The sequence below is a fragment of the Ambystoma mexicanum genome, chromosome 7p (assembly GCF_040938575.1).
Source record: "Ambystoma mexicanum isolate Mex_15411 chromosome 7p, UKY_AmexF1_1, whole genome shotgun sequence".
Classification (NCBI taxonomy): Eukaryota; Metazoa; Chordata; class Amphibia; order Caudata; family Ambystomatidae; genus Ambystoma; species Ambystoma mexicanum.
The window spans coordinates 464,624,246-465,441,822 of NC_090939.1; the positions used below are offsets into that span (position 1 = coordinate 464,624,246).

The following is an 817,577-nucleotide window of genomic DNA, read 5'->3' on the forward strand; positions in this document are numbered from 1 at the left end:
ACTGTGCATTGCGCTCAGTTTCTGTGTTTGCTTATCTAATCCTTGGGTCTGGGGAAAATAAATCCTTGTCGGATTAAAAAAAACCTTCATTTACTATGGTACTAACTACTTCCTTGTTTCCTTTGAGTGTTTCCTTCATCTTTCCGATTAATGTTATGTTTGTTGCCCTCCTGCCAATTTTTACCAACAGTTAGTTAGATACCTGTAGGCATATTCTAACTGTGCATTTGTTCCTACAGCTCATTTGTGTTGTTGTTGTTATATCCTGTTTCCTTCATCTTTTCCATTAATGTTATGTTTGTTGCCTTCCTGCTGATTTTTAACAACAGTTAGATACCTGTAGGCGGATTCTACCTGTGCATTTGTTCCCAACGATCTGTGATATTCATTTCTTTGTGTCATTCTTACATCCTCTTGGGTAGTTAGATACCTGTTGGCGTATTCCAACTGTTTGTAGTCTTTCACATAATTTTTTTTTATAATTTTGAAGTACACATTATTTTGTCGATTTTGGCTTTAAGAACATTAAATGCGCATTTGTAAGATTAGCTGGCAATCTCTGCTTTAGAGTAATGGTGCTATCATTACATTCGAACCATCCACAATTCTTTTTAATGTATGCAGTGTAGTGACCTGCATTGGTTGTAGCTCCTGCATGGTAGATTATAGCTACTGTTGTAAAGGTTTTCTTTCCAAGTGACACTTGACCGTGTGTGAATCCAGTCAGTTTGCAGTTGTTTTTGGTGCCATCTGCATTATGACATAGAAGCATTAGTATTATGTAGGCACTATGTGATTGTATCAGTAAGGTGGAGGGATTGTCTGAATTGCAAATAGTACATAATCTGCCATGGTTTGCATTTTGTACAAGTTGCTGAAATGGAATGCTCTCACAATTTGGTATGGAAACATACACAAATCGCTCATTTGGGATTTCTTCCTGTATAACTTTGCTACAGAGAGTGCATGTATGTTTCCACATGTACGAAATCTGGAAGATTTCATTCACAGGTATGCTTTTGTTTTCCGATACTAATAGTGTGTACATTAAAAATTCTTGTGGATCTTCTTGTGAGTTCATAGTGAATCTCACCATTCCAGCACAGTAGTCCAATTGTTGCCTTACTCCATGAACACTGTGGGCCTCATTACACGGTAGGCGGAGGACCAAGGTGCTGTTCGCACCTTGGTCCATGCCGGTAAAATACTGGCACCGCCTTTGTGGAAAGGGGAATTACCGCCCTATTCCAAGGTTCGCGGGGCGGTAATTCCCTCTTCCCCCATTGCCCTTCCCCATTCCCATTTTTGTCACATAGGGCATATTGGGAATGGGGAAGGTGCTAATTACGGTACCGCAAATTGCGGTACCGTAATTAGCACCCTGGTCCCTTTGCGGGTTGGTTTTTAACACCTGCTAAACAGCAGGCGTTAAAGTACGTACCCGCAAAGGGACCTCGTAGTAAGGCGGTAAGGGTTAACGGTCACCAGTACCATTACCGGTGACCGTTAACCCTTACCGCCTTCTGTGTAATGAGGCTCTGTATGTGTTGTCAGGATTGCTTGTTGCATTTCTATGCAGCACTAACATTTGCAAACACAATTGGTCTGTACTGTGGAGGTAAATATTGTTAACAATTGGTGGCAATTGAAATAGAATATTCATTGGTACATTTGCATAGCAACTTACCCCACTTTCATTTGCAAATTTGAATGGTCCAGCAAGTTCTGTATCTGAGTGCATTTTTCTGAATTTCTGTTGCTTCTTTGCCGACGTCCCTGGTTTACATTCCCTAGTAGGTTCTTCTATGTTTGCGGTAATTGATGAAACTTTAGCTTCTTTTCTTTTCTTTCCGGAATTTGCTGTTGGATTCTGTTGCATTTCTGTTTCATTTAGTTTTCTATTACCACGTTTTACTTTATCTGGAACAGGGTATAGTTTCAGATGAGGGGTGTACAGTGAACGCAATCTATTGTATTCTAGAATACAAGGAATATCAGCTTTGACTTTACTTGCATCAAAGTTCATTAGCAATAGACCCTCAAGTGTACGGAAGTGTGATAATGCTACGTAGCTCATGCCTTCCTTAAAGACTGTGTTTCCTATATCTATCTATGCTTTGTCTAGGGTAAGACCTTGGGATTTATGAATGGTAACTGCATATGCAAGAGTTAGAGAAAATTGCTCTCTACGTACATACATGTCTTTGAAGAGAAGGAATCGAGCAATTGAGCACCATATCCTTTTCACTTCTGATGGTTTATCAAAGCGAATATTGACAAACTAAATGTTGCTATCACGTGGGTATGATTGAAAGCCAACAACTGTGCCCAGTGCTCCATTAACTAGCCCTTGCTCTACGTCAAGGTTACGTTTAAGCATTACTCCACAATTTAAGGATAATTTCAATATTTTTTCCAACCCAGCTTTGTTGGAGATTGAATTTTCTAAACTATTTAGTCTTGGTGTGGCTTGCTCACACATGGGTACTGTCATACCATGTACGTCTAGTTTGTCTGTGGCGCTAATTTCCAGTATTGGTTGCATTTCTTTACTTAACATTGTTTCATTGAATTTGAAACAGCTTGCAAGAGTTGACATTAAGGCCATACAATTGACATTTTTGTGCGCTATTTGTTCCATAACATCAGTTGCACATGCATTGTCGCCATAAAGTGCATGTATGTGCCGGTTTTTCAATACAACTTGTGCTTCTTGCGATAATACCCCAACTCTAAAACTTTTTAAGATGTTGGCATAAGTGAGATCTGCAGATTGCCGCATGTTCTCAGTTAATTCTCTATATTGGAAATGTTGCCAAAGGTTAACATTGCCTATGCTACCAACAGTTTTCCGGCAGAGTTTGTGGCCTAACGTTTGAAAAATCGGTTCACCTTTCACTGGTGTCAATTGTAGAAGATCTCTGAAAACGATAATGTGTTTCCCTGCAAAGAGTTCTTCGTTGTTACTTTTAAGTACTTCTTGCAATCTGAGATGAATCAAAGCCAACATTAGGTTGGAGACCATGCTCACTTCATCTACTAGTAGCATTTTCATTTGTTTAAATACTCTGCGTAATTCCATTGCAGCTTCTGCAGAAAGTTTGTAGTAGTCTAATTTATTTTGATGCTCTACTGGAAGCAGTAGTCATCGGTGTAAAGTGACACCGCCTATGTTGTAGGCAGCTAGACCTGTGGGGGCCGTAACAACAGCTGACAGTTTGTTGTTTGTCAATTGTTGAAGGAACTTGCTGATGATTTTGATTAAGAATGTTTTCCCTGATCCAGCTTCACCACTTGCGTACAGCAGTATAGGTTTGTAATTTTGGCAGGTACATTCTTTATTTTCGTGTTGTACACCATGTACAATTTGTTTTGTTATGTCTTCAAAAATGGTGCGCTGATCATTGTTAAGTTTTGCTTGTTGCACAGTTAATGTGGTGTTTTCTACTTCTGCCTTAGCTACTTCAGCCTCATTTGCTATTAGTGGTTGTCCTAGTGGTTCTTGACTTCCTGTTACAGAAGGTTGACTACTGTCGGAAGAGTCTTGATCTAGTTGGGCCTGAAGTTCTTCTTCCTGTTGCTGCTCATTGTGTAACATTGTTTGTTTTGTACTGCGTAAAGTTCACATCAGTAATAGCGCTTTCATTTGCCTTGAAAGCATCTTCATAGCAGTCATAGTTATCTAGTATGTCTATCTCTTTTCTCCATGGTTTGAAAAGTTGTAACAGAGACATGTAATATAGTTCTTTCTGTTGAGGACTTTTTAATGACAATTTTACATGATTAATTAAGCTTTGTTTGGTTAATTTCACTAAGCTCCCTTCACAATCGGTCACTCTATATCTACGTTTACTTTCATCAGGTTTTACATTATTTTTGTATACAAAGTTTTGAGCTATGTGGTATAGACACATGCTTTCCAGAGTGCTACTCCTGTTTGGATAGTATGTGTCCAGTAAATTGTTTTTCAGAATGTCTTGGCTGTTGGGATCATTTCTGGCAATTGTTTCTATGTCCTCATATGATTTTAGCACTCTTTTTCTAGATTTTGCAGGACCAAGACTAAGCCATACTATGTTGTCTGATTTTCCATACAAAGCAGTACCAGTTAAACGATCTGCTGCTTCATAGGTGCCACATTCTCCATGAGAGAGCATTTTTATGCCTAGGCTGTACAATTTCTGTGATAATGTTTTGTCTGATGCTAGGTCATCCGAGAGGTCTTGAAGCTCTGTTTTTTCTGCTTTTGTTACGTAGGCTGTAACATATCGTGCAACAGCAGTGGAATTGTCTGCAATGTACTGCACATCTGTTTGCATTCCATAAGAGGGCAATGATTGCATTGTAACCATTGATATATTTTGATTCTTCCCTTCTTTTTATGTAATACGTGTTCTTAGGTGATTTACCTTTAACATTATGTCGAACTGAAGACATGAAGTTGTTTACTTCACCTGTTTCTGTAAATGGTCTAGGGTAACAAAAGCCACATTTGGTGTAGTATTTATCTATGTTTTTGTATTTGCGAAAACAATATTTGCCACATTTGTGTCTTTGAAATTGTAAAATCTGCCCATGCAGCACACTATGTGTCTGCTCAGAAGGGATTTCACAAGTGACGTATTTTTGGATAAACTGCAATACAGTGCTGTCACTGTCATGACCAAATGTCGGTGCACCTTTGATCCATAACAGCATGTGAATATGTGGTGCTCCTCTCGCTTGATATTCTTTTCTCCAAAAGAAGTGCTGCACTTCTCCAAGGGGAGGAACAGTTTTATTGCAAATAAAGTGTAGCATGGCAATGAAACGATGATGGAAATATCTTGACACATTAACTGGATCTAGAGAGCAAATTTCTCCAGGTGTTAATATATCTATGTTGTTTTTGTTGCTGTTTGCTATGCGTAGGAATTTATGTAAATCTTCCCATGCATATTCGGCACAACTTAGCGTAACAAACCAAGTCGGTGGTCCTAGGTTTCTGATCATACAACGCACGTCTCTATGCCGTCGGAAGCAGTATTCCTTTGTACCACGCATGTTTGCAAACAAATTTGTTATACTTGATTGTAAAACCTCATCTTTTTCCTGTACTTTTTGTATTAACTGCGTAGCTGACATATTTTGAAAGTGGGTACCAGATTTAAGAATGTGTGCAACTCCGTAACATAGTGTTGCTAATTCACTTTCATAGAGTAGGTGGAATATGTATTCCACATTTTGTATAAATCTGGGATCTTGCGAATACATTCGTAATGAACAGTATTCTGATGCCCCAATCTGAGTGGGTCTATCATCGCATCTTCCAACTTTGCCAGTAGGAAATAGCAGTGGAAAAGCACGTGCTTCTTTACTTTTTTCCCATATACTGATTGGTGACCCTTTGGTTTGTCGCATTTGGTAAGTTTCTAGTGCATCATCTATGCTTTCATTGGAATGCAATGGATGAATTGTGTAATGGTCCAAAAGAGTGGATACTGTAGCAGGATCCAGAAGTTCGAATTGTCCAGTTTCTGATGGCTCTTGAATTATTTCAGTTGTTTCCCTTAAGCTTTCATCAATATTTATTTCCTTGTAGTACTCATTATTGTCCTTTAGATATTGCAATGCTTGTCTAACTTTGTGTAAGTCCACTAATTGTTGCCAAATTTTTTTTGTCCTTTGTTGGTACTCCATTTACCAAGACCATTAAAGAATGCTCTATTGAATGTTCCACTCCTAGAGTGTGTACATTTTATGTTAGATCTAATGGCAAATAAACTACTTTGCCACAAATGCCTTTTACCAATTCAGAGGAAGGTAATTTTGCTGTTTTTGGATGAAGGCGTATAATTGCTTGAAATAGGTGAACTGTTTGAATTATAATGCTCCCATACAAATTGAGCTGCTGCAGGATTTTCGGTAATGGAAACAATTCCAAATTATTTGTAATAGCACGTGAAGGAGTGTGGTTGTTGTCTAATTTTGTAGTACAGTAACTGCAACATATTGGGCATTCAGTTAGTTCATATTTGTTTTCTGCTAAAAGGAAGAGAGCTAATTCAAACCATTTAGAATCTTCATTGTCTTCTATTTTGTATGCTATGTCCACATTTTTTCTGTTCCTTTTGTAAAACGTTCTGCGGCAACACACACACACACATGGTTTGGTACTTCAGTCGATGACCTTTTAAATTTTACTATTTCTTTTCTGTATGTGTGTTGTAGAAGGTTGCTATATGCAGAATTGTTGCTACTATGTTCTAAAACTGTTGCATTTTGTAAGCGGTTCTCACTTCCAAAATACTTTCTCTGAATACGGTCAATTTATTCTTGTAAGTATTTGGGTGTACCATGCAGAAGAGTGGTATTTAAGTTGCCTAATTCTGAAGCTGGACTTTTTGCATAGTATATTTTATACACTAGATTTCTTACATTGGAATGATGTATTGATATCCTTTTGATATCATGGAAGGTGCTTTTGCAAATAGGCCCAGAAATGCAGGCTAATGAATGTCCTTTTAGTCCTGTATATTTCCGCACTGGACAAATATCCATATTTTTCAGCACTTTCCTTTTACTTTTCTCTTTACCTTTTACATATTGACTAAGGAACTGACGTAAAGATTTGAACGCTTTGTTTGGAATGGTACACATTGATGTGCACAGCCATTTGTATACTGCACGATGTAGTTCTGCTGAATCGAGAGGTAATTCTGAGTTTTCAGGGAATACATTTGTAAGCAGTCTTTCTTGTTCCATGGTGGTAGTATTGATTTTCTCATACCCTCGTCCACTGCTATGGATGGCAATTTTGTTTGTTTGATTTTATTTGTATGCTTCTTCATTGAAATATAGTTCTGTGGTTGTTGTGTGACTCCATTTTGTTCACATTCCGTTTATTGCTCAGTTTCTTTTGTAGTTTAGTACTTAGTTTTGTTAGTGCTTTCATCCTATTCAACACTAATATAAACAACTTCCTTTTGAGAAGGTTTGCACTGTCCACGAGACCTTGTAGGATTAACTTTATACAGTAGGTTTTAAGGGGTGAGGATGATTTCGGTCCTCTTCTTAGTAGATTCTGAAGGACTCTGTAACGAAACATTTTTGATAAAATACTTTTTTTACTATGCGTTCTTGTTACACTATCAGGATTATTAGGAGCATTGTTAGCTGTACTGGTAGTCATTTGTTTGACAACATTTTTGTGTTTTGTGACACATTTTGATGGAGGAGGTAAAGTTTCAGTCTTGAGACTTCCTTTGGCTTGCTAACCAACTGCATTAGCTGGTTTGTTCTAACATTCTCTACAAACTCTACAACAGGTGTATGCTTACATTGGGCACTTTTATTTTTATTTGCTCTACTTTTGCGTCCCTTTCTACGGAGTTGCTTTTTGGTAGGCATTCTTTGGTATCTGTTAAAAAAAAAGGTATACTTTGGTCTGTTGTCCAACATCTGTGTGCTGTGTGCATGTGTGCATGAGTCTGATTGGGAAGGTCTTTGTCATGGTGTGTCGATGTGCATTGGACTCGTGCAATGATTTGGTAAGGCTACTTTATTGTTTCTATACTACTACAATGTGCTTCAGATGAGAGTACAAAGTGGCCTACTTGTGACAAAAACCATTATTAATTAACAAAATGCCATAAACTTGCAACAGCAACTTCTTTTCTAAATCTAACCTTCTAAGGATTACGTATGTTATTTGAGTTCCAAACACACAGGGATTTGTGAGCCATTCTGCCTGTTATTCTTTGTTCAATAAATGGATATTTGTAGGTAGAATGGTTTAGAAATCAATGTTTGCTTTGGTGCCCAAAATAAACAAATAACCCACACAGCCTCTTTGAGGAGTAGTTACAATATAAAGGTAGTACTGTACTTACGTTTTTTCGCAAAATAGCCAGGTTTTTTCGGATATGTCGTCTGCAGTGTAGATGCTGTTGATTCTCACGAGAGTAGTCTTCACTGCGGTGCAAAAAAACAAAATCAATGACTTAGTGTGTTTAAAGCAGTGATGATACTGCACACATTAATTGTGCTTCTTTCGTCACAGCATTCTACTTTCATATTTCAACCCAGTGCATGTGTGCATTTCACTTCACTGTGTGCAGTCTCTCCATGGCATTTGCAATATGGTACTTGAAAGTCCTTCAAAATTGCTAACAATTTAAAGTTTATGGGAAAGCCTGTTTTTTACATGGTGTACTATGTATAGGCGAGAGGTTTGTAAGCGATAGGGCACAGCAGTAGATGGGGAAACATTTTCTACTTGCAAATTAAAAGCACAATGCCGAAAAATCAGAGGGAGCTGTCACCACAGCAATCGGGAGCGTTTACTTTTCTCATACGATTACATTGCAAGTAGCATTGCTGTAGCCCATACACAGTACACAACTCCGACATTTTCACATACAAAATTGAGTTCCGCCCTAAATAGGTATGCTTGCAACGTATGTGTAGGTTATGCGGAAGACAGTAAGCAGTCGTGCCGTTTGTCAATCATAAATCGGACATCTTGCACTTAAAAGGGGGAACATTGGTATGTATTGCCTGTGCACATTTAGCGCCATTATTTGTCTAAATTAAATCATAAGGGTTGCACATGTTCTCTGATTACAATATACATACCTGTATTATATACTCATGCATGTGCGCATGCATGGAGCTGTACATAGAAATTCGCGAAACGTGCACAGTAGCTTATGAAGTAGGTGCTTTGCAATGATATGCGACTTCCATTCACAATCATCGACAGTCATTTTGAAGTGCGCAATGTTGATGACGGAGTTAGAATTAGCGATGTTCAATGTGATTGGTGGATGGTTGTGTGACTGCTTAGTCATGTCCAATGAGGGACTCGACTTGCTACCGCTGTGGAAAGGGTGGAAGGACTGGGTAAGCTGTACTGGTAGTCAAGAGTTACATGCCGCACGTAAGCAACGCTTGTCTGCAGGTAGGGCGTGTCACATACAGGTTTCTACAGCAAATCCTGTATGGAAAGGGGACTGTAGGCATCAGCCAATCTGATATTCACATTACTCTTTTGTGTGGAAAGACTTTGCGTACAGTGAAGATGGCAGAGGTGTAGAGGGTCAGGGTTTTGGTGATTGGAGACATTTTTGTGCATGGATTACAACACCATGCGGAGAGTAGGCATGTGGCACACCATTTCGATGTCAGAGGAGTAGAGGTGGTGTGGAGCGCTGACACTGATGGCAATGCTGCAGCAATTCTGCAAGTTTGCAGAGACATGCGTACAATGACCACTCCTCATGTGGCAATTTTGCACTACGGTGCTTCTCATTTGGGATACGTGAGTTCACGTACTTTGTTGCCCGATTTGGCACATTTGGTTGAAGCACTCATGACCATCTTCCCAACAACGAAAGTAATTTTTTCTGCTTTGCTGCCTAAAATGAAATGGGACAACAATTCTGTTTTCTGTCCAGACCAAAGTATTGGAAGGTGTATCATCAATCGCGGCATGCGTGCATTCATGATACGAGCTGGTATGTTTTTCTGCAGCCACGATAACATTGCTTCAAGCAATGCGGATTATTTCGAAGCAGATGGTTTTGCGCTATCTTCTTTGGGAAATGCAATGTTCTTTTGGAACGTAAGGCTTGCTTTAGAGAAGGTTCTGTAATGGTTGTAGGAGTAAAGCAAGGACAAAAATACAAAAAAATAAATGAAATAACAGATGTCTGTACGGTATCTGGCCAAAAATTTTAAAAAACGGCTCTTTTCAGATCCCATTTTAAAGGGGAAAAAGGGGAATGACACTTCAATGTACCGTCGTCACGCTCTGATCCTGTACATGTCCGCGAACATGGCGGTACTTCACAGCCAGCGCGTATCACCAACGGGGATACAGGGGTAGAGACGCATGCAAATGAGAATGAATGGAGCTAGGGATTGGTCCATAAAGTTCAGTAGGTGTGTTCTGAACTGCGCACTTCAGTAAGGCAATCTTCTCCATGACAGGAGACAACACAGCCATGGCTTTCCATGCTCAAAAACAGATTATCTGGATTTTGGGAGACAGATGGATACATTGGTTGAAGGTGCACGCAGAAAGCTGCAGTTTATCTGCAGATCTCGGATTTCCTCATGTGGAGGTGCACTGGCATGGCGTGCGTGGCATGAGGTGGCTGGACTTGGTACCTCTCTGTGTTACTTTACTGACAGAGGGTCCTCCAGATATACTTATAATTCACTGCGGAGGAAACAGTTTGGGCCATGTCTCTGGAATTTCTTTGCAATTTGCAATGAAGGAAGGACTTGCGAAGCTCATGGACATGTTTCCAAATTGTCACATACTTTTTTCCCGTATTGCACAAAGACAAATATGGCTGCGTTCTTCTGCTTTTGGTCCACAAATGGAGAAAGCGATACGCAATGTGAATAAGGCTGTTTGTGCCTTTTTAAGAGATGTTGGCATGTCCTCCTTCCACAATGAAAACATTTTGTTTCTGTCATGATGCCTACCCCCGGAGCACGAGGCCAGGCCCAGCACCCCCGGGAGCAGGCATCACGCCCCCGGGTAAAATCCTAGCTGCCCTTTATAGGGGCTCTTTGGACTCTGTCCTGGCGCCGTTGCCGCCAGGCTCATGTTGGACATCAGTCCTGGCACCATAGGCGCCAGGCTCATAAGGGGGAAGTGTTTGGTGCACTTACCTGAAGCAGACCATGCTGCATACTCACCTGATGCAGACCATGCTGCATGAAGAACCAAGCCAAATGAGGATTAGGAGGGACTATTTTTCTGAAGGAAATATTTTGTTACTTGGGTGGGGCTGTGGAAGAATACTCACCTGGAACTTCTTCCAAGGCTATTTAAGCCACGCCCGGACAGCCACACGTGCTTCGCGTTGTTCTGCATCCCAGCAGCTGAACGCACACCGTGTCAGCTCCTGCACCTGGACTCCAGCCACGCCCGCCTCGAACCTGGAACACCTGTAAGGAAAGAAGAGAAGAGAAAGGTGAAAACCAAGAACTTTACCTTCTTACCTGCATCCGGAATCTTCACGCCAGCATTCCTGAAGGAAGACTTCCATTTAAAAGCACCGCGTTGCTCGCTGCAGCGCCGCGCTTCACTCACCTGTTCCCGAGACGCCGCCCGGCTCCATCGCGGCTCTCAGCACCGGTCGCCACATCCCTGCACCTAGGGGAGAGAAGAAGAGACAAAAGGTGAGCAAGGGAACACAAGAGGAAAGCCGAATTTTCAGCCATATTACTTACCGGCTTTTCTTGGTGAACCATTCCACATCTCGGGTCGGCGCCGCATCTTTGGCAGGTACCGCACCCCGGCCCCTATGGGGAAAGGACAAAAGACATTACTGGGGAATTATAAAGACATTTAGAGGGGTCGCCCTCAGCACTAACTCACCTGATTTTACCACTGGCAATTTAACCCCTCAACGCATCGCCTTCGTTCTGCACCTGAAATAAAGGACAGATCACAGGTTAGGAAAAAACAACATAAAAGGAGGCTCACACTTGAACTTTTGCATCTTCATACTTACAGCGTATCGCTCAGAAAAGTCAAGTGGATTTGCCAGCGCCATTCTGAAAACCAGTGAAGTAACTGGACGAACGCGCGCCCCTGCACCAGAAGCAGGATGGAGAGTTCATCATTCCAAACCATAAGGTGTGCTTAAACCGGGGGTTTTGGAGGAAGTCAGAGAAGAACGAAGGGGGAAAGGGGGGAGCAAGCACACTATTCAGCAGACAGTTAATCCCCTTTCTCATCTGCAGAAGGATATTCCTACAGGCCAGACAAGCAAGATTTGGGGGTCCTGTTCAATCGGTGGTCCGAATTCTGCGCATCACGCTTGAAGAGGCCACAGCAACCCAGACCAGACCAGCGCTTCCGTGGGAGCCAGGTGAGCGTTACAGAACGCGAAGCCTTCCTACAAATTCCCACCCAGGCGCTATGGAAACTTCTGAGACTGACCAGTTGGCCCTACTACTTGGGGAATTACGGGCCGAAGTACACGCCGCTCGTCAAGAGACTAATGCTCTCAGGAGGGAAGTGATTGTAACAAAGGAAAGAGCTGATGACCTGGCTAGACAGCTTTTGCAAGGTCAAGCTGGACAAACTCCTTTACCCGGTTCTGGAGGGAACCCGCTCCTGTGCTTTCCAGTAACCCGGTGCAGATCAATCTACCTGGACACATGCCGTTGGCCCCACCCGAACGCTTTGCTGGGGACCCCAAACGATTCGCCATATTCATGAATCAGTGTCGTTTGCATTTCCTGTGCAGAACTGGGGCCTTCCCTAATGACCAGACCAAGGTAGCCTTTGTATTGTCATATCTCAGCGGCAGTGCTGCCGATTGGTCAGTTCCACTGGTAACTCAAGATGACCCGATTCTTCGTGATTTTCAAGGATTTCAAGCAAGCATGGAAAGGTTATTTGCTCGTCACTCCCAGGGGCAGGCTCTAGATGACGAACTTCTATCTCTGCGACAGGGCAATCAAGACCTCCTTTCCTACATTGCAACCTTTAATAGACTAATTGTGGAAACTGGGTGGCCAGAGGATAAAAGAATCACGTTATTTTATCGAGGTCTACGCGGAGAACTTAAAGATGTCCTGGCCCAAGTTGTAAATCCGCCCCAAGAATGCTCAGAATATATAGACTTAGTGGTCCAATTGGATCACAGACTGCAAAACAGAAAAGAAGATCGGTCCAGGTTTGAGACCCGGGTGTTAGTCAAGACCCACGCTAACCTCAAGGGGGCTGAAGCCTCTGAGCCAATGCAAATCGGAGGAGTTAAAGGACCTTTAACTCAAAAGGAACGTGAAAGAAGACGGCAGGTGCACTTATGTCTTTATTGTGGTTCCTCTGGACACTTTCTACGAGATTGCCCGGCAAGGCCGCCCAGGAAGGTGGTAGGAGCCGCTGATAAAATCCATGAAACCTCTGTATCGGGAAACGACCCTGCCCGACAAGCGTAGGGGTCTGCTTGCCGAGCTTGAAAACGAACTCTCAGACCTCGCATTTCATTGTGCCAATGGTCCTCGTAGATCCGGAACAGCCTAAGCGGTTGCATGCAATAAAGGGATACATCGATAGTGGGGCTATAGGAAACTACGTGGATCGTGAATTGGACTCCAGGATTAACCTCCCTCTGCGTCCTAAAACCAGCAAAGATGTCATCACCACAGTTGATGGTACCGAAATTGCCTCCGGACCGGTAACACATTCCACAGCTGAGGTGACACTTGTAGGTCCGGACAGCCATCGGGAGGCAGTTGTGTTTGATGTAATCAAGGCTCCACAGTTTCAGGTTATTCTCGGAATCCCTTGGTTAGAGACACATAATCCTCGAATTGATTGGCGAGCAAAGAGAATAACCTTTCCGGAGTGTGCACGAACCTGCTACCCAGAAAATCTGAAGATCAGTCTAGCATCAGTAACCTCTGTCTCCATGCAACTACCTCCGGAATATCAAGACTTTCAGGACGTCTTCCAAAAGGAACAGGCCAACACGTTACCTCCTCACAGATCGTACGATTGCCAAATCGATCTGGTGCCCAGTGCACAACCCCCTTGTAGCAGGATTTATGCCCTTACTGAGCCGGAGAATCTGCATTTGAGACAATATTTAGACCAACACCTAGCCAATGGTTTCATTCGCCCGTCAAAGTCTCCGGCATCCTCAGCTTTGTTCTTCGTGCCAAAAAAAGAAGACGACCTTAGAACTTGTATCGATTACGGCGCATTGAACCAGATAACTGTTAAAAAACGTTATCCTCTGCCTTTGATCCCTGAACTCCTTGACCAGGTGAAGGACGCTTGCATATACACCAAGTTAGATCTCCGGGGGGCTTATCATCTGGTACGAGTAAAAGAAGGTGACGAATGGAAAACGGCCTTCCATACAAAATATGGACTATTCGAATACCAGGTGATGCCTTTCGTGTTGTGCAACGCGCCTGCTGCCTTCCAATTCTTCATGAACGATGTCCTTCGGGAACTCATCGATGTCTGTGTTGTCGTGTATATCGATGACATTCTGGTGTGCTCCTCTTCGGAATCAGATCACAGAAAACATGTCAGGGCCGTCCTTGAGAAATTGCGCCAGCACAAACTGTTTGCAAAACTGGAAAAATGCGCTTTCCATACCACCGAGGTTGAGTTTCTTGGATTCATCCTGACACCTTAAGGGATCCGAATGGACTCACAGAAAGTGGATGCCATCCTCAAATGGCCATCACCTAGTTCGGTGAAAGGTGTCCAAAGCATGCTTGGTTTTGCCAATTTTTATCGCAGGTTTATCCCGGAATTTTTACGGGTGGTGCAACCCATCACTGCACTCTTGCGGAAGATTAAACGTTTTGAATGGACCGAAGAAGCTGAACAGGCCTTTCAGGAATTAAAAGCTAAATTTACGTCCGCACCTATTTTGAAACACCCGCAACCTGATCTCCCTTATATAGTCGAAACCGACACATCCAGCTTAGCCATGGGAGCTGTCCTGTCTCAGAGAGACCCCGAAACCAACCAACTGCACCCCGTAGCATTTTGGTCCAGAAAGTTTTCGCCGCCGGAGATAAATTATGCAATCACCGATAAGGAATTATTAGCCATTAAGTCCGCCTTTAAGGCTTGGCGGCATTATCTTCTTGGCGCCAGGCATACCATCACCGTGATCACTGATCACCAAAATTTACAATATTTAAAAACTGCCAAGGCTCAGTCTTCACGACAGCTCCGATGGGCTTTATTCTTTGCTGAGTTTGATTTTGTAATCACTTACCGTCCCGGCTGTAAGAATGGCAAAGCGGACGCGCTATCTCGAATTGGAATGGGAGAAATGGTCACAAACTCAGAACCTGTGACGATAATTCCCGAACAAAGAATCTTGGGGATAACCACTTTACAAACCCTTGAAGACATTCAAGCACGGGTAAAACTATTCCTGGACTCTTCAGCCTTGCAGGATTGGATCAAAAAGGGGTCTGACTTTTCAATCAACGATGGCTTACCTTACTTCCAAGGACGTTTATTTTTGCCAGAAAAAAAAATTGCAAGAACTGGTTATTTCCCGTCATCACGATACTCTGATGGAAGGACATCCTGGCATTGCCAAAACAGAGGAAAAAATTAAACGACAATTCTGGTGGCCGTCCTGGCGAAAGGATATTAAATCTTTCGTGATGTCCTGTGGAGTTTGCGCCCAAAACAAAGGTCAAAAAACAAAACCCGCTGGTCTTCTTCAACCCTTAGACATTCCACCAGCACCTTGGCACACCTTGTCACTAGATTTTATCACGGACCTGCCCTCTTGTAATGGATACAATACTATTCTGGTTGTGGTGGATTTATTTTCCAAGATGGCCCATGTTATTCCGTTGAAAGGATTACCTTCAGCTTTTGTTCTTGCCAAGTAATTCCTCGAAAAATATCATCCGTCTGCATGGATTCCCGTCCATACTAATCTCTGATCGGGGAAGCCAGTTTATTTCTCATTTTTGGAAAAAGTGTTGTCAACTGGCACAAATCGACGTAAGACTCTCAACCAGCCACCACCCACAGACTGATGGTCAGACGGAGAGAACGAACCAGACCCATGAACAATATCTACGATGTATGTTGCACCAATCGGAGGGTAATTGGAAGGATATTTTATGGGTGGCTGAATAAGCATACAATAACTCAATACACTCTGGAACTGGTCAGAGCCCCTTTTATACCCTATATGGACATCACCCTCGTACTTCAGACTTGGACTCACCTTTGAGCCTCGAAATGCCCGCAGTGGACCATTTGCATTCTACGATTACTCAAGCCTTCAAGGATGCTACTGCACACTTACAACATGCGAAAGGGAAATACAAAAAGAATGCGGATCTGCATCGAAAGGAGGCGCCTCCATACCAAATAGGGGATCAAGTATGGTTGGCTGCCAAACACTTATCGCTCAAGGGACCTCGGACTTTTAATCCAAGGTATCTAGGCCCTTACTCGATCAAAGCTATAATTAACCCAGTGGCAGTCAAGCTAGATCTACCAGCTAACATGCGGATTCACCCCGTTTTTCATGTGTCGCTTTTGAAACCAGTGCAACCAGGAACCAGATTAATAAAGCCACCAGAACCAATCCAGATAGATGGGGAGCCTGAATTCGAGGTGAAGAACATTTTGGACTCTAAGATCTTGAAATCAAAACTTTACTATCTAATTGATTGGAAGGGGTACGGGCCTCAGGAAAGATCTTGGGAACCCAGCGACCACGTACATGCACCTCGGCTAGTAAAAAGGTTCCATCGGAATTTCCCGAACAAACCGAAACCTCCTGAGGGAACGACCTTGGGAGGGGCTTTGGGGGGGGAGTGCTGTCATGATGCCTACCCCCGGAGCACCAGGCCAGGCCCAGCACCCCCGGGAGCAGGCATCACGCCCCCGGGTAAAAGCCCAGCTGCCCTTTATAGGGGCTCTTTGGACTCTGTCCTGGCGCCGTTGCCGCCAGGCTCATGTTGGACATCAGTCCTGGCACCATAGGCGCCAGGCTCATAAGGGGGAAGTGTTTGGTGCACTTACCTGAAGCAGACCATGCTGCATACTCACCTGATGCAGACCATGCTGCATGAAGAACCAGGCCAAATGAGGCTTAGGAGGGACTATTTTTCTGAAGGAACTATTTTGTTACTTGGGTGGGGCTGTGGAAGAATACTCACCTGGAACTTCTTCCAAGGCTATTTAAGCCACGCCCGGACAGCCACACGTGCTTCGCGTTGTTCTGCATCCCAGCAGCTGAACGCTCACCGTGTCAGCTCCTGCACCTGGACTCCAGCCACGCCCGCCTCGAACCTGGAACACCTGTAAGGAAAGAAGAGAAGAGAAAGGTGAAAACCAAGAACTTTACCTTCTTACCTGCATCCGGAATCTTCACGCCAGCATTCCTGAAGGAAGACTTCCATTTAAAAGCACTGTGTTGCTCGCTGCAGCGCAGCGCTTCACTCACCTGTTCCCGAGACGCCGCCCGGCTCCATCGCGGCTCTCAGCACCGGTCGCCACATCCCTGCACCTAGGGGAGAGAAGAAGAGACAAAAGGTGAGCAAGGGAACACAAGAGGAAAGCCGAATTTTCAGCCTTATTACTTACCGGCTTTTCTTGGTGAACCATTCCACATCTCGGGTCGGCGCCGCATCTTTGACAGGTACCGCACCCCGGCCCCTATGAGGAAAGGACAAAAGACATTACTGGGGAATTATAAAGACATTTAGAGGGGTCGCCCTCAGCACTAACTCACCTGATTTTACCACTGGCAATTTAACCCCTCAACACATCGCCTTCGTTCTGCACCTGAAATAAAGGACAGATCACAGGTTAGGAAAAAACAACATAAAAGGAGGCTCACACTTGAACTTTTGCATCTTCATACTTACGGCGTATCGCTCAGAAAAGTCAAGTGGATTTGCCAGTGCCATTCTGAAAACCAGTGAAGTAACTGGACGAACGCGTGCCCCTGCACCAGAAGCAGGATGGAGAGTTCATCCTTCCAAACCATAAGGTGAGCTTAAACCAGGGGTTTTGGAGGAAGTCAGAGAAGAACGAAGGGGGAAAGGGGGGAGCAAGCACACTATTCAGCAGACAGTTAATCCCCTTTCTCATCTGCAGAAGGATATTCCTACGGGCCAGACAAGCAAGATTTGGGGGTCCTGTTCAATCGGTGGTCCGAATTCTGCGCATCACGCTTGAAGAGGCCACAGCAACCCAGACCAGACCAGCACCTCCGTGGGAGCCAGGTGAGCGTTACAGATTCGCAGCTCTTTCATTTTCCGCAGAGATGGAGTCCACCTCACATATGCTGGCAATCAGATTTTTCTTCGCAATGTACAAAATGCATTGCGACCTCTTCTGAATTCACACTAACCTATCTGACAATCAGTTTTCTCCAATCCACAGTGTTGGACCCACACAACACACCACTGAAAGGCTCTTTTCAGAGCCACCACTTACTACCAGAGTCCACTTCATTGTCTTTTCTTTGCTTACACCCTACCTTTTTCCCCTACGACTGTCCGTGAACTTTTCCACCACTCCGCAGAGGTTTACAACCGTCACTTCATAGTTCTATCTTTAAACTGAGAAAGGCAGCTCTGAAAAGAGCCTTTGCAGTAATTTTTGTTGTTTTCACGTTTATTGCTTCACAGCACACGACACACTAGGAGAAGAGGCCAAAGGAGGGTAAGGAAGGGATACCAGCCACGGGGATAAGAAAGGGCAAGTGAACAGAGAAAGATATAGGGTGAGCTTTATTTAGGTAAGGAGCAGATCTTGTAACGCTCACCTGATTCTCGCAGAGGCGCCGGTCTTGACTGGGCGACTACCGTAGCTTCAAAGGTGATGTGTAGCACCCGGTTGGCTCTTTGGGCTGGACCTCTGTGCACTGTATGCCTGACGTGTAGAGTAAGATGTCTGCAGATAGAAAATATGGGGTTAATGAACTGGGGTTATTGGGGTGTCCCTATCTCTTTCCTCTTCTCCTCTCCTGTAGACCCCCAAAGGTTAACGCTCTCACCTTAGGTAAGTGAATGCCGAGCTCTCCATCTGCCTCGGGGCAGGGTGCTGTAACCAGTTTCTTCACTGGATAGGTAGCGCAGGCCTCTTGACTTCAGAGGACTGCTGTCCGTCGTTTACTGCACGAACGGTAAGTTTCGAGTCATTCAAATGTCTTTAAAGTCTTTAGTAATGATGTCTCTTGTTTTGCAGGGTTTCGGCGATGGCGGATGACGGGCTGAAGTGAGTTGAAGATGGAGCCCGTGTGATGAATAGAAGCGCCTGGAAGCACATAAGTAAGCGCTTGTTGCCTGCTTCACTATGCGCTCTAACTGTCTTTTTATTTTGCAGGTACGAGTTCGGAGCGGCTGCAGGGTGCCGGAATACCCACTGGATTAGATGTGGAAAGGAGTAATGGCACGTGAGTATTAAAGTTCCCCAATGTCTTTAAACGCACCTTGTTTTGTCTTTCAGATGCGGGATGCAGCGCCGAAGGCCTCCGGAGCGTGCGAAGAGTTGGTAAACTTGCCTTTCAGATGCCGGAATGCTAACCTGTTCTTTCTTGTCTTTATAGGTGTTGCTGAAGACTGGATTCAGGATGGTAAGCCTTTGCCTTTCAGATGCCGGAATGCTAACCTGTTCTTTCTTGTCTTTATAGGTGTTGCTGAAGACTGGATTCAGGATGGTAAGCCTTTTTCCTTAGGCCCAGGACCGGATGCAGAAGACACGATGAGCGTTCTGCTGCAGAGGTTGCAGAATAACGCAAAGCAAGATTCATCCACCGGGTGTGGTTTAAATAGCCTCCTGTAGTGCTTAGGTGTCTCCTTCCACAGCCACGCCTAAGTAAGAAAAGAGTTCCTGGTAAGAAAAGAGTTCCTGCCTTCCAGAAGAGTTCCAGTGTTCTGAATCTAGGGAGTGGCTCCAGCCCCACCCAACAGGAAAAGTAGTTCCAAACAGAAGAGGATCAGAGGCTCAACTGGCAGGCAAGTAAGCAGCATGGTCTGCTGAAGGTAAGTCCACCCAAGCATTATGAGCCCGGCGCTTCCAGCGCTGGGACTGGGCATATTTATGAGCCTGGTGCCACTGGCGCCAGGACTGGGTCCAAAAGGTCCCAATTGGGACTGGTTGGCACTCGGAACCTGGGTTATGGATCTGCTTCCAAGGGAGTTGGGAAAACCCTGACCTTTTGGAAGCAGAGATCATGACAGTACCCCCCTCAAGGCCCCTCCCAAACCGGGCTTCTCCGGGGGTTTTGGCTTGTCAGGAAATGTTCGGTGAAATCTTTTGATTAGGCGAGGAGCGTGGACATATTCAGCAGGTTCCCAGGATCTCTCTTGGGGGCCGTAGCCTTTCCAGTCAATTAGGTAGAATAGTTTAGATTTGGAGATCTTGGAGTCCAGAATGCTTTTGACTTCAAACTCGAGTTCTCCATCCACTAGGATAGGTTTTGGAGATTTGGTTAGTCGGGTTTGAGGTTGCACGGGTTTTAATAGAGAGACGTGGAAGACCGGATGTATCTTCATGTGCGGGGGCAAGTCCAACTTGACCGCTACTGGGTTTACTATGGTAGTGATGGAATAGGGACCAAGGTATCTTGGGTTGAATGTGCGTGGCCCTTTTAGAGATAGATATTTGGTGGATAACCAGACTTGATCCCCTACTTGATAGTGAGGGGCTTCCTTCCGATGTTGATCTGCTCCTTTCTTGTATTGTTCTTTAGCCCTTTGAAGGTGAGAAACAGCTTCCTTAAAGGCTTGGGTGATTGTAGAATGCAGGTAGTCTACTGCTGGTGTTTCAAGATCTTGGAGGGGATCCAACTCCGAGGTTCGAGGGTGACTGCCGTACAAAAGAAAAAATGGGGTTTTCCCAGTTCCCGAATGGACAGAGTTATTGTAGGCATACTCGGCTATCCAAAGGATATCTTTCCAAGTTTTTTCAGTTTGTTGCAGCATGCAGCGTAAATACTGTTCCAGAATTTGATTGGTCCTCTCGGTTTGTCCGTCGGTCTGAGGGTGGTGACTGGTCGATAGTCTCACATCAATTTGAGCCGACCGACAGCAACTTCGCCAAAAATGAGAAATAAATTGACTACCCCGATCCGAAATTAGAACCGAAGGAAAACCGTGCAGTCGGACGATGTTTTCGAGAAATTCTCGGGCCAGAGTTGCTGCTGTTGGCAAGCCTTTGAGCGGAATGAAATGCGCCATCTTGGAGAATAAGTCCACGATTACTAGAATCGTATTGTATCCGGAGCATGGAGGTAGATCGGTGATGAAGTCCATAGAAAGCGTATGCCAAGGGCGAGGTGGGATGTCAATAGGGCGTAAGAGGCCTGCTGGTCTTTCCTTTTGACTCTTGTTTTGGGCGCATACTCCACAGGACATTATAAAGTCTCTGATATCTTTTTTCCAAGACGGCCACCAGAAGTAGCGCTTGATCTTTTCTGAGGTCTTGGCTATACCGGGATGACCTTCCATTAAAGAGTCGTGATAACAAGAGATTACTTTTTTCTGTAAATCTGTGCTGGGTAGGTATAATCGTTCTTGGAAATACAATAAGTTGTCCTTTACTGCAAAGTCCTTTCCCTGCAGATGCCAATTCTGTATGTCTGCTGGAGTTACAAGTTGCCTGGCTTTATCCTTAACTTCCTCTATGGATTCTGTGGCGATTACACCCAGAATTCTTTGTTCGGGAATGATTGGTACAGGTTTAGGGTTGACCAAGTGTTCTTCCACTCCCATCCGAGAAAGGGCATCGGCTTTACCGTTCTTTGTACCAGGTCGATAGGTAATTATGAAGTCAAACTCGGCAAAGAATAATGCCCAACGGAGTTGTCTAGAGGATTGGGCTTTTGCGGTCTTCAAATATTGCAGGTTTCGGTGATCCGTAATCACAGTAACGGTGTGTCGGGCCCCCAGCATATAATGCCGCCAAGCCTTAAAGGCAGACTTGATAGCCAGAAGTTCCTTGTCAGTAATCGTGTAATTGATTTCAGGAGGCGAGAATTTTCGGGACCAAAATGCCACGGGATGCAACTGATTGGTTACCGGGTCCTTTTGTGATAGAACTGCCCCCATGGCAAGGCTTGAAGCATCAGTTTCCACGATGTAGGGGAGTTCGGGGCGAGGGTGTTTTAAGATTGGTGCAGAGATAAATTTAGTCTTCAAATCCTGGAAAGCTTGTTCCGCCTCGGTAGACCATTCAAAACGTTTGTTTTTCTTTAACAAGGCAGTGATGGGCTGGACTATTCGAGAGAATTCGGGGATAAACCTGCGGTAAAAGTTAGCGAAGCCTAACATGCTTTGCACACCTTTTACGGAGGATGGTGATGGCCATTTGAGAACTGCATCGACCTTCTTTGAATCCATACGCACTCCGCCAGGTGATAATATGAATCCCAAGAATTCAACTTCAGTCACGTTGAAAACACATTTTTCCAACTTAGCGAAAAGTTTGTGTTGACGCAATCTTTCGAGGACCATTTTCACGTGTTTCCGATGTTCAGATTCCGATGAAGAATAAACGAGGATGTCGTCAATGTAAACAACAACACATACATCTATGAGCTCTCTGAGGACATCGTTCATAAAATATTGAAAGGCGGCCGGGGCATTGCAAAGTCCGAAGGGCATGACCTGATATTCAAATAGCCCATACTTGGTGCGGAAGGCCGTCTTCCATTCATCGCCCTCTTTTACTCGTACCAAGTGGTAAGCTCCTCTAAGATCCAGCTTTGTATATATGCATGCTTTTCTGACTTGGTCCAGGAGTTCAGGGATCAAAGGTAACGGATATCTATTCTTAACGGTGATCTGGTTCAGGGAGCGATAATCGATACAAGTTCTAAGGTCTCCTTCCTTTTTTGGAACGAAGAACAAAGCTGAAGAAGCAGGGGACTTGGAAGGACGAATAAACCCATTTGCCAGGTATTGATCCAGGTATTGTCGAAGGTGAAGGTTCTCAGGCTCGGTGAGGGCATAAATTCTACTACAAGGAGGAGTAGATCCAGGTATCAGGTCTATCTGGCAGTCATAAGACCTATGAGGAGGTAGAGAGTTAGCCTGATCCTTCCGGAAAACATCTTGGTATTCTAGGTATTCGGGAGGTAACTGGGGAGTCTCTGAAGAAATTGCGGCCAGTGCAACACCAGGTGGAGGGTGACAAGTAGAGACACATTCTGGAAACTGGACCGTTCTTGCTCGCCAATCGATCAGAGGATTGTGTTTCTCTAACCAAGGTATTCCTAGAATAATCTGAAACTGAGGGGCCTTGATCACATCGAACACGATCTTCTCATGGTGTCCATCTTGACTTACTAGCGTCACCTCTTGAGTGGTATGCGTTACTGGCCCGGAGGCTATCTCCGTACCATCCACCGTAGTAATGACGTCCTTTACAGCCTTGGGACAAAGAGTTAGATTCATCCTCAAAACCATTTCATGATCCACATAATTGCCGATGGCACCGCTGTCGACGTAAGCTTCAATTGCATGTAATCGATCCGGATTATCAGGGCTAATGAGGACCATAGGTATCACGAAATGCGAGGTCACGGAACTGGTTTTCACGCTCGGCAAGAGGACCTCTATTCTTGTCGAGCGAGGTCGTTTCCCTGCTAAGAGTTTGTAACTTTGTCAACTGCAGCTCCTACTGCCTTCTTGGCAGGTTTCACCGGACAGTCTCGAAGAAAGTGCCCTGAGTTTCCGCAATATAGGCATAATTGCAACTGTTTCCTCCTTTCCCGCTCCCTTTGTTTTAGAGGACCTTTCAGACCCCCTATTTGCATGGGTTCCCCGGAGTCTACTCCTTTGGAAGGAGTTGGCGGTTTGGAAAATACTCGAGCATCAAACTTGGAACTATCGGCCTTCCTGTTCTGCAGCCTGTGATCTATTTGAACGACCAAGTCTATATAATCCGAACAGTCTTGTGGGGGATTCACTACTTGGGCTAAAACGTCTTTGAGCTCTCCACGTAGACCTCTATAAAACAGCGTAATCCTTTTGTCCTCAGGCCATTGAGTTTCCACTATTAGTCTATTGAAAGATGCAATATAAGCCAAAAGGTCTTGATTACCCTGTTGCAACGAAAGAAGCTCATTGTCCAAGGCCTGCCCCTGTGAATGTCTTGCGAACAGTTTTTCCATACTAAGCTGAAAGGCTTGAAAATCATGGAGAACCGGATCATCTTGATTAACTAGAGGGATCGACCAGTCTGCCGCATTGCCACTAAGGTACGAAAGTACAAAAGCTACTTTTGCTTGATCAGTTGGAAAGGCTGCTGGCCGGCATAAGAAGTGCAACCGGCACTGATTGATAAATACTGCAAACCTCTTTGGGTCACCAGAAAATCGTTCGGGCGGAGCCAGAGGTACATTGCCAGGTAGGTTGATCTGCACTGGATTCATAGAGGATGTTGAAGGAAGATTTGCCCCTGATGCGGGTAACGGGGTCTGTCCGGCTTGTGACTGTAGCACTTGTCTAGCAAGATTGTCTGTTCTCTCCTTGGAAATAATTAGTTCCCTTCTTAGAGCATTCGTTTCCTGACGAGCTGCATGCACTTCTGCCCTTAGTTCCCCAAGTAACCGGGCTAGGGGGTCAGTATCCGAGGTTTCCATAGCGCCTGGGCGAGAGTTTTGCGGTAGGCTTTGCGTTCTGTAACGCTCACCTGATTCTCGCAGAGGCGCCGGTCTTGACTGGGCGACTACCGTATCTTCAAAGGTGATGTGTAGCACCCGGTTGGCTCTTTGGGCTGGACCTCTGTGCACTGTATGCCTGACGTGTAGAGTAAGATGTCTGCAGATAGAAAATATGGGGTTAATGAACTGGGGTTATTGGGGTGTCCCTATCTCTTTCCTCTCCTGTAGACCCCCAAAGGTTAACGCTCTTACCTTAGGTAAGTGAATGCCGAGCTCTCCATCTGACTCGGGGCAGGGTGCTGTAACCAGTTTCTTCACTGGATAGGTAGCGCAGGCCTCTTGACTTCAGAGGACTGCTGTCCGTCGTTTACTGCACGAACGGTAAGTTTCGAGTCATTCAAATGTCTTTAAAGTCTTTAGTAATGATGTCTCTTGTTTTGCAGGGTTCCGGCGATGGCGGATGACGGGCTGAAGTGAGTTGAAGATGGAGCCCGTGTGATGAATAGAAGCGCCTGGAAGCACGTAAGTAAGCGCTTGTTGCCTGCTTCACTATGCGCTCTAACTGTCTTTTTATTTTGCAGGTACGAGTTCGGAGCGGCTGCAGGGTGCCGGAATACCCACTGGATTAGATGTGGAAAGGAGTAATGGCACGTGAGTATTAAAGTTCCCCAATGTCTTTAAACGCACCTTGTTTTGTCTTTCAGATGCGGGATGCAGCGCCGAAGGCCTCCGGAGCGTGCGAAGAGTTGGTAAACTTGCCTTTCAGATGCCGGAATGCTAACCTGTTCTTTCTTGTCTTTATAGGTGTTGCTGAAGACTGGATTCAGGATGGTAAGCCTTTGCCTTTCAGATGCCGGAATGCTAACCTGTTCTTTCTTGTCTTTATAGGTGTTGCTGAAGACTGGATTCAGGATGGTAAGCCTTTTTCCTTAGGCCCAGGACCGGATGCAGAAGACACGATGAGCGTTCTGCTGCAGAGGTTGCAGAATAACGCAAAGCAAGATTCATCCACCGGGTGTGGTTTAAATAGCCTCCTGTAGTGCTTAGGTGTCTCCTTCCACAGCCACGCCTAAGTAAGAAAAGAGTTCCTGGTAAGAAAAGAGTTCCTGCCTTCCAGAAGAGTTCCAGTGTTCTGAATCTAGGGAGTGGCTCCAGCCCCACCCAACAGGAAAAGTAGTTCCAAACAGAAGAGGATCAGAGGCTCAACTGGCAGGCAAGTAAGCAGCATGGTCTGCTGAAGGTAAGTCCACCCAAGCATTATGAGCCCGGCGCTTCCAGCGCTGGGACTGGGCATATTTATGAGCCTGGTGCCACTGGCGCCAGGACTGGGTCCAAAAGGTCCCAATTGGGACTGGTTGGCACTCGGAACCTGGGTTATGGATCTGCTTCCAAGGGAGTTGGGAAAACCCTGACCTTTTGGAAGCAGAGATCATGACAGATCTTCTGGTGCTCCGCGACCGTAGCCTGAAAAGCACTTAAAAAACGATACACTAATAATTACACACTATTGTCACCTTTGAAAGGTAAGGGTCAACAGCATTGCGAATGGCTTGTGAGGCAGCTGGAGGGAGGCGCTCCCCCACAGGAGTGTCTCTTGTGCTGGGAGGATCGGACACAGAGGATGCTGTGGAGGAACTCAAGCGACTACGCTCTTCACATGGCACCACCTTGCGAATGTCCGCAGTGTGGAACGAAGTGAGGTGTCGCTTCATGGTTGACGTACCAAAGCTGTACGAACCAACTCTCCCGCGACTCAGCACCACCTCGCACTGGTTACACTTCACCAGGTTCGCATGTGCTTTTGGTACGTTCTCATAAACGGAAAACAACTGCCACACCCACAACTCCCGGCGAGTGCTCCTACTGCTGAGTTCCTCCACTTCATTCTGTTCCTCTTCTTCTTCCTCACTCTCTACATCCTCACCCATATATCTCTCTGCAGGCTCTTGGGGAGGTGGTGGTGGCGGGTTTGGGGGTGGTGCAGAGGCTAATGAACCAACAGCAGCCATGGAACCCATACCGATTAGTTTCCTTTTGGTCACTACAGCAGTAAAGGCACTACACCTCAATCTGCTATAGCTAGAAGGAGAATGAAGATGCGCTCGGGGATGTGGCCATTTGTAGGGGTGGAGGGGTGTGCCTCGTGACCGTCTTCATCACTGCAAAGCGGTACAAAATTTTTACACATCAAGTCCTCAGGTCAACTATTGTCTGGGATATGTGAAATTATATTTTTACACTCTACAATACTTTGCCTTGTGTCTACAATTTCTTTTGGACTGTTGCGGAAGCACACAAACTGCACAAATTAGTCCACACCCTCAGCGTGGGTGCAGTCACATGATGACGTCCTGAACACATCCGCGCCAGAAATGATAGTCCGCTGGATAGCAAATGCAGAGTACCAAACATGCGCATGCGCGCAAGTGTCCTACGGACAGTGTTCGGGTTCTCAAGCAATTTCAAAGTGCGACACAAGTGAGACAGTCAGTTAGGGACAGGCGCGATGTTCGCTATACCTAAGGTTGTACTGCGCATGTGCATACATGATATGTTCACTGTACGGACAGTTCCAGTGTCCTTAGGACAACTCCATTTTGTTTGCCTACGAACTTGCCAGCCACCGCGCCTGTTCTACGGATGCCACCATTTTGGCTGCGCCTGATAAGTACAGGTATACTGGCCTTCACCCACTCCCATTTTGCTTATTTACAGCCATCCCGGACATCTGGTGTGCTCTACGAACATGTTTCATCTCGTTTACAAGGATAGGGCGAGGTATAATGTTCTTAGGACGCCCCTTTCTGTTTATGTACGCACAACTTCAACAGATGGTGTGGTCAAACTTCAAGTCCATCTTACTTGACAATATCAAGCAAAGGTGTACTGCCTTTACAGCACCCTCATTCCATTCCTTACGGATAAGTCGAACAGGCGCGCTGTTCGCGAACATTTGACCTCTTTTTAAAAAAAAAAATGTCTTCACTCTCTTTCACTACAACTACTGTACAAAAACATTCCAAACACACACACACACACACACACTTCAGTCCAAAGAAATAGCGGGGAAGCGGACACTGACACAAATATGGGGGAATTAGGATTCAACACGGGCTAGTTATGAGGAGAAGATTTGTGAGGGGAAGATGGGATGAATATTTAATCAAAACGTCTATTTTCATCTTCAAGGTTTGGGGATGGTTCACTAGGGAATGGAGAAGCGGGGCAGGTACAGGTGGGGCAATGGTAACAAACTTTTCCTCTCACACAGTCCTCCGCAAACTCCCGTAAACTTTTAAAATTCTCGTTCAATATGTCAATTTTCTGCTCAATCCTTTTTATCCTATCTTCTTCTATTTCGTTTGTTGCCTTTTCTTCTTTTCTTTCCTGGTCTGTTAAAAAACAAAATATACATATGTTAAATTCTTATAAAATACTGGTCATTATTTTGCATATGCAGAGCAATGTGTACCATTATTGTCACTGTCTTCAGACATTTCCCCATGCGGAAAATACTCCTCCAGCCACTCCAAAGTACTAGCCATTTCTGAGTTAAAAGAACAGAAAGAAATTATTATTTCTGCACCACATACCAAATAAAACACACACATACAAAAAAATGTACTCCACTCACTCTTCTGATGTAATGTCCCTTCTTCCTACTGCGTCCGTCCACTGTCGTTCCAGGCTGCCGACTTTCTGTGAAGTGATTACGATGGAGGCATCCTTTATATTTTAATGGTACCATTCATTTCATTCTACATGCTTATGTGCCTTTTCTTTTCACATCTTCAGGTTTCCATATTTACTTATTATTACTTACAATATATTTATGTTCTTTTTTCTAAGTTGTACACTTTTTGTGTAAGACAATAGTACATTTTCAGATACCCCCCGCCTCTTTGGGTAATGTTGATCCTGTCTGCCCCCTCCGCAAACAGGCGCCCAGTCCATCCCTTTCTATTATCAATAGGGAGGGGGTTCTGTATGCTCTATGTTAAATCTATATCAAGTACGTACATTATGCTACATATCTCCCAAAATCACATCACCACAGTGTGCATTCCACACAACACCTTCTTTGACACACGGTCATGATTAAGTTCCCATTCCAAAATCCTGTACAATTCACTACAAAAAATCTTTGTTGAGGGGACGTTATGGTTAAGTTGCCCTACCAAAAATCTGTGCACTTCACGAAAAAAATAATTTCCACCTCCCCTTTCTGGTTCAAATTAAAAAATAGCAGGCCTCAAACACACAATTAATTTGTCTACAGGAAGATAAACTTTCTCATGATGCTGTTTCTTTCTTCCTTACTTCAGTTTCCCTGTATGTGCCTCTCATTTATAGGCATTGGGTCTTCATATGTATTGTTTGTACTAGCACAAGTGTGTATTAAGTCATGATTTATTAGCTGTTATCACATGTTTAACATTACACAATCACCCCTGACAGCTTGCTCCCAACATAACACAAAGCACCCCTTGTAGGTAGGGACTTTGCCTCAACATTCTTTTGACATGTAATGTCATTCGTGATGTCATCAATGATGTTTGTGATGTCATCAATGATGTTTGTGATGTCATCTTTGATGTCCTGGGAGTTAGTTTTTGCAATGCGCGTAGATGGTGTGAGTTATGGTTGCTTAGCTTACCATAATGGGGGAATGAGCAGTGTTTTTTGGTTTCGCTGTGAAGTATAACATTCCTTTAACAAAGTTTTTTTACTGAATGTACATATATATATATATATGGCAGGGAAAGAAAACAAAGGGACTAACCATGTGACGTCGTCAGTGATGTCATCAGTGACATTTGAGATGACATCTTTCATGGTCTGGGTGTTAGTGGTAGCAGTGCACAGGGGCGGTGGCAGGCTTGGGGGCTTAGGTTACCATAACTGTTGAATTTCAAATATATATATGAGACCATTTTACATATTTCCTTTTGCACACTGAATTGTCTTTTGTAGGATTAATGATAGATGCTTTTCTTACTCTAGGGTACTATTAAACACTTGACTCATGTGGTAGGCGGAGCAATAATACACAAGACTCGGGCATAGGTTTATACCTATGCTGATCTTTATTGTGCTCACTTTCTCAGGTTGTGTTTGAATAAATGCCTACAGGATCTATCGAAAAAAGGCAACTAATAAGGAACAGTTTGTACTAAGCAGTAAATTGGTGTGGTCAACACAAAGTGGGGCTCTTGAAAATGTCTAGCATAGAGGTGTTTCAATTCCCAGATATTGAGAGGTATATCATATTCTTTCAGTCTCTCTTCTTGAGACACTTTAATCTACAAAGTCTTTCAATGGTAGGGCCAATCTCCAATCCCAATACCTGTTCTTAATCAGCCATTCACCTCCAGGCTACCCCATTCTAAGCAACAGAAAAGGTCCAAGAATTGGCCCAACATATAAAAGTTCACAAACCTATGCTTTAGAAATCCGTCCCTACTCCAATGCAATTAGTCATATGTACCTCAAGGTAGCCTTTTGAAGCACATAATATGTCTGGTCTTTGCCCTCTGGCCCTTGCTCTCCCTTTGATCTTTCAAGACTTTCCTCTCCCCGTGCTTGTGACCTTCCCTTGCTTCAGGATTCCCTGGAGGTCTCTCCAAGACCATGATTCACTGTAGGATTCTTCACTGGTGCCAATTGGACCTATTTTCAGTGTAAGGTTTCTTGGGGGCCAGGGGGTTCGCTTGAAGCAGTACTCCGCTGCCCCCAGGTAAGACTCTCTTTCCCCATAGCTCTCAACTCACCCGCTTTTGGCGGGTGTCACCCGCCTTGGAAGCAGATGAATCACCCGCCAAGTCCCTCAGGCACCCATTCACTTCTATGGGCCTCTCACCCGCCAAATAGAAAATCGGGTGTTTTCACCCGCCTACGAGACAAACAAAGGTTGGGAGCTATGTTTCCCTCTCTTCTTAAACTGTCTTTCTTAAGTGATCTCAGCCTCTAAGACTTTCTTACCACTGTATCTGGTGACACAATGCCAGGAAAGAAGGCTTGCAATCTTCGTATTGCGGCGTGTTTCACTAGAGCTGATGCCCAATCGAGGAAAACCAATAATCGCCAAAGAGCTACTCGTGTGTGTTTGGATAATGTCCCCACATCCCACAAGGACCCTAATCAGTCAGAACAAGAATGGGCAAAACGTACAGTATGTTTCCCGCCATGTAACATTTCTGTGTTGGTGGCTAAGTCCTCTGATCAGGTGATTGAGGGAGTACCGGCACACCTGCAAGCTAATGGCTCTGCTTCCCTACCAACCATCGACGATAACTTGCTACTTAGGTTAGGCTACAGAGTCATATGGGTGTCTTCGCCTGTACCATGAACCAAAGCCATAACTAATATTATAGGCTTCGATCCATCAAAAACCCAGGATTTGGAAAAAATTGCTGATGGTCTAACAGACACGCTTAACGATACCACCGCCTCCAGCATTACTAGTCTAAATCAGACAGACATTCTGTGATTTAACACTGTCACTGTTTTGCTAAAAGCTGTTCTTTCCACCTGCACCGAGATACTTAAAATACATATTGTGATAGAAAAGAAAGTGGATTTACTGTTAACTAATAGCCCCTGTCATCTCACCTTAATGTAAGAATGAGGTTTGAGGTGTGTGGGCCTGGAACATCGATTGTTGAGGCCGTGGAAGTTACTCCATCCTCCCCCTCACGGGCACAAGATGCTGGAGGGGACTGCCGAACCTTTGAATGACCCTTTCGCTTTAACTGCTAAGCGGAAAGGGAGGAAATAAAAAAGTAATCTTGAAACTTTCACGGTCATCAAGGATATAGGACTTGCCTAAAGAAAACTCTGGTTCCTTGGCAATTACCACGGATTCAAATGTGAATCATGTTACACCTGCTCAGTCTTTCAACATTGTTGAAGATCTAAATCCGACCAGAAGGAATAAGAAAGGATGCCGCTGAGCCAAAAAGAATGGGTAATTTTGAAAAATTGGCTACATCAAACCACTGACCCATCTAAGGAGAGCGAGTCCATGATTTCCATTGACTCTCCCACGATATTCTCCTTTTCTCATGTTTATGAAATTATCCCCAATTTTGAGGAGGAAGACATTTTTTCTTCGGATGCCTTAAAGCTGTGTCACAAACTAGATTTGATAGTCTTACGAATACGAACTCGTTCCAGGGGAACAATACAACCTTCTTCCCCGTGAACCAGCTAGAGGAGGCAAAGAAACAAACTGGCCGGTTAATGAAGCAAAAGGGAACCAAAAACAGTAGTGCTGCCAAGGATTAGCCAGCTGCAAAGAAACAAATTGGGGTTAACAGATAAACAAAGGAAAAGAAGCCGAAAGGCACAGGGCACAGTAATGGACATACATATACAGACTGAACCAAGCAGAGTTCCAGAAAATGGGAACCAACGGAGGAGGAAACTAGTCCCGAACAGAACAAAGCCGCAAACTAGAGACGGTGGTGTCCTAGGTGGCACAAGAAAGCAAGAGGGAAGAGACAGGTATTTTCAGACAGGAAGTGTAGGTCCCAGGGAAATCCTTGGGTAATTCCAATAGCCAAGAAACCAAGTCCAGTCCAAAATTAAATCCAGGAATGTTTTACAGGAAATTCAAATGCATACTTGCCAACCCTACTGATTTAGGCAATAGGCTTCTGCTTTTTAAGCAAGCAGTCCTACCGCATACAGATTTGGGTCATAGATCCTACTGCTTTTTACAGTGGGAGGTAATTCATGTGTCTGTAAGGCAATTCATCTATCTGCGGTGGGGGGTAAGTCATACATTTGAATAGATGGGCTCAGATCAATCCAGTGACCTGAGACCTGAATGCCTCTGCCCTGCACTCTTGCCAGTACAGACCTTAGGTGAACCACCAGTGAAGGCAAGTGGCAGAGCGTACCACCATAACACATCATCTGCCTATCAGAATGCGGTGGTTATCAGTGTCCATGTTGTTCAACGTTCAACCTGCACTTCAGGAATAAATATGTATGTACTCAGGCTGCTGCTATATAGCAGTGGCAAACATTGCCTACTGTGTGATAATTTTCTGTGAAGTTAGGTAATTGAATTTGTTGTTAACTTATCATTCACAATTATAAATTTTAACCATTTGAGCATCTTTCCATGTTGTGCTGTTTGATGGTTTGTGGATTTTAAAATGATCCAGTGCCATGTCTAAGAAAAAACAGAAGAAACAGTACACAATAGTTCCATAGCGCCAAGAAATCCAGGTAAAGCAGAGGCTCGAGACACAAAGAATCCAGGAACCAGTCAGTAGAAGCACACCAAACGGCCAAACACTGCAGAACAGTTGTGAAGCAATGTTGGCTGTTCGCCGCCTTTAAACTGCTGAAAGACATACACGAGACTCCCATGCATCATGTGACCAATGGGCGAGTCACGTGCTGCTGTGAGCAGCCCAGACGTGTACCGCGAGAACTACGTTGCTTTGCTGCGAGGCACAGGAGAGCTGCTAATGAAGTCTTCCGGGATGTTGTGAGTTGCAGGAGTAGCCTATTGATGGCATACCCTGGGATGGCGAGACGAGAGATCATGACGGCTGACTGCTGCAGGCCGAGACCGAGGAAGCAGTGAGTAGCGGCAGCGCCGCAGCAAGGTAAGCCGTCTGCGGGTAAGAGCCTGGGGGTGCGCAACAGATAGCTTCCGCATTACCCTAAACTTGCTGGGCAAAATGGTCTTCTACAGTTTGCACCGGATTCAGATAACCTATACAATAAGGGGATTCGATTGTAAAAATATCAGAATTGTTTACAACCACGGAGAGTCTGTTTTTGAATGGGAATAACGTCCTTGATTTGCTTCATTGGCATTGGATCCCGGTGTTGTATGGTATCCTTAAGCCCCATAGCAGCGTGAGGCAGGCAGTGTTCGGCAATCTTCGGAGCCACGTTCACTTGGCTACCCCGCCCTCCCACAGATGGCTAGAGCCATACAAATAGCCTATACATGTGAAAATAAAGCTGATAGCCCGCCCTCCAACAGCTCTGTTTCGGCGATTGGCCAGTTATGTCTTTGTAGCTCCGCCCCTGCCCATTCCTGTCATCTCTAGGGGATGCAGAATATCATACAATGCAAAGAGCACAACGAAATGTTAGCTGTTAACAGTTCAAAGGATTAGGAACATGCTTCTGGACTCACTTTGTGTCTTCCAAGCCAAATCTACTATCGGATCATCAAGCACTACCCGTTTCCCAGTTTCTTTAAAGCACCCTTTGAAAATGTGGCACCCTTTGAAAATGTGTTCACACATATAACGCCCAACAGCTTGATATCCTAAAACGTAAAGTGTGTTTTCATGTCCTTAGTTGAATGTTCTTAAAACCATATATAACAACACGCTGGAGGTTTGTGACAAATCTCCAAACCTAAGTGAGTTTTTACGCCTCTTTTATTGTGTTTCTTAAAGCACTGAAAATAAAGTAGATACATAGATATTTTGCCTTTTGCATTTTATAGTTTTCCATTCAGGATGTGGAAAATAAAGGTACACTGATATTATTGTGGCCCAACATGCTGGTGCTGTAAGTATCTACATGTTGTCATGATGCTTTACTATGCAAATTGTGCATTTTGCAAGTAAACTCTATAGGACAGTATTATTGTAGGTCTTGACACCCAAAACTTCAATATTAGTTCCAAGTAAAGCGTGGAAGAAAGTGGCCGTGCCCAAATTGCCGAGTGGGTTAAAATCCCTGCTTCGCTGATTAGCGTAAGTGGGTGATCCTGAGCAAATAATGTAATCTCACACTGGTCATCATTACAAGTCCGGGGGTAACCCTGCCGGTGCTACTGGCAGATTGCAGCGGGACTTGCAATATTTAGCGGCACCTGGCTTGCCGGAAACACCTGTTCTGGTAAATGGTAAATCCCCATAGGACTCAATGGGGATGACAGGAGCACCGGCACTGTTAATAATGGTGCCGGTGCTTCTGTGAATGTCTGCAGGCATGTGCCATCAGACCTGCCAGGTCTGACTGGTAGGTGGGAAGGCACCATTCCGCAAACTCGTGGTGTGTCGGTCCAGTAAGAAAGGTGCCGTTAGGCTTACTGGCACCATTGTTACTGGACCGGCACACTCGTAATGAAGCCCACTGACTTCAACTACAAATATTGGAGTGCTCACAAGTGATTACGTTTACACCCTTACTATAGGACAGTTTTAATAAGTATAGGGAAACATTATTGTACCCTGGTGCTCCTCTGCTAGTGGCTCCAATACTCTCCCATAGAATTGCATTATTGCTGCACTGGCCCTCCGCCACTCTCGTATAACTTGATTTGACTGGCAGACATAGTCTCACCATCCAGTCAGTGCACCAGAGATTCTAGGGTGTCCGGTCAAAGGATCGAATGCAATAGGGTCGAGTCAATAGGACCTAAAACAAAAGGGTTGATTTTTTTTTTTTTTTTTTTTTGAGTATATATATTTTTTTGGGTTTCCGTATAGGGGAAAAAAGGTGATTTTTACACCAAAAACAGGTTTGGGAGGAAACCCCCTCCAAAAAAGAAGAAAAATTTGACCCTTTTTGTTTTCGGTCCTTTTGATTCAATCCTTTGACCTATAACCAGATTCTAGTATAGCGGACTAACTGTGGTAGAACCAACATTAAATTTTCTCCCCTGTTCCTCCCAGCCACTGAAGTTGCTTGATCCGTCCAGCGTACAGCCCCACACTCTATGTCCTGTTATGCTATGATATTGAGCCTCTAAGAGTTGGACCAGACATTGGGAGCAAAGGTGCCAGGAATAGCCCTTCAAGAAAACCAGTGCGCAGGAACTAGAACATTACGTTTGCACGTAATACCTTTTACTTGAACTCTGCAAGCTAGTCTTGGAGGAAAGATGGGGGCACCAAGCAAGCTCTGCAACAACACAATCTACTGTCAAACGTCCACATCCAGGTCAATGGAAGAGTTGTATTTAGCTCAGTTTGTACATGTGTATTTATAAACCAGATATGAACCTATCGCTTTATGTTAACAGGACTCTGCGGCTGTATAGCCCTGCAGCATAGCTGCTAGGTTCTTCCCAGCCGTGTGTGCTGTATACTTTGCTAGTAAGCAACAAGGACAGCACCTTAGCAGAGAATCGGGCATGGCGGCAGGGCCTTTCAACTCTTTCAAATGAAAGCAACAGCCCCCACATTACCACTCAGCAGTGTAACAACACAGCAATATATTCCTTTATATGTTGCTCACTTTCTGGGTCTTACAGTGTATGCTTTGCAGTGCTCACCTTACAAGCTGCTGCTGAAGCCCGTCCTGCCGTCACTTCCTTTGAGGAAAACAGAAATATTATCACCCACTTTCAACATGTTTCCTCCACGTCAGCCACTTTATTATTAAGAAGGATCATTCACAACTATTCAGTGGTCATACAGTGTTTCAGCTCCCTGCTGACTCATGATAATTGGTGGCTATTAACCTTATCTTTAGCTCCATTATAATTTATGCCCTCCAGCCCACAGGAGCCTGAGACTGCTTTCTGCTCTAAGCAAGGGGAGCCCCCAACAATGTTCAAATGGTGCACCACACATCTTCACCCAGGCCTGCAGAAAATATTCCATTATGTTTAGAGAAGACATTTTATCAGACCTATGTGCACCACTACATCGAAACAATTTTCCCCTGGCAAATCATGGCCCATACCACACGTTACGGTGTTGAATACTATGCACAAGTATCAGAGGTGCAGAGTTCATACACTTTCAAGAACAGTACAAACAGTTTTGATAGTGGGGGTGCAAGATATCATGGCCTGAACGAACCTACAGTAATTCACATCCTCTGCCTCGTTGGAGTTAATTCACACTAACACAAGTGGTTATCCTGTTTTTATATTTACTCAGGTTCCAACCAATGTATAGGCACCATCTATCCCCTTCCTGGAAACCCCCATACCTTTTCATTGTTGGGGGTGCATGATATAATGGCCTGAATGCACCTATGGTAATTCACATACCCTGTTTTTCTGGGGTTAATTCGCACTGACACAAGTAGCCATCCTGTTTTATATTTACTCAGGTCCCAACGAATGTAGATGCACCAGCTAGCCCCCCCTGCACATTCCCAATACCTTTGATTGTGGGGGGTGCAACATATCATGGCCTGAACGTACTTAGGGTAATTTGCATCCCCTGTGTCAACGGGGTTGACTCCCAATGACACAAGTGGTCATCCTGTTTTATATTTACTCAGGTCCCTAACAGTTTATCAGCAGCATCTATCTCCTCCCTGGACAAGCCCATATCTTTTCATTGTGGGGTGCATGATTTCATGGCCTGAATGCACCTATGGTAATTCACATACCCTGGTTTTCTGGGGTTAACTCACACTGACACAAGTAGTCAGACCAAATGATGTAAGGACATCATCTAGCCCCTCCCTGTATACCTCCATACCGTTTGATTGTGGGGGGTGCAAGATATCATGGCCTGATTACACCTATGGTAATTTGCATCCCCTGCCTCACTGGTGTTAGCTCACACTAACCCAAGTGGTCATCCTGTTTTATATTTACCCGGGTCCCAACCGAAGTATAGGCATCATCTATCTGCTCCCTGGACACCGCCATAACATTTCATTATGGGGGTGCAAGATATCGTGGCCTGATTGCACCTATGGTAATTTGCATCCCCTAATTCTCTTGCGGTAATTCACACTAACGCAAGTGATTGTCCTGTTTTATATTTACTCAGGCCCCAACCAATGTATCAGCACCATCTATCTCCTCCATGGGCACCCCCATACCTTTTCATTGTGGGGGTGCATGATATCATGGCCTGAACGCACCTATGGTAATTCACATACCCTGGTTTTCTGGGGTTAACTCACACTGACACAAGTGGTCATCCTGTTTTATGTTTACTCTGGTCCCAAATGATGTAGGGGCACCATCTAGCACCTCCCTGGATACCTCCATACCATTTGATTGTTGGGGGTGCAATATATCATGGCCTGAACGCACCTATGGTAATTTGCATCCCCTGCCTCCCTCGGGTTAACTCGCGCTAACACAAGTGGTCAAACTCTTTTATGTTTAATCTGGTCCCAACCAATGTAGAGTCACCATCTCACCCCTCCCTGGACACCCCATACCTTTTTGATTGTGGGGTTGCAAGATATCATGGCCTGGACACATCTACAGTAATTTGCATCCCCTGTCTCCGGTTAACTCACAATGACACAAGTGGTCATCCTGTTTTATATTTACTTAGGTCCCAGCTACTGTATCAGCACCATCTAACCCCTCCCTGGACACCCCCATACCTCTTCATTGTGTGGTTGCATGATATCATGGCCTGAACGCACTTACAGTAATTCACAAACCCTATTTTCCTGGGGTTACCTCACACTGACACAAGAAGTCATCCTGTTTTATGTTTACTCTGGTCCTAACCAATGTAGAGACACCATCTAGCCCCTCCCGGGAACACCCCATACCTTTTGATTGTGGGGGGTGCAAGATATTGTAGCCTGAACAGACCTATGGTAATTTGCATCCCCTACCTCCCTGGGGTTAACGCACACTAACACAAGTGTTCATCCTGTTTTATGTTTAATCTGGTACCAACCAATGAAGAGGCACTGTCTAGCCCCTCCGGGACACCCCAAACCCCTTGATTGTGGAGGGTGCAAGATATCGTGGCCTGATTGCACCTATGGTAATTTGCATCCCCTAATTCTCTTGCAGTAATTCACACTAACACACGTGATCGTCCTGTTTTACTCAGGTCCCAACCAATGTATCAGCACCATCTATCTTCTCCCTGGACACCCCCATATCTTTTCATTGTGGGGGTGCATGATATATTGGACTGAACGCACCTCACCTACAGTAATTCGCATCCCCTGCCTCTCTGGGGTTAACTCACACTAACGCAAGTGGTCATCCTATTTTATGTTTAAACTGGTCCCAACCGAAGTATAGGCATCATTTATCTCCTCCCTGGACACCCCCATACCTCTTCATTGTGGGGTTGCATGATATCATGGACTGAACACACACATGGTAATTCACATAGCCTGTTTTTCTGGGGTTGGCTCAGACTGACAAAAGAAGTCATCCTGTTTTTATGTTTACTCTGGTCCTAACCGATGTAAGGGCACCATCTAGTCCCTCCCTGGACACACTATACCTTTTTGATTGTGAGAGTGCAATATATCATGGCCTGAACGCAACAATGGTAATTTGCATCCCCTGCCTTCCTGTGGTTAATTTACACTGACAAAAGGGGTCATCCTGTTTTGTGTTTACTCTGGTCCTAACCAATGTAAAGGCACCATCTAGCCCCTCCCTGGACCACCCATACCTTTTCATTGTGGGGGTGCATAATATCATGGCCTGAACACGCCTATGGTAATTTGCATCCCCTGTCTCCCTTGGTTTAACTCACAGTGACACAAGTAGCAATCCTGTTTTATGTTTAATCTAATCCGAACCAATCTACAGGCACCATCTAACCCCTCCCTGGACACCCCCATACTTTTTGATTGTAGGGGGTGCAATATATCATGGCCTGAATGGACCTATTGTAATTCGCATCCCCTGCCTTCCTGTGGTTAACTCGCATTGAGACAAGTGGTCATCCTGTTTTATATTTACTCAGGTCCCAACCGATATAAATGCATCATCTATCTGCTTCCTTGACACCCCCATTGTGGGGTTGCATGATATCATGGCTTGAACGCACTTATGGTTATTGACATACCCTGTTCTTCTGGGCTTAACTCACACTGACAAAAGTGGTCATCCTGTTTTATGTTTACTCTGGTCCCAAATGATGTAAGGGCACCATCTAGCCCCTCCCTGGATACCTCCATACCTTTTGATTGAGGGGAGGGGGTGCAATATATTATGGCCTGAATGGACCTATGGTAATTCGCATCCCCTGCCTCCCTGGGGTTAACTCACACTAACACAAGTGGTCAACCTGTTTTATGTTTAATCTGGTCCCAACCAATGTAGAGTCACCATCTAGCCCCACCCTGGACACCCCGTACCTTTGATTGTGGGGATGCAAGATATCATGGCCTGACACACCTACGGTCGGTCATTCACATCCCCTGTCTCCCTGGGGTTAACTCACAATGACACACGTGGTCATCCTGTTTTATGTAGAGTCACCATCTAGCCCCTGCCGGGACACCCCCATACTTTCTGATTGTGGGGGTTGCAAGAAATCATGGCCTGATTGCACCTATGGTAATTTGCATCTCCTAATTCTCATGGGGTAATTTACACTAACACAAGTGGTCATCCTGTTTTTAGATTTACTCAGGTCCCAACCAATGTATCAGCACCATCTATCTCCTCCCTGGACACCCGCGTACATTTTCATTGTGGGGGTGCATGATTTCATGGCCTGAACACACCTATGGTAATTCACATACCCTGTTTTTCTGGGGTTTACTCACACCAACACAAGTGGTCATCCTGTTTTATATTTAATCGGGTCTCAACTAATGTACCAGCACCATATATCTTCTTCCTGGATACCCCCATACCTTTTCATTGTGGGGGTGCATGATATCATGGCCTGAACAGACATATGGTAATTTGCATCCCCTATTTTTCAGGGAGTAATTCACACTAACACAAGGGGTCATCCTATTTTAGATTTAATCTGGTTCCCCTTCAGCGATGTATATGCATCCTCTAGCCCCTTCCTAGATGCCTCAAAACCTTTTGATCAGTGAGGTGCACAGAAGGTTGAACCAAGTGCTGAAATCTGTGGATGACTTGCGTGCACTCTGTGTGGGAGTGGTAACCAGTACTCCAGAGGGAGCTGTGATTGTGAGTATATGTGAGATGGAGTGGTAGTGTTGTGGTGTGCATGATGTACAAGAGAGGTAGGTGAAGAGTCTAGATGTCGAAGGAATAGAGAGGGTTAAAGTGGAAATGAGAGGTGAGGGATTAGGGAGTGGTAGAGAACGCAAAGGATATATAGGAGTTGTAGAGGGGCATATCAAGTGGTGGAGACTGTCATAGGTGAAGGAGGGGAGTCTGAGAGATAAGAGTGAGGAATGTGAGAAAATAAATTGCACAGAGGAGGAACGAGGTGGAAGGAGATAGGGAAAAGAGAGAGAGGCAGAGGAGAGAATAGAATGTATGGGTAGTAAGAGAAGGTGGGAGGGTAGGAGGGTAAGACTTGAGAGAGGTAGAAGACAAAGGTTGAGAGTAAGATCATGGAACAGAGTGAAAGAATGAGAGGGAGAGAGTACAGCTACCCAGTTATATTTTTATGCAAAATCCATTTCAGTGGGTTGCTTTTCTCCCGCAGATTCCTCATCAGATAGATATCCAGTGCAGTGCCAGCTGTTCGCACATTTTTCCATATGGGGTGTTAGTGCACCTCGAGTCGGCCGTCCATCCCTCTTGACTCGCTGTGGTGGTTATCTCCAGATGTGACGTCGGTCACCCGACATATACCGCGTCACTATGCCCCTGTCCCTCAGTTCCTTTTTTGCACGCGCTCAGCACGCTGCTCATCAGTACAACTCAAAAATATTCTTTTCAACCTACGAGTTTTCATCTTATTTAACGCGGTTTCAACATTATGTCACTCCCAAGGTGTCAGGCTTCAAGCGGTGCAGGGACTGTCGTTCCAAGATGTCAATTACCGACCCACACAGTGTCTGCGTGTGGTGCCTCGGCATCGGTCACGTCAATGAGGACTGCAGTCCTTGCATGAAGATGAACCTGAAATCACTGCGGAAGAGGGGTACAAAACATACGTTAGGTTGATCCCCGTCAAAGTCTCTGGCCTGCTTCACTGCCTGGTCGTCGGAGCTCAAGACAGAGGGGCCCACTCCGGCAAAGGATATTAGGCACCATAAAGAGACCAGAAAGCAATCACATTTGCGCTGTCATTCCTCATCCTCACCTTCCCATCAAAAAGAAATGGTGTCATTGATGAAAGTAATATTCTGGTTCCTCTGACGTATGTGTTAAGTCGGCTTCAGGGCCTACATCTAGGACTGAGTGGGAGGTTTTTATAGAGTAAATTCTCGTCATGTTTAAGAAAGCAGCTGCAGGTAGGGGTGACTCCTCGAAGCAGCACACTTCATTGGCTCCAGTGGTGCCCACCCCCAAGGAAACCGTGTCGGCATTTGAGCCCTCGGGCTCGGCGCCGACTGCTGGCAAGGCGTTGACGCAGCTATCAGTGCCATCTGGTGTGGAAGGGTCGATGTCTGACTGATCGTACACGCCAGAGTGCCGATTTCTTTCGGCACTATGGCTTTGATTTTCGATGACGATGATGTCCATGAGTGGTTTGACGTTGATCTCACAAATTCATGCAATGGAGACGCATATATTTTCTCAGATGTGGCTGATTTGATGGCGTGGCAGAGGGGCTTTGAGATGCAAGTGGCTTGGACACTTCCTCTGATGTGGAGACTCAGCAAGCCCACCCTTATGGTCATGCAAGTGCAAGTGTCGTTCCACAGTGGACGGGGGAGTGGATGCACTAGGTTGCTGTGCCCCAGCCAGAACTCGGTCAGGATATGATCTGACTGACATTTTGGATGAGGGAGCCCCTACAGAAAAAGCCATGCCTTTCAATATGGCCATTGCTGACCCCATCACCACCTTGTGGCAGAAGTCTTGTACCACAGCACCTGTGAATTCTTTCTTCATGAAGAAGTACAAGCCGGCAAGAGGGGACCCAATATACCTCTCCTTCCCATCCTAAGCCTGAGGGCTGGTCCTACAAGCAGCCACCATTAATACTAGACCATCAATGTCAACTTCCATTCTCCCTATGGACAAGGAAGGTAAGGTGTGTCAGTCCCTTCGCTGTGGCCAAACAGTGCTTGCCCCCCTTGATGGAAGTACCAGTCCAGGGGTGCCTGAGGGGCTAATGAAAAGAGCGCTGTGACCGGTGAGTTTCAGAGAATGTGAGAAGCCCACTGCGTGTATGAAAGTTGCTGAGTTATATTGTATTGGAGTGGTCTCATGCGATCAGCACGGTCTCGAAAGCCTCTGATCAAAGCAGAAGAACGAACCGAAATGAATGCAATGTTAGAAGTGGATTTTGTACAAACAATATATGGGAGTGGTCACGTCTGAAGGAAGTATACGTATTCAAAAGTCTCTGATCAATTAAGGATACTAAGAAAGTAATATGAACTGTTAATGCTATGAGAACAAGAATGAAAGCTGTGAACGAACAGCCGAGGGGAGCCAGTGAAGTGTGAGCAAAATGCTGAACGAACAAAAGTAAGCTGAACAAGTGGAAGTAAAGGCTGCAAATGAAAGCGAATAAAGTGGAATTTGGAAAAGAGAGCCAAGGAAGTGCCAAGAAAGAGAAATCATTAATCTATGAACTTGTGAGCGTCTGACTTGGTCATGAACCGCCAAACCAATCTAAGCCAAGGTGGCAGAAAGCTGGGGCAAGGGTAACTGGTTGTGTGACCGCTAATGGGTGGGCCGTGCGGCCTGTCAACTGCACCTAGACCAGGAGCCCTTTGAAGTCCAGGACTGGTGAAGACACCCCTCAAACAAGATAAATCTGAACATTGTGAGGTTGTTTTGTGAACCAGTGCTTGAAACCTGGGGAAGGGAACCCTAAGCTCCTTTTGAACTGTGTATACTGAAACTTGGGGCCTCATTACGACCCTGGCGCTAATGGTTTAACGGCGCCGTAAAGAGCGTCGGCGCCGTTAAACCATTAGCGCCTGATTACAAGGTCCCTTAGCGTGTTGGAGGCTTTAACGCCTGCTTTTTGCAGGCATTAAAATCCAACCCGCTAAGGGACCTTAGAGCTAATTACGGCAACTGTAATTTACGGTGCCGTAATTAGTGCCTTCCCCATCCCCATTATGCCCTACGGGGCAAAATGGGAATGGGGAAGGGCAAATGGTGAATGGGGAATTACCGCCCCCGCCAACCTTGTGATGGGGGCGGTAATTCCGCCATCCACCATGCCGGAGACCGGCATGGACCATGGTGTTAATAGCACTATGGTCCAGCGCCTGGGTCGTAATGAGGCCCCAGTGTTCTTGAAACTTGGGTAAGAGAAACCCAAGTCCTGACGGAACATTTGAAACCCATAATTGTTGGAATTGTATCCTGAACTTGGGCAAGGGTACTAGAGACATCCCAGACCTTGTGTTGAACACTATTGAGTTAGAATAACCCTACACTACATTTTTGTATTAGACGTGAGGACAAGCATAGGTTTTGACACAGGTAGACTTTTGATTTGGACATAAGAACATATACTTTCCTTAGTTTCTTTAGGTAGGGAAATCCCCACCATAGCTATAGGGCAAGTTAAGATGTACACCCATGCTGATACTTAATAAAGATTTTATTGTTGAATTCACAATCTGTTCTGTCATCTTTAGATACCATGCCTGTCTCACAGCGCTCCCTCCCCCTTTGCAGGGAAGCGATGCAGCTGTGCTTCTGGCTGTTGGAGAATCAGATCTTGGTCTCGACAGTGCATCTGGCGAGGATGGAGACTGGATTAGCGGATGCTCTCAGAAGGCAGACCACAGTCTCACACGAGTGGGAAGTGTGCAAGGAGGTCTTAGAGGAGATCTTTGCTCAGTGGGGTACCCCGAAGGTGGACTTGTTTACCACGGAGTCCAACAAGAAGTGCAAACAGTTTTGCTTGAAGGAATTCCTGGTGAGGGGCGCACTGGGGGATGCGTTCCGTCATTCCGTGAGTTCTCAGGAAGTTGATAAGGTTTCAAGCAACTATGATATTGATCGCCCCAGAATGGGCGAGGAGAACATGGTACACGGACCTTCTTGATTTGACCATCTGCACACCTCTCCGGGTGTCTTGTTGGCCGGACCTCTTATCCGAGTCATAAGGGCGGGTACTACACCTGAACCCCGAATCCCTCAATCTACATGTGTGGCTTTTGCGAGGATGAGATATGATGACTAGGACTTTTCGGAGGAGTTACTTAAGGTGCTGCTGGCTGCAAGCAGACCCTCCACAAGATCGATGTACGCGTGCAGATGGAGAAGATTCAAGGCCTGGTGCAGGGAACACGGATGGATCTTAGCTCTTGCCCCACCGCTGTAATGATGGAGTTCCTTCTGTCATTGGCCTCGTCAGGCCTTCAAGTTGCAAAAGTCAAAGGATACTTGGTGACTTTGTCTGTATTCAAAAGAACTCCGGATCAAGGGTTTTTCTTTACGATCCCAGTCATGGCCCAATTCCGGAAAGGTCTTGTAAATAAGTTTCTGCCTATTTTGTTGTCACAGACTGGAACCTTAACTTAGTTCTCACATTCCTTATGGTGGCTCCTTTTTGAGCCTTTGCATTCTTGCTCCATTTGCTTGCTTTCTCTGAAGACTGCCTTTTTGCTGGACAATATGTCAGCCAGACAGGTCAGTGAGCTGCAGGGCCTATCGTGCAAGCCAGCATATCTCTGCTTTTTTAGGGAGATGGTTTCTTTTAAGGTACAACAGGGATTTTTACCCAAGGTTGTGTCAGAGTTTCATCTGTCCCATGCTATCGACCTCCCAGTTTTCTATACGCCCCCTCATCCACCCAAGGAGGATGAGCGGTTTCATAGACTAGACCGGAAAAGGGCTCTTGGCATCTATGTCGCGAGAACGGCAGAGTTTAGAAAAATTGACCTACTATTTGTAGCCTTCTCGTTGGCAAGAAAGGGTTTGGCTGACTCCAAACAATCAGTCTCTAGGTGGATTACGCTTTGCATTTCAGAACGCTATCTCAATGCGGGAAAGGAATGACCTTCGGGCATCAGCACCCACTGCTGCCTCTTCAGCTCTACAAAGGGGTGTGCCAGTGATAGACATCTGCCAAGCGGTGACTTGGTCTTCACTGCATACCTTCACCAAACATTGCTGCCTAGATGTAGCCCCTGGAGCTGACGCTCGCTTTGGGAGAGCAGTTTTGCAGAGTTTCCTGGTGTGAGGACTTTCATCCCGCCTCCTAATACATACTGCTTGGTAAGTCTATCCGATGAGGAATCTGTGAAAGAAAAGCAATCCATTGAAGGAGAAATGACTTACCGGTAATGTTCTATAAATTCTTCTCACGCAGATTCCTCATCACCCTCCCATCCAACCCCCGCTGTAAAAGCTCCTGCAGTTTGATGAATACCTTCATTACTGAAAGAATGAGGCTAGCTTCCTTTTCAAGGGCTGTCTTATAACTTCTTTGTGTTTTATGAAATATTTTATGGTTCTGTTCTTCACCTAAAAAAACAAAAACAACCTCACTGGGTGAATCTTTTCATTGAGTTGTGGATGTTTTCAGCTGAATTATAAGATTCCTCCTCCACAGCAGCTGTGCTCAGGGGGGAAAAAGGTGAGGATCTGAGGTACGGGGATGTAGTGACGTGGTATAAGTACAGCGACTGACATCACGTCTGGAGTCGACGACTGCCGCATCGAGTCAAGAGGGTTCGAAGGCTGGGTTAAGGTACACTACGCCCCCTGTCGAAAGGTTTTGGAGCAACTGACACTGGAATCTGATGAGGAGTCTGCAGGAGAAGAATCCATAGAAAGAGTATTACCGGAAAGTAAAGTATTTATTTGGATTGGTAGAGCGCACTATAGCCCAGAGGCATCGAGGCGCTGTTAAAAGTGAATGTAAGAGGGCTTGATTACGGGTTACAAAGAGAGCAGCCCAAGAGTTACAACAATCAACAATTGGTTACAGACGGTAATAAACATGACAACATCAGGCAAATGCTGTTCCCGGTGTTGCATCATGCTTGAGAGTCAAGCTAAACAGTCGTGTACCAGGTACAGGCTCCTTCAGAGTCAGACAAATGACCTGGTTTTGATTACTTTGCGGAAGGCCAAGTGAGAGTCAATCAGCTTAATTTGGGATTGTAGGGCATTCCAATGAGAAGCAGCCACGGAGGGGAAGCTAGTACTGCCTGCACGCACTCTACAGGTTTTAGACATAGAAATCCTATTGGCGTAGGCCATCCTGGTGGGCCTGGCTGAAGTGGTCTTTGCTATTCTTTGGACCAACTAGGGAGGCGCCAAGTCATGGAGGTATTTATGCGTGAGGGCAAGAGTTTTGAAAACAATTCTCTCTTTAACTGTGAGCCAATGAACCAGTTTACGAACTTCGGGGATGTGGTAACTTTTGGAGATCCCACTGGCGGCCCTAAGGGCGTTATTTTGTACCAATTGCAGTTTAGCAATATTCTTGCTCAAGGCCCCTACAAAGTGGACGTTGTAGTAATCCAGTCTTGATCCAGTTCTTGCCCTAGCAATGGTAAGGCAGTTCAGTTGGGAAAGGAACGGCCTGGCTCCATTGAGCAGTTTAGAGTAGTACGCTGAGGATGAGGCAACATCATTCACCTGTCTGTTCATGTTAAGATTAAAGTATCTGCAAGCCATCATTGCCCCATATACATCTATGATAATCTGCATCTCCTTATGCAAAAGGGTACCCACTTATACAGTAGGTTGGCCTCTTTTCAATGTATCTGATTGCCAAAAGATGGTCTGAACTATGCTGCAACCACCATACCATCAAATTTGCACATATACATCTATCAAATTCATATGCCAAATATATTCCTTATTGTTCTACACCACCCCAATCTGGGATTACTTATATTCTTATCCAGAAAACTCCACCCCCTCTTAATTCATACTTGTCAAGCACCTCCTTTCACACCTCCTTTTCATTCAAAATATTTCTCCCTGAAGGCTCCCCATTCATACTCGATAACATTTTCGTTATTATATAACATAGCTATGAGTCTTTCTATTTCAAAGATGTCTTTCCCATTCAGTGCCCGTTCTCTTGGTAGGTAGACATCTCTTTTCCAGTAAGTTGCTAAGCACACCCTCGCTGCCAGCAGCAAGACATGTGTCCCATCATATGTGGAAGATTCCTCCATTCCTCATCACTTAAGACCAAACAGCACTTACAGTGGACTTCTCTCTGGAGATACCTTCTAGTTCTTGAATCCAGCCTAGAACCTATTTCCAATAGGCCTGGGCTCTCTTACCGGACCACTACATGTTCCAGAAACAAGCTAAATCCCTACAGTTCCTCCAACACATTGTTTTATTGCTGGAATACAAGATAGCATGGCTCCATACGCAAACGTGATAATCCACATCCCCTACTCTCTAGGGGTTTATCCACAGTTACACCTCGACTAGCCTGTTTCATTGAGACCCAATGGATGTTAAGTACTAAGCTGACTGCTGTCTGCCTCCCCCACACATTCCCACATCTTTTGGTATTTTGGGGTTCCAAGATCTCAGACCCATGCACGGAAAAGATAATCGATATCTTCTCGCACAAAAGGCGTTAACCCATAGAAAGACACCATGTGAGCCTGTTACATATGTATTTAAGCCCTAGGGGAGGGTCCAAACTCTCCTACCCCCTTCCTGAATCCCTTTACCTTTTTATTTTGCGGATGCAAGATACCCTAGCCCCATACACAACTATGATCCGCATTTCCTGCCTTTTAGGGGTTGACCCACAGACAGACAACAGGGTAGCCTGTTTTATATAGATTGGAATCTCAATATATGTTTCTGAATCATGTAGCACTCCCATGAATTACCCCCAGCCTATTATTGTTGTGGTTCAAGATATTATAGGTTCCTAGCAAAGCCTTACTCTCATTAGTGATTGGACCATGTCATGCAAGGCAAAAGAAAGCAATGGAATAATGCATGCAGACCTCACCCCCTTACACATACAACACCTTTGATACCTCAGTCATACTTTGTCCATGGGTGCCACGATAGGAGTTAATAGCATATAATGGGGTAATGGGTTAGTCATCTTTAGTAATTGGGACACAAACAAGGTGGTGGATCGACAGAACACCTGCCAAATAAGTCAGGTGTTAAGGGTATGTATTGTAGACGTCAGGATGGATATGGGGTAAATGGGCATGAGTACTGGGGTTGTTCTCATTCGATCAGATTTTGTCTCACATCCTGGTAATGGGGGTAGAGCAGGAGCTCTATGTCATTGTGCACAGAAGCACCCACCTCAGAAGAATATTCCCATAACATTATTAGAGGAGTTGATCAACATGAGTACCCAATACCTGCCCCCACAGGGATAGGTGTGGATGGGAAATGCAACAGGATCTCGGGACCTTCAAGTCAAGGCCCCACTGTGCAACTCGCAGAGGGATCGTTCAGTTTGTGCAAAATTTCCAAGGTCTCCAGATTGGGTCAGTGAGCTACGCCCCTTCTGGAGCTTCAGACGATGTCTGAATGAAGCCACTTGTATCTTGGGCTCCTGCATGACATAAACATCCAAAAGGGGATCTCAGAATGTAGAGCCACTAAAAGAGTCTTGGATAACAAGCTGCCTGTGTGTGTAGATGAAACAGATGGTGCAACCAGGGCAATAATGCTGTGGAAAACGAGGAAAAATAAATGGCCTAAGAAGACCCCAAAATAAATGTGGTGACATCACTTCTGGTGAAATTGCAATTTAGCAAGAAATGTCTGGTCTGTTCCAGCAGAGGGACGTGACTGATTTTAAGAGCATCATGTATGACCTGAATGATGGCAGTTTTCAGTGCTGAAACTAGATTGTTAATCACAAGAGGCTGTGTTAGTTAATCAAATCGTGGAGTTGGTTGGAAACTGGCTACTGAAGGATTTCTCCAATGAATAGGAGGCTAAAAATCGGACAGTAGCTTACAAGATTGTCAGGGTTCAAGGTACTTTTTTTTTTTTTGTTTTTAGGAGGGAGGATGAGTCATGGATTAGGGTCCTTTTGAAAGATACCTTGTGTGAGTGAAGTATTTACTATTTTGAGGAGGGAGAATAAGGGCATTCCCCTTGATCTTTTAGGATGTGTGACAATCCTGCAGATGGCGTAACTTCTCCCCAGCGGGGAGCCCCTTTCTATGAAGCCAGGGAGGTGTGACCTCTAACCTGTAGTCCCCCTGGGTGTGGTAACATGCAGTGAGGATCTCATGGGGAGGGACTGCTTTCTAGGGATAAGGATGCTAGTCTGAGATACGGCCCCTTTATCTCCCACCCCCTTGGGCTGCTACCAATACCCCAGTTCACTGGATGTATGATAAAGTCTGAAACAATATGTTATTGTAACATTCCAGACATATCTATTAAGATAAATGCATAGATGAAGAAAAGCCAGAAAACACAACAGTCAAGCGGGAAGAACGCTCCAACAGCTGTAAGCAATTGGACCGATGTTACGCTGGGGCTGTCCCAGCTACTTAACCTAAACAGCAAAGAAGGATATTATTCTCGCCACCCGATGATGAGAGTGGAAGCAAGTGATCTTTTTTGCAGTGTGGCCCATCCGTCTGGAGCCCGAGCGACCGCAGTTTGCAAAGAGGAGGAGAACCTGGCGAGCAAGAGGGCCGCCGGCGAGCCTGCGAAGCTGAATGTGGGCTCTGGGGGACTGCAGAGGTGAGCAGCGGGATACCCGAAAAGGCTCTTGCATGTCGGTGTGAGGCCAGCATACTCAAAGTGGAGAGAAGCAACGGTGGTGGCGTGACCTGTAATGGGTGAATCATTAGGTCCAACAATTGTGCCGAAACCGCAATAACATGTAGCTGCTAAGGTGGCAGTAGTGGGAAGGAGAAAGACTAAGATGGTGGTGTGAACAATGTTCAAAGACCTTGGCCGTCTGTCCAGCTGTGCGGGCTGCACTCCTAAGTGGTTTCTTTAGGTAGATGATGGATTATATCTTATTGACACAAAATATGCTCGAGTGAACTGTTTGTCTTTCATATAGTTGAATTTTATTTAAATTATTTTGCACTTAGTACGTAAATGCTATGCAGATGCTTAGTGGGAAGGCCAATGCATTTCGGAATGAGATCCTTCATCGGGGCCTGTATAACGTCAGTAGTTATTCAAAACAATGAATAAATGAAACAATTCACAACCGCACAAAAATATAACCAAAAGGAAAAAAGATCCATATTTAAACAGTCCAGGATTCGCCCAGATTATGCCAACCACATTAATTCAATCACCAGTTCAATAGGCATTTCATAATGTTAAAATCAATCAGTATGTGTACAAAATCAGATGTGCCACCATGTGACCCACAAGTGCACAATTCGTGATAGTATAGAAAACATACACACGAATATGAAGTAGGTTGGGATTGGAGCAATAGCCGTTGCATTTCAGAAAAACAAAAAAAAAGAGAAAAACAAAAGGTAGAGAGATGTAACTCAATCCTCAATTAGAAGTTGGAAATAAGTGAAAAGACTATAAACTCGCACTCACCTTATATCCCTCAAGAAAAAGTCAAGCTTGCAAAATAGCTGAGCGTTCGCTAACTGAAATCGCGTACGTTCAGATGAAAATAACCAGATTCCCAAGAACATCTGTTGGAGTAAATACGGGATCTATCAGACTCCTTCTCAAATCAAGTAGTAGCACTTATTATCTCGATAAGGGCTCCGGCTTACCTGGTGCTGCGAGTAGACTCGCCTCAGTTCTCAGTGAAACCGCGTGAACGCGCGTTTCACAGTGAGTATATTTGTTGTCATACGTAACCTTGGAAACAAATCGGGTTTCCTGCAGAGGAATCCCGGACTAAGGCGGTGGCCATCTTGGAATGGTGTTACTACAGCGTTATCAATACAGAAACTTGCATAACCATCCGCTTATTCATCGTCAGAGCCCTCATTTATATGCACAGGTAACAGAAAATAACCAATCTTTAAAATATAACTCAAATCTAGATGGGTACTAACTAGAAGTTAACTTGTGTAACATCGCTCATTTATCCGTTATAGAACGGCAATCTTTTGTTAAGAACTCCTCTTAACGTCAGGCGGCCTAGTATCTGCATAATAAAATGATAGGGGTGAGCAAAAACACTTAGCGCGGGTATGGGTAAAAAATATGAGCCGTAATCTCATTCAATGTGAGTCCGCATCGTCAGATGCTGCACTACTGTCAGCGTCCACAGACAGCAAAAACCCATACCAAAGGTAAAGCCAGTGCTTGAAACGTATAGAAAGGGTGAGTGTGGTGAACGCATTGTCTCTATCATATTGCCAAAATTAAGGACGTGAGCGTCATAATCCTATGCTGATCTAAATGGCTCAAGGAACACAGAAAAAATACATTCACGGAAACGGTACTTTACGTAATAATCCTTAAATTAATAACCCGGATCAGTCCCTGCATGGGACACTTGCTCGACAAGGTCGGCCCCTTATCTGCGTCCAAAAAAACACACAATCTCCCATACTACATTTCTAATGATACCTGATAGACAGGGTATGTCTCAGTACAAATCAGGTAATAGAATACATGGAATATATATGTTAATTTACCAGATGAATCTCTTTCCACTGTTATTATAGTTCCCAAGAGGCATATCTAAAGTATGATGCCCTGTATAGCCATAGTGTCCTCTAATACATAATGGCCATGAGGCCAAACACTCACACCCTTAGTCGGATACAATCATAATATACAGTTGGGTATTCACCACCTGCAAAAAATCGCAATTACATCAAGGTAGGGAGTGGGTGTATGATAATCTGGCGTATTAACCTGGACGTGGAATACCTTCAAGGTGAAGAAACATGATCATAAACATTCAAAAAAGGAAACATTTTCATAAAAAACAACTCAAATCTAACTCCTCGTTAATCCCATCGGGAGCTACTGCGTCCAATTTGTCTATCCAAAATGCCTCTTGTTGTGCTCTCCATTTCTTCATATCTTTATTGTGTTTCTTGGTAGATAGCACCTCCAGTACTGCAAACCTCAGTTGTGAGAGGGAGTGTCCATTAGCTTTAAGATGTCTCGCTATGGCTGAGGTCATGTTACCATTGCGGATACATGACTTGTGTTCGTTGATGCTTATCCGTACTTTGCGTGCTGTTTCTCCTACATAGTAGACGCCACAGGGGCATCCAATAGCGTAGACAACATTTTCTGATAAACGGGTCGCATGGTACCTCAGTTTGATTTTTGCTCCAGTTTGGGATGCATTATGGTGTTACCTTTCATTACATTGTAACAGTTGCTGCCACTCATGCACGGGTAGGTGCCCGGGTGCTTATCTGGTCTTCTACTAGAGTCCGTACTTCTTGTGTTCACGAGCATATTACGTAGATTGTTACTCCTTTTATAGGCAAACACAGGTGGTTGGGGGAACAGATCTTTAATCCGAGCATCACTCGTCAAAACATTCCACCTATTTCGAATTATTTCTTTGATTTTGTTGCTCTGTATAGCGTATGTCGTGATGAAAACTAATTCTGGATTGGTCCTTTCTTTCCTTTTTGTCAACAGTTGTTCTCTCGTCAATGTTGCTGTCTTTTCACGTGCCGTTTGCAGATCTGTTTCCGGATAGCCTTTTTCTTTTAATCTTTCTTTAAGTTGTTCCAATTGTCTTTCGCAATCTTCTGCATTGCTGACAATTCTTTTAATTCTCAACATTTGTCCAAAAGGTAAATTGCGAAGCATATTCGGAGGGTGAAAACTCATACGGTGAAGCAGATTATTACGATACTTTTTTTTCGTATACATCGTCGTGTCAATCTTATTCCCATTAATCACTGTCTGTACATCTAGGTAGTGGATGTTAGGGTCACCAATTTCAAGAGTGAATTGGAGACGTGAGTCTATACTGTTAAGGTATCCTAAGAACATTACCAACTCCTCCTTGTTTCCCGACCAAATCCCAAAAATGTTGTCGATATATCGAATCCAAGTTTTCAAATATGGTTTCCATCTCTCATTTTCAAGGATATTTTGACTTTCAAATACATACATAAAGCAATTGGCGTAAGCTGGCGCCATGGTTACCCCCATTGCAGTTCCAGATATCTGTCTATAGTGTTTATGATCATACTCAAAACAAGAATGTGTGGCAATAAACTGTAATAGAAGCATCAGAAACTCTTTATTTGCTCCAATATGTTCCGTTTGAAGTAGAAGATTTTGAACTGCCTCTTGGCCTAGGTCATGGGGTATGCTTGTGTATAGACTTACTACATCAATCATAAAAAGGATATCTTGTTCCTCTAATTGGATCTGGTTGAGTATTTGTAAGAAGTGGGTGGTATCTTTAACAAAGGTGGGAGTTTTTTGTATGATAGGTTGCAAAAAGAAGTCTATATATGTTCCCAAAGGTTGCAAAAGGCTCTCTGTTGGCGCCACGATTGGTCTTTCTGGAGGTTTTTCCATCCTTTTGTGTATCTTCGGCAAAGTGTAAAGATGAGGCATTTTAGGGTATGCTGTAAATAAGTATGATCTGGTTTTTTCCGTGATCCAATGGTTTTCCAATGCTTCATCTAAGAGTGATTCAAGTTCCTTTCTTATTTCTGGAGTAGGATCATGTGTCAGGACTTCATATGTATTAACATCCGCTAGTTGTCTGAGACATTTGTTGTGATAGTCTTCAGTATTCTGTATCACTATGGCACCGCCCTTATCTGCCGGTCTGATTGTGATCGAATGGTGGTGTGCCCTGTCGTGGGTGGACAAAGCAGCCCAACAACTATGCCGAGACCTTCAAGCAGAACAGTTGGCTGCAGAGAAGAGTAAATCGTGGAAGTAAAGTGATAGAAGAAGTGGACCCACGACCCCTGGCAAAACCAGTGAAGAGGTTCCACGGAGAAGATAATGGGAACCAAGATGAGTCTGGGAGGAGGCCGGAGGAGTTGAGACTGTGAAGTATCTTGAGAAAGTAGTTGATGATTTTTGTCTGCAAATCCCTAGGCAGTTCCACAAATGTGTGGTCCTGGAAAGTCAAGAACACCCCAGGGATCATCTTACTCGTCCCATTGGGGTCCAATTTATATAGAAGAACGTAGAAGATATTGACATTTCCAAAAGCGAATTACAAGAGCTGATTGAAAAAAAAAAAAAGAGAACATTGAGGAACTAGCTAGGAGAAGGGAGTCATTCCCGTAGCCCTTCTGAGAACTTTTCGTGGAGCTGGTTTGGTTGCTGGAACTCGTTTGCTGAACTTTCAAGAACTTTTGTTTAGAAAGACTTTCATATCCAGGAGAAGGGAGCTATTCTCCTAGGCTCAAAAATTGCTTGAACTTTAGTTATTTGTTGTAGCGACAGGGAAAGATACAGGTTTTGGCCAAGACAGAAATGTATTAATTGGACACTACGGACACCCTGACAGACCTCAGTTTAGTTTCTATAAGTAGGGAAACCGCCTATATTATAGGGATAGATAGGCTTTGTCTTTGGTTAATAAAAGTCTATAGCAATCACTATGGCACCACTTGGTCTGTCTCGTCATTCCTTGCCGCCACAAATGACAGGGCGGATCATCTTTGTATGCCATGTGGTTGGTTTAAGTGGCATGAGGGCGACGGGAGTGAAGGTGGTCCTGCATTTTGTTATGAGCTGTGGGGTTAAGAGCCGGGGGAAGTACGAGTTTTGGGTATTGATCAATTGTCATATGTTATCCTGATGAAAAGGTTGTTCATAGCGTTACACTTTTTTTTAGAGTCGGGGATTAAAGGGTCAGGAAGTTGGTTGATGAGTTTTTGACTGCTGTGAAGAGCGCTTTACTCTTGTTGGTGGTGGACAAAATAGTTGATGAGTAATAAGCAGTTTTGGCTTTGATGATGAGAGACGGGTAAGTAGTGCATAAACCTTGAAGTTGAGGAGGGCTTTATTCCTCTGTTTTACAGCAGTGTTTTTTGAGTGACTGGATAGTACGGTTGTTGTTAGCTATTTCTTCTGTGTACCAGGACATGGTGAGTTTATCCCTGATGTGAAGCAGTTTAAAGGGGTCATGCGCATCACCAATTCCATTATAGTTCTTTGAGAGTTAATAAGGGACTGTCAGCATTGGAGGGTGGTGGAGTTAGAGTTGCTAGTTTGTGTCTGGTGCTTCCAAGGGGAAGTCCTCAATGGTGAAACTCAGACATGGTCGTTCTACAACGACCCTCGTTGGATGGGACATTAGAAGTAAGGAGGAGGAGGATGGCAGCGTGGTCTGTCCAGTCATGTGTGATAGGGTTAAGGCTGTGTAAAGGAAGGATGCTGAGAATACAAGGTCGAGTATATATCCTATGATGTCCGTGGGGTTTAGCATTCATTGTTATATATCCAGGGGATTCATAAGGGGGAGCTTAGAGTCACTAGTGATGTTAGTGGATCCACTACCTGGATGACTGAAGTCACCAAGGAAGATGTTTGCGATTTATGCTGAGGTGATGGCGTCAGAAGTGTTTTAGAGGAATGACTCACACCTGGGAGGTGTGTGATAAATCAGATGAAAGATAATTATATCTATATGCGGTACTAGAAGGTAGCAAGAGAGAAGCAATGGGGATTTCATGACTGTTTAACTGAGCATGGTATAGGTTGAGTCTGATTGTGGATAACTGGCACACCTCTCCTTACCTTATCTGTGCGGTTAACATTTAGAATGCTGTCATCGGGTGAGATGAGAACATCAAAGACATTGGTAGCGGGAGTGCCAAGTTTTAGCGATAAACATTGCATTGAGTTTGTTTGCGGTGGTGAGGTTAGTGATGTCAACAGCCTGGTGGATGGACTGGTGTGAATTCATAAGCATTATGTGGTGAGAGAGCCAGGATAGTGCAGATGATATCCTAAAGAGGGAAAGAGAATGTGGCTGAGATTGAGATGGTTTGCGGTTCAATGGCGCGGCAAGCGTTTATGAGTTTGTGTCCTCATGAGTTTGGGAATGGTCTGCCTGTTGGGAAAGTAGGGGTTTCTCGGCTTTATGTGCAAGTTGACACTTTTTTGGCTTCTCCTTGTCAACCTTTTGATTCGGTCACCTTGTGTCAAACACCTCTCGACAGTCTGTGGCCTTGCCGCATTGCATTCATTCATAAAAGTTCACCTTTATGGGGTTTTATTCCTATCTCACCTTCTGTGCCAGTGTTTCACACTTATGCCCTTTTCCGGTAGTTTATTTTCACACGGGCACTTTAATTGTTCTTCAAGGTTTGCTTTGTTCATAAAGTTTTTAAGGCACTCGGTATTGAAGATATCTAATTTAGGGGCTTCATTCAGTTAAGTATTCAATGTACTTCTGTTATGTATGATTTCACCTTTTCATTCAGTTCAGTGTTTAAAATGCATTTGTGAGGCTTAAATTGAAGTTTCTATTCAGTTCTGTAATTACAATGCATTTGTTCTGCTCAATTGTAAGTGTTCATGCAGTTCGGTATTTATAATGTACTCATTATATGTAGTTTCAAGTTGCTGCTTGTTTCGGTATTCAATATGCATATGTTGTATTTGTTTCAAAGACCATTAACAATTCTGGTCTGTTCGGAGCGCCCCGGTGCCCGAGTGTTCCTTCTGACACTCACTGGCTGATGGCAGCTCCCTCTAACGGCCCTCGCAGCTTCTCACTAGACGTGAGGCCGGCAGGCCTTCTGATGCAAGCCATTCTCGCCTGCCGGGCAGTTTTCCCTGCTCTCGTAGGCTTCTTACCTGATGCAGACAGTGTTCTCTCTCTCTCTCCAGGCTTCTCCCACAGCCCCTGCTGCTCGCACTATGCATTAGAGGCTTCCACACCTGTGCCACGACACAGCCCACTTGCCTTGGGCCACACAAGTTCTACAGGGTCTCTGCCGGCGACCTGGCTATGCGCTGGTCCCACCACAGCTGCCTCCATACATAAGGGTTTTTCAGCTGGTCTCTCCCACGCAGCTTCCCTGTTGTGCTTCTCTGACACTCATTTTATACACCTGCAACCAGTTAACAGGTTGGAGGTGTGTCTTTATTTAGGTTTGCCTGACCATGATTAAAGGGACATGCTTGACACTCTGCAGGCATCTTCTTCGTCCCAATACCAGTGTGGTAAAAGGAAGGTATAGTGTTTACTACTGTCTCCTCTTCCTCGTCCCAGAACATTTTACAGTCAAATGTGGGTAAATGAGGGGAGCAGTCTTGTAGTGGCCCATAAAGGTTGGGGGAGGGTTAGGTAGGTCATTAATAGGGAAAGGGGGATACCATGTCCCTCCTAGGGGTACCCCAATTTTACAGCCTCCCCTTTTCCCCATCCTCCTGCTGCCTCTAGACTGGTGAAATCTTTTATCATTTTCGTTGTCAACGAGATAGGGGTAACACTATCCCATGATTGCATTTGGGATAGGGGATTCTTTGAGAGAATGGAGTGTGGAATAACGTGCCTCACCTGAGGTCATCTCATCTCCAATTCTATGTGAGGACGCCCTCAGGTTTCTCACAGTACCTAATAAAGCTGATACACCCAGCCATCATATGACAGCGGGTCTGCCACTTATGTGCTTGTCAGAGTCTGTACACCGAGCTATCACGTGTCAGCGAGTATGTCTACTCTGTGCCTGACACATGTTATACACACAGACATCACATATCAGCGCATCTGTTGGCTATGTGTCAATCACACTTTATACACAGAGCCATCCCATGCAAGTGAGTCGGTCTATGATGTGCCTGTCACAGGTGATATACAGAACAATCACAGGTCACTGACAATGTGTGCCTATCACGGGAGATACACAGAGCCCTCATATGTCAATGAATATGCCGCCTCTCTGCCTGTCACATTTTCTACACAGAGCCATCTTATGCGAGTGAGTCTGTCAGTTAAGTGCCTATCACACATTATACACAAAGCCATCTCATGTCAGCAAGTCAACTCCAAGAGACACCAACTCTGGAGTACCACAAGGATCATCCCTATCCCCACTGCTCTTCAATATCTACCTGACTCCACTAATCGGGCTCATTAAAAAACACGGATTTACATGCTACAAGTATGCAGACGACACACAAATCATCTACAAAATGGAAAACGCACAAGAAGAAAACACAATGTTTGAAGGCTGTCTACAAGGACTCTATGAATGGATGAACACAAACAGCCTAACACTCAACCCAGGCAAAACAGAAATAATGGTTGTACCCAAAAACCTAGAAAACGAGCACTACATCCCATGGCCCACAGAACTAGGAACTGTACCAACGCCGTCAACAACAGTAAGAGTCCTGATGGACAACAAACTAACACTAGAACCACAAGTAAACACAATAATCCAAAAATGTTTCTTCCTCCTGCACACAGTAAAACTGATCCTACCTTTCCTCTCCTTTACCCATAAAACACATTCCATCAACTCCCTCATGTCCAGAATAGACTATGCCAACAGCCTATACCTAGGAATGCCAGAACGCCTACTAAAGAAACTGCAACGAATCCAAAACACAGTGGCCAGACTCCAGCTCAAACTACCACGAAGAGACCACATCAACCCAGCGCTAAAAATGCTACATTGGCTACCCATCAAACAACAAATAAGGTTTAAAACAATGTGCATAACGCACAAGCTATCCACGGCCAAGGAGCAGAATTCCTACAAAAGAAAATAACCATCTACCAATGGGCAAAGACGGCTCAGATCAAGCCACAACATTCGCCTAGAACCGAAGACCTACAAAAAAAGCGAACTTGTGGGGTAGGTAGTCTTTCACCCACCCGGCAGCAAAAACTTGAAACTGCCCCAAAAGACATACGCAATACAAGGGATCACCTAAAAATCAGAAAACTGCGTAAAACTTGGCTCTTCACCTCAGAATCAGAAAGGAATGACTAGAAAAAACAAAGACTCCACTGGAAACAGAGCACAACCTAAATAGCATACATAGAAGGAACAAGCAAGGGAATGAGCCCAAAAAGAACCACTCCCTCAATATCGCATTCTAGTCACTACCCCATAATTGTAACCCCAGCTGCAGGCGGGGGAGCATTCACCAATCACGGGTACCCCCAGGAGGTGTAGTGCACCCAGACATCAGAGGGTGGGGATCACGCACAAGAAACCCGGGGATACAACCAAACCTCCAATCCCTTAGCCATCTCCAACCTGGCTGCGGGGGAGGCCTGCACAACCTCATGCCCACAAACCACTAGATAATTAGAGTAAAGCCACCACCACGCGCAATACAAGGCGAACAAACCCCTACAAATCACTCAACACACAGCATGGACAGAGACAATGAGCACAGAAGTCCAAAGCAACAAGGTAAGAATAACCCTGATTAACCCAACCGTAAAAACCTCAAGTTCTGCATACTCTTCTCAAACGCAAAGCAAACACAACCACCTCTCCGCATAGCAATCCGCACGCGCTTCACCACACTGCAATGACAAACAAACCTCACATAGCCCTGCACAACAGCACACCGGAATCTACCATGCTGTTAATTGCACCCAAGCTCAGCCGAAAAGTGCAAACCAAACTGAAGCTGTCAACAAGACCTCACAACCCTCGCCCCACCTTTTCCAGATATACACTACTAACCAGTCCACTTCCCCACCCCCCACTATTACCTTTCAGATCCACCAGAGCGGCAGGGGACCACCTCAGTGGTGATGGTGCACGGTACAAAACATCTTTAACATTAACATAAAATGAAACCCAATCTTCATCCGTGACTACATGTGTTAAGACGGCTACCTGAGTAGAGATCTGGGATTAGCGTGAAAAGACTGAATTAAAAAGTTGAGTCCCAAAAGTCTGATTTCTCCCTGACCCATTTGTTTGCATATATATATTATATATATATACATGTACATGTGGGGGGAGACCCCCAAAGCCCCCCCACCTTACCCCTATACATTTTTATTAACTTCACCTCCCCTCATATTATATATAGCAAACAAATAGGGGTCACACCTTTGGCACTCAGACTTTTTGCCCACAGTCATTTTGGACGAAACCGAGATCTGGTTATTAATCAGCTGCCACGTTTGTCGCCAGTCTTTGTCCGTGACGGCTTTTAACATTGTCTTGGAGCCAGACTGTAACATTTGAGCCTTGTGAAGTGACAGCCAGTTCATATACATTTGCTTCCACTTTCTAAGCCGTTCAGGTATTTCATTACTCTTGGAAAGTTTGATTACCCGGAGGTCCTTCCGCAAAGGGTTTTTTTTTTTTTTTTTTAGGACTATCAGCTTGTCATAAGTGTTTGGGCAAGAAAATGCAATTTAGTTGTTCCTCTATTGTCACTGACCCTAAAATCCCAGAGGAGTGGAGTATCATTTATCTCCCTTGGGCTAGTCTTTAATTGCCTAGTACATATTGTCAGGAGTTCACCTAGATAGGTGATCCCTTCCCAGAGCGATGTCCACATTCGGCCACCAGGTTATATTTATTTGTTAAAAACCCATAGCCCATGTCATTTCCAGTAACGCATGGTCACTTTGGCCCCTGGATTTCACCTCAAAGGTTTTTACTGTATTTACCCCGTTCCTTGAAACAAATAAATAATCCAAAACTCTTGAGTGATTCCCATTGGACGAAGTGGGCTTACTTGGAATGTCACTAGCGGTTTGGCCATTAAGCATGTAAAAATCCCTATTCATTGCATTACACCATGTTTCCAATCTCCCGTGTCCCTTGTTCACCAAGCTACCACCATCATGGTGAACGTACCATTTTTATCAATACAAGAAATGTTCAAGTCCCCACAAATCGAATAGGTTATTAAATCTGATAGTATAAGTATCAATAATTTCTGTCAAAGAGTCCACCAATACATCTGAAGCAACGGCCTTAGGATTCCAGTACACATTGAAAATCAGGTACCAGCTTGTCATTTTCGAAGACTCCTGAGTGATTTTACAAAGCTTAAGTGCCACCTAATAACTCAAAAGGAAAGGAAGGGAATGGGGAAGGTGATGACATATTGAATGGACACAAAGTAGAGGAGAATGTAACTTCACTCCCCTCCTGCACATGCTCATATGAGTACCTGTGCATTCAGAATTAAGGACACACAGCTAATTTTTCTCCAACATGTCCAGAGTCCCCCACCACAGCAGCTGGTCCACTCCAGCAGTCGTTGGTAAAAGTGAATTGTCTTTGTTTAATGTCATTAATCTTTGACCTCAGCAATTTCATTCCTACGCATACCCTTGCTTTTATTTTCGAGTATGATCCCATGGGTCCAGGCTTTGGCATTTCTTTGTCCTGTAGACTGTAGTGTGTGTCTATGGGGAGGCATAACTAAACAGAACCCAAAGGCATACAAAGAAATGCCAGGACTGGCGTTCTTAAACCCTCCATGGGAGTATGTACCATACTCGAGGGGCAGTTCACCCGATTGACACACTCCCCAACACTGGACAGACCACTAACTTATTGACTAGCTCTTAACAAACAAATCAGTAAAGCGAAAATTATGGCACGACCCCTGCCCACTAGAGCAAAAAAAAATAGAACTCCGGACAACCTCCTGCCTTTACTGATGCCAACCATTAATGCTCTTCCTGAGAACCTGCATCCAGAACACCTAGTAGAAAGCTACAATAATGCTATGAAAAAAGCACTAGACATTGCCCCTCTAAAACTGCAAAAAAGTAAACGACAAGCTCACCTAAACGCCTGGTTCACTCCCCACTTGAACTAAGAACACAAAAAAGGAAACTAGAAACTAAATGGTGCCACACCCAGACTGAAGAGAACAAACTCAAACTCTTCGCAATAACTACAAAAAAGAAATCCTACACACACAAAAAAAAGCTATTCGATGAAAGAATCTGCAAGTCCAGTTCTAACACTAGGGAATTATTTGCTATTATCCGAAGGGAGCTGGAATCCCCTACACCCCCACCCGATAACATAAGTAAAGTCAAACAATGGTGCACCAGTGTCCAAAATGCCCTAACAATGTGTGTAAAATTGCCTTAGAAAAAAAAGACTCCCTAACCACCAACGAGTCACCTCCTAGCATTCATGCTAGAATAACAAACTCGCCAGGCCCAGATCTTTTCAGATTCACCAAAATCTCCATCCTAGAAACAAAGTATTATTGCATCACTCAAACCATTCATTTGTAAAGGCGATAACTTCCCATCCTAGCTAATTAAGGACGCTGCCAGGGACCTAGCCCCCTTCATATCCAAATTGGTTAACGCATCCTTCTCCTCCAACACCATCCCAAGAAATCTAAAAGAGTCCTGGGTTCTGCCTCTCCTTAAGAAGCAAACTCTAGACCCCGCTATTCCCACTAACTACAGGCCCATCACCACGGTACCGTTCCTGCTAAAGATAATAGACAGAGTAGCATACCTACAAATTCAGCAATATCTTGAAACTCACAAACTCCTAGGTGCCCACCAATCTGGATTCAGACCGCAGCACAGTACTGATTGCCTTAATTGATCTTAAAACACAGATCAACGAGCTCAACAACAAAGGAAATACCGCTATGCTACTCCTCCTCGATCTGTCGGCGGCCTTTGACCTAGTGGACCATACGGTCCTGTGCGAACACCTGGCTTCGGGCAGCCCACTTCTCAAAGGAGGCCATAACCTGGATCCAATCATTCATGGACAATCGCACTATGAGAGTCTTCTCCTCACTAGCTTCAGCTGACCCCATCAAAATAACTTGCGGTGTACCCCAAGGTTCCTGCGTCTCCCCAACGCTATACAACCTCTTTACCAAGCCCCTATTTGACAAATTGGACAGTCTGGGTGTCACATACACTAATTACGCTGATGACACTCAGATCCTCATACCCCTTTCGGGCAACTTTGACTCCGATACGGCCTTGGTAAACAAAATATACCTCATCATTCAGGCATGGTTGGCCACGCGTGGCCTATGCCTGAATGATGATAAAACTGAAATCCTGTTCCTCAGTTCCGATGCCTACCTAAAAAAAAAAAACTCCACTCCAACCACACGGCATTCAATATTGATGGCAATACTATTACAATTGCCAAAACAGTGAAAACACTAGGCTTTCACCTTGATTCAGCATTGACACTAAAGAAAAAGTGAACTCATTAGCCTCCTCCACCGCTTACACGTGCAAGCTCATCAGGGCAAGTAGAGCATTCCTCACCCAAGCCAGCTGCATCATCATCGCTAACGCCCTAATACTCTCCAAACTTGACTATTGTAATGCCTTGTATTTGGGAGCCAATAAATACATCACCGACAAACTTCAAACATTGCAGAACAACGCCCTCAGAACAGCCCTAAACCTACCCTCCAAGGAGCACATCTCCAACAAACGAAGAGAACACAAATGGCTCAAAAATCTGTGACCGAATCTCACTTAAAACAGCATCACTCACCTTCAAATCCCTAAATAACGCAGCCCCCCCTATCTCGCAGCCAGAATAGTAAAAAAACCTTCCACACGCCCCACCAGAATGGTCAACTCCTACTGCCTACACGTACCTAAATTTAGACACAAAAAAACAGGCAGCAGCAGCTTCCCAGTCAAGGCAGCCCACCACTGGAATGCTCTCCCACTCAACATCAGAACAGACCAATCCTACTACAGCTTTAGGTGGAACACTCTCACCTGGCTGCGCTCCAACGACCCCTATGACTAACCTTGCCTCTATTACACTAACAGATCCTATCTAATCTGATTTGTATATATTCCTTAACTGATTTGCCTGCTGACCCGATATATGTAAATCATCCTCTAATTTGGTTCGCCGAAATGTAATGTTTTTATACTCGTATTGCCTTACTCTGTAACTAAGCTTTTAAGTATTCATATTTTCCTGTTCTCTGTCGCGCCCTGTTACCTTTGGGATTGGTGCACCATACAAATTAATAAACAAACTAACAATAAATAGTCTGTCGTTAGCACAGCAGGGTTTGGTTAAACTATCCGAAGGGCAGTTCAAGAGACCAATTTGTTTCTACCCCAACCCCTCAGTGGTGATTTCTGTTATGTTAAGTCTGTCCATTCACTGACCATTTGTGTCTAAAGCTCACCAGGAGCTATGCTATTCCTGATGCAGAAACACTCCACCTCTTCAAGGACTTTGCTCATGAATCAATGAGCCAAACAAACATTGCATATCTGTACCAATAGTTGTATGAAAGGGGCTTCCCTCTACCATACCTAAATGAGTTGCCTCTGCTAAAATTTAGAAAGAAAACGATGCCTTGTGCAAGAATATAGGTATGGGAACTCTTTCCAGAACATCCTCTACCCGAGCCTTCTGCTCACTTCTGCACTAAAACAAGCCCTGCCGGAGCAAACCTGCAAAATAATGTACTCTGACAGGTCACTGCAGCTGTCAGTCAGCCTCCCAGGGTACGTGATGACCGCAGGTAAAGCTTTGCAATCACAGTTGACCTAGGTATTCTCTGAAAAATCCACCCACCCCACTGGGCTTCATGTGTTCTACCTACAGCGTTCCAAAATCCAAATCCTAACCCACATTTTCTAGAACTGGAGTTGGAATAGTATATTATATCCTCCTAGAATATTCAAGGAGAAAAGGACACACATATCTATCCTATCTATCAATGTATTTTTGTACAGCACCGCTCGCCCAAAGGCCTCTCCAGTGTTTTTAATTTAGTCTTCCTACTTCATATTAAAGAACGTTTTTAAATGTGGCTTTAATATGCCCCCAGTGTGTCAAGTCCCCCATGGGCACCAGTGAGAGAACACTTGATACGGTGCCTCTGCTATCTGCAGGGATGAATGCTCTATCACCTGTCTCTCAACTGACCAACGAGACTGACCACTGCTTACCACTAAGAAGCCCCAAGAGGAAACACTTGAAAGAAAAAATATATTATGTCCTATCCCCCTGACTCATCAGTTTACATAATGAAGGTATTCCCAGACAGATGACTACAAAAATTACTTTTTATTTTCCTTTAATACCTGATTCAGATATATGCCCCTGCCTCCCTTGCCTCTACTTGGGTTTTCTGCCTCAGAGATGGCTATGATCATCTGGGGTCAGACCGTGATCCAGTTTTGAAGTATAAGAGCTGGAGTGCTGTGCTGTTGGGGACGTTCCATGCTCATCACACATCCCACATGTTGGCCCATACTCTTGCGGACCCCTTGAGGTTTAGAAAGTGGGAATATGAGAAAAAACATGCCATATCTGGTACAAGCCATATCTGGTACTGTGGAAGGTCCCGAGATGCATGTGATTTTTCTTGAAGGGCAGTATGCAGGGGTTGACAGGCCGCTCTCATCCAAGGTAGTCGCGGTAACACTGCACACTGCATGAGGATCAGCTTCCTTTTTTCAGGAAGACACATCATTTTGTTTAAACTTTTTCAATTGGTATCAAACCCCATATGTTATGTTATTTTGCATTTATATAGCGCCTTATATACCATTGGTATGGTCTGAAGGCGCTGGTAGGTTGAACGCTGAACCGAAGTTCCGATCAGTAGAGGGAGTAGGGAGTGTGCAGCTTGAGCGTGTAATAGCTTCTTCTTAGCGATGGGTGTGGTGATTGAGGGGTCAGGAATATGTGTTAGTTCTGGCAGGATTTATCCAGACCGGATGTGGCTGCGTTAGGCCTTAGGAGCACGCTTGGCTGGGGGTGTGAAACCAGCAGTATTTACATAATGATGTGGAGTATGTGGCAGTTGTAGGTATGAGAACAGTTATACCAAATGGTGTCATAGTATCTCTGTGTTCTAGTTGAGTGGTGGTGTAAAGGAGAGAGTAAGCGTATGGTGGGTTATGTGATCATTCGAACGTTTTCAGCATTCCACCTATCCTTTGTACTTCACAACATCCGTTCCATGCACCCAATCCACTCCATGCACCCAGTCTGTTCCCAACATTTCAGACCGCTCCACACACTCATGCATTCCAGTTTGCTCTGTGCGATCTAGTCCGTCCCGCGCACTCCAGACTGCCCCGCGCTCACGAGTCTGGACCACGCAAGCCCAACATCGTCATCCGTTCTACGCAACTCGTCTGCTCTACGTGGCACATCGGTTTGTTCCAGGCACTCCTTTGCTCGTGGTACTGCACTCCTTCGCTCCAGGCACTAGTTCGCTCCAGGCACTCCATTGCCTTATGCCCTTACACGCACTACGCACCCGTCCCCTCTACGCACCCGTCCCCTCTACGCACCCGTCCCCTCTACGCACCCGTCCCCTCTACGCACCCGTCCCCTCTACGCACCCGTCCCCTCTACGCACCCGTCCGCTCCCCGCACTCACCCGCTCCCCGCACTCATCAGCTCTATGCATCTATGCATCCGTTCACCGTGCTCGTCTGCTCCCTGTGCTCAACTGCTTTATGTACTCATCACTCTCCGGGCATTTAACAGCAATATCCCATTCTACATATTCATCTCTACACTCACCCGCTTTACACACTCATCCGCTCTACACGCTCATCCGCTCTACACACTCCTCTTCCCAGCGTTCTACACATTCTTTCGCAGTCACTCGGTCTACACACTCATCTGCTCTATGCACTTCTGCATTCTACGCACAACTCTGTACTTACACACTCATCCGCTCTACACACTCATCCGTTCAACATATTCATCCGTTCTATACACTCCTCATATCTACACACTAATCCGATCTACACACTCATCTGCTCACCGCATTCATCCGCTCAGTGCATTCATCCGTTTCACATGTTCCGTCGGTTCTAACGATTTCATTCACTCCATTCATTCGTCATGCATTATATCCATTTCATTGATTTAAATCTGTTTTTGTACGAACTGTTCTTAATATTCACTTCACTGCTTTGCTCTACTTTACTTGTTCTATTCTGTTTGTCTTTCCAGTTTATATTAGTGGTTATTAGATGTCGATTTCTCACATCTGGTAGTTTGTTGTGTTGGTGTCATTGAGGTGCTTTTATTCTGTTTGGGTCATTTCTCGTACGGGTCGGTTCTAGGGGAAGAGCCAGGTTTTCAGCAGTTTGTGGAAAGACATTAGATCCTCAGTAAGGCGGATGTGGTGTGGGAGTGAGTTCCACAGTGTGGGGGCCAAGGCTGAGAATGATGATCCGCCTAACCTGACTGAGTTTGTTTTAGGGATGACTAAGAGGCCGGCGGAGCTTGATCTTAGAGGGTGATAGGGTTTTAGCTTGTTTTGAAGATATTGAGGTCCGGTTTTATGCACTGCTCGATGGGAGATACATAAGGTTTTGAAGGTCACCCTTCGGGCGACTGGAAGCCAGTGCAGAGTCTTAAGGGCCAGGGAGATGTGGTCTCTAGGGCCGAGTGCAAGTAGCAGTTTGGCTGCGGCGTTTTGTGCCCTTTTGAAGTTTATTCAGTTGTTATGCGTGGAGTCCGAGGTAGAGGGGGTTTGCGTAGTCGAGTCTTGATATAACAATTGATTGGACTGCAGAGAGTCTGTTGGGAAAGGAGAGATATGGAAAGATGCGCCTAAAGGTTTTAAGGTGGTAGTGGCATGACTTTGAGACGTTGTTGACTTGGCGCGAGAGTGTTGGGTCAGAGTCAAGCCTGCATCCAAGGTTTATCAGAAACTATAACCAGGAAATCTTCCCTCTGTCCTAAAAGAAGCCACCATGCCAACCAACGCCAAGTTCCCAGCATAAGCAGAGCCAATGCTGGCGGCATTGGCTTCCCACACTTAGCACCCAAGCTCTGGAACGACCTCCCCACCTCTCTGAGCTGAACCCTCTCTGTACTCCTTTCATAAATCCCTCAAAACCACACTTTTCACATAACCTGTATCCTCTTGTATCCTCGCCCTCCCCCCACTGTACCTCAACGTTTTGATGTCTGTACTGCCAGCTTATTTAACTAATTATGCGCCTGTAAAGCAAACTGCCTTGTAATTATCAGCCTTTTTTTGTAACCAGCCTAATGTTTTATATTCAACAGCGCCACGATGCCCACGGGCTGTTGTGCGCTTTAAAAATGCAAATAAATAAACTCTCAACCACTCTATTTTCCACTATGTTATTAGCCTGATCTTCATTTATCAATAGGCATAGTTCACTCAATTAATCTTCCTTTTGTTCATGTGAGCTTACATTTAATTATTTGGATAATTTTTGCTGATTTTCCTTCAGCACCAATTCTTTCAACATCAGCTGCTCATTCATCTTGGTACAAACGTTTAAAAGAATGTTGACGGTAGTTAAATCAATTTTTCCATTTAAACTGAGCGTACTATCTACCTCTAAATCCGAACCACACCAAGATTCATTATCTTCATCTAACGTTATCGCTCACCAATTTTTCTAAAACCGGCGTGATAGATGCATTAGTCCAATTACATTATTCATATCAGCCAAAGTCTCCAAACTTCTCTCATGATTCCTTCTTTCCTCATTACTGACCAGCCCCATAGAGTCTACGATATTCGTGCTGCATATTTGATAGAGTTCTATCCTCCTTACTTGGGTGGCATGAAGGCTGACCCATTGAATGGCACTGAAAATCCTTAGAGATTTAGAAGGGAATTATTATCTATTACTGTACTGTTCCCCGAGTGTTGGGCTAACTCTTTGTTAAAGTCTTCCTTCCCTTCCTTCTTTTTAGTTAGGTAATCCGAAATTTTAGTTTGTCCCAAATTTGTCCGCCATTTTCCCCCATTACTTTTGCATTTGACCTAGTAGTTGGTTTTACCATAGCCCCATTGGGAGTAGTTTTGTTAACTATTTCTTCTACCTTTCTGTGATCTTAATTTGGGAGCCATTCTATTCTTAGAGGGAGGTTACTACTAACTTACTATTTACAATTTATATCAGTTTCTCAGCCACAAAATCCAGATAACCTTTAGCTACATAGCTTTTATTAGAAATAACATAGATCAGACTGGGAACAGAGCATATCTTTATACATTTCCAACCAGGTTCTCGCTATGAAGTTCAGAGTGCAATATAAACCATTAATGGTGTAAAACAGTATAAAGTGCAAGCAGTATAGTTCCCAATATGAGAGTGCAAATACAGAATGTGTCCCTTCAATTTGGCAATTTGTAGTGCCAAAAACGTACTTCTCAATAGAAGGTGCAAAATATGCAATGTAAGTCTTCATAAGTGTAAACAGTATAATGTGGAGGCGAAACAGTACTCATTAGAAAAATACCAGTACGGAATATGAGCCTTCAGTTTATGAATCTAAAGTGTCCATGATGCTCTTCTCAATATTAAGAGCTAAATTGCACTATAAACCATCTATAATGTGATCAATACAGAGTTCAAGTAATGTCAGTCTCAAAAAGTGCAAATGTTAATGTTAAAACACATTTGTACCGCACACTATCACCACTGGAGTTGTCCCGCGGCGCTCTGGCGGCTCTGAAAGAGGAAATGAAAGGTGGTTAGTGGGAAATAGCTGGAAAAGTGCAAGAGAGCAGTGATGTGCTGTTGGCGGCCTCCGTGCGGTGGGTCCGTTGGCTGGCCCTGGGGTGTTTTGCGGCCGGTAGTCGTGTACTGTTGTGCGAGTCTGTGTGTTTTTGTTTTGTTGTTGCGGTTTGTTGTGCTGTAGGTTTGTGATTGTGTTTGGCTTAGAGTTTGAGAGTTTGAGATGCAGAGGGGGAAATTGTTAGTTCAATTGGTTAGTTGCCATCTTTATCCTGAATTGAGGTGCTGGGCTTCTGTAATTTCCCCAGGTGGTGTTCGGGAGCACCCCTCTGCCTCTGTCTAGATCTTGGTCCGTCTGGCCCGCGAGCTCCCTTTCACATCTGGCCCCCTCCTCCCCCAGTCTTCCCTTCCCACTCATACGGCTAGCGCACTTGCCCATGTCCACAGCTCATATATTGTGGTGATTTCCAATATCCCGATAATTCCACTATACTGTGGTACCCAGTGGCAACTTACGGACGAGTGCAGTTGTTTGGTGGGAAATTGATTCCGTCTCAGTTTGGGTGTCGCCTGTGTTCCCTCTAACCGGCGTTCTTCGTTCAGGTGCCGTGGGAGCTTCTTCACATCGGGAGATGTCCACCGTCTGTACTGAGGGTTGTCCGGGTCCAGTTCATTCATCCCTTCCGATTCGGTTTTCAGTTCGAGTCGGTGGTGTTGAAGAGCCAGGTTTTTAGTAATTTCTTAAGTTTTAGGTGATTTTTGGTGTTTATATCTTTTGGGATGTTCCAGGTTTTTGCGGCTAAGTGGTAAAAGGAAGTGCCTCCCAGTTTCTTCTTGAGGTATGGTTTAGGTTCCAGGTGGATTTCGTTGCTTGACCCGAGGGATCTTGTTGGTTTGTAGATTGTCATTTTCTTTTGTAGGAATTCTGCTCCCTGTCCACTGATTGCCCTGTGCGTTATGCACATTGTTTTGAAGGTGATGCGATGCTTTATTGGGAGCCAGTGTAGTGTTTTTAGGTCAGGGGTGAGGTGTTCTCTTGATAGTTTGAGGAGTAGTCTGGCTGCTGCATTTTGGATCTGTTGTAGTTTCTTCAGGAGGTATTCTGGAATTCCGAGGTAGTGGCCATGTGCATAGTCGATACTTGACATGATGAGGGCGACGATAGTGAGTGTTTTGTGCATGAAGGAGAGGAAAGGTAGGATTCTTCTTGCCGTGTGGAGGAGCAAGAAACATTTGACTGTTGCATTTAATTGTGGTTCTAAGGTTAGGGTGTTGTCCATCAGGACTACCAGATGTTTTACTACCTTAGATGGTGATGGTGCGGTTCCCATTTCCGTTGCCCACAGGATGGTGATTTCGTTCTCTTGGTCTTTGGATATGAACATGATTTCTGTCTTTCCTAGCTTGATTTTCAGGTTGTTGGAGCCATCCAGTTGAAGACTTCTTTTAGACACTTGGTTAGGGTTGAATGATCAGCTTGGGTGTCATTGATTTTGTAGATGATTTGGATATCATCTGCGTAGTTGTAGAATGTGATGATGTACTTTTTGAAGATTCGGATAACCGGAGTTTGGTAGATGTTGGAAGTACAGTAGCCCTTCTAAGGACAGAAACCAGAGACTTAGGTCCAGACTACCTAGTATCTATGAACCGGTAGGAAACCACCAGAATAACGCCAACAGACGCACTACTACCCAACGTAAAAATCTGTACCACCCATCCAAACAATCCAACTACACCAATGATCAAACCCCCACCATAAATTGCGCAACTCTGGACACCCGATCACTCAAAATCTCTCAAACTAGCAAACCTAATAGTTCTATAACATTACTAGGATCCCTCCTCAATGCGAGATCAATGGTGGCCCATGCCACAGAAATTGCGGACATCCTAAATAAGGACAACCTGGATCTATTAGCCATAACTGAGACGTGGCTTCACAAGGCGGCAGGTCCAACACTGATGCTAGCAGTGCCCGATAACTACCAAATTCTCAGAGCAGACAGGCCTAATGCCAGAGGCGGCGGACTAGCCATCATCTGCAAATCTACCCTTCCCATCAGACAGGCCACATCAGTCTCCTACCCATCCTGGAAGTGCTTGCAGCCAAAATGCCCCTCTCTAACAATCGCACGCTCTCAATCCTTTTAATATACAGACCCCCAGAGCCCCTAGGCACCTTTTTGAAGATGAATTAACTAGTCTTATAGCCATCAACACTAAAGACCATTCCCAAACCTTACTACTGGGAGACTTTAACATTGGCTTCAATGAAACTGACAATAAACATGCAGAGTCAGTTGCAGCCCTGCTCAAGGACCATGGCCTTGTCCAAAAAGTCCTCTCCCCTACCCACATCAAAGGAAGGACCCTCAATTGGGTGTCGGAACTGAACTGCAACATCAAGATCACCGATATTGCTCCACAAACATGGACGGACCACTACTTAATAACCTTCTCCGCCACTCTGGATATCCTCAGCCCCAAAATCAACAACATGGTTCCCCCTCTCCTGACCAGAAGCAAGAAGGACATGACTGTTGAAAACATTATCCCCCTCCTCCTTCCAGCCATATCTGGTTTGGAAAGTTACAAACCAGACACCTTGGTAAATACTTTCAATAATGCTATGACCAAAGCACTAGACGCAGTCGCTCCAGCCAAACTACATAAAGCTAAACAGGAAGCCCATTTAAATGCCTGGTTCACGCCCCATCTCAAATACCTAAGACTACAAAAAAGAAAGCTCCAATCTATCTGGCGCCACTCCCCCACTGAATACAACAAAAATAGCCTAACCGAATTTGCCAAACTGTACAAAAAAAAAATTATCAGAACCAAGAAGAACACCTTTAATGACAAGATTGCAAAAGCTAATTCCAATACTAAAGAGCTCTTCACCATCCGCTGTGAGATGGAATCCCCCATTCAACCCATAGACAACGCCCCTAAAAACAAAGCTTTGTGCACAAATATACACAACGCCCTTGCTAATAAAATTTCCTTGCTACATTGTAAAATTGCTAAAAAAAAGGCCTCTCTTCCACCCCTGCACCCTCAAATACCCAAATCCCAGGAGAATAAGAGTAATGCACCATTTAGATTCAAATCTATCTCCATAATTGACACAGAAAAAATAATACTCGCCCTCAAACCCTCAAACGGTAAGGGCGACCTCTGTCCTGCACAACTAATAAAGGACGCAGCTAGGGATCTAGCTCCCTTCATTTCCAAGCTTATAAACTCTTCCTTTAAATCCAACACGGTACCCATCAACGTTAAAGAATCATGGGTCTTCCCACTATTGAAAAAACATACTCTTGATCCCACCATCCCCACCAACTACAGACCTATCACCACAGTGCCTTTCCTATTAAAAATCCTAGACCGAGCTGCCTACATACAAATCCAGTATTACCTGGAGGCCAACCACCTGCTTGGCTCACAGCAATCTGGTTTCCGCCCACTCCACGGCACTGAAACAGCTCTGTTAGACCTCAAGACTTAAATTGAGGAACTTAGGGACAACAGGAAAACAGCCTTGCTCCTCCTACTGGACTTGTCGGATGCATTTGACCTGGTGGACCATGCAGTCTTATGTAACCACCTTGAATCTGCTGCCAACTTCACCGGAGATGCTATAGCATGGTCCAATCCTTCTAAGTAAATCGCACCATGCGAGTCTTCTCCTCCACTACCAACTCAGCTGACTCCATCAAAATAACCTGCAGTGTTCCACAAAGGATCCTGTGTCTCCCCCGCCATGTATAATATCTTCACCAAGACTTTGTTTGACAAGTTGGACGGTTTGGGTGTCATCTACACGAACTACGCAGATGACACCCAGATCCTTATACCCCTTTCGGGCGACTACGAGACAGACTTAGCCTCGGTGAACAAGATATACACCATCATTCAGGCATGGATGGCTGCACACGGCCTCTGCCTGAATGACGATAAAACATAACTACTAATCTTAGGCTCTGAAGTAAACATCCAAAAACTATGCCCAAACTACACATCCTTCAGCATTGATAACCCTATCAAGGTGATGTCTGTGGTAAAAACCCTTGGATTCTATCTGGACTCCTCCCTTACCCTCAAGAAACAGGTCAACTCCTTCGCCTCCTCCACCACCTACACCTGCAAACTTATCAGTGCAGCTAGACCATATCTCTCCAGTACTAGCTGTATCACTCTAGCCAATAACCTTGTCATGTCTAGGTTAGATTACTGTAATGCCCTGTACTCTGGAATCAACAAATATATCACCGATAAACTTCAAAGACTACAGAACAACGCCTTAAGAGCAGCACTAAATATCCCGTACAGAGAGCACATCACTAATTTCAGGAAAGAGGTCAACTGGTTAAAAATAACAGATAAAATCCTACTTAAAATAGTATCCCTCACATCTAAATGTCTAAATAACCTAGCCCCTCCGTATCTCATGAAAAAAATCAACAGGAAAATGTCCTTGCGACCCACAAGATCGGCTAACGCCTCTAAACTAGAGACTCCAAAGTTTTTAAACGCTCCACCGCGGGAGGATCCAGCTTTCCTGTCAAAGCTGCTCACTGCTGGAACAAACTACCACTTGAACTCAGAACGGAACAACCATACCCGAAGTTCAGGCACAAGATAATCAATTGGTTGCGTGCCAATGACCTATAACTTTTACCCTACCTCCTACCTAGCCACGACCTACCTTTGCCTGGACACCCCAAGACATGCCCTCTGGGTACTTGCTTGTATATTTTCCTGTATATATCTGCTTTTTGCCCTTGTTTTATATATATATATATATTTGATTGTACATAGTCTTACTCATATTTGCTCTCTCTTTCTTTCCACTGTATTGTACATACTCATGCCAAACTTTGTAACAAGCTTAAGTCTTCATGTAAACTGTTGCGCCCGGCTACCCACGGGTTTGGCGCGCATTAACAAATAAACAATCAAACATACAGTGGTGATAGTGAGGATCCTTGTGGCACTCCACAGTCGTTAACTTTTGGAGCGGGTTTGAAGGGTTTAATCCATACGGTTTCTGTTCTGTTTGCTGGGAATGACAGATGAGTCCAGAGTAGTGGCGTCTGTTAGTCATGACACCTTAACCAAAAGACTAGAAGACATAGGCCTAACTGTCGAAGGCTGCAGAGAGGTCGAGTAGAATGAGGGCTAAGGTTGTGTTAGAGTCTGCGTTGGTTTTTAGGTCGTCCCAGATGGATACTAGTGCTGTTTCTGTTCCTCTTGCGGGTCTGAAACCGACTTGAACTTGGTCCAGCAGGTGGTGTTTTTCTACGTCTTATTGGGTTTGTTTAAATACGTAGGTTTCCAGGTAGGGAATGTTTGAAATTGGCCTGTAGTTGGAGGTCTTCTGTGTCGCCACTTGTGTTTTTCAGTGATATATGCTGATTTGAAGATCTTTGGTACAGTTCCTGTTGCTAGAGAAAGGTCCATAAAGTTTCTGTATTATTCTGCTGGTGTTCTTGTGCGAGGATTGATTTGTAGATGTCCGGGGCACAGGGATCCATGGGTGATCCAGCTTTCCTGCTGTGTTTTACCAGCAATGCAAATGCCTCTGCTGATATTTCAGGAAAGTTTGAGTTTGTGCTGAGGTTCTTTGATGGGTTCGCTTTGCAGTATGTTGTGGTCGGTTGGTATGTTTTGTATGGATTGCCGTATGTTTTCTTTTTTTAAGTGGTCTGCCAGGTCGTTGCATAGTTTCTCTGAGGGTGTTGGGGTGTTGTCGCAGCCTGGTGGGTTTCTCATCTCTTTAATGATGTTAAACATTTCTTTTTGTGTGTTAGTGGCATTAGTGATTCTGTCATCATAATGCCTTTTCTTCACTTTTTGAATTTCCTTCTTGTATGCGCGGATTTGTCTCTGGAACAGTTTTTGTCTGGCTTGTATTCTTTTCTCCATTCCAGTTCCATCTTTTTGTTTTCCTTTTTCATGGTGCTTAATAGTGGGGTGAACCATTTTGCCATTGCTCTTTTTTTTGATGGTTGTTAGGAAAGATTTCTTAACTGTGGGTAATTTTCCTTTCATGTGGCAACCCCTAAACTTTTTGCTGTTGTTTTCACCATGATCTAGACTTTGCCAGGGATGTGCAGCCTTCTGCCGCACTCCTCTGGGCTTTCGCTCCATTCTTACGGGGAAACTGACATGCCCTTAAGACAGTCAGTACCGGGAAACGCTATTTTCCGTAGTTTCTTTATCATGTTGCAGCTTTCGTGCAACATGACACAAGAGGGCACTGTAAGCTAAGTTACTGCTCTCTTGGGTCCCTAGTCTTCTACAGGCCCTAGATACTCTGTTTGGATTGTAAATGATTGGTGCAAGTGAATCACGGACGGGAATGGTGGCAGCGATCGTTTCTTGTGTTTTTGAGCTCCTTTTGGCGTTGTAAGCGCGTTTCTCGCGCTTAGCCCAAAATGGTGGCCTGGCTCCCAAAATGGCCAGACCAAGAGGCTCCTTTGTCCTGTCCGCTGACCGTCTTGCCCCCTTCACCTTCCCCAGGTCGAGCTGACCCAGGGCCTTCCTTATTTGGGCATGTACTTTCCCACGAAACACCGATGCTTTCGCGGGCTTCTACAGGCCTTGTGTGTGCCTCCAGGATGTGGGCTGGGATGTCTGGTCCCAATACACATCCTGGGTGCCAAAGAGTCTAGTCTAGTGTGGTGTGAATGCCTGGGACCACCGTGGTCCGTGATAGGTCCACGTATGGTGTGAGTGTTTGATGAGCGGATCTCCCATTCAGTCCCCTCCGTTTTGGCGCGAAGGGAACCGTGGATAAGAGGGGGCTGGAAACGCCACTACCATGTCGATCTCCTGAGTTCTCAGGAACAAGGGAATACAGGAGCCAAGTATCCTGCAACCACGAGGCTGAATCGAGGAATCGCTGGTGACCCGCTGAAGGACTGCTCCTCTGCACTGCTGTCGCTTTGTGAAACCCTTTCTACCTCTGATCGAACCAGAAGGCCTGTACTGGTACTTCGACTCTTGGAATAGCGGGGACAGCTATTCTCGGCATCTTCACCATCTCCTGCACGTAAGCCTTCGGCAGTGTCTCTGGGCCATCCAGCAGACTGACCAGCCTACCCAGGACTCTTGTTCTGTAACCGCCGCCAGGTTGTGTTGTATTTCGAGTCCTTGTCACTCTCACTCGATTCGTACACTTGGCATTCCCAGGTCTGAAGTGAGTAGTGTACATTTGGCTGGGATACACACGGCCGCTCCATTGCCCTGCTGTGGTAACAAACTGTGCGGGTTCACTTCGTTTGGGACATCTTTAACTCAACTCTGCTGCTGCAGAATCTACACGACGACGAGACGTCCCCTGCTCCTATCTGAACCTGCCAGCACTGAAACTGACGCGGAGAAGCCCGGGTCTGCTTGCATCGGGGACTGGTGAGTAGCATAGCTAGGAACTGGTCGCCCTCCTGCAGGAGCCCATAGCTTTTCCCCGCTGTGTCAAACAGCATGCCTTTCCGTACTCGCGCTCTGCTTCTGCCCACAGTGGAGGCTGCGCTTGAGTCGCGGAACTCTATTCCTCTTAATTTGTGCACCAAACTGAACTGCCTGATTCCCTCGAAGAGCCTCCCCTTTTTGCCCGTTGGCACCAGTGTGTGCAGGTACTTTTGAGCACAAGGGTCCACTCTTCGTAGGGCTTGGACTTCCTTTTAGTTAGGTGCCTCTGAAAGCGGACTGGGTCTAATCATTATTTCGCACTGCATGTTTTCCTCCCCTTCTAGGTGGACTACACATTTCGTGCATCTAACGCTTTAGACTTGTTTGTATTTGTATATATATTGTATTGGTTTGGTATGTGTTGGTTTACTAGAGTTTTATTGTGATTTCTCGCTACGGTCATTGTTGCAAAGGCCTTGGAATAAATGTGTATATATTTTTAATATAACACCTGTTTGGAGTAATTTGTAAGTGTCCTTGCTTTGTGTGCTCATTGCGGGCTTTCAGTCACCCTCACCCCTGAGACCTAGTCTTGACCGCCTCGATCGCTACCCTGATTGGTCTGGCTTGTCCAGAGGTTACCCTGTTCCAAGTAATTAGGTTGGCCTTCTGAACCTCTGCGCCTCCAGGACAGAGTTCAGAAATCCGTCTTAACAATGGGGTGAATGGTTTTTCTGGGGCGATCTTGTCAATTGCGTCTGCGATCCATTTGTGTAGTAGCTCCGCTTTCCTGTCTAGGTGAGTTAGCTGTAGTTCTGTAGTTAACGGTTTGGTTAATTCCAGTTGTTCGAATAGGTTGCTTTCATTGACGTGTTTCCAGTTTCTTTTTGAGGTGGTTGTGAGTTTAGGGGGTTGGATGCAGACTTGAGTAGGCAGAGTGATCACAAATGGGATGATGAGATGGTCGCTCCACAGTATTTGTATCAGCGGTGCCGTGGTGATGAGTTTTTCCTCCGCGAAGATTGCGTCGAGGGTGTGTCCTGCCGAGTGTTGCCCCTTTGACTAGTTGTCGTAGTTTCATGGTAGTGAGTTCAGTCAGTGAGTTTAGGGAGTTGGCTTGACTGTCTTCAAACCAGATGTTGAAGTCCCCCAGGATGATTAGGTGTTCGTGGTTGATGGCTATGTTGGTGGTGCTGTTGGTGGTGGCTTCTATGAAGTTGTCGAAGGTTGCATCATATGTCGGTGGTCTGTACACCAGGATGAATGGCACGTTGGTTTTTGGGCTTGCTGGTCGGTGTATTACCATGGTTTCACAGTTTGGGATGTTGTGCGGTTCATCTGTTTATTTTCAGGTGTCCTTTGAATGCTATTGCATTGCCTCCTCCTTTTTGGATTTTCCTGTTTATTTGGAGGCATTTGAAGTTGGGTGCAAGGCAACTTTGGAGTGATTTTGTAGTTGTCGTCCAGCCATGTTGTCATTGAGTAGGTCGAAGATCTCTGAGTGTTTTGACATGGATCTTGCGTTTATAAGATTGCGGTGGAGTTTGGGGGTGTCGTTTGGGTTGGACTTTCTTGTCGAGTTAGTCTTCTGATCGGTGTTGGGGTTTCCTTCCTGGTCGAACTCTTACTGAGGTTGGGTTTTGGGGTGTCAGCGTCTTCAAAAAGTTCTTCTAGGTTCTGTCTTGGGTTTTTGTTTTCACCGGGTTTGTCTTCCATGAGTTGTGGTTGTCGATTGGAAGTTCTTCTTGCTTTGGTGATGAAAGGTGCTATCGCATCGGCGGTACGTTTGTTTCTTGTGTAATTCATCCTTCTTCTGCGCTATTGTGTGTGGTAGTTTGATGTTGCGGCTTCTAGCGTTGGGTTGGTTTGCTCTGTGACCCATGGTCAGCGAGGTAAGGAGTTAAGTAGAGGGATTTGGGGGGGGAGATGTTCTGTAGTTGTGGTTCTTTGTTGCTGTTCAAGTGTTTGTTGCTTCTATTTTTCTTTCTCTCGGGATGGGTCGTTTGCGCGGCATTTTAAGAGGTTGTTTAGTCTTTGTTTGCTGATGTCCAGTTGGTTCTGCTTAGGTCTGGTTGTCTTGTGGCGTGGTAATGTGCGTGGAGGGCTGTCCGCTAACAGTTAAGTCTCTGTCTGTAGGTGGTATTTCCAGATGATGTTGTCGGCTCGTTCAGTTGCCTCTAGAGAGGGCTAAGGGAGGTGGATTAGGGGTTATATCATTAGGTGTTCTCAGTGGCTCTCTTTAGTGTTTGTATCCTTATACGTGGTTCACTGCAGTGAGGGTTTAAGGAGGATATCAGCGGGGTTTGGCAGACCTGAATATCGTGCTATACAATCTAGAACTGGAACCCCTTCTAAGCTTGAGAGACCTGTATAGAGGGAGAGAGACCTATCAATGTAATCTAGATATCACACAATCCAATTTGGACAGAGACCCCTGCTAAATTTGAGAGACCTGTATAGTGGGAGAGAGGCCTATTAATGCAATCTAGATATCTTAATGTGCAATTTGGAGATAGAACCCCTACTAGATTTGCAAATGCAGAATGAGATGGTATGCGGAATGACACGTGTAAACAAATCGGTTCTCAATTTAAAGTGCAGGGTGCATTAAAAATAATGAATGATGTAAACAGTATAATGTGCAAACGATGCTATTTCTCAATTTAAAATACCAAATGCTGTCTGAACCATCAATGGTATAGACAGTTTACAATGCAATCAAAAGTCCCAAAATATAAATGTAAAATGTACTGTTGACTAACAACCAATTTTAAAAGGCCAAGCACCGTCCACTCTTATATTTTCAGTAATATTATAATAATCCTGCTACATGTGTTCGCACGGTGCATAAGATATTATGTTAGGTTTGCAGCCCAGCCAGCAGGTCTTTATCGCACTGGCAAGTCAGAGAGTCCCAGTTAATCGTGGTAATTCAAACAAGGCTCACTTTCGACATACCAGCCTCTAAGAATAGGTGCCCCAATGAGCTCACTTCCTTCACCGCCACAAAGACCGCACAGGGCACGCCCGACAGCTTAAGGAGCTGCCCAAGTCCGACTCCCCACTGCCCCCCAGGTGCCGTCCACTAGCTCCGCAGGATTGAGTAAATAGACAACCAACTCACTGGAAGATAGGTTCGCCTGTTTTTTTTTATTTTTTAGATGTTATAGGTAGAAGCCGTTTCTGTTTAAGACTTACGGTGGTATGAACAGTTCCTGTGCCAATCCCGAGCCAAATGATTTCTCCATGCCCAGCCAAACAGCATTGCAGCGCCACTTTCGCTGCTGTGGGCTTATCGCCGCAAGGGGGAAGGAGTTCACTTTTTATACTTACCGCAGCGGTAATGGCCGTTACCACGCACTTAAAGAGACACCTGCAGAGAAATTATAAATTACTCACCGTAGTGACTAACACACTTCTATGTCCCAAGAAGCACACCAACATGTATTTTCCTAGCCCCAATTCACACATACACACAGACATGGTTAACTCCTGTGTCAGTGTTGCCAGGACAGAAAGAAAAAATAAGCTGAATTCCCCTTCAAAACAAGCTGAAAACTAGCTGACTCCCGAACAAATAAGCTGAAACGACAAGCACTTCTTTGTGAGTAAACTCTCCTCTGGTCAGTCACCCTTCTGGTCTTGGGCAACCTGGTTGATCGCTCTCCTCAGTTTCTTGGTTCATATCGTCCATCAGCCCTCTGGTCAATGGCTCCCTAATGAGTTGCTCCTCTAGTCCATCACTCCTTAAATTTTGATGTAATCATAAAATAATCGGGTGGTTACCAAGGATACTTTTTGGCAAAATAGAGAAAGAATAGCCATGCAGAATGTTTACAAAGCGTTTACTTGTAGTCCCCAAGTGAGCTAGCCAGGTGCTATAGCAGTACTGGTGAAAGGACTCGGTCATCTGGTTCACCCTAGAGTTGGCCTGTCAGTGTACTGAGAAAGAAGGAAAATTAAAACTACAGGAAAAATAACAACAAATGAACAAATGCACACACAAGAAGACGGAATCATACCCAACCAGTAGAATAAGAATTGTCAATGTTCTTTGTTGTGTAGGCAGGCTGTGCTGAACCACCTCTCCCTGTGCTGCACTCCCATTGGTTGCTGAGTGTTTTCTTCCAGCCAATCAGGGACCGGCAGGCTTCAGCCGGCCCTCTCAGTAAGGCCCATTGGCTGGAACTGGTTTCTTTCATCTGCTTCTCACTGGGAGTGAGGTCCTGTTTCCACCCTCCTGGCCATCTGTTGTTCTCCTACACATGTGGAGTTTGTGCCTGGCTGCTGACCATTCCATTAGGTAGGTGCACTTTCTGTGCATTACTGCACCTCCAGGGGAATTATTGAACCTGAAAAATCAAAATTTGGAGGGAAAAAAAAGAATAAAAAGAAAAATAGAGGAAATTTGCATAATGTTGGAAAGGACTGTTTTATTTGGCATTTTCATTGTGCAGCCATTTTTTGAGCTTTTTAATACCTGGAGCTGTGTTGCTATTTTGAAAGCACAAGTTTTTTCCTTCTATTGCTGCTTATTTGACTGTTTTTGGCCCTTCCAAGATGGCTGCCGTGGTTTTCTTTGTTGGGTAGGCAGGCTGTGCTGAACCACCTCTCCCTGTGCAGCACTCCCATTGGTTGCTGAGGGTTTACTTCCATCCAATCAAGGACCGACAGGCTTCAGCCGGCCCTCTCAGCAAAGGCCCACTTCCAAGGCCCCTGTCTGCTACATGTCTGCTTCCGGAACGTTAATTGTGGTCCTCCCTGCACCTTAACCGCAATGATGCTGCCACCTCACTCCTCTAAGAAATCTGGACTGCCTTGACTTTGCCACCTCCAGAACTATGGGTTAGTTCCCTCCTTATGGGCTCACTTCTACTGCCTTTGACTATCACTGTTCTTTCTGCTTGTTACTTCAATGTTGACATCCTGCTGCGCAGTGCTTCCTAAAACCCTTTGCTAAAATCCGATTCCAACATTGAAAAAGTCAAATCTTGCTGTTTTTGCTTTGTGCTAAAAAGTCAAATCTTGCTGTTTTTGCTTTGTGCTAAAAAGACAAATCTTGCTGCCCATTGCGAAATTCTCTGTATTTTGCTTGTATACTGTTTCTTCTCTGTAACTTGCCAGCCCAGTGACCTCACCACTCTCTTTTGTCCCACACCTACCTGCCTTAGCCCCCCTAGTATCTCCATCCTCTCCTCACTTCCACCCTAATGGCGCTTTCTGTTTCTCCTATCTTCTCCAGCTGCTTCTCCATTGACTATCCTTCCCTTCTCACTAAGTCTGGTAGGAAGAAGTTCAAAAAGGATATCTTGGCCTCTAACCCTGGTCTTCCTATCGCCGACACCTACTCCAATGCTTCCGCCAGACAGACCCTTACAGACATCGTCTTTGTCGTTCCTTCGCCAGATCTATGGACTCCTCATATGGACTCTGTGCTCTGCCCTATCTCCTCCACTCCCATTAATGGTGGCACTCTCTGGGAAGTTCTCATGGCTTCCTTCGACTCCTCTAAAGTCATCATTAATGTCTACCTAAATGGCACGGTCATGGTCCAAGGCCCTCAGGCCAATCTCCTCCTCTTTGATAGGCGCTTCCCTTGCCTCATCAATTTCCTCATCTCCTGCTGTCCCCTCCCCCCTTGGCTACCTTGCCCTCTTTCTCCTCCTCCTCTGCCCCTCCTAGGGCTCTTTCTCCTCCGCAGGGCGTACCTCTGATCTGTACCCCTCCCCGGAAGGTCTTTAAGGCTGGCAACCTTCTTCATATTGCCACTCTCAACTCTCGCTCTGCCGTCAAACACTCTTCTGACATCTGCCACCTCCTTGAAGAACTACACCTTGATGTCCTTGGTCTTTCTGAGACATGGTTCACGGCCAGCTCTGTCACGAGCTTTGACACTCTCCTCCCTGATGGCTACAAGATCCTCTCAGTACCCAGATCCTCCCGGTCCGGTGGGGTGGTAGCGCTGATTTTTCCTGAGTGGATTCCTGCCTCTATCATTCCCACTCAGACCTACTCCTCTTTTGAATGCCTTGTCTGTAGACTTTCTCTTTCGCCTACCCATTCTCTTACAGTGGCTACCATCTACCGGCCTCCTGGTCAAATCACCTAATTTCTCTCTGAGTGGGCAGACCTCTCCTCCTCCCCCCTACTGGCCGCTACCACTCAACTTCTCCTCCTCGGTGACCTAAATATACATTTAGACTCTCCTTGCTCCTCCTCCTGTAGTCTTCCGTGACCTCTGCGACTCCCTCTCCCTGTCCATCCTCCCCTCTGGCCCGACTCACTCTGCAGGGCACACACTCGATGTCTTGATCTCCTCTGACCTCCCCTCTCCATCCCTCTGACCACTCCTCTCTCCTGGAGCGATCACTCCCTGCTCTCATCTCATCTCTCCCTTTCCCCCCAAGCCAAGCCTACCCCAACACTGCCACCTACCTCCTTGGACATCCGGCCCATGAAGCGTGTGTCAGTTGAGGCTTTCGCCGCCACTTTCTCTCTCCCCGCTTCCCCTCCACCTTTTGGCTGTCTCACATCCTGACACAACCCTATCTCTACTCTACTCTTCAATTTCTGATACGCTTGATGCTCTTGCCCCTGTCATGAGGATCCGTTTCAAGTCCAAAGCCAAGTGCAATTCCTGGTATGACTCTGACCTAGCTACACTTAAACGTAAGTTAAGTGTAAGCTGAGAGGAAATAGAGGACTTACTGTTCATCCTCTGACAAACTTGCCTGTCGCCTGCTACAAAGGCAATACCGACTCTCTGTCCTCACCAAGAAGAGAGTCCACATTAAAGCTCGTGTCTCTGCGGTATCTAACAACTCGGCTGAACTCTTTAAAATCTGCAAGGAGCTGGCCAACCCTGCTGCAGTCTCTACCCCTCCTGTTGCCTCCCAGGCTCTTTGCAATGCCCTTGCCTCTCACTTCATTTAAAAAACCCAGGACATCCTGTCCACCCTCTCCATTCACACCCTTCCTCTTCCCTCTCCATCTGTGCTTGCTGACCCTCCTTTAGCCACCCTCCCACTATCCTTCTCGTCCTTTCCTCTTTTCACCCCTGACGAGGTTGCTAGACAAGTCTGATCTATGAAAGCCTCTTCAAAACAGGTTCATCCTGTTCCTCTGAAACCATCAAGGACCACATTGACACCCTTGCTCCGGCCCTTGCTGATTTTTGCAACCACTCCTTTGCCTCTGGATCCTTCCCCTCCACTCTGAAGCACCCCTTTGTGCATTCTCTTCTCAAGAAACCCACAGCTGATCCTTCTTGCCCAGCTAACGATCGCCCAATTTCCATTACACCCTTTCTTGGCAAACTCCTGGAAAAGTTGGCCATCTCTCAGCTTAACCTTCATTCCAATTCTGTTGGTTGTCTCCATGACCACCAGTCTGGCTTCAGTGCTGCCAGAAGCACGGAAACTGCTCTCCTGAACATCCGTGAAGATCTGCTCTCCAACCTTGACTCTAACATTCCCTCTGTCCTCATCCTTCTCGATCTCTCTTCTGCCTTCGACAAGGTCAACCATACCATCCTGCTCGACCGTCTCTGTGAAAACCTGGGTATCACTGATCAGGCTCTGGCCTGGCTGACCTCTTTCCTCTCAGATCGACCCCCCCCAGGTCCAACTTGGGTCCTTGCTTTCATCTATCTTCCTCTCTACCTGTGGTGTTCCCCAGGGGTCTAACCTCTCGCCCTGGCTTTTCAACCAATACCTGCCAACTCCCGCCCACTGCATTGCCATTTTCTGCTAAATTTCCAGTGCTACGCTGACGACACTTAACTCATTTTCAGGCTGCCCTCTGCCACCTCCTCTCCCATCTCTGATTGCCTAACTGCCATTCAAGATTGGTGTGCCGCCAATGATCTTTGTCTCAATGCCAGCAAGACGGAGATACTCCTCATCGGCACACCTTCACCATCCTTTCCCCTCACTCTCTGGCCGGCCTCCTTTGGCCCTCCTCCTACCCCCACCTGCGAGGCTAAGAACCTCGGGGTCATCTTTGACTCCACCCTTTCCTTCTCCGCCCACATCTCTGAGGTCTCTAAAAAGTCAAATTTCCGACTGCACCTCCTCAGAGGTACTCTGCCTTTCCTCTCCTTCCCCCAGAAGCTCATGGTATCCCAAGCTCTGGTTCTCTCTAGCTTGGACTATTGTAACAGCCTCTTTCTAAATCTACCTGCCTCTACTCTCCGCCCTCTGCAACTAATCCAGAACAGGACTGCAAGACTTGTCCTTGGCCTCAAGCCCTGGGATCGTATCTCTCCAGCTCTGAAATCTCTCCACTGGCTCCCAGTGGATGCAAGGATTAAATTCAAAACCCTCTGCATTGTCCACAAGGCTTTCTGGGGCCTGGGCCCAAAATACCTTCAGCTATCCCTCCGCAAATACCTCCCCTCTCGAGCTCTTCGCTCCTCTACTGCCAACTCCCTCGGGGTCAGTCGTTTTTCTAAGAAACAAGCTGAGGGTAGATCTGTCTTTGGCTGGGGCCTCCCTCTGGAACAGCCTCCCTGCTACTCCAAAACTTGAGGAGAACATCTCTGGTTCTGGAAGCACCTCAAGACCTTCCTCTTTTCTTCTGCCTTTGCCCCTCCTCTCCCTTGCTGATCTGTTCTCTCTTGGCACCATGCACCTGGCACGCTCTGTCCTTCGGGCCCAGGTACCTGCTCATCCTGCCACCCTCCCGCACAGCCTCCGGGCCACCCCTTGCACTGGGGTCTGTATCTGTACCCATACAGTGCCCCCCCCTTTTTCTTCTGGTACTTATCAGACCTACCCTGTTGCTGCCTTAAACCTAGCACTTGCAAATTGCTGGCTGCATGACCACTGTTTGTAGCCTTTATTATTTATTTGTTATTTGTTATTTATCTGTTTCTCCTCTGCTTGGCACTTTCCACTTCTCCCCCTTCCATGCACTTTTCCCCTGCCCCCTCTCCTCTGCACTTGCGCGTTCTCAATGTCACTGGCCCCAGTAAGATCGCTGTTTTGTTCACCCCTGTTCCCCTTCCTTGCCTTGTCGCGCTCTGAAACACTTGTGTACGAGCGCGATAGAAATAAAATATCAATCAAAAAAATGCAAGTCTTTTTTATTTTTTTTATTTTTAGAATATGCCGTTCGTACACTTGTATGCCTGGACAACCTAGTATGACAGATATTTCCTTTTTGTACCCTGTACTGGCATTTTACACAAGCACACTGTAAAATATCCAGGTACAGCTATTTATATGGCTCTTGTATGGTCAGATGTTTCCATGAAATGCCCAAGTGTAGCCCATGGTTACATAAGTAAGCACAGGTTCTACTGTCATATGCCCTGTTACGTCACAAGCTCAGGCTTTGGCATCATGTCTCTGGTACTGGTTCACATGCTAGTGAACACTTTATATCCCTGGGTGCTGTCATAATGTAGCTACATCCCATATATGCCTATGTAAAGCTGCCACCACCTTGGCCTCCTCAGCTTAAAATGGAACTTTTATTTTTAGTGTAGGTTATTATAAGCCAAAAGTATTGCATTAGAGTACAGATGGGAAAAAATGGCATATGAGGGACACACAGCTTGTAGGTTTTGTTTGGTTAGTAGCCCACCCATTGCCATGCTAATCCGTATGGCCATTCCCAGCCAGTTCCTGCCCAAAACCCTTTCTCATGGGAACTCTTTGAGCTCCATTTAATCAAGCCTTAATGTCAAACTTGTTTTTTAAACAATTTTTATTAGTTTATTCAAACAAACAATACAAACCAAACTTGCAGTGTATATATAACAACATTTCTATAATATTTTGTTTAGTAATGTTCACTGCTCCCCTTATCCCTCCCCCCATTCCGAGCCTACTACTTCTCGCATTCTGTTCCTACATCCTATAGTAGGGTCTCCTCTTCTACGAGTTCCGTTGGGTCTTGCATTGATCCAAACAACTCTGCTATAATAATTTCCAGGCCATCAGGGTCTCTGCCTCCTCCTCCCTCCCCCCCCGACACTGCTCGCTTCTAGCCATACCATGGTTTCAGCCTCCGCCCATTTCTGCAAATCGTGGCCTGTGGCATGTCTTCCACCACAAAGCAATTCTCCTCTTTGCGAGCGCATATGCCAGGTCCTTTAGTTTGCTCACATGCTGTTCCCGTGGTCTAGAAGAACCCCCCCCCAACAAACAGGCCCACACTGTATCCACCACAATTTTCACCCCTCTTTCCGCTAGCTTTTGTGCCACTTCGCTCCAGAAGCGCTCAATGACCGGGCATGACCAAAACCTATGCACCATGCCCGCATTCTCTTCATCGCACTTAGGGCATGCTTGCCGTCCTGCATTTTTAAACCTCGATATCCTCTGGGGTATCATATGTGCCCTATGTGTGATATACAACTGTATCTGTTTTAATCTCGCATTCCTCAAGACCTTCTTGTGATACCCTTGGGCTCGTTCCCACAACCCATCTTCCATTGGGGTTCCCACTTCCGCCTTCCAGTCTAGTCTCAATTGTACTACTTCCTTACCAACTTTAGACATCATCATCTCGTATAATCTGGATATCTCATCATGCCCCTCCTTCGCTAGATCATATATCGTGTCTATGGTAGCATCAGGTTCTTCCGCCAGTACCACTTCAGGCCATGTTCTCTTAATTCTCTACACCATTCTATGATACGTGATATACTGGCCCGTGTGTAACCCAGTTTCTCCAGCATGGGGTCTGGCATGGATTCACATGCTCATGAATATTCCCCGTCGTCAGGCTGGGAATCCTCGGTAAAGAAAAAAAAAAACAGTATCAGTTTCGTTTCTGATCTGTCTTTCGTAGTAGTAACCAATCACTGATCTCTGCGTCATACTGACCACAGCCAATGACTGCCCTCTACCTAAGCCTCTGGCAGCCATCTTCAGATTTTTACCGCACGTTCAAGTGTTGGGATCCTCGTGCTATTGCTCTCGAGCTTTAGTGCTATTTTTCACGTTTTTTTCTTAAAAACTTTGTTTTTTCGGTCAAAAAGAGCCTCAAGCTCCACCGACTCTTCATCCGTGTCGGATTCATCTACGCCCCTCAAGGGTGAATATTTCGTCGAGCTACGCTTTTGGAGGACTCCAGAAGTTTCTCAGGCCCATCTCAGACATGGCCCAGGAGAAGGGAAGCTCGACGCCCGGAAAGCTGTTCAGGGTCTGCTCTGGATGCCAGCTGCAGAATGTCTTTAAGGAGGACGAACACTCCTTTTGTTTTTACTGCCTACATGAGGACAAGACGCACGTGGAGAAGCGGTCCTCTCCGTTCCTCTACTGGACGATATTTGGGATGAGGGCCTCGCCCTCCTCAAGAACCCATCCACGACGCCGGCTAGAAGGGATTGGTACGAGAAGAAGTACCGGGTCCTGGACACGGCCCCCTTGTGCCTCCGGGCACAGCCGACCCCGGACTCCGTCGTCTCTGCGGCGGCCAGGAAGAAAGCGGGGGTGGGGGGGTTGCGGCCTCCACATCGACTTCCCCGCCGGACGGCGAGGGAAAGAAATTGGATACGATGGGGCGCAGGGTCATCTCGTCTGCAGCGACGACGATTAAGGCGGCCAACGCCTTGGCTATCGTAGCCCGCTACAACAGGGAGCTGTGGTACAAACTGGCCCCCCTGCTGGACTTCCTACCGGACGACAAGAGGGCGGATGCCCTAGAGATCTTGCAGGAAGGTGAGGTGGCGTCGGACCACGCCATTACGATTGCTACGGACCACGCCATTACGATTGCGACGGACATCGCCGACACTGGATTTCGCCAGTTGGGCAACGGCGTGTGCCTTAGGCGGCGTGGATGGCTCAAGGCTACTGACTTCCGTCAAGACGTGCAGACCAGAGTCTTGGACATGCCGTTCGATGGAAACAACCTGTTTGGGAAAACAGTGGACGATTCCCTTCAAGCCATCAAAGCAGACAGGGAGACGGCCCGAGCTCTCGGGGTTCTCCAGCAACGGCGGCCGCCCTTTCGGAGAGGCGGAGGCAAGGGCGCCGCCAAAGGTTCCGGCGGCGGATTTTTCACCTACCGTCAAGCGGCCCGTTCGTCGTCGCAGGAAGCTTACAGGGGACGAGGCAAGTCAGGCGGACCCCGCCGTCGTCGCCAAGGAGGTGAAGGCGGCAAAGCCTCGTCGAAGCAGGACTGAACCGGCCGTGGGGTCGGGCCCCCACCCAAGCACCCCGGTGGGAGGCCGGCTGGCGAGCTTCGTCAGCGTGTGGGAGTCCATCTCCACCGACCGTTGGGTGCTGGACGCCTTAGCCCGGGGCCACGCGCTCGAGTTTCAAAGAAAGTGCCCGCGCATCCCCCCTGTGGCCAGGAAAGAACTTCACGTCCCTCAACTTCTCTTAGAGGTAAAAACGATGCTCAGGAAGGGCGCCATCGAACTCGTCCCAAAGAGGCTTCGGGGCTCCGGAGTTTACTCAAGATACTTCCTCGTGAAGAAGAAGACGGGAGGATGGCGTCCCATCCTGGACCTACGACGACTGAACAAATTCATCAAGGCACAGAAGTTCCGGATGGTCACCCTCCAACACGTCCTGGGTCAGCTGGAGGAGGGCGATTTCCTGTCGTTGTTGGATTTGGAGGATGCCTACTTCCATATTCCCATCCTAAAGGGACACCGAAAGTTTCTCAGGTTCGTGGTCCAAGGGCGTCACTATCAGTTCAGAGCCCTTCCCTTCGGACTAAGGTCGGCACCCAGGGTGTTCACCAAGTGCCTCGCACCGGTGGCGGCGCAGCTGCGCCGAGAGGGGATCCACGTCTACCCCTACCTGGACGACTGGCTCATCCGAGCCAAGACGAGGGAGCTCGCCGTGGAGCACACGGCAAGGACCGTCCAACTTCTCACGGACCTGGGATTCTCCGTAAACTACGCCAAGTCCCACCTGGTGCCCGCGCAAGACGCACTGTTTCTGGGAGCGAAGCTCGACACAGTGTCGCTTCTGGCCTCCCCGTCGGAGGAGAGGACGAGGGCCATTCTGGGCAAGGTGCAACGGATGCTGGTTGCGGACGCGGCCAAAGTGAGGTCCATCAAGTCCCTCCTCGGAATGATGTCTTCTTGCTCATCCCCGTGTGCAGGCTCCGGATGCGCCCGTTGCAGGAGTTCCTGGACGCGCGCTGGATCCAGACGACGGGCAGCTTCGAGGAGAGTATCTCACTCGACGAGAGTTTCCGACGAGCGATCCGGTGGTGGGGCGCCCGCATGCATCTGACGGCGGGCATGGACTTCCAGACCCCCAGCCACCAGGAGACAGTGACCACGGATGCCTCCCTGGAAGGGTGGGGAGCGCACACCAAAAATCTGCACGCGAGATGCCTTTGGCTCCTGATGGAGAAATCCCTCCATATCAACGTCCTGGAGCTCCGTGCATTGTTTTGGGCCCTCAGGTCCTTCCTTCCGTCCCTCAAGGGCAAGGTGGTGAGGATCTTCACCGACAACACCACCACCATGTTCTACATCAGGAAACAGGGCGGAACCAGGTCCCCAGCCCTGTCCAGGGAGGCCCAGGATCTGTGGCATTGGGCCATCGCCCAAGGGATGTTTCTGGTGCCGTTTCATCTGGCAGGGATAAAAAACACCATTGCCGACTCACTCAGCAGGGAGCTGCGCTCGTGCCACGAGTGGGAACTACGACAGGATCTAGTGGACCGCCTCTTCCGACGGTGGGGCACACCCCAGATCGATCTGTTCGCGACGGCGACGAACTCCAAGTGCCGGAGATTCGCCAACAGGTTTCCCCAGTCGAGGAGCATGGGCGATGCTTTCTCGTTCCCCTGGGAGGGCCTGTTCCTATACGCGTTCCCTCCATTGCCATTGCTGATCCGGCTCATCAACCAGCTCAAGAGGTCCCGGTGCAGGATGATCCTCGTCGCACCTGCATGGCCGAGGCAGATATGGTTCCCGGACCTTCTGGATTTGTCAGCGTCGCCGTCAATCAAGCTGCCATTGGACGCGGATCTGCTCTCCAGGGAAGGAGGCGCCATCCTCCATCACGACCCTAAGTCGCTGAACTTGCAGGCCTGGCTCCTGCAGCGTTAGCGTTTGGAGGATACGACATACCGGCCGACTGCAGAGAGGTTCTTGCAAAGGCCAGGGCATCCTCAACTCTTAAATGCTACGGACACAAATGGAAGAGGTTCTCTGTCTGGTTCCACGCACAGAAGATTAACCCTCTGCGGATTACGGCTCCCCAAGTACTGCCGTACCTACTGACGCTGGCCAAAGCTGGACTGGCGCACGCGTCCATCAAGATTCATCTTGCTGCGATCTCCCGATACACCAGAACCACGGGGCGGACGTCCTTGTGGTCTCATCGTCTGGTGAAAGAGTTCATGAAGGGACTGTTCAGATCGTTCCCGCCGGTGAAGGCTCCGGCCCCGGCGTGGGAGCTCAACGTGGTGCTGACCAAGCTCATGGGACCTCCGTTCGAGCCTCTGCACTCGGCCCCGTTGAAGTTCTTGTCGTGGAAAACAGCGTTTCTTGTGGCCATCACCTCCGCACGACGGGTGGGAGAGATCCAGGCCCTTTCCTGCAAGGCCCCGTACTTGACTTTTCACGACACGAGGGTAGTGCTCAGGACGCACCCCTCCTTCATGCCCAAGGTGCCGTTGGACTTCCACCTCAACGAACCCTTGGTGTTGCCTGTTTTCTTCCCGTCGCCTTCGTCGCCGGCTGAGAGGACTCTGCACTCGCTGGATGTGGCTAGAGCGCTGAAGTTCTACGTGGACCGCACGAAGGGTTTTCGGAAGACGTCACAACTCTTTGTGAACTTTGGACCTGTCAATCAGGGGAAGGCTCTCTCGAAGGCTTCCATTTCCAGATGGCTCTCCGGCTGTATCATGTACTGTCATCGGTTGGCAAACCGACCCCTGCCTGGCCGTCCGAGAGCCCATTCCACCAGAGCGATCGCAGCTACCACGGCGTTCCTATCTGGTGTGCCCTTGCTGGACATCTGCAGGGCTGCTACGTGGAGGTCGACGCACACCTTCACGAAATTCTACTGCGTCGATCGGGATTCCAGGGAGGAGTCCAGGGTCGGCAAAGCAGTGCTGCGCAACCTGTTCGCCTAAGGTGAGCCTGGTGAGGAGGTAAGATTTGCTTAATGTTGAGTTTGATGTAATGCTTAATGTTGAGCCTTTGCCACCTCCCGTGGTTGTGCATGTGTGTACTGCTATGTATTCTTTATTCATGAGCATGTGAATCCATGCCAGACCCCATGCTGGAGAAGGAACAAGTTACTTACCTGTAACTGTTGTTCTCCAGCATGGGTCTGGCATGGATTCACATGCGAACCCTCCCGCCTACCCCTCTGCGGCTCTTCACTTGGTCATACTGCCACTTCACGTGCTACCAAATCTGAAGATGGCTGCCAGAGGCGGGGCTTAGGTAGAGGGCAGTCATTGGCTGTGGTCAGTATGACACAGAGATCAGTGATTGGTTACTACTACGAAAGACAGATAAGAAACGAAACTGATACTGTTTTTTTTTTCTTTACCGAGGATTCCCAGCCTGATGACGGGGAATATTCATGAGCATGTGAATCCATGCCAGACCCATGCTGGAGAACAACAGTTACAGGTAAGTAACTTGTTCCTTCCTCTGCCAGCACCTCAAAATCTATGATAGTCACCTCTTGCCAAATATCACCCATTGTTGCTAACCCAACCGGTTCCCAGTGGTTTCTGATTATCATCCTTAGTTGCTTATCTCCCCCTGCCAGTGCAACTAGTGGTACTTGCGGGGAACATGGGGATGGGTTCTCCATCATCTGGCATGCCCTACGCCACATCCTCCACCCAAGTATCATCAACTTGGGACGCCCTTCCATTTCTGTCTTGGGCAACCACATCATTTCTTTCAAGTGAAATGGGGCACAATCTTGTCCAAACAGCCTAGATTCAGAGGTCACTTCATCTGAGAGCCATTTAGCAACATATTGCAGTTGGCTCGCTACATAATAAACTTCATAATTGGGCAGTTTTATGCCCCCTTTCTCATGGAAATTCTGAAGTTTCCAGAGGGCCACTCTGTTCTGCGAGCCATGCCACAGAAAATCCCTGCACATACTGTCCAGATAAGTGAAGAATTTCTTAGGTATCCAGTGCGGGATGTTCTCAAAGTAATGCAGGAGCCTAGGCAGAACCACCATCTTCAGCATCGCCCCACGCCCCATCATTGCTAAAGGCAGCTTTACCCAGAACCTAATGCAGTTTTCGATTTTCTTGATAGCTACCTCTGTGTTGAACCTATGCTCCTCTCCCACCGTGTAGTATATGTCTATCCCTAGATAGCGAAACGTGCCTACCACTCATGGTATCTGTAGTACCGGTAGTTATTCCAAGGGGATCCCTTTATATCCGCCTAATGGAAACATGCTAGACTTCTGAGGGTTCACCGCTATCCCAGATATCTCCGCATATCTTTCCATTACTTCCAGTATATATTGGAGGTTTTCCTCTGGGTGTTGTAGATACAACAGCACATCATCTGCATATAGGGATATCAGATGTCGTTCACCCCCGACAGCGATGCCTATCGTATAGTATTGTATTGTTGCCTCAAGTAGATCGCTAAGGGTTCTAGAGCCAGTATATACAGCATAGGGGACCATGGGCAACCTTGTCTGGTGCCCCTACAAAGTTGCCACCTCTCCGATATCACTGCTCCAGTTTTAACTCTAGCCAGTGGTTCGCTATATAACATCTTGGCCCACTGCAAATATCCAGGACCTATCCCATAACCAGCCAGGGCCGCCAGCAGCCATGGCCATTTCACTGAATCAAAGGCCTTTATTGCGTCCAATGACACAATTGCTAGTTCACCTTCATTTTCGTTTCTGTATTCAATGACTCTGTGGAGCCTTCTAAGGTTATTGGTTATGTTTCTATTGGGGACATAGCCTGTCTGTTCAGGATGTATTAATTTGCCTATGACTCTCCTCAATCTATTTGCCATGACAGCCGTCAGTATTTTACTGTCTTGGTTCAACATCGATAGGGGTCTGTATGAACTGTAGCTATGCCTGGGCTTATTTGGTTTGGGTAGCGGTATTATAACCACTTCTCTGAGTGACTCAGGTAGCCTGCCCCGCTCATATGCCTAGTTCAGCATATCCAACAGCGGGGGGAAGCACCTCTCCCTTGAATGTTTTGTAGAATTCACTTGGGAGTCCGTCAGCCCCCGGAGTCTTACTAGTGGGCAATTGTCTCACCACCTCCTCTAGCTCCTCCAAAGTGATCGGTTCATCTAGTTCCCCTCTCTCCTCAGCACTAATCTGTGGCAATCCTATGTCCTCCAATGTTTCCCCTATCGTCGTGCGATTATCCTCCCCATCATCTCCATATAGCCGCCCGTAGTAGTCTACGAACTCCTGGTTGACTCCCTCTTGGGTATCAACCACCTTCCCGTCTTCTCTTATTATCGTCCTGATCATGGGTCTAGGGGTTTCACTCTTATATAGCCATGCCAAGATCCTCCTAGGCTTATCCCCTCCCGCATGCTGTCTCTCTATATATTTTTTGTAGTTGAGGTTACACAGTCTCTCCCAGTGCCCAGCACACTTCTGCTGGAGCCTGAGTATCCCTTCGGCGTCGTCTTTAGTATTATTTCCTCCCTTCTGTGCCCTTTGCAGTTCGCTTTCTCTGCTTCCCGCAGATCAGCCAGGATCCCTCCTTGCAGTCCTTTGGATTTTGACATAGCTACTCCCCTCATCACTACTTTCAAGGCCTCCCACAGTGTGCCTGCCGAGTCTACGCTGCCAGTATTTGTCTCAAAATAATTAACAATCTCCTCCCTCATATCCTCCCTAAAGTGGGGGTCCCTTAGCGCTTCCGCTCTGAGGCGCCATGTCGGTATCCTCGCCCTCGGGGGACGATATTGCCATCCTAGGATCAAAGGCGAGTGGTCCGAGAGGACCCTCGCTCTGTATTCAATGTACGTGGTCTCTGCCACTATCTCAGGTATAAGAAAAACATAATCTAGTCTCGTATTTAATTGCTGCGGGGCAGAATAGTGCGAATAATGCCTCTAGGGGGTGTTGCGCCCTCCATACATCTTCAAACCCAAAGTCATTTAGTAGTGTTTCCCGTCTGATCTGTCCACTTTAGGGTTTAGTACACAGTTGAAGTCTCTCCCCCTCCCCCCCCAGATCACCGCACTCCACACACACATGCTGAGGTTATTACACAATGTTTTAAAATATGCCGCTGTATTCTGGTTTGGGGCGTACGTATTCACCACACTTATCGCCCTATTTTCCACCAACCCTCTCATTATAACCATCTTCCCCCATCTGCCTCAACCAGCATCTAAAATGGGACGTGTGGCGCCACCCAGATAATCACTCCCCTGGCATATGCCGAATATGACGAACCCACCACAGTCCCCGTCCATTTCTTCCCAACCATCTCCAACTTATCTCGCGTCAGATGCGTCTCTTGCAGTAGAGCAATGCCTAGGTAGGTATAGCATGTCCTTATTCCTCTTCAAGTAACTATTGAGCCCCCTGATGTTCCAGGTAACTACTTTAAGATCCCCCATGGCATGGCTGAATCCCTCTCCTCCCTTCGCCTGTCTGGTCTAAATCCATTTGCTTGACTCGTCTGTGTAGGCTAGTACCCCAACTTAAACTCCCCACTGAAAACACAACAAACCCATTCCGTCTCGCTCTCCCTTCCGCTTCCTCTGCTCGGTTCTCCAGGTTAGCCACCTGCTGCTTTAATATGTGGACCTCCTTCGCATTATTTGTACTAGTTTCTGTATTGGTTTTCACCGCACTCTCCAGTCCACTTGTTATTTCTGCCAGCGCCCTGACGTCTTGTCGCAGCAGGGTGACTTCTATTCCCACTGCATCAATCTTGTTCTCGAGGGCCGTTCGTAGGTCCGCCATTTCTATCCCCCATGTGTTCCTCATCTCTGTTATTGCTGCAAGGACCTGTTGATTTTCTCCCCCTGGAGTACCGTCTGAGGAGACTGTCGCTGAGCCTAGTACCGGGCGGGGCAGTGGGAGTTTGTGGCGTCTTGGCAAAGGCCTCCATTGTGGGTTGTTTACTTTTGGCCCTAAGTCCTTTAACCGACATGATGCAACCCTGTCTGCGTGTCCGGTTCTGATCCCCTCTTGTCGTACCAGTTCTGTTCCCCTGCAGTTCTACGGCGACACCAGAACAATCCGGGCCCGGGCACGTTCCCCTCAGAGAGCCGCAGTATATGGCAGCATGCGCTGCCCTCCGATTTCAGGTGGGTTGTGTTCTCCCATGTACCTTCACTGTCTGTTGCAGATTATACTCTTTCAGGTCACCTGCTATATCGCCACCTGCACCACAGCCTACTCGGGGATCCAGTTCACCCTGGTGCATGTTTATTACATCCTCACACGCTCCGATGTCCGTAGCACCGCCGCAGGGATGTCATATTCTACCTCTTTGCTGTGTGTCACTTCTTAGGGGGGCTATATGTGATCTTGTCCCTCTCCTCGGGAGAGCCTGTTTCTGCCCACCTCCAGAGGGGGAGGGGGGCTTGTGACCCTCTTCTCACCCCCCCTCTGTTTGTTAGTGTTTAGCCACTTCCTCAACTGGCTTACCTTAGGTCTTTGTAGGGGTGCAGGCTGCCCTCTGCAGCAACAGTATTGCTGAGTCTCCCCAAGCGCAGTACTGGGGTCTGGTTGCCTTCATTTAATGGCCTTGTGATGTGCAGGGTCCCCCATCTTACATTATTTAATGTTGCGCAACCAGCCCGTAACGAAGCGGCACAGGAAGAACCAGTATAGAAAAACACAACACAGCTCTCTGCATTTACCGTGTTGCACTTAAGGGTATGTCAGTGAGGTTACATATCTTCCGCCCGTTGATTACTGGTTAAACGCATGTCTCAATCGGCAGCGTGCTTTTCGGTGCCCAGCACTCAGCCTACGGTTGCGGACCGCAAGCCCCCTCCATTCCACTAGCCCTGCGGGCGTTACTGCCGGCAGCCGCACACGTCCGCGGTTGTATTTCTGTGAGCGGCAGCTGGCCACAATGCGCTCCTCTTGCAGCGCCTATCACACGGTCTGCACTCTCCCCGGGGTGCGGCTCCCTCCGTCTTTCTGTGCCTGAGGTCAGCTTGGTTATAACCTAGCCTCCGCACGTCGTCTCTCTGCAATGATCAATCGTAGCTCCAGCAACCCGTTCCACATACGCGCCTGCTGCTTTCACGGGTCCCTTTGTTCTATAGCGGCCGCCATCTTGTTATTATCTGGCCGCATTCGATCCGTGATAAATCTCCCGTTCTCCTGGGCCAACTCGCTTGTTGGTGGATGCTTCCTTGTCCAATCACCTTCTTAAGTCCATAATGTCGTTTTCGTGCAGCAGTCTGTTGTCTGGTAGCACACGCTACTGAGGATCGATCGCCGGATCACGGAGCATGATGGAGTCACAGCCTACTCCATGGCTGCCAGGCCACGCCCCCTCTTAATGTCAAACTTTGCACTCCAAGTGCATGCCAGTGTTTTTTTCAAAGCAGTCTTCTCTGAGTTAATGACTTCATTTGAGCTGTAAACGCTAGTGTAGTATTTCTGCTTTCAGTGTAATATATATATATATTTCTGAGGCTTGTGGAATCTGCTTAGATCACATGCTGTGCATAGGCCGACATCTAGTGGAACTTGCAGAGTATTACAGTTTGTTTTTTGAAACTCGAAAAAGGGCGTCGACACAGGGCGTGCCAGTAATACTATCCCTATTGTGAAGCCCACTGTACCCATGATCCCTCACGCGTCTAGGACCCTCAGATTGTTTTTTTCCGCCATACTGGTTGGAAGCATTTCGCAGAGTTCCCTGGCCTTAGCCATATTTTGCTAAATATTGTTAAATTTACCCATTTCCCACCCCAACAAAGAATTCGACCGTCGACAGCTGCATGACGGATTTGGGCCTCGGAAGGCCTCTGGCCTCAGCCCGGGCCTTGGACGGCCGCTGGCCTCAGCCCTGCAAGTAGGGAGAGCGGGGGGTGGACATACTCTACACTCTTTTGGTATATAGGTACATTCTTATATATTCCTACACTTACAAGCCCGCTGCCACAAGGTGCTTATGGAGCGTACCCCTTTCCAATTCTGCCCCAAGTGCAACCGCAAGTTACCGTGGGTCGACCGGCACGCCACGTGCAATCTCTGCTTGCCGAGGGACCACCCCGAGGCGAGCTGCGCGTGTAGTAGGTTTAAACCCAAAACACTTAAGGACCGTTCGATCAAGCGTTGGGCCCACCACGCCAGGCGTCAAGAGGCCATGGCAGCGGAGGGCGCCTTCAGCGATGGCAGCGACGCCGTGCTTTCGGACGGCGAGGGCATTATGACGTCGAAAGACAGCCGAGCGCAAGTCCCCGACCTCAGAAGGCGTCCGGCAGGGCGGCTATGGGGAAGACCCCCGGCGACACAAGCGCTTCCCACAACATCCTTGCCTCTCTACAGTGACAGGCTAATTAAACATTTCTTGAAAGGCCTTTTTCGTGCCTTTCCACCGAGCAAAAGGATTCCACCTTTATGGCGTCTGAACCTGGTCTTGGCAGGACTTGGGAAACCTCCATTCGAACCCATGTCAACAACCCGCATCAAGTTTCTAACTTGGAAGGTGGCCTTTTTAGTGGCCATTACTTCTTCTAGACTGGTTTCTGAGCTCCAAGCCTTGGTTATTGATCCTCCCTATCTTCGGTTTATGAGGGACAAAGTGCTTCCCTCCACACAACCGCATTTAATTCCTAAAGTAACATCTGAGAGTTTCATAAAAATGCTACTATCGCTCTTCACACTTTTTTTTTTCCAAATGCCCCGTCTCCAGCAGAAAAGATACTGCACTCGCTGGATGTCAAAAGGGCGTTCAAATATTACTTGGATTGCACAGTCATTTAGATCCTCTAAACAACTCTTCGTGGCCTTTGGTCTATCCAACAAAGGGAAATCCATATCGAAACAGGCCATCTCAAGATGGCATCTACAATACCCTTCTGCCACGTAAAGGCCAACAGGCCGTTCCAATCAACCCCAAGAGCGCACTCCACGAGAGCCACGGCTGCCTCTGTGGCTCTTTGGTCTGGGGTACCCATCAGAGACATTTGCCAAGGGGCAACATGGGCGGTGCCGCACACATTCACCAGGCACTACTGCTTACACCAGCAACACGCTGAGGATGTGCAGATGGGACGGGGAGTCCTTCAACGACTGTTCCAGTGAGATAAACCCCACCGATTCCGGGGTTGTTCCTGTTCTCTACCTTTCAGTTGTATGCTGTTTTGCATTCAGGTTCACATCTTCATTATATCTAACTTGTGTTTGCCTGGTTTACACCTCCAAGCATGTATACTGCTACAAAATATATTCAGAGCATGTGAATCCATGAAAGATCCAATGCTGGAGAAGGGAGTAGTTTCTTACCTGTAACTCCATTTCTCCAGTGTTGGTAACTTTCATGGATTCACATTCGCCCTCCAGCCTCCCCCCTCGGGCAAACATCCTTTAAAGGACATCCTCCATCTGGAGTGGTTAAGATCTGTGGGGAAGCTGCTGGGGCAGAGCTATACACTCGACGTCACATTGGTGCTGCCAAAAGCACCCACAACGATGTTGATGGGACACTCAAGGTGTCAGTAATTTTCCTATGGAAAAAGCGTTAAGTTAAAGTTACTGGGGTTTCCCAGCCTGACGACGGGGAATATTCGCAGCATGTGAATCCATGAAACATACCAAGGCTGGAGAAATGGAGTTACAGATAAACTACTCCCTTCTCCGTTGATCAATGAGATTGATCTGTAGGACTCACAAAGCTCTGGGGATTTGGACGGTTTGGGGAGAACAACAATATTGGCTTTTCTTGGGTCTGAGGGGGAGAACACCCCGTTCTCCCACTGTCTTCCTGATCTTTTTCCATGTCTCCACCAGGAATCTGTCAGGACCCGTTGTTTTCCCGGGATATAGCTGGGCAATTGGTGTGGCAATTTTTGGCCTCCGTTATGTCAGCCCCCAACTGTAACTGCTGGACCTCCAACAGATGCGGGTGCCTCAGGTCATCCAGTATCGTGGCATCTCGTGGGGTACCAAGGCTGTTATAGAGTTCTGCATAGTGGTCTGCTAAGGCCTCGGCAATCGCTTGGCCAGTCCTTACAAACTCCTTTTGAACGTTCTCATTTCCCAGACTTGTCGATGTCCTTCATCTCTTTTTTTTAGCCATGCGAGCATTTTCCCAGCTTTGTCGCCGGATTCATAAATACAGCTATGCATCTCCCAGTGGGCCTGTTTGGCATTGTCCATGGAAACATTACGCAGCATCTCCCTAGCTGAGAGGAGAGACCGATGCGCCTCTGGAGAGCCAGAGAGAAAATGCTCCTCCTCCCATCTGTTTAGTTCACCCTCCACTTCTATTACTCACTGAGTCTGTTCCTTTTGCTTGGCCAAGATCCAGGAGATCATTTCCCCACAGAGGACCGTTTTTTTGGGCCTTCCACAACATCCCTGGGTTGTCCATTGACCCATTGTTAATGTTAAAATAGTCAGTGGTTTTTACCTGGATGTGGTTCACAAAGTCTGGAAACCCCAAATAAAATCCATTCAAACACCAAGCCGGGTTCGACATTGCTTTATTGGTATGGACTTCAATCATTAGCAGTGAGTGGTTTGAGATACCACGGGTGAGCTAATATGCGGCTGACGCCTTATATGCGTCCTGCCATGGAAGGAAAAAATATTCTAGTTGCGAGAGGGAGGCACGGCCCCGGAGTGATGCGAATATCCACGTTTGTTTGTTTATTTTATTTATAAAGCGCACCTGACCCAAGGGTAATTGGGCGCTGTTAGGACAATAAGGTTACAAAGAGCAGTCACAGTAAAATAACAACAGTATGAAATATACATATTATACATTTTATACAATCAGAGCGTTAAAAGGTCAAGGCAAAAGTACAGGGCAACATGTCTAAGCAAAATGTGCAGACCATCGGAGGTCACTGGTATTTACAGCTATGGCGATTATATTTTGTTGAGTAGCCAAGTGATAACATGGTTTCTGAATTTGTTAAAATCTTGAATCATTTGAATATTCTGAGGGAGGGAGTTCCATAGCTGGGCGGCTAATACCGGGAAACTCGTGCCACTGGCTCTTTTTAGATAAAGGTCTATTGGATGATCTGGTGGTTCTGTTGGGCACTTTCCATGTGAACTTGTCTGTGAGATGGGGGGGGGGCTTGGTGGTTAAGCGCTTTATGAGTGAGGCAGATCGTTTTTAGGTCAATTTTATCATGTATAGAGAGCCATTTGTGTTGCTTTCTAGTTTCTGATATTTGCTCTCTATTGGGAATGTTTAACGCTACTCTAAGCGCCAGTGCTCCAGATAACATTTTGAGGTGGGAGTATTTTACGCTTGATTTTTCAAATTAGAGCCTAAATGCAATTTCAAGAGAGTAAAAATGAGTTTTCTCCTCTGCAAGAGAGTAAAACTTATCCAACACATACGTTATGGGTATGAACACATTTGAAAAGGGTGCATGCTTTGTGTTGCTCGCTTAGCTGTCACAGATATGGTCTTTCAGTTGGAAATTCACCATCATGCATAAGGCGGCTATGCTGCTGACAAAAGAAATGCTACAGTGCCATCTAGTGGTGGAAAGTATGTTTTTTTAATGAATAATTCAAAGCGTACACGGTACGCAGTACAAAATTAAATGATCCGTATTTGCCATATTTACATGCGTAAAAAAAAAAGATACTCGCGTTAACTGGTAGGCTGCCAAGCGCGTTATTTTGCATAATCTGTAGTTTGTTTAGAATGGCTTTATTGGCACCAAGGTAGAGACTGTTACAATAATCCAATTTAGATTGTATGAGCGCTCTTGCCAATGTCAGGCAGCTGGTGGGGGAGAGAAAAGGTCTGCACGCTCTAATCAGTTTGCCAGTGTATGCAGTAGCAGATGAGGTCATGTTCATCTGTTTGGTTAGGTTAGATTGTGCATCAAGGTAAAAGCCTAAAGTTTTTACATGTTTGGCTACGGGTATGTTGTTCCCATCGATGAGGATACTTGTATAGCAAAGACTAGGTTTGAGCAGGTTGTTAGGAGAGCCGACTAGGAGTAACTCTGTCTTATCATTCAGGCAGAGGCCATGTGTGGCCATCCATGCCTGAATGATGGTGTAGACTTCGTTAATCCGTGCGACATCTGTTTCATAAGTTCCTGATAGGGTAAGGAGTATCTGAGTGTCATCAGCATAGTTTGTGTAGGTGACACCCAGACGGTCCAATTTGTCGAATAGTGGTTTTGTAAAAATATTATATAAAGTGGGCGAGACACATGATCCATGGGGGACTCCGTAGGTAATGGGAATGGGATCAGCAGCTGCCGAAGGTGAGAATACACGCATTGTTCTATTTGCAAGGAAAGATTGGATGCAGGAGACTGCAGAGCTGGAGAAATGAGCCGCTGATAAGTGGTCGCAGAGTATGGCATTGTCCACCAGATCAAAAGCCGCTGAAAGGTCCAGAAGGAGTAAGATAGCCATCTTTCCATTATCTTTCAATTCATCGATCTGGCTCTTAAGATCAACAAGGGCCGTTTCTGTGCCATGTTGAGGTCTGAATCCAGATTGACGGGTTCCGAGTAATTTGTGAGTTTCAAGATAGTCTTGTATTTGCAAATAGGCAATTCTGTCCAATATTTTCAGTAAAAAGGGGACTGTGGATTACAATTGTGTTTGTAACTTGGAACATGCATCCACTAAGAGAAGGTATTGGGAATATGCTAGACAAGGTTTTCCACATTAAACTCCTTTCTGTTATAAAGTACTATGAGGAATCTCTGCAAAGATTTATTATGCGTTTTTGAAGATTTGACACCTTGCCCACTATGATGGTTATTAGAGCCTGGAAATAATTCCACTTGAAACCAGAAGTTGCCGAATCCTTGCCTTGTTGAATTAGAAACAGCTCACCATTTGTTGACTCTGTGTAACCACTTTGTTAGATCTCGTAAGGAGGGTTATTTAACATTTTCTAGCTCTCCCATCAACATACAAGTTATACAACTTCATCAGTTTTGGCCCCATCTGTATTCTGGCAATTGACTGGCTTTGTCAACTGCAGCATTTCCTGTATGGCAACGTGTTGAATCTTTAAGCTGTTGAAGGCATATTAGCAAGTACTTGAATACCCTACTTCGGAGTCTCAGATTTGGTTATTACAAGTCAGAGGGGGTCATTACGAGTGAGGCGGTAAGGGGTTAACGGTGCCGGTAAAGGTGCTGCAGCTGTCAACCCCTTACCGCCTCATTACGAGTTCTGCTCGCGGGACCCGCTAAGGATGCCTGGTAAAACCAGGCGTCCTTAGCGGGTCACGCAAGCAGACCAGCATGCTAACAAACGGCCCCTTATTAATAGTCCCGTTGTTAGCATGCTCCCCATTGGCCCTATGGGGGCTCGACTGGGATGTACCGGGTCCCGGTTCCTTGAATGAGGAATTACCGGGCCCTGCAAGGTCGGAACGGCCCGGTAATTCCTCATTCAAGGAACCCGGACCTGGTACCCAGTAAGGGGGTAGCCATGCCGCTAATGGTGGCATGGCTACCTCCTAACTCATAATGACCCCCAGAGTTTTAATGGTTGGAATTACTCTTTTCTCCCCCTTTTTGGCTACTCGGAAAATAGCAATGCAAACCATTGCAATGCTATTTCTTCTAAGTGCATGGTTAATTGTTGAAGATTTCAGTTTTAAACATTGATGGATTTTTTAATATTGATGATATGTATTATGACATTTTGTATATTTTAACTATTTGTAATACATGTGTGAAAGATAACATTGATGATAACTAAATTTCTGATGCTTGTTAATCTGCTTAGAATCACATGCTGTGCATAGGTCCGACATCCAGTGGTCACTGCGGAGTATTGCATTTTGTTTTTCGTAGTCGAAAAGGGACGTCGACAAGGCGTGTCTGAAATACTATCCCTATAGTGACGTGTGTTGTACCCACAATCCTTCACGCGTCGAGGTCCCTCAGATTGTTTTTTTCCGCCCAGCTACTGGTCGCCTTTACGCGGAGCTCCTCGAGAGACATTGCAGATTCCATCTCCTCGACCTTTGGTCGTTTTTTTCCTGTTAAAGATTAATATATCGATCCCTCCCTCGACGCAGTTGTGAAGCTGTCTCCGCCGAGCAAGATCTTCGACGGAGGGGACGAGCGGAGGAGATCCTTCGGCGTTGCCGAACACGTGGCCTGGCCTCGCAGGCCAAATACAGTAGGGAGAGTGGGGTCGTGGGACATCTCTGATTCTTTTTCTGAGAATGCCTTTCCTTTTCCCCTTCCTTTCCCTTGGGGTAGTTATCACGGTTTATTGCCTCGGCTATGGAGAGGACACCCTTTAGGTTTTGCCCACTTTGTAAGGGCAAGTTTACTTGGAAGGACAAGTATTCACGGTGTAACCGCTGCTTGCCCCTCGATCACAAAGAGGAGGGTTGCTCGGCTTGTCGGCTTCTAAAGCCAAAGACTCTAAAAGACCATAGGGTCAAGAGGTGGGCGGCCTACGCTATGTCGAAGGCCGGGGTCTTCACCCGCCGCTGCGACCACCGACAGTGACGAGGAACGTGATAACACGACCTCCGCTACGGAAGTCGTACACCCCTCTAAGGAGCGCTCGCGCTCTTCGTCGTCTGTCCCCGGCCCCGACGGGCTCGGCTCACGCCCTGCTTATGGGGATGAACACCCCGGCGACACTGACGCACACGATACAACACATAAACACACAACCCATGGCTCTTCTTCGTCGAAGACGAAGAAAGCATCAGCGCCCAAGGAGACGCAGGTTACACCGGCGGCCTCCTCGGACCGTTCGGGTTCGAAGCCCCTCTCGCAACCGCAGCCGCGACCAGCGACTGGGCTTTCGGCAAATAAGGGCGCCGCCCCCAAACCATCGGCCGGCGCGCACCAGCAGAGAGCGCACGCCACCGTAGAACGTTCGACACCCGTAACGTCGAAAGCACAGCCCTCCGCTGACAAACGAGTCACGGAGAGCTTGGCGAGGATCGTCGTAGCCGACGCCCAGAAGCGTACGCCGAAGGACACGTCGAGCGCTACGCAAAGGTCGAAAGACACGCCGAAAAAGCCTGCAGAAAAACAGGGACTACCCCCTTCAGTCGGGGGGACCCCCAGCACACCGGAAGGCTTTTCGGAGGGTGACGGGACACTTTCCTCGACGTTGTGGGAGAGGTCGAGCCGTTTTCAGCAAGATAACACTATTTTTCCCCCGCTAGACCGCTCAGGGGTACCCCATGAAACCATGGAAAGGCTCCATCTCTGCATGGAGAGAATGGAGAGGTTTATGAACACCCAGAACCCTCTCACTCCCAAGAGAACAAGAGAAGGGCCTCAGGAGGACCCCAGGGCCAAATACCCGAGGCAGGACACAGCCTTAGACTTCCAGAATGTGTATGACCTCACGGGTGAGGAATACTTAGAAGAGGAGGATGATTTTGTGGACAATGAAGAGGGACAGAACCAAGAGGAAGGTCTGGAAGACAGCCCAGACATGGTAGGAGAAGGCTTCGGAGAAAATCCAGAAGAAGGACCTTCTCATCCCTGGCAATCCCCATCAGTATATTCGGACACTGATGTCCTGAACCTAAATCCTCCTGACAATTCACCAGTTAGAAACACGTCTCCCATTGACGATCAGCCCACATTCAATGCCCTGTTGCGCAGAGCAGCAGCACATTTCGAACTGGACACTGGGGAGATCTCTCCGGAAATAGACTTTGTAGAAAGAGTAATTAAGGAGAAACCCCCAATCAGCCAGACCATTCCCCTCCTCGCTTCAGTGAAGAGAAGAATCATCCCTTCGCTATCCACACCCGCACTAATCAGAGGAGTTAATCCAAGGATTGAAAAACTTTTCACTCCTTCCCCCTCAGACCCGCTGTACATCAGGGGACATTCCATTCCGGATTCCCTTGTAGTAACGAATACAAGGAAGAGGGCAGGGGTGCCGCTGTCCACCAGTGAGGCACCACCTGACAAGGAGGGCAAGAGGTTATATGCCATTGCTAAAAGAGTCACATCCTCGGCTGCCTTTTCGGCAAGAATTGCGAACAACAATTCTTTGCTAGCCAGCTACCCGGACGCGCAGTGGGCCAAACTGCGCAAGGACGCCGAAGAAGCGCCGGAACCACTACGTACACGCCTGCTATCTACTATTGGTGAAGGAACCCAGGTCAACCAGAGTATTGTAAAGAACTCTCTGGATGCTGCTGAGACAGCGGGACGTTCCCTGGTTCAGGGAATACTCCTAAAACGCCATGTATGGCTGCGCAACTCAGGGTTCAAACCGGAGACACAGGCGTCTTTAATAAATAAACCTGTTGAAGACTCTAACCTCTTCGGGAAAGCGGTGGATGAGGCTCTGGAAATGGCTAAAAAAGAGTTTGATACTATCAAAACTCTTGACCAGATCTCTAAGCCCACTACCAGACGCGGCTATGGCAACAAACGCTTTTTTCGTAGCCAACGCCAACAACAGAGTCAGCAGCAACAGTACCCTGCCACCAGTTACCAGGCCAATAGTGGGCAGTACAGCCAAAGAGGCCAGCGCAGGGGCAAAGGGAGAGGTCGGGGGTCCGCCCCCAGAGGCTCCCAAGCCCCCAACAACAACAAGTGACGCGAAGATTCGCGCCCCTCCCATGCAACACCGGTCGGGGGCCGGATAACATCCTTTCTTCCAGCATGGGAGGGAATAACGTCAGACCGCTGGGTACTTTCCACCGTAGCCCACGGATACTGCATCGAATTCAACAGTTCCCCAACATACAGACCCCCGAGGGGACGACGCATGACACCGGAACACCTTGCTATCCTTCTCCAAGAAGTACAACAGCTGCTGGAAAAAGGAGCCATAGAGGTCGTACCTCTATCTCAGGTAACGGAAGGTATTTATTCAGTGTACTTCCTCGTACCCAAAAAGGATCTAACCATGCGCCCTGTATTAGATCTGCGCCCAGCGAACAAGTTTATCAAACCCCAGAAGTTTCGTATGGTGACCTTACAGGAAGTGATCCCATTGCTAAATCAGGGAGATTACATGACAACATTGGACATGAAAGATGCATACTTTCATATTTTAATGTTACCAGCGCACAGAAGATACCTCAGGTTCATGATAGAGGGCAAACACTACCAGTTCAGAGTGCTACCCTTCGGCATAGCATCGGCACCAAGGGTATTCACGAAAGTACTGGCAGTGGCAGCGGCCCACCTGCGCAGGTTGTCCATCCCAGTTTACCCTTACCTCGACGACTGGCTCATAACAGGGGATTCTTACGAAACATGCCTCTCCAATACCCAAAAGACGGTAGACCTTTTATTCCAGTTGGGCTTCTCCATCAACGAAAAGAAGTCCAGCTTAGACCCCAGCCAAGTCAAGCAATTCCTAGGGGCTCTAATTCAAACAAAGGACGGCCTCGTCTTCCCCTCCAACGAGAGGGTCCAAAACATGCTGTTTCAGATCCCTCAATATGTGATCGGTCGAGAGGTGACGGTACGCAAAGCAATGCTCTTGCTAGGCATGATGGCGTCGTGTATTTATTTGGTACCTCACGCGTGCCTGCGCATGCGCCCTATGCAAGAGTGGCTCAACAGCCAGTGGTGTCAGGCCAGCGGATTATGGGAAGATCCAGTGGTGGTCTCGCAGGCCTTGGTTCTCTCGCTACGATGGTGGACAAAGGAAAACCTGGAAAAAGGGAAACCCTTTGCCACACTCGCGCCGCAAGCCACTCTAACCACGGACGCATCCCTAACAGGATTGGGGGCTCACCTATCGCATCAGACTGCTCACGGAGTGTGGACTCCGAACGTAGCATCCAAACATATAAATCTACTGGAGCTACTAGCTGTGTTCAAGGCGCTAAAAGCCTTCCAGGAACACCTACAAGGCAAAACTGTGTTGGTCCTTACAGACAGCACCACAGCCATGTACTACATCAACAAGCAGGGGGGCACCCACTCTCCAGGGCTGTCCAAACTGGCCCAGAATATATGGAAGTGGGCTCTCAAACAAAACATGTTCCTACTGTCAGAACATGTACCAGGGGAACTCAATCTGCTGGCAGACAAACTCAGCAGAGATTTCCCCCTGCCCGAAGAGTACGAATGGCGACTGCACGAAGACATCGTCTTCGACGTCTTCACACAATGGGGATTCCCAGAAATAGACCTATTCGCAACCCTGGAGAACTCACAATGCCTAAGTTACGCCTCCAGGTACCCTCAGAACCAATCCAAGGGGAACGGTCTGTCGATGCAATGGTCAGGGTAATTTGTTTACGCTTTTTCCCCCCCCCCCCGACTCCCCTTCTCAACAAGGTGGTGCACAAGATGCACCAGGAACAAGTAACCATGATACTGGTGGCCCCAATGTGGGCCCGACAGCCGTGGTTCGCTCACTTGATGGAGATGTCTCTATCTCCCCCAGTGAAACTCCCCTGCCCGTACAACATGCTGTCACAAGACAAGGGCAGGACTCTGCATCCATGCCCCCAGAACATGAACTTAGCAGCTTGGCTCCTGAGATCATAGAATTCGGACATCTACTGCTCCCGCAGAGATGTATGGACATTCTCAGGGAAGCCAGAAAACCTAACACTCGCCACTGCTACTCTAGCAAGTGGAAGAGATCTGTCATCTGGTGCAGAGGGAAAAGCATCAACCCAATTGACTGCTCTCCCACACATATTGTTCTATACCTGACCCACTTATTGGATTCAGGTCTAGTGTTCAATTCCATTAAAGTCCACCTAGCGGCACTTTCTGCATACACCACTTCCCAACTCAAGGTGTCGTGGTGGAAGATCCCTGTTATAAAGGCCTTCATGGAGGGAATAAAGAGAATACACCCCCCGATAGCTGACCAGCTCCCGGATGGGACCTTAACGTGGTACTTACCAGACTCATGGGCTCACCTTTCGAACCCATGCACAAAGCATCTCTTAAAGACCTCACTCTTAAGCCTGCTTTTTTAATAGCTATCATCTCCATCAGGAGGGTAAGTGAACTACAGGCTCTTTCTGTTCTAGACCCCTTCGTTACAGTTCACAGAGATAAGGTGGTTCTACGCACGCACCCAAGGTTTGCTCCAAAGTTCATATCGAAATTCCACGTAAACCAGTCTATAGAACTGCCAACGTTCTTTCAAAATCCTTCCAACTTGGGAGAAAAAACTCTGCACACACTAGATGTGTGCAGAGCGGTCATGTTCTACATGGAAAGAACCAGACCACTGAGGAAGACTAATCAGTTCTTCGTCTCGGTGGCAGCAGGAAGAGAAGGAGATGCAGTTTCAAAGTCCACTATATCTAGATGGATTGTACAATGCATCACTCTCTGTTACACTCTTGCTAAGAGAGAACTGCCCTTTAGGCCAAGAGCACACTCTACTCGAGGCACGGGGGCGTCCATAGCATTCATTGCAAATGTTCCCCTTGAGTCCATCTGCAAAGCGGCTACCTGGAGTTCTGTGCACACCTTTACAAAACACTACTGTCTAGATGCACACTCGAGATCTGACTCCCAGGTGGGTCAGGCAGTATTAAGACATCTTTTCTCTACTGTTCCTTCTCATAACCCACCGCCAACTCCGGGTACTGCTCGCTAGTCTATGCACAGCATGTGATTCTAAGCAGATTAACAAGCATCAGAAGACAATGCATTACTTACCGTAAAAGCATTTCTGATGATTGTATCTGCTTAGATTCACATGCGCCCACCCTTCCTCCCCGCTCGGATGGAAGGAACATAGACTTCCTTTTATATCTCTCTTTTCTGTACTCACTCACGCCTAGAAGGCTCCCTCAGGGCAGAAAAATACAAACAGAGGGACCTCGACGCGTGAAGGATTGTGGGTACAACACACGTCACTATAGGGATAGTATTTCAGACACGCCTTGTCGACGTCCCTTTTCGACTACGAAAAACAAAATGCAATACTCCGCAGTGACCACTGGATGTCAGACCTATGCACAGCATGTGAATCTAAGCAGATACAATCATCAGAAATGCTTTTACGGTAAGTAATGCATTGTCATATACATAAAACATTACCAGTAAGAATGGTGTCCATAGCTGAGCAGGTTTATGCTGGGCAGTGTGGCAGGTCAGAAGAACACCACAGACTCTGACTTTCCAGCTCACTGATGATTTGTATTAACTGTAAGGAATAAAGGGGCGTGGCTTGATGGCTACGTGAGAGGACGTTCCTTGGAGGAGCTCCCGATGATCCGATCTTGATCCTGGGAAGAAGTGATGGTTTTCGGCGGACTTTCTAGCCCACGGTGCACCCAAGGGTGCATGAAAGTGGGGGGCACATGGTGAGTGCCCTCCCCACCAGCGAGACTGCATATCCACAGAGCTAGACTTCGAAGAAGGTGGCGGTCGCGCAGTGGAAGGGCAGCACCCAAGATGGCCGCCCGTGGACAAAGGGCCATAAATAGTCCGTTGAGCTGAGGAAGACAAAGCTGGCCGGAGCGTGGGCGAGCCCAACCAGATAGACGCGTTGCATGCGCCTCTGACTGGTGGCAAGAACATAAGTGCGAGCCCCCACTGAGGAGGCCCTGGATCGTGGCGGGCCAGCAGAGTGAACCCGAGTCCAGCGGAACCTTGCTGAGAAGAGGCCGGTGAGCGAACCCCACAAGGCGCTCCGCAGCGCCGAAGACACAGCTGGGCGCGTGGGCCCAACCGACGCAGCAGGATGTCCTCCAAGGTGGTGTGACCCCGGATCAAACAGCCCACGATGGAGGCCCAAGGTGGTGCGACCCCGGATGAAACAGCCCACGATGGAGGCCTACGCTAGGTCACCCTCTGGCGCGGAAGGGGGCAAGAGCAAAGAAGCCCCCGCGGCGGCGACGGACCCACCGGGTACTATCTAGGAGGTGCTGGCAGCAATTGCCGACTTGAAGGTGGCTTGGGAGACGAAGTTGGGCCTGGCCATGAAAGAGCTGCAGGAGGGCCTAGACCATAAGATCGGAGCGGTCCGAGAAGAGGTGAACCTGTTGCGCCAGGACGTGCGAACGATCGCGGAGCGCACTGGGGAACTGGAGAAGGAGTTGGCCCCGACCACGGAGGCGTGCAATGCACACGCTAAGGCGCTTCATGCCCTCGTGCAACGAGTGGGCAATTTGGAGGACAGAGCAGAGCAAGCAGAGGGGCGCGCCAGGCTCAACAACATTCGCATAGTGGGTGTCCCGGAGGGAATGCAAGGATCGAACCCCACGGATTACGTTGAAACCATGCTCTTGCAGGAGATCACAAGCAGGGAGCTGACCCAGGGGTTCGCGGTCGAAAGGGCACATAGGGCCCTGACCAGGAGACCGGCCCCAGGAGCCGCCCCGCGGCCGCTGATTGCGAAGATCTTGAACTATCGTGACCGCAAAAAGATTCTCGAATTTTTCCGGAAAGGAGGTACGATAGAAAGGGGGTCAGTGAAAATAACGGCGTATCCGGATTATACGCTGCTCGTACAGCGGAGCCTAATTAACTTTGGAACGGTGGGGGGGCGTGGCTTGGTAGCCATGTGAAAGGACGTGCCTGAACGGGAGCTCCCGCTGATCCGTACATAATCCGACTGATGCCGCGCAAGGACCGCTGTGATTTGGCGAAAATTGGAAGACTGTGTACATGAAGTCCGGCTGCACGCGAGGACACATTTTATATGGGTTCGTAGTGCGCACGGATACTTAAGAGCCGAATGAAGCACTGGCGGCCAGACCTCGACGGACGACAAAATGGCCCGCCGCCGCTTGACGAGGGGACAAAGGAGCGGTAGATTGGGACCACAACATACGTGCGCCCTCTCAGCGGTACGAAGGGGGCAGCGCGACCCTGCCCATCTGGGGGGAGCGCCGGACAACAGCGGTGCCTGAGACTGCTGGGCGAGCTGAGACTCTCAACAGAGTCGTGGTGTATGGGCACAGTGCCTCCCTGGCTTGGACCGGAGCGCGACCGGAGGGACGCTCCTGACTGGAGATATGTCGAACAAGCCTCTGAGGGCGAAGAATAAACAGCCCACGCTCGACGAATACGCCAAGACGTCGCCCGGCCTGGAGGGTGCCAGGAGCAGGGATAAGGCTCAGACCAAGGAGATGGCCGCCGGTGGTGCGAACCAGGAGGTTCTCGCTGCGATCGCGGATCTGAAGGCGACGTGGGAGACCAGGCTCCAACTTGCTGTGGCCGAATTGAAAACCGCGTTGGAACTACAGGTTGGGGCGGAGCAGGAGGACGTGAACCTCCTGAGGCAGCATGTGCGGGCCCTGGCTGAGCGCGCGGAAACTTTGGAAAAGGAGATGGGCCCTATTGTGGCGGACTGCACTGCACATAAGCGCGATATCCATGCCCTGGTGCAGCGGGTGGGCAACTTGGAAAGTAGGGCTGAAGAGGCGGAAGGACGCGCCCGGAGAAACAACGTTCGCATCGTGGGCCTGCCGGAGGGGGCTGAGGGCCAGAATCCCACGGAGTTTATTGAGAACTTGCTGCTGCAGGAGATCACTGGGGGAGCCCTGTCGCAGGGGTTTGCAGTGGAGAGGGCGCACAGGGCCTTGAGTAGAAGACCACCGCCGGGGAACCCACCTAGGCCTGTGATCGCCAAGATCCTCAATTATCGGGATCGGGAAAGGATCCTAGAGCACTTTCGTAAAGGGGGCACCATACGGCGAGGAGAGGCGACCATTACTGCTTACCCCGATTACATCTTGCAAGTGCAGCGCAGTCGCATGAACTTTGGGGCGGTGAAGAGGCGATTGCGGGCAGCAGGGTACAAGTATATGTTGCTTTACCCGGCCAGATTGAAGGTTTTCTTCAAGACTAAGATGCTGTTCTTTGACACTCCGGAGGAGGCCATGGAATGGCTCGATGCACAAAACTGTCCTCAGGAGCCAGATGAGCGGACGGCGGATGGAACGGGAAGAGATAATTGATGCTGCGGGCCCGGTTGGGCTATGAACATTGGGACTGGAATATAGTCGGTATGACTCTGTTTGGTAGTGTATGCGTTAGGACTTTGAAACATGGTTCGTGTGCGCGGATACGGAAGTGCGGGAGGGGAGCCTCCGGGGGCTGGTCTTTGTACCCCAGTTTGAGTTTAGTTTAGTCACTGTGTGTGGGGTGACACCCTGTCGGGTTCTCTACTTGGGTTCCAGAGAGAACCGAACACAGGGATGCCTGAGATCCAGGGATGGAGCTGGGCAGTTGGTTGGGTTAAGGGGGTTAGGGGGGTGGGGCGGGTCAGTTTTTATATGAGCCTGGGGGAGAAACTGGGGATGAGGGCCCTTGCGGTAGGAGGGAGGCGAGGGGTTCTGGGAGAGGGATGGGAGCTACTGATGCGTCATGGGGGACCTTAGGATACTAACGTGGAACGTTAGAGGTCTTAACAGTTACCTTAAGCGCAACAAGGTCATGTTGTATCTAAAAAGACAAAGGATAGACATCGCCCTGTTACAGGAGACACATCTGACACGGGATAAGCTGGAACTGGTGAGGAGAAAGTGGAGAGGGACTGTAGTTGGATCCACATATTCTGCCTATGCTAGAGGTGTGCTGATTTGGGTTGCACCACATGTCCCGTTTAAGCTACTTGGGGAGGTTGTGGAGTCTGATGGGAGGCTGGTCATGGTAAGGGGGCTTGTGGAAAATAAAGTAGTGTGCGTTATAAATACCTATGCCCCCAACCGTGACACGGCGACATACTTCAGGACACTGACCACTAGACTGGGTGAGGGGATGGGGGGTCCTGTGATTTGGGGAGGGGACTTTAATTGTATACTAGACCCCAAGGAGGACAGGTCAGACGACAGGGTGGACAGGCCCAGCCCGGCGGCTAGGGTACTGCAGGCGCTGCTGGTAGACCTTGGCCTGGCAGACGTGTGGAGGACGAGACACCCTGGCGTGAGGCAATATTCACATTACTCGGCCCCGCACCAGTTACACACAAGGCTGGATTACTTTTTCGCCACTCCGGACATTGTCGCGGAGTGTGACCAGATAGACTACAGGGCGAGAGTCCTTTCGGACCACTCGCCCCTGGTCATGCGTTGGCAGCTTTGTCCCCCACGTGCGCGTATTCCAACATGGCGCCTCAGGGCGGAAGCGCTCAGGGATCCAGTCTTCAGAGAAGAAGTGCGGGAGGAGATTGTTGCTTATTTTGAAACGAACACAGGCAGCGTCAAGTCGGCTGGTACTTTGTGGGAGGCCTTTAAGGTTGTAATGAGGGGGGTTGCCATTGCTAAATCCAAAGGATTAATGGGAGGAGTCCTGGCAGATCTGCGTAGAGCCGAGACTGAGTTGGAGAGAGAGCTGGGGGAGGGGGGGACGGACATGGATGAGGTCATTAAACTGCAACAGAGGTGCGCAGAACATTGGGACAGGCTTTGTAACCTGAATTACAGGAAGTACATTGAGAGGTTGCATGCCGGGGGAGACAAGACGGGCAGACTTCTTGCTTGGCTATATAAGAGCGAGACCCCAAGATCCCCGATCCGATCAGTTATCACTGAAAAGGGAGTGGAGCAGAACACGCAGGAAGGGGTGAATGGAGCATTCGCAGAATATTATCAATCATTATATGAGGATCGAGAGGGGGGAAGCCGGGAGGATATAGAGGTAGTACTTGAAGACATAGGCCTGCCCAAGATAAGTGACGAAGAGCGAGAGGAAATGGATGCTAAGATCACTCTGGATGAGCTGCAGGAGATTGTGCGGCAGCTGCCCACTTGTAAGGCCCCAGGTGCAGACGGGTTCCCCAGTGAATTTTATAAAGCGTATGGGGGGGAGGTGCTCCCGCCCATGCTGGAGATGTTTAACGAAGCGTTCGAGGTGGGGCGGCTACCAGAATCGCTCAGGGAGGCGATTATAGTACCGCTCCCCAAACCCAACAAACCGGGGCACGACTGTGGCTCCTACCGGCCCCTGTCGATGTTGAACCAGGACAGCAAGATCCTGACAGCGGTCCTGGCGGCCAGAATGCGGAGGGTAATAGGCAAGCTGATCCATCCTGACCAGACGGGCTATGTCCCGAACAGGAATATTACCCACAATCACAGGCGCCTTCACAGGGTGGTGGAAAAGGGGGGCAGTGATGACGGTGAAATGGCAATAGTGGCGCTGGACGCGGTTAAAGCGTTCGACTCCGTCCGATGGCCATGGCTCCTGGCGGCTTTGGGGCAGTTCGGACTGGGACCATGCTACATGAGGTGGGCCGAGCTATTATATAGTGCGCCTCTGGCTAGGGTCCGTACGGGTGCAGTAGTGTCAGACAGATGGCAGTTAGGCAGAGGTACCAGGCAGGGATGTCCTTGGTCCCCAATGTTGTACATACTGGCCCTCGAACCCTTAGCAGTTTACCTCCGGCAGCAGTATGATCCGGTGGGCATAGAGGTGGGAGGAGAGTGCCATCTTATATCCCTGTATGCAGACGATATGCTGTTATACCTGAAACACCCGGAAGAGAACTTGCAGTATATCTTGGAGGTATTGGAGAGGTATGCCTGGTTGTCCGGCATAGCGGTTAACCCTCAGAAATCCGTATTATTCCCGCTGGGCAGTTATGTGGGGATACCGGCGGAGAGGTTGCCGGTGCTGCGGATTCCGTGGGCAACAAGCTCCTTCCGGTACTTGGGCATTGACGTGTATCACACGACTGAGGAAGAACACAAGTATAATACTGAACTAGCTGTGGGAAAGATTGAGAGGTGCATGAGGTTCTGGGAAAGATTGCCTTTAGCAATGATGGGTCGCGGAGCCATGCTTAAAATGGTGGTGTTGCCCAGGCTCCTGCATTACTTTAATAACATCCCGTATATGATACCTAGGAAGTTTTTCGCCAGGTTGCATAGCGTGTGTAGGAATTTCCTGTGGCACGGCACGCGCAACAGGGTCGCATTATGGAAATTGCAGAACTCTTACGAGAAAGGTGGCGTGAAGCTGCCGAACTTTGAGGCTTATTATATCGCGGCGCAACTGCAATATGTGGCCAGGTGGCTTTCAGATGAAGAGACCCCCGAACATAGGCTGCTAGGGGAAGACTGTTCCCCCTTCTATCTGCGGGAGGTGATTTGGGTGACTGGCTCATGGATGAGAGAGCGTCCTAAGATGCTGGCCCTTGGCAGGAACATATGGCGGCGTGCCTGTGGGATGATGGGTGAGCCCGCGCCGTGTATGTCGCAGTTCCCTCTGATCGCCCTGGCAAAGGAGGACGGGCAGCTGAGAACTATTATCCGGACGTATTGGGAGTCAGTGGGATTGATTACAATGGGCGACATCTGGCAGGAGGGGACCCTGATGGAGTTCGATGAACTGGAGGTAGGGTCGGGACTACACAGGGGTCAATATGTAACATATCACAGGGTGGTCCGGAGCACGTGGCCCGAAACTACTTTGGCCGATGAACCGGATGCCACGCTGGAGACGATGTATGACGCATCAGAGGGCGGACACGAGGTCTCTAGGTTGTACGAGATGTTGATGACAAAGGTTGGGAAGGATTTAGGGCACCTGAGACTGGAGTGGGATGCAGAGGTGGGGGCCCCGATGTCGGATGGGATGTGGGAGCGCGCCCTGGGGTACCATAAAAAGGTATCGAGGAACACCAGGTTCAAGCAGATACAGCTCTATATTACGCACAGGGCATATATGACCCCCCTTAGAATTTCCAAATTCCTAGGTAGTGGGCGCCAGGCGTGCCCCAAGTGTAACGAAGAGAATGCGGACATGATACATATGTTCTGGGCGTGCCCAGTGATTGCAACTTACTGGGGTGAAGTGGCGCAGAGGCTGGCAGGAAGGGGTATCACACTTAAGGTGGATTCGGCGTGGGCTTGTCTGCTGGGAGGGTATCCCAGGGCGCGTAAGCTTCGACATGTGGATAAACTTAAAGATCTGGCCTATGTGCTTGCCAAACGTAGGATAGCCATGGAGTGGAAGAAATGTCACAAGCCGCGAGTGGAGGTCTATTGGCGGGATCTCCAAAAATGGGCGGATGCTGAAACGACAGTGTGGCAAGATGGCAGTATGGCAGGCGAAGGGGAAGAAATAGGCTCTCTCATGGCATGGAAGTTGTTGTTAGCTGAGCTGTTTTATGCGGGATCGGCCTCGGCTGGACTTGAGAGCGATGAGGCCCCACCGCACGGAACGGACACTGATGGCGAACACTCTACAGGCTCATAGGGGGGTGGGATGGGGATTGCAGTGCCTTACTTTTTGTTTGTTTGGTTTTGTTGTTTGAAGTGTTTTATTTATGTTTCGTTGTAATGTTGTTTGGTTGAGATAAAATAAAAATATATTTAAAAAAAAACTTTGGAACGGTGAAAAGGAGGCTTAGAGAAGCAGGCCACCGCTACATGTTGCTCTACCCCGCCAGGTTAAAGGTGTTTTATAAGAATAGAACCCTCTTCTTTGAGACGCCGACCGAAGCGATGGAGTGGTTGGATATGCAAGGTCGACCTCAGGAATCGGATGCCCAGACAGAAGCGGCTGGAGATAAGTAGCATGTTGCAGAGGTGCCCGTGAGGCCATAGTAACGACATTGGGACTGGAATATAGTAAGATATTGTGCTTGTGGGGAGGAAGTCATGGTATCTGCCGGCGGGTCCCGTTGAATGCACTTCTCCTAAATGGACGATTGGGAGCTCCTGGGGAGCACCCTCTGCACCCAATAGTAGTACTTAGTCAGGTCACTGTTAGATTGGTGACACCCCGCGGGGTCCTCGTCCACGAGACGGGTCCAGACGTGGGTAGGCCTGAGATCCAGGGATGGAGCTGGGCTATTGTTGGGGGTTGGCGGGGAAGAGGGAGGGGGAGAGTTGTGTGCAGTGGTGCGAAGTTGGGGAAGGGGAGAGGGGGGGTATTGTTTGTGAATAAAAGGGAGAGAGCCAGGGAACGAACTAACATGGGGAGCATTATGGGAAGGGATGGGATGGAGATAGTCCAACCGAATGGCATCGGGTAATCTCAGAATTGTGACCTGGAATGTACAGGGCCTTAACAGCTACCTGAAACGTAACAAAGTGATGTTGTACTTAAAGAGGATGCGCGTAGACATAGCCCTGCTGCAAGAGACCCACCTCACTAGGGAAAGGCTGGAGGTGGTCAGGAGGAAATGGAAGGGCAATGTTGTGGGGGCAGCATACATGTGCCGTTTCGGATGCTTGATTCTACGGTAGACCCGGAGGGTAGAATGGTGGTGGTAACGGGTCTCCTGGAAAACAGAGAAGTGCACATCATAAATTTGTACGCCCCCAATAACGACACAGCGGCTTACTTTACGACCCTCTACGGTAGAATTGGCCCCCTGGCAGGGGGTACGGTAGTGTGGGGGGGGAGACTTTAACTGTACCGTGGATCCCAGAATGGGCAGGTCCAAGGACAGGGCAGGGAAAACGGCACCGGCGGCTAAAGCGCTGGGTACCTTACTGAAAGACCTAGGCCTAGAGGGTGCGTGGAGAAGGCTGCATCCCACGGATAGGCAGTACTCACACTACGCAGCGCCACATGATTTGCACACAAGGTTAGATTACATGTTTGTAACAGCCGAGATAGTGAGAGACATAGAAGGAGCGGAATTCAAGGCCCGAGTACTATCTGACCACTCGCCCTTGGTGGTAGACTGGAGACATCAGCCCCCAAGACCGCGGATCCCTACATGGAGACTCAGGACCGAGGCTCTGCAGGACGAGGAGTTTCGGGAGGGCCTGAGGGATGCCATCGAAGAATACTTTGATATAAATACGGGAAGCGTAGACTCTGTGGGTACACTGTGGGAAGCGTTTAAGGTGGTGGTACGCGGGGTAGCCATTTCCCAAGCTAAGAGGCTACAGGGGGGCGTCGAAAGGGAACTCCAGGAGGTGGAAAGGGAGCCAGAGGATCTCGCGCGTTGCGAGAGCACCGCTCATGATAACAGAACCAAAGTAAAGGAGCTACAGTTGTCCTGCAGCGCACTCTGGGATAGACTATGCAGACTCAATTACAGGAAATACACGGAGAGGATACACGCAGGGGGCGACAAGCCGGGCAGGCTGCTGGCCTGGCTGTATAAGAGTGAGACCCCCTGCTCTGTGATCAGTGAGATTAAGGATGAGAGAGATTGCATATGCAACACCCAGAAAGAGGTAAATGAGGAATTCCTTAAGTTTTACAGACACTTGTATGAGGACACGGGGGAGGATATGTGTCAAGACATACTGGACACATTGGAGGACATAGAGCTGCCCACCTTGGACGATATAGAACGTGCCGAGTTAGACGCACCTGTCACCTCGGATGAGCTGGAGGTAGTGATTCGGAACTTGCCCACTTGCAAGGCGCCTGGTTCGGATGGGCTGCCCAGCGAGTTCTACAAAACATACAAGCAAGAGTTGCTTCAGCCACTGCTTGCCACTTTCAACGAGGCCAATGAGCAGGGGGAACTCCCATTGTCCCTCCGCGAGGCTGTAATCATCCCACTCTTGAAACCAGGCAAGCCGGCCGTGGAGTGCGGGTCTTACAAACCGTTGTCCATGCTTAACCAGGACAGCAAAATACTCACGGCTGTGCTGGCTAATAGACTGAAGAAGGTGATTAAGAAACTGATACACGCAGATCAGAAGGGATATGTTCCAGGCAGGAACATCACTGATAACCACAGGAGGCTACACCATGTTATAGACCAAACTGAGGGGGACACGGGCGAGTTGGCTATAGTGTCGTTAGACGCGGTCAAGGCCTTCGACTCGGTACGATGGCCCTGGCTGAAAGCGGTCCTGAAGGGGTACGGAATGGGACCTGGATACCTCAGATGGGTCCAGTTGTTTTATAGCACCCGGATGGCGAGAGTCAAAACAGGGTCCACAGTCTCAGATTCTTGGCAGCTTTGCAGGGGGGCCAGACAGGGATGCCCCTGGTCACCCATGCTATACATACTGGCATTAGAGCCTCTGGCAATAGGTCTGCGACAACAATATGGGGAGGTGGCCATGAGCACTGTCAGTGGAGAGCAATTGATATCATTATATGCGGATGATATGCTCCTTTATTTGCGTTATCCAGAAGAAAACCTGCAGTATGTGCTGGAGGTGATAGAACGGTACGCCATCCTCTCGGGCATATCGGTGAACCCTGGAAAGTCTAGTCTGTTGCCTTTGGGCAGATATAGGAATGTCCCGGTACAGAGGCTGCCGGTCCTGCCAATACCATGGCAGCCCGTGACATTTAGGCATTTGGGACTATAATATTTACCACAAGGTCGACGCAGAACGCAAGCATAATACGGAAAAGGCGATGGAGGGGATCAAGAACAGCATGGTATTCTGGACTAGATTGCCTCTGACGATGATGGGGAGGGCGGCCTTGCACAAGATGGTGGTCCTGCCTAGACTCTTGCACTTTTTTGTGAACGTCCTGTTTTTGATACCTAGGAGCCTATTCGTGAAACTTCATAGCGTGTGTAGGGGTTTCGTGTGGGGCAGCTCTAGGAATAGGGTTGCTATGTGGAAGCTCCAGAACCCATGTGACAGGGGGGGGGGATAGGCCTGCCTAATTTTGAACTCTATTACCTGGCGGGGCAGCTGCAGTACGTGGACAGGTGGCTTTCAGCTGAAGACTCGGCGGAAGCTAGGCTTCTGCATGGAGACACAGCCCCATACTTTCTGATGGAAGTGGTGTGGTTGCGCAGAGACAAACTGGTGGGCAAGGGGCGGCTACTGAGGCTGGGCTGGGAGATCTGGCATAGGACATGGAAGATTGGGGGGGACTCGGAGCCGTACTCTCAGCAGGCCCCTTTGGCGGCACTGTGCGGGAGCGACTCTCAACTACTTGAATCGGTCCGTAGATACTGGGAACAGGTAGGCCTGGCCACCCTCAGGGACATATGGCAGGAAGGGGAGGCAGTGGACTTTCAGAGGTTGCAGGAAGAGACGGGGGTACATGGTGGCCAATATATAACCTACACTAGGCTTGTGAAAAAGACTAGAGAAAGATGGCCTGAGACAGTGCTAGCGGAAGACCCTGATGCCTCCCTGGAAACCATTTATGATGTATCGGAGGGTGGGCACGAAATATCGAGGATATACGAGCTCCTGCGAGTAAGGGCAGGGAAGGAGTTGCTTCATTTGAGACAAGATTGGGAGGAGGAGGTGGGAGGACCCATGACGGACGGGCAATGGGAACGGGCCCAGAGGTACCACAAAAAGGTGTCCCGAAACGCAAGATTCCAACAGCTTCAATTGTACGTTACCCACAGGGCTTACTTAACCCCCGGGAAGATTGCAAAGTTTGGGGGACCAGCTACGCAGCAATGCCCCAGGTGTGGGGAGGTGAATGCAGGACTGCTACACATGTTTTGGGCTTGCCCAGAAGTGCACAGATTTTGGGACGAGGTCAAGACGAAACTGGCGGGTGGGGCGGTGGTGCTGGATGTGGAATCGGCCTGGTCATGCATGCTTGGGCTCTTCCCTAGACCCCGGCATTCAAAACACATAAGCAAGATGAAGGACCTGGCTTGTGTTTTGGCCAAGCGCAGGATTGCCATGGGCTGGAAGGCGGCCCACAGACCTAGGGTGGAGCTATGGTGGACGGACCTCTTGAGGTGGGCGGAAGCTGAATCTGTAGTCTGGTTCGAAGCGGTCACCAGGGGGGGCGAGGAGGAAGTAGGGCCCTTGCTGGCCTGGCGGCAATTGGTGGCCTCTATAGCAAACCCTCACCAGGGTAACAACGGAACATCGGACCCGGATGATGACTGCCTAAGTACTGTGCTACCCAATGATGCTCCCGTAAATGACATGCGAGAACTGGCTCTAGTTTAAAGGGGGGGGGGGCGGAGTTTGGGAGTTCGAATGAAAATGTGCTGGACTATGATGCTTTCTATGTTTTGAAACAGTTGTAGTGTGTTTGTTTGATTTCTAAATAAAATAAAAATATTTTTTTTAAAAAACTAACAAAAAAAACTAAGGAATAAATGCCCATCTTTCCCTACACTAAGGATTTTTCCTACCGAACAGAACTACTTGTTAGTCTTCGGTGAGCGTCCAAATCGGAATCAGTCCACTGTCCTAACTAATATGTTCTAACACTATCACTATCGTAACAGGCCAGGAGAATTACTCCCTTCTCCTGTAAACTGGTTGTTCACCAAGTTCAGTTCAGTAACGTATTCTCAAGTAGTTCTTGGTAACTACTTTTATTAAGTCGCATAGTTCCAATGCTGGGTTCTTCAGGTTTTCAACCTTCTCCTTCACTTGGTTACTTTTTAATTCCTTCTTAGTTTCTTCTTGCTTTATTACATTTGTATTTATCAATTTCCTTTCATAAGGTAGCTTTATCTAACACGTAGATCTTTTCCCTTGGGTTCTTAATCTTTATTTCAGTCTTTGGTTTCACTTTGGGCTTGGCCCTTACTCTCTGTTTCAATCTGGTCCTCCGGTTTTCCCCTTTCACAGCGTTTCCTATTCTGCAATATCTCAGGTTTTCTCTTTGACATCTTGGAGTGTAAACCATCCAGTAAGGATTATCATTCAATGTTAACGCTATATCGTGTGGTCCAGTAATGATTCCTTTTCACTTCATTCAAATTCAATACTTTATCTCCACTGGGACAAGTATGAGCATTCCAGTAATGATCTTCAGTCCCTCTTCCGGGTCTCCCGCTCTCCCTGTTTCCTGTCGTATTCAGGGATAATGTAACCAGGATTCTCGACTGTTTGGGACCTTCTCTTCCAGTTGTCAGGTTGGCCTCTTGTAACTCCTCGGGTTTCATATACAATCTCCCCGGTCTCTCGTTTGACGGTTTGTTCCGTGTTGAATTAAAGGAAGTGGTATCTGCGTTGTTCACTGATCCACTGGTCCACCTCTGTTCAATTGCGGTCACACCACCACTTTGCTTTGCTTGGGATGAGGACTCCTCGCGTCCACCTCGGCTTCTTTCCCTGTCCCGATTCCCGCGCATCTAACGTTTCACTAGGGTTTCTCTTTGGGATAGGACGTTGCATGTGCAGCTTTCCTTCAGCATACGTCTGCGCGCAAGTCCAGAACTCACTGGTTCTTCCTCTGTCTCCTCCCAGTCTCTGCTTCCTTGTTATATTACGTTGCCATGGGACTTATCTGGCGCAATGCTATGCTCTGTAATCCTCCAGACCCTTTTCCTCATCTCAGTACAATATTGTGTTTCCTTCCAAGGAATAATCGGTGTCTTAATGACAATAATGTATTTTGGTATGTTCTTCATGCCTTTCTTCACTAGATGTTTTTGGAGATATATTATTGGTGGTTCTATGTCATTTCATCGACGGTCAGAATTTTGATGTTTTTTTAAAAATTAATATCTTACTGAAAAAAACTCATCGAAATTGATTTATTTGTATTTTTGGAGAGTTCTCCCCCCAAACACCCATCCCCTATTGTTTTTGTTTAACTATTCCCGACCCCACCACCCCTTATATACACTTTCCCAACCCCCCCAGTCCCCCTATATTTTCGATTCGTTTTTTTGGTAAAAAATATTCGTAAAATTCCAACTGTCGATGAAAGGAAATTATACCATTATGTTTCTTCGGAAATCCTGCCTCTATCCCTAGGGGAGGGTGTTGAAGAGCAGCTTCACCTCCCAAGCCTTACCGGAAAAGGCTTCCCCTTGGGGAGAAGTGACAGATTTGTGTGATTCGTCACAGCAGGTTGTGCTAATGATTACATAATGGTGTCCAAGCTATACAGCTATACAGCTTGGACACCATTATGATCTTTAGATGAGGTATAAAGGAATCTACAAGTACATTGTGGCTTGCTAAAGGAACACGTTTCAAGAAATCTGAAGCATTTTGAGGGCTCCAATTGTAGAAGCTGTAGAAATTTAACCCTAAACTCACTATCTAGGCGATCATATTTTCTTGCAATATGAGAGAGAATGGCGGCCATTACCGGCATATGGGGTGGAGTGGGGGGACGAGAGAGGGAGGGAGAGGGAGAGAGAGGGGATGAAAGAGAGAGCGTGAACGAGAGAGCGAGAACGAGAGAATGAGAGAACAAATGAGAGGGAACATAAACCAGAATGTGAGACTGCTCATTTATCAGTTTACCCTAAATGCAGCTCACGTCCTTCTTTGTTCAAAACTATTTCTCCTGTTCCTCATAGCATCAAGTCGAACCTGTTTGTAAACCCTGCTTACTGAATATACAGTAGTTGTCATAAATTGGAGTCGCCCAGGACCTGTACAAATATTTACCAATATGGGTACTTTTTTGTGACCTGCTTCTCAAGATACTCTTTTTCATTTAATGAACGTAGTCATTGGCTCTGCAACGATTTCCTCACTGTCCGAATAGCGCAGCCATCGGTTACCTCTGAATGAAAGCACTTAGATGTTTTTCACTAGTGCTGTGTCTCTTGCAACATTTGATTGCGGTCTCCTTCATTCACTCACAAAATGTAGATGCACTTACTGATACACTTTATGATACTGATATATGTTCGTTTTGTGGCAATGCTTTTTGTCTGTATATATTATAAAGAATGTATGAGAGATTTGAATAGAAAATGTCCTGCTTCAACATCACATAATCTGTTAGCTAACACTTTTTAAGCATCATCCTGTTTTTCAAACCAGTTTTTAAGCTGTAGGATGCTGTGCTTTCCCTTCCACAGTGCAGTGCTCGCAGGCCCTTATTTAAAGTAAGCAGAGTATGTATGTTATTTACATGATTCTTGGCACCATCTTGTGAGATTCCACTCTTGTTTTAATTCAAAGTTTCTCAATGAGACCGTGTTTGCACGCAAGAAAAGGCACAATATCTAATACTGTGATGTAGGAGCCCTATTGAATTTTCGAAGTCCCAGAAAAGAATATATATATCTTGGATGTCAATTATCACCTGACCTTACAAGTGGAGTCATAGTGCCAAGAAGTGGTGAAGAGAGGAATCCAGAGAACAGCTGTGCGGCAGTTGAGGTGGAGAGCCGCAGTGAGGAGGAAAACATACATTAGGGCATCAGAAATACATGGCAGATCAAACCGAGCAAACTGAACTGGCATACCATTGAAGCACGGAGAGGCACCCACATGATATGATAGGTTATTTAAAACGTGCTTAATACCCACAGGTTTCTAAGTGTGTACCCGGGATCGAACCTGTGGTGCTCCGTGTCGTCTTGCTTCCAAGGCGTGCACTTTGCCCCTGAGGTATCCTCCAGAGACTGAGGTATCCTGCTGAAACCTGTAAGGCTTTTCAGACGGTGAGCAGCCCCACAGATGAAGATACAAGTGAGGCAAACCCTAGCTCACAAGCAAAGTTGCAGAAGAAAAGCTGTTACCTAAACCCCACGCTCATCACAGGTGACCCCGACTGGGAGTGCATTGAATGAGCTTTAAGAGAGAAATTACAAACTAATGCCATCGGGCTGAGAGAAACAAGAAGAAGTAAGTATTCAGTTCGATGGAAATGGAGGCTACAAACAGACGCTGATGGTGAGTTACACATTGGGAGTTGTCTAACACACCAAAAGCATAGTGCAGTAGCCCTGTCATGGCTAAGAGAACCCAAGATGAATTGCATACTAAGAGTTGCGATTCTAGCACCATCACTGACATGTCAAGTCAAGGGATAACTGTGTGACAGTTGTTGATTGAAAGTTTCAGGAACAGCGCGTTTTAATGCAGAGAAGCAGCAGACAACTGTGTTTTGGTTGTTGAGGTACCCACACAGAGTGCCATAGAGTAACAAATGAGCGGACAGCCCAAAAAAGTTGCAGACTGTAAATGGTGACAGTCACCCTTCCTTTGAAGCAAACTAATTACAAAGTCAACGGTGTGGTGATGTTGACACGCATGATTAAACCTATGACAGGTGATGACTGAAAAGACTCCACTACTTCGAGAAGATGCATAGATCGAACATAGCAACCTTGAAAGCCAATAGTTGTGCAGCCAAAGGCGCCACCTGATACCGATAAATGGGTCTTTCTATTTTTCTAAATTGACGTCTCCATTTAGAAAACATTACTTTACGAATGGCAAACTACTCCTGTGAGTTTGAACGTAGGAACTTATTTGCGGTATGTTGGGTTGTACTGCTTTCTCGTTGCCATTACTTATGCTTGGAGAATGAATTATGTAGCTACCATTTTCTCGCATTTGTCTTGCACTTTATTCAACAGGCAAAAGTCTTAGCTCCCACTCTCCATTCCCATCGTTTTTTGTGCCTAAAACAGGTTTGATTTTAGATTTAATTCTGAAGATACATTTCAACACACCTAGAGCTGCATTTATATGATAATTCATTGTATCCCAAGTTAGGATTTGTAGAGAGGAACCCAGAAGGTAATAAAAAGTTGCTTCATTTATTTTTTTCAAGACACACTCTTGTCTACATTTATATGTTTCTGAGAGATGAACAACCTGATTATACTTTTGCGCTTTTTCTGTGTGTTCATATTTATATTCTAGCATATTTAACCAGAATTTCATCAAATTGTAAAGGCACCAAGATGCTTTAAACATTTCCCAATTCCATGAAGCTTGATGAATAATTCTAGTTCTCCAAGTGAGCCGTTATATTTGCAGGTCATCTCAGCCACCCATCATACTAGCCTCTTGCTGGCTGTTCTGTTGAATGTGATTTTGAAAGTTTGCAAAGAAAAAGCAGTAATGTTGTTGGCACTACAGCATTGGGTAGTCGCTTGTTTGGAGAAAGAAGAATGAGGTGTGAGCATGTGAGGTAGTGACTTTTTTTTAATGGCATTAACCAGGTTTTTCATAAAGGAGACGTTATTTCTGTACTGACAAAGGGTGCAAAATGTCATAACTACATACATGCCCCATTCCGTTTAGTAAATTCTAGTCCTGAGTTTAACTTTGCTTTCTGGAACTTGTAGGCCTGGTTTTACCATTATAAAACCAGGACTGCAAGTCCCATAATGCAAAGTTAAAACCAGGACTGGACTAGAACCGCCCGAATGGGGCTTGTTGGCATGTAGATAATATATAGCGTGTTTGTCTGGACCCCCCAAAATCCACACACACAGTTGTACATGCATAAAATACAATCTGATATTCTCCATTTGTTTTGGCTGTTTGTTCATGACTTTGGTGTACTATCCAATCATCATTTTATAGTGCTGTGCTTGAATCAATACAATACATGTTATACATTTTTTAAATGGGCTGTGCAAATGAGAACTCACACAATCACATTTTTCCTACAGGAGTATTTTTGTCTTGATCGGGACAATGGGATGCAAGTGTTGCACCCTTCCGGGATGGTGTTCGAAGGCGACCGTGCACACAATCATTCTGGCAACAGCATACATTGGCTTGGTCTCTAGTCGTATTCTCTTGGTGAAGTACTCTGCCAATGAAGGTCAGTAAATTTCGAGGACGATTGCAGAAAAATGCTTTTCACAGGGGAAAAGTTGTGGGGTTTTTTTGGTGTTTAAAAAAAAAAACTGTATTTTTATCATTTATTTTCACATCAAACTCCTCCTCCAGCCCCCTCACCTCAATTCCCTGTCTCCTCCCTTACCCTCCCTATCCGCTGTTTATACATAGAACGTAGAGAATACAGAGTTAGTCCTCGAACAGCACCAACAAACATGATTGCATAGAGCGTGGTTCTTGCAAGGCAAACATTTCTACCATGTACTTAACTTTTACTTTACTTTATTCGTAATGCGCATCCATAAACCCATGGGCGTGAGGGAGCAGACAAGACATACAAAACAGATAGACAAGTAAGGACTAGACTAAGCGGAGAATCAGCGTTCCAGCACGAAAAGAGGAGTAAACCTATTTACCGGAACAGGAAGGTCTTGAGCTCTCTCTTAAACAAGGGAAAGGATGAGTGATCTCTGTGTTGGGGGGAGGGAGTTCCATATAAGCAGGGCAGCACTAAAAAAGGCGCCTAACTGGACCTTCTTAGTTTTACATTTCGGCAAGAAGAGGTCATTTTGATTACTGGATCTCAGACTTCTGTAATTAGGTTTATCCCTAATGTGATCTTGAAGGTAGGATGGCATGGTCCCCAGTCTGCACTTAAATGTGATCACTAATAGCCTAAAAGGGATACATTTATTTACTTCCTCCCAATACTGCACCAGCCCCGGGCGAGTCCACCATATGTTTCCAATCTCCCATTTGGCCACACTCCCTCCAGCATTTATCCGAAATGGAGGGTTTCATTTTCTTAAATGTAGCAGGTGTATAGTGCCACTGCACCATCAATGTGTACCAGAACTCTCTAATCTGGATTGACCTTGTAAGTTTAGGTATTACTTTCCATAACGCTTCCCATTCAATGTTCAATATCTCTTCCCCCAGTGTTGAAACGTACCCACTTGAGGTAATCGACTATCTTCCATCTTTAGAAGCAATATTCTGGAGAAGAACATTGAGGTTGCCAAATTCCTTGCTAGTAGTACTTATAAGATATGAATTGGGAATTATATCCTTAAAAGCAAGAGCTGACTGGAGAATTCTTTCTTTATTTCGTAAGATCCTGTGCCCCACCTTGGGATCCCCTTTTGTTGATCTAAACTAAATCTTGCAGAATTATAATTGCACTTGGTTGATCTCGATTGTGGAAAGATGTATGGTTACCTTAGCAGAAATTGAATGCACAATTCAAGGTCTGGTGCACACTTCTGTGCGGGTGAAACTATCATTGTTTAACTATGATTGGATTAAAACAATTGATGCCTTGCACTCATATCCTTCCATGAGCCATTTATACACTGACTACAAAAATCAAGGAACTATAGCACCCTTTCTAAGTATTTATCCGGATCGAGTAACGAGGGCTATATTGCTACGATTTCATTGGAGTTTAATACTAACAAGACGGATCGTAGCAAAGTATGGTCAGATCTCAAAAGAAAATGTAATGTGTAGATTCTGTTGTGAAAAAAGGCTCTTGTGAAACTTTAAGACACTGCTTGACTGAATGTAAATCTTTGTCGTATAACCGTAAACTATATTTTGATAGATTATTACCATCAAATCAGATTACTGACAATGAACAACTTTTGAACATATGTCTAGCAGGTGAACATATGTCTAGCAGGGAGAAGTACTTCTGTAGTAGTGGCAGTGGTAGGGTTTATACAATCTTTGGAACCTTCAGCAAATCCCTACTTAGCTATCTAGTGGCCTTGTTGTTGGAGATAATCTGTGATGAACTCGTGCACTGATTTGTGTTATGGTAAATTCCGATAAATAATTAACAAATAATATAGATTGATAAAATGAAGACTGAACTGAATTGTTTCATTTGTCTATTTTAGCTGTATGGTGAGATGGAGATTTTTACTATTGTTGAGATGTGATTGCAAAATAAGTAATTTCAGAATGTGCACTGTATTAAAGGTTGAATGTCTTAACCAATAATAATAAATAGTGTTAATTGTCATTGATACTTATATCTCATGGGCGCTTTTACATTTATATCACTCATCTGCATTTATAGATTTGAAATGAGAGCTTTATTTCCCAGGTTAGATGTAACGAATTTCTCAATGTTAACTCCCTTACTGCGGCTGCCTTTACTAGCGGAGAAAGAATCCACTGCCTCACTTGAAAGTATTGAAATCTCCTGGACTCCCGCAATCCCATCTCCTGTTTACATTGTGTAAATGATTTGGGGGATTCACCCTGAAACGGGGGATTGGAATTTTGTCGGATTTTTTTTTTACCACCGTATCCCAGACTGCCTCCACTCTACTAGTCATTGCACTCACGTGTATGTTGGTAGGTCAATCCTATTTTGGCAGCCACAGAGCCCCCTGTAGCCATCTTTTCCCCCGCACCCCTCACAACCAATCCTTGATGACCTTTATCCGAGCTGCCTGATATGTCAAAAAGTTAGGGAGGCCTAGCCCACCCTACTTAGTTGGGACTATGAACTTATCAAAAGATAACCTTGTTTTGTTTTTCTCCATATAAATGCAGATATTGCTGGAGCGTATATTGCTGGAGCTTGAACATTTTCACAGAGTTTATCCTACTCGACCAATAAATAGTGAGAGGGCCCCATTTCAATAGTTGTGTTTCGATTTCTTTTAATGAGGAGGGGTAGTTTGCTGCATACAGCCCTTTGATTGCGGGAGTAATATTCACCCCAGCAATTTGAATCCACTCCACTGCCCAGCTTAATTGTACATGTGACTTTAAAGACTACATTTCTGTGGGAAATGAGGATAAATTCAGGATTTCATACTTTTTGTTTATTTTTAGGCCTGCCACTTTGCCAAGTTTGGCAAGTTTCTGTAAAGTGTTAATGGGATTTGTTACCATGATTATGATTGTGCATACGCCATAATTTTATGCAGGATACCCCCAAATTCAATACCCTTTATTCCCTCTGTTTGCCTAACCCTCGCTAGTAGAGGTTCTAGGTGTAGTTCATATAGTAGAGGTGAAAGGGGACACCCTTGCTTGGTCCGTCGTTGTAGGTAAATGGGGGGAGATAGTTAGCCATTTATTAATATTCTTGCGCTCAGATTTCAGTATTTGTCCTTAACCATGTGTATACATTTTGGGCCGAACCCCAATTTTGCCATATGCAAAAAGAAACGACCATTCAACCCGGTCAAATGCTTTTTCCGCGTCTATGGAGACGAGGATTGCCGGCGTCTGCTTCTTCTCTATCTTCTCTAAAATGTGGCACACCCTGCGGATATTATCGTGTGTTTGCCTTTGCTTTATAAATCCTGTTTGATCTGGGTGTATCAATATGGGTCATATATTTTCTAGCCTATTGGCCAACACCTTAGTATAGATCTTGGTATCTATGTTAATTCGGGCAATAGGGTGATATGAACCACAGTTGGTTAAATCCTTTCCTGGTTTTGGGAAGATCGATATTTTTGCTTCTTCCATTGTGGGGGAGATGGTGCCTGAGCCCTCAAATGTGTTGTAGAATCTTGTTAATATGGGAGTCAAAATTGTACTCTAAGTTTAATAAAACTTCGCCGGCTATCCGTTGGGACCTGGTGCTTTTATTTATTGGGAGATCTTGAATTACCCAGAGTACCTCGTCCTGTGTAATCACCATACCAAGCCTTTGCCTTTCAGCTTGTTTGAGCCGGGGAAGAGTAACCGTCTCTAAATATTCCTATTGAGAACGTACCTCTGGGCTTTGAGACTTGTATAGTTCTGAATAGAACAAATGAAATTGTGCGATAATATAACATTTATTTTGTAAGGCCTGTGGTTAGGGTCTTGGACTTCTGCTGTATTAGAACTCTGAGTTCTTATTCTATTTTTAACTTGTGCTACACAATTCTCAAGATAAGATTTGGAAGTGGGAGTATTCTACTCCCTTTTTTTGAAAGTAGGAAGTAAAATGATTTTCAGGGATTAAAAATGTAAGTCCAATATCCAGAGTATTTCATAATCGAGTAAAAATCTGTTTTAACTGAAATGTTTTAGTATTTCTTTGCAGCTAGTTATTCATGCACGTTAAAAGATGCATGTAGTTCAAATAGTAGTTTCTTCCTGTGGTGGTACGTGCACTATTGGTCCAAACCTATTCATGGAGCTGTGAGGGTGAAAGCAGTGCTGCAAGATTCTACATGTCTTTTTCCCCTTTTTTGTTGGAAGTGTTTTTACTCGTCATTTGTTTTTGCCAATCTTTAGGGAGTAAAAGTGGCTGTTCAACTGTAGGTCTGCTGTTACATGCCAGAACAGTTTGTCATTGGTCTTTCTTTGATTTAGTTGGATCCTTTTTTTAAAACCTTTTCATTTTTCTGCTTCATTTACATAATGAAAACTGGTAAAGAGCTCTGCGAAATGTCTGGCAGTTGAGGTTCATTACTAGTATAACCATTCACCAATACAGTAAAACCTATGCATGCCACAACATTTCAGTTTTATCTGCTGAGTAACCTTGCTTCACGTTACCTGCTAAAAACGGAAAATAGTGTTTACATTGTGGGTTTAAAAATATGATATTCATTGTCTGCAAAATGTGATGAACAGACATCATACTTTCATATATTTTGACAAGTGATTATTCGCTATTGAGTTTTTTTCAATCCAAAAGTGTCCTCAATCTTACCCCACCAAATTACCTGCACTGGACCATTGAGTGATTTCCAGCATTAAACTAGGGTTATTCTGGTGCAATGTGCCCAGATGATTGGTAGGTACCATCACTTTCTGCATACCCAATGCTAATTACCTACCCCTCCACAATTTCACCAAGAAGAAAAACCTGCTGGGATTATTTTATGCAAGCGTTGTGGGGACAGGTGCCACCTAAAACCTACGTTATAGGCCCATTCCTTAAATGTAGTGTAAAGGAATGACCTGTGGGCCTACTCCCCAATGTGATCCCATGAAACCGGTCTAATTTCTTCCTCTGATCTATTCATATAGTTTAATTTCTCTTCCCGGTCTACCCTGTGCAACAGTTTGTAGAGCTTTGAGACTCCACTCTGACCGATAATGTTCAGATGGATTTTCCGAACTAGCCCTGTCTGAGGGTTCTGAGAGGCCATCCTAGTTGATGAACAGGGTTATTGACACCTAGGTCTAGCCAAACTCTCCAGGCAGTATAGACACAGCAGTAAGGCAGACTTATGAGCTAGAGTGATGGTGTAGTACAGTTAACTCAACATCGAGCCCTCAAATACCTCAATCAAAACGGCAGTAAACTTAAATTCGAATGGATTGTGTCCTCCAAAGTATTCCTCATCTTAGATGTGTTCCATCTAGCTTTAGCTGCTTTTCGGAAAAAAATGTCGTCGAGTCGATGGTCCCTCGAAGGCCTCCGTCAAGGGTGACGTCATTGGGTATACAAGTAGCACGCGTGGCACCCGTTGGCTACAGTTCTGTTTTTCCACAGTACGTGTTGCTTCGGAGACTCGGCGCGCCTCGAGTAGTTCTGTGACGCAGTAATATTGAAGAAGATATTCGATATGTCCTCATCATCGACCCCGACAACTACTACCCTGCGATCGGGATTCAAAAAGTGTAAATCTTGCGGTTCGAAAAAGTCCATCACGGATCCGCACAGGGAATGTCTGTGATGTCTCGGGGAAGGCCACGACATGGAGGCCTATACAAAGTGTCAGGCGATGACTGGGAAGGCCTTGCGAGAGAGGAAGGGAAAACTGCAGGTAGGTCGTAAACCCGACCGAAAAGCCTCTAGCATTAGTTGAGGTCCCGTGAGGAGAAATCTCATTGACACGAAAGGCATCGGTCTAGGTCCCGAAGCGATTCTCATCGCTCTTCGTCTTTGACGAAAAAGTCCAAGAAAAGACGCCACCGTTCCCCTTCCACCTTGTCCTCGGACGAATCCCCAAAAAGGATGAAATGCCCCACAAACCATTCTTCCTCCGAAGAGTGGGAAGCATTCAGGGTGAAAATGATGGAGGTGTTGGGAAAAGCTAAGCCTTGCTCCACGCCTTCTTCGGAAGCCGGCCGGGAGCGGTGTCGTTCCAACACTCGCACGTCCTCGAGCCTGGGTGATCGAAGGAGTAAGGATCGAGAACCTTCCAGAACGCTGAGCGAAAAAGACAGTTCGAGCCGAGTTGACCACTCAAGGTCACCCGCTCCGTCAACGACCACTATTTCGTCAACGCCATCAACGTCTTTGTCGACTCAGAAGCCCTCGGCGCCAAATGTTCCAAAGGCTCCAGTTCAGCCAACTCAGCCAGAAGCTGTAAAAATAACAGCAAAAGAGAAGGCTGCAAAGGCTGTAATGCCTTCAGGTTCCACTGATAAATCTCTCCCAGAAAAGGTTTTTAAACCTCTTCCAAGGAAAGAATTTTTCAAATCCTTGACTTCAATATTTGAAGAACAGGAGAGATCTGATGAGGAGTATGTTCCTTTTGGACTGGAATATGGCACACAAAATGTCCCAGAATGCCTGATTTTCGAGGAAAGCAGGATGAGGGACCTGGTGGAAACCTTACTTAATGCAAGTGTGATTGATACTTCGCCTGAAAAAGATTTTGGCAGGCCAGAACCAGGGGAACATGCCAGTCCCTCATACCGTCAACTAATGACAAAGATGGTTGATTATTTAGGATGGGCTAGACCACCAACTCAATTCATCCAGGATGATCTGACCGATATATTGGCTCATGGTCCCACCGAAGATCCAATCCTACCCTTCCATGTAGTCTTGCAAAATAGGGTGGGCAAATATTGGGAGACTCCGGATTCTATTCCTCTGGTGAATAAATCCCTTACTTCAAAATACCGCCCTTCCAGTAGCGACCCCGGATATCTGTCTAAACACACCACTCCCGAGAGTCTGGTGGTCCAGGCAGCCACAGCTTTAAATAAGGTGGCGTACCCTTCTATCCCTCCGGATAGGGACGACAAGCGTGTGGATGGTTGGGCACGCAAGGTATTTTCAACTGGGAGTATGGCGTTAAAATCGGCCAACTTCACATGTGCCTTGGCAAAATGTTCGTACACTGTGGGAGTGCATTGCAATGGCGGCAGAGCACATACCAATAGGGGATGAAAGGGAAGGATTCCTAGCCATTGTTAAAGATGGAAAGGAGGCCATGCAGGAATCCCTTCAATCTGGATTGGACACTTCAGATAGTGTGAGCAGGTCCATGGGCACTAGCACAGTAATGCGCAGATTTGCATCATTACGGAAGTCGTGTTTCGCACCAGACGTGCAAAACCGTCTTCTGAACATGCCTTTTGATGGGTCTCACCTTTTTGGCAACAAGGTTGACAAGAGCCTTGAGAGGTTGCAGACCTCAAAAGCAGCTGCCAAGTCTTTAGGAGCTGCTATTAGACAACCTCAGCATTTTGTGCATCAAGACAATCTTGGAGGGGATGATTCTATCGTTACTACTCCTCATATGGAAAGGTGAGAGGAATGGCCAGTCAAAGGGGCCAGAGAAGGGCCCCTCGCGGTGGACGAGGAAAATGTGCAAAGTCAGCTCCAGCTGTAGCCTCTTTGCCATCAGCGGCCACAGCAACCGCCACAAAACCACTTTGAGGAGTTACATCACAAGACACCAGTGGGAGGCAGGCTGTCACAGCATCTGCAAGAATGGCGAGCCATTACTTCAGATCGTTGGGCCCTAGAAATAATATCCCAAAGTTACTGCCTTCCTTTTCTAACGCAACCTCAAAGCAATCCATCTGTCTTTCAGCTTGTTTAACTACCTCTTCCGCCTCTTCTACTGCTTTTAGGTGTGCTTTTTTGTGCGCCGTGGTCCAGGAGATAATCTCTCCGCGGAGCACTGGTTTGTAGGCCTCCCAGAGTGTTATGGGGCATTCCATCGACCCTACGTTCAGCTCAAAGTATTTTTTGCTTGTAGTTTGCATGCATTCAGTTAGCTTTGGAAAGCCCAGATTGTAGCTGTTCAAGCCTGCGAGCCTTGCTCCCAATAAAGGTCCCAGGACAACAGCGATGATCAGAGTGTGACTGGTGCCTTTACTATGCTTAGAACAGATCCCTACTGAACCACACAACTGCATGGTGAACGGCCGCAAAGACAGGAAGTAAAGACAGACCACCATGGGTAAAGACTGGGCAAAGAGCACCACAACTCGGAGCAAAATGGAGCACTATACAACCTCTGCCCAAGCCCCCCCCCCCCCCCAGGAACAGATCAAACCAAGCGATGCATTGGGAACGGAAGGCAACATTTCCCTAAAGAATGTTATGAATGGGCCACTGTGGTGATGGGTCTGTGATTGTGCTTCTTTCTGTGACCAGCCTGCAGTCTCTTCCTTTGTCCAGGAGGGGCAGTGGAATCGCCTGCCTCCTGCGCTTCCCTGTCTCCTGGTCTGCTTTCCCCCTGGCCAGCGGTTTCATACTCCGTCCGGATAATGACTTGGAATGTGCAGTTCACGCTGTTGGGCAACTTGGGTTGCCTGTGGATGTCCCTTCGCAGTGGTTACTCAGGCTACTGCTTTATAGGGATCAGAACCCCCCAACCCCCCTGTGTGTCGTAGATTTCATTACGCCCGGCAGTATCATTACTTTTAGTGCCTCCTCTAACAGGACTCTGGAGTCCTTCCCAGCTGTGGCCCACCCTCCGATGTATTGCGCTGAAGCTCGTCTGTCGAGCGTATGTGCTTTATTTATCCCACAAGGGATGTAGGTGTTCCAGCTGAGTCTCCCCCCCTCTGTATGCCCCACATTTATTTTCCTGTTGTCGGTAGGTTGGATGGGCACTGGGTGTGCAGGTATTCAGAATTGGATTCCGATGTCCTGATGTGTCTGGTGGGGTTCACCTCACGGGATGGTCCAGGGGTCCAGGCTACGCACTGTGTTGGGATTTCCTTCAGCCCGCACGTCAGGATATGTTATGGTCCTTTCCTCTTCCTCATTTTCGTCGGGGTGTTGTGGCGAGAGAGGGAGTGGTAGGCCGTTTTAGACTCCCCAACTGGAGTCTGCCTCTGTCATCGCTACCAACTGTTATGCCTCGTTGTGGAGCGCAGATTGTGTCTCCTCTTCTTGCCTCTGTGTGGACACCAGCATATGCGAGCAGAGCCCCTGTCAGCAGCCAGTTCACTTTTGGGCTACACAGCGGCTCTGGTCACAGAGGCGGGTCGTTTGGTGTCTGGCACAGCTCAGTCCCAAGCCTCAGACGCCGCTCCTCCTTTTGGTCCATCTTGGGCTGCCCTCTGCCGGCAACTGCTTCCGAATTTCTGCGGCATGTATCTTCCAATCTGGATTGCGCTTTAGCCTCACACTTTTGCAACTTTTCTGCAGTGGGTTTCGCTTGCCTGTATCTGTCAGTTTGGTGAAAATGCCATTCAAATTAAAGGATATTATCAGGATGTTGCTGGCCGCCCCGGAAGCACTGAGGAATCGCATCCTCATCATGTGCTCGCTGGCCAGGCCCCCCCACATTCACAATATTGACACTCGCATGGTATTCAGAAAGGCTCTCAAAAATTGGCTTTTCTCTCCCTCCTCTTGAAACCATCCCTCACTCTGCAATCTCAATAGGCGCACAGAAAGGCTGACCCAAACACAATACTCCTACCCTACCCTCCAATACCCCAAGGATGCCGACATCGTTCATAGAGGCACACCGTAACAAACAATCCTCCTCTCCTCACCCTCACCCCCACCCCTCCGAGCACCTCTCCCACTGCTCAGACTTTCATTCCAGGGAGACCACGAATAGCGAGACCAGCCAATCGCACTGGACCAAGAAAAAGAACACTGCAGTCCAACTCCAGCCAAGCCCATGGTACGTATACTTTAACCACGTCTGTGGACACAGGGCACAGGCACGGCCACCCATCCATGCACCCTCGAATGCAGCTATGGCTGTGCTATTCCGGTCTAGCAGCACACATTGCCATCCACACTGAAACCCTTGACGTACCTCAACACCTCTGCCATTAGTATACAGCGACAACTAAATAAATTCGGCCTAGCTGGGCACACAACAAATCTTCAATACTAGACCTCTATCCTAAACCATCAACCACACTCACCCATGTGCCTGATCTCTGGGCAGCTTACTGGAGCCTAGCCGGCCCACCTAAGTCCTAACCCGGCAGAAAAGCACACTATTGTCTTTTAATTTAAACTCTTAGAACCTCCTGCACATCACTGCGGTCACCAAGGGCGTGTCAACCACAAAGCAAAACCAGCTGGCGGACTCCCCATGTAGAGGACATTGTGCATACAAATTAAAATCTACCTAACAGTGCGCTACAGTAAAACTACAAAGGAATCTTGCAAAGGACTCAAAACAAAGCTAACTGTTGGGGGGGGGGGGGTGTCCATTGATGTCAATGGAGGAAAAGCTGCAAAAAGAAAATTTTTCATAGTAGATCCTAGGGGCTGCTTTCCTAGTTCCAAGAGGGGGTGGGGGTGGGATGGGGTTTTACGTGTGTGTTTGTGTGTGAGATAGTGTGATAAATCTGGGCTGTTGACTACTGTTGACATTGGGCCCATACCTATCTGAATAACCATGCCTTTATTGTGTCAATAAATCAGTGGAATTGAGGAGTACCCAGCCATTGAATCTACTAATCTCACTCACAAAAAAGGAGATTTGTCATGGGAGAGGTGTTCGCCATTTGTTCCAGCCCTACCCTTGAGTTGCTGTTGGGACTCCAATCGAAAACTCATTGAGAAAACCTTTCTTGGGACCTTTCAAAAACTTCTTGGCCCAGATGAACAAATGTTTTGAGCTGCCAGGGTGAAGGGGCCCCTTTTGGAATTTTAATTGCAAAAGTAAGGTATGTGTAGGAAAGCCTAGGGACCTCATTTTGTTTTTATAGCAGTGATGCTTCGAGACACTATTTCCTGGATATCGCAACTGTCATGGCAGATGAAAAAGCGGGAGAGTATTTTTTTATCTTAATATATCCTAATGGGATTGAGTGGTTTTTAACTCTCACAGACCAGGGCAGTGTCTCACTTTTATTATTATTATTATTATTATTATTATTATTATTATTATTATTATAATATTTATTGAGCACAGACCTAGCAGAGCGCTTTACAGAGATATAGTATAACAGAATGCTTTTCAGAGGTAGCAGAACAGATATACAGCACAACGGGTGGGATACAGTGAGACATGGCGGAGGGGTACAGCTGTACCGGGTGGCGTTGATGAGAGGGGAAGGCGGCGTCTAGCAAGTTAGGTGGCGCTAGGGGCAATGTGATGTCCTAGGTGTTGAGAAGGAGAGACTCCTTGAAGAGATTGGTTTGGAGTTCTTTTTTGAATTGTAGGAGTGTCGGGGCAAGTCTGATGCTGAGGGGGAGGAGGTTCCATAGTCTTCGGGCATAGGCATAGAAGGCTTGTTTTCTGGTCCTTTCCGTTTTGCAGTGGGGGATTTTGAGTCTACACGCATCCTGGCTTCTACTGGTGCACTGTCCGCCGGAGATGCTGAGTTTCTCTGCGAGATAGCTTTGTGGCTTGAGGGCGACTGCCTTATAGATGATGCAGCAAGACTTGAAGGTGATTTGTGCGTGCAGTGGGAGCCAGTGAAGGTTGATGAGGGCCGGGGTGATGTGGTCGTATCTGCGTAGACCCATGTTGAGGTGTGCAGGCACATGGTAGGACGTCGGGAGGCCTTCGAGGGGGGCATTGCCACCATCCAAGTGGGCTAGGAACAGTGCTTGAATAGCGGTTTAAAGCTGTCCGGAGGAAGGGATTGCTACAGAAGGGAGAGCATGATACCAAGCTGTCAGTTTGATTAGCTATGTGTGTTTTGAAGGAGAGGTGTTTGTCTACGTGGAACCTGAGGGACTTTGCTCAGGAGGTGAGCTTGGGTGTGAAGCCCCCAAGGTTAATGGTTGATAGCCTGGTGTTATAACTGGGTGTTCGGTGTTGTTGGTGAGGAGTAGGAGTTCGGCCTTGGAGGGGTTGAGCTGCAAGTATGCACTGGACATCTAATACTGATCAGTGAGAGGCATGATTTGAGCCTGTGGATGTCCTGGATGGAGTCGTTCTTGAGATCGAGCTGTGCGTTGTCACCAGCGGCTCCATGTTTAGATTGAAGATCATTGGGTAGAGGATGGAGCCCTGCCGGACTCCACAGGTGACTGGCAGCACTGGCGATCTAGAGGAGTCGATCTGAGGTTGGCGAGGTAGGACTAGTACGAGCACAGGACAAGGTGCCTGATCCCGATGCGCTGATATAGGGTGTCCGTGAACGCCTGGTGGTCTATTGTGTCGAAAGTGGCCAAGAGGCACCAGGAGTCAAGGATGGCCGTCATCAAGGATGTTGAGGGCGTCGTCGACCTCCTGTATAGTTGCCGTCTCTGTGCTACATCTGGGCATGAACCCGGAATGGTAGGTTTGGAGGAGATGGTTGGTGTCGCAGTTTTGCTGCAGTTTCTTGTCTACCGCTCGCTCGATTGTCATACCTAGGATGGGGAAGATGGGTGATGGGGCAAAAGTTACATAGGTTTCCAGGATCCACATTGGGTTTCTTTAGTAGTGGGAGGATTTGTCCTGTCTATGGGGCCAGTGGGAAGGTGTCTTGAGTTGTTGATGATCTCCAGTTAGAGAAGGAGAGCTTCTGCGGGTAGCGTCTTGAGGATGGATTCTGGGAGGATGTCGTCTGTATACGATGTGGCTTTGAGGGCGGCCAGGGTTTCTACCAGGTCCTCTGTAGAGAGTGTCTTGAATGTTGTGTGCGAGGTGGGTCTGTGGATGGAGAGCTGTTGTCTATGTGCTGTCGAATCTTGCTGATTTTGTCGCAGAAGGTGTGGATGGCGGTGGATTTTTCAATGGAGTGTGGTATGGCAGGGTTAAGTAGCGGGTTGACACAGTGCTTGACCGCTTTGAAGAGGACTCTGCTTTTGTTGTCTCCTTTTGCTATGGTGTTCTGATAGTAGGAGGCCTTGGCTGTGTTGAATAGTTGTTGGCGGGTTGTTCGAAGTTCCATGAGGAGCGCCAGGTAGGATGTGGTCCTGGAGTGGTGCCAGTTTTTCCTCTCGTTTCCTGATGACTCTTTTGCTGAGGTTGAGTTCTTGCGTGTGCTAGGGTGCTGAAGGTTTCGGTTTGCAGATGCTATTTTAGAGGCGCATGCCCGTCGGTGGAGGCTGAGACAGTGGTGTTGAGTGCTTCCAGTAGAGGGTCACAGTTTGGTTGGTGGTGTTCGGTTCATGTGAAGTGGTGGTTGGCAAGGTCTTCCGTGAGGCTTCCACTGGGAAGTTCTTGAATGCCCTGAAAGTTTGTTTGATGTGTTTCAGCTGGGAGCGCTTGAAGGCATATTTACTCTGCAGTGTAGCCATATTGTGGGAAGATTCAGAGATATGTAGGTACATTAATTTAGAGAAACTTGCAGAGAAACTCAAGACCCTTCAAATCTAGCCACATCCTGCACTGCAGCACCTCATAGGCATTAAATGCTACCTTATGGTGACTGCCGCTGACCTGTCAGCCCTTGGATATCATCCCTCCTCTGCAATCTAAGCCAATGGCTCAATCGTGAGGGACACAAATCAGGGGTACTAGGGGAACCCCTGACAAGCCCCTTGTTTTTTAGGTTTGGTCAGAAAAGGCCCTATTTTGATTCTAGTAAATGGGGTTTGGTAGTTAACTCTAATAAGACTGGTAAAGTATGGGTCGAATCTGAACGAGGCAAACGTTTTGAAGATGAACTGCAATTCAACCTCATAACAGGCTTTGCTAGCATCTAGGACCATGAAGGAGTCCACAGAATTACAGCACATTTCGAATAGATTAATGATTCTTCTAATATTATCAGGGGTGGTCTAGTCAATAAGTGGCCAGCTTTCTGGGTACAGGCAATCCTGTTCTGATAACTCGGAAGGCAAGCTGAGTGAATGTCTTGCCGATGTTCCTAATCCAGAGTGTGTAAGTTGGAGTATCTCTACCTTCTTTAGCTCGCTTTACATCAGCCAAGTTGGAAATGTGATTCCTTGGCCTTGCCACCTTGAGCTTGTATGCCATCACCTATTGGCTTTATTCCGCTTGGTGTAATACACCCATTTAGTTTATAGAAGGACGTTATGACAGTTTTTCTGAAGTCCAACTAAGGGCTTAGTAAAACCATTCAACTGAGACTGTACCAGACTCCACTGTTAGTATAAGGCTGGACCGCCTGAGTTCATGGCAGTGTAGACCGAGCAACCAGGCTTATCTTAGGAGGGATAGCGTGCTGTCGAATCAGTACAAATAAATTGCATTATGCATATGGTCCAAAGAAACTCTAACACACTATGTATTATAAAAGGGTTTATTATATATGAAAGCAAACCAAGAGATTCATGGCTAAGTAAGTACCATCACATTATATATCCCTACAATTATAAAGACACAACACTATGCTTTAAATACACAGATCAAAGCACATACCTTATTTAGGACACCTAACAGTATTTTGAACACCTAACAGTATTTCTAAGTCAGACCTTTGTGTACACATTCAGTATAGGACATGCCTATTCTTGGGGAGTAAAACCATAAATCACTTTCAGATTACTTTACAGTAATGCGCGGGTAGTAGACCCTGTCAGTTATGTAGTGACACTCAAAAAAGAAATCATATAGTCAACCAACTTGCAAATCTACTTTACTGAATCGTGGAACACAGATTCAAGGAACAGTATATACTCTGCTACTTTTGTGATAATACACAGTTATACAAGGGAGCAAGACCTTTTTGGTGTAATATACAATTACAGCTGGTTTTCAGCTCAGTGGAACACCGGCTAGGATAAGAACTCTTTACACTAATTTTGGATGCACCAGGCAGACCAAGGTTAGATACACCTAAAGGAACACTTTTCAGGAATGGCACACAGCTATTCCAGGCAGGTAAGACCTAATGTTGTAATATTCTGTTAAAGTTGCTTTTTAAGATCAGTGGAACAGAGATTGAGATGAGCAATAACTCTTTAACTTGTTTTAGGATGGCACACATCTAACACAATGTAAGTAAAACCTGTATTCTTTTTAAAGGGGCTATCAGCAACTTAAAGGTAAGTATAATCTTAGGCAGAATTATTCTGGACAGCAAGTCGGGGAAGCAAGATCCAATTGGGGACACTCCTACATTTATCCTAACCGGAATAGTTAAGTGAAACCAACAGCATTACTTTTGGGGAACCGGCACAACCAATTCACAGGTGAGTAACTTAACCTTCAGAATAGTGCAACACAAATTCAAGGTAAGTAAAAACGTGTGTAACTGTTAACTCTGAGTTACAGTTACCAACCAACTTCTTTTACAAGTAAGTCACCTTTTAACACTTTTTATTCTTTTCAAGGCAGAACCCTTTTCTTATCAAGTCCTTCCCTTATAATCTAGCATGAGGTCACTCAGAGGCAGTAGAGAGACCCTTGTGGTCTAGGGGCCAGCTGTAGGCAGGGTGAGATAGGGTTCAGTTGCAGGCAAAGTCAGAGTTGCAGAGGAAGACTGTTCAAACAAGTATTTCCCTTTAAAGTTAGTTGAGGGTCCCGGGACATCGGAGAAGACACCCTAGGAGGATTCCGCAGTGGGCCTGGGTTCGCTGGATGAGTGGCTTCCCAATCAGAAAACACCCCAAAGCTATTCAGAAATCACAAAGGCTTAAGGTAGGTAAAATACCCCAGCCAACACAGTACCTCAGCACAGAAGAGGAGTTGCAGCAGGGAGACTTAAGGATATGCAGCCAAAAACCCGATGGTCGATGGATTCCTTTGTCATGAAGACAGAGAAAAAAAGACTTTGGAAGGACATTTGCAGCAGGGATCACGGAAGAAAGCTCCAGGCAAGAGTTTCCCCAAGACTGTATGCGGATCTGTGGATTTGGCGCCTTTTCAGACGCAGAGAAGGAGACAGAATATTGCTGGTCAGATTCTCGTTGTTTGCCAGGTCAAGCACTCTGATGAGGGGAGTTTCTCAGACCTGAATCGGCCTCTGGAGATCCAGCAGGATACTCATGAAGTTTCAGCGAGATTCGGAATTTGGCAGACTGTGAACTGCACAATGTGTCGAGGTACCAGGGTATTGGGATATTGCAGCTCCGCGAGGTCGCAGCACGACGTGGGGTGGCTCAACATTCTTGAGTCTAGTGGGTCTCACCAGGCTCTGGGTCAGGGTCGTTGTTTTCGGAGTGCCCAGGTTGATTGGAAGGAAAGGCTATAGCAGGCTCTGGTTACACAGCAGGCTCTCCGGTCGCTGAAAATAGTCTCAGCTGTGGTTTCTTCATCTTCCTCTTTGGTTTTGGTTCCAGTAGTCAACTACCTCATGAGCTTCCATGATCTGACTTTTATGCAGCCAATCAAACAGCAATGCACAAACTGGTGGGGGTGGGGTTTGGCGTCCTTTCAAGACAGCCAGCCTTCTAGTTTGAACTGGATTTTCGCAATCAGGCTGGAAGACAAAGGGCTGCAGAGTATTGGACTCCTCCCGTGCTTCCTGCCTCCACAGACACTCTGGAGACGGTGCAGGGAATCCACAGGATTCCTGCCCAAAGATAAAGTTAACACAAAGGAATTTCCCAAAGTGGATGTCAAGAGAATGCACAAGAAAGGACATGGAATGCTGAAATGGCAAAAAAAGAAGATTGGCCATTTTGGTAAAATGAGCACACATGGGTACATTAACCGGTGCTGTGGAAACAGCCTGCGGTAAAGGTGAACCGAATCAATAGAAAGGTTCACTGCAACCAGCCATTAAAAGTGTGTCCGTGTAACATAAATGTTTCATTTAAAATGAGAAAGGGGGATACTCAGTATCTCCCCCGCACTCCACATAGGGTGGCGGGGGGCTGGTCTCACCTAATAAAATGTAAAAGGGATCCAAAGATCCTTTCAACCCTTGGGAACTGTAGTTCTCACAAGGTTAACCAGAGAAAGTTAAAAGGGGAGCTCCTAGGGCAAACCAGCAACAATAGGCACTTATTGTCAAAAAGTTGTCAAAGAGGATAACTTTTAAAAGACACTATGGAGAGTCCATGGAGAGTCTTAAAAATTACACCCATAAAGAGTACAAGACTATGTGAGTGTGGAAAAATATTCCCCCTCACTGATGTATAGGGAAAAATAATCTACCAGTCCCGCAAAAAGTTCTGGGGTCGACACAGGTCAGGAAGATTTATCATTAATATGAAAATCTTACCTAACGGGATTGGGCAGTTTGGGTCTGTACCTTTGCTCTGGCCTTCCTCACAATCCTCAAGTGCCTTCACTGGCCTCTTTTGTTTGTCCCTAGTGTTAGATTTGAGATGTATCTTCAATGCCTCCCTCGCTTTAACTAATAAGATCCCCTCTCGAAACCACTCGCTTTTTTTTTCTTCATTTATTTTATTAGTTTTAGCAATACAAAACATTCTGTAGCACTGCCTCATGCATTGTCTGCAATAATCACATCAAAATGCTTCATCAACTTCGCCCCTCCCTGCCCACCCACTTCCCTCCCTCCCTCATTGCCTGTAAACCCCTTCTTCTCTCACCACTATAATGCTTGCGTAATTGGGACCCAACTACCCTTCGGTGGGAATCTTTCATCTCTGCTCCGTTCGTGGCTTCCCCGGTTTTTACTACGACTTCCCATTCGGTGACTCCCGTTGTGATCTCTGCCACGCTGCCCACCTCCATACAGCAGTTTCAGCCAATGTCCACTCTCTCAAGTCACGCCACCGCTTTTCAACATCCCGTCCCCTTGGGGCTTTCCATGCTGTGGAAATCCTGCTTTTGGCAAGGTTATACGCTAGATCCTTTTGCTCCTTTGGGACGCTGAAAGCAGCCCAACGGGCATGCCCTCTGGACAATAACATCCAGTTGCACCCCTCCCCTCCTCATTCTCCCTGCCACCTCCTGCCAGTATTGTCCCACCACTGGGCACGCCCAGAACATATGTAGTATCCCTGCATCCTCCGCCTTGCACCTGGGGCACCCCTTCTCCTTTGTTCCCGAAAACCTAGAAATCCTCTGAGGTGTCATATATGCTCTGTGATATCTGTAGTTGTATGAGATTCAATCTCGAGTCTGTGACACCCTTTTATGGTATCTCCGGATCTCCCTCCAATTTGCATCTGTGAAGGGTTCTCCAAAGTCTTCTTCCCATTTGCCCTAATCACCAATGGGGAAGGGGCCGATTCGTCAATAGGGAATCGTATATCCGTGATAATGTGTGCCCCCCCCCCCCCGATATGTCATACAGGGTGTCCACTATGGAATGCTTCTCTTGTAGTTCGCTGTGCGCAGGCCACCGACTTGTAATTGCCCCTTTAATTCTACTGTGTAATCAATATTGACCTGTATGCAGTCCTGTATGATCTGCCAGCTCCACAAAGGGTATAAAGGATGTATCTTGTAATAAGTCCCCTATTGTAACCACCCCATGCGATTCCCAATTCGCTCATATCCCCAGCCCATCTCTGCTGTGGACGCTGTCACTGAGACCAGGGGGATCGGTACTGAGAACGGGTCAGTGAGCCCTAGCACATGTGTACCCCTAGAGACAATAACTGGGACCATTGGCCTCCTTGGGGCTTCTTGATCCATACTAGTTCCCTCAAGTAGTAACGTGCCCTGGTGGGCTGCAACATTAATGTACTAGGAGTTGGATCATCAGTGAGCCAGTCCACCACGGATTGCAGCTGCCCCGCCATGTAATCTAGCTCAAAATGCAAGGTCCTGATACCTCCTTCCTCATGTGGGCTGTGTAGTGTCTATAATGCTATCCTGTTCCTCAAGTTCAACCACAGGAAGCCTCTACAGATGTCATCCAGCGTCTTGAAGGATTTGGGTATGTAGAACGGAACATTTACAACAAAATGCAGCAATCTTGGCAGTAGCACCATTTTCAGCAGGGGCGCCCTCCCCATTAGCGAAAGGGGCAGTTTAGCCCAGAACTTCATTGAACTTTTGATGCCCACTAGGGCTTTCAAGGTATTATGCGTATGTTCCTTCTCTGGATCATGTTATACGTTGACCCCTATGTATCTGAACGTGAGCACCTTCCATTGCAGGGCAAGGACCGGCAGTGCCCCTTGTTCCATCTTGTGCAATCCTGCTAACGTGAACAGAGCTGACTTGTATGTACATATTGTGATGCCTGACAGTTTTGCCAACTGAGGCAAGGCCTCCAATAACAGTTTTAGCATGTCTTCAGGGTTTTGAATGCATAATGGCGTATCATCAGCATACAATGATACCAGATACCTGGTCTCATCTGTATCCATACCTGCCTCTATGTATTCGACCCTAAGGTACTCCGCTATTGGTTCCATGGTCCGGATTTAGAGCAACGGGGATAGTGGGCAGCCCTGTCTTGTTCCCCATGTACAATTAACGTGCAATTAAAATCACCACCCCATATGATGTTACTATCTCTATAAGGGGTATCTGGTCTTTGCATAGAATTCCATTGCATCTAATGGTATTCCATCTACATTTTTCCATCTAAAAAATGTCCATCTGATCCTATTTTTGGTGAGTAAAGCGTTAATTTTTGTTCAGGTGCATTTTAAAGGGTAATAGCCCCCCCAAAAAGAAAATGAAAAAAAACGCATTAGATGGAATGGCATTCAATGCAAAGACCATAAACCCCTATAAGGGCCTAGCCGATGGTATAGTGATCTGAAGAACCTGGCTGCACTAGGGTTTTGGGCAAACGTGTTGACCAGACAGATATCCACATGTTCGAGAAGGCCCTGAACTATCACCATCCTGCCTTCATTATTGGTTTTAATGTGGATGACCGCAAAATGCAACGTGGGTGCTATCCAGATCAGAACGCCTCTGCCGTAAGTGGAATATGAAGAGCCAAATACCCACCCCCTCCATTTATTAGCCAACAGTGTTAGATTTTCAGCCGTTAGGTGGGTTTCCTGCAACAGGGCAATATCAATTTTGCACCACTACTTCTCTTGACCTAAGCGTTCAGCCCCCCCTACATTCCATGTAAGTACATTGACAGTTCCAGCCATAGGTTGGTGTCCCCTTCCAACAGGCCCCCTGCTTCCGCTTTTATCCTAGCAAAAGGTCCTTCTTGTTCCCTCGTAGTGATCCAATCGAAATTACAGTGCTACTCTCCTACCTCAACTTGCATGCAGGAATAACCCCATCCCATTTAACATCCCCATCTTCCCCAACAAAAAATAACAGCCCAGCATCCTTGTCTTTGCTCGGGCAACTCTGCTTCTCGCATATACACCCAATGGGCATACAGGAGGTTGTGGTGGCTTCAGCCGTAGGTCTGGACTCCCTCGTGTGATGTCAGGTGTCGACCATTAGTATCCCACCCTTCAGCAAAGGCATAGATTCCTCACATCTCTTCTAAGAAGGAAGTATCCTCTTCTCTGGGCCCGCTCGTCTCCCGATGCCTTTTGTGCTTAGAGAGTCGTCTTGTCAGCGTCAGTTGCAAAACAGCAATCAATTCTTCGGGCCTATCTGAACTACAGTTATAACATGCTTTACTTGCGTCCGTCGGGTGCATCACCGACCTCCTCATCGCCGGGGCCATCCATGTCTGCGCCTCCTCCCATGGGGCGGGGGATTCTGGCCAAAAAACAAGGCCCTGTTCTTATGTATAACCTTCAGGCGTGCTGGATATATCAACCTGTATTTCAGTCCGGCTGACCGGAGCCTAGCTTTTGACTCAATGAATTGTGCCTGGTTCTTCTGCACCTGGAAGGTATAGTCGGAGTAGACCGCTAGGTCAGCCGATGCCCTCTTCAGTGCCCCTCCCTGTCTGGAGCATGCTAATAATTTTCAAAGGTCCCGAACTATAAAGACAGGGAAAAATATCAGTCTCCGGGGCGCCTTGTCGTGGGGCTCCTGGTCAGCGCCCTGTGTGCCCTCTTGATTGTGAGTAAGGTACCAGGGCCCAATTTCCTGGAGTAGCATATTCTCAATGTATGTCGTAGGGTCCGAGCCCTCCTCTACTTCCGGCAGGCCTACTATGCAAATATTGTTTCTGCTGGCCCGACCCTCGGCTTCTTCCACTCTGTTTTCCAACAGATTGACCTTCTGCTGCAAGACATTGACATGCATCACCTCGATCTCCCCTGTGTTCTCCTTCACCTGGGTTTCGAGAGTGGGAGTGCGCTCTGCCAGATTACGCACATCCTGGCGCAGCAACCGAACGTCTATTCGCACTGCTGCAATCTGCGTCCCCAATGAGGTCTTTAAATCCGCTATGGCTTGCATCACTTAGCTGTGTAGGTCCATGGCTTCACTCCCTTTTGCCTGCGTGGGGTCCATGCTTCCTTCGGGGGGCTGTTGCACGGCCGTAGAATAGCTGTCCAGTGTTCATTGGGCCACTTTCGATTTGGCCACTTTGGGAGGCATCCGATCTACCAGTGTCCGCAATATCGAGCCTCAACAGTTGTTCGCCCCGGGATCTGCTGTATGTTTTCTAGGTCTTATTCTTTAGTGGTCGTAGTTGCAAGTACCAGAGTGCCCCAACTCCAAGCCAGTATTCTACGTGCTGAGGCGGTACCCTCAACAGAGGGAGGAGGGGATAATATCCTCGCACATGTGTCTGTGGCTTTCGGTTTGCCCCTACTTGTTTGGCCTCTGTACCCCAGTTAGCTTGCCCAGTGCCAAGGTGCTTTTTCAGAGCATCCCTGGTGTGGCTTCCAGCATTGAACAGTCCATAATCCCTACAGTTCCACACCTTCTGGGGCCACAGGACCCAGGGGCACTCTCTCCAAGTCACCACCCAGCCCGGGTCCGCTTTATTCCCTGCAGCTTTTCTCTTGCCTTCAGGCAGGCACCAAGTGCATCAGCGGTGGGGGTGGGGTGGGGTGTCTGTGCAGCTAAGCCCCACCAGCTCTACAATATGTCACGGGGATGGGGAAAGAGGGGGGTGCAGTCTCCAACTTTCACCGCCCGCCCCGGTTCACCCGTGTGTGCACCCGCTTCACTCTCCCCATTTAAAGGTCAGTCCGCTCTTGGGGTCGTGCGTGCCCCCAGCCTTCTCACCTTCGCGGTATCTGGGTCCCGCCGGTACCTCAATGCGCCCGATGGGACCTGCAGTCACTCTGTACCGCACAGCTCTTCGGGTATGGGTTATGCCATACAGTCACGGTCCTCCTCTCCAGCTGGTTCTCCACTGCGATTTACACGGTGACCCCCATCCCTCATCTCCAAGTCCTCTGTTTACACCCACTGGGCTGCACCCAGCGCCGTCATCCCTCGCAGCTTCGCCTCCTCTTCACTTGATTCTGCTGGACCTGCTCTGCAATCTGAGGCTCACTAGCCCCGCAGCCAGCTTCCACAGAGCGCGGCCGCCATCTTTTGTTCGGACGCAGCCGGTGGGCCGTTTCAGCCGTGCTTCGCTGCAACGGCCAAGGCTCCGCTCCCCTTCTCACAGCTGGGCACTCCTGATAGGTTCATATATCATCCTACTTATTTTCAAACAATTTTGTGATGGATAGCCTTGCTTCCTAGTCGGATCATGAAGGATCAGGCGTAAGCAGTCATTGTAGTCGACCTACTCCATGGCTGCAAGCCACACCCCCTGCTCCCAAAACCACTTAGTTTTCCTTACCCCTCCCATTCCTAAAGCAATGTTTTTGTTAAAATGTTTAAATCGCAGAGGCAATTTCTCGCCCAACTTCTGGGTCCTGTAACACTCACTCAGCCCCCAATGAGAGTGATGGTTTGTACTAAAGCAGTACACTCTAAGTGACACACATATTGGGAGGGATCAGAAAGGGCATTGTCTTATTTCGATCTAGGATGAAATGTTATTGAGGTCAGAGACCAGCATCCTCTCAATTCGAGAGTAAACCTCACCCCAATCACAAATGATTGACACCCCTGAGGTGACAGAGCCACCATGCTCTTTTAAAACCAGGTCTCTGGCAAGTGCAGCAACATTTAAGTCATTTGAGAAGACAGAGATTTATTTTTTGGGTCTCCGACTGAATTGGTCTTCCCAGAAGAAGGTGTTGTCCTCAATAAAAGTAGACACTTAAGAGAGACAACTGCTGAGAAATGTGGGGTGTACATGGATAATAGTCATGAGGTGGACAAAGTGCTCTTAATCAAAAAATACTTCCCATCAGGATCTCTGAGAAGATACAGCTTAATAATGTTTTTAAAATTATTTTTATTAGCATTTGTTTGATCATAACATAAACAAGCCCACCCCTACCCCCACTCCCACCCCCTCCTTTGCCCCTCCCCCCCGGACAGCTGCGCATCTTTCGATTTCATCCATTCCTCACTCCATAATATACCAAGTCCAATCCTCAAAACAAGTCTAATGAACACTTTTTTTTGCCCACACCAGTTCACTCGATAGGCTTTGTGGAGGAAGTCCAATACCAAGTCGCAATCCTCCTTAAACTTCCTCTGATCTCCTTGAACCACATAAGTCACCCAATCTAATCAGAAATGGTGCCAAATCTTCGCCAGCCATTCGTTCTCTGGGGGCGAATGCCTATTTCCATTTCTGGGCAGTAAGCGACAACGCTGACATAATAAGAATCATATATGCCTTTCTTTGAGATTTCGACAATAAAATGTCCAATGCATCACCAAGATTGCGTCCATGAAGTCTCTACGTATTTGAGGCCCAAATAGAACTTTAATTGCCACATTACCACTATTCCAAAATGGTTTCAAAATTGGACAGTCACACCATATGTGCCCCCATGTCCCAATATCTTCACAACCCCGCCTACATTTCCCAGACGCTTTTGGGTCAAATTTATGCAACTTCTCAGGTGTCAAATGCCATTGCACCATTACGTTGACGCACATCTCTAGGATCTGAAGTGCTCTCAAGAGGTTTGGACTCCCCTGCCACAACTCCTGCCGTTGCTCCTCTGAAATAAGGGTGGTTGCTTAAGACTTGTTCCCATTGTTCATGTACCCACAGTGCAAATGGGTTGGGGGTTCCATAAACAGCCTATATAGTGCCCCTACCATATGGCGGTCACACAAATTTGTAATCTTCAAGGTCCCTTATTGTCACCTGTTTATTTCCCAAATCATCTAACCAGTGTCTCAATTGTGAATATTTAAACTGTTCCTTTTCGGGTATAGCAAATACTTGTCTACAGTGTTGGAATGTCTTCATCTCCTGCACAATTCCGTGTCCTTATTGTTATGGTGGTGCCAGGTGGGAGCCCTCTCCTCATGGTGCGGGCGTCCTCGCGGCCATTTTGGAGTCAGCTTGATCAATTTGATGCCTCTAGCTGTTAAGATAGTGGTTACCCTTTTTCTTCTTTTTAAAATAACTGCAAGGGCAAACAAGTGTGTGTCCTAATCAGTGTTTATGCCCTGAGCACAGGTGGGTTTTCTGAAGGAATGCAATTGCAACTCCCATATCCTGCAAGCATTTCAGAACGGTTCTTCTTTTAATTAAAAACTTAAACATTCATGGTAATGATTTATGTAACAACCATTAGGCTGGACTCAAGACCCTATTGCTGTGAATATAACATCTGGCCTGCAAGATTCCCAGTCCAGCCACAATAACTACCACAAACCATACATTCACCATCAAGAACCTTGTTTATTCTTCATAACCAAGCACCCTATCTACTCGCCCCACAAATGTTTCATAGCTCAATGTTGAGATGAACTTTCAGAATCAACCCTGGGGCTGGATTCCGAGGGGCCAACCCATTAGCATGAATAGAAAAGACACTAAAGTGTAGCCAATCAAGGTAGTGTGACGAAGCAGTAAGTCTTCAACTCGGGAGGGGTGTGAGTGATCTAGGGCTACACACACCACCAATAATTCCAGTTAGACAGCACAGAATAAAAATATACTAACATTTTCTAGGCTTTTAAGATATTCTCTAAGCAAGCAATTCTCCTCCTTCCTGGCCTCTACCACTCAACTCCTCCTCCTCGGTGACCTACATATACATTTAGGCTCTCCTTGCTCCTCCTCTGTACTCTTCCGTGATCTCTGCGACTCCTCCCTGTCCATCCTCCCCTCTGGCCCGACTCACTCTGCAGGGCTCACACTTGATGTCTTGATCTCCTCTGAGCTCCCCCTCTCCAACCCTCTGACCACTCCTCTCTCCTGGAGCGATCACTCCCTCCTCTCATCTCTCCCTCTCTTCCCCTCCAAGCCAAGCCTACCCCAACACTACCAACTACCTTCTTGGACATCCGGCCCATGAAGCGTGTCAGTTGAGGCTTTTGCCGCCACGTTCTCTCCCCCCTCCACCTTTGGCTGTCTCACATCCTGACACAGCCCTGTCTCTGCTCTACTCTTCAATTTCTGATACGCTTGATGCTCTTGCCCCTGTCATGAGGATCCGTTTAAAGTCCAAAGCCAAGTGCAATTGCTAGTATGACTCTGACCTAGCTACACTTAAACGTAAGTGTAGGGCAGCTGAGAGGAAATGGAGGACATCCTGTTCATCCTCTGACAAACTGGCCTGTCGCCTGCTACAAAGGCAATACCGAATCTCTGTCCCCACCAAGAAGAGAGTCCACATTCAAGCTCGTGTCTCTGCGGCATCCAACAACTCGGCCAAACTCTTTAAAATCTGCAAGGAGCTGGCCAACCCTGCTGCAGTCTCTACCCCTCCTGTTGCCTCCCAGGCTCTTTGCAATGCCCTTGCCTCTCACTTCATTTAAAAAACTCAGGACATCCTCTCCATCTGTGCTTGCTGACCCTCCTTTAGCCACCCTCCCACCATCCTTCTCGTCCTTTTCACCCCTGACGAGGTCACTAGACAAGTCCGATCTATGAAAGCCTTGTCAAAACAGGTTGATCCCTGTTCCTCTAAAACCATCAAGGACCACATTGACACCCTCGCTCCGGCCCTTGCTGATTTTTGCAACCACTCCTTTGCCTCTGGATCCTTCCCCTCCACTCTGAAGCACTCCTTTGTGCATCCTCTTCTCAAGAAACCCACAGCTGATCCTTCTTGTCCAGCTAACTATCGCCTAATTTCCATTACTCCCTTTCTTGGCAAACGCCTGGAAAAGTTGGCAAACTCTCAGTTTAACTTTCATTCCAATTCTGTTGGCTGTCTCCATGACCACCAGTCTGGCTTCAGAGCTGCCAGAAGCACGGAAACTTGTCTCCTGAACATCCGTGAAGATCTGCTCTCCAACCTTGACTCTAACATTCCCTCTGTCCTCATCTTCCTCAGTCTCTCATCTGCCTTCGACACGGTCAACCATACCATCCTACTCAACCGTCTCAGTGAAAACCTGGGTATCACTGATCAGGCTCTGGCCTGGCTGACCTCTTTCCTCTCAGATCGACCCTCCCAGGTCCAACTTGGGTCCTTCCTTTCATCTATTTTCCTCTCTACCTGTGGTGTTCCCCAGGGGTCTAATTTCTCACCCTGGCTATTCAACCAATACCTGGCAACTCTCGCCCACTGCATTGCCACTTTCCGCTCAAATTTCCAGTGCTACGCTGACGAAACTCAACTCATTTTCAGGCTGCCCTCTGCCACCTCCTCTCCCATCTCTGATTGCCTAACTGCCATTCAAGATTGGTGTTCCGCCAATGATCTTTGTCTGAATGCCAGCAAGACGGAGATCCTCCTCATCGCCACACCTTCACCATCCTTTTCCCATCGCTCTCTGGCCGGCCTCCCTTGGCCATCCTCCTACCCCCACCTGCGAGGCTAAGAACCTTGGGGTCATCTTTGACTCCACCCTTTCCTTCTCCGCCCACATCTCTGAGGTCTCTAAAAAGTCAAATTTCCGACTGCACCTCCTTAGAGGTACTCTGCTTTTCCTCTCCTTCCCCCAGAAGCTCATGGTATTCCAAGCTCTGGTTCTCTCTAGCTTGGACTATTGTAACAGCCTCTTTCTAAATCTACCTGCCTATACTCTCTGCCCTCTGCAACAAATCCAGAACAGGACTGCAAGACTTGTCCTTGGCTTCAAGCCCTGTGATTGTATCTCTCCAGCTCTGAAATCTCTCCACTGGCTCCCAGTGGATGAAAGGATTAAATTCAAAACCCTCTGCATTGTCCACAAGGATTTCCGGGGCCCGGGTCCAAAATACCTTCACCTATCCCTCCACAAATACCTCCCCTCTCGAGCTCTTCGCTCCTCTACCTCCAACTCCCTCAGGGTCAGTCGTTTTTCAAAGAAACGAGCTGGGGGTAGATCTGTCTTCGGCTGGGGCCTCCCTCCCGAATAGCCTCCCTGCCACTCTAAAACTTGAGGAGAACCATCTCCGGTTCTGGAAGCACCTCAACACCTTCCTCTTTTCTTCTGCCTTCGCTCCCTCTATCCCTTGCTGATCTGTTCTCTCTTGGCACTGTGCACCTGACCACCCTCTGTCCTTCGGGCCCAGGTACCAGCTCACCCTGCCACCCTCCCGCCCTTCCTCTGGGCCACCCCTTGCACTGGGGTCTGTATCTGTACCCATACAGCCCCCCCTTTTACTGCCTGCATTTATCAGACCTACCCTGTCTGCTGCCTTAAACCTAGCACTTGCAAATTGCTGGCTGCATTATCACTGTTTGTTGCCTTTATTATTTATGTATTGTTATTTATCTGTTTCTCCTCTGCTTCGCACTTTCCACTTCTCCCTCCTTCCATGCACTTTTCCCCCTCCCACTCTCCAATGCACTTGCGCGTTCTCAATGTCACTGGGCCTAGTAAGATCGCTGTTTTGTTCTCCCCTGTTCCCCTCCCTTGCCTTGTCGCGCTCTGAAACACTTGTGTACGAGCGCGATAGAAATTTAAATATCAGTCAGTCAATCAATAAATTGAACATTGAAGTAAGTATTATCGCACAAGTACTGTCCTGTACATTCACCATTGGGGGTTTCTACCAACAGAACACATACTTTTCTTTTAGAAACATTTACCTAATTGTAGCAGAAGTAACACTCAATTGAGTATTGAAGGAGGTGAGAAATCAAAAATATTTCACTACCAGTAAACACAAGTAAGTAATTTAGGTATAACGCATACAGATGAACCTAAGAGTCCTTAGCTCTTAGAAAGTCCAACAGTGATGGGGAATGAGGCCTAATGCCCAAAAGGGACCAGTTAAACAAAATACACTGTTCAGCTGGGTTTACTTTTTGTTTGCCACAATAGCTACCCCGAAAGATTACTGGCTGAAGGGAAGTGTTACAAAGTTAAGGAAAGTTCAGAAAGGTTTCCCGCCCAGTCCCACCAGGCCCTAGAGGCGGGTCCTTCATTAAAATGTCACTGATCTTAGTCATAGTAAGGAGAGCTAGGTTGATCGCTTTACTCTCCTGCAACCACACAGTTGTGGCAGGAATAGGTAGTTTAACATACCGCTACACCCTTACTGAAGTTCTTCCAAGGACCAATTCAGGGGTTCCTCGATCCGCTGCACTCTCTCATTGCTTTAATGTAATGTGTCCGGTCCTGAGAGGTCCAGGGTTAGCGGATGCAGAGGTACTTTTCAGCCCCCGGATTGGGTCTGGCTAGTATGTGGTTCAGGTAAAACGTTTGTGAAGACTGAACACCTTGGCGTGAAGAGATGCAGACTCCCATGGGATTGTCGACCGCCAGGACAGAGGCTTGGATTCGGCAGGTGTCCCCAGACCCTGGTGGCGACAGGCGATCTTCGTAGGACGAACAAAGGAGCGTTTCCCTGCATGGCATCTCTTCAGTGTAGGTTGCTGAAACTGCAGGAGCAGACATATTGTTGTACAAGTTAAAGATCCACCAGGTTATAAGGATGTGCTCAGAACGGCAGCAAGGTAGCGCAGGAGAGAGCTGGTCAGGTCGACCGGGTAGTCCAGGGACATTTCTGAAGGCTCAGTAGGCATTGATCCTCGAGAAGGAATCTGGACAGGTTGTTCCCACCAGTCCAGGGGTTGAAGCACAGACAAGGGTCATCTTGAGTTCAGGACACAGGCACAGGGGTTAACCATGACATCGCTGGCGGTAATGCTGTTCAGCTGCAACAGTCATCCTCCGGTCTTCTGCAGGCTGCACTTCTTTGTAGGGGTATTGGCTTCAGCACTGACTTCCTGAATGGCTGAAGAAGTCCTCCTTTTATCCAGGATTTTGACTGCAGTTGCCGCCAGTTCGAAAAATGTTAAGCGTCTGTGTCATTCCAACTGCCTGGGCCTGTCCCATCATGGACAGCCACTTGCCAAACATTCCACCCAGGAACATACACTGTATATCGGATGTGAACTGGGAAAATTCATTCCCAGCTCCCAGATCTTTCTCTCTTTCTGAAAGGGCATTCCACATGAAGCAATTCCATACTTGAGGGCAAGAAGGCCAAAGTATGAAATCGCGGAAGGACAGGCCAACATCTTGTGCCACGACGTTTTAGATTCTCTGGTGCTCTTGATCCAGTATGAGGTAAAATGCAAAAGTGCATGAGTTTAAAAGACACGGTTGAAAAATATCCACTGTCACCAGCCCATTCTGTACACATTGCATTTGTAACCAGACAGTTACAAAAGAAAGTCTGCACTACACTTAAAGTAACGCGTGCAGCTTTAAAAATATTATCAATCCACTATGGGAGACTTGGTCTCCCAGTACTAATAGTCTTAAGGACTGATTAGTTTCCCCGTAAGAGTGAGCAAAAAGCAAGGGAAGACAAGCTGTGGGTTTTACTTGCTTCCAAATATTCAGGGCTGCAGCAAACAATAGCAAAAAGAAAGGATGTGCCATCAAAGACTATGGGATGGAAGCAGCAAAATATAATCTTTACTAACAATAGGGACCAAACAACGCTATCCAACATGAGAATCATTGGCACGTACATGAGATATAATGCAATGGTAAACATTATTGCTCACCCTATCCCAGTGTGCCTTGTGCACAAATATAAATGTACATAAATGCCTCCCAACTCATACAGTACTTCACTACTCAACTGCCCACATCAACCCCTTGCCTTTTAAAATAAACCTAATGTATATACAGCTGCTCCTGGCAATAAAGGGCTGATCATTTGCCACATCTCAGTACATTAATCCGTCCCCAAACTTGGCAAGGAATACATGAGCCCATCTGTTGCCTTTTGACCCCTTTAAAAGTGAAGTTTTTGTCCATCTTGTCTAACGTCTCCAGCCACTACCACTCCACCCTTCTTCCTATTTAGCCTCGTCCCTAGCCTAGTTCAGCCTCTAAATGGTTTCTTTGACCCAGAGAGGGCGCTTAGGATGTGGATTGCTCTACTGAATCCCTTGGGATGTCATGATGTAAAAGTGGCAAATATACTTTTATCAGGGAAATTGTCCAGGGCTGGATATTGTGTGAACAAGAGCACAAGGGATTTCCCATTGGTATTTAATGTCATGGCCCCTAATCCAAGTGGTCAGTGTGAGGTCTTGGGACACTTTGATACTGGCATCTCTAAAGAGAATCTCGTTCGACTGGCAGACTATACCCATGATTCTTTCATTTGGAAAAAGTGGATGTGCGTTAGGATGTCTGGAATAAGGGTCCTTTTTTAGACCTAGTAGACAAAGGTATTCCTGCCAGCATCATTTTTGCATCATCTGGGATGCTAATTATACTACGGAACACATTTTGTGTGAAGCTGTCCATATCCGAATCCTGGACTTGCTTTTGTATTTCTTGAACCTGGGATTATATAACACCTTTTACCTATTTTTTTTCTTCATTTCTTTCTATTGGTTTTACAACATACTATACTTTCCCCAACCATCTCCCCCACCCGCTGTCCCCTTTCCCCCTCCCCAAAACCTCATTCCCCTCTCCCATACCCCCACATATCCTAGATGCCTCTTCAATCTTGTGAGGTACTTTTGTGCGGTTTCATTCAGTTTAGGTCCAAATGTCTCAGGCCCTGGGGGCACAACTGGGTTCTGATATCGTCTTTAAAAAATGTCAAGACTCCCACCCCCACCTCCCAGTCTCTTGCGAATCTAGGCACGTTCTACTTTGCGGAGCCAGTCCTGTGTGGTGGGAACTCCTGCTCCTTTCCATCTTTGGGCTATTAGTCATTGCTGTAAGGGTTAGTGCTATTTGTGCCTTGATCCACCCCCTGGTTTCTCCCTACTCTGCCCCCCCAACCCTAGCAAAATCAGGACCAGAGAACTTTCACCTTCCTCCCCAAAGGCCTATCCCATTGCTTCCCGCACTGCCTTCCCAAACGGTCCAATTTTAGGACATTTCCACGATATATGGGAACAAGTGCCTGTTCACCCACATCCTCTCCAACATCCCCGCCAAGTTTCGGGGTAGATCTTATGGTGGCGGGCTGGGGTGTAGTGCCAACCGCACAGTATCTTGTCCACCCTGAACCCTTTCTTACATTCTACGAACAATCTGATGGTTGGGCCTTGGTACATGTCTCAAATCATTCTACATCCCCCTTCCCGTCATTGGGTAAAGGCCCCTCTTTCCTTTCCTGGGGTGAAGTCCAGGTTGTCGAAGAAAGGAGTAAGGCTGCCCTTATTTTCCCCATGTTATTCCTATGGGTAAGCTTTACTGATCTTAGTTGCCTCCTCCTCGTCTCAGTGTTGGCTGGAAATGGGCTGGGGGATATAGGGGGAGATTGGCGATACCCCATAAAGGCGAAGGGAGAGTAGGTTGCAGTATTTTTGGGACTGGGGGAATACCATGTCTCACCCTTTGGTATCCTCCTCCAAATCCCTGGTGACCCTCCACTCAGCTGATCCTCCCTCACTTATCCCCCGCCAGGATTGCGATCCAAAATTGATGGCCCTATGCTGGACACCTGAATGGAAGATCCCCAGGGAGTGGTTGGGAGAATACAATCTGGTTTCTCACAGTAGGGAAACGCCTCGAGTGCAGGGACAGAGAGGCATTTCCCCACCCCCGTTTATTTTAATGAAAGTCTTTGACCAAATCCATGAATCCCTTGTGTCCGAGTCTCATTCCTAGCTCCTCACAACAGGCATTCCTCACTTCGACCCAACCACTCACCCTTGGCCCCTTTCCTCCCCACCACACCCCATCTGGTCACACATGCATTCCAGTTTTGCCCACCTATGGGGCACACAGCGGTTCGTGTACGATCAAGTTGGCTGCCTGGAGAGTGGCTTCTGTGCTTAAAAGCCTAGCCAACATTCTAATGTACCATGCAGCTCTCGCTATTGACTACTCACTGAGCATTGAAGCAAAATACTTCTACACCCTTCCACAGAAACTCTGCTTTAATTGTCCTGTGCTTGAGCGCACACCCCACCTACGAAGTGCATACATGACTTGCTGCCAAAGTTCCCCAAATAGACTCCTAAAATCCTGAGAATGCGGCGCACAATGTCAAGGTGCTCAGGGTTGAATGTGTTAAGTAATTTGCTGTTCAGCTGGTAAACATTCTCCCTTTCCTCTCAAGTACTATAAGCTGTTCTGCATATATTTTGGGTTTGTTATGTTACTAGGATGTATACCGTGCACCATTGCCATTGCCAATGCCATCTGTGAGAAAGGCATGGTATCAAGTAGTAAATACAGGGAGTATGGCTAGTTTTCGAAACCTTTATTTAAAGATTTAGGTGGGTTGGTAGAATTCCTAACTGGCCCTAACTCTAAAATGGGAGTAGTTTCGACCATAAAATACATAATAAATGTGTCCATGTCAGTATGGTCAAAAGTGTAAAGGCCTATACTAAGAATACTTGACCTTGCCCTCCTTCTTTGAATAACAATTGTGTTAAGGGAACTACAAAATGAAAATAGTTACAAAAGGAAATGGCAGAATGGCTTCAGCACAACTCCCTTCTCCAGGTTCATCCCCACAGGGTCTAGAGACTTTCTTTTTTTTTTAACTTCGTTTATTTTAAATCAAGGCAGGATGGCAAAAATACAAAACATGACATATCAAAAGCAATGCGTATTCAAGTTCTTCGATCCCCAGTCCTTATTCCCCCCCTCGGGTATCCTCCTTCCCTCCTCCCTCTGGCCTCTCTCACCCTTATGTTCGGAGGCCGAATTTTCAGTCTGGGTTGTCCGGTTCGCCCCCTAGGGTTTATGTCTTCTGCCGGATCCACTTGATGTTTCAAGATCCATCGGGCCCTGGTCGGTTTGTAGGTCTGGGCGGGGAAGCGCTGGTCGTATTCCAGCACTGGGCTCCAGACATTCTGAAAGCGGTGGAGCGTGCCCGCCTGTGCTGCCGTGACCTTCACCGCGATCAGAATGTCCCAGAGTTTAGACCAGCATTGGGCTATGTGAGGTCCTTCTGGTGATTTCCAGGTCCTAGCCAACACCGTTTTCCCCGCCAGAAGGCAGTGTGTCAATAGTTTAGACTTGGACGCGGAGCGCGGGTAGATCGTCGGGATCGGGGCCCCCAGCAGGACTGGTTCAGGTTCTAGAAGGATCGCCTTCCCTGTAATTTGTGCGATGGTCTCTAGGCATGTCCTCCAGAACTGTCGTATCTTTGGGCAAGTCCACCACATATGAAAGAAAGAGCCTGGGTGACCACATCCCCTCCAGCAGGCAGGATCCACTTGCGGGTTCATGTGGTGGAGTCGAAGGGGTGGGTAATACCATCGTAGGAGCACCTTGTACGCACATTCCCTGTTGGTAACGCACGTGGAGGAGGTGTGCGTTCTGTTCCAGATGTCCACCCAGGTTTGGTCCTCGACCGGATGGCCCAGGTCCGCCTCCCATTGAGCCATGCTGCGGGTCTTTGTGGACAGGAAGTCTCTTGAGAAGCGCCTATATAGGGTGGATACCCTGCCTCGGGTTGGAAGATCCCCCAGTGTTAGCTCCGGGGCGGTGGGCAGACGAGTTGCTGCCTGCAGAGTCTGGGGGTGCGAGCACCAGTGGCGCAGCTGAATATAGGTAAATCTGTCCCTTTCCCGGAGTTGGAACTTCTCCTTACATTGGGCGAAGGTGAGGGGTGTCTCTCCCATATATAGCTGGTCTATAGTCTCCAGCCCGCCCTCTATCCAATTCCGGAAATTGCGAAGGTCTGTTCCGGGTGAGAAGGATGGGTTATAGAAGACCGGGGAGCGTGGGCTCGGTCCTCTGGGCACTCCCTTCTGCTTTAAAGCCCAGTCCCAAGATCTAAGGGTGTGTTTGGTTGACAGGAGGTCGCCTCCCCAGTGTGTTCTAAGGGGGGGCGAAATGTGTGGCAGGAATCACAAGGGTAAAGGTGTTTGTGATTGTTCCAGCTCTACCCACCTGGGGCGGTTTGTTACGGTCTGCCATGCCTGAAATTGTGCTAGTTGTGCTGCCACACTGTAGGCCCTCAAGTCCGGGACCCCCAGACCTCCTTGCTTAGAGCCCCCCAGCATCGTTTTGAGAGGAATTCTCGCTCTCTTACTTTTCCAGATGAATTTCAGCATCTTCCTTTGGATGTCCTTAAGGGTTGGTGTGGGGATCGCTACTGGGAGTGAGGCGCAGGTGTATAGGAACCTCGGTAGTAGGTTCATCTTGCATGCTGTGATGCGCCCCAACAGTGAGATCTCTTGGGTCTCCCACCGTTTCAAGTCACCTTCCAGTTCTTTCAGCACCCGGGGGAAGTTGGCTTTGTATGTGTCTCCTTGGCAATCCGGGATGCGGACCCCTAAGTAGGGGATGGCCTTCTTCACCCATGTCATCAGGCATATCGTCTCCAGTGGCTCCCGTTCTGCTGGAGTGAGCCCGATGCCCATGGCCGAGGATTTATCAAAGTTTATAGTGAAGCCAGAGACCTCACCATAGATGGTAAGTTCTCGTATTGCCTGTCTCAATGATGATTGGGCTTCCGAGATCGTGAGTAGGACATCGTCCGCATATAGGGCGATTTTATGTTGGTTGGGGCCAACCTTTAGCCCTGTAATACGATCGTTTCCCCTAATCCTTTGGGCCAGAGGCTCCATGGTGAGAGCGAAGAGTAGGGGTGATAGCGGGCAGCCCTGCCGGGTTCCGCATGATAGGGGGATCGGAGCTGAGCTGTGCCCATTAATTCTTAGACTCGTACTCGGGCTCTTATAGTTGGCCAACACCATTGACTGAAAGGTTGGCCCGAAGCCGAAGGCCTCTAGGGTGAGTTTCATAAAGGGCCAATCAACTCGATCAAATGCCTTAGCTGCGTCCAGAGCCACTAAGACCAGCTTTTGGGAGTTCCGAGAGGCGAGGTCCACCAGGTTCAAGGCTCTACGTATGTTGTCTCCCTCGGATCGATGGAGGATGAAGCCTGCTTGGTCGGGATGAATGATCTTCGGGAGCACGCGGTTCAGGCGGTTTGCCAGGATCTTTGAGTATATATTGGCATCAATGTTTAAGAGTGCTATCGGTCTGTAGGAGGCTAGACTCCTTGGGTCCTTTCCCGGTTTGGGCAGGAGGATGGTGGTTGATTCCTGCATCGATGGGGTGACCGCGCCTGTGTCCCTGAAGGAGTTGAACAGGTTCACCAGGTGGGGGGTCAGTTGTGGCCTGAAAAGTTTATAGAATCTGGTCGAGAAGCCGTCTCGGCCTGGGGCTCGTGTTTTAAGCGACTTGATGGCCTCCTCGACCTCCTCTCCCGTGATGAGCTCCTCTAATTCGTCTCTCATCGTGTTGGCGAGACGGGGAACCGCTGCCTTCCGTAGATATTCCACCTGTTGCGGTCGGTCACGAGGGGTTGCCTTCATGATTTGGGTCAGGTAGTCTGTTGCAAGCTGTTGTTTTTCGGGCTCCGAGTATCGAGTGACCCCCTCCGGATCCCATAGGCCTGCGATCGTGTTGATGCGTCTCCGTTTGGCTAGTTTGGCCACCAGGAACCTATTCGCTTTGTTGCCCTTTGCGTAGTAAGATTGTTTAGCTTTCGCCATCTTTAGGGCGGTTTGTTCCGCGTAGTAGGCTTCAAGCTTCTTCCTCGCCATTCGCATGATCCGTTGTGTCTTAGGGGACCAGCCTTTTTCCTTGTGGATTGCCTCTGCCTCCCTTAGCTCGTCCTCCAAAGCAATTCGAGTCTTGCCTCTGTTCCGGTGGTAGGCCGCCCCCTGAGCAATGAGAGAGCCCCTGATCACTGCCTTCATGGCGTCCCAGTTATTTGCCAGTGAGGTGTCTGAGGCAGGATTTTCGTCAAAGAAGTTTTTAATCCCTGTCGCGATCTTGTCTCTCGTAGCCATGTCATTGAGGATCGGGTCATACAGAGACCATTTGCGTGGGCTATTGAAATTGGGGTCCTGAACCCGGAGTTCCAAGAACACTGGAGCGTGGTCAGACATGGCCCTTGTGCCGATGGAGACCTCTTTGACTGAGGGGAAGGTGTGTGGGGAGATCAGAAATAAATCAATCCTTGAGAAAGTGCGGTGAACAAATGAGTAGAAGGAGTAGTCTCTTTCGTCGGGGTGAAACACCCGCCATGAGTCTATTATCTCCAGAGATCTGAACAACCGGAGGAGGCTGAGAGCTTGGGCGAAATCGCTCGGATTCGGGGGGTGTGACCTGTCCTTAGTGGGGTCGGGGACCCCATTGAAGCCCCCTCCGACGATTGTTTGGCCCTCCACAAAGCTAGCGAGGGTCGTGCCCAAGGAGTCGTAGAAGAGTGATTGTCCCGAGTTAGGGGCATATACTGAGATGAGGGTGTATAGGTCTCCAAACAGGAGGCATTTAACTGCTGTGTATCGGCCTTCCGGGTATGTTTTTGTTTCCAGGATTTGTGGGTTCAAGTCTTTTCTAAAGAGAATCGCCGTACCCCCTTTTTTGCTTGAACCGGAGGCCAAAAATTGAAGCGGGAACGATTGAGAGCGAAGCCGGATCACATCCGCCGGCAACAAGTGGGTCTCTTGGAGCATGGCTATCGCGGCGTTTTCATCCTGGAGCTTTAATAAAATTGCCTTTCGTTTGGTAGGGGAGTTCAGTCTGTTAACATTTAGGGAGAGGATTCGTAGAACCTGGTGGTCCAGAGGTGTCCCATTCTCTACCCCTTGAATTGGTGGGGTCAGGGTCGATGATTCAGCTGCCATGTTTGTCACAAGATCTTGTAGTACCATCCTGCACTTGAGGTTTTAACACGAAGCCCCAACGGGGGGCTGCAACTTTAACTGGTGAGTAGACCAACATTGTAGGTATGGGTCCACCCTTGGCCAACGGGGCCGATTGTGCCATCGTGTATCGAGTACCGTGGGTGTCCAAGGAACGAAAGTTGGAAAGTGTCCTTGGAGTGGGTATGAACCGTGGGCATGGTCCGCCGTCTCCGCCCTCGTAGGTCGTCAGATGAAGCGTTATGTGGCGGATCCGAATTTAGGCCAAGTCTGAGGAGGCCAGGGAGGGGTATAACTGGAACCCGGAGGTACGGGGGGGCGCCATTGTTCATTTCTTTTTGTTGATCCGCAGGGTTGATGACCATGGTGTACGTTTAGGTTTCGGGGAGGAAAGCGGTCCAGGGGCCTCAGCACCTTCCGGGGTTGGTTGGAGGGTTCCTGGGGCGAAGATGGATGCATGATCCTCTCCGCGTCCTCCAAGTGGCTAATGCGGCGTAAAGTGCCTTTGTATGTGAATTGTAGCGCCGCCGGAAACAGCCATCTGTATCGGACTTGTTGCTCCTGGAGGAACAGTGCCAGGGGTCGAAGTGCTCTTCTTTTCTGAAGGGTGAGTGGTGAGAGGTCCTGATATATTTGGAGTGGCGTACTCTGAAATGTAATTTCCTCCCCTTGGCGGCTGATCGCCGAGATCGCTTCCTTGGTTGTGAAGAAGTGGACCCTTGTGATGACATCTGGGGGGGGTCGGAGACTGCCCCGCGACGTGGGCGAAGTCTGTGGGTGCGATCTAGCAAGAGCTGAGATTTATCCAGGTCTGGGAGGAGGGCCTCGAAGAAGCGCCCCACGTAGTCCGCTAACTTGTTGTCGGGGACAGAGGTCGGGACCCCCCGGATGCGGAGATTGTTGCGGCGCGCCCTGTTTTCCAGGTCCTCCTGCTTAAACTCCAGGATCTCGCATTTCTGATGCAGGGAGTCAATGGCTTTTCGCATTTCCCCTAGAGTGGTGGTGTGATCCCGGGAGTGGTCTTCGATTTCTCCGAGCCTCTGTTCGGCCTCTGTGACCCTTTGGTCCGTCTGTTCAATTTTGGTGGTGAGTTCCGATAGGCATGAGCGGAATTCCGACTTGATGTCCGCCATGAAAGCTATTAGGTCCCCTTTGGTGGCGAGAGATCCCCCGTCCTCTTGTTGTTTCTGCGGAGTGAGTTTGGGAGGCTCCTGCTTCCTGCTTTTGTCTAGCGTAGTGAGCATGGTGGAGATATCTGCTCCTTTGCCAACCTTTTCTTGCCTAGACATGATGATCGTGTTTGGCGGTCTTGGCTGAAAAGGTTGCGGCGAGGCCAAAGCTGTGACTGGATGGGTGGGCTGGGGCGCCCCAGGAAGCACCGAGAGGTATGTGAAAAGAATGCCCACGAAGATGGACTTCTCTGGGCGGGTTCCAGGGCTTATCTTGTGGCCTCCATGTTACCCCTGTCGGCCCGGCCGAGGGCCGCCCCCGATGGAGTTCTCGTCTGTTTGCCGGGTAACCTCCGTCTGCCGCTTCTCTTCGGTCCCCCTGAGGTCCGTCGCCATCAGGTTCGCAGTGTATTGCTGAGTTCCGGCGCGGCCGCCATCTTGGTTCCTTCGAATGGCGGCGGGGGAGCGGTGCAGTCGCTAAGTTCTAGGCGAACACAGCGGCGTTCGAAGATCATTGTAAGCCAGGTTGTGCCTCATCGGTTCCGATCACCATAGATGTCATTGGCGACTTGGATACTCGGTCGGAACCGCTTGAATTTGCCGGCGGCGGCGGACATCCCACGGGCGGCCTCAAGGGAGCGACCACATCGATGGCCCTCCAGGCCACGCCCCCTCGGTCTAGAGACTTTCTTAATAAACAAAGGATAGGTGGATGGTACAGGTTCAACCCCACGGGGTCTAGAGACTCTTTCAATTCTTTGACCTCTCTTTCAATCTTCCTTCAATTCATAATCCACACTCACTTGTGACACCAATACTTCTTGCTACTCCTAATTCTCTTCCTCTTTGATCTGGCCTATTCAAAAGTTCATGTGTAACACCAATTCCTCTTGGCATCTCTTTTCTCCCAGTGCCTCTTGGCACTTGTAGTTCTTACTCTCTTTTGTCTTTTCCAAAGTTCATATTCAACACCAATACCTCTTGGTATTTTTTTTCCACCTATGTTTCTTGGTAATTGTAGTTCTTCTATTTTTACGTTTGCCCTCTTGGTATATTTCACAAATCACATCTTCTCTTGCAGCACCAATGCCTCTTGATACTTGTGGTTCTCATTCTCTTTCACTTGCCTTCTTGGCCTTTTCCAAAGTGCTTTATATTTTACTTTTGCCCTCTCGTCGTAGTTTTACTTTTATTTAACTTTCTTTCCTTTGATCTTTGCTTGCAATATCTTTCAAAAGGTCATAACATTTCAGAGACTTACGAATGTGCGACTCTCGCAGGACCACTATGCTGCTCTGTATCCTTTTCTTTTAACAATTGCTCCCTACATTTGCGTTTTATCGGCACACGTACAACCTTCAACTTTCAAATCACAGTCACTTTCCCTTTAACATCAACCATACTCTTTTTCTGCTCGATAACTCACTGGTTCTGTGTTTTTTTCTCTTTTCCTTGCAGCTGAAGGCCATTACCAACACCTCCTCTGCTCCTCCCCAACTCTGCTGTTCACCCGGGAGGTTCGCGAGCCGGGTCCCGGCACCTTGATGGTTTCTTTCCTCCGGTCGCTCGGCTCTGCCTTTCGAACACTCGTGGCTTCACAAAAGCTTGGAAATCTTGCCTGGCTTTTTCTCGATCCCCTCACTTGCTGGTCAGCCCGTTGGCCTTCCAACTCCCACAACCTAGTTTGCATCTGCCTCAGAAGAACTGTTCCTTCCCGTACCCAGCCCCACTCATTGTGTGCGCCACCTTTTATTTTCACAGGGAGACTTAATAAGTGCCAGGTGTACATTAGAGTTTATGAGACGGTGAGGAATCTATTCAAGGTACTTGTGAAATAGAACTCTGCGCCCTATGTCTTGATTTTGGCACTTGGTATATGAGGTCGCATTGACCCGGGTAACGATGGAGTCCTTGATTCCTCTACTCGATTAGGAAGGGGCAATTGCTGAAAAAAGTTACCCTTCGGGTGTACTCATGCGCCCAATGGTCTGAATATTTCTGAAATAATGTTTTCTTCCACACCGTATCAATTTTTGAGAAACGTAATGTCCTATGTTGATGACACGTGTTTCGACATCTGCAACGTCTTTCTCAAATCAGGACTTCAAAAATTAGTATGAAATGTATATTTATGTTTGAACATTTCCAATAAACCAATTAGTTACAAAAATATATAAATTATAGAAAAATAAAATAAGATTGTACCATGTTATTTGGTAAGTAGACAAATGAAATATCGCAATACCATGTTAATTGTTAACTAAAACAAGTATTAGTGCCTACATTGTATAATGAACAAAATTAGAAAAAACAACATGGCCATGTTTAAAGGAGGGGGAGACAATTTAACTAAAGCAGAAAGAACGGCACTGCAGAAATTGAAACTGAACGAAAATTTGACTATTAAAGCTGCGGATAAGGGAGGTAAAATTGTTGTCATGAATAGAGAAGATTATGTAACAATGGCTACGAATCGCCTCAATACTCCTTTATGCTACCAAAAACTTATAGGAATCCTAAACACGGAATTTTGTTAGAACTAAAAGATGCAATTACAAACTGGCATAGACAAGGATTAATCACAGATGAGGAGAGATCATTTCTGGACATGCAACAACCAACTTTACCGACAATATACTTCTTACCGAAGATCCACAAGGAGTTTGACCAAATACCAGAGGGGAGACCCATTGTTAGTGGAATTAACTGGGCAACAATGAACATGGCAGAGTAAATTGACAACATTTTGAGCCTTCTGGTCAACACAACAAAGGCATACCTTAAGGACACTACTTCAGCAATCAAAAAATTGACTTCAATCAAATGGGAATCTGACTACATATTAGCCACTTGGGATGTAAAGTCATTATATACCTCTATCAGATAATACACAGCAATGGAAACGCTTGATTACACTTTTTCTAAAGAATCAGCATCCAAATTTCAATCTGTCAGAATGCTCAAGGAAATGGTACTATTAACCTTGCAAAACAATGTGTTCATGTTTAATGGAGACTTTTATCGACAAACCAGAGGAGTTGCGATGTGGGTTAAATTTGCCCCCTCACTCGCCAATCTGATGATGGCAATGTATGAGGATCAACATGTGTACAAAGATGAAGCATATCAAACAAATGTGATACTTTGGACTCGATGTATAGATGACGTTCTTTTAGTACGGAAAGAAGAAAATGTTGACTTGGAACAATTCAGAACAAGAGCAAATATCAACTTAATGGGAAGAGAATTTATTGGAAATTCAAGCAAAGCACAAATAGATTTCTTGGACCTCAATTTTTACGTGAAAGAAAACAAATTGATGACCAGAACCTTCAGAAAAACGACAGAGGCAAACTCAACCTTATATGCAACCAGTTGTCACCATAACTCAGTTATTCGGAACATTCCAAGTGGAGAATATGTTAGAGCCTGTCGTAACTGTTCAGAAAAAGAGACCTTTGAGGAAGAATGTGATTTACTGTCAAGGAGGTTTAAAGACAGAGCATATGGGGCCCGTACTTTCAGTAAGGCTCAAAGGAAAGCTAAAAGCTTGAACAGAACAGAGACTTTAACTTCAAAAATGCAAACCAACCACCAAACGGAAGAAGTCAGCTTCATTACAACATATTGCAGAAATAACGGAATTTTGAGGAATATTCTCAAGAAGAACTGGTATCTTCTACAACTGGATCCACATGTCAGAAACTACATCAAAGCCATCCCACCGATTATATTCAAAGGAGCAAGAACTATTAAGAACATTTTAAGTCCATCTTTGCTGCCAGAATTTAAAACAGACAACACAACAACTTGGTTACCAAGACAAATAAAGGGCTTTACGAAATGTGGGACTTGCACAATGTGCAAACAAGCAAAGAACAGTACACAAACTTTTGAAGACAAATATGGCATTAAGCATACCATTTCCGAACATATTCATTGTAGAACAAAATATGTCATGTACGTCATAATCTGTGAATGTCAGAAGATCTACATAGGAAGTACCATAAGAGAACTTAGAATGCGGATAAGAGAACATTTATCATCCATAGGAAACCAATATTCTACTTCGCCATTGGCACAACATTGGCAAAAGGAACACCAACGCAAGGACAAAAAAACTCTAAAATGTGTAGGTCTGAAGAGAGTAACCCTAGGACCAAGGGGACGAAATCAGGAACCTAAACTGTGACAGGAAGAAGCGAAAATGATCTGTAGATTTCGTACAGTCGAAAGAGGTTTAAATTCGGATAATGAGATGTACTCTTTTCTGTAGATTGTCTTTGATGTTTATATCTGCACATTTGCTTTAAAACTGATTGAATACTTTCATGGCATGAAAGATCGCTTCTCAATGAAAGCACATGAACAAATGGTAATTTTTCATGGGTCCCGAAAAAATAATAAAAAATGAGCCCAACAAAGTAAGCAGACATCCATAAGGGAACGTGCCTCGAATATACTTAGGTGACCATGAAATATTTACAGATAATTGGAACTGTATTTCTCACACAAAGATAATTACACAATATGAGAGGGAGGAATACGTAATTTTCAGAAAAGAATAGTGGTAATAAACGTGTAATTTATACCCCGAATAATATTTCCTAATATTTGAAATAAGACCTTTAGCATCTACAATTAATGATATAAATAACACCACAAGCAAACTAAATGGTTTTTGTTGCCGTGCTTCAATAAACGAAGCAAATTGGGACAAGTAAACACATCACTTTCTAACATACGGAGATCAGCCCATAACATGGCGGCCGAAATAGAAAGAGCAGAAGGACTTATGTTACCTAGCAACGTAAGCCCATAAACAAACTGTAATCAGGCGGACAGAGTAATACGAGGACAGGAAGGCACAACACGCAGACGACGAAGGTACGTTCTATAACAATACTAGCCCACCAGCACTCCTAGAAATAGAATAGCAACACAAGGCACGTGGACCCTCATGGAATCTGCTCACGCATTGAGATGTGACACACAGTTAAGCCCCGCGGCGAACAACGAACAGAAGCACCACACTGAGAGCAAATAGACATGCGAGACGAAAGTAAGCCTCGCGGTGCATAACAAATATAAACAAGGCTTCTGCCACGTATGGAATGTGGCAAACCATGGCAGAAAAGTTAAATAATAATTTTGCCCGTGCGAAGCCATAGTTAAGAGAGAATAAGAACACACACACAATAATGTTCAATATCAACAAGCGCATTACGCAGGCCAATTACACAGGCACACTATACAAGAGTCAACCAAGTAAAAATGTTCATTTCAAACACAAACGAACGTGCACTTAGGGAATTATGACAATATTGTTGATTTTTAATGTTGAAATACAGACTCATTGACTGAGAGAGTGTAAATGTATTTATTAATAGGACAGGGATTATCCCATGACTGGAAGAAAAGACTGTGAGGATATTTTCAAGCCATAATAACTATCCGGTACGGATTTAATGGAGAGGAAACAAGCCATTATGATAAAGATGACAAAGGGGTTCTAGGTTTTTGTACTATACTTATGAATGGTAATGTAATTGTATTTTCTTCTTTTTCTTTCTTTTCTTTGTCTTTCCACAAACCTCCTACCCCTCTCCCCCTCCTTTAAACATGGCCATGTTGTTTTTTCTAATTTTGTTCATTATACAATATATGCACTAATACTTGTTTTGCTTAACAACTAACATGGTATTGCGATATTTCGTTTGTCTACTTACCAAATAACATGGTAATGATTGTGCTAATTGCAACCAACTATGGTACAATCTTATTTTATTTTTCTATAATTTATATATTTTTGTAAGTAATTGGTTTATTGGGAATGGTCAAACATAAATATACATTTTATACTAATTTTTGAAGCCCTGATTTGAGAAAGACGTTGCAGATGTCGAAACACGTGTCATCAACATAGGGCATTAAATGTCTCAAAAATTGATACCGTGTGGAAGAAAACATTATTTCAGAAATATTCAGACCATTGGGCGCATGAGTACAAATGACATTGCACTGTGTTACAAATACCATATCATATCATATCATATCATACAAGAGGCTTATTTGTGCTCCAAGTGGGTCTTTCTCCATTTATGCTGTTTGCGAATTGAGCTTTGGCCCCATATTGCATTTTATTACAAAAGCTAAATAAAATATATAAGCCAATACAATAGGTCATCAGAGGCAGATCTTTTGTACTGCAATTGGTGAAAATAAAAATACATTGGATGGCAAGGGGTTTAGAATGTGGAGACTGAACAGCCTTCGCTTTACTTTTCCACTTGGCCATTCATGGTGCATTATTATTTTTCTTTATTCAAAATGTCTTGCTCTCAACTCTTTTTTTCATAGAAAGAGGACTTAAACAGTTATAAAAAGCAAATAGAAAAATATGATTGGTTTAATTTCATACAAATATAATGAAGAACCTTTTGTGCTTTAAATTCATGCAAACATTTTAAATAAAGTCACTTGGGTTTAAGTAGTGAATAAAGAATAACCCAAACGTCCCTAGTCCTCAACATTTGGGTCTCTTTCACTCTCTTAAAATTCTATACTGCAGTTTACAAACTACTGAAAAGTCATTTAAACTATCAGATTATTTTGTGTACAGGATGAACCTGTGCCATAACTCATGTCCGATACGTATACAGCATATCTCGGCATCTCCTTTCCTATGGCGCTGGCGGTTGTCATGGCACTTAGGCATACGCCATGCACTTAGGTGTTGTATCGCAGCTGCCGTGCTCTTGCGTCGGGTATCAACATCATCACCATGGTTAACCGATGCAGGGCGCAATGTCAGCATGCCGCATCCTCAACCCGAGGACCATAAAGAACAGCCTCAAAATGGTGCTGGCGCTTCTGATTGAAGTAAGTACCCACGCATCCTGGTTTCCATACTGCTAGACTTGAACGTCTCTTGACCCTGTTTCTGCACTACTGACTGCTTTGGATTCCGATTTGGTCCTTCTGTTTTTTCTGATTACCTGGTAACAAACGGTTGCTGTTTATTGGCCTGTCTTTTGTATTGCCCTATGTTTATCGTGGTTTCTTGCTCTTTGAGTCTGTGGGATTATGGACAATAGTTCAATAGTTTTTTGCTGAACCCTGGAGAGCTGTGTTGTGCACTGGACTAAGGATGCTCTGCTGTTTAGACTAAATTCTGTGCATGATCTCATCGTTGGTGCGTCTTTGTGCCACCCGGGGGTAGGTCGCTACTAACCATATTAATTCCCTCTGTGTTCCCTTTTTTCCAGGTTGGTTGCTACTAAGCATATTAATTCCCCTCCTTCCTTTTTTTCCGTGCTCGTCTTTCCTGTGGATTGCCCTGGAACTGCTACTCTGGTCACTCAACAGTCACAGGCCGTCCCGCTCCTTAGGAACTATATGCATCCTTTAGTTTGGCAGCCCAGTTAGTTCATGTTTCTTCGCTCTTTTTATCTAGAGCGAGAACAGAGCCTTTTTTGCCACCAGACGACCTCTTGAGATACCGTCTGAGCCCCAAGCTTCATCTGGTTAGTGCTGACCTTATTCCTTGCATTACAAATGTACAATAGAGTGTCGGTGTTGAGACCTATCCCCGTTTCCACAGCCTGGCGCGTATCTGGTGGTATTGTCTGCTCTTTCATTTAAAGTACGCCTTTGTATTTATTTAAATGAACAGAGGGGTGTATCAAAAGGAAGGTCACCCTCATTGAGGAGACCCTGACTATTAGGCTTAGGTTTGCAAGAGTACCGTAGGTCCATCATCTTCATTCTTTGGCGATTACTGACAGAAACAGAAGCCTATGATGGATGCGGCTGACACACTTGCCACTCTTATGCAGCTAGTATATGACCTGCGTAATGACATGACTGCCACTCATGAAGCAATATATCCCCAGATGGAGTCTTTAGAGTATGTATCTCAACCTCAGCCACAGGTAGATGGCCAGGCAGGAGCCACCGCACCAGGCCCAGAATATCCCATATCCAGACAAAATCCAGTACCAATGTTGTCTACCACCGGAGAGTTTCAATGGCGACCCAAAGGCATATCGAGCCTTTATAAACCAATGCAAATTGCATTTTCTGTGATATCCTGCATCATTTTCTGACTCCACCATGAAGGCAGCTTTTGTCCTTTCATGCCTGGGAGGTACTGCCGGGCCTTGGCTAATCCAGTACTAGAAACTAACAGCTATGTACTCTGATTGTGATGCCTTAATCACTGCAATGAATTTTGTCTTTGATACTCGTTACAAGACACAAGCTACAGATTTAGACTGTCTTAACCTTCAGCAGCGTGATACACCATTGCTTTCATACTTTGCCAGATTTTACCAGTTAGCTGCTGAACCGGTTGGCCGGAGGACAAAAAGGCAGCTGTCTTCTATAAGGTACTGTCGGATATTCTTGATACAAACTCTTAGACCTGGTTCTGCAAATCGATGCTCGAAAGGCAGAGAGAAAGGGCAAAAGGAGGCCACTATCTCGCTCAGCCGCAAAGTCTGATTCAGTTCTTTGAATACCACGCACACTGAGCCTATACAAATGGGGGCTGTCCGTGGTCCTCTGTCAACTACTGAAAGAAAATATTGGCGTAAGGCGAACCTCAGCATGTATTGTCGTTCAGCAGATTTATTGCACAATTGCGCAAAAAAAGGCATTCCGAAAACAGGGAAACTCTAAAACTCGGCTGTAGAAGGAGTCCCTCAGCGGAGTGGTGGTCCCTTGGACTACCAAACCTTACCTACCTTATGTCCGGAATATCTATCTATTTTGTTCCTTTTGCCTAATGAAGTATCTTTACAAGCCTGTGTGCCATGATAGACTCAGGTACTACGGGTAATTACATGGATCCACTATGCCTGACAAGCAAGACTGCCATTCATTAAAAAAATAAAAATAAAAATTCTTGGCTTACCTTGGTTACAGACACACAATCCACAGATCAATTGGGAAAAACATGAAATCGCATTTCCGTCTGAGTACTGTGATGTACATTGCATGGATCCTGATGCCTTAACAAGGCGCACCCCTTGTAAAGCCATTCTTGAGACTACCTTTTATTAGAGTTATTACCTCAAAACCAGATGTTGGTATACCCAGCGTATGTCAATCATTCGTAGATGTTTTTGATAAAGGGAAGGCCAGAACAACTACCTCCCCATCGAGCCAATGATTACCCCATAGAACTAGTTCCTGTATCTAAAATCCCCAGTGGTCGAATATATTCATCTACCATCAATGAAGACGAGGTATCAAAGGAATATTTAGAGAAGGGACTAGCAACCGGCTTCATACGTCATTCAAAATCGCAGCTGCCTCTCCTTTGTTCTTTGTACCAAAAAAGGAGGGTGACTTGAGAGCCTGTATAAACTACAGAGCTCAACGCCATCCCCATCAAGAACCAGTACACGTTGCACTCATTGCCATACCTGTTAGACCAGTTGGATTCTTCTGTGATATTCACAAAGCTGGATCTACGTGGGACATACAACCTGATTTGCATATGAGATGGAGATAAGTGGAAAACCGCATTTAAAACAAGTTACGTGCTGTTTGAATATCTTGTAATTCCTCTTGGGCTTTGTAACGCCCCTGCAACATTTCAGTATTTCATGAATGTCTTCTTCCAGGACATGTTGGACTAGTATGTTCTTGTCTATTTAGATGACCTCTTGATTTACTTACCTTCCTATGACCAGCATTTGGTACATTTCCACTCTGTTTTACAGAGACTGCAAGAACACCACCTTTTCGCCATAGCCGAGAAATGTGTTTTTAACACAACTTAGGTTGAGTTTTTGGGGTATGACCTAACTGACAAAGGGGTCAAAATGCCTCTGTCAAAGGTAAAGGCCGTATTGAACTGGCCTGTCCTGAATTCGGTAAAATCTTTGCAATCATTCCTTGGTTTTGCCAATTTCTATAGAAGATTTGTGCATTTGTTTTCTTCTGTCGCCTCAGCTTTGACTGAACTCACCAGTACCAAACTACAGTTCAAGTGGAACGCAGCCGCACAGAAGGCATTTGAAACCCTTAAACTCGCTTTTACATCTGCACCAGTACTGCAACATCCTGACCCTCAACAGCTGTTTCTAGTAGAAGCAGACTCAAGTGTGGCACTTGGAGCAGTCTTGTCTCAAAGGTGTCCCGGTACTGGCAAAACTCATCCTGTTGCATTCTATTCCCGCAAACTCTCTCCCCTGAGAAGAATTATACAGTCACAGAATGTGAACTCTTGGCCATTATGGATGTATTCACTGAGTGGAGGCATCACCTGTTGGGTGCCCGTCATTCAATCACTGTATACACCGACCATCTTAATCTTTTGGTTCTCAAAACAGTCAAATGCGTGACTGTTTGGCAAACACATTGGCACTCTTTCTTTTCCTTGTTTGACTTCACCATCACTTATCGACCGGCTCTGCTGCATTCCAAGGTGGATCCTCTTTCTCGATTGGGTGAACCTTTGCCTTCTGGGAACGAGGAACAACCACTTCTACTACATCACCAAGTAGCCTCTGGTTTTTCCCCACAAGCAATCCTTAGAGTTGATACAATGATGGGTTTCTCAGAATCCTGCTGAGTTATTGGACTTGAACGCCAACGTGATTAATGGCTTACCCTGAATTTAGGAGAAGATCTACATACCCACGGAAGAAACATGTCTAAGTGCTTTTCAATGGTGTCATGACTCCCTCATTGCTGCCCATCCTGGGACAAATAAAACTATGCAACTCTTAAGTAGATGATGCTAGTGGCCCTCTGTCACGTGATGTGATGGAGTCTATTTCCATATGCGCTATATGTGCACAATGTAAAAATAGCAACTGTAAACCCATGGTTTTGTTACATTTTCGTCCAGTCCCTCATAAGCCTTGGCATATGTTATCCATGTACTTCATAGTAGAGCTCCCCCGATACGGAAACTTGACACCATATGGGTATTCATTGATTACTTCACCAAAATCACCATCTTCGTCCCCTGTTACAGTATTCCGTCTGCCCAAGTCTTGGATGATCACGTTCTTAAGAACGTTGTTTGTTTCTTTGGTCTGCCTTCTATTGTTTCAGATAGAGGTACTCAGTTTATGTCCCATTTCTGGAAGGCTCTGACTACATCTTTCAATATTGAAGACTGGTATTCGAGTGCCTACCATCCCCAAACCAACGGGAAGACTGAAAGATTGAATGCTGCTCTCGGGCAGTATCTTCCCTGCCTTTTTCTACAACACCAGGACAACTGGTTGTGGGTTTCGTTTACCGCCAAATTTGCCTATAACAATTCAGTAGACTCTTCTACCTGTTCTCCTTTTTATCTATCTCAAGGTAAAACGTGATTTAGAACGGGTGGATTGGATCGAAACCGTAGCTGTGGTGAGAAGCTCCACCCCACGCAACGCATTCTTGACAGCAGAAAAAAAAATGTAGGCTCTCTCCCTCGCTACCTAGAAAAGTACCCTGACCCAAGAATAAGGTCTAACTTTTTGCGGGTAATACTTAATCTTCTCCCCACTGGTGAACTCCTGGCTATCCTTAAAACAGGAGGGAAACACATTCAAACTATGCAAAATGTGTGTCAACCCAAGAATATAGTCCCTCCACCACATTTTAATGGAGTGCGAAGGTACCTGGGCTTTGAGGCTGGCTAAGTTGAGAAGATTCACTGATAGGGAGGAGGGAATTGTATCAGAACACCTCTGGGAGAGAATGAAGAGGACAAGAATTTCAGCTAACTGGTAGTAGAAATATTGGAAAAGTTGAATCTACTTAGCTAGAGCAGAAGGGAAGTGGTCACTGGATGGGTAAGTATGTGTGGGGAATGTGTAGTTAAGCTATTTTCCTAGGAAAACAGAGCACCTGGCGTACCCCGGTATCACACAGTGATTTCAAAAACCAGGGCTATTATTTTTATTGTTTTTATTGAAAGTTTTATGTGGAAAGATGTTATCAACTTTTGTTTATTCTTCTTCCCTTTTCCTTATATACAAATGTATGATTAAGAATTGTAAAGGTTCTAATGAAAGTGTTTGTTTTTGAACCATATACAATTTAAAAAAAAAAAAAAAAAGGTAGGAGGGGGTCCCAGCACTGTAAATCCAAGTTGGCTGATATTTTGACCAGCGAGTCGAGACGGGACTCCTCAGAAGAAGTCAAAGCGCTCCAGGTCCCGCAGTGGTTCGTGCCACTCGTCTTCATTGCGGCGGTCCAGGAAGCGACGTCACCATTAGCCTTCTTCGTCCTCTTCGGACGCTGCTGCTGCGAAGAAGGTGACCTGCCCCACCAAATCCTCAACCCCGGAGGAGTGGGATGCTTTCCTGGTGCAGATTTTGAAGATCTTTCAATTCCAAGGCACATTCCGTCCGCACCTTCTGACGAAGCCGGCAGGGAACAGTCTCGGCCATATACTTGTGCACCTTCAGGCCCAGGTGGTTGCGTGATAAACAGGAGCCCTGTTCAGACAAGGCATTGGGTGTTTACCAGAGACGTGCCAGGTCGTGGTCTTCATCTCTGGCGAATCCGCCGAAACCTGTGAAATCCTCGACGCCCTTGAAGGTGTCGACGCCATAGGCGCCATGCCCGTTGGGTGCGCTTCTCGGGTTTTTGCCCCGGTCAGGCCCTCGAAGCAGTCAGCGCCATTGTCGCCATCAATGGCATCAACGCCATCTGGGCTGAATTTACCAATGGAGATCCTTGTGACTGTGGACCCTCAGAGGAAGGCTATTTTTAAGTCTGTGAAGGCTATTACAGAGAAGAAGTGTATTCCTCTCCAAGGAAGGACTTCTTTAAGTCTCTCCAGGACATTTATGAGGACGAAGAAAGGTCTGAGGAGGATGTTGGGCCTTTTGGTGTTCCATATGGGACCGCTGGTGTTCCGGAGTGTCTCATTTCTGAAGAGAGTCGGATGGAGGATCTGTGTCAGTCCTTGCATGATACCAGTGGCCTTGACACTTCCCCCTGAGATGGAATTTGGTAGGCCGGATCCGGGGGATCATGCCGACTCCTCTTGTCGGAGATTGATGTTGAGAGTTGTGGAGTACCTGGAATGGGCCAGTGCAGTTTGATCAAGATGATCGTACGGATATTCTGGATCAGGGTCCGTCCACTGACCCAGTGTTGCCATTTCATTCGGCATTGCAAAAGAGAGTGGCTGCTACCATGAACACCCTGAAGAGTATTCTGGCTGTGAACAAGTCGTTGACAAAGAAATGCTGCCCATCCTGTAGCGACCCCAGCTATCTTTTCACACACCCCACTCCGGAGAGTTTGGTGGTTCAGGCGGCTATGGCCACCTCGAAGCACGCAGCGTACTGTACCATCCCTCCTGATAGGGACGATAAACGCATGGATGGATGGGCATGCAAGGTATTTTCTGCGGGGACTATGGTGTTGAAGTCGGCTACCTCCACCTGTGTCTTAGCAAAGTTTTTGCACCCTCTGTGGAATTGCGTTTCTTTAGCGGCTGAGCATATTCCCAAAGGGGAGGAAAGGGATGGCTTTCTAGCTATTGTGAAGGATGGCAATGATGTCATGTGTGAATCCCTCAGTCTGGGCAGGACACTGTGGATAGCGTCAGCAGGTCCATGGCCACGAGCACTGTGATGCACAGATTTGCGTGGTTGCGGAAATCGGGGTTTGCACCAGATGTGCATGCTCGTCTTCTCAACATGCCCTTTGACTGGTTGCATATGTTTGGCAGCAAGGCTGATGAGTGCCTTGAGAGGTTGTTGACCTCCAAAGCAGCTGCCAAATCTTTTGGCTCAGCGGTTCGACAACCTCCGACTTTTCGTCCTAGGGGACAGCAATGGAGGGGTTCCTTTTGCTACTACTCCTCATTTGGAAGGGCGAGAGGGATGGCCAGTCAGAGGGGTCAACAAAAGTTTCCACGTGGTGGACGAGTTAGAGGTGCCAATGCCTCTCAAGCAGCAGCCTCTCTACAATCAGGCACTGCCCCAGCCGCTTCAAAACCGCTCTGGGGCCTTGTCTCATTGTTCACCGGTAGGGGGCAGGCCGTCACAGCATGTTATGTTATCTATATTTGTAGAGCGCACGGTCCCCAAAGGCATGCTGGCGCTAGAAGCATCTAGAAGAGTGGTGAGCCATTACTATGGATGCCTGGGCTCTGGAAACAATAGCCCACGGTTACTGCCTTTTCTACGACGGCCTTACGACAATCCACCTGGTAAGCACTCTTTGAGGGTTTCCGGATCCGCTGCTTGTGCAGGAGATTTTGATCTTGCTAGAGAAAGGCACTATAGAACCAGTGCCTGTGGCAGGGAGGAACAAGGGTTGGTATTCCCTGTATTTTTTGATTGCCAAGAAGGATGGAGGACTGAGACTCATTTTGGAAGTTCCTCAGGAAGGACAAGTTCAAGATGGTCACTCTTTCTCAGACTCTTCAGGCCCTCTAACTTCAGGCTTGGTTGGTGTCATTGGACCTGCAGGATGCTTATTTTCATGTGCCGATTGTAAAGATCGGTAGGGGGTGTCTGTACTTCTGCTCTCTATATGGTAGAGGAGAGGCACAGAGGACCCCAGCCAAGATTCTCTATTATTGGTAACGTAGTCGAGCAATCAAGGCCTAGCTTCTCAGGAGGTGATGCAGGCTGGTTCTTAAGTACAGTGTAGTCACCGAACCCCCACAAAGGAATGTCCACACACTGTATTACTGAAAACAGTAATATTCAAAGGTATGCACTTTGTACTTGGAAGTCAATAATGATAAATACATACACGTCTAGAGTGGTACCACTAATGTTATCGAATCTCATTAAAGTGCATCAACTGTGCGGTTAAAATGTCACACAGATTAATAACGAGGAAACCAGCAATAGAGATGGGCAGGAACGTAAGATGGTTGAAACAATAGGCAGAATGCTGACCCCTACCACTAGGCACAGTTCTGTGTGGAGATCCCCCCCTCCCCACCTGGGCAACCTGTAAATAAAGATATATAGCACAAGCCAGTCCATATAATGTTCGATAGTCTTACGTCTTCCTATTAAGGTTTTACCCCCCCCCAATGTACCTGGTGGAGTAGAGTTCTCCGACGATGCACCGACCGATCCGTCTTGAGTGCCTCCCTTTCAGGCGGGAGCCACGGATCATCGAGAGGTGTCGGAACTTGGCGTTCGGTGTCGGGGAATCTACGGCCCTTCTTGAGTGCCCTCCCTTTAAGGCAGGAGTCACGGGTTGTCGAAAGTCCGATGGTGAACAGGGTGAACTATGGCAGGGAAGTGGCAGCTTCGTTCCTAGCGGTGCTCGTCGACGACAGAGCGTTGCCGTCCTGCAAGGAAAAGGCGTGCCGGGCACCTCGGTGACAATAGTTCTGGACCGCAAAGAGATGATGAAGAACTGGGGCCCAGCAAGGGCGTCGAGTCGTCGGCGTCTCTGCGGTCTGTAGGTGGCGGGAAACCCACCGGTGGATGCTCCTCGGCGCGTCGACGGTCGAGCCTTCTCCAGCGGGAGACAAGCGGATTACGATGCACACGAGAGCGTCCGATGATCAATGAAGTTCTTAAGCAAACGGGAGCACGGCGGCTCCGGTCGGCAACGGCGGTCGTCGACAGTGGCGGACAACAGTCCGAGTGCTTCTCCTTGGAGTTCCGCAGCAGTCCCTGTGTCGGGTCGGCAGCCTGTCGTAGGTCTGTCTACCAGGGAGCGTTGGCAAAGTTCAGCTGTGCACGATGGTCCCTCACAGCTCGGGAAGAGGGCGCCTTACCAAGTCCTCTCTGGGTCAGACCTTGGAGGCACAGCAGCTTTCAGATTGTGAAGGAGAGCAACAGCAATTCTTATCGTCCAGCTGGGCTTCAAGGTCAAGCGTCAGTTAATCCAGTTACTCGTCGTAGTGGGCTTCAGCTTCTGAACACGATTCCTAGCAGTGAGAGGTCCCCAGATATACTGTTGATCTCCCATTCATTCCGTTGGGTCACACTCAAGCATCCAATCACGACTACGGGCATTCATGCAGGCAGGCAGCCAATCAGGCACACAAGGTATTCAGGCCATTCACTTCTCTCCAGACACTCACAACAAGTTATGTGTATTGGGACAAGCACCGAGCCATTCAACACTCCAAGCTGCATTCATACCGGTTTCGGGCAGGGTTGTCTCAGTCATTGTGTCAACCACCAGATACTAGACACCCACACACAGAATGCATATTCGTCACAAACTCTATTCACCCAGGTCCCACCCACAGGAGGTACCCACAACATACATCACCGAGAAGGCTCCAGCTAGTCTGGCCAGGCCTTCACAACACCATATATGGCACTTCCATCCAACAGCCAGTCAGGGGGTAAGGGACAGAGTCAGGGCTTCCCAGGACTTTGGGAAAACAAGGTAATGGGTAATAGAAAGCAAGAGGCCACCGGGGCCATCTTGTTTTCCATCCGGAATCAACTGATCCCAATGGCAGGGCCGGGGTATCCCAAAATGGAGGATACTCCGTGTACCTGTCAAATTCAGCATGGAGCTGCTACCAGCCCATACCCTGCTCTGTTGGCCACCCACAGGTGCCCAAAACATACACTAGGGGCACAGGGTTGTACCCCCCACCCATGGGTGCAATAAGGGTATCCCACAGGTCCGTTCACCAAACCAAAAGAGAGCTGCACCGCCAGGAGTCCCACATGAACTCCTGCGTGGAAAACACGACAGAACACACGATGAAAAGCAGACAAGGATACAGATGCCCTGTCCCTCCGATGCATTTCCAGCATCACACCGATCCATCTCAAGCACAGAAAATACCTGAGGTTCGCAGTTGGCGGATCGCACTATCAGTTTCGGGTCCTGCCATTCGGGTTGACCTCTGCCTCGTGGGTCTTCACCATGCTCATGGTGGTGGTGGCACGTATCTCGGGAGAGGGAGGGATTCATGCCTACCCCTACCTGGACGATTGGCTGATCAGGGAGCATTCTCCCAAACAAGCCTAGGATCATCTAAGCGTCACCTGCCACTCTCTTCACAAACTGGGCTTCGCCCTCATTTTCAAGTAGTCGCATTTGACACCTTCCCAACAGCTCCACTACATCAGGGCTGCGTTGGACACGTTTTTGGGGATGTGATTTTCCACCGAAGGTGAGGGCTCAACACATTGTTCAGATGGTCTCCAAGTTTCACCAAGCCCAGAGTCTTCCGGCTTTTGAATTCTTAAGGTTGCAAGTCCTCGTGGCATCCTGCATTTTGCTTGTGCCAGAGGCCCGGCTGAGATTGCGATCCCTTCAGTGGGTTCTACGGACTTAGTGGTCCCAGTGCTCAGGCAAGATGTCGGATCTCCTTGATGGTCCCGTCAAGGTCTCTTAGGATCTTCTGTGGTGGGCCAGCGAGGAAAATCTCATGAAGGGGGAGCCTTTTTGGCAACCGAGGCCGGAGGTAACATTAGTGCGGACGCTTCCCCCACGGGTTGAGGGGGCTCATGCCAACGATCTGACCATCAGCGGTCGTTGGTCTCCATCGGAGACCAAACTACACATCAGTCTTTTGGCGCGGCGCTGAGAGCAGTCAGGCTAGCACTGAAGGCTTTCCTGCCATCTGTACGGGGAAAGAATGTCCTGATAATGATTGACAACATGGTGGCCATGCATTACTTCAACAAGAGAGGGTGTGTAGGGTCACTCACTCTGTGAAGGGAGGCAATGCAGTTCTGGCTCTGGGGCAATTCAAAAAGGAATCTCCCTAGCAGCAGTTCATGTGGCCGGAAAGGAGAACAGGGTGGCGGATGCTCTGAGTAGACAGAGCACAGTCTCCCATGAGTGGGAACTAGCTCAGGAAGTCCTTCAGGAGATATTCGCCCTTTGGGGAACCCCGCATGTGGACCTGTTCACTACCGGTGCCAACCGGAAGTGTGAAAGGTACTGCTCGAGGGAATTTCCCCTGAGAGGAGATCAAGGAGATGCGTTTGACGTGGATTGGTTGTTCCTAGTTCTGTACGCGTTTCCTCCGATTCCTGTCATTCCTCAAGTTCTCGGGAGGTTACGACGGTTCAGGTCCTGCATGATTCTCATGGCTCTGGATTGGGCCAGGGAATTGTGGTACCTGGACCTTCTAGACATGTCCATCTGTCCTCCGATACGTCTTCCCCAAAGAGAGCATCTTCTCTTGCTAGAGGAAGGTCGGGTTTTCCATCCAGAAGTCAAGACACTCAACCTTCACGCATGGTTTCTGAACTGTTGAGATATAAGGATTGGGATCTCTCAGATGTGATGGAGGCGCTGCTTTCGGCCAGACGGCCAGCAACAAAGTCCCTGTACGTTGCCGTTGGCGCGTAGGTTTTGCAACTGGTGCAGAGGAAAGAATGTTGATCCTTTTCAATGCTCCATTCCTGAGGTTCTCTCCTACTTACTTTCTTTGGCCCACAGGGGTCTTCAGGTGGGGAACCATAAAATGTTACCTGGCAGCGCTTTCTGTCTTTAAGCGCTCATCTGAGGAATGCTCCCATTTTATATTTTAAGATTCCACAGATCACTCTGAAAGGGCTCACGAATGTGGTCCTGCCGTCGCCTTTTCAGGTGCCTGTCTGGGACCTTAATTTGGTCTTAAAGTTTCTGTTGGGTGCTCCGTTTGAACCTTTGCACTCTTGTCCATTGCGATTGTTGACATTTAAGACTGTTTTCTTGGTTGCAGTTACCTCTGCTCGGAGAGTGAGCGAGTTGCAGGCACTTTTTTCCAAGCCACCCTTTACTTTGTTCCACACGGACAGGGTTGTATTGAGAGTACGTCCGTCCTTCCTACTTAAGGTAGTGTCAGAATTGCATTTAAGTCAGAAGGTGGTGCTCCCTGCCTTCTATCCTCGTCTGCATCCCAGTCAAGGATGAGAAGAGACTTCATAGGTTGGATCTTCAGAGGGCATTGAGCCTTTATCTTTCTAGAATGTCCAGGGTCAGAGTGCATGACCAGCTCTTTGTGGGGTATACTGGACACTGATTGGGCCAGGCTGTTTATAAACAGACCTTGTCTAGGTGGATCATCTTCACTATTTCAGAATGCTACAAGTTGGCTGACAAGGACCCTCCTGAGGGCTTGCAAGCCCATTCCTCCAGGGGCATGGCTACATTGACAGCCCTGCAGAGGGGTGCACCGGTAAAGAACATCTGTGATGCTGCAATGTGGTCTTCCATACATGTTTTTTAAGCATTATTCCCTGGATACTTCCCATGCTCAGGATGTCGCCTTTGGTAAGGCAGTGCTTTACTCTGCCATTTAATTGGTTATGTCTAAATTATTCTCCCTCTTCCACTCATGGATACTGCTTTGGTAGTCTGTCATAGATTAGAAATACGTTGGAGGACACAGTCCATTCAAAGAACAAGTTACTTGCCAACTGGTAACGTTCTTTCAACTGGATGTTCCTCCAACATTTTCCTCATCGCCCTCCCAGCCTACCCCTCTCGAGAATTTCCCATGCCATTACAGCTTTCGTTCCAGCGAGGCTAACTGCAGTCAATGCTGTATTATGGACACGTGTCCCACACGTTGTGAGGTGGAAAAAACATGAACTGAGGCTACGGGCGCCATAGACTCGACGCAGGGCGCCCTCTGGTGAAATTTTTTCCAAAGCAGCACGGCTGTGGACATTATATGTCATAGATGAGGAATACGTTGGAGGAACATTCAGTCGAAAGAAAGTTACCATTTGGTAAGTAACTTGTTCCTCTTTGCATTTCCTTTCCTACGGCGCTGGCGGTTGCCAGGGCGCTTAAGCAGACGCCATTTATGTAGGCGTCGTATCTCAACTGCCCCGCTCTCGAGTCCGGTAACAACTATTTCTCCAGCATTGGATCTTTCATAGATTCAGATGCTTGAATATTCCCCGTCGTCAGACTGGGAATCCTCTGTGATAAAAATTAATTAATAAAAACTTTTCATATACATCCATTCTCCCCTTGAGAATGCATGAAATTACTCCATTGTGGCCTATGAGCCATTCTGTTGTGTAGTCCCTCCACCGCACATTGGTCCTTTATGGCCCCAACCAATGAGGTGGCAGGGCTTAAGCTCTGCCCCCGGCAACCTCTTCAAATTTTTCACCACAGTCTAACAGACATAGGGAATCTTCAAGCTCTCTGAGCTCTTCAATTCTTTTTCTACTTTTGTGTGGAATATATTGTTTAGGGGCTTTGGTTGGTCTCAGGCGGTTTTTGAGACAAATATCTCTTGTTTTTGACCAAAAATCGTTCAGAGACTGCATGAGATGCAAGAAGAAGTTAGTCTACATGAAAGACCCCTGTGAACATTGCATTTACTGCTTGTATCCACATGACATTCAGAAATGCGATATTTGCAAGACTTTTTCCAACAAGACTCTTCAAGACAGGCACAGAAGACTTCTTTTACATCTGGAAGCCAGGGATGAATCTTCGGAGGAAGAGTGTCAGAACAGCTCCTGTCCACTCCAGCATTCCATCTGAGAGGCAAACTTCGAAGAGAAGGGCCTCTTCAGTGGAAAGGAGTTCCTCTCCCATTGCCAAAAGTAAGAGGAAGCTGGAGTTAATACCCTTTCTACCTCCACTGGACTCTTCGAGCCAGAAAAAGTCACATTCGTCAGCCAAATCTACCTCCAAAGGTAACTAGGAGTTTGCAAAAAGCCAGTGGGGTGCGGGGGGGCATTCGTTGATGGGGGAAACAGTCCACGAGTGATGTGAAAGATAAAGGCCTGTCGTCGGCCACACCGTCGACGAAACCCTCATCGACGACGATTACACATAAGAGATCGTCTATGGCAAGATCCTCGTCATCGGATTTATCGTCCACAAAACAGATCATGGATGAGTCAAAGGGAGAAGAGCATGCCGTCTGATCCCTTAGAACCAGAAACCCGTTGGAGAGACACGTCTCCAACTCCAGGCACATCAAGAAGTTCACCTCATAGGAGTAGGTCTCAGAAGAGGGCACGATCACCTGAGCCTCCTCGACGGTCTAGGAGAGGACTCGCAGTGCTTCACCGACAAGGGTCCCATCACCGCCATCATTGCATAGACCTCAATCTCTGGATAGGGATCCCAAAATGGTGCCATCCTCCGTTTCAGTCTCGGATTGGCAAGAGGATCCTTTTAGAGAATTCTCAGATCCAGAAGAAGGCGAAATTACACAGGATCCTGACGGAGCCAGTGAGTGGGACGAGTATATCGTCGAGGAGCCCAGGAGGAGAGATTCCCCAGCAGATGCTTCACCGCCGGATGATCTGGTTTCTTTCCACACCATAATCGGCAAGGCTGCAGAATTGTTCAAAATTCAGGTTACACAGAGGAAAAGAAATCCGTGCTTTATGAGCACAGGGACAAAAGCAAGACCACGATTACCACCATTCCTCTCCTCGACACCATCTGGGAGTCTGGATCCAAGATCTTATATACGCCCTTGTCTACCCCGGCTCTGGTGTCCAGACCAGAGAAGAAATATATAAAGCGCCCGAGTCTGCTCTGCTTTGCTTGAGAGGTCGTACAAAATCAGACTGTGTTATCACAGTCTGAGCTAGGAAGAAGCTTGCCAATCCCGCTTCGCCGCTGTCGGCACCACCGGACAAGGACGGACGTAAGCTAGAAGCCATGGGCAGGAAGGTATCAGCTTCGGTGTCACTTAACATCAGAGCGGGTAACATGATGGCCATGACTGCGAGATATGATAGCGAGCTTTGGCTACCCCTGTCCAAATTGGCTAAGTAGTTACCACCAGAGCTTCAGGAAGAGGCTAGATCGATAATCGCTGATGGTGAAGCAACCTCTGAACATATGATCGACGCAGCGGTTGATGTGGCCGAATCAGGCTTTAGACAGATGGCCAATGGCACAGTACTCAGAAGGCAGGCCTGGATGAAGGCTACTAATTTCAGGCCTGAAGTCCAAGCACAGATATTGGACATGCCCTTTGATGGACAAGAGGTCTTCGGGAAGAAAATAGATGACCACATGAAGGGAATCAAATCGGACACGGGCCGAGCCATCAGTTCTTTAAAGGACAAGGATAAGGACCGTCGGTCTTTTCGCCCCTTTAGGAGCTCATCTTCTAAATACCGAGGGTACGGCCGCTCCTCTTATGGTCAGAAGGCGCAAGGTAGCACGTACCAAGAGAAGAAGTATCAATCCTCCAACAGATAATCCCATAGAGGCAGGCGTGGCTCCACCCAGGGGAAGTCACAAGGCACACAAAACTGACTATCCGATTTGGTCCCCTCAACCTCACACCCCGGTGGGGCGGAAGGGTAAGCCAGTTCTTCAACACTGGCAGTCAATTACATCGGACAAATGGGTGTTGCAGGTGATCAGAGAGGGTCACACTTTAGAATTTCTAGACCAACCTCCTTCCCTGCCTCCATTTTCGCACAGGGTGCACATGTTAAAACAGGCCGTGTCTGAAGTTCAAAATCTGCTCCAGAAAGCAGCGGTAGAGCCGGTGGCGTACCCCCCAGAGGGGAAAATGTTTCTACTCCTGCTTCTTCCTCATCAGAAAGAAAAACGGTCAATGGAGACCTATCTTGGACCTGAGGGCACTCAACAAATATATCAAACGCATAACATTCAAGATGGTAGCATTGCAAGGAGTGCCCCCTTGGTTGAACAAGAACGACTTCTTTTCAACTTTAGACTTGGAGGACGCTTACTTCCATATATCGATCCATCCAGCTCACAGACAGTTCCTCAGTTTCACGATTGGAGAGCTTCATTTTCAGTTCCGAGTGCTCCCGTTTGGGCTGAAATCGGCACCAAGAGTTTTCACAAAATGCTTGGCACCAGTAGCTGCAAAGCTCAGGAGGACAGGAATGGAAGTCTTCCCATATTTGGATGACTGGTTGATAAAAGCATGTTCCGCCGCCAGGGCTCGCTCAGCAGTTTTAAGGATGATCCACCTCCTAAAAGGGTTATGTTTCTTCATAAATAACAAGAACTCCTGCCCCGTTCCCAGCAGGACAGCTCTTTTACTGGGCGCCAAATTCGATACCAGCATTCCCAGGGTGAGGCCATCGGCAGAAAGGGTAGCAGCAACTCTATGCTCAACCTTCCTGGAGAAACAGACCACATTGGTACGTTCGTACGAATCCCTTCTGGGCATTGTGTCCTTGTGCATATTCCTCATACCAAATTGCAGTCTTCGCATGAGACCGGTTCTGGAGGCCCTGGACCACCAATGGAAACAAGCTCTCGGATGTTGGGAAGATGTCGTCCAGATTCCATCTACGTTACGCAAGGCTCTTCGATGGTGCAATATTCCGTAGAATCTTCAAGGGATGCCGTTTCAGACGCCAACATCGACCCTTCTGCTGACGACTGACGCGTCATTATCAGGTTGGGGCGCTCACCTTCCGGACCTCCAAACCAAAGGCACTTGGTCGGCGCAAAAGTCCCAACTCCACATCAATGTGTTAGAGCTCAGGGCCATAAGGTGGGCGCTGAAGGCTTTACTGCCGGTGGTAGCTGGACAGGTACTCAGTCCAGACAGACAACACGACCTCGATGCATTACACAAACAAGCAGGGAGTCACAAGGTCAGAGATCCTGTTGCAAGAAGCCCAAAGGCTATGGGTATGGGCCTTGCACCATGGGGTGCAGATCAAGGCAGAACATCTTCCGGGAGTGGACAATGTCCTAGCGGACAAGCTAAGCAGGGAATACACGTCATTGCATGAGTGGGAGCTGGACGAAAAGGAAATCCAGCAGATTTTGCCCTGTGGGGCCATCCGCAGATCGACCTCTTGCCACCAAGGACAACAAGAGGTGCTGAAGGTTTGCCTCGAGGTACCCGGAGTATCAATCACTGGGAGATGCGTTCTCAGTGGCTTGGACAGGAAGGTTCCTCTATGCCTCCCCCCCATCCCGCTCATTGCGAGGGTACTTCGCAGGTTGAAGGAACAGAATTGTTCAATGATCCCAATTGGGCCGGATTGGGTGCGACAAGTCTGGTACTCTACTCTGAAGCATCTCTCCCGGCGGCCCCCGATTTGCCTCAAGGGGCATCAATATCTGTTGACGCAACAGAACTGCAAGGTCCTCCACCACGACCCTGGGAGCATGGTTCCTGAGCAGCGTAGACTGATAATCTTAAGATACCATCAGAATGTTGGGATATCGTCAGGGCCGCGAGAGCCCCGTCGACACGAGTCACCTACACTAGGAAATGGACTAGATTTTCCAAGTGGTGCGAGAGAGCTGCCCTCGATCCTCTCACCGTTTCGGTTGACCAAGTTCTACCATATTTACTGTGCCTAGCTAAGACAGGGCTTTCATTGTCCTCCATCAAGGTCCCTCTGTAAGCCATAGCAGCGTACACAACAAATCCGGAGGTGCAATCCTTCCTCTCTTTGCCGGCGGTTAAAGTCTTTCTGAAAGGGCTGATGCGTACTTCTCCTCCTACGCCCACGCCAATTCCGAACTGGAGCCTGAATACCGTCTTGACATCCCTCGTGGAACCTCCCTTCGAACCCATACACAGATGCGACGTAAATCTTGGAAAACAGCCTTTTTGATAGCCATCACATCAGCCAGAAGGATCAGTGAGTTGCAAGCTTTGTCTTCTGAACCTCTGTTTACTTTGTTCCACAACGACCGTGTCATTTTAAGGCCACATCCTAAGTTCCTTCCCAAGGTACTGTCGGAAATGACACTCACTGAGCGCATTGTTTTGCCAACCTTTTTTCTGGAATCACACTTCTGAAGCAGAAAGAGCATTACTCTCTGTACGTTGCGAGAGTACTGAAGTTTTACCTGCAGAGAACCAAGGAGTTCCGCTCCTCAAACCGACTGTTCATTGCTTTCTCTGGCCCTACCAAGGGACAGCATATCTCTAAACAAGGTCTGGCACGCTGGGTTTCGTCCTGCATCACCCACTGCCATCAGATAAAAGGCGACCCTCTAAGTAGACCGCCGCCAGTGCACTCCACCAGAGGGAGGGCGGCTCCAACAGCATTCCACGCAGGGGCGGCCTTGAAGGACATATGCAGAGCCGCCACGTGGAGCACTCTGCACACGTTCGCTAAACACTACTGCCTGGCTGAAGATTCCAACAAAGAAACTGCAGTTGGACAGGCAGTGCTCCACCATCTCTTTGCATAAGGTAGGACCAGCCTCCTTTTCCTACCTTTCCCCGAGTATGTAACCTTTGTGTTGCGGCATAAAGGTTTGATCAGAAACCTGTATTTATGCATATATGTATATGATGGGGCATGTTTTAACTGCTTGGTATTCTATTCAAGCATCTGAATCTATGAAAGATCCAATGCTGAGAAGTTTTAGTTACTTCCCTGTAACTGTATTTCTCCAGCATTGGTATCTTTCATAGATTCACATGCGCCTCCCGCCTCCCCTGAAAGGCTTCTCCTATGCTCAGCATCCATCGTACTGTAGTCTCTACGGTTCAAAATCTGAAGATGGCTGCCGGGGCGGAGTTTAAGCCCTGCCACCTCATTGGTTGGGGCCATAAAGGACCAATGTGCGGTGGAGGGACTACACAATAGAATGGCGCATAGGCCACAATGGAGTAATTGCATGCATTCTCAAGGGGAGAATGGATGTATATGGAAAAATGTTATTAATGAATTTTTATCACTGAGGATTCCCAGTCTGTCGACGGGGAATATTCAAGCATCTGAATCTATGAAAGATACCAATGCTGGAAAAACACAGTTACAGGTAAGTAACTAAAACATCACCATGGTAACCCGACGCAAGGCGCAACGTCAGCACGCCACTTCTTCATCCCAAGGACCATAAAGAACAGCCTCACAATGGTGCCAGCGCCTCTGATTGAAGTAAGTACCTGTGCATCCTGGTTTCCATACCTCTTTTCTTGAACTTCTCTTGACCCTGTTTCTGCACTACCGCCTGCTTTGGATTCCGATTTGGTTTGTCTGTTTTTTGATTACCTGGTAACAAACGGTTGATGTTTATTGGACTGCCCTTTGGATTGCCCTATTTTTATCGTGGTTTCTTGCTCTCTGAGTCTGTGGGATTATGGATTGCTGAACCCTGGAGGGCTTTGTTGTGCACTGGGCTAAGGATGCTCTGGTGTTTTGACTAAATAATGTGCACCATCCAGTTTTTAGTGCATCGTCATGCCGCCTGGGGGTAGGTCCCTACTAACCATATTAATTCCCTCCTTCTTCCTGGTTTTCCGTGCTCGTCTTTACTGTGGATTGCTCTGAAACTGCTACTCTAGTCACTCAAAAGTCACAGGCCTTCATTCTGTCTATTTAGGTAAGGGATACACTCCTTAGGAACTATATGCAAACTTCGTAAGGCGGCCCAGTTAGTTCATGCTTCTTACACTATCTAGAGTGCGAACAGAGCCTGTTTTGCCACCAGACAACCTCTAGAAATAGCGGCTGAGCCCAAGCTTAATCTGGTTAGTGCTGACCTTATTCCTTGCATTACATATGTACAATAGTGTCGGTATTGAGACCTATCCTTGTTACAACAGCCTGGCGCGTACCTGATGCTATTTTCTGCTCTTTCATTTGAACTGCACCTTTGTTTTTATATATTTAAATGAACAGAGGGGTGTATCAAAAGGAAGGTCATCCTCATTGAGGAGACCCTGCGTTTTTGGCTTGAGTTTGCAAGAGTACTGAATAGAACGGTAAGGTCATCCTCTTCTTCCTTTGGTGTGTACGGACAACAAGTTATATACTTTTAATTCCAATTCTTTTTAAAACATTTGTTTTTACTTCCTGTGACAAATCACAGGTTTCTTGAAAGGGGGGGTAGAGGTGGGCACTACTTTTTATTTTCGTTAAAACCTTCCAATGTATTTACTTCTTCTTTGTGGTTGATATGTTTTTGTGCGTACTAGGAGCTACCAGATCAAAAAAAGAGCCCTATGACCAAAGAGCCTTAATGAACACTGCAACCGAAAAAAATCAGGTGGAGACCATCTAATTATCACTGGTGCTCACAAATTGCTCCAACTGGAGCTGTATTCATTTGTTCCACTACTTCTAAGGATGTGCTTTGCAATCTATAGTTCTCCTTTTTCTTAAGTTATTTTGAAAAGGAATAGCGATTCTTCCGATGGGTATGTGAAAACGCTGTACTTCAATTACATTTTTCAAAACGTGTTTATTCACACGATTGCTGAGGCAAAAAGACCCAATGGTCTATGAAGAACACTATTGTGCCAATGCATTTCGGTTCCAAGCACCACCGTCAGGGCTATATGTTCACAATGTACAAAACAAACATTTACAAAAACAACATATTTTAATAGACCCAGCTGTATGTCAATTCATTTTTTACCCAAAATGTTCCCAAACAATTTGAAGAGTACATACCAACGTTGTTTACAATGGTCCAATTAGCATAGAAAAGAAGAGAGAAAATGTATTCTAATGAGTTATTCCTACGTGTTGATACTTGGTAAATGCATGGTACAGATGTTAATAAGGTCATTCTCGTACCTTTGTCCGTACGGGGGGCTTTAAGTGTGTATTTTCACCTTTGGTATCTCTTAAAGAGCGTGAAGCCTGAAACGTATATGTATATTAGAGTTCTCTCACATTAAAATCTGCTGGACACAAGCCCCAGTTACTGCCCATCATCCCTTTTACCTCCTTCTTTCTCCGCTCCTTAACCAGCTCCACAAACCCCTACGTGAAACTGCGCGAGGTTCCTCAGCTTTATATGTTGTCATGATGACCCGCCAGGTGCCGCCCGTCAGCTGCGAGCAGCTGCATGAGTTGCGCCTTTCGAGGGTGGAGGAAACAGACGAGGTTGCTATCATATTCGGTCCAGGGACAATTCTGATAGTGTAAGTGCATAGAAGAAAGTAAGGGGAGGAGATAGGAAAAGGGAGAAAGGGAGAGGAGGAGAGAACAGAGAGTAAGCAGTCCAAAAGAGTGGAGAAGCAAGAGGGGAGAGCGAATACAAATGCAGAAGTCCGTAGTAACACAATGTTGCAAGCCAGGATACAAGATGAAGATGGGAGTAAAAGATGCAAAGGAAGTCCAGCATGAGAGTTGAGAAAGGGTGACGCACCGTGAATGAATCAAGTCCATAAAAGTAAAATCCAGCATTGGACACAAGACGGTGATGGTGAAACCAGAATGTATCAGGACAGACTCCTGCAGAAGTAGGCTGGAGGAGGTAGAGGTGCTCATGACCACATTCCGTTTCTGAGCAGTGGACCGAGATGTGTTCCAACTTCAACTATGTCCTCCCACTGGTCTCCTAAAAGAAATTATCTTTGTATGTTGGCAGACAAACCTGTGTACCCCAGTTTCCGGCACCCCTTCCCTCAGCGCTAGACCGTTTGTGGCCACGCTAACATATGCTGTGAAAACTGCTTTGCTGCATGCAAGTTAAGATTCCGTTTGCTACTAATAACATTCTGACAGACACACTCCTTGTTGGCAATAGTACCACGCACCAGGCAGACAGGAATCTGTGTACAACTTGCTCAGTTACTCAGTTTTACTAATTGAGTAGCACATCTGAGATTGTGATCACTTCTGGTCTCCCTGCACAACTACTGTTCCTCAGATATTGTATCTTGTAGAACAAGACATTCTCAGGCACACCTCTTTTGATTTGTGAATGTAATATAGAATATGGCATTCTACTTCTAACAACAGAAAAGGACTTGACTCAAAAGTAAAAATTAAGAAGCTAATCAAAATGCAGAATGTTTTGTGGTTTCTCTCCCCATAAGCTCCAAAAGGGTTCCTTGCCGCCCCACACAATGATTAAGCACCACCTTTAACTTCTCATCTGGTCTATGTGTTTCCAGGTTTGTCCCTGGTAGCTTTTTGTAACTGTTTATTTTCAGGATTAATTAGCAGAGTAGAGGAGTAAGTGCGACTGACGGGAAGAAGACCGAGGGAACGGAGGCTGAGTGTGTGAGAGAGAGATGGGTGGAGAGTAGTGGGGATTGGAAAGTAGTTGGAGTTGAGAGTAGGAGTAAGGAGTAGATGTGCGATAGAATAACAGAGCAGAAGCAGAGAAAATAATGAATGGGCGGAAGCATAGGAAGCGAGTAGAAGAATGCAAAGAATATCAGAATAAGGAATTAAGAGTGTGAGCAGGAGAAGAGTAAGTTGAGATCTAGGTGGGTGGAAAGCACAAATACCTGTTTCAAAGTCCAGCAGTGCTTGTGGGAGACCATGTTAGGATCCACCTTAAAGACCCCAGAGGAAGTCGGACATATTAGGCTTTTGCTTTTTAGGTCCTCCTCATTAGCCAGTCAGACTTCAGGTGGTAGGGGTTACTGATCTCCCAGTGACCAACTTGAGGATTAAGGAAGCCTGGGCTAGGGAGGGAGAAGCCCAGGGGCAGATGTGAGAGAGAGAGAGAGCAATGGTCCTTAGGTGAACCCCCTATAAAATAACAATAAAAACCCTTGAACCTTCTTTAAATGTTGGTGTTTTTTGTAGCCATCTGTGACGCCATTTCATTGTAGACTTACAGCCATGGGAGGGTAGGTTCAACTGAAAAGGTGCTGGGCCCTAGGTAGTGTGGGTTTTGCTAAAGTCCACACTTGGATATGTGTGCGAGTATGTGGGAGAGGGAAGGTCAGCGAGGGAACAGTGACGTGTTACTTCCCCTCAATGCTTTTGAAGATGTACTGTATGATGACTTTTAGGTTGCGTCAATATATTTACTGTAGATAAAACATACATAAAATAAAAGTTAAACTGTGTGTCACAGCACCAAATACTGTAGGCTTAATGAGTCCAAAACGGTAGTACTTTTTCACTTTTGTCAGGTGTGAACAGCTGGGGAGAGGTAAGTGAGGGGTGGGCAGCTTGAGCTGAACACCCCTTTTGACCAAGGTGGTGAATCTGTGATTCATCGGGCAGTGCAATGTAGATAATTTCTTTCGGTGCTGGATGTAATGCATTCCAATCTGCCCCGTGCATTCAAAATGTACGTAAAAAAACAGGATATGAATAAAAATGAATACATCACAAACCTTGCACCCATTCGCTGGCACTTACGGCCAGTACTTATTTCCTGCACACAAACACCACAATATGCCAAAACAATTAATAAATACTAAATAAATGCCAAGGGTGTAACATTTATAATTTACAGAATGCATCAAAAGTAACAACCGTGGGTTGATCGAATCTTGAGACCTACTTGATGAAGCTTGCACCAAGTTTCAACTCTGGTGCCTTATCTAGCAGGGTTACTCCGGGTAGGCTTTCAACCCCACAGACACTGAAGCTATAGAACGTAATGGGCATCTGAAGGACTGTCCTTGGAAAGAAGCCTATGTCACACTCTCCAGCTCCCTTGCGTTGTGCTTTTGGCCAGAGCCAGAACATGAATGTGTAGGCGCTATCGCCCCGGCTGAATGGCAAGGAGGCAACTATTAGTAACATGATGAAAAGCTCCTCAAAAGGCTGTGTACGAAAAGTATGGTAGATCCATTGGGGGCACACCAATGTTGACATGTGGGGATGATGTGGCCGATGCAACGGATATAAAAGAACAAACACACATACAAACCCGTCCGACAGGTACATTATTTGTCTAAATGTATTTTTCATTCTTCAAGTATGAAGATTTACATTTCCTTCACCTTATTTGACTGTAAGTTTTCTGGTAATAAAATGTTATAAGTGCTCTTTTTAATTTGTTTTTGTCAAAACCCCTTTTTGGTATCCATTTATACCTTGAATCCTTCTGTGTTTTAGAGAACAAATATGATTATCTTCCAGCCACAGTCAATTTGTGCGCAGAAGCAGTGAAGCTCCTCGTTTGTATGGCCCTGTCCGTCTGGGCAATCATAAGAGGTAATTTGCATATAGTCTTTACTGTTGGTCATCTAACCTTAGTATTTTCTATAGTTTGTTAAAGTAGCTTTTTATGTCTATTGAACTGTTGATAAATTGCCTTCCAAGAAGCTGCTTACTGTTCAAATAATGATTCATCACGACTGATTTGCGAAAATGTTACTCTCTCCAGTTGTTGCTATAGCAAACTCACCCACTCTTTAAGTAGGCAGGTGCTCCTTGTCAGGGTGCCAGTCCATTTCAAAAGTAGATTTCAAGGCAACCCTCAGACTGGCTGAGGGGTCCGCACTGGCTACCCATGCAGAAAGAAGGGTAGCACACAATCTATTTCTGCACGGCCGTAGTATGAACATGGGTTCCTATGTGTGGCTCAATAGTGCTATGCTGTGCTGGACAGACCATTGGAAAGCCTTTGGTCCGGTGCAGAACAGTGCATGCTTAGGGCTGTGAGGTCTGCTCCTCTTGGGTCTCCTGTGGCTTACAGAGATAACAGTACTCAGGTAGAGGTGATTAGCATTGCTCTCCCCGTTTCCACAGGAGCTGCGAGCTGCTGTGAAGTGAGTGACCAAGCTGCTGACAAGTTTGTTAAGAAAATAACGTGTCTGTGTTTATTTGTGAGCGTAATTGTGTGAAGGCAGGAGTAGGGCGTGGAATGGGACTGTTCTAGGGGCTGTGGGAGTGACATGGGGAAGGAAGTTCTGGGGACAATGAGGTTGACCTGCAGTGACCAACATGAGAAATGCAGGGGGCTGTAGGTCCCAGCATGGGACATTTATAGGGTGGAATTGGGCCATTCTGTGGCACTTAGTGTAATTAGTCATTTCAGGGTAAATATGGTAGGATTGTATACAATGAGGGACTTGCAGTAAATGAAGGGGTAGTTTTATGCTTTATTATACAGTTTTAGGGCTACGAGATAATGTGCATTTCTTGGTAAATTAGTGACATGGGGCATTCTCTACAGGCAATGAGGCTCTTGGGAAGTGGACATGATATGGGCAGTTCTAGAGGCAATAACTAATTCAGGGGCAATTAGTCCAATTGGGCGAATCCGGGTTTAGTAGGACATGACTTTTGGGTTATTCTAAGCACAATGAGTGATGTAGGGAAAATCGGGGGAGAGGGGATTGTGACACTTCTTGGGGCAATTCTTATGCCACTTTGACGGCATGCTTAATTTTGGCCTCACAGACATGCTAATATTGAAGCTGGCATCACATTTTCTCTGTACACTACAGATATGCCAACATCATCCACACAAAATTGCAGTGCCTTGTTGGTCCAGTTGCACACCTCATCATGCCTGCATAATGTTTTTACTGGGAAATAAAAAATCGTGGCGGTCAACAGTGGCTGAATAGCAAGAAACAGTAAGGCACTTTTCTTTTAACCCATGCTTTGCTCCAAGCAGATGTTTTGTCTGACGGATCAGCCTATAGATTCTCCAATAATTGGCAATATGCATTCATCCATTGAGATATCTACATGAAATGTAATATTAAGGCTCACGAAAATTATCATGTAGTTAAAATTGTGCTCTCAAATGCTCGATCAGTCGTTAAACATGCCACTGAGATCCATGATTTGATGATAGAAGATGATCTGCAAGACCGCCGTATTATCTACTTATAATAAAAGGCCAGATGTATGTTTGCCCGATGCTATCCTGTGCAGTAGAGAAGACCCACACGCACGGAATGCTTTGCTAGATGGAGCGATTGCCTTAGGATATACAGTGGTCCAATTTGCACAGCTTCACCTGTTGTCACCGCTAGAGCGAGCTGTAGGCTTAAGATATATGGTGTTCCTACTGTGTCAATGAAAACCTGCACTTTGGCCCGTGTACTCGGGCCTGTACACTAGTATTAAATAAACTGCTACCCAAAGGGTTTATGAGTCACTCTAAAAACTGTAGAAATAAAAAGGGAGGGGTGGGGCTATTGCTTTCTCAGATTTTGAAGAAACCTTAGTGCAAACTCAGTCATGTTCCGCTTTAAAACATTTGTCTATTACATTCCCCGCGGGAGTGGATTTTTTTAAAAACATTTTTTACATTCTTTACAGTCCTTTACCATCCTCCTAAATATTAATCTTTGATTCTAACTCCATTTCAGTCCCTATGTGAGGAACTTCAAACTTTGTATTCTTATGGGTGATTGTAGTCTACATCTAGATAGATTTGATTTTAGTGCAAGAATGTTTTAATATTTTAGACATTTTGTGCTTTAAACAACGTGCAACTCGCCCAACTCATTCAGCAGGGCTTTCATTGGACTTAGGGCCTCATTACACGTAGTGCGGTAAGGGTTTACCGGTACCGGTAAACCCTTACCGCCTTACTACGAGGTCCCTTTGCGGGTTGGTACTTTAACGCCTGCTTTTTAGCAGGTGTTAAAAACCAACCCGCAAAGGGACCAGGGTGCTAATTACGGTACTGCAATTTGCGGCACCGTAATTGGCGCCTTCCCCATTCCCATAGAGCCCTATGGGGCAAAAATGGGAATGGGGAAGGGCAATGGGGGAAGGGGGAATTACTGCCCCGCCAACCTTGGAATAGGGCGGTAATTCCCCTTTCCTCCAAGGCGGTGCCGGTATTTTACCGGCATGGACCAAGGTGCTAACAGCACCTTGGTCCACCGCCTACCGTGTAATGAGGCCCTTAGTCTTAGACTTTAACATTGATCTTATTAACATGTCAAGTCACACCAGTAGTCTTGTCAGACCGTGCGCTGGTTTCATTTTTTTGTAGTTTGGGGAATAAGCAAAGCTCTCAGATTACAGTGCTGAATGTTAAATGCTCCCAAGTTGCCTGCATGTAATCTACATTTTATACAGCCAAACAATTTAACATAATTTTACGGTTCCTTTCCGGCCGTTAATTTAAAGCAAGCCCCAGAGAGGCTGCTCAATCAGTTATACAATAAGGTGCTGAGTTGCCTCAGCTCCCTGCCACCTTTATAAAAGAAAAGCACAGTAAGGCCCAGTAACAAGCTAATAAGAACTGGTTAAACTTATGCAGATTTTTTTTTAAAAAAAAGAAGTGGTGTCGGAGTGAACTGGTTTGCATATGCTCTGGTACGCAAATGTGTTTTAGATTTTACTGTATGATTATCCACTCCACTGATACTGTATGACTCGGCCACTGTATGATTCTCAGCGCTGGCCCATCTTCTACGCTGGCCCATTTGTCTGCCTTTGCAACCACCTCCAGCTACGCAGACTCCTCAATCCGCCTGTCTCCTCCAGCAGTGTGCCTGCCTCTGTCTGAATCCTCCACTGACTATCTCCTGCCTCCGTTCCCTGCTTCTGTCCACCTTGCTACCACCGGCAACTCCAACTAGACGTGAGCAGAGGACCTCCACAACTGCTTCTGAGTGATACCCGGCTCTCTATCCTTTGCCAACCAGTCCACCTCCTCCAGCGCCCCCTCACTGTTTATCTCTGCTCCTAGCCCATATTGTGCTTGCTATCTATACCTCACAGAAGAGTGACAGCTGCAGACTTCCTACCTGGTATTCCTTTCTGAACCTTTGTCTGCCACCATCTGGCCACTTCCACCCATCATACTGCCCACCATCTCCCGGCCTGTGCTGCCTACTTTGGTCCCTGTTCGCACCATCCTAAAGGATCAACTGCGGCGTCGCCCGGCCCCACTCTGACAGCGAACCTCCCACCACCTCTTCCATCTGATCCCACCCTGACCCCTATCGCCTGCCACCCCCAAGGCCCTCCACTCCCAGTATCTATTCCTGTCCTGCCTCCTGTGGTCGCTCACCCATTCCCCTCAGCGCCTCGGTTCATCTAATCCCACCACCTGGTTTTGGGCTGCCTGCCACCTTCTAGGCCTTCCACTCCCAGTATCACTCCCTTTCCTGCCTCCTGTGGCCGCTCACCCTTTCCGCTCTGCGGCCTCCTGCTGCCTACATTGACACTTAATCTTTCCATCCTAAAGGATCAACTACCTCTAACTTCTCCTCTTGCTCTGCTACTCCTTGCTGCTCTGTTCCTAGTTTCTCTTGCTCTGCTACTCCTTGCTGCTCTGTTCCTAGTTTCTTTCCCCCATCCTGTTTGACTTCTCCCCTTTACACCTTCTCTCTCTCCTCCTTTCTTCTTCCTCTACTCTCACCTCCCCTTCTTTTCCTCTTTATTCCTTCATCAGACCACTCTCATCCCCTCTGTTAGGCGTCCTGCCGAAACTCTTTCTCACCGTCCTCGATACTCTCCCCCCCCCCTCATTCCCTCTCCCCATTATCCCTTCCCGTTCCACATCTACCCTCTGTCACCGTCCTAATCTTCTCTACCCCCCCACTGCTCAACCTTCCAGACTCATGAACATTGCTCTCTGGAACGCCAGATCCCTCTGAAATAAGACCGCTGCAGTTTTGGACATGTTCTTTCGTCTCAACCTTCATTTCCTATGTCTAACTGAAACCTGGATCCCCCCTCACAACACTACTGTCCCTGCTTCTCTAACCACTTCCTCTTCATCCTTTATCATATCTCGCTCTACTGGTCGTGGCAGAGGTATTGGCCTCCTCTTTCACCCTAAATACCTCTCCTCTACCTCCTCACCATCTCTTCCTTCTTTCCCTTCCTTCGAATTCCTTTACAAATCCTTTTCTCTCCTCACCTCATCTCCTTTCTAATCATCTATCGCCCCCCTAGCGCTCTTTCTTCCTTCTACGACGACCTCAATCACCTCCTTTCACTCATCTCTCCCTCCCCCTCTCCTCTAACAGTACTCGGCGCCTTTAATCTTCACCTCCCTTCTCCCCCTCATTCCTCACCCCTTTTCTCCATCCTGGACTCCTACTTCCTTTCCCCTCTTCCTTCCTCTGGCTCCACTCTTGACCTTAACTTCAACTCTTCCTCTCCCTCTTCTACCGTCTCTACACTACCTATCTATCTCTCTGATCATGCTTAACTCTACTTCACCCTTACTCCCCTTCCCCATCCTTCTCCTATGCCCTCGTCTTCCATCTTTTCCCGACGCGACCTTCGCAACTTTGATCCCTCCCTCTTTCTCGACACTTGCTCTTCTTCTCTCCCCTCTCTCCAAGATTTCTCTTCACTTTCGGCCAATGATGCACTTTCCACTCTTTCCTCTTCCATCTCCTCCTCTCTTGATCTTGTTTACCCCCTTTCCTTCTTCCGTCCAACCCGGAAACCCTCTCAACCATGGCTCTCTCCTCAACTTCTCTCCATGCGTCGTCTCCTCCGACATCTCGAGAGACTCTGGCTCAAATCTCCTTCGCTTTCCAACCAAACCTCATATTTCTCTTACCACTCTCTTTATGACTCTTGTCTCTCCTCGGCTAAACGTTCCTACTACTCTAACCTTCTCCACTCCCAAGCCTCTCACCCTCGCTGCATCTTCCAAACCCTCTCTCGTCTTTTATCCTCTCCTACCCCAGATCCTTCAGCCTCTTCCACCATTTCTCCCTCTGACTTTGCAAACTTCTCCCCCAAGATTCTTGCCCTTCGGCAAAAAATCAATTGCTCTTCTTACTCCCCACCCCCTCTCCCCCTCAACCTGCGTGTCTGACTTCTCGTCTGTCTCCCCCTCTGACGTGTCGATCCGCCTCTCCAAAGCCCACCCCTCGTCTGCTCCAACCGACCCTCTCCGTCCGCCGTTCCTCACCATCCCAGCCTCTGGAATATGGCGTACCCCAAGGCTCGGTGCTTGGCCCTTTCCTTTTCTCACTCTACACCTCCCTCCTTGGCCCTGTTATCTCCTCATTCGGTATTTCTCACTATTTCTATGTTGATGACACTCAGCTCTTCCTTTCCTTCTCTTCCTTCTCTACCGACCTCCACCTTAAACTCTCTTCCTGTCTTGCTGCCATTAAAAACAGGATGCCTTCCCGCGTTCTTTCCCTCAATACTGATAACACTGAAGTCTTATTCTTCCCCTCCAACTCTCTTCCCCGCTCCCTCTCCTCCACCTTTCATTCACTTTCCTCCCTCTAATCTCCCCATCTCTGCCCACGATGGCAACTTAGGCATTCACTTTGACTCCTCTCTCTCTCCTTTTCCCATCATATCTCTCTCACCTCTCGTGCCTGTCGCTACCACCTCTTTAATATTCGCAAAGTCTGCCCCTCCCTCACTTTCCATGCTACTAAACCTTTAATCCCCTCCCTTATCTTCTCTCGCCTCTTCTACTGCTCCTCCTTACTATTTGGACTACTTACTTCTCATCTCACCCCCTTCAAATCTATCTACCATTCTGCCGTACGTACCCTCTGTCTCCTTACCTCCCGTGACTCCATTTCTGCTTCCCTTGACTGGCTTCCCTTTCACTCTCAACTTAAATTTAATTTCCTCTGCTTAGTCTTTAAATATCTCCTTGGTCTGGCTCCCTCTTATCTCTCCTCCCTCCTCTCTTTCTACACTCCCTCCCGCTCCCTTCGTTCTGCTGACCACTTCATTCTCATTGTACCTCCATCCCCTTGTGCCCCCTCCCGTTTCTGCTCCTTCCAGCTCCTAGCCCCCCTGCACTGGAACTACTTACCTCTCTCAATCCGCTCTATACCTACCTTCTCCTCCTTCCGCACCTCCCTTAAATCTCTCCTTCTCCATCCCCCGCCATGAAACCCTCCCCCTTCTTGCTCTCCCTCCTTCCTTTATCTTTTCCCCATGATCATCTCCCCCCTCCCACCCCATTCTCGCCCTTATAACCCCCTTCTGTTTCCCTCCCCCTCCTCCCCCCCCTCTCAGTTCTACTGCCCTACCCTCCCTCTTCCCTTAAGTTTAATTGCTCTACTTACTGTTTTGTTGGTCCGATTCATAATTGTAAATTGCTTCTACTGTTATGATATATGTATTCAGTTGTTAAAATTGAACAGCGTTTTGGACTAAAGCGCTATATAAACATAATAAATACAAAATACAAATGATATGATATGATATGGCATTTATAACGCACCAATGCACAAGTGCTTCAAGGCGCGACGAGGCAAGGGAGGGGAACAGAGGGAGGACAGACAACGATCCTACTAGGCCAGGTGTCAATCAGATCGCGCAAGTGCGTGGGAAGGGGGCAGGGACAGTGAAGTACAAGATGATAACAATAAGTAACGGCCAGCATGTGGCAAGTGCAACGGTAAGTGCGGACAGCAGGGGCTGGTAGGGGGACTGTAGGGATACAGAAACAGTCCCCAAGTGCAGGGTTTGCCAGGTGGGCAGTGCAGGTGTGAGACAATGGCAAGGGAGGGACTTGGGCCCGAGATCAGATGGTGTCCAGGTAGCCAGTGTGGATCAGGGTTCAGCCAGGAGGTCAGCAGAGCTGAGGAGGAGAGAAAGCAGAAGCAAAGAGAAAGGTTTTGAGGTGCTTCCAGAACCGGAGATGGTTCGCCGCAAGTTTAAGGGAGGCTGTTCCAGAGGGAGGCACCAGCCGAAGAAAGAGATCTACCACCAACTCATTGCTTGGAGAAGCAATTGACCCCGAGGGAGTTGGAGGCGGATGAGTGGAGAGCTCGAGAAGGAAGGTATTTAGGAAGGGAGAGTCCCCGGGCCCCAGAAGGCCTTGTGGACGATGCAGATAGTTTTGAACTTAATCCTCGCAGTCACTGGGAGCCAGGGCAGAGATTTCAGTCCTGGAGAGGTACGATCCCTGAGCTTGAGGCCAAGGACAAGTCTCGCAGTCCTGTTTTGGATAAGTTGCAGAGAGCGGAGAGTAGAAGCAGGTAGATTTAAAAAGAGGCTGTTGCAATAGTCCAGCCTAGAAAGAACCAGTGCTCTGGAGACAGTGAGCTTCTGGGGGAAGGAGAGGAAAGGAAGAATCCCTCGGAGGAGGTGCAGCTGGTAGTGTGATTTTTTTAGAGACATCAGAGATGTGAGGAGAGCGTGGAGTCGAAGATGACCCCAAGGTTTTTAGCCTTGTAGGTGGGAGCTGGAAGAGGGCCAAGAGAGGCCGGCCAGAGAGCTACAGGCAGGGTCGGACTGGGACAAGAAATAGGCCCGGACAACAAAAAAAAAGTGGCCCACCCCTCGCCTCAAAAAAGTGGCCCACCCCTCGCCTCAAAAAAAGTGGCCCCTTTCGGGATACCAATGCCCCTATGCCCTCGACAAAGACACTGTGGGGTGCTTCCGAACTGCACACAGTCAGCAACAAAGGCTAGCTATCATCCGGGGTCAGACTGGGCCATGCAATTGTCTCAGGCACCAAAGAAAAAGTGTCCTGCAGTTGCAAATGGCTTTTCATTCCTTTTGTGATACTGTTTGAATAGTACCCAGGTGGAGCTTTTTGATAAGTGGCATGCAAATTGTATATTTTAAAGAATATTTATTCAGCAAGCAACACTGGTCAAAACTACTAGTCGTGAATTAACTCATCAAACTGGCCCACATGGGCCAATAAGGGTCCCACTTTGGACAAAAAAACGGTCCCACACCAGCATTTTGTGTTTTTGGTTGGCCCTGTGCCTATTGTCCTACAAGCCAGTCCGAGGCTGCTCCCAGCTCAACTGACTTTTCAGTACTGACACTTTTTCCCTCATCTTTTCCCCCAGTTGCAACCCCTCCTCACAGAAAAAAAGTCATGTTTTACCATGGGCAAGGCCACAATCCATCTCTATCAAGGAAGCCTAAATGCTTTGAGAGCAATGTAGCAGCATGCAATACTCTTTACCTAACTATTCATGCCAATGAACAGGTACAGCCAGCTTCCAAAACCGATACGGTTACATTTCGCTCATGCCCACATTGCCCAACAAATACAACCAGCTCTGATGCCCAAGGGGCCGTACAGCATGACTGGTACAGCCTGCTCCCAGCTATGGTAAAGCCAGCTCAAACACAATAGGCTCCTGATCATTCTCTGTGAACGTTGCTGCACCCATTTAGTAACAGGTAGAGGAGCAAATTCCCACATATGTCAGGCAATAGATAGCGCAAGGTTATGAAACGGGTATTTGTAAATCAAACCACATCTGGTAGGGATGTCATGTAGGGGTTGCCAGGGCTCTGCCTGGTGACCCCTGAAGCCTCCCTTGCTACCCCTGTGGTCTCCCCTTCTACCCCTAATTTAATATTGGGGCTCCTGGGCTGTGGTCAGCACCATGTGGCTCTGTGTTTTCTTAAGTGGCAAGTTTTCTGATAGCTATGGCCGGTAAGATAGCTCAGTGGGTTCAGCGCTCACTGCTGCAATGTGCGTGTGCTCTGCAGGTTGCAGGTTCAGCTCCCAGAGAGGTCAACTCAGCCTTTTATCCTGCTGAGGTTGAGTGAGTACCAACACAGGTTGAGTGACTTTGTAGGTATATTTGGTCTATATGAAGCTCTTACAAGTAAGTGCTATATAATAACACATTATCATTTGGCCTTGGACATCTGCTTGCATTCACAGTAATTTGGTAAATTGGCCCATATGCGCTGATATACTGGTATGGAACACGCTGCACCTACTAAGGCACGTAGGTGGATAACACACACCAGAAGATACCCAAACCAAATGCACACATACAGCAGACAAAGATTTGACACACACACACACACACACACACACAAACACAGGTGCCTCCATAATGCATCACAAACAAATACTCAGAACACATACTCCGTCTCTGCACACCTACACCACGACACACCATCCACAACATAGATACACACGAAACACACACATACACATTACACGCTTGATTGTTACACTAACAAAACACATGTTTGCATGTCTCATCTACATAACCATAGACCAACTCACAGAGACATCCAAGATACACATTCTCTGCAGAGACATACACAGGCAGACACACACACACACATATATACTGCGCCAACCAACCACATACAGAGATGAGCAACAAAAACTATATATTCACACATAATCACGCACAGTACATATGTGGTGCACCCAACACAATCATGAACGTCCAGTAACACACACGCGATACTTACTGCACGTCCACCAGATATATACCCTCTCAAACATATACAAGGTGAACTCGGGCAGCCAGATGCACGAGACGCAACTAAACATACCCCCCCAAACCGCAGCACACAGCTCCGAGCCTATCAACATTGTAATGATGTCCTCATGCGTTTAAATATTGACACTATTTATTTGCACATTCCATTGAAATGCAGTTGAGATCAGATGGGGCATCATTTTTGTGTGGGGTGGCCGTGGAGGGGTCACAGGCGGGATATGGCCATTTTATAACTAAATATGAGTGCAAAACGATGGCCCTGACTTGCAAAGGAAGGCAATTTCAAAGCTATGCATAGAATCACTCGCACGCACTTCCATCGCTCCAGGACGTCATTATGGCGGGTGTAGGTGTGTGCAATGTAAATGTTTATAAATGTGTACATTTGTCACAGTGACCCCAGACGATCACAACAGAACGAACAGAGGGCAGACGGCACAGTGATTGTAATAAGTAGGAAAGTCACCAAGGAAATGAGTGCCATAAAGTTGTTCCTTTATAGTTAAGAGTTTTGCCGGGACTGTCCCGTAATCGGGTGCTCTGCTCGGTCCCCCTTTCTCAAGATTATTTTTTTCACTGCATTGTTCCCGGTTTTTGGTAGTAGGTCTTAGCTGGCAGGCAGAAATGCACAATCTCAAACAGTAGGAATGTGACATTTTAAGAATTAAGATTGTGATTGTAATTATTTATAAAGCGCTTAAACACAAGTGTAGTGCTTCAAAGCTAGTGGTAATTTGTGATAAAATAATTATAATGTGTGTTTATTCCACCAATAACACTTGAACCTCCTTCTGCTCCAACCACTATTGAAATGTAGTGCGTTGACAGCCACTTTCAAGCGCTATTCCTACTTTTATGTTAGTTGCCCTGTCCCGGTCTGTTACTTTTTAAATCTGGTCACCCTAGAGAGAGAGAGAGAGAGAGAGAGAGAGAGAGAGAGAGAGAGAGAGAATGTGACTTCATCAAGGAGATTTGATCGACTCCAAATCCATCGAATATTTTGTTCTTTTAAGCCATATTTCAGCAAATATATGCAGTTGGGAGACCCCCGGAGCCCCACCTTGCCCCCACCTCAATTATTACCCTTAACCCCTCTCCCCAGATATGTTTACAGGCAGGTCACAGAGTCGTAAAAAAACGCACTCATTTTGAAATACCGCTGCGATGCTTTAACATTCAAATTTGGTAAAACCAAAAAGCGGTCCTAAGGTTACTGCCTTTTCTGGCTTACACATTTTCTGAATTTTACCTTTTGCAGTCAAGCAGAGAAGAAACGCGAAAAGCAGTACATTCTTGTAACGTAGTCTCCTCACTCTGACCGATCATTCATTACAGAGGGCGCCCACATGTAATGCACACACGTGCCCTCTCCTACAAATGAGCCATTTGCCCTAAACATAACTTAAACCGTTCCCATCTGTAGGCCACTGGGTTGCTTTTACCACCTAGCCACATTTCACCTCCTCGCTGCGGAAACGGCTAAAATCCCAGCTCATCCAGACCCTGCGCTCTTGTTCATAGTAGCACCTAATACTAGTTTTTGTGGTCTCTGCGCCATCCAAGCACTTGAATGTGTACTGTGCATCTTAAACAAATAAATGCATGGGCTTTTCTAAAATAAAACAAAGTGAAGGGTAAAGGGGTGGGTCAAGTCATTGAGACAAATAGGAAGCAGGAATGAAGTGGTGCGATTCCGTGCTTGCCCCCTCCCCCATTCGTTTCCTGTAAAGTGTGCTAGTAATGAATTCATTATGACTTGACCAGGTCATCTGCCCTGACAATATTCCATTCATGGATCCCAGCACTGCTGGTTTGTATGGCCAGTGTTCCACACTCCCTCTTTTCTGGAATTCGTATAGCCTCCATACTTCACATGGCAGGCAGTACAGCAGGTGCCTAGTGTCACTGGCGTTAAAACAAAACAAAAGAAAAATCAACCAAAAAAAAAACCACAGTGATGAATGAAGCGAAATGCTCAGGGAGCGGACCCGGCCATTTGCGGCCTAATCTGCGTGAAGGAATCGGCTACTGTCGACGAATGATGCCCTGCTCAAGAGAGATGGGAGGCGAAACGTGGGTTATGTCACTTATGTGAGATTCTGGCAGGAAAGTGGGGGAAAAAAACGCAGCCGACGCAAAATGGCCATGGTTTAAAGTTGACAGCTTTACTCAACGCTGCCTGGAAGTATTTTATTTTTGTTCTCATTTGAATTTCTGAAGATTTAATGCACTGCACAGCAGTACACGAGTTTTATGTACTCAGATGAAATGCTTGTTTCCGTGAAATGACTGTGAAATGGATTGTTCAACTAATTCATACAGCTGGTAAAATAGCTCAGTAGGTTGAGCTCTCGTTCGTGCAATCTGTTTGATTCACAGGTTCAAATCCCGGCAAGGTCGACTCGGGCTTTCTTCCTGAGTAACATCTTCTATTGGGTAATATAAATGTATGTAACATTTGTTCTATGTAAAGCGCTTTGGGTAAAAGCGCTATGTAAATAAAAAAAGTTATTATAATGTACTTGTGTCTCAGGGAGGTTTGCCGTCAGGCCAGAGGTTAGCCGTTGTGCTTTGTTCTGTTCTAATGATTTACACATGGTTCTTTTTATGTCAAAGCAGGTAGAGAGAGTTTTTTTTTTCTGGAAACTTCTAGAAGCTTTGTATATCTAAAATAAAGAACTTGGGGACAGATTGTAAAATGTAAACATGAATAGAGGGGGAATTTGCACCCAGTCTTAATAATTAGTACCCAGAACTGTTGAATCATTAGAACTCGCATTCCTCTACAGAACCCGGCAGCTCCCGTTCTGCAGCCTGTCAGGCTATTAAAAAGGGGGAAAACATGTGCCAACCAGGCTTTGTCTCGGGAGGATAGCTCAGGGGCAATGCGCTCACCTTGGAAGCAAGACGACACAGAGCAACACAAGTTCGATTCCCCCGGTCCGCGCTTAGAAACCTTCGGGTATTAAGAGCGTTATAAATAACCTATCATATCATATCAGGCTTGGCTCCACCCCAAAAAGGACGGGCCAGCTCAAACTGCAGGGTCCCAGCCAAATTCAGTTGAAAAGATTCGATGGATTTGGCTTCGACCAAATCTCCTGCCAGTAAACCTTTGGCTGGCTGCTCGGATTTGGGTGAAGTATTCGAAAAAAAAAAAATTTCTAATGCCCCTCCAAAACTGGAAAGATTGGGAAAGATCCATTAAAAAATGTTAAAGTAGTACCTGCAGTGATATTAATGATACATATGGTGATCCATTCTTGTATCACTTCACACAGCAGACCTGCATGCAGCCCCCCCCCCCGCCCCACCCCAGGCACACTCACATGGCATGGCATGGCAGGGAAAGCCCCTGAAAAGACATTCCACTCCTTACCTCAGTTGGCTGGCTGTTGGCGGGTTGCCTGCTGCTGTCTGTGTGGCCGGCATTGGCACTGGGCACTCCACTTCTGCTGGCCGGCCGCCTCAGTGCTGCCTTGTGGTCCTCCTGTCCTGTGTGGGCTGTGGGCACTGGCACTGTCGTCGCTCGTCGGTCTCGAGAGTCGAGGTCCACTGCAGACGGTGTGTGCTTCAGTGCTTGTGTTGTGGGGCACTGGGGCTCATATAGCAGCAGCCCAGCCACTCCAGCAGCATAATGTATGAATGCATTTGGCGGCAAATTGGGCAGGCATTCGTCCACGGCGCCGGCGGCCCCGGGGCCCAGCCCAGCCCCCAGGCACACAAGTTGAAGACAGTTGCTAACTTGCTTTCAACTTTGCAAAGAAGTGTTACTCACTGCAGCAAAGTTGAAAGCGAGTGTGAAATCAATGTGGAGTGTCGGTCACTGTGTTTACAGTGCTGGGCTCGGCGCCTCGGCCCCAGCTCAGCAGAGCCCGCAGGCAGGCTGCACCCCCCAGGGTCAGGAGGTCTCGGAGGGGGGGAGGGAGGCAGGTGTTACAATTGCTCTGGTCGGTGTACCGTGTTTGCAATTGCTAAGTTCAGCCTGCCTCCCTCTCACAGTACAGATTCACAACTGTCGTTCTCTCTCTCTGTGGGCTGTGGCCGCCGCAGGCCAGAGGCTCGTGAGCTGACGGCAGGCGCACCGGCCCCCTGCAGTGGCACTGGCGGGCGCCCAGCAGGCCCACCGACGCGACACCGGCCCGTGAATTATGCACATGCATCTGCATCTGCATGCATCATAAATTATGATGCATGCATGATGCAGATGCAATCATCAAAGCAAGGTAACATCTAGTGACTACTAGTGTTACCTTGCTATGATGATTGTGCAGAGCAGCCGGTGCCGCTGGCGCGCGGCACCTCCCCTTCGCCCCTCCTGGCTGGCTCCTGCCTCCCGCCTCCATGCCCTGCTCCTCACTCACACCAGGGCACTGGCAGGCGAGGCGACTCACTCCCCCCCGCCCCCGGCCATCCCCATCTGACTTGGCCGCGCGCGGGCCGCGTCGCTGCGAATACTCGCGGCTCGGCGCACTGTCTGCAGCGCACACACGCAAAAAAAAAGACATTATTTTTTTTTTTTTTAAAACCGGCCCAGAGGTGCCTGCCGGAAAACCGGCCCCAGGGAACCCCAAAGTCGTTCGGCCACGGGCCGAAAGACCGAAAGGGCCAGTCCGACCCTGGCTACAGGGAAGGAGGGAGCGGGTATGCCGATGAGGAGAATCTCGGTCTTACTGGCATTAAGGCAGAGATCATTGGCGGCATACCACTCCTGGATAGCAGACAGTCAGAGATGAGGGAAGGAGAGTAGGAGGCCGAGGGTAGCCTGAAAATGAGCTGGGTGTCATCCACATAGCACTGAAAGTTGGGGCAGAGTGTGGCGATGCGGTGGGCAAGGAGTGCCAGGTATTGGTTGAACAGCCAGGGAGGAGAGGTTAAAACCCTGGGGGACACCACAGGTGGAGAAAAAGATAGCGGAGAGGAAGGACCCAAGCTGGACCTGGGAGGGTCGGTCAGAGAGGAAAGAAGTCAGCCACACCAGAGCCTGACCAGTGGTACCCAGGTTATCACGGAGACGTTTGAGCAGGATGGCATGATTGACCGTGTCAAGGCAGAAGAGAGATCAAGCAAGATGAGGATGCAAAGGGTGTTGGAGTCAAGGTTGGAGAGCAGGTCTTCACGGATGTTCAGGAGAGCAGTTTCCGTGCTTCTGGCAGCTCTGAAGCCAGACCGATGGTCATGAAGACAACCAACAGATTCAATGTGGAGATTAAGCTGGGAGATGGCCAGCTTCTCCAGGAGCTTTCCCAAGAAGGGGGTGATGGAGATTGGGCGATAGTTACCCGGGCAGGAGGGGTCGGCAGTGCGTTTCTTAAGAAGAGTGGAAGGGAACCCCTATTTTTGAGCACCAGATGCATTCTTTCCAGGAAGGGAGGGGGAGGATTTTTGAGTCATGTGCTAAGAACTGCATGAGCTTTGACATTTACAAATTCATTCAGCTAATGCACCTTATATTTAAATAACTGTCTTCTATTAATGCCCCCTTCACCCATGGTCTTTTGTGGTGCCTAGAAATAGTAACAGAAGTGTTGGCCAAAAACAATTAACAGAAGTCAGCCTAATTCTAAAGCGCTTCGAAATTAAGAAAGGCGCTAGCTTCTTTCCAACATTAGCTATATAAAAAAGCTTTACTACAAGCAAAGAAAGTCTATTTCTCAGAGAATTTCAATGGCCCATTAGAGTATGGCCGAATTATTTAATTTTTATGAGGCCTTGACTACGGTCTCAGAAGCATCAAATAAAATCATTCCTGCCCAATCATGCTGTGATGAATTGGCATCTTTCTTTCAAACTATGATTGACAAGCTTTGCAAGATCATTGCAACCAAATCTGGAACCTTTGACAGTATAGAGGATAGAGACTTCATCCATAGAGCTTTTATTTTAAGTGCTTTGACCTTATATCAAGGACAGACATAATATTAATTTGCATTTATATAGCATTACAAATCCTCAGGCACCTGAGCGCTTATTATTACCCAAGTGTGTGGTGCTCATTTATTGACCTTGAATGGCTGAGTTGACCCTGCCGGAATTCGAACCTACGTCGGCAGGCTTTGCGCAGAAGTCAAAGCGAGCGCTCTACTCGCTGTGCTATCTGACCGGCTAAAAGATTACAAGAATTAAAAGCAACAGGGTCATCCTTAGATATGATACGATGGGTTATTTATAACGCATTTAATACCCAGAGGTTTCCAAGCACGGACTCAGGGATCGAACCAGTATTGCTCCGTGTCGTCTTGCTTCCAAGGCGAGCACGTTGGCCCTGAGCTATCCTCCCTAGACAAAATGATCCTACACTCCAATTCATGAAAGAGCATATTCCCTCTTTGAAGACTTGGCTAAGATTTTTAATGCCTCCTAACCTGTGTGGATAGATGCGTCTTTGTATATTTAACCTTCCCATCCTAAGCACAATCATAGAAGGGGATGCAACTGTATCTTGAAAGGGGCTCGGCTCTGGCCAGAGTACGATCTGGCTTCCACCCTGTCCACAGCACTGAGAAAACAGTGCTGTTTGTCTGGGGAAAGTTTGTAGAGCTTAGAGACAGTGGCACGCCAGCTTCACTGATTCTTTTGGATCTGGTGCCAGCGTTTAATGGAATGACCACAATATTGTTATTCAACGCCTTATCCTCGTGTCAGGAGGATAGCTCAGAGGCATCGCGCTCGCCTGGGAAGTAAGATGATGTGGAGAAACACAGGTTCGATCTCCAGGTCTGTGCCAATAAATCAATAAAAAAAGAAGAAAAAAAAAAAGGAACTGACTGAAACATATTCGGATCAGCATTAGCTTGGCTCGAATCCTTCATGAGTGGCAGGAAGCAGAGACTCCAGCTGGGAAATTTCATCTCAGCAGTTCTCTCCCCTGGGGGGGGTTCGACAAGGATCGGCATTGTTTCCTCTTTTAACACCTATATTTACCCCTTGCTTGAGATTGTAGGAAGGTGGGGTCTTGAATGTCTGCTGTTCACAGAATCTTCTAATTACAAAAGCTTTTACTTAACTTGGGAGGAAAAAAACACTGGTACCTTCTGAACCTTTTATGGTCCATGTGTTTAATGTGTGCTCTCAGTGACTATTAAACTACCTATTTCATATAAATTAATAATTTCTAATTAGGTATGGTCAACATATCTGGTGTTCCAACCATTGACCAGCATGATTCACACACTTTGTAAATAGGCATATACATTTGTCTTTCATTTTTCTTTTATCTCAAGAGACATTTAGACAACACATATTTACTCTTCATTGTAGAATCTGCCATGACGCTGGTCACTGTGTCCGAAATGCATTGGCCTATAGATTCTGCCACTTGAACAATGGTTGATGAACACCACCAATAAAGGTGTTCAACAGAAGCTAGCATTGAGGATTTGAGTATGCATGTATCAAGAGTGCAGTAACATTGGCTGCAAGGGTGTTATGAAATGATGGTGGTGTTCCACCCGCTTGTGTATTTTATTTTATTTATTGTGCAATTGGTTTACAAAACCTTACACAAAACATATCAGTAACAAATTACTTTTAACTCCAATTTTAACAATTCATCTTAAAACCACATAAAATCATCACATATTAAACACTGCTTAGTTATACAGTTTAAATTATCAAATTAACTTAAAATCGTACAACTAAAACATACAGTACAATTTTCCTTATCTACTAAGATCTTTATCAATTCATCGGCTCACTGCCTTTCCATCTAATGAACTTTATAGTTCACAGGCATTGATATAAAGCTTTGCATAGTAAGAATAATGATAAAAATTGGTTCCATAAACATTTCCACGGTTGATTTCTCAGGTCTCTCACATACTGCTCAAAATTAATCAAACATGGGGCTACATGGGCTTCACATTTTATAACCACACGTTTAATCGACTGTACACCGTGACCGCAATAACTGCACTTTTCACTATCAAAGTTTATTTTCTTCCATCAAAGGCATTTCTCTCAGGTCAATAACATATTCAATCTTAAAATGGTGTTCCCAAACTGCCGGGATGGATAGCGAGTTAAATACGGTCCATGCACCCCCAGCCTCTTGTGAAATTTTCCTAACTCAGGAATACGTTTATAACTTTATAATGCAGCACGCGTATGGCACCAATCAATAAGCCAAAGACGCGTCTTAAAAGTAGCCAGATTCTCAAAAACCTGATTACTATCTAAACCCCACAGTTCCAATTTTGCTGCTCACGTAACCATGTGTAGATTTAAAGTAGTCTGCTTTCTTGCTGCAAAAAGCTCGGAGTCCTTCGGGGGACTCATAAATGTGTTGCATTGCGCAGAATTCTTTTCCATATTACATGTATATTTAAAGCCACTAGACCTAATCCAAACCGAATCACAGCCATCATTAAGCACTCTCGTGTGCACCCCCTTCTAAAGAAGCCCTCGGCCGATCCTTCTTCTCCGGCTAACTGTCGCCCAATCTCCATCACTCCTTTCCTGGGCAAACTCTTAGAAAAGCTGGCCATCTCCCAGCTTAATCTACATACTGAATCTGTTGGTTGCCTCCATGGCCACCAGTCTGGCTTCAGAGCTGCCAAAAGCATGGAAACTGCTCTCCTGAACACCCTTGAAGACTTGCTCTCCAATCTTGACTCTATTCTCCCTACTGTCCTCATTCTCCTCAATCTATCCTCTGCTTTTGACACGTTCAACCATGCCATCCTGCTCAATCGCCTCTGCGACAACCTTGGTATTACTCTGACCTTGTTGGCCTCCTTTCTCACCTACTGACCCTCTCCGGTCCAACGCGGTCTTTCCTCTCTTCTATCTCTTTCTCTATCTCTACTTGTGGTGTTCCCCAGGGGTCTTACCTCTCTGCCTGGCTCTTCAACCACTACCTGGCATCTCTTGCCCACTGCATCGCTACTTTCTGCTCCAATTTCCTATGTTATGCGGATGACACTCGGCTCTCTTTCAGGCTCCCCTCAGCCACCTCTGCTTCTTCTCTCATACCAGACTGTCTGGCCGCAATTCAGGAATTGTGTGCCGCCAATGATCTATGCCTTAATGCCAGTAAGACTGAGATCCTCCTCATTGGATCTCTCTTTTTCTCTTTCTCTTTTTCTCTTTCTCTCTTTCTCTCTCTTTTTCTCTCTTTTTCTCTCTCTTTCTCTCTCTTTCTCTCTCTTTCTCTCTCTTTCTCTCTCTTTCTCTCTCTTTCTCTCTCTTTCTCTCTCTTTCTCTCTCTTTCTCTCTCTTTCTCTCTCTTTCTCTCTCTTTCTCTCTCTTTTTTTCTCTTTCTTCTCTCTCCCCCCGATCCTCCAAGATCTCTTCCTACGAGGCTAAGAACCTTGATGTCATCTTCGACTCCACCCTCTCCTTCTCCCCTCACATCTGACATCTCTAAGAAGTCAAAGTATCTCTCCAGCTCTGAAATCTCTTCACTGGCTCCCCGTGGCTGCAAGGATCAAGTTGAAGACCCTCTGCGTCGTCCACAAGGCTTTCCGGTGCCTGGAACTGCTCTGCCTCCAACTTTCTCTTCCAAAACATCTTCCTTCTTTAGCTCTCTGCTCATCCACCTCCAACTCTCTGAGGGTCAGACGCTTCTCCAAGCAGAGATTTGTGGGAAGATCTATCTCCTCGGCTGGGGTCTCCCTCTGGATAAAGCCTCCCTGCCTCTCTCAAACTTGAGCAGAACTACCTCTGGTTCCGGAAGCAAGTCAAGACCTTTTATTTTTGCTTCTGTTTTCTCTCTTCCTCTACCCTGCTGATGCACCCGATTGCTCTGCGCACTGGTCACCTGGTCACCCTCTGAACTCTGGCCCAGGCTGCTGCATGTCCAGTTGGCCTTGGACTGCCTTCGGGGCTCCCCAGCACTTCAGGGTCTGTATCTGCAACCGTACAGTCCCTTATCTCTGCATTTATAAGCCACCCGCTGGATGCATTTGTGAGTTAACTGCACTTCCCTCTTCCCCGCACTTGCGCGATCTGAATGACAGAAGGCTTAGTAAGATAGTTAGTTATTTTGTACTCCCTTTGTTCCCCCTCTTTATCTTGTTGCGCCTAGAAACATGCGTGTGCAGGCGCTTTATAAATGCCACAGGGGGCTTGACTTCGGAAAGCAACAGGGTGTTTTTCCAGAAAAGTCCCTCTAAGTGAAATCCTCTTCTAGAATCAGATGGTGAATTTCAAGTGCATTTGTAATTGCCGAAACAAACATTATAAAATGTTAAAATAGTCAAGAGGGAAAATTTCCCAAATCGACGATTAAAATCTTTCATTTGAGTGATTAGAGGTTTGGCCTTTTCATGTATGTTATTTAGTAGGGCGGTCCTACAGGAAGTTGCACAGATTTTAAAACCAAGATACTTAAAATCATTTACTAACTCCACCTGCTTTCAAGCCAGCCACCAACAACCTCAATTCTATGACAAGACCGCAGGCAAGCATTATGCTTCAACTTCTTTAATTACTGCTAACCACAGCTTTTTAAATCTTTCCTTCGTTTCAACATATATATATATGTGTATATATATGTGTGTGTGTATATATATATATCTTGTATAAATATATATATATATCTTGTATAAATAACAGAAAAAATGAAAACATCATAGCCTTAACCTGGCTAAACTACTTCCCCCACCCTCGCCCCCCCATGAGGAGGCTCCTCTGCATGGGAGTCCAATAGCCTCTCTTCCACTGTCCAATCAGGCAACCCCTTCTACTATAAGTCACTGCTTCCCTGGGTCCCTTCCTCTTCTTTTTTGCTGCACCACAGATAAGTGACATCCATTATTAACAGTGCCTAGCTATACTGTTTTACCTGTACAGAATGTCATAATATTATGTCTATATACCATATTTAAGCGCGCGCATACTTATTGGCAGTTTTAATTACGTTTGTGGCTGAAGAATAGGCATAATTTCGCAGACGTAGCAGTGCATTAGCAAGCGAGTTTTGACATTCCGAGCGGCTGGCAGCCGAGCCCGCGAATGATCTCACTCGCATTGGGGCTTGGCCTGTCAGCCGCAAGCGAGTACAGCCAAGGAAGAGGCGTTCGCCGGCGACTCGTAATACGCGGTAAGCCCCACTCCCTTTAGAAACAAGGGAAGCATGCGCATTACAAGATTCCTCTCAGGAGAGTGAGTTGTTACGGAGAAGCTAACGGTCAACACTACGCTCTCATTTACTCCCGAACACGCAAACCTAACTAATTTCTTAGTGGTTCGTTTGCACAGATCAGAGGCATTTCCAAAACATCGAAATATTTAAAAAAAATAAATAAATGTTTGCCATCAGCAAAAGAGGAGCTACAGGACTCGAACTGATAGCAATCCTCAGTGAGGCACAAGCCTACAGCATATAACCATGGCATATAGCATGGATAATGAGACTTGGAGTGAAGGGAGTGACAGAGAACCAGAATAGGAGGGAGAATACATAAGAGAAGAGATGGACCTCTCCTATAGTTTCAAGAAAGTACTAGGCGACTCATTGGTTCAAGCCGTAGCACTAGGAGTTAAGCCTCTACAAGACAGGCTATTAGTCCTGGAAGAAATACTGGGCAAAAACGCTGGCACGCTCGACAACCCCAGTGAGGGAACCTCCACACAAGAGCCTCTGACACAAGGTGAGAAGGGGAGAAAAGTGGCCCGGAAGAGGAAACACTCTTCTACTCCCCTGGGCACGGATACGGGGAAGACTAAGCCCCTAGAGGTGGCTGACGCTTTTAATAGGCTTAAAAGTGCCTTTCTTACAAAAGCAGCCATGCCCAACCTCATACCCCCTACCCGAGGGGTGAAAAATATAGGGGATGCCACATCATCCACAGACACTCAGAACAGGAGCAGGAGGGGGATGATGATCAGAGCATAAGCAAAGAGAGCGTAGTCTCGCAAAAGAAGAGTACAAGCGAGCCCAAAGCCAGCGTTGTGGAGACCCCTCTAGATGAAGAAGACATGTCAGACATGTTCGAACCAGACACCATTAGACCCCCCAGATCTACGGACTGGACCCCATCACCAAGAGTAGCTCTGTACATGTCCCAGAAAAAGCCCATGGAAAAAGATACTAGATTCACACTCGGAGCTGAGTGTCCGAGACCAGATACACCCGAGCTCGATGCAAAGATGCTAACCTTCATAATGAAGGCAGGGAAAGACTCCAGGAGATGCCTGGATTGGCCATGGAAGATGTGCCAAGATAAACTGTTAGACCTGGCCGGCCCCAGAGGGAAAATAATGGGCTAAAGACACACTGGAACCAGTGGACCCACTCATATTAGCAGGATGGGCACAAAGAGCAGTCTGCATGCTAGGCAACGCAAACTGCGCAATATCTTCAGAGCGACGCAAATCTATGTTGCTGAAGATTGATAACAAACTAGGAGACCTGGCGTCTTACGAGGCCAGGGAGAGCGCCCAAGGACTTCTGTTCGGAGACACATTTGTCAAAGAAATGAACAGATTTGTCGGAACATACATAGCGCTAGAAAAAGCGCAGGCCTCCATTAGGAAAGTATTCCCAGGGAGAGTTTTTGCAGGGGCGGGTCGATATAGAGGCCGCTCGACAGGCCGCTTCAAGAACAGAAGATCTCAAGGCCCCAGAGCCCAGTATTGGGAGACCCGTCAACAAGACGCCTTTTTCCCTAACAGAGGACGAGGTTCTCGGGGACGTCGAGGACGCGGATATTATCGACACCAAAACAATAACACAGGTGAGAGAATGCGCAACGACCTATCCTCCAGTAGGGGGCAGAACGAGGCTTTATTGGCACAACTGGCTCGGATGCATGGGTCCTTCAGACCATACAAGGCTTCATTCTATAGTTCCTAGACCATCCAGAACAGGAACGTCCCCCTCAGAGAATTCAAATGACACAGGCAGAAGAAGCGTTATTAGATGCAGAGATCCAGTAACTAGCGCAGAAGAACGCGATAGAGAGGGCGACAAGAAGCGAACAATCCTTTCTGAGCAATATGTTTCTAGTCCATCGCAAGGACAAAGTTCGTCCAGTAATCAATCTGAAAGAACTCAACAGCTGGTTAGCATACAAACATTTCAAGATGGAAGGAATCCATCTACTAGGAGACTTGCTCAGAAAGGGAGATTGGCTTGCGCGTCTAGATCTGAAAGATGCATATATCACAGTACCGATAGCACCCCAATGTTGCCCCTTCCTAAGTTTCATGTGGAGAGACGAACTATGGCAGTTCAGAAGCCTACCGTTCTGTCTAGCGTCGGCACCATGGGCATTCACCAAGCTCATGAGGCCCGTAGCGACAGCACTCAGAGAGCAAGGGTTTCAGATGATTGTCTACTTGGACGATATCCTATTTATGGCCGAAGACCGAGATCGCTTACAGAAGCAAGTTCAATGGGCAATAGAACTAATTTCCAGTCTGGGTTTTCTAGTGAACAGAGACAAATCGGAGCTTACGTCGACCAAGCGACTAGAGTTCTTGGGTTTCACTATAGATACGAAGAAAGCTACCTTGGAATTGCCAGTCCCAAAAATGAGATCGATCAAGAAAGATCTGAAAGCAGCACTCAAGAAACCGCTGATCTCGCTTCGGTATCTAGCCAGGATAGTAGGTCTTTGGCAGCATCCATTCAAGCGATATTTCCCGGCCCGTTACACTATCGGCTCTGAGACTGAAGATCAAATACCTAAGGAAAGGCTGGAGATACCATCAACTAGTCCCCCTATACGAGGAAAGCAAATCAGAACTCACCTGGTGGCTCCACAATATGGAAGCCTTGAATGGCCGCACCATTTTCGGAGACGTGCCAGAATTAGTTATAGAGTCAGACGCCAGCAGGTCCGGATGGGGGGGGGGCACGATCGGCGAGATAGAAACAAGCGGAAAATGATTGCAAAAAGAGTTAGCTACATATCAATTGCCTAGAGTTGCTAGCAGGGTCATTTGCAGTAAACACGTTCACCAGAGACAAAGCACACTGCAGCATCCTTCTAAAGATGGACAATATATCTGCAGTAAGGTATATAAACAAGTTGGGGGGCACCAGATCCAAGATGTTAGCAGAATTAGTGAAGGATTTCTGGCACGACTGCCTAGAGAGGAAGATAAGTCAAAGCAGAGTATCTCCCAGGGGCCCTGAACTCAATGGCGGACTGGAACTATCGACACCTAGTAGATTACAGGGACTGGAAGCTACACAGGACTATCTTCGAGAAACTAGAGGAAAAATGGGGTCCCTTGCACATAGACCTGTTCGCCTCGAGGCTGAACGCGCAGCTGACGAATTACTTCAGCTGGAAGCTGGACCCGGAAGCCCAAGGAACAGATGCATTCCTGCATCATTGGGGGTCGCAGAGGCATGCCTTTACCCCCTTCGCGATGCTGGCGAGGGTACTAGCAAAGGTGCGCAGAGACAGAGCACAGATAGTGATGCCAGAGTGGAAGTCGCAAGCCTGGTTTCCAGTTCTGATGGAACTTTCTACGGATTTTCCACAGAAGATTGCATACAGACAAGACATGCTGACCGATCCAGCAGGAGCCCCACACCCTCTGATGGAGGACCGGACCTTAACCCTGATAGCGTGCAAAATTTCAGGCATAGATGGCGCTTGCTAGGCCTTTCAGAAGACGCTACAAGTCTTATCAATCTATCGTGGGCCCCATCTACGATCAGGAGCTATAATTCTGTGTGGCAAGCCTGGGATTTATCGTGCAGGGGGAGGAGTATATCTCCCATTTCAGCACCTGTAGTTCAAGTAGTAAACCTTCTAGCTAGCCTCCCTTCTGCAGGGAGAGCTTTCAGGACTGTTGGAGTATATATAATCAGCAATCTCCGCAGGACACGAGCTAGCGGACGGAGCTCCAGTAGGGGAACACCCCGCTGTGTCAGGAATGCTATAAGGTGTAAAGCTGAGCAAACCCCCTACGCCTAGGTACTCCTCACTGTGGGATGTCCAAAAGGTCCTACATCTGTTCGAGCAGTGGCCGAGAAACGGCTTACTGTCAGACAAACAACTCTCAGGCAAATAAGCTACACTTCTCTGCCTAGTGTCTTGTAGAAGAGTTTCAGATATTAAAGCCCTAGAGAAAGACAGAAAAATGTACTATCCGGAAGGGATAGCGTTTACCATAGCGCAGTGTACAAAGACTAATTCTAGAGTGATCTCATATCCATACTTTCCAAACAACGAGAAATGATGTGTGGCAGAATGTATAAAGTGTTATGAGGCAGCTATAGCAGCGATTAGACCTAGGGGAGTAAGCCAGTTGCTTATAGCGCGCATAAAACCATACAAAGCAGTTAACTCAGCTACCATTGCTAGATGGGTAAAAGAGGTGATGGAGTTAGCAGGTATAGACACGACAAGATTTGGAGCACACTCTACCAGAGGTGCCATGGCTTCGCAAGCTTTTGCAGTCGGAGTTCCGCTGCAGGAGATCATGAAGGCAGCAGACTGGTCGAGCAATTCAGTTTTTAAAACTTTTTACTTCAAACCAGTATCCAATATAGCAGCTGCAGTTGTAGAAAGCTTTGAACAAGCATAATGCTCGCCTCCGGTCTTGTCATAGAATAAAGATTGCCCAAGCGTCTAGCACAGTAAGTCTTGATTCTATTAAATACACGGAGGCGAGCATTATCCCGCCCTATGGGAATACGGCTGTAAGAGTCAGGATATGGACTGTAATAAATGTCCCAGCAATTTATAGAAATGCTTGATTATGACAAGTGAAGAATCGTATTCCCCTCCCTAACGTGCACATTTCTCTTTCTGCATAGGAGAAGAGCAAAAGAATCACAGAGAATAGAATGTACGAGAGCAGCAGAACAGCAGAGTTAGAATATGGAGAAGATCCTACCAAGGATAGAAAGGAAAGATTCAGTTAGATTATGCGAGAGTTCAGTTGGATTTCAGACATTTGTTCAGTTAAAGAGTGAGCCACAAAAGAAGAGGAAGGGACCCAGGGAAGCAGTGACTTATAGTAGAAGGGGTTGCCTGATTGGACAGTGGAAGAGAGGCTATTGGACTACCATGCAGAGGAGCCTCATGGGGGAAGTAGTTTAGCCTGGTTAAGGCTATGATGTTTTCATTTTTTCTGTTATTCATACAAGTTATTAAAAAAATATATATATATATATTGAAAGATTTAAAAAGCTGTGGTTAGCAGTAATTAAAGAAGTTGAAGCATAATGCTCGCCTCCGTGTCTTTAATAGAATCAAGACTTCCTGCGCTAGTCGCATGGGCAATCTTTATTCTACTTACACCTTGCTGAGATCGTTAAGATCTGATTTGATTATTTTTTTAAAATTATACATTTATATTCTGCACATGACGGAATAAACCATATAGCGGCGTAGTTGAAACAGGCATTAATGTAAAGCATAGTCCAGCTCAAAGGGTGAAGAAAACCAGAACAGGAGGATAGACAGAGGAGGCCTATTTAAACAGAAAAGTCTTCAGGGCCTTACAAAACTGGAATAGTGATTCAGGAGTCCTTATTTCTAAAGGAAGTGAATTCCATAATTTTGGGCCAAAGTTAGCAAATCTTCTGTCTCCCCTAGATATATACACTGAATGGGGGATAGACAAAAGATGACAATCACTAGATAGCAAGTGTCTTATGGGCTGATATGGTTGAATCAATTCCTTTAAGTATGCAGGGGCAAAGCCATTAATGCCCTTAAAAACAAGGCAAGCTACCTTGAATCTAATGCAGTCTTCTACTGCCAGCCAGCGTAGAGTGCTACGATATAGTGAGACGTGCAGTTCTACCTAGCTTAAAGATCGATCTTACTGCTGCATTTTGTACTTTTTGAAGTCTTTCAATTTAAGTGGGATACCGAGCAACTGGCTGTTGCAGTAGTCCAGGTGCACATTGGCCAGGGTCTCCACCACCAAGGAATGATCCTCCTTGGGGATATAAGGTAACACCCGTCGAAGGAGCCTCCAAACATAATGCACTGCCTGAACCTTTGCTGCAACCTGGCCCTTGCTGCCCAAGTTATCCTGCCAAATGCAGCCCAGAATCTTAGCCCTAGAGACAAATTTCAGATTCATCCCCAGAAGGGTTGGAATAGGCATCCTTTTGGCCGCTGATTAAATGTGTTTGGGTCCAAACAAAACAAGTTCGTTTTGGCTGTATTTAATTGATGTTGATTGTTGGACATCCAACTGCTCACCTCGTACAGACACTGCCCCAGTCTACTGAATGCTTTTTCAAAATTAACAATCCTGATTTAGATCCGAGTGTCGTCTGCGTAGGAATGAAACTTAGTCCCATGACGTCTCGGGATCTCCAACAGGGGACGAATATACAAATTAAACAGTAATGGTACTAGGTATGATCCCTGGCGGACTCCACAGATTAAACTACTGGCGTCTGACAGAAAACCACCCAATCTCACCTGCTGGTAACATTCTGTCAAAAATGATCTGAACCAGTCTATAACATGTTCAGTATTTGTTGACATTAATCAGCAAATCGTTACTGGAACAATACTAATTAAAAGCATTTAGCAGATGCTGATGGCCTACTCTGGTACAATCTAATAAAACAATGTTGTTAGCGTGAGTTATCCAAAATGTCCTGAATCCGCTGACCATTGGAGCAACAAAAGAGACCTTCGCCAAGGATGAGCTCAAATCTGATAAATATAAATGAAATAACAACAGTGCCAAAATACATCCCTGGCGAAGACCTCTAGAGGTAAGGATTTCACACGAAAGGTCACCACCTCCGTTAACGGGACCTTCAATGCAGTATCAGTGTGCAAATGTTTCAGTACGGTCAGCAGCCCTGCATGGGCAGCCCCAGCCTTCTAATTTCCCCCAAAGATTGTCCTGATTAACTCGGTCGAGGGCTAGGAACAAATCTATGGTTGCCACGTGGGCCTCTGACACAGACTTCGCCCAAGATGAACGCTGCACTGAGACCATCACTCAACCGGCCAGAGGGGTGCCTACCCCGGATCTAAATCCTACCTGATTAACCTTAAAGAACCCACTGCCCATAATTGCATTTCTTTCAAAATCAAAGGTTACAGGTTTTTAGAATCAACATCTAGAAGGGTGATTGGTCTATAATTAAATGCATCATCACAATTTCCCTTCTTAAAAATAGGTAATATATGAGCAAGTTTCCAGGGGCAGGTGTTTGCCTCCTAAGAATGATGGAATCAAATAACCTGCATAAACTGAAAGCCCACAATTCTGTATTTTTTTCTTCAATGTCCGATTACATTAACCGTTGGTCCGGGAGCCCTGGAGTTGATGCTTTTCCTAAAAAGAACAACGTCACTCTGATTATAGGTGAGGCACCAATCCTTCAGGTCACTGAATCTCCTATTAGGGGTATTGGAAGCCTCATATAAATTTAGGACGTCAGTTACCCAATCCTGCTCAGCAATACGGGTAGTCTGCGTCTGGATTTGAAAATTATCCCCATCATTTACAACTTTCCAATAATTAATTTCTGCTTTATTGATGATAGTTTAGTTTAACATAATTTCACCCTTTTTTCGATACAACAATGAGCAGAGGGATGTTATCTTATTTTTATGTTTTTGCTTAAACTTACTTATTAGTTCAACTCTGTTCCCCTTCTGGGTGAGTCTGTTTGCCCCACCTGACACTATATTCTTAATAATCTCTTTGATTCTTGAATTTATTTATAATAGTGCCTGGGACATAATGGACTCAAATAGGGGGTAGGTTTCTGTTGGCGAAGCAAGTTTCTTATAAAAGTGGGACAATGCTTAAATGCACGACAACTCATATCAGTTCTCCCTTTATTCTCAATCAGACTTTCCTCTATGTGGGTATTACACTTATCTATGTTCTGGGCGGACCAAAAAAGTCTGTTCTTGCCCCTATTAACCTTTACTGCTGGCATGTAAAGTCAGGAATCTCCCTGTTAAAGGAAAGAACAATTAACTGATTGCAAAATTATTGAATAATCAAAGTCTGTGACGTTGGCCTGTCACACTTACCCAGGAAATGTGGAAAATGATAATGAGGATGATAATTTAGAGTCTAACTCTAATGTTGTTGAAGAGTCAGGAGAGTCTCAGGAAGAAAGCCCCTCCTTACCTCAACCGGCCCTTTTGCCTCAACCTTTAGCCACAGGGACATCACTGAGTCCAGAATGTGTGTCTCTTGAAAAAAAATGAGACTTGAGTTCGAGTTCAAAAGATTACAGATCCAAGATGAAATCAAACTAAGGGAAATGGAAGTGCAACATGCTCTTGTAATGAAGAAATTGTCTCTTTAAAATGTTTCTGTCCCAGAGTCTTCTAGGTCTTCCAGTCCAAAGAGACCTTGCACGCCGAAAGAAGCAGCGAGTATGGTATGTATGATGTGAAACTTTATATTTTGGATTGGTTGAGTGCTTTTGAATAGAACTATGGGAATCAGGGAATCAGTTGATTCCTTGGCTTTTGTCTACGCTCCCCCAGGTTGCAACTGATGCAGTAATAGAGGTGGGGAAACTTGAAAGATTGGAGTATGAAAATGTGAAGCTAGCTTTGATAGCTAGATTTGGGAAAACTCCTTCCCAGCAATTTAAGAGGTTTAGGACCCTCAAAAAGACTGGTACCCCTTGGGCTAGCTGGGTATGTGAATGTTTGCAAAACTTAGATGGTTAGGTTAAAGGTTACAGAGTGAACTCTTTTGAAGGAATGAGAAATCTGTTTTTGTTGAAATCTATTTTTGATGTCTGCTCTCCTGAGCTGAGACAGCACTTGGCTGACTCTAAAGAAATTGATCCAAAGAGGTTAGTAAAGGTTGCTGACTTTTGGGTTGCCAACAGGGCTACTCACAAGGATTCTGGGGCCACTCATAAAAAGGATGAGGGGAAGCAGCACAAGAAAGATGACGTAGAGAATTTTAAAACCTCCCATCCAAAAGAGGGCCACAAACATAAAAAGGGTAAGTCATTTGGGAAACCAGGTCAGTCTAGTGAAACCTCTGGTGCCAAACCAGAGGGAGGTCAGCAGAAGCCCTCACTTGTCAAACATTTGGAACATGTTATGCTTGTGGGTCAACTGACCATGTGCAAGGGGATCCCAGATGCAAGGGTAAACTTTCAGGGGTCCAGACTGCCTCCTTAGCCTTCATCCCTGAGGCAGTAGTACATATGGCAAGTGGAAACTTTCAACTATTGGCTGAAGACCCCATTGGAGTCTGTTAGTGTTTCTTTAGTGTCCCTGGGAACAGCAGAATGTAGATGTGTATAACTCTATACCAGATAACACAAATGAATACTACAAGGACATTGTACTTGTAAATGGTCAGGAGACCCCTGCCATTAGAGACTCAGGGGCCAGCATCACAGTGGTGGATGAAACCTTTTTCAAACCTGAGGATGTTGCTAAGGCACCCAAATGCCCCACTAAGCTTGCTGGAGGCCCTACCCAGATGATTCCAATACTTCCAGCTCTCATACAGTGCAACAATATGACTGTAAGAATACCTGTCGGTGTACAAAGTGAGATGCTTGGGAGAGTCCTGCTGGGGAATGACTTAAAAACTCTTGGAGTAGCACCCTCAGGCCTCCCAGTAAAAGGAAGCAGGAGCAGACTAGGAAGGCCTGAGAGCTCACTTTAAATGAGACTCGGTGGGTTGTTATAGAAGAACCTATAACACCCAGTTCACAGGAAAAGCCAACTTCTATTTCCAGGAAGAAAGAGACAAAGGGGAAACCCAATGTCTCGGGAAACAAGAAAGATAGCACTTCTGTGCATCAATCCAGGACATCCCTGAGAGGACAGTCCGAAGTCACACCTGTGACTACTCCACCAGCTGAGGCTGAGTGTGAGATCCAACCAGAAGAGGTTGAGTCAGCTACTGGTGACAGAGCTGGAAGAAGACCTCCCCCCTGTTGGAGATCTGGATCCTAAAGACCATCCTGAGCTGCAGTCTTTACTGGCAGAAGGGTAAGAGCCAGGGAAGCACAGGTTATACTGGGAGGATGGCCTCCTCTACAGTGAACCTATTGAGTCTACCCCAGGAGACTACAGAATACTTGTAGTGCCCCAGGAGGTGAGACCTCAGTTTCTACAGTTAGCCCATGAGATTCCTTTGGCTGATCACTTAAGCTTCAAGACGACCAAGGAAAGGATCTCTCTTTATTTCTACTGGCCTAAGATGGGGTTTGATGTAGATAAATTCTGTAGAAGCTGTCACACTTGCCAGACATCTGGCAAGAATGGAGCCAAGAATGTGGCACCTTTTGGTGCCTCCTGTCAGTGGTGGGAGTCCCTTTTGAGAGGGTAGGAATCAACATTGTTGGTCCCTTAGACCCTCCAATATCTTCAGGCAACCAATTTATATTGGTTGTGGTAGACCATGCTACCAGGTATCCTGAATCCATACTTATGAGGACTGTTACTGCTCAGGCAGCGGCTAAGGCCCTACTTGGTATTTTTACCAGAGTAGGTTTTCCTCGGGGATCCAACTTTATGTCCCACTACAAGCAAGCCATGTTGAAAAACTGTGGAGTGACCTACACGTTCTCAACAGCCTACCATCTTTAAACCAATGGGTTGGTAGAGAGGTTTAACAGAACTATGAAGAGCATGATAGGTGCTTTAGAAGTACCCCTTAGAAGAAAGTGGGACCTTCTACTGCTATGCCTTCTCTGAAGTCCCTCAGGAAGGGGTTGGATTCAGTCCCTTTGAGCTTCTCTATGGTCATCAGGTTAGAGGTCCATTGGCCCTAATCAAGGAGGGGTTGGAGAGTGCTCCTTCCCACAAGCCAGTGAGAGTCACTAACTATGTGTTAGGTCTCCAAAGGAGAATGACGCACATGCTGACAGAAGCTACAGATAACTTGAAAGCAGGTCAGGCTCTGGTGAAGCATTGGCATGACCAGAAGGCCAACATGGTTGAGTTTGCTCAAGACCAGCTGGTTCTAGTTATGGTACCTACAAGGCAGAGGGCCTTACATGGCAAAAGGATTGGACCCTTCAAGGTTGGGGGAAAACTTGGAGAGGTCAATTATTTGGTGTACTTAGGCAACCCTAAGGTGGCCCCCAGGTTCTTTCACACCTATGTCTCTAGACCAGAACGGGGAGCTTTGCTTCTAGCCTCTGCTCAAGAGGAGGATGAGAGTGTGCCTCTACCTTTATATGGGAAGATAGGAGTTAATCTCTTCTGATCAGACACTGAAACCGGAGGAGTGCATGGCTCTGTTAAATCAGTTTGCCCCTCTGTTTTCACTACAAGTCCATGGGCTAGTCCAGTTGTGCTAGTACCAAAGGCAGGATCCAAGGAGTTGAGATTCTGTGTGGACTATAGAGCCCTTAATGCAGTCACTACGACTGATGCCCATCTTTTAACTAGGACAGATGAGCAAGTGGACAAACATGGTTCAGCTAAGTACCTCGGTACATTTGACTTAACCTCAGGCTATTGGCAAATAGCTCTGAAAGACCATGCCAACTGTATTTTCAACCCCAGGAGGCCTCTACCAGTTTAAGGTTATGCCCTTTGGACTAAAGAATGCACCTGCTACATTCTAAAGGATGGTGAAACATGTTCTGAATGGGATGGAGGACTTCTGCGTGGCATACATGGATGACATGGCAGTATTCAGCCCAACATATTGAAAACCTAGGATATGTACTGCAGGCTCTTGAGCAGGCTAATCTGACCATAAAGGCAAGTAAATGTCAAATTGGTCAGAGTAAAGCGGTCTACCTTGGACATGAAGTAGGAGGAGGTGCAATAAGGCCATTACCTAGCGAAGTACACGCTGTACAAGGCTGGGCCACTCCTACTACTCAAACCCAGGTGAGAGCCTTTCTAGGTCTCACAGGTTACTATAGGAACTTCATTGAGATCTATGGGAGCAGAGCTTCTCCCTTGAATGTGATCTCCTCACCCAAAGTCCCCAAGAAAGTCAGGTGGAATGAAGAGTGCACTAAGACATTTGAAGGATTTAAAGACCTTTGTCAAGCTCCAGTCTTAAGAGCTCCTGACTACAGCCAATCCTTTATTGTACAGACAGATGCTTCCAATACAGGTATAGGTTCAGTTCTGAGTCAGCTGGATGAGAAAGGCAGGGAATACCCAATCTGCTTAATCAGTAGGAAACTGAAGGCACCGGAGACAAGGTGGGCAACCATAGAATGTGAATGTTTTGCCATTGTGTGGTCTTTGAAGAAGTTTAGTCCATACTTGTATGGATCTACTTTTGTGATTCAAACAGACCCCCAACCCTTGAGATGGTTAATGCAGATGAAGGGGGCAAATCCTAAATTGTTAAGATGGTCAATCAGCCTACAGGGGTTTGATTTTACCATTGAACACAGGTCAGGGTGTAATCACCAAAATGCTGATGGTCTCTCCAGAAAGTATGACTGACTGGAGTAAGGGGATTCATCCAGGGGTGGATTAAATTCTACTTTCCCTTATTCTGGGGTGGGAGGTGTTAGGGAGAATTCTCAGAAACGTGCTAATTCCCCCCACCTTGGAGACCCCCAGCAACTTTGCTGGATTTTGAGGACTATTTTTTTTACCTGGAGAGAGCGAGACCCTTTTCCCCACTCTCATGTATTTTAATGTGATTTTGAATTCTGTGTTTCTTTTGATTGTGGAGGCTGACAAACTCCATAGGCATCATCTTTTACATTGTGTCACAGAGCACCTTCAGTGCAGTGGCACAGGGAAGTCTTTCATATTTCCCAAAGGTTTAAATACCTTCTCTTGGATAAACTATAGTTTCCAAGAGCAGTAAAGTGAAATTGACTTTACTTACATTTGTAACTTTCTAGACCCAGCACACACTATCTTACAATAGGTGCTGCAGGTGTTACCTAGTATCCCCTTTGTCGCTCATGTAACATTCTTTGTTACGCTTTTCTCACTGAATGGCTGGTGGCAGTGGTTTTGTTTTAACAACCGTGGTGTGCCTTTAGCGCAGGCTACGTTTGCAGCTGCAGTAAAGCACCCAATGGTGCCATTTTTGTCAAAATGGCCCGGTCTTCTTTTTTCAACATTTCTTTGTGGAAAGGTCCTTCTTGAGATTTATTCTGTGCGCCAAACCAGGTTTGGTCCCATTGTTTTTGCCTTTGGCGGGATTCAGGAGTGAAGCCCGCCTCTGGCTTCAGGGTGTCTGGGGTAGGCAAGAAATGAGGGATGTGCCCGAAACTCCCTGTGCTTAGTGTCCTCCGAGACCCAAATGCACTCTGTGGTGATTGGCCGGCTAGCTGTTAGGCAAGGAGAGCCACCCTGCTGGGTGACTGACAGCTAGGCTGGAATGAATGGGAGAGAACTGAATAAAAGGCGAGGCTTTTGGCTTGGAAGGCAGAGTCGACCACTGGACGAAGGAACCAAAGCACTTGAAGAGAACCCCTGCTGCAACTCCTGAAACTTTGGTTTGCCCGGTGAAGCCCTGCTGCTGTGCTGAAACTCCAGATTCGTATCAACCGAGAAACCCCTGCAAGGACGACTTTTCCCCTTGAGTTGGTGGGACCAATCAACTCCAAAGTAAGCCACCTGGACATCCATCTCAGAGCTGGTTGAATTTCCACAGAGTTGCTGCTGGAAGCCGTATAGCCAGGGAGAGGAACACCAGATTGTGTGCGTTGCTTTTATGCTGGCCTAGAGCTCCAGGAAGATCCTCCGGACTCCCAGGAAGTAGGACTGACAGAGCCTGAGCCCCCTAAACAGAGTGCAGGTCCCCAGAAGCAAGGAAAGTCCATCTCCACAGCCAGGTACTGCAGTGTTGCTATTTGCAGTAGACGCGAGGAGCTGAAACACTGAACAGCCACTGATTTGAAGATTGGCAGTTGTGAGCGGTGACCGTTCCATTGCAGTGCAGGAGTCCCCAGGAGTCCTCCCTCTTTTCCCCATGACTGATGCCCAGGAACAGTGAGATCTGCAGAGCTGCACAGGAACAGAAGTCAACCGCTGCACTTTTTCTTCAATACAAAGGTACTGTAAAATGTCTGAGAGAACTTACCTCTTACTATAGAGTTGCTTGCATCTTCTACTACTCACAAGTCTAATCAGCTTGTGGCCCTACATTTGATACTTCTTTTCTTCAAAGATCTCTAAAACGCTGTGCAAAGACTTTCTACTTACCTGCAAAGAAGTGCTTCAGCTCAGATAGACTTTTGCCTATTGACTTTGGGTTAGCCTCTTTCACTGAATGACTCTTATTGGGGGATATGAGAGTATTTGCCTGCTTAAGAATATTTGTGGTCTCTTGTTTGTTCTAAATAACCCTTTCCTTTGACTTAGTACTATATGATTCTGAATGCAACAGTGATATATTAATGTCCCCAGCCCCCTAGCAATTGAAGTCACCCGAGGGTGTAGGTAGTGTCTGTAGGCCATCCCAAAAGGGGATCTACCGATTTAGAGATATTAAGAGTGTGTATTTCATGAAGTGTATTTGAGTGTTACTGTTATATTGCTCACTTCTAAAGAAGGCTTATTCTAACTGACTGATAAATTAATAATTGTTTGTTCAAGAAACCTTGTGTGTAAGAGTTTATTTGAATACTTGTCACTGTGAATCTCTGTGCAACTCCCCTACAGCTCACATTGACCCCTCTTGAGATAAGCGTGGCTTCTCAACACGCTACCAAAACTGTGTAGTACAAGCTTATACCAAAGGTTGGGTTTCCTATACCTGCGGTCAGAGTTATGTGTAGTGCACCCAAAGGGTACTGCATACAAACTTTGCCCAACACCCACTGAATCATTCCTAGCCTAGAGGCCAGCTTGGGAAAATATGCAAAAGTCACAGTGATCCAACCACAAATATTCCAAAGCGACTATAAAATCAATACACAAAACTTGAAGTTTGCGTTCCCAAGTGTGCTGGTATTTATTCGGGTGATTGGCATTCCCTGTAAGAACGAACAAATTCCAACTTTTTAAAAAACTTGACAATCTTTTCCCACATGCTTTCGTTTTTTGTGGAAGGATATTTTTTACTTAGATCTACAATTGTTTATATCATCACCGATATTATCTAAGTTATCAGAATTGAAGTCCCCGGCCAATACATTGTGTGCCCAATTATCTTGCCCCAGCCAAGACAGAAAAATTTGCTCCAACATATTGAGTAAATCCGTTTGTTGTACGTCTTGGCAACTACAATAAATATTAGTAATGAGAACTTTGAATCCATTATTTTTTTTTAGCAACACATAGGCTGCGAGAATACAATACAATTTTGCATTTCATATTTGCATGTCATGTACACAAGTGGAGTCAATTGCTAACAGGCCACCTTTGGCCCTACCTTTGACTCCCCTGATCGTTTTTTGTTGTCAAATGGAATACCCGTTTAAAACATCATCATCTGTTAATGTTTCCTGCATCAGAATCCTGTCATATTCACACAATTTAGCTCAAATGTCCTTATTCAAATATACAAATGTAAAACCGCTCGAATTCCAACTGCATATACTAGAAGCCTGCTCTCGTTTTCACTTCAGACGCACCGATACATTTCAAAGATCCTAACAACTAGGACCAATCATCCATCCTTCCTTGCTCCCACACCGTTCCCTTGGGCACTAACACAGTCCGGGAGGGTGTTGGGCCTGTTGTACTGGAAATAGTTCAAGGGTGAGATACTTTTTTGTAATTCACAGAACTCCTAACGCTACATAGTGTTTTTCCAAATGTGTATATATATTAAACTTGTTAGTAAAAAACACACGAGGGTGGAGAGTTGTAACACTACAAAAAACTCTCCAACAACGTGTCAGACACGGTCCCTTGCACACATGACCATACCAAAATCTAGTGAAAAAGTAGTCTTGATTTAGTTTAAAAAGACACGTAACCAACAACAATGCAAGTTAGCTTTATCTGGGTGGACACAAAATAACTGGTCCCTCCCCATGGCATACAGGTCTAAAAAACACTCACCCCTTTAGGGTGGAAGCCACACGTACCGCTTGTTCATCAAGCTTCCTCAGGCTGATTAACATCCACATTCGTGAAAAACACCATTTTAAATGAAAACGGCAACAAATGCGGCTCGAGCGTTAGGCTCCTCCCCTTCCTCTCGTTTTTCTAGGTCATGTGATAACATTGTCATATTACCAACAGTGTAAATAGTACCTCCATGTTGGACTGACTAGTTTGCCTAATAGGCAAGTGGTGTTATATATGAAATAATTTAATCTTGCGGTCAAATATGTAATTTGACTCAGAGGCGAGGAAATGAGCCCAAAGTTCAAAAAGCTGCGCTTTAAATTCCCTATTTTAAAAAAACTTTTTTGTAACATGTACATTTTATAGATGGTATTCAGCGCTAATGCGCTATCTTATAACATGGTTATTGTTTATCTAACTTGATAAACATCTAACCATTACGCTCCAAGCTTTGGAGTGTTATTGAGGCCATGGATCATAGCGCAGCGCGGACATCTCAGCCCATTAAAAATAACGTACATTTGTATGCACCTTTGTATTTCCATTGGTTAACTCGGTGCCATTTGGTAGAAATTCACACATTTTTCCAAAGTGCAATAGTCTTTCTAAAGTGCAAATGCAATGACAAGTTAAATAAAAAGCTTGTAAAATGCACTCTAATCAAAAAAGACATGTTAGTAAGCAGCAGCATATGCATGAGATTCAAAACATCATAATCTTAGTAAAGTGCAAATGCTTTGACCGGTTGATGAAAAATACAGTCATATCCATCAAATTACGATTTAAAGCAGCACAATCCATATTAAAAAGTGCCAGTGCGGTAGTGAAGTATTTTTTATAAGGAACAGTATATTAAACCTGTGTTATCTCAATTCATCAACAGACCGTAGAATGTATTCTCTGATGACAGGAGAAGGCACAATAAATGCTTCTACATCCATTCTACTATCATCGTAATAATCTATCAATGCCATGTCCTTTCGAAGAGATCATTGAGGCTTGGCACATCATGCAGAATGGAAAGGATGGTGCTACGATTTATGATGATCTTCCTGGGAGAAGTCCGCCACCATAATTAAACAAGGTTTTATTTTCCATAACAGTTAAAATCTATTTTGTCTTGTTGTATGCTCCGAGTATTTAGATTAGGTCCATTATCCAGTAAAGTCCTCGACAGCCCAGATGAATTAAGCAACGATGTAGCAGGCATATCCTTTTAAGTTGTAAACTACTGAAACTTGTTCAGTCCCTCAGGAAGTCAATACCCTAATGTTCCCTGTCTGGATGTCAATCTGACAAACAATGGTCACACCCCTGATGTTCTGTGGGCTGAAGAATTTCCAATCTGGCTCCATCTGTGAACTTCCAGACACCAGAGGACATTCCTTTGGCACGAGAAATTGGAGCCAAACCAGATTGGTCATTTCCTAAATTGCCAGAAGCCTCGCTGTCTGTTCCATCATGCAAGTTCAGTGAGCGGATGAACTTGAATGAGAATCTCTGATATATTTTCTGTGACTTTTTTTTCGGCTTCTTCGGTACTTTATCATTGGCCTTTTTTCTTGCCTTTATTCCACTTTTTTCCGTTCTCCTGAACTGGTGTGGAAGGGGGAGCAGGACTAACCACAAACACCAACTCCACCTCATTACATATAATAGCTCCCACTCGTTCAAATTCTTCAAGAAACTCCACTGTTGGCGGAGTATGTAGTGTATGAAGCTAGGAGATGGCTCGAGGTGGCAACTTCAACTGACTGTCCTCACCTCTTCGCTCACCTTTATTCCTGATTGCCAGAACTTGGGTTAGTATTTGGGTTAGTATTTCCTCCGTTGCGTTCAGTCTGGAGGAGTTCACATTGACTGCATCTTTAATCGTATCATAACCTTTAAGATGAATCACATTTTCCTGAATATCTTTCAGTTTCAAGGAGTTTTCGTTATCTTCATCTTTGACCAAATCATAAACCTTTATGAGGGAATTTAGGACTGTTTATTGCAGCTAATGTGGGGAGACCCATTTCCAATCTCGACTGATGGGTATATTCTATGGAACCCGACATGATCCAAGAGTTTATCAAGTCATTTTCCCGTTCTGGCGCAGGAGAATTAAACACGGTAGGGGTGTTAGATAATGCCTCCGTAGAGCCATGCTGTTGATTTACACCCTGCTCCCTCCAACTACCACTGCAGCAGGTGGTGTGAGCGGTCAGAAATGTGAGGCGGACAACCTTTGGCTGATATCTCAAAATATGTCATTTTATTAAATTATAAGTTTCAACAAACGCCTCACTTTCCCTACCTTGACAAGGATTTCCCTGTGTGAGAAACCTAGGGGTATTCTCCCATGTAAACCCCAAGAACCCTCTATTCAGGTGGCATGTGGAGGGCCATCGCTTTTAGATCCTAACCCAGGGGGGTGGACAAGCGAGGGAGGATCACCTGGGTAAGGGAGTCCAGAGTTGTTTACATGGTAGTACCCCAGGCGAGATGCGGTATACTCAAGGGACAATAAGAGGGGAGAAAGAAGTCCCAGAAGCCTTTGTGGGGTTTGCTGACCCTCTTATCCTTGATCCAGGTCTCATTGCTCCATATTCAACCCATTATTCATGGTCCAAGTAGGAGGAAGAAAAGGGTTAGCTACTTGAGATCGGGTGAGAAGAAAGATCAAGTACAACAGAGACAGGACTGTGATATAATATCCAATCATCTGTTATCCATCTAGACCACAGGGTATACTATCAGGACCCATGCTTGTAAAATAAAACATCAGAGAGATGGAATACACTGCCACAAGGGGAAGCTATCTTATTAAATAAAACAAGGCTAGAGAATATGAGAATATTCCTATCTCCGCTGTCAATCTCCTAATAGCATTTCAGAAAATAGAAGTAACCATCAATCCCAATTCAACTCCCCCCTCCCCATTTCCAACTAATACTGGGAAGAAGAAGAGGCAACCGAGAGTAGTGAGGATTACCTGCAAGAAATACCTTGAGAAACAGAAGGAAGACTACCACCTATTACCGTTAGGTTGTCCATTAATAGTCAGGCAGGGTCAGGCATTTAACACTGACTACTCACACCTGACTCCACTTGACTGCTGTTAAGTATAAAAGGTGTGGTTTTGCACAATCAAGTGAGAAAGCTGTGATTCCTAATAGTCGTGTCTCCAGGGAGCCAAAGCGAGGCAGCTCGTGTCCTGCTGGCAGTGTGCGAAAAAGTGCTTGTTTACTTGAGATGTGTGCCGGTCCCAAGGTGGTGTGAGGGACATCTGGTGAGACCCTGACCTCAATCCCATATGCTCGAGACCGCTCGCCAGCGCATACTACCCAGTGAGTTTAAAGTCTGTGAGCGGGAGAAACTTGGGAGCGTGCGGCTAGCTGGAGCGGAAAGGGAGAGACATATTTTTGCAAGCAGCATGAAGCGTAAAGCAAGAGAGTAAATGGAAAGTGAATAGAAAGCAAGAGAAAGGCGCTAGGCAAGCGTAAAGAAAGCAAAAGGCTTGAAAGTGAGTAAGAAGGGTGCGAGTGACCCGAAAGGAAAGGTGCAAGTGAGCACCGAAGAGCGAAATTAGTGTTCAAGAGGCACATTAAGGAAAAGAACGGGTGCACGAAAGTAAAGAAGTAAATGTGCAAGAGGCACAGTGAAGGGAAAGTAAATCAAAGGAAGGGAAGGTGCCAGGGGCACGACAAGGTGAAAGAAGAGAAAGATTGAGAAGGTGCAAGTGTGTTTCAGAAAATTGGAAGATAACCAGGGATGCCGGAAGCACCTGAAGATGAAAGGATAGAAGAAAAGCAAGTACGGGAAATACAGGGAGGGGCCAAAGATCAGAGTGGTTGCGTTTTGGAGGAGCAAAGAATCTAGTGTTTTGGAAAGTCTCCGATTTTACCCCTGCAGAAGGTTGTGTGTTAACGGTAGCATATCCTGGCAAGTTGAATTTTCTGTTAAGAACTGAAGGGGACTGAGCTTTGGGGAAGGGAACCCTAAGAGGCCTAACAAAGATGAATACTTATTTGGTGAAACAGAGAGACATAAGCTTGGGGAAGGGAACCTTGAGAAGGCGGATAAAAACTGTTATATTTTTGTTTTGTTTGAAACTTGGAAGGATTGAAGCATGGAGAAGGGAATCCCCAGGAACTAAAGACACTGGGAGTTGTTTGAACAGAGTGCAAGAACTTTGTGGAGAAGAGCTAACAAACAACCTCTTTTTCATTGTGCTGAACTTTGATGATACTGACCAAGCCACACCTGGTGAGAAGAGCACCAGAATCCAGCCTTGATGTATATTTTTTTAATCACTATTTTTCTTTAGACTTCCTACCACATTTTTATCAAAGAGTGAGGGCAAGCATAGGTTTAGACAGATCCAGATTTTTGTTTTGTACATCAGTTGAGAGAACCATCCCTTTAGAGTTGGGGTCAGTTGGTTATTGCACCAACCCCAGCATTATAGTAAATGCAGGTTTTTAAACTATAAACATTGAGTCTGTGTCTCCATTGATACCATGCCTGTCTCACACCTGCCTATCACATACTAAATGAAACACTCTAACAAAGGATATCTGGCCCTCACACTTAAACATAAAATACACAACAACACATAGCAATAATGGTATTTCCAATGTATTTTCAATCTCTTTGTAACCCGAGTGAACTCCCCTTCCCCAAGTTTCAGGTTAAATTCAGTTCCAACATTCAACATAAAGAAACGAGGAAATCCAGGTTTGCAACAAAGTTCCAACTCAGTTCTTGACTCCTTCACTTTGTCAAAAGAAAGTTCTGTTAACCAATGTTCAACAAACAGAATGCTTTCTCTTCCTGCTTGAGTAATATTTTCAACTTCATCAAATAGCATCTATGAGGTTCTGGTCACAATGTTTTGCCACAATTTAAGAATGTCAAAGAAGAAATACAGTTCCTTGCCAGATTCAAAGAAACACAACTTCTAGCAAGGTCAAAAACACAGCTTCTTGTTAGCACTTCTCAATTCTTTCTTCATAGCATTATGAATCACAGTTTGACAGTGCCACTGCTGCTACCTGGATAACTCTCATACCAGGTTAACTTCTGCAAGGATTCACCATGCAGGTATACTCGCCTGCCCCACAATGTTCCACATTCAATTGTGCTTCTGAAGTTTTAAATCTACTGACAACCAAACATTTTATCACAGCTTCAACAATCTGCAACTTTGTGATTATCAACTTCCCAGAAAAGACAATGTTCACATCAGTGTTCCTTAACACCTTTCAGAAGGGCAGCCTCTTTGCCACTCTTATCTTTCTGCCACATCAACAACCAAAATTGCCCTTAAGGATGTACTTCTACATTTTTCCTTGTGGCTTTAGCAATGTGAGCTATATCAATTCTTAGGGAACAATTACCATCTGCATACTTCACCTTTTTTTTACCACCTTGCATTCGCATTTTCACTCTCTGCCCACCAAAGCAGCTTACTTGTATGTCTGTGTTAGTCTATTTTGACTGAAGACAATACTTGTGCAACTCTGGCTAGAGCAATAATTGTATCCTTCTTGCACCATTCTTCACTTTGGAAAATGTTTTTTTGGCTTGGCCAATATTTATTTCACTCTTGGCTTGGGAAATGCTTATTCCCTCAAACTCACAATTCAATGTTCAGTCACATAACTTCAGTGCTACATCATCTTCAACAGCTTCACGATTGACGCTTTGGTTAACCTTTACCCCAGAATCACTTTTTAAATGCACACGACCAGTCTCATCTGTTTTCAGAACTTTCAAGTTTCAAGTAACGTGGTTCAGAGTGTGTTTCTCTTACGTGATTGTTGTAGAAGTTCAATAATACGGGAGTGCTACTTTTGTAACCTCCCATTGTCCCACAATCAACAGTCGGTTTATTGCTGCTTTCACTCGTACGCAAGTGATTCGGCTTCGCTATAGTTGCCTCCCTTTGTTCGCGCATGGGATCAGAACGCTCGGTAATACTCACTGGCTTCTGTCTTGTTCCCTTTGCATGCTGCAGGATCTGAACTGCTTTGGGCTTTGTTTAGACATACCCTTCCTCAGTGAAGGTGTCTTCGTCCCCACCACACAGTCATGGACCTCCTCTGGATCCTGAGACCCAAGGCTGTACGCCAACACTCTGCCTCAGTCTCTGGCACACTTCTTGCTGTGCAATCTCTGCAATCAGGTTCACATGGGGAAAAGCAGTCTTCTTTCACGCCTTCCACTGCGCAACCTCTGCAATTCAGATTTAGGGGGAACAGGACCCTCTCAGGGAAGGAAGCTGCAGTCTGCTTTGCAAAGTTCTTGCGTCCCTTCTTTCCACCAACCTCTGCTTGGGTTGCCAGCAACTGCTGCTGTGACTCTTTTAGCTCCAGCTCCAGCTCCATCTAATGGCTTGCACCGGAGGGGTCCTTTTAAACCTCTCTGCTTCCCTCAGGTGTGGGTCATTATGCTTAAAAAGCTGACTACTCCTGCAACATTGCTCTTTAGCCCTCTTCCTCGCCGCAGTACTTGGTGGGATTATGGCAAGAGATTACTTGAAAAGGAGACAGTAGTTCATCTAAGCCATTATTCATAGGTTTCCCGTCAATGTACATCTGGGAGTAAGGGTGAATATAATCTTAGAAGTCTAAAATGGTCGTCCCTTCCTTGGGGTATTTAAAGATGTCACACCAGCTTTACGCACATGCACAGGCTTAATGTGTGGTTCAGATACATCACGATGACCATAAGCCATTACATGTCTTGTTAGCTGTTAAAAGTTTCTTCCCTTTTAAAGATAAATACCATGTCTCATTTTACGGGATCTCCTCGGGCCTGGTCTCCTCCCTGGTGATCCTTCCACAGTACACCACCCCCAAGGTCCAGATCAGGAAGCGTCTGCCTTTCCCATGCCACCTGGGTGGAGACTAATCATCTGCCTTTGCCTGGCCACCTGTATGGAGACTTTAGGCAGGGTTTTAGTGAGGGATCTGCAGGATTCATCACGGTGGTTGCTCCAAAGCGGCACTACCCGGGGCTGGTAAATTATCGTATTCACTCCTGGCGGCTTTAACAGAGGAGTGAACATGAAGAGGTTCTGAGGGGATATCAGTTTCGCTCTCACTTCTTCCATGATGGAAGTAATCTGTTATATTCTTCCTGATGTTTGTAGAAGTTCATGTGAAATACAGCCCTGGGAGCTCTGCTACCGGGGGTCCTTACTACTGCAAGGGTTGAACCACATACCTTTGGGACTCGAGCCGCAGACCAGGCCGTAATCGACAGAATGTCAAAAGGGAAACAAACGCCTTCAATTTCTGAGGAAGAAAGTGACATTTGCAAGTTCACAGGGTCGGCTTCACCCCTACGCCGTACATTCTCCAGCATGGGATCTTACATGGATTTACATGCTATGAATACTCCCCATCGTAAGGCTGGGAATCCTTGGTAAAATAAAGCAGTTACGCTTTAAGCTAAAAACGGCATTGTCAATTGTAAAGTCTATTGCTGTTTCTGTGGGTCTTACTTCCCCAATCAATTACTCTTGTCCTTCTTAGCTCCACCCCTGGTAGCCATCTTCAGATTTTTACTGCACGCGTTTGTGTCGGGAGTCCTTGATTTTCGCTCCTCGACTTTCAATTTTGCCTATTTTTGATAGTTTTTCTTCACATTTGTCTTCAGTCTGTCTGTTTGACTTGTCAGCAGCAGGGATCCATTGCCGGTATTGATCCCCCCTCCTTCATATTGCTATGTCGTGTAAGGCCGTGAATCCGGTTTTGAGCCTAGCCGTGAATCAGGTTTTGTGCCTATTCCACGTGCCATGTTGGAGGCCGAGATGAAGAGCCTCTTCAAGACCTGTTCCAGATGTCATCAGAACAATGTCTTCATCATAGACGGCCACCAAAAGTGTATTTATTGCCTGCACCTGGAACACGATGTGGATGGATGCCCCATCTGCCAGTCTTGCTCCAATAAGATGAAGATGGATCGCCATCAGCTGCTGGTGTCATGGCTGGAGGAAGGTAAGGCCTCTGACTCGGCATCTGTGCGCAGTCATGCCTCTGCCAGGGCTAGCTAGCCAAAAGAGTGTCCTCCCTCTGGCAAGAGGTTGAGATCCTTTTGAGGACTCTTCCAAGGGGAAGGTAACTAAAAAGTTGAAGTCGACGCAGGTTCTTACTGTCTTGTCCATGAGCACCACAGCATCTGTCATCTGGATTGGTGACTGGCACGATGGGAACCCTGTCTTCAGAAGGCTGGAGATCGTCCACTCATCACAGTCGTCGAAGCAGCGTTCATAGTCATCTGCAGCGTCCTCGTCAACGACCCCAATTCCATTGTGTAAAGCATTATCAATTAAGATCGATGACACTGTTGGCCAGGCTGGCACTACCGGCTTTTGTCACATGTACAGACTGGTCGACGACTGCAGGCACCATCTCTGTGGTCACGACAGCTATCTCAAGAGTAGCATTGCCTCTGACAGTGCTGGCTGCGTAAGTTCCATCGCCACTGCCTTATCCGGGTTTGCCTGTGCTGGGCACCTTCCAGAGTGGTTTCCGCACTGAGAGGGAGGCACCACCATATCTCTTTTCTGCCTACCACATCCCTGTGTGGCCTCACAGGGTCGTGTGTCCAGCCCCCGTCTCCATTCCTTCCATGCTATCGGAGGAGGAAGAGGTCATTGAAGACCCACACCCTATGGAGGGTGGTGTTGTCCTGCTTCCACAGCCAGCTCAGTGGCCTGTGCAACCGCTTCAGCCTACTCACCCTACGAGCGCTTGGCCCCTATCCATTGCCAAGAGATTTCTTTGGACATTTTGTCAATTCTCCACACCCAGTTCTCAAATTCAGCATCGACTACCGCCTGTGGCTTCTGGTCCTCCTGTGGTTCCGGGCCAAGTTCCTGTAGCAAGTCCACCAAAACCGTCTTGTCCCCACCCAGTGGTACCTCCTTTAGTGCCTGCGATCCTGCAGCCGCCTCCTATTCCACAGCCCTCTATTGTCGAGGAGTTGGTCCCGACAGGAACAGGCACTAGTATGGACACCAACCAGAATACAGGTAGTACCCAGGGTACCGATGAGTTTGAGAACTGCATCCCTGCAGATGGTGAGCCGCCAGATGTAGACCTACCATATAGGTTCCCTGATATGGCTCCTAAATGCCTCGGAGGTCATCTGACGCCCGACTCCATACTCTCGACTGCTGCGAGGAAGAGGTTCTCTAATATATCGTCCCCATGCTCAGTCCCTCCTGACCTGGAGGGAAGGTATCTTGAGGTGGCGGAAAAGCGCCCTAGCCATCCTTGCACGCTACAACATAGAGCTCTGCTACAAGTTGGGACCCATCCTCGATTTCCTGCCAGACGAAAAAGCAGAGGCCATGGGCATCTTTCAGGAAGGGGGGGGGGGTGTGGCATCTGACCATGCAATTGCCGTCGCCCTTGACATTGCCGACTTTGGTTTCAGGCAGATGGGCAACTGGGTCGCCCAACGCCGTCAAGGTGGTCTGCGTCACAAACTTCAGGTAGGACATCCAAGGAGATTTCCTGGCACGCTAGATCTGGAGGATACATATTTCCACATCCCTATTCACCCATAAAATCGGAGGTTCCTAAGGCTTGTTGTCCAAGGAACACATTACCAATTCAAGGTGCTACACTTCGCCCTCCAATCAGCCCGAGGGTGTTCACCAAGCGCATAGCCGCAGGGGCAGCGTTCCTTCGTCGGAAGGGACTGTATGTCTATCCCTACCTAGATGATTGGCTGGTCCGGTCTCACTCTCACACCCAGGCGACGCAGCATACATCGGAGGAGGTCCAGACTCTAACCTCTCTGGGCCATTGCTCGGCAGATGTTTCTAGTCCTGTTACTCAGCGGGCATTCAAAACACTATTGCAGACCCTCTGAGCAGGGAGCTGCGGTCCTACCACTAGTAGGAGCTCCAGCAGGCTCGGGTGTCTTGGATCTTCATCAAATGGGGCCAGCCTCATATCGACTGTTCGCTACGGCAACCAACACCAAGTGCCAGCGGTTTGACAGAAGGTTCCCTCAAGCAAGCAGTCTGGGGGATGACTTCTCGTTTCCATGGGAAGGGTGATTCCTGTACTCATACCCGCCAATACGGTTGCTGCTACGTGTGATCAACACACTGAAGATGATGCTCATTGCACCGGCATGGCCCAAGCATCTATTGTACTGAGATCTCCTCCACCTTTCGGTGGCGCAAGCATGCAGGCTGCATCCTATACCAGACCTGCTTGCCAGTGAAGGAGGATCCATCCTGCACCATGATCTAGCGTCTCTGAGTCTGAGTCTAGTGGCCTGGCTCCTGCAGTCCTTAAATTTGGATACTACTTACACTTAGAAGATACTGCTATGTCCCGTCTCCTTTCCTCCATCCTTTATGGGAATCCTTTACTAGGGACGGGAACTGAACCTTTTTCACCAGAAAAATAGCACTTCCCTGTAAATGTATGTGTGCTTGGGGATGCGGCCTTGGGAGCATGCACTCCCCTAACCCTGCCACCACACCCCAGTCCTCTTTTCCTCGTCGACGGGACCGGACCACTTTCACCAGTGCTCCTGGGTTAGACCTCAAGCCTCGTAATTCCATGCGCTTTCCCCAATCTTTTTTCTAATATTCAGGTTTTGGTAACACTGTCCACCGGTGCCCTAGTCTGTCCCCGGCACATGCTGACCGCGGCTGGCTTCAGCCGGTGCCTGTTGTACAACGATTCATTTCCAACTTTGGATCCACATGCGCTCTGCCTCCGGTGCCTTGGGGAAGACCACAGATGGGAAGGCTGCTCAGCGTGCAACACTCACGCCCTGGTCCAGATCATTAAGGAATACATACACAGGAAGACCATGAAGGTAAGCGTATGACTGAGGCGCAGGGCGGGCGCAGAGCTGATGCATTCAGACATGTAGGCCAAGCCCAGGCCCTGGCCCTCTTGGATCACAACCCTGGGGAGGACGCGCAAGGATCGATCACCTGAGTGGGGGGAATCTGAGGTTGCCTTCATGGGAATATCCCAGGCGAGATGCTGTATTCAGACAGGGTGATAGAAGAGGTTGAGGAAGTAAGTCACGGACACTTTCATCGGATACATTGATTCCTGTCACCCTAATCCAGGTCTCATGTTCCCTAATTCCAATCTCGTCATCTATGACCGAAGGAGGAGGAAAAGAAAGAGTCAATTGCCCAAGGTGGGGAAGGAAGAATAATAAATCCAAACTAAGATATTAATATCCATTCATCCTCTACCAATTTAGATCACAGGGAATACCATCAAGACACATGTCTATATAATCAGCCATCAGGAATATGGAAGGGGGGCAACCATCCCCTTAAGGGAAAACTAGGCTAGAGGATTTCCCTATATCCATTGTCGATTTCCTGATAGAGTAGCAGGAAATGGATCTGTCCTCCAAAACCCTTCCATCACCCCCTCCCCATTTTCAATCAATATTGGGGCGAGGAAGAGGCAACCGGGAGAAGTAAAGATTACCCAGCGAAACAACATGAAGAAAGTAAGGGAAACCTACTTTAGAAAGAACTCCAGTTGTCCCACTAATAGCCAGGCAGGGTCAGACATTTAATAGTTACCATTCACACGTGACTCCATTTGACTGTTTTTTTCAACTACAAAAGGTGTAGTTTTTCACAAAGAGCAGTGCAAGCTGGGGATGCTGCCCAGAGCCGAGAAGCTAAGGTGCAGCGAGCAGCAGGAGAGGAAGCCAGGAGGAGGACGGTATTCAGAGACGCTGGCCTGATGTTTGAAAGGGGCTGCAGCGTGGCTAGGGATCCGTGCCGCCAAGGAGCCAGAGTATGGCAGCCTGTACCCTGCTGGTGGCGTTGGGCAGAGCGCTAGTTCCCTTGGGACGTGTGCTGGTCCCAAGGTTGTCAGAGGAAGGAGCAAAAGAGAACAAGAAGCAGTGCAGGAAGCACCTGGAGGTGAAAGCTTTTAAAAAAAGGACTAGGATAGAGAGGCATTTTTCCAACCCTTTTTATTTTAATAAATATCTTCCTGTGAAAAACATGACAACCTTGTGTCCGGCTCACATTTCTGACCCCTCACACCGGACTCTAGTCTCCACCAATCCAAGCCAGCCTTCTTTAATACAGCAAAAACCACACAAGCAAAGGACCGTGAGTCCATAGTAATTGCTGCACAACTGCCACCAGTTTGTGTATATGATTTATTCCTGAAAAGGTGCATTCCAGGTTTTGGCATAGACGAAATACACATTTTGAACACAAGTGAGGATTTTAAACTATTGATGGTGTCCGCCACAAGCGTTTATCACTGCAAAATCAAAAGCCCATCAATGCGCGCCACAAGCACACTATCAGGGTTTGGTACTGTGTGCATTGTGATGAGTCTGATGATGTCCTCACTTCTTTCCCAGGGGTGGCTTCTCATGGGGCCAGGGGACGGCAGCCACTAGCTGATCCTGACCCATGTGATCCTCCTTATGCGAGGGAGGATCACATGGGGCTAGGCCACCCTCACGGGGAGAAGTTGACATAATCGGACGAGACATGATATCCCTCTTCCCCTTATGGGGATGTTCCCTCCATTTCTCATGCCTTAATGGCACGCTGTGGTAAACCCTTTCTACAGACTACAAGACCTCCTAATGACCTTTTTCAATACTACATGAATAAGCTACCAAGAACTGTCTATCAATCCCATATGCATAGAAATACTGGGACGAGGAGACTGAACAGAGTAATGAAGATCAAGGAGTCTGAGAAGCACATCACACGCTCTAGTGTTTGCAAACCTGTGATAGATGTCGTGAAAACCGAAGACTGCAGATGCTGGTTCACCATATCGGAGCCGCAACAAGAAGGGGGAAGTCTCCCTGACGGCGGCGGGAGCCGAGCAGCAGTACCTAAAGCTGCCTGAATACGGAGAAGGGCTCCACAGTAAGGCGTGTGCTCCGAGGGATGTGGGAGCAGCTGAGCCAAGCCAACGAGCCCGTCAAAGGAAAGCTGGACTCTTGAGTGCTGCAAAACATTTACCCCGGAAGAGCTGGAGAATGCCAAGCAAAGTCAGTGAGTCCCAAGAGAGAAACTGGGACACGAGGGTTCTCGTGAAACATTATCAAGGATACACAAAAGCAAGCAAAGGAATGAAAGGGCATTTGATGTCTTCAGAATATTAACTAAGTGAATCCCATGAGAAAAGACCTGGCAGGAGAGTATACCAGGCAAAGTCAAGTTTGCAAGTGGGTAAAGGAGCCATATAAGAAAGTCCTGGCAAGGGAGTATACCCGGCAAAGCCAAGTATAAGTTGTTTTGTTGACCAGAGAACCCCCCCACCCCCAAGGAAGACTCGTACCTGTAGGAGTTTGAGTGTTGTAAAGAGGCCTGGGGAAGGGAGGCAGCTCCCCGGGAATTAACTGTGACACCAAGATGAGGAGTTATCCTCTTGGGCTACAAAGAACTTTAGTTGTGTAATTGATTTATTTTGTTGGTGAACAGAAACCTGGGGAAGGGAGCCATCACTTGGAACTGTGAACGTTTATGTTGGAGTTCCATTTGATCTTGGACATTTGTGCACTTTCAAGCCCAAAGACATTATCCTTATCACATTCGAGTTACTTGTAGAGTGTGGAGGCTAGGATAGGATTTCAGACACATTTTGCTTTGGACATCTTGACAGGGGCCAGACCCTTCATTTTTTGGTTGAGGTAGGGAAATACCACTAAGGGTAGTGACACTAGGTATTTGTTAAAGTTTCAAGTCAAACTATGAGCTCTGTCCGTATATCATTCCTGGCTCCTCACAGCATGCACACTTTATAAGACACAGATGCGTATCAACTTCCTTGTGCTGCACAGGCCCTTTGTGGGTCCTTTTTGTGGCCTGTCCTCAAATGGTTGTGCCATCTTGACAATGCAGCCCAAGTCCCCACTTCTTTTTTTCAAAAGTATCTTTATTGGCATTTCTAATAATTATGCAACTTCTCTCCACGCCCTCCCACCTCACCCTGTGCTCCCCATAACGGCAACAAAATCAGTAAACAAATGGACATGTGGTTGGATCTTCCAGATCAAACTTTCCAATGGATTGTGTCCTCCAACGTATTCCACATCTTTGACATGTAATGTCCACAGCTGTGCTACTTCGGAAATTTTTCGGCGGAGGGCGTCCTGCGCCGATTTGTGTCGGGTCGATGTGCCTCGAAGGCCTCTGTCGTGGGCGACGTCACCAGAGGTTATAAATAGGACGCACGCCGCACATAGCCTCAGTTCTGTTTTGCTGCAAACGTTTTTGCTTCAAGAACTTGGCGCGCCTTGTGTATTCTTCGTGAATAAGTCTTCATCTACCCCTCCGACTTCGCGGTCTGGCTTTAAGACTTGCCGGGACTGTAAGTCTAAGATGTCAATTACGGACCCACATCGCATTTGTTTGTGGTGTCGGGGTGAGAGTCATGACACAGACGACTGTTCGAAATGCCAGTCCATGACTGCTAAGGCCTTGCAGGAGCATAAGGGGCCGCTACAGGTAGGTTGGGGTACTAAACAAAGTAAGTCCCGAAAAGCTGCGAAAGGGATGTCCACTGACGATTCGAGGGGGTGACTCACCTCGTCGGAAGAAGTCCCGGGATCTTGATCCCGGAGTGGGTCCCGTCACTTGTCCTCTTCGTCTCGGCACTCCCGGAAGCGTCGCCACCGGTCGCCTTCCCTGTCCTCGTCGGATGATGGCGCAGCGAGGAAAGTGGCTTGTCCCACTAAACCTTCGACTCCTGATCAACGGGAGGCCTATAGGGAGCAAATGCTGGCTATTTTTCAATCCCAGGGCAAAGTTCCATCTGTGCCTTTGGAAAAAGGCCAGCAGGGAACAGTCTCAGTCCGATGCTCGCACGCCTTCGGGCCCGGGTCCTCGGCACGATAAACATCGGGAACCGTTGAGGTTCAGGTTGCTCCCCAGAGACGTGCTAAGCCCAGGTCTCTGTCTTCGTCCCCGCTGAAACCGCAGAAGTCTGGTAAGGGCTTGAGGTCGGTGCTTTGCCTTCACTCCAGCCCTCAGTGCCGTCGGCGCCATTGTTACCGTTGACGCCGAAGCAGTCAGCGCCTTCGGGGCCATTTGGCCAGAATTTGCTGATGGAGGTCCCTGATACTGTGAATCATCCAAGGAAGGCTAAATCCAAGTTGGTGAAGCCTGTTGGGAACTCCAGACCCACTTCTGTCCCTAGGCAAGAGTTCTTTCTTCCTCGGGATGATATCTATGAGGATGAGGAGAGGTCAGATTTGGAGTTTGACCCTGTTGAGCCGGATGTGGCTCCTGTATTTTCCGGGGACAGTCAGTTGGAGGAGTTACGTCAATCATTACATGATGCCAGTGGCTCAGACACATCTCCTGAGGTGGAGTTTGACAGTCCTGAGCCTGGGGCTCATCCTGAATCCTCTTATATGAGAATGAGAATGCATGCCCAGAATCTTCCGGCTTTCGTATTCTTAAGGTCGCCCAGCCTCATGGCATCCTGCATTTTTCTGGTGCCAGAGGCCAGACTGAGAAGGAGATCCCTGCAATGGGTGCTCAAGATGCAGTTGTCCCAATTCTCAGGCAAGATGTCGGATTCCGTTCAGGTTCCACTCTCGGTCTCGCAGGATCTCCTGTGGTGGGCCAGCTAAGGGAATCTGATGAAGGGGGAGCCATTTTGGCAACCTTAGCTGGAGGCGACGGTGGTGACGGATGCCTTACTCATTGGATGGGGGGCCTCATGCCGACGATCTGACTGCCAGCAGCAAACTCCACATCAACTTGTTGGAGCTGAGAGCCATCAGGCTGGCCCTGAAGGCTTTTCTGCCGTCTGCGCGGGGGAAGAGTGTCCTGATCATGACGGACAACACAGTGGCCATGCATTACCTCAGCAAAAAGGGGGGGTGGGCTCAATCCCGTTGTGCAGAGAGGCATCGCAGCTCTGGTTCTGGGCAATCCAGCAAGGAATTTCACTCTCTGCAGTTCATCTGGAGCAGGCAGAGCACAATCTCTCACAGGTGGGAGCTGGCTCAGGAAGTCCTTCTTGAGATCTTCGCCCTTTGGGGAACCCCACAAGTGGATCTGTTCGCGACCAGTGCAAACCAGAAGTGTGAGAGATTCTGCTCAAGGGAATTTCCTCTGAGAGGAGCATTAGGGGACGCATTCGTTGTGGATTGGCCATTCCCGCTTCTGTACGCGTTTCCTCCGGTCCCTGTGATTCCTCAAGTGTTAAGGAGGTTGCGGAGGTTCGGATCCCACATGATCCTCATTGCTCTGGATTGGGCCAGGAGAGCGCGGTACCCAGACCTTCTAGAAATGTCCATCTGTCCTCCACGCTGTCTTCTCTACCGAGAGGATGTTCTCTCGCACGAGTGGGGTCGAGTTCTCCATCCAGACGTCAAGACTCTCAACCTTCACGCTTGGTTTCTGAAAGGTTGAGATATAAGGATTGGGACCTCCCGGATGACGTGATGGAGGTGTTGCTTTCGACCAGGCGGCCAGCAACCAAATCCCTGTACCGTTGGTGCAAGTTTTGCAACTGGTGCAGAGGACACGATGTCGATCCTTTTCAGTGTTCCATTCCCATGGGTCTGTCTTTCTTGCTTTCTTTGGCACACAGGGGTCTTTAAGTAGGTACCATTAAAGGTTACCTGGCGGCGCTGTCTATCTTCAAGCGCTCGTCTGAAGAACAATCCTTTGATTTCCCAATTTCTAAAAGGGCTCACTAATGTGTTCCTGCCGTCCCCGTTACAGGTGCCGTTATGGGGTCTGAATTTGGTCTTGAAATTCCCAATGGGTGCTCCATTTGAACCTTTGCACTATTGTCCTTTGAGACTGTTGTCTTTCAAGATGGTTTTCTTGGTTGCAGTTACATCCGCTCGCAGAGTGAGTGAATTGCCTTTCTACCTAAGGTAGTGTCTGAGTTTCATTTAAGCCAGAAAGTGGTTCTTCCAGCTTTCTATCCTCCTGCTCATCCTGGTAAGGAAGAGGAGCGACTCCATAGGTTGGACCCTATTTCTAGGATGTCCAGGGTCAGAGTGGATGATCAACTCTTTGTGGGGTACGCTGGACACCGATTGGGCGAGGCGGTTACCAAACAGACCTTGTCCAGGTGGATTATCCTCACCATTACTGAATGTTACTGATTGGCAGGCAACAACACTCCTGAGGTGTTGCGAACTCACTCCACTAGGGGCGTCGCTACTTCCACAGCCCTGCAGCGGGGAGTTCCTATTATGAATGTTTGTGACGCAGCGACATGGGCTTCTATCCACACCTTTGTCAAACATGACTCCCTGGATACGCTCCATGGTCAAGATATGGCCTTTGGTAAAGCAGTTCTTTATTCTGCCATCTGATTGGGTATTCTAAATTCTTCTCCCTCCTCCATTTTCTGGTACTGCTTTGGGAGTCTGTCAAAGATGTGGAATACGTTAGTGGACACAATCCATTCGAAGAACAAGTTACTTACCAACTGGTAACGTTCTTTCGACTGGATGTTCCTCCAACGTATTCCACATTGCCCTCCCTGCCCCCTCTGGAGAATGTCCTATGCTATTGCAGCTTGCGTTCCCTCAAGGCTATGTGCAGTCCAGCAGGCATTGTGTACGAGCAGGTCACACGTTATGAAGGAAATAACATAAACTGAGGCTACGGGCGCCATGCGTCCTATTTAGAACCTCCGGTGACGTCGCCCTCGACAGAGGCCTTCGAGGGACATCGACCCATTGTCATCGATGCAGGACGCCCTCTGCTGAAACATTTCCGAAGTAGCACAGCTGTGGACATTAAATGTCAAAGATGTGGAATACGTTGGAGGAACATCCAGTCGAAAGAACGTTACCAGTTGGTAAGTAACTTGTCCGATGGCTGTTCACATGACCGAGGGTGCCATAAGTGATGGTGCCAAGAATTTAGAACCACTGAGACCTCTTGACCATCCCATCGAAAGACTATACAAGGCCCAGAAAGATGCACAGGGCACTCGAGCCCCTGGAAGTGCCTACAAATTGCGCCTTCCTACATCCCTTTTTAAAAAGTTCTCAACAAGCGCCATCTCTAAAACCTCTCATGAGATCGCACATCTACCAGTGCACCCCAGCTAAAGTATGCCCCTGTCACAATGCTACAAATAGGACTGTTTTTACTTCAGTCATCTCCTTCTGTATGTTTTTGGCACAATAACATGTAAAGCTTTTAGGGAAAATCAAAGTTCTTATTAAGGGAAGTGCACATGTGTATTTACATTATTTTATTTGAGTATGCCTACCACACTACTGCATTGAAAGCCACTTCAACACTTGAGGAACCATAGGTCTGGGGTTTGGGGAAGTTTAGGAGTGGTGTGGAGAAGGAACGCATGGTGGAAAAGAGGTTGAAATTACAGATCCAAGCCCCCTCGTCAACCTGCAAAATGTACAGATTCCTGACATTTGAAGAGAGGTTCACATGCCCATACTCATCATTGCCCCTTACTCCTTCCCCACACCCTACCATGCCCTACACCCAATATTTTGTATTTTGTTTCAATAAGAAACATGCACAATTCTTAAACAACTAGCTAATCTTGAAGACTTCATGATCTTCAGAACACCCCATTCAAAGGGTGAGCCTTAATTTTCTTCCGGGAGATAATGCAATCCATTTCTGAGAGAGGAACAAGATTGAAAACGTGCCGTAGGATTGCGATCACGATGGCAATTCTGCAATCTATCAAATGAGCTTTATTGGTTCTTGCCACCAAGAGTCATGGAAGTTGGAAGATATCTGGTGTCTGGTAGGGAAGTATTTGAGGTGAACATAGGAACATAATTGGAGCATTGATGGGCAGCCAAAATAGTGATTCATTGCAGGTTTGTGGTAAGGAAAAGCTGGAAAGTTAAGGTGAATCTTGTTAAATTATTTTCGATATGTTTGCGTTTAGCCATCAGAGGTGGGAAGGATGGAAGGGGGAGAAGGGGTTTGGCGTACTCTGGCCTGGATTGTATAAATGATTTTATCAATGAAGTATGGCTGGGCAACACATTTTGAAAACAAATTGTATTATTGTAACCTTACATGTTTAAGCATTTTCTTTACATGTTTTGCTTGCCCTTTTTTTCTTTTTACTCTTAATTTCAGATGGCCGTTCATACAGGGAATTTAAGTGCTCGTCAAGGAAGGAACTATGGAACTATATGAAATGGTCTGTCCCTGCCTTTCTTTATTTCCTGGACAACCTAATCTTCTTCTATATACTGTCCTACCTTCAGCCTGTAAGTTCTTTTAATTTACAAAAGTTATTTTCGGGCATGTCATGTTCATTCCTCTTCTAGTAATGTATCTTTTAGTAATGTAATGTGTGCTTGAGGCCAATAATGACGTCTCCTGCTGGGTCGGTGATCATTTTGTTTGTTCCTTTGTCAATCATCCTGTTTGATTTAAAGGTTACACATTGATTCTACGTGCCTATAATATGTATCTGATGTTTGCGCCCCACGTGCTACTCTGGCTTAATTTAAGGATAAGGGACCAAATGCAGTGTAAGAATCCCTTGCCTTACTTTCTTCCAAAAAGACAGCCCTCGTTTCCTTTAAAAAATGTATTTTTATCATAAACGTAACATTTGTTCTATTATTATGATGATCATCATCGGTCACAAATGTCTGCTTCTAAAACTATATTTTCATGTGTTTATATTCTGGATAGGGCCTATCCATGCTGCAGTTTAAAGGCAGTGGAGATCGCTTTCAACCTTTCTTAGGAGGGTTTGTCAATGATCCCCAAATGAAGTTCCATCTGTCAATCTCTTTGAACACTTTGTTTCACAGCTTGGAAGATGACTATTTTTGTCTTTCTGTGGAGTCAAATTTTAATAAGTGTGATCTACTTGCACTGACTGGTGCAGATCATGGAAATAGCCCAGTGTGGCCTTAAAATCGCCCTGTACCACCTGCAATGATCCATCACTGATTCCAAGTGTAAGGGTGCAGAAGGAGGAGACAGACACACAAATGGCGTTGTTGATATAATTAGTAAAGAAAAAAAGAGAACCTACCTTTCCCTAACTCGGAGAGGGGTTTCCCTGCCTCAACTAAAATACTAAGGTTTCAGTCAGGATGTTAGTGTAAATCAATCATCCACTGTCCTGAGTCAAAAAGCCTACTTCTGTCCCTTAAACTTAAAACTAAACTATGTAATGTTCTTGGTCCAGGAAAATCACTCCCTGGACGATATAGCACATCTCTGGTTGCAAGTTCTTAACCAGGGGGAATTACTCTCTTCCCCCGTTTCCAGTATTTTACAAAAGAAAGAAAAGGATTCTTGATCCTCCAACCCTCTGCTTCATAAAGTTCAAAATGTCTTTATACCAGGGGGAGTCACTCCCTGCCCCTGGAACACTGGGTGGATCCTCCTTGTGAGTTCAACTGCCAGCAGAATGAATCCCTTTCCCTGGCCTTTCTTGGCCATGCTTCCCAGTTCAGAACACTGGGGGCAATATCTCCCTTCCCTTGGCCTTTCTCGGGCTGTAGTTTTGGCAGACCTGGTTTACTCTCCTGCCAGGTACTGCCACGAGGAAGATGGCTTTGGATGAATCTTCTTTCGTGATCCACAGATCTGATTATCTCTATATTCTATATCGTGCAGACCGGGTTCAGTCTCCTGCCGGGTACTTCCACGAAGAACATTACTTGTCGGGGTTTTCTTCTGTACATTGAAGTCCCAAACCCTTGTTACTTCTGTTCTTGCACTCTCTCTGTAGCCCCTACCAACCGCCCTGACCACCCATGTATCTCTCTGGTCTCTGCTGGTGTCGGTCAGTGGTTTACGGTGTCTTCTGACCTCTACTTAAGGTCTTTTGTCACTTTTCTGGTTCCCTTGTCTGCTGCAACAACTCTGCAGCAGTTGCTTCCTCGCGGGCTGTCTGCCTTTTCTTGCCAGCACGATCCAGGCAGTTTGCTTTCCTGAACCCCTGATGTTCCAGGTTTACAGCTGCTCTGCCCACATTGGACCAGGTAGAGATGCCTGAGCCTCCTTGCTTGCGTCTCGGTCAGCAGCGTTGCCCTCCACAACAACAATCCTCTCGCTATCGGGTCCTCATGGGAGGGTCTGACAAAAAGGCAAGTCCTTCCTCTCTTTATGTTGAATGAGCAATGACAGCTAGAATGCTCATTCAAGTTCTTAGGAGGACTCTTCATTGTTCAGCACCTCCTCCATGTCTCAGTACCTGTCAAGGAGATATTCATTAAGTCATCCCTACTCTTCCTGTCTCAGTAACTGTAGGGTATTCAGTCTTCCCTATATACATGGAAGTGTGGGATGAGAAGGTGTGCCTCATGGACTGAGGGAAGGTAAAGGAAGTGGGTGGAGGTTGAGGCATGTTGTACTGCGTTCTCCCTATATGGTTGCCCTTGTCATTATAGGGGAAGTCTGTCCCCATGAGATCCTCCTGTTGAGTGCCAACCCCAGGCGGACTATCGGGCCTCATGGGAAGGAGCTCCCCCTCGGGGAGAAGTTACGACATCTACAAAAGGTTTGAACCATTTGTTGGATGGAATATAATTTATTCGATGGCTCTTTTGAATGTGTAGATGTCATATTGCACCTGTGTATAAATAAGCTAGTGAAGTTGATGTTGTGGCCTGGCCATATTCACCCTACGTCCGGGCTCTTTTCATCTGAGTACCCTGCTTCCTGATGGTGGGAACAAAATCTGCTTTTCATTGTTTTTCATCAGATCAGTGGCTGCCATCTCATATGCATGCCTCTGCAGCTGTAGAATGCAGGGATGTGATATGGTGGACTGAGTTTGTAGGTTTATATGTATATGGCTGGCTTATGCAAACATAACCAGGATGGGTGAACACCCATAGGATCTAAGGGTTAAAGGTAGAAATTATACATAACAACTCAATAAGAATACCAGGGTCGGATAGTTCAACACCGGGATTGGTGGGTGTTGTCCACACACCCAGGCTCTTGGTTTAAACACAAACCAATCCTTTTCTTAATCTCTGTCCCTCTGGGGCGCCCTATCTAATCCATCACGGAATTCAAAAGATGACCATCCTAAATTCTAACCCAAACCTGGCAAGACCTCAAAGGGGCACATCTGCTTCCTCGGGTTCTGTGATCCTGATTCTCCCCAGCCCTTTTTAAACCCAAGGAGCCTTGGCTGTCATTCTAACTTTTTACTATTGATTTGATCTTTTCCTAGAACGAACTGTGTCAGGTGTCTGGATTGGTCTGAACGGCTAAATTCCCCAATTCCACAATAAGTAAGGGTTGGTTATGATTTTTTAATTATCAGATTAGGCCCCTTACTCCCTTCCATGAACCCATTAGGAATGCACAAGAAAACCTTACTCTGCATCCAACACTGTCCGCACCAGCTTCTAATTTGTACAACTCTGCCCTGATGTTTCGCTGTGTTCCAAAGGTTGCAGGCTAAGAGATGCATCTTTGCTAAGTCACTGTGAGTAAACAAGCGACTAATTCTCAAAAGTTCTCTACTCTCTAGTTACAGTATTGCATCGGCTGATCACATATTGTTCGCAGATTGGCTCCACATTATGAGTGCTGCAGTCTCAAAGCCTGTTGTCCTTGTGGATGTCTCTCACTTGGTTTCTTCATGGCCTTTGGGGGAAAAGGGCGGGGATCATTATCCGCATGAGTTGGGGGAAGACACCAGGTAATCCTAGTCTATCAACCCTTTGGAGGGGGCACTTGGGTAAACGACAAAAAAGGATAGGAAGTTGCTCGAGCTCACCACATAAGTTTCCCTTTTTTGTATCCTGCTTCTTCTGTTGGGCAAGCCTTTTTCTTCAGGTCATTAGTTCTTGAGATGCTTTTGTATTGATTTCTCCCCACTGATGGATGGGATTCTACTTCCGGATGTCTGAGGTGCCCTATAGGGGTTAATCTTCCCCAACCAATTAAAAACTGGTGGAGATCTGCACCCAATACCACATCCTCAGCAATACAAGTTATTACCATGGCCTGCGACCTGTGATGTATTCAGGCTTTGGAGTGAATGGCTGAATCCCTGTGATTCCTGGAGGTGCTGACATTCTGCTCAGGTGACCTCTCAACCAGTTGAATTTGGTTACTCCTGATAACAGGTTGTTAGCTGCCCGAGTCTAGGCGATCTAGCGTTTTACATGATTGATTAATATGGACAGGTATTTGGAGCTTTGGGGCATGGAGGTTTGTGCTAACATAGGATATTTGATCTCATGCTACCTCTGTACAATGGGTTCTAGGCACCCAATAGGCATTGGTGCCTTCTTTTTGTTCTGCTGATCAATATGTCCAGGTGTACTGCGGGAATAACTTTTGCTAAGGCTAAAGGATGAGACCATGTTCATGCGTATATTTGGCAAGAATGTTGTCATGGTGTTTTCCAAGGTTGTAGCGGTTACTCCCCCATTTGGTTTGCCATTAGTCAGTGTGGGTGGGGTTGGGGCTTCTTGTCTTGATTGATGGTGTCTTCATACCCTCGGGTCTGGTGCGCAATACAAATGAATAAACTAAACTAAACTTTATGGGGCAATTTGCCCATCTTTTGGTTAGGTTCTTATGTAATAGATGTTGTGAGGAATGAGGCTATCTGGTCCCTGCAGCCATGCATACCGTACTCCAGGGTGTGAAAATAGAGCTGTCTCACTGGCTGTTGGAGGTGAGGTGACAGTGAATTTATTAATAGTACAAGATTCAACAACTTTATAGTTTTCTCACAATTTTCTTTGTTGCCTTTTACAATGTGCCCAAGATAAGCTGGTGGCAGCAGTTATTTCTTTACTGTTTTTGTAACATTTTACTTGTGCACTTTTGCATTTACCGCATATGGCTATTAAAGGTGACTAGCACCCTAAAATGGCCGTGCCACGAGGTTTTACTCTTGTTCTTTGGCCATATCGTTCTTTGGCCTATTTCCTGCCTTCTCGGATCCGGAAATTCCTTATATGGAAATCCCTTTCCCATGGCGGTTACTGTGCGTGGCCATGGGAAGAGGCTGGGGCTGTCTAAACCCAATCCACACCCCTCCTGTCAACATCTGTTATCGGCCAGATATGGTCAGTGACTATTCCTGAATGAATAGCCACTGCCGGTTTGAATGGTGAAGTTCCTTTCCATTTGTGCACTTTGGCATGATCCCAGCCCAAATCCTGGATAAAATGAGGGCTCCTGCTGCTATTCAAAGGATCATCGTTGGAGCAGAGACCTCTTTGAAGAAGTGCAGCCTGCTAATGACCCGTAGAAGACTCCTGAAGCTGACCAGCATCGACTCCAGTGTTATACCAGTGAAACCTTGTGTTCTGATGCTTGTTAATCTGCTTAGAATCACCTTCTGTGCATATGGTCCGACATCCAGTGGTAACCGCATAGTATTGCATCTTGTCTTTCGGGGACCGAAAGGGGACTTCGGCATAGGCGTGTCTGTAACACTATCCCTATTGTGACGTGTGTAGTACCCAAAATCCCTAACGCGCCAAGGTCCCTCAGATTGTTTTTTTCCGCCCAGATAACTGGTCGCCCTACAGCGGAGCTCTTACTAGAGACATTGTTTATCTTTACCGAATTTTCGGTTTATGCCCCATTAAGTCACTTCGCCTAATAAGAACATCTTCGACGAAGACTACGGAGGAATAGTCTACGGCTGTGGTCTCGGCGCCTAAGATCCGGCGGCCAGATTTCCACGTGGTCGGGCCCTCTGGCCGACCTATACAGTAGGGAGAGTGGGTTCAGGGTGGCCATATTGTTATTATGGCTTTCCTCCTTTCCACTTCTTTCCTTTTGGTGTCGTCATCCTTCCCTTTTGCTATGGAAAGGACTCCTTTTAGATTCTGCCCTAAGTGTAGGGTCGGATATCCTTGGAAAGACAAGCACAGGACGTGTAACGCCTGTCTCCCCCTAGAGCACGACGAAAAGCAGTGTTCGGCGTGCAAGCTCCTTAAGCCTAAAACCCTTAAGGATCGCCGTGTAAAGCGGCGGGCCACGTACGGCATGTCATGCGTGGAGCCTCCCTCCCCTACCGCAACACCAGCCGAAAGTGACGGGGGTACTTCGGATGACCAAACGTCCAATGCGGATGTTATAGACCTTGAGGTGGACACTTCTAGGTCCGCCACGTCCGTCCCCGACCCTTCCAGGCTCTAGACTGGTCTTGCTACAGGGACTACACCCGGCGACAAGGGCGTACATAAACATCACACTAAACGCACAACCCCTATGCCATCTTCGACGCCTTCGTCGAAAAAGGCGAAAGCGCCAACGGGTCCGTCAAATTTCGATGGTTCCCTCGGATCGTGTAGATCCAAAGCCTTCCCCGCATCCGCAACAGTGCATGACGACTGGGCAAACGAAAATTAATAAGGGTGCTACTCCCCAATCTACACGGGCTGAAGTTTTGGAGTCCGAAACTTCAACGATTTCCAAGGCCTCAATAGGCCCGAAAGTTACGACTAGGCCTCTACCCGGCATTCCGACCGCTGGGTCTTCTGGTGCCGTGGACGGCGTTTCGGCTACCGCTATATCATCGGAGGCTTTGTCTCATGACGATTCGTTACTATCCGGAAGAGCATCGGTAGGATCGCAGCGGCGGTGGGCCTTATCCCGGTCCCGCAGAAAGTGATGGGCCAGGCCGTGGAAAATTTTTCGACTGACTTGGCCCACGATTCCGATGACTCATACGTGGATAGTCAAGAGCCTCTCTCGGACACCCTGAGAAGTTCATCTCGACGCCAAAGGGTGGAGAACGTGGTTTCTCCCCACCTAGGCCCTTTTGGGTCCTCAAAATGGACTTATGGAAAGTTTGAGGGATGTATGGATCGGCTGGAGCAGATTATCAGTTCTGCTGACCAGCCTCTGCCGAAAAAGGCTCGGGTAGACCCTAACCTTCAAATACAAGATGTTCAACCTCAGGTTTGCCAACAGGAAGACGTGGCACAAATGGACACATACAGGGACATCTATACTGAAGAAGAGGAATCCTCTTTTCTCGAAAATTATGAAGATCAACAGGAGACGACGGAGAACTGGGAGGAAACCCAGCAAGGAGAACAGGATCCTTGGTCACATCAAGATCAGGACTCTGATATTCTGTGCATCGTTTCTCCTCCTTCCACCCCGGCTCGCTAGGCCTCCCCTGTGGATGACCAAATGGCTTTCAACACCATGTTGAAAAAAGCAGCAGAATTCTTCAAAATTGCCACTCAAGAGGCATTGCCTGAGCAGGATTTTGTGGAGGACATTATTAAGGAAAAACCTCCGGCAAGTCAATCCATTCCCCTCCTTAACTCTGTTAAGAGGCGGATAGCTCCATCTTTAGTCGCACCTGCCCAGGCAAGGGCTGTGAACCCGAGAGTCGAAAAATTATTTCGGCCTTCTCTTCCGACTCTCTATATATCAAGGGGCATGCCATCCCGGACTCACTGGTGGTGACCACTACTCGTAAGAGGGTAGGGGTACCCCTTACCACTGGAGAATCACCTCCGGACAAGGAATCTAAAAGATTGTATGCCCTAGGCAAACGTGTCACATCAGCAGCTGCATATACCATTTGGGTTGCTAATAACACTACGCTATTAGCAAGCTATGCTGATGCCCAATGGAACCTGCTCCAAGAAGGCCTTCAGGAGGTCCCGGAACTGGCCAGGACCAAGCTTCTCGCCATTGTTGCGGAAGGAAAACTGGTTAATCATAATGTGGTTAAAAACATCCTGGATACTACGGAAACATCTGGCAGATGCCTTGCACAAGGGACTCTTCTGAAGAGACACGCATGGCTGTGTACATTGGGGTTTAGACCTGAAACTCAGGCCTCCCTCATTAATATGCCCATCGAAGAGTCAAACCTCTTTGGGAAAGCAGTTGTTGAAGCATTGGAGACAGCCAAGAAGCAGCATGAGACCTTAACGTCTCTGCAACAAATTACACAAAAACCCTCTTCCCAGAGGGGTAATAACTCTCTGCGGTCCTTTTGAGGACAAGCTCGTGTCGGTCAAAACTACGGCACGGGCAGCTTCAACAATAACCAAACATCTGGAAGCCCCTTTTACTACCCCTCAAGTGGTCAGAAACGCGGCAAAGGTAGATGCCCAGGCCCCAATCCTAGAGGAGCCACAGCCTCGGGTCAGAAATGACCCCCAAGTCCAGGTCCCCTCCCATGCCTCCCCGGTCGGGGGGGGCGATTAATATCTTTCCTCAAGGCATGGGAGGGGATAACTTCCGACCAGTGGGTCTTAAAGACGGTCGCCCACGGTTATTGCGTGGAATTCTTCCGACCTCCACAGTTCAGACCGCAGCGCTCACAGCGCCTTTCACCGGACCATCTAAACATCCTGATTCAAGAGGTGGAAGCACTGCTGGGAAAGGACGCCATAGAAGCCGTCCCTATTCTTCAGGTAAACAAGGGTATTTTATTCAGTGTACTTCCTTGTACCCAAAAAGGATCTCAGCATGCGTCCTGTTCTAGATCTGCGCCGAGCAAACAAGTTCATAAAACCCCAGAAGTTTTGCATGGTAACACTACAAGAAGTGATCCCATTGCTGAAACGGGGGGACTTCATGGCAACATTGGAAATGAAAGATTCATACTTTCATATTTCAATGTTGCCAGCGCACAGAAAATACCTAAGGTTCATGATCCAGGACAAACACTACCAGTTCAAAGTACTCCCCTTCGGCATCGCCTCTGCACCAAGGGTGTTTACCAAAGTCCTGGCAGTGGCAGCAGCACACCTGCGCAGACTATCAGTTCCAGTTTACCCTTACCTCGACGACTGGCTCATTACGGGGGACTCGTTAGACGCTTGTTTTTCGAACACCCAAACAGCAGATTTTCAGCCTGGGCTTTTCAATCAACGAAAAGAAGTCCAGCCTAGTCCCCAGCCAAGTAAAACAATGTCTGGGGGCACTAATTCGGACGGAAGACTGTCTTGTCTTCCCATCCAGCGAGAGGGTTCAGAACATGCTCTCCGATTCCTCAATATGTAGGCAGTCAAGAAGTGACGGTATGGAAAGCCATGCGGTTGCTAGGGATGATGGCGTCATGTATATACTTGGTTCCCCATGTGTGGCTGCGCATCTGTCCCATGCAAGAGTGGCTCAACAGCCAGTGGTGTCAGGCCAGGGGACAATGGGAAGATCTAGTAGTTGTCTCGCCAGCCCGCGTTCTCTCTCTGCAGTGGTGGTTGAGGGAAAACCTCCTGAAGGGGAAAACCTTAACCACCCCTGCAGTGGAAGCCACTCTCACGAAAGACGCATGTCTCACGGGGTGGGGGGGTTCACCTGCTTCAGCAGACAGCACACGGAGTGTGGTCCCCTCAAGTAGCGTCCAACCATATAAACTTACTGGAGCTATTAGCAGTGTTCAAAGCATTGAAAGCCTTTCAGGTACAACTGCAAGAGAAGACAGTGCTGATCTTAACCGACGACACTACAGCAATGTATTACCTGAACAAACAGGGGGGCACTCACTCTCAAGGGCTATCCAAGCTGTCCCAAAACATTTGGATATGGGCTCTCGAACACGAGATGTTTTTGTTGTCCCAACATGTTGGGAACTCAATCTTCTAGCAGATGTACTCAGCAGACATTTCCTCTGCCAGAAGAATACGAATGGCGACTGCACGAAGACTAGAGATCGACCTGTTTGGTACTCAGGAGAACGCCCAATGCCAAGACTACGCCTCCAGGTACCCCCAGAACCGGTCCAAGGGAAACGGTCTCTGGATAACTTGGTCGGGAAAATCTGTCTACGCTTTTCCCCCGCGACTCCCCTTCTCAACAAGATGGTGCACAAGATGCACCAGGAACCAGTTACCATGATACTAGTGGCCCCCATGTGGGCCCGCCAACCTTGGTTCGCTCACCTGATGGAAATGTCCCTCTCCCCACCAGTCAAGCTGCCCTACCCGTACAACATGTTGTCTCAGGACAGGAGGGAAACCCTACACCCGTGCCCTCAAACCCTGAATTTAGCAGCCTGGCTCCTGAGATCATAGAGTTTGGACACCTGCAACTCCCTCAGAGGTGCATGGACATACTCAGGGAAGCGAGGAAACCTAATACACGTTATTGCTATGCTAGCAAGTGGAAACGTTTCATCATCTGGTGCAATTCCAAGGGTGTCAATCCTATTGATTGCTCACTCTCACACATTGTGTTGTATCTAACCCCCCTGTTGGACTCTGGGTTAGTCTTTAATTCCCTAAAGTTACATCTGGCTGCTTTGTTAGCCTACACCACACCACATCACAGCACAATGTATCGTGGTGGAAGATACCGGTGATTAAAGCCTTTATGGAAGGAGTTAAGAGGATTTATCCTCCCATCTCTCACCCAGCCCCTGGATGGGATCTGAATGTGGTTTTAACCAGGCTCATGAGAGCTCCCTTCGAGCCTATGCATAAGTCAAGTCTGAAAGACCTGACTTATAAAACAGCCTTTCTAGCAGCTATCACTTCTATCTGAAGGGTTAGCGAACTACAGGCTCTTTCTGTTTTAGACCCCTTTGTTACAGTCCACAAAGATAAGGTAGTTCTGCGCACACATCCCAGCTTTGCGCCTAAATTTATTTCGATGTTCCATGTGAACCAGTCAATCGAACTACCCACTTTCTTCCAGAACCTACTAACCTGGCCGACAGAAGCCTTCACTCACTAGACATGCGCAGGGCAGTCATGTTTTACCTGGAGAAAACTAAACCACTAAGAAAGACTAAACAATTCTTTGTTTCAGTGGCAGCTGGTAGAGAAGGGGATCCTGTCTCTAAATCAGCTATCTCAAGTTGGATTGTCAAATGCATCACACTATGTTACACTCTTGCGAAGAGAGAACTGCCCATCAAGCCTAGAGCACATTCTACTCGAGGCACTGGGGCATCCATAGCATTCATTGCAAATGTTCCTCTTGAGTCAATTTGCAAAGCGGCAACCTGGACTTCTGTACACACCTTTACAAAACACTATTGCCTAAACACTCTAGGTCCGATTCTCAAGTGGGACAAGCAGTACTAAGACATCTTTTCTCTACTGGTTCTTCTCACAACCCACCTCCAACTCCGGGTACTGCTCGCTAGTCTATGCACAGCATGTGATTCTAAGCAGATTAACAAGCATCAGAAGACATGCATTACTTACCGTAATAGCATTTCTGATGATTGTATCTGCTTAGTTTCACATGCGCCCTCCCTACTGCACCGCTCGGGGTGGAAGGAACATAGACTTCTTACTACTTTCTCTCTTTATGTAATCACTCGCTATAGCCTTGGGCTCCCTCATTGCAGAAAAAATACAATCGGAGGGACCTCGGCGTGTGAGGGATATTAGGTACTACACACGTCACGGTAGGGATAGTGTTACAGACAAGCCTATGCCGACGTCCCCTTTCGATCCCGAAAGACGAGATGCAATACTCCGCAGTTACCACTGGATGTCGGACCATATGCACAGCATGTGAATCTAAGCAGATACAATCATCAGAAATGCTATTACGGTAAGTAATGCATGTCTTAGGCAAGATTCTGGACAGTACCCTTTGGGAGACTACACCAACCTTGTCCTCCTGGCAATAGGTAACTCAATCTTTTGTATAAGTCTGTACTACACAGATTGGTAGTGTGGCTGAGCAGCCAGGCTTATCTCAGGAGGGGTCAGTGTGAACAGTAGGGTTTTTACACAGAGATTCACAGTGACAAGTATTCAAATATACTCTTACACTCAAGTTTCGGGCATCTCCTTCACTTCCTGCTAGATACGCTGGAGCCAGAGGTGGGCTTAACTAGTGAATCCCGCCAAAGACAAAACGGACAAAGGGACCTAACCTGGTTTGGCATGCAGAGTAAATCTCAGGAAGGACCTTTCCAACAAGAAATGGCGAAAAAAGAAGACCGGGGCCATTTTGACAAAAGGGGCACCCATGGGTGCTTTACTGCAGCTGCAATTGCAGCCCGCGGTAAAAACACACAATGGTAGGAAAATGTAAACCACTGCTGCCAGCCATTAATTGTAGAACGTGTAACATAAAAATGTTACATGAGAAACTGGACAAGCGGTATACTAAATAACCCCTCCATCACCCTATTGTAACATAGTGTGTGCTGGGTCTAGAAATTTACAAAATGTAAGTAAACTCAATTTAATTTCACTGCTCTTGGAAACAGTAGTTTCACCAAGAGAAGGTATGTAAACCTTTGGGAAATCCAAGATACTTCCCTGTGCCACTGCACTGAAGGTGCTGTGTGTCACAATGTAAAGATGATGCCTATGGAGTTTGTCAGACTCAAGTCAAAGAAACAGTGTACAGATCATTAAAAAATACATGAGAGAGTGGGAAAAAGGTCTCTCTCTCAAGGTTAGAAATCTAAAAGTCCTACCGTCCAGCAAAAGTACTGGGGCTCTCAAAGGGAGAAGGGATTTAGCACATTTCTGAGAATTCTCCCTAACACTGTGCTTGCATGTCATCTTAAAACGACCCTTGCCGGTGCTTCGATCCCTGGACCGATGGGAACAACCAGTCTCGACCTCTGCTTGAGGATCCGTTCCGTCTGACATTTCAGAAGTGTCCCTGGACCAACTAGTGGACTGCTCAGCTCTCCCTTGGTCTACCTCACTGCAGCCATCACTGTTCCAAGTGCATTCCTGGAACTGCGAGGATCTGCAGCTTATAGAACAAGACTCCTGCATGTTAAGCCTTCTTGCATGAATGGATGTTGTGCTGGCCCTTCTCCTGTGTTTGTTCTTTGAAGCTCTCCTGTCGCCGCTTGATCGTGACGACTCCTGTTGCAACACTCGCCCTTCAATCCCTGGAGGTGTCATGTAGTGGTGTTCTATCCCGCAGAAGTCTTCATCTTCCTCAATTTGGGTGTTATACTGGAAGCTGTCTGGAACCGATTCTTGAATACCACGACCAATTTGAAATTAAATTTGGATGTTGAAAATGGCCTCTGTACCCCCTGACTGCCGCGCCTTCCTCGATGGGATGAAGCACAGAAGATTTTGTCCCCAAAGGATTCCAAAACAATAGTAGTGATCTCTGGAAGAATCTGACTAGGGAGGTGTGGGGGTACGTTTACATACCTATTTCTTTCCACCCCCTCCCCCTGTTCTTCACAGGGTTACATGGGCGTAACGTCCTGTCCCTTAATCACTCTTTCCTGACTTTTGGTCAGTGGAGACCTGGTCTAGGACCCCTTAGTAGGACTACCCTCAGGACTGGATTTGAGCGATTCTGATTTCCTGAACTTTAACTTTTTGACTGTAATTATAACCTCTGACAGTGCCAGTCTCTTTACAAACCCACTTGAAACGTTTGGACCTAGTAACTTTTGGGCACAAAGCCACAAACTATTGTAGGGCTGAACTTTATAAGAGTTAGGGAAGAAGTTTTGTGATTATTTAAATGTGTCTTTTCTTATTAAATGCATCTGAGTACTTGCCTGTGATTCACTGGTCATTGAATTAAATGTTATTCTATTTCCCCTAAGGGTTAATTTATATATTGGTGTTATTAGTGTTGGTGTGACAATATTTGACTGAACATTGTATTTGATTAGTGTGTATTTTAAAGGCCTAATAAACTGTTGCATGTTATACCTCCCTGTCTAATTGAATTATTGATGTTGCTCTGTGTGGACTCATTGTAGCCCTAGACCACTCTCACATCCTTCTGAGACCAAGCCTTGCTGCTCTGCTACCTTTCCTGATTGGGTTTGACTAAACTCAAACTCTGTGCCTCCTTGCCTCCCAAGCCCCCCCCCCCCTCACCTCTCAGGACCCTAGGGCTCATTTTGAAAATCCATCTTAAAAGTCGTAAACAGCTAATTTTGCAGCACCTTCACCAGGACTCCATTTAGGCTCATGAGCAGTCTTTCACCAAGTATCCTTGGAAGTAGCATGGGAATGGAAACACCAAGCAAAATCCTGGGCTGTCTGGCTTTATTCAAGGATTGATTACCCCCCTTAAACTAAGGACAGTATTCATATTGTTGAAAATGTTTAAGTACAACCCAAGGCCTCAGTAAATATGAGGTTGTATGCAAAGATAACTTTCTACTTCGTAGATGGGTTCTAGATGCTGGCAGCACCAAGAGCAAAGGACTTGGGGTGGGGGGCGGGGGGATGCAATATTGTACGGGTACATCTACTATACTGCATGCTGACCTGCAGGGTCCAAATTAATATAAAGCCCGGGTAGGAGAGTATACCAGGCACAGTTGAATTTACAAGTGTGTAAAGCAAGTCCAGTTTGCACGTGTATCAAGTAAAGCACATGGGATAGCCCTGGCAGGTGAGTATACCAGGCAAAGTCAAGTTGGCAAGCGTGTAAAGCAACTTAAATGAAGTCCTGGTAGGAGAAGACACCAGGCAAAGCCAAGACTGTGAGAAAACGTTACATTAAAGAGGAGAAGAAACCCGGCAGGGGAGTACATCAAATATCCTATGAAATTGAGACTAACCACCAAGTTGTTAAATATGCAAGTTATTTTTTCGTTAATCAGAGAATTGCAAGGAGTCTAAAGTATTGTGAAGAGAAAACCTGGGAAAGGGAGCAACCCCTGGAACTGTTTCCATTGGTAACCTTTGTGGAGTTAGTTTTTCCTTTTTGAAAATGTGTGTACTTTCAAGGCCAAAGACATTCTTTTTACCCTACAGTTTCTTTTGGAATGTGAGGGCAGGAATAGTATTTCGGGCACAGGACACTTTTGCTTTAGACATCTTGACAACGGACAGACCCTTCGTTTTGGTTGAGGTAGGGACAGTGAGGCATTTTCCAAACCCCTTTTATTTTGAATAAATACGTATAGCCAAAAGTATGAGATCTTGGTGTCTGCGTCTCATTTCTGGCTCCTCACAAGTCGTTCATTAGTTGTCTATCCTGGCCCAAATTATGGCGCAGGCCAAAATGGCACAATCTGGTAGGATTGAAACAGTCTTTGATGACGCAATATCATGAGATCATAGCTTATTGCGACGAATCACAGGAATCTGTCACTTCTCCCCAAAGGGGAGCCTTTCCCTGTTCGGCAAGGGAGGTGAGCCTGCTCCGCAATACCCTCCCTAGTGCTAAAGACGAGCAGGACCTGACTGGGAGAGACTCCCCCTTTTGGGGACAAGGACTCCCGTTCTGGTGAAGAACTCCCTAGGGGCCATACCAGTGGTAGACTTCTACAACAATTCAGGAAAAGGAAATCTGAAGAACATTCTAAAATGTGGTATTATAATCAAGAAATACTGGTTATCCCTTTAAGAGAAAGACAAAATCAACACTGACAAGACTGAAGTCGTATTCTTCCCCTCCAACTCTCTTCCCCCTCCCTCTCCTCCACCTTTCATTCACTTTCCTCCTTCTAATCTCCCTATCTCTGTCCACACTCGTAACTTAGGCATTCGCTTTGACTCCTCTCTCTCTCTCTCTCTCTCTCTCTGTCTCTGTCTCTGTCTCTCTCTCTGTCTCTCTCTCTGTCTCTCTCTCTCTCTCTCCCACCATATCTCTCTCACCTCTCGTGCCTGTCGCTACCACCTCTTTAATATTCGCAAAGTCCGCCCCTCTCACTTTCCATGCTACTAAACTTTTAATCTCCTCCCTTATCTTCTCTCGCCTCTTCTACTGCTCCTCCTTACTCTTTGGACTACCTACTTCTCATCTCGCTCCCCTCAAATCTATCTACCATTCTGCCGTCCGTAACCCTCTGTCTCCTTACCTCACATGACTCCATCTCTGCTTCCCTTTCACTCCCAACTTAAATTTCATTTTCTCTGCTTAGTCTTTAAATCTTTCCCTGGTCTTGCTCCCCCTTATCTCTCCTCCCTCCTCTCTTTCTACACTCCCTCCCGCTCCCTTCATTCTGCTGACCACTTCCTTCTCACTGTTGCTCCATCCCCTTGTGCCCCCTCCCTTTTCCGCTCCTTCCAGCTCCTATGCCCCCTGCACTGGAACTCCTTACCTCTCTCAATCCGTTCTATTCCTACCTTCTCCTCATTCCGCACATCCCTTAAATCTCTCCTCCATTCACCGCCATGAAACCCCTTCCCCCTTCTTGCTCCCCCTCCTTCCTTTATCTTCTCCCCTTGATCATCTCCCTCCCCTGCCTCCCACTCTCACCCTTTTTCCCCCTTCCGTTTCCCTCTTCCTTCTCCTCCTGTCCCCTCCCTCTCCATCTCAGTTCTGCTGCATTACTCTCCCTCTTCCCTTCAGTTTGATTGCTCTAGTTACTGTTTTGTTGGACTGATTCATAATTTGTAATTTGCTTCCACTGTTATGTTATATGTATCAAGTTGTTTAAAATGTTCAGCGTTTTGGAGTAAAGCGCTATATAAACTAAATAAATACAAATACAGGGAAAACTAGTTGGAGGAACACAGAATCAGCAGACAGGAATAAAGGACTATAACGGTGTTCCTGGGAAGGCCCACAGCAGCACAATAAAGGAAATAGGGGGAGACTCGGAGGAGAGGGAGAAGGCCTGCAAGTCCTATTCCAGAAGGGAACCTGAAGGGCAAATGTGACGCACAGCGTCTGCCAGAGAAGCAGAGGTGGGGATACGGAAATAGGTGGTGGCATGATGGATAAGCAGAGTTGGGCTGGTAGGTCTGTAAAAGACGTGCAGACCATTACAGTGCCGACAAAAGAAGAGCTGGGAAAACCATGGCTGAAAGCACATAGAATACACAAAGCCAAACTGACACAGGACCAGGAGGTTCCCAAAGAGTCAAGAACCCTAGTGACGCTACCCGGTACACTACAGGGAAATGGGAAGGCAGGAGACCCATTGAAAGGGGTCTGACAGTTATTATACGAATGCTCATACTCGTCCCAGTCACAAGTTGTCAAGATTGATTGAAGATAAAGGGAATCATTAATGGGACACTTCTACTTGTCGCAGTATTAAGATACTGACCTTGAGTCAAAGTAAAAGCCCTCAGACATTGTATACTATTTATTTATTACATTTGGTTGTACGCCCAAACCCTGGGGTGTCACGGCATAAATGTAAGTATACTTAGTCTTAGTCGTTACATGTTAACAGATTTGCAGGCTTACAGTCTTATTGCTTACACCAAATGTACTTAGTAACATGGTAGAATAGCTTAACAATGGTGCAGATTAAAGTTACATCTAGGAAGCATTGTGAAAAGAGAGATGGCAAACATTGGATAACATTGCCCTGTCAGGGGAAAAAGGACAAATTCAGGTACGGGAGATAAGGAAGGTCCTAAGGACCAGAAGAGTAAACCAAAGCAAGAGAGAAGTGCACGTTTGAAAAGTGTGATAACAGAACTGTATGACTTAACAAGAGTAGTTGCCCAGAACTGCTTGAGAATGACCAAGTGAGTGGAATTGAGAAAAACATCAACCTACAGCAGAACTGAGTTATTATCCTGATTTTTGTTCTTTTAATAGTGGTAGGATCGGAGAAGGTTAGTTTGGAGAGTGGACTTAGGCTGACAACAGATGAGCACATTAGTTAGTTTGGTTAGGTAGGGACGCCTTATAGTATAAGGAAAGTTAGGCCTTTTCCTTTGGATTTAATAAAATACTCGGTGAAATGGCTAACCAGAGTCTGTGTCCTCCTCCTGACCAACCAAATTATACTGTTTACAATGTAGCTGTCATGATCTCTGCTTCCAAAAGGTCAGGGTTTTCCCAACTCCCTTGGAAGCAGATCCATAACCCAGGTTCCGAGTGCCAACCAGTCCCAATTGGGACCTTTTGGACCCAGTCCTGGCGCCAGTGGCACCAGGCTCATAAATATGCCCAGTCCCAGCGCTGGAAGCGCCGGGCTCATAATGCTTGGGTGGACTTACCTGCAGCAGACCATGCTGCTTACTTGCCTGCCAGTTGAGCCTCTGATCCTCTTCTGTTTGGAACTACTTTTCCTGTTGGGTGGGGCAGGAGCCACTCCCTAGATTCAGAACACTGGAACTCTTCTGGAAAGCAGGAACTCTTTTCTTACCTAGGCGTGGCTGTGGAAGGAGACACCTAAGCACTACAGGAGGCTATTTAAACCACACCCGATGGATGAATCTTGCTTTGCGTTATTCTGCATCCTCTGCAGCAGAACGCTCATCGTGTCTTCTGCATCTGATCCTGGGCCTAAGGAAAAAGGCTTACCATCCTGAATCCAGTCTTCAGCAACACCTATAAAGACAAGAAAGAACAGGTTAGCATTACGGTCTTCAGTGACAGCTCTTCACTTACCTGGTCCATCGGCTGTCACCAACGCCTCGCGCTGCATTCCGGCATCTGAAAGACAAAAGCTTACCAACTCTTCGCACGCTCCGGAGGCCTTCGGCGCTGCATCCCGCATCTGAAAGACAAAACAAGGTGCGTTTAAAGACATTGGGGAACTTTAATACTCACGTGCCATTACTCCTTTCCACATCTAACCCAGTGGGTATTCCGGCACCCTGCAGCCGCTCCGAACTTGTACCTGCAAAATAAAAAGACAGTTAGAGCGCATCGTGAAGCAGGCAACAAGCGCTTACTTACGTGCTTCCAGGCGCTTCTATTCATCACACGGGCTCCATCTTCAACTCACTTCAGCCCGTCATCCGCCATCGCCGGAACCCTGCAAAACAAGAGACATCATTACTAAAGACTTTAAAGACATTAGAATTACTCGAAACTTACCGTTCGTGCAGTAAACGACGGACAGCAGTCCTCTGAAGTCAAGAGGCCTGCTCCCCTTATCCAGTGAAGAAACTGGTTACAGCACCCTGCCCCGAGGCAGATGGAGAGCACAGCGTTCACTTACCTAAGACATCTTGCCCTTCGAGTCAGACATACAGTGCACAGAGGTCCAGCCCAAAGAGCCAGCCGTGTGTTACACATCACCTTTGAAGATACGGTATACGCCCAGTCAAGACCGGCGCCTCTACGGGAATCAGGTGAGCGTTACAGTAGCTGACCTGAGATTCCATTATTAAAATGGGCTGAAAAATAGAGCCTTAACGTTTTAACTGTAGAAGAAACCCTGGTGTTCTAATCGGTCCTAGGTCTGTAAACCGCATGTGAAAGGGCAATGTTGCAGAATGCCCACCCGCTAAAGGAAGCCCCCATGCAAAGTCCCCCTTTCGTCTGCCCCTCCTTATCCTTGTCCATTTCAAGGGAGGGGTTGTAAACCTACTCCTTCAGCGTGACCCCACAGCTCCCACCTCTCAACTATGAGAATGGAATGTGCTGAATGGAGCAGGAAAAGGCTCCATCTTAGAGATTGAGCCAGTTGTTATTCGTCCACGTTTCTATCATATTAGAGTATGCAGACATATGGTCCCATGGGATGTGGCAGGCAGTGCTGGGTCCATTGTACATTCTCTAGCTTTATACCTAAAATGCTAGGGTGCATTTTCTTGTCCTGCTTGGTTCCAAAGGTTTCCCAAACGGTTGCCAATATAGTAAGATCCTAACTAATTACGTGTGCGAGTGGCCTCATTACAGAAACTTTGTGCAATTTTCCACAGTATTAAAATGGGTATTCTTTCATGCATATTCTTTCAATGTGTTTTTGGGCCAGGCTACGTTGCTGCTAGTGCTAATACCATGCCTTATTAGTATTGTGACAAATATTGTAAAAATGCTTTGAATTAATGTTTTTACACCCTGGCAACTTTTGCTTTAGCGCTAATGTACCTTTTCATCATTAACATACAGTACTCATGAGAGCACTTTCAAATGCAAATGCTGGAGAACATAAAGATATCTTGCCAAGCTTTAACCTAATAATATCTCCTTTTTCTTTTATGCAGGCACTGGCTGTATTGTTCTCAAACTTTGTTATTATAACCACAGCACTTCTCTTCAGAATAGTCCTAAAGTAAGTGCAGCTGCTATTGCCTTAAACGTTGATCTTTTGTTCTGTTTTATTACTGTATCCTTGGAATGTCTCCACACCATATCAAAAGATCGAGTAAACAAATGCTACATCCCAGTTTATGAACTGAAGTAGAAATCTGTAAAGATCAATCTTTTTTTTGAAAAGTTGTTTCATATTTTCTCAATTGTATACCATCTCAAATAGTATATCCATAGTCATGTTGAATTTTTTTATCAACCATTTACTAAATATCGTTAAAAACAGAACTTAGGACCTGATCACAAGTTTTCCAGTATTTCTTCTGTAAATAATACAAAATGGTACCACATTTTCCACAAGCAGTAAGCTTGATGGAGGTAAAATTTGAAAGGCAGAAAGCTGCTGCATTGTATTACCGAAACTTTGTTTGCCTTAGTATAAGTTTTAGGTAGCTTGCTGTTGTTTTTCAGGAAGGAAGCTTTTCCATATTGCTGCTAGTTTATTTCTTGTCAAATAGCATTTTGTCAACCTTTACCAATAAGTGGTGCTGGACATCTGGTCATTATTGTGTTTTACATTTCTGCTGCGAGAAAAAGCACTTGCTTTCAGGTTTTTGTTGTAAAACCTGATGCATAGTATCAACAGGGAACTAGATTACCCAGGTTCCCCAGCCCACCATTTTCCTAAACGTCAGACGCTTCAGCGCCAGCGCTTTGGAGGCAAGCCAGGTTTCACCAGTCCTCGCTGTTACTCGGCTGCAAGGCATCACCTCGCCTTTCAGACTCTACATCAGAGTACGACAGTAAGTATGTGCTTCATCAGACTGGAATCTATATCCCTGACGACACTCCGCCCAAGCCGTTTGGCACTTATTGACCGGTTCAAAAAGAACCATCTTAGATAGTCACACGGCAAACACTTCAGGGAAAGGAGCCTTAAGTGGACCCTCACCTGCCAATATTCCACATGAGGAGCTAGTCCCTCCACTCAATAGGAAGGAAAGAGACCCTCCTGCACAGGAGGAAAGGGCGGTAAGACCTTTGCTAGCTTGTACCTCAGACGCCTCTGACAACATAGTGTCTATATCGCCAGGTAAAGCAGTCCAACTTGCCAATAGCCCTCCACTCACCCAGGAAGAGGCATTTATCTCCCCAATTAACCAGGAAGAGACAAATGTCTCCCCAATCATCCAGGATGAGGGATTTGACCCTCCATCTACCCAGGAAGAGACAACTGTCTCCTCAATCATCCAGGAAGAGGCGTTTGACCCCCCCCCACCCCCCCCTATCCACCCAGGAAGAGACAATTATCTCCCCACTTGGGAAGAGGCAACTCCTAATAAACTCGCAATCGCCCTTATCAATACCCACTCCCTGGTAAGACATGTACACGACATCCATGATTACATAGTGCATAGCCAAATAGATCTCCTCTGTGTGACAGAGACCTGGCTTCAGGACAACAGTGGCCCTTTTATCTCTCAAGCCTCTTCCCCAGGCCATACATTCTATAGCACGGATCGCATAGAAGGGCGGGGAGGCGGGGTGGCCATCATAGCTAAATCTAAGCTAGGCCTATTCCTCGCCACAATTTCCTATACTGACTGTTAGGGAGAGTTCTCAGAAATGTGTTAATTCCCTTCTACCTTAGAGACCCCCAGCTCTTTTTACTGGACTTTAGGACTTTTTATCTCTCATGTAATTTTAATGTGATTTATTCTCTCTGTTTCTTTTGACTTTGGAGTCTGACAAACTCCATAGGCATCATCTTTACATTGTGACACACAGCAGCTTCAGTGCAATGGCACAGGGACGTCTCTTAGATTTCCCAAAGGTTTAAATACCTTCTACTGGTGAAACTACTGTTTCCAAGAGCAGTGAAGTGAAAATGACTTTACTTACATTTTGTAACTTTCTAGACCCAGCACACACCATCTTACCGTAGGGTTCTGGAGGGGTTAGTTAGTATCCCCTTTGTCTAGTTTTTCATGTAACAGTTTTATGTTACCCTTTCTACAATGAATGGCTGGTGGCAGTGGTTTACTTTTTACTACCATTGTGTGTTTTTACCGTGGACTGCATTCGCAGAAACAGTAAGGCACCCATAGGTGCCCCTTTTGTCAAAATGGACCTGGTCTTCTTTCTTTGCCATTTCTTGTCGGAAAGGTCCTTTTTGAGATGTACTCTGCGCGCCAAACCAGGTTTGGTCCCTTGGTTCATTTTGTTTTTGGCGGGATTCACGAGTGAAGCCCGCCTCTGACTCCAGTATGTCTGGCAGGGGCAGGAACTGAGGGAGGTGCCCGAAACTCCCTGTGCTTAATCCCCTTAGTTGCAGGAATGCACCCAAAGGTGATTGGCCGGCTGACTGTCCGAAAAGGACAGCCACCCTGCTGTGTGGTTGACCGCTAGGCTGGAATGAATGGGAGAAACCTGCATAAAAGGCGAGTCAACCACTGGACGAAGGAATCCTAAGAAGAGCTTGGAAGAGGCGCCTGCTGCAACTCCTGGACCGTTGGTTTGCCCGGTGAAGCCCTGCTGCTGTGCTGAAGCTCTGAATTGGCCTCGACTAGAGAAGCCCTGCAAGGACGACGTCTCCTTTTGAGTTGGTGGGACCAATCAACTCCAAAGTAGGCCTGTCTGGACATCCTCTCAAAGCTGGTTGTATTTCCACTGCTGCTGGAACCGAAGTGCCAGGGAGAGGAACACCATATTGTGTGCTTTGCTTTTAAGTCAGACCCGAGCGCTAGGAAGTTCCTCCGGACTTCGCTGATGCAGGACTGACGAAGCCTGAGCAACCTCAACAAAGTGCTGGACTCCAGAAGTAAGGAAAGTCTGAAGTGGTAACAGAGAACCGCAGTGTTGTGATTTGCTGTCAGACGCGAGGAGCTGAAACACAGAAGAACCGGTGAATCGAAGTTTGCCCATTGCTGCCACTGACCTTCCCATTACAGAGCAGGAGTCCCCAGATGTCCTCCCTCTTGTCCCTACGACTGAGGCGCAGGAACAACAGGATCTGCAGAGCTGCACAGGGACAGAAGCCAGCTGCAACCCTTTCTTCTAATCAGAGGTACTGTAAAGTCTAAGAGAACTTCTCTTGTTGTGTAGCCTTACTTGTTCTCAGTTGAGACCTGTCTTTGTTACCTTGCAGAGTTGCTAATGTTTTGCCCCTCACAAGCCTCCCAGCGTGTGGCCCTTCAAGTGTTCCATTTTCTACAAACATTTCTAAAAACATTGTTTAATACTTTTTACCTACCTGTAAAGAAAATGTTCAGCTCCCATTGACATTGTGCAATTAACATTGGCTGTCCTGGCTCCCTGAGAGACTCCTCTTTACCTCTGACTTTGTGCTTTGGCCTTTCCCCCAGGAAAGGGTTAATTTACTCTGCATTGGAAGGTTTTTAAAAGTACTTACCTGTTCATGAATTATTTGTTAACCTTCGTTTTATTCCTCTATTCTATCATTTACACCAAACTCAGTATTGCTCCAAATGTACCAGTGATAAATCAATGTCCACAGTGTCCTAGCTATTTAAGTCTCTTGAGGGTGTACGAAGTGTCTGTGTGCCATCCCCAATGGGTGCATCTGATTTGGAGAAACAGAGTGTGTGTGTTTGAAGTGTATTATAAGTGTTACCTATATATTGCTCCCTTTTGTAGAAGGCTTATACAAATGACTCTGAAATCAATTAATTGTTTTATCAAGAAACCTTGAGTGTACGTGTTTATTTGAATAACTGCTACTGTGAAACTCTGTGTCACAGCATTACTGATCACATTGACCCCTCTTAAAATGAGCCTGGCCGCTCAGCCACAGTACCAACCTGTGTAGTTCAGACTTATACCAAAGGTTGGGTCAATATTTCCAAGAGGTCAGGGTTATTGTAGTGCACACAAAGGGTACTGCATACAATCTTGCTTAACACGGACTGTGAGATCCTGCATCTCAAAATGACCCCCTGTCATCATCATTGTACAAATATTATACTGGTCTATCGTCCTCCCCGCGATATGCCAGACTTCAATGAAGAAATATTTAGCCTAATTATCAACTTTAGTAGCCCAAACTCATCTACTATTCTACTGGGTGATTTTAATCGATGGAAGGGATACTTGGGTGACAAGGAGGCAGTACTCCTAAAAACTACGTTGACGGACAGTTATCACGAAATCATAAATAATGACCCTACTTAAGGGAACTGCCATATCTTGGACTCGGTAATCACCAGGAATATTACAACAAAAGATATTAGTACAACGCCATTCATCTGTTCAGATCATTCCATCGTCAGTTTCATTATTCACCTCACAGAGCCAATTGTCAGAACCACAAAATACTTTGAAATCAGTCAAAGGTTGACATTTAGAAAAAAAGTGAGCCCCACTGATTGAAGCTATCATGGCCAAATCAAAGCCAACCGACCATGTCGATTGCCTGTTGAATAACTTTACTGCTACATTCACAGAAATCCTGGCCAGAATAGCTACCATACAAACAAAATGAGTCAGAGAGAACCCCAGACATCAATTGGTTTATGCCAGAATTGGATGAGATGAAGAAAAAGAGGGCATTAGAACTTATTTGGATCAAACCCCCTTCGACTCCACCAGGGAGGACTGGAGAAAATTGGACAAATCATACAGCGCTTTAATCGTGAAAACCAAGATTTTTTTATAATACTCAGATGGAGCAATCCTCCAGTTCCACGAGAAAATTCTTCACCATCCTTAAATCAATGGAAAAACCTAAATCCTCAGATCTCCCCATCACCATTACGGATCAAGATTGTGCTCGTATAGCGCTAGCATTTGAGCTCTGTGTTGCTAATATTTTGTCCTTTGCCTTTGAGATTTTCTCTTCAATCATGACACCAGGAGCTCCCAGCAGTGGGTCAGAGAACACTAACTCCAACCCGGGTTTCTCCTTTTCCCTAATCTCTCTGACAGGGATGACCTCATTGTTGTCTGCTATGAACCCTACCTCTTGCCCATTAAACCTTTTACCCTCCAAACTCATACTGGAAAATCAAAATCTATTCACACCCTTCCAAACTCAGTTTTTTAATGCCCATTTCAGAGATCAACAGGTCCCTGCAGAAATTAAGAAAGTATCCATTGCGCCAATCCCCAAGAAATTGAACCTGGACCACACTGACCCTAGCAATCTCAGGCCAATAACAAACAGCCAGTTTCTCCTAAAAACTTTAGACAAGGCTGCCACAATACAACTTCAGGCATTTACAGAGAACAACATAACTGGCAATCCGGCTTTTGACCTGCTTGTAGCACTGAGAGCGCATTAGTGGATCTTCAAACCCTGATGCTGGATATTTTTGAAAGCGCGAAAGCTGGGATGTTGATCCTATTGGATCCATCGGTGGCATTCGATCTCGTCGATCACGAACACCTTCTGGCACGATTACAACAGCAGAGGGCTTGCTCGGAGAAGGCAATTATCTGGGTCAGGGCATTCCTTTCCAACCGAGAATCACATATACAATGGGGATCAGCCAATTCCCTGGTCTCTTCAATCAAATTTGGCCTCCGCCAAGGTGCCTCAATATCGCCACTTCTTTTCAATCTGTATATGCGTTGCTCTGCACCCTGTAAGAAGAGCTTTTTTACCAGCTACGCCAATGACACGCAGCTAGTCATCGAGCTAAGTGGTGATAACCAGCTAGACCTAAAAACACTAGAAACCATCTACAACGCCATTGAGTGTTGGATGTCCTTTAATTGGCTTTGCTTGAATGGTAATAAGATTGAGCTACTGATTTTTGGCTCCTCTCGGGCTCGTGCCAAATTAGATCCCACATATGCCAACTTTATGTTGCATGCCAACAAAATCCCGACTCAATCCAAAGTGAAAACTCAAGGGGTGGTCCTAGAAGCCTCCCTGAATTCAGACGCCCAGGCACAAAACCACCGTAAAATATGCAAATACCACTAAGGCTTCTTCGGACCATACAGCCTTTCATTAACAAAAAACTCAGTGACGATTTGCCCATGCTATGATTTTATCACGACTAGACTATTGTAACACATTGTTGTGCGGAGCCTCAAAGTCTGTCAGACCATCCAAAATGACGATGTTCGCATTGCCATGACTATGGCTAGAAGAGCTCATATCTCCAATGCCAGGAGAGAGCTACATTGGTTACCAATGCAGCAACGTATTGTTTTCAAAATGGGTCTAATATTCCACCGTACCCTCTATGGAAAAGCACTGGAGTACCTTAAAATAAATCGATTTTCCAACCTCTCTTTACTACGGGAAATAAGAATTAAAAAGAGCCCAGAGGCCTAGGTAGGTCTTTCCAGGCATTGGCCCCCCCTAGTATTCCTTACTGCCGTCCCTTAGCGAAACCTCCAGTTTGAGTCACTTCAGAAAATACTTTGAAGTCCCACCTCTTCAGCTAAATTCCTTTGATGCTATGACTTAAATCGTCTCAGCAAGGGCACATTTGTTGTGCTTGTCTCTTGCCCACTCACTTGTTATTTTTGTGTTTGTGTAAGCGCCCCGATGTCCGTGGGCTTTCGGCGCTATAAATAAATACAATACAAATAAAGCATGCATTAACTTAAGGGGCTGCATGAATATAGGTTGCACTAAGATGTTGTTGGAAGAGCCAGGTCGTCCGTTCTTGCCTAATCTGAAGGAGACTTTGAGCCATCTGGATTGCCACCAGGATGGTGCTCCAGAGGACCAGAGCATGAAATAGATATTTTCCTAGTATTCTCCCTGCACGCTAGTCTAGTTTACAATATGGTTGCAAGCAAGTCTAGTTTCCAATATGGTGATGATCTTACTGTGAGAGGACTTGGTCTCCACATGATGATTTTAGTTTGGCAGTATGGGGAGGTGATGAGAGCAGTACGGAGTCACAAAAGGAAAGCAGAAAGGTAAGCGAAGACTAAAACAGCAGGAAATGCTGTACGGGAGGGAAGATGCAAGCAACAGGAAAACAGGGCCCAGGAATCCGGGCAGCCGGGAGAAGGACCCCAAGCGGGAGCAGAAGGCACGCAGAAAAGGGAAACTCAGCATTTTACCCAAAAAGGAGAAGACTTGGTTGCAATGTGCAGCTCTGCTGAGACCGGATGAAAAGAAACCGAGGAGCGCCATCTTGGGAAAAGACTAGAGCGGTGAACAACGTTCTAGCAAAAGCGTGGCAGCAAATTAATGGCACAGACTCCAATGCTTCCATAGCCTCCAGGAGGGGCGAGCAGTGACGGGAAGGATGTTACGCCGGGGCGGTCCCCACTATTTAAATTGAACAGCAAAGTAAGACTTTGTTCTTCATCTTCCACTCACTTGGCCGGCTTTGGCCCATGCGGTTCTGGCAAGCTGGAAGTTGTGATAACGACCAGAGGCAGAACCAGACGACCACGGAGGCTGCATTGAAGCCTGGAGAGCTGGTGCAGGACTTCGGGAGACTGTGGCGAGACTCGTCTCCAAGGCTGAGAAGATAGATGGCAGGACGCCTGAGAGGTGTTTTAAGAGTCGGTTGGAAACGGGCATGATAAACTGGTGCCACGACGTGTAGAGTGTGGGCCGTTCGGTCTGACTATGGTGCCGAGACCTCATACCACAGCCTAGTGCAGAACCACATAGGGGAGTATCCGGAGAGAGCAAGAGACTGTGGAGGAGACGTAACCTGTCACGGCAAGGGTTCTCCACAAGAACTCGAGGTGGAGAGAGGCGAGACGAGGAGAACTACTTAGGGAAGGATTTGAACTAAGAAGTGTGGACCCGCAACTCCTGGCGAAACCGGTAAAGAGTTCCACTGGAAAAGGTAATGGAACACGTACATGTACGGGAAGGGGCCAGGGAAGATACGAGACTGTAAACCATAATCATAAAGAAATGGAGAAAGCTGTATACCATTTTGTCATGCAGTTCCCAGGCCAGTTCCACAAAGTGTGTTGCTGGAGAGTCGAGACGTACTCGAGGAACAGATTCATTGTCCCAGTGGAGTTGGATCAAGATTTGTACAGAAATTAGAGACTTAAAACCTCCCTAAGGAAGCTACAAACCTTTTGACATTGGGGAACCATCTAGGAGAAGGGAGTCATTTTATTAGCCCCACAAGAACTATGTGACTGTTTATTCTGTTTGGCTATGGAAAACCCAGAACGTTTGTGGAATCTTTGTTTTGAATAGCCCGATAGACTTTTGGACACTTTACATCCAGGAGAAGGGAGCCATTCTCCTGGATTATGAACAGTAGCTGGAATTTGTGTTTTTTTTGTTGTAGTGATAGGTGTAGGAGACTGGGACATTTCCTTTTTGTTTTGACTTCCTGACGCGCACCCAAATTTCTTTAATTTAGGTCAGGAAATCCCCTTAGAGTTAGGGATAGATGGATTTGGTTTATCATTTAATAAGTCTATAGCAACCACTATGGCACCACTTGTCATTGTTGTTTGAATTGTTTCAAGGCTTGAACAAAGGCAACAAAGGCGAGCAATATCTTTTGGGCCCTTGACCTTTAGGTACAACTCTGAATCATCTCCATATTGGTGTATTGCGATATTGGGCTCATCTAAGAGTGAGCGCTGCAATTACATCTAGAGGTTAAAGATAACTGTGGAGAGAATGGAACCCTGAGCGACTCCACTGAAAATGGGGCAGCTTTAGCACCTGAGATTGCCCACCTGAACAGCTTGGTGTCTGCGCGATAGGTTGGATGTGAAACATTAAAGGAGGGTGCTAGAGAAGCCCATCCTGTGTGCAAGGAGCGTGAGTAGTGTTGGTCGGTCGACCGTTTCGAATGGGGCTGAAGAGGACTGGAAGCCTCAAGCCTCCTTTATTAATTGTTGTCAAACACCTGGATCGTTGAACCTGATTAGCAACTACATTCTCATTGACTTTCCCAATAACCGGAAGGCTCGTGATTGGCCAATAGTTTGCTAGGACTTCTTGGCCGAGGTGTGTTTTTTTTTTTTTTTAGAAGTGGGCATTTATAAGCCTAACTTCTACAATGTCCGCTAATGGAAGTATTGACTACCCTAAGAACCACCATCCGGAAATGTGTGTAAGAGGTCAGTTTTAAAGATGCAAGCATGTACAAGAGGTCCTCAGTGAGAGTGTAGAGAAGTCGGTCCAAGGTTGAATGCCCCACAGCTGAGCTATCGAGGGGGTCAGAGGGTTTGGAGCATGCTGGTGTTGGATCTTGTTGAACTTTTTGGTAGCCTCATACTTCTTAGATTCTTGTAACTCTGGGTCTGGTGTCCATTGTAAGCCGTGTTTGACTACTGCAAAAAGGGCTTTGCTCCTATTAGAGGCTGCCATAATACTGGTGGAGTAATAACTAGCGCTGACTTTGGATATCATGTTCCGCCATTTGGAAGATATTTCCTCGAGGGATAGAAGGTTCTACAGTTTGTGTGCTATGCATCCACATTTCTCAAGAGCTTGAATGGATCCTTTGTTGATAGAGAGCTATTGAGTGTAAGAGGGTGAATGGTTTGGGGCTCCCCAATTTTTTAGAGCAAAAGTATCTGCCGAGTCCCTTGAGGTTTGCCTAACGTATTTGAACAGACATGACATTTGCAGAGGTCAGGAAGTTGAAGAAACTCTTACCCATTGCCTCTACTGTGAAGATGCTGAAGGAGCAATGTGCCAATATGGGGTCATTTATCCTGAGACAAAGACAACAGGGTAAATTATGGCTCAAAGAGCCAGGATGGCAACTGCCTTCCCAAACCGTAGGGAATAACTGGTACACAGGAAACGGTATGCTGGGGAAAAAATTCATCAACTTGCCGGTAAGGGCAAGACCAAACAATTAGTGATATTTCTGTGGACCGTGGTCCTGTCCTCTTGGACACAGGGTGTGAAGCTGGTCTGGTGCGGGGATGAAAGTGAGGGCAACCAGCACAAATATGCAAAAGTGCGAGAGGGGAATTCAATCTCGCATTTTTAAATCTAGGCAGCTGGCAATCAAAACTGCGAAGATTGAGGCATTGGAATAGTCATGTAACTTTATTTTAACACTAATGACTAGAGAGTTCCTTGCAAAAAGGGTGGTTGTCCAAGGGGGTGATTACCAAAGTACCGAATAATCGATAAAAAAATGCACTGTCCCACTTGGTGTGGGATGGGAAAACCAATACTTTTTGGGTTTTCTCTCAATTTCATGCAGTGACCCCTATTGGTCTTGGGGGTATCATAAAATGTTGTGGTGGAGCCACAACAGGTAAGGTCGACCGGTTTCGATGGTTCATGACTGATTACCGACCATCTTCTTCAGGACAAGATCAATCTTCATGTGCTATTGAATAGTGTCTGTCCTCTTAGTAGGGCAGCGATGACAGGCTGCAAAGTGGATCCTTGTGCTGAAATTGTGACAGAATGAAGTCTCATTGACAATCACAATGGCGCTGAACGGTTAGGAGCCATAACAGTGCATGCAAGTTTCCTTCAACAATGAAATCTGCTCAGTAGGCTGTTGCTAAATCCATGTAAAGGGTTTCACATTTCATCCAAATCCCTGCTATTTTGCTTGAAGAATGTCATCCGCAAGAACATCAGTTATTCCCTGCTTGCGCTGCGGGGTGTATGGTCCTGCACAGTGTAGCGCAGCGTCGCTCCAGCAATATCAGACGCCGCCGCGCCCTCGAGGTCTCCTTGATGTCATAGTAACACCCAGCGCGAGGCTGAACCATCAGCTTCTGTCAGGCCGCGAGCTCCAGGGAACCTCCGCCAGGCAGGTCCAGCGGGGAACTCAACCCAGCAAGGAGACCCCGAGGGCGCGGCGGCGTCTGATATTGCTGGAGCGACGCTGCGCTACACTGTACTAAGAGGACAGACACTATTCAATAGCACATGAAGATTGATCTTGTCCTGAAGAAGATGGTCGGTAATCAGTCATGAACCATCGAAACCGGTCGACCTTACCTGTTGTGGCTCCACCACAACATTTTATGATACCCCCAAGACCAATAGGGGTCACTGCATGAAATTGAGAGAAAACCCAAAAAGTATTGGTTTTCCCATCCCACACCAAGTGGGACAGTGCATTTTTTTATCGATTATTCGGTACTTTGGTAATCACCCCCTTGGACAACCACCCTTTTTGCAAGGAACTCTCTAGTCATTAGTGTTAAAATAAAGTTACATGACTATTCCAATGCCTCAATCTTCGCAGTTTTGATTGCCAGCTGCCTAGATTTAAAAATGCGAGATTGAATTCCCCTCTCGCACTTTTGCATATTTGTGCTGGTTGCCCTCACTTTCATCCCCGCACCAGACCAGCTTCACACCCTGTGTCCAAGAGGACAGGACCACGGTCCACAGAAATATCACTAATTGTTTGGTCTTGCCCTTACCGGCAAGTTGATGAATTTTTTCCCCAGCATACCGTCATTTATCCTGACCCATGTTGGCTGCCCAGGAGGGTGCTTTGGAGAATGGGATATATGCATCGTCTTCCCAGTCGAGCGCAATGGTGTCTTCACATCTTAGGATCGAGCAAGAGGATAAGATGAGGTCTAGGTTATTACCCCTGATGTGTGCGAGTGCTAATATGTGTTGAGTTCTGTCAAGCAATTCTACCATGGACAGGAATCCGTATCTGGTATATATTTAGTTGCTTGGATCCCAATGAGCTTGAAGTCTCCAAGGAAGATTTTGGTCACGTGAGCAACTGAAGCTTTGGAAAGTAAGTCCACCACATCATCTGGGAAGGTACCACACGTGTTTGGCGTTCTGTAGGTGAGGTGCAAAGTGACTAAGACTTGTGTGTAGAGTGTATTGGCAAGTGAGTTTCTTTTGAATCTAAATTGGTGATTGATTGTACAAGGCCACATAATTTTGTGGATGACTGAATGCCAGTTAGTTTTGTGGATGACTTGACAATTCTCCCCCAGTATTCCTTGACCTGTGACCATGTTGCATGGTGTCTCTCCATGAGACGAGGACATCAAAGAGGTGGGAGGAGTGTGGTTTGAGGCAGGTTTGAGGCAATGAATATGGTATCAAGGTTATTGGTGATGGTCAAGTCCTAAATGTCTGCTACGTGTAGGATGGCTGAGTGGATGTCAATCAGCAACACCGCGTATATGGTGGTGTGGTGGTGGTGGTGGTGGGAGTACAAGTGGTAATTGGAAAAGGTTGGCCGGATTGGATGTGCAGTGTGGACAAGTGTGTGTGCCTGGAGAGTGTGGGGATGAGCTGGGTTTGTGAGAGACACCTTGTGGTCTTACTAGTAGCGAGTTGTAGAAGTTCCAGCTTTTGGGCCTGCAATGCGTGTACAGGCACAAACTGATGCCATCCTGGTATTTGTATGTTCTTTGATGAGGACCCTGGATGATGATACCTGTGGAAGACTGCTAAAATGAAGCCTTGGGTGGGTGTGGTCAGCAGTGGAAGGCAGGCAGAAGGCTGGAAGAGTGAAGTTATGTGACCTGCTCTCACTCCATCTGTTGCTGGAGGCTTGTTAGGCAAGATTGTATGCAGTACCCTTTAGGTCCACTACAATAACTTTGACCTCCTGGCAATAAGGACCCACCCTTTGGTATAAGTCTGAACCACACAGGTTTGACAGTGTGGTCGAGCAGCCAGGCTTATCTCAAGAGGGGACAATGTGAGCAGTAATGTTGTGAGAGAGTTTCACAGTAGAAGGTATTCAAATAAACACTTACACTCAAGGTTTCTTGATAAAACAATTATTAATTAATTTCACAATCGGTTATATAAGCCTTCTTCAGAAAGGGAGCAAAACATGTAACGCTTAAATATACTTCAAGACACACACTCTTAATTTCTCTAAATCGGATGACTCACATTGGGGATGGTATTGGGGATGGCACAGATATTCCCGACACTCTCAGATGACTTAAATAGCTAGGACACTGAACATTGATTTATCACTTATTACATTTAGAGCAATACTGAGTTTGGTAGAAAAGATAGACTAGATGATAAAACCAAGGTTAACAAATAGATCATAAACGGGCAAGTACTTTTTGACACCTTCCAATGCAGAGTAAATTAACCCTTTCCTGGGGGAAATCCCAAAGCACAGAGTCTGAGGTCTCTCGTGGAGCCAGGACAGCCAATGTTAACTGCAAAGTGTCAAGGGGAGCTGAAGATCTTCTTTGCAGGTAGGTAAAAAGTCACGCACAATGTTTTTAGAAATGTTTGTAGAAAAATGGACCACTTGAAGGCCCACAAGCAGGGAGGCTTGTGAGGGGCAAAGCTTTAACAACTCTGCAAGGTAACCAAGACAAAGCAAGTAAGGCTACACAACAAGAGGTAAGTTCTCTTAGACTTTACAGTACCTCTGTTTAGAAGAAATGGTCCCGGCTGGCTTCTATTCCTGTACAGCTCTGCAGGTCCTGTGGTTCCTGAGCCTCAGTTGTGGGGACAAGAGGGAGGACGTCTGGGGACTCCTGCTCTGCAATGGGAAGGACAGTGGCAGCAATGGGCAAACTTCAATACTCCTCGCGTCTGACAGCAGATGGCAACACTGCGGTTCTCGGATACCACTTCAGACTTTCCTTGCTTCCGGGGTCCAGCACTCTGTTTAGGTGGCTCAGGCTTGGTCAGTCCTGCGTCAGGGAAGTCCGGAGGATCTTCCTAGTGCTCTGGTTTGACTTAAGAGCAACACACGCAATCTGGTGTTCCTCTCTCTGGTTCTATGGTTCCAGCAGCAGCGGAAATGCAACCAGCTTCGAGAGGATGTCCAGACAGGCTTACTTTGATTCCTTCGTCCAGTGGTCGACTCTGCCTTCCAAGCCAAAAAGCCTTGCCTTTTTATGCAGGTTTCTCCCAATCATTCCAGCCTGGCTGCCAATCACACAGCGGGGGGGGGGGGGGGGGGCTGTCCTTACCGGACAGCCAGCCGGCCAATCACCTTTTGGGTGCATTCCTGTAACCAAGGGTATTATGCACAGGGTGTTTCGGGCACCTCCCTCACTTCCTGCTCCTGCCAGACATATTGGAGCCAGAGGCGGGCTTAACTTGTTAATCTCACCAAAGACAAAAAGAACTAAGGGACAAAACCTGGTTTGGCACGTAGAGTAAATCTTAAGAAGGACCTTTGCGATAAGAAATGGTAAAAAAAGAAGACCGGGCCGTTTTGACGAAATGGGCACCCATGGGTGCCTTACTGTGGCTGCGAATGCAGCCCGCAGTAAAAACACACAATGGTAGTAAAAAGTAAACCACTGCCATAAGCCATTAACTGTAGGAAGGGTAACATAACATTGTTACATGAGAAACTAGACAAAGGGGATACTAAGTAACACCTCCAGCACTCTATGATAAGATGGTGTGTGCTGGGTCTAGAAAGTTGCAAAATGTAAGTAAAGTTAATTTCACTTCACTGCTCTTGGAAACAGTAGTTTATCCAAGAGAAGGTATTTAAACATTTGGGAAATATGAAGGTGTTTTGTGTCAGTGTAAAAGATGATGCCTTTGGAGTTTGCCATTTAGTATCCCCTTTGTCTAGTTTCTCATGTAACATTTTTATGTTACCATTTCTACAATTAATTACTGGTGGCAGTGGTTTATTTTTTCCTACCATTGTGTGTTCCTACCCCGAGCTGCAATTGCAGCTGCAGTAAAGCCAACCATGGGCGCCCATTTTGTCAAAATGGCCCCAGGTTTCTTTTTTCGCCATTTCTTGTTGGAAAGGTCCTTCTTGAGATTTACTCTGCGTGCCAAACCACGTTTGGTCCCTTAGTTCTTTTTGTCTTTGGCGGGGTTCACTGCTGAAGCTCGCTTCTGGCTCCAGCGTGTCTGGCAGGGGGCACGAATCGACAGAGGTTCCCGAAACTCCCTGTGCTTCATCCTCTTGGTTACAGGAATGCGCCCAAAGGTGATTGGCTGGCTGGCTGTCCTTGGAGGACAGCCTCCCTGCTGTGTGAGTGACGGCTAGGCTGCAAATGAATCGGTGAAACCTGCATAAAAGGTGAGGTATTTTTCTTGGAAGGCAGAGTCGACCATTGAATGAAGGAATCCGAAGAAGAACTTGGAAGAGACGCTTGCTGAAACTCCTGGAACGTTGGTTTTCCTGGTGAAGCCCTGCTGAAGCTCTGAATTCACCTCGACTAGAGAAGCCCTGCAAGGATGACTTCTCCCTTTGGGTTGATGTGACTAATGAACCCCAAACCGAACTCGTCTGGACAGCCTCTCGCAGCTGGCTGTACTTCAATTGCTGCTGCAGGAACCGATTGCCAGGGAGAGGAACACCAGGCTCGAGTGTATTGTTTTTTTAAGTCAAACCCGAGCTACAGGAAGATCCTCTGGACTCCCATGACTCCCATGAAGGACGACTGACCAAGCCTGAGCCACCTCAACAGAGTGCTAGACCCCAGGTGCGAGGAAAGCCCATAAGGTATCAGAGAACCGTGGTGGTGCTATTCGCGAGAAGCTGAAACTGCGAAGTGCAACTGATCTGAAGTTTGCCCAATGCTACCGCCGACCTTCAAATCGTAGTGTAGGAGTCCCCAGACGTCCTCCCTCTTGTCCCCACGACTGAGGCCCAGGAACAACAGGATCTGGCATACTACAAATGGAACAGAAGCCAGCTGGAACCAGTTTCTTCAGACCTAAGGTACTGTAAACCAGGGGTACTTACCTCTTGTCGTGTAGCCTTGCTAGCTCTCAATTGAGACTTGCCTTGGTTGTCTTTTGCAGAGTTGCTTGCAGCTTTGCCCCTTACAAGCCTCCCAGCTTGTGGCCCAACAGTGATTTTATTTTCTACAAAGATTTCTAAAACATTGTGCAAGACTTTTTACTTACCTTCAAGAAGAACTTCAGCTCCCCTAGACTTTGTTCAATTAACATTGGCTGTCCTAGCTCCCTGAGAGTCTCTTCTATCCTCATATCGTGCTTTAACTATCCCTCACAAAAGTCACACATTCTATAACTTATGTAGCTGGCAAGAGGTTAATTTACTTTTCATTGGGGGATTCAAAGGTACTTGCCTGCTTAAGAATATTTGTTAACCATCGTTTTATTCCCTAACCTTTTCCTTTTGACGCCCAAACTCAGTATTGTTCTAAATGTGCCAGTGATATCAATGTCCACAGTGCCCTAGTTATTTAAGTCTCATCGGGGTGTAGGAAGTGTCTGTGTGCCATCCCAAAGGGGTATCTACAGATTTATTGAAACTGAGAGTGTGTAGTTATTGAAGTATATTTTTGTGTTACATGATTGCTCCCTTCTAAAGAATGCTTATTCAACTGACTGTTAAATTAATAAATAATTGTTTAATCAAGAAACCTTGAGTGTAAGAGTTTATTTGATTGCTTGTCACTGTGAATCTCTGTGTAAAACCCTACAGCTCACATTGACCCCTCTTGAGATAAGCCTGGCTGCTCAATTACTCTACCATCTTGTGTAGTACATGCTTATACCAAAGGTTGGGTTAACTATTGCCAAGAGGACAAGGCTGGTGTAGTCTCCCACAGGGTACTGCATACAATCTTGCCCAACATTATCCTTGTACTCAACATGTGACTGGGAGTGGTGCATGTATCATGGTTTAACTATAGTTTAAAACTGTTAGGTGCCATATTCCCAGGTGCTGTACACTTGTATTCCAACTTCACAGCAAATGACAATTGCCATGGCATCTAGGGCAAAGACCCAATCAGCAAATTGCAAGTTCCGTGCAACAATGAAGCAGCACTTTCTCACACGTGGTGACATCATCGCGTTCCGCCATTCCAGGCATGAGCAACCCGGAAGCCTGTGATGCCCCATTAATGAAACACTGCCGATGGAGCAGGATGGTGCTTCTCAGTCTTGTTCCTGTGCAAGCGAGTAGCTGGTTTTGATGCCCTGGTTTGGCCCTGCTCTTCAGCTATTTTGGGATTTTCCCTTGGATTTTGGCCTTCTATTTGGTCTTCCAAATTTGGTGTTCTTTTCTTGAACTCTTGCATCTATTTACAATCCGGCTCCGACTGGATAGTGCCTGGAAGAAACATTGCACTGGGATAGCATTCTGGATATACATTGTACTCTCCTGTATATTGTGTGGGCACCAAGGAAAAACTCAAGACTCCCTTAATCTTTGCCCTCGTGCTGCCTGGGTAGATCCCTGCTTCCCTTCCATTTTGACTTTGGGAGACCGTATTTCATTTATTTCTTTTATTTATTTGCATTTTTAAAGCGCTCACACAGCCCGCGGGCATCGAGGCGCTGTTACAAGAATGTTTTCAGTTGCGTAATTGTTTTTTTGTTTGTCTTAGTTGCGTATTTATAACGCGCTTAAATACTCAGAGGTTTCTAAGCGCGGACTCGGGGATCGAACCTGTTGCTTCCTGTCGTCTTGCTTCCAAGGCAAACACGGTGCCGCTGAGCTATTCTGGGTCTTTACTTACCATCCTATGGAATGCGTGTTTGGGTATCAAAAATGCCTTTCCCTCCTAACAACACTCATAACTTCGCCCAGGTGCAGAGTGCGGCATAAAGTGTGGTTTGCCATGGATGCTGAGGTGCAGACAGTTCACTGGACATCTATTTGGAAGCGGATCCTTCCCCCCAACCACTTCATAAACAGCTCCTAACGCGATGGCGTGGTGTGCGACAGTGTGGTTTGACGTGGTTAGCCGCTGGGAGCCAAGGAGCCAAGATGACAAACTGACTTGTACAGATCTTACTTTTCCTTATTTTTCACTTTTTGTTTTCTTTTCTCTATTCTCGCGGCTCTGGCTCCCCGCGCTCTGTCTCATATTCATGTGATAAAGTGATTGACGAACACTGAGCAGTGACTGTGGGTTGGGCTGATATTTTGAGTTGATCAGTTTGTATTTTCTGCTGCCTCATTTCCAAATGAAGCAGTAACATTGAATATACTCTTAACAGCTACCACCCTAAAAAATACCATATCTGAGTTTTTCCCAGTACGGAAGACCCGTAGTTTGAATGTTGTCAACTGGATTGAAATCGCCAAGCTCTCTCACTCCTAGAAGGACGATGAAAACCTAAATAAAGTTTATGCATCTACCCCCAAGGCGTGGGTTGGGGAGGTGGAAGGTCTTATGGATCGCCATACCACACCCTACATGTCGTTTGAGCTAAATGCCAGTCCAGGCTGGACCCAACAGAGATATCAAAATCTAAAATAAATCCAGGAAAGGGAGAGACGACAATGTAATGTCTCCAAGGATTCCCTGAGGAGTAATGCGAGTGCGTACACTACTCCTACGCTGTCGGCACTGAATTTTGTACTAACCTCTCTGCCGAAGGTTTTTGAATCGCTGAGAAGTGAAGTTCATCAGCACACAGGAATCCTCTTGGAACTTACTAAAGACATGGAGGAAAGTGAAAGCACGCTTGTGGGCTTAAAATCCGGAATAAATTCCATTCATTGACGCCTGGTACAGATCAAATTAGACTCAAAGCAACAGTCGGAAAAACTAACGATTTTGCAGGAGAACTGGGACGAAGTGAATGCCGAATAAGGTTCTTTAAATGAGCTCCTGAAAGACACAAGACTAGAAGGTCAAAGCAAATATCAGAAACACGGCATACAAGGAATGGATACAGCAACCCAAGAAGACTGTTCACTTCATGGACGACAATCCCTTGTCAGTGTCAACCATGAAGGAATTTGTGCGATTGGCACAGATATCTGAGGAAGATTATCAAAAGGACCTAAAAACAGGTTCCCAGTCATTAAGGGAACAAGGGCAGGAGATAAAAATAAGAGTCAAGTTCCAAGCCAAATGGGAAAACAAAGAAGCAGAAAAGACAGTAGAGAGTCAATTGCCGGGGGAACTGGCGGGAACACAGGCACAGGGAAAAAAAAAAACATCAAAGAAACAAAAAGACCAGGAAGTCTGAAGCAACACATTTAGTTCGAAAGATCAAGTTAACTCAGCCCTCCTGAGAAAGATCTATCCAAATAAAGGGCAAAGGAGTTGAAGTTTGATAAACTGCAGAAAAATCAGATAAAAGAACCAGACCGACAAAAAAAAAGCAAAGTAGCAATCGGCTCCTAAAATCAGTGTTGGAATCAGAGCCTAGGCCAATAACTGTGGGTGTCCAAACAGAAACACAAGTGGAACCACGCAGGTTTGTGGCGATCTTCTTGAGATGAAAAAACTGTAATCATATCCTCTAAGGAAGATACTTTGATCTCTGGAATTCAGGGTCATGACTCCATGGAGTCGGTCTCAAATACACCCGCTGGCACAAATCTCAAAATAGATAACGAGAAAGACAAATCCACCGGGAATGAACAACATAAAGCGTGTTTAATCATCCCAAATTCCTTAGAGCAAAGTAAGAGTAACGATGCTCATATCGCCCAAAGTGCAGTTACATCACTAAAGCAAGGTCCTGTACAGTGCAAATGCTCTGCCAACCAGACAGGTCACCATCCAACATATCAAGAAAGAAGACTGCTGTGAATTCGGCAGAGGTTGGTGCCTAAGCTGTGGATGAAACAAGTAGTAGAGACAAGAACAAGGCCTAAGCCCATGAATCGCAGCACGATTTTATCCATATTTAAAGGTGCTCCAGACCGTTTCTACCTTTCCATGGTTGATATTGAGTACATTGGCTTTCCACACGCTAAATGCACAGATATTGTGTAAATCAGCGTAAAATCAAGGTTGGGTGTCAGTGCCAGGAAGCTACAGAGGGAATATAAACAAAGACTCTATGACCAGAGATAGTGTCCGGATTCAAGTCCACCTACCCCTTCTCCTCACCTGTCTCCTCCGAGGCACGTACACTAGGTTCGGTATCAACTTTGCCTGGCTTCTTTATAGTCCTTGGAACCCTGACCTTCGGTGTTCTGGTCTTCTTTTCGTGAAGATAAGGTCTGGTCCCTCCGGAGGCCACCTTGACAGAAGAGTGAACCTATCACCGGGGAACCCCAGGGGGCCAGCCTCAGTCTAGGGAAAAAGCCCGAAGGCGGAAAAAAACCATAGTTCCTAGATGGGTTCTTTGGATGGTATGGTTCAATGATGTCCGAGTTGAAGGAGTAGTCAACGTGTGAGATGGCAGGAGCTCAAGAGACCGGGAATCAGGACACGGAGCAAGGGTATCAGACCCTGAAAGTAGGGTATGGGGAAGGTATAGAAAAGTAACGGGATACTGTGATTAGAAGAAAAGAGAAGAAAAGAGAAGGAAAGAGAAGGAAAGAAAAGGAAATAAAAGGACTGCCGAGAGAAGGCGCAGTCTAGAATAGTACTAACCCCTGAATCCGACGAGATGGAAGGGAACCATTCGCCGGTAGGTATCCGCTGCAGGGGACGTAAAGGTAGGAAAGGGACAAAGGCTCTAGAAAACTCGGAGGCGACCGGTACAACAACCGGCACAGCGCTTCCGTGAGAGCGGAAGAAACAACCAGTCATAAGGGCTGAAGGAACAGCAAGTCACGTAAGAAAGCTCCTGCCTCCGGACGCGGAATACAGTGCGCGAGCACCTTCGCGGCCGGAGAGCGAGGGTGAAGTTTAAGGTAAGGAAAAAATAGAGGAGCGGAAGGGTACCGCAGCTGTAGTAACCGCGGAGAAAGTGAGTGCAGAGTAGACCGTAGCGAACACGGGATAAAGGGAAGGTAAGGCAATAGGAGTAATGAGAGGGAATTAGGGAGTATTAAGGAGTAGGAGAAATACACAGGAAGGCAATAATCCGAGGTAGGCGCGATGAGAGCGTGAAATAACAGATACAACGCACCGAAAAGTGGGCGGAGCCGGATATATATAGGCTCCATTGACCTGTTGGGCGCCATGTTGGATGAGGACTAGACCGTTCACCGTCTGAACCGCCATCGATACCAATGCTTTCAATCTTGGTTCCTGACAGATAGACCAACAAATGGGATAGAGCCCCTCCAATCAGACGCCAAAGCAACTGTTTGGGCCCTAATGCCTGATATCTTAACGCAAATCTTTTCAGAAACTGGGGTTCCCTGAGAAATCTCTCTAGCCAAACAAAATGTGAAATTACTGGGGTGGAACACGAGGGGCTCTAGCTGCTTTAAAAACAAATAATTTTTAGCCAGTCTGATATAATCGCTCTCCAGGAGACATGGTTAAAATCGAGCTTCAAGGTGGATGGCCTCTCAGTATATCAACAGCTGGCCACAGGTGAGGGGGTGGGCAAACCATCAGGAGGGTTACTGGATAGCATGTAGAAATTCAGTTTTTGGCTGGTGCAATGCAACAAGGGGCATTCTTGTGGTGAAAGTAGGGGGACGGGTCATAAAGTGTGGATAATGGTTCACATGTACTGAAACACCTCCTGTTCTACACTGTATGACTTTCGGCATTCACTATCAGACCTACTATTAAGTATTTGTGTTCGTTTTCCTTCCTACGGTATCATTTTACTGGGGGATTTGAACTCAAAATGCATTTGAATTGGTGGGTTGCGGGTGGAACTAAGTAAGGAAATGACTCCCAATGGGAGGAACTGGTATAGGTTCCTGACAGAATGGAACTTATTTCTGGCAAATGGGAACATTGAGGGGGATGTTCTATCTGAACCCACTTGGAAGAGATATGAGTGTTGTTCAGCAATAGACTATCTCTTTTTTTCAAAGGATCTGTTCGAACAGTGTAAGCACTTCTGTGAAAAATGGGAACCCAAGTGATCATGAAATGCAAGAATGTATTTTATCGCAACCTATTGAAAATTGGGGGGCATCATATCCAGATGTAATATGTGTAAGCAATGGAAAGAACACAGTGGTGAAATGTATAAGAGGGGTAAGGGATCTTATCCATAGTCTGAATTACATCACTAATCCCTTCAGTAACAAAGATCTGACCAAAATCTGTAGCCCGGAAAGCTTTTTTAAAGTTCCTGTGGGATTTCAATCCCCTGAGCTGGGTGGGAAATCAAACCACCTCTAAGCATAGTCATCGCTTTGATGAAAGAACCGGTGAAAAATTGGGAATTGAGGAAAGCTATGAGGAACCTCAAATCAAATAAAGTGGATGAGCAAGTGTATTGGAGGGAAGTAAAAACACTGAGAAACGGGTACATAAATTGGTCTAGATCCAATCGATATTTGCGCATGAAACAGGATGATGAATTGATGTTAAGGGCTATGGCTCAGACCAACTCACAAAATTTCTGTTCTGTGATAAACTCCACAGAGGTGTAGAACAGAGTATTACACAAAGTGGGGTAATTCAGGAAAAGGTATGGATGGACCATTTTCTAAAACTCTATGGGACAATGGAGGGCCCGCAGCTCCCCCACACCCACTAAGGTAGTGACCTGCAAGTTGAACGTCACGCAAGAGGGGATAGAAGAACTGATTAAAAAATCTTCTGCTTCTCGGGCCGCGGGCCCAAATGGTCTGAGTAATCAAATCCTAAAATCTGATGCTGGTCTTTGTTCCCGCTTACTGGCTGTGTTATTTGAGAAGGTAGTGAGCAGTAAACATCTTCCAGAGTCCTGGAGGAGTGCTATCATCATACTGATCTATAAAAAGGGGAATTAATTGGAGCCAACCAACTACTGACCGATCTCCCTCCTAGAAGCAGATGGAAAGATCTTTGCAGGTTTGGTCCTAAAAGAGCTGGAGAAATGGGCAGTACTGAAGGGTATCCTATCAAAACACCTGGTGGGTTTTCGCAGGGGTCTTTCAACCTCACTAAATGGCTTGGTAATAAGCACAGTGTGTAGTGGGTCAAGCCTAAAGGGTGGCCCAACGCTTTACAGGGCTTGGATTGATTCAACCCAAGCTTTCAACACTGTCAATAGAGAACACCTGTGGGGTGAACTGAGGAGTTGGGGCTTACCTGAAAACCTGCTAGCCATAATAGTGGAACTACATAATGATTCCAAACTCCAAATAAGACTTGATAAAACAGGGAGATTGTCCAGACACATTAAGACTGAGAAGAGGGGTCAGGCGGGGATGTATCATTGCCCCCTTTCTCTTTAACCTTTATCAATCAAACCTGGCAAAGAACTTAGATGGGTCCGCGTTGTCAAGTCCCAAGATTGCGAAAGTTAGAATTAACTGGATTGCCTACGCAGACAACATCGTGCTACTTAATTATACTGAGATTGGCCTGCAACGTATGTCAAATGCACTTGATGGATATGCAAGGTCGAATGGCTTGGGAATTAATCCTTTTAAGTCAAAATTTGTGATATTTAACAGACCACTTAAAACTACTCGCCCCTTCTCATGGCGCTTGGGTGACCAAACCATACTGATTGCAAAAGAAGTAACATACTTGGCTTCAGTAGTTAGCTCCTTCCCAACCATCTAATAGCAATCTTGGAGGGGAAATAATTCAATTCAGATCTCAAATGAAGAAAATGTATAAATAAGTTCTGTAAATTCTCCCTGATGCCGGCCATTAAATATTACATTGTCAAGGTCATCCCGTCACTGCTATTTGGTTTAGATGCAAATCCACACTCAAAACTAATGGATTGGGATAGACCAGAGGTTAAACTGTGGAAACGCGTATTGCATCTTCCTTATTGTGTTCCTATTGCCAGTTTGAGATTTGAAATCGACCTTCAGTCTATGAAATCGATGGAATGGCGATGGGTATCCTTGTACAGGCTGATCTTAGTTCCCTCCCAAATCTTCAGTATACTATGATGTTGGCTATGATTTAGTGGGATGCTCCAATCGCTTTTTGAATGACCTAAAGGCTCTGGAAACTCTCACAAAGTGTGATCACTTGGAAACGGATTTGATCCAAATTCCTGGGAAAGTGAAAGAGCTAATAAAAAGGGGTGATTGGATCAGGACGATAGCATCAATGCGGTCCTCACTGGGCTAGCACCGGCCTATTTGAGTGATAAAATCCAGCCATACTGCCCTCTGAGACAATTACGTTCTCTAGACCAGCGCCTTCTACAGATTCCAAGGGCTAGAACCAAAACTTGGGATGAGCGAAGGTTCTCTCTTTTTGGCTCTCGAATGTGAAATGAGCTTCCCTGGAATCTCTAACTCCTTGAGTCCCTGACAATTTTCAGAATTTTTTTAAAAACAAACATCTGTTTGCATGGTGTAGGCCTCTCTCAGCTAAATTGAACTATGTAACACTGCGATGATTCATGTAAGTATCACTGCTGCGCCTAGATGCACTTGTTCTTGGTCCCCTCTTGGGTATGCGCGTTACAAATGTGCAAATCAAATCTCCACTGTGTCTCCATCATTATCGAGTGTGGGCAAACCACGAGCGTGTTTGGCCACATATTTGAGGTGGTTTCTGAACCCTTCCAGTAGGTCTTGAGATTTTACCTCAATCTCCTACCCACACTAGAAATCTTACATATTAGACACAAAGAAGAGTTTGGGGACAACATTTCCCCCTTATGTGACGGCACTAGCCCACAGACGCTGAGACATCTCCTGAGTGAATGCCCTGGAACATTAGAAAGGAGGCTGAGCAGATTGTCACGATTTGTTGCCAAGGATTCGTGGTCATCATCTGTCCCCTTCTGGAAGAGGCTAGATTCAGGTCATAAAACTCTCTTGACAATGGGAACAGTAAAACTGTTGAGAGCTAAATCTGACCGATCCTCAACCGTGAACCTGGTGAATGAGCGTAATCTTACTATACTTCTACTGTAACCCCAGCTGTTCGCCTGTCAAAATGAATCCACAAAACTGGGGGGGGGTGTCTTCTCAATTAAATGCTGTCTAATATTGGTTCATGGTATGTGTTATGTACTATAGGTGGGTGGTGGGTTGTGGCAGGAACTTCTTATATGGGGGCTGTGGGGCTGGCTGGGCACTCGGGCGGTCCTCAAGCGGGTCCCTATGAAAGGGCGAAGGGGTGGACGGGGGTGAATACCAGCGTGTTTGGGTTGCTGGTGGGGGAGAGTGGGGTGGGGCAGACAGCGGCTTGTGACCTTCTTGCATGTGTGGCCATGGTCTCACCCCATTGGCGGATCCGGAGAAACGGGAGGACGGAGCATTCAGGATGGTGTCTGATGATTTGGGGAGGAAGAGCTGAAGCGAGGTGCGCCCCGTGACAGCATTATGTGTGTGAAGAGGGACATGGCTAGCGGGGTATGATGTGGAATGTCTGGGGCTTGAACTGTCAGGCTAAGACTTGCAGGGTATTGTTATATATAAAGAGACACAGTTAATGTCACCTTCTTACAGGAGGCACAACTTGTCACCTGTAAGAAGTGCAATTTGGTCGGGTTTGGGGGGTGTCCTCAGTACATTTTCTTTCTACTCCAACTACTCGAGAGGGGTTTTCATGCCTATACACAGCTCAGGCTTTGGTTCTTGGAGATGGCCTGTGACAAGGAGGGAAGGCTGCTGTTGGTCACAGGGCTTATTAAAGTGCAGGTGATAACACTGGTGAAGTATTAGGGCCACAATACAGATTCTGTGGAAACCCTGGAGTTTGTAGACCGTCAATTGACCCAGGCCTTGTGTGGAGTCATAGTGTGAGCAGTGACTTTAATACATTGATGGATCCGGAACTTGACAGAACAGCGGTGCCCACTGGGTCATCTCAAAGGCCACTGGTCGACTGAGGGATATGTGCTGGACTTGGGAACTCAGGAACGTGTGGCGGGAAGGGCATGGCACGAATAGGGTTACACCTTCCATTCATCAGAGCATCAATCAGCCTCTCTGCTGAATTATTTGTTGGTCTCTGAGGCAGCGGCGGGATGGATTAGAGGAGTGTCGATATTGTCTCGCACCCTGTCTAATCATGTGCCAGTGCTCTTGGAGCTTTATATCCCCATGAAGATGTATTGTAAACCAATGTGGGTATTTAAGCAGGAGGCTTTGACCGATACGGTGGTCCGCGAGGCCCTCACACAGGTTGTAGAAAACATTTTACAGGAAAATGTAGGCTTCATTGACTCCCATTTGGTGTTATGAGAACCCTTCAAGTGTGTGGTGCGAGGAAAATGCTTATCGAGGGAATCGGTACTCAAGGTCCTTAGGAAGGAGCTGGCTGACAATGGTGCTTAGGTGGATTCAGATGAAGCTAGATAGGGTGGGCGATCCTATTGAACTACAGACGGTTAGAGATGAGTTGAGGAAATTTCAGAATGCAGCACACTGGGAGCTGAAGTTTGTCTAGAAAGACTGGTGTCTGGCAGTATGGGGAGGAGCAAAGTCCCGGTAAATTACTAGCATGTGTGGCTAGCTCAGACATTGGTGGCACGCATCCTGCGGTACTCAAGGATGCACAACTCCCAAGTATACTGATGAGGATATCGCGCAAGTAGTTTGGGAACTTTACACAGGTTTAAACTCCTCACAAGCGCAGGATTCTCAGCTAAAGGTTGATAATTACCTGGATCAGGTGGCACTCTATGGGTGAAGCCCAGAGGAAAGGGAATAGTTGTGTTGACATGTTACTTTGCAAGATATATTGGGGCAATTACGGAGCTGCCGTCGGGCAGGGCCCCTGGGCCTGACGGCCTTACGGCAAATTTCTGTAATCGTTCTGTGACAGTCTTAGCCCCACATCTCTTGGAAGGGAAGCTGCCTGAGTCTATGCAGGAGGCTGTGGAGGTTATATTGTTGTACCTGGGAAGGTGGCAGACTAGTGCTCTTCATACCGTCCAATATCCCTTATTAACATAGACAACAAGAACCTGACCAAGCTGTTGGCTTCATGGTTGGCTCAGCTGATGAGTAAATTGATTTGGTTGGATCAGTCTGGCATTATCCCTGGTCATTCCACCTCTTACTCTTATGGGGTGCATTGTATGTTTGGGTTACTGTCAGCGGCACCTTACGAGGACTCTGTGGTGGCTGTGCAGTTGGATGCTGAAAAGGCTTTTGATGCAGTAGAATGGCCCTTTGTTTGCAGTGTTGTGAAGAATGGGGTTGGGTTCATTTCTCTGGTTTCCCTACTTTACTCCCAGCCTACTGCCAAGATTCGGGTGAATGGTCAGCATACACATCCAGTTCCCTTGGAGCGGGGGACACGCCAGGGTTGTCCCCTCTCACCACTATTGTTTGCCTTGGCGATTGAACCATTGGCAGAACTGCTCAGGGACAAGCATATGCTTAGGGGCGTGCAGCTGTGTAGTCATAAGTTGGTGGTATCCTTGTATGCTGACGATATGGTGCTTTATGTAAGGGACCCGAAGACCAACCTGTTGCCGATCATGGGGGATGTGGTGGATTTTGGGAGCTACCCTGGTTTAAATGGGAACCGTACGAAATCTGTGCCGTTTCTGCTTAATGCTGACACGAAGCAGTACGCAGTACGCGGATGGATTGAACTTTCAGTGGCACATGGAGTAAACTCAATATTTAGGTGTAGATATAGCCAGATCTCCAGAGGTTCTGCACCAACGTAACTACGGCAGAGTTTTGGAGCGGGCCAGAGTGGAGACCAGGGGATGGATGAGATTGTCCCTCAACCTTTATGGGAGCATATCAATGGCCAAAATGGTTCTGCTGCCCCGGTTCGTATACCAATTTTTGAATGTGATGCTTGGGTTACACAAGTCTTATTTTGAGGAGATGAAGAAGGTCATGTCTTTCTTTATGTGGGCAGGTAAAGGGCAGGGTTGGCATTGCCGGATTTTTAACCGTTTTATGAAGCGGCACAGGCAACCTTTTTGGCATACTGGTATGCTAAGGGTACGGGTAGGAGGCATGTTGAAATCAAAAGGGCCCTGGCAGCCCTGGCTCTTTTGTGGGCAGTAATATTGGTAGCTCCGGATGACCCATCTAGTCCACGGAATATGGTAGAGCTGACGTGCAGACCCTGGGTTCGAAATAATGGGTGGGATATGTTCTTTACTCCCCCAGTTTGCCAGTTACACATATCCCAACTGTCCCGATGACGAGTGAATGAAGTTTTGTACACTGTATGGGGAAGCTGGGCATTATGCAATTCTGGGATTTGTTCCCTGAGGGACAGTTTATTTCCATGGAACAGTTTAAGGGAAAGGGGAATGTCATACCTTTTGGATTTATTTTTGTATTATCGATTGAGGGACTCCTGAAAGCGAAGTTTTTGACTTTTCCATTGCAACCCGAGGTGGCTAGTGTTTACTGGTGTCTACTGATAGGTTTAGTGTACACCAGTAAGTTGGTGTCTAATCTGTATGGTAATATATTGGATGGCAGGGTGCACTGTGTGTATTCAGCCTGGGTAACTGGGAGGGGGCACTCAGTGGGGTATCAGTGACAAAGAGTTGAAATACTGCTGCACCCAAACTAGGAGGATAGCCATAAATGGTCTGTTCAAACTGATACAATTTAAATACATTCATACGTTTTTTTATACTCCGGCGATGCTGCACAAATTCTTTCTGCAGAAAGTGGATGAATGTGTTCGATGTGCTGCCTCGCTGGCGCACTTTCTGCACGTGGCATGGAGTGTCTGCCTATGGTGAGGTTTTGGGAGGAGGTATTTAACGTGCTTAGTGAAATTATCAGGGAACGGTGTAACCAAATCTGAAGGTGGCCTTGTTGGGATATACGAAGGGTGTAGCTGGACACGTGAGGAGGCGGGCGGGCTTGCTGCTGTTATTTGCCAAACGGTGTGGGGTAGGAACAAGCAGCTCAGTGTTGAACACTGACATTCTGTACTGTAACTCAATGGAGATAGAATATGGGACAATGGTACACCCTAGTGCCAAAACAGGATATTTGTGGGCTGGATAAACTGTACCTTATTCGACAGGCAAAAGGGGGTACCCCAGATTGAAGGAAGAGACAATTGAAAGCGTGAGTGCAAGCATATGAATGGGGAGTTAAGTATGCTACAAGGGTGGTTTTGACCGGACTAAGGATGTAACGCACTTGAACCTGTTGTGGCTCCGGTTGGGAAGTCTGGAATTGGAGCAGGAGTGAATAATACTTGTATATAGGCCACATACCTGTGGAAGGATATTGTATTTTGGAAGGTGGGGGGCTGGTAGAGCGCTGTTTCTTCAACTGAGAGGGTGGTGGGAGGGTCTTTCAAGTTAGTTTTAAAAAGACACCACAAGACACCACAAGAAAACACTTACAATGAAAATATACACTTTATAAGGTCGCACAAGATATATTTGATAGGAAAAATGAGCTTATACATAGTAGAACATAGAGTAGATAAACAGTAAATGGGCAGTTAAGTCCTAACTAATTCCTTACACTAAAATGTAAGCACTATACCTATAGGCTTTCCGGAGAGAAGTTAAAAAAGGACTACCAGACAACATTAGACAGTAATTACTATCAAGTTCAGGATCTAAGGGTATCACACAGAACGTAGCACAAGTGCCATACTAGACTCTAAGTAAATGTGAAATACATAATACATATGCATACAATATAATTATGGTACTTCGAGGTACAGCACAGGGGAGCACAATGTCCAACACAGCAGGGAGGGCTGCCCTAGTTTGGCATATCTTTTAGTTAGTCACTACGTTGAGAAGGGCACATTACACACCAAGGAGGGCAACGGTAGTAGCACAGTAAAACCTTGTATATTCTTAAACCGGTGTGTAATGCACAGATTTAAAAATACATATTGAATCGGGAAAGGTCACTAAAAATCTAGGGCTTAGTCAAGAATCCCAGGGTCCCTTTGCAGGGGGACCTCGAAAAAGGCCACAGTCTCGTAAGTACCTTCTAATGTCACTTGTGGCAGTTCTAGTATTGAGAAAAGTTACCCATAGAAAACAGGACAAAGTCTGTAGGCTGACCTGCGGTTCTGGGATTCTTTCCTGTGATTGGGAAAACTACAAAGAAGAACATAACTTGGACTTAATGCTGGTACCAGTTCCCAGTTCTAAGGAAAGATTTTCTTTTTGCAGATTTCACTCTATTGACATCAAGGAACCTCCTCCCTCACCAACATTTTCATATTGTTTGATTGCCGTTTTGAAGGCAAGTAAAGCCTTTCGCTTTATATTCCTTTCTAGGCTCATCTGTTTTGGGGGCACTTGTCATTTAGTCACTAATGCTGCCAGTGCAGGGGAGCCCTGTCTTCGTGGTATTCAAACCTTTTCATGCTGAGGCCCCCCTTCAGTAAAAATATTGTTGCTGCATCCCCCTAGCCCCCAAACACCATATCTGCTTATTTTCCATTTAAAAGTAGTCACAGGGCTCCCTTTTGGAAGAGCCCTCCACCCCACCGGACATCCCTCAGGCCCCCCTAAGGGGAGACAGCCCCACAGTTTGAAGAGATACACAAGTGGGTTTGCCCTGATGTCTGAAGTTATGGGGTCTACTTATAAAGTGTGGTAGACCTAGAGTTATTCTATCATGTCACATACATGCATATATACTCTGTTTGTAATAGTCCTCATGAAATTGAGAATGTAGACCCCAATAGATTAAATGGTACAGTTCATTTTAATTATGGTGTACATGCATTTATTAGTCATGCATTTCTGAAGGATTTATTTACTTTGATGGGTAGATCCAGTATATCAAAAGGATATTTGTTATAAACATTCACAAAACCTTTGCATTACTGAATTGGCAACTGGAAAGAGTCATAACAAAGGTAAAACAAAGTAGTGCTTTGAGGTAATTTTGTGACCACCACCTATAGTGACGGTTGGTTGTCTGTAGCCAGGCTGAAGGGTGACCTAACATGTGGTCGACGTCTAGATTTGAATCATGAAGTTGGGTCAAATTAGGAGGACCGGGTAGGACTAAATGAAGTGCTGGTCCTTAGACGTTTCGGCAGGATGCCTTCATCTGGGGCCTGGAACAGGTCTCACTAGAAAAGAGTTGAGGGGACTCTATTAGTGCCTAGAATGTAGTTTGGGAGCTATAAGACATGACAATTAAAAATTCCTTGATTGTGGGACACCACAGGCAAAGTTGATTAAAAACAAGGGTAGCACGGGACTGACCTGAGGGGTAGTAGAATTACTGGGCGGAACCTTGAATCGCTGGTTCTCGGATGTGAAAACGGATTTAGAATGGTCCTGGTTTGAGGTGTGCAGCCTAAAGCTGCTGCACGCTGTAGAAAGTAAAGAAATTGCAAAAAATGGCAGAGTGTACTGTTTGCTCCTTAAATTTCTGGTATGAGATTGCTTAATACACAGGTGGTGAGGAGAATTAACAAGTTTGTGAATGCTCACCTTGCCCAATGTGCTCTTGAGGGGAGTCACTGGAGGCTTGTGCTGGTGGTAGGAATTGCGCCTACTAAAAGCAATGAGGGCTGGGCGCAGAGTGGGCGCTTAATACCCCATGGAGGCAGCCGATGGCTGTAGTCCTATGAAATGAATGCACACAGGCACATAAGTATGTAATCTGCTGCCCACGGGGGGGGGCGGGGGTGAAAGGGGCCTAGTGGAGGAGGCTGGGTCTTAAATTACCTGGAAAGAATGTCCGGGACCAGTAGAAGGATTTTTGCGTGGCCGCGGAGACGACTGCTGAGGCGCTTCGGGTGAGCATTCACAAACTTTTTAATTCACCTCACCACCTGTGTTTTAAGCAATCTCATACAATACATTTAAGGAGCAAACGGTACACTCTGCCATTTTTTGCAATTTCTTTACTTCCTACAGCCTGCAGCAGCAGCTTTAGGCTGCACGCCTAAAACCAGGACCATTATAAATCCGGTTTCACATCCGAGAACCAGCAATTCAAGGTTCTGCCCAGTAATTCTACTACCCCCCCAGGTCAGTCACGTGCTACCCTTATTTTTAATCTACTTTGCCTGTGGTGTCCCACAATCAAGGAATTTTTAATTGTCATGTTTTAGCTCCCAAACTACATTCTAGGCACTAATAGAGTCCCCTCAACTCTTTCCTAGGGAGACCTATTCCAGGCCCAAGATGAAGGCATGCTGCCGAAACGTCTAAAGACCAGCGCTTCATTTAGTCATATCCGGTCCTCCTAATTTGACCCAACTTCATGATTCAAATCTAGACGTCGACCACATGTTAGGTCTCCCTTCAGCCTGGCTACAGATAACCAACCGTTATACCATCTATTGCTTTCTGTTTGGTTGAATTTTTTGAAAATGTTCTACTTGTCACTATAGGTGGTGGTCACAAAATTACCTCAAAGTACTACTTTGTTTTACCTTTTTTATGACTCTTTCCAGTTGCCAATTCAGTAATGCAAAGGTTTTGTGAATGTTTATAACAAATATCCTTTTGATATACTGAATCTACCCATCAAAGTAAATAAATCCTTCAGAAATGCATGACTAATAAATGCATGTACAGCATAATTAAAAAGAAACTGTACCCTTTAATCTATTGGTGTCTACATTCTCAATTTCATGAGGACTATTACACACATATATATGCATGTATGTGACATGATAGAATAACTCAAGGTCTACCACACTTTATAAGTAGACCCCATAACTTCAGACGTCAGGGCAAACCCACTCGTGTATCTCGTACTACTAGCCCTCTGCTCTGATGCCTTCAGGGCCATCCCTCCAGTTACAACCACAGTTTGAAGAGTGCAGCAGGGGTACTTGGTATCCCTTTTCCTTTTTCTTTTAGTAACATTTGTTTCTTTCTGGATATCTCCAAGACCGGCTGGTGGCAAGAGATATTTTTAGACCGTGTTTTTCATTTTTTAACACATGCCCTTTTGCATTTTACTGAATGCTTTTTTGAGTATCATATACTCAAAATGCCTATGTCACATGTTTTTTAACCATGTTCTTTGGCATTCTTTTCCTTCAGCCTTTTTCCTGCCTTGTCAGGTTAGGAAATACCATATAAGAAAAGCCCTTTCCCGGGCAAAGTATCAGCTTTTCCATACAAAGCGGCTCTGTGTGCATCTGGCCACATGTGTCGACTGGAGACTGTCTTACACCATGTCCTGAGGATTTTGTGTCGTTGTGGGACTTGTGGAGGTCTGCATCGGAGGGTGCCTGGGTTGTTCAGCTATCCAGCATCAAGAACTGTCAGTTTGGTACTGCCCCTTAGCTGGAACTGCCTCTGCACCGGCGACCCATGGACCCTCTTCAACAGAACTAAAGCTAGAAGCAAGAGGGCCCATCAAATGTAGGAATCCTAGTGATGGTTCCTAGTAGAATATGAGTAAGGTGGATAAGCCTGCATAGCTGTTTCCACTCACTCCCTCCCTCCATAGAGTAGAACGGTCACAAACTCCTGACCCCACGTCTTCTAGGCATGTGAGATTGTAAGAGGACACCGAATCTTCGGTTCTTACCTTTTTTTTTCTGCATCCTAGTAACATTGTTACTCAACTGTAAAGACGTTTAAAGACTCCTGACTCTCTAGAAAGGTTTCTTCTTGGGACTTTTTAGGGCAGTAGGCCCACTCACCTTAGAAGGGAAGAACCTCTGAAGTGAGAGTGACCTTGTTTTATAGTCAGTGTTTCAATTGCTTTCTCAATACTTACCTTGAAAATCAAACTATTTTTAATTTACTTAGCTGTTTCATGTACTTTACTGCTATTGTCATATGTTTCTTGCTGAATCATTGTTTTTTGTTGAACATTTTATTTTAGTTTAAACATTATACTAAGTGATATACAGCAATGAAATTACAACTACACAGCAATGAAATTACAACTACACATTATATACCTCTTACTCTTGTGCAATCCCATAACATATGCTCTAGCGTTCCATACTCTAGTATGCAAGCCCAACAATCCGAATTATCACTCATGCTTCTCTTCTCTAATCGCTCCGGTGTTCAGAAGACCCAGTTCAAGCTTACTGAATTATTGTTAACTGTTACAAAAGTAAAGTGTCTGTGCGCGCTAGTGGCAATACCCATTGTGAATGTTTATACGTGTATAACAGTAGTTTGTTAGTAACACATACATGTTATATTTATTGCATAGTGTATTCAGGCCTAATACATAGTGTGTTTTTATACTTTACGGTTTAACTTAAGAAAATATGGGAGTGTTGTGATGTTACAATGAGACACACAGAGCACTCACATTACTAAAGTTCAAGCCTTACTGCTCAGCTTCCTTCCTTAATTAAGTTTGGCTAGAACTAATTTGTCTTTTTCCTGTTAACTATAATAGGGTAGCCTCACGGAACCCACCCTCTGAGCTTGTGCTGAAGATGCATCGTACCACTGGGTAGACACAGGGAAGTTTAAGGTCTGTTGTTGTTAGTGACTTCAATAGTTTCAGCCCTTATTCGTTGCACACTTTAATTTCTCTTACAACCCATGACTAACCAAAGTACAACACATTCCACACCAGGCTTCTCAAAGCGGCTGCTTTGGTCCAAAAAGTACTACCACACTTGTTTGCTGGGCCCCTGAAAATGGAGTTTCTGTTTGTAAGGTGGACCTGGGGAGTGTAGCCCTATCCGACGTCCCTCTTTCTCCCCCTTTCCACTCCCTCCTTTCTTCCCCCTCACCTCTTTCGCTCCCCTGATTTCTCTCTCTCTCCCTTTCCCTTGCTCTCGCACTTCCCCCCTCTCTCTTGCTTTGTCCCTCTCGTGCCGTGCTCTTGCTTTCCCTCCCTCTCCCACCTTTCTCCCGTCCCCTCTCTTGCCTTTCTCGCTCTCCCTTTCGCACCATTTCCCTCTCCCTCTTACTCTCTCACACTTCCTCTCTTGCTCTCATGCTTTCCCTCCCTCTTGCACCTTTTCCCTTCTTCTCCCTCTCTTGCACTCTTTTCCTCCCTCTCCTCTATTGCTCTTGCACTTTTTCCCTCTCCCTCTCTTGCTTTCACTGTCCCTCTCCCTCTCTTGCGCATGCTCTCACAATCTTTCCCTCCCTCTCCTTCTCCCTTGCTCTCGCACTCTTTCCCCCCCTCTCTCTCTCTCTCCTGGACCTCTCTCTCCATTCTCTCCACTCCTATTATGGCATCTCTCTCCTTTGTTGTAGCACCACAATCTCCTATTTCGCTTATACTGTGTCTGCCTTGGACCAACTTTGTCCTCTGCTCTCACTTTAGAACAAGAGGACAGGGGAGAAAAATATCTGTTAGGCAGGGGACTTCGTCATAGCCCCATAAAGGTGTAGCCCTAAAATATCCTTTTCAGATTGTCATAACCCTGATTTTCGGTAAGCATATTTTTCCTGTGCATTTAGCGATGGGTTCAGCATTGAAGGCAATAGGTTGGTTAGATAATAATTAAATAATTATTAATTTAGCATTTATATAGAGCAACAAACCCTCAGGTATCTGAGCGCTGTTTATTACCCATGGTGTGCAGTGCTCATTTATCGACCTCAGAAGGATGAAAGGCTGAGTTTGGCCCTGCCGGGATTTGAACCTGCGTCAGTAGGCTCTGCACAGATGTCAAAGCGAGTGCTCTACTCACTGTGCTATCGGAACGGCTTGTCGGTCAGTAAGTTGATTTGAATGGCTTACAAACGTCAGAAATGTTGTTTTCTAGTGTCCGGGGTCTCATTGTAGCATACATACCCTTCAGTGATTATCTGTGAAGCTCCTCTATCCATAAAGTGATGGAACTGTGTCACACTGAGTCCCAGATCTTGAAGCCTTATTGTGCCCTTTAAACATTACCTGGACAAATCGCTTGCAGGAATGATGCATGTCAAAGCTTTCTCCTCAGATCATTCTTAGACTTCTGCGAAATACCTGGAATGCGTACTTCCGGTCCTCTATTTTAGTGAAGATTCCCATGTCTGGGTACCACTGTGGTACTTGTTTGTGAGGTTTCATTTATTGCCTTTAAGAGATGATCTTGCAGTTCATTTAGCCTTAAAAGCCTGCTGGCTAGGCTAATTTAGGACTCCATTGTTACAATAAACATATGTATGTGTATACATGGGGTACTCGAGCAGGATGCTGCAAAGGAGAGATCCCTGGGAATGGGCATTGGATTGTATTTCTTCGTGGGCTTTCAGTTGTATCGGCCACGCACGCTATGGCATCCCGACGTTCCACATTGGAATGCCATTGCGTGCTCCCCTCTGAAATGACAGTTGGCAGTTGTATAACAGACATTCTTGCACTGCTCCTGTTGTGACTAGACCCGCATGGGGTCTTGTATCCTAATAAACCTATATCTTACCTTCTATGTGGTTGGTGCTTATTGATTACCACATATATTAGTGGCAACGAGGATCCGGAGAAGGGAAGACCCTTTGCGGCATCCAGCTGAAGAAGGTTACGGTGCCTGGTGTCATCACCGGTGAGTGGATGGTTGGGTCCTGGCCACGTGACGCCAGTGACCGGTCAGCTGTGGCATAGTCACCTTATTGGATACCAGGGGAACTGGCTGGTGAGTTGCAGGCTTTCACCCACTACTGTGCTTGTTGGAGTGTGAGGTGTATGTGCCCGTCACCTCCGTGGGGGAGTGTGTTGCATGTGGAGTCGCCTCCATGCCATCTGGGTGAGGTGTGGCTCCTGCTAGGACAGCGGAGCATTCTGGGCCCAAATCGGAGTCCAGTGGTGGGCACTCTTTGTTGCGAGCTGTCCCCGCAACCATTCCAGCTGAAAATGTGGCAGCTGGTGGCGGAGCATGGCTGCTGCCTTTGTTCCATAACCAAGCTGCACTTCAGCAGTTTACTGCAAAATGGCTTCGCTGGCTCCTTTGAGCACCACTGCCTCGCTTCAAAATGGCCTTTAGCAGCTACAAAAGGATGGCTGCACTGTTTTTCCAAGCACCATTGGGCAAGTTGGAACCGGGAGCACACCAAGAAAAGGCTGCCAGGGTGTGTTCTGGTGTGTACTATAGAAGCTGAGTGAAAAAGCGGCGCTGCTTTGCTGCTAGCCCAAAGTTTCCCATTGAAAAAGGGAAATATTTTACATTTAAAATGAAGCCACTTGGATGCTCTTTTCATCTGTTCTACAATACTCTGCTTTTATCAGTGAGGCCCTGCACATCCACATCTATATTCAGATTGTGCTCCTGCAGATGAGAGCCTTATTCCTGAATGGCAGGCTGTGTCAGACCAAGTCTGGGAAATCAACAGAAGCTTTACTTTCAACCGCACAGGAAAAGCTTGACGTTTGGGCTACAAAATGTAAAAACTCACTGCTTCAAAAGAAACCCTAGCTCTATGGGCATATGTCAATTTCAGTGGACCTGTGTCTTAAACAGATTGCTGTATAAGTGAAACTGACTAGGGCTGCAAAACAATGTTTGGAATCAAGATATGGGAGAAAACCCAAATTTGAAGGGGAAATCCCAGCCACATTCACCATGTGTCAAAATGTGTTTTTGCAAACCAAGAAAAATGCCTGTCAGGGGGGGGTGTTGTGTGAAAACCTAGATGGGATGTTTGGTTTCAACAGACATGATTCTGATGCAGAAAAATAAAATAACTAAGGCCTTGGCTGCATTGTGGAACAAGCCAAACAGGTTTTCTGCTTGGGGGGGGGGGGTTTCTAGCAACAGGAGAGCCCCACCCTAGATTCTGGGACACCTACCTGTTAACTGCCGCCCTTGAAAACTTTGAATGGACCAAGAGAAAGAAATATCACAGGCTCGTCAGCCTTCTGTCTGGGCTTCAGCTTGAGACAATAGATCTGGGACACCTACGTGCGACTTTTGAAAGTGACAACCACCAGTCACTCAAGCTGGGGAAACTCAAGGGCAGCCCTGGGCTGAACAGACATTTGATGGTAGCCTGAAGAAAAAAAAATGGTTCCAGTGGAGGACAAAGGCTGCCCATTTTGTCTCTAAAGACTAGTTTATTAATAAAACTTTGAGACTTTTATCTCTGCAATTGGACAACACAGAAATGCGAAACTTTCACAATCTAGATGCAATTTTGATGGCTGTAATTCAAGACATGATAGCCTTCAGTGGCAAATAAGGGACAGAAACGGCAGAGAATTGGATATTCTGAGGAAAGTGTATATGGTGGCACTTTGAAATTCAAGATTAACATGCCTTATGATAATATGTACACATGTATAAAGTTATAGAATTTCAGGTATGACATTTCTCACTGAAAAGGATGAAAAATTATTAGACAGACAAAACAAAGTCCTGCAAACATGAGAATTGGACTGCCATGCTCTGCGTAAAATGTTACCTGCCTATGTAATTTGTAGGCTTTGCATCTCATAAAACACAACCCCCTAAACTGAATCTCCACCTTGAGTAGGCGACTAACCTAGGCGGACCTATCCGGTTCTTGGGGGTAGGTCTAGATCAGTCCTGCCCAACAATAAACCCGGTGATGTCATCCGCTTTTATATAAAGGGTGGGAGCTCACAGGGACAGACGCTCTCTCTTGAAATTCCAGCGCCTGCATAGCCAGACATTCCAGATCCATCTTTGCAAGATTCCAGACTCTCCTGCAAGGCCAAAGCATAGCTGATCCTATCCCAGCAAGGCCAATTATCCAGAAAACCCCCCAAAAATCCCAATAGGGAAAAGCTGTGGTACCATTGGGGAGCATCCTGTGACCAGACCGGCCTTTTGCTCACTACCTGCATGCCCGCTGTACCCTTGCCATCCAGGACCAGACTTGCCCAGCTGCTTGCTGTTAGGAGTGTCTCCCGCTATCCTGTGACGAGAGCTTTTGAGTCCAGAACCGGTTGACTGCCCAAATCCCCAAACTCAAGTGCAGATTGTATTTCCCAATCCCATAGCCGCACATAGCCTACCCCATCTCGATACTTTGTCTTTGTTCTACTTTTTAAGTAATCCTATCCATACCCTGATTCTATGTGAAGACCGGAGGCTCACATTATGCTTCTCTTTCTTTTATTATAACATATGAAAGAAGCTCAGCAGCAAGTATTTTATGCACCTGACTGTGAGCACATAGCATGCATAACAAAGGTGCAGTAAAATATCAACAAAAATATCAATAAAGTACCAAACAATACCAAAGTTCAGTCTATATCTGTTTCTGACGGAAGAAAAAACTCAAATTCCCAGGAGACACCATAGTTCACCAAAGGTCACCAACATGTGACACCAGTCCACCAATAGGTACAAAGCTGCCCTCATAAACCGTCTTGAACATGATGTAACTTCCTCTTTTTTTGCTGCTCGCAGCAAGAGATAAGTACATTCTTGTTCTAAGACTGTATTTACAGCGTGATTGCTTTTATATATTTCTGCTTCTACAAATGGTGTTTGTGTTTTTGACCCGCGGCCACTAGAGGGAGCTTTATAAAGCTCTGGTCCCTTTCTGTTTTCTGGCGCTCGCGAGCGCATTTCCATTATATTTCATTGCGGATTTGCGATTGCGAGCGTCAGAAGCTTCAGCAGTCTTCTCCCTCAATATTCTTCATTGTTTACCTGATTAAAAGAAAAGAAAAATTAAAGGAGAAGAGAAAATTAATAACAGGATAGACACGAGAAGTCTGAAGACTGGGATCAGTCGCACAATATCCTGTTACAGTGGCTAGAGGGAAGGCGTCCTATGTCCACAGAAGAAAATAGAAATTAAGAGGATGTACATTTTTTTTTTTAAGAGTGAGAAAGGTGCTTTATAAATTAGAAATTATGGCAGCTCAGTATTCCCCCTCAGGCAGACCAGGATTGGTCTGAGTTTGAGGAGGATACTTACAGATCGATGAAGTGGCAATGGCAAATAGCCTAAAAAAGGTATTAGGATCCTCTGTAGAGACCAGCATCAAGACGGCCGTATCAGAGATGCTTCTACCGATTCAGCAGCGCCTGGACAGCATGGAGGAGCACCTACAAGAGACATCCCCGGCAGGGAGAAAAAAAGACACAAAAGAGAAAGCACCTTTCGTATGGGGATGTATTCTTGCTAGTTTGAGTAAAAACTCTGACTCCCCCCACCCCCAGAGCCAGTCAGAACCAGCCACTGCTGGCGTCTCTGATGTCTTCTCCAGGCTGAAAAAGGCCTTTCTGAACAGGAAGAAAACCCCTTCCCTTGATGGACCCTCTTACCCCGAGGAAGATAACAGGGGTACTAGACCCTCGCGCCCGGAGGGATACAGACGGGGCACGGATGACAAACAAGTCAAAGGAGTACATGATATCGACGATCGGTCTCCTACCTCCTCAGATGAGGATGTTCAGAGCATAGAGTCACGACCCTCAAAACTTCGGGGATTGTGGCAGCCCCCATCCCCAAGATATATATATATATATATATAAGAAGTCAACCGGGAAACAGTCTCTTTCTAGGGGGATGTTTACGCCGGACGATCTAGTGCATCCGAATGGGCACCGTTGTCGAGAACAATTGAGTATATCAAGACCAGGCTGCGTAAGCCTCTGGATAAAGAGGTTAGAGCCAGACTCGGAGCGGAATGCCCTCGCCCAGAGATTCTATGGAAGGTGGCTCTAACTCCAGAGCTAGACTCCAAAATGACCACTTTCCTGGGCAAAAATTTAAAAGATCCAAGAAAGGGTATTGCCCGTGCCTGGAGGTCCTGCCAGGACAGAGACCTGGACGTCACCGGTCCCCTGGCTTAATTGATGGACCTAGCTGAAGCAGCCATCGACACAAGCGACCGCATTGACCTGGTAATTCTTTCTGGCTGGGCCCAAAGAGCAATTTGTCTGCTGGGGAACGCCAGCTGTGCCATATCAGTTGAACGCCAGAATGGCATCCTGTTCAAGATTGACGCTAGGCTGAGTGAACTAGCGGACACCAAGTCGGGTCCCGCAGCCCAAGGTCTGCTTTTCTGCAATACCTTTATGAAGGAGATGTCAAAATTCGTCAGCACTTTTACCACCTTGGACAAGGCTCAAGCCTCCATCAAAAGAGTTTTTTCTTCCAAAATGTTCTCAAGGGCCGGACGAGGTCGAAGTCGCTCTTCCGGCCAGTACTCTTTTGATAGAAGACCTCAGCAGTCCAGGGACCAACACAATGCCTGGCAAGATTGCTCGGACACCTTCTTTCCATCAAGAGGGTGAGGAAGAGGTTGCAGTTGGAGAAGAGCCGCCAGATACCCGGCCCAGCAACAACCCACAGGTCAGTGTACTTATAGCAGCACCAGCGCTGCATGCGCCCATAGGAGGGAGACTAGCTCTCTTTGCGTGTGCATGGGACTCCTTATCAGGAGATGCTTGGGTTCCGGGACGCAGCTCACGTTCTGCGCCTAAAATTCTTCATGCAGCCCTTTCATGCCTGTTGCCCCCACCCCCCTGATAGTAATGTCCGTAGCGGATGAGATGGTGCTAGACAGCAAAATGAAATACAAAGCTTATACCTGAAACAGGCAATTCGTCCCTGCTCAAGCCAGGGCGGCTTCTACAGCCCCATATTTTTAGTCCGCAGGAAGCAGAAAGTATGCCCAGTGATAAATCTAAAGGCTCTCAACAATTTCATTGTCTACCGCCATTTCAAGATGCAAGGCCTCCATGCTCAGGGACTTCTTGAGACCAAACGATTGGTTTATGCGCCTAGACCTGAAGGACGCTCACCTCGCGGTGCCCATACATCAGGCCCACGTAGGCTATCTGAGGTTTTCCTAGAAACATCGAGACAGGGAGTTCACGAGTTTACCATTCGGGCTTTCTTCAAGACCCTGGACTTTTACCAAGCTTCTGAGGTCCGTAGTGGCTCATCTAAGAGAACAAGGCGTCAGGTTAATAATTTACCTGAACGACATTATTTTCATGGCTCAATCTCAATCACTGGTAGAAGAGCAGACCAGATTGGCCATAGACCTGCTACACAATCTAGGTTTCCTTATAAACTGGGAGAAATCGATCCTTTGTCCATCTAGGAATCTAGAGTTTCGAGGGTTCATGGTGGATACCCAGATCTCTCAGCTTTGTTTCCCGGCGGACAAGATACACTCCACCCGACAGGAGATTCGCAGACTGCTACAAAGGAACCTCATATTTCTACGAGAACTAGCGAGAGTAATAGGTCTCCTCTCTCTTCCATCCAAGCAATATTTCTCAGTCCTCTTCACTACCGAGAACTGCAGAGGCTGAAAGGTCAACATTTAAGGCACAGCCTCTTTTACTCCCAGCGTCTGACACTTTTGCCACTGGCGAGAACGGAGCTCAACTGGTGGCTCACTCACATGGAAGCCTGGAACGGCAGAGCCATCTTCGGATCTGTTAAGCGACTTCAATTCAGCACTCCAACTAAGTCAATGCCGAGTCTGGGATGCCCAAGGGAAAGCCCTTAATTATATATTTTTATGACAAGCTCATAGATCTGGATGATAAACCCTTGTATAACGCCCCTCTCTTTGAATCACCCTGACCTCACTGAGCCAAGAAGTAGGTTTGTTTTGCAAATTAAAAGATTTATTTGAAAATTAAACAATATATATATCACCCTTTTATAATAAATTAATATTTGATTTCACACTTATGAATATGACAGTGATCAACAATGGATAATATTACACTAGTACACTTTTGTAATCACTTAGGAGTTGGTATAGAAAGGATAAGGTAGCTGAGAATGCTTTTATGGTTTCAAGGAAAAACAATGATGGAAAGAATGCAGCACAGAAATAAACTGATATGGTTTCAACAAGAGAGAATATAATCACTTTTCCCCTTGTAGCAATTCACTCCCCCCCTATGCAGTATAAAGAGATGGAAGGAGAGCACACAATTTTCAGGAATACCATCAAATGCAATACCAATTCATTTCCCCCCTAGCAAGCTTAGAGCACAGGGATGATTTTCAAACACAGGCAAAAATACTTTAAATGTGATTTGCAAAGAAGTGAAAATATGCTAAAAATGTTAATTCCCTATAGGAGATTCAGTGTAGGGGACAGCTACTTTGAATGAGTTCCGGTCAACACTAGCAATGATTCATGAGGGATTATCAGGTTGAAAACGAATTTCAGCAATACAAAGCAAAAGCAGCTATTTTTTTTTACAAGTGGTGCAATGAGCTAGTTGCAATTCGTGGCACTTTTTCCGAATGCGTCGAGCGCGATTACGGAAAAACTATAAGGAATAGAAAGTCGGTTTAAATGAACGTTAAATCTCGTTCCTAGCACCTATGGTTCAAAAGATACGGACGATTTTGTGGAGGTAGATTTTCAGAAATGAAATAATGATTCAGAATGGCAAATGACACTTTCACAGCTTTAAAATCACAGAATGGACACATGATTTTTATGATGCAGTTCTAGGTAGGCTGAATTGGATGGGATAAGCTTATTTTAAACTAATAGATGACTATGCACAGTTCTGGCTGTGTACTCACACTATAAATTTGAAATAGGCCGTCAAGATCTGGTCAACAGGTTTAGCTGCGGTTCTCTCTGCTCTGCTGGTCTGGATCTCTGGTACTGGCAAAAGTTCTTGGCACTGCACAGCGGTCTGGTCTGGGTCTCTCTGGATACAGCACTGCTTTCTGGGTTCTGGCACAGGGTTCTAGCCAGAATCAAACAGCTTGCCCAGCTGTTGAATAGTTTGGTTAGGTTGCTGGATTCTGAGGCCTGCTGAGAAGGATTCAGCTTTTGGACTAGGCCTCTCTGCTGCAAGTTCTGAAGTCTGGATTCTAAGTTCTGGTTCTGGAGTCTTCTGGATATTGTCTGGTCCGGCAAAATGCTTCGCAAGAAATCAGTTTGAAGTGGAAAGTGAATGTCCCTACCTGGGTTTCAATGACTCCTTTTATGTCTTTTGAAAATGGGTGTGTGCGTGGGCATAACTAAGCCTGCCCCTCACAACTTATCATTGGCCAAGTTCTCCTCTCTCCCTTGATTGGGGAAGGACATGGAGTGTCATCAGGCATCAATTTTATGGCATACAGAAAGAACACTACCCTTGTCACTTTGCACACAAATCTATTTTTGATCCAAATGCATATTTATCTATGTACAATTTTTCTAATATTATATGTCCAGTTAACATATTTGCTGTAGCACCAAACCATCCAATCCCTGTCTTTGTAAGATTTTGTGTCCACTTCTGACAGAATTCTGCCCTTTTCATCCAGAACACAACCTCTAAACTTTTCCAGAATTTACACAAATGTGCGCAAGGAATATGGGCGTCAGATGATGAAGCGTCAGATTTTTAACATACAGACATTCGGAGTAACACCCTATTTTCAGCTACTACCCCCCCAGAATATACCACAGAGTCCTAACACCTCTTAAAATGTGCACAGAAAAATCACAGGAATTATATTATTTATATAATTTTGACAGTTATGTACTATGAATTAAAATTATGCTCTGGCCCAGATGGGTGTGGTTTAGGTTCCAAAGCACATGGGGGAATTTCTGTCTGTCCCCGCCTCCAGCTCAGGTGGCTCCCAGAGGCAGCGCCCCTCCCATTTCCTTCCAAGAGGAAGCCATTTACGACCCCTGAGTTAGCATTTGCATGAGCCAAGGAAAGTTCATTGTTCTGGTTCCCTTAGTCCCCTCCCCTGATTCAATCAGAGAGGTGTGATCTCCTTTTTGTGGGGGCAGCAGAATGCAGCCAGGCCTGTGAACAGTAGGTGTTAAGAATTATCATTAACCAGCAAGGCTTTGAAGTTTCTAGCTAACTCAGGTTCCTTGTCAGCTCCTGAAAGACAGGCCTCCTGTCAGAGTTTGGACCGCTAGCGCCGGTTAGTGTCGAGCGCCGGTACTGCACCCATTTTTGGGAGCTGTCTTGAATTAATACATTTCAAAAAAAGGGATTTTACTTGATAGCATATGATCCTTGCTTAACATGGCATTGCTGTGGATCTGCAGTAGAGTAAAGTAGAACACTCAACCAGAGTTGGATTTTTGTTTGGTGGTTTTGTGCCCATGATTTTAGCAATTTTTGACATTAATAAAAACAGATTTTTAACAGCACCATATTCCTTTGCACCGATTTCGCTCATGGCGCTTCTGGCCCATCACGCTCGCACTGGTGGGTGGCAGGTCAGGCGACCATTTTGGTGTGCACAGAACTGCGCGGTTTTCCTGGATTCTGGCGCAAATGTGGGCTTTTCAGCCATCTTGGATTTTCTAAGCCCACAGCACCAAATGTTTAAGCATAATAGCTCAAACGTGGGTCAAGACACCTGACAGATCTACCCCAGATATAGTAATTGAGTCAGATGTCAGTCGCTCTGGTTGGGGAGCGAGATGCGACTCAGTATCCACAGTTGGAACTTGGTCAACCCAGGAACTGGAAATGCATATAAACTGCCTAGAGCTCCTCGCGGGCTATTTCGCGGTGCGCTCCTTTGCCGGTGACAGAGCGAGTTGTATCTTGCTGAAAATGGACAACAGTTCCGCAGTAAGATACATCAATCATCTCGGTGGCACGAAATCACGGCCTCTGGCGGAACTAGCCTTTTGGCATTTCTGTCTAGAACACTGGATCTCTGTCACAGTGCAGGATCTCCCGGGTCTCACAAACGTGGCAGCGAATTGGCACTCCCACCATTTGATCGATTACAGCGACTGGAGGCTCAACAGAGACATCTTTCTCTACCTCCAACAAGTTTGGGGCCCTATGTCCAAGGATCTCTTTGCCTCCCGCCTCAACACTGTTACCAGTGTTTTACAGATGGAGACCAGATCCAGCAGCGACTGCGACAGACTCGTTCCTGCAGCACTGGACCCAGGGGATCCAATATGCCTTTCCCCCCTTTACCATGATAGCGAGGACCCTGGCGAAGGCCCATCAGGAGCGAACAAAGCTGGTCCTCATAGCCCCGGTCTCGACCTCTGACCTGGTATCCAGTTCTTCTGGAACTTTCTACGGATTCTCCAATCCTTCTACCTCACTTTCTGGATCTCCTACTGGATCCGTCAGGTCACCGTCACCCCTTCTCAGTGGGTCGCTGATCCTAGCAGCCTGGAGGATTTCAGGTCAAGGTGGAGAGTTCGAGGTATGTCACTCAAGGCCATCAGTCTCATCGAGGAGATCTGGGCCCCTGCTACCCGCAAACAGTACTCCAACTCTTGGAGCGCCTGGGGACCTGGTGCCAGGATTGAGGGTTTCATCCAGTTTCAGTGCCTATAGACGAGATCCTCAATTTTCTAGCCTCTTGGTTGAGAGGGGTCTCGCCTACAGGACGGTCAACGCTTAGCGCTCGGCAATTTCCGCCGGCCACAACCTCGTTCAAGGAGTCCCAGCAGGGGAACATCACCTCGTTTGCAGGTTACTCAAGGGTGTTAGGCTTACGGTGCCGCCTCTGTCCCGCTATAACAAGCTTTGGGACGTCAATGAGGTACTCAATCCTTTTCTTTCATGGCCGCCTAATGAGTTATCACGTAGTGCCCTCTCCGGTAAACCTACTACGCTGCTCTGCTTGGTCTCCTGCAGGAGGGTTTTGGACGTCCGAGCTCTCGACCTAGCAGGCAGGACCTTTTCTCCTGACGGTATAGTGTTTCACATACACAGGAGGACGAAATGCAACTCGAGGGTGATATCTTACCTCGCCTACAGAGAGCAGCCCAAGCTTTGCCTGGTCAGATGTTTGAAGGTCTACGAAGAGGTAACCGCTCCCCTTAGAACCTCTCCGAATGGGCAATTATTGATAGCCTTGTGCAGGCCTCACAAAGCGGTTTCTGCCCCAACATTGGCACGCTGGGGGCGTTGGACTATGACACAAGCAGGAATAGATACTCTTCACTTCGGCGCCCACTCCGTGAGAGGGGCCATGGCTTCCAAAGCTTTTCAGGTTGGAGTCCCTTTCGAGGACATTATGAGGATGGCCGATTGGGCAGGTGAGTCAGTTTTTAAGCAATTCTACCTGAAACCGGTAGAACAGCCTGCATCAATTGTATGAAGTAAGCTTTAAACTAGCATACTGTGAGCCTCCGGTCTTGACATACAAGAAAGATTTTCCATAATATCTTACTAGAAAGTTTTAATTTTATTAAAGACACAGAGACGAGCATTATCCCGTCAGGCGAGAGAACTAGCGGCACACACCTCGTTTGAGAGCGATTATCGTTTGCATTGTGGGGGGATTGTTGGCAAAATGTTTCCTTTTTTTCATGTTATGTGTACTCTTCAAATACCACACTGATTTCTCTCCCACCCCCACTAGGGGAACTAGGGTTTTCACACACATAAAGTAATTTTAGTTGTTTGTTTCTTCCATGACAACTCCTACAGACAAGTCCGGCTGATCTCTGGCTCGACCCCTTTTCTCCTTCCACAATATGGATTCTGTCACAATTTCGCTCTACTGGTTTACTGGCAGCCAAGTTTGCAGCCTCGAAAGAGGACGTTACATCATGTTCAGGACTGTTTATGAGGGCAGCTGTGTAAAGATTGGTGGACTGGTGTCACATGTTGGTGACCTTTGGTGAACTATGTTGTGTCTCCTGGGAAATGGAGTTTTTTTTCTTCCTTCAGAGACAGTTATAGACTGAACTTTGGTTTTGTTTGGTACTTTATTGATATTTTTGTTATTTTACTGCACCTTTGTTATGCATACTATGTGCTCGCAGTCATGCGCATAAAATACTTGCTGAGCTTCTTTCATATGTTATAATAAAAGAAAGAGAAGCATAATGCTCGCCTTCGTGTCTTTAACATAATTAATACTTTCTAGTAAGTTATTATGGAAAATCTTCATTGCTTGTTAAAACTGTTAGAATTCTCTGTGCATCTTGTCATTGATCTCCAAGCGTTAGCGCCACTTTTCTATTAATTTCTGTCTTGCATAGATCATAGGTCCTTAGTCATATTTGGAATAATCAAATTAATTCCCACAAAGTTGAACGCGGGGTGAAAAGATTGACGTCGCGAATCAATCTTGGAACGTACCATGTCTTTCTTTAACCATATAGTCTAGATAATTTAGTTTAAGTAAAACTTGCCTTTCCTTTTTAAAACAGATTTGCTTTATTTTACCTTAACCGAACCTCATTCCACCTTGAAAATCTCATCCAATTCTTCAGCTATAGCCACTCTTTCACTTCTATATTGTCCCTATGATGTGTATGTATCACCCAGCCTAACAACTGCATTCCGATTCTGTGTATTTCACCCGTTTTAAAAAAAAAAAATGTTAACATTCAAAACTGCAAATGTGTAAATTGCAACTTTTAAACGTGTGAATTGGGCTGCACTGTGTTTTCATTTCAAGTTGCTTTTTGAACTGTATGCCTTTTGTGATACCTTACCTATAGTTGCTAGTGATATTACATCCCTGATTCTGTGATAAAACATATGTATATCATTATTTAACCACACACATAATTATTTGTCAAATTCCGAGTGTCAATTTATGCCATTGTAAAGGGTTTTAAAATCTGTTTTTGCCTCTTATTTTGTGAGGGAAGGTCGGATTTTGATTCTGTTTGCTGGCCCATATTCCTGATTCCCTGCTGCTAATTGGGGTTTGAGGGAACATTGCAGGGGGAAACCTTAACTCTGGTGCTATCTATCCTAATTGAAAAAGTGCTCCTATTCATTTGTGCTTTGGATATATTCTTGTAGAAGGTGACCCAAGTGTATTTCAGTGGTTTTCATTGTAATTATCACCCCATTGGTGATTGCTGCCCAATATAAAAATGGTGTGATTTTCTTTGAAATTTAAATGAATAAATATTGTGTTACCACCCATGGGTCTGGTTTATGGTCCATTGTGACCCGGGGCATTTGTAAAAGGGGGTGCGAGACGGGTTGGTATGAACTCAATTTGAATTTGTAGAAAATCAAGAAAAAGCATCATCATTGCACGCTACATCTAAGGCTAAGTGTGAAGGTCCTGGTCCGGTGTGTGACGCCCGGTTGGAATCCTTTACAGGATGGCGATGGGTTGTATGGGAAGGCAATGAGGAAATTGGAGGCTCAGTATGGTAAACGGGTAAATGTGTTGTAAAGGTATGAATTCTTTTCGAGGAAGCAAGAAATTGGTGACTCTGTGGATGCGCTTGTGGCTGCCTTAAGAGGGTGTTTGGCTTTGTGGGAATTCACAGGGTGGAGGATGAATACATCCGTGATCAACTAATGATGCACACATCTAATCCCTAAATCCAAGAACGGTTATGGCAGACGAAAAACCTGCCATTACAGGAGGCGTTAACAATCGCGAAGGGTATGGAGTTTACAAGCAAGTGTTTGAAGGCGGTAAACGTCTAAACATTTTTAAGGAAAATGTTAATGTTGTGAAGGACAATGGGGGAATAAAGCAGTCTTTTCAGTGAGGAGGAAAAAGTGTGTGCAATAAAAAAAGTGTAATAGAACAAGGGGCAGTCAAAATGCCCAGCAGGGTAGCCGAAAGGCACATTTTCCCAGATGTGAGTTTGAAATGAATGCTTGGAACCTGAAAGAGTGCCCAGCAGTGAGAGGGAAATGCAGAAAGTGCACCAGATCGGGGCATTTTGCCAGATTTTTCAAATCTAATCGAATGTCCGAGGTTGAGACTTGTGTGAAGTGGGTGCTAGAGGAAAAGAATGGTCTAATAAGATTGTACACATTGTGGAATAAGTGGGATATGACGAAGGAAATACACTCCCTCAAGTGGAAATCGTGGTGGCTGGGTGCCCAGTTAAAGGTGTTAGCCGACTCGGGGGTCACCATGCACAATTATTTCTGAGGCAAAATACAAGGAGATTTGAGGTGGCAAGAGTCACACGTTGCATATGTCTGACAACCAACCCAAGGCATATGGTGGGAAAATCAACATGCACAGTTTTATTTGGTGCAAATTGGCATATGGTGAAAAACACATACATGTTAAGGTGTACATGGCGAAAAAAAGGGATTGCTTATTGGGGTGGAAGCACCACGGAAAGCTGGGTTTGGACCTACAACATGTAAAAGAAATGCAAGTAAAACCTATTGGCAAAGATAAGTAGGACAAATTCATGGAGGAGGTAGGTAGGAACTTTAGTAGGGTGTTCCGCAAAGGGATTGGTAAACTGCACGGATACTGTCACAAGATTCAGTTGGTGGAGGGTGCCCAGCTCTTTGAACATGAGGTGATAAATCTGCCATGTAGGATCAGGGAAAGGGTGAGGTTGGAATTGCAAGCTCTGTTTGAACAGGGGGTCCTTATACCTATTGAATGTAGTGTTTTTCTCTTTCTACTGTCTTATCTGCCTCTCTGCTGCTTGCATCCTTCTGTCAGCAGTGGCTAGCATGCCCTTCACCTTGCAGTCTCGTATTCTCCCCTTTATGCTCGGAGCCTACTTATTCATCTACTACGCATGAGGTTTTGTTCTGCCACCATTCTATGAAATCGAGCCACTACCAACATAGCGCTCTATCCTGCAAATCAGGGTGTGTTGTGCCTCATGGCTTTTTCCCCATTTCGGGCTGTCTCCGGGCGGCACGCCACAAGTCCATGTCTAGCTACCTGTCTAAAGGCATTGTGGCGACTCCATGGAACAGACCTAATCTCTTTGATAACAAAGCAAGTTCCAGGGCCCACACAGAAGAACGCAATATCAGACCTTCAGGTGAGAGTGAAGGGCAGGGTTTTGAGAGCTATTCCTAGCGTAAGGTTTTTCCAGGACGATATTGTGGCGGGTGGTAAAACAGAGTTGGAACATGATGCAAGGCGGAGTGAGGTGCTGCAAAGGTTTGTGGTGGCAGGTATGACTGAAGAAAGACAAATGCCAGTTTAAGGTACATCAAGTATCATCCTTAGGTCACAGTCTGTTTGGAAGACGTTTGGAACTCGTCTGAAGATGGTTGATGCATAGATGGTTGGTGAATAGCACAGGGGCAACGTGCTGGTCTTGAAAGCAAGACCACACAGAGCAAAAGAGGTTTGAATCCCAGATCCAAGCTTAGAAACCGAACTCTGGTATTAAGCGCGTTTTTAAAGAAACAATTAAATTAAATAAATCTTGGAGATTAGAACTGCTGCTAATAAACATGAGTTGAAATCCTTCTTAGGCTTAATCACATTTTATGCCCAGTTTGTAAATAACCTTTCGGCTAAGTGTTCCATATTGAGAGATTTGTTGAAAGAAAGGGCGGAATTTTTGTTGGGAGAAAAGGAAGAGAGGGTATTAAAAATGGAGGAGGTGGTGGCATATGTGCCCATATTACATAGGTTTGATCATTTGGCAGAAGCGACCATTACTGTGGACGCTTGTACCTGTGGTCTTAAGTCAGTACAGAAAGGGTATGTAGGTACCGGTGGCATTCACATTCCGCGCTCTCACAGCGACAGAGGCTAGGTACTCTGCCATTGAGTGAGAGAGTTTTGTATGCTACTGGGCTTCAAACTACTTCAAAACATATGTATGGGGAATTCTCTGTCATTAAAAGTGATCAAAGAATTGTCAGATGGTTGTCTGCTTTTCAGGGTTTTAACTTTGTGGTCAAATTTGTCCCGGGATGTTGCATTCCTGTCGCTGACTGCTTATGAATGTGTCCCAAAGTGGGTTCAAGGGAAGTAGAGGTGATAAGCGATGAATGGATTTTGCAGGTGATCAACACGGTTGATGGTGCATTTTCCAAAGAGACCTGGTTGAAGATGGTTGACAATGATAGGGAATTGAAAGAGGCTATGTCTTGGACTGAGCATGGGTGGCGTCATTGGGAGGAGGTCAGTTCACCCTTCTACAAGATCAGGGACGAGTTAAGCAGTTTCATGTGGGGGTCTGGCTAGAGGAGAAAGATTGCCCCACCCCCCGAACCCTCTACTGCACTTCGGAGAGAATTGGTTAAGCGTGCGCATAGTGGGCATCTGGATAAGAGCTTGACGAAACATAGGTTGAAGGCAAAATTTGGTGGCCTGGTTTGGAGGAAGTGGGTGCTTGCCTTCCATGTGTGGGGAGCAATACATCTCTAAAAACACAGAAGATTGAGATTGGCAATGTGGATGTCCCAAAACGCACATGGGAGAAAAGTGGGCATTGACTTCATGGGACCCATGAGCATGTTGGGACAGGAGAACAGATTTTGCATTGTAATGGTTGATTATGCGTCAAGGTGGTTCGAGGTAGGGTTTGTTGAAAGGCTGTTCGCTAGGGAAGGCTATCCCAAGGTTGTTATTTCCGACAATGGGGTTTAGTTGCTCTCTCGGGAGATGCAGGAATTCTTTGAAGGGAATGGCATCCAAAATTACTGCACTGCCTTGCCACAATCCCAAGGCCAATGGGCTTGTTGAGTGAACCAATGGCATCATCAAGGAGACTATTCACTTGGCATTTACCAATGGCCTGATTGGACGAAAGTGTTCAGGAAGTGATTAGGGCTTTCAGAGACACACCACACTTATTGACTGAGATATCACCCTTCAAGAAGATGAGGGGCAGGAAAATGCACTCGAGTTATTTCCTCATTGGCTGGTGATAGACAAACAATGTGCCAATGAGCAACTGACTGGCGGTTAGGTGGTGGTGGTGGTGGTGGCGGTGGTGAGGGTGTGTGGTCTGGTGAGAGTGAAGAAGCTTTTTAGTGTACCAAAAGGGTGCTGCCGTTAATTTGATCCCATTTAGGTGGTGAGAGTTGGAAAAAGACATATCGTGACTCGTGATGGGAGAAGATGTAGTAAAGACTGTTGCCATTGTACGCCATCCTATTGCTAAGGAGAGGTTTTCTGCTGAGGGATGCAGTGATGTTTTCAGTGAGTGTGAAGACAAATGGTACAGAGGTGACGATGCCAAGGGTAACTATGAGAGGTCCAGTGATGAAGTGCATTCTTTGCCACGCATCAGTGTTTCAGATGGAATTCGTGAGGATTCTCAGGAAGGGGCACAAGAGGGCCATGAGGGGAGGTTGGAGCAGGAGGGCATGGGAATATGTATTGAAGGTACCACTGATCAGTTGAGAAGGAGACTAGTCAAATTTGATGACTATGTAACCTAGTTTCTGAGGCTTGTGGAATCTGCTTAGATCACATGCTGTGCATAGGCCGACATCTAGTGGAAGCTGCGGAGTATTACAGTTTGTTTTTCGAAACTCGAAAATGGGCGTCGACACAGGCGTGCCAGTAATACTATCCCTAGTGTGACGTCCACTGTACCCAAGATCCCTCACGCGTCTGGGATCCTCAGATTGTTTTTTTCCGCCATACTGGTCGGAAGCATCTTGCGGAGTCCCCTGGCCTTAGCCATACTTTTGCTATTATTGCAATTTAAAATTATTTATTGACATCCTTCCCCACCCCAACGTCGACCATCGACTCGACGACGGCTGGAGAAGACATTGACCGTCGGCTGCTGCACGACGGATCTGGGCCTCGGAAGGCCGCTGGCCTCGGCCCGGGCCTAGTAGGCCGCTGGCCTCGGCCCTGCAAGTAGGGAGAGTGGGGGGTGGTACATACTCTTCACTCTTGGTATATAGGTACACCTTATATATTTCCTACACTTAACAGCCCGCTGCCTCAAGGTGCGTATGGAGGGTACCCCTTTCCAATTCTGCCCCAAGTGCAACCGCAAATACCCTTGGGTCGACAGGCACGCCACGTGCAATCTCAGCTTGCCGAGGGACCACCCCGAAGCGAACTGCAGAGCGTGTAGTAGGTTTAAACCTAAAACACTTAAGGACCGTTCGACAAAGCGTTGGGCCCACCACGCCAGGCAGGCAGCCATGGCAGCGGAGGGCGCCTTCAGCGATGGCAGCGACGCCGTACTTTCGGACGGCGAGGGCATTACGGCGTCGAAAGACTGCCGAGCGCAGGTCCCCGACCTCAGAAGGTTGTCCGGCAGGGCGGCTATGGGGAAGACCCCCGGCGACGCAAGCGCTACACCTACACACACTAAGCACACTAAGTCCAACCGAACTTCGACGACGTCGACTTCTCGGAAAGAGGCACGGATAGAACGGTCCGACTCGGTGTCCTCTGGGCGCTCTCGATCGAGATCGCCTCATGACGCAAGGCAATCATCCACTCTTGCCAAGAGTGCCTCGCTCCCTAGATTAACGGAAGTTCGATCGTCGGAAGACGAAGACGACTTCCACCCCCAGGCCGCGCTCCAAGACGAGAGCGCAGTTAACACCAGCGAGGCCCCACGCTCAAAACAAGATACCTCTCCCGACCCTCGGCGCCAGGCGTCGAAAGTCTCTGGGGCCTCCAAGGGGCAGGGAAAACATTTTTCCACGCACGGGGAGGGAGGGAAACAGCGGAAAGCTCAGCCTTCCACTCCTGTAAGACCATCCTTCCACCCCAAGCAGACAGATAAACATAAATCTACTGGGACATCAACATCCAGCAAGGGTACCCTTGATAAGTCCTCTAAGTTGCCTACTAAAGTCATACCCTGTTCCAAAGAATGGTCCAGTGAGGACATAGACAGGGTCATGTCAAGGATGTCTTCCTTAGCGGATTTTTATGACAAAAACCCAGAACATTTCCTTTCGTATGACCCTCAAGGGGCCACACCCTCAGGCTCCTCTGATCCTATCCCCCTAAGTAAAAAGGCCCGGGTCGAAAGACCTGACCCCTTCGAGGTGCAGCCTTACTCTACTCCATACTCTACTCCACACCCCAGATACCAAGGACAACCTTTCCCTGAAGGGGACCAGGAGTTTTCAATTATGGAGGAACGAACCGGGTCTGAATACTATGCGGAGGATGAGGACCTGGAGGAGGTAGAAGATGAGCAGGAAATTTACAGAGTAGATTCCCCGGTAGAGAGCGAAGCCCCAGTTACCGACTCGCCAGTTGATAACCAACCCCTCCTTAATGAAGTTCTTGCTCGCGCAGCAGAACATTTTCACATCGACACCCACGGTGTACAGGAGGAAAGGGACTTCGCAGAAGAGTTGGTGGGAGAGAGGAGGCCGGTCGCTCAGACCATCCCTATCCTTAAATCCATCCAACGTAGAATAGATCCATCCCTGGTGAATCCTAACCTCACCAGAGCCGTCGACCCCAGAGTCGAAAAACATTTTCGGGCAGCCCAGTCTGACCCTCTTTATATAAGAGGTCATCTGAAACCAGACTCCCTAGTGGTTACCAACACTCGGAAGAGGGCTGGGACACCCTTATCGTCGTCAGAAGCTCCTCCCGACAAGGAGAGCAAAAGACTGTACGGGTTTGGCAGGAAGGTAGCCTCAACGTCCGGCTACCAAGCAAGGATTGCAAACTCCACCACCCTGTTGGCAAGTTACAACTGCCATCAATGGGAAGAGGTTGCGGCGCTCATAGCCTCTGCTCCTGAACCGTTAAAGGGCCAGTTGGCTCGGATCTCGGCAGAAGGGAGAGCCGTGTCTGGTTGCATTTTAAAAGCAACTTTCGACGCTGCAGACAACGCAGGAAGATTGATAGCAGAAGCAACTGTTATCAAGAGACATGCGTGGTTACGGCAGTCGGGGTTCAAAACAGAAACACAGGCTTCATTAATAGACAAGCCGGTGGAACCAGATCTATTGTTTGGGAAAGCGGTCGAAGACGCACTTAAAAATGCCAAGGACGAGTACGAGACTCTCAAATCCCATGGCCAGCTTACCAACAAACCCCCGAACCAGAGGGGGAACAGTAATTTTCGTCGCCCACGCGGCCAAAATTCACAAAGAGGCAACTATGCCCAAGGACAGGGTACACAATGGAACAACAACCAGCAGTCTACCCAAAGTTACAGCAAAGGTAACAAGAGGTCGTGGAAGAGGCAGAGGCAGCCCCAACAAGGGAGGTGGCACGCCTCCGCCAAAGCAGTGACGCTCAGTTCAGGGTCCCTTCTCACGCAACCCCAGTAGGGGGACGCATTTCCAACTTCACCCAGGCTTGGGAAGGGATCACCTCAGACAGATGGGTGCTGTCAACAGTGTCCACAGGATATTGTATAGAATTACTGCAGCGTCCCCGGAACCACCCTCCACGACAAAGAATACACTCCTTAGAACATCAGAAGATCCTTCTCGAGGAGATCGCCATTCTGCTAGAAAAGGACGCGATAGAACTCGTCCCAGGACACCAGGTAAACAAGGGTATCTATTCAACTTACTTCCTTGTGCCAAAGAAAGATTTGACAATGCGCCCAGTGTTGGACCTACGGCCTGCCAACAAGTATGTCAAGCCCCAAAAATTCCGTATGACCACGCTACAAGAGGTAATCCCCCTCCTAAAAAGAGGGGACTACATGGCAACCTTGGATATGAAAGATGCTTATTTTCATATTTCCATGCTCCCGGCGCACAAAAAATACTTGCGCTTCAAAGTGGACAGTCGCCACTACCAATTCAAGGTACTGCCCTTCGGGATAGCTTCAGCACCAAGGGTATTCACCAAGGTACTGGCGGTGGCAGCTGCACACCTACACAGGGAGGCAATCCCAGTGTACCCTTATCTGGACGACTGGCTCATAACGGGGGAAACCCCAAGAATTTGCATGTCAAACATTCAGAGGACTATCGACCTCCTCCACGAGTTAGGCTTCTCTATCAACGAGAAGAAGTCAAGTCTGGTGCCAAGCACCTCAAAACAGTTCCTAGGAGCAATCCTAGATACTCAGAAAGGGTTGACCTTCCCCTCGGAAGAGAGAATTCGGAATATACTACTGCAAATTCCACATTATCAGTCAGGTCAACAAATAACGGTACGCAAAGCAATGCGGTTACTGGGCATGATGGCGTCATGCATTTACCTGGTCCCCCACGCGCGTCTGCGCATGCATCCCATGCAGGAATGGTTGGCGAAACAGTGGTCTCAGGCAAGTGGTCAGTGGGACGATCTAGTGGTCGTTTCGCCAACACTCGTACAGAGCTTACACTGGTGGACAAAAGAGAATCTCGCAAGGGGAAAACCCTTTTACGATCCCGAGGTACAAGCAGTGGTAACTACAGATGCTTGCCTGACGGGGTGGGGAGCTCACCATCTCCACCACACAGCTCCGGGTCTCTGGTCTCACTCAGTAGCCAAGAACCACATCAACCTGCTAGAGCTTCTGGCAGTATTCCGAGTGCTTCGGGCGTTCGAGCCCCATCTACTAAACTTGTCGGTGCAGATCCGGACGGACAGCACGACAGCCATGTTCTATCTGAACAAACAAGGAGGGACTCGTTCGCCAAATCTGTCCAAGCTTGCCCAGAAAATCTGGATATGGGCACTCAGACGGAACATCTTCCTATCAGCACAACATGTTCCAGGGGAGCTCAATTCCCTAGCGGATGCCCTAAGCAGAGACTCCCTTCCAGAAGAACACGAATGGGTCCTTCACAGAGAGATCGTAGAAGATCTCTTCTCTCAGTGGGGTTTCCCCACTATAGATCTATTCGCCACAAGCGAAAACAAACAATGCCCAGGATTTGCATCCAGGTTCCCCCAGCCAGACTCCCAAGGGAACGCCCTGTGGATGAACTGGTCAGGGATGTTTGCGTACGCTTTTCCACCAACTCCTCTCATCAGAAAGGTGGTGTACAAGATGAACAAAGAATCGATGACGCACATCCTAGTTGCTCCCATGTGGGCGAGACAACCATGGTTTCCACACCTACGCAGGATGGCGCTGTGCGAGCCCATCAAACTCCCAGCCTGGTACAACCTACTGTCCCAGCAACAAGGTCTAACAGTGCACCAGGAACCCAACTCAATGAACCTGGCAGCATGGCTCCTGAGGTCATAGAGTTTGGCCATCTCAATTTACCACAGAGGTGTATGGACATCCTAAAAGAATCCAGGAAACCAAACACAAGGCACTGTTACTTTGACAAGTGGAAAAGATTCGTTATTTGGTGCCAGAATAAACAGATCAACCCAGTTGATTGCACTCCTTCCAACGTGGTAACATACATGCTCCACCTGCTGGACGCAGGGTTGGTTTTTAACTCTCTGAAAGTACACCTGGCAGCCCTCTCGGCTTACACCACATCCCATAACAAAGTATCGTGGTGGAAAGTACCAGTAGTTAAAGCCTTCATGGAAGGAGTAAAGAGACTTCACCCTCATATTTCGAACCCACCGCCAGGATGGGACCTCAATGTGGTGCTAGCTAAGCTCATGGGCCCCCCCCTTTCGAACCCATGCATAAAAGTAGTCTCAAAATCCTGACTTATAAAACGGCCTTCTTAGTAGCCATTACCTCCATAAGAAGGGTCAGTGAAATTCAGGCTCTGTCAGTGCAGGATCCTTTCTTTATTATCCACAAAGACAAACTGGTTTTACGCACACACCCTAGGTTTTCACCTAAATTCATATCTAAATTCCATGTAAACCAGTCCATCGAGCTTCCGGCTTTCTTCCAGAACCCGCAAAGCTCGGCTGAGGTGAAACTACACACCCTTGATGTGCGTAGGGCGGTCCTCTACTATGTGAATAAGACCAGACCGCTAAGAAAAACAGATCAACTGTTTGTCTCCGTAGCTACAGGCAGAGAGGGGGATCGCGTCTCTAAAGGCGCGATCTCGAAGTGGATTATCAACTGTATACAGCTGTGTTACTCTCTTTCTGGAAAAACTCTGCCTTTTACGCCAAGGGCCCATTCTACTAGAGGCATTGGTGCCACTCTGGCTTTCATTGCAAATGTTCCCCTCGACACCATTTGCAAAGCAGCTACTTGGAGCTCTATTCACACTTTTACTCAGCATTACTGCATTGACACTCATTCCAAGACAGATACACAAGTGGGACAAGCGGTTCTAAGACACCTGTTTGCTCATGACCCTTCTCACATCCCACCTCCTTCTTCGGGTACTGCTCGCTAATCTATGCACAGCATGTGATCTAAGCAGATTCCACAAGCCTCAGAAGGGATACATTACTCACCGTAATCGTATTTCTGATGCTTGTATCTGCTTAGATTCACATGCGACCCACCCTTCCTCCCCTCCGAGAGAAGGCGCATGATTGCTTGTAGTCTTACCTTTCTGTCTATCTGCTTGGATTATCTGTACTCACGCTACTCCTCATGCTTCCTCATGTCAGGAAAAAAAATACAATCTGAGGATCCCAGACGCGTGAGGGATCTTGGGTACAGTGGACGTCACACTAGGGATAGTATTACTGGCACGCCTGTGTCGACGCCCATTTTCGAGTTTCGAAAAAGAAACTGTAATACTCCGCAGCTTCCACTAGATGTCGGCCTATGCACAGCATGTGAATCTAAGCAGATACAAGCATCAGAAATACGATTACGGTGAGTAATGTATCCCTTACTTGACTCTGCTTTTATTGGTTTGCATTCTCTTACACCTACACCATACCACTGGTGTAGTCATGTGTTGCACATGCTAATGTTTTACTTTGTATACCCCTTTACCATGTTTTTTTCTCTCCTTAGATATCACCTACTATGTGTAAGAGGAAGCATACGTTTCATCGGCTGCGCATGCAATGGCATCCCAACGTTCCACATTGGAATGTCATTACATCCTCCCCTCTGAAATGACAGTTGGCAGTTGTATAACTGACATTTTTGCGCTGCTACTGTTGTCACTAGACCCCCACAGGGTCTTGTATCCTAATAAACCTATATCTTACCTTCTATGTGGTTGGTGTTTATTGATTACACTTTCCATTTGCCAAGGGAGGTGAATTGAAAACAAGCAACTGTGCTCAGCAGACTAATCAAAATAAAGGGGGGCTTAACCATGCAGTGGCTCAGTAAGCCTCAGAAAATGCTGAAGGACCAATCCAGGCAGCAACATGAAATCCTTGCCAGAAAAGGGTTTTCTGCCCAATCTAGTAAGCACATTTCATACGTGCTCCTTAAAGGCCTTTTATGGTTTCAATATCTCCTGCCAAATGGAACTAAATGTCTGTAATTTTAAATGCATGTCACCAATTGGATGATCTCGAATGTGCCTCGCCACTTACTACAAATACCTTTTGGTAAATGCTATTTACTTGATGTGTGTTCCTTTGCAGTCTCGTAATTGGGCAAGCTTTGTTTTGCAATTTCCTTCTCATATAAGCATTGGTTTTACAGTGTGCCACCACCTTACATTCAATCCCTTCAATATAGAAGTGCCAGCTGTCTTTACTGTTAATAAAGGTTCTTCAACACACTGTCCATTTTGGAATGCCTCCCTGCAGTACTCGGGCAGAAACATCTAGGCAACTTTCTGGCTTGTCGTAATCTCCTAACAAGTTGTGAATGACAGAAATTGTGTTGATAAGAGCATGGAAACCACTATAAAATAATGAAACCTTTTCTTTTGTCTCCAACAATTGTACAGACGACGCCTTTCATGGGTGCAGTGGGCCTCTCTGATGATTTTATTCCTGTCCATCGTGGCCATAAATGCAGAGACTGGGAACATTAAACCTGATGCATCGGCCCCTGATCTTCATCGGCATATTCTTCCAAGCCCCTCCAAGGGCTGCCTTTACATGACCAAAGCTGTTAGCACAAATGGAGAAACAGGAAGTTTGGTACCAGACCCTGTGACAGAGACTAACTGGAACACATGGGCCCTAAAAAAGTTCAGTATGGGTTTTGGCCATTTCCTAATAATAATACAGTGTTTTATTTCGGCGCTAGCCAACATCTACAGTGAAAAGATATTAAAAGAAGGGGACCAACTTAAAGAAAATATATTTATACAGAACAGCAAATTGTATGTTTTTGGTGTTTTATTCAATGGACTGATCCTGGGTCTTCATTCTGAGAATCGTAATCAAATACAATCATGTGGATTTTTTTATGGACACAATCATTTTTCTGTTGCTCTTATTTTCATAATGGCATTTTCAGGTTTATCTGTGGCCTTCATTTTGAAGTTCCGTGACAATATGTTTCATGTTCTCACAGCGCAATTAGCTACTGTAATTATTACATCATCATCTATTTTTGTCTTGGACTTCAAGCCATCGTTGGAGTTCTTTTTGGAAGCTCCAGTTGTCCTCCTCGCTATATTCATTTATAATGCCAGCAAGCTTCCAGATTCCAATTGTATTCCACTGGAAGAAAAGGTTAAATCCCTGGATGGAGGCGTTTGGGAGCGCTCTTGCGGGGTAAGTACATAACTGTTGTAACATTTGTTTTTCTTTGGATCACCACTAAATTGCACATTTCTGACAACTAAACTAGACACACACTTTACACTCATACATGCCACACTGCCATATGCATGATTTGCAGATGTTCTGGAGAAATATAATTTCAAAGCCAGAAAATGTTTAACTCAGTTGTCGGAATAACATGTACTCATTCATGATTTGCACCTAATATCAAATAATTGTTGGATACTATGTCATTATCGCATCATTATAATGGCATGTAATTTGATTGCGTCACAAGGAGAACCATACCCAAGTAATTCACAGAAGTACTGCTACGTTCTGTCCCCATGCCTCCCTACCTTTGGCTGGCTCACTCTGCTTAGCAGACAATTTAAAAAGATGCTGAGGACTCGGGTGCGGGGAACAGCTCCGGACGTGTCCGGCCCTTGCATGCTCCTCGGCTCCCAATCACCAGTTCCTTTCTCTGCAAGGTCGAGTAAGCTGAACTCACTGCAGCTCATGTCTGCTGACGCCAAAATAAATATTTTTCTGACGCGCACCGACTGTTTTCTTTGGAGCTTTTCTGCAGGTTTGCCTATGCCCCATTTCTGGGACCACACTCCCTGCCACTCTTGTGGTGATCTCCATCGTCTTTGCTTGACCTTCCTAGGGCCATACCAAGAGTGACCGCTTTGCAATCATTGCAGCACACTTTTCCTTAGGTAGCTTGCATTGAGAGTAATGTGCTAGGTGAGCTTTTTGTTTGTCCTGATGCCCATTGTTTCCAAGACTTCATTAAAGGTAAGGCTTGGCACCTCTTCAGTCAGGCTCCCTGCAAGTGTAACCAGTTCCCTAAGGCCCAATCCGTCAGGTTCAGTTAAAGCAGGGGTTGCCTCGATGTCCAGCATTCGCGGTCTACTACTGACTCTGCTAAGAGATTTCCTCTGGCTGCGCTAGCTTCTGGACACGGATCCTCTGAGGGGCTAGGTGGGCCTACAAAGCCCTTGAGGTCCAGCGAAGGGAGCATTTCTGATGGGCAACAACCTATCCAAGCCCATCTTAGTTTTTCATCTGTCGCCAGTCTCCATTGGGCCCTCCGGTTCAGAGCTAGACTTCCCCCTAACGGTTATGGCTTTGCATCACATTTAACTCCTGCATGTTTTGGTCAAAAAGATGGCCCATCAGCATTCAAGGGAAGCGATCCCAGTGTGACAACACTTTTAGCAGCCCAAGCCCCTGAATGTGGGCACTGAGCTCTTGGCAGCAAACCCTCTGGAAACAACAGTCTCTTGCACCTCACGTGGCCCAGTAGGCGGTGACAGGGGAGACTTAACTGGGACCCATGTGGTGTTAGTTCAATGGTCCTCAGGAGCGACCTCTCAGACGTGGCTCTGACAGGCTCTATGCCCATGTTCTATACATTTCTTAAACAACGTCTTTCCCTCGCAGGCCTATTCCCATGGCAAAACAAGTACATTCCTTCATGGAAAAAGAGACCTCTTTCACGGTTAAGCTTATGCAGATCATGGCTACTCCTACCATGAAGGAGTTCTTCTGGGACATGAAGGACGTGATCCCACAAGCACAATCCCACAAGCACCACAAGGCATGCCGTCCTCTTCTATCTCTGTATTGGTGGCCACAGCTAATGAACTATGCAAATGATGCTATTGTGTCCACAAGCCCCTGGGTTACCCAGACTGTGCTGATAGTCCTACTGTTCCACAGGTGCCTCTGGTAGTGACATCCCACCCAGCCCCCCTTTCCCACATGCTGGGGAAGGGGAACCCACACCCCAACCAGGGTTTTGAGAGGGTCATGTGGGCAATGGCGTTTTTGGGCCTGCCAGTTCCAGCCCTGGCTCCCTGGTTGGCTTTAGTGCGCCAGAGCAAGCTTTTGAGGACAGGGGTCCCCATGCAACATGATGTGATTTGGGAGGCCAAAAAGGCATGAAGTAGGCCCAATTTTATGGTAGCTAAAGCCAAGCGTCTGGAGGCCAAATACAGACTTTGAATGGATTGTGTCCTCCCACATATTCCTCATTATTGATATTCAATATCCAGCTTCAGCTGCTTCTGATTCTTTTTTTTCACCAAGGGCGCTATGCGTCCATGCAGTCGACTTCAGGCCCTCCGTCTAGAGGATGTCATCGAAGACATATATAGCATGCCCCACACCAGTTGGCTTCAGTTCTGTTTTTCCAAGTAAGTTTACGCTTCGAAGAACTACACTGCACTTCAGTTTCCTTTGCGAAATATACAAAAATGTCTTCGCCTTCGACACCGTCTACCCCAAAAACCGGTTTTAAGAAGTGTCAAGACTGCGGTTCCAAGATGTCGCTACACAATCTGCATCGAGTATGCTTGTGGTGTCTCGGTGTTGAGCACAAGACTTCGGCATGCTTGAAATGTCAATCGATGACCGGAAAAGCTCTGAGGGAGCGCAGGGGGAAATTTGCGGTAGGTAGAAATGCTAAGAAATCCTCCTAGAGTACGCCATCAAAGAAACCACCTTCTGACGATGCGAGAGGTGACTCTCCTCGAAGAAAGAAGGCAAAAAGGTCCAGGTCAAGGAGTGGCTCCCACCACTCCTAGTTATCGTCAAGGAAGTCGAAGAAGAGGCACCAAGTCGCCCACTTAGACGTCCTCCTCTGACTCCTCTGCTGAGAAAGCTAAATCCTGTCCCACTAAGGTCTCCACTCCTGCTGAATGGTAAGCATTCGGGTTCAAAATGCTCAAAAGCTTTGAAAAACAAAAACCCTTGACCTGTCATGCTCCTACTGCGCCTTCTAAAGCTGGTAAGGAAAGGGCTCGAGCCAAATCCTGCATGCCTTCGAGCCCCGGACGAAGGCCAGATCCGTGTTAAGAGCCGTTGAGGCCTCAACACAATGAAAAATCATCAAAGGATCCTTTGAGTCACAAGTTGGAAAATAAGTTGAGGTTGTTGACGCCAGCTACACCATCGACACCAGCCAGCCCATCGACATCAATGGCTCCATCGATGCCATTGAAGTTTAAAACATCTTCATCGAAGAAATCGCCGACTCCTCGAGCTCGAAATCTTTGAAACCTTAGACACCCTTACTAGAGAACTTTCCCTCCTTTATCAAGAAGGGATTGCTTGTCCTACGTTTATGAGGACAATGAGCCATCTGATAATGATGCGCCACTTGGGTTACAGTATGGTACCCCAAATGTTCCTGATAGTTTTATATCACAGGAATATAGGCTAAAGGACCTTTATGAAAATGTGCAAACAGCCAGTGGAGTGGACACTTTACCAGAATTAGAATTTGATAAGCCTGAGTCTGATGAACATACAGATGTCTCATACAGGCAATTGATGTCTAAGGTAGTAGATTACCTGGGATTGAGCAGACCTGCCCTCCCCTTCGAGCAGGATGATCTAACCGACATCATTGATAAAGGTCTGCAAAAGGATCTGATGTTACCTTTCCACATTGTCCTTCAGAAACGGGTGAGTGCCTATTGGGATACGCTGGAGTCAAGTCTGGCAGTAAACAAGAACTTGACAAGAAAATACCACCCATCGAGTAGTGACCCCAACTACTTATCAAATCACCCCAGCCCCGAATGTCTCGTGGTGCAGGCAGCAACCGCAACCTCAAAATAAGCAGCGTATCCAACTTTCCAACCGGATAGGGATGACAAAAGGGTAGATGCATGGGCAAGAAAAGTATGTTCTGCGAGGAGCATTGCTCTTAAATCAGCCAACTCCATATGTGCCTTAGCAAAGTGTTCATACATTCTATGGGACTGCATTTCTATGGCGGCTGAGCGCATTCCCGAATGGGAAGGAAGTGACGGTTTCGTGGCCATTGTTAGGGACAGCAAGGAAGCCATGTGTGAATCTCTTCAGTCCAGTCTGGATTCTGCTGACCGCATCAGCAGAGCCAAGGCGGCAAGCACTGTAATTCGCAGATTTGCGTGGTTAAAGAAATCTTGATTTGCCCTGGGCGTGGAGTCTAGACTCCTTAACATGCCTTTTGACGGGTTTCATCTTTTTGGCAGCAAGGCTGACGAAAGCCTTGAGAAGCTGCAGACCTTGAAGGCGGCAGGCGAATCTTTGGGTGCCGCTATTAGGCAGCCTCAGCCTTTTCGTCCCGGTGGCCCTTCTTAGAGGGGTAGATCCTTTCGCTACTACTTCTCCATTGGAAGAGCGAGAGGAATGGCTGGTCAAAGAGGCCAAAGAAGATTCCCTCATGGGAGAGGTGCAAAGCCTGCTCAAGCAGGGGCATCTTTACCAACAGCCACTGTTTCAGCCACCTCAAAACCTCAGAGGTCTTGAGTCGCGACACCCCAGTGGGAGGCAGACTGTCTGAGCATCTGCAAGAATGGCGAGACATTACTTCGGTTGCTTGGGAATTAGAAACCACAGCCAAAGGTTACTGCCTTCCCTTTGTTCAAAGACCTCAACCATCCACCGGGCAGCCATTCTTTGAAGGTTCCAGATCCACTCCTTGTGCAGGAAATTGTGAACCTGCTAGAGAAAGGTGCTATAGAGCTGGTACCTGTAGCGGAGAGAGACAAAGGATGGTACTCACCATATTTCCTAATCCCCAAGAAGGATGGAGGAAAGAGACCCATCTTGGACATGAGATACTTGAACAAGTTCCTTAGGGAAGGACAGGTTCAAAATGTCACACTTTCTCAGATCCTTCAGGCCCTCCGACTCCAGGATTGGACGGTGTCATTGGACCTTCATGATGCTTATTTTCATCTGCCAATTCATCTCAAGCACAGGAAGTACCAGCGTTTTCGCCGTTGGCGGTTCTCATCAATTTCGAGTTCTGCCATTCGGGCTGACCTCTGCCCTGAGGGTTTTCACCAGACTGATGGCGCTGGTGGCAGCGAGTCTCAGGATAGGGGAGATTCACGTCAGGGTGGGTTCTCCCCAACAAGTCCCGGATCATCTCAACGTCACCTGCCACTCTCTTCACAGACTGGGATTCTCCCTCAATTACAAGAAGTCCCATATGACACCATCTCAAAAGCTCCAGTTCATTGGGGCCGTATTGGATACATCCTTGGGGAAAGAGCTTGCCACCCGATGTGTGAGGGCTCAAGACATTCTGCAGATGGTCTCCCAGTTTGAGTACCCCGCGTCTCCCGGCCTTTGACTTTTTTTTTTTAACTTTGGTTTTATTAGTAGTTTTTAGAAGGAAAAAACAAACGGCAACGCTGGGAGCGTTGTTATCATCACTTTTAACATTGTCATAAAACCCCCAGGTTCCCTCCCCCCCCTCCCCCCCCACCCCAACTCCTCCCCTCCCCCCAGATCAGAGTCACTTCGCAAGTCGGACAGCTGGGGCTGTCATCGTAGTTCATTGTACGTTGCCACAGAGGTATGCTATGCTCTCACGTCCAAATTGGCTGGATGGGATCCGCTGTCTCCCGGGTCCTGGGCTACTCCTACATCCTTGGTTGAAGCATTCCAAACCTACCCCCCGCCAACTCGCCAGAGTGTTCTCATGTTGTCAGTGGGGGTCCCAACCCCATGCCCCATAGACCCCATACCAGTTAACCTGAAAGGAGCCCAGTTCATTATTTACCATGGCCGTCAGTTTATCCATTAAGAACATGTTTTTGAGTTTCTTAAGCCAGTCTTCTTTGGATGGGGTCTCTGGGCTCTTCCACCTTTGTGCAAGGGCCACTCTACCCGCCCGTAACATCGTCTCCCACATTCTTGGGTACCTATACAGTTCAGTGTCCTCCGGGGGGAGGCCCAGCAACATCGTTAGGGGGTTGAGTGGGATTTGTTCCTCGGTGACCTCGGCCATCCACCCCCGTACTTTCTCCCAGAACTCCTGCGCCTTGGGGCAGGACCACCACATGTGCCCCCTCGACCCCACTTGGCCACAGCCCCTTGGACACCTGGGGGACACTCCCGAAAACATCCTGGACAGTTTCAACGGGTCCCTGTGCCAACCCTGTAAGATTTTGAAGTTGTGTTCCATGTCCGATGTAAATAGGTTCCCATGGAATGCTATCTTAAAGACTTTGGACCACGCCTCCTCTGTAAGTGGTTCTCCCGCCAGGTCATCCCAAAACCCTCGGAACCCTCTTCTCCCCTCCAAGTTAACGGTGTTCAGTATTCGGTACATTTTGGAGACCGCCCCCTTCCTTGATGTGGCCGTGTCCAGAAATTTTTCGAAGGGGGTCAGCTGTCTCCGAAGGTTCTGGCCCCATGATTGGTCGCAAAGGATGCCTTTCAGGCGTAGATATTCAAAGATTGAAAGGGACTCCCGCCCCAGTGCGTCTCGCAGGGCCTCGTATTCGAGGAACTCGCCCTCTTTGAACAGTTGTCCCGCCCATTCCAGACCCCCGTCCGACCAGGACTGGGCACTCCTGAAACCTCTGCTGCCTAGTTTGAGAGGGTGGCCCCAAAGCGATGACATTGGAGAGGGCCATGTCGTGAGGTATGAGGTTGTGGGTCCCTCTTTCCAGAGTGTCCAAAGTATTCCCAGGGTTGGGTGGGCTTTCAGTTTGCTAGGGATGAGTCTGCGCGGCAGCCACAGGAGGTCGCGCACTTTCAGAGGGTGGGCATCCATATCCTCAAGGTATGACCAGTAGGTGCCCATCCCCTCCTTCATGTGCTCCAGCAAGACCCGCAGCTGGGCTGCCCGGTAGTAAAGGAGGAAATCCGGTAGCCCGAACCCGCCCTCCTCTCTGGGTAGTGTTAGAGTGGCCTTTCCTGTCCTCGGGGCCCGCCCTTGCCATATAAACTCGCGGATTGCTTTTTGTAGATCGCGGAGCAGCTGGGTGGGGACCTCCGTTGGGAGTGCGGTGAATAAGTATAGTATTCTCGGCAGAACGTTCATCTTTATCGCTGTCATGCGCCCATACCAGGACAGAATCATCCCACCCCATCTCCTCAGATCTGACGTAACCCCCGCCAAGGTAGGCCCATAGTTCACCGGGGCCAGTCTCGAGAGATCTCTGGTCAGGGTTACCCCCAGGTACCTGATGGAGTCCTTCCCCACCGCAATCCCCGCACACCTGTCCCGGGGGTCCAACCTCGGGTCCTGGACCCTCATGGGTAGGAGCTTTGATTTTGCTGCATTTATTTTTAGTCCCGAGAACTGCCCGAAGGCTGTCATCAGCCGCAGTAGGGGGGGGAGCGAGGAGCTGGGCTCCACCAAGTATGCTAGGATGTCGTCAGCGAACAGGGAGAGCTTGAACTCTACTTCTCCCCTTTTGATCCCTTTGATGTCGGGGTGGGCCCGGACCGCTATGGCCAGAGGTTCCATCGTCAAGACGTATATTAACGGAGAGAGTGGGCACCCCTGTCGTGTTCCCCTCGTGAGGGGGAATGGGTCAGAGAGTTCCCCATTCACCTGCACTCTCGCTGTTGGGGCTTCATAGAGGGCAGAGACCCAGGTCCTGACGTGAGGCCCGAAGCCCATTCGACGGAGGAGGAGTTGCATGTACCTCCACTCGACCCTGTCGAATGCCTTCTCGGAGTCCAAGGAAAGCAAACTAGCCTCTAGGTCTGATTCCTGGGCATAGTGGATTAGGTCAATAGTCTTCCTGATATTATCTGAGCCCTGCCTGCCCTTCACGAACCCCACTTGATCCCCGTGTATTAATTTGGGCATTATCCCCTCTAACCGTGTACCCATCACCTTGGCTAGGATCTTTACATCTATGTTTAAGAGGGAGATCGGGCGGTAGGAGGAGCAGTCAGTGGGGTCCTTTCCTTCCTTGGGCAGTACCACTATGATGGCTCTCATCATCGTTTCCGGCAGGGTGCCCCCCTCCAGTACTGCATTGAACACCCTCGCCAGGTGTGTGGCCAAAATCGACCGGAACCTCTTATAGAAGAGTACTGAGAACCCATCTTCCCCCGGGGACGTTCCCGCCTTCATCCCACCGATTGCATTCTCCACCTCCTCCTCTGTGACCCCTCCCTCTAGACCTCCTGCCATTTCGCCTGTCAAGGACGGGATCTGAATGGAGTCCAGGAACTCCTCAATCTGAGTGTCCTCCCCGGCATATTCTGAAGAATATAGTTGTTCATAGTAGCGTCGGAAGGCCGCTCCTATGACTGGGGTGCTATGGTCTAGTGAGCCCTGTTCGTTTCTGATCGCCCTCACCATTCTGCTTCGCTGGACCTCTCTGAGTTTCCAGGCCAGGATTTTATCGGCTCTATCCCCCTTCTCATAGTATTTTTGTTTCACTAGCTGGAGGTTGCGCTCAGTTTTATGCAACAAGAGATCTTTCAATTGGAGTTTGTAATTTTCTAGGGCCGTGATCTGTTCCATAGCCAAGGGTGCCTCCGGGGGGCCTCCCGGCTGGATCTGTGCGATCTTTTCCCTAAGGGATTTTTCTTGGGCCTCCCTTTCCCTTTTTTTCTGAGCCCCCATTCTTATGAGAACCCCGCGTAAGGTCGCCTTGAAGGCGTCCCACAGCACGTGCGCACCCACCTCGCCATTGTCGTTCAGCTTAAAGTATTCCACAATGGCGTCCTGCACTTCCTGCACCAGGACGTCGTCCTTCAGCAGGGAGTCGTTGCATTTCCATCGCCCTTTTCTGCCACCTCGCCATTCCCCTATAATGGTGGTACGGACCAGGTCATGGTCGGACCAGGGGACCGGGTCTACCTCATAGCCAGAGACATATGGGCGCAGGGACTCGTCTACCAGGATGTAGTCTATACGGGAGTATGATGTGTGGATTGCAGAATAGTATGTGAAGGAGGGGTGTTCTGTCCTAGGGGTCGGGATGGTGTCCACTAGGCCCAGCTCTGTGTTCGCCCTTTGGAAGGAGCGGGCCATCATTTCGTCTGCAGCCCTGGTGGGTTGGGATTCCAAGCGTTTCCTATCAATTTTCGGGTCCAGGACCATGTTAAAGTCCCCCCCCACCACCATTGGCCCGCGTACGAATAGTTTCAGTCTGTCCTTCACTCCCTCCCAAAATTGCGCCTGGCCTTCATTGGGGCTGTACACAACTGCAAGTGTTAAAGGGGAGCCCCGCAGGGAGCCCCTCGTCAGCAGGAATCGTCCCTCTGGGTCTTTCAGTGAGGCTTCTACTTCAAAGCCAATGTCCCTCGCTAGCACTATGGCCACCCCCCTTTTCTTGGTCTTGTGGGAGGCGCTGAGGACTTCTCCAACCCCCCCCCCTCGTAGCTTTGGTTCTTTCCCCTTTGCCCAGTGCGTCTCCTGAAGGAAAAGCACGTCTAGTTTAGCCCTCCTGAATTCCCTGCAGACCAGGGATCTTTTGGTGGGGGTGTTCAGTCCCCTCACATTGAGGGAGCCCACGCCCAGGGTAGGCAGATCCTCAGCCATTTTCTAAGAATAACCAGCTACCGGATAGCTGACTCGTGGCACTTTCCTTGTCCGGCTCATTTCGTGTTATCCTCTGATCTCCCATTTCCCTTCCCCCCCCCCTCCCCCCCAGGTGGTCCTGTAACCTTTCCCCAACTGACCCCTGGTCCCCCCTGTGAACGTAACAATATCAACAAACCCCCTACCCCCCTCCCCCCACCCCGGCGTCCAGCCAAATAGTTCTACCATTGTTGGTAACTGGCCGGACCACCAGCCTACCGCCTCCTGCTGGGTGAATATCCAAATTAGAGCCTCCATGAGCCCCCCCTACCCCCTCTCCCTCCCCTCAATGTAACTCTCATACTTGCTGTTCCGGGAGGGTCCACAAACGTTCGGACCCCATGGTCCTGGAGCCCGGCCTGTCTGCAGGCCGGAACAGATGGTGAGTCCCCGTGGTGAATTCTTTACACAGTTCCCCCGAGGCTGATGACGCCTGCCGTGAGATGCCTCAGCTCCCTTCCTCGCCCGGGTCCGACAGTCCCGCTCCACCCTGGCCGGGATCCGTGTCATTCCTGTCCGTCGATGGGGATGGAGGGTTCAATTTTTTGAATTTCCGTGGGCCAGTCTTTTTTCTCCTCTCTCCTCGTGACCGGCGCGCTCTGGCTTCATCCGCGGCGAACCCGGAGGGTTCCCTTCGCGGGGTCGGGTCCGTTGTATATTCCTGTATTGCTCCCCTTATATCTTCCTCTGTGATCAGGTTCACTCGTTGGCCTTCGTATTCGAACATGAGGGAGAAGGGGAACCCCCATCTGTAGCGTACCCCCTTTGTTTTCAGCATCTGGGTCAGTGGGCGGCACATCCTCCGTTTGGCCAGCGTGTATGATGAGAGGTCCTGGAAGATGGCCACCTGAGCGTTGTTATAGGTTATCTCCCTAGATTTCCTGGCCTCCTCCAGGACCTTCGCTTTTTCAGTGTAGTAGTGGAAGCGGACCAGAATTGACCGGGGGCCCCCAGCTCTTCCCCCCGCTCTATGGATCCGATCAAACGTCGGTTCGGTTGTCATCTCATCCGAGAAGAGGAGGGTAATGATGTCCTTCACCACCCTGGTTAAGTCTCTTTCCGTCTCCCCCTCCGACTCCGGCACCCCGAAAATCCTGAGGTTGTTCCTCCGCTCTCTATTTTCAAAGTCGTCCATTTGTCTTCCCCTCTCCTCATCTCTCTTTTCCAGGGCCGTTAGTCTCAGGGCCGTGTCCAGCTCCTGGGTCGCTGCTGAGGACTGGTTGGACTCTAGTTGTGACAGTCTATCCTCGACTTTGTCCACTCTGCGGTCCATGTTTTCCATTTTTTGGGCGATGTCTGCCCGCATGTCCCTGATCTCCTGCAAGACCGAGGCAAAGCCCTTTTCCATGGTGAGGGTGGGCAGGGGTGGGGTCTCGGAATGAGACATGCCGGCCCGTTGGTCTGGGTCGCTGTTCTCCCTGCTGGTGCCTTGGTAGCGGTACTCCTGGAGGGTATGGCGCCAACTCATTCGGTCCTCCTGCTTCTCCCCTCCGCTGATGCGTCCCTAGGGGTAAGGGACAGAGCCCGGTCGGGGAACGCGCTCTCTCGCCTTCTGGTGTGGCCCTCTGTGGGGGGCCTCTCGTGGGCGGGCACTCGCCCCACCGACCTCCGGTGGGGGCCTCACACCCCCTCCCCCCCTTGTGGCCTCTGTCTTTGGAGGTAGTTCTTAGGGTGGGGGGGAGCGGCTATGGTCGTCCAATCGCGGTTTGTTGGGGGGCTCTCAGGCGCGACTCCTTCAGCGAGAGCCCCCAGGCGGGCACTCGCCCTGGGGTTGAGCCCAGGGGCCTCCACCTAAGAGAGTGATGGGCTCGAGGGTACTCTCTTCCAATAGATTTGTGTCCCCCCGCGTCTTCCTGACTTTTTTTTTTTTTTTTTTTTTTTTCCGGGGGGGCTCGCGAGGGGGGGGCGGGGCCGACTCGCCCCTCCGAGCCCACCGATGCGTCCCGCAGCTGGTCCCCCGGGGTCCTTGAGGGTTGCGTGGGGGCTGTGATGGGCTTCCCCCACCTACCTCGGCGCCGAGTTCGGGAGCGCGGGCAGGCCGCCTCTCCCTACGCGGGTCGCGGCCCGCGTTTCTCCCAACTCCTCAGCGGGGGACTCCCCCTCCGCGACGGCTCCTCGGCAGGGTGCCGCGGGGGTGTCGCCGGCGGGTCTTCTGCCGGGGCGCCGGCGCGCTCCGTGTTCGGGGGAGTGAGGGGATCGCGCGCGCCTCCGAATGCAGGCCGCCGCTTCCCCTCTCGATGGGTGTGATGCTGCCTGGAGCTCCCCGGGGCTCCTCCCCTCGGGCCGCGGAGCTCGTTCTCGGGCCCCCGGGGGTCCCCGGATGCCGCTCCTTCGCCTCGGGGGGCACTCGAGGTTCACGGGCCCCGTGAGCCGTAGATCTCTCGTGGGGGGGTCACGGGGGGGGGGGCTCAATCCCTCTTCGTGTCCCAGTTACGGCGGGAGCGGCGTGTTCAGGCTGCCATTGCCTGTGCGCCCCCTGGTGGCCTCTCGCCTTTGACTTTTTGAGGTTGCTCGGCCTCATGGCAGCCTGCATTTATCTGGTGCCAGAGGCTCGCCTGAGAATGAGATCCCTTCAATGGGGTCTCAGGACACAATGGTCTCAATTCTTGGGCAACATGTTAGACGTAATTCAGTTTCCAAGCAGGGTCACACAGTATCTCCTGTGGTGCGCCTGCAAGGACAACATTATGAAGGAAGAACCTTGTTGGCAACCATGGCCAGAGATCACAGTAGTGATGGACGCCTCACTCTTGGGGTGGGGACCCCATGCCAATAATCTGAAAATCAGCAGCCGTTGGTCTCCATCAGAGTCCAAACTACACATCAATCATTTGGAGCTGAGGGCAATCAGACTTGTGCTGAAGGCTTTTCTGCCCTCTGTTCGAGGAAAGAATGTCCTGAAAATGAAGGACAACACAATGGCCATGTACTACCTCAGCAACATTGGCGGTGTAGGGTCACTACCACTGTGCAGATAGGCAATGCAGCTCTGGTACTGGGCAATTCAAGAAGGAATCTCCCTGTCGGCTGTTCACCTAGCCAGAGAGGAGAACATGGCGGCAGATGCTCTGAGCAGGCAGAGCACAGTCTCCCGCGAGTGGGAACTAGCTCAGGAAGTCCTTCAAGAGATCATCACCCTTGAATAACCCCTCAAGTGGACATGTTCGTGGCCAGTGTCAACAGGAAGTGTGAACTGTACTGTTCCAGGGAATTTCCCCCAAGAGGAGCTCTAGGAGATGCGTTTGTGGTGGACTGGGAGTTTCTACTCCTATATGCGTTTCCTCCAGTCCCCGTCATTCCTCACGTGATTGGGAGGTTGAGAAAGTTTGGGAAACACATGATCCTAATTGTCCCGGATTGGGCCAGGAGGACGTGGCACCGGGACCTTCTGGACATGTCCATCTTCCACAAAGAGAGGACCTTCTTTTGTGAAAGTAGGGTCGGGTTCTCCGTCCAGAGGTGAAGACACTCAGCCTTCACGCCATGGTTTCTGAGAGGCTGAGATACAAAGATTGGGACCTCCCGGATGATGTAATGGTGATTTTGCTTTTGGCTAGAAGGCTAGCAACAAAGTCTGTGTACCACGCCATTGGAAATGTTTTTGCAGCTGATGCAGGGACAAGAATGTAGACCCTTTACTATACAAAACACCAGAGGTGTTATCCTTACTACTGTACCTAGCCAATCTGGGACTCCAGGTTGGAATAATTAAAGGCTATTTGGCAGCGCTATCCATCTTTAAGCGCTCGAAGAAACTGAAGAAACTTCATATTTTAAGATACCACTGGTGATACCATTTCTGAAGGGACTCACCAATGTGTTCCCGCCATCTCCTTTTCAGGTTCCCGTTTGGGTCCTTAATTTGGTGTTAAAATGTCTTGTGTGCACCATTTGAACCACTACATTCATGTCCATTAATGTTACTAACGTTCAAGATCATTTTGTTGGTAGCACTAACTTCGCCCGCAGAGTGAGTTAGTTGCAGGTACTATCATCTAAACCACCATTTGCAGTATTTCACAAGGACAGGGTCATCCTGAGGGTTAAGCCTTCCTTTTTGCCGAAGAGCATTTCAGATTTTCATGTAGGACAAAAAATTGTGTTACCCACTTTCTATCCTCGACCTCATCCTGGCAAGGAGGAAAAGCGGTTGCACAGATTAGATCCACACGGAGGTCTAAGCTTCTACATATCTAGATTGTCCGAACTTCGTCTGGATGATCAACTCTTTATAGGTTCTACAGGTCACAACTGGTCAGGCTGTAACAAAGCAGACCTTATCAAGATGGATTATTCTAACAATTTCAGAATGCAATTTCAGAATCAGGCTGGCGGGCAAAGATCCTTCGGACGGTTTGAGGGCCCATTCCACCAGGGGCATGGCTACCTCTTCAGCTCTGCGAAGAGGTGTTCCTATTAAAAACATTTGTGAGGCAGCTACGTGGTCCACAATACACACTGTCACAAAGCCATTACTGCCTTGATTATTCTTTAAGTTAGGATACAAGCTTTTGAAAAGCTGTCCTTCATTCTGTTCATGGAAACCATTGCTAAATTCTTACTCCCTCCACCAAAACAAACACTGCTTTGGGAGTCTATCAAAGATGAGGAATATGTGGGAGGACACAATCTATTCGAAGAACAAGTTACTTACCCCTGGTAACGTTCTTTTGACTGTATGTTCCTCCCACGTATTCCTCATCGCCCTCCCAGCCTACCCCGCAGTGGAATTTCCCATGCTATTGCAGCTTTTGCTCCTTCAAATTCGTGTTGATGTGGGTAGTTCTAGTGAAAGAAAAAAACAGAACTGAAGCCAACGGGCAGTGCGCATGCTATATATGCCTTTGATGACATAATCCTTGAGACATGGATGCACAAAATAATTTTTCCGTTGCAGCTCAAGTTGGATATTGAATATTAAAGATGAGGAATACGTGGGAGGAACATCCAGTCGAAAGAACGGCACCAGGGGTAAGTAACTTGTTCTTCTAGAGGACAAATGTGCCCCAGTTCATGGTGTTGGTGGCAGCTCTGGCTCAGACTAAACACTCATCAGCAGCATCCTCTTCAGTCCTTCTAGTGAGGGAGGAGAAACTCTTTGATTCCATTGGCAAGAAAATCAATGCCAACGCCTCGCTACATCTTCACTGGGCCAACACTGTTCCCATCCTTGTGGCATGCAACGCCTGGTTATGGCCCCTTAGAGTCTTCTTTTATTTCTCTGGATTCCTGTGCTCTTTCTTGCCTGTCCAGTCTGCGCCTTGAGGCCTGTGGGCGATTAGGCGCATTAAGAAGAATACAAATAAATAAATGGCGCAATGTAGCTGCGTTTATGGAATGGTTCCCAGAAGAAAAGGAGGAACTGTTTGTGACTGATGTGGCCGATGCCGTGTCTTTGACAGGCGACATGCTAGAAGCAGCAGCTAGCCATGTCAACATGGCCTCTGAGGGCATGTGCATAAGAGCTGATATCTGGTGTCTGAATTGGGTGAGGACCACAAAGATGTTCCAGGATTCTCTGGATAAGTTACTCAGCCATCCCTTTAATGCCACCCAACTGTTCCACATCACAAATGATGATGTCCACTCTAAGGAAAAGGCAGACAAATCCTTGACTGCAATCTCTAAGCCCATGTCCATGGCATCTTCTGCCACTGTGCACAAACAGGACAGGAGCAGGCTCTGCCCAAGGCTTTAGGGGGTTCCAACAACACTCCCAGGATAGTAAAGAGCAGCGATACTGTTATTCAGGACCATGACCCACAAGCTGGCCAGGAAAAAGGGGTTCTCTCTCTCCCCATCCCATTCGACCTCTGACTCCAAGGCAAAACAAGCGCAATTTCAGATGACCCACCTCACCCCAGTGGGAGGTTGGGTGACTCTGTACCACATTCAATGGAGGCAGATCACCCACAGTACTTGGACCCTCTGTGATTGCGGGAGGATACTGGCTCTCTCTCTCTCCTGTCTTTCCCTCTAGCACTCCCACCATCGGTCTCTGTCTTTCTTTTCTTAGAGGCAGTGATTAACCTTCTGCTGGACTTCAGAATAGTGCAAATGGTCCCCAGGTCAGTGAAAGGTCTTGGGTTCTATTAAGTCGTTGGGGTTGATAAGGAAGAAGGATGCAGGCTGATTCTCAACCTATCCCAATTCAACCTCTACTTTCCTCCTGAGAAATTACACCCACACACATTCTGCCTTCTCTTCAGAAGGGAATCTGGATCTGCACAGTGCACCTGCAGGACGTCTGTGCACAATTTCCCATTGGCCTCATTGCAAGTACCTGTGGTTCTCCATTGGCTCCACTACAGGGTACTCTTCTCCCAAGTGTTGGATGCCACCATTCCCACCCTATAAGTGGAGATATCTCACATATATCCTTACCTAGATGACCTGCTAGCGAGGGCCCTGCCTACCACCTAAGGTGTTGGAGGTCATAGGGACGGGACTGGAAATGGTTTTCTCTCTAGACTTGTCCACCAACTGGAGGAAGTTGAACATCTTGCTATTCCAATGCCTTGCCTTCATAGGCTACATGTGGGATACACTTCTCGAGAAGGCCTGCCCTACGGACGACAGGATGAAGGATATGCCCCAGCTATGCAACAAATTCAGGATTTTCCGCGTCCCTGTTGATGCTGATGTTGCAGACGCTCCTATGCCTCAGGTCCTCGCGTGTTCTTGTAGACCAATTCGCCAAGCTCTGCATTATGTGGACATAGTTAGAATTGGCCCGCCATTGGTACCTGAATGTTTACCCCCAATCAGCCTTGATGCTGTGACAAATGTGGTCAATTCGTCCCTTCTCCCCAGAGGGGAGCCAACCCCCTGTGAGGCTAGAGAGGTGAACTTGCTCTGCAAAACCCTGCCTAGAGGTTTGGGCAAGCAGGACCTCACTGGGAGCAACTGTTTATGACTTTATGCCACCGAACAGTTACACTTCTATAATTTATTTTCCTTTACCTCAAGATAATGGTGGTTTCTGTTTGGTAAATGAGGAACACACACCCTTTTGTTGTGATGTGTACTTAAGCCAAGAGAAGTGTGTACGAGAAATTTCCTTCGCTGGGCAGAGAGTGTGTCCGACGCAGAGACACACCTCTGTTGAAGGGGCGTCCTGGCTGGGCAGGGTCAAGTCCAAATTCAGAGACATGATGAGGAGGGAAGCAAGCCGCAGGCTAGCCGGACATAAGAACGCTGGCATCCCGTCCGACTGAGCAACCAGAATCGGAGGCAGCAGTGGCAACAGGGAAACCCTTGTTTCCTATGGTGGTGCGACCGCAAAGAAGCAGTGGTTGGCCGGGGGCCTTGCAACAGATGCTGAGACCAGACCGGTGGGGAAGGAACGAATCCCCAAGCTCCATGTACAATGGACGGCAGCGATCAAGGAATGCCCCCGGCAGAGAAGCAAACGCTTATTCGGGTAAAGTACTGTCCAGAGGAACGGACATTGTATTTTAAGTTTGCGACGAGGCCAGAGGAGCCTGAAATTCCCAAACAAACATACACCCGGTATAAAGCAGAGGAATGATTGGAGGAATACTTTGAAGTAAGAGAGTATAAGAGGTCACGGGAGTCTGAGCATCCCAAACAAACAAAACCCTGGTGGGATGCTGGGGAAGGAAATCATAAATACAGTCAGTCAAGAGAAACCGAGAGGTTAAGAAAGCCTGAGGGACTGAATGGAGCAAACGCTCCACACACATAACGGAAGACAGGGAATATAAACTTGTTGTATATAACTTAGAAGAACCTCCAAGATTAAAGGGGCTTGAGAAACAGAGTGGCAAGCACTCTGGTAAATCTGAAAGACCGCAACATATCTCCTTTTTATACCAATTGGGGAAAACGAGGGCATGAGAGCTGCAGACCGCGAATGAGGCAAGTGCCTTATGTGAATCGAGTTGAAGTAAATGAGAACATTTTTGTATCCAAGTTGGTTAAGGTAGCAGGATTACAAAAGCTTGAACAAATCTGTGCAAGCAAGTCCCTACCCCAGTCTTGAATCTGATAAGGAACGCACCTCGGAATACTTGAACTTTATTTGGAACTGTTGAGAAACCTCCAATGGTGGGCCAGGCAGACGCCTAATATGAGACTGTGTCCTGGTCTTATTATTATTATTATTATAGTTATCGGTCGCCTCCTTTCTGTTTATTTTTCTAAATGGTAGGGCTAGTTTACAGTTCGGATTCGGACAAAAGACTTTTATGTTGGACTTTGACGTGCACCCTTGTTTTTAGTTTCAAAGATAGGCAAATTTCCTCCTAGAAACAGGGCAACATAGGTGTTTTCTTTTTATTTAAATAAAAACATGTTCAATCATGGCATTAAGTCATCTGACTCCGTCTTCTAGCTCGCCGCAAGGCCTATTTCAGCAGCAATCTGGGGGGACCTTGACTGGTGGTCACAGAAAACCAATCTCTCCATGGGCACCTCCTTTCACACCCCAGATGCTTTCAGGTTGATCATGACAGATGCATCTTTTAGGCACGGGAACTACACCCGGTCATCTGAAATTAATCAGCCTTTCCTCTACTCCGAATAGGACACCACAAATCAACTTGCTAGATTTGAAAGCAGTATGGCTGGTTCTTCAAGCCGTTCTGCCTTATGGTACAGGCCATTGACTGCTGGGCCTCTCAGAAAATATAACGGCAGTATCGTATGTAAATAAGATAGGGGGAAGGAACCCGATATCCACCCCTGGGTAGGCTAGCCATGAGGCTATGGGACTGGGCCATTCAGAATATCCTGTATATGCAGGCCAGCAACTTGGATGGGTCTCTCACTGTTCAGGCGGATGATCTGAACAGGCTGAGCAACTTCCCTCATGAATGGGAGCTCATCAAGCAAATCTTAGCAGAGATTGTCAGATCACATGGCTGGCCCTTGATTAGACCTGTTTGCCTTGGAATGGAATGCCCAGTGTCCATTCTGTGCATCTCTGGGGTTAGCAGAGGGAGCCTAGGGGTCAGCTGTTGAAGGTCTGCTCTCCCATTCTTCTGGTGAGCAAGGTCATCCACAGATCCAGGGTGGGCCTTGCACTGCAGAATGCTTTTAATAGTCCCATACTGGCTCAAGAGATTTTGTTTTTCAGATCTTCTGAAGTTGACAATCCATCCTCTGCAGATTATTTTGATTGAGAACTTTATCAGCCGACCGGAGGGGAAGCTTATTTATCCTTCTCCTCGCTCTCATCATGGCTTTTTGGTTCCTGGGGACCTAGTCTATGGGAAATGTGTGCTCTTGGAGACGTGCATGGCAATTCCAGTAAACAATGTCAGTAAATTGATGATTGTGTCATTAGGCACAGTATAGGGTTACTAACACACTTTCGACAGCACTGGATCTTTTGTCTTTCATCTCCAGCCTTGCCTCTTCAAGATTAAATCTAAACTCCTGGAGTATGTACTTGTCTGCCATCAGGGCATACCTTAATTCAAGACCCTCCCTCCAGAACCAAATTGTCAAGAGGCATTTCAACAGACTCGCCAGGCTTTACCCGCGTGTACGTCAACCCTAGGCCCAAGTTGGATCTTAACTTGTTTCTGGTCATCCCTAATGCAAAACCTTCCACGCCTATGGACTCAGTGGACTTAAGGTTCCTTTTTCAGAAGACAGCATTTCTTATCACACTCTGGCACATTTGGGATTGAAAGCTCTCACTTTTCATCCAGTTTTTCAAGGACAAGTTTGTGTTGCTTACGCAGCCCTCCTTACGCTCGAAGGTTGTGGCTGACTACTACCCATAGCACTAATGGAGCAAAGCCCAAGTCAATAAGTCTCGGGATAGCCCTTCTCTGAAGGACCTTCATTCCCCTCTGGTCGGGGCCAAAGCGGCGTTTCTGGCATTTCTGGCATTTCTGTGGCATGTCTCTCTTGCAGACCTTACAGGGCTACTACATGGTCCATGCCTTACGGGTTCTGCAGACACTTCTCTGTGGACTTTAGCTCCAGGGCAGGTTTGGTCAAATGGTTTTGAGGAACCTCTATGGTGACCCCCTCACAGGAGATGGTTTTGTGGTTGTCATGGTTTGTCTGGCAATACTTTTTCTGCCACCCTCTCTTCATCAAGATGCTTTGGTAGTCTCGTAAAAATATGGAAAAAAGGGGACTGGATGTAGGAGTAAAAGTTACTCACTGCAGTGATATCGTACCCCTAGTCTATAGTCCTCTTTCCTCTTCCAGTCCTCTGCCGTCTCTGCTAAAAAGGTACCCCTTAGCTTTTAATTATTGCCGTGAAAGGTACTAGAAATTGGGAGCTACGGAGCATGCAAGGGAGGGGCCAGTGCATGGGTGCATCCTTGCAGTCACCCTCTGAATCTTTTAAAATTATCTGCTGTACAAAGTGCTTGAGTTCCATCCACCTAGGGACAACATCACTAGGATTACAGTCGTCACTAGAGAGATTTTTATTTATTTCATCAAGCTTCAGCTCGGCCATACAATGTCCACAGTTTCAAACACTAATGGTCTACTCATTTGTATTCTACAATACAAAGGTTTTTGGAATGTTTTGTTGAAAATGTGATTGTCATGTGCCCTGTTGTGTCCTACCAATGATTGAACATTTAAACCTCTACAATAGGGCAAACATGTTAGTGCACAGCACTGTCATTGTAATTTGATTTAATTTTAACATTTGTAATAGCCAAGGGATCATGAGCCGACACGAAAACCATTTTGAACATTTCTAGTCATTTTATTTTCTCATTAAAGGAATGCGTGGATGGCTAGACCCAGTTTATAGGGTTGTTCTGTGCAACACATGATTTGTGTTTCCACATGGTTTTTCACTTCCTTCAGGCCTATGCTCCTTAGTCCGTCCCTCTTTCTCCTATCTCTGGGTTGCCTTACTAAATGAGTTAGTTAGCATATTGGTCCTCCTGAATTTAAACCGCCAGGCATCAACGACTGGTACCCTAGGTCATCTGACTGGTTCAGGCATCGATAAATCTGGAGTAGATGGACCCCAGGCATCTTCAATGTTCCCTCCCCCTAGTCTGCAAAGTTTCAACTTAGAGCTGGGAGAGAATTCCTCTTGCCGGGTTTTGTCTGCGTTCGCATCTTGCCCTTTTCTGGTCTGGTGTGTTAGGGCCCTCAGAATGCATAGAAACCCACTACATAGTCCCCATATTGCACCATTCATTTAGAAAGAGGAATTGGGTATTCTGCAAAAAAGGATTTCTCAAGCCCATTTTCAAGTTACACAGTGAACTGTATGACAAACTCTGGGGAAACCATAAGACTAGGAGGATATCTTTTGGTGAGCAGGAGGCTCAGGGAACATTGCAATCCCCCGCACCAGCCTCTGACTGAATTCTAGGGCTCCTCCTCTAGTCACTAGTTTCTGTTTGGTTTCTTGCTCTTTCTCCACCAGCATAGGAACCCCCTTTAGGTATTATGCATCCTTCTTCCCACATATCCCTTCTCTTCTTTCCTCCTTCTGGACTTCTGCCTCTCGCTTCTCATATGTTTATAGCCGCCATTTCTCTGTCTTCTCATTCCCTCTTCTTCCTCTATCTGTGGGCCCTCTTCTTCCTTCCCCTTTCATATGGGTGCTTCTGTACTTCCTCTCTACCCTCATTGGGTGTTTTTCTCCACCTCTATTCTCTCCCCTCTTGCTAGATAATTCTTCTTCACTGCCCGTTCTCTCTGGCTCCACTCTGATCACTCCTTTCTCTCTCATCCACTTCACTCCCTTTGTGGTTGTTCTTCCTCTGTTTAAAACTGTAATTGGGTTTATGAAGAGGAAATCTGCGGCAGCTTTAGTCTCTGGGACATGTGAGCTGATTGATGTGGAGGTGAACCAACTCAATTTTGCTCATGTGCATTTGCATGTCATGAGCGAATACCGCAGCTCTGCATACCACTTGAATAAGAAGGAAATCATCTTGAGAGGGGCATTGCTAGCGCCCATGTAAACAAGCAGCCCTTCCACGGAGCTGCTGCATGATCCTGTGGTAGATCCTTTGCAAAACACCAAAATTTGCCGTAAATTTCAGGATATGATGGCCAAATAATCTGAGAACAACATACGTGAAAGAAGTACAACAGCGGGCGAAGTGAGCCGAGAACGAGCGGTCCAAAAAGTGCAGCCGTGCCTCCCAAGATGGCGGCTGGGTCCCGTGCGAACTGTTAGCGCGACTCCCAGCCGGCAGACACGGGCGAGGATGACTCCTTGGTGGCCCAAGCAGTAAGAGTAGTGATCTTCAGCAGGTGGGAGTAGCCTGGAAGACGGGGGACCACAGACTGTACAGCTGCCGTAGCCGACACTCCCCGGCTGAGGGTAAAGCGCGAGACCACCGGAGAGCCCTAGTGACACAAGGGTAAGTGGCAAAGGAAGGAAAGGACCATGAGCGGAAGGGCAGACGCCGGAGGAGTGATCCATACCGCAGACTTCCCCAAGGCCGGGAGAGAGCCTGATATGGCGCGCAAAGACCCGAAAGCAGCATAAGGTCCTGCAGCACCCGGTGGCAGCTGGGGAGACTCCCCAGCACGCTGCAGCAAGAGAGCCCCCGCTGCTGACGAGTGTGACAGGAGGCAGACGAGTTAGGGAAAATAGCGTATTAGAAACAGTTGGCAGTATAACCTCCGGGACCAACGATAAGGAGCAGATTGGTTTACGATGGGGAGTGCCTGACTCTGACAAGGCAATCGGCAGCATTGATCACAGAGGGCCACCTAGACACTGAATACTGGATACTGCTCCCCGTGGATATGAGATAGGGACCCTGATTAATATCAGTGAAAACTGCTGGGGAACGTGTGCACTGGGTGCTGTTGAGACACAACAGGAAGAAAGGAAGATTATCCGTGGTCATTTGGCATGAGAAACATACTGCACAAGAGGGGAACAAAGTAACCTGGCCCTTTTGCTGACACAACGCTCCAGAGGCCCCAAGGGAAACGTCTGGGCCTCAAAGCGGAGATGGCAGTGGGAGTAAAAAGCTGCGGCACCACCACTACCAGTCAACATAGGCAGAACTCGACCACTGATGGCAGACAAGAACCGCAAAGCAAAGGGCAAGCAGACAGTCATGGAAACCTATATTACAGCGCGACAGACAGACCAGTGGGAAGCAGCTGGACTGTCGCAGGTGGCAGCACAGCAAGAAGGCCTGATACTGGCTGCAATTGTCGCACTGAAGGTAGCGATGGAATACAAAATAGATGCAGTGATAGTAGATGTATGTCTGCTGCGACAGGATGTGCGCAACCTGGCTGATAGGATGGGCACCGCAGAGCAGCAAGTCCAGGAGAACATAGAAAACATTACAAGTTCCCAGTCCCACGTGGCAGACCTGCTCGATCGGGTGAAGACACCCGAACACAGAGCGGATGACACAGAGGGGAGAGCCCGCAGGAACAACATACGGATACTCAGACTACCATAAGGAGAAGAGGGCAGGGACCCTACAGCCTATATTGAAAGCTTTGTTACAGGAGGTGGGCCCGGGGGAATCGACCCACGGTTTCACTGTGAAAATAGCGCTTAAGGCACATATGAGGAGACCTCTACTGGGTGCACCTCCAAGGCCCATGATAGCAAAGATCCTAAATTGCAAAGCTAAGGAAAAGATCTTCGCCTTTTCTAGGGAGGGTGGAGCCATCACTAGAGGATCGGCGAAATTAACAATTTATCCTCATTAAACTGCATTGGTTCAGTGACGAAGGACATAGTTTGGCCCTACCAAAGAACGCCTGAGGCTAGCACATCTACGGTATATGCTGGTTTACCCCGCCAAGCTGAAGATATTACATAATGGGAAGTCACACTTCTCCAGCATTGGATCTTTCATAGATTCAGATGCTTGAATATTCCCTGTCGTCAGACCGGGAATCCTCAGTGATTTAAATAATTATTAAAATGTTTTAAATATATACATTATTTCCTTACAAATATGAATGTAGATTGCCCATTATGGTCTATGAGCCATTCACCTGTGTAGTCCCTCCACCTCACTTTGGTCCTTTATGGCCCCAACCAATGGGGTGGCAGGGCTTAAGCTCCACCCCAGTCAGCCATCTTCAGATTTTTCACTGCAGTCTAACAGACAGAGGTAATCCTCCAGCTCTCTGAGCTTTTCGAAATCTTTCTCTTTGTTAGATATATTATATTCTCAGAAAACACCCTATTGTGATCTCCTGATCAAGTTCTATCTGCTCTGTGTTTCTGTGCTCAGAAAACATTTGTTCTCACCTTACATTTGACGAGTGAAATTCTCCTCAAACTATGGCTGAACATCAAACTGCCAAAAAGCCTTCCCTGTTGAGGGACTGCACGAGGTGCATACAGAAGCTTGTCTACATGAAGGATCCTCATGAGCAATACATCTACTGCCTATACCCTCATGAAATCAATAAATGTGACATTTGCAGGACTTTCTCCAATAAAACCATGCAGGACAGACGCAGAAGACTTCTTTTGCATTTAGAAGTCAACGGTCTATGTTCTGAAGAAGAATCTCTCAAGACAGCTCCTGTTCATTCTAGCAAACCATCTGTGAGGCAAACTTCAAAAAGAAGGGCCTCTTCAGTGGAAAGGAGTACCTCTCCCTCTCATAAAAATAAGAGGACGGTGGAATTAATTTCTCTCACACACCTTTTGGGCTCTGGAGAACACAAACGGCATCCTGAAGAAAAAACCACCTCCAAAGGTAAGGAAGCAATCGTCGACGAAGGAATCCCATCACTCGTCCACGGAGCTCTCATCCACAAAGCTCTCGTCGACGGGTAAGGACATTCGCCCATCGAAGAAGTCATCGTCCACGAAGCCACCGTCGACGAAGCATGCGACGGCGCCGTCGACGGCACCATGAATTAGTTTGTCTACGGAAATAACAAAACCCAAAACACCCTCCATAGATGCAACTGTTCTGCCATCCAATGAAAGCAGTCTTACCAAACCAATGGGAACGGTGCCTCCTGTATCAGAGACTCATGAACCAATTGGAGCACAACTATCTCCTTTAAGAGAAATGACAGAACTCCCTGACCTCATTCTTCAGGAGTTTACGGACACAGAATTCGTTGGTGAGCAACCTTTTCTCACCCCCAAGGAACACGGCCCTCCCTGGCATCCAACTACGGAGGAACCAGCTGATCCTTATGATCCAACTCTCATGGAGTCGATGCAAAGGATCATTGATGAATTTAACAGATGTCAAAGGGAAAATAACAGGTCATACATAGCGAAGGAGGTAAGATCTTCATAGAGGGACATCTCGCCTCAACATAGCACACCAAGAGACTCTTCTTCCAGGAGCAGACCACATAAAAGAACATTCATTTGAGCCCCCTCGCAGATCCAGGAGCAGGACGCTCAGTGCTTCACGGACAAGGGTCCCGTCTCCGAGATCATCGCCTAGACCAAGATCGCCTGTTCGAGATCCGACAATTGTGCCATCGACTGCAGCGGTCTCAGACTGGCAAGAGGACCCTTTCAGGGATTTCTCAGGCCCTGAGAAAGGGGAGATTACGCATGAGCCTGACACTCATGCGAATAGGACGTTTACATTGTTGAAAAACCTAGAAAGAAAGACTCCACCACCGGACGATTTGGTCTAGTTTCATACCATAATCTGAAACGCTGCAGACCTATTCAGATTACAAGTCACATCAGAAGAGAAAAAAGTCAGTGCTTTATGAGCACAGGGACACACGTAGAAGAACAGTCACTACCATTCCTCTTCTTAATACCATATGGGACTCTGGATCTAAGATATTGACTACGCCCTTATCCACTCCTGCTCTGGTTTCAAGACCTAAAAAGAAATAAAAAGCTCCTGACACAGCACCACTTTGTCCAAGGGGACATACTAAGCCAGATTCTGTCATCACGGCAGCCAGAAAGAGGTTGGCCAATCCCGCATCGCCCATATCAACCCCTCCAGACAAGGAAGGGCGTAAATTAGAGGCCATGGGCAGGAAGGTATCCTCGTCAGTCTCTCTTACCATCAGAGCAGGCAATGCAGTAGCCGGGACAGCTCGGTTTGACCGCGAGCTATGGCTTCGTAACACTTACCAGTGGATCTCCAGGAAAAAGCCAGAACAATCATAGCGGACGGAGAGGCTACTCCGATCATATGATCAACGCAGCAGTAGATGTGGCTGAATCAGGTCTCAGACAAATGGCCCACGGTACTGGACTGAGGGGACAAGCCTGGATGAAAGCTACGAATTTCAGACTGGAGGTCCAAGCACAAATATTGGACATGCCCTTTGAAGGGCAAGACTTATTTTGGAAAAAGATTTATGACCACCTCAAGGTCTATTTTATAATGTCTATACTAAATACCACTCCTATGAATGTCCTATACTTTTTGGTCTGGATGGTTTACAATCATTGCAAATCAACTTGTACGATTGTCACATATGCGTATATATTCAAACAATCTTGCAGCCTTGGAAGAAGAGCATTGTTGCTCGAAACACGTGTCGGCTGTTCTTGATGTGTATTCATAGATGTGACATGACATTTTTATCCTGGAAAACGGCTTTCTTGATAGCCATCACATCAGCCAGGAGGATCAGTGAGTTGCAAGCCGTATCATCAGAACCTCCTTTTACCTTGTTCCATAAAGACCGCGTCATTCTGAGAACACGCCCTAAATTCCTTCCTAAGGTCTTTTCAAAGATGACACTCATGGAGCGCATTGTCCTCGCAACTGTCTTCCAGAATCACACCTTTGATGCAGAGAGAACTTTACATTCTCTTGATGTGGCAAGGGTTCTAAAGTTTTACTTACTGAGAACAAAGGCGTTCCACTCCTCCAACAGATTGTTCCTTGCTTTTTCTGGCCGCACTAAAGGTCAGCATATCTCAAACCAAAGTCTGGCACGTTGGGTTCTCAGTGTATCGCCCACTGTCATCAGTCTCACCAAGCCTCCTTCGGCTCACTCCATCGAGGGAGAGCAGCTTCAGTAGCGTTTCACGCAGGGGTTGCATTGAAAGGCATATGCAGAGCCGCTACACAGAGCACTGTGCACACGTTCGCCAAGCATTACTGCCTGACACAAGATACCAACAAAGAATCTGCAGTTTGCAAGGCAGTCCTCCGTCACCTCTTTGCATAAGGTAGGTTCAGCCTTCTCTCCCGCCTTTCTCTGGGTATGTAACCTTTGTGTTGCTGTATGGTACAGGCTCACAGAAATGTTTTCTGCATATCCGTGTATATATGATGGGGCATGTTTTAACTGCTTGGTATTCTATTCAAGCATCTGAATCTATGAAAGATCCAATGCTGGAGAAGTCTTAGTTACTTACCTGTAACTGTATTTCTCCAGCTTTGGTATCTTTCATAGATTCACATGCGCCTACCTGCCTCCCTGAGAGGCTGCTCCTACGCTCAGCATCCATCATACTGTAGTCTCTAGTGTCAAAATCTGAAGATGGCTGACTGCGGCGAAGCTTAAGCCCTGCCACTTCATTGGTTGGGGCCATAAAGGACCAAAATGAGGTGGAGGGACTACACAAGTGAATGGCTCATAGAACATAATGGGCAATCTACATTCATATTTCTATGGAAATAATGTATATATTAAGAAAATGTTAATAACAATTTAAATCACCTAGGATTCCCGGTCTGACGACTGGGAATATTCAAGCATGTGAATCTGTGAAAGATACCAATCCTGGACAAATACAGTTACAGGACTCAACTAAGACTTCCTCGAGAGCACTGAGGAGGCACACAAGTGGATGGACGGTTTAGGGGTCCCGAAGCTACCAGGGAGGCCCGTGAGAGCATGGCGCAAGGCAGGGATGTGGAACATGAACTGAACCTGCTGTTTGACTGAGGCATTAAGGAGCAATGGCATGAGATTATCACAGTGGACAATGTGGAGGCGACAGAGCTAAGACACTGAAGTAGAACATGAGTGCCCAGATGGCTGAAGCGCGTGGTGTCGGCTGCGCGCCCCAGTTGTTGTACCCAGATGTCAGTTTTGAGACATCAAGCTGCTGCTCGTTATCCAAGGAGGGAATGGGGGATGCAGGAGAAGCGGTTCGGCCCGTGCAGGAGTATCAATGTGGGATCACTGTTAGGGGTGGTGGGAGGATGTTTGGGTACATTGTTGAGGTTTGGGGGTCCACTTCAAGGGACAAATGCAGGAGTGTGCACCGCGGGATGAATGCTCGAATCTCTTCCAATTGGGGTATGGAAATGGAGGACATAAATAATGATGGCGGGGAAACTTGGTGAAAGAGGCCTGTGGGACAAGGGAGTCGGGAACAATAAATGAATATGGCACTTGGGGTTAAGATAATGACCTGGAATGTACGCGGACTGAATAGCTACATGAAACGACTAAGGGCACATACATATCTGAGGAGAAAAGGAGTGGGCATAGTGTTGTCTTAGTAAACGCACCTCACTAGGGAAAAACACACCCTGGCAAAGAAATGGGGACGAATGTTGGTGGGCTCACCGTACTCTTCATATGCCATGGGGGTGGTGATCTGGGTGGCGTCCTCGGTTCCTTTTTTTTTTTTAAACTTTTATTTTTATTCAGCTTGGTAGCACAGGTACAGGTGAGCAACAACAGAGCATATAAATCAAAACAACTTAAAACATCACAGATTCGTACAATAAGTCGAAAGACTCGTCTTGCGCACAAGGGAGGGTACATAGCAGGATGGTACAACCCCCGGTGGGGGGCAATTCAAGAGACAACTGGAGAGTAACGAGAAGAGGTGGCTGGGGATGTAGGACCTGTGTCAGTGTCAGGGGGGGACATAAATGAGCGGAACTTCAACCAGATGTCTCTGGGTCTAGAGCAGGCGGGCTGTTGTACCGCCCATGATTCCTCCGTGTCGGAGGCCCACGTAACTGCTCTGAGCCACTGTGTGTGAGTAGGGGCGGTAGGCCGAAGCCAGCAAAGTAGTATAGCACGCACAGCCAGAAGCATACAGAGGCCAGCCAGTTTCCTAGAATCCCGTTGAAGCTCGGGGAAGTCGTGGAATAGGCATTTCATTGGGGTTGGGGAGATAGGGTGATCCAGAATAGACGAGATTGTGGAGCAAACTGCACTCCAGAATTGGGTGAGGCGGGGGCATGACCAGATCATGTGGATATAGTCGGCGTCATCATGGCCACATCTAGGGCACCTGGGGGAGGAGTTGTTAGAAATACGGTGTAGCCTGGTCGGGGTGTAGTGGTATCTGTGGAGTAATTTAAATTGAATTAACTTGAATCGGGAGTTGAGGGAGACCCGGTGGATACGTGAGCACATATGGGACCAACGATCGTCGGTCATTTCCAATCCGAGGTCAGACTCCCAAACGCGCTTTAATTTAGAAAAAGAAGGGGGTGATCTGGATTGGATCAAGGTGTATAGTCTGGAAATTTTGCCCCTCATAGGGAAAGGTGAGGACAGTTCAGTGATCGCCAGCTCATCAGGCGGCAATGCTGGGAAGCATGTGTACTTATGTTTGAGGACTCTACGGAGGGATGAGTATTGGAGCCATACAGAAGGCCTCTGTCTGCGGGACGGTGGGAGGTCAGGCCATTCTATGAAATTACCACCTTCGAATATGTCTCGGAGCAATTCAAATCCCGCCTCAGCCCATGTGCGAACAACCGATGGGGGACCTGTGGGATCCCTGGGACAAAGTTCCAGATCGGGAAGTTGCCATGGAAGGGATGGGTGATGCCCAACATTTGCCACGTTTTGGATAAAGCCAGGGACGTGCATCTCACCGGATCTAGTGAGCCCGATTCCATTGGCATGGGTGTGATCACCAGTGATCGGATGTCGCAGTCACTAACCGATAATTCTTCTAGTCTGACATGGGGAGGGGGGTCAGATATATTGAACCAATGCGCAATGTGTTGAAGTTGAGCCGCCAGCCAGTACTTGAGGAAGTCAGGTGCGCCAAAGCCACCGACTTCCATCGGGGAGGCAAGGGTCTTGAATTTAAGGCGAACCGGCCCCGAGTGCCAAAGGAAAGTATTGAGGGTTCGTGTCAGTGCCTGAAAAAACTCGACTCCCGGCCATAGCGGGACATTAGAGAATTTATACAATAGCTGGGGGAGTACCACCATCTTCAGTATTCCTACCCTACCTGCCAGTGAAATCGGGAGTTTGTTCCAACCCTGAATTTTCAGCATAAGATTTGTGAGGTATACTTGATAATTCTCCTCGAGAACCCGATCAATGTGACGTGACACCACTATACCTAAATAGGTAAACTCAGATTGGGCCCACGTGAATCCAAGGGTATCAGGAAGGGGGAGTGTGCTGGGAGTGAGCGGGAAAAGAGTAGATTTAGCGCAGTTCACCGTCAGGCCAGAGATACGGCCAAAGAGAACTGCATCCTCTAGTATTGGGGCCAGATTGATTTCAGGGGAGCGAATGAAGAGGAGAGCATCATCAGCATATAGGGAGACTATATCAGAGAAACCGGTGGTGCGTAGGCCTCTGAGAATGAAATTGGCGAAGCATATCCGCGAACGGCTCCATTGCCACAGCAAAGATTAATGGAGAAAGGGGACAGCCTTGTCTAGTACCCCTAGCTATTTGGAAGAGGGTGGAGCACCGGTCCTCGGTGCGGACTCTGGCAACAGGATTTGAATATAGTAGCCTGACCCAGGAAAGAAAGGTGGGGCCGAATTTGCATTTGTTGAGTACCCGCCAGAGATACCTCCATGAGACTGAATCAAAAGCTTTTTGCATATCGAGCGTGGCGGTCACTGCTTGGACATCAGAGCTCACTCTGCTTATAATATTGAAAAGGCGCCTGAAGTTCAAGGAGGTAGAGCGTCCCGGAATAAACCCCGCCTGATCTGGATGAATAATATGCGGCATGAAGGGAACCAGTCGTATAGCAAGTAACTTTGCATAAATCTTGACGTCGCAATTGATTAATGAGAGTGGGCGGTAAGAGCCGCATTTAGTGGGGGATTTACCAGGTTTTAGCAGGACGGTTATGGTGGCTTCGCGGAGCGTGGGAGGGAACTGACCCACTTCCACCGATTCCTCCCAAAGCGCAACCAGACGAGGGAGTAAAAGAGATTTGAACTGCTTATAGAACTCAACGGGTATACCGTCCGAGAATTCCAAGGAGGTAAATGGGTTCTCAAGGGCTCCGATGGTATCGGGGGAGAGAGCCGATAGGGGAAGCTTGTCAAGAAAGGTGTCGATCTCTGCTATAGTGCCATTGTCCGCGTTAGCATACAAGGATTGATAGAAGGAGAGGAATTCGGAATTGATATCCCCAGGGGAGGTGGCCAGAGAACCGTCAGGCCTCTCCATTCCTGGAATGGGTGGGGCACCGAACTCACGGCGGAGAAGCCTAGCCAGGAGACGGGATGGGCGTTCACCCTCACCATATTTCCTCGCTAGCCCAGGGTTATCGAGAAATCTCTGCTCCCGGTCCGCAAGAGCGCCGAAGGTATCTAGCTCCGTGGCGATCAACGCCAGGGTCTCAGGAGTTTGATTTAGTGTATATTGGGCTTCCAACTCAGATAGGGTGGCTTCACTCTCGGCTATCTCCCTACGGATGGTTCTAAGGATGCCATTTTCTTTAGAGAGAGCAATGCCTCTAATGTAGGCCTTGAAGGCCTCCCAGAGGGTGGCCTGTGATGAGACGGAGTCGGTATTGGTCTCAAAGAACTCCTCGATCGCTGACTCCAACTCTGAACTGAAGACCGGGTCGAGGAGGGAAAGTGGTTTCATCCTCCAGTGTCTAGTACGGTCGTGATCCGGGCCCCAGCACAGGGTGATCGTCACTGGTGAATGATCGGAAAGAGTCCTGGGGAGGATCGACAAGCCCGAGACACAACTTATGAGTATATCAGACACTAACCATCTATCAATGCGGGAGAAGGAATCATGCACTGAGGAATAAAAGGAGTAGGCGCGGGAGTCGGGGTAAAGGAGCCTCCATGCATCAAACAGGGCCAGGCGAGGAAGTGAAGAGAGTGTAGTATATGCAGCCCTAGTGAGTTAACGGGGACGAGAGCCAGATCTATCGAGATCCACATCAAATATTGTGTTAAAATCGCCTCCCCAGAGAATCGGTACCAACGGGAAGCCATCTAGGAGAGACGTAAGGTGTGTATAAAATTCAGGATCGTCGATATTGGGACCATAGATATTTAGCAGGACCACTTCCCTATTCTGCAAGGTGCCATGGAGTAAGACGTATCTGCCCAGGGGGTCTATTGTCGTGGCTATGGGGTTGAATCTAATGCTCTTGTGAATAAGGGTCATAACCCCCCGGCTTTGTGTGGAGTAGGAGGTATAGTATCTCTGTGGTCCCCATGCTTTAGCAAACCTTTCACAATACTCGGTAACCGCATGTGTCTCCTGAAGAAACAGGATCTTAGTTCCATGCCGTTCAGCCTGAAGCTGTAGAAGTCTCATTTTCTTGTAGTTACCCAGCCCCCGCACGTTCCAACTCATGAATGTCAGGGTTTCTTCACTCGACACTCCCACAGTAGACACAGAGGAATACAGGCGGATGGAACAGCACCCCCCATAATCGGTCCCTATTGTAGTCAGATCTGTGATGGCGTTGAGACCATGGTACTCTAAATTACCAAGCCTTTTTTAACGTAAACTCCCCTACCCCTCACCCCACCCACATCCCTCCCCCAATCAGAGGGATGAACACCCCAAATCCAACCAACCAAATCCAAAACAATGGCATCAACGCCTGGGGGGGCCTGTAAGTCGGCCTGGTGGCGGTGCTCCGTACCATGAGGCAATTTTAGGATAAACTCAATGCCTGACAGTGATAGCAAGACTCATCCGGGGATGGTCCTGCGGGGGGGAGAGGGTAGGCATGACCAACTGTAATGAACCAATGTAACGAGATTATAAGGAGTAACCATCTGATCCACTTGATCGAGGTGATGTATGTGTTCAGTCACAAATATTAGGAACGAGGGATTATCACAGAGTTTCCTGGACAATTGAAAGGGCAAAGGATGTATGTGGTGAATAACCAGGACGCATCGACGGAGAGGAGCCAATGCCGTCAACCGCCCAACAGCTAGAACACACTGTATCATAACCCAACCCAGCAGTTGAATCGCATAGAGAGAAAACAAAGACATAAACATTCTCCATCCCAATGCGGACAAGACCGGATAGGCGACATCCCCCTCGGCCCGTGCGCCTTCGTAGATGCCACAACTGGGAATGACAGAATGTCACAAGTCTAACTGAGTTCTGGGCTAGGGCCCAATGGTATCGCCTCCACAATGAGAGCCTGTTGTGGTAGGCCAATGTCACAGTGTGTGGATCAATGTAACAAAATATAAAGCAACGACAGAGAGTGTTGCGGGTACGGGTCAGCCGGGGAAGTGTTCATCTATGAACTTAGAGGCCTCCTCCGGTAGCGTGAAGAAGTATACTCTGTTTGCATGTTCGATTCTCAGTTTGGCGGGATATAACATAGCATATTTGACCTGGAGCTCGCGCAGTCTTCTCTTCACCGCCAGGAAGGACTTACGCTCACGCTGGACCGCCATTGAGAAGTCCGGATACAGGTGAATTCTGGCTGCGCCCAGCAAAAGGTCTCCCTTGATTCTCGCCGCCCTGAGGAGGGCATCTCGGTCGCGAAAATTTAGAACTCTAGCTATGATGGGGCGAGGAGGAGCGCCAGGCCTGGGCTTCGCTGTAAGTGCACGGTGGGCTCTCTCGATTGCAAATTGTGAGGAGAGTTTTGGGGAATCAAGGAGTCGGAGCAGCATGCTCTCCACGTAGTCCTCCATGGGTTCTTGTATGCCATCCTCCGGAACCCCAATTATGCGGAGATTGTTGCGCCTCGAGCGAGACTCGAGATCCTCCTTCTTCTTCTCCACCTCTGTCACGCGGGTGGATAGCGTGGAGATCTCAGCCCGGAGGGACCCCAGACCGTCCTCAGCGGTGCTCACCCGCGATTCAATCTCGGTCACACGACCATCTGTCCTCTCCATATGTGCCTTAATGGAGGATATCGTACCATTCATGTCGTCTAACTTGCTATGGATCGTGGTGAACCCCTCACGGATGTATTCCATCATTTTCTGAGATTCGGATGGTTCCGGTTCATGTGAAGTGGCTGGTTCTTGTGTAGGTGTCTCCGCACCACATCCCCCCGGAGGCTTCGTAAACATATTGATGGAAGATTGTTTTTTCCCCGTCCGTGTCGACATGATGCCGGCTCAAGGTGGGCTCAAAACCGGTGGGCCAGAACGGGGGGTGAGTAGGGCGCCAAGGGAGGGCACCCGGATCGACCCGGGCCGCAGCCGACCAGCAACACGAGCAGGGGCGACTCAGGGGCGACTCAAATCCAGATGGGGGGGACCAATCTATGCTGGAGTGCCGGTTCTGGGTCAGGAGGGCCTCCCAGGACAGCTAATAGGTGTAGTAGCGGATGAACCCCAAGTAGACCTCAGAGATCCTGTAGAGGCCAGGGCTAAGGAGACAATAACTAATAGGAGAAACAGGAGAAGTCTCTGGTGGCCGCAGCGATGAGGCGGGACAGGGGTATGCCACCGTGCGCGGCTGCAAGGCGGGTCCGCCGGGGGGCAAGCTCAGGAGCGGCAGAGCACCAGCCCTTAGGATACCAGGATAAAAGAGGAATGGCGTTTCCGCCACCAGACAGGGCCAAGCGTAGCGTCCGGAATCATGGGGAGGAGTTCAGCGTAGGTAATGAAATGCTGCAGGGCCCAACGTGCTTCAGGGGCACCCACACGTCACCCAAGGCCGCCGGGAATATGGAGCTCCGGAGGGGTTGTCAACGGGATGCGTGAAGCGGAGACCAGGGGACCGGGGGGGAACTCACCGCCCGGAGCCCGAAGTGGAGGCTCGGTCCAAGTCGGCACGCCGCCTAGGATGGGGCAGCGGAGCGAAACGCTCTCTCGAATCCCAGGAAGGTCCAGGGGACAAGCCGCAACGCCGATCAGCCACTCTCCCGTAAGACAGGAGAGAGCGGCCGCGTAGGGCGGGAAGGATGCCCCTCCCCCACAGAAGGCCGCAAGCCACGGGACACGGCCGCGATCCTCCGGAACCCAGAACGGGGTCGGAGGAAGCACTCGCTCCCGCCTCACCCGCGGCGGTCCGCAGCTCCGCAGTAAAGGAGGTCCGGGGGACGGGACGTGACCCGTAGATGCCCAGTCGCAACAGCCTTCACCTCCGTCGGCTGGTTGTTTAAATCGCCGAGGCAAAACAGGAGATTTCTGCAAAAAAGGCGCCTCTCGGCTCGGAGCTGATCAGTAGGCGGCCATCTTCCTTGCGCGCAACAGCTCCCCCCTCGGTTCCTTTTAACATTTTGTGGACAAGGAGTGATGCAGAGGGTAGGATGGTCTTGGTGTATGGCTTCGTGGAAAGCCGAGAGGTATGTATAGTTAACACTTATGTGCCCATCCACAATGCGGGAACCTTCTTTAACACCCTGTCTCCATGCCTGGCCGCATATCGGGGAGCAATGTGCATCTCGGGGGGGTGGGGGTTTTTAATTGCACAATGAACCCCATCTTAGATCGATCATATGGGAAATCTAAGAAACCGGCCCCCCCAGCTAAAACCCTGGCAAACTGTGCGACCGCTCCAGCTAATCCAGAATAGAGCAGCAAGACGTATCCTTGGCCTCAAGCCCAGGGACTGCATCTCTCCTGCCCTACGAAGTCTCCACTGGCTCCCGGTCGCAGCATGGATTAAATCAAATCCCTCTACGTCATCCACAAGGCTGTCTGGGGCCGGGCCCCACTCTATCTGCAACTCTTTCTGACCAAATACTCCCCCCCCCCCCCCCCCTCTAGACACATGCGTTCCTTTGACACTGTTGGGCAAGATTGTATGCAGTACCCTTTGGGTTCACTACAATAACCTTGACATCCTGGTAATAGGGATCCAACCTTTGGTGTAAGTCTGAATGTCTGAATTACACAGGCTGGTAGTGTGGCTGAGCAGCCAGGCTTATCTCAAGAGGGGTCAATGTGAGCAGTAATGTTGTGACACAGAGTTTCACAGTATCAGTTATTCAAATAAACACTTATACTCAAGGTTTCTTGATAAAACAATTATTAATTTATTTCACAGTCAGTTGTGTAAGCCTTCTTCAGAAGGAAGCAATATATATAACACTTATAATACACTTCAAATGCATTCTGTTTCCCTAAATCAGATGACACTCATTGGTGATGGCACACAGACGCTTCCTACACCCTCAGGTGACTTAAATAGCTAGGACACTGTGGACATTGATTTATTACTAGTACATTTAGAGCAGTACTGAGTTTGGTGCAAAAGATGGAATAGAGGAATAAAAACAAAGGTTAACAAATAATTCACAAACAGGTAAGTACTTTTAAAACCTTTTAATGTCAAATAAGTTTAACCCTTTCGTGGGGTAAAAGATAAAGCATAGAGTCAAAGGTAAGAAGAGTCTCTCAGGGAGCCAGGACAGCCGTTGTTAATTGCACAATGTGAAGGGGAGCTGAAGATCTTCTTTGCAGGTAGGTAAAACGTCTTGCTCAATGTTTTAGAAATGTTTGTAGAAAATAGAACACTTGAAGGGCCACACGCTGGGATGCTTGTGAGGGGCAAAGCTTTAGCAACTCTGCAAGGTAACCAAGACAGGTCTCAAATGAGAGCAGGCAAGGCTACACAACAAGAGGTAAGTTCTCTTAGACTTTACAGTACCTCTGGTTAGAAGAAATGGTTCCAGATGGCTTCTGTTCCTGTACAGCTCTGCAGATCCTGCTGGTCCTGAGCCTCAGTCGTGGGGACAAGAGGGAGGACGTCTGGGGACTCCTGCTCTGCAATGGGAAGGTCAGCGGCAGCAATGGGCAAACTTCAATTCACTGGTCCTTTTGTGTTTCAGCTCCTCGCGTCTGACAGAAAATGGCAACACTGCAGTTCTCGGATACCACTTCAGACTTCCCTTGCTTCTGGGGTCCTGCACTCTGTTGAGGTGGCTCAGGCTTGGTCAGTCCTGCATCAGGGAAGTACGGAGGATCTTCCTAGTGCTCGGGTCCGACTTAAAAGCAGCACACACAATCTGGTGTTCCTCTCCCTTGCACTTCAGTTCCAGCAGCAGTGAAAATACAGCCAGCTCCAAGAGGATGTCCTGACAGGCTTACTTTGGAGTTGATTGGTCCCAGCAACCCAAAGCGAAAAGTTGTCCTTGCAGGGCTTCTCTAGTCAAGGCGAATTCTGAGCTTCAGCACAGCAGCAGGGCTTCACCTGGCAAACGGTCCAGGAGTTGCAGCAGACGTCTCTTCCAAGTTCTTCGGATTCCTTCGTCCAGTGGTCGACTCTGCCTTCCAAGCCAAAAAGCCTCGCCTTTTATGCAAGTTTCTCCCATTCATTCCAGCCTAGCTGTCAATCACACAGCAGGCTAATCACCTTTGGGTGCATTCCTGTAACCAAGGGGATTAAGCACAGGGAGTTTCGGGCACCTCCCTCATTTCCTACCCCTGCCAGACATAGTGGAGCCAGAGGCGGGCTTCACTTGTGAATCCCGCCAAAGACAAAACTAACCAAGGGAGTAAACCTGGTTTGGCGCATAGAGTAAATCTCAAGAAGGACCTTTCCAACAAGAAATGGTGAAAAAGACCAGGGCTATTTTGACGAAATGGGTGCCTTACTGTGGCTGCCACCAGCCATTAATTGTAGAAAGAGTAACATAAAAATGTTACATGCAAAACTAGACAAAGGGGATACTAAGTAACCCCTCCAGCACCCTATGGTAAGATAGTGGGTGCTGGGTCTAGAAAGTTAAAAAATGTAAGTAAAGTCAATTTCACTTCAATGCTCTTGGAAACAGTAGTTTCACCAAGAAAAGGTATTTAAAATTTTGAGAAATCGAAGAGACTTCCCCGTGCCACTGCACTGAAGGTGCTGTGTGTCACAATGTAAAGATGATGCCTATGGAGTTTGTCAGACTCCAAAGTTAAAAGAAACACAGAGAATAAATCACACTAAAATTACATGAGAGATAAAAAGTCCTAAAGTCCAGCAAAAAGAGCAGGGGTTCTCTAAGGTAGAAGGGAATTAACACATTTCTGAGAATTCTCCCTAGCAGGCACTAACTCCTTGCGTGTGAAGCGGTTTGCTAAACAGAGAGAAGTTGGTTGATCGCTTTCCTGTGCAGGCTCCCTTCTTTGGAATAGTCTCCCCCTCCCTCTTAGTCTTGAGCAGGACTTCTTCAAGTTTCGGAAAAGCCCCAAGACCTTCCGCTTCACCTCTTTCTTCACTCCTTCTCTCCCCTGCTAATCGCACACAAGCTTGACTGAAGTGCTTGGCCCTTATCCATCCTCGGGGCCCTGACCTCCCACTTCTTATCATCTCAGCTGCTGTCAATCCTCTGCACTTGCTTTGGCTCACCCTTCCCCTTGGAGGTTGCGCTTACCTTTTCTCCATAACACTTCACCTGCTGCTCATCACGAGCGCCACAGCACCTATCCCATACCCCTCTCCCCTCTGCACTTGCATTTTCTGAACACTCATAAGTCATAGTAGGTTCGTCTTCCCCTCCCCACTTATCTTCTTTTGGTTTATTTAATTAACTTTTTTATTATTGTTGTAATTACATTTTGTATCATATCCTTTTCCCTCCCTGTTGCCCTGTGGGTGCTTTGAAACAGTATTTGCTTCCTGTAGAAGCGCCTAACAAATGAATAATACAGTTAATAGATCTATCGCTAGAGGATTTTTGGAGGTCGGAACATGGGCACTCACGGGGATACTTGCATTGCTTGGCCCCACGTGGTGTATTCACACGCATAGATTACCTCTTCACCGGGTGGGAAACACTGGGAGAGTTTGAGCGCTCTGAGTTCTTGCCAAGGGTCCTCTCAGACCATGCTCCCCTGATAGTAGAGTGGCAAGGTTTTTCGTATCGACCGCCTATTCCAGTATAGAGGTTAAGAGCAGAAGCGTTACTTGATGGGTTCCGAGATCTGCTATCAGATAGTATAGTGAATTTCTTTGAAGATCGAGCGTGTAGCGTGGACAGTGTGGTCATACAACGGGAGGCCTTTTACAAATGTAATGAGGGGAGAATGAATGAGTGGCGTCAGGAGAGACCTCTCGAACACGGAACGACAAATTGCTGAGGCAGAACATAAGCAGGCGGCTGGAAGGGACGGAGATGGAACATTGACAGAACTTAAACTGCAGTGCATAGCACAATGGGAGACGCTAGGCAAATTTGGCTATGCGGAGTACACTGAGAAACTACACAGGGAAGGGGATTAGCCAGGAAGGCATGCTGGCGTGGCAATGCCGCAAAGAGGAAAAAAGGGAAATGATCTGCACAATTAAAGATGGCCGGGGGGGGTTTGCCTAGGACACAAACAGGGGTGAACACAGTGTTTGCCAGATTATGAGTCTTTATACCAACTGGAGTGTAACGCAGACCGCTCAGAGGTAGAGGAGGCATTTTCAGAACTAACCCTGCCGAGCTTGACGTCGGAACAGGCGGAGTTGCTGGACGCATCGATGAAAGTAAAAGAAATACAAGAGGTTATTAAGGTGCTGCCTACGGGGAGAACGCCTGGGGAGGATGGGCTACCAGGGGAATATTATAGAGAATATGCAAATACACTGTTTTGCTTTATCTTGGCCTCGTGGGGAGACTTCGTACTTACGCGCCCCGACCCTTGCAAAATCAGTTATTGGACTCATGGTTCGTTATAGGCCCTTTATTCACTCATAATATACATAAAGAAAAACAAACATATAGTCAATTATACATAAACAAAGAAAAAGCGCATCACCGTTAGGATAGTTGTAGAAGACACCTTCATCTCGGCCACCACGACACTGCTTAGTCCCACAGCAGGTAGGCAAAGAGATCACTCATACTAACGGGGTCTGGAGTGGCGCGTCCTCCCTCTCAGCGAGACTGCATCACCCGTGATCCCAATTCTAACTGACTTCCTCTTCTCCTTATGGGGGTACTTTTGATCCCTGCCTCGTGGATTACCAGACTGCCCTTGGCCGAAGAGCAGACAATAAGCGTGAGGAGCAAAGAGTGGAATATTACAGCTAGAAGCGTAAAAAACCCAACTTCTCTCCTTGCTCTCGTTCCCAGTACCCCTTATCACTTCACCTGCAGAGCGCTCCGACTCCCTTTCTGGCTTGTCCTTCGACAGACAATACAACTATTGTCCCCGGCTTGGTCATCTAACATTAATATGTTGCCTTGTCTTTGTTGCAGAAATATATGTTTACTTGCCGAGCCCACGAAAACGTAGGCTTTCATTGCTGTTTCATTGCGGTAAATGGAAGTGAATGTCCAAGATGGCTGCGCATCAGCGCTATGTTTTTGGCTCATTTTCGCACACGCACTACATACACTAGCGCCCAAGTTGTTAGAGATGTATGAGGAAGCGTATGAGGAAGGGAAATTGCTGCAGAGCTTAAGAGAATCTATAATGTTCCTTTTTTGAAACCAGGGAAGGCTCCTTTCGAATGTAGATCTTATAAAACCCTTTCCATGATTACGACTGACTGCTGCTTTGGTGCAACGATTAAAAGAGGTGATGGGCAAAATCATGCATCCAGATCAGACAGGATATGTCCTGGGTAGGAATACCTCCTGGACTTGACGGAGATTACGGTCATGACGCCTACCCCCAGGCAGCTGGACCAAGCCCATCCGCCCCGGAAGCAGGCATCCGGACATCTGTTTAAACCTCATAAGCCCCGGCTAGGCGCCAAGCTCATAGTCATCACTTACCTCAGGCAGACCATGCTGCGTATGCATCCAGGCCAACGTGAGACCTGGAGGGACTATTTTTCCACAAGGACTACTTTTCACTCAGGTGTGGTTCTAGGGACTTCTTACCTGGGGCTACTTTCAAAGTTATTTAAACCACGCCCGATCATCAACACACGCGTTGCGTTATTCTGCATTTAGCAGCGTAACGCTCACCGTGTCTGCAAACCTGCATCCAGCCTTGTGCCACGCCCGCCTCGAACAAGGAGCCCCTAGGAGAGAAAGGAAAATAGAAGAAGAGGTTAGATTACAGACTCTAATCTGATTCCTCACCTGATTTCGGACCCTGCATCACTCCGAGCCTGAAGGGACATTCTTCCGGCACGTGTCGCATCCCAGCTGCAGCGCCGCTCCATTTTCACCAGCCCACAGCATCTCCGACTCGGTGCTGCCTCCGTCACATTTTCGGTGATTTTCAACACCTGGGGAAAAGACAAGAAAAAGCAAGGTGAGCCTAAAGAGACTAAAAGGCAATCACTTATATTACAAGACTTACCTGACTATCACCGGTGGCTTCATCCTTCAATACGCAGCAACTGGGGAAAAAAGGAAAAGACAGTGAGCTAATCTCACGCACCTTTACAGGATAGTTTGGGTAATACAGACTCTTACCTGAACGCCGCCAGCAACCTTCAGACAGAATTTGCCGCCGCAAATCAATTGGGGAGTGCAAGAGTGAACTTTGGACATTTTGAACTCTTTAAAAACTTGGCAAACTCCGGACTCAATAATCGTCCAGAACCCCAGCACCTAAAACTAGTGAAGTAACTGGTATCTACGTGCCCCTGCATGCCACGCAGGATGGAGAGCTCACCAATCAAAAACATAAGGTGAGGACACTGACCGGGAATATCGGAGGTGGCAAGTGGGGAGAACGGGAGCAGGGAGGGGGGTCTGCATTCACACCCACAGGGCTAAATACCTTTCTCCATCTACAGGAGAATATTTCTACGAGTCAAGCTTACAAGACTGAGGGGGTCCGCCCAGACGGTCATCTTTGCCCTACGCTTCACGCTGGTGGAGGCTGCAGTTGTCCGGGTTCGATCTACACCCCTGTGGGAACCAGGTGAGCGTAACAGAACGTGAAGCCGACCTAAAAAAAAACAAAACACCCGGGCGTTATGGAAACCTCTGATACTGACCAACTAGCCCAACTGTTAGGGGAACTTAGGGCAAAGGTGCACTCTGCACGTCAAGAGACTAATGCCCTCAGGAGGGAACTTATTTTGTCAAAGGAACGCACTGATGATCTTGCTAGACAACTGCTGCAAAGCCAAGCCGGCCAAACGCCACTACCTGGACTCGGAGGGATTCCAACTCCTGTCTCTTCGAGCAATCTTGTGCAAGAAGTTCTCCCAGGGACCATTCCTTTAGCTCCACCCGAACGTTTTGCTGGGGACCCGAAAAGGTTCGCCGTGTTCATGAACCAGTGCCGCTTGCACTTCCTATGCAGACCGGGAGCCTTCCCAAACGACCAAGCCAAAGTAGCCTTTGTACTGTCGTACCTTAGTGGCAGCGCAGTAGATTGGTCAATCCCGCTGGTCAACCAGGATGACCCTCTTCTTCGGGATTTTCAAGGTTTTCAATTGAGTATGGAAAAGCTATTTGACAGGCATTCGCAGGGTCAGGTCCTGGATAACAAACTTTTATCCCTACGACAAGGCACTCAGGATCTGTTAACCTATATCGCAACCTTCAACAGGTTAGTGGTAGAAACCGGCTGGCCAGAGGAGAAAAGAATTACTTTATTTCATCGTGGGCTTCGGGGTGAACTCAAAGATGTTTTGGCCCAAGTGGTGAATCCACCCCAGGATTGCACAGAATATATAGACTTAGTAGTCCAGTTAGACCACCGACTCCAGAATCGAACGGCTGATCGAGCTAAATTCGAGAATCGAGTTCTCGTTAAACCACATGTTACCTCCAAAGGAACTGACGCATCAGAACCCATGCAGATCGAGGGGGTTAAGGGACCCTTAACGCAAAAAGAGAGAGAAAGAAGACGACAAATGCAATTGTGCCTTTATTGTGGGGCTTCAGGACATTTTCTAAGAGATTGCCCAATTAAACCATCCAAGAAAGTAGCCGGAGTAGCTGTTAGAAATCAAACGGAGCCTGAATCGGGAAACGACCACGCCCGACAAGCGTAGAGGTCCGCTTGCCGAGCTTGAAGAAGGACACTCAGACCTCGCATCTAATCATACCAATGGTCCTCATTGATCCTAGACTCCCATCACGTATGCACGCAGCAAGGGCATATATCGATAGCGGGCCATAGGAAACTATATGGACCATAAATTGGCTTCTAGGATGAATCTATCTCTCTGCAAAAAGACCGCTCCGGATGTCGTCGCCACAGTCGATGGAGCTGAAATTGCCTCAGGGCCTGTAACTCATTCCACTAGAGCGATGACATTGCTGGGTCAGGACGGGCATAGAGAGACTATTGTGTTTGACTTAATCAAAGCCCCACAGTTCCAAATAATACTGGGGATACCTTGGTTAGAAGCACATAATCCTTGTATTGATTGGCGAGAGACGAGAATAACCTTCCCGGATTGTGCACACACCTGCTACCTGAAAAAACCCTGAACAAAGGCCTGGCCACAGCCACTACTCCAGTCGTACAGTTACCTCAGGAATACCAAGAATTCCAGGATGTTTTCCAAAAAGAACAGGCAAATACCTTACCGCCACACAGATCATACGATTGTCAAATCGACCTCATCCCCGGTGCACAACCCCCATGAGCAGAATCTACGCCCTCACGGAACCCGAAAATCTGCACCTACAACAATATCTAGACCAATACCTTGCTAATGGTTTCATTCGACCATCCAAGTGCCCTGTTTCCTCAGCTTTGTTCTTCGTACCGAAAAAGGAAGGTGACCTTAGAACATGTATAGACTACTGCGCATTAAACACAGATTACTGTAAAGAACCGATACCCATTACCTTTGATCCGGAGTTACTAGACCAGGTAAAGGATGCTTGCATTTACACTAAATTAGATCTCAGAGGGGCATATCATTTGGTACGTCTAAAGAAGGGCGACGAATGGAAAACTGCCTTCCGCACCAAATACGGATTGTTCGAATATCAGGTGATGCCCTTCGGGTTGTGCAATGCACCAGCAGCCTTCCAGTATTTTATGAACGATGTCCTTTGTGAACTCATCGACGTTTGTGTTGTCGTTTACATTGACGACATTCTAGTGTACTCTTCCTCAGAATCAGATCATGTTGAGCACGTTCGAGCAGTCCTTCAGAAACTACGTCAGCACAAGTTATTTGCAAAACTGGAAAAATGCGTTTTAAATACCACAGAAGTAGAATTCCTAGGATTTATCTTGATTCCAAAAGGAGTCCGAATGGACTCTCAAAGTGGATGCAATCCTCAAATGGCCATCACCCAATTCAATTAAAGGAGTGCAAAGCATGCTCGGATTTGCTAATTTCTACCACAGATTTATTCCAGACTTCTCACAGGTTGGACACCCCATCACAGCACTTTTGCGAAAAAACAAACGCTTTTTGTGGACCGAAGAGGCTGAAAGAGCCTTCCAAGAGTTGAAGTCGAAATTCACATCAGCACCTGTCTTGAAGCATCCATGTCCCAAACTTCCATACATAGTCGAAACAGATGCGTCCAGTTTAGCCATGGGTGCTGTCCTGTCCCAGAAGGATCCCGAAACCGGTCAACTTCATCCTGTAGCCTTTTGGTCCAGTAAGTTTTCGGCCCCCGAATTAAACTATGCGGTTACCGATAAAGAATTGCTAGCCATCACATCCGCCTTCAAAGCTTGGAGACATTACCTTCTCGGTACTAGGCACACCATCACAGTAATCACTGACCACAGGAACCTGCAGTATTTAAAAACAGCAAAGGCCCAATCATCCCGTCAACTCCGATGGGCGCTATTCTTCGCCGAATTCGATTTCGTGATTACTTATCAACCTGGTTGCAAGAATGGTAAGGCAGATGCCTTATCCCTAATAGGAATGGGAGAAGCATTTTCGAACCCAGAACCAGTACCTATAATTCCAGGACAAAGAATCCTCAGCGTAACTACTTTACAGACTTTGGAAGATATTCATTTAAAGATTCAACAACTTTTCGATTCAACAGCCCTGCAGGACTGGAACAAAAGAGGCCCAGATTATTCAGTCATCAATGAGTTACCCTACTATCGAGGGCGTCTGTTTTTACAACACAAGGAACTGCAAGAACTGGTAATCTCCAATTACCATGATGCTTTGATGGAAGGACACCCAGGTATTGCCAAGACTGAAGCTAAAATTAAAAGACAATTCTGATGGCCCACCTGGCGAAAGGACATAGTCATTTGTGTTGTCTTGTGGGATCTGCGCCCAAAACAAAAGCCAGAAGAAGAAACCAGCCCGTCTTTTACAGCCTTTGGATATTCCGCCTACATCTTGGCACCCTTTGTCCCTAGACTTTATTACAGACCTACCTCCATGTAATGGGTTTAACACCATTCTAGTAGTTGTTGACCTTTTTTCCAAGATGTCTCACTTTATTCCTTTAAAGGGATTACCTTCCGCTTCAGCTTTGGCCAAGGAATTCCTTGAAAACATCGTTCGAGTACATGGATTTCCTTTTGTATTGGTGTCAGATGGAGGTAGTCAATTCATTTCGCAATTCTGGAAGAAATGTTGCCAACTAGCGCAAATCGACGTGAGGTTATCTACTAGTCACTATCCCCAGACTGATGGTCAGACGGAAAGGACCAACCAGACTCTGGAACAATACCTACGTTGCTTGTTACATCAGACCGAGGGCAATTGGAAGGATATATTATGGATTGCCGAATACGCATACAATAACTCAGTACATTTAAGAACCGGACAAAGCCCCTTTTATACTATTTATGGTCATCATCCTCGAACCTCAGAACTTGATTCACCCCAACACTTGGAAATGCCGGCAGTGACCCATCTGCATTCTACTATTACTCAAGCCTTTAAGGAAGCAACAGAACATTTGAAAAAAGCAAAGGAGAAATACAAGAAGAATGGCGATCAGCATAGGAGTGACACTCCCCATTATCAGATCGGAGATCAAGTTTGGCTGGCAACCAGACACATACCCCTAAAATGGACTCAAACTTTTAATACTAGATATTTGGGGCCTTACACCATTAAAAAAAATTATCAACCCGGTAGCAGTTAAATTAGAATTGCCCTCTAGCATGAGGATCCATCCCGTCTTCCATGTTTCACTTCTAAAACCAGTTCAACCCGGAACAAGATTAGCCAAGCCACCGGACCCCATCCTAATAGATGGAGAACTTGAATTCGAGGTAAAAGATATCCTGGACTCTAAGATGGTTAAATCTAAACTTTTTTATTTAATCAATTGGAAAGGTTACGTACCACAGGAAAGGTCATGGGAACCCAGTGACCACGTCCATGCACCTCGATTAGTGAAGAAATTCCATCCGAACTTCCCAGACAAACCAGGGCCCAGAGGAAGAACAACCTTAGGGGGGGCATTGGCGGAGGGGGAGTGCTGTCAGGACGCCTAGCTCCGGGCAGCTGGACCAAGCCCATCCGCCCCGGAAGCAGGCATCCGGACATCTGTTTAAACCTCAGAAGCCCCGACTAGGGGCTATCTGGGCTCATTCCTGGCGCCTTAGGCACCAGGCTCATAGTCATCACTTAACTCAGGCAGACCATGCTGCACATGCATCCAGGCCAACGTGAGACCTGGAGGGACTATTTCCATAAGGACTACTTTTCACTCGGGTGTGGTTCTAGGGACTTCTTACCTGGGACTATTTTCAAAGCTATTTAAACCACGCCCGATCATCAACACACGCTTTGCGTTATTCTGCATTTAGCAGCGTAACGCTCACCATGTCTGCAAACCTGCATCCAGCCTTCTGCCACGCCCGCCTCGAACTCGGGAGCCCCTAGGAGAGAACGGAAAATAGAAGAAGAGGTTAGATTACAGACTGTAATTTGATTCCTCACCTGATTTCGGATCCTGCATCACTCCGAGCCTGAAGGGACATTCTTCCGGCACGCGTCGCATCCCAGCTGCAGCGCTGCTCCATTTTCACCAGCCCACAGCATCTCCGACTCGGCGCTGCCTCCGTCACTTTTTCGGTGATTTTCAACACCTGGGGAAAAGACAAGAAAAAGCAAGGTGAGCCTAAAGAGACTAAAAGACAATCACTTATATTACACAACTTACCTGACTATCACCGGAGGCTTCATCCTTCAATACGCCGCATCTAGGAAAAACAGGGGAGTGCAAGAGTGAACTTTGGAAATTTTGAACTCTTTAAAAACTTGGCAAACTCCGGACTCAATAATCGTCCAGAACTCCAGCACCTAAAACCAGTGAAGTAACTGGTATGTACGCGCCCCTGCATGCCACGCAGGATGGAGAGCTCACCAATCAAAAACATAAGGTGAGGACACTGACCGGGAATATCGGAGGTGGCAAGTGGGGAGAACGGGAGCAGGGAGGGGGGTCTGCATTCACACCCATGGGGCTAAATACCTTTCTCCATCTACAGGAGAATATTTCTACGAGTCAAGCTTACAAGACTGAGGATGTCCGTCCAGACGGTCATCTTTGCCCTACGCTTCACGCTGGTGGAGGCCGCAGTTGTCCGAGTTCGATCTACGCCCCTGTGGGAACCAGGTGAGCGCAACAATTACCCCATACAATCAATTGCGCAGGTGGCATGCAGGAGGAATGTGCAGTGGTTTACCTGCACGCTAATAAAGCATTTGATTCTGTCGAGTGGGATTGTTTGTACGCTATGCTACAACGCTTTGGCTTGGCACCGGCCTTTCTGAAATGGGTACAAGTGGTCTATGCGGCACCAAGGGCTAGGGTAAAGACGGGAAAACATCTCCGGTAGTTGGGAGCTCAAAAAGGTTACAAGACCGGGATGTCCCCTGTCTCCATGTTATTCATCCTGGCCTTGGAGCCGGTGGGATAGGTTTTACGCTCGGAACATAGAGATGCAGGTTTAGCAGTAAGAGGGGTGAGGCATGTTATATCGCTATATGCAGATGATATGCTGCTTTATTTAAGCAGGTCGGAGGACAATTGTCCCTGCACATTAGACATGATGGATAGGTACACAGAACTCTCAGGGATCCGGATTAGCAGGGAGAAGTTGTTTGCTACCGCTGGGGGTCCTGAGGGCCTTGAATGAAAATCAGCTCCCAGACCTAGGCATAAAATGGACAATTCGATAATTCAGATATTTGGGAATTGATATCTGGTATGACCTCACAGACTCACATACGCAGAACATGCAGAAGGTGTGGAAGGGTCTCGAAAAGAGCATACTATTTTGGAAAGAGCTACCTTTATCAATAACAGGCAATGCAGAGCTGATGAAAATCGTGGCACTGCCGATGATATTGTATCACCTGGCAAATTCCATACAACGTATCTGTGACATTTTTCTGCAGGATAGATTGTACCGTCCGGGAGATTCTGTGGGTGGGTAGTGATGCAGAATAGCATTGTGGACTCTGCAGGGCAGTCATGCGAAGGGAGGGATACGTGCACCCAACTTTGAAGCATACTACTTAGCTGGGCAGCTAGACTTTACTATTGGATGGATAGTGGACGAGCCTACAGTAAATGCGCAGCTGCTACAGCCATGGATCAAACCCCCTCTACCTGAAAGAAATATTATGGGTGGATGACAGGAGTTTAAAAAATATGCGACATTTGGTACCCCACCAGGAGGAGGATGTGGAAGAGGTCTTGGCAATTGATAAGGGTAAAAGAAGACTGCTATTCCCCACACATCCCACTGGCAGGGTTGGTGAATAGGCTTCTGGGAATGAGGAAGGCAATTACAATTCATTGGGAAGAAAAAGGGGTATCCACGGTGGGCAACTTACTGGAGGAAGGGCGATTACGCGAGTTTGCGACTTTTAAGGTAGGACAACAATATCCTCACAAGACAGTTTTAACATACATGATAATGGTGGGAGTAATTGTGAGGAGATGGCCTGAAGTTCAGACTGGGATAGAGGCGGATGGCACACTAGCAACCATGTGTAATGCTACGGAGGGAGGTCATACAGTATCTAGATTATACGACTTATTGATGGGAAAGTGGGGGCTAGTGCCAACAAGGACTAGGATGAGATGGGAAGGAGACCTGGGCAGAGACTTCACAGATGCGGAGTGGAGTAATGTACACCTTTACACAAAACGGGTGTCTAGAAATGCAAGATTTAAGTTGATCCAATTGTATGTAACGCACCGCACTTGTATGACACCGCATAGTATATCTCAGATCCTAGGGGCGGGAAAACAGAACTGCCCTACGTGCTCGGCTGGTGAAGCAGGGATGCTCCACATGTTCTGTATGCCCTGTTATACAAGCATTCTGGATGGAGATCGCGGATAGTGAGGGAGGGGGTAGACTTGAGAGGATGGCCCCCCTGAGACATGCTTGTTAGGGATGTTGCCGAGGGGTAAGAGAAGGGGAAGACAAGATAGATAGACAGCACACCTGACCAGGATGAAATATCTAATCTGTATTTTGGCTAAAAGACTGATCGCCATGGCCTTGAAACAAACTAGGGGACCAAGCATAGACACATGGTGGGGAGATTTACAAAGATGGCCGATTGCCGAGACAGTGGTGTGCCACAGAGTGTTGGAAAGGGGCCAAAGAGAAAGGAGTGAGGATCTACAGGCGTGGAACATGCTTATCCAGAATATGTTTACGGGAGAGGGACCAAGCAAGGCCATTGTGGAGGAAAGTCGGGAGATAGGGGGAGAACCGGTCATGCCATAAACATAAGGTAATAGAAGGGCTGATAGCTGAAGAACGAAATATATAATGCGATGCGGATTAATAAGAGATGGACCAGAAGGCTAAGACATGGCCAGACCCTCGGAGCCTTAATTGTACTGCATAATTGGACTGGTGGGGATTGACAATGACTTCCGCACTCTGGAGTGAAACTGTTGCATAAGCCAGGAGGACTAAGTGATATGAACAATTCCGAGCCCATACTCCATGGATGTACACAAAAGTATACTGGATGCTTGTTCCCTTGAATGGGGGCTGGCGGGGCGGGGATTTGGGGATTTGGGGATTTGGGGATTGTTTTGTATGTGCACTAAAACAGTAAAACTAAACAATACATTTTTTTTTAAAAAGAAGGAAATTGCCTTCTTTTAGTAAGGGGGGCCTCTTCTCCTGGTTGACTTCATGGCTGCCTCATCCATGCTTTCTGTGATTGTGCGTCTCTGTCTGAGGGGGCTCCCTACTTTGCTGGAGTGATCGCGTGTGCCCTGATCTGTGCACTGTGATGGCTCATGTTACCTGAAAATCTTGCTCACAAACTATTATTTTGGTGTATGGTATGCTTGGAGTTTGTCACATTACTCATAAAACTCGTTGAAGGGCTTGCAAAAACCTTCTCTGCGCTACATTTGCTAAATATAAAAATGCTCGGCACATGACCCCTGTTCCCCATACTCTTGTTTTCTGGCGTAAACCCAATCCCCATCCTTACCATAGTTTGGCCCACCGTTTTTGATTCCATGTACTAAGTTTTAATAAAAACCGACATGCCTGTGAAACATACAAAATTTCAGTTCCCTCTCCCTGTGCAGATCAGAGCTCAAAAGGGGTGGTTCCCATTGTATTGTTTTGGTGCGGTTACACAGAAGGAAAATAAGTAGCCACTGTTTAAAATTCCACTCGTTGGGAACACCCATTTGGCCACAATTTTCTAAATTCCTTTTAAATACTGTTGGGTGATATAAGTGCATTTGTGCATATCATTTCAAAAATTCAAACATTTAATTGGTAGTACATCGAACACTGTTAAACAAGCACATTCTCCTTCTGCAGCCTCTCACTTGCAAAAGCTGCTTAAAAAAATGTTCTTACATTGTTGGTCACCTCACACATAAGCTGCACAATTAGCCATTTTGAATAATAATCCATAAGCATATTCAAGTATTTGAGCGTCATCAGGCATAACAGGAAAAGGCCCAGCAAAGTCAATTCTAATCTTCTGCTATGGCCCTGCATGGCAAGTTTACTTGCACCATTCAACTTAACCTTGCTGTGGTAAATTTAGCCCCGAATTGGCATTCCACATAAGCTCTCATCATTTGCTATCACCATCTGTTTTAGGCCACCAAAAGTCCTCAAGCAACTTTCGTTTATGCTGACGTTCCCCTGTTGTGCCAGCCTGACAAGCCTGTGACAGATATCCTGCGGTGACACAATTATTTTTCACCACTAAACCTCTCTGCTCACTAAGCCTTTCACGAACTTCACAGAGAACGTGCACTTATCCAAGCACGGTGTATGGGTTTAGAGGTCATGCGCCCTGCAGCATCTCTCCACTTTATCCAAAGTAGTATCCTTCATCTATGCCTCCTCCCACCCTTTGGCAGAGCGGCTGATTTGTCCGCCCATAACACATCAGCAAACTCCTGTCACCCATCCATGCAACCTCACATTCATCTTCACAATTATCAATCACAAGGTTAAGAAGCATATTCAAAAGCAAATTTGCTTCCACATTATTTCTGTCAGGCACGTATTTGACTTTGCCTACACTGAAACATTTGTAGCTTTGCTACGGACTTAAGAAACCTATAGGGCAATTTATCAAACCCTGGCAAAGGTACACTATGCAGGAGTTTAAGATCAGCCACACATCTGCATCTACTGCTCTCCCCCACCTCTTATCCCTCTTTCATTTGGCCTGCGGAATGCACATTCGAAGGGATTGTGTCCTCCGACGTATTCCTTATCTATGATATTTGTATCTCCAGCTTGCTGGCCTCGGAAGAATTTTTCCCAGTAGAGGGCGCTGTGCGTCGACGTCCATCGAGTAGGTGTTCCTCGACAGCCACCGTATCGACGCCGACGTCATCATGCCTATAAATGGCCACGCGCAGCGTCCGTTGCTCAGTTCTGTTTTTCCGCGCTTCGTGTGCCTCGGAATACCTTTGCTCAGTTCGTCAGTCGAAATATATTCATATTTCCTCGAGAAAACCGACTCATACTCAATAGCTTACTCCTCCGACCCGACGACTCCTCGGTCCGGTTTCAAAAAATGCCGAGACTGTGGGAAGAAAATGTCATTGATGGATCCTCACAGGATCTGTTTGTGGTGTGTGGGAATCGAACACCAGTGTTCGGAGTGTGGGGAATGCCTATCCATGACGGCGAAAGCCTTGAAGGAGCGTAAGGGGAAGCTCGAGAGAGGTAAGTCAGTTATAACTTCCTAGAAAGTTTCCGCGGTAGAGTCGAGAAATTCGTCTCCTCCCCGTCGAAAGCATTCTCGGTCTAGGTCTCGAAGTGGCTCCCACCACTCGTCGAGGTCTAGACACTCGAAGAAGAGACGTAGAAGATCTCCTTTGTCGTTGTCTTCTAGTTCCCCTGAAAGAGTAAATTGTCCCACAAAACACAGCTCTCAGGCTGAGTGGGAGGAATTCAGAAAAAAGATGCTAAGCGTCTTCGAGAAAGTGGCCTCGACCCCCTCGAAGTCAGCTGAGGGTGATACCCCGGGTGAAAAGCCCAAAAAAATCTAAACGCCGCGAGTCGAAGCACCCGGCGAAAGAGTCGACCCGAAAGCGCCATGAGCCATCGGGAAGTAAAGCATCTTCGACGCCATCGTCGAAAGCCCCTTCGAAGCATAGATCGGCGCCATCGACGCCGTTATCGAAGGGTTCTTCGACGCATCCGTCGATCGAGTCGATGGCGGCATTGACGCCGATAAAAACCCACGGCTACTCCACAGCCAACAGTTACACCGAGAGCCTCCGACACGACGTCGAGGACGTCGTCGACATCCTTGAGCAGGATTCTGATCCTCTCGAGTTCTTCGAGGCCTCTTCCAGTTTTCTCAGCGCCTTCGAGGATTTTTACATCGGCATCGACGACATCGACCTTTTCAAGGCCACTGATGATGGCTCCCTCTGCTTTAGAGATGGGTTTTATACCATTTCACAGGCCAGAGCATCCTCCCTTAACTTCAATTTATGAGGAAAGGGAAGATTCTGATCAAAAAAGGCCTTTTGGACTGCAGAGGACCGCATCACCTGAACCAGAGACCTTTGCCTCTGAGGAAAGAAGGTTGAAAGACCTTCAGGATGCATTACAGGAAGCAAGTGGCCTAGACACTTCCCCAGAAGTGGAATTTGTCAAACCAGACCCAGGGGAACATGCTGAAACCCCTTATAGAACCCTAATGTCAAGAATTATGGAGTTCATGGGTTGGTCTGCGCCTTCACCTGTTTTTCAACAGAATGACCTCACAGATATTCTGGATAAAGGTCCACAGGAGTATCCTGTGGTTCCCTTTCATTCTGCTTTACAAAGAAAGATTTTAACTAACTGGGAAACTCCTGAAGTTGTCCCTGCGGTTAACAAGAAGTTGTCAGCGAAATATAGGGTATCTGCTGCTGACCCTGAATACCTACCTAAGCACCCTACTCAGGAGAGTCTGGTGGTCCAGGCTGCAACTTCATCTTCATCAGGCAGTACATCTGCATACCCCACTGCTCCACAGGATAGGGATGATAAAAAATATGATGCCATGGCTAAGAAAGTCTTCTCGGCCTGTAGCATGGCTTTAAAATCTGTTAATGCGACTTGTACGCTCACTAGGTTCAGCCACACTCTTTGGGAGTGTGCTTCATCAGCGGCTGACTGCCTCCAGGAAGGAGAAGAAAGGGACGCATTTTTAAATATCAACAGAGATGATAAAGATGCAATGTGAGAGTCCCTTCAAACTGGCATTGATTCTGCGGACAGTATCAGCAGGGCCATGGCGGCAAGTACCACAATCCGCAGGCATGCGTGGTTGAGAAAGTCCGGCTTTGCTTCTGACGTACAGGCCAGACTTTTAAATATGCCCTTTGACGGCTCTTCCCTGTTTGGTAAAAAGGCGGATGACAGTTTGGAAAAACTGCAAACATCTAAAGCAGCAGCCAAGTCACTAGGAGCTGCAATCCGCCAAACAAATTTTCGTCCTTCAGGATCCTCTTGGAGAGGAAGATCCTTTCGCTATTATTGCTTATATGGAAGAGGCAGAGGACGGCCGGCTCAAAGAGGCCAAGGAAAATTTACCCGTGGTGGACGGGGTAAAGGAAAGAAAGCCGCAGGAGCGGCTTTACCTTCGGCAACTGCATAAGCCGCTCCCAAACCACTCTGAGGTCTCCCATCACAAGACACCTGTAGGGGGGCAGGTTAACTCACCATCTGACGGAATGGCAGGCTATTACGTCAGATGCTTGGGCATTGGAGACAGTTGCCCAAGGTTACTGCCTGCCTTTTCTATGCATCCCTCAGAGCCATCCACCGGGGAACAGCTCTCTGAAAGTGCCGGATCCGCTCCTCTTGCAGGAAATTGTAGACCTGCTAGAGAAAGGTGCCATAGAACCGGTACCTGTAGCGGACAGGAACAAGGGCTGGTACCCCCCCCCCCTACTTTCTCATACCAAAGAAAGACGGAGGACTGAGACCCATCCTGGACTTACGAGAATTGAACAAGTTCCTCAGGAAGGACAAGTTCAAGATGGTCACTCTCTCTCAGATCCTTCAGGCCCTCCAGCTTCAGGACTGGTTGGTATCTCTGGACCTTCAGGATGCTTATTTCCATGTGCCAATCCATCCCAAGCACAGGAAGTACCTGAGGTTCGCAATTGGCAACTCTCATTATCAATTTCGAGTTCTGCCATTTGGGCTGACCTCCGCCCCGAGGGTCTTCACCATGCTAATGTCGGTTGTGGCTGCAAGTCTAAGGAGGGAAGGGATTCACGTCTACCCCTACCTGGACGATTGGTTGATCAGAGCAGTTTCTTCGGAACAAGCTCAGATCCAACTAGATTGTCTGCCACTTCCTTCACAAGCTGGGCTTCTCCCTCAATTTAAAGAAGTCACAGATGATACCATCACAGAGACTCCAGTTCATTGGAGCAGTCCTGGACACGTCCCTGGGAAAAGCCTCGCCACCAGAGGTGAGGGCTCAAGATATTCTGCAGATGGTCACCAGGTTTCAAAATGCCCAACGTCTCCCAGCCTACGACTTTTTGAGGTTGCTAGGCCTCATGGCATCCTGCATATCCCTTGTGCCAGAGGCCCGTCTGAGAATGAGATCCCTTCAGTGGGCACTGAGGACTCAGTGGTCACAATTCTCAGGGAGGATGACAGATCTCCTCCGGATTCCGGACAAGGTAGCCCACGACCTTCAATGGTGGGCCTCTCCAGAGAACATCTTGAAAGGAGAACTGTTTTGGCAACCATGGCCGGAGATGACAGTAGTCACAGACGCCTCACTCACGGGGTGGGGAGCCCATGCCAACGACTTGACCATCATCTGTTGTTGGTCTCCATCGGAGTCCAGACTACACATCAACCTGTTGGAGCTGAGAGCCATCAGACTGGCACTGAAGGCTTTTCTGCCGTCTGTACGGGGAGAAACGTCTTGATAATGACAGACAATACAGTGGCCATGCACTACCTAAACAAAAGAGGAGGCGTAGGGTCACTGCCTCTGTGCAGAGAGGCGATGCAGCTCTGATTTTGGGCAGTTCAGGAAGGAATCTCTCTATCGGCAATTCACCTAGCCGGAGAGAAGAACTTGACAGCGGACGCTCTGAGCAGGCAGAACACAGTCTCCCACGAGTGGGAGATAGCTCAGGAAGTCCTTCAAGAGATCTTCGCCCTTTGGGGAACCCCTCAAGTGGATCTGTTCGCCACCAGTATCAACAGGAAGTGCGACAGATTTTGCTCAAGGGAATTTCCCCCGAGAGGAGCTCCAGGAGACGCGTTCGTAGTGGACTGGGAGTTCCCACTTCTGTACGCGTTTCCTCCGGTCCCTGTCATTCCTCAAATGATCAGGAGGTTGAGAAGGTTTCAAAAGACCATGATCCTAATTGCCCCGGATTGGGCCAGGAGAACGTGGTACCTGGACCTTCTGGACATGTCCATCCATCCATCCTCCAATTTGTCTACCGTACAGAGAGGATCTTCTCTCGCAGAAGGGAGGTCAGGTTCTCCATCCAGCCATCAAGACCCTCAACCTTCACGCTTGGTATCTGAAAGGTTGAGGTACAAGGATTGGGACCTTCCAGATGACGTCATGGAGGTGTTGCTTTCGGCCAGAAGGCCAGCAACTAAAACTCTATACCGCTGCCGTTGGAATAAATTTTGCAGCTGGTGCAGAGAAAAGAATATCGAACCCTTTTCATGTGGTACACCTGCGGTGTTATCCTTCTTACTTTATTTGTCAAATTCAGGCTTTCAAGTTGGCACTATTAAGGGCTATCTTGCACCGCTATCGATCTTTAAGCGCACTGCAGAGGAGCCATTGTATTTCAAAATTCCATTGCTAATACAATACCTGAAAGGTCTAACTAATGTTTACCCTCCAAGACCATTCCAAGTTCCCTTATGGGACTTAAATCTAGTTTTAAACTTCCTAAAGGGTGCTCCTTTTGAACCACTCCACTCTTGTTCATTGAAGTTTCTCACCCTCAAAACTGTTTTATTGGTAGCATTAACATCTGCTAGAAGGGTTAGCGAGATACAAGCCCTATCTTGTAAACCTCCTCATACAATTTTTCACAAGGACAAAGTCGTTCTACAGGTGAAGCCGAACTTCCTCCCAAAGGTAGTTTCTGAATTTCACATTACTCAGAAGATTACTTTACCTTCATTCTATCCTCCTCCCCATCCGGGGAACGAGGAAGAGAGACTACACAGGCTGGACCCTAAGCGAGCCTTGAGTTTTTATATCAGTAGACTTGCTAAAATTAGACAAGCAGACCAACTCTTTGTAGGTTACGCAGGACATAAATTGGGATTACCAATAACCAAGCAAACCATCTCCAGATGGATTATTTTAGCCATTCTGGAATGCTACAAACTAGCAGGGAAAGAGCCCCCTCAAAATCTAAGGGCTCATTCGACCAGGGGTATCGCAGCCTCCTCAGTTCTTCAAAGAGGGGTACCAATTAGAGACATATGTGCGGCTGCCACATGGTCGTCCCCACATATCTTTACCAAATTTTATAGCCTGGATTCCTCCTCTAGTCAAGAGACTAGATTTGGCAAAGCTGTGTTACACTCTGTTCATTCTTAAAGAGTAATATGGCATCTCTTACTCCCACCTCCAATCACATACCACTGCTATGGGAGTCTATCATAGATAAGGAATATGTCGGAGGACACAATCCCTTCGAAGAACAAGTTACTTCTTACCTGGTAACGTTCTTTCGATGGGATGTTCCTCCGACGTATTCCTTATCGCCCCTCCCATCCATCCCTGCAGTAACATTTCCCTTGTGGTTGCAGCTTACGCTCCTTCAAGGGTAGTAACCATTCATGCATTAACTACCTTACTCTACAAAATGGAACTGAGCAACGGACGCTGCGCGTGGCCATTTATAGGCATGATGACGTCAGCATTGATACAGTGGCTGTCGAGGAACACCTACTCGACGGACGTCGACGCACAGCGCCCTCTACTGGGAAAAAAATTTCCGAGGACAGCAAGCTGGAGATACAAATATCATAGATAAGGAATACGTCGGAGGAACATCCCATCGAAAGAACGTTACCAGGTAAGAAGTAACTTGTTCTTCTCTCTGCAACCAGTCGTCCTACATCGCTGATGACTTCGAATCTTATCACCCTTAACTTGAACTTCTTGCTTCCCTAGTTACCTGGATCTCCCCTCATGACTCTGCTACGCCAGCAGCTCTCCACGCTGACTCTACTACGTTCTGCCACTCTCCCAGACCTGTTGGGAGGGTGGCTGTGTGGGTTTCCTTATCAATACAGCCCTCAACACTGCCCCTCTATCCCTGTTTGACATAGCCTCTTCTTATTTTGAAAATGCCACTATTCAACTCCTCGCTTCTATTCCTCTCACCTTTCTGGCTCTCTGTCGACCCACCTTATCCTCTTCACTTCTTATCTGATCTGAATCTTCTCCTTGAGGCACTTCGTACCAACATCCCTATTTTCATGCTGCAGGCTTTAATTTGATTTCATTTGTTTATTTGTATGGCACTCAAGACCTGCAAAAGGCAGCCGAGCATTTCCATCAACAAAAAGAAAAAAGACCCTGGGTAATATCGATTTTGCAAAAGTTGATTCTGAAAAAAAGCTCACGACATATTAAAAGAAACTTACAAACAATAAGGTGTTCAATTTGTGTTGAAACACAAGGAGATTTTGAATCCAGTGTGCCTCTGCTGGATGGGTATTCCACAGTTTGCCTGCCTGAACACAAACCATCTGCAGCCACCCTCCTTCAACTTAACTCCCTCCTATTGGACCAATCCCTCTACGACCAGCCTTCCTTCTTTTGTGGGAACTCTCTTGACCTTGTATTTCTCCCCAATTCACTCTCCTCTGACATTTCCATTGTCCCCTCTCCCTCTCATTGTTCACTTTAACTCCATTAACACTTTTAACGACTCTGATATCGGTCTCCTTCTTGAAGACTTTGACCTTGATGTTCATGCTCTCATTGAGACGTGGTTCACTGCCAGCTCTGTCACTGCTTTTGACACACTCCTCCCTGAGGGCTGCAAGATCCTCTTTAAGCCCAGGCCTAACCGGTCTGGAGGCTGATTGGCTTTAATCTTCCCTGAATGGCTCACTGCTACTATCATTCCCACCCCGACCTACTCTTCCTTTGAATGCCTCGTCTGCAGGCTTGGTGTCTCTCCAACACTCTCACCACCATCTACAGGACCCATGGTCCTGTCTCCCTCTTCCTCTCAGAGTGGTCTGACCTCACCTCTTCTCTTCTTGCTTCCAACTCCAAGCTTCTCTTTCTCAGAGACTTCAATATTCACCTGGACTATCCTGATTCGGCCACTTGACTATTCTGCAGCCTCTGTGACTTTCTTTCTCTCACCATTTATCTCTCCGGTCCGATGCACTCAGCTGGGCATACCTTGGATGCTCTTATCTCCGCAGACATCCCCATCTCCAACCCGCTCACTACACCTCTATGCTGGTCTGACCATGCTCTCCTGTTCTCACCTTGATCTCCCGGCTATGCCGCTGCCTGCACTGCCAGTCTCCTCCTCCGTCATTCGACGGATGAAGCGAGTGTCCGTTGCTGCTTTTGCTTCCACTTTCATAACCCCTCCCACTCCTGCCATGGACTCCCACATTGACTCTGCCCTTGCTAATCTTCACCTATATCACCAACACCCTAGACATCCTTGCCCCTGTCATGAGGATCTGCATGAAGCCTGCCTCCAAGCCCAACACTTTGTATGACTCCGACCTAGCCTCTCTGAATCGCAAGTGCATAGTTGCTGAGCAGAAGTGGCTGGCATTAGGCACATCCTCTGACAGACTGACCTGCCGCCTACTCCAAAGGCAATGCAGACTCTCCATCCGCTCGAAGAAGGGGGCCCATATCCACACCTGCATCTCTGGGGCCACTAACAGGTGAAACTGTTTAAAATCTGCAAGGAACTCCCCAATCCTACTGCAGTCTACACTTCTCCCCTGCCATCCCTGATCCTCTGTACTTCACTGGCCTCCCACCTCTTACCCGAAACTCAGGACATCCTGTCCTCACTCTCCTCTATGCCCCTCTCTCCTCCATCCCAAGCTCTATGCCCTCTCTTGTCCCCTCTCGCACCTTCCCTCCTACTCTTCTCTTTATTTCCCACAGCACCGGCTGAGGTCTCTAGACAGGTCCTCTCTATGAAAGTCTCCTCCAAACAGATGCTCCCCTGCTCCTCTATAACTATCATGCCTCAACATTGCCTCCCTTGCACCAGCTTTGGCCGATTTTTGTAATCACTCCTTTGCCACTGGCTCCTTCCCTCTACCCCCAAGCACTCCCTTTTACATCCTCTCCTCAAAAAGCCCTCTGCCGACTCTTCCTGCCTGGCTAACTACCGGCCTATCTCCATTACCCCCTTTCTAGGCAAACTCCTGGAGAAGCTTGTCATCTCCCAACAGATCCAACACTCTGAATCTGTGGGTTGTCTCCATGATAACCAGCCTGGCTTCAGAGCAGCCGGAGGCACGGAAACTGCTCTATGGAACACCCATGAAAACTTGCTCTCAAATCTCGACTCCAACTCTCCATCCGTTCTTATCCTTCTGGATCTCTTCTATGCCTTCGACACAGTCAATAATGACACCCTGACAAATCTGCGCCATGACACCCTTGGCATCACGGGCCTGGCACTGGACTGCTTTACCTCATTCCTCTCCGTCCGTCCTTCCCAGCTTCGACTGGGCCCTTATCTCTCCCCTATCACTCTCTCCACATGCAGTGTCTCTCAAGGCTCTATCCTCTCGCCGTGGCTCTTCAACATCTACCTTGCCCCCCTGATCTCCTCCTTCTCTCCTCACTTCCAGTGTTATGCAAATGACACACAGCTCTTCTTCAAGCGTCCCTCTTCCTTCTCCCCCATCTCTGACTGTCTGACTGCTATTTAGGGATGGTGTGCCGCCAGTGATCTCTGTCTTAACACCAGTAAGACTGAGATGTTTGTCATTGGGACCGCAGATCTCTCCTTCCCTCCTACCTTCTGTGCGTCTGCTACCCTCACATTATTGTGCGACAAAAAACCTTGGTATCATCTTTGATTCCTCTCTCTCTCCTTCTCTCCTCACATAGCTGACCTTGCCAAGAAGGCCCACTATCAGCTGCACCTCCCCAAAGGCAGTCTCCCTTGCCTCACCTTACCCCAGAAACTCAATGTCTCCACAGCTCTGGTCCTCTCTAGGCTTGACTACTACAACAGCCTCTTTCTCAGTCTTCCTTTAACCTCCCTTCGCCCCCTTCAACTAATCCAGAATAGGACTGCAAGAGTTATCCTTGGCCTCAAGCCCACGGACCGCATCTCTGCAGCCCTAGAATCTCCCCACTAGCTCCAAGTTGCTGCTAGGATAAAGTTCAAGACCCTCTGCATCATCCACAAGGATTTCTGGGGCCTGGGACGCGCTACATCCAACTCTCTCCCCAAATACCTCCTGCTAGAGCCCTATGGTCTTCTATCTCCAAATCTGCAGATCAGATGTTTCTCTAAGCAGAGAGTGAAAGTGAAGGGGGGGGAGGAATACATCTCTCTCCTCCGAAGGAGCATCCCTCTGGAATGGTCTCCCTGACCCTCAGGCTTGAGCCGGATCACCTTAAGTTCCAGAAGCCCCTGGAGACCCCCACTTCTCTTCTTCCTTCCCTCTTCCCCTTCCCTGCTAACCCTCCTGTCTGCTGCAGTGACTGGCTGCATGGTTCCCGCTGAGTTCTACAGGGCACCAGGCCCCCCCGCCCATTCCACCCTTCTCACACTTAGCATGTGTGATCCTGCACCCCATGCAATCCCTGGCACTTGCCTCTTGGCCGCCCTTAGCACTCGCCTAGCCTCTGTGGCACTCCTTCTCCCCCCTCCTCATTCCCAACTTTTCACTTGCACTCTCTCCTCTTACCCTACACTTCCCTTCCCACCCTCTCACTTCACATTTCTTGTTACTGCACTTGCCCGATCCGAATGTCACAAGCCCTAGTAGGACCGTGTACTGTTATCTTTCTCTCTTGCCCCCCCCACCACCCATTTTTATCTTGCGGTGCCTTGAAACACTATTAGTTGTATAGACTCCTTACAAGTATCTAATGAATAAATAAATGAAAGTAAATAAACGGTTCCAACAGAAATACACGGACAAGATATAACAAATTACCCAAAACAGAACCATGAGCACCTGCACTGATGCACCAGTCGTTTTTGATTTTCGCAACATGCATGTTACAACCCCCTTCCCCCGACACAGCCAGTGGCGTTACATGTTTAATAATGGGGATAGAAGTTACAGCGCTATCATTTACCCTTGGTATATTAATAGGCCTCCCTCCCTGACATCATACCCTCTCTTATATCATCCCTGGCATATACTCTCATCTAAAGGGTAGCCATTCTTGTTTCATCTCGCAGCCCTTTTCAATGTACTTGCATGTCAAAGATTCTATTAACAAAAAAAATCTCTTGCTGTGCTAATCCACTGCTGCTTCCAGCAATCACAATCCTAGCCACCAATAGTAGGTTACATGTCATGTGGTTCGTGGGGATTTATTGTTCACCCTCCCAATCCAGCCAGAATAGGGCCACTAAGGGCTACATGGGCCTTTAGATACCATCCAGGGATCGTATCCATGAGAACTACCCTCTAATATGCCTGAATATGCTATCAGGACCACCTCATGTGCCAATAAGTCCCCTGGGAGCTGCAAGCACTCCAACAGTGTGGGTCTACATTTGGGTACATCTGTGTCAACCTTGTCAGGAGTATATGCCACCTATGCAGTAGTTTGATGGTGTGCAACCTGTGTTGTGAGTATATGGAGATTGTCTTCATTGAGCGGCACATCGTCAGCCAGGTCTCCTCTTCCAGTTCCAAACCCAGATCCCACTCCCATTGTCCTTTGATTTTTAGATCTTCGAAGGATTTGGCCTGCTGAATTGCGAGGTATAACTTCTATATTTTCACTCCTTCCCTTACCAATGGCATTTCAAAAGTAGTTGGTTGTGGTCCTTTTTTATATCCCTCCCTCTCTCTGTGTTGGTTTACTGTTCCTGGCCAATCTGGTACGAATACCCACGAATTGCATTTATTTTACTTGGACTGTTGTATATCTGCCGCCGAAACGCATACGGAGCAAGGGGGAATTCATGAGATAGTTCCAAGGCTGACAACTTTGGACTCTTGGGAGACACTGTCAGCACTTACCTACTGGACTTACCCAGTTTCACCTCTACAGCGTCGGCAAAAAGTGTCTTTTTGTGAAAAGGAAAAGTGTGCTCTTTGCGACGACTGTTAATAGCGACCTCTGTTCACACCAGAGTATGAAATATAGAATGTTTATGTGAACCTTCTGGTAGGATCATTGTCAGTTGGATTACCTGGTGACATAACGCTTGCAGAACTCCTATTCAATGGGTAGATGCAAACTCTGTCTGCATTCTATATTCTATGTGTGTTCTCTGTGATTCATGCAACAGCGAACCTCTCTCGTTAAAATGTAAGGGTTATAATTTGTGCTTTGTGAATTATTGTCTATGAATTTTAACTGTCATATTTTGGTAACCATATCCAATTAGATATTGTTTTTTTATGTTTGTGTAATATGTGTACCCTTTCACAGTAGTTCTTTTTCACTATGAATTTTTTGGTAAACTGGATTTAATTTAGACGCAATTTCACCTTTAGGGGTGGTGTTATATATTTTCTTAATCCTACATTGTTATTTGTGAAAATCAACTCCACTTTTCAAATACAATTAATTGAACCTACTCCTCATCTATGTGTTTCTTTTCGGACAACTTTTGGATTTTTTGATTCATCTGATCAGTGATACCGGGGATCCCCAATTAGGTCTTGATTAATATGACCAACATGGGTAAGACCCCATGGTAGCAGTACTTCCCTCTTGTTTGCCTTGCCAATCTGGGCTAGCCTTCCCCACCTATGATGTGTTGTAAGCAGTCAAAATTACAAATACGGGACTAAGACCAACCCAACGCTTCCGCACGGGTCAGCCATGGAAAAACAATGGTGGCTCAGGAGGTTCAGTGTTTGAGTTTGTGATTTGAGGCTTTTCTTCTTGGCCCCACAGGTAAGTTCCATGGTTGTTGGGGGTTGCAAACCATGAATCAGTGCCTGGTGGCCTAGTGCTTTTAGGTTGTGCGTGCTCACCATGGCTATTTTGCAGCAACTCCTGACTTCTCTGCTTGCCACGCATATGTGGCGCTGTTTCTCCTCTCTCTCCCCACCCCGTAGGGGTTTGGGGGTGATGCTGGTGGTCTGGTCAAGATCTGCTGGCAGGCCTCTTACCACCGACGGATGGGGTTCTTCTCCCTTGTTTATAAGGCCAGTGTACTGGCTTTGTCACTTATCCTGCCCACTGTCTGCCTGAGAGTAAGACTGGCAGGACCCCCATACTCACCCCAACCCGACCATTTAAACATCCTAAGTGTTATCCAGTACAGAGAGAAAAGTTAATGCACAAGAGGGTGGGGCATCAAAGCTAATCCCACAGGATTCTGGCCAAAGACTCTGCCAGAGAGTCTCTCTAAATCAGACCCTGGCTGTTAGACAGACCATCCCTGTACCATACCTGAACTCCCTGAGAGAACAACTGATTGGTAACTAGAAGATCCCAAAGAAACAGGAAATTCGGGACTGCATCTGCCAGGATGCATCACGTTTAGATCTCTAAAACCCTGAGTGGATTCAGGAATATCTACTAGGAATTCAGATAAAGATATGCTGTGCAAAAATAACTAGCACATTCAGAGGCACCACTTACAGTGTTGCGGATATTTGAAGCAGAATGCCCAACTCATTTCAACCCACCCCCACTTACCAGCTGTAGGGCTTGGAAAGGAGAATGCCTTTCCATCTCCCCTGCAGCTGAAGAATTCAAAGAGAGATGTTTCCTTCCCCTTTCCAAAAGGAAAAACGATTTTTCACTGATAAGAAACTTACTAAACGCTTTCCTGTCCCTGTGAATGACATTTCAAACACCATAAAACACCCAAAATGTTTTTAAGGTAACCGCCAGGTGGGAAATGATGAGCAGAGCTGCAGACTGAAACTAGCTCCTGCATTGATACCGAAGTGAAAGAAATCTAAAATGGCAGCACGCCTTTTAAAGACTTAATTCCCAAAAGCTTGGATTATGAACCCCATTACCCAATCAATTCAGAAGTTTGCCACAGCCAGTGGTAGGACAGTGATGTCTCTAAAACACAGGCTAAGAATTAGACAGATTCTCTGGGCTGGCTGCTGAGGAGAGGAGTTTGTTGAGGAAGCTGGAGAGCCCCAGCGAAGGGCAACCATGTGAGCCCAGAAGAGAGGTGTGTTCAGTGAGGTGGAGGAGAGCTTTGAGACCAAAAGACAGAAACCCAAAGACCCTTGATCCAAGGTGGAGGGCGGAGTGACTTTTATCCCTGGAAGAGGGGAGGTCTAACAGAAGGGCTAGCACTTGGTCCTGAAAGAACCGAGTAAACCACAGACAAAACCCAGTGCAGTTCTTTGCTTTTTTGGCTTCTAAAGCAAAATACACCTTCTCTGCTTGTACCCAACTGGCCTCATGGTCCATAACCATTTGCAGATTTCCCATTCATTACAAAAAAAAGCCTTTCTCCACAAAAATGTTAGTTATGAATATGTTTAAGATCTTCACATTCTGAATCACTATTGATAGAGACCAATAGGTCAGACACTATTGCCTTTTTGCTGCCCTTGAATTTAAAGATTATTAACGTGAGTCTGTCTCGCTCCTTAAGTATACACTTGGAACCCGCTAACCCCATTAAAAACATTAGTCAACCGAACCCAAGGTTTCACTGAAGTAGTTACTAAATGATTTTCTTCTTGGTTTGTAGAATGATGTGCCTTGTAGGAACGTATCCATGGCATTTCTAAAGTGTGAACCTAACTAGAAAGCAAGTAGGGTGAGCATAGGAGCTACTATGGGTGGAGGGAGCATGGCCAGTGGGAGCTCTAGTGGTGGAGAGGTAGAGTATATTTTAGTGATTCCACAACTGGTAAGATGTTCTTTTAACAGTAGGGTCTTCAGGCCCTTCCTAAAATGTAAGATGGGGGAAGCCAGTCCTATCTACATTACAACCTTTTCCCCAAGACCGGATCTATAGCAGCATGATGCCTGTTTAGCCTCTGGATATTGTCCACCTCCCAGCCAAATAGAGTGGTGTTTTGGTTTTGACTGCTTTGAAGGTAATTCAAACTGTCTTAAATATATGCTCTCTCAGGGGTATCCAGAGCGGCTCTTTAAGCTGTTGGTAATACAGTACAATTTTCTTACATCTGTAATAAGGCATGCTGCAGTGCTTCAAGGCTTTCAGAGGGCCAAAGGAGGCATCTGGGACTTGCCTCCATCTATGTGGGACAAGTGCTTGGACATCTGTTCTAAAACTCTGGGCAGGAATTAACATTTTGACAGTGTGGAATTGCTCAAGTTGGTACCATGCTGCTTAGCTTTTCTTGGTGATGTGCATTTTGATTGTGAGGTCTGTGATGAATCCCAGAAACCCTGGCCTGGAACCCTTCTCATGTGGCCTTCCTGACTCCAACCCTGGGGGTGGTGTTCTGCAGGAGGATCACATGAGAGGGGAACTGGGTCAGAATAACTGGGAGAACCCCTTTAACAACTTTTCTAGAAACCCTAAAATCTTAATCTCCTATTGTAGAGTTGAAACCTGTGAAGAAAAGGGTAATCGAACATTGGCGACTTCAAGTCCCACAATGCCCTAAGTACGGGGACGAGGAAGAGGGATTCAGAGGTACTAAACTGCAAAGCGTTGTCTCGTGGTTCTTATGACCCACACCTGAGCTTGACTTTTGAATATATAAGGCCCTGTCAGGTGCTGGCCATTATAACAAGAAGGCAGAGAGGCAGAAGAAGTTGCAGGCCGTCGTTGCAGGAGTGGAAAACCGAAGACGCCGGAGCAGCTGCTGTATCTGAAGCAGGTGCTGGTTCTGAGAGGGTCTTTGTTTTTGCAGATCGAAAGTGCAGAGGTTGCGCAGCAGGAAGCGCTGTTTTGGAACTTTTTCCCTGTGGAGAGAGACTCTCCTGATTGCATGTCCTGTTCCGGTGGCCGGCGGCACTGGAGTACTTTAGGGGCGAGAATAGCACTTTTACCGACGCAAACTGCGGGAAAAGGACCAAAAGTAGTCCATCATGCAGAAGAAGCAGATTTGCATCCAGCAGTGGATCGAGCGGATGCATATACGGAATCTGGTGAGTATACTGTGGCTAGGCAATCCCGGAACGCTCCGTAGTCGACCACTTGCTATTTTTCCTTATGTTGAATACCGAACTAATGAGAGAATCTGATTTGCGTTAGAACAACATTGACAAAGGACAATAAAGGAAAGCTTACAATTACTATGATCCAAACCAAGAATATTGTCAAAGCTGAGCAAGCACAATATTGAACAAAAATAGAAAAACACATTACTTAAGTCAAGAAAGGGCAATATTGAAACAAGCTACTCAAAACCACCTATGCCAAAGTAAAAAGAGGGCAATACTAAAACAAGCTACTCAAAACCACCAATGCCAAAGTAAAAAGAGGACAATACTGAAACAAGTTAACCATAACCACCATTGCCAAAGCCAAGAGAGGGCAATACTGAAGTCAGCTAATTGTAACCATTATTGCCAGAGAAAAGAAGAGTCAATAGTTGGAGATATCAACAAGCATGGCCTAAGCCAAGGAGGGGCCAGTGTAACACAATCTTTCTCTGCAGTTGTTTGATATAGAGTTGGAAAACAAGAGCGGCAGGAGATGAGCTCTCCTAATAGAAAATATCCAGGAGAGGAGAATAATCTGCATTGCCTGTGTCAAATACAACAGTGGAACAAACCGCACTAATGTGTCTCGTGTTTTCTCAGAAGTTGTATATTTTGATGTTGTTGAAGGTCAAAGACTTTTCCAAAGGTTTGAAGTAAACCTCGACTTGTAGTAGTGTTGGGAGTGTTTGTCCTGGCAGGCGAGTATAACAGGATAGGGACCTTTTAGTGGTATTCCTTGCAGGTTAGTACACCAGGAAGAAATCATTGAAGTACTGCATTGTGGTTGAAAGTTATGAAGAAGTGGCAAGAACACTAACGTGTTTAATGAATTGTAATGGAATCATCCTGACAAAAACATTGTTGTTGATACAGAAGAGTTGTGAAAGTACATTTGTTTCCTTAAGAAGCAACTGTGTTGTTTATACTTAAAGAGATCAAGACTTTAATCTGATTGAACTTTTGCTAAAAGTCGAAGTGAACGACTTTTGGAGTAAGACTGACTTTATGATCAAAACTGGGTTACAAAAATGACCTTTATTTATTTGAAGATTTGATTGAAATTCCTGCCTTGAATCTGGGCAAGAGGATCCAACCCAGGTTACAAGGATACACAGTTATTAGGATTAAGTTGAATACGACTGTTATTTCTGTTGCATTTGAATTGCTATTTGAGTTTTATGTATGTATAAGTGTGAAGGACAGATTATTTTTATTAGAGTGTTTTCCTTAGTTATTTTGACAGGCAGGGAAATCCTGTTTATGGTAGGGATAGTGAGGTGTTTGTCACACCCTTATTAAGTTAATAAAAAGGCTACTTGTGAAAAACCAAGGTGTCTGCCTCACATTTCTGACCCCTCACAGATTTTGCATTGGATGAGAGCTCAGGCGTGAATCCATCAACCTTCATATCATTCACTCAGTTCTGACTATGCCTGTTGGCGCTTACTAGCAGAATTATATTTGGTCTTAGAAACACTTGTGTACAGGCACGTTATAAATTACTTAGATCATATCATTATATTTTTAGGCTGTGTCTAGGAGCCATAATGGTGTATCACCACATTCAGCAAATCCTGTTTCCATAAACTGGTTTAAATCATGATTGCCAGCCTACCCACTAGTCCATATAAAACGCAATTGAAATCTTCCCTGAATTTGCTGCTTTTCCCAACTCTCCCATGGACGAAGGAAGCACTTTGCAGTTTGGGAGCATGTACATTTGTTGGGCATGTTTTCCCACCATTTAGCACCCCTTCTATTAATGTGTGCCTTCCCTCTGGATTGTAAATTGTCTTACAAAGGTACCCTCCTAACTTCCACATTGTATGATCTGAAATGGCATTTATAACGCGCCTATACACAAGTGTTTCAAGGCGCGACAAGGCCAGGTAGGGGAAACAGAGGGAAGACAGACAGCGATCCTACTAGGCCAGGCGACATTGAGATCGCGCAAGTGCAAGGGGAAGGGGAAGGGGAAGGGGAAAGGGGACGGGCAGTGCAGTACATAGGATAACGGTAAAAGAAATAAAGACAATATTTAAAAGTGCAACCAGCTGGTAGCAAGTGCAAGGGTAAGAGCAGACATCAGGGGTCAAGTGTGAGTAGGGGCTGTAGGGATACAGAAACAGTCCCCAAGTGCAAGGGTTGCCATGGGGCAGTGCAGGTGTGCAACTGGCGGGGAGGGGACCTGGGCCCGAGATCAAAGGGTAGCCAGGAAACCAGACCAGATTCAGATTAAGCCAGAGATGGTTCTCTTCAAGTTTCAGAGAGGCAAGGAGGCTATTTCAGAGGGAGGCCCCAGCAGAAGAATGACATTGACCACCAGCTTGCTGCTTGGAGAAGCGAATGACCCTGAGGGAGTTGGAGGCAGATGAGCGAAGAGTTCGAGAGGGCAGATATTTAGGAAGACAGAGTTGAAGGTATTGAGGTCCCAGGCCCCAGAAGGCCTTGTGGACAATGCAGAGGGTTTTGAACTTAATCCTCGCCGCCACTAGGAGCCAGTGAAGAGATTTCAGTCCTGGAGAGATACGATCCCTGGGCTTGAGGCCAAGGACAAGTCTTGGAGTCCTGTTTTGGATGAGTTGCAGAGGGCAGAGAGTAGAGGCAGGCAGATTTAGAAAGAGGTTGTTGCAATAGTCCAGCCTAGAGAGAACCAGAGCTCTGGAGACAGTGAGTTTCTGGGGGAAGGAGCGGAAAGAAAGGATACCTCTGAGGAGGTGCAGCTGGTAGTGTGACTTTTTAGAGACATCAGAGATGTGAGGAGAGAAGGAAAGTGTGGAGTCGAAGATGGCCCTGAGGTTTTTAGCCTCACAGGTGCAGATCAGGCAGAGTATTAGGCAGAGTCACGAGTGAGCCGAGTGGACTCAGAAATCATGAGTCAGGCTTTTGGGAATTAAGGGCTTTTATTACTGTCAAGCTCAAGCCAAGATGTCCAGTATTTTCCAATCGAGGTTTCTGAATAAAATATTCAGGGATGGAACAACCAAGGCAGGCTTCCCTTGCGCGTCAAACAAGACTAGGTTAGAGTGTAACTTAAGTGTGGTGACACCGCCTATAGGGATCTTGGGGTATTGTTATCTTCAAGAGCTTTGGCGATCGTATTCCCATGGGGAAGTAGTCATAAAGAAACATAAATTAATGTCTAGTACAGAGATCAGTATGGTTGTCTTGCTTGTACTCCATCTTGGACTGCCCCGGTCTCTCCCAAGAAATGCGCAAGTCAGTAAAGAGAAGGCCAGTCTCTTAAAAGTTTCTCTGTTTTGCTCTCATTCAAGCATAGTGCAACATCAACTGAAGAACCATTATGTTTGGCTTCCAGTTTTAGAGCTTTTTCCAACATGTCCAGGCAGCTTTGAAATCTCTTTAATTACAAAGACTGTGCCCAAGGCTTCTGGGCTAGAGGTGACTTTGTTTGGGCCACTGTTCTCCATCCCGATCTCTGGGCTTTCTCCCAGGGGTCACCTTTACCTGGGAGTGTCTAACATATGCTCCATGCTCCTTTGTGATGCTGCACCAATTGGTTCATTTGCCCACCACAAGTACCTGCCCTGAACCAGTCGGTCTGATTGGAACCTGCCTAATAACTAGAGATTAGGGATGGGGAGAAACCGATCGCCATCCTCCTCAGGTGTGATGCATGTTTCTCCCTCTCTGTCACTATGCTTCTCCAGCTGAAAACTAGAGGTTGGTTTGGCCCAGCATGCCAACCTTCCCTTTAGGAGCTTCCTTCACAGATGGTAACCCTCTAACAAACAACATTCTCTTAGGTGGCACACTTCCTCTTCCAACTCAAAGTTGTGCTCCCAGCTTCCAACTTTCTTCCTTCTCAATATGCCTCTAGGGTGCCGCTTTCCAAACACTCCTCTCTAGCTCCTACTTGAGCACCCTACATCTGGAAACTTCCCTGGGTTCCCTTCATATGCCAATTCCCCTTCGCTAAAGGTGCATTCTAAGGCAACTTCCAGCACCCAAGTAGAAAGGGGTTGGTTTGGTTCTGGATTGGCTCATGTGGTATGGTCCAGTAAATCTGTGAGGTCTGAGCCTAAGTTTATTTTAGGGCCAGCTGACATTTTGGATTTCTAACTGTGGCTAACCGAGAAATGCCTCCACACCTTCCCCATCAAAGCTGTGGTGTGTTTTATTATTTCTTTACAGTGGCCCCTGGTTTGTTTGCCAGTGTCTACAACAGGTGTCGGTAATGTGGCAAATCTCAGGATGTCTTCCCTGCTTTCCTAGGGGGAGCCCCTTTCCATGAGGCCAGGGAGGTGAGGCCGCTACCCAAAAGTCCCCCCGCGGGCGGTAATTGCCGGTTGGATCTCCTGGAAGGGACTAATCCCCTCCCTTCCCTCCTTATGTGAAGCATGTTTATAAACAGGGACGAAGATCACAAAAAACCAAGTGGTCCAGACAAGGGGAGACCAGCCAACAAATACTGAGAATTAAAAAGAAAGAATAACTTGGTAAGCAGTCAGTCCCTCCCTGGAGGAACCACAAGTCCGAGGGACGTTCGGCTTGGAGTAGGGGAGAGAATGGTTTCCGGAACGTAAGAGTTACTGCTGAGACTTCCCTAGTCTGTGTGTTGACAGACGAGATAACCGGATAAGCGATGTTAGAGCAAGTCACCTGACCACCCGGTGGGCGTAGAGAAAGCCTCCAGGTGTTTAGCCTACTTGGCTGCAGAGCTGCCGCAGCGTGTGCAGGACCTGCGACCGCAGGGGAGCGAACAAAACAGCAGAGGAACACCATGCTCATACCCAAGAGCCAACAAGAATTCTAAAGGTACAACGAACGTTGGGGAGGGCACGGAAAGCCAGAGAAACAGGGTCCTGGGCCCGTATAAAAGCCGGAGAGGCCCTGGAAGCCCAGGAATAAGGGTCTGGAACCCACTATTCAGAGAGGATGCCACTGACTTTCTCCTTCATCACAGTGTCTGGCAGGTTAGTGAACTGTCCTGTTACACTAAGAAGGCCAAGGGAATAGCCATACCCCTGCATTGTGAATTCCTAGGAAGGCCAAGGGAAGAGCCATACCCCCTGGCATTGTGAATTGTGAAAGCCTGAGAAGGCCAAGGGAAGAACCATACCCCCTGTCATTGTGAATTGTGAAACCCTAAGAAGGTCAAGGGAAGAGCCATACCCCCTGGCATTGGGACTTGTGAAAGCCTCAGAAGGCCAAGAGAGGAGCCATACTCGCTGGCTTGTGAAAGCCTGAGAAAGATTAAGGGAAGAGGCATTGTGATTTGTGCAAGTCAAAAAGAAACCAGGGGAAGGGAGTCCATTCCGCTAGTGTTTGTAAACACTGCCATAGAACACCAAGAGAAGGAAGGCACTCTTGGTGACCAGGATTCAAGTTGGAACTTTTGCTTTATTTGGGAATAGAGACTTCTTATTTGCAAATCTGGAACTTTGTGTGCTACACTTGAAAAGAACTATAAAGTGTGGAAAGTAGTCTTTCTCAAGAAATAGTCCTGAGAAACTAATGGCATGGTTTTCCGTTATGCAGAAGACGGGACCAATCTTCTGTGTTAAGGAGACTCAGCAGACCCTTTTGTTTAGTTAGAAGTTTTAAGGAATGGAAATATGTTCTACACAGTACGATGGACATTTGATTTTGGACTTCCTGACACATACATAGTTTAAGTTGAGGCAGGGAAACCCTCTCTTAGGAATAGGACAAGATAGGGTTTTTCTTTGGTTTGGTTAAAAAATAAAATTGTATAGCTAAGACTATATCTCTCCTGTCTTTCTCCTGCTTCTAGATTAACTTATGTGATGAGTACACCGTGAAAATGCAGTACGGGTGTTCTAGGGATTCTTCTTTTCCTCCTCTGGGCCAAGCATCCATGACCACCTTCTTGCCCATTCCAAGACTCAAACCCATCATAAAACCACATCCCTTCTCTTGTAAAGTCTTTTCGGCAACTTATCCAGTGGAGCATTTCTTTTCCTCTCCTTTCCCATCTTCTCTTTTCCCTTCAACTTCCCTCTCATTTCCCATTTACTCCCCTCCTTTGTAGCTGGTAGCGCAGCATGGAGAGACGGCAAATGTACATATTGGATTAAAGTTGGAAGGTGGTGCTGTCTGGGTGGATTGGAGGCAGTATGAGTGGTTGGGTTCTGCCTGTAAGAGGTGATTGGGAATGCATGTATACATTATGGCAGGGTGCAGATAGAGTGGTGCTGTGCTTGTGAGAATTTTGGGGTGGATTAAGAGTAATGAAATGCCTGTGGATGGAGCATTGGAATGTATCTGTAGTGGTAAGTGGGTAAATGTCCCCCACACTGACAATTGGTAACAAAAAGGCACTGCGTTATTCGTCTGTTCTAATATTTTTGTTTCTTAGCATTGGGAAGAGATATTTAGCTCTTAATGAAGCATATAATTGGAGAAATAGAAGAAAATGTTGATAGTTTTCTTCACATAACTCACAGAATGTATATTTCCTTCCTTTCTTCATTTTTTTCAGAAAAACTTCAGAGGTATGATCCCAATGCAGAATTCTAAAAAGCAGCAGTCTAATCTCACTATCCTCTATCAAGGATAAGGATTGCTCTTACTCAAAGCTCAATTTCCTATTGAGTTATCTAGTCGCTATACCTGGAGATGGCACGGCTGCTAGTTTCATCATAAAACTGGTCCATGAATGCTCTTTTAATTGCTGCCATAATAATGTGCCATCAGTTTGCTGTAACTTTTCATAGCCCCAACAGTGACCCGTATCCAAATCTTTTGCCAGACTCTGTTTATATCTGAACCAGAGATTATTTTAGTCCTGTCGAGACAATAAGCATAGGTCAGCACTGGTCCATAATCTGCTCCAATAAAGTTAGGGGCCTTGGTTTAGCTCCATAAATAATTCCCTCCACCCCTAGTACAAGCAAAAGTGTATGTTTGATGTGCTCATTGGGCGGTTAATTAATGGTTGCTTAATTTTTGTTTTAAGTAGCTGAAGTTCACTTCCCTTCAGATGTATCAAATTATTATTCTCCCAAAAGTAAGCACCATAGAGTGCTGCAGATTGTGCCTTAGCACAATAAACTTCGAGTGCTTCAGTAACAGCTTTTCCCCTAAAGCGTTGGGAAAACATTTTAAGAACACCTGCATACCTAAATGAAGTTGGTTCACTTTATGGTTGGTCTGTCGCCCCTTGTCCTCAATACGTACATCTAAATCATAATAATTGACTCTTTCCAATGTAGAGTGTTAGGGAGAATTCTCTGTAAAGGCTAATTTCCCAAACCTAGTGAGTCCCCCAGCAGCTTTGCTGGATTTTTGGGGTTTAGATTATTCTCCTCCTAAGAGTGAGACTCTTTTACTCCCACTCTTAGACATGATTTGAGGTGTTCCTTTATCTTTCAATGTGTTTTATGGGCTATGGGGTCTTTTACTCCATAGGGTCTCATGTGTTTTTGATGCGGGTTACACAGCACCCTCCGTGCCGTAACCCAGGGGTGTCGTAGTGACCCCCCAGCATAGACTCCATACCCTGGGACTGACTACTGTCTCCCCGGGCATGTAAAGTCACCATTGGCTTTACTAGTCCCAAATTATGAACAGAAACCCGTACAAACCATCATATTGTGGACGTACTGGTCGGGGCAATTCGATTGCCCCGGGGTCTGTTGTTCGAGGGGGCACGTCTCCGTCCCCCCTGATCGAGTTTTGGCTGGTGGCAGTGGATACTACTTTTTATATTCGACCGCGAATATATCTCTATGGGATTTTCCCATTGTTCGAGGCTACCAACTTTAATTATTTAATTCTTATAGCCTCGAACATATCGCCGGTTTATAAGATTAATTCACCGGTTGGTATTTTTTGCCAGAACTCGATTCTAAAATGGCGTTTGTGTTCTCTTCTGTGACTCCAACCCAAGTCGAGCCCTTTGTTCCACTTTTTGGCGGGCTTCTCCACAGAAGCCTCCAAAAGTGGTGCCACTCTGTCTGGGTACCACAGGGGGTGTGGGAGGGGGTTTAGGCACCCTGGACTGAGTTAGCTTGGTAACTCAAGTCGCACTCTTGTGTGATTGGCCCAAGTGGTGAGCCGGCCGGCTCACCACTTAGCATGTTTGATTGACAGCTAGGCTGAGTGAATGGGGGTGTGCTGCATAAAAGCAGGGCTTTGGGGACTGGAACTTCAGAAGTCGCCACAGGACCTAAGAATCCGAGGAGGGAGAAGCTGAGCCGACCTGCAACAACGACACCACCGGTGGAGCCCTGCTGAACCGTCTCACCACTTTTCCCGATGACAGAGGAGATCTCCAGTCCGGAGAGTCTTCTACCTTTGACTGGTGGGGATAACCAGTTTTGCCTTCTTTTCACCTTCCTGGAGCATCCCGGCAACCGGAATACCACGGTTTACCACTACCGCGAAGAGAAGGGTAGTACCTTTTAACCGGAGAACTCCGCGGCTGGTTTCTTACCTGGCAGTGCAATGACCTTCATCTTTCCTCCACGGCGAGACCTCTTCTTCCTCTGGACGAAACACCGACTTGCACCTGCTGCCAGGAACAACTGCCCCCGCTGGAGCTTCCTTCACACTTAAGGTACTGTGTCCCGCCTGGCTTCCCTTGCGACAGATCGTTCGGGGTGACAGTAAAGCCACGACTTTCTAACCTGGGCTAGCCTGGGACAACCTAGCTAACTTTTCCTGACTTTAATTTCATCCTTTTTGGGCAAACTATCTACAAGACTCTTTGGGCATAACCCCACTGTGTGAACCTGGACCCCTTCTGCTTGTTCTCTCCAAGAGTGGGCCTTGCAATTGACTTCCTTGCTCTCCAGTAGAACTCTGCCTATCCTGCCTTACTGTGGTTCTTTGTAAAAGTATTGAAACTTGTGTGCTTCCTTAACTCTGCTTTTTTTCCCTCCCTTTCTTTACAACTTATTAGAGTGCCATCTTATGTTAAGCGCTCACCTCTGTCTGAAAATAAGTGGTGGTTCTCACTAAGACTTGTCTAATAAGTGAATAGGGTTGTATATATATCATAGTTACTGTGTGCTGAATTTACTTACCTCGTTTTTGCTAGTGTAAATCACAAGTGTGTTGTGTTTTTAAATAAATAATTATATACTTTTACACCAAAGCTCTGGTCAGTGTTTGCGTTACTGTGTCTCTGTACCTATTGTGTATACTCTGCATTCTGCCTAACTCTTCTTGAGGGAAGTCTGACTGCTCAGCCACAGCTACCAATTGAATCTGTGTGGTACAGACTGCTACTAAGTGGGTTTACTGCCAGTAGTCTTAAATCATTTGCAGTGGTCCCTAAGGGAACTGCACAGGTTTCTGCCTAGCATAGAGTCTCTTAAATGTAACTTTATAGCATTCATCTGCTTTTTAGCCCAGATTGAATATTTTCTGAAATATTAATTTGAAGTCCCACCAGTGTTAAACATGGTTAAAGTGTGTTTTTCACTTTTTGGGATCTTACTAATAAGTACTGCTTTGTCAGCAAAAAGCAGAATGTCAATTGGGCCATCTCCAAGATATGGAGCTTTCATGCTTGAGGAGCTCACAATATTTGTCAACTTATTAATATACTGAGAAAATGCAGCACTGTCTAACACCTCTAGTGACATGGATGGTCGATGTAGTTTCACTCCCTATATACTATGGCATGCTTTTCATGGTAACCTTCTCTTGTTTCTAGGGTTGTCTTAGCACCGCACAGGTTATCTTGAAATGAATTCTATAGTGGCGTTAGTCTTGGTATATAGTATGCAAGGCGTGAATGATTTTCTTCAGGAGGAATTTAATTGGCACAGTTTCCACTATGAACAAGGAAGGGGAGCAGTAATACATTTTATTCAAGGGAGCTTTAGTTACAGCGTAGCTGGGCAAGATCTGTAGTATAAGTGTAGATGGATTTAACATTTCTCAAGAAGCTGGTTTAGTCTTGATGTGTGTATGTCCATTGTGAGGAGCCAGGAATGAGACGCAGACACAGAGAGCTCATAGTGTTGGCTATAAACTTTTATTCAAAATAAAAGCGGTTGGAAAATGCCTTGCTGTCCGTATTCTAGGAGGCGTTTCCCTACCTCAACCAAAACTAAGGGTCTGTCTGTTGTCAAGATGTCCAAAGCAAAAAATGTTCTGTGTCCGTGTGAAAAGGAGAATGTCTTTGGCCTTGAAAGTGCACAATTATTCAAAAAGGAAAAACGTAACTTCAACACAAAGGTTCCCAGTGGATACAGTTCACAGTTCCAGGGGATTTCTCCCTTCCCCAGGTTTTCTCTTCACAATACTTTAAACTACTAAGGGAGTGAGTCTTCCTTGAAATTCTTTGTTTAACAAAAAAACAACTTGTATATTGAACAACGTGTCTGTTAGTCTCAATTTCATAGGATGCCTGGTGTACTCTCCTGCCAGGTTTCTTCTCCTCTTTAATGTAACATTTTCTCACAGTCTTGGCTTTGCCTGCCGTCTCTTCCTACCAGGACTTCCTCATGTAAGTCACTTTACACTCTTGCCAACTTGACTTTGCCTCATATAGTCTCCGGCTTGGGCTTTCTCATGTGCTTCACTTAATTTATGTGCAAACTTAACTTGACTCACACACTTTTAAATGTCTGTGCCCGATATACTCTCCTGCCAGGACTTTACACATTTGCAAACTGTTATATTTCTCGCATTTATTCTATTAGTGTGTTTCTGATAATATCAGGTTTTATATTCCCTCTCATTTATTCTAGTTTCCTTTACCTTTCTTTGGCAGTGCTGCAGAAATGCTCTGGTGTGCCAGTTCTCCACTGCAGGACTCTCCTGCTTCTTGTGGCTTTCTGCGGTTCCTCTTTGGTAAACGGTAAGCAGCATGGTGTCCCGTCTCCACCTTGCAGGTTTGCCGGCTTCGTCCGGCAGCTTCCACATCTGCTTGCCTCCTGAGTCTCTGTCCGTCTTTGGGCGCGTTGATGCTGCTCCCAGCTTTCCGTGGCCATGAGGAAGTCTCTTCTCTCCTTCCTCCTGCGGTCTCCACACAGCGAACCAGCTCTCTCAATCCTCTGTCTTCTCCCTGAACCGGCTGGCTTCACAGACTTCTTGGCTCAGCGGTCAATCGGTCAACACTGAGAGGGCAAAACTTCCCCCATCAGCGTGTCTCCCCTGTCAGCTGGTTAGAGTTTGAAAATGTTCCGTCATCTATTATGCGCTCTCAACCACTAGAGCACATCTTGTGCTTCTCGCCTTTGCTGGTTCTCATTACTCCATTCAGCTTTCTTGTTGCAGTACTTTCACCTGCATGGAAATGGCAGTCAGTTCTTGGTAATGTGAGAAACCAGAAGGTGTCTCATCCACTAGTCCCTGGGGATCTTTCTCTCTCTCAGGTGGCCAGGGACAGCCATTGCCTTTGGATCCACACCCTGGGGGTGGACCAGTGCGGGTGGATCACCTGGGTGAGGGTTCCTCAGGAAGTGGGGGTGAGGCGGCCATTGGTGAGGCACGGTATTCCCCCCCCTTTCCGTACCCATGCCCTATCCTATTTTATAGGATCCTCCAACATCCCAACTCCCCCCATTACCCTTTCTACACAAACACTGGGCCGAGCAAGAGGGTACTGAGAGTAAAGAGACTAACCCTTAAATGTCAAATGGCTTGTGTCCTCCAACGTATTCCACATCTTTGACATGTAATGTCCACAGCTGTGCTGCTTCGGAAATTTTTTCAGGAGAGGGCATCCTGCATCAGTTGCGTTGGGTCGATGTCCCTCGAAGGCCTCCGTCGAGGGTGACGTCACCGGATGTTGTAAATAGGGACGCACAGCGCCCGTTGACTCAGTTCAGTTTTTTCCGCAAATGTGTTTGCTTCAAGAACTCGGCGCCCCTCGTGTGATCTTCTTGGAAGAAAATGTCTTCATCTTCTACCCCTCTGACTCCCACGGTCCAGGTTTATGACTTGCCGGGACTGTAAATCCAAAATGTCGATTACGGACCCGCACTGCATCTGCTTGTGGTGTCTGGGCGAAAGTCATGATACCGACGACTGCTCGAAGTGCCAGTCGTTGACTGCCAAGGCCTTGCTGGAGCGTAAGGGGAAGTTGCAGGTAGGTCGGGTTTCTAAACCTAGAAAATCCCAAAAAGCTATGGGTATTTCCACTGACAGGTCGAGGGGTGACTCTCCTCGTCAGAAGGAGTCCCGGGGATCTCTATCCCGGAGTGGTTCCCGCCACTCGTCCTCGTCTCAGCACTCCTGGAAGCGGTGTAACCGGTCGCCTTCCCCATCCTCGTCGGATGATGGCTCAGCGAGGAAAGTGGCTTGTCCCACTAAATCCTTGACTCCTGAGGAATGGGAGGCCTTCAAGGAGCAAATGCTGGCGATTTTTCAATCCCAGGGCACAGTTCCTTCAGCGCCTTCGAAAGAAGGTGGCAGGGAACAGTATCGGTCTAATGCTCGCACGCCTTCAGGCCTGGGCACTCGGTGCAATAAACATCGGGAACTGCCAAGGTCCCGTTCGGACAAGGCTCCGGTAGATCGCCAGAGACGTGCCAGATCCAGGTCTCGGTCTTCATCCCCAGTGAAACCACTGAGGTCGGAGCTGTGTCTGTCGAGTGCGACTGTCGAGGCTTTGCCTTCGATCCAACCCTCAGAGCCTTCGGCGCCATTGTCAATGCCGAAACCATCGGCGCCCTCGACGCCTTTGGGGCAGCTTGGCTGGAATTTGACGGTGGAGGCCCCTGGTAATGTGGATCCTCCGAGAAAGGCTTTATCCAAGACTGTGAGGCCTGTTGTGGACTCCAGGGCCGCTCCTGTCCCTAGGAAAGGAGTTCTTTCATTCTCTGCATAATATTTATGAGGAATGCGGAGAAGTCGGATTTGTAGTTTAAGCCTGTTGAACCTCATGAGGCTCCTGACTTGGTTTTTCTGGTGACAGTCAGGTGGATGAGCTGCGTCAGTCGTTGCATGATGCCAGTGGCCTTGACACATCTCCTGAGGTGGAGTTTGATAGGTCACAGCCTCGGGCTCATGCTGAATCCTCCTATAGGAGGTTGATGTCTAAGGGTTACTGATTATCTCGGGTGGTCTGGTCCTCCGGTTGCATTTGATCAGGATGACCTGACTGATATTTTGGATCAGGGTCCGTCCACTGACCCCCAGTGTTGCCTTTTTATTTGGCATTGCAAAAAGAGTGGTGGCTTCTTGGCAGTCCCCGGAGACTCTTCCGGTGGTCAAGAAGTCGTTGATTAAGAAATACCACCCATCCACTCACCCCACTCCCGAGAGTTTGGTGGTTCAGGCGGCTATGGCCACCTCGAGGCAGGCGGCGTACCCTACCATCCCTCCTGATAGGGACGACAAGCGCTTCGACGGTTGGGCACGCAAGGCATTTTCTGCTGAGAGTATGGCACTGAAGTCTACCAACTCCACTTGTGCCATGGCAAGATTTTCACACACTCTGTGGAATTTCTCTCTAGCGGCTGAGCATATTCCCGGGGGGGAAGAAAGGGATGGGTTCCTTGCCCATGTGCAGGATGGTAAGGATGCCATCTGTGAATCTCTTCAGTCTGGGTTTGACACGGACGATAGTGTTAGCCGGTCCATGGCTGCGAACACTGTGATGGGCAGGTTTGCGTGGTTGCGGAATTCTGGTTTTGCTCTGTTGTACAAGCCCATCTTCTGAACATGTCCTTTGATGGCTCTCATTTGTTTGGCAGCAAGGCTGACGAGAACCTTGAGAGGTTGCAGACCTCCAAAGCTGCTGCTAAATCTTTGGGTGCAGCTGTGCGTCAACCTCTGCCTTTTTGTCCTACGGGACAACAGTGGAGGGGGAGATCCTTTCGTTGCTACTCCTTTTGTGGTAGAACGAGAGCAGCCGCTAATCAAAGGGGTCAACGTAAAGGTACCAGTGGTGGTCTAGGTGCTAGAGGTGCCAAAGCCGCTCAGGCAGCTGCCTCTTTGCCTTCAGGCGCTGCCGCTCCAAAACAGCTATGTGGCCATGTTCCATTGGTCGCTGGTTGGGGCAGACTGTGTCAGCATCTCAAAGAATTAAGAGCTATTACTTCGAATGCGTGGGTTCTGGATATAATAGCCCATAGCTACTGCCTTCCCTTCTTAAAGCGGCCTCACGACAATCCACTGGGGAATCTCTCTTTGAAGCTCCCGGATCCCCTCCTTGTGCAGGAAATCTTGACCCTGAAAGGCGCTAGTGAACTGGTGCCTATGGCGGAGAGGAACAAGGGATGGTATTCCCCATATTTTTTTATTCCAAAGAAAGACTGGGGACTGAGACCTATCTTGGACTTGCATTGGTTGAACAAGCTCTCCAGGAAGGACAGGTTCAAGATAGTTAATCTTTCTCAGGTCCTTCAGGCCCTTCGACTTCAGGATTGGTTGGCGTCTCTGGACCTACAGGATGCTTATTTTCATATGCCGATTCATCTCAAGCACAGAAAGTACCTGAGGTTTGCAGCTGGCAACTCGCACTTTCAGTTTCGGGTCCTGCCATTCGGATTGATCTCCGCCCGAGGGTCTTCACCAAGCTAATGGTGGTGGTGGCAGTGTATCTCAGGAGAGGGGGCTTCACGTCTACCCCTACCTGGATGACTGGCTGATCCGAGCGCGCTCTCCCAAACAAGCCTTGGATCATCTCAGCCTCACCTGCCGCTCCCTTCATAAACTGGGCTTCTCCCTAAATTTCAAGAAGTCGCATCAGACACCTTGCCAACAGCTCCAGTACATCGGGGTTGTGTTGGACACGTCCTTGGCGAAGTGCTCGCCTCCCAAGGTGAGCGCTCATCACATTGTACAGATGGTCAACAAATTTCAACATGCCAGAGTCTTCCGGCTTTTGAATTCTTAAGGTTGCTCGGCCCCATGGCATCCTGCATTTTTCTGGTGCCACAGGCCAGACTGAGGATGAGATCCCTTCAATGGGTTCTCAAGATGGAGTGGTCGCAATTCTCAGGCAAGATGTCAGATCCCGTTCAGATTCCTCCCTCGGTCTCACAGGATCTTCTGTGGTGGGTCTGCGAAGAGAATCCGATGAAGGGAGAGCCGGTTTGGCAACCATGGCCGGAGGTGACGGTGGTGACAATCTGATGAAGGGGGAGCCAGTTTGGCAAGCATTGCCGAAAGTGACTATGGTGACGGACGCTTCCCTCACAGGATGGGGAGCTCATGCCAACGAGCTGACCGCCAGTGGTCGTTGGTCTTAGTCGGAGTCCAAACTCCACATAAACCTTTTGGAGCTGAGGGCCATCAGGCTGGCCCTGAAGGCTTTTCTGCCGTCTGCACGAGGGCAGTGTCCTGATCATGACGGACAATACAGTGGCCATGCATTACCTCAACAAAAAAGGGGGGTGTAGGGTCACTCATGCTGTGCAGAGAGTCGATAAAGCTCTGGTTCTGGGTGATACAGCAAGGAGCCTCACTCTCGGCAGTTCATCTAGCCGGAGAGGAGAATGCGACGGTGGACGCTCTGAGCAGGTAGAGCGTGGTCTCCCACGAATGGGAGTTGGCTCAGGAAGTCATTCAAGAGATCTTCACCCTTTGTGGAACCCCTCAAATGGATCTGTTTGTGACCAGTGCCAACCGGAAGTGCGAGAGATTTTGCTCAAGGGAATTTCCTCCGAGAGGAGCCTTGGGGGATGCATTTGTCGTGGATTGGTCATTCCCACTTCTGTACGCATTTCCTCCGTTCCCCATCATTCCTCAGGTGCTAAGGAGGTTGAGGAGGTTCAGAACCCACATGATCCTCATTGCTCTGGATTGGGCCAGGAGAGCGTGGTACCCGGACCTTCTAGAAATGTCCATATGCCCTCCATGCCGTCTTCCCCACAAAGAGGATTTTCTCTAGCGAGAGGGGGGTCGGGTTCTCCATCCAGAGGTCAAGCCACTCAACCTTCACGCTTGGTTTTTGAAAGGTTGAGATATAAGTATTGGGACCTCCCGGATGACGTGATGGAGGTACTGATTTCGGCCAGGCGACTGTCAACCAAATCCCTGTGCGTTGGCGTAAATTTTGCGACTGGTTCAGAGGAAACCATGTCAATCCTTTTCCCTTCCCATGGTTCTTTCTTTCTTTGGCCAACCGGTGTCCTCAAGTGAGTACTGTTAAAGGTTACCTGGCAGCGCAGTCCATTTTCAAGCGATCGTCTGAAGGATGTTCTAATTTATTTTAAGATTCCTTTGATTTCCCAATTCCTAAAAGGACCCACAAATGTGTTCTCGGCGTCCCCATTTCAGGTGCCAGTTTGTGATCTGAATTTGGTCTTGAAATTCTTGATGGGTGCTGCATTTGAACCGCTGCATTCTTGTCCTTTGAGACTGTTGTCTTTCAAGACGGTTTTCTTGGTTGCAGTTACATCTGCTCACAGAGTGATTGAATTGCAGTCACTTCATCTGAGCCACCCTTTAGTGTGTTCCATAAGGATAGGGTTGTACTGAGGGTACGTCCGTCCTTCCTACTTAAAGTAGTGTCTTGAGTTTCATCTGAGCCAGAAAGTGGCTGCTTTCTAGCCTCCTCCCCCCCTCATCCTGGTAAGGAAGAGGAGAGACTTCATAGGTTGGACTCTAGGAGCCCTTTGAGCTTTTATATCTCTAGGATGTCCAGGGTCAGAGTGGACAACCAGCTTTTTGTGGGATACACTGAACACCGATTGGGCCAGGCTGTTACTAAACAGATCTTGTCCAGGTGGATTATCCTCACCATTCTCCAGCATGGGGTCTGGCATGGATTCACATGCTCATGAATATTCCCCGTCGTCAGGCTGGGAATCCTCGGTAAAGAAAAAATCAGTACCAGTTTCGTTTCTGATCTGTCTTTCTTAGTAGTAACCAATCACTGATCTCTGGGTCATACTGCCCCCAGCCAATGACTGCCCTCTCCCTAAGCCCCTCCCCTGGCAGCCATCCTCCGATTTTTACCGCACGTTCAAGTGTTGGGAGTCCTCGTGCTTTAGCTCTCGAGCTTTTACTGCGATTTCACGCTTTTTCAGGAAAGTTTCTCATTTTTTCGGTTTAATCGAGCCTCAAGCTCCACCGTTTCCACTTCCGATAACGGGGACCCATTTCGGAATTCTTCTACGCCCCTCAAGGGTGAAGTTTTCGTCGAGTTAGGCTTCTCGGAGGTTCCAGAAGATCTGAGGCCTACCTCGATGGACATGGCCCAGGATAAAGGAAGCTTGACTCCCGGATCCAAGCTGTTCAGGAGCTGCCCGGGATGCGAATTGCAAAATGTTTTCAAGGAGGACGAGCATTCGAGATGTCTCTACTGCTTTCATGAGGACAAAACGCACGTGGAGAAGCACTGTGCGTTCTGCAAGAACCTGTCGGAACTGACCAAGCAAGATCGTCATTCCCGCCTGGCTGGAGAAGGGCACAGCAGGTGAGAAGGCGAAGAACAAGTCTGAGCGGTCTTCTAAGTCCTGTGAGGGCGCCCCGGCGACGGGGGCCCAGCAGAAGGCCAAGCACCACGAGTCCACGAGCACTGGGAGCGCCGAAAGGTCGGGCTCTTCGGCTGCCAAGCAGGGTGCGACTTCCCCTGCACGATCAACCACGAGCCAGCGCTCTGGTTCGGGGAAGAGGAAGTCTGAGAACCCAGGTAAGCTTCTGGAGAGGCCCCGGTCGATCTCGAAGGGAGCCGAGGGGGAGCGAGGCGATGACCCTCCCCCAAAGCGAAGGCCCAGGATGCACCTAAGGTGGTGAGGGCCCTGATCCACCCGGCAAATGCCTCTATCGAGGTTGTCGCAGCGGCCCTGGCGAAGCCGGCAGAGACTACGCCAGTGGAGGCAGCTTCGGAGCCCAGTGTTTCCCTGCCATCGCGGAGGGAATCCTCTTTCCAGCCCATCGTTAAGACCCCCGTGAATACCCCGGTGGAAAAAGAGGGGGGGGGGCGGTGGCCATTACGGACTCGGATTCAGCCTCCGAGGAGGATCTGGTGGAAACCGTGAAAGGCCTCAACGAGAGGTTCGAGAAGGTTCGATCCCAGGGGAAGGTTCCTGCTGATGTGATCACAGATAGCGACAATGGCGACGAGGGCCCAGTGGAGCAGCCATCCCGCCCTTTGCAGCCATTGCCCGAGCCCCAGGATAGCTCAGCGGCCATTTTGTTGGCGATCCAATCCTTATGTACTGAGAATAGGACGAGGTTACCACGGACCCCGAAGGAGGATCCAGAACCAGGACCGTCGGGAAGCCCTCCGAACAAGCGGAGGAGAGTTCACCCCGCACCGCCCTTTGTGCCCATGAGGCCTGTGGACCCATCATCCCCCTCGCCGGACCCTCGGGATGATACGGCGACGGATACAGCGACGGGGACGGACGACGATGATACAACGGACATTCCTTCATCATCACCCCCCCCCCCCCTCGGGCCTCTCCGCCTGGTGAAATTGGCTCTTTCCACGCCATTATAGCCAGGGCATCCGAGCTCTTCCTGCTCTGCCCTGAGGAACAGAAAAAGGAAGGCTTTCTTTACCAACGACGGGAGGCCAAGAGAAAGACGGTCCTCACGGTACCCTTACTCGATGACATCTGGGACGAGGGGCTGGCTATCCTGAAGAACCCTTCCACGACACCCGCCAAAAGGGACAGGTACGAGAAGAAGTACCGGGTCCCCGATGCCGCCCTCTTGTGCCTCAGGGCCCAGCCTACGCCGGACTCGGTTATCTCGGCAGCGGCCAAGAAGAAAGCAGCGGGTGCGGCGGCTACAACTTCCACTTCCCCGCCTGACAGCGAGGGCAAGAAGTTGGACTCCATGGGACGACGAGTCATCTCGTCGGCGGCGATGACGATTAAGGCCCGTTAGCTTTGGTTCAAGATAGCTCCCCTGCTAGACTTCCTACCGGACGACAAGAGGGCGGAGGCCCTAGAGATTCTGCAGGAAGGTGAAGTGGCGTCGGATCACGCCATAACGGTGGCAACGGACATTGCCGATACCGGATTTCGCCAGCTGGGCAACAGGGTTTGCCTTCGACAACGAGGATGGCTCAAGGCGACGGACTTTCGCCAGGACGTCCAGACCAGAGTGTTGGACATGCCGTTCGACGGCAACAACCTGTTTGGGGAGACGGTGGATGAGTCCCTCCAGGCCATCAAGACCGACAGAGACAGCCCGAGCCCTAGGAGTCCTTCAGCAACGGCGGCCCTTTTGGAGCTCCGGAGGCAGACGGGGAGCCTCCAAGGGATCCATCGGTGGCTCTTCTACGTACCGCCAGGGGGCCCGCTCCTCGTCCCAGGATGCCTACAGAGGCCGCGGCAAGCAAGGAGGGTCTCGCCGTCGTCAAGGAGGCCAAGGCGGCAAGGCCACTTCCAAGCAGGACTGAACCGGCCGTAGCGTCGGGCCCCCACCGAAGCACCCCGGTGGGAGGCCGGCTGACGAAGTTCATCAGCGTGTGGGAGTCCATCTCCACCGACCGTTGAGTGCTGGACACCCTGGCCCGCGGACACTTACTAGAATTCCAAAAGAAGTGTCCTCGCATTCCTCCCGTGGCCAGGAAGGAGAATCACATCCATCAACTGCTGTTGGAGGTAAGGGTGATGCTCAAGAAAGGTGCCATCGAGCTTGTCCCCAAGAGGCTCCGGGGCTCCGGAGTATACTCAAGGTACTTCCTCGTCAGAAAGAAGACGGGCGGTTGGCGCCCCATCCTGGGCCTGCGTCGGTTAAACAAGTACATCAAGGCACAGAAATTCAGGATGGTCACCCTCCAGCACGTGCTGGGACAGCTGGAGGAGGGCGACTTCCTATCGTCGTTGGACCTGGAGGATGCTTACTTCCACATTCCCATTCTAAAAGCACACAGAGTTCCTCAGATTCATAGTCTAGGGGCGTCACTACCAATTCAGAGCCCTGCCGTTCGGATTAAAGTCGACACCCAGGATGTTCAAGTGCCTCTCACCAGTGGCGGCACGGCTGTGCCTGCAGGGGATCCACGTCTACCCCACCTGGACGACTGGCTAATCCGTGCAAGGTCAAGAGAACTCGTCTGCCTGCTCACGGAACTGGGATTCGCCATCAACTACCCCAAATCCAACCTGGTTCTATCGCAGGTGGCACCGTTTCTGGGAGCGGAGCTCGATACAGTGGAGCGATTGGCATCTCCGTCGAAAGCAAGGACGAAGGCCATTTTGGGCAAGGTGCAGCGCCTGTTAGCCACGGATGTGGCCAGGGTGAGGTCCATCAAGTCCCTCCTCGGGATGATGTCCTCATGCATCTACCTTGTGCCCCTTTGCAGACTTCGGATGCGTCCGCTACAAGAGTTCGTCGCCCGCTGGATTCAAGCAGCGGGCAGCTTCGAAGACAGGATCCCGCTCGACGAGGAGTTCCGTCGGGCGATTCTATGGTGGGGTACCCGTGCGCACCTCACGGCAGGCACAGAGTTTCAGACCCCGGCGTATCAGGAGACGGTGACGACGGCCGCCTCCCTGGAGGGATGGGGGGGCCACACCAGAGATCTCCATGCAAGAGGCCTCTGGCTCCCAGAGGAGAGGTCTCTCCACATCAACATCCTGGAGCTACGAGCAGTGTTTATGGGCGATCAAATCGTTCCTTCCGTCCCTCAAGGACAAAGTGGTGTGGATCTTCACCGACAACACCACCACGATGTTCTACATCTGGAAGCAGGGAGGCACCAGATCCCCAGCCCTATCCAAGGAGGCCCAGGATCTGTGGCACTGGGCCGTCACCCAGGGGATGTTTCTGGTTCCCTTCCACCTGGCAGGAATAAAAAACACCATCGCCGACTCACTCAGCAGGGAGCTGCGCTCGTGCCACGAGTGGGAACTACGCCAGGACCTGGTGGATCGGCACTTTCAACGATGGGGCAAACCCCAGATCGACCTGTTTGCGACGGCGACGTACTCCAAGTGCCAGAGGTTCGCCAGCAGGTTCACACAGCTGAGGAGCATGGGCGATGCTTTCTCATTCCCTTGGGACGGCCTGTTCCTGTACGCGTTCCCTCCGTTGCCGTTGCTGCTCCGTCTCATCAACCAGCTCAAGAGGCCCAGGTGCCGGATGATCTTCGTCGCACCGGCGTGGCCGAGACAGATCTGGTTCCCGGACCTTCTGGACTTGTCAGCGTCCCCACCTATCAAGCTGGCGACGGACACGGATCTTCTCTCCAGAGAAGGATGTGCCATTCTTCATCACGACCCGGAGTTGCTGAACTTGCAGGCTTGGCTCCTGCGGCACTAGAGTTTGGAGGATACGATATCCTGGCTGACTGCAGAGAGGTTCTTGCAAAAGCCAGGGCGTCCTCAACTCTCAAGTGCTATGGACATAAGTGGAAGAGGTCCTCTGTCTGGTGCTGTGCACAGAAGATTAACGCTCTGCGGGTTACGGCCCCTCAAGTATTGCCGTACCTAATGTCGCTGGCAAAAGCTGGACTGGCTCACGCCTCCATCAAGATACATCTGGCTGCCATCTCCCGATACACCAGAACTACAGGACGGGCGTCCTTGTGGTCTCATCGCTTGGTGAAGGACTTTATGAAGGGACTTTTCCGATCGTTCCCGCCGGTGAAGGCCCCTGCCCCGTCGTGGGAGCTCAACGTGGTGCTGACCAGGTTCATGGGGGCCCCATTCGAGCCTATGCATTCGGCGCCGTTGAAGTTCCTGTCGTGGAAGACAGCATTTCTCGTGGCCATCACCTCCGCACGACAAGTGGGAGAGATCCAGGCCCTATCTTGCAACCTCCATACTTGACCTTTCACGACACGAGGGTGGTGCTGAGGACGCACCCCTCCTTTATGCCCAAGGTGCCGTCGGACTTCCACCTCAACGAGCTCTTGGTGTTGCCAGTTTTCTTCCCGTCGCCTTTGTCGCAGGCCGAGGGGACTCTGCACTCGCTGGACGTAGCTAGAGCGTTGAAGTTCTACGTGGACCGCACAAAGAGTTTTTGGAAGACATCACAGCTGTTTGTGAACTTTGGACCTGTGAATCAAGGGAAGGCTCTCTCTCGAAGGCTTCCATTTCCAGATGGCTCTCCGGCTGCATCATGCACTGTCGCCGGTTGGCAAAACGACCGCTGCCCGGCCCTCGGAGAGCCCATTCGACCAGAGCGATCGCTGCTACCACGGCGTTCCTGTCTGGTGTGCCCCTGCTGGACATCTGCAGGGGTGCTACGTGGAGGTCGACGCACACCTTCACAAGATTGTACTGCGTCGATCGGGACTCCAGGGAGTCCAGGGTCGGCCAAGCAGTGCTGCGCAACCTGTTCGCTTCAGGTGAGCCTGGTGAGGAGGGTAAGAGGTGCTTAATGTTGAGTTGTTCTATTGCTTAATGTTGAGCCTGTTGCCACCTCCCGTGGTTGTGCATGTGTATACTGCTATGTATTCTTATATTCATGCGCATGAGAATCCATGCCAGACCCCATGCTGGAGAAGGAACAAGTTACTTACCTGTAACTGTTGTTCTCCAGCATGGGTCTGGCATGGATTCACATGCGAACCCTCCCTCCTTCCCCTCTGTGGCTCTTCACTTGGTCATACTGCCACTTTATGTGCTAACAAATCTGAGGATGGCAGCCAGGTGAGGGGCTTAGGGAGAGGGCAGTCATTGGCTGGGGGCAGTATGACCCTGAGATCAGTGATTGGTTACTACTAAGAAAGACAGATCAGAAACGAAACTGATACTGATTTTTTCTTTACCGAGGATTCCCAGCCTGATGATGGGGAATATTCATGAGCATGTGAATCCATGCCAGACCCATGCTGGAGAACAACAGTTACAGGTAAGTAACTTGTTCCTTACTGAATGTTACAGATTGGCGGGCAACGACCCTCCGGAAGGGTTGAGAGCTCACTCCACTAGGGGCCTGGCTACATCCACAGCCCTGCAGCGTGGAGTTCCTATTAAGAATATTTGTGACGCAGCAACATGGTCTTCCATCCACACCTTTGTCAAGCATTACTCTCTGGATACGCTCCATGGTCAGGATATGGCCTTTGCTAAAGCAGTGCTTTATTCTGCCATCTGCTTGGGTATTCTAAATTCTTCTCCCTCCTCCATTCACTGATACTGCTTTGGGAGTCTGTCAAAGATGTGGAATACGTTAGAGGACACAGTCCGTTCAAAGAACAAGTTACTTGCCAACTGGTAACGTTCTTTTGACTGGATGTTCCCCCAATGTATTCCTCTTCGCCCTCGCAGCCGACCCCTCTGAAGAATTTCCTATGCTATTGCAGCTTGCGTTCCCGCAAGGTTATGTGCAGTCAAGCAGTCCATGTGTAGGAGCATGTTACACGTTATGGAGGAAAAAACTTAAACTGAGGCTACGGGCGCTGTGCGTCCTATTTATAACATCCGCTGACGTCCCCCTCGATGGAGGCCTTTGAGGGACATCGACCCGACGCCACTGACGCAGTACGCTCTCTGCCGAAAATAAAATTCCGAAGCAGCACAGCTGTGGGCAACACATGTCAAAGATGTGGAATATGTTGGAGGAACATCCAGTCGAAAGAACGTTACTAGTTGGTAAGTTACTTGTTCATCTCATTGGACATGTACAGCTAATTGGGTCAGGTAAAGTGAGGCATTTGACTTTAATCACATACATATGATACCCATTAGCTCTCCCCACATGGATGAAAGGTGGAACATAGAGATACACTCTGAGCAAGGTGGAACATGAGAAGGAGCAGAACTTTTGTGGCAAAGGCAAACCTGTTGGAGCAGAACGACCGATCGAGGGACTAGAGAAAAGGGTAAGGAAACCGTGAAGGAGGCTCAGAGAAAACCAAATCGCAGACAAGAAGATATGATATGATATGATATGATATGGCATTTGTAACGCGCCTATACACAAGTGTTTCAAGGCGTGATGAGGCAGGGAGGGGGAACAAGGAGAAGACAGACAACGATCCTACTAGGCCAGGTGTCATTTAGATCGCACAAGTGCAGGAAGAAACCTGCTTTGTGTTTCAAGGACTCCAGCAACCCTCCCCCATGAATGACAGACTTGGGGAGGCGAGGCCAAGCCTGTGGTACTAACCTTGACTTGTGAATCAAAGCCGCAGAGACCAGAAAGGAACACGCACATCCGGTGAGTTAGTGAAAGACCTGAAAGGCCAGTTTGTGTCAAGTAAAGAATGACGCTGCAGCAGTGTATCTCACAAGTGAAGGTTGCACTCATGCTGATGAGACGTGAAAGAAAGCTAACCAGTGATGAACTTTTAAGTGGCTGATAACTGTGAAGCCAGTGATACAGCGTAGCGGAGTGGTCCGGCAAAAGAAAGTAGCCCACTTGAAAGTCTCTGCGAAATGTGAAATGTTTTGTTATAAAGCGGCAAAGTAAATTAACTCTGAAATGCATAATGGTCAAGATTAACCCCGGCAAAAGGGGAAGTGAAAAGGTGAATGCATTGAAGAAAATGATCTTTTGAACTTTTGTACTTATGCTATTGAATAAACAAGACCGAGACACACTGGGGTAAACAACATAAGAGTGGGAGCTGAAGAGAAAGTCGAAGTGGTCCTCTGGAGGCCTATGGTAAAAGCCTCACACATTCGAAAGTCTTCGAAGTTAATGAATGGTCCGAGCCCGACTGAGGGAGACCGAAAGTGTGATAAGTTAGGGGAAGGGAACCCTTAACGAATGTGAATTTTGGGGAAGGGAACCCCTGCAAGTGCTGTGATTGAGAGGTCCGAACCCGGCAGAGGGAGATCTGCGTTGAATCAAGTGCTTTTTGTTGAATTGTAAAAACTTTTGTAATGCTGGAATAAGTGACTTTAACATGGAAGGCCAGGCGGACCTTGATCCACATTTTGAACTGCCTTTGTTTTGAGAACCTGAGTCAGAGTATTGGCCTGTCTATGGGGGCCACCTTACTCTGTGCTGTCCAACGTGGGGAGAAGAGCTGACTTAGCCATCTTCATCCTTTGTTATAACACTACTTTTCCTTTGCATACATATTCCCCTTTACACACTTTTTGTATATGAAATAGGGCAGGCATTAGGTTTTATTAGTGTAGGCCATTTTGATTTGCCAAAGACTGACTAGGACTGTGTTTTCATTATTTGATGGTAGAGACTATTCCCATCACAGCTTTAGGGTGAATCAGGAGTTTTTCCAAACCCCGAAAATTGATAAATGTTTTGAAACTTGTACCTCTTGTGTCAGTGTCATACTTGTGATGCCATGCCTCCCTAACAATAACTTGTGTATAGAACATGGCAAGGTATTCTCAGTAGCGTCCATGGGTGGTTGAATGGAGCCATGACAATACGCCAAGCCAGGTCCCCGTGAATCGTAGAATGACTCAGCGATTCATTCGCTACAGCGGCAGACTGCGAGCAGGTCCTGTACCCTGACATGTTTTTTGGCCGCGGGACCATTTGAAAGAATAGAACAACTAGACTTGTTTGCAAGTGAAACTTCTCCTCCAGCCGAGAGGATCAGACAGAGATTAGCCCTTGTGGCTCATACAACTTCCAATAACAGAACCTTTGGAATTAATACACCCATAGCACAAACCTCATACAGTACAGACCCCCGTCTTGATGAAGGCCGTATACCAGATGTGGCCCACTAAGCCCACCTAGAAACGGCTGAAACACTGTGGTGTAGACGCACTATCCCCAACTGCAGTACACTCATGCTGCTATACACAATGAAAATGACTTGTTTTTGTCGAAATGTTGAAGTGATGTTGTAAATGTCCAATTGTTTATATGTTTGCCATTTTCATGCGAACCCCTTGACAAATGGAATTTGAATTTGAGTTTGTCTTGCACACACAAAATGGTTTTCCTACCGAAAAACCTTTGATTCCGTGTGATGTAAATATTTTCTGTACTTTAGGTCAATGACCTCCCTTTTCTCTTGTTGCTAACTCTGAAACGTCCATTTTATTTTGAACTGTACTAACATTAGATAAAAAATAAGATTGATTCTACAACAGAGTTTGGAAATGTTTATTCTTCTTTGATGCAGAGGGTGATTGAAAAACAGGAGTATTCTGTTAGCACCTATTTCTCTTGGACCTATTCAATTGTAATCATTGTTCCCTACTAACCCTCCTGGGTAGAATAGGCTCCCAACCAGGAGCCCTAACTTTTGAATCTAATATGCCATTAAGGCATGGGGAATGGAAGTGGTATCTCTAAAAGGAAAAGGAGAATACCATGTCACTCCTGTTCACGTCAACCCCCCCTCCCCCCCACGAGGGTCACCTCCCCCCCAGGAGCAGGATCAGGGGATGGCTGCCGTCCCCTGGCCACATGAGGAGACTCTTCCCCCGGGAAGGAGTTATTGCATCATCCGATTCATCCCACCATCCTCTTTACTTTTTCATTTTTACAAGGAAAATGTTTTAGCAGGACAACTTGTAAGTTGCATTGGTCTTTGGGTCCTTAGAAATTCACAAACCAGGTTGGGAATCCCAGGCCATCTAGTAGGAGGAGGAGGATATTACTTCAAAAAGCCATACAACTTCTTTGCTTATACTGAACATCAGCATCCCTTGGCCAGTCAAATGCAGCCTGTTTGCACAACCACAGTTGCTTGTTTTCTGACAAGATAGGACTGAAATCCGTTTTGTAATACTTTCATGCCACTTCACATCTGCAGTTAATCGCTGCCGTCTTCCCTTTAATTTGTCTGTTATTTAAGTAGGGGGCCTCGCTTCATTTTGCAGCTCAACTCCAAAAAACATACTTTTCTATTTTTCAGCTGTTTTATGTTCTTCTCTCACCTTCATTACACACTGCACATTGCAAGGTTCCTGGTCATAACTTGTTCAGTGTGCAGCATCTCTTTTCAGTAAATCAAAAAAAGTATTGTTCCATGGAGATGCGCTGTCACAAATGTTAACTGAAGGAACAATCAAATTGCGATGTACAGTCCTTAGTTTATTCACAGTTGACTGTTTCAAATTGTACAAAGTTAACCAATCTATGCCTGCCACCACGTGTTTCAACCACCTTGGGTCTTTTTCAAGGCAGAACTTTTAACAGAGCACACTGGATTATTGCCCAATATAAATCATATTGCCTGAAACAATCAATGACAAACAAGTAATTCATCAAATCCATTGTATAAAGCAAAGGAAGGGAAGGAATAGACATCACAACACAAAGTATACATGAAAAATCAGACATGAAGGAAAAATAAAGAAAGGAGAAGAGAAAAGACAAAATCTCTGTTAGCAATACATAACGTAAGTGGCATCAACATTTTTCAACTGTTGAAATTTCTCTAAAGCCTCTAATTAGCAAACTAGACTTCATGCCTTCATATGTGTCAAACACTGTTGGTAAGTGATTTAAAAATGTAATATCAATATCTCACCTAGAAAACGATTAACACTAATTAATCTATTCTCTTAGGATAGTCGGCTCTAGATAGTTGTGGGTTGTGTAACTTGGAAACAATTCTGATATAAATAACATCACACTGTAGTGCTGTTAACCATCTCTTGAAGACTGAAATTCTACCAAAAGAAGCCAATGGTTCCCAATGCAAGAGGTACTCAATGTATATTTGCCAATCAACTATCAACCATTAATGTTGTCAGATCCTTTTTGTGATATAACCTTTCTCTTGATATTGAATTTCGTTCAATCAGATGTTATGTTGTTATGTTATAACATTTGTATAGCGCCAAAAGCCCTAGGGCATCCAGGCGCTCACTTAAAACAAGAAACAAAAGGACAGAGGCATCTATGTAAAAGCTTACATGAACAATGTCGTTTTCAGAGATTTCCTGAAGGCTAGATGGTCTGTTTCTTCCATAAGTATTTGTGGCAGATCGTTCCACGCATATGCGGCCAAAACTGGGAAGACACATCCATTGCCATGTGTTCTCATGACCCTGGCCACTTTCAAGAGGTGGGCTGAGGTGGATCGAAGGTCTATGGTAGGCTTATGTATGGAGACTTTTTCCTTCAGATAACTAGGTGCTGATCCATAAATGCACTTATGGCATAACGTCCGAAGTTTAAAAGAGATCCTGGCTGATGTAGGCAGCCAGTGCAATTCCTTCCTGGCAGAGGTAGTAGGTTCATTGCGTTTCGCAAATGGTTGCATTTTGCATTTTGTATTTTTTGCAATCTGGAGATGTCTTCCTTACTGGCGCCACCCAATAAGGCATTGCAGTAGTCCACTCGTGGAAGAATGACGGCCCTAACCAATTTTACTCGATTGTCTTTAGAGATTAATGGAGCCACCTGCCTTAGCACTCTCGTAATATTAAGTATTTTTTACAACAGCATCTACTTGGGCACTTGCATTCAAGGTGGCTTCTAAATATGTGCCTAAAGTCTTTACCTTGTTAACTACTGCTATCTGGCTGCCCTCTACGTGAAAACTGGCAAAAGGAGAGGCTAGATTCTCCATGGATTTCTTAGATCCATATATCATTAATTCCGTTTTACCGGCATTTAAACACAGCCAGTTTGTAGTCATCCAGTTTAAGACTTGGTAGATCTCACTGAGCTTGTCTTGGTCCTCCTAGTGATCGCCTGCCAACACCAAGGACAACTGGAAGTCATCGGCATAGTTCATAAAGAAAAAGCCCAGTCTTTCCAGCTCTCTACATAAGGGCACTATATAGCTGTTAAAAAGCAGGGGGGGATAAACGCCACCCTGGGGGACACCATACATGAGGGTCTCCACCTCAGACGCAGAGTCTCCTCAGTACACCCTAGATTTTCTGTCTTCCAAGAAGGACTTGACCCAGTTAACCGCCTAGTCGGCAAGCCAAGGTGATGGATGGCCTGCCTAGTTATTTTGGACTTCATGGGTGCAACTTTGTCCAGCAGGGTTGTCATCTCCCTTTTGTATTGTTCTACAAGTGTATCAGGGTGATCTGAGGCACCTGTTTTCAGCATAAGGGCGTCCATACGTCTAGATAGGTCATCCACAGTGAGATCCTTATAGTTTCTCTGCACAACCTTGCACACTGGTTTATGTATAGTCTTAGAAAGAGAGGGGAGTTATATTTTGCCTGACATAACTGAATGGTCTGACCATATGCAGGGGATGGTCGTAATCTCAGTAAGTGCTATGTTACAGCTGGCCATCCAATCCAGGATGTTCCCTTTAAAATGCGTCGGATCATTGTTGTGTACCCGAAAGTTATTGTTAAACAATTTTTTCAATTCCTTTGCCTTTTTGTCCTTGGCATTACCTTTCCAAAGGTTTAAGTCTCCTACTAATATTATAGTGGAGTTCGCCTTATGCATTACATGAAGGGCATTAATAAGATGTTCATTAAAATCATCATGAGCTCCTGGTGGCCTATAAAGTTAGGATTGGGAATAATTTTAGTATGTAGAATGTCCCAACCCTCACATTCAATTTTAATCTCATGCATTTTTAGATATTTATTTTTGTATTTGGTTAAATAAACCTTTACAAAACAATCTTCATATTCACATTTTACATATTAAAATTACAATTTATACAATTCTCATTAAAAGTCTCATTAAACAACTTTACATCTTGTTATAATTCACAATTATCGATTGTAATCAGGTATCCATTATACACTATTAAAAGAAGTTGGTATCTTTCTATAATATTAATCAATTTCATTTTGATTTTCAAAGCGACTAAGTTCTTTTTCTACTATCTTTAAAAAGTTTCCTAAAGCTAAAATGAATGGGTAAGGTAACACCATACAGGAGTCTATTCCATAAAGATTCAGTGCAATCAGCAAATTCAATATTAACAAATGTTAACAAATAAAATGTCTGTGATTTTGTAAAATGGCAGCATTCCAACATTCCAAGTGTTTTAAGGTTTCATTTGGTTCTTGGCAGTTGGGGAAATCTGCATTGCATTGATTGCACACATAATATAATAATAATACTTTATTGTGATACAATCCAGGAATTGGATTTTACACAACTCATACATTTTTATACACATTTCAGAACAAGCAAATCAATATCAACTCATTACATTCTATTTAGAAAATATACATAAAATACATAGTCACATAACAGCAACCTAAATAGTAGGAAAAATTGCACAGTCGTGAGTGAGTGACCTATAGTAAGTAAATAAGAATAATGTAGATAAAATCCTTACTGGAGCAAGGGCTTTATCTGATTCCATACCCTAAAGAGAGCTAGCTGTAGACTTAAGGCAACTGGGTTCAGGCATCCATACCAGAAAACTTCATCTTTTATCACCTCATAATTATGAACCCATTTTTCATAAGCGTTCATATATATCGAACCAAGTTTTGAGCAAAGTGTTAAGACGTGCCGAGTTGTTTCAAGTACTCCAGATACCTGACAAATTCTACAGGTCCTGGACTCTCGGGGAATTTTTAACCTTGGCCCAATGATCGTGAGAACCGGTAGCTGGTTCGTTCTCAATTGCAAGAGAAATCGTCTAACTTCAGGCGCCGGGAATAATAATAGGTACATTTGGGGTCTTAGATATCTGTGGGTGGCATGGGAGACTGCCTCATAGCATTTAAGTGTAATTAGGTGCTCTGTGTTCATACACCAGTCCCACTTATTTAACTTATCTTGGAATGATCTTTTCTGGTGCTTAAATGGTAAATATTTTAGCTTTTCATGAGGCCAGTCAATCTCCACAAACAATGATTCATTCAAATCTTTATATGAGTCACCCCTAGGATGTTTTTCAAGGTCATAACTTTGTCCTGCCAACTTAAGCAATTTACATCGAGGATTTGCTAAGGCTTTCAGGTAGAAGGAACCTCGTGCTCGCAGTGCCATCCCTCTCAGGGAGATCAGTCCCAGTTCCAATCTCAGGTATTGCACTGAGCAAAAGGGTCCCAAGCCAAAGACACTGCGCCAATAATGGCCCTCTAGTGTATTTAACCACGTCAAGTCTTGCATTGCTAAGGCCTTTAAGCCATATAGTACTGCAGGGACAAAGCACTGCTGGTACAGCTTCAAAATACCAGCCATACTAAAACCCGCAGTCCCCTTAGCAAATCTGCAGGCCTGGAGGGTGAGCAATTTAGCTCTCCTTTTTTTATTTCTAATAATGGCTTCATAATCTGATAGCGCCTTGAAGTCCAGCCCCAAATATGGGTATTGCTCCACCACAGCAATAGTTCCCAGATTGGTATCAACGCCAGACCGCCTTGGCCTTTTTCTTGCAATAGCCATTATTTTTGTTTTTTCAAGGTTTGACCAATCCCAGTTGTCCTGAGTAAACCTGAAGTTCATTAAGTAGGTTCTTAATACCGGATAGAGTACGGTCAAATAGGATCAGGTCGTCTGCATATAGCATTCCCGTAATAGGAGTTTCCTTCAATTTCGGTGGACAATTTGATTTAGATGCCAAGCGGTCTAGTAGGTCTGCTATATATAGGTTATATAGCATGGGTGCTGTTACGCATCCCTGCTTGACTCCTATATTGGTGCAGATCTCCTCTGATACCTCCCCCCTGTCGTTAAGGCGGACCCTTGTGGAGGTGTTACTATGCAGGGCTATCAAGATGTTTAATATCCACCTAGGGCACTCCATTTCTTTTAGCTTAAGCCACAATATGTCCCGCCCCATCAGGTCGAAAGCACTGGTGAAGTCTACAAAGGCCATATATAATGTGGCATCTTTACAGCTCATGGTATTATTAATCAGCTGATCTAACACCCTGATGTTATGGGTAGTACCTGCCCCTGGCCTAAAGCCTGTTTGTGCATAGTGCAAGATCTGTCTTTCCATGACCCAATTTTCAATCTCTTTAAGGACCAAGGTGTTAAAGATTTTACTACTAACATCGAGCATAGAGAGTTGACGGTAGTTGGCAGGTAAAAATCTCTCCCCCTTTTTATAGACTGGTAATAATACAGACTTCTTCCAAGAGGAAGGGATTTGGCAGGTTCTGCAGATCCTAGAATAGAGTGTGAGTAATATCTGCACCCAGTTATGAGGGTCCTGCTTCAATACCGCATTTGCCAGGCCATTTGGTCCTGGGGCGTTTGAGGTTTTTAGATTTAAAATCGTCTGTTTTATGCACCTATAACTAAGGGGGAGTGGCCAACTAGAAACCCCTGTACTACTTTGTGTGTTGGTCGTGTAATCTCTATGAAATTTATTGGAGATATATTCAACCCATTTTTCACCCGAAATAGGATTCGAGACGTTCAGCTTTTGTTCTCCCCCCGCACGTGTCAGTATTTGCCAAATCCTACGGCTATTTTTGCTACATAGGGCTTCAGTAAACTTTTGCCGTTGGCTTCTCATTTGGTGCTAGCGAAATCTTTTTAGCCAGCTACGATATTTGTGTTTTATCTCTAATACCTCAAGGTTATTCACCACACCATTAACAATTTTATGTGCTCTTATTTCTCTTAAGGCTCGATGCATGAGGCGTTTCTGGTCTCTAATGTTTGCATCAAATATTTGCGTACCACCATTTTTCCAGATCATCCCCGGGGTAGAGTTAGCTTTGAAGAGTGAGTGTGTTAGGTGGGTGATCCAGCTTTCAATTTCCTCTGGGCTCTTATTCCACATTAATTGCTTAATGGTCTTATCGCTAGGGAATGTAATGGTAGACATTTTTTCAATGGATCTTTTGGTCCATCAAATTTTATTGCCCGCTTGGTTAGTTGTCAGCTCTCTGCAGGCGTCCACCTTAGTGCTATCCCCCCCACCCTCCATACATAGTGTGAGGGTTCCATGGTCACTAAAATCGTTCAACTTGATGTTTAGTTGCAAAACGTATGGGAGGAGACACTCTGACACGGCCATGTAGTCAAGGACTGCAGATTTTTCCCCCACTGACCAAGAATCTTTCCCTGGTATGTCCCCCCTTACGCGGCCATTTAGTATAGTCAGATTCCATTCTCTAAGGATATCAAGCCAGAGTCTCCCTTTGTTATTACTCTTGGGCCGGGACATATCACACATATTCTGGACGAATCTGTAAGGCCCACACCCTTCCAGATCCAGGCATTTCGCATTCAAATCTCCACAAAGTATGGTAGCTGACTTATTATCCCCCGTACACCAGGCGCTCAACAAGGTGTCCAATATATCCCCAATAGGTTCTGTATTCTGCTCACCTGGGGGATCGTAAACATTAATTATCAGAACCTCATTAAAGCCTACTCAACCTACTGGCGGATTTATTTGAATCGCCAGGACATTTCCTCCAGTGCTATCTTGGTAGATCAGTTTAGGGTTATATGAGGACTTAACACAGGTTAACAGTCCCCCCTTTGGTCTTCCTCTATCTCCTTTTACTGCCATACATTTGAAGGTTACATAGCCATCAAATTCTATGGCAAACGTTACCCAGGATTCTTGCAGTACAAATATATCAGCCGATAGTAGGGCATAGCGAGACAATCCCTCTCTTATCCAGTGGCTATGTCCCCTTGTGTTCCAACTAATGATAGTAGAGGTTCATTCTCTTTTCTTCTGGGCAAACATTCCTTGTAACCACACCCACCCTTGTTCGTCACTAACTTTTTGTGCCGCTTTTGTTGTCGTTGGTACAGCAACACTAGAAGTACATGCGCAAGAGCATTTTTGGCACTTATCTTCTCTTGAGACAGATGTTATAGATACGTCTAGTTCATATCCCAAGTGTTCCAAAGACGACCGATTTGCCCTTATCATAGTGGCTGTCTCAGGTAAGCAGCAATGGACTGCTGTAACTTTTACTCCTTTCAAGCGCGAAGGTTCAACAAAATCAACATCGCTGGTATTCAGTATTCTTAATGATGGTATTTTTGCAAAGAGGGCGAACAGAGCGGATCTATTTAATTGGGTACCCGTTTTTCCTCCTTCAATAGGCGCTATGGTCACATTTTTGATGTCCAGTTTTTCAGTTCTCGTAGCACCCCTTCCACCCGGACGGGGGGTTTTGGAAGGAATATTTTGGGGGGCCTCAGGTTCCTGTCTAGGTAAGGATACTGGGTTTTGAGTAGCCGTGTCTGTTTCAGAGCAATTTGACAACTGGGCTTCCAGATGCTGGCTAGGTTGCCCCGGTTGCTCATCTATTAGCCAGCTGGTTAAAGTGCCCACTGTTTGGGCTGATCTTCTTTTCCTTCTTGCCGCCCGTTTCCGTTGTTTTTTAGATAGATTTTTAGCTGGTGGTCTAGGGGTAGAATTTCGTGGAGGGGGGGGGATTGGCGGATTTATCCTCGCTTCTCTTTGCCTGTCTTTTCTGTTTTCTAGAGGGTTGGGCTCTGTTTTCCGGTACACCCTCGCCTGAAAGAGAGGGTCCCAGTTCCTCTTCGATCGAGGTTTCCTTATCTAAGGATGGCGCTGGCATAGCCCTATCCCGTCCTTTCTCCGAGATGGCAGTGGGCGGGATCTCCCTCAGGTCGATACAGGGGATAATAGGTGTTTTAGTCGATGCACTCAGCAATTTGTAGAGTGCACCACTCTCCCCTGTGCTTTTTGATCTTCGTGAATCGTACCACAGAGTTTTAGCAGTATTTTAATGGCGAAGTTGAGAGTAGCGTTTCCAGTTTGTGATGTATCATGGGTACTGTAGTCTGGCTGTACCTGATCATGTAAGGAATTTCTGGATTCAAAGGCCATGTTTGGGCTGGCCGATAATCGCGGTACCTTTGGGGAAGGTGTAAAATTCGTAGTTGGTAAGGAGGGGGGGGGTCTGTTTGGGAGGCCGAGGACACGAGAATAGGATGATCCTCGTCCCCTAAAAGGGTTTTTATAGATTCCTCCATTGTCGGGATCACAGACCCTTTTTCCTCAAGAGTATCGGGTATCATGTCACTAGCTACAGGAGACACTGGCGCCTTTTCATCCATTTCTTTCCCCTCTTGTGTACCCACCCGCTCCTGAAGGGCATAACATAGCTGTAGAAGAGAGTCATTATCAAGGTCTAGCGGGCGGTAGCTGCCTTCTCCTTCTATTTGTGAGGCATTCCCTTTTTTGGACCCAGTCGCAGGCCCTCCCTCTGTAATTTTACAGGGAAAGTAAGCATCCAGAGGGCCCTTTTGGTGGGCCGTCACTTTTCCTCCTGGGGCGTTGTTTTCCCCGTTTTCTCCCATGGGGTTTTTGTCCATATCTACTGAGGTTCCTTTGTTTGACCGTAACCCATATGGTTTCCTTCCCCTTACAGATGCCGTTTTATTTCGGCTAATTGCCTTTCCTGGCATCCTTGCGTTTTTTCTGTTTTATCCGAACTGAAGCAGGGAGGATAAATAGGGGAAGGGAGTAAGTGTATATATAAGGTGTTCTGATAGCTCTAAGCTTGGTGTGTCACTGGGTTACGGTAATCCCATTAGGGTGTCCGTGCCAAAAGATTATCAGTGCAATGGCCTCAGACTATAATTTACCCAGGTGGCAATTTATTGGGGATTATCCAGGCGTAAACTGGAGTCAGTGCAGACGAACCATGAGAGATAGATGTTCGTGAGCACTACTCCCTGTCTCCCTTCCAGCCTCGCAGCCGCCCCAGGTACCAAAAATCGGGGGCAAAATGCCGAAAATTAGTGCAGAGGTCAGCTCTGACCAGCTCTTACCAGACCTTAAGATGGGTGCTGCTGCTGGTGGGCTATCCTCACTGCCCTCACTAGCATGGGACGTTACGCCATGCTCAGCCCTCGAAGCCCAAATCTGCCGCCCAGTCCGACAGCGGCTTCAGGCACCCGGCACCCGGCGTTAGTCCACGGCGTTGCCACGTTTTCCCCACAGTATCTCTGCAGTCCTCTTGGGGCACCAGGGGCTGGCGCAGGCGTTTGTGATTCCGGAATCGCGGGCTCACACTCTCGCGATTAGAGGAAGGGACCTTTGCCACTCGTCCGTGCGCGTCAAGCCGCACCAGGTTCACGCTCACGTCAGGAGAGCAAACGAGAGCAAACGAACTGGCCGCTTCCGACACGTCCGATTGCACACATAATGACATACCTGCCCAGACACTGACAACGTTCTTTGGTGTGGCATTGTTTCATTTTAAAACGCATATACAAACCTCTATTAACAGAACTGAGAAATATGATAACATATAGATTGCATGGCAAACGTTTCCTCAAATATTTTGCATATTGTAAGTAAGATGAAAAAGATTTTAGTTGATCCATTGTACGAATCCAGTAATCCTCGAACCATTTCTTTTTGACAAAGGCAGGTTGAATGCAAAGATCATTATGAGTTACATTAAGTCTGTCTAATATCGCATTCATCTGAGTTTCAAACCTCTTAACTGTATCCACTGATTTGTTTTCCATTGCATTTTGCAGATCTTTGTATAAGCAATTTTTGGGTGGATTTAGAAATTTTGCATAGTTTGATAGCAAGCGCCATACTACCCTACAGGATAATGAGAAGAGACTAAACTCGTGTCTGATCAAGTAATTCGGAATTTAGATCTTCTTTGCAGATAATGCCCACACCACCACCCAGCCCATCTTTACAATGTTTACCATGTATTTAAATGCAAAACTTTCATGCTGCGGTCACAATGTCCTATATTAAAAGTCAGATTTATTTAGTTTAATACCTGATGTTTATGTGCAAAACTCATGCTTTTCAAGTACTTCTCTTGTGTGTGTTAACCACCGAAGTTCACAAGGTTATATTGGTGATAGAGAAGTGCAGGCTATATTCATGTATAACTTACAAAGTTATTGTTAATTAACTATAGGTAATTACCCGTCCAAATCCGATTTTGAAGTGTTGTACTACAAATGATTGGAGAGGACCTGCTGTCTGATCTGTTCCTGTGAGAAGATGCAATACAAAATACAACACTCGTATTATACTACGAGATAAGGATGTTCATACTGTATAAAAAGTGGATTTAAGTCATGTGTTTTGTACCTTGAATGTTTTGACCGTAAGGTTCACTTAAACCTCTTCAAATCTTGCTGTTGACGCAGATCCCAAACAATTGGTGTGATTTTCAGAATACCCAAGGTCAGATAAAGATGTGTAAGTTTCATTTAGCTGATTCATTTGGTTCACAAATAATCTCATATCATAGCTTTGAATGGCGTGATAAAGTTATTTTGGGGGATGTTACCATATATGTCTTGAGGTGTCACATACGACTATGTAGCCATTCCGTGTTTTACTTGCACCTGTGGATATCCTGTTTGGCATTCACCCGAGCCCCATACGTTTGTCTTACATTACTTACAATTTCCAAAACATGTGTGCCACAAATTGTTCAATTTTCGATGTTCCTGTGTGCGTAAAGCAAATCCATATAGGGCACATGTGTAACTTGTTGAGTCATTCACAAAAACAACTTGGTAAATGTCTCTATGTAAATAAATCCGGATGCATTACCTTATATTAGACGAAAATCCATTTCCAATCAATGCCGCCGTACCATTCTTTACTTGGAAAAATATATAACTGCGTTTCCCCTCGCCACCAAGTCCTCGCAAAGTGAGGTCTTGTCACTAATTTATACAGACTAGAGTGTATCACGTGATTTTGGCGGTCATGTGATTCAAAACATATTACGAGTGAAAATGAAACTATCTGATTGTTCTTTTACATGAGGCAATGTATGCCCACGAGCTAAAATATCATGTAGATGTCACAATTTCATTGCAAAATGGTAACTTTAATTTTTGCATCCATATAAGACCAAATCACGTGATTTGTCCGGTCACGTGATTCACATTGTGGCATGAACGGAATACTGAACGAAATCTAGGAGTTTGTTCAAGTGGGACGAGGAATGTCTGTATATCAAATAAAGAACATCTACTATAAAGTAATGTTAATAGAGAGCGTGGACACAGGGATGAATACCAATACCTCTTGTAATCGAGTCAGGTGACCGATGTCGGTCATGTGACCTCTTTCTGTGCTGGTCTCATAATATCCATTGGTTATGTTAGCCAAACGATTGTTAAATGTAATATTATGTGTTCTTGTGCTGTGTATTTAATCAAATTGTGGGATGTATTTACCCACTTTGCTATACTATGCGGCCTCACTCTGCTATCTATGGTGAGAGAAACAGCAAAATGGCGGCAAAACCCTTGTGCGTGCCAAAACCTCCAAAACCGTGTTTTTTCAACACACAAAAAGATGGCTGCACAACCTGCATCCATGGTGCATGTGTGGTGGAACAGGGCACACGCTGCAGAAAAAGTGCCAGCGGGCTCCATGACAAGTAAACATCGTGTACAGTGGGAGAAGCAGCTGTTTGCAATTGAAATTCCAAAATTTGCCTGTAAATAACATTCACTTTGCTGCTGAAGCCTCAAAATGCCTGTACATAACACTTCGAGGGGATTGGGTCCTCCGACGTATTCCATATCTATGACATGTAATCACCACAGCTGTGCTGCTTCGGAAACTTTTTTCGGCGTCTGCGTCTTGCGTCGATGACGTCGATGCGCCGTCATCGAGGACCTCCTCCGACGTCATCCGATGTGATGAGTAGGACGCACGACGCCCGTAGCCTCAGTTCCGTTTTTTCCGCGAACGTGTTGCTTCGTGAATCTCGGTTAACGCCTCGACTCTTTGGAGTTCTGTTCTTCGAACCTGTTCGTTTTTGTGAAAATCCTTCGTGTGAAGATGTCTTCTACTTCGTCTTCGAGCCCGCGTCTGGGTTTCAAGAAGTGCTAGGAGTGTGGGTCCAAGATGTCGGTGACGGACTCGCACGACGCCTGCCTCTGGTGCCTCGGGGAGGCCCACGACACGGATGACTGTATCGACTGCCAGTCGCTCACGTCCAAAGCCTTACGCGAACGTAAGAAGAAGTTGTCGGTAGGTCGGGTGTCCAAGCCCCGGAAGTCGAAGTCTGCGGGGCTTTCGACGGATGATTCGAGGGGTGACTCTCCGCGTCATCGTCGGAAGTCTCGTGGGTCTCCTTCTAGGAGTCGGTCTCGCCACTCCTCAGCCTCTTCGAGGCATTCTCGGAAGTGCCGACACCGGTCGTCTTCCAGGTCCTCTTCGGAGGACTCTGCCCGGCACGTCGCTTACCCCACCAGCGACGCCAGAGGAATGGGCTTCCTTCGGGAAGAAAATGCTGGCGATTCTTGAGTCGCAGGGTACTAAGCCGTCCGCGCCCCCGAGTGGGGTCGGTCGTGAGAGGTCGAGAGACACCGCTCGCAAGAGTGGTCGGCACGAGTCACGGGAGAGGTCCCGTTCGGACAAGGAGACTCGTTCTCAACGTACCCGTTCCAGGTCCCGGTCCTCGACGCGTTCGAGACCGTGTGCACCTGTGAGGTCTTCGAGGAAGACATCGATGTCTGAGGCGTCGAGGGCGTCGACAGGCTTTCTCGAGGCTCTGGCTTCGAGGAAGTCGTCGAAGCCGTCGACGCTCAGGTCGTCGAAGGACACGCTCGGGGCTCCGGCTTCGAGGGCTGTGTCGACGCCGCCGATGCTGGCGGCGCTGCATCTGACGTCGACGCCGATTTCCTCGATGTCGATCCTCTCTGCGCCGATGCCTGTTCTCTCGCTGCCGGCGCCGATTCGCTCGACGCCTTTCGTGTCGGAGGTACCCCGTGGCAACGCAGGGGTACCAGAGGTGGACGACAGGATACCCGTGGTGCCAAGGCCGCTCGGACAGTTGCCTCTTTGCCCTCAGGTAACGCCGCAGGCGCTCCCACTCAGTCATGAGGCCATGTCCCATGGTTCGCCTGTTGGGGGAAGGCTGGCGCAGCATCTTGTAGAGTGGCAAGCCATTACTTCAGATGTGTGGGTTCTGGAGATCATAACCCACGGCTACTGTCTTCCCTTTCGGCACAGGCCTCCCGACAATCCACCGGGGAACCTCTCTTTGCGGAGTCCGGATCCGCTCCTTGCGCAGGAAATTCAAGCCCTGCTGGAGAAAGGCGCCATAGAACTGGTGCCTGTAGCGGAGAGGAACAAGAGATGGTATTCCCCTTATTTTTTGATTTCGAAGAAAGACGGGGGATTGAGACCCATCATGGACTTGCGCGGTTTGAACAAACTCCTCAGGAAGGACAAGTTCAAGATGGTTACTCTCTCTCAAGTCCTTCAGGCCCTTCAGCTTCAGGACTGGTTGGTGTCACTCGACCTCAAGGATGCTTACTTCCATGTGCCGATCCATCCCAAGCACAAGAAGTACCTGAGGTTCGCGGTTGGCGACTCGCACTTTCAGTTTCGGGTCCTGCCGTTCGGATTGACCTCCGCCCCGAGGGTTTTCACCAAGCTCATGGTGGTGGTGGCAGCGCATCTCAGGCAAGGGGGGATTCACGTCTACCCCTACCTGGACGATTGGTTGATCAGGGGGAGCTCTCCCGAGCAAGTCCTGGATCATCTGTCCGTCACCTGCCACTCCCTTCACAGGCTGGGCTTCTCCCTCAATTTAAAGAAGTCCCATTTGACGCCAACACAGCGGCTCCAGTACATCGGAGCAGTGCTAGACACTTCCCTGGGGCAGTGTTTTCCTCCCCAGGTGAGGGCTCTTCACATTCAGCAGATGGTGCACAAGTTTCAGCATGCCCAGACGCTCCCAGCGTTCGAGTTCTTGAGGTTGCTCCGCCTCATGGCATCCTGCATTCTTCTGGTGCCAGAGGCTCGCCTGCGGAAGAGATCTTTGCAGTGGGCACTCAAGACGCAATGGTCGCAGTCCTCCGGCAGGATGTCGGACCCGGTTCAGGTGCCGCCCTCAGTCGGCCGGGACCTTCTGTGGTGGGCCGTCGAAGGCAACTTGATGAACGGGGCTCCATTTTGGCTTCCCTGGCCGGAGGTGACGATCGTGACGGATGCATCCCTCACGGGATGGGGAGCTCATGCCAACGGGCTGACAGTCAGCGGTCGTTGGTCTCCGTCGGAGTCCAGACTCCATATGAATCTGTTGGAGCTGAGGGCCGTCATCAACAACGACGTCATCGACAACACAGTGGCCATGCACTACCTCAACAAAAAGGGGGGGCAGGGTCACTTCCTCTGTGCAGGGAGGCGATGCAGCTCGAGTTCTGGGCCATCCAGCAGGAAGTTTCGATCTCGGCAGTTCATCTGGCCGGAGACGAAAACGTGACGGCGGACGCTCTGAGCAGGCGGAGCGCGATCTCTCACGAGTGGGAGTTGGCTCAGGAGATTCTCCTGGAGATCTTCGCCCTTTGGGGGACCCCTCAAGTGGATCTCTTCGCCACCAGTGTCAACCGGAAGTGCGAAAGGTTTTGCTCGCGAGAATTTCCTCCAAAAGGAGCCTTAGGAGATACGTTCGTGGTGGAGTGGTCATTCCCGCTGCTGTACGTGTTTCCTCCAGTCCCCGTCATCCCGCAAGTGCTGCGAAGGGTTACGGAAGTTCGGTTCCCGGATGATCCTCATTGCTCCGGCGTGGGCTCGGAGGGCGTGGTACCCGGACCTTCTCGACTTGTCCATCTGCCCTCCACGTCGTCTTCCCTACCGAGACGATCTGCTCTCACGGGAGGGGGGGGTCAGGTTCTCCATCCAGAGGTCAGATCCCTCAACCTTCACGCTTGGCTTCTGAAAGGTTGAGGTATAAGAATTGGGACCTCCCGGAAGAAGTGATGGAGGTGTTGCTTTCGGCCCGAATGCCAGCAACAAAGTCTCTGTACCGTTGCCGTTGGCGTAAGTTCTGCGACTGGTGCAGAGTTCAGAATGTGGATCCTTTTGCATGTGACATCCCCATGGTTCTGTCCTTTTTACTTTCTTTGGCCCACAGGGGCTTGCAAGTGGGTACCATTAAAGGTTACCTGGCGGCGCTGTCCATCTTTAAGCGCTCCTCTGAAGAGTGTTCTTTCTTTAAAATCCCTTTAATTTCGCAGTTTCTGAAAGGGCTCACTAATGTGTTCCCTCCGTCACCTTTCCTGGTGCCCGGTTGGGATTTAAACCTTGTTCTTAAGTTTCTTATGGGTGCTCGGTTTGAGCCTTTACATTCTTGCCCTTTGAGGCTGTTAACTCTGAAAACTGTGTTTTTTAGTTGCAGTTACTTCCGCTCGCAGAGTGAGTGAGTTACAGGCACTTTCAGTTAAGCCACCCTTCACTGTATTTCGCAAGGACAGGGTTGTCCTTAGAGTTCGTCCTTCTTTTCTTCCGAAGGTAGTGACGGAATTTCATTTGGCCCAGAAGGTTGTTCTTCCGACATTCGATCCTCTTCCGCATCCTGGTAAGGAAGAGGAGAGGCTCCATAGGCTTGATCCTAGGAGAGCTTTAAGCTTTTATGTTTCACGCATGTCCCGGGTCAGAGTGGACGATCAACTCTTTATTGGTTACGCTGGAAAGCGTTTGGGGCAAGCTGTGACGAAACAGACTTTGTCTCGCTGGATTATTTTGGCCATCTCGGAGTGTTACCACTTGGCGGGTAAGGACCCACCGGCTGGCTTGCAGGCCCATTCTACCAGGGGTATGGCTGCATCTACTGCCCTGCAGAGGGGTGTTCCTATTCGCAACATCTGTGATGCAGCCACCTGGGCTTCAGTACATACATTTGTACGTCACTATTCCCTCGATTCCATCCGAGGACAGGATCTGGCCTTTGGCAAGGCGGTCCTTTGCTTTGCTATTTGATTGGCTATTCTAAATTTTGATTCTAAATTCTTTCCCTCCTCCTTGCTCTGGTACTGCTTTGGGAGTCTGTCATAGATATGGAATACGTCGGAGGACCCAATCCCCTCGAAGAACAAGTTACTTTCTTACCTGGTAACGTTCTTTCGATGGGATGGTCCGACGATGTATTCCATATCGCTCCCGCCCTGCCTTCCCCGCTGCAGAATTTCTTTTGCGATTGCAGCTTACGTTCCGCAAGGCTTTGTGTCTGACTGGCAGTTGACTAATGTCACACGTTCTGGGGGAAAAAACTACAACTGAGGCTACGGGCGTCGTGCGTCCTACTTATCACATCGGATGACGTCGGAGGAGGTCCTCGACGATGGCGCATCGACGTCATCGACGCAGGACGCAGACGCCGAAAAAAGTTTCCGAAGCAGCACAGCTGTGGTGATTACATGTCATAGATATGGAATACGTCGTCGGACCATCCCATCGAAAGAACGTTACCAGGTAAGAAAGTAACTTGTTCTTTCCAACACTCAAAATCTTGGTTGGTGCTAAAATTCAGTTAATCTAATGAAGCACTGTGAATTTACAAAGTCCTGAAATGTTAAGAGCAAAACATTTTCTCAGCAAAACTGGATTGCCTGTGAATGACAATTCCTGTCAAAAATCTGTGTGCAGCCACACTGGGCTACCTGTGAGTGACAGCCCCTGTCAAATGGGCTCTCCTGATTAAACTTTAAAGTTGTCTAAAACTAAAGATCTGCCGGATTAGCAAATCTAAAAGAGCTGTTGCTGAAAGGAACACAGGTCTCAGTTGTTTTGATCCCATAGGTTTAAACCTAAGAATGTAATTTATCTATTCATCTGATGCAACAAGTTTGTTTTATGCTGGATTTCAAGTCAAGAAATTAAAAATAACCTTAGGCTAGCTGGGACTGCAAGAGGTTGAAAACAGGTTTCCACCCAAGGGGGAGGGCATTGATCTCAGCAGATGCTCACTGACGCATGATAATTGTGGGGTAGGCCAGACTTTTGTCTGCTACCAAGGACTGAGCAATGACAGATTCTCCAGGCCAGGAAATTGACGCGTGAAGAGGTCGTAAACTAGGCTTAAAGAAGGAAATCCCAAAGTTGGGGGCTGCTCCTTGCCTCCAGAGACAGACAAAAGGCTGACCATTTGCTGCTAAGAATATGTAATGAACATTTTTTAGAGACTTATACATTCGCTATCAGAAGTGGTGAATAATATAAAAAGGGCATATTTGTTAATCTAATTTTTGGCCTTACATTTCAAAACGTGGTGGAACTGTGTAGCATATTCTGAACAGGAATGGCAATGTATGTGGTTTTATGGGAACTGTATTTATGCTAGAATTGTTAAAATTTGCACACACATTCCTATGGTAAACATGTATATGCGTGGAAATTTGGAGAAAGTTTGGAAAATGTGTTCATGGTGAAATGGGCAAAATGCTGCAAAAAGGTCTCACAGCTGTGGGATTTTGATGAACAGGTACTCTATAAAATATGTAATCCTTGTATGTGATTTTCGTAGAGGTTACACGTGTATACATATGTATTTAGAACAAAATTAGATTTTGATACTAGTGGCTAGGGGAGGTTTCTAAGGATTGTAAAAACTAAAGCATAAACTTGACATCTGTCTTTAATCCAATCACTCGGATGCAAGGTGGAGATGAGGCTCTGATCCAATCCCAGTTCACAGGGGCGAGTTTAGTTAAACCGGCCATACACCCATTTTTGTGATGTAATTTGAAAGTATAGAGCCATCTGACAACACATGCAAGCTCTCTTCTGATTCCAGCACTCAACATCCAGCCTTTAACATCCTTCCGGATGTAGATGCCAATCACCAGGCCAAGCAATAGCTGAACCATTTTCAGCTAGTCCTCAATCCTCAATTAATCCTCAACTAATCCTTACAACCCAGTGAAGCACTGTGGTGTGGGGAAGCATCATGAAACTATCTGGCTTGCTACCATAACGCTTGCCTGATGAACTCACCATCCCGCTGATCTAAAATATCCAGAAACAAGAAGGGCAGATCCCGTGCAGTTCCGGTGACCGGCCTAGCTGATCCTAGCTGATGTGCTGTCCTTCCCTGATAGACCTGTTCCATTAACCAGAATCTTGACAGGCCAAAAATCTTAAATCCCAGTGGATTGTGAGTATTAACAGGACGCTAGAGAACTATTGTATACCTTGCCTTATCTTGTTCCAGCGTAATATCTGAACTACCCTTACTTTCATAACCAGTGACAGTGTCAAAATCTTTAGTGCTATCTTATTCTGTCTATTTGCTAAAGCGTCATTTTCATAGTCATTTTTATTTGTGTAACTCTGATCCAAAAATCTCACTTCGAGTGTTTGGACTAGTTCCGCCGGTGATGGCACTGGGGCTCTGTTACTGAAGTCATGAATCAGTCTCCGAGCTTACTTCGTCCCAACCTGGTTGTCTAGCCTGCATGCTCTAGTCTTGAGTAAAAGCATAATCCATAATTTTTGGTTTTAAACTGAAGCACTTGTCCAAATTCGTGTCTTTTATTTTCGAAAAACACCTCCCACTAAAACCTCCATAACCCCCTCAGTTTTAAAGATAGAAACAAAATTTCAACTCACACTAATACCTAACATCCTTGGCTACATCCACAACCCAAAACACTGTAGCTGACCTATTTTTATCAAAAATTGCATAGTAAAAGTTTGCCGCAAATTTACATTTTGAAAGTTTTACACGTGTGAATTGTCTTTAAATTATTTCCCACTTTGCCTTTGAGATTCCAATTGTTTTCTTTTGATTAAATCATTGATTTTGATTGCTTGCATCTGTTCGAAGCGGCTCCCGTAGAAATTTATAACAATTTAAGCATTTTTGACCACATTTAGTGTTTTTGCTCAGCCAGTTTCAAAGCCATCCTGACAGTTGAAAAGTCAAATCCGTTTTTCTCTTGTGTTTAGGCAGGGAAGGTGGGGGTGATAATCTGTTTGGTATGTATTATTCCCGAGGACCTGCTCTCTCCTCACATCTATTTAAATTGCCTATTGGTGGGTCGAGGGGTGTCGCAGGGGGAACCTCTGACCACAGTGCTATCTGTTCCAAACCAATCCAAAAGTATTCTTTTCTTTGCTGCATTCTTTTTGTGTTCATTACCTAATTCCCAGTGCATTAAAGATATTATTCATTGTCCTTGTCACCCCTTGGTGATTGTTGTTACCTATTAAAAATATATTGTGTTTTAAATTCTCAATCCATAAATAAATATTTACCGTTACAAACTAGCCTGATTCCTGGTTCAGTGTGACCGGGGGGGGGGTATTTTGAGAAGGGTGTGATATGAGTGGTATATCATTCAGAATATTGAACTTTTAGACAAAAATCAATAAGGGTTTCCTTTGCGCACTACATGCTGGGCGAGACTTGGGTGTGTGCCTGATTGAAATCCATTACAATATCAAAGTAACAATTTTACTGTTTCATTCAAAATCAGACTTCCATGTGACCTAGACTGGTCACGAGATCAATAAGAAGCATGGTTAGCGCTCCCTAATTGTGCTGTAGATATGGTGAGGATAAACTGTCAGAAATAAGCCTCCACAAATATTCTGCTAGTATTTATCTTGGTATTCATGTGGAACCTTAGCCATTTGTATTGAAATTTTGGATCGTCTTGTTTAAATGCGAGCATGCAATGATCCAATGGTCTGAGACGGGATATCTTTTCATTGGGAACCATGGCTATTGTCTCATCAGAAAAATTAATTAACTGACAGATATTGTAGGATATACATCGCTATTGTTGTTGTGGTGACATATTGGATTCACTACTTGCGATAATCGTTACACAAATGCTCGTCTCACCAAAAGTGGAATCTCAGGGGGGCAACCCCTTAAGTTGTACTTCTTACAGAAAGACATTTAACTCATGCTCTTTGTTCAGTCTGAGTGTTGTGCATCTTTGCAAATTATTTGGGCTTCAAGTTGTCGTAAATATAATTGGCGGTCACCTCCTCTGGTGTGCACACGTGCTTGCTGTAAGCCAGCAAAACAAATGTCCTTTTTGTTCTTCGTTTGGTGTTGGGTCTGCCAGTGTACTGCAAGGGGTAGCTTTGGGTCCTGGCTGTGCTGATATGACAAATGTTCACATATTCTTATACGTAGATCTCGTATTGTGCTGCCGACGTAAACCTTATGACACACACATACTATGGCATATACAACATATTTTGATTTACAGTTAATGAAATCACGGATATGTATGGTCAACATACCAGAAACTTAACAGTAATCCATCCAAACAGACAGTTTCTGAACTGAAAGCACTTATTCAAGACTGGCACTCACAGGGCATGCTCACTGAGGATGAGAAAGCCTATTTGTTCATTCAATACCCGGTTATTCCGACCATGTATTTTTTGCCAAAGATCAATAAAAGTTACCAAACACTACCCGATGTTCAACTGATTATGAGTGGACTCGGCTGGGCAAGAGAAGGCCTTTCATAATATATAGACACTGCAATTAAAGACCTTGTCCCGTTACTACCATACATCATCCAACACTATTTAGCATTGGACACTATAGATTTTGTTTTTCGTGAGCACTTGACATCATATACCAAACATATTGATATGGTTAAATAATTCCTCAACTTCACCTTGAACCACAATCAATTTTTATTTAATCGACAATACTATCTTCAGACGAAAGGTGTTGCCATGGGTGGCAAATATGCGCCATCTCTGGCCAACCTTTTTATGGTTTTTTTTTAAATATCTTATCTACAATACACATGAATTTGAGACAGAATCATAATTTGGAAGCGTTATATAGACAATGTTCTAGTTGTATGTAATGGAACATCAGAACGCTTTACCCGTTTCACACAATACCTTAAACAAAATACGTTTAGCATTGAATTTTCTGGTTGTATTAGCAATTGTATGCTTGAATTCTTTGATCTGAGGATTGATGTAATCAATGATAACCTGCAAATAAGAACCTACAGAAAAACAGCAGCAGTCAATGCCACTTTACATGCTAGTGGCTGCCTCCAAAGGTCTGTTATCAATAACATCCCTGTGGTATAATTTCATTGCGCATAAAGAAATTGCAGTTCTCAGGCTGTATATGAGCAGGAGTGTGAACTGATTGAGCGTAGGTTCAAGCAACGAGGATATACATCTCAGTAGATTCGGAAAGCCATGCATAAAACAAATCTACTTACGAGAGATGCCATCTTGAATCAAACAAGTTCACGGCAAGCACAATCCTCCAAGGAGGCTGACTTCATCACTAAATATTTTCAAGACAGTGATTGCCTCTGTAGGCTATTATACAAACACTGGCATTTCTTAAAATTGGATCCAGACCTATCTGACTACATTAATGATAGACATAGGCTTATTTTTACTAAAAATGTTACTTTGAAAAATAAACTCAGTCCTTCTTTCCTTGAACCTAGGCTTGACCAACTAACAAGCACCATTTGGCTGAAAAGCACACTTGTAGGTTTTCACTAAATGTGGAACATGTCATGATGGTTTGACCATATTAAACAAAATCAGTGCATCTCTATTACTAATCTCAGGTAAATAAACTTAGTTATTCCTACGTCCCGTCCCCTTTCCTCCATACTTATGGGACATTCCTCCGTCCTGTGGGACGTGACTGGAGCACTTTGTAAAAAGCATCACATTTTTCAAAAATGTGTCCTTCCTCTTTTTACGCGGGTTACCGCACGCGACCGTAACCCCGCCCTCCTTGGGTCTGCCCAGCACATCGCCCATCAGTCCTTTTCTCCGCTCGATCGGGACTGGACACACTTGCATCTTCGGAAGATTTTTTCCTTCCAGTGTCGTCCTCTCCTGCTCCGGTTTAGCGGTCACGAGTCCGTCTATGCAGTTTCAGTTAGATTTTCCTACTTGTTCTTGTCAGCGACGCTTCGCTAGGGCGGACCCGCATCCTCTTTATTTAGAGTTTGTGTCCGGACCACCGGTGGAACTTGTGCTTTTACTGTGACTCCCTTTCGGTCCTGGCGCTTCAATGTCGTTTGGAGCGGTGGGAGGAGGTGTTCCAGCGCGCTCCCCATTGCATTTTCATACTTTCATCGAAGAAAAGAAGAAACGCCCGGTGAGTTCTTTACTTTTTAGAGCACCCCGGCTGGGGGACTCCTTTCTGGGGTCTTTCCGGTCCGGGGGGGAGCGTCAAAAGCTCTATTTACAGGGTTTGCCCTTGGGTGCCTTTGGCTTAAAAAGTGTACCTGAGTTTTCTCCGAGGGTCTCCGTAAGGGGCCTATTGACACCGCATTACTATCCGAGGTCCCTCCTGTGGGGGCTATTTGTGAGCCCAACTCTACTGTGGCGGCGGGTACCGGAGCTTGCTTCGAGGTCTCTCTGGCTGGAGCTTCCCGTAAAAACACTGGGGTATGCCCTGAGGCCTCAGTTGAGGCTGTTAATACCAAACAAAAGTTCGGGGCCTGTGGTGACAGGGCTTTAAAGGATAGTTCCGGGACTTTTTTTTTATTGTCCCTACGGTTCGGCCATGTGTTTTTAAGCATAAATCGGTAGATCGTAGAAAACTTTCCTATGGACCATACCCGACTTTTCGTCCATTAACGCACTCGAAATCAGCCGCCATTTTCTGATAATCCTATCACTTGCCGCATCGCCCTGGCTCACCTGCTTTTGCGGCACTAAATCAAATCCCCCGCCCCTGAAACAGACTTTATCAAAACATTCATATTCCCCGCCTCTATCCGTGACGTGACTGAGCTGCGTAGGCAAACGCGCCCAGGCGTCTTCTACGCGACTCCACACAGAACCCGGAAATCAACACAGATGAGCTCACACAACACAGCGCGCCACAATCGGGAATATGAAACTGTACTTTTAAATTAAACTTCAAGATTGTAAATTTGGTAAAGTACATTTATTTGACATCAAATGTTTTGAGAATATTCAGCGATTTTCATTTTTATTTGCTCACGTTCCAAAAAGTTTGTTTTGAGGCACGCGATGTTCCTTTGCTGTACACAGGGTCTTAGATCATCTCACAATACAGCGCCACAATTCGGAATATGAAACTGTGGTTTAAAAGCAAACGGCAAGATTGTACATTTGGCAAAGTACATTTATTCGACATCAAATGTTTAGAGAGTATTCTGCGATTTGCATTTTTCTTTGCTCTCGATCCAAAATAGTTCGTCTTGAGGCAAGCGATGTTCGTGTGCAGTACACAGGGTGTTGGTTTACGATTAAAATAAGCTCTTCGGTCGCACTGATAATCGCATGGCTGTTCCAACAACGAGGCACTAGGCCACCACAACGGTCTGTATGTTGCATCTAGCCGTTAGTACCGCGTAAGGGCATACTTGTACTTGGCGATCGTCCCATAAAATGGTCAGGGTGCTAACGTTGTTCACGCGGAGAAGCAACTGGCGGTTGAAAAAGCCATCCGCCGGTGTCTGGTACTCGTGACACATGCAGTAATGCATGATGTACCTGTTTGAAAAACATAAAAAATGAAATTAGTCTCACCATCAGATCTTTATTAAAATTATTCATTTTATTTATTAGGTCGGGAAATTATTTCATAGCTAGGACAGTGCAACTGGGTATTATACATCAAGGGGTGGCTGTAGGATACTGAGACAGTCCCCCAGTGCAGGGGTTGACGGGGAGGCAGTGCAGGTGGAGAGTGGAAGGGCCCAGGACCGAGGTTGCAGACAGTGGACCAGTTGTAGCAGGGGAGAGGGAGAGAGAAAGCAGAAGCAAAGAGGAAGGTTTTGAGGTGCTTCCGTAAAAGGAGATGGTTCTCCTCAAGATAGTGGCGGTACAAAACAATATGCCACATAGAACGAACAAGTACAACTTAACCCGTCTTTAAAGCTACTGTATAGTAATTAAATTGCGGTATAAACTCATCTAAAGAGTTACTTACATTATATTTGCATGTTCCATTGTGTCTGTGCGTAGGGCAGCCCCGAAATACCACTCCTTCTATGCCGATGTTATTTCTTCTAATGAACGAACATGAAATGGCTTCATTATCGTTTCTTACGTTATTGCCCCACACCCCCAAAAAGAAGTCTTTCGGGATGGTCCCGGCCTATCAAGGTCAAATAACAATACAACCTTATACTGAGTCGTGGGCCATTCCGGCACCCGAGCAAAAAATCAAAGCAGCTGACCTTCACTTTGAACGAGCGCACATTCCTATTTAGCAACATTCAGTGTAAGGCCATCTCACAGGACTTGAAATTTACACTCCATTTTTGCATTTTGTCTGCGTGCTTTGCAGCCCCAGAGAACCATAAATATGGAGACATTCTATATTTTTTGAAAAATGATTTATAATACTGTTTGGTTTAATTTTATGCGCAGATGAACAAGGTTGGATAAACACATTGCATGTACACTGAGCAATCACTTTAATTTACACATTACATAGATACACATATTCAATGGGCCTGCGACATGAGGAGACTCGAGAGAACAGACAATCAAATTACAATCATTTAAACCGTGATGTGTATTTCTCAATGAGCTCTTCTTTAGGTGGACATGGAACAGAGGCAATGTTGGGTGGCAATGCAGTTGTGCCCTGCACAGGTTCGTTCACAACTCCATTTATGTGCCTATCTAGGACGTCAACAATAAGTCTCTCAATAAACTCATATTGCATATCCTCAAACACTGGTTTGATCACCCATTGTTTACTTCTTTTAGTGAAGGCCTTATTGTAGCGAAGCGTCCCTAAAGTTCTGGTCGTCCTACCTTGTTGACGTCCAACATTATGGTTATGTGCCAAGACCGCTAGAAGAGTCCGATTTATCATGCCCTCCATGCCAAAATGCAATCGTTTTGGCCTGTACTTTAGGCACATATTGTGGAACACCTCCAAATCTCCTGTGTGGCAGAATTCCGTGAGTCCCCTCAAATCTCTTGTTATAGTTTTATCAAATACAATCTTTTCAATGGCTTTGTGAGTGGGTGATGAAGGAATCAACCACTTCTTCTTCCGTGCCTCCTCTGTGGACAAATGGCCATGTTCACAATTGTGGAAATGTTGGTTTGTGTTCCAACGGTGAACGTTTGTGCAGTGTAGCATTACTGACCGCCATTTTTCCAGTAGAATTTCCAACGACCCTCCACATGTTTTTGAGCTCCACCAAAGATGGTTGCTGATTGACTTGGACCACTGTGAAATACCTTGCGTTTCTTTTTTTTTACCTGCAGCAGACATTTTTTTATTGATTGTTTTTGCAAGATGCCAAACGTCAAATTGGTGATTTATATTTTTGTACTCTTCTCTCATTGTCTTGCCAATTGAAACGTGTCTGTCCGTGGCTATCAGGTCGATCACCATTCCCCGCGATTGTAGTTCTTGCAATGATGCTACAAAGCCAACTTTCTCCATGGCCACTGAGGATGTACTTTGTGACACCTGCACGACCACCGAACTCACAATTTTCTTACTTTCCATGTCCTGAAAGTGGTAGGTGCAGTACTTGGCTGAAAATCCTGGGCTGTCGCACTGTCCATCACCGGCTAGCCTGAACCGTTTGCCCGCGAATGTACTATCAATAGACATTTTTTCCATTCTCCAAGCTTCGCTAATGGCTGGAAATAGATAATCGGTTTGGTATTTGTAGAACTGAGTTTTCGCAATGAAATGGATTCCCACAAACTGAAAGAAAGACTCTAACTTTTTAAAACTTGAACCACTAAAAAGTGCAGCCGCTGCACAAAGTAGATTGCCTGCTGGCAGTTGCCCCAGCATGGGTTGTGCAGACCATGAGAAAGGATGATATTTTGTACAGGTGGCATGTATTTTAAGGTTAGTGCCTCGAATTGCACGAGTCACATTAATCAATGGCTCCCCACATACTTCCCCACCAACCGAATGCCCACATTTCATCCGAATAATAATATCAATCAAACAACTATCGAATACAATGAATTTGGCCTCTTTCCTTATACTGTCACTCTGCATCCCAGCTGGTTCGGCCTGTAACGTTGAGGACATGTCACTCACATGAAAGGTAGAATCTCTGATATCGTCTTCCGCTATGTTCAGTGATATTGATGGTGTTTCATTGTCGTCCACTTCATTCTCTTCCATTGCAACATCTGTTCCTTCTCCGGCGATGGGTGAATAAAACAATTTCTTCAACTTTCTCGCGGTCTTAGTTTTTGCGGGTGTGGATTCTGTGAATTGATCTCCGACTGCATCCGAACTACCAGGAGGACATTCACTATCAATGGCTGGTGGTGGTATAGCTCCGTTGTCAATCACTTCATATTCTTCCCATTGGCACGATGCATCTCCAGTCTCAAGTCCCTGCCAAAAGGTTTGACAAGCAACATCTCTCGTTCGCTTCACTGTCTGTGTAGATCTAGTTTGTACACCCACTCGCAACTATAGGACAGATTGGAAAAGGGATGTTGAGTTTAAACACAACTTACAGTATTGAACTAATAACAGTGAAAAACAACATATTATAGTGACCAGGACACTAACCTTCTTTTGCTTTCTTTTCTTTGAAACTTTCTTGCCTCGAACTTCAACATCCGGACGCTGTTGCTCCGACTCGTGTGTGCATGTCTCCACTTCCTCTTGCGCTGCAACGACTATATTTTCATGATAAGCACATCCATCACGCACTGACGCTCCATCGACTCCCTGAAACATAGAACTTTTATTAGTATGTATAATAATATTGAAAACACAAAATGTACTTGGGGACCAATACCCACGTACATCTCAATAGCAAAACACGAATGAACGCTTTGTGTAGAGCATTCAAACGACAATTATTCACGCATAGTTGATCTAGTTAGATGGAACTGTCAAGATCCATACCTCGGGCTCCTCATAGACTTCCATTGATGATATTATTGAAGATGATGCTTCAGTAACTCCCTGAAACAGATTAATTGCATTAGTATGGCTTTCTATTTTGTTAAAAAGAACATAAACTTTGTGCAGGCGTCAACAGCTCATCTAAATAGACCTGCACAAATGATCAGTTGTCTAAAATAAATAATGGATATGTAAATATGATTCGATTTGCTCGATCGTTGGAAGTGTCACCACCCAGAGATCTGCATCAACTACTAGGGGTGATGTTCTTGTAGAAGAAGCTCCGTCATCTCCCTGAAACATAGTACTTGCGTTAATAAAGAAGGAAGTATAGCGGATGTAATCACGTCATATGATTTCGCTTGATCGAACTGTCAGTATCCATACCTCGAAATGCATAAGAACATCAAGGGACGATGTAACTGCGGTGCACACTTCTGCAAGCTGTTGCGCCGACCCGTAACTGCATGCTCCCCCTTCTTCTTGGACTAATGCTCCATCGACTCCCTGAAACATAGGACTTTCATTAGTAATGAACACAATATTGAAAAAAGAAGACACATAGGAGGGCGACGACAGAAGGACATATCAATGGCTAAAAACGAAAGAAACATTGTGGGTAACAATCACGCTACAAGAATGCAAGATCTGATGATCTCCATCGATGGAACTGTCCGGAAACGTACCTCGAGCATCTGAGTGACATCAACGGTTGTCGTCAATACGTTGGACTCCTCAACATCTCCCTGAAAGACAGTACTTGCATTATTTTGGATAACAATAATTATAACTGAAAACAAAGACTAGAGGACGAGTACAAGGGTGTACCATTAGGTAAAATAATTACACGATAAATTAAAAATATTGATTTACATGCCTAAAACAAGTCAATGGCAGAATAGCCAAGTACGATTACCCGATAGGCGCTTGAAGTGGCTGATGACTGCAATAACGACACGGATGGAGAATCTTCCGCCTTCATATTGAGTGGATACATAAATGGGGAAATTATTGTTAGCTAATGCTACACACTACCGCAAGGCCGAGAGATAAATACATAAACTTGACTCACCAGTGGAGGGATGTGGACGAATAGAGTGGGAATAGCGGTTGAGAGCAATTTTCGCCTCGCTCGCGGTGTGTTCTTCTTTATTAGCAATGATGTGGAGTACATGTCTGAGCTAAAGTGCCTGCTGCAGATGCGGTATCGATCACCCCTCTTGTCCGCAAAGACTTCTAGGACTCTACTTTCAAGCTCAGACGGTGGATATCCGCAATATCGGACCCATTCTCTTATCTGATCTATTGTCTTAGGGAAAACATGCATTATAGTACCTTCAGATTTATTATGGGTCTTCGAAGGGCAACCGCCAATGGAACAGGCAGGCATTGTGGAAAGTTCTGAAAAGTAAAGATCAACAATTCTCTATGAATACCAATGTAAACTCAGAACATGTGACTAGTTCATTGCATGTACTGTCTTGAACGAAAAGAAATTGGACGCAAAATGATTATGGTACATGGCCTTACCTTGACGAACAAACAGTTAGATGCAGGGATCAGAGTAGTTTCTTGTCGTAGAACAGGGAGCAGTTCACAGGTTGCAAACTGACGAGTTTCCTCGAAGTGGTCACGGAAGTTCACAGAGACGAAGAGCAGATAACCAGCACCTTCACGGGTTGACTAGCAAAGCGCAAAGAAGTTCTCATTAGAAATATGAAGTGGGTTATAAAGAATTCGAAACAGGGGTGTGTTTGTGAATGAATGACGTGTATATGTCGTGGCATTATGCGGTTTGCAGAGGGGCGTCCAGCGTGAGGGGGGATGCTTGGCAGGAGACACAGGGTCTGGAGGTAGACATGGGAACAAAAACACATGCTCTATAGACCACTTTGAAGTGTACATGGTCTTTGGCACCTCTTGGCCTTTATCGCTCCCTGACAGCTCCACTTGCCAGCACAAGTACCCCGGTGCGAACTGCCTTTGATAGGGCGGGGGGGTGGATTGGGGCGGTGGTCGTGCAGACAAGACTCGTTTGCCGCAGGGCCTCACCAAGGAGAGGCCATCTAACTGCATGTAAGAGGCAGGCTGCAGGATCTAGTACATGGAAGGCAGGGGGGTGAGTTTATAAATACCTCACCCTCCCAGGAGAATATATGGGTGCAGTTCACCCTGGAGACCCTGGATGCCTAGGCAGTTAGTCAGCAGCAGGCTGGCCTGTGGTGGCAAGGCAGCACGGGCCAGAGGGGGTCATCTCTGTACCCGGTGCCCAAAAGGATGATTTATTATGATCAACCATATTGATTATTTACTTATAACCATGTTTTGTATCAATAAAATCCAACGGCCTTTTATTGCCAACGCTTGAACAAAGTGGTGTGGTAAGTATTTTTGGGGGAGGAGGCAAGGCCGGGCGGCTTCATGCCAACCCGCAAAATAACATATGTATGTCTGCTGCATATGGGTTCAACGGTTATGTGGATTGAAGGTGGGCGGCCAGCGTGAGGGAGGATGCTGGCCGGAGACATGTGGTGTGACAAGACAAGGCACAGGAAGACTATTCAATGGAGACACACTAGATTCATTTAAAAAATCAAAACAACCATTGTTAAAATATATGTTGGGTTTTATTTTAGATCTTAATTTCAATAGAACATAAATAATAAACATTACACATTGTAAAGTTCCGGTTGCAGCACATCCAGGGAAAATCCGCGGTATTGTCCACTGTCGCTGGGGAAATGTTGTCTAATGGCAAGTACCGCACAGGCAGGTATTACTCTCCGAACGCGGTGTCCGAGCCTCCCGTGAAGCCACCAAGTGAAGCAACGATAGGCCACCAGCCTGTACCACCTGTGAAAATGAAAGATGCAAACTGTATTAAAATGACACAACTTTCTTATCACTGTCGATTCAGGTAAAAAATGTCATTCTGCTTTGAAAAAAATTCTATCTAGAAAATGCACAATATGGAACCAATTTACATGCGTTCGAATGATATGTAGATGTAATTTTATATGTGGGAGACGACCATGAAATAGTAGTGGCATCACTGACATCACAACTAGAGTATACTTACTCGTTACTCGGATTACGCGGACGAACAGTGCCGCGAAGTTCGTGCATAAGCACCATCATCATCCTCAACACGGTCCGTGAGAGGCAGGCTTCCCTGAACTCTGGCAGCTCGGTGATGCATTGCGGACTTGGCTCGCCTTCCGAAATGTAGGCCAAGCACCCGGAATTTTCACGGCAGCAGCAGTTCTCCTCCTCAGTTGGCATTAGCTCGCACCGATTGCATGTGCACCAGGTGGAGACGCCGTCCATGCGACATGGTCCAGGCTCTTCATCCGTTGACTGGTCCTCCCAACTGCCGTCCGAATCCCCATCGTTTTCGCGTGCTTGCCTTTCCAGTAGTTCTTCCTCGGTGTACTCGGGCTCGTACATATACGGCATTATTGTAGCCATTGTGTGGTAAAGAAAGTAAAATAATTTACAGAGATGGTACAGGTGTTCACAAGGCCTAGAAGCGGCGAAGGTAGCTGACCAGAGCACAGAAACGAGTCACAGAATACTCAAAGTAACACAGCGAGAGTAATGGAATCGAAAATCTGCTGCTGTGTGTTGTGAAACGGTGTGTTTATACTTATTGAGGAAAGAGGCGTCCTGCCATTTCCATGGCGACACTTCATTAGCTGAGGCGCAGCGATTGTTGACACGAAACGTGCTTTGGCGTTGGGAAATGGGCGGTACGCGTCTGCTGATGTCAGGCTCAGGGTCGGGGGATTTGATTTAGTGCCGCAAAAGCAGGTGAGCCAGGGCGATGCGGCAAGTGATAGGATTATCAGAAAATGGCGGCTGATTTCGAGTGCGTTAATGGACGAAAAGTCGGGTATGGTCCATAGGAAAGTTTTCTACGATCTACCGATTTATGCTTAAAAACACATGGCCGAACCGTAGGGACAATAAAAAAAAAGTCCCGGAACTATCCTTTAAATACCGGGCTTGGGTCCAAGGCGCCTCGTTTGGTGGCTAGGGTGACCAGCAGTTCTGAGAGGCCCGTTAAAGTTTTGTCGGTGAGGTGTGTTCCTCATCGCTCCCGTTCAAGCGGTGACACCAGACCTGTTGAAGGGGAAGAGAGTGAGGTCTTGGACCGTAATTCCTCAGTTACCGGCAGTACTGAGGTCCTTCCGTTGAAGGCTTCTCTGGCTGATAGCATGTCTCAAAAACATTCTAGGCCTCGCAGCACCGGTTCGGCCGAGGTTCCTTGTATTAAGGCTAAAATGAAGACCCCTGAGCCACCTGTGGAGACCCCTGTCTCACTTCAACATATGTCGCAGTCCTCTTCAAGTGCTGACAAAATGGCGGCCGCTCCCGCCAAGTCTATGGCGGCCATTTTGGATACCTCCCTTACAAATACGCCATCGGCCCTAAGTGTGGGGAGTGGGTTTTCAGGTGAACATCGTTTTCCTTTTGCACATTCTTTCCGTCCAGTTTATGACTGGAATGCTTGGATGCCCCTTCTGCACAGTGTCTCGCTTCCTGCTGCATCGGCGCCCTTGATTTATGTGGACTCCAGTGGAGAAGGGCCCTCTTAGCACCCCTCTCCCTTGCGTCCCTGGAATTACTCCGCTCATGAGAGGTCTCCTCCAGTTGCACCTAAATCATCGGCGGACGACGTCTTTTTCGGCAAGTTTCAAAGACTAATGCATTCCAACCCCATGAAGGAGTATTTTCGAGGCTTGTTTAGGGATATATGCCCGCCTGCACCGACGGTCGCAGCTGCGGCACCTGTGGTTCCGCCGGCGCTGCCTTTACCGGCTGGAGCTCCCCCCACTTTTCCTCCCTTGCCTCTGTTGTCCCCATTGGACAAGTCTACAGTGGTGCCTGATGCAACTCAGCCTGAACCGGATCTGCTGGATAACGCACAAGGATCAGGACAGCGATGACCAGCCCCGCCCTGTCAGAGCCTTTCACGTCCGGGTGCTGGACATGTGTTTATTGGATGTTCCAGTACCCAAGGCACCCGCTCCGCAGGATGGCGTGCTTTCGGTGGCGTTCACCTTGCTCCTTCGGAGCGTACCGGCTTGTTCGTGCAGGAGGACGTTTTGGTCGAGGTCCGTAAAGTTTTGGAAAAAACCACACTCTGGACTGTTGTCAACAAGAAGATTGACACGCGTTATAGGTTCCATGCTTCAGAAGAGGTGGTTTTAGCTTTGTCAGCCCCCTCCTCCACAGTAGTGGCTGCGGCCACATCACAATCCAGGCCTGCTGTATCGTCTTCCGCAACAGCTATACAGGTTCTGGCTAAAGAGGACAGGCTTCTTGACTCTTTGGGAAGGAGGATTTTCGCTAATTCAGCTCTGCAGTTACGTCAAGCGAATACAGACCTGGTGTTAGCGGGGGGGCGAATATGAAAATGTGGCAAGGTCTGTCGGAATTTGAATTTATTCCCGCCGAAAAGCTAGAGGATTAAAGAGCGGGTTTGTCAGATGCTAGGGTCCTGGTGCAGGACATGCTGGAGGCCGCGGCGCATCATGTCAACCCCTCAGCCCGCGGCCTCATGCTTGGCGTGGACACCTCTCGTCAGGCTTGGCAGCATGCCACCAAGTTCTCTAAGGAGGTGCAGGAAATGTTTTTGAACCTGCCCTTTGATGGCAAGTAGCTTTTTCATTCCTCAACGGACGTTGAACTGACCAAAACTAAGGATAGCACTCAGACCGCCAAGTTTTTGTCAGTCCTGGTGAAACCGCCTTTCAGGGCACAGAGAACATCCTCACAGCCTCGGCCTTCCTCTGGTTTTCGGGGTTTTCTGGACCGATGGGGTTGATACCCCATTGGGAAATTCCCACTGAAGGCAGCAACTGAGCTGTTTTTTCTCCTGTTTCCCCGCCTCTTCTTCAGGTTCAGGTGGCGCTGCCACCGAAAAACCAGCTAAATGAAGTTTCTCTGCGCTCGCACGAGACCCCGGTGGGAGGACGCATTGCGTCTCATTGGGAGGCGTGGCAGACCATCACAGAGGACCGGTGGGTCTTGTCGGTTGCTCGGGCGGGCTTCCGCTTCCCCCTTCCGCCTACCCCACTCATCAATCCTCCCTTCCAGCAGTGGTGGTCGCCCTCCCTCAGAGCCGAGATTCAGAAGTTGCTGGATCTCAGTGCGGTGGAACACGTTCCCGAGGGCTTCTATTCCCGGCTGTTTACGGTGCCCAAATCCAACCAGGTTGGTCTGCGCAACATCCTAGACCTTTCGCAGTTCAATCTCTCTCTACCCCAAGAGAAATTCAAGATGATCATGCCCTGTCAGATAAAGTCCTCTTTGCAGAAGGGCGATTGGCTCAGCGTGGTGGACCTCCAGGATGCGTATATGCACATCCACATCTGGAATCCACATCGGAGATAACTACGGTTTTCTGTAGGAGAGGAGCACTTCTGGTTCCGAGTGCTCCCTTTTGGCCTCAGCTTGGCACTGCATGTCTTTACGAAGATGATGTTGGTTATCGCAGCTTGTCTTCGGCTTCAGGGTATCCACGTGTATCCGTATTTGGATGATTGGCTGCTGAGAAGTCCTTGTCCTTTGAAAGCCTTGAGCACCCTTCAGTATTTCCTCCAGCTCCTGTTCCACCTTGGGCTGTCGGTGAACTGGGGAAATCCTCCATGACAGTCTCTCAGGACCTGATTTTCCTGGGCTTTCATTGGAACATGATTGACTGCAGAGTATACCTGACCGGGGACAGAATGGCGGATCTGTTGGCCACGTGTCGGGTCTTTGTGCAGTCGGGGAGCATGCCGGCCTGGTGGTTCCAGAGGCTTCTGGGCCTCATGGCCTTGTGTGTTTTGGCTCTTCCTCTTGCTCGGCTCAAGATGAGCCGGATGCAGATGGCTCTTTGGAATTCTTGGTGTCAAGCTGTAAATCCGGACTCCAAAATGATATTGATTCCAGCGTTCATGAGCGGAACTTTTGTGGTGGTCGTCTCTCTGCAATCTGTTGGTGGGCATGGCTTTTCAGGACCCGCTGGTGACAGTCACAACGGACTCTTCCCTTCTGGGGTGGGGTGTGACGTTGGACCTTCTGGTCGCCCCAAGACAAGCTCCTTCATAAAAATCACCTGGAGCTTCTGGCGATCTTCTTGGCACTCAAGGTGTTCAGGCCGGCCATTGTCAACCAAGTGGTCCGTTTCTGCATGGACAATGTGATGTCCATGTTTTACATCAACAAGCAGGGGGGTACCAAGTCCCCTCCTCCTGTGGATCTTGCCATTCAGATTTGGGAATGGGCGGTGCAGCATGGCATCTGGCTGGTGGCTGTACACATCCCGGGCCAGCTGAATGTTACTGCGGATGCTCTCAGCCGACGAACGATGGTCAGCTACGAATGGGAGTTGAAAGTGGAAGTCCTCTTACAAATCTTCCACTGTTGGGGCACTCCAGAAGTGGACCTCTTCGCATCATCGGCCAGCAGGAAACTTCCTCTGTATGCCTCCAGAAACTGACTGGGAGTCTCCTCTCTGGGGGATGCTCTCGAGATTCCCTGGCACAATATGAGGGCGTATGCTTTTTTGCCTCTACCTCTGATTCATCGGACAATCTGCAAACTGAGGAACACAGTGAACTGTTCTCTTCTGCTGATAGCTCTGTGGTGGCTGACCAGGTTATGGTTTTCAGAGCTTCAGCATCTGTTGGTGTGTGTACCGATCAGGCTTCCGTTGGTTCCCAACCTGCTTCACCAGAGAGATCGGCAGCTGTGGCACCCCTCAGCACAATCGTTCAGTTCAGATCTTTAAAACATCTCAACCTGTCTGCTGATAACATGCACATTATTCAGGCAGCCAGGAAGCCCTCAACGAGATCTCAATACAGGAGCAAATGGCTTTGATTCTGCCACTGGTGCTTAGCCAAACAATTGGACCCAATGTGGCTACGATCGACACTGTGCTGTCCTTCGTCTCTCACCTAGCAGAGTCGGGCATTCATGTTCTCTCATGCAGGACTTATCTTTCGGCTGTTGCCGCCTACTTATCCACGGACCAGTGCTCTTTTTCACTATCAAATCCAGTGGTTAAAAGGCACTTTGCGGGTCTAATGCGTCTTTACCCTCCTGTTCGCAAACCGCATCCGACGTGGGATCTGAACGTGGTCCTTACGGCATTGTATCATAAGCCCTTCGAACCAATGGCTACAGTAGATCTTTAGCACTTTTCGTTGAAAGTGTCCTTCTTGGTCGCCGTGACTTCGGCAAGACGTGTGAGTGAGCTCCAGACCTAGTCGGTGGAGCATCCCTTCTTGGTCTATCACAAGGATAAGGTTGTCCTGAGGATGAATCCTTCTTTCCTGCCAAAAGTGATTTTCATCTAAATCAGTCAATCTCCTTGCCCGTCTTCTTCCCAAACCCGGCTTCGGAAGCCGAAAGGGTTTTGCATTGCCTAGATGTTAGAAGAGCTCTTAAGTTCTATCTGGACAGAATATCTGAATTTAGGATTTCTTCTCAACTATTGGTGACCTTTGGTAATCCGCAGGGTAACAAGGCCTCCAAAGCGACTATCTCCAGATGGGTTGCTGCCTGTATTATGGAGTCTTACACTGTTCAGGGCCTCCAACCTCCTAAAGGGATTCACGCACACCTGGTACGGGGCAAGGCAGCTGCTGTTGCCTTTCAAAAGTATGTCCACTTCCATCAGCATTTTGTAAACACTGCTGTTTGGATCTGAGCTCCAGAGCTGATGCTCAGTTTGGCCAAGCTTTGCTTAAAAACCTTTTTCAGTAAGGAGTTTCCATCCACCTGTAATTTCTGTGAGGAGTGCTTGGGGATCTCCCATAAGTATGGAGGAAAGGGGAGGGGATGTAGGAGTATAATAAGTTTACTTATCTTAGTGACCACCTTACTCCTAGACCATAGTCCCCTTTCCTCCATACGTCCGCCTGCCATCCCTCTGTTATTCCTTAAAAGCGATTGAAAAGGACTGAAAGGCGATGCGCTGGGCGGAGCTAAGGAGTGCGGGGTTACAGCCGCGTGCGGTACACCACGTAAATTAGAGAGGAAGGACACATTTTTGAAAAATGTGATGCTTTTTACAAAGTGCTCCGGACCCCTCCCACAGGACGGAGGAATGTCCCATAAGTATGGAGGAAAGGGGACTATGGACTAGGAGTAAGGTGGTCACTACGGTGAGTAACCTTATTAAGCTTACTCTCACAGCTCCATATTATCTTGGAGTCTGTGTGTAATTGGTCTGATATTGAACACCCACTTCTTAAAAATTAAAAGGTTTTCATTTTCTTTATAAACAATTCAATGGTATATCAAACATCCAGGTACAATAAGAATAATGTGAACAATTCACTAATATACACAGTGCAGATGTGACAAAACAGCAAAAAAAGAAGGGAAATTACTCAAATTCACAAATAATAATGCTGAAGACATCCGTAAATGTCTAATTCATAAATGTGAGTTTTGAAAACTTACAAAACACACAATGTTTGTGACATTAAGTAAAACAAGTAGTTCTAACAAATGAACATTACACATATAGTCCAAATAATTAAGCAATCTAGTAATGTATTTTATGCACAATATATGCAGAATGGTCAGGGACCGGTTATTTTTACGGTAATTCAACCTGACAAGAAGGTGCCATGGATCCACCTATTAACCTAGGAGACTTAATGAATCACACTCCTAGTGATCATACTTATATTATCTTTCAGGGTCTTCAAATGCAAGATATCTCTGCCTTGCCAACGTGAAAGTTCCTAACTAGTAGGAAATGAAAAGTATATGGGGGACCCCTGCTTGACTCCTGGTCCCATAAAGCATCACGTTTCGGCAGTCACCAAAAATGTATTTACAGCCACCTTCTTCAGGGCATCAAATTAGGGATCCTGTATCACAAAAGGAACAAAGGAAAATGAGTTTGGAAGTGGGGACTCTCAGACAGTGCTTATTCTTATTTGGCCCTGTGAAACACATCTAGTGTTCTCGAGCCCTGGCATCCATTTTACCTGCAGGTGTTCTAATCTCGAGAACCGGATAGGAACATCAGTGCGCTTCAGATCCGTTGGGTTAGATGATCATGTGGTGATTGGAATAAATGTGGGTCCTGTGTAATGGCCCGCAATCTGGGATTTCATTAACTGAAAATTAAATTGTTTTATATCCCATTGTATGTGTGTCATGGGGTTTACGTCTGCAGCACAATGCGAGAACTATGTATAAGAATACGTGAACATTTGTCACATCTGCACAGCCAGGACCCAAAGCTACCCCTTGCAGTACACTGGCAGACCCAACACCAAATGGTGAACAAAAAGGACATTTGTTTTGTTGGCTTACAGCAAGCACGTGTTCATACCAGAGGAGGTGACCGCCAAATATATTTGTGACAACTTGAAGCCCAAATAATTTACAAATTAAGATGGACAACACTCGGACTGAACAAAGAGCATGAGTTAAATGTCTTTTTTGTAAGGAGTACAACTTAAGGGGTTGCCCCTCTGAGGTTCCACTTTTAGTGAGACCATCATTTGTATAGGATTATCGCAAGTAATGAATCCAATATGTCACCACAACAACAGCGATGTATATCCTACAATATCTGTCAGTTAATACATTTTTCTGATGAGACAATAGCCATGGTTCCCAATGAAAAGGTAACCTGTCTCAGACCATTGGATCATTGCATGCTCGCATTTAAATAAGACGAGCCAAAATTTCAATACAAATGGCGAAGGTTCCACATTAATACCAAGATAAATACTACTAGAACATTTGCGGAGGCTTATTGCTGGCAGCTTATCCTCACAATGTCTACAGCACAATTAGGGTGCACTATCCCTGCTTCATACTGACCATGTGACCAGTCTAGGTCACATGGAAGTCTGATTTTTAATTAGACGGTAAAAGTGTTACTTTGATATGATTACATATACAGTACAAGAACACATAATATAACATTTAACGATTGTTTGGCTATCTTAACCAATGGATATTATGAGACGAGCACGGAAAGAGGTCATGTGACAGACATCGGTCACCTGACTCGATTACAAGAGGTAGAGCTATTCATCCCTGTGTCCACGCTCTCTATTAAGATTACTATATAATAATAGATGTTCTTTATTTGGTATTTGGAACTCCTAGATTTCATTCAGTATTCCATTTGTGCTATAATGTGAATAACGTGACCGGACAAATCACATGATTTGATCTTGTCTGGATGCAAAAATTTAAGTTACATTTTGCGGTGAAATGAGGGCATCTACCTGATGTTTTAGCTCCTGCCGTACTTCGCCTCATGTAAAAGAACAATCAGATTGTTTAATTTTCACTTTCATTTGTAACATGTTTTGAATCACATGACCGCCAAAATCATGTGATGCACTCTAGTCTGTATAAAGTAGCGACAAGACCTCACTTTGCGAGGACTTGGTGGCGAGTGGAAACGTGGTTATATATTTTTCCAAGTCAAGAATGGCACGGCGGCATTGATCGTAAATGGATTTTCATCTAATATAATGTAATGCATATGGATTTGTTTGCATAGTGATATATGCCAAGTTGTTTTTGTGAATCACTCAACAAGTTACATATGTTACCTATATGTATTTGCTTTACACACACAGGAACAAATCGAACAATTTGTGGCACACATTTTGGAAATTTACATGCAAGAAGACAAATGAACGTATGGGGCTCGGAATGCCAATCCGAGTGTACAAGTAAAACACAGAACGGCTACATAGTCGCATGGGACACCTCAAGACAGATATGGTAACATCCCCCAAAAGAACTTTATCACATCATTTATACCTATGATATGAGATTCTTTGTGAACCAAATGAATCGGCTAAATGAACCTTACACAACTTTATCTGACCTTAGGCATTTTGAAAATGACACCAATTGTTTGGGATCTGCGTCGACAGCAAGATTTGAAAAGGTTTACGTGAACCTTATTGTCAAAACATTCAAGGTACAATACACATGACTTAAATCCACTATATATTTTTAGGATGTGCATCCTTATCTCATAGTATAATATCAGTGTTCCTTTTCGTATTGCATCTTCTCACAGAAACAGATCAGACAGCAGGTCCTCTCCAGTCATTTGTAGTACAACTCTTCAAAATCGGATTCGGTCGGGTAATTACCTATAGTTAATTAACAACTTGATAAGCTCTGCCTTAATATAGCCTGCACTTCTGTATCACCAATATAACTTTGTGCACTTCAGTGGTCAACACACACAAGAGAAGTACTCGAAAAGCATTGGTTTTGCTCATAACCATCAGGTATTAAACTAAATAAATAGGACATTGTGACTGCAGCATGAAACTTTTGCATTTACATATGTGGTATCTGATTGAATGAAACTCAATATCAAGACAAAGGTTCTATCACAAAAAGGATCTGACAACTTTAATGGTTGAGAGTTGATTGGCAAATATAGATCGGGTACCTCTTGTATTGGGAACCTGTCAGGAATTCAGCTCGACACACATGGCGGAAATGGAGAATGAGTTATTCAAGATACCAACAATGGAACTCAAGATGGCGGCTCATCAGCGCTATTACCACACGACGATTACCGTTCTAGTTGTTTCCCAACATGGCGACCGCGTCTGCCCATTCTATATCTTCCTCTCTATGGTTGGGCCAGACGCGTCGCTTCTGTTCGCTTCACCTCGCTTCGCGCTGGTGCTTTTTCTAACTTTCTGCAAATACTACCGCTGAGGTTTTCTAAGCCTCTCTTCCTCTCTTTTGCACTCTGCGCACTTTGTCTGAGTTCCGTCTCAACTTATTCTACTTTTCCTTACCTTACTTTTTCCCCGTTTCTCCTCTTGCCTTCGTTCCCCGTGCACTCGTGTGCGGTTCATTTCTACTCTACTTCCTTTCTCGCTTCCTTCCTTACTTTTCTCCTTGCCTACTACATAGAGCTCGACCGGACTTCCTTCCACGTTGCTGCTCGAGTTCCTTTTCGCCGAGCGGATTCCTGAACCGTTCCGTCCACAAGCCTGCTGCACTCGACTTCCTCTACATTGCTGCTCGACCCTTCTTCCCGAGCGGATTCCTGGAATCGTTCCTCCTTCAGCCTGCAGAACTTACCATTCTTCCACAGCTACTCGGAAGACACCATCCTCTACGAGACACAATTGGGTTTTCTTCCCCACGAGGGTTTCCCAAGGGTACTGCCCCCGGAGTGCACTGAGTCCAGTTCTCTGGCCTCTGAACACTTTGGGGGAATTACCTCTATACCTCAGAGCTGTTCTGCTGTTTCCGGACATTCGTGAGTACCTAATTGTAACAGAACCATTGGCTTGTTTTGGTTGAGTTTCAGTCTTCAAGAGGTGGTTGTTAACAGCACTACAGTGTGTATGATATTTATATCAATTGTTTCCAAGTTACATAAACTACGAGGATCTAGAGCGGTCTATCCTGACAGAATAGATGAATAAGTGTTAATCGTTTTCTAGGTGAGATATCGATATAAAATTTTACTCACTTACCAACAGTGTTTGACATATAAGAAGGCATGAATTCTGGTTTGCTAATTGGAGGCTTTTGAGAAATGTCAACTGTTGAAAAATGTTGATGCCACTTACGTTACATAGTATTACAAACAGAGATTTTTCTTTTCTCCTTTCTTTATTTTTCCTGTATGCTTTGTGTTGTGAAAATGTCTATTCCTTCCCTTCCCTTGCTTTATACAATGGATTCATGCAATATGATTTATATTGGGCAATAATCCAGTTTTTTCTGTTAAAAGTTAAAATTTATGACAGCGCATCTCCATGGAACAATATTCCTTTTTGGATTGTCTATAATTAGGTTGGGGTAACCTACTAGTTCCATTGGATTGCAGCAGTCAACATTTTTATTGACTTTCTTTTTTGACTCTACTGCCAGAGTGGCATTTACCTGGCACCCCATATTTACAGTTTCTCTCTTTTCAGTAGTTTACACACCCCTTGAAAAATCTGCATCGAATCATACTCCTTAGTCGTGTCCCGTTGCCTGCATATTAGGGGATTTTTGGCTCATGGGGAGATGTGCAGAGCCATTTTTTGCAGCAGTAACAAAATATGAATGGCAGAGCAGTGTGTCAGTATAGTTAAAACAAAAAAAGAGAAAACACAGGAAAGGTACAGAAATCTGGAATTCCAATGGCGTTACTGTAGCTTTAGGTGCCTGCATGAACTTTCTACAAATGGCCAGAGAGACCACACTGCATGAAAAACACTCTGGTGCTTGGGAGCCATACGGTCTCAAGAGCCAATCAAGGCTTGAATTTGCTGGCAGGGGGGAGAGTCAAAAGGTGGGACTGGGAGGGAGCAAGAGCGGGAGAAGGCACAACCAGGAGACGATCAGTAAAGTTAAATAAGAAAGAAAGATAAAATACAGGAAAAGCACGACCTGTAGAGGATAAGTAAAGCTAAATAAAAGAAAGAGATAAAACACGGTAAAGGTACATACAGCTATAATTCCAATGTATTACAATCTGACCTCTGTTCCGCCCCCGTACAGAAATGTCAGTGACACCGGTAGGTTGGGGGTCAGATTCAGATGATTGCTGGTTCAGAGCCTATATCCCTGCTGCGCTACCCCTAAGGCAATGTAGTATTTCAGCTTGTTTTAGAGACTTGGGGGTAAGAGTCGGACAAGACACATAATCCATAGAAACAGACTGGTACAGTTTTCATACTAGGATAGAGAAGCGTGTGAAATATAAAGCAGGGTCGCAATTGAGTTGCACATTTAGGGTTTGAAGTATCAAGTGATACGGATTCCTCACTACCCCTGCCTAAAGTCTCCTCCCAGGTGGCCAATGAAAGGCAGGCGCTCCCTGACCTTGGCTGTGGTGTACTGCGGGAGGATCACCTGGGAGGAGACGAGGCTCAGGGTGGTGAAAGGATCCAGTGGGATGAGGCACGGTATTCTCCTTTGAAAGGGTGTAGCCTTTCTTGTATACCAAAACATGTCTTACTGCCATTGTAAGGTCTTCAAACCCAATGTTTAAAGATATGGGTAAAGTGGGTGCAAAATCTTTAACCACTTTAGGTAAGGAGGAACCTGTTATGCAACTTAGAATGCAGGGAGAGGGCCACCCCCCTTTCATTGTGAAAATAATCCTGGTGGTCTAGTGCCCCTCCAACCCCACCAAAATCTCCTTTTTATTATTTTTTTTTTAATTATTTTTTGCCCCCTTCCCTTGGGGCAGATGATCACCCATCTGCCCCCATGTGGATCAATACATGTGGCCCCATGCTTTGGGGGCTGGGGAGGATGTCACAAACAGATCCATGCTGGTCTACTGGCATTGCTGGGCGCGGATTGAATGCTCTGGGCCCGATCCACATGCAGGAATGCTTCAAAAATAGTGCTGCCAATCGAGGGGGAGAAAGGTGGAGCTTCGCTTTTCATTTTCACCACGGCAGCTGAAAATGGCTGCCACGGTGAAAATGACTTCATTTCATGTCGGCGTGCATTACGCATGCCCATGTGACACTGAAAGAAATCCAACTCCCAGGACGTGGGGCAGAACCTCCTCCTCACATAGCCCGGGGGTTGGATTTCAGTTTTGTGTGAAACGAAGTGCCAAAAAGGACGAGCTAGCTCGTCCTTGGCAACACAAACGTAATGTCAAGGATGAGATAGCTCGTCCTTGGCACTTAAGGGGTTAAAGAAAGGTAGATACATTGCCTGTCTGAAAGAATTAAAAGGTCATTGGTATCAATCTTGTATTTGCTGCAGAATTATGAAGAGTTGTTTAAAACTAAAGAAGTAATTCCAAAATGGCCACCGCAAGGGGGAGGACGTGTTCGTCACGGCTCATCCCTCGCCCCAGTCTAAAGGGGTATAATAAAGCGGTTCTTGTACCCCGACCTTTGCAAATGGAAGCAGTGAGAGCCCCCCATTGTGGCAGCGGGGGAGAGCGTGGCTTTTGTTGTGAGGCAACAACACGCAGCGGCACAGGAGACGGTCGCGAGACAGAAGGAGGAGTGGGGTGCGGTTGCTGCTCTGAACGGCTGACACTGTTGAGTTGGCTGCATGGGCGCAGAAGTGTCTTGTGTGCCCCAGCGGATTTTACGGTGGCAGATGGTGGGCGCATGCCAGGAGGCTGTTATGTCAACAATTTTAGTGAGTGCAGGAGCGGCCATGATACACAACTGCTGGCTGGTGAGGCGGGCGGTTGGCCGCATGACTTTCTGGATCAGCTTGGATCCCTCCATCGGGTTGTGGAGTATGGGTGGGGGCTGCGTCCTCCCAGAGATATTCTGTATGGTGGCCCTGAGGGGGCATTAGTGGATTGGATTAAGGGTGACGCCTACCCTCCTGACTCAACGGTGCATTTGGTGCCCAAAGATAATGCGAAGGAAGGCTTGAGGTGGATGGTGTGGGGTCCTGCTATAATCAAGGGGGCCGCCAAATTGGGAATCCCGTAACCCGCAGACTGCAGGTGAGGAGGATCCTGGGGACCCGGAACTGCCTTGGCGTTGTATTGAAAGAAGCGGCACTCGGGAGAGGGGTCCATGCTTGCATAGGCAGAAGACACTGTAAGCTTATTAGAAGGTGGGCCGGTATCCCAGTGTGATCTGCAAATGAGTCGAGGGTGACAGCTACTCTGAGTTGAGGAGGTGCCTCTCAGATGAATGTCTAATGCCAAGTGAGATTGCTGCATAGTGTGGTGAGTATTTTTATTTATTCATTTATTTTATTTTTTACACACCCAGACCCTCGGGTGTCACGTCGTGGTTATAAAACAGCTTAGCGATTAATAAAAATCAACATTACATTAGTTACATTACATCATTAGTGGACAGTTGGTGCATACAATTTACAAATATTCACAACAATATATAGTGGAACGGAATCCTATCTTTAGGTGCTAATATTGGTTGAATAACCATATTTTTAACAGTTTCTTATAAACCGTGAAGGAGGATTCTTTTTTTATATTAATGGGTAGGGTGGTGAAACTGCTACCCCCCGCTCTGGTGGTTTTGAAGCGAGGGGGGTCCAGGAGGAATTTGTCATTAGATTTTAGTGATCTTCTGTCAACTTTGGGGTGTAGAGTATTGTTGAGATAGGTCCTTTTCTGGTCAAGCATTTGTATGTGATGCATAATGTTTTGAAGATAATTCTGGCTTTGATGGGGAGCCAGTGGGCGTCTTTCCTATTCTTGAAGATATGGTCCGATTTTTTTATGCCTAGAGCTGCCCTCAAAACTTTATTTTGCAAGAGTTGCATTTTGGCTAGATTAGTGTTGGAGGTGCCTAGTAGTAATAAATTGCAGTAATCCAATTTCGATAGGACCAGTGCTCTGGCTAGGGTGAGGCAGTTAGCTGGGATTAGAAATTGTCGACTGAGAGCAATTCGTTTGGAGGTGTAAGCCATGGAAGAGGTGAGCGTGTTGATCTGTTTAGTTATGGTCAGGCTGGCGTCAATGTACACGCCCAGTGTTTTGACTTGCTTCAGCACAGCAATATTGGTACCATCAATATTGATGGTTCCCCGTTGAGAGAACTGTGAAAGAGGCAAGATAGTGTAGAGCGCTGGCTCTATCTATGAGAGATTTCTTCTAGCTCAATGCAAGGACATTATCTAATTTAGAGTTGCTGGCACCATCAATGTAGATATGACGTGGACCGGACCCGACTGTGTGCAATAAGCCAACTGTGAATGGGAGAACCCCACTCCGTGACTTCGGAGGGTTGTACCCTTACATTATCTGTATCTTACAAAATCTGTAAGTTGCTGGTCGGACTGACAACCCCACCCTTAGTTTTGGAAAGCAGCACCGTTACACCATGGAGGAGGTAGAGAAAGAAGACGTTATAAGGGCAGCCCGGCACATCCTACATCGAACGCTTGGGCGGCTGAGGGTGCAATCACAAGGTGTTGGCAAACGGAGGGGCAGGGAACTCCAGGTGTGGCTCATTCTCCACAACTGCTATCACCTGATGAGGAAACTCCAGAACAATGGGGTACGATGGCGATTACTAAAGAAGAATTGATGCAATGTTTAGCAGATCACCAGCAACGCCTCAAGGAATCCTTTCAGGAGCAGCTTGGCTCACTAAAAACTGACATAACAAGTGCTGTTCAGGAAATAAAAGGTGAAATCTGAAAGTTAGAAGAGCGAGTAGATACGAAAGAGTGATCCTTGCAGGAGCTGGGCGACGGTTCTCGGAAAAATTATGTAGCAATAGAATGACTGGCACGGATGTCGCACAATTTAGAACTTCAGTGCGAAGAACTTGAACAGGTGAAGGCGCTCAAACATTCTTTTCAAGAATGTTCCGGAAGAAATGGCAGACAAAGATCTCAAGCAATCCATAGAAACCTTTTGCGCTGAATTGCTCCTGGAGATCCCTTCGGATGAGATTCACTACTTAAATAGGATCCACAGAGTGGGACTGATGAGAAAAGAGATGGGGGCCCGACCAACGAACGTTTTAGCAGCCTTCACGTCTTAAGGACAGAAGAAATTCTGAGGGCAGCACGAGCAGGCACTTCTTTGACCATCAATAGCTTGGAAGTACAGCTCTTCCAAGACTTGGCATATTTTACTCTACTTAAAAGGAGGTTGATGGGACCAGTCACCAGAATGCTCAATCCGGAATAGGTGCGATATAGGTGGACGTACCTGTTTGATTTGCTATTTTCTTGGAAGGGCAGGCAGATTGGAGTGACAACGTGCAAAGAAGGCTTAGATGTGGTGGCACCGGAGAGCAGCGAGCAGACCGGGACACAGGATGAAGTGAGTCGAAATACCCAGCATAGGCGGCTATGGGTCCATGGTGAAACGAGACAATAGAAAAGCACGTGCCCCCGAGAGGTTGGCCGAAGCCGAAGGACACGCTACGCACTGAGGTGTGATTGCGAGGGTACCAGGTATATTGGTGAGTGGGGGCTGGGATGTTAAATTCAGAATTGTAAGGGGGGGAACTAGGGTAGTTGTTGGGGGTGGGACAAGGAAGGAGGTTGGTGTAAGGGGTCTGATTGGGTTCTAAGGGAGAGGGTTATTTTATCTCTCCACAATTGCTGGGATCAAGGTAGTTTACCGGTACATGGTCAGGGACTCTCCCTGTTGCTGTCACTAGGACTCATGAACCGGCCTGGGTCATTGCATTGGGTAGGGCGAGTGGGTTGGGGTGTAAAAGGGAGGGCAAGCTGCTGGTCATGTCAAGAGAGGTGGGTCGTGGTGGCGGGCAAGAAAGCAGTAGATTGTGGCCCACACATGGATTATCTACATTGTCGGAGGTAAAAGTCAAGCAAACATGGGACTTTCCAAAAGGAGTCTGGGGTAAGGGGCGGAAGGAAAGGGAGGAAATTTCAACAAATGTTTTTTTTTCATGGATTTTAAAATCACCTCTCATAATATTAGAGGGTTGAATTCACTGGTAAAGCGTAGTAAACTGGAGCATTTTTTGAGGGGTGAGAAACCAGACTTTCTCGCGCTGCAAGAAACCCATATATGAGGGAAAGATGGACTGCAAATTCAGATAAGGGGGTATCCTCCGGCGTTCCAGGCTAATGTGAATGACTAAAAAACAGGTGTTTTAATAGCGTTTAGAAACAATCCCGATATGGTGATTTTGGGTGTCAGAGGATAATCTAGGAAGATATCTATCTATTAAGTTTCGTATTAAGACAGAGATATTTACTGCAGCAACGGTGTATGCACCTAACTCCAGACAGGATGGTTTTCTTAGGGCCACTTTGGCGGCACTTGAAACCATTACAGAGTGGTATGTTATATTAACACGTGATTTAAAAATTGCTTGGGATGCAGAGATGGATCGAAGTTGTGTAGGGTATGTGCCACGGGGCACACTGTCCCAACAAAAACAAAAATTCAAACATTTGGGGTTGGTAGATGTGTTTGTAGTGGTAATGAAGCAGGATTCACGTTCTATTCGCCTGTTCATAGATCCCAATCGCATATATACTATATCTGGGTGTCCTCCCGACTGGCGGGACGAATTCGTGAAGTATCCCTGGTAGACATGTCCCTGGCGCTCGTAGACATTGACGAAGGGGGTGGAGTGTGTGTGTGGAAAATGAGCTAAAACAAGATGGCGCCGATGCACGGTCATTTTGGACATTCACTTCCATGATCACAATGAAAGCCTTTGTTTCGTGGGCTCAGTGAGTAAACATGCATTTCTGCATCAGAGGCAAGGTCACATACTGATGTTAAATGAACTAACTATGGAGAATAGTTGTATTGTCCACTGAAGGACGAGCCAGAAAGGGAGTCTGAGCACTCCGCGGGTGCAGTGATTAGGGGTACTGGGAACGAAGGCAAGGTAGGGAAGCTGGATTTTTCCACTCTTTGCTCCTTATGCTTGGGGTCTGCTCTTCGGCCGAGTAGCAGTCATAACCAAGAGAGGCGGGGACTCCTCCATAAAGAAGGCCAGATTAAATTTGTCCCCCCCCGGGTGATGCAGTCTCACTGAGAGGGAGGAGGCTCTGCTCCAGACCCCGTTAGCACGAGTGATCTCTCTGCCCACCTGCTCTGGGACTAAGCAGTGTTGAGGTTGCCGAGATGAAGGTGTCTTCTGCAATTATTATAACGGGAATGCATTTTCTTTATGTTTATGTATAAATTATTATGTTATGTGTTATTTATGTGTGTATGTATACGGTGTGAATAAAGGGCCTATAACGAGCCCTTTTCTTCTTCATAACTATTTGTGTAAGTGTGATTTCTTGCCTGTCGGAGTCCAATAACTTGTTTTGTTGGGGCCTGGGGGAATGCAAGTTTGAGATCCCTCCATGTGGCCAAGCAAAAGCAAACCAGGGGGCTGTGGCAGTGGGTATTACCAGAATGGATCCTAGTGGATGCAGTATTTTCAGCTAAGAGAGGGGAGAATATTCAGATCAGAGAGAATGAGAAGGAGGATACCTCCCCGACTATATGATGGGTCGCCTTCAAAGCGATAATGAGGGGGGGAATTAATTGCATGTAATGCCCTGAGGGCTAAATTGATTCGGCAGTTAGAGGAGGATTTAGAGGCTCAACTTACAGATATTATGCCAAAAATGAGTAACTCTCCAATGCAGGACATGCTGAAAACGAATAGAAAGGTTTGCGGGCAGCTCTAAATATTAATGGCTACAAAGGCAGAGAGGACCCTTCTTAGGGCCAAACAATGTTATTACGTTAAGGGGAATAGAGCGGGGAGGTTGTTAGCACGTCAGTGGAGACAGAGGGTGGCCGCCCCCAAACGATCCTAAAAATTAGGGAAGGGGAAGGTGAGGATGTGGCTTATATGGAGGGAATTATAGGGTGTGTTGAAGGCTTCTATGGAGCATTGTATTCTTCATTAAGGCCTCGGAATGAACCGCAGACTTCCTATTTGGCTGGTGTAACTCTTCCGATGCTGTCTAGAAAACACGGAAGATTTAGAGAAGAATATCACAGAGGAGAAAGTTAGTATAGCTATTGGCAAACTCCCCTTAAATAAGGCGCTGGGTCCCAATGGCTTGGCTGCCATTTGCTATAAGAAATATCAGAAAGCCCTCATCCCCTACTTAACGCAATTTATATAATTCCTTTGACAGAACCGGGCACATTACAACCTCAATGGATCAGGCCAAATTGGTGATATTCCCGAAACCGGGCAAAGACCCAACATAGTGCAGGTCTTACCATCCAATAGCGCTAATCAATATTGATGCTAAAATATATACTAAGATCTTAGCCTTACGTTTGGAGTATAGACTTCAAATTTTAATAGCACCAGATCAGGCGGATTTCATTAGGCAGCAACAAACTTTTGACAATATAAAAAGGGTCTGTCGTTTAATAGAAAAGATAGAGAGGCGTGAGATTCCTGCGGTTCTTCTTGCTTTATATGCCGAAAAGGTATTTTACTGGATGGAATGGTAGTTTCTTTTTCGAATAATGACAAGAATGGGGTTCGGGGAACGCTACCTCCGAAATTAACACACATAAAATAGGAGATATTAAATCTCTCATTTTCTAGGGGAAAAAGGAAAGGGAGATATGGGGTGCACCCAATTCCAATGGGCTGAAGACAAAATCATATATTTGGGAATTAACGTTTCAAAGTCTATGGCAATGATATACGAGGTAAATTATACCCTGTTACTCCGCACACTCAAAACCGACTTGTGATGATGGAATCTGCTACATATTTCGTAGATGCAGAGTATGGCCTTGATTAAAATGGTGACCCTCACACGTTTTCTTTACTATTTTCAAGCACTGCCAGTGTCCCTTATCCAGGAACTTTTTTAAGTCACTCAGTCGTCTACGATCTACATTTATTTGGCATAATAAAAGACAGTGGGTGGCCCTGCAAACTCAAACGGCCCGAGGATTAGGGGAGGAATTGCCGTTCCCAATTTTAGACGGTACTATTGGGCGGCCCGATTGCGGGTGCTGAAACAATGGCTCTCATCCAAAATGTTTTCTTCACATTCATACAGAACACAACCATCCTAGTTCCTGGTGCATACTGCACTACTCTGACCGCAGGAGTCTCATGTTCTCTTTAAGTCAGTAGGGAGCATGGATGCACTTCTTTTACTTTTTTATTCTAAACTACATGGCCAACAGATTTTTTTTTCTTCCTTATTTCTATAAACAGTTCTTTAGGCAGGGTACCTTCCCTCCTGTATCCTTGAATTATCACAACCATCTAGATATTTCTTTAACCAGAGACAAACGTTTACCCCAACCTGTCAAACCTTTAGCCCAACCCTTTTCAAACAATACCATACAAGACATGACAATACACTGATGCAATTACCTGTGTTCACCAACCCATCCATGATTTTTTTTCGTTTGGCTCTTCTTCCGAATCTGCTATGTCCACCATCTCGGAGTCTCTGTGTGCTCTGGCCAGCTCTCCTCTCTGATGCAATTGTCCCTAATGGGTCCACAGGGATCACAGGGCAGCAGGAGTCCGATGTCGCAGGCACCAGACCTGTCGTGGAAAAAAAAGGCCACTGACTATTACGGTGGATTGGTGAACAATTAGTAAAAACCAAGAAACCGGACAAAAACAAACCAACAACAGTACGAGACTTTGATGCAAGCGAGAACCCCCCTCCCTCCATGCACTGTTCCCTTATACCCAAAGGAATGCATGCATTTCAATGGGAGGGGAGATCCATACAGGGCAAGGAATCCTACTGAGACAATGTTTGAAGCAGGGACCAAATCCCCTCTATCCAAGTCTTTGGTACAGCTGCATAGGACTGCTATCAGGAAGGACAACATAAAGCGATACGTTTAGTGGAACTGAATATACTCCTCAAAGGTTCACACAGGGTCTCAGGCAAGCAAGCACACTTACAGTATGATGACGTCCGTCTACATAAGAAAGCGGAAGCCTAAAACATGCTTATTATGTGCCAAATGTGAAACCGGTACGAAGTGGGAGATGTGGAGGTGAGCATAGCTACACGCTAGACACATTGTTCAGTTCAAGGACATGTTCAGTAAAGCCTCACCTTGCACAGGCAAGTTGTTTAAATCTGGCAGTTCGCAGCACCTACCCAATATCCTAATGCTAGGGGATTACATAAAGTTCAATTAGACTCCGCCCCACTCCCCCAGAAGTGTTGCTGCATGATGGAAAGTTTTTTATTTCCTTGAAAATTCTGTACATTTCGTTTTGTGGTTTAGTTGCTGATTGGATTCTTTGGGCGTAGAGTGTGTTCTTAGTTTTTTAAACTGTTGCTTTGTAAGGGTGGATTTGTTGGTGGTAATTAATTCTGTCCTGCTGATTGTAGTTTTTCCTCCACATTTATTCTAGTTTACGTTTGTTTTCTTTAATCCTCTCAGTTCTACTTTTGAACCATCTATCTGTTACTTGTTTCTCGGTTGGTTTGAAGGTTTTGAAAGGTGGCAGTTGGTCTAATGCATTTGTGATGCCCGTGTGAACGGTATCTTCTGTGACATCTGGCATCATTTCATTCAGTTTGAGTATGTCTGGCTTGGTGTTTTCCAGCCGTTGTATTAGGTTTTCTATTTTGAGTTGTTTCCAGTTCCTTTTGGTTGTTTTCTGTTTGTGGGTGGTGTTGAGCTGGGATGTTGAAAGGAATCCTGTGGTGGTCTCTCCAGGTGATTGGTACCAGTGGGGTGGTAGTGGAGAGTCCATCCCTGCAGAAAATTGCATCAAGAGTGTGTCCTGCTCTAAGAGTGGGTCCGTGCACCATTTGTTTGAGGTAGAGGATTTCCAGGTGATCATTGATTGAGCTTGTTGCATTTTTGTTTTATCTCTCAAACCAGATGTTGAAATTCTCCCAATATGATGATGGTTTCCTGCTTTATACTTAAATTGGCTATGGCATTGGTGAAATTCTGGTTAATGTTCGGAGTTCTATAGATAAGAAGAGTACGTTGAATTGGTCTTTGAGTTTGAGGTTGTGACTGACAGGGATTATGCACAGTCTTCTATCTCAATTGAGGGTAAAGATGTGGAGGTGATGTGCTTTTTTGTGCCACAGCGATGCTTTCTCTGTTAATTTTGTAGTCATTTGTAGTTGCTTGGATGGCTTCATGAGCAGTTATTTTGTAGCTCTCTGATGGCAATGTTTCAGTGAGGAAGAGGGTGTCAATGCCACCTTCACTTAGTAGGTTGTGTAGTTCCGTTTCATGCATTGACAAAGACCATGCGTTGAGCAGGCTACAGTAAAGTGTGTACTTTTTGGTTGGTTCGTTGTTGGGTGTTTTCTTTTTGGCGGTGTGGAGGCAGTGGTTAGCCTGGGTTGTCTGTCTTCCAGTTGAGTGTTGGTAGGTGTTTTCACAAGTTTTTAGCATGATCATCTCTCTTGTTGAGAAGTTGCAGTAGGTTGCACGTGGTGTCTCTCTGTTTTGTTGCTGTTCGGGTTTCTGTTGTTTGAATATTGCGTGTGGATGGATGGACCGTGTGTTCTATGCTGTCACTGAAGTTGTCTTCTGTAGTCTGTTTGGTTGTTGATCTGGTTGGTTTGTAGTTGGAGAGGTAACAAGTGATTTTGGAGGTTTTGCTCTTTTTCTTTTGTCAGGTGTTTTAAATACTTCAATGTGAGTTGGTGGTGATTAAGGGGTGTAATGAGATCTGGTTGGTAGTTTCTGGTGTTTGATGATAATGAGGTGTCACTTTCTTTTCTTGCTCTGTATTCCATTCTTGTCAGTTTTCCTCTTTTTTAGCAGAGCTTTGTTTTGGCTGTGGAGTGTCGGGGTAAGCAGCAATAAGCAGTATGCCACAGATTCTTAATTAGGTTTGGTAAAATATCTGCGCAGTGCACTCAATGTGGAAAGACTGTATGTCAAGCTGGCATTGGGGCCAGTTAGCCTATTGCAGTCGTAACACAAAGGAGAAGTGTTTAAGATGGCTGTTCTTGGTGGTGAAAACTGATAGTGGCCAAATTGGTGGAGTGGAAGTTTGCTAATGGAAGATTGATAGTGCTCAAAATCTCACATTATCACAATCTCGGTGGCAAGTTTTAAAAATAGAACTGATAGTGGCAAATCTTGATAATAGCAAAAGTGGTTGTGGGCTGGTCTCACACTATCAATCTCATGTTATCACAATATCTGTGAAAAAGTATATAAGCAAAAACTGCTGGTGATGGCAAAATCTATTAAGGTCAAGAATGGTAGTGGTACAATTCTAACAGTAAAACTGATATTGGCAAAATTTAGTAATAGTCAGATTGGTAGTGGCAACATCTATGTTAGCAGCTGCTGTGACGGACTACTTGGTTACCTGAACGTTTGCTCATGTGCCTTTCCGGCTATCCCCCAAAGCAGCACTGCGAGCGCTGCTCTTGCTGCCTGGCCGCTTCCTCAAGGGGGCGGAGCTTAGCCGCAACACGTGACGTATCATGTGACTTTTACCGACCTGAAATTGCCGGCCCAGCCACCCTTGCGGCGTTAAGCCCTGGAGGCAGTAAGGGCTGGAGCTGCTGTTTTGCTGTGACCTGTGACTGTGCCCATGCAATAGCCCTGTGAGTATCATAGACTGTGGCTATAAATTTCTACTCCTTTTGTGTGAACTCTAATCAGTACTCAGAGAGGGGGGAGAGACGGACTCTGGCAGCTCCTCAAGCTGTCGGGCGTTCCTTACCCTGATACTGAGTGCAGCCTCAGTCGTCTCTTGATTTCCTGGAATGATTAGCCAGCCTATGACTTTTAATATAACACTCTAGGGGCCTATTTTTGGATACATTTCTTACTTTGAGTTTAACAATATATTTGAGGTACTGTTACGTGTCTTTTTGCCGCTCTCCTTATTCAGTGCATTTTAAGAATTACTGTTTGTTACTTCACTGTTCCTAGTATTTGTGACCTCTTCTCTTTGTGATATTTATTCTAACATTAATTTATAACCTCTAGCATCAAAGCATTCTCTGAGTCACCTTCCTGTCTTTCTTCCAGTTTTCCGCCTTTTACCCCTCCAGGCACTCTCCTTGCTTGGATGACACGCAAGGGACTCAGGAGCCAGGCCACTATGGAGGCTTCTTTTGACTCTACCCTTCCTCCTGAGGGGGCTCCTGTCCCTACTTTGTTAGACTCTACCCCATCTATGAACCCTGTTACCACCCCTCCGGGTAAGCCACAACATACATTAGTAGAGAACCCCCTGGCCAGCTCTCTACAAAAAAAGTGTGGCCCAAGCTGAAATCCATTCAAACGATGGGTCTGCTGTACTCAATCTGATGGGTATCGTTCCTCGTACCCCAGTTAATAATAGCTGCATCTTTTTCGGAAAACAAGATATCTCCATAAATGCACAGGAAGAACGTTTAGCAGCTACTATAGCTCTGAATTTGGAGGAAGCTGGCTCCCGATCTAGGGAACGGGAGGGTATGGAGCATTCGAATAATAGTATGGTGAACAATATACACCCAACCCCCGTTCACTTACAACCTAGGTTGCCACTGCCTATACCAATGATGGATGCCCCTGTCGGGAACTCTATAGAACCTCCTGTTCTATCTAAAGAGGTGATTGTTCTGCAACCCCCCCCCCCATTGGAGGACTATAGGAACCCGGGTGGTCCTTCTGTCAAGTTAATACCCGAGCTACCCTCCTCTTATGGGGAGGCTAATTACACTTCCTCTATTCATGTTAATCTTTCTGCTAACTCTGTACCTGCTCCTCTTACCTCGACAGTGAAACCCACTGTTTTCAAAACTCCACTCAAAAAATCTTTTCTTCATACACCCAAAACAAAACCTACTATGGGTAAACCTATTCAAGGGAAAAAAAACTCCCATTTCTTTGGTAAAAGGACTGCTACTAGTACTCTCATTAAACCTTCACTTTCAGTCCTAATAGTGGCTTCCTTGGATCTTACACATCTTGAGAATGTAGCAAAGAAATTGGAGACTGAAGATCTTGCTGATAACGATATCGATGATATTAGTATTATAGCATGTGCAGACAAGGCAATAGCTGAGAGTCACTTGGAATTTAATTCCATAAATACTAATAATGTAACCCAGCAAACTTGTGATGCCTCCTATTTGGGTTCCCCTTCAGAACTCACACATTTTATTGATGAGTACACAGAAGCAAAAATGGCTTAGTGAAAGGGGCTTACTCCCAGATATACAAAAGGATCATGTGTGTGAGTTGTTCGTACATCTTACCCTTAAAGAGGCAGATGATAGAATAAAATTAACTCAACCTACATTATCTGCACTCAATATGGTTCTCAGTTAGTTTGTGAGTCTGTATGATAACATTTGGTCAGAGGTTAGATCTCACTCTCTCCTCCTCTCTGAAATCTATACTAGGCTAGAAGGTCTAGATAGATTTTGAAGAGTTGGTTAAAATTATTAATGAAGATAACCCCTCAATAATAAAACAATGCCCAGATTCTACTCCTCATAGGCAACCTTATATGGAAGGGCCTCTGGTTAATAAAGTCCCTAATGTGGAGAAAGACAGTACTCCGGGGGTCCTTTTTAATATACTTCAAGTCAATACTGTCCCTCCTTGCTCGGACAGAGGCTCTGTTGACCAATCTTCTCTAATCCCCCCATCGATCCCTGAGGGCGTTTTAGTGTATCCTCCCCTGGATGCTAAACTTTGTGTCACTCCCATAAAAGTGATTACTAATTCTTTAGTGGAAAAAGCCCAAGAGGGGTCGACTCCTAATCTCCCTGACTCCACTCCTCAGGGACCCTATGGTAAATCTGTTACATCGGAAGTGGCTGTACCACCTAAAGGAGACACTGCTGCCCCCCTTCCCATTTCTATATTAGACCTTCCCTTGGAGAAGCCTCTTGACTGTATCGATCTCACTAAGGAAACGGCACCCTTAAAGGGTTTGGTTCATATAGGTAATAAAAAACATATCCAACAAATAAAGAAAACTAAAAATCAGAAGAACTTGGAAAAGAAAAACATGTATTCTTTCTCTAACAAATTCTTTAAAAATCTGTTCATGGCATATGCTCCTTTGGGTGTTACAACTTCTTCCCCCCCGAAGGGGGTTCAGACTCGTGGGGAATCAGCGATAACTGATACTGCTACCTTTAATGCGGTTGTTGTCAATGTCGGCTCCACCTCTGTTCCGACCATTTCGGCTGTTTCCGGTCAGCCCAACGCTGTTCCTGGGAATTCTATGTCAAAGGATATTATTCCCCCTGAGGAGGTGGGCAATATAATCCAGGGGGAGGAAACTCATTATATATGCCAACCTAAAATAATTATTCAACCAGAGCCTTTAAATAACATTGCTCCAGTTATTATGAATACACAAATCACAGGTAATCCATCGCCACTTGATTTGATTGTAGACCCTTTAATTACTACGGGTAACTCCCAAACTGGTTTAGACCCTACCTTCTCTGAGCCCACTTCCATTCCGGTTACGACGAATCTTGTCAATCTTGACATGGTGAAACAACTATTTCAGGAGTTTGTGAGCTCAAACTCTCTTACTGGGGTGGATTTTAATTTGACTTCAGGCTTATCTCAGGTTAGGGTTCCCATAACAACTTTTCCTCCCACAGATGGTCACCTACTCTGCCATTCTGATGTCATTCGACCAGCACAGTCTATAATGGGAGAGCATCTTATGGGATTTAGACCAGTGGAGGGTCTTTATGTTCCCAACTCTTCTAACTTTGCTCACCCAAAGCTCTCAAGTGGCTGTGTAGGTCTTCCCACTGGACCCGAACCTACCCAACCTACCCAAAACAGGAATTCTCCTAATCTGCATGAAAGATTTCGCTGTAGGACCCCACGTTACCCAAAATAGGACTATATTAAGGGGCGCTAGGGGTTTTGACCTGAGTCAATTTACAAAAAGTATTACTGACTCTTTACCTCAATCTACTGAGGTTAAAGAGTCTATCGAAATTATGCAGCTTATTAGTTTATGGGGTCAAGATATGCCTATTTGTCTTAATCGTGGAAATATTTTAAAAATCTTCCACCAACTTCTCCAGCATTGGATCTTTCATGGATTCACATGCTTAGAATATTCCCCGTAGTCAGGCTGGGAATCCTCAGTAAATTATATAGACCTTTTCCATAGGAAAATTTTCAACACTTTTGTGTCCTATCTACGTCGTTTTGGGCCGCGTAGTGGGATTACCTCGAGTATCTGCTATTTTTGCTAGGTTGTGCGTTTTTTTCTTCGATTTCCTTCGAAAATGTCTGGAAAGGCATTGTTTCGTCCGTGTGCTACTTGCGGTCTTAAGAAAATGTATGAAGGTGATGGGCATATGGACTGTATTTACTGTCTTCACCCTCATCATTCAGCTGACACGTGTGAGATCGGTCAAGGCTTCTCCCAGAAGACCCTGAAGGACCGAAACAGACGCCTGGTGACTTGGCTCCATGACGGGGCGGGTGCGTACCCTGCATCGGAGGTAGGCTCTACAGCCTCGAGATCTAAATCTCCGGTACCCCCTCGTCGCTCTGCGTCGGCAGAGCCCCCGACAAACCGCGTTCATCGGAAAAACACCCCTCTGATAAACATCCAAACATCCTGCGAGGGACTCTTCGTCAAAGAAAACGTCCTCTTCTTCCTCCTCATCAAGAAAGGAGAAGAAATTGAAATCCTCCTCGGGAGACTGCCATGGCTCTACCTAGAGTCGAGTGTCGTCGACCCACAAGCCGAGTTCAAAACCGGCGAGTGCGCCACAAGGCTCTGAGCCAAAAACGTTGTCGTCGTCGACGGTCAGATCGTCAACGTCTTCTTTGCCATCTGTGCCTGCTCTTCCCGCGATCACTTCGGCGGGTCAAACAGCGGTTATGGAGATGTTGTCGACGGTGGCACCTTCGGTGGGTTGGCTGCCGGAAGTTTTCGACCCAATCTTGCCTGAGGCCTTGTTGCAGCCAGAAGCGGCCCTTTCCATCTCATCGGCGGAGGATGACCGTGGTCCGATCGTACAGCCGACTGATCTGGGGTTACGTGCAATCAGTTCGGGGGAACTCCCGAGTGGGAGTGCCATCCCAACGGCCTCTTCCTTGCTGAATCCCCAGTCTCTATTGTCCCTGGAGGTGTTGAACACATTGCAGAAGCTGTTACAGCGTCTGGACACGCAGTTGCCTCACACTGGTGTCCCGACGGTACTGCAGGCTACGCCGGTCGTCGCCGAACCAGGCCCGGCTCCGCGCTTGACGACCAGAATACCTACAACTTGCCTGGTGGAGGAGGATTGTTCTCGCCCACACTCGGAGGAGGGAGAACTGCCGGAGTCGGAGTCAGAGCGTGAAGGGTCCCTTTCAGACATCTCATTATCCCCCTCAAGGGACCCCACATGGGAGTCGGATGCAGAGATGGAACCTCCAAAGAGCCCTGCGCAACCATCTCCGCCGGATGACATCGGGGCCTTCCATGCAATGATGGGAAAAGCGTGTGGGGAATTTGGCCTGGCGCCGGAAGAAGTGAAGAAAGATTGCTTTCTCTTCGATCATATGGGCAAGAGAAGAAAATCGATGTTTGCCATCCCAATTTTGGACCATGTCTGGCAAAAGGGGTTGAGGACAATGTGTCATCCTTTCTCGAAACCGGCGATAAAAGGACGGTTAGAAAAGAAATTCAAGGCTCCGGAGTCAACCCCCAAATGGTTCACATCTCAACCTTCGCCAGATTTGGTGGTGTCCGTTGCTGCGGCCAGAAAAGCGAGGTCGCAACACAAATGCACGACCCCGCCGGACAACGACGCCAGGAGACAAGATGCATTTGGGAAGAAGGTATTGTCAGTCGGTGCGACTACAGTGAAAGCAGCCAACTCCCTGGCCATTATGGCACGGTATGATAGGGAGATGTGGCATCGTTTGGCTCCGATCTTAGACCATCTTCCAGAGGAACACAGGAAGTCCGCTATGCTACTAGTACGTGAAGGGGAAGAGACTTCCAATCACTCCATAAATATCGCTGTCGACCTGGCGGAGGCCGGTTTTGAACAAATTAATAACGGCGTAGTGTTAAGGAGGCAAGCCTGGCTTAAGTGCACAACTTTTAGACCAGATGTGCAATACAAGGTGCTGGACATGCCTTGCGAAGGAGAACTGTTTGGCGAGAAAGTTGATGAAGCCTTGAAGGGCATGAAAGAAGACGCTGACACTGCTCGGTCACTCGGAGCCCTCCAAAGTGGCAGAAATGTTCGTTATGCTACAGAAAGGGGCTATAGAACTGGTCCCGGTGGCCGAAAGAGGAAAGGGAGTGTACTCCCGTTACTTCGTGGTCAAGAAACCCAATGGAAAATGGCATCCCATTCTAGATCTACGGGCTCTCAACAAACTGCTAAAGAATCTAAACTTCAAAATGCTTACTCTGCAAGAGGTTATCCGATCGATACAACCGGGAGATTTTTTGTCGTTGCTAGACCTTCAAAACACGTACTTTCATATCCCGTTGCGTCGACGACACAAAAGATTTCTGCGGTTTGTCGTCGGGCGAACCCACTATCAGTTCAAGGTCCTCCCATTCGGACTAAAATCGTCTCCCAGGACCTTCACGAAATGTTTGGCACGAGTGGCAGCCTGATTACGGAAAGAAGGTCATCATGTGTACCCATATCTGGACGATTGGTTAGTAAGGGGCTTATCTCCGGAAAGGGCACGGGAAAGTTTGAATGCCACCATGTCCCTCCTACAGCCTTGCGCTTCGCAATAAACTTCGAAAAGTCCTCCTTATCGCCATCAAGGACTTTGGTCTTTCTGGGGGCGGAGTTCCAGACGCAGTCAGGATTGGTAAAACCATCCGTCGAAAGAGTTCTGAAACTACGACACAAGGCATCGAAATGGAAAGTCAACACCAGAGTGTCAGTGAGAAGGTACATGTCCCTGCTGGGGACCATGGCGTCCTGTATACCATTGATCAACAATTGTCGTCTCTTCATGAGGCATTCAGGAATTCTTGACGGATCGATGGGCACAGAGTCAAGGTCGTTGGTCAGACAAATTGACCATCAACAGCAGCCTCGTGCAAGCACTTCAGTGGTGGAGAATCTCCAAAAATCTAACAAGAGGGATGCCCTTACTGGAACCTGGGTTCCAGATGACGGTGGTGACAGATGCTTCTCTGACTGGATGAGGAGCTCATCTGGATTCCCTTCAGGTTCAAGGTCGGTGGTCATCGGAGGGGGTCCAGCCTTCACATCAACATGCTGGAGTTACGGGCAGTGCGTTGGGCCCTGAAGTCCTTTCTGCCACGCATAAAAGGATCCGTTGTATGGATAATGACAGACAACACAACAGCAATGTTTTACCTGAGAAAGCAGGGGGGTACTCGCTCCAGGACTGTCGACCGAAGCCCAGGAGATCTGGCATTGGGCCCTCCGCCACAGGATATATCTATTGGCGTTCACTTACCAGGAGTAAAAAACGTGCAAGCAGACTCTCTCAGCAGAGAGATGAATTGACTACACGAATGGGAATTGAACGACCAGCAACTACACCGTGTCTTCGAAAAGTGGGGTCGTCCGGCTCTAGATCTCTTCGCGACGAGAGAGAACAGGAAGTGCTCACAATACGCGAGCAGGTGGCCACAACAAGACTCACTGGGGGAAGCGTTCTCCTTCCCGTGGACGGACAAGTTTTTGTATGCGTTCCCCCCGTTTCCACTCATACGTCGGACTCTGCAATGGATTCACAGATATCCATGTCGGGTGATCCTGGTGGACCCGTACTGGGCGAGACAAGTGTGGTTCTCCGATCTACTCCATCTTTCAGCAGCGGAGCCCATGAGGTTCCAGAGGATCCCGAACCTTCTGTCTCAGGACAAAGGGGCGGTTTGGTACCACGACCCGGACAGCCTCAGTCTGACAGCCTGGCTCCTGATTTCTCTGAGTTTGGTACGTTAGCAATTCCACCGGACTGTCGTCGCATTTTGCAAGCTGCAAGGGCGCCGTCCACGAACGCTTTGTATACGTACAAATGGAAGAGATTCTGTATTTGGTGCGGGGATCAGCCAGGTTTACGTCCACTTCACATCACACCGGAGCAGCTTCTACCATACTTCCTACTCCTGGCTCAAAAAGGTTTGTCTTTTTTCATCGATAAAAGTGCATCTGGCGGCCATTTCGAGATTTACTCGGAAGAGACATTCAACTCCATTATTTAGGGACCGGTTGATTAAACATTTCATGAAAGGATTGTTCCGAACTTTTCCTCCTAAGAAGAAGTTTCCTCCGATCTGGAGTCTTAACCTGGTTCTAGCAGCACTAATGAAGGCTCCTTTTGAGCCAATGTCATCATCGTCATTGAAATTCCTATCATGGAAACTGGCCTTTCTGGTGGCTATTACTTCGGCTAGACTTCTGTCAGAAATACAAGTGTTAGTGATCGATCCACCATATTTGAGGTTTTTCAAGAATAAAGTCGTGTTGGCTACTAATCCTCATTTCATTCCTAAAGTCCCTACCATGTTCCATAAGCACTCTACCGACGTTTTTCCCAACACCTTTGTCTGCTGCGGAGAGGACTCTCCATACGTTGGACGTGAGAAGGGCTCTGAAATTTTACCTCCATCGCACTCAAAATCTCAGGGACACAAGACAGCTATTTGTGGCCTATGGCCCTTCGGCTAAAGGTAAAGCAATCTCAAAACAAGGACTGTCCCGCTGGGTGTCATCTACCATTTCTTTTTGCCGCTCAAAAGCTGGGAAACCGCTGGAAAGACGTCCACGAGCCCATTCGACGAGATCTGCTTCGTCGTCGGTGGCATTGTGGTCCGGGATTCCACTGGGAGATATGTCAGGCGGCTTCCTGGCCGGTACCACATACGTTTACCCGGCATTATTGCCTCGAACAACAACATGCTGAGGATACACAGATGGGTCGTGCAGTCCTACGGCACCTGTTTCAATAAGGTAGGCCCCAGTAAAGGGGGTATATCTTTCGGCTAATTTACTTTAAAGTGTTGTTTTTTAGCTGTTCATGTACTATAATTTAAAGTCTAGCCAGGGCGAATATGCATTCATGGTTATAATGTTATTGGTTTGCATACACACCTCCATCTATGGGGGATACTGCTGTACAATATATTCTAAGCATGTGAATCCATGAAAGATCCAATGCTGGAGAAGGGAATAGTTTCTTACCTGTAACTCCATTTCTCCAGCATTGGTATCTTTCATGGATTCACATGCGCCCGCCGGCCTCCCCTGGCATGCAAACCAGATGTCCCCCCATGCTACTTTGGGGGTCGAAATCTGAGGGAGCCGCGGGGCGGGACTACTTATACCTCTACGTCCTAGTGGCGCAGGCGTACGCGGCCCAAAAAGGCATAGATTGGACACAAAAGTGTCGATTTTTCCTATGGATAAGGTCTATATAATTTACCGAGGATTCCCAGCCTGACGACAGGGAATATTCTAAGCATGTGAATCCATGAAAGATACCAATGCTGGAGAAATGGAGTTACAGGTAAGAAACTAGCCCCTTCCTTCACTCTCACTTATCTCTAGTTACGACATGGAAAGGATTTTCTTTCCTACTCAAGGACGTGTAGATATGAGTAACATTATTCTGAAATCTAGAGTGGTACTAGAACTTCTAATGGGACAAAGGGAAGGTTTCATGCAGCTTGGCTTTGAAGCAAATTTGCTACAACCCAATCAGCATTCTGGAAAAAATGGTGGGTGTGAAAAATATTGGGGAAACCTGACTATGGTTTATTACCCGGAAAGAGTCTCACAGCCTCAACTGAGGCAATGTACGCCCATATTTAATGGGAATGCTAGAAACTGGGCCCAGGTCACCTCAGGTTTGTGGAAATGAGCACTCTTTTGATTGCCCTGGTACTCTTATCAATATTAAGGTCCCGAATGAATTTATTTTTCTTTGCTGGAATTCCAGGGGAAATTCTCATCTGTTCACGAATACTGAAACAGTACTTATGATTACTGCCTCAGATTACTTTTTCTTACAAGAAACTTGGTTACTCTCTCCTCCCGTTGTTGATGGATTTGATATTCATTCCCAAAATGCTAAACCTAGTTTAGGAGGGAGGGCCTCTGGGGGTCTCCTCATTGGATTCAGGGCTTCTCTTGGTTTCAGGAATAAGGTTCTCCCGGATACTCCATTTGGTGTTTTAGCTATGGAGGCCTCGTCCCTGGGTCAACTGGTTAATCTCCTCTTGATCAATGTATACTGGCACAAAGGCATGGCTGCCCTTGAGCCTTTTTTAGAATGTTTAACGGATATGGTACTTTCATGGAGATCCCTACATCCCAGGGGGAAATTGATCTTGGCTGACGATTTTGACTCTGACTGTTCCATTTCTTCCGAGGCCAACTATGACAACATGGGTTTGGCTTTGGAGGATGACAATCAGCAAGGCCAGAAATATGTTTGGGGTAGACTTTGGAATCTCACTTTGGACTCGGTAGGCCTAACCTGCCTTAACGGGTCTTTTGACGCTTCTCTTCCACTCTGCCCTACATGGCATAGAGGTCTTTCATCGACCACCATTGACTGTCTATGTGGATCACTCTCTGTCCCTTCTCTCCTCTGAGGTGAAGGTCTCCTTTAACCCTTGGAGTGACCACGGGTCACTGCTGGTTACATTCTCTTCTCCTTTCCCCATGAAGCCTCTGCCCGCAGGGGGGCCATGCCATCTCAAAATCGTGGGACATGGGTCAGGGGTACGTTGGTCTCCTGACAATATTAATCTACTTAATTATAAATTGATTTACTCATTTAATCACACTTCTCTCTCCTGGAAACACGCAGTATTTAATACCTTATACTTTGATAGTTTTCTTAATGCTTTGCACAGCAGCATCTCTGGTTCACTAAGGAAGGGTATTCCTAAGAAATCCCATGCCCATAGGTTCGATCAGGAGTTGTGTAACACGAAAGTTTTGGGCAATTGCCAACTGTATTGAATTTTACGTGAAGATAACCAAAGCCATGTCTGTTTTCCAAAGCTAGGTTAGCAACCTATTCTTTGGAACAAAACCACTGTGGTTGAGGGCACAGTTATTAATCACAGAAGAAGATTCTGCTGTAGGTTTTAACAGCCACAGTAGCAAGGCTGTGTAGGAGGACAGGAAAGGATAGAGTTAGATTCTAAATATCCCTTCCTACTGACCTCTTCTGTCCCTGTGTAGCGCTGATGTACCTCCTACAAAAAGGGGAAAGAATAAGAAGAAACACTATCTACTTCTAGGTGTTATACAACATTCAGCCTTGCGTAAATACGCCCTGCAACCACTCTCTTCCCCTATGTGTTTGTATGGGAAGAGACAAGTACCAGAAATGAAAACAGTGCTTAAATGATGAGGTGTACATCCATCCACTGGATTGTATACAAGTTTAATTGTCCAGGGATTGTTTGTAAAGACCCCATCCACTGTCATTTTAAAAGGAATGTCACAAAGTCAGGTTGCAAGCACTCTGAGTTTGTGTTTAGACCAACATCAAAAGACAAAAGATACAACACTCTCCACTTTGCATTCTTCTAGATCTTCCTATTGCTATAGCAGGTGGAGGGTGGTAAAAAATTGCTCATGTATAGAGGGTAAATTGGTGTCTATCAATAGTAGCAATCACTGTCTACCGGTTTCAGCGGCTCATGTTCATTATGGTCGGGAAAGTGGGTAACAAATACTTTACCACCTCCTCAGTGTGGCGGGGCTGACACAGACGGGTGACCTGAGTGTTCTCTAGGTTTACTAGGCTTTATTGTCAAAGCTAATAAATCAAGGGCCCCCGGTCCTAACGGCTTAACAAATAACACACTTAAAGCGGAACCTGAAATTTAGGCTAAACTCTTTTCTCTTATTCCAAGATGTAGTTAATTCCGGTAATGTTCCATCTAGCTGGTAGACCGCCCATATTGTTCCCATCTTTAAGAGAGGTCTACGGACATTGGTCAAGAATTATATACCAATCTCTCTTATTGATGCGGACTGCAAGCTTTTCGCTGCTATGCTCCTCTCGCACCTTAATGTTTGGATTAAGGAAAATTAATATTCTCCCAAAGCAACAAACAGGCTTTAGGGTTGGACACTCAACTAATCTTAATGGATTTATTCTAACTGCCCTTCAAAGTATAACATGGGGAAAATATGGTGGCTCTCTGTATGTGGCTTCAATCGACCTATCAAATGCTTTTGATTTGATTTAGTAATTAGGTCGGGACTCTGGGGAAAAACTAACTAAATGGGGGATTCCGGCAGGTCTACTCACTTTAATTATGGCAATGTATGAGAATTCGGGGGTCCATATTGGATCGATCTCAAAGGTACCCTCTCTAGAAGGATAAGGACTCGTATTGGGGTTAGACAAGGCTGCTCGCTAGCTCCATGCCTTTTTATCCTGTACATGGCAGACGTTGGGGAATTCCTTGAAAGTACAGGCATGGTAAATGCACAATTGGGGGATCTCGGGCTCTCATGGCTGGCTTATGCCGATGATTTTCTTCTTTTTGATCACACCAAAGTCGGTTTACAGAGGCTTATCTGTAAATTTGAAGAATATGCCTTAACTAATGGGTTAAAAATTAACCCAAGTAAAACTCGAACTATGGTCTTCTCTAGAGGGAGAGAGGGTAATAAAAAAAATATGGAAAATTGGTGGTGAAAATATCATTAGAGCACACAAAATTGTCTATTTGGGATTCCTCATTCTGGCCCAACCATCGGCCATTGAATTAAGACGTTCTCTTAGACACAAAATACTTCCGCTTATTTCTCAATCTATTAAGCTGGATAGTAAATACTGCATGTTCTCCTTCAAACCTGTAGTGGATTTCTTCAAGGGAAAGGTGATTGCAAAACTAATATACGGAATGGAACTGCATTATCTTGTTCTTCTGACCTTTTGGGACACCCTTGAGGGTATCTTTTGGAGAAAAGTTATGAAGCTGCTTAATTGTGTTCCAATAGTTGCCATAAGGAATGAATTGGGTCTAGTCTCTCTGCGAGCTAGAATTCTATGGAGAGTTCTCACACTTTTTTCTCTGCTTTGCTCTCTCCGAAACAGGATACCCTTTATGTTGATGTTGGTAAAATGCTCTTCTCACGGGGATCACCAGACCAAAACTTATTTCTTTCGAGATTTAGTGTCCTCTGTGACAAGACTCTATCAGACCTTTCCACTGACAGGGATACCCTATTAACTAACCCCAACAAAGTCAAAGAATGTCTTTTCACTAACGATTGGAGTAATACGCTGGAAAAATTGCATTCTTACCCATCTCTCAGTGATTTGCAATTTGACCATAAGAAAAGAGGCTGCCTGTCTTTTATCTTAACTGAATTTCCCAACCGCTATTTCCGTTCACTTCTTCTCAAACTCAGATGGAATCTCCTACCTACTAAAGAAGTTCTCTATAGAAGGAAGGAGATTAGTGATTTGGACCTTTTATGTCGATTTTGTCACAGCCCCGGGGTAATTGAATCTACATGCCATCTTTTTTTAGAATGTACTGCTCTGAAAGGACTTGGAGATATTTACTTAGGCAGATTCAATACCCTGGGTCTTTTGGGGGCAGGGAATGTTATTTGGTCCCAGTCTCTTTCAATTTCTAAAATTAAAGACGGTCTCGCTGTGGCGGGTTTTATTAAGTCTCTTGATCTCTATCCCCTTTCCATTTGACCAATTTGTTTGATGAATTCCACTTTTATATGTACCAAGTCTATCATGTATGTATACAAACCTTGGGAATTTTAACTGATATTGCTGCTAAATTTGTTCTTTTTATGTAAAGGGACATTTCTTTTTCTTCCCTTCTAACCACCAAATTTGTGTCGAAAATTTTTATGTGCACTGAATTTTTTAAATGACTTTTATATGTTACTTACTGATAGAAGAAGGATATGTGGATCTGTATGTGTTTATTTTATTATCTTGGTAATTAAATAAATATGCAACGTAACAGTAATGTATGATTCCTTTTTCTTTTGCTTCTTCTTTTTCTGTATTTAACGAATTTGTAAAGGTTTCTTTTGTAAACCGTACACAATAAATAAAGAAAATAAAAAAATAATGGCAAGACTGATGGTGGCAAAAGTCTAATAATGGTAAAAGTGATGGTGGCAAAATCTGATAATGGCAGAAATAACTATGGTCAGGTTTCACATTAGCATAATCTCATGTAATCACAAATCCTGGTGGAAAAATGTAATCTTACCAAAACTGATAGTGGCAAACTCTAATAGCAAGAACTCAGTGTCAAAAATCTAATGATGGTGGAGCTGGGAGTGACATTTAACCAAATAAAAGCGGATGGTAGAAAAATCTAATATTAGCATGAACTGCTAGTGGTTAAATCAAAGTATAGCAAAACTGATAACAGCAAAACTAATAGCAATCCTGACAGTCAGTGTTCCAGATAAGATTTTGAGGTGGGAGTATTGTACTCCCTATTTTTAAACTTTAAGAGTAAATGTGATTTTAAGAGTAAAAATGACTTTTCTCCTTTGCAAGAGAGTAACATGTATGAGGCATCCAGCCGAGGTGTGCAAACACTGTGTAAAATCCCAGCCAATTACATAGTAAAGCAAGCATGAATTGTATTGTGTGTTTTGAGGTTCGATAGCAGAATTGTATTTTGATGTTTAATGAAAGTCCTCTTTACCTGGAACTATAACTACCTAATGGCATGCTATTGTCATGATACAAGAGTGGAGAGAGGCTAGGGCTCCATGCTAAATTCTATATCTAATCTCATGGTTAAATGGTTATTTAAATGGCACTTTTGGCAAAGCGCTGTACATAGAACATATTTATCACAATTAAATGAAAAGCTGAGTTGGCCTTGCCAGGATTCAAACCTGCAACCTACAGATCACAGCAAGTGCTCAACCAGCTGAGCTATCTTAGTGGCTAACATCCTTCAGAGGTCAGTCAACTGAGTATCGACTGAGGTATAATAATCACAGTGCCTAGATGTTGGATGAAGCGCTACATAAAGTTAAATACCTATCTGGATTATCACAGTGACCAGGTCTGCTTAGTTTCTATTTCAATTACAAATGTAACTTTCCTTTTGAACAGCGCTTGCACTTACTGGATAGTCAGATTTTGGATGTTTTAATTGTTTTGAAGATTTGAGAGGCTAGAACACGTGTGATTGGTGTAATCACTCACCCTTGAACAAAGACTCTGCTGTCACTGACCATTTATAGCAATGTACCCCATTGATTGCAAGGTTGAATGGATGTAAACTAGACCGTGCATAATCATCATTTTACACACTGTTTTTATAATTAGAGTGTAAATTCAATTATAAGTGTAAAAATGTTCTGCCTCCGCATGATTATGCACAAGCATAGGAACTCTGAAAAATACAACGTGCTATACTGGTTTGCTTTCCCTGGGGAAAAAAAGCATAATTTGTTACAAAATATCAATTCTCAATTGCAACTTAGTTTTCCAACGTATTAATTTTACAATCCTAAAATGCTAGGAAAATAAATATGCACAGTGATTCGGTTTGCTCCACGAGCATCAACAAAGCAGAAGCTGAATGTAAAGAAACCATTCCTTTTTATCACAATGTGCAGTTTCTTTTTTTGAAAGGCTTCAGAGAAATGCATTCTGTTTCAGAGGCGTTTATCAATGGCTTGCACTTAACATCCATGTAGATAAAAATCAAAAGAAGGGTTTTGGTTTCTGTCAAGCAACCTGACGTTTGCACTGCCCTCTGCTCTAAACTTGTGTTTAAATGTACACAGGAAAATAATAAAGCTGTCGTAGTTACAAGATTTTCATACATAAAAAGGCCAGGTATGCACCTTATCTGGAGGCCTGCTGACAGTGTCAAAATCTAGTAATCGCAGAACTGATAGTGGTTAGGTTTCACATTGGCGCAATATCACGTCATCACAAATACTGGTGACAAAATGTAATAGCAAAATGGATAGTGGCAAAATCTAAGTTCTCCAGCATGGGGTCTGGCATGGATTCACATGCTCATATTCCCCGTCGTCAGGCCGGGAATCCTCGGTATAGAAAAAAATCAGTATCCGTTTCATTTCTGATCTGTCTTTCTTAGTAGCAACCAATCACTGGTCTCTGGGCCATACTACCCCCAGTCAATGACTGCCCTCTCCCTAAGCCCCGCCTCTGGCAGCCATCCTCATATTTTTACTGCACGTTCAAGTGTTGGGAGTCCTCGTGCTGTAGCTCTCGAGCTTTTGCTGCGTTTTCGTGCTTTTTCAGGAGATTTTTCTCATTTTTCGGTTAAATAGAGCCTCAAGCTCTGCCGTTTCTACATCCGATCAACGGGGATCCATTTCGGAGTTTTCTACGCCCCTCAAGGGTGAAGATTTTGTTGGGTTACGCTTTTGGAGGATTCCAGAAGTTCCGAGGCCTACCCCGGACATGGCCCAGGAGAAAGGAAGCTCGACGCCCGGGAAGCTGTTCATGACCTGCCCTGGATGCCAGCTTCAGAATGTTTTCAAGGAATTCGAGCATTCGTTATGCCTCTACTGTCTCCATGAGGACAAGACGCACACGGAGAAGGACTGTGCGTTTTGTGGGAACATGTCGGAGCGGACCATGAAGGATCGCCACCTCCGTCTCGCCAACTGGCTGGAAGGGAAGAGCCCGTCAGGCGAGAAGAAGAAAAAGAAGTCTGAGTGGTCTTCTAAGTCCTGTGAGGGCGCCCCGGCGACGGGGGCCCAACAAAAGGCCAAGCACCGCGAGTCCGCGGGCACCGGGAGCGCCGGTCGGGCTCCTTGGCTGCCAGGCAGGGCGCATCCTCCCCGGCGCCATCAACCACGAGCCAACGCTCTGGCTCGGGTAAGAGGAAGTCCGAGAGCCCGGCGAAGCCTCTGGAGAGGCCCCGGTCGATCGCGAAGATTCCGGCATAGGGGGAGCGAGGCTCGGACCCTCCCCCCAAGGTGAAGGCCCCAGACGTACAGAAGGTGATGATGGCCTTAATTCACCCTGCTAAGACCTCGATTGAGGATGTCGCAGCGGCCCTGGCTCAGCCAGTGGAGGCGACCTCAGGACCCAGAGTCTCCCTGCCACTGCGGAGGGAGTCGTCTTTCAGGCCCATTGAGAAGACCCCCACGAAGTCCTCGTCGGAAAAGGTGGGGGAGGGGCAGGTGGCCATCGTGGATACGGACATGACCTCTGAAGAAGAGCTCATTGAAGTTGTGGAAGAGGCCCAGCCCATCGGGAGGGATTCCCGACGAGGGCGACGACGAGAGCGACGGTGTCGCCGACGAGGTTCCTCTAGAGCCCTCGCGCCCGTCGTTCCCAGTGCCGCAGGACACTTCAGCGGCCATTTTGTCAGCGATTCAGTCCTTATGCTCAGAGATAAGGACAAGGTTGCCCCTCCCCCCGACTGAGGTACCTGAGCCAGACCCGACGGGGGAACCGGAGCCGGGACCTTCGGAAAGTCCACCGCATAAGAGGAGGACGCATCCTACGCCACCTCTCCCACCTCTGCTTCCTGCTCTGCCCTCCCCCCGGTCTACTACCCACGGGCATGATATAGGCACGGACACGGCTACGACAGGTACAGATGATGGAGGCGACGACGGGACGTGTCCCCCGTTGCCCCTTGCTCGGGCATCCCCGCCCGACGAAATTGGATCCTTTCATGCCATGATTTCCGGGGCATCCAAGCTCTTCCAGCTCTGCCCAGAAGAGAAGAAGGAAGGGTTCCTTTACCAACGGCGCAAGGCTAAAAGGAAGACTGTCCTCGCCGTACCACTTCTTGATGACATCTGGGATGAGGGGCATGCCCTCCTCAAGAACCCTGCCACGGTGCCGGCAAAGAGGGACCGGTACGAGAAGAAGTACCGGGTCCCCTACGCTGCCCCCTTGTGCCTTTGGGCGCAACCTCCCCCGGATTCGGTCATCTCGGCGACGGCAAAGAAGAAAGCTGGGGGGGCATCGGCCTCGACATCAACGTCCCCGCCGGACGGCGAGGGCAGGAAGCTGGACACGATAGGACGACGGGTCATCTCATCCGCAGCAACGACTATCAAGGCGGCCAACACCCTGGCTATCGTAGCCCGCTACGACAGGGAGTTGTGGTTCAAAATCGCCCCTCTGTTGGACTTCCTTCCGGACGCCGAGAGGCCCTTGAAATCCTACAGGAAGGTGAGATTGCTTCGGACCACGCCATCACGGTGGCAATGGACATCGCCGACACCGGTTTCCGTCAGTTGGGCAACAGCGTTTACCTGAGACGACGAGGATGGCTCAAGGCGACAGATTTCCGCCAGGACGTACAAACCAAGGTTTTGGACATGCCCTTCGACAGGAACAACCTGTTTGGGAAGGTGGTTGATGAGTCCCTTCAGGCCATCAAGACAGACACAGAGACTGCCCGGGCACTGGGAGTGCTCCAACAACGACGGCCGTCCTTTCGGAGCTCCGGAGGCAGTCAAGGTGCCTCCAAGGGATCCGGCAGTGGCTCCTCCACGATCTTCGTCCCAGGAAGCCTACAGGGGATGCTGCAAGTCAGGTGGTGCCCATCGTCGTCGGTCAAGGAGGCAAGGCGGCCTCCAAACAAGATTGAACCGACCGTGGGGTCGGGCCCCCGCCGAAGCACCCCGGTGGGAGGCCGGCTGGCGAGGTTCATCAGCGTGTGGGAGTCCATCTCCACCGATCGTTGGGTGCTGAATGCCCTGGCCCAAGGGCACGGCCTTGAGTTTCAGAAGTGCCCTCGCTTTCCACCCGTAGCCAGGAAGGAAAATCACGTCCCTCAACTACTGTTGGAAGTAAGGGCAATGCTCAAGAAGGGTGCCATCGAGCTTGTCCCAAAGAGGCTTCGGGGCTCCGGAGTTTACTCAAGGTACTTCCTCGTAAAAAAGAAGACGGGAGGATGGTGCCTCATTCTGGACCTGCGACGACTGAAGAAGTACATCAAGGCACAGAACTTCTGGATGGTCACCTTCCAGCACGTGCTGGGACAGCTGGAGGAGGGCGATTTCCTGTGGTCGTTGGACTTGGAGGATGCGTACTTCCACATCCCATATGATACATATGTTCTGGGCATGCCTGGAAATTGGGAAATTCTGGGGAGAAGTAGCCCACCGCTTAACCGAGAATGGGGTCGCGCTAGATGTGGAATCCGTATGGGCATGCATGGTAGGCGGTTTTCCTAGACTGCGCAAACTGAAACTACATGCTTGCCAAGTGCAGAATTGCCATGGGCTGGAAAGCAAACAATAGGCCAAAAGCAGAGGTCTGGTGGCACGACCTCCTGAAATGGCCAGAGGTGGAAACAGCGGTATGGAACGAAGCGGCCAATAAGGGGGGAGATGAGGAAAAGAAATTCTGATGGCCTGGAGACACTTAGTGGCCACACCGTCTATGTCCACCCAGGCCTGCCTAAGTGAACATGATTCCTCCAGGAGTATAGAGGGGCGGTATCCCAAGAGGCAACAACCGCAGAAGGCGAAGTGGTGTAGGCTCGAGTTAAGGGGGGGGGTAATAGGGAGGCAGGGGATGTTCTATGATTTTGTACATGATGCTTGAAGTTATATGACATGCACAGTTGGGTTTGTTTGTTGATTGGTTGTTATAAAAACTAATCAAAATTGATTGTTCTATCAGAGGTCTGAGCCCGGCAGAAGGGGACCTTTGTGAAAATTTTATTGAAAGTCAGAGAAAGTAATTTTAAACGTGGAAGGCCAGGTGGTCCTTCCTCGATCCACGGTTTTGAACTGTGTTGAAAGCCGAGCCAGAGTGTGTCATCCTGCCTACGAGGTTCAATTTACCCCGTGAGGCCTAATGTGGGGGGGAGAACTGGTTCAACCACATTATCATTTCAACACAGACTTTTCCTTTTGCATACATTTTATCCTTTTTACACTTTTTGTACAAGAGATAGGACAGGCATTAGGTTTTTGTTAGCATAAGCCATTTTGATTTGACAAGACTCCACTAGGACTGTTTTGTTTATCGTTTGATGGTCCAGACTCCTCCCATCTTAGTTATAGGGCAACATTTTCAATAAAGGTTTTACAAATTGGATCTATTGTGTCAGTGTCAATACTTTTGATATAATGCCTTCCCTACAGAGGCAGCTGGCAGGGATTCCACAGTAGGAACAGACTGATACGGTTCTGGTGCAACCGGACAGCACCTTGGCAATAGGAGAGGCCAGGGATGGCTGGAGTGCCGCTAATGTGCTAGAAACAGCAGCAGCTGGCATATTGGAATGATTTGGTTGGATATATAGATACTGGTATTTAGGAGGGGAACCGCACTTAAATGGGTGGCTTCCGGACGTGGGGGGGCGGGGTGGGGGGAGGTAGCCTCTGATTGGGTGACCAAGTTGGACCTCCACCTTCTAAATATACTCTTGGTGACTCAATGATGGGTGAAATGAGTGTGGGATTGTTGAGATTCCGAGGTTGGGCTGAGGAAGGTGGGGGCATGGCGGGGGGGCAGTGAGAGCTGGTGGGGAGTGTAATGGTAACGGCTGTCTCGACTTAGGTATAAGAATTTTAAAGTTATATGTTTAAGGTGGGCGACAGATGCACCAGGTTTGTAGGATGTATCTGTTGAGTGTTTGTTGGGATAGAGGGAATGGTTCTCCCCGCCACCTTTCTCTTTTGTTGGTTTCACGCTACACAGATGGAACATTCACTGCGTTGAATGTTCATTCACACACCCCATATCATTTGCTTTGCATACCACTGATTGAATGAGTATACAGGAGAACTGCAAGGTGGACTGTGATTGAATGAGTATACAGGAGAACTGCAAGGTGGACTGTCTGTCTTGGAATGTAAATGGGCTCTGCGATGAGATTAAGCGGGGGACAGTGTTGCAGGCTTTAAATAGATACAAACCCACCTTTGTGTATTTTCAAGAGATGCACTTGATGGGAACAGAGTGTGTGTGTTTTTTAAGAGGTTGAATGACCGGTTAAATATGCACACTGTCTTTACTAGGGGTGCACAGGCAATTATGGTATTGATCTGTAAACAGGTGAGCTTTACAGTATCTTTAGTGCTCCGGGACACCGGTGGGAGGTATATATTGGTGGTTGGTTCCCCCGAAGGAGAAGCTTTGGGGCTGCTTTGCGTGTGTATGCCCCGCCACCATGAACACCAAATCTCCTTTTTGACCCTCACAAGTTGTTTGTACAACATCAAGTAGACCGATGGTTGGTAGGCGGGGACTTCAATGATGTAATGGATAACAATCTGACTGCTTTCCTACCCCGCAGAATTCACCCGGGACCCGCACAAAGCTTTGTTAGTTTGCAAATGCATATGGACTGGTTGATGTGTGGCGCGCATTGCACCCACAAGACCTGGGCTACTCCTTTAACTCTGGAGCACATCTCTCTTTATCGAGAATAAACTACTACTTTGTGCCGGGATCAGACTCCCACAAGGTAAGGGAGGCGCATCTGCTGCAGAGAGGGAATCTCTGACCACTCCCCCCTGCTGATAACTATGGGAGAGACACGGAAGGGGGAGGGCCTTTCTTGTAGGTTAAATTTGTGGTACACTGTAGCACACACTGGGATGGGGTACACTGATTTGGAGGAGATCCCTCTCCCGCAGGAAGTGGAGCATCAGGTAAGGGTCTTGGAGGCAGATGTTACTAAGGTGGAAGTGGCTGAGGCGAAAATGTTGCTACAGTCGGGAAAGGCTACTGGTCCCAATGGGTCCTAGACAAATGGTGGAAAGGTCTCACCGAGGAAATAGTTGACCCTATGCTGTCAATGTTCCATTGTAGTAAGGTGAAGGGAATGCTGTCCCAAGATTTGCCCCAAGCAATTCTGGTGGTTCTACCAAAGAGGAACAAACCCCTGATTGAATGTGCTTCTTACTGCCCCATCTCGCTCCTCAGTATGGAATCTAAGATCTTCGCTAAGGTTTTGGCTGCAAGACTGAATACATTTTTACTGGATCTGATCCATCCAGATCAAAATGGGTTTTTGCCACATAGGGCAACACGTATGAATATCGGGAGATTACATGTGGCCCTGTATAGGGTGAGGAACATTCAGGACCCGCTGGCAATAGTGGCCATGGATTTCAAATCTGCATTTGATTCTGTTTACTGGGAGTTTGTTTGCGCAGTGATGGAGAGTATGGGATTTGGACCACGGTTTTTGCAAAGGGCTATATTGCTGTAGAGCAACCCTGCGGCCACTGTTCGGGTCAATGGTAAAACATCCAAACCCTTCACGCTAGAGAGGGCAACACGGCAAGGCTGCCCTCTGTCTCCATCGCTCTTTATTCTGGCAGTTGAACCCATGGTGATATGGCTCCGTGGAGATCCTCTCATGAAATATATGCAATGACTTACTGTTGTATGTGGGAGAACCCTGCAGGTCGATACACAAAATTATGGAGGTTTTACAGATATATGGACAACACAGTGGTCTCCTGGTTAACTGGAACAAATCTATTTTATTCCATGTGCAAGGGGGACCTTTGGCAGTCCCGGATGACTGCCCTTTCAGAGTGATGATCGGTGCATTCAGGTATCTGGGCATTCAAATCTGTCGGGACTCCTTGACCTTTCTGGAATGCAACCTCTGGCCTGTGGTAGACTGGTTCATAGCAGACACTAAATTTTGGCCGGCCTTTCCGATATCTTTGATATCCTTGATGGGCATTGTGGCCATGTTAAAGATGTCTTTGCCTAGATTTTTATATGTGCTACACAACACTCGGTCAAGGTCCCGCAACAGACATTCCGAATGATAGAAGGGGCCTTGAGGAGGCTGCTATGGGGGGGATTCACACATTGTGTAATCTGTATAGTTCAGTATGGAGGTTAGGAATAGACTTCCAGAATTATGAAAATATTATTGGGCCTCACAACTGGCAGGGGCCAATGAGTGGCTATTGGGGGATCTGACAAGCCACATACCCGACTGGAGCGGGACGGGATGACTGGCAGAGTGTTACATGGGAAGGTGAAGGTGACAATTTCACAACAAGTGGTGAAGATAAGTAAAATAGTCACAAAACAAACCGGGTGGGAAGCAATAGCGACCCTGAAGGCCCCAATATGGAATAACCGGGATATACCAGAGCTGATGAAACAGCCCTTCTCGGGCCGTTGGCATGAGGAAAACATGACAGTTGTGTGGAATGTGCTGGTGGAGGGCCGTTTACGGTAATTTCAAGAGTTACAACACATTGCCCATTTGTCTGTTTCAATATATCTGGTTCAGACAAGCTACGTGGTCGCAGTTCGAGGGAATGATGAGGGTGCGGAACAAACCCCGTTGGAGGCTAACATACACACGGATCTCCTCACTAGCATGGCTATCTTGGCCCTGTACCAAGTACTTGTTAGCTACATAACACGTAGGAAAGCACAGGGGCAACGTGCTGGTCTTGGAAGCAAGACCACGCACAGCAACAGAGGTGTGAACACTGGATCTGCACTTAGTAACTGAACTCGGATATGATATTAGGTCGTTATAAAAAAAAAAACAAATCTCTGGCAAAGATGAGAAACAGACTTTCGACCACTGGAGGTGGAGGAGTGGCAAGAGGCCTTAATGGCCCAAAGAGAGTAAAGTACTGGCTCATACAATTAAAAATCCTGTACAGGACATATTATACCAGAGAATGCTTATTTAAATGCAAATGAGCAACAAACCCTCACTCTTTACGATGCTCTACCGAAGTGGGGACATGACATATATATTGTACAAAACTCAGTTTCTGGTCTGGGGTGCTGCACAGGGTGTCCGCAGTGGTTTCCTGACAGATTCAGTCAGATCCGAAACTGATTCTTTCTGCTGGGAGTGTGGTGAGATGAGGTGGAATCACAGTATGACAAATTGCTTATTGCTAATGCCCCAATGGTGGCTAAGAGATTTTTAAAAAAAAATATTTAATTAGTTATTAACAAACAATACAAACCAAACTTGCAGGGCATACAATAACCTTTCAATTATACATCGCTTGATTTTGTTCACTGCTTCCCATAACCCACCCCCCATTACGAGCCCATTTCCTCTAATGCTCTATTCCACATCTTGCGCCAGGGTGTTCTCTGCCATGGATTCCATTGGGTCTGGCATTGACCCAAATAATTCTGCTATTAATGATTTCCATGCCATCCTCCTCCCCGCCTACATTGCTAGTTGCCTGCCATACCATAGTTTCAGCCTCTGCCCATTTCTGCAAATCCTTCCACCACACCTCCACTCGTGGTTTATGGCATGTCTTCCATCCCATAGCGATCCTCCGAGGGGATTGGGTCCTCCGACGTATTCCATATCTATGACCGGTAATGTCCACAGCTGTGCTGCTTCGGAAAATCTTCGGCGTCTGAGTCCTGCGTCGATGACGTCGATGCGCCGTCCCGAGGACCTCCTCCGACAACCGACGTCACCTGATGTGATAAGTAGGACGTACGACGCCCATAGCCTCAGTTCCGTTTTTTCCGCGAACATGTTCGCTTCGTGAATCGCGGTACGCCTCGACTCTTTGGAGTTTGCTGTTTTCTTCTCGGTTCGTTGAACCTGTTCGGTTTTTTGTGAAGACCTGTTTGTGGCGATGTCTACTTCGTCTTCAGCCCCGCGTCCGGACTTCAAGAAATGCGGGCACTGTGGGTCCAAGATGTTGGTCACGGACTCGCACGACGCCTGCCTCTGGTGCCTCGGGGAGGCCCACGATACGGACGACTGTGTTGACTGCCAGTCGCTCACGGCAAAGGCCTTGCGGGAACGCAAGAAGAAGCTGTCGGTAGGTCGGGTGTCTAAGCCCCGGAAGTCGAGGTCTGCAGGGCTTTTGACGTATGACTCTAGGGGCGACTCTTCACTTCGTCGGAGGTCCAGTGGGTCTCCTTCTAGGAGTCGGTCTCGCCACTCCTCCGCCTCTTCGAGGCATTCCCGGAAGCGCCGGCATCGGTCGCCTTCCCCGTCCTCTTCCGAGGACTCCGCCCATCGGCAGGTCGCTTATCCCTCCATGCAAGCGACACCGGAGGAATGGGCTTCCTTCGGGAAGCAGATGGTAGCGATTCTTGAATCGCAGGGCATCGGTCCGTCCGCACCTCCGAGTGGGGTCGGTCGGCACTGGTCGAGAGACACTGCTCGTATGCCTTCGGGCTCGGGTGGTCGGCACGGCTCGCGGGAGAGGTCACGCTCGGACAAGGGTAGCCGTTCTCGCCATGCCCGTTCCAGGTCCCGGTCCTTGACGTGCTCGAAACCGCGTGATCCTGTGCCGTCTTCAAAGAAGACTTTGAGGCCTGTGGCGCCGAGGTCGTCGATGATTTCTCTCGAGGCTCCGCCTCCGAGGGGGTCGTCGATGCTGTCGGCACCTAGGTCGTCGATAGACACGCTCGGAGCTCTAGCTTCAAGGCCTGTGTCGACACCGTCGATGCTGGCGGCGCTGCAGCTGACGCCGATTCACTCGACGCCGTTTGTCGACGCCGGCGCCGACTTGTTCGGCGCCCTCGACGCTTTTCGAGGCGGTGGTATCGGAGGGGCCCCGTGGCACAGGGTTAGCCCCTAGAAAGGCTCTGGCTAAAGTCAGGCACTGCTTTGGTCTCCAGATGTCTTCCTCTCCCCGCCTGGAGTACATTTCAGAGGGTGATGAAGGCTCTGATGACAGCTTGGTTCGGTTACGGTACCAGATGAGCTTATCTCGGGCAATAGCCAGTTTGAAGACCTGAGGCAGTCACTGCATGATGCCAGTGGACTGGACACCTCTCCGGAGGTGGAGTTTTGTAGGCCGGAGCCTGGCACTCATGCCGATTCTTCATATCGGCGCCTTATGTCTTGGGTCACTGAGTACTTGGGTTGGTCAGCTCCCCCAGGGGAGTTCGTTCAGGATGATCTCACGGACATTCTTGATCTTGGTCCCCCCACTGACCCGGTTTTGGCGTTTCATATGGCTCTGCAGAGAAGGGTGGCGGCAGCTTGGACTGCTCCGGAGAGTCTCCCGGCAGTGGGCAAGTCTTTGTCGCGAAAATACCGTCCAGACAGTAGCGACCCCTGCTACTTGTCCAGGCACCCCACTCCGGAGAGTTTGGTGGTGCAGGCGGCTACGGCCCCGGCGAAGCAGGCGTCGTATCCTACCATCCCTCCAGATAGGGACGACAAATGTTTTAACGGCTGGGCGAAGAAAGTGTTTTCTTCAGGGGGTATGGCGCTTCAGGCGGCCAACTCCATATGTGCCTTGTCTCGTTTCACACACACTCTGTGGAACTGTGTTGCATTAGCGGCTGAACGTATTCCCGAAGGGGACAAATGGGATGGTTTCCTTGCTATGGTTCAGGATGGCAAGGATGCCATGTGTGAGGCCGTTCAGTCGGGTTTGGACATGGCAGATTGTGTCAGCCGGACCATGGCGGCGAGCACCGTAATACGCAGGTTTGCGTGGTTGCGGAAGTCTGGGTTCGCTCCTGATGTGCAGTCCTGGCTCCTCAACATGCCCTTTGACGGTGAACATCTTTTTGGCAGCAAGGCTGACGAGAGCCTTGAGAGGTTGCAGACCTCCAAAGCTGCAGCGAAGTCGTTGGGCGCTGCAGTTCGCCAACCTCCGCCTTTTCATCCTAGGGGACAGCAATGGAGGGGGGGGTTCCTTTCGCTATTACTCGTCCTTCAGTAAAGCGAGAGGAGCTAGCAGTCAGAGGCCACCGTAAGAGTGCCAGAGGTGGAGACAAGGGTACTCGAGGTGCCAAGGCCGCTCAGGCAGTTGCCTCTTTGCCCTCAGGCAACGCCGCAGCCGCTACCACTCCGTCATGAGGCCAGGTTCCATGGTTCGCCGGTTGGGGGAAGGCTGGCGCAGCATCTTGTAGAGTGGCGAGCCATTACTTCAGATGTGTGGGTTCTGGAGATGATAACCCACGGCTACTGTCTTCCTTTTCGGCAGAGGCATCACGACAATCCACCTGGGAACCTCTCTTTGAAGAGTCCGGATCCGCTCCTTGCGCAGGAAATTCAAGCCCTGCTGGAGAAAGGTGCCATAGAACTGGTGCCTGTAGCGGAGAGGAACAAGGGATGGTATTCCCCTTATTTTTTGATTTCGAAGAAAGACGGGGGATTGAGACCCATCATGGACTTGCGCGTTTTGAACAAACTCCTCAGGAAGGACAAGTTTAAGATGGTTACTCTCTCAAGTCCTCCAGGCCCTTCAACTTCAGGACTGGTTGGTGTGTCTCGACCTCAAGGATGCTTACTTCCATGTGCCTATCCATCCCAAGCACAAGAAGTTCCTGAGGTTCGCGGTTGGCGACTCACACTTTCAGTTTCGGGTCCTGCCGTTCGGATTGACCTCCGCCCGAGGGTTTTCACCAAGCTCATGGTGGTGGTGGCAGCGCATCTCAGGAAAGGGGGGATTCACGTTTACCCCTACCTGAGGATTGGTTGATCAGGGTGAGCTATCACGAGCAAGTCCTGGATCATCTGTCCGTCACCTGCCACTCCCTTCACAGGCTGGGCTTCTCCCTCAATTTAAAGAAGTCCCATTTGACACCAACGCAGTGGCTCCAGTACATCGGAGCAGTGCTCGATACATCCCTGGGTCAGTGTTTTCCTCCCCAGGTGAGGGCTCTTCACATTCAGCAGATGGTGCACAAGTTTCAACTTGCCCAGAATCTCCCAGCGTCCGAGTTCTTGAGACTGCGCGGCCTCATGGCATCCTGCATTCTTCTGGTGCCAGAGGCTCGTCTGCGGATGAGATCTTTGCAGTGGGCACTCAAGCTCCAGTGGTCTCAGTCCTCCGGCAGGCTGTCGGACCCTGTTCAGGTGCTGCCCTCGGTCACCCAGGACCTTCTGTCGTGGGCCGTCGAAGGCAATCTGATGAAGGGGGCCCCATTTTGGCTGCCCTGGCCGAAGGTGACGATCGTGACGGACGCATCCCTCACGGGATGGGGAGCTCATGCCAACGAGTTGACAGCGGTCGTTGGTCTCCATCGGAGTCCAGACTCCATATCAATCTGTTGGAGCTGAGGGCCGTCAGGCTTGCCCTGAAGGCTTTTCTGCCGACTGCGAGGAAAGAGTGTCCTGATTCTAACGGACAACACAGTGGCCATGCACTACCTCAACAAAAAGGGGCAGGGTCACTTCCTCTGTGCAGGGAGGCGATGCAGCTCTGGTTCTGGGCCATCCAGCAGGAAGTCTCGATCTCGGCTGGTCATCTGGCTGGAGATGACAACGAGACGGTGGACGCTCTGAGCAGGCAGATCACGACCTCTCACGAGTGGGAGCTGCCTCAGGAGATTCTCCTGGAGATCTTCGCCCTTTGGGGGACCCCTCAAGTAGATCTCTTCGCCTCCAGTGTCAACCAGAAGTGCAAAAGGTTTTGCTTGCGGGAATTTCCTCCAAAAGGAGCCTTGGGAGACGCATTCGTGGTGGAGTGGTCATTCCCACTGCTGTACGCGTTTCCTCCAGTCCCCGTCATCCCGCAAGTACTGGGGAGGTTACGCAGGTTTGGTTCCCGGATGATCCTCATTGCTCCAGCGTGGGCCCGGAGGACGTGGTACCCGGACCTTCTCGACTTGTCCATCTGCCCTCCACGTCGTCTTCCCTACCGAGACGATCTGCTCTCAGGGGAGGGGGGTCAGGTTCTCCATCCAGAGGTCAGATCCCTCAACCTTTAGCTTGGCTTCTGAAAGGTTGAGGTATAAGGATTGGGACCTCCCTGAAGACGTGATGGAAGTGTTGCTCTCGGCCAGGCGGCCGGCAACAAAGTCTCTGTACCGTTGCCGTTGGAGAAAGTTCTGCGACTGGTGCAGAGTTAAGAATGTGGATCCTTTTGAATGTGACATTTCCATGGATCTGTCTTTTTTGCTTTCTTTGGCCCACAGGGGCTTGCAAGTGGGGACCATTAAAGGTTACCTGGTGGCGCTGTCCATATTTAAGCACTCGTCTGAAGAGTGTTCCTATTTTAAGATTCCTTTAATTTCTCAGTTTTTGAAAGAGCTCACTAATGTTTTCCCTCTGTCGCCTTTTCTGGTGCCCGGTTGGGATTTGAACCTTGTTCTTAAGTTTCTTATGGGTGCTCCCTTTGAGCCTTTACATTCTTGCCCTTTGAGGCTGTTGACTCTGAAAACTGTGTTTTTGGTTGCGGTTACTTCCGCTCGCAGAGTGAGTGAGTTACAGGCACTTTCAATTAAGCCACCCTTCACTCTGTTTCACAAGGACAGGGTTGTCCTTGGAGTTCGTCCTTCCTTTCTTCCGAAGGTGGTTTCGGAATTTCATTTGAGCCAGAAGGTTGTTCTTCCGGCGTTCTATCCTCCTCCACATCCTGGTAAGGAAGAGGAGAGGCTCCATAGGCTTGATCCTATGAGTGCGTTGAGCTTTTATAGTTTGCACATGTCCCGGGTTAGAGTGGACGATCAACTTTTCATTGGTTACACTGGAAAGCGTCTGGGACAAGCTGTGACGAAACAGACTTTGTCTCGTTGGATTATTTTAGCTATCTCCGAGTGTTACCGCTTGGCGGGTAAGGACCCTCCGGCTGGCTTGCAGGCCCATTCTACCAGGGGAATGGCTGCTTCTAGTGCCCTGCGGAGGGGTGTTCTATTCGTCACATCTGTGGTGCAGCCACCTGGGCTTCAGTACATACTTTTCTACGTCACTACTCCCTCGATTCCATCAGAGGGCAGGATCTGGCCTTTGGCAAGGCAGTCCTATATTCCGCAATTTGATTGGGCATGCTAAATTTGTGTTCTAAATTATTTTCCCACCTCCTTGCTTGGTACTGCTTTGGGAGTCTGTCCTAGATATGGAATACGTCAGAGGACCCAATCCCCTCAAAGAACAAGTTACTTTCTTACCTGGTAAGGTTCTTTCGATGGGACGGTCCGACGACGTATTCCATATCGCTCCCTCCCTACCTTCCCCGCTGCAGAATTTCTTTTGCGATTGCAGCTTGCGTTCCACAAGGCCTTGTGTGTCTGACTGTCAGAAAACTGGTGGCACACGTTCTGTGGGAAAAAACTATAACTGAGGCTATGGGCGTTGTGCGTCCTACTTATCACATCGGGTGACGTCGGCCGTCGGAGGAGGTCCTCGGGGACGGCGCATCAACGTCATCGATGCAGGCGCCAAAGATTTTCCGAAGCAGCACAGCTGTGGACATTACCTGTCATAGATATGGAATACGTCGTCGGACCATCCCATCGAAAGAACGTTACCAGGTAAGAAAGTAACTTGTTCTTCTCTTTGCAAGTGCATATGCCAGGTCCTTTAGTTTACTCACATGCTTAAGATTCTTTGGCCTAGGGAACCCCCATAACAAGCAGGCCCACACTTTGTCCACCACGATCGTAATACCTCTTTCTGCAAGCTTGTGTGCCACTTTGCTCCAGAAGCGCTCAATGACCGGGCATGACCAAAACATATGCATCATACCCACATTCTCTTCATCGCACTTAGGGCATGCTTGCCGTCCTGAATTCTTAAACCTAGATATCCTTTGGGGTGTCATATACGCTCTATGCGTGATATACAGCTGTATTTGCTTAAGTCTAGTGTTCCTCGACACCTTCTTATGATACCCCTGGGCTCGTTCCCACATCCCATCGTCCATCGGGGCTCCCACTTCACCTTCCCATTCTTGTCTCAACTGTACTGCTTCCTTCCCCACCTTGGACATCACCATCTCGTATATTCTAGATATCTCGTGCCCCCCTCTGCTATGTCATATATTAAGTCTATAGTAGCATCTGGTTCTTCCTCCAGTACCAATTCAGGCCAAGTTTTCTTAATTCTCTGCACCAGTCTATGGTACGTGATATACTGGCCTGTATGCAACCCGGTTACCTCCCTCAACGTCTCGAAGTCTATTATAGCCCCCTCTTGCCATATATCTCCCATGGTCGCTATCCCAACTGGTTCCCAATGGCTTCTGATTATCACCCCTAATTGCTTTTCTCCTCCCGCTAGTGCAACCAATGGCACGCGTGGAGCACGGGGACGGGTTCTCCATCATTTGGCAGGCCCTATGCCACATCCTCCACCCAAGCACCATCATGGTGGCTAAGAGAGATATTGCTGTGTTATGGGGTGCGTGAGAGGTGCCCATGTTGTCTAAATGGGTATTGTACATCGATAATTGCTTGGTCACGGAAGAACAAATATATAAGTCCCGAGGTTGTCTGCATACATTTGGTAAGATCTGGGCTGCGCAGTGCTGAGTGACCCTGAGAAGATGTGGGCTACTTTCACAAAGGGGTGCCATGAGTTTTACGTGGGATGGTGATGGGGGAACAACTTGTTGGATAACTGTGAGCGTAAAATTGTATGCAATGCAGGGAATTTGCCCCGATGAGTCGATTTCACAAATGCGGTGTAGTGATTATGGTTCATTAATCGTTTATCAAATAAAATAGAGCTTTAAAAAAAAGTTGACCATCCAGCAACCCCCCTCTGATCTTTTAACCATGCTCTTTGAAATGTTGCAGGATTCTCTAAACAACTGAGAGGCCGAAAATGTGCTGTTGAAGATCTGACCCCATAGAACCCCCGACTCCCCATCTTCAACAAAGGGATAATCACTGTTGCTTAGTGGTCCCTGAAGTTCATTTCTTGCTTGTATTTTAATGTATGTCTTCTTCCCCCATTCCACCTGTCATTCATGCTGCCTCCTTTTCTCTGACTCTTTCACTCTGAAAGGACCATTTGATTGGATGGGCATGTTGTAAGAAACCAAAAATATGTAAATTGTTTGGAAATTAGTGACAAGTGATGGATACATGATCAAAGCGTATATGTGGGAGAAATTCACTTTGTGAAAGTGACGTTGCTGGAATTCCCATTCAGGGTCTTTTTTGATAGACTAGTTGTTGCCATGTGTGCCTTGTAGCACTCCTGAAATGTTTGTTGCTAGGGTTTGGCTATTAAGTATACATGCTATTAGGGCCTTATAGCCTTTGTGTAGGAAGTGGTGGACCAAGGCTACAGCTTGAGTGGGCTAATGTAGTACAGAAAAGAAACTGCAAAGTGATAGATTTCTACACAAATGCACACCTCTCCCCTAGTGCATTATTTTGGATACCAAGGTAGCGTGAAGCACCACCTTTCAGCAAAAACTAAAGTGCTGAAATTAAGAGGACGCCTGTCCCTTTATTGAGGTTAATCTTATTATCTCTGTTTGACCTTGTAGACTTTGGGCTTTTTTTCTTTAGGCTATCATGAGCTTTTCTTCATGTCTTACCAGTTTATTTTCATGAGTGTTGCATTCACTCACAATACTTATGCAGGTCAATTTCAAATTATCCTAGTATTGTATGCAAAGTGACGATAATCAACTACTAGCCCACAAACAGGACATATGTAGCTTCTTTTAGGGTCAACCTGGAGTGGTTACACCGTAGAAGCAGCATTGTTTTAGAAGCAGTACAGCTTAACTGAAGATGGTAAACGGCCCTTAAAAACAATAATGCAGGGGATTCCAAGATGGCCGCCGGGGCGATGAGACGCATCTGAGTCGCTCTCCGCCCGGGCCGCCGAAAATAAGCACAAGACAAGCAGTATAATCGAGCAGAGCAGTCGGAACACCCTCCCCACATCCTCGAGCCCCCACCGGCGAGATCATCACGATGCCGGGTCTCCAAACACAGCCAGACGGGAACGGGGAATGGACTGCCCCTCCCCCATCGAGAGGGATCTAGGAGTTGCCAGCAGTCGGAGATGGGTGAAGAGGCCCATAGAGGAGGTAGTGCCCAGTAAACAGAACAGAGGGGGCCGGCAAATCCCCCCTTCCCCCCGGACGAAGAACCGAAAAATCCCAAGCCTCAGAGCGGTGGAGGCGCGGGCTGAGCGGGGCTGCCCCTCCCCCAATGGCGGCAATCCGAACTGTCCCGAGGGACTTTACCGACTGCCTTCAGGCACAGGCATCCAGGAGGAAAACCTTAGACAACCTGCGTGGAGCCATCCCGCCGACAGCACTCACCAGCAACCCCGTGATGAAGTGAAGCTACGGAGTAACGCCAACGCGGACAATAGTGCCAAAGGTCTACCGCTCCGACTGACCGAGCGGGGGCCACTCTGAAAGTCCAGCACATCTGTGCACCCGTGGAAACGAAGTCTGATGAAGGAGGAGTCCGAGGCAAGATCCCGGGACACGGACAAGCGAGAGGAGCGGCGCACACAACCATGTAGGGACCCCCCAATATACTCCCACAAACTCCAACCGGAGGGAGACACCCCAGGGGAGATGAGCCCGGCACGCGGTGCCCCCGCAGGTAAGCGGCACTAAGAAGGGGGAAGGAGAGGCAACACACCGGAAAGATCTGAGAAGAGGGGTTGGACCCCCCCACCCCACGTGAGGCCGTAGGAAGCCGGGTCACTGTGAAGCAGGTCCCGCACCAGGGGGACGCTAAGAACAACAGGCAGGCGGAAAGGAAAAAGAGAGAGTACCCACCCCCCCCCCCCCCAGGCCACTACATGACAGCCGGCAATCGGCCAACCCACAAACCTAAAGCTGCAACCAAATAAGGGGGGCCCCCACATCGCTACAAAAGCACATACAGAGGAACCCCAGAGGAGGGGAAAGGGAGAATAAGGGGAACACCCCCGTGGGGAACCCAGCCAAGCAAAAGCGGGAAGAGGAGACCCGGAGCAGGCCTGCAATTACAAGCCTACAGGAAGAGGGCCACAACGAGGGGTACGCGAAGAACTGTACATATATGCCCAGATCCAACCCTGGACAACATCCCACTTGTAGCTCAAGAGAATAAAGCTGTGGAGCGACAATCTGACAACTCCCAGACCACAGGATATTGTTAAAGAGCCCAAGAGCACCCCAGGAAAGACTATAGACCTGTCAAGAGCTAAAGGGAAAGGCAACGCCACACAACAGACCCCTCAGACCACGAAACAAGACGCAAATATCCTGCAAATGTGATCGACAGACAACTCATCGCAATCTAGAGGAAAGACCCAGGAAGACCCCCCAGGGAGAGGGCGACACCCCTACTCACCACCAACAACTACCCTCGAGAGAGGACATGCAAAAGTTGGTTTCAGGACTTACAAGAAAAATTCATGTCAACGGTACAGGAACAATTCACAACTATGAAAAATGACATGAAGCAGGCGGTTCAGGACCTGAAAGTAGATATGGCCAAATTGGAGGAGAGAACGGGTATAATTGAAAGATCAATCCAGAGTTTCGAAGAGGAACCACAGCAGGTCAGCGAAACACAAGAACACTTGGTGAGACTCACCTATAACCTGGAAATTCAATGCGAAGACCTGGAGAACATCTCCAGACGGTCCAACATACGCATTAAAAACATGGCGGAATCCGTCCTTGACAAGGACCTTAAGATGGCAGTGAAGGAAGTGTTTAGAGATGTCCTGGACGCTCAAGAGACGGAAGTAATTGGGGTGGACAGAGTGCACAGAGTAGGACCGAAGAGATCTGGGGCACCGGGAGAAAGACCACGGGACGTCCTGGTAGCTCTCTCCTCATACCCTCAAAAAGAGCAGATCCTGAGGAGGGCAAGAGAAATGGGGCATATCAGAATGAACGGACAAGAAATACAATATCAGGATTTAGCTCTGGTAACGCTGCAAAAAAGAAGAGCGATGGCCCCACTGGTCAAGGCATTGGTGGCGAAACAAATCTGCTACAAATGGGCCTTCCCATTTGGGCTGTTGTTCACATGGGAGGGGAAACAGAGAAGAGCGACCACGTGGGAAGAAGGCTTCAATATAATGGGACTCCAGGAAGATGAAGAGGAAACAGATGATCCGAAATTAAGTGGAGAACAAAGGAGAAAACCGAGAGGCTGGGAAACAATCAAACAGAGGAGGACAAACACAGGGAGGGAGAGCCGCAAGAAGCTGCCATGAAAGAAACCAAGAGGTGAGGATCGACGAGGGCAAAATCGCAGTGGCAGCCAAACAAGAATCCCGCAAGGGGTGGGGTGGAGGGGAATAAACTGCAACGAGATAAACAGACGGCGGCCCGGGATAGACCCACCGGCTTGGAATCTGGTAAGGACAGATGAAAATGTGGGGTTTAGGATCCCCTGCAAAAAGATCCCCCGAGGGTAAGGAGGGCAGGGAGCGATGGGCGCAACGCCCTAGCATCAGTAGGAACCCTCGCCCTACTCTGGGGCAAGTTGTTCGGTTTATGGTTATTTGTTGGGTGGAATGTTATGGGGAAGGGGAGGGGGGCAGGGGCATGAACAAAGGTGAATGCTGTAAGGAAGGGGATCCAAGGACAAGGTACGTGAACATAACATGGGGAAGATACGCATTTTAACATACAACATCAGGAGCATGAACCATCCAACGAAACAGGTAAAACTGGAGAAGCAGCTCAAAAGGGAAAGAGCAGATCTACTGCTGTTCCAAGAAACTCGTATCAGAAAGAGGGACAAACAGAAAACTTCCATAAGGGGGTACAAAATATGGGCACAAGGAAATTCAACCGAAAAGAGAGCGGGTGTGCTGATAGCGATAAGGGAAGGGGGGATGCCAAGCTGGAGGACTACAAACGGATAACGAAGGAAGGTATGCATTTGCCAATGTGGTGATAGGACACTGCATCACCCTGGCGTCAGTTTATGCTCCCAATGTGGGGCAAGATGGCTTCCTTAGAGATATGTTATGGAAACTGGAAGGCTTCGCAAGGGGGGAGGTGATCCTCGGAGGTGATCTCAATATGGCGTGGAACCTACAATTAGACAGAAGCACAGGGAGCATGCATGGTCAAGGGGCACCATCAAAACGTCTCAAACAGATGGACCAGATGGCCCTGAACGATGTGTGGAGGGAACTGAAGGTGGAGCAGAGGGGGATATACATATTTCTCACATGTTCATAACTCCATGTCAAGAATAGATTACTTCTGGGCATCAGTGGGGCTCATGGGTATGATACAGGGGCTGGATCTGGGAGCCATTTCACTATCGGACCATGCACCGCTGTGGCTCGAGATGAATCTCCCGGGGAAAACTAATGGGCTTTGGAGGTAGAGGCTACCCTTGGAGTTAATCCAAGACCCGATAACAGGGGAATCCATAAGGGAAATGGTAGAAGAATACTTCACATAAAACGACACGGGGGAAGTCTCTATGGGAACAGTCTGGGAGGCGTTTAAAGCAGAAATCCATGGGAAGATGATGGCGCTGAAGATTACGAAGGAGAAACAGAGGTACATTTGGGAAAAGGAACTGGTAACAACAATAGCAGACATACAAGAGAGAATCTTGAGCCACCCCACTAGGGCATTAAAGAAACCATTGAAACACACACAGGGCCAATTAGAGATGCTGCGCATAAAAGGAGCAGGAAGGAAATTACTCTACCTAAGACAAAGATATTATATAAAGGCAAATAAAGCAGACAGACTGTTAGCAAGACAACTCCACGCAAAACAGAAAGAAACAACGATCAAGAGCATACGAAACACGAAAGGGGAGTTACTGACGCACACACAAGACATGGGGGAGGCATTTAGAGAATACTACCAGAAGCTTTACTCCACAGACCTTCCGGATGGAGAAGCACAGGACACATTCTTAAAGTCCCTACCCATCCCACAAATATCAGAGGAAGATAGACTGGCCCTGGAAAGCCCAATAAGGGAAAAGGAAGTAAAAAAAGCAATAACTGAACTCCCGGTAAATAAAGCACCTGGTCCCGATGGCTTCACAGCCCCATTCTATAAAAAGTATGCAAAATTGCTAATCCCAGTTCTAACCAGGCTTCTAAACTCATTCAAAGATAGCGTCAATGTGATTCCCACAATGAACGAGGCGAAGGTGCTAGTCTTTCACAAAACAGGGAAAGACCCGACATACCCCGCGTCATATATATATACCAATTTCCCTGATAAATATAGACGCAAAAATATATACAAAGATCCTCGCCGCAAGGCTATCCCCGCTTCTTCCCAAATTAATCAACCTAGATCAATCAGGCTTTATCCCGGGTAGTCAAACCCATGACAATATCAGGAGGATCGTTCACTTAGTGGAAAAAATAGGCATAACACACACCCCGGCGATATTACTTTCAGTAGATGGCGAGAAGGCTTTCGACCGGGTGGAATGGTCAATGCTATTCAAAATCTTAAAGCATGGGATTCGGGGAGCAATATATAGCAAGAATTAGAGCGAACTATAACTCCACAACGAGCAGAATCGCCATCAACGGGAGGTCACAGAAAGGGTAATAATATCAAGGGGAACAAAGCAGGGTTGCCCACTCTCTCCACTCCTGTACGCAATCTTTCTAGAACCCCTGCTAATGAAAATAAGGGAGTCCACTCACATTAAACGGATCGAAATGGTAGGAACGCAACACAAGGTAATAGCATACCCGGATGATATGCTAATAGCCCTAGAAGACCCAGGGAGAACACTAGCGCCAGCTGTAAGGGAGCTAGAAGAATACGGAGCTATTTCCGGCCTTACGATGAATAGGAAAAAATCGGAAATCCTAATACAGGCGGGAGATTGGGAAATAATAGAAAGGGAAGCAAATTTACTGGACCTAAAGATTGTAGAAGAGGGCATCAAGTACCTGGGGATAATACTAATACACAAGGTAGGGCAGCTGTATGGGAAAAACTACCCGCAGCTTCTCACAAACATAAGCAGAGACTTGGAAAGATGGAACACACTGCTGATATCTTGGTGGGGGAGAATTCAATCGGTCAAGATGACCATCCTCCCGAAGCTACTGTACTACTTCCAGGCTCTCCTGGTGGGGGTCCCCAGAACCTTCTTTAAAATACTATTGAAGGTGATATCATCCTTTGTATGGAAAAGGAAAACCCAGAGAGTAGCCAGGGCGATCCTCACTGCACCCACCAAGGCGGTTGGGGGGGTTGGCGCTTCCCCATTTCCAGAAATATTACCACACGGCGCAACTTAAGGTGCTTCGGGAATGGATGGGGGAAAATCTGCAGCCAATTTGGGCAAAATAAGATAGGGCAGTAGCTAGAACCAGGCTTGTGGAACTACTCTGGAAACAGAGACATCATAGACACCCCAACATAGGGATAAGTGAAATTATGAAGACCACAATGGAGGCATGGGACAGCCAAACACGTAAAGGTATAACGACCACTGCGCTAGGCCCTTTCACACCCATCTGTCGGAATCCCCAATTTCCACCAGGGATGGAGCAAGGGGAATATGGAAGATGGGAGGAGGCCGGAATTACGAAAATAGGGGAAATGTTCACAGACCATGAAATCAGGTCACATGAGTCCTGCTACCCACTTTCATCACTCTCCAAACGTGATAAATATAGATACGACCAACTCAAACACTGGCTAAAATCCCTGGAAATAGCCAAAGCAGCAACTAGAAACCTCACACCGTTCGAGAAATATGTCATCTCCAACACAGGGGCGAAGAAATGGGTATCAACGCTTTACTCCTTCATAAACTCTCAGGAGGAAGAAGTCAAATGGACATACATGATCAAGTGGGGCAGAACTTTGGGGGAGGAACCAACAAAAAAACTATGGGTGGACCTATGGACACATATCCCCAAGATGACTCGCTCAGCACAAACAAGAGAAATGTGGATCAAAATAGTAACCCAATGGCACTATACCCCAGAAAGGCTACATACAATGTTCCCCAAAACATCAAATCAATGCTGGAGAGGATGTAATGAGGTGGGAACGTGGAAACATACGTGGTGGAACTGCAAAGGGATTAAACCTTTTTGGGAAGAGGTGAAGGGAGAGATGGGGAAGATGTTTCCAAATGGGAGGAGTATGGCTGTGTGGAATAAGAGATGAAATAGCTAGGAAATACAAAAAGACACAATGGAGAAGCTTCATGAGATTGCTCATAGCGGCATGGTCCACAATTGCCCAGAATTGGAAAAAGAAAGATACCCCACTGACATTCACATGGCTACAAAAGGTATGGGCCGAACTGGCTATGGAGAAAGTCACCCACACAATCCAAGGAACGAGGGACATGCTTGCAAAGGAATGGGGAAGGGTCCAAGAATATCTTCAGTCTGACTTTATGGAACAGTGGTGCCCCCATAACATCAAAGTAACGGATATCTTCAGCGCATAATGGGTTCCCCGAAAGACGGACACACACGCCCCAAGGTGAGGGTGGGGAGAGTTGGGGGGGGGGGGGTACGAGTTGCAACTGTTTGATGTTATGTTGATATATGGAAAATTAATAAAGAACATTTTTTAAAAAAAAAAAATGCAGGATAAGCTGGGAAGTATTGTTGAGAAGAAAGCTGCATATGGGACATATTTCTTATTGGCACTCGAGTCAGGGATTGTCTTGCACTGACGGTGGCAGAAACAGGTTAGCCAGAGCACTCCAACTCATGCTGTATCTAGATGCTACTTAAATTTCTCGGGGGCATTTCCTAAAAACCTTTAGTTTGTGAAATGATCATGGCATGAAATTACACTATGGCTAACCACAGAATCATGTTTTACTGTTTGCAGTGCTGAACTGTTTGCCTGTTTTTTCAAGCTATTTTGATATTAACCTCCTAATTTGTGTTGAGAGGCTAATGAGGTCCTACCAATGTTGTCACTGCAGCACTTCCTGACAAGGTCTACCTGTACTTTAAGAAAAGGAAAATCGAGCTAATCTACCAAGTCATTCTTCATCAATGTACTATGGAGGGGTATGTTTCATGGAAAACGATTCCTGCTCCGTTAGTGTTGCTTCTTTTGTTTTTTCGGTTGGTGATGGGATCTTGGGCTACGGTTGTGGTACTTTAAAATTCTGCTATGTTAAGTATTATTTATAAAGTAACTGACTAGAGGTCAAACTGTACTTTTGATTTCAATTACACAATGTTCAAAACATGAACTACAACTGACTGTTCAAATCCTAAAAGCCTGACCCCTGTTTGCCCTGTTGTCAGTATAAGAACTAATGGCGTTTTTTCAAGGACAGTCATGACCCAAACTAATATACTTGATTATTCAAGAATGATAGAAATTCCTTGAGAAACGCAAAGTGTACACAAACTAAATAAATAGTACTGTTCATTTGTGGAGTAAGTATAATCAAAATGCATCTACCTCATTCATAATTCAGTTCAAGAGGTCTCAGTAGTTCATTCTATGTAGTGCTTGCCAAAGAATTAACATTGATGGAATCAATCCATCTTTAAATACGACAAAGCTATTGCTCAAACATTTTATATATACACCATCAATTAAATAAAAAACCTACCTAGAAAAACTTGATTAGAGTAATTTTCATGTGGCAGAATTTAAATTTCCAATTAATATAAATCATTGTCTGATTGGAATCGTTCTCCTAGTTTGTAAGGTGAAATTCACTGAACTTGAAGTAATATGTGGGGACCTTCCCCAAAGGATAATTGACAGTGAACCTCCATGCTGCAATTACAATGGGAGGTTTTCTCTCTTTTTAGGATGTACCAGTAAGTTGCAAGGCTATGAACTTATGAAAAACTCTTCTGCTGAGCAGATAATAATGTTAAATAAATCTAGTTTTGGAAATTACCTTTAAGGTGAGGTGTAGACTTGTATTTTATTCTTCTATAGTGCGAACTTGGCATTAATGCATAGGAGCACTGCACAATTTCACATATGAAATATAAACATGATTCAAACATAAATACAAATCTAAGAAAATGCACACATTGGGCCTCATTACGGGTCTGGCATGTTGCTGCCAGACCAGTAAATATTTACCAGCGCCTGACTTGCCGGTAACACTGTGGTATTACAACCCCAGCAGTCCGCAAAGTCAGGCGCCAGTGAATAGTAATTCCCCATTCCCATAGAGTCCAATTGGACTCTATGGGAATGGGGAACACAGAAGCACCGGCACCGTTCTTAACAGTGTCGATGCTTCCATGACAGTCTGCCTACCATGGCCGCTGTGTCTGGCAGGGTCAGACCTGCCGGGCACGGCGACTCCGGCAGGCAGACCTGTAGTATGCCAGTCCGGAAACAACGGTGCCGGTAAGCTTACCAGCACTGTTGTTTCCGGACCGGCATGCTTCTAATGAAGCCGATTCCATTTAAACCCCTACCAGTATTGCCTAGGTGCAGAATAAGAATAATCTTGTTTAAGAAAACAGCTTTCCACAACCAGGTTTTCAAGGTTTTTTTCTAAACTCCAAGTAGTGTGTAGACAGGCGGAAGTCCCTAACGCATTCCCAGCGGATACTGCTGCTCCTCATGAAAATGATCTTTTCATAGAAATAGTAGACTTGGAAGTCAGGCTTTTCCTTCGAAGTCTGTAAGTAATGTTTAGCTTCTCAGCCAAACATCATTTTTTGACAATGGACTGCTTTGTAAGTAATGCAAAACAGCTTAAAGACAATCCTGGCTTCAAGAGGAAGCCCGATCGGGCCTCAGCATTAAAGACCGCTTTTAAAAGAGCCAGGGCAGAATGTGGCAAGCCAGAGAGAATAGAGTTAGCCATAGTCAATGTGGGATAGAACTAAAGATTTCACTAAGGTGTAAAACTGGGAAGATGAAACAAGATTTCTCTGACCGCAAAGCAAAACATTTGAGAATTAGCTGATTTTACTAAATTATTGATATGTGGTATCAAGGTAAGTCGAGATTCTAAAGTAAAGCCCAAAGATTTAACCAGCTGAGAAAATCCTGATTGTGAGCCTGGGAATTTAGGCCTCTAGGTACCAATTCAGAAAGACTGGCTGATTACTAGCATGATAAAATTCTGTTTTGGACTGATTCATTTGAAAAAGATATTTCGGCATCCAACTTTCGATCTCTGCAAGACATTTGCATATAGATGACAATTCTCAGATGTGTTATAGTTGTGTGTCATTGGCATACTGATGCATATCTATGCCAAATGTATCTATCAGGTTGCCCAATGATTACATATAGTGATGAAATGGGACTGGCGAAAGGATTGACCGTGAGGAACACCATATGGAGTACTAAACGGTTCTGAGTGATTTTTATTTTTAATTTTTATTTTATTGGATATTTTATTGGACATTTGTATGGCGCCTATACACAAGTGTTTCCAGGCGCCACAAGACAAGAAGGGGGAGGGGGACCATGGGATATGATACAAAAAACAGCAACAAGAAAAAAGAGACGATTATATTGGCCTTGTGACAATCCTACCATGGAAGTGCTTGAGGAAAAGTGTCAAGGGGTTATGGGGTAGAGTGAGAAGTGCAAAAGTGGGGGGACCGCCAACGGGGGGGGGTGCTGTACAGGCCAAGATGGCAAGTGCCAGGGGAGAAAGGCTGCCGGGGAGGCAAAGTGCCGTGGGCAGGTGGACTGGGTAGGGATAGTCTGGGAAAGGGAGCCCAAGGGCAAGTGCTGGCAAAGGATGCTGGGAAGCACTGGTAGAGGAGTGGTCTGGTCCCTGTATGACTCACAGGGGAGCAGGCCCCAGTCGCAGCCGCAGGTGGAGGGTTTAGCAAGGGAGGGGAAGATGGAGAAAAGGAAGGTCTTGAGAAGTTTCTAGAATTTAAGAAGATCCGGCTCAAGTCTGATGGGGGAGAGTGAGGCTGTTCCAGAGGGAGGCACCAGCCGAAGAGAGGGATCTACCTCCCACTCGCTGCTTGGAGAAACGTCTGACCTGCAGAGAGTTGGTCCCAGAGGATGATCAAAGTATTCTGGCTGGGCGGTATTTAGGGATGGAAAGCTGGATGTAGAGAGGTCCCAGGCCCCAGACAGCCGTGTGGATGATGCAGAGGGTTTTGAATTTGATCCTTGCAGTCACTGCGAGGAGCCAGTGGGGAGACTGTCGGGCTGGAGAGATGCGGTCCCTGGGCTTGAGGCCAAGGATAAGTCTTGCAGCCCTATTCTGGATTAGTTGGAGGGGGTGAACGGAGTAAAGAGGAAGGTTGAGGAAGAGGCTGTTGCAGTAATCAAGTTTAGAGAGAACCAGGGCTCTGCAGACACTGAGCTTCTGGGGGAAAGTGAGGAAAGGTAGAGTTCCCCTGAGGAGATGGATCTGAAAGTTGGACTTCTTGACAAGGTCTGAGATGTGTGGAGAGAAGGAAAGAGAAGAGAGGAGTCAAAGATGATCCCAAGGTTTTTTGCCTCCTAAGTGGCAGATAGGATGGGACCCAAGGAGTCTGGCCAGAGAGTAGGGGTGTGGGGGAGGGCTGTACATTTCACAGAGAAGACATATCTGTTTGTATATCAGTCTAGTCCCACCACTAGGGCAGTTCACCACCAAAATGCTATTCAATTCTCCTCTGTACAGTACCAACAACAACCGCTTACAAACATCTACCACTCATTCTTTTGGCCTGCCCCATAGTCTCCCAAGCCACTGGCCCGTCAAGGTGCCAGGGCTACTATCGTGAAGGCAGCAGGGCCAATGAGGGACACAATCATTGTCTATTCTCAACTCTCTTCCTTCATCTCTAACCACTCCCTCCTTCCCTCCACCCAATCCGGCTTCCGCCCACTGCACTCCACAGAAATTGCCCTCACTTAACTCTCTTCTCTGCACGCTACTCAAAGCACGCCTCCATTCTTATTCTCCTTGAACTTTCCACTGCTTTTGACACTGTCGACCATCCTCTTCTCCTCAACTCCCTCTCATCATTTGGCTTCATGGGCAACGTTCTTAATTCGCTCTCCTCTTATCTTTCTAACCACAAATTTTCTATCTCCTGGGGTGGCTCCTCCTCCCCCACTTTTCCCCTCAACCACGGCGTTCCCCAAGGTTCTGTCCTCGGCCCCTTTCTTTTCTCTCTCTACACCTTATTCTTAGCTCCTATTATCTTCTCTTTTGGTATCTCGCACCATTTCTATGCGGATGACACCAAGCTTTTCCTCTCCTTCTTCTCTCCTGACATTCACGATTAACTCTCTTCTTGCTTTTCTGCTATTAAATCCTGGATGTCCTCACACTTCCTTACTCTGAATACTGACAAAAATGAACTCCTTTTCTTCCCGGCTAACACTGTTTCGAGGGGATTGGGTCCTCCGACGTATTCCATAGCTATGACAGTAATCACCACAGCTGTGCTGCTTCGGAAAATCTTTCGACGTCTGCGTCCTGCGTCGATGACGTCGATACGCTGTCCTCGAGGGCCTCTGTCGAGCCAACGTCACCGGATGTTATAAGTAGGACGCACGACGCCCGTAGCCTCAGTTCCGTTTTTTCCGTGAATGTGTTTGCTTCAGAGATCTCGGCGCGCCTCGATTTTACTGAATCCTGTTCTTTCGGTTCTTCGAACCTGTTTCTTCATTGCTATCGTATTATGTCTTCGGCTTCTTCCACCCCGCGGTCCGGGTTTAAGAAGTATCTGGTGTGCGGGTCCAAGATGTCACTGACGGATACGCACGATGATTGCCTCTGGTGCCTCGGGGAGGACCATGATACGGACAACTGTGCAGACTGCCAATCGCTCACATTGAAGGCCTTGCGGGAGCGTAAGAAGAAGCTGTCGGTCGGTAAGGTGGCCAAGCCCCGGAAGTCGCGTTCCACTGGTCTTTCGACGGACGATTCGAGGGGCGACTCTCCGCATCGTTGTCGTGAGTCTGGGGGTTCTCGGTCTGGCAGTCGGTCCCGCCATTCCTCTTCCTCTTCGAGGCACTCCAGGAAGCGCCGTCACAGGTCGCCTTCCCCGTCCTCTTCTGAGGACTCCGCCTGTCAGCAGGTTGCTTGTCCCAACAAGCATTCCACTCCTGAGGAATGGGATTCCTTCCGAAAGGAGAAGTTGGTGATTTTTCAATCACCAATGTACACCTTCGGGCTCGAGCAGTGGTCGCGACCACCAGGCGCCTTCGAGGTCCCGGTCGGACAAGGATGGTCGCTCTAGACATGCCCGTTCCAGGTCCCAGTCCTCGACGTCCTCGACGCCCACGAGACCGCGAGAACCTGTGAAGTCTTTGAGGAAGACATCGACGCCGGCGGCGCCGAGGTCGTCGACGGACTCTCTCGAGGCCCCGCCTCCGAGGAAGTAGTCGACGCCATCAGCGCCCAGGCTGTTGAGATACACGCTCGGGGCTCCGCCCTCGAGGCCTGTGTCGACGCCGTCGAAGCTGTCAGCGCCGCGCTCGACGCTGATTCCGTCATGGCCTTGTCAGAGGTACCCTGTGGCACGGTGGCACCCCCCAGAAAGGCGCTGGCCAAGGCTAAACATGTCTTTGTGCCTTTTTCTGTACCCTCATATATTATTTCTGAGGTGGATGAGGGGTCTGAGTAAGGTGAAGTTCCTGCAGAGGTTCTTGATGACATTGTTTCTGGTCATAGTCAACTTCAGGACCTGCGTCAGTCACTGCACGACGCCAGTGGTCTAGACACCTCTCCGGGGGTGAAGTTTGGTCAGCTGGAGCCTGGCACGCATGCCGCATCCTCATACCTGTGCCTCATGTCGAGGGTCACAGATTACCTGGGGTGCTCTGCCCCCCCCTTGGGATTTTCAGCAGGATGACCTGACTGATATCTTGGACCAAGGTCATCCAACTGACCTGGTGCTGCCATTCCATATGGCCTTGAAGAGAAGGGTGGCTGTGGCTTGGTCTTCTCCGGAGAGTCTCCCGGCAGTGAGCAGGTCCTTGCCGAAGAAATATCGCCCAGCCAGTGGTGACCCCTGCTACTTGACCACGCACCCTACTCCGGAGAGTTTGGTGGTGCAGGCGGCTACGGCCCCAGCAAAGCAGGCATTGTACCCTACCATCCCACATGATGGGGACGATGCACGTTTTGACGGCTGGGCGAAGAAGGTATTTTCTTCTGGGGGTATGGCGCTTCAGGCTGCCAACTCCGTTTGTGCCTTGTCTCGTTTCACGCACACTCTGTGGAACTGTATTTCCCTAGCGATTGATCATAATCCCAAAGGGGAGGAACGGGATGGTTTCCTTGCTATCATTCAGGATGGCAAGGATGCAATGTGTGAATCCGTTCAGTCCGGTCTGGACATGGTTGATTGCGTCAGCCGGTCCATGGCGGCGAGCACCGTAATACGCAGGTTTGCGTGGTTGCGGAAGTCGGGTTTTGCTCCTGATGTGCAAGCCCGGCTCCTCAACATGCCCTTTGATGGTGACCATCTTTTTGGCAGCAAGGCTGACGAGAGTCTTGAGAGGTTGCAGACCTCCAAAGCTGCAGCGAAGTCGTTGGGCACTGCAGTTCGCCAACCTCTGCCTTTTCGTCCTAGGGGACAGCAATGGAGGGGAGGTTCCTTTCGATATTACTCGTCCTTTAGTAAATCGAGAGGAGCTGCAAGTCAAAGGGGCAACCGTAGGAGTGCCAGAGTTGGAAAACAAGGTACTCGAGGTGCAAGCAGTTGCCTCTTTGCCCTCAGGCACTGCCACAGCCGCTTCAGCTCAGTCATGAGGCCCATGCTTCTGCGGTTGGGGGAAGGCTTGTGCAGCATCTTGTAGAATGGCGTGCCATTACTTCAAATGTGTGGGTTCTGGAGATCATAGCCCATGGCTACTGTCTTCCTTTCCGGCAGAGGTCTCACGACAATCCACCAGGGAACCTCTTTGAAGAGTGCGGATCCGCTCCTTGCGCAGGAAATTCAATCCCTGCTGGAGAAAGACACCATAGAACTGGTGCCTGTAGCGGAGAGGTACAAGGGATGGTATTCCCCTTATTTTTTGATTTTGAAGAAAGACAGAGGATTGAGACCCATCATGGACTTGCGCGGGTTGAACAAGCTCCTCAGGAAGGACAAGTTCAAGATGGTTACTCTTTCTCAAGTCCTCCAGGCCCTTCAACTTCAGGACTGGTTGGTGTCTCTCGACCTCAAGGACGCTTATTTTCATGTGCCAATCCATCCCAAGCACAAGAAGTACCTGTTTCGGGTCCTGCCGTTCGGATTGACCTCCGCCCGAAGGTTTTCACCAAGCTCATGGTGGTGGTGGCAGCGTATCTCAGGAAAGGGGGGATTAGAGTCTACCCCTACCTGGACGATTGGTTGATCAGGGCGCACTCTCCTGAGCAAGTCCTGGATCATCTGTCCGTCACCTGCCACTCCCTTCACAAGCTGGGCTTCTCCCTCAACTTAAATTCATCCCACTTGACGCCAACACAGCGGCTCCAGTACATCGGAGCAGTGCTCGACCCGTCCCTGGGGCAGTGTTTTCCTCCCCAGGTGAGGGCTCAACACATTCAGCAAATGTTGCACACGTTTCAGCATGGACGAGAAAAAGAGAAATAAGTGGGCACCACAGGGTAAATATTATTATTTGTCGTCTTCAGTCTGTATTTGTATTTTAAATTTTAGCAAAGCAATATCTAAACACTTGCGGGAGCAGGCTGAGAAGGGTCTGGAGTCACTCTGACCCAAGAAAACAAGTGAAGCAATAGACTAGATGGGAAACCTAGTCACACAACCGCTCTCCGTTTGTACCCAGTCTGGGTAATTATATTCGAAAAAATAATTCCAAATAGTTTTAGTTTGGTTCTTCTTAATTTGAGAATTGTTCATAGAAAAATGAGTTCCAAGACTTTGTTTATGTAATATATATACTTTTATCAAAAAAATCAAAAGAATGATCACTAATCAAATCTTAGTGAGGACGCAGCTGACATGTTGCATTATGCAAGTAGACTTAAAATGCCAATGCATTTCGGAGTAAAAAACTCCATCAGGGCAAGTCTGTACTTTTAGGAAACAATAACACCAACAAAATTGCATACAATGTATATAAAGCAAGAGATACATAATGATATGTAATGGTAGCATAATGATCATAAAGCGCATAGAAGAATAATGGTTACATACCCCAATGGAAGAATTCGAGTCAAGGTGTAATATGTAAAAACAGAAAAAATAAAGTAAATAGAAATCAGTGCAGATTCGCGTTTACAATCATTCAATTAATGGCATGAGCTCATAGGTGGAAGAAAATTACCTCGCTTAAAGAATGGAGTCAGGCGCGTTAAAACAGGAAAGAAACAGTATCAGACGTATGTTTTCGCAAAGAACACGATCGGATGCTGGAGGGAATCCAGTGTGCGATCTGTAAAAGCGAAATCTACTTCAGTGGGTGCGGTTGTAAAGAGTAAGTACACGGAGTGCAAGAAGCCACAACCGAAGCGGTTACCTGAGTTCAAAGAATAGTGTCAGCGGTGGACGCAGCGAGCCGTGGTGCATCGCTGACTGAAATCGTTGCTAGGGAAACAGTAAGTGAAATAGGCACGTGACCGCAACCCGCTGGGCGAACCCGCGCGATGCGAAATGTGATTCAAGTGGCAGCATAGTGCCGTTGGGGGCAACAATGGTGTAAGAAAAACCATTGCGGGGGCTGTAGGGGCTGAGTCATGAATAATAAAAAGGAAAAAATAAAAAATAAAAATTGTGCATAACATAGACATAGAAAAAATACTCTCATCATATGTAAACATCCACATTATAAATCAAACATAACCTATATAAGGCAAGTGTAATCGAACTCCATCGTATTCCAAAAGTGTTATACAGAACTGTATCATCTTGAAATGAAAAAAATATATCAAAGCGTTCATTAAAAGTGCTATACCTAATGTATCAAGACTAATAGATGTATACAATAACATAATGAACATTCAAAACAGCATAAACAATGTATACGACCGATCTGCAGGTGGTGGTGCCAGGTGGTACCACCTTGGGTCCCAGTCGAATGACCAGGAGAAGCAGACTGGTTGGGGTGAATCATAATGTATCATATTTGTGAAATAAAACAAGCAAATAGAACAAAAATCATAACCACGTGTATCTATGCTTATTGGCATATGAATCAGACAAAAAGTCTGAAAAGTCTGAAATCGGTGGCATAGAAAAGTACCACCTTGGGTCCTAGTCATGTGACCAGGAGAAACAGACTTGTTGTGTTAGAACCTATGTCATGTTCAGAGAATGAAGAGACACATTCACATCAAAACAAATGCATTTCAATGGTAACAGATTGACTGCAAGTTGAAGCATTAAAGATAGCAATGATAGTTAATCTCATCATTGAGACCATTGGGATACAAACTCCCAAGTTTATCGATCCAAAAAGTTTCTCTCTGGTTGAGGCGAAGACTCAAATCTTCATGTGGATTGATCTTGGTTAGTACTTCCAAAATCAGGAACCTGATTTGTGCCAAACCATGTCGCTTCTCACTCCAATGTCTGGCCACTGCTGAATTGGGATTTGAATTCCGGATGCACGAGCGGTGCTCATTCCAACGTACTTTAGCAGCTCTCGTGGATTGGCCGACATAATATTTACCACATGGGCACTTAATTCCATATATTATGTTCACACTGTCACAAGTGCCGAAAGATTCCTCTTAAGTCTTTCGGCACTTGTGACAGTGTGAACATAATATATGGAATTAAGTGCCCATGTGGTAAATATTATGTCGGAAAGTTGTCGGATTTTCATTTGAGCCAGAAGGTCATTCTTCCAGCATTTTATCCTCCTCCGCATCCTGGTAAGGACGAGGAGAGGCTCCATAGGTTAGATCCTAGGAGAGCTTTAAGTTTCTACATTTCACGCATGTCCAGGGTCAGAGTGGACGATCAGCTCTTTATTGGTTACGCTGGAAGGCGTTTGGGACAAGCTGTGACTAAGCAGACTTTGTCTAGATGGATTATCTTGGCAATTTCTGAGTGTTACCGCCTGGTGGGTAAGGAGCCTGCGGTAGGCTTACAGGCCCATTCGACTAGGGGTATGGCTGTCTCTACTGCTCTGCAGAGGAGTGTTCCTATTTGTAACATCTGTGAAGCAGCTACTTGGGCTTCAGTTCATACTTTTGTACGTCACTACTCCCTAGATTCTTCCCATGGGCAGGATCTGGCCTTTGGCAAGGCGGTCCTTTACTCTTCAATTTGATTGGACATTCTAAATTTGTATATTGGAAATTCTTTTCCCACCTCCTTACGTTGGTACTGCTCTGGGAGTCTGTCATAGATATGGAATACATCGGAGGACCCAATCCCCTCGAAGAACAAGTTACTCTCTCACCTGGTAATGTACTTTCGATGGGATGGTCCGACGACGTATTCCATATCGCTCCCTCCCTGCCTTCTCCACTACAGAATTTCTTATGCGATTGCACCTTACGTTTCCAGAAGGCAGAAGATTGGTGCCACGCGTTCTGGGAAAAAACTACTACTGAGGCTACGGGCGTCATGCGTCCTACTTATAACAGCTGTGGTGATTACTGTCATAGATATGGAATACATCGTTGGACCATCCCATCGAAAGAACGTTACCAGGTTAAGAGAGTAAGTTGTTCTCCTCCTCCCTCCCCTCCCCCTTTCATTCTCTTTTCCCCCTCCCAGTTCTCCTTCTCTCCCCATGCCTGTAATCTTGGTCTCCATATCAACCCTCACCACTCTCTATCTCACCTAATTTCTCTCGCTGCTAAATCCTGTCGCTGTCACCTCTACAACATTTGTAAAATTCGACCCCTCCTTACCTTTCACGCCACTAAACTTTTAATTATCTCCCTCATCTTCTCCAGACTCTTCTACTGTTCCTCCCTTCTCTTTGGACTCCCCTCCTCATCTCTCCCCTCTTAAATCCATATACCGCTCTGCCATCCGCTCCCTTGGCCTTCTCTCACCTCTTGATTCCCTCTCCTCCTCTCTCACCTCTCTAGGTTGCCTCTCTTTTCACTCCCACCTCAAGTTCAAGTTCCTCTGTCTTGTTTTCGAATCCTTCCATGGTTTTCCCCCCCACGTACCTCTCCTCCCTTCTTTCTTTCTACACCCCTTCTCATTCGCTACGCTCTGCTAATCTTTTCCTACTCTCTCCTTCTCCTCCACCCTGGGCCCCCTCCCGCTCCTTCCAACTCCTTGCTCCCTTCCACTGGAACCGCCTCCCCCTTCACGTCCACTCTTCTCCCTCCTACCCTTCCTTTCTCTCTTCCCTAATATCATATCTTCCACTCACCTCCCTAACACCCCACGTTTTCTTTCCTCCTCCCTACCCCTCTACTCTCACCTCTTACTCTTGCTCTTCTTTACCCTCTCCTTCCCACCTACCTCCTTTCCCCCTGCTCTCTTCTAGTCTCACTTTTTCCTCTCTTCTTCCGCTCACATTCCCTCTTTCCCCCGCTCTTATCTCTTCTAACATCTACTTCTCCCTTGCACACCTCTGCCCCTCCCTTGACTCTCCTCAACTCTGCAATATTGTAAATTGTTCTTTATACTGTTTTCAGGTTGTGGTTCAATTGTCATCTTATCAGTGGTCGAAATGAGCGGGAGCGGTAGGAGCGATGTCCTCTACTTTTTTAAATTACGTTTTACAGCTCCTATACTTTTATTTTAAACAGAAACTGTTCCGGAATGGTTTCGTTTTAAAATAAAAGTGTAGGAAGACATTGCAGCTTACACTTTCAGTGCACTGCACTGAACGTTCCCTTAAACAGCAGATGCAAGTGTTTGGGGGTTTGTATTGTGTGTGTCGTGGTGATGGGGTTTGCGGAGAGTGGGTGCAGGCCAGCAGGGAACATAGTTCCACTACTTCTTTTCGTACACTTCGACCACTGCATCTTATGCTTGCTGTATGCTACTTGTTCTCATGTAAAGCACTTTGGAGTAAAGGGCTATATAAATTCAATAAAATACAAATAAAATACAAGACACATATGCTTTAGAACGCAATGAGCCGCATTTATTGCATCGTCATATGTGACAAGACACCATAAATGAATGACACCATACAACCTGTTAGGTCATAATTACATATTTGGGAGTGGTAGTGGCCATCACCCCGCCCCCACCCCCATGCCTGGGAACGGACCTGAGGGAAATATGTGACACCGTAAACTGACCAGACACCCAGTCCCATTCCCCCTTGCGCATACCGGTGATGACCGCTCAATGAGCGGCTGGCTTGACACCTCGCCGTTCCACGCCGCACCTTGGACCATAACATAAATCAGCAAGAAATCTTCTTTACAATGACCCCAATTATTGAGCACATAACTAAACTCAATGCAATGTGTCTAAACTACTGCCGCAGTCATACTGGCCTACCGGTCACAGGCAACCCCTCCCTCACCTGCACAGTGCTCGTTCTTATGACGTGCGACCGTCTGTGGCCTGTCGCTGTGACCTCCATTACATTGCCTAATCTTCTATATTAACTAGGCTCCCTAGCCACATTCTTACATTTAGGCCCACGGCAGCAGCCAGCAGGAATATGTGAATCTGCTCCAACGTTGAGACGCCCCACTGGGGTCCCTCGCCTAGTTATGCGGACCTACAATTCCCATCTCACAATGCATCCCCACAGGTTTCCGTGGCATAAGCCAACTGGGGTTTGACTTGCACGCTCCTGTCCGATATGGACGTCCCTCTATAATCCCCCATACCCTTTGTGCAGCACACAAATAGCACCTTTCCCTGATGCCCCACAGCCCTCTATACAGATAGAATGCTCCAGTGTACTATGGCCAATCACTGCGCGCCGGTTTAGCTGGGGGGCCGTCCCCCCGGCATCGGGTGTCATCTATAGGAAAAGACAGGATGAGAGTTAAATACATGCACTTATCGGTATAAATTGAGGGCCTGGAAACTATATACCATTTAAACATGTGATAAGGCCCTTCCCGGTCCACCTCGAGAGGGCCGAGCAACTATACATAATGCAAACATTTGAATTGGGTACCTGGAGTACCAGGGGTCCGTTCCCCCACGCAACCAGTTGATATCTAGGGGAAAAGACAGGATGAGTGAATAAATGCCACATGTCAAAATAAATTACTGCACAGTCGGACCCGACCAATCCGACATTGAAAATGAATGCCTCGCCGAGACAAGCACCCCACAAATCCCATAGCCGTTATCTGACATATGGTGCGGGGGCACTCCCTTGTGTCCATACCACTGGCGTGCCCACTCAGGGCCTGCGCTGCTTCCCTTACAGTGACCCATTACATCCGAGACACACCTCTTTGCGGAACCGCCCCCCTGTGCAACAAGGTTACGCCCACTCGTCATCTGAGCAAGGGGGTGGCTCTCCACCACGCACCCCTTGGGAACGATACCCAGGGGCCCCCAGCCCATGACCTGCATCTTGTGCCTCCTCTCCTGAATCCTGAGCAACCTCACACACGTCTAGCTCCGGACACTTCACCCAGAAGTGGCAACAGCTCCCCAGCCGCACTGCCGGCCCACCACAGCCACATCTACCATAGGCCTAACATCACAGTGCCCGGCAAGAGTACCCCCCTATAAGCCAACTACATGGAAAACCGCAGGTGTGGGCTAAACCTTAACTCGCCCCCCCCTTTGTTCAGCTACCCCTAGCCTCAACAAATAGGGCGTACCCCATTCCCCTCGGGACGATCACCGGAGGACCTAGAAATCCGAAATCCACTGCAGTTGCATGACAAACCTCACCCCTAAAACCCTGCTGTTTGTCCCTTACATACCATCAGGGCTTAGCCCCTTATGTCCCATGCCCCCTGGGTCCAGTATGCCTGCTGATCCAAGACCAGTGTGCAGTGCCCCCAGACGCAACTCCTTCCTCCCACGCGGTCTCCGACCAAAGACACTGGCCTAACCGCCAAAACATTTCCACACCACCTGTTAGCCCCATGATCGCCTGCCAAGGGCCAGGCTTTTCTAAACTGCCACCAAACAACCCAAATCGAACCGTGTACCTGTTATTATAACACTGTGCTACGCATCGCGCGCACACCATCCCCTCAACACAGCAGGAACACTTCAGATATCCCTTTTTTCACGTTGCCAGGGACCAAGGCTAGTCTGTCTGGCGCCACTCTCATACTGGTCAAACCGGGGCCCTTAAACCATATAATGAGCCAACATACTGCCTTGACATGACTACTAGCTTAGCACCCACGCACAGCGAGGACAACTGCCTGGAAGTGCTGGTAAGACCCACCTCCCCAGCCCCACCAACTGTGCATCCCAGAAGCCTCCCCATGCCATGCAATGGCAACCTCACTGTCCTCACACCAACGACTGGTGTGCCAGGCTACTCCACTGTGCCCTGGGGGGTCCAGGGCCCCAGGCCCCACCCGACCTCCCCCACACTGTGTGCTCCCATACACCTACGTGGTCAACTGCCAGGGAGCGCTGGAAAACCACCTTTTTAACCCGCACTGACCAATGAAACGCCCCAGGAGCCCACTATGCCATCCAATGGTAACCTCACTGGCCCAACACCAACCACTGGAGTGCCAGGGTGCTCCTCGCCTGTGCACTGTGGGGGAAGAGGGTCCTGTATAACTTGGCACTTGCAGCCACTCCTTTTCCAGTCTTCTTCCTCCCTGCGCTTCTACAAGGCCAGCTGCCAGGGAGCGCTGAAAAACTACTTCCCTTTCCTGCACCAACCACAGAGCGTCACAGTAGCCCACAAAGCCAAGTCTATGGCACCTACACTGACCACTGGTGTGCCAAGCTACTCCAGGAACTGCTGTGCCCCATGCTGTCCCCGGGAGGATAGCTTAACGGCAACGTGCGTGCATTGGAAGCAAGATGACACGAAGCAACACATGTTCAATCCCCGGGTCCGCACTTAGAAACCTCTGGGTGTTTAAGCGTGTTATAAATACGTAACTAAGACAAACAAAAACCCCACAATTACGCAACTAAAAAAACAAACAATTCCTGTAACAGCGCCTCGATGCCCACGGGCTGTGTGAGCTCTTTAAAAATGCAAAATAAAAAAAAATAAAAAATCTCATCCCTGTTGATGGTGTACTCTGGAAGTTTTCCTGAGCGACTTATGCCCTGAAGCCCCCTTGTCGTCCGATAGTGACCAGGCACTGTTGCACAACAACCACTGGTGCACTCGACTAACCATCCAAACAACTCTGCCACTCCTTATAGGGATGGGGTGTTCCGTAGTGGTGTTCTTGCGTGCCCTCTGCCCCATTGACACGCCCTCTGCCCCTTAAAAGTGCGGCCATCGGAGCCTCTTTACACGGTGTCCCATGGTGAATTCGGTGGCCTCACCCCGCCACTGGTGCGCCATAACAACCCAACAGCACCTCTGGAGCACCCACTGTGATCCACACTAGGGAGAGCCAGTATGACACCTCCCACTCACACCACCAACCCTGGAAACCGTTGTGGGCTACCACCTGCCATGGACCTTGACACCCTCGCCCACATAAGGTGAAACGCCATAAATTGCACCACAAATTGAATAATTTGCCCATTCCTTTTTTTTAATTTAGTTTTCTTTTGTTTAAAGTCGCGTCTGTCTGTATAAAAGATACTCCTCCAAGTATTTTCAGGCCAATGTCCAGGATGCGAAATTAAGATTCAGTGAGCAGGAGCTAAAATCAGGTCCTGGGTGTCGGGCATCACCCAGTAGGCAGGAGCTACCGTTGGGGAACCATGAGCAAAAACTCAGCTCACTGCAAATCTAACTTGCACACGAGATGCACACTGTAACTTTTTGTCCGTTTTGTATGTTTCATTATGTTTAAATGTGTACCAGAAGTGTGCTAATTCTTCATTATTAGCATTTTCAGATAATCAAAGTTAATGTAATTTATATTTGCTGTTTGTAAGGCACCAGAGACAACCGTAGCTCCTGCTAGCTGTTGATTTCAAGCTAACCAGGCTCTCCTATGCTAGAAGCAGGAGCTAAATGGCTCCCAGCTCCCCTCATTTTCAAACCCTGAATGTGTGGACTTGCACCTGTTGTCATTTGTAAACAGATGTTCTAACCATTAAGCTAGTTTCTCCCCGTGCAAAACCATACTACTGCGAGCTTCGGATCCTGGCAAACCTCTACCAGATTACTGAGGCTTAACCTCCCTTTGCGAGGATGATTATCCATGATTTAAGAAGCCTTGGGGGATTGGAAGGCACCACTTCACAAAACCGAATATGTAACCATGTTAATGTTTAAACTTATCCCGAAAATATGCAGCGGTTCTTCAATTCAGCCCTTGTTACTGCCACAAGGAAAAAAGAGAAAACGCCTGACATACGTACGGCGAAATAACCTTAAACACGAAGCATTGGTGGGTAAAGTAGTAACTCCCTTTCATAGAGATGTTGAATGAGGCAAAGGCGCTTGGCCCATGTTATACATATTCATTGCTTAATCTGGATTTCATTGCCGCAAACCGAACTCAGCAGGAGGCCGCCGCAATGCGTGTTGAACACCTAAATCATGTGTGCACACCTATCTCAGGCTACCCACTCGAAACTCTTTTCCTCACCACCCAGTTCGACGTTTGCCTCTTTGTTTCGAAACCATCGGTGCCCCCACACGCTTTTCTTGTCCACAGAAACTCAGAACCCTTTTCGTTTCCCATGCTGCTATAACAACTCTTCCTCCCATTACCCACTGCTAAACAGAAACACACAGCTCTTCAACAACCTATGTCCGCACCCGAAGCGGACCATTCCCTACATGGTCTGGCAACTACAAACTCTGGACACGAGAAGGGGGCGTGGCCATGCCCCTCATTTATGGCCCCTTCCCCATCAGCCATGTAACATGCCCATTAAATGAGACAGAATACCAAAACGGTCCCCCCCCCACCACCCTCTTTTGTAGTGTGCGGGGTCGGCCGATGGCCGTCACACATGCATACAGCCACACGCACCCATGCATGCAGAGACCTCACGCCGGAGACGTGTGATGGCTCCGGTCTCCGGCGCGAACTGCCGGGCACAGCCTTTATTTTTGCAACGCGCATGCGCGAGCTCCGTAGAGGCTCGCGCATGCGTATCTCATGTACGCAGTACACAACATCCCTCCTTTTCCCCGGAAACAAACAATTAACAAGTAACTGCAGAAACAACAACAATTAACACCTGACTGCCGAAGTACAACCGTGGTTCCGTCTTCGGATTTGCACCGACACTTTCCCAGCCTATGGTGCCGGGTCCATGATAAAGTCTCGAAACCTCTGGGGAAGTCGTCGTCCAGCCCTGCTCGGGTATCGTGGTGCAGCGTCATCAGGAGCCTCCGATGTCTTGTGATCTGCCGTTGGGATAGCTTCCTCCATCCGTGTCTCTGCCCCTTGTTCCGGGACCTGTTCTGCTGTTGTGTTGCCACCAGCGGCCTTGATGCGCTTGAAAAACGACACATTTCTGGTGACGGTTCCTCTGGCATTGGCTGCGGTGACCATTGTACCTTTCACGTGTGTTACACCCAGTGGTTGAGTCTCGTAAGTTGTCGACAGCTTTCCCTCTGCTCTTCTGTTTCGTACCAACACGGTATCTCCAACTGCAATCTGTTTTTCCGGCAGTCTTCTCCACGCTGTTTCATTCTCGTTTCTCCATGACCTTTCTAGTAGTACTTGGTCATTGTCGATCACTCCTGGTTGTCTCCCCTCTGATTCAGGTATGCGCATGAACCGCTCTACTTCTCCATTGGCTCTTGGCCATAGTGGGGTGACTTTTCGGTGTTTTATCCCCCTCTCTTCGCAGTATCGAGCAACCGATTGTCCTTAAAAAGGTGACCCATTGTCAGAACATAGCTCGATGGGAAAACCGTGGGTAGCAAATATCTTGTCCATGGCCAGGGTGGTGTGGTCGGTGGCTTGGGATTCGACCAGTTCCACCTCTGGATATCGGGACCATTGGTCAGTTATTACTAGGAAATGTAGTCCCCTTCCGGTAGAGCCAAAATCAGCATGTACTGTCCCCCAGGGCAACTCACTCCTTGCCATGGTCTGAATCGGGGGTCCCTTCTCCGCCGGGCTCGTGGCTTGGCACGGGATGCATGCCCTTGCAAACTCTTCCACTCTCTTTTCCAATTCGGGGAACCAGACTTTGAGTCTGAGACGAGCCTTCATTCTGGTCATCCCCTGGTGTCCGTTGTGTGCCAGCTGAAGGACCTTCGGGACGAGTGACCTAGGGATCACAATTCGGTGCCCTCTCAGCAGGAGACCATCGGCAGATACCGACAGCTCATGTCGTGCACCCCAGAGCAATTGCAAGTCTCTTTGTGTTCCCGCATTTCTTTGGGCATTGTTCAAAAGTAGCTCCCGCCATGCTCCCGAGGCTACCGCACCCTTTACTCTCAGAAATGCCTCATCCGAGTTCGATTCGTTGGCAATTTCTTGTCTTGTCAAAGCAATGGGAAGTGCAGACTCGACGACCATGTGAATGATGTCCACAAAGTTTGCAACTTCCGTAGTGTCTCTGGCTCGTCCTGCGCCGGGATGACGAGACAAATAGTCTGCAGGGTTGTGCGTACCCGGGCGGTATACCAGCTTCACCCCGTACTCCATGAGGGAAAGCATCCACCTCTCTATCCGAGGTGGCGGTTTGGAAGAGGCGCCTGCCAGAATGGGAATTAGGGGCTTGTGGTCCGTCACCACCAAAACAGGCTTCCCTAGGATGTATAATCTGAAATGTTTGCAGCCCCATAGTATTGCGAGTGCTTCGCGTTCAATTTGAGAATATCTTCTCTCTGTGTCCGCGAGTGCCTTGCTGGCGTATGCAACTGGTCGCATGGATCCCTGTTGATCCGCCTGCACGAGAACCGCCCCGAGTCCCACTGGACTGGCATCCACTATGATTTCAGACTGCCGGGCCAGGTTGAAATATGCCATGGTATCTTGTTCAGACAGAGCATCCTTGATGGCCGTGAATGCTCTCTGTTCCTTTCCAGCCCACGTCCATGCTACTTCATTCCTAGTGAGTGCTCTCAGGGGTTCAGAGAGGGACGCTAAATCTCGAATAAAATGCCCACAGTAGTTTACCATCCCTAAAAAACTGCGGACTTCTGCCGGGGACGTGGGAGGTGACGCCTCTCGAATGTCTCTCACCTTCTCAGGATCTGGGGATATGCCTCCCGCATGGAAGACAAATCCAAAAAACTCCAGGCTGTCCTTCAGGAATTCGCACTTTTCTTGGTGCAGTGTCAGGCCGAGGCTGTGGAAAGGTGTTTTCCAGCCGCTTGATATGTTCTGCTTCGGACTTGGCAAAGACTAGGATATCGTCGGACATGTTTATTACTCCTTTTAGTCCGGACAGAGCCCCCCTGATAGCATTTTGGACGATTTCTGCCGCCGAGGATATTCCAAAACTGAGTCTTTTATATCGATACAGTCCCTCGTGTGTTGTAAAGGTCGTAATATATCTAGACTCCGGGTGAAGCTCCAACTGGTGGTAACCCGCTCTCAGGTCTAGTTTCGAAAAGAATTTCGCGCCCTGAAGTTCCCCAACAATGTCGTCCAAAGTGGGAGTGAGATGACGTTCTCTTTTTATGGCCATATTAGGAAGTCTCATGTCTACGCAAATGCGTACAGCCCCAGGCTGTTTGGGCTTTGGGGCCACTACAATTGGGGAGACCCACGGGGTGGGCCCTTCCACCTTTTCAATGATATCTCGTTCCACTAAGTCTTGCAGCTCCTTTACCACCTGAGCCCTCAGATGAAACGGTATGCGACGATGTTTCAGCGCCGTCGGTCTGACAGACTCATCAATGTGAAGCCTTATTGGCTCAACCTTCAGTTTCCCTATGCCCCTGAAGAGTCCTTCAAAACGTGTCGGCAGGCTGTCCAGATCCGTATGATATACAGCAAAAGTGAAATGAACCAGGTCTAGTGCTTCAGATGCTGCGCAGCTTAAAAGAGAGTGCGGACTTACACTGGTTACAAAAAACCTCGCTTTGATGCTGTTCTGGCCATGGGTCACTGGGGCTACGAATACCTCTTGGATGGGTAGGGGAGTATCTTCACCAAAAGCGTATATCTGAGCCTTGGAGGGCGACAGGGTTGGTGGGCCTGCCAGTGCGTTGTGATGTCTGTCTGCCAGTACGCAGACTGAGGCTCCCGTGTCGATGAGGACTGGAGTGGGAATCTCTCCAATGTCTACAGTACATATGGGTCTTCTTCGAGTTCCAGGACCATTTGCGATGCTGCAAATAAAGAAAATTTCTTCCTCCTCTTCGGCAATGTGTAGGTTGTGCACGTCCTGTTCAAGGGACGATATGCCCCTCACAGTGCGAGTGCCACCTCTACCGGCCCTCTCAGGTCCTCTGCTTGCTGCCACGGGCATGGCGGCCCTACACATCCTGGCATAATGCCCAGGTATCCCGCACCTGCCGCATGTTCGTGATTTGGCTGAACATTCACCTCTGTGTGGGAGGTCATATCCGCAGTAGGAGCACGACTGAGGGGTACCTGATGTCGTGGGTCCTTCTCCCCTCTTCAGTGTCCATCTGGCCTTCCCAGGTGCGAAACGTCCGACTGCAAGTGCCTCCTCCTCATTCTTGGGATGCGTGGCTGCGTCCATTTTCGATCCTCTGGCCTCTGCCAGCTCATACGCTCTTCCCATGTCCAGGATCTGCCGGAGGGTCAGCCCTGGTTCCCTCAGGACTTGCCTCCTAAGATTTCCTGAGCAGCATCCTTGCAGCAGTTGGTTGCGGACCATTTCCTCTTCGTTGACCCACCTGCAGGAGCTCGCTAGGTGTCTCAAACGGGCACAAAACTGGTCCAGTGACTCTTCGCTCCGTTGTTTTTCCGCCCCCATGACAAACCTGTCAAAGTCAACATTCGCTAAGGGTAGGAAGTGATCCCGAAGTGCTTGTTTGACAGCGTCATACGTCGCCACTGGAATGTCGAGGGAGTCATATATTTTCTGGACTTCAGTTCCTGCGGAGTACATCATGATGGCGATCTTTGCCTCGTCTTCGGTCTCACCCGAGGCTCTGAACATCATTTCCAGTCTTTTGACCCATATGAGCCATTTTGGGCCAAGTTTCGATGGAGGCCCCGTGGTGTCAAATTCAGGCATGGGAGCCAGAGTGGTGCGCACTCTGCGTGGTATTGGGGCAACGGTGCCCTCATCATCTGTTTCTTCACCCATCACAATAGGTACTCACAGTATTGTCTTTGCAGGTTGATGGATGGTCCGACTCCCAACTGTGGCAGTCTTCCTGTTGGCTCTTCTGCCACTTCTTGTGTCACAGCCCTGCACCAGCTGGGCTGTGGAGTGTCCAGAAATTGCTGCAACTGCTTGCAACGGGCAGATGGCGCACGAGCACCCGAAGCGGGCCGCAACCACTGCGTATGTCGTCGTGAACAAGCACTCAAAATGGCCGACGGCTGTTAGAGTGGGTCCGCGACTGCGGAGTTATGTTCCGTTTCGCCGACGTCGTCGGAAAAACAGGAAGAACAGCTCCGATCCCGCCTCGTCGCCAATTTTGTAGTGTGCGGAGTCGGCCGATGGCCGTCACACATGCATACAGCCACACGCACCCATGCATGCAGAGACCTCACGCCGGAGACGTGTGATGGCTCCGGTCTCCGGTGCGAACTGCCGGACACCGCCTTTATTCTTGCAACGCGCATGCGCGAGCTCCGTAGAGGCTCGCGCATGCGTATCTCGTGTATGCAGTACACAACACCCTCCAGTGCTCCTCATCAGCTAACGCACCCGATCACAACTGCACAATTCAACAGTTAACTAGCGAGCCGAAATACATGATTACTCTCTTTGACTCCCCAAAGATGTTTACACGGTTCTGCATCCTCTAACTGGACGAGCTAGTCCCGCTGAGTACTTGGCACACCAGGCTCAGACTAAGAGAAAGCAGAAAAAAACGGACCAACCAACTTGATTTAGTTGCCCATTTCCATGCAAAAGGTTCATATCGTAAAAAGAGCAACTGTACGCTTGGGAAACATCCCATTAATCCTGGCATCCACTTTCCAATCCCGTGGATCACCGATAGCAGTTTCAAAACTAGCATTGTCTCCAAACCAAGCGAAGCGCGTTAGTTTTCTGTACTTGTAAAAGATTTTTTTCCCCACTGTGCGCCTACAGCAAACCTGCCAGTAACGCCCTTTCCCATCTTCTAAACCCAGCCAAACATTACCAAAAAACAAAGCTCTACATGCGTTGCTGAACATTTTTTTTAAAGATATGCGTTGTATTCTGTGATTAATCTTGATTTTTCAATTGTGTTTCATTTAGCGATTTGAAATGAAGAATTGTAAATGTGTAAGATGAAAAATGTTAACAATTTCACAAAAAAATCTCTGCATTTCTCACTATGCTAGGAGGCAAAGGGCCAGTGATTGTAACCCCCCTTTGGCTTGACTGCACCACCTCGTTACTGAGAAACAATCCTGATGTCTAAGCCATCGCACCACCAGCAATGAACCGCTAGCTGTGTACCGCCTCAAACTAAGTAAACCTTGCTGCCTCTGCAGCTCCACTGGTCTCGGGCAACGAGAGATGGAGAGCGCCTCTAGCTCCCTCTCGTTATACCCTGCCTGAGAGCCCCTAGTTGCATGCTCGAGGCAGCCGGTCAAATATGACGTCCTAATGCCACTCGCTCAGCACCCGAACAACCCTTTCACCTTGCAAACTTGTGCCACTCATTTTTTTAGCCTGCCGCCACGCTTCCCATGTCCCACCCCATCAAGGTGCCAGGGTTATTGTCTTAAATGCCTGGCAAATATCACCCTGAAAAAAGTGGCTTTAGCCATTGACATCAATGCAGTACGTTTGATATCATCCGGCAACTGCTAGATTTACAGTTAAGGTTGATAGGTGTCCTAATGGATTGAGGTATTTTTTTCCGAATTGCTAACATTTTCTCTGAGAAAAGCGAAGCACATTTTTGACATATCTCAATAGAGGCGTTGGTTGGTTTGTTTGGAAGGGGATTCTTCCTTCCTTTCAGCAAAGCAGACTGGGCTTTCAGTTGATTAGCCACTGTCTCAGTAGCTGAGTTGAAATATATTTTGGTTTCCTTAATCATAAGTCTATACTCAAGACACACCTGTTTCAGCATATTTAGATTCTTTGCAGAGGTAAAAAAAAAAGGCCATTTCCGTTCACAGTGGTGAATTGATTGTCTTTTCAAATTTAACACCACCGAGAACCAAGGTGCTGAAGGTTTATATCTCAATGTTTTCCTCTGAATGGGAGAAATCGCATCAACGCATTCTTTTAAATCCTCATGAAACTTTCTAAACACATCTATATTGTCAGCCCTCACGATTATGATGTTCACTTTTTCATCGATCGAAGCAAGAGATGCCCGATTGATTAGCTTCAGGTCACGTTTTAAAATAATATCTTCATTTTCTTGACCTTGAGAGGAAAGTTTGGTTGTAAAAGAGAAAGCCAGCAAAAGATGGTTACGACCAATCTACGTTCACAAGCTCAATGTCTAACTTGCTTTCCAAAGTGCTAATGATCCGGTCTAAAATATTTCCCTTTCTGCGTGTAGGAGACGTACAATTCTGCTGGAAATCGTACATTTAAAAAAAGACACCACTGGGTTATAATAGTATTTCTGATGTTTGTTAATCTGCTTAGAATCACATGCTGTGCATAGGTCCGACATCCAGTGGTCACTGCGGAGTATTGCATTTTGTTTTTTTGTAGTCGAAAAAGGGGACGTCGACAAGGCGTGTCTGAAACACTATCCCTATAGTGACGTGCGTTGTACCCACAATCCCTCACGCGTCGAGGTCCCTCAGATTGTTTTTTTCCGCCCAGCTTCTGGTCGCCTTCACGCGGAGCTCCTCGAGAGACATTGCAACTCCTCGACCTTTGGTCGTTTTTTCTCATAATATTAATAATCCCTCCCTCGACGCAGTTGTAAGCTGTTCTCCGCCGAGCAAGATCTTCGACGGAGGGTCGAGCGGAGGAAATCCTTCGGCGCTGCCGAACACGTGGCCTGGCCTCGCAGGCCATATACAGTAGGGAGAGTGGGGTCGTGGGACATCTCTGGGTCTTTTCTGAGAATGCCTTTCCCTTTCCCCTTCCTTTCCCTTGGGGTGCTTATCGCGATTTATTGCCTCGGCTATGGAGAGGACACCCTTTAGGTTTTGCCCGCTTTGCAAAGGCAAATTTACTTGGAAGGACAAGCATTCACGGTGTAACCGCTGCTTGCCCCTCGATCACAAAGAGGAAGGTTGCGCGGCTTGTCGGCTTCTTAAGCCTAAAACTCTAAAAGACCGTAGGGTTAAAAGGTGGGCGGCCTACGCGATGTCGAAGGCCGAAGGTTCACCTGCTGCTGCTACCACCGACAGTGACGAGGAACGCGATAACACGACCTCCGCTACGGAAGTCGAAACCCCCTCTAAGGAGCGCTTGCGCGCTTCGTCGTCTGTCCCCGGCCCCGACGGGCTCGGCTCACGCCCTGCTTATGGGGATGAACACCCCGGCGACACTGACGCACACAAAGACTCACATAAGCACACAACCCACGGCTCTTCTTCGTCTAAGACGAAAAGAGCTTCGGCGCCCAAGGAGACGCAGGTTCCACCGGCGGCCTCCTCGGACCGTTCGGGTTCGAAGCCCCTCTCGCAACCACAGCTGCGACCAGCGACTGGGCTTTCGGCAAATAAGGGCGCCGCCCCCAAACCATCGGCCGGCGCGCATCAACAGAAGGCGCATACCGCCGTAGAGCGTTCGACACCCATAGCGTTGAAAACGCAAGCTTCCGCCGACAAACGAGTCGCCGAAAGCTTGGCGAGGATCGCTGTAGCCGACGCCCAGAAGCGTACGCCGAAGAACACGTCGAGCGCTACGCATAAGTCGAAAGACATGCCGAAAAAGCCCGAAGAAAGGCAGGGACTACCCCCTTCAGTCGGGGGGTCACCCAGCACACCTGAAGGTTTTTCTTTGGGCGACGGGACACTTTCCTCGACGCTTTGGGAGAGGTCGAGCCGTTTCCAGCTAGATGACTCTATTTTTCCCCCGCCAGACCGCTCTGGGGTACCCCATGAAACCATGGAAAGACTCCACCTCTGTATGGAGAGGATGGAAAGGTTTATGAATACCCAGACCTCTCAAACTCCCAAGAGGACTAGAGAAGGGCCTCAGGAGAACCCCAGGGCCAAAAATCTGAGGCTAGTCGATCCCCAGGTGGACACAGCCTCAGACTTCCATAACATATATGACCTCACTGGGGAGGAACAATACTTGGAGGAGGATGATGATTTCATGGACGATGAAGGACAGAACCAGGAGGAATGTCTGGAAGACAGGCCAGACATTATAGAAGAAGGCTTCAGAGAAGACACTGAAGAAGGACCTTCGCACCCCTGGCAATCCCCATCAGTATATTCCGACACTGATGTCCTAAACCTAAATCCTCCTGACAATTCACCGGTTAGGAACACGTCTCCAATTGACGATCAGCCCACTTTCAATGCATTGTTGCACAGAGCAGCAGCACATTTCGAACTGGACACTGGGGAGCTCTCTCCAGAATTAGACTTTGTGGAAAAAGTAATTAAAGAGAAACCCCCGGTCAGCCAGACCATTCCCCTCCTAGCTTCAGTGAAGAGAAGAATCATCCCTTCGCTGGCCACTCCCGCATTGATCAGAGGGGTCAATCCGAGAATTGAAAAACTTTTCACTCCTTCTCCCTCAGACCCGCTCTACATTAGGGGACATTCCATTCCGGATTCCCTAGTAGTATCTAATACTAGAAAGAGGGCAGGGGTACCACTTTCCACCAGTGAGGCACCCCCTGACAAGGAGGGCAAAAGGCTATATGCCCTTGCAAAAAGAGTAACTTCCTCGGCTGCCTTCTCAGCAAGAATTGCGAACAACAATTCTTTGCTTGCTAGCTATGCAGACGCGCAGTGGGCCAAACTGCGCAAGGACGCTGAGGAAGCACCGGAGCCTTTACGTACACGCCTACTTTCAACTATTGGCGAAGGAACCCAGGTGAACCAGAGCATTGTAAAAAAACTCTCTGGACGCGGCAGAAACAGCGGGACGTTCCCTGGTGCAGGGAATACTCCTAAAACGCCATGTATGGCTGCGCAACTCAGGGTTTAAACCGGAGACACAGGCGTCTTTAATAAATAAACCTGTGGAAGACTCTAACCTCTTTGGAAAAGCGGTGGATGAAGCTCTAGAGATGGCTAAAAAAGAGTTCGATACCATCAAGACTCTTGACCAAATCTCTAAGCCCACTAGCAGACGCGGCTATGGCAACAAACGCTTTTTTTGTGGCCAACGCCAACAACAAAGTCAGCATCAACAATACCCTGCCACCAATTACCAGACCAATAGTGGGCAGTACAGCCAAAGAGGCCAACGCCGGGGTAAAGGGAGAGGTCGGGGATCCACCCCCAGAGGCTCCCAAGCCCCCAACAACTCCAAGTGACGCGAAGATTTGCGTCCCCTCCCATGCAACACCGGTCGGGGGCCGGATAACATCCTTTCTTCCTGCATGGGAGGAGATAACGTCAGACCGTTGGGTACTTTCCACCGTAGCCCACGGATACTGTATCGAATTCAACAGTTCCCCATCCTACAGACCCCCGAGGGGACGTCGCATGACACCGGAACATCTTGCCATCCTTCTCCAAGAAGTACAACAACTGCTGGAAAAAGGAGCCATAGAGGTCGTGCCTCTATCTCAGGTAACGGAAGGTATTTATTCAGTGTACTTCCTTGTACCCGAAAAGGATCTAACCATGCGCCCTGTATTAGATCTGCGCCCAGCGAACAAGTTTATCAAACCCCAAAAGTTTTGTATGGTAACCTTACAGGAAGTGATCCCACTGCTTTCTCAGGGAGATTACATGACAACATTGGACATGAAAGATGCATACTTTCATATTTTAATGTTGCCAGCGCACAGAAAATACCTCAGGTTCATGATAGAGGGCAAACACTACCAGTTCAAAGTGCTACCCTTCAGCATAGCATCAGCACCAAGGGTATTCACGAAGGTGCTGGCAGTGGCAGCGGCCCACCTGCGCAGGTTGTCCATCCCAGTTTACCCTTACCTCGACGACTGGCTCATAACAGGGGATTCTTACGAAACATGCTTCTCCAATACCCAAAAGACGGTAGACCTTTTGTTCAAGTTGGGCTTCTCCATCAACGAAAAGAAGTCCAGTTTAGACCCCAGTCAAATCAAGCAATTCCTAGGGGCTCTAATTCAAACAAAGGACGGCCTCGTCTTCCCCTCCAAAGAGAGGGTCCAAAACATGCTGTTTCAAATCCCTCAATATGTGACCGGTCGAGAGGTGACGGTACGCAAAGCAATGCGCCTGCTAGGAATGATGGCGTCGTGTATTTATTTGGTACCTCACGCGCGCCTGCGCATGCGCCCAATGCAAGAGTGGCTCAACAGCCAGTGGTGTCAGGCCAGCGGACTATGGGAGGATCTAGTTGTGGTCTCGCAAGCCTTGGTTCTCTCGCTACGGTGGTGGACAATGGAAAACATGGAAAAAGGGAAACCCTTTGCCACACCCGCGGCGGAAGCCACTCTAACCACAGACGCATCCCTCACAGGATGGGGGGCGCACCTATCCCATCAGACTGCTCACGGAGTGTGGACTCCGAACGTAGCATCCAAACACATAAATCTTCTGGAGCTACTAGCTGTGTTCAAGGCGCTAAGAGCCTTCCAGAAACACCTACAAGGCAAAACAGTAATGGTCCTTACAGACAGCACCACAGCCATGTACTACATCAACAAGCAAGGGGGCACCCACTCTCCAGGCCTGTCCAAGCTGGCCCAGAATATATGGAAGTGGGCTCTCAAACAGGACATGTTCCTACTATCACTACATGTACCCGGGGAACTCAATCTGCTGGCAGACAGTCTCAGCAGAGATTTCCCCCTGCCCGAAGAGTACGAATGGCGCCTGTACGAAGACAGGGTCTTCGACGTCTTCACACAATGGGGATTCCCAGAAATAGACCTGTTCGCAACCCTGGAAAACTCACAATGCCTAAGTTACGCCTCCAGGTACCCCCAGAACCAATCCAAGGGGAACGGTCTGTCGATGCAATGGTCAGGGAAATTTGTTTACGCTTTTCCCCCGACTCCCCTTCTCAACAGAGTGGTGCACAAGATGCACCAGGAACAAGTGACCATGATACTAGTGGCCCCAATGTGGGCACGACAACCATGGTTCGCTCACTTGATGGAGATGTCTCTATCCCCCCCAGTAAAACTCCCCTGCCCGTACAACATGCTGTCACAAGACAAGGGCAGGACTCTGCATCCATGCCCCCAGAACATGAACTTAGCAGCTTGGCTCCTGAGATCATAGAGTTCGGACATCTACAACTCCCGCAAAGATGCATGGACATCCTCAGGGAAGCCAGAAAACCGAACACTCGCCACTGCTATTCTAGCAAGTGGAAAAGATTTGTCATCTGGTGCAGGAGTAAAAGCATCAACCGTATTGACTGCTCTCCCACACATGTGGTCCTATACCTGACCGACCTATTTGATTCAGGTCTAGTGTTTAACTCCATTAAAGTCCACCTAGCGGCACTTTCTGCATACACCACTTCCCAACTCAAAGTGTCGTGGTGGAGGATCCCTGTTATAAAGGCCTTCATGGAGGGAGTAAAGAGAATACACCCCCCGATAGCTGACCCAGCTCCCGGATGGGACCTTAATGTGGTACTTACCAGACTCATGGGCTCTCCATTCGAACCCATGCACAAAGCATCTCTTAAAGACCTCACTCTTAAGACTGCTTTTTTAATAGCTATCACCTCCATCAGGAGAGTAAGTGAACTTCAGGCTCTTTCTATTCTAGACCCCTTCGTTACAGTTCACAAAGATAAAGTGGTTCTACGCACTCACCCTAGGTTTGCTCCGAAATTTATTTCTAAATTCCACGTAAACCAATCTATAGAACTACCAACGTTCTTTCAAAATCCTTCCAATTTGGGAGAAAGGACTCTGCACACACTAGATGTACGCAGAGCGGTCATGTTCTACATGAAAAGAACCAGACCACTGAGGAAGACTAATCAGTTCTTTGTCTCGGTGGCAGCAGGAAGAGAAGGAGATGCGGTTTCAAAATCCACTATTTCTAGATGGATTGTTCAATGCATCACTCTCTGCTATACTCTTGCTAAGAGAGAACTGCCCTTTAGGCCAAGAGCACACTCTACTCGAGGCACGGGGGCATCCATAGCATTCATTGCAAATGTTCCCCTTGAGTCCATCTGCAAAGCGGCTACCTGGAGTTCTGTGCACACCTTTACAAAACACTACTGTCTAGATACACACTCTAGATCTGACTCCCAGGTGGGACAGGCAGTATTACGACACCTTTTCTCTACTGTTCCTTCTCATAACCCACCGCCAACTCTGGGTACTGCTCGCTAGTCTATGCACAGCATGTGATTCTAAGCAGATTAACAAACATCAGAAGAGAATGCATTACTTACCGTAAAAGCATTTCTGATGGTTGTATCTGCTTAGATTCACATGCGCCCACCCTTCCTCCCCGCTCGGATGGAAGGAACATAGACTTCCTTTATATATCTCTCTCTTTTCTGTACTCACTCACGTCTAGAAGGCTCCCTCAGGGCAGAAAAATACAAACAGAGGGACCTCGACGCGTGAGGGATTGTGGGTACAACGCACGTCACTATAGGGATAGTGTTTCAGACACGCCTTGTCGACGTCCCCTTTTTCGACTACGAAAAACAAAATGCAATACTCCGCAGTGACCACTGGATGTCGGACCTATGCACAGCATGTGAATCTAAGCAGATACAACCATCAGAAATGCTTTTACGGTAAGTAATGCATTCTCGTATTTACCCCAAGGGACATTGAAATCCCCTGCGAAAAAGCAGCAAGGTCAAAAAACACAAGAGGTAGTAGCAAGTTTCACAAATTGTGACATAAGGCATTCATTATTGCTTGATGGATGATGGATCACATAAATATGTAGTGTTACTGATACATGCTAGAGCAATTTAAGGCCAAAACTCTCAAATGACGCCAACAGATCAATATTCACTCCGGAACAGTTCAAGTGATTCTGAAAAATAATGGCAACCCCTCCCCCCGTTTTTGCGTCTATGCCCTTATGAAAGACGTTCTAGCCTTGTGGTACCAACAAGTCCAAAATGTGCCCTGGATGCCACGTTTCAGTAATAAACATAACATCAGCTTGATGAGCCACAATGGAGTCTGCAATCGCAGCTGCATGTGCAAAGGCTGATCGCATATTGATTAGTAAACATTTGATCTGAGTATTTTGTATGGCAGCTGTCGGTCCTCTCACGGGTAGCAAATCAACTTTGTTGGCAGAATATTGTGCTCTGTTCTTATTTGTCTTTGTAAGGGGAAATGGTGTACCGGGATAAGGCACAGGTTTAGCAAATATTGGTGCAAAGCATACTGACTGAACCAGCACACAATGTGTCCCTAGACGCTCTCTGGGGCAAAGGCGCTCAACATCAGAAGCTCCTTTAATTACAGTAGCATGCCCCCAGTCTTCCCGCAGTGGGACACTTTTGCAATTTTTCGATTATTGGAGTCCCCCCTCACCCCCCAATTTATAACACTTTAGAGGAAACGATACGAATAAGGCAGTAGATAGTCGGTTTATCTTTAGACTCACTTCTGTCAGTATATTAGAGCACTCTACCACTATACAGAGAAGAGATGGTAAATGATTCTGGTAGGTAAGGTGAAAACAAGTAGGCCAACATAAAAAAAGAGAATTCCTTCTGTCCCGCAAATCCGCATTATCACGCTCGTGTGGCTCTTCGACGTCTTTCTTCTTGCTGACAGATTTTATCCATCAGCAGTGATTAGTGAAAACCAAGGCTTGAGCCTCACAACCCCATTCTCTCGGGTTGGGTGTGTAGTCGTGGGTTGGATTTCTTGATGGTCTGTGTGGACTTGGCACAGTAAGGCTAGTTTCACAGGGTCTTCACTGTGATGAGCCTTGGGTAGTAGTCGAAAGGGTTTGCAGTGGTGGCAGTGAGTATTCTGATGAGAGAGTTCGGGTTCTGATCCAGCCCTTGGCAGAAATTCTTGCTCAGCTTCGCTAGATGTTCGTCCAACATCTTGATGTCCAGTTCTCTGTGAAGGTCAGCTATCCTTGTGAAGAGTGGCACTGCAGATGCCATCCGCAGGGCCTTGTTCTGAACTATCTGAAGACTGTTTCCAGTGTCGCTACTGGCAGGCTGTGCGCAGCGCTTTGCGCCTGTTCAAAAGTTTTATGCTCGAGTGTAAGGGTGATGGTGGGACGCTAATCGGCCTAACCACGTGAGGAGAACTCTGGGAAATGAAGTGTAGCAGTAACAAAGTTCTGTGTCCTTTCAGCCACACTACTAATAAAGTGCTCCGTGCAAACAAGAATAATCTAATGCCATCTAAAATACATCCTCGAGAGATTGAGCAAGATTAACATGTCGCGTTCAGTAATACCTACACAAGGCACATTAAAACAATACAAATGGGGTTTGACTCTATCTATTATGGGCGGAGTTCCCTGCGGATTGTGTCCTCATTTCTCATGCGGGGTTTAACTGTATCCCTCTAAGGGCTGTGGTGGCAGCATGGTCTGGGGGGCGCAGGGGTGCAAACGATCTTGCCCTGCTTATTCACAACCTAGAGGTAGGCTCATACGACCTCTATTGCAGGACTTGGGTTTTGCACAATATCGACCAGCGCTAATGTATTTGTTGTGGGTGGACTTACCCCATGTGGGTTGGTCCTTGCTTATCTGAAAATATCACTCCACCTTCGGAAACGACTACAAAGCTTACATCGTTAAAATGAGCTTAGGCTTTCTTTCTATACATTGTTGTTATTGTTATTTTACATGACTTATGCTCTGTGATTCCCCTCAGCTGCTATTCTTCTTCTGAGACTCTATGCAATTTGTGCCTCAATGAGTCATAATTGGTATGTATTTTTGTACTATTTTTATGGATTGTTTTGTATGTGTACTTATTAATGACCTGTGAATGGAATCCTTTTTTATTTGCTATTTTTGTGAGGCTTTTTAAGAGTATGAGTTTTACGGTATTTTAGCGGTATGTGTTTGACTTACTCTGTATTGATGTTATGGACTGTATTTTAACTGATTTGTTTCTACATGGTGTACTGTTTTTATGGATTGTTTTTCACATATAAATAAACATGATGATGCGAGCGTTCAAAATACCCTGAACAATCCAAGCGCAATTAAACAAAATTATATGGTAATAGTATGATAGTGACACGTCTGTTCCACAAGGAAATTGGTGCATGACCCCATTGCTCACATGCTTGTGGTACACATGTAGTCTAGCTTGACCTTCGTGAATTAATGTTAAAAGAAATATACATTAAACTGAAGCAAAGAGATAGTCTTGATCTCTACTCTGATGAGCGTCCAAACTAAACGATAACACTACGACACTCGGTCAAAAGCAAAGAACTGTAAAAGGACGAATGTGGTGTCTTTGGTCTCGCTTATAAATAATAAGGCGAAATTGAATTACATAATACAAATGCTAAGTCATTGAATAATTATTAACAATCTGGACAAGGATTCTATTGATTGACGCCGTAAACAATTAATAAAAAACGAATCATTGTTTATATTCAAGTTAGGTGAGAAAACATTGAAATTCGATGCAGAAAAAGTTTAAAATGATTTATTACAAAAAAGCAACCTGTTTTGAGTGTTAGTTTGGGTAACGTGTGCCTTGTCTGAAAGGTATAGTGATGCCACCAGGGTGGAGTCCTGCCTAGAGTCCACATGTGTTTGTGTTTGGTTATTTTCAGTGTCTGCATTGTCTCATGATTTTTATTTTGTCTGTGCACGAAATGTGCTGCCTTGGGGATTGGATGAGCATGCCCTGTGAAGGATGTTTAAGGTAGTGTTCTTCTCTAGGGTTGGTTTGCTTAGTAGAATGTGGACTGGTAGTTGTGCAAGACATTTGGGTTACACCGCCATGGAAGGGGTCCAGTATCGTGGCCTTTAATGCCTGACTAGTTTCAGCAGGCAGATGTCTTTTCAGTTGCTGTTCGTGGAGCTCACTGAGGGACTTAAACCCAGGCTATTTCTTGAGGGTGGCCAGAGTCGAGGTAGTGAGGTGTGGATGGCTATAGCCCTGAGTGGAGATCCTGATCCTGGGCAGACGCTGGGTGAGGCCACCCCCCCCTGGTGGATGCAGAGTGACTGGGCAATGCTATGCGGACCAGATCTTGGAAGCTGGTGAGGTGTACGTGGGGTGAGCTGCCCTGCATCTCATGGACGTGGTTTGGGGTGTGCCTGTTAAAGGGTCCGCCCGCTGCTGAGGCTGGTGTGTCACCAGATATGAGTGCGGTTTGCATCACTGCAGGACTGCTTGTTGAACCCAGCGTAGGGACAGGTGCTGGGGGCCTGTTGGGTGTCTGTGTCACTGTGCCAGTATCTTGTGGCGTGGAGGAGACACTGTCTGGGCTGAGATCCAGAGACCCTGACCACAACGTGAGCTGATATCACAGCTGCACAGGCAGCCAGGAGTGAGCTACAGAGAGACTGCTTGCGCTTGGATTGGACTGGAGAGGGGCATTTGGGTGCGCTGTGAAGTGTTTGGGGATACATCTGGAAAATGGTGAAAGGGACGCAAAAATTGGAGCAGTGCATGGGAGTCGAGGCTCCCAGGCAGACGGCACAGGCTACATGGGAGAGCTCCCAGTCGGGCCCACCCAAGGATTTGGTTACCATGGGGCAGCTTTTGGTGCGATTCCCGGACTCCAGAGTCTAGTTGGAAGGCAAAGTGCAAAGCGTGACGATTGAAATCTCGCAGACATTGGGAAAGGGGGAGAGAGGGTCACTGAAGCGGTGGGCGAGGATGCAGTCACGTCGATGGAAGCTAGATTGGATTAGCTTGCAGCAGCCATGAGGGCGCTTGAGATCAGGGCAGAAGATGCTGAAGGCCGCTCTGGGAGGAGCAACATCTGAATTTTTGGGATAGCTGAAGGAGAGGAGGGCCTCAGAATGGACCTGTACTTGGAACTATTCTCAGATGTTTTGAAGATCAGAGGGCTCTCCATGTGGGTCACATTTGAGAGGGCGCATAGGGTGCCAGGTAGAAGGGCCACGGTCTGAGCTCCGCTGTTGCCCATACTGGTGAAGCTATTGAACTATAGAGATAGGGATGCGACTTCTCCACGATACACAAAGGTCATCGAGCTACAATCTGCTGGGGTATGCGAATACTGGTCTTCCCGGACTTCGCCCTCGAGGTGCAGAAACAACGGAAGTGTTATGAAGGTGTGAGGAGAAGACTTTGTGACCTTGGCCTGAAATACATGCTGTTCTATCCTGGGGAAATGAGCGTGCTGCACTTCTTCTAACGACCAACTGAGGTGTGGGACTGGTTGGATTCCGAATATGGGGACGAGGCTCAATCGCAGCATGTGAGTGGTCATGGTCCTGGACGGAATGGGGGTGATGGGGCATTGCCCGCAGAAGAGAAAATCCAGCCGCGGGGATGGGCTCTGGTAAAGTGTATGTAACAGAAGATGGCACATTGGAATTGAAGGGGGGGGGGGTCTCTGGCGCAGGACCCCGTCTGGGACTGCACTATATATATGTTGGATGCTGGTACTCAGGGTTTGACACGGGCAGGGCACACTGGCTGAGAATAGTGTCAAGGTACATTGCTTGTGATTACTTTTTCCTTTGCTCTTCTTTGGGGAGGATGTTTTCATTTTGTGGTTGTTTGTGAGCAAAATAAAGGGTGTGCAACTTGCAGGGGCATGGAAGGCCTGGACTCAAGGCTATAGGTGGTGCGTGGGGGCCTTGCTGATTGAATTGAAATGGGGGGGGGACTTGCTGGGCTGAACATCTGGTGCACCGCGAGGTGTTCTACTTTTACTATCTGGGTGAGTGTCCGGAGCAGAATGGCGCAGCCGACCGCAGTGTTCTACCTTCGCCCATTCCTCTGACTGGTTTGGTCGGCCATGGGTGCTGAAGGTGAACCTAAAGTTAAGGATGGGTGGCTTTTGGGGGAAGTCTGGAGTGGAGGGTGCATCCAATGTTGGGGGGTTGCAGGCGCAGGGTGTGGGGATAATGTTCCAAGGGATTTTGGGGAGGTAGAGGTTGAGCGTGTATGTTTTTTTCTGGGAAGAGGAGTTTCTTGGAGCCAACTCTATAGTGGGTGGATCAGACTGTCGCATTTCGGGTGGAATGGATGGGGTGAAGGTAATTACTGGAAATTTTATTTGCATGTTGAACTGCGCACTGGATGTTGCCAGTGCCACGGTTAGACAGCTAGGTACGGTGACAAGATCACTGTCGTGGATATTTGAAAAGCTTTGTTTTAGACGTCTGGAGGGTGTTACATGGAAATGAGCACAGCTATTCATATTTCTCAGCGGTTCATGGGTCCTACTCGCAAATTGACTATATGTTGGTGGGTGAGAAGTTTGATAGGATCTCACCAGCTGAATACTTGGACAGGACACTGTCGGTTATTTTCCCCATTTTGGTGGGGCTGGTCAAGAGTGGCACTGTTCTGCATGTACCCAAGTGGAAGTTCAATAATCGTATGCTGGTGGGTAATGCGTTTCGGTCAGCACTTGGGGATGACATTATTAGTTCTTGGAGGATAATTGCGGCACCACATCTTGTAGATTCACTAAGTGGGAGGCTTTAAAGGTTTTCATTAGGGGCATATGTATTTTGGCAAGTGTAGGGGTGTTTAGGGTTCTCATACAGGAAGTTGGGGATCTTGAGTTGAAAGTGGTGAGGCTGGAGCAGGAATTGGCAGGGGGAGCTGTTGGATGGGGTGCTTGCTGACACAAAGTGGGAATTGCTTGTGGTGAGGTAGCGTGTGGAAGCTTGTTGTTATGCTGGGTACCTAACCCAACAACATTCAGAGGGGGACAAGGCAGGCAGGCTGTTGGCCTGGTTGGCTAGGAAGGAAGGTGGGAGTCGGCTCTGTGAGGAATAAGGGATTCAAGGGGAGGGGCCCTGGTCACAGATGGGGAAGGAATGTGGTCAGTGTTCAGGATTTGTATACGTCTTTATAGAAGTAGAGGGTGGGGTTTAATGCTCAGCATGCAGCGAGATGGATTGCTGAGGTTGGCCTCACTACTTTGCACGTGGAACAGCGAGAACGGCTGGGCGAGGACCTGGAGGAGCATGCAGTGGTCAGGGCAATTAATTAATTGGGTCGAGGTAAGACACCTGGGATGGATGGGTTGACGGTGGAAGTGTATAGAATATATGTTGAGATCCTGGCACCTAGGTTGCTGAAGGTGTATCTGGAAGCTAAGGAAATGGGAGAACTCCCTGGACCCATGCTGGAGGTGTTGGGTATTACTCTGCCCAAAGAGGGAAGGGACCCTGTTGAGTGTGCGTCATACCACCCATTATCCATGATTAATGTGGATGTGAAAATGATGTGCAAAATTCTGGCAGGCCGCTTAACACTCTATATGCGGTGCCTAGTTCACCCAGACCAAACTGGGTTTATCCCGGATAGGTTCACTATTAACAACTTGGGATGCCTTTTGTTGATCCTGGACAAGCACAAACAGTCTGTAGATAGGCTAGTGGTAGTCAGCCTAGACTCCTACAATGCGTTTGATTCTGTCTCTTGGGAGTTTCAGTGGATGGTGTTGGAGAAGATGGGGTTGGAGCCTGATTTATTGAATGGGTGAAGTTACTGAATAAGGGCTCGACCTCCAGAGTTCAGGTTAACGGAATGATCTCCACTTCATGGCCAGTACAGTGTGGAACAAGGCAAGGGTGCCCGTTTCCCCCTGCTGATCTTCACTCTGGTGATAGAACCCCTGGGTGAGGTGTATAGTAATAAGCACATGGACACTGACTTAAGGATGGGTGGGGGGGTGGATAACGCACTGTATCTCCATGTTTGCTGATAATGTTTTGCTGTATGTGCGGTATCTAGAGACAAATCTGCAGCAGGCCATGGCCACAGTGAAAGAATTTGGAGAATTCTCAGGGTTGGTTATTAATAAATCCAAGTCAGCTGTTTATACATTGCCTATTGATACTGATGGGGTACTGGAGCATTTTGGAATGGAAACCCCGGCGGACAGTTTGAAATATCTGGGTATGTAAGTTAGTGCTGACTGGGAGTGGATGTAGTCTTGTAACGTGTGGATGTAGTCTTGTAACGTGTGGATGTATTCTCGTAATGTGGTGAGGCTGATTGAGGTGTTTGACAGGCTTACAGATTTTTGGATTGCATTTCCTATATCGTTGATGGGACGGTTGGCATTGTCAGAAATGATAATGCTGCCCCGGCCCTTATTTGTTCCAAGTAATGCTGATGATCCTGAAAGCTGGCTACGCTCACTACTCATGACACTAGCCATGTTATTATAGAAGGGAGGACCCTGAGCATAGCTTTTAGTAGATTACAACTAACTGCAGGTAAGGGAGGCATAAGAGCGCCAGATTTCAGAGCATATTACTGGGCAGCCACTTTGCGACATATGATCGATTGGTTTGTTCACCCGTATAGAGATCATATCACTGCATGGATTATAAAAGAATCAGCGCTGCATCAAGTCTTGGCATTACTGAGGGGACGGGTCAGGGAGCTTGGTGGTATTTTTACTCCGGTGAGTACAATCATTCGGGTGTGATGGAATCCCAGCAAGGGTATGGGACAGAGGTTCCCTTTTTTACCTGTTATGTTTCTAGGTTGTGGCAGACTACGATGAAGGGGATATATGAGGGGGGGCAGGGCGTCTATTGGTTGAGTGGGATGGGACGGTACCAATGATGACTTATTTGTAGAGGATAGGGCTATTACCTATGAGGAGTTTAGGGGACACACCCGGAAATACGTTTGGATTTCCTGGAATTTGCAAGTCTAATGGCTGGGGTGTGGGAAGCCTGGGATGGATTTCTGCAAAAGCGGCACGTTCTTGGAGTGAACGGTGCACTGTTGCCAATATCCGAAGAGCGAGATAGGGAGAGGCTTCAGAGTTATACACGGCATATAGAGCAGAATGCAACGCCAAGTCTGGGGATCTGAGACTCAAATGGGAATCGGATATAGGGGAACCACTCGCTAATAGTGAGTGAGGTAGAACTCTTGAATATGGAAAGACAGTTTCCAGGAATGTTCGGTTCCAGTGGATTGAATATAAAATAGTGCATCATGGCTATATTACACTGGCAAGAGTGGTTAAGATGGTTGCCACGGCAGATCCAGCGTGCTGGAGATGCTGGAGGGAAGTGGGGCCTTCTTGCACATGTGGTGGGGGTGTAATCAGATGGGGAGGTTGTGAGAGATGGTCTGTTCAGAATTATTCTGCTTCATTGTATCTCGGTTAAACACTGCTTGTTGGGACTGTTACTTGGAGGGAAGGGAAGCCTGGGTAGAGCAGTTACTAAAGTCCTGGAGTTGGGCTAGTTCTCTCTATGCGGGTGATCGCCATGGCATGGAAAGCACAGGGACGGCCTTTGATTGGAGGTTGGGGCAGGGCAATGTGCTAATGGGTAAGGGCCTAAATGGACTTGGCAAATGAGGTACCGCCTGCGGTTGATACCGAAGTGCGATACACTGTATGGCATGAGGTCAGGGACAAGATGGAGGAATGCTCAGATCTGAAGCCACCTGGATGGGTAGGCCAAGTGGATAACACTGATTGCTTAGTTGGGCTGGGGTGAGGGTAGCAGGCTGCGAGGACAGAGCTCAGACTAAGGGTGGGGTAGGACCATGTATGGTTATTGGGTTGCCTCTGGAAATGTTACTATAGCCTTGCAGAATGTTCCACTCGATATGTATGCACTGGAATGTGACTCTGTTACCTCTGTTCGGAGAAAGGTTCAGTAATTTGTTTGGTTGCCTTGTATGAGAACTACGTTTTTTTTGTAATAATGTTTTGTATGTTTAAAAATATAAATAAAAACGTTCAACATTTCAAAAAAAATGTTTGGCCAAGTGTTGCACTGCATCCTTACAATGCTTCTCAGACTTCTGTGGTGCACTCACCTTCCCATCCCATGCACCCCCTAATTCCTTATCCATGCTGCACACACATCTCTGCCCCACCTCACTTCTCTTACTTCTCCGCTTATGCATCCCCCACTCCTTCTGTAACTGCACTCTCACCCCCTTCCTTTCATGCACTCACTATAGACTCCCTCCACCTTTCCTATCCAGCTTATCTTCCTACCCATTCTCCACCTCTTCCTATTGTGTCCCTCCCATTCTCCACAAAATCCAAACTTGCTGACATACATTCACTAATCTCATCTATCCTCCTCGCCCACCCTGAAGTAATCCTTTCTTTCCTTTACTTCTTCCAACTACTCTTACACTTAGGCTCCATAATGCTCAATCTGTATTTAATAAACCCTCATTCATTACTGATCACTTTGACTCTGACATTGTTCCTCTGGCAACCACGGATACCGCAGAAGTGGATCGTTCCACTTGACTCCACTACTCTTGCTGCCTTTCACACTGGCTCTGTTGCCTTGTGACACTAGTCGCACCTTAACAAATGTGGTGTCAACTCCCCTAATCTCGACCTCCTCCTTGACTACATTCCCACTGAAGCCCCAGTAGCACTTGAGGAGGACTTCATCCTCTTTCCAGCCCACCAACGTGAACTCGAATCCTCTCATTTTGAATCACTCACTTGCCTCCCTTAACAACCTTTCTGCTCACTCCAAGGGAATTCTAGTTGAAGTCCGGTCCTACCTTATCTCTTGTGCTACTCTGTAGGCCACCTCTATAAAACAGGCCTTCTCAGACTTTAACATGGCTCTCTGCTCTCCCCTTTGACCACCACCATACCTCACATACTTTCACTACTTCAACCCTTGTCCTCCCCTGGATCCCTCATCAGATCCACTTCTCAACACGGTCATGCAATACCATCTTCAAAAGTGCTGCAAGGACCTGATACCCCGATCCCTCCCTTTCCTCGCCCATAAAAAAAGCCAGATGGTTCTACTTCAAAAATCTATTCTTGTTTTCTCTAAACACTTCTTATTTCATTTTCTCACTTGTCATACAATCTACATCTGGGTATAAACACTTAGCATGTGATATCACTTTGTCCATTTGCAACATTTCCGGGTCCAGCACAAATGGCAACTAACAGTCCCCCATCCATAGGTGGATACCGGCATCACCCTCACTCTTTCCCCAATCCCACTTGTTCAATGATCAATAATAATAGTCTGTCCTGCTGGGAACCATACGGTGGTCGTACATCCAAGCCCTACCTCCAACTTGTCCCAGATCTCATGCCATACTTTATACCGCAACTCGGTTCCTCCGGCTGGAAACACTTGGTCCCTCATATCCATTTCAGCACTCACCCATTTGCACATTGCCCTGCGCCTATCTCCTATCTTGGGTCCACCCTGAGCCTTCCACATCATCACAATCGCCTGCTTAGCTAGCAATAGCCCAATGCCACGGCTTTGACCACCAATTTTGGTATTACCCAAATTGACCTTATTTATAATTGACCTTTTGTCCTATTTGACCTAATTATAGTGGTCCTATTTGACCTTCTGCACAATTGACCGTTATATTATTTTAGTTATTTTATATATGTATTGGGTTGATTTTGGATTATAAATAATATGAGGGGATTGGGTGGGGGGGAAGCAAGGAGTTTTGGATTGGGTGGGGGAGTGCGGGTAGGTTTCCAACTGCATTTATGTCCTAATTGACCTTTTAAATGGGGTCAATTCTCCCGTGGTCAATTGTGAAAAGGTCAATTGGTATACATCGCCATTTTTCCCTGTCTGCCCTTCCCTCGAGGCAATAGCCATAACAAGCAATGTTTAACCGTTATTTGAACTCTCACCGCTAGCAATCTAAGCAATTATGAACAGTCTCCCAAAAGCCTACCACCCAGTCACATCCCCATCCCATGTGTAAAAAAAAGTCCCAATTTCTCTCCTACATCTCCAACAATTCGGGTATGCTCCAGCAGCCATTTTAGCCACTCGGACTGGGGTAATGAATGCTTGCTGCACTATTCTGAATTGTATCCATTGAAATCAAACATTTCTGTATTCAAGTATCCTATTCCACTCGCCATCTGAGAGCTGCCCCCCCCCCACAATCTGTTTGCTTTTTAAGTCTCAACTCTCCTGCCTTAGTGCCAAATTCATCCCTATTTGCTGCACAGATATCCGAGACACACTCACCCCTGCCCTTCCACTAGTTGCAAAAGGGTTGCGTTCATCCCATGGATGTGCGGTTTCTCAGGGAAACCAACCCAAGCTTCTCTCACTCCAGCCATCAAGTTGGCGAACTCCAAGAAGTTCAGGCGGGCTGACGGGTGGGCACTCTAAAACTCTACATATATGAGGGCCTGGTCACCCACATACAAATCCTCAATGACCCCACCTGCCCAAGTCATCTAATCGATTCCCCTTTCTTTCCAGCCATTACTTGTTTCAATTTACTACAACCTAAGGGCACAACCGGCATAAAGGAAAACCTCTGTCCCACACTCATGGTTGCCTTCTACCATACCCGAATGGCAGTACTCACTGGAGTTGGGAGACTCCCAAATTCCCTCTCCCGACCCCCAAGCAGTTCCAGGACCCGGTACGGTTCCGACTCCTTCATAATTCAGACTATATTGCGACCCCTTTGCGGTTGAACAAACCAGTCTATCATGTGCTGTAGAATCAATGCCCAATAAAATGCTCAAAATCCGTCGCTCCAATACCCCCTTCACCTGCCAGCAATTTTAAAGTTCACAGAGCTATCCTCGGACTCCCCATAGCCCCTTTCCATAGCAACCTAGATAGCGTTCCATGAAGCCATCGAAAACAGGCAGTCTTCAGAACCCATCAAAGAAATGGGAAACTTGATCCAAAATTCAGTGTGCCTCTGGAAAACCTTAATTAACTCTCATATTTCTGAACATACATCCACTCCCAGTCAGCACTAATCATTATCCACAGATATTTAAATCCCATGACCGACTTCTCCATCCCATATTGTGCCAAATCCCTGCTAGCTTCAGCAGCCAACACATAAATGGCTGACTTAGACTTGTTAACAATCAATCCCGATAGCACTCGTAACTCTTCAACAGTGTTTATAGCCTGATCTAGATTCGCCATAGGATGCTGCATGTACAATAGCAAATCGTCCCCATGCATGGATATGCAGTGTCTGGTTCTGCCCAATAGTAGACCGGTATTATCATGGATTTTTGGATACACCCTACACAGGGTCTCAATGACCTGCGTGAATATCAACCAGGAGAGCAGGCACCCCTGCCGTGTCCCCTGTTTCCCCCACCGTGGGGAAGAAATGACCCTGTTAACCCATACCCTCGAGGTCGAGCCTCCATACCACAGCTTTACCCATTACATAAAGCAGAACCAGAGACCCATTCTCTCTAAAGACAATCCACTGAAACTCCCAGAAGACAGGGTTGAAGGACTTGTAGGAGTTCAGACTGATTACTGATAGCCTCTCCTCAGTTTGCTTATCCAGGATCAAAAGTAACCTTCGTAGATTATTCATTGTAGACCCTGGGATAAATCCAGTCTGATCAGAGTGAACCAGACTCTGCATGAGTGGAGTCAAACGACTCACCAGCACCTTACACATATATTTAAAATCCACATTAATTATGGACAAAGGTCAATATAAGGCACTCCCATCAGGATCCCTCCCCTCCTTCGGCACGGTTATTGCCAGTGCGTGTCTAGCATGCATTCTGGGAATCCCCCGCTCGGCCGGGCCTTAAGAAAAACTTCAAGTAGCTTAGGTGTCAGGATTCCACATACTCACTATAACTTCCACTGTGATCCCATCCGTCCCAGTTGCTCTTGTTACCTCCTGCTCATCCAACTCCCTATCCAAACATTCCTGCTGCTGATCATCCAATACTGTCGGATCAGTCTCATCTATCCATCAAGCTGCCAGTCGGGCATTAAACCCTTCTCATATAAAGTGGTGTAGAAATCTCTGAACTCCGCACAAATCCCTTCCATGTCCGTAATGACCGTACCCTCTGGACCACGAATGCCCTCATATAGACGCTGCCCCCTTCCTTCCCAACTAACCAAGCCAACAGCTTTTCCACTTTCTCCCACTCAGAGTGATGTCAGGTCAGATATCCGTCATAATTATGTTTGTCCAATAGCTCCCTCGCGTCATTTAGCGCCCCCCCCCTCTCAGCCACCAGCACACTTGCTTGCACATACCCCTCGCCAGTTCCTGGTCCAGTCCCGCCACCTTAATGTCAAGATTCTTAACTTCACGACTAAGGACCCTACCGACCCCACAACCGTGAATATACATATCCCTCTGATAAAGACCTTCAATGCTTCCCACTCAAAAGACCTGCTTGAAGTGGTTCCCCAATTATCCTCCAGGAACGGACTAATGCTAGCTCCCATTGAAGCCATGAATCCAACGTCAACGAACATCCGATTATCAAACTTCTACTTGGGTATAAGCGGACGAACATCTCTTTTTAAGCAGCTCTACCAGAATGGGCGAATGGTCTGACAATGTCCTATCCAGAGACTACACGCACGAGACCCAAAGGCATAGTCCATTCATGAGTAAAATCCATGAACCATGGAGAAATAAGCGTAACTGCACTCGTCCCCCTGTAACGCCCTCCACGCATCCTTAAAACGAGGTCCGAAACCACTGGTGCTAGGGATCTTGTTAGTGTACCCAACTGATCTGGCTTTGTCCCCTTACTCAGAATCCAACCAATCCCATACTTCTTTCAGGTGTTGAAAGAGGTGTGAGCGCCCATCTACCAAAACTCTCTGTTTTGCAGGAAAGAACATCATATACTTCATGTGATTACTGTGATAGCCTTCTCTTTGGCCTCCCTTTTTTCTCCAGGCCTGATAAAGTTTTCATCTTGGCCACCCATGCCTTCTACAATCTTCCCTTCTCTTCTCCCACCCCCAAACACTACCTTTGTGCCGGTTAGCTGTTAATAAAAAACCCACCAATGTTAATTCCTACTGCTAGTCTTCAAACCCCTTAATGAGTTTGCATTCCCTCTATGAGCACAAGCTCCCGTTTCTCTCCTCCATATTTTCTTTGCTATAGTTCTCTCCTTCAATCTCCACCCCAACCACTCTGCACTTCCCTTCTCTATTGCCCTTCTCTTCTTGCCAGGCAACACTGGATTTCCTTTTCTCCCCATGTTACAGATACACTACTATTCACAACTTCAAATCTGTACTTTTTCTCCTAAACCATGAAGGAACATGCTCTACTTACTCCAGTTGTATTATCCTTGACATTCTCTGACATAGCCGCCTCAGTTTCACTTGACTACTTCAATCACTACGTGTGCAACACATACTCTTGTAGGCGTTTGAGGCTACGGATAGAAAGCTTGACTTAAAAAAAATAAAAACTTTGCCCGCGGTATACTTGGTGAACTGGCAAAGTATAAAAAAGACATTTTGTTCACCCCTTCCCTGACTGCCCTGCACTTAACTCTACTGCACATACTACTTTGTATATAGTATGTTTGCTTGGAATACTGTCTTTGTCAGTCCACCACAGTTGCTCATTACCTTTTCCACTAATGTACACCACCCAATTCAGGAATGCTATATTGACGGTTGTTTGCTTTGAGTCTGTACCTTCAAAAAATAAATACAAAAATACAAATCCTTGCCGTCCAGCACCCCATTGCCATTTAAAATATGCTACCATTAGCCCAACCTCCCACCTCTAAAAGGGGCTTCACCTGGGGTTAGAGCAGCACATAGCTCATAACAGCACCAGAGGCACTCATTCCATCTGCCTGAGGCTGCATGCAGAGGTCAGAAGACCTTTAAGAAGCATACATGATCTATCCATGACCTGCTCAAGTGGTCAGTGCCCCCCAAAAACGCCATCTTTGAAGGTCTTCCCACCTCCAAAAGTGGTTTCAACTGGGCTGTGAGCAACACAGATCTCATAAAAACATGACCAAGGCATTTGTTCCATATGCCAGAGGTTGCCTGCAGCGGCAGCCTATCCCCTCCGTCTCCCCACCGGCTCCTGCTGCTAATCTGAGCATGGCACCCTCCATCCAGGGTGCGCCCCTAAGCCTCCTGTACCACCATCAAGCGACAAACAGGGTGGCCGGGCGAGGAGTCGATCTCCATGCCTGCTCTGCTCTGTAGCTGCAGGCTGGTGGTCCTGCCTCCCCTACCTGCCATTGGATGCTCCTTACCACTTTAGTACTTAACGCCTTGCTTTGGGCTGACTCTGCCCTGGGTGACCCAGCAAATGACAACCCGCTAAGGGCCAACCCTCAAGCCTTTCCCCCCAACCTCATTGGCTCTTCGCAATTGAGCTATTGCTTTGCTGTGTCCTACTATTTGCTTAAGAGTATCAGTTATGTCTTTACTCAGCCCCACCCTCATCATGCACTCCTTTTACTATCCCTTCCTTTCGTTTCTACTTCCCTTTTCATTCTCGCCTGCCGAAAACCATTTCAACTCTCTTCCTATGCCCATCATCTCTTTTCCTCGCCACCACCCCTCTTCTCGCTCACCTACTCACTTTATTCACAAAACCCCCAACCCCAAGTTCTCCTACTTTCAATTACATTATCTCCACAATCACTGCTCCTTAAGCCATTCATATTCTTTCTATCAGCCACCTGGTCCCGCTAGTCAATGTATTGACAACCTCTCCCAACTAATTAACTCCCTTCCTCCCTGTCAGGACCTCATTGTCACCTCCCCTCTCTCTCCACTCCTCTATCCACTGACCTTAGCACTCTCCTCCTTAACCACTGGCTTTCTTCTGTCCACTGTCTGCCCACCCATTCCAATGGTAACTCCATTGACCTTATTCTCATCTCCTCTCCACTCTCTGCGCCCAATATCTTCACCGCTCCTTCTCCCTCGGATCATTTCATCGTCTTTGCCTCAACTTCCACTCCAATCTCTCCATCTACCACTTCAATTAACAAACACAAGTTTGTTAATCCTCCACCATATTCCCCATCTACCTTTCTGACCTACACCAGTCTCTCTCCTCCAATGCAAAATTCACTGTTCCATCCACTGATAAGGCCTTCAATAACTTTAATGCTGCTCTTAACGCTCCCTTCTCCTCTCACTTCCCTCTTACTACATTCACTCCTAAACCCTTTCCTCCACGTCGTTGGATTACACCTACCATCCGCAACCTGAAAACAACGAGGAAAAACCTTTGCACTTTGCAAAGATCTAGACACTCCTTAGATCTCCAAATGTACCAAATTGCTCTTGAAATCTACTCCTCTGCTTTCGACTCTGCAAACGTGACTTCTATCTCTTATTTCATCTTAGTTATCTCAACGTAGGCGCCGCCAAAAATCTCTCTACTCCATCCTCGCACCTCCTAAAACCTCCATCTCCTCTATTCTTTCTGCTAACAATCTGCTCTTTACTTTGCTTAAACATTTTCCAACATTCGAAAATACCCTTGCAAACCTTCTATCCCACCACTTGCTCCCACCACTTGCTCCCTTTTCTCCACCACCTTTACCCTCCTCTCCTGCGACGATACTATCCTCTTCCCCCACTAACACATAGTGAAACTCATAGCTCCCAGTGTTGCTCCATATCTGATTTCCCTATTCAACTCCTCTCTTGACAGTGCCACTTTTCCATCATCCTACAAGTCAGCTACCATCATTCCTATATCCCTATCCTTAAGAAACCTGGTCCAGATCCTAACTGTCCTGCCAACATTTGTCCCGTCTCTTCTACATCACTATTCCAAAATCCTTGAGTATGTAGTTTTCAACAGACTCAGTGTTCCTTGACATGCACATCCTCTGGGATCCTCTTCAATCTGGTTTCCATCCTCTGCACTCTGAGTCTGCTTTCCTCAATGTCAGCAACTACATCTCCTCTGCTTGTCATGCTGACCGTCCATCTATTCTTATTATTCTTGACCTCCCAGCTGCCTTTGATAATGTCAACCATTATGGCTGTCTCTCAACACTATCTCTCTTAGACATCAGGGGAAATACCCTCACTTGGTTTGCTTCATAACTCGCCCCAAACACTTCAAGGTGTCCTGGAACAGCCTTGTTTCCCGCTCCCCCCTAACTGTTGGTGTTCCCCAAGGGTCCGTCCTGGGTCCACTTCTCTTCACTCTTTATACCTTTACTCGTGCACCTTGACCTCCTATGGCTGCTCCTATAAACTCTTTGCTGATGACAGTTCTTCTCCTTTCCCTCCTTATCTGACGAGATACAGTGAAAAATGTCTGTCTTTCAGCCAGCAAATACTGGATGGCATCTCACTTGCTCATGCTCAACTCCACTAAGACTTACATTCTCTACTTCCCATCCAAACAGGCTATATATATTCCTTTCGCTCCCTTCTGTTTTTCTCTCCTGACTACCTTACGTACTCAACAGCTGCTCGCAACATTGATGTTTTCTTAAACCCATCTCACAACTGCTTGCTTTTCACCTCCAAATCTGCAACCGCTGCCAGACTTTATCTCCTCAACGTCAGAAAAGACATCTTCCCATCAGCAACTCATCTCCTCTTTAGTACTCTCTCGATCTGACTACTGTGCTAGTCTACTCTATGGCCTCCCCAACTATGCTTTTCCACCTCTTGACCAAGTCCTCAACTTTGCTGTCTGTACACACTTCAACGTTCCTCGCTTCACCTCCACCTCCCCAATTTTCTATGAGAAAGGGGATGAACTATAAACTAATTCTCATCTTCAAAACTATACACAAACCTGCCCCACCCTACCTATCGGCCCATCTCGCTCCCTATACTCCCCCTCACTCCCTGTGATCATCCTCTGTTCACCTCTCATGCCCCTTGCGCTCCCGCTCGTTTCCACTCTTGTTCTCTGTGCTCCCTTACTCTGAATGATCTTGATCTTCCTCTCCCTCTCTGTACTACTTCGACTGTATTTAAATCGAACCTCCTAGGTCTTCTCCTTTCTGAAGAAACACTTGCATAGCATTCAACGCCACCAAATCTCATTGTCCTCCTCCCCCCCTATCTCTGTATGCCAATCCCACGAGACGTATCACTCACCCCTTCATCCTAAAATGTAGCACTTCCTCCACTATCCCGATCCTATATCATGCTCTACTGTCCTTGTCTCTGGTTCATGTTTCTACCTTTCCTGCATCATCTGGTCTTACATCCACATCCTCTGACCCATTCTGAAGGATACTGGTCCTCTACTCTGTAGATCAATGTTACGTTTTGAAAGCATTTTATTGTTGTGCCAAAAATGCATTGTTTTCTCTGTAATTTTCATTAAATAAAATAAAGGTGTTCTGTGTGTCTCCCATCCCCCATGTATTGGTTGAAATACACAGACCGCTATCTTCAGACGCAGCTTTGGGAGATCCTTGGTTGTAGCGTATTACAGGATACTAGCCCTATTAATATATACCCTCAAAGCCTCGCAGCAGTGTTTGTCCAGGCCAAGTAACTTCGGTTTGGTGTTTTGAATAACAGCACAAGTCTGACACGCATGAAACACCATTTCAGCGACCGAGCAACACCCTCTTCCTACTGGTATATGTGAAGTACAGGGCAATTGCTCGTCCAGCCCTGGCTCTGACCCATGAGGTGGCCACACTGTGAGTCATTACATGTGACCGCCTCTGGCCTGCATGTGGGTCAGCACACCATGTGAGCACCGGATGGCAGCACTATTTAGACTAGAGGTAGGGAGCCAAAGGTTTCATGGGTAGAGGTGATCCATGGGGTCTGGCTCCCCACCCTCAATCCCAAAGCCCATATCTGCCATCCTGACGCCTCAACTTCCACAACCACCCAATACCTGGCTTCTTCCTTCTTGCCCTCACAGCACGCATCCATACCTGATGTACTGCCTCTCTGCACCCATAACAGGAAACCTACACTTGGCTCCCAATTGTAGACTATCACTTTAAATGATTAGTCAAAATCTATCACACACTGTATAAAATATGATCTAATCCCAGACTGCCCTTTACACTCTTGACCACGCATCCTCTTATCTCTTGCTGATCTAAATGTGTATCAATATACGGCTTTAAGGAGCTAAAATAATGCTCATTTTCATAAAGGTGATTTAAAAGTACCTAAGTGAGAATATAAACCATACTGACAAATATAGAAAATCTTATATTAAGTGAAATGAATGATTATAGATTCATTTTCACCATCCTGAATGGAACAGCTGTTTGGTTGCACAGTATGCAATTTTTCAGGTATCAGACCATGCATACTCTTTACAATGCAATTGCTGGCAAGAACAAAGTACTCGGTGCAAGTAGATGATAACATGCAGTTCTTTTAACTGTCACTGGGTGGCAGAGCCACTTTAATGTACACTGTGAATGTAACCAAGGATGAGGCGAAGATTGGCTCGACTTCATGTGGGCCTTTCTTTCACAAAGGCATTCGGGCTATGCTGGTGCCAGGAATTTTCCTCTGACCAGGCTTGAGCCAGCCCTGGTTCCCCCACCTCGAATTTAGACATCTCCGCTGTCTGTATCTCTGGCTTTCTTGCAGCCTTGTAATAACAAAGATCCTGCCCTTCCATCTGAGCTTAATCCCTTCTTATTAGGCTGTCTGCCCATCGCCTAGGGATGGTGGTTTTGAGTTTGTTACAGCCCGTTTTAAGATACAGGAACAGGAGTACATTTCATTTTTTTTCTCCAGAGAATCGCTGGACACTTGTGGATGGCTGTAAAGATGTCTTTGAATCTGAAAGATGTCCCCACTTTTCAAAGCGTTGCTATAAAGGTGGTCATGGGCCTCATGACCAGACATTTAACTGTAGAGGAGAAGGTGCACAGTAGCTCAAAAATACTTTTTTCATACCAAAACGAAGGTTTTTATACTCCAAAGCAAAATGTTCAATTCCCTATTCAGTTTGGGATAGCAACATCAGTATATTATTTTTTAAACGCATGTTTTCTTGTTTTTTTGTACAGAAATATAAACATTGTTAACATCCTCCCTCCAACTCCCCCGTCCCTCTCCCCTCACCCCTCGGGTGGTGGTGTTCGGGTCTTCTTGCTTCGGAGCGAGTACATTTATAGAATGTCCAGGATTTGTATGTTGTGTGGGCACCATTGGAGCATGTAGGCACTTTGCAGGTAGGCCAAGATATTGCCCTTGTCCATCCGGGAGGCCTCCAGCGTTCCTTGAAGCTTTTAGGTCATCCATTCCAGAGACACAACTCGCCATACTTTTTTAAGCCAGTCGAAGATCGAGGGCAGGGTTTTTTGTTTCCATTGTTGGGCAATCGTGAGCCATGCTGCTATGATCGGTGTCATCACCCCCCTCTGTTGTGCTTTTGAATAGTCCTTTTGGTTTGGTTCCCACATTCCTGCCAGCCATGCCTTCTCCTGCAGGTCATCTGGCCTTAGCATCATTTTACCAAATTGGGCTTTAACTTCTCCCCAGAATTGTTGCAGGATTGGGCAGCTCCCCCAAATGTGTCTCCAGTCTCCTTTTGCGTGACATCCTCTCCAGCATTTAGCGCTAGTGGCTGGATACATTGTGTGAGTCTTTCTGGAGCGTAGTGCTTTTGCAATAATACTTTCTGCCACATCTCTCTCATTTGAATGGAGTGCGTTAGCTTAGGAGTTTCGTTCCATGTACCCATTGGTGTCTTGTGGTCGTTCCCAATGTTTTCTCCCATCTTTTCATATAGGGCCATTGAATGTCTTCTCCTTGGTCATTCAGGCATTTGTAAAGATTGGAGACTGTTCTTCTGGAGCCTGTATCTGCCGTCATGTAGACTTCAAATGAAGTTAGTTGTCTGGTGGCCGCTACTTTGTTGGGGTCTGGGGGGAGATCCAGGGCTTCAGTTGGGTGTATTTAAATTCTTCTGTGGCCTTTATCCCCACTGTTTGGCTGCATTTTTGGTATGTCATTACGTCTTGTCCCCTGTGCAAATCTCTTAACTTGGTGCAGCCTGCTTGTGACCAGCTCTGGTATGAGATCTGCTCCAGTCCGGTTTGAAAGTCGGGATGAAAGGAAATGGGCACATCGTTAGGGCTCCCCTTTTGGTCGCCACGTCGCATGCTTCCGTCCCTGCCCCCACTACCTCACTTATTTTGCAATTCGGATGTCTGTAGCATTTTGGTAGTCGCAGTAGATTGGAGAGGGGGGATCTTGCCCCTGCCTGATCCTGCTTTGCCCAAATATGTTGGGGAGACTGAGCCACCCACTCCTTTATAACTCTCAATTGTGCTGCTTCATAGTACCTTCGAAAGTGTGGTAGCGCTAGCCCCCCTTGATCTTTCCGTGCAGTTAAGGTTGACATGGGCATTCTGGGTGATTTATGCTGCCATATGAAGGTTGTCACCAACTTGTTCATGGCCCTGAAAAACAATCTCAGTATTTTTACCGGGAGTGTTTAGAAATAGTTTTGGTAGGACTGACATTTTTATGACTGTCATTCTTCCCCCACCAGGAGATGTTGTGAGGATTCCATTTCTCTAAGTCGGCTTTCAATTTCGCTACAAGGTTTAGGTAATTTGCTTTGTATATCTGTCCAATTGAGGGTGTTAATGTAATTCCTATATACTTGATGCCTTCTGAAGCTTTGTTCAGTTGAGTAGCTTGGGCCAGTTTGTCTATTTTTGGTGGGTCCTCTGTCGAGTTCAGAATTTCAGATTTTTGCTTATTGGTCTTAAGGCCGGAGATAGCTCCAAATTGGTCTTATTTTTGCAGGAGCGCTGGGAGGGAGAGTTCTGGGTCCGTTAGTGCTATCAGAATGTCATCGGCGAAGGCCATGGTTTTATGCTCCTCCCCTCCCATCATTATGCCCTTCACTTGGTGCGCCTCTCGAATCCGAATCAGGAGCGGTTCCAAAAATAATGCGTATAGCAGGGGTGGGAGTGGGCAACCCTGCTTAGTGCCTCTGGTCAGGGGTACCTTCCTTGTTAGGGTGCTATTCACTGAGATCCGTAGCGAGGGGGTTTTGTAATTTCCTTTGATCATTTGCATAAAGTTCAGTCCGAAGCCCATGCCCTCCAATGTGTAGAACAATTGAGTCCATTCTACTCTATCGAGCGCTTTCTCTGCATCCAGCGACACAAGGATGGCGGGGGGTGCGGGTGTGTTCTACATTTTCTATGAGATGACTTACCCTCCAGGTGTTGTCTGCGGTTTGCCTCGTGGGGATAAATCCTGATTGGTCCGGGCCAATGAGTGTCGGGAAAAGTCGAGTGAGTCTTTCCGTCAAAATATTCGTGTAGAGCTTAGCGTCCAGGTTGATTAGGGCTATTGGGTGGTATGAAACTGGTAGAGTTGGGTCCTATCAAGGTTTGGGGAAGATGATCAGTTTTGTTCGTTCATGGAGTCTGTGATGTACCCTTGTGCCCTAAAGCTGTTGTATAGATTTGTCAGTTTTGGGGCTAGCACCTCCCTGTACTTTTTGTAGAAGGCCTCTGGGTAGCCGTCTGGGCCCGGTGCTTTTTTTTGGGGAGGTTTTTGATTGCCTGTTGAACTTCCTCTTGTATGTCCCTTTCAACACCCTTTTGTCTGCATCTGAGATCTGGGGGAAGAGTGAGATTCTCTAAGTGGACCTTCTGTTTGTCTTCCTTAGGTGCATCTGACTGGTATGGGGTCTGATAGTAAGCTCTCATTATTTCTCCCATTTCCTAATTAGTTGTTTTCTTCTGACCATTGTTATCCCTTAGTGTTAGTATGGTAGTCTTGCGTCACTTTTGACGCTAATATAATACTAGTGTTTCAAACTTAAAAGCGCCAATTCTGCTTTCTTGTTTTGAATCAGTCCCAATTGCCCTTTGCGCTCCTTTTATTTCCCTTCCAATTCTTCCTCCCATCTTGTTAGTTGCTTATCCCTTTGTTTTCATTGCTATCAGGTCACCCCTTAGTACTTCCTTAAAGGCATCCCCTACTATGATGAGGGGGGGGGGGGGTTGCGCCTCTGTCATTTTCGGAAATGTATTGCTCTATCTTTCCCTTTATTGTTTCTGCCAGGAGGTTGTCTTGAAGGATGTCTAATGGGAATCTCCCTGACCAGACCCCTCCCCCTGTCCTGTTAATGTTCCCCCTCCCTACCCCAACTTCCCCTTCCCTCTGAGGAGGGGCTGGGTACCCAGGAGGGCTCGGACAAAGTGTCCCTCACGCCTAGCCCCCTATCAGCCTCAGGGTCAATTTGTGGGGGGTCCTAAACCCCACTAAGAATTCCAACATCGCCCTTCCACCTACTCCCCTAGGCCTTGAGTTATGTTATTCCAGGTGGTTTCCCACCCCCTTGCCATGAATTCATGGGTTCCATGCCTTGCGTTCTTACTTGTGAATTGTCGAGGAGTAGGTGATCTTCATTTTCTCCTTCCTCCTCTGTTCTTACTCGCAACCGTTTTCCAATTCCATTCCAGCTTGTTGAGGACTTAAGCTTTCCCTTGTGCTTGATCGTCTCCATCGTCCTGATGCAAGCCTAAAATTTGTTCATCTTCCTCACATGAAGTGATTCAGTGCTGCCTCCCATCCCATGTTTAAAGGAGTCCGAAAGGAAAGGTCCCTTTGTGTCGCACTTGGTTGGTCATTAGGTGTTGAACTACTGGGCCCCTTTTTTCCTTCTCTTCAGGAGTGTGGATTGGGCAAGGTCCTGATATGGTTGTACTTCCTGACCATTTATTGCAGCAGGCCTGCCTTTCTTATTTTTTATAATATTTGCTCCTTTTGGGAGTAGGGCGATATTGTTGCCAGCACGTCTCTTGGGCGTGCAACCATGTTAGGATGGTCCCACTCGGTGACGTCTATCGCTCTGGACGAGAGTTTCCATATCTTCTGCTAGGATTTCTGCAAAGAGTTGGAGAACCATTTCTGATAGGTCTTCATCCGCAACTGTTTCTGATAGATTTTTGATTCTGATATCTGACCTTCTCGATCTGTTTTCCAAGTCTTCGCATTGGAGTTTGAGGTTGTTGGAGATGCAACTAGTTGTTCCAGCACCTTATCCGATTTTTTTCAGTGTTGGATTTTTTCAGTGTCGTCCTCTATTTGTTGCGCTACTTTTTCTATCGAGTCCGTCCTCCCTTCCAGTTTCGTGATGTCCATCTTTACCTCCTCCTTATAGTGTCTGAAATTGTTCCTGGAAAGAGAGCAAAAATTGGTTCTGGAATTCTTTGAAGCAGTTTTGCATGTCCGTTTTAGTCATGGTATTGTCTCCCATGAAGCATCACCCCATCACGTTGTGTTGTCCGCACTCTGGAGCTGTTTTAGGCTTTTGGCCTGTTTCCCTTGGGGGGAGGATTGGGCTGGAGTTGTGGTTTTCAGTCTGGATTGTGACATCAATGCTATTGCTGCAGCACTTGATTGGCTCCTATCATCTGAGTTATGCACCAAGTTGTGTGGTATCCGATGTACTGAGGGGTTGTGAATAGGTCTCTCTTCGCTTTTTGGCTCTGAGCGTCTGCGGCGTGAGATTGCAGGACCCGCTCTTCTCCTCTTCGGTTTGGCTGGGTTTGTCCAGTTAAATTGGAGGTTAGATCTTCTCCTTGCGGTCTGGCGTCTGGGGAGGGGCTGCTGTTGCTTTGAACGCCCCAGCCCGGTACAAATTTATGGGTGCTATGCCTTGGCGGGCGGTGGAGATGCTTTGTTTGTTGACCCGGTTCTGTTGTGATCTTACACTATGTTTATTGGACTTGTTGGGTCCGTGACCGGGTTCCCCCTTTTTGTTAGCCTATTATGCCTTTTCTTTCGCCCCCAAGATTTATGCCCCTGTGCTACCTTGCATATTTCTGGGGTGTTGGGGCCCTTTCATTCAGCGAGTAACGTTGCCCTCGGTGTGCTTATGAAGTCCCACCTTTGGTGATTCGTTCGTGTGATGGGGTGTTGGCTAGTGCACCCTCAATCGCTTCCGCCACTGTCCCAGGCCTTGGTGCGTTCCTGCTGATGAAGGGGACTCTATCATTTGGCCTATACTGTGTTGTGGGCCAATGATGTTCTCTTTGTTCCACTTGTCAGTCTGCCCATTGCGCCACACTCACTGTTCTGAGCTATCCAGTCTGGGAGCTACATGCTGGTTATTCATGTGACCATATACTGAATATTTCTGGGGCGTTGCTCTTGGGGGGGGGGGGGGGGGGTGTAATTTTTATTGTCCGGCGTTATCTAGGTATGCTGTTGTTGAGTGTGCAGCTATGCACCGCGTTGAAGCTTTGGGATGTTTACGCCTGTCCCTTGCCCTGCGTCCGATGCCCTCCGGGACCTGTGCTTATACTTCGCTGGGTGCAAGGAGTTTTGCTGGTCTTGTCACACCGGACCGTTACGATAATCTGGTTGTGGCGGATTCTGTGTCCCTTTAATGTTTATGAAGCCGCCCCCCGACTGGGACTCCTTTTTCGGGGGCGCAATGCCTCTGTGCTTGATGGAACCCCGGTGGGAGGGGTTGCTTGCACGGGTCTCCTGCGCACCTTTCCAGAAGTTCCCCACTCCCTTGGGGGTTCCCTCCTGATCTGTTTTTTGTGCTCCTTGGGGGGGGGGGGGACCGCTCCTCAGATGATTGCTGGCCAACTGTGCGTCCCTTCCTTCCTCCCGATGTTGCGCGCCACTTACCGCACTGCCAGGCCTTCTCCTTTTCCCCAGCGCTGCGTCGCGGGCCAGCAGTTATGGACATTCGGGCGCAGGTGGCGCTCGGATGCTGTTTCCTTTGTGCGTTCTGGCTCCCCCTGCCATGGGGGAGGTCTCCAGGTGTGCGGTTCCTCACGGGAGACGGTCTCTATCTCTCTAACAGAGCCTCGGCTTCTCTGCTGCGGCTCTGGACTCTGTTTGCCTTTTCCGATTGGGGGACTGCTGAAATGCAATGCTTAATTGGCGCACCCTGGCGGGGAGAGACACCTACGCACGTCCTCCTCTTCCGGCCGCCATCTTGGAATCATCAGTATATTATTTAACTTGACATTTCCCCTAAAATTCACCTTGCAAACTACCAATCCGGAATTTACTTCTGAAAAATTTAACATTTCTAACGTGAATTTGGGTCCTCCACCAAAAAGAGGCTGTTCACTTTTTTTTCTTATCAGAAAAATTCTCTTATGGAATATTGGGAAATGTACTGCACCTAATGGCACTGATAAAGGTCCATAATTTGACAGGAATGTACTGCATCGGAATATGACTTTTTTTCTATGTATGGTCTTATAAAGACCACTAAATCAACGAAAATAATCAAAATAAACCTGAATTTCAGTAGCTGGAAACAAGATTCTCGTAATTGGACAAATCCACTCAGGTTAAAACTGCATGAAAACGAACAAGGCAAACAACTGATGCATATACTATGTCGTTTAGATTTAACTTGCGTTGCAAACAAATGTTGCAAATAAGCGAGATTTTAAGCATTTTCATCAAAGCAAGTTCCACACTTTAATTGTTCCAATCCTGACATGTCAATCATTTGTATTGTGTTCGAAGTATACAACAGGAGTGTATTAATTAGCCCATTGCAAAATAGCTCCTGGATGGTTGAACGTGGTTTGGTTTTGCCAGTTAACATAATGATTTTCCATTTAATAAGGAAATTAATGCAAAGGTACCTTGTCGCATAAAGGAGATGGCTAATTTTCTGTATTTTCTATATGTTTGGGCCTTTTAGTCATTTCTTTGCGATTAGTATTCTGTACTTTCTTACATGCTTCCTCCGTTTTAAAAACTGTTGCAAAGAAGGTCAATTTGAATGAAAATTCTGCTTTGTCATTTGTAGGATGGAGAGGAACTTCAAAAGCTTACTAAATCGGACACGGACACAGAAACTGATGAAGACGCTCTATAGCACATACCTGAAGAACTGAAGAGTTTGGGATGTACTTTTTTCAAATGTAAAGACTTTACAATTGAATCTTCAAGAATTTTTGGTAGATTTTAATGTATGACTGAAAGTTGCCCTTCCAAAGATCAGTTTTATTCACTCTCTTCCTCCTACTACAGTTTTTATTTTGTTTACCAAAAGCCTGTGTCGGATTTCAAAAGTGAAATAAACTCAGATATATTTAAACACCTCTGGATTTCCACAAAGAGAGCTTGTTGTGAAGCGCAATTCTTCACTAGGCAATTATACTTATTTCTTCTTTGACCATTGGCCTTTGAAAAAATCCTATACCAGGGAACTTGAGCTCTTATAGTAAGTAAAACAGGTTTATCAGTTTAATTTTCATACTACAGGTAAAGTATAATATAATGAGGAGATAAACTATGTGTATTCATGTGTTCCTTTATGGCTGGCTCTATCCTAATCTAACCTTATGGAAACTGTTGCCACTTCCTGCTGGGCCCTGAAACTGGCCCTTTCAAATGTAGATTCAGTGCTTAATTTGAGTGAGTTATTTTCAGGTGTGTGCACCTCTACACATTTTGCAGCACTTATTTGGTGCAGAAATTGCTTTCTCTGCCATCAAGAAGTGATGAGGAAATGGGGAGCTTGGGCTGCTGCTAAACTGCCTACCCTCGCATTCTACCTCACAGCCAATGCTTGCGACTCCCATTTCCATAATTCTACATCTGAATAAGGTTGGGAATCCGACGTCGTGCAACAGGGGTCCTGGTTAAAGAGGTTCTCTGTAATTCATGCATTTCCGACATACCCCTTTTCGGTCTCTTCATGGAGTACAATAGTTTGGCTAAAGAGAATGTTCCAGCATTGTCTTTGGGAGTGATTACAAATGACAGTGAGCCTTGACACAGGAGAGGGGTACCCGACTACAAGAGTTATTTAAGGCTGTGTGGTTATCAATGGGATATGTGTATGACACCATTAAGGTGCACATCAGTGGAGGAGTCAACTTTAATATTTGCTTACTTACATATCGGCCCGTTGCCTTGAACGTACTCAGCATTTTGTACACATTGGCCAACTCCCTTAAACAAATACCTTCTATGATATCTCGGCTGAGCTCTTTAAAATCTGCAAGGAGCTTGCCAACCCTGCTGCAGTCTCTACCTCTCCTGTCCCCTCCCAGGCCCTCTGCACTGCACTGGCCTCCCACTTCATCTCTAAAACTCAGGACATCCTGTCCTCACTCTCCTCCTATCACCCCCCCCCCCTCTCTTCCCTGCTCCTCCTCTGGCCCTTCTGCAGCCACCCCTCCTCCCTCCTTCTCTGCCTTTCCCCTTTTTTCTGCTGACGAGATTTCCAGACAAGTCCGATCTTTGAAAGTCTCGTCTAAACATATCGACTCCCTGGCTCCTGCCCTGGCTGACTTTTGCAACCACTCCTTCGCCTCTGGAGTCTTCCCATCCCCCCTCAAGCACTCCCTTGTGCACCCTCTCCTTAAGAAACCCTCTGCCGACCCCTCCTGTCCGGCTAACTATCGCCCAATCTCCATCACTCCCTTCCTGGGCAAGCTCCTGGAGAAACTGGCCATCTCCCAGCTTAACCTCCATGCTGAAGCTGTTGACAGTCTCCATGACCATCAATCTGGCTTCAGAGCGGCCAGAAGCACGGAAACTGCTCTCCTGAACATCCGTGAGGATCTGCTCTTAAACCTCAACTCCAACACTCCGTGTGTTCTCATTCTGCTCGATCTCTCTTCTGCCTTTGACACTGTCAACCATGCCATCCTGCTCAACCGTCTCCGTGATAACCTGGGTATCACTGGTCAGGCTCTGGCGTGGCTGACCTCTTTCCTTTCCAATCGACCCTCCCAGGTCCAACTTGGGTCCTTCCTCTCTCACATCTTTTTCTCCACCTGTGGTGTTCCCCAGGGATCTAATCTTTCTCCCTGGCTGTTCAACCAGTATCTGGCACTCCTTGCCCACCGCATCGCCGCCCTTGCCCCAACTTTCAGTGCTATGCGGATGATACCCAGCTCATTTTCAGGTTACCCTCCTCCTCTCCCTCCCTCATCTCTGACTGTCTGTCTGCTATCCAGGATTGGTGTGCTGCCAATGACCTCTGCCATAATGCTAGTAAGACTGAGATCCTACTCATTGGCACACCCACTCCCTCCTTCCCTGCAGCTCTCTGGCCGGCCTCTCTTGGCCCTCTTCCTGCTCCTACCTGCAAGGCAAAAAACCTCGTGGTCATCTTCGACTCTACACTCTCCTTCTCTCCTCATATATCTGACGTCTCTAAGAAGTCACATTACCAGCTGCACCTCCTCAGAGGTATTCTTCCCTTCCTCTCCTTCCCCCAGAAGCTCAGTGTCTCCCGAGCCCTGGTTCTCTCGAAGCTGGACTACTGTAACAGCCTCTATCTTAATCTGCCTGCCTCCACTCTCCGCCCTCTGCAACTCATCCAGAACAGAACTGCGAGACTTGTCCTTGGCCTCAAGCCCAGGGACCGTATCTCTCCAGGACTGAAATCTCTACACTGGCTCCCAGTGGCTGCGAGGATTAAGTTCAAAACCCTCTGCATTGTCCACAAGGCCTTCTGGGGCCTGGGGCCTAAATACCTTCAACTCTCTCTTCCTAAATATCTGCCTTCCCGAGCCCTACGCTCATCCGTCTCCAACTCCCTCAGGGTCAGTCGCTTCTCGAAGCAACGAGCTGGGGGTAGATCTCTCTCCGTGGCAGGTGCCTCCCTCTGGAACAGCCTTCCTGCCTCCCTGAAACTTGAGGAGAACCATCTCCGGTTCCGGAAGCACCTCAAAACCTTCCTCTTCGCTTCTGCTTTCTCTCTCCCTCTCCCCTGCTAAATTCTTCACCAAAACTGCACTGATCCTGCAACTGGGCCACTCTCACCGACCTCGGTCCTGGACCCAGTCACTCTTCACTTGCACTGCCTCCCTGGCAACCCCTGCACTGCGGGACTGTCTCTGTATCACTGCAGCCCCCCCACCCCCTCCCCAGCACTTGTCTGCACTTACCTTGCACTTGCCACCAGCTGGCCCTATTTATTTATTTTATTTCTATTCTACTATTTGTATTGCACTCCCCCTCCCCCTTCCCCTTGCATTTTTCCCTTCCCCCTACCCCTGCATTTGCGCGGTCTGAATGACACCTGGCCTAGTAGGATCGTTGTCTGTCTTCCCTTTGTTTCCCCCTCCCTGCCTTGTCGCGCCTTGAAACACTTGTGTATAGGCGCGTTACAAATGCCATATCATATCATATCATATATCATAATGGTGCCATTCAATGTTCCCTCTAATTATTTTTCGCTATGTGCGAAACTGGTTGGCTGTTGTGCACACATTATTTTCCTTGTGCGCAACTGACTAATGAGGTAAGACACTTTGTGAGCTACTGTCGCAGAAGAGAGTTTGGAAAGTAATTTCCTGTTGCCTGCAATTCTTTACAAATCTTACAACACCTTTTCCAAACACGTAGGCAAAAATAAAATATGTGAAATGTGATTACACAGAAAACTCATCAACCAGTCATAGACTTCAACATCTGCCACAGTACCTTGCAAACGTACTTTGGTGCAGAGAAAAATGTATGTTTTATGCCACTGGAAAATCACTCGTGTATTACAAAACACAAATATCTCTGGTCATAACTGATGTGGCTGTCAAGAAATTCAGACAGAATACAACATTTGCCGATGGATTAATGGCAATTAAAATCAATGTGTCAAAAAACATGCTGATAGGCGTGCAAGAGCCACTTTAATGAAGTAATTCAAGGTCCAGGAGAACAGGCTTCTAATAATGTGTGTAAGGATAATTGCATCAGAATAACTGCACCTCAGAATATGATCAAAAATTCCTGTGCTTCTACTTACTATCCACATTACATTCTCCTGCGCATAGTGATAACACCAGCCTTACAGCTGAGACACATATGCACCATCCATTCTTACAGCTGAAAAAAAGGAAAAACGAGAAACAATGAACATATGATTGCTTCAACCCACTAAGCTGCACTGATATTTTTTTTAATTAGTGACCACTAGAGCAGTGGCATAGGAAGGAACACTAATAATATTAATGCCTGCTCTCAAGAGGAATTTTAAGGGGAAAGAACATCTTTTAATAAGTAGAAATAATCCCTAATGGCAAAGCTAATTACTTTTTTACTCCCTGAAAAATCATTTGACTCCAAATAGGGAGCAAAATCGGATTAGAGCCATGCATGCATCCCTGACATAGGAAGTGAAATGACAGGGCACATCATAAAGTGTATAGTTTTGCCCACCCTTGCACACCACAGTCTAAATAAAATTAAAAACAAGCCTTATTGAGGTTTAATATGGAGCCCTGTTGAAGAAAATCACATATATGCCTTTTAAGTTAATCGCGTCAGTTCATCAGAGATACAACTGGTCGAGTGCCTTCTGTAACTATGGACCCCTATTCTGTAATTCTTTGTGATCTGTTAAATAAGATGCAAGGAGATGCTATACATACAGAACACATGGTTATATTAAAAAGCCCTCCGCAGCTGAGCATAGAAAGAAAAAGAAGGTGCTGTTGTCTAGACGGGTACTAGAATTTCCTATCTGTTAGCAAACAAGCAAAACATTTCCTTCAGTGTACTGCCGAAACGTTGGACTTCATTTTTGAAATGTGCTGATTTGTTCATCACCCGCAAGGAGTGATGACCTGTGCTCTTCCACCCATACCCTTCCCCAGGCCCTGCGCTACCCTACAATACTAGTTGATAGAGCACTGTAAAAAGTGAGTGATTGTAGCAGTAAACACTCACTGGGATATTTGCTGACCCACAATACTTTGCAAGTAAGGCATATTTAATGCCTCAACATATTATGTGCATTTTAAGAATGTCATGGCTCTGCATGTGCACAATTCTTTTGCAGTGCATACAAGATTGTTTGCAACATACCCCACCCTTATATCATTGTGCAGGATTACACAAATGCTCAGTGAAACAGTTTTTGTATAGAAGCGAGTTACCATACAACGTGTGAAGGTCTATTCCCAAAGGAACTCTGAACACTTGGAAACGATGCAGATTGTTCGAAAAGCATTCTCCTGTCTGAATATCCGGTGCCCTGATTCGATGAGCGAGAAATCCCAGGCACAGTCCATAACCATTATCCCTTGTTGGCTGAGTAAAGGGTATTGCAATGTTGCTCTCCACTTATAAATTAATGTTAGTAATGCTAAAGTAGGAGACGGTGGGCATCACATTTGTCTTCTCAAAGAGGGAAAATTAATATTTGAGTTTTATAATGTGTTAGCTTGCAAGGGGGCCGCTTCAAAGCACTTGTGTGACATATGTACAAAGAAGAGGAAATAAGGGATAAGGGTACAAATCCAAGTAGCCTACTTACAGTCAGTTTCCGATATTTGAGCTGGTAGTTTGATTATATAGTGTGGGTGACCCTTTTGGTAAGGCACAATCAGTAACAGAAATTCTGGCACGTGAACGTTATTCATGTTACTACAAACATAAAACAAGTGGATGTAGGAACATGTCTACTAACCTTTCGCAGAGCCAAGAGAGGAAGAGTGAACATTGTCTAGTAGTATATTAATGTGTTATGGGGCAGATGTTAGTCATAAGGTAAGTGTGGTAGAGTCAGGTTTAGGAGTCATGGGTGGGGAGGGAACATTTGGTTAGAACGTGCAGGCCTAGCTTGGTTAGATTCTTCTGTTCATGGAGCCAGTTTTTCATATTCGTTTTTAACATCATGTGTGTATTTTACTGTAAGGGGTTTTAGGCGTCCCTTGCATAGAGTGTGATGCAAATGAGTAGAATATCAAGATTAATTGCTTACTTTAAGAGAGAAAAAAAATGTCAGGTAATTGCTGCTGCTTGTGCCTTTATCAAATCTTTTTGATTAGGTGAGAATTGTCTGTGCGCGGCTAAAAATCTTCTGAGAGCGGCACCCCGAAGGAAGCACACATGCTCACAGCTTAGAGGGAACATTGGTGCCATTAGTTGTAATTGATTTGTTGGTATTTAATTAGTATATTGCTCTGTAACAGGACACTAGAATATATATGGTGCTCCAATTCTTAACATGGATCCTAATCAATTGGTTAACACTGTCCACCAGAATTCATCAGTAAAATGGGGTGAGGCTTTGATGACTAGAATGACTATTGGTGCAATACCCTCATCCACCAGGGCTGTTTAGATTAACCTCAAGCTGAGTGCTGGGGACTCTGATCTTTATTTGTTTTGGTGCTGAAACCCCAATGAAGAGCCCACACAGACACCTTTGAGGCAGGATTGCATAGTTTCCCACAAGAAAACGAGCATTCTAAAAGGCTTTTATCAAAAATGTTTTCCATACCACCCCTAATGTTAAGCCTTGAACTCTGAAATCGACGGTCCATTACAAGAGAGCATACTGCAACAGCAGATCACCCTAAGCGCCTGTGACGAAGCTCCCATACGTTCTGAGCTGCTTTAATGTAATTCCATGAAACACATTGTGAGCGCTTTGGGGGCATTTTAAATTGACCTGCTAGCAACAGCATGTGCTCTCATGTGGGATGAACTGCCGGATAGAAACCCACACTATATTCTCCCTCGGGTACTCTTTCCTCCACATTATTAAGCACTGGTGAACCACCACCCCACCCTCCCCCAACAGTGTTCAAGACATCCACATTGTGGGGTTTTCTAATACCACCCAAAGGTATCTCAATGGCTATGTCACCACCACTTAATCTCTTCCTTGCAGTAGTTAATTTGTCATTCTGTCAAACTCGCTGATCTGAGCCAAAAACCCACCAGAGCCCAGATTTAGTAGAGTATTCATGCCACTGCCTGAAAGAAATCCGGATAATCAGTGAGCAATACAAATACAGCATAAGAATATCTGCGGTTCTATGCAGATCTCTCTTCTCATATCTAAAAAGAGATGTGGACCCCCTGGAGTTTAGGAAGATTAAATAAATCCTTGTCTTGGTACATAGTTGTGTGATGAATCCAATGGAGTCTTTACAGATTTCCCGGTGGTGACGACCTCCCATGTGGCCAGGGGACGGCAGCCGCTACCTGATCCTGACCCTGGGGGCGGCTAGATGTGGGAGGATCACATGGGAGGAGACAACATCCAGGGAGATGTCATGGCTTCAATGGATGAGACATTGTAGCCCCCATTTGCTCATGAAGAAAACCCCTTGATATCCAGTACCCTAATGGCCTACTGCCATGCATTTATACTCCCTTTAGGGAAAATGGAGAAACCTTTTCCCAAAACCCTTGGGCCAAACTTCCATCCCTGGTCTAAAAAGTAAAAGCTCCAAGAATATCTTTTTTCAGTTCTAATTCCCCTCCATATAGAACTGGCTTATCATATGGAAACATTGGAAGTCGTTTCCCAAATAATCTGCCTCAGTTAACATCAATGGACTCCAATTCCCACAAACACCCAAGTACTGGGACGAGGAGGAAGAAGGGAACGATGCAGTGCAGAAGGTGCCTCAAGCTCAATGAGCGTGCTAGTTGTATTTTTAGAATGTACCTGTGCACAGGACATTTAAAGATCGGAAACAAACTCTAGGAGGCTGCATTTTGGGACAAGTCATTACACTTCCTTGCGAGGCGTGTAAACGGGTATACCAGAGGACCAAGGTGTGTGCTACACCGTCACTGTTCAGCAGAGTTCCCAGGCCCAACGAACCCTGCTCTGGTAATGATGGAGGACTCAGCCAAGGGCAAGCTAGAACTGTCCTTTATTTTCCATAACAGACAGGGATCATACAAGAAAACAAATTTCCAGCAATCACAGCTCCTGGGCTCGTGTCAGGAGTTTTTGTTAGCAAATGTCGTTACAACTTAGAACCATTCCCCAAAAACCTATAAGCCCAAATTATTGGGTGGCTGGGGTGGTGGTGCCTATAGAAGGCACCTATAGGTGTTAGCTAACTGGTCCTTTTATGTCAGGTGGTCTCGCCTGAGACTTCCCCAAAAACTATCTATTACATCGGTGCCGGGTCGCAAGACTACCATTTGGCCCTTGCCCCTTGCCCTCCACCCTAGGATTTGTGTTCCCTGATTGGCTGGAGCAGATCTCCTCAGGCCTGGGACCCTGCTCTGTCCTCAGCGATTAATGTACCTTCTCAGGGTGGTGAGAAAGAGTGTGTTCCCATTGTTGCCACTGGTATATCCGCTTAGCCTGAGGGAGTGCCTGCAGGTTGCAACGTTGTTAGACAACGCATGTATCAGTTCTTGTCTGCTTTGCTGGGAACTGCTCCTCTTCCTATCCAATGGCTATTGTTCGGCTCGGCTGCATCACGTGGTGAGGACCGCAAAACTGAGCATTTTGATCTGCAATTAATGAGGATTTTTTCTTTTATTTTGCAGGTGGCTCCTTGCCCCTGGAGTCCAGAATCTTGCACCAGTCCTTGTCCTTGGCTGTGATCACTGGTCCCTTTGCTTCATGCTGCAGAGTCTGCATGTCTTTGTTCCTTGTTCTGAGGCCTGTGGCTTTGTGCGCTTTCACTACAGTTGTTATATGGTTTCTCTATGTTTATATATGTTATTCTATTGCTTTCTCTTGAGGTTAGTAATGTTCGGTTCTTCCAGGTTCCTTATGTGGCCCTGAAGTTCCATATGGTTAGTTGCAATAAGCGGCTGCAGCCTTGTTTTGTGTGACTCTTGCTCTCTTGCGTTTCTGCATTTGGCTAAAGAAAGAAAATAAGGAAGACTTTGGACAGTATGTGAATGTGTCTGTCCTCTATCTATAGAGCTGTGTATGCATGTTCTATGTGTGTGCATCTGTGTGTCCGTGTAACTTCGTGCAGGAATGCGAGTTTGCTTTGTGGCTAACGTTACTATGTCGTGGTGTCTCTGATGACGTGAGTACAGCTGGATACTTATCGTTAGTCAACCTGGTCCAGAGTTGAGGCACCTGTTCCCGCAAAGACGTCAGCTGGATAGGGTTTGAATGGTTGTCTGAGAGAAATCTGCTCACATATGTAGAGATTACTGGCCCTTCTTGGGGCTGGCCAAACAGTAACTGGCATCTCTCGTTTCTTAGTCTTTGGGCTGCCATGCATATAGGGGTCACGAGGGGCATTCCAGGGACCCTCTTTTCAGTCCACCCTCTGGTCGACCTGTCGACCACATCACCAAATCTATTCACTGTAGCTCTTGGCAGCCATATCTTCGTTACTCCTCCAAGATGGCCATAGTAATGTGCATGGTCATCCAAACTCCATGTCATGTAACGGCAGTCTCCTTCTGGGTTGCACCACACCCACTTAGCCCAATATTTCTTGTAGTTGCAGGGATCATTGAATATGATCATGTCAGTCGAGAACAGTGGACACTCCTTTATCTTTGTCCTTATTGTATTTCGAGGGTCTATCTTCATTGTCTACTAATATTTTCATCCCTACTCTTTTCTCTGTCGTCTTCTTGCATTGTTATGCATATACCTATCACACATAATGTCAATAATATTAGTATCAGTGCTGCTAATAGTACATTTAGTCCATCCTCCATCAATGTCACATCCATGAGAATATATAGGACAGCCAGCTTTCATCTTTTCTCCAGCATGGGGTCTGACATGGATTCACATGCTCATGAATATTCCCCGTCGTCAGGCTGGGAATCCTCGGTAAAGAAAAAATCAGTATCCGTTTCGTTTCTGATCTGTCTTTCGTAGTAGTAAGCAATCACTGATCTCTGCGTCATACTGACCACAGCCAATGACTGCCCTCTACCTAAGCCCCGCCTCTGGCAGCCATCTTCAGATTTTTACCGCACGTTCAAGTGTTGGGAGTCCTCGTGCTTAGCTCTCAAGCTTTTACTGCGTGTTTCGCGCTTTTTCAGATGAATTTTCACATTTTTTTCGGTTAATCGAGCCTCAAGCTCCACCGTTTCTACTCCCGTTAACGGCTACCTGTTACGGGATTTTCCTACGCCCCTCAAGGGTGAAGATGGAGGATTCCAGAAGATTTGCGGCCTACTTCGAGATGGCCCAGGACGCGAGTTTGTCTCCCGGACCCAAGCTGTTTCGCAGCTGCCCTGGATGCGGGCTGCAGAATGTGTTTAAGGAAGACGAACATTCGCAATGCCTCTACTGTCTTCATGGGGACAAGACTAATGTAGAGAAGGACTGCCAGTTCTGCAAGAACTTGTCGGAGCGGACCATGAGGGACCGTCGATCCCATCTCGCCAGCTGGCTGGAGAAGGGCTCAACGGGTCAGAAGAAGAAAGGGTCCGAGCGGGCTTCTAAGTCCTGTGCGGGCGCCCCGGCGACGGGGACCCAACACCAGGCCAAGCGCCGCGGGTCAGCTGGCTCTGGGAGCGCCGAAAGGTCGGGCTCTTCGGTCACCAGGCAGGGCGCACCTTCCCTGGCACCGTCAACCACGAGCCAACGCTCCGGTTCGGGGAAGAGGAAGTCCGAGACCCCGGGTAAGCTTCGGGAGAAGCCCCGTCCGATCTCGGAAGAGGGGGAGCGAGGCATCGCCCCTCCCCCGAAGGAGAAGGCCCGGGACGCACCTAAGGTGGTGAAGGCCCCTACCCAGCAGGCAAAGTCCTCTATCGAGGCGATCACGGTGACTCTGGCCAAGCCGGCAGAGACCCCGCCAGCGGAGACTGCCTCCGGGACTAGAGTTTCCCTGCCGCCAAGGAGGGAATCCTCTTTTCAGCCCATCGTCGTGGCCACCATGATGGAAGAAGCGAGGGGGGGCACGGTAGCCTCCTAGAGCTTGGAGTCAGCCTCGGAGGAAGAACTGACCGAGGCCGTGAGGAACCTCGAAGTCCAATTCGAGAAGGTTCGATCCCATAAGGAAGATCCTCGGGAAATAACCGAGGAAGACGACGATGGCGAGGAAGAGCAGCCTTCCCTTCCGGTGCAGCCGGAACCTAGGCCTCAGGATGGCTCGGCGGCCATTTTGTCTGTAATCCAGTCCTTATGCTCTGAGATAAGAACGAGATTCCCACGGCCCAGGCCGGAGGACCCGCAACCTGGCCCGTCGGGAAGTCCTCAGAACAAACGACGGAGGACCCAACCCTCTCCTCCGCTCGCCCCCGTAAGGCCTACAGTTCCCTCCTCATCCTCCCACGAGTCGGGAGATGACGGTGCGATGGGCTCGACGACGGGTTCTGAGGGCGACGACGACAAACGGGTCTCCCGTCGCACGGGCCTCGCCGCTCGACGAGATTGGCTCATTCCACGCCATGCTCGCCAGGGCGTCCGAATTGTTCCAGCTCTGCCCGGAGGAGCAGAAAAAGGAAGGTTTCCTCTATCAGCACCGGGAGGCCAAGAGGAAGACTGTCATCGCGGTGCCTCTAATCGATAACATCTGGGAGGAGGGCCTGTCGGTTCTCAAGAACCCCTCCACGGCACCAGCCAAACGGGACCGGTACGAGAAGAAGTACCGGGTCCCCGAAACCGCTCCCCTGTGCCTCAGGGCCCAGCCAACGCCAGACTCGGTCGTCTCGGCGGTGAAGAAGAAAGCGGCGGGGTCAGGAGCCTCGACGTTGAATTCCCCGCTGACGGCGAGGGAAAGAAATTGGACGCCATGGGGCGGCGGGTCATTTCGTCGGCGACGACGATCAAAGCGGCCAACGCCATGGCGATCGTGGCCCGTTACGACAGGGAGCTCTGGTTTAAGCTGGCCCCCATATTGGACTTCCTACCGGACGACAAGAGGTCCGAGGCCCTGGAAATTCTTCAAGAAGGCGAGGTGGCGTCGGACCACGCCATAACGGTGGCAACCGATATTGCCGATACCGGGTTCCGCCAGCTGGGCAACGGTGTTTGCCTACGACGACGGGGTTGGCTCCAGGCGACCGACTTCCGTCAGGACGTCCAGACCAGGGTATTGGACATGCCGTTCGACGGCAGCAACTTGTTCGGGAAGGCGGTGGACGAATCCCTCCAAGCCATAAAAACGGACACGGAGACGGCCCGCGCCCTACGAGCCCTTCAGCAACGACGGCCCTTTCGGAGCTCCGGAGGCAGACAGGGTGCCTCCAAGGGATCCAGCGTTGGCTCGTCGTCTTACCGCCAGGCGGCACGCTCCTCATCTCAGGAGGCCTACAGGGGTCGCGGCAAGCAGGGAGCGCCTCGCCGCCGTCGGCAAGGTGGCCAGGGCAAGGCCACCACCTCCAAGCAGGACTGTACCGGCCGTGGTCTTGTCCCCCCACCGAAGCACCCCGGTGGGAGGCCGGCTGACGAATTTCGTCGGCGTGTGGAAGTCCATCTCCACCGACCGTTGGGTGCTGGATACCCTGGCAAGAGGACACTCTATTGAATTCCTGAAGAAGTGCCCTCACGTTCCACCTGTGGCCAGGAAGGAAAATCACGTCCCGCAACTGCTGTTGGAAGTACGGGCGATGCTCAGGAAAGGCGCCATCGAGCTTGTCCCGAAGAGGCTCCGGGGTGTACTCAAGGTACTTCCTCGTCAGGAAGAAGACGGGCGGCTGGCGCCGCATCCTGGACCTTCGTCGTTTGAACAAATACATCAGGTCACAAAAGTTCAGGATGGTCACCCTCCAGCACGTACTGGGACAGCTGGAGGAAGGTGACTTTCTATCGTCGTTGGACCTGGAGGATGCATACTTCCACGTTCCCATCCTCAAAAGTCACCGAAAGTTCCTCAGGTTCGTCGTCCAGGGACGCCACTACCAATTCAGAGCACTTCGGTTCGGATTGAAGTCGGCCCCCAGGGTCTTTACCAAGTGCCTAGCACCTGTGGCGGCACGGCTGCGCCTGCAGGGGATTCACGTCTACCCCTACCTGGACAACTGGCTAATCCGCTCAAGGATGAGGGAACTTGCCGTCAAACACACTGCGAGGACCGTCCAGCTACTCACAGACCTGGGATTCGCCATAAACTACCCAAAGTCCCACCTGGTGCCGTCGCAGGTGGCCCTGTTTCTGGGAGCGAAGCTCGATACAGTGAGGCGCCTGGCGGCCCCGTCGGAAGAATGGACGAAGACCATTCTAGGCAAAGTGCAGTGCCTGCTAGCCACGGACGTGGCCAGGGTGAGGTCCATCAAGTCCCTCCTGGGGATGATGTCCTCTTGCATCTACCTGGTGCGCCTCTGCAGACTACGGATGCGCCCTCTTCAAGAATTTCTCGACGCCCGTTTGATGCAGGGGACGGGCACCTTCGAAGACAGGGTCCCCCTCAACGAGGTGTTCCGGCGGGCGATTCAGTGGTGGGCCGTTCGAGCGCACCTCACGGCGGGCAAGGACTTTCAGACGCCGGCGTACCAGGAGACGGTGACGACGGATGCCTCCCTGGAAGGCTGGGGCGCCCACACCGGAGATCTCCACGCAAGAGGCCTCTGGCTCCCGGAGGAGAGGCTCCTGCACATCAACGTCCTGGAACTCCGAGCCGTGTTCTGGGCACCCAAATCGTTCCTCCCGTCGCTCAAGGGCAAGGTGGTGCGGATCTTCACGGGCAACACCGCGAAAATGTTTTACATACGGAAGCAGGGAGGCACCAGATCCCCAGCCCTATCGAAGGAGGCACGGGATCTGTGGCACTGGGCGGTCGCCCAGGGGATGTTCCTGGTTCCCTTCCACCTGGCAGGAGAAAGAAACACCATCGCCGACTCGCTCAGCAGGGAGCTGCACGCATGTCACGAGTGGGAACTGCGCCAGGATCAGGTGGATCAACTCTTCCGACGATGGCGCAGACCCCAAATCAACCTGTTCGCAACAGCGACGAACTCGAAGTGCAAGAGGTTCGCCAGCAGGTTTCCCCAGCCGAGAAGCATGGGCGATGCGTTCTCGTTCCCCTGGGACGGCCTATACCTGTATGCGTTCCCTCCGTTGCCGCTTCGACTCATAACCAGCTCAAGAGGTCCCGGTGCAGGATGATCCTCGTCGCACCAGCGTGGCCGAGGCAGATCTGGTTCCCGGACCTTCTGGACTCGTCACAGTCCCCTCCCATCAAGCTGTCGGTGGACGCGGACCTTCTGTCCAGAGAAGGAGGCGCCATCTTCCACCATGACCCGGCGTCGCTGAACCTGCAGGCTTGGCTCCTGCAGCGCTAGAGTTTGGAGGCTACGATATACCGGCCGATTGCAGAGAGGTTCTTGCAAAGGCCAGGGCGTCCTCGACTCTCAAATGCTACGGTCATAAGTGGAAGAGGTTCTCTATCTGGTGCCGAGCACAGAAGATCAACCCCCTACGGGTTACGGCCCCTCAAGTGCTGCCGTACCTGCTATCGCTGGCAAAGGCTGGGCTAGCCCATGCCTCAATTAAGATTCATCTTGCGGCGATCTCCAGATATACCAGAACCACAGGACGGACGTTCCTGTGGTCCCATCGACTGGTAAAAGAGTTTATGAAAGGACTGTTCCGGTCGTTCCCGCCGGTGAAGGCCCCGGCCCCGGCGTGGGAACTTAACGTGGTGCTGACCAGGCTCATGGGGCCCCCATTCGAGCCGATGCACTCCGTACCGATGAAGTTTGTGTCATGGAAGACTGCATTCCGGTGGCCATTATCTCCGCACGACGAGTGGGAGAGATCCAGGCCCTATCCTGCAAAGCACCATACTTGACTTTCCATGCCTCGAGGGTGGTGCTTAGGACGCACCCCTCCTTTATGCCCAAGGTGCCGTCGGACTTCCATCTTAACGAGCCCCTGGTGTTACCTGTTTTCTTCCCGTCTCCTTCGTTGCCGGCCGAGAGGACTTTGCACTCGCTGGATGTGGCTAGAGCGCTGAAGTTCTACGTGGACCGCACAAAGAGTTTCCGGAGGACATCACAGCTGTTCGTGAACTTTGGACCTGTGAATCAAGGGAAGGCTCTCTCGAAGTCTTCTATTTCCAGATGGCTCTCCGGCTGCATCATGCACTGTCACCGGTTGGCTAACCGACCGCTGCCAGGCCGTCCGAGAGCCCATTCGACCAGAGCGATCGCTGCTACTACGGCGTTCTTATCTGGTGTGCCCCTGCTGGACATCTGCAGGGCTGCTACGTGGAGGTCGACGCACACCTTCACGAGATTCTACTGCGTCGATCGGGATTCCAGGGAGGAGTCCAGGGTCGGCCAAGCAGTACTGCGCAACCTGTTCGCTTAAGATGAGCCTGGTGAGGAGGTAAGAGATGCTTAATGTTGAGTTTTTTGTATTGCTTAATGTGGAGCCTTTTGCCACCCCCGTGGTTGTGCATGTGTGTACTGCTATTTATTCTTATATTCATGAGCATGTGAATCCATGCCAGACCCCATGCTGGAGAAGGAACAAGTTACTTACCTATAACTGTTGTTCTCCAGCATGGGTCTGGCATGGATTCACATGCGAACCCTCCCGCCTACCCCTCTGCGGCTCTTCACTTGGTCATACTGCCACTTCACGTGCTACCAAATCTGAAGATGGCTGCCAGAGGTGGGGCTTAGGTAGAGGGCAGTCATTGTCTGTGGTCAGTATGACGCAGAGATCAGTGATTGGTTACTACTACGAAAGACAGATCAGAAACGAAACTGATTTGTGGGGAGTGACAAACTTTTGGACTTGAAAGGCGCTGGTTGGATTTGATAATCCAGTACTTGTTCGTAGGCAGTTTGCACAAAAAATAGATGGTCCAGGTTGTTGGTGTTTCAAACATGAGGTTTTTAGGTTTATTTCTTGTTGTAATCAGCACCAATGAAAGACATCATTGGATGTAAAGGTAAGCCGATCCACGACTCCACACACCAGCACTGCCGAACCCGGCCAAGCACGGCTAACCAGCCCTCTGGCACCCACACTTAGGAGGACCAGCCCATTCCACCTGGAAGCTCAACCCTCAAACCCAATTGGCCTTGAAAAAGACTTAGGTTGAAACGCGCGTCGGCTGTGTAACATATCATCATGTTATGAATATTACCTTTACATCCAAAGATGTCTTTCATTATCAAATCCAACCAGCGCCTTTCAAGTCCAAAAGTTTGTCACTCCCCACAAATCTTCTAGACAGTAGGAACCTCGGAGTTGGTTTCTTGACAAACTATGAATCTGGCTGCAGGTCTAACTCAATTAACAACCGAATAAAGGGTGCGCAGGAGAGAGGGAGTCCCGCCAAAAACTCCACTCATGCCAAAAACAGAAACGAAACTGATACTGATTTTTTCTTTACCGAGGATTCCCAGCCTGACGACGGGGAATATTCATGAGCATGTGAATCCATGCCAGACCCATGCTGGAGAACAACAGTTACAGGTAAGTAACTTGTTCCTTCCTGTACCTTTGGCTTCCTCCTCCATCTTGGCATGCATTTTAGATAATCTCGTAATCGCTTCAGTTAGTGTTCCATTTGCTTTGTCATTTGTTGGCACAAACGTGCAGCAGGAAGACTTGATCTTGGTGCAAACTCTTCCATTGCTGTGAGCAAGTCTAGAACATATCTATTCTGGAGGTCCATCAAGCTTACTGCTCAGTGCTCTTCTTTATGGTGCTGAAGCCATTGACAGTTGAATTTATTGTCTGCATAAACTCCCACCTTGTAATCTGGTGCAATTTTGCATTTGTGTATGTCTGTACTGCTGGAACTACTGGGACAAAGAAAATTTCTGTCCTACTGAACAGTCGACGCTCAGGTGGTATGTTGTCCAGAGATGCTTCCGATGCTGACGACATGTAGTTCTCTCTCTTTACCCCACTGACCTCTTCTTTCTTCTGGTATTGTCCATGTTAGGGAAGCCTTCTGTTTTTATATCTTTTTGTGGGACCTCTAGTGCTGGCGTATTGATGTGCACTAGTGAGCATACACCTCTCCAGTTGGGTTGCAGTTTTTCATACTCCTTAGATCCGCACGCCCAATAATGATCCTTTAATACTGCCGTCTCAACCTTCATGTTTGGACCGTTCCATGTCTGCTTGCAGTTGTTGTTTTCTCCAACTTTTACTGCTCCATCATTCTGGAAATATAATGCTGCTTTCTTTAGTGGTATTATGGGCATTGGTTCAGCTTCATTTTTCACCCAGGTCAGTAACTTTGCACTTGCATCCCTTTCCTTTAGGCATTTGTCATTCTCTCCCTGTACCCTGTTTACTGGAACTGTTAGGAGCGTGTGCGCCTTGCTTCCTACTACACCTTCTTTCCATCCTTCAGCTTTGTACACTTGGCCGTACACAACCATCTGTGGTCGTTCCCAGCATCCTGGTTCTCCTCCTATTTCCTTTGGTCCCTTCTTAGGACATGCTAATTCCTCCAGTGTTACTGTTTTTGTCTCTGCTGTTTGTGGGCTGTCAGTTATGTATTGTATAGCCTGGTCTTTCTTCCAATAATTGTCCATCATGTCAAGCGTCTTGATGTTGGTATCTTCGTATGGGAATGTTGTCTTGGACATCCATCTCAATGTTGCGGTTCTTCCTTGGAATCTTTCTTGGGTAGTACACATGTACAGGTACATAAGGCATTGTGCTCTTGATGCTGGTATTTCAGTTGCCAATAATGTTCTGGAGGCACTCATGGCATAGTGGGTAAGAGAGCAGACATAGCAGCTCTACCCCGTGGTTTGTTTGCCTACTTTAGTCATGTGCTTCTATCACATGTTATTAGATACTCCCATGTCTACATCAACCCCACGCCTACCTCTTCTTACAGTGCTTCCCTCTCGACCAGTCATGGTAGTTCCTCCTGCCGACGTTGGGGTTGTTAGTAGGGGTTACAGCTCTTTTACTTGTAATATACGATATTCGCCCAAAGATGAGGGCAAAAATACCACACGAAAATAAGACACAGGACACAATAAGCATTCTTTTAATAATATCACCCATTACTTACTCCTCTTCTCTATCTTGTGTATTTTTTAAGATGTTTGTTGATCACCTGCAATGTGCTAGACAAGGTGTTATTGTTCTTAGTATTTTATTAATTCAAGCTCCATGAACTTGATGTTGGGTCATTGCAAGGAGAAATAATTGTCCCAAACTGTGCATATTCGAGGATCACAAAGTACTGCAGACACAGAATGGTTTCCTCTATTCAATGGAGGGTACGTTTTTGCTAGATATGCCAGAAAAACATGCAAAAATACATTAGGATGGCATCTCCTTTTTGGCTGATGGATCTCCTAACAAATTGTACAAATTGGCCTTGGAAAGTCTCAGGATGAGGATCAAGGGGAAGTGGAAAGAAAAATAATAAAACAGTGTGCCCTCACTCTGGATGTGTAGGAAGTCCGTTCCCTATCTCTTTTGTTCTGTAGCGAGTAATCATAGGTTTGGGCCCGCTGGGCTAAGATGTTCTGAGGTGATCATTTCTCTCTTTTGTTTGTGGATTGTTGGCCCTTTCATTGTTGGTGCTAGGAAAGGCCTCTGCTTGACAGGGCTTGATGTCACCAAGGTCATTCCAAGCCTTCTTATATTGCAATTTTACTGCACGATCTGTGACCTGCTCTACAGTATATGGTCCTGTAAACCAGGGCTTGTACCACCGACGCGTAAAATCTCTTCAAAGCACCTGGTCTCTGGGATAAAGCTGTGAAGGTTTCAGAAGTTCTTTGTTTGCTTCTGGGTTGTTTTCTTCTCTTGCTTCAAGCCTCTCCCATTGTCCCTGCAGTTGGTGAGAAATAAGATGCACTAGCCATCAAGGAAGCAGTGTATTTGTACATTTCTTGGCCAAATACATGAGAAATGTTTTCTGCATCTACTAACGCCCTACTGGGAGGAGCCAGGGGAAGTCTCATGCGCCATCCGATTACCACCTCATGTTTGGTTAAATGGTGGTCGGACTCTGCTTTATTGCGCAAACGATGCAAACCGCTTTTGTTGAGCATCTTTTTTTATTTTGGCAATGCCTTCCTTGAGCAGCCTGTTGAGGCACTCACACACCTGTTTGCTTGCGGGTGATAAGCACAAGAGAATTTGTATTCCCACTAAGGTTGTGATGTGGTGAAATCTCATTGGCGATGCGACGACCATTATCAGACCCAGGGACCTCGCACATGCCCCATCGTGGGAAAATCTCATGAACTAGGAATGTTGCAGCTCTAATGGCATCATGATGGGAACAGGGACCGCCTTCGATCCATCAGGAAAATGGGCATACAACCACTATCGTGTAGCGGTATCCCTGACATACTTGGAGCACGTCATATATTCTGCCACATGTTCCCCCAAATTTGAACAGAACCAATACTCTCCAATATGAGCAGTAAGCACCTCCTTTTGAAAACATTTTTTTGAATTAGTTTTCAACAAAATAACTTATAGACTTTGCTTATAACATCAAGTGATACATCATCTTCCATGTCTGTTCAAACCCCCCACCCGTGCCACCCCCTCCCTCCTCAACTTATTCCACTTGCTATGACGCTTATTCTGTGCTAAAGACTGTACTGCGCTTTTTTCCAGCTTTTACTCCACCGATTCTGTTGGTGCGCGTGCCTGCGTCTGGGTGTTCCACTGTGCAGGGGCTATCAGTTCTGGTATCAAATGTTTCCAGACCGCTAAATCTATGTTTTGTTCTGCCTGACTCCAAAGGGATGCTTCTTTCACACCGCGGTTTCTGCCATTGCCCATATCTGGATGCCCCCCAACCACACCTTTATCGATGGACTGTCGCATGCCTTCCGCCCCATTGCTATCCTACATTTAGCCAGAATATGTGCTAGGTCTCTCAGTTTACTAAAATGTTTAGCATGCGTTGGCCTTGGAAACTTCCCTAGCAAGCATGCTGTAGTGGAAATCGAATCTGTTGTCAAGCTGACCTTAGCCAGAGTCTAGGCCACTTCCCCCAATACTGACGTATCTTCGTACAGGCCCAGAACATATGCACCAGGTCTGCATCGACCAGTCATCATTTCAGGCAAGAGTGATCTGTTGCTTTGCTGAATTTTGTGATGTTCTTTGGAGTTAAGTATGCTCAGTGGGTGACATATAATTGGATCAGCTGTAGTTTGACATTTCTGGACACCTTTTGGTGATACCCCATGGCTCTTCCCCAGGCTGCATCTGGCAGCTGCCTGTGCAAGTCTTCTTCCCAGCTGTGTCTAATCTGCGTTAGCTTGTAATCCGGCCTTGCCGTTAGTACCTCATATAGTCTTGACACTGCGTGTCCCCCTTCGGAGATGTCCTAGAGTGTTTCTATCTGTTCATCTTCCAGCAGTACCCTTTTTACTGCCGGCCATTTCAACTTCATACTATGGAGAAGTGAGCCGCAGATTATATGTTGCCCTTCCTGTACTCCTGAATCTGCAGCTACAGCACAGAAAGTCCTTGGTTGCCCTTCCCTTAATTTATCAATTTACGTCGTCACCACTCTGGGCTTCCAATATTTCCAGAAGATTCAACCTAAGTTGTGTATCGTCGCTCTTTAGTGTTACCAGTGGGATCTGGGGTGAGTAAGGTGTGTCTTTACCCAGAAAGCGGTAGGCTCTTTGCCACATCATCTTGCCTAGCTTCAGCAGTAGTGGGGGACTGGGATCTTGTGGTGCTGTGGTCCACACCTTCTCCAGCATGGGGTCTGGCATGGATTCACATGCTCATGAATATTCCCTGTCGTCAGGACGGGAATCCTCGGTAAAGAAAAAATCAGTATCATTTTCGTTTCTGATCTGTCTTTCTTAGTAGTAACCAATCACTGATCTCTGGGTCATACTGCCCCCAGCCAATGACTGCCCTCTCCCTAAGCCCCTCCCCTGGCAGCCATCTTCAGATTTTTACCGCACGCTCAAGTGTTGGGAGTACTTGTGTTTAGCTCTCAAGCTTTTGCTGCGTTTTCGCGCTTTTTCAAAGAGAATTGCTCATTTTTCGGTCAAATAGAGCCTCAAGCTCCACCGTCTCTACATCTGATTAACGGGGATCCATGTCGGATTTTTATACGCCCCTCAAGGGTGAAGATTTCGTCGAGTTACGCTTCTTGGAGGAGTCCAGGAGTTCCTGCGGCCTACCCAAATATGGCCCAGGAGAAAGGAAGCTCGACGCCCGGAAAGCTGTTCAGGGTTTGCCCTGGATGCTAGCTGCAGAATGTGTTCAAGGAGGACGAGCACTCGAAATGTCTCTACTGCCTTCATGAGGACAAAACGCACGTGGAGAAGGACTGTGTGTTTTGCAGGAACATGTCGGAACGGACCATTAGGGACCGACACCTTCGTCTCTCCAACTGGCTGGAAGGAAAGAGCCCATCAATTGAGAAGAAGAAGAAGTCCGAGCGGTCTTCTAAGTCCTGTGAGAGCGCCCCGGCGACGGGGGCCCAACAGAAGGCAAAGCACCGCAAGTCCGCGGGCACCAGGAGCACCGAACGGTCGGGCTCCTCGGCTACCAGGCAGGGCGCATCCTCCCCAGCGCCATCAACCACGAGCCAACGCTCGGGGAAGAGGAAGGCGAGAACCCAGCAAAGCTTCTGGAGAGCCCCCGGTCGAGCTCTAAGGATCCGGCCGAGGGGGAGCGAGGCGGTGACCCTCACCCCAAGGTGAAGGCCACAGGCCCACATAAGGTGGCGAAGGCCTTGATTCACCCGGCCAAAGCCTCTATCAAGGAAGTCGCGGCTGCCCTGGTGCAGCCTGTGGAGGCTACACCAGTGGAGGTGACCTCGGGGCCCAGAGTCTCCCTGCCTCCACGGAGGGAAGCCTCTTTCAGACCCATCGAAAAGACCCCTGTGAAGACCCCGACGGAAAAAGAGGGTGGGGCGGTGGCCATTGTGGACACGGACACAGCATCCGAGGAGGAGCTGGTAGAAGTCTTAGAGGGCCTCGACGAGAGAGTCGAAGAGGCCCGTTCCCACGGGAGGGATCCCGACGAAGGCAAGGACGAGAGCGACGGCGGCACCGGCGAGGGTCCTAGTCACCCGTTGCTTCTGGAGCCGCAGGACAACTCGGTGGCCATTTTGTTGGCAATACAATCGTTATGTTCGGAGATAAGGACGAGATTGCCCTTGCCACCGACAGAGGAACCGGAACCAGGCTCAGCAGAGGAGCCAGAGCCAGGCCCGGCGGGAAGCCCCCCGAACAAGAGAAGACGGATCCATCCAGCCCCACCTTTTCAGCCCTCGCGGCCTACTCAACCTTTGCCCACATCCCCCGTCCCTGTGGATGACACAGGAACGGACACGGCCACGACGGGTACTGATGACGATGGCGTTGATGACGGGACGGAGCTCCCATCGCCCCCAGTCCGGGCCTCCCCGCCCGACGAGATCGCATCTTTCCATGCAATGATCGCCAGGGCATCCAAGCTTTTTCAGCTCTGCCCCGAAGAGAAGAAGGAAGGTTTCCTTTACCAACGGCGCGAGGCCAAGAGGAAAACAGTCCTCGCCATGCCTCTGCTGGATGACATCTGGGACGAGGGCGTCACCCTTCTCAAGAACCCGTCTACGACGCCTGCCAAGAGGGATCGGTACGAGAAGAAGTACTGGGTCACCGACACGGCCCCTTTGTGCACAACCGACCCCTGACTCGGTCATCTCAGCGGCGGCCAAGAAGAAAGCGGGGGGGGGGGCATCGGCCTCAACGTCAACTTCCCTGCCGGACGGCGAAGGAAAGAAGCTGGATGCAATGGGACGACGAGTTATCTCGTCAGCGGCAACAACGATTAAGGCGGCCAACGCCCTCGCGATCGTGGCCCGCTACGACAGGGAGTTATGGTACAAGATCGCCCCCCTGTTGGACTTCCTACCGGACGACGAGAGGGCTGAGGCCCTGGAGATCTTGCAAGAAGGCGAGGTGGTGTCGGACCACGCCATTACGGTGGCAACGAACATTGCCGACACCGGTTTCCGCCAGCTAGGCAACGGCGTTTGCTTCAAACGACGGGGGTGGCTCAAGGCGACGGATTTCCGCCAGGACGTACAGGCCAAAGTTTTGGACATGCCGTTCGACGGGAACAATCTGTTTGGGAAAACAGTGGATGAGTCCCTCCAAGCCATCAAGGCGGACACGGAGACAGCTAAGGCCTTAGGCGTTCTCCGGCAACGAAGGCTGTCCTTTCGGCGCGCCGGAGGCAAGCAGGGTGCCTCGAAGGGATTCGGCAGTGGCCCGCTCCTCGACGCAGGAAGCCTATAGAGGACGAGGCAAGTCGGGTGGACCCCGCCATCGTCGCTAGGGAGGCCAAGGCGGCAAGGCGTCCTCCAAGCAAGAATGAAACGACCGTGGTGTCTTTTCTCCACAGAAGCACCCCGGTGGGAGGCCGGCTGGCAAAGTTTGTCAGCGTGTGGGAGTCCATCTCCACCGACCGTTGGGTGCTGGATGCCCTGGCCCAGGAGCACGCCCTTGAATTTCTAAGAAAGTGCCCCCGCATTCCACCCGTGGCCAGGAAGGAAAATCACGTCCCTCAACTGCTATTGGAGGTAAGGGCGATGCTCAAAAAAGGTGCCATCGAGCTCGTCCCGAAGAGGCTCCGGGGCTCCGGAGTATACTCAAGGCACTTCCTCGTGAAAAAGAAGACAGGAGGATGGCGCCCCATCCTGGACCTGCGACGACTGAACAAGTACATCAAGGTACAGAAGTTCCGGGTGGTCACCCTCCAGCACATGCTGGGACAGCTGGAGGAGGCCGTTTTCCTGTCGTTGGATTTGGAGGATGCATACTTCCACATCCCCATTCTAAAAGGACACCGAAAGTTCCTCAGGTTCGTGGTCCAAGGACAGCACTACCAGTTCAAGGCCCTCCCGTTCGGATTGAAGTCGGCACCCATGGTGTTCACCAAGTGCCTCGCACCAGTGGCGGCGCGGCTGCGCCTGCAGGGGATCCACATCTACCCCTACCTGGATTACTGGCTCATCCGAGCAAGGACAAGGGAGCTCACCGTAGAACACACAGTGAAGACCGTCCAGCTGCTTAGGGACCTGGGATTCTCCATCAACTTTCCCAAATCCCACCTGGTCCCATCGCAAGTCACACTTTCTGGGAGCCAAGCTTGACACAGTGGCGCGTCTGGCCTCGCCGTTGGAGGAAAGGACGAAGGCCATCCTGGGCAAGGTGCAGCGTCTGCTGGCCACAGACGTGGCCAGGGTGAGGTCCATAAAGTCCCTCTCGGGATGATGTCGTCCTGCATATATCTCGTGCGCCTGTGCAGGCTTCGGATGCGCCCTCTGCAAGAGTTCCTCGACGCCCGCTGGATCCAAGCGACGGGCAGCTTCGAGGACAGGATCCTGCTCAACAAGACCTTCCGATGAGCGATCCGGTGGTGGGGCACCCGCGCTCATCTGACGGCGGGCACAGACTTTCAGACCCCATCTCATCAGATAACGGTAATGACGGATGCCTCCCTTGAAGGGGGGGGGGAGTGCACACCGGAGAACTTCACGCGAGAGGCCTTTGGCTCCCGGAGGAGAAGCCGCTCCACATCAACATCCTGGAGCTCCGTGCAGTGTTCTGGGCCCTTAGGTCCTTTCTCCCGTCCCTAAAGGGTGGTGAGAATCTTCACCGACAACACCACCACAATGTTCTACATCCGGAAGCAGGGAGGGCTCAGATCCCCAGCCCTCTCCAAGGAAGCCCAGGATCTGTGGCCTTGGGCCGTCGCCCAACGGATGTTTCTGGTGCCATTTCATCTGGCAGGGATAAACAACACCATCACCGACTCACTCAGCAGGGAGCTGCGCTCATGCCACGAGTGGGAACTACGTCAGGATCAAGTGGATCGACTCTTCCGATGATGGGGAAAACCGCAGATCGACCTGTTCGCGACGGTGATGAACTCCAAGTGCCAGAGGTTCGCCAGCAGGTTTCCCCAGCCGAGGAGCATGGACAATGCTTTCTCGTTCCCCTGGGACGGCCTTTTCCTATATGCGTTCCCTCCGTTGCCGTTGCTGCTCCGACTCGTCAACCAGCTCAAGAGGTCCTGGTGCAGGATGATCCTCATTGCACAGGCGTGGCCGAGGCAGATCTGGTTCCCGGACCTTCTGGACTTGTCAGCGGCCCCACCAGTCAAGCTGCCGACAGATGCGGATCTTCTCTCCAGAGAAGGAGGCGCCATACTTCATCACGACCCGGAGTCGCTGAACTTGCAGGCCTGGCTCCTGCAGCACTAGAGTTTGGAGGATACGATATCCTGGCTGACTGCAGAGAGGTTCTTGCAAAGGCCAGGGCGTCCTCAACAAGTGCTACGGACATAAGTGGAAGAGGTTCTCTGTCTGGTGCCGTGCACAGAAGATTAACCCTCCACGGATTACGGCCCCTCAAGTGCTGCCGTACCTACTGTCGCTGGCCAAGGCTGGACTGGCTCACGCCTCCATCAAGATGCATCTGGCTGCGATCTCCCGATACACCAGAACCACAGGACTGGGGTGAAGGAATTTATGAAGGGACTGTTCCGATCGTTCCCACCGGTGAAGGCCCCTACCCCGGCGTGGGAGCTCAACGTGGTGCTGACCAGGCTCATGGAGGCGCCATTCGAGCCCCTGCATTCGGCACCGTTGAAGTTCCTGTCGTGGAAGACTGCGTTTCTTGTGGCCGTCGCTTCCGCACGACGAGTGGGAGAGATCCAGGCCCTATCCTGCAAGCCTCCATACTTGACTTTTCACGACACGAGGGTGGTGCTGAGGATGCGCTCCTCCTTTATGCCCAAGGTGCCGTCGGACCTCTACCTCAATGAGCCCTTGGTGTTACCTGTTTTCTTTCCGTCGCCAGCCAAGAGGACTTTGCACTCGCTGGATGTGGCTAAAGCGCTGAAGTTCTACGTGGACCGCACAAAGAGTTTTCGGAAGACATCACAGCTATTTGTGAACTTTGGACTAGTGAACCAAGGGAAGGCTCTCTCGAAGGCTTCCATTTCCAGATGGCTCTCCGGCTGCATCATGCACTGTCATCGGTTGGCAAACCGACCGTTGCCTGGCCGTCCGAGAGCCCATTCGACCAGAGCGATCGTTGCTACTACGGCGTTCCTGTCTGGTGTGCCCCTGCTGGACATCTGCAGGGCTGCTACGTGGAGTTCGACTCACACCTTCACGAGATTCTACTGCGTCTATCGGGACTCCAGGGAGGAGTCCAGGGTCGGCCAAGCAGTACTGCGCAACCTGTTCGCCTGAAGGTGGGCCTTGTGAGGAGGTAAGAGTTGCTTAATGTTGAGTTTATGTAATGCTTAATGTTGAGCCTTTTGCCACCTCCCGTGGTTGTGCATGTGTGTACTTCTATGTATTCTTGTGCCAGACCCCATGCTGGAGAAGGAACAAGTTACTTACCTGTAACTGTTGTTCTCCAGCATGGGTCTGGCGTGGATTCACATGCAAACTCTCCCTCCTACCCCTCTGCGGCTCTTCACTTGGTCATACTGCCACTTTACGTGCTACCAAATCTGAAGATGGCTGCCAGGGGAGGGGCTAAGGGAGAGGGCAGTCATTGGCTGGGGGCAGTATGACCCAGAGATCAGTGATTGGTTACTACTAAGAAAGACAGATCAGAAACAAAACTGATACTGATTTTTTCTTTACCAAGGATTCCCGGCCTGAAGACAGGGAATATTCATTAGCATGTGAATCCATGCCAGACCGATGCTGGAGAACAACAGTTACAGGTAAATAACTTGTTCCATCTCTTTCAAAAAGAATGGGGCGCATGCCGGTTGTAGCAACCCAGTGTCTTGAATCTGGTCATCCGACAACCAATGCGTGACAAATTGGCGTTGGCACGCTACGAAATACCCCTCAAAATCTGGCACTTTTATCCCTCCCTGTTCGTTTGGTCTCTGGAGTTTCTCCAACGACATTCTACATCTAGAGTTCTGCCATAGGAATCTTCGGTAGATAGTGTTTAGCGTCCTAAAGAAAGCCTCAGGAATATTATATGGAACATTTGTAAAATAATGGAGCAGCCAAGGTAGCACCACCATCTTCAACAACGCAGCCCTTCCCATTAAGGAAAGTGGCAGCTTGGCCCAAAATTGTGTGAACTTCTCCATTTTATTTACTTTCTTTCGCGTGTTTTGTACATGTTCTACTTTCGGGTCATGGAAAATGTCTACTCGGGTATCTGAATGTGTCCATTTCCCATTTGATCGCTAACTCCGGCAACACACTTCAGGCTCTAACCTTATACCCTGAAAGGGGGAACAAACATGACTTCTGTGCATTTATTGTAATACCTGAAAGGTCTGCATAGCGCTCAAGCACATCCAGTATATATTACAAGTTAGTCTCTGGGTGTTGTAGTTAAAGAGGCATATCATCTGCATACATGGAGATCAAGTGTGTGCTGTCCTGTATTTTGATTGCTGCCTCGTGATATTCTCTCCGTAAATACACTGCTAACGGCTCTACGGCTAATATAAATAGCATGGGAGACCATGGACAACCCTGCCTGGTGCCCTTGCTTAACCCCCGTTGTTCCGATATAGTGGTGCCTGTCTTAACTCTAGCAACTGGGTTGCCGTATAGCAGCTTCACCCATTTAATATATGTAGGGCCCATACCGAAACCCCTCAACACCGCCAGTAGCCATGGACATCTGACGGAGTCAAATGCCTTGACAACGTTGAGCGAGGCTACTTCCATGAGCCGAGTGCTTCCCTGTGTGTGGTCAATGACATGGCGCAATGGTCTTAAATTACATGCAATATTCCTGTTCGGGACATAACCTGACTGATTTGGGTGTACGATTTTGTGGATTACTGCCTTCAACCCGTCTGCCATCAGAGCTGTCAGTATCTTCCCCTCTTGATTGAGCAACGATGGGGATCTGTAAGAACTGCATTCGGTTTCAGGTTTGTTAGGCTTCAATAATGGGACAATAATTGACTCCCCTAACGACAACGGCAGCATTTCGTTTAGCATTGCCAAAAACAAGGGCGTGACCTCGGCTATGAATTCTTTGTAGAATTCACTAGGTAGTCAGTCTGCCCGCACCTGGAGCTTTACCCGTCGGTAACCCTCTTATAATGTGTGCCAACTCCTCTATGGTTATCGGGGCTTCCAACTTGTCTACCTCTTCTGCATCTAGCTTTTGCAGCAAGCACCTCCTTGCCCATATGGGTAGGATGGTGTATCTGTATCAGTGCAGTGTGTAATAGTGAGAATGGCATTACCACTTTCCCTGTGTTGTTTTGCCACCAAAAGGGATCTGTCAGAGATACTGTACATCCCCTCATAATTCTTTCTCTTTCCTGGGTGCAGCTCCCTGCAATTCTATAATCTGTGTCACTGGTAATGTATTAAACCCTTCTTTTAATATCATTGTTCGTACATAGTTGCATGCTGGGGACGAACCATCCATTTCTAAAATGTTCCCAAAATAAGCGGCATGTTTTGCTTCTGCGTCCGCTGCCTCGCCCCTAGAGCTGGGGTCCCCCCTCATGTGGGCCTGGCACTTCACCACTGCTATGCGCAGTGGGAATTGGAGTGCCTCTTTTAGTCTTTCCAATAGGAGTTTGTGCTGCACCGGTGACCCATCAACACACCTGAAGCCTCTCCACAGCCAACGTGACAGCCCAGAATGCACTGTTGATGTCACATAGGCTGAATCTGAATATACTGTCACTTACATGTTTTTGCTATTTTCCAATGCCAATATTAAAGCTACTACCTCTGCAGCCTGTGCAAATAAAATGTGACAGCAAATGTGCGCTTGTCACCATCTCGCTTGTCCCATCTGCCTTTATTCTCACTACTGGTGTCCCAGTGTCTTTCCCTTGTCGCCCTAGTCAATTGTTGATGACCCGTCAATGTACAGTATGTCCCCCCCCCCCTCAAGTGCATTCTCCTGTACTTTTGGAATGTCGTCATGGTTTTCTATGTTGGCGGTACACATAGTCCTCATCCTCTATGGGTTTGGCAACAGAAGTCGCTGGGTTGACAAGTCAGCACCTCACTATCTTGAGGGCTGTGTTTGAAAGTAACACCTCACACCCAAAGCTCTCTGTGTGGTCAATATACTTTTGGGTCTTTCTAGTATTACTTAGAGAGCATGCTCCACATAAAGAATGGTGCTGCATTCCATGGTAATACTTGCTGACTTGTCTACCGCGAATGCAGCAGCAGCCAGTGCCTGTTTGCACATGTAGTGTCCTCTCATCACTCAATCTAACTTCCCACTGTAATATACTAGCGGCTTGTGCCCCATGCTTGTCTTTTGTGTCAGTTGTGCAGTTATAACTACTCTATTAGAGTGCGAGAATAAGAGAAATTCATCTTGATAGTATGGGATCCCTAATACTGGAGCTAAGCATATTGCTTCTTTCAGCTCCTCAAATGCCTTGGTCATTTCTTTTGTCACCTGTAAGGGTCCCTCCCCTCTCTGTGCCTCCTTCAGTGCACTTAATAAGGGCCTAGTGTATGTGCTGTAGTCAAACACCCATGCTCTGCAATAATTATAGCCCTAGGAACTGCTGCATTTGTCTTATTGTTGTGGGCTTTGCTGTCTTGCATATTGCCTCTGCACTTTCAGTTGTCACTCTTCGCCCGTCTTGTGATATCAGTTTTCCAATGTATAACCCATCTTTCTGGCAATATTGTAATATGGCCTTGTCTACCTTATACCCTTTTTCTGCAAGCACAGCCAACATGTGTACGGAGTCATCTGTACACTGTGCCTCTGTTTTGCTGCAAATTAATATGTCATCTATGTACTGTATAACGATGCTCTCTAATTACATTTCCTAAGTCCATTTGAAGGCCCCTGTTAAATATTGAAAGTGATTTGCAGTACCTTTGAGGAAGTCTAGTGTGTTTCCGCTTCTTATTTCTATATAGGAACTAAGTTATGTCTTGTGAATCTGGGTGTAGTGGCATAGAGAAGAAAGCATTCTTCAAATCTATAACCCTAAAGTGGGTAGCTTCCATAGGAATGCTACACAAAATTGTTGCTGGATTCTGAACTAAAGGAAATTCTGCCTCGACAATGTGGTTCAGAGGGCGTAAGTCCTGTATAAAATGCCATGACTCCCTGTTGCCTGTTTAACAGGGTACACTGCCGTGTTGCACTGTGATTCTGATGGTATTAAGATGCCTTGCTTCACTAGTGCTGCAATTGTCTCATAGATAACCTCGTCTGCCTTCCTTAGCAGTGGATCTTGCCTAGCTTGTGGTAAAATTGCTCCTGGCTCCAGTTTTATTTTCACTGCTCCTATCCCTTTCAGAAGCCCCACATCATAGGAGAAAGTCTTGTCACCTACCGTCACCCCTATGAGTGTAATCGATAGGATGGAACACATCACGTCGGTCTGTGGGCTGTCCTATTGAGGATATAATGACATTCTGTTCCCTGCTAATGGGTTGCCCGCACCACCACGATAGTCCCCCCCCCGCCCCCCCCAGTTTCTGAATAGGAGTGATCCCCATAGAGTCTGTGCATGCTAGTGTCCCATCAGTTTGTGGTGCTGTGTATGGTGGTTGTGTTATTATGTGCCTGTGGTATCTGGGGTGTCTTTGAATACTGTTGCTCTGGCGCCTGCATTTGTCGTGTCTGTGTCATGGGTTGGTGTGTCTGCGGGTATGTGTTTGGTGCATGTCCTTGCCGTTGCGTCTAGTCCTGTGTATAATACTCGGTCTGTTCCCCTTGATATGTTGGCTGATATTGCATTCGCCCATTCTGTTGCATCCCCCTCTGCTCCTGCACACTCTAGAGATGTGCCCTACCTGTCTGCACGCTCAGCACTGGGGTGGTTCTCTCATTTGTCTCTTGAACTCTTCAGGGCCTTGTTGCACTGGTTGCCCATATCCGCGATACCCTCCTGAAAACCCCTCTTGGCTTTGTTGTATTTGATGCCCATATTCACATCCCCTAGGTGGCCCCCCTCTTCCTCAGAACCCATGCTGCGCATCCCCTCACCCCATGAACCCTCCTTCTGCGGGCGGCAGTGTGTAATGTGTCTGTGGTGCGCTCTGCCCTCCCGTGCTTATTAACATTGCTCCTTCCATGGCGTATTTGGACCGTTTCTTCTGCACTAACCTTTCCTCCCCCTGCTTTGTTTCCTCGCCTTTTCTTCACACTTTCTTGCATTAACCTGCATTAATGTACTATTGGAAGATGAATTTCTGACCATGGCTTTGCCTTCATCCCCACCAATTTCTTTAGTTGCTTTTGCACCTGCTCTGGTAACCCTTGACATAGTATATAATAAAGTAATGCCACAGTCTTCAGACTGTCATGCATATAGGGGTCACAAGGGGCATTGCAGGGACCCTCTCTTCAGGTGTGTGGAACCTGGAAGCATGAACCGGTGTGGCTGAGCCAAGGGGCTTGGCAGCAAAGAGGCAGAGGAATGTTGCCTGAGCAGGACGTGCCACAGAGATGCCAGGCACTAAGATTCCTGGGCATTCAGCAGTCGAATAAAGCAACATTTCACTTACCGGGACCTGAAGGAAGTCAGGTGTGCGCCAGTGGAGCTGTGAGGTGAACCAGATCAAAGTGGCAGCAGTCCAGTGTGGAAAGCATAAGCCCAAATGGGGCCAAAGACGCCACAGAGCTGGCGAGTCAACCCAAGCTAAGTGGGGACCACAGGGTGTTTTGGCGACCCTGCCAAATACAATTTGTACAATTGAATGTCACAGAAACCTGCAAACTAACAAGGCATATTGCAAATACAAACCCCAGCCATATATGAGAGTATGGAATGCAGAGATGGGGGAAACCCAGAGTGAATGTTGAAAGAACTAGATCGACAAGAACGTGGAAGATTATATACAATTGGTTGAAGTAAAAGAGAAACTGTTACCTATGGAAATAAGAAGTCTTGGCAGACGAGTAAACCCGGCTGCATGAGAAGTTCTGCCACGGGTGTACACCAGGCAATCACAAGTGCCTACAAAGTCCTGGCAGTTGCAAATTTATACGAAGTGCCAAGGAAGGACTGTGTTTGTTCAACATTGAAGACACTTTTGAAAGAAGGAACTACAAGGCTAAGTAGCTTTGTAGTGAACAGGATCGTTGTGGGCTAAGAAATGCACAAAGAACTGTTAGACCAAGAAACATTGACATAGTGAACTGTCAGACCAAGAATCATTGATGTTAAAGAAGACTCCAGGGGAAGGGAATAAACCTCTTGTTGCTCTTGGTGATTTTTGTGTTGAAGAATTAATTACACTGAGATCGAATCCAGGAGAAGGGAATCCCCCTCCCCCTGGGAACTAAAATCCTTCTAGTTAACCTTGCAACATCGTTGTGTTGCAGAAACATTTTAATTGAGCAGAATCCAAAGGAAGGGAATCACCCTCTGTTGTTTTGTTTGTTTATTTATAGAGCACGCCATACCCAGAGGTATCTGGGCGCTTTACAAGAATATGCAGTTTCTTAGTTACAGGTAAGGTCATGTTAAAAGGAGCATACAGTGAATTATTTACAATACATAGGAGCAATGCGAAAAACAGTAATATGATACATGGAGGGAACATACACAAGGAGGATACAGTGGTATGATACATAAGACGAAAAAGTTCAAGACATCATATATAGGATATAAAGAGAAATATACAGAAAGGTAATGTACAACAGACTAGAGACGGTGCAGGTGGAGCTGTGCACAGTCCTAGATGTGGACGACTAAAGCGACTACTGGGGTAGATCAGAGTTTGATATTTTTCTTGAACTTGCAGAAGAATTGGTCCGCTCTTAAGGAGGCAGGTAGTGAGTTCCAGAGTTGAGCAGCCAGGACCAGGAAACTACTACTACCTGCTTTTTTTAGTTTGAACCTGAGGACTCTTAGGCAACCAGAGTTCGATGTTCTGGTCGGTTGAGTGGGGTTGTTTTTGGTAAATGTATCGATGAGACATTGTGGGGCTGTATTATCGAGGCATTTGTGCGTCAACGAGAGAGTTTTAAGATGTATTCCATTCCTAATGGAGAGCCAGTTGTTTCATCTGAAAGCTGAGATGTGTTGTCTTCTGGAGATGCCCAAGGCAGTTCTGAGAGCATTATTGTGCAGAATCTGTAGTTTGTTCATGATGTATTTGTTGGCACCTAGGTATAATGCATCACAATAGTCAATTTTAGACAGTACTAGAGCTCTGGTAAGTGTGGTGCAACTTTCGGTAGAGAACCAAGGTACTTTTTGCCTTGGAGAACTTTACTGTTGGAGCGGTTCAATTTTTCATTTATGAACTCTTTTTGCAATCATCAGGTTAAAAACATTTCCCTTTTCACCTTCTTATTTGGTTTGTAGTGTGAGGGTCAGGATAGAACATTTGGACACAAGGACAGTTTTTCTTTTGACATCCTGACAGACAGATCCTTAGTTGTTTGTTTTAGGTAGGGAAATTCCTTTTAGAGCAGGGTCAGAGAGGCCTTTTCCCAACCCGTTTTATATTAATATTAATAAAAGTCATTAACCAAAAACATGGCAACTTTGTGTCCTACTTTTATTCCTGACCCTTCACAATTTACCAAACTGCTCCTTCTGCCTTCTCCCACTCTCTTCACCTCACAAAATCCTATCAGGCCATCTGTCAACATGCTTCACTCTAATACGTGATTATAGGTGTTAATCTGCCTACACCCTCCCAAGTTGAGTGATGCCCCAAGATACAGCTATACCTTCTACGGGGATAAGTGCTGTACTGCAATCACCTCAGCTGGTCAATGAAACTGACCACAGGGAGTGATGTCACTGTCAAACGGGAGAAAGGAGAAGAGTAACACTCAGGATGCCCGGAACTGCATCACAAAGGAACAGACGTGAGTGAAAGACTAACTAATGCTGCTTGTAGCCCGCTAAACACCCCACTTCCTTTTTTTTTATTTTTTAAAAGCATCCAAAGTGGCAGCAGTGGGGATTTCATCCACCAACATGCTTTATTACACACTTTCTATGGCCTATCTGGCCCATCAGGGACACCTGAATCTTAGGTGCTGCAAGTGGAAAGTAGGGTAACATTTCAGTTCTATGTTTTCCTTAAGTAGTGTGAAAGAAAATTAGCCACACAGTATAATTTTGTAGATTAGTAAGGAACACAGATAGTCTTGCATTCGGAATGCAATACACAAACCAGCAGCATGTTCCCTACTAAACCGAAGGCCTAACCCCCTAAATAGCCTTTCGTAGGAAAATACATGCGGATGAAAAAGGAAACTTTATCCACGTGGCTTTGGATGGTCATGGGAAGGTGCCATTGGGCACTTCAGGAGCGAGTTCCTCCTTCCATTTCTCCACTAGTCTCTCATCATTCTCTGATGCACCTGCTGGAACTGACCACATGATGGGAGCCTTCTAAAAGTGTCCAGACTTGGTAGCAACATTGGGGCAACTTGCTGGCCTACTCCCATCCCCGGACAGTCAGTAGTTTTCCCCGATCCACCCATTATTTGCACTGTTTATTTTATAATTTGAGTCCAGGTCCTGCAATGCTTGCTTATGAGCTCAAATATCCTGCGAACGTACCACAGATGCTAACGACGGCGGAATCAAAGTGCTATTTGTTTGTATTAGTTCGAATCTATATTAACAGAATGTCCACATTAAACACCAAAAAAGTAAACCCAAACAGCGTAATACTTAAGCCGGTAAAGGAAAGAAATACAAAAGGATGGAAAGGGATTGCGTTTCTACATTACTCTCTTTTATACTGTATAAAGTCACCTGGAGGTCAAGGATGCCTGGGTTGGAGAGGAGGTTCTGAGGTGCTAAACAAGACGAGAGAGGGGTCGACCCTAGCACCCACACAAATATTAATCAAAACCTTTGAACTGCCTCTCAGAGTTGGAATTATTTTTGTGCCATTTGTGACCTTTAGTGTTGTTAGAGTGGGACCCTTTTGTCCCTGATAAGTCTGCCTACGAGGGAACACTGACAAGACCACTCCTGGGTAACGGCCAGTACCAAACTCTGGGACAGAGAAGTCTGTCAGATGGAGTAAAGATGGAGTTTTTAAGCCTCAATCCAGTACCACAAGGATTAGAAGACTCCTCACACCACATCATCTGTCACACATCCTCTCACACCAATCCATTTGCGTGAGAAAAACACCATCCTGGACACGGAACCCAAGAACATTTTATTTGACGAAATATGAGAGGCCTGGAAGAACACTTGTAACACAAGGCAAGCACGGGCTAGTTGGAATGATTGGAGAAGTACTGAAAATAGCCCCACCTCCTGCAGTGGTGAAAGCACTCTTTCTAGAACAAAAAGATAGCAGTAGCAACCTGGAGTCCCATTCGTTGTGACTCCGGTTCCGCTCCAAATCCTATGGAGAACTTTAAAAGGGCCCTAGTGGATTGGCAGCTCCCGATCAGTTATCATCCCCAGGAGACGGCAGCGCTGCAAGGCGTAATTGCTGAGAAACATGGACAAGTAGCAATACTCGTGATCATGCACAAAAGCTTGGCACCATATAAGACCTATTTGTGTGCTTTATTTTTGAGAGGGCTGTAGAAACAGCAGGATGGCGATGCAACTGTTCTACCAAGTACATCACCCAACTATTGATTGATGGGATAAACCCAAGAAGTCTTCCAAGCTATAATCCTGTTTGGGAGAACCCCCATATGAGGATTTGAAGAGAGGCATGCTCAAAAGTTTAGGACCACATCCAAGAGCATTTTTGGTTCCACCTTCACCATTGAAATGTTGGCAGCCCAAAAACCAGGGAATAAAAAACAATCCAAACGACAAAATAATCACTGCACCTCTTTGCAATGGAAAACAATATTTATTACATTCAAAAAGGGTTTCAGACGGTCCAGTAGAACCTAATTGACACTGAGCACATTTTATCTCCAGACTTTACATCTTTTATAGCCAAAAATACACAAATTAACCATTCTATACATAAGAAGTACTGCATAATCCCACCACCCTCACTGGCTACCACCTAAACCTATAGAACATGCTAATCCCCCCCCATATAGTCCCTTGGCCAATTGGCCACAACTATGCTACCCCCATTCCCCTAGACACGTCGTCCCCTACTTCACTGACGAACCCAAGTATCTGATTGGTGGGTTCTTATCAATAGGTTCGTAAATTTGGGTACATCACTTGATGTGCACTCTCCTGTTCCAGACACAATCAAAGTAACTTGGCAATGCCAACCCTGCTTTTGATGAGACAATAGGCTTCCTCATTAACCCAGACCCCACGGTGAACACGGGCTGCACCCCTGACCTTGTCCCAAATCACAAGACGTTCCAGACACAGCTTCCCTCATATCTTATCCCAACTGCTGCTGCCCAGGGATGACGTGACCAAGGCACTGCTCTTCAGTCTAAATTTTGAGGATTTGTTTGCTAATGTTTTGTGTCTAGGTGTACTTCATAACGGGTGACCGCCCTGGGGTGAGGGCTGTAGAGTTCTAAATCTTTGCCTGGCTCATTGACAATTCAGAGCCTCGTACCCTATTCTCATGAATTTGTACTTCAAAGGGCACATCCCTTCCTGCTCTTCTATCAACTAACATTCCTTTCCCAACACCTTCAGGCCCCACAATTGGATACAATTAGTGCTTATCTGCACACCGTGGGTGCCTCTGACCTCAGCTTCTCTCCTGGGGAACGGGAAATGGATTTGTTTTTGGAACTGAACTACCAGGGCTGCAGCTCCACACCAAGGTCTGTGTTCTCTTCTGTTCGTGTGCTAGACCTTAATATAAAAGGGGTGGCATTTCTGCCAAGTTAACACACCAACCTTGCTTCTACCACACTGCCTTGCTGACTCCATCTTCCACTTATTTAAATCCTTCCTAAACATCTCACTATCCTACGTCACTATAATACATCAACTAAATACCTGGCCAATATTACTGTCCTATCTAAGACCTCTACAATCACAGCATTAATACATGTGTTGCTCTTTCTGTGTTGCTATATGTGAGTATTCAATATGTTTCAGATCCTACTAAGACAATGTACGCGCTGACTATGTAGCAAACTTCACTCTGCTCCTCCAATGTTGCATACTAATAGGTTTTCCTCAACGAGCACCTGTTTGCCTGGCTGGGATGCTGTGTGTGCATCTGTTTGGGCCAGACCCCTAATTAGCTCAGCCTAAACCAGGTCCACCACCTGAGGAACGAGTACATGTTTTGTACATAAAACAAGGCTTATTGTACAAATTATCCAGGGAGCAGTTAGATGGTACTGTAGGACCAAACTAACCCAAGTCTCAACAAATCACTTCAAAGTATACATTTTTATATAGTTTACCAACAGTTAAACACTCCCAGATATTTCATATTTTCTCAATTCACCCTTTCTCATTGGTCATCGACAATCTTTACTACCATCTTCAGATCATGTTCAAAGTCTGCCTTTGCTCCGTGGTAGGTCGTGACATCGTAGTACAATGAAACATTCACATATAACATAATTCATTACTTAGTAATAACTGGACTAGAGCCCTTTAACCTTAAGTGTGATTGCACATGGTCCGCTTGGATATCTTAGCAATACGAGGAATGGCTGGACAAACGGGTTCTTTTTGAAATACCAATTGCGATCTCATCTGCCCTAGCCTCCTGCCTCCTCTTCAGACATTCTAATTTATGCAACCACTACTCCAACACGTACAAACTCTAGTTTCACCCTGCGAAAACAATAGAATACCGGACACCCTTGCGTCGGGCCCCATATTTATTGCTGGCCCAAAGAAATGGTTAAACCCCTCTGCGCGACTTCTCAATGCAATTGGCAAGATTACATCTGTTCATTGTGGAACTGTTAAACCATAACCCTACGTCCTGTTCAATGGCTGACCTACGGGGTGACTCATTCTTACTCTGTCAACCCTAATCCTGCCAAACCAGAATCTCCCTGTTGCCTAAAATTCACTGTGCAACCTCTAACTGCATAGTTCGAATAAGCTCACAAAACCCCACTACATGCAGATTTTTTTAAACTCCTTTTATATGTTCCGTCCGTGTGTATGTCTTATTACTATTATTCCTCCTTTACCTAGGCCTCCCTCCACATGCGCATTGAAACCCTCCTCCTCGTCTCCCAATTCCCACATACTTCAAAACACCCAGTGTGTAGATCGTGTTCATGTTACATTTGGGGTTTTAACATTGTATCTTTCTACTGATGTGTAAAACTAATATGTATCTGTGTACGAGCTGTGTGCAGCTCTGCTGGTTGCTGGCTGAGGATCAAGTTGGTCTACACTTCTTACCTTGTTGGAAGCGTGATTACTTTAAACGCTGCACCTGGCACGGTACGCCTGCGGTGTGCGAGCTGTGTGCAGTTCTGCGTGAGGATCATTTGTTTATAGCCCTTTTCTCGCATGTTGGGCACTGCTCTATGTTAGTACTTATCCTGTAGTGCCAACCTTTGCTTAAACTTGATCCTTAAATGCATGAACAAAACAAATATTTTAAACATCCTAAACATTTATGATTTACGAAGCGGGCCGCCCCGTTCAACTGCCGCTCATTAATCCGACCCTGATCTTAGACCAAGAAATGTTGTTGGCAGTTACTCTTCCATTGCTCTTATCGCTGATGGAAAGCACTTCGGCGGTTGGAACCTTAAAAGAAGTTGACCACTTGCCGGTGCTATCTTTGGATATAATGTCTACTTCCTGCGAGGCTTATCGCATTCGAGCCTGACTCAATCCTATGATGGCCACATTACTAATGTGTTTCCTGTTACCTAAGAATCCTAGTCCCAGGAGGATAGCTCACCGGCAGCGTGCTCGACTTGGAAACAAGACGACACGGAGCAACACAGGTTCGATCCCTGGGTCCGCGCTTAGAAACCTCTGGGTATTAAGCGCGTTATAAATAACCTATCATATCATATTTACAACCCGTGGGACTTGTCTGAATGTCCGATGGTATCTCTGGCACTGAAACCAAAGTTAACTCGCCATGTGAAGATGAAGATTCAATAAACATGCAGAGTACGCACCCGGATATTGAAATAGGTGCACTTCGGGAGTCTGCCTCTACATTTTCATCATTTGATTCGACTCCTGCATATGTGCCGCATCGGAGACTATATGTGGCTTCTAAACATCGTAACGGCAGCACTGACCCATCAATTTCTGAAGCTTTGACAAAGATTATTTTTTTAAACAGTTTTTATTGGTTTTCCAACATATAACAATATAGCACAATGAACCTTTGTACAACATAACTTACACATACTGTTTCATGTTTCAATTTTCTCCCATCCCAACCCATAACTCCCACCTGCCCCTGGCCTACAACACACCTTGCCCTTCCCCCCCCTGCTCCTCCAAGCCTTTTCCACCCTTATTCCTCCCCTACAGGACTATTTCTCTCAAGACTATCCTTGTCAGATACGGATAGTGCAGCTGCTAATTGTCTCCAGGCAACCAATGTTTCAGCCTCTGCTTCCCAACCTCCACCCATCGACTCTTGCCATACCCTTGTTTCCGCATTCACCCATTTCTTTAGATCTTGCCACCGGACATGTGCTGACGGTCTCATCCGTGCTTTCCCGCTCATTGCTATTCTGCATTTGGCCAATACATATGCTATGATTTTCTAATACTTACAGTCAACTTTAATTTAGAATGTTGGACCGCCAAGGGTTCTGGTCATCACACGGATCAGGTCTAACCAAGGACAGCTGGACTACTTGGGCGGAACAGGATCAGATGGGCGGTTCTGGTCACCAGACTGCACTGGACTGCACAGGTTACTGGAGATCAGTGGGATGGTGAGTTTGCAGCAGGCATTCATTTAGTAGCAGCAAGCCAGACTGGATCAGAATGCTTCGCTTAGGTTTTGGGGATTTTTAGAGTTTGAGGCCTAGCTGAAAAAGGAGGTCGGCAATGCTGAGGCCTTAGCTTTGTAAAGAAATCTGGAATCGAGAACAGGGATGGTGAAATCAGGAACAGCGTGCCACGCAGAAAATCAGGAAGAAGTCAGATATCGGTGTCCGTGTGTGCTGTGAGGTTCCCTTATTTATCATGCCAAATGACATCACTAAAATATATGGCAGGGGCAGACTTACTGTACACCCCTAATGCTAGGATTGGGCAAGAGCAAAATCTCCGCCTTGCTTTTCGCTGATTGGATCACAGACAAGGATGTCATGTTTTATGGTGTTACTTTTACAATGTCCAGAAACCTCCCCTAGCCACTGGAGCCACAATCTAACTTTCCCACAAATACATATTTATGCATTTAGAACCTCTGAGAAAATCAGATACACTAGTTACATATTTTGCGGGTCACATTTCAATCCAGCTCCCAAGTCTGTAGGACCTGGTTTAGTCTTCCTGCTACATTTTGGCAATTTTAACCCTGAAGGATTTGGCCTAACATTTCCCAATTTTATACATAGATGCGTTTAGTTAATACTTTTCGCGCATTCTTTCTAACTTCTGTTCCTTGTGCAGTAGTAAGTCCTACCAAGTCTTCCAATGAATAGCATACAATTAGATTTAGAATTCTGCACTTTTCACATTCATTCTCATTCTAGCTGCCAAGTTAAATGCCTTGAAAGTTCAGTTGCAAAATAGGCATTTTAAACACCAAATGTCACTTGTCAGTTTTTTTTCTTTTTCCCAAGTGTAAGCACATGTCAAACCCTTTGAAGTAGAATGAGGGGCCTCTCCCTTGTGAGTGCAGCTTCCTGTCCCTCCTACTGGAAGGGCGAGTGTCTTAGCCTGCTATTGTCTTAAAAAAAAAGGTAGCTGTCGCTCCTCTCTAGAAAGAACATGGCATGATAACCTGTTCTGAGATGAGAGTTTGCAGCACACGCTTTTTGCTCACTGTACCTTTCACAGATGGGAAATATCCATTTGCATATCAGCCTTTGTCCTGCCCAGATGGGCAGTCCAGCACCGAAATGCTATGGCAATTCCTCTCTGAAAAAGAGTACCACCAGCAACCCCATACACGTGTTTCAGCCTTGTTGGGCCTCATCAGTGAGGTGAAGCTTTGCCTCTCTGAGCACAGTGAGCAGGGAGTCCACTCTTGGTGGCCCCCAGGTAACTCAGGGTGACCAACCCCAAGTTCCTTTCAAATATTTCAAAAAAAGGTAGCAGGCGCTCCTCTCCAGAAAGAACATGGCATGATAACCTGTTCTGAGATGAGAGTTTGCAGCACACGCTTTTTGCTCACTGTATCTTTCACAGATGGGAAATATCCATTTGCATATCAGTCTTTGTCCTGCCCTATTGTCTTAGCCTGGGGAAAAGATGAATGTATAATGCCGACTGGGAAACCCCATTGTCCTGGGTATTCAAGGCCGCCAGCTAGCAATTAGCCTTTTCCTGTTCCAGCAGTTGAGGTGTCAGCCTTTCACAGTGCTAGCAGCTTGCAAAGCAGGTTTTTATTTTACATAGTTTACCAACTCAGACTGGGTTTAACTTTGAGTTTCACCTTTTAAATCTTTACTTTAAACCTATAGAATGAAAACAGTTTAGAGGTGGATTTTTAACAGTAGCAAATTCTTTTACATTTCTTAATTTTTTTTTTTTTTTTTTTGTTTAATTGTATAAAACAATTTTTACAAAATTGAAGAGGGGAAAGAGGAAAGGAGAGATAGAGAGGTCCCCCCATTAACTGATCCAGATTCCCTGCAAAAACTAAGACAATCTTTGTCCAGAGCCCCATGCATCTCAAAGTTCCCCGAAAGGCTCTGTCAGATCAATTCTTTTTCGAATCTAGTTCAAATTCAAAATTCGAGATCTAGAATTCAAAGTCAGAGACTGTGTCCGTGTCCCCCCCGGAGCAGTTAGTGTGAGGACACCCAGCTGGTAACCCTACACACGTACTCCCATCAGGAAAGCAGTTTAATCTCTCGAAAGAAGCCCACCACCGCAATCGCCCAAGTGGTCTTCACCCCACTAAGAAGCCGACACCACCATTCTTCTTCTTCATAGACATGTAGGTTTTTGAACAAATGCCCCAGATGTCTCAAGCGAGGGCCTGTGAGACCTAAGCAGTTAAGCAGGAGATGCCTTATGGTTTCTGCCATCTCTAGCTTCCTGCAGAATCTGCAAACTTCATCGGATGCCAACTTTCTGCGGAATAGGACTTCCCTTGTGTGTAGGATGTTCAAACGGATTCTTAAGAAGTTAACCCTGAAACTGGGATCCGGCCCTTTTATCAAATAAGGCTTAAGTTCGTTCACTTTAGTCAACTGTGGAGGCAAATCTGTGAACAATTTTGATGCGGCTGCTTTTTCTAAGGTATCGATTCAGTCTTGCTGTAATAGACGCAGTTTGAACTTGGAAGGGTTGTGTATTAATTCATTTTTACAGCTTCCAGCGCCCTCTAGGATTGCGTCGATCTTTGCCGCCCATTTTGTTAACGTTTTGCATGTTCCCGACTGAATTTCTTGCTGAATTTCTTGCATAATCAGTGGGGGGCTTGGAAGTAGAGACTTTCGAAATAGCATGACTTCGTTACGGATCACAATGGAGGTCAGGGATTGTAAAGAAAGTTCCCTTCTTAATAGCACAATTGGTAGCGAGTCGGGGAGATTTAGAACCTTTCTCCAATAGAATCCTTCCAGTTTGGACCAAAAGGAAATTGGAAGGTTCGGTAAAGCTTCTACCCCGTAAGTGAGCGTTGGAATTACTTTAGACTTATAGAAAGTCACCACTGGCGCCATAGTAAATTTTCCATATTTTTTCAGTATTGCTCGGGATTGTGAAACGAGCAGTCTTGCTTTGGACATGATGTTTTCCTGCATCGCTGTTTCCTTACTATTCTTGTTGATGATAACGCCCAGGTATTTGAAGCTGTCCACCAGTTCGATTTTAGTGTTGTTTATCACCCATGTGAATTTCTCCAACTTCCTTTCCTTTCTACCCAGAATCATGATCTTAGTTTTTTCCAAATTCATCAAAAGATTATTTTCCTTCAGGTAGGAGTCGAGGTTGTTTATCTGCCTCTGGAGGCCAATCGGGGTTACGTCGAAGAGTATTATGTCGTCCGCATATAGTAGGCGTGAGATTTTGCTTGATCCCAGTGTAGGAGGGAACATCCGGACTCTGGCTTCATACTCTTTAAAATCGGCCATGTATGCATTGTACAGAGCGGGGGCTAAAGGGCATCCCTGCTTTACCCCTCTTACCGTTTTCATCCAGGAGGATAGGAGGCCTTGGTTGTTCAACCGGACACATACTGAGGTGTCCGTATACAAGGCCTTTATGGGCTCCAGTATCCTTGGGGGACAGGCGTGAAGTTGTAGTTTTGCCCAAAGACGTTGCCTGTCTACCCGATCGAATGCCTGCACCAGGTCGATAAATGCCATGTATATCTTCGGACTGCCCTCGAACACTTTGGCTTTTAGTATGCTCACCGCCAAGATGTTAACCGTAGTTCCGACGTTTTTCACGAAACCCGCCTGGAGGGGGTCCGACAGGCCAGTAACGGAGATCCAGTTGCCAAAGTTATCCAGGACTAAGGCACCGAAAAGTTTTCCTATGGAATCTAGTAACCCGATGGGGCGATAATGTGCAGGATTATCTTTAGCTCCCTTTTTAAAAATGGGAACCAGGATCGCTTTTTTCCATGATGCAGGAATGGACGAGAGGCTTACACAGTTTGAAAATACCTCCTTGATGAAAGGTGCCCAGAAATCCAATTTATCTTTTATATCAAAATTGGTTATTCCATCCGGTCCTGCCGCCCTGGAACCATTTAGATGTCTTAATTTCATTTTGATTGTGGACAGATCCAGAGGGATTTCCCATCGTTCCCCAGAACTAGGGGCTTCGCTCTCTTTATCCTTATCCGGAATTCCATAAAGATTTTCAAAGTGGGATGTCCATGTCTTTTCACCAATCGAGTTTTGCAGTGCCTGATTTACTAATTTAGAATTGCCCTTGATTAGTGACCAGAAATCACGTGCCTTGTGACCACTGATAGCGCGCAGCATGTTTTCCGCGTCTGCCTGGGTCCTATTTGCTTTTGTTGACTTAAGCCAAGCTTTGTAATTTTTTAATGCCATGATAGCTTCGTACTTCTTACTTAAGGACGTTGATTTAGCTGCCTCCCGTTGCAATTTTCTGACCCCCTTTCTTCGGGCTACTAGCTGTTCATTATATGTGTGGAGTGGAGCCTTGTTTCCCTGTTTCGACACTCCTTTTTTCCGTTGGTATACTTGCAGCAGGGGGGAGTATTCGATCCGACTTGCCGGGCATAAATGCTCAACCATTTTGCGTGCCTTGTATTGGGTGGTTATATTGGTAATATCCACTTCAGACAGTCTCAACCTGTTCCCGCTCTGATTTACTACCAGGTTCTGAGCGTCATAGACCGCCTCTCTTCTCCGTGAGTACCACGAGAAGGTAAGCAAGTTGTGATCACTATGCTGCGTCCTGGTGATTACAAAGGATGTAAGCAGCGGCAGTAGGCTCCTCGAAACTTGAATGTAGTCTATTATTGCTGATTGATCCACTCTCTCCCATGATGGAATTATTTTGAGCTCCTTCACTTCTTTTTGCTTGAGGATGTGCATCTCTCTTGCTTTTAAAAGATTGTGCCACCTGTTATTTCTACTTTGGAGCATCGTAGAGTGAAGAGTTAGGTCGATATTCAGGTCTCCTGCAATGATCACGTCACTGGAATTGGATGTTATCAAGAAATCATCAATTAGAGTCTCGATTTGAGCTATGAAGTAGTCATTAGTCACTCGCTTTGGGTTCCAGTAGGCGTTGATCAAGAGGATCTCGGTACTTTGGTTAAGCTCCAAGGACCCTTCCGTCCTTTCCCACTCCAAGAGCGTCGCCAGAATGAATTCCGAAGCCAAAAGTGTCTTTGACAGTGACAAGCCTGAGCCCACTCTTATGGCGGTAATAAGCCCAGATCTTGGTCTACCTCTCTCACTTCTCTGGGCAGGTGAGTGTGCCATTTGAAAACCGTCCAGCGTGGGAGGCTCAATTAGCCATGTTTCCTGCAAGCATAGGGCATCGAAACTCCCAAAGTTGACGTCTGATGTAACAGTTAAGTGGGCGAATCCTCTGGTATTCCACGATCCCAATTTCAGTGCCCCCTCCGGGGGTTCCAGGGGAACCGATGCCTTCATGAAAGAAACACTAGATAGGCTCTCTAGTGGCTACTGCCTGTTGACTAGGGGATTCGAGGGGTCCAGGTTGTATCTCAATCCCTCCGCTATAGGGTCAATTTTTTCAAATAAACTTCTGCCATGATTCGTTGTCGCGTCTATGTGTTCCACACGTTGAAAGGTTCTGTGTGTCGAGTGAGGTGCCGGAGAGAGTCCCCTCTCTGTACTCAATCTCCTTTTCACATCCCGACGAGTATTCCAAATATTAGATTCTCGCCGAGGCCTGTTTTCAACATATTTACTGACAGCTTGTTCCCTGGTAGGAGTCTTGAGAGGCCGCAGGCCTCGAGCAGGTTCCTGCTGTCTAGGTCGAAAATAAGACTGCTCCAGCAGGGACAACTTCAACGTTTTGCCCTCCACCGCATATGACAGGTCGAAACCAAGATTGTAAAATTCTGCTCTTGCTTTCCAGATTTGGTCTTGGATATAGATCGATCCTATGTGTAGGAACGAACTGTCTTTTCTTCCGTTAGGATTCGGTTCCAAGATTTTTATGTCTTTTGTGACGTCGATGTTAGACAACCGACTCTCCTGGAACAGTTTGAATAGAGCCTTACGGTTCAGTGTCCAGCTATCCAGTCTTTCAAGTGTTCTTTGCTATTTGAAAGTTCTTGTCGTCATTTTCCTTTGCCTTGGCGAGGGAGAACGATTAGTTCAAGAGGCTCCAGCAGCTCGCCGCCTTGTTGATCCCGACAGTGCATGAACCTTGGTTCTATAGCGGCATTTGGAGTTGTCCATAGGAGGGCTCTTGTTCTTTTTTCTGTCCTGTTGGACCCAAGGGTTTTTTACCCCGGGAGAGCGTGATCTTTGCTGTGGGTCTCGGGAGTGATCTTCATCTTGATTTCTCCCAAGGGACCCCTTACCCAGCGCTTGTCTCAGCTTCCTACTAGGACTTTTCTGTGACAGAGAGGTTTTTTCTAATGCTCGCGGCGAGGACGAGGGAGAGTCAAGGAGCAGGGCTTTTGATTTCGGTTCATCCGATTCTCTGTTGTCGCGACTTTCAGGTTTTTTTCTTTTTTGATTCGGCGCTAGCAGAGTTTCTGGTTCTGATTCCTCAACCGTGTATGTACTCATATTCATTAGGTCAATAGAGTTACAGGAATCCTCTCGTGACCTCTCTAGGCTCTGTATAGCCCGGTGCGACTTGTCCGGGGGTTTTAGTTTGAAGACTTGGCGATTTTGTGTAGGTGGAGTTGGTTTACCTTGGTTATTTAGACCTCTACTCTCTGCTTTGTCTTTTTGTGCGGGTTGTTGAGGGGGCTTGTGTCTTGCAGCCTTTTTGCCCTTGCAGACCGGTTCACTTTGGCATTTATGTTGAAATATTTCAAAGGTGGACGGGATTTTCATTTTGGCGAAGTCTATTGGTTTCGTAGTTGTTTGAATCGCTGCTTAACAGTAGCAAATTCTTTTACATTTCTTAAATAATCAAGCCTTTACACAATAATATACTTTAAATAGGCGATTTACCCCCTTCAGTCAAGAAAAAGCCCATTTTACTCTTCCTTTAAATTTGGTTTTCATCTCCAGCAAATACACATTTTAGTCAGCTCTAGTCCTTCCCTTGAGTGCTGGAATTGTTTGCACCATGGATAAATGTATCGAGCATTTCTTTAGAGTCTTTCTCTGGACAGCTGATTCTTTAGATACTGTTGCAAAGAAATAGCCGCGCTTTCCCCGTGGAAAATGAAAAAAGTCCCTGGGTTGCTTTTTCAAAGACACTTTTGGTAGGAGCTGTCATTCAAATGAGGCCCAGTTCCTCTGAGACTCAAGACTGATCCTGGGCATTGCAGGGCCCGTTAATCACAGTGGTTCAGTAGAAATGATGGATTTAGTGCCAAAACAACACTTTTTAAGGTTGAAAAGATGACATTTTAAAGATGCATTTTGGGTTTTCAGCACAATGATGCTGCCTCTTTCCTTTACCCCATGTAAAATTTTGCAGAGCACACTGGCATATGCCTGCAGTGAGTACTCTGTTCCACTCCACCTGAAATGTGTGTTGGCAGGGCGGTGCATCAATTTTCTAGTTGTTACAAAGCACAGTTTCGAGATAGATCGTGGCGCGCATAGGGTCAGTGCAGCCATTTTGTGCTGTTTCCTGCACCAATGCAGTAAAGTGAGGTAGCTAGGCACAGCTGAGTGGGTCAAAATATCCCACAACACTAGGTCTTTGAGTTTGCTTGCATGTTTAGCTCTGCCAGGCCTAGGGAACCCTCCCATAAGGCATGCCCAGGGGGAGCTCACATTTAGGTTAATCTCCACTTCTGCCATAATTTGGGCCACCTCCCTCCAAACTATCCTATTTCAGGGCATGGCCAAAACATATGTACCATTTCTGCATCCACTTCCCCACATTTCAGACATGTCTGTATACCTCGTTTGGACAATCTTTCCCCATCTTCGACATCAACAACTCATATATACGGGAGACCTTGTGGCCTCCATCAGACATCATAAAATGTTTCTGGCTGTTGGGCCAGCACCGCTTCTGGCTACATATCCTTTATAATCCTCACTAGCCGGGAATATGTGATATACTGTCCCTGATGTAATCCTGTGTCTTCCACCAAACTCCCTGGGCTTTCCGTCTAACCACACTTCCCCCACCGTTGCTATGCCCACCGGTTCCCACTTCCTTCTGATGTTCAGCCTGATTTGTTCTTCTACGCCTTTCAGCGCCACTAGCGGTATCTGTGGGGAACACAGGTCGGATTATTTATCAATTGGCAAGCTCTATGCCACGTTTTCCCTCCCAGACCCAGCAATCTGCCCTCTCCTTTTATCTGTTGTTTCAGTAACCACATTCTTTCGTTCAAGAAATAAGGGGTGCTTTCGGCACTCAACAGCTTAGACTCAAGTGTTTGTTCTTCTGATAGACACCTCGCTACATATTGCAGATGGTTAGCTAGATCGTATACTTCAAAGTTTGGCAATCTAATGCCTCCTTGCTCATATGAATTTTGTAGCTTCCGCAATGCTATTATATTCCTTGAATTATGCCAGATGAACCCCATACATATGCTCTGTAGTTTTGAGAAGAACCGTTGGGTATTGCGTGTGGGATGTTTGCAAAGTAAACATGAAAATGGTTACCCTTTAAATGTGCTCCAGCGCCCATCGATATGAAATCCTTAAAATGGAAAAAATCACATGACTTCAATTGGAAATTGTTATTACTCAATTTATCTTGAAAACGTTGCCCTATGGTGATTACACGTGTTTCGACGTATCCAACGTCTTTTTCAAATCAGGGCTACATAATTCATAAATGATAAATTAATTTACAAGTCAGATATTGTAATAGACAAAAAAGCACAAATTAAGTGATCAACAAAATGAAATAAAATAGCCATTGGTGTGAAACACAATAATTACGAATCATTGTACATTCAGTCAAAGTACAAAGAGAAAGTAGAAAGATATTTGAGAACAAATGGCCATGTTCGGGAGGGGGAGAGGGGTAGGAGGTTTGTGGGAATTAGAGAAAGATCACAAAAAAGAAAAGAAAAAACAAACATGTTAATGCAAAAATAGGTGAGATTCATGGGTCAATCAAGTGTAATTGATTCTAATCATATACAAGAAATGATTAAATATCTTACCTATTGTTAACCGTGAATGTATATATAATAGTCAGCTTTCATGTACGGTCATGGGATAATCCCAGCTGCGTGGGGGGAAAAAAATACCCATCTACAGTCAGTCCGATGATCATTTCATGATGTAACTTAAAAAGGTTTGTAATGCAGAAACTCATTAAAGCCGTCTCTGAGTTTTCCATGTCCAACTTCGTCTATGGGTGCTAATAAACATAACATATGGTGGGGGTGTCTCCTTCTTTAATTTAAAACACGGGAAACAACGCTGATCTCTATGTTGTTCTACAATTAATTGACCGAGATTGTATTGTTCGGTTGACTCGCCTTTCTGTTCATGTGCGTGGAATAGAGGTTCACATAAGAATCATGACATGATTTTGAAACAATACTGTTTCGTCAAATACGGAAGGTATGTTTGGTAAGGACAAAAACCACGAGGGTCCGCATGTCTGTATTACATATCCTATGCCTGAGGGGGCTGCTCTTGCTGTTAGACTCACCTAAGTTATTCTGTTATTTCTTTCCGTCCGCGTTCCGGCGTGTCCGCCCTGACCCTGTCTGTTGCATAAACTGGTTTCTAGGCAACCAGTCCTACTACTGTTTCTAGCTTTGGGTGCCATCTTTTGGGCTAAAGTCCTAGTCTCCCAATGTTACTTACGTACTCCGTCCTCGTTCCGGCGTGTCCGCCCTGGCCCAGTCCTACTACTGTTTCTAGCTTTGGGTGCCATCTTTTGGGCTAAAGTCCTAGTATCCCAATGTTACTTATGTACTCTCGTTCTTTCTGATATCGATTGTCAGTGTTTCCATTCATGTCGGTTGTACTAAAATTACCAAATGAAATATGGAAATATAAATGTTCCTGATTCTAAGAGTCATTTTAGTAAAAAATATGTAATATATTGTGTCATGTACAAAAAACACACTCGTACTGATGCAGTTATCGGCCTGGCTTGTTTAACGTGATGGTCAGTGTACGAGAAGTGTGATACATTGATTAATGGTTAATAAAAGTAAAAACGAGACTCCTTGTGTTTCATATTATCATGCAATACTATCGAGCAAATGTAAATCTGACTTCCACAAATATTAGTTAAAACATGGCATCCTTAACATTGTGAATATCCTGTTTGTTAAGAGTAAGTAAAAGTGTCCTATTGTCGTTATGTACTAACTCTTCTGGGACCTTGGGTTCCAGATTCAAGCAATGTTGATGGTTATCAAATCAGACGGTACAAGAAAAGCAACAGAAATAATTCACAAAAACGGGTGCGTTTTTTATTACCCCAACAGCCTATTCCGCATTCTCAGAATATAGGAGGAGGGGTCAGCGGGGGAGTGGCCGACACGGGCAATCTAGACGCTCTAGAAGATTTCAGGCGTTTAACAAGAGCAGGAGCGAAAGAGGCAGCAAGAAAGAACCAGCAAACGACCTAGTTCTTAATTTGTCTGATCATCATCTAAAAATGGAAGACATTACTTTGTTGAATAAAGGTTTTTCTTTCGCCCCTTCCACCAATTTGGACCCAATAAATGTACACATAGATTTGTTCAAGTTCATTAGGAAATTGAAACTTAAGAAGTTTTTTGCAACGCAAGTCTCAATGTTCCAGGCTAAAGAACCAGATATTGAAGACAGTGATAACACAATCAAAGATATAAGAGATATTCACCTTTTGAGCACACTACAGGATACAATAGAACGACCCATTCATGATACATTATATGATCTGAAGATACAACAAACCAGCATTCAAACAAGGGACCTAAAAGTGAGATCTAAGTTCACCCCAAACTTAACCCCAGATAACCTTGTGGACACTTTTTACCAAGCCGTTACCAAAGATCTCAATGACCACATGGACAGAAACACAAAAAAGAAAAAGAGCAACAGAAATGGCATCAAACATGATTATGACAATTTGACCAGAGCAGAAAGAATAGCACTTTTGGACCTGAAACGAAATCAAAATTTGACCATTAAATCGGCGGACAAAGGAGGTAAAATTGTGGTTATGAACCGGCAAGATTATGTAACAATGGCTATGAACCACCTTAACACCCCCTTATGTTACAACAAACTTGAGGGAAATCCTAAACAGGGCATTTCTACTGAACTAAGGGAGGCTATCACTAATTGGTACAGACAAGGCCTTATAACAGATGAAGAGAAAAGTTTTCTGGATATGCAACAACCAACGTTACCAACAATATATTTTTTACCCAAAATTCATAAGACTTTTGAGAGAATACCAGAAGGAAGACCAATTTTAAGTGGAATTAACTGGGCAACCATGAACATGGCTGAGTTTATTGACAGTATACTCAGTCCGCTGGTCAACCGAACGAAAGCGTATTTGAGGGATACCACTTCTGTAATCAACAAATTAGCTCTGATTAAATGGGAACCTGATTACGTCCTAGCCACTTGGGATGTGAAGTCATTATACACATCAATTAAACATGAAACGGCAATTGAAACAATAGACTACACATTTTCTACACAGACCGCATCTAAATTCCAATCGGTCAATATGCTTAAGGAAATGGTACTTTTGACTTTGCAAAATAATGTATTCATCTTCAATGGGGAATTCTATCGACAAACAAGAGGTGTGGCGATGGGAGTGAAATTTGCCCCTGCCCTCGCCAATCTGACTATGGCAATGTACGAGGATAAGCATATCTACAATGATGCAGCATATCAAAAACATGTGATCCTGTGGGTTCGATATATAGATGATGTTCTATTGATATGGCAAGGAGAATCTGTTGATTTAGAAAAATTCATGAACAGAGCCAATAACAACCAGATGGGGATAGAATTTACTGGAAATTACAGCAAATCATCAATAGATTTTCTAGATCTGAACATTTATGTGAAAAAAGATCAATTGATGACCAAAACTTACAGGAAAGAAACAGAGGCCAACTCAACTTTATTCGCAACCAGCTGTCATCAGAACTCTGTTATTAAGAATATTCCAAGTGGTGAATACGTCAGGGCCCGCCGCAATTGCTCAGAACAAGAGGTATTTGAACAAGAATGCCACTTGCTGTCAAAAAGATTCAAGGTTAGGGGATATGGCTCCAAGACTATTTTGAAGGCACAGATACAAGCCATAGTACTGAATAGGAAAGAGACTCTAATCACGAAACCCAAAATTAATACTAGAGAGGAAGAAGTCAGCTTCATCACAACATTCTGTAAAAACAATGGAATTTTGAGGAGTATCCTCAAAAAACATTGGCATCTCTTACATTTGGATCCACATGTCAGAAACTATATTAAAAATGACCCACTGATCATCTATAAACGGGCGAGAACCATCAAGAATATACTGAGCCCATCTCTACTTCCAGAACTAAGACCAGAGGGTACTACTACTTGGTTACCGAAACAAACGAAGGGATTCAGGAAATGTGGGACCTGCACGATGTGCAAACATGCGATGGACAATTTGACAAGTTTTGAAGACCAACATGGCACTAAACTTAACATTGTTGAACATATCAATTGCCGAACCAAACATGTTGTATACACCATCATTTGTGGATGCAATAAGATCTACATAGGGAGCACCATCAGAGAACTGAGAACAAGGATTAGAGAACATTTTTCATCCATTGGGAATCCTAATACAAATTCGCCGTTGGCTCAACACTGGCAAAAGGAACATCAATGTGACACCAAAAAAACTTTAAAATTTGCCGGACTCAAGAGAGTGAACTTGGGACCAAGAGGAGGGAACCATGAGCTGAAATTGCGACAAGAGGAAGCCAAATTGATCTGCAAATTCCGTACTGTGGAAAGAGGTCTCAATTCAGACAATGAAATGTATTCCTTTCTATAACCATCAACATTGCTTGAATCTGGAACCCAAGGTCCCAGAAGAGTTAGTACATAACGACAATAGGACACTTTTACTTACTCTTAACAAACAGGATATTCACAATGTTAAGGATGCCATGTTTTAACTAATATTTGTGGAAGTCAGATTTACATTTGCTCGATAGTATTGCATGATAATATGAAACACAAGGAGTCTCGTTTTTACTTTTATTAACCATTAATCAATGTATCACACTTCTCGTACACTGACCATCACGTTAAACAAGCCAGGCCGATAACTGCATCAGTACGAGTGTGTTTTTTGTACATGACACAATATATTACATATTTTTTACTAAAATGACTCTTAGAATCAGGAACATTTATATTTCCATATTTCATTTGGTAATTTTAGTACAACCGACATGAATGGAAACACTGACAATCGATATCAGAAAGAACGAGAGTACATAAGTAACATTGGGATACTAGGACTTTAGCCCAAAAGATGGCACCCAAAGCTAGAAACAGTAGTAGGACTGGGCCAGGGCGGACACGCCGGAACGAGGACGGAGTACGTAAGTAACATTGGGAGACTAGGACTTTAGCCCAAAAGATGGCACCCAAAGCTAGAAACAGTAGTAGGACTGGTTGCCTAGAAACCAGTTTATACAACAGACAGGGTCAGGGCGGACACGCCGGAACGCGGACGGAAAGAAATAACAGAATAACTTAGGTGAGTCTAACAGCAAGAGCAGCCCCCTCAGGCATAGGATATGTAATACAGACATGCGGACCCTCGTGGTTTTTGTCCTTACCAAACATACCTTCCGTATTTGACGAAACAGTATTGTTTCAAAATCATGTCATGATTCTTATGTGAACCTCTATTCCACGCACATGAACAGAAAGGCGAGTCAACCGAACAATACAATCTCGGTCAATTAATTGTAGAACAACATAGAGATCAGCGTTGTTTCCCGTGTTTTAAATTAAAGAAGGAGACACCCCCACCATATGTTATGTTTATTAGCACCCATAGACGAAGTTGGACATGGAAAACTCAGAGACGGCTTTAATGAGTTTCTGCATTCCAAACCTTTTTAAGTTACATCATGAAATGATCATCGGACTGACTGTAGATGGGTATTTTTTTCCCCCCAGGCAGCTGGGATTATCCCATGACCGTACATGAAAGCTGACTATTATATATACATTCACGGTTAACAATAGGTAAGATATTTAATCATTTCTTGTATATGATTAGAATCAATTACACTTGATTGACCCATGAATCTCACCTATTTTTGCATTAACATGTTTGTTTTTTCTTTTCTTTTTTGTGATCTTTCTCTAATTCCCACAAACCTCCTACCCCTCTCCCCCTCCCGAACATGGCCATTTGTTCTCAAATATCTTTCTACTTTCTCTTTGTACTTTGTCTGAATGTACAATGATTCGTAATTATTGTGTTTCACACCAATGGCTATTCTATTTCATTTTGTTGATCACTTAATTTGTGCTTTTTTGTCTATTACAATATCTGACTTGTAAATTAATTTATCATTTATGAATTATGTAGCCCTGATTTGAAAAAGACGTTGGATACGTCGAAACACGTGTAATCACCATAGGGCAACGTTTTCAAGATAAATTGAGTAATAACAATTTCCAATTGAAGTCATGTGATTTTTTCCATTTTAAGCATTTCATATCGATGGGCGCTGGAGCACATTTAAAGGGTAACCATTTTCATGTTTGCCTTTTTTCTATGGAGTAGAGGAATCCAAGACTCCTGGGTTACCCTAGCTCCATGCGACCTTTTCAAATTAAAGTACTGCACAACCAAAAGGGCGCAGAGTTCTAACTGAGAAGTACCTTAAACAGATTCCTCACACCATTTCGATGTTTGCAAAGTAATCTAATAGCCTGGGAAGCACCACCATCTTTAATAATGCTGCTCTCCCCATCATAGTTTATGGTAGTTTTGCACAAAATGTCATACTTTTTTCTATTTTATCCAATGCCTTTTCAGTATTCTGCCTGTGTTCTTCTTCAGTATTGTGATATACATCGATACCCAGATATCTAAACGTCACGGTTTCCCACATTACCGGTAGTACCGGCAGTTTGTGTTTAGGCGTTCCTGCATACCTCCCCAGGGGGAATATACTTGACTTTTGTGGGTTAACTATTATACCTGATAACCTTGCATATCGTGCCATGACCTCCAGAATGTGTTGTAGGTTCTCTTCTGGGTATTGCAGGTACAATAGCATATCATCCGCATATAGTGATATCAAGTGTTGCGTTTGTTTGGTGCTGATTCCAACTTCCCCATATTGCTGCCTCAGATATTCCGCTATGGGTTCCAACGCTAGGATAAAAAGCATTGGGGACCACGGGCATCCCTGTCCGGTGCCCTTACTCAGCTGCCATTGTTCTGAAATACTAGAGCCCGTTCTCACACGCACAACCGGCTCACTGTACAATAATCGCACCCATCTCAGGTGTATGGGCCCAACCCCTTATTCCTCCAGAACCGCCAGTAGCCAGGGCTATTTGACCGAGTGAAACGCTTTCACTGTGTCGAGTGAAATTATTGCCACCTCTTGCGAGCCCCCTGGGTGTGACCTATGAAATGATGGAGTCTCCGCAAATTGTTGGTTATATTCCTATTTGGGACATAACCCGTTTGGTCTGAGTGTATACGTTTGCTTATGAGTGGTCTTAACCTGTTAACTATCACTGCCGTCAGGATCTTACTGTCCTGATTGAGCAGTGAGAGCTGCCTATAGGACCTGCATTCTGTGTCTGGTTTATTGGGTTTAAGGAGCCGAACAATAATTGCCTCCTGTAGAGTCTCAGGCAGTGTGCCTGTACTAAGCAGCTCGGTAAGCATCGCTAGCAGTGGGGGGAGTATTTCCGTCTTATAAGATTTATAAACATTTGCTGGGGAGTCCGCCTGCACCTGGGGCCTTGCTGGTGGGCAATAGCTTTATTACTTGCTCTAGCTCCTCTGATGTTATCGGGCCTTCTAGGGTTTCTCTTTCTGCTTCCCCGTGTTTGGGGATTGAGATCTCTGTTAATGTTTCCCGTATGTCTATCTCTTCCCCTTCAATGGAATCTGCATATAGTCGCTTGTAGTATTCCAAAAAGCATTTGTTTACTCCTTCTTGGGTTTCTCGTATCTGACCATCCTCCCCTTTTCATCGCTCTAATAGTCTGCCTAGAGGTCTCGCTTTTGTATATCCACCTTCTGCATGCTGCCTCTCAACATATTTCCTATAGCTTAGGTTGCCTAGCTTCTCCCAGTGATCTCTGCATTCTTGTTGTAATTGGATTATGGGCTTGGCCTCTGGGGATCTCGTGCCCTCCCGCATCATCGTTTCTAACTTCCGTTCTGTGTTTTGTAGTTCGCGTGTTATGCCACCTTGCAACCCCTTAGATTTAGTCATTGCCACTCCCCTCACTACTACCTTAAATGCCTCCCATAATGTCCCAGCCGAGTCTACACTGCCTGTGTTGTTTTTAGAATACTCTTCTATCTCCCTTCTCAAGTCCTCTCTGTCGGGATTCTGGCTCTAGGTGGCAGGATCTGTCATGCTACCACCAGCGGGGCATGATCTGAAAGCACCATAGCTTTGTATTCTGCTTGTGTCGCTTCCTTTAATAAATCTGTTTCAATGAAGATATAACTTCTTTTATATTGGCTGTTAGAGCACACACTGAACATTTGCCGCATTTAAAGTGGCCCACCACTGGAGGTAAATTCCACAGAGTGGATTGAGTGTGGATGATTTTATCCCTTGGTGCTCTATACATATGGACCAATTTGTCCCTTAAATTGGGCATACGTCTAAAAGCAAAACGTGGTTTGTTGATGGTAAACTCTTCAGTGTTAATTGTGCTCCAATGTTTCAATATGCACCTACGTAAGTTATTACTTATGGGGGATAATGTTGATACACATGCTATCTTATTTTCCTTCACTCTAGGTTGTTTTCCAGTTCCATTGATTAATGTAGATGTGTAGAACATTAATGTCTGAAAGAATGAATTGTGAACATGTTGCTTTTTAGGCAAATGTACCGTATTTTTAAATGTGTTTTCTATAAATATTAAAATATGTATATTTTTGAGAATCCATGGTGCTCTGCCTAAAGTTATGTTAAAGTGGTGGAGATAAGAATGTCAGGGGGTGCTCTAGCACTAACATAGGACAGAAAGGAGGGAAGCTGTTTTGTGGGAATTTGTACACATTGCATTTATTTGTCCTCACCCACACAGCCCCTAAAAAGAGGACACCAGAGCTCTAGTTAGCTGAGGTGTCTTGATTTGGGGCATACACATTGTTAATACATACTTTTTTATTTTTCACCAACCCCCTCATCAATACCATCCTACCGTCTTTGTCTATGGAGGACTGTAGTAGCTTAAACAGGACATGGTGCAGTATCCATGTTATGAACCCTCTGGCGTACGCTGAGTAGGTTGCTCCCAGGATTGTCCCTTTCCATTTCCTTATCACATTCTGCTTTTCTTTGGTCAGGTGAGTTTCTTGCAACAATGCTATATCTCTTTTTTATTGTTTCAAGTACATCATAACCCTATTTCATTTAATATAGTTATTGAGCCCCCTCACATTCCAGGTTGCTATCCGCATTTCACCCATCTTCTCTTGTTCTGCACCCTCCCATCCCAGCTCCCACCCTCCTCCTCTCGCTTCCTGGTTCGTGTCTGTAGGCCTGTCCTTCTATAACAACCCCCCGAACCCCTTAAACTAACACCAACAATTGCCCAGCTCCAAAACTGAATCTCAAGCATCCCTGCTTCTCCCACTTTACTTGGCAAATTGCCAGTACTTCGAGCGTGGCAGGTGGGTACTGTGCTACCAGTATCACAACTAACTAACCTACTGGGGGTAAGAGTGATTTCTGCGCTGCTCATTTAACGCAGTGTGCGTTGCTCTCACATTCTGTTAATAGTCCTAGGTCTCAAAGCATGCTTATCTAATAGTCCAAGTGTGACTATTGCCCCCGCTCTTGTTACTTCCCCCTTCATTTGGGGTATACATTAGGGTCCCCATCGCCATATCCCTTATCACTTTCCTCATCCTTCCGGTTCTGCTGCTCTGCTGGCATGTTCTGAGCATCCAACCAACTATTAACATCTTCTGGGGTTTCAAAAAACAGGGCCCGGTCTTTGTACAGCACCTTCATCTTTGCCGGATACAGTAGCAGAAACTATAGTTGGGCTGCATGCAGTCTGCTTTTCACCACCCTGTAGTTCATCCATTGCTTTTGTACTAGAAAGGTGTAGTCCGGGTATGCTGTGATGGTTGCAGATGCTTTATTGATGGTGCCGCCTTTCCGAAAATGTTCCAGTATTTTCTCCCTGTCCTTGTAATTCAATATCTTGGCTATTATTGGCCTCGGCGGGGCACCGGGTTGTGGTCTCCTCGTCAGTTCTCTGGGTGCCCTTTCCACTGTGAATCCCTTGGTGAGCGTGCCGGCTCCTATTTCTTGCAGGAACATGGCCTCTATGTAGTTGGTCAGGTTCTGCCCTTCCTCACCTTCAGGAGCCCAATGATCCGCCCATTGTTTTGCCTGACACGGCCTTCTGCTTCCTCCGCTCTGTTTTCCAGGTTATGTACTTGCTGGTTCAAGATGGTGATGTCCGAGGTGTTGTCCTTGCAACTGCTGGTATTGGCCTTCATCTCTTTTTCAAGTGCCCTGGTGCACTCTGACAGTGCCCTGACGTCTTGCCTTAGGAGATTCATGTCAATATGCATTGCATCTACTTTGAACTCTAGGGACGCTTTCAGTTCCGCTATAGCCACCAATATTTGCTTGTCCATTCATCCATGTGCATCTCCTTAATTTGGTTCTTCCGGCTGCAAATTTGTTCCTTCCATTGCTTGAGCGGGTTTGGTAAACGTTTCCAGGGATGTCTGCTTCACATTATTATTATTTGCCTTAGACAACATCACTATTGCCTTCTCTCTGGTGCTCTTTTTTCTTCCTGGCATCCGTGGTGGTGTTGGCTGCTGGCGCCGTATCCGGTGGGGAAGCTGCCTCCTGGCGGTTTTATGCAGGGCCTTGTCAGATGACTCCTACACAGTGTCTTGTACTCCGTGCCTAGACTGGTCTCCCAGTTGTTATGCCAGTCTCCTTTATGGTTGCAACTGGAGGCCTGTTTATGCTCTTTACTTGTCTTGCTCCGCCTTGCTGCCTCTCACTGTTCTCTTTCCCTCGTTGTAGCCCGAGGCATACTGCAGTACCATCCCCACTTGCGCTGTTCTCCCATAGCCGCCCTCTCCTGCATAACTGGGGCTGGCAAGCCCGCACAGAAAGTGCTTCCTGAGCTGCTGCTATTGCCAGAGCACCCTGTTGAGCCCAAGTTAGGAGCTCGCAAGGAGCCCAGGTGGCCACCCCAGAGTCAGCGGAAATTATGTTGCGTTGTGGAGCGTGTGTGCCAAGAGTTGAACGAAACACTGCATACAGTTTTTTTTCAAGGAGCACGCAGAGTGTACATGTGATTGGGTTTGCTCAGATCACCATAGAGGTTGCTCTAGTGTGCACACAGATTGCGCGTGGCCAGGGGATGCCGGAAATCAAGTGGTGAATGCCTGTTCAGGGACCCGAAGTGGGCCTTGCAACGTCTGGCCAGCCTCTGCCTCCCAGCCTCTATGATTGAAATATGGGCTTGCATGCAGCCCCCAGCAAGGGGGCGAGGTCAGACTTCTAGGCTGATGTGAAAGCTGCAGGTCATCCCGACATAGGCTTTGGACTACTGCAGTCGAAGACAAAGTCCTGCAAGATGTGACGTTTAGGAGTACCAGCCGCTGTGTGTTGTGTGAAAACCATGTGTTGTCATCCACGTGTTTATATTATCAGTTGCTGCAATGCAGTGCACTCCAGGTAACTCTTGTATCCAGTATAAGGATTTAAACAAACTTTCTTTTAGTTACTTTTCTTGCAGCCTTTGTAGACTGCTTGTGTTCCGTTTCTCCAGAGTGCTGCTCGATCAGAGCTGGGAAAGGAGCAAGCAAACGGTAGACTAATGCCGTATGTCTTGCATAAAGGGTGAAATACCCAATGCAGCACTTGTCCGTGCAGCCGTGGTGGAGGTGATTACATGTTGCAGCGCTGGGAGCTCAAGTCATTGCTGCACGATAAGCAGTAATGGGTTACTGGGTACTCCAGGAGTGCTCGTGTTGTGATTCCACGAAAGCCAGATGGAAGTTTTATTGAGGTTCATGAAGCGTATGCTTCCGTACCGTGATATGTCACAATTTAGCTGCTGAGTACTTGTGTTCTCTGCTTCATTTGTAAGCTCCTCCATGTCAGTTACCTCTGCAGCGTACAGTTGTCCTGGTTGTTACCATCTTGCAGACCTTTTTCTCTGTGCCGGGTCTGCTTTGCTTGGAAGACTGAGCTTTGCATTATTCCATCCGCACCGCGCTTATCAGCTGCATTCTTTGTTCTACCATGTCGGCTTTGCTTTGCAACCCCATGGTTGCCACACTCTTCCGATCCTCCCTCGTAGAATTGAATCTGCTGTACATTCAGGTCAATCCTCCTGTTAAATTAACAGCGCTGCACTATTCAGCTATTCTCTTTGTTCTCCAACAGAGAGCATTTTGTTACGTCGATCTCAGGGAGCACTCCAACTTCGCCGCCTCCGCACGCTCTCCCTCTTGCATGATTCTAGTCGGACCTTGTACCACTGCATGCCTGTCAACTTCATCATGATGTTGCTTTAGATCCACGTTTCTTAGTTCGCTTTGGAGAGCCTATTTTCGACGAATCATCTCCGGATCAACAGGAGCACACAGAATGCACGTCCTAGTCCATGGCCATGTAGCCACACACCCCCTTGACAGAGATTAACCAAGTCTTATGTGTGTTGGTTTCACTTTACCAAGGGATAAAAACTGAAAATAAGTCACATTTGGTTATGTTAGAATCACTCCTGTTTAAATTTGAAAATGTTAAGCTCCATGCTACTGCTAAGCATTTTCTTTCTCATTACGAGCAGGTTCCTGAGCCAGTGGGACAGGTGAACAAGGTTATTCCCGCTCATCAGGGGGATTTGGCTTCTGCTACTCAGGAAGCGACTACTGGCGGGTTGATGAGGGACCACTCACAGCTCGGAGTTATTTCACTGGCTTTGCCTTCTGGTTCCAGGTTGTTTAATGAGGCCACTAATATTATTAGAACGGAATTGATGGGAAATTCTGTGAATCATTCCCCTCACACCCTTCTGTAAGGAAGGCATGGTTTCAGCAATAAGATGGGCACAATTGACCACAGCTCAAAAAGGGTGTTTATTGAACTTCAAAAAGGTTTGAAAAATGCCTATCTAATCCTAAATCTACAGATGTGAGAAAGCTACGACCATCAAATAATAACACAGTCCTCGTAGTGTCTTTTCAAAATAAAATGCCCTAAACTTATTAACCCTTTTGCCAATCCTTACCCCTAAATGCAAATAGTGTGAGAAGTAATGTTTAAAAAAGTGTTCACAAAATGATATGTCAGGATGTTCAGGCTGTTGGCCTCCCTTCCCCACTATTTCAGCACAGGAAAAGACAGTACACTTGAACTTAGCACAGTCTCTGACTTCTCTAGCACGAGGATACAGTTCAATCATTAGCATCAGGGCCTTCCGTGCCCAAGTCTCTCTTCCTTTCAAAGTGTCTTCACTCCGAGGGCCTGAGGCGACAAAGAACGATAAGTTATTTTCCTTTTTCAGATTATCACAAGTACTCAAGTTCTTAGGCGATTCGCTATTCACCTTGAATCCCTCCGGGTTCAAATCCTTTCACCTCAATGTTTGTACATTATTTAGGCATCTAATTCCTCGTAGGGTATTCTTTCTTGGGTGACTCGCGGTTCACCCCGGATTCCACTCACTCGGACTCAGATCTCAGATCCCCCTCGGTCGGGCTCAGATTCCTTTTAACACGATGTTCATAACTTTACACAAACTTCTCTCGGATCTCCCTCCGCCCGGCTCGGACCAACTTCCTGAATAAGACCACCCTATTTTTTTTATTTAAAAACAATTATTAATGAAAGAGGTGATACATTTGTGTGCGCATATTCAGACTTTAGTATATAACTGTGTGATTTGGGGCTCTCAGCCAGAGATCTTGTCGACAATCTGACAAAGGTAAAACAAATCCTCTTTAGACAAGACTGAGCTTCAACAATTAATTCCCTCCATTCTTATGAGTCGCTACAACATCGGAGACTTGATTTTAAACCAGCTGGTGTAATGTCCCCCTATCTTACTGTTCCTCCCCATTAATCTACTAGATCTTTGTTTATTAGATTCAGATGGAATTTGATTCTAACTAGGGAGGTATTAATTTGCTATAGCATGGTATATGTCAGTATCAGGTCTTGCCTTAAGTGGCTTGTCATCCTCTTCTGGCTTAGGCTTCTTGAGTTTACTTTCCTTCGGAGCAAAGAGGTAAGGCCTGTCGCCCCATGTCACCACTGCGCCCACCCAATGTAGAATCTGGGTAGCACAGTGGCCAACCCGGAGAGCTAGGTCTAGGAAAACAAAACTTCCAATGGGAAAAATCTGATGCTCCCACAAAGTGCAGGCCAAAATAGCTGGTTCAAGAGTAAAGACTTATTTCCCTGTACAGGTAGGGCGAGAGTGCGGCTGAAGATGGCAAAGCTCAGAACGGTTCAGTGTTCAATGTAGGTAAAGAGTTGCAGCGTTTCCCCGGTAGCTGTAAACAGCAGGTAGATAAGGTGCCCCGCAAGGTGCGCAAGCAACACCGGGGAATACTGAGCGGACACTCCTGCACGAAATGCAGAAGAAGCAGAATACAGAAAAGAGAGGGGGACATAGCAAGCAGAGAGAAGTCCAGGAAGAGAGGGAGAAGGAGAGCCCGGCCAGAATCGGCTCGGAGAACTGGAAAGCAACACTGCTCCCGAAAGGAGCAGCAGCGTGGGCACACAGGAGAGCAGATTTAAAGTGTAGCTGAAAAGCAGATCGAAGGTAGCCAAACTAGCATTTCGCAATGGAATAGAGCAGTTGCAACGCTTACCTGTTCATTTCTGCGTTATATGCCGGTCGGCTTATTCCTGGTTGTGCTCGCGTGATGTTGTGCATGGCCATTTGGGATGGGCAGAAACGTCTCCAACATTGCCACACGGACGTGTGCTGCAACAGTTTCCAGGGACGCGGTAAACCACGCGAGAGCATAACATCATGCCCCCTCCTATGCCCTGCACCCTCGGTTTTCCAGGGATGTGTCTGGTGGAACTGGCAGATCAATCGAGGGGCTTGGATGTTGGAATGTGGTTCCTGTCAGAGGCGGAATAGCCCTCCTAGTCCACCAGGTACTGGAGATCCCCCCCCAATGAAAGCATGAATCACATATCCCACTGAACTCTAATTCCTTTTCACAATCCGGTATGGGGGGTACAACCCATTTCTTATCTTTCCCTACAAAGGGTTTTAGCAGTGAGGTGTAAAAAACGGAATGTATACAATTCCAGGAGTTGGGCAGACAGAGTCTGTAGACAACAGGATTAATGGCCTTCATGACCGAGAAGGGTCCAAAGTATCGAGGTGAGAACTTCCCTGGCTTCAGCCGACGAGGTAGGTACTTAGCCGATAACCGGACCAGATCACCCTTCCTGCATGCTTTGTCCTGTCTTCTTCTCTGATCGGCAAAGACCTTGCTTTGTGTCTGAGCTTGCTATAGGGCTTGACTGGTCCTTTGTTGGATCTCCTGGAGATTCTTGATGTTTTCCTTGACTGTAGGTACCGTGGTAACCAAAGAAGGCATGTTGGGAATCCAAACTGGGTGAAAACCATAGGAGCAGAAGAACAGACTCTCACAGAATGCTGAGTGAACCATGTTGTTATAAGATAATTCTGCCAATGGTGGTAGCGTGGTCCAGTTGTCCTATGTATAGTTGGCATAACATCTAAGGTACTGCTCCAGGGTCTGGTTCAGGTGTTTGTTCGGTCTGTCCGTTCGTTTCAGGGTGATGCCCTGAAGACATAGCCCTGGAGATTCCAAGATGCTTACACAAGGCTTGTTAGGGAGAATTATCATTTCATGGCTAATTTCCCTTACCTAGTGAGTCCCTCAGCAGCTTTGCTGGATCTCTGGAGTTATTTCTTTCCACTTGGTAAGAGTGTGAGCTTTTCCCCCACTCTTACCCATGTTTTGCTATGTGTCTTTTACCTGTTTTTATGAATGTGGGCTCTGGAGTACACCACTTTAGTGGCCCCCTTCTTTTGTGTGTTACACAGTACCTTCGGTGCAGTGACACAGGGATGTCATTCAGACTTCCCACCGACTCCATTTCTGAGGATGACTACTGTCCCCCAGAAAAGAGTAAAGTTGCCATTAACTTTACTTAGTCAATTTAACCACAGATCCAATACACCCCATCTTACATGGAGTACTGGAAGGGTTAACTCTTCGCCCTTTTTATCTGTATCTCCTAGAGCATTATTTCGCTCTTTTAACATTTAGAATTGGCTGGTGGCAGTGGTATCTACCCTAAACATTTCTACCGCGGTTATCTTATATAAACGTGGTAGTATTGTAGGCTATTGTATTAGCCTCGAACTTAAACCTGCTTGACCAAATACTTTTTCTTTTTGCTCCGGTGCGGTTTATTCACCATTTCTTTTTGTTAATCGCCTTCTTGTGTTTTACCTTGCGCGGCAAACCAGGTTTGCCTTCTTTGTTCACTGTCTTTTGGTGGGCTTCTGCCAAGAAGCCCTCCTCTAGGCACAGAGTCTTCTTCCCTTGAGCCTGGTGGGGATAACCAGCTCATCTTCTTCAGTCAGAGGAATCCCTTCGTGGTCGAAATCGCTGCACACTGCTGTAGTGGTCCGGATAGCCACCTGAAGAGCCTCTCCTGTTTTTAAGGAGCGCACCTTTTATTCATCGTCGCTGCATCCGGCCTCATCCCTGTGTGGTGCAGACCCCCCTCATCGTCCTTATTCTTGCCGAAGCTCCAGGAATCGTTGGTCTGCAGGAAACTACCAGGAACAACTGCCGTGGCACCAGCTTCATCCTTTGAGAAAGGTACTGTGTCCTGCTTGAGAAATTTGGGTGAATCCCTCTTTCTCTTCCTTAAGGCTTGTCCTTACTTTTCCCTCCTTCTTATAACTTTTGCTTCCGAACATTGACAATATCAAAGTACTCTTGGCTACGTTGAATCGTGAACTGTCCGACTGTGTGATCCTCGACAACAGGCACCCGGTGTCACTTGACCCTGGCTCTGGGTCTTTGACTCTTGAATTCCTGTCTATGAATGTTCTTCAATTCTGTCTGCCTAACTATAATATTGCCTATGATTTTTGCCTCCAACTCCCTCTGGGTATCTCGGGTGCTAAGTGTGTTTTTGCCCCGGTAGCATTTCTTGTCACGGATACGCGTTTATTTAGTAGACCGAACTGTTAAAAAGTGATCGCAATCATATTCACGCTAACATGTCTTGTTTCAAAACACCGGTCCGTTCAAACACAGGGTACTTACCTTGAGTCATACCGTACAAAGTGAATTGGTTAGTTGTAGTGTATTTTACGTGTGGTTTTCAATTTAATAGAAGTGTTGTGTTTGTAACAAATAGTTAAAAAAAAAATAAATGCACTTATATTCTTCTACCTGAAACCTTGAGTCAGTGTTTGCTTGAGTCATAGTAATTGTGGTCCCTTTGTGTAGTCTCTGCTACTGCTCATATACTCTTGAGATAAGCCTGGCTGCTCCGCTGCTTCTACCACTTTAACATAGTAGTACAGGCTTGTACCAAAAGTAAAACATGTATTGCCACCTGTAGTCTTAATTGAGTGTAGTGGTCCCTAAGGGCACTGCAAAGGATTCTGCCTAACAAGGCTCCCCAGAACCTGGACTGTACACCACGATTGGTTTCTGGTAAACCATGTAGACGAAATATGTTCTGCAAAAACACTGTTTTGCAGTTGCGAGTTTACGTAGGCTAGAGAAATTAGCTTACTTGGCGAAAGTCTATCGTGACCATTATGATGGAACAACCTTGGGAAGGTTGTAAATCCACAATAAAGTCAGTTGAGATCTTTTGCCAAGGGCGTGTGGGGAGCGAAGGAGAACAAAGAAGGCCAGCAGGAACACAACGTGTGGGTTTGTTTTGTGCACATATCGTGCAGTCCTTAACATGATTTTTTACATCGGTTACTATTGGAAGGCCACCAGAAGTACCGTTGGACCAGGTTGATGATGGATTTCTGTCTGCGATGTCCTCCAACCAGAGAGTTGTGTCCTAGTTCCAACACCTTCTTTTGTAGCCCTGTTGTTGGTACGTAGATCTTATCTTTGTAGTAGAACAAGCCGTCTCTTTGTATGAGCTGGTTATGTATCGTAAGAGCTGGAGGATTGTTATGGGCCCCGTCTTGAAATTGCTGGATCCAGCTATTCACAACATGAATGAAAACGGTCTTGGGGAACATCTTTCCCCGTAGGGGTCCTTGTTTGTCCACCAGACCGTTTCGGGATAACAGATCCGCAGCCACATTTTTAGGACCCGAAGATAAATTAACCTTAGATCATAGTGGGGAAAAAAATGTGCCCACCTCATCTGCCGGCTGTTCTGGCACTCCAATTTCTGCAGCGACATCAAATTACGGTGATCCGTTCTTATCTCAATGGGGTAGGAAGCCCCCAAAAGCAGATTTCTCCACTCCTTGCAGGCAAGCTTGATTGCAAGCAGCTCTTTCTCCAAGACAGAATAATTTACCTCTGCAGGTGATAAGGTCTTGGAGTAGTAGGCTAGTGGGTGTTCCTTACCGGTAGCCAGTAGTTGTTTCAACACCGCCCCTATGGCTGCGTCAGAGGCATCAGTTTCCAGGATAAAGGCCTTCTGGTGGTCTGGTTGCCTTAAAATGGGAGCCGTGGTGAATTGCTTCTTAAGGGCACAAAATGCTTCATCACAGTTTTGGTTCCACACATAAGGGTTGCCTTTCTTGAGCGGTTGGGTGAGTGGTACCACACAAGCAGATAAGTTTGCAATAAACTTCCTATAGAAATTTGTCATCCCCAAAAAGCGATGTAACTGCTTAACGGACCATGGGGCAGACCTCTGTAGAATCGCCTGGGTCTTCCTGGGGTCCATGGTCACTCCTTGATCCGAAAGTCTGTAACCCAAATAGGGTACTGAAGGGACTTCAAACATACATTTCTCGAGTTTCACCTGTAGATGTTATTTTTGAAGGCGTTCCAGGACTTCTTGTACATGTTGGGTGTGTTCCTCAGGGTTGACAGAAAACACCAGTATGTCGTCCAAATAGACAACTACCGTCTGCATCAATAGATCAGAAGAAATCCTGTCCATGTACCTCTGGAATACCGCAGGGGCGTTTGCCAAACCAAAGGGCATCACTTGATATTGGGGTATTGTACAAAATTACCTACTTCCAAAAGTTCGACCCCCAATTTTCTGCATATATATATGTGGGGGGGGGGTAAAGTGAATAAAAAATTTATAGGGGTAAGGTGGGGGTGTGTGGGGGCTCCCCCCACATATATATTTGCAGAAAATTGAAAAAACAAAACAAAAAAAATCCCAGACTTTTGGGGGTCGAACTTTTCAGTTTGGTAAAATCACATAGATCTGAAATTGGTAATGCCCAATTAGGGTGTTCTAAAGGCGGTCTTCCACTCGTTGCCGGCTTTAATCATTATGAGATGATAGGCACCACAAAGATCCAGTTTGGTGAACATCTTGGCGTTCTAAACAGCTTCCAGGATTTTTGTGTAACGCTCACCTGGTATCCACAGGGACGTCACTCAGCCTGTTCTGACCTCTTACGACTTCAAACCCTTCCCTGTAGTCTACTCGACTGGAGACTGGGCCTGAAACACAGGATTCGTAGAGTTTAACTCCCCATTGTCTCTGTGTGCTTGAAACCTTCTTCCCCGGGGTCCAACCCTTCCCTTTGATCCACAGCTCACCTTGTTTTCTTGGAAAGTGTGCTCTCAGTCCTACTTTCAGCGCAGGGGCACGTTGATTGATGCGGGCTCGTTGCTGCCTAGTTACTTCACTGGCAAGAGTCTGACAGGAAAGTATAATGAGTCTTTAAAACAATTCTTTAACTTCGTTCCTTTCCTTCCTTAGATGGTGGCCGGCGTCCGGGGATGGCGACGTGCTGCTGAGATGAGTAGCGCTGAAGGTGAGTGAGAGCGCGATGCGACCCTTTCGTATTTGTATTGAACTGAGTTCTTTTTCTATGTCTTTTAGGTGCCGCGATGTTTTCAGCGTGGATGCCGGTTATGAAGAAGAAATGCGGTGAGTAAGCACGGTATGCTGCGCCTCTAGATGTTTCCACGCTAACCTGGAGTGTCTTTTCCCTCTTGCAGATGGATGAGAAGTTCCGGAGACAGAGTTCCCCCAGAGAGGCTGGGATTCAGGTAAGCGTTTGAAGCTCATACAGTCTTTAAAAATAAGTGAAGATTTGCTGAATGCTTACTAATGCCTTTTTTTCTGTTCTTTTCCCTTTTCCTTAGGAAGCGGCGTGCCGGGATGGGAATGACAACGCCGAAGATTCCCGCAGAGCACAAGGAGCGATGAATGATCGGCAGAAGCGCCGCAAGGTAAGTCTGTTCCTAACAATGTTCTTGTTCTTGCAGGAGCTGAGCGCAGATGAAAGATGCAGGCCTACTTGAGACCGATCCGAACACGGTGAGTGTCACGCTGCAGGTGCAGAAAACGCAAAGCATGTTTCTCAGCCTGGGCGTGGCTTAAATAGTCTCTGGGTATCCCAGGTGTCTCTGGGCTGAACCACACCCAAAAGACTAGACTGCACATGCAGTTCTGGGAACCGAAATATGTGGGGCATCCATCTTGTCCCCATCAATACACTCCAAGTCCAATCCCCAATGTTATCCTATAGGAGTGAGTGAGTCTGGTGCCACAAGCGCCAAGTCTGACTCCAAGTTGGTCTTTGGAGGGATGGAGAGGCCCATGAGAGCCATGTAGGTGATCATGGCCTGGCTCCAGCCTGACATCTTGGAGGGCTGGGGACATGAGGGGCATGAATCATGACAGCTTGATATCAGGGGTAGCAGATATTTGTCCTGCACTGTGATCTTGTTAAGGCTGTGGTAGTCCAAGCAGGGTCCTCCTTGGGGACAAAAAACAAGGAAGCACCCCCTGGGGACTTGGACTCTGTTATAAGACCATTGTGCAGGTGTTTGTCCAATTTTTTTCTTAGGACTATTTGTTCAGAGGGAGACCAGAGAAACATATGACTGAAAGGAACCACCATCCCAGGCAGCAGATCTAGAGCAGTCATCTACCCTGTGTGGTGGCAGGACCTTCTCGATGTCGATATCAAAGACCCTCTGGAATTTGGTTTGTAGCGTTGTTGCCACGGTGGTCTTCCTGTATGTCCACGTGGCAGCTAATATGGTCCTTCCTTTGTCCTGACCCTCAAGACAAGAATCTGTAGAATATTCAGATCCCAAAAACAGGGTCTGGACTGACCAGTTGATGATGGGGATATGCTTGACCAGCCAAGGCATCCCTAGTATCACAGGTTAGTGAGCCGTTTGTATGAGATCGAAAGCAAGAACCTCCTTGTGTTGGGAGATAGACATCTCCAACAGGACTGTGTGTTCTTCTATAGGTCCTCCACTCAGTGGCAGACCATCAACCCCCTCCACGGGTACGACACAAGATTTCCTCTTTGTGGGGGATCTGCATGCGATGAGCCCAACCTGAGTCCATGAACACTCCTGCAGCCCCCAAATGTACGCATTTTGTCCACAGGTCCAAAAGTTATATAGAAGAGCAGCCATACCTACAGCCAGGCCAGTGATGCGAAGTGTGCAGCAGCAGTTACCATTTGTTCCAACAGGCACTGTGCCCATTGCCCTTAAAACAGTGACAAATGGGCGAGTGTCTGTATTTTAACAGGTTATTCTGGCTCTTTGAGCCACGTCCGATGCTGCAAGTGATTTTCCACACAGTTCCACATTCTTGATTTATTAGTGCCTCCCCTTCTTCTGAGAATCCCCTCATTCCTCAAGTTCTGCAACTCTTCACCCCTTGCTCCCATCGATTTTTAGAAAAAATAGCCCCTTCCAAAGTCAATCTATTTGAACACACCTTATATTTTCCTGCTCTGTACTATCAGCAACTGAACAGTCTTCGTTTGGCACGATTGATGCCGTAATTGACTGCTCTTTAAACTGCCATTGAACCCTGCACAGGGCCAGGTGAACTAGATATGGCGTATCTGCTACCTCTACATCATTTGGGATAAACACCCTAGGGATGCCAGAAGCATGGGGGATGAGAGAGCAGATGTAGCAATAGCCTACAGATCTCTCCCCACCTTCCTCATATGGCTATACCATATGTTACCCTCTGCAAAACCACGTGCATTCGTTGTGGGGTCTAGTTCATCACCCTCATTATCAAAAAGATAATTATCAACATTTCTTTTTTCTCTTGACATTATCTCCTCAGATTCCACAAAAATAGACAAACTTGGAATGCAGGGTACGGTACTGAAGCCACTAGGAGCCTGCTTTGCAGCAGGAGGACCACTACTCTTATTCCCTCCCACATAGGACTTATCCCCACTAGATGTTTGGGTTTTAGGAGAGGAAGGTTTTGGTTTACCCGACTGTGATTGCTTCTGGTACTCCTCAGCTTTCTGAGAGGTCCCCTTTTCTTTGTCCTTGTCCTTCCCACTGGAGTCCTTAGGGGACACCCAGTGGGAGACCCACTTGTCAGCCAGCCTGGCCAGCTTAAAGGGATCTAAAAGGTTCTGGTCAGCAACATACTGACACAGCTCTGGTGAACAGGCTTCAGAAAAATGCTCCAAAAACAAAAGCTGGGACAATTCAACAAAAGTTGTCACCTTGTAACCATCAATCCACCCCATCATGTTCATATGTGAAGCACTCACCCAGTCAACCCAAGACACATTCTCTCTTTTCCTAAATTCCCTGAACCTCTTAAGGTATTGGGTAGGTGTCTTGCCAAACTTGACAATCAAATCAGACTTCATGCACTCATACTGACCCCTTTCTTCCACACTCAGTTTCAGAATACAGTCATATCCAGTCTGAGGCACTCTGCTTAACAAACACTTAGCCCAATCTCTTTTGTCAACATCGTGGATTCCACAAGCCATTTCAAACGCTTCAATCCACTGGAGGATATCAGAACCCTCCAAATGCACACCAACCAAATCTTTCATAAACTTGATGGCTGGTGACCTGACACACTCAACTGGTTTTGCTGAAGTCTCCACACTAGCTTTCTCAAGCTGGATTTTCTGCCATTAAGTGTCCTTGTTTTTGAGTTTCACTTGCTGTGCCAACTCCTCTTTCTTAAGTTCAGCTTCAGTTTCCAACTTTCGATATTGAAAGGCCAATTTCATCCTTAATAATTCAAGTTCCAAGGAATTCCCTGAAGAAACATTGCTGAGGTTCAGAATAGAGGCAGTAGGACCCACGGCACTCCCAGAAACAGATTCATTAACAACCCCCAGGGGCAGGGGCCTCAATGGTTGCATCCCTCCCCTTCATTAAGAACTTCACAATCAATTTGGTAGTCCACCGGGGCAGCTATCCACTCTGCCTAGACTTATCCTCAAAGTCTAACTCCCTGGCTTCACAAGCACTCTTGAGAGCCTCTAAGCTCATCCTAGTCAATTTACCATTTGCAATAGATTCCATTGTTTGTAATGTAGTTACCTAGTACACAACTAAACCTCAGTTTAACAAAGTGTAGATATTTTGTAAGTGGCAAGGTTACACACTGATTCTTAAAACCATAAGCATCCCACAGCAGCCACGAGTGTAAAGACTGGAGGAGGTATCTGTACTCCTGCTCTCTATATAGCACAGTAGAGGCACAGAGAACCCCAGCCACGATTCTCTGTTGGGTAGCGAAGGTTGAGCAATCAAGGCTTCAGCCTTCAGGATGTGATGCAGGCTAGTTCTTAAGTGCAGTGTAGTCCCCAAGCACCCACAAAGGAATGTCCACACACTGTTAGTGAAAATACAGTTCTTTATATAAATAAGATTCAAGCTATGTACACAATTCACAATAACAAACTTTGTGCTCAAGATAATCCAAAATGGTAAATACATACAGTCTCTATGTGGTACAGCAATTACCCTTTGATTCCATTAAAATGCATTAACTGTACTCAGTTCAAATGCCATACAAATCAGTTAATAAAGTGAACCAACAATAGACATAGGAGGAAAGCAGGTTGGTTAAAACAATAGGCAGAATACTGGGCCCCTACCACTAGGCACAGTTCTGTATGAGGATTCCCCCCATGTGGGCAACCTGTAGATAAAGATATAACACAAGCCCAGTCCATATATTGTTTGAGTCTTATTTCCCTCTAAAAAGGTTCTACCGCCCCAGTGTACCTGGAATAGCAGAGTTCGACATCCGGTCGTCAACAGATCCTTTTTGAGCGGCTTCCTTTAAGGCAGGAGCCACGGATCGTCGAGATCCCACAAGGAAATGGTGAACAAAAGGCATCGAGGCAGCAGCTTCGCTCCTGGCGGTGCACGTTGACAATCAGTTGTGGACGTCCTGCAAAGGTGAGGCGTGCAGTGCACCTCGACGACGATAGTTCGTTGCCGCGAAGAGTCTATGAAGAACTTTGGCCCAGCAATGGGGTTGAGTCGTCGTCGTCTCTGCGGTCTTCAGGTGGTGGGAAACCCACCGGCGGATTCTCCTCGGCACATCAACGGCCTTGACTTTCTCCGGCGGGACAAAGCGTTCGTCAGTGATAAGCGAGGGAGTCCTTCGTGCAAAGTGTTCTTGTGCAAAGGAGCACTGTGGCTCCAGCCGGCGACGGGCTTCAATATCTGGGTGCTTCGCTTTGTGATTCCGCGGCGGTTCCCCATCTCCGGTCGGCCGCCTTTCATGGACTGACATCTAGGGCTCTTCAGCGAAGGTCAGCTGTTGAACGATGGTCCCTCGTAGCTAAGGGAGAGATCTCCTAGCCAGGTCCTCTCTTGGATCAGGTTTTTGAAGTCACAGCAGAACAGTCTTCAGGCAAATGACAGCAGCAGCAATTCTTCTTGTTCCTGTGGGCTTCAAGGTTAAGCATCAAGTGTCAACTTCAGCTTCTGAACAATTTCCAATAGTGAGAGGTCCCCAGATATACTGTTTGGTTTCTCATTCACTCTGCTGGGTCAAACTCAGGCAACCAATCACTCAGAAGGACATTCTTGCAGGCAGGCAGCCAATCAGGCTCACAGTGCATTCAGGCCATTCTCCTCCCACCAGACACTCACAACAAGGAATGTGTATTGGGACAGGTACCCAGCCATTCAGCCATCCACAATGCATTCATGCCATTTTGGGCAGGGCTGTCTCATTCATTGTGTTACATACCAGAAACCAGACACCCATAACAAGAAGTGCATATTGGTCACACACTCCATTCACCCAGGTCCCATCCCCTGGGCGTACCCACAACATACAGTCACTGGGAAGGCTCCAGCCAGTTTGGCCTGGACTTCCCCACAATACCATATATGGAACTTCCACCCAACAGCCAGTCAGGGGGAAGGAACAGAGTCAGGGCTTCCCAGGACTTTGAAAATAACAAGGTAACAGGCAATAGAAAGCAAGAGGCCACAGGGGCTATCTTGTCTCCTATCAGGAATCAACTGATTCCAATGGCAGGGCATGGGTATCCCAAAATGGAGTATATTCTGAGCACCTGTCAAATTCAGCGTGGAGCTGCCACCAGCCCATACATTGCTCTGTGGGCCACACACAGGTGCCCATAAACATACACATGGGGTACAGGGTTGTACCCCCACTCATGGGTGCCATAAGGGTATCCCAAGGGTCTGTAAACCAAACCAAAAAGAGGAAGAACCGCACCCCCATAGGTCCCATGTGAACTCCTGCGCGGAAAACGTGACAGAACATACATGATAAAGCAAGGACAAGGATACAGAGGCCCTGTCCCTCCAATGCATTTCCAGCATCACACTGCCTTATCTGCGGCATTATTCCCATTGAATTAGTGCGGTTAGTATAGGCAGCTCATTTAACTGAACCTATCCCTGCTGGCAAAGTTAACGCATAAATAAATCAGGATAGCAGTGCAACATGCTGGACAGGGGTACCGTTTGACCGCCTAAACCCTCTTCTCGGCCATCTTGATAACCTAGGATGGACGGTGGAGGTGACATACGCGGAGTACTCCCCATCTACAAGACCCACGACAGCTGCACCCGTATGCCTCTCACCTGGCTCCTGGTTGATGGTTGAAGACCCATCAACAAAAATCACCTCACCCCCCCATCCAGGATATCTTCTTTCACATTCACTCTCTTCATATGTGGCGCAATCATGAACAGTATCTTCAGGCTGCCCCGGCTCAGCTACACATGTTGCAGGATTTACTAGGTGACGCTGTCATGATGCCTGCCCCCGGAAGACCAGACCAGGCCCAGCAGCCCCGGAAGCAGGCATCATGCCACTTGGAGCATGCCCAAAAGCCCCAGTTAGGGGCTGTTTGGGTGCAGTCCTGCCGCCTATGGCGCCAGGCTCGTAAAGATAAAGTCAGTCCTGGCGCCATGGGCGCCAGGCTCATTACTGATAACTTACCTGAAGCAGACCATGCTGCATACTTACCTGAGGCAGACCATGCTGCATGAAGACTCAAGCCAAATGAGGCTTAGGAGGGACTATTTTACTGAAGGGACTATTTTGTTACTTGGGTGGTGCTGTGGAAGAATACTTACCTGGATCTTCTTCCAAGGCTATTTAAACCACGCCCAGACAGCCACACGTGCTTCGCGTTATTCTGCTTGCTGCAGCGTAACGCTCACCGTGTTTTCAGCAGCTCCAGTCTTCAGCCACGCCCGCTTCAGTCCTGGGACTCCTGAAACAAGAAGAAAAGAAGGATAAAGGTTAGAACAGGAGTTTTTACTTTAATCCTTACCTGAATCCTGATCCATTTCGCCACAGAGCTGAAAGACAGAAGTCTTTGAAGCATCGCTTCGCATTCCTACGGCGCCGCGCTGAACTCACCTGCTTGGCGGTACTTCAGCATTCCATCACGCTCTCTCCATCTCACGGCCGCCCTCTGACACCTAAGGAGACAAAGACAGCAAGGTGAGCAAGGGGACTCTCTAAGGCTATACAAGCTACTCCCAAGGACTTACGTGATTTACCACGGGGGGTACTCAGCTCATCTCGGGTCGGCGCAGTCAACTCTGCTTCATCGCCGTACCCCGGCCCCTAAGGGGAAAACCACAATAGACTTACCTGAATCTTACCAATTGCCATTTGGAAATCTTCGAGTGGATTAATCGGCAACCTGCAAGGAATCGGACAGAGTGAAGATCAGACATTTGAACTCATATGAACAATTGGACTTTAGAGTCAATACTGGAACTCACCAATTCCTCTACGCCAGTGAAGTAACTGGTCATCAACGCGCCCCTGCGGTCGACGCAGGATGGAGAGCTCATCCTTCCAAACCATCAGGTGAAACTAAGGAGGGGACATCAAGAGTGATCTGTGGGAAGACAACGGGAGTGGGGAAGGTGGGTTGACACTCAATTCCACGGGTGGTTATTTCCTCTTCTCCTTTGCAGAAGAATATTCCTGCGAGCCAGACAAACTAGGCTGAGCGGGCCAGTCCAGTCAGTCATCTCGGCGCTACACGTCACGCTGGTGGAAACAACAGCGGCCCAGTTCCGGTCGATGCCCCCGTGGGAACCAGGTGAGCGTAATAGACACTGCACGGGATGAATCGAGGCATTTGAGAAAATGACCCCATACTCTGAAAGTCTCTGAGTCGGTAATGTGGACTTCTACTTTTCTAAAATCGCAAAAACTGCATGTTCCACGTACAATGTCACTGGGCAACCCATAGTAATGTTGAAAAAAATTTGAATCGCAAATGCCGCTGCCGCTAGAGTCTGCTTCCAAGGGAACTGTCCCTGCATCACTGGGTCTAGGAGTCCGCTGTAGTATGCTAAAGGTATGTGGCCTAGCAATGTTTACTGGGTCAGGACTGCTGTCGTCAGCTGCCCATTCCAATGTGAAAAAATATCAAATGGCTTCTTCATTACTGATCGCAGCCTTGAGTTCCCAAAAACAAGTCCCAATTTCCTCAGACCACTCTATCAGACCTTTCACCTTCTCTGCTCACTTGAGTCCTTGCAATAAGGGTGTCACTTAACTAGAGTCATCAAAGATCCATGATCTACAATAGTTAACGAGCCCGAAAAACTGCTGCATCTGTTTCACTGTTACTGGCTGAGGCATATTCTGAACTGCAGGGGGTCTCTCCAGCATTACCTTTCTTCCTGCAGGCGATATTACTTGCCCCAAATATACTACATCTGTCTGGCAGTATTGCTGTTTTTCTTTGTCCAATTTTTACCCCTTCTCCGCAAGCATGGTGAGGAGCATTATTGAGTCTCCTTAACACTGCTCCTCTAAAGTACTACAAACAAATAGATTGGCCACATACTTAATTGCAGTACTGGACACATGTAAATTCCCCAGATCCATTTGAACCACCCTGTAAAAGATACTCAGAAATCCGCACTACCCCTGGGGCAACCTCGTGTGCTCAAATCTCAGACCACGATACGTAAACGCTGTGAGGTACTGAGAATCAGTGTGTAAGGGAACAGGGAAAAATTCATTATTAAATCAATCACTGTGAAGTGGGTCGACCCAGTAGGTTTGTTGCAGAGAATGGTGGCAGGATTCGGTACTATTGGAAATTCCGTCTCAATTTTATTGAGGGGTTGCAAATCCTGGACCATTCTACAACTGGACGTCTTCGCTGACTTCACAGGGTAGAAAGCCGTATTGCATGGGGGACACAGAAGGTTGGATTATGTCTTGCTTTAATAGCACCATAAAGGTCTCATGAATGCCTTTGTCTGCCTCCCTAGACATTGGGCCTCATTCCGAGTGCGGCAGTAAGGGGTTAACGGCACCGGTAAGGATGCTGGTGCCGTTAACCCCCTACCGCTTCATTCCGAGGTCCCTTAGTGGGTGCCACTAGGGCCAGCTGGTTTTACCAGCCGCCTTAAGCGAAACCCCTTAAGGGACCAGGGAGCTAATAACTTATAAGCTTATTAGCTCCTTCCCCATGCCCATTGAGCCCTATGGGGGCTCGAATGGGAATGGTTTTCGGAATGGGGACTTACCGGGTCCGCAAAGGTTGGAATGTCCCTTTAAGTCCCCATTCCGACACCAGGGACCCGGACACGGGTTTGGAGGCAGCCATGGTGCTAGTTGCACCATGGCTGCCTCCAAACTCGTAATGACCCCCATTGGGTACTGCTTAACCCGCAGTAATATCGCACCAGTTTCGATTTTATCCTCACCGCTCCAACACTCAGCAGCCCACCTCATGAGGATTGCTGGTCCACAAATGGTCTGGCACCTTTCTCAAATCCTCCTTCCAATATGACAATGTATTTTTAACGATCAGCATGGTTTGTAGTACTTACCTTTGCTCTATCGCTATCTGGCAAGGCACTCCAATTTCTAAGACCATCTCTCCTGTGTCTTCAGTGTCTTCGAACAATTTCTCATTGGACATGTCCCTCAGCGACAAGGTCAGATTGATTCACAGAATTGTGCACTACTCTCTTCCTTCATCACCTGTGCCTGAGAGAACCACCCTGTTCTTCCTGATCACTACAGCCTCTAAGAGAATCGGAACAGCAGTGACTGGTGTTCCTTCTTGCGGCACATCAGGCCAAAATAAAAACTCAATCGGTACCCGCCAAGGTTGATTTCTGATCCTCGGGACCCAACTCAACAAAACTATTACCCCATAAACAAACTATGCTGAATATATGAGAAACCCTCTAATCGCACTCTAGCTATAATAGTCCTGAAAACGTGCTGCTTCCCTTACCTGATCCAACCCTGGGGTTGAGCATACTATACCCATCTCTGTGAAAGCAATCAACATCTGTAACGTACTCACAAGTTCCCTGCCCATAAGATTTGCCGGGGTGTCCGTACAATACAACAAAGTGACTGATGCATTTGGAGTACCTACCTTAATACAAAGATCTTCAATATAATTAACTGTAAGGAACTCATGGTGGCAACAGTAAAGACAGACACAAGTGATCGCAGTTCAGGGGTGTTTATTAAACTGTAAGCAGGTTGGAAACATGCCTAAGCTAAAACTAAATCTAAGATGGAAGCAAGCGTCGACCATCAAATGAAAATAAGGCAGTGCTAGTGGCGGCGTGTCAAATAAAAAGGGCCTATACGAAGAAACCTATTGCCAAACCATACAACTAATAGAAAAAAGGGTGTGGGATAGTTCTCAAGAAAAGAAAGAAGTGTTCACAAATGTGTTAGGATGCGGTAGCTTTGGTCTCCCTTCTACATGTTTTAAGCACAGGCAGGGCTGGACTGGGAACCAAAAGTGGCCCTGGAATTTTTTTTCAAAGTGGCCCCACATTTTGCCGAAGGAGCGAGCAGAGCTCGTGAGGCCAACTCTTCAATGAGGGGATTACGAGTATCCCCCAAGAAAATGTTGAATAAAATTAGTCAAAATGAGTGCAAAAACCACGATAAATACCATACGCTCTGTCATGCAGTTTCTGGAAGAGTTGACTGCGATGAGTGGTTCAGACCTGTGCTAGAGGGGTACCTGATGCAGTGCAGCATTAGTGGGACGTCCATCGCAGTTATTTGTCGCCACAACATTTCACCTTTGCCTATCAACTTCCTATTTTGGTAGAAGTAGCCCCTTTTTATGGCCCATGTGGACCAGTGATGAGTTACTTCACCATGCGGCTAGAAGTTTTGACCAGTGTTGCTAAATAAATATTCTTTAAATGCACAATTTGCATCACATTTCATCAAAAACCTTCCCCTTGGGTCCTACTCAAACACAAGGAATGAATTGCCATTTGCAACTGTGGGCCACGTTTTTATGCCCCAGACCGACACTGCATGCGCATTATCCCATTCGATAATGGCACCTCATGAGGTCTTTAAGGCTATTAGCACTTTGTGCCACCCCCAAAAAAGTAAATGCTAGGTCAGCTGTGAGGTAGCGTCGGAATTAAGATTTTTTGTAATGTGGCCAGTAACAGAGGGTATTAACTGTATTCCCAGGATTCTGATTGATTTAGAGGAGGTAATACTAACTTATATTTATAAATTGCCTTATTTTCCTTCTCTTGGGTATACAGTCTGCTTTATTACATGTTACAAGACAATGTTTGTGCAGAAGAAATCATGAAGGAGCGACAGAGACATCTTATTGTCTATCATGTTAATAATAATGCCTACGCGTTGAGTTTACGTGAACATTATTTGTAGGCAGCTTTATGCCTTTTCTGAGAGCAGAGGCTGACATGATGGGACGTGAATCACACGGCATTGCACCACTCCTAGTGTCACACAAGAGATGGCCTGCTTAGCAAAGAAGATGATTTGCACATGACCTCAATTGCACTCGTTCTGAAAAAAAGCTCCTCTCTGTTGCCATCGTTATTTAATGCTCGATCGTAGCTTTATAAGCACTGTACCGCTTCCTAAATATCACGTCTGATCGCTTCTGCGAATACGTGAACTGGAAACTGGAAGGCAATGCCCCTGCTGCAGTGTAATACGTGTGTATTGACACTAATCCACTGTATATATATAGATAGATCAAGAGAGAGCGGCGCTATTGCTGTATCTGGAAAACAGAAGGAGAGCCACTATGTGCACAGTCAGTGAAAAGCCTCACAACTGTACATTCAGCTTTGCTAAATTCCCAATGTACATGGGATGTGACATGGGAATTGTGGATGCATTCAGTCAAGATGATCAAATCCGAGTCCTGTGAGAAGTGCATAACAGCAGGGAACTCTTTGGTGAAGTCCATCGACCTCACAACTCCACCCGGCACTAATGATGCTGCGTCCTGTAGCCTAATCATGAAACTTTGACAAGAAGGACATCTTCATTATGTGAACTCGCCACATTCATTCACTAGTTACACAGCCCTAAAACAGAAATGAATTGTCACTCAAGCCGCATCATTTGATAAAGTGCTCATTCGCATGCTGCAACGTGCGAACGCAGTGTGAAACAATGCATTTATTATACATATGATAAATGCATTTTTAACACCGTTCACATCATGGCACTGACAGAGCCAACGGCGGTCCTCCCGGTGGGCGTGGGCCGCTTCCCTCTGTTGGTTTTCTGGTTTGTTAAGTAAAGTGCTATGTCTCTGTGGTAGTGTGCTATCGTTTAGAAGGATAGCACATACATATCATTTAAACTTGAAAACCAACACTGAGGGGCAGGGCAGCAGCCCACCAGTGCATTGCTTCTTCGGCAGCACCAGAGGTGTTGCTAGGGGGGGCTATAGCCCCTGGTTTTTTGGTTGTAGCCCCGGATAGAATCTCAGGAGCTACAGCCAAAAGGCTAGCTAGCCCCCAGTCCCTACAGTTCCAACATTAGCGTAGCCCCGGGTCTTTGCCAGACCTAGCAACACCCCTGGGCAGCACCAGTCACCACAGTGTCTCTATGCCATTCGCCCAATGTGGGTTGGTAGTGCCGGTGGTGGAAGGGTCATGCCTCGTGCACAGACTCCCACCATCTCAGTGTGGCGAAGTGCTCAGGGGAGCGTGGTGGCTCCAACATGGTGTAAATGGTGCCACTGCCAAAAGAGATTATACGGTTTCAGACCAGCACAACATATGGGGTCAGTTCAAATTATACGTTGCCTTCAGCAGGATGAAAGGCAGAGTCACCCATTTCAACTCTGGAACATGTGACCTGCAGAACACAGACCTTAGCTGCAAGACACCCCCAAAGTCCCTCCAGCACCAGTGCAAGCAAAAAGATGCAGGCGTTGACAGAGTCCTGTTCCTTCAGGAGCAGGAGGCCTGCGGTTCAACAAGGACAATGGTAAAAATGTTGGGAATTCTCTGTAATATATTACTGATTGTCTGAGCCTTCAGCTCAGATTCGGAACAGCACCAGTAGAAGACTGGTGTCCGAGCCTGTCTGGATTGAGGGACACGGACACAGGGAAGGGGGAGGGCAGTTAATTGGCCACCATTGGTCTGAGCTAATTAGATGGTAATTAAAAAAAAGATCTTTGGAAAAGGCCACTTTAATGGCTCTTTGGAGGTCAAGGACATACTGCCACTAGTGGCTGTATTTCCACTTAAAGCGCAAATAATTTCTCAGCTAATGTGCTGCCACCATGTCACATATGAGTTCCTGCCTCCCGTGTCTGACCTCCCCATGGGTCTGTGCAATGAAAAGGGACTGCCATTCAGGGAGACAGCGCTGTCCCTCACTAGGGATGAAGCAGAAGCGCACAATCCTGCTGCTGTGTGCGCAGCCGGTGACAAACTGGTGACCTACAGAAGAGGAGGAATGGGGCTTGGAGCGGGGTCTCGGAGCATGAGTAAGGCATACCCCCTCGCTGAGGTGAGCGCGTATGTGGCTGTGGTTAACTGCTTGCTAGATAAACACATATTAGGCAGCCACCGCCAGTCATCCCCATGGAGGCTTTCAATCCTGCTATTTACTTTTTTTTTTTAAAGTACACCCACATTTAAACATTTAACATTAACATTTAACATCACTAGACTATCGCCCCCGTCCCGCCCAGCGTCCCCTCCAGCCAGGGCCAGCCCAGCAGCAGCCAGCCATTAACAGTACACTACACACTAACCCCCACTCCGCCCCCGCCTACCGGAACTACCGCCACCACCAAGCAATCCTTTGTGTCAATGTTAAAGCAAGATGTGAACAAATGCATTTATTATACGTCGATACGTATAATAAATACATTTTTTCACACCCCCGTTCCGGAACCGGCACCAACTCCATGTCACATCCATTCTCACCTGGTCGTTCATCGCTCATCGTCGGAATTCGGAAAGCAGCCAGGCCTGGCTGCTGCTGCCTACCCAGACTGCAGCCAGTGCACGCTGCACCTGCGCAATGTAGAACAGTCTTAACTTTTGCCACGTGCGGTTCTCGGGGGCGGCGCCCCTCACCGACACACGGGCACGAGCCAGAGTCAGCATCAGCAGCAGCCCAGCCCTGCAGAAAAGAAATGCGCATCCGACCAGTGCAGCCAATTCAATGCGATCTACCCGGGCTGACAAGATCGTTTTTAGGCCTTCTAATTCTGTATCCTTGCGCCATGCGCCAAAGAGGCCCTATCCCCCGAGGCCTACCGGGGGATATCCCGGTGTCCCGGTGGGGCAGTCCAGCCCTGAGCACAGGGTAAAGTGGGATCTTGGAGTACAGTACAGTGTCAAGCTTCCACAGCACGAGACGACAGTTCCACTTGCAGCTTTCAGGACCGTCGATGGCCAAGTCTTGTTTCTCTTGAAAGTCTCCTTGCCTCGAGGGCCTGATGTATTCAAGTAACAAAACAAAAGTTCCTTCAACAAAATGAAAGTTTGTTTCCTGATTTCGCTTAGGGGGAGGGTTCTTCACCCCTGGGTCCCCCTTTTCTGGGTGCTGACCCCTCTTTACATTCAGCCTCCCTCCACCAGGTTCACTATGGCTTTTCCAGCATTCACTAATCTTAATGTCTTTTTAAACCGTTCCAGTGGACATTTCTCGTCTGCGTTCACCTTTGTCAACACACAGTTTCTTGGGACTTTTTCACTCTTGCGTCCTTCACATTTACCTTAATTGTTCACGGGTTTCCCTTCCCTTGCTTTCTCATATGGTGGGATTCACTTCCCTTGCTTTCGTTATAGTTCTTAGGTCAAAGGCTTTCAACTGTACCAGGATTTCTCTTGACCTCCTGTATTACCATTTTGACCTATCCTGGTGGCTTTTCTATGGCCTTCTGGTATCTGTCGTTTCACTCACAGGGGGATCGACCAGAGTTTCCCGGAGCAACATCTGCATGTTGCTGGTCCCCTTCTGCAGCTTGTCTCCCCTTTACAATTTTTATAGTTCTTTGCCACTTTGTGACTTTCATTCACCACAGCCCGGTTCTTATCGGCTCTCCCCTCAACTCACCGCCTGTGATGAACCGCTTGGCTTTTCTCTTTACTGGAGTCAAAGCCTGTATCGCGGAAGCAGGAGTCTCCCTTGCTCTGGCTTATCAACGTCGAAATATGCTCTGTGTACCTTTGACATCTGGTACAGCACACTTGTCTATTGTCCTTGGTCTTACGATTCCTTCTGTGGAGGGTTCGCAGGGTTTTGTCAAAAAGGGCAAGGTCATGTCTCCCCTTGTAACCCTCTTGAAATTCGCTGTCTTTCTCCTCCTCTTGAACTGCCAGATCTGGATAGCTGCCTCGTTGTGCGGTCTGCCTTGCTCATACTGTGCTCTCTTGCTCCACCTTTTATCCCAGTGGGGAAGGGGAAGGGCCAACAGGTGTGTGTGATTCTCGTCAATTGCCTGACTTTGCCTGACACTTGTATTGGGACATGTCAGGTAAACGGCTCTGGTGTTAGTCTGTTGTGCAAAAGTGTTCATGTTGGGAAAGGAGGGGCAGTATTTTCAAATGTCCTACGTGGTAGGATGGGGAAGAGGTATTGAAGGAAGAGGCATACCACATCTCACCCGTCGGTGTCCCACTCCCACTCCCTGAGGAACCCCCATCCAGGTGATCCTCCCTCACTGGTGCACCCCCAGGAACTGGATCCAATAGCAATGGCCATGGCCTGGCCACCTGGATGATAGCTCCCCGGGGACTAGCTAGGGGACACCTTCAGGTTTCTCACAGAACCGACAGAATATCCCCAGAGAATCTCTTTGTCCCCATCGTTCTGCCTGACAAGGGGATCTCACCTTCCTTAATGCAGGATTTATTAGCCCCTGTGTCGACCATGAATGAGAATGTTTGGTCACCTACCTGCACACCTATCCGGGGTTCCTCTTCCGAGTCGGTGGTATCGGACAGGACTGGACACATCAGAGATCCCTGTGGGCTGTCCTACTCCACTTGCTCCGGTATAATCACTAACCGTTCCTTGGGGGTAAAGAATTCTTGTGCCTTGTCTGCACTGATGCTTGTGCTGGCATGGTCAATGGGATCCCAAAGGTCTGTGCAGCCCCAGTTACTGGGTTCTGCTCAACCCGTGCCTGCTGCAAATGCACACAGAGCCTGGGGCATATGGCAGGTCGGAGATTGCATCTGCTGAGCTCCCATGTTAAAATACTGCGGCAGCTCATGACAATCCCGTGACACGTGCCCCAACCTTCCACACGACCAACACTGAATCACATCGAACCCTCCATAACTGTCTCTCATCAGCCCTTCAAACTGAGGACCCATTCCTCCGAACCCACCAAATGACCCGCTCCTTCACAGAAATCCTCCCCTACCCCTGGGAAACAATCTCATTGGCCTTGGACCGGAATACAGAACATCCATCTCAAACCCTTACAAAGAGATCAATTTATAGTTGAACAGATTTAGTACAAAAGTCAACCAGGGAAACAACTAACTAATGTTCAGTAATTTCAGTCTTTGCGGCCACAATGGAAGTATAAATCGTCCATCAGGAAGGATAGTGTATATGGGCAAATCCGGATGTCATTGCGCTTAGGATCTGCAGTATAAATCACTAATTGTAAATAACGGGAAGGTGCAGTTCTGGTTAGCATAGGCCTTACCCTAAACCTAAATCATTTTAAACAATATAAACATAAGTTAACCAGAGCTCTGTGCTAACCCATTGGATTCCACTACTAAGAATCAATTTGAGATTTCAATGACACTGTTTTTGCATACATTCAATGACGAAATCAATCCTGAAATGAAAATAAATACAGTAAGTTTATCCTTAAACAGCCCACACGTGTTTTTCGATCTCCATTAGTGGAATCCAATCAGTTAGCGCAGAGCTCTGGTTAACGTATGCTTATATTGTTTATCAGGAAGGATAGTACCTGACACAAATCAGTGAGGAAGCCATAGTGGTCTTGCTGCAATGATTATGTAACGCACTCTAGTGCTACAAATTCCCATAACTTTCTTATCCAATCATGAAAGGTGTAGACCTCCTCACATTTCCAGCATTGAGCAATCAAAAGTAGAGCAGAAAGGAGCAAAATAGCATCTGCCTTCCTAACTGCTTTTCCCTGAGGTGCTTCCTCTGGGTCCCGTAACCCCAGGGGGGAGACACCCAGAGTGTTTCAGGAAGTGTTATGCTGTGCCTGCTCATTTCCTTTCTGGCATGGAGAACGTTGGATGCGTGTACATTTCTCCTAACTGCTGCATGTGCCTTTAAGAGGGCTGAACTTAAAAACACTTCCGCTTCGTGAAGCGTTTTGTGAAGTGTTTCAGGAAGTATTCTGCTGTGCGTGCTCATTTCCTTTCTGCCACGGAGAACGTTGGATGCATGACAATTTCTCATAACTGCTGCCTAGTACCTGTGCCTTTAAGAGGGCGGACCTTAAAAACACTTTCTCTATGCAAAGCGTTTCACGAAGTGCTTCAGGAAGTTTTCTGCTGTGCCTGCACATTTCCTTTCTGCCACGGAGAACGTTGGATGCGTGTACATTTCTCTTAACTGCTGCCTGGTACCTGTGCCTTTAAGAGGGCTGAACTTAAAAACACTTCCTCTACGTGAAGCGTTTTGCGAAGTGTTTCAGAAAGTGTTTTGCTGTGTTCAGCGGTGCAAGTAAGCCTCAGCATATTTCAGTGCATGCTCATTTTAGATCAATTTGATGTTTTTGTAAAGCTTGGAACAGCATCATCGTGTCACTGTGCTACGTTGTCTTGTACGTTTTGAGCCACACAGTGACTGTGTTCTGAGTTCCGAATTCTGCTTGTAATCACCTGTTGGGGGTGACTACGGGCACATTTTGCCTTTGAGCCCTAGTGCGATGCTGTTCCACAGATTGCACACACCCTCCTGGTGTTTACAGAGACTTGCTAGGGTGGCTGATTCTGCCTTTGAGCCTTAGCGTGACATCGTCCTGGCCCCGTAGTGCTGCTCTTGGTATTTCTAAATGTTATGCTGGTTCACTTGTAGGCAAATACCAAGGTGCATTGAACTTCACTTCAGGTCAAAGAAGAGTGGTGTACAGTCTATCTACTTGTACTTGATTGATTCACTGCACTTTATTTCTTTGCCTGACCCAGTTTTGATATTTGCATTTACCCCGTGTGTGTCTCTAAGCGTAGCACTCCTGGCAAAAGAACACTATGCTCAAAACTCACTAAGACAATGTATAATTTACAAAGTTCAATATTTAAGGAGGATTTGAAGGCTCCTGAAATGGATCATCATTCCTTGACTAACAACTGTTGTACTACGGCTTCTGCAAATGTCTGGTTTACAAAGTCACAAAATTAACACACACATGGTTACAAACACTATTGACGAAAATCAGGCATCATGTTTGCCAACATTACCTTCCATTTTCGGCAACTGAGACCAAATTAGTTTGCCTGTTATTCCCTTTCATTTGGTGAAAAACACCTTAAACTTCAACTTGGAATTCACTGTATCCACTTCAACAATGAAACGCCAAACCAATAACTTGGTGCAAAAAAGAAAACCTAGATGTCGTAGCCTAAATGCCTTGGAAAACTTTTCTTGGGCTGCGAGCCCTATTCGACTAAACCAAAAGGATAAATAGGAAATAAATTAACTTCATGCACGTGACATCTTGGCTAATGAAATTCATGATAATTTTGTTCAATCTCTTGACCTTACTCAAGATGCTGGACCTAATGGACAAGAAAACGGTCTAGACGCTCCCTTTTTGACAACTACACCAACACGTACCAAATCAAATAAAGATACAGGAGCTGGAGAGGGAAGCGTGCCTGTTAACCCTTGTATCTGCGATAAATCTGCTGAAAAAACTACAAAGATACCCATAGATTGCAAGATCCCACTCTTTCAGTCTTAAGCTTTGTGCTCAATTCATTAGTAAATGTTTTTGAATTACTGAAAGAGGAAGTCCATACCTACTCTGGCATCATAATGGAACTTACTAAGGAGGTGAGCTGTTGTGATTCCAGACTAGTCACGCTGAATAGAGCTATGCATGTCTAATTTAAAGAAATTGCGATGCAAGTGTCACAGAACGATAAGACTCAGACAGACTCTACCAAGAACATTGCCAACAAATTTGGCCAGTTTAAAAAAAGCAATGAGCTAGTGTAGTCGGATATTAAAGCAACCCTCAAAGCACTAAAATTAACGGATGCAGTTGAAGAAGAACAACTGAGATCTTCCACCGGTAAGACCTTTGTTGGGGTCAATACCCCATTATCTGCCTCGACATTAGAAGAATATATGAGACTAGTCCAGCTTGCTGATGATTCAGACCAAAACCTGTCCCCTTCCCTGAGCCATGCTCTCAATCCTCTTGATTTTGGAAGCAACACTTTACCCTCAAACAAATCTTCTCCTTTAAATGAGGTAGACAAGACTGATACGCCATTTCTATCTAATGAAGGGGCTGAGGCTCATAATCCACAAAATAAAGCTCTAATAAATATAGGAAAATCTAAGAGGAAATCAAAAAAGAATGCACATGCAAAGATTGTTGAGGTTTTTTATCCAGCTCAATCCTCAAAAAGTTAGCAAAGTAGAATACAAAAAAAAGTTGGAAAAGGGAATTCCTTCAAAGCCCTAGAAAACGTAACCAAAATGAATGAAAAGAGGGCTAAGACTTCAAAAGGATCGAGATCCGATGTCATAGAGGCGCCCTTGAAACCTAATGATGAAGTTCGATGGCCTAATACATACACATTACCATCTGTTCCTGAATTAACATCTCCCGTGGCGATAAAGAAAACAACAACAGAGTTTCAAACTGAAGATTTTTCAAAGAATGAAAATATTCCAGTAAAAGTACTGAAATTAGCTCCAATTTTTTTTTAAAGAAAATCCATTCAAAATCAATGGTCAAAAGTGAACAGACTAACATCAACGCTGAGTTAAAGCTACAGTCGGCACAGCTGACGGATGCATGTGGGAACAATTCAACCTCTTCACAATCTCAGTCCATGCTGACATTACACGTGAGGCTGTTCCTATTAGCAAACCATTTGCTGCTCCCAAGGTCAGGCTTCAACAAATCATTGAAAAAATGCCAGAAAGTGTTAAATCGCTTTCATATTTTATCTTATACAAAATGAATACCTGATCTGTATCTTTTTTCATCTAATGATATAGATCGGTTATCTTTTCCATATGAGAAATCACCACACATTGTGAAACTAATTTTAAAAACAACTGAAGGTGTCCAAGCCCTCCTTTCATGTGCTTCAGAGCTCAAAAACATAGGAGTGGAGGTCTTTACTAACATTCCTCCGCTGACTCAATTAAATCTACATTCAGTGATTACTGGCCCTGTTACTGATTTTAAGAGATCATCAACGTTTGGTCAACAAGTGTCAGAAATGGAAGCAATTTGATCTCAAGGAATAAGTGCAGTTCATGCAAACAAGGAAAATTCCAAATTATTGACTCTACTTCCGGACATCATATCACAGGTCTTCCAAAATTTGAATGTCACAGATGTCCAACTCTAGGCTAGTGATATTACTAAACTAGTGAGTTGAAATACACAAGCTCCTTTGTCATTTCAGCACAAAGTTATCTGTGAAACTATTTTCAGAGTTTGACTTTTTTTTTTCAAGAAACTTGCCTTAAAACTGAACTATATTTGGATGGTTTCACTGTTGTTTCTCAGCATGCAGCCAGTTCTAATCAGGGGCAACCGTCTTTCGGGTCTTTTGACAGCCGTTCGAAATACGATTGGTCACAATGTCCAATGTATAAGCAGTGATATTCAAGGTCATCTGGTGATAAGGTGCAACATTAGATGGGGGGTGACATCGAAAGGTCTGCAAGTGCAATTGATAAATGTTTATTGGAATCCAGTATCTCATGATTTACCTTAGTTTCTTGAAGACCTCTCCCTCATCCTTACCAAGCTCAATATACGATTCTCAGATGATCTAATATTGATTGCCGGTGATTTGAATGCATGTTGTTCCCCAATAACAAGGCTTTCTTCAAAATCTTTGGTTAGTAATGCCAATGGTGAATTATGGGAGCAGTTGTTTACAAACTGGAATCTAAACAAACTGGAATCTAAACATTGTGAATGGTAATATTGACTCTGATTGTCCCCCAGCTGCGACTTGGTTGGATGGTAAAAGTTTGCCCATAATAGATTACAAAATAGTTTCTCCCGACCTATTCTACCACTGTAAGTGGTTTAGGGTTGTTCCCTTGCAGCAGAGTGATCACAATTCATTACAGGTCGCCTTTTCCTTGAAAAAGTATGAAATTGAAAACCCCTATGTTTCCAAATTACAGACCACCTCAAAAGGGAATCGTATTGTTTGCTTTGCGAATAGGGGTCAGAAGTTAAATGCAAAGTTGCAACATTTAGGCATGCGAGGTCCAACTGACAAATTAGAATTGTTAAGTGCTCCAGGCACTTTTGTCGAATTTATTTGGGATCTGAATCCACCACAATTTAAAAAGGATGTTTTATCAATAACCCATGTACACACTTTCGATCAGAGAACCCATATTCATAAAAAAACACCTCAATAAAAAACTGAGTTTTATAAGCAAATAAACTTGAGTCAAATACTTATATCATTGAAAAGTCCAAATTCCAAAACACCTATAAATATTATTCCCGAGGGCATCGACAGCTGCGTAACATCAATGATGGGCAAAGCATATTAAAAACGCTTTTACCTTCACAAATAATTGTTTTTGGGGCCCTAATTAACAACCAATATGCAACTCAAAGTTCTCGTAAAACCTGCATCTTATCTGCAACTGTCTGGGAGACTTATTTTACAGAACAAATGGCTAAGCGTACTCCTCAGTCTCACATAGACTATACTATCAAACGGAACATGCATATAGATGAAAACGAGATCCTGAATTTAATTGTGTTAGCTTCTAAATCTTGTGCTGCCGGTCCCAATGGCTTTACTAATCAGATGTTATGATCTAACCCTCATAACTGGTCTGTAATACTAACTAAACTGTTTAAGAAGATTGTGCTGACTAAAGTAATACACATATCCTGGAAGCAGGCCATAGTAATCCCTATTCATAAAAAGGGTGACAAATTGGACCCAGTAAATTATCGCCTGATTGCTTTGATGGACTGTGATAGCAAGATTACTTCTTGTTTGGTCCTACATGATCTACAAAAAGGGGCTACCAGTTAACTAATACCATCTAAATTTCAAGTAGGGTTTCGAAAAGGCCTTTCACAACTATATTAAATGGGCTGACTCTAAATCTTGCAAGCTCAAAGTCAAACAAAGCTATCAGTCCCAACATACATCGCCCTAATTGATTTATCAAAGTTAACAGGTCAAAAGGTTTAAATTAAAATCATGAAATGTACCTGATGGGTTGTTGCAAATACTCATTGCCCTTCACGATCATACATCCGTTAAAGTTAGATTGAATCCACTAGGCAACCTTTCTTCAACTACACCCACCGACAATCGTGTTAGGCACGGATGTATACTTGCAACCCTACTATATCTTGCTGATTTGGTTCCTTTGCTGCAAAACTACACCTTTGCTTCTCCTTCTATATGAAAATGTAAAATCCATCTATTAGCTTAAGCTGATGATATAGCCCTTATTGACAACACTCCTATAGGGCTAAAACATTTCATCTCAGCAATGAAGGTATATATGCTAAGAATAACGATTAATTAATTAATCCTACAAAATCGAACATAATTATGTTCGGGAAACCAACTAACAGGATCCGTAAACAACACTGGAGCATGGACCAGCACGATACCCCGATCGTAAAAAAGTTAAATATCTGGGCCTTACTCTTAGAACCAATCAGTCACTGCAGGAATTAACATTAGACCTGGAGAGCAAAATACACAAATATATGTGCCAGTTAAAAAAAACTCTTAAGCTCATATCATAGATTCTCCTTGATGCCTTTAATAAAATTATACAAAGGCAAACTTATTCCTGCCCTTCTATGTGGGATGTAATGTACTCCCAGTGCCCGTAACATCAACTGGGATTGTCTCGAGGGTCGATTATGGAAAACAACTTTATCCTTACCTCAGTTTCTACCCAGTCTCTACCCATCTCAAGGCTGAGATATGAACTTGGTTTACTTTCTATCCACTCTCATTTTTATTGGAAAGTGCTGGCTCTCTATAGACTGATTCTCATCCCTCCTGAACACTCCTGAACACTTCTTGTATGTGGATATTCTCGATTACATGTAAGAATAGCTACCTTTCTAATATACAAGACGATGCTGAAAAGATATTAGAACAATGTGAATGCATTTGCCAGGCTCTTATAAAAAAAAAACCTGACAAGGTTAAACGTGCATTAATGCGTTCCGATTCAATCAAAACAAGAACTGTGATCAGTAACTTGAAAAAAACAAAAAATGTCAGTTTGTGTGAAAAATCTAGTTCCTATGATCTCCCTTACATTAGAAGATTCCCATGTGGCATAAGGAGTTATTCTGTTTTTGTTTAAACTTGATAAAAACAAATGGGACTAATCGAATTTGGCATAAATTAGAACGCTCTGCCAGTGAATGTACCCTGTGTGGAGAAGGGTTTCTTCAGGACATGAGACATGTATTGGTATCATGTACATCTACTTTGACACTCAGGGAAAAATACTTCACATGTTTTGTTCGCAACATAGCTTGGATCTCTACTCAAGACTTCTGGCATAGGCTTTCAGCAGGAAAGGAGATCTCATTGTCCATCGCATTACTAAAACTCTTGAACGAATTGAATTTTATAAAAATATCTCTGTAAATGAAAGTGTTGCAAGGATTGCATGTAACATTTTTTTTTGGTGTTCTGAATTCGTTCTTGATAGTATGCATTTCTTGTTCTGTTCTTAACTGTTTATTCTTATTGTGTTAAGTGCTGTTTTGTACTCTTGTTTGTATTTTTTCCTTTTTCTATTTTCGAAATACAAGAATGAATTGATAATTGTAATTCAAAATGATGAAGTGTGTAAAAAGTCCTTTTTTGTGACTAAATGCAAAATAAAAAAATAAAAAAAGACACACCCAGAGAAGCTAGCAGCAGGATACCAAACATCCTCTTAAGGTACTCTTGTACCTTCCTCCAACATGTTTGTATTTTGGAGCAGTTCCACCAGATGTGAAGCCATCCACCCCTTTCACCGCAACCCCTTCAGCAGATGTGTGATGTCTGGGGGAATATCTCAGGCAATTTTACTGGGGTCTAATGCCATTGTACCACCATCTTATACCACATTTCCCTGATTTGGATGGCACAAGTCTGTTGGGGGATATTTCTCCAGAGCCAAATCCAGTGCTCCCTTGGACTATCCTGACCAAGAGCTGTCTCCCATGTATTCATGTATAGCCTGCCTATCTCTGGTTTCCCGTCTATTACTAGCTTGTATAGAGACTTTACCAAAGGGATGAAATCCCTGATGCTGCTCTTTTTCACCCAAATGAAAGGACTGCTTACACCCCTCAAAGTATCTAATTATAGGTCCCTCGAGGAGGTCGCTTAGTTTGCGGAATCCTGCCTCCCACCATTGTTCAATGCTGTCCAATCCTGGGGAGAACTGAGGGTTTCTGAACAAGGGGGTGAACAGTGAAGGAAATGTAGTAATACTGTATCCCATATGTCCCCTACTGCCTGCAATGCCTGACTCATATCCTGGGTCTATCTAGCTTGGGGAGCCATAAAACCTTGTTTAATGGCAGGCCTACTATTGCTCTACTCATCCTAGCCCAGATTATTCTGAAGTCTTTGCTGGACCACTCCCTAATGATATGAATGTGGGTGACTTCACAGTACGCAGTGAGATTTGCTAGGACAACTCCCTTGTTATTCCTAGGGTCCATTAAGACTTTCCGGGTCCCACAGTCTCTTACCGCTCCATATAAACCCGAAGGATAAATGAGTTAGCGCTTTAAAGAAGGTATTGGGAATCGGGATTGGGAAGGCCTGGAAGTAGTACAGCTCTCTCGGAAGGATTGCCAACTTAATAGAGGTGATCCTCCCTAGCCAAGAGATAGGGAGCGGCTCCCATCTGTGGAGATGTTCTTTAATTTGTTACCTAGCATAGCCGGGAAACTTGCCACATATAACTTCTAAACTGTTTTAGTGAGCGTTACTCCGAGGTATTTAATACCCTCGACCGCCCATATGAAGGGTGAACTAGACATGGCCACCTATCCTCTCCTTGTAGGGTCAGGTTAAAGATCTCTGATTTGTCCAGATTAATCTTCAAATGTGCCACCTCTTTAAATGCCGCAAGTTCCTTCTGTACTGCTGCAAGAGACCTAACCGAATTGTTTGACGAATGCTAACACTTTGTTTTTCTCTCCTCCAAAGGGGATTTCACCAATTTCCTCTGTCTCCCACAGCCATATCACAAATAGTTTGAGAAAGACAGCGAAGAGGATGGGGACAGAGGGCAGCCCTGCTTAGTACCTCTATGTAGCCAGATCTTGCCTTAGAAGGCCTCATTAACCAATAAATGAAGGAGTCTGAAGGAGTAATATAGTTACCCTGCACCATATGAAGAAATAGCTCCCCAGATGACATGTGAAAGAGGGTGGCAAAGTGGAAGGACCACTCCTCAGTCAAATGTCTTCTCATTATCTAAAGAGAGAAGAGCCGCTGGAGTGCCCAATCCTTCTGCTTTTTCAATAAGATGAACCCCCCCCTTCTCAAATTGTCAAAGGTTTGGTGGCCCTTCATGAACCCAAATTGGTCCACTCTGATCAGTAGATGGAGAAGGGGGTTGAATCTGTTAGCCAACACTTTTGTATACATTGCTGCATCAATGTTAAATAAGATGATCAAGCAATACAAACCACATTAGGCCGGGTCTTTATTCGATTTAAAAATTAGAGCTACTTTTCACTCTTCCATTGAGGAGGTGATCTTCTGTGTGGAGAGGAAATTACTAAACAGGCTATTCAATTTGGGGGCCAGGAAGTTCCCAAACGTTTTGTAGAAAGGGGCAGCAACCCGTCCTGTGGATTTGCTAGTTGGAAGGTTTTTAATGACCGCACGCACCACTTCCTTTGTCATTTCCACTTCTAATTTCACCCTATATTCATGGTCGATCTGCTGTATAGGTAGACTTTTCAAGTAAACACTTTGAGGTAGAGCTGGGGGTGATTCACATGTGTAAAGAGCCTTATAGTACCTAGTGAACTCGCTGATAATTTCCTATGTGCATATGATCCTTTTCCCCCTCCATTGAACAAAGCCTTGAATATCTTAGATCCAAGCCTCCAGCATGGATCTCCTCTCTGGTGAGAGTCAATATTGGGATAAGGAGTATAATCACTCCATAATCATATGGGGTGGGTGACAGCAGACCTCTTGGTACACAGGCTCTCACCCACCCCAATGCCACTTTAGCAACTCAAGAACATACTCCTAAAGGACCCAACCATTCGAATAGAGGTAAACTATCTGATAGAACAATAATTCACGACCAACATCCCCCCAGCCTTATCCTGAAACACTATATGGGACATGTTCAAAGCGGTCCTAAGAGGCAAACTGAGGTCAAAGGCCTAGAAAGGACTTGAAAGTCAATCATCTCCCTGACAGCCCTAAGAAAGCTTTACGGGCAAAACAGGAAGCCCATTTAGTGGACCATGCTGCTCATGCAATCTCGGTAACTAGGCAGAAGTACTACAGCCAAGGCAACAAGGCTAATAGGCTAGTAGCTTCAAGCTAAAAGTCCTCAGGGCTAGTAATAGGACCACTAGGCTCATGGACATATACAAGGTGCTGCGGTATGGCGAGGTAAAGAAATGCAAAGCCGCACATCATTTTTTCTCCAAGTTAATGGCTGATCCCTCACGGGATGAAGCCGCAAAGAACACTTATATCGAGAGAGCCACGCTCCCTCCAATATTCGACCGGGACTCCCTTGACCTGCCAATTTCCAAAAAGGAAATCGAGGAAGCCATTACTTCTCTCTCCATAAACAAATGTCCAGGCCCAGTTGGCTTTAAAATTCAATTGTATAAAACTTTCGAAAGCCTACTATGCTCCCCCCTGACCAACCTCTATAACTCCTTCCTGAGCTCCAACTCAGTCCCCCAAACAATGGCGGAATCTTTAATTGTCTTGCTTCTCAAACCAGTCAAGCCAGATTCCAGCTGCAATTCCTACCAACTGATAGCTTTGTTAAACACTGATTCTAAAATGTTCAGGAAGATCCTCACTACCAGGCTCCCGTGGGTTCTTCTTTCTCTCATACATCCCGCCCAGTCGGCATTCATACTCAATAAGTCCACACACAATAATATCCGCAGAGCACTAGATGTAATCGAGCTGGGAAAAATAAATACACAAAAATGTCATGATCCATGCCTCTGACCCCCTCAGGTATAACAGCCCCCTGGCAGCAGTGGGGCTAAAGCACTTCACACTGGCCCCAAGGGCCTTAAAACTCCATCAGAAACATACATGGAGTCAGTCCTGGTGCCTTTGGCGCCAGGCTCTTCATCAGGAATAAAGCAATACCAGTTTTGGACCTTAATCCAACATGGAAGCCTATTAGACAGCTCAGTTCTTTAGAACCAAGCCATGCGGTCTAGTGTTTTGGGTGTGGCTGGGCCTGGAACTACTTGGCCTGGAACTAGTTTACCTGGGCTATTTAAACCACACATGCTTCATGTTATTCTGCACTCCTTCAACGTAACGCTCACCGTGTCCAGCTCCTGCTCATCTGCTTCTCTGGCGGCCCGATCCTTTAGCCCTAGATCCGGATTTCATTAATAACCTGGAAGAACAAGAACAGCATTAGCGAGCAAGAACACTTACCTTTGAAGTAACCAGCCTTGAATCCATCCTGCGCTTTGGTTACCTCGCCCATCTCCGGAGTTCGCTGCAACCTGATATGATATGGCATTTGTAACGCACCTATACACAAGTGTTTCAAGGCACGACGAGGCGGGGGGAGAAACAAGGGGAAGACAGACAACGATCCTACTAGGCCAGGTATCATTCAGACCGCGCAAGTGCAGGGGTAGGGAAAGGGAAAAAGTGGAAGGGGAGGGGGAAGTGCAGTACAAGTAAGTAGAATAAAAATAAATAAATAAATAGGGCCAGCTGGTGGCAAGTGCAAGGTAGGTGCAGGCAAGTGCTGGGAAGGGGGGGCTGTAGGGATACAGAGACAGTCCCGCAGTGCAGGGGATGCGATGCCAGGGAGGCAGTGCAAGTGGAGAGTGGCTGGGCCCAGGACCGAGGTTGGTGAGAGTGGCCCAGTTGCAGATTCAGTGCAATTTCAGTGTAGAATTTAGCAGGGGAGAGGGACAGAGAAGGCAGAGGCAAAGAGGAAGGTTTTGAGGTGCTTCCGGAACCGGAGATGGTTCTCCTCAAGTTTCAGGGAGGCAGGACGGCTGTTCCAGAGGGAGGCCCCTGCCGTGGAGAGAGATCTACCCCCAGCTCGTTGCTTTGAGAAGCGGCTGACCCTGAGGGAGTTGGAGACGGATGAGCGAAGGGCTCGGGAAGGAAGATATTTAGGGAGAGAGAGTTGAAGGTATTATGGCCCCAGGCCCCAGAAGGCCTTGTGGATAATGCAGAGGGTTTTGAACTTAATCCTCGCAGCCACTGGGAGCCAGTGTAGAGATTTCAGTCCTGGAGAGATACGGTCCCTAGGCTTGAGGCCAAGGACAAGTCTCGCAGTTCTGTTCTGGATGAGTTGCAGAGGGCGGAGAGTACAGCCAGGCAGATTAAGATAGAGGCTGTTACAGTAGTCCAGCTTCGAGAGAACCAGGGCTCGGGAGACAGTGAGCTTCTGGGGGAAGGAGAGGAAGGGAAGAATACCTCTGAGGAGGTGCAGCTGGTAGTGTGACTTCTTAGAGACGTCAGATATGTGAGGAGAGAAGGAGAGTGTAGAGTCGAAGATGACCCCGAGGTTTTTAGCCTTGCAGGTAGGAGCAGGAAGAGGGCCAAGAGAGGCCGGCCAGAGAGCTGCAGGGAAGGAGGGAGTGGGTGTGCCAATGAGTAGAATCTCAGTCTTACTGGCATTAAGGCAGAGGTCATTGGCGGCACACCATACCTGGATAGCAGACAGACAGTCAGAGATGAGGGAAGGAGAGGAGAAGGCCGAGGGTAGCCTGAAAATGAGCGGGGTGTCGTCCGCATAGCACTGAAAGTTGGGGCAGAGGGCGGCAATGCAGTGAGCAAGGAGTGACAGGTACTGGTTGAAAAGCCAGGGAGAGAGATTAGATCCCTGGGGAACACCACAGGTGGAGAAGAAGACGTCAGAGAGGAAGGACCCAAGTTGGACCTGGGAGGGTCGATTGGAAAGGAAAGAAGTCAGCCACGCCAGAGCCTGACCAGTGATACCCAGGTTATCACGGAGACGGTTGAGCAGGATGGCATGGTTGACAGTATCAAAGGCAGAAGAGAGATCGAGCAAAATGAGAACACAAGGAGTGTTAGAATCAAGGTTGGAGAGTAAGTCTTCACGGATGTTCAGGAGAGCAGTTTCCGTGCTTCTGGCAGCCCTGAAGCCAGACTGATGGTCATGAAGGCTACCAACAGATTCAGCATGGAGGTTAAGCTGGGAGATGGCCAGTTTCTCCAGGAGCTTGCCCAGGAAGGGAGTGATGGAGATTGGGCGATAGTTAGCCGGGCAGGAGGGTCGGAAGAGGGTTTCTTAAGAAGAGGGTGCACAAGAGAGTGCTTGAGGGGGGATGGGAAGACTCCAGAGGCGAAGGAGTGGTTGCAAAAGTCAGCCAGGGCGGGAGCCTGGGAGTTGATGTGGTCCTTGATAGTTTCGGAGGAACAGGGGTGAACCTGTTTAGACGAGACTTTCATAGATCGGACTTGTCTGGAGACCTTGTCAGCAGAAAAAAGGGGAAAGGCAGAGAAGGAGGGAGGAGGGGTGGCTGCAGAAGGCCCAGAGGAAGAGCAGGGAAGACAGAGGGGGAGGTGATAGGAGGAGAGTGAGGACAGGATGTCCTGAGTTTTAGAGATGAAGTGAGAGGCCAGTGCCGTGCAGAGGGCCTGGGAGGGGACAGGAGAGGTAGAGATTGCAGCAGGGTTGGCAAGCTCCTTGCAGATTTTAAAGAGTTCAGCCGAGTTGTTAGATGCCGCAGAGATGCGGGCTTGGATAAGTGCTCTCTTCTTGATGAGAACGGAGAGACGGTATTGCCTTTGGAGCAGGCGGCAGGCCAGCTTGTCAGAGGATGAACACAAAGCACGCCATTTCCTCTCTGCCACCCTGCACTTGCGTTTAAGGGTGACGAGATCCGAGTCAGACCAGGAGTTATATTTGGCTTTGGGCTTCAGGCGGATTCTCATGACAGGGGCAAGGATATCAAGAGTTTCAGATATAGCAGAGTGGAGCATGGAGAGGGCTGTGTCAGGGTGGGAGTCAGCCGAAGGGGGAGGGGGGGGCGAGAAGGTGGCAGTGAAAGCCTCAACTGACACGCGCTTCATGGGTCGGATGGCCGAGAAGGTGGGTGGCGATGATAAGGGTGGCTTTGCCTGAGAGGTAGGGAGGGTGAGGTGGGAGGATAGGAGAAAGTGATCACTCCAGGAGAGAGGAATGGAGAGAGGGACGGAGAGGGAAAGGTCAGAAGAGATCAGAGCATCAAGAGTGTGCCCTGCAGAATGAGTAGGCCCAGACGGGAGAATAGAGAGTGAGAGAGAGTCGCAGAGGTCACGAAAGAGTTCAGTGGGGGGACAGGAGGCATCCAGGTGGATGTTGAAGTCACCAAGAAAGAGGAGTTGAGTGGTAGCGGACAAGAGTGAGGAGGAGAGGTCAGCCCACTCAGAGAGGAAGGGGGAAATTTGACCAGGTGGCCGATAGATGGTGGTAGCCACAGTAAGGGAATGGCTGGGAGAGAGAGAGAGTCGGCAGACGAGACATTCGAAAGAGGAGTAGGTCTGCGTAGGAATGACAGTGGCAGGAATCCACTCAGGGAAGATAAGGGCAACACCCCCCCAGCACGGTTAGGCCTGGGAACGGAGAGGATCATGTAACCATCAGGTAGGAGTGTGTCAAAGCTAGTGACAGAGCTGGCTGTGAACCATGTCTCAGTGAGACCGAGGACGTCAAGGTCCCGTTCCTCGAGAAGGCGACAGATATCAGAGGAATGCTTGATGGCAGAGCGAGAGTTAAGAGTGGCAATGTGGAGGCGGTTGCCAACCTTGAAGGCCTTCCGGGGAGGGGCACAGATCAGAGGTACGCCCTGCGGAGGTGTAGAAGAAGGAGATGAAGAAGGAGCATGAGAGGGGGCAGGGAGGGAGGGTAGAGGCAAGGTAGACGAGGACAGAGGAGGGGGGACAGCAGGAGAGGAAAGGAAGTTGATGAGGCGTGGGCAGCGTCTATCAAAGAGGTGAAGGTTGGCCTGGGGGCCTTGGACCAAGACGGTCCCATTAGCGTAGACATTAATGATGGCCTTAGAGGAGTGGAAGGAGGCCAAGAGGACATCCCAACGGGTGCCACCATTAATGGGAGAAGAGGAAAAAGGAGAGAGCACGGAGGACATATGAAGGGTCCATAGGTCAGGCGAAGGCACGAAAAAGAGGATGTCAGTGAGAGTTTCCTTAGAGCAGGCACTAGTGTAGGTGTCAGCAATAGGGAGGCCTGGGTTGGAGACCAGGATGTCCTTTTTAAACTTTTTCCTACCAGATGTAGTGAGGAGAGCAGGATAGTCAATAGAGAAGCAATTAGAGAAGATAGGCGAGATAGAGAGCACCATGGAGTAGGAGGGGGTGGGGGGGAGGACAGACGATGCGAGAGCACGCAGACAGGAAGAGAGTGGCAAGCACAAGTTACCACATTTCAGAACAAACAACAGTATGCAAATTTGGTACACAGTGGTGGGGCCACCTAAGTTAGAGAGTCCTGCGGGGGGAGAAAAACCCTGGTTTACCACATTTTCAGAACAAACAACGGTATGCGAATTTGGTACACAGTGGTGGGGCCACCTAAATTAGAGAGTCCTGCGGGGGGAGAAAACCATGGTTTACCACAACTGTGACACAGTGAGGTGAGGACAACAAGCAATTGGAATGGCCAGGTGTAGGTGGGGTGGGCGAGGACGGGGATAGCAATTACTGGCGCCAAGCATCCCCTGCGGACACCTGCAGACACACAGGGAGCCTTAACTGTAGGAGTCACCCTTGGCCTAGGGGCCCTTAGCCGCAGGGGGCTGCCGGGCAGAGGGCTGCCCAGGAGGGGGGGGTTATAGGAAGAGGGAGGAGAGGAAGTTGAGGGGGGGTGTGGGCGGGCAGGGAGGAGGACCAGGAAGTGGGAGGGGGGAGCAGGAACAGACAACCCGCTCAGAGCGCGGATGAAAACAACAAAAACAAAAGGTGCCGAATTCTACTCACAGGAGCCCGATGGGCCAGGAAGGCATCCAAGGCCTGCAGTTCCCTCAAGGGCTGCCGGTGACCGCTCTCCCACGCTCAGCTGGACAAAGAAGCGAGCAGGGGGAGCGGGCGTCGAGTAGCCCAGAGGGAAGGCAGCCACACAGCCAATCAGAGGGGGGGGTGGGTGGTCAGGGAGGCGGGAGCACGAGGAGGACCAGGAAGTGGGAGGGGGGGAGCAGGAACAGACAACACGCTCAGAGCGCGGATGAAAACAACAAAAACAAAAGGTGCCGAATTCTACTCACGGGGGCCCGATGGGCCAGGAAGGCATCCAAGGCCTGCAGTTCCCTCAAGGGCTGCCGGCGACCGCTCTCCCACGCTCAGCTGGACAAAGAAGCGAGCAGGGGGAGCAGGGGGAGCGGGCGTCGAGTAGCCCAGAGGGAAGGCAGCCACACAGCCAATCAGAGGGGGGGGGGTGGGCTTGCAGGGAGGCGGGAGCACGAGGAGGACCAGGAAGTGGGAGGGGGGGAGCAGGAACAGACAACGCGCTCAGAGCGCGGATGAAAACAACAAAAACAAAAGGTGCCGAATTCTACTCACGGGGGCCCGATGGGCCAGGAAGGCATCCAAGGCCTGTAGTTCCCTCAAGGGCTGCCGGCGACCGCTCTCCCACGCTCAGCTGGACAAAAAAGGTAACGAAACAAGGACAGCTTTAATAACAATTCTTACCTGGTCAAGCAGCGAGTCCTTCCTGGCAGCACCCTGCGTTTCTCTTACCCCGCCCATCTCTGGGTTTCACCGCAACCTGCAAGGCAGAAGGAACAAGGTCAGCATTAACAAAGCATTTACCTGGGCAAGCAGCGCTTCGATTGCTCATCACTCCGGAACATCACCGCAACCTGTGCAAAGAAGAGAAGAGAACACAAGTTAGCAATTAATACCAATAAACAGCGCAGCACTCCTCGCATCAATAACTCACTGTGGTCTTCACCATCAGTGCGGCAACTCTGAGATCGCAACCATCCCTGTGAAAACAAAAAGAGACATTGTTAGGGAACAGTGTAGCGGAGCAAGACGCTGGGAAGATAGAGAAAACGGAGGGAAAGAAAGAGACAGAATACAGACGGAAAAGACATTATAACTTACCTGGAAAACAGCAAGCAGAGTTGGAGTCACAGCCGGTCTGGACCCGACATAAGGGCACATGGACCAGTGAAGCAACTAGGTCCACGGAACTCCCGCACCAACCACGTGCCCCTGCACAGAGACGCAGGATGGAGAGTTCAATGCACAAAAACCTAAGGTGAGCAATAACCCCAAGGGAGGGGATTTGGACCAGGCGGAGGTGGGAGTCTACCCATCACAGAACCAGTATCGTAACCCTCCATTCTCCTGTTATAGGCGCTACCCAACGTGTGGCACATAACCAAGCAGAGAGGGGTCCGGGATAGCGCTTAGACATCCATCCAGTATCGTGTGGCACCCCCGTGGATACCAGGTGAGTGTAACAGAACGCGAAGCCTCAATTAAAATATCCACCTGGGCGTCATGGAAACATCAGAGCCTGACCAACTAGCCCAGTTACTGGGTCTATGGGCCAAGGTGCAATCCGCCCGGCAAGAAACCAACACCCTTAGGAGGGAGTTGATTGTCACCAAGGACCGCACCGATGAATTAGCCAGACAATTGCTCCAAACACAGGCTGGGCAGGCTCCATTGCCAGGGAGTATTCCGTCGGTTCCAGCCACATCTGTCAATCCACTGCAGGTGGTCCTCCCTGAAGCAGTTCCTTTGGCCCCACCAGAACGTTTTACGGGGGACCTAAGAAAATATGCAGTATTCATGAACCAGTGCCGCCTCAATTTTTTTCTTTGTAGACCCGGAGCCTTTCCTAACGATCAGTCACGGGTTGCCTTCATTCTGTCATATCTGAGTGGCAGTGCTGTGGATTGGTCCATACTGTTAGTAATCCAGGATGACCCACTCCTGCGGGATTTCAGGGGGTTTCAACAGGAGATAGAGAAGCTGTTCGCCCGACATACCCAGGGCCAAGCTCTGGATAACCAACTTCTGTCCCTCTGCTAAGGCAGCCAAGATTTGTTAACATATATCGCCACTTTTAACAGACTTATCGTTGAAACTGGGTGGCCTGAGGAGAAACGAACAATGTTATTCCATTGAGAATTACGGGGGGAATTGAAAGACATTCTAGCTCAGGTGGTAAACCCGCCAAAAGACTGTGCAGAGTTCATCAACCTAGTGGTGCAGCTAGACCACAGGCTGCAAGATCGAAGGACAGATCGAGCCAGAACGGAGAATCGGTCTGTTTATGTACGCTCAAAGGAGAACAGTCTGCGTTCATCAGAAAACACTTCGGAACCCATGCAAAATGGGGGGCATGGAGCCTGTTAACCAAGGGGCTGAAAGAGACAAAAGGAGACAACAGCAATTATGCCTGTACTGCGGGAAATCAGGTCACTTCCTCAGATAACGCCCCATAAAACCCCCTAGGAGAAAAGTTGGAGCTACAGAGAAAGAAGGAGGAGAACAAGAGTCGGAAAACTTCCAGGCCCGGCAAGTGTAGAGGTCTATTTGTCGAGCGAAGTAAAAGAGCCACACACCTCACACCTTGCCCTGCCTGTGATTTTGATCAATCACGAACAACCATCTCAGATGCATGCTGTGGAGGCATACATAGACAGCGGAACCGTTGGTAGCTACATAGTCCAAGGCCTGGGAACAAGGATGGGGCTTCCCCTCTGCCAGGAAACGACAACTCAGAAGGTCACCACTGTCGACGGCACAGAGATATCTTCTGGTCCTGTAACTCAACGCACAGCAGAATTGACCCTTCTGTTCCAAGACGGGCATCGGGAAGCCATTGCCTTCGACCTTATCAGGGCCCCTCAGTTCCGGGTGATTCTAGGGATGCCGTGGTTGGTGGCTCACAATCCTAACATCGACTGGCGAGCCAAGAAATTAGCCTTCTCCAATGAGTGTGCTCATGCGTGCTACCAAGTGGAAATGCCATTGTCTGACCCAGATACACCTGTCCAAGATAAAGAGGCATTGGTACTAGGTGTAACAAGTACACTACCAAGCGAATACCACGATTTCCAAGACGTTTTCCAAAAAGAAGAGGCTAATACCTTACCCCTTCACATGCCATATGACTGTCAGATCGACCTCATACCTGGTGCACACATCCCGTTTAGTCGAATTTATGCACTCACCGACCTTGAAAATCTCCACTTGAAATCATATCTGGGCCTATACCTGGCAAATGGTTTTATCCTCTACCCCTTATCTCAGAACACGCTGGACCAAGTCAAGGATGCCCAAATTTACACCAAATTGGACCTCAGGGGGGCATACCATCTCATGCGTGTAAAGAAGGGAGACAAATGGAAGACCGCCTTTCATACTAAGTATGGGCTGTACGAATATCAGGTGATGGCCTTTGGGCTTTGCAACGCTCCCGACGCATTCCAGTACTTCATGAACGATGTACTACGGGAATTGATCGACGTATGTGCCCTAGTTTACATCGACAACATCTTGGTGTACTCCTCTTCTAAACAGGACCATGTCAGACACGTTCGCTCCATCCTTGCAAAACTCTTACAGCACCAGCTATACAGCAAACTTGAAAAATGCTCCTTCCATGTCACCGAAGTCGAGTTCCTTGGTTTTGTCCTCACTCCCAGAGGCGTCCGGATGGATATGCACAAAGTAGACGCCATCCTTAGCTGGCCATCACCGTCTTCAGTCAAAGGTGTCCAAAGTATTCTCGGCTTTGCGAACTTTTATCGCCGATTCATCCCGGGTTTCTCCCAGACTGTGCACCCGATCACTTCTTTATTACGAAAAAACAACAAACTATTCCAATGGACAGAAGAGGTGGAGAAGGCCTTCCAGGAACTCATGAAAAGATTTGCCTCAGCCCCGGTGCTACGTCACCCCCGCCCAGATCTCCCATATGTAGTGGAAACAGATGCCTCCAGCATGGCAATGGGGGCTGTTCTTTTCCAAAGGGATCCCGAAACATGCCAGTTACATCCCGTGGCCTTTTGGTCATGAAAATTTACTACACCTGAGCTTAACTATGCAATAACAGACAAGGAACTCCTAGCGATCAAGGCAGCCTTTAAGGCCTGGTGGCATTACCTCCTAGGGGCCAGACATACCATCACAGTAATCACCGACCATCGCAATCTACAATACCTGAAGGCGGCAAAGGTTCAATCATCCCGTCAACTGCGATGGGCTTTATTCTTCGCAGAATTTGATTACATAATCACGTACCGACCTGGAGTCCAGAATGGAAAAGCCAAAGTCCTATCCCGCATGGGTATTGATGAGAATGCATATTCAACCCCAGTGTCACAACCCTCACCCAAAACCCCCTCTGGCAAACCCATTGGCCAGGTGGAGTCAGGACTCGGCCTCTAGAGCCTGGCATCCTCTTCAAAAGCCCTCATGGGCCCAGTCCTGGCGCCTATGGCGCCAGGCTCATACACCATGAACAACAATGTGCTAGGGAACTACTTTATTGTATTGTCAGCCAACATGGAGGCCTCCACATAGCTTGGTTCCTAAGAACCAAGCTATGCGGTCTAGTGTTTTGGGTGTGGCAGGCCTGGAACTACTTTCCCTGGTACTACTTTACCTGGGCTATATAAACCACACCCTGGCTGCAGAACATGCCTCGTCTTACTTTGCAGCTTGCAACGTCACTCTCACCGTGTCCAGCTATTCCCTCAAACCTCGGAGAAGCAGAACCTCCAAGGAGACAAAAGGAACATCATTAGCAGCAGCATCTTACCTGCATTCTTCATCTTTAAACACTCGCAGCTACTGAGAACAGCTTCCTCGAATCTGCACGCCTCCCGGACAGAACGACCTGAAAGAGGAAGATAGAGGCAACATTAAAGAAAGCTGTAGAGACATTTACAAATTACAAACTGCTCAAAAGGCTTACCTGGCTGGTCGCCTCTCGGCTGGCACCACTCCGGACATTCCACTTGCGCTGAAGAACACCGCGACCTACAAGGAAGGAAAACACAGGTTAGCAAAGGCAAGACTTTGCAGCGCTGCACATAGCGCTTACTTACCGCATCATAGCGCTCTTAATGCCCCATCATTTACCAGCGGGGCTCAACCAAGCCAGTTCGCTGCGCTGAAGCTCTGCATATCTAAGGGAGAAAAAGAGACATTTTGAACAAAGAAAGGCATGCAGGATAGCAACAAAACTAAAGAAGAGCAATAAGACCTACCTGAACAATATCAAACGGGCCGGCGTCAGTGAAGTAACTGGACCGCACTCGTCCATGAAAGACAACGTGCCCCTGCAAAGAAGGTAGGACGGAGAGCATGCCTAATTCTACAACAAGGTGAGGAGAGGGCGCAAGAGGGACTGAAAGCATACAGGGGTGGAGGGAGGATACTTACCCCAGTCGGTCAGTCTTGAACACAGTCCTCCTGTATTTTCAGGCAGAACCTTCCCCACAGACCACATCAGGGCAAAGCTGAGAAGCATACCAGTGAGTAACCCAGCTGGGTGGCGTCCCTGTGGATACCAGGTGAGCGTAACACCCAGACCTGGTGGCCATTATTCCAGGTGACAAAATACTAGGACTTACAACAACGTTATCTCTGGACGAACTCCAAAAGGAAAGTAAATTCGGCTCCTAATGAAAACCTAGGCTCTACATGACTGGACCACTCAAGGTGAATATTACACAACAAAGAACCAACTCCCAAATTTCAGAGGGCGTTTATATCTACCGAATAAGGCACTACAAGAACAAGTCATTACTGGTTATCATGACCCCCTGATAGAAGGACATCCAGGAATTGCCAAGACCCTAGCCAAGGTGAAAAGAAATTATTGGTGGCCGACCTGGCAAAAGGACATTACGCAGTTTATTCTGTCATGTGGCATTTGGGCACAGAATAAATCCAAGAAACAAAGACCTGCGGGCCTTCTTCAATCCCTGGAAATTCCACCTGCACCTTGGTCCACACTCTCCCTCGATTTCATCACAGATCTGCCTCCCTGTCAAGGGTTCAACACTATCCTAGTGGTTGTTGACCTATTCTCTAAAATTGCCCATTTCATTCCGCTTATGGGTCTACCAAACACATCCAGTCTGGCAAAGGTGTTTTTAAAGAAAAAAATCGTACGATGACATGGTTCCTCTCCATCCTGATTTCTGACCAAGGGAGTCAGTTTGTGTCTAACTTCTGGAGGAACAGTTGTGCAATTCCCCAAATCGATATTTGTCTGTCCACTAGTCACCATCCCCAAACTGATGGCCAAACGGAGCGGACGAATCAGACACTAGAGCAATACCTACGGTGCATGTTACATCAAGTGGAAGAAAGCTGGAAGGATGTGCTGTGGATAGCCGAATATGCCTACAACAACTCGCTACACACCAGTACCGGACAGAGTCCATTCTATACCGTATATGGAAGGCACCCACATACTTTCTAATTAGATACCCCCATGGCCTTGGAAATGCCCGCGGTGAAGACTTTACATATGACCATCACTCAAGCCTTCAAAAAGGCAGCAGAACACTTGAACCAAGCCAAAGAAAGACAGAAAAGATTCTCCGATCAACACCGAAGATAAGCCCCAGACTACAAAGTCGGAGATGAAGTCTGATTGGCGTCTCGGCACGTGCCCATAAGAAGAACTCAAAGATTTCGTTCAAAATATCTAGGGCCCTATACCATCAAGGCTATTATAAATCCTGTGGCAGTAAAACTAGCTTTACCACCAAATATGCAGATCCATCTCGTATTCCACGTGTCACTCTTAAAACCTCTTCAGCCTGGAACTCGGGTCAAAACACCACCAAATCCGGTACTGGTTAACGGAGAACCCAAATTTGAAGTCAAGGACATCCTAGATTCTAAACTCACCAGGTCCAAGTTACATTACTTAGCGGACTGGAAGGGATACGGCCCTCAGGACAGGACATGGGAGCCTAGCGAGCACGTCCATGCGCCACGCTTGGTAAGACGATTTCATCTGAACCATCCGACCAAACCAGGGCCAGATGGGAGAAATACCTTGAGAGGGGCCTTAGGGGGGAGTGCTGTCACGATCCATGCCCCTGACCCCCTCAGGTATAACAGCCCCCTGGCAGCAGTGTGGCTAAAGCCCTCCACACTGGCCACAAGGGCCTTAAAACTCCATCAGAAACATACATGGAGTCAGACCTGGGGCCTTTTGCGCCAGTATCATTATCAGGAATAAAGCAATACCAGTTTTGGACCTTAATCCAACACAGAGGCCTATTACACAGCTCAGTTCTTTAGAACCAAGCCATGCGGTCTGGTGTTTTGGGTGTGGCTGGGCCTGGAATTACTTTACCTGGGCTATTTAAACTACCCCAAACAGCAGAATATGCGTCGCGTTATTCTGCATTCCTGCAGCGTAATGCTCACCCTGTCCAGCTCCTGCTCATCTGCTTCTCAGGTGGCCCGATCCTGAAGCCCTAGATCTGGATTCCATTAATAACCTGGAAGAACAAGAACAGCATTAGCGAGCAAGAACACTTACCTGTGAAGTAAACAGCCTTGAATTCATCCTGCACTTCGCTTACCTCGCCCATCTTCGGAGTTTGCCGCAACATGCAAAGGTAAAGAAACCAGGACAGCATAAATAACAATTCTTACCTGGGCAAGCAGGTTGTCCTGGTAGCACCCTGCGCTTCTCTTACCTCACCCATCTCTGGGTTTCACCGCAACCTGCAAGGGAGAAGAAACAAGGTCCGCATTAACAAAGCACTTACCAGGGCAAGCAGCTCTTCGATCGCTCATCACTCCGGAACATCACCGCAACCTGTACAAAGAAGAGAACACAGGTTAACAATTAATACAATAAACAGCGCAGCGCTCCGTGCATCAATAACTCACTGTGGTCTTCGCCATCGGCGCGGCAACTCCGAGATCGCAACCATCCCTGTGAAAACAAAAATAGACATTGTTAGGGAACAGCGTAGTGGAGCAAGATGCCGAGGAGACAGAGAAAATGGAGGGAAAGAAAGAGACAGAATAAAGACATAAAATACATTATAACTCACCTGGAAGACAGCAAGCAGAGTCAGAGTCACAGCCGGTCTGGACCCGACATAAGGGCACATAGACCGGTGAAGCAACTAGGTCCACGGAACGCCCGCAACAACCACGTGCCCCTGCACAGAGACGCAGGACAGAGAGTTCAACGCACAAAAACCTAAGGTAAGCAATAACCCCAAGGGAGGGGATTTTGACCAGAGAGAGGTGGGAGTCCACCCATCACAAAACCAGTATCTTAACCCTCCATTCTCCTGTTATAGGCGCTACCCAACGTCTGACACAAAGCCAAGCAGAGAGGAGTCCGGGATAGCGCTTAGACCTCCATCCAGTATCGTGTGGTGCCCCTGTGGATACCAGGTGAGCGTAACAGAAATCCTCTCTGGTCACGCTTGATGCAAACAAATCATGCTACCGGCTGGACAGGGGCTTTCCGGAAAAGATCCTGCTGACCTATGGGATCAGTCCCAACTTTACATCATGGATCACTGCAACCTTAGCCGCCCCATGCACTAGAATTAGGATAAACAACCACACTACTTAAAAAGAGGCACCCGTCAGGGATGTCCACTTTCTCCCATACTGCTTGCCTTGGCGATGGGACCTTTGGCCCGTAATATCAAGGCAAGTGTACACTTACAGGGTTTCACAGTCTGCCCCTGCCCTCCAAAAAAAGCACTATGTGGGGACAAAGTCCTCCTGTTACTCAGCAACATTGAGGAATTCCCTTCCCACTGAGATTCCCAAACTCAAAGCCTTCAGACGACCTCAGGTTACAACATAAACTTCAACAAGTTCCTTGGACTTAACGTCTCTGAAAAAGCAGACACGATCCGCTGCTTGGAGGCTGGGTTCCCCCTGAACTGATCTCAAAATCCCTAGAGTATCTAGGGGTTATCATCGCCCAAGATGCAGAAACCCTTACAATCTTAACATCCTCCCCTACTCAAACATCTCGCTGTAGACCTCAACCACTGTTTCCCCCTGGAAGTATCCTGGTTTGGCTGGATACACTCGATAAAGATGAATATCCTCCCCAGACTGCTATACCTCTTCATCAGCCTTCCTACCCAGATCAGCAAACGCTCGCTCATGTGTATTCAAATGTATCTATTCAACTATATCTGAGGGGAGAAACACCCTAGGGTGTCCGAAAGATTCTGTTTCACTCCACAGCATTGGACGGCCTTGGGGTCCCCAACTTGTGGCATTACTTCTTAGCAGCCCGCCTGTCAGACATAGAGAAATGGAGGATCGCATACACTCGCTCGGGTTGGCCTTACCGTGAGCAGTCTCTTACCCACTTCCCTCTGGGCTCTCTCCCATTCATAAGCAAGCAGTCTCATACACTGGGTGGACCTCTCCTTAACTCAAACCTTGCAACCCTATCACAGGCACACAGGCTCTGGGGCAGGACTCCTGGCTTGGGCCTCCTCTCCCCAATCCTGAGGAAAGCAGACTTCTTACCGGGGCTACAACCCAACATGTTATGCCGCTGGTTCAATGGAGGATTGGGCCTCCTTCAGGACTTCTACGATCTGGACCACCAACTTTTTGCGAAGACTTTAAGGCAATATTCTCCCCAACCAAAAGAGAGGCTGCAGAGGCTCTTCCACTCTTTCTCCCCCTTCTCTACTGACCTCTACCTACAACTCTCTTCCTGCCTTACTGCCATTAAGAACTGGATGTCTTCCCGCTTTCTCTCTCTCAATACAGACAAGACAGAAGTGCTTTTCTTTCCCTCTAACTCTCTTCCCCCTCCCTCTCCTCCTCCTTTCATTCACTTCTCTCCCTCCAACCTTCCTATCTCTCTTCAAGCTCGTAACTTAGGTGTCCTCTTTGACTCCTCCCTCTCCTTCTCCCAGCACTGTGATGCTGGAAATGCATTGGAGGGACAGGGCCTCCCTGTCCTTGTCCTGTAGTCCTTTTTCATATTGTGTTCTGTGTTGTTTTCTGCCCAGGAGTCCATGCGGGACTCCTGGCGGTGCAGCTCTACCTAGTTTTGGTTTGGTGTACAGACCCATGGGATACCCTTATGGCACCCATGGGTGGGGGTGCAACCCTGTGACCCTAGTGTATGTTTTTGGGCACCTGTGTGTGACCCACAGAGCAGGGCATAGGCTGGTGGCAGCTCCATGCTGAATTTGACAGGTGCTCTGGGTGTCCTCCATTTTGGGATACCCAGGCCCTGCCATTGGGATCAGTTGATTCCTGATAGGAAACAAGATGGCCCCTGTGGCCTCTTGCTTTCTATTGCCTGTTACCTTGTTTTCCCAAAGTCCTGGGAAGCCCTGACTCTATCCCTTCCTCCTGACTGGCTGTTGGGTGGAAGTTCCATATATGGTGTTGTTGTGAAGGCCCAGCTAGACTGACTGGAGCCTTCCCAGTGACTGTATGTTGTGGGTACCTCCTGTGGGTGGGACCTGGGTGAATGGAGTGTGTGACCAATATACACTCCTTGTTGTGGTTGTCTGGTTTCTGGCATGAGAGACAAAGACTGAGACAGCCCTGCCCGAAACTGGCCTGAATGCAGTGTGTAGTGTTGAATGGCTGGGTACTTGTCCCAATCCACATTCCTTGTTGTGAGTGTCTGAAAGGGAGGAGTGTGGCCTGAATGCACTGTGTGCCTGATTGGCTGACTGACTGCATGAATGCCCTTCTGTATGATTGGCTGCTGAGTGTGTGCCAGCAGTGTGGATGAGAGACAGAATAGTATATCTGGGGACCTCTCACCACTGGTAATTGTTCAGAAGCGTTCTGGAGCTGAGTCTCCACTCTAAGAGTAACTGGAACTGCTGATCCTCGACGCCCAGCTGGAAGAAGAAGACTTGCTGCTGCATTTGCTTCGACCGATCCGAAGGCTGCCGAAATCGTCGAAGACTGACCCGAGAGAGGACCTGGTAAGGCGCCCTCTTCCCGTGCTCCGAGGGACCATCGAGCACCGCTCCATCTTCGCCGAAGCGCCCTGGAAGTCAGACCCTCGAAAGGCTGCCGACCCGAGACGGGACCGCCGAGGAGATCGAAGTGAAGCACCCGGACATCGCCGCTGTCGAAGTCCATTGCAGTCGACCAGGGTTCGCAGGTTTGTGTAACCGCTGGAGGCCCGTCGAAGTTGTGTTGCCCAGCCGTGGGAACCACTTGACGCCGTGCCGCCGACGACCGGAGCCGCCCGCTCCTTTGCCTAAGAACATTCGAATCGAAGGACTCCCTCGCCCGCATCGTCGACCGCTTTATCCTGCCGGAGAAAGTCGAGGACGACCAACGCGCCGAGGAGAAACCTGCCGGTGGGTTTCCCGCCACCCGAAGACCACAAAGACTCGAACGACTCGACGCCCTTGCTGGGCCCCCGTCTCCACAATCTTTGCGATCCAGAACAATTGTCATCGAGGTGCCCCGCACGCCTCTTCCTTGCAGGACGCCGACGCTGACGAGCACCGCTCGGACGAAGCTGCCGCCTCATCGACGCCGTTCACCCGTGTTCTCCGTCGGACGTTCGACGACCTGTGTCTCCCGCTTTAAAGGGCAGGCACTCAAGAAGGGTTGTCGATTCCCCGACGCCGAACGCCGAGTTCCTCGACGGACGTTCGACGCCCCGTGTCTCCCACTTGAAAGGGAAGGCATTCAAGAAGGGCCGTCGATTCCCCGCCGCCGAACGCCGAGTTCCTCGACGCCTCTCGACGATCCGTGACTCCCGCTTGAAAGGGGGTCGCTCAAGAAGAATCTGTCGACGCCTCTTCGAAGAACTCGACTCCACCAGGTACATTGGGGGGGTAAAAACATTATAGGAGGGAATAAGACTTGCAGAATAATATATGGACTGGGTTTGTGTTATATCTTTATTTTACAGGTTGCCCAGGTGGGGGGATCTCCACACAGAACTGTGTCTAGTGGTAGGGGCCAGTATTCTGCCTATTGCTCAACCATCTTATTTTCTCTCCTCTCTCTATTGCTGGTTTCACTCTATTGATCTGTGTGACATTGTTACAGTATTGTTGATGCACTTTAATGAGATCTAATACAAAGGGTGGTACCACTTTAGAATTGTATATATTTGCCATTGTTGATTTTCCTAAGTACAAAGTGAGTTATTATGATAAGTGTACATAACCTTGAATATTGATTATATAAAGACTGTGTTCTAACCAATACAGTGTGTGGACATTCCTTTGTGGGGGCTTGGGGACTACACTGTACTTAAGAAGCAGCCTGCATCACCTCCTGAGAAGCTAGGCCTTGATTGCTCGACCATAGCTACCGAATAGAGAATCTAGGCTGGGGTCCTCTGTGCCTCCCCTCTACCATATAGAGAGCAGAAGTACAGACCACCCCCTACCAGTCTTTACAGCTGGTGGCAGCGGTGGGATGCTTATGGTTTTAAGAATCAGTGTATAACCGTGCCACTTACAAAATATCTGCACTTTATTAAATTAAGGTTTAGTTGTGTACAAGATAACTGCATTACAAACAATGGAGTCTATTGCAAATGGCAAATTGACTCGGATGAGCTTGGAGGCTCTCCAGAGTGCTTGTGAAGCCAGGGAGTTAGACTTTGTGGATAAGTCTAGCGCTGAGCTGATAGCTGCCCTGGTGGACTACCAGACTGATGGTGAAACTCTTGATGAGGGGGGGAATGCAACCAATGAGGACTCTGCCCCTGGGGTTTCTGCTGAATCTGTTTCTGGGAATGCCGCCATTCCTGCTGCCTCTCAAACCCCAGCAATTCCTTGGAGCTTGAGTTATTAAGGATGAAATTGGCCTTTGAATACCGCAAGTTGGAAATAGATGCTGAACTTAAGAAAGAGGAGTTGGCTCAACAAGTGGAGCTCAAGAATAAGGACCTTGAACTCAAGAGCCAGGACACTGAATGTCAGAGAATCCAGCTAGAGAAAGCTAGAGTGGAGACTTCAGCTAAAACCAGTGAGAGTGTCAGGTCCCCAGCCACCAAGTTTATGAAAGATTTGGTTGGTGTATTTGTGGAGGGTTCAGATATCCTCCAATGGATTGAAGCGTTTGAAATGGCTTGTGCGATTCATGATGTTAATAAAAGAGATTGGGCTAAGTGTTTGTTAAGCAGAGTGCCTCAAACTGGATATGACTGTATTCTGAAGCTGAGTGTGGAAGAAAGGGGTCAGTATGAGTGTATGAAGTCTGCTTTGATTGCCAAGTTTGGCAAGACACCTACCCAATACCTTAAAAGGTTCAGGGATTTTAAGAAAAGAGAGAATGTGTCTTGGGTTGACTGGGTGAGTGCTGCGCACATGAACATGATGGGGTGGATTGATGGATACAAGGTTAAGACTTTTGTTGAATTGTCCCACCTCTTGTTTTTTGAGCATTTTTCTGAAGCCTGTTCACCAGAGCTGCGTCAGTATGTGGCTGACCAGAACAGTTTGGACCCCTTTAAGCTGGCTAGGTTGGCTGACAAGTGGGTCTCCCACCGGGTGTCCCCTAAGGACTCCAGTGGGAAGGACAAGGACAAAGAAAAGGGGGCCTCTCAGAAAGCTGATGAGTCCCAAAAGCAGTCACAGTCGGGTAAACCTAAACCTTCCTCTCCCAAGACCCAAAAATCTAGTGGGGATAAGTCATCTGTGGGTGGGAATAAGAGTAGTGGTCCACCTGCTGCAAAGCAGGCTCCCAGTGGTTCCAGTACCGTACCCCGCTCTCCTGGCACTTGTTGGGACTGTGGGGCTCTGGATCACAGAAGGGGTGACTCCAAGTGTAAAGGTAAGGCACTTGGAGTACAGGCTGTCAGCCTGACCTACCCTTACCCCGTGTCTGAGGTGGAGGCCACTGTCCTCCCCTCCTCTACCGGGATCACATTTGGTGCTCCAGTAGAGATTTCCTTAGTGTCCCTTGGGGCCTGGGACCAGTATGCAGAAGTACTGGTGACTATCCCACAGAACACCCGTAGGTTTTTGAGAAGTGTCCTCTTGAATGGCCAGCCTTCTACTGGTTTGAGAGACACTGGGGCAAGCATGACAGTGGTGGACAGGACCCTGCTCAAGCCAGAGGACTATGTAGGTGCTCCTCTGAGAACCACCAGGTTAGTTGGTGGGCCTCCCAAATTATCGCCTGTAGCCTCAGTCACACTCATGATTGGAGACAAGACAGCAAAGCTTCCTGTCCTGGTTCAGGACAATGTCCCTGCTAACATTCTGTTAGGAAATGATCTAGTAGAGTTGGGGTTGATCTCTGATGGTCTTCCCATGACTGCTGCTGCAGTCACTAGGTCACAGGTGACACCGGGTCTGGCTATGAGTCAGGTACCCGAGCCAAAGGCGAGGCCTAAGGCAAGAAGAAGGAAGACCAAAAAGGCCACCTCTGTGGAGGGAACACCTTCTCTTCCTGCTGGTCCGACAGCACCCATTGGGATCCATGCTCCGGACGGGCTGGTTCCAGTGGAAAACCCAAACTCAACTCCTGTGGGAGAAGAGACAGAAGACTCTCCAGTAGGAAAGGTTCTCAACCGGGAGGATCATCCCGACCTTCAATGCTTGTTAGCTGAAGGGGGACCCTCCCGGGCAGACTTCTCTAAGGGACAGAGAGAGTGCCACTCTCTCTCGAGGGACTGAGGAAACAGGCCCTGTCTCAGGCACAAGGAGAAGTGCCTAGGACATTCCGGATTTATTGGGAGGGTGAGCTCCTTGTTAGTGAGCCCACTAAGCCTGAACCTGGTGCCCTCAAGAGGTTGGTGGTACCCCAGGTTTACAGGCCCTTCCTACTGCAGTTGGCGCATGAGGTGCCCTTGGCTGGTCATCTTGGGACCAAGAAGACTAAGCAGAGGCTCTCTGCCCATTTCTACTGGCCACGGATGGGAGTAGAGGTGGAGTCCCACTGCAGGACCTGCCCAACTTGTCAGTTGTCTGGCAAGACTGGAGGCAGTGTCATTGCCCCACTGCAGCCATTGCCAGTGGTTGGCACACCATTTGAGAGGGTGGGCATCGACATCGTCGGTCCCCTTGACCCTCCCACTTCAGGTGGACATCGGTTCATCCTGGTCTTGGTAGATCATGCCACCAGGTACCCTGAGGCAATACTGTCATGATCTCTGCTTCCAAAAGGTCAGGGTTTTCCCAACTCCCTTGGAAGCAGATCCATAACCCGGGTTCCGAGTGCCAACCAGTCCCAATTGGGACCTTTTGGACCCAGTCCTGGCGCCAGTGGCACCAGGCTCATAAATATGCCCAGTCCCAGCGCTGGAAGCGCCGGGCTCATAATGCTTGGGTGGACTTACCTGCAGCAGACCATGCTGCTTACTTGCCTGCCAGTTGAGCCTCTGATCCTCTTCTGTTTGGAACTACTTTTCCTGTTGGGTGGGGCAGGAGCCACTCCCTAGATTCAGAACACTGGAACTCTTCTGGAAAGCAGGAACTCTTTTCTTACCTAGGCGTGGCTGTGGAAGGAGACACCTAAGCACTACAGGAGGCTATTTAAACCACACCCGATGGATGAATCTTGCTTTGCGTTATTCTGCATCCTCTTCAGCAGAACGCTCATTGTGTCTTCTGCATCTGATCCTGGGCCTAAGGAAAAAGGCTTACCATCCTGAATCCAGTCTTCAGCAACACCTATAATGACAAGAAAGAACAGGTTAGCATTACGGTCTTCAGTGACAGCTCTTCACTTACCTGGTCCATCGGCTGTCACCAACGCCTCGCGCTGCATTCCGGCATCTGAAAGACAAAGGCTTACCTACTCTTCGTGCGCTCCGGAGGTCTTCACACTGCATTCCGGCATCTGAAAGACAAAAGCTTACCAACTCTTCGCACGCTCCGGAGGCCTTCGGCGCTGCATCCCGCATCTGAAAGACAAAACAAGGTGCGTTTAAAGACATTGGGGAACTTTAATACTCACGTGCCATTACTCCTTTCCACATCTAACCCAGTGGGTATTCCGGCACCCTGCAGCCGCTCCGAACTTGTACCTGCAAAATAAAAAGACAGTTAGAGCGCATCGTGAAGCAGGCAACAAGCGCTTACTTACGTGCTTCCAGGCGCTTCTATTCATCACACGGGCTCCATCTTCAACTCACTTCAGCCCGTCATCCGCCATCGCCGGAACCCTGCAAAACAAGAGACATCATTACTAAAGACTTTAAAGACATTAGAATTACTCGAAACTTACCGTTCGTGCAGTAAACGACGGACAGCAGTCCTCTGAAGTCAAGAGGCCTGCTCCCCTTATCCAGTGAAGAAACTGGTTACAGCACCCTGCCCCGAGGCAGATGGAGAGCACAGCGTTCACTTACCTAAGACATCTTACCCTTCGAGTCAGACATACAGTGCACAGAGGTCCAGCCCAAAGAGCCAGCCGTGTGTTACACATCACCTTTGAAGATACGGTATACGCCCAGTCAAGACCGGCGCCTCTACGGGAATCAGGTGAGCGTTACAATACCCCTTCGGACTGTTACTGCCAAGGTGGTTTCCAGGGCTCTCCTGGGCATTTTCACCCGTGTTGGATTCCCCAAGGAGGTTGTCTCTGACAGAGGATCCAACTTCATGTCTAGTTACATGAAAACCATGTGGAGAGAGTGTGGGGTAACCTACAAGTTCTCCACCTCTTACCACCCCCAGACCAATGGTCTGGTTGAGAGATTTAATAAAACTCTCAAGGGCATGCTAGGGGCTTTGGAAGAACCCCTAAGGAGGAAATGGGATCTCCTCCTGCCATGCCTGCTGTTTGCTTACAGAGAGGTACCTCAAGAGGGTGTTGGTTTCAGCCCCTTTGAGTTACTCTTTGGACATCCCGTGAGGGGGCCCCTCGCCTTGATCAGAGAAGGCTTGGAAGCCACCCCTCCACGTCCCGCCAAGCAAGTGGGGGACTATGTGTTAGGCCTCAGACGGAGGATGACACAGATGATGGGTCAGGCAACAGCAAATCTCAAGGCCAGCCAGGAATTGAATAAGTACTGGCATGACCTATAAGCCTCGCAAGTGGATTGGACTCCGGGACAGGAAATCCTTGTGATGGAGCCTACCAAGCCTAGAGCTTTGGCAGACAAGTGGACTGGACCCTTCAGGATCTTCTCCAAGATGGGCGAAGTCAATTATCTGGTTGACATGGGAGCCTCTGGGGTAGCCCCTCAGGTATTCCATGTCAACAGGCTCAAGCCTTTCCACCGGCGAGCAGAAGTCTCATGTCTCTTGCTAGCTTCAGGGCAAGAAGAGGATGAGAGTGAGCCCCTTCCTGATTTGCTGCATAGCAACCCTCAGGATGGCTCAGTGGAGGGAGTACATCTCTCTCCGGATTTGACAACAGAGCAACAGAGGGCCTGCAGGGCTTTGCTCCAACAGTATGCCTCTCTGTTTTCACTGACGCCAGGCCTTACACCGTGGTGTAGGCATGAAATTGACACTGGTGACAGTGTGCCTGTCAAAAGCAGTTGCTACCGTATGTCAGATACCGTCAAGAACCACATCCAGGCTGAGGTCGCCAAGATGTTGGATCTGGGTGTTATTGAACCCTCAACCAGTCCCTGGTCCAGTCCAGTGGTCCTTGTCCCCAAGGCAAGTTCCCAGGCGGGTACCAAGGATTGGAGGTTCTGTGTGGACTACCGAGGAGTCAATGCCGTCACCAAAACTGACGCGCACCCATTGCCCAGGGCTGATGAGCTCGTGGACACCATAGGTGCCGCCAAATTTGTGAGCACCTTTGACCTTACCTCAGGCTATTGGCAAATAGCTCTGACGGACCATGCCAAGGAAAAGACGGCCTTCTCAACACCTGAGGGACTCTACCAGTTTAGGGTCATGCCTTTTGGGTTGAAGAATGCCCCTGCCACCTTCCAGAGATTGGTCAACCATGCGCTCATAGGCTGGAAGCCTTTTGTGTGGCTTACTTAGACAACATTGCCGTCTACAGTTCCACCTGGGAAGAGCATTTGACACATCTGGATAAGGTGTTGCAGGCCTTGAAAAGGGCTAACCTCACTATCAAGGCCACCAAGTGCCAGATCGCTCAGGGGAAAGTTACCTATCTTGGTCATGAGGTAGGAGGGGGTCAAATCCAACCTCTCTCCAGTAAAGTACAGGATGTACAGAACTGGGAGACTCCCATTACTCAAACCCAGGTGAGAGCCTTTTTGGGCCTCACTGGGTACTATCGCAATTTCATGGCAGACTATGGAACCATAGCTGCACCCCTGACAGCTCTAACTTCACCCAAACAGCCTAGGAAGGTTAATTGGACCGAAGACTGTCAGAGGGCCTTTGATGGCTTGAAAGAAAGTCTGTGTAGGGCACCTGTGTTGTGTGCGCCTGACTACAGCCGACCCTTTATCGTCCAGACGGATGCCTGCGACACCGGAATTGGAGCTGTCTTGTCCCAGTTAGATGACAAAGGGAGAGAACATCCTATCATATTCATCAGTAGACAACTCAAGGGTAGAGAACTTAGGTGGGCTACTGTTGAAAAGGAGTGTTTTAGCATAGTTTGGAGCCTTAGACGTTTTAGGCCCTACCTTACGGGGTCTACCTTCAAGGTCCAAACAGATCATAAGCCCCTGAAGTGGCTTATGCAAATGAAGGGTGAGAATCCGAAATTGCTCAGGTGGTCCATTAGCCTGCAAGGGCTAAACTTCACCATAGAGCACCAACCAGGGAAGAGTCACGATAATGCAGATGGCCTTTCCAGAAGGTATGTTGACCGTCTGGATGAGGGTGTCTATCCCGTGGGAGATTAGGCACCCTCCACCTCAGTCTGGGGGGGGCGACTGTGATGCTGGAAATGCATTGGAGGGACAGGGCCTCCCTGTCCTTGTCCTGTAGTCCTTTTTCATATTGTGTTCTGTGTTGTTTTCTGCCCAGGAGTCCATGTGGGACTCCTGGCAGTGCAGCTCTACCTAGTTTTGGTTTGGTGTACAGACCCATGGGATACCCTTATGGCACCCATGGGTGGGGGTGCAACCCTGTGACCCTAGTGTATGTTTTTGGGCACCTGTGTGTGACCCACAGAGCAGGGTATAGGCTGGTGGCAGCTCCATGCTGAATTTGACAGGTGCTCTGGGTGTCCTCCATTTTGGGATACCCAGGCCCTGCCATTGGGATCAGTTGATTCCTGATAGGAAACAAGATGGCCCCTGTGGCCTCTTGCTTTCTATTGCCTGTTACCTTGTTTTCCCAAAGTCCTGGGAAGCCCTGACTCTATCCCTTCCCCCTGACTGGCTGCTGGGTGGAAGTTCCATATATGGTTTTGTTGTGAAGGCCCAGCTAGACTGACTGGAGCCTTCCCAGTGACTGTATGTTGTGGGTACCTCCTGTGGGTGGGACCTGGGTGAATGGAGTGTGTGACCAATATACACTCCTTGTTGTGGTTGTCTGGTTTCTGGCATGAGAGACAAAGACTGAGACAGCCCTGCCCGAAACTGGCCTGAATGCAGTGTGTAGTGTTGAATGGCTGGGTACTTGTCCCAATCCACATTCCTTGTTGTGAGTGTCTGAAAGGGAGGAGTGTGGCCTGAATGCACTGTATGCCTGATTGGCTGACTGACTGCATGAATGCCCTTCTGTATGACTGGCTGCTGAGTGTGTGCCAGCAGTGTGGATGAGAGACAGAATAGTATATCTGGGGACCTCTCACCACTGGTAATTGTTCAGAAGCGTTCTGGAGCTGAGTCTCCACTCTAAGAGTAACTGGAACTGCTGATCCTCGACGCCCAGCTGGAAGAAGAAGACTTGCTGCTGCATTTGCTTCGACCGATCCGAAGGCTGCCGAAATCGTCGAGGACTGACCCGAGAGAGGACCTGGTAAGGCGCCCTCTTCCCGTGCTCCGAGGGACCATCGAGCACCGCTCCATCTTCGCCGAAGCGCCCTGGAAGTCAGACCCTCGAAAGGCTGCCGACCCGAGACGGGACCGCCGAGGAGATCGAACTGAAGCACCCGGACATCGCCGCTGTCGAAGTCCATTGCCGTCGACCAGGGTTCGCAGGTTTGTGTAACTGCTGGAGGCCCGTCGAAGTTGTGTTGCCCAGCCGTGGGAACCACTTGACGCCGTGCCGCCGACGACCGGAGCCGCCCGCTCCTTTGCCTAAGAACATTCGAAGCAAAGGACTCCCTCGCCCGCATCGTCGACCGCTTTATCCTGCTGGAGAAAGTCGAGGACGACCGACGCGCCGAGGAGAAACCTGCCGGTGGGTTTCCCGCCACCCGAAGACCACAAAGACTCGAACGACTCGACGCCCTTGCTGGGCCCCCGTCTCCACAATCTTTGCGGTCCAGAACAATTGTCATTGAGGTGCCCCGCACCCCTCTTCCTTGCAGGACGCCGACGCTCCGACGCCGACGAGCATCGCTCGGACGAAGCTGCCGCCTCATCGACGCCGTTCACCCGTGTTCTCCGTCGGACGTTCGATGACCTGTGTCTCCCACTTTAAAGGGCAGGCACTCAAGAAGGGTCGTCGATTCCCCGACGCCGAACGCCGAGTTCCTCGACGGACGTTCGACGCCCCGTGCCTCCCGCTTGAAAGGGAAGGCATTCAAGAAGGGCCGTCGATTCCCCGCCGCCAAACGCCAAGTTCCTCGACGCTTCTCGACGCCTCTCGACGATCCGTGACTCCCGCTTGAAAGGGGGTCGCTCAAGAAGGATCTGTCGACGCCTCTTCGAAGAACTCGACTCCACCAGGTACATTGGGGGGGTAAAAACATTATAGGAGGGAATAAGACTTGCAGAACAATATATGGACTGGGCTTGTGCTATATCTTTATTTTACAGGTTGCCCAGGTGGGGGGATCTCCACACAGAATTGTGTCTAGTGGTAGGGGCCAGTATTCTGCCTATTGCTCAACCATCTTATTTTCTCTCCTCTCTCTATTGCTGGTTTCACTCTATTGATCTGTGTGACATTGTTACAGTATTGTTGATGCACTTTAATGAGATCTAATACAAAGGGTGGTACCACTTTAGAATTGTATATATTTGCCATTGTTGATTTTCCTAAGTACAAAGTGAGTTATTATGATAAGTGTACATAACCTTGAATATTGATTATATAAAGACTGTGTTCCAACCAATACAGTGTGTGGACATTCCTTTGTGGGGGCTTGGGGACTACACTGTACTTAAGAACCAGCCCGCATCACCTCCTGAGAAGCTAGGCCTTGATTGCTCGACTATAGCTACCGAATAGAGAATCTAGGCTGGGGTCCTCTGTGCCTCCCCTCTACCATATAGAGAGCAGAAGTATAGACCACCCCCTACCAGTCTTTACAAGCACATCTCCCTCACTTCTCGCACCTGTCGCTTCCACCTCTTCAACATTCGCAAAATCCGTCCCTCTCTCACTTTCCACACCACTAAACTCATAATCTCCTCTCTTATCTTCTCCCGCCTTTTCTACTGCTCTTCCTTACTCTTTGGACTTCCTACTTCTCACCTTGCCCCTCTTAAATCCATCTACCACTCTGCTGTTCGCACCCTCTGTCTCCTCACCTCCCGTGACTCCATCTCTACCTCTCTCTCCTACCTTGGCTGGCTTCCCTTTCACTCCCAACTTAAATTCCAATTCCTATGTCTTGTCTTCAAATCTCTCCATGGTCTTGCCCCCCCTTATCTCTCCTCCCTTCTCTCCTTCTACTCCCCCTCCCGTTCCCTTCGTTCCGCTGACCATTTCCTCCTCACTTCACCCCCACCCCCCTGTGCCTCCTCCCGTTTTCGCTCCTTCCAACTCTTAGCACCCCTACATTGGAATTCCCTTCCTCTTGATATCCGTTATTCCCCCACCTTCACCTCATTCCGCACTTCCCTTAAATCTCTCCTTCTCCATTCCCCGCCTTGAAATCCCTCCCCCTTCCACCTCCCCCCTTTCCCACTCTTATCCCCAACTTTCCCCCTCCCTTCTCCTACCTCCCTTCTCCACCCTCCCCCTTCCTCCTCCTTCCCTCTTCTTCCACTCCCCCCCTACCCTTTCCCTCTCCCCATCCTCCCTATCCCACTCACTTAATTGCTCTTCACACTGTTTTATTGCTTGATTGATTCATATTGTAATTGCTTCACTGTTATATTGTTCATGTTTTATGTATTGTTGTTCCATGTACAGCGCTTTGGTTAAGGCGCTTTATAAATAAACAAATACAAATACAAATACAAATAGTCAGCTGAGACACTGGATCACAGGAAAGGAAGCACGACGGGCGAGAACTAGGGATCCCACTGCCCTTGAGTTGCTTATCAGCGACATGCCAGGAAAACACAAGATCACCAACATTTATATGTAGCTAGATAGATACGGCCGAGAGGAGAAGCTACATTATGTTATGTTATGTAAACTTTTAAAGCGCACTGTCACCAGAGGTATCTTGGCGCTAAAAAGGAGAGAGGGAGGAATACCAGTAAAAGGCCAATGCAGGGTTAGAATAGCAGGGTCTTCACAGATTTTCTGAAAGCTAAATGGTTAGATATAGCCAGTGGTCGAAGTGTAGGAAAAGAAGTAGTGAACTATGTTTCCTACTGGCCTGCACCGCTCCCCACAAATCCCATGGCCGCACATTCTCCCACGCACAATAAAAACCCTAAAACACATGTTCCTGCTGTTTATGGGAAGGCTCAGTGCAGTACACTGAAAGAGAATGTTTCAGCTTCTTCCTGCACTTTTCTTGCTTCTTCCTATAACTTTATTTTAAAACGAAACCATTCCGGAATGTTTTTTTTTTTAAATAAAAGTATAGGAACTGTAAAACTGAATTAAAAGAAGTAGAGGAGCACCGCTCCCGCACACTTCCACCACTGGATATAGCCCTAATCGTTGATGGCAAGTTGTTCCACATTTTAGCCGCAGCGACCGAAAAAGCCCGACCTCCAATCCGTTCACGACAGTATGGGAGTACCACCAACAGATCGGCTGATGAAGAGCGCAACGAGCAAGAGGGGAAGTAACGGACAAACTTAGACTGAAGATATTCTGTCCCCAGTCGATGAAGCACTCGGTGGACAATGCAGAGTGACTTAACTCAACTCTCTGACTAAGAGGGAGCCAGTGTAGAGCATGCACTACCAGAGTGATGTGAGCACCATAGGGGGAGCCGGTCGCAATACATGCAGCCAGATTTTGAAGACGCTGAAGCCGCTGGATTAAGCCTTTAGGCTGCGCAAGATATAATGAATTACAGTAGTCCAGTTGGCTGAGCACCATGGCAGCAACAACCAGAGGATGGCGAGAGACTGGTAAAAGTGAGAGAACCTTCTTCAATATCTTTAGATGAAAATTACCTACTTTACACACGGCTGAGACTTGGTCATACATTGACAGCGAAGCAGAGAGGGTTATACCGAGATTCTTAACTTTTGTCACTGGAACAGGTAGAGGACCCAAAAAGGAGGGCCAGTAAGTGGACACCCACCACCATCGCCTCTGTCTTGTCCCCATTCAGCTTCAGCCAGTTTCGGCCCATCCACTCACCTACAGCAGTCAGGCACAGATGGAGGCACGACGACACCTCAGTAGGTGCTAGATCAGGATGAATCAGAAACTGGGTGTCATCGGCATAAGAATAGCACCTGACGCTGAGGGAGCGGATGAGACAAATAAGGGGCCAGATGTATATGTTGAAGAGAATGGGTGACAGGGCAGAACCCTGTGGGACACCACAAGTAAGGTGGAAGGGCCGGGAGAGATAGGGAGGGAGAGAGAGCACCTGAGCGCGGTCGGCCAGGAATGGCGAAAAACATGCTAGGACCTGACCCGCAATCCCAATCTGGGACAGGCGGGTCAGCAGGTTGGGGTGGTCAACAGTATCAAAGGCTGCTGAAAGATCTAACAAAATCAGTGACCCCACCCCACCAGCATCAACCAGCCTGGCTGTATCATCCTGAACCGACACAAATACGCTTTCTGTGCCCCGACCAGGCCTGAAGCTGGATTGGGCAGGATCAAGCAATGTAGATGACTCAAGAAAAAGGGAGAGAAGAGGGGAGACCAAGGATTCCAACAGTTTCATAGGAAAAGGGAGGAGGGAAATAGGATGGAAATTAGAAAGAAGAGAGGGGTCGATTGAGGGTTTCCTCAGAAGGGGAATCACAGTTGCGAGTTTAAATTCAGCCGGGATGACATTGACCGATGAGGTAAGTTCCATAGAAATGTTACCAGCAATTTTTTTCATGACTACTAGTGGAACCATGTCGGAAGGGGAGCCCGATTTGATGCACTGTATTGCCCGCATGACTGTTTCGTCAGAAAACAGTGGAAAAGTAGACCACCCTTTTACTTCCGGCGGGCTACCCACAATGGTGTAGTCATCATTGGAAGGGGGAGGAACCTGGGACGCTTGGATGGTAGACTGAATAGCCTCAATCTTAGATATGAACAATTGGGCTAAGGAATTACAGCGGTCCTGTGTTGGGGGGAGTGCAGGTGTAGTTTTCTCAGAGGAGGATAGAGATTTAACAGCCAGAAAAAGAGCCTTGGGTTGGCTACCATACATGATAGCCTGGGAAAGGGGTCTTGAAACAGAAATCCCCCCTGAGTCCTGGACCTACATCTGGTCAAGGGCCCAAAAAAGCTTGCAATGTACCCTTATCAAAGAGAACTCTTATACGATCATGCTCCGATGGTATTTCTTCCCTCCACCGGCTCTACAAAATCCTCTCTGGGTCTTCTCCCCTGTGTTGCAGGGACTGCGGCCAGATCAGCACCCTGGAACACATGTGGGGGTCCTTCCCTCACTCTCAATTCTATTGGAAGGAGAACGTATCTAATGTCAGGGGCATCAACAGGCATGCACTCCAACTAAACCCACTAACATTCGTATTATGGGACACCGATAAGGAAGGGGATTACGGGTTAAGCGGGGGCACAGGGTTTCTAATCACTCAGCTCCTGGCCTGGCCCAACTAACTACCGCCCAATGCTGGAAATCCCCTGACTGCCCTATTCACAACAGCGACAGAGTAGGGGGTAGATATCTCTCCTCTGCAGGAGCCTCCCTCTGGAATGGTCTCCCTGCCCCTCTCAGGCTTGAGACGGATCACCTTAAGTTCCAGAAGCTCCTTAACACCTTCCTTTTTTCCTCCCCCTTCACTGTCTCCCTCCTTTTGCCTCTGAGACTGACTGTCTGGTTCCCTCTGAGTAATATGGGGTTCAAGGCCACTCTCCCATTCTCTGCACTTATCTGCACCCCCTGGCACTTGCCCTGTGGACTCTTCTGTTGCACTTCCCCCTCCCCTCACCCTTCCTACCCACCTAAGCACTTCTTTGCAGACGTGGCACTCCCTCGCCCCCTTCCTTTGCACTTTCATTTGCTACAGTTGCATTTTCCGAATGTCACAAGGTCTAGTAGGACCGTTATTGTTATTTCTCCTCTGTTGCCCTCCTTTTTCGGTCTTGTGGTGCCTTGAAACACCATTTGTTGTGTTGGTGCTTACAAAGTACCAATATAAATAAATAAATAAATAAATAAATAAATAAATAAATAAACAAACATGTGGTTGCTCAAGGTCTTGGAGACCAGGGCGATGGAAAAGATTACTGCTTCCACAAATGATTGATATGATATAATAGTTTATTTATATAGTGCCTATACACAATGTGTTTCAAAGCGCTTCAAGGCAAGAGAGGCAACAAGGGAAAATACAATGACATTCTTACAAGCCATGACCAATAAGAATGTAAAATTAACTATTGTACTCGGCCTGGCAACATTTCAGATATTGCAAGAGCTAAGACACAGATAATGAAGGGAGGGGGCGAGTGGGAAGGAAATTGAAACAGACAGGCGACTACTGTACTAGGCCTGATGACATTTCTGGTAGAGCCGGAGATTAACACAAGGTGAGGGAGAGGGGTGCAGAAAGGGAGGGGAGGAACAAAACAAGCAACTAACGTACTAGGCCTGACATTTCAGATAGTGCTGGAAGGGTTGGGGGGAGGTGAAAACAAGTAGGGGAGGGTAAGGAGACAAACAAGGTTACAATCATACTAGGTCAAGGACAATTCTGATAGAGTAAGTGCATAGAAGAAAGTAAGGGGAGGAAAGGGAGAGGAGGAGAGAACAGAGAGTGAACAGTGAAAAAGTGGAGAAGCAAGATGGAGAGTGAATACAATTGCAGAAGTCAGTAGTAACACAAAATGTTACAAGAGAACAGCGAATACAAGCAAGGATTCAAGATGAAAATGGGAACAGCATGATTCAGGGCCACCATGAGTACAAGCTGCAGGGGAAGTCCAAAATTAAGAGTATAGAGAGGGTGATGCAGGATTTCCTCCACAAATTCTCCAGAACCTGGCTCCTGTGGGTGACATACTGCATGGACACACTAGATGCTCCTCCCAAACCCAACACACTGTGTCACCTGCTCTTCTTCTAGCCACATCTGTCTCAGCTCAACTGAGCCTAAGCCTCCTAACCTAACCTGGTCAATGGGACTATGCTTACTCAACAGTTGAAACATCTTCGCTAGGCAACTGGACCTGTCTAATCCCCTGCCCCTCTCATTCCCTTTGTGTCTGTTTCCCCCATTCTGTTGTATACTCACAGTGTATTTGACACTTTATTGGCTTTCTTTGTTTTGTAACTCGGACATCACAAAATCATAAATAAAGTTCAGTAAAAAAAAAAATTGTGTCCCAGGAGAAGAATTTCAGGTCAGTACTCTCCAAGAAAAGAAACAGTGTATTTGTTAGGGCCCTCAACACCTTAGGCAAATTCCAGGCCGGGGTCAGGGAACTCACATGTGGGCGGGAAGAAGAAAAGCTATTTAGTAACCTGGACACAATAGGTTCAGCTTTCCCAACACCACCTTAGGGTTCATGGAAAGCTCTAATGGCATAACGCTGGGCCTGAAGGGAGGAAAGGGCAAAACCCAATTGAAATCTATCCTGGATGAACTGGGTAAAAGCCGGATAACCAAAATCAAAGGGGAAAACCTCCTGAGCCCTACATCAAGAGACAATAGACCTCCAGTGATGAGTGAAGGGTTGATACTTTACAGGTGGCTTTTAGAGATAATGAGACTGCCCCCTCTAGCCCCTGTCATCTGAGCACCTCTCTCTCAAGAGCCAGGCTGCCCAATGCCAACTATTATTTAGATGTGAGGTCCTGTTGGAACACACAGGGCCCTGAAGATGGCCTCCAATTCCTTGCAATTGGAGGACATTCTTTTCTCTGTCAATGACCAGTGGCCTTTGCAGGAGCTAGATTCCATCAGGGCTCACCACCCTGCCACGCTGGCATCTGTAGTCAGGATGACTTGTAGGGGAGGATTTAGAGGGATGCCATTCACAAGGTTTTCTGGGATCAGCCACCATGTGAGCAATGATTTGGGATTGTCTGATATCGGAATGTGAGCTTCAAAGGTCTGTCAGCAAAGTCGCCAATAGGTGTGAAGGTGAGATAACCGGGGCCTGAAGATGGAGACAAGACATGGGGTGATGAAAACAGTAGCTGAAATGAGGCACAGTACTTGCAAGAGTTACTTTGTAGGGGCTTCTGAGAGTTGACACAGCTTTGCAACCGCTAACCTGAGGGAGGCAGTCCTGTTGACTAGTAGATAAACCAAGCATTCCACGGTATGAAATACAATGCTGATGAACTGCAAATTCTGCATCAGATCCAGATGAGAAGTTCAGGAGCATACCATGAGACTGTAACATATTGCATGTGAGCATGACACATGCTTGCAATCGGAGCTTGGAGGACCCTTGAACTGAAAGGGGCCCTTAGGGGTCCCTCGCAATATGGAAACAAGGCAATAACCATACACGAAAGGATGCGCCAGACACGAGGTTAAAATTCCCAATGCTAGGGTTTATTGCAAGCAAAATAGTCCCAATTGGCCAACTGTGGCCTCACGCCCCGCGACGTGTATTCTCTAGACCTCGAGGGACGCAAGAGAGCGAATTACGTACATCAGTTACATATATACAAAATGCATATCATACAATCAGCTATGACATGTTTAACACCCCCCTTTTATTGAGTTTCTTTGAACTCGGGATGATGATGGACATTTCCGACGAGTATGACAATTATGACACTTTCGATGTCTATTCTAGTAACAATGTGCAATTTAGAAAGTGAGGAGGCATCTTCTAGTTGTTGAACAGAACACGGTGCTTCTGTTCTTGGAAGCAAGCTGCACACGGGGGAAGAGTCACATTCCAAACTTTGCAATCTATGAGGTGCTATTCGTGTCCTGGGAGCCGATACGCTCTAAAGGGTTTTGTGAAGGGGGCCGTAAGAAGAGCATAATTCAAGCCTTTAGCTGCTTTATTCTAACATATTCTACCACAGTACGAGACTGGCTGGCAGCTGTGAAATGATTAAATGCCCTGCAGCTCTCCCTCAAGGCTACAGAGAGGGAGCGTGGGCATTCCTTTCTGGGCTGCTCATGAGGAGTTTCAACGAACTCCTCAGTCCCGTGGCCTTGCCCTTTCATATTCAGACAACAATGTTAACAGTTGAGCAAAGTAAGCAGAATTCGCAAGAATTGCAAGCTGCAAAGCAGTTTAGACAGAAAGCAATGAGCAATGGTTAACAAGCAAAATGGCGATTCTTGCTACGTTTAAAATGGCCGCTTGTTGGTCAAACATAGCAGCCTGTATTTCTATAATTCTGTGCATAAGACGGTTGGCCTTCGGCCACCAAGATACGTCTATCATCCAAATGAAGGGTATTCATTTTTCCAGATTGACAAACCCTCCTTTTGGCCGTATGCCAAATGTCTTATTCATTCATTGTATCCTCCTCTGATGAGGATAAGTCTGGGGTATCTATGTCTGAACCTTTCATGCTATCATAAGCATCATCTTCATCATTAATGCCTATAGCCATGAATTGTTTTACTGTTTTTGTTTCATCAGTGTCTCTGTTATTTCGGCCATGCGTTTGTTTTCCTCTCGACACCATGTGCATACATCCCTTAGTACATCCCTCAGTTATCTCAGTGCAAACTATTGGTAGGCATTGTATGCAACGACAACATGTTATGAATATACCAAGTGCCACCATTAGTATCGAAATTAGCTTCCATCCCCAGGACCGCAATAATCCCCAAAACCAGGATCCTATCCCCCAACCCCCTTCTTCAGTAGAGAGTGTGGAACTAAGGACATGTAGTTACCTGATGGCTCTGAATATGGTAGGGGAGTAGTCATCTAAGAATACACAGCATGCAGTTTTTACGAGTTTGCAAACTCCCCCACGATCAACTAATATTATATCAAGAGCCATTCTGTTTTGTAGTGCCACTAGTCTTATTCCTTTCTCTTCTAACGTCATATTGAATAAAATATCTGTTGTTGAATCTATTGTATTTTTTAATATTCTAGACAGTTTTCCTATCTTATAGGAATTTTCTATTTGGGCCAAGAATGGTATAAACGATTTGGCTACATCCATTGCTATCATTCCATCCTCGCTACTCCTCTGAGTTCTACCTTTTGTTCGTCTGGCTACTTCTGCTGTTTCCAAGAGGAACACTCCTGGAAACAGTAGACCTAGGTAGCATGTACCTCCCCAGTGTCTAGGTAACCATGGATATGCTTTTTCCCCACATATAAAGTAAACAGGGTCCCCTACGTACACGGGTTCTATTTCATGCTTTAAAACCTCTGTGTTCAGGCAGCTGCTAAACGTTCCTACTTTATAGGAACCTTTTTTCTTTAAACATAGGGGAGCAGTTTTGGGTCTGTAATCCACTGTATAGGCAGGGGGCACATCATCTTTATTCCATTCATCCCTCATTCGAAATGTCATTACTGATGTTTCTTCTGCTCTGCTGGCGGGGTCAGTCTATTCTGCCTATGTAATCTATCTAGTCTTGTCTTTCGTGTATTTTTCCTCATGGGATTTGGTGAAAACACACAAGCTTTGTGGAATATAGAACAACCCACAGGTCTCATGATCACTTCCTCAAATTCATTCATATTGGTCTCATTTAGCTGACCCGTATTACTCTTGTTCCATTTCCCAAAGAACATTGCACTCAACGATACTTCACATGAATAAACCAATGATAACGGTTGTACATACCAGCCTATCCCTTTCCCACCGTGCTGTGGTAAATGGGCACAAACCCAGCAATCTTTTTTCTTTAAAACTGCATGGGTCATGTTCATGATGAGCAACAATGTATTGTTGCCATATCCTTCTCTATGTCTTTCTTCCATTGGGGACAAAGTACCAGTGATTACATGAACCGGGCTTTCAGTAGCTGCTTTTAGCAAAAGTGTTTCTAATGGGTGCGCGGACTCCAGGAACCATAGTGTAATAGCTATTATTGTTGGTACTACAGGAACACAGGACCAATATCCAAATCAGTACCTTAGTCCTTTTACCATGCTTTTTTCCTAAATTTACAGTCTCTAAAACTATCATCTTTTCAGCAGGGGTGCAGGAGGAGGCTGAAACCGGTCTTGATTTGTTCTTCATCGTCCTTTTCTTGCTGGCAAAGTTCGTCGCAAAGTTCGTCGCAAATGTCTCTCGTTCTTGATGCCAAAAGTTTGATGAAAATGTCACAGTTCAATTCTGCCAGCCCTTTCACAGCCTAGATCACTTATCCCCTCCGAGCAAGATTAGTTGTTCTTTCTCCCACTGCTCAGACGATTTCTGAACAGTTCTTTATTGACAGAGTACTATGTGCATCCAGCTTGTCCTGCTCTGGCTTAGGACACATGTACTCTATCAGCCTTAGTAGTTATGTGCGTCCAGCTTGTCCTGCTCTGGCTCCTGACACATGTACTTTATTATAAGCGCACCAAGGAGCCGTGAGTCTTGATTTGTCCTACTTGCACAACTCTCACTCTTCTTTCCTCTACGCCCCTGGTTCATACTCCGTCCGTGAGTGGAACCAAAGGCAAAAGAAAAGCACCAAAGATCTGTGGATCACTTTGCCTGTCGAGGCCGCAAATTATACCGTTTCACTCCTGGTATTGTATGATCCGTGAATAGTGCCGTTGCACTTCCAGTATCAGGCTCAGTGTCAGCCTGCGGCACAATGATGGGTAGCGATGAGCGCTGTGGCAATGATGTAGTTTCTTTCTCTGGCCTTGGTGCGTTTGCAGAAGCTGGCGGGCACCAAAGGGGTACACGCGTTGTTTCTGCTCGGGTTTGCAATGCAGAGTTTGTGTCGCTCGGCAGTGATGTTGTTTCTGCTGAGCAAAGTTGGGGCACTTTTCGCCCTTTCCCCTTCCTGGCAGCCTCCTCAGGCTCTGTTTCGAGTTTCACTTCTCGCTTAGGCTTTGTTTCAACTTTCACTTCTCGCTCAGGCTGATGCTGTGGCAGTGAACTTTTTGGCATGGGTAGCATGAATCCAGGCCTTGCGGCCGTCCACCCGTATGGCCGTCTGCGTCGCCAGCAACACTTGATAGGGGCCGCGCCACCTAGGTGCTAATGCTGTCTTCCGCTCAAAAATTTTCAACAGCACCCAGTCTCCTGGCTCCAGCGCGTGCCCCGGGCCTGTGTACCTCACTGGTAACGCCTCCTGCACCTGCTGATGAATCAAACGCAACTTCTGCATTAAAAGGCCACAGTACGTGCTTAACACAGGATGTTGTACCTCGCATATTCTTTTGGGCTGAGGTGCGCACCATATATTTGCTGGTCTCCCCATTATAATTTCATAGGGAGAGAGCCCAGTTTTAGCCTGCACAGATGTGCGCATGCACAATAGCGCTAGGGGTAATGCATCCACCCAACTCAACTTGCTCCCAGCACAGATTTTAGCTATCTTTGACTTTAAGATACCGTTATGTCTCTCAACAAGCAGTACGTGCTTAACACCGGTGCATCGTGAGGCCAAATCTTGAGGAACACCCCATCTGCCGTACAATGTATAACTGCCCCCAATTTTCTCAACAAATTTAATCCTAGCAATTTCTCCCCACAATTTTCTGTGTACCTCACTGGTAACGCCTCCTGCACCTGTTGATGAATCAAACGCAACTTCTGCATTAAAAGGCCACAGTACGTGCTTACCACAGGATGTTCTACCTCGCATAGTCTTTTGGGCTGAGGCGCGCACCATACATTTGCTGGTCTCCCCATTATAATTTCATAGGGAGAGAGCCCAGTTTTAGCCTGCACAGACGTGCGCATGCACAATAGCGCTAGGGGTAATGCATCCACCCAACTCAACTTGCTCCCAGCACAGATTTTAGCTATCTTTGACTTTAAGATACTGTTATGTGTCTCAACAAGCCCGGCAGAACTGGGATGCCTGGAACTGTGGAATCGTTTCTCTATCTGTAGACCTGCACAGATCTGTAACACCACTGCGCCCACAAAATGTGGGCCGTTATCTGACCACAGGACACGGGGCAGCCCGAACCAGGAGAAATACTCCTTCAACATTCCTTTTGCCGTTGACATGGCAGTACAGTCTTTTAAAGGATATGCCTCCACCCACTTGCTAAATGCACAAATCACCACTAACACATATTTGTAGTTCTGGCACCTTTCCATTTCTATGAAATCAAAATGGATCACCTCGAATGGCATAGAGGGTGGGCCAAAACTACCTACTGGAGTCACGGTTCCCTTCCCTACATTGTGTTGCAGGCACGTAATACAATTCTACACTAGCCTTTCTGCATTCTTTTTTATGTGCTCATTTTTCCATACTGTGGATAAATGCTGTACCATCTTCTTCGCGCAAATGTGGGTAGGGCTATGCGCCATTGTAACCATTGCGGTTACGTAACAATTTGGCAACATCCAGTTCTTGGTCTCTTTTTCCACCCAACAACCTTCCAAATCTAACTCAGCAGAGCTCTCAGCCCACTCCTGAATCTCTTCGGTCGTGGCCTCAGCCTGCATTTCTTTGACTGTGGCAACTCCATTCTCTATCATACAAGGTACTTCCTCAGTCTGTACTGTCATTATTCTAGTACTCAAATCAGTGGCTGTTTGTTTCGCCATCCTGTCTGCAAATGCGTTTCCCTCTCCCACTTTACATGTTACTTTTTATGCGCCTTGCATTTTACTATTGCTAGGTGCTTTGGAAACGTAAGTGCAGACAACAATTGCACAATCAAAGGGCCATGTTGAATCCTAACTCCATGTGATGTCAAGAAACCCCTCTGAGCCCAGAGTCGACCAAAGTTATGAACCACCCCGAACGCGTACTGACTGTATATATGTTTACATTCAAATTTTCAGAGAGTTCACAGGCTCAGGTCAGTGCTATTATTTCTGCGGCTTGTGCCGAATTGTAGGGGATTCTTATGCTTTCTACAACACTCTCTAGGGTAGTAATTGCATATGTGGCAGTTGATGTGACATCAGGTAATTTAAAACAAGAGCCATCGCAAAACAACTCTCCATCTGGCTCTTTCTGTGGGGTGTCGCTCAAATCAATTCTTCCCTTTGTCTCTTCTTCAGTGACCATTAAACAATCATGGGGTGGTGATTCATTGTCACCAATTTCTGCTATGGGAAATGGCATTAATTCTGCAGGATTCAATGCGCTACACCTCATAATTTGGATGTGGGGTGCAAACAAGATGAGCTCATATCTTGTTAGTCTAGCAGAGGTGAGGTGTTGCGCCTGTGTTCTGTTTAATAGAACGTCTATGGCATGTGGCACCATCAGAATTAAAGTATGCCCCAATACCATTCCTTCCGTTTGTTTCACTGACGCAGCAGCCGCTGTAACAGATCGCAAACATTGTGGTAGTGCGCGCGCTACAGGGTCCAGCGCGGCAGAATAATAACCGCACGGCCTATTTCTTCCGCCTTGTTCCTGTGTCAAAACTGCCAATGCACATCCTTCACTCTCACTCACAAATAGTCTAAATATTTTCTTGTAGTTTGGTGTGCCTAAAACTGGCGCGGAACATAATGCAACTTTCAATTGTTCAAACGCTTTCTGACATTCCTCATCCCACTGTAAAGGCATCACTGCATCCTTTTTAGTTAATTTTATCATCGGCTTCACAATCATGCAAAATTACTGATCCACTGCCGACAATAAGAGGCCATGCCTATTACAGCTCTCACTCCTTTTGAGTTTTTGGAATAGGCATACTAGAAATACTTTCTATGCGTTCTGGTGTTAATCTTCTCCCTTCTTTCGAAAGTAGGTAACCCAAATAAAACACCTCCTTTTGATTATACTGGAATTTCTTCAAACTTGCCTTGTGACAATGGGTCGCTGGTGTGTCAATAGTAATATAGTACTTTCTTTGCAGATCTCTTTTGTGTCAGCAGCTAGTAACAAGTCATCTGTGTACTGCAACAGTGTGCAACCTGTTGGTAGTTCTAGCATATCTAGCTGTCCCTTTAGTGCCCTGCTGTAAATGCTCAGGCTTTCTGTGTATCCTTGTGGAATGCGTGTGAATGTGAATGATCGACCTCCTAGAGTGAACGCGAACATATATCTACTGCTTTTATCCACTAGAATGCTAAAGAACGCGTTCTTCAAATCAACTACACTAAAGTATTCTGCGTGGCCGGTGTCATTGTCAGTATTGTTGTGACATCTGGGACCAAAGGGAATTGTGGGTCTACCACTTTGTTCAATGCGTGCAGATCAATTATGAAACGATATGGTACTTCATTGCCTCCTTTTTTGTAAACTGGAAGAATCAGGCTGTTGCACGTGCTACCTGCAATTTCTTCAACCACCCCCAATCTCACCAGGTCAGTAACAATACTCTTTAATCCCTTCTCACCTTCAACAGAAATATTATACTGGGGAATTCGTGGTAATTTAACACCTTCTTTCAAAGTTATTTTTTCTGGCACTGTTTTCAAGCATCCTACATCGTTATCATGCATTGCCCATAGACAGGTTGGTACTCTACTTAGCTCTTCTGGTAACGCTTCTGACATAAATTCCATCACCGGTGCATCGTGAGGCCAAATCGTGAGGAACACCCCATCTGCCGTACAATGTATAACTGCCCCCAATTATCTCAACAAATTTAATCCTAGCAAGTTCTCCCCACAATTTTCTGTCAGAAGAAATGGACACTGTTCCGTAAATGGTCCTATTGTAATTGGGACAGCTTCGGACACGGGGTTAATTATTGGTGTACCTGCGAACCCTACAGAAACATTCTTTTGCCCCGACAGTGGGATCTCCGGAACCAAGTGGTGGTCTATCGAACACTTTTGTGCCCCTGTATCTACAAGAAAACGGTGCTCCTTATTCCCGACCCTTATTTCTACGTAGGGTCCTCTTTGATTCACGGGAATAGACACTGGTTTCGACCCCTGCCGTGGGCTGTCCTATTGCAAAAATAACACATCGTCCAATGTGTAGTCACCGCTGCTGCTATAATACGTGTTTGGCTGTGTATCAAAAATATTCCCATTTCCCCCTCTGTGTCCTCCACTCTGATCATTTCTTTGTTGGCCCTGCCCGCCCTGATTTTGGTTCGGAACACTTTGGTTCAATGCCTGGTTCTGTTGAGCTTGGTTTTGATCATGGGATTGGTTTTGATTACCTCCATTGGTATATCCCTGCTGCTGCTGCATGCTATTCCTGCTTGGGCCATTTGACCCCTGATGTCCTCTATGAGGCCTTCTCTGGCCAAACCCACCTCTATTCTGTAGGTGCGCTCGCCAGTGTCCTTCCTCTTCACAGTACGCACATTGATTTAATCCCAATGACACCCCGTGCATATTATTGAAATTTCTCCTGCCTTGTGCATTTCCTCTACCTCTATTGTATCCAATTACCTGCTGCAGTAACACCCTCGTTTTTAAATTTACTCTATCCTTCATCTCTCTTTCTTTCGCCACATTTACCCTGTTCTCGTAATATTGGGCTATGTGTAATATCTCACTCACCGGTTTTGCTGCCCAGGCACTTTCCGATCCATTAACATATCTTGAATTGGTAATATTAGTCCCCTCACATATTTATCAACAAATAGCCTTTTCCCCGACTCTGTGCTCACATCCTGCCCACTGAAGTCTGTGAATACTCCTTCAAATCTATTGAAATAATCAGTTACTGGCTCATCCTTGCCCTGTACACATGTAGTTAATTTGTCCCACTGAATCCTTTTTTCTGGAATTATTTCTCTGAATCTCCGCATTATCGCTCTGGTAGATCTGCCATGCGGGTTCCCGGATTTTCCCCTACTTTTTTATTTTTGTCCTCCAATAGTAACTCCGCCCATGTGGCGCCAAAAGCCCCCATGTCATCTACCGTCCTTATCTGTTTCCATATATCTGCTGGCAAAATGACTGGGAAAATCAAATCTATATCGCTCATAGTAAGCACTGCTGATCTCAGGGTTGACTCTACTTCCTTGTAGAAACCTGCTGGATTCTTTCTTATATCGGGAATCGTCTGTTTTATAGTATTCACCTCTTGCCTAGAAAAGGGGACATGCACATACTGGGCGGTGAAATGGGCTGGTGTTACCTGCGCTTCTACTGTACCCGTCGCAGGGACCTCTACTTTTGGTACAAACGTGGGCGGAACCTCTCTCATTGGAAATGCCCCACTCACGATCCCTCCCCCTTCTCTTAGGTTCAATAGTATTCCTAAGTCCAGTGATAGGCCTGTTTCTCCTGTACTTCGCTCGAATGCTCTCTTGTATACCGCTAGTATCTCAGGTGGGCTAGCCTTATTGATTTTTATATCCTTGTCTATTAAATGTTCAGCCATCGATTGCAGTGCCTTTCTTTTCATTGGCATGGAATATTCGTCAAATATGTCACGTATGACCATTGTTGGGATACTAGGATTCAACATCCACTTTATCGCTTCCCGTATACATACTTTCAGCTTGTGCCCCTCTGTACAGATGACATTGAATGTCTCCGCTGTATGTATGGTTCTACCGTCCCTCTCCCATCTCTTCTAATATCCCAACCCCTGTGCCCAGGTGCAGCAAACATTTCAGCATAATCATTATCCAACTCATTTTTAAGATCAAAAAGTCCATTCACATGTCCCTTTACTTCTTCATCTTTTATTCTACAACATGCTAATTGGTTCAAATCAAACAATCGTTGTGGCGGTAATTTCCCAAGTAACTTTTTCCATTCTCCCACCAAAAATTTCCCCATGTATTCCAACACTACCTGTCTCTCGTTGCTTCTTCGGTACCCATATAATGAGGCCAATGCTGCCGTCCATCATTTCCTTCAATGTACAGTTCTGCCTCTTGCTGTAATTCAACCTTTCTTTCTTTGTTGATCGCGCTGCGAGTTACCCGTCCAAATCCTGTTCCCTCAGCCCCGCCTCTCGCCTCCCCGGTCTCAATTTCGACTTCGGGAGGGGCGGATGGTGCTGAATCTGTCTCTGGAGCGGGAGGTGCGGATGGGATAAGTGACACAGGTGGCATCTGTGAAGGGCCTTCCTGGGTGCTGGGAAATTGCGCGTCTGCGGTCTGCGCTTGTGGGAGGGCTCGAGCTGTGGGTGGGGCGTGGGTTAATGTTTGCGTGAGGGGAAGTGCTTGGGCTGCGGGAGGGGGTATGAGAGCTACTGGTTGGGCCTGCGCAGTCACTACTGGCGTGTTTGGTTTCGATCCTGGTTTTGGGCCTCGACCCGTATGGGTTAACAAATGTTCCATTAATTCGTCTGCTATGTGTAGTTCCCGCTGCGGGTATATTCCTTCTATGTTCATTTGCTCATGTCTCCCTTCCCGTCCTAGACTTGCCATCCACTCCTCCTCCTTCTTTTCTTCTGCTACCTCAAGCTTCGATTTGTGCCTACGCGCATGCTTCTCTCTACTCCTAAATCGGAGCATTGCTTCCCTCCTCCAATCTTTGATAGTCTCAAAAGCTGCGGGTTGCGCTTTTTCCCTTATCAACACCCTTTCTAAGTTATCTATCCTCGCAATCTCAAAGCTACCATTAATCGGCCACTGATGGTCCTGTTGCTTTCTAGTTTGCCTATGCCAAATTTCACAAAATATTATCGCACCCACACCATATTTTGCATACATGTCATAAGCCGGCGTTCCCCCAGGCGGTGCACTTTGGCCATTTTCCAAGGACTGTCTACTGCAGCAGAAAAGCCCTGCTAAAACCTTACTCTGGATGTTTGAATTTGCAAAATCACCACTCTACCAATAATCAGGGTTTCGTTTGAATCGGGGAATGACTCACCTGATAAAACAAGTCGCCTGTGTCCTGACGCAAACCCTCCCAACGTCGTGTCTGTGCTTCTCTGGCTTCTGCCTCGTTTCGGGATCCTCGCCTCCTTTGCCCTCTGGCCCGGTACGCCGATCAGGGATCAGATGTGTGCAGATCTGCGGAAGGAATCTCTCCTCACTTCTACAGGGCGCCCCGTACACCTCTTGATCCCGGCTCGGTCGTCCCGTCCTAGCCGTTCTCCGCCTTTACTCCGTTACAACGTATACGATGGGGCAAGTGGGGGAGGGTCCCTATTCGGGCGCCATCTTGAAAGGGGCCCTTAGGGGTCCCTCGTGATATGGAAACAAGGCAATAACCATACATGAAAGGATGCGCCAGACACGAGGTTAAAATTCCCAATGCTAGGGTTTATTGCAAGCAAAATAGTCCCAATTGGCCAACTGTGGTCTCACGCCCCGCGACGTGTATTCTCTAGACCTCGAGGGACGCAAGAGAGCGAATTACGTAAATCAGTTACATATATACAAAATGCATATCATACAATCAGCTATGACATGTTTAATACCCCCCTTTTATTGAGTTTCTTTGAACTCGGGATGATGATGGACATTTCCAACGAGTATGACAATTATGACACTTTCGATATCTATTCTAGTAACAATGTGCAATTTAGAAAGTACAGAGGCATCTTCTAGTTGTTGAACAGAACACAGTGCTTCTGTTCTTGGAAGCAAGCTGCACATGGGGGAAGAGTCACATTCCAAACTTTGCTATCTATGAGGTGCTATTCGTGTCCTGAGAGCCGACACGCTGTAAAGGGTTTTGTGAAGGGGGGCCGTAAGAAGAGCATAATTCAAGCCTTTAGCTGCTTTATTCTAACATATTCAAGGGCAGGGCGACTGCAACCAGCTGAGACAAGGAATCAGTGCCTGAAATCATGGTCCGATCAGGACTTCTGGGGATGGGGCTATGCTTTACATCTGAGGGTATCAGCCTGTTTATCCTGTTTGTGGACCTTATCTGCTAAGTCTTTCAGATCATCCCTGAACAGTGTGACCCCCCAGAAAGGGAATATGTAAGGCCACTGACTCATGCATATTGTTTGTTTTCCGATCACGGACATGCACCTGCCTTCTAGTTGCAATTGAGGAGCCCATTGTGATGGCTGCTGCCTGAGCCCCATGGAATGCCAAGTCATAAAAGAAGTCTGTGTGCAGGTGCATTGCTTTAATTAACCCTGCGCAGTGCTCACCTGCTTCCATAAAGTCATAAAGCCATTGAAAGTCTTCAAGCAGGGATTTTGCTCTATACAAGGCAAGATGCAAGACCACATGACTAGGTGTGTAGTGTCCACCTTGCAATCCATTGTGGCCCTCACAGCCCTCTTCTCTGCCGACACAGAAGGCCTCCCATTCAGGCTGGATAACAAGGAGTCTACCTCGATGGAAAGCTACAAACTTGTTTCCAGAAGGTACAATCTGTTCGTGAAGCAAGGATCAGACATTTTGTCGGGGTCACCCCAATCCTTCATCAATTTCTTTTTTGATTGTGGGGACAACCAGCAACCTTCTTTTTATTTCTTCCAGGGATTGCTGAGCCATTGGGTCGTCAGCCAAAAGAGGAGTAAGGACTGTACATTTCATACAAACTGCCACATGTGCGAGGAACTTTGCCACTGCTTTGCGGTCCAGAAGAGGAGGGGGAGGATGGAGAGGAGCGATCCTTGCTCTGCCTCTGGAGGGACTTTATGATTAGGGCCTTGAGCTGGTCTGCTTTATTCTCCCTCTTTTGGCACATGGAGGAGACCCAGAGGAGAGGGTCCCAACATGTTTGCACTTCGCCTTGGTTTTATCTATGGTAACACTGTAGTGAGCCATGGAGTGGAAAACAAGTTATGGAAGGGTTGAAGTCCTTTTAATTCCTTCAACCCAGAAATTGGTTTATCGGACGCAACCGTATACCCCAAAGGAATCTCTGCTCTCTTTTTACCTGTCAGCTTTTTGACATGAGCCCAGTCATGGACGTGAAGCCTCTCCCTCTTCTTCATTGTTCTGCCTGAAGGAAGAAGTGGGCTTACAGATAGAAAGCTTGGGTAGTGAGGAGGAGGAGAGGATTCCCAGAAACATACCCCTTTTCATCCCAGGAATAATATGGTCCGATGACATAATCTGAATTGAGCCACAGTCAAAGGTAATGCAGGTGTCCCGTAACAATGCCCCACCTTACATGCCATCTAACGCTCACTGGGAGCCAAATTCTGTCAGCTCTTCACATCCATGTGAGAGCTATGGCGGAGGCACCATCAAGCAGATGGTCAACAAAGCATCCCCTAGGAAACGAATGGTCTGAACCGGCCTGGCTGATCCAAGCCACCTAGGATGGCCCAGGGTTCCAAATTACCCAGGTCCTGTCTCCCGACCTCCACTACCCCATAAGCCAATATTATGGGGTAGGAGATCCCTTTCTTCCTGCCCCCCTGGTCCACCCAGAAGGGGGTGCAGTTCTTTGCGGTGCATTGCGGTGCAAATGTCCCAGAAACCGTGCATTCTGGGGTTGAGGACCTGATGTTTTGCCAATTTCAGGCAACCGTCTTGTATGAAGGTGCTGAAATCTGGGGAAAGGGGTAGGGTGTCCAAATGTTACGTACCGAGTAATGTCCAGAGGATACTAACATGCAAAATGTGGTGCAGATTGGTGAAACATTGTGGAATAGTATGAGGAACAATGCTTCACCAAGCCACAGACCCACAAACTAATTTTGGCTTGTGCTGAAATCCGGGGAAACGGGTGGGGTGTCCACATGTCATGTAGCCAGTAATGTCTGAAGCGTCCTAACAGGTAGCTATGCAAAATTTGGTGCAGATTGGTGAAACTGTGTGGAATTGTATACGGAACAGCGCTTCGCCAAGCCACAGCTATTTTTTACTTTTGCTGAAATCCAGGGAACGAGGTGGGGTGTCCAAATGTCATGTAGCCAATATTGTTCATAGGGTCATAACAGGGAACTATGCACAATTTGGTGTAGATTGGTGAAACAGTGTGGAATTGTATAAGGAACAACACTTCGCCAAGCCACACACTCAGCCAAAACCCCACCAATGTTCACTTTTATAAATATAGATATTCGATCCAGATAGGCTAACAGATAGGGCCTCATTACACGTTGTGCGGTAAAATTAATTACCGGCATGGCGCTCTTAACGTGTCCGCCCTCGCAAGAGGGCGCTTATAGCGTACCATTACGAGTACGCGGACACGAGCATAGCGCCATGCCGGTAAAGACCCTACCGCCATGCCGCTAAAGACCCAAAAAAGTCACTTACCTCCCTCGACGAAAGTGCAGATTGCACCCCTGCCCTCATGCTGCATGCAAATAGCGGTCACTGCAATTAGCGGTGACCGTTAAATTGCAGAACCGGAAATAGCGTCATCGCACAGGAACGGGAAAGAGCACGGCGGCTGTCTTTAAAAACACAATCCATTGCCATCCACTGCCCCCTGGACCTGTTTGGAGTAGGTTGCAGTTGCAAATCATCAGGGACACCTTCAACATGCCCAAGGCATTTAAAAAAAGCACCGAGAGGCAGCGCAAAGAAAAATTTACATCAGAGGAGTTGAACATGCTAACCCAGACCCTGGCTGACAATGCCGACGTTGTCTTTGCCAACGACATGCGGCGGCCGACACTACTAAAAAAAAAGGCCATCTGGGATGAAGTTGCGGTGAAAGTCAGTGGAATCCATTGAGGGAGTAGGCACTATGGAGCAAGGCGTGGGAACCATTTCGGATGGAGGTGAGTGTACACATGACAAGATGCTATGTGAATGTACTGTTCCCCCCAAATGTGAGCCCAGAATCCTCTCATGCATGGACACACATCCACACATGCATCCATCCCTGCCCATGTCAGTGTCAGACCCAAACACACACACATGCACACATCACCAGAGACAAGTGCCAAACACAACCATGCATGGATGAGGCACTGAACTGAAATATCACCTGCATCCACAACTATTAAGTCCCAAGGGCCACGACTGCATTATTGATGTATTCTGCAAGAAGTACATAGAAACATAACCAATGCCATCCCCCTTCTTGTCCCTGACAGGCTCACATACAGACGGTGAGGATGCCGCAAATGCATCCCAGGCACCGCCTACAAGTAAGAGACCAAGGGCACAGGACTCTGAGGACACCCCCACGACATCAAGGGGCAAGGAGGGAAGGTTCCACATGATGAGTGTCAAGCATCGTAGGAGTGCCATTGCCAGGATAGAAGTAGCCACACCACTAACTACAGCTCCACCACCAGAGGTGAACCCACAACCACCAATACCAGCCACCGAGGGCCCACCATCAACTGCGCCAAGCTCCGCAGGAGAGGCAGCCGCCACTGCCCCCTATCTGATCTTGAGGACACAACAGTTGGCACAATGGAGATGCACACCTCAAGCCCCCCTAGACCCCCTGAGCCAGCACCATTCCAGACACCTGGGTCTGATGTTACTGGCGAGGACAACATTCTAGCCATAATGTCCCCCATGGTGGCTTCACCTGCTGTCATGGATGCATCTGAGGGCACAGCAGCCACTACACCATCACCCAGCACTGCCCTCGAGCTGGCCACCATCTGGCTTCGTCAAACAGTGCAGGACACTACATCCGACCCAGCTCCCCCTGACCTTCTCACCCATCCAGAGATCAGTTCACAAAACGGTCTATTATTCTACAAAGATCATGTGTACTTACCCTCCTATTCTTTCCCACTAATTGTACTGGCATGAATGCATGACTCTAGATTGGCCGGTCACCGTGGATGTCGCGCCACTACTGAACTGATAGGTGGCCAGGTCTGTGTAGTCACATCAGGAAAAACATACTTATTTGTCCAGTATGTGCTGAGGCCAAGGTGGAACAAAAGCGCCCGTAGGTCTGCTACCTCCTCTGAAACCCCCACTATGTCCCTGGCATACTATCCCCAAGGATTCCATTGTGGACCTTCCTCCATCTAACGGCTCAACTTGTACAATAGTGGTAGTTGATTGATTCTCTAGGATGCCACATTTCCTGTCTTTACTTGGTTTGCCTACTGCCCCACAACTTGTGGAACTCTTCTTTGCCCATGTGTATCGGCTCTATGGCCTTCCTGAAAAGATCATATCGGACTTTGGTGCACAATACAAGTCCCGGTTTTTAACTTCTTTATGCAAACTCATTGGTGTCTCCAATGCCTTCAGTTTTGGCTATCATCCACAGACAAATCACCAGACAGAGCGGACCAATCAGAAACTTGATCAGTACCTGTGCTGTTTTACCAGTGGCATGCAGTCAGACTGGAAGAAGTACCTTGATATGGCAGAGGTGGCTTATAACAACACTGTCCACTAAGCTATTGGGGTTAGTTCCTTCTTTTGTGGCATGGGCTGCCATCCCGCTCTGTTGCTTTTGTCTTCGGTCACGCCAGGTGTGGTGGTATCCAGTACTGCCCTTGTTCAGCGTCTTCATGAGGTGCAACCTAAAGTGCTGGAACATCTACAGTCCTCCGAGGCCATGACCAAAACTGCTGCTGATTAACGGCCTTCTGTGGAACCCCAATACCAGGTGGGTCGGTATGGTTCTCTACCAATAATCTTCCTCTATATAACATTTCCAGGAAGCTTGCTACACGTTTTGCTGGTCCTTTTTTGATTTCCCATCATATTTTGCCTGTGGCTTTTCGTCTTGCCTTAACTGTCTCCTGGAAGATCCATCCAGTGTTTCACATTTCCCTTTTGAAGCCTTATCGTTCTGGTGCATACCATCGCCGCACCCCACGGCCAGGCCCTCTGCTTGTGGCTGTTGCTCCAGAAATTGAGGTGGATGACATCTGTGATGCCCGGATCCGACGTGGCCACCTGTACTATCTGGTGTCCTGGAAAGGTTACACTGCTTGTCATAATTCCTGGGAGCCTGGCTCTGGTGTTTATGCTCTCAGTTTGATTCGCTGTTTCTACCTGCAATTTTCTTGGAAGACCGGTGCTACCTCCGGTCATTGGGGTGGGCGACATGTCACGGTGTGGCCACACCACTCACGTTGCGCCTTCCTGAAAACTCACCTGTAGGCTCTGTGACTGGCGGCTGCGGGGGCTCCAGCGGCGTCTCCCGATGCAGCGATCACAGTTCATGGGGGCTGCCATCTTCATTTCTTCACACATGCACACGGGACCAGCAGAATGCTTCTGCTCATGTGCAGTGAAAGCAGCATTAGCAGTCGCCCATGGAAATACGAATCACAGACCTAAGCCTTCAGTCTATAAAAGGCTCCAGACTGAGCCCTCAGTGCGTCACAACCTTTTCTGAAGGGACGATTGTTGCTGCTGAGTTGTTGCCAGCTGCTGACCTCGTTCTGTCTTGTGCTCTTGCTCAGTATTCTGTTGCTAACTCTTTCTCCTTCTGTTGCTGGTCTTACCATCTGCCAGTCTCCAGCATCCTTCCTGCTACCTCATTTCCTGGGCCCCTTTCTGACTCTTCTTTCCTTTTTTCCTTGCCCCAGTATTCTCATCTCCCCTTTTTTCTTTCTTCCTTGGGCCTTCCACTCCAGTGCTTGCACTGCCTGACATCACGCTAATACGTGATTGGTCCTTCCTCGTGGTGTTCAGAGGCACTCCCTGTCTTCAGCCGCTGTTGTCATCCACGGATGCAGTTTCCGGGGGTGTCTTCCCTCATCGCTCAATACAGGACCGGATCGGACATCGGGTTAAGACCTACATTGGACCAACAAAAAGGCAAAACATCAAGTACGTGCAGTGCTGGTCATTGGGCCGGCTCTCGGCGGATCCGAGATCCGGCACCAGATGTGAAGCCGGATCTCGGGATCCGGCTAGAGTCAGCCACCCAAGTTCATGAACTGCGCTGGAAAACGTACAAAAAAAAAAATGAAAAAAGCGCCCGCAACAGCAGCATTGCCTTTTACCGCGGCTTTGGCACTGATGTGTAATGCACAATGCTCGCTACATGTACAGGTAGCGAGCATTGTGCATTACACACCAGTGCCAAAGCTGGCTGTAAAAGGCAATGCTGCCGTTGTGGGTGTTTATTTTTCTTATCTTTTTTTTTGAAAGTATCCAACATTGCTGGATGTCCACTATGACCCCGCCCCCTCTAGACAACGCCCTCTCGCACCCCCACCAACCCCCACACCCAACTCCTCCCCCCCCCCAGCCCTTGTGTTGTGAGATCTCCCACCAGATTTTTTGCATTTCCACCACTGGGAAAGTGGGAGTCACGGGGGCACACCTTGATAATACCACGCCATACAGCACATTAAGGTTCAGTAATGTAGCACTAGTCCTAGTCCCGAATTTCAATAGAAAATGACAAGGAGGATCCTCATTCTTCATGCTGGCCATGAAACTCTGGAACACCCTACCTGAAACATCTCTGCATGGAAGATAACCACCTGACATTTAGGAAGCAGCCCAAGGCGTGACTCTTCTACTAACCCAACTGGAGAAACAGCAATGGGCCAAGAACCAGAGAAGCCACTCCCTGATCCCTCACCCCACGCAGTATGTGAACCAGATGTCTAGCCTGCCTCGTAGACAGGGGTGTTGCTAGGTATGGAAAAGATCAGGGGCTAAGCTAATGTCTGGACTAACGGGACTCTGGGTTAGCAATAGCCTTTTGGCTGTAGCCCCTGAGCTTCTGTCCGGGGCTACAACCAAAAGACCCAGGGCTATAGCCCCCTCAGGACATCCCCTAGCAAAACCTCTGCTCGTAGACCCTCTACTCTCAGACATCCTAAAAGACCTCCACACCTTGCCAAAAATGTGCACAGCCCTCTCCTCTAAACTAAAAGAAATATGCATTCTCCAATGTAAACAGCCTCTAGCGCTCAAACCGAAATCCTACTTTCAACCCGAATCCTAAACCTCATCACACATGAACTGCTGAAGATTTCAGCGAATAAAACACCTATATATACTCCCACCAGTAGTCCACTAGAGGGGGATGTTGTTTTACAAACATGTGTGTGTCATCCTTTTCTGTGGAAAGTGACGTTTGCTACATTTCCTGGTTTGCAGGGAAGCCTTTTTCAAAGTTTTGAGGTTCACTTAGTAGACACATCAATATGTGTTAATTTCCAATTAATAATTTCAATTGTTTCTAGAGAGCAGGTCAGCCACACAGTTCAACAAAGAAGTTGTTACATTTTGCTAACGATCGCACCCATTAAAAGTAAATATTATGGAAGGAAGCCAATGAACTATTGCGTGCCAGGGATCCGTGGAATGGAGTTTCTTTGTGCAAGACTCTTGAGGGTGATCTGACAACTACTATTTTGTAGAAACACGGTCAGGCAACATAAAAACTGTATACAATGTGCAAACTTTCGGAGCAATTAAGTGTGCACGGATCCGGGGATTTACTGACCAAGGTAGTATTCAGAAAGAGGAACATTCTTTTTTTTTTTTTTTAAATATGTTTATTTTAAACAGGCAGGTTATAAAAATACATAGCTTAAGTATTCGCGACATGAGGCAAAAGAACAACACCCTTTGACTCCCCTCCCGCTCCTTTCCCAGGTCCTAAGATCCTTCCTCCCCTTCCCGTCCGGGGTCCTCATCTTGTACAGTTCTCCTGGCTAATTGGGGTTGGAATGTCAGGGCCGGGAAATTTTGGTCAAAGTCTAAGACTGGATCCCAAATATTATGAAAGCGGTGTAGGAGGCCTGCCCCGGCAGCTGTCACCCTCTCAGCGATCAAGATGTCCCAGATTTTCACCCACCAGAGGGGCATGAGAGGACCTTCTGCTGTTTTCCAGGTGCGGGCTGTCACATTTCTGCCCGCCAGTAATCATTGGGATAACAGTTTGGCTTTAGGTCCAGACCTTGGGTATATTCCACGAATCAGCGCTCCAAGGAGAATGGGTTCGGGGTCTAGGGGCAGCCGCACCTGAGTAATGTCTGCAATCGTCGCTAGGCATTGTGTCCAAAAGGCTTGGGTCTTGGGGCAGGAACACCACATATGGAAGAAGGAGCCTATTTGGCCACATCGTCTCCAGCAGTGTGGGTCGAGTGCGGAATTCATGTGATGGAGTCTTAGGGGAGGATAATACCAACGCAGGAGGATCTTATAAGCGCATTCTCTATTCGTGATACAGGATGAGGAGGAATGGGCCCGGGATCAAATGTCAACCCAAAGTTGGTCCTCAATAGGGTGGCCCAAGTCTGCTTCCCATTGGGCCATGTACCGGGTCTTGGAAATTAGGAAATCGGTTTGGAGGTGTTTGTATAGAGTAGAGATTCTCCCTCGGGGTGGGAGCTCATTAAGAGTCAGTTCAATAGCTGTGGGGGGCGGGTAGCTGCCTGACGGTTCTATGGGTGACTGCACCAGTGACGCAGCTGGATGTAGGTGAATCTCTCCTGTTCTCGAACCTTTAAAAGTCCTTTACAGCGCTCAAAGGTACAGGGTTGGCCCCCTTCGAAGAGTTGCCTTAGGGTCTCCAGGCCTCCCGCGATCCAGGGCCCAAAGTTCTGGGTAGACAGTCCAGGTGAAAAGGTTGGGTTCATAAACACCGGGCAGAGGGGGCTGAGCCCAGCCGGGATCTTCTTTTGTTTCAGGGCTTTGTCCCAGATGGAGACAGTATATTTGGTGATCGCCAGGAGTTCCCGCCACCGTCGCCGTTCCGGAGGGGCGATATGTGGATGAAAGCGTAATGGGAGGGGTAGCTGCGCCTGTTCAAGATCCACCCATCTGGGGCGGTTAGTGAGTATCTGCCACGATTGAATACAGGCCAACTGAGCCACCATCTGATATTTCTGTAGGTCTGGGACTCCGAGGCCACCGAGCCTTGCGTTGCCCAACATCGTGGATTTAGGGATTCTGGCTTCTTTCCCCCTCCAAATAAACTGCAACATTTTCTTCTGTAGGTTTTGGAGGGCTGGCGCCGGAATCGATACCGGAAGTGATGAACAGGCGTAAAGGAATCTCGGTAGCAAGTTCATTTTACAGGCTGTGATACAGCCCATAAAGAGGAACATTCTTTACTAAAGAGACTTTTGGGAATGAATGGACAACGAAAGAATGTCCTGGTGGCCTACCCATCATGGTCCGATCTGGACTTCTGGGGATGGGGCTGTGCTTTACATCTGAGGGTATCAGCCTGTTCTGCCTGTTTATGGACCGTATCTGCAAAGTCTTTCAGATCATCCCTGAACAGTGTGACCCCCAGAAAGGCAATATGTAAGGCCACTAACTGATGCATATTGTTTGTCTTCCAATCACTGACATGCACCTGCCTTCTAGCTGCAATTGAGGAGCCCATTGTGATGGCTGCTGTCTGACCCCCATAGAATGCCAAGTCATAAAAGAAGTCTGTGTGCAGGTGCATTGCTTTCATTGCCCTGGGCAGTGTTCACCTGCTTCCATAAAGTCATACAACCATTGAAAGTCTTCAAGCAGGGATTTTGCTCTATACGAGGCCTAGATGCAGGACCACATGACTAGGTGTGTAGTGTCCATCTTGCAATCCATTGTGGCCCTCACAGCCCTCTTCTCTGCCGACATAGAAGGCCTCCCATTCAGGCTGGATAACAAGGAGACTGCCTTGATGGAAAGCTACAAACTCGGTTCCAGAAGGTACAATCTGTTTGTGAAGCAAGGATCAGACATTTTGCCGGGGTCATCCCAGTCCTTCATCAATTTCTTTTTTGATTGTGGGGACAACCAGCAACCTTCTTTTTATTTCTTCCATGAATTGCTGAACCATTGGGTCCTCAGCCAAAAGAGGAGTAAGGTCCGTACATTTCATACAAACTGCCACATGTGTGAGGAACTTTGCCATTGCTTTGTGGTCCAGATGAGGAAGAGGAGGGGGAGGATGAAGAGGAGAGATCCTTGCTCTGCCTCTTGAGGGGCTTTATGATTAGGGCCTTGAGCTGGCCTGTTTTCTTCTCCCTCTCTGAGCACCTCGAGGAGACCCAGATGAGGGGGTCCCACCATGTTTGCACTTCGCCTTGGCTTTACCTATGGTAACACTGTAGTGAGCCATGGAGAGGAAAACAAGTTATGAAAGGGTTGAAGTCCTTTTAATTCCTTCAACCCAGGAATCGGTTTATCGGGCGCAACCGTATGCCCACAAAGGAATTTCTGCTCTCTTTTCATCCATCAGCTTTTTGACATGAGCCCAGTCATGGACTTGAAGCCACTCCCTCCTCTTCATGGTTCTGCCTAAAGGAAGAAGGGGGCTTACAGATAGAAGGCTTGGGTAGTGAGGAGGAGGAGATGATTCCCAGAAACATACCCCCTTTCATCCCAGGCATAGTATGGTCTGACGACATAATCTGAATTGAGCCACAGTCAAAGGTAATGCAGGTGTCCCGTAACAATGCCCCACCTTACATGCCATCTAAAGCTCACTGGGAGCCAAATTCTGTCAGCTCTTCACATCCATGTGAGAGCTATGGGGGTCGGGGGACACCATCAAGCAGATGGTCAACAAAGCATCCCCTAGGAAACGAATGGCCTGAACCGGCCTGGCTGATTCGGGCCACCTCAGAAGGCCCAGGGTTCCAACTTACCCAGGTCCTGTCTCCCGACCTCCACTACCCCATAGGACAATATTAGGGGGTAGGAGATCCTTTTCTTCCTGCCCCTCTGGTCCACCCAGAAGGGGGTGCAGTTCTTTGCGATGCAAATGTCCCAGAAACCGTGCATTCTGGGGTTGAGGACCGGATGTTTTGCCAATTTTAGGCAACCATCTTGTGTGAAGGTGCTGAAATCTGGGGAAAGGAGTGGGGTGTCCAATTGTTACATAGCCAGTAATGTCCAGTGGATCCTAACATGCAAAATGTGGTGCAGATTGGTGAAACTGTGGAATTTTATAAGGAACAATGCTTCGCCAAGCCATAAAGCCACAAACAAATGTAGAGATTTGCTGGAATCTGGGGAAATGGGTGGGGTGTCCAAATGTCATGTATCAAGTAATGTCTGGAGGGTCCTCACAGGCAACTATGCAAAATTTGGTGCAGATTGGTCAAACAGTGTGGAATTTTATGAGGAACAACGCTTCACCAAGCCCAAACCCACAAACAAATTTTGCCTTGTGCTGAAATCCAGGGAAACGGGTGGGGTGTCCACATGTCATGTAGCCAGTAATGTCCGAAGCGTCCTAACAGGTAACTGTGCTAAATTTGGTGCAGATTGGTGAAACTGTGTGGAATTGTATACAGAACACCGATTCGCCAAGCCACAGTGCTATTTTTTACTTTTGCTGAAATCCGGGTGACAAGGTGGGGTGTCCAAATGTCATGTAACCAGTATTGTTCAGAGGTCCTAAGTTGGTGCAGATTGGTGAAACAGTGTGGAATTGTATAAGGAACAACACTTCGCCAAGCCACACACTTTTATAAATATAGCTATTGTTATGCTCACCTGGTCTCTGCAGAGGCGTTGGGGCACAGTTGCAGCCCTCCCTGAACTTGAATCACCCCCTTCAGGTCCCTCCCTCAGTACCTCAGTAGAAAAGCTGTGAGCAGTGGTACGTGGTGTTACTGCTCTGCTCCTGCATGGAGATAACAGTGTGTGAACGTGCCAATCTGTGATTGTTGTACCTCTCGAACCCTTCACCCCAAAGTACGTTTCTGTGAGCATACGCTGGCCCATAAAGCTCACCTGTGAATTATGGAAGGTAAGCTCTCCGTCCTGCTACTTCTGGCAGGGGCACGTGAAATGGGATCTAGTTCCTTCACTGATCCCTGATAAGGATTAGTCCAGTCCAGCTGCAACTATACTTCTCCTTATGATTGGTAAGTCTTTCTTGAGCTCTTGTGATGCTGGTCATTCTGTTTAATGTCTTTATATGTTGCTCCTATTTATGCCCGCAATAATGTCTCTCATTTGTTTTCTTCCCTTAGATCATGGGTGCACAAGCTACGGCCCGCGGGCCAGTTGTGGCCCGCCATGCTGTTTTGTCTGGCCCGCGAGGCACAAACACTTTCCTAATGGAGGGCGGCCCGCAAGCAGCATCGGCCGCCCTCCATTGGAAAGTCTTTGTTGTCTTCTGGGCCGGACAAAACACTGGCCGTCATTGGCTCAGCACACACGCCCACATCGCTCCTACGAGCCACGTAGTGCGTGTGTGCTGCACCAATGGAGGGCCAGCACTACGGCTGGCGTGGCCAGTAGGGCTTGATGCCGGAAGGCATTTCAGCCTTGCTGGCCACCCCAGCCGTAGTACCACTCACCTCGCCAGCGTTCCAGTTTACCTGCCTTCCAGCATGTCCGGTAAGTGGTCTGTTTGTTTGTGTTTGTGTGTCGGTCTGTTCTGCTGCATGTTTGTGTTGTGTATGTTGAGATGGGGGGTGGGGGGGTGTCGGATGTGTATGAATGTTTGTTTTTGAGTGTTTGTGTTGTGCATGTTGAGATGGGGGGTGGTGTCGGATGTGTATGAATGTTTGTTTTTGAGTGTTTGTGTTGTGCATGTTGAGATGGGGGTTTGGGGGTGTCGAATTGGTATGAATGTTTGTTTTTGAGTGTTTGTGTTGTGCATGTTGAGATGGGAGGGTGGGGGGGTGTCAGATGTGTACGAATGTTTTTGAGTGTTTGTGTTGTGCATGTTGTGATGGGGGTGGGGTGGGGTGTCGGATGTGTATGAATGTTTGTTTTTGAGTGTTTGTGTTGTGTATGTTGAGGTGGGGGGGTGGGGGTTTGGGTCTGTATGGGGCATGCTTGAGAATGTGTTTGCTGAGTTGGGGGTTCGGGTCTGTATGGGTGCATGCTTGAGTGTGTGTGCTGAGTTAGGGGGTGGGGGGGTGTCGGATGTGTATGAATGTTTGTTTTTGAGTTTTTGTGTTGTGTATGTTGAGATAGGGGGTGGGGTGGGGTGTCGGATGTGTATGAATGTTTGTTTTTGAGTGTTTGTGTTGTGTATGTTGAGATGGGGGTGGGGGGGTTGGGTCTGTATGGGTGCATGCTTGAGAATGTGTGTGCTGAGTTGGGGGTCGTTGGGTTCAGGTCTGTATGGGTGCATGCTTGAGTGTGTGTACTGAGCTGGGGGGATGGGGGCATCTGGTCTGTATGGGTGCATGCTTGAGTGTGTGTGTGCTGAGTTGGGGGTGGGGGGGTTCAGGTCTGTATGGGTGCATGCTTGAGTGTGTGTACTGAGCTGGGGGGTGGGGGCATCTGGTCTGTCTGGGTGCATGCTTGAGAGTGTGTGTGCTGATTTGGGGGTGTGGGGGGGGGTTCGGGTCTGTATGAGTGCATGCTTGAGAGTGTATGCTGAGTTGGGGGTGGGGGGTTCGGGTCTTTATGAGTACATGCTTGAGAGTGTGTGTGCTGAGTTGGGGGGGGGTTCGGGTCTGTATGGGTGCATGCTTGAGAGTGTGTTTGGGGCATAGTGTTTGGTTGGGGGTGAGGGACATGGGGCATAGTGTTTGGTTGGGGGTGAGGGGGCCATGGGCCATAGTGTTTGGTTGGGGGCAAGGGGGCCATGGGGCATAGTGTTTGGTTGGGGGTGCAGGGCCCATGGGGCATAGTGTTTGGTTGGGGTTGCGGGGCCCATGGGGCATAGTGTTTGGTTGGGGTGAGGGGGCCATGGGGCATAGTGTTTGGTTGGGGGTGGGAGCCATGGGGCATAGTGTTTGGGTGGGGGTGGGGGACATGGGCATGGGGCATAGTGTTTGGTTGGGGGTGAGGGGCATGGGGCATAGTGTTTGGTTGAGGGTGAGGGGGCCATGGGGCATAGTGTTTGGTTGGGGGTGGGAGCCATGGGGCATAGTGTTTGGTTGGGGGTGAGGGCCATGGGGCATAGTGTTTGGTTGGGGGTGCAGGGACCATGGGGCATAGTGTTTGGTTGGGGGTCAGGGGGCCATGGGGCATAGTGTTTGGTTGGGGGTGGTAGCCATGGGGCATAGTGTTTGGTTGGGGTGGGGGACATGGGCATGGTGCATAGTGTTTGGTTGGGGGTGAGGGGGCAATGGGGCATAGTGTTTGGTTGGGGTGGATGACATGGGCATGGGGCATAGTGTTTGATTGGGGGTGAGGGGGCCATGGGGCATAGTGTTTGGTTGGGGGTGGGAGCCATGGGGCATAGTGTTGCACTCCAAGAGTGAACCCAATAATAAAGCTAAAACAGGCACAGTTAGGAGATGTACATCCTTTGCTTTTTTGAGGAAACCTGACTCAACACAACCCAAACAGCAAACTATAGCAGTCCAAAATAACAGAATGTCCAATCATAGGTCAATTAAATATATATAATTTAATTAAACAGATGATATACAACAACTAAATCGAAATAAATTATAATAATGGAAAATGTGTAGTACAAAATGTAAGTTTGAAATGCAATAAAAATCGTTAGCCCTCAAAAACATATTCTTTTTCCATGTGTTTAATACAAATTGGGGGTTGAAAAAGCCTCCTGCCACGCCCCGCCTACCGCCCCGCCCACATTTAATTTTCGGCCCACTATAGTCCTCATATAAGGCACTTTTAGCCCTCTGTCAAAATTAGTTGTGCACCCCTGCCTTAGATGGAAATGCGGCCTCAATGCAGCTGTGAGATGCGAGATGCAGCCAGATGGAAGATGTATGCTACCGCAACGTTCGACAGCAGGTGCTAAAAGTGAATAAAGTTTTAAGGAGTGTCAGGCCAAATCTTGAATTTTGATATTTGAGCTCCTATCATGGAATGAGATGTTTGGGCTCAAAGTATTACAGGGGTAATTTACAAAAAAGGTCCTAAATAGTAATCTTCATTGATACCAGGTGGAGTCATGGAATCAAGTTTGTTTATCCAAAAAAGTTCTCTTTGGGCCAGAAGATTTGGAAGGTCCCCACCCCTACTTAGGGGTCGTAGGACTTTGAGTACCACAAATCTCATCTGTGATACATTGTGTTTTATCAAAATTCAAGATTTGGCCTGACACTCCTTAAAACTTTATTCACTTTTAGCACCTGTTTGTCTAGACAAGGGATCACCTGTACCCGGTTTTTGTATAAAATTTAAATGTACAGTTTACTCATGTGATGTAAACTCACAACAATTGTAATTTGGGACTAATATTGTGAAATTTGTGACTGATATTGTGTATTATATACTACCTCATCTTCTAAACATAAATCATTCTACTAGTCTGTATACCTAGGATATCTATACTGTTGGCATCTCGAGATTTGTGTACATATTCTGTTTTCAAATTGAAATGTAAATGACATTCTCTAGATTTATCTAAACTGTCTGCATTCTGATAATTCCCTTGCCAGACACATTTCTTTGCCATTTAGACGAACACCAGAAAGCACACCCAATAATCTATGGGACTAATAACATTGTTTTTCATTGTTCGTTATGTGCCTAACTCTTTCTTTTATACATACCTTCTGCTCGTGATTTACATCACCTAGTCTTTACAAATACTGTTCAACTTCATGACCATCCTTATCACTCATAATTCGTTTATGGCTCAAATCCAACCCGGTCCCCTAAGATGTATTTACTTGGTTTGTTTACGTCTTGGCGCGCGTGCGCGGGTGACGTCACGCTTTTCATGACATTGCACGCACTTGCGCGCGATGACCTCACAGCCTCTTTTCAGTGTATAAACAGGGACGCCGAGTGAATACATCACTCTGGTGCGGTTCCCGATCGTACTCGGACTACTCCCGGACACAGATGGATACTGAACTTGTAAGTTCATTTTGAGTTAGAGGCTGGACCCTCTCGTTTGCACTTATTATTCCGCTCAGCTAATTTAATAACCGCTTGGTTATACCATTATCCCATTTAGATATCCATATCCATCAAGGCTTCACCAAAGTCTTCTTTCCATGAAATGCACTACATAGTGTCCGCTTGACACCTGGATCAGCTCTGCTAATATTGGATCATTCCATGAGCCTAATATATGTTCCTGGGTAAGATGGTTGCCCATTTTTTCACATTACGAATGCTACTATTTGACCCACCTCTCCTAGCCTGTTTCTCTCATAACTTCCTCCGTATACTCACAGTTGCTTAAGATATTATACCACGTTCTCCAATTCTGTGTACCACAACTATGGATACATAAGGCACATTACCCCACATTCAAAATTTAATAAGAAACTATATGCCCATACTAGACTTAGGTCATTTGCATATCAACCTTAATTGCTGGTTTTTGACGAAATCCTATAGCTTGTAGCCCTGTGGGAGATGGATTTAAAATGAGTACTGAAAAATGGGATGTTGCCCTATAGACTAGGCTGACTGCCTTGTAAACAATTTATTTGTTAAAATTGATCTAAAAGTTTGATATGATGTTTTTCAATATTGTAAAAAACTGCTTTAAGTTCAAACTAATTGAAGTATATATGTATTTTCTTTTGTAGACTTTCATTTGTTTTAAAAAATGCCGCCCCTGATGAAGAGTTTTTTATACTCGAAACGCGTTGGGCTCACCAAAAGACAGATTAAAAGCAAAAATTGTTTTTTATAAAACAGAACGTTTCAACTGAATCATTTATGGACATTTTCTACAGAATTGATTGAAAGTTATCAATATTGTATTCCAAAAAATTTACAAAAAATGTTCAAAAGGCCTATTTTGGCCGTCTAGCAAGTATGCTGGCAGGAAGCAGGATGTCCAGGAAGCAGGATCTTCAAAGGTAAATCTGATCTCAGGCGACGATGAGCATTACGCTGCTTGCAAGTGCAGAATAACGCGAAGCGTCTGTCTTGAGGATCGGGGCAGCTTATATAGCTGAGATCGTGGGCACGCTCATTAGGGTCAGCTCAACCAGCCACACTCTGCCACTCCTAGGGAGTGAGCACGTGCAAAGGCAATCCATTAGCGGCCACACCCAAGAATACACTTGGGGCTGCTTAATGGATGGAATGTTCAAGGTTAATGCATCCTGCTTAATGGATGGAATGTTCAAGGTTAATGCATCTGAAGTGCTATGTCCATAATAAAAGCTTTTTGGTGTTAAATGGATATTTCTTGTTTACTTTTGTTCATGAGCCTGGCACCAAAGGCGCCAGGACAGTGTCCACCTAGCTCTCCTGTGCATGCGACCCCTCCATGCCTGTGCCCCTGACTTCATGCCCATGACAGATATTTGACCGAGACAGGCTACCATATATTTATTCTAATTTAGGGCCTCATTAAGGTCTGGCGGTCTGGAAACAAGGTTGCCGGTAGCAATGTACTGGCACCCTTTCTGGACTGCCAGACTACGAGATTGCCTGCATGGGCCAGATGTCCTAGCAGGTGCCGACCCCTGCGGACATGGTTTTCACGTAAGCACTGACACCGTTATCAATAGTGCCGGTACTTCTGTGTCCCCATTCTCGTGGAGTCCTAAGGTTTCCTGTTTATCCCTCCCGATTGACTACCATCACTATCGAGATGTTTTTAGAGAGCCTGAGAACATCTCTCTTCCACCACATCGTGAGTTTGATTGTGAAATCAATTTGGATCCTGACCATGTCCTGCCAAATTTGAGAATATACTCTTTGACAGATTCAGAAAGAATCGAACTGAAGACATACCTTGACATACCTTGCAGACTGTTTACGACATGGATATATTCCACCACCCACGTCACCTATTGCATCTCTTTTGTTTTTTGTGCCTAGAAAAGATGGCACAATCAGACCCTGCATTGATTATCGCTTGCTTAACAAAATCACTGTGAAATACTGATACCCATTGCCCCTGATCACCGATATCCTTGAATCTTTACATACCGCTAAATGGTTCACCAAATTGTGGGGCCTACCATTTAGTACGCATCCGATCCTGGCGTGAGCGGAAGACGGCCTTTAAAACCCCTTTTGGCCATTTTGAATACAATGTATGGTTGGGTTTGCTAACTATTACAGGTGTTTCATTCATGACTTTACCCTACTTGCCCATGGATTGCCCAGCCTGCCAAGCACTAAACATCCCTTTATGTGCACCAAAACAGCTGAGAAAGTGTTCCGTACCTTTCAAGACGCTTTCACCAGGGCACCTGTCCTCCAACATCCTGACAACTCGCTACCTTTTATAGTGGAGACAGACGCATCAGACTCTGCGTTCGGAGTGGTTTTGCTTCAAATGGTTCCACGTTCCAATTCTGAAATTGCCAGTTGCTTAGTACTCACACAAATTAACTTCCTGCGAACAGAACTATTCCATTATAGAAAAAGAACTGTTGACTATCAATGTAGCATTTGAGGAATGGCGTCAGCATCTGTTGGGAGGGTGTCACAAGGTCGAGGTACAGACGGATCATAGAAAGCTGCAATATCTCAAAACCCAGCAGTGTTGGAATAGCAGACAAGCAAGGTGGGCATACTTCTTTTTACAATATGATTTCTTTGTCACCTACATCCCAGGAGCACAAAATAAGAAAGCAGATGCATTGTCTCATTCCCTGCAAGAGACTGAACCCTGAGAACATCCTGGTTATATCCTGTCTCCTGTCACACACTTCTTGGCTGCCATGCAACCACTGCTTCATCAAACAGTGCAGGACACTGCATCCGACCCAGCTCCCCCTGACCTTCTCACTCATCCACAGATCAGTTCACAAAACGGTCTATTATTCTACAAAGATCATGTGTACTTACCCTCCTATTCTTTCCCACAAATTGTACTGGCATAAATGCATGACTCTAGATTGGCCGGTCACCGTGGAAGTCGCACCACTACTGAAATGATAGGTGGCCAGGTCTGTGTAGTCAAATCAGGAAAAACATACTCATTTGTCCAGTATGTGCTCAGGCCAAGGTGGAACAAAAGCACCCTGTAGGTCTGCTACATCCACTGAACCCCCCCCCACGTCCTTGGCATACTATCCCCAAGGATTCCATTGTGGACCCTCCTCCATCTAACGGCTCAACTTGTATAATGGTGGTAGTGGATTGTTTCTCTAAGAAGGCACATTTCCTGTCTTTACCCGGTTTGCCTACTGCACCAGAACTTGCGGAACTCTTCTTTTCCCATGTGTATTGGCTCCATGGCCTTCCTGATAAGATCATATCGGACTGTGGTGCACAATACAAGTCCCGGTTTTGGACTTCTTTATGCAAACTTATTGGTGTCTCCATTGCCTTCAGTTCTAGCTATCATCCACAGAAAAATCACCAGACAGAGCGGGCAATCAAACACTAGAGCACTACCTGTGCTGTTTCACCAGTGTCATGCAGTCAGACTGGAACAACTACCTTGATATGGCAGAGGTGGCTTATAACACACTGTCCACTAAGCTATTGGGGTTAGTCCCTTCTTTTGTGGCATGGACTACCATCCCGCTCTGTTGCCTTCGTCTTCTGTTACGCCAGGTTTGGTGGGATCCAGTACTCCCTTTGTTCAGCATCTTCATGAGGTGCATTGTAAAGTGCTGGAACATATACAGTCCTCCCAGGCCATGACCAAAACTGCTGCTGATAAACAGAGTTCTGTGGAACCCCAATACCAGGTGGGTCGGGTATGGCTGTCTACAAATAATCTGCCTCTATGTAACATTTCCAGGAAGCTTGCTACACGTTTTGCTGGTCCTTTTTGGATTTCCCATCGTATTTTGCCTGTAGCTTTTCATCTTGCCTTAACTTTCTCCTGGAAGATCCATCTAGTGTTTCACGTTTCCCTTTTGAAGCCTTATCCTTCTGATGCGTACCATCGCTACAACCCACGGCTAGGCCCTCTGCTTGTGGCTGGGCATGGGCGTAGGACATGGGGGGGACAGGGTTGACAAATCCCCCCCACAATTTTAAGTGGGGGGATGTAATGTCATTTGTCCCCCCCAGAATATGGTTGGTGTGTCGTGCAGGGATTTGTTTTTGAAGTGGGGGGAGGGGCTGCCCACTATGTAAGCAGCCCTCTCCCTCCCACCCCCAAAGCATGGGGGCAATACTCTGGGGGCAGATGGGTGATCATCTGTCCCCAGGGAAGGGGGCAACCAAAAAAAAAATATATATATATATTTTTACATGTAGTTTTGGGTGGGGGTGGGTGCGGGTGGGGCCACTAGCCACCAGAGATTTTTGCAAGGGGGTGGTCCTCTCCCCCCCCACCCTAAGTGGATGGGGGCACCTTATGTAGCCCTCCCTGGGGGCAGATTTCTGCCCCTAGGAAGGGGTACATGAGATGCCCCCCATCCATTTGGGGCGGGTGGAGAGGCCACTGTAAATATTGGCAGAACCACCCCCCTAAGATTGGGGAAGTACGTTTTGACCCCCCCCCCCCCCTGGGGGCAGATGGCCACACACATGTGCCCATCTGCCCATAGGGAAGGGGCAAAACATAACATATATTATAACATGTTTTGGGTGGGCGTGGGTGGACCGGGGGGACCCATTAGACCACCAGGATCTTTTCTGTTTGAAAGGGGGGTGGCCCTCTCCCCCCACCCTGAGTGGATGGGGCACCTTATGTAGCCCTCCCTGGGGGCAGATTTCTGCCCCTAGGAATGGTTACATGGGATGCCCCCATCCATTTGGTGTGGGGGAGAGGCCACTGCAAATATTGGCTGATACAGCCCCCAAACCTGGAGCAGTAGGTTTTGCCCGCCCGGGGGCAGATGGCCACACACATATGCCCATCTGCCCCTAGGAAAGGGGCAAAACAAAAATAAAACAAATTATAACTTGTTTTGGGTGGGTGCGGGGGGCCACGTGGGGCCCACTAGACCACTAGGACTTTTGTGTTTGAAGGGGGGGCCCTCTCCCCCCAACCTAAGTGGATAGGGGCACCTTATGTAGCCCTCCCTGGGGGCAGATTTCTGCCCCTAGGAAGTGGTACCTGAGATGCCCCCATCCATTTTTGGTGGGGGGAAGAGGCCACTGCAAATATTGGCAGAGCCACCCCCCCAAGATTGGGGAAGTACGTTGTGACCCCCCCTGGGGGCAGATGGCCACATACATGTGCCCATCTGCCGCTAGGGAAGGGGCAAAACAAAAAAATATAACTTGTTCTGGGTGGGGGTGGGAGGTGCGGTTGGACCCACTAGACCACCAGGATTTTTTGTGTTTGAAAGGGGGGTGGCCCTCTTCCCCCCCACTCTGAGTGGATGGGGCAGATTTCTGCCCCTAGGAAGGGGTACATGAGATGCCCCCCATCCATTTGGAGTGGGGGGGAGAGGCCACTGAAAATATTGGCAGATACAGCCCCCAAGCCTGGGGCCAGTGTTCGAAGTGGGCGGGAGCTGTCGGGAGCGGTGCTCCTCTACTTCTTTTAATTAATTTTCACTGTTCCTATGCTTTTATTTTAAAAAGAAACCATTCTGGAACGGTTTCGTTTTAAAATAACAGTGTAGGAAGAAGTTGAAACTTGCACTTTCAGTACACTGCACTGGATGTTCCCTTAAACAGCAGGCACATGTTTTGGGGTTTGTATTTTGCATGGTAGGGGGCTTGGCGATGGGGTTTGTGAGGAGCGGTGCAGACAAGTAGGGAACATAGTTCCACAACTTCTTTTCGTACTCTTTGACCACTGCCTGGGGCAATATGTTTTGCCCCCCCGGGGGCAGATGACCACACACATGTGCCCATCTTCCCCTAGGAAAGGGGCAAAACAAAAATAAAACAAATTATAACTTGTTTTGGGTGGGTGTGGGCGGCCACTGAACCACCATGGACGTTATTAGAGGAAAGGGGGTGGCCCTCTCCCCCACCCCAAATGGATGGGGGGGCATCTCATGTAGCCCTCCCTGCGGGCAGATTGCTAGATTGGGGTTAACAGTGGGTTAGCCTTTTCCCTTTGCGCCAGAAGGAAATGTCTCTGAAATTTGGTGGAAAAAAACACAATTTTCAAACATTTCACTCTGGACACCCATCGACACACACCGCCAACAACACATGTCCTACCATCCTGCGTTCCCTCAGGTGTCCCAATGAAAACAGTAGCTCACATGTGTGGGTGCACCGACCTGGGCTCAAAGGGAAAAGGCGAACCCACTGGTAACCCCAAGCCTTTCGGCAGAGCAGATTTTGCTCATGTGGACAACATACAGATTTGGGCCTATGGTGTCGAAGCCACCAAGGAAAACAGGGAACCTCATGCATTTCCGAAAAGAGGACACCTGTGGGAATCCACAGAGGTCTGATTGCGCGAATCGCCCCAGAATGTATTACCCAAAATCCCTGGCAAAGTCTGAAATGTTACGACCGCCTACATTTGGGGGAAAAAAAGGGCTAAATTTGGCCGAGATATCTTATGTAACAAAAAAGTTACAAGGGATTGAATAGCGACATACCGAAATCACCAAAAAAGGCCTTGGCAGAAATACCCATGGCAGTTAAGGGGTTAAGACATTGAAGCCCCAGAACAGATATAATTTGTAAAGTAGCTCAGTGAGTTAATGCTCCAAATGCAGATTGTGCACAGGACTATGTAACACCTGTGTTCAGCACCTGGCTTAATCTTCCGTTGGGATAATATGCGGAATGAATGCATTCAGCTTCCGATGCAACACAGCATTTTCCAGGTCAATTGGTTCAGAAAAAGTGGTGGAAAGCACTATTACTGTCGCTTTTTCTAATTGGCCGGATTTTCATGAATTTTCTGGGTGGAGTTTGGGAGCCGAGTGGACACACCAGGACCCCCTCTATTTCCCGCTCCACCAGACAAATGCGGCCTTACTGCCAGCATGGATTCTCATGCTGGAAATAAGGAAAGGGATTCCTCTGGGATCTCCTTGGAAATTAAACCTGGTAAAAGTCCAGGAAGTCATTGTCAATTCCGCCAGCAATCGCTAATTGCGTGAGGTATTTACACTCTTCCAGGGTGGAAAAGCAATGTGATTTCACCTGCCTTTTATGCTAAAAACGTCCATTTTGTGGCGGAAAAGTAAAAACTTGCGTCAATGGAAGTGGTCCACTCCAAGCAGTTTACTTTACGCCTTGATGCTTGTGGGTTTTGCGTGATGCTGCACATGTAATAAATAAATAAATACATTTAACATGACCCCAGATAAATGGCAATTTGTGATCAGAATGATTGAGCATGGCATGTCGCTGGTAAGAGGGTGTCCTGTACTTCTTGAGTGCGTTGGCAAATGCCCTTAATTGCCATCTCACATTAAACAGGTGCTTAAACCCATCAGTGTGGATTGCGCAATAATAAGTCGACAGAGGTATTTCAAATGGCCAATTTAACTCTCTGGGTGACATTGTCAAAGTGGGAGAATGTTGCCCAGAATGTGCCACTTTCTCTGCAGAGTGAATTGTGCCCCCCCCCCCGAGGAAGAAGTGTGAAAAACCCACAAAGGCACAGTGCCCTGCTCTTTCTGTGTGTGTCTTCCCCACAGGGCGACAGATGCCGACTCAGACATGGGTAAGTCTCAGGTGGCAAGCCTGTACCCTAGTTGATGTGGCAAAGGATTCCAGACTTCTGAGGCTTTAGTAGCATTGAGTTACATGCCATCTGACAGGTATGTGTGATAAAGTTGCAAAGCAGAGCTGTTAGTGGGCTAAAGAAGAAGGCAATGTCTGCCCATCCGAAAAGGGTACGTACAACGAAAAGTAATAGGACCCTCCCTCCATCATGGCTGTAAGGGCCAGGCTGTAAACCAGGGCAAGAATGCCCTCCAATTATCCATGCCCACGAGTAGGGTACCCCTCGTGCTCCATGAACCCTGTTGAGCAACCTCTGTGCTTTCCAGGTGATACTAACATTATTTAAAGCCAGAAGTCTAAAAGGTAATCGCTTAATTGCAGCTGGAAAAAAGCTCCTGGCGTGATCAAAATGTCTTAACCAAGTGTGACATCATCACCTTCATTTATAAGCAATATGTCTGTTCTCGCGTTTCTTCATCCACTGAATTACTGTTATAAAACAAAGGCAAGAGTTGTGTCTCTTGTGTAGGCATTAGGAAGGCAGTTGCCAGCCTCTGGCATAATATGCCCATGTTCTTCAAATATTGGCTAGCTGTTGCCCTCTTATGGCCGGAAAGAACCATTATGGCAGTCACTGACAAATGCCTTTCCCTGGCAGACAGTAAAATGGAAATAAGAGGCCAATTCAAGACATGGAACAAATAGCAGTTAAGACAGACTGCAGCTGCCATTGCTGTGTTAGGGAGAATATGTTGAGAGTTCAAGCAAGGAGATATCTATTAAGCAAGCAGTGAGACAAGGAAGAGGCAAAGAAAGGCCAGAGGGGCTCTTGGAATATTGTAACAGGGCAGAGGACCAATGCTCTGCCGTCCTATTAACATATGAGAGAATCAAATAGATCAGGCTTTGCAGCAAATGTTAAACGAGAAAGGAACAGAGTCCAGCTCTGCATTCAGAATAACAAAGGCAAAGAAAGGCTAGGCTCTAAAGCCAGCATGAGATGGAATAATAGGGACCAGACTCACCTTGAGAGGCTGGCCCGGCCCTCACAGGAGCGCTAGAGGGGCCTTTGGCCTCCCCCCCTGGGTCCACATACACCCCACCTACTAGGCATCCCCTGGGTCCGTCGCATCCGGTCGCGGACCTGTGGAGTTCTTATAAGGGGGTGGGCTTGCGATCGCTCATCCTCCAGGTTTGCTGTACCCCCCACACTCCGGAGGACATTCAAAGCAGCAACATCACACATCTGGTCCCTCTACTCCGATAACAGAGCTTACTTAGAGGTACAAGCAAGATTTCCTCTTTCTTTGAAACCCCCATCCTTCCATTCCAAGAGACAACCATGTCTCCTTGCCCCACACAAAAAAGTAGCAATTTGCACTTGGTAGAAAAGGCTGCAACTCCTTTATTTGGCAGGAATCCACTTACAGGTGATCTGCCTCTTAACAAGCTGGCGTCCTAGCTGTGGCCCACTGGAAGTAATTGTTATTTCCTCTCTCTTACCATGAGCTCATAGATGACAAATCCAGAAATGCAACATATAAAGACATGTTCTTTGCTGCTGCATCCTTTAATTTTCTCTGTTTTCTTTTCTTCTTTTCTCTTGTTTTATACAGTGATGATATTTGTAATTTAATGCGTACTGCTATTTTAATCTTAATGTTGTGAAAAGTCGAGTTCTTTGACTAAAACACAATAAATAAATTAAGAAAGCAAAGTCCCCAAGGTGTCCCCTGTCCCCCCCAGATTTTATGTGTCGCCTACGCCCCTGTGGCTGGGTGCTCCATAATTCGAGGTGGATGACATCTGTGATGCCCGGATCCGACGTGGCCGCATGTACTATCTGGCGTCCTGGAAAGGTTACGCTGCTTGTCATAATTCTTGGGAGCCTGGCTCTGGTGTTACCTGCGATATTCTTGCAAGACCAGTGTTCCCTCTGGTCCTTGGGTTGGCCTGCGGCCTATAAAGAGGCTCCAGACTGAGCCCTCAGTCCATCACAACATTTTCCACAGGGGCGATTGTTGCTGCTGAGTTGTTGCCAGCTGCTGACCTTCTTCTCTTCTTCTGCCTTGTGCTCTTGCTCAGTATTCTGTTGCTACCTCGTTCTCCTTCTGTTGCTGGTCTTACCATCTGCCAGTCTCCAGCATACTTCCTGCTCCCTCATTTCCTTGGCAGTCCCTTCTGCCTCTTCTTTCCATTTTCCTTGCCCCATAATTCTCATATCCCCTTTCTTCTTTCTTCCTTGGGCCTTCCACGCTAGTGCTTTCAGTGCCTGACACCTCACTAATACGTGATTGGCCCTTCTTCATGGTCTTCAGTGGGGCTCCTTGTCCTCAGCCGCTGTTGTCATCCACAGACCCAGGTTCTGGAACGGTTTCGTTTTAAAATAACAGTGTAGGAAGAAGTTGAAACTTGCACTTTCAGTACACTGCACTGGATGTTCCCTTAAACAGCAGGCACATGTTTTGGGGTTTGTATTTTGCATGGTAGGGGGCTTGGCGATGGGGTTTGTGAGGAGCGGTGCAGACAAGTAGGGAACATAGTTCCACAACTTCTTTTCGTACTCTTTGACCACTGCCTGGGGCAATATGTTTTGCCCCCCCGGGGGCAGATGACCACACACATGTGCCCATCTTCCCCTAGGAAAGGGGCAAAACAAAAATAAAACAAATTATAACTTGTTTTGGGTGGGTGTGGGCGGCCACTGAACCACCATGGACGTTATTAGAGGAAAGGGGGTGGCCCTCTCCCCCACCCCAAATGGATGGGGGGGCATCTCATGTAGCCCTCCCTGCGGGCAGATTGCTAGATTGGGGTTAACAGTGGGTTAGCCTTTTCCCTTTGCGCCAGAAGGAAATGTCTCTGAAATTTGGTGGAAAAAAACACAATTTTCAAACATTTCACTCTGGACACCCATCGACACACACCGCCAACAACACATGTCCTACCATCCTGCGTTCCCTCAGGTGTCCCAATGAAAACAGTAGCTCACATGTGTGGGTGCACCGACCTGGGCTCAAAGGGAAAAGGCGAACCCACTGGTAACCCCAAGCCTTTCGGCAGAGCAGATTTTGCTCATGTGGACAACATACAGATTTGGGCCTATGGTGTCGAAGCCACCAAGGAAAACAGGGAACCTCATGCATTTCCGAAAAGAGGACACCTGTGGGAATCCACAGAGGTCTGATTGCGCGAATCGCCCCAGAATGTATTACCCAAAATCCCTGGCAAAGTCTGAAATGTTACGACCGCCTACATTTGGGGGAAAAAAAGGGCTAAATTTGGCCGAGATATCTTATGTAACAAAAAAGTTACAAGGGATTGAATAGCGACATACCGAAATCACCAAAAAAGGCCTTGGCAGAAATACCCATGGCAGTTAAGGGGTTAAGACATTGAAGCCCCAGAACAGATATAATTTGTAAAGTAGCTCAGTGAGTTAATGCTCCAAATGCAGATTGTGCACAGGACTATGTAACACCTGTGTTCAGCACCTGGCTTAATCTTCCGTTGGGATAATATGCGGAATGAATGCATTCAGCTTCCGATGCAACACAGCATTTTCCAGGTCAATTGGTTCAGAAAAAGTGGTGGAAAGCACTATTACTGTCGCTTTTTCTAATTGGCCGGATTTTCATGAATTTTCTGGGTGGAGTTTGGGAGCCGAGTGGACACACCAGGACCCCCTCTATTTCCCGCTCCACCAGACAAATGCGGCCTTACTGCCAGCATGGATTCTCATGCTGGAAATAAGGAAAGGGATTCCTCTGGGATCTCCTTGGAAATTAAACCTGGTAAAAGTCCAGGAAGTCATTGTCAATTCCGCCAGCAATCGCTAATTGCGTGAGGTATTTACACTCTTCCAGGGTGGAAAAGCAATGTGATTTCACCTGCCTTTTATGCTAAAAACGTCCATTTTGTGGCGGAAAAGTAAAAACTTGCGTCAATGGAAGTGGTCCACTCCAAGCAGTTTACTTTACGCCTTGATGCTTGTGGGTTTTGCGTGATGCTGCACATGTAATAAATAAATAAATACATTTAACATGACCCCAGATAAATGGCAATTTGTGATCAGAATGATTGAGCATGGCATGTCGCTGGTAAGAGGGTGTCCTGTACTTCTTGAGTGCGTTGGCAAATGCCCTTAATTGCCATCTCACATTAAACAGGTGCTTAAACCCATCAGTGTGGATTGCGCAATAATAAGTCGACAGAGGTATTTCAAATGGCCAATTTAACTCTCTGGGTGACATTGTCAAAGTGGGAGAATGTTGCCCAGAATGTGCCACTTTCTCTGCAGAGTGAATTGTGCCCCCCCCCCGAGGAAGAAGTGTGAAAAACCCACAAAGGCACAGTGCCCTGCTCTTTCTGTGTGTGTCTTCCCCACAGGGCGACAGATGCCGACTCAGACATGGGTAAGTCTCAGGTGGCAAGCCTGTACCCTAGTTGATGTGGCAAAGGATTCCAGACTTCTGAGGCTTTAGTAGCATTGAGTTACATGCCATCTGACAGGTATGTGTGATAAAGTTGCAAAGCAGAGCTGTTAGTGGGCTAAAGAAGAAGGCAATGTCTGCCCATCCGAAAAGGGTACGTACAACGAAAAGTAATAGGACCCTCCCTCCATCATGGCTGTAAGGGCCAGGCTGTAAACCAGGGCAAGAATGCCCTCCAATTATCCATGCCCACGAGTAGGGTACCCCTCGTGCTCCATGAACCCTGTTGAGCAACCTCTGTGCTTTCCAGGTGATACTAACATTATTTAAAGCCAGAAGTCTAAAAGGTAATCGCTTAATTGCAGCTGGAAAAAAGCTCCTGGCGTGATCAAAATGTCTTAACCAAGTGTGACATCATCACCTTCATTTATAAGCAATATGTCTGTTCTCGCGTTTCTTCATCCACTGAATTACTGTTATAAAACAAAGGCAAGAGTTGTGTCTCTTGTGTAGGCATTAGGAAGGCAGTTGCCAGCCTCTGGCATAATATGCCCATGTTCTTCAAATATTGGCTAGCTGTTGCCCTCTTATGGCCGGAAAGAACCATTATGGCAGTCACTGACAAATGCCTTTCCCTGGCAGACAGTAAAATGGAAATAAGAGGCCAATTCAAGACATGGAACAAATAGCAGTTAAGACAGACTGCAGCTGCCATTGCTGTGTTAGGGAGAATATGTTGAGAGTTCAAGCAAGGAGATATCTATTAAGCAAGCAGTGAGACAAGGAAGAGGCAAAGAAAGGCCAGAGGGGCTCTTGGAATATTGTAACAGGGCAGAGGACCAATGCTCTGCCGTCCTATTAACATATGAGAGAATCAAATAGATCAGGCTTTGCAGCAAATGTTAAACGAGAAAGGAACAGAGTCCAGCTCTGCATTCAGAATAACAAAGGCAAAGAAAGGCTAGGCTCTAAAGCCAGCATGAGATGGAATAATAGGGACCAGACTCACCTTGAGAGGCTGGCCCGGCCCTCACAGGAGCGCTAGAGGGGCCTTTGGCCTCCCCCCCTGGGTCCACATACACCCCACCTACTAGGCATCCCCTGGGTCCGTCGCATCCGGTCGCGGACCTGTGGAGTTCTTATAAGGGGGTGGGCTTGCGATCGCTCATCCTCCAGGTTTGCTGTACCCCCCACACTCCGGAGGACATTCAAAGCAGCAACATCACACATCTGGTCCCTCTACTCCGATAACAGAGCTTACTTAGAGGTACAAGCAAGATTTCCTCTTTCTTTGAAACCCCCATCCTTCCATTCCAAGAGACAACCATGTCTCCTTGCCCCACACAAAAAAGTAGCAATTTGCACTTGGTAGAAAAGGCTGCAACTCCTTTATTTGGCAGGAATCCACTTACAGGTGATCTGCCTCTTAACAAGCTGGCGTCCTAGCTGTGGCCCACTGGAAGTAATTGTTATTTCCTCTCTCTTACCATGAGCTCATAGATGACAAATCCAGAAATGCAACATATAAAGACATGTTCTTTGCTGCTGCATCCTTTAATTTTCTCTGTTTTCTTTTCTTCTTTTCTCTTGTTTTATACAGTGATGATATTTGTAATTTAATGCGTACTGCTATTTTAATCTTAATGTTGTGAAAAGTCGAGTTCTTTGACTAAAACACAATAAATAAATTAAGAAAGCAAAGTCCCCAAGGTGTCCCCTGTCCCCCCCAGATTTTATGTGTCGCCTACGCCCCTGTGGCTGGGTGCTCCATAATTCGAGGTGGATGACATCTGTGATGCCCGGATCCGACGTGGCCGCATGTACTATCTGGCGTCCTGGAAAGGTTACGCTGCTTGTCATAATTCTTGGGAGCCTGGCTCTGGTGTTACCTGCGATATTCTTGCAAGACCAGTGTTCCCTCTGGTCCTTGGGTTGGCCTGCGGCCTATAAAGAGGCTCCAGACTGAGCCCTCAGTCCATCACAACATTTTCCACAGGGGCGATTGTTGCTGCTGAGTTGTTGCCAGCTGCTGACCTTCTTCTCTTCTTCTGCCTTGTGCTCTTGCTCAGTATTCTGTTGCTACCTCGTTCTCCTTCTGTTGCTGGTCTTACCATCTGCCAGTCTCCAGCATACTTCCTGCTCCCTCATTTCCTTGGCAGTCCCTTCTGCCTCTTCTTTCCATTTTCCTTGCCCCATAATTCTCATATCCCCTTTCTTCTTTCTTCCTTGGGCCTTCCACGCTAGTGCTTTCAGTGCCTGACACCTCACTAATACGTGATTGGCCCTTCTTCATGGTCTTCAGTGGGGCTCCTTGTCCTCAGCCGCTGTTGTCATCCACAGACCCAGGTTCTGGGGGTGTCTTCCCTCATCGCTCAATACAGGACCAGATCGGACTGCGGGCTAAGACCTACGTTGGACCAATAAAATGGCAAAATATCAGGTACGCGGGAGTCACAGGGGCACATCTTGATAATACCACGCCAAGCAGCACATTAAGGTTCAGTAATGTAGCACTAGACCTAGTCCCGAATTTCAATATAAAATGACAAGGAGGATCCTCATTCTTCATGCTGGCCATGAAACTCTGGAACACCCTACCTGAACATCTCTGCATGGAAGATAACCACCTGACATTTAGGAAGCAGGCCAAGGCGTGACTCTTCAACTAACCCAACTGGAGAAACAGCAATGGGCCAAGAACCAGACAAGCCACTCTCTGATCCCCCACCCCACGCAGTATGTGGACCAGATGTCTAGCCTTCCTCGTAGACCCTCTACTCTAAGACCATCCTAAAAGACCTCCCCATTTTGCCAAAAATGTGCACAACCCTCTCCTCTCAACTAAAAGAAATATGAATTATCCAATGTAATTAGCCTCTAGCGCTCAAATCGAAATCCTACTTTCAATTCCGAATCCTAAACCTCATCACACATGAACTGCTGAAGATTTCCGCGAATAAATCACCTGCTGGGTTGATCAATCGCTCTCCCCTAAGAAGGACTGCTGCCTTTTTCCTCAACTCCTCACTATTACAATCTTGCAACATTACTCCTTACTCACTTGCCATTAGAAAACCTCCTAGGCCTAAATATACCCCTACTCGACTTCATCCTCTATCAACAAACAGAACGATCTATGCTTGCGTTGGGCCTCATTACAACCCAGGCGTTAAGGGGTTAATGGTGCCGTAAAAGGTGGCGGCTACGTTAACCCCTTACCGCTTAATTACGAGGTCCCTTTGCGGGTCCCTACCTTAACGGCTGGTTTTACCAGCCGTTAAGGATTGGACCCGCAAAGGGACCTTGGAGGTAATTACGGTACCGCAATTTGCGGTACCGTAACTACCGCCTTCCCCATTTCCATTGAGCCCTATGGGGGCAAAAATGGGAAGGGCCAATGGTGAATGGGGAATTACCACCCCGCCAACCTTGGAATGTGGCGGTAATTTCGCCATTCACCATGGCGGCATCATTAAAATACCAGCGGCAACCATGGCGCTACTAGCGCCATGGTTACCGCCTGGGTCGTAATGAGGCCCGTTGCCTTGCCCTTACACATAACATGCCCTGGTATTTACCGGCTTCCTGGAACACAGAGAATCCATATCAGCACACAGGTGACTGGTTCTTCTGATCCGCGCTCAGCACCACATGTTTCCGGCATCTGTCTTCCCACTGTCCCACTAATGCTCCCCACCCCTTTTTCTTATGGAGAAATGTGCATCGAGGCCAACATTATTGCCAGAATGGTGCTATATCAGACTACTAACTTTACCTTAAATAAGACAGTGCATTTATATATAATGATAATGGTGTGTTATTTATATAGCGCCTTAATCCAAAGTGCATATTTACATACAATATCACCCAACCGAAGTTGGTACTCATTTATCGACCTCGGAAAGATGAAAGGCTGAGTTGGCCTTGCCGGGATTCGAACCTGCGACCTGCAGATGACGCTCAGATCGCAGCAACGAGCGCTCAACCCGCTGAGCTATCTTACTGGCCATATGAAACATGTCTAAAAGGAATGAACTTGATCATAACAATAGTGATGTTTTGTATGCAGGGTCGGACTGGGACAAAAAATAGGCCCGGACAACAAAAAAAAAGTGGCCCACCCCTCGCCTCAAAAAAGTGGCCCACCCCTCGCCTCAAAAAAAGTGGCCCCTTTTGGTATACCAATGCCCCTATGCCCTCGACAAAGACACTGTGGGGTGCTTCCGAACTGCACACAGTCAGCAACAAAGGCTAGCTATCATCCGGGGTCAGACTGGGCCATGCAATTGTCTCAGGCACCAAAGAAAAAGTGTCCTGCAGTTGCAAATGGCTTTTCATTCCTTTTGTGATACTGTTTGAATAGTACCCAGGCGGAGCTTTTTGATAAAGTGACAAATTGTATATATTGTAATTGTATATTTTAAAGAATATTTATTCAGCAAGCAACACTGGTCAAAACTACTAGTCGTGAATTAACTCATCAAACTGGCCCACATGGGCCAATAAGGGTCCCACTTTGGCCAAAAAAACGGTCCCACACCAGCATTTTGTGTTTTTGGTTGGCCCTGCGCCTATTGTCCTACAAGCCAGTCCGAGGCTGCTCCCAGCTCAACTGACTTTTCAGTACTGACACTTTTTCCCTCATCTTTTCTCCCAGTTGCAACCCCTCCCCACAGAAAAAAAGTCATGTTTTACCATGGGCAAGGCCACAATCCATCTCTATCAAGGAAGCCTAAATGCCTTGAGAGCAATGTAGCAGCATGCAATACTCTTTACCTAACTATTCATGCCAATGAACAGGTACAGCCAGCTTCCAAAACGGATACGGTTACATTTCGCTCATGCCCACATTGCCCAACAAATACAACCAGCTCTGATGCCCAAGGGGCGTACAGCATAACTGGTACAGCCTGCTCCCAGCTATGGTAAAGCCAGCTCAAACACAATCGGCTCCTGATCATTCTCTGTGAACGTTGCTGCACCCATTTAGTAACAGGTAGAGGAGCAAATTCCCACATATGTCAGGCAATAGATAGCGCAAGGTAATGAAACGGGTATTTGTAAATCAAACCACATCTGGTAGGGATGTCATGTAGGGGTTGCCAGGGCTCTGCCTGGTGACCCCTGAAGCCTCCCTTGCTACCCCTGTGGTCTTCCCTTCTACCCCTAATTTAAAATTGGGGCTCCTGGGCTGTGGTCAGCACCATGTGGCTCTGTGTTTTCTTAAGTGGCAAGTTTTCTGATAGCTATGGCCGGTAGGATAGCTCAGTGGGTTCAGCGCTCACTGCTGCAATGTGCGTGTGCTCTGCAGGTTGCAGGTTCAGCTCCCAGAGAGGTCAACTCAGCCTTTTATCCTGCTGAGGTTGAGTGAGTACCAACACAGGTTGAGTGACTTTGTAGGTATATTTGGTCTATATGAAGCTCTTACAAGTAAGTGCTATATAATAACACATTATCATTTGGCCTTGGACATCTGCTTGCATTCACAGTAATTTGGTAAATTGGCCCATATGCGCTGATATACTGGTATGGAAACACGCTGCACCTACTAAGGCACGTAGGTGGATAACACACACCAGCAGATACCCAAACCAAATGCACACATACAGCAGACAAAGATTTGACACACACACACACACAAACACAAACACAGGTGCCTCCATAATGCATCACAAACAAATACTCAGAACACATACTCCGTCTCTGCACACCTACACCACGACACACCATCCACAACATAGATACACACGAAACACACACATACACATTACACGCTTGATTGTTACACTAACAAAACACATGTTTGCATGTCGCATCTACATAACCATAGACCAACTAACAGACACATCCAAGATACACATTCTCTGCAGAGGCATACACAGGCAGACACACACACACACACACATATATACTGCGCCAACCAACCACATACAGACATGAGCAACAAAAACTATATATTCACACATAATCACGCACAGAACATATGTGGTGCACCCAACACAATCATGAACTTCCAGTAACACACACGCGATACTTACTGCACGTCCACCACATATACCCTCTCAAACATATATACAAGGTGAACTCGGGCAGCCAGATGCACGAGACGCAACTAAACATACCCCCCCAAACCGCAGCACACAGCTCCGAGCCTATCAACATTGTAATGAAGTCCTCATGCGTTTAAATATTGACACTATTTATTTGCACATTCCATTGAAATGCAGTTGAGATCAGATGGGGCATCATTTTTGTGTGGGGTGGCCGTGGAGGGGTCACAGGCGGGATATGGCCATTTTATAACTAAATATGAGTGCAAAACGCTGGCCCTGACTTGCAAAGGAAGGCAATTTCAAAGCTATGCATAGAATCACTCGCACGCACTTCCATCGCTCCAGGACGTCATTATGGCGGGTGTAGGTGTGTGCAATGTAAATGTTTATAAATGTGTACATTTGTCACAGTGACCCCAGACAAGGGCAGACGGCACAGTGATGATAATAAGTAGGAAAGTCACCAAGGAAATGAGTGCCATAAAGTTGTTCCTTTATAGTTAAGAGTTTTGCCGGGACTGTCCCGTAATCGGGTGCTCTGCTCTGTCCCCCTTTCTCAAGATTATTTTTTTCACTGCATTGTTCCCGGTTTTTGGTAGTAGGTCTTCTTAGCTGGCAGGCAGGAATGCACAATCTCAAACAGTAGGAATGTGACATTTTACGAATTAAGATTGTGATTGTAATTATTTGTAAAGCGCTTAAACACAAGTGTAGTGCTTCAAAGCTAGTGGTAATTTGTGATAAAATAATTATAATATGTGTTTATTCCACCAATAACACTTGAACCTCCTTCTGCTCCAACCACTATTGAAATGTAGTGCGTTGACAGCCACTTTCAAGCGCTATTCCTACTTTTATGTTAGTTGCCCTGTCCCGGTCTGTTACTTTTTAAATCTGGTCACCCTATTTATACTACCTATTATATGGAGAAAGAGAGAGAGAGATAAAAGGAGAGAGAGAGAGAGAGAGAGAGAGAGAGAGAGAGAGAGAGAGAGAATGTGACTTCATCAAGGAGATTTGATCGACTCCAAATCCATCGAATATTTTGTTCTTTTAAGCCATATTTCAGCAAATATATGCAGGTGGGAGACCCCCGGAGCCCCACCTTGCCCCCACCTCAATTATTACCCTTAACCCCTCTCCCCAGATATGTTTACAGGCAGGTCACAGAGTCGTAAAAAAACGCACTCATTTTGAAATACCGCTGCGATGCTTTAACATTCAAATTTGGTAAAACCAAAAAGCGGTCCTAAGGTTACTGCCTTTTCTGGCTTACACATTTTCTGAATTTTACCTTTTGCAGTCAAGCAGAGAAGAAACGCGAAAAGCAGTACATTCTTGTAACGTAGTCCCCTCACTCTGACCGATCATTCATTACAGAAGGCGCGCCGCCCACATGTAATGCACACACGTGCCCTCTCCTACAAATGAGCCATTTGCCCTAAACATAACTTAAACCGTTCCCATCTGTAGACCACTGGGTTGCTTTTACCACCTAGCCACATTTCACCTCCTCGCTACGCAAACGGCTAAAATCCCAGCTCATCCAGACCCTGCGCTCTTGTTCATAGTAGCGCCTAATACTAGTTTTTGTGGTCTCTGCACCATCCAAGCACTTGAATGTGTACTGTACATCTTAAACAAATAAATGCATGGGCTTTTCTAAAATAAAACAAAGTGAAGGGTAAAGGGGTGGGTCAAGTCATTGAGACAAATAGGATGCAGGAATGAAGTGGTGCGATTCCGTGCTTACCCCCTCCCCCATTCGTTTCCTGTAAAGTGTGCTAGTAATGAATTCATTATGACTTGACCAGGTCATCTGCCCTGACAATATTCCATTCATGGATCCCACCACTGCTGGTTTGTATGGCCAGTGTTCCACACTCCCTCTTTTCTGGAATTCGTATAGCCTCCATACTTCACATGGCAGGCAGAACAGCAGGTGCCTAGTGTCACTGGCGTTAAAACAAAACAAAAGAAAAATCAACCCAAAAAAAAACCACAGTGATGAATGAAGCGAAATGCTCAGGGAGCGGACTCGGCCATTTGCGGCCTAATCTGCGTGAAGGAATCGGCTACTGTCGACGAATGATGCCCTGCTCAAGAGAGATGGGAGGCGAAACGTGGGTTATGTCACTTATGTGAAATTCTGGCAGGAAAGTGGGGGAAAAAAACGCAGCCGACGCAAAATGGCCATGGTTTAAAGTTGATAGCTTTACTCAACGCTGCCTGGAAGTATTTTATTTTTGTTCTCATTTGAATTTCTGAAGATTTAATGCACTGCACAGCGGTACACGAGTTTTATGTACTCAGATGAAATGCTTGTTTCCGTGAAATGACTGTGAAATGGATTGTTCAACTAATTCATACAGCTGGTAAAATAGCTCAGTAGGTTGAGCTCTCGTCCCAGCAAGGTCGACTCGGGCTTTCTTCCTGAGTAACATCTTCTATTCGGTAATATAAATGTATGTAACATTTGTTCTATGTAAAGCGCTTTGGGTAAAAGCGCTATGTAAATAAAAAAAGTTATTATAATGTACTTGTGTCTCAGGGAGGTTTGCCGTCAGGCCAGATGTTAGCCGTTGTGCTTTGTTCTGTTCTAATGATTTACACATGGTTCTTTTTATGTCAAAGCAGGTAGAGAGAGTTTTTTTTTCTGGAAACTTCTAGAAGCTTTGTATATCTAAAATAAAGAACTTGGGGACAGATTGTAAAATGTAAACATGAATAGAGGGGGAATTTGCACCCAGTCTTAATAATTAGTACCCAGAACTGTTGAATCATTAGAACTCGCATTCCTCTACAGAACCCGGCAGCTCCCGTTCTGCAGCCTGTCAGGCTATTAAAAAGGGGAAAAACATGTGCCAACCAGGCTTTGTCTCGGGAGGATAGCTCAGGGGCAACGCGCTCACCTTGGAAGCAAGACGACACAGAGCAACACAAGTTCGATTCCCCCGGTCCGCGCTTAGAAACCTTCGGGTATTAAGAGCGTTATAAATAACCTATCATATCATATCAGGCTTGGCTCCACCCCAAAAAGGACGGGCCAGCTCAAACTGCAGGATCCCAGCCAAATTCAGTTGAAAAGATTCGATGGATTTGGCTTCGACCAAATCTCCTGCCAGTAAACCTTTGGCTGGCTGCTCGGATTTGGGTGAAGTATTCCAAACAAAAAGTTTCTAATGCCCCTCCAAAACTGGAAAGATTGGGAAAGATCCATTAAAAAATGTTAAAGTAGTACCTGCAGTGATATTAATGATATATATGGTGATCCATTTTTGTATCACTTCACACAGCAGACCTGCATGCAGCCCCCCCCCCCCTGCCCCACCCCAGGCACACTCACATGGCATGGCATAGCAGGGAAAGCCCCTGAAAAGACATTCCACTCCTTACCTCAGTTGGCTGGCTGTTGGCGGGTTGCCTGCTGCTGTCTGTGTGGCCGGCACTGGCACTGGGCACTCCACTTCTGCTGGCCGGCCGCCTCAGTGCTGCCTTGTGGTCCTCCTGTCCTGTGTGGGCTGTGGGCACCGGCACTGTCGTCGCTCGTCGGTCTCGAGAGTCGAGGTCCACTGCAGACTGTGTGTGCTTCAGTGCTTGTGTTGTGGGGCACTGGGGCTCATATAGCAGCAGCCCAGCCACTCCAGCAGCATAATGTATGAATGCATTTGGCTGCAAATTGGGCAGGCATTCGTCCACGGCGCCGGCGGCCCCGGGGCCCAGCCCAGCCCCCAGGCACACAAGTTGAAGACAGTTGCTAACTTGCTTTCAACTTTGCAAAGAAGTGTTACTCACTGCAGCAAAGTTGAAAGCAAGTGTGAAATCAATGTGGAGTGTCGGTCACTGTGTTTACAGTGCCGGGCTCGGCGCCTTGGCCCCAGCTCAGCAGAGCCCGCAGGCAGGCTGCACCCCCCAGGGTCAGGAGGTCTCGGAGGGGGGGAGGGAGGCAGGTGTTACAATTGCTCTGGTCGGTGCACCGTGTTTGCAATTGCTAAGTTCAGCCTGCCTCCCTCTCACAGTACAGATTCACAACTGTTGTTCTCTCTCTCTGTGGGCTGTGGCCGCCGCAGGCCAGAGGCTTGTGAGCTGACGGCAGGCGCACCGGCCCCCTGCAGTGGCACTGGCGGGCGCCCAGCAGGCCCACCGATGCGACACATGCCCGTGAATTATGCACATGCATCTGCATCTGCATGCATCATAAATTATGATGTATGCATGATGCAGATGCAATCATCAAAGCAAGGTAACATCAAGTAACTACTAGTGTTACCTTGCTATGATGATTGTGCAGAGCAGCCGGTGCCGCTGGCGCGCGGCACCTCCCCTTCGCCCCTCCTGGCTGGCTCCCGCCTCCCGCCTCCATGCCCTGCTCCTCACTCACACCAAGGCACTGACAGGCGAGGTGACTCACTCCCCCCGCCCCCGGCCATCCCCATCTGACTTGGCCTCGCGCGAGCCGCGTCGCTGCCAATACTCGTGGCTCGGCGCACTGTCTGCAGCGCACACACGCAAAAAAAAAAGACATTATTTTTTTTTTTTTAAAACCGACCCAGAGGTGCCTGCCGGAAAACCGGCCCCAGGGAACCCCAAAGTCGTTCGGCCACGGGCCGAAAGACCGAAAGGGCCAGTCTGACCCTGTTTGTATGTAAAAGAAATGTTTGAGCATTATTTACTTGAGCTATACAACTTCTATATTTGGTTGTCGGGTTTTATATACGCCAAACGGTAGTCCTTACTGCTACTTTTCAAATCTTCCACTAGAGGGGGCCGGTGTTTTACAAACATGAGTCTCCCTTTTCTGTGGAAAAGATGACGTTTGCAGGCACGTCTTTTTCAAAGTTTTGAGACGCAATTCACCTGGTAGACACATGATCAATATGTGTATTTATAATTAATATTAATAATTTCAATTGATTTGGGAGAGCAGGTCAGGCACCAAGTTCACAAAGAAGTTGTTACATTTTGCTAAGGATTGGACCCATTAAAAGTAAATATTATGGAACGTAGCCAATGAACCATTGCGTGCCAGGGATCCGTGGAATGGAGTTTCTTTGCGCAAGACACTCGAGGATTAACTGACAACCACCATTTTGAAGAAACACGGTCAGGCAACGCAGAAAACAACCGATACATATCATAAAAACTGTATAGAATGTGCGAACTTTGGGAGCCATTAAGTATGGCCCAATCTGGAGATTTGCGGGCCAAAGCAGTATTCAAAAAGAGGAACATTCTTTCCTAAAGAGACTTTTGGGCTTGCCCAGTTAGGTGCCAAATTGTTGCCACCCACAAGGAGTTTGGTATGACCTTTGTCCAAGACGTATTGGATTTGTAACCGGTACTCCTATGGCTTCAGTCCGGAAGAACCCAGATGCAGTGTTAACTCAAACTATATTAAAAGCTGTGTAAGTTAAAAACAATGTAGAAGACATTGGATGGATCTCTAATCTAAAGATGATTTTGGGAAATATGAATGCATGTGAGTTTTTCAATAATCTAACACTGATAAACAGTAACGCATGTTGAATACTCAAAAGCAGGCTGCAGGCCTGGAGCATGGAGACTAGAGAGTCTAGGGCGATAACTAAACCAAGGAAGGGACGCTCTATGATTATAGCGTGTGTTGACATTAAGGAGTATTTAGCCTGGACACATAGCAAACTACAAAGGGCCCCAACAACAAGGGCCTGCTTTGAATGTTTGTTATCAGGGGAAACCCTAAGTAGGGCATCAGGATGCTGCATGGAGGCCAGGTGTCCAATGTGTCAGGCAGATCTGGAAGACATGACCCACTTCTTGATGTTTTGTCTTGAGTAGGTCCAAATAGGGAACAAGCTATTGGTTCCCCTAATTAAGGGGCGTGGTTTTACTCAGTGTTTGCAAGCATTATATTTTTTGCTGGATGTTACAACTCCTGTAATAAATAGCATGGCCTTTGTCTCTGTACTTAAGAAGAGCCTGAAGAAAAGAAAAGGCGCATGGTGGTCTAGCACTCATCTTTATAAAATGATATGGTTTATTAATTTTGAGGATGTATAGTATCTGTTGCTATACGTATTGAGTATGGATTTAATGGATTTGATCCTATTTTACTTCCTCTTATTCTAATAAAAAATAAAAAATGGCTTTTAATAGTGAATCTAATTGTTTGTTAAGAATGTTTATCTTGTATTGAGGATATATGTAGGGGAAACGAATGAATTTATATTTATTTATTCGCATTTGTAAAGCGCACATACAGCCTGGGGGCATCGTGGCGCTTGTTACAAGAGATTGCAAAGAATTTTCATTGGGGAGGTTACATCTGACCAAAAGGTCTCTTAATTACAGGATACAGTAGTCAACATTTTTCTTTGAGCATACAAAAACACAAAACACAGCAGGTTATGTTGGTTAAATGAAGAGTAGTGTTTTGAGTGCTTTGCGGAACGCAAGGTGGGATTGAATCATTCTGAGGGTAGGCGGGAGGGCATTCCACTGTGAGGCAGCTATCGTAGGGAAGCTGGATCCTCCTGCGCGGGCCTTTTTGGTTTTGGGTATCTGGATAAGGTTAGAGTAACCCTCCCTAAGGGGTCTAGTGGCAATGTGTTTGACAATCCTCTGTACAAGGTATGGAGGGGCAGTGTCATGGAGGCATTTGTGTGCCAGTGAAAGAGTTTTAAACGTGATTCTCTGTTTGACTGGGAGCCAATGGACTTGTCTCCTGATTTCTGAGATGTGTTCTTTCCTTGAAGTCCCAGTGGCTGCCCTGAGGGCATTGTTTTGCGCTATTTGCAGTTTAGAAAGGTTTTTGCATGACGTCCCGGAAAGTAGGGTGTTGCAGTAATCTAGTCTAGAGCCAATGATGGCTCTAGCTATGGTGAGGCAGTTATGTTGTGAGAGGAATGGTCTGGCTGCATTAATGATTTTGGCGTAGTAGGCTGATGAGGTGGAGATGGCATTTATTTGTCTGTCCATGGTGAGGTTTGAGTCTAGGTAGACGCCCAGTGTTTTACGTGGTCAAACACTTTGATAGGTGTATTGTCGATGGTGAAGGATGAGTATTCCCGACTGAGGTAACCCAGGGTGGTAAGTGAGCCGATGAGTAGGAGTTCTGTTTTTTCACTATTTAAACAGAGCCAGTTGTCAGCCATCCAGGATTGGCTGGTTGAGTATATATCTGTAAGATTGGCCATATCAGTCTTGTAGTCACCCGAGAGAGGGATTAACACCTGCGTATCATCCGCATAATTGGTGTATGAAATGCCCATGGCATCCAAGATGCTGAACAGTGGCCTAGTGAACAGGTTATAGAGTGTAGGTGCTATGCAGGACCCTTGTGGGACTCCACATGTAAGTAGGCTCGGGGCGGCAGTGGCCGAGTCCGAGAAGACTTTCATAGCCCTGCCTTGGAGAAAGGAGGTGATCCAGTTGCGTGTTTTGTGTGAGAAGTTAGCTGCAGAGGCAAGGTGACGGCACAGCGTGTTGTGGTCGACCAAGTCAAATGCAGCGGATAAGTCGAGGAGTGGGAGAAGTGCAGGTTTGCCTAAGTCCCTCAAGTTGTCCATTTGTTTTTTTAGGTCGAGGAGGGCTGATTCCGTGCCATGTCTTGGGCAGAAACCTGATTGGCACAGGCCTAGGAGTTGGTTTTCCTCGAGGTGTTTTTGGACTTGCATATAGGCTGCTTTGTTGAGAATTTATAGCAGGAATGGGACTGTGGTGATTGGTCTGTAGTTACCGGGGACAGTGGGGTCGAGTGCTGGCTTTTTGATTAATGGGCGCACCCAAGCTTCTTTGAGATCTTTAGGGACAAGGCCTGATCTGAGGGAGGCATTGATAAAGGCAGTGATAAAGGGAGCTAGGGCGTGAGAGGAGTCTTTGATAAGTTGGGCGTGGCAGGCATCACCTTTGCAGTTGGGGTTTAATAGACTTGAGCAGGGTGATGGTCTCTAATTCAGTGATGTCTCTAAATTCAAATGGGGAGGAGGATTTAGGTGCTGGTGAGACAGGGACTTTACTATGCTGGCTAGCTATTAGCTTTTCTAGCATTTTTTGGTGGCCAATGATTTTGGCCTGCAGGGTGTCGAGTTTGTCTAGCATTGCAGATTGAATGCTGTTACACCATTTGGCATCCTTGATAAGCGTGGGAGGAGGAGTAGAGGGTTTTTCCAATTCTCTGAAGATGGAGAATATTTCCTTGGAGTTGGATTTGGCGCCATTGATTCTAGTGTTAAATGAAAGGGCTTTGGCTTTGATGACATTGTTTTTATATGACCTGGAGATGATTTGGAAGGCCTCCCTATTTGTTTCTGAGGGGTTGGCTTTCCAGGTGGAGAGGGCGGATCTTTTTTCTGAGCGTTGCTTGAGTAGGTCATTGGACCAGGAATTAGAGTGCTTTATTTTCTTGGCTTTCTTGAGGGTTAAGGGAGCAATTGCGTCTTTAGCTTTGGTGATGATACTTTTGAAAGTGCTTGCGAGAGTTTCTGGGTTGTTGGAGGTGGGCGTTTGTAGCACGGGGACCATTGGGAACGGTGCCAGATTTTCAACTGTAAGTTTACGTGAACTCCTGGCGTATGCTGCTGGGCAGGGGGTCTGAGTGGGTACGGAGTCTTTTTTATTGGTGAGGTTGAATTGGATATAGTGGTGGTTGGACCATGGGATGTGAGAATTGGCGGTGACCAGGATGGAGCAGTTGTGTTGGCTAATCCAGTCCAGGGTGCGTCCTTTGATGTGGGTAGGTTCAGTAATGGAGGGCGTGAAGCCGAGATTGGTAAGGGCTTTGTTAAGCGCTTTGGCGTGCTGGTCTTTAGGGTCATTGAGGTCTAGGTTGAGGTCACCCAGGAGGATGGTTTTGGATTTTTTTTTATATTGTCCGATAGAGCGTGGACAATGGAATCTTAGAAGTCAGTGCAGGGGCCAGGTGGTCGGTATACAATATGCATATTAATGGTGCAGGTGTGTGACACATTGATTTTAAGTGGGAGGTAGTCACAGTTGAGTCCATTTAGTCCCTGGTGTTCTGGTGATTCCCTAATGCTAAGGGAGTTCTTGGCTATGAGGGCGACGCCCCCTCCTCTCTGGTTAGTACAGTCTTTCCTGAAGATAGCATAGTCTGCGGGGATGGCTAGGGAGAGGGCAGGTCCTGAGCTATCATTTAACCAGGTTTCCGTGATGGCAAGTATGTCTAGATTGTCTTTGGTGATCAGATCGTGGATGTAGAGGGGATGCGCAGGAATAGAGCGAGCATTAACTAATGCACACTTTAGCGTATGGGCAGAATGCTGTAGGGTGGGTTGTGGTGTGGTGCGAGGTGCAGGCAGTTCAGTGGGCATAGGCACAGGTGCAACAACAATAGGTGCAGGCAGTACAGTGGACATAGGCACAGGTGCAACAACAATAGGTGCAGGCAGTTCAATGGGCATAGGCACAGGTGCAACAACAATAGGTGCAGGCAGTTCAATGGGCATAGCCACAGGTGCAACAACAATAGGTGCAGGCAGTTCAATGGGCATAGGCACAGGTGCAACAACAATAGGTGCAGGCAGTTCAGTGGGCATAGGCACCGTGGCAGCAACAGTGGGTGCAGGCAGTTCAATGGGCATAGGCACAGGTGCAACAACAATAGGTGCAGGCAGTTCAATGGGCATAGGCACAGGTGCAACAACAATAGGTGCAGGCAGTTCAATGGGCATAGGCACAGGTGCAAGAACAATAGGTGCAGGCAGCTCAGTGGGCATAGGCACAGTGGCAGCAACACTGGGTGCAGGCAGTTCAATGGGCATAGGCACAGTGGCAGCAACAGTGGGTGCAGGCAGTTCAATGGGCATAGGCACAGGTGCAAAACAATAGGTGCAGGCAGTTCAATGGACATAGGCACAGGTGCAACAACAATAGGTGCAGGCAGTTCAATGGGCATAGGCATAGGTGCAACAACAATAGGTGCAGGCAGTTCAATGGGCATAGGTACAGGTGCAACAACAATAGGTGCAGGCAGTTCAATGGGCATAGGCACAGTGGCGGCATCAGTGGGTGCAGGGAGTGCAGAGCCATGATAGTAGGCAGGGTGACTATAGTGAGCAGTAACCTCATTGGAATGCTTTTGAATCTTGGTTTTAAAGGCATTATACGTGAGCTTGATTGCACAGTGATGTTCAGTGAACTGGGCGAATCTGAGAGAGTTTTGTGATCCGCGTACATGAGTGTGTCGGTGGGAGGCTTCACGTGGGAACCTGCTTGAGAGCCTGAACTTTCGGACGTTAGTGGGCGGAGCGTAGTAACTCATCGGAGCTGGTATGATGCGTGTTCGTAGACGGAGGTGCCTGACAGGTAGGGGAGCGGGGTATGTGTGGGTAGGGAGCTCATAGCAATGATGGCCATACATTTGGACAAGTGTAGGCGGCATGCGAGGGAGTGCGCTTGATGTTCTTTTATGGAATTATTTTTTATCTGAAATAAAGATTTTACTGCTACTGTCAATATTGAATTGCTTTTTATCTCCCAACTAGTGGGGGTACCCGGCGTTGCCCTTGTCCTGATTGAGTGGTGTCTCATGTGCCCTGGAGGATGTTGCTCTTGTCCTCATGTCAGCAAGTCTTGCTTCAGTTTTCTCTGGCATCCCATTTGCCCTGGAGAAAGTTGCTCTTGTCCTCATGTGAGCAAGACTTGCTTCAGTTTGCTCTGGCATCTCATTTGCCCTGGAGAAAGTTGCTCTTGTCCTCTGGTCGGCAAGTCGTGCTGCTGTTTGTTGTTGTGTTTCAGAAGCTCTTGATATTGACTTTCGCTTTGCATCAGATGGAGCTTTTGCAAGTGATGTTCATTTTTTGTGCGGCATATTGCAGTCACTTAATGGCTTCAGTACATTTGAGAAAAAGTCAGAGAAAGATTGATTGTGCTCGCTTTTCGTGAATGAATTCAAGCAAACTGTAACCTTGCCAGGATAAAGAAAAAAGCAGTTTTTTTTCATTCCCTTTAAAACTGCTTTCATAAACAGTTTCTAACTGTGTACAGTAGTAATACATTTTAAAGGAATAACCAACATATGGATCATTTTGCTTCCCTTTTCAAAATTTTGCCTCCTTCTAGTACTTACTGTAGTGTATTGGGGGTGAGCATCAGTAAATGAGGGTCTCTACGGAGTTAATATTTTGCATCCAAACATAGACTACAATCTTGCCCCAAACAAATGAGGAATCCATGCACAATTTTGTAGATGTGGGTTCAACGGTGTGGATTTATATAGCCGCACAAACATACACAAACATGCATACATTCAACTTTATATATAAAGATGACTCTTTGTGCTCCATGCACCACTTTAAGTTAACGTCATAGTCACTAATTGCGGGGTTTCCCGGCCATTAAAAACATAGAACCCCACAGTGGTGGTGGTGGTGGTGCTGCAGCCCCCACACCCCTCAAATTGAGGAAGTTGCAGGCCAAAAGCAGCAGTCGATCTACTGTGTGGCTCATGCTGGACAGAGATGCAAAAGGGGTGCCACAACAAGTGCCGCCAAACTGTTCACCTGTGAGAGCAGAGAGTGTTTAAATAATGATTAACAACCGCAACAACAGACATAGATAGTCAGAGAAGCTAGGAATGAGTGTACAAAGCAACGGCACAGTTGACAGCGGGCATGCAGGTACTTTTATTGATTTATTTGTTTACCTTTGTAAAGCGCCCAAACCCAGGGGTATCAGAGTGCCCGTTGCAACCAGTTACACGGACATAATTGTGTGATAGGTGTTCACACTTGGGGGTCGGGAGATAGCAGTCCTACTTGGGCAAATAGCCAAATTTTGAGGGCCTTACGTAAGGGCCAGTAGGACGTCTCTGCTCTCTGTTCCGGCGGTAAGGAGTTCCAATGTTTAGCTGCCACTGACGGGAAGTTTGAACCGGCTCCTGTGGACCTTTTAGTATTAGACATTTTTAGTATGTTGGCATAAACTGCCCTTACTGGTCTGGTGGAGGTGGCTCTATGAATCTGGATGTTGAGCACTGGATGGGGCACTGGCTGCTGAGTGACTATTGATGGCTTCACTGACGCCCGCTTGCTAAAACTATCTTCCGGACCATCCAACATTTTGAGGATGGCTCCACCCTTCTCAGAGGCAAAAAGGGGAGGAGGGTCTTTAAAAGCTGCAATAGCCTTCAATTGCAGGCTTCAATGCTAGAAGTATCAGGCACAAGTGTGAAAGAGAGGGTGCCATGCACCCACAACTGTAGTCGTTGTTGGCTTTTGCAATTAAAAAACATGGCGGCCACCATTGCAATGGAACCCTAATGACCCGCCCCGCCCTTTGCACACACAAAGAAGCCAGTGTCCACATGATTCCCTGCTTCCAGGTTCGGACTGGGGCATAAAATTGTCTCAGGCACCAATGAAAAAGGGGCCCACAGCTTCAAACTCAATTCATTCCTTTTGTGACTACGGTTTGAGTATAACCCAAGGGGGTGGTTCTTGATAAAATGTTATGCAAATTGTGCATTTTAAAGAATATTTACTCAGTAACACTGGTCAAAACTACTAACCTCATGGTGAAGTAACTTAATAAACTGGCCCACTTTGACCAACAAAACTGGCCCACACTAGTATTTTGCCTTTTTACTTCGGGTATTGCCCCAATGCCCTATAGGCCAGTCCGGGCCTGCCAGCTTCTCTGCATGCATCAAAAGTGTGATGCGGTCGGAGACACAGGAAGGTTCCCAGTGGGGGAAAGGCACAAACGTGGAATTCCCTTCCTGCGTCCTGTGACCTGCTGTTTGTGGGGAATCCAAATGAAAAAAAGCAATAGCAGTGATGTGGCTAAAACAAGCTGAGAGTTGAGTTTCTTTTTGTTTTCCCGCAATTGAGCCATTATGCAGTCTCGTGAAAATGAGCCACTGGAAATTGAAATGGAAACTCATGAAATGGCGCGGTGTGTAAGGCAGTGTTTCGAGGTATCGAGGATACAGGACCCTTCCTTGCAGCCCGCTTTCCCTGTTGACAAACACAAAGACCTGTGGTCGTCTTCTTTTTTTTGCCTATTGTCCGATCGAGGATGAAAGCAACGCTGTGTGTTTCGTGTTTGGTGACTGGAAACTGGAATGAACGGATGCCCGTCTCACCTAAAGTTACAGTGAGCCATCAACTCGGTGCATCTTGCATGCATATACCTGAAACACTGCGTATTCAAACTCAATAACTTGGATTGAAATATCTTTCTTACTGACATATCAAGGTGTGTGAGCTCTCATAGCCCTCTTACTGTCAGTACAAACAGGGATTGGGAGTGTGAGTTATTATCACTGTTAGCGCATAGCCCTCTACCCTATACCACAGACTTGCTCCTCATAGTACGAGATCTTAGAGTAACGTGCATATACTGGAAACACTGCACACATATACTTAATAGCTTGGAACTATCAGGGAGTTTGAGTTTCTCATGGCCCTCTTTTATTGTCGGTACAAATAGGGATTGGGAGTGTGAATTATTATTACTGCTAGTTCATAGCCCTCTACCCTATACCGCAGACTTTTCCATGCAGTTTGAGATCGTAGACCTTTACATGTAGAACTTAAGCACTTTTGATTTTATATATTGATTGTTTTAAGATGAAAATTACCAAATCCACAATTATGTATGAACTTTGTGGTGGCAAATCATTGACTCGAGCTACTAAGGCAGTCTAAATCATTTCTGATGCAGAGATGTTGGTAGCACTCAACGTAACCCTTCCTCCCTCCCTCAATACGCGAAGCTGTAACTGACTTTTAAGGAACAAACTCAAACCAAACTGTGAGTCATACCACATCGAAAGCCTTAATCACCTCCTTCTTTCCATTTGAAGGAAAAATAAAAACAGGCAGTAATGTGATTCTGGTTCCAGCGAAAGCAGAGGTGCAGGAGGAATTATGGAACATTGTTGATAGTCAACGCAGGTATTTTTGTGAATGATGGAAGATGGGAGAAGGGTAAATGTGAGGGACACCTTCATGCATATAATGAAGAATTGGTTATTAGAAGGCAAATTGTGAGCAGGACAGTAAAGTATTATAAAACTCAATTTAATTTACCTTGGGAAGATGCGCTTGCTTTAATTAGGAAAGCTCAGCAGTCCCATAAAAATTGGATTTGGAATTCCCGTGCCAAAACATTACAGAAAGACTCTAAACCTATGCTGGCCTGCCTTGTTGACAAAGACTCCAAAGCATTCTGGAAGCAAGTCAATAGAATTGACACTTCCCAACCAAGTATGCAAACCAAGCAGTAAATGAAATGGCATGGCTAACTCACTTTCGTAATATCTTCTCAACTAAGAACCACACGCCTTGTACCTTGATGTCAGTTTATGCAAATTTTACTGACTTAAATCCAGGAGATTTTGGACCAGATACAGTGCTTTGTTCTATTCAGCAACTTAGCTCCTCTCGTGGCCCTGGTCCCAGCAAACTCACCAATGCCTTATTCAAAAGTGATCCCGAATTATGGTCGGAAGTTCTATCCTCTTTATTTCAGAATGTTGTGAGTTTGGGTAAAATGCCTGACTCTTGGTCCACAGCATATGTAATTCCAATCTATAAAAGGGGAGATCATTCTTGCCCCCTAAATTATCTAAGATGCCAAAAGCAAGGTCTTTGCATCAACCCTGTTAAAACACCTTGAATCTTGGATAGCAGATTGCCAGATTTTGAGCAAATCGGGAACAGGTTTGAGGCGCAATGTAGGGACTTTGTTAAATGGACTAGTGATAAACTGCCTACAGCAATTGTCATGGACTCAGACCTACGAGTCAATTATTGTTGAATCGCTCGATCTGGCATCGGCTTTTGATGTGGTCGACAGTAATAAATTATGGTCAAAATTACAAGTGTGGGGTATACCATCAGGATTGCTGCGATTTATTGCCAGATTTTATAGTAATACAAAGATACAGGTTCACCTAAACCATCAGGGGGGTTTACCTCGGCCCAACCCTGCCTTGTGTGGGGTTAGACAGGGATGTGTTTTGACAGCCTGTCTGTTTAAACTATACCTTGCAGATGCAGAGGATTCCCTGCAGTCTTCAGCTTTTGTATCACATAAATTGGGCAATTTAAGGATAACATCTCTGGCTTACGCTGATGATCTCTTGCTTTTTGACTGCACTGCGGTTGGCCTTCAGCGATTGATTAAATCGTTTGTGAATTACACAGAGGATCATTCCCTGAGCGTCAACCCAGAAAAAACAAAGATAATGCAGTTCAATAGAAGGAAGACTAAATGCTTTTATCAATGGAAGATATGTGAGACAAAACTGGCTATTGTCCATTCTATGACTTATTTGGGATTTCTGATAAATTCTCACCCGAGTATTGGGAATCAAAAATGGTGGTTCAAGGACCAAGTCTTTGCACGCTCTCTTTCTAGTTGATGAAGATTGATAAACAATTCTGTTCATTTTCCATTAAACCGGCCATCAGGCACTCTGAACCCAAATGTATACCCAAACTGCTGTATGGGATTGAAACATACCCACTAGAGGTAATCGACTATCTTCCATGTTTAGAAGCAGTATTCTAGAGAAGAATGTTGAGGTTGCCACATTCAATGCCAGTAGTTCTTATAAGATATGAATTAGGAATCATGTCCTTAAAAGCAAGAACTGATTGGCAAATTCTTTCTTTATTTCATAAGATCCTGTGCCTCACCCTGGGATCCCTTTTTTTAAAAAATCTAAACGAAATCAAGCGGAATTATAATTGCACTTGGATGATCTCGATTGCGGAAAGAAGTATGGTTACCTTAGCGGAAATTGAATGCACAATTGAAGATCTGGCGCACACTCCTGTGCGGGTGAAACTATGATTTGATATGATATGATGGGTTATTTATAACGCACTTAATACCCAGAGGTTTCTAAGCACGGACCCGAGGATTGGACCTGTGGTGCTCCATGTCATCTTGCTTCCAAGGCGAGCATGTTGGCACTGAGCTATCCTCCAGAGACTATCATTGTTTAACAATGACTAGATAAAAACAATTGATGCCTTGCACTCCTCTCCTTCCATGAGCCATTCATATACTGACTTAAAGTATTTATCCTGATCAAGTAACAAGGGCTATATTACTACTATTTCGCTGTTATTGAATACCATCAAGATAGATCCTAGCAAGGTATAGTCAGAGCTCAAAAGAAAATGTTATGTGTAGATTCTGTTGTGAAAAGGTTTCTTGTGAAACCTTAAGACGCAGCTTGACTGAATGCAAATCTTGTATAACCATAAACTATATTTTGATAGATGTTTACCATCAAATCAAATTACAGACAATTAACAACTTTGGAACATATGTCTAGCGGGGAAAACAACTTCCGCTTAATGGCAGTGGTAGGATTTATAAAATCTTTGGAACTTGCAGCAAATCCTTACCTGTCTAGTGGCTTTGTTGTTGATGGATATAATCTGTGATGAATTTTTGCACTGATTTGTGATATGGTATATTCCTAATATATAATTTTTAAAAGTTATATAGTTTGATCAAATAAAGATCGAATTGAGAGGCCCTGCACGGAGCTCCTCTCCCTCCTCGTGCAGCTTCATCTTGCTTTCCCTGATCCACAGATCCAATGCTGAGCTGGGGTAAACCCTGATATCTTAGTTTGCTAATATGCGCATTGTGCACTGATTACATCTCAGAAAGCATTGACTTTTCACCAAAATTGTGTGCATCCCGTGGTCTGCATTGTGTTCCATTCTTGATGCACTACAGCGTTCTCTGAGGCACTTTTGCTGTGACTTTCCTTAACAAATGGCTCATTGTGGATGTGCTGCAAGATGGCCGCACTTTTTTTTTTTACATCTAGTGTCCTGACTTGGCCTTCCTTCACTCCCTCCTCCCATTGGTTGCATTGGTCTAGAAAGGCAAATTATTGCAACCGGGAGACAGGAGCCGGCCAATGCACAGAGACCCACAACTAGGCCCCTGTCTGCTCCCTGTCCGCTTCAGATACTCTTCCAATCCCCCAGGTCCCCCGTGATGTTGTTGTGTAGCCCCGCCGGTCCGCCGTGATGTTGTTGTGTACCTCCCAGCCCCACCTGGTTCCCTGTGATGTTGTGTACCCCCACCCCCTCTGGTACCCTGTGATGTTGTGTACCCAGGGGGGAGGGGTGCAAAGTTATGGTGGCTTTAGCTGAATTTCAGGTGTTTCGTTGCATTAAGTTCTCACCTTAACGTCCCTGCAACTAAAGTGTTTTCCTTGAATATATATATATATATATATATATATATATATATATATATATATATATATATATATATATATATATATATATTTAGTGAAAAAAACGTTGTCAAAGGGACGTTATGGTTACAAGTAAAATCGAAAATCCCTTACAATTCGACCACTTAAAGTGCGCTATGCAACCATAACTCGCGTCACCTCCGTGCACTGCAAAGGATACTCCTTTGGGGCATAGGATCCCAGCGGCGGCTTCACAGGCCATTCAAAACACTGTTGACCCTTACCTTTCAAGGGTCACAGTGCTATGAATGTACAGGGAAGCACCAATCTGTATGGGGAGCAGTTTCAGAGTGCTTTCGAGGCTGCGGTCAAGGAGCATGAGAAACACTGCCACCTACCTGATTAAGGCCCACCCAACATCTTCTTCTCTCCACCTGCCCCTTCCCTCCCTCCCCTCCCCTACCTTGCCTCTCCTGAGAAGAAATGCCCAAAAAATAATAAATTGGTCAAATACAAAAAAAGGTTCCTTTAGGAGCCACCTTTCACAGTTAAAAAATAGAAGTGCAAAAAAAGTCATAGGCCCCTGTGCAACCTGCAAATTCATCAGACAGAGCGGTAGTCTGCGGACATCTAAAAATGCCAGGGTGTGGGACAATTGAAATCATTCTTAATGTTTTGCGTTCAAAAAGAGTGGCTCTTTAAAGAACATTTTTTGTTTTTTTGGCTTTTATTATATATTGTTTTGGTTTTACAAACTGATTTAAGAAAACATTTCACTGAATTTCATTATTTCTTCTCACTTTAACAAAAACCGTTTCACACCAGTATGAATGTTTTCTACAAAAATCTAATTACCCAGATCAGTTAGATGAACTACATTGCGCCGAAAAATATTGGCCCTATCAAACGTAATGTTCTCATTATGAAACTATGTCATGCCAACATCGCAAACAAAAGCACTCAGAGCTTTATAGACGTTGCGCCTCGCATTTTCCATTTGCAGACCAAATGAACTGCAATGCGTGAAAAAATAAAGTTTGAATTAGGGAACATTTCCTTCAACTTTCCCAATGTGTCTTTCATTGCAGACTGCAATGAAATGCCAGTCTCTTTCCCCAAACTGTTCCAACCTCAATCAACAATAATATTGTCAGGATGTTTGAATTGAACCATATTTGCGCAAAATAGGAGCAACTCAACCCACCTCATGCCTCTTACTCCATACTCCATACCAGAACACTTCCAATTCAGGGAATCTAAGATTGTTGGCTATTCTACAATGCTCAGCAAACACCTTTACCCAGTGGACCCGAAATCCAAACACTCTGCCTGCTGAGAGACATTGCCATGGCCATTTTCAAGCTTCTCACAACTCCTACTAACAAAACTCCGGCTACCCTCTCTTCCTGTACACCACATCCATGAAACCTGATTGGCTGATCCCCCTGATGTCCGGGACACCTCAACTGCCTGCTGCCTCTGCAGTCCCGATTACATGCCAGGCAACCTCAAAAGAGCCGGATGTGGCATGTGCCACCCGCAGACTTCAGCGGTGTCTGCAGGCAAAGCGTCCAATTGAAGGGGGTGGGGAGGTTCACACTTAAACAACTTACTATACACTGGTGGCTCTTAAAGAGCTATTTTTTTGTTTTTTTTCCAGGTTCGATTTATTTTGTTGCTTTTCAGATTTTTATTTGCTAAACTTACTTACAAATGTTTTCATATGCACTGTACATCTTTTTCACATAAACTTTCTCAGTGCATTTTTAATATTTACAAGGAACATGATTCTCATAATCAGTAAAATGCACTCCATCACTCAGAAAATGTTTCCACCATCCACCTTGATGTTTTCATTTTCAAAAGATGCCATGCCCCATCATTCAAAAAAGCACCTACATCTTTATATACAAGGTGCCTACCTTGTTCTAGTTGTGCACAAAACACATTTGGGTATCTCCACACTTCCCTTGGATGTATTTATTAAAAAACAACCTTTGCACATGGAAATAGTTCCATTAAGCACCAGAACATATATTTTAATGCAACCTTCAAATATAGTAGAGTAATGTACCCCAAACTATGTCCTCCATTATGAAGGACAATAATAGGTGTGCATTGAAAGTGAGCCATAGTCTTACAAAATGATAGTAGACTCATCCAGTTAAGCCCAGACAATGTATACCAGCAAACCTTTACTCCCTCCAAACCAATAGTACCAGAGATGCCACTCAACTCAGTGTACCTTTTTAAATTATTCATCCAACAATTTCCCACCATTCACACTGTGAACTTTTCTTGAGCACTAGCCACACCCATCTTCCCTACTCACAACAATCAAAACACCTACTACCCCCTCATCCTGTGGAACCACAACCAAAACTCCTCATTGGCTAATCCCTGCAATCCCCTTTCCATGCCAGGCAACCCTAAAAGACCCAGATGTGACATGTGCTGTCCATGGACTACCACAATGTCTGCAGCCGTCATGGCCAGTCAAAGGGGTGGGGGGTGAAATTAAACACAATTTAAGTTATTTCATCTTTAGTGGTGACTCTGAAAATAACCTTTTTTTGGGGTTTGTTAAAAAACACTTTTTATTCCTTTTTTTGTAGTAATGTACACTACATCTTCGTTTACAACTTCCTTATAGAAACTTCTTCAAGCATTCCTCTACTATTGTAAATTAAAATTGCATTTCCGACATCTGTTAAGTGAACTCCAGCTGGACAAAAAAAAATTCAGACCATGAGAACTTATATTATCATTCTCAAAAGATGACATTCCTGTAGCATATAAAAAAGTAGATACGCCTTTATTGACAATCTCCCTTGATTCTTCAATTTGAGGACTGAAAAGGTTTGTTGGACATCTTTGTATGCGCATCTGATTTATTTCTGAAAAAATGATTTTAGCAGCAGGAAACTGTTGTATTAGGCTTTTGAAGAAATCATTCAGCACAACTTGCAAAGACATTGCAGTCACAAACCCCAAACTGTCCTCTACACAATGCACAATCACAAAGTCTGGACATTTAAAGTGAGCCATACTCTCACAGAATGAAATCAAGCTTGCCCAGTTTAAGCCACAAACTGCATGCCAGAAAACTTCTACTTCTGCCAATCTAATATTTCCAAGGATGCCATGATTATCAGCGTACACCTTCAATGACTGATTTGAAGAGTCCGCCAGAGTACCCCAGAATCCACACAGTCTGCCTTCTCAAACAGCCATTGTCACTGCTCCCACAACTCCTGCAAACAAAACTCCTACTACCCTCTCTTCCTGTACACCACACCCAGCAAACCTGATTGGCTAAACCCCACAGTCCCCTTTCCATTCCAGGCATCCTGAAAAGACCTGGATGTTGCACATGTCATCTGCGGACTACCACAGTGTCTGCGCACCCCTTAGCATAGGGTCAGCCCTTCTACCCTTTCCACTTTCATGTTCTCAACACTCCCTCATTGGCTGCTTTCAAAGAGTCACACATCCATCTACTAATCACATCCACAACCTCTACACCTAACCCTGTCATCTCACTCCAACTCTTCAGATGTACAATTGATCTGTCAGAGTACATATCTTCTGTTAATGAAAGGCACCTACATTAAAAAAGTACTCTACAGCTGTCCAAGATTTCTATTTCTAGATTCATCAAGATCTGCATCTAATAGAACATAGTACAGGTATACTGATATTTTTAAAAAAATGATTTCTTCAACTGTTTAACAAATATATATACATTCAATGAAAAACTTTGTTAAAGGGACGTTATGGTTACAAGTAAAACCGAAAAAACCTCATAAATTTGCCAGTTATGGTAAGCTAAGCAACCAGAACTTGTGCCACCACCATGCACTGCTAAGACTAACACCGAGCACATAAAAGATGACATCACAAATGTCATTGATGACATCACTGATGATATCACATATCTGGCCCACTTGTTTTTGTTCACTGACATATATAGGCCAGGGGGTTTTGTTCATTGACGGTCAGAATATTAATATTCAAAATGTGCTGTATATCTAGACGTTAATCTTGCCATATGTTCCTAAAGTACTTTCCTTAGGGTTTGGTCTCAGCTCATGGTGCATAGGCAAGCTTCAAACACACAATTCAGTTGTATACATGAAGATTAACTTTAATACTATTAACATTTTCTGATGATGCTATTTCTTTCTTCCTTACTTTAGTTTCCCTGTATGTGCCTCTGATATGTATGCATTGTGGGTCTTCATATGTATTGTTTGTACTAGCACAAGTGTGCAGTAAGTCTTGAATTGTTAGCTAGTTATTACATGTTTAACATTACACAATCACACTTGACATCTTGTTACCAACATTATAAACACAACCCCTTATAGGGACTTTTCATCAAAATTAATTTCACATGTGATATCAGTGATGGCATTAATGACATTTGTGATGTCATCTTTGATGTCCTGGGTGTTAGTCTTATCAGTGCATGGTAGTGAACCGAGGTATGGTTTTTCGGTTTTACTTGTAACCATAACGTCCCTTTAACAAAGTTTTTTCATTGAATTTAATAGGTTTTGATTAGTGCAACTTAACCATAACATCCCTTTAACAAAGTTTTTTCATTGAATTGCATAGGTTTTTATTAGTGAAACTTAACCATAACGTCCCTTTAACAAAGTCTTGTCAGTGAAATGTATAGGTTTTTATTGGTGCCACCTAACCGTAATGCCTCTTTAACAAAGCTTTTTACAGAGAATTTAATGGATTTTTACCAGTGCATGATAATATACTTACACAATATAGCAACATTGTTGTCCAATTTACAAAATGTCACCTTAAAACAACCATTTCCCACCTTCTAGCATCATTTTTAACACTGCTATACTTTTTCCACTGTTTTTGCTTCCGTCAACGTCCACGAATATCTGACGTCATCGCAGACCTTCCGGACAGTGCCACGTGACCATGCGCTCACGTGCGCCATGATGCCGTGTCCATGAACGCTTTTGCACTTTGCGCTTGGGTCCTTGCTTCGAGGACAGTCAGAACTGCATTTTCTATTGATCTAGGAACTTTCAAGCTCAAAATGTACCCTTGCACAGCTCCCATACCTATCCTTACTCATTATCCATTAACAATCTAGTACAAAGACATACTTGGAAGAATAGTAGCAAAACTGCTATTTATCTTAAAAATGGCATCAGCTATTGCCATCCCTCCTCCCCAAGAGTCACCACCACTCAGTGAAATGCACTGAGTGCAGCTTTGTACTCAGTCGTGGACTACCTGGACATTACTCCTGCAGGACCACCTCCATGTGCTGCCACACCGAATTCAACCACTGTAATGCTCTCAGAAAGATTGTTCCTTTCTTAGCGAGTAGTAGGCTGTCTTCCTCCACATCATCTTCCTCAACCAATACTGTAACCACACAGCCTTCTACTGTGGGACCCAAAATCCCACCAACTACCTTGCAAGCAATAAAAGAAGCTGTTGACCCATATCTTTCAAAGACAACAGTCCTCTGCATATTCTGCAACACACCACTCTGCAGGGGGAAGCAATTTTGAAGTGCTTTTGAAGCTGTGGTCAAGGAGCATGAGAAACACTAATAAATAAATAAATAAATAATGAGGGCTCTGGACCATTATCCTCCATTCCAGGCCCTGCAATGGGGGATAAAGGCCATTAGCACCCCTGGTTACCAAAGCGGGAACCCGGCGTACTAATAAATAGATGTTTCTTACTACGGCAGTAGGAAGGAAAATCTTTTTCCAGGATGGCCACCATGGAAAGGGAAGACAGGGCCCTTTCCATGGCAGCCTGCAGAAGGCGAAGACAGAACCCTATGACCCTATTACCACGAGTACATTTTTTTCCCTTTTCCCTTTCCATGGCAGCCTGCTGAAGACGAAGACAGAACCCTATGACCATATTACCACGAGTACATTCTTTTCCCTTTTCCCTTTCCATGGCAGCCTGCTGAAGGTGAAGACAGAACCCTTTGACCATATTACCATAAGCACATTTTTTTCCCTTTCAAACCTATCCCACTTTCGAATAACTCTACCACACAGCCGGTCCCAGGTGGACATGGCCACTTTAACCCCATTTTCTGTCCCTCGCAGTCATGGCCAGTAGCCAGATTGTCCAGGTCATGACCTTATACCATGACCCGGACAATCTGGCCACTGCCCATGGCCACAGGCTATAGCTCAGTCACCAAAGGTATATCACTGTTTTGTGTACCTACATTATGACACTTGTCAAAAAATAAAACACAGGCACATTTGCAAAAGCATGCTTTCAGGTCCTTGCCAATGCTCCTTACACGAGTTTGCTTGAAATCCGCCCATGTTTTATTTTTTCCAAAGTGTCAAAATGTATGTTGTGGGATGTTTTTATCCACGCATCCAAGCCCTACCTCAAAACTGTGCAGTACTGACATGGAAAACATCATGATGGCCAGAGCTTCCCAGAAAATGCACAGGGAAATGCATGAAGAATAGGCTGCCACTCATTTTTGCCGATGTTATGGGCACAGAAGGACACTGCCTAAAACCACCATTGGACTACCCACACAGTTGTCTGAAACCATTGGGAGTGGCAATGCTGATTGCCAAAAGCAAACCCATAACTGTTGGGAATTCATTTTCTTAAATCCCAAAAAGGGGTGCAGTACCAGTACTCACCACTATCAAAAAGCCGGCGTTTTAAAACAACACCAGATTTTACTTTTTTGTAGAAAACTGAATAAATGAACCCCAAAACATGCCAAAGAAAGACTTACTGAGAGGTGGATACAATGTAAAGTTATATTCTGAAGTGACTTGAAGGTTTATAACAAGACTGGCTGAGCTGTGGATTTCAGCAGTTTAAGTAAATTTGGACTGAAAGACACTAAAAATCTAAATGTTTAAATTGACTGAGTGACCTACTTTTGAGTGTCACATAGGTTTCAATTGTTTAAATGTCATAGTTTTAAACTTAGAATCAGCATTCTAGCTGCATATGTAAAAAATTGTCTTGACTTAAACTGGGGAACAAAAAGTGACATTTTATCCGAAACCTGGCTTAAGGAACTGAATTCTGCCCACCAACTACCCCCCATCAGGAGTGAAACTTGAGTCACAGCTGTGTTCCCAGGCCTATCTGCCTTTTGCTGGCCACACTAAGGATATGCCATCTCTCTGATAATTGAATTAAGGAGAGCCCCCACAGAATACAGGAGCACTGAACAATGCAACCCCCTTCACCCAGGCAGATGGTTTATTGCAGATGTCGTAAAACAGCTTCCTCCTGGAAGGACAGGGGAGGGGCACTGCCTGTGAGAGCAAGCTGGCTTGGCAGAACTGGAAAAACCAGAAATTCAACCTTGTGCTGGGGGGAAACCACACCCCTTTGGGGCCAGAACCTAACTCTAAAAAGATGGATCATTCATAGAGCGGACTTGTGAAAATTATTTAAATGACACCATAATTCTTGTGATTTTTCTGCCCACATTTTAAGACGTGTTAGGACCCGGTGGTATGTTCAGGGGGGTTTTAGCGGAAAAGAGGATATTACTCAAAATGTGTGCATGTGAAAAATCTGACACTTCATCAACTAATGTCCATACTCCTTGCGCACATGTGTGTAAATTTGGGTTAATGTCCGAAATTGCAAAATCAGTTAAAAAGTGCAAATATTGCCATTTCTGAATGCAAGTCCCCAGGAAGAGCAGAGTTTGAACAGGGGATACCTCCTGTGATATGTGAGGGGTGCATGTAATTTTAAACAAATGTGTACCTGTGCAAATATGTTTTTTTTTAATCAAATATAGATTGTGTGCAATTTGACAGGGGAGGATCCTCTGACCCATAAAACTTACAGCATCACTCTGACTCACAGTTCCTTCCCCAATCATGGGAGAGGGGAGAATTGGGCCAATGGCAAGTGTAGAGGGTTAGGGGCTAGTGATGCTGCACACACACCCATTTTAAAAACAGATAAAAGCAGACAGACAGGACAGATAGAGACCTTCAATTCCATTTGCTGCAACGCACTCTGCCGGACCATACCAGTTCCAGAGATCCAGACTTCAAATCCATCAATCTCCAGAATCCAGAGAGGCTAGAGAGAGAGAGAGCTGACCCAGATCACTGTGAAGTGCAGAGTCCAGTCTAAAACCTGACCAGATCCGTGGCGAGGCCCATTTAATTCAAGAATATAGTGTGAGTACCTAGTAGAACTGTGCAGAACCAATCTCTTAGTTAAAATAATATAATCCCAGCTATTTTAATCTAAGTAGAACTGCCTCCTAACTGTCACCTGTCATTTGTAAAGCTGTCACCTGTCATTTTGTAGTTGCAAGCTGCACTTGTCTTTTTGAACTTTAAAATTTCAAATCTGAAAAACGACCTTTACTTAATCGCTCATATCTCCGTGACCGTTTGTCCTAGAGACTTGCAGTAACTTTCATCTGGAAGCTGAGATCCTAGGCTGTCCTAGGACCCCAAAACGATATTGATAGTCCTTGTAGTTCCTCTGTTCTCACGCCCGGCGCACTCGGAAAAATCTGCCGCGATTTGACATTTTGCCGCGATTTGCAAGTTTCTCCATGTGTAAAAATCTGCTGCTGCTTGCCTTCCGTTAAAGAAAAAATGTGTTTAACCTGCCAATCATTCCTGAATCATTGCTAGGGTGAGCCTGGACTAATATTAACTTGATACCACTCACCCTGAACCTCCTAGAGGGAATTAAAAGCATTTTAGCATATTTTTCACTTCATTGCCAGCACATATAAAAGCATTTTGGGCCTGTGTTTCCAACTTCTGTAGTGTAAGCTTGCTGGGGTGAACTGAATTACAGTTGATTGCATTTCTGAGAACTGTGTGCTTTCCTTCCATTTCCTTGCATTGCATAAAGGGGGGGAGGGGATTGCCAGAGAAAAGTGATTACATTGCTTTGTTGAAATTATATTGAGTATTTTCTGTATTGCATTTCATTCAACATTACATCCATCTGAACTTAGATTAAGTATTCTCTACCACCTTATTCTTCTGTTCCTATTCACAAGTGTGCTAGTGCCAGATTCTCCGTTGTTAATCTTTATCATATCAGATTAAGTGTGATATTCAATTATTAATTTATTATAAAGCGTGATATAATATATATTGTTTAAGTTATCAAATAAACTTGCAAAACAGAACTACTTCTTGGCTCAGTGGGGTCAGGGGGACTCCAAGGGAGGGGTGTTATATAGGCGTAGTCATCCAGAACGCATGAACTGGACATAAAGATATATCAATAAGGGTTTCCATTCAGTATCCCAGACTAGGCATTGACTTAGCTGTAGTGTTGAATTGAATCCTCTTACAAATTGGGGGCTCGTGCCGGACGTTTGGATTAGATCTATCACTTGTGCAGATTAATACAGCGTGCCAGATGACCAGATACACATATCCGGTCAGATCACCACGCTGTGTTACGCTGTAAAGCACTCCTCAAAGGAACGCTCTAAGAAAAAGGTCTGTTTTGCAAAAATAAAATACTAATTTCTGTAAGTCAGGACAGGGACCAATCTCTAGAATGACGACCTTAGTAGACATGAAAATAGCCAGAGAGCACTTCTTACATAAGTTATTTGTGAGAGGTGAGTGGACTCACCAGGACCGCATGGTCTGGTTGCAGGCCATCACGCAACAGGTCACTGAAACGGGGTCAGATATATGGGGAGATCAGGGTCCCCTACATGTGGCCCTGAGTGAACTATACATGGCTCCTAAAGCTAAGGATGAACAAGACAAGATGGTTAGGATAGCGGCATACCTGTACCTATATATGGGAGACATGCAGGATAAATGTACTGAAAGCCAAGATCTGGCGAATAAGCGACAGATGGCGTTAGAGAAGGTCCAATCTGACCTGGTCTCTTCTGAGCAGAGGCTGCAGGGGAGCCAGGAGTCAGAAAATGAGAGTAGATAGCACATCATTAAAATAAAGAAGGATATGGACATCCTGCAACAGGAAAAGGCTGACCAGGATACCAGATTTCTGGCCTTGCAGAAGGAGTACCAAGAAGGTTTGGACTCCCTACTGCAGAGCCAGAAAAAGCTGGAGCAACAGTTAGACTTCAATAGGGCATGTGCTGAGCAGGTAGTCACCCTGCAAAGCCACCTAGATAGGGAGAAGGCAGAGAGCAATAAACTGATTTTGAAAGACCTGGATACCCAGGCAGAATTTGACCAGGAGCGCCAGAAAGCGGGTGCCTTTCAAAGGCAGAGGGACGACCTGGCGGCACAGATGCAGGCTCTTAGTCAGGAAAGGGATACCTTAGGCCAGGAAGTCTGCCACTTAAAAAGGAAATTGGAAGAAAATCACCTGGCCCACCAGGGACTGGGTGACCTCCAAAAAGAACACCAGGACTTGCTAGAGCACACCAGGAGGGTGGAGGATGCTCTGGCAAGACAGGAGCAGGCCAATAGGGACACAGCTCAGGAGGTAACCTTCCTGCAGCAAAGACTGGCCCAGTGCTCCAGGACCAATCAGGAAACGCAGAGAGAGAATGAGGCTCTCTGCCAGCACAATGATAGGCTCCAACAACAGGTAGCAGTGCAGGAGAGACTGATAGAGTCTAGTAAGGCCTTAACTGAGGAACTGAAGGCGCAGGCTCTTGCATTGCAACAGGGAGCAGGGGCGGATAGAGACCAAGTTCGCTGGGAAAGGGAAACTCCTGAGCATAACCCCAGGAGCCCTAGTACCAGAGGCCTTTATTTCTCTCAGTCCCTGGACTCTGCCACCCCCATGTCCCCTGGCGCACATGAGCACAGGGCCACAGGGATGGCAGATTACTATCCAGCCAGAAGCATGGGGCTCATAGGCCAGTACCACCCAGGAATGGAGGGGCGGGCATCTGGGTATGGGCACCCAAGCACAGTGCAATTTAGTGGGGAACCCCAGGAGAGTAGGCCCATTAAGGGCATCCTGAAAACCTCTGCCCAGTTAGGTCAGTGGGGGGGGTACCCATCAAATCCTGGCAGCAAGGAGGGATCTGAAGACTCCTCTGAGCGGTACAGGACACAAGAGACCAGGTCCCCACATTCTGCCAGCCATTCCCAGGCTCGCAGAATCCGGGAAAACCTGGAAGAACAGACGGGAACCTCTGGGAGCCGTGCCTCTGAGTCAGAAGATGAATGGACCAGGGTTACCCGAACCAAAAAGGCCAATAAGGCAAAAAGGGCCTTGATTAAGGACCCATTGAAACAGATTAAGGCAATCAGGAGCGTCATCACGCCTTATCATAAGAACGCCAAGTATTCTGTTTGGGAGCACTTAGAGTTGTTTGAGCAACTGATGGAGACTTTCCATTTGAAGGACAGCCAAAGCTGTATCCAATATGTAAAGTGGACATTCTCCCCAGAGTACTCCAGTTTCTTTGCAGGGCTGGAGGACCAAAATCATTCCAGGTGGTCCACCTATAGGGCGGCCATATTAAAACATTTTTCTGTTCACAGAAATCCCCAAGAGGCTCGCAAGGCAGCCTACAACTTGCAGTGTGGGGAGGATCAGGCCCCACAAGAGTTTGTGCAAGAACTGAAACGTGCCTTTGCGCAGACCACCAGAAGGGTGCGCACGGATAGCAGAGAATTTATTAATACGTTTTTCTATGCCTTGCCCAAATACATAATGACCCAGCTCGTGAGGGATTTTCACGAGAAAAGATCTTTAGACTGGGTCATTGAACAGGCGACCCGGATCTATGAGGTGCAGAAGCCAATAGAAAATAAAAATAATGCGCCCAAAAACCCCAAAACCAACAGCACCCCTGCTGCTGCCAAGGTGGCAGAGGTAAAGGTCACCCCCGTTTTGGATTTGGAGATAGGGGGGCCTAAAAACCTACCTGCACCTAATAATGCTAGGCCCAGAAGGTCCTCGGGCCAGGCACAAACAGGGAGTCAAGGAGGTAGTCCCACAAATGGGGTCCCTCGCTCTCCTGATTATGTAAGTCCCCGTTACAAGGGAAATCGACCCATCCTGGGTTATGTGTGGACTCCTCCAGCCCAAGGGGGGAGATCCAGCCAAGAACCTAACCCAGGGAACTTCCCTCCTAACTTCCCACCGGAGGGCAGAAATTCTCCAAATCCTGGGCAGAACTTTTTCCCCAGGTATCCACCCAATTTCCAGCCCCAAAATCCTCCACCCTTCTTTCCCCAATTCCCTGAGCCCAGACAACCTAATCCGGGAGAGGGGAGGCTAAGGGTGGAGGGGTACCCAAATCTTCCCAACCAGGGGTACTACCAAAGAAGGGATAGCTACCCTTCCCGGGATCAGCCCAGGGGAGAAAACAGGGCCCCGTATCAGCCTGAGCGGGTTTCCCAGTTAGAGCGCCAGGTTCAAAACATGGCGCGGGTTCTGGGTCACATACTGAGGGCTCAGCAGAACCCTCAGATCGGCATGCCAGCGCAGAACGCACCCAACTCTGGACCTGGTGCTCCAGAACAATGACGGGGGCAGCACCCCGATAACACACCGGTTCCCAGGGAGGAGGCACAAATGGAAGGGGGGTGTAAAGCCTTGGAGGAAGCTTCCTTCCTCACTTGTAAACAGCCCCTGGAAACCCAGGAACCGGAAACAAAATCTCTTGCCCCTGAAAGTCTGCCTCCTAAGGAGCAGAGGGGGGGTAGGAGAAACAAAAGACCCAAACAGACTCAGTTTGAGGAGGAGGTACAGATCTTCCAATTTGAGGGAGAGGGATCCTCAGAGGATCCTGGGAAAAGGATCTTCTCCTTCAGAGAGGGGGGAACTCCTCCCAAAGAAAAATGGGTCCCTAGGGATGCAAATCCAGACTGGGGAGATGTGGAGACTGAGCTACCGCCGCCCACCATCTCATCCCAGAACCAACAGCAAGAAAATCCCCTGGTTCAAACCCATCCTGGTGACTGCCTCCAAAAAGGGGGGGGCGGCCCGGAACCGGAGCCAGGGGAACCCACAATGGCTCTGATCTCCAGTTGCCAACTTTTTCTTTCAGATTCCCGAGGCTCTCCACAGAATTCTGCCCAAATCTCTTCGCTAGCGATGTCCAAAACCAGAAAGTTAGCCCATCAGTTGTCCAAAAATGTGCATTATCTGTGCCCCCTTGAGGAGAAGGAGGGAAGATACTATGCCCCGGTACAAGTACAGGGGCAGGGGACAATTTTAGCGCTGGTGGACACGGGATCTCAAGCTACCCTTCTGTCCAGAAGGGCCTTTGACGAACTGAATGCAGGAAGGGGAGAGAATTACCAAATTCCTCTCACCTCACTTCCTGGACAACTCCAGAACTTTGACGGGAAGGAAATTCCCGTCGAGGGGACGGCAGACTTGGACATTAAAATTGGGCGACGCAAGTTGAAACACCCAGTCATAGTAGTGACTCCAGAGGGCACCCCTTGTTTACTAGGGAATGACCTCCTGAGAAGGTTGTCACCCCTAATAGATTGCGTAAACAAGGTCCTCTGGACCCAGACTAGCCGACCAATAAAATTAAAACAGAGTGTCAACCATGTTAGTTTAAACGGCACCTGCCACATGGTTGAACAAAAACCTGACCAAGTAGAATTTCACTTCCAGAATAGCCAAATTCCAGACGTGACAGTAATAGCAGTAGGACAACAGACTGATGATGGAGGGTCCTCTCTATTTCTGAAAATCAACCTTCCTTCCAGTCTAAAGTGGTACTCCACGCTGGAAGGAAACACTCTGAGATTCTATACTAATCCACAATCAGAAACTCCCACTCCTATAGTCCAGAAAGATGTGAAATCAGCTCAGAGCCTGGCTGATATTCAGCAAATTGGAGAGCAGATGTTCATCCCTGTTCAGTTAAATGATGGGAAGGACTCTGTTCTCGCTCGAGTGTGCGTGAACAATGGTAAGAGCTTCATCAGCGAAGCCATGTTCCGCCAACTCCCAAAAGATCCAGCCATTCCCACATTCAAACTGATAGACAAATGGGAAATGGACCTGGAAGCGCCTAATTCCAAACATCTCCTGCCAAGCAGGTGTATGCTCAAAATCTCCATTGGCAACAAGAGCATAGTCCATAATTGTTGGGTCGTGCGAGACGTCACTGCCGCCTTTTACTTAGGCAGTGACATTCTCAATCGCTTTGCCATTAGTTTGGACCTAATAAACTTCAAAGCTTGGTCCCGATTAGCGGACAATCCCATGGGCCTTGATGATCCAGAAAAAGCATTTAGGTCAGCTCAATTGCTACCTTATGCAGTTGAAATTCAGATTAAAGAGGAAGTCACCATCCCAGAAAGGACCCGACAATTCTCCCTGGAAGTGAAAGTTAAAAGAGGACAATATTGGCAAAACCCTGATGCTTACATACATCTAAACGCTTCTCTCCAACAGCAAGGGTTGGGGGTAAACCCAACACCATTAGTCAACATAGAACACGACACCATTCCAATAGAGGTGGATAACAGCGACTTAAAGAGTATTACTCTAGCCGCAGGCACCATTATTGGAATGGCGGTTGATGACCGACATTTTTCCATAGATTTAGGTAATGAACTGTTAGGGCCAATCCCCAAGGACTGCGTGAACAGTGACAGTGATGACAATACAACACCAGACAGGATTTTTACCCGGCATGGGGGGAACTTCCTGGTGTACACTTCTTGCCCTTATGGTAAGGAAGATGTGACTTGTGACTTCAGGAGGGATGAGGTGATTTTCCAAGTCCATGAGGGCTGCCTTTCCCACCTGATGCCCCCAGTCCAGATCAGTACTCTGACCAGGGACTTCTCCACCCAGCTGGAGGAGGCCGCTGAGATAGCCAAACCAGAAGTCTTTCCAGGCTTCAGGCAGATGGTGGAAGAGAGAGTCAACCTAGCTGATGCCTGTGTGACTCTGGAACAAAAGCAAAAGTTGAAACAAGTTTTCTTGGATTTCCAAGATCTCTTTGCGGTAGACTCATATGACTGTGGTCGCACCGACATCCACACAACAACAATCCCCACGGACCCTGGCATGACTCCGGTGTTTGTGAAGCAATATCGCTTGCCTCTCGCATCAATGGAGTCCCTTACTGAAATAATTAAGAACCTTGAGTCCCGGGGAATAATCCGTCCAGTCCACAGCACCTTCAATAATCCGGTGCTGGGAATATTGAAGCCAAACGGCCAGTGGAGACTCTGCGCTGACCTTAGGGAGCTCAACAAACGGGTCCATACGTCCCGATGGCCTCTGCCCTACATTGACCAAGGGCTGGCCCAGATTCAGGGGTCACAGGTATTCACTGCAATAGACCTGACCAATGGATACTGGACCGTGCCTGTCAGCAGGGAGGACCAATACAAACTGGCTTTTACCTTTGGGGGCCAGCAGTATACATGGACCCGGACTCCCTTCGGTTACCTTAACTCCGGTAATGAGTTCAATATTTTCCTACATAAGGCCATGCCCGACCTGGGTGCGAGGGGTAACCTGGCTTATGTAGATGATGTCCTCATCAAAAGTTCATCTGTGGAGGAACACATAGCGGAGATCCGTTATGTTCTGACCCAGTTGAGGGCCGCCGGAGCAAAACTTTCCTTTCAGAAAGCACAGTGGTGTAGAACCCGTGTTAATTTCTTGGGGCATGAGATTACTCCTCAGGGTCTCTGTCCCCAGGAAAAGAAAGTGGAAGCACTTCAGAAACTGAAAGACCCCACAACTCTGCGGGAACTAAGGAGCCTCTTTGGACTGACTAATTACAGCAGAAAGTTCATTGAGGGCTACGCAGAGATCACCAGACCCCTGATTCATCTCCTGAAGGGGGGGGTCAAGTGGGAATGGGGTCCAGAACAAGCCGAGGCAGTAAGACAACTCAAAAGAAGCCTCTCACAAGCGCCTTGCCTAGCTTACCCTGTCAGAAACAAGGAGTTCTTCCTGGAGACGGGGTTCTCTAATACGTGCTTGACGGCAGTATTATACCAAAAGCATGACAAGGTCAATAAAGTAATCTCCTATGCGAGCAAAACTTTATCCTCTGTGGAGGAAAAATTCAACGATTGTGAGAAGGCACTCCTGGCAACGGTGTGGGCATTGAAGAATTACCGCCCGTTTATCCAGGGGGAACACATCATAGTGGAGACTCCACACCAGCCTCTGCAATATCTCCAAAGTGATAGAATCCGGGCCGGAAATGTGAGTAATTCCCGAATTACTTCCTGGATTCTGTCAATGCAAGGCTTTCCTGTGGAGGTCAGATATGGCCAAAACAAGAAGAGTCCCCTCGCGCAAGGTCTGGCTGACTTGCATGATTGTGCCAGAGAAAACTGTCTCGAGGACGAAAGTCTAAAAATCAAGGACAACACGGAGGCATACCGTAATTCCCCACACAAAGTCTTTGAAGAGGAAAAGTGTGAGGGAATGCCCACTGTGTATGTGGATGGATGCTCTTACCATGTTGACAACGACGGAGAGAAAGAACTGGTGGCTGGCGTAGGGAATGCATGCGTGAAGGAGTTCCCAGAACCCTCCGCTGGATACAAAATTGGTCCCCGAAGTAGTCAGGTGGCAGAATTGATGGCTGTGCATCAGGCCATCCTCACTGCTGTCCAGCATCAACTCCGCGAACTGGTCATAATCACAGATTCGGATTATGTACGGAACGGGTTCGTGGAGCACCTGGTTAATTGGAAAACCAGAGGCATGTTATGTGCTAACAACAAACCCTTGAAACATGGGAAGTTGATCCAAAACATTGATGATCTGGTCACCTCGAATGAGATGACCATCTATTGGAAAAAGATCAAGGGTCATTCCAAAGTAAAGGGACCAGACAAAACTGGAAACGACTTAGCTGATCAGCTGGCCAAAACCGGGGCCATCCAAGGGGATCTAATTGAGATTGAGTCCCTGTTGGGGGAAATCCAGGTCACTGCTATCACTAGGTCCCAGACAAATGCTCACAACGACCTTTCAATTGCACAATGGAGTAAGGAGACCCCTGATGCTGATTTGATTACCGCTCAGAAGGGGGATCCAATAATTGGTAAATTTTACCAGCACCTTGAGGACCCTGAGAACTTTCCCCTGACGGATACCGATTACACTGGGAAAGAGGACCTAAGAGTGTTGATGAAATGTCCAAAAATGTTCCGGATCCAAGACGGTTTGTTGGTAAGGAAATCCAAAGCTGGCCACGATCAGTGGGTGGTTCCTACCTCATTCCGAAGCCTGATGTTAAGTCACGCCCATGATGCGGCCACTGCCGGTCACAGGGGGTTTCACACAACATTGGAAATCTTAAGAGAGGTTGCATACTGGCCACACATGGGCCAGGACCTCAACCAATACTTGAAGGGGTGTCTTGTGTGTGCACAATTTCAGCCATCATCCCTCACGCACCGCGCGCCTCTCCAAAAGCGGGGGATGACACTGCCATGGTCAGATTTGCAAATCGACTTTGTAGGCCCTGTGATTCGCTCTGCTAGGGGGAATAAGTACATGTTGACTGTGACATGCTTGTTTACCAAGTGGGTGGAATGTCTCCCAGCCCCAAACTGCAAGGCAGAAACGGCAGCTGCCTTGATGATTAACCACATCTTTTCCCGTTTTGGTCTACCTCAAAGGATTGAGTCAGACAGAGGTAGCCACTTCACCAGTGAAGTAATGACAAAGATGTGGGCGATACTGGGGGTCAAGAGAAAGCAGCATATTGCTTATAGACCAGCTTCTTCTGGAGCAGTGGAACGCTACAACCGGACAATTGTGAGCATATTAAAAAAATGTGTGGCAGATTCTGGGCCAAGTTGGGATATCCGATTACCTCTGGTCCTAATGGCCATCAGATCTACCCCTTCATCTGCAACCAAAATGTCACCATTTGAGTTGATGACTGGGCGCAAGATGGTGCTTCCGCAGCATTTGCTCTACAGGACCCAAGAGCAGACACTGATAAATGCCTCCACAACTCATGAGTATGTGGAGAATTTAAGGAAACACCTTCAACATGCTTTTGCTTATGCTCAGCGGAATCTAGAAAGATCAGCTGATAGCATGAAGACCCACTACGACCTGAAGACTTCCAGGAAGGAATATCAGGTGGGGGACCGGGTCTATCTATACAATTTCCAAAGGAACCAGGCCAAACAGCGGAAATTCTTGCCTACATGGAAGGGACCCTTTGAGATCATCGACAAGATCTCCCCTGTGGCCTACAAGATCCGCATCCCCAAAGGCGGTTTGGCAGAGGGGGAAGATAAGTGGGTCCACATTAACCAGTTGAAGTGTTGCCATCCCAGGCACACTCTGCAACAACTGGAGGCATCCTCTGGAATCCTAGAGGGTACTGTCTCAGACTAATTCAGTTCCAATCATAAAACATACCACATCTAGTCTCTAAAATATTGTGATTTGCATGAAACTGTCTCTTAGTTATACTGTTTTTTTTTTCAAAATAAGTATGTAATGTTTCGTTATAATAAAATTCATATGCCACCCCACTATATCAATGGTGGGGGAAAAATGTCTATGAATAGGTATTGCCGCTCTTCCTTTGTCGTCCTAGGAGAAAGAAAACCTTGAGACGGGCCAAGGAGGACGATCCGGAGACCGGGAGCAGAGACGCAACGGGCCCGGGGTACCGCCCAATCTTCCCATCAGGACCGGCGAGGAGAACCGATCGATCCGACCGGATGGAGAAAAAGATGCTGAACTGTGCCATCTATTGGAAGAAGATGAGGAAACATCCCAGATCTTGCGAGTCCCATCAGTGAAACAGAATGGCCATCGCAAGAGGGGGGCTTGTGGGATGTTTTTATCCACGCATCCAAGCCCTACCTCAAAACTGTGCAGTACTGACATGGAAAACATCATGATGGCCAGAGCTTCCCAGAAAATGCACAGGGAAATGCATGAAGAATAGGCTGCCACTCATTTTTGCCGATGTTATGGGCACAGAAGGACACTGCCTGAAACCACCATTGGACTACCCACACAGTAGTCTGAAACCATTGGGAATGGCAATGCTGATTGCCAAAAGCAAACCCATAACTGTTGGGAATTCATTTTCTTAAATCCCAAAAAGGGGTGCAGTACCAGTACTCACCACTATCAAAAAGCCGGCGTTTTAAAACAACACCAGATTTTACTTTTTTGTAGAAAACTGAATAAATGAACCCAAAACATGCCAAAGAAAGACTTACTGAGAGGTGGATACAATGTAAAGTTATATTCTGAAGTGACTTGAAGGTTTATAACAAGACTGGCTGAGCTGTGGATTTCAGCAGTTTAAGTAAATTTGGACTGAAAGACACTAAAAATCTAAATGTTTAAATTGACTGAGTGACCTACTTTTGAGTGTCACATAGGTTTCAATTGTTTAAATGTCATAGTTTTAAACTTAGAATCAGCATTCTAGCTGCATATGTAAAAAATTGTCTTGACTTAAACTGGGGAACAAAAAGTGACATTTTATCTGAAACCTGGCTTAAGGAACTGAATTCTGCCCACCAACTACCCCCCATCAGGAGTGAAACTTGAGTCACAGCTGTGTTCCCAGGCCTATCTGCCTTTTGCTGGCCACACTAAGGATATGCCATCTCTCTGATAATTGAATTAAGGGGAGCCCCCACAGAATACAGGAGCTCTGAACAATGCAACCCCCTTCACCCAGGCAGATGGTTTATTGCAGATGTCGTAAAACAGCTTCCTCCTGGAAGGACAGGGGAGGGGCACTGCCTGTGAGAGCAAGCTGGCTTGGCAGAACTGGAAAAACCAGAAATTCAACCTTGTGCTGGGGGGAAACCACACCCCTTTGGGGCCAGAACCTAACTCTAAAAAGATGGATCATTCATAGAGCGGACTTGTGAAAATTATTTAAATGACACCATAATTCTTGTGATTTTTCTGCCCACATTTTAAGACGTGTTAGGACCCGGTGGTATGTTCAGGGGGGTTTTAGCGGAAAAGAGGATATTACTCAAAATGTGTGCATGTGAAAAATCTGACACTTCATCAACTAATGTCCATACTCCTTGCGCACATGTGTGTAAATTTGGGTTAATGTCCGAAATTGCAAAATCAGTTAAAAAGTGCAAATATTGCCATTTCTGAATGCAAGTCCTCAGGAAGAGCAGAGTTTGAACAGGGGATACCTCCTGTGATATGTGAGGGGTGCATGTAATTTTAAACAAATGTGTACCTGTGCAAATATGTTTTTTTTAATCAAATATAGATTGTGTGCAATTTGACAGGGGAGGATCCTCTGACCCATAAAACCTACAGCATCACTCTGACTCACAGTTCCTTCCCCAATCATGGGAGAGGGGAGAATTGGGCCAATGGCAAGTGTAGAGGGGTAGGGGCTAGTGATGCTGCACACACACCCATTTTAAAAACAGATAAAAGCAGACAGACAGGACAGATAGAGACCTTCAATTCCATTTGCTGCAACGCACTCTGCCGGACCATACCAGTTCCAGAGATCCAGACTTCAAATCCATCAATCTCCAGAATCCAGAGAGGCTAGAGAGAGAGAGAGCTGACCGAGATCACTGTGAAGTGCAGAGACCAGAGTCCAGTCTAAAACCTGACCAGATCCGTGGCGAGGCCCATTTAATTCAAGAATATAGTGTGAGTACCTAGTAGAACTGTGCAGAACCAATCTCTTAGTTAAAATAATATAATCCCAGCTATTTTAATCTAAGTAGAACTGCCTCCTAACTGTCACCTGTCATTTGTAAAGCTGTCACCTGTCATTTTCTAGTTGCAAGCTGCACTTGTCTTTTTGAACTTTAAAATTTCAAATCTGAAAAACGACCTTTATTTAATCGCTCATATCTCGGTGACCGTTTGTCCTAGAGACTTGCAGTAACTTTCATCTGGAAGCTGAGATCCTAGGCTGTCCTAGGACCCCAAAATGATATTGATAGTCTTTGTAGTTCCTCTGTAATCGCGCCCGGCGCACTCGGAAAAATCTGCCGCGATTTGACATTTTGCCGCGATTTGCAAGTTTCTCCACATGTAAAAATCTGCTGCTGCTTGCCTTCCGTTAAAGAAAAAAATTGTTTAACCTGCCAATCATTCCTGAATCATTGCTAGGGTGAGCCTGGACTAATATTAACTTGATACCACTCACCCTGAACCTCCTAGAGGGAATTAAAAGCATTTTAGCATATTTTTCACTTCATTGCCAGCACATATAAAAGCATTTTGGGCCTGTGTTTCCAACTTCTGTAGTGTAAGCTTGCTGGGGTGAACTGAATTACAGTTGATTGCATTTCTGAGAACTGTGTGCTTTCCTTCCATTTCCTTGCATTGCATAAAGGGGGGGAGGGGATTGCCAGAGAAAAGTGATTACATTGCTTTGTTGAAATTATATTGAGTATTTTCTGTATTGCATTTCATTCAACATTACATCCATCTGAACTTAGATTAAGTATTCTCTACCACCTTATTCTTCTGTTCCTATTCACAAGTGTGCTAGTGCCAGATTCTCCATTGTTAATCTTTATCATATCAGATTAAGTGTGATATTCAATTATTAATTTATTATAAAGCGTGATATAATATATATTGTTTAAGTTATCAAATAAACCTTTAAACTTGCAAAACAGAACTACTTCTTGGCTCAGTGGGGTCAGGGGGACTCCAAGGGAGGGGTGTTATATAGGGGTAGTCATCCAGAACGCATGAACTGGACATAAAGATATATCAATAAGGGTTTCCATTCAGTATCCCAGACTAGGCATTGACTTAGCTGTAGTGTTGAATTGAATCCTCTTACAATGTACATATAATAGTCATGTAACTTAGCCCCCATTTGACAAAATCTATTCAGACTTTACACAAACATTCAAGGTTGGGTCTATAATCTTTCTGAAAACTTTTGTCCACATTCGTCAAACAGCAACAAAGTTATAAGCCATCTAAAAATGTTGAGTCCCCCCTCTAATTTAGCCCCCTCTTGAGAAAATCCCACCAAACTTTACAAAAAACATTTATATTTAGATATAAAATCGTTTTGCAAACTTTTGTGCAGATTCGTCAAATGGGACCACATTTATAAACCTTTACAATATATTGGGACCCCCTCTAATTTTGCCCCTTCTTCACAGAATCCAACCAACCCTTTCACAACCAGGTCTAGAATAGAATTCCAAAGTTTCATGCAGATTCATTGAGTGGTGCCAAAGATATAAGCCACCCAAGAATTGCTTTTCACCAACCCTGTAAGTGTCTGCGAATTTAACAGGACTGTTCGCAAACATCCAGAGCGTTCGCTGACTTTTACGGTGAAAAACACACACTTTTTGTTTTCTTATGTCCATATCCCCTCCCATCCTGATCACCCCTCACCTCTCCAGAGATTGCTTGATAAGTTTGACAATTACAATGTTGTTTTTTTAATATGTTTTTACTGCGATGTCCGCGGGCACCTGCAGCTGTCAGTGAAACCAACATGGAGGACGTTTCCAAAAATCTGACGCACTTCACACTTTTTACCATCCAATCAGTGGCTGCGGCCGATGTCCGCGGACATCACGTCACCCTCTGGACCAATCAGAGGCCTGTCCATGGACCAAACAGGGAAGTGGGGCCGTGGACCGGACCCAGATATCACAAATTATTTTGACCTACTTTTTGGTCGTTTAAAAAAATAATTACTGGATGGATTTCCACCAAATTTACAAAAGCATGCTTTTGGGACCAAGCTGCCGCTCCTGCCGCAAATTTGGAAAAAATTTCATCCAGCGGTTTGGGCTGTAGGCATGAGCAAAGTTTATATTTTTTTCAAAACAACTTTTATTTTCAATGTACCCAAAAACATCAGACATTGCATTACATTATACATCATGTTACATTACTACTTCCGTCTGTTTGTTCCCAATACCCCACAACTCCCCCCACCCACATCCCGGCCTACTAGACACCATATACTTCCTTCACTTTATTGGTCATTCACCCCAACACTCCTGGTATCTGCACTAGGCTGTGCAGGACTGTGTTCCGGTTTGCCAACTACTAGTGTGGAGGTGACCAAATCCTCAATCAACTGTCTCCAAGCTCCCACTCCTCCCTCTCCCTGGTCCAATGACCTACACACTGCTTCTTGCCATACCACTGTTTCTGCATTTGCCCATTTTAACAAGTCCTTCCACCATTCTTACACTAGAGGTCAAGTCTGTGCTTTCCACCCCATCGCTATTCTACGTTTCACTAAGATATATACTAGATCTTTGAGTTTACTCACATGTTTAGCTCTTTTGGGTATTGCAAATCATATGAGTAAACAAGCCAGCGGGGATCCGGTATCCAATGTAATATCTGCTTTTGCTAATGCTTGAGCTGCTTCCTCCCAAAATATGCCTATCTCTGTACAGGTCCAGAACATATGAATCAAATCTGCAACCACTCCCCACATTTTAGGCCTGTTTATATTGCGGCCTGGACAAACTTTGCTATTTTGTTCGGGGTCAAATAGACCCTGTGAGTTACACTGCTGAAGCCTAGTGTTCCTAGACACCTTCTTGTGGTACACCATAGCTCTCCTCCACATAGCATCAGACATTGGTTCTCCCAGATCTGCCTCCCATTGCTGTCTCGTCTGTCTCAACTCCTTCCCCACTTTAGACATTAGCAACTCGTATGTCCTCGAGACTTCATGCCCACCTTCTGACACATCATAAAACGTCTCAATCGTTTCGTCTAACTGCAACGGGGTGTCAGTATCAGGCCATCTATGCTGGAGTATCAGCAGCAGACTAGAGTGTGTAATGTGCTGGCCTGGATGCACTCCCGCCTCCTCCCTCAGGTCCTCAAATTCTTCAGGAACCCACTCCTTAATCAGGTCCCCTACAATAGCTACCCCATTTGGTTCCCAGTATTTCCGGACATTCAACCGCAATTGGTCACTCACGCTCTCTAATGCCACCAATGGGATCTGCATGGAATATGGTGCTGCGCCCCCCATCAGTTGACAGGCCTTATGCCCTATCCCACACCCCAATCTCATCCACCTGGGTAAGCAGACTGTGTGGGAGTGCGCCATCCATATGATTTCTTTTAGGAAAAACTGAGCCCCTGTAATGTGTAACAATCATGACTCGTGTGTCTGCTCATTTGACAACCACTTGGCTACAAATTGCAACTGGCTGGCAACAAAATATACCCCAAGGTTGGGCAGCTTAATCCCTCCTAAGTCATATGCATTCTGAAGTTTCCAAAGTGCCACTCTACATCTTAAATTGCACCATAAGAAGTCCCTACATATATTAAGTAGTCTATTGAAAAACGATCTCGGAAGTGTGTGAGAAAAGTTCTTTTCCATTCAGTCTAACTTTGCCCCCTTGACGAAACCTCACCAAAAACATTCAGAGCGGGTCATATACGTTTTTTGCAAAGTTTGGTGAGAATTCGTCCAGGGGGAGCGAAGTTATACGCCGCCCAAAAAAGTGCTCTTTCTTTGAGTTGAGCAACTTAACCATAACTACACGACCGCTACTGCAGCCCATGTAATATATATATATATATATATATGTATATATATATGTATACATGTATACATATATACATTCACTGAAAAAACTTTAGTTAAGGGACAGCTAAGGTGATCATATTTACTGCCACAAAGCCCTCAAAATTAAGCGGATATGGGAAGTGATGATCATCTTAACTCGGCGTGCCCCTGTTGATGATCCCTTGGATCTAATAATGTATTATTTAGATAGCATTTATGCCTAAGCGTTTTATATACAACACATACACATTCAATCTCACCCAACCATAGCTGGTTCTTATTTATCGATCTCAGAAGGATGAAAGGCTGAGATGGCCTTTCTGGTATTTGAATTTGTGATCTGCAGATCACAAAAAGATTGCAGCAATGAGCACTCAACCCATCAAGCTATCTAGCCAGCCTTTTATTGTATATATAATTTTTAATGTATTATGTATGTGTTCATGGGCTTTACAATGGGGGAGTCTGAGTTAAGATGATCATCACTTCCCACATCTGGTGAATTTCAAGGGTTTTGTTGAGTTAAATCTGATCACGCTAGCTGACCCGTAACAAAAGTTTTTTCAGTGAATTTCAAGGGTGTTTTTATACCATAGTTAATTCAAGGGCCACTAGCCAGGGCCTTTGGCCATGGCCACTGTACATGTTGTACCAATAGGTTTCTTTAGGGCCCACTAGCTATGGCCTTCGGCTGTGGCCACGGTACATGTTCCAGCTATATGTTTCCTTGAGCCCGCTAGCCATGGCCTTCAGCCATGTCCAGTGAGCACGGCCGACTGTATGTATATTTTAAAACACTACATTTCTTTCAAACCACTAGTCATGACCTAAAGACCGTGGCTACTTCACATGTTGCGCAAATAGGTTTCTTTGTGGTCTAATAACCATGGTCTTTGGCCTTGGCCGCTCTACATGTTCCACCAATAGGTTTACTTGGGACCCACTAGCCTTGACCTTCGTCCATGTCCACTGTTCATATTGCACCAATATGTTTCTTTGGAACCCACTAGCCATGCCCTTCGCCCATGGCCAGTGACCCCGGCCTTCGGCCACTGTACATGTTGCACCAATAGGTTTTCTTTGGGGCCCACTAGCCATTCCCACTGTACATGTTGCACCAATATGTACCTTTGTGCCCACTAGGTATAACATTTCTTTTTTTCGTGCTCTCCTCTGATTCCCCCGATAATGTCAATGAATTACAGATACAGCGGCAATGAATTACGCATGTCCTTGGTATTCCCCCGGAAATCTTGCGACAATGAGAAAATGATAAAAAATAAAATAAATAAACTCTTCCCTGACCTCACAGGCACTCAGCAAGTGCCCTCCTCCTCTTTCCATGGACTCCCCACTCCTCTCACCTGCTTTTCCTCCTCCACAGACCTTTTTTGCACTTTTCTTTTCACATTCCCCCGGTATTACTGCAGTAATCGCTTGCACCGAGCAAAAAACTAAATTGCATATTTCATTTCTGAAAAGCCTCTCTGCTGCAAAGCACCATCTAAGATATAGCTATATTTTCTCGGTCAAATATTTTAAAACCTACCGGATGGAATAACCCCAAACCTTTCCTGGAAATGAAGGCAACGCTCTGTGTCCAAGTTGTTTCTTAATTGTTCCATTTGCGTGCAGGAGTTTTTGCGCTTCGGTTTGACCTTTTCTCTATGGGAAAATGAATGGCATTATGCTGAAAACAGTGTTTTATTTGTATTAATAACTTTTTCATTTCTTAAAAAATCTTTCCTATAATTTCCAATCTGGTGGTGGGGTTGGGGGTGTGACAATCTCTTTGTTTGGAAAATGTCATCCAAATCATTCCACCCAGTCAAAAGTTATTAGCTATAGAATTGCCGAATTTCCTATGGATCATGTCACTCACCTTAACTGTAATTTAACAATATATATGTATATATCAGTGAAAGACTGTGGGCCTCATTACGACCCAGGCGGTAAGTTACCGCCTGGGCCGTGACTTTACCACCATGGCGTAAACTACGTTTACGCCATGGTGGTTGGCGGACTTACCGCCCCATTCCGACCTAGGCGGGGCGGTAAGTCCCCAATCCCCATTTACCCTTCCCCATTCCCATTTTTGCCCCATAGGGCATAATGGGAGTGGGGAAGGCGTTAATTACGCCACCGTAAATTACGGTGGCGTAATTAACTCCATGGTCCCTTAGCGCCATGGATTTTAACACCTGCTAAAAGCAGGTGTTAAAAGCGCCATGGCGCTAAGGGACCTCGTAATTGGCGGTAAGGGGTCGGCGCAGCTAACGCTGGCGTTAACCCCTTACCGCCAGGGTCGTAATGAGGCCCTGTGTGTTAATTGGACTCTGATTGTTTACCTTAATTCTTTTGCAATTCAGTGCAAAAAAATGTCCACTTGTAATTTATAAAGCAGCCATAACCCTACCACCCTAAAACAACCATAACTTGGACTCTGCCATGCACTGCTCATGACAATACACAAGGCAACACAAACTACACGCACGTACCGACATTTAAAGTAAAAGGCTTGAGCAACAAAAGAGGGCCAAGGAAAAAGAGAGTACCCTAAACTGGTTAAGGTCATTTTAAATTTGATGTGTCACCAACACACATACAATAAAATTGTACATGTTCATTTGAAGACCACATTTCCCAAGGGAATCAACATGTAAAGAGATGTTCATGAGCGGTGTATGCCGGTGCCAGAGCTATGGTTGTTTTACAATGGCAAAGATGAAGTTATGCTTGCTCTAGTATTAATATCTTAAGAATGTTTGCGTTTTTGCTTTTGTATTGCAACCTGTGATGAAATGGGGTGCCTGACCCCATCCCAGGTCATGCAGGGACTATGCGACCCAGAAAAACTGCCTACCAGAGCCTGAGTGCCAGTCATGTGCAAGCTGGAGGTGGTGTAGGCCCCTCAGTCCATGCCCCTCCCAGACCATGACGATTTAGAGTACGGTGAAGCCCCCTTACCTGACAGCAAACATCTGAGCCCCATTTGTATATGCATTTAGGACAAAGTGAATCTAAACCCATCGAAATGTAGTAGTAGATCAATTAGGCATAGAGATAGAGCAGTGCGATGTTCTCTCCATGGGCTCCCCTGTGTCTCTGGGGATCATTTCGGAACGAGCCCTATGGGATGGAGTACATTATGACTAAGAGTACTATGGGAGATGCACCAGCATCATAGGATTCCGTGTGCCAGCAAGGATCCCCCGTGAGAATCATGCACCGGCTTGCCGTACACAGGCTGGAGATGAGAGTAAGTTGAGTTGTGAGGCCACAGAGTCCTTTGTGTGTATCAGGGTCCCCACAGACGCTTAACAAGATGCCAAGACACCAGGAGAGTTGATAAAGATATAATGATAATTTCTGTTGTTATAACCAACTGAACATGAGATATTAAGTTTAACTGAGGTCAAATTTGTCAGGCCTCTCTAGGACTGTGGTTCACAGTCCTTACCTCTTTCCCTTAAATTCTGTGGGTCCATGTGTTAATATCCCCGCAAAAATATCACCATGCAGCGATATTAACCCATTGAACCTGTAGGGGACACCCCTGCAACCCCCTTATTATTTTAAAGGGAGCGGGGGACACCTCCAAAACCCCCAATCCCATTTACCCCAAAAACAATCCCCACTAATAATATTGCCTATGGCTGTTCCCGACGACCATCTATATGGCAATATTATTGGTGGGGATAATATTACTTGATACCAACTCTGTTTCTCTGGGTGGAAAAGAGTCTCACAATATTTGGATGTTTAGTAGCCCGACACTTCTTTCCTGGTTGATGCCTTTCTTGTATTTCATTAGGATCATCAGGTTGTCACGCTTCTTCTCCTTGACTTCTTGAATGACTTGCACCCCGCTAATGGGGCCTTGAATCATTTGAACATGGGCCAGGCATCAGACCTTTAGGAATGCATTGGTCCCTGGGTTTTCAGACTTAACCTATTCTGCCTAATGGCTGGACCTCATCGGCTTCGACTCCACAGACTCAGAAGTCCCACCAGACACTTGGGTCTCAACCAGACCATTTTCCTTAATGCCTCACTTCTTAAGCGACCATTCAACCCACTGGCTGCTTCCTGGGGCTCTCCTCTTCCACTCTCCCCTAGATGTTCTGCCATGTGTGTGGCTGCCTCTTCTTCACTCCATCCTTCTTCACTTTCTCTCTCCAGGTCTTGACTTTCCCTACCAGTCTTTACTCTTGCTCCGCCTCCTCCTGTATGCGTCTTTCTCCCTCCCTCTCCTTTACAATCCGTTCACCCAGCTTCACTTGCACTGCTAATTCTATCCACCTTCATCTTTGACCTTCTTTCTCCCTCCTTCATCTAGACTCTCAGCCCTTCCTCTACCTCCTCCTTTGCCTGTGACTTTTGCTCTTGCTCCACCACCTCCTTCATGCTTCTTTCTCCCGTCTTCACTACCAATCTTATTTTTCTATTCCCCTCCTCCACCGCCATGCTGCTTTTTCCCTCCTTGATAACTCTCTACCTGCTACTGAACACTCCTTTCTCCCTCCTCTAGCTCTGCTCATGATTGTCAGCACCTTTCCTCCTCGTGGCACACAATGCCATCCACCTCACACCCGTATTCCTGACAGGGCCACCTTAAGCACTTTTGGTGCCCTGGGTATGGAAATCTTTTGAGCCCCCCTCCACCAAACCAAAGGAATTAAGGGATCAAGAATATTGGTTGTGCCCCCCACCTGTTGCGCTCACATCCTATAGGTTGATATGCGGTTTCGCAGCATAATAAGCACGGTAACTCCCTTTAAGTCCTTCTTCATTCTTGCTCTAATCAGAATGATAAACCAGTAGCATTTGAAGTGCAACATTAGCAGTTTACAAAGGGGTTACTGTTCTAGTACATACAGTATACTTTTTTATCAATAACATCCAGGACGGTTGATATAGTATTAATGCAGTACTGTATGTAAAAGGTACATGTAACCCATAATTGACAGAGAACTCACATTAGCTACCTCACAGAATGCAAAAGTCTCATGCATGGACAGAGACCACCAATTGGAAGGAAGGAGAATGCTATACATACTGTAGCATGGAAAGTGAAGGCAGATTAGAAGCGACGAAGAAGGTGTCTTTATCCAGACAGACTGAGATTAAAAGTGGGATATGATTTTCAAATAGTGTTGCCAGTAGATATCAAAGTAACAAATGCCTGTAGTGTGCAATATAAATATGCTCACTATTAACACAGTGAAACCATGAATAATACTTTTATGAAGATCATACCATGAGAAGGAAATCACTCGAAATGACTGACAATTTTGAAAGGCTTAGGGGCTGGCAATATTGAGAGGTTAGGCAACGCAAGATTGAATGAGATACCCAGGATCACACATTGGTTAAGGGGTGAAGGGGTGAAGCTGGGATTTGTGCCAACTCTGCAATTTCTGCATTTGAACACTTTATTTTCCAGTTCTTACCATGAACTAAAACAATAGAATTTTATTAAAAACACAGACTTGGAAAGTTCACAAATCACATTACCAAGCATGATCATTTTTAAACAAAATATTACAGAAGGGTGGTTTGCAAAATGGGAATGATTCTAGCTTCATTCTCTCCATCATCAAGGGAAGCATGTAAGAACAAGCATACCAAGCGCTGTGATTTAAAAAATGTAATCTTGGTTTGTCTTTTGTTTTTTAAAGCTTTAAATACTTCCAAAACAATGGCTTGTGTCATTTTCATTTATAAACGTGTATAAAAACCTTTCACTTTTACCAAAAAGCAAACCGTTTTTTGTGTCAAACAAGCAGACCTTAAAATATGCTTGCCTGAGGTCTGCAACATATGGTCCACTCTCTTCTGTCTACCACCCCTTCCACCCAAATGGCCTACATAAGAAGAAAGATCAAGTAATGGGCTAAACGATACCAGCAGCATGCAAGAAGGCAAACCTCACAGAAGACAGCACATTAATGCAGGGGAGTTGCTAGGTCTGGAAAAGACCCGGGGCTAAGCTGATGTCGGAACTGTTGGGACTGGGGGCTAGCTAGTCTTTTGGCTGTAGATCCTGAGATTCTATCCGGGGCTACAACCAAAAGATCAGGGGCTATAGGCCCCTTAGCCCCCCCCTAGCAACGCCCCTGCATTAATGTAAGATGTATTAGATGATTTGATCAGGATCACTATATTGTCTGCTGACAAATCCAGCATACAAACATGAACGCTGTCGTTCCATAGTCTTGAATTTGGACTCTTATTCACCTCATGGACCAACAGTTTATGCCATCGTTGGAGGCGACTGCCTAGGTTTAACAACACCCCATCAGAACAAACCCATTTCCAGACCTTCACCATACGGATGATATGTTCGTTTTTATAGCAACCCATAGCTGGTGCAGGTACATTGCTTATAATAGCAGATGTTGTTCTGCAAAACCAAGTACGTATGCAGGAAGGTTTATAAACTTCAGACATAGGAAAGGCCCAGCCAGCGTTGCTGGAATGTGATATTCTAATTTTGCATATGAACACGTACCTCTGCAATGGGTGCTTCACACACTGAGCTAACTTCTGAACTATTGTGGCACTCAATATATCAGTATGCATTTCACAATTGCCTATTGCACATGATCAACAAGATTCACACAAGAAGGAAAGAATGCTACAGACTTGTGCCATAAGGAACACACAAACTATGTATACCACAGTGAACACAGAAAGCAATACATGATAAACTGATCAAGGCAGAATGCACTTGCCAAAACAGAAAGGCAATGGGTTTAGAGCCTCAGAAGCACCCCATAGAATATCCTGATGTGCGCTATTTAAGACTGGTGAACAATGGAATCTTACTTCTTCAGATCAGCTAGCCTTCTGGGGGCCCCTCCAAGGTGGGGGCCATGGGCAAGTGCCCCTTTTTCCCTCCCATAAAAACGTCTCTGACTCCTGACTCCACACTTCCAAATACTTCACTTTCATGTGCAGGTAATGTCTGAGCATGCCCTGTGACTAGGCCCTGGGCAAGGCAAGCACGGACTCTGCATGTGCACTTAATTGGCTACCAGAGTGTACTGCAGCCGCGCTAGGCCTGTATATTTGTATCCATGGCCATCATTTTAATTTCACATTGTGAACCATGGCAGTGGCTGCTGCCTTCCCTATCATGCGCTCCCTTCTTTCCCAAACCATGAGAAGTTGCTTTGCTGGTGCCTTTGGGGCTCAGTAGCTTTAAGCAGGCGGTGACTGCAATGGAGATCACAAGTAATGCTTGTAGCCACCGACTGTCTGAGTCTTGGCAGTATTTACTCTTGGATGTTTCAAGGACCATTTTCTTACATATGGTCATTAGGGTTGGTATGGTTGTCATCTACAAGGCTACGGATGGAATGCAGAGCCTGGGGGATCCGTCCTATTACCTCCCAGTGGCATATTTCATGTTAGTGTTAATGTAAAAGGACATTTGTACCGCACACTATAACCACCTGAGTGGTCCTCTGGCGGCTCTGAAAGAGGAAGGGAAGGGTGGTTAGTGGGAAGTAGCTGGAAAAGTGCAAGAGAGCAATGATGTGCTGTTGGCGGCCTCAGCCTGGTGGGTCCGTTGGCTGGGCCTGGGGTGTTTTGCGGCCGGTAGTCGTCGTGTACTGTTGTGCGAGTGTATGTGTGTTTTTTTGTTTTGTTGTTGCAATGTAGTGAAGTTTTTGCGGTTTGTTGTGCTGTAGGTTTGTGGTTGTGTTTGGTTTGGAGTTTGAGAGGTGTATGCAGAGGGGGAAATGTGTTAGTGCAATTTGTTAGTTGGCATCTTTATCCTGAATTGAGGCGCGGGGCTTCTGTAATTTCCCCAGGTGGGGTTGGGGAGCGCCCCTGTGCCTCTGTCTAGATCTTGGTCCGTCCGGCCTCCGAGGTCCCTTTCACATCTAGCCGCCTCCTCCCCCAGTCTTCCCTTCCCACCCATACGGCTAGCGCACCTGCCCATGTCCACAGCTCATATATTGTGGTGATTGCTAATATCCTGATAATTCCACTATACTATGGTACCCGGTGGAAACTTACGGACGAGTGCAGTTGTTGGGTGGGGAGTTTATTCTGTCTCAGTTTCGGTGTCGCCTGTGTTCCCTTCTAACCGGCGTCCTTCGTCCAGGTGCCGTGGAAGCTTCTTCACATAGGGAGATGTCCACAGTCTGTACTGGGGGTTGTCAGAGTCCAGTTCATTGATCTTTCCTTTTTTCAGTTTGGTTTTCAGTTTGAGTTTGTGATGTTGAAGAGCCAGGTTTTTAGTAGTTTCCTAAATTTTAGGTGATTTTTGGAGTTTCTTATGTCTTTTGGGATGTTGTTCCAGGTTTTTGCGGCTAAGTGGTAGAAGGAGGTGCCTCCCAGTTTCTTCTTGAGGTATGGTTTAGGTTCCAGGCGGATTTCGTTGCTTGACTTGAGGGGTCTTGTTGGCTTGTAGATTTTATTTTTTTGTAGGAATTCTGCCCACTGTCCACTGATTGCCCTGTGCATTATGAAGGTGATGCGATGTTTTACTGGGAGCCAGTGTAGTGTTTTTAGGGCAGGGGTGATGTGTTCTCTTCTTGATAGTTTGAGGAGTAGTCGTTTCTTCAGGAGGTATTCTGGAATTTCCGAGGTAGAGGCTGTTTGCATAGTCGATACTTGACATGATGAGGGCGACGATAGTGAGTGTTTTGTGTGTGAAGGAGAGGAAAGGTAGGATTCTTCTTGCCGTGTAGAGGAGGAAAACACATTTCTTTTTTTTTTTTAACTTTGTTTATTTTCAATCAAGGCAGAATGATAATTACAAACAGTATCGGCAGTGATTCTTTAGGTATATAGATCCCCAGTCTCTTATCCCCCCCCCTGGGTTTCCTCCCTCTCCTCGTTCTTCGGCCTTTTTGCTCCTCAGTCTCTGGAGGTGGTATCTTCCCTCCTAGGTTGTCCGCTTCTTGCCTCAGCGTCTATGGTTCTGCCTCGGGGGTCCCTTGGTTTTCCAGGATCCAGCGGGCTCGGGTCGGTTTGTAAGTTAGGGCGGGGAAGCGCTGGTCGTATTCTAGCACTGGGGCCCAAATATTCCGGAACCTGTGGAGTATACCCGCTTGTGCCGCCGTCACTTTCTCCGCGATCAGAATGTCCCATAGTTTGGTCCACCATTGGGCTACGTGAGGGCCTTCCGGGGATTTCCAAGTTCGTGCCACCACTGTTTTCCCTGCCAGGAGGCAGTGGGTTAGTAGTTTCGCTCTGGGCCCGGAGCGCGGGTAGATCGTGGGGATCGGAGCTCCTAGCAGGACTGCTTCTGGTTCTAGGGGGATTGTCGTTCCGGTGATCTGCGTGATGGTCTCCAGGCATGTCCTCCAGAACCGTTGGATCTTTGGGCAGGTCCACCACATGTGGAAGAAGGAGCCTGGGTGGCCGCATCCTCTCCAGCAGGAGTGGTCCACTTGCGGATTCATGTGGTGAAGTCGGAGGGGCGGGTAATACCACCGGAGTGTGACCTTATATGCACATTCCCTGTTGGTGATGCAGGTCGATGAGGTGTGAGTTCTGGTCCATATGTCCACCCAGGTTTGGTCCTCGATTGGGTGTCCCAGGTCCGCCTCCCATTGAGCCATGCATCGAGTTTTTGTGGTCAGGAAGTCAGCTAAAAAGCGTCTATATAGGGTGGATACTCTACCGCGGGTGGGGAGGTCTCTCAGTGTGAGTTCCAGAGCGGTCGGGGGGCGTGTCGCTGCTTGGAGGGTCTGGGGGTGCGAGCACCAGTGGCGTATCTGGATGTAGGTAAATCTGTCTCTTTCCTGGAGTTGGAATTTCTCCTTGCATTGGTCGAATGTGAGTGGTCTCCCTCCTATGTATAGCTGGTCCACTGTCTCTAGTCCCCCGTTTATCCAATTCTGAAAGTTGCGGGGATTCGCTCCCGGTGAGAAAGTTGGGTTGTGGAAGATTGGGGATTGTGGGCTCAGCCCCCTTGGCACTCCCTTCCGTTTTAGTGCCCAGTCCCAGGAGCTGAGGGTGTGTTTAGTTGATAGGAGGAGGTCTCCCCAATGCGACCTGAGGGGGGGTGGGATGTGTGGCAAGAATCGTAGGGGCAGGGGTGTTCGTGATTGTTCCAGCTCAACCCATCTAGGGTGACTTGTTATGTTTTGCCATGCCTGCACCTGTGCTAGTTGTGCCGCTACTCTGTAGGCTTGAAAATCCGGGACCCCGAGCCCTCCTAATTTGGAACCCCCCAGCATCGTCCTGAGAGGGATTCTCGCTCTCTTACCTTTCCAGATAAAGTTCAGCATTGTCCTTTGGAGACCTCGGAGCGTTGGTGTGGGAATCGCTACTGGTAGGGAGGCGCAGGAGTACAGGAATCTGGGGAGGAGGTTCATCTTGCATGCCGTGATGCGCCCTAGCAGTGAGATCTCTTGGGTCTCCCATCGTTTCAAGTCGCCTTCCAATTCTGTGAAGAGTCGAGGAAAGTTGACCTTATATGTGTCTCTCGGGTCTGCCGGGATGTGGACCCCCAGATAGGGGATGGCCTTTTTTCCCCATGTTATTGGGCATATCTTGGACAGTGCCTCCTGCTCCGCTAGATTGAGGCCGATGCCCAAAGCCGATGACTTATCGAAGTTTATTGAAAAGCCAGAGACTTCTCCATAGGTGGCGATTTCACGGGTCGCGTGTTTTAGGGATGAGTGGGCCTCTGAGATCGTGAGCAGAACGTCGTCCGCGTATAGGGCGATTTTGTGTTGCGTGGGGCCACACTGTATGCCCTTAATTCGGTTGTTTCGTCTGATTCTTTGGGCGAATGGCTCCATGGTAAGTGCAAAAAGCAGGGGCGACAGCGGGCAGCCTTGTCGGGTTCCGCATGACAGGGGGATTGGGTCCGAATTGTGGCCGTTGATTCTTAGGCTGGTTTTTGGGTTGTTGTAGTTGGCTAGAGCCATCGTTTGGAAGTTTGGTCCAAAGCCGAAGGCTTTAAGGGTGTGCTTCATGAATGTCCAATCCACCCTGTCAAATGCCTTAGCTGCGTCCAGCGCCACCAACACTAGTTTTTGAGAGTTCCGGGAGGCGAGGTCTATTAGGTTCAGTGTTCTTCGTATGTTGTCTCCTGCTGTCCGATGCAGAATGAAACCGGCCTGATCGGGATGAATGATTTTCGGTAGGATACGATTCAGGCGGGTTGCCAGGATTTTTGAGTATATGTTTGCGTCGATGTTTAAGAGGGCAATCGGCCTGTAGGAGGTCAGGTTTCTCGGATCTTTTCCCGGCTTAGGCAGGAGGATAGTGGTCGATTCCTGCATCGACGGGGTCACCGATCCAGTTTCTCTGAAGGAGTTGAATAGGGCAACCAGGTGCGGGGTCAGTTGGGCTCTAAACAGTTTGTAAAACCTAGTTGAGAAGCCGTCTGGCCCAGGGGCCCGTGATTTCAGTGATTTGATGGCTTGTTCCACCTCCTCCCCCGTTATGGGCTCCTCCAGTTCGTCTTTCATTGTATCGGGGAGGTGAGGTATTGCTGCCTCTTGTAAGTATTCCATCTGTTGCGGTAAGCTCCGTGGGGTTGCCTTCATAATTTGGGCTAGGTAGTCTTTTGCGAGTCGTTGCTTATCAGGCTCCGAGTAGTGCATGACTCCGTTAGGATCGCGCAGGCTGGCGATCGTGTTACTACGTCGACGTTTGGCTAGCTTGGCTACCAAGAACCTGTTGGCCTTGTTGCCCTTTGCGTAATACGATTGCTTTGCTTTCGCCAGCAGTTGAGCGGTCTGTTCCGCATAGTGGGCTTCCAGTCTTTTCCTTGCTGTGCGTATGAGCCGTTGCGTTTTAGGGGACCAGCCTTTTTCTTTTTGTATTGCCTCTGCCTCTTTTAGTTCATTTTCTAGGGTTATTCGGGCTTGGCGCCTGTTTCGGTGGTAAGCCGTCCCTTGGGCTATTAGGGAGCCTCTTATTACCGCCTTCATGGCGTCCCAGTTGTTCGCTAGCGAGGTGTCTGAGGCGGGATTTTCTTCAAAGAAATTTCTTATGCCTATTGCGATCTTGTCTCTGGTGGCCATGTCATTGAGGATCGGGTCGTACAGTGCCCATTTACGTGGGCCAAGAAGATTGGGGTTCTGTGCCCGGAGTTCCAGGAGCATTGGAGCGTGGTCGGATATGGCTCTGGTGCCAATGGAGACCTCCTTGACAGAGGGGAAAGTTTGCGGGGAGAGCAGGAACAAGTCGATCCTTGAAAAGGTGCGATGGACAAATGAATAGAAAGAGTAGTCTATTTCGTTGGGGTGGAACACTCGCCATGAATCTATTATGTCCAGGGACCTGAAGAGCCGAAGGAGGCTGAGAGCCTGAGCAAAGTCACCTGGAGATGGGGGGTGCGATCTATCTTTGGTGGGATCGGGAACCCCGTTGAAGTCCCCCCCTACGATTATTTGGCCTTCCACAAAGCCAGCAAGCGCTGTGCCCAGCGAGTCATAGAAGAGGGATTGTCCCGTGTTGGGGGCGTAGACTGAGACCAGGGTGTATAGGTCTCCCCTAAGAAGGCATTTGACCGCTATGTACCGGCCCTCCGGGCACGTTTTTGTTTCTAGAATTTGCGGGTGTAAGTCTTTTCGAAAGAGGATCGCAGTGCCTCCCTTTTTGCTTCCTCCAGAGGCGAAGAATTGAAGTGGGAACAGCCGGGAGCGGAGCCGCGTTACGTCCGCCGGCAACAGGTGGGTCTCTTGTAGCATGGCTATCATGGCATCTTCATCTTGGAGTTTTAGTAAAATTGCCCTCCGTTTGTTGGGGGAGTTTAGCCCATTCACATTTAGGGAGAGGATCCGCAGGGTCTGGTGGTCCGTTTGGGTCACTTGTTCCGATGTTTGGGTTGGGGGGGGGGTCGTGAGTTATTGCTTCAGCTGCCATGTCTGTCGGGAGCTACTATGGTATCGTTCTGCACTTGAGGTTTTAAAGCGGTGTCCCAACGGGGGGCCGCAACTTTAACTTGTGGGGGGCCCGACCTTTCGGGTATGGGCCTCTCCCTGGCCAACGGGGCCAACTGTCCCATCTCGTCTTGAGAACTACGGGTATCCAGGGAGCCGCTGTTGGAAAGTCTCCCTGGAATGGGTACGAACCACGGGAATGGTCCGCCGCCGCTGCTCGATAGGCTTGTTCCTTCAACGAGAAGGAGGCGGATCTAGATTTTGGCAAGGTCGTAGGTGTCCGGGGTGGATGTTGTCGGGACCAGAGTCCGTGGGAAGTCTTGTTTCTGTGGTGTGCGTCATCCTTAGTTATCGTTTCTTGTGGTTTCGCTGGATCTTTGACCAGGATGATCGCCTGGGCCTTGGGGAGGGAGGAGGTTCAGAGTCTCCAGCTTTGTCTAGGTTTGGCGAGGAGGTCTCACTGGGTGAAGTTGGCTGCATGATTGAATTTGCGTCCTCCAAGTGGCTGATCCGTCGGAGGGTGCCTCTGTATGAGAATTGCAGTGCCGTGGGGAACAGCCATCTATACCGAACCTGTTGTTTTTGAAGAAAAAGCGCCAGGGGGCGGAGCGCCCTTCGTTTCTGTAAGGTAAGTAGCGAGAGATCCTGATAAATCTGGAGGGGGGAACCTTGGAATGAGAGACTGTCTCCCGTACGGCTGATTGCTGCTATGGCCTCTTTGGTTGTGAAGAAATGGACCCTGGTGATCACATCTGGGGGAGGGTCTGAGTCCATGCCCCGGCGCGGGCGCAGCCGGTGGGTCCGGTCCAGCAGGAGCTGGGATTTGTCTAGATCCGGTAATAGGGCCTGGAAGAAGTCGCCTATGTATTCCGTTAGCTTGTTGTCGGGGACCGAGGATGGGACCCCCCGAATCCGGAGATTATTGCGGCGTGCCCTGTTTTCCAGGTCCTCCTGCTTAAACTCCAGCAGCTCATATTTGTCCTGCATTGTATGGATAGTTTGTTGGATCTCCTTAAGGGTGGTAGTATGAACTTGTGATCGATCTTCAACCTCCCCCAGCCTCTGTTCCGCCTCTGTTATTCTTTGATCCGTTTGTTCTATTTTAGAGGTGAGGTCGGCTAAGCAGGAGCGGAATTCAGCTTTAATGTCCGCCATAAAGGCTACTAGGTCCCCTCTGGTGGCTAGAGCATCCTTTTCTTCCAGCTGTTTTTGCGGGGTCAATTTGGTAGAGTCTAGTTTTTTGTTTTTGTCCGCGCCAGCAAACATTGTGGGGATGTCCGTTGTTTTGTTAGCTTTCGATTGCCTGGACATGATAGGTGAGTGGGGGGGTCGTTACGACGAGTGATGCGTGGGTTTGCTAAATAATGGAGTGGGCCGGGGCGCCCCAGGAAGAGTGTGGTGGACACGTGTTAGTGGTTATGGGATTTTTAGCTGGAGAGGCTAGGTTGTGTCCGTGCCTCTATTGTCCTTCTTTTGCGTAGGTTCTGCTGTCGTGGGGGCGCCTCCTCTGCAGCCGTTGGTTGACGGGGACGGTGCGCAGGATTGCGTTAAGCGGCCACTGGGGAGGGGGCCCGTTCTTAGGTGCTTGAGTAGGGTGTTTGGCAGTGTGGCCGAGCCTCAGGCCTTCTTTGGTGACGCTTATGCGGCGGGCCGGGTTTGTCGTGGGGCCCCCCGGGTGTTTTGCGGGGGCCGACTCAGCCTCCTGAGGCTCCGAGAGTTAGGGTCTGTTGGTACGGGCTACTCTTGGCCCTCCTGGTGACTCGTGGTGCTTTCTGGTCCCCCGCCCCTCGTCGGGGGGGAACTGCTGGTCTCTCTTGCTGCCGTTAGGGCGCCCCCCGGCAAGGGCGCGGGGTGTTGCCGCTGATCTCCCGTATTGTGAGCTTTCACCCCTGGGCCCCAATATGGACCGGACCCCGGCGTCTTCAGCTAGGGGGCCCGGATTACTGCGGGAGTCGAGAGGGGGGAGGCGGGAGGCAGTCTACCACGGGGCTGTATGTCCCAGCCGGTGTTCCGAAAATCGGGAGGATCCTCGGTGGGGGCTCCTTTGCGGCCGCCGCTGCAGTCCCCACACCGCTCAGGCGGAGGTCGGAGCCGGAGCTGTACCTGGGTTGTCTCCTGTCGCTGGGTCCGCTGCTGGGTCCCCTGCTGCTCGGGCGGTGGCGCGTGTCAGTGCGCACTCCCTCACTCGGTCGTCCCTCTCCTCCTCACTCCGGCCTCCCGAACGTCCGCCAGAGCTGTTCCTGGGTTGTCTCCTGTCGCTGGGTCCACCGCTGGGTCCACTGCTGCTGGGGCGGCGGCGCGTGTCAGTGCGCACCCCCTCACTCGATCGTCGCTCGCCTCCTCACTCCGGTCTCCCGAACGTCCGCCATCTTGGATGTTACGGAGGGCGCTGGGTGGTGGGCTCGGAGGGTGGATTTGGGCACGATGCACACGCGTTAGGAGTTCATCCACGGCCCAGATGTGCTTCAGTGGTTCCGATCGCCTTGGGTCGCCTCGGCGATCGAGTTACTTGCCGGGATCCGCGTCATATTTGTGGCGGCGGCGGGTCTCCCATGGGCGGCATCAGAGGAGCGACTGCATCGCTAGCGCTCCAAGCCACGCCCCCGGAAAACACATTTCTTGACTGTTGCGTTTACCTGTGGTTCTAAGGTTAGGGTGTTGTCCATCAGGACTCCCAGATTTTTTACTACCTTAGATGGTGATGGTGCAGTTCCCATTTCCGTTGGCCACGGGATGGTGATTTCATTCTCTTGTTCTTTGGAGATGAACATGATTTTGTCTTTCCTGGATTGATTTTCAAGTTGTTGGCAGCCATCCAGTTGTAGACTTCTTTTAGACACTTGATGAGGGTTGAATGAACAGCTTGGGTGTCATTGATTTTGTAGATAATTTCGGTATCATCTGCGTACAGGGTCGGACTGGGACAAGAAATAGGCCCGGTCCCCCAGAAGTGATGTCATTTGACCCCACCCCAAAGAGACATCCTGGGAAGTGATGAAACACGACCTTTCACCCCTTGACAAAACAGGAAGTGGCATCAAATAGCTTTGGACCAAAGTACACTAAATTACTGTGAATCCAAGCAGACGTCCAAGGCCAAATGATATGTTATTGTATAGCACTTATGCTTAAGCTCTTTTTTATGGAACAAATATGCATACAATATCACTGTGTTGGTACTCATTTATCGACCTAAGAAGGACGAAAGGCGTTTTGAAGAAGAAAAAAGAATTTGAAAAATATATATCTTTTTTTTCATTCTTTTTTTCCCAAACCGGCCTAGGCATGGCCAGAAATTGGCCCCCACTTCCCAGGGACGATTTCGGCCTGGCCACGGGCCGAAAGGACATGGGCCCAATCCGACCCTGTCTGCGTAGTTGTAGCATGTAATGTTGTACTTTTTGAAGATTCGGATAATCAGAGTTTGGTAGATGTTGAAATACAGTGGTGATAGTGAGGATCCTTGTGGCACTCTACAGTCGTTAACTTTTGGAGCGGATCTGAAGGGTTTAATCCATACGGTTTCTGCTCTGTCTGCTAGGAATGATTTAGTCCAGAGTAGTGCTGTGTCTGTTATGCCTATGTCTTCTAGTCTTTTGGTTAGGGTGTCATGACTAACTGTGTCGAAGGCTGCGGAGAGGTCGAGTAGAATGAGGGCTGAGGTTGTGCTTGAGTCTGCATTGGTTTTTAGGTCCTCCCAGATGGATAGTAGTGCTCTTTCCGTTCCTCTTGCAGGTCTGAAACCGACTTCAGCTTGGTCCAGCAGGTGGTGTTTTTCTACAAATTCTTGGGTTAGTTTATATACGTAGGTTTCCAGGAGTTTTGCCAGGTAGGGAATGTTTGAAATTGGCCTGTAGTTGAAGAGGTCTTCTGTGTCGCCACTTGTGTTTTTAAGAAGTGGTTTGATATATGCTGATTTGAAGGTCTTTGGTACAGTTCGGATTGCTAGAGAAAGGTTCATAAGATTTCTGTAGTATTCTGCTGGCGTTCCTTGTGCGAGGATTGATTTGTAGAGTCTGGGGGACAGGGATCCATGGGTGATCCAGCTTTCTTGCTGTGTTTTACCAGCAATGCGAATGCCTCTGCTGATATTTCAGGAACGTTTTTGAGTTTGTGCTGAGGTTCTGTGATGGGTTCGCTTTGTAGTATGTTGTGGTCTGTTGGTATGTCTTGTATTGATTGTCGTATGTTGTTGATTTTTTTTTAAGCGGTCTGCCAGGTCCTTGCATAGTTTCTCTGAGGGGTTTGGGGTGTTGTCGCAGCCTAGTAGGTTTCTCATCTCTTTAATGATGTTAAACATTTCTTTTTGTGTGTTGGCGGCATTGGTGATTCTGTCATCATAATGCCTTCTCTTCGCCTTTTGAATGTCCTTCTTGTATGCGTGGGTTTGTCTCTGGAACAGTGTTTTTTGTCCGGGTTGTATTCTTTTCTCCATTCCAGTTCCATGCTTTTTGTTTTCTTTTTTCATGGTGCTTAATAGTGGGGTGAACCATTTTGCCATTGCTCTTTTTTTTAATGGGGAGAATGCTTTTTCTGGGGCGATCTTGTCGATTGCGTCTGCGATCCATTTGTGTAGTAACGCCACTTTCTCGTCTATGTCAGTTAGCTCTAGTTCTGTAGTTGACCGTTTGGTTAACTCCAGTTGTTTGAATAGGTTGCTTTCTTTGACGTGTTTCCAGTTTCTTTTTGTGGTGGTTGTGAGTTTAGGGGGTTGGATACAGACTTGGGTAGGCAGAGTGATCACGAATGGGATGATGAGATGGTCGCTCCACAGTATTTGTATCGGCGGTGCCGTGGTGATGAGTTTTTCCTCCGTGAAGATTGCATCAAAGGTGTGTCCTGCTGAGTGTGTTACCCCGTTGACTAGTTGTCGTAGTTTCATGGTAGTGAGTTGTTCAGTCAGTTAGTTTATGGGGTTGGCTTGACTGTCTTCAAACCAGATGTTGAAGTCCTCCAGGATGATTAGGTATTCGTGGTGCCTCCTCCTTTTTTTTTATTTCCCTGTTTATTTGGAGGCATTTGAAGTTGGTTGGAAGGCAGCTTTGGAGTGTGATTTTGTAGTTGTCATCCAGCCATGTTTCTGTGATGAACAGGATGTCAATGCTGTTGTCATCGAGTAGGTCAAAGATCTCTGTTGAGTGTTTTGACATGGATCTTGCATTTATAAGATTGCAGTGGAGTTTGGGGGTGTCGTTTGGGTTGGACTTTCTTGTTGAGGTCGTCAATGTGGCGGCAGTGGTAACCGGCCCCCATGTTCTATCCAATCCCATCCTCTAGACTGCCAATATGGGACTTCATCACAACTGCCAATGTACACTGGCTGAGGGGGTACCTCCTAAGATCCTGCGTGAGCATGGCAGACTTGCCAAGCTACTGCCATTGAAAGAGCTGAGAGGCTCCAAGACTGCTTATCAGTGAGAGGGGAACTATAGCCCTTAACGTTAAGGGGTGCACTATATCCCTTTACAGTGTGAGGGGCACTATGTCCCTTATTAATGGGAGGCGCTCTATATGCCTTATTGGTGAGCTGGACACTGTGTCCTTGGAACAGAAAGTAGTGGCCAGGCACTCTCTACTGAGATGGATTAAAAATAGTGAGCTTGCCAATGCTTGGAAAGACGCACACAATCTTAACATCTGTGAATGGTGGAATGTATTGTGTTCTAACCACAGAATTGGATCCTATATTGCTAGACGAGCTCATCAGCAGCACACATTCGAATTAAAGGGGGCTCCATTCATTGACTTTCTCAATTCAGCCCTTCGATTGCCGGAATTGAACACTTGAATTGCAATTCAAATGTTCCTAAACCTCCATGAACTTGTACAGAATAATAATAATATTTTAGTTCCCTGATTTTTACTTTCCCCTCTGCATGTGTCTGACGTTTTTTGTCATGTCTTTTATGTTGTTCATCAGATTGTTGAAATGTGATCATCAGTTACTGTTATTCGACACGTTTGTGCTTTGTCTAAGATTAGGCAATATATTTAACAATGCATTTAAATATTGTTATTATATATTTCTGCATTATCTTATTGTATTTGCAAAATGTCAATAAACATTATTTAAATTAAACAAAAATAGTGAGCTTGGCATCATATTCTGTGAAGGGTGAACTGGGACAAGAAGTAACTAGGTAATGGGGGTCATTACAAGTTTGCTGGTCCGGGAACTACAGTGCCGGTAAGCTTGCCGGTACCGTAGTTCCCGGACCGGCAAACTACAAGCTCTGCTTGCGGATGCCATTAGGGCCGCCAGGTCTGTCTGGGCGGCCGTACCGGCACCCGCGAGCAGAGCATTTCGGATGCACCGGCACCATTGTCAATGGTGCCGGTGCATCCGACCTCAACATTCCCACTGGGCCCTATTGGACTCAATGGGAATGGGGAGTAATGCATTCCGGAGCCCGCGAACGGACAATTACCTGGTGCGGCTAGTCCGTAATGACCCGGTATTTGCCCATTCACGGGCGCCGGAAACTTTTGCACGTTTGGCGGCAGCCTGCCAGTTTAACCGGCAGGCTACCGCCAAACTTATAATAAGGCCCAATATATTCTTAAGAGCGTGTTTGCGAGCCAGGAAGGGGTTAGGTGTGACGTTCTTGTCCCTTCATTTGAGAGTAGAGTACCCGATGGAGACCACGAGACCTATTTCATTATGAACCCTGACACAGTGTAGTGGCTTAACCCAACCTGGCACATTTTGCCTAGACAGTTCCAAAATAGGAAGACCCGTTTTAGCTGTAGGTAAAACTTTAATTCCCTTCGGCGTTTATGTCAACCTGAACCTGTTAAAAAAATAATGTGTTGAAATCTATCTTTTTATTACAGACCTATTTGCGCTGCCACAAACCAGATTGTCTATTTTAGTCCGTTTGAATTTTTTGCTGGATTTCAATGTTTCTTTAATGACCATGACCTACATTATTATGTATACAGTACTCACCAGGCATGGCCTGTTGTCATGCCTTGTGCTCTCCTAGGCAGTCGCAGGGACTTTGGGCTTGCCCATATTTGCTCACTGCTCATAGCCCATGGGCACACTGCCAGGGATAGGGCCTGTTACATAGAACCATGTGTAGTCTACACATGTCGGAAATGCAACATTAAGGTCCAAGCACATTTTGTACACTATGCATAAAACCAAACCAGCACTGCTGAAACCTTAGCTCTCCATTTATTTTGTACTTTTCCTGTGTTAATTATGCAATGTAATAGTTTAACTTTACTTTTTTTTGTTTTGTTCTTACCTGTGTTATATATTGCTAAATGACTTATTTTCATATTCATTTTGTATCTTGATGTTAATATTACATAGTTCTTACCTAATGTAGTTGTAAACATTAAACATACGAGTTTTGTAAAGTACAATCGGGCTAAATATACCAGACTGTAACCGTTGTAGATTGGTTTCATTTTTCAGTTTTTACTTCCTCGACCTCATCAAACCACGACATTCCGTAACGAACAAGAGGGGAGGGTTTTAGTTATCTTATACCATGTGGTATATGACGATGCCACAGATTTAGCCTTGGGGAACTCTGGGGGCCAGGTGGAACCACCTACCACATTTGGAGGCAGTACAAAGAGGATCCACCAGTCCCTTAGTGTACCCCAAAGTGCCATCCTTCCAAAAAGGGGCAAACTCCCCACTGAACACCAAGGGGGCAATATCATGTATTAGGGAGTCGACAACCATGAATCTCTTCGCTGTAGGACACAACTCCAGTCCAACTTAATGGGAACCCTGACATTATTGGCCTCATAAATCATGTCACACTGCTGTAGGACAAGAAGGGGTTTTCATGAAGAACTTCAGCTCAGGTCACGGTTCCACTTGTGACATAATTCAACAAGTGAGAACCCTTATCACATGCGCCAGCTAATGGCTTTTGTTAATGGTAGGAAGTCTGTTGAATTGACAAAGCATAGTCTGGTTGGATTTTAGCAACACGTATTCTTATTCTTCTAGCCAACACGTGTTTCAACCCTCTTGGGCCATTTTCAAGGCAATTTCATGTGCCGAGTGTAGTACTCTGGGTATGGAGTGCGAGGCACATTTTCAGTGCTGGTAGTGGATCTCTCAAGAATTTGTTGAGGTGCTGTTAGAGTGGACAGTCCATGCTGGTGCTGGTCCCATTCGTTAGTAGAGTTGTGGTTGGTCTTTCCTGATGCCATGTCAATTCAGCAGACATCCTACCATTGACTAAAACCATTGCTCAGCGCGTGTGATAAAGGTTCCCACTCTTCGAATTGTTGCAACCTCACCAGGGACAGAAGATCACCGTCCCATCAGAACCTCAACACAAGCAGTGATCCTCCCATTCTAGTGCCCTAATTGGTTTACTCACTCCACTTGTGGCTAGTTTTGCTGCCTGGTTGTGCGTGGGCTGGCCTGCACCGGCAATCCCATTCACTACCCTTTCACATCTTAACTTTGCTATGGTGAACTTTTATTCGTTGAACCCAGACACACGCACATCTTCCTTAGGAATCAAGTGTTTTCATTGCCAGTCTGAATTGGCAATGGTAGGTTTCTATCTAAATGTGAATTTGAAGGGCAAATCAGAGTAGAGCTGATTGGACTGAGAAAGGATAAGATGGTGAGCATGAACTGGGTGTGCAGGCCAGCCAGCAATGATTTTTCTAAGGATTTACGCTGGCCGAACACTTGCTGTGGTAATATCAGTGAATCATATACCAGAATGCAGCCACAGCACTGCAAGCAGGCACCACATGTTTACTATAAACACATTTACTGGTCTGATGATGGTTCTATGTTCATTAATCAACAGTGTTTTTGATGGGTTTTTGTTGCCAATTTTTTTTTTGAAACAACTCATCAAAAAGTTTTTTTTTATTGTCTGGGGTTCCCTCAAACTGCCCCCTTATTCATGTTACACTTTTCCCGACCACCCACCCCTTATATACCCCCTATGTTTTTTGGGAAAAAACTAATTTGGCAAAAAAACAATTGAAAGAAACACTGATGAATGAACGTCGTACACTGATGATAAAATCACTGCATAGCGTGAAACATGTTGACAATACTCATAAGTGATATACTGTGTTGTGGCTTTGTTCCAGTCTGTCTGGCTTGTTGATGTATGCCTGAAGGACACCATGCACTCTAGCAACAGGCGAAACCACAATTCCAGCCATTCTCCTACTGGGCTGCCAAAGATCCTTCTACAACCACCATTGCACATCAATGAATCTTACATAAGACCTTGGTTCATCTAGCTGACTACTGCAACCAGTGCATGAAGGGGTGTAATATTGTGCCATCAGGAAAGTCTTAAAAGAGTTCCAGTGGCAGCATTTTTGTTTAACAACTCGGGCCAGAATAAAGTTACTCACCTCTGTCACCTGGTGTGGGAATGGCAAATGGTAGCCACCCCTAACTCAGTACCCCAATCATGAGGAAACTCTGACACCTGTAAGATTGGGCAGTGGAAGCATGTGAAGGTTCAAATGTGACAAAGATAAGGAAGAGCTCTCATTGACTTCACACTAATGGTTGCTTCAGATGGATTGAATGGCACGAGTGTGAATGTTTGGGTCTGAACAGCCAAACAAGATGCAATTCATAGAATAACTTTCCTTTGACTACTAACCAAGGCCAAACACTGGATGAGAAATGGATACACGTAAGATCCAATGGACCAGTGCACCCACACCACGGCCCTCCATGTCTAGCCACGGTTCTGCAAACACCGACTAAATTACACATTTTGAGTTCATCCCAAACCAGGAAAGAGCCTCGAAAACCATAGCTGGGATGAAACAGCACATACTAGCAGTCTGTGTTGGAAGACCATCTGAAATGTAGAGTGGTCATTTGCCAGATATTGGTTAGTGAAACGGGGGCACTATCACCTGTTTCAGATCTAACGTAACGAACACAGCGGCTAATGTAGAATGAATAATTCCTAGAAGGTTGTTTGAGGCCTGAAGGCAACTGTTTGATCAGCGTTGGTAAATAGGGATTACAAGGTGAACAAATGGGACACCTGCCCCAGGGGTCTAACCTCTCTCCCTGGCTCTTTATACTTGGCACCTCTGGCTCACTGCATCTCTACCTTCGGTTCTAACTTTCAGTGCTATGCGGATGACACTCAGCTCTCCTTCAGGCTCCCCTCGGCCTCTTCTGTGTCTGATAATGATATTCTCTTTATTTGGGAAGGATCTGAAATTGAATTAATTTCCTTTAAGGAATGGTTAAATCAGGTGGATAGCAACATCCAATTCACTATGGAGTACTCAAGACATCACATAATTTTCCTAGATTTGATAATCAAACATGTGGATGGTAAGTTACAATACTGTTTCCATCGAAAGGAGAGTGCAAGAAACACACTTCTCCATAACAATAGCAATTTAAAAAAAATAGTGAATTTACATCTGCGCTCAGAGCGCGTTGTTGTGCCTGCTCTCCCCTCCCCTCCCACTTCCTGGTTCTCCTCTCCCTCCCGCCTCCCTGAACGCCCCCCCCCTCTGATTGGCTGCCTGGCCGCCTCCCTTCTTGGCTACTCGACGCCCGCTCCCCCTGCTCGCTTCTTTGTTCAGCTGAGCCTGGGAGAGCGGTCGCCGGGAGCCCTGAGGGAATTGCAGGCCCTGGAAGCCCTGCCCGACCCTAGCGGGCATCCGTGAGTACATTGTGTGCTCCTTTAAAAAAAAAATAGTGAATTTACATCTGCGCTCAGAGCGCGTTGTTGTGCCTGCTCTCCCCTCCCCTCCCACTTCCTGGTTCTCCTCTCCCTCCCACCTCCCTGCCCGCCCACACCCCCCTCCCCTTCCTCTCCTCCCTCTTCCTATAACCACCTCCTTCTGGGCAGCCCTCTGCCCGGCAGCCCCCTGCGGCTAAGGGCCCCAAGGCCAAGGGCGACTCCTACAGTTGCGGCTCCCTGTGTGTCTGCAGGTGTCCGCAGGGGACGCAAGACGCAAGTTCAATTTGCCTTCACCACCTTCTCCCTGCCCACCCCACCCACGCCTGGCCACTGCATTCGCATGGTGTCTTCACCTCACTGTGTTCCACAGTTGCGGTAAACTAGGGTTTTTCTCCCCTCGCAGGATTCTCAAACTTAGGTGGACTCTCCACTGTGTACCTAAAACGCATTACTGTTGCTGTTCTTAAATGTGGTAAACTAGGGTTTTTCTCCCCTCGCAGGATTCTCAAACTTAGGTGGACTCTCCACTGTGTACCTAAAACGCATTACTGTTGCTGTTCTTAAATGTGGTAAACTAGGGTTTTTCTCCCCTCGCAGGATTCTCAAACTTAGGTGGACTCTCCACTGTGTACCTAAAACGCATTACTGTTGCTGTTCTTAAATGTGGTAAACTAGGGTTTTTCTCCCCTCGCAGGATTCTCTTAGGTGGACTCTCAACTGTGTACTTAAAACGCATTACTGTTGCTGTTCTTAAATGTGGTAAAGTAGGGTTTTTCTCCCCTCGCAGGATTCTCAAACTTAGGTGGACTCTCCACTGTGTACCTAAAACGCATTACTGTTGCTGTTCTTAAATGTGGTAAACTTGTGCTTGCCGGTCTCTTCCTGTCTGCAGGCTCTCACATCGTCTGTCTTCCCCCCCCCACTCCCTCCTACTCTATGGTGCTCTCTATCTCGCCTATCTTCTCTAACTGCTTCTCTATTGACTATCCTGCTCTCCTCACTAAATCTGGTAGGAAAAAGTTTAAAAAGGACATCCTGGTCTCCAACCCAGACCTCCCTATCGCTGACACCTACACTAGTGCCTGCTCTAAGGAAACTCTCACTGACATCCTCTTTTTTGTGCCTTCACCTGACCTATGGACCCTTCATATGGTCTCTGTGCTCTCTCCTTTTTCCTCTTCTCCCATTAATGGTGGCACCCGCTGGGATGTCCTCTTGGCCCCCTTCCACTCTTCTAAGGCCATCATTAATGTCTACGCTAATGGGACCGTCTTGGTCCAAGGCCCTCAGGCCAACCTTCACCTCTTTGATAGACGCTTCCCTCGCCTCATCAACTTCCTCTCCTCTCCTGCTGTCCCCCCTCCTCTGTCCTCGGCTACCTTGCCTCTACCCTCCCTCCCTGCCCCCTCTCTTGCTCCTTCTTCACCTCCTTCTTCTACACCTCCGCAGGGCGTACCTCTGATCTGTACCCCTCCCCGGAAGTCCTTCAAGGATGGCAACCTTCTCCACATTGCCACTCTTAACTCTCGCTCTGCCATCAAGCATTCCTCTGATATCTGTCACCTTCTTGAGGAACTGGACCTTGACGTCCTCGGTCTCACTGAGACATGGTTCACAGCCAGCTCTGTCACCAGCTTTGACACACTCCTACCTGACGGTTACAATACAAGATCCTCTCCGTGCCCAGGCCCAACCGTGTAGTGGGGGGTGTTGTCCTTATCTTCCCTGAGTGGATTCCTGCCACTGTCACTCCTACGCAGATCTACTCCTCTTTTGAATGTCTTGTCTGCCGACTCTCTCTCTCTCCTAGCCATTCCCTTACCGTGGCTACTATCTATCAGCCACCTGGTCAAATTTCCTCCTTCCTCTCCGAGTGGGCTGACCTCTCCTCCTCACTCCTGTCCACTACCACTCAACTCCTCCTTCTTGGTGACTTCAACATCCACCTAGATGCCTCCTGTCCCCCTACTGGACTCTTTCGTGACCTCTGCGACTCTCTCTCACTCTCTATTCTCCCATCTGGGCCTACTCATTCTGCAGGGCACACTCTTGATGCTCTGATCTCTTCGGACCTTCCCCTCTCAGTCCCTCTCTCCACTCCTTTCTCCTGGACTGATCACTTTCTCCTATCCTCCCACCTCACCCTCCCTAACCCACAGGCCAAGCCACCCTCATCATTGCCACCCACCTTCTTGGTCATCCGACCCATGAAGCGCGTGTCAGTTGAGGCTTTCGCTGCCACCTTCTCCCCCCTTCCCCCTTCGGCTGACTCCCATCCTGACACAGCCCTCTCCTTGCTCCACTCTGCTATTTCTGATACTCTTGATATCCTTGCCCCTGTCATGAGAATCCGCCTGAAGCCCAAAGCCAAATGTAACTCCTGGTATGATTCGGATCTCGTCACCCTAAAACGCAAGTGCAGGGTGGCAGAGAGGAAATGGCGTGCTTCTTGTACATCCTCTGACAAACTGGCCTGCCGCCTGCTCCAAAGGCAATACCGTCTCTCCGTTCTCACCAAGAAGAGAGCCCTTATCCAAGCCCGCATCTCTGCGGCATCTAACAATTCGGCCGAACTCTTTAAAATCTGCAAGGAGCTTGCCACCCCTGCTGCAGTCTCTACCTCTCCTGTCCCCTCCCAGGCCCTCTGTATTGCACTGGCCTCTCACTTCATCTCTAAAACTCAGGACATCCTGTCCTCACTCTCCTCCTATCACCTCCCTCCCTCGCTTCCCTGCTCTTCCTCCGGCCCTTCTGCAGCCACCCCTCCTCCCTCCTTCTCTGCCTTTCCCCTTTTCTCTGCTGACGAAGTTTCTAGACAAGTCCGATCTATGAAAGTCTCGTCTGAACAGGTTCACCCCTGTTCCTCCAAAACTATCAAGGACCACATCGACTCCCTGGCTCCTGCCCTGGCTGACTTTTGCAACCTCTCCTTCGCCTCTGGAGTCTTCCCATCCCCCCTCAAGCACTCTCTTGTGCACCCTCTTCTTAAGAAACTCTCTGCCGACCCCTCCTGCCCGGCTAACTATCGCCCAATCTCCATCACTCCCTTCATGGGCAAGCTCCTGGAGAAACTAGCCATCTCCCAGCTTAACCTCCATGCTGAAGCTGTTGGTAGTCTTCATGATCACCAATCCAGCTTCAGAGCGGCCAGAAGCACGGAAACTGCTCTCCTGAACATCCGTGATGACCTGCTCTTGAACCTCGACTCCAACACTCAGTGTGTTCTCATTCTGCTCGATCTCTCTTCTGCCTTTGACACTGTCAACCATGCCATCCTGCTCAACCGTCTCCGCGATAACCTTTCAGTGCTATGCGGACGATACCCAGCTCATTTTCAGGCTACCCTCGGCCTCCTCCTCTCCTGCCCTCATCTCTGACTGTCTGTCTGCTATCCAGGAATGGTGTGCTGCCAACGACCTCCGCCTTAATGCTAGTAAGACTGAGATTTTACTCATCGGCACACCAACTCCCTCCTTCCCTGCAGCTCTGTGGCCAGCCTCTCTTGGGCCTCTTCCTGCTCCTACCTGCAAGGCAAAAAAACTCGGGGTCATCTTTGACTCCACACTCTCCTTCTCTCCTCATATATATGACGTCTCTAAGAAGTCACACTACCAGCTGCACCTCCTTAGAGGTATTCTTGCCTTCCTCTCCTTCCCCCAGAAGCTCACTGTCTCCCGAGCCCTGGTTCTCTCGAAGCTGGACTACTGTAACAGTCTCTATCTTAATCTGCCTGCCTCCACTCTCTGCCCTCTGCAACTCATCCAGAACAGAACTGCGAGACTTGTCCTTGGCCTCAAGCCCAGGGACCGTATCTCTCCAGGACTGAAATCTCTACACTGGCTCCCAGTGGCTGCGAGGATTAAGTTCAAAACCCTCTGCATTGTCCACAAGGCCTTCTGGGGTCTGGGGCCTAAATACCTGCAACTCTCTCTTCCTAAATATCTTCCTTCCCGAGCCCTTCGCTCATCCGTCTCCAACTCCCTCAGGGTCAGCCGCTTCTCGAAGCAACGAGCTGGGTGTAGATCTCTCTCCGCGGCAGGAGCCTCCCTCTGGAACAGCCTTCCTGCCTCCCTGAAACTTGAGGAGAACCATCTCCGGTTCCGGAAGCACCTCAAAACCTTCCTCTTTGCTTCTGCTTTCTCTCTCCCTCTCCCCTGCTAATTCTTCACTAAATTCTGCACTGAATCTGAAACTTGGCCAATCTCACCGACCTCGGTCCTGGGCCCAGCCACTCTCCACTTGCACTGCCTCCCTGGCAACCCCTGCACTGCGGGGCTGTCTCTGTATCCCTACAGCCCCCCCTTCCCAGCACTTGTCTGCACTTACCTTGCACTTGCCACCAGCTGGCCCTATTTATTTATTTATCTATTTATTTCTATTCTACTTACCTTGTACTGCACTTTTCCCTTCCCCCTACCCCTGCACTTGCGCGGTCTGAATGACACCTGGCCTAGTAGGATCGTTGTCTGTCCTTCCCCTGTTCCCCCCTCCCTGCCTCGTCGCGCCTTGAAACACTTGTGTATAGGCGCGTTACAAATGCCATATCATATCATATCATATCACCCTCGCCATTTGAAAGACAACTTACCCTATGGACAATATCTATGAGTAAGAAGGAATTGTACTAACCTCTCTGATTTTAACGAGAAGGCAGATGAACTGGATTTGAGACTAAAAGAAAGAGGATACCCTAAGAAACTAATTAGTCATTCTCCTAGACGGGCCAGGTTTACAGACCGAGAGTCCCTTTTAACAACTAAAACCAGACTATCAGACAACAAAAGAACTACTTGTGTCCTTACGCATGGATCAGACACCTTCCAGATTAAGAAAATTATTCTCAAACATTGGGATATTGTAAAACTTAATCTACCAGATGAGCCTCCACCCCGCTTTGCTCTGAAAAGAGACCCCAATATAAGGGACAAACTGATACATTCCAGTTGCCAAAAACCACCATCTAAAACTGGCCTTTGGGACCTACGATCGGCCAAAGGCCACTACCCTTGTGGTACATGTTCTTCATGTGCCTTTACTAAGAAAATTCAAGAATTCAAAATTGGTGATCACACGTGGACTTTACCAACCTTAACAAATTGTAAAACAAAAGAAGTGGTCTATTGTATCGAGTGCCCTTGTGGACTCAGGTACGTCGGGCAAACTGCCAGAGCTGTTCATATTCGAATAGCAGAACATCGATATTGCATAAGATGCAAAACCACTGCTGCACCTATTGTTAATCATTATTTGCCAGCTAAACATTCACCCAATGATATTCTTTGGTGGATATTAGATGTAGTAAAACACTCGTCCAACATATCGAGAAGCTTACTGGAGAAAGAAGCGAGTTGGATTTATCGTCTGGAAACACACACCAAGGGGTTGAATGAGGAATTTATTCCACCCATCTAAATATTTCACCTTTAGAATAAAAGAAGGGATTATTGTTTATTCACCAATTGTGATACTGCTTTGAATAAACGAATGAGGAATTTATTCCACCCTTTTACATTTTCCCCTTTTTTTAAAAGAAGGGTTAATTGCTTATTTCTTACATCACCATTTGTGATATCTCTTTTAATAAACAAAGGTAAGTAAACATTGAGTAAACAATAATCCTCGGCTTCATAATGCCCCTTGAATAAACAAAAATCCTCTTAATGGGGAGGGCATTTTACTGTGCACACTGGGATCCTTTAAATACTTGTGAAAGATTCATTGCGCAACGTGAGTGGTATTGAGCCCCGTTTCATATGACCAAGGTAATTTTGTTTGTCTGCAGACATTAATATATACACAACAAGGCGTAAAATGAAAAACATTCATTTTATTTTCTTTTATTTTCTTTCTAAGATAACTAGTGTAAGATTTAACGCTAGAAGCGTAGTTGTGTCCATGTAACCTAGGTTACAGTGACACGTGATTTAGCATATAAAACTAGCATCCAATAAACGGGCAGAGCGTGTTACGCTACGTTACACTGCTACGTGAGTCCCGGAAGTGATCGCTATATCCAATGAACAGTGAGCATACGTCCCGCAACAACTACGTGTTGTGAACGTAATAGTTAGTCGGCGTATACAGCCGTCTACTTGAAACATTGGAGCCAAACGAACGTTGCTGCGAATTCCAAATGAAAGGATGGGTCTTTTTACCCTACATTTTTTATTTCAAGTGAAGGAAGGTTTGTCACTTTCTCACCCCGTAACTTTCCTCTGTGACTTGATATGGGATTTGGTTTGCTCTGGCACCAACGATTTGGCCATAACTCATTTATATGATTCTCGTAGCAAGCTACTAAAATGGAATCACATTGTCTGCCTTTGTCTTTTCACATTACAGACTAGGATTGGGTACTCGTAATTAGCAAATATGAAAATTATGGATTTAACAGCGCACCCCAGCACCCTCTCTTTTTCAAGTCACCATCTGTTATTACGAGTCACTTTTTGTTGATAAAGAAAATGTATTAGCCTGTTATTTAAAGGGGTAATGCATCTTAAAACACCTCTCTTCTCGAATTTATATTATTTTTTCAGACTTTTTCGGGTTGCTGATGCCAAAAAACTAATTTTCGACCTTGAAAACTACAATTAAAACTGAAACACGAAACTTAATTGTTGCTTTGATTACCTGGATGTGAACTGAAACACTATCCGCATACGCATGGTCTAAAGAAATATACGGTAAAAACAGTACCTTTATCCTAAGCTGTTATTTGTTTGCAGCTTTTTATATCTATGAAATAGGCAACTCATAAGCTTATTTTGTGTTATTTATCTTTTTCACATTTAGAAACGTCAAGATAACAGGAAGGAGAAGAATTCCTTTTCATTCCCAATAATTTTGTTTGTAAAATATTGAACCCCACAAGCCAGTGAGAGCGGGTCTCGGTTATGGGATAGACTGCCCCTGTCAATACCTTACAAACCTGGATGGTAAGAATTTTGGCAGTAATTTTAGTCAACAATCATTTTTATTTTTTGTATTTGGACAAAATTTACCTTTGAAGTTAAACACAGTCAGAACAACATCTCTCTTAAACAAGCCTTCTTTTTGTGTTTGCCTCCCTCATAGTGATTGCTTTTCCCTTCAAAAAGCTGCCCTGAGGAAGGCGTACTTTGTGAAATTTTGACCTAACAGGTGGTCACGCCGAAACGTAATTGAGGTCATCAGTTAACGAAAAAACATCTTGGGACTTTTAACAAATTAGAACTATAGCCTCATCGGACCTCATAATCAACAAATGTTAAGTTGTTTTTTTACGTAGGCAAACCTGTTGTAGACAAACATGCTTTACCAATTATGGTAAACTTGTTCCAAGTAAATTGAAAATTTGGTTATTTAGGCAAAACCTGTTACAGACAAATATGCTTTACTAATTCATGGCAAACCTGTTTCAAATAAATTGAGAATTTGGTTATTCAGGATATTTTGAAACTGGGACTATTTAGCCTGAAAGAATTATACAAATTATTTTTTCAATGTTTCTTGTTGGATATAATAATCTGTTTATATTTTTTTCAAGATTTTAATGTTTCTTATTTCATTTTTCACTAATAATTAAATCACAATAATTAAAAATAATCCTTTTTTCATATTTTGTTTTGTTCTGGCTGATTGTTTATTTTAACT

General features: G+C 47.0%; 1 protein-coding gene across 3 annotated transcripts; it reads left to right on the forward strand.

The window, feature by feature from the left end:
• The first annotated feature begins 32,513 nt into the window (after nt 1–32,513).
• On the forward strand, nt 32,514–572,547 carry SLC35A5 (solute carrier family 35 member A5). 3 transcript variants are annotated; one of them, XM_069636486.1, is made up of 8 exons: nt 32,546–32,761; nt 126,772–126,926; nt 195,568–195,666; nt 251,526–251,659; nt 271,136–271,203; nt 330,843–331,620; nt 408,249–408,335; nt 572,253–572,547. In XM_069636486.1, exons 2-7 carry the CDS (start codon nt 126,797–126,799, stop codon nt 408,330–408,332), a joined length of 1,293 nt encoding a protein of 430 aa, XP_069492587.1. In that variant the 5' UTR covers nt 32,546–32,761; nt 126,772–126,796; the 3' UTR covers nt 408,333–408,335; nt 572,253–572,547. The 3 variants fall into 3 exon arrangements, with proteins under 3 accessions (XP_069492588.1, XP_069492587.1, XP_069492589.1); XM_069636488.1 differs by lacking the exon at nt 408,249–408,335 and adding an exon at nt 515,558–515,645; XM_069636487.1 differs by lacking the exon at nt 408,249–408,335 and having other exon boundaries at nt 32,514–32,761.
• The last annotated feature ends 245,030 nt before the right edge of the window (nt 572,548–817,577 follow it).

Bases quoted from the DNA above. Each gene is read 5' to 3' on its own strand.
- SLC35A5 (XM_069636486.1), top strand. From the start codon at position 126,797: ATGGGATGCAAGTGTTGCACCCTTCCGGGATGGTGTTCGAAGGCGACC. The intron at 195,667-251,525 runs GTAATTTGCATA...TCTTAATTTCAG, and splicing joins CGTCTGGGCAATCATAAGAG to ATGGCCGTTCATACAGGGAA. The intron at 271,204-330,842 runs GTAAGTGCAGCT...ACAATTGTACAG, and splicing joins CTCTTCAGAATAGTCCTAAA to ACGACGCCTTTCATGGGTGC.